Raw genomic sequence first — 930,052 nt, forward strand, 5'->3', positions numbered from 1 at the left:
ATGAGAAATATGCCTCGCCCGCGTGTGATTTGTTATAATCGTGAGACATGTAGATTGCGTCAGTGGGAGCACAACTTAGCATGGTCGCGCACGTATTTTATACTCGCAAGTACGCGCGTGATTCCGAGTCGCATTAAAATAACTATTAACTGGGTCGGAAATACATTGCTCGTCAGTTACGATTCGCGGAATTGTTTCGCGACGAGTCACGCGGCCGAGCTCACGTCAAACGTTTACATACCCTCCGTTTTTCTTACCGCAGGTCCACACCACAGATCTGGGTTAGCTTACCTTGAATTAGCATACTTCCGTGTCACTAGGCTGCAGGTTTTCCCATGAGATTAATATGAAAAAATAAATATTTTATAAATAGTAGACGTGAAAAATATAAAAGGTGTAAAATTATGTACACAGTATTATATTATTTACATTTCGTATTCCTCAGCTGCCTTTCACGGCGTTATTATGATGCGACGCATTATGTTTTTCATTCATGAAAAGTTTCTACGTAAAATGAGTAATGGATAAAATAAAGCGTGCTCTATTATGTCAAGATAATTGGTAAAGGTTGAAAGTGTCCAACAATTGAAGTTTGAGAGGACATAAGAAAACCTGGTCTCATTCTGCGATCGTTGTACCGTAAACGATTAATGATGAGAAACGAGAATCAACTTTCTAAAGGAGAATCGCTGCTCTTTTTGACCCAGGTTACCGACACGATATCGATCGTTCGCTGAACGGTAGAGAGGGACCAATTAAGGACACTATCCGTTTCCACAGCTGCGAGCTGAGATACTCCCGCGTTTACTTCATGAAATACTTCTTTAACTCCCGCACAAGCGCTGTGTCCCGGCGCCAAACACTTGTCGCTTCATGATTCAGGAGCGATCCGGAAGAAGGGAAAGAAGCATAGGAAGAGAAGAGGCGCAACGGTAGAAGGGGGGAGAAGGGGATAGAACGCCGACGACTAAAGGCGAAGAGGGAAAAGCGATAGTTGGCGGCGCGGAGAGAAACACGGGGGATGAAAGGACGAGCGAGGGAGCGAGAGAGGGAAAAAGCGAGTATCCCGAGGAGTGGAGCGAGCGAGACGGAGGGCGACGCGAACGCGGAGGGTGCGAGCCGGGATGAGGAGGGATGGAAGGCGTCGGTGCATGCGCAAGAATTTCACACGTGAGCCCGCGAATCCGCGAGAGAGGTTCGCCTCGAGCGCGAGACTTCCTGCCGCTTCAGTGTCGTGCGCGATTTCGTACGCGACGCTTGGCGAGGCGGCAACTGTGCCAGAGCACGACTCGCGCGCGCCACGCTCTCGCCGCTTCAGATCGGTGACAGGTCGCACGCGGCGTATATCGGCTACATTCGGCTTCACGCGAGATTCCGCCTGTGAGTCCTGGCCATGATCGAGCCTGGCGATCGGACTCGCGACAGGAAAGCGCGATACAACGACGATCGAACGGAAGACCGAATTACAAATCGGCCGCGAGAAGCAGCGAGACGATTGATCGTGGAAAACTCGACGCGCGATTGGCACGCGTAAATAGAAACACGTTGGAAACAGGTCGCACGCGTCGTCTGGTCTAGCCTCCCTCGATAATCGTTCGTACGGAATAATAACCGGACGGTCGCGTCAAAATGACGCGGGTGTAATAGAAACTGTTTGGCAACTGGGAGAGGATTAATCTTCGGGGCAGAATAAAGCCCGGGGTCCCACCGAGGTAGACAGGTGGCTTGTCAGTCATCCCGCCGCGAAATAGGAGCTCGTGCCGCGATAGAGCCACGCGATAGTAAATCACAAGGTGGCGGGATTTCGCGCGGCTGTCAGGCGGAAACGTCGTTCCATTCCGCTCCGCTCCGCTCCGACTGACAACACCCTCTTCAGCACGTCACGCGGCCGACAGGCGAGTTTTACGAAACGTATCGCGCCGAGACGACGACTTGGCGAGGATTCGCCGCTGCCGCTGCCGCCGCCGCCGCCGCCACTGCTGTCGTCATTATCTTTATCGTCGTCATTACCAGAAACCATCAGAGTCAACCACTCTGCTGACTAGTCCGATGCAATTCTCGATTGTCGTAAATAACGCCACGCATTTTGGCGAGTACCCGGCCGTGTGCGGTCCTCGGGTCGCGTGTACGTGTGTGCTGCTGCCACGGTGGAATCCCGCTCGTAATGACTCGTAATTGCGCGGAGGAGGAGCCGACGTCGTGCTGGAACGATTTAAGGGACACCTAGCAGCGCCACCCGCACCCTCCGTTTATAATGATTAGGTGCACGCGACTACGGGGATTACCTGGTTGAGGTGGAGGACCTCGAGGTGCTCCGAGACGCGAGGGTGGTCGGAGACGGAGAGGCTAACGTGAGGCTGAAATCTGAATACGAGGGTGGTGAGGTTGATCGCGACCCCGTCCCGGCGAGCTCGTCCCTGGTACCTCTCGACCAAACGATCCAACGGGCCGATCGTTAGCACGCTCGGACGTGAATCGTCGACGTTTTCACGGCGCGGCGTACTCGATCGTTGGAAAGATTCAATTGGAAGGTGAGGTCAATTTCACGATTATTATCTATTTTCGTCCTCTTTTTTTCTCTCCTACCCAATCGCGATTATCCTCCGCCTCTACTCCACTTTCTTTTTTTCCCTCCTGCGTGTCTATAGTTCGCGGCACCAAATCGATAAGATAATGGCGACACTAGGGTCAATATAACGTTGGAATGTATCTAAATACGGCGCCCTGACAAAACGCTCGTGTAATCATTTATTTATTAATTACTCAATCTTTAAATCTCGGAGACAAAATGAAAATTCATGAAAACTCACTGAAATAATTATGAACAAGTTTTATTTATCATCGAAAGAGGTCGAAATGTCAGATTTACTCTAATCTAATATCGTATTTCTCCTCTTTTATTTTGCTTTATGGTAAGAATATTTTTGCTGAAATATCTATAAATATTTTAAAATAATAATTTTTCACAAAATAACTACGAAAGACATTCAAGCGTGAGAGACAATGCTGTAAAAGATTTTAATAGTTTAGCAACCAGTTTGAGCGTCCTATACAACTGTTTCGAAGACTCAACAAAATTATTTTTTTTATCTATATTATTTAGCTAAATTTTTAGGTGCTTGAGCAAAACTGTTTTTTTTTCTGACGAACTCAAATTGTTACGTATAGAAAGGTGTGACGTTTATGTTTATTTACGAGAATGAAAGCACAACGGTCGCCCTTAAAAATTCAACTCGGTAGAATACTACTCTTGTTCGATCGCCGTTTGGTTCCCGCCATTCTTTCGTCTGTCCCGCGTGTTCGTGCGAGATGCGGTCGCGCATCATTCCTCTTAATGTTCGCCGACGATCCGTAAATCCCGCTGAAAAACGCGGCACTCTCGGTTCCCTCGCGTTTCTTCCTCGCTCCGGTACTCAGCGCGCTCCATCTCCCCATTCCTCCCGCGAGCTTTACCGACGTACGTGTGGCTCGCGCTCACCCTCTTTCATCCCGACGGTCTAACGAGCTCGATTACGCTCATCGGATTTCATTCGCGACGGCGGCGATGCTGTTGGATCGTCGTATTGCACGGTCGATCCCTCCTTGAGAATCGCAGCCACGTCGCGCAAGCGTGGCTAAAATAAGAGGGATAGTGGGAAAAAGAGAACGCCAGCGGTTTTCCGAGAGAGGATAATGAAATTTTTAAGAAACCAGCGGCTCGGCGGGAACGCTGCTGGAAAATGTTAACTCAGAACGTAGACTCACGTACGGTGAAATTAAGTAATGGGATGCAATTTTCACTCCCGCTCTTCGACATTCTTTTTATTCATTATTCTTTGTCGTTTATTTTAATCAGACGTAAGATAAACACGATTTCGCGCATTATTACGTGCGGGAGGTGATATTAAAGTCACGATGATATTAAAATCTAAGTCGTTGCCCGCTGTCAATGAATACCGAGGAGCGGCGTGGAAAAGCTTGGATTAATAAGAATCTCCTCCTCCGAGTACATTCGACACGAAAGCCACGTTTTCAGCGTCCTTCGCGACTGCATTCATCCTTCAGCTGACGGGCTTCATTACCCTCATTGAATTTCGCTGAAAGTCGCTATCTCGCGCGAGTAGTCGAAATCCACTTGGTGAAATAAAGAAAAAAAACCGTATTCTCCTTGTGCAAGCCGCAGTGCATTTTAATCAAAATCGCTGCACTCGGACAAATGAGTTTTGCGTCTTTTATCAAGTAAGCAGGGAACAGTGTCTTCTCAAAGAACGAGCGAGTTATCTGCGAGTCTCATATAAAAATACGTCATTTTTAGACTAGCTAACGTAAGCGTAAACGAATAAGTGTCGAATATTCTAGGGACGTAAAAAGAAATCTATATAAACATGGGTCCAGGAACGCTTACTCTCCGAGATAGGAAGGATTTTATTGTGCAACAACAGTGGAATATCTATATACGAAGCAATTTTTATGTCCAAATGTGTTAGAAGAAAATATAAAAACATCTCGTAAACTACTGATTTTTTTCCAGCTCTCTACTTTAGTACTTATGTATGCAGAATAACTAGATGAATTATGTATGTAAAAAAGTCATAATTCCATTTAACAAAATGAAACTTTTATATCACTTTGAAAAAATCTTTTTTTTTTTTGAAAATTAATTTTATCCTCCTTCAGATTGCACCATTTTTAAAACATTTTTCGTCAATTGTTTCGTTTTCAAGATATTTTAACTGCGTCACAATGAAATATCCTCCTACCTTAAAAACTAAGTATTTCTAGACCTACACATTGACATATGTACAAATGTTTAATATTTGGTCGATGAGAATACGTTGCTAAAATATTTGACATTTAATTATTTGTTTACAGAATTATTTCAAATATATTGTATTACCGGAAACAGAGTTACCGAAGCTATTACGAAGTTTACCTCGATTTCGACGAATCTCGCTTCGAGGCTCGACGACCCTTGTAATGCGTCTGGCTTTCAGGGCGTAATGGACACGTCACCAACGTTAAGCATCGGCGGTTCGAGGGCCAGGGCAGCCCTTTTGACCACCAGCGGCACCGGAACCGGCAGCTCCGACAGACGGGTCGTCTTTTTAGCAAGTCAACCCTCGGTCGGCAGCAGTCACGAGACCAAGACCTGGCCTCACCATTGGTCGCCGCACACGGTATGTAGTTCATCGGCAAAGGCTTACGGCATGGTCAAGTGACTTATCGACAAGAGTTTAAATTGGCGCCTAAATTCTGAAAGATTAAGTGAGGAATATGCGACCGTACTCTTGTTTACTCTTTGAAAAGTCCACTCCTGAATTATTTTTGGAAGTTAGCTGTTATCTCAGCACACACACATATTTTTTTTGTGTTGGGATGTATCTTTCATATGTATTTTCAACTATTTTTCGAAGCTACATTATTCAATATGTGTTTCGCATGTTGTTTACAGTAACATTATATCTTTCGTTTTATTTTTCATAAGTTAAACATTTCGATTTCCATGAAAATTGATTTAATTCGCCTACAAATGGAAGGATGCGTTTTTTAATCACGCGATTCAACTTTGTATCCTTCGATTGTGCCTCGATGTCGAGTCAATGACGCCAACGAGATTCGCCCCTCTTTTGGCATCGATATTTTCCGCGACTGGTTTCTGTTTGTCTCTTTTACGAGGTGCAACGAATAACAAGTAATGCGCTAATGAAGCAATCAGAGGACACGTGGAGATTTAATTATAGCGGAAGTTCACGTTGTGAGCTAGCCAGGACGAAATTACTTCGTCGTGAATAACGGGGAACCGATTCGCCATTCGCGCGTAGCACCGTTCGGACTTTTACGACACGCGGAATTATGCCGCGACGCGCGTTGGTCGATACGACGCAATCGAAATTAAAATGGCCTGGCCTATCGACGCCACGCACTGTGACCGACATAAGCTTCGCATCATGCTGACGCACGGAAATACCTCTACCGGCGCGACGGACATTCGCGCGGCGACAGGTGATGATTCTCGAAATAATTAATGCATGGAGATTGACGAACCCGCGAAATAAATAGTACGAAATCGAGCTGCCGATAATCAACCTGCTGTCCGGTCGAGTCGAAAGCCGACTCGAAATTAGCGAACCAATTAGGTAGAAGAGAAGAGAAGAGAAGAGCTTTCAACTGGCAGGAAAAGTACTTTTCTTCAAGTTTTCACTCCGAGCAATCAACTCGCAGATTCGTATCGTCGATTCATCGATTTTATTTGATTTCCATACAAATATTAATGCAAACTGCGAACGCGACTTGAGATCCGTTCGACATTAATTCCGTTGGCGTTGCAGGGTTATTGCAGAATTCTTGAAGAAAATAAAAATCATCTCGCGACTAACAGAGCCAGTATATCAACCTGTTCTACTCGATGTTTTTTTTTTTTGGGAGAGCAGACCTTTGACCGGAAAAGTATTACGGCGCCAACGGTGTCGAACGAACTGACCAGGCCGGTCGCGGGTCGGCGCGAAAATGAATCGTTCAAATTCGATTCCGATGCATTTAGCGCATTGACTGTTATCGCTCGTGTCGGCCTGACGACGATACGGGTTCGCTTTGGCATTGTGATTTTCCCTTTGGTGAGAGACACGCGACTGTTGCTTCTGTCCTTCCCTCTCCTCTCTCTCTCTCTCTCTCTCTCTCTTCGCGCGGGCGATGCATCGCGCGAAGCGGGCAATCCCTCGCACACTCGCAATTCTGAATTCCGCTCGTCACCCGCACGTATTCGACTGCGTGCGCGTGCAGGCGAGATCCATATATGCGGGATACATGGCGGATTGTATGGGCCGCAGGACGGAGGATAGCGGGAGAAGGTATTGGGCGCGGATGAACAGGGCCCCGGAGGGCGTCAGACGATATTTCGGAGGAGTTCGGTATAACGCAGATAGCACGGTTATTAATTTAACGGCGATGGATACAGGCTTGCGAGACTGCCATTCCGGCTCGACGCCGTACGTCAGTACGGCACATATACTACGCGAGTGCATATTGTACGTGCGCGTGACGATGCATATCGGGAAGGTCCGGTGAATATCATTGAGACGACTTTTGGATAATTCGCGGTGAATTTCTCTCTTTGGATACGCAATGTATTAACGTGGCGCGCGATACCTCGGCTGCCGTGAGACAGACAGGCGTGCTGAAAATTGCATTACGATTATCTTCGTAGCCGCTCGGCATTGAGGTTTAAATATTTCATGACGCGGCGCGGACGACTCGAAACGATTTTCGATACGGGAGCTCCGTTACGACACCGTGATTAATTACGAGACGCGAGCTGCTATTGGCTCCACGACTCCTGAACATTTCATATAGCCACTAGAGTGTAGACATATCTACCGGGTTTGGCCGATCACTCCCGTCATGCCTGGTGAGTCCAATCTTGGTTTTATTATCCGCTACGTTTCAGTTTCGCCGACGCTAATTAGCCAGCAGTAATTTGGATTTTCGCTATGAAACTCGATTCTGCGCGTTCTTTGTTCCTTGGTAATCCGAATAAAAATGAACGGTTGACCGATAAACTAAATAAAGATTCGCAAATACGAGAGACGCACGACAGTCTGACATACGACATGAAAGAACGAATGGAATCGCGGACACTTGAGAAACGCGGCTCGTCTGAATGTCCGCTCCGCAAGTATTAACGAAGGATAAAAGAGCCATGCGAAGCTCCGTCCGAGGTAAATGGCTCTTTGAGGACCGTCGCGAGCTCTCCGGAGAGGAGGAAAAGTTCCGCTGGACGAATCCCGAACGCACGCTACTCGGCAGCTCTAGATGACTATTTGATGTCCGCGGAAAATGCGAGGCGCCGCTGCGGCAAGAATCTCGTTACGCGCTTCACGATCTACGTCATCAGAGGTCAATCTTGACCGTGCGTGTAACTTTATGGAGTCCTTTCCCCTTTCTCCCGTTTTCCCGCAGTTTTAACCCCGGGACCGCAGACGGTTATAGGGCGCTGCGCCGGCGAGAACCCCCTGCTTAACTCCGGCGGGGGTTGAGGCATTTGCATAGTTATTCAGCCGCGCCGGATGAAAGTCGTTACGGGCCAGCCTTCGAGAATTTCACCGTCGAAATTATCGACCACCGGCGGCGATTGTGCCTTTCATTCGCGCCCTCGTGTTTCTGTCGCGACGTAAAACGCGAGTAAGTGGCCCAGGCCATAAATCGACGGCTGATTCTAACCCTTTCAAATCCGCCCGTGTCTGTATTTATTAAGAGAGAAAAAGCTCCGGGGCTTTCATTCGAATACTTTTCACACGACGAAGAAGATTTCATTTAAGTTTCAGGAGAATTTTTAGACTCGAATCCCACTTTCGAGATTCGTACTTCATTATGCACAGGGTGGAATGCAAGAATTCTTTAGTAACTATATATTTGCCCGAGTCAATTTGCTTTTCATGTTTTAAATTATGTTAAATTACGAATCGCTCTTCCATTAATAATATTCGGTTATCGAATAAACGTGGATTAACGCGGGAATGAATGGATTACTCGTTCGAATTCGATCAATAATTCAAGCCAGAGCGAATTAAGAAGCACCTCCGTTTCGCGTATTAAGTCGGGAAACGTAATGGGCCGCACGTTGTCGCGGCGCCGCCGGTTCTTCGCGGCGGTCGATAAATGGGCCAATCATACGTAATGGGGCTTAATTCGAGTGGTAATTCGGTAATTAGCGTCGAAATGTGCTCGGCGAAGAGCGCGGTACCTTTTCGCGCGCGATTGCGGGGGAGAGGACGTAATCGATATGGAGCGCTTCGACGGCGGCAATTGGGTATTATTTACCCCGTTACGCAAACACTTCCAAGGTAATCAAAGACAAATATTGTTTCCACCGCGGTTGGCACCGCGGTGAAGCGTATCACCAAGTGAGATACAAGCCTCCTTTGCTAATTGGTGGTTTAACCGGCTAATTGTGCGCGCAATTTATACCGGAGCTCCGCGTGCCGGAACTCGGCACTACACTTTGAGAGACGACACCTCTTGTTCGCTACTGGATTCGTCGCGTAATCTTCTTCGTCAGCTATCAAAAGCAGGCGAGGTAATTATAGAAATAATAGTGATAATAATGATGATGACAATTCTACTATAATACTATTCAAATATTATAAAGGCAGTTTCTCAATCCGAGAATGGTCATCTAGAGCTGCTTTTAACACTCCAGTATAGAAAAATAAAATTTACGTCACAGCAAATTTTTTTATTGATCCAACCAAAGTTCATATCTATTTTTCATTTAAAGATTCTGAGACCCAATTTATGCAATAGAAACGAATTTATGATTCAGATTTTCTCTAATAATCCATTTAATAATTAACGTAATTATTCTTTACGAATCTTAAAATGTACAATCCTAATAAAAGCCTGCAATATAATTTTTTTTTTCATCTTTAGAAGCACTGTTGTAACAATAAGCTGCTTAGTGTGCTTCTTGTATTTAATATATTTTTGGATTTTTTCAAAGAGAGAAAGAGAAAATAGTAATTAAATCTACAATATACATAATATTCTTAAATATTAAGAAATAAAACAATGCACGTTATACAATATATAGTTAATGAAACAAGGATTTTTGATGGTGGTATAAAAGTTACTATGGGTAATTTCTTACGTAAAAAAAATAAGATGACTCGGGTTAATAACTCTTTGTGATACATGTTAAAATTCCTAAATCTTCTAATATAACTTTTAAGTACATGCTTAAATATTTACGTTATAATACTACTGTTATAGAACCTGCATATCGCAATAAGCGATCCCTCGATCTCTCGCCCATAATCCAGAGAATTAGTCTCGCGTTATGACGGCGCTATTAGATCGACCGTTAAGCACCGTTCAACGACGTACTAACGTAGTTTCTCACGTTCTACACAGATTTACGCCCATCACATCACGCGGAACCCGCGTCCCGACTTAAAGGAAGAATTGATAACAGTACGCGTTTCCGTCGGCGCAGCGCGTTCTCATCGATCTAGCCCAATCTCGACATCTCATTTAATTTCCCTACCGATCGAAAATAATTTCCTCCCGTTTTTTCCGTTCTAACTTTTTCTCGCTTTCCTCTCCCCCTGTGTCTGCGGGAGAAAAGATTGGCCACGGGCGGCCAAAGATTGGATACATCTTTTTTTTATCACGAGCCATCCACGAGACGCGCCGATGAAAGTTCGAACAAAAATTTCGCGGTTTCCGGCCTCGGCTCGAAGTTTGCCACCGCCGATTTTCCTGCCGCCGTAAATCAGCATCGCTCGATGACATTTTACTGTGCGTGTTTTCTCCACTTCTCTCTCTCTCTCTCTCTCTCTCTCTCTCTCTTTGGCCGTCTCTCGGTGCCGCTGGGATCGTCCTCGTATTCGCGAATATTTTTTCCACCCTTACCGTTCCGCCGTGTTCATCTCTCATATCGGCCTGGCTTCGCTTTCTCTCTTTTCCTCTTTCGTCCACAGACCGGAGACTTTTTCTCAAACTCCCCTTCGATGCCATTCCTCCTATATTCAGTCACGTCCATTCGTATTCCCGTGGCCTGCTATATCATGGCGTATCAACTGTTTTGTCAGTTTTTGGTACGAGCGCCGGATGAATGGGACTTCTTCTTGGTGCTTCTTCTTCTACTTTGTGTGCCCGCGCCGTTGAAATTATCGGTTCGACCCTCGCGGTCTCGTCGAAGTGTATAGCACCAGTCCCGATAGGAGGATATAAGAATAATAACGCGGCTGCTTTCGTCGTGCTCTATTTTGAAATTCGCAAAATTGACGTTTATTTTATCGCTTTTTTCCTCTTCTTGAGTCCCCTTTAAGTATCCTCCAATATCTCGGTATCTCAATCGATTAAAAAAAATTTCGTTGATCGTTTATCATTTTACGAATCTTTGGTTCAACCTAACAAGTAGAGAAAGGAAATCACACGCAGTTGTGATAATAATTGCTAATCGAAATTAGCCAAAAAATTAATAGGAAAAAAATTAAATTGTTCCCTAAAAACGACGCCTAGCTAATGATTTCTGATACCTTTGTGGGATATCGTAGATCCTTAGGTACTTCCCCGTCGTTTGACTGCCTGTCTCGGCGCGAGCGCCGAATGCGCCTCTCAGCCATCGACTGTAGACAATGTTAAGGCGACCGGTGCCGTGGAAGTCTCGCGATCACGGAGGGCGTTGATGTATGGACGGCTATTTATTCGACTGCCGGCACGAACGAAATACCTTCCTGTCCTCCGTACAACGTCGCCTAAGTGGCGGGAGTGTACGAAGTTCGAGGCTGACGAGGAGACCGCGGGACAAGGGCGCTGAATTAGTGCCACTCGGCCGAGAGATTGATGATTGCTAGGTCGAGTCTGGTCTACGGGCCGCGAATGAAATCCGGCATTCTGCGGCGACCGAATGTCGCGCGGATTGTCGAGGCTTTCAGAACAGATCGTTCGCGGCTATTCGATCCGTGGCCTCACGTTGAGATACGTTTTTCTTTTGTTTTCTAAATTAGCAATGAACCAAGAAACCGTGCAACAAAATTATGATAATGACAATTCGTTATTTCTACGTTAATAAATATAAAGGAAAATCGTGAAGAAAAACTTTAGTCCGTTTCTTAAAATTTTATCTAATATTACCGTAGAGTTCTCAATTCTCGTCCGAACGTACGGAGCTCAAGATTCGCTCAAAATATTTCCGACACGCCCTTGGGATTTTCCGCATCTCTAGCGGAGTCGTCGCGCGTTTTCCAAATTCATGACGAGGAAGTCCGTGGAAACCTATTTTCGAAGTTCGAAGTCGTTCAAGGGATTCCCACAGATTATTTACGGAATAATTCGGAATACTCCGTTGGAGATGGAATATAATTGAACACGCTAAGCGCCACTTTTTGAGTAAAGAGATTTCGAAGAATCCTTTTGCTTAAACTTAAAGTCCGCGCGTCTCCTCGGGGTTTTACATGCTAATTCTGGCTCGAGCAGCGCCGAGAACGATATAATGTACTTCGATACAGAATTAATTCGGAATAGTAGCTTCGAAATGGTGGCTTTTGCTTCGCGAAATTCGTTGCTCGACTCGACGCCGACAAAAGCGACATTTCCTATCTCGCGCGCGTTCAGGCGCGACAGGTGGAGCGGTTGAGACGAGAGAGGGGCACATTTCATTTACGTATTTATAAGAACGAGACACGCGTGTCGCTTCGTCTCGCCACCATTCTCGAGGATGGGCTTCCTCCACGGTACAGTCGCGACCTGCCGCCGCGCCGGAGCCCGGTATACTTAAGGAAGAACTCTTGAAATGGAATTCTTCGGCAGCTGAGAATACACGGAACCGATGCTCGGACGGCAAGGATCTCTTGCCGCCGCTAGAACGGCTTGGCTTTGACCCTCGCAATGCTCCCGTCTCCATGTTATCGTCCCCTTTACCCCGAAGCAAATTGAAAATGGGAATTGGTCCTTTGAAGTTCGCGCAACGACCCGTCCATAATCTCCTTAATAACCTTCTCTATCTTTCTGTTTCTCTCGCTCTCTCTCTCTCTCTCTTTTTCTCTCGCTTTCGCGTTTTCGAGCGCTTCCCGTTCTTCCTTCCGCACCCTCTCACGTTCAGATTGCCTCCGTAAGCTTTCTTATACGCAAGAAGGATGTGAGCGCTGTCCTTACATATTTGCTTTAGTCGACGCGTTAATCCGTTTTATAATTCTGCTCATAATAGTAATATACATACACTTCACTTAATCCTTTTATGCACGCGGGAAATCTCCCAGAAAATATCGTGCTGTTTACTAATCAGTGGAAACTACTATATGGTAGCTGCGCCTCTCTCTCGAAAACAATTGCACTCGATACGAAACGTCTCAATAATTCAATCTTAAATCTAATTTTAGTTCAGATGCGCGACATCTGCGTTCGCGTCGCATTCGTTGCGCCGCGCCGTGAGAAATGTTGAATTATTATTAAAGTAATATCAGTAACGCGCTCTCCGTTTTCCCGCGTCTTCATCACGAAGATTCTGAGATGCCGGAGTCAAGCGGAATGCCGGAACGTGTCTCCGCGAAAAATAAGAGAGGGAGTGGAATCCTGAATTATATCTATACAGCCTCCGGGGATACAACCATAATAGAAAGCATGTCACTGTGCGTCATGCAGATGTGATGAATCTTGTGATTTAACGTTGCGCACTTTCTCATTGGCGTGCAATTCCGAGAAAGGAACGAGAAATAACGTACATGTATATATAAAATAATAAACGAGAGAATGTAACATAAGTTAACATGCAATTCTAGCCACTAGAGATGTGCGAATCGAGGAATTTTTGTCGTCGAATCCGAAACGAACCGAATCAATAAAATTTTACCCGAATCGAATCGTTGAAATATTAAACTTACTTGTCGTCATCATTATGTTATTAAATTAAATTTTAATATATAAAAAATAAAAAAAGTTTCTATATAAGAAAAGTAATATTGATTATATAAAATTACATTTAAAAAATGTGATTTTATAAAATCAATATGTAAATTTTTGAACCTCTTAAATTTGAATTATTTAATATTATTCAAATTCGAGTCGAATCGAATTCTATCTCTACTGGTCGCTGTAGACCAAATAAAATAATATTTAAAACCATTTTTTGACCACGCTTCTCAGCTGCTTCTAAATATATTTTTGAGGGAAGAGAGAAGTGTTGTAAATATTTCCGGATAAAATATACACATGCAGCCGTGGTCCTTCATAAGAGATTTACTCCGATTCGCAATTTGCCACTAGCGCGAATAAGTAATAAACGACGATGCGCAGTTCTCACGCTCGTCGGATGACGTCGCTCGGGGACTTAACGTGCGACAAACGCTTAAAACGTGATTTATTAATGGTCGTAACACGCGTACCGGCCGGAAGCTAGTTACACCTTTGTGCGCGTACGTGCACCTGGTATACACAGGAAAAAAGATATTTTTTTTTAACGAGCCCCGACGTTTTCCTTTTACTGCTCAACGAACGACGCAGCGGGCTATGGAGGAAAGTTAAAAGCAGCCCTGCTTAACTCGTACGATCCTCCTGAAACGAATATCCATCAACAGACGCAGTGATGTAAAATTCTAAAGAAAATATATATTAACCCTTAAGATACTGTGCGAGTAAAAAAAAAAGGGTATCTTCTTCGATACGATCATGGATAACCCGTTTCCAACCAACTTTTTCATACATTTAAAGTGTTTCAAAAAATCTCAAAAAATTCAGTAACGTATCTTCAATATTTTAGAATAAATGTCTGTTCGTTTTGGAAAAAAAAATGAAATGTGATATAATTTAATTACCTTTGAAACTTTGAGAACCTCTCATGGATAGAAATCAGTCGGATACATGTTATCCATGATTGCAGCTTAAGGATTAATTCTCTCACAGAGTCTAATTTATTATAGAACACTGATATACATCTTCAACAATAAGTATGAACGTCACGCGAATAACGCAATAAATATTTTCAAACAATGAGAATTCTGAAAAAAAAAGTCTGAAAAGAAGCTATTAACAGAACTTTTAGCAAAATCGCATTGACGCATCAAATCTTTCGATAAAATGTTTTAAATACATTAAAACGTTCAAGATTCTCTATTCAAAGTAAATCGTCTACTGTTAGAATCTTCTGAAGATCTCGAGTCGAGTTAATTTCTCGACGCGGCGCGGCGCGGCGCATCGTTTGATCTCGATAGTTTCTCGCGCCGTTTCTCGATCGCGATGCCCATCGCCCATCGCCCATCGCCGGGCCGCAACGGAGAAATATCCTAGCCCGACAGGATCCCGTCTCATTTCTCAGCCGAGAACACGCAACCCGTCTTGGCTATCCTTCTTTCCGTCTCTATCGCGGAAATCTCTTCGACGTGGGCGTACGCGCGCGCGTACACCACTCTGCAGCCTCGAAGTAGCGACAATAATAAAGTATCCGGATAGCCGGCGTAGAGCCAGGCCTGGAAAATAGGCATCGTAAACTGAATTCATCGCTCGCTCGCTCGCTCGCTCGCTCACCCACCGGCCCCGCTCTTGTTACCGTATCGCCGTATTACGACCGGTCTCACCCCCCCGACCGGGGCGAATGCACGTACAGGAGTATACACGCGAGCAAACGGACACGCGGACACAAAGTGCTTCTTCCGTTCTGACGCCTTTTGCTCGCTAAAACTTGCGGCATGTGCAAAGCGCCAGAGGCAATCGCAGGTTAAGCCGCCACGCAGAAAATTTTACAGCCCCGCTGCAATTGGAAAAGATTATACGTGATTGATGAGAATTTTTATTGATGTTGCAACGTGGTTTCAACCTCCTCTGAAACGTATCGCGTTCAAATAGAATATCGTTGATTGAAACTATAGACAAATGGTGTAAATCAATACGAGGTGAATAATTAACGTAAATTGACTACGATTTCGCTACTAGTGTATTTTGCAGTTTTGTTTCAATCATCGCGATAAAATGACATTTGCATTTTCGGCATCGACGTATGCCGTCTGCTATTTTTTTCAATATCGCCGTAACATTAATCGCCGCTATATAAACACGCGCAATGTTTTTCTATAGCTTCTCACGAATAAAAAAAAAATGAAGAAATAATAACACCGCCAAACATGGTGCAGAAATAGTACTATTGTTTCATCAATCCTACTATTCTAAATATTTTTATACATATTCTTTAGTATGTAGTGTAATCTTTAACATGTAACCGCCAATAAGGCACAAATATGATGTAGCATCTGTAAATTATCATATAAATAAGTATTAATTTATTATATTATTTAAATAAATATTTTAATAATTTAATTATTAATAATAAATTACAAATTTTTTCATTATTTTGTTATAGAATTTAACTACTCAATTTGTTCTACCCTTTTTTTTTTTTTTTTTTTAATTAAAACACAAGAAATCATACGAAAGAGCTTCATATTTTTGTACCAATTAATTCTATTTTTTTTTACTGAAAACACGCAGGGCTTCTATTGATTAGCTTTATATAAAATTCTGTTACACTATAACATTTGAAATATTTGACGCAGAAAATATTTAAATTTAATACACAGAGAGAACTATGTTATTATTAAAAATTAACGGGAAGCGGAGTGAGCGATTTGACTAATGATGTGATTAATTGTTTGTACGATAAACTATCGTACAATTGGTAATCACTGAAATTGTGCAACTATTTTGAGTTTGCTATTTAATCAGCCATTGTATCGATTAAGAGTCCTATAATTAATTATATCGTTATTAGCGTTTCATGATTAACATTCTTATTATTGGTATATTATTTGTATATATGTTCGAACAACCTGTATTCATAAGCTCTAATTTTCGATTACCTACCTCTCTTGATTGAGAAACGAACATTGTGCGGAATGTTTCGGTTAGATCAAAGCATGGACTGTTTTTGGAACAACAGCCATCACCAACGACGGACGCATCGGCATCAGGTGCGAGGTGCGAAAGAGAGATTAAGAGAGACAGGACACGTCGTGCCGAGCCATTTCGTGGTTGGATAGACGAGCGAATCGTTAATTCCATTTACCGCACGCCGCAGATTCGGTTAACGTCGAGCTTGACGATCAAAATGATCGTCGACCCTCTTGACCGAGTAAACGCGTTGAATCGGCGTCGAATCGCTGCTTCCGCTTTTCATCTCCTTTCTATTAGCTCTTTGCGTACATCTCTTTCCCAGAAATATTCTTTTTCCATTATCAAAAGACGCCAACAGACGAGTAAATCGTAAATAATATAATGATATAAATAAATGCAATAATATTAATATTTTTTAATTTTATTTTGCATATTTTGGAACAAATCATTTCAAAGTTTTTTAAATGGAAAAAATGTGTACGCCACATTTAAAAGCATACATTACTATATATAAATAAAAAATTAACTACTCAAAATATGATCTATAATAAAACCAATTAACCAAGTAGTATTGAGACGAATTTAAACCATGAAAAATAACATTTTAATTGACAGAGTTTCTTTATTTTTCTAAATTATTTGTTTTATTAGTGTGATTATATTTCACGCAAATTCCAAGTTGTGTAAAATTAAAATTAAATATGAAAGCTTGGCGTGTCTGGGCATTTTAATATACATTTCTAAAAACACATTTATTTGTTATACTTTAATATTAATTCTCAATCTTTGATTTTATATATTACCTGCAAGAATATCAATAATTTTTCTTAATAGAAATATGTATAAGTTTCATAATATTTGAATATATTCATAAATTATGATGTTATTACCGCATTAATAAAAGAAATTAATATTTCTCTCTTATCAATTTATAGCAAATAATATATACAATAATCTTTTTACTTGATTAAATACGATATGGCCGATCGCAAAATACAAACTCGCGTAATTATACCTGCTCGAATTGAATTTAACAAATGAGCTCAACAGCTCGCCGCGATCGCTCGTCAACGTGCACGCGATCTCTTTCCGCATCAACTGCATCCCTCTGTTAACTGGTCTGTTTGCCGACACATTTATTTTTCTCCTTACACGCTCTCGCGAAACGCGACGCTTTCGGCAGGAATTACTATCGTACCGTCGCTGTTTGCAACGGAAAATATATCGCATCACTGTCGGACAAATATTTGTTTTAGTACGGCGGCGCGGGGCGCGCGTTCTCAGTTCCCTTCGCGCGCGGCTGCAGGTGGTCGATACGATGGTCGACGGAAACTGCGATCGGGAAACTCTCTGTGTACGTGTAACTGGGACTCAGAAATCATCCTGACACCCCACTGTTCTTGCTCGTGGCACAGTCAAGATTCTGTTCATAATATCCGCGATCAATCGTGGAAGATAAAGAGGGTAACAAAATTTCATCGATACTTTCATATTTCGCGGAAATTCTTTTTTCATTATATTGTATAAATTATTGTATATTGAGTAATTGAACGTATTGAGTAATACGGTTCATTTTTATTAATTCTAAATTGCAATGATTTTTTAATATAATTATTACGCTTAATATTTCTTACTTAATATTACTTTAGGCAAAACAAAATATGACATATAAAGCGTTTTGCGCGTTGTAAGCTCCATAATTACGGCAAATCAGTTTGCGTGAAATATTCATTCGAAAACCTATCTCTATTTCCGCTAATGCGACGAGGTCCTTGTACTTGACCTCGGAACAAAACTCATTAATTTTTTATGCGCCTCGGCGACGGCCACGCTACCAAATCCTTTTCAAATACCGTAAATCGAGGCGATTAAAGATTCATATGGTAGTGTTTGACATGAAAATTAACGAACGATGAGCCTCTCAATCTATAGACACGCCACGTTTGGAAACAGAAATGATATGTTAATAAGATTATAAATTATAACATCGCATTTAGAAAATCCCACGATAGTCTCTATATCTTTTTATACACTTTAATAAAAGATAGCAATAAAGAATTTATTGCAATGATAAATTTGATACGGGGTCATCATTTATTCAAATTGCATTAAATATGTCAAATGCTGCTATAAAATATTCACCATGCAATATTCCACGATCGAAACAATAGATACGAATGCTTCTGTTCTTTCTCTTTCTTTCTCAATTTCGAGCGTTTTCTCGTCACAGCGAAACCTTCGCAAGTTATTTCTAGAGAGTTCAATTCGCAGCATTGCCGCTTTGGTCATCTTCAGCGTCGTGTTTTAACCGATATCCGCGGGGATAATCCCGACAGCGGGGTGTACACGCGATGTTTCGGGATGTGGAGGCGGCTCCCGCGGAAGATGCGCTCGCGCCGCGCCGCAGAGGAAATATTACGTACGCTCTCGTGACGGTAAACCTCGAGACGACCGGGTTTCTGAAATCGGTTCGATTCCCGTTCCGCTCGGCTCGCGTTTCCAATTTTCCCTCGACCCGCTTTCCCGCCTTGCTCACCGCGTTTGCCGCCTCGCCTTCGTCGGGCAAGCGAAACTTCATTCGGCCGGTGGTTGCAATTCTGCAGCGCGGATCCGGCAAACAGGAATACGGCTGTTCGATCCGCGCCCGCGATGAGGAAAGAAGAGGAGAGAATCAGAGAGAGAGAGAGAGAGAGAGACGGAGAAACACACAGCGTGAGACTCATGAGGAAAGGCGGGCGCGAGGAGGCTGCAGCAAGTAGTTAAGTACGAGCGAAGGGTAGTCAGGTTTAAGCACCACCTGTGCTTGTCAATTAAGTTTACGCGTCTCTCGTTCTAACAGTGTGCAGGCTGCCACTTCGCCTCCCCCATCACTGTTAGTTATTCTCGCACCGACTCTCGCCCCTTCCTTCTATCGAACAACTATACCGTCTCCTTCCCCTGCAGTGACGTTCGTTTCGTTTCCTTTCGTTCTTCTCGCAGCCTCCCTCGCGGCCGAACTATCCTCCCCTTCGGTATCTATGAGTGTCGTCCTCTCCTCCTACGTTCCACGTTTCCTCATTGCACCCTCCGCGTTCACGCTAGCAATCGCGAGGCGTTATACAACTCCCATTATAAATTACCGACCATAAACGTAAAAATGTTTGCATCCGTGCCGTCGGCGCCGCGACGCGCCGGGGTTACCGGCTAAATTGGCCGCGTATTCCGACCCGACGCATTCCTTATATACGCGCCCGTAGGAATACATTTCCGCGGCTTTTACACACGCGTGCGTAATGAATGCGACGTAAATGGGAAGACGTAATAACGCGGGCCGCTTGCCGAGATTAGCGCGACGGGAATAATTCTTATCTTAATGGACGCGCAAACGCGTTGTGCCGAAACGGTGCTTTCAGGGGAGCGGTGCTATTCGCAGGAATTGTTTTCCTTTCGTATTCATTTTTCTTTCTCCTTCTCTTTTTTTTTCTCTGAAAAGAGGCGTCTAACTGGATTGAAAATCTCGATAACGTCGTCAGATTATATCAACGTTTTGCAACACGTGTTTTCTCGAGAAGCGTGATAAAAATGTGTAATACAACTCACGCTCAAACTTGAGGATACATTTCTCGCGTCGCCGAGGGACGTTCCATTTTTATTCTTCGACGTAGATTGAAACGTTCCGGCGTGAAGGTTTCGAGCGTGGGATACGAGAGTTATCGGAAAGGCTGATTTCTACGCCGCGCACGACCGTAGGTGAGTTCCTCCTCGCGCGCCTCGTCTTTTTTGGCACGACTCGGCGTGCGACTGTAAAACGCGCTATTTCGCCCGCGCCACGCCGCCAAATCGCGAAATACGAAATCTTTTACGATGTCAGGAATCTTACACACACCGCGGCCGTAGAATTGCACGCGCGCATGCACGCGCGTAACTCGTCGTCCTCTCTCCGTCCGTCGTCGCGTGCGCCATGTGCTCGCATAAAATGTACGCGAGATGCCGACGGACGGATGCTGCGCGCCTTCGGAAACGAATTTTTATCGTCCTCAAGAGCGTACATGAACGACGCGCAAATTAAATTGCTCGACGCGACGCATCCTCTGTTTCAAAATTGCGAGCCAAGCGAGCATCCTGTGTCGTCGCGGGCGCAGCGAATAAATGTGAGAAATCAATTTGTCGTCGTCACCCGCGCACGCAAAGCGGAAATTGAAAAACGAAATTAGGTCCTTAATATCTTAATTTCTCCCTCGGAACTTCGATAGCTGGCAGTAACTTGTGTGTGTACAACAAAATTTACATCGTTAAAGTTTTATTTCTGCCTTAATGTCTCTGATAAAAAATAGAGCAAAATTGCTGAACGTGTACCACTTGAGCTATTTTTTTTATTATATTTCCCATTTAGTACGCAAATGGACGTTGGAATTGCAGCTTGAAGGTACCTATTATTTACTTTAACGTTTAATCTTCCTTTCTAAAAATATACAAATACAAAAACTCTGGTATAAAATTGCACGATTACAATATCGGTTAAATAAATTCAATCAGATCAAAAATTAACATTGGTAATTTGATTTTTTTAAGTTGTCAGCAAAATAAATATGAAATCTGTTGAGTTTTAATCTATATTACTCATTTTTTTATTTACTTCACATTTTTGTCGCCAAATGTTGTTTATATTCACGAAAAATATAAAATATAAACGTGGTACAATTTAAACGACCAGTAGGGATTCAACTCCCGCTCTCCTCTGTACAAAAAATTAACGTCATTAAAGTTTTATTCCCAATGTGTTAATGTTTCCAGTAAAAGTACTTGTTAATCCGTCAGTCGTTTCTCATAAATAACAATAAGAGAAGCAGTGAAAGAAAACAGGAGAGTAGGCGGGAATTAATGAAGAATAATAATACGGCACTTACGTATAATTGCGGTCGTATTACATCTGAAAGAAATTTCTTTTAGAAACTTCTCAGAAATTTCTCTTTTAATCTATCATTCGGTAGTGCGTCCTTTCTTGCGATATATCGTCGGCATTTCCTCCTTAACCCCCCTTAATCCCGAGATCGGGATCACGAGGACGCGATTCTGCGTTTCTCCAAAGGATTCATTGTCGGGGCGCATTTTCGAAGATCGGGAGAATATATCGTCGCCTTTGTAAAGCCACTCGCGCTGTGACGTGATGCGCATTGTGCGTGCGGCAATAATGCATGGTCGGCGATGCAATGGCGAATTCGGAAGGACGCCGCGCGTCAAATCGGAGCTCCCTCGGTTCGGCCGCCATCCGAATAGTAGTCGCGTGCGGTCCGTCTGGAATATCCGGAAAAATGCACTCACAGATATTACGCCGACACGGAAGCACATCGCTTCGGCCCGAAACCCGTCTCCCGGCTGAGTGCACCGAATTGTTATTGCCGGACAATCGATTTCTGATTTCGCCGCAGCCCAGCCGCCGAAAGTCTCGGAGTTTGCCGACTCTTCTTCCCTCGTCCTCCCTCCTCCCACCACGCCCCCGTCCTTTCCGTCCCGGCAGCCTTTATGCTCCTTGTTAATTTCACGTCGATATTGCGCCCCTTTATTCCGGCAATTTTGTCCGCGTTCGATCGTCGGGGTTATCGATAAAACGAGCAAATCCGCGGCTCACGCTTCGAATAAAATTGATTCGCCGTCATGTTTTCGCCGGTCCGGTTGTGTTCGTGAATAATGCGCAACAATTTTCGCTCGCTCGTCGTTGAAAACGGGTGGACAGATGAGAATCCGCTTAAAATCTAATTCGATAAGAAATACAGATTCGACAGAGGAAGAGTCGCGTATACCGCTCTAATATAGTATACTCGTAATACTTAAATGGCCGCTGCGATAGCTTTGACTTGGAAAACTTGCGAAGTGATTAATAGATTGTGCTCATTGGCGCAGGTAGTTTTCGCACTTTATGAAGTACAAATTGGAGCTACTGACATCGAGATGGCCGGTTCGAGAATAATTAAGCGGAAATAATTAATGAATTAATTAACCGTGCATTAGCGTCTCTAATTACATCCATCATTCATCGTTCTTATTTTGTCACGCTAGAATTCTCTTCTTTAGGCACAATATTAACGGCTTTTGGAAACAATCTCTGGCTTTAAAGACGAGGAATAACATTCGCCATACACGCGAAAAGATTAACGTAAATGTGCGAAAAAAAACGAGATAAAAATTGAAAATATTCCAACGATCTATCATGTTTATCGAAAATATTAAAACTTTTTGGTCAATTTATTGTTTATTAATAGCCATAAATTTTCCGACGAATACACATGCGTACATAGCAATTTATTGTATAGCACACTTCGCAGCGTAACTCGTGAAAGAGTGGTAACATAAAGCTGCGTTCACATAATTATGCGCGATACAGTTTATTGCGTTATTACACGCGCTAGAGTATAGTTATTACATATTTCTGAATCGGAAATAACACTGTGCGCTCCGCCGCGCCGTGCAGCGCATAAACGATCGCGTGCCTGCGAAACATTTTCGCCAACAAATTACTTCATGTTTACTGCATTCCATCCGCGATATAGAGAAGGAGGTAAATAAATTGATCACTTATTTGCCGGTGGTGCTCTAGCACAATATAAGTGATGTTAAACACAGTATCGTATTACTCGCTCCCGCGCGGCGTGATGCATTGAGAGAGTTGTAAGCCGTTTATCTCCAAAAGCGAGGTAAGAGAATAAAATGGAAATACTCCGTGCCGAAAGAACCGAAGACAAAGTGGCGGAGGGCGAAATGTTGGACTAGGCAATTTCATGAACGCTCCGCTGTTGATCAAACTATCCACCGTGCGATCGCGTTGATATTAAACGCATTTCGTATTAGCTTTTTAATGATAACACATAATATTGAAGGAATGGGGAGCCTTTGACGTTTCCTTAATTGTAAGAAACAAATTGTAATCAAATAGTTAGTTTTATCTTCTATTGTTAGAATATTTATTTTTTATATCGCTCATTTACAACAACAACGGCACAATTCGAAACAGGAAGTTTTCCAATTTCAATGTTTTAAGTAATTAAAATATTGTAGTATTATTTTTGAATGCAATTTTGGTATAACGATTTGGTTTACTGATTGCAGAGGAATAAAAGTATCCTCAGCTTTTTATTTAATTCTCATCAGAGTATTGAATTCTCATCAGAGTTCTCTTTTTTTTTACAAACAATTAAAAAATGACGTTTTTTTTAGTTATGTCATTGTTGTAACAAATGAGCGATGTTTTCACAATTTTCTCGATAACATTATAAATTTTAGAAACAAGCAATACGCCAAAGCTATAACGCTAGAATATTATTTAATAAATACATAATGAATTACAGATAAATTTGTATTACATTATTTTTGCCAGGCTTTTTAATGCTAGGATTAATAAAATGCTGTAATAAGGTTCGAGAATAAAATTTGAATATGTTAAGCTGATAGCAGTTAGCGACTGCGTTTGCGTCTCTTTAACTTATTCCATAAACTATTAATGACGACACCGTCGCCGTTGTTTGCGCACGGACTGGTTTGTTTGTTAAACCCTGAGCTTCGTAACGAGCGAACGTCAAAATCGTGGTCTCCTTTTGAAAAAAGCGGACCGACAAATGCCCGCAAACACGAAACCGTCGCATTTGCATTGGATCTCGCGCGATTATAAACGGATTTAATAATCCTCAGGTTAGCAAATGTGCTAAATAAAAGAACTGTGTGTATATATATATATCACAAACCAACGAAAAATACTGACTTCTTCGTACTGTGTGATTTAATTGATTTTCTTTATTTACAACGCTTTTTCGGCGCGCACGCAAGAGCTCTAAGCTTTTTCCATTTTACGATAAATAAAGGTATAGGTATTGCTTTTTGTACATTTTTTAATTTAAAGTTACATGACGTTGGATTTGGGCGCGCCTGGGGTAAATTATTTTTAAAGCACGCGTTAAACCGCATATACCCACGCAATGGATTAATTGAATTTACGAAAAAAAACCTGTTATATTTATTGTTGTGCGCGGTTTTTATTACTTCTCGCGCGTATTAATATATTTGTCCGTACAGTTTTTTTTTTTCGTGTCGACAATACTTGTCATTTGTTTCCTTTCTGCATGTGACTAGCAATTATTAAAAAAAAATTGTTGTTAAAATATTTTTAATTTTGAAAACTCTATCAAAAATTTTATCTGGAGAGAGAGGGGTCCGCTTTATAGATTTGATATAAACGGCATAGCTTTTTCGTCATGTTCAATGCAAGATATTAGTCGAACGCAGAGATAATGTATCATGCGAATCAAGTGGAAAAACTAGTATTTTAATCATGAAAAGCAGTGAGAACTATTATGCGATCGGATCTCTACTTTCGTAGATGAGAGCCAGATACGCTTTTTAGGAAAGTACGCTTTGCTCGCGTTAATGGAAAGCTGTGCTAAATTTTGTGCGCAGAAAGTTATGTGCCACGGCGTTAACAAAATTTGCCTTTGCCTTTTTTGCATGCGACGAAACACAGGTGCTTTTTATACCACTCGATATAGTCATCGCTCGCGAGCTCATGGTCGACGCATTACTACGTGAAACGCAATTCTGCGCGTTGAAATATCGATTGCGTCACTGATGCAACGATGATATTGCAGTTGTAAAAATCTGAAAGGATACGTAATGAGTTGTCAGTGTTTTGATCACTTTTTTATCCATTCGAAACAAACTCTCAAAAGGGACCGTCTCGTTGTCGATGTCATGCTAAAGCTTTTGCACGTGGGAACGTGGAAACGCATCGGGCGCCGTTGACGTCGTTCGCGTCAGATACGATCGGTATCGGGACTCGATTTCGCGCGAGTATAAATCTCAGAGTCTACGACAAGGTGTATCGTGCCTCTCCAACGGGAAGGGTAACACGAACAGGGACGGGGTTACAAGAGGCAGGGTCTCCTCATGCCGGTTACAGGGTAGTGGTTGCGGCGTCGAGACGTCGAGTTACTGGGGGGGGGTGCGAGGAGGGGCTGCTTTGGAGAACGGTGTGCACGAATATAGATGGCAGGTACGTGTTGTCCTGGGCGGCCAACCCTCGAGTTGCACTCTCGACTGATTTACTACCCCTCGTCTTCGGCTGCTGGTATCGGATTCGCTGAAGGTCCGGTCCGAGGGTGCCAATCGAAAGTTGTATTAAAACGACGACGCCTCGCACGACACGCGCCCCCGGGATATTCTTCTTCCGCTGTCACCTGTCAGGACTGTTCGGCTGAATCGATAGGATGATACGAAGGGCGATCGTCCTCTCTGTTTCACGAAGAAATACTATGTTAGCCCCCTGTAATAGGGATTTCCTCCGGATACGAATATGTGTACAACTTGCCTAATGGCAATATCCACATTGATGGATAACAGTCATCAATTTAGATTATTGATTAATTAAAACACTGGCTACTGACTATTACGATAAATACCAATTTTTCTTTATGTTTTATGCACTGTTAAATATTAAAAAATGAAATTTAATCAATTCCTTCAATTCCTAAATAATATTCTGTTATTTTTAACGCCAAAAACATGTAGTTCAAGTACAACCTTTTTCATCTGATCAATCTATTTCTGTGATTGAATTTCTTAGTTTCAAAGTAAGCAGCATACATTAACGTATGCTTAGTAAATAATTTTCTCTAAATTTAAATCAACTTTCACATTTCTTAAATTAAATTATTTAATTAAAAAATTTATTTAACTTTAAATTTTTTGTTAAATTAACAATATATTAAATAGGAACACAATGCCCATTTACATAAAAATGATCAAAATAACTCAAATTGTATATATTTGACACTACGATATTAAAAATCATTTTTAATTTATTTCTCTTTGTATCTCTGTTTATTATGTAGACGCAAACGATTTTTATAATTACATATACATTGAGAAAAAATTGTTAAATAGACTAAATTTTTCAACTCGATTAAATTTCTTCGAGTATTTATGTATTTAAGTCAAATATATAAATGCTTGAACTAGAAACATTTAATTTAACTTAAATATATAAATACTTGAAAAAATTCAAGTTGAAAAATTTATTTAACAATTTTTTTCGATGCAATTTTGATCGGCATGCTACAGAAAGTTCTTTATGATCCTGCGGGATCATAATGACGTTCCATTTAAAGCACGCGGCGTTAATCGCGTAGTGTCTGCGCCTCTCTTCGCCCTCGGTGTTTACAATTTCGCGGTATACTGGTCGCGACTTTGCATATTTTACGTTTCTACGCGCGAGGTGATGCGCGCTCGACTTCCTCCGCAGAATGCGGATTGTACACGCGAAATGCACGTGCGCCGTACCAAGATGCAAGATAAGGACGACAATGCGCTCGAGACCGCGTCGTGCGCCCGTGGCGCGGTTAGTACTCTCACCACGACCATTTTTAAGACCACCGCGAGCTCTCTCTACTCTCAAGTTTTCTTCTTTAACACGGACCTTTCCGTGGCCCCTTGATCTCCGTTCACCCTCCGTGCTCGACACTGGACTTTCTTTTACCACCCACGATGGGAAAACGGCGAGTGGACTCAGTAAAAACTGTTATCGTCCACAACAGTCGAGCAACATCGGAATCTCCCGCGCTGGCGCGGAGACGTCAAAAGGGAAGAGAGAAAAAGTAGAACACAGTGCTTTTCGAGGCGAACTTTCAAACTCGTAAGGGTGCGGCAAGTTTTTTTTTTGTTTTTTTCACTCGCGGTCGTGCAAAGAATTGAATTTGATCCGTTTCCGGGATCTGCAGAGAGAGAGAGAGAGAGAGAGAGAGAGATTTATCTCCACGCCAACACGATCCTCGGCTGTTCGATCTTCGGATCTTTCGTTTCTGATTTTGTGATTTTTTCGTTCGCCGTGTGCCGGTGGCCGCCGCGCCGTTTAAACGAGCGAGCGGCATGAAAAATGCCGCTTGCCCCTACGAAAATTCTGTTACCTGACGCGAGATTTATACGGTCACAAAGGAATTCGCGATGATCGGCTTTAAAGTAGGTAAGCCCGTCTCGCGGTTGTAAGCTAACCCGAAGGTCCCGGGATTTTCCGCGAGCGGAGCGGGGAGGAGGGAGGCCGCCCGAGTTTTCCCGCGCGTGATGAAAAATATGCGCCTCTCGAAATAGCGACGACGATATCGCGCACGAGTGCGCGCCCGTAAATGGAACAAAGTTGTTGAAGTCTAAGAAAACAATGTAAAAGGGCTCGAAACCGGGGAGATTCCGGTAAATCTCCCTGCGAGCGATCCTTTATTTCGCCGATGTACTTTTACGGCAAACAATTTTCCAACGGCTGTTGCAATTACATATTCATAAATGCGAGGCGTTTTTTACGATATGAAATACCACCCGAAAATCGAAGAACTGAAATAATATTTGTATTCATTAACAAGCCCCGCACTTTCGATACTGGCTCTTTTTCATCTTCTTGCTGTCTCTCTCTATTTCTCTCTCTTACTTGAATAATTTAGCCCGTTCAGTAACCTTCAATATTAGTTCAATCCGACACTACTAACGCTTGCTTCTAGCAAACGTTCAACGTTTCTAATGCACACTTTTTTTTCCTTTTAATAAAACCAAGTAGAGGTGTTTCTGTTATTTTTAAAAATAGGGAGAATCTCTCTCAAGTGACATAAAGGGTACGTAAATACGCATGAATTGTTTCGTTTAATTTATTCAGAGAGATTAATCTACCTCGAAAGATGTGTATTCGTAGCTTGAAACTTTTAACAGTGAGCTGTACTACTTTCGAAAAATAACCAAGTCGCACGGGGCTTTTAACTCACGAGCGACGCGACGTTTGAAAGCGTAACTCGCTGCGGTCAGGGATTTCCACGGCAGTCGGAATTAAATCATCGTCAGACCGTTTAAGAAACGAGATTTATACGTAGACGCGGACGCAATAACGTAAGAGTGTGCAAGTGTGCGCTGCAGCGCGAAAGAGGGAAAAAGCTCGCGGTACGCGGCACGTCTTCCTCGTTAAAAATTCGTGTGTTCTCCGTGACAAACGGCACCGATTCTTATCGAGGCTTGTACAGACCGCTGCTTAACAACCGCCTGCAAAAAGCCGCCATCTCCGTGGTCGAAGACAAATCGCTCTCGCGTTTTCCACTCGCGTGATCTTCGCCGTGATCCAACTTACATAGCGTCGTTTGCTCCAAGCAGTGGTTTTTAAAGGTTTGCGCGAGTCTTAAGAAAAAGGGTGAAGCGATGTGAAGATAGGGACTTGAGAAAAAGCGCGAGGATGTTGAAGATAAGGATACTTAATGGCCGTCTTGTACAGCGAAATGGAAAATGCTGAACGCTCGGTAATGCAATAAAATTAGAGATGAACGCTTGTGCAGATTTTTTTCAATTTTTCGACGAGCGAAGAACAATTTATCTGTACAACTCTCGTAAATATGTCGATAGAAAACTCAGATAGAAACCCAAAAATAAATATGACTATTATAAATTTCAATTTTTCGATTCTCCCGCCGTATTATAAATACGTTGTCGCAGTAAGAAATAATTGTTTTTCTTTTACTCAAATAAAAGTATATCGATCTATTTCAAAACTATTTAAAGAATGTCATGACGATTTAATGCTTCAATATTTTCTGGAAATAACTTCTAATGCAAGTACAATCTGCGGCACAAAGTGCCAATATCGAGGCTGCTGATGTCACTGTACTTTCGAGCTTGAGACGTCAGTATATGTAGCAAGTCCTGAATGTTATACATGATCTATAAATAATTTCGAGGCAAAGATGTCCCGACAAGCCGAAATATCGTCTAGGACAGGCTTCCGCGCCGGCATGCGCCGGATTAGAATTCGAGTGCAGTCGCGACCTAGCTCCCACGGGAGCGAGGAACGTAGGACCGTAAAGGTTTGTTGCGAACCGCGCGTTGGGTCGGTCTGTATTATAAAATTCTACGCGGTCCTACGAAGAGGGAGAACTTCCATGCGACACGAACGATTCTTGGGAGGGCTCGTAAATAAATTGCGGTTTATGCTTGCATCGAGACGCGCCTAGTTTCCGCGAAATTTAATTCATCGCGTTTATAATTTCATCGTATAATCTCTAATTGAGACGTGATAATTATTAACTCTCGCAAGCAACTCTTGTAAACTTGCGAATCTCGCTTCTGTCTGCCTCTCTTTCTCAGTTTGCGGAACGTGTCACGAACTTCTTAACGCTTTGTATCTCGTGTTTCTCTTAGTTCTTTTGCTCCGAGTCTTCATCGATCACCCGTGCGTACAATCGTATTGCAGTCGAACACGACTTCGACTTCGGCGAAGACAAATCGCAATTTGTTTATGTATCTTTCGAAGACCTACACAGTCCTCTGTACGAGAAGGTTTCGGTCGTCGCCAAGATTTACCGCTGTGGTCCCGATTCTGCGGATATCAAAAGCAATTTCATGGATTATCCCTCTCTCTCTCTCTTGCACTGCTTCTCTTCAACCCTCACGTCAATTCTGCGTCGTTCTTTCGCCCTGTCTCCCCGCGCGTCGACTCCTCCATTGCGCTTTCGCTCTCGAGGTAATCTCCAAGAACTTCTGGAGATGGATCGTCCCGCGGGAAGGAAACCGAGGACCGACTTTACCCGCGGCATTTACGCAAACAACTGGGGAAACTACGTTTCCGTCGGTCCGCGTCACGCTTCTCTTCGGCTCACAATCAGCGGGAGAAATAATGCTTAGGACAGTCGTGACTTTCTCTCTTTCCTCTCTTTCTCCCTTGTGACGAAAGCGCGCGAGTTCTGTCGCTTGAGTTAGACTCGGGGCAAATGAAATTCTCAGCCATTTAATGGCGAGATAATGGCAAGGGCAGCTACTGAGAACAAAGAGAGCGAAACTTTCGAAAAATAAATATAGCTGAATCTATATATTTTCTTAATTGTCTTTTTGCGTGATTAACATTTTATTTTAAGCTATTTTACGGTGCATTATCTGGCAGAGTCGATCTCAAAACTCTTGAGGGTATCTTTCAGATAGTGAACTTTCGAAATGCACTGTTAGAGAGCAAAACTCTCGATAGGATCGCTATCAGGGAGTAACGTTACTACTAGCAACTTTTAACTCTCGTCCTGAATACCTACGCCATTTTTTTACGAGATTCAGCAACTAGTTTGTAATGTTTGCGAGCTTACTCGGATGGTGCGAATTTTCTTGGACGCCGTTTCGTGAATAGGAACTGGATGAATGCCGCGGAATTCTTTGCCCCGGCAACCCCGGTAGTATTTCATTAATGTACTTTAAGAAGATCGATAATTCGAGGCACTCGCGGATTTTTCAGTCGCTTCTCGGACGCTTCATTTTCGATAAATCGAAAAGACAGATGAGAAGAGAAATACATATTTGCACGCGCGCTGTCAAGTACACTAGTATCAATTATGTAAATTAAGGCAGAGTTGTCGAGTGCGTATTACTCAAGTTATTTTTTATTACATTTGCCATGTGTATATATTGATTTGTACACAAATAAATATTGGAAATTGTAGCTTAATGCTTCAGATATTATTAATACAATATTTAATCTTTCGCTAATAACAACAACAAATTAATTTATTATAAACCTTTTTGCAATATGCTGCGAAAGATACAATTTAAATACCGATCGCTTAAATTATACCTGTAAGTTTGTGGTAAATTGTATCGCCTTTGAAAGTATTGAAGTTATGAATTAAAATAATTAAAGTAGAGAGATAATCGACCGATAATGTGACAACACAAATTAAATAAGAACTACTAATTACTTTTTTGGCCGAATTACTTTTTCGGTCATAGCACAACTCTAAATTGAACATGAATTAGTAGTATCATGTTGTTATTAAATTGAAATTAATTAATTTTAATTAATATTAATGTTAAAATAATTAAACATATAAGAAATCATTAACTAATAGTTATTTGTTAATAATTTATCGAAAAATAATAAAATAATAAAATAAGTTTAATAATAATAATAAAAAGTAATGACGTCGAAATAAAAGTGACCTAAATCTATTACAATTGATACTTTATCAATTATCAGTTACTATTATCAATCTTACATTAATACCATTAATTCTGATAAAATTTGTGGTGATACAAGTTGAGAAATTTGTTAGATTTTATAAAATATCAATTTTTAATCTTTATTATAATTAAAGTTAATACGTATGTACAATAAATGTAAAATATTATATTGTATTATAAATCTTCAAAATATACAAATTTAATATAAAATTACACGATTACGTTATTATCAGCTACATATTGATCAAAAATTAATATTTGTTGTACCTGATTTTTTTAAGTATTGTTAGCTTTTATGAAACAACGTTTAACTTGTTAAACTTTTGTTTACTTATTTCTCACATTTATTTTATATTTTTGTTAAATTAAAATATAAAATATTGATGCGGTATGATTTAGACATCCAGCACGCAGACATTCAGCGATTTCTCCTCTATTTGACAGAATAACGTTAAAAGTACCACCTTAGCCCAATAATTTATTTTATTAATATAAACTTCCACCCAGACATTTCGACAGTTACACAAAATTTAATTCAGTTTTCATCTTTTGAAAACGGAAGTAGCAGCACTGCACTTTCCTTCCAATGCTTATAATTAAAACTACTAGGTCGTTAATTTGATTCTCTTAAATTCTTGTTTCCTAAACCGCAAACTAATTTAATCGCATTCTCTCTGTAGGCTATTTCGCACAAAGATATCTCGAGGTTTCAAAAGACGCCGCGAAAATCGTCACGGAATAAGACGCGGACAAGACAACGAAGTAGAAGGATGGGAGAAGAGAAACCGACCGAGAGAGATCTCGGGGCAGAGGAATAAGGGTTGTCGAGAACGGTGTCAAAGCCAAGCCGAGCGGGCTTCTCCCGTCGGGTAACTCTCGTCGGCTGCGCGAAAAGTCCAGTCACGTCCGCGGGCTCCCGAGGCGAGACACGGGTACACACACCTTAACCTTTGCTTTTTCCCTCCGACCACCGTCCTCAAAGCCCCTTTGCCGAAGGTTTGGGTTGCGGCTTTAGACGAGTCACCTATTCCTTCTCTTCCCCTTTTAGACACGGACGTACGTAGTTACGAATCATCGTATCTGGACGCGAATCCTCGAAGCGCGATTGCGTTCGGCGTTTCTACAGCGTTTCTCAGGGACGACTTTGCGAGGCGTTAAGTTCATTCACCGATGCGATAACTCTTTATTCATCTTACCTTACTCTCGTCTACGGAAGATGTCTTTCCATGGGGTGATAAAGAACACGCGCCTCAAAGAGCTAATTGATTGAATTACCATGGGCACTGGCTGCACCTCCGTTCACCGCTCCGTTGATGTGCAAAGTTATTTTACGACAGAAATCAGAAATCTCGCCGTATCGATCGCATATGACTAATCTGATTGGACACGTGATAACACGTTGACAGAATATACGAAAATTGTACAAATACAATTTCGTGATAATCATCGTAATCATTACCGATGTAATGATTGCGATTGTAAAAGTCTATTTATATTATTCGTAATATTTTGAAATCTTGACGCGCAGACAATAAAATAAAGCGAATTAATTGAAAGCTCTGAATGTATCATTTTCAACATTATTCTTTAACAATCGACTTCCGTTGCAGTTTCGCTACATTTTTAGATCGACTCGAAATAAAATCAATATTTCATTCGGAAGAAATTGCGAAGAATCCACTCGTTGCAGCTAAAAAGACGCACACTCTATCTTTCGCGTTACGAAACTGACGATCGGGAAAAATAAAAATAACAAAAAAAAAAGGAAGACAGAAAGGGATCGGTGACGCGTCGACGTTGAACTCTTTTAGGTGAAACGGGTCAGCGCGCAGCCGCTTGTTCGGTCGGTTATTTAGTGCTGCGATTCGGTCGCGTTACTCGAAACGGACACCCCCCGTTTGTTTAGCATTTTACAACTGCGCGGCACGGCCGCAAACGTGCACGCATACACGCGGTACCACGTACCGAATTTTCGAGCCGCTCTCATTTAGCGCTGGCGGGCTTGTAAAAGCGATCGGCGGCTAACGAGAGCCGATGAGACACTGCCGGTCCGATAATTAAGTATTGCCGCGCCGAGGTTTAATTCGAGAGCTTTCTCACTCGTCTCCTCTCTCTTTCTCTCTTCGGTCGAACCACAAATTCGAAAAAGAAACTGTATCCGTACCGGCCTGTATTCTGATTTTTCTCAATTCTTGCCTGTGCGAAACGACAAAAAATTTCCCGCCACCTTATGGGCGGCCGCAAATCTCCCGATTGAAATTTACCAATTGACATTACGCGTCTCAACACGAATGCGTGATTTTGTAAAGCTGAATCTAGATCAAACGAGCGGGAAAAAAATACAAATGAACAGCTTGCTTTACCGCATCGCGAACACTGGCCATGCTGTTCGCGCTCGTTTACGTGGATCCGGCTTTAGATCTCGTGCGCGCCAATCGGCGCGACGATGAATGAGCCTTTGGGATAAAAGCGACGTGACACGATACGCCGCGCCGTTCGTTCTTGTTTTCATCCATTTACACGGGTACGCACTTTTTATTAGAATGTACAATATTTACATTAATTACATTATGTTCTATATTATCGGTGTGGGATTCATGCCGATATGCGATTGCGTCTCTTAAATTCATTTGCGTATGCATAATAAATATGTATATGAATACGGGGGATATATTTTATTTCTGCTTTTATTTTATTTCCACCTGCTCTTCATCATTTTTTATCCGCGCAACAAAAAAAAAACGTAAAAATAAACCGTATGAAATTATGACAGAGATGACACGACACCATATATCACTAATGGATTTGTCGGAATTATCAGGATGCCTGTATGAGTGCGAGTGATAGAGAAAGAGAGAAATATGCGGTCATTCGTTACCTCGATTAGTCTATTTGTCAGATAAAATAATGGAGTGCCATCTGATTTGTGTTTGATTTCCAGCCGTCTATTTTTGTTACATCGAGCGAGTTCGGAGTTCAGGAAAATGCTTCAAGAATTCCAAAGGAGAGATCGTAGATCTACAAAGAAAATATAGACCGTTCACATCGGCATTGTGTGTTTGCGTCATTGTACCGAATTAAGAATGTCGCAATGACCGACATTCCGCCTGGCGGCACTAAACTTAGAAATGCACTTAAGCGAATCAATAAACACGCTTCGAACTTTACGAATCTTCTCGCTCAACCTTTTCGCCGTTCGTCGGCTTGAATGCGAAGTTTACTCGCATCGAACTTATTGTTGGAGCCGTTAATACTTGAAGATATTTTCATTGTCGCTCTCTCCTTCAGTCACGCAGGTGAGCTAGGTGTGATAAAAGAACTTTACTTATGAAAAAGCAGCGCTCGCAGCGCTTAATTACTTAATGAAAATTAGATTTTACCAAATAATGTCCTTCATTTTCGCACTTGTTTCTTATTTTGTGATATTAAATATGAATGCGCTTTAGCTACATTACGGAATTTTTTACCAAAGTTCTCCTACAGCGCTGAAAGTCGGCTTCGTTAATAAATGACGACGAATTTTTCTAAAAACACGTTTACGAAGTGTAACGCGCGAAGAGATTAATAAAATCGCGTAACTTGACCTCCTTTCTCTCCTTAAAATTCATGAATTTTTCGTAGGAAATTCGGTATGCAAAACAAAAAATTACATCTCTCTCTCTTTGGTATCGGGACGCATTTTGAAATTCGCTGCGTGTTTACCTACTGGTAGCTACCTTCGCGATATATGCGGCGACGTGCACTATTTGCCTGCACGCGCTAAATTTTAAGTGTCCCCGTCGGAAGTAATCAATTCGATGTCGCAGCGCATCGACGGCAATATCAGCGCGCGGACACGCGTGCGTGCTCTGATTTTCAATTGTATTACGTATCTGATATACATATACATATATATATATATATATATGTATATATATATAAAGCGCGCTCGTTTCCCCTTCGTGACTGTAAACGCATCGCATGCCGGACAGTCAGTCCTGGCGTCTGCAAACATTCGAGCGCACCCCGCGAAGGCTGTAAAGGAAATATCGTTGAAAGCATAATTCCACTATGTTATTCCGGAAAAATCCGACCGGCACCTTGCACAACGCAAAAACACGGGAATCTAGTTTCGCACGCTATCATCGCGCACGCGATCTCACCGCCGAAAAAAAGGTGGCAGGGGAAAAAAAAAGAAAATACACGTAGCGCGCGATAAAATGGATCGATCGAATGTAGTTTGCGATGCAAAATACTTCATCGAATCGTTCATCTCGTGCGTACGAAATTATTTTCCCGCCCGCGCGTCCATCGCTCGAGCCGTTCAGCTTTTTGTCATCCTAATGATTCGTTCGACCTTCATCCATTTCTTGGGATTCTCGATTAAATCGAATCGACCTGCGAGAAGATGTTAATCCGATTTATTTATTTATTTTATTTTTTTTAAACGATCGATTCTTTTTAAATATCATTTTCATCTACATGAAAAAGTCGTTAACGGAATGAAGCTTAATTATAGTTACGTTTCTGCTCGGATATGTATCCAAAAACTTTTTATAATTTATCGCAGCTATACGAAGCGTTTAATAACTCGCGCAGCTCACGTTAATCGATCCGGCTTTCAGTTTCGTGCGCAACGCAACAACTTTTCGAGTTTCGATATTTGCCGGCTAAAAAAGGGACACGTGACGATTCCGTCAAAGGGTAAAGGGAGCTTCGCGGCAGAATCGACTCTCTCCAGAGTGAGCGATTACTGCCATCGGGAAAATTCGATCGGAAACACGATCGCCCGTAGTTTCCGCCACGCTAAAGAACGCGGCAAGAGAGAGAAAGGGCATGAAGAGAAAAATAGAGTTGCGAAGAAAGAGGGGAAAGAGATGGAGATACGAATTGAGTCGAGAGGGAGTATCGGAACGAGAAAGGATGGACGTGGTGGGAAACGACGAAAAAAAAAAAAAAAAAAAAGTGAAAATGGAGAGGGAGGGAGAGAGAGACGGAAAGAGAGAGAAAAGACGGAATCACCTCGCGGTGGACGAGGAGATTGGCATTCACGGTTAGTGAAGCTTCGGTGGTCGCGAATGGAGAGCGCAGGATATCCGAATGGTGGACAGGGGGTATAGGCGTGTGGGAAGGGAAGCGCGCGGCTATCAGGCACGGTCGGTCAATTTAAACCGAAAATACAAAAAGTAAATTAGCCGGACAGAACGACCGTTCAGTGGTTTGCTCGCCACACACTCCGCCACGATGCGACGCGACGCGACGCGACGCGGCGTGTCGGGGCCACGTGTGCGTCGGATCGTGCAGAGACCGCTCGCGGTCCGCGCAGAAATTTCACGGATGCCGGTATGTTATTACAGATCCTAGCGTGGCAAAGCCATGCTCTCCGCACGCGTGTGTGGTCCCTTCTGGAATCGTAAGGATTCACGGATCTCGAGGCTTCGTTATGTCGATACATTGCCGATGAATATTCTTTTTCCCCACACTTGCACGTTTCTTATATTTGCATGTAAGATACAGAATAAAATATTCATTTACTTTGAAATAGTATTTTTGCATTTTTTTTCTAAAGAAAGAATTAAGGACTTGCGCATAATGAAAAAAATATTAGGAATATTAAAAATGAAAAGTAAAACTAGGGATTAAGTGTAATGGGCACGTAATGGACACAAATAAAATATAAGACAAAAATGTATCATACAAGGTACACACAATATAAATTTATTATTTATCTATAATCTTCATTGAGGAAACTGAGTCTCAACTCTAAAATTTCTATCAACGAATATTTTTCGATTGTGTGCAGGATACTAACTCTAGATCAATCAAAGAATCCACGAATAAGAAAAGATGTGAGTAAATCTCTGACAAGCTCTTTCTCTCATTTCCTTTTTTGTTCGATATTCTCCTACTCTATTTTAACAATTAATATTCCACGCATTAGAAGAGAATTTGCAGTACATTACTGTACGTGATGAAAGTTGATTAATTTCTTTCGAGCGAGTTGAGACGAGTTTGATGCGAGTAAATCTCGAAGCAGATGCACCTTGTCGACAGCTTCCGGCATCCAACGATAGTATTTAGCAACTATATGGTAGCGATTGCTGTTATTGGCTATCCGGCGGCGCCGATCCGCGATGGATCGATCGAATGTTTTCAATATTAAATTCACCGTAGCGCATCGCACCGCGTGCTAGGGTCGGCGCGCGGCAAATATCTAGGGGCGATACTTTTAAGCAAATGTGCATACAAATGAGCGCCCTGGGCTCGCGCGCGGCAGTATCGGGACGCGAATGCAAACGAACGCTTGCTCGCTCGCTTTCAAATCACCCTGTATTCGGTCAATTATTGAACGCGAGTGCAAAAAACTTCCTGTAAACCGACCCGTTTCGATCGGCCGTGTAACGCGAGATAATGCATCTAGCCGATTGTAACTTCTACTGGAGGTGCTAGCTTTCACGAGACACAATTCGATTCTCCCGTCATAATCGGGATTTTCTCCAGACAGAAGGGTAGTCTCGATCGACGTTTTTTGATATCGTAGAGATACGTGACCAAACAACACGTGTATCTGTAAGACACCTCAAAGTCGATCGAGGGAGAATATATATACTCGTTCTCATTTGTGATTAATTATTCCGAGTATTATTTGACGATGACGAGAAAAAGATGCATCACGAGTTCTCTGTTTCTTATCAACGAGAATCAAGGTCATTCGTAAAGATACGAAGGAAACGGAGGTCCGAAGTCGCGGGGATTCCACGCGACTCTCGCAGCTTCCCTCCATTTAATTAGATTATTTAAGTGGCGCCACGCTTCTGTCCCGACTCGTGTTTCCCGTCCGCGTGCAACAATACAACGAAGAGATCGCCTTCTATACGAAAACTTTGCTTTCGAGTGCAGTACAAAGGCCACCGACTACTGAGGGAATTCATTTAACATCGATTTTCTCGAGGACCTCCTCCCGCGATGAATCCCCCGTTCATTCTCTTCCTCACGCGTTGGTATATTCGTAAGCACGCCTCTTCTAATATTTCCTTTGTAAATCAAGCGTGCTTTGTGCTCATATGAACAAGTAATTCTTTGGCGGCCGATAGATACTGGAGTTTCAAAACAATGCCGTTTTGTAGATCGAAAGAAGTTCGGGGCACAGAAAGTGTGCGCACTTTCATCGATTGAAAGTCAATATCTGATTTTGCTAAGGTTCACTGATTACGAGACTAACTTGTGAATTTGCAAATGATTACACAATGATACAATTTTGTTCAAAAGTAGAGTTTAAGTGAATTTGTAATAGCGGGCTCGCTTCTACCGGTATGCCATATCTTCTTCCACATTTATTTAATCGCGAGTTAATCTCTGGGGCATTTTATCTGTAGCGGTCTCTAATTGTAAGTATCCACCAGTCGAGGCGTTGGGAAAGTGGCCGACTCTTTTCCTTTTATACAGGATGTGTTCTATTAAGTTTAACGAAGTTTAATATTGGATTAGGGAAGTCGAAATAAGAGTACTAATTCTGTAACAATTTGGAAATGATAAGCAAATAGTAGATAAGCAGGGCTATGTTTATTTATATCACTGCTTTGTTTCTCTGAATGCGTTAAAATGAAAATTGGTGAGTGGGGTAACTCTCAAGATCACACCCATTTTTACAAATATGTTAATACTTATATAAATATTTTTATGCAAATATACTATATACATATTATTAAATATAAATTTATATTTATAACATTTTATTTTTATACTTTTACAGTTTATTTACTTTATATATTATTTTTTTTTTACTAATATAATACTCAAATTTAAAAAATAATAAAAAAGATTTTAATTTTTTTTGTATAAGTATTTCAAGATGATTTATGCAAAATTTTAATGCGATTCCGAGCTTAGTTCTATAAATAAATACGTAAATAAATTGTGTTTTGTTTACAAAGCAAACTGCGTCGCAATAAAACTTATATTTTAAAACTTCAGATTTTTGTCATTATGTTTTAATACATTTCTTTTATAGTACATTTCTACTTCTTACTAAATTATTTTTTAATTCAGGCAGAAAATCGTAGCCAATATTTTGTAATACCTTCTAAATGCGATATAAAACAATCCGTAATTTTCTCGTAATTTTTTTCGTCATTTTGAGATGTAATACGTCCTTAATTGCTTATTGTTGAAAACTATCGCGTCCTCAATTTTCGTTCAAGCACGGTTATCCTTACCGCGCGATTCCTAATACCCCTCATTAAATTCTTTCAAACTAAAGTGAGCCACCCGTGTATTTCCTCCGGTAACGATTCATGGCAAGAGATCCGAAACGAGGCGGCGTGCTACACGGAACTTTTTGAAAATTTATTACATCGGTACTCGAGCCGCATCGATGCGACACGATGGCGGGCGCATGCCGTCTCTCGCGGTATATCGCTGATTCATCGATAACGTAAATAGAAGTTTAATTAATTCGCTGCTCGTTTAACTCGGCTGACAGGCCGACGGAAAGGATAGAGAGGAACGGAGAGAGAGATAGAGAGGGAGAGGATAACGGGACGGGGGATAGAGATTACCCCAGAGAAGGTCGTGTAAAGGATGCTTTAAGCTGCGGCGTAATATACCTCGATCTCTTATGTACAAACCGGCTAGAAGATGATTATACGAATCGGCGGGGTCAGCAAATAGAAACTCGACTGGCAAAAGACCTCCTTCTCCCTCTCCTCTTCCCCTAAGTCGTTCACGGATCTCGACAAGTGACACTCGGACTGATCCGAATACTCCAATTTAAATAAATGTCAACTCGCGACGAGATAGATGAAATCGATCGTTCGTTCGGCGCGACGGCTGTTCTTTCTTCCCTTGATAATTGATATTAATTAATTAAATTTACCTGCGTGTTTATAATCGAGAAGGAAAATATATTCGCCTGCGGAGCACGCTTGTCAAAATGACGAGATTTAAAGGGACACATATCACAGGTGACAACAATAGCCGCTTTAACGGGGAAACGAGTGCGAGTATTTTTCCCACTGGGCGCTCTCGTGACATCAGTTTACGAATTATACGCGATGTAATCAGGTGGACGTTGGCGCGGTATTGATTAACTTGCGGATAATCCTGATTACCGGCGAATACACAATTACGTCCCTCTTGCATCAGGTGCTATAAATTAATTGGTGTGGCTGAGTAACGTCAGGTAGGAATTATATCAATGTTTAACTTGTCCTCAATTACTCTGATGCTCTTTACAATGAAAAAAAAATTGACTGTAGGCTTACCGGTGTGATACCGAGAGATGGAATATAGTTCGATCGATTCATTATCGTAAGTGACGTTGTACACGTTACTCTCGATGAGAATACTCCTTAAGAATACATGTTTCATATCATGTGTTACATCTCAAAGCATTACTAAAAATACAAAAATTTCATAGATTGTTCTATTATTGTGTTTAAATATCTGCCTAAAATTTGCATAATTCTCTTATTAATTTAAAAGTTATTTAATTTTTTGTTTATTCTTGAGTCTTATGTAAAACCACGTTTTTTAATACTTATTTGCAAATTTGATGAGAAAGTAACATTATGAATTAAATCAAAGTTTTATAGATATATTAATAAAAATTGATTAAATATTCGTGCAAAAGCACATGTGGATTTATTTTCTCGTTTAAAAGTTATTTATCCCAAACTGCAGCAAAGTATGCTCATTTTCATTGCATAAGTCAAATTTTTCATTGTTGAGTTCTGTGCAGATTACTGATTTCAGGGTTAAAATTCGGATCTTTGAAATTTTTTTGTCATTAATTAGAAAAACCTAAAAAGCTTGCAGTTTTCTAATTTCAATAACTTTTAGTAAAGAACCAAAATATCCTTAATCAGACAGGCAGCAAACCTGTACGAATTATTTAACAAATTTTGGGCGAAGCTCGCAAAACTTTCAACCGTACAAGAGAAGACGATGTTATTCGGCGAATAAAATCTTCATCTTGAAAGCAGGTTGAAGAATTCATCATTACTCATTATTTATACGGCATCCCAAACAAAGTATCGATAGCATGCGAAAATAAAAAAAAAGTGGAGTTTTTTATTTATCATCCAATGCTCTTACCAGTAGTCGTTTTGTTTCTTCCATTCACGATCGGTTCCATCCAATCGAATTAGGAGGTGGACGGCTGATAAACGTTCGTAGATGAGCTCGGATAAAGATGGAATAAAGAGCCGAACTGTTTTCTCGCGTTTCTGTCTTACTCTTGTCGCAGGAAGTTTGCCATATCGATGACGCGACACGCCTTACCCTTTCACTAATGAAACTGGCGAGCTGAAAATCTATATCGATCTACAAAATTGACCTGAAACCTCGTTTTGCAGAAACGTCACGTTCGCGGTGACATACTAGAATTAGAATCGTTACCGAGAGGATGGTTTAAAATAGCGATCTCCGGCGTTCGGATAATCGGACGTGTCGCACGCGCGCGAATCCTCCGGCGAATCAATTACACGCGCGTTCCATACGGGAGATTTCGATCAGGCTCCAGACGAATTTTCAATTTTTCAATAGGTATATCCATAAGTCACGCCAAGATGCACCGCGATCGGGCAATATTCTCGCGCGCGCAAACGCTCGTACATGGACGGACAACCGATTCTTTACTATCCCGGCACGTCCTTTCGAATTTACGGTAATACGTATCGCGGCGGCACGTAAATCTTTGCAGACACGGGTGATTCGTGGGAAATTGGAAAAGCCGTCCGCGGCGATCGGTGATACGTCCGCTCGCCCCGCAGCCGTCGACGCATATTTTAATGACGCACGGAAGGAAAAGAACCGTCAAAAGCGGCTCCCCGTGACGGCATCGATCGCTCTCTCGTTCACGCAAACGTCTTTTTGTTCATCACCGGCGATCTTGACTTTCAGTAAAAGAGCTTACGATTGAATTCCGTTTACTTAAAAGAGGGGGATTTTTTTCCCTTGAAATTCGCACATTAATCATTATAGAATGACATCGCTATTGTACGATATACAGTGTTGGTACTTGTACGTACATAGAAAGAACAATTTTGTTCAGGTGTCTAAAAATTAAACTAGATATAGACTGGATATAAAAATAATTGTTTTGTTAGTCTACGAAAATAATTATGTATAAGATTGCTAAGAATGTCAAAAGTTTTTGAAACGTTTTCTCCCTCGTGCTTGAACGTTCTTCATAATTATTTTGATGATCCAACAAAGTTATTTTCAAATCTAGCTAAATTTTTTAATGTTTCAGCAAAATGTTTCTGCGGTAAATTTTGTATCCGAGAAAATGAGGTACTTTTAATTAATGTAACATAATTTTTATACCTTTCACATTTTCATTGAAAAAATATTTATAATCTAGATATTCTAGATCCTTATCAATAAAAATAATATAGTTATTAACTTTAACATGGCTGCTCAAAGTGCTGCGCACTCAGCGCTCAGAAACGGCACTCATTAGATTATGGTAGATGGAAGGAATAGAATATGTGGAATGGAATTGTACGTAAAATTGACGTACAATACCATTCCAAGTTTAAATGTATTTCGCTTCTTACATTCATGTAACTGGGTAAGAAGTTTTGAACAACGACGAGTGCGGCGAATGTTTTAGAAGTGAATGATTAACGATCTAAGTAACGTCGTCACCGTCCGTTTGCGGCTGAATTTGTTGATTCAAACGTTTACGTTCAAGCCAGTTGATGCTACTGTGAATCACCGATGAAGCACATATCCTACTGCACCATTCCGAATCGGGTTATTGTCGATGCAGTATGCTCCAGTTAATCGATAACTGTGCGCAAACTGTGTGTTCAGAGAGCATTCCTAATGTATCCATTGTCTTTGAACAGATGCATCTACCTATCCAACCACCCTTCTCCTCGCACTCCCTTCTTCTTTGTCTGTCTCCACCTATCTCTTCCTCCCCTAATGTTGTCTACCGCTACAAAAGGCAGCTCGATGAGGTAATTCAGAACGCGCACTTGCTCTCTGCCTAATTTCTCCATGTCAGTTTATTATGCACGCGTGCGTGTACGCGTGCACGACGTGATAGAACTAGACACGGTCGCCGGTTGAGTTCCGAGCCACAGCACCGGCGTCGACGCGCTCGCGGATTAATCCCGTGGTTATCTGGGATGGGAACCGTGAAATCATCAACGCTACGGCACCGTCGAAGTTTCCCCCTCGTCGTATTGGCGGAAAGAGCGATAGAGAGGCGCCCGGCACCAATCGTCACGTTGAGAAACTTTACTCGCCGCCGCAGTCGCGTCGGGTCCCTGATTCCACGATTAAATGACTCGAAATGTGTATCGAACGCACGCGAAACGTTGTTTATATGAAACTTCGAGGCGTGCTTCTTCACCGATTCAAAGAGATCTCAAGACTTCTGTCGCGCACGTGTGGATGTGTGCGAGTGTCACGTATTGCAAATCTACCTTATTACTAAGCGCTTTGCTATGTAGAATAGACCGAGACTCTGAAAGCTTCTCGAAAATCAAATTAAGTAAGATCAACGATTCTCGTCCAAGTAAATGGGAGTATATAAATGAAATAAATTAAGGCAAAGTCTGAATGAGATAAGCGGATACTTCTTTTGCGATTTCTTCGCTTGTTGCAAAGTATGTGTGTCTTAAATAGCAGACCCAAGTGAACTGGATATTTTGCTAATCAATTTTATTATTAAATTTGCATTCGCCATTTCACGCTTAATTTGAATATATGAAAAGGTCACTTTAAATATGAACTGAAAGATTTCTAAAATATCTCTTGTAATATAGAGAAATTTGATTGGCAGGTCGATTAAAAATAAATAATTCTAAAAGCATCAAGCGATGCAACTTTAATCATATAAATAAGCAGCAATCTTACGATTCAATTAATTCGATATTTAATGAAATAAGTATATTGACATTTTTGCTAAGGAAAGGTAGACTTTGTACAGATTAAAGGACATGTCGTTGTTACAATCTCTGCACATTTTTCAGATTGCGTATATTCTCCACCGGGTACCAATTTGTAAGATGCACGAGCAACACGTCATTTCAATGGCCCTTTTTCGAAGACAGCTTTACAGAGTAAATTATTCAAATTAATGGAATCACTCGCAATCGAAAAGTGCCACGGCTTTCGAAGATAGTGACTATAAAGGGGGTACCTTCCGGCGCCAATCGGCGTTCCGGGAGGATGACACTGAATATTAATTATTGGCTGGGAGCTGATCGGACATAAGGCACGGAGGTATTCGATTAATCTCGATCTCGTGGAAGCTTAATCGAGTCTCCAGCGTCGGTGCACAGGGGCAGCGGGGAAGGGAGAAACGAGGGCGCGAGGGAGGAACGTCGGCGGGGAAAGTCCCAAGTTAGGAACTTATGTTCCGCAGCGTGTGGCAAAGTTGTCGCGCGCAATCTCGAGATTGCAGAGGCGGAACGCGGGAGGAGGAAAGAGAAGCGCGAACGATGCGAAAGGTAGAGAAAGAAACAAGAAAACACGAGAGAAGAAGAAGAGAGAGAGAGAGAGAGAGGGGAGGGAGAAAAGTGAAGGAAAGAGCGAGAGAGAGAGAGAGAGAGAGGCCTGCCGAAGCGAGAGAAAAGCGGCGGGTCGAGAAGGGAAGGGGGAGGCGAAAAGGGACGCGAAGAAATGGCGCGATGGAGTCTATCCGTAGGTAAGCGCGACTAAATGAAAGGAATGTAAATCATAAAAAGTTACGAGCTTTTAAATCTCCTACAAGGTGGTGCACGTTCGCTTTAATTACCTTACATCTCTCATTCCTCCCGCCGGGGTCCCCGTCGTCGACGGGGAGGAGGGCGACGGCCTTAACTCCCCTCCGAGAGAAGAGAGAACTTCCTTCCTCCTTCCCGTTCTCGTCCTTACTTCGTCCTCGCGCTCGCTCGTCCTCTCATTTGCATTCCTCGAAAACGGATATCTCCCGGTCCTTTTCGAGTCCCTCTCCTTTCCTTCTCTCTCTCTCTCTCTCTCTTCCGTCTCTCTCTCCTCTTTTCTCGTACGCCAATAGCAGCTCTTTCGCTCGTGGAAACTCCTCGCCGCGAATAGATCACCTTCCGAGCCGTACGCTCTTGGGGATAATTAGCTACGTGGCCGTGGCGCACTCACGTTCTGATATGCGGCGTATACCAAGGAGAAGGACGACGTGAGAAAGAAGGATAGAATGGTAGAGACGACGAGAAGAAGGAAAGAGAACGGAGTGAGAGCTGGAAAAACCATACGTACACGCTGCACGGTCGTTATTAACGTCACCGCCGAGGGATTTGCTCGAAAATGCTGCTCCGTGAAGATATGCAATCTTGCTAGGAAAGACGACTGGGGGTGGGAAGGGGGACGTGGAGGATTGCTTTCTAAGTGATTGTGAGATAAGTGGAGCGCTCCTTTTCGCCCTGCTGCCTTTGCTCGGACCTTAACTCCATAAGGACGATGAACTATCGCGGTTGTATTTATCGACCGCGGTGCTTCGTACGGATTTGGAGTTTCCTTTTACGATGGAATATTTTTTTTCATGCGTTATCATTTATAATGGAAACGTAAACATGCGCGCGCGCACATACATATGCATTTACGTACGTTTGAGGCACTCCGAACTCTGCCGAGTATTAGTATCCTTCGGTACTTATATAGCAATCAGATTAAGAGAAATCTATTATACCGTATATACTATTATTAGAGTCAATTGGTTGAGATCGATAAACGATGCCTAATAATACTGGTTCGGATAACATCAAAATGGCGGGGTTAAGTAATTGTATTTACCGAGCGTATTCAAGCAGTAAATTCATTATGAAATCCCTCCTTCGTTTTCCTACCGTAGAGCCCTGGGGAGAGAAATGCAACCCTTGTTTATGTTACGAGAGATGTTGGGGAGAGTCACATAGCCGTGCACCAATCGAGTATCTTCAAAATTTCACGACGTCACAGTGCTTACTCGAGAACTTGTCGAAAAGTTATTTACACTGTCTATTCTAGACAGGAGCAGCTTGTAAATTGTACCAAATATACAGTCTTCCGTGGCCGTTGATGCTCCGAAAATCTACCAAACTCGGAGAATACGTTATCATAGCGATTTTCACACATTTAAAGTTATTAATTCTATATGAAAACTTTCTACAACCAAATTTCAAATTAAATTTTTGTTCTGTGCGATTTTTTCGAATAAAATTCTAGAGAATTACATCTTTATATTCAACATGCAAAATCTTTAAAGTACTTAATAAATTACAAAAGAATCGCGCTACACTTATAAAGATGCAGACTAGGGAATTAATTAATCAAATGGAGTGCTTAATTATTATACATTTATGTATCCAAGAGTTACGCTAATGTATATGCGTGCGTCAAAGAAAAGATAGAAATGCCACTGGATACTTTCGTCAAGAGAGTATCTAAACCAATCGCGTATCGTGACTACTCGCAAACGCGGAAGATACGCGAATGCGACAGTGTAATATATAAAGGATTGTAATACGTTACGGAAAGAGGGAGAGCGGAGCTCGGTAGATGGATGGGACATGCATCATGGAGTGACAGCCGGAACAAATGGAATCTGAACTAGCAATCCTGCGGTGTAAACTGCTTATGTATTGGAATTTCCCGGACGACACCCAGCGCGACGATCTAATAATATCTTAAGTAATGGAGTCTTCCTGTTTCTCCGAATTATGTTCGTACCAAACAGTCGTCGATATCATGTCGTCGATATCATCGCGCTTTTATCTTTCGGTTTCGTTTTCCCAGTCGCGACTAATTATTTTTAGTTTAAGACAAAAAGATTTTCCAACAGAAAGCCTCTAGACGGAGAGAGAGAGAGAGAGAAAGTAAGTTTGTTAGTTTTCAGAGGAATTCCGCGAAGAAAGAAACGAAGGGCGCCAAGTAACTCCGCTCCGTCAAAGCAGGAAGATACAACAGAGTTAACGAACAAAACTGGAAGAGTACCTACAACGTGGTGAAGAGGATGACGAGAATTCCAAGTAACGAAATCAAAGCCGTGTCCGGAGCGGGAATGACCTCGTTCCCGGATCCGTTTCCGGATCTAGGTTAGAGAGTACGAGACTTCGAAGCTTCAAGCTCGGAACGTCCCGTGTATATTATTCAAGCGTCTCCTACCATCCTCAACATGCTATATACTCAGAGAGCCAGTCGGTTTCGACCTCACGACCCATCGTTTTCCTCATACGAGCGGACATCGAGAAACATTGTACAATACGGGATACAGATCCGCCTTGAAAGAGTGGTATCGGCTCAAAAAATCGATGCACCAACTCTCGAGAAAATCATGAATTTTTCTTCGTCCATCGACGAACGTGCGTCGATGCTCGGTCTTTACTCCTTCAAGATCACGTATAAGATGGCATTTCCAATTCTCCGGAAGGACTATTCCCTTCAAGTTCATTGCAACCTCCCTTACTCAAATAAATGTTGTTTAGACGTTGTTATTCGAGTTACTCGACAAACTCGCACAAACTTCAATTTAACTCTGTCCGACTACTATGACAATTTTGTTCTTTACGCGTGATTAACTAGAACATATTTCGCCGTTAGTTTTTCGCTTCTCTTTGTTTATAACAAAGAGCAAGAGCGTGAGAACTTTTATTTCTATTTTTTTTAATTTGTAAAGAGATTTTCAAAATATTTATATGAGCACACTATTTTCTTCACTTCAATATAAATTCCATTTTAATAGCTTGATTTCTCATCGTGATATTAATTTAGGTTTAATCTAATTCGTTTGAATATAAGTGTGACCTTAACGCGATACAAAAAATTCTCGGAATTCTTCGGAAATTCAATATCCAAAATGAAACATTACGAATGAACCATTAGCGTGCGGCCGCGCATTTGTCCTCCATTTTCGCCATTGTATTAAGAATTTCAGCGAGTCGTTCATTCATTCCCACACCCCATTTGAAAACTTCGCGAACTTTCGCCCGTTCTGGAGTCCGCGAAAGGATTATCCCGAAACGAGCCACCATGATTCGTATCTCGTACATCTAGGTGCGCAAAGGGAAAACGAGACAGGGGATCAAACAATCGTCGCGAATTAGCGACGACGACAGAATCGCGAGAATAGGACGAATGGGGCGGCGCACAAAAAAAGAGAAGGGGGGGGGGGAGACACGAAATGGAAAAAAATATGTAACTTGTTGACATGGATGATCCCGCCGGGTCAGAATACGATTATGTAGTCAAATGAGATTGTGGCATATGCATGAACCCCGGCCTCCAGGGCCTCCCTTCTCGCGTTCCCCTCGATTTTCTCCCTCCTCCATCACGCTTCCGCGTTTCGTTCTCCCTGCACGCTCGTTCCCTTACGACCTCTCGCATTTGCCCAAAATTCTCGTGGCGAAGTTGAGGAACTAATTCTTGCCAGTCTCTTATACCACTTACATCTTACGGCTTGTCTCGCTCACGGAATGCGATAGAAGCATCAACGGTAATTTGAATAAATGATTGATCATGACATTGACACTCTTGCGTAACAGAGAGATGTTAGATTATGACGTATTTATGGAAAAGTGGAAAAGAGGAAGGGAGAGCGTTGAAAAATAAGATCTAGCATTAATTCCTATTCTCATATCAAAGAAAATGAAAGGGAATAAAAGATGCGGGCGTTAAGATGTATCAAGAATAGCAAACAAGGAAGTAATATTTCAACACGCATGGAGCCGAGAGCCGAAAGCGTTGAAATTTATGGTAAGATACCTCGGTGTATGTCGGAAGAGATGTAGCTGTCGATGTACGCTACGATGGCTATGCTCGTGTCATCTCTTAACGACGCACCGAGGTCCCATTACGGTGGCGATGATCTAAGCTCGAGTCACCTCTTCTCGGTTTCGGCAGCATCATCTTTGCTAAGTTCCATCGTAAGTGGTCTGAACTGATAGCTGGTTGTTCGTGGACTTTGTCGCGATATTGGTTAAGGGAAAACTCTCCTCGTGGGATGAGTCTACGGGACATCATGAATCAACCACCGTAATTTCCGCGTACAAGGTGCCTGTGTGAAATCAGCTGCCTTCTCTCGATTAGAAACTTTACGAAAGAGAGGAGGATGATTGAGACAGCCTTTTTTTCCTTCTTCAAATTTCTTACGACTTTCTTTCGCAAAACGGAATATCTTTTTATCCATGCGAGGATCCGCAGATCGTATCGCAGATTCTGTTTAAAGTCTTAATACGAACGGTGATTATTAAGCGCCCGACGTCTCCTCGCGCTTCGAGCGATCGTATCTCCGAGACACTTTTCTGGCACGCGAAAACGCGCTCCCTGATAGATCCTTTAATCCCTATCTCGCCACATCCTATTCCACTGAATTTACTTACTGCCGCGATAAACGACACACGTCGTTGCTTCAGAAGACAATTCGGGGTCTTGTGTTACTCCATTTACTATTCGATCATCGGTAATGTCGAGAATCATGTGGAATCATGTGTGGTTCCGGCGAATGGGATTTCTACCGTGCATCCGAGCAACCTGGGTGAATCCGATTGGTCCGCGTATTCCTCGAGGCACTGCTCGCAGGAACAAAGGTAAACCATGATTTATAAGACGTGGCACGAACGTGAACGCTCGCAATGGCATTCGCGGATGGCGACGAAGAGAGAGAGAGAGAGAGAAAGAGAGAGAGAGAGAGAGAGAGAGAGAGAGATTGAAAGAGCAAAGGGGGTGCGGATGTTGAAGAGGGAGGCCAGACTGGCACCATATACGTACGCGAGGAGGTTGAACGAGTGGCAAAGAGAGAGAGAGAGAGAGAGAAGAGGGGGGTTGCCGCATGGCGGTTTCATTACGGTGATGTATCATTACGTCAGACTTACGCCCCTAACGTCGTACCCGCTCTCGCCGTATATATCTCGCGTTATTTTATATTTATACGCCCGGCGTAATTCATAGGGTTTCGGGAATGCCTGGTTATAATGCGACGCGTCGCGGAATATGCGAATATTGTGAGAGCGCACCGACCTATGCACTTTCGTTGATGGCGAGGCAACGTGAACGAAAAGGCTCGTGTCACGAGGTAAAATTAAACGCGTATCTGACTTTTACGGTATATTTAACGATAAGTAATACGAACAAATTACAAGATAAATTATATGTAGACCTTAAGAGACCTAACTCAGCAATTTTAGTATTTCTTTCTAAAAATCGGGACCGCAACGTTCGCCAATTCCTGCGTTATCTCGTACTCCCACATGCTTTCTACGATCCACGACGTTCCCTATTTCTCTTTTGTGATAGCCTGCACTTAAGGTTAGCTCACGCCAGTGTATTTATGGACGAGTATCGAAATAATTTCGCGAGTTCACGGCGAAAGGCGACGCGATTCCGCGGGCTTTTGTCGAACCTCGTGAAATTTGTAGCGACAGGTCAATTTTGTTAGCGCGTACGCGGGAGGGTGGGAAAAGTTGGAGGAGAGACTCGTAGTCAACGGGTGTAGAAGAATCGATTTCTGGTGCTCTCGACTACGTCATGATCTTATTCGGGAGCGATATATCTGGGAAAGGTTGAAAGGTCGAGGTGAGTTCTCGGGCCATGGCGCAGTACAAGTCCGTGCCATTTGCCAAACGCGCCGGTAAATCATCTCCGCCGGATTGTCTTTAACGCCTTGCAGCTGTGTACACGAGAAGATCTTTTTACGTCTCTTAAGAAAAATATTTTCTTCGTAATAATCGGAGTTTTGTAAAAAGTGACATAAGGGAAAGTTACTGAATACGCACACCAGACTCCTAAATTGTATGTCATTAATATTTTATATTTTTATTTAATATGAGCAACATTTTATGATAAAAATATGAAATAAATGAGAAATAAGTAATGTAAATAAAAATTTAATAGATTTAATTTATTTCGTGCGTGCTAGTAATATTAAAAAAAATTAGGTATACAATTAATGTGTTAATTTTTTATCAATTTATTTAGCCGATAATAACGTAATCATGCAGTTTTATATACTGAATTTTCATTAAAAAAGACTGATTGTAGAATATTTTACATTTACTGTATATACGTATTTGCAATTGTTATTAAGATTAAATCGATATTTTTATCAAATTTATCCAAACAATTCCAAAACTGTACCATTACAACTTTTGTTACAATAAATGACAATAATATAATATTGTGATAAAAGTAAAATTAATATTTGATATAAGTAAAATTGTTGATTGCAAAAATAAATTCAAGTTAATTTTGTTTAGATGTCATTAGTGTATATTATTTGTTATTTATTAATTATTAAATATTTAATCCTTTTTGATAAGTTATTAATAATAATAAAATAAATATCAATTAATAATTCTTTACATTTTGATTCATAAATTCGATAGGTTTTTTAGCGATACGATTTATAAGATCCACAGGTACGATTTAGATAATCGATTGCTTAAATCATACCTTTTGCAATGTGTTGCAAAAACGTTGTAATAATAAATTAATTAATTTGTTGATGAAATTTAATCATTAGTAATGGGTACCTGAAAAATCGAGCAATTTCCAACATTCATTTGTGCATTCGGCAGCTCTGCTAAGTATAAAAGTAAATAAAAAATTAACACGATATTTTTTTACTTACCAATTATTTGTAGATTAATTTCAACTAATACATCATAATACATAGTATAACAATTTGATCTAAAGGGAATACACTAAGTATTTACATAATTCAGCAAACGCGCCTTGTCATAAATACCGGCATTGAATTACAAGAGTGCTTTTTATCGCGGTTTAGTGGACCAATTAATACAATTAATGAAGAGACGCCGCCGTTAATACTCGGTGCGGGCGACGGTCCTTACGCGCTGTAGGATCGGAACTCGGGATTTCCGGCCTTTGTCCGCAGTAATGCCGGTAATTTTGGGAATTTCGCCGGCGCCGGAGTATATACGGAAGGAACAAGAACTTGGCTGGGTAGTCTGGCCGATACGACGGCGGCTGCATTATCTAACGGAGCGAGTCTAAAGTCTTCGAGAGCCGAAGACGATTCAGGCTGCCAATGACTTCTCAGACGATCTCTCCCTCTCCTCCTCTCACTCACTCACTCACTCACTCACTCACTCACTCACTCACTCACTCACTCACTCACTCTACTCTACTGGACGTACCTTTACTATCCATTGGCTAACCAATCGCGATCGCCACGCGATCGATGGAATCGATGTTGCGAGATGAGATCGAATTTCTTGCACAAAGTTTCCAAGCCGTATCCCTCGCCGTCTGCACCGTGGATCACGCCGCATCGTTTGCGAAACTTTGCCACCTTCTCATAAATTTGGAGCAACTGTCTGAAAAGAAACAATTCCGATGGTTATAGTACGATCACTGAGCGATGTAAACTGCGTTTTGTAAAAGTGGTGTGTCAGCAAAGAATTTTTAAGAATCAAGAAAGTCGTGCTTATGGAACTTGAAGAACGTGCGACCACAAAATATAATCAATTAATAAAAAAAAGTAAAACTTTCGTTATAATATCCGAAATTTTATTCCTACCGTTAGATAATTCATACTACTTCCGAAAGTACGTTTGTATTATTTAAAAGAAAAATCCGACACACAATTGCAATAAATTTTCATTTTTACGAGAGAACGAGTTTCTCTCGCGTGTTATTTCAACACCTTGATTTAATTCGATGACCGATCTCGCTCGCGGGGCGGAAATTCTGTTTCCGTGATCGAAATTATTCGGACGTTAAGGCGATTAGGCATGCACTTATGCTCGATTAACGCGGAAGAGAACGCGAGGCTAAGAGAGGGGTGCGCGAAAGAGCGGCCGTGCGCGTTCGAGCCGAACTCAGAAAGGATCAGAGAGAAGAGCAGCCGTTTCCGAAGTGATAGGTACGTGTATGAACGAGGAGACGTGGCCCTCGCGCAGTATTCGCACCCGCGGCCGGCAGTGGCACCCGAAGAGAATACCAATAGCGGTCGGACCCGCGGGTAGTTACCCCCCGCTGACCGGCCGAAATTTACGACCGGCGTCCAAGTGTTATTATGTCGACCGTTCGATTGTACCCCACGCGCCGAATATAGACCGCGACGAAATTTACGGTGGTCCGTGGCCGCGCTAGTATTGTTTCGTTCCGGTATTGCCAATTTTATATTTCGCTTTTTGCCACATTTTCGCGTACATCCTCATCTCGGCCAGCGTAATTGTGACTTTCGAATGGAGCGAGTGTCATTTGAATGGGCGACGGCACGATTTGCCACCTTTTCAAGCAGAGTGATTTTTAAGTCCTAAGACACGAAAAGTTCAGAATCGTTTCTGAACTTTGTTATATTACAATAATAAGTCGAATATTAGAGATTTAATATTAGTTTTATATATGTGCATATAGAAGAGAAGCCGATTCAAACTTTTTCCATCACAATCAGATTTTAAATTTCTGCAAGGAATGAAGTTTAAATGCGGTCCAATAAAACGCGATCCAACAAGGACTGCAAAAGTGACACGCGTCCTAAATATTACCTTCAAAGATTATTTATAAATTTCTAGGTCGTATCGTCAAATACAATTTCATCGGCTGCTTCATTGATCTGTCCATATTCAGGTTTAAATAAATGAAGCTTATAAGAATAAAAATATGAAAAGACATTTTAGCGCTTGCGAGATACTGTCTGCACTCAGCGTTGTAATCTATTACATCCCACATTTACGTACGTTGCCCTCTTTCACGTGTGGCGCTTAGCTATTTTAGCGAAATGTCAAGCGTGGAACTGGGTCGGCCCGCGCGCGTGGGTCGTCGGAAATAATTTAACCACCACCCCCCTCCTCCCACGGGATTATTCGCGTCCACCTTTTTTTTCGCTCGCTTCGCGGGCGCACGCGGCAAAATATTTTTCCCACCGAATTTCTCGCGCAGCGGCGGCGGCGGCGACGACCGTGGGTGGTGCATCTATTATCGGCGACAAAGAAAAAAAAGTAGCGCGAACTGAGCGCACGGGAACGCGCCGCCGGCGACGGAGAAATTTCCGCCTTTAACACGACTGCTGATTTTCGCGCGATCGGGGGACCGGCGGGGTCCGATGCAAAAAGGAAAAGGAAAGAGAGAGAGAGAGAGAGAGAGAGAGACCGCAAGCGCCAACGTAGTCATGGCGATAAATTAGGCGGTTGGTGTAACGTATGAATGTCCGCAAGCGTAATGAAGCGTCATCGTTAACGCGACGACCTGGACATGTGAACCCCATTGGACGATGCCGAAAATCGATTATCGATATTGGTAACCTCCGCCTTCTTCTGCTTCGTTGCCGCCTCTCTCTCTCTCTCTCTCTCTCTCTCTCTCTCTCCTTCATTCATTCTCGTAATGCGATACTCCGTGCGTCATCTCGTCTTTTCTTCGCGCTTTCTGCCGTTCTCGTTCGATAATGGCAATCGACTTCCGGTTAGATTAGATACATGCGGCTGTGTGCGCTCGTGAATGTGCAGAGTCTACTAAAACTCGCGGGCTAATCATGAGTAAAGATTTATATAGCAAAAATGTCAAAATCTATATTAGAGCATATCTCACTGCCTTGTAAATTACGATTGAAAAGCTATGTGAAATGTACCAAGTATTAAGCTTGAATAATTTGATAACATAATTTATTTCTTGCTTCTTTCAAGCGGATTTTATTTAAGCGGAATTTTAATTTAAGATTGAATTACGGAGATAATTAAGTTTGAACTATATAATTAACGCTAAAATAAAGGAATATGATTAGTAGACCAGATTTTTCTCAAATAAGAGAGAAAGAGAGAGAGAGAGAAAAAGGAAGGGTGAAATCTGACTCGTTGAGAAATTTATGAATGGAACGAAATATGAGAAATCTGCGACGTTCTATACAAGAGCGAGCCCTTCGGACATTTCGTGCGAGAAAAGTACGCGAAAGTTTACTGCTGATGGAGCGGCGGCATTCTTCGATTTCAGCTTTACGGTCAAACGACGGGGTAACCACCACTATCGGCATCGGGGGCCGCTGGTCGTTTCCGCGATACCCATCGTTCTTCCCCCGCCGCACATGTCACGCCGAAACCGAATTCTGCCCGACCATACCGACGATGACTCCCCGAATCGCGGTGATTCCGAAAAGATTCTCCCCCGCATCTCTCTCGCGAACCGTTCTCCATCATATTGACTGTTTCATTCTTCAAGCACGCGCAGACGAACCGAACTCTCCGACGAGAGAAATGACTTCGCACAAAGTCCCCCCCCCCGTGACATATTTCTTCCGTACTGGGTGCGATATTTTTGTTTCATCTGATTTCGTATCTACTCTAGGAATGCTTTTCAAGATTGTAACCTCCTCATGATTAAGCGATGATGATGATTTTTTTGTTAATCTTCCCAAGATACACTAACGTGTTATTCTAAAATATGATTTGAATAAGCCAACTGTCCCAATTACTGTTTCTTTAAGCATGATTGCAATTAAAATGCTTTTTTTATAAACTTTTTATAATCAAACAAAAGTGGCAATAATCATATTGGACAGTTATCCTCCGATCAATTAAACGCGTTGCCTGTTACGTATAATATTATAGCAAATCATTTTATATCTCACGGATGAGAATTCGATTTCATTTAATCTTGCATATTATCACATTGAAATAAGCCATTTTTTTTCATTGAACATCGCCTCGTGTTCATATTTACAATTGTACCAGAAGCAGAGAGTTTGATTGTAAAGTAATATGAAATATCGCGCGAAACAGACCGCTCTTGGCGCAACGCACATATTGGTTTAGCGGCACTTTTTGGATATACACGGACCGGGTGTGTAGGAACAGGATATATGAGTACAACACAGCCGAAATCGTTAATTTCATCGATGTAGTCGTGTAATTGACGCCCGTGATATCGTGCGCCAGCTTGGCAATAATTCGGCGATGTAAACGGGGTTACCGTGCCAACAACATCGACGCGTTCCTCCGCCACTTCGATTTTACATAAAGCGTAGTCGTGGTGTTCCTTTGGAAAACGTATATCATCGCTCACGGAATATCAGCGCGAACGTTAGGGTAGAAAGTGAGAGATCTTTAAACCTATATTCGTAATATGGGGAGTCGCTGTAGATATCGTGGCGTGAAAAATATATTACATTTACCTATATTGAAAATTTCTATACGTCACTTTTATATAACTTTCTCCACCAAAAAAAAAAAAATTTGTTCCTCTCGAATTTGTATAGAAACTACCACGCAAATGACTAATTTCGTTTTACCGAAATTTGAAATTTTATGCCTTAATTATATGTAATATTATTGAATAAATTATATCTATAATATCGTTGTATTGTACTTTTAATATAATTTATATGTATGATTCCACGCTGTAACAGCAGTGTTATAAGTTTCAGTTTAATAATACAGAATTAATATGTCCATCCTGTCAGCTGACGGCTCGTTACGCATGATATATTGGAAAAGAACAATCAGTTACACTTCATAATAACTATACGGATTGCGTTGGAATTTCATTTGGAATATAATTATGTGCGATTTATTTCTCTCTTTTTCTCTGCAAGGAGACGATAATTATCGCTCAGCTACATTCAGCGTTGCACATTGTTCATTGTCGAAGCTTTTCAGCCGATGATATATTTGAAAATTGAAACTTATATAATTCATGTGTACATAAACTTGGTTATAAGCATCTATTTACGGATCGCCTCTCTACGAGATGTATACTGAATAAATCACGTAGAGGAGAGTTGTACCGTATATAATGTTTAAATCGTATCTCATCAATATTTTTAATTTTTCTTTAATATATGCAACATTGAGTGATGAAAATAAATGAAAAATAAGTAATGTAGACAAAAACTTAACAGGTTATACCTCTCTAGTTTTATGCGTGTTAACAACTCTTAAAAAAATCAGATACAAATGACCTTAATCTTTGATAAATTTATGTTGCTGATAATAATGTAACCGTGTTATTTTATTAAATTTGTACATTTTCATGAAAAATTTGTTGTAAAATATTTTAATTTTATTGTACATGCATTTATTACTTACTTTTTTATTATTTGTTAATTATTAATTATAGATCTTTTTTTGATAACAATTATTAATAAAATAAATATTAGTTAACAATTCTTTATATTTACTATTATTTTTAATTCACTAAATTCGATACTTTCAAAGGCGATTTAGAAGGCTCGTAGGAAAATCGATTGCAAAAGACTTATAATAAATTAAATTTTATTAAATGTATTCTATTTTGTTATTGGTGAAAAGCTAAACATTGTAGTAATATTTGAAACATTAAGCTACAACGTTTATTTACATACAAATCAATGCCAAATTGAAAGTATAATAAAAAATAAACTTAAGTGGTACACATGCAGCAACTTTCCGTATTTTCTATTGATTACGAATAACGAGGGTGAAACAGAAAGAATAATTACAACAAAGTTCATAATTGCGAGATAGTGATATCGTTACATAGATATAGTCCGATGAATCAACCGATGATCGTTGTTTACGAACTGCGCTTAATGCACCGTAAAAGAGGAGAAAAACATGAGATAAATCGAGGCTGTCGATCGGCGCGGTGGACTTAAAAATTTTAACGCGATTCGTTCTCCACCCCTTGACAAGGCGCGTTTAGAATGGCCGGCTGTAAAAAAGTCCCGGTTGCCGCGGTCCGGCGGTCAGTAATTGTCCGGTCGTCAGAAGCGCGTCGGCCGAGGTCGAGCTGACGCGTCACCTGGAAAAGTCTGGTCCAACCGCGGGGTGATTAACGCGGTTAATTTGTTGCAATTTGACCCGACTACCTGCATCCACCATCCAGAATCGTTCTCCGTGCACCGCGACCCCCGGTACCTACTCTTCTGTCGAGCCCGTTCCCTCCTCCTCGTGCGTGTGTGCCTTCAGCTTGGACCCCGTGTTGGTAAATAATTTATAGCATGTAATTGTAATTCCGCTACGGCGGCGGCGGCCAGTGAACGCTACGTCGTTACACGTCGCGTGTGAAGACACCGCGCTATGAATACATCGAGCAGGTCTCTCGGTCTCGGTTTCGAGCCCAAGAGACTTTCTCAAGGTGTATCGCACTGCGATAACGACACGATCGAAAAACGATCAGGACTCGATAATTCATGCGCAGCTGGAACGAGAAAAGACTCGCTTCATATCCGATTATGCCGAGGATATAGAAAATACAAATGCTCCATTTACATTTGTGGACGTTTGTGCAGCATTTTTCATGGTCAATATAAAATGTTTGCGTTAAAGCTACATGTTTCTTTGCTTCGCAATTTTTCTCGTTACGTGGACGACATAGTTACGCAAATCGATAAAAATTAAAATCCGATATGTACCAATTTATGCACAATTGTCCGTGAATGAATGAGACCTTTTATATTTTTCCTTCTCATGAAGTTTTGTTAAGCTGCCTGTTGATCAGAAGAGAAAGACGCAGCAAAATCATGGCGATACAGAAGAGAAACGCTTTTGAGAATGCGAGGCATAAAGCTATGCATAAACATACATAAACATACGCGTGCGAATACATTTACATGAAGCGCAACAGATTTCGCGAGAAAAACAGCGCGGAAACGTTTGCAATATGCAAATCCGCCATACGGATTGTTCGTGAATTATGCGATGGCGAAGAGGTATCTGCCGCGCGCGGGCTCGATATATATATATATTTTTTTTAAATCAATACCGATAACTCCGAGACACAGCGAGAACGATACTCGACTTTCATGAAGAGACGAATGCGTACAGATCGCGAACGTTTGGGCTTGCTCCAGGCGCAGGAAGGGCGCCAAGAAAAAACTTTCCACCTCCTGAATTTTATACCGCGCTATTTCTTATCCTCTTTTTCCGCTGACGCGCGGCCGTATCTCAGGAAGACGAAGAGCCCGTTTAGAAGTCCGTACAGGAATATGAAGTAAACCAGTTACGTTACCCGCCGCGCTCGACCTCGACATTATCCGTTTGCGAGTTCCTAATTTATCAGACAAAACAGATTTCCCGTTCTTTTCTAACAATATGCGACAGTAAACTGCAAGGTACAATATTGGAAGATCGAAACTACCGGTTTAAGCTGTCTAACTTGCTGACAAAAAAAGCGTTATAGGAAAGTAAAAATTAAACGAGGCTCTCACTCGTTCGTTTTTGTACCGTTCACCGGAATTCCATTTGACGATCGTCCACGATCGTCAATTACACATCGAGACGCGCGCTCGTTAAATCGCCGTGGCTCCAAACGCGCCGTAGCATTCTTCATCGGTGATCTTAGCGACGTGTTGGATCTCTAATTGCGAAACATTAATCCCCGCGTTCCAATTCCTTCCGCTGAAACGACGACGGCATAAAGACAAGGTAGTGTCCCAAGGGAAAACCCCGACTTGTCTCCGTTCCGAGGTCCGAGATAGAACGACGCGAAGATGTGTGCGTGTGTATATATATATGTACGTGTGTGTGTGTGTGTGTGTGTGTATGTGTGTGTATGTATATATTTAGTGGGAGAGAGAGAAAGGAAAAGAGAAAAGGGGAGAAGTAAGGGGAACAGGAAAGAGGATGAACTCATGAAACGGACGACGAGGGTAGAGGGTGGCTCACGTAGGTGAAAAGGGCACGGGACAGAGAGCACGAGGAGAGATGTCCGTAATGAGAACGGGTTCTTGCCCTCCTCCCTCCACCTTCGACACTCTTCCTGTATAAAATTAAGTATCGGGACGTGCCCGGCTCGCGCGTCTCTATCTTCCAACTAAACACCCGGCTGATCATTATTAATAAGGTTGGAACTATAAGACTACATGCGTTTCTACATTAAACCATCGGCCGGAATATCGATTAGGTCAGGTGCACCAGCGAATGACTGGTTAAGAAATATATCGTTATATAATTTTGCTCAATAGACATTTTGAAATATTATTGTAATTTATATAGATCCGATAGAACGTATTACATATTTTTATTTAAGAAATATTATCAATACTTATTTATTTTATTACTACATATTCTTTCTATACATTTGCAGCTTTATGTATCTCATATCTTTATTTATATATCTGTTATACGTATAATGTATTTATAAGTATATTTATGTTCAGATTTATATATATCTTTTCTCTAACATTCAATAAAATTGTTATTATAATTTTACATCATAAGAGAAATAAAATATCCTTTGGTTATTCATTGATCCGCGCGTGTCCGTACTATGTTATGATTCCCCCGGAACCTAGGGGAGAGTAGCAGAGATTGCATACTACTTATGTAAGTTATTTTGTTATAATTCTCATTTGATACCGTATATAAACTTGGGAAATTGTAGCTTGATGTTTCAAATATTTATTACAATAATGTTTAACTTTTCGCCATTAGCAAATTATTTTATTATAAGCTTTCTTGCAACATGTTTTAATAAAAGATGCGATTTAAATAACCGATCACTTAAATTATACCTGTGGGTCTCCTAAATTATATCACCTTTAAAAATATCGAATTTATAAATTAAAATAAGTAAAAACGTGCAAAATCACTGATACTTGTTCTATTAATAATTTATTTAAGATATGATGAAATATTTAATAAGTATATATAAATAACGATAATGAAAAAGCAAAAATCGAAATAAAACAAGCTTGAACTCATTCTTGTAATTGACTTTTTTTATACGTATAAATTATTAGTTTCAACTCATCACTAATTAGTCTATAATATTTTTATTATTAATACTACTTATTATAATAAAATTTCTGGTTGTACGATTTAGAAAATTTGATAGATTTTATAAAAACATCGAATTTAATCTTTATAATAATTGCAAATATGTGTATACAATAAATAATAAAATATTCTATAATAAACATTTTTTTATGAAAATATAGAAATTAAATATAAAAATTTATAATTATATTATTTTCAGCTACATAAGTTTATCAAAAATTAAAGTCAGTCTGTTCTTTTAAGTGTTGTTAACCCGTACAAAATAGAATGCAATCTATTAAATTTTTATCTGTATTATAATACTTCTTATTTATTTCATATTTTTGTCACTAAATATCGCTTGTATTAAGTAAAAATATAAAATATTGAAGAGGTACGATTTAGGAGATCGATACGCATACAATAAATCTTCTCTGTATCTATTTGGACTTGTGAAATATAAAGAGACGGATAAAATTCTCGTAGGCATGCACGGTGCTTCTAGTGTCCGCACAATACTACGGATTATCTCAAAATCGAAAGACCTCGCGGAAGACGGGATATGATCCCTTGGTGTGTAACTTGAAGCCTGGCGCGTGAGCTCGCGCCACGATCAGCACGTAGACAGCCGCTTAATCCGTTTAATCCGGCTTACGAGAATACGGCTGGTTATCGTGACTACCTCCTCGCATTACTTATGCCACTATCGGCTGCTTCAAAATCGGTTACCGGGTGCACGCTTCCGGTGAGGAACAAGGTGCAATGAGTAGGTTGAGTTCGCCTGCCGGTGATGTCGTATACAAGGGACTGAATATATTGAACGGGACCCAAGTAATTTCATTCATGAAACACATGACTAGCGTATTGTTATAAACTGTTAACAGTAATTAGTGTTAAACTATTAATAGTAATTGATAAACATCCTTAACAGTAATTAATGTTATAATTACAGGTTGTGCCAAGATATTTGTTCTCAATTAAATTAAGGACTTTCGACAAATAATATCATTTTTTTCACAAAGAAATTTGGATTTAGCGAATCGTCGAAAGGATGTCATGCGCCTGAGAAACATCCTGTAGATCGGCTTTTAACATTGACTTCACATGTTGGCATATTTTCGAACGCGTTATCCATCACATGAAGTTACACTAAACTTCCGCTCAAAGATCGTCCGCCTTCTTCCTCGAGAAGCGTTTCCGAATTTAGAGTGTAACATATCCCTCTAAAGTAGAGAATTGCGTCTCTCGTCGCGATAACGTTTCCCATCAAATTATAAGATATTTATAGGATACAACGCAGATTTCACTCACTGACCGCCGAAAAGTCCGACGTTCCGGTCGCGTTCGATCGTAGATCCGCAGGCTCGAGTATCGCGAAGCTTAGAGCTCGCAAGCCCGTAAGATAGGCATTAGCATGCATAGGTTGCCTCGACGCATTTAGTCGACCCGCCCTGTCCTCCTCCTCCTCCCCCTCCTCTTTCCTCTTCCGGCAGGAATAGAGCCAAGTGCCCGTGATGGCGGTAGGAGAGAATATCGTGGGTGGGTGACTCGTCGAGAGGTGCGAGCTCGAACGCTGCTGGAGCAACCAGCGTGCGCCACCATTGGCCACGCAGTCGGACACCTTTCTTCGCTTTTTGTGTCCTCGTCCGAGTTATCCTGGCCCAGGGTTGTTCGCGCAATTATGGTGCAAATTTCACGCTCGTGCGAGCACGGAAAGTCGCGTGAATAGACGCGCTGCGAGCGCTACTCTACAAACCTGCTTTGCAAAAGCAAAAATTGTTTGCCTCTAATGTAGCGTACAAACTGTCTGATTAGCTACTTTTATTTCCCCTCTTCGTATCATACATTATATATATATACATACACACACACACACACACACACGCGTGTGTGTGTGTGTGTGTGTTCTTTTCATATTAAGGTAATACTTTATAATACGTTCTCAATATAATTTAATATTTACATATACTTTATTATTCTTACATTAAAATAAAATAATAAAAGTTGTCACAAGTTGTCTGATTACGAAATAATTATTACTTATAAATCGTTATTTTTATTAGTTTTAACTGATTATATATTGTTTGTAACCTGATTTTATTAGATGACTATATTTTAATTTGGTATAGAGTGACCATGCATTTTTCTGATTTATGAATCAAATGTTAAGCTCGAAAAAATTATATCGATTTCAGCCCCTGATAATAATTCTTTCTCGGGAGCTTGTTAAGAACAAAATGTAGTAGAAATTACACGCATGTTTTCATAGTAATTGAAGATCTTAACTTCAGGGTGGTTAATTACAAGTCGGCTTTTAAAGCTATCGGGTGGAGCTTAAATGACCGAGTGCCGAGGCGCCCGGGCGAACTAATGGATGCGTATGAGGGTCCAGCCAACCACTAGAATTATAATGAGCTATGCGAAATAGTTTTCCGCATACTTAGACACGTTTCTATACACTCATAAATTACAACACACTTTTAGCACTTGTATCAGCGACGTTCAAGCATCTACTTAAAAAAAAAACCCAGAGGTGATAAGAGTACTTGTGTTTTCCTAAACTTTATTAAACAAATTATTTGAAAAAAATACAATAAACAAATAAAACAATAACTAAATTAAAAAACACGTTCGTTTTGTTATATTATAACCCATGAGACTTTCTCAAATCTTCTTAATTATACAAGTGACCATGAAAACATTAGCACAAGTGAATTCACGGATTCATCCGTCGTTAAGCAAACAGAAAGGAATAACTTGGACAAGTACGAGGATCTCTTGAAGCGATGAGGATTGTTCGCCAAATTTTCGTGCAATCGTGCGAAAACGACGGAGCCTTCCTTTAACTCTCTTTCCTAACTTTGTTGCGTCTTTGGCAGGCGCTTTTTCTCGCTCGTCGCTACATGGACGGAAACTTCGTAAAGAACATACCCTCTCTCTTTAGTCATTAGTCCGCACGACTAATAGCACCGCTCGTTATTATTTCCGAGAATATCCGGCCCTCTTGGACTCACGGCGGATCGTCTTTTCATGATCCAGATTAAGGGATGCGTTTAAAGTCGACGGGGAAAAGTCAAGAGACACCGCTGAGTCGGAAGAGGGAAAAAGGAATTTTTGCATTTTTAATTACGCCACAGCGACTTTCGCCCGGCTTTCATAATCACGTGGTGAACGATAAAAGCGGGATATTTCACACCACGTGATGTTTATCTCCTTTGTCGTTATGTAAGAGTAATTTCACCGAACTGCGACTTTCAAAGAGATGAAGAAACTAAAGTACTAAACGATACAATTTATCTTAACTGTTGCATCAAATAACTATTCTCGTCGATGAGTAACGCAATATTAGATATAAGATAACAGATCATTTCTCTTCTCGATAATAGGAAAAAGTAAAACGTCTGGCGATAATATCAAGATGTTCCAGGTTTTTCCACATAAATTTTAGTAGTATATTTTAGGAACAAAAATAAAATTTATTAAATTCTTTTAAAAGTTATAGTACATATGAAACAAAAAAAGAATTTCGTCTGAGTTTACATTTTAAAGTGTACAAATACAAGCTTAACAACGATGTACTACTGAATTTATCACCCTAGAAATTAATACGCCACAGCATAACTCTTGCAACGTCTCAGATCCGAAAATGTATTTACGTATTTTACGGAATCGGTGCGTTTAACGGTTAAAAAATTCTTTGTTAACTTTTATTGGATTTGAATAAAATTTGATTTACACATACCACTTAATACTTAAAAAATAAATAAATAAAAAAAAATAATCAAGCTTTTTTTAAGTTTTCAATTTTCCTTAAGCGCGAAATTAAGATTGAAGTACCACAAATTTGTACGGAAAAATAGGAGCGTCCTGTATATTGACATAAATGTTCACGCATCGACATTTGCGACGTGGCTTTAATTCACCCTTCTACTATTATTGAAAATCTATAAAGTTTTCTCTATTTTATTTATATATTATTTATTACATATTTTATTTGTCTTTTCTTATTATATTATTTTCCTGCGCAAGAAAACGTTGAAAATAACGAGTAACTGAGCTGTCCTATGTGTCGGATATTATCGTTAACGTGTTCAATTAATTGGCCATATCGTCGCAGGTAATCGAATCTCATCGCCACTTCCGCGGCGCGTGCATTTCGCGCCGGGCATTCGAGAAATAATTCACGAACATCGATCGCGAGCAGATTCAGATGCTGGAAAGACGCGGCGCGGCGTGGCGTTCGAGGAAACGCGAGGCTGGGTAACATGTGCGAGATAATCCGAAACAGTTCCCGGTGGTGCCGTCTTAACCCAATTTCTCTCCCTGCGTCTATTCTCGTGCCGGACCGATTATGCACCAGTGCGATGCGTCGGTGTTGCATCGCGCGCGCTCGTCAACCCACCGCCCAGACCAGACCAGACCAGACCAGACCAGATCAGACTGTACCGTACCTGAGGCAGACCCAAACCAGAGAGACGCGACGGGCGCGGGTAGCCCGCAGCGTGGATAACGCCGGCGCCAGGTACCAGGTAACCACTGTGGCTCGGCGTTGCGGCTTACACTTAAAGTCCGCTACCGTAACTACCTACCGACGGGACTTCTCTGTCCTGGTTAGCCGCTTAATAACCGACGGCCCGAGAACGGTCGGAGATGAATTGGGATTTTCTCACGATGATGAAGAAAATGCGGAAAGAAACTCTCGACTGACTGCGGTCGTTTCAAATTTAAAGACCGACGATAATGGCACGGTATATATAAACAGATAATATGTTTTTTCATTTCTGAATAGGTCGAAGATGAATATTGACTCAGGAACAAATTGCTTGTTTCGTCGAGTTTCTATATTTTATAATTCTGCTCTCTTTTTTTCGTTCAAGACTTTGGAAAAGAGATATTTTTACTCTCCTTTAATTTAATATTAAAGCGCTATCTCTTCAGTGTTACTCCCGTCTCTCTCTCTCTCTCTCTCTCTCTCTCTCTCTCTCTTACTCTATATTCTGAATTTCCACTTTGTTGCGACATGTCTCTTACTCTATATTCTGAATTTCCACTTTGTTGCGACATGTCCCAAACTCACAAAATTTCACAGACTATCTTTCTCTATTTCTGTAAAGTGAACGAGATTGCGTTGTTAACAATATCATCGCCTGATTGCGTGGCACGAAATACATCGCCGTGCAATTCATTTAATAGATCTGAAACTCGAAAGATTTCAGGGCGCGTGGAATGGGGTAGTTCGTGCCGCGGGCACGAAGTTTCGCAGTTGTTACGGCTAAGCGTGATATAAGGAACGAGGCGTTATTAGGCAGTTATGGCTCCCCATAGATGCATACCGGCATGTTCGCGGAACCCGAGATGTGTGCAATATACTCTCATGGCGTTCCACTGCTGTGTGCGTCGTCGTCCTGTGTGCGTCGTCGTCGTCGTCGTCGTCGCCGTCGTCGTGGCGGTGGCCAAGCTGTATGCTAATATTGGGTCCGAGTGGTCTCGCTACACAAAATCGCACTCGCATCACGAACATCAATGCCCAATAATACCGCCGTTAGCCTTTTTTGTCCGAAACAAACGGCGCGTATTATCGGAGAGCTGTCTGCTCCTTTATTTCAATACTTCCAACGGCTAATTAAAAGCCAATACCGTTCTATTGTTTGACGCGATACGCGCGGGATGACGTGATGTTTTTCAGCCTGGCCACGAATAACATCTGGAAGCTGCATTTGGAAAAATTCTGGCGATTTGCTCGATTCTCACTTAACGATAACTCGTTCGAACGTCCCACTTTTTCACCCTCATTAAGAATGGAGATGGTACCGTAATATTTACCGTGGGGGGTGAGGATCAACCTTACGAATCTCTGTTCGACTAAATAATTCAAGTGCGAACGAAACTTTTCTACACCGGAGCCGGAGATTTCTCTTTTTCCAGAGAGTCGCTGCTCGGACTAGCTGCGTTATCGGACTTGCCCGCGGGTATTCTTGGCCGAAGCTTTTCCGAACCCGAGCGAAACTTCAGGGAATAAATTACCAACACTTTCGATTGTGCCGGCAGCTCGATTATCGATCGCAGTTTAATGCGACACTAAGATTGACGGGATGTTTAACGCGACAAACGACAATTACAGGCTCGCCGTTTCCGTACATTGACGATTTACGCTTTCCTTTAATAGCTACTTCAAAGCTGGCGTAAACGAATGATGTAAACGAGAGGCAAATATATCGAAGAAAAAAAAATAAAGGCGGGTGACAGCTCGCCGATAATGACAGCTTGTAACGCTAGCTGCATTTCGAATACGAAAGTGGATTTATTACGAAGGTTTCCTGTTGATTGTCGTCCACTCTACATATCAAACAGTGCTTTGTTAATCTTACACATCTATGGGCTGACATGGATGACAAATGTTCGACCGGCGAGAATATTCTGCTTCGGAAATTTGACTTCCATTTAGCTAATGCTCTTCATTCAGCAAAACTCAAGTCATTGTCGTATTATGACATTCGCGAAAACGTTGAAATTTCAAAATGGACAGCCGTTATTTTATTTTTCCACCATCCTATATTTTAACTAGATTGCTGTAAATTCGGTTTCGCAAAATGCGCCCGCGTATTGCAAGATGAAATATTGAGTTACGTTACACGTGCTGAACATTTGCGCGAGCTTAATTATTATTCAGGAGCTTTCGACGTTCATCACGCGAGATTTGCTGTTTGCTGTGCTTAGCAAGCGGCAAAATAGCGGCAGTTTTATATTAATAAAACGTTCGTCGAGGATAAACGCCTGTCTCGTAGTCCTTCGATTCGTAATTTCACGTAATTGCATTAAATCGTGACCGACGTCGAGCTTTGCGGAAAAACCGCGCGCAGATTATTTCCCGCTGACCGTCAGAGATAGAGACGTCCGCGAGATTTTTGCGCAGCCTCGACTCCGTATAAACGGGAAGTCGAGCTTTGTCGTAATTAAGGTAATTACCAGACTCTCGTCCGCGGTCGGTGGTGGAGTCGGAACAGCTTAAACTCCCTTCGCATCTGCCTTACGTACAACCTTACGCCGTGCCGTTGCAATTATGTAGACGAACCGCGTGAACCATGACAGTTACAACGTCCATGGCTCGCTCGATACAAATGCGCGAAACTGTGACGGAAATGTAAGAATTAATGGCGATTGTGCACTAACAATTTATACGAAATGCTTCATTATGTTGAATGAAGCAGCGTGTGCACGCTTCAAATTATCAATAAAAAGACATTTTTAGAACATAATTAATTGCAAACACCGTACATTAATTAATATTAATCAAAAATTAATGATATCAAGGGTTAATAATAATAAAACGTTTACGTAATAAAATAATATTAATAATTAATCTAAAAAAAACACAGATGAACTCTTCATTCGTGATAGCGACTTTACACTGAGAAATTAGAGTGCTCTTCGATATATAATTTCGTACAATGCAGTCAATGACAAATTTACATGGAATTTACGATAATGTAGGCCATCCGTAAATAAACATCGGTACCGTAAATAAACACCTTGAACGCACGCTCACAAATGTTCACAAATTGCGAATGAGCATCGCTTTTTGCGTTGGGTTCTCGTAAAAAAAATTATGAGACTTAATCGTATGGTAATTCAAAGTCTACGATTTTCTTTTTAGCCCGTCTTTTTTTTACGAAGCGCTGCGCGATAAAACGGCGAATTAATAACTTTTTTATATATACGGTGAAATAGTTTACGAACCGACTTGATAAACACGTCCAGCTTCGCAAACTTCAGCGGTGATTTCGGCGAAGACATTCGCGTGTAAATATTATAATATTACTCATCGAGCATTCACGATTACGTTAGACCGAAAAAGAAAGAAAGAAAGTATTCACGACGAGAAGCGACACTACGAGCACACTAATGAAAAATTCTCTCCCGCGCGAGATAACCGCGCTTTTAATTAATTCCACTTAACGATCGAACAGATCGAGAGTTACTTATCGACTGTCACGACAATGAAATCGCATCGGAGATATCCGAGGTAAAAGGGAACGTTTTAAGTTTCCCGTTGACTTCTGCCGCACGTACGCGCACACGCATATGCGTAACACTCGCGTAGCGTTTAATTGTTCAACTTTATCTCTCGGCGTGCGTGCGCCAGCCAGCGAAACAAAAATTAATTATGGCACTCGGCTGCTCGTTTCCGCCCCCATTCGCTCGTCACGGTCTTTACGCGCTGCGTAAACGGCGTTTGTGCCGCGCCGCTTGTGCGTACAGATATCTACGCGTGTTCTCTCCGCCGCGCCGCGCGGGATAAATCGTTATTTCTATCGTCGGCGTGTACCAATAATGCCCTGCAACTACTTACCGGGCCGGGTCGGCAGTAGCAGCAACCTCGCCGCCCCCTCACGCTACGGTAATTGCTAAAGTTTATCTCGGCGTAGACAGCAAAAATTAATTACAGCGAGATAACTCGACGTTTACGCCTCGGCATTGCCTTACCTACTTCGCAGTTTCTTCTTGTACACGCATTATAATCTTCGGGGCCTCCGTTTAAACTATCGCCCTCCGCCCTGACGCCACCGCGCTGCGCCGCGCCGTGCCGCGCCGTGCCGCCAAACTCCTCGCATGCGCGCGTTTTAAGGATAATTCTCTTCAACGGTGGTGACGTTAAATCATGCGCCGCGAATAATACGCTCGTCGAGCGAGAGAGAGAGAGAGAGAGAAAAAGAGAGAGCAGCGAATTCCGCTGGAATAATGTTGCAGGCTACTTGAATATGTATACCGCATCGTTATTTATTTCTACTCTTCTTACGGATTGCGCGACGAAGAAGGGTAATCCGTTATTTAGAAGCGACTGTCGTAAGTTTAAGTTAAAGTTAGCCTGAATTTGTAAGCGGGCTTTTTTAATCAATTAAATCTCCTTCAATAAGTATGCCTTGGACTCGATCCACGTTGCATAAATTAATTAGTAGAGACCACATCTCGGAGAGGGCACTAATGTCAAAGGTCGGGGCATCGATCGGAGGAACGCGGCGCTATCACATTTCCGGCTATTATTATCGCAAATCGCGCGCAAGTCGAGATTCAATTCGACGTTCTCATTTCGCAGTAATCTTTCAACTTTAATCCTCATTATCCGCGGGACCGTTCTTCAAACCATAAAAAGGTTAATTACGTTCTGTACTTCGCTCTTAACTTACTCGCGCGTCTGTTATTGATCCCCCGCCCACCGCCGTCACTTTCTGCACATCGTCGCTCACATCTTCGCCGTGTTAAAAAAAAAAAAAAAAAAAAAAAAAAAAAAAGTACGCTCTCTCCCCGACGGGAGAAAAATTTCATTTTCTCCGTGGAGTAACCTGCAGTTATCTCGTAGCGAGTCAATTGAATTAAGTATGGCCGAGCCGTGTTTTTCTTTTCCCTTTTTTTCCTCGCGCGAGCTTATCGTCGTCGTCGTCGTCGTTGTCGTAGTCGTCACACGCGCGACCATGAAACTCCGCCTACGCTGAGGAAAACGGACGCTGGTCTATCACGTTTTCCTCGCTTGTTTTCGCGGGGTGTCGCTCGGCAAAAGTATTCCTCGACAAACGCATCGGGAAACGCGGGAGCGCGGCAAACGCGAGCGGCAAACACGCTCGAGCGACGCGGTCGTCACGCAGCCACTCAAACCCCTGGCTAGCTTAGCCTCACTTTCGCGTCACGTTAAACCGTAATCGCCCGGTCTCGTATCTGCCGTGCGCGTGCGAACAGCGGGAGAATATAGAATTAATTACGTCGGAATAAACCGTGCCGCGCATTCTCCCCCGTCTTCGTCTCTTCCGTTTCCTTCGCCCCCGTACGATCCGCTCTTCCTTCTGCTCCTCGGCGCGCGCCTCTCCCATTGTCTTTCAGTACGGATGGCGTTCCGCTTGTTTTACAATCACTGACACACGTAACGATTGGCGTATGGAAAAAAAAAAAAATCTTTTAACCCTTTTCGTTTCTCTCGTTCGGTCCAATTCGCGAATTTGCTCGCGGGAGTATTACACGCATTTTTATATTTTGTCTCTTTGTTTTGTTTTCCTTTTTTACACCGTGGGGATGGCCTTTGATATCGGTCCTTTCTCTGACGATCCAGCGTACTGCGAGAGCTTTCAGGTTTACGTCACTGCTACCCCGCCAGGACCCTCGTTTTGCCTCTCGTCCTCCATACCCGCCGCTTACGGTCCTTTCGAGGCTGTCATCCTGATCCCTTTTTGCTCTTTTTCGCCCCGTTGCCGTGGCCATTGTCCCCTCTTCCCCGCCTATTGTCACCTCTATCCGTTGTCTCCGGACAAATAAACGCGAAAGCGGTTTTACACGTGCCGGAAGTAAAGGGTGGCGCACGCGTGCCAGGATCACACCTAATTACGTACCTCGAGCTATTCCTACAGCCAGGAAAATGTAATCCTATCCTGCCACATTACGAGCTGTGGTTTCAACGTAATCGACACGCTTTGTGTATCACCGCCGCTGGCGAGTCACGGCGAGCGACAACGTCGACAGAAATAATAACTCGGCGACGGAACTTCTCTGTCGCTACGGCAGCGCATAAGAGAAGTACGGTGCTCGATGTAAAAAGTTGTCTTGTTTGTCTCCCCGTTGAGAGTCGAGTTTATTAGAAAGCCATCGGGAAAGAGAGAAAGAACGGCGAAAGGCGGCTTATTTCAATTATGTAAATTGCTGTTACGGAGGACGAAGATTGCATTTGGATAGCACTCGCTCTCGTTCCTCTCGCATGTTTGTCAGGCACATCGAACCAAATAGCGCCTTGGTAGCTGATTATCAGGATACGTAAGTCCGTGAGATTTCATGATACAATTGTATTCGCTCGTTGTGTCATTTTCTCAGACGAGCGTCTATCGAGAAACGCGTTCAACAGTCATTTGCCTACTGTCGCGAATATTCGTGCGCGTAATGCGAGTAATATTTCCTCTACTTCTCTTCATCCCGCTATTCATGTTCTCCTTGTGGCAACTGACCCCCTTGCACACGCTCATCGCATTCTACTGATAATGCTCAGAGACGTAAATACAATTATTTCCTCTCTATTTTTTAAATTTTAATTACTTCAGAGGGAACTTATAGTTGCTATCAGTTAAATTTATCTGCTAACGCGGATAGTGACTGTAATAGAAACACTTACCGTTTTATCATGCAAATTCCATCCCGCTTGTAATACGTATGAAGGTATACTAATTAAATTTGCGATTCTATCTGCCCTGCGCTAGCATGAATAACTTTAATTTGTATAATCGGCGCTAGAGACATTGATAATTCATTGTTCCAAACTGCATCGGGCTTTCTGTATCTTCAATTTAGTTACCCTCATAGAAGAAGCTAAACTCTTTTTCGGTCAAGCGCTAATCTATATTCTTCTAAAAATACACCTTCAAAGATGACGCTCGATTTTTAAAGACCTACAGTGAACAAACCGTTTAAATTTTTCAGAGAATACTATTATTCCTTATCATTTTATTCTTACATTTTTTGACTATTTTTAAATATTTATCTCAAGGGGACTGAAAGATCAAATTACTGAAAATCTTTGGCAAATTTTTGTGAGAAATTGAATAAACGAACAAAAGTAAAGTTTTCAAAAATATTTTTACAACATATTAAAAGTAGAAAAATACACTTTTTATTAACAAATACTTATATAAATACAGTATATATCAGAAATATTTTCCATTTCTTTTTTCGAAAGTCATCGTTTCAATCTCTAGAAAATAGGTACAAAGAAAAATTAACAAAATATTAATAAAAACTCAATTTTCGATTTTTTTTTTTAATAATTATAACTATCATTTTATAGAGGTTTTGTAAAGAATCTACTTAGAGATTCAACTAATAGCAAATCTTTTTAAGATTTCTAGCTAAAATTCTTCATGTTTGTATTAGCGAAAGCCAAGATGTTCTAAAATGTATGTACACTTCAACCACACATGTTGTATATTTATGCAAGTATTTGTCAACAAAAAATATATTTTTCTATTCTTTACACGTTGTATAAGTATCCCTGAAAATTTCACTTTCGTCCATTTATTCAGTTCATCACACAAAATTGTCAAAGACAAGTACAATTTTCGAACAATCTGACTTGAGAATCCACCTAAGCGATAAACTCGTATCTTATCGCATTCATACTGTAATGGCGCTAGCAAGAAATTCTGGAAAGACCGGAAAGATTCAGATTGTCGGTGCGAACGCAAGTTTATGCATCTCCCGCGACGTATTTAGCTTTTGCGGGAAAGGCGGAATGCCTCTTCTCCCGACTGCCGCGGGTACCGCAAATTTTCTTACGCATTCGACCGACCGTACGTCCGCGCGACGGTAGTTTTCCGCCGGTTTCAGCGAGTTTCGACGTCGCTTTGCGCTTATTAACTATTCGTTAGTAGCGCGGGTACGCTCGTACCCTCATTAAGCGAGCGAGCGCAGCGTACAAGCGTGCGGTAGCGAATTACCCGGTGCTCGCAGCTGTAATGCAAATTGCATGAAAACTGCAACTGCCAGGGCACGCGAGGCTTTGCTAGTCGGCCCACTGTGCACTTTGTCTCACTGGCGAAATAGCAACGGGACGAGCGAGCAGGCGAGCGAGCATGCAACGATCGCGCGAGCGCGTCGCGCGCAAGGGCTGTTAACGACGAGAATTTACGCACAAGATAATCCTCTTTGGCGATATATCTTCTGGACAAGAGCGCGACGGTTAACGTTGGCGCGGCACAGGATCTCCATTCAAGGTACGCGGAGTACGAAATATGAGAGCACGCCGCCGAGGTATTTAGATTCGGAAGAATGATGTGTGGATACAGCATACATGTCACATGTCTGCATCAAAGTACTTCAAAAATTGAAGCCCATGAGAAAAAAAAAATTCGAATTTTTCCACGTGGTGAGACGGTGAGGGTGAAAGAGATTTTTATTTTGTTATTATTGAGACACAAAAAAGTGGAGGAGAGATGTATTTTTTAAATCTCTATTGAATTATCAAATAACATTTCAATCTATTGTGTCTTCGGCTGTTACGAGCGCGGGCAAAATATCGTGTTTGCAAACAAGCGATATCAGCTAGCAGTTAACCGTTTCAGTTTTCCCGCGAGGATTATCGGACGGAGGGAGAAATAAAAGAGACGCGACGTGAATCGCGGGGGCTATTTGAGCAGTCGCACAAACGGAAATACGTATGAAATTAACGTTCACGGGTGGTAACTCAATCGCCGCCATCTACGCCGTTACTTCTTCGCTGTTGCTTTGACACACTGACAGTCCATATAAAATTCAGTCGTTCCACTTTCGCGGCCGCAAATTCGATAACAGCAACCGCTACGTCAATACCGAGCCCGATAAACGTCGCCCGATCTGCAGTCTCTGCCCTACACTAAAAACGCAGATGTTAACCCGATTGTCGATAAAATTGTCGCAAATTCGCTTGGAAACGTAACCGATTTATTTTTTATGAAATTAATACGCCCTTTCTCTTTTCTCTCTTTCTCTTTTCCCTTCAACGGTACTCGATAGACGGACTACGCACCCGCTCGTTACGTTTCCCCCTTCCCCGAGGAATTTCTCCCGATTGCTGATTCGGCAATTTTTGTAAATAAATTATCGCACGTTAACAGAATATATTGTAAATCCCAAGCGATGAATGACGCAATTTGCCACGAAACTATAGGCAATACCTAACAGGCGATTATTATATTACAATGTGCGTTATTCAATTATCGTATTATATTTTTCTCGTATCTTCTTTCATAATAGGATAATGTAATTTTAATATACCGGAATATACGAATACAAAGAGCCTATCCGTGGATAATGATGGAATCAAATTCTGTTATATATATTATTCAATTACCTTGCCAGCAGCTAATTCCCTATCGCGTATTTTTGAAAAATCAGTTGTAATTGCGCAAGTTTCGTTTACGCGGGAAAATTAATACAATTTCGAGCTGCGAGATTACCGCGAAAGAGACCACGCGCGGGGATAAATCCTCTCGGCTTTCCCTCTCGAGTGTCGGCGCGCCTTATTCTTTCGGATATCTGCTAACCCGTTTAACTTTTACCTGAGAAAAGAGAGATGAGGAAGGGCGGTGGCAAGCCGAAGGAGAGAGACTTAAGAGTGGGATTGCACGGCGCCATCCTTCGGTGGGAAAAGAGATCGCGCCCGAGAGACCTCGAGCCCTCGAGCTTATTTAGGTTCTCCGCCCTTCTCGCCGCCTCACCTCACCTCCTCTCCTCTCCTCTCTCTCCATCGCTCCACGTTTCCACGGTGGCTGGGCGCACGATGTCGTTCGCAGATTCGAAGGCCTTTGCGTAAGGTATCGACCGACAGTAAATCGTGACCCGACGTTTTTCAAACCGCGACCTCCGAATGAACTCGCAGTAGCGACATGCCGCAGATATAGGACGTGCCGATGTACTTTACGATTCCACTCCATCTCCGTTTGGATTTTACGTCCCCTCAAATCTATTACGAAGGATGCATGAGCTTCTAAAACGGTTATCGTAAAGGATATTCAAATTTACGTGTGATGCATGCTGATAGGACAGTTATGAGTAGTTATATATGGAGTATGGTCAGGCAAGTCGCGTCAAGATTTCAATATTTTCTATGTCGCGTAACTCATATATTCTGCAACGCCAAATGCCGCAATAATTACTGTCACAATTAATTTAGCAGACTAATGAAACAATATGATAATTTTCCATTAATAAAATTGATAGTTATCTATAGTGAGATCATTAAATTATCACGAGTGTTCATCGAATATGTCTACCCGTCGCGTCGGAATATCATTAAAGAATTATAATTCTTGATTTTATCGCGTTTGAAAAATAATTATACACGCATCATTTTATCGCGAAGATTCAAAGCTTATAGCGTTACCCCGTCCATTCCCTATAACTTTGTTACGCAATATCGACGAGATGGAAGTAATTAATGGATAGCTCATCGGCGCTCTTCCTCTCTCTCTCTCTCTCTCTCTCTCTCTCACTTTCTTTTTCCCTCTTTCGCTCGTTCGCTCATTCGATAAAATGCTTTTAAAGTCGCAACGGTTTGATTTTCCGAAAGCTCGCCGGGTCAAGAAACTCATAATTTTCCGGGAGATATCGTATTCCGCGCCAACTTTGGAAGCCAACGGTACAATAGCCCGACGCGCGAGCCAGGATGCCGGGTTGTATTTAGTCGGAATGGTATTAGACACTATCTAAGGCCTACGTACAGTGGCTAGGAATAGAGGTGGAGAATTGGCGACAGAGTATCCTCTGTATTTACCCAAATGTATGTATCTTATATAGTCCGTGCCATCTTAACAGACCCTTGCTGGCTTGCACTCGCCTGCTCGATTCAGCCTGCCGCTTAAAGTGTCGCCTGTACGCGCCCGTGTATTCCCACGCAAACGCATCTTCGCCATCGCGCATTCATGTTTCTTCGTGTACGTAGACACGAGAGGAGATAGAAAAGGAAGAAGAGAGAGAGAGAGAGAGAGAGAGAGAGAGAGAGAGAGAGAGAGAGAGAGAGAGAGGAGAACGCGCTGCTGGCGAGTGGCTTCGTAAGGAGGGAGTCAAAATTTCCTCGTCGTCGTACATGCCAAGGAGCCGAGAGTGGCACCAAAGTCGCGTTATAGGCAGAAATCGCAGAGACGTGCACGCGCGCGCGTGTGTCGTGTCTATGGACGTTACTTACTCTTACGTGTGTACGTAGGATAGTTATCAGAGTGTGCGCGCGTGTACAGACTGCAGTGGCAGCGGTTAACCTGTCTGGTGGGGCGTGAATGGAGTGTGCCATGGAAGCTACACGATGTCGGACAGCGCCTCTTGCTCGCCGACAAGAAGACGGAAGAGGGACGGATCGGGGGGGTGTCTTGGCGCTGCGCCGGGTGAAGCCGGGCGAATAGAGGGACGGTTCTGTGGGAGAGCTACTTCGACGAGCCACTTCGCGCACACTGTACGTAGAATCCTCGGTCCCGAGTCGTTGCACGACCCGTGCGACTTCCTTTGCGCGCCGGGTCATGACGGAGAAAAGCGCGAGTTTCTTAGAAGAATCGCGTTATCGTGGGACTTTTTCGCCCGGCACGTGCACGCGTCGCGAAACTTATCTAACAATCACTGCAAACAACGGAATGGATTTTCGACAGCGAAAACCATTGGAGTAAACTGTTGAAGAATTTCGAAGCAAGTTCAGATGTCAGTGGAAGAAAGACCGCGAACGGAATTAATAACAACGCGCCATTTTCATATATAGAATAACCGTCTTAATTTCTGCGAATTTTGTCAATTATAGTATATTAGAATAAAAAGTATGAAAGCGTTATGTATCAAAATGTTTCGATATTAAATTATCATATAAAACATTGACCATCAAGACTGACGGTAATAGGTTCGTACCTTGTATTTTTATTTCTTTCATTAGAATTTAAATCATTCAGTTTTCAAGCTTGTTTTTATTTTATGTATATTGCGTATATATTTTATTTTGTGTAAAAATTTATTACTTGAATAATGTTAAAAAAGAATGTTTATTAATATTTAAAAAAACTACAAAATGAGCATATCATCCGTGTGTAATTAAAACGACAGTAATTGGGACAATTACAATTACTTTAACGTAAAACCAATATAAAAAATTCAAATCATAGAAATTATTGCATTGATCAAGGATCTATCCACTATTCTAGCGTGCTGAAAATAGCCTACGACATGGATTATCTTGTTATCTTTTAGATATTAAATTGCCTTATCATTAACGTAATAACGAAAATAATACATTGCGAAATTTGAGCTTACGTCCGGGGAATCTATTACGACATACGGAAGTAATTTAATCCAACGAGCGGGTGGTGTGCATTACAGTAATGCTGCTTGTGTAATGAAGCTTTATATTTCCGAAATGTTTCTTCGAGAAACGACGGCGCCATTTACACGCCGGTGGGCTCGGAGCGATACAATTTGCGTGTTATACCGGTTTCACGGCTTCATGGAAATCTGCTGCTGAAAAATGCCAGCGGAATTTCGTCCGTAACGAAACGCGTTGTATCAAGCGTGGTGCACCGCATTACAACGTATTTCGGTTGAGTGGAATTCAAGGAGATAGAAGACGAAAAGAGTCCGAGTAAAGCAGGCGACCGGCGTTTTTCCACGCAAACCGCATCAGCTTACGGCTTAAGACGCGATTTAATACTTCACACATTCTATTGTGACGTTTCTGTCGATTTTGTACGATAATTTGCAAAATATTTAATAATAGTATGAATTTTTTAAAAAGTGAAGTAATAAAGGTTTCCAATTAGAATATTGGCAAATAACTTAGTAATCTGTTAAAAATGATTGAAAATGAATAATTGGTAATTGTCACTTTTGATTCTCATAGAAATTGATGATAAACTTTGAAATGACAAACATCTCTCGCGATGTGTTTCATTCTTAAAATTCTCGATCGAGGAATGTAGGTCGCCGAGAGCGCAATGCGATGTCAGTCACGTTTTTGTTCCTAATACACTCTCGCTCGATATAAATTATTAATAGAAATCTCTTTCTCTCGGCGGAAGGGAAAAATTATTGGATACCGCTACGTCGTAAAACTCGCACGCACAATGAAAATATTAAAGTCGTACATATAATTTATGTAATCGTGAATAAAAGTCTCCAATTATGAAATTATTATGTTAATCTCTGGGCGTTGTAAGCTGTATAATTTTCAACTCGTTTCCCCGCGATACGTGAATTCATTTTTCCGTATAATGCATTACTACAAATAGTGCTTTATTACCGTTCCGTTATACACTCTTGGTAATTCTGTAGGTAAAAAAGTTTCGCGGAAATAATTTAAGAGAACAATAATTTCAAAATTATTTCTACGCCAGAAAAAAATAGAAATTTTCGACACTCTTCCGCGTTACGAATTCATGCGGAGGCCTATCATGGATGCTGGTGACAACGCGCACGTCCGAGTTAGCAGGAGGCGGTGGTTGACGTAAAAATCCCCACGTGATGCGTAAAACAGGGAAAAATGCCCGGCAAAGGTGCAATTTCTCCGGCGGAAAATCGCGGCCAATCGTAGCGGGTCGAAATCGGAATCGAGAGTGACCTCTGCTTTATATTCCACGTTGCGAGCGCTGATGCAAGCCCCGGGTACCTTCGCACCCCTTTTCGCGCTTCGCCGTCTCGAGCAACTTCCGATTCCTCCTCTCGCATCCCCTGTTCGCTCGCCCGACCTCACTCGTCAGCGCCGAAACGTAAACCCGCCCCGAATGGATTCTCATCACTCTCCCTCTCTCGCCCTCCTCCTTCTCGCCGTTTCCCGGCCGGTTTTATTCGCGCGCTGGAGCGGGCTGCCGGGCATCACGGACGGACAGCTGAATCAGGCGTTGTTATAGCGCACCAGCAACGAGACCGGCCGTAAACGTCTTGTTGCAGCTGCAACGGGAAACGCGCGGTGTCAGTCCGCACAGGGGGTGGAGGAAAAGGAAGAGGGAGGCGCGCAGGAAGGGTACCGGTGCTCTCTTGCAGCCTGTCGACAAAAGCGGATTCGCGAGAGTGTTTCGCGATCGCGCTTCTCCCGTGAGAATTCGCGCCGGCTGCCACCGCCGCCGCCGAGCGGAAGTTTCACCCCCGGGAACGCAAAATTAATCGAGCGAACGAGGCAGTGCGCGAACGAGAAAGGGAAAGAAGCCCTCTATCGATCGCGGGCCGGAGGGCCGGCAAGGGCGCGCGGAATACGGGAGAAGGACGCAAGAATTCGACCCGCGTTAATGCAGCCGCGGCGTTGCATTGCGTTGCATTGTGCAGCAGCGTTCGCGCTTTCCGCGATCGACGCCGATTGGCGGCCGTGCGTAAACTCGTTAGTCCCGGCGCGATGAATTAATTGTCGTACCGAAAACATATACCGAAAATCCATTACACTCGCAATGTGTATATATACGCGCGATCCTGCTTGGGCGAAATAGGAAGTAACGAAAGCGAGGGAAGAAAGTGAAAAAGAAGCGGAGTCACGGGGGGGGAGAGAAAAGAAGGCAAGGAAAGAACTCGGTAGGTGACGTGGAAGGAGGCGGATTCCGCGGGAAACGCGGATAATGCAGCGATGCGAAATGCACGGTTCGCCGCGCATAATTACGAGCGCGCGACAAGAGTGCCGATGAGTGGGGACGGAGAGGAGGAAGAGAAAACTTGGGTACCGCGGAATTATTGCGGGAGCAAAACGTGCGCAACCGCGACCCGTACCTAAACGAGGCTTGTGAAAACGCGAACGGCAGGTCGCCGCGAGTAAAGAGAGAAAAAGAAAAAGAAGAACGTGGAGAGGAAAAGAAAGAGAGGGAAAGAGAAGGGAAACTACCGAGGCCAAGAGGGAAGGAAAACGGGCAAATAATAATATCCGGCCCCGGCTGAATCCCCGAACAATTAGCCGCGCCACTTGAGAGGGCAAACAGTTTAAATCTAATAATAGGCCGCGCTTCTTTATTCCCGCCGTCTGGCGACGTCGTGCTTCGTACACGTCTCGTTAAGTTGTTTTTCCTCTACAGAAAAGCGGCTGATGGGAAAGGTTCTTTTTTTCTGACCACGAGTGCCCGAGCTCGTAGTCCCTTCCGTCTGTGTGCTACCAATTTGAAGTAAAAACGATTTCAGAAGTGTGCAAGCATCGGACCTGTTTCCGTATCACGTTTTCAAACAAGGCTCACTTAACATGTATCAATTAATCGTATCATCAAAGGATTATTAAAAATAATAATTACAAGATCCCCTGTCTATATTTTCGTTAGGCATCATCCCTTTAAAATCAGCCGAGTTGTTGCGAAATTACAATGCAGCATCAAAGAGATGTAGTTGAAAAAAATTCTTTTTCAAATTTTTTCACTCGCAAAATGCACACTTTTTTCAACCGTCATTAATTACGCGCTTTTTCAGAGCATCTGCTCGTTCTTGTACACTTAATATCTTACTTTCGCTTCAGTTCTGTCAGTCTTTCTTCGCCTCGCTTCGGTTACTCCCGCGCGGTACAGCTACAAATCCTCCGTCTTGTCTTTTTCTCGCGCGTCACGAGCAACGGTTGAAAAGAGCCTTCGGCATTCAAGCTCTTCCACCGCGCACTCGAAAACGCCGAATAATTATACCATTACCGCAAGTAATTACTATTAAGCGCGCAATTTACGGCGGCGTGGTGGAAGAGGGGATGGAAATAGCAGTCAAACATATAATCGCAACAGCAGCATTAATAATGCTGCAGTAGCGCGATGCCGTGCTAGGAAATGATAAGAGGCTAATGAAATGAAGACTCGGTAAATGTATCGCTAAAGAGAACAATTTAGAAATAATTTACCGATTAATTAGCACTTAATAAGTATACGACCTGTAACTGAAGATATATTTAAAATAAGATATCAGATCGGAATCTCTTAACTCTTTCAAAAGAATTTTCAACTCTGTTTTCCTAAAAAAAAAGTCACGGATTTTTATTTCAAAGTTTTATTTCAAGAGCTAACGCTCTAAACGCCTTCTCGGTTGCTCGAGCTTTTTTCCTTTGTCGCGTAAAAGTCTTGGAAGGAGAGTGTCTAAGCTCTCCTTCGCACCATTCCTCTATCGTGTCGACGGATAATTATTACATTATTTTGTGTCATTGCCTTTAGAAATAGACGATACAAGTCAGCCGGTAAGGTCTTTCGAACAATATATAATATTTTAATATTGTAATATGAAATATTTCTGTGTAAAATTATTATCATCTTATCATTTCCTCTTTCATGAGAATCACACCAACAAAAATATTTTTCAGAAAACTAGAACATTACGAAAGAGTATCCAAAAGAATTCTTCAATCAATGAAAAACTTTGTTTAAACTTGTACAAATGATAATTACAATAAACTTATTAAATAATTCTAGAATTTTTAAAATTATACAAATTAAATGATAAAAATCACATTTATTGAAAATGAAAATTTTAAACTTCATTATCAACCGCTTAATTCTTTTTCCAACTTGTCAACTTGTCTATTAACGAAAAAGATGTCATAAAAATTCATACGTGCTTTTCATCAAATGTTGATAGTAACTTATATACATTCTACTCTAATTTGTCAGTTTATTTAAGAATTTGGACAGAAAAATGTCTGTTATTAATAAACGCGCGAGATAACACCGTGATAACTGATTGACAAGAAGTATTGCGTTTATTCACTCGAAATCGCGATGTCACTGTCAGATTCGTAGGAGACAAGGGAAAGTAAATAGACTGCCATCGCTCCGAATCCTCCATTGGCGTATGGAAAATGGTAGCAATGACTGCGTCGTGTCCCGAGATAGCGGATTCGATAATCCGCGTCGGTCACTATTCAACTGTAGTCTCGGTGAAAGCCGAAAATAAATACACGCGTTTTTCGTAAAAGCCCGAAACCCCCCCGCCTATTATCGAACACGAATGACGGTGTGATATCGAAAATCCAGTATTAGCCTTTTTATATTCACCGTATTTTTTTGTTTTTTGCACGCGCATCGCCAAAAGTGACACTTTACAGAGCGTTACATTGCTGTTGGTTCGTTTTAACTCACCCAATATTAACGTTCAATCCAACCGATTCATCCTCGATTCTTAATGATGAGGATTACCGCCGCGTCGGGCGGTGTTAACAAATTATTAAAAATTTCCGCTTTAATACTTCTCGATGTAAACCCAACGTTAAGCTAATTAATATTAATTAAGCTGCAAGGTACATCCCTTGCGGGATCAACGCCACCACCTCGCAGCGCGCAGCGCGCGCGCGGTAGTTGGAGCGATTTTCGCGCCTGGTCGCACGCGAGTGAAGCAGGTGGTAGTTTCACGTTCAGCGGCCGGTTCGTTCGTCGGTCAACAGGGTGACCTCGTCGTGTGCTCACCTCGTCGTGGATGGTGAGGGAAATTAGGGAAGGTTTAACGGTGGCCACAGTGCGGCGCTCCGCGCTCTAAGTGATCGTGGATTAGCTGGACGAGAGGACGGCTCCCGGGAACGGCGACGTTACGGCAGTTGGAAAGAGAGAGCTGCTGGAAACCTGTCCCGGCAAAATCGTGGCGCCAGCCAACTAATTACCATGGCACGGGCCGCCTGCGGTGGTTCAAACCAAGCTCCGCCACTCACGCGCGCGCACACATACGTACTGACTCTCTCTCTCTCTCTCTCTACTTCTTCGTGATCGTTACGACCATCCGGTTCGCAAGCAAGAGCCATCGCGAAGTCCTTTAGCAGTCTTCTAACACACTCGCCTGTCGGTGCATTCATTTCCGTTAGATGAATTTCGTATGCATGGCGAATGCACATGACGCTCGCTCGGCTACACTCTCCCGCAGTTTCTAACGTCTTTGAAGTCAACGATGACGAGTCGCGAATTGGTGTCATCGAGTTACGATCGTTTGTGATGATCGAAGGAGCGACACGGATGATCGCTTCATTAAAATTCATTCCAGAGTCCATTCAATCTCTCTGATCTCTTTCAGGCTCGGACTCTCTATGATTGTCCGAATATCTCTTTCATACGACGGATTCCTAACCCGCGAGAATACATCGCGAGTTTGAATTCACTTTCATGGATATGATAACAGCGCGGAAAGCACGCCGCAAACCCTACGGCGCAGCGCCGAGCGTGCCGGGGGGCAGAGGTGAAAGAGATTATCGCCGCTTACTCGGAAAACCCGGAAAATGACTGGAACAGCGCTAATTACCCGACTCTGAGTGCTCTTCGGTCTCTGACACGCAAGCTTCCCCTCAAAAGATGTTTACGCCGCGAGAGGATGCTTTAATCGAGTTGAAGAGACGAGTCGAGTAACCTAATTAAGTCTCTCTTCCGTTACTCCTACGTTACCCCCGCGCACTATGTACTGAAATACCATATCTCCCTCTCCTCCAGCGAACCGAGCCACTCATTTTGCCACCCCTCTCGCCTTCTTCAACTGTCTCTTTCGTCTACAACCTCGCATTCATCGCGAAACATTTGCAGCGCGGCACGTGCATAAATGTCGCTCGTCTTTGCACCGAAAGTGCATTTCCCGCGGGGTAAAAGAATCTTCCCTTTTTTTTTTGACATAAATATCTTTTTTTTCCTAACAATTTCAAAACGATAAATGTAACACAGACGGATAATAATATATAATATGTATTTTATTTATTTATTTATTTCTTATTTTTTTATTTATTTCAGTTTATTTTTTTTTTGTATGATTTATTTTACAATTTAACACTGCATATTTTATAAAGAAATATGCACTACTATATTTTAGGAATTCAATAATTTAATATCAAAATCAACTTGGTAACAAAAATGTTAAAAGCGCGTTACCTGCACATCAAATATATTCAGGTATCTTTCGAATTAATTCTTTAAATCCTTATTCGTGTCCAACTGATTTCTACCTATAAAAGTTTCTCGAAATTTCAAAGGTAGTTAAATTATGCTACAATTTTTTTTTTTATATAAAATAAAGACAATATTTTTAAATTTTTTATACAAATATTTGTATAAAAAATTTAAAAATATTGTCATGGAATTTGTAGAGATTTTTAGAATCACTTTAAATAGATGAAAAAAATCACTTTGAATAAATAATCGGAATCGAGAGACCTGCAATGATATCAAAAAAGCATCTTTTTTCACGTGATTCTTTAAGGATTAATAACCGCAACCTGATATTTCATTCTCAAAGCGAATTTAAATTACATAAAACTTCTCAGTCGGGGAGAACTATTTTATTCTATTTCCTAAACGTACGCAAAACATAGTATTCCGTGGACTGCATTTAACATTCTTGATTTTCTACTCTCTGCTGGATAAAAAAATAGCAATTTAAAGAGGATCTCCGCTCTTCTCCTCTCTTGCGCTCGCTATAACTCACGTGCTAATGAATGCCACCGCACATATGCCGGTCCATATTTACATGCAGTAGTAATAGCTCACTCGCCCCGGCCTTCTTTCCGCGTACATTATTTTTCGTTGTCGTCGCGAACCGCCGAGAGTGCATTAATACAGGATATTTGCATGTGGGCAAAAGCAGGTTACTATTGCGAATCTGCGTGACGCTTAACAATGTAATAAAAACCCACGATACATAATAATGTCGTAAATAATATGTTTGCTGCGCTGAAGAATAATGAAATTATCCACGTTTTTGATGTTTCCGCGTCCATTACAATGCTGAGGTTATTACTAACTTAAATTGAACGGAGTGATACGTAGCGACTGTCTGCATTTTATTAAATGCACACTGGAACAGATTAGGAACTAGATCATCGCTCTATTGGCAGTCTCGGCTCGAAGCTGACTAATACAGGATACTACCGATCGCCTGCCCAGCACGCGGTAGGACTACGATGCGGCATAAGCCCCAATTAACTAGAACATCTCTACTGCGGACGCGAACTTAAGCCGAAGCAAAGTTTCGCATTGTACTGCATTGGACGAAAGAGATCGAATTATCACAGGCGACATAAGGGACTCGCTTAGAATTCAACGCCATTCTGCATTCGCTTTCTTGATATTCTTTTGCATCTTACATCTCGTTCTTATTATTGTAATTTACGTGCCTAACGTTTTAATTCAAATATGATACATAATATTCGTAACACATTATATATTTCATTCTTAAAAGTAGATTGTTATTTACGTTTATCCGTAGAGTGCTACTGTAGGTGAATTTTCACTTACAGGCTCAAGTAGAGGTTCAAGTATTTGCTATTGAATGGTAGCGCTAGTAAGGAGCTTGTAGTCCCATCTATTCTCCTCTTCAGTATGTCTGTAGAGAGTGTCAGATCTACACTACATTCTACGACTTGTGATTTCAAGCCTGCTTAGATAGATTTCATCCTGAATAGTCTTAATGTAAATTTTTTTTATTCATAATATTTTTGCAATATACATTATATTTTATTTGCGAGTATATTCGTTTTCATAAATTAATAAACTATTTAACATCATGGATAGAGAAATATTTACAAAAAAATCTATTTAAAAAATTTTTAATGGTTCTTGTGATAATTTTTCTGAAATAATGAAAATAAGGACAGCCAGAATATAATTTCAACTCGTAAAATAAATCAATATATAATTATCATACACCATTCAAATAATAATTATATCAATTTATTCTATTAAAAGGATACATAAAATTTATTATTTGCATTCTTATTAATAAAAAGACTCATCTCATCAGCAATTGGATTTTTAAAAATTCTTTTTATCTCTGTACGGTCTAATAATTTTGATTAAAACTTAAAACACAAAGATGAAATATATAAATTAAAATAGAAAAACCCACAGAGGTCTCCTGGAACTTGATGGGTCACAATTATATTTAATAAGAGTTAAATATTAAAATTTATTTAATTTACATTATAATAATACAATTTACATTACAATTAGCTTAGTTGTTCTGTCACCTTAAAATTCATAAAATAGACATAGTGCTAACAAATTTTTAATTATGTGAGTAAATTTTAACTTGGAGTAGTATTAATGTCAGAAAAAAATATAAGTAGCACTCGAGGGTTAAATGTAAAAATAGAGGGAAAATTGATCGCACGAACGTGTCTCCAAGTTATTCGAGGCCGATATAATTCTATGATACTGATTCTATGTAGGATTCGTGTGTTATAGTAGTTTAAGTAAAATATAAACAAAAACCGGACTATTATAAGGGACGATTATATGAGAAATAAGGCGATTATATGAGATTTGCGAGCGGCACGGCACGTGGACGCTGAAAATAAATTTCTTTATTATTCAATTATATTAAAACGACTAGCCAAGATAAAACTCTTCATATTGCCACTTCCACGGTACGGTATCATCCCGCGGCTTTAATACTTTTGCATAGCATGAAATTATAACGCGGCACGTCGCGGGATTGAATTACAGCGCCCGCAGTTTCGAAACGCACCAATGATTTGATGTAACACACAATGGTCGCACGAGGTTCGCGTAACGCTATTACGTTCCTAAACCGTATATCCCGATCAATATGTTCGACTTATTAGTTCGTTTATTTCTGTCAGTCAAAGGTTGCTATGTATATCGTTTGAATAATTATTGAAATTACGCTGATATTGTAGAAGATTGATGAAAACACCAAAATTAGAGTTCATTAAAAAAAAAAAACATTTTTTTATAATTTGCAAATAAGTAGATACTGCAATTTAGGATCTGTACGACTGCATTGTTAAATGTATTGTTTAATTTTTAAATTTGAGTGATCTTTAACCATTCCTGTAAATCGTTCTTACTTAATATATAATTTAAAACAAAGTTGAACAATTTCATTCAAGAAATATTAAATTTAAAATATTAAATTAAAAATTAAAAATATTTAGTTATTTATTAGGTGCATGTGCTGCTTACTGTTAGAAGCTAAACAATTCAAACACTGAAATAGGTTAATTAGATGAAGTTGTGCTTTTAATTACATGTTGTAATAATAAACTCACTAAATAAACTAAACACATGCAGAAATAATGAATTTTGACACACAGAGGAAGCTAAAAATAACAAAAACTGTTATTCAATTCCAAGAATTGGTTTAAATTTGGTTCTTTAATGTTTAACGGTGTGAAGCATCAATAAAACTCGGACGAGTGATCGCATGAGAATGTAATCAAATTGTTCCGACATTGACTCGTAGTCGAGTTATACTTATATTGATTGTACAATATTGCGATAGCCCGAAGCCCAATGTCTCGCACGAGGATACGTTTGGGAGCAAATGCGTCGACGATCCGCGGGTGCAGTTAAATGGATAATCAAGTTTTGCTTTCGCGCAACACGGCGAAGAGGACGTGACGCGGATCTCTTCCATTTCTCAATATTATCGCGAAAAGCTTCGCCGAGCCGGGACGGACGTCCGCCGATAAAACGCGTAACGTTAACCACCCCGAGGGATTAGTACGGAAAACGCGAGAACGACGGCGCACACCCTTCGGGCGTTCGCGTGGAAAGAGCGTTTCGCCGCGGGCAAATAAAATGCAAAATTAATCATCGCCCCGGTCACGAACGCGGGTCGATTTAAATCACGCGGCGGGGCGCGCCCCATAATCGGGTTAACCGAGTACGATTTTCCTCACCGACCATAGATACGACATATACCACTCGGCGTACAAGCCATTCTCTCACTCTCTCACTCTCTCTCTCTCTCTCACTTTCTCTCTGCCACCGCGTAATCTTGGCACCGGTCAAAATGGGAAAATAATGTCGCCCCTAAGCGTCGGTTAAAGGGTACCTACTCATAATTACTGTAAAACCGATATGATTATAATATAGACTTTCTCTACAACTGCCGTACAGCAGTCTGGAATTGTCTGATCGCCTTGTTCCTCTCGTCTTCTCTTCCCCATTCTTTGCCCTTGTATTGACGACTTCTCTCTCTCTCTCTCTCTCTCTCTCTCTCTCTCTTTCGCGCATGCATCTAAACATTATGTTTGCACTCTGCACTGATGAAACAATTCAAAGCTATTACGTTAATAATTTAAAACGAGATAGTCAAATTGGTAAAAGTAGAAATAATATTTCATATGGGAGATAACCTACATTACGTGTTTTAATTAAAATAATAAATTTATATTACGTACGTTAACGCGTGTTACAAGAGAGAATGCAAGAATGATTATGTATCATTATATTTGTTGTGTGCCGTTTATGCCGTTGTTATGTAACTTTCACGCAAAAAAAAATTAATTTAGGTTAGCATTTTTCATTACTATATTTAGCCCGCTATAATATAGGCATTGTTTCGTGGGGCAGAAAAAAGGCCTTATTGTGAAAAACATTCTTAATATCTTGAGCCTGAAGAAAGGAGGGCGGAGAATCCCCAGGGTATTTTCCTCTTTGTTCGAGCTACGAGACGCCACTGTTTCTCATATACATTCAAACGTGTAGCTCCTTCGACATATTTTCGCACGACATTCTTTCAAGTACAAACGCACACAAAAGCTTCGCTTTTCTTTCTTACTTCTCACGCTCTTTTCGTTCTTCGTTTTCCACGTGCGAGCATTAATGCTAAGGGTTATGGAGGGTACGGCGATTTGTAGTTGTGTCGGAGTTATAGCCAATAAACTACGCACGCGAAAATAACGGCTCAAGTGTTCGAGGATACGTGGAAGAAGAAGAGAGAAAGGGAGAGACGACGGGAGAAAGGGTAAGATGGACGCGCGACAGGAAAGGGGTTGAAAGAGAACGGAGGAGCGAGCGAAAAACCGACCGACCGACCGGGTCGTGCCACTTGCTGCAAATGAATATTTAATCAATCTTCTCGCGTGGATGTACCTAATTCCGAGGCGTCGCGGAGGCACGCGCACGCCTAAGGGCCCCGCCGTTAAATCCTGGGGAAGTTCGTACCAGCGCGTCAACCCCTCGGCGGGGGCGCCGCGCTGCCGTGACGTTTCTTGCTCGCCACCCCGGCGACGACGCTGTCATCGGCCTGGAGTTACAGCGTGAGCTTTCTTGCGCACTTCCGGTCGTTGGCTTTCTTTTCGCGTCAAGCGGAAGGCAATCACGTAGGGTAGGGAAAGAAGAGCGGTGACGACGACGACGACGGCGTGGTTGCGCGACGTGCGTAGCTAATTCACAAATGTTCCTACTATACTCGCGTAGCCTACGTTACTGACGTAGTCAAATGAGAAAAGTCTAATTTTCTAAATTATAGCTTTCATTAAAGATAATTTATATAATAATACAATTTAAGTACTCTTCTGTTAATTAAAAAATGGTTTAACGTTTTTTTTTTTTTTTTCTTGAACGTATAAATGTTCGTGCGTTTTAAGGTGTTGTTCACGTTATGAAAGGTATTGATATCAATCGCACGGGGACTTTTTAATCACCTCCCATAGTCGCGACATAATGCTGCATCATTAAATGAAGAAATAACAATGCGGAATTCCTGCAGCAAAGCATTACGGCTAAGCTAATTAGTGTTGTTGCGACGAGTTCGGCGGCGAGTTGCTGCTAGACACGACATTTCAGTGGATTACATGGTATGCAAAGCAATAACATTGAACTTTATGAACTCCGGTAATTCTAAATTATAGGTCTTTCTCTCGAATGGTTATGCCAGGACTCCGTTTTCCCAGTCCGGTCTCTCTAAACGGTATCTTTCTAATTCAAATGCCGCATGACCCTTTCTGTAAAGGCGATGCCTTTCTTTTTATCGCTCAATTCTACCTAGCAAAAGTTTGAAATGTGCAATCGCAATTTGCTATTATTAGAATTTCATTGGAAATAATATGGGCTTTGTCGCACGAGAATATCATCATTAGTGATCATATTCGGAATAATTTCAAAAACTTGATTGGCACGTAATTATGTATATATACCATACGTAGGAAAATTCACGTTTAATTCCAACGCAAAGAGTGAACTAATTTAAATCAATCGGCATGAGTTTCCGGTCCAATCTGTTATCACGCGTGAGTACTCGCGCAAAAATAAATTGGCAATCGCGTTAAACGCGCGATAAACAACACGCAACGAGAAACTCTCGTTAAACTGTTTCATTCAATTGTCGCAGTTTCATTCGAAATCGTATATTCCCCTCCCCCCCGCGCTAAAAGAATTCAACAGTTCCACTCTTCTCAGAGATGTTTTCAAGAGGATCAAAGCAGAGCAATTTACCGCACGCATTGCGTCCCACGGTTCCTCCTCCTCCTCCTCCTCTCTCTTTGCCTCTCTTTGTCTCTCTTTCTCTTTCCGGTCGTTGCAACGGGCAATGAGAGAATCGCGGAAAGTAAAACTAAAACGCTATATTAAACGCGGAAGTGCCAGTAACCTGTAAAACGCGGAGTGCGATGATACGGTTACGACGGACGGGAAGAAAAATTGTCACGGCCGCGCGTTTCCTAACAATTAAGTTAGCGTCTTTGTGACGCCGCGCCGCGCCGCGCCGCGCCGCGCCGGTCGAGCGAGCGACGCTGCTCGCCATTCCTCGCCCCTCGGAGGTTATTCTCAATATCCGAGCTTTCAGCTGAATCCCCTTTGTCGCACCTACGTACGTGCGATATTTCCCGCACGTCAAATTCCTCGCCGTCGCGTCGACATTTTAGCGCGCGATGATCCTCGCGGGCGCATCTTCCTGTGGATCATTACGTCACCGTGGGAGCGTGTTAGAGCGAATAACAGCGTCGGGAAGAGCGTCGGGAGATAACGACTCACAAAATTGTACGTTACAATCTGGCAGATCGAATATTAGATCGTTGATCGAAACGATAATATAGATTTTCAATATTTGAATTTCGAGAAGAGTACTTCCGGAAAATAATGGTCTCTGAATAATGGATTATTGTAATCGTAGTAAAGATATACGAATCGTTCTTATCGCGATACTTTAGCAGAAAGTTTTTCTGTTTCATAAAAACGTCAAATACTCCTAATTATTTTAACGATATTAATATTGTGCAGTAGGTAATCTGAAAATAGATGATATCGTTAATTTTGGAATATTGGTTTCGATCGGATATAATCAAATAATATTAACTCAAAATTAGAAATGTTTTAAAATGACATCATACTAATGAAGCTTTCGATATTCTTGAATTTTCTCAAAACGGTAACAAAATTATAAAATTGGTGATCCATTAAGATTCCTGACCTGGCAATCATTTTAGTTGCGTCTTGTTAATCATTCAAAGCCATTTACCCGTAACTAATTAATATAAAACACATACATTCTATGCAACCGCACGTGATATAGTATTAATTAAAATTCGGCAGTATGTTTACTTTTTCAGCATCATGCGTACAAATGCAATTATATTTCGTTGTGCATTTAATTTTCAGTTATTCCATACAGCGAATCCGCTGTTTTCAGACCGGTCTCTTTGTTCTCGCCTGGGATTTTTGTTCACGCCTCTCTTTTATGTAAATAAATTTCCATTTGCCTTGCGGGTTCATTCAAAGTGATGGAGAAAAGCGAATGTTCGTTGCGTAATCTTTTTTCAAGAATAATACATACAATTTGAGCATACGTAACCATTAGGGAATTCGAGCTGTATCTCTGTGTTAATCAATTTACTCGTAATTTAATTCGCAAATTTTGATTACATTTACGAACGACGCGGCATTTAATTCTTTGGTATTTAGATCAGCGTTAAAATGATCTCGAGTTTCTCTCGATGCGAGGAAAAAGTTATTATATCATTAACGAGTTCCCTGCACCGTCGGCTGAGACAGAAGGGCCAGAGTTGATGATGATGAAAAAAGAAAAAGGTAGAGCAAAATAAAATAATGCCTTTCTTAATAGCGCTTAAGTAAAATGCCGGGTGGACGTTCCGTTAGTGCAGAGCCGAGTCGTGAATGTATTGTCGAAACGAATTGTCCCGCACGCCTCCCTTCCCTCTACCCTCGCCCTACATTTCTCTTCTTGTCTGAAGATACTTCAGAGATATTTGCTCTCGAGAGGAGAGTCGTAAATTCCGCTGCTTAGCAAGCATGCAAATATCGATCGCATACCCGATATTCATCACCTAAAAATTTATTTCTGTTCGCGAATTACGACGTGTCGTTTAAAAATCCCTATTCAGTACAAGAACAAATATTCTCTCGTATATTTCCAAAATTCCTTTTTACAGAATGTTGATACCGTAAGTAATTAAATCACAAATTAAACCAATTGCATCTAAAAAAAAAAAAAAAACAATTCAACGTTTCAACTTCTTTCCGTTGAAAATTTGATGTGCACAGATTCAATCCATTTTGATATGCACATATCTGAAGAGCGTTATTTTTATAATTGTACAAATCACACAGTGATAAAAATTTAATAATCATTTAATGTAATAGTAGCGTCATACCATTAAAAACGCATTGCTTTTGTGTTTAAAGAAATATGATTATTCTTCTCTGTAAAGGATTCTTCACAGAGACGTGACTTTTCGGTTTGATCTATAATATATAATGTACGTGTTATATTGAATTTTACACGAATAGCACATTCTTTTAAAACCACAAGCAGAGAGCCGGTGGGTGCCATTAAAATAACATCCTCATATATTCCGCATATTCTCCCAAATTTCCTTGCTGTCCTGCATTCGAAATGCGTCGCGGCGCTAAAAGGGTAAATCTTGGCCTGCCTAACGGGAGAAATCTGAATGCGAGTTTGAGGTAGGTCGTCGAATCGCCTTCTCGAAGCGGAGGCTTGATAATTATTGCGCGGTTCCCGCTAACGAAACTGCAGTCGGTTCCTTTGAAGGCTGAAGTAATCAAAGTCTTGAGTACGGCTTGCCTAATAACGTAGTGAAAAGACACGAGGTCCGCGATGCTTCATTAAAGCGCCTGAACATTTGGAGCTTAATTAGCGTGCCATCTCGCATCGGTAGGCGACACGAGCGTTGGCCAATGGAAAGCAGCGAGATGCGTACCTTTTGAACAAATGAGCCAAGTATTACTCTTAATCCCAGGTTGCAGATATATCGCTCGCGAGATTAACGAAACTGATATTTCGGAATCGTTCAGCACTGGAAATGTTCGCATTTTGTTAATCTGTCTTTTAGGAAGCAGCTGAAAATTTTTTTACGCATCTCCATTGAACTCCAATAGTTACGTGAAGCTTCATCAAATTCACAACTCTCCCGGATCAGCGTGGCTCTCTGAAATAGACTGCGCGATAGAGTATCGCGACCGAGACGGCAATGATTAAACTTTTGGCGTCGATTGTCAAAGCGATTGTCGCAACGGCATTATCTTATCGGACGAGCGAGGAAACGATATGGGACTTGCATGGAATCGGCGGCGGCGGCAGCGCGCGCCGGCATGGCACAGAGAGAAATCTTGAGAAGGAAGATCGGCTGCGTGATAGATAAAGTAGTGGTACGGTAGTGCGGGAGTAAAATTTTATCGACCTAGGCACACAGCAGGGTCGATAGAGAGAAGGGAACAGGGTGGGGAGGGGAGGAGTCACCAACGTGGCCACTCGCGCGGTCTGCGGGCGGAAGGGGCGGCTTACGCGATTGAAAGCTCGCCGTGAAACGACTGGGGAAGTCTTGATATTATGCATTATGTATGGGCCTATGTAACGGCACCTGCAGCCCGACACGCGAGCTCGCCCCGTCGTTCGTCGTGTACGACCCGATCGGCAATTCCACAACACGAACGTGAACTTGCGACCTCGTCGAGCGCCGGTCGCGCGGCTGATCCCCGCGAAAGCTCCTCGTAGTGGCAACTTCGACCTCTATATTTTACACACCGGCCCCTCCCCCCAACGCTCGCCTACGGACGTAGTCGATATTTCCCTGTGGTATGTCGTCGTCTAACTTTTCTTATTGTTATTCGTCACACCGACACGCACGAGACGTGCGTGAGTGCGTGTGCGCATGCGTTGTATCGACATAACGGCTATGTCCGGTGCCTCATTATGCGATAAGAGAAAAGTCAACTTTCTATGCGAATCACGTTGAAGCTCGAATTAAAAAAAAAAAGAAAAAAAAGAAGAAGCAATGTCCTGAATTTAAATGAGCAATGTAGGTCCGCTGTATAAAAAGTGGAATGTGTCGGACGTTCGGAGCGTTCGCAGGATATGATTTCTTCCGCCTCCGAATTGTGGCTCAACGTTTATTCGGAAATTATTCGAAACCACGTCGCTGCTTTTCTCCCACATAATGGGATCTATTTATGAACGCACATCCCGGTGCAATTTGTATTTATCCCTCGGTGAAACGGTAGGTAAAAATACCGAAATACGAATTACAGTTCACGGCGGTTTTGACGTGCGTGATATTGTTAATATTCATCAACGAGCAGCACAGGGGAATGAAAAGTCTAAAAACGGCTGAGAATAATACAAGATAACGAGAGCACACACGTTACGAATCGAGATGTATCGCAGATCCGTGACGTCGTTAGGTAGCGCAGATTATTTACTGGTTGCAAGCGAGGGCTCGGAAAATATAGCCGACAGGCCGGGGGTCGAACGACTAATAGATAATTTATCCGTAAAGTTCTGACGCGCTTAATACGCAAGCGGCGGATGCTATTCGCATATGTGCTACATAGTCGAACCGCTCGTTCGCTAGAAATAAAGTTTCGAATATGAAGTTTCTCGGGAAATATAAATATTCCAATCTGAGAGGGAAAATGAGGCGATCGAGAAACATTGACTTATCGTCCTAAAAAGCGCTGGTCTAAAAATTCTCGAAGAAGTGTCGATCTGGAGACTAGGTCTCTTATTTTAAAATTCAGAAATAGTCCAGCTAAAAATGACCCTTTCTATTGTAAAGCCAGTGGGTAGAAAAGATAAAGATGTCATATATATTCGGCGAACGTATTTACGACAATACAAACCAAAAGACACTTGAAATTATATTGGAAACGTCAAAAACTTCTTTAGAGGCGAGAGAGAAAACATATTCTTAATTTATTTTGAACAGGTAAAATTGAAAGCTTAAAATGAAAGAATCTGTCTATTGAAATTTAATCGTTTGTTGAATCCGATGTAATAAGAGCGTTTTTTTAATTTGGGAAATTTGGAGAAAGCGGAAAAGAGAGGCGCGCGTATTTCTTTTTAAGACTCAACCGTCTTCTAAGACTCAACTCTCGGCGAAGTCATTTATAAAGATAGTTCTCCGCGTGTGTACCTACTCTGACACGGCTTTTCCTTCGGGAGAAAGAGGGCCGAGTGTAAAGTCCGCCATTATGCGGCAAGGCGTCCCCCCCCCTCTATCTTTTTTTTCCTTTGTCGTTTTCAAGCTGCGAATAGTTAATCCGCCTTTACCGCTTGTTTTCATGCAAAATCATCCCTTTATACCTCGCTACGCTTGTTTAGCTGCAATTTCCTGTCCTCCTAACGCTTCCCGCTGCCCTCTGCCCCCTTTTCCACGCCTCTGCTCCTGCTCTGCCCTAGATGTATTTTAATAACGCGGACGTGCTTTCCCTCTCTCGCGCGCAGACCCCGCGAAATCTGTTTGTCAATTTCACGGCAACCACGCGTAAATCAACATCCATTAACGCCCACCTTGCCTGGCCGCCTTCGGCACACTTTTTCTCTCCATCACTTCTGCAAGATTTCAGAACTCGCTCCTCTTCCTCCTCCACCTCGTCGCTCGCACCTCACGTACAGGTATTTGACAGAGACGAGGTGGTGGGAAGGAAGGGAGATGATCTTCATTTCTCTGAGGTAACCCCGGGATGCGGGCAAGCAGGTTAATTACCATCCAGATTGACTCGAGACAACTGTAATTAAGACGAACCTCAGGCTTTGAGGTCTTAGTAGCCCGAGAGAGGGAGAGAGAGGGAGAGAGAGAGAATGATGTATAGATAGACAAATGAGGATGAAGATGATGGAGAAGAGGCGTGTTGCTGATAGAAGGTGACGTACAAGCGGAGAGAGAGAGGGGAGGAGGGTACAGACGAGCAATCGCAAAGAGAGACAGACTAACTATACAGAGAACTTATTTGCATATAATGGCTTGAATTAGACTCGAGATAAACCAGTCATCGTGCCAAGGAATAGAAATTGATTTGACCATTCTCGATTTCTTACGACGCCAAAAGTGGCGACCGCAATTTATAACGGGCTCAAGCAAAACCGAACCGATGAAGCGACTCGGGATCCGATTTAGGATTTCATTATTTTCTAATTGCTCTATTTTAGGTGATCAAGCGCCAGCTAGTAATTTTGCACGGCGATTAATTCTAATGAGAGACGTACGAACAACGAGTTAAAATATCTCGCCTAAAGTAAACGTAAAAAAAACTTGCGATTATCACGATAAAATGTAAAAATGTAAAACATAAAAATATATTATGAAATTTATCTCCTCGTTTAAAAGATCCATAAAATCTGTCGAGTCACTCTTTCATGTTCGTTCTCGCTCATTTTCTCTCCCTTCTTTTTTTTTTTTAATCGAGTGTTAAATGCGTGTGGCTGTTACTGTCAATGAAGTTAAACCTTTACACTTTTTAATACGAGTACGAAGCACTCTCTCGTGCAATCCGATTAACGTTTTTTGTGCGCACATCTTGCCTCTCACTTGCCACTTGCATAAAATAGAAATGGCTATAGAACCAAGATTTTTTTCTCTATTGATTTAATTGTAAAACCTTGTCCCATCTGTTGGAAAAGAACGCGTACCTTTCAACAACTTTCGTTTCTTTGAAGCACGAAATATAATGCCCCTTTGGTTGTTGCTCTTTAATATATCTCAGAGAACGGACCGAGAGAAATCAATAATCACAAGAGTAATATTATTACAAAAAAAAAATACAGGTAATCATACGCGCCATCTCATCAATATTCTATGTCTCTATAATATTTGTGCAGGATGATGTAAATTTGAAATTAATTTGAATAGGCACCGCATTATTGCCACGTGCTGCATAAATTATGTCACGCCATTAACCGCGTAATTTTCACCGAGTACGCTATTGTAAACCGGTTTTATCCCAATCTAATTACCATCGGGGGAAATAAATCGGAATGCGTCCAAATCGATCTCCGTATAAATTATGCCGTTTTCGCGCACTTCCCGCGCCACGAAATCGGGGAAATCGTACTAAGAACGTACGCCGAACGCCGCGCGGCGGACGGCGTATCTCCTTTCCGTTCGTTCCCTTCGTCTCGCCGCGAGCCAAATGCAGTTGCTTCGCACAGGCGTTACCGGCGCGAACGCCTTTAGAAATTCCCCGATAAACCAGAATCGAGCGCATGGGACGCGCGCACGACCTCGCGCCCCGTAATGGATGCACCCCATTCTCTAAGTATTCGAGTATCGTATGTGCACTTGCATACGTATGCACAGACACACACACACACACACACGCGCGCATGCACGCGGCGAACCGATGCAGTTTCCTCGGGGCCGATCGCAGCTGCGGCTTGCGACCATCCGCACGTATGGCTTTGGTTGCTAATCAATGTCCACAGGCAGTAATATTTCGCGTAATATTGAACTTGCCGGTCGAAAGACGCTCCACTTTTATGAATGCTGCGGTTTTTAAACTACGTAAAAATTTCATTTATAAACTACATTTCTCGCGGTATTGCGTCTACATTTAACACGAGAAACTCCTGAATCTGGGAAATACTTGGCAAAATATATCATGATAAATTACACCATTGCACTAATACAATTGTATTGTGTATTGATAGCCACGAACAATAAAGAATAAGTACTTGACTTCATCGTCAAAGATCGAAGATTTACTTAGCAAAACTCTGTATTTAAATCCTTCTCATAGTAGTGCTAAAAAAGATAAAAAAAAAAAAGTTATAAGAGATACGTTGGATACTTATAACTTCTGATTGGAATTTTAAAACAACGTTAATTTTTTACAACAAATTTCAAATATCGTAAAAATTGTTTTTACACATTAAATCTCAATTACTTTGTAAACCTGACTGCTGGCAAAATTTGATATGTGGTATTATTTTTTAACAACCAAAAGTCTATTAAAAAAAAACATCTTTTCTGATTTAAAATAATTTTTGACAGTAAAGTTTTATTCATAATTTAATGTCGTTTTGCGTCAAAATTTATCACCTGAAATATTTGTGCTCGTCTCTCTGCTTATACTCGTATTTTATTATTTTATATTCAATTTGGCATTTGTGGTTCATAATCAGTCATATACTGCCTGTGTGACGTCAATTTTGAAATAATCCGTGGACCGTAATCGTATTATACGCAACGGTACTCAGGTGTACAATGTTTATATTTAAACCGATAATGAGCGGGTACAAAATCGACCAGAGGTGAAAAGTATTCTACAATAATAACGAAGAAATAAAATATCAAAGGAAATAAATACCAGTTTCGTAGCTATCATCGTATAAATCACAGGATTTATCCCGTGGAGAGGGAGAGATCGCGACTAATGAAGATCCGCGAACAGTAATATTTCACAATATCGAGATAGTCGGATGAGAAGCAAGCGGAGTGCACACAATTCGATATACGTAGCTGGGAATTAACATAGCGAGCCGCCAATGACGCTATCGACGATGCGAAACAAGCGGCACTTTTCCACCGAACTCTTTCTGCACGCAAAATCCCCTCGAGGGATCATCGGAGATACAAAAGAGGGAGGGGGAAGCGTGGGATACGCTTCCTAGATGTGCGGTCTAGCGGGATTTTAAACGGGTGGTATGACAAAAATTGCGAGGACAACGAATGCCCGCTCGTATAAACGGGATAATTGAAATTCATCGTTTCACGATCACGCGAAAGAGAACTCGCAAGGTTTACTCTCGACTCAACGAGTGCGTTATACACATATGCGCCGCTCCATCTGGGTTCCCGTATTTTCTCAAATCGATCGGAGCTAGGAGTAGTCGCTTAAAACATGAAAAGCAGCCGTCCTGATTACATTCAATTTAACGGTGTGATAATGACGTCAAATGATGCGATTCTATTGATCACTTGTAATTTAAAATAGGAAATATTTAAACCACGCCTAAGCCGACTCATAATAATTTATATATAATCTCTGTTCTTCGTTTCCATTTATTTCTATCTATTTTTGTCTTAGTTATTATTTTCTCAACATTTCAACCTTCAGTCTGCACAACCGTTTTTATTTATCTAATACATATTTGATATTGATCCTTCAAATCGTTCATTGCATCCTTACTGCTCATAGACTCGTTTTAATTTTATCTTATGACTATTCCAATATGACTGCAATTTTTTTCTATATGATGGGTTTTTTACTCTTACATTCTTAGCCTTTTTAGCCGAGTTTCCTTTCTTTAATTATCAAATTAATCCACTCGGTAATATTAAGCTTTTTCACAATTTTGTACCATAGGCTTTTTTCAGTCTTGTGTTTTATTTATCTGAGATTTACAATCATGATAAAAGATTTAAAATAATAATTATTTTTTATTTCATTTTCATCTAAGAGTGTCATTAAAACAATTTCGCTGATGACAGCTGAAACTACAGTCGAAACGTACAAAAATTATTTTATAATTATAATATTTAAAAATTATTTATGCGTAAGAAAGAGAGAGATCATTCTATATAATTCAAATTTTTGAAGATTATTTATATAATTTAAAAATCTGTATAAATACGAATAATAATCACGAAGATATTTACGTTGAACTTTTAGCCTTAGTTATATCGATAAAAAAAATGATTGTAATTTTATTTCTAGCTAGAACCGAAAGCTTTATATCTTAAGTTGAATGTCCGCTAGAGCCTTCGGACTCTGAATTAATACATCTTGTGCGCACAAAAGGAATTCTATATTAACACGAGCGTTTACTAACACAAGTACATTGTGTACAAGAGTTTACGCGGATCTTGGTGAATTAATCCTTTGGGATCTAGTGGTTACGGTTCGTGATCGTCTTTTTGGATTTCTTGTTTGAACGGCGCGTTACATATCTCTGCGCAATTATTTGGCGACTACACATGGAAATTGATTCTCGTTTCCGATTCCGATGTGAAAAATGGGTTGGTTTTGTGTTGCTGCCTTTCTGGTCTAAAAAAAAACAGTAAAAATTGTCTCGGAAAATATTGATTATTGGTCAGTGAAGTATTAACTTTTAAGATTAACTTTAAACTCTCGGTCCATTTTCGTCTCTCTCTTTCTAAAACTAAAAGAATAAAGAGCGTTAAGTCGGTTAACTTGCGAAGGAAGTTTACGGACTTTGATGAAATCAGTCCTCAGGGATGCAACATCTGCAAAAAGACACGATGATGATGAAGATGTTGTTCCAAGAGTGAAGTCTCGAACGTAAGGACGTTCAAAAAAACTTTTTACACGGACAATTATGGAATAATTTATTTTTTAAAGAAACTTAATTTCGAAAGATTACCGTTTTAATTACATTAATACATAATTAATTGCATAATTATTTATTCTTCGTAGGGCATTGTGTTCCCGTTGCTTCAGGTTTCACATTTTTAAGCCGTCCGATGACGGAATGAGAGAATCATTATTTTGTACACACGAAAATTTCAGGAGGGGGAAAGGGAGGGGCCGCAAGATATTTCTATAGAATTTGATGACGTTATTATCGGATATTGCGGCTGCATTCGGGATCGCTCGATTACGGCGCATCGCGTAAATTTCCTCATCATTAGCATCATGTATATTCATTGAAGCTCGTAATTCATCAACCCCCCAACAAATGCTCATTATCGCTCATAATTCATTCGCGTCTTCGCGTCCCGCGCGCGCACTGTCAAGGCCAGTTTGCTCGCGTGCGCGTGATTGGACATTATCATAAAAATGCAACGGGAAACGGAATCCCGCGGCGCGGCGAGAGGTCACGCGGTTAAGGTCGACGAGTGGCGTGTAACGTTCGATTTTTATCCTGGGACAAACCTGCGTGCCGCTATCAGATTCCCGAATTAATTAATTAAACTCCGCCGTTGAAATTTTACCTGAGACATTTCCGAGACCGTGCCGCGAGGCATAGTCGCTCGCGTATATTAATCGAGATAAATTAATTTGTAACGACGAGCTTGATTAGACAGGAGGAAACCAGAGACGCATGCAGGTGGCTCGGTTACCAAATGCACGACCAAATAGGTACGTGACGGTACGGAATCTGATCATTCTACGATGCACTTCTGTCGCCCGGCTACCCGCGTTCACCCGCGACCGTCCCTTTCATCAGTGACGGAGAGGCAGCCAGACACTCGCATCCAGAATCTAGGTCACACACACACACACACATACACACACACAGATACCTATCAATCGCGCCGCGGTGTAACTAACCGCGTCCTCGTTCCGTTTCGTCTACAACGCACACGTACGCACGCATTTCTATCTTTTCCCTCTCTCTCTCTCTCTCGCCATCTCTCGGTAATTAAAAACTTTTATCCCGCGCCTGGTAGACTTCCCGCAGAAATGGAGATCTCGCTGCGCACACCTCGCTTCGCCGATAAGGGCCGATCGTGTATTTTTCGTCGTACGATAATCGACCGTCGCCACGCCGGATGGCGGGAGAGCGAAAGCCGCTGTCACACTTTGTGTTCCAAAATTAATATCACCCAGGGAGTGACTGACAGCTAATTAATAATCTATGATCGGTGAAATATTTTTAGCGAAATGCATTAGGTGCGATTGCGTAAATATCCGTCTCAAATTTCATTTTGATTAAAAAGATGCAAATTGAAGTTTATCGACAAAGAATTTCGATCTGTTTTTTAAATTTTATTTATTTTTTATTCATTTGTAGCGCCTTCTGGCTTCGTCCAAAAGTTTTTTTTTTTCGGTTCAAAAAATTCTACAATTGGTTATCTCTGAAAATGTTTACCACAGAAATATCGTCACGATATTTCCATGCACATTTGTGTAAAATTAATAATTCCTCAATTAATGGCATCTGATTACAAATTTGCCTATTAAAATACCTTTACATTCCCAAATGCTTTAAATATACTAATAATTTACAGCTTTCATCACAAACGTAACAGCCGTGCATGATGAAAACGGACAAATACTGCATTAATGACTCTCGCGCAATCGTTTTTTTTCTCCTTTTTTTTGTCCCCTTTAAGTCCTATGGATTTTTGTTCCTCCGAATGGCATAAAAGCTAGTCGCTTGGTGGGACGAGATAGGGGACCGGGCGCTTTAACAGAAAATTGTGACTAAATCCGTACGAAAGTCGCGATAAAAAGAATCGGCGTCAGGGTCGGCGTTGGCAACGGGCGTGTTTAACGAGTGCGCTGTGTAAGAGAGAGGCTCCCTTCTCATAGAGGCCCCCAGGCTCTACTACTACGTCACGTAGTCAATAGCCCCTGGGGGACGCCGGTGGCACGTGACAGCGTCAACGTGTCAACCCCTTTATGCTATATTGCCGAGCATTATGCTACTGTATTATCGAGCCTTCCTACAACGACAGCCAGCCGCTGCATTTCGGGGTGCAGCTTACAGTGTACGCCCACGCGTACGTTCGTGTGTGGGTTTGCTTCTCTGTGTACACGCGTGTATATGTGTGTGAGTACATGTGTGTGCGTGTGTGGCGGTACGATTTGGTACACACGTACGCGCAAAAGCAGCCCTGCATGACGGTCCGCAGGCCCAGGATCGAAACGGAAACGCGTCAGGAGCAGATGTAGCGACATGTATCCGCGAGCGTCGGCACGACCTGCATCAAAGGAAGAACCCGCACTACCGCCCTTTTCGAGCGAAACGATTAAAACGTGGGCCGCAGGTGCAGCTGCATTTTACCACGGACCGCGAGCTCGTCAGTGATTAATAGCGTTTAGAGTAGTGCCACGAGGACCTACGTGCACGATTTAGTTTAGTCTTTTCAAATGTTTTAATGTCCGCTGAGTAAAGCAAATTTAAAAAATTTCAATACATTCCAATTTTTCACTCGATGATCATCCGTTACCGAATTTTCCACGTTCGCTCATGAATTAGGAAATATTTCCATCGAATGAATACAACGTGTTGCAAATTAACGATACGCATTGGAGAACGATAAATATCATTTTTCAAAGATTTGAGTTGCTGCATCGTGCATTTTCGACTGGCCAATCGGATTGCGTAACGTTAATAAATTACACGCGTTTACTCTTTCCGTGGTATAAAAGGCACATTGTCAATAAATTTCTGTGGATTGTGAATTAAATCCTTTTTTGGAATATCATCTCTAAATCTATATACATATATAAATATACATATACGTTCTTTTTAACAGTTACAAAACGCGTGAAATGAAATTAATTTAAAAACAAGCTTATATAAGCTTGCTCTCTTTCTCTCCTATCTCTCTCATTACTCCTAATAAATTATCAATACTTCATATTAATACATAATATATGGCTATTAAATATTCTATATGCAATAAATATTATTAAATTATTAAAAATTTATTGTATAGACAAATAAAAATTTTTAATTACTTCCATCATTAAAACGTTTTCCTTAAAATTCTCCATCATATTATCCATTTTAGCTCAAACCATTTAGAAAAATATAATCTAATTATTATTTGATACATTGCAATCAAACATTTTTTGTACTATTAAGGAATTAATTTCTGTTACGAACTATTGGTTTAGCGCATCGCGATAAAATAATTTTCTCAATTTATATCTTAAACAATTTTTACATCTTTCAATGTTCATTTGTATGAAATTATTAATTAATGTCAGTGTTAAATGTCTATAAACAATAACGTCCAAATAGCTGTGTTTAACTCTAAAACGACAAAGATGAAGTACAAGATAGCTTTCGTGCTCTGAAATCACACCAGCAAAATTATGGAGTATCTTAACCGACTTTAGTGGCGTAACTCGACTTAAGTAAATAGGGGACAAGATTAAAAATCTAAGGATATGTAAAAAAGAACCACGAGCGTTTAATCGAGTTAGCCGAGTTGTTGCATTTTTCAGCACGGTAAGATAATAATAACGACAAGGCGCGGCGATCGCGGCAACAAAATTCACAAACTACGCGGCACGCACGCGGCGCATGCGGGAGGAAGATTAGGCCGAGCTTTTTTTCTTTAACTATTAACGGCACGGTCGCATTTTGGCCCGTTTCAGCCGGGCGCGATCCGTACGTGCGAAACGTGCTAAAATATGTACAGATCGCGTAATGAAGGTATGTTTAATAAATGGCCGTCCGGAATCGTTTTCTCTCTCTCTCTCTCTTTCTCTCGTGCGCGCGTGCGCGCGCGTATGCTCGGCCAGAGTGCTCGAACACATTCGAACAGGGTACATATAGAACGTGTATACATGTACACATGCGTGTATACATAGAAATGTGTATGTACCTGTAATGTATCCTGTGCAACCTGCATGCGCGTTCCCGTCGACATATAAATGTCAGTCGGTTGTTCGCGAGCGTATTACTCGTGCATACATACACTTTCTAAATCGAGATTGATAAAATTTTACTCATTTCAGTGCTATACTTATTACTGTGTCAATTAGTGTTACATGCATTATTTTTCAGTGACCATACATCAATTCCGATTTAGAAAGTTCGGTACGCTCGCACACGTGCGTTCTCTGGAAAAAAAAAACGAATGCGCACGATAGCGGAAATGACGAAGGGATGATCGCGAGATTTGCGGTAATATTAAAATCAACGCTGGCTTGAAACTTTGCATTTTGATGCGTCGTTGCGCTGATCTACTCGAGTCAAAGGTTCGCCGACCTACTTATCCATGACGGAACGGACGGAGCGGAGTCGTCTCTTTTTTAATCTACGCGAGAGATTATCTTTTCATGCCGACTCGCATCGAAAATTAATCGTTTGCCTCTTAGCCCGGCGACGAAGCAGAATGACGCGACCGCTGAAATAACGCGCGATCGACTCACTCGTAACGTATGCGCGAAACGTTTCGCGGCACATACGATCGGTATGTTTTATTCTTATCCCCCGAACGCGTCCATTTTTAATGCAGCGACTCCGTGAAAGCTCTAAGCCCTGATACGATTTCAAGCCACACACACGCGGCAGTTAAATATTCCGTGGCGAAAATAACTCTCTTCGCCGGTGTGTACTGTTGCGCGCTTTTTCGGCGACCGTACTATCGTCGGTTCGACGCTCTCGCCATTTCCGTAGCCGATATCAGTTTTTAATGGAATGTACAGAACGCTCGTGCCCGTCCTGTTTGCCCGTGCGAAACGGGCAGTAACCCCTTTGAACTCGGAAATAACGCAAACAAATTACTTCATATTAAATATTCCGGTTTCCACTTACAAACATCACTAAAGTTAGTCAGCGTGATGGGAATCGCTTAATGCAATTAGCAAATTAGGTGTTAAAAAAAATCTCTCTTTTCCAATCAAAACATTGCAGCTGATTCGTCAAAATTCAGAGAATAAAAAAATAAGATATATATATGTATATATATGTAGTTTTTCGCCAACCTTCCCCTTTTAGACAGAAAAATAATTTCGGTTAACTAGAGTTCGAGTCGTGGCTTTTCGCATTGGCGACATCGTAAACAGTAGGCATAACGCCGGCACACAGATGAGCAATAAAAGCCCGCAGCATCGTGTTTCAGTCCGTTATCACACCTACACATCCGTCTCGTAAATAGCCTCCTCCATATGCGACCTACACATAGATCATGCATACGCATATACGTTGATCGCGCGGTGAGTGTGCGGATACAGCCTCTCGCCACATCCGAAAACACTTCCCGCTGAAGGGGATCATCCCCGAAATCCCGTCGCGCAGCCACGAATCGCGGCCCGCGGCGCGGCGTATGGAGTTGTCCGCGACTCGTAAAATTGCCGTAGGTGGTTTCGGTTCTCGGATTCGTAACAGGTGAACGTGCCCTGACTTCCAATCGTTTAACCACCATGAATGGGGAACATCTTTTTCTCTCTGAGAGTAGTAAAAGATTCACGAGACGACGAGATACATATATAATACGTCGCCCCGAGTTATTACAGAATTTCAAAATCATTTTAAATCGAGTAGCCAAATGTTAATAAAATTCTAGCAGTTAAAGATTGAATATAGTTTGAATCTGCTACTTGTTGAAGCTATATACATTTCGATCGGGTAAAAAATATTGGAAATTTTTTAGATCCGATACCTGTGGCTCTTATATTCACTCCATTTCAATAACAGATTTTTTTTACAAATTCGGGAACGATTTTTTCGAGCGTGCTGATCAATTTTTCGCAATGCGAGCCGTTTTCAGCTCGACAGAAAGGTCGGAACCGGAGGTGTCTCTCACGGGAGAGATTGCTGGTGAATCAGGTGGCGGTTAGGACCGCCGGAAATCTCCAACAGCAACGGTGGAGCGCCCCGCGGCTTTTGGCATCGGATATGTATGACATCGTCCCACCGATACGTTTCGGATTCGGGGCGGGTAGGGGCGTCGATGTATCGGATCAAGGGGCGCATCCGTGCGTGATTGAGCCGATCCCTCGGGCTTCTTTTCTCTCCACCCCTGTGCATGTTCACTTTCCTCTATAAACTTCGACTTCGTATTTTGACTTTGGGCTTAGCTGAGAATTGGGCTAAATCACTATTTCCGCAATCCCCTTTTATTTCGCTTGCTATTTTGTTTTGAAGAGCAACGGGAGGGAAAATCGCAAAATCGCAAGTTCTCGGCACTGAAAATTCACAAGTGTCTAACAGATATATGTAAAATTGTGACGCACGCTTGAATAAGAATTTATACCACATCCGGCAGATTTCAGGAAAGAGGAGAAGTTTAAAGTTTGGAAAAGCTATAGGTCATCGATCAATTCTTTTCTTTGCGATACAACACGCAAAAAATTTACTTCAATATATCTTTTCTTACTTTCGCTCGAAAGCCACAGAATCTTATCGGTTATTCTCGATTCAAAGTATCGATGACGATAAACGAAGAGGGGCTGCGAAGCCCCTGTACTGACGCTTATCGAAAAATATATCGCGTCGCGCGACGATGTATGACTATATTTGTGTAGTTTCACGTGCGATTTGTTGGGAATAAAAAACTCTCACTTAGCAGGGAGCGCGTAGTTGTCTTCATATTTTCCAGGCTTCCCGGTGCGTTCGTGACACTCGGCAGCGGCAAACGTGGTGAATCTGCAAAGGGAGGAGGGGAGGGAGGGAGGAGGCGTTAATCTTCGTTTCCGAAGAAAGTTTAGTAAGAAGTATTCCAGTTTTTCACGGCTGACGTATATGTATATGACTCCCAGCGTAAGAACTTATAGTTCAAAAACATAACAGCGAGAAATTATTTTGTCTCAGCGGAACACGGAGCCGTTTCCGTCACGTGACATTTCATACCGCGAGTTTATTTTATGAATTTTTCAGTTTTTGCAATAGATAGACGTCAAATAGAAAAAAAAAAATCCCAGAGTTCGTAGCAATCTGTAAAATATTAAATAATGGATCGACTGAAACATAATCGATCTCTCTCAAATATAAATCTCTTACAATTTATATGTAACTTATCTTGATTATCATCGACGCTTTTATTGTTATGAGTAAAAATCGCAATAAATCATTTCTTATGTCACAGTGTGCATCAGCTTCCTCATTGCCTAACCGATTTGTACGGCACGCGTCTGCTCGTGCAGAATTTTAAACCGCGCTCACATCGGGGTTAAGCGTTTTTACGTTCGCCGGCTATTTTTCACGCGCGAATAACTCGACAAGCGGTTGCTATATTCATAGGATCAGTGTCGAAGCGTTCGTAAGTTCGGCTGTAGATGTATCTTGACTACGGATGGAGGAAAGGGGGAGGGGTAAGAAGGGGTTATGACGGTGGAGTGCGTGCCAGAGAGACATGAACTCTGACGGGAGTGGGTGAATAATGGGACGGCGCTTTGACACCGCGAGCTGCTACACCTGACTCAGGAGGAACGAGGGGGAGAGCGAAGCTTAGAACACAGGAGTGTATGCGCGCAGGTAACGCGGGAGTGTCGGCCAATTCTCCTCGTGGTAGAGAACAGAGGACGGACGACAGGGTTGAGGAACGAGAGAAAGGGGATACACGATCGTGGCGGTCGGTAAGGTCCGTGTAAGGGTGAGAGGCCGTCGAGCGCAGGGAAAGAACGTAGAACGAGCCGGCCGGTGATTTATATTCATAACTTTAATACGAACCAACTTGCAGTCACGTCGCCATAACCCGCCGCCACCATCGCCACCACTGCTGCCCGCGTAATTTATGTATTTCTCCGAGCGCGCCGGCTATCGAAATTCGCGCGAGTGGATGATGCGCCGATTTCGAGCTCGAAATAAAATCGCATGGTTAATCGCGGCTCGGTAGTTTCCTCCGCAAAGTGCGACGACTGTCGCCGGCGGTTCTCGATCACGGGTTTGTTAACCAAATTTATTGAAATGTAATGTTTCAACTGAATATCAATGAAACGCAGATTGACACGTAGATAGCGCAAAAAAAAACTGCGAAGCTTGCTGCAATTAAGAATTCTACGTTTAAAACGAAAAGAAATTATATACAGTTTTCTGAAAATATCTGATTTTCCACTCCTATGTTTAGCAAATTTGAATTAGGATAAAGTGTTCTCTCTAATATAGATTATTTAATATAATATTTCTTCTTAATTTAATATGATATTTCTTCTTAATTAAAATTATATTGCTAAAATATACGGATCAATAAAGCAAAGAAAGGAAGAGAAAACGGCCCAATCCGGATCACTAAAGATTTTTATTATAAAAAGCAACATAAAATATTATTTTTTACAAGAAATTTATTTAATATGTTAAGTAATTATTTTCTGCTAAGAATAAAGGAAGAAACATATAAACAATTTTTTTAATATTATTTTTTGTAGCAAAAATCTTTACTGCTCCGAATATTTTTAGTAATATTTTTATTCGTTTCTTAGTTCATGTACGTTTTCAAAAACATGCCTCTCAATTCCTTCATTAGCAGTTAGATGATTTTTTGTTACGGAAAAATTAACTTTGAAAAATAATTCGCAAATGAAATCTAGACGCGAGAGATCTGGGACTGTATATATTTACTTGGTTAATATTTCCTTTCGTAAGATTCCGAGGCCGCAAGGAATATCGCGGAGGTGACGAGATTCGGCCACCAGCAAATTTGTACGAAGGCAAGATAGAAACAAAGTGAGATGGGACGAGGAGAATGAAGAGTATACACGAGAGCGTGGTCGGACATAAAATCTTTATGCTAGGAAAGGCTCTATGCTCAGCCGAGGCTCCAGCCATCCCGTTTAATTACGGATTCTAAAGCTCTTCGCCTACTACCTAGGCGCGTTCGGTTATTCCAGTGTTATTGCTTGTTTTACGATTCCCCTTTCGGCATCGTCGTCGCGAAGGAATCGGTTTTCCGTAAATAATATCGCTAGTCGATGAACTCGCGGAAATAATAACGTCGAATTAGCCTTAGAATGACGTTTCGCATTTTGTTATCGCTCCCAGCGCAATAATAAAACACGATACAAGATACGGCGAAATAATATTCAGATAGATGAAACGTGAATGTTAGTTTGATAACGCAAAACTAAATACAAGCAAAGATAAATATAAGCGCGCTATATTATAATTGATATAATTATATTCTGCAATTGTAAATATGTGGACAAGCGGAAGCTTCTGGCTGTTCAATCAATGTTGCAAAATAAACATGAAGCGAATCGGAGCGATTTATCCGGAGCGATTTATCAGTCGTCGTCGATGCAATTACAGGGATAATTACGTCGGGTGGTAACTTTCGAGGCGTAACGGGCCAACGAAGCGAGAAAGTCGCGCAAGAGTCAGCAGGAGAAGAAATTGCTCTCATTAATTGGCGGCGAGACGCGCCTAAAGTGCGAAAATGTTTAATTCACCCATCTTACAGACGCAGTATGGACTTCAGTTGCTCGAGCCGTGAATATTCCATCAAACTCCGACACTCATTAAAAAGTCGGCGATTCGTACGATCTTAATGACGAGTTACCGCGTCGCTGTCCAATTTGACTTAATCCGTCCATTTCCTCCCTTCTTCGCTCGCGTGGTTCGCTGTGCCAGTCCGTCTGACTCGATTCGCGTTCGTTTCCCCTTTGTACGATCGCGCGGAGCGACGCGCGGCGCGCGTCAACTCTGGCCCGTCTGACCTAATTCATTCATTTCCCCTTCCTTTGATCGCGCGCGCAGCGGACCTCGCTACTGGCCCGTCTGACTTGGTTCGTCCTTTTCCCCTTTCTCCGACCGCGCGGCGCGATGCGCCTCGCCGGAGTTAAGAGCCGCTATCTCACTTTTAATTAACGCAAGACTACCCGTCGCCTTTCAGCTCAGTAATATTGTACGTCCGCGTATCGTCCACCCGTCTCAAGATCTGAAAAGAATTTTACGACGTTACGACCGACGGCAGGGAGATTTTAAAGGCGTAACGGCCGTTTTACGTCGCACGAAACGAGTCCCGGAAAATTCCGTAGAAATTTATGCCCTTGGCTAGCTCGAAAACCATACGCTCCAACAACGGCGCGATATATCTTCTTAATTTATTGTTTTTCGACCGTAAAACGTTTTGTCATATTGTAAGATGAGATGTATCTGCCCGGATAGAAATTATGTCCAGTAAAAATCAAAGCGGAATTGGCCATGCCAGATTTCACGCTCGGCCCTGATCCAACCATCCGTATTTTAGCATTGATAAGGAATGTAACGCGTCTTTAAAGATTTGGGTCATAACTGTACTGGCTCGAATAAGGTAATCCTTCACATAATTAGTAATAAATTTTGGATAAAGCTACTATATATTTATGTAATTAGATTGCAAATTGTAATAAATGATATCGATTCTCGATAAAAGTTCAAATATAGATCAAATCACATCTTAAATTCTCATAAATCCTCATATTACGACTTCAATTTGAATATTAAAAATTTAATTAAAATCACATACAAAAGTAATATTAAATCCGGAATACGCTTTCTTTGATAAGCGAAATCGTAATCATTCGAGCCTCTTCCATGTGCCGGGCACAAACAAGAAATTGTATAATTTCTTATAAATTATAAAAATGTATATATTTGTATTTATATTTACAATTTTTATTTATAAAACATATGTTTTATTTTTGATAAACTTTTTTTTTTTTTTTTTAGTTTTTGTCGAATACAATATACCATCAAAGTCTATTTAGGCTCGATCCGACGCAAACTAAATCCGACGTACCGGATTAAATTTCTTCTCGGGATCACGCTTTTACGATGATTAACGATAATAAGCGAGAAATCCATGGCACGTTTCATTAACACCGCGTAGAATTGCGGCGAATATATCTCAAATTAGCGAGAAGAGTGCTCCTTCATTTCACGAAAAGGGACACGAGAAAGGCCGGGGCGGATTGCCAGGTGCAGGCACTTAAGATTGCGCTGTGCTACTTAACGGATACTACGGGAGATCGGCGGCCAAACTTCCACTTATTTCCTCGCTATTCTCTTTCTTTCCCGCGGTTCCATCCTCGTTTTCTCCCGTTCGTTTGGCCGGGTTTTCTTAACCTACCATGGCGCCGCGGCGGAACGCAAATAGGAGAGTGAACTTGACTAAAGTTCAATATACGATCTGTGGTAGGAAAGAGGCGAGTCGCGGGGACGAAGACGAACTTTTAAGGTTACAAACTCAGCCGAACTGTCGGTCCGACAGTTTGGATTGATTTTAATATCGACTTTGTTCTCGAACTCGACTACTACCCTGCTACTTTCGCGTCTTCTTTTCTCCGGCTGTGCGCCCGCTACCTCTCACCGCGTCGTTGCAACGAGAAAAACAAGAGAAGAAAAACTGTTCCTTATTCCAACCTGCGCTAGCAGCTGCCGATATGCTTGTTTGCAGCGGATGAAATACGATAAAACGCTACGACGTTCCTGATTATCACAAATCGATTTCACTCGATTAGATGACGATTGCTTAAAATTTCAAATTACTAAATTATGTAAAATATTTTCTACGTGTTAAAATTCAATAATGTGCTCTTCTCGGTGTTCAACGCGCTAATGTATAATGCGCGTTAATTATTTCAATTACTCCCTCATAATTATTCGCTATATTTAGTTTAATTATAAACAAGATATAAAGATAGTAAGAACTGCTGGCGCCTGCGATTATTCGAGACGCAGCTTTCACAATTTGCGCACGTGCGAAGGTAGGAAGTGTATCTCGTGCACTGGCGGCGCAGCCCAATTCAATTCCCACGGCTTAATCGTTTTATCCGCCTCCGATGTGTTTCGACGGTAGCGAGAGAGGTTCGCGAGAATTTGCAAAATACTTGGCTCGCCCGATGCAGCGACAAGGGAATATACCGCGACGGAGTCATTAGCGTCGGCGAGCGGTCCAAAGTGCCTGTACGGATTGAAAAGCCGGTCGCGCGCGACACGCCGCGTAATCGGAGGGAAGTTTTGATTAGTTGCGACAGAAATTGACGTTTCCAGTCTTCGAGAGAGAGAGAGAGAGAGAGAGAGAGAGAGAGAGAGAGAGAGAGAACACGGACAGCTAATTCCGGAAGTTGAAGACACACAAGTCGGCGTCGCGTCGCCATTGGGATTTCGTATACTTTCGTCTTTGCACGCTCGTCTATCCGCCCACCCATCCATCCCTTCATTTCTCTCGTCCCCGGTATATGCGCCGCGTTATATTATATTATACATTCCTTAAAGCAATTACGAGATTGCGGTCGGAACACGTAAAATTACAATGATTGTTATTACGCCGACGATAAAACTGACTATTTCGCGACTATTATCGCAAGCTGTTACCGCGCATCCCTCGTCTTTACCGTTTCTATTCTTTCCTTCTTTGTCTTCCGCTCTCTTCGTCGCACCATCGGCTCCTGTCCACCTTTTTATCTTTCGCAACGGAAGCGCGTGTTCGTTCGCATGTGCGCGACGCTTCGAACCGGATGGCTCACGGTCGAGGTTATTGCCGTTCTCCTGCTTAAAATAATGTAAAAGCACGAACGGTTATTATGCTATCGAGCCGAGTAAAGCACGAGATAACATTGATTACGACGTAGCGTGGATACCGTGGTTAAATTCCACGTTACTGCCCACCTCGCTGCCGCATAAAATTGGTCCATTAAGACCGAGAATTATTAAAACCGAAGATTTCGATAAGCATATTGTGCATAAATAAATACGCGCCAGTGCGCGAATCGTCATTTTTCTTTATCGATCTATTATGTTTATAAAATTCGTGATATTCAGAACTGACACGTACACTTTCCATTTCAGTTGTCCGAGACGCGAGCGTGCATTAAATACCGTGACTCTGCGCGGGTACTTGATGTATCATTCTGAACGATCCCTTAAGACGAGTTTGAGATAATACAGGCCGGAGCAGTGGGAGGTGTTACCTCGTTGGAAACCGGTGTTACCTCGTTGTAAGATAAATTGCTGTTGCAAACTATTTTGGCGTCATTTATGGAGCTATATATGCAAGCTAAAGTATACTCGTGTTGCCTTTGAAAGGTGTAGCGTCAAACAACGGCCCTCGCGCGCTGACCTCTTCAATTTTTAAAACAATCCCCGTGATTGCAGAAACGTTAAAATAATGCGATGCCAAAAAGGGGTCGTAATATGACGAATATCCAGCTTTAATTGCCATGCTACAATTTTCATTCACCATCGAAGGCTTTTTATTTCAAGATAGTTTTTTCGCGGAAATTCAAATAACATTTTTAAGCGAGTTTATTTCACGCAGTTTTACATCCATCGGGCTAAACCAAATTCGAAATTGTATACGCGCATACTAAATGGAGTTCGCCGGAAAATTTCATTATCACGTAAAAAGACGTGTCACAAAGGTGAGGTAAAATTTTTATTAAATTTTTGGCGACCGTTATATTGCCTTTTTGCGCAATTCAAGCGACAAGAGGAAATTTATAACGCAGCACCGAGTTCAAACGGGCCTTGTTTTAATGCCAGTTAAACTGATCCCGCGATGATTAATTATCGCGAAGCAACGGCACTTTTAACAGCTTGCTTCTTTCAACGGCTTAATTCTCCTCCGATATCCGGAACTCGACAAGTTTCGTGGAAGCTGCAGGCACGGCTGAAGTTGAGGATCGACAGATTCACAGTCTCCAGCTTACATGTCTAGCTGCTGATCGATATAGAAACAAACGCGTCGGGACACAGTGTACGTATTGCGTGTGTTTGTGTGTGTGTGTGTGTGTGTGTGTGTGTGTGTGTGTGTGTGTGTGTGTGTGTGTGTGTGTGTGTAACAAATTATTAAGCAGCTCGCAAAGCGCAATTAAGCCGGAACACTTTGCTGCTACTATCGACGAGAATAAAACGCTGGGAGTTTGTCAATACATGTCCAATAAAAGTTTCGAGTAGCGGGGGTTAATCGTAGCGACTACGACGAGAGGGACGAGGGCGAGGACGACAACGACGACGTGAACGGTGGCTAATATCGCTCGAAGGAAGTAACGAGTGGCTCCTTTAAGCGTTTCCGTCGTGGATCCGGCATTCGAGGCACGTGCCGCTAACTGGATGTATTCAAATCACAACCGGCGTGCCGGGAAGGCAAGAGAAATAGTTTCTAGCTCCCTCCACTCCTTCACTCGCCCTTTTCTCTCGGATCGCAGTCCGTGGACTGTTTAGCCAGACAACCCTCCCGGGACCGTCCCGCCTGCCTGCCTGCCTGCCTGCCTGCCTGCCTGGCCACCCTCCTAGCCTTCTTGCGCGAGGGAGGGTGGTGATGGCAGATGCAGCCAACGGAAATCTAATAATCGCGAGATCTCGTTTCGCCGAGCGACAATCTCGACGCCGATCGGGCAAACTCGATTTTTACTCCTAATTAAACTCACTCGCGCCGCTGCTGCTGTCGCCGCCGCGTGGCTTCGCGCAAGCTGTCCGTCTTCCCGCGTCTAGCACGCCAAATTACCACGAAGAAACTTGCGTTCCACCGACCGAGTTGCTCGAGGGGCTGAAGTCTGGCTTGGACAGACTGCGGCTACATCCCTTGAGTTGCATAATGTCGTTTGCGATTACGTTGTCTCCTAAATCCCGAGGTGTTTCCGCGTTTCCTGCGCAGCCTCGACAAGGCGTCTTATTTATGCAAGTTTTAAAAAATCTAATACTCTTAAATGCACGAACTTAAGAAAAGATCAAATTTTCAATAACTATCGTATGTTTAATATCCCGACATGATTTTACCATAATGTTTTACTCGAGAAAATTTCGTTTTCCGAAATGGCAGAGCAGTAGTTTGTTCCCCCCCACCGCAAATCGTATTCGGCCTGCAAAAGGCTTCTGAGTCGGAGCGAAATCGTCTCTAATTCTGGCCTTACTCCCGTTAAGTGCGGGTTCTCGAAATAAATGCTTCTAGCGTGTTCCTTTTTTCCACGATTTCTCTTTAATCTCGACGGGGTAGTAAAGGCGCGCTCGCGTGCAAGATCGATGCGACGGTGAGATGCAAGAACGAATGAGCAGCGCACGATGTGAAATATTACGAGATGATTAACCAAATACTCGAAAAGGTAATTGTATCGGCTTATATATCCAATACTCGGCGAATCGACAAATTCGATCAAGACCGTACGATTATGCAATACGATGGGACAAAACTGACAAACGGGATAATCGCAACCGCAGTTTAACCTGTTCTTCGGCAACGCGAAGAAGTAAGATAAAAAGAGAGGAAATGATTCGCACGAGAGAAAGACGAGAGGAGAATGAGGGGGGGACACGGGATGAACTTTTTCAAGCGCGCACCCCTCTCCCCTTTCCCCGCACCCTTCTTCGTTCTCTCTCACCTACCGTAAGCGGAATCGCATTATTCGTCGTATGTTTCGCTTCCCATTCCTCCTACTTTTTTCTTCGTTTTTCTCTGCTGCTTTCCTGCGCGTGCAGCCTTCTCTTAATTCTCCTTTCGTCTTTCTCTCTCGCATACGCGTACGAGCGCCCGTAATTTACCTCGAGACTACTCTCGCGTCGATAGCGATTCAACTAGGCTATTCCCTAGCGACACTGTTTTTCTTGACATTTCCCTGCGCCCGACCACGACGACGAGAAAATGCGGTGCCTGCTTCTCTTCCTGCCATGTTCTTGCACACGACGATCGAACGCTATCGCCGAGAATTTACGTCGCAAAACACGACAGCTGAGAGTTATCAACGATGAAGTTTGGAAACGGTACAATTCTTTACGATTTATTCACTTTAATATTGCCATCGCGAGTAATATATTTTGTAAATTTTTTGCTAATCATATTTTCGTGAATATAGCTAATTTGGCAGTAAAATGAGCTTTGACTTTAGAGTGCCACTTATATCTTTCTCTGATGTTAATATTTCTCTCGGTGAAAATTCACTCGGATAATTACAAATTTTTTACACTTTTTCATGTTTATTTTATGGATTGCAAGGTGGTAGAATAATCAAAGTAACACTACCTCAATGCTAATCTTCACTATTTAACAATATTAAATGTTATTGTAACCCATTAAAGGTCCAAAGAGAACTACAAGCTTATCTGTTTAAAATTTTTATAACTCAAGTCTTGATAAAAAAAAATTCCATCTCTCTTTTCGATGAAAAGAATGATATTCGTAGATGTAAATCCTTCAATCGTTATTTTACTTCGAGGACTTTATTTAAGCTCGCAAGTGATCAATTCCAACAGGAATTTCTGTACGCGATCTTATTAAACGATACGAAGAAAACGCATCAAGCCCGAAGTATGTAATCCCACATAACGCCACGTTAACATGCAACGGCGCAACCTCGTTGCCCAGCCCGTGCGACCGTGTAAACTAATATTATACAAAACATTCCGCGCCGAGGTAAACCTATCTCAAATAAAGCGACGTAATACACACTGGTGGTCCGATTAGGCAAATTATGCATCCTAATGGGTTAATGGTAATTAGAGCACCGCGAACGGTGCTTCCGCCCGTTTGCCTCGTCATTCCATCGTCCGTCCACCGCTGGTCACCCCAGGTCGCTCTGCCTCATTCAGTCGCGCTTGGTTTGCGTTTCCAGCCGACACTTACGGATCATTAATAAAACGCAGGCGACACCGCATGCGTTTCCACCGTGCCGCGCCGCGCCGGCGAGAGGGAAGCGTGAATGTGAAGAGAGCGCGAAATGCAAATCCGGAGATCGGAGTGTGCGAGCCGAGCCGAGCTGAGCCGAGCTGAGCTGAGCCGTGAAGAGCCGTGGAGAGAGCGCCGGCAGTGTCGCATTTGCATATAGAAATCTTGAGGGAACAAATTTTTCTTAAAGTACTTGCCTCACGTGCCCTCTCACCCCCTACCCCCTCTCTTGCCGCCGCGCCGACACCACCTCGTCCTTCTTCTCCGATTTGCATACAAGATTGCGCATGATGCTCTTCACGGTACGGCACGTTTCTCCTAACTCTTCCCTTTACCCTCTACTCTCGGAGCCCCATGCCGTTTCCCGTCCTTCTAACGCGGCGCACCCGAAAAGAAATGACCGGAGATATCGAGCAACGTGACGAGGATTTTTAAATTGGCGTTGATTAGGCGGCCGCTTCATCTTCCGTTTCCTCATCCAGATACCGGACGATTTAACGCAGTGTTCTCGTATCGATTGTCGGATAAATAGGACAGCGGCAAGATTGAAAATTAGCATTCCGTTAAAATTAACAAAATCAATAAAGAATAATCAATGTTTGATTTTAAATTGGATTTTATTTGTAGATTTAAAGCGTAATCTAATGTAGAATAAAAAAATATATCGTATTAGGATTTTTGACTTGAAATATTCCGAAAAATTCGTTTATAAAAAAAATTACAATAGCTCTGCTAATTCTGGGACACCCTGTATAAACGACTGAACAATAATTAATCCTAAATGTAGAATCATGCTCGACGTCGCGTTGCCGCGCGAGCGCACAAATCGATTCGCTTTAATAGACACGGAATATTTCGTTTAAAAGAAGCGTTTGTAAAACGGAACGTGACAAGCTCGTTGATGGATGATCCTGGAAGGCGCTTCGAGAGAGAAAGAGAAAGCACAACGTCGATATCTTAATTCAGATATCCACGTTTAGCTCCCTTATGGTTCTTCGAGTCGGCCTTAAATAGATATCGCACCGGAGCCCCCGGAGGCTAGGGATCGGGAACTGCATACGAAATCCGATATTTTGAAATCTATGCGCCGCGCCGCCCCCGTATACACCACCCTCGCACCCCCCTTCGCCTTGCGTACGGTATAAGCCGATGTAACATTGGTTACCGGTTAGCCCGCCGAAGCTTCTAGGGATTAGATTTGATTATCGCGCGGCCGGAATTGGTCCTACAGCAACAGACAACCTGCAAACTATAACCACTCGACCGTGTTCGAACAGTCTACCTCTCTGTTCCACCACCCTTTCCCCCACCGTACTCGTGTCTCTTTGTCGACGAAACAATCGGGCAGATTTACGATTTAGAGGAAAGGAAAGTGACAATCCCACTTGCCGCGAAAGGGGACAGCGCTATTCCCATCGATTAATTCACATGAGATTGATAATTGATGTTTCCTTTACGCGTGTCACGGTTTACGAGGCTGCTGCGAGTATATCGGTCCCTTCGGATATTGATCACTCCGATCGGGCTCGGCATGCGCCCAAAATTCACTGTTCGTTCCTATTTTGAACGCCGGCCGTGTCCGATACATCATCGTATAACGTATCATTGGCCGTGCCAATCGTGACGAAGCTGCGCGACGCTATATTATTATCTCGTATGTACAGCATCGATCCGCCTTACGCTTCTAATCTTCGTGAAAACGTTCGTTATTCTCGCGTTCGGATTAATTCGAGTACAAACGCCGGATCAAATGGTCGCGATCAAAGCTTCCTTTCTCTGCACGTTTCGCGCGCGCAGAAAGATCGTCCAGCAAAACGTTTCCACGTCTCTAGTAAACTCCATCTCTCTATTTCCGTGTCTGTGAATTCTCTCGGTGGGAACCGTGCGCGCAAAAGGGAAAGAGAGGAAAAAGAAAGTCGGACTGAAATCCTATCAGCGTCAGACCGCCGTGGATAAAACGTTTACCGAAACACCAGGCAGCCCGCGACATCGAGTCCCCAAACATTAAATCAGACACGTAACATCGCCGAGGGATTCGATACGACGTTCGTCTTTCGCTTGAATTCGCTCGATCGGGGCGGAATCAAGCCGATCTTCCGCGGATACGCCTGCCGTCTCTACGTGTGCGCTTCGCGCTGCCATGCCGTTTCAATCGTGCTGATACTTACTATCCCGTATCAGCACATCGAAAATAAACCTCCAATTAGATGAGCTCATCACACATGACGTCACCAACTAAAGCGCATTACCGTAGGTGATGTTGACTACAGACAATGCGTTCATTTGTCATGCGTTCGATAAATCCAAATGCGGTGCGTTTATGCGAACTAAATTTTACTGCATTGTCATGTACAATTATCGCATCGTCACATCGACATACGTTATCTCATTTGTATGGCGCAATAGTGCGTACCAGTTTGGATATTCGTCAAGCAGAAGCATTTAGAGTTGCCTTAAGCTATCAATACTGTAATCAGATGCAACACTACCTGATATTTCCTGTTGAGTGCAATGAGAAATTACAGTGTTTAAGATAACATTTCACAAAGGAATATTACTCGCTCGGGAGTTTTAATTAAATTTTACAAGAAGAACCCAATATCGCGCAACTCGATAGATGGAAATGTAAGCTATTTCACACATATTTTACATATTTAATTAAATACACTATTACATGTATAGATTTTAGTGCGGAAAATTACCAACACACGGACCCGTAAAAAAAAAAGTAGTTCAAAGCGAAGATTCGGCTTGTTCATGTCGCGTCGATTGCGCGAGCGGCGCGGCGCGTACTTTCGGCGAAGAAAATATTGTATATCGGATGCAGCGGTGGCAGATGCCGCGGGCATAACAGCCCCTTTTCCTTTCCCCGCGCTGCAGCCACAATGGTCTTATTTCGCGCGGAAGAAGTGCACCACCGTCTTTATGAACACAGCGAAGACCTCGCCTTCAGCATTAGCATAGGAAGTGAGAGTTCCCCTTCATCGGCGTTTCTTTACGACGACGCCTCTATATTCGTTCCCGCGCGGGAACGGGATAGACTACAGGAAGCAACAGCGGCTGTTTTTCTGTAACGACCGTGTTTAGCGGAAAAGGAGCAACGAAAAATTTATCGTGTAATTACCCCTGCACTCTGAAAATTTCGCGATAAAATAAATAAAGAGTACGGAAAGAAAAAATATTCTGCGGAAAGATATTCTCTTTTCGATCAACCGATCGAGCGAGAAAAGTCCTAAATTATTATTATATTAAAGCTTATACGTTTATCGGTGATAATTCAAGATGAATTTCATATAATTAAAATAAGAACAGTAATTCTTCCATTAATAATCACAAGATTTTAAAAAGGTAATCGCAAAGATCCATGTTTTATCTAAACGCGAGCAATGGAAGCTATGAAAGAAAATGAGGTTGCTTAATTCGGTAGAAGTTCGTCATTGATCGTTGTCGCATGCATTCGTAATCATATTCATTGGAACGTCGACCAAGTGGTACGGCTCCGTATGCAGCACAATGGCAAGATCCCGTGGCAGAGAGAGACAGCATTAAATTGGAAGTGGGTAACGTAAAGCCGCAGTGCGCGCGCGACCACACCGAGAGCGACATTAATACGATATGTTCAAGGGATCGTAAAACGACCCCTCGGTAATGTTTAATACGCGACGGCGAGGCCAGACAGCATTTCGTGCGGTTGCGGAGCAACGATAAAGTCCGCTGCTCCAAATTCGAATCACCGGCCGCCGCCACCACCTTCCACGCTACGAAAAGCTCGCGCACGTGGCCGAACCCTCCATCCCAACCCTCTGCTGCTCTCGGGTGTCGTTCTGATGTACACGACGTATGCACGCGAAGAAAACGTGCTCGCCGGCGCACTCGGCACGAACGCCAAGAGAAAAATATTCGAATTGAGTATAAAAATCGCGGACCAAAGCACGATTCACACGACTTCTCTCTCTCTCTCTCTCTCTCTCTCTCTCTCATAATGTTAAGCATGAGAACATAAACGGGCGAATGCAGAAACGTGAATCAAAACGAGCGTGAATCCATGCCGTGCGAATGCAAAGCATTGCGAATCAATGACGAGATTATAGAAATGCGTATTATAATGTATTTTATCTAATAACATGGGAAAAGCATTCGGTGGAGTGATTTGAGTGTTCGGCTATAAACTATACCTTCTCTCGACAAATTGTATTGGTAAAGTACGGCCAACCGTTCACGCATCGACCGAAAGTAAATCTCCAATAAATCATGCATTTTCGAGCGCTACCCGTGCGGTACTGGATGGAGTTTGGATATAAATTCAAAATTGTATGATTGGTGGTAAATTAATTTAACGACGGATTTACGTCATTTCATTAAGCTTAGTACATTCTATACACTCGGTTGCGTATAATAATTTCGCGATATAATTGATCCCGTGATTATCAATTTTCTCATTAATTAATTGGTTCCCATTGAAATTCTATCAAGATGATAATAATAAAATAGCGTATCGTTAGCGTTTAAAAAAATACGCAATTATAATATAACGCCTCGTTAGATTCGCGGCTGATTACCGGCCCCCATCGCCAGCGAGCGTGGTCGCTTTTTCTGTCCGCGTAATGCGATTTCATTCACGATGAAATTTTGACATTAATAAAAATCAAATTGTAAACGCAGCGCGGAGCGAAAGAGTGCCGGACCATTTTTTTAACATCCTATAAATTTTATTATACGGGAGACCCCCGCACGCGAAATACCGGCGGTCTTATTAATGCGTTTCATTTATTCCCATCAGAAGTTCCGTACCTACCCAAGTAATCTCGATCCCTCTCGGAATTCTTTCACGGCCCGTAAGAGCTTTCTTCGCTTTAAAGCCGCATTCTCAGGACGAGTGAGATCTCTTTAACATTTATTGCTGCATTTGTTCCCCTGGCATTTATTGCGGGATCCTCCGTGAGAAAGAAGACGTCTCCCGCTACGCAAATTTCGTTCCCCAACTATCGCTTCTATAGCTATCAGAGAGATCTAACTAGATATCTCTGGCATGGCATAAATTAGCATAACAATTGTTATATAGATTATAAAAAAATCCTATAACTCTTTTCCACTTTTATGTTTTAATGCACAATGTAAATTTTGTATTAAAAATAAAAGCCATTAAACGTTTAAGCGCACTTTTAAAGCGCTTATCGTTAAAGTGCTAATATATTTAAGTATCTTTAAGTGTGGAAAATATGCTGGAAAATACGAAGATAATTTTAAAAGAGATAGAGAGAATTTATATTCGCTTTATATTTACGTTTTCTTCTGCGTTTTTATCTCCTCGCGGAAAAGTGTCAACCCGCGCACTTTCACGACGCTCGCGGTGCAAGAATTACGCGCGATGCAGCCGATCTCGTGGAAGAAATTCGCGCGACGCTCGGGAGATACACCGGCCCTTTAAAGGAAGGATCCTCACTAAACACGAAAAGGCCCTCGATAAGCAGGCTCGGGACGTTAATGCGAAACTGATCGAGGAAAACGACATTTTCAGGGTGGTGCTACGAGGAGACGCGGGTCGCCTGGTATTTTCCGGCGAGTTCACCCCATTAAACATTTTTGCTATCTCGCTGGGATCTACTCGAGAGTAGTCGCGGCGGCGAGGAGCGAGAGGAAAAGAACGAAGAGCAAGATGGAAGAGAAAGAGAGAAAGAGAGAAAGAGAGAAAGAGAGAAAGGGAGACGCGCGAGAGTCGAAGATGGAAGAGAGAAAGAGAGAGAAAGATGAAAACGAGAGCGGGAATGTGGTGTGGGGTTTGCAAGAGCTGCTTGCTTGCTAGCTAGCTAGACGTCGGCACCTGTTGCTTTTACAGTCGACCCTACTTTCTGTCTCCGTCCTTTCCCTTCCGCTGATCTCTCTCTTTCTCTCTTTCTCTTTCTTTTCCTTTCTTCTCGCGTGTTCTTCATGCCACGTTTTTCCCCTCATTCTCTTCTTTCTTTCTTTCGTACCTTGATTCCCTGACATGTCAGAAGGATGGAGTTAAGCGCTCTGAAAGAGTAGGATGAGGCGCTCAAGACTATTTACGCAATCCACCTTTGTCGGAACGAATTGTCTCCCCTTGAATTTCGCCACACGATCGACCACGAATGCTACTCTACATGTACGGATGATCGCGTCTTAAATTCTCTTGAGAGATTTCTATTAAATGTCACGTATGTTAGATTTCTTTACGTAAAATGCATATTCTCCTTATCTGCAAAATTATATTTTACATACGTTACGTTCTGAGTTATTTTTCATTATTTTTACAAGTATAAAAAGTTTTTTCAATGATTCTTAAGTATACTATAACATCTCTAAAAAGTATTTGTATGACTGTTTATTTAAAAAATTATGTATAAACGTTTTGACTAATTATTAGGATTTTTAGTTTAAGGAAAAAAATTTACAGAGCGAAATTGTCGAATCATGTTACAGAGTGTTAAAAAAAGAAATATGCGCACTTTCTCTCGACAAGTCTATCTTGAAGAATCTTATAGATGATTGAAAAATTTCCTAATCCCGAATATAACGATTAATTGAATAATGGAATGTCTTCCTTCATCAAGTTTTAAGTACAATTTAATGATCGAGATAGTTAATATCTAATTTAAAATGAAGAGCGTTCCATTCCATCCGCATAAAAATTCAACTCTCAAGCAGTACGGTAATCGCACAGTCATCGATATATGCTTTAGCATTCGCAATAACGTTGAGATCAAATCGATGAGATTTGAATTCATGGATAGGGGTGAGGACGATTACTGCTCTTTGCGTAGCAATAATCAACCGCAGTTCCATGTATAAGTATCCCACATCTGATATGGGCTCGACGCGTTGGTATCTGCTATTCAACGACGCGAGGCGCCAATACGAAGGGTACCCACATATAAGCGGCATTCCATTGTGACGTGGCTTGATTATGTGGTTCGTACCTCTAGTAGCATGCCTCTTACTCCTCGTTGATCCTCCGCCGCCACTCTGACGGGCGCAGGGTGTATTTTGCGTCCTACCCTATGCGCTTGCCAATCCGGTATGAGGATACCTTGCGGACACCTCCGGCATTATGTCCGTCATTATCCTGTAATAACAGTCTCGATCGATAGGTATCGTCCTGTTAGAATTAACTTTGTGTTATTAGAAGTCGAGTTTACGTTACCAAGGGTAAACAATGTTCCGCGAATTCCCCTAGAACTGCTGCTGCACTAAAAGCACTCCCGATAGGATCCGGTTACGCTCATTTCGCCCGGACGTTTTTCGTAAAACGTAAAATCGTTAGTAACAGGCGATTAACCCTTTATGGGAATACCTAGTAAATAATTTTGTACCATTCTAATTGGACTGTAATGCGACAAATGGCAGCTAAATTAAACTTTTGGAAATATAATTGTTTATTTTTTTCATCAATTAAAAATTTGGTATCTATTATCTTTTTCAAGTTATCAACAGCAAAAATCGTCTAAATATGAAGAATAATTTCATATTACATTGATACAAATTGCATGTTTTTGATACATTGCATAAACGTACTTTAATACATCGAGTGCAAATTTGACGCATAGTTATCTCAAGGGGGCTATATACTGCGGCGGTGCATTCGTCGATTATTGCTCTTTAACAACTGAATACAATAATGATCATACACGCATATATTTGAAGGGTTTATTCATAACGAGAACACGTGTTACATGTTTTTAATACTTTTTCACATGTTTTTAATACTTTTTCCATTATCAAAAACTTATTCAATTTTTAGCAAGGAAGAATCACGGTTGATATATTTCACGATATATTGCGCGGATTATCATGTTGGTGTAACTGGCATTACACCAACATTTGTGAAGCAGTTTAAGAGACAAAATGCTAAGATTTAAGTCTCATATTTTGTCGAAAATTAAGCGACCCCTGGCAAAACACGCGTCCACTTCTAAAATTCTCTCATTTGTGAAACGGCATGATGAAAAAAAAAAACAAAAACGTTATTCCTGCAAATAACGCCTCTAGGTTACATTCCCGGTCACCGGATATAATGGATGGCGCAAATCATCGATCATCCTCCCTTAATAGCCCGACTCGCGCGCCGACTAAAAGGGGTCACGTTCCGCTTTATACAAGACATATCCGAGAAAAATCGTTGTCACTTCTAGTTTAACAACCAGGCATCCTTTTGTGCTACAAGATTTTTCCCTGCTTCGCTCGTAAGTTTCGCTGAACATGTAGGTTTCAAAGTTCCGATATATACGCAAAGTAAAGAAGAAAATTGCACAAACAATCGACGATTTGAAACGCATTTTCCGACAGTTCATGTCATAGCTTTGGACAAAATGTGGAATAATTAATATTCAATTTTTATCTTTACTTAGGAATACTTTTTTTCTATGGAAATTATTCTATTCTTTCTTTTTTAGTTTGCTCAATTTACGAAATACTTTTTATTTAATTTTTTGTTAATATTTCCAAATTTGTCCTAAACAAACACAGTCCCTCTCGTATAGTTTGCTTTGCTATTTTTTTCATATCTCCTAATAGAAATTTTATTTTTTTAATTCTTTTATGATTCTCTTGAATTCTCTTTTTAGATTCACCTAGTTGAATATTAAAACGTTAGTTAAAACAAAATCCGGCCAAAGTAAAGAGCGCTAACAAACATAAATAACCAAATTTGCTTCAACGAATATGAACCGCGAATACGAACGTATTCAATTATATTCACGACGTTTTATTTCTTCCGATATATCAAAAGAACACTTATTATTACGCTCAATCGAGTTTGTCGTAAATGTTCATTCATAGTCGTTTATTTTTGATAGCTCGAGCACCTTGAAGTTGCTCATTCGACGCATCTCTTTGTTTGTTGATTAATAAGGTGAGAAGAATCCGTAGTATTTAAAAACCCCCCGCGATTCCGTCCCGCTATCGAAATAATCTAGCAAGACCGCGGGCCGTTTCTCTTACCTTTCTCCGGGAGAGATAGCGAGCCGAAAAGGGGAGAAGCGGCAGGTCGGCGGAGGTGGTCTTGTGGAGATTGAGAAGAGATCGCAGCTATGAGATAACGGCAGCCGCGGAGCAAACGAGCTTCGCCGAGTTTGGACAAGACTTTAACCGTTTAGGTGCGACGGCGTACGGGTCGCTTCGGCACCGGCTGAAAGTGACTGCCGCGGCCGGGTCGTTGCTCGCGAAGCGTTATCTGATGGTGGAGGGCTTAGCCGGGTGTAAAAGTGTTGACCCGCCCCCATTGCGACCAGGCGACCAACCCCTAGCAGACGAGGAAGGGTAAATACGTGAATCGTTAAGAGTCGCCGGTTGCGCGGCACGTTCCGCGATTATCGCAATTATTTCTGCGAGCGTGCAAGATCGTGATCTCGCTTCCGTGTAAAGAATCCGGCATTAACGGAAAAATAAATGCGAATGGTCCATTGTGCAATCGATAAAGAGGAATTTGCGGAATGTCACAAAATCTATCATACGGGAGCCTCAAAGTCATTGATGGCTCTGATCGCGGCTTTAGATACTTCGCATACGCGATTTACAATAAAGGAGGAAGCGGGACAGTCAGATTTCGAGATTCTAGGTCTGGGAGAGCGCCATGAAAATGCACTTGCCGACACGCGAGCGTTTGGGGAAAATCTGCGCGACTGCCAAAATCGATATTCCGATTGCAGGAACACTCGGAAAACGATTTTTCCGGCGCACATAAAAATTCATGCCGTCATCGGGACGGTACGAGCGGCACGTAACGGCGATCGACGGATTCCGATCAGCGTCAAGTTCTCGTGGCGCACGTACGCGCCGTTCGATCGTTTATTTCCGTTTCGCGCGCGACCGGCGGGCGGAACGAGACTCGAGATAATCCCGCTTCGAAACTCCCGCACAATTCCGTCAGCTAAACTCATTTTTCAACGGCACTCTCGCTCGTTCCGGCGCGGCGAGGCGACGATCTCGCGACGGAAGTCGCCGTTCATACCCTACCGGCTTAACGCCTCCTAGCTGAGAGACTTTCTCCGACAGCACGAGCCGACAGATAGCGGGAAGAGAGAGAACGGAGGGAGAGGAGAAGGGAGAGGCGAGAGAGAAAGAGGCACAGTGAGGAGTTGCACGAAAACACGGCGGAGGACCGGCGTGTTGTTGGCGAAGAGGAAGAGGAGTCACGACGCGGCTATAAATACACGCGCCACCTGCAGCTAACGTTCACCGGCTAACGTACAGACCAGAGACTAAGAGAAAGAGAGAGAGAGAGAGAGAGAGAGAGAGAGAGAGAGAGAGAGAAAGGGGGGAGAGTCGCGTTTCGTTGCCAGACTGTAACGCGAAAGCGTGCACGGAAGTGGCTGTCGCGCGCGTATCTCAACGCTGCGACAACCGAGCTGGGTCCGCGTTCGACACGCGGTTCACCCCGATCTCGCTTTTCCGGATACACCTCCGACGACGCGACGCTGCGACGCTCGTCGTAAGCCGTTGAATAATCCTGCCGTAAGTGATCTCGCCGTAAGTGATCTCGGGATTGCATGAAAAACGCGTTAATGCATCTATACTAAAGTACGCTCTTTGAATGAGAGCGCAGTAAAACTTGTTTTATTGTCCTAATATTTTATTAGACATTTAATTTTAGAGTGGAACTCTGACAGAATTACCGTGGCCAACTGTCACTATATGCTGCTTGGAGCAAGAGCTAAGAATATGAGATATCCATTATATTTTAGTCATAATATTATTCTTTCATCCTGCGACGAGGTTTGTACTTTCGACGTTGACTTATTTTTATACGAATACGCGCACGGACGTCAGAGAACGAGAGAGAGAGAGAGGGGGGGGAGGAGGGAGAAAGGAAAAGAAAGAAACATGGACACGTCTGGAAAGGATGTAATCTGGTTGTAAGATAATACAGTCACTCGAGCATAACAAAACGGAAACAGAGGGTCGACTTCGCCAAAGGACGAATAAAGATTCTAATCAAATAAACGGCGACGTCTAAGGGCTTCGCGAAGGTGGAGCAATCAATCAGTGACGGGCGCAGTGCCAATAAGCTCCGGAGTTTTCTATTAACAAGATTACTTCTCTCACAGAATTCGGGAGTTCAAATGACCGTGCGACACGGTTCCGTTCGACGGCAGCACCCACGAAGCGGCAGAGATTGAAACGCCATCGATTCGACGTCGCGACACGATCCGTATTCGAAATATGTGTGCGCCGACGAGAGCTCGCCGGTTGTCAAAATACGACACCGGAAGCCCAGTGTTTCCATCCGACCGGCCGGCCAGCGAAAAGAGAAATGAAAAAAGATGTGACGCGCAACGGGAGATAAAGAGCCGCGTCCGTCGGTGAGACACACCTACCTACCCCGGGCCCAGAAACATCGCCCCTTTTAAACCCGACACCCTTGAGCGCGTGTTTTAAGCAAACTAATACCTATCGGGTGTATCACGAACGAAAGGAGGATGGCCGGTGAGGATGGGGGGAAAAGGCGGGAAGGAGGAGGGCGAAAAAAATGGGATGTAAAGCGCCGCGCGCCGCGTCGGATAGAACCAGGCGGCCTCGCACCGCGCGGCATAAGGGTAGTTTAGTACGAGCGTGTTAATTAAACAAAAAGCCATCCCGTATACCAAGCGCTAATTAGAGAGTGGCTCTTTTGCTCGCGCGCGCGTTCTTCGCTTCAAAAATATTTTCCGGCTGCATGTTTGCTCGTGCTTCGAGCCTTTTTCCACCGCCTTCTTCTTTTCCTCGTCCTTCTTGTGCCACTTGTGCACATAGAAACCTCGCTGTTACCACTATTTTTTTCCACTCTTTTCATTCTGTCTACTTCATTCTCTTCTTCCCTTGCGAGCGGTATTTGAAACTTTACGGATGCCGGTCTCGGTTTTCGTGCACGTCAGTACCGGTACGGTAACTCGCGTGGTAAACAAATCTATAGATTGAAAATGGAGTAAAACGGAGAGAGGGTGATGAAAAGAGAATTTTGAAAAGAAAAAAATACTGATCAACACAGTTTCCAATTGTGGAATAAAAAATACATTACAATGGTAAAATGGAATGAAAAAGAAATAGTTGACGGTATTGCAAGTAAATATAATAAAATTGCACGTTACACAGAGAAATATAAAAGCGCAAAAAGGAATATTTTGCGCATTCATGAGAGACATAAAATGTATTTTGCATTGTCCATGTTTACAGTTTGTTAAACTTTAAGAATCGTTCTTCGCAGATTTTTCCTACCGATACCAATTGCCAGACCTAAAAATGCCGAGGTATTAATCAAGCGATTAACATAACATTTGCCCAAATTCCCGCGAGGTCTCCGTTTTATTAAAACTCGCCGCTTAAGAGACGACAAGATAAATCGCGAAAAGTCGCCTGCGCTATTAATCAACGAGAGATTTCCGTTTACCGTGCCAGTTTCACGACTCGGAACCGCCGAAGCGGACGAGATATATCGGCCTAAGCGGCTCCGGGCGCCTAATTGAAAATTGGTGCTTTAACCTAAATGCGCTGTACAACGGGTACGTTTCACTCGATTTAAGTACTCGGTTTGGCGGTGGTGGCAGATTCAGGGCGCGAACGGAGTAACCGCGATTAGAATCCGCTAACGCGGCCGCAAACAAACACCGCGAATGGGCGCACTAGCGGTCGTCGTTCCTGCGTCGTCGGCGGGCCTGCGCCGCTCGAGATGCGAGAGAGGAGGAACGGAGAGAGCGAGAAATGGTCAGCGAGAGAGAATCGACTGGAGTGAAACATCTGCGATCGGATTAACGGCGAACATCGGCAACACTTCCGGGTGATTAGGCTGATGCCACCATCGATCCTAAGTCCGCGCTTACAGCAGGCATATCAGCTCTGTATGGAGTGCGCAGTCCACCGCTGACAATTCGCGACGGCTGCAGAAGCGACGGAATTCGCTCCGTCCGCTCCGTTCGCTCCTCTCACCTCCGAAAATCTACACCTAGCACGTACAACATTGTACAAATATTTATTCGCGATGGTCTCCCGTCTTGTTCTCCCGTGGGAATTTCTCCTCAGAAACGCGTTAAGACGATGAAGATACGTGCTGTTGATTCTCCGCCGCGAAATTTTCTTCCCTTCCTACGTTTGTACAGTTGATAATAAGGTCAACATATACACACACATATATATATATATATATATATATTTCACGATTTCACGTTTGGAAATATAATATGTATGAAATAATAAAAATAGTATCGTTTATTTAATCCTTTTAAAAAAAAAAAAAAAACACGATCTTCTCTGAAATCATTAAAAATTCTCTGTGAATTTTATTGGCATTTTTGTTTAAATTTTCAAGCTAAATTAGAACATCATTAGGTGAAAATTTTTAATGAATTTGATTATGTAATCTTAGTTCTTCCTTCTTTATGTTTGTAGAGAAAAGAAAATTTAGAGCTACACACTCGTTTCAAATGTTAAATTTGAAAGATACCTAAGAACTCTCATAAAATAATTATTTCAAGTGTTACCTGAATATTGAAGAGATTTTCTTTAAAACAAAATAAAATTTATCTAAAAATTTGAATATTACTAACTAATAATTTTAATATTTTAATATGTGCAAAATAAAAAGTTCTTTAAGAATTTTCTGGATTTTCTAATCTAAAAAATACCTTTGATTTTTTTGGTCTCTCTCTCTTTTCGGGTAGTAAATATCTTCTTTACCATGTAAATGCGGACATTTTATACAAATAGTGAATAATGAACGGACAAAATAAAAGCGGCGCATTTTCCATTATGTACGACATAATAGAAAATGGTCTCTCTTAAGCGTTAAAGCAGAAACGGGAAGCGGTTCGATGTTCTTTGACGCTTGACACACTGCATAATCGCGAATGAATCCGCGGCACTTGACGGAGACAAAGGAGATGGGCCACATAAGAGAGCAGGAGTGTGTAATCCCTCGAAACTCGGAGGAAAAATAGCGACGCGCACGCGACTGCGAGACGAGTTGGTGAGAAAGAACGGAGCGAAAGAACGGTACGGCGTGGAGCGGAACGCTCCGTCCGTTCTGTCGCAGTGCTGTATATTCCGCCGCCGGTGCGGTTGTACACGCGACGCCACTTTAACCCGGAGTCGTCCAATCCCCCTTTACCCCGCACCAAACCTCGCGTCCCACTCTTCCGCTCTCTGTCGCCCGAATAAACTATAGACATGGACCTACGCGGACCGGTGTATTTCGGTACGGAGGCACTAGACCCCAGTGGATGGTGTTTCCCTCCTCACGTTCCATTCTTCGTCCTCCTTACGCCTTCCCGGTTCCCGGCAGAGGTCGGTAGAAGGGAGAGGAGACGAACAGATGGCGAGACAGAAGGAGAAAAAGAGAGAGAGAGAGAGAGAAAGAGGGAAGGAAACAAGGAGAGACCTCGTTCTCGTCTTCTTCTTCATTCTCGTTTTCAGACTTCCCTCTCAGAGGGGGGGAACGGATGATAGTGATTCCCGTGCCAAGAGCTACTCGTTCGGGCCAAGCACAACTTGGCCGAGGCACAATCGAGTGAAAGTCGCGTCGCGTCTTTCGCCAAGGGGTGGCTTCCGGAGCGCGCGTAAGGTAGAGAGAAGGGAGAGAAAGAAGAAAAAAAGAAATACACTTAACTCGAGCGGAGTGAAAGTCGGGAGAAGCGGTAGAAAATAAGGACAAATTGACTGTCTCCGGATGGATGGAACGAAGAATTCACTTCGGTGCGGATTGCGCGGCACGGCGACGGAGAACAGCGGCGGTGAGAGTACGGTGACTGAGTGCTGATCTTAGATTGTGGACGGGATGAGACTTACGAGGAGCAGACGGTCGCTACTCGGGGCTGCATTACAAGATAAATGTTCGCGCGGTAGGTAAGTCGCGAACGAGTGATAAGCCGATAAGCAGCGCGATTAATCGCGGCGTGACGATTGTGAACGGAGAAGCGATTGAATTGGCCGCTTCGGAAGGAACGATAATAACGCTGACATTAAATGATCGCAATTATTCAAGAGCGATAACTCATTTATGGAAAATGAATAAGTTGAATCTCTTTCGATTCGTTAAGAGAAGCTGTTAACGCTACGATCGTGAAGCAAATTCTTAAATGTAACGAAAGAATTTTTTTTATAATGTTAATCGCTACACATCTACATTCAATTGTCCCGTCGATTAATATCTCACACACCGCCATGACATCGTCCCGCAACAGATGTCAAAGCTCACGATTGTGGCGATATAATCGGCGCGATCACATCGTCCGCGGAATCGACGAGCAGTCAAATGCGCTCGACAATCATTTACTTTAACTGATCGATCAATAAACTGATTTCCAACTTCGTTAACCCAACATAATGGATATATTGCGCGTGCCGCAATGTACATATATCGTGTATAATTAGACGTAGTTTTAAATCGACGTTCATCGAGTGATGGCATAACGAGCGGACGGGCAAACTATAGGGAGCGTCCTTTCGTTCTGGCCTGTGTTCAATTTCCGCAGGTTGATTGAAATGAAATAATCATTATTGTTCGTCCCGTGATCATCTACGATACGCGGTTCTATCGCGCGCCACAACGGCCTGGTATTTATAATGACCATTGTTTCCAAACGTACGAATTTCCATAACTGGTAATTCGATTGTCGCGGTGTAACCGCGTTTACAATTTACCCGGCGATACACGTTTCCCGTTCGCGTCGAATTCTGTGACTAACTGACCGACGCCGTCGAAAGGAAAAAGGAGAAAGAGCGAAAAGAGGGAGAGGCTCGATCGACGTCGGAGAAAAGTGCGATTTCCCGAACGCGATCGCATTCTCGCCCTAATAATCGCATCGCACCGATAACGATCGACGATTTGGACGCGCCGCTCCATCTAAAACGTAATTGCATCACCGATAACGCACAGCCACCCCCCCGTGCTTTAATGTTTGCTTTCCGGCGAGCGGGACGATAGCCCGAAGGGGCATCCGTGAACCGCCTGCGCGTAATGAAGGAATTTATGACGCGAATTGCTCGATGAAAATATACTGCTATCGCCTCGCGGCGGTAGCCCTCAGACGGCCCTCCGCTCCACCTCTGTCTCTCGCGTCGATGTGTCCTTTTTCTTCCACCGTCGCTTTTTAATCGACATAAATTCTAATTACGTCGCCGCCCGGTGCGTTTTCGCGAAATCCCTTGGATTCCATTTGTTGTCCGAGTTGTTACACGCTCTCGCAATATGTTACTCGCAAACTAATTCGCACCGCCGCCGACGCCCCGACGCCGGCGTCGTCGTCGTCGTCGTCGTCGTTGTCATAACCGGGCGTTGTTTCGCATGACCGATTTATTAACGGTCGACGCACGTGTGCTCGCGGGAAGGATGTTTCGCTTCCAAGAACGTTATTTAGCGAACGACGACGATACGATCATGACGACGCGGCGGCGACGGCTTGCTTGACGCCCGGATGTCGTCATTCTAACAGAATTAAGCGCCGCGCGTTTACAGCTATGTCGCAAGTACAATGGGATGGCACCCGGACAACCCGAGAATCCAACGACGTCGGCAAGACGAACGACGATCGGCCCCCGCTTGATCGGGGTTAATCTCTCAAGTGTCACCAGCTGTCTGAGCATAAACTTGATCTACGAGGCTGATCGCTTCGGAAGCTATTCACCCCTTCTATTGTTCTAACGACGAACGAGAGAGAAAGAGATTTTATCATTCTTTATTCGCGAAACGTCGGAAAAGTGCAAAAAAATCTGTATATTCTTAATTATTTATGAACCATTTCTCTTTTCATCCTAGCTTTATGATCGCGTAATATATTTTACGCGGAATCTTCTTTCGGTTTGTTTAAACGAATCTTTTCTTTTTTTTTTTCTTTTACGCTGACGCGGCTCTGCACTTCCAGTCCGCAGTTATTATTGTGTAGGAGAATACGGATAAAATTTGCAAGATTCTTTTGCTCCCTCCTAGTTATGGACCGCGAGGATCGGGGTCTTCATTACGCGTCTCATTCTTTGTTGCAGACCGGAAACAGTTACAAATCGCCAGAGGAATCGCCGCACACGGAGCACGGCAGACTGAGGTGAGTGAAAACAAACCGCGTGCCTGCCCCGTTGCGAGAGCGCAACAAAGCCGAAGAAATAAATGCAACTCCGCCAAGATTATTACCGAGGGAAACAGGCACTCGGATAAAAATATGCGAACCGGACTCGGCGAAGGCGATGGTGGACTCGAGCGTCATGATGATCAAAATACCTTCGGAAAAGACGACTTTGCTTTTTAAATTGCAAAATCGTGCAATTTGTCGCGATACATATTTACAAAACGTGCATGGAAATTGATGATTAATCCATAATTATCTCGAGCAATTGGGAGAGAGTTGATGGGTCGGGAATAATTATAACAAATTTCCCGCGTCACTTCTCTAGGTTCAAGTAATTAACCGCGAAATGTATGGCAAGTATAGAACATCGCTAAGCCTGTTTGACGTAATCTCGAGCGCAGGTGAACCGCGCCAAGTGTCCGACAGCGAAAGATAAATTTCACAGTCCGCTCTCCTCGGCGGTACTGTACGTTGAATATGCGATTTGTGACGCGTATCGTCCGTAAGTTGCGCGCGGAGTCAACACTAAAACTGCCGAGCAAATTCTTGCGATATTTGAGACGTTGCCAGGTCGATGTCGTGCAAAATACTCATTGCAAAAACGAAAACGTGTGCCGTGACGCGAAATGAGATGGTGCCCTGACGTGGCACAGATCGACTTCCAATGCAGGCCGCGGATCACCATCGTTAATCCGAACTAGTGATTACAGGATGCGATCGTTCTTCCAAACGACGTTGTTAAACATCAAAACGATCGCGGAACTTACGCGATTAAACGATCCATCATTTATTTAACAACACTCATAGGAAGAAACAACCTACGATGCTCGTGACATGTAATTATAATTTATATGTCGCAGAATATGAATCAGCATTATATGAATCAGCATTATACAGGACTTTTATTATTTTTTAAAAATGATTAATCACATGTCTCAATTATTGTCAATGTCCCAATTACTGTCGCTTTTGTCAATTGTAATATTAGAATAAAAAATACGACAATATTATATTATAAAAATGTTTTAACGTTCAACTAAAGCCTGATCTACAATGTGCTTTTTGCGTTTTATCTTGTCCTTTTTGCTTTTTGTCTTGTGCTTTCTGCTTTTTGTTTCCTTGCTTTTTGTATTTTTGTCACACAAAGCTGAGAGATATCGTCATGCACAAAAGGCAAGGATTTTTTTGCATAAAATTAGCAAACAATTCGCCGAAAACTTCGTTTACTTGTATCTCAGCTTTATTTTCTTTATCAGACATATTTTTTATCAGACTATGTTCGATTCGCCACGATACCGTGGTCGTATTTAACCTAACCAACATGTTTCTTTGTCTTTGTTGTCCGAGATAAAATTTGACGAACTTCAGAAAAGACAAGAAACGCGTGACAAAAAACACGATTGTCGGTAAAACAGTGCGCAAAGAGACAAGAAAGCAAGAAGCAAAAAGCAAGAAATAGGAAGCAAAAAGCATATTGTAGATCAGGCTTAAGACTATCGTATAATCACAAATACTGCGTGGCAGTATTCAGTACATGAGCAATAAATAGAGATGCAATAGGTATGTGCAGCAGTAATCGGAGAAGCAGCACATTGACTGACAATAATAAAATTATATAATATTCATATACTTTATGTAAGCTCATATCTTATATTTTTATTTCTTTCATTATATTTACATAATTAATCAGTTTGCGAGCTTGTTGCTTTTATTTTGTGTATATTGAATCTTTTACTTGAATACTGGTAAAAAAGATTTATTATAGATTTAAAAAACTGCAAAATAAGCATCTCAGCGGCCACTGTGTGATATAATTAAGACAGTTAGCCAATCGTTGTTAAATAATTTAAAAATATAATCACAACATCGCGTAAACCTGATTCAGGTAAAGGTATCAAATAACACGAAAGTATCAATCCCCGATGATGTCAAACGAAATTGAAATTTAAACGGAGGCGCCCCGAAATGCGTTCCATAAAAATGGCGGATAGAAAAACTATCATCGAGCGCTTCCGTGCGCGTTTTGCTACCGTAGGTGGAAGGATTTTGTCGGACTAAGGAAATCTCATCCGCTATACGTTCCATATCGGTACCTCGTGATGGCCGGTATATTCACGTCTCGTAACCGCGATACCCGTTCTTCCTTCGGCTGTTCTAAAAATGCGGTATCCCGATATCGTTTTGCACCACCATCCGCCGCGCCGGCTCGACGTGGCCGCTCGTCTACATTCGAGTCGAAATTCATCAAATTCATCAAATTCCGAAAAGCGTTCTGTCACGTTAAATGTTCTCGCACGAATTTAACGCGTTTCGTTATATCCTCCGATTTTTTCAGTGCGTAAAAAATGCAGCGTATTTTAAATCAATCTTGTATCTATATTCATATAATCAAAGAATTTATTCCGTCGATAAAAATAATTCTTAAATAGCGATAGAATATTCGATACCATTCGAGACGTCATACATTATTGCATCGAGAAATTGTTAAATGATATAAAGGTGCAAATTTTTTTTTTAGAGAATCGTCCCCGGCAAAATTTACCGCGACCGAAGTCAATTTATTTCGTACGAAGGGGAACATCGCAATTGCCGAATATTCATGCGTCTGGCATGCAATTTTTCCCTTTTTTTTTTTTTTATTATGCACCGGTCGAAAAAGTTAGCCAGCCGAATGAACAATCAGTCGGCAAGATCTAAAATCGATTGACAGCCTGTCGCACGTGCGACGCGCTTTTTTTTCCATTCCCGGTCGCCGTATTATGCGATGCTAGGATTGATCCAATCCGAAATCGAGCCAACACATTAAATCTGCCTCGTTCGACCGAAATGCGCATCCATCTTGCGTTACGAGCGACGGCGCTATTTCCCGCTCGATTGCGATACTTTTAATGGGGAATCGGAGCATTTCGTGTCGACGGTAATGTAACTTCGACGGAAGCCAGAGCAGACGGGAACGATTATCTTTCATTACACCTGCGATTCCCAGGTACAATGTGTTCCAATTAATCGACCCGGTTAAGGGGCGTGGAGATAAAGGATGAGCATGCATATCAATGACGGATATATCGCATCTTTTTATGGTTACCGGTTTCCGCCAAATTGATATTACTATGAAATTAGCGTGTACGTATTAATTATTAAGAGAGCGGTAGGGTGAAAAAATTCGGAGCAATGCTTATCGTACAATGGAGAAAAGATAAATATTTCTTATTCGTCATCTTTTCGTTCTTTTTGTCACAGAAGATTCTGCAGTGATTAAAGTTTGAGAGTACCGTAAATAATAGACAGAAAGAGAAAATCGACTCTGTTAATTCACCGAAAGATAAATTATGCGGAAGCATAATTTACCTTATATTGACGGAATCGCGAATGACTAGTGTCTTTATATAGATTAAAGAGAATTTCTCTCGGAATATGTGATTTATAATTTCGAATTGGACCGACATTTGACGCGATGGAGCGACTTTTATGGCTCATAGACGACATCGTTAACGGCGCTCGCAGACGTAAGAGCCAAAGAATCAATATTGTTCAAGCTCGCCGTATCGAGAAGGATAGTAAAACTTTACGTTCAAATTCGAGGGGAAAGAAAGCACTGTTATCAGACACGCAGTAAAATACCGCGGCGGTGGCTCGCGATCGTCTATTACGTCGTCGACCAGGTGATAAATGAATGAATGGAAGAACCTCATAGAGGACTCCGCAATTCTTGTCTCCGCCGGCTTTTTCGCGCGGAAACCTTCTCATCGCTTTTCCCTTTTTCATACGTAAATTCGACACAGCGAAATTAATCGATCGGCCGATCGTGTATTTCTCCCCCGATATTGCGCGAGCTTTAAAATCTCCGATATTTGCGCCAGAATATTTCTCGTCGACGAAATGAGCAGCGAAACGAACGGAGAGGGAAAAGGCGCTTAATAATTTGTTTCGCAAAACGATTTTAGAATCTTCGCAAAATGAGCTGTGTGCGATTCTCACAATGATATCGAATTAATATCGCAATGATATTCAGTTTCTAACTGACTGATTTCTGGCTGCGAGTTATCATAATGTAACAATCGCGGTGTTGCGCTGTTCGTCGGGTAGGGCTGTTTAGGCGTACCCGTCGCGTTATCAAACCTGCCCATTCGCGGGGGCGTGTGAATCGTCCGTAACTTCGCATCGACCGCGTTCACACGCGCGCTTATACATTCTGACGAGAGATAGCGGGGAGAGAGGAGGCAGGGGATTTGAAACGCGCGATGCGTGAAACGCCAACTAGCGCAACAACCACCCGCGAGTCACAAGGTGCGAGCGTGTCAAATTCGCGGGCCATATTGCGGTATTGCGGCCAAAGGCGCCGCACGCCGTCAGCGCTTACGCCTGTTCGTTATACGAATCTCTCGTTTGTATTCAATCCGCTGACGCTTATTTTATGACAGCGCACCCGATGCGATTTCCCGATAATCCGAGTCACTCGTACTATCGCACGCGGCTGACGGATAATCCCTTAAGTGCTGCACAATTTTCTCACACCTTGTAAGCCATGTGTACCGTGAGATTTTTATCTGCCGAACATGACGTGAATCTCTGATCACTTTCTAACGATTTGGATTATGAGAATTCGAAACTTGAGTTTCTCAGTACATGAATTTTATGATAACGTGAGTCATCCGACATTATAATTTATTAAAAAAAAAAAGATATAAAAATTTATACAAAAAATAAAACACTTGCTAAAAAATAAAGGAATCTTTTTTTTCGTAAAATTGTAAAAATCAAATTTGTAGAAATAAAATTGTTTATCGTATCCTTTTTCTTAAAACCGATTACATAAAGAAAACAAAACAAACAACCAAATGATATTACATGACAGTAGCGACCATTAACATATCGCGAGAGAATTAATTTGCAGATGAGAAAATACGCCTGGCGACCACTCGACTCTCTTTCAAAGTTATAGTCGTTCCACGCCAATGTACGTAATTGGCTGCCTACGCCGCGAACTTTTAATTGGTTCTAGCCGTACGTCCGTTTCGGCTTCGGTCCGATGATTTTTCATCCTCGTTCGGCCGGAAATCGGCGTCAAAAATAATAAGTGACGTGCGCCGCAGCGGATCGACTTTAGCGACGAGATCAGGCTAATCAGATTTTCGTGCAAGAAATACGGACAGGGATGTTCCCGAGTTAATTAATGCCGCAGTGCCAATTATACGCGCGCACGTAATTAATAACGAAATATTAATGACAATGGGCCCGCGTAATAACAACTAGAAAATTTACAAATGCCACTCGTCGAGCATTAACGGATCATCACGTTGTTACGACGGCCGACGGACGAGACGATAATCATTACGAGGCTTTTGTTGTAATAACGGGATTATCATCTCGTTATCAAGTGGTGTTTTTCAATTCGCGATCGATGGATGGATGGACGGAAATTAATGAGTTTGCGCGCGCGCGCTCTTATCTGCGCTACTCGTTGATTCAGGTAACCAAGGATCGGTCCTTGAATCCCTCTCCAAAGCCGAGTATCTATCTGTAGAGACCTCAAATCGGTCGATCGGATTGAAAGAAAATACCATGATATTATTTCAAGCATCATTTCGCACCTTCGATAGCTACTCCGTCCTTTCTTTGAGCTACCTTTTTCTTTCTTCTTTATATATAGCCAGCAATAAAAACACTTCTACAAGAGATCGTTATATTTAACGAGCCAAAGAGGAATCCGTCTCTTGTTTAAACAAACAGAGATTTTACATCTCGTGCGTGTTATAAATAAAAAATCATATAAATAAAATATGTGGGACAACCTCCCCCCCCCCCAAATTTTTTATAATTTGCATTTAATTTATTAATTTCATATTTGTAATTCATAGAGTAAAATATCTTTTGGGTTATTTTATATATCTTATATATTAGGAGGAGCAGAAAGTAATTCTTAATAAAGCAGAAAATCGTTTTTAATAAACAACGTAAACAGTATATGATTTTGTTAATATAATTTATTCAATTAATACAATCGCCGCTTTTCCTGCAATAATTCATTAATTTTTTAATTTTTTAATTCCTTTTTTTTTAATAAGCTATCCAATTTTGAAAAATGTGGATAAAATTAACCCAACAAGGCGAATAGAAAAAAAATAAGTAGACGGACATTATAGAAAATAATTTTATGGATGAGTAGAATAAATAATATCAATAAAATTGTTAAAAAAACATGTTTCCATTATTTATAAAAACGACATTACCTCTGCTTCCGCTAATATATTATAATATATAACTCTTTTTTAGATAGAATTTAGTTCTAAAAGTTTTACTGCCTTCGTAGATGTGATTTTACATCACAACTTTATGACTATAATTTTTACAGAAGTCATTTCGCCCCATGAGTATAGACTGTGTAAATCACTACCGTATTATCGGTCATTCGCAAATACATATGATTGCTGTCCTATATTTGTAATACATTTTCCACGCAGTATTTGCCGTATAGTCGGCACAACGTAATTGAAGCATTCAAAAGTTTTTGGACCCTCGCTCGGCGCGTTACATCTGTCGACTGTGTTCGTGAGTTCATATTTATTTTGCAAAGTTACGCACGACGATATTGTTTCATCTATCTGGAATTGGAGCCCTGCTGGAATACGTTTCCGCCGCGAGTGTTTTAATTAAAACGTTTTAATTTTGGAAAACTTTTGGAATAAACGTAAAGCCATAACTCGACATCAGCAACGTCCAATGCCATTTTATATCACAAAATTCTGTAAACCTATCACGACCAATGTTTAACGAAAAATGTACAAAAAACATCGAGATTAACTAACTGTATTAAAACTATTAATACGCGATTTGTAACACTTCAATAATATTCTTTTTACTCGACGAACGCAGACCAGGCGAACGCAGACCAGGCAAATACCTCCGATGCAACTGGACCGCTACACGGTCTGTATTGCCTGTCATAAATTTATGATTTAACAAGAAACTAAAATTAGTAGAGGCACGCGTTTTACCGTTGCCATCGCCATCGACAATACGAATGCTGCGGGACACATTTAGCAGAATTAGCTTTCGGGTACGCCCGTCTTTTGGCTTACCGCCAACGCAAATACGACGACTTTCACTTATGTATTCGAGACTTGTGATTTTCTAGTTAGTTTTCGTTTCGCGAGCCTCGATCTTGAAAACCAATGTTAACATTTTATCGAGATGACATGTGACAGAAAATACTAGTGTAAAATTTTTGCAATGTATCTATCATTTGTGCATCTAGACAAAAAGACTCGAAACAATTTATCAGGATTAACTTGAAATATTCGATTCTGTTCGTACGCACGAGTATTACTTAAAAGTATTATCAAAATAAAATCTTTTTGCAAATTTCACTGAATCATTTGAATGAATTATTGGAAACTTGTTTAAAACATATTCGTATCTCGGCAAAATTGGTAGGAAACAATTTTCAATAATTTCCTCTCGAAAATTTTAAAAAGATGTTGATTTTATCTGATTCGCTGGATTTAAGTTCATTGAATTATATCCATAGAGTGTGCAAGTCTACAAACAATAAACGCGGCAGGTGTTTACCTATCGATACTCCGGTGGCTTGCTTCCAAGTTAAACTCGACGACTTTCCCGTGAATACGATGCTGGTATAATAGTCTCCGCGTCGTAGGAACTACGGATATGAGGATGAACAAAATGCAATCTCGACCATACAACGACCTCGCTTCAAGTCTGATAACAAGCATAAACGACATATGGTAATTGCCTCCATTTTTGCCTTAAATGGAACCCAAGCATTTAAAGTTATATGAAGATATTTAACTAACATTTTCCTTCAAGTAAAATCTTCCTTCAATAAAAATATGCTACAAAAATTTTTAAATCGCCATTATCGTAAAAATTCTGAAATTATCGATTACATTGTTCATCCCTAAATATTTTACTGTCAATCACTTTTATGAAAAAAAAAAAAAAAATACTAACATAAAAAATCCATACTTATCACACAATTATCTCAAACGTTCGTTAGGTAGATTTCTTCGATACAACTCGAGTATCTTATTCTGTTATTATCGGGCTATCACGCAGTTGTTATGTATCGGATGACACAGTGCCGATAGTCGCCCAGCTCGCCTCGTCAGAGCGTATCCAATTTCCCTAGTGGCGCGATTTCACGTCGGGAATAGCATACTTCGCAAACAGCGAATTTTTACATAGCAAGCCAGCCAGCCAGCCAGCCACCGTGCCGGCTTTTCTCTGATCTGGGAAACTCGAGAACTTAGTGGATAAACTCGTCGCACGCGCGACGTCGCGTGAAAGGACGCGGGCCTAGCTCGGCAGTATCATCTCGACATAAAATATGGATTATTCCGGATATTTGCATTCGGCAAACAAGCCGACGACGAGTCGCGACGCAAGTTCGCTGAAGTTTGACGGGAAACTTTTTTCCGTTGCGGTTCCAGTAATTATCGAATTGTTTGGCGTCTCAAGCCGTCGATTCTAGGGCGGAATGGCACTGCTAATCGATCGACAGCGCGTCTTTAAATTTCTTACGTAAATTTTGCAGTCCCTGCCAGTTCCCGGCCAGCTCGTTATCGAATCGTCACTAAAATACCTTTTTTTTTAAACCGGCGGCACCTCGGCAAATTATGTCGAAATAATACTTTATCCGAAATATCAATTTCCGAACTAGACGTCCGTGCGTTGAATGACACAAATTATTCGTCCGCCGCCGCTGGCGGGAACGGAGCCGTGCCATTATTCTCGAAATTTTTCAACGTTTAGCTGTCTATTCATTCGCACGAGCGCGAGCGCGGGTCTCTGGTTGCCTGCTAATAGATCAGGATCGATTTGTCGGCGGCCGTTCTCCGCGCGTCGATATTAATCATTTTAATCGAGCTATTGTTCGAGCGGCGAGAACGTCGGAGTAAAGAGCGATTACGTTAAGCCCTTAATCGATCGTGTTACCGTTATTCGAACGATCAGCATCATCGTCGCGATATTATTATCCGAAGCCCGATGGTGCGTGCGCGCGGGCGCGCGCGCGCGCGCACGAGCGAGCACGTGCACGAACGGACGTGCGGATTGACGTTTCGTTGTTGACCACGGAATCACGCGAAATTTATATTGGCGAACATATTGTTCGGCGGCACGGTGCAGCGCGGCGGGCCGATGGGCGGCGATCGGGCATATCGAGGAGGCACGGAAATAATTGTTATTGCCAGCGACAAGCCACGTGCAACGTCGACGAGATTCCATTACATGCGAGAACAACGCATGATTTCGCGCCGCTTTTACCCGCCCGGATGGAAGGTTCGATCTTTGACCGTTGTAACAATCCGTTCCTCCTATCGCTCTCTATTTTTGTATACGACCCACCCGCTCGGTCGCGACGCGGCGCGTATCGCGCGCTCTCGTGGTTTTAGCGCGGTTTACGCGAGAGTAAAAGCGCGTATCGGATTAAACGGAGAGATTAGAATGCGAGTGCTCCCCGGCTAAAGCCGGAATTTACTAATAGTCCACGGAGAGAATCGTATATATCAGTGTGCCGTTAACTAGTTGCTATTACGAGACGTAATGCTATTTGCAATTTCTACATACATGGCTGGTACCGCGGGCGCCACACCGGGCCACGCCGCGGCGTCCTAAACCAGCATCGTCGATTTTCCAAACTTTACGCGAATTTATAACGCAGTCAGTGGATTCCAATTAATTTCCCTCCTGACGAGAACACTGTCCACGTCATAATATTCGATAATAAACGGACGAAACTTTAAAAGGATGTCAATGTACTGTAGTCTATTCCCTCTAATTAAATGCATAATATAATATAAAAGATAAACTACCCAATTTTGTGTTTTTCAAACTTTTCATTAAAAAATTCTCTTACTACGTAAAGTATAAACAATTTGACTTGATAATTTTAATTTTGTCTAATAATTCTTGAAAACAATTGTTTTCAATATTAATAAATGTGCATAGCAATGGCATAGCAAGATTTGCTCTTTTGCTGAGTTCTCGGAACGTTTTGATTTTATTTGCACTTTTTCTTGGCCATTGAAAACACATTTCCGTCCTTCCTATGTCTTCCTCCCTGACATATGTGGAAAAGACGTCAATATGCTGCAATCATATGTAGGTACTGATTTTATTTGAACGTTTCGGAATTGTCAGTCGAGATGTGTGCTCGAACAACGGAACATGCTTCCGGGCATGGCAAAATGACAAATTATACCCTCGCCTCGCCACGAATTTTCCTTAGCCATAGAATTAAATATTCATCATCCAAGACTCGTATCTTATATTTCAAGATATAGATGAAACCGGAAGAATCACAGCTACGTGCCGGCATACATACGACCCGATTACATTTCGCATGCAAATCACACACAGGGTAATGATGAGCTCGCGAGCTAAAATATCTACCTGTTTCTCCTTGTTCGATCTTCTTCGAATCTATACCTATCCTATATATATATATATATCCCCCATCCCCTGACATCGGGCTCTCCACATTCGTCTCTGTCTATACGCGCGTGATTGTTTCTTTCCTCTTGACGATATCTGTTACCGTCGGAATAAACCGTGAAAGAGAGGTCCGATGGTAGGTCGGAGATTTCTTTCCTTAGCTTGTTCGTGGTCGCGTATCGTGCACAGGCTGTACTCAAGAGACAGAGAAAGAGAAAGAGAAAGAGAGGGAGATAAAGCAGGGAAAAATGCGAAAGATAGGCGGTCGGGGACGAGCACGGGACAGGAGAAGGCGTCTTCGCTCGCAAATGGACTCGGATAGGCGCTTTGTGCGAAAATGAAAAAGTCACGAAGGCGGAAGGTAAGGGCGTACATATATACGCATAGGCATAAATATGTGCGCCACGAGCGGCGGGGCGGAGGAGGAAGAGAGGAGAGGGAGTAGAAATAAATTCGTTGCACCCTGAGGACCGATATGATACGCCAAGAAAATATAGTACCCGCCCTGGAAATCGATACTACTGTCAACCTGTCCGCATCCCTCGTCGCGTTGTGCGGAGGATACGCGTGGAGTCGGTAGCGAGGAGCAAGTTCCATACTATCGTTATTCCGGCGCGAGATGATGACACGGAACTTGCAACTCCGAACGGCTGCTTTCGAGAGCTTCGTTTTGAGACCGTCGCCGCGTCGGTAGCGATAAAATGATGGCGAACCAAAAAGAGAATGATAAAAATAACAAAATTCGTACCAAATTTAATCAATTAAGAGTACAAGTATATACCTATATATACTTGTTTGCAAAAGATGTATGAAATTCATGAAAATTCATTGTAATACAAACATCGTGTGCCATTTCATTTGACGAAATCACGAAAGGGGTACACGTTCGACAGAAACGATACGTGGAAACTTGCAACAATTTTCAAAGTAATCAAAGGAAAACTTTCAAAATATATCACGTGTGTACGTAATGGTTACACATCGGAAATTTCGATAAAACATTTCCATATGTTACCTGCCGTCGTAGCCCGGTGCAATTCAGCTAATAAATCGGAGGGAAATATTCGGTCGTAAAGAAAATGGAGTTGTCGCGAGCTCTGCACGCGGGAGGAAGGACAGGAAGAATTTGTCGCCACTCGAGTGCCATTTCCTTGGCAGTATCGGCACGACGGGCCGTTAGATAACCCGCGTTATGCAATCGCCATTTTAGTATCCGTCCATGTGTCGTGGGGCTTCACACACGGCCGTATGAATATGCAATATTTCTCAACTCGCTAGAGAAGTTACGCGTTGTACATTACAATGTGCACATATATATAAATATATATACATATATAAATATATACATATACATATATGTATACTTCTGAATAAACCAGACCTTTCATCTCCCGTGGCATGACTGCATGTATGCATGTATCTTCCTTCTATGCCGCGCTTACTCACGGCAGAGTGCAAAGCGAGAAGCACGGTGAGTTTTCGCCCGCGGAGGGATGACAATACGATTATTTATCTTGCACCCTTTGAAATCTTGATCCTAAATCACACGCCTGAACCCCCGCCCCACTCCGACCCGACCTGTCCCGAGGCAGCTGCGGACGCTCTGTCCGAGAAAAGCCCTATCTTTATCGCGCATTTAGCGCTGAATGTGGCCGCATAATTCCAGATTTCGTTTCTCTAATGGGAACAGCACCGTCATTGTAAATCTAGGATGAGCATTAGAAAACCACACTCGAATGTAGTTAACATGAGAAACAGTTACCTTCCTGCATAAACGAGGGCTGTGTAATATGTATTTGCCCTATGGAAATCCAATTTTACATCAATCTATTTTTCATATCCACTATAAAATATTTTTAAAAATATTTTACTATCTTTTGTGATATATATATATATATATCATTTTTTTTATTTATATAAGCTTTCCAATAGTGAAATGTGTAACGCTGTGAATGGAAAATCCATGTCAATTAAAAGCTCTTTAAACGAAAGTACCAGAATAATCTGATGAAAATCTATTTATTTCGACACGAGAAATATCGACGATACCTTTGCGTCTTCAAATAAAGAGATCATAGTAGAAGAATCGAGAGTGAGTGCGGTGGAATAAATTTCGTGTTTCACCTAGCAACGGTGGCTCCCAGAGTTTCGACTTGCACACAGAAAACAGGGCGCACCAGGTGTCTGCTTCTACTACAGAAACCTTACGGCATCGCTCTCGAAGACGGCGCGCACTCGTCTTCCGTTTCCGTTCCGATGCACAGTCGCGTTACTTCCCGTGCTCTCCCGCGTTTGATCAACTCCGGACTTTTTACATTTCCAACGATCGGGGATCGTACAAAGAGACATTCTCTATTTGTCCCCGTTCATCCCCACCTCATTTACCCTCTCCTCTTGTGGGAGCTCTCTATTTCTCACTCCTTTCCGCCTATACCTACTCTCGAACGAGCAGCCGGCGCTTCGTTCTGAAAATAAAGGGTCTCGCGAGGCAGGAAAACCTCAATCAGGAAACACACCGGGCGACGTCGTGAATATTGGAAAATTGGAAATCGGTTAACCCCCAACATCCGTCGGTCATGAACTCTCGCTTGATACGAGCCCTCGGTGCTTACCGGGATCGCCTTTCTCAGACAGAGCGATGCACAATGCGCGTCGTGAAATTAATTTGTAATTAATTGTACTTTTATCTCAAATCTTTAGATTGTTTAGACGACGATTATTATTATGAATTAAGCAACATAGATATTTATTTTATTTTATTTTAAAAATATGGTTTTTAAGTATGATTTAAAAATACCGTTTTGTACACTGATTGTAAAAAAAATGATCTGATTATATTAACAAAACTTATGTAATTGAGTATTTCTGGCAAAATCAAACAGAATTTCTGGTTATTGTAACGAAATTCTGGTTGTTATAATTAGAACGTTTGATAGATTTTACTATAATCTGGTAATTTCTAAAAGATTTCTGATTCGTCCGTTTTGGAATAAACGTACTGGTTGAATCTAACAGAATTCCTATTAATGCAACAAAACTTTTCTTTTCAATGCATAGATAAAATTTTTATCATATTTGCTTTATTAAAATTATTCTTGTGTGTAATTATGTTATATTTGAGATTTATTCTAGGCTTCTTATACATTGTATGATAAGCTTTCTCATTTCCCGTGAATAGTTGTACATTGCGGCAATGATACTACAAAGTTACGAGAGGCAAGACAGAGTGGCCATTAGCGAAGTTGTAAATAGATTCCATCTCGGGGTATGCCAATAGCACGAGCGAAATATCCACAAGCCCCGGCGCAAAATTCTTGGGTACTTCGTGGAGTTAAGGCGAAATCGCTCAAGATATTCCGAGATTTTTCTGCCGCCGCGCGCGGCGAAGATTCTGTTTCGTAAAAGCCCCCGGATGTATCCCAGTTCCGTAAGTGTATAAGTTCGCGTCCGATCGATAAAGCGGCTCCTCCACTGTTGACGAAAATATACTGTAGAAAGTGGAAGTAAAATAAATGGGATAGGATAGCGACAGTGCGCACGGAGACGGTGGCAGTCGTATGGGAAAGAGACGAAGGTGGATGCAAGATGCACAGGATCATTGCCGGGAAGAACAGGCTCCGTTAGATTTATTCCTCGTCCCTATCGAGACACGATCGTTTATATTCCCCGGAATAGATATTCGCATCGGGTCCCATCTCGAGTCGTACTTCTCAAATGCGTGTTCGCCGTATGCCACGATTCCCGAATACGACGCGTACGAGAAGGTGGATGGGACGGGAACGTCCTGGGAATTGGATGTTAACACTCGTCCTCGACGTTCCGTGATTTGTCGAGTCGCTCGACTTTCGATTGCCTGCCGCATGGATGACTCATGCGACGCGGACGAGTTTTCGATTTGCTAATACCTCACGTTTGTTGATTTACGTACTTCTCGATCGCTTTTCGGCATTGATTCTTTTTGTAAAATTTAACATTTCATGTTAAATGGATACGATATATTTCATAGTGGCTAGACATCTCTAAACATTGGAAAAATAATCACTTCACATTATATACTCGTATGTATGTTGCGGGATGTAGAAACTTGAATAAATCATTTACTCTTTTTTAATGAATTATAGATGTAAATGTTAGAAGCGCCAAGTTGAGAAGAGTGAGAATCGCAGCATCAATGCTAAATTATAAAGACGAATTAACATTTCAAATAATACTCTGACCGCTCTACCATGTTTCAAGCTTAAATTCAATTTTGGCCTAGACGGCGGATAGCCGCCTCATTATACATTCTTTACTCGTAGCCTTTCATACGCTTTAACTAACGTAAATATACGTATATGGAACACAATTGTGGCTTGAAACAGCATTACCATATCGTCCAAAATCGAAATATCACGCAATTCTTTCTGATTGTATAAAAGATTTAAAATAATGCAATAAATTAATTGAAATTGCGAATCAGATCGAATCAGCTTCCCTTTTAAATCCGCAGTTTGCGCAATTACATATTCAATCAATTGTGAAAATCGAACAACGGCGAGATTGATGTTACGGGTCACAAAAATCGGATGCATTTATAACGTGATAAAGAGACACGTGCGTTCAGTGATACGAAAGGGCGGGAGACGCAAGGCTCCCGCGGGTGCGCATTATCATCTCGAAGCATTACTCCGGGTAAAGGTACCTTGTTCGTGGAGTGCCCTTCCTGTGTGTGCACACATCGCTCACTGTGCGGCACCGTACACGTGTACACGGGCCGCATAACGCGCGATTTCCATGGGAATGCGGCCAGCAGGGTTGGAGTTTGCATCCGAAAGATAACCCTGGACGGAGCGCAGTCTTTGTGTGCGCTTGGTTTACATCGATCTACATACCGGTCATTGTATCGGAGCTCGAGCATCTTCGTGAGAAACTGTCACCGCTGTTAATCTCCGTTGCTCTACTCCTTTGATTCGGTTGCAGGGCCCGATTAGTTGGCGCAGTAGTTAGAGTCGACTATACTCAGACATGTATCAATTGATGCTATTCCTGACTTAACAAGCGCTTTTTTACTCCTTTTTTTATAACCAATTTCGTTTCTCACTTTTATTCGGTTCTCATTACTTTTCATTTTTATTTTAACATCTAATGTACATAAAAGTTCATAATAGCAACGTTCAAACACTGACGTGACAAGATACTTAAATCCAGAGCATTAATAGTTAGAGCAGTAGTTAAAATCGATTATATTCAGACATGTATCAATTGATGTTATTCCTGACTTAACAAGCGCTTTTTTACTTTTTTTTATAATCGATTTCGTTTCTCACTTTTATTTATCCATTTCGGTTCTCATTACTTTTCATTTCTATTTTAACATCTAATGTACATAAAAGTTCATAATAGCGACGTTCAAACATTGGCGTGACAAGATATTTAAATAACCAGAGCATTAATATCCGCTAATACTTGTACTTCGCACAATTTATTTTATCGCGCATTAAAAAACCTCACGGCAACGTATGTACTGCCATTCTTCCCACACGTTATTGCCGAGCGCAGCATTTTTTTTACCGAGCGCGGACGATGGTCAGAGATAAATACTCAGGATAGAAATTGAATCGTGCACACGTCGTTTTGTACGCGAAATAGTTTTGCAAGCGCGAATGGTAATTGGTGTTTATTTGACGTTCGGTTTTCGTGCGCCCAAAGCGACGCGTGATGCGACGGCGCGTGAACTTATGAACGTTTTGGTTCGGTTCGCGGCACCATGTAACGATATTGTGCAGCAGACGAGCTGTCACGGGACCCGAGCTCGTGCAGTCCTGAAATACTGACAATGCGAAACTTTGTTGCCGCCGCGGCTGGGACGCGCTTAAACGCCGATGCTGCTCATTATGTTTACGAAGTGGAATTGACACTCGCGTAAGTAGACGCTATTCCGCGCCATAAGCTTTCTGATATTTCATTCGAATAAAAAGCACGTTGCTGCTTTATGCTGTACATATATACAACCATAAAAATTCACCAAGGAAAAATTTTATTTTCGACCAAGTACTTTAAAATCGATATTCCGTTTATCATTTATTTTTACTTCTCTTATTTTTCGTGAGCTTCAGTTTGCGCATTCTCCTTTTGAAATATTATATGAAGACTAAACATGCTTAATGGACGACTACTAGAATCATACGTATATATTCCTATAAGGAGATGTTTTGAAGAATATAAACAAACATTTGTCGAGGGTCGACTTAAGCCTGAATGCCGTGGAGCTATATGTTCAAATGGACGCCATCAAGCAACGGTGTTGATACCGCAATTACCGAGACGGCCATAAACTCAAGATAAATGGCATTTAGGACTTCATTCTTCGTGAAGAAAGTTAAGCGAGAAATGTGCCCGAGAGAAAATGGTGAAGAAACAAAATAGTAATGAACGAGAGAAGTGTGTGGACGAAAGAAAGGGTGGACGTAATACGTCGGCAGATGATTGAGAGAAAAGGTCTTTCCGCCCGCGTTCTTAATGCCAGTTGAACGTTTCTTGGATTACACGCGTTACACCTCACAAATGTCACGTGCGACATTTGTCATTAAAGTTTTTATGAGTCCATATCTGTAATTTATTAAGAGAGCGAGAATAAAATTCGAGCTTTAGTAATAATTGCACAAAAAATAATAAATTTTTTGTCGATCCCAATTTGTAATGTACGAAAACGTTCCTTTTATTTACAATTGATTATTTACGCCAGCTAAAACTAAATTAAAACATTTATACAAATCTGAAACATTTATTGTTATAATTCTGATTAATAATAAACAATTTTGATCTTCAAATAAAACCTTTAAATAAATTTCGTATGATTCGATTCATACGAATATTAGTATAGCCGAGTCTGTATTATACTCAACACGCACACCACTTCCATTTTCGTGATAGTGAAATTCCAAAATTTGTACCCCTGGATTCCTTCGTTTAATTAACATCCACAAGCGGGATTCCCAAAGTCATAAACCCCGTCGGGGCCACCGCGATACACGTCACCTTTAATATCAAGACGAGGACATATTTGAGGACGTATTCGTCAGGGAGAGTAGCGAGCGACGGGTGTGCAGCGCAAGATGGATACCGGACCGGCATCTCGCAGTGAAACTTTTAGAATCTCCGGAGAACGAGGACGGGTATACGTCGGTACATTTCGCATTCCCTATTCCCGCGGGCTCTCGCTCGCTCTTTCTCTCCTCTTGTTCGCCGTTTCTCGTCCTTCTTTTTCGTCTTCTTCTTCTTCTTCTTCTTTTCGGGCCCCCTCCCTCGTTGTCGTTCGTATCCGGTTAGAAAGGAAGAAGCACGATCTAAGATGCGCTATAGCCAGCGTGCAGCAAGCGATGCTGGTGCTGTTGCTGTCGTTGTTGCTGTTGCTATCGGCTGGCTGGCTGGCTGGCTGATGGTACCGATGCTACTGATGGCGCCTTCGCATGTCGTGAAGCATAGAGAGCTTGAGTCAGAGAGAGAGAGAGAGAGAGAGAGAGAGAGAGAGAGAAGAAAAAGAGTAAAGATAAAGAAAAAAAAGTTCGCGGCAGTATGCTGATACTTCAGCCTCGGCACCGCAGGTGCAATGTATAGGTCATGCGCTCTCTGTCTTCTCTGTCTACTAATTTTTTTTTTCTTTCTCTCTTTTTCTCCACGTCTCGTCACGAAGTGCGAGCTTGCGCTCACCTCGGCGCACCTCGCCAAACTTCCTGCCTAAATAAAGTGCAGCCCGAAATACGAAGCTTGCCATCTGGTGAATGTTTAGATACATCATTCTTTCGGGAACGATTTTTCTGGATTTTGAATGAATTTGACGTGACTTTTTTTTAGCACAAATGTTTTTTGTAACGTACATTCTTCAAATTCAGCATCTCGAAAAATAAACTTTACATTATAAAATCTGCTAGCAACCGTAGGTTCGCGTAAAATTAAATAAAAAAAGTAAAATTTTGTTATTTACATTAATTCTTTTATAATTTAAAATCTATCGTTATATCGATATTGGAATAAATAGCGTTTTGTTTGACTTTTCATCTCTAATATCTATAGTCGAAACGAAAATATTGTATATATGCCAGAAGCATTTCGTACAACAAATTTTTCTATATCGATGTGCAAAATAACGAGTTTTATGTGGTATAGTTAATTGAAATTCGACGCTTTCGCTCTCGCACATCGCATCATCCTTGCAACTACCGAATGGCACTATTTTATTTCTTCGTCAAGCGTAAGCCGGTAATTAGGTGGCGTGTACAAATTTATTAACTCTTCATGAGGTTAATGGCGTATTAGACGCCACCAAAGGACGCTCTTCCGCGTCTTTGTCTCGTCCCGTCGACTCCAAATTATTCAGCTTCGCAGAATCACTGTCGGGCACCAACAGTCGCGAATTAATTCAACTCTCGCGACTCGCACGTAGAAATATCGTCCGTAGAATTCTCATCACGAAGATAAGGCTCAGTCAACCGGGTTGAATAATAAAGTAAGGCGACAATACTCGGAATATGTCGTATTAAACTGAGCGAATAAAGAAAAACAAAAATACATTTCTTTATCTATGGATCCAATTATAATAATTCAGAAAAAAAATAATTATTAAAACGTAAATTATTTAGAGAGAAATGAATACATTTTCATCTGTTTCAAGTTTCAAATTTCCAACATAAATAGAAAAGTTTTGTACTGATTCTGAAATTGATAAGCAAGTATATTTTGTTTATTTCTTACGTGTTAAAAACACGATAAAAGTTCGATAGTTTAACGAAGCTCAACGGAGAGATCTAAAGATCTATGTTATATTACGGGCAGACACACTCGACGCATGTGTTGGAAGGCCTATTTGCAACCCTTAGCATTGTGTGTACGGTTGGCAAGTTGCCACTAGAAATTCCTTGCGGAAGCGGTTCGCCATTTGGTCGCAGAGACGACTGGATGAACCGAATTAAATGAGAGGTCTCTGTATTAGATGGGAGTTTGTTATTACCACGCGCCGCCGATCCGGTAATCTCACCAAGTGCTCGTTAACGATGATTTTAGTATTAGCACTTTGCAAGAACGAAAAATCAATATGCAAACGCCCGCGCCAGTCGGAGATAATGAAATTCTTTGGCAAATCCGCGCAATTTTCTGGGCTTGCGTCCCCCTATCGTGTTTGCATTTTCTCGTTGAAAATTATCAACGAATACGACAGAACTACATTCGAGGTAGCGGATACCGGAGCGGCTTAATAAATTTTAAACAGCATAGCATTGTCCGGTGATAACAAAATTCGCGCAGAATTTGTGATGACACGCTGATCTGCTGAATTATACCAGAAAACGCCGGTGTCGCGATGACAAAATTATTACGTATGGCCCGCGACTTCGTTTTCATTAAATTGGATTACATTTTATTGCGTACAACGAATGCGAAATTACATGTCCGCTCGCACGAATGTGTTAATTACATCGCATCGCGAACAATGGATTCCCGTAATAGACAAACTGATTAAACGGCGCATATTTATAAATGTTATTTAACCAGCGTAATTATTTGTTATATTAATGTGCCAAATAGATTCCGCAACCATAAGTAACCCGTTAGAAGCGGGATATTACGATATATTAAATTAATAACCGAAACGCTTCATGCCTCGACGTCGAAAGAATTCACCTGCGCCGCGCACCGCAATCTACATTACTCTCGTTGCAACGAGGTCGAATTTTTTTTTTACTCGTGAGATATTTTTTTCGCAGCAGGCTAACAATTTCCGGAAATTTTGAAAATTTCGGCGGGTTCCGCGTACAAGAGAAAGATTTCAGGAATGGAAACCTTTGACCGTGGTAACGCCGAAGAAATCTTCTAAAAATCGACAAGCGAACGAGAAACGAGAGAAAGAGAGAGATGCGCACGGGATGGGCCACGATTTAAAGGCAAATACGCCAAGGTTGAGTAGCCAACGGATAAGAGCACAGCCGAGGCACAAGATTCACAAAGCGCGGAGAATTTCTTTGGCGTTTCGTTGCGGCGGTGGCGGCGGCGGCGGCGGCTGTCCAGCAGCTACTAACCATCCTTCTCTACTTGTCCGCGCCATTATACGCCCTTTCTACTTCCAGCTCAACCTTCCTACCCTCCGGCATCGTCCATCCTTCTCGACGCATTTTATTAAATAAATACCTGAGCCTTTTGCGCTGCAGGCACGCGCACGTGCACGTGGACTTCCGCTAATAGAAAAGCGGCTCTTTTACTCTGCACCGGTCGCAAAGGGAAAACATGATGAGCTGTTGCGCTTTGTGCAACTTTTTACGCTCGCCCTTGTGTCCGCCACGAGAGGAGAACAAGGAGAAAGGAACGCGGTTTTCGGTCCTGGGATCCCTAGCGATCGGCGCCCAGAGCCGTTGCATTTTAATCGTTCTTGCGCTTCACCTCACAGTCGCAACCTCGATCTTATCTAAAGACCAAAGGGTTTTTTTTTGTTTTTTTTTTCGAATATACCGGCTTCAGAGCGTTCTGGAAGACAAACAAATTTTCCCGGAACGAGAGGTTTTTGTATAACAAAGGTTCATATTTCTGACTACAAATAGGAGAGAGCTACTGATGCATACCGGTTGGCTAAATCTCTTCAATATTTCTACCTCATGCAACATTTAGTGACTAAAATATAAAATAAATAAGAAATTAATAATATAAATAAAAATTTAGTAAGTTATATATCTTGATTTATGTGCGCTAATACAATACTTAAAAAAATCAAATACAAACTGATGTTAATATCTGATTTTGTGCAGCTAATAATATATAATTATGTAATTTTCATTTCATCAATTTTTATTTTCGTAAAAAATTTATTATAAAATATTTTATATGCATTGCATTCTTGTATACATATTTGCAATTATTACAAAAGTTAAATCGATACTTTTAAAATTAAGTTTTCTAAATCGTACCACGTAAATTTTATTACAATAATTGATATTAATACAAGACTAATAAGTAATAATAATAACTTAAAAATTGATAAGATTAAAAATATTTCAATTGCAAAAAATAAATTCAAGCCAGTTTTATTTCGACGTCCTTATCTTTTCATTATTCAACATTCATTTGCGTACAAATCAGTACGAAATAGATCGAAAGAATAACTTGAATGGCATGCATTTGGCAATTTTAATAATTTAGATACAGGAAATTTCTGCCAATAAATTAAGTGACTATAAAATAATGAAAGAATTTAGATACATGCCGAGAATAAGTGTGAGAGTAAAAGCGATTAAACTGGAAATTTAGAATTCGTAAAGTCAATTTTGGAATCGTGGAAAGCCACACACGGTATACGTCACCACCAATCCCGCAGATTAACTTATCTAAAGTATCATTTTTATCGAGTGAGTTTATTGACATTGTCGATATGAAACGCGTCCTCTCCGCAGTGCGAAATACTGATACGTCTTCCCCACTCGCAAACGGGAATTGCGTTAATTGAATTGTACATCGGCCGTCACGCGTATACGCCGCTAAAAGCGCGCCTGGCGAACATTTACAAACAATGTTGAACTAAACGCTGCATATATCGGGCGTGATACACAACAGCAGGGCAGGTGCCGCGGTTTGTATTTTAGTATCACGAGTGCGCGAATATTAAGCATTTATTGGCCTGTCTACAAATAGCCGACAATACGATAATCGACGATACGTTCATTTATCGTGATATCGTGATGCTTGTTTATGCTTGTAAACGCACCAAAATGACAAACGGGGGTTGGTTGGCCATTTAATTCGGCTAATCCACCGACATAAATCCGACTAACCTCTTGATTTCAATGGAGGTGTTGAATAACTTCAGTCAATTTTTTTTTATTTTCCCTCCGCGTTTGTACATCTTTTGTGTACATTTCTCATCATGTTTACATAATTGAATAGTTCAGAGATAAATTCTCTTTGTACACAAAAAACAAAGGAAAAATATCACACGATGTTACAAATAAACTCAGAATTCACAAAATTAAGGAAATAAAATTTATAAATTTATAATTTACAAAAATATCTAACCTTCAAAAAATCAATTTTATGGCTTTCCAAGTAGTTTAAGATAGATTAAAATGACGTAATCCAGAAAACATTGATCGTGAAATTCTAATTTATCTTATTTCAACTCATCAAAATATTCAAATTATACTAAATTATTCAACAATAATAAGTAAGATTATTCTAAATTATTCACAAGTGAGACCATATCTAAATTATTCACTACCAAGTATTAAAACGATTAAATATAAAAATAGAATGAGACCAGTGGCTTATTAGAAATGCACGACTATAAAATCTAAATTAAGAGCAACAAAAAAATTTATTCTTTCAGAAATCGTAAAAATAGATCAACCTAGAATCCCGATCCAACTTGCGTAAATAAAAAATTTTTTTCCAAACACAAAAGGTTGCTATTTCTGCTGCTTCGTTTTTTAATAAATTTTTAATTTTTCGAAATTTTTTGAAATTTAATTTGTTAAATATAATTATTTTTTCAAAAAAAAATAGAAGACAATAGAATAGAATAAATTATTTGAAAAGAATAGACCGCTCGCGGAAATTTTAGCGCAGTTGCGTTTCTCATTGTCGAATTCACATTTCGCGTGATCCAAATTTTTTAACAAAAAGAAAAAATGTTATCAATGCAGCGGTCACAGCGTAGATTGTAGAAAATATTCGCGCGTACTAAATGCATTTGTGATTAGACCAATTAATGTCCCTCCACCGTCAAAGTAGAAACTCAAATCGAGATGAAGAGCGGTCATGAACGAAGAGCGAAAAAACATCCCAGTAAAGACGGCACAGGGGAATATAGAAACGGTAGAGAAGGGGGAAAACTTAGAACGACACCGCGCAGAAAGGAGGATAGTGATTGAATGCACGACCCCGGGGGTAAGAATCGTTTCTCGAAACTGTCGCACGTAGAGCGAACTGCGGCGGCTTTGTCCGCGCGACGGCAAACGATCCGTTCCCTCCATTTCTCCCTCTTGTCCTCTTCCTCCTCCACCTCTTCTACGCGGGCTGGTAATAGCGAATCGGGTGCTACCATGACCACATCCGGTTCGAGGAAGGGGAACGAATATACCGTTCCGGGGAATTTGTCCGTTTCATTTACCGCGAGATATTTTCGGGTCTGACCGTACAAACAGAAAGGGGACCGGAAGTTATATCACGTTTATATTGCGAGATGAACTTCGACGACGATCTTCGTCCACGGCTGAGGTCCCTCCCCTCCCCCCACGCCAACAAAGCTTCTTCCATGGCTTTTTCAACTGACCGACGAGTTTGGCGACACGGAACCAAGGAAAAGCGTATTCAAGCTAAATTTCCAAGCGGAGAACTCTCTTCGCGCGCATACCCGTTGTCCTCGGAATCCGAGGTTCCTTCTCCGTCATCCCTATCCCGATTCCATTTCTGTACGTCTATTGTCATAGTTCTCATTGTGTGTCGTACGAACGAATTCGTGAGATGAAGGTTTCTAACGAATTGCCAGACCGGAAAGCTACCTTCGGCCTGGTCAGCGCAAACTGATGGTATTTAAATAGATGCCTATCCTAAAGTGTAAAAATCAAGAGCGTCCGCCATATTTTTTACTTCCTCATTGACCACATTTGCTCTACTAAGCTCTATTTTTTCTTGCATTTATTGTATTTTCAACTTAAAAACTTGTAACATATATATATACATATTAAATTATTATGTTACTTCCCTTAATATTCACTGTATATTCATAATCAACGATCAAGTTTGCACACGGTTCGTTTATTATTATACAAATACAGCACGTAGTGAATGTATATCTTTCTAAACATACAACCGCCAAATGGATTGAGTTAATATGATGATAAAGTAAATGGGATCAAGCTCGTTTACGTGCGTATCGAGATTTATCGAAAATAGATCATTGTAACAAAAATAATCCAGTGAGCAATAATTAATCTCTAAATAAAGCAAATATATACGATAAATTTCGAAACAATGTTAATTTCCAAATGATAATTTTTGCAAATGCTTTTTCCGAGTTTATGTAGTATATTTGCTTGTTACCCAGATAATCAGTTTTGCGTTAAGTTGAAAACAGTAAATTAAATAAGTTCGATTTTCTCGATCGTGTTACGCTGTGCACACTTGATACTCGGTTACTGACTATAAGCGAAAGCGTCGTCCTCGTCATCATCGTCGCCGTCCTCGCGCCGCGCCGTCGTCGTCGTCGTCGGCGAACACGGAGCAGCTTTAAAAAGTTTCCAAGGCAGGAATATTAGTTTTTACCCTGAGAACCGTAGGAGTTTGCCGGCGGGATAGTAAGGATTGAAAAAGCTGGACGAGGGCGAAAATTGAAACGTCGTATATCGGCTTTGCCATGGCTCTTCCGTTCGAAGGATCCCTCCTCACTTAAGAGTAGCTACATCGTGTACAAGCTTTCTACTTCGCGTCGCGTCTCGCCTCTCGTTCCAACGAGATAAAGAAGAAAAAAGGAAAGGGGGGGAAAAAGAGGAAGAGAAGAGGGAAGAACGAAAATTTTGTCCTCCGGAGTAATTTTGGCCCTATCTCGCGCCACCACTCTTGCCGTCGTTGTGTATTACCGTCCTTTATGCTCGGGATTGGCTAATTTTCGCCACTATCACCTTTTGTCCTCGTTAAAGATAAGCTCCGTTTGTCCGCAAGCTTTTTCAGAATATTAAAGGATCGTTAATTGAAGATCTCATTACGAGAATTGATAATGAATTGATAATGAATCGATAAATGAATCGTGGTGAATGACAACAAAAATGATTAATTAGCGATTAATGCAAAAATTAGATATTGAAATAATGTGAAATGGCCAGATAGAACTATCAATTTAAATAATTGATTTTATTTTCAATTTAGATTTGTGTTATCGCGTTTTGGAAACGTCACTCAAATATAAAAAATTTATGTAAAATATTTAAATATTTAACAAACTGTTTAAAATAACATAGAAAGTTAACTTGATCGCTTCTATACAAGTATACACATACACACATACATACATGCATGTTTAAAGACTTTTATGGTATGTGTGTCGATGGATACAACGATATAAGCAAATGGCAAAGACACTCCGGGGAACTGCCATGCGCACTTTGCAAAGCAGAATCGAGACGCTCGAGAAAGCTTTCGGTGAAATGTAAGCTTTAATAGGACCTCTCTCGAGCAGCAAAGTTCCGAGATGTTTGCGTGACGCGATTAATTAGCGACAAAACCAATCTGAGTGCCTCCTTCGCGCGGATCGACGATTCTGAGAAAACGAGGACAGCCGAAGCGGCATTACTACACGCAGGACGTTGAAACAAGCAGGATACATCATGCACACGGGAGAACGTCGGACGTTTAAAACAACCCATACCGCTGTCAGGTGAGAGAGACGACTGGGTGAATGAGCTAAAGTGAACGAGCTAAAGTTAAAGTGTGTATATACATATGCGTATGTATGTATACGTGCGCCGTCAGTTATCTCGAAAGTCTTCGTATTCCACGGGGGTGCCTCGGCGGAGAGAGAACCTTGCTTCTCGACAGGATAATGGAATCACCACACCGCGCGTCCTGGCGCGAGACTGTAACGGGCGTTAAGGCTTCGTCGGAATGCCGACAAAGAAGACGAAACCGAGAAAGAGAGAGAGAGAGAGAGAAAGGGATAAGGTAAAGGGTGGTCGGAGTGACGAGATGGAGCAACGAAAGGACAGGGATGGCAGCGTACGCGGTGACAAACAAAGTTTAGGTCGAATCCCGCTCGGAACCAAACTGTACTCACCTAGCCGAGTTAACCCGTCCCGTCGGTTTTATACACGGTCATTCTCGGGCTCGCCAGGCTTGTTTCCTCCTCTCTCTCTCTCTCTCTCTCTCTCTCTCTCTCTCTCTCTCTCTCTCTCTCTCTCTCTCTTTCTCTCTCTTTTATTTCTCCCTCTTTCGAATGAACAACACGATAGCCCGTTTGCGAAAACAACGCCGCGTTGTATCGCTCTGCGACAGTCCTCGTGACGCGCACCGAGAGACGCTTTGTCTTATTACTTAGCTTAACTCGAGAAAGGGAGAGAGAGATAGACAGAGAAAGACACGATACAGACAGCTGTCGACCGACGAATTTCCAGACAGCTTTGGACACGCGATTTCGATACCGGTTAGTGCAAGTTTGCGCCGCTATTTCCAAATTACGTGTATACGTTGTTTCGGCATACAGTTCCGGCACACATAGCGAGAGTTAGAAAATTTCCGACAGCGAATAATAATTTAATACAGAAAATCCTCTCGGGCGGATACGTAGTTTTATCCTTCCTGCTTTGCAACGGGACAAACTGTTGTCCCCCGTTTCATGCTATTTTTATCAAATATCTGTGCTCAAGTCAGACTTGACCCCGGTGCGGTAGTTGTGCTAACGTTGCGCCCGAGAGCGACAAAACCAAGGATACATCGCGCTTTAACGTGCAAAAAAGCTAGGGGAAAAAAATGCGAAATAAACGGGATAAATAAATTGCATAAAAAACAATGATAAAATAAGCTCGGCGCTGCGCGCGCAATAAATAACGTTTTATTAGCATTGTTTACATATTCTTCGTGCCGAACGTGCTTTACATCGAAACTCAGTCGGAGTGCACTGCGTAATCTGCCCATTGCAATGACCGCACCAATACCATCTCGCCGCGCCGCGCCGTTACGTTTTTCTACCGGTAGTACATGCGTTCGTGTCCGGAGACGTACGTTGTACATTTGCAAAAGAAGAGGGCGCAAAAAAAAGCAAGCGAGATAAAACGAGACGGACACGGCGACACTTGTCGCGGTGGTTCTCGACGGTTTCCGTCTGGTTTCCTCACAAGTAGAGCGACTGCATAATTTATCGTTCCGAGGGATTTTACGAGGATCGGGGAAATGTTTGGCCCTCGAATTCCACGTACAAGCTTCACACAAAGCGTATTTATTTATCGAACCCCAGTAATTGCTACCCGATAGTGGTTGCCTAACAGGTATTAACGAGTGACAAAATAATCCGCGTGCCGCTTACGTCGAATTAAAACGCTATGAATTGGATATGCGCTCTCGAATTTACGTTCATTATTTTTGCACATCAAATTTATATCTTACGCATAGTTGCTTTTAATTTGATTTCGAGAGATGGTTTATTCTTCATTATTTTCATTCTGTTATTTCGTCAATAAACAGATCTGGCTTTGAGAACAGTGTTATTTAACTTAATTGTAAAATTTCAATCGGTTAAAGAAATATAAATAATTTTTCAATTAGTAAATTTTCTCATTAACGTTTACCTCTTGAGAGTTGTTTAATTTTTCAAAAGGCGGGTTTTTATACGTAATTACACTCAGTAATATTACTATTTGCGCTGCGTAAAGACAAATAGATAAGCCGATTTCTAGGTACAAGAACAGTGTAAAATTCGGGCCACAGCTTACGAGCGAGTATCATGAAAGTGGCTCAGCGCCGAAACAAGGTCGACGTCACGTAGAGGTAGGTGCCGCCGCCGGTGGCGGCGTGGCGCGACGAGGGAACGACGTCTACAAGGATTCCGGTGCCCCGGATGAGAGAATTGTCCTTACGAACGTTATCTCGAGCACGGATACGTGCTCGCCGGATTACGGAAGTTCCGCGGCAGCTAACCTGGACCTAAAACTCGCGTTGGTAGACGAGCCGAGGCAGGTAGAGATTACCGTACCTGCGGAGGGCGAGCTTTCTGCCGGGTCTCGCTTCGGGATTCCAGACGCGCGCAGTCCACCGTGCCTGTCTTAACAACCCTCCGCAGACGCTTACTCCGGATCGTAATTCGAGGTACGCAGATCATCGCGTCCGGCTTCAAACCTGATCTCCCCGACGAATCTCCCGAAGATTCAATACGCGCGTGCGACGAGCGGAGAGAGCGCACCCGTGGGATCGACAGTTATGGCAGACAGCTGATAACTCCTCGATAAGATTGCTGTTGGGCACGCTCAAGGCCGACACGAGAATAGTCGTCGTTGCTGACGGGGCGAGAGCCCGGCATACCGAGCGGCGCTCTGCAAACGCCTTCATTGGTAAAATCAGATTGCTATGATCGATCGAATGTATCAAAGATGTATCTGAGGTAAGCTGGGAAAATCGTCAACCGTTTGACAAATTTTTTTAGAGACTTATTGAAAAGAGAGAGAAATGTGTGAAAATTGGCAGGTAGAATATTACGATCTTTGCGATGTTAGTAGACCATTCTCAGACTCCCGATGTGTAACTGATAGAATTTCCATTTTTTCCTCGAAGAACTCTAAACTCGTGATATGTCACTGCTGCATGCAACGTTAACATGATAAATTATTCCTCGTTCTATCTGCGCTACGTTGACTACCGAGTGTAATGTAGTGTCACAAGAAGTTTGGAATAAAGTTCTATTGTGTACAAAGATTGTTTGTACAGACGATGGAACTAGGAAAGAAAGGCGAACGGTTCATAAAACGGAGCGGAATATGGGACAATAGATAGCAAAGGAAGTGGAAGAGAGAAGATTCGAAGACCACGGAATCCGACCGCAGTTTATACGTTTGTTTGGCTAGTAAGCCTCACGGGTAACTGGATAATATAAGCTCGGTGACGGCACACAGAAACGGTACGGCGTGGTTTGACTTTGCGGGCGGTACTCTCGCGCAAATGTGTGCCTAAGTGTGTGTATACAGGTAGCAGGGGTTAGATGGGTGGCATAGAAAGGAAGAGGGTGAGTCAGAGGATACACCAATGTTTGAGTTCTGTCTCGGATGTCGCTTTGCCTTCGTCTTTCTGCCTCGCTCTTTCTCTCGCTCACCCTTTCTCGCTCTCTATCTCTTGTACCGTTTCCGACTTACCCTGCTCGTTCACCCGGCCATCCCGACAGATCCGACCTTTGACCTTGCTAGGGAAAGTTTAGTCCTGCGACGAATCAGACAATGATTTCGCAAAAAGATAAATCGTTTCAAGCGAGTGGTCGAAAGATCACACGCTCGATGTAGAGCAAAATAGTTCCATTTTTTCATTCGACTGTGTCAAAAAGTCATATATTGATGACGTTTATTACTTTTAAGCTGTGACCTATCAAACCCATTGCAAACATAATACGTAAAAAATTCCAAAGCTGAATTGTTATTAATTATTTTCATATCCAATTTAGTTGTGTGTGTAAAGCTGGCATATCATTTGGTGGAAACTCACTAAACATTGACAGTTCTGGGTTTATTTTCAATAGTCCTACAGCTCCTGATAGATAAAACAAATAGTTTTGGCTTTTGAAACGAAAAAACGCATAAGACAAAGTGAAACGCCAGGTTCACGCAGCGTCTCAGTTTGTCCTGCGTCATTTTCCAGACACAATTCTTGTAGGATTTTAAAAAATCTATAGTTCTAGATGAGTTCTAGAAAGAGTTCTATCGTTTAACATAGTTTATTTAATTTTTAAAAAAATTATTATAAAATATTTATTTTATAATATTACATAATAGAGTTCCGTGTACAAAAAAATATTTTTCCTCCAGTTCTTATGGTGTATATTCGAGAGTTCTGTGTACCAAAAATATTTTTCCAATAGATCTTAACGTATTAAAGCGCCTTCGGAAGGGTTCCGGTCGAGTCAATTATTTATTAATTAAAAAGAAATTGTTATCTTCCGCGAAAAAAATATATCCGCGTATATGGGTGAGACGCACAGGATCAGCACAGAACTCTTCGAAAAAAACCAGCATCTCACCTATATATGCGGAAAATCGGCTTTTTCGGAAGTTATTAATTTTTTGTTGATTAACTAATATCGGAATCAACCGCAACTCTTCGGACAGCGCTTTAATATGTTGAGAACTGTAGGAAAAATATTTTTTCGTACACAGAACTCTTCGAAGAAGACCAGCATCTCACCGCTATATGCGGAAAATCGGGTTTTTTAGAAGATATTAATTTTTTGTTTATTAACTAATATCGGAATCGACCGCAACTCTTCGAAAAGCATTTAGATACGTTCAGAACTGGAGGAAAAATATTTTTTTGTACACGGAACTCTATTATGTAATATTATAAAATAAATATTTTATAATAATTTTTTTTTTTTAATTATATAAACGCTAGAACTTTTTCTAGAACTCATCTAAAACTATAGATCTTTTAAAATCCTACAAGAATTGGGTCTGGAAAATGACGCAGGACAAACTGAGACGCTGCGTGAACCTGGCGTCTCACTTTGTCTTATGCGTTTTTTTCGCTTCAAAGGCCAGAGCTATTTGTTTTATCTATCAGAAACTGCAGAACTATTGAAAATAAACCCAGAACTGCCAATGTTTAGTGAGTTTCCACCAAATGATATGCCAGTTTCACACAAATTTAGTTGCTTCTACCGCAACTACTATTATCTTTATAAATATAAGAACATTATCGTGCACTTTGCAAGTTTTTATATAAATTACGTACATACATAATTTATAAACTACATAATTTTTTTAAATAATTTCTGTTACCACTTTATTTATAATTTCGTGTTAGCAATGAAATTATCATTTCAATGTAACTAAATAGCGAGGCATTCATTTGAATGTAAACACATTGAAATTGATTTACGACTATCAGTCGTCAGTAATTTAAATCGACTATCCGTTTGTAACAATACCATAGCTTCGAGGAGAGCATATCTTCCTATGAGGATTATTCCGACAGAGTCAGAAATGGGCTACTCAGAGGAGACGTGTCGAGTTGAGAGACGGGATACTGACCCCCCTCTTCCCCAACTCATAGCACGGAATCACATTACCTCGTCAGTCCGCGACGCGTTAGCGCACCGGAATTGTACGCGCATTGTACATCAGACTATGCTACGCCGTACCGGCCGGGCCGGACGACAATCCGTTTAGCCTAACTTTGCCGAATGCGAGCATAAGCTCTTACGAAATTAATCAAGCGTTATCAGAAGTCCACTGACCCGGAAGGCAGCTTCGCTCGAACGAAGCGCGTCTGTCGGAAGTTTCCGTACTTCCGTGTAAATACTCGACTTCGGTACTTAAAACTATCGTTTCGATCTCCCGCTGTGTGTCTGTGTAAAGTGGGTTGACTGTTTGCGTTAGCTTTTACATCGCGCGCAAGAAGTAAAATAAGTATGCTTTCTTTCATATCGGTTTAATTAATGTCGGTCTTGACGCTGAGCCCCTATTAATATTTGCTTCCCTCGTAAATCTGCTTTAAATTCGCTCTACGAAGAAAAGACGGGGAACGTTCATGCAGGAAAGTAAAAAAAAAAAAAATAGCGCGCTCGTATTTCCGCCTACCTCCCTACAATTCTTGGCTCCTTAATTGCTATTTTAGTCATATTATCTCGCTCTAATTCCACCGCTCGTAATGTAAGAAAATTTGCAACGTATAATAATACCTAGTAATGTACTTTTCACTGTTATCTGGCTCGTAGAGAAATGCGTTTAGTGAAAAAAGCTTGTATTCATTAATAAATTTCTACAAAATTATGAAAAAATTTTTTTAATTTCCAAGAAACAGATTCCTAAAATATAAACGCTACGAAATATGTATAATATTCCAAGTATCGTATCATTCGTCAAATATCTACTGCTACCACAGGATCTTTCAACGCATTTTCATCCATGCATAGGTAACGCAAAGGATCGACGCTGCGGTCATGTAGGAAGAGCATTTAATATTTCCTTTACGAGCGGACGCGATTCCATTAGCAAAGTTTCGTACCGCGGCCAAGAGGGACCCGAATTGTTCGTTAACACCCGCTGTTTTATTCATTCGATTAGTTTGGCCGAAGGGCGAGGGCATGACAGGGAAATATGTGAAAGTGTGGGTGGGGGTGCGGGTTATGCGCGTGGCAGGCGCGACCATAGAGGGATTGCCATTTTCAGCTTTACGCAGGAATTAATATCGTATCGACTCGATTTTCCGCGAAGAGCACTGAAAGTTCTAGTGTTAACCATGGTGCAACCACGGCTCGTCGAGATTCTCTCGGAAAATATTTATATGATTGACACTGTGCGTTCATTTCTACTCGGCGTACTTGATGCATATTACGTTTCTACAACATATCTTGCTTTGATGTAATATTGATATGCATTTTGTTCTCTAATTTTCGTATTCCCTCTCTTATTTTATTTATTCACTTGTTATCTATTTCTTTGTTATTTACATCTCTTCCACCATTCTATTTATTTTCATTGACGCTTGAACACGCCAGAAAACACTCGCAAAGAATATAATTGGAAAACGAAAAGAACGAAAATTTCGTAAAAATTGTATTCATTTTCCAGTTTTGGCGTGCTGTACGGCAAAATTGTACGGCAAAATTGTACGCGGTGATAGGCGTGGAAACGCGGCACGGTCCCAGCCGTGGTGCAGAGCGGAGTCGGAACATAAAATATTGCTAACCACCTCGCGGCCGAATTTAATTCCCCGGACTGAATTCGAGCAGAACGTCAAGCAAAGGGATTTTCGCGTGGGGAAGTGGCAGGAAGGGCGTGTGGCGGGATGATCGGGAGGAGGAGCGATGGAGGAGCGTGGCAGAAGGTGGTTGGCACCGCCAACCTCGTCGAGATAAATCTTCCTGTCGATGGCTCACCGCGGCCTCGGATTAGAGTCTACATTTGCACCTATCCTACCCTACTCCCTTCGAGTCCGCGCTTTGCCCTCCTTCCAACTTTCCATCGGCAGTTCCCGACAGTAACTCCTGCTAGTCCCGGCTCTCCCCGCACGTCCCATTCGGGAAAAGACCGTCTCATAAATTCGGCAGCACTCGTTATAAATTCAACCCCCGTCAAAGGGAGGGGGGAGAGAGGACCCACCACAGGGTGCTGACTTTGGAAACAAGACGGCGGTCGGTGGCGCGTTGACGGCTACGTCGGGATTTGCGTCGACTTTGCGGAATGATAACGCACGTGATTCGAAGCGATAGAGGAAGAAATCACGCCGGAATGAAAAACCGGTCGACTACTCGTATGTTAATGATAACATATTTCAGTTATACGTAAAAAAACAACCTGTTTTTATTTTCCCACTTTTATTTGCATATGATGATAACAACTATATCGCATCACGAAGGATGGTAGAATTAAACGAATATTAAAACTTGTGACAGTCTCTAATGAACACGTAATTGCCATTATGAGTACTGTTAAAATTACTGTGAAAAGCACGCGTGCAAAAACTTGTTTACGTTGCGTGTTCGTGAAAAAAAATTCGATGCCGTTAATTAGAGACTTGGAGGCTTGGGTGAGCTACGTAGATAAACAAAGAATTTATCCCGCGGGCCCGACGGGGCATTTTTCACGGTTGCATGAGAAGCGTTATAAAGAAAACAAATGAGTCCGTTTATCCAGGAAAAGTAGTGTACTTCTTAGAGCGGAAATTCTGAAGAGGGCCTGGACAGCTTGACCGATTTTCTCCCTCGTGACCGTTTTATTTGCGGCACACGGACCGAGATGTCCCGATCGATATATCGGGATGTACGTAGTGATCGAAGCAACGTGTCATTTTCATTGATATCAAAACTCTGCGGGACGGCGCAGGTGTATGCGGCGACGCGAGGAGAAAACGGGATGTAGGAGGCCCTAGGTCATAGAAAATCCCACGTGCATCGGCCTGAGGAACGCAGAGGACGTCCTTCTGCCCTCGCCGGACTCCGTCGTTGCCTACCTCTCTGAAGAGCTCCCGCAGGAACTCGAGCAGACCGTTATGTAAAACACGTTTCATCGAGAAAATGAGGAAAATTAGTGCTATCTAGGGTAACTTGTGGTCTATAAACTATAGAACAAAAACCTAAAATATACACAAAATATCCTTAGACGAACTCTCGATACAAATATTTTGAGAAATAATTATAATAATTGCTTATTAACGACGCAAACGTTAACGCGCTTTATCCGAATGTAATCGGATTCCTCCCCCCCCCTGCATCTTTGCAATTTGCGGGAGGCATTCACTTAAGACGCATTATATATTCGCACGCCTTCGGGAAAGAGTTGTAGTATTACGGTTGCTGCAACCGCGAAAGGGCGGTGGGGTGTTATTTTAATACCCAGCAAGATAGAATGCGCGCGATGCGCCATAATAAAATGCACGATGGAAACCGCGGAAGTTTCGAGGTAACGCGTACAAGGCGGACCAATTGAAATGCAGCGTGTGCGGGAAGAAATATGATCCTTCCGAGGAATAATTCAGCGGGATGGCGAGACCGTCCGCAGTGTTACAACGACGAGCTACGATGATCGAGAACTATGATTAAAGGTATAAATTTTAACAGGGGAAAATTAATAAAACGTGCCGGCGTGAAAAAGCGGCGACGTGCGTCACGCCGTATCAAACTCGCGACCTATTATTTGCCATAATGCAGACGTTCGATCATTATAAAAATAATACTCAACGTCTTCGGAGAATTGAGATAGTGTCTATCAAGAATAGTTTCTATTCTTGCAACAATCAATAATTATTTGTTTTCGATATAAGTAAAACGTGCTTTCTTCTTTGTCGCATAACAGAAAAAAAAAGTTGAACTAGTTTATTCTATTTCTTTAATCCTGGAATGTTATTATAAATTTTTACCCAAGTATTAATTCAAGTTTACTGTTCTCGTTATTAAAATTTTAACAGCTTAAAATAACATTTAATGAGATTTTGTTTACGACAGTGTTAGTTCAGTTATTTTAATATCTAACAATCTACAAAGTAAAAAAAATATTATAAAAGTTTTTAAAAGTATTAAAAAAGTGTAAAAAGTGGTTCTTAATTTTGGATGGATGAATTTTCACCCGGCATAATATTAATGTAAAAAAAAAGATGAGTATAGTACAATATACACTCGAGGATTAATAGATAATCTTTTATATTAACGCACAAATTAATACAGATAATCTTTCGTACCTAGAGTTATCTTTTACCAATCGTACAATTCTCTTTTTGAAAACGAACGTTGCGCTACAATTCTTCCCCATGTCCAGATTTAATGTCCAGCACCTAATATCGCGTACAGAAGTTAATTGAAATTTTAAGGATCCATGGAGGATCCTGGGCGACTTATCTACGGCTTTAACTGCCGTATCGTACACTTGCTTGGTTTATAGCCTGACATACGGCTACAGCTCGCGATATGCGGCTGGAACTGATGCTGTTCTACGATTTCGGGATGCATTACGTCGTGGCTACACAAAGCCCGCACTGAAGTTTAATTATTACCACTATGTGTACGCAAATATCCTATCTAACGTTCTTAACTTTATACGTGTGCATATGCGCCGTGACCGCGCGACCGTATACTATCCATTAGACTTGCTCAGATAACGTTTACGATGGATATTCTAAGCGCATACAAATCCAGATATACACCAGGTATTCTTCAAGGATGAGTTAATCATCATTATCATCTCGCACGAGGGCGTATGCCGTAAATAACAAAAACTACTATTAATATCTATTCCGCGGTAACTCATATATTCGCCCCAAGAATCAATATCTCGCTCCTGAAGTAATATTTCGGAAATATATATTGCGAGCTCGGCATGAATACAAATGCCTATTCTGATCGACATGTAGCATGAAAAATATTCTGCTGTTTTTCCATTCCACGTATTTTGGTGTACTGAAGAAAACGTGCGGCACAGGAACGAGGTCGACCTGCGCATTGAGCAAGATTTTTATTTCCGCGTTTCAAATGAATTTAAAATCGACGGTAAAGCGATGGACGCGGTTCGCGAAGTATGTTAGCTGCCAGAGTTCTGTACACAATAAGTGTGAAAATATTTTCATCCTGAAATCGATATATACGTGAGAGATCATGAACTCGTAGAACTTTTTATAGGCTTCAATATTCCGCATAACCCGTCTCAAAATTCGCATCTTCTGCATAAATCAGCGATTCGATGTATTCTACCTTGTTATTCGCCAAAATAATGATTCCTTGCTGCAAAATATATTGGAAAAAAAATTGTGTAACAGCCAAGTGTTGAATAAAATAATACTAATTAAATATTCGATTAATATAATTAAAAATTATTTTATATTTTTTAAACATTTAGTATTACGAAACGGTTACATTGTAATTACATTGTATTTAGTAATACTAATTTAGAAAAGTAAATTTATTTTTTATTAATTATCGAATTTTAATTTGAATTATCTCACTCAACATTTGATAGCTATTACCAAATTCTCCTTTCGATATATCTCTCGGATTTCAGCAATAAAGGTCAATTAATCTGGAAATACTATAAATGCAATTTTGTAAATAGAAGTTAAATATTAATGCGCCGCGATACAGTTTTATTTCAATATGTATGTCTCAACACTCATGGTGCGTTCCGGTACGCGTTGGGTATCAAGTAGCGGCATACACTCGCGCATATAAAGTGAATGTCGAGGCGAGGTCGTTCGTTCAAAGATGCGCCTTTGCGGTCTTGGGGTAGAAATGCCAAGCCGCTAGCCCGATGGGAAATGTCAACGACACCAAAGGCAAAAGTCAGCGAAGATATCTTGCTGTCTCCGCCCGGAGACGTTGCCTTTCGTTTGTCAAATGTTGTAGACAGACGGCCTACGGTGGGATTTCGCGAGTGTCCCCATCGTGAGAAATATAGCGTGAGCCAAAAATTCATTATATCGCCCGCAAACCAGTCCGAAATTCGCCACAGTCGCTGTTCCTCGTGATAAGAAAATAATATGTCCCGAAAAATACGACGTTCTTTCTTATCAGAACTCTTAAAGCTTTCGCGCACGCGACGAAGGTTTTGTGAACAAAAATATAGTGTTATATTTTAAAAATTATTTTTATAAGACGTATCAAAATTACATAATTTCTGTTAGAGATTTTATGGTGTATATAATTTTATCTCTACTTATAACTTTATGTAATATAAATTAAAAAAAACATTTAAAGAATCAAAATACACACGTAAAATGTATCTTAAGACATATATATATATAGTATATATGATATATTAAAATACACGATAAAATTATAATTAAAATTTCCATCTGGGAATTTAACATAAATTATAGATTTAAAATTTATGGACCTAATTAATGTAAATGATACTTAAAAGCTTGTGTTAATATTCATTGCATAAAAAATCGAATCAAATTCAAGAAGATTTGCGGCAAATCCTTTTACGAGGTAAGTCAAGCTGAGGGTCTTCTTGAGCGAGGTTAGGGTTGAAGTCGAAATATCGAGTCTGGCGAGAAGACGGTACACGGGTAAGGGATGGAAAAGGAGATAAAAAGCGAAAAAGGGGAGAAGGAGATCGACTATAATCCGTGAGATCGAGCCGGTAACGCGATCAAAGCGGTTCCCTTCCGGTTTCTAAACCGATTTCCTCGGACTCGTAGAAACGTGCCGCTCTTGGATCAATAGCTTTTGCTCTGTTTTTCTCCGGCGCATGTTTTCTTTACGAATTTTTTTTGAAGTATCTATAAATCTTGTCACGTAAATAATTTCATTTTGCACCCGTGTTTAACTATAAATATCACTGTAACCAGAATCGATGTACAAATAGCCAGATAAAAACTTTCTCTAATTCTTGCTATTTTACATAACGTTTCTACAAATCACGCTTTGATATCTCACGCTTAATGCATGCTCTCGAATGAGCACAAGAATTGATATTAAACGATTGATTAGCAAGAAAAAACAAATATAAATAAGGTAATATTTTTCGCAAAAAATTTTTTACTTTTTCTGGATTGGGAAATCTTAAAAGATGCCATGTTAGTAATATATAAAATTAACTTGTCAATTTTATTCTGTGATATTACTTACTCCAATTCAATCTAATTGTAAGAGAGCTGTGTTTGAAATTAAAAGTAACGGCACACAGTTCGAAAAGAATCGCATGTAAAATGAAATAAATATTATTTCAACTAAAATCCTGCGGTGACCATACATAAGCTTATCTCGTTTTTAATTGTATTTTACACAAAACACGATCCAAGTTCAATTGTTAATTACAAATATAAACATTATATAAATTAATCGCGTATGTATTACCTGAATGTAAATGATAATATTAACGAATATGAATAGAATGATGAATAGATAACTATAGCAGCACCAAAAAGTATTAATGCTTTCGACAGTTATCTTTCGATCTGTCAAAGCTATCGACATAAAGTCATTTTGAGCCACCCAGAACGAGAACGTCCGCCCGCATGTCAGGGATAAACGACGGGGGATAAGAACGAGAACTAATGCTCTTACCACCTTGAATGCACGTACTTAATGCGATAATCCCACGAAATAATTAAGTATGTCGAGACAACCCGGAGAATGTACGTCGATAGAGCCCCGAGTGAAATTTTACGGATGAAAATAATTTCAACTGTAAATAGCGGCCTACATACACATACGACCTATTCATATTGCATGGTGAAATATGTAGCAAATAGCCATCAGTACCCATTATCGACATTCACGAAAACAGCAGAGAAAGTCATGTTTTATTGAGGAAAAATTCTATTGGGATTATTTGATTAAACCAGACATACGAAAATACATGTACATTTTTATACAGGTATCATTAAACATTCCTTCACTCTTCGTAGATGATCTAACTATTCCTGCGGCCGTGAGATTAAACTTTCAACGGCAAATATTTTTCATCTGTGGCGGATGAATTAATCCATCAAATATTTACTCGAAACTGCGGCATTCTGTACAGCTAAACTATTAAAAATAACTTGTATGATAACAAATATTCTGTATTCTGTATTTTGTATTTTAACGTGACAGAGATTGGGTTTATAAATCAAATATTCAAAATATCTTTTTTTAATCACAAAAGTGCTTTCACGTAATCTAAAAATTGACAAGGCAATCGTTTATTTAATATTATATTTAATTTTATACTTAAAAATCTTACGATGTTAACATTTAACGCAAATTAATCAAAGTTGAAAAAAATGTACATGTGTAAAAGTGAATTCCCGTTGCCTAAAATTGGCACTAAAATCTTTATCGGACTTTTGTTTATATCCACTCTATCTCGACCAGAAAAATAGGAGTAGCGGCTTATGGTCGTTGAGACTGTTGAACCGGAGCGGTACGAAAATACCAGGAGTCTCTCGAAGTGATTCTGGTAAGCAGCCAAAGTGAGGGTGTAATGGAGCCAGAAAGTGAGGGAGAAAGAAGAGAAACGACGAGAGAAGAAGCGGGGCGTCCGGAAACTCTTCTACTGGGTGGCTTGGAAACGTTTTGCTGGTAACTAGGCTAATGTGGGATTACTTGGGACAGCGATAGTATCCGTAGACACAATTGAAGATTCTTTTGATTTAATTTCGCACAGAGAAAAAAATCGCGATGGGACGATTTGAGATATTAAACCTTCAAAAGAGATAATTCGCATTAATCATCTACTTAATAATTTATACTTTTCAATTAACCAATAATTCAATAATTTTACTTTACCAATTTCATCAGAATAAAATATCTACCATCCGATGTAATGCAATCATAGAGAAAAAGAAATACGATATCTTCTTTTTGAACAACTTTATGTTATACAAAAAATTAATCCTCCTAACAATCGCACAATAATTCGAAATCGCATGCGAATTATCGTGCTCCTCTCTCAAGAACCAACAAGTAAAAGGGAATAAATGATTAGTATCGCAAGATATAATAAACAATAAAATATAATAAACAATATATAAAATATTTATATTATTTACAAATATAAACAATAGAAAAGCCCTAACGATCACAGCTAAATTTTAGCTGATATTTTTTGTGTTATTTTATAAACATTTTTTCAAGAAACTACATGCCAAGTAAGTTTTTTGGTCATGACAGTTCTAAGTTGTACCAGAAATAGTATTGTAATATCACGTTATTAAATTAAAACTCAATTTAATAATAAATGATGCTCAGTTAACATGACAATGAAGCCAATAAAAACCATTTCCCCTAAAAAATCTTAAAAAATTTTTTACGAAAAATACCTCAGCCAGGGATTGTACCTAAGACCTCCCGACTTTCCAAAACGGATGTCTTAGCTACCTTGACTCGTAAAAGGATCATTTGCACAGCAATGAAATAAAAAATAAGAAAAGTGATATATGACTCACCGACACGATGCGCAACGAGCGGAGTTACTCAACCACGAAGCTACGGTGATACTGTAACACAAACATAAGATTCAAAAATTAAAATTGTACTCAAAATAATCCACATTTTAAAAGTTAATTTTTATATACTCCCAGAAAAAGGTTTCGTAAAGTCAAAAAATATTTGTTTGATTCAAAAAAATTTGTGCATTGCTATACGGATAAAAAAATTCTTTGACTTAAAGAAATTTTATATAATTTATTTTAAGAAAAATTGATAACGTCATTTCTTGAAATCAATTAAATTTTTATTTTCCTCAAATGTATTTCCACTTCAACTTAAAAAAATCAAATTAAAGAAATGATTTCACCAATTTAAATATAATTTTTCTCTATATGTGTATAACATTTTATATTATAAATTTTCTTTAAGTAACTTTTTTTAATTTATTGCGATAAAATCAAATGAAAGAGGGAGAAAGATTATTAAATTTATTTAAATAAGAAATTATATTTACCCCAAGGTTGCTCCGCTGGGGCCCGATGCCTCTCCCAGGCCTCCTCCTCCTCTCAGTGTTCTACAGGTTGTCCTCTTCCACTCGTTGCACACGCGGAACACTCGCGAATAATACACTAAATTTGCGCGCGTGGACTAACTATTCATAAAGTTTTTCGCGCGATACTGCGGCACTTCGGGTTTATAAAACCCATGATACGAGTTCCCATTCAGAGAGATTCCCGTAGATTCAGCACCCCGAGTCGACGAGTAGGACGCACGCGTACCCACCCCCGAAAAAGGGTAAGCCCCACGCGGAAGAAAACGAAATCAATGGCATTGAATCCGAAGCCTCTTGTCTCACAAAAATCACGTCTAAAATTGACTCGTTCATACGCCCAGCCAACGGATCATCGAGATCAGTCCCACTGGATCTTATATCCAAGCGGCGTCGACAAGACACTCCGGCAGGACGAGAAAAGAAGGTACTCATTGCCGACGTCTAGCATTTTAGACGAATCAGGAAATGAGAGCCAGCCTCTCGTCACAAGCTTAACCTACAAGGCCAAGTTCTGACCAAGTCAGATTAAACGTGATTCACCTAGCTCGAACCCCAGATCCAAAGAATCCAAAAACGGTATCAAGGATCTAAGAAAGCCTTAGGATGGTGGACGAGAGCAAGAGAAACGTGCGAATCCAAGGCAACTGATCCGAACTCTTACCACTTAGGACCGAACCGATCGTCAGAGACAGAGCGTGTAACCTCACACAACCAGACAACCGCGCAACATGCACACGGGGCATGTCGTACATGCGGCCCGGCATTACCTCGTGCACGGGCACTCGGCATAGAACGTCGCGGTGCGCCGTCTTTCTTAGCCACCATGCGCAACGCCCCAGAGAGAAAATATCCACTGCCAAGCAGCGGGGGTGCGATTCCCGGCCCTCGAACTAGGAGTCTATCAAATGGGAGTTATAGAAAAAAAGTCTATTTAGTCCAATATTTAAACGGCACTCCCGAGACAAACGCGCGACGCGACGAACCGGCTGCGGTTCGATTATTTTATAAAAAATCGGCGACGATTTAAGTGTTGGCTTCCGTTGCTTTTATCTCAAGGAATATCTGTAAGATACGATTAAAATATCCATTGAATAAACCAGATATATTATACACTCTGTATATGTTATAAATATATTGTTGAGTAATTAAAAAATACATATCTTGAAATAAAATTCAATCCACATGAAAAAGATAAACATAACATAAATGCGTAAATAATCTATGTAGATGTAATCTTAAAATTTACAACACAACTCTGCTACAAATTCATACAAATATATAATAATTTTACAATTACGATATTTTCTACGGTTATTTCGCGTTTTGAAAACTGCAAGCAGTGATTGGTGACTAAAATAGAAAACGATCGCCATCGCCTAATACTACCATGTACTTTTCGACCACACAATCTCGAGATATATAAACTGATAATGAGATAAAGAATGTCTAAAAAATTTTACTTAACAAAAAAAAATTATTTGCTCGATGAGTCCGAATAACTTATTTGCTTGTAATAAAGTTAAACATTTTTTAATTGAAATATTTATGTAAATAAAATGAAGAAATAATTTTTAGTCAAGTATTTTTTCTTGCAATTCTAGAAAATATTTAGATTATTTTTAAATAGTGAGATAATCAGATTTTTTTAATTTAAGAAAATAATTTAATTAAGTTAATAATGTTATTAGCTCGTTGTAAAATCATTTTTTACATATAATACATAATAATATACTTAAGGTAACATATTTATATTTACTTAAAACTAAATATTTGTTATTCAAACAGAACAAATAAATGCTTGCATCAAAACATATGGTTTTAAGAAAATATATTTTTTCATTGAAAAAAAATGTTTTTCTTAGTCTAATCTTCGCGAATTTGCATTCAGCATTATATTAAAAAACGGATAATTAATGAATACTGATCGTTATAGGACTTGCAAGCTAGATAAGAAATATCACGACATACGCGATATTATTTTGAGAGCACAGATTTGCAGTGTGGCGAGATGCGTACAACGCCCGCAAGATGTTACGCGGTATTAATGCCATGTCGTGTCTCATCAACGTCGTGTAACCGGGGGTGAAACGCCAATGACGATGATTGATGTTAACGACATACATACAGCTAACTGTATTCAGCGAGACGCGGTAACGGGCGTTAATAATCGGCGCACCTGCTCTTTTAATTTACTTGGTCGGCCGTCGAGCGATAAATCGATGATTCCCGAATGATTAGCCCATAAATGCCTATCTACGCATTAAGCGCATCGTTCCTGCTTTCGCCGTTTCGCGTCAAATTTATTAACGTGCTGACCGCGTCGTGTCCCCTGCGTGGAGGGTGCGAAGGCAAGCTGGCAAACGAAATAAAGTATTTATTTTCGTTGCAAATTACCGCCGCTAATGGCCGCCGCGAGCGCAAATTACCAACATTACGTACTCCGCGGAATCTCTCACGCGTGCTTCATTACGATGCGCGGCCGCGCACCGTGTCGGCTTTAATTAGCCGTAGGTAACCTGTAATCCGTTACTTCAATTACTTTTCTCGCAATCCGGTCCAATATTCCGAATTTTCGAAACGGAATTTACGGAAATGAAACGCTCGAGTTGCGAATGCGCGAATTTGCGAGATTCACGTAACTACGAGAAAAAAAGACGAGATTTTTCTCTATTTTCTTCATTTCCTCAAAGAGAATTTCGCGAAAACGTGATTTGTCCTTCGACTCGGCGCGAATTTGTGGAAACACGTTTTGGAAATAACGACGGATCAAGAAAGAAGGCAGCCGTTATGATTTCCGAGTTATTCTCTACGTAGGGGACGAGAGGGCTCTCGATGTTTGATCTTTTGATTGAATTGCACGGCCAATAACTGACCTCCCTTAAGGGATTTTGCGCAACCCTCGGGAAATATCGGACCTTTAATGTCCTGATTCGAAAACGTTGCGCTCTCTTTTTCCATCCAACTTTGGCACGGTCTCTCTTTTCGCGTCGAATTGGCGCTTGAAATTTCCAACATCCATCGGTACTGATGTTCCATCAACGTTTGCGAAAATTGTCGAAACTAACCGTCCGTTTTTATTATTCAACGTTATATAATTAAAAGGCAACAATCAAACATTTACATACACAATGTATATACTGTGTAATGAATGTTGCCCTACATAATGGAAAATACAGAGTATATCAGACAATTTGTACCGCCCGTGAGAACGAAAAGCGCGTTAAAGAAAAATGCGAAATTTATATGAGAACATATGCTTAAAGTATCGAAAATTTTATTTACACACATTTTCGCCTACTCGATACTTTACTCATAATCTGACATTTCCTTATTTTTCTTAAAACCGTAAGTGACATAAGAGAAAAAAAATTTTAACAAAAGTAATTTATTTAAAAAAAAACCCTATTCTACAAAGATCTACTAGACCTATGTTCTATTTAAAATTTTAAATTTGACTCGAATTTATTCTACTTCCGATAGTTTCTGCAAAATCAAAATGCCACCATTAATTCAGAAAAGCTTTGATAATGAAAATTTTTCTCTCGACTTCCGACAACTATCCATTGCTATCCAAGAAAAAAAGATGACACGTGTGGTCTGATACTTGCATAAATAATCCTATCAAATTGTAAAAACGGCGACAAGAAAAAAGCGACGCGTTCGCATAATGTAACGCATAATGACGAAGCTTAGAACGAGATGCGCGCCACTTCAGGAAATCACTTTTGCTTGACACGAGGCGAGAAATGACTCATTGTGCCGCGCCACGTCGGCCGATTCAATTTTACTCCAATGAACCGCGTGGCGCGGTAAAATCGAAAAGAGTCGGCAGAAAGGTTAATGGGGAGGGCTTGCAATTTCCGCGACGTACGTCCCAGTCACGTCGTCATATAGTCAAAGGTGCCTGCGATATAGCGCACCTCCGACATTTTTCATGGAAATTGCCGTGCAATAGCGGAAGAAAAGAATGGGAAAAGCAATACGCCAAAGAATAGGAGAGAAGGGAGAAAGGGAGGGCGTGCAGACGTAAAAAAGCGGCATGTTGGGGTGCAGCTAGTTTATTAGTGACCATCCAGGTTGAACTGTGTTTGGTTTGCGGGCTTGGCGTGGCCATCTCGGAGGATTATCAACGATGTAGAAGTCAAACCGTCCTCGGAAAACCGTCCAATTAACCCCCCCACTTGCTAAAAGACCGCAAGGGTGCGGTGGATCGACTAACTATCTGATAAAGCCGCAGCTTCTCGACGCGGATACGCTGCGAGAAAATAATTAACTATGTCTATTTCGGATCTTTCAATCTGTATGCATCTTATGCTCTCGAAAACGACTACGTGCATCTTCATCCTATCTAGAGGGACGATCCGCATAGAGATGTCTTGATTTGACATACATAGCAGAAGCAGTCCTCTGTCATGTCAGGCTGTTCCGTCGTGTCCACATGCCCTATTGTACATGTAACCGCGTACATTAGATCTACGATGTTAGGACTGTTCGAGGACTGAAATACATGTAGACGCATTTTGCGAAGAACGCGTGAAATTTGGAAAACGAGTTACAGAAAAAACGCCATATGCCCTTTCTCACTCCCTAAAACTATGAGCAACTTGTGAATAAATTATTTTTCATTAACAAATCATTTTATATGCTTATACCATATATAAAAATATGAATATAAATTTAAAATAAATAAATGTTGATAAGCTCGTATTATGCGAAGCAATACGTCTTGTATTAATATTGTATGTATATTGTTTTATATTAACGTAATTTAATTATTAAACAATCAAAATAAAAGTAAGATATTAATAAATTTAATCTAATTACAAAAAGCTTCATGTTAAAAAAATAATAATTGCGACAAAAATTTTAATTCTGCCGCCTTCCGTGCATGTATGTCTAAAATCATCGCGTCCGTCATTATCGCAAAGTCAAATCTGCTTGCATTTACTCTTAGTTCGGAGGAGCTTGCAAAAAGATCGATATTTCGAGACGAGTAGGCTATCGAACTTGAGGATTCATCGACGAATACGTCTATCTACTTTACTTTTTCAAAGAAGGATTTAGCTTTCATTCGAACGACTGAACGTTCATGTATTTTTATTATTGTGAATAAAAGAGGAAACAATTTTTCTTTTAATAAATTTATTCTTATTTTTAAACTAGTTAAAATTTTTTAAATAATTGATTAGATCAGAGAAAATTATTTCTTCCATCTTCTTGATTAAGAAGTTAAAAAAAACCAATACTATTATTAGCAGAAATTGAAATAAATGATAATTCTTTTCAATTCAAGTGATTTTTAATACATTATAAGAGCTTTTTCAGAAAAAAAGAATGACAACGAAATTTTATATTAGTAAATTTCAGATTCAACATCTGTTTTTTATCACGCACGTTTAACGTTACTCCCAGCACGCTTCAAAATTTGGGATATGTTAAAATTTTATAAAAATCGCGAGATTATACCGAATTCTGCCTATTAAAACAACATGTTTGGCCTTTCATATTACTGCTTGTTGCGTCCCGCAACCGCGCGCGGTGCAAGAGCTGTCATCGGCGTCCTAGAAACAACTTCGGTAACACGGGAAGCGGGATATTAGTGAACAATGGTGGCCATAATGCTTCCTGCCGGTTATAACGCCGAGTTATACCTGCCTGCAACTTGAGTCAAGCGCAAACCTAGGATTGGATGGCAGACAATTTAAGCTCGGCTTACGATTTAAACAACGGTTGCTGTACAAGCGGGCCTCCCCATCCACCGCCCCCGGGCACCCCGCACCCGTTTAAACACTCTTACAACCACCCAAATGTGGTATGGATTAATTCATTCAACGTCCCTATCTGCATCCGGGAAGGGAGCTTTTAGGCGCTTAAAGCGGGAAATAAATCTATCCCGCGCGGCGAGTCTCACTGAGATCGCAGCAGCAAAGAATCTAAATTGCGGTTGCCGTTGTAATCCATCGTTGTCACCCGCGCGAAATAAATGATATCCGTAATTGTACGTACCGTACATTTTATTAAGCTGGCCATTGTTCGTCGCCGAAAGTAAACTGTCTAGTGGTGCGTATTTCCGCGTCGTATATTTTGCGCTGAATGTGGCTGTCCGGCTTCCACTTCATGTTACACGGAAACACGTCCTTCGAAGTAAAGAAATAAGAGTCAGTCCCGTCAACCGTGTCTCGCGTCTCGCCTTAAAGCAGCAATGCTTCGCACTGATCTCGATCGAACGCCGCGTTTCGTGACGATAATTACGAAATCGTGAAAAACAAAAACCGCGTTAAACAAGCGTGCGAGCGGTGTGAATTCTCGAAAAATTCTTGTACTGCCGCGCGTTACCGTAGCAATAGTAATTCTGTAACTTATAATGCATTTTCTGCTCCGGACTGCGAAATAATAATGGTCGCCGCGCTAACTTAGCGTTACGTCAAAAGTTCCGGCGAACGTTTAACATACGTCCGACGCGCTATTTATGGCCCATGAAATATTTCCGCGTTATAATTGTGCCTTGAAGCCTGAATTCATAATGCTCATTTTCTGCAGGGGCGCTGCAGGGATTCCCCCTTCCCCCACTATCTTTGTGCCCCGCGGGCACTTAAAAAGAAAGATATGCAAGGGGCATTAAATAAATTTACACTTTTGGTGCTCCCTCACTCGTTGCGTAAAAGCGTACGTGACCTGATTATTCTCCTTTCTCTTAAGTCGGATTTACGATATCGTGAAATTCATTTGTATCGCTGTAATTTTTACAGCGGCCCTAATGAGAGACTTTCGTGTCCGACATTAAATCGCTTTTTCTTGTATTTTTTTACTCGCAAATGACCTTTCTCTCGCGGAAAATTATAAGGGTTAATAATACGTTGAAAGAGATTAACATTACATAAGCCACAAACGTGTGACATTATATATTCTTCATTATTAAATTAATGAACAACACACATATGCGCTAATTATAGCAGCAAATGCAAAATCAATAGAAGTAAAAAAAAAGGGAAAGGAGTGTATCTCTTGATAGGAAAGAATTGCTGGAATGCCAGAGCATCGAGCAGATATAAACTCGGTCGAGAATCGCACGATCGTGTCGGGAAATTGGAACAGCCAGCGCGACCGCGTGCCGCTCTTCTCGCGCTGGTTTATCCCCAGTGCTTTTAATTTCGAGCTACCGAGCTCTTTATACCCGCGAGGAGTATAATTATCCACTAGAGGATGGAGGGTCGGTATTGAATATTTTAGCTCTAGCTCCTCGCAGCCTCGCCAATCTCCCTCTTTCTCCCCCTTCTTTCTCCTACTCCTCTCTCAGCTTCGTACCAACACTTCTCGTTCCGTAACAAAAACGTAAATAAAAACGGATAAGCAGAAAAGCAGAAAAGAAGGAGATTCGCGATTTGAAAAGCGAGAGTGGGAGGGATTCTTCTCTCGTCCCGAAGTCTTACGGCTCTAGGATTAGGTAGGAAAGTTACGTCAGGCATTTTGCGGCCAGCTTTGCATAAGTTTCGACTCTATCTCATTCCCTTTCGTTCGCGTTGTTTCGTATTCCGTCTCTACGTTTCGTGATTCTCCTTTCGGACGCTGATGTCCGATAAAAATGCAGAGCCGCATATTAACTTCTATATCGTAATCTCCGACACGCTATTTCGCGCTTCTATACCATTAAAGTATCTTTATACCTGACTGATTTACGATTTAATGACGTCGTAAGCCTGTGTAAAGAATAATCTATGCAAAGCGTAAATTGAAATATTCTTCTAAACGGTCGTGTAATAATACATGTAACAAATCTTGTCTCCAATTTAAAAACTTGAAAATTGTAATATATTATATTTCAAAAGTGTAATCTTTTTTAAGAAATATTTAGTATTTAAAATATAAAATTTCTAACATCGATTTGTTTAAGTTTGCAAATCTATCCTCTTATAATTAATGTGAAAAGATATTAAAATATAAATTTGTACAAGGGAATCTTAAAGTGAGAAATATTCATCATTTTGACAGTCTACGAACCTAGTTTATCGTTATAATTAATACGAGGGACAATCGCGATATGATGTACGTGAGGTGTAACGTTGGTTTCGTCATGTTGTAAAAGTCAGCAGATTTATTTTATCGTTATAGTTAATACGAAGAAGGGACAGCCGACGAAAATGAATTGCATCGATATGCAAATGTTCTCTCCGAGCATAATCAATTTCATATATCCCGATTGCATTCTTTCTTGTAATATTGTTACATACGGGTATCGATCGTATTTTTTTTCTTTGGCTAACTTAATTTGTAATATAAGAGTTCGGAGATTCTCGTAAAAAAAAATCATATTTCGCTGTTCGCGCGAATTAGTAACAAACTAATAAAATTATCACCTCGGCGTCGAGGAAAGAGATCTTCGGCTGGTCCATCTTTACAGGCCGTACACGTCTGATATTAAGTATCTCACGTTGTTAGAACAGAGAAGAAAAAACCGGAAGATCTGTCTTTCGTGACGCGTTTCACCTCCCCGAACACAATTCCGCGCAGCCGGTGTTCAAGAATGAGGTATAAACCGTTGATAAATGATCACGGCAGAAAGAACAGCCTCGTAATTGTAGTCTTATTAATGGCTCGCAACTGCACGGTGTAACGACCTGTAGCTATAACACGCATCTCGTTTGTATCTCGTAACCGTAATCTGCCAATTTACGGCGTGAAATCGCTTGTAGCACGAAAACGTGCATGAAGGTATTCAAATAGGAGGAGTGTGGAAAACAAAGTATTCAGAATAAATTCTCTGTTACTTCGAAAAAACAAAATTTGCTTTGATTAATTCGCGAAGTTACATTCACTTGTCACAATTCCCTCTAAATATGGCTTCTAAATAAATTTTTCTCCTAAAAGTCAGATTAGTGTAAACTGATGATCAATTCTTTTTAAAGAAAAATCAAAAGTGTTAAGAAGAGAAATTTTTCTGCATCAATGTACATTTCGTTAAACCTTATTATGTATTTTTTTAGGATGTCCAGGGGCCAAGGAGGGTGGTCCGACGAGCCCTGCACTTCCGGTAGTGCGAGTCGTCGCGGTGCACGGCAAGCAACGGGATCATCATCGAGAACGGCATCTACCGTCTTAGAGGAGCGCGCTTCCGGTACTACACCGTGTAAAAGTGGCTTCAGAGTAGGGGTCTACGGCTGGAGGAAAAAATGTCTTTATTCTCTCGTGTTGACTCTTATGGTCATCGTCATCCTCAACCTCGCCCTCACCGTCTGGCTTCTTAAGGTCATGGGATTTAGTTCCGTAAGTTTACATATAAATTAATAAATATTTAATTAATTAATATCATTATCGTACGAATCGTTAATCAATGTTATATGAAATCATAATTAATCAACATTGTTCAGATGAAATCATAATTAATCAACATTGTTCAGAATTTCTTTAATAAAAATTTGAAAAAGCAAAAATATGGTAAAAACTACGATAAATTTCGCCTATCCGTCAATTAGAGATTTTCGTCTTGTAATTCTTGAGAGAAATAATATACGCATTACGAAAACTCCGAAACGCACTCCGGTCCAGAATGATTCCTATTGGTTACAGTCTCCTTCAAGTTTGATCTAGATAAGGACGTGTGTAACTTTCGACAGTCATTAAAGTCGACTTCCGTCTTGCGGCTTGGAATTAGTTTCGCACGAGTTCCTGAGCTCGAATAACAGGCTTCGAATAGGGTGACGGATCGTACGAACGATGGTGTGCGATCGAGGTACGTCGCTTTGAGAATGGTGGCGAGAGGCGCAAATGTGGTTAATATAATTCGCTGTAATTGCCGGAACCGTTACAACGGCGCCGTTGCTATATTCGTCGTGGAAAATTGTCGTTTGCACTTCATACTTCTTCTTCCCCCGGACTTAATTCGGACGCGTTACAATTACCCGTCCCCGGAATCGACCGGGTTCATTAGTAAGTAAGTCGGCGGCGCGGCGTTCTCCTTCGCTCTTCGCAATCCCGGAGAAACGCGGCCCGTACCAACTTCTTGATTGCGATAATGGCTGTAATGTAAAGGTCGTTTCGATGTAAATGTCTGTGTCGTGCGCGAGAGCCAGGATACGACTTTCCTAAGTTAGCGGGACACGTTTGGCGATTTTATGTAGATCGAGCGAGAAACCGTTCTACGCATACGTATATACGTATATCATGCTAAATGTGTTAATTTTGATATTATAAATTTTAGCATTTTGACTGAAATTATTTTGCTTATGTATTTGACATTAAACATCTTGGCAATAAATAAATTATATTCTATTCTATCGGTATAATTTATTTGAAGCTGAAGAAAGAATGCATCTCATTGTAAATCTTAAATGAACAGTCTGCACAATGCGCCTCACAATCATCTTGTAACACCCGATTCGAGTTACGCGCGCAGACATTCGCATAAATTCTTCCAATCCACTTTATCGTCCAATCGTACCGGCGCTTTCGCTTCTGCAAATCGTCATTCCTACGTATCCGAGCGAATACAACAATGGCATTGGGATTCGTCGACGCTAAGCTGGCGCCTAGTCCGCTCGATTAAGGCAAAAACGTTCGTGAGACTCCTCCAACCTTCGTCTCCGCCCCGCGACCCCGCCAAACTGCAGCTACCTATTCGCCATTATCGAATTTATTCGAAATCGAAAGGAGCTTCCGCGATCTGGCGCAATGATCCCTCGATGGGGGCTAAACTCGGTGGAAATTGAGTATCAATCCGTAAGTAAGGAGCCCGGGAGCAGCAGGGATACCCCGTGGGAAATGTAAGTCTCTGCCACTTCTTTCCCTAACCCTTCTCACCCAGCTCTCTTCCACCTCTCCCTCTCTCTCTCTCTCCTTCCGCTATCTTTTCCGTTTTATTCCGCTTCCATTCCTTGTACGATCGTCCGCGAACCCCTTGCCGCTCTCTCATCCCCATCTATATCCCATCCTCTCACAGTGATTCTCTCATTTGATCTCCCACCCGGTTTTTCCCTGTAACTCTTCTTCTTTCTGTTTCTCTCTTTTTCTCAAGGCATCCTTCAGCCCTGCTAATACCGTTCGATTTGCCGATTCGCGCCGAAAACTTCTCCGGCCAGTGTGTCGTTCTCTCCCGCCTCGCCTCTCCTTCATCTGTCGTAAGTCGTAATTAGCAGCGGTAATTAAACTCTCGTTTATCGGCCGATAACTCATGTCCGATTAATTGTGCAACTCGGTAAATCAGCGAGACAATCAATTAGGAGTTCGGGCGCGTTAATTATTGCATACGACCATTGCGGGTTGCCGCGGGCGACGATTTACGAGGATTTCGATTCACGGCGAGAAGTCCGGGAATAGATGCAATACTGACATATCTCCAAAAAGTCGTACGTAAATATAGTCGATGAGACCGCGAATCAAGTAGCCGAATATAAATATATGTACGACTTATAAGCACGAAAATTTCATACATTCCGTGCACTTCGTGAGAGCGTAAGAACATAATCTTCTGACGAGATGTACATGAAATTTTACGTGTGAAAGACGGCTGTGGATTTTGCATAAACGGATTGATCAGACAAATCGAAATTACACAAAATATCGCGTATTTAATATCGCGTACTATTTTTGCTCTTTAAACCAAATATTACATTACAGAAGTAATATTTCATAAATGTTAACATCAGAAATATCAACAGCATGACATTTTAACTAATATACATACAATGATGTTAAAAATTTTATTGTCCAAAGTATTTTTGGTGATTGTTTTAAAATGCGGAATCTCTCTCTCTCTCTCTCTCTCTATCTCTCTTGCGGGACACGAGTGACCTATACACTTATTACATTTCATGCTTTTCATAACATGTATAAAAAGAAATGGCAGGAAGAGAGTATCCAAAATTAAGATATTTTTGTATTTTTTAATATAATCAACCGCGATGCGGATGTAAGCGGAGTGGAAACGACATATGGGACAACTGGAGATGACAAAAATTACACGATATTTTACAGCGTTGTACAAAATACCTTGGAACCATTTGATGCGAAACCTTTACGGGACAAATTACAAAAAGTTTTACATTTTAATGACACTACATTAGTAATTAGACTGCTAATCAAAACTGAAAATTTAAATTCGTTTAATTTCGGAGAAATAAATAAATTGTAAATTTTACTTCCATCTGGTTTTCTCGCTTTCCGTGAAAGTCTATGTACATCGTGCGCATCGCAAAAAACGTAAATATGCAATTTTCGGCAATACGTATCCATTATGATATGTAAAAACACCGACATTACGGTGGTTACAAGCGCCGCTGAAACCACTAGTCACGGAGTGTTGCGTAGAGTCGGGAACTGGAACTCCTCGGAACTCGGTTGATACCCATCTAGAAGTTTTCCGTTCCTATGCGGGGTATTCCTAGGCGAGTGAAAGCGCGATGCACTCCCGGACTGGGAAATATTTCATGCTCACCGTACTTCTCCCCCATCTTTATCCATCCATCCTCCTCGACCATTCATATTTGATGAGAGTCTCTCGGTCTGGCTCCCGCTGCCTCTTTTCACTCTCGAGTTACCCCGTCTCGACCAACCCCGACCACTCTCTCTTCTTCTCGCTCGTCCTCCGCCGCAAACGATACCGCGAAGAAATTAAATCATTTTTCTCAATTAAGAAAACCGTCTTGCTCGTCGTGCGCCCTCGTAACTGCAAAACTTTCACCCTGGCGGAATTAATTAAGAGGCCCTCGATCGGTGCGCTTTATTAATGAAGTCTGGCTTCGCCGCGATCAATGTTACCGGTTAATAATTACACGTACGGCTAACGATTTCCCAATATATTCATTCGTGAATCGTACAAAATAATCTCGGAGAGACGCACGCGCTCTGCCTCAAATAGTCTTTCCGGCCAAGTTAAAACCAATTTTCTTTTCTAGTGGAAAATTAAACGTCTGATATCTTTTTGCAACTTTAAGTATCTTGACGGCTAAGCTTCTTATAATTTAAGAAACTTCCTTCATTTATCATTTACGTTTTACACCACCCGAGGATTTACTTCATCAATTTTTAATATTCTTTGCATATCGCCGCGTTTTATTTGCACAATCTTCGACTGCGTATTATTTGGATACACTTTTATCGATTATATCTGTATTTTTGTCCGCGATATGCGAAAGGATTTTCCCTACGTGGCACTTTGTCGTTCACAAGTATCAATATTTCGGGTTCCTTTCGGAATTCCTATCAAGTGGAGAGGTCTTAGGAGAGATCTTCGATTACGGACAATATATAATACGCCCTGAAACGTTATGTCGGACGGAGCGATATACAGACACTATATTGGCACTAACGGCTTACATACATGGCCATAGCGAACAGATGCCCCTTCCACCTAATATCGCTTGCGGGACCTTACCCTCTATAACCCTTGTATCCATAGAGAATTCACCTGTATACATTCCTTCCTACATCCTCTACGAAGATACATATTGCACACGCGCCCTCTGCACCCATACAAGGTGGCTCCTTTCGCAGGATCCCTTCTATACAGAATCAATTGAAATCCATGTCTCGAAATGAATACTTGGTCACTCAAGTCATGTACATTCATGTACGTTTCCATTAATTCGTCACGTGTAAGGATGACGTTCTTTTTTTCATTTTAATCTCGTAATAGCTTTGAAATTAGAAACGTAGATAGGTGGAAAATTTATTTCGATGTTCTGCAAAAATTTTTAAATGACAAAAATAATTGTGCCCCGATATTATCGAAGTCAAATTAGTAATATTTATTAGAGATATCCAAAATTAAATCGATCTTATTTCAATAAGTTGCGTTTAAGATATTTAATATTCTTAAAAAGTTATCGTGAAATTTAATATTAAAATTTAATTCATACTAGCAAATTAATACGTATAATTTATAATGGGATATATTCCTAAAACTCATTAATACATTTACGTGAATGAATAAATATAAAAAATTCTTGCTTAGAATATAAAATTACTAAATCGAGATAAGTTAAATAACCAGAATATCATCATACACAATTTTAAGGCAAATTCTGTGGCATATTTTCGATAGAACGAGGAATAAAGAATAAAATGGATGAACTTCGTGAACTTTATGCAACCACACGATTTTCGACAAAAATTCGATCGCGGATGTTTTGTGTGTGTGTGTGTGTGTGTGTGTGAAAGCGCGAGTGGTCACCCTGTATACATTACATATATATACAATGTGTTAGTATTAAAGGATATCCATTATAGCACCTAGCCACCAAGTGCAAGTGCAATATAGCTGGTATAGCGCCATGAATTTTGAACGTATAGCAGTGCCGTAGTACGTTAGTGGTGGCGGTTATAGGTTGGTTCGCGTGGAAGGCCGAACAGACAAGTTTATTGTTTCCAGGGATTTCGCGCTAAGCCACGAGAGACCATCGTACGAATCTCTTATGAAGGATCCATATTTTATCAATCGATGTTCCCTTAAATACAACAATTGCTTTCATTGATCACTTTCGCGTCTCAAGCTTTTAAATTACGGGCATGTTACTCGTCCCATTTAAATTAGCACTCGCGAATATGTGACTGCTCTACAAAAATCTAATGTTAATATTCTTAACTTGGATGTATGAAATAAGTAGAATAAATCGCGGAGAATATATAATTTACGAAATAGCTGCGTATCTATTTCTACAAAATAGCCTATTCCACCAGATATATCCGTTTAAATCAGTTGCAACAGCTATAAATTTAGATATCGCTCTACTATCGTCGTAACTCCGCTTTCCATATCGCGGCCGAGGTCGCGCGCGTCGCAAGCCAAAAGTCAACAAAACGATATTTGTCCCACAAAAATTGCCGTGGCGAAGATTTAAATTCGGCAGTTGCATTACGCCAGCCGTCGCGGCGTTTTTATCGATTTCCCATTTTGAACCGCCGATCCCGCAGCCCTACGTCACATACCAGATTGGGGTTATAGGTTCCCCCTTCTCCCCCCGTTTCCCTTCGGTATTGCATAATCCGTGGAAATGTGTGTCGTGCGACATGTACTCGACCCGGAGTGCGCGGAAAAGCTACGATGCGATGATTTCTATTTGAATACTACATTTGGTAGAAAAATGTTAACAGGAAGAGGCAAAATACAATAAACTATTATATCAAAATTAAAAAAAAAATGATGGGATTCAAGAGAAGGCGACTCATTCAGGAACGGCTGGAATATTATAAGAGAGGATTCCAGGGAAGAGGCAAGTGCGCACCAGCATTAATGATGCCCTGAGGGTCTCCCATCTCCGCAATCCCCTTTATATAATTGTTACTCACACCAAAAAGAATATATATGTATATGTATATATTTTACTTACAGATCTATAAAACAGTTGTCCCACTGTGCATTAGATCTTTCGCGTGCTCATTACCATAAGAAAAAGGAAACCTGGTTAAGAAACTTTACGATGATGGTTCGTTACGCGACATGATTTTCTATATCTGTACACCATATTATCTTCTCTTCCATAAACATTTATCGCGCGAATAAACGCAGTTAAAAATCAATCGATACTTTAGCATAGTGGTGAGAAAGAAAATGATTTTGTCTTTTATCAGTTGTACAAGAAAAAAATGGTAAATTATCTTAAAGTTTAGTTGACAATTTTTGAAATTAAAAGTTTAGCTGAAAATTTAGCTGAATACAGATCTGAAAATAATTTTTTTTCTTGGATCATCAAAATAATTACAATTAGTATTAAGAGAGGCTCTAAAGAATTGAATCACAATAAGAATAAATGCCGATGGAGCCAACACAAGTTGTTCGTGTGTAAGTTAATGTAATTAGCAAACAAACATTACATAGCGTACAATATAAACGCAGACGTTTCAATCCTAGTTGTGGATCATCTTCACTTTTGAACGTCTGCGTATTATATTGTACGCTATGTAATGTTTGCTCGCTAATTACATTAACTTACACACGAACAGCTTGTGTTGGTCTCCATGGGCACCTATTCTTATTGTGATTCAAAATAATCACGTAGGATACTTAAGCTGGTCGTTAGAATATCAGAATCATGATTATTAAATGTCACGATTTGCAACATGATGTCACTCATCATTCTTGAACGTCCTTCATAATTATTTCGATAATTCAAATTTTCAGATCTATATCCAGCTAAATTTTTAGATACTTCGACAAAATTGTTTCTCCAATGTAAATTATTTATTGTACATTGCAGCGTGCCGGAATAGAAAGCAAATTGTCGAATAGAAAAATCGACAAATACAACGTTGCCGATGCCCGAATTTACGGCATAAAGTCTAACCTCCGTCCGCGGACCGATATACTTGGTCGACCAACAAATAATCCTCCTGTCGATTCGCCGATGATGAGCTAGGCGAAGTCGTTGCTGGGACGTGCGAGTTAATCCCGGCAAGGCGCGTCAGGAGGAGAAACCCGCGATTTAATCCCCGCGCCATTGCGCGGTAAAATAACATGAAATTGCGATGTCGCGGGTGCAAGGAGGATGCGACGGGGCGGAAAGGGAGTGGACCGGATTCGGTTGTGACCGGCGAGGGGGGTTCATCGAGGATCCCCCCGAGGAAGAGGCAGTGACAGGGTTTCAGAGTCGGATTACTCACGGCGCGGTGCAGAAGTTAGGCGAGACTACCTAGCGTCGCGTCCGGCTCGGGATAATTACGTGAGGTGCATTAGCGCGGCCGCACGTAGTGACACACGTGCATATGTGTAATCACAGGCGGTGAGGACCGCGACGTATGTGTGTGTGTGTGTGTGTGTGAGAGAGAAGACGAAACGCGCGTACGGCTGCTTGTCATGGAAAGTATACGTACATGTGGGTTAACCCATCAGCGGTGCGGTCGTGCAAACTCACGCGGATGCTATGCTCGCTCATACGCAGAGAGATCTAACGATTATTATTTTTGATAATGACTTCCGGCAATTGCGTATAATTAAGAGCAGAAGGCGCGATAACGCGGATACTAATTACGTGATTATGAGTCTTCGTCAGCTGTTAGCAACAGTTATAATAAAAAAAGAAAAATAAATAATTTTTGGGAGCTATACAAAGTAGCCAAAAGCCTTTTACTTTCCCCGTCCTACTTCTGACTTTCGCGAAACAAAATGCGCACACGAATCGGTTCGCTAAAATAGTACGCGCGTTCAACGCCGACTTCTATTCATCTGCCGGAATGAAATTCATTGCAGTTGAAATCTGACTTGGAGTGAATTTCATACGGATGTAGATTTATGTTAAAACAATTTAGGAAATTCTTGGATTTTCTCAGTAAAATTTAAATAAGGAATACTGCGAGTACATCAAAAGCTTAAATACTTCATGTGTCTCACTTCAGTTTTTACAAAACAAATACTTTACCGAAAATTCAAGAATATCACGTGCGCGACACTTAGTATTAAAAAATAAAATAATAAATATATTAACCTTATATAAAATAATATTGCAAAGGTATTGATAAAAAGTTTTTTAACGTAATAATATTTATGATTAAATATATTTTTATACGTTTAATCATAAACATTGGTATCGATCCATCTCTCAAAATTGTTTAAAAAAGGAAAAGTTTTAAATAAGCGAAGCGAAAAACAACTGCAGATTCTATAAACGGTTTCCGTCTTTCTTTTATTTTTAAATCCTCAAATAGAACTGTTTCGCTGAGCTTAAGAAAGTTATGATAGAAATCTAGAATATTACGATAAATTATATTATATAATGATATTTGTTCGCGAAAACAAAAATACGTTAAATATAGAAGCAAAAATAAGAAATATATTCAGAGCGTCATAATGAAAAATGTATGAATAATACAAAAATCGTAAAATATCTAGTAGTTTCCTCTCGGATAAAGATTACCTCGATAGTAGCGGAAAAGTGACCGCGATTAGAACAAGCGGAGCGCGAAAATGGAACGCTTTTGTAATCCTTGTAAATATGACGCGCTTTACATTAATTTATGAACGAGGCGACCAGCCGAGTAACGTCGAGCCGAGGCGTCGTTACGATGATATACGCTTACTAGGGGTGTTATTTGGATTTCATTACATGCACCGACAGACGCTACTACCCGCCCCTGGCTCACCCTTGTCACGCGAATCGCGCGTCTCGACATGTTGAGCAATTTGAAGCGAAACATGCGAGATAATAACGCGATGTGGCATTTTTTTTTTTTTTCATGAAAAAACGCAAACATACATTCATCGAATTCGTCAATTGATTTCAATGCACCCGAAAATCTGTTAATCGGTCACACCGCGCAATTTCCGTTGTCGAACGCGAATCCGCAATTTTTCAATACGATAAATACTTGATGCTCGCGACGGCAACCAATCGCGCCGATACGAAGAAAATACGGTCGGCTCGATCCGCCGCGCCGCCAGAAATTCAACCGGCTAATTGCACGGATTTTTCTTTTTGTTTTTTATTTTATTTCATTTTATTATGTTTTTTTCCCCGGAAAAACATTACACGCGATCGCGATGGAGAGGTGGAAAAAAAGGCACGCGCCCGATCGCGCTGCGAGAGAGGGCTAAGGGTCGATATTTTTTATTGTCGCTTAAATCCCCTTATCAACGGCCGACAGACAACGAGATAAAAAGGGTATAAAGCCTCGGACTTAATGATAGCTGTCTGACGGTAGATTACTTTTACTACTGCCGCTCGTTCGCACCACCACGATTGGACGATCTTCTCGACTCCGGTGGTTCCTCCAGACCGTCTGGCGATTCTAAAAAGCAGGTGCAGCCGCAGTTCCTTCTTTCTGTCTTTCTTTTTCTCTTTCTCTCTATCTTTATCTCTCTTTCTTCCTCATTCTTTTCTCATTCCTCCGCTCTTGCTCTCCACACGCTCGCGCTTTTTTCTCTTTATTGTGTACCTCGTCTTTCTTTCTCGCCGTTCCCGTATCTCTCGTTCCAGAGTTTCTCCTCGTTCTCATTCTTCCCGTATGATCGTGTCTCCCTCTGTTTCATCCTCGCACTCTCGCTCGCTCTCCATAGACGCTATTGGGGTTTACGGTTACGGTTAAGTAGAGGGCAAAGAGATCGTATCGTTTTCCGAACGATTTGGCTAATCGAGTGCCGGTGGCTCGAGATCTCCCTTTCCGCCCGCCGATCCCTCGTCACCGATCTCGCAACTACGCACATCCGAAGTGATGCTGGGAAACTCCATGAACGAGTATTTAAACCGCGATCTCGGAACCGATACTTGGCGAAATCTGGCGGCCGGTCATTTTCTTTAGAACGACGACGCTTATGGTGGCGCAATAGCAAATTATGCGATTGAAACAGTTAACAAAGACGCGACAATAATGCTAATAGTAATACTATTGAGACAGCACACGTACGCGAAAGCAATCGAATATATATGCAGGGTTCACTCACTCGTCTATCATCGTAATTATTTGCAGGATAATAATTTTTACCATCAATAATTTTCGTACGCACATTTTCCCATTAGGAAACGATATATTAATATTAGAGCACTATAAGAAAAAGCATTCGACTGTAAAATAATTTTAAGTCAGATTTTTAACATTTCTAATTTATTTAATCATGATAACGTTGTCAACGTGTAGAAATATTTAAAAACTAAATATTTTAACTTGTAATAACTTTCTAAACTGACAACATGTAATTAAAAGATCCCGTATGCTTTTGAAACAAAAATTGATTTTATTTATTTCAAAAATATTGTATTAAGATCGTAAGAATCACGATTATCTGCATAGACATAAAATTTTACTTTGTTCGTGCAAAGTAAATGTGACATTGAATTTCTCCTAAAATACCGTACTTATAAATCAAGATTAAATTTCAATTGGACATATTTGCTATATTTGCAATAATAAATTTTGTCCTCCCGACTATTCGGCTTTTCATATCTCGTTTAAATTATCCTTATCGTTTCGCTGCGGACTAACGTATCAAATTGCTGCGCCGTATTCGGCAAATGTTCGGGTTCGGTCAGTGCGCGATGTCCGGTTAGAAAAAAAAAAACCGCTCGAGTGAAATGGAATCCGCCCGGAAGTTAAACCAGTTCGGACAGAACGTGGACAGCCCTCTTCTTTTTCCCACAATTGTAATAATAAGCGGACAGAGCGTGGCGATTGGTTTCGATCGAGCAGCCAATCATCGGAAACCAATGTGGACGATAGCACGAAGAATGAGCTATTTTACCGCAATAGTATTTTAAGGAAGGCACTGTGGCGACGGAGAGTACGACAACCGGGAGGTTTGCCAAGCGATCTCTATTCGTTTCGAACTGTTTCTAACATTTAGCGTTTCTAACGCTTTGCGGTTAATTCGTGGATTCCCAAGCGATATTAAAATACGCCACGTTCGTGTTAATATGAGGAATGTAATTGACAGCCGCCGCTGAATTATGCTCATATCGTGAGCAAATGGTTAGAGCAATGCAATTCATTTTCGCGCGCAAATTGACGAGTAGAATCTAAATGTAACCCTCTCAATTAGTGTGCTTAAATTCGGAAAACGTGAATATTACTACGGAGAACATGACTTTAATTCTTTTTTGTATTTCTTCTAGTTTTTGTGAACTCTTCTCTACAAAATTACTAAATTTCAATATTTATTCAAATAATATTAATGAAATATTGGCTAAATGTAAATATATATTTATTTAGTATAAAAACCAATTTAAAAATCATTTTTTCTTATAGAGTAAATATTAATTTATGTACCGTAAGTAAATATACCATTAGTACAATTCAAACTTTATTAAAATTTAAAAAGGTTTTTCTCAGTATGCAGATGTATATCCGTATGTATTTTAATTAAATTTGTAAACTCAAGATTATCTTGGAAAGAAATATAGACAACACTTTCGACCAGATGCACACTAGAAAAAGTGCCTTCAGCAAAAGCTATTTGGTTAAAGCATTTTTTAATAATAACCAAATATTTTATGTAAGAAAAAAATTAATTACTTCTGCGAAATAGTTCGGTATATTTTAATCAAACTTTCCATTCATCGAACAAAACATTTTTCTTAGTGTACATGCCTTAGCATCGCCGAGGGTAAAGTTCGATCGCAATTATACGCGGTAAGACTGTTTCATAAACGCCAAATTGCACTTTCTACTCGGGATAAGTCCCAGGTGGGAGACTACCCAAAGTTTACGAGATGAATGCAAACGCGCAATGTGTCTACTTTATAGTGCATTTCTCCTTTCCTCCCGACCCCCGTTGGCCATCCAGCCACCTTCGCTCGATACATGGGTGGTCGATGAGCGAGAGGGAGACAAAGAATGTAAGAGAAAGGAGTGAAAGAGACACCCAACTAAAATAAAATTCTGCCTACGCCACTGTTTCGGATATTACGGCAGATATTTCAAACGAACAGGCACAATGGATCACCGCGCCTAACCCGCACGTAGCTCATCGCCGCATTTATAATTCAGCCGTCTGAAGTGGCAATAATGGCGGGGGATGCCGCCGATACTTAATACCACCACGCTGAAACTCGACGCAGTAATGGAGTATATTATTTTGTTTTACGATACGAGCGCGACGGGGCGTTCACTCGATCTCGAAGGTATCGATATTGCGAAGCTTCCTGACGTGCGGTCCGATTTTAATAAATTCCGGCTTTGCCTGCGACGATACACAGCACGGAAGCATCTTAGACCGTCTCGGTTTAATGTAGACTATGCTATCGCACCTCCTATCTTAATTTCGACGATAATTTCTACGCGTAATTTAATAATCGATTTTTTCTTACCAACGTAGCTTGATAAATTGAAAAATCAGTAGAAAGATCGTTAGAAATTGAGTATCGTATTTTGGCGACTGGTAAAACAGAATTTATAGGAAGCAGAAAGCCTGAATCAGCTGTCAATTTGATAGAAAATAGAATTGGTGTACAAGGGTGCAATAAATCGTGGCGAGTCTATGCTTTATTTTTATCGGATGTTATAGCCGCGGCCTAGAAAGTTTCGACGGTTTGCCCCTCTGTCCTGACAGTCATTTCCTTTTCTCTTTCAGGAAGGTATCGGCTCGCTAAAAGTGGTGCCTGGGGGAATCGAGCTAAGAGGTCAAGCTGCCGTGTTAGACGCCCTCGTGGCCTCCAGTCTGAGATCTCGGAGGGGCAAAAACTTGGTGTTGGAATCATGGAGTAATTTTACGGCCTCGGCGAGATCTCACGATGGTCGGCTTCTCGCGCGATTAACAGTTGGTAAGTTATATTAATGGTAGCGTACAGCAACCAGCATTTTTCACGCAACTCCCGATGTCAAGAAGTAATTTTAATACTCCAGAGAGAAATAAAATTATATAAACGATCTAATTTGGAGCTATACACGTATACGACTGAAATCTAGTTTTATGAGAGGTATTCGAGATTGAATTACAGAGGAGAGATGCACTGAAAACCAGTTGCTCAATATTTTATATTTTTCGTACCTTATTTATTGTATACGTCAATATTTTCTATTTTTACTTGTAAATTAATGTAAGCAAAATTTAATGACAAAATTATTAAGTATATTGTGCAAACTAATAACACTTTGAAATTAGATATTACCGATTAACTAATGTTAATTTTGAATCAGTTTATATAACTGATAATAATGCAATCATGCAATTTTATAGTGAATTTTTATATTGTTATAAAAAAAGATTTATTGTAGAATATTTTACATTTATTGTAGAAACATAAAAAATTACTATAAAGTTTATTATAAAGATTAAATCAATATATTAGTTTCATAAAATCTATCAAGTTTCCTAAATTGTACCACCATAAATTTAATACAATTTTATTGCAATAATTGATATTAATGTAACACTGATAAGTAATAATAATAAAACAAAAATAAATAACATACGAATAAAAATATGTCAATTGCAGAAAATAAATTCAACCCAGTTTTATTTCTACATCATTACTTTTTAATTTATTAATTATTAAATACTTTATCCTTTTATCGATGAATTATTAATAAAATATGTGTTAATGATTTATTATATTAGCAAATTATATTTTAATTCATAAAATACAATTTAAGAGACTCACAGGTATAATTTTGCCGATCGGTCCTAAATTATATCTTTTATAACATGTTACAAAAAGATTTGTAATAAATTAATTTACTGGTGAAAAGTTAAACATTGCAGTAATATATATCTGAAACATTATCAAGCTACAACATTTATTAGCATCAATATCAAAGAAAATATAACAAAAAAAATATCTCAAGTGGTACACATTTGGTGCACAACTCTCCCCTACATAATAATGTTTAATTTGCCGTGTATAATTACTAATATATTTCAAATTTAAAATTATTATAAATGTATTCGATTAAATTCTGCTTCCAGGGGAGGATCGCGTCGACTGTGTGTCTAGGGGTTTCCGAATAACCGATCCAAGTGGAGGAGTACTCTTCTCCGCGGACAGGAAACAGGTTATCGTAGGGGCGGAAATGTTGAGGGTGACCGGCGATGGTGGTGCCGTTTTTCAAGGGAGCGTGCAGACTCCGCTGGTTAGAGGAGAATCAGGACGCGGTCTCAAGTAAATATATTACAGATATTTTTACAACGTAAGCATACGGGATATTGAATTTTGTGCAAGTCTCGAGATAGATTTTCCCTAAAACTATCCAGTTATCTGATTTTGTTATCTACAAATAGATGATTTCTAGATATTGTTGTCAAATATTATACAATTATTTGTAATCACATTAATATATGCGTGTCAACAATTTCATCGAAATTTAATATAAATATCTATGTACATAATTGTATTCCATCAAGTAGTAATTATACGAGTAGAGCCAGACAGCTCATACAACAATGTTACTATTCAAGTCGGACAATTGCGAAAATAATTTGTTAAACTGAAGTATGATCATCGATTATCAGCTATTTTGGCAAACTCCGCGAAATACATAAAGTTTATAGGTCGAGGATAAAACGCATTTATATTTAGTACACCGGCATACAAACTAATAATAAAGACGCCGAGTGAATTGGATCAATCGATCGTCCTCGTTCGATCGTACGAACGAATAATAACGTTGTAGCACCGTTTCGTTTCCTCGCGAAGAAGTCGTTTCGGAAATGGCAACTCCGTTCCATCTAGTCCTTCAATCATCACTTTCGGTCCGAATAAGCTTGTACAATCCCTTAACCCTTCTACCCCCGTCCTCATCCTCATCTCTCACCAAGCACCTCGGTGTATTACGGCGGGGGATCGAAGACTGCAAATGGTGGCGACGGTAGGACGGAAGGGGTTGGAAAGATAGCAAAGAGGGGGACAAAACGAAGTTGTACCGCCGCGCCGCGGTTATTGATAGCGCCGGGCAATTTACAGACGGATTTACGATTACAATAAAACTTTGCTCGGGCGGAAAATTATATTCATAGGATTGGATTTGCGCCAGATATGAAATAGCGCGGATCCCGAAGAGGTAGGATGAACGGAGGCAGAAGTCGGGGGGTGGGAAAGCGACTGTGAGGGGGAAATAAGGTGATGTAGAACGGTAAAAGAGCAGCTTCGCGGAGAACGCGGAAGGAGACGAACTAGCACGTGGACCATCTCCACCGAAGGGAAAATCGATTATTGCTAGAGTTCGACTTCGGGCCGCGGGAGTCAATACAGATATTACTCTGTTGCTGGAATACTTAGATACAATACGATGGTTTACGGGCATACGGAGATTTACAGTGCAATCCGCGCCACTGTTAGAACGATAGTGATGATAGTACTGAAATTGAGGTATACAAGTCTAATGCCGTCGCTCATCGGACAATGATTGTATCTGTATTTTATTTTAAATTTCGCGAAAATAATAAAAAGCATCGCACCAGTCTCTTACTTACTTTGAGAAAAATTAAATAAAAGATTAACTAAATATTATGTTACACATTATTATATTGCTCCAAAACATTATTACTGTTTTTTCATCGCCAGTTATTTTTTATATAATACGTTACAATTATTTTATTCTGTTCTAAAATTTTTGACAGACGTATTTTAAAAATTGTGTGAAAACTTTGCATCAAATACTTGATAAATTTCATATCATTTTCTTTTTAATTGATAAAAAATTAATAATAGATATTAATAGATTGTAAAAACCAAGAAAAAGTGAAACATTGTGAGAATCTCCATTTAACTCTCAACTACACTGGCCAAATATAATCTATACCACACACAACTATATCCGCAGGGTAGTTTTGTACTCCAAATTTTAATAAAAATTTTAACAACAATAATATTTGAAAAATTGTTTTCTTTTTATCTGGTGTAGTAATGGAACATTCCAAAGATACAAGATAATCATTTATTACAAATACACCATAAAATAAAGTTTTTATAGAATTTTGAGTATTAAAAATAAAGATTTTTTCTAATTTGCAACAACATTAACTTTAACATACTTTTTTTTCTAAATAACAGTAATCTTGGACTACAATTCAAGTTATTTCAATCAAAAGTTATTTGCATAATTGTATATGTAATTGTGTACATTTATATCCTGCCAGTGTAGTTAAAAGTTAAAATAAAAGATAATTTGTCGGTAATTTCACTTACCGATACGATGCGCAACAGTGGAGTAATAACTGCATTGTAGCTACGTTGATCTGTAAAATAAAAAATATACCCAAATTATTACACAAGCATTCAAAATAATTAATATCAATAAATAATTAATTTGAACAAAGAGATTATTATTACGAGCATTGGATTGTATTCTTTATTTTTTAATAGATATTTATTGAAATAATTATATAATTAAAAAGTTATTTTTAATTATAAAATAAAACTTTGTGAAATATTTAATTCTTGTATATAATGTAAGACTCAAATCAACTAACAAATACTTGAAAATTTTATAAAAGTAAATGATTTTAAAGATGTTTCATGAAAATAAATAATAACTTTCATACAAGAGAGCAGGAAAGACCAAGACACAAAAGACAAGTTGATATTCTGTTTATACATATTGAAAAGGGCAAAATTATCATAAAATATCTCTTATAAGTACTATAAAAGAGGAAAAATCTAATTCTAGAAAGGTAAATTTCTGTATGTTTCAAAATTTCATATTATTGCTGTTCAGCCTCAGAGAAGATAAATCAAATATTATTAATTAAATAAAAAGTTTCTGTTACTATATAATGTTATTTTGAATAATAATAAGTAATTTGTTAAAATAAAATGATTGAAATCAAATTGTATATGTAACGATGAGGTATGATTCATATTTAAAGCAAGTTTCGTTCACAATCTAGTAAGAAGTAAATTCAATTACAACTTAACTCTAATAAAACGTTTATACATAATATTTCTATAGCAAGCTACATTTAAAATAATTGACATTTTTTCTGTAGCAGCATTTTGCTATTTAATCATCAGTAATTTTAAAAGATACAGATCTTTACAAGAAGTTTATATCTATTTTTTCCATTACGTTTTCTTATTAACTTAATATGTTATAGTGTAAATTGCTTATATGACAAGCTTCATAACTTGTCATATAAGCAACTTACACTCTGACATGTGCGAATTTACTTTGCTATCGAGACAAGTTTGCTAAAATACAGAATGTTCAGATTTATTACAAAGAAACTGCATCATATACAGAATTCAACATTAGTAGAGTTTAATCATAATAATTAATTATTTAGAATGTCAAATGCTGAAGTTGTGATAATTGTGCCAAGCCCTAATCTCCCCTGTCAAATATAAAATAAAAATCACTCACTCTAAGGTTGCTCCACTGTCTTTCGATGCCATCCCAGGCCTCCTCTTCCTCTCAGAACCATTTGACTCTCGTCCACAGATTATTAGGATCTTCCTCAGAGACACACACTGAAATTAATTACGTTCTAATTAATACAATTGCGATATTTTACACGGCACTCTTGAAATTAAAACTAAGACACAGCAGATGTAAATTTTTCACGAAAAAAATCACAAGATTATTTGTATTTCCTAGACCTTAATTAGTCTTCAAACATCGGAGATGTACTGAAAGATGTCGATTAAATAGATTTTTAAACTCCGGTATTTTCTTTCCCCCCCTTCTTCATGCAACGCTCGCACAGCATTGACTCGCGAAAGTAAGGTTAATTACGATCGCGGGACTTTCGCCGTTGGTTGCACACGCGTTTTTATATCGCGACGAAACGCAGCATCGCGACGAAGCTACCTTACAAAATTACTCTCACTGTTATCATCCTCACTTTCGCATTCGCGATCATCCCGCGAATTCGCGCAAAATCAGAGCACCGTGCATCCAGAATAACGCCGATGGCGGGAGCGCCACGGTAAATCCGCGAGCGGCCGACTTCGCGTTGGAAACCGCCGCGGCGACCTGTTGCTCCAAGCTCCAATTCGGAAAATCGCCACGCTTGTAACAGATAAACGGTGCGTGCGTTTCAGAGCGGCTCGTATCACGACGAGAGGGATCCGCGCGATCGCGATGTCGCCCTGCCACGATTTCCCGCCCGGCTGATCTTACTACGCACTACGCACCTTCTCAGAAAGCACCGGTACACACACGAATCGCGAATGCGTACCCCTCTGCGAGAGAGATAACGAGCACTAAGAACGGGGAGCTAGTCGCCAATTACGCATATGTACATTTCTGTTTGCACCTACACTCGTCAAGATCGCGCCGCGTAGAAACTAGAAGGTCGAGGCCGGTCCATGGCGTGCTCTGCGTGCCTGCGTTGTTGCGTTGTGACGTACCTCCGTTAGCCGGCAAAGATGGCGGTGGCAGCGATAACTTCATACCGACGCCACCGCCGAATACGCGGATCACTTCACACAACTAATTAAAACGCAACGAACTTACTGAATGTATCGAAAACCGTTGTGCAGCAAGGGAAACGCACAAGATATTTCGAACTCGTGAATCCCGAATCGAATATACGCATTGTTAATGGACAGTCGATGCGTCACATTTTTTCCACATCGCTTTAATCCACTCGTTTTAATCGGCGATCCGATAAATCTAAATTCACGAGTCACATCGGGCTTTCGATTCGAAACGTACATACAAGCGAAACGTTATAAAGCTCAAACTAATGCTATCGCCCTCGATTTGATCAAATAAAAAGACAATTCTCAGTAAATCGTCACCACGAGACGATAAACTCCGTAAATTTCAAACGCCACCGAGAAGTTTCTCGATGTTTCTCCGAACAAATAACTGATCGAGATATAATCCCGATTTATATACGTACCTACGTGTACCGTAGGCAATGCCTCGACACGTTCTCGCGTCGCAAATCACGAGCATCGGTCAATCCGCGTTCATGGGAGACGTTTAAATCTCCTGGGACAATGCGACGTACGGAGCAACCCGTCCCGCTGCCGCCTCGCTCGAGCGCCGCTGCGTGAATGACGGGGCAGTGACCGGACGTGTGACGCAAACAAGGCGCCGCGCGACCCTTGCGTGTACACACCGCGCGCTATACAAAACATACAATCGCCGAATATTTGCTCGTATCTCAAGTGCTTTCGACGAACGGGCTATAGTTGCACATTTGACGCTTTGCTTCGTGACATCTTCGGCTTTTGTCTTTTTGTTAATAACGATTAATATCGAACGACGAAAAATGTTTTAAAAACTTAATACAGATGCTGATATTTGAATTTTAATTCGAGTGCAGCGCTATTTGTCGTACTTATTTAATCCTTTATCTGCCTGAATATATTCATTTGTTCATGTTTTCATTAATTTAAAATGGTTAAAAGAAATCTTTAAAAATTCACGAATCTACTTTCAGCTTTCCAAAACTGTTTCAACTTTCTAGAAATGTTGAAACTTTACTTTAGAAAACAATAAAATGTATATAATTTAATAATTCATCGAAAATTTACGAGAAACTTGTACAAACAAGAATCGATCGAACACGAAATACTCAGGATAGGAAAAGAGTTAATTTTCATTACTTTTACAAGTATAAAAAAATTCTTCAGAGACTTTTGCACGTACTTAAACACCTCTAGAAAGTATTTATATGTTGTAATTTAAAAAACAAGTTGTATATAAATATAATAACTAATTATAGCTTACAACATCAGAGAAAAATACACATTTCATATAAAAATGTATAACTTGGAAACAAAAATGAAAAACATTTTTATACTGTGAAGTTGATATCACTCGAAACTGATATCATACAAAACAGAATTCAAGTATCGGCCGTTCAAAAAATTGAATTATTTACAACATAAAAATGATGTTTTTTATAAAATTAGAAGCATATTGCATTTACGTGTTAAAATTGTGAAACAATGCATTTTATCATTAAAATGATGTTACAAAAATTTTAAAATAATTACAAGATAAAATTTTAAATATAATAATTTTAAATATTATTTACAACATTCAGTGCAAATATAACGATATTTCTCGCATTTTAGCTCGGAAGTATCACTTTATATTTTGTGAAATCTTTTCAATATAAAAGACAATTAGTCAAAAACAAAAAATAAAAAATAAAAATTTTAAAAAATGAAAAAAGTACTCTCTTTACATACAATAGGAACACGCTAAAAGGTAGTTTTCCGAAATGTTATGATGCAAGTGCATTCTCGAGTTGAGACCGGCAATGTACTCGTATTAGGCCCGTTCCCTAGATGCCAAACTTTTTTTTTTAGAAAAACAGAGATTGTTATTTACCTCGATGCTTGTAGTAATTTTAATAAAAAGAAAGACAGTGGATCGGTCGTGGGTCGAAACATGTAGATAGAGAATTAATTTGTACATATCAAAAGATACATATATTTTTTCTCAAATAAGTAGTATGCATTTAATTCTCAGCATTAAAATATTTAAAACGTATTATATTCCAAATCAATTATTAAAGATACAATTATTTCGATAGAATTATCGGAATAATCTTTTTATCTCCCATATTCTATTGCTATAATTTCCGTGTTGCACACATGATAATTAAATCGCGTAAACTATTCTTCGATTAAATTGTCGCAAATATTTTTCGATAAATAACCATCGGTATGTTCGTCGAATCGTAAATCATGAAAGTCAATTAATCACGCGGACTGATAATCGCTGTTAATTCGTGAGGAATAATTGTGTTTCGAAGGGTAATAGCGACACACGATGCAGTTCACTGCTTTGGAAGTCTAATGATGGTATTGTTACTTGAATCCTAATTCGGCAAATGCGTTATGCAATTTATGAATTGATAATGCTCATTTCATACATCGAGAGCATATATATGTCTCGTTTCTCGCACATTACATGTTTTCTTCGCAACAAATTCTTTAATTAATGTTTGACAAAAACATCAAGGTAAATCGTTATTTATTGCTTAACTTTGCAATTTTTCATCGTATATCTCTATAATCAAATAGCAAATTGAAATTCTATTAAAATAAATTAAATCTGAGAAATTAGTTAAAGAATTGGCTTCTTGAAACGTAAAGGTAGAAAGTGTTTGCAGAAAAGCTTCCTGCTTCAATCGCTTGTAACTTGGAAATTGCTGGCGCCTCGACGTTTTCGCTAAGGAAAAATCGTCTTCACGTTTACGAAAGAATTTGACGTTAAAATATAAAAGCGAGAGAGAAAGAAAGAGAGAGAGAGAGAGAGAGAGAGAGAGAGAAGCGAAACGTTCTATACGTAGCGCATATATTTACATCAAATTGTTTGCTGTGCTTGCAGGCTCGAATCAGCGACGAGGTCCTTAAAAATAAACGCTCCTCAACGAGTGGTGATCGAGTCTTGGGCGAACGAGATTTCAGCCTCCTGCCTGACGGATTTGAAGCTGCAAAGCGTTCATGGAGCCATCCGGCTTGACGCCAAGTCTGTCTACGTAAAAGGCTTGAAAACGGCGGTTCCGGTGCAAGGCCACTCTTCCAGGGAGCAACAGCAGCAGCAGCAACAGCAGCAGCAACAGCACTCCGGTAGATCTTCATCCGCTCATCAGAGCCAGAAGGAGACAGCCATCTATCAGCTGTGTGCCTGTGCGAGCGGCAAGCTATTTCTCGCCAGGCCGGATGGCAGTTGTCAAGCCGATAAATCGATTTGCTAATACGATTACGCGGTTCGACGGTGTACTGCACAGGATGATTCGTTAGGAATCATGGCAAACTATGTGACTCCGTGATCTTAGCGACAGGGAGCGGAAAATGCACTGCGATCGGCCATCGGCGCGATCGGGGACGTGGCCTTCATTGGAACACTGCAAACGATATCAAACGAATCCACCGTGCCGAACGGGCGAAGATGCCCCCCAAGTGCAACGTGTCATTATACTCGCAGCGGAGAAAGAATCAGACAGAGAACTCGTTATAAATACGCATAGTCGAATCTAATTAATTATTCCCAGCACGCGCGCTATTTTTTAATGAACGCGGCGTATGCGCGATACGCCTTCAAGTGCCGGGCGCTCTTCGAGAATCTCTGGTTTATTTAGGGCCTAATCTGTGACGAGCTGACGAGCGACGTCGCACCCCTCCAAAGTGCGTGTATGTCAATTAAATGGAATTGCATCGAGCGCTTTTCCTTTTTTTTTCTCTCTCTCTCTCCTTTTTTCCTGTCCCGTATTTCACAGTTCGACGTCAGTCGCGTTTAATTGAGTTGTCGTATAAGGGCACAATCGGGCGTTGCTGCGGCTTCAATCCCGCGCTTAAGGCACACGTCAATCTTCTCTAGTCACGGCGTTTCACGGCGCAATTTTCGTTCCGTGAAATATCCGACCGATCCGGCGGCGAGACGCGCGAATGAATGTGTCGGGCGTTTCCTTCGCAGCGGGGAACGCACCCGTCGCGCGGGCACAAAGGAAATTCCCGCGAGGTCTTGACCGGAAAAATTCTTTCGAATTCGCGAGTATTTGAGGAATTCTCTCTAAGGAATATTCTTTCCAAGCGATACTCGGACCGAAGGCTCTTCCTTTTAACTTTTGCTCGCGCCAGCGCCATGTCGACTAATGCAACACACGCGAGATAGAGAGGGAGAGCGCGAGATTGTCGTCGAAAGTCGCCAATCTTGCATTGCAAAAGAAGTCTCGCGATGCGACATTTCTTCGCCGTTCCGCGGCGCGCTCACTCGCTCGGCGCCCTGGACACGGCTCGAACTTGCACATTTTTTCTCCGGCGAGGTGACATTTGTCGGGGATCCTCGAGATATCTATCTCGGAAATCCCGGAGAAGAACCAGATCCCCGTGGAATCCACGAATAGAACTATGTGTACGTAGCACTGTCGTCAACGCTACTACGCGACGCGCGATGCTCGAACCGAATTCTCATCTCACGTTCGTGGCTAAACGAAATCGCGAGATTCTTACTAAATTCAGTGCAACCTTTAGGAAAGGAGATATGAAATAAAATGGCTGCGTGCTAGGTGCCAGGTTAATCGTGTGAAACGAGATGTTAAACGTGATGCCGAAGACGACAGATAAAGGCAGAAATTCGGAACACTTTGTATCGAGGAGACGAAACGCGCTTATCGCCGTTAGACGGTGACCGGTAAAATTGAATCGACGAAACCCCTCGAGATCATCCCTCTTTCGTTCCCGTCCCTTCGTAGCACTTCCGTCATCTCCTTGCGCGTTCGATATACTTTATATCCTATGTATTGGGTGTATGCCTCGCGCGGCAAAACCACTTGTAGGCAAATCGTTCGTAGCTCCCCGCGCTCTCGCTGATGACACGGGACATCCTTTCAAGGAGATCACTCCTCGCGAATCGCTTATTTCTAACGCGGTGTCTGTTTACCCGTGCTCCGATACAAAGTAGAAGCGTTGTTGTAAGTAGGGCGACGATTGCATCGGGCTGCGCGTGCCGCCGAAAAAAAGGGAGAAAAAGTTAGAGAGAAAGAGAGTGTACGTGTCCTAAGTATACGTGAGAGTATGCGTGTGAGTACATGAGAATGTGAGAAACTGTAACGGTAGTTTGACGCAACCGGATCGAATCACGGTCCAGCTTGTACGCTGTACATCGGCCATGTCCATTTATTTATGTATGTGGCAATAAAGTCGTTATTGTTATTATTATTATTAATTGTCGCAGCCCATTATTGAACGTTGTTAATATTCCCATTACATTATTTTATTTTTAATTACATTGGACGACGTTATTATCACTGTTTCAATAGAAATCTCAAAAAACAGATTTATCTTCTTTCTTACAAACATATATTTAAGCGCATATTAAACGCATATTCGTCGTCCAATGTTATTGGTCCATTAGTCTTATCATTCTTTCTTCATTCGGCTGGACATACTATCTTCCCTCTAAGGGCATTGCTTTCAACGTTACAGGTAGGTTTGTTATTTCCGTAACATAAAACACTCACAAATGACTGAATGATATATGCACATGTATCCGTATTCAATACGCGTTCTACAGTTTCTACCAATTATAACTCGCATGTAACTAACAAGTGCCGCAAGGGCTTTGTTTCGTTCGACAATAGAGAAAACTTTCGTAGCAAAATTACAATTAAAATTTTAACATTGGCTTCAAAAATACAAACGGCCCGTCCGATCACGTCTGTTTGTTTGTGTGAAAAATACACGAGCGCTGAAATTTTCAAAACCGCGGTTCTAAAATTCATCTATCTCCCCCTTGTTATTAAAACGCAGTCGTTCTCTGGCTCGACGGGTGGCAGCAACGGCGGTGCGAAAGGAAAATAGAAATTTAAATTAGAGAATAATCTCAAGACTAGTTCGAACAGCCCGCTGCATAATATACTATATGTCAAGAGGGCTGACAGGTAACAGAGGCAATCTCATCTAGTACCCCCTTAAACAGCTCTGACGGCAAGGTAATTTTCTTGGAATTCGGGATTAAAATTGCATCCAGCGGCGACGGGGAAGTGGATAAAGTGCATAGCCAAGTGGAGAGAGGTATTCCGGAAAGGGTTCGAGAGGTTGAAACGGTTTAACATAAGGATGCCGATGAGTTGGCGTGAATTAGCAGCGACAGAAAAAATATCTTCGATGTGCCGCATGGATTCTCTTAAGACGTGCGAAGCGCAAGGAAGAAACGAAAAGAGCAAGTGAAGGAAGCAGATTGAACATGATGGAATGATTGAAGAAAACGTAATTGTGTTTAAAAAATTATAATACAATTGGACGTGCTACTACTAAATTACTTCTCGGAATTATAATAGAAATTTCCACAGAGCAAATTGATAAATCAATTTTAATCAATTATGCATAAAAATCAATTTCAAATAAAATGAGAATTTATATGTCTGTTAATTACGCAGCAAATAATTCAATTTAAAAAATCGACAATTTATTACGATTTAGAATAAATACATATCATAGACTAATTCGGGAAAGAGAAATATAATTGTTCAAGAATATCCATCGTACCGTTCAGGCGAGAGTCCTCGTTCATTCATTATATAGAAGGTACCTGGACGAGATACTTATCTAAGTGACTGCTATCGCTGATACTCGTACCCACTTGAACGCGCACGACTCGTGCGATATAGGTGCATGCCAACCGCACGGGAATGACGGTGATAGTAGCGGTGGTCTCGGGTGCAGGATGGTTTCTGTGAACCGTGAAATTGTTGCGCGGGGCACGAGGCGCGTCCGATAAAGCTTTAAATACGAATTAGTAGTACCCGCGGCGTGCAGAACAACCGCTAGCGAACATACCATGTACTATATAAACGCGATCGCATCACTTGTCGGACGCAACAATCAACGGTAATCTGGTGATACCAAATGACAAGGATATTACGCTTATATTTTAATAGCATTCGCATCCTATGATGTTTTATCTCTGGATAATATTGCCTTAAAAGCCCGACTTACGTTTCGGAGTTGTTGCAAACTTGTCAACGTGTCGGCGAATGTTGGCAAGATATGTCCTAGCATCATGCGCAGATGGTTCATGCGCAGATGGTTCAAGATCGTACGCGTATGGAGAGCGATCAATCGTGACCTGTCAATTTCCACTATACCGAGTCTGGGCTTATTATGTATCGCAGCTCAATAGTAGAGATCCGTGTCGGGTCAAACGTAATAAACTCACGAGATAGCGCGATTCCGAGGGAAGTATGGAGGTATGTACGTAACGTCGGGGGCCGTAAATCTAATGATTTACACCGGCAGGAGGAAGACAAACGAATAGATCCACCTCGCGCGCAGATACGGACTTACGGCGTGACTTGAAGTAAACATTCATGAATCTTCGCGGGAATAACTTCGATGGCGTCTGCTTTGACAAGTCCAATCTTTATGGGCGTGCGTTAATCCCTCTGCAAGTCGCTCGATCGAGCCTCGCGCAAATTATACTATATTTCTCCCCGCCAATTAAGTCTGCCTTTCGCCCTTCATCTTTAAATCCGCCTTTATCCCGCGTCTTTATTTTTACGTTGCCTTTGAGCGAGCGGATATTAAAGGGTGCACAATCGTTTGCAAGTAATTCAATTTACGATAAAAGTTTGTTACTAGCAATTTTGTATAAATATAAACGCGTTTTGCAAATTCAGCAAATAATAATAGTTAATTGACGTATCAATTATACTGAAGTAAAAATATAAATAACATACAATCCTATTTATAATATTATAATAATGTAAATTATATAATAACAATAAAAAAAAACTATTTGCAAAGTCACAAAACATTAACAAAATGTGAAATTGCTGCAGTCTGACCCATGGCGGGGTAAATCTGTAATTTTGCAAAGATGACTCGAGAACGATCAAAAATATCGCAATGTTTTTTTTTAAATTAGAAAACATTAAATCTTTGACAGAACTAACTATAATAAACTTTATTTGTTTTTATTATATCGTTCTATCATGCTGTTTCATTATATTTTTATTTATTTACATTTTATAACAATAAAAACACTTTTTTATATTTTGTATTTTTTTGCCGTTTTATTAATTTTTATCGGAATTTTTAAAATTCTAGTTCTAGAACATAATACCATTTGATTCCAGTTAAATAATCATGTCAACTAGAACACTGCAAACTCTGCAAAATTATGATTTATATCGTCCGATAGGTCAGTGCTTGCAGCACTTTTATATGTTAATATTTTGTAACTTTGAAAACAGTTTTATTTTTTATTAGTTTTTTATTGTTAATATATTATATAAAACTCATAAAAGGATTTTGTATTAAATTCGTTCGTATGCTTACATGCAGTCACAAGTGCAAGTTTACTGAGTTTCCATCGTTACAAATCTTTTAATTCATTAAAAACGTTGAACTCTATTGATTTGTAATTTTTCAATGATCACAAGTTCATCCCTGCTACTATTTTTCTTTGCAAAAATACATGTATCGGTCCATGCTCTCGATCTAGTAACAGAATTGAACGGTACGTTTTGCGCAGCGATCTTCAAAGCACGTGTACTACACACGTTTTCACGCCAGGTTTTTTTTTAGGAAAGGATTAGCACACCTGTCAAATCACGTGCAAAAAAATACGTGCGGCGCTCTTCTATGAATGGCGTTTGCGCGCGGAATTTTTAAAACGTTATAACCCGACGAAAAATCGATGTAACAACACGCATCAAAAACAGATCTGTGTTTCGTATTCCGCAGGCGCCTGTGTTGAATGCGCTTTCTCTTATCATATGCATATTTAGATATGCGTACAATGGAATAAAAAATAAAAAAGGTAAAATATAAAATATAACAAATAATTATCAATTGAAATTAAAGAATATCTAAACAATAACGTTAAACTCGTAAAAAATACCAAACATTTTTTTTTATTCTTTTGATACATATCTCTTATTAATATATGTATATTTCTTTCTATTATAATGTTTTTATAGCAAGCCATTTTACTTTTTAATACCAATTGCGTTGAAATAAGATTTTTCAATAAGAGTACAAAAATATAGTGCTCCTTGAGTTTTAAACAGAAATTTACATTAATCTTGTACTTAAACGTCTAGCAACGCCAAGTCTTTGTACTTAAAAAATTTAAGAGCAATTAAATTTTTGCAATGGTCCTTGAATTATTGCAATGCCTCAATGCAGTTATTTCTAAAAGCAACATATTCCCTTTATAATTGGAGCTATTTAAAGGTTTTTTTTTTAATACATCATTTAAGTTAAATTAGATTATACATCTTTAATAGCTTGGAGTAAATGCGTACATAAAAATACAAAAAAACATTATTTTTATTATCTATTATCAAAATTAAAATTGCACAAAAGTGAAAAGTTAACTAAAAAACAGTTTGTCCGCCAACGTTTATATTTTCGTAAAACTCTTTCGTCGAAATGCTCACAAACGGTAATTTAATTAAAATTTATACTTAATTAGAATATTATCCACTATTAGATTGAGAGCGTGGGTTGATACATGTATCTTTCACAAAGAAAAATAGTAGCAAGATGATCTTGCGATTATTGAAAAACCAAATCAATAGAGTTCGACGTTTTCAATGAAGTGAAAGATTTGTAACGATGGAAACTCAGTAAACTTACACTTGCGACTGTAAGCATAGGAATGAATTTAATACAAAATTCTTTTATGAGTTTTGTACAGTGTATATTAACAATAAAAAACTAATAAAAAGTAAAACCGTTTATGATTTAACCTATGCAACATTATGCTCAAAACAATCTCATCATCTCTACCATCCTGGATATCTTGGATCTGTTCATTTTTCTACCTATTTAAAATAGTTAAAAGAAATCTCTAAAATTTTACAAATATATCTTCAGCTTTCTGAAACAAATGTTAAAACTTAAAAAAATAATATAATATATATAATTTTGTAACTCACCGAACTTATAAGAAACTTGTATGAACACGAATTGGTTGTACATATAAGAAATACTCAGGATAGTAAGGAAAGGGTTAGATTAGATAATCTTGTATCTATTTTATCAATTTCATGTGAAACTACTTACGCACGTTGTTTCTCTTGATCTCCGTTGTTGAAGACGCTGTCATCCTGACAATACGCACTTGCACACACGCACATACATGCACGCGGAGGACAGTACAATAATTATTTTTTTAACCCTGCGTTGGTATGGTGCCTTAAACTTACGTGTCTGGTGTGGTGGGATGTGACATACCCCATAGCAAAATATGCTTTGAAAATCCCAACACTTGAGTATATGCACCATAAGTGTACGGTTTTCATGTGAAACAGTGTTGTGCTATTAAAAAAATCGAAAAAGTAGGATTAGCTCAAATTGATTTGCATGCATGGGGTGTATCATACTCCAGCACACCAGCGTAGGGTTAACGACGTTCTGACTAGAAAAGCACGTATCTCGCATCGCGCGCTTTGATCTTCACCCGTAATTATCCCACGGTCGGAGCACGGGGAATACACATCCATCGAACGACTCGAGATTCGACAAGCCATGCATCATGCGTCGTTTGTCATTATAACATGATTGTTCGAAAAACGAGAGAACGGAATATTCAACGGGCGTTGTTACTTACAGTGCGTGCGGCGACGAGTCGACTAGCGCGCGATGTCCCGGCGGTGCGTGTTGTTTACGCGCGGCCGGCGCGGCATAACCTTATTGTCGTTCGGAGAGAGCAGTCGAACGATTAAGGCGCAGACGGTCGGACGGCTAAACAGCAGCGTGACACATTCGCCGTGGATTGTTGCGTTATTCTCTTCGATCTTCGAGACGACTCGTTGCGATCGGAGCCAGGCCTGGACAGACACGTCGCACGATTGAACAGTGAAATTAGCCACGCTCCGAAGTTGGCATGCTCGACTAAATTCAGACTACGGTCAGCCCGCTCGATCATCGCGACCCGTCGTTGTCGAACGCGTCGAGGGTCTCGCACAGCTCGTACACGAATGTGGGTAAAGTTTCAATGAGATTATTTTACTGAGATACGTATTCGTTTCTGCATTAAAGCGCGCATTAAATAACATCGTTCGAGAAGTTTCCATCGAGAGGTGTCAGCACTCGGCGAAGTGACGATCGTGTTCCCAAATACCGCATTCCACATACACACACAATCTTAATTTGCGTATTAATTTATCGACGTATCGTATGGGATAGTAATTGAAACGCGAGCGTGTAATATTTTCGTGTGTATATTCAACAAACTCCGGAAAATGAGTTGAGAATGCCGGCGGGGGGGGGGGGGGAGGTTATAATGCAGGCGCTTGGTAAGGGGCAGGGAGAGGGGAAAAACGCGCGGCCAGGCGAGATACGTGAAGTTGCGGCGCGTCTCTGTCGTTTCGTCATTCGAGACTCGTCCATTGCACAGGTACGCCCGTCGCGTCACGTACATACATACGCCGAGCAATCCGTGGTTTCGTCCGACACGAAAGTAATGAATAGGTACAAATTGTAATAGCGATTATGAGTATTCCACTGAGAGATTTGATTTTCCTCGATTCCGATTCGCTAAAGTGTGCATTGCGCGAGATTTATTCGGGAGGTATATCTATCGCGGGACTACTTGGGGAAGCGACGATCGTATTTGTCTTCAATCTTAGCTCGCGCATTCAATTATCTGCGTCGTCATACGAGGATAGTAATCGCTGAAACGCGAGCGTGTAATCGCTCGCTACGCAAACTCGGGGGAAAAAGCATGAGAATGCCGTCAGGAGCAGGTTATAATGCAGTCGCTTGACGAGAGACAAGGAGAGGGGACAGGGAGGAGGGGGGGGGAAAGCGCGGGCGGCCGCGTAACATGCTGCATGAAGTTGCAGCGCGTCTCTCTGATATCGTCGCGTTCGAGATTCGATTACTTAATACACGGTACGCACGTCGTGTCGTGTACCCCGAACGGTCCGTGGCCTCGTTCAATATAATTTCAATGCCGTTTTCTCGCTGCGCTATAATAAATCGCGCGTATCGCGTGGTGATAAATATCGGGAGCACCAAGCGAAGCTCGATCGTCGTGTCGGTCATTGCGCGGTTCAAACAGTTCGGATAAGTATGTATGTAGGTAAGGTATGAACGAAAGTAATGATTGGTTAGGAATTATAACAATGATTATGTGTTTCACTGAGATATATGATAGTAATCGCTAAAACGCAAGCGTGTAATGCTCGCTATATAAAATTGGAAAAATGCATAAGAATGTCGGCGGGATCAACAGGTTAGATATAGTTGGAGAAGGAGGAGGAGAGGGAGGAAAGGGAGAACGCGCGGGCGGTACGTAAAAATTGGCAGCACGACTTTTCGATTTCGTTATTCGTGCTTAAGATCCTGTTGCGATAATTTATGCATCGCGAACGACGAGAGCGGACTGTGGCTTCGTGCAACGTAGTTTCGGTATCATTTTCTCGCCGCGGTATAATAAAACGCACGTGTGTCGTATACGATTAATGTCAACAGTGCCGCGCTATTGTTGCATTGTGATTAGTATACGCGCGTAATTAACAGTGCCCTCGCGAGTGAATATTATGTGAGTGTCCGTAAGGGAGAAGCAATAGAGAGACGGAAATTCAAGAGGAGGAGGAGGAGGAGGCCTGAGAGGCATCGTGCAACGGCGGGGCAACCACGAGGTAAATAATTATTTATTTGTTACTGAAATTAAATTAGAATTAATAGCTCGTTAATGTCCACAGTAGAATATTACTCTCGACATTTTAATTTAAATTTTATTTATATCTTATTTTGAATATATACTTTTAAAATATTGAATAAAATATTTGCATATTGTTGATATTTTCACATAGAAATATATTATTATATATAAAATACGTTGTAAAAATTTTTTTTACGATTATTTAAATTGTGCAAAAATGCAGATGTTTATTTACTACGTTTTATTAAAATTATGTAATTCTTTCATCAGCTTGAAAAGAGATAAAAAATTAAATGTACATTGTAAATGTTCTTCAAAAAATCAATTTTTCGCATTGTTTTAATATTTGAATATTTATTTTTTACAGATTTACGTACTCCGCTGTTGCCAATCTGTATTGGTGAGTGCTAAATAATTTTTTTTGTAAAAGTTACACGCATGATAAGCAAGAGAAAAGAAAAGAAGAAACAATTTTTTCTAGCAATTGTTAGTATTAAATAATTTAATTTTACAATAATACAGAAATAATAAAAGCATTTTATATTGTATATACTTTTAAAATATTCAATAAAATATTTATATAATGTTGAGATTTGCACATATAAATATGTTACATAAAATGTATTATTAAAATTTCTATTGTGAATTTATATTATTGCAATCTCTCTCTCTCTCTCTCTCTCTCTCTGCTTGATTTGACTTTATTATTTATTCTTATAATCCTAAAAAGAAGATTCAAGTTAATAGCAATATTTTATACAAAGAACATTTTATAAACTGTTTCAAAAGTTAAATAGTTATTAATTATATTAATATATAATTGTGTTACTAATAATTTTTAATTTATTATATTAAAAATATCTCTGGCAAACTAATTAGATTATGGTTAATAATCGCTCATACAAAAAATTTCTATTCTTTATTTCTTTTCTTTACTGCACAAATTTTTTTAAATTATGACCAATTAATCGATTAAAATGCAACACTATTACAGGTTAACAAATGGTTAATTGTTTAGTAAAGTTCTAACCTATTGCTAAAATATATTAGTTTTCCAAACTGTAATGCCAAAAATGTATTATACCTTGACATAATTTTAATTTATTAAATTATTATTTTACAACATAGTTTTATTTTGACATAAATAATGACAGTTCTTCAATATTATTTTTAGAATATTGTTTTACACTATAAAAAACTAAAGTAGTTTGCTATAATAGAGTATATTATAATTTTAACTCGGTATAGAGTAAATCTATACATGTAAATTATATTGTAAATTTTAATTTGACCAATTAAAATTATGTCAAAACATAATAGAAATTCAAAATTATCATTTCGTCGCAGCATAATAAAAGTTCGATAAATTAAAATTATGTCAAAGCATAATAATAATTCATCGAATTAAAATGTCGTTACGGAATAATAATTCCATGAATTAAAATTATATATCGACATAAAAATAATTTTGGATTTTTATAATGTCGCATCCATAAATTTCCACAAAAATCAATATTTTAAAATAATGCGTATTTCGGAGAATTGGTGCACCGTCTTCATATTATTTTCCTTGGAGTTTGTTGTTTTTCTATCTCTCTATTCTATTATATTGCACAAGATCATCATACACATATCGAAGTTCAATTGAAAAGTAAACTGATAAACTATTTCTACGTCATAGACGCTTTTCCAAGACATGATTACTCCTTCTGATAAGTCGTTTTTATTCTCCTCCCCACTCTCTCAGTGCAGGCATAACTAGTTCTTACTTGTATTCTTACTTGGATTAATGACTTATATGCGTATCGAGGCGATAAATGCTTGTTCAAGCAGATGCACATTTCATTATTCATTTGTAGAAATCGAAGTGATACGCGACTGGAACGTCGAGTCTTAATTACATCCACATTTTTACACGCTTCTTTTAAATTTTCTTCAGTTATTAATTTGCGATAGAAATAGTAATGTCTCGCGTACAACGTATTAACATCGGGATTATTGTGCCGCACGATAATTATGTTTTAGCGAGTGTGGGGATTAGGTGAGTGTTACAAGGAAATCTCAAAGGAAAAACAGACGACCTAAAATACATGGGACAATAGCAGACAAAGCAACATTGGAATGAGTACTTTACTATTTATTATTTTATTGCTCTACTTATTACAATATATCGATATGCAGATTTAATACTCAGACTTGACAATGTGAGAATCTTAAATTAGCTTCTAATATGTCACTTTTTCTTTCGTGTGCAAGCTATGGCTACTGCGAAACATCTCCTCCGAGTAATTTACGACGCTATAATGATAACATGACATAATTATATTAATTACTGTTATTATGTATATTGTGTCATGTAGTAAAAGGAAATTATTATTTCCAATTATTCATTACATACACAGAACGGTATTAATATCTTTGCATAATCAATAAGTAAGGAGCAGTTAATAATTTGCGACCGACACGTCGCCGGAACGTCTGACGAGCCGTTCGCACCCGCGTCACCGTGTGTGGAAGAGGTGTGCGGAAAGTGGCAGGAAGGCGTACACACGACGGGAGGGCCAGACGAGGGATGTCGTAATGGCGGCTAAATTCCTGCAACGGCCGGATGCAATTTAATGCCAGTCGTCGTGGCGCTATCATCGCCTAGCTGATGCAATATCTTTCGAGTTTCCGGCGTCTAGTTAGTGCGAAACGAGCTGTTGATAAATCTCTCCCACCTTCAACCTACGCCGCTTCTCCCCCCATTCTACCTACTTGCACCCCTCATCCAACTATCCGTCCTCGCCCCCGCCGCGCGCGGTATGTGGAGGCCATTTCTCTGGGGCGGAATTACATCACCCAAATTGTAATTTTGTCGGGCACCGCTTTCCAGCAGCACTCGCATTATTTCTCCCCACCCTCTTACATTCGTACTCTACCTCCTCTCGTGTGAGAGAGTTCCTCTTTCTCCTTTTAGTTTCAAGTAGAGGCTAACTTGCCGACGACGTCTTGAAAGAGCAAGCGGCGTGTTCCTCTCGTGGCATGTGTCTGCGAGCGAGCTTCGATTGCCGGTTTACGTTTCATCGAAATCCGCGAATTATTGAAATGTAATCTCCGGAAAAATCAGATGCGAATCTTACGCGCCCTTTGATCGCATTAACAGGGCAGGCTGTAAAAAAAATTGCAACGGATATTTTACGCAGTACTGAGATAGTAGCTGATAAAAATAAAAATGGTAAAAGAGCGTGCCGTGTGAATCGAATGTAACGCCGCGATAGCATCGAATTGAGAGTAAGATATCGCGCGAAACGAATTGAAATGCGGGCGGAAATAAAATTCCGAGATATTTTCCGCCCCACAATTTTGCTTAGACCAGGAAAATCGCAGGCACATATCTATCGAAAGAAAAAAAAAATGTTCATGTATAGAGGCGCAACGGTATTTCATTATGGCGCTGCGTGGAAAACTTAAAGGGAGATAAATCGTAGCGATGACAATTATCCTCTATAAATACTACGGGTTTCAAGAAGGAGGATGAAGAGCGAGACGCACGTCGCGGTAGAGACGCGAAACTTTAGAAGGGTCGCAAGATTAAAGTGATCTTTAAGCATCAGCGACGAGCGGAACTTTAACGACGTCGTTATGAAATTAATTATTAAAACCGCTCGATAATCGTCGTCGAGTGTAGAAAGTAGCCTTTATCCCTTTTCAGCCGAACTGCCTTCAGAGGTTGCAGGACAAATTGCATCGAATTATCTTGAGAGTGCCACCCATACCGCGCCGTAGCAGCTCGCTATACGCCATGTAATTAACATTAAACGAGCCGGCGAGGCCGTGGCTTTCACTTCTGAATTGCAGCTCCCTCCTGTTTATGTGCCCTTATTCAAAATAGAGAACTTTGCAAAAAATAAAACAATAGAAATAATTAAAAACGCCGCGTGCGGTGTTTTGTCCAATTTTTTCGGCATTTCGCGGTTTTTAGAGGTGTAGTAAAATGTATAATAAAAGGAAGAAAAAATTGGGTTATATGTGCATTCGATGAATTGAATAGGAGTAATACAGGTAAAAGCTGCCATTTTCACCGGCCTTTTCATTGCCAAAGGCTTTGATTAATATTAGTATTGAAATTTGCAAGAGAAAACAGGAAGTTTTTTTTTTGTTGAAAATCAAAATTTTTTTTATTTCAAATATTAATATTGTTCCTCTAAACAATAGTTTACTCTTAATCAATTTAACATTTGTCAGATATATGCTTCGTTACATATACAGGACACAATATATTAACTATACATAACTCGTCATGATACATTATTTATTGTGTTCAAAATTATTAGTCTGCAATCATCGATCGCGTTGAATTAACAAAACAATGCTTCATGTAACATTGGCACTACATAATGGAATTTATTAGTGTAATCCTGAATTACAGGATCCGTCCTTGCGTTCGTCGAAACTCGCAAAGAAGATATCGCGAACATTCGAAATCCAATGCGAAGAGCACTACCCCCGATTGAAGAACCACCTCCATTAGTAAAATTGTAAGGCGGTGCGCCACTTTCGATATTTCGGGAGATAACGGAAAGACGATAATCTCGTTCTCCGTACGCGAAACAATGCATGCAAGCATTCAGGAAACGAATTTACGACAATTCTCGGACGTCTCTGTATCGAAACTGTATCGAAATTAGATGCGCCTGCACGAGCCGTGCGCGTCTAGCCAAGGTTTTATCGGTGAAGAAGATAGAAGATTGGGGCCGTACGTTCGAGCGTCTTTGCCGGCACGGTTTCAAGCTCGCCGGATAATTAACTAAATTAATTAGGATGGGAGGGAGGGAGGCAAGAGTGCGGATATTTCGCAGGTTGACGGCGAAGACGCGGCCGGACGGGATAGAAGAAGAGGCGAGTCGCGCCTTCGGTGATAAGTTCACTGATAAAGTCTAAACTTCGTGCGAAGCGTGTGCCTTGGCGCTATCAATCATGCCTTCTTGCTCCCTCACGAACACCGCTATCTAACATTCGTATATGACCCGCGGCACGAAAGAACTTGGGGAGCCACCATCGACATGCAGATAAAAAGATTTCATTCGCGATTTCGAAGACAATATTAACTTAATTGCTTATTTCATTTCAATTATATTATTCACATTATTACCAACTTCTTCAACTTCTTGTTTCAAATCTCACATTTCTTATCAATTCCATACACTGAAAAAAAAAAAAATATGTAATGCTGTTGGCAAAAGCTGTTAGTTGAAGCATTTTTTAACAGCAATCAAATATTTTATTTTGTATAACAAAAAATTTAATCAAGGTTAAAAAATGCTTCGACTTTTGCTGAAGGTACTAAATTCTTTCTCTTGGTGCCATTACTCTGCAATTTATTTAGTGCGACTTATTTTATTACGTCTACCAAACACCGACGTTAGGATCGTACCGTCGTCTGCGATCCCGACACATCTGATAGAGGAGCGAAAATTAATTATGCAACATCCGCGTGACGCAACGGCGTTCGAAATCGACTGCGGCGGTGGTCGGTACTTCTGCAGATTGAAAAATTTTTATACGCGAATCGTATGGTCACTGACATCTAGATAATTCCCACATTCGTCGTGTCAGGCCGGGTCGTTAACTTCCCGCCGGAAGATCGACAGACCGTAGGAACGAAGTTTAAAACGAGAGGGAACATTGGCGACAAGTCTGTGAACGTTAATACTGTTATTAGCACTGTCGTTAGGCAGGAAGAGCAAAAAGAGAGAGGGAGAAAATTGGTAGAGAAAATATTAGTTGAGGGGAAAATCGTTGTTGTAGAAGAAAGAGGAGGACAGCGATGGAGGTGCCGCGCGCTGAAATCGAGCTCGATCTGGCACGATCAATCAAACGAAGGCAAATCGTAGGAGGTACAGGAAAAAGAGGGTGGCGTCCAAAAAGAGAGGAATCACCTCGAAAAAGAGAGGGAGGTGGGGTAATAGATCGCGTCAGCCGGGAGAGAGACGTGAAGAAAAAGAAAGACAGAACGAAGCGACATAGCGCGGCGAAGCGGCAGAGACATCACAAATCAAAGACGCGGTGACAGTTAATTCATAACTCGCAATCCCCATGACCGTCCCCGCCATGCCCCGCCGCACGTCGAGCCACCTTCGTCCCCCCGATTCAATCTGTGCCCCCGCGGGTGTTGTGCGTGCAGCGTATGCACCTCACGGGAACGGACACCCTCAGCGCCCGTGTGTGTATTGCGCACTTTTGTTTCTTGCCGTTCGTCGCTTTTCCCGGTCGTTCGTAGTTTTTCTCCGGCATATTACGACGACACGAATAATTCTCAAGCTTCAGTTACAGACCTAAACGCGATCTTTACGCTACATCTCGATCGCTCGTACACCGCGAAAACTATTGTAAATCTTGACAAATTCGTAGAAAAAGACTAATTAATTTCAGAATTGTACAGAATAAAATATTCTGTACTTTTATAAAGTATTGTACTTTAGAGACTAAAATATTATACGATTGTTGTACTACACGTACGCTGCAAATTGAAGGAATAATGCGAGCGAATTAGTGAGTTAATTAGATATTCTTTTTAAATAAAAGAGGGACAGAATTATTTTAATTATACATTTCTACAAAGAATATTTTGTTTTGCTAAACATTAATTTTTCAAGTATAGCTTTAGAAGCAAGAGTTGATTGAAAGAAATTAATTAATTAAATAATATTGCTGAAATTAATTGATAAATAGAAATTTATTTCCATATTTTTTAAACCAGCCATTAATCATTTCTAAATTTATCTCATCTTGCATAACTACGCTTAATTGATGCGTTCTGCAATGCTATCTTCTTTAAGAGCATCTATTAAAAAATGTCAAAATACCATATATTATCTAACAAAACGGAAATAAAAATGCCGTCAATAAAGAACCTATCTTTGCATTTCCATTCTTTAACTGGTCGCGTCGACGACGGATATCGGATTAATTATGATCCCAACGGGATTAGCTTTCATTAATTATATCGTTTCACCGTCATTCGGTGTCAGGCAACGGTTTCACCTTTATCTCCAGCGTCGATCTGTTCAACCGCATTCACCACCCTTGCCCCGATAGCCACCCTTCCAAACCGACTCACCGCCATGTTTCGTGCGACCGACGTACATTGAATGGGCGTTCATAGCTCATTTACATTAATACACGGGAAACACGAACGCCGTTTGCCATTTGCCGCGAAAAAGAAAATTATTCGCCGGCCAAATGTAAGCGGTCCTCGTTGCGCCTGATGAGCGGTCGACGCGTCAGCTTAAAACGAAACGTTTCCCATGAGCAACGTGAATCTTCGTAATTTTTCGCGCGGTTGTTTCGCCATCCTTTTAATTTTCTCCGTTACAAGAAAGTTTCGAACGTTGTCGTACTTTCCTCGAAAATTTCTATCAATGTAAAAATCCACGCGAGACGTTTCATTGATTTCCGCCGACTCGGCTTCCTCTTGAGAAGAGCTGCCCGAAGTAGGGGTTGGAGTCTTCCGTCCCTTCGGAAAAGCAAAGGATCCGCAATGTGCGGAAAAGGGTCGCGGGTAACGGGAATGACTTTCACCAAGCAAATTAGCCCTCTCGATGGGGATATAACTTTCGAAAGCTTGACTAACGTTGCGTTTCCATGAAACGAAAGTTTCCCAGGCCGGAGACCTGGTAAGTAGTCAGGCTCAGCAGGTATCGCTGAAATATTTAAGACTCACTTTACGTCGATATGGCAGACGTCACTTCTGCTTAAACCGCGTCGACGTGTCAGCGAGCAATAAATTTGAGTAATCGAGACCAAAGATCATAGAGTTGAGGTAGTTGTTTGCCGCGTGGGACACAAGTTTGAGACTCGTCGTCAATTTGAAAAGCAAACTAAAGATCTTTAGCTGACGCACTTTAGCGATTAGATTTTGAGAAGTCCCTAGTGGGTGCCTAGCAAAGACGTTTCAGAGATGAGAGATGAGAAAAATCTACTTATATACTCGTACATATACTTTTGAAATATATCAAAGTTCTTAAAGTTATTTTTAATAGATTTATTCTTCTTTATGCTTTTTACATTTTTATGATCTCTTTCATAAACGTCAGATAAGAAATGCAAATGATGAGTATATAATTTCAATTGGAAACGCAGATTGCGAGAGAACTTCTAACGGAATCGCGCGATAATTATTTCTCAATTTGCGCAATCGGGTTAATGAGGGGCAGCCGGTACTCGGCTCAGCCGGCGATGCTCGATTGCCGGTGCTTTAAAGGGCCTAATCGATGCCTGATAGGGCAACATTATTACCTAACGCCAGACCTACGGACCGTGCCATTATCTCGCCTGCTACCATTACGCATAGCTGACCGGCACCTTTCGATTTCGCGGATTATGCCGTCGAATCACGCCAGCTCGTTCGTAATTTGCGAGTCCCCCTGAAGCTAATAAGAGAAATTAAACATACTTTATGTGATAAGAAAGAATAAGAAAGAAAGCAACGCGGTTGATCGAATCGGTCAATTCGGAGTCGACTCGTGTGACTCGGAAACAATTACGGAATGAAAAGTCATAAGGAAGTTAAGTGATTGTCAGATATAAAAATTACAAAACTTTTTATCTCTTATATTATTCTGCATAGATTACATGCATACAAATTTTTATGTAATGTAAAACCATTTAACGTGGATTTTTTTACATTGAAACAAGCCAATTTCAAGATTAAAAACTGCTGACCGCGTCTGACTTACAACGTCTATCACTACTTTGCACATCCTTATTATTAATTTTTGAATGATGTCAACTAGATATTATCAACAATGTTGACTATTCAATTTAATAGCTGTTACGAGTTACACGTAATAAAATTCTTGGTTGATTAAAAATTATTATAAAGTAAAATTTTGATATTATTGCGATTTTCAGAAAGAATGAAGTCTTTTCATTTCTGTTTAATTATGTTTTATATTCTCTAATTTTCTTAATTTTATCCGTCAAATTGATGAAAAATATCGATTAGCTAACGAAAATTGTAAAGATATTAACTTAATATATCCAGTCATTAGCGCAGGATACGACAGTAAAATCAGTTGATTGCGTTTCGTTCGACATTAAATAAAAACTTCCGCGTGCAGAAATTTAATATTGGTTTAATATGACCCGTCTGATGAATTGATTTATCTCATTTAATACGCATGCATTTATAAAGAGTAATCGGTACACGGAAAAGCTGTTGCACGCGCGAATCGTTCTATATTCACCTCGTTCTATATTCACCTCGTTCTATCTCTTTCACACCCTCTCTCCCTCTCTTCTCCCTTTCTCTTTCTCTTTCTCTTTCTCCCCTGTTTAATAATCCACCACCATGTCGTAAATCCGCCGAAATTCGAAGCGAACGCGAGCCGCCTCGAAGATTACACTGCCGGTATTTGGATCGGGAAAATTTCCCTTCTTTTTTTCCTCTTTTTACTCCGATTTCTGTTTAATTAATTCGCGTACGGAGGGTAAAGCCACGGAAACGTATAGGAGATATTGCCGCTGTTCCGACGAGAGCGAGATGACGATGAGAATTTTCCGTTGGACGCCGCCGCGCCGACTCCCATGAGGTGCTCCGCCGTACACTCCGAGATCGAATGCTAATTCCTTTAGGCGCCTCGAGACCGGAAATTTGAACGGGATTGAGTCCGGACGGGCGTGGCCCTTCCCGAAAACGTGCGCCATGAATAACAAAAAAGTGGACCATCGTAGGCGGCCTAACGAGTATTACCTATGCGTCGGGCACTCGAAACGAGATTCAATTAGTACGGCCGACGCCGTCTGACCCGTAATGCTCGCTATTACTTCGCCCATCCGACCGACGTCAATTATTTCTATCTCATTATCGCTTTTCGTACAACGTCAACACAAGATATTGCTAATGATGTTTTGTTTGCACTTTACAAAATCTGATAACTTTCAAATAGCACGTAATGGATTTTAGCTAAATATTAATTTACTTAATTCGAAACAAACACCAAACTCTTGATGATGGCAAATTGAAATAACAAATTTTAGTATACATTTGGTATCACATTTTATGTGATTGCTACTGATTATAACCGTAAAATTAAAATAATGAAATGTTTCTGACAACCGTTAAGATTTTACATATTATTCATGTATATTTTTGCTTTTGCTGCTAAAAATGGACTGTACAATTAGACAGCTAACCTACGACATTTCAATATTTACTTTACACCTGAAACAACATAGTTTTTAATGAATATTTTTGTAACAATCTTTTAAATTATTTTTTCAACAACCGTATTAAATCTGATGTTTTAGTTCATAAGCATACTTTCATCAACCTTTCACTTATATTAATTTACAGTTGGTATTTAAGTTATTTTTGTATAATTAAGCAATCTTAATCTCCACGAGAATGTTTTAGAACGCTACAAATTTAATCTAATATTTTTTTATGATATAATTAATAATTTCGCGGAAAATCACCTCTCTTTTCTAAATTACGGTACAGAAATTTCTCGCGCACATTGGCGCTTTTATAATGCATAGAATAAGCCATACGCACAACGGAGGTATTAAAGCGAGAGCACGAACCGGCTGCGCATACCTCGCAGCGCGTTGCAAATTACCTGAGAGCATGGCGTCAAATCCTTCGATCTGGAGGGAGAGGGGCCGAACGGGCGCGAGTATCAATATCGAAATTACCTGCGAAAGAGCAAGGCGAGAGACACCAAAGAGAAAAGAAGAGAGAGAGAGAGAGAGAGAGAGAGTCGGGTAAACGAATCGCGCGGACGCGAGGTAAAAGGACGCTGACGCGCTCGCCCTGACGAGAACGACGTCGCGTCGTGTCTCGCGAAGATGGGGGATGAGTCTTGGAAACGCACGTGCCGCGGATTGCGGCGACGGACTTAGCAGGCTCGCGAAACCTCCAGCGCGCGGCAGTCGGGGGTGCAAAAAGCATCCAACGCGGGGAACACGTGCTTCACCCTTTTCAGTTAAGGCGTCGACACGGCGGCGATGGGGGAACGGGCGTTGTGGATAAAAGGAGAGAAGACGATCCCAGGTTGGAGAAGGATGGCAACGGGCTTTGCCTAATGGCCTCGGTCGCCTACCGCAGATCGGTTGATACTCAGTCAGAGTAGGTGGGTAGGTGGGAACTGCGCCTTCCTCGAGAGCTGAGTCTTACCCTCTCGTCTATCCCCGCGTACCTCCGCGTCGCCACTGTTCACGCGAGCGACACCGGAGGATCCTTCAATACCGCGAAGCTCCTGACGTTTCACGGAAGAGACGATTTGAATAATCGTTATATGCGCGGCGGTAGCTCGCAAACGAATTCGTTATCGGTAGCCTGGATGCTCTTTCCCCGAGACGGGCTGCTGCTTGGGAAAATTGAGAGTGCCACGGTAGCTAAGCGATTCCACCGGTGGCGCAGTCCCGGATCCCGTCTCGAATGCGAAAGCCCCGGATGGTCAGCGCGGAATAATACGCGTGCATTACGGGCTTTTTAAAAGCCTTAGCGATGGAGGAGGAGCGATGCGATGGAGCCTGGCTGATGTGGGTGAACGTGTAAAACGTGCTCGTCAGGAAATAGAGCTCTTAGCAACAGTAGTATTTCTGCTACGAGCAGAAATTATCGCGTGAATCTCGTTAAGTATCTTAAATTAAGCTCACGGCGTAATACATTTTTTTTTTCCTACGAAACTCTAATCGCGTCTGCCTCTTGCGCGAATATTTTCGCGGTAAATACATCTCTCGTAAAAATTAATTAGCATATGCCGCGAGAAGAGAAAAGCTGGGCTTTTCTCCCGGCGAATCAATTTGTCGGCTTTATCGGCGAGTGCCTTATCAAAAGTGCGACGAAAAGCGCCACCCGCGCGCGTTCTGCCAATTTAATTTGGCTGTCAAGCTCGAAGGAAAAGCGGGGAAAACGACAGCCGTGGCGCGCCGCTGACACTTCGAGCGGCGACCGAGGGGCAACGTGCGCGTTAATTTCTCGGCGAATTTATTAAACGTCATTGCCGCACCTGTACCTCAAAGCGAATCGACGCCGAATTTGGCGCGCTTTTACGGCGGAAATCCGATACGCCGACAAAGCTGATTTCCCGCGGCTCCGCTTGCATATACCACTGCATTCTGTAAGCGATCGCGAACAAACAACCTTTAGCCTATTCTCTTTTTTTTTTTTTTTTTTTTAATTTGCGCCACCGCCCTTTTTTCCTGCGCAAACACCGACGAGCGATTTATGCGCGTAAACGCCACGAGGAGAAACGGTTAATGCGGCTAATGAATATGTGAGAGAGAACATGTTACACACCGATGGACGACTTTATCATCCCGGTGTTATGTTCGTCACGCTTTTAACATCATCGCCATGCATACGGCGAACGCGAGAATGTTGATTTTTCACTCGCGCGGAAAGTGCTGATTGTTTGGCGCGTCTATGAGAAAGAGACGAAGATGCAAGGTCGGAAGAGAGAAAAAGAGAGAGATACCAGATTTGCGTGTTCTTCAGTAAATCTTCTAAATTGATTCAAACAACTACATCCCATTATGAAGACATTTGCCTGCTCTTACATATTCGTGACATGTTTCTCAATTAATAGATAAAAATTAAGACGGAGGCAACATGGAACAATTTAACTTATATCACCTAATTTAATAATCGACTAATGTCCAAAGGACAGATTAAGAGTAGAGTCGCATCTGTTAAATCTATCTAGTTTTAATTTCCGGATCTTGTAGAAGATCTTAAATGATATATCGAGGAAGTACTTCGTAATTGCCGGGTTTTATCTCCTACGTTCAATTTTAATCGCCGCGAGCTGTCATTGGAGGATGATCTGTAGTATGCCAAGATAAAACGTTTATTTCGAGGGATAATCTGAGTCGGAAATGAGAAGATACCTCGAGAACTTTACTATCCGAGGATTGCGCGGTGGAGAGAACAATATCTTGCGGACTTTTTCCCCTTGTCCCTATTATTAATACAAAAGCAAGGGAAGCAAGACCGACGCTTTACGTTTCTGGACAAACCTTTCGCTCTCTTTTCCTCGGCGCCAACATTGTGTCATCAAGATAAGCTTCTTAAACTCTTCTAAACCTCTGATGTGTTTTTCTTTAAAACGGTAACCACTTCTCGTACAAGCGGCTTGCTTTTAATTAGTACAAATTGTATTTTACATTTTATATTTTCTTTCGAAGAAATTCTCTCTGATCTTTATGGCCTCCGCATGATTTTCATGGCAAAAACAAATTTTCGTTGATTTATATTTTCCAATGAAAATATTTTTCTTTCATTTTCAATAATTTTTTCATATTTTGCTTTGTTATGAATACGAAATCTGGTATGTACTGGTTACTGCGCCAACAGTAACGCGAAGAAAAATCTCATGGAATGCATATATATTTCACTAATACAAAGGGTTAAAAAAAAAAGGATAGTTTGAATATGATTCTGCTATGAAATGATTATACCGTTTCGATGACGCCGAGATATGATGCGCAAATTGTTTTGATAGTCAAAGTTAATAGCTTGGCCAGTGTACGAAATAACAATCAGGGAAAAGCGCGGGGGGGGGGGGAATACGATGTTTCCTCCCCTGAAATAAAAGCTTCGTCGATCGAACGGCGATTTTCGATTATCGTCGCGGCGTAGGTAGATACAGGATCGCGGAGGATCTACTGCGGTCGAGATTATTCGCGGTCGCAGGCAACTGACTCATTCCTCGTTTCGCAGCTAAATTGCCGTTCCGCGATTGGCAGCTCGTCATCGATTCGACCTGCCGGACGCGTCTGCTGTGCGCTATTATTGCACGTGTATATGCATACACGACGGTGGGATTGTGGTTGCCGTCTCGTACAACAGCGACTATTCCCTGACTGACGTATGTATTTTTGTCGTCGACGTTCATGATTTCCATCTGAAATGAGGTTTCACGGTAGGAGAAGGATGTAGCGTAGATGCAAACGCACTTGCAAATCGAGAGTGAAAGATAAAAGCAGATAGAGAAAGAGACAAAGATGCACTATTAACTAGCTTTCGTAAATTGAAGAAATATTGTTCATAAAAATCATGAGCAAACTTTTTCAGTAATTTTTATATATTTTTTTTATATTTTATTTCTGACATAATACTGACATAATGAATATTTAATAAAACTTTCGTGAAATATGAACAGTAATAATACAATACACATTGTATTTCGCAGTAAAATAATTTCTACATAATTTCGAAATATGTAGATATAAATAATTATATACTCATTTATAATAATAATAATTATTATTATATGTATATATGTATATATATATATATAAAATAATTGTAAAATTCATGTATGTTAGTTAAATAATCATGACTTTTAACAAAATCATTATTTATTAAAGGGTTAAACCTAATGTAGCTTTGTTTTTATGAAAAACCGTCTCTCCATCAAACCTGAATATACAAGAGGACAAACTAGAGATATTGTGATCGCACAGAAGTCGGCCTGAATTAAAGATAAACAAAGACCGGGGAAGTAGAAAAATTTGCCAACTCCATAAGTAACCCGAAGAAAGAAAGGAAGGAAGGCAAAGAACTTCGCCTTCTTCACTTCGCGATCGGAGCCATATCATGCGTTTTTCCTCTTTTTACGCGAGACTTGAGAGCTGGGAGAGGGGAAAAAGGGCGCGATGAAAAATATTCATAAAAATTCTTGTGCATCTCGTTCCCGGTCGCACCCTCCGCGCCAGTCCCCGCGACTCGCGACTGAAACTTGCTTTCTTTCTGCGCGGTATCGTCGCGATGATAAGTCAACCTCCATGCGCGAGATCGACGAAAGGTACGACGAGCAAAGAAAAAGGGGTGGTAGGGGAGGATTGGAGGTGCTCCCAGAATTTAATAACCATAGGTTCTACTCAACGGGGAGGCGCGCGGCTCGGATGTAAGGCATGGATGTAATCTTGGCGGGTAACTCATACGTTAAGAACCGAGAGGGGGAGGGACACATTCCGGCGCCGCTAACAAACGCTATCAACCCCCGGCTGTCGGCGCGCTCGCCCCGTACGGAGTTCCCTGGCCATGAAAAGGGGCAAGGACGTCCCGGGTAAGGGGTAAAGAGACGTGGCGCGAGCCGCCGCGACATAATTCTAATTTTATTGCCGGGCCCGAGCGCGGGGATGCGCGCCCGCGAAGGAGACGTCGAATTTATGGGCAATTTTTCTTATTAATTTTCATAACTTCGACATGTGAGCGAGGCAGCGCGACAAAGCGCGCACCCCGCTCTTCGCTCCCTCCCCACTCGTGCATTCTCTCAACCCACGACTCTCCTTCCCTCTCGACTCAGGGATCGAGGGTTGCGATCGTCGTTCCACTGCACGAGGAACGGCATACTTTCTTCGCCTTCCCGCGATCCTTATCATGTCGAACTACATGAGTTATATCTGATGGAAGATTGTGGGGATTTTCGAGGGAGCTCACGGATTTCTTTGAATCTAGAAAAAAATAGCAATTGGGATAACGCTAATGACGATGAGACATGAGAGATCGTATCAAACTTAAAACGACTTTTAAGTTTGATATGATCTTTTTATTATTAATTATTTCAATAGAACTTTAAAATGTAGAGGAGAGACTTTGGTTGAAAAGATATTGCAAGTTCTTTTATTTGAGCAGCAAGGAATTTTTATTTACTCTATCTTATAGTAATTATTATATATCGATCGTAACACAATATTTACAATTCAATTCGCAACGTGAATCGCGAACCATCGGCAGGACACTCGGAGGATTCCCGAACGTGTCGCAACAATTTAAGATCGTCACCGAATTTCATGAACCCGGCGCCTGTGTCGGAACTGGCGAGACTGCGGATGAAATTTTTCGAGCACCGAAGTGGAAAGAAGCATCTTCGACGTTTCGAAGTGGTAAATAATGGAGGGTGACGGACGGAAGTGTTGCTGCAGGCTGTTGCGACGAGGGTGGATGGGCGAAAGATGGGGGCAGCAGCGGATGGTGAGACGTCGGTGGAGAAAAGGATCGAAAATTGCACGGTAAACTCGTGCCACGATTTCCACCTCTCGGCGCGGTAAATTGAGAATAAACAGGCGTAGACGAGGCCGATGGAGTATTTCGCGTCTGCGAGATTCACGAAGGAATCCGGCGAAAACCGGTGTTTGATTTCACTCTCTTGCGAATGATCGATGCGAGAGGAGGAAGGTATCCTTCTCGCGCCGGGACTGAAATTTCTTCCATACTCCGATGTGGATTAAATCACAATTGATTAACAAATATAACTGGGGATTAATACAAAATTTTATTTATTACATCAAACATAATGTAAATGCGTAAATACCATTTATACATATTTAATTGTATTAAATGTACAAGATATGTTTAATAAGTTTTGTGAATAAATACATACATAAATAACGCAAGGAAGAAAGATTATTTGTACGATTTTGTGCGTCATCTTTCATAATATAACCGGGGAAATTTATTATTCTGACAAGTTTTTCGTTTTAGCGGCAGTAAGAGTAAACGTTATTTTGATGCTTTTAAAAAATGGAAAATCGCGCTATTATCAAATATCTTGTAAAAAAAAGGATGCAGTCGGTTATTAAAAGACTGCAACACGTTTTTCGATAAATTTCGAAATGCAGTCTGCTGGTCTAACAATTTGGTTCATTAAAACGATTCTCACTATGTTTACTCTCTCACTGCCGTCGAAACAAAACAACTTGTCAGAGTGAAATCAAATTTCAGTTGCATTGACGCAACAAAATCGCGTAAATGATTTTTCTCCTCGGCGTTATTCACGTACTCATTCGCAGTAAAGTTTTCACAAGCATCCATCACATTATACATAATATTGTTAAAACTAGTTTTGTCTATGCTTCTACAAAACACAGAATTGCTAGAATGTCTCTGCTACACCAAACGTTCCCCACCTTCGAGGTGAAGCAATCGCAATAGGACCTTTTCTTTTCCGAGATAGGCCCCAAAGAAATCTTATCTTTGCACGTATTTACAAACTGCTTTCTTTCTAGCCTTTACGTATTACCTGCCGCTATCTCATTCCATCGGTTGTGGCAATATCGCGCGGTGGAAACGTATACGGAAACGTATAACGTTTCGAATTGCACGTGTTGCGTCCATGTCTTCTCTCCCTCCAATACGGTATTGCGCTGTCGGCAAAGTCTGCGTCCTCTCATCCATCACCGCGCTAAGGTCGCCAGTAGTCAAGAAAAGACGAGAAAGGCCTGCAGGCCGACAGGAGCTTCCTCCGATATCTCGACACGACGTTACGATTTGTCCGTGAACCGTGTTCCGTCATCACGAACAAAACCCCATCGTGGGGATTGGTCGAGCAGCCCAAGAAAAGTCGTTGCTACTCGCCAGCCAAATAAATTCGATATTTCTTCGTAGCACATCAATCGCCCAATGATCTCTCCATACGTCATCGCGAATACTTGGTTACATTATTCAATGAAACGTGAATTGTTGAATTTTTTTGCCGAATATTTATTGCATTATTATCATTAAATCTGAAAAAAAAATCACTTAGCGATGTGAATATTTTTTTAACAAACGTTAAAATTACGTTTAAGTATACATATTAAGTCAGCTGATCACAATGAATGAAGCAAGTTGAAACAAACATCTTTTACGGAGTTTGTGCTCTCATTGCGATACGATTGCGCCGAAAAGGCGGGGAAGCTCGCTTTATCGCTCGGGCGAGAACTGCGAAGGGCGGTTATTATTAATTGCTTCCAGAGGGTTTTACAACCGGGCGGTTAAAGCCACGGTCTTTTTTACGAGCATCGAATGGGCCGGTTTGGCCTCCCTTTTCCACTGCACCGGCGCTCTCTATCCACTCTTTTCCCGCTCCGGACACTCGACCGGAAACTTCATTTACATCGTCAGCATCTATAAAATGGATTAATTGCAGCTGGCCGTGCGACGAGTGCTGGCATGCACAGCCGACGAACGTTCGACAGATGGAATTTATCCGCGAGTGAATCCTCCGCCAAACTACTTTTTATATTCTTTCTTTCTAAAATATATATCTTCGGATCTTTTCTCGAAATACTCCATATTTATTTAATATTATTAAATCTAATATTATCAAATTTTGTACTTTTAAAACCTCTTGAAAAATTGATAAGAATGTAATTAAAGTTATTAGAAGGACTCGCAAAATTTAATACTTAAAAGAGGGGAAAGTACGATGAAAATGTATCTATCAGCTAAGAAAAGACGTAGTTTCTAAAAATTTCAAGTTTAAAATATTCACTTTTAAATATGTATGATATGACCTGGAAATGTTGAGTCTCAAATATTAATAACTTATTAAAAATAATAATTTATTACGAAATTACGATTTCAAAAAATAGACTATAATTAATTATTTGTAGAATTTGCTTACATCTCTTCTCAACTTTTACAAATAATTAATAAGCCGTTTCCAATTGCATAGCTTTACTTCTTGCATTTTTTATACAAATAATTTATAGAATGTTAAAATTAATATTAAAGTTCTGTAGTATAAAAGAACAAATTTAAATATTTTTGACTTTAATGCTAATGTATGGATTAAGAATATATTATGGAATAAGATAAAATTGTTCGACTAATATGAAAAAGAAGAAACACCATTACCGAATACAAGTCAACGAATTTTAAATAGAAGTACGCAGGAAAATGGAAATACACAAAAGTTGTGGATCATTTAACGAATTAACAATTATAATCTACGATTAGAATTCCTGTTATTAGCATAAGCCCGCGTCAGTGGGGCCGAAAAGTTTCCGGCGTTTGTTCGCCAGTGCCAAAATAACCAGGAGAGAAGGAGTAATTTTATGCGATCGCGCTGGGAGATTATGAGGGAAAAGTAGCCGACGAAGTAGTTGAAGAATGTTAAGTCAGAGAACCTTATTATCTTACCAAGATAAATCACGAAGGAATTGAGATTCTTGTTTAATTGTAGTAATTACAGTGGCAAGCTAAAATTAAAATTAGATATAGCAAACTTTGCTATATCTAATTTTAATTTTAGTAAATCTTTTTGTTATGATTTAGTATATTTTCCAAGAAATGTATTTATAATGCATAAATTTCTGATGAACTAAAATATATAAATAAAAATGATATTGATAATACAAATTATATTATCTGTAAACTTTAAAATTATTTGTTGTAAAGAATATGTGTTAGTAATAATATCATATATGTATAATTATATAATATAAAATAATTATAAAGAAGAATTAGATTTCAAAGGAATAAAGGAAAAAAACGAAAAAAGAAAAATCATAAAACAACACATATTATCTTTGCAAACTGCAATTATCTGAGCTATGCAATTAGTAATTATCTCATATTAATAATTGAGTATAATAAAAAATGTGATAAACTTTGTTTTTATTTTCTTTCGAACTAATTAATAAATTAAAATCAATTGATACTAGGTTTGATTAATTTCCAATAAAAAAATTAAAATATGTAGCAAGATGTTTTTTAATTAATTTGTAGCTTTAAAATGAGAAGAGACATTTTTTTTGTTTTGTGTAGTGAATTTTTTATCTGTTTCCTCATGCGTGTGCAAAGCGAATATATTTATATTTATATCGAACACTGCATAAAATATCAGTCAAAATACATTTAAGAAGTCTTTTCTGCTAGTTTCCATTTCTTCTCAGAGAACGTGCGCTATAGATGTTAAATTTTAGTACTATTCTTCTAAAATCAATATCAGGAAAATTATTTAAGAGTACCAAGCGTCGATCATTTTCATATCTTCTCCTGTAACGGTATAATCCTAGGTATATTATACAGAAATTGATTTTTTCTGATGGTAATATAACGGTAACCACAATATAATGGTATACTGCCGACTATAAGTACGTTGATAGTCTGCAGCTACTGTAGGAAATATCGATTGTAGGAAACCTTGAAGGTAACGTATCTACTGTTCAGTACGGGTTATTGATCAAATTAATGGAGTTTGTGTTCCTTGTTCATTGATACAGATGCCTTTACTTGTATCTATTCTAAAGAAAGAAATTTTTATTATAATATATTTCTAGATATAAAAAGATAAATTAATTTCTGGATATAAAAAGAAAATTGAAACTTACTTTCACAGTCATTTGAGCTTAGCGAATCCATGCATCTGAGCGTAATATAAAGCGCTATTTACATTTACATTTACATACATTCATATATAGACGATTTTAACGATATTATAAGAATAAAAATAGAAATAATGATAATTAATAATAAGAACAAAACTTGTACATGTGCCTGATACAAGTGAAGCAGGATAATGAAAGCTAAAGATAGGAAATAATACAGGTAAACCTTTTAGCAATATTCTTTTTATTTGATATCTAATATTGAATTGCCATACATGTAAATAACAAAATGTGAATTACAGAATTTATTTTGTAATTGTACAAAATAAATTACAAAATATAAATTGTACAAAATATGAACAGTCTAGAAATATTGATGCTACAATTTCATTTAGGATTTTCTCTGAAAAAAGTTGACAATTTCATTTTTAAATAGTTGATTTTTATTATAACAACTATTAGATTTAATTTTGTTTTTGTCAGCTTCTTCACAAAAATTTTTCTTATTCATTCTTAACATTTTTCCGTTTGTAAAGATATCCCATTCATCGAATACATTTTGCAAATTTGCGTAAACTTTATTTTCGTAACGCATATTCGAATGAATATAATTTTGCATGGCGATTTTGTTCCTGAGATTTCTCAGTCGGGGTTGCATTTTGTGATACGCTTCTTCAACACTCAAACGACGATCTCTTTCCTTCAATAGAAAATTGCTGCTGTTCTCTAAGTCTCTTATTAAATTCCGATTGCGCTCGATCATGTGAGATAGCTGACTTTTTAATTCATCTGCGTTAGTCCAAGTGATATAACTTTTATTTACTGCACTGTGTGATCTACATTTCCTACTTTTTCTTCTCGTCTTTCGTTCATGTGTGGTTTGCTGTGAAGTGCAATCTTTTTGCGTTTTTGTTTGAATATACTGAAACAGAGAATATCATATAAAGCGAATGTATAAATTACATTTTTCAATAGAAGTCTAACTAGATGATTTTGAACAACTTACAGCTTGAGTTTTGAAAAGTTTGTCCTCTTTCGGTACATGCCAAGACAATTTGTTTTTTGAAATTATATCTCTTACAAAGATATGCTTGTGACTCAGTAATCTTTTCTTCATCGGTATTCTTTCACCTTTAATTTTCCTTTTCTTTAAAATTTTGTGAATAATTTCCAATATATTGGCCGACACTTCATTGTCCCTCAGATCAAGTTGCGTAAGCACGCTATTTATTTGTAAAAGCTCCAACACAATTTCTCCTCCGTGTTGAGTAATTCCGCAACATCGTAAGCACAGTGTCTTCAGCCAAAAGTCATTTTTCAGCATACGTGTCAATTGCCTCAAACCAGCGTCGTTAAATCGATAATTTTTATTAAGTATCAATACTTGTAATCCTTCCTGTAACACAAATGCAAACATATAAAATAATTTGTCCGTGTAAACGTGATGTCTTTATTAGAGTAATATTTTACTCTCAATACATACCACTGTTGTGCGAGCGTCTTGAGGTAATGCCGACTCTTTCCAAACACTTTGCAGCAAATCCGCTTTTCTCTTTTTTAAGAACAATGACAAGCATGTTGCGCTTCTGTTAGTAAGGCAGCACGATGATAGATTCAGAATATGAAGATTTGAATTACATTGCAAGTTTTCCAATAACATGTAACATCCTGTAAAAAGATAAAAACAAATATGTTGTGATTATCCTTATTAGTAAAAATGTTTTACAGTAAAAATTTGTAAAGACGCGAGAGAAAGTTGTATTTGGAAAACATGGATACGTATGTTTGGTTTTTGTTAGCTGTTTGTAAATTTTGACTATTTCACAAGTTTTAACCAACCTGTATCGCCTATTCGACATCTGGCCAACGACAAGCTTCGTAGATTACGATTATTTGCCAAACCATCACCAAGGATCCTTAGATACTTAGGTTTCAGGGGGATGCCATCGAGCGTGAGGCTAGTGATCATCAGCGAATTCTTCAGACAGACCGCGACGGAATGAACGAAGGATCGTAGTAGATAATTCGTGTACAAAATTGGCTGCTGTCGACCCTTTCGCGTGCATCTCCTGAACGTGGGAGCAGAATGCCAATCCATTTGCCATTTTGTGGTTAGCAAATTTATATATCATCGTTTTTTGTCATTGTCATGTTTTTTTAACTCTCCCTTCGATTGTCCCTTTGTCGCGACGGAGCACCTGCAAGCTTAAACTTACGGGGAGTAGTATCCGAAAGAAAATATAATCATGGTATTTAATTTTACTTTTTTAACATTTAAAAAATTGTCACAAAAAATTTTTTTTTAATTAAAACTTAGAATTAGACGTAATTTTATTCTTTGTATTAATTTTATACTACAAAAGATACAGTCTAATATGCTCATAAGTATATAAAATTACTTAGCAAAAACGTTATTTTTTTAAACGTTATTTATGGCAAAAATCATATGATTTAAGGTATCTACTACATAATCAAGAATTAAAAAATTTCAAAATATAATTGTTATTTAAGTATCAAAACGGTTTTCATGTTAAAAACAAAATATCCCGATCAAAAATGTCTTTTAAATATTTTTTAAATATTTATTCTTTATTCTGACATTTTTTGAAACATTTAAAAGATGATTAAAAATATTCTTTGCTGATCGAGATCTGTCAAATTAAACAAATTTTCAATATATTTGTAATTATTACCGTAGTGTCATGAGTTTGTCTTCTGTATCTATTTTCTCTCTAATCTTTTTACGGCAACATCGGCTATACACATAAATTTTGGACAGACTTCGATCTTGCATTATACTGTTCAATAGTGGCGACCAATCTTTCACATTTGCATAATCAACACAAAATCTCAAACAGTTCTTTTGCAGATACATTTGTATCATCGGAAAAGGCTTTACATTTGCCTCATGACATAGCACCTTCATTAAAGATAGGTACATCTTATTTTAAAAAATTAATGAGAGATATAGGTTATTAAACAAAAACTTATCAGTAATCTTTGTTCTGCACATTTAATAAATTTAGAAAAAACAAATTCTTATAAAATATCGTAATAATTATTTTAATTTTTATAAATAATGAGAGAAATTCTGTAAAGTCATTCAAATATAGCTAAATCGTAAATTATTGATTTTATATTCAAACAAATTTGAGAATAACCTGGTATATATACTCGAATAATTCATTAGAATTTTTCTCTTCACAGTTTTGCATAATGTCACGTGCAATTTTACGTAATCACAAATTTTATTCTCTAACAACCTATAATTTTCAATACCGAATACAGTTTTCACAAAAATTCGGAAAATGACAAATTACGCGTTCTGAATACACGATGAAAAATATCGATAAAAATATCGAACATTTGAACGTGTACTATCGATAGAAACATTTCTCAAATTTTACAAAATATTAATTTTATTAAAATCTTATAATAGAAATATACATATAACAGGAACAATTTAGAAAAAAACATAATTATTTGTAAAAATTATCTTGATTAATAACATATATGCAAAAATATTCAGAATGAGCTAAGTAATGTTTCAAAATATTAATCAATAAAGATCATCAATCATTTTATAGTATCATAAATTTTCAAAGAGTCGTATATTAGATTGAATATTAAGAACCATAGAATAAAGAAGAGATCCAAGAGAAGCATATAGAAAAATGTTAAATATTAGCGTATACGTAAAGATAAAAATTTTTTTCTTAAAATGTATGAAAATATATTCACAAAATAAAAGAATATTAGACATAAAAGTGATGAATGAAATTTGCATTATAAAATTATTATTACACAAAGCAATCTTAACCATTCTTACGAATGTATAGTATTGTACTTGTGCATCTCAAGTCGCGCGCAACTGAAGACTCGCATTAAAGTACAAGAAGTATCGTGTTAAAAAGCAACGGATAAGTAATGAAACAAATATACAAAAGTGCAACGATAAGCAAAGATAACTTACGTCACGGAAATTCTAAAACGACCCTAAATAGTCGTTTTGTAAAAAACGGTGCTGTGTTAAGCGATTAAATTTACAGTGATAATTCCGCGACATGTCGTATTTGCTACTCGCAAATTCTACCTACTCGTCCCTCTATTGTCTGTGAGTATTATCGGCTTAAAATCTCCGCTTATCGTTCAAACACGCGTGGATCTTTCGTATACTGATCTTTGTTGTATGTTTAAATACTACTCAAATATCTATTGCATCCTTTTAAGTGAAAACACGAGATAAATAGATGATTGGGGATGTGTAAGAAGACTTTGTACGAACAAGATACGCAGATTCCGAAGACGTCTTCGAGAAATCGCACAATTTAGCCAGTGAGTCTGAGGCCACTGTGCTGCCTACACCCGATTCTATCTTCATTAAAATCTCGCGCACACCTCGAAGCGCCGTGCCGCCTGACAAAGCGTACGAACGCCCGCGATTTGTATTGTACGCCATCGTGAAATCATCGTCGTCGCAATCCTTACGTGACATCGCGTGAGTCTTTGACGAAAAGTTTTCACCTCTGTCCCATTACCTTCGCGTCAGCCGCCGAAATACGCCGCTTGAATATGTTGACGCGTCGCGAGTTCGCGCGGAACCGTGTCTGATTGAGTGTTCAACGCTGGACGAGCATTTCGGAAAAAAAAAATCTCTCGCGTACTGCATCGCGCTGTTTAATGAGGCTACATAGTTGATTTTCTCAGACGTAAGGATCGCCTTTCCCAGTGCGAAGACCTATTTGGATGACCTACGATTGTTCGAAACGTTGTATTAAAAAACATGCGATAGGCACGCTCAGTAAACGTACGTACATGCTTGTATAAACGTACTGGCTTGTTATCATTGTTTATTTCCGAGAGCAATTAACGGCTTAATTTTTCTTTATCGAGTAATTCAAGTGTACTTTTATTCACCAAATCGATTATTGTGTACATTTTATTTATCTTGACGTGCCGAATCTTGACATATTCGGTCACATTTTAAATTCAAGAGTAATCATGTTTTTTTAATAATAATAAGTCCTTTAAATGTGATTGTATATAAATATTAATATGCTGCTAGATAAACAGAACTTCATAATCAATATAAAATATTACTTTACACAGATATTTAACAATTAATTAATAATTTCTTGACTTGTCGTTTTGTAAAAAATATATATATATCTTATAAATGAGATTTAAAATAAAAAAAGTTGTTTAGATTATCGTCAGTTTCTATTTCATTATTAACTTTAAACTTTAAATGCCCGTATCTGTCGGTATAGGAACTGCAGACTTGCATCACTATGAAAACAGTGCCTCTGGGAATTATGCACACAACACTATTTGCCCGCTTCATGCCCACATACAACGCGTAATCGGACGAATTACGTGAACGGCTATCTCGCGCAGAACATCTCTAATTGCGCACGCCGAGGCTCGTGGCTGCCAAGTGATATAGCTATTTGAGATGCGTCGCGGAACTTTTGAATTACATGTGTAGACACTTTCGGCAGGAGATAAGATAAAGCGGACTGAGAAAATTGCACTGACGTATGACCCCGTGCACGCGAAATCTTCGCTTCGGTCTTGACGCGCGTTCAATGCCGTATTAATCGACAACGGGTTTTCACGATATGCATTTCCATTCGTTTCGGCGGGCGAGCGTTCTATCTGACTTTTCAACGAGCAATTAGCAACTTTCGCGTTTCGTGAACGTAACGAACCGTTCGTTTGATCCGTTTATAAGTGAAAAAAATTCCAAGTGATTGAAAAAATATCCCGGTCGACCGAGCTCAAATTTCACCGGCACATTTCGTTCGTTTAATCGAGTGACTCGCAGCGATTTAGCACATCGTTCCAAAGTGGTTTAGTCTCGGCTTTGTTAGCACAATCCTTTATGTACGTTAATTAATGTAAAATACTATTCGCACAATCAATGTTTGGGTTATGCAAAATCAGTGCGCAGATGATTGTTTCCTTCGGTTCCGAGATAAGCAAATTGATATGGTGCAAGCATGAGCGTACATTTTTACACACACGCGTGCACGGTAAGCACACGTTTTACTTTAATAATGCCGAATTCTCAGCAATCATACTTTTTTTTTTAATGAAAAAGAGGAGATTTCACTTCTACCAATCGCCTTCGATGAGAGGTAACCTAACGATACTTGTCGCGGCTGTCATTGACGATTCGGAATCTAGCCGGATGTTTTACGACATTTTCGACGATGTGAGAAATAACACGGGGATCCACCGCGAACTGAGAGCTCGTCTTAAGAATGGGATGCAAGATTAGCGTACTGGAGTGCATGAGATGCAAAGAGCAGGAGAAGAGTATATCGTCGGGAACTAGCAGTTCTCTCGTTACAAGCGGTATGTTACTCCTTTCCTTCCTATTTTCCCTCCAACATATTTTTGTTTCAACCGTTTTACATTTTACGAGGAAATAAATTGTTACGTGTTTATGGAGATTAAATTTATGTAGACAGTGGGAAAGATATTCATTTAACAATGCAAAGCTATGTATAATTTTTAGAGCTTTAGTGTGAAGATAAACACAAATTAATGATTTATTTTTAACTTCATGTAGTCGTAAAATTAAAATTATTAAAATAATTAGTAATTAATAAAATTTAATATTTCTTGCGATATTGACGATTTAAAAAGTTGTAGCGATAACTGAAAGATTTTATTATGAAATGCAATTTAATATATTTGAACATGTAAACGATGCAAAAGTATAATATAAGTAATGTATCGGTTGCATTAATTATTTCTCAATGAATGACAATGTGAAAACCTAGAAATTACGTAAATCAGTTTCTAACTAAACTTTTGAAGCAAAGCTTAAATGTTTCTCACTGATTGCAAAATGTAATCAAGTCTGCACGTATTCAGTTCTTGGATACATGTAATATACGACTGGAGAACGTCAAACCTCGTAGTATAGTAATCTTCTGTCGAAGGTCGAATTCTGGGTGGTTACATTCTTGCTCCGCGTTTACTTGGTATGACCCGTTTACGGCTACGAGAAGCAACACTGTACTCTTCGAGAATTTATTTTTCAGATAAATATTTCTTTTCGCATTATATTAACATAAAGTGTATCTCGAATATATTTTGATACTTTAATCGGTAGCAATAACCGGTATTTTTGAAATTTTCAATGCAAATGCACATTTTAAAACATGCTTAAAGCATACGTTATTGTTAACATTTTCATAATTATATCATTATATAAATTATTTTAAATATTATCCTGTGATATATGACAAAAAAATGTCAAACTCACTCACATAGGTGAGTGTAATATAAATTATTTACAAATTTATTAGTGTCATATATTATTACTTTCAGCAAATAATATATAACATAAACTTCTGAATATTATAAAAAATAGTTATCCCTTGTGTCTATTTTATTTTTTATCCATTGCTTTTTACGGTACCACTTATGTTTTAATATATGTCTTAAAGATAAAGCATTCGTTATTAACTTTTTTTTCTTAAAATATGTATATATTCTTTAATATTTATTAATATCAATTCTCAATTATTATTTTAATTTTTACGAATTACTGATCAGACATTATAATAACAAGTTCCTTTTCATTATAACAGAAGAAAATTGTTATCTAAACATTTTTGCGGTCAAACCAGATATTTTGCTGTTTAAATAAATTTTTATTTTTTACTCTGACTTTCTAACCGTACTGTCATTTATTAACAAAATCAAATTGAAATCGCATTACCGCGCGTCCGTCTGATGGATGCCTTTCATGAAAGAGGTGGGAAGAAAGAGCGGGGGAAGTTGGACCTCAAGTAACAGTCATTCTCCTTGACCTAGTCTACAACTGACCACGGCGTATGCCGACTGGAGTCATCGTTCGAGACATGAATTAATCAAACATACAAATCCAGGGAGCAACGCTTTTCTAGTTCTTCGATTTAGGAGTCTGCACGACACAATGTCGAGCCGCGATCGTATAATATTTCACTCTCAAGGATCGAGTCTAGGACAGCAAGCAAATAGTTCCCCAACATTTTCAATAGGATTTTTTCACTTAATTTTACTTCTACCAATTTTACACTTATTTATAATTCTTTAAGCTGGAATTGATTATCTTTCAATAATCCTTTTAATAATCTTTTAATGATAATTGGCCAAAATGTTATAATTCTTTAAAAAATTTCTTTCTTCAGTCTTGCCTTTTTAAAATTCCCCTTTGTAAATATACAATTACAATTTTATTTATAACTTTTATTCTCCTAATATTTTGTGATTATAAGAACTATCTTCTATATGCTATACTTTTTCGTATCACTTTTATCATTAGGTATTTAATATGTCGTACGTATTTCTAGTAACGACTATAATTTTTTTTCATAAGAAAGAATTGAGGTTTATTATTAGGCATTATTTAAATCGCTATAGCCAATGTCGTGAGCGTACACGTTCTGCGGAGATTACGTAAAAACGAGATGTATCCGTTTCTTTCTTTACATACACTATTGTTGTAATGCAGTAGTTTGCTAATAAATATTTCATAGTCGCATGTGCACGAGTTCAGATACATTCAATTGGAGTATCAACATTTTAAGTCGAATACACATGCGTGTAATATTTTTGTCATCTATATATGTAAATACACGTCAGGTACTTTATCGATCTCATCGATTTGAGAGCTTATTAAGTGTTTTAAGACATTAGTTGATTTAACCTACTGACAAGTATTTACACGTAGATATTATTTACAGATGCAACAGAGATCGACAAGGACCAAGACAGTCTGTATCTCGCGTTCCACAAGTACCATTTTATCACCGAAGAGGACAATCTCAAAGTAGCGCAACGTTAGTTAATTACATTAATCGTTATATAAAGTTACTTATATATAACTTTAGAAAGCATCAAATCAGTACTTATATTTTATATAATCTAAAATCATATAAACGTGATTTTTACAACTTGATTTTGTTGTCAGCATTGACACGCGTGTGCTTCCTCTCTCAATTAATTCAATTACATTAATTTCATTAACGTTTATACGAAAACGGCTTTTGTATAAGTTGCTTAACTAATGTCAATGATATCTATATTTTTGGACTTCTGTACACACGTAAGCAAGCTACAGGTAGCTTGAATTTTTATCTTATCAGATCTAAGATTGTTAAAACAATGAATATATTTAAATGCCCATGGCAACGTACGCGTTCTGGCCGAAACAATGGTTACATAAATTGTTACATAAAATGTTACATAAATTGCTGTTTAAACATTTAATAGAATTATGAACAAATAGTTTTACATCTATTTTTTTATCCAATTAGATTGAATGTTATTTTTTTAAATTTAATTACACATGATTATGGCAATCTCTATATACGCATTATTAAAATAATTCTTGGGGTTTTTAATATCAAAGAACATCCTTTAATTTTTACGGGTTTTTTTATGTGCTTTAGTTTGCTATGCACTGTTATTAATATTTTTTTAAATAACGACTTAATTCTTATCTACTTCGGAGAATCGCGTCCTCCTTTTTTTTTAAACTCAGTTTAACGCGATATATATTTCTGTTACATTAAATGGACCTGCAGTATCTCCAGTCTCCCCGACGACGCTATCGCGTTGCTCTTGGGGCTCTCTGGGGCCAGTCAGTCTCGAGCAGAATTTTAACTTGGTCGATCCGGTACTCTCGGTCAGTCGCTGTCTTTGGGCCGCAAACGATACATCGTCCGGCACCGGCGCACACGTATATCGATTTTTATCGTCGTTTTAATCCACTCGTGATTTTAACGCCCGTGATTTTAACAATGTCGGAACAAATCGTATTTCAGTGACGTTAATTGTGAAATCTCGTGAAACTAACTATTTCGAGTGCATGTGTTATTTGTATATGAACAATTTTCGATTTTCAAACATTCTCAAACATATTTAAATAATGAAGTGCAACGAGAAAAATCAAACATTAGGAGAATGTATGCTAAATTTTTTGACTTAATATAAATGCATGTGATTAAAGATTTTTAAAAATGTGAAGATTTTTTTGATAATATTTTTTGACATTTTTTTTGCCGTGAAAAATTAGCAAAATTTTGAAGAGATTGAACTAATAAAAGTAATTTCAATTTTTATCTTTGATTTTATCTATCTATTGCAAAAATAAATACATGTTAGATTTTTATATTTTAATATTATTTTTTTAAAAATTCCAAAATAATTTGCTATTAAAATTGTACAATTATTTTCGGACAATTTTAATACTACTGACCGACTTATTTAAATCTAGATAACTAACCCAGTATTTTTGAAATTAATGATTGATAAGACTTTGACGATTATTTCGATTATTTTATCAATTAAAATCACTTTATTATGTGTAATAATTTAATCTATAAAAAATAATTGTTAGACTTTTATCATTTTTAATTTATGGCATTTAATAACAAATGATAAAAAATATTTTTAATTAAAAAAATATATATATCTCTTGAGTTTTTAATAATTAAAATTAATTACAGTTTTAAAGAATGTAAAAACTTGTCTCGTTAGTGCGGATTTGAGTGATATTTTAAAAGAAAAATTCTTTGACGAATGTTTAATGTGAACAATGACGTGTAATAACATAACGCTATCAGTGTAATGAAAGCAGACGCAAAGAAATACAGTTTCAAACAGTGCGAGATCACGTAGCTCCGCTTAACTCAATGATTGCAAGGCCGAAAACATAATTCATATGGCATCGCCGCCGAATGAGTATTTCTTCCCAAGCGAGGACGAAGACAGCTTGGAGGATGAATTATTTCCAGATCATTTATTCGGTGCGTAAATGATCGTATCCAGTCTCTAAAGTCCCATTTTGATTCCATCAAATATACGTACGCGCATTACTCAATTATTTTATAATAAGTATGTCATCCTGAAAAATAAAACAGTCTTTCAAAAAATTGGGGCAACGATCAATCCACTTTGCCTATTAAATCCAATTGACATTTAATTGCAATAAATGCCACTGTGACCCATAAACCCCATAAGATACACATAAAGAATAGGTATACCTCTAACGAGCTTCATTATCATAATTACTGATGCATTGACAACTAAATCACGTAATTCATAGATTGAGCAAGACTAGGAAAATGTCCGATATATGTATAAACTAAGACACGTGAGTAGAGTACAGTCAGCTTTATTACATGGAACCGCGCATAGCTGTAGAATCGACAGACCTTCAATTACGATGCTATGGTCACGCTTAGCAACTACCTGTTGCTAAGAATTTTCGATTAATTGAAAGAACATCCGTTTCCGAGTTTCGAGATTGATTTTAATTGAATATTTAATTGTTTCAGATAAGACGGATGCGCTTGACATTGTGGCTGAAAAGAATGAAAAAACGCCCTTCGAGAACACCACACATGATGAGAACGGAGATTACTTAATTGTGAGTTACTTCTCTTCATTATTTTCTAATAATATAAATATATTTTAAATGTCATTTTTCTATTTTACATAAATTGCTTGATAAATGAAACATCAAGCAAAACGGAATAATTTACTTATATTATGCTCAATACGTTCTTCTGAAAAATTCGATACGTACAACACGCAAAATCCTCGTTACATTTCCATTAAAACAAATCTTTATAAAATCGTAAAATTATTAAATTAATTTTTAATTGTGTTAATGTGACAAACTCCAAATATATTTTCTATTGTTGATGGCGCAATATATCAATAGATACGATGATAATTTATTGGATTTTATGAGAAAGTGATAGTACAAGTTCTATATGTGTAGACTACTACCGCATAACGACGATGCACTTGACGATAGATGACGCGGCTTGTGACGTAGGCGTGCGTTATCACATTTCTATTAATCAGGTCTGCTATCTAGACTCTTTCATATTCGTAGTCAGAGATAAGGATCGCCTAAGCATTGTTCGACTTTGTATTTTTGAATATGGATAAAAGGTAGACTGATTTTCAATATCGCATCACCGATTGTTTCTAATTTTTCATGAATATTCAGTAAAATTTTTAATATCGTTAAAATTTTCATGTTGAAAATATTAAAAAATATTAAATACCTATGCAGTTCAATAATGATAATGTAAAAAAAATACGTAATATATTTTTAGCATTGTATTTGAATAAAAACTCCGAATTATCCCAAATTAAACTTTATTAAATGGAGCGATATTATCTATTTGATAAGTATTTAATCAATATTCTTCAAAGTTATGCGATAAATATTTATCTAAATATTCGATCTAAATGTCGATTTTGACTTGTTATATTTTTAATTTAAAGTTTTGTTATCTTACTTTTACTTTCTTTATCTCTACTCTGTTATACTTTACTCCCTTTATCTTTTATGTGAAAGAATATCTATTTAAAAATTATCAATAATATTACGTTGTTTGTTTATAAAGTATCAATAGAATTGTTCAAGTTTTACAAAGGATTTTTAATGTAGACAGAAAATTGAAATTATCTAACAAAGAGGAGTTGACGAAAAAAAGTCATGCGGAAACGTGCGCATAAATAGCTCGAAAAGGGAGAGACGGCGCAAGTCCAGCTCGCGGAGAATATTTAATCGTTAAGGGAAGGCAGCGAAAAGAAAAAAAAAGAGATGAAAAAAAAGCGGAGAAATAATCTAGCGAAGAGTGACCGTCAGCCCTCTCCGTTCTCACAGGACCCCCGTCGGAAAACCCGCAATCAATGTTCCCTTCGCCCCGCGATAAAAGCTCCGCGAGCGGTGATTCTAAATATACGTGCGTTTTTCTGCGTATCGCTGACGCGGCTTTCCGCCGAGACCAACCCTTTCAATAATTCGCGCGACGTTTACCACAAAGTTTCGCGCGGGGGTGACGACAGGGTAATGCTCGATCGGCTTGATAGTCATCTGTTCCCCAATCCGATTAAATATGAAAATTGCTCGGACGCGCTTCAACGTCGCGAGTATAAACGCAGGTTGAATAATTGATTCGCTGCGCGCAATCGCGGTGAGTACGAACTCACTCATTTGGTCGCTCCTCCTCGACGAGTCAAGATCTCGCCGCTCGAGAACGACTATAGATAGGTCTATAGACTGTCTATAGACAGTCTCTAGACGAGCACGAGCGAGCAGATGAGAAACGGCAGTGGAGAGTCGAGACCGACGAGTTGCTCGCTTGTAAAGTATGCGGATGTGCAGCACGCGTTTGTCGTGCACGTTTCGGGTTGTCCGAAATACGTCAGGTAAGAGGGAGATGTTGATTAGTTACGCACCGCACGCGAGTACGTGAAAAGCGAAGTCGAAGCGGGGAAATCGATCGCCTGGCGCGCCGGCTCTGAGCCCCTGAAGAGCGTAAAGTTGCCCCGCGATAAACTTTCTATTATTTTCCGACGGGCGATATCAGAGTTCCCGAGCTTCGGCGTCGGATGCGAGCGGGATTTATAGTTGATTTGTGCGACCAGAAGAAGTGTCTAGTTAAGTAGATGTTTGGAACGTGTTCGAACGCGACGATGTCACTCTTTTGTCTTCTTCACCTTCTTCGCCGTCGTCCCCCTTTTAATCGTTGTCTCTCGAACGTGCTCGTGCACTCTCTATAGCTCGAGCGATAGCCGAACGAAACGCAATCGTTCAAGTTGTCACGCACGGCAATTATTCTGATTGAATTATCGACGGGAACGGTGTTTCGTGAAAAGTTAGACAAAGTTTGATACTATAAGCTAAAAGCGAACACGTTACACGAGTAAGTTAAATGCTAAATGAGCAATTTGCATTTGACAACCTGTTGATACAAATTTTTCGCGCGTTTTCGCGCGAAATGTTTGGCTCACTGTAATCGTTTGGCTCCGATAATTATTTTCCTCTATTGTTTCTTCTAATTTTACAGAAGCACAATTGTAAGATAATTGCAATTGTCACTCGCGTTCACTCGCCGTTACATTTACGTCTATAAGAGAAACGTTGATTAATACCGCGAAATGACTGGCGACGAATCAATATAACCGTAGAATAACCGCTGTTCTGTCGCAATAAGCTTTTTTCTCGGTCGCAGAACTTTCTCTACCTGAAGCAGACGAGCTTTTTTACTCCTTCACGGTTTACCCTCGTCGAACAATTAAAAAAATGAATATAGTCCCGTGTATTCCACGGCCTAACGTACAGTGTTCTCTCTTTTTTAATTAACAATCCCCTGTGAACGCAAAAAAAAAGAGACCGAGGACGTGATATTCCGAACTGACCATACAATGTCTCTCTGTAATTCCGTATTTGATCACGATATCATCCACGAGCGAGCACAAATTGTAAAGACACAAATAGTATTTGCAACCTGCTACCATTTGTTAACTTGGCTACTACAATTTGTTGAAATTCAGTTACTGCAAATGTACGATATCTATGATTAATTTGAATTTTATTAAATGTAAAAAATGCAAGTGTTACAAAGCAAGTTTTATTAAGGATGGATTATAAAATTAATATTATTAAGAATGTAAAACTAATTTTTGAAAAATAATGACGCTAGTAACTTTCTCTTAAAACGAAAACGTATGTAATGTCGTATTAAGAATATAGTCACTGTACGTGTTATTTTAAGTGCACGATAAAACTTGCGATATCGCTTATTTATAAATGCTTTTTCCATGGGATAAAATTTTATCCGGTTTCTTCATAAAAAGTACTATCTTTATAGGAATTCTGTTATGCGCGCAGGCGCCTTATCGCAAAAAGACGACTGTTTTTGCTTCTTCTTCTGATACATCGAGCGAGTACATCGATCTCGCTATCTATTGATCGATAATCAATGTTATGATGATCCTCTCTTTAAACATCTCGTCTTCTGCAAGTCTTGTAATAGTTTGATAAAGTTAATCATTGATAATAAAGTATGAAGTACTTATTACAAGACGGCCCGGAACAATTATATCTGAAAGACAATCTTTAAATTTAATTTAATTTCAAGAAATATAAAAAAAACACAAATGGCACGGAGTAATATATCCATCTGACAATATGCAATACGGTGCATTCTTTTAATATGGCGCATCCGTGCTATGCAGTTGCTATTTTGCTTTTACAACTCACGCTAACAAGACATTGAAAAATGAATAGACGAATTGACTACTGCTTTGTGTCGGTGTCGAGACTGATGGCAGTAACGTTCACGAGGAAGAATCGTGAACATGGTGCAGTAGTATCTTTAGTGTCGTGTGCGAGCATATGCGGAAGAGGTGGCGCAATAAAAATAAGATGCAAGTGGCTAAATTAATTCCGCAACTGACGGTACGCATTAAGTACGAATTTATTATAGACGTTCCTAGTGCGATTTATATTCATAATTTTATTTTATTTTATTTTATTTTTTTAATTGTATTGGGAATAATTAATTAATTGCTTTCTCGTAAGTCGCACAAATATTCTCTGACGCATCTGTAATGCGCAGTAAATATATGTTTTCTAAAACAGCCAAGAGTTTGCAATAACTTGCAATGGTTGTCATTTTAAAATAGCGTTTTTACATAAAATCGCTGACTTCATTATTATCGTCATATCTTTGACATATAAAGGTTAGAATAGTACGATCCAACTAACAATTCACAAATGAAGGATCAATTTACTTTAAGAAATGAAGGATCAAGTTATTGTAAAACCGTAAAAAATGTGGAAATGTCTCCGCGTGCACGTCGTCGAGCGAAAATTTACAAACTACTTGAATCAATGTATCTAGATAAAGAGGAACCAGTATGTATCCGGTACTGATATCGACGCATTAATATTAAGTCTCTGATTAGATTTCGTTAAATAAAGGTGTTACTCATGGCAAACACACGCACACAAATTATAAAAAAAGGAGACTGATAAATCCCTTTAACCATTTTATCATAAATTTATTTTATTCAGCCTCGCGAATTTTGTTTTTCTTTTCTCGTTTACAGAAGGGACCTCAAGATCTTAGTAACTATTTATTGACAACCAACGTTCCTAGTATTGTAAAAGTAAGTATCCATGTCCAATTTTTAATAAAATTACAATAAAGTATCTGACTTTGGTGCCATTAAGACACATTAGTTTTAAGGATATTAATTTTGCTTTCCATACTTTTGTAAAACTTCTCCATTGCGTAGATATTATTAGTCTTTAGCAAAGATGATCAACAAATGGACATACTTGCTAATAGCGCGAGAAGATTGGGATGGAGTGTATCGGTGGCAAAAGACGCGGAGAAAGCAATAGAACTTTTTCAAAATCGTGCTCACGAATTAGTGATTATCGATCATAGGGGACACCATGCGGCCGAAGGCGATGCTATTTGTAGGTATGGTGAATCATTGAAATAAAATCTAACAAATGTAATATCTATAAAAATGATTTCTATTCAAAAAGCAAATTTATTAAAAAAAATTATTAACCTTTGTAACGTGTGATCAGTAATTTACTCACATGTATATTTTTTTTACACAACTCTACTTCAAAAAATGAAAATACTAAATTTCAGAGCGATCAGATCAAGTCCGGTTTATCACAGTTCTGTCATAATAGCGCTCGTAAAAAAATCGTAAGTCAGCTAATATTTTTTTCTATATGATTTAATTTACCTTTGTTTTTAATATAAACGTTTGGATTTCATGTTTTCTAGATACTTCATGCTTGATGAGAAAGACCACATTGTGGCATTGAATTTGTTAGAAACGGGTTTTAGCAGAGTGAGTGTTTACTCGAATACAAAAATGCTTTAGGAATACATAAAAAAAATTTATAGATAGATTTTTTATTCGGTTCTCTATTTAGTTTCGCTTATATTTCAGGCACTGATAGAATGTTCGCACGAAGGTATATTAATAAACGAATTAGTAGGGATATATACTAGCTCATTGTTGCCGAAAACTCAACTAGCAGCAGCGCATGCATTATATTTGGCACTTGACAGGTGTCGCGATATGGTGCATGTGACCAATGATAAGAACATTGTACAGGTACAGTAGAACCCGGATTACCCGATCAAGTTACAGATAACATATTATCCAATCCTCACATTTCGTATAGTCATTTTCAATATTTTCAATTAAAATGAGAATTTTATATTTTATTGTATTTTATTACGAATATTCATCATGTAATGTGTAGATCGTAATTTCACATTGTTTTTAGTTTCTAAATAAAGTCAGCGAAAAATTGTTAGGATATAAGACAGAAGAGATGATTGGAAGAAATCTCTCGGAAATAGTATACTATGAAAATTTCGCTCTCATGGAACAGCAATTGAGTAAGGGTCGGGAATTCGAAGGGAATATGAATTGCAAGAGGAAAAACAATCAAATGATCACGATCAATTGCAGGATAATTCCGTTCTGTATCACATTAAAGTACGTGTCCTTGATGTAAGCGTCTAAAATATTGAAACCTTTTTTTCTTCCTGTATAATTTTGTTCTTTCACATTGATTTCAATGAACTTTCATCTCTTTCGATACAGAGTATTATCATTATTAAAATATGCTCTGTTTATTGTTTTATAATAGATATTCTATTATTACTTTATTCCATTGATTATTATCGTCTATCTTTAGAAAACCAAGTCATTACATATACGTATACGACACCACGTATCTGTCGGAAAATTCAGCGCCAATAAGCCCAATTTGCAGCCCTTTACATCCTCCTCTTAAAACGAGTACATTGTCGAACGCGAGGAAATCCTCGGATGTCAGATCTGGTGTAAGCGAAGGTAATGTATTTCTATAAATATCAAATTAATAATATCGTTAATATCAGTGGAGTCAACAGCAATTTAAAGTGACATCAACAATAAATTATTAATACGGATAATTTTATCCTCTCAGTTTATCGATATGCCCTTCAATATAAAAATGAACGCGTCGAAAGGCGCGAATTAGGTCACCAGCAATTTTATGGCACACTCTGCGGCACGTATTTTTACGTTAAAGAGTTATCACGCCGATATCAACCCTACATATCGTTGCTGTAAACATGTCAAGAACTTTAATAGCACAAAACTGGGACACACCTGTTACAGCTCGAATAATGCGAAAGCTTTATGTATCATTTTAATTGATCTGTTTCGATATATTATCAAAAAGATTGAAATTATGTGCAGTGTCCTGCTTTTATGGAATTTTCATATTTCTTTAATTACATTACAGTCATTTTTACTAGATCTAAATCTATCACGTAACAATGTAATCTTGTTACGTATCGATCCTTTAATGTGAGAAAGATTATGTTTCTATAACAGGTCGTAGGCGGTCTAGTTTGCAGAAACTGCATACCTTGCAACTGGAAGCTCCTATCACCAAAGTCATTACATTGCTTTCAAACGCAGTTACGGATACGACTAACCCGGAAACAGCAGCGCAGATCGATAAAGTACGTAATTAATCGAGTATCGTCGTATAGTCATGTCAGTTCAATTGAATATATATTGCCTGGTACATCTTCTGCGTCTTCCACAGGCAATCGATATCCTAAAGACGACGGAACTCTACGTGCCGCATCTTAAAGAAGATAAGGCAATGTACAGCGATCCAGTTGCTACGGATCTTGTCGGGGCGTTACTCGCTGTAAGAATTTTGTTGCTCTTCGTTTTGTATGAAGAAAATAATAAATATTGGACGTAAATCACGCTTTTATGCGCTCATGAAATTTGTTCTCTCCGGCGATAACTTTTTTTTATCGTTGTTTGATTGACAGTCTCCGCGCACTGCATGGGAATCTAGAAGATCGTCGTCGGATTCCGCGAGATTATCCACTATCAAAGCTATCACGGGCCCGGCCAGCACGCGTGTGCAAGTGAAAAATTTTCGAGGGCCGCAAGAAATCTCGGAGATATTGGACAAGAGTCTCGACTGGGATTTCGAGATATTCAAGCTTGAAGTATTGACGGAGAAAAGGTGGGTCACGTATGAACTAAATATACATTTTGCACAACATGTTGTAACAGTTTTATAATTATTAAACTAAAACAGATGATTTTTTTGCGTTTCTTCCATATAAAGGCATTCGTGCGTTAGCACTTAAATTGTTCGTTTCGATTTGTTACATTGCAGACCGCTCGTTTTTTTGGGATTGACGATCATGAATTTATACCAAGTGCCTACTACGTTACATTGCGACGAGAGAACGTTGCAGAACTGGTTAGCCATTGTCGAGCACAATTACAACGCGGAGAACAGCTATCACAACTCAACACACGCGGCCGACGTCATGCAAGCCACTGCGAGGTTTATGCAATCGAAGAGGCTCAAAGAGATTTTAGAGCCTTTAGATGAGGTTGCTGCTTTAATAGCCGCCGCTGCGCACGATATTGATCATCCTGGGCGGTCCAGGTGAGACCGTGGTTTATTTCAACCGAGAAATAAAGACAAGATATATAACCGTGTAGCAATTCCTTTTCAATGGTATGCTTAAATATTTATATGTACGAAGAACGTTTTAATTTTAACAAAACATTCGAAGGAAACGAAGAAAACTTGATAGAATTTTCATTTGACTAATTATATTTAATATTTGTTCACAGGTTTAAAGTAAATATATTTAATAACAATTTAATTGGTACTTTTTTTATTAAAAAAAATTAAAACTAAAAAATCTAAACTTGTAGAATTAATAATCTGATGTAGACTTTAAATACTTTTTTAGTCAATTTCTTTGCAACGCCAACAGTCGGTTGGCAATACTCTACAATGATCTGTCAGTTCTCGAATCGCATCATGCAGCCTTAACTTTCAAACTATCGCTGTCCGACGACAGTGTAAATATATTTAAAGTAAGTCTCTTCTCGTGCATTCTCTCTGTGTCGCTAATTTGAAGGCGAACGTTTAGAATAATCCAAAGCTATAATACGGATTGAATGCCTGCTTAGAATCTGGAGCGAGATGCGTACAAACTGTTACGACAAAATGTCATTGACATGATTCTGGCGACCGAAATGACGAAGCACTTCGAACACCTGGCCAAGTTCATGAATGTTTGCAGCGCGAGAATTGGAGATGGACAAGAGGTACCGTATATTAGTATTTTTATATTAAAATTCTTAGTAATCCTATTTTCACATTTTCCAATTATTACACTTTTTAATGTTGTATGCTCTCTTTAAAAATATATAATTCTTTAGATGTTTATCACATAACAAATGCGTTGAGAATAATGCATTAAAAATAAATTTAATTTTTCACTATTTCAATATCTTAGAAATGTTTCAAATTTAATTTAAATATAGATATTCAACGTAGGTGTTTAATTCATCATGTATCTTAACTCTAAATGCGTACAAAATAATACACGAAATTTTAAATTTAGAAACATTTTTCGCAGACTTATTCAGATTCTCTGGATATGTCTGTGCTGCTACAGCCAGATAATATAATACTGGTTAAAAGGATGATGATCAAATGCGCGGACGTATCTAATCCAACGCGTCCTCTAAGATCTTGCATCGAATGGGCGAGACGAATCGCTGAGGAATACTTTAACCAGGTGAACACTTTTTACTAATTATTAATTATTACTAAGATCGTTGATTGCAGAAGAAATAATTCGCTACTTTTGCATTGAAATATTTATTAATCATTTTCAGACCGACGAGGAGAAAAAGTTGAAAATGCCAGTCGTAATGCCGATGTTCGATAGAATGACATGTTCGATACCGAAATCGCAAATTGGTTTCGTAGATTATATCATTAATGACATGATCGAGGCTTGGGATGGTTTGTTCTCTTCATTATTTTAAAATTCTCATTAAGCGTTGACATTCAAGTTTTTGTTAGTTTTGCCATTTGTTTCGCAGTGTTTATCGACATGCCGGAAATAGTGGGCTATATGCGACACAACTACGAGAAATGGAAGGAGTATAATGTAAGTCATTTTAATTTAATTCGCAATTTAATTACTTCAAGATAATCAACGCAAAGTCACTGTTATGCAATAATTCATTAATTTCATAATAAGAAATTAATTCTATAATATCAAACAAAATTTGAAAACAGAAAAAGCATCGGATGTTTAAATATCATAATCTCGATGTATAATTTAAAATTTTTCACTGATGTATTTCATTGCAAATTGTGTCTTACAGGAGCAGGGCATATCCACTTTACAAGATGTCGAGAAGCTACAACAACATCCCGAAATACAAATACCGCGATTATCTTGAAAAGCGCATCTCGTTCTGCGCATCGTTTATGTAATACTTACGCTGCGATTATCGCAAAGACGTGTATAGTATTTATGTATTTAAGGATAGAGCAACGACATCGTGCCTTCTCGAGTCGTTTTCTAAGGAACTACATGTAATTTGCCGTTTTGCGCGCCACCAGCATTTTCATTATTTATATATAACTCCATTCCCCTCAATGAGACTCGCCGTATTACTATTTTAAACATGTGACACATATTAATATGGTATTTATAGTATAAAGAAATACCTTTGTGTATGCAGCTCTGATGACTGTTACTTCGAAGTCTTCGCCGAGTTTCTCGCATGCTGACTCATAAAATTGTGCATCTGAGATCAATAAATAAGAACATTGCATTCTAATTATTTCTTATTCCTTACAGCAATCGTCCTTTCAGCCAGAACGTGATCCCTTGCCTAATTTTGTCAGTTTCGACGATAATTATTATTTAGAAGGGCTTGGTAAAATACAAATTGAAAGAAAATACTCGTACTTTGTGGTGTCGGATTTCTTTATTGTTTCTGTCAGCCTAGAAATGGCGTAGGGCCTATTTCTATGCGCTGCATAAATACAGGATTAAATGAAACCAGATATAAAGTGTAAGCCGTATCGTGATGGAATTTTGCACAATTTTTATCAACAGAGCGAATTGTTATCAGATGGTCTCAATTATGCGAATTACAAATTTTTCGTTTCTCTTTTTTTTTGTTAATACAGAAAATACGCACTCGCTTTCTCAATTTTTGTAAATCTGTCCTGATATAATATTGTTGCATTTAAAGACGATAATTACATATTATATATGCGTGCTACAAATCAAAAAGAGAATAAGTATAATAACATCAATAGCCCATCGAGTTACAAGTATCAATCTAACGGATGGTTACTAAGTCACATTCATCGTAAATTGTTACGTATGTTGACATATGCTTACAATATCATATGCGTTACATCATAATATTCTCTATAGTCGCACGGATGGTCATGGCCGTTTTATCCAGTATCAACGAGACATTAAGCTTTTTTTTATCCCTAGAAGGTAACCAGAATATCAAGTCGTTTTTAGAGTTAATAATCGAATCATCGAAATGTGACACGTGAAATACTACTAGTATTTTGTGGAGTATTTTGCACGATTTATATTTTATATAATTTCTATTTTTATTTCAAAGAAGTATATCATCAGAAGTATTTATTAAGAGAAATAGACAAGTAAAAACAAGAATCTTATTAGGAAGAGATTCTTGGAAGATGCTTGGAATTATCGATTAATTATTACTGTTAACATGATTTTGGTGCGACGAGTGCCAACGCGTGGTTAGCGGACATAAAATAACTTAATTACCTTACATAGCTTATCGTTACTATAATGCCACATAGTATGATTCTTCCGAAAATCTAAAAATTACCCTTAATGCTAAATTACTCGCGTCTCCGATGTACCCGCCACAAGTGCATTGCCGGATGTAAGAATCTATTTAGTCTTTCTTTTCTTGGGTAATGTCCCCGATAACAAACTGCGCGCAGAGTGGCAGCCATTTATTGCCAGTCTGCCTTCAAATTTTGATAGCATGCTCTGCGCGAAATCTATTTCTACAGACTTGACTATCTGGGATGTCTTTTAATTGAATAAATAATTTTGTTTCTCGGGTGAAAATCAAAATTTGCCATCGATAACCGTTTATTTCAAAGTACTAAAACTATTTTTTGCTTTTTGGTCGATGAGATATTTCAATAATGGTTATCGTCCAGCTTGAACATCACAGATAGATCCACTCTTTTTTTATTACATGATTGAAATTTGTTCATTTTGCAGAGATGCGACTGTTTCTCAGGTGTTGCTCATTATTATGACAAGTAGCATATTTTTAGGCGAAACGTGAATCGGGAGCTATTTTGAGATGGTTTTATTAGCACTTGCCGCTAGTAGACGAAATTCGCGGAGTAACAAAATAATCTAATAATAATTCCTGTCTTAGACTATTCTTAGCATTACATATAATAATACACATATGCCTAACTTTTATTTATTTTTTTTTTTGGTGACGTGCACGTCATTTTTTGTTATTGTTTTATAGTTGACCATACCTTTTCATACCTATTGTCATACCTATTTCCATACCTTTTCATACCTATTTTCATACTTATTTCCATACCTATTTTTCCCCGATAAGGGAGATATAAATCAGTCACTTATAAAGTCATCTTAACGATTGTGGTGCGTTGCTGCTAAAATTATCCTCGCGCGAAATGATGCACGCAAAAGCTGATCAGACTATGATCTATTTCTCGTGCAAATAAAATCATGCTCGAGCGATTATCGTGGCTAAAATAAGTAAATTCAAAAATTCTGAATTCGAGAAAGTGACGGTTCGACAAAATTGTACGTCGTTAATTGTCGCGCAAAGCAACACCAGCGTTAATCATAACTTTCCTTATGTAGACTGAATAAAAAAGCAGCAAATCAAAGAAAATGATGTATTCTAAGAAAAACACGTATAATCCAATATCCTAAGTGTAAGTGTAAAGTAGGCCTGAATAGGAATGCGCTCTTAGCACTCCCCGTGCATTTTGACAACTTCTATCGATCTAATATTCCTCCGTAAGGTCAAAGTTTCATCTACGACTTGTGAGAATCCGATCTAATTCGCGGCATTTAAAGTGTGTCTGAATAAGTCGACGTTTAAATTGATCGTCGCGACTGATCGAAGACGCGCCGTTTCTATTTCGGTCGATTTTTCTATTTCTGGTGGATTACTCAGCAAAGTACAACCGGAGTAAGAGAAACTTCAGAGAAACGTTTAGTTGAAGCCCCGTTTGATGTAAAGCAACGACTGGACGGTCAGTTCGTTAGAGTGGAGAAAATGTAACGCCGAGTCGTGCGGCGACAAAATTATGCGACCCTTTTTTTTTAGAATTTTCGTTTAAACACAAACTGTCTAGAGTAACATGCTGATTCAAGTAAAGTGCATTTAGATTTAGATGGCCTACTATTATGCCATTCCACAATTTTGACAGAGGTAGCATTCAAACGTCGTGCAAAGCAAGACTCGATAACACATCGATGGTGTTTGTACAACAGCCAGACACGGCGTCGTTTTCACCATTCGCGAATTCGTTACCTTTGAGTCTGCCTTTTGCATTTCGTTATCAGGCACCCTAAATTCGGTTCGTAAGGTTCTCCGCCTCGCGCTAATCGCGAGATGGCAAACTGTCAAAAAGTCTGTTCTGACCGTAAAAATCGCAGCTTCACGAAATAGCGAGAATGTTCGAGAATGCCATCGTGAGAAAGAACGATGCAGTCGACCTCCAAAATCTCGTCTGTATTCGAAGTCGATGTATTCTTGGATAAGACAGTCAGTGAAACGTCACGTGACATTGTATAGGAGAGAACCACCTCCGCATCGCGGCTATTTAAGATAGACCCGCGACTCGCGCCAGAATCAGAAGTTGACGCGAGCGATACCCGGAATCTGGTTTGGTGATCTTCGAGAGTGATCGGATCTTCACGTTCCACGGTACGGTAGTAATTAATATATACGGTACGATATTCTAAAATATTGTGTTTCTTCGCGTCGCACTCGCGGGATTTCCCTGTTATTTTCGCGCCCTCATTAGCTCACTAATATAGCTTAATACGAATTAGATTTAGACGATGTAAGGATTGTAATATAGCATATTAATGGAGCTTGTAATATATATCGATAAGTTTAGAATTACTTAAAAGTAACCTTACGCTATCTGTCGATTTTCCTCCGCTTTTAGATCAAGATGTAAGCTTATCAGTACGTTTTGTGCGAGATAATCTTAATTTAAATCGGTCCTTATGTCCTCGCACCCACCCACCCAACTACTATCGAGTCGTTGAAAACGCGTGTCCTTAACTATGGAAGAAGGGAAGAGCGAAGAATTTTATCGCGAGTCACCTGCGATTCATGAATTTTTAACCGTCGATATTGCGTTTAGTTAATCGCGCGTATCAGAACGCGTATGAGGTACAATGCTTAGCAGTTGCGGAGGGCGTGTGACTCTAAACTAGTCCCTGCGCTATCTGATTGATCGTTATCGTTGTTCCATCGCTTAAGTTGGTCGATACTCAATTTCCGACAATCCGTCGGCCCGAGATTGAGCTTTCGCTTAAACTCCCTGCGTGATCTTACGCGAACGGACTAGCTTCTCGCGGTTCCGCGCAGCCGCTTATGACTTACGACTAGCCTAAACTTTATTAAATATTAGGATTCTCTTTTCGTACGATTATTGAGTCGCGTAACCGATTTATGATCTATTAATCTACTCTTATCTTTTTCGCAGCCGTATTTCACGTTGTACGCGTATTTTGCGGAAATTATACAAATTAGACGACATTATTTACCGAGATGTTATCTTTGAATTTGCTTACGCGCCAAGTCGCGCGAGGAAAGTTCGTAAATTAAACCGTATGCGGTATAAAAAAAAATCCCATTTACGTCGCGTCGTGACATAGTTGACTATTGTGTTTTTGGTTTCTTTTGCAATAATAATCAGATTTTGCCTAGTCCGTGATCCTGACGGGGATAATTCAAGTGAGAGTAAAATCTTGCATATATTAGATTTTTAGAACAAAGGAGGGTATTTAATTCTTATAGTGCGTGTGAATTAACGGACTCGGTGAGGTGCCTTATTTTACGTTACCCTGAAAACTATCGATTAACCTGTAGCCTATATTCTTAATTAGTGTCGACGTGTGACGAGTCGAGAAGATGGGATACGCTTATTGGGGCCTTATGTTATATAAATGCATTTTGTGTTTAATTCGTCAGCGTTCCTAAAAACTTATCCATTCCGGAATGGATGATTCGGATTTCAGTAAGTCTTTTGTAATTGCGATGCGTCTCGGTTGTTGTAGAGTCGCGCGGTAAGTTTTTATACGCTAGAATCGCGTGCGTAATGCCTGTATGGGTGCACGTAACAGTAACTCATAACCCGAACAACGGTAGTTCGGGCGTAGTTCCGAGAGATTAATTATACGCTTAATGATAATCCTTAAATACCGTCCGATCGATAATATTAATGAGAGAACTAACGTTATCGCTTGTGTACTGCTTAAATCTTACAAGTTATAACATATATAAAAAAAAAACATAATATATATGTCGCAAAGCATCATTATTATTTTGTTTTTTTTTCTTCTTTTCTGTTCTTTATCTGCTTTCATTCTCTCTTCGATTTTCACTCGATTCTCGCACGGATCTATATTTTATCTCTCTTTTCACGTTTCTCTTGAAGATTCTTTTTTTGTGTTTTTTCTTTGGTTTTTTTTTAACGATCAAGCGAAAAGCGCCGATCGATCGTTACCGATTATCGTATTGATGTTCGCAGATGTCGATTGTGCCGCTCGTTTTCCGCAATTGGTGGGACGACTTCGATCGTTCGTCCACGACTATGTCGCGGCTCTTGGACCAGCACTTCGGTACTGGCCTCAATCGGGACGATCTACTTTCAAATCTCTCCGGTTTCAACATCGATCGGCCATCCCTACGCTCGATCTACGGGAGGTACTACCGACCGTGGGGGAACGTGACGCGTCAAAATTCGAGCGGGACCAGCACGATTCAGTTGGACAATGATAATTTTCAGGTTAGTATTTAAAAATCAATTTTGTACAGCATTAAATAGCAAAGAAACGGAATGCCGCGCGATGCGATTTAGATCGAAAGTGAATTTGTGAATTTTCTTTTTGCTATGCGCGCGGATCTCTAATTTTGATTAATTGGATTCAACAAAATTGCTCTTTGCGAACAGGAGTTCGCAAGTTTCCGATCTGTAACTATATCTTGCTTGCAATGGAGCAATTAAAAATGTTGAAACAGCTTGTACTTTTATTTGAATTATGATTTATTCTTGAACATTTCAATCGATTTTTTTCAAGTTATTTTACTAAAAAATGGTTTTACTTGACTGAGGAGACGTTGTTAGTAATTCATATTTAAATACCTTTTCAAGAAAACAAAATCAAATAATCTCGTATTTTGTATTTTTTTCAATTTTAATATGCAATTTTATTGTATGCTCAAAAAAAAAAATTGCCAAACTATTTTTGTATTCTTTGATGTTTGAATCAACGTTTCAGAGTGTCTCTATGCTTATTATTTGTTCCCGTATAGATAGCACTAGAAATTTATTCGATTTATTGCATCGACAAGTCTAGAGGTAAAATTTACGCTGGAAAAAGTCTTGTTGCATTATTTTGAAATCTGGTAGATTCGAGCAATCTGTTCAAAAACGGACGAATCAAAAATTTTGTATTACCAGATTATAGTAAAATCTATCAAACGTTCCGATTATAAAATCTCGAGTCCTATTACAATAACCAGAAATTCTGTTTGGTTTCACTAAAACCTACCCCCTCAATCATATATGTCTTGTTGATATAATAGAATCATTTTTCTCAGTATATACTATCGTTTAGTGCAGGAATCGTTTCAGTTCAGATGGCCAGAAAATACGCCTGTATCCCTTTTTATTCGTTCTTGTTACGTGACGTTACACTACGAAGCAAGTGTTTCCTCGAGTATTCTCTCTTTTCACGAGCGACGAAAGATGATCTAGTACTTCACTTGCTCATATTTGTCTCTGATCAATGTTTGTATTGTTTAGACAACCATTTAAGGAAGGATTGTTTCTATTCACGTAGCGTTGTGAAATGGTTGCGAAAACGTCTTAAGATATATTTTGTTATATACAGATATTGTGATTATCTTTATATATATATTCCTAGTACGCGCGTTCGATCGGTTTAGCCTAACTGCGCGCAAGTCTTGCGATCAGACGGACTTATTAAATTAGTATCGTATCTTTTTTGAAATCCATTTTACTTTGCAAACTCACGTATCCTAACTCGTACTTTCAGTTCACGAAACGTCGATTAATTTTGATCAAATCTTTCATCGTAAAGTCATTAATAGTGATATTCGTCGGGAAAGTGTTAAAAGCTTATACTTAAGATACATTATAGGGCGGAAGTACTGCTATATAACGGTCCAATTCCATCTTTCGCAGGATCCTGAATAAAGCTAGCAGGATCCTGCGAAAGATAGGAATTGGCCGAAAATTATTTAGAATTAATACAAGTTCAAGTAAGATTTATAATGTCTCTCTCGTGCGTAATAATCGATTCAATAATAATAATAATCGATAACGCAAATGGACGATAAGACTGTTATCACTTCTCGATTGATCCGCAATTCAAATCCCACCGTCTCAGGAGAATATCGTTATACTAAATTGCTTGTAAATTTTGGCAAGCCGCTTTTACACGTGTGTGCTCTTATAGTTTTTGGAAGAAGCTCTCTTCTATCTCGTAATCTCAAAATGACGTAAAATGGAGAAAAATTATTCGTAATATTTCTCTATGAAATGTGCGTTTGTCCGGTTTGCGTAGTGCGGCAAGAAAGCGTAAACAACATGAAGCAACGCGCGTTAAAATTATCACGGAGTCCCGAACGCGAGTTGTGAGGTAACGTGTTATTTTTAGAGGATTTTTCGCGTATTTTTAGTCGTAACGTCGCGGAACTGCCTACAGCTGGGCTGCTACGTCCTCCTTTTCTCGAATTACGGCAAATTTATAAGAGCCGTCGTAATTCGGATACGGAGCGATAAAAGAAATATGGCTTTGCCAAAGAAGTCCACGCGAGACTCGCGATTCGGGATGATATGCACGCGATTGATGTTTATAATTAACACGCGCTGCGGAATATATCGATTATCTTACGCTGCAGTTATCCTAAAACATACAGTACAGACAAGTCGACAGTCGAGAATCAATCGAATACTCTGTTGTCGCGACCGAGAGTGTGAATTTAGATCGATTATTAGAATCAATTTGCATAAAGTACTCCTCTCTTTCTCACTCCAAAAGGAGTTCAAGCACGCGGATAAAAGACGCTGCTGTCCCTCTGATTACAAGATGTCGTTGAATCCTTGATCTTTCGTTTCTTTATTTTCTCACTGGATAAAACGTCCGCGAGGTCGCTACTTTCCGATCCTTAAGATCTTTCAGCTATCGCGCCTCGGATTTAGCATAACTTAGTAACTCGACAGTAATATCGATTAATTTACATCGGTTGCTATCAGCCTAATAATTTGAATTTCATATAAGCAAGCTGCAAATTTATTTATTTCTATTTGCCATGAGAGCGTCTCGCCGAAAAATTTATGAATTTGCAAAAGCGCAGTCGGTTGTGCTGTAATCGTTATTTATCTTATCTCTCTGGAAGTTTTTGGTGATACAACAGCGAGTGGAATATAACCGGTTCGCTGTCTGTGAAAACAACTTAGTCACAGTCTGACGCGATGGCCTTTTTCTCGCTTTTTCTTTTAACAGTGGTTGTGTCAAATACAAATATGCAACTTGCCTAAAAGCTCCTAAACTCACGAATACGTACGTCTGCGGTTCGTCAAATTACATTCGCATTTTGTCGTGGATGTAATCCGCGATTTCACCAGACAGTTCTACGTTCATGAATTTGAGATCGCTCGGCTTCAATACGCTACAATTTTACATTGATTTCCTCGGGGAAAATTTGATGATCGCAACATTGAACGGAATGTGTTCGACTACACATTCGATGTAGTACAACTTAGGCTAAGACACGACTTAAACTCTTTAGCGGTTTTTCCTACTCCTTATTTTGGTATTTTTAGCTCGAGCGCGATTTGTATCGGACGCAAAATGAGTTTTGTGTCGAATACAAAGAGTCTCGAATGATAGCCTACGAAAATAAAGTACAATATTTAATAAGTGTATTATAGGGAAAGATACTTTCTTTTACGTTATCTTCTAGCGAAAAAACGAGTAGCGAATATCGTAACTAGATTTCGAAATATAGAAAAGTCGCGGGAGATAAATGGTTGAAGATGACGGAAGTGATGCGAGAGGAAAGGACGAAAGGGCGCATTCGTAAAAAGGAAAATAAAAAAGGAGGGAGGAGGGGAGGGAATGGGGTGAAATGGGGGAAGGGGTGACGGGGGAGAGGGAGGGGAGAAAAAAGGCGTTAACGGAAAAGATCGAGATGGAAAACTATCAACTTGAACGGATTTGAACGTTACTTACGAAGGGGGACGAATCACAGCCGCGCGGCCGTTAAAAAGAAAAGAAAAAGGAACCCCGACGGGGGATAGAATCGAATGGGACGGGGAGAAACTCAACGTAAGGGTGGCTTACGAAAAGCAACGAACAAAAAAAGATCCGGAACACCAGAAGGCCCGAAAAACTGATGGCTGCATTTGTGCCGCTGCAGCTGCCGCTGTCTCTATCGCCATACACGCATATTATTATGCATTTACGCGTTTTAATTATGCTCTCATAATCGCGCGATCGCGCACGCGACGCGAAGTCGACCGGGAGGCGGCAGCTCGATTTTCGACAGATTGAAATGATGAAACGAGTGTCCGATTGGGACTATTTTCGGGGGGAGGGAGAGGGGTAAGGGGAGATTTTTTGCACCTCCCTCTGGACGAGGGAGGGCGAGTAATAAATCGGATCGGAGGGACGACTTTTCCTTCTTTTTTTCTCTTTTCTTTAACAAATAAGATATTTTTGTCCTTTCTTCCTCTTTTGGTTTTTTCTTTCCCCTACATGGGTTCGATTACTCTGATATTCGTCAAGAAAGCATCAACGGCGTTATCTGTCCCCTACAATGATTTTCGTTTGTGTCGAAAAAAATCTAGTTTTTCCTACAACGTTTATCTAATCGCCTTATTTGAATGTAATCCGGTTGTGTAGTGACAGTAGATTTCGCGGTGTAATTAAATTTCAGTCTAAAGGGACCAGTTATCTTTTTCGATTTGCCGGAAATGCTCTACGAAAGATACGCGTATCAAAAGAGGACGACCGCGCTGCACGATCTCCGGTTAGTTAGTCACGCCGGTTTTCGGAATCTCTATGAAATCACAGTTTTACCACAGTTCTCGTTTTACCTCCCCCTTCTTTAATCTTATTAAGTATATATGTACGTGTGTGTATGTGCGTATTATGTGTGTCTTCTCTTTCTTTGTTATTTTCACTCTTCTTTCTCTTTCCGCGATATTTTTTCCTCGCGCAATCGCGCGCACGGTTTGCCTGCCGCAGGTCCGAGGTGACTCTACCTACTTCCGTACGTGACGCGTCTTACGATTTTTATTCGTTCAGAGTCGCACGCGAGAGGATCGCGCGCACAGCAGCCACGGAATAAAATATGCAACCGAAAGAGTGGATGTATCGCGTCGCGCTTAGTCAGTCTTGTTCGAATGGAAGAATCGAGACTCTCGTGCCGTCCCGACGAGCATAGACGCACCCCTCATTTCAAAGGGTGCGCCGCTCGCGCGTACGGGACCCGCGGGTCCCGATCCCTCCCGTTTATAATCTCTATACAAAAATAAATGCTTTTTGAATACCCACAACAATAGAATCGTACAAAATGACTTTTGTGCTTTTTTTCCCTTCTTATACGGAATTCGTTTCTTTTTTTTTATAGCTTTATTTGTACAAAATATGTGTCGCTCTGCGCGCAGCACTCGAGTCGACCGTTCGCGGAGCGGTTTTCTCCACGAATTTCTCTGTCCTCCTCTCTTTTCTACTCTCTCTCTCTCTCTCTCTCTCTCTCTTTCTTTTTTTTTGCTATTATTTTCGAAATACACAGCCAATTATCCTCCGCTAATCTCTTCGCGCTCGCATCCACCGAGCTCCAGGATCACGCGGGATCACCCGGAGAGACTCGGGTACGCCTGCCTCACTACCGTCGGTTGTTAGAGCTTCCTCGTTCTATGTCAGAGTATTATTCATCTTCCCTTTTTCTCCCTTTCTATTGTTTTTTTTGTTCTTTTTTATTTTGTTTTTGTTTTATGAGCCTTTTTTTCTCGCCGAAGCGAGCCGCCGCGCACCGGCCGCAAAGGGACCAGCCACCGCGATCGCGACCGATCGCTCCCTGCACGACCGCGCACGCGTTAGAAATAAAGAAGAATCACCTACTTGTATGTATGCTCGTTTTTTTTGATCGTCAAAAAAAAAATGAACAATCTCACACAAGTAGGTGCGCTCGGTAACTACATCTTCCCGGTTTGATTTTGTACGCGGAATAATCCAAAGGAACCGCGGAGAATTACATATGAGAGAATTGAGTCGCGAAAAAAATAGTACTTTTACGATGCGCTTTATCTGATGATCAGGATAGAATCTAAAATATTGGCCGAATTATCATTTTTTTCTCGTCGTGAAAATTCCAATAATTGGACCTGATCAGCGGCTCCCTGAACGCGGAAACGATGAAAGGGCGAATGTGAAACCGAACGAAGCGTTGCTCCAGATAGTAAGCCGAAATTATTGTGCGTGCGATATCCTCGCCTAACGCGTACGATGTTTTAAAGTAAGATTTAGAATTTGCGCTGGAATATGCACGGCGGTGGCGTTCGAGAGATTCTCTTCCGGATGAAAATTCAGTTAGCCAGAACAAGAACAAAATTCCAAAACAAAAGAAGTCGCTAATTCGCGCGATACAAGAAAAGGGTGGCGGGTCTTATTAGTCAAAAGTCGACCATTATTTTCGAAATAAGCTCGTACAGGTGTGATCGATACTTAACTTTCGCTCTACAGATGCATGGCGGTTGTTTACGATCGCTCACGAAAGAATGCGAGACTTCTGTCCTCGGTGGCGGACGAGAGAGGATCCTGAGCAAGCTAACCGCGCTCTCTGATCCGCAGGTGATACTGGATGTGCAACAATTCTCACCGGACGAGATCACGGTGAAGACGGTCGACAATCACGTCGTTGTCGAGGCCAAGCACGAAGAGAAGCAGGACGAACACGGCTACATCAGCAGACACTTCGTACGCAGATACGTCCTGCCCCCGTCTCACGACCTCGTCAACATCACCTCGACTCTCTCCTCGGATGGTGTACTAACTATCACGGCGCCCAAAAAGGTACGCTCGATCGAGCCGAGACAACCCGCGTTAACATCAGTCCCGCTCCTTCATTCGCGGAATCAACCGCGAACGAACGGAGCCTCTCTCTCTCTCTCTCTCTCCCACTATCCCCTCTCTCGCCTTTGATATAGCTGGTGCGGCTTACGTTACATATTTGACTTTTGTTTTTCAATTCCGACGTTCCCAATGCTGCGCCTCAGTGTGCAGTACTAGAGGAGGCAGATGGTGTCGACGGTTTTGGATCAAACACTACGAGTCTGCTCTAAACTACAAAACAGAATATGCTTCGTTAACATACGGAATTCAGAGCGCAGACTTTGCGCGCGGATCAGGCACATTCGCGGTGGTATAAATTAGAGTGTGTCGATTTTAAAGGAAGTTCCTGAAACTCTTCGATACTATGCAAAAGCGAACGACAAGCTATCGTGAAGAAATGATGATAACACGTTGAATAGTTCTCTCATTTCGATACGTAGTCTCTTAATGTTCTCAGATTTAAGAGCAATTGCATTTTCAATGAGTTTCAAAAATCGAATTCTGTTAAAATCGATGACACTTATTGTTAGCCAACAGTCGAGTGTTTCTTTTTAGACGTATCATACTTTTAACTTATTATGTAATTGATCGATTTAATAATATCGATCGATATCGATCGATTTATCACTATCGATAATTTTTTTTTTTGTTTATTTCAATCGTCTTTTTTACGTTGCAGGTGCCACATACTGTCAAAGTGAATGATACAAAACATGTTTGAACACAGAATTATTTTGTGAACTGTAGCAAAATTTTTTGACTGCAACCTCATGACTTTTTTCGATCGTTCTAACAGTTAATTTTATCGTAGCAAAAATTTTTTTCACTGTCGACGTAAGAATAGTTCAAAAACGCATTTTTTATTCGCATTATATGCCTCGAACGTCGACCTTGACTGTATTTTTAACCTTTATATTTTTAACTTTTTTCATTCGTTGTCTATAGATATATCCTATTAACTTAATAATAATATTATCTAGACACCTTAGTGCGCTTACCTATATCTCGATGTTCTCTCCTCATATTTGTTCAAAGCGTGAAGGAATTTCAATTCTAATCACGGCTGTTATCGTCGCGTACGGATTGTTCAAGCACCGACCCCGTAGGGTGCACTGAAAAACACAAACACATAGCTCTCAATAATTCGTTTATCAGGTAACGTATCCGGTACTTATTTCTGTTCACATTTTTCAGAACGTGACGCCGCCTGGCACGGAAAGAGTCATCAACGTTGTTCAAACGGGAGTACCAGCTGCCAAGCCGGTTCCCATTGAAACAACTGCTACTGATGCTACTACTACAACTACGACCACTACTACTAACTAAAGAATTCATTGTCCGAAACTTTCATTCCGACATTCACTTTATTCTTTTACTTTCTCGATTCCAAATGTATAGCAAAACAATTTTGTAGAATGACAGAATGCCGCATCTAATAATTTTCTAATGTTTATTTCAGGAAGATATAATTTTTTTTAGTGCATGATATATATATGTATAAATATATTTTGTTACATCTTATAAATTATGATATCTTAGAATGTAAAGTTCTTTTGGTTTTGATTTTCGAGTTATTTCAAAATCACTTGAGATAACTTCATTAATAAGTAAACTTTAGTTTCAGTTTAACTGATTTTCCCTCTCCTTGTCTCTTTCCAGTCCCAATTCAGACAGAGATAATAGAGAGATAAATAGTTAAACCTCAACTAAAAACATCTTAATAAGATAATCCAATAACAAACGATATAATTGCGTAAAAAATGTGTGCTGATTAAAAAGAAGAAATACCAAAGCATCGCAGTACAACTTGTACGCTCAGCTTGCTCGGTATTGCTGCTTTCCAACTGCACTGTATAAACACTATAAACAGCAAATGAGCTATTTTCCTCCTGTAAAAATCCTTATCTCGAAAGATTGAGTTTCAACCGTGACCTCAATCATCCTTATGATAAAAACCACGATAAAACGTAATACAACAAACAATCTAATTAGATGAATGGATCAAATTCAGAGTTTCGCGGAATGAGAGAAAGAAAAAACCCGAAATCGGGAAATACCTACGGTAAACTGTCGCGCTCCGCACCTGGTGCCCGCTCGCCTACATTTTCCTGTGCCGGCGGTCTCGACGAAGTAAGAAGCCGAAGTGTGTTACACTGATGGTGAAGGGTGAAGGGGGTCTTCGGGTGTTCGCAGCGTCCGAACTGAACCAGGGTTTGTTTACGAATGCGCCGCGGCTGGCCGGCCGGCTGCCTTATATAGGTGCGCGCCGCCGCGTCGCCGCAACGCGGAGGAAGCTTCGAGATCTCCGACCGCGTCCTCACTCCGCCTCGTCACATAATGCGCAATTCCCTGCGATCGATAGTTTCGGGCCTTGCCGGTGTTCGGTTCAGGCTGAGACTATGATAACCGACATCGCCGAGACGAGATCTATCAATCGGTATATCGTCCGATGTATTTTTCTCACGCTATCATCGAAAAATCAGCAGATGCCGAAGTATTGATCGATCCCCGGCCGGCAGGGACGACGGGATTTCTGACACGTTCGCTCAGCCTGGCCGGGGGCCCCACCATGTCATCCAACCTACACAGAGAAGAGAACGCCGACGTTCCCCCTATCGCCCCCGCTACCATTAGCACGGTCAACCGGTGTGTGATATAATACCGCTTGTATAATATAGTGCAGCCTCCTCGTCTCTCGTCGATTTCATGCGGTTGTACATACGAGCGCGTCGTCTCGTATCTCGTAAAATAAGAACCTGCGGGAGGTTCGGATAAACAAAAACAATCATACTAGAAGCAATTGAGCAATTGAAGTTGTCTTCGCGTGGGAGACCTACTTCGCAGGTGCCATTAGTGAAACAACCTTGGCACGTCCCGCGTTTGTCCGAATTATTACTTCCGAAGGAATTACGTTCACGAGACGATTGATTCATGTTGATCGAGAGAGAGATAGAGAGAGAGAGAGACATTTTGGATAAATTTCGCAGTCTATAAAGTGCGATGATGTAAATCGCCAGTTATCGCCGGAGGCAGAGACTTTTACCGCTGGTGGAAAGATTAAAAGGTTGTTTTCGAGAATATTTTGTAAACGAACGCTAACGCGTAGAGAAGATGGGAGGGACGCTACGCGTCCGTGATTCAATATTGCGAAACTGGTGTGCGTGTGCCACGCCGAAACGTTGAAACGCAGTTTCTACGGTCGGAAGGCGTCCGTGGTGGGATTTCCGTACTGCGCAGGCAGCTCGGTGTGACCTTGTGGTCGTTCCGACGCAGTTTTTTTTTTTATCAGCTCTTGAGGCGACCGACAGCTATTTTTACGAGATTTGGAGGCGCGGTCGGAACCCGGCATCGCGGCATTGCGGTGTTTGCAAACACGCTTTGGCCGGGTTGACTCACGCGTACATACGTACCGGCGATAGCGTGAGAATGAGCAATTTCGATGCAAACACAAGATCCCCGGCGACTATCGGAGACGCAAACATTACGCAACGTAGCGGCGGCAGTCCGCCAGCACGCCGCATTCGGAGCATTCGGCGGATGTGGGTCGCAGGGACGAACTTAAAGACGAACGCGTAATCGCGGAAAGGAAAAAAAAAGTAGAGAAGATAAATGAATCTGCGCTCGCGCATTAGAGATTGCAACGGCTCCAATGATGCGCGGCCGTCAGTCGGGCAACGGCGTATATAACAACGGCGTTAAAACCGGGTTGCATAATATTACGTTCGTTCCTCTTTCGGTGTATCATGTACCGCTCTATCGATTTCCTTTTCATATCGCGCTCGTTAGCCCGGCCCGAACGTATCTACTACAAAGACCGTTCCTTTTTAAGGCGCAATTAATGCAATTTTATTCAGAAAGATATATGAGGGTCGTGCCGCGCGCCAGATACTTATCTCTCCCTGCGAGATCGTCTTTTTGTCGGCCGTTAACAACGGCCGGCGGATTAGGCTCGACGGAAGGGTGAACGGAACTACTTGTATACTTCATAGAAATATGCACAATGTGCCGTGCGATACCTCGTTACATTCAGGTGTCATTCAGAGCGGCGTAATGAAATGCGAAGGCAGACGGTTGCCAACTATGTTGCATTAAATGGGAAGCGGCGTGATGATCTGTGGGAACTTTCTCAACGACGCGGCGACGTCTCTCTTTTTACCGATCTCGTTGGAACGAAGATGGTACAGTTAGCGAACGTCACTAATGAATGCAAACTTTCAATTAGTGCACCTTTTTCTCCCGATCTCCTATGACGGGTCACTGGAACAAATCAACTTTACAGTTAGGAAATCAAGAGCACGATCTTTTCAGTCTTGAGAAAACGATTAGACGCACTTATAATTAGAAAAATGTCGTGTGTAAATTGACGATGTATTGTATATTCTTCAACTATATTTCGAATTTGTTGTTCAGAGCATCGTAATATAGTATATTTATAGAACAAGCGATATGTGGTTTTTATGCGGTAATCATTTTCCGATTGCGAGTGGTCTCTGAGTAATTATATATAGCTCTGCAAATTTACCAAATAATAAATTCCATCTCAAGAACATAATACGCTCTATATATGCATAGACATTTTAAAAAAAATATTTGAATAACTTACATTTCAATAATTAGTAATAAAATAATAATTATTTTTCTTGAAACATAGAAACGGATTTTATTAGATGTTTACGAATCTGAGCAAACTTAATAGATCGACATTATAAGCGTAGATATGGCAGTTTAAATACTTCTATCGTGTTCCAGAACATTCGAGGTTCAGCTGCAGCAGCAGCTAATCGATAGATGCACGAAGCGGGTTATAGATATAACATATAGAAAGTGCGCAAATGTTCGCTGTCTCCAACCCAGCAAAATAAACACATCGATTATACATTTCATCCATTATTTCCCTCTCCACAATTGTGTCGAACGATAATAAAAATAGGAATTACGTAGTAAAAATGAATAAATCGTTGCTCTTCGTTTATATAAAAAAAATAATTCTACGTTATTCTGGCGATTCTGACGATATTAATATCTTTGTATAAATTATAGCTTATGTCGTAATGATAGAAAAGTTTTTTTTCAGCAGAATGTGCAACCTACAATGTGGCAGGATAAAAAATATCCAAGTTAGACAGTTTCCCTTGCATCGTCGTCTATATTAGACCCAGCAAGTTGTTTATACTTTATCGCACAGTCATTATAACAACTTCGTGCAAAGGGTGAACGTCTATTACGCAACATAGAACGAAAACTGCCCCACCCTAATCGTGCGCCGCGCAGAACTTCGATCTGCCGAGAAAGAGAGAGGAATGAAAGGAGAGAGTGTTGCGACGCAATATTCTCTCCCTCGAGAGAAGCCTCGATGTAGGTTTCCTCTCGTCATTCGCGATACCGCGATTCACCCTCATCATCCTCGTTACATAAATAACGAACTCTCTGTCCGTGGCGTCGTGCTTCCCCGAGCACATGGATAACCTGCCCGCTGAACTAATTTTAGTTGCCTCGCCGGTACCGCGCGACCTTGAACTCCACAGTCACGTCGAGAATGATGATGCAGCCGGGTCGGGAATACACCGGCGCGACGGGATCGGATCTCTCAAATGTCGGGATTCCGGTCGCGCGGCGTCCTGCCAACCGGTCGAGCGGGGCCAACTGGTTTGCAACGATCTGCCCCGCGACACTTGTGGCTCGACAATGCGAGTATGGTATACTTTTTCCACGGGAGCGACATGGGCGTTTTTCGAGTCCCGGGGTGCACGCAGGTGTGTGCGTGCTGCCTGGGCGCGAGTTTCTCGAAACGTCGACGAAACGCCCCGCTATCGATCGCATCCGTGACCAAGTCGTCCCAGCCGGCGAGAGTGTGTCGCTAGGTGAAGGTTGATGAACCTTTGCCGGTTACACGTACGATGTTTGCGCCCGGCTGGTACCAATCCGACGTATCTACTGAATAAATTACAGCGGAATTATGCAATCCTACGAACCGCCGTGTGGAATTGCGCCATTGGGATCGTCGTGCGAACTGTCGGAGATTTTTATTCGCAAAATATTATCATGCTAAAACTACGTTAACTTCGGGTTAAAATCGGAAACAATTATAATAGTTCAATTCTAACAGTTTAAACTATATATATATTAAGACTTTACGGTATATTGAATTTGTTTTCGTTACATTGCATGCATTCGTATTCATTTGAGCAGAAACAAATAACAGATAAATTCGAGAGCGATCTGAATTCTTCATTACCAGTTTGTTCTTTATTCCATCATTGTCTTACATGAATTTATGAAAATAAGGGCAAAAATATATTAACACAACTTACTGAAATCTTATTTATCTTTAAATAGAATGTCCAATATCACAGAAAATCGATAATCCTTTATATACATACATACATATATATATATATATATATATATATATATATATATATATAAACTTTAAGCTCCAATCTTTTTAAAGAGAAAAATACCAAGATCTAAAAGTAAAGAGATAAAAATAATGCGCAACTCAGTGTGGGATCTTTTAATATTCGAAAAGTATCCAAGATGCACCTCGACCATATTAGATTTCATTCACTTGGATTATGTTCTATTTTTAAATGAAATAAACTGTCTTCAAACATGATGGTTATACAGAACATTGAAGAAACTAGAAAAATGAGCTGAAAGTTTATACGTACATTTATCTATTTGTTATCTCATAAATGTGATAGAAATTTATTTGTAATAAACACTGCGCAACTTACATGGCGCAGATCTTCTTTGTCTACAGCCGATTCACGTACTACGTCGACATTATTGCAAGTTTATTTATATAATCTTTTTGTTAAAAAAAAAAGAGAATTTATATCATCATTATTTATTTTATTCGATTAATACAAATAGATTTTACTAATATTAAAAGTATTAAAAGAAGCTACCAATAATTATATTAATTAGATTAAATCGTTCAATGATTTTAATTTTTCTAATGGATCTAATAATAAATGTTAAATAAATGAAAAATGTACATCATTGTACTAAGATTATCGAGTTATACCTGCCATCTAGTAAAACTCGAGGTTACTTTAAAGGAAACATGACCAATAGATGATAATTTAAGAAAAACGAGCATAATTTATAATAAATAATTATAATTATATATGTAATTGTTTATTATGTAAAATATTATTGAAAATTTAAATATACTACACTGAGAAAAATGAGTTTATTACATCAACAAGACACATGATTGAGTACGTTTTGGTGAAATCAAACAGAACTTTTAGTTATTATAATAAAACTCGAAATTTTATAATCAGAACGTTTGGTAGACTTTACTATAATTTGATCATTTTTATAAGATTTCTAATTCGTCCATTTTTGAACAGACGTGTTGATTGAATCTACTAGATTTCTAAATGAAGCAACAAGATTCCTTTTCCAGTATATAGCTTCACTTATAAGTTGCATAACAAGTGCATAAAATATTATTATTAAATCTATATGTTACTTATGTTACATGATTACTCAACTGAGATAACATATTAAACGTCTTTTCATTAGTCAAGCAGATGGATTCTTTTCTGTTTAATTGTTTTTCTTCAAATAGCACTTTATAGACATACGTTCCAAATAAAGCTCCCAGAATAGGACCAAGCCAATAAATCTAATTAAACAAACAAAAAATTAAACGGTTTAATAAAAATTTCAAAAAAAAAATTAAATTAAGAATGGATATTTTTACAATTTATATTAAATACATTTATATTAAATATATTTAATATATTAAATTTATATTAAAACTATTATTATATTTTTATAATTTTTTATTAAATGTGTTAAAATATGTCTCCCTTACATGACGTATTGTATTATGTAAGATTTAAGTTAGAATGTTATTATCACTGAATTAAAAAAAAATCGATACGCGCGATGTTTAATTAAGTTGATATATCTTTTAAGATAATTCTATGCTACAGTAACTTTCGAGTTGCTTATGCGTTCGTTATCGTATTAAGTATATGTAGTTGTGGTTTATGTAGTTATATAAAAAATTCTTATAATTGATTACAAGCAGAGTAATCGGGTTTCTATCGTTCTAATATTCTAAGTTGATTATAAAATATAAAGAATTAAAAAATGCTATTGTAATTACTTTTTAAATATAGTTAATATAATCAATATCCTATGTCTAATTTTTCTATAGGAATAAATTTTTGTTCTCTCTCTCTTTCTCTTGTTTTCATTTATATGTATAATTAACAAAATTTTTATTTTCAGCTTACCCAATGATCCTTCCAAGCATTATTCCAAAGTGCAGGCGCGAATGTTCGTGCTGGATTCATACTGCATCCAGTGTAAGGACCCTGACAGAAAAGAATAAATTACTAATTTTTTCAACTATACTTTTTTATACTTATACTATATTTTTTCTCTATAAAAAAATAAGTTTTGTTATTTTTCTTTCTTCACATTTATGTATATGATAAATTTTGTTGAAGAATGCTTACATTGGGTATATGTTTAAACAGTAATAAAAATATAAAATAGAAAAATAATTGATGTATTAATATAATGAATAATAATAATAGTAATAACAAAAAAAGTGCAGGTATTATGCCATTAAAGTAGTTTTACCGCAGCGAAAGAAAGGGTGGCGACTGATAAACCAAATTTGAGGGCGACCGAATCCGAAATGTGAGCGCATCGAGGATCCCATGTTGCGCAAGCTGCGCAAAGTAAGCAAAACGTGCAAAACACCTCGATTAATAAACCTTGCACGCAATTAATCCCTGGGTGAACTGTTGTAACGCAAAGACCGACAGTCGAATTTGGGTTCCCGTCGTTGAACAATTCCGCTGGCGTTATCATCTGCGAGAATACAAATCATTGTTCACGATGAATATATTCGATATACTACAACAATAATGAAACAAAACAGCACTTTTAAAGTTCCATATCCCACGGTGGCGCCGATAAGCTGTCCCAGAATGTAAACCGCTCCGGTCGGAATTGATTTCAGGCCCATAATGACAGCACCAATGGTGATAGCCGGATTAAGATGAGCACCACTTACGTGACCTATCATCTAAGAAATATCGATGTGCGATTGAAATTTTATATACGGAAATACGAGAAATCAGATCTTGTATATGCTTTGTAAAAATATATTTTGTAAAATTTAATGAAAAAAATTTAATTTCAGCAATATTACACGTAATATTGATGATAACACCTACCATAATTACGAGATTCACTGTCAGACCGAAGGTGAGTGCCGTTTGTAGCGGTGGAGGTGGTGCAGGTCCCATGGTGCCGACGCCTCCCATACACCCTATGAGTAAGAGAATACCTGTGCCGACGATCTCCGCCGCGAACGTGGTTAACATGTTCTTCTGCATCTTCCACATTCCGTCTGTAAAAATCGCACAAGTGGATTTCGATGTTTACCTGAATCTTGATGACGAACACTCACTACCTCGATCGTTCTGCATGATGAGATTACTGACGCGACCGTCGCTTTTACTTTAATCACTATGACTATTACTTTAATCTGCGCCGCGGATTGCATTGCATTCTTCGTAAAGGTATAAAAAAAAAGCGACGTCTTATCAATAGATACTAGTGGTCGACTACTCGAATCACTGCACTGAAAAGATATCTACGGTATCACTTTATTTCTTTAAACTTTGGTAAGATATAGCGAATATTTCACATTCGAATATTTATCATCGAAAAATACGTAAAAAATATTTGATTCGCGTACTCACATTCCGAATAGAGCCATCCTCGGAAAAGAACTCTACTCGTTCAGCTAACGTGGAAGAATAAAGCTCCGACTCAGAAAATCCAAAGCAATATCATAGCGCATGCGTTGCCACTGAAATTGCATGCGTTTTCCTCGCCATTAAAACTTTCAACAATTTTCGCAGATTACCCACGGAAAATCGCCGCAAATAGATGCGAATTACGCACGCAAGCGCCTGCGTGTCATGACTGTCTCAGAACACGCTCGTGTCCGTCAGTCGTCGAGAGTATTCTCAGCGTCTATATTCTATATAATAACAAATTGTGAACTAGGAAATCCAAAAGCGATGTTGACGGAAAATCTCACGAGATTTCAAAATCACAATTATAAGGCCGACACCGAATACGTGGTGAAAGTGGCAAAGACTCTGCTGACGCCTGTTGGCATCTGGCCGCTTTATCGAGGCAATTCGATGTCCGATAAGATTAAAAATTTCCTTCAAACTGGGGTGATATTCATTCTGATGTGCTTTTTGCTCATCCCGCATGTTATATACACCTACTTCAATGCAGAGGATCTGACCAGAGAGATGAAGGTCATAGCTGCCCAGGTGTTTAGCCTGCTTGCCATTATTAAGTTCTGGACGATGATCATTAATAGGAAGGGAATCAGATACTGCTTGCAGCAAATGGAAATTCAATACAGGGACGTGGAATGCGAGGAGGATCGATTGGTGATGACGAGGAGCGCCAAGATCGGCAGATTCTTCACAGTGACGTACTTGGGACTGTCGTACGGTGGTGCGTTGCCTTATCACATAATTATGCCACTGCTGGCGGACAGGATCGTCAAGGAAGACAATACTACGCAAATACCATTGCCATACCTCAGCAATTACGTATTTTTCGTGGTAGAGGACTCGCCGCTGTATGAAATTATTTTCGTCACACAGATCCTGATCAGCAGCATCATCCTCTCCACGAACTGCGGTGTTTACAGCTTAATTGCCTCCTGCGTGATGCACAGTTGCTGCTTATTCGAGGTGGTGCGTAGACAGATGGAAACGATCCTCAATGATGAGACCAGCAATCTCCACAGGCGATTCGGGAAAGTAATCGAACATCACATGGAAGCCATCAAGTGAGGAAAACATAATTTGCGCCTTATATTTGTGTCTCTGTAAATTTCCACATTGTATGTTCAATTAAATCGCATGCAATGCACAGTTATACCGCAAGCAACTAGGAAAAAAAAAGAAATCGCGTTTCCACAATTCAGTTTTATTTACGTTCATTGGATAATGAAATACATTACAGATTCGCAGAGATGATTGAGAAATCATTAAACATAGTTTTTTTATGCGAAATGGTTGGATGCACTATTATTATATGCTTTCTGGAATTTGGAGTTCTTAAGGTATATTTCTATTAATAAATATTATTAGAACAAAATGCAAGATAAAATTCTATGGTTTATTTACAATTATATACAATTTTCTCCAGGAATGGGAAGACGGAAATATCTTGCCACTGGGTACATATTTTGTTTTAATGACATCAATATTTGTAAACGTTTATATTATATCAGATATCGGTGATCGCCTTAAAGAAGAGGTATAATTTACAATTTTTATATTAGATACAATTTATAAATTTATTTATCGCAATTACAAACAAAAATATGATATATATTTTGTTTGTAAAATATGATTTATATTATATTATTCCATATAAAAATTTCGTATAAAAGTTAGTCGAGCAAAAATTCTAAAAATAATAATAACAATGTGATTAAAAAAATATAATCAATTAACCGATCGATATTCATGTGTTTCTTTACAAAGAGCGAAAAAGTTGGAGAATCGTCGTACTCTATCCAGTGGTATAATTTGCCAACAAAAATTATAAAGAATTTAATTCTAATAACACTCAGATCAAACCGCCCATCAACCTTGACAGCCGCGAAAATATTCGATCTCTCCCTTCAAGGATTCTGTCAGGTAATCGCTTGCTACATTATGCTGAAAAATAATGAAAGTAATTTTTATTGTACGCTATATTTTCAGGTTTGCAAAACGTCAGCTGCGTATTTCAATTTTATACGAGCGGTGTTCGAATGAACACTCAAGCATTGAATATCTCGCATGAAGCATTGTGTGTCTATATATAAGAAATACCGTCACTTTTTATACATCTCACGTACTCTTTTTATTTAACATCAGTGAAATAACCACCTCTCTGTCGAGCAATAAATCATATATACTAACATTTGAACAGCACACGTCATATAATTTCCATATGTCTTTACCCACGAGAGAGATTCCGTTTTTTTTCTTCGAAAAGAATTTATTTGAATTACGGATCTGAGTTATACGTCTAACTTCACAATTCGCAATGGCATAATGCATATTCTTCAATTTGAACTTTTCTTATCTCGTATCATATTATTTTTCCCCATTCTTCTTCCTTCCCTCGAGTTTTATGAAACCTAAATCATAAATGATATGAGACTGCGTGTTCTACCATCATCCTAAATTACACAGTTTGCTTGCAAAAGAAGTTTCAATAAAATTACTTACCGAGATACAAATGCACTGTTGAAAATATTGAAGTGCAGGAAAATCGCAGTGGAATTTACCATAAAAGTTATACAGATATATTTATTACAGATAATTATTAAAATATGTACAAAGGACACATTTTTATCGGCATTAAGGAATGCACAATATTTGCTCACAGAAATGATACTATTTGAATAGATATAGTTCTGAGATTTTTTTATCGAAATCTTGTAATATAAAAAACTAAAAACATCTCGATTTAAATTCTCAATGCGTTAAAGAATTTTCAATCTACAACCGATAAAAACATGTACACAGCAAACATTTAGAATTTTACTTCATTTACTTGCTGAAGCACAGAAATATATTCACCGTTCTAAACACTGTACGCTTTTGCCTATAGCTCAACAAAGCAACCCTCTGTCATCGTAATCTCTTGACAGCGCCTGCGTAGTCATTGAAATCACATATATTTTTTTTCCCAATGGAAGTTGTGGCGATTCCCAGAAGAGTAACTCTTACTGAGAGAGAGAGAGAGAGAGAGAGAGAGAGAGAGAGAGAGAGAGAAAATTGTTTCGGAGAGACGAACTTCCCGTGACACGCAAGCGCCCACGGTTAACTTGCGTGCCACCCGATCAACGCTCCCGGCTACTACTTCCTTGTCAGTCGGGAATCAAACGTGCGAAGCGAATAATTGCAGGACAATGATCGCGAGCATGTCGCCGGCCGACAATCGCGCGCTATTCCAAAACTTCAATTACAGGTCCGACGCGGAGTACGTAGTAAGGATCGCCAAAATCATGTTGACGCCCATTGGCATATGGCCACTTTATGGGGACTCTATGTTGGATAAAATCAAATACCATTTACAGACGAGTATCGTGTTCTGCTTAATGTGTTTTCTGCTCGTTCCGCACATAATATATACATTTTTCGACGCGGAGGATCTGACCAGATACATGAAGGTCATAGCTGCCCAAGTATTTAGCCTATTGGGTATCATCAAGTTCTGGACAATGATCATTAACAAGAACGATATCAAGTGTTGTCTGCAAGAGATGGAGATTCAGTACAGGGATGTGGAGTCCGAGGAGGATCGTCTGGTGATGGTGAAGAGCGCCAAACTCGGCAGGCAATTTACGATGATATATATTGGATTACTGTACTGTGGCGCGTTGCCTTATCATATAATTATGCCGCTGGTGGCGGAGAAGGTCGTCAGGAAAGACAACACGACTCACTTGCCTCTGCCTTATCTCAGCAACTACGTTTTCTTCGAGGTGGAAGAAATGGATTCACCGTTCTACGAGATCCTCTTTGTCGTTCAGATTCTGTTCAGTACCATGATCCTATCCACGAATTGCGGCGTTTACAGCTTAATCTCCAGCTTTGTAATGCACGCCTGCTGTATGTTTGAGGTCGCCCGCAAACGCATAGAAATATTGCTGATCAATAGAACTGATAATCTTCACGAACGATTCCGCTGGATAATTATGCAACATTTGCGAGCTCTCAGGTCGAAAAGAAAATTATTAATTATTAATTATTATATTATTATGGCAACAAATATGTTGCCAATAATATCGATATATGTTTATTGGTGTGGAGCAAAAAACAAATCTAAATTTTATTTTTATTATTTTATTGTGTTCTTTAAATATTGTTTTAAATGTTATAAATAATACATTTTTACTCGCATTGCCACTCGCATATTTATTCGCAATTACTCCAATTTACAATAATTATATTATAATAATACTTCTTACTTCTGACGATGATATCTATTACAGGTATGTTGAAATGATCGAAAATTCATTAAATCTCGTCTTTCTATCAGAAATGGTTGGATGTACTATTATCATATGTTTCCTCGAATATGGAGTTCTCAAGGTATATCCTTCGATATATCCTTGCACGAACGAGAACACGAATAATTCTTAAAATCAGTTTTACACAAATTCTTTCAGGAATGGGAAGACAATCAATTATTTGGAGTAATTATATATTTTATATTAGCCACTTCGATTTTTGTAAACGTTTTTACACTATCGACTATTGGCGAACATCTTAAGGAAGAGGTAAATTTAATAAGTTTAAAGAGAATAATTATTTAAATTGAACTTAATTGAAGTTAAGCTATTAAATAAAATTAATTGATTAGTTTAATCATTAAATACTGAGTTCGATATTTATATATAATTTTTTTCTTAGAGTATAAAGATTGGCGAGGCGTCGTATTCCATCGATTGGTACATGATACCAACGAAAAATGTAAACAGTTTAATGATGGTGATGATCAAATCGAACCGTCCATCAACTTTGACAGCTGCTAAAATGTTTGATATCTCTCTTGAAACTTTCTGCAATGTTAGTGTAACTTCTTCTATTACATTAATCTGAAAATTAAACATACTATTTTATTAATGCTCGCGAATGTTCACAGGTATGCAAGACATCAATGGCGTATTTGAACTTTATTCGAATGATTACGATGTAAAACGTGTGATTATTTCAAATGCCACCTACTGAAATTAACTTTTTTTTCTCTTGCTCAAAATATATTAATTTCTTACAATTTTAAATCACAAATACAAAATATTATTATAAGTATATTCATCATTTCTCTTTAGTCCTATTTATTATTTAGCTACGTTCATTAAGGCCACATTTACGGATCAAACCATAAATCAGTTGGATTACTAATTCACTAATTCAGTTAATTAAAATAACATTAAGATCAGTCATTAGAAACATTAATGCTTATTTGCGTACATCATGTATATATGTGTGTGTATGTATATGTACATACAATGTACCTTTACAATTATATTGATATCATATTTATTTATACGTATCACACGCGATACGAAGTGTTTAATACTATTATTACTAGTCAATATCACGAGACAAACATTCAACCACTCTCGACGCAAACTCTCGGTTTTCCCTTTTCGCAGAAAGCAATGCTATTAAACTACGAACTTCGATTTAACGTCAAAGTTGGCGTTGCATTTTACAATCGCGTTCCCTCCGTTTTTTTAAGTTTTGAACTTTCTCGAAGCATTATTATCCCCTCGCTCTGTTCTCAGTTGCGCTTTTTCTACCCCACTAGAAAGTTTTATAAAATGCGAAACGCAAATCTTCGCAAACTATCTTAGTCCTCGCGATTGGAAAACGGACAGATGTATTATTCCGCGCGGAGACCAACGACCCCTTCTGTGCATTAGCATAAAGAAAATATAATTGCAAGCAGAAAGTTATGATTTTAATTTTTTTTAATTCTGTACATAGATTAATTTGGTTTACGAGGTGGCGCATATTGAAGTTTCGCATGTGTTACACTTTGTATATTTATGGCATTCGTAGTTTAACCGCTAATTCATTATACACTAGCGTACAGTCAGTGCGATATACTTTAGAGGCGCGTAACCTGATTTTTCCAATTGTCGAATTATCTGGTCAAATTCACTACAAAAAAAAAGTTAAAAATAATTATGGGTATGTAATAAATACATTAGTTTCATGTTTTTCTAATGTTATAAACTGTTTCAGATTTTGATAACATAAACGGCATATTTTAACTTGCTTTGTGAAGTTTTTTCACCGGAAATCATATTAATATGCAGTGGTAGCAAAACGTTTTCTTGGAGAAATAAAAAAGAAAAAGAATTAAAACATCACGAATTAATATAAAGAACGTGACTTGCTGAATGTAATACAAATTTAATATATAAGATCGAATCATACGAAAGTTAAGCGAAGCATAAAGTCATGTAAGTCAAAATAAACTTTCGTAGAATTTTTTTTTTTTTTTTTGAGAAAAATATCAGAATTATTTACGTATTGTAACTTTAACAGTAACTTTGCGATTATCCTTGGACAAAAGTTTCCACCACGTCATCGTGGTAACCTTGCTGCCCAGGCTCAACCCTTCTCGATTTGTTTTCAACAGCACCTGTTGTTTTTCCCCCATAAAACTTAACTTATACATCAGAAAATGCAAATTACCAGTCATCAAAGTCGCAGCATTTATGTAGCAAAGATGGGAGGAAAGTTCATCGAACAAGCTGCGCATGTCTCGTAGTAACAAATTCTAATATCATGATCGGAACAGTGAAGATAGAGCTAACGGCGGCGTTACATCGTTGGAGATGATCAATCGGAAGCAGAGCACTCTCGCTGTCGACGTAACAAAGCAAAACGAAGCGTACATCTCGGACTTTCGTTACGCTGTCCAGATAAGCGTTTGGCTACTGAAGCCGATCGGTGTCTGGCCGCTGTTCAATGAGACGTCGAGACTCAAGATCGCTCTACACAAGGCGTTGATGGTGATCGGCACTTTCATCGTGCTCTTCATGGTCGTGCCGTGGACCGTATATATCGTGAAAAAGAAATTGGACGTCTTCCTGATAATCCGTACGATATGCCCGCTGCTCTTCTCTACAACAACCTCCGTGAGATATATTCTGCTGCTTTGGAATCAGGACCGACTCAAGTTCTGCATGGAACACATGGCCGATGATTGGCGATGCGCAACAATCGCCAAGGATCGCGACGTCATGCTGGCGAACGCGCGAGACGGTCGCACCTTTGGCATCATTTCCATGGTTTTCATGTTCAGCTGCGGCGGACTGTATTATACGTTACCTATAGTCATGCCGAATCCGATCAACGAGAACAATGTTACCGTAAGATTGCATCCATCGCCCAGCGAACTTCTCGTGTTTGATACCCAGGTAAAACTTTCAACTCCGATTTGCAAGGTGAATCGGTATTGATATTCGGTTAAGCGGCCCGAGCTGCACTTTTCCGTTTATACACAGAAAAAAAAAATTTGTATCAAATCAATAATTTATTGTTTCATATATAAACAAGAATATTAAATCTTCTTGCAGAGTATATAATCTTAAGAAGAATTTATAATCTTAAACAAATTTTGTTTCTTCGTGTAAGCAAATTATGTCTCTATTCAAGGATATCAAATTCTTCCAAGAAAATTTTATAACCTTGCTTATATATGAAACAATAAACCTTTAATTTAATATTAATTTTTTCTGTATAGACTTTTTATTATCCCAAACACTAGTATTGTTATGTAACGTATACATAGATAATTGCATAATAATAATAATAATAAACCGAGGCGGCGGTCCTCATTATTGAGGATCCGCCTGTGGCACGCTCACTGCAGTCCATTGTGTCTCCCTTTAGTCGTTCGCCACCTATGGGAGTTCTCTCCAGAAAAGACTCAGATCCTTCATCGGTAGCTCGCTTATCTGCCAACTGATGTATAACATATACACACAAATTTAATAAAAAAGTTTTTTTAAACGTTAATGTTATATAAATTATATTCGTTATATAAGTTATATTCATGGTTTACTATTTACCATTTTTAGGAACCGTCTTTTTTTGTTTATGATATTGCATTTAAGCTTCGATTATGTATCCACACATTAGATCAACAAATACAGATTAACTTATCATTGCATAGGCTAGTCCGGTGTATGAGATCGTATACTTCTTACAAATTCTCTCCGGTTACACTATCTACAGCGCGTTCAGCGGCACTTGCAGCTTGATAGCCAATTTTGTCACGCATGTAAGCGGCCAGTGCGATCTGTTAACGACGATTTTCGAGGAGACTGTGGACGGTGGTGAGCATAATAGCGGCTCCATCGAGAATAGAATCGCTACCGCGATAACTCGACATATGCGTTTACTAAGGTAATCCAAGTTTCAATAACATAACTTTATACTATATAATAATCGTACTTGAATTGCAATTTATATTGCGACAACGTTTCGAAATTTTATTGAACATGATTTTCCAGATTAGTTTCTGACGTAAGCAACTTATTTACTGAGATTTGTCTCGTGGAATTCATAAATGCTTCGTGTAACATATGTCTAATCATATACTACATCGTAACTGTACGTTGAATAAACCCTTTAGAGATTTCGATTTTAAACAAACTTCGACATCTCGATCATGGTCGCAACGATAGTTAATCCCTTTTTGACTTACAGGATATACGTAATAATGAGCCGTTTATGCCGACTTTTATGTTTGGCTTCGGGCTCATGTCGATCATTTTCAACCTGTACATGGTCTGCTATATCGGGGATTTGCTCAAAGAGCGCTGCCAGCAGGTGGGAAACGCTTGCTACGCAATCGAGTGGTATCGGATGCCATACAAGAATGCGATGAGACTGCTCATGCCGATCGCGATGTCCCAATACCCTACGACGCTCACCGCCGGAAAGATGGTAACGATGACAGTTACCACATTCTCCGACGTGAGTAACATTGCTTCGCGCTCTAAACGCGAGGTATAATTAAGACTGTTCAACGTAATTGTCGTAACACAATCGTGTTTTAGACATATTGTACCTGTTACTTAGAGACTGAAATTAATCGGTGTTAAATATTGTGACTGTATGCCAGCGGATTCCAAGAAATCCGAATAAAATATATATCTGGAAAATGTTCGAGATCTCTAATCTCTGTACTGACAACAGAATATTGTACCGTAGATCCTAAAGACGTCAATGGCATATTTCAATTTGCTTCGCGAATTTACTTCACAAGACATTACGAAAACGTAAGCGTACGGCGTGATGAGACGACTATCCGAAAAGGGCATGCTTAGGATATTTATATAGCGGAGAATTACGTTAACAGTTTGATAAATAATGCACGTGTTAGTATAGCACTTACAATGGAATAAATTATTTCTCTTCAAAATGTGGCAATATTTTATTGTAAAAATAAGATTTACAAAATATAAATAAGACAATATCTTGTTCCAATCGGATTATTTGTTTAATGGAATGATTCTTCCTTAAGAAAAAAAGTGTTGCGATAAATTCGTTGTATTAGTAACTAATGATACTGCATTAATAACTGAAATATCATATAATAATCAGTTTATTGAACACTTTTTCTTAAAGATTGCCGAGAAAGATTGAAAAATTTTTATTTACCATGTTGCTCAAGAGACCAAGTCTTTTATTCCCTGAAAAAAAGAACACTCTCGTGGTTCAAGTTACTAAGACGAAGTTTTCATGGCATATATATATATATATATATATATATATCGTACAACCTCGCGTACGCGTCGAGAAGCCACACATCGTGTGCAAAATCAGTTGTAAAACTTCTTTTCGATCCTTGCGTCCTTACATGTAACTCTTTAATTTTTAAAGTACGCAAGCAATTACGGACAACCTATATAATTATTTATTATTTTTTAATTATTGCTTTAAAAATTTTTTAAATAATTTTAAATAATTAAATCGTCTTTAATTTATTTGAACATATTTTGATAGTTTACCAAATAAATGGCAAATAAAATTGGGAATGCAATAAATTTCCTTTATAGAGAAAAATATATGTATATTTTAACATGTTGAAAGATTCATTATTAATGTTAATAGAAATAAATAATTAAATACTTAAGACATAAATATAATATTATTTTAACTATAACAGGTATTAACTTCAATTTTTCAATATTTGCTATCATATGTGAGGAAGGTATATACACTAAAATAAAATAAAAATGTTATTTGATACATGGAATATAAAAAAAAATGTTAATATACGTTACAAACATCTATCTTTTTACATTTCTACAATATCTCTTCTACGTTTCTTACGGAAAATTGTAAAGTCGCGTCGCTACCATGAATAAACTTTCTTCTCGGAACGTTAACCCTTCCGTACTTTCCGGGTAATCTTTCTTCCATGTAATGTTGCAAAATAAAAAGTTGCGCGCAACATTTCAAAGTTTCTATACACGCAATATCAACGATTTCTTCGACATGGCTTCGAAAGATTGTTTCAACACGCAAGCGCACACGAGGTTCCCTCCGAATCGAACAGCGGATCAACCGCGATCAGTAGCAAACGAACGCGTGTCGTTTCACCATCTGTGTCAGATCGCGGGTCCACATGGAGACAATGTTTGCTAATAAAAATTATAAACGCGATATAAACTACGTCTTTGAGCTTAGCCGTTTTGTCTTTCGTCTGCTGGGCATCTGGCCGTACGCGCGTACCAAAACCTGGTTTCCGGAAACTATAGAGAGACTCGTGGTGATCCTCGTTTCCTACATCCTCCTCACCTGCGAACTGGTCCCGGCGATTCTCTACATGGCCATCGTGCAGAAAGAGACCCGCGCCAGACTCAAAGTCGTCGCCACCGTGATATTCACGATGGTGGCGATGGCCAAGTACGGCCAATTAGTGTTCAGCAGAGACCGAGTGAGAAGCTGCCTAGCGCAGGTCGAGGACGATTGGCGAAATGTCGCCGACTCGCGCAACCGTGACGTGATGACCGAAAAAGCCAAAACTGGCAGACGCTTGCTCGTAATATGCGCTATATTCATGTACTCCACCGGGGTGTCCTTTCGGACAATCATACCGTTGTCCCGTGGGAAGATCGTCACCGAACAGAACATCACGATCAGGCACCTACCGTGCCCAAATTATTTTGTTCTATTCGACGTGCAGCTCAGCCCCGCTTACGAGATCGTATTCCTCATGCAGTTCTTCTCGGGAGTAGTCAAATGCACAGTCACGACTGCAGTGTGCGGCCTTGCGGGCCTCTGCGTGATGCACGTTTGCGCGCAGCTGGAGATACTGATGGTCCTGATGAACAATCTGGTAAACGAACGAGAACTTAAAAATGTTAACGAGAGATTGGCCATTATTGTAAAGCATCAGATCAAAGCGCGAAAGTAAGACGATCTTTATATTTTTAATGTTAGTAATTATAAATTAATTTTTAATTGAAATGCATATATAAAATAATTGAATTACTATAGTTATTACTTTGTTCAATAAATAAGGTTTCTTACATATTATACAATATATTTGATTATCGTCTATGTTTTTATGTAAAAATATGTGTAAGGGATCTTGTTTCTCGTACGAACATCACATTTCCTCATTTTTATTTTGAAAAACAAAATTTATATTTTTTCTGCGATGCATTTTAGTTTCTTGCAACTGGTGCAGAACACCATACAATATACAAGTCTACTGGAAGTTATAGGATGCACCATAATCGTATGCCTCTTAGGGTATTTTGTTATTATGGTGCGCAAAGAAAAAAGATTATGTTAATCTAAATAATGATTTAAATTTCTGAATAAGTATCCTTTTAAAATGCAAAACTTATAACATACTTATAGCACAAAAATAAATTTAATTGACGAGTTTACAGGAATGGGAGGACAACAATTCAATAGCACTATGTTCGTATCTCATTGGTCTCACATCGATTAGCTTCAACATTTTCATCTTTTGCTTCATTGGCGAACAACTTTCGACAAAGGTACGCTATTACATTATCGAAATAATAATTAACTTTTATCAATTACCAAGATAAGCTTTATTATTTTAATTGGCAATCTAATATATAATTTATTAATTAAATTAGGGAGAGAAAGTGGCATTAACAGCGTGCACATTGGAGTGGTACCGTCTTCCTGACGCGAAAGCACGATCGCTGATATTAATTATGATCATGTCGAATTTACCGACGAAGATTAGAGGAGGAAAGTTCATGGATCTTTCCTTGAGGACGTTCGGCAATGTAAGTAATAATGTTTAAGCAATTTAGGAAATTAAAAATACATTTTTACAAAGATTCGTTATATTTTAGGTCGTTAGAACGGCCGTAGCATACTTAAATCTCCTTCGCTCTGTTGTTGGCTAAATTTGAATAGTAGTTATACGTAAATGCGTAAATGTAGTCTTCAAAGAAATATGTAATGTTGAAATAAAACTGGCAAAAGTACGTAATTTCGAAATAATATAATTTCTTTATCAGAATATCTATTGTAAAAAGAAATATGAAAATTAACATACGTATTGACATTTATATTCAAACGTAAAAACTTGTACTTACTTATCGACATCACAACTTCAAGTTGTACGTATAGCAGAAACAAAAACAAATGCGATTATTTTCCGGAAAATCGGAAAACTTGATGAACATGCATATAGAATCGCCTTCTATGGAAACCATTTGCGGTTTTCATTTTCTGCTTTTCTCATAACTAAAAATTATACAAGTTCACTTTTTTGCGACAAGCAGTTACACTAGAATATCGTAAAACGGCGCAGAAATATAAATGTAACTTTATTTTTTCCACTGTTCTTGCCAGAACAGCCAAGTCGAAACTGCAAACTCACCACGTCAGAAACAATACGATTATTGTTACATGTTATTGACCTCTAAGCAAATCGAAGTATTCTGCGTAATCGAAACTATTGCTGGCGGTCAACGTCCAACCCGTGCAATCGTGAGTTTTAACATAAGAAGAAAAGTTAAAGTGCAGAGTCTATTCTTAGTTTGAAAAAAAAACACGTTGACGAATAGAAGCACTATTCGTGGAAAAGCCCGCCGACCCTCGGTGAGCAAGTTGACTTGAGAACTCTTTAGCTTTCGCGAACCCTCTCCTTCACGCAACATTTTAATCTTTAAAACGCGCAAGCGCAAGAAGACGTCGAATTTATGTTATCGACAGTTCTTATTTGCAGCGATCAGTCGCCATTCAGTTTGCATAGAGATTTTACATAAGATCGACAAACAATGCTGCCCAACGAGCATTACAAAGAAGACATGATTTACATCACACGATTGACACGACACGTTCTAAGTCTACTTGGCGTCTGGCCGTCTTACAGCAGAAGAAGATCTATCAGAGACAAAGCCTGGAAGTACTTCTTGATCTCGATGTCGTACATTCTTCTTTACTCCGTCCTGATTCCCGGTGGTTTCTTCTGGTTGATTGAAAAGAGAACAAAGGTCAGAGTTCAAACGATCCCTCTACTTTTCTACGGTTTCATGGCCAGCGGTAAATACAGTAACCTGGTATTCCGCGAGAAGAACATCAGACGCTGCTTGAAACATATCGAAGAAGATTATAGAGTCATAACTAGCACAGAGGCACGAGACACGATGATCGAATCCGCGAAGATCGGAAGACGCCTGGTCACACTTTGCGCGATCTTCATGTACGGCAGCGGACTCTCCTTTCGTTCAATCCTGCCATTTGCCAAGGGAAAAATCGTGACTGCGCAAAACATCACAATCAAACCTCTACCTTGCCCGGCTTACTTCTTTTCCTTCGATATACAAATCAGCCCTGCTTACGAATTGATTTTCGCAATGCAATTTTTATCCGGGATAGTCACTTACTCGATTACAATAGCTTTATGTGGTCTCGCAGCCGTCTTCGTGATGCACGCCTGCGGCCAGCTAAAGATTCTGGTGGATATGATGAAAAATCTCGTCGAGCAGCAATGGGAAGAGAAACAGGAAGTGGACAGGAAACTGGCGAGAATGGTGGAACATCAAATAAGAATTCGAAGGTAAGAGTTTAAGTTCCAATTTTTATTAAATCCCATACATCGAGTGATTCAACGTTGTTAATAATTGATTATTTGCTAATCGATATTTAACATCATATACGTGCATTGTAGTTAATTCTGTTTTCTCATTTTCTGAATGTGTTGATTCGGTGCCACCGACATTTCAGTTTTTTGCAATTGGTAGAAAATACTCTTCAACAAGCGTGTCTAATAGAATTGATGGGTTGTACGGCAATAGTATGTCTTCTAGGATATTTTATAATAATGGTTCGTAAATGTATACGTTATAAAATACAGATAATAAAACAGTAAAAAAATTGCATTTTTTGCAATATAACATTTATAGGAATGGGAGAATAGCAATTCGATAGCTATGTGTTCCTACTTCATAACAGTTACATCCCTGATGATAAACATGTTCATGTTTTGTTATACTGGTGAACAGCTTACCGTTCAGGTATACTTTGCTACACTATCTTAGCAAAGATTATTTTATACAATAACGATATGATAATTATACGTGTAGCATATAAAAATATATAATAATGCTTTAATTATTCCTTTCTGTAAGACATTATTTAAAAAATATTAAAAAAAAATATTTATGTTTTTAAATAATGCTTAAATATGCAAAAATTTTACTGTATGTTTGATAATATTAATAGGCGGAGAGAGTAGCTAGTACTTCTTGCGAGCTCGAGTGGTACCGTCTTCCGGATAAAAAAGCGCGTGCAATCGTGCTGGTGATAATTATGTCAAACATGCCTACCAAGATTACCGCTGGAAAGATTATGGATCTATCATTCAAGACATACGGCGATGTAAGAGCATATATAAAATTAAAAAGTATTCACTTATTTCTACAGAAATAAACAGCAAGTGTAACATTATAATTAAATACGTTATCATATGTTTACTACTATCGTCATTTTATCATAAATACAAGTTAGTCGAATATAACTTTTCTTAATGAATCTATCACATCAATAAAACGGAAGGTACAAATAATAAGAAAATAACAAATAATGTATTGTGCTTGTTTTTCAGGTTGTGAAGACAGCCGTGACATATTTTAACATGCTTGTAAATATAGCCGATTGATGTTTCTTCTCTATATTGCATTCTTTTCGTCGGAATTTCAACTACCAACGCATCATAATGGTAATATCGTATCATATTGTATGTATGCTCGTGATATACATGTGTCAAATGCAGAAGTGTGATGTACATATATCTATATATTGTCGATTTAGATATACTTTTTCTATAAATATAAATATACGTAAGTACTTTTTATTTTTCAATACGGCAAAAGTACAATACTTACATCAAATTTTTATAGAAAACAGTTCGATAATTAAATTATATAATTACTAATTTATCTTTTTATATAAATTATATCTTCAGTTAGTGATGAGATAAATAAGAAAGTAACTCAATGACTTCTGTGTGTTAGTGTAACTCGCAAGCAAATCAAAGTTTCGTATGATACAACTAGAACTTGCACTATCAATCAACGTTTGTCCTTCAAAACTACATCAAAGACAATCGAAATTAAACTACTAAACATCGTATCGATAATATCGCATTACGCACAACATAAGCATGCAAAAAGTATAAAAATTAGACACGAGACATTATATACATATAAAGTGATTTGGAATTAAATATATTCTTATATAATTGATTGCAATATATATATATATATATATATATATATATATATACATATATATATATATATATATAAATTTTAATTAAATAATTATAAATTATTCTTCATAAAGTGTCACGTAGCATTTCAATGTTATACGATTGAAATGAACTATATATTTTATTTTGCATCGAAGCTATTACCGCACTTGGAAATCCACCTTGAAGGTCATTAAAATCTCCGCAATATTAGCACACACACGATCAAATATTATATAAAGCATTGTATTGTTTACTATCTAAATGCACTATATTTTAATCAAAAAAATGATCATACAATATATATAAAAAAATACTATTATTAAATATTACGTAATGATTACATCTTACTTACATTTTCACAGATATTCTACGAACTAAAAAATCGTATTTTGCTTTGGTAACCTTATTTATTATAAGCTTTCTTTATTAAAAGTTCTTTATCAAAATCCTTTCATTGTTTCCAATAGGACAACTTTCTGTCTTTTATGATAGGGAAAAATTGCAAATATATTCGCATGCACCCCGTCGAAAGTTTCCATACGTACATTATCTAACCACTTGATACGACGATTCAATTGTAAATTGTAGAAGACATCAGCTGGATTAATGAAAATTTTTCACAGAATCGGAAAACTTGATCAATATGAGAATATTGAATCAGGGAAACTTTCATGGAAACCACATGCGGCTTTCATTTTCTACTTTTCTCGTAACTACAAATTATACAAGTTCACTTTTTTGCGACAAGCAGAAACAATAGAATATCGTAAAACACCGCAGAAACACAAATGTAACTTTATTTTTTCCACTGTTGTTGTCAGAATAGCCAAGTCGAAACTGCAAACTCACCACGTCGGAAACAATAAGATTATTGTTACATGTTATTGACCTCTAAGCAAATCGAAGTATTCTGCGTAATCGAAACTATTGCTGGCGGTCAACGTCCAATCCGTGCAATCGTGAGTTTTAACATAAGAAGAAATGTTAAAGTGCAGGGTCTATTCTTAGTTTGAAAAAAAAACACGTTGACGAATAGAAACACTATTCGTGGAAAATAAGTCCGCCGACCCTCAGTGAGCAAGTTGACTTGAAAACTCTTTAGCTTTCGCGAACCCTTTCCTTTACGCAACATTTTAATCTTTAAAACGCGCAAGCGCAAGAAGACAGCGAATTTACGTTATTGACAGTTCTCATTTGCAGCGATCAGTCGCCATTCAGTTTGCATAGAGATTTCACATAAGATCGACAAAGGATGCTGCCGAACGAGCAGTACAAAGAAGACATGATTTACGTTACAAAATTGACACGACACGTTCTAAGTCTACTTGGCGTCTGGCCGTCTTACAACAGAAGATCTGTCGGCGAAAAAGCCTGGAAGTACTTCTTGATCTCGATCTCGTACATGCTTATTTACTTCGTCCTAATTCCCGGTATTTCCTTCTCGTTGATTGAAAAGACAAAAGTCACGGTTCGAACGATCCCTTTACTTTTCTACGGTTTCATGGCCAGCGGTAAATACAGTAACCTGGTATTCCGCGAGAAGAACATCAGACGCTGCTTGAAACATATCGAAGAAGATTATAGAATCATAACTAGCACAGAGGCACGAGACACGATGATCGAATCTGCAAAGATCGGAAGACGGCTGGTCACACTTTGTGCGATCTTTATGTACGGCACCGGACTCTTCGCTCGTTCAATCCTGCCATTTGCCAAAGGAAAAATCGTGACTGCGCAAAACATCACAATCAAACCTCTACCTTGCCCGGCTTACTTTATTGTTTTCGATGCACAAGTCAGCCCCGTTTACGAACTGACTTTTACATTACAAGTAGTATCCGGGATAATCACTTATTCGATAACAACAGGTTTATGTGGTCTCGCAGCCGTCTTCGTGATGCACGCCTGCGGCCAGCTGAAGATTCTGGTGGATATGATGAAAAATCTCGTTGAAGAGCAATGGGAAGAGAAACAGGAAGTAGACAGGAAACTGGCGAGAATGGTCGAACATCAAATAAGAATTCGAAGGTAAGAGTTTAAAAGTTCCAATTTTTATTAAATCCCATACATGGAGCGATTCAACGTTGTTAATAATTGATTATTCGCTAATCGATATTTAACATCATATACGTGCATTGTAGTTAATTCTGTTTTCTCATTTTCTGAATGTGTTGATTCGGTGCCACCGACATTTCAGTTTTTTGCACTTGGTAGAAAATACTCTTCAACAAGCGTGTCTAATAGAATTGATGGGTTGTACGGCAATACTATGTCTTATAGGATATTTTATAATAATGGTTCGTAATTGTATACGTTATAAAGTACAGATAATAAAACAGTAAAAAAATTGGATTTTCTGCAATATAACATTTGTAGGAATGGGAGAGTAATACCAATTCGATAGCTGTATGTACCTACTTCATAACAATGACATCCCTGATGATAAACATGTTCCTGTTTTGTTATACTGGTGAACAGCTTACCGTTCAGGTATACTTCGCTACACTATCTTAGCAAAGATTATTTTATACAATAACTATATGATAATTATACGTGTAGTAAATAAAAATATATAATAATGCTTTAATTATTCCTTTCTGTAAGATATTATTTAAAAGATATTTTTAAAAAACATATTTATGTTTATAAATAATGCTTAAATATGCAAAAATTTTACTGTATGTTTGATAATATTAATAGGCGGAGAGAGTAGCTAGAACATCTTGCGAGCTTGAGTGGTATCGTCTTCCGGATAAGAAAGCACGTGCAATCGTGCTGGTGATAATTATATCAAACATGCCTATCAAGATTACCGCTGGAAAGATTATGGATCTATCATTCAAGACATACGGTGATGTAAGAGCATATATAAAAATCAAAAATATTCACTTATTTCTACAGAAATAAACAGCAAGTGTAACATTATAATTAAATACGTTATCATATGTTTACTACTATCGTCATTTTATCATAAATATAAGTTAGTCGAATACAACTTTTCTTAATCAACCTATCACATCAATGGAAAGGAAGAATCAAGTAATAAAAAAATAACAAATAATATATTGTGCTTGTTTTTCAGGTTATGAAGACAGCCGTGACATATTTTAACATGCTTGTAAATATAGCCGATTGATGTTTCTTCTCTATATCTCTTTCTTTTCGTCGAAATATCAACTATCAACGCGTCATAATAGTAATATCGTATCATATAGTATGTATGCTCGTGATATACATGTGTCAAATGCAGAAGTATGATGTACATATATCTATATATTAGATATACGTTTTCTATAAATATAAATATACGTAAGGACTTTTTATTTTTCAATACGGCAAAAATACAATACTTACATCAAATTTTTATAGAAAACAGTTCGGTAATTAAATTATATAATTACTAATTTATCTTTTTATGTAAATTATATCTTCAGTTAGTGATGAGATAAATAAGAAAGTAACTCAATGACTTCTGTGTGTGATTGTAACTCGCGGATTGTAACTCGCGAGCAAATCAAAGTTTCGTATGATACAACTAGAACTCGCACTATTAATCAACGTTTGTCCTTCAAAACTACATCGAAGACAATCGAAATTAAACTACTAAACATCGTATCAATAATATCGCATTACGCACAACATAAGCATGCAAAAAGTATAAAAATTAGACACGAGACATTATATACATATAAAGTGATTTGGAATTAAATATATTCCTATATAATTTATTGCAATATATATATATATATATATATATATATATAAATTTTAATTAAATAATTATAAATTATTCTTCATAAAGTGTACACGTAGCATTTCAATGTTATACGATTAAAATAAACTATATATTTTATTTTGCATCAAAACTATTACTGCAGCTGGAAATCCATCTTAAGCGGCATTAAAATCTCCGAAACATTAGCAAACACACACGATCAAATATTATATAAAGTATTATATTGTTTACTATCTAAATGCACTATACATTTTAATCAAAGAAATAATCATATAATATATACAAAAAAATGATTGTTAAATATTACGTGACGATTATATCCTACTTACATTTTCACAGATATTCTACAAAGTAAAAAATTATATGTTGTTTAGGTAACGTTATGTATTATAAGCTTTCGTTATCAAAAGTTAATCCTTTCATTGTTTCTAATAAGAAAACTTTTTGTTTTTTATAATAGAGGAAAGTCGTGAATATATTCGCATGCACCCCTTCGAAAGTTTCCATACGTACATACATTATCTAAGCACTTGATATGACATTTCAATTGTAAGTTGTAGAAGGCATCAGCAGGATCAAACATAGTTATTTTTCACAGAATCGGAAAACTTGATCAATATGAGAATATTGAACCATAAAAACTTCCATGAAAACGATTTACTATTTTCATCTTCCGCTTTACGTGTAATAAAAAGTTTAACAGTTTTACTTTCTTGCCACAATTATCATAGAATACAAAAAAAACGCCGTACAAACCTAAATGTACATTTATCTTTATTTAATCTACTGACATTATTAGAACAAGTCAAAGTCAAAAACATAAAGAAGTCATAAAACATCACGATTGTTGTGAAAAATATTTTTATAAGCAAATCAAAGTATTACTGTGATATATAATCAAGACTATTACTAACGGTCAACATGCAACACGAAAAATAGAGGGGGGGGGGGTGCAGGCGAAAGAAACACAAGATTTAAGATAGGAAGAAAAGTTGAAGCCAATTTGCCATTCTCAGTTGCTTGCAAAAAAAATGTACACGTTGACGAATGAAAGCACTATTCGTGGAAAGCGCAATCCTGACCCTCGGTGAGCAAGTTGACTTGGTGGAAACCCTCTTGCTTTCAAACCCTCTCACGCAACATTTTAATCTTTAATACGCGCAAGCGCAACGAATTTACTTTACTGGCAGCTCTTATTTCCAGCGGTCAGTTGCCATTCAGATTGCATAAGGATTTGACATAAGATCGACAAGAGAATGCTGAGCAAAGAGCATTATAAAGATGACATGGTTTACATCACACAATTGACGAGACACATTTTGAGCTTACTCGGAATCTGGCCGATTTACAACAGGAGCAAATCTACCGGCGACAAATTTTGGAAAAACTTCTTGATCTCACTGTGTAACATTCTCCTCTATTGCGTCCTGATTCCCGGTCTTCTCTTTTGGTTGATTGAGAAAAGAACACGCGTCAGGGTTCAAACGATGCCTTTGCTTATCTTTGTCATCATGGCCTGTAGTAAATACAGTACTCTGATATACCGTGAAACAAACATCAGACGTTGCTTGATGCACATCGAGGAAGATTATAAGACCGCGATCAATGAGAAAACGCGAGCCACAATGCTCGAATCCGCGAAGATCGGACGACGCTTAGTTACACTTTGCGCGATTTTCATGTATACCAGCGGGCTCTCTTTCCGATTGGTCTTGCCGTTTGCTAGAGGAAAAATCGTGACTGCGCAAAACATCACGATCAAACCCTTGCCATGTCCGGCTTACTTTATTGTTTTCGATGTACAAGTCAGCCCCGTTTACGAACTGATTTTTGCATTACAAGTATTATCCGGGTTAATCACTTATTCGATAACAACAGGTTTATGTGGTCTCGCAGCCGTTTTCGTGATGCATGCCTGCGGTCAACTGAAGATTCTGGTGACTTTGATGAAAAATCTCGTCGAGGAGCAATGGCAAGAGAAACAGGAAGTGAACAGAAAGCTGGCTACAATGGTACAACATCAAATAAGAATTCGAAGGTAAGAATTTCGTCATACTAATTTTTGTTAAAACTATGCACGTCAAATGTGTAACGTACGTAGCCGTATTGAATAGTTGATTATTTGCTAATCGATAGTTAACATCATATATACGTACAGAATGTAGTTAATTTCTTCAGTTTTCTGTTTCTTTATTTTGTGAATATATTGATTAGTCAGTGTCGCTGACATTTTAGTTTTTTACAATTGGTGGAAAATACTCTGCAACAAGCGTGTCTATTAGAATTGTTTGGATGCACGACGATAGTCTGCCTTCTCGGATATTTTATAATAATGGTTCGTAATTCTGTAATATCCGGAAGTTACAATATACATAACAAAAAACGAAAAGAAAAAGTGTTCCGTGCAATAATGTAACATTTATAGGAATGGGAGAATAGCAACTTGATAGCTATGTGCTCCTACTTTTCATCACTTATATCCATGATGATAAACATGTTCATGTTTTGTTATACTGGTGAACAGCTTACTGTTCAGGTACATTTGTCTATTTATTTTTATGGTAAACATTATATCTGTGCCACAATTATTCCTGTAATATATAATAATATATCACAATTTGTTAATTTATAAGACAAAACTGTTTGCAAGAATGCACTAGAGAAGAAGTTGTTAAAATTTCTCATAATATTTTATAAGCGATGTTTACATATAACATCGAAATGATTCAACAGAAAATTTTTGACAATATTACACATACTTGATCATATCAATAACAGGCAGAGAAAGTAGCTAGAACATCTTGCATGCTTGAGTGGTACCGTCTTCCGAACAAGGAGGCGCGTGGGATTGTATTGGTGGTTATAATGTCGAACCTGCCTCTCAAGATCACAGCTGGAAAAATCATGGATCTATCACTCAAAACTTATGGTGATGTAAGCATATTCAAAAATATGTACTTTTTTTTTAGAAATAATCAAAAATAATTATAGCACCACAAGTAAATCAGTTATCTAATATTTGTTATTATCATCATAACGTAATGGGCGTTAACCAAATATGTTTTTTTTAGTCAGTAAATTGTATTAATTAAAAACTAGTTGAAATCATCACGAAATAATAAGTGAATAACTGCGAGATATTGTGCTTGTTTTTCAGGTTGTAAAAACAGCTGTAACGTATTTTAATATGCTTCTAAAAGTAACTGATTGAATATTTCTATTCACATCTTTTTCTTGTTGGAATCACGACTATGAACGCATGGTAATGATAACGTCATATGCTGATGATACAGATGTATCAAGTACAAAAGCTTGGTATAATGTACATATATATACCTATATATATATATATATATATATATATATATATATATATATATATATATATATACATATATATATATATACATATATATATACATATATATACATATATATACATATATATACATATATATATATATATATATATATATATATATATACATATTCTTGTTTTAGACACATTTCTTCTGTATAAAAGAGTATGTAAAAAATTTTTGGTTTTAATTTATTTCTCACGACAAAACTGTATCTTAAAATTTCATATTCACAGTTTAATTAATCATCTAATTACTACTTTATCTTTTTATAAATTTATATAAAATATATTTGTATTTTAATGCAAAATGAATAAGATCACACATTAGAAATTAAAAAAGTAACAGAAATATAATTCCTTCTTTATCAATCATATATACATATATATAAGATCAATAATACTTTATAATCTTTAACATCTGTATAGCATGTAGCATGTGAGCAAATCAAAGTATCATACGATGAAACTGTTACTGAGGGCTGTGTGTGTTACAATTGTTAGTTAACGTTTATTCTTCAAAACAACAAGCTGAATATCGTATCAGTAACATTGCGTACATGACATGTGAAAAATATAAAAATTAAACACAATAAAGAAATATATATCACGTAATATTAATTTAAATATAATTTACACAACTTAATATTAATCCTTAAATAATTAATTATATAATTTTTCTCCTCGTAAAATATCAAGTGCCATTTCAATGTCGTACCACATCTTCGTAGCATAGCACACAAATAGTAATATATATTAAACAACGTGACGCTTGATATTTAAATTCATTATATCTTTAAAGAATTGATCACGATGACATAAACAAAACAAATTGTTTATTGTTGGAGATATTATATTACATGATAATGTAGTACATGTGCATAATTACGTAATGATTGCAATTACTTTTCCACAGATACTGTGCCAAAAGTCGTATTTGCTTATATATTAATATCCAGTGGGCTTTTTGAAGTTAATCCTTTTATTGCTTCCGACAAGAATACTTACTGTCCTTGTGCAATGGGGGAGAAATATTACAAACATATTTGCATGCAATCCCTTCGAAAGTTTCTATACATATATTATCTATTCGCTCGATGTGACATTTCAGTTGCAATAGAGAGAGTCAATCGTCAGTAGAATAAAACTTGATTATTTTTCAGAGAATCAGAGAACTTAGTCAATGTGAGCACATTGAAGCACCTTCTGTGGAAACGAAGGAAGTTTGCCGCTTTCATTTTCCTTTTTTCGCGCAGTGACAAATTTAACAAGTTTATTTTACTGCAACAAGCAGCTGTCATAGAATATAATAAGACACTGCACTAATATACACATATTTTTATCTTTATTTAATCCACTGATGTTATCGAAATTGTCAGAAGTATCATGACTGTTGTTATATACATTGATATCTAGGAGAATCAAAGTGTTAATATACTACGCGATCGAAACTATTGCTGACGGTCAACGTCCAACGGATGTACACGTAAGTTTTAATACAGAAGAAAAAGTTAAGGTAGACAACTCTCCGTTTCTTAAAAATAATGTGCACGTCAACAAATGGAAATATTATTCGTTGAAAATTGCAATCCTGACCCTCGGTGAGCAAGTTGACTTGGAAACTCTCCTGCTTTCAAACTCTCTCACGCAACATTTTAATCTTTAATACGCGCAAGCGCATGCGATCAACGAACTTACTTTGCTTGCAGCTCTTATTTGCAGCAGTCAGTCGCCATTCAGTTTGCGTAAAGTTTTCATGTAAGCTCGACAAGAAAATGCTGTGCAACGAGCATTATAAAGATGACATGATTTACGTCACACAATTAACGAGAAATATTTCGAGCTTACTCGGAATCTGGCCTGTTTACAAAAGAAGAGCTACGAGCGAAAAAGTTTGGAAGTACTTTTTGATCTGTATCTCTTATGCTCTTCTCCTGTGGGTCCTGATTCCCGGTGCTCTCTTCTGGTTGATTGAAAAAAGGGCACGCGTCAGGGTTCGAACGATACCTCTGCTTTTCTATGGTATCATGGCCTGTAGTAAATACGGCACACTGATATACCATGAAACGAACATCAGACGTTGCTTGATGCACATTGAGGAAGATTATAAGACCGCGATCAATGAGAAAACGCGAGCCACAATGCTCGAATCCGCGAAGATCGGACGACGCTTAGTTACACTTTGCGCGATCTTCATGTACGGTAGCGGCCTCTTTTTCCGATCAATCCTGCCGTTTGCCAAAGGAAAAATCGTCACTGCGCAAAACATCACGATCAAACCTCTGCCTTGTCCGGCTAACTTTATTGTTTTTGATGCACAAGTCAACTCCGTTTACAAACTGATTTTTGCATTACAAATATTATCCGGGTTAATCACTTTTTCGATAACAACAGGTTTATGTGGTCTCGCAGCCGTTTTTGTGATGCATTCCTGCGGTCAACTGAAGATTCTGGTGACTTTGATGAAAAATCTCGTCGAGGAGCAATGGCAAAAGGAACAGGAAGTGAACAGAAAGTTGGCTACATTGGTACAACATCAAATAAGAATTCGAAAGTAAGAACTTTGTCATACTAATTTTTGTTAGAACTATGCGCGTCAAATGTGTAACGTACGTAGCGTATTGAATAGTTGATTATTTGCTAATGGAGTTAACATCATATATACGTACTGAATGTAATTAATTTCTTCATTTTTCTATTTCTTTATTTTGTGAATATATTGATTAGTCAGTGTCGCTGACATTTTAGTTTTTTACAATTGGTGGAAAATACTCTGCAGCAAGCGTGTCTATTAGAATTGTTTGGATGTACAATGATACTCTGCCTTCTCGGATATTTTATAATAATGGTTCGTAATTCTGTATATCCGGAAGTTAGAATATACATAACAAAAAGCAAAAAGAAAGAGTGTACTGTGCAATAATGTAACATTTATAGGAATGGGAGGATAGCAATTTGATAGCTATGTGCTCCTACTTTTCAACACTTACATCTATGTTGATAAACATGTTTATATTTTGTTACACTGGTGAACAACTTACTGTTCAGGTACATTTGTCTATTTATTTTTATCGTAAAAAATTATATTTGTGATACAATTATACCTATAATATAATAATATATCACAATTTGTTAGTTTGTAAGACTGTTTGCAAGATAATATTAAAAAAGAAGTTGTTAAAATTTCTCATGGTGTTTTATAAGCGATGTTTAAATATAACATCGAAATGTTTCAACAAAAAATTTTTGACAATACTACACATACTTGATAATATTAATAACAGGCAGAGAAAGTAGCTAGAACGTCTTGCATGCTCGAGTGGTATCATCTTCCGAACAAGGAGGCGCGTGGGATTGTATTGGTGGTTATAATGTCAAACCTGCCTCTCAAGATCACAGCTGGAAAATTTATGGATCTATCACTCAAAACTTATGGTGACGTAAGCATGTTCAAAAGTATTTACTTATTTTTTCAGAAATTAATCGACAGTAATTGTGGCACCACAAGTAAATCAATTATCTAGTAGTTGTCATTATCATCATAATGTAATGGACGTTAACTAAATATATTTTTTTTAGTCAGCAAATCGTAGTAGTGAAATCTAATTAAAATCATCACAAAGTAATAAGTGAATAACTGCGAGATATTGTGCTTGTTTTTCAGGTTGTAAAAACAGCTGTAATGTATTTTAATATGCTTGTGAAAGTAACCGATTGAATATTTCTACCCATATCTTTTTCTCATTGGAATTACGATTATGAACGCATCGTAATGATAACGTCATATGCTGATGATATAGATGTATCGAGTACAAAAGCTTGGTATGATGTACATATAATATACCTATATATATATATATATACATATTCTTGTTTTAGACACATTTCTTCTGTATAGAAAAATATGTAAAAAATTTTTGTTTTTAATTAATTTCTCACTACAAAACTGTATCTTAAAACTTCATAGACACAGTTTAATAATTAATTATCTAATTACTATTTGATCTTTTTATAAATTTATATAAAATGTATTTTTGTTTTAATGCAAAATAAGAACACATATTAGAAGATAAAAGTAACAGAAATATAATTTCTGCTTTATCATATATACATATATATAAAACCAATAATACTTTATAAGTTTTAACTTCTGTGTAACATGTAGCATGTGAGCAAATCGAAGTATCATATGATGAAACTGTTACTGAGGGCTCTGTATGTTACAATAGTTAGTTAACGTTTATTCTTTGAAACTACAGTCCAAGCAATAGTTTCGATTGCATAGTACAGTAATACTTTGATTCTCTTAGATATCAATGTATAGAACAACACTCGTGATATTTCTGACGATTCTAATAACATCAGTGGATTAAATAAAGATAAAAGTACGTTTACATTAGTACAATGTTTTATTGTCAGTGTACATATATATCGTATCAGTAGCATTGCATACATAACATAAGAAAAATATAAAAATTAGACACGATAGAAAAAATATATATGACATAATTGATTTAAATATAATATACGCAAATATTAATCTTTAAATAATTGATTACATAATTTTTATCTTCATAAAATATCAAGTATCATTTTAATGTCATATCACATCTTCGTAGCATGGCACACGATCAAATAGTAATATATATATAAAACAACGTGACGCTTGATATTTAAATTCATTATATCTTTAAAGAATTGATCACAATGATATAAAGCAAAAAAAATTGTTTGTTGTTGGAGATACTATATTACATGATGATGTACATACACATGATTACGTAATGATTACAGGTTCTTTTCCACAGATACTATGCCAAAGAAAAAGTCGTATTTTGCTATGTATTAATATCCAGTGTTTTTTTACATTACTTCTTTCATTGCTTCCAATAAGAGAACTCACTCTCCTTTTGCAATGGGGGAGAAAAATTACAAACATATTTACATTCAATCCTTTCAAAAGTTTCTGTACATACATTATCCATTCGCTCGATGTGACATTTCAATTGTAACAGAGAGAATCAATCGTCAATAGAAACTTGATTATTTTTCAGAGAATCAAAGAACTTAGTCAATGTGAGCACATTGAAGCACCTTCTGTGGAAACAATTTGCCGCTTTCATTTTCCTTTTCTCGCGCAGTGACAAATTTAACAAGTTTATTTTCCTGCAACAAGCAGCTATCATAGAATACAATAAGACACTGCACTAATATACACGTACTTTTACCTTTATTTAATCCACTGATGTTATCGAAATCGTCAGAAGTATCACGACTGTTGATATACATTGATATCTAAGAAAATCAAAGTATTACTGTACTATGCAATCGAAACTATTGCTGACGGTCAACGTCCAGCGAAAGTAAACATGAGTTTTAATACAGGAAGAAAAGTTGAGGTAGACAATTCTTAGTTTCTTAAAAATAATGTACACGTTGACGTATGGAAATATTATTCGTGGAAAGCGCAATCCTGACCCTCGGTGAGCAAGTTGACTTGGAAACTCTCTTGCTTTCTAACGCTCTCACGCAACATTTTAATTTTTAATACGCGCAAGCGCAAGCGATGGACGAATTTACTTTACTGGCAACTCTTATTCGCAGCGGTCAGTCGCCATTCAGTTTGCGTAAAGTTTTCACGTAAGCTCGACAAGAAAATGTTGCGCAACGAGCATTATAAAGATGACATAGTTTACATTACACAATTGACGCGTACTGTTTTGTATCTACTCGGAGTTTGGCCTGCTTACAAAAGAAGATCTACGAGCGAAAAAGTTTGGAAGTACTTTTTGATCGTGATCTCTTATGCTCTTCTTTTCTGCGTTCTGATTCCCGGTGCTCTCTTCTGGTTAATTGAGAAGAGAACACGCGTCAGGCTTCAAACAATCCCTTTACTTCTCTTTGGTTTCACGGCCAGTGGTAAATATGGCAATTTGATAATCCACGAGAACAGTATCAGACGCTGCTTAAAGCACATCGAGGAAGATTATAAGAGCATTCGCAGCGAAAAGGCACGAAACACAATGATCGAATCCGCAAAGATCGGAAGACGGCTGGTCATACTTTGCGCGATCTTCATGTACGGTAGCGGACTCTCTTTTCGATCAATTTTACCATTTGCCAAGGGAAAAATCGTCACTGCGCAAAACGTCACGATCAGACCTCTGCCTTGTCCGGGTTACTTTCTTTCCTTTGATGTACAAATTAGTCCCGCTTACGAGCTGGTCTTCGCAATACAAGTATTATCTGGTTTAGTTACTTATTCGATAACAACAGGTTTATGTGGCCTCGCGGCAGTTTTTGTGATGCATGCCTGCGGTCAGCTAAAGATTCTGATGAATCTGATGAGAAATCTCGTCGAGGAACAATGGCAAGAAAAACGTGAAGTAAATAAGAAGTTGGCTGTAATGATCGAACATCAAATAAGAATTCGAAGGTAAAGGTTAAGTAATTTTTATTAAAATTATATGCATCAAATGACTTAATTGTATACTTATAATTGACCATTCGCTTATTGGAATTTAACATCATATATAAGCAGAATGTAATTATTTCTATTTTCTTATTTTCTGAATGTGTCGATTCGATGTAGTCAACATTTCAGTTTTTTGCAATCGGTAGAAACTACTCTACAACAAGCGTGTCTAATGGAATTGACAGGGTGTACGGCGGTAGCCTGTCTTCTAGGATATTTTATAATAATGGTTCGTAATTTTATGTGTTCAAGAGTTTCAATAACGAAACAAAAGGAAAGAAATATTTCTTGCAATGTAACATTTATAGGAATGGGAAAATAGCAATTCGATAGCTATGTGTTCCTACTTTACAGCACTTGTGTCGATGATGATAAATATGTTCATGTTTTGTTACACTGGTGAGCAACTTACTGTTCAGGTATAATTATTGATTTATTTTTCTAATAAAATTTTTATTATGCGATGATGATAAATTCCCCAATTATGACATATGTATAAAATTAAGACATTTAAAAAGATATTTAAAAAGAAATTGTTGGAAATGTTTCTATAATACTTTTTAAACACTTTTTAAATCCACGAATTTTTTTTATCGTTGCATTGCACTTGATAATATTAATGACAGGCAGAGAAAGTAGCTAGAACATCTTGCGTGCTGGAGTGGTATCGTCTTCCAAAAAAGGAGGCGCGCGGAATCGTGCTAATAATAATCATGTCAAACATGCCTATGAAGATCACTGCTGGGAGGATTATGGATCTGTCATTCAAGACATACGGCGATGTAAGCATATATGTTCAAAACCATTCATTAATTTTATTTTTTAAATTAGCAAAATTAAATTCGCACTACAATTAAATTCTAGTGTAACGCACCTGTAACGCACCTAGTGTAACGTACATCAATCACATGCAACTTTTCTCACTCAACATGTCGTGCTAATTTAACAAACCATGACAAAGTAATAAATGATTTATTGCAAGATATATATATATATATATATATATATATATATATATATCTATATATATTACGATTGCTTTTTACAGGTTGTCAAAACAGCTGTGACGTATTTTAACATGCTCCTAAAAGTAACTGAATGAATATTTCTAATTTGTATCTCTTTCTTCTCGACGAAATCATGATTATGAATGGTAAAGTCATATCTTATGTGATAATATGTCATGATATAGATGTGTCAAATACAAAAGTTTAATATACATATATATTTTTGATTTAGATATGTTTCTTCTGTATATATAAGTGTGTAAGAAATTTTTATTTGTCTGTACGGTAAAATTTTACATTAAATTACAGTAAACAGTTTGACAATTAATTATCTCTCTATAATTACTATTTTATCTTTTTATAAAGTTATAAAAGGATATAAAAAACATATACATATACGTATATATATGAAATTATTGTCGTTGTATTATATATTCTTTAATTTTTGCATACGATTGGATCACGCAAGCAAAACAAAGTACTATATGATATAACTGGAGTTGTTATACATCAATTGTCAGTCAACATTCATTCTTTGAAACTACAGTCTAGGCTACACATCATATTGATAACATAGTGCATCACATAAGCATATGAAAGATATAAAAATTAAACATGGTGTGCATAATATGATGTAATATTGATATATTCTTATATAATTGATTGCATAATCTTGTTTCTCACAAAATATCAACGTTGTATAACATTTCAATGTTGTATAACAATAGTAATCCAGGCAGCCTGTTTAGAATCTCAACATAAGATATCTTAAAAACGTCTTGAAGATATTTTATAATATAATGTATAAAAGACGACTAAATAATGTCTTATGTTCCGATTTTGGTGCTGTCTAAGTCTAAGAAACTGTACAATAAGCAATACTCATCTATTTTGATTCAACACCATTACAATGTATTTAGAAATCCATCTTACGCAGCATTTAAATCTCCAGAGCACTAGCATGATCCGCATTCAAAATGTCATCCTATATGAAATATAGTAATGTTCGCTATCTAAATACATTTTAACTGAGGAAATACAATGATATAATCAATAAAAAATACTATTTGAGATATAGTCAGATAAGTACAATTACTTTTCTACGGATATTCTGCCAAGTCAAAAGCTACGTTTTGCTTACTGCTATTATCCGTGAATTATCTTTACAAAACGTTAACCCTTTCATAGCTTCCAGAAAACTTTCTGTTCCTTACTGTGAGGGAAAAATCAAAAAAATCTGCACGCAATCTCTTTGAAAGTTTTCATACATTAGTTATCCGTTTGACGTGGCTCTTCGGTCCCCTCGATACGCAGGCGCGCATGAATTATAAATTACTTTTCTCCCAACAAAGGTTGCTCGCTGCGCACAGGCGTGTCTTTTCTCTGTATCGCGCGTTACAGGCATATTTCCATGCTACGCGGTATCATACCATGAAGTGGAAGGACTCCTTGTAAGAAATTGTAGAATCAATTTCTGTTTTTCAAGATGTTTGCCAACAAGTATTACGAACGCGACATAGGGAACGCTTTCGCGATGCATCGCTTCTTCTTTCGCATGATAGGCTTATGGCCATTCGCGCACGCAAATTCTCTTCTTCTGGAACAGTTAGAGACAATCGTGGTGGTTTTCGTGTGTTTCGCGTGTCTCATTGTCGAAGCAGTTCCGACCTTGCTCTATGTATTCATGGTGCTGACGGACATTCGTGTGCAACTGAAAGTCATGGGCAGCGCGATGTTCACCACAGTTGAAATCATGAAGTATGTTTACATGCTGTTTTACAAAAGTCAAATGCGAAACTGTCTAATATTGGTCGACGAAGACTGGCAAAACGTCGTCAGTCCGAGCGATCGCACCTCGATGATAGAAAAAGTTAAGATTTGTAAACGTCTGGTTGTGTTGTGTGCCGTAATCCTATATAGCCTCAACATAATTGTTCGAATAGTCATACCGTTGTCAGTAGGAAAGATCGTTACTCCACAAAATATCACAATCAGACCAATGCCGCATGTGGCCTATCTGGTCATACTTGATGTGCAGCAGAGTCCAGTTTATGAAATCACATATATCATGCAATTACTAGGAGGCTTTTTCAAGTATACGATTGTAGTGACAACCTTTAGTTTCGTGACTCTTTGCGCGATGCACTTTTGCTCACAATCGAACATACTTATAACATTAATAAATGATTTCGTGAACGAGAGTCGACCGGAAAACTTGAACAAGAAGCTGTCCATTGTCGTGGAGCATCAAATCAGAATAAAGAAGTAAGTTTTTCCTTGCGCACATTAATATGATCAATTCACTGATTTCTTTTAAAATAATTCATTAGAGATTATCAGAGCTTAGTACACAGTAGTACATTCTAATGCAAAATGGGTAATGTGTCATCGATTATCAAAGATATATGGAATTAATAACCAGTGACTTTTGTTAAAAACAATTTTTCATAGTTTTCTCGCCATACTTTTTAGTTTCTTGCAATTGGTGCAGAGCGTCACCCAGTATCCAAGTTTAGTAGAAGTCCTGGGATCTACTGTGATGCTATGCTTCGTAGGATATTGCATTATCACGGTGCGCGAAAAATATTTACGCGACAATGAATTTTGAGGGAAATATTAGTTTAGATAAACGTGATGCAAAATACTTATGTGATGTCATGTTCTATAAAAAATTAATGAGATTTTTCAATTTACAGGAATGGGAAGATCAGAATATTCTTCGTCTGTGTGTATATTCCCTCATACTAGTAATGTTCGTTTTCAACGTATTTATTTACTGTTATATGGGCGAACAAATCATCGAGCACGTATGTATCAAATCGTTGTTCACTATCAGAAACAGTATAGTCGTAAGATATTTAGGAAATAACGGAATAGAGCGTTTACGCGTTATTTTTTTCATTTACGCATCACAGTAATTAATTGATAAAAACTAGGCAGGACAAGTAGCATTAACAGCATGCACTTTGGAATGGTACCGTCTTCCGGATACACAAGCACGGGCGTTGATTTTACTTATAATCGTTTCTGAAACTCCATTTAAGCTTAAAGCAGGAAGTTTCATTGATCTTTCTCTCAGAACGTTTGGCAATGTAAGTGTGACACAACTATTTTTTAAAGTTTTAATCTAATAATAAAGTTAATATCGTATGAAAATTTTTGCAGAAAGAGCAATTAATAAAGATGACATATATACATTTTAGATTACCAAGATGGCCTTAACATACTTTAATATTCTTCGCTCGCTTTTATGAATTTCAAGAATTAATAGTAAATATGTAGATAGTAGAGTAAAAATCTTGATAGCAATAAAAATCTGTAACTATAAAATAGAAGTATTAATATAAATTTTTAAAAATATTTTTATTTCAAATACATTTACTAATTTAATATTCATTTATTAATAATCACTCAAATCTCGTTGCATAATTCATGAGTTAGATTTATCTTCCAACTGATGAATGTGCACATAAAGTGATAAAAATGTTCAAATAAAAATATATTACGGAATTATTTAAAAAACATATGCAAGTATAAGGTAACTCAAAGGATTGCGCTCTTGTGTCTTTCGTATACATAGTTTACCTTAACGAATAATCGTGTGATTTTTTAACTTAATTAAAAATACATCACGATTAATCATAGCGTTTTAACTGATATTTGTTAACAATATAAAATACGTTTGTTTCTTAAAATGCCTAGAGTATATTTTTACGTGCTTTGAACTGTAATAATCGATTAAATGTCGAGATTACTCTATAAAAAAAAATTTACATATTGTATTAATTTGCACTATTATCATTGAGAAACGTGAGTGAAAAAAAGATGCTATTTCATTACTTACTGAACAATATTCTACACTGACTTTTACATAGTAGATAAAATTTCCTGAGAAATCCGATCGGTATGTGAGGTTTACCTTAAACCTCAACTCTACCGTATAACTTTTCATCTTTCTTAGAAAATCAACCCTTGCCTCCAAGTTCAAGTTCCAAACAGGAAGGTTGCAGCACACAGCGATCATTTCAAAGTTTCTTCTTACCATTGCCATGCCATCATAATATGAAATATTAATGATCCAAAAGGCACACGTGCGCATAGTAGTTTTCGCATGCGCGCGACAGTCGATTTCATCTTTACATAACGATCAGTAGCGATCGAGTTTGCGGCTTACAAGCACAAAGGCCGCGAAATCAATATCTTTTTATTCTTTTGTCGCGGGAGAAAAACGTGTTATTAAACGTACTTTTATAATTCCACAATGAATCTTCTTTTGGAGAAGCATTCAAATAAAAATTACAAGCAAGATATAGAATACGTTACCAAACAAACAAACTTTCTTCTACGAATACTCGGCATTTGGCCTCTACTTGACAGAGACCTGTCTGTCGTCGAAATAGCCTGTAAGATTCTTCTGATAATCATTTGCTGTATTCTCGTTTGCTTCGAAAGCATTCCCAGTATGTTATATTGCATATTCGTGACCGTGGAAGAACCGCGTATGAAATTGATGATGATCGCTCCTACGATCTATTCGTTTACCTCTCTTACTAAGTACGGCGCTCTAATTGTCTACGAAAACGAGATCAGAAAATGCTTCAGGCACATAAAAGACGATTGGAAGTTCATCGCGATGTCGGGCGCGAGGGATATCATGATGGAGAAGGTGAAGACTGCCAGAAGCATGTTCACTATCTGCTGTACCTGCCTGTACACCGCCGCTCTCTCTTATCACACGATCGTGCCATTAACGCGGGGAAAAGTTATTACCAGTAATAACGTAACGATCAGACCGTTGGCCTACGCGGGATATTTCGTCCTCTTCGACGAACAGCGTAGTCCAGCTTACGAGATCGTGTTTACGCTACAGTTCTTCGGCGGATTCGTCATGTATTCCGTCACGATCGTGACGTACGGACTCGCTGCTCTTCTCGTCATGCACGCGTGTGCGCAGATGAAAATTTTGATGATGTTAATGGAAGAGCTTGTCGACGAGCGAGCGTGCAAAGAGAAAAATACGGACGAAAAGTTAGTGGCGGTGGTCGAACGTCAGATAAGGATACGAAAGTAAGACTTTTTTTCCATTTTTATTAACTTTACGATCTAATTCTGTCCTGCAATAGTAATACTATTGCTTCTAGTTTCCTGTGTCTGGTGGAAGACACGCTGCAAATAAGTAACTTGTTTGAAATATTAGCAAATACAACAATGATGTGTTTCATGGGATACTGTATCTTGACGGTAGGCAGAACGTTCAAATCGTGTCACGGTGAATAGAATTTTCTAGTCATATATATTACCCCGCAATATCCACATTAATTTCACATCGATAATTTGTCGCAAAAATCTAACTATTGAGTGCATGTTGAACAGGAGTGGCAAGACGGAAATACCGCGAATGCGTATACATTTGTCGTTGCTCTAGCTTCCGACATAGTTAATATCTTTCTTCTTTGCTACATCGGCGAATATATTATTGATACAGTAAGTTCATTGTGTGTGTTCATTAAATTCTATCACGTTAACTTCAGTTTGTATTAATACTTTGTCGCGATTATCGCATTTTTAAACGTGTAGAAGTGAAATCTTACATAAGTGAAAGCAATTCCATACACATTTATTACAATAGGCGGACAAAGTAGCTTGGAAAACAAATATGTTAGAATGGTATCGTCTTCCAACCGAGAGAACACGCGATATGGTGCTAGTAATACTTGTATCGCATATGCCGTCGAAGCTTACGGTGGGAAAATTCATCGTCCTTTCTTTAAAGACATTCGGCGACGTAAGCGAAATATATATTTCTATTTGAAACATTGCAAAATCTGTCTGAAATGATTGATTACCCATGTTACATATTGCTCTTTGATATTAAGAGAATTTGTTTCCTAAATGAGAAACGTTTGTTAATTATTTTAGGTGATGAAATCAGCCGTCGTGTACTTCAATATACTTCGCACGGTTACGGAATAAACAACGATGATGATCATGGAAACAAAAATACAGTTTGTTAATAATGCAAGTATTAGGAAATGCAGTAAGTATAACTATGTACGAGTATGTAAGTCGTATAGAAGAACGTGTGCTATAAAAAATGATAAAGTTCTCACAAATATTATAATATATTTATTTATGAAATATTTAATTGTGTGCCTTTTGAAACAAAATAACATACTTTGCAAGAAAAAAGTAATTCGATAATTATTTAACTAACACACACCTCTCTGTTTTGTGCAAAAACAATTTTGCAGTATCAATTGACTGTGTATATCTACAACAGTTAGGCTAAATAGAGGATCCCTCGTAGAACATAATCAAAACTGTTAGCTTCGTAGTCAACGTTATGATTGTAAGTTAGAATTGAAAAAGAAAGAAAGTTAAATGTAATGATTTTCCCAGTCGCTGGGCTGGGAAAATCATTACATTTAACTTTCGGTCAATGCACATAAGCGGATAAGAATACATTTCATAGAAAAGCAATCTCGCCCCTCTGGCGGACAACTTTATTTACAAAGTTTTCTGCTTTTGTTCTCTCCTCTCACGCGACGTTTAAATCTTTAAAATGCGCGAGCATATGCGCGAGCGCCGAGTTGACTTCGCGGTCAGCGAAGTGCCCTTCGATGACAAACGGTGATTCAGTTCGCGTTCAGGTTTTGCATGAAATGCACGTCAAGTGAGCCGAATAAAGAGCACCGTAAAATATTTGTCGAGATCCGTAGAAAAAAAAAAATGCCGCAAAACGGGCAGCATCAGAACGATATCTTGTACATCACGCAACCAACTCGCAAAATTTTGCGCGCACTCGGCGCTTGGCCCTCCATCAGTAAAGGGAGATCCATATATCCGAAGGCTCACAATCTCTTGCTAATCTGTATAGCCTACGCTCTCCTTTCTTCCGACATTATACCCGGTAGCCTTTTCTGGGTAATGGAGAAAACAACGCGCATTAAACTACAGATCATCCCTGCTCTTATCTACGACTTCATGTCCGCCATTCAATACGGCATCTTCATAGTTCGCTATGATCAGGTCAGGCGATGCTTGAAGCACGTTGAGGAAGATTGGAAGAACATTCTCAGTGCGGACGTACGAAACATTATGTTGCGATCCGGGAGGACGGGAAAGCGTCTGGTTACGATCTGTGGAGCCTTTATGTACAGCGGCGCCTTAACTTTCCGAACAATCTTACCGTTATCAATGGGAAAGACCGTTACTGATCAGAACGTCACGCTGAGACACTTGACGCTGAGACACTTGGCCTGTCCGGGTTACTTCTTTTCCCTTGACGTTCAAGTTAGCCCTGTTTACGAAACGGTCTTTATAATCCAGCTTCTAACATCAATCGTTACAGTTTCGATCGTGACAGCTGCATGTGGCCTCACCGCGATTTTCGTCATGCATGCCTGCGGCCAACTGAAAATCCTGATCAACTTGATGAAAAGCCTCGTGCAGAAACAGTGGCTAGAGGAGCGTGAAGTGGATAAGAAGTTATCTGAGATAGTCGAGCATCAAATAAGAGTGCGCAAGTAAGTCCATTTCAATTGTAAATGTTATTTCGTGCTCATCGCACATTTATGCTAATTAAAGTGTATATTAATAATGATACTTTCTAACAATGTACTCGATGGAAAATATTAATTTTTTTCTCTTTCATATTATTGCCACTTATTTTTTTTGTTCACTAGTCCAAGTAGCGTTAATTGTATCAACGGTGATTTCAGATTTTTACGATTGGTACAACATACTTTGCAGGAAATATATCTGATGGAAATTCTAGTGAACTCGATAACTATTTGCATTTTAGTATATTTTATGTCAATGGTTCGTACGTTGATCAATTAATTTTAGTAAGAAAATAATTTCAATATATTTAAATATATTAAAATGAAAGAAAGGAAAAGAACAAAGATTCAATAATTATTTATTAAAATTTAAAATTTTATTTGAATTCTCAAATCCTCATGCTGATACATATTTTGTTGACATTTTTGACAAATAGTCTTTTCAGATTTTGACTGATCAGTAATAATTTAATAATAATATAATTACGTAAAACATTTATATTTATAGGACTGGCAAAATAGGAATGTAACATCTGTATGCAGTTATATGATAAGCATTGCAAATGTAACAATCCATATGTTTCTATTTTGCTATACCGGTGAACAGCTTACAAGTCAGGTATGTGTCTCGCAAATATTGAACGTATTCGATCTTTAGTGCAAGTAACAATAATGAAAGCAGCAATAGAAGACAACGTCCTGTAATTAGAATAATTTATCTTAAAATTATTTGCAATTAAAGTTGCATTCAATTCTGTAACAGTCTTAGCACGCAAATTCGTGTTTTATAAATACCTTTATATCATGTTAATATATCATGAAAGAAATATATGAAACGTGTTACGCTATTCTTAAAATATAGCAAATGAAAATTTGATGAAAAGAAATTTTATGTTACAACGTGATGATAAATCCAATAATAGGCGGAAAAGGTAGCCATTGCATCTTGCGAACTTGAATGGTATCGTCTTCCGGACAGAAGAGCGCGTACTGTCATATTGTTGATGATTATGTCTAACGCGCCAACTAAAATTTCCGCTGGAAAGTTTGTTGATCTCTCGCTCAAAACATTTGGTGATGTAAGTAAATTAACATTGAATTAATTTACTTGTTTCTACAAAATTATATTAAAAAAAAAAAAAAAAAAAAAATTAACATAAAAAAAAAATATATATATATATAACGTCTGATATTTTTTTATTATTCAACAATAAGATAAACAGCTATATTATAAATGTTTAATAAAAAAAAAAAAAAAATATATATATATATATAAGCATTTTATAGTATAGCTGTTTATCTTACCGTTGAATAATAAAAAAATATCAACGTTCCACATCTGTAATATTTTAAATCGCAATCAAATAATTTTTAGTTAGATACTTTTTTATAAACATCATGTCATTTACATATATAGAAATTTTGTTAAACGTATGCCTGCTATTTGCAATCACTATAATTTACTAAGAACAAATCAAAATAAAAAACACAAACAAATAAACATATTTTTTAGGTCGTGAAAACAGCTGGAGCATATTTTAACATGCTCCGAAATGTAATCGAATAAATATTTAATTTTTAATATAGTTAAAAATATAACGTAAGTTGTAATCATTATATCATGTTATATAAATCAGTTATATGAGTCGAATACAAGATCTTAATGCAATGTACATGTGATGCATAAAAATTATTTGAATATATATAATATTTTATTATATTTTATTGAACAATTTATGCCATTACATGTGTACTTTTATTTCTAATAAAAATAAAAGGCATACCTGTTATTTTTTCACAAGATTAAAAAAATATTAATTGATATTGACTGATGCAAATCAAAATATACAACATACGACAATCAAAAGTGTTGTTTCGTGATCAGTATTATACTATAACTGCAAGTTTACAATGTAGGAAGGTACGTAAACAAACATGATTATTTTTCTACTCGTACTTGCCACAAAGACTGACGAACGGATAAGAATACCTTCCTGAGAAAACATTCATCCCTCTCGACGAACAACTTTCTTCGCAAACTCTATCGCTGTAGTCTCTGTTCTTCACGCAACGTTTGAATTCTTAATGCGTGCAAACGCACAGGTGAGCTCAGATTGAATTTACTTCACGATCAACTTTATCTTTTATCTTCGATTTTCAGTCGTGATTCATGAGGTGAATTAAAACCTTAAGAAACTTTCAACATGTGTTTATAAAAATATTAGCGCGCTTTCTTATTGTCGTATTCTTGTTTCACATCTAATAAACGAAAAAGATAAAAATCTAAACAAAAATAAAGATTAAATGATGAAAAAAACACTGACATCTTTATATGTACGTTCTAAACACAAATCTAATTAAGAATTTTAGAGAAAATTTGAGAATTATGCAAAAAAATTGCGTACATTTCAATATATATCAAAGCATAATCCAGTATTTTTAATTAAATTTTAACATTAGATATATTTACATATTATTATATACATGTACATATTTTAAGAACCAATGATACGTTTCAAGTATTAGATAATGTGATGTAAGTACGTACATCACATTATGTACACTTTATCATTTTATTATCCTGCGTATCGTAGAAGTTATTTTTATATTGTAACAAAGACAATACCACATCTATAAAGCAGGAAAAAACAAAGTTATAACTTTGCTAGTTGCTCTACGGGTAGAGAAAGTTGGTAGATAAAAATACATATCAAGAGAAGCAATCTCTCTGAGATCATTGGGTGATTTTACTTTGAAACTTCATCGAGCCTATTCAAGAATTCCGAACGCACGTTATTATCTATTCATTTGACATGACAGTCAATTGTTCGTAGCGCAAGCGCATTTACGTACCGAGTTATCCTCTGGACTGGTAGGCAGCTCGCTGCCATCAGTGATGAAGAAATACGCGTCCAGTTGTTACGCACGTTTTGCATCACGTAGGACAAAACCGATACGTCTCGAAGTCGTACTTTATAAAAATGCACGATAGACTCAGGCTAGAAATGTACCCAAATAAAAATTACGAGAACGACATAAAATACACTACACAATTAAATCGCGTCATTTGCAACCTATTAGGTATCTGGCCGGATATAGAAACCTCGTTTCTTAAAAATTTCAAGAACGTCTCGCTGATATTGAGCTGCATTTTCCTTCTCATTACCGAGTTAATTCCAACAATCCTGTATGTAGTGTACATAGAGAAACGATTCCGCATCAGAATGATACTCATACCATCCATAATGTTCACGACTTCAGCGGTTATCAAGTACTTCAGCCTGATGCTTAACAAGAACCAAGTGGGAAACTGTCTGACGCAAGTGAAGGACGATTGGCGAAATGTCGTAAGTGCGAGCGCACGTCGTTCTATGATTAACAAAGCCAGGACTGCAAGGCATTTGATCGTTCTCTGCTGCATATTCATGTATTCTGCCGGCTTTTATTTTCGTACGATAGTGCCGCTATACAAGGGAAAATCCGTCACCGATCAGAATATCACTATCAGGCATTTACCATGCGCAAGTTATTTTATTCTGTTCAATGGGCAGATCAGTCCCGCGTACGAAATCATATTCTTTATGCAGTTCGCCTCTGGATTTATCAAATACACCATCACGGTGGCGATCTGTAGCCTCGCCGCTCTTTTCGTTATGCATGTATGCGGACAGCTGGAAATATTGATGGCACTAATAGAAAATCTGGTAAATGAAACGGACGAAAAGAATTTGGACAGGATGCTGGGTATGGCCGTGGAACATCAAATCAAGATGCGGAAGTAAGTTTTTTTCCATCTATTTCAGTTATATTTAGCTATATTTAATTCATTTATTCAACTATATGTATGTCCATATGTGTTATGTCCAATGGTGATGGTTTAAGATCAACACTGTAGTTTTGCATTATTTATATTGTTTATTTTTCACTTTGACTTGTTATTACAAGTTTGTAAATATGTAATTGTTGTTATGTATAAGACTTTCGTTTAAACGGCAGTACTACTCGGTAGCGATCGACGTTGTAGCGATCGACGTTGCCTAGAGGTGTAAGTCCCTCTAGGGAACCCTAAGTCACGACGTATGATATGACAATTGTGAAAGGCTCGGATACTATCGTGACTTTTAACGGAATGAGAGCGGGAAGGTTTCCGACCACCTCATTTATAGTTTTCGACTTCCTGAGCTTGTGTCCCGATTGGTCTCGATTTCTAAAATTCTTGTCTCTATTGAATAATGTGGATCTTTAGATTTCAAACGTGGCAAATGAATGCCAGGCGGCTATGACAGACAGCTGCCACGAGCTCAGGTTTGGAAACGCCGATATTCTTTTAATGATAGTCGTTTACAACTTGGTGTTTTAACAATTTTGACTTCGGTGTCGCGGTGTCCGAATGATGTGCTTAAGAGGATACCACATGTGTCAACAAGAAATAAGTATCCGAAGCCTTTCTAATGTCTGATATTTTCCTTTTCTTTGTGTTTGAGCTTAATCGTACAGTCTGGTCCGATTGTATTCTATTCTTTTATGTGAATGCATGTATGTGTCCGCATATGTGTATGTATGCGTCGTGCACGACTTACCGCATCTGCGGATCGTATATGTAACAGCATGTATTTATTCTTATTAGTTATATCAAGATGAACGTCTACAAAACGAATTGACTTTCGTAATTAATACACCATATCAATATGCGGTCTTTATTTACTTTATTATTAAGTTCCTTTTTCTTTTAATATGGTAGATAAAGATTTTCTAACGTAAATTTATGCGCGTTTCTTTATAGTTTCTTACGATTGGTGCAGAGCACTTTGGAACATACCAGCTTGTTAGAAATAACGGGATGTACGATATTTATATGTCTTCTAGGACACAGTATTATCACGGTGCGCATAAATAATTATGCAGTCGTAACAGCTCACGCAGTTTTTGTGTTTAAAAATAGATTTTCGTACTTGAAATATACGTTATTCTGCACATATACGCGAGATTGATAAATAGAATTATCATATATACTAATAATTATAATATGTATAATTATAATATACATATAATCATAATTATTTTATAGGAATGGGAAAATCAAAATGTTGTATCTATGTGCTCCTACGTTATTCTGCTCACGTCAATGAGCTTCAACATTTATATCTTTTGTTTTATCGGTGAACAACTTTCCATAGAGGTATCGTATTACATTTTTATCTTAGATAAAATTGTTATAATGAGATTAATAATAATCAGTAAATTAGAATATTTATCAGACATTTTTCTTTCTTATTTTTATTTTATGCCTACTTGTTAATAAAATTTAGGGAGAGAAATTAGCAGTTACAGTGTGTACGTTGGCCTGGTACCGTTTTCCAAATGCGAAAGCACGAGAACTGATATTGGTCATAGCCATGTCGATTGTCCCAACAAAACTTAAAGCTGGGAAGTTCTTCGAACTCTCCATTAGAACTTTCGGTGATGTAAGTAACGGGTATTTTCGTAAGTAAAATATGAATAACAAACATGTATATTACATTTTGACAGGTCGTTAAGATGGCTGTGACATATCTTAATTTTATTCGGAAATCGATGGAGTAATAATGTAACGTTTTGCAAAAATATCTGTATCTCTTTGGTAGAGATAGAGATCTAGTAGAAACATTAATTATTAGCACACATATTAATATAAGAATAAAAGTATTGAACTAAAGAAATGTGACAAAAATTTATCCTAATTTAAGCACACTTGAGAAAAATGACATAATTTGCGAACGTCAAACATCTTTTCAATTTTGATTAGATTTTTATCTCATCGTTGAATGATAAAAAAATATAATGTTTTACATCTATAATCTTATAAATAGTAATCAGATAATTTTTAGTTAGAATATTTTTTCATAAACATCATGTCATTTATATATGAGGCATTCCACGTGAAAGGGATCCACCTAAAAATGAACTGTTTGGCATGCTTTTAAGTGATAATGAAAACATGTTAGTGGACATATTGTATAAGGTTGATGAGAGAAAAATAAGTATTATATGCTTCGCATCAAAGATATTGAAGTTTATCGTTTAAATTAAAAAAAAAAATTTTCTTTTTTTAACTTTTGTAGCCAAAATTAAAACAATTTTAGAGACATGATTTTTTTTAGGATTTTGTCCATGCTTTCAGATAAAAATGCCAATATTAGTGAGAAAAATTTAATAGTATTGGAAACATTAATTTATTAGTTTCAAATAAAGAAATGAACAATTACATCAATTTTTAAAAATCTGAAAAAATTCTCAAAAATACTTCAGTACATGTAAATTACCGTACCATAAAGCAAATTTTGGGATTGCAATAAAATCCTCTCAAAAACAAATATTTTTTCCAGTACAAAATTATAATTTTACTCAAAAGCTAAATAATATCAATTTTTATTGGTCAATTATTTAATATACGTAAATAATATATTTTTAACAAATAATTTTAAAATAAAAAATCGTTGTGAAGTCTTTGCGTTTTATTGCGAAATAAATAAAGCTAAAGAATATAAAACGGGAAGACTTCACAACTATTTTTTATTTTAAAGTTATTTGTTAAAAATATATTATTTACGTATATTAAATAATTAACCAATAAAAATAAATATTATCTAGATTTTGGATGAAATTATATTAGAAAAAATATTAGTTTTTGAGAAGTCCCACTGCCATCCCAAAATTTGCTTTAAGGTACAATATTCTACATGTATTAAAGTATTTTTAAGAATTTTTTCAAATTTTGAAAAATAGATATAATTAACTGGACCCCTTTCACGTGGATTACTTCATATATAAATTTTGTTAAAAATATGCCTGCTATTTGCAAACACAGTAATTATGATTTACTGAGAACAAGTCGGAATAAAAAACACAAACAATTGAACATATTTTTTAGGTCGTGAAAACAGCTGGAGCATATTTTAACATGCTCCAAAATGTAGTTGAATTAATATTTAACTTTTAATACAGATAAAAATATAACGTAAGTTGTACTCATTATATCATGTTATATAAATCAGTTATATGAGTCGAATACAAGATCTTAACGCAATGTAAATATAATGCACTAAAGTTATTTGAATATATATATTTTATTATATTTTATTGAACAATTTATGCCATTAACGTGTTCTTTTATTTCTAATAACAATAAAAGGCATACCTGTTATTTTTTCACGAGATTAAAAAATATTAACTGATATTAACTGATGCATATCAGATTATACAACAAACGACATTCAAAACTGTTGTTTCGTGATCAGTATATATTGTAACCGCAAGTTTACAATGTAGGAAGACACAAAGATAAACATGATCGCTTTCCTAGTTGTCACAAAGACTGACGAATGGATAAGAATACCTTCCTTGGAAAACAATTGTTCCTCTCGACGAACAACTTTCCTCGCAAACTTTATCGCTGTTGTCTTTGTTCTTCACGCAACGTTTGAATTCATAACGCGTGCAAACGCACAGGTGAGCTCGGGTTGAGTTTACTTCGCGATCAACTTTTTCTTTTAACTTCGATTTTCAGTCGTGATTTATGACGTGAATTAAAACCTTAAGGTTTACAATCAAAATGTGCTTATAAAAATATTAGAGCGTTTTCTTATCATCTTATTTTTCTTTCACATCTAATAAAAGGTAAAGATAAAATAATAAAGAAGTACGTTGAAAAAAATAATAAAGAAGTACATTTTATACGCACGTTCTAAATACAAATCTAATTCAAAATTGTATAGATTATGAAAAGAACTGCTTACATTTTAATGTACGTCAAAGTATAATCCAGTATTTTAATTAAAATTTTAACATTAGATATATTATTATATACACGTACATATTTTAAGAAACAATGATACATACGTTTCAAGTATAAGTTAATCTGATGTAAATACGTACATCACATCGTGAACACTTTATAATTTTAGCCTGCGTACCAAAGAAGTTATTTTTATATTGTAACTGAGAACAATATTACGTCTATCAAGCAGGAAGAAACAAAGTTATAACTTTGCTAGTTGCTCTACGGTTAGAGAAGGTTGGTAGATAAAAATACATTTCAAGGAAAGCAATCCCTTCGCGATCATCAGATGATTTTACTTTTAAACTTCATCCATTTCGAGCCTACTCAAGAATTCCGAACGCACGTTATTATCTATTCATTTGACATGACAGTCAATTGTTCGTAGCGCAAGCGCATTTACGTACCGAGTTATCCTCTAGACTGGTAGGCAGCTCGCTGCCATCAGTGATGAAGAAATACGCGTCCAGTCGTTACGCACGTTTTGCATCACGTAGGACGAAATCGTTACATCACAAAGTCGTACTTCATAAAAATACGATAGACTCACGCTAGAAATGTATCCGAATAAAAATTACGAGAACGACATAAAATACACTACACAATTAAATCGCGTCATTTGCCGCCTATTAGGTATCTGGCCGGATACAGAACCCTCGTTTTTTAAAAATCTCAAGAGCGTCTCACTGATATTGAGCTGCTCCTTCCTCCTCGCTAGCGAGCTAATCCCAACAATCCTGTACGTAGTGTTCATAGAGAAACGATTCCGCGTCAGATTGAAGCTCATATCATCCATACTGTTCACGACAACGGCAGTTCTCAAGTACTTTACCCTGGTGCTTAGTAAGAACCAAGTGAGAAACTGTCTGACGCGAGTGAAGGACGATTGGCGAAATGTCGTAAGCGCGAGCGCTCGTCATTCTATGATTAACAAAGCCAGGACTGCAAAACGTTTGCTCATTCTCTGCGGCATATTCATGTATACTTCCGGTTTGTATTTTCGTACGATAGTGCCGCTGAGCAAGGGAAAATCAGTCACCGATCAGAACATCACGATCAAGCATTTACCATGCCCAAGTTATTTTGTTCTGTTCAATGGGCAGATCAGTCCCGCGTACGAAATCATATTCTTTATACAGTTCTTCTCTGGATTTATTAAATACACCATCACTGTGGCGATCTGTAGCCTTGCCGCTCTTTTCGTTATGCATGTATGCGGACAACTGGAAATATTGATGGCACTAATAGACAATCTGGTAAATAAAACGGAAGAAAGGGATTTAGACAGGATGCTGGCTATGACCGTAGAACATCAAATCAATATGCGGAAGTAAGTTTTACCCGTCTATCTCAATTATTATATATTTAGCTACATCTAATTCATTTATTTAACTGTATGTATTTATTTTTATTATTTGTATCAAGATGAGCGTCTATAAAATCAATTGACTTTCGTAATTAATACATCATGCTAATATGCGGTCCTTTTTGCTTTATTACTAAGTTCTTTTTCTTTTAATATGACAGGTAAAGATTTTCTAACGAGAATTTATGCGCGTCCCTTTATAGTTTCTTACGATTGGTGCAGAGCACTTTGGAACATACCAGCATGTTAGAAGTAACGGGATGTACGATAATTATATGTCTTCTAGGACACGATATTATCACGGTGCGCCTAAATAATTATGCAATCGTAACAGCTCACGCAGTTTTGTGTTTAAAATTAGACTTTTGTACTTGAAGTATACGTTATTCTGCATATACACGCGAGATTGATAAATAGAATTATCATATATATTATAATTATATTACATAAAATTATAATATATAATCATAATTATTTTATAGGAATGGGAAGATCAAAATGTTGTATCTATGTGCTCCTACATTATTCTGCTCACGTCAATTGGCTTTAATATTTATATATTTTGTTTTATCGGTGAACAACTTTCCGTAGAGGTATCGTATTACATATTTATTTTATTGTTAGATAAAATTCTCATAATGCGTTTTATAATAAGTAGTGGGAAAGAATATATATCAGATATTTTTCTTTCTGATTTTTATTTTATGCCTACTTGTTAATATAATTTAGGGAGAGAAATTAGCAATAACAGTATGTACGTTGGCTTGGTACCGTCTTCCGAATGAGAAAGCACGAGCACTGATATTAGTCATAGCTATGTCAATTGTCCCAACAAAACTTAAAGCTGGGAAGTTCTTTGATCTCTCCATTAGAACTTTCGGTGATGTAAGTAACGGGTACTTTTTAGTCAAATATTATAAACAAAAATGTGTACTACATTCTTTCAGGTCGTTAAGATGGCTGTGACATATCTTAATTTTATTCGGAAAATGATGGAATAATAATACGACGTTTTACAAAAATATCTGTATTTTTTGGTAGAGATAGAGATCTAATAGAAACATTAATTATTACCACACATATTAATATAAGAATAAAAGTATTGAACTAAAGAAATGTGACAAAAATTTATCCTAATTTAAGCACACTTGAGAAAAATGACATAATTTGCGAACGTCAAACATCTTTTCAATTTTGATTAGATTTTTATAACTTATGCTAATAAAACTAAGAGGAATTGGCATTAATATAAATTGCCATTAATATTTTTACATTGTGACTCCCCTGATCGTTTATATTCGTTATTTGATCATCATATACTTCATCTTCCACTATAAAATATTTCATTAAACGCAAACAATTGATTAACGTACCGTTAAAAGATCAATATGACATCTGCGATTTTCCTTCGTCATATTCACTATTTTTTTCGCAATGTTCTCGTACTTTCTAAAGCCGCTAGACTTCCCGTCGCGGTGCTCTCGTCCTCAACAACTTTTGCAATTTTCCTGCGATTTACGAGAGGGAAAGAAGATTGTGAATAAGAATCATTGCATCTACCATTAATCCTTCGCCTTTTCCGCTATTGTCAAAGACACAAGCGTACTGTCATTCAGATAAAATCGTACAGATTTTCGTACACTATACTCTTTCCACGTGGTGTCGTTTTAATAATCGCGATATTTAACATTAAAATTGCTGCGGGAAAATTTATGCGTTTACCTTTCAGTGGTTTCGGGGCTGTAAGTGCTTCACATTTCCACAGTGTTCACTTCAAATGTTAGAAAAAGCAAAATACAGAAAAAGCTATGATCTTTTAATCACTCGAAATAATAAATGTGTAATCTTTATATCTTATATTTTTTAATTTATATATTATTATCATATCGCATCCATTAAACAAATTATCACATATCAGCATAACAGATTTTTTTAACTGTGAGAGAAATGTTTGTGTATAAATTGCATAAATATTTTACTCACATTACGTTCTGCTCATGTAGTAATACGCAGTATAAGGTACACATAACTTATTCTTTCTGGTTCGTGAACTTTACAAAATCGTATAGTGCCACGCATCGCATGGCAATCCTTCTCTTCGCTCGTCAATATTGCATTTGTGCAACAATTTGACAGGTACAATTCCAACCCCTTTCGCGTAATATAGTATTATGCGCAGACGTTTTATGCACGCAAGCGCGCTACACACTCTGCTCTTACCGCAAGAGACTATTCATCAACACATACATCTGTCCAGTTCTGCTTGAACTTTTAGTCCCGCCTAACCATCTGTCAGCTAGTAACTCGAAATATACAAAAATTATTAACAAAATTAACGGAAATTTGTAATGTTCGAGAAAGGACAGTACAAACGCTAAATTTACCTTTCCAAAATTCAATAACGTGTTACATTTAAATTAAAGAAAAGAAACAAGTTAAATACAGCTAGTCATGAAACGTTCGTCAAAAACGAACAAAAACGAAAATGATTTCAATTACGCCGTACAAGTGACTCGCGTTATTTTAAGAGCGATCGGCGCGTGGCCGATTCCCAATTTTGCTTCCAACATGGAAAGAATCACAACCCGCTTACAAAACCTCATTTGCTACTTTTTATTCGCATTCATCATCATACCAGGTCTCCTACGGGTGTTCCTAAAAGAACACGAGTTCAAACGAAGAATTAGATTGCTTGCCCCTCTTCTGAATTGTGGGATGGGTTGGTTGAAATATAACTTGCTCGTGAATCACGCGAGGGAGATTAAGTCTTGCCTAAAACAGGCGCGACAGGATTGGAGCAACACAATCGATGAGGACAATCGTAAAATGATGCTTTCTACAGCGAAGATAGGCCGGAGATTCGCGATCTTTTCTGCCGCCTTCATGTACATCGGCGGACTGTCTTATCGCACTCTCGTGCCGCTGTCAAAGGGTCGTATGCTCACGCCGATGAATATCACGGTGAGAGCGCTAGCATGCCCGAGCTACTTCATCAAGTTCGACGGTGAAGTTTCGCCGGCGTACGAGATCGTCTTCACCCTGCAATTCTTCGCAGGACTGATCACCTACTCGGTAAGAGTAGGCGCGGCCGGATTGGCCGCATTTTTCATCATGCACGTTTGTGGACAACTGCGGATTATAATAGGAAAATTGCAGTATCTCAACAACATGCCAAATCTGAATGATCGAGCTGTCGGAATATTGTTGGCTGATATCGTAGAACATCAGATAAAAGTGAAAAGGTGAGTCTACAAAGAAAAAAGTTTTACCTAAATGTGAAACGTTTACATTTACGCTAATTATATTAAGTGCAAATAATTAAAAAATAAATTTTATATGATATAATAGAAATAGCATGTTATTATCGCAGCTATGATAATTTCTCTTTCTCTCTCTCTCTCTCATTATATCTACTTAAAAAATAGAAAAGAATATTTAAATTAATATTATAAATCAACTAAAATGATAACTTATTACAATTATTATATATAAGGCAAAAATGCTACATTATTATTTATTTATTTTGTCATTTTATTAAGTATTTCAATACAACATAATACTGAATAAATACTTATTACATCAAATAAAAAAATTATTCGTTTATAGTTTTCTAAAACAAGTAGAGGAAACCATGCGTTATGTATGGTTAGTGGAATTAATGGGCTCTGCTGTACTCTTGTGTCTTTCAGGATACTACATTATTATGGTAATAACAACAAATTTTTTTGCTAGGTTCTTATCCATGCACAATAATTTAATAATTGAACTAATTTTCGCATAGAAGTTAAAATTTGTAACATTTAAATTAAAAAAAGGCAAAATCAGTTATTGTTTCATAAGCTTTTTGCATTGCAATTGTGTTAATCTTATAGGAATGGGAGAATAATAATTCAACAGCCATGTTAACAATGTCTGTGATGCTTACATCCTTTACTTTTTCCATTTTTACCAATTGCTATGTCGGTCAACAATTAACAAATCAGGTAGCAAGTTGATGTTTACATTATACTTGCTGTGAAAATAAGAAACATTTTCATAAACATCATTAAAAAAATATATACTTAATTAATTATGATAGAGCCTCAAGCTTGGATTAATGACGACCACGATAAATTGGTATCATCTCCAGTACAAAAGAGCCCGTTCTTTAATCCTGATAATGGCAGTTTCTAATATTCCGGAGAAAATCTCGGCAGGCAGAATGATAGAAATGTCTCTACCTACATTTAGTAACGTAAGTATGGAAGTTCGTCTTATTTTTATTTATCAGTAATAAATGACCTGTTTGTTTCGTTATTCCATAGATCGTTAAAACATCGATGGCATACTTTAATATGCTTTTAAAATTCACATAATTTGGATGAAATAGTTATCATAATAATACAATACTCAAACATTAATCTGTTTAATTGACGCTAGCTTTGAAACAAAGGGACGAGATGGACAGCAATCAATACCTTTCTATTTATATCTTTTTATCTTAATTTTACCTTTTCATTAAGGTTAAGACTTTATAAAAAATCGCAGATCAAAGTAGCAAGTTTTGGCATATTTTATATTTACTTGAAACTAATTCTTAAGATTAGATACTATAAGTTATTAACTTAATCAACAATTAGTTCCAACGTAGTTCTGTTAGTTCAATATAACTCACGATCTATGACCTATGACCCGACAGAAGGCAGATCGCTTGTACTTTTTCTGTCCCGTGTGAATCGATCCTATCTTATAATTATCCTATCAGCAAAAAATTGCGCGCATGCAACCCTTCGTACCGAACTTTTAACTGCGCCGCGACAGAGCAATCGCGGTAGCAGAGATGATTCACGCAGACGCGAGAGCATGCATAATGTAAACTGACGGGTTTCGTTGTACTTTCATCGGTCAGTTGCAATCGTACTGCCGCACAAACAAGTGAGAGAGAGAAAGAATCGATTTTCTCTCCGGTTCATCTATATGTATGCCATGATTGAAAATGCGGGTCCACAAAATTCCAACTTCGAGGACGATATTAGATACACCGTGCAGGTGCATAGACTGATTCTGGGACTGATCGGTGTGTGGCCGTATTTGGAGAAACCTCGAAAATGGGCGAGATTTCTGAGGGGACTCCTCAGGACCATGTGCTGCTTCCTTCTCTCCTTCAACCTGATACCGTGGCTGTTGTACATGATCCTTATCATGGACACTTTCAAGGGTCGACTCAAGATGCTTGGCGCACTCTTCTTCTACATCATGGTACCTGCCATGTATTGCGCGCTGATGTTACGGGAAGATCGTATCAAGGAATGCATAAGACACGTGCAGGAGGATTGGCGAAATGTACGGAATGCAAACGATCGCAGAATCATGTTGGACAAGGCCAGAGCTGGACGTTTCATTCTCATCTCCACTACGCTGTTCCTATTAACCAGTGGCTTCACTTATCGTTTGATTAAGCCAATAATGAGCAGCAAGATCACAATCGGAAATGTGACCATTAGACCACTAGTGCAGGGCAACTACTATATTTTCTTCGATCCGCAGAAGAGCCCCGCTTACGAGATTGTATTTTCGATGCATTTGGTGACCGGTATCGTCGTTTATATCGTGACAACTAGTGTCTGCGGAATCACTGCGCTGTTCACCATGCACGCTTGCGGACAACTTAAGTTGTTGGCCGCTTGGCTGGAAAATTTGCCGAAAGAAGCTCAATGGTCGAAAGAATGCGCCGTTGCTCGAAGATTGGCGACGATTGTCATGCATCACGTGAGGATACGTAAGTAAGTAACTGAAATTTTTACACATTTCCCGTAAATTTTAAAAGTTCCTTTTTAGGTTTGCAATTTGATCATTTTTATTAAAGTACTAACAATTTTATTCGTGGTGTTATCTAGGACGTTCGATTATACATATATATATATATATATATATATATATATATATATATATATATATATATATATACATATATATATATATATATATGTATATATTAGTGTGTGTGTGGTGTGTGTGTGTGTATATATTAGTGTGTGTGTGTGTGTGTGTGTGTGTGTGTGTGTGTGTGTGTGTGTGTGTGTGTGTGTGTGTTATATATATATATATATCAAAATATTTTCTATTTATTAAATATTAAGTTCAGAAAAGTTTTGGATAATTTATCTCTTGGATTATTATACGATTAAAAATTTTAGCAAATATTGTGTTAATTTTAAAAAAGTCTTTAACATATAATGGTGGAGATTACAACAACAAATAATCACGAATTTTAGATTTTTACATCAAATACAAGGTGTCGTAGGAGAAATGTGTTTTATAGAATTTATTGGAAGCACTTTGATACTGTGTCTCTTAGGATATTACGTGGTGACGGTACGCAATAACATTTGTATTTATTGATACCATATATCTATTTTCAATACGACACGCAAATTTTTCGTAATTGATTTTAGTTTTTCAAATAAAACAATAACACGTTCTAGGGATGGGAACGAAACGATGCACTATCCTCTATGACGTATGCCATAATGCTCGTATCCTTTACCTTCAATATTTTTATATTATGTTATATTGGGGAAGTTTTAAATACTCAGGTAGGGTACGTAGATAACAGAAATGTGTAGGCATAGAAAAAAAATATTAACTGAAAAAGATTACTTGCAAATGGAATATAAAATAAAAAATAATAAGTGTATTCCAAAGAAATTGTTCAATTTTCATAATAAAATACTAATACCCATGCGTTTGTTGCACTTTGTATAACAGGGGAGTGAAGTAAACACAACTTGTTGTACGATCGATTGGTATTGCTTACCTAGTAAAGAAGCTCGTTATCTTATCCTAGTAATCGCCATGGCCAGATATCCTACGAAGCTCACGGCGGGTAAAGTGATCAATCTTAAAGTGATCAATCTTTCATACAGCAGTTTCAGCGCCGTAAGCAATTTTATCCAAACTTTTTCCTGCACTACAGCAATAAAAAAAAGTTTTCGCAATAAATATTATATGTGTATACACCTTTAACTTATAACATTTATCAAAATGATATTATGATACAAAATAATTATATACATTAATTTTATACGCAACTAACTCTCATTTAACTTTTAGGTTGTCAGGACAGCGATGGCGTATTTGAACCTGCTGCGGACGGTCACTGTGTAATTACGTCAAATATAAGAAAAGTTGTAATTCGAAATTTTCAATAGTATCCTTGCAAATTCAATTTCGTTTTTAGAAATTTTTTCCCGAAAAGTTTAATCTTTCCACTTATAAAAAATATAACTTCAATTATTATCTAAAGAAACTATAAATAAAATACATATGTATGGTTACAGAATAATATACATTAAACATCAAATTTTACAATCCGTGTCGCGCGTCGAACAATTCAAAACACAGTTCACTCTTTTTCTACGAGAGATATATTTCTCTTTACACCAGACTCGTCGCAAAGATCAAACTGCGCGTTCGTCAGACTACAAAGTTTTCTTTCTTCACACTTTTCTGCGAAAACGGGATCTAGTACGTCGTTTCCCTTGTAGCATCTACCAACGTGATAGCTATTATAAGATACACCTTTCAGGAAGCAAAAGGGTTCTCGTACCACGTACCCTTTTCTGATAATTGTACAAAGTTTCTTGCTACTTGCTGTATAAAATCTTTTTTTCTTCCACGGAGAAACTACAATGTGGCGCAAGCGCAAATCACGTCGAAGACAGGCTTGACGTCTTGCGACTGTCAGTACATATCAGTCGCCCGTACTGCAATAATGGATAGTCCACCCGATTATCCTGATACCTGTAATGGATCTGAACCGTACAACCAGAATTACAAAAATGATTTGCAAAACAGCATGCAACTGAATATCTGGGTCATGAAGGTGATCGGCACGTGGCCACTGAGGCATTCTTGGACCGAAACATTGGGAAAAAAAGTCTTAAATGTAATCTGCTACATGTTATTGGCCTTCCTCCTGATCCCCAGCAGCATGTACATCGTCCTGGAGATCAAGGACTTCTACAACCAGCTGAAGCTCGGCAGTGCTCTCACCTTCTTCTTTATGGCCGTTATGAAATACTGCGCTCTGCTTTTGCGTGAGAATGATATACGCAGGTGCGTCGATTATATCGAGGGTGACTGGAGGAACGTGAGATACACAGAGGAAAGAAGAATCATGCTGGAGAACGCAAGCTTTGGTCGTCGGCTAGTATTTATTTGCAGTGTCTTCATGTATGGCGGTGTCCTGTTCTATTTCGTGGCGGTGCCGCTAACTCGCGCAAAGATCATCGAGGAGGATGGCAATCTCACTTATCGCAGGCTGGCGTTTCCAGTGCCTAGCGTGATCGTCGATGCTCGCCGTAGTCCCATCAACGAGATCCTTTATTTCATCCAACTATTTGGCGGCTTTGTCGCCCACAACATCACGGTGGCCGCATGTAGCTTAGCAGCCCTTCTCGCGATGCACGCTTGTGGGCAGCTGCAAGTGCTCATATCCTGGATAAACCATTTAGTTGATGGTCGAGAGGGCGTCAATGAAACAACGGACGAAAGATTGGCAAAGATTATACAACTGCACGTGCGCATTTTGAAGTAAGTATAAAAGTAAGTATTACTACAGGCATGTGGGAACATCGAACGCACATCGTTCATCAAAAATTGTGCGATACCAGAAATTAAATTATACCGTTAATGCTATGTATTAAGAGAGTATGGTCAGTAGTAATATTGAAATAATTAATGTTTTTTTTTTAAAAAAAGATATTGCGCCATAAAACATGAATCTTATCAAAAATAAATGCAATTACTTGTTTCACGCACTTTTAGCTTTATATCATTAACTGAGGAGTTATTACATGAGATATCTCTGGTGGAAATTGTGGGATGTACGTTGAATATATGTTTTCTCGGATATTATTGCATGATGGTACATATTTATTCCATACAAGCTCATGAAATCTATATTCTTACAAATATTATACCAAAAAATCATTATTTCTTTTTCATTCATTTGGCAATCATAAATGTTGTATATTATAGGAATGGGATTTTAAGCAACCCGTAAGCGGCTTAACATATTTGATACTCCTCATTTCACTCACATTCAACATATTCATATTTTGTTACATAGGCGAACTTTTAACGGAACAGGTACATTAATTATTTTCATGTATAAAACAATTATTATATGCAATGTGCAGGTTCTTCAATAACAATATGCAATAGCATGAGGTAATGTAAAACACTTTTCACAAACGTCTATAGAAAAAAATTTTATGACAGACCATAAAAGTACGCGAGAGTTCGTACATGATCGACTGGTATCGACTTCCAGAGAAAAAAAGCCTTGCCATCATCTTGATAATTTGTATGTCCAATGCAACCACCAGACTCACTGCCGGAAATATAATCGAATTGTCCATCAGCAGCTTCGGTGATGTAAGTATTGTATATCCACAATAATAAAAAAAAAAAATTAAAATATTGTACACTTTATATTAATTTTCTTTGAGACTAAAGAATTTAATATTTCATAAAAAAAGAACATGTAATAAAATAAAAAGGTCTATTGCGTTTAAGATAAAAATAAATATCTTCGAGTTAATTGCAAATATTATAACAAGACAATTCTTTTAAAAACAATAGGTTATCAAATCATCTTTAGCTTACTTGAACATACTACGAACGTTTACCACTTGAGAAAGTAAGATTTGAAATGTAGTAGTACTCAACGACTGACACTAAATATTACACGAAACAGCAATAAATTTTGAGTACTTTTATTCAATGAACCTTGATGATTTCGCTGCGTGTAAAATAATCAAATGAAGAACGTAATATTACACCTTTTTATTTAATATCTATCTTTTATTACTTGGAGACTTGACTTCTTTTCAGATATTATTCTTAGATACGTACATTTTTGTTACTTTAAACATTAATAAACACAACTTATTCTTCAAAACAAAGCAACGAGATAAAATACTTTCCAATATTTCCTAATATAGGGAAAAAAATTTTTTTAAACTTAATAAATTTTCTCGTATCCAAACAAACCAATATTTGAATCAATAAACACAACTAATATCAGTGTTATTTTCGTCGAATAATAAATGTTACTTAAATAAAGCAACATTTTCATTCAACAGATAACGTTTTATATAAGCATATATTGTTATAATGAAACAACTTTCAGTCAAATAAATAGAAACACTAATTTCAATGATATCTTTTTCTCAAACATTAAATGGATTATGTGTATGCATACGATAAATCACATTTAGTCATCATGTATTACCTCACGCAACAAAAGAATGCCTGCGATTCGTCGATAAGTCGCAGAAAAAATCTCGGCAGAGAATGTAAATTTTCCCGTTTAAAATTCATGAAGAGACACGTGCAGTATCATATGAGGAAACCTTTATCCCTCTCGCAGAAATCGAGAACTGCGTCTAAATAAAGTTTACCCTTCATGTTCTATGATCACGATCATCGCTTTCCAAGAACGAAAGTCGCGCGGAACAGCGCAGACGCAACGTTTGACTTGCCTCGCTCAAACTTTGTCGCGCGAGCCCCTCAGTCTCCGTCTAACTCTTGTCCTCTAAATAATGGTAGGAACTATGATGGAAAGAACAAATCCTGTCGCGACGGTCTACAATCATGACAAAGATATACAGCTGAGCATCCAGCTAAATCGTTGGTTATTAAAGCCGATCGGCGTCTGGCCGAACTTAACCGACATCTCACGTATGGAAAGATACGCGTACGGATTAATAAACGTAATTTGCACCAGTCTGATCGGTTTTCTCTTTATACCATCTGCCATCTACATGGCGCTTGAAATGGATAACATGTATTATATTTTGAAACTTTCCGGGCCGCTGAGTTTTTGCCTAATGGCCGTTGTCAAGTACTCCTCGCTGATTATTCGCGAGAACGACATCCGCCATGGAATCAAACATATCGAGAGCGACTGGATAAGCACCCAGCATTACGGCGATCGGATCATCATGATCAGGAACGCGAAGTTCGGCCGACGTCTCGTGTCGATCTGCGCGTTCTTCATGTACGGCGGTGCCGTATTTTATTATCTCGCCCTGCCTTTCAGTAAAGGCAAGATCACCGACCATGATGGAAACCTGACATACCGGCCACTAGTGTATCCAGTCGCCAGGGTGATCGTCGACGCACGATATAGTCCAATTAGTGAGATCTTTTTCTGGCTTCAGTGTCTGTCAGGTTTCATAGCACACTCCATCACGACCGGTGCTTGCAGCTTAGCCGCCGTGTTCGCGATGCACGCTTACGGCCGTCTGGAGGTTTTAATACAGTGGATCGAACATCTAGTAGATGGTCGGGAAGATTTTTGCGATAACGTAGATGAGAGGTTGACGATGATCGTACAACAGCACGTTCGAATCTTACGGTAAGTCCCTGACGAGGATCGTCGGTGTGTTAAAATCTTCATTAAAAAGTGTCACCTTGTATACATCTATATAATGTTCTCGTTATGTTCCAGTTTTATATCGCTAACGGACAAAGTATTACGTGAAATATCTATGGTGGAAATTGTAGGATGTACGTTAAACATGTGTTTCCTTGGATATTACACTCTCACGGTATGCATATCGTACAAAAAGTACGTACCATACAAAGTGCATCTCTACCTCGAAGCAATGCCAAAAATCGACGTGTACGATTTACAACGGGCAATGTGTCCTCGAATATAGGGATCTTTACGTTCCAGGAATGGGAGAATAGAGAGCCTGCAAGTTATATAACATATATTGTTCTGCTTATATCTCTTACGTTCAATATTTTTATATTTTGTTACATCGGCGAACTTGTTGCCGAAAAGGTAAAGTTTTTCATAATTGTAACGTTCGTCTGCACCTGCACACAGAAAAAAATTCTACTGCTAAGAGTAGCGATTACTCAATTTTCTATTCTTCTTTTAAGTAAGTTATTTTTATTAAAAAATATTTTCTTGATAATAGTCTTAAAATACACTCATCACACATTTTAAAAAGACATTATTATCTACTAAAAAAATTTTTTCTTATTCTTTTGAAAAATGTTATAAAATTTTATCAAAGGAAAGAATAATAAGCAATTAAATTTCTGTTTTAAGTTAACCTTTGATGAACTAAGTGGAGTGTGACATATACCTCAACAAGATATGAACTGTAACTTTTTTGTTTTTTGTCTTCTTGTTTTAAAAGATTAAAGAGTTTATTCCTTTTTCTATTTTTATGTCTTAAAAAACAAGAATCGATGTTATGGCAGTAAAATTACTATCGGATTAAATATATATTTATGGTGAAGTACAGCATGAATAAGATGAAGTATGAGATACTCTACATGGTTTGCCATGTTGATTTTTTCCACTTTGTTCGCAAAAGGTTAATATTTTTGACGCAAGTGTTAAAGTTGCTAGAATTCAGAATATATTTTAAATAAAATTGATACTTATGTATAATAAACTCATGATAAATTTGCGGATACATAAACTTGTAAGAAAAATACTGAAAACAATTCAGCATAACATATACTTAAATACAGTAAGCATTTTTCTGTGTATGTAAAATTTAGTAGCAAATTTGATGAAGAACATCTTCATGGTATATTTTTATAATTGCAAAAGTTTTTTGTAATTCTAATGTAATAACGATATTTATAAAAGATTCAGAATTTATTTTAGATAGTATAATTATGTGTTATATAAAAGAAATGAGAAAAATATCTGTGAATAGTGCAAGAAGATCGGCCAGATATCATACATGATCGATTGGCATCGTCTATCAGGAAGAAAGGGCCTCGCCCTCGTTTTAATGATTGCTATGTCCAACTCGTCGGTCAAACTGACTGCCGGAAATTTCTTCGAATTATCCCTCAGTACTTTCGGTGACGTAAGTAATGCAAAGTAATGTCTATTACAACCGTTGAATAATATATAATTTACATCATTCGTTCAAATTGATAGGTGGTTAGGATGTCTGTTGCCTATTTGAACATGCTACGTACATTAACTACATAACAATTAAAAATTATTAGTATAATCACATACTGATTGCAAATAAATGCTAAAATTATATAATACATATCAAGAGAAAAAAGAAAAATGAATGTGATTAATAAAACATTGATTAAAATTTACTAAAATATTTGCTGAAAGAAAAAAGGTATAATATATTTTTCTCGTAGTTTCCTCTAAAATATCTCTTGCGAAATACTATCAGTAATATTTTGTGTTTATATTATTATTATATTATTTCACACTCCTAGTTTGAGATAAACTTTCTATGTAAATCAAGTTCTTTAATTAACTTATGTGTACAAATTATAATATTTTATTTATATGGAAAGCTTACTAAAAATATATACAAATTATCTGACTTCACTTTTTCTGACTTACATTTTTAAATTTACTTTAAAAAATCATATGTTAATCCTTTTCTTTGTATAATAGATATTTGTCATTTTTAATTCGCGTTTATCCTTTGCGTCTCTTTTTTGCTGATATTTCTGAAGATTGCTTCAAATGTACAATAGATTGCTTCTGAAGTATTTCAAAGTTTCACGAAGATTCAGTTTTGTCTGAAATAAGTATGACAGGATTGAAATCGATCGGAGTATTTGCAAGTCGTTCAAAGCAAGTAGATGGAAGTTGGCTATCTTTGCCGTTTTCACATTGTCGTGTCTGCCTTAGCATTTTATCGTGCCGCTCTCAAAGATTGATACATATATGTTTGTAGGCACGTATACTCACACCAATGAACATTATGATGAAACCGCTGGTATGCACACGTTATTTCATTAAATCGATGTTAAATCTTATCAGCGTACGAAATCATCTTCAGTCTGCAATTCGTTATCTACTTGTTAAAATGCGGCGTGGCTAAAGTACTCGTGACATTAAATCTTTGACATATTTTAATTGTAAATTTTGAGCATGTTAAATCATCAAAACTTGACATTTTTTAAATGAAACAGTTAAAATATCATTCATTTGTTACCAAAAAATTGAATGTGTCTATTCTTCTTTACTACTTTATACATTATTAAACAATTGATATTTCATTATAAAACAGCAAAAAGAAAATATCTCTTAACATATCATTATAACAACACATTTTATAAATTTTATTTAAATGATATTCAAAAATACAGTCCAATTTTATTATAAAATAATTTCTCTAACTTATGAAATATCATAAGAAAAAGTATATTCTGCAATTAAAAATCTATTGCAATAATATTTGTATTTCCTTATAGCTGAATAAGCATTATGTAATGTAAAGATTCATACGTAAGCGAAATCGTACTTGTACATACATGAGTACTTTATCCATGAAAGAAATGCTTGCGATCAGTACAGAAGCGGCTTGCAAATCACGGAAAATAACTCTTCGAACAACGTAAATCTTTCTGTTCATAATTCATGAAGAGACAGGTGCAGTACCATGAGGAAACCTCGATCCCCTCGCGGAAATTGAGAATTGCGTTTATAAAGTTTATCCTTTGTAGTCTCTCAGTTTCCCCTTTCTTTGAAGGGAAGTCGCGCGGAACAGCGCAGTCGCGTTTGACTTTACACGTTCAAGTTCTTGCACAATCCTATCAGTGACTATCGAGCTTTCATCGCTTCAACCATGAACAAAACGGAAAAGACAATTCCGGTCGCAATCATTTACGATCACAAAAAGGATGTGCAGCTGAGCATCCAGTTGAATCGTTGGATACTAAAGCCACTCGGGGCATGGCCAAAGTCAATCAAAATTTCACGCGCAGAGAGATGCGCATATGCGCTGGTGAATATTATATGCATTTGTCTAATCGCCTTCCTATTCATACCTTGCGCAATCTTCGTGGCACTTGAAATGGACGATATATACAATATCTTGAAACTCACCGGGCCGCTGAATTTCTGCCTCATGGCCACTGTTAAATACTCCGCAATGATCTTCCGCGAGAACGACATCCGCAGCGGTATTGAGCATATCACGAACGACTGGATGAACACTCGGCATTATGGTGACCATAAGATCATGACCAGGAGCGCAAAATTCGGCCAGCGTTTAGTGAAGATTTGCGCGTTCTTCATGTACGGTGGTGCAACTTTCTATTACCTCGCACTGCCGTTTAGTTTAGGCAAGATTACAGAGAATGACGGAAACTTAACGTATCGGCCGCTGATGTATCCAGTTGCCAGTGTGATCGTTGACGCGCGACGCAATCCCATCAACGAGATTTTTTTCTGGATGCAGTTCTTCTCAGGTTTCATAGTACACTCCATCACTACCGGTGCTTGCAGCATAGCCGCCGTGTTCGCGATGCACGCTTACGGCCGTCTGGAAGTTCTAATGCAATGGATCGAACACTTCGTGGATGGCCGAGAGGATTTATATGACAACGTGGATGAAAGATTGGCGATGATCGTGCAACAGCACGTCCGAATTTTAAAGTAAGTTTAGTTTTCCGACGAGCGCATCGTCGTTGTCTTATGCATTCCTATATAGCTTCAATTTATTTTTAATTATTTAGGAACTTAACAAAATCGTACCTTTCTTATAAAATATTTTCCACACCATAACGTGTCCGTAATCTTCCAGTTTTATATCGCTGACAGATAAAATATTGCGTGAAATATCATTAGTGGAAGTTGTAGGATGTACAATGAGCATGTGTCTTCTTGGATATTATATTGTCACGGTATGCATATCGTACATAAAGTACGTATCATACAAAGAAAATTGCTATTTCAAAGTACTATCAACATTCGCGATTAACAAGTATAACGTCAATAATCTTAAATACAGAAATTTTAACGTTCTAGGAATGGGAGAGTAAAGACATGACAAGTTATGTAACATACATTGTTTTATACACATCTCTTACGTTCAATATTTTTATATTTTGTTACATCGGCGATCTTGTTGATAAAAAGGTAAAATTCTAAAATCCTAATTTAAATCATTCCTTTGCATCTGTGATAAATTTAATGTCAAATATCACAAGTACATTTTCATGGAATACTTTTACACTAGTAAGAACGAATTTCTGATAATAATTTCCAAAATTCACAATTTAAAGTCAATTTTAGCAGAGTAAACGTAGTTATGTCTTAATATATGTACAAAAAAAAATTGAAGAGGTAATTCCGTAAACAGTGTAAGGAAATTGGCGAAATATCGTACATGACCGATTGGCATCGTCTATCGGGAAGAAAAAGCCTTAGTCTCATCTTGATGATAGCTGTGTCCAACACGTCAGTCAAACTTACTGCCGGAAACATGTTTGTGTTGTCTCTCAATACTTTCGGTGACGTAAGTAATGCAATGTCAATATATACCGTCTTACACTTAAGAGAAGCGTAACTTACCTATTTTTTTATCCAATCGATAGGTAGTTAAGGCATCTTTCGGCTACTTGAACATGCTGCGTACAGTAACTTCATAAAATTTGTCGGAAATAGAAAAATTATTAATACGCCCACACTGTAAATAAATGCCAATTAGTCATATACGATAAAAAAAAGGAAAGAAATGTAATGAATATAATTTTAATAAATATAAAAACGTATTTACTAAAATATATTTCTTGAAAAAAAAAAAATCTTTCGTATATTTTTCTCTAAAATATAGCTTTAAAATTTTGCACACATTATTACGCGATATAAAATCACGCAAAGTAAAATCAAAAATATTAGAATTTTGTAACGTCATGTCGCGCTTATAGTATTGTTAAGTAAAATATACATAAATTGTAACATTTTACTTTTACATATATACCTGTATAAGTCTACTTATATAGCAATATGCAGCATACATATTATCTCAATTTACACTTTCAAACTTATAATTTTTGATTTTACAAAGTTGTACGTATACCATGCGTCGTACGACAATTCTTTTGTTCGCAATATTGCATTTATCGGATAAATTGATACGTAAAATTCGCCAACCCCTTTCATATAACCCCGTCATTATGCGCAGACGTTTTATACACGCAAGCGCGATACACTGTCTGCCTTTACTGCAGAGAGAGACCATTCATTATCAAATACATCCGTTCAGTAATGCTTGAGCTTCTGGCCCCGACTGACCATATGTTATGCGTATACCCGAAATACGCAAACGCTATTAGCGAAAGTAACAGAAATTCTCAGCGCTGAGAAAAATACGAAACGAATGCCAAAATCGTAATCGACAATTCAACTGCGTTTTAATAAAGTTAACTAATAAATTAAAATAGAGTAAAATAGAGTAAAAACGTTAAATGCAGCCAATCACGGAAGGCACATCAAAAACAAAGAAAAACGAAGATGATTTCAATTACGCAGTGCAAGTGATTCGCGTTATCATGCGAATGATCGGAGCGTGGCCGATTTCCAGTTATGCTTCCAACGTGGAAAGATTCGCGATCCGTTTACAAAACATCATTTGCCAATTTTTATTCGCGTTTGTCATCGTGCCGACTCTCCTGCTGATATTTTTAAAAGAACGCGATTTCAAACGTAGAGTGAGACTACTCGGGCCGCTTTTAAATTGTTTGATGGGTTGGATAAAGTACAACCTGCTCATATACCACATGAGAGAGATTCAATCTTGCTTGAAGCAGGCGCGACAGGATTGGAGGGATACAGTCGATTGGGGAGATCGTAAAGCGATGCTATCTAAGGCGAAAATAGGCCGCAGGTTCGCGATTTTTTCTGCCGCCTTTATGTACATCGGCGGATTGTCTTATCGCACTCTCGTGCCTCTTTCGAAAGGACGAATGCTCACGCCGATGAACACTACGGTGAGAGCGTTGGCATGCCCGAGCTACTTCGTCAAGTTCGATGAACAGGCCACACCGGCATACGAAATTGTCTTTACCCTGCAATTCTTCTCAGGGCTGCTCACTTATTCGGTAACGGTCGGCGCTGCCGGATTGGCAGCATTTTTTGTCTTGCACGTTTGCGGACAGCTACAACTTTTAATCGGCAAGTTTCAACGTCTCAATGACATGTCAGAACCAAACGATCGATCTGTCGCTATACTGTTCGCTGATATCGTGGAGCATCAGATAAAAGTGAAAAAGTGAGTCTACGAAGATGCATAAGAAAGAAAAAATATAAATAAAATGTCATATTAAACTTGTTAAGTATAAATAATAACAAAATAAAATTGAAATAAATCTACAATAGCAAAATACATTAATTTGATTATATAATTACATTATAATTAATGTAATTATATTATCAAATTAGCGCATTTGCTATTGTAAATTTATTTTATTAAAACATATGTTAGTATAATAAAATGCAAGCACAAAACTGCATAAATATTTCAATCACTAAGCAGCTAAATCGTTTGATTGCAGTTTCCTAAAAGAAGTAGAGAAAACTATGCGATACGTATTATTAGTGGAAATAATGGGCAGTACTATACTTTTATGTCTTGTGGGATACTACGTTATTTTGGTAATCACAATAAATGATTTTCGTGAAACTTTTATCCGTACATAATAATTTGACAGTTTAACTAATTCTTTTATGAAAATTAATACTAACATACAATTATTTGTCAAATTATAATATTGTCATTACTTTTTCGAAAATTGCATATATTTCAGTAATGTTAACTTTATAGGAATGGGAAACTAGCGATTCTACAGCTACGTTAACTATGTTTGTAATCTTTACATCTTTCGTCATTTCCATTTTTATTAATTGCTACGTTGGTCAATTGCTGACAGATCAGGTAGTCAGCGTTAATACTCGTTTTATTATTTTCTGTGAAGATTAGACACCAACATTTCCTAAATATTCATAAAATGTATATTTATATGTATTGCAATTATGATAGAGCATCAAGTTTGGTTCAGTGACGTCCACGACAAATTGGCATCGTCTTCCTTATAAAAGAGCCCGTACTTTGATCTTAATAATGGCGGTTTCCAATATTCCGGCAAAAATTTCGGCAGGAAAGATAATGGAAATGTCTCTACCTACGTTTGGTACTGTAAGTATGAAAGCTTATATTATTACAATTTGCTGTATGAAATTACATACACTATTATTTCGTTATTTCATAGATCGTTAAAACGTCGATGGCATATTTTAATCTGCTCCGAAAATTTATATGATTTTAATGCTATAACTATTATAACAATGCTAATATTTGAATACGCATGTATGATTGATCCTACTTTTGATACGAATGGATGAGATAAACCTTCAATACTTCTTATTTTAATGTTAATCTTTCCTTTCTCTTAAGAGAGATTTTATGAAAAATCAAGAAAGGCTAAACAACAATTTTCCAATATATTTTATATTTATTTAAGATATTTTATTTTTAAATTAACTATTACAAAACGTTAATTGTTGACTTAATTTACAATTCTCGTAGTTTTGTTAATTAAACTTTCTCATAATATATAACTTGTAACTCAATACGATGCAGATCGCTCGCTTTTACTAAAAGCAATTCCGTTTAAATCGATTTTATCCAGTAATTATTTCCTATAGACAAAAACAGCGTACATAATCTTTGTACTAAACTTTTAATTGCGCTGCGACAGAATCATCGCTCTGACAAATATCGTGCAAACATAATGCAAACTAATTTCATTACATCTTCTATCAATTACAATCGTGCGACCGTGAGCAAGTGTCCAGCAAGAATCGGTTTTCCCCTCTTTTTAATGGTATATATGCCATTATCAAACGGATAAATCTACGGAACTTCAATCACGAGGATAACATGAGGTGTACTTGTAAGATCCTATATTGGATTTAATCAAAGTATGGTCGAATCTGAAAAAACACCTGAGGAAATGGACGAGACTTCCAAGAAAAACTTCTGAGACTATTTGCTGTACTTCGACCTAATACTGTAAGTACTATACATATTTTCGATTATGAATGAATCTAAAAATGTTTCATGATGAAAAACGGATTTTATTTGTGATATATTTGATTAAGTGTTTATTTAGTGTAAACATTTAATTTACAGAAAAGCTAATAATTTATTCCTCAAATATAGAATATATATTTCCTATTGAATATTATTGTAGGATATATATTTACACGTATTTAAAATAAGTATATATTCTAATGACTGTTATAGTTTATATTGATGAATACAATATACATCAGAGAAATAATTTCTTTTTGTTGTTTACTTGTTAGTCAAATACTGTATATTTTTCAATGGGATTTTGAATAACGCGCAAAAGCTTAATTTATTATATCTTCTATCAAAAAATAATATTTAATACCATGAAACAATTTGCAACATTTTTTATAATAATCTTGTGATAATGAATAAAAATCGTACATGACACGCATGGAGAAGAAAAAAAATGTAATAAATATAAGTCTAATTAATAAAAAAATATATTTACTAAAATACATATCTAAAAAAAAAAACAATTTTTCGTATATTTGTATCTAAAATATAGTTTTGAAACTATGCACACATTATTACGCGATATAAAATTCAGTCGAAACTATTGAAAAATTGGATCCATAACTTTATGTCGCGTTTACAGTATTGGTACATAAAATATGAACATATATTGTAATATTTTACTTATGTATATAATAATGTACTTACATGAGGCACGTATTACTTGAATTTACCCAACCAAACTTATAATTTTTAATTTTACAAAGTCGCATGCGTCCTACGATAATCCTTCTGTTCGCAATATTGTATTTAGCAGATAATTTAGCACATGAAATCCGCCAACCCCTTTCATATAACCCCATCATTATGCGCAGATGTTTTGTACACGCAAGCGCGATACACCGTCTACTTTTACTGTAGAGACTATCCATAATCAAATACATCCGTCCAGTCATGCTAGAGCTTCTGGTCTCGACTGACCATATGATATGTGTATACCCGAAATATGCGTAAACGCTATTAACGGAATTAACAGAAATTCTCAACGATCGGAAAAATACGATACGAATGCAAAGCGCGCTCGAGAATTTAATCGTGTTTTAATAAATTTACCTAACAAATGAAAAAAAAAGAAAAAATGCAGCCAATCACGAAAAACTTATCGAGAAAGAACAGAAACGAAGATGATTTTAATTACGCAGTGCAAGTGACTCGTATCGTTATGCGAATGATGGGAGTGTGGCCGATTCCCAGTTACGCTTCCAACGTGGAAAAAATTCTCACCCGTTTACAAAATGTCATTTGCTATTTTTTATTCGCGGTTGTCGTCGTGCCGGGTCTCCTGCAGTTGTTCCTAAAAGAACACGACTTTAAACGTAGAGTGAGACTGCTCGGGCCGATTCTAAATTGTTTTATAGGTTGTACGAAGTACAGCTTGCTTTTACATCACGCAAGAGAGATTCAGTATTGCTTGAAACAGGCGCGACAGGACTGGAGGGATACAGTCGATTCAAAGGATCGAAATGCGATGCTATCTAAGGCGAAAGTAGGCCGCAGATTCGCGATCTTTACTGCCGCTTTTATGTATGTCGGCGGATTGTCTTACCGTACCATCTTTCCGCTTGTAAAAGGACGAGTACTCACGCCGATGAACACCACGGTGAGAGTGCTCGCATGCCCGAGCTACTTCATCAAGTTCGATGAACAGGCCACACCAGCATACGAGATCATCTACACCCTGCAATTCTTCTCAGGACTACTCGCCTATTCGGTAACGGTCGGCGGTGTCGGATTGGCTGCATTTTTTATCCTGCACGTTTGTGGACAGCTAAGAGTTTTAATTGGCAAGATTCAACGTATCAATGACATGTCGGAACCCGATGATCGAGTTGTCGAGATATTGTTCGCTAATATCGTGGAACATCAGATAAAAGTAAAGAAGTGAGTATACAAAAATGCACAAAAAAGTAAAGATTTTAATAAAATGTTGTATTAATTTTGTTAAGTATAAATAATAACAAAATAGTAGTGAATTGATATAATTATGTAATCAAAATAACGCATATTATTATTGTAGATTTATTTTATTAAATATAAGCTAGTATATAGTAATTTGATGCTATAAACACAAAACTGCATAAACGTTACAATCCCTAAGTAGATAATACGTTTGTTTACAGTTTCCTGAAAGAAGTAGAGGAAACTATGCGATACGTATTATTAGTGGAAGTAGTGGGCTGTACTATAATTCTATGTCTTGCAGGATACTACGTTCTTTGGGTATTCACAATAAGTTATTATGTACAGATAGAAGTTGCACGGAAACCTCTATCTGTACATAATAATTTGACCATTCAATTAATTCTCATATAGAAATTAATACCAACATACAGTATTTTATATATATATATATATATATAAATAATTTTATATATATATATACATATTTGTCAATTTATAATATTGTCATTATTTCCTCGATAATCTCACATATTACATAATTGTTGATTTGATAGGAATATGAAGCTAGCGGTGTCACAGCCATGTTAGTTCTCTTTATGGTATTTATATCATTCGTCATTTCCATTTTTATTAATTGCTACGTTGGTCAAATGCTGATGGATGAGGTATTCAGAATTGATACGCATATTATTTTTTGTAAAAATTAAACACCAACATTTTTATAAATGTCCATAAAATATATATTTAATCAATTATGACAGAGCATGAAGTTTGGCTCAATGACGTCCACAACAAATTGGCATCGCCTTTTTCACAAAAGAGCCCGTTCTTTGATTTTAATAATGGCGGTTTCCAATATTCCGGAGAAAATCTCGGCGGGAAAGTTGATAGAAATGTCTCTACCTACGTTCAATAATGTAAATATAGATGTTTCTCTCATTATAATTTGCTGATATGAAATTATACACACTACTATTTCGTTATTTTATAGATCATTAGAACGTCGATGGCGTACTTTAATCTGCTCCGAAAATTCATTTGATTTTAATGCTATAACTATTATAACAATGTATAATATTTGAATATGAATGTATAATTAATGTTATCTTTGAAACGAATGGTCAAGATGAGTAGTCAATACTTCTTATTTTAATGGCTTTCCTTTCCCTTAAGAGACATTTTATGAAAAATCAAGGAAGACTGAACAGCAATTTTCTAGTATATTTTACATTTATTTGAGATATTTAATTTTTAGATTAACTATTACAAGACGATAATTGTTGACTTGATTAACAATTCTCGTAGTTTTGTTAAGTAAACTCTTTCTCATAATCTATAACTTATAACTTATAACTCAGTACAATGCAAATCGTTCGCTTTTACTAAAAGCATTACCGTCTAAATCGATTTTATCTAGTAATTATTAATTATTTCCTACAGATAAAAAACAGCGTATATAATCTTTCATACTAAACTTTTAATTGCACTGCGACAGAATCATCGCCCTCACAAATATCATGCATGATGCAAACTGATTTTAGTATATCTTCTATCAATTACGATCGCGTGCGACCGCGAGCAAGTGTTCAGCAAGAATCGGTTTTCCCCTCTCTTTACTAGTACATATGCCATTATCAAATAGATGAATCTACGGAGTTCCAATTACGAGGCTAAAATGAAGAATACTTGCAAGTTTATATACTGGATTTAATCAATGTATGGTCAAATCTGAAAAAACACCTGAGGAAATGGACAAAACTTCTAAGAAAACTTCTGAGACTATTTGTTGTACTTTGACCTAATACTGTAAGTACTATACATATTTTCGATTGTAAATGTCTAAAAATGTTTCATAATGAAAAAGGGATTTTATTTATGATATATTTTGATTAAGTGTTTATTTAGTGAACATTAAATTCACAGAAAAGCTAATGATTTATTTTTTAAACATTGAATATATATTTCCTATTGAATATTATTGTAGGATATATATTTGCACGTATTTAAAATAAGTATATATTCTACTGACTTATATAATCTATATTGCGGAATACTATATACATCAGAGAAATAATTTCTTTTTCTTGTTATTTACTTGTCAGTCAAATATAGTAAGGTTTTCAATGAGATTTTGAACAACCCGCAAACAGCTTAAGACATTATATATTTTTTTTAAAATAATATTTAATACTATAAAACAATTTACAATATTATTTGTCATAATCTTGTGATGCTAAGTAATAATAGTCATACATGATACGCACTGAGAAAAAAAATGTAATGAATATAAGTTTAATAAATAACAAAAATGTATTTACTAAAATATATTTCTTGAATGAACAAAATTTTTAGTATATTTTTCTCTAAAATATGGTTTTGAAACTATGCACACATTATTGCGCGATATAAAATCACGTAAAATTCAATCAAAACGATTGAAATTATAAATCCATAACTTTATGTCGCACTCATAGTACTTAGATAAAATATGTTAGATAAAATATGTACATATATTGTAATATTTCACTTATGTATATGATAATCTACTTACATAGCAATATGAGACACATATTACCTAAATTTACTCTTTCAAACTTATAATTTTTGATTTTACAAAGTTGCATGCGTCGTACAACAATCCTTCTGTTCGCAATATTGTATTTATCGGATAATTTGTCGCGTGAAATCCGTCAACCCCTTTCATATATCCCCATCATTATGCGCAGATGTTTTGTACACGCAAGCGCGATACACCGTCTACTTTTACTGTAGAGAGACTATCCATAATCAAATACATTCGTCCAGTCATGCTTGAGCTTTTGGTCTCGACTGACCATATGTTATGTGTATACCCGAAATGCGTAAACGCTATTAACGGAATTGACAGAAATTCTCAACGATCGGAAAAATACGATACGAATGCAAAAATCGCGCTCAAGAATTTAATCGTGTTTTAATAAATTTAACTAACAAATGAAAAAAAAAGAAAAAATGCAGCCAATCAAGAAAAACTCATGGAAGAAGAATAGAAGCGAAGATGATTTTAATTACGCAGTGCAAGTGACTCGTATTGTCATGCGAATGATGGGAGTGTGGCCGATTCCCAGTTACGCTTCCAACGTGGAAAAAATTGTCACCCGTTTACAAAATGTCATTTGCTATTTTTTATTCGCGGTTGTCATCGTGCCGGGTCTCCTGCGAGTGTTCCTAAAAGAACACGAGTTCAAACGTAGAATGAGACTGTTTGGGCCGATTCTAAATTGTTTTATAGGTTGTACGAAGTACAGCTTGCTTTTACATCACGCGAGAGAGATTCAGTATTGCTTGAAACAGGCGCGACAGGATTGGAGGGATACAGTCGATTGGAAGGATCGGAATGCGATGCTAGCTAAGGCAAAAATAGGTCGCAGGTTCGCGATTTTTACTGCCGCATTCATGTATATCGGCGGATTGTCTTACCGCACCATCGTACCGCTTATAAAAGGACGAGTACTCACGTCGATGAACACCACGGTGAGAGTGCTGGCATGCCCGAGCTACTTCATCAAGTTCGATGAACAGACGACACCGGCATACGAGATTATCTACACCCTGCAGTTCTTCTCAGGACTGCTCACCTATTCGGTAACTGTCGGAGGTGCCGGATTGGCTGCGTTTTTTATCCTGCACGTTTGTGGACAGCTAAGAGTTTTAATTGGCAAGATTCAACGTATCAATGACATGTCGGAACCCGATGATCGAGTTGTCGGGATATTGTTCACTAATATCGTGGAGCATCAGATAAAAGTGAAGACGTGAGTATACAAAAATGCACAAAAAAGTAAAGATTTAAATAAAATGTTGTCTTATTAATTTCGTTAAGTATAAATAATAACAAAATAAAAATAAATTCATATAATTATGTAATCAAATTAACGTATATCACTATTGTACATTTATTTTATTAAATATGTGCTATTATAATATAATACGATAAACACAAAATTGCATAAACGTTCCTAAATAGATAACACTTATTTACAGTTTTTTAAAAGAAGTAGAGGAAACTATGCGATATGTATTATTAGTGGAAATAGTGGGCTGTACTATACTTATATGCCTTGTGGGATACTACGTTCTTTGGGTATTCTTAATAAATTATTATGTACAGATAGAAATTTCCGTGAAATAATGACAATATTATAATTTAACAAATACTACATGGTTGTATGAATATCTATATGAGAATTAATCGAATTGTCCAATTATTATGTACCTATAGAAATTTCACGGAAATTTCTATCCGTACATAATAATTTAACAATTCGATTAATTCTCATACAGATATTCATACAACCATGTAGTATTTGTCAAATTATAATATTGTCATTATTTTTTCGAAAATTTCACATATTGCAAAATTATTAATTTTATAGGAATGGGAAACTAGCGGTGCCACTGCCATGTTAGTTATGTTTGTGGTATTTATATCTTTCATCATTTCCATTTTCATTAATTGCTACGTTGGTCAATTGCTGATGGACGAGGTATTCAGAATTGATACCTATACTATTTTTTGTAAAAATTAAACACCAACATTTTCATAAATATTCATAAAATATATATTTAATCAATTATGACAGAGCATGAAGTTTGGCTCAATGACGTCCACAACAAATTGGCATCGCCTTTTTCACAAAAGAGCCCGTTCTTTGATTTTAATAATGGCGGTTTCCAATATTCCGGAGAAAATCTCGGCGGGAAAGTTGATAGAAATGTCTCTACCTACGTTCAATAATGTAAATATAGATGTTTCTCTCATTATAATTTGCTGATATGAAAGTATACACACTACTATTTCGTTATTTCATAGATCATGAGAACGTCAATGGCGTACTTTAATCTGCTCCGAAAATTCATTTGATTTTAATGCTATAACTATTGTAACGTTATATAATATTTAAATATTAATGTATAATTAATGTTAACTTTGAAACGAATGGTCAAGATGAGTAATCAATATTTCTTATTTTAATGTTAATCTTTCCTTTTCCTTATAAGACATTTAATGAGAAATCAAGGAAAGCTAAACAGCAACTTTCCTGTATATTTTACATATATTTAAGATTTTTAATTTTTAGATTAACTATTACAAAACGTTAATTATTGTCTTAATTAACAATTCTCGTAGTTCTGTTAGTTCAACTCAAGCTCTATGGCTTATAAACCGACAATGCAGTTCGCTCGCTATTGCTAAAAAAGCCCTTCTAAATCGATTTTACCTTGTAATTATTTCCTATAGACAGAAAATAGGGCGTACAAGATTTTTCGTATTAAACTTTTAATTGCGCAGCTACAGAAGCAACGCGTTGACAAAGATCGCATAATGCAAAGTGATTTTATTACATCTTCTAATAATTACAACCACGAACAATTAACACAGCAGGATTCGATTTTTTCCTTTTTTACCCTCTTTTTGCTTGTATATATATACCATTATCAAACGGATGAATCTATTCAATTCTATGAAATTTCAATTACGAGAACAACATGAAGTATATCTACTTTATATATTGAAATTAATCAGTATATGATCAAATCTGGAGAAACACCTGAAGAAAATAGACGAGACTTCTGAGAAAACTTCTGAAACTATTTGCTCTATTTCAACCTAATACTGTAAGTGCTATACATGTTTTTGATTATTTACATCTAAAAATGTTTCACGATGAAAAACGGATTTTATTTATGATAAATATTAATTAAGTGTTTATTTAGTAAATAATCAGTTCACAGAACAGCTAACATAAGCAACTTTATTCCTTAGATTTTTTCCTTACAATCTATTTTATATCTATGTTTTATTATTGAATATTATTGTATGATGGGATATTTACACGTACTCAATATATTTTATATTTTATATTATTAAATACAATATATATCAAAGTAATAATTCTTTTTTGCTGTTATTTACTTGTTAGTCAAATACTTTATTTTAGATTTTGAACAGCGCGTAAACAACTTAATATATAATACGTCTCATTTCATTCACATTTTACCATAATCATATTTTAGTACATTTTATTACGAATTTTTAATGGTAAACCATTATTCTTTACTTTTTTAAATAACAATATTTAATAGCTAAAAACATTTTTTTGTGATATTTCATAACAGACCATAAGAGTACTTGAAAACTCACACATAATCGACTGGTATCGACTTCCAAAAAAAGAACCTCGCCATCATTTTGATAATTTATATCTCGAAGACAACTATACTAGGCTCGCTGCTGGAAATATAATTAAATTGTCAAAAGATTCGATGACGTAAGTACTATATCCAATAATAATATAATAACAAAAAAGAAATTAAAACTTTATATTGTATATTATTCTTTAAAACTTGAAAGTTACGATCAAATAAATATTTTTGAATTAATCAACATTTTATAAAGTTGAGTTAAAAAGGCAATCCTTTTGAATACAATAACTTATCAAATTCTGTCGTTTACTTGAACGTGCTACAAAACATTTATTATTTCAAAAAGTACAATTTAAATCGTACTTTTGTGCGCATGTATGCATGATAAATCGTATTTATTCACGTGTAATATATTATCTTATGCAAAAAAAAACACTAGTGATTTATGCGGATAAGTTGAAAAAAAAGGTGCAGTACGATAGCGAGGAAATCTTGACCTACCTCACGAAAATTGAGAATTGTGTCTATAAAGTTTACCTTTCGATCGCGTGATCGGCCTTTTTCCAGAAAGGAAGTGTAATATTAAGCATATTGAAAATGATTGGATGAGTATTCAGCGTTACGATGATCAGAAACGCCAAGCTGCGATGTTTCGATCTAGGCGTTCTCCATGAACGGCGGTGTCGAATTCTATTATTTCGTTTTACCAAGATAAAGACAAGATCACAGAATATGATGAAAATTTGATATATCAGTCGCTAATATATTCAATGACCAGAGTGTTTATCGATGCGCGACATAAGACAGGTTTTTTTATTTTCTTCTTTTAAATGGTTTCTTTCATAATATTAATCAAAATCTACAAATTTGTTCTTATATCTATGAAATGATGTCCGGAGAAAAATTATCATATTCACACAATTTAAAAATAAATTTTTATTTCCTGAAAAATTAAGTTTTTAGAGATTTAATTTTTGTATAAAATTCTTCAATTTATTAAAAAAAAAAATTTTTTTAATAAATATAGCAATGTTTCGTATAAATAAAAAAAAATTAGAAAAATAATCTTGTAAACAATGGAAGAAGACAAACGAAATTACGGCCGATTGATATCGTTTATCAGGAAAAAAAAATCTCAATCTAATGTGAATGTATATGTACATACATGAAATATAGTCATGCAAACAAAAAAAAATCTATCAATAACATACGTAATATCTTTAAGAAATATTAATTTTTAAATTGCTTGTCTCAGTAATTTTTTACTAAATTGATTGCTATTAACTTCAGATCTATTTTTGAGCAGTACATTTTATATTTAATAATGCATATATTTTTAAAAATTTATATACTTAGCATATATATTTGTTCTTTTTTAAAAAGACTTTTCAAGTTTTTTATATATATGTTACAGTCTGCTTATACAATAGTAGGCAGTACAAAATATCAGAATTTACCGTTCTTCATTTCAAACTTTATCGAGTCGCATGTATGTCAAAAGTCGCACAGCAACCTTTCTCTCTGCATTACTGCTTTTATCGAACAATGTAGCACGTGAAATTCGCCAGCCCCTTTCATATAACCGTATCATTATGCGCAGACGTTTTGTACACGCAAGCGCCATACTCAGTCTGCTCTTACCACAAAAAGAGAGACCACCCATTATTACATATATCCATTCAGTCATGCTCGAACTTCTGGTCCCGCCTGACCATCTGTCACCCGTAAACTCGAAATGCGCCAACGCTATTAACGGAACTAACGGAAATTCTCAAAACTCGTGAAAGAACAAAAACACAAAGATCGCGGTCAAACATTCAACCGTGCGTTAAGTTTAAACCAAAAAAAAAAAGAAAAAGAAACGTTAAATAAAGCTAATCATGGAAGTCTCATCAAAGATGAGCAGACGCAAAAATGATTTCACTTACGCAGTGCAAGTGACTCGCGTTATCCTGCGAGCGATCGGCGCGTGGCCAATTTCCAGTTACGTTTCCAATGTGGAAAAAATCGCGACCCGCTTACAAAATATCTGTTGCTACTTTCTATTCGCGTTTACCATTGTGCCGGGTTTGTTGCTAATGTTTCTGAAGGAACGCGATGTAAAACGTAGAGTGAAATTGCTCGCGCCGATTTTAAATTCTTGGACGAGTTGTGTGAAGTACAGCCTGCTCGTGTACCACGCGAGGGAAATTCATTCTTGCTTGAAGCAGACGCGACAGGATTGGATGAATGTAGTCAATTCGAGGGATCGGAAAACAATGCTATCCAAGGCGAAAATAGGCCGAAAGTTCGCGATCGTTTCTGCCCTCTTCATGTACATCAGCGGATTGTCTTTCCGCGTTATCGTACCGCTGTCGAGAGGACGAATGCTCACGCCGATGAACACTACGGTGAGAGCGTTGGCATGCCCGAGCTACTTCGTCAAGTTCGATGAACAAGCTTCACCGGCATATGAGATCGTTTTCACACTGCAAGTCTTCGCAGGGCTGCTCACCTATTCGGTAACAGTCGGCATTGCTGGGCTGGTTGCATTTTTCGTCATGCACATTTGCGGACAACTGAGCATTTTAATTGCCAAGCTCCAACGTCTTGATAATATACTGGAGCCCGAAGATCGAGTTATTAAGATGTTGCTAGCTGATATCGTACAGCACCACATAAAAGTGAAAGGGTGATTCTACAAATATAAGAGATATAAGAAAATTTTTTTTTTTAGAAATGAAACGTCTTATTTACTTTATAATCCGCGAATTTAATTAAATATGTTCTAATGCAATATAATGCTGCATAAATATTACAATCACTAAGAAGACAAAACGTTTGGTTACAGTTTCCTAAAGCAAGTAGAGGAAACTATGCAATATGTGTGGTTAGTGGAAATAGTGAGCTCTACAATATTTTTGTGTCTTACGGGATACAACGTTATTATGGTAATCACGATAAACGATTTCCGTGAAATTTTTATCCGTACATAATAATTTGACAGTTCAAGTAATTCTCAAATAGAGATATTAAGATATAGCATTTGTAAAATATAACTATTTCGAAAGATTCATGTATTGCAACAGTGTCAATTTTATAGGAATGGGAAAATAGTAATTCTACAGCAATGTTAACTTACACAGTGATGCTGACATCTTTGACCTTTTCTATTTTTACTAATTGTTACGTTGCTCAACTGTTGACGAATCAGGTAGTCGGTGTTGATACTCTTATTATTTGCTGTGAAAATTAGACACCAACATTTTCAGAAGCACTCACAAAATATACGCTTAATTAATTAATGGCAGAGCATCAAGTTTGGCTTAATGACATCCACGATGAATTGGTATCGTCTTCCACATAAAAGAGCCCGTACTTTGATCTTGATAATGGCGGTTTCTAATATTCCGGTGAAAATCTCGGCGGGAAAGATGATAGAAATGTCTCTACCTACGTTCAGTAATGTGAGTGTGAATATTTATCTCGATTTATTTTGCTAATAACAAATTACACATCTATTTCGTTATTTCGTAGATCGTTAGAACGTCGATGGCGTATTTTAACCTGCTCCGAAAATTTGCCACGTAATTTTGATGCAATAATTATATACAGATACAGTATTCAAATATTAATGTGTAATTGATTCTTTGTTTGAAACAAATGAACAAGATAAACACTCAATACTTTTTATTTTAATCTTAATCTTCCCCTTTCACTAAATTGTTTTATAATAAATCAAGGAAAGCTAAATCACACACAACAACTTTCCGGCATATTTTAAATTTACTTAAGTAAAATTTTCATGATTAGATATTGCAAGGCTCTTCAATCACGCACATTAACTTAATTAGCCATTCGCGTAGTTCAGTTAGTTCAATGTAACTCACGATCAATGGCCTATGACCTGACACAAGGCAAACCGTTTGTACTTTTTGCTAAAGACCGTCTCGTCCGATTCGATCCAACCCTGTAATTATCTCCTATCGGCAAAAAATTGCGTGCACGCAATCTTTCGTACCAAACTTTCAATTGCAAGAGAACTGTGGTAGCACAGAAGCAAGGTACAACGAATAAGCGTGCATAATGCAAACTGATTCGCCGTACCTTCTATCAGTTACGATTTCGCGAACAAGTAATCCAGGAAGAATCAATTTTTCCCTCTTTTCGTTTTTATGTAATTATCGAACAGACAAATCTATGGAAATCCAATTATAAAAACAACGTAAGGAATAGAGTGCATATAGCCATATACTGATCAACCTCATATAAATGCACCAATCTGAAAAAACCTGGAAGTGGAAAAACTTTTAAGATTCAAACGCTTTTTTGTTATTGTTCAATCTGATATTATAAGTGCTGTCCATATTTCTGATTATAAATGTTTAAAAAAAATTATTGCGATGACTGACGGGTTTTGCTTATGATTTATTTTAGGCTTGATTAAATGTCTGTTTATTAAATATTAAATTCGGAGAAACTAAGTAAATTTAATTATTAAATATTTGCAAAATATATATTAAATATATTTTCTCAAATATTACTATGATGACATATTTATGTGCATTTAATATAATATTACAAATTCTATATTGCAAAACATAATACATCAAAAAAATATAATTTTTTATTAATATTAGTAGCTTATTAATTACAAAAATTTTATGTTTTAATAGAATTTTAAATATAAATAAGCCGCTCAATCAGTGTAAACCTAATCAGTTTAATACTTTTACCTTTGAATTATGTTCAACAATTTAATCATACAATATTTTATTAATGGTAAATTTTTAATAGAGATGACACTCGTTATTTTTTTTTTCAACATCATGACATATAATATGTATAATATGAACAACTTTCAAACAAAATAAAAAAATGTTTATAAAATGTTTTTTGCTATTTTTTATTCATATTTAATCTAGTTCCGAGTTTCTTGCTATATAAAAATCAGAAAAAATAATGTTCGGGTTATCTCAGAATTAAATTTATTATACGACTTCATTTGATATTTTCGAGATTGCACTTGTCTCTTCAAATAGTACTCTGCTGATATCAATAGATCCGTGCATTTTTATCACTTTTCATATTAAGAGAGAACTGAAATTTTAGTGCAAAGTAGCGGGCTAAAATACTTTTTAATGTGTATAAAAAAATAAATTTAAACAATTTTGTTCTAATAATATTAGAATTACAAAAATTTTATGTTTTAATAGAATTTTAAATATAAATAAGCCTAATAATAAATATAAATTAAAATATATTATAAATATATTTTAAAATGAAGAAAATACATTTTTATCTTCGTATACCTTATATATAAATATTATGAAATGCGTATGCAAAATTCTATTCAATAGAAAAAATCGTATATCTTATGCAAGAAAAATGCTTTATGACGAAGTCACCTCGATAAATCGTCGTGGACATTTCCATGAAGAACATAATCTGTTCCGTTTTCATAATTCATGGATACACAACGTACAATGCTACATAAGGAAACCCTGAACCCTTTTACGGAAGTCGACAATCGCAACTACAAAGTTTTCCCTTCGTATCCTGATTGTTTGTTCGACTCATTCTGAGAAAGGAAGTGACGGGAAATGGCACAGTAGTCGCACTTGACTTTCCGCGCTTCAGCTCTTACGCAATTTTATCAGTTATCATCGAGCTCTCATCTCTTCAATGATGGATAGAACCATTAAAAAAAGAACAAATTTTATCTATGATGTTATATAGCTAGGCGAGCTATATAACATTTGTTGTTTTGCTTATACCTTTTACTTCAATATCTTTATTTCTGTTACATTGGCAAGCTTGTTATGGAGAAGGTAAAGCACTATTTTGACCAATTTAATGGCAAGCCCAACGAATGCACGATATATTCGCAATATGCTTTTATAATAGCACTATTTTAATAATAACAAAATTTATAAAATTCAGCATTTATTATAGAAAGTAGCTCCTAGCAACGTATATAAGCCTAAACATGTTTCAAATAAGAGAAATGGAAAAAGCAATCCTGTAAACAGTGCAAGAAGGTCGGCGAGGTATCGTACATGATCGATTGGTATCGCCTGCCAGAAAAAAGGAGCCTTGCCCTCATATTGATGATCGCTATGTCCAATACATCAATCAAACTTACTGCCGGAATCTTCGAATTATCCCTCAGTACTTTTGGTGACGTAAGTAACGCAGTGTCAATCTCTGGTACATCTGTCTGCAAGTAACGTGAATTACATGTAATCTTCTCCAACTGATAGGTAGTTAAGACATCTCTCGCTTACTTAAACATGTTGCGCACATTAACTACATAAAACTTGCCCGATGTGTAAAAATTGTTAATGCAACTATTGTTGCAAGTAAATGTCAATTAGATATTTGATATGTATAGAAAAAAAAATGAATAATATTTTAAAAAAGAAAAAAATGTGGTGTATTTATTAAAATATTTCATGAAAAATGTAAAGTAATGATCTACTGCTTACGTAACAATATGCGGCACAAACTGGTAATATCGCTTCTTACTCGTAAGTGTAAACTTTAAAAAATGTTTCTGGTATGGTTGCGTACGTTATACGGCGGTTTCTTGCACATCAATGTTGTGTTTATTGAATAATTTGATAACCGCAACCGCTTTCATGTAATCTTATTACGCGTAATATTTTGTGCACGCAAACGCCTCTCACGCTTATTTTTACAAAAAGGGAGACTCCCGTCACATATTATTTTACACATTTGTCCAGTTATGCTTAAACCTCTAGTGTTTGACCCCCTAGTCATTTATAAGCTCAAAATAAAATACAAAAACGTTAGTAAAAAATAATAAATTCTCAGTTCGAGTGAGACTGAAACAAGCGTAAGATTCGCGATCAAAAAGTGCATGTCAAATTGCAACTCGAAAAACAAAGCAAAAATGAAATTCATCGAGAACAAGCAAATGAGAACGGTTTGAATTATCTAGTGCACGTAACTTGCATTATCTTGCAAATAATCTATCAACGCATAATATTTTCCTCATTACGCTTAAAATAAAAAATCATAAATTATTTATAAAATGTCTCTTGCTATTTTGTAATACTTTCCAATAAGCCAATATGTAAAAAAAATTAATTTACAAAATTTTGTTCTAGTGATATGAGAACGCAATTCTATTTTATTATAAAAAAAATTTTTTTCTTCAATTTGGAAATGTATTGTAAGATACCAAAGCATTTTTTTCTCATTTAAAATACTCTATAATAATTTTATCTCAATATAGAATCAATACACTTGTGTATGACGGAATACATATTCACGTGAAGTCTTACTCATCCACGTAGAATTGTATAATACCATACGCAAGAGAGAAACGCTTAGCGGATAAATCTATCCCGGTAAATCACAACGGATGTAATCCACTACGTTTATAATTCATGGAAAGACAACGTGCAGTATCACATGAGAAAACCTTGAACCCCTTCACGGAAGTTAGACTAGTTGAAGTCGTGAATACAAAGTTTTTTCCCCCTTCGTATCCTGACGATCGCTTGTTCGATTCTTAGAAAGGAAGTCGCGCGGAATAGCGCAGTCGCATTTAACCATCCGCGATCAAGCTCTCGCGCAGTCTTGTCAGTAACCATAGAGCTCTCGTCAGTTCAATGATAAGTAGAACTACCATGGAAAGAGCGAACCCTATCGCGAGTGTCTATGATCCCAAGAAAGGCACGCAGTTAAGTATCGAGTTGAATCGCTGGATATTGAAGCCAATCGGTGTCTGGCCCAAATCAGTTCATCTCTCATGGATGGGAAAATTCGTGTACCTTCTGATAAACGTAATTTGTATCACTTTCGTCTGCTTCCTCTTACTACCTGCTGCCATCAACGTAGAACTTGACAAAGAAGAATTTACGTATCGTATGCTAAGACTCTCTTCGATTCGGGGTTTCTCCATAATGACCATTATAAAGTATTTATCGTTGATATTCCGTGAGAACGATATCCGCAATGGTATTCAACATATCGAGATCGACTGGATGAATACTCAGCGTTATGAAGATCGAATCATCATGATCAAGAATGCGAAATTCGGCCGGCGCATCGTGACAATCGTCGCGTTCGTGACGTACGGCAGCGCCTTTTTCTATTATATAGCTTTACCGTTAAATTCCATCATGATGACGAAAAACGATGAAAACTTGACGTTTCAGCTACAAATGAATCCGGCTGCCACGGAAACCATCGACAAAAAATACAATTTTAATGATATTTTTTTCTTCTGGATGCAGCTTGTGTCGGGTTTCATCGCACACTCCGTCTATGCCGGTACACTCAGCTTAGCTGCCGTATTTGCAGTGCACGCATACAGTCGCCTAGAAGTTTTAATGCAGTGGATCCAACATCTCGTGGATGGACGGGAAGATTTATGTGATAACGTGGATGAGAGATTGATGACGATCGTGCAACAGCACGTTCGAATCATACGGTGAGTCACTTTCCACTTTAGTATCATCAATTTTTTGCATTCAACATATTATACGTTTGTTTATACAGCGCAGAATATTATTTTTAATTGTTCAGAAATATTTCACAAAATCATACTTTTCTCGTAAAATATTTTTCACGTGTCCGTTACCTTTTAGTTTTATATCACTAACAGACAAGGTACTGCGCGAAATATCTTTCTTGGATATAACATGCTCAACATTAATTATGATTCTTCTTGGATATTTTTGTATCAAGGTATGAATAAAATATCTTGCAAAATTTAATGTAATTTTGAAGCAGTTAGAAATCGAGATGTGCGATTTACAACGACACGTATAACGTTCTCAAAAATAGCAACTTTTACGTTGCAGGAATGGGAGACTAGAGAAATTACAAATTACCTAACATTTATTGTTCTGCTTATGTGTATGACGTTCAATATTTTTGTACTCTGTTACATTGGCGACATTGTTACAGACAGGGTAAAATATTTATCTACAATTTTTGATAAATTTAATGGCAAGCCTATCATATACACAGGATGTTCACATTTAATTCAAAGTATTTTTTTACAGTAGCAGAAATATATAATAATAATCACATTTATAAAATTCAGTATTTATTGTAGAAAGTAGCTCCTAGCAGCGTATATAAGTCTAGATATGTTTTAAATAAAAGAAATGAGAAAAGCAATCCTCTAAACAGTGCAAGAAAATCGGAGAGGTGTCGTATATGACTGATTGGTATCGTCTGCCAGAAAGAAAAAATCTTGCCCTCGTGTTGATGATCGCTATGTCCAATGCATCAATCAAACTTACTGCCGGAATCTTCGAATTGTCTCTTAGTACTTTTGGCGAGGTAAGTAACGTAACATCAGTCTATTATACCTATCCGCAAGTAATGTGAATTACACGCAGTTTATCCAATCGATAGGTGATTAAAGTATCCCTTGCCTACTTGAACGTGTTGCGTACAGTAATGACATAAAACTTGTTCGATGTAGAAATTATTAATGCATCTATTGGTTGCAAATAAGTGTCAATTAAATAATCAATATGTATAGAAATATAGTAATGAATATTATAAGGAATAGAAAATTGTATTTATTAAAATATTTGATTGAAAAAAGCATAGTCCTCTCCTTTCCTTTTTTTGCTGTGTAATATTTTTTTAGCACTGCATATATGATGTGATAAAATCACAGTGCAACTGAAGATAATTAAAAATTGTTTGTATTTATGTTATGTTAATGCATCTCTTCAAAATAGTATCTGGCTAACACAATATCATTAGATATGTGTATTTTTATATTGTATACATTAATAGTGAAAGAGAGAGAGAAAGAGAGAGACAGAATTAATATTTCAATAGCAACAGACTAAAACATTTTCCAACGTGTATCCAAACAAATAAAAAAAAATTTTGTGTAATTGTTATAATAATATCAAAGAAATATAAAAAAACACAATTTTATTTTATTATAAAATAATTTTTTTAATTTGAAAAATATATCATAAAATGAGATAGCATTTTCCCAAAAATGATGAAGAGAAATTGTTTTGCATAGTAAGAAAACGTATTTTAAAATATTTACTGAAAAGAAGAATCCAATGCATTTCACATATAATATTTTTCTAGAAAATATCTTTCTCATGCATTATTACGCGATATATAAAATTAAATAATATTGCACTCCAAAATAATGCATATTTATTTTCAAAGTAGTTATTTATAATCATTTCTTAGTGAAAAAAAATACTATTATTCGTGTAATATGTGCACATACATGTATAAGCAAGACATTTTTATCACCAAGAAATAATTCTACAAATATTTTTCGACGATTAAAAAATAAAATATTAACTGTGCATAATACTTCATTCCACACGGATTGTTTTCTCATCGTGCAAGTAACAGCGTCGGGTATACATTACAATGACAAAGATTAATCAACACACACAACTCGCACTCGTATCGATCGCACTACCCCTTCACCGTCCGGAAAATCTTCAACTCCACCTCTTAGGCTAACTATACTCCTTCAAAAAAAAAAGAGAGTTAGAAAAGCGCGCAAGCGCTGCATGAGAACGACCTGATGTTTCCTCCGTCGCGGTATTATCGCTCAATAGTTCGCGGACGTTTGAATCACAATCATGTCACATTCCTTCCGCGTATCCTCTACGCGCAACATCGCGTACCAGCGAGATAGCGAGTACAGTATTCAACTGAATCGCTGGTTCCTGAAACCGATCGGTGCTTGGCCCGAGACCAACACCGGTGTCACGGACAAGGTGCTATCGCGCAGTATCCAGTTCCTCTGTCACTCTTTGATCGCTTTCACAGTAGTGCCGTGCGTATTATACATCATGTTCGAGCCAAACGTGTACTTGAAACTGAAAGCTTTCGGCCCAATGATACATTGGCTGATGGGCGGCGCGAACTATTGCTCATTGCTAGTGCGTAGCTACGAGATACGCAAGTGCGTGGATCATATGTGCGTCGATTGGCGGTACGTGGGGAAGACGCGTGATCGGGAAGTGATGCTACAGAATGCTAAATTCGGCCGATTCGTGTCCGCCTTTTGTGCGGTTTTCATGCAGGGCGGTGTCTGCTCCTACAGCATCATTACCACCCTGACACCGGCGATCATTCGGATCGGAAACGTTACGATAACGACACACCAGCTTCCATGTCCGTTCTACAACGAGCTAGTGGACACGAGATACAGCCCGGCGAACGAGATTGTGATCGTCTTACAGCTGTTGTCGACTGTCATAGTGAATACCGTCACGGTGGGCGCGTGCAGTCTCGCTGCTGTTTTCGCTATGCACGCTTGCGGCCAGCTAAATATTTTAATGATGGAATTGAATGAACTTGTCGATGAGAGCGAGTACAATGTCACGCGACGAAAATTAGCTATTATTGTGGAGCATCATCTCCGTATACTGAAGTAATACTTTTCTATTATATAGATATAATATTGATATGTATTGCTTATCATATATTGATCTTCTAAAAGCATGTATTCGGTCTTTGATCTATATTTCTTAAAATTCAAACGAATAGAATGAGATAAGATGAGCTTTTTAATATAAATTAATATGATGATGACGATTAAACAATCGCATTATGCGAAAATGCAACTTTGCTCTGTAAAGCTGCATTTGCATATAATGCAATTAATTAATCAATGAAATAAAAATTCACTTATAATGTAATATTTAAATAGTTAATTTGTTTAAAATTATATATTTTTATTGTTTGCAATTTTTTTCAAAAAAATCTTTTTTTTTTGCGCTTTTTCTCTACTGATTATTTAGTAATATAACTATTATATCATATAATAATTACATTATAATATAATCATTATATTTATAGTAGTATTATATTACTAAAATAAATAATTTTAATTTCAGTTTTGTATCGCAGATAGAAATGATTATGCATCAGATATGTCTCGTTGAGTTATTGGGCTGTACTATTGATATATGCATGCTCGGATATTACACGATCACGGTATGCTGAAATTTTGTGCTAATGCCATAACAATTGCAAAATGAAAATTTTATACGTTCTACATTACATAATAATTTACATTATATTTTTTAACAAATCAAGCAATATCAAACTCATTCTACGCAGACATTATCCTCATATGTTTTACCTGTATTGTTTTACTTATATTCGTATGCATTGTTATTTATAGGAATGGAAATTGCAAGATACCAAGAACTTACTCACGTACTTTACTATATTCATAGCTATGTCATGCAACATTTTTATATTTTGTTACATTGCTGAAATTCTCACAAATCAGGTAGCTGTATTGCATATATTTACATATACCTTTCTTTTTGATTATAAAATAATCTGAAATAAAATTATGATGTAAAAATTTGATCGAATCAGAATTTGTGTAGTGTCGAAAAATAGGCGAAATAGCTTATATGACGGAGTGGTATCGATTACACCATAAAATTGCGATCGACTTAATTCTAATAATTTCGAGATCGAATGCCGTTATTAAGATAACTGCCGGAAAAATGATTCAACTATCCATTGCGACTTTTGCAAATGTAAGTTTACCGTATAACTTTAATATTAATATTTTTCTATAAATAACAAAATTAGAATACAGATTTAAATCTGCAGATTTTCATAAAATCTGTTTTAAAATATTATTATTTTAATCATGTAATAATTGTTGTAATTATCTACATGATATTATCTACACACACAATTTTTTTATCACTCTGATACATATTTAGAGAAAAAAAAAATTACAGTAAAAAATATACAAAAATATTAATAAATACATTAAGATGTTAACTAGAATTATTTCAGGTGATGAAAACAGCGTTTGCATATGTAAATATACTTAGAACGGTAACGACGTAATAATATACGGCATGAAAATTCCGGATAACAAGTAAAATGTAAATTTATTCAAGTTGTTAATAATTACCAATGTAGTGATATAGCTGATTCTTGCCGTATTAATGAACATATTTTTTACTTCTCAGCAACGATTTTATGCAATACATTCCATCTCATGTTTCATTTTATTAAGAATATCGCACTTTCGTCTACAATTAACATTACGAATACTATTCGTTAAACAAACGGGGAGTAATAACTGAATTTGGTTACACTTGTCGACCAAGTTAGTCTACAAGTTGTGTTTAGATGTTCTCGTACAGTACATCGCGATTTCAAGCAACAAGTAGCTATAAGTATCGATTACATTCCGTCTTAGTCGGAGGGTGTAATAATTTTTTTCTCTCTCATAGCGCATCCGCGCAGGCGCTGGCATAACCACTACTCCGTTGAGAAACGTAGCTAGTAGTAGTGATCAGTATCTGGTGCGTCTTGTATGAATCGACCATGAAGCGTACTTCTAGCGAAACCACTGTAGACATTTGCAGGCGAGACAATGATTATAGTTTGCAGTTCAATCGTTGGATTCTGAAATCGATAGGCGCTTGGCCGGAATTCAGGAAAAATTCGATGATCAAGAATATTCTAATAAATATCTTGCGATTAGCGTGTCATTCTTTAATGGTATATACCATAGTATCTTCTACATTATATGTATTGTTCGAAGAGAAAGATTTACGCTTAAGACTGAAAGCTATAGGACCTACGAGCCACATTATTATGGGCGGAATCAATTACTGCTCGCTCCTGCACAATAATGATCGAATACGCGCGTTTATAGAGCATATGGAGACCGACTGGCGAATGGCGAAAAGAGAACAGGATCGAGAAGTGATGCTGCGAAACGCGAGAATAGGACGCGTTATAGCGGCCGTTTGTACGCTTATCATGCAGGTTGGTGTTATTTCTTACAATATAGCTCGAGGGATGTCACGGATAACAGTGGTAATCGGCAACAAGACCATCGAGACAGGTGGCCTACCATGTGCATCTTACAATAAGATCGTGGACACTAGACTCAGCCCGGTATACGAAGTCGTGCTCGCGGTGCAGTGTCTCTCGACCATCGTGGTGAACAACGTCACGGTCGGTGCGTGCAGTCTCGCTGCCGTTTTCGCGATGCACGCTTCCGGCCAACTCAACGTAGTAATGCTACGTCTCGAAGAACTCGTCGCTGAAAAACAAGATCTTCAATTGAAACTGGCAAATATCGTGGAGCATCATCTGCGAGCTTTGAGGTAATACGAATTTTAAAAGATTGTGCACAAATCGATTTTAATTATCTATAAAAAGTAATACGGTAGCGTTTTATGAAATTTTGTTGATCATTAAATGACCTTATTTGAAACTAATTTTGCGTGAAACGTAATTTTTGTTATATAAAGTAAACTATAACACATGAGAAAAATATTTTATAACGTTTCTTTTTTTAAATATGACATATTTGCAGAATAGAAACTATCGCAGTAAGATATTTGAATAAAAATATTGAGTGTCTTTAATGGCGCGGTTAATGCTGTCGATTACAGATTTCTTTCACATTTGGAAGTTATGATGCGTCAAATATGTTTTGTGGAATTAGTCGGATGTACATTCAATTTATGTATGCTGGGATATTACACAATTTCGGTATGTTAAAAATTTAATACAGGTGAATATGTAACAGATTGTGCACCGCTAATTCTTATTCTGATTTCAAATGCTATCAGTTTACATGTCCTTCCAGGAATGGCATCAAGAAAGCATAAACACTATAATAACATATGTTATGGTGTTGACATCGATGCTGTTTAATATCTTCATATTTTGTTTCATTGGTGAACTCGTAACGGATCAGGTAAAATTTTTAGTCAAAAATCTTTTATTTCAAAAACTTTCATGCAATCAATATTTCTATAATTAAAATATTTACGTTTGAATCGACGGATTCAATTTCACGATAGTGTAAAAAAGTTGGCGAAGCAGCTTATATGACAAATTGGTATTTATTGCCGCATAAAACTGTACTTAGTTTAATTTTAATAATCTTACGATCAAGAATTGTTATCAAAATTACGGCTGGAAAAATATTTCACATGTCTATCCAGACTTTCGGTGCTGTGAGTATTATGAAAATGATATATAAATACTGTTTCTAGAAACAAAATAAATTTTGAAATATTTGAAATTGTTAAAGTTACGCAAGTGCAACCCTAAGTAGTATAAATGCACTTTGAATGTATAATATGAATAACACATTATTAACATGCAATTATTAAATGTTTTAGGTAATTAAAACATCTGTCGCATACTTGAATATGCTTCGAACTTTAACTATGTAAATATTGTATAATAAAAGACGAATATATTTGTAATATTCTCTATTAAGATAATATAAAATATGTAAAATTTCTCATATATAAATAATTTTATGTAAAACACTAAAAACATTATTTTTTTAAACAATCAAAATATTTAATATACACATTGTGATTGACGATATAAAATCTTTTAATTGTGTCACAACTATATTTATTATAGAAACAGCAAAAATCACAAATACATTTAAATTATTGTAAATTTTTTGCTTAATAAATTACAAAAAAAAATTATTTTTTTCTATTTGACCGACGAAAACAAAATCATTACTTAATATTTTTCAAAATCGCTAGACGACATCGAAAACTGAAAGCTATAAGATAAATTTGGATACTTTACATTTAATTAAATACAAATTTTACTCAGAAGAGTAATCGAGCTGCTGACTCATATATATAATTAGCTTCTGTATTATATTATATACAGTGTTCATTAATGGTTGTACCCACTTGTTGAAGAATTTATCATGTTTTCTCTTATAAACGTGACTTATAACTGACAGTACTTGTTCAATCATTTTCTACTTTCTGCTCGTACACCGCGTATTTCGCTAAACTTCTATGCAACAAGTTGCGATACCGTAAATATCGATTATGCAGTCAGCCGACACAGCACGTATCTTCTCTCAGGAATAAGCCATAGGTCTGCGCAGGCGCTCCCATAACTACTGCTTGTCATCGAGACGCAGTCAGTAGTAAAGACTAGTATTTGATGCGCTTATCGCGGATCAAGCAATGCGTTTCTATCACGAATCCAAGATAGACGTTTACAAACGAAATAACAATTATAGTCTTCAATGGACTCGTTGGATTTTAAAGCCGATAGGTGTTTGGCCAGAATTACCCACGAGCTCAGCAATCGAGAAGATTTTATCAAAAATTTTGAGATTAACGTGTCACACTTTAATAGCTCTCACTGTGATACCCTCTATATTATATATTATTTTTGAAGAGAAGGATATCGAATTAAAACTGAAGGCCGTAGGGCCCGCAAGTCATTGGCTCATGGGTGGTGTGAATTACTGCTCGCTGTTGTATCAAAAGGGTCAGATACGTAAATCTATCAAACACATGGAAACCGATTGGCGAATGGCGAAGAGACAGTGCGATCAAGAAATGATGCTGAAGAACGCGAGAGTGGGACGCATTATAGCGGGCGTTTGCGCACTCATTATGCAGGGTGGTCTTTTTACTTACAATGTGGCAAGGGGAACATCACCTATACTCGTAGCGATAGGCAACGAAACAGTCACGATGAATCGCCTACCGTGTCCGTCTTTCAACAAAATCGTGGATACCAGGTTTACCCCGGTTTTCGAGATAGTGTTCACGCTTCAGTTGCTTTCGACCCTCGTGGTGAACAATACCATAGTAGGTGCGTGCGGTCTGGCCGCAGTATTCGCGATGCACGCATGCGGACAGCTCAGTGTAGTGATGTCGCGATTCGAAGAACTCGTTGAGGAAAAACGACACAACGTTATTCAGAGAAAGCTAGCGAATCTCGTCGAGCATCATCTACGAACATTAAGGCAAGATTGTTACACATTTGATTATTATGCAAACTTGCACAATTTTTAAAAACCATTGGATCTATAAATAATCGTTATAATATTATATCAAAATAATTTTAAATGTATTATTAGAAACGTAATATATTGTGTCAAAACACTATAGTAATAATTATTACTATAAGGTATTTGGATAGAAATATTAAATTTGATGAAGATTGCAGTTACTGTTAAATATATCAATTTCAGGTTTCTTTCGCGCATGGAGATAATTATGCGTCAAGTGTGTTTCGTGGAATTAACTGGATGTACATTCAACTTATGTATGCTAGGATATTACGCCATTACGGTACGCTTAAAATCTTGAAAAGGTGAATATGTAATAGATAGATCTTGATTCGTTATCGATTTCATTTTAAATATCAATTTTGCCTGTTTTGCTTTTCAGCAATGGCACGAAGAAAGTACAAACACTATAATAGCGTACTTTGTTATATTTACATCAATGACGTTTAACATTTTCATATTTTGCTACATTGGTGATCTCGTTACGGAACAGGTAAAATAATCGAATCTGGTCTATCGTCACAATTTTGTGAACTTTCACTTCTCATTTAATCTGTAATAATGAACGACATTTGATTCAAGAAATTTAATTTTACGACAGTGTAAAAAAGTTGGAGAAGCAGTTTATATGACAAATTGGTATAAGTTGCCGCAAAAAACTGTGCTTAGCCTAATTTTAATAATTTTGCGATCAAGTATAGTCATCAAAATGACTGCGGGAAATTTAGTTCATATGTCAATCTCAACTTTCGGTGATGTAAGTGAAAAAACGAAATGCTTACATATTACAAGTTATGCCCGTATTTTAATGTTTTTTAATTAATCTAGGTAATGAAAACTTCTATAGCATACTTGAATATGCTTAGAACTTTAACTATGTAAATATTGTACCATAGAATGAGTTTTAAATAACATCTGTAGCGTAATAAATAAATATTTTGCACAAAATAATTATACATAAAATTTCTACGTAATCCATTTTCGTAGTAGATTTTTATAGTTAATCTTTTCATTTCTTTTCCATCAGTCTTTAGTTGATATTAAAAAAAAAAGCGATTTCTTTTTCTTTGCAATAAAATAAATTAATCGTATATATTATAAATATTGCAAGTTAAGTTCATAATTATATGGGATGTCACGGATAACAGTGGTAATCGGCAACAAGACCATCGAGACAGGTGGCCTACCATGTGCATCTTTCAATAAGATCGTGAACACTAAACTCAACCCGGTATAGTAGTGCTCACGTTGCAGTGTCTCTCGACCATCGTGGTGAACAACATCACGGTCGGTGCGTGCAGTCTCAATGCCGCTTTCGCGATGCACGCTTCCGGCCAACCCAACGTAGTAATGCTACGTCTCAAAGAACTCGTCGCTGAGAAACAAGATTTTTAGTTGAAACTGGCGAATATCGTGGAGAATCATCTGCGAGCTTTGAGGTAATACAAATTTTAAAACATTGCGTACGAATCAATTTTAATTATCTATAAAAAGTTATACGGTAATGTTTTATAAAATTTTATTGATTATTAAATGATCTTATTTGAAACTAATTTTGCGTGAAACGCAATTTTTGTTATATGAAGTGCCAGTAAACTATAACACATGAGAAAAAATATTTTATAACGTTTCTTTTTTTAAATATGACATATTTGCAGAATAGAAACTATCGCAGTAAGATATTTGAATAAAAATATTGAGTGTCTTTAATGGCGCGGTTAATGCTGTCGATTACAGATTTCTTTCACATTTGGAAGTTATGATGCGTCAAATATGTTTTGTGGAATTAGTCGGATGTACATTCAATTTATGTATGCTGGGATATTACACAATTTCGGTATGCTAAAAATTTAATACAGGTGAATATGTAACAGGTTGTGCATCGCTAATTCTTATTCTGATTTTAAATGCTATCAGTTTACATGTTCTTCCAGGAATGGCATCAAGAGAGCATAAACACTATAATAACATATGGTGCTGACATCGATGCTGTTTAATATCTTCATATTTTGTTTCATTAGTGAACTCGTAACAGATCAGGTAAAATTTTTAATTAAAAATCTTTTATTTCAAAAATTTTCATGTAATCAATTTTTCTATAATTAAAATATTTACCTTTGATTCAATTTCACGATAGTGTAAAAAAGTTGGCAAAGCAGCTTATATGACAAATTGGTATTTATTGCCATATAAAACTTAGTTTAATTTTAATAATCTTACAATCAAGAATTGTTATCAAAATTATGGTTGGAAAAATATTTTACATGTCTATCCAGACTTTCGGTGCTGTGAGTATTACGAAAATGATATATAAATACTGTTCCTAGGAACAAAATAAATTTTGAAATATTTAGAATTGTTAAAATTACGCAAGTGCAACCCTTTGTAGTATAAATGCACTTTAAATGTATAAAATAAACAGATTATTAACGTACAATTATTAAACGTTTTAGGTAATTAAAACATACTTGAATATGCTTCAAACTTTGACTGTGTAAATATTGTATGATAAAAAACGAGTATATTTGTAATATTCTCTATTAAGATAATATGAAATATGTAAAATTTCTCATATATAAATAATTTTATGTATAACACTGAAAACATTATTTTTTTAAATAATCTAAATATTTAATATACATATTGTGATTGACGATATAAAATCTGTATCACAACTATATTTATTATAAAAACAGCAAAAATCACAAATTCATTAAAATCATTGGAAATTTTTTGCTTAAAAATTGACAAAGAAAAAATTAACTTTTTCTATTTGACCGACGAAACAAGATTATTATATAATATTTTTCAAAATCGCTAGACGACATCAAAAACTTAAAGCTATAAGCTAAATTTGGATACTTTAAATTTAATTAAATATAAATTTCATTCAGAGGAGTGATCGAGCTGATGACTCATATATATAATTAGCTTCTGTATTATATTATATATATAATATTTTATATACGCAATATTTTATAATACTTCAAGAAAAAAAATTTTTCAAAAAAAGAATGAAAAAGATCACAATCTTTAATGGATTACTCTTATGGAAGATATTTGTATGGGAGAATGTAAGTCTTACATTTCTTATCCATATAATTCATGAAACAGTGACCAATATATCATAGAGGTAAATCTCCTTTTCACGACATTCAATAAGACTATAAAATGCACCCTTCAAACGGTAACGGCTAAACAGTAATCCATTCAACAAAAGATCACTTACTTTCATATATTGTTTTTTATTAACTTAAACCTTAGATACTCTCTTATGATAACTTGAATTAAATTTCACTTGTATTTTGTCTCAAGAGCATTTTAGATATGGAATTCCTAGTAAAGAAAATCAAGTTAAGCATACGCTCTGCCCGCGTATATAGAATAAAAGACATATCTTCTAACGTAAAGAACTATATTTCACGAATGAAGAATTTATTATGTTTTCTCGTATAAACGTGACTTATAACTGACAGTACTTGTTCTATCATTTTCTACTTTCTGCTCGTATACCGCACATTACGCTAAACTTCTATGCAACAAGTTGCGATACCGTGAATATCGATTATGCAGTCAGCCGACACAGCACATATCTTTTCCCAGGAATAAGCCATAGGTCTGCGCAGGCGCTCCCATAACTACTGCTTGTCATCGAGACGCAGTCAGTAGTAAAGACTAGTATTTGATGCGCTCACCGCGGATCAAGCAATGCGTTCCTACCACGAATCCAAGATAGACGTTTACAAACAAAATAACAATTATAGTCTTCAATGGACTCGTTGGATTTTAAAGCCGATAGGTGTTTGGCCAGAATTATCAACGAGCTCGGCAATCGAGAAAATTTTATCAAAAATTTTGAGATTAACGTGTCACACTTTAATAGCTCTCACTCTGATACCATCTATATTATATATTATTTTTGAAGAGAAGGACAGCCAATTAAAACTGAAGGCCTTAGGGCCTACAAGCCATTGGCTCATGGGTGGTATAAATTATTGCTCACTGTTGTATCAAAAAGATCAAATACGTAAATCTATCAAACACATAGAGACCGATTGGCGAATGGCGAAAAGACAGTGCGATCAAGAAATGATGCTGAAGAACGCGAGAGCGGGACGCATTATAGCGGGCGTTTGCGTGCTGTTTATGCAGGGTGGTGTTTTTACTTTCAATGTGGCAAGGGGAACATCATCTATACTCGTAGCGATGGGCAACGAAACAGTCGCGATGGGTCGCCTACCGTGTCCGTCTTTCAACAAAATCGTGGATACCAGGTTTACCCCGGTTTTCGAGATAGTGTTCACGCTTCAGTTGCTTTCCGCCCTCGTGGTGAACAATACCACAGTGGGTGCGTGCGGTCTGGCCGCAGTATTCGCGATGCACGCATGCGGTCAGCTCAGTGTAGTGATATCGCGATTCGAAGAACTCGTTGAGGAAAAACAACACGACGTTATTGAGAAAAAGCTGGCAAATCTCGTTGAGCATCATCTACGAACATTAAGGCAAGGATTGTTACACATTTGATTATTGTGCAAACTTGCACAATTTTTAAAAACAATTGCATCTATAAATAATTGTTATATTATATTAAAATAATTTTAAATGTATTATTGGAAACGTAATATATTGTGTCAAAACACTACAGTAATAATTATTACTATAAGGTATTTGGATAGAAATATTAAATTTGATGAAGCTTGCAGTTACTGTTAAATATGTCAATTTCAGGTTCCTTTCGCGCATGGAGATAATTATGCGTCAAGTGTGTTTCGTAGAATTAACTGGATGTACATTCAACTTATGTATGCTAGGATATTACGCCATTACGGTACGCTTAAAATCTTGAAAAGGTGAATATGTAATAGATAGATCTTGATTCGTTATCGATTTCATTTTAAATATTAATTTTGCCTGTTTTACTTTTCAGCAATGGCACGAAGAAACTACAAACACTATAATAGCGTACTTTGTTTTATTTATATCAATGACGTTTAACATTTTCATATTTTGCTACATTGGTGATCTCGTTACGGAACAGGTAAAATAATCCAATTATATCTATCGTCACATTTTTGTGAACTTCCACTTTCTCATTTAATATGTAATAATGAACGACATTTGATTCAAAAAATTTAATGTTACAACAGTGTAGAAAAGTTGGAGAAGCAGTTTATATGACAAATTGGTATCAGTTGCCGCAACAAACTATGCTTAGCCTGATTTTAATAATTTTACGATCAAGTATAGTCATCAAAATGACTGCGGGAAAAATAGTTCACATGTCAATCTCAACTTTCGGTGATGTAAGTGAAAAAACAAAATGCTTACATATTACATTACAAGTTATATCCAAATTTTAAAGTTTTTTAATTAATCTAGGTAATGAAAACTTCTGTAACGTACTTAAATATGCTTAGAACTTTAACTATGTAAATATTGTACCATAGAAAGAGTTTTAAATAACATTTGTAGCGTAATAAATAAATATTTTGCACACAATAGTTATACATAAAATTTCTACATAATCCATTTTCGTAGTAGATTTTTATGGTTAATCTTTTCATTTCTTTTCCATCAGTCTTTAGTTGATATTTAAAAAAAAGTGATATTTTTTTCTTTGCAACAGAATAAATTAATTCTATATATTACAAATATTGCAAGTTAAGTTCATAATTTTATATTCGCATCACAATCACTTGCGAGGCAAACACAGCATGTTATTTACATGTCTTTATTTTCAACTGGTGGTGCAACAAATAGCGTTTATCGATTAGCACAATGTCCCGCTTCTTGCATGCAGACCGCACTCTGAATGAAGACTTGCGCAATCACTTTGATACATCTCCGCTTCAACTAAAAAAAGTCTAACGAAAGTGTTCAGTATCACTTAAAAAATAAGATTATGATAACCGTATCCGAGCCTAATAAATCGATGTTGGCTCCGTAACAAATATCACAATTATAATCTTCAGCTAAATTGCTGATTCGTGAAATTAATCAGTGCCTGTTTAGAGTCACGCGCTACCACAATTACAGAGACTGTTCCATCCAAATAACATGCTACATCTTCATAGATTTTACAGTTATGCTTTGCATACTCTATTTCTTTTGAGGAGCAGAATCTTAAGATTAAGATAAATGCGGTTGGTCTCGTGAACCACTGAATTATAAGCGGAATAAATGGCTGCTATTGCGCGACTAAGACACACATTGCTGCATTGAGATGGAGAAACAATTTGGTACGTAAAATTTTTGTAAATATAATTGTACATCTTTAGACTTGTTTTCCATTATGATTCTTTCAATGGAACAAAAATTGACAGAAAGAGTATAAATAGCGTACATTATCATGTACATATCTATAAGCTTTAATATTTTCATATTTTGCTACATAAATGAAATTTTAACACAATAGGTAGAGAAGCTGCCAATGTCAATTAGCGTAAGATTAACAAAAGTTAATATTATTAGCATTTGCATATTTAACAGTGCAATGTTTATTAGTGTAAAAAGAAGTTGACAAAACGGCATATATAACCGATTGGTATCTCTTACCTCGTAAGGCAGCTCTTGATTTGATCCTGATTATATCAAGATCGAGTGCCGTAATCAAAATAGTTGCTAGAAAATTAGATTCAACTATCGTGACCTTTAGTAACGTATTAACAGATTTCTTTTTAGAATTTGTAGGAGATCACTGTCACGTGATCGTACGATTTAATCGTTCGTATTTTCGAAGTATAATTTTTCATATTTTATTTCTCGATACAGTATTTTCATGCCGCCAAAACATTAATCGTAGCGTATTTTCCGCGCAAGGAATCAACGCGACTTTTCTGCGAGCAATTATCGATCAGACTTGCACGCGTCTCTCTCACAAAGTGCATCACCCTATCTGTTCATCATCGCTCTAAAGAGACGCGCAGGCGCTCGTTCGAACGTAGTTCTAAGCGGTGTACAGTTTGCCGCAGGCAGTGCATCGTGTGCCCCCGCGAAGCGATCATGACGCATTCCGACCATGTGACAAGGAGCATCGAGCTCCCTCACGGAAGCGATTATAGTCTTCAATTGACACGTTGGTTTCTAATACCGATCGGCGCTTGGCCGCGAATGAGTACGACGACGAGAGTGAAGAGGATCTCTTCGCACATGCACATTTTTGTATGCACATCTTTAATAGCAATCATCATGGTGCCGTGTCTGTTATACGTGTCACTGGAGGAGAAAGACACCGAGATCAAATTGAGCGTGATAGGTCCGCTGAGCCACTGGATCATGGGTATGATCAATTACTGTCTGCTTCTCACGCGCAGTAACGATATCCGTGAATGCGTACTGCACATGGAGATGGACTGGCGGCTCGTTCGAAAGATCGAGGATCGTCAGATAATGATGCGACAGGCCAAGATCGGCCGCTTCGTCGCCGGTTTCTGCGCGATGTTCATGCAGAGCGGCACGTTTCTCTTCGCTGTACGTAAATCGCTGTCAACAACTATCGTCATCGTCGGCAACGAAACCGTCTCGATGCATCCGATGACCTGCCCGTTTTACAACAAGTTGATCGACACGAGGTTCAGTCCTGCGAATGAGATCATGGTGGTCGTAGAATGGCTGTCATGTTTTATAGTGAATTCTGTTACGGTGGGCGCTTGCAGTCTTGACGCCGTCTTTGCGATGCACGCCTATGGTCAGCTGAACATGCTGTTTTCGTGGTTAAACAAACTCGTTATAGACGAAGATAAGGAAAACAAATGCGTCGAGCAAAGACTGGCTATTATTGTGGAACATCATTTAAGGGTGCTGAGGTATTTTGTTTTAATATCAAGAATTGTATTTTCGCCGTATTAAAACAATATTCCTATGAATAATGTAAGGTAAATGTTCCAATGAAATGTCCAGACATGTAATGAGCTAAGATTGTTGAATTTTGTAAGGTCACAGCATAAAGTGATTTAATACAGCTAATTGAAATATATGAAATATAAAACGTTATTATTAACACAAAATGCAAATCCATCGAAACAAAGTGCTTATATTGTTTATAAAATGTATTGTTTATGGAACAAATACCAAAAATATTCTCTTTACAAAAACACGTTTCCTAAAACAATTTAAGAACATTGTCAAAATATAAACCTAGTTATGTAACAAATTTATTTTTTTTACATTAATTTTTATATTATTTTAAAAAATTTATCTTGTAAATGTCTGTAATTATTTAAAGATCAAAATTAAATTTTAAAGTTATAAAAACATCTAAGATTAATAATAATAAATTTCCATGTAAATGTCCAGACATAAAGATACTTTTGGATACAAGAATATTTATCTTATTTATCAGTTTTACGTAAGCTTATTTTTTTGCTAAATACGAAAAGAAATGTTTTATACACGTTAGAGTCGCATATATACATTACAGTTTTATATCACGTATGGAAACCGTTATGCGACATATCTGTCTAGTGGAATTGCTGGGATGTACGATGAATATGTGTTTTCTTGCATATTATTTTATTACGGTACGCTAAAAATATGAAAGGTGAATATGTAATATAATTGTATTCTATAATTTTATTACTTATAAAATATCAGATTTAATTATCTTCTAGTATAGAATATCAAAAAAAATCATTTTTTAATTATTGTCTAATCAAAAATCTTATATTTTTATTTTACAGAATATGGACTCATTTGATGGGGCAAAGACAACGTCGTATGTCATTATATACTTATCTATGGCTTTCAATATTTTTATATTTTGTTACATCGGTGAGATTCTCACAGAACAGGTAATAACTGAAGAAGCTAAGTTAAAATACTTGATATAATCATTCAACAAAATTGAAATTTGTATTTAATTTTCGCATCTTGTAATATTTCTTTAAATTATTTTCACGATTTTGGACACTAACAGAAAAAAATAAAGCTTAAATTTATTAGTGCAAGAACGTCGGCGAAAGAGCGTATATGATTAATTGGTATGAACTACCGCACAAAACTGCCCTTGGACTTATTTTGGTGATAGCACGATCGAATAACATTATCAAGATGACTGCTGGAAAATTATTTCATTTATCTATCGCGACTTTCGGAGATGTAAGTAATATACATGTTATATAATAAAGAAAATTATATTAATAAAAATTTAATATATATTCTACTTACTATATAATTATTCGTTAAAATTCATTATTAACATTCCTATGCCGCGATTTCATTTTTTCGTTCAAGCTCATATCATCTTGATCTTATTTTGATTAATCTTGAAATTTTCCGGACTTCCAATTAATATCATAAATAGGAAGGAAGACGTTGCTGTTTCAGGTAATTAAAACTTCCGTGGTATATTTGAATATGTTACGAACAATGAGAACGTCCGTGTGAATCAAATTAAATTAGAAAAAGTGAGAAATATATTTTGTATAGTACTTGTGATAGTAGAAATATTTAATAAAGAAAAATTACGCCGAGCACAATACAATTTTTATATTTACGTTATTAAGAGTACAATAAAGTTGCATGTCATCCAAGATAGCTTTCTCAAAATTAAAGTTTAATATAAATAAAAATCAAATACATCAGCTCATGATTATGATATATTAAATACCTGATCAAATAAAATCCAATGCTTTTCTCCAATATATCTTATGTATCGTATGAAATCACAACTCATATTTACACATAATAGCAAAAAAAAAGTGACAGAATATTGCACCATCCTTTCCGTGCATACGATTTTCGTGAACTGCCACCGTCCAAACGTTACATTTCCATAAGCAGCAATTATCGATCAGATGCGTATGCGTCTCTGCCAAGAAGCACACATCACCTGTTCGCCAAACCGCTCTAAAGATTTGCGCACGCGCCCGTTCAAACGTAGCTCTAGCTGGTGCAGTCAGCCGTTCGATGCAGTCAGTGCATTGTGCGCCACCGCCATTGTGCGCCACCGCAAAGCGATCATGACGCACTCGGAGCGTTTACTAACGAACATCAAATTCACGTACAAAAGCAACAACGATTACAGTCTTCAGCTTACCCGTTGGTTTCTGCTGCCAATCGCAGCATGGCCACGACCGACTACATCGACGACAGTGGAAAGAATCTCACTCCAAGCGCACGTTTTCGCTTGCGTATTTCTGATACTGATTATCTTGATACCATGCATATTGTACGTATGGCTGGAAGAAAAAGATATACAGATAAAGTTGAGTGTAATGGGTCCGCTAAGTCATTGGATCATGGGCACGATTAATTACTGGCTGCTCCTTGCGCACAGCGATGATATCCGTGAATGCGTGCAACACATGGAGACTGACTGGAGGATGGTTCGCGGGACCGACGATCGGGACGTGATGCTGCGATACGCGAAAATCGGCCGCCTCGTCGCCGGATTCTGCGCAGTGTTCATGCAAAGCGGGACGCTCCTCTTTATGGTGGCCAAAGCGGTGACATCTATGACTGTCATCATTGGCAATGATACTGTAACGATGCACCCGATGACCTGTCCGATATACAGCAAGTTCATTGACGCGAGATTCAGCCCCGCGAACGAGATCATGATACTTACACAGATATTGTCGTGTTTTATAGTGAACTCAATTACAGTGGGAGCTTGTAGTCTCGCGGCGGTATTCGCCATGCACGCTTACGGTCAGCTAAGCATGTTGTTCTCGTGGTTGAACAATCTCGTTGAGGACGAGGACAAGGAAAACGAATTTGCTGAACAGAAGCTGGCGACGATTGTGGAACATCATTTAAGAGTGCTGAGGTATTTCATTTAAATATCAAGATTCGACGTTTGCGCGTTCTCACCATAGAACACACAATTCAATCAAAAATTAGACATTTTTATTATCGGCAATAAGATATTGTTATGTGTTATATTTTCTATAATTTTGATACATTATGTACAAGCATTTAATAAAAATTCGAAATGTTTTATTTATATCGAATGGTAAAGAACAACGCATTTGGATCTTCGTGTATGTTTTTTCAGTTTTATATCGCGCATAGAAAATATCATGCAAACCATCTGTCTTGTGGAATTGGTGGGATGCACATTGAATATGTGTTTACTTGCATATTATTCTATTACGGTATGCTAAAGACCTAAAAAGGTGAATATATGTTAGGGAAGAATGAGTTAAATCGGACTTTTTTAATTTAGATGACATCGAAAATGTGACAGCAGTTTGACAATTCTCTGTCATAACATTCATAGAATAAACGCAAACATATATTTTTAGCCATCGTGCAAAAGTTAAAAAAAAAAAGAAAATCCTTGTAAATCATTATTTAAAAGATGTTAACATTTTGAAAGATAATTGATTTAAGATAATTAAAGAGTGTAAAATTCAAAAATATCAAGCGTTTTACGATCACTTATTATAAAATTTGTTCCAAAGTTCGAAAGATTTCATGTCCAAATCGAACTTTTAAATTGGAATTGCAACTTGATTGTAGTTGAACTAGTGATTCCAAATCGGACTGGAAAAAGCATTTTTACATTTTCCATTAGTTCAACACACGTGAGAAATACGGCAAAATAATTTGAAGCAAAAATAAAGATAATTAAATTATCTTTCCAACGGCATTTTATCTTCCCTTCGGTTTTATGATTGGACTTTACTTGTACTTTATAAAAAGCAAAAATTGCAAATAGGTCCGACCTATCCCATTTTTTCCTATCATCAGCACATTAACTTCTTCATTTATAAAATACTAAATCTAATTTTTGATTTTCTAGAACTGGAGTGATTTTGATGCAGCAAAAATAACATCATATGTCATCGTATACCTATCAATGGCTTTCAATATTTTTATATTTTGTTTCATCGGCGAGATTCTAACGGAACAGGTAATTCTTCAGAATTATAATAAATATTTTAAAATATTACAATTTAATTATTCCATGTTTAATAAATCATTGATTATATATCGATTGCGCTTTATATCATGTAATGTTTCTTAATTTGTTTCTATGTTTTATAAAATATACAAAATACTTATATACAAAGAATATTTACATTAATGTTTTTATTAGTGTAAAAATGTTGGTGAAAAAGCATATATGACCAATTGGTATGAATTGCCGCACAAAACTGCTCTTGGTCTCATTTTGATAATAGCGCGATCGAGTAACGTTATCAAGATTACAGCTGGAAAATTATTTCACTTATCTATTGCAACTTTTGGTGATGTAAGTAAAACATATATCATATTTATAATGACACTGTAATAAAAATTTTTAATACATTTTTTTACAAATTATTGTGAAATTTTTCTCTCGGTGCATCTTTTCCTTCATTTATAATTTTATGAGTGATATTTACACATTAAAATATCTTTTATGCTTCAATTTTCGAAATATTAATTATGTCATAAATAGGAAGGAAGACACCTTGTTGTTTCAGGTAATTAAGACTTCTATGGTATATTTGAATATATTAAGAACGATGACTCCCGCCACGTGAATTAATTAAGCTAACAAACATTTATCATAAATATATTTTGTATAGAACAAAAATATAATATAATAGAAAAATAGAAGAGAAATATATTTAATAAATAAAATATTCAAGAATATAAGTAAATATTAATACTATTTAAAGATACACAGTAATTTCCATAAAAAATTATTTTTAACATTAAAAAGATGTTTTAGAAAAAAAAGCAAGCGGTTATGAAAATAATAGCTTCATTAAAACTATTATTTTTCTACAGGAAAATATTTTTTATCTTGACTAATATTAAAAAAAAAAAATATATATATATAACAATAATAATTAAAGTTTATACGTCTATCCAAATTGTATATAGAAAGATCAGAATCTTTGATCTTAAATAACAATAAATTAATACTTTCGCAAGTGCATGTTTATGGTAGTCAATTTTTTTAGAGAAGTACTTCCTCAACAGCGTGCTCCGCGAGTATCGATCGACTGACGCACAAATATTCTGTTATTACCTGTTACGTTACCATAACTCACTGGCGCAGGCGCCACTTTTCAACTGCAACTGTATGTAACAGTTGCAGTCGGTTCAGTAGCATCTGCGCGTTCCGCGAGCAATCATGAGTAGCGGTAAATCTGTCAAGCCGTATCAAGATCCGAGCGATTACAGTATTCAGTTAAATCGTTGGTTCCTGACACCAGTGGGCGCTTGGCCAAGATCAGCTTCGACGACATTCAGAGAGAAGGTGATTTCGACGATATTGATAATCATCTGTTACTCTCTAATATCCTTCACGGTCCTACCCTGCATCTTGAACATTCTATTCGAAGAGACCGATATGCATAAAAAATTAAAAGCAATAGGTCCGTTAAGCCATTGGAGCATGGGTGGTATGAATTTTTTCTCTCTGTTGTTTCGCAACCGCCAAATAGGTCGTTGCATTCAGCATATGAAGATCGATTGGCAAACGGTGAAAAATAGTGAGGATCGACAAGTGATGCTGAAATATGCCAAAATCGGCCGTTTTGTCGCTGGGATATGCGCAGTTTTTATGCACGGCGGCGTATTCATGCACAGCCTGTTGCAGGGCATTACACCAACGTTCGAATATATCGGCAACGTGAGTGTGTCGGTGATCGTGTTACCTTGTCCCACGTACAGCAAGTTCATAGACATCGGGCAGAGTCCGGAGAACAAGATCGCGTTAACGATACAACTTATGTCAAGTATCGTCGTCAATTCTGTCACAGTTGGCGCCTGCAGTCTCGCAGCGGTGTTTGCCATGCACGCGTGCGGCCAGTTGAATGTGTTAATGAGATGGCTGTACCAATTGGACGATCAAAAACAGCAAAATACGGTACAACGTCGTTTGGCGAACATTGTGGAGCACCATCTAAGAGTATTAAGGTAATACCCTCATAAATTTAAGACATTGATAACCCTATTCGATGTATGTATTAAAAATATAATTCTTGACATTTTAACGTCTCCGATTTTACGCTAACTCCTTCTGTCTCTCTCTTTCTCTTTCTCTGTCACACACATACACATTTTTCTTCTCACAATAATATAACTCATAAAAAAAGTGTATAAGTAGCAATAAGATTGTAATTTACATTGTTTGCAGTTTTGTTGCACAGATGGAAGAACTTTTGAATCAAATATGTTTTGTGGAATTGCTAGGATGTACATTTAACTTATGTATGCTCGGATATTATGTCATTACGGTACGCTAAACAGTTAAAAAGGTGAATATATAATTAAGACGCACGGGTAACTTTTCATTTTGAAACAAATTGCTGTACATGCAAAACATAATTAATCGCAGAAAAAAGCATTCAACTATGTCATTATTGAAAATTATATTTTTAATAATAACAATCACCATAAATTGTACGGTTATTATCCGAAATTTTTCAGGGATGGAATGTAATAGAGAAAACAACGTGTTTGTCCCTGATGCTCATATATATATCTATGTGTTTCAACATTTTTATATTCTGCTACATTGGTGAGGTAGTCACAGAACAGGTAAATAAATCATGAAGCTAAAATTTTATGGAATTATTTCCAAGTATCTCATCAATTAAAAAAAAAAAAAAATAAGTATATACAATTGTTACAACCTTTTCATATTATTAAACAAATAAATTAATAGTGTAAACAAGTAGGCGAAACAGCCTATATGACAAACTGGTACAATTTGCATCATAAAACGGCTCGTGGTCTGATTTTAATTATTTCCCGATCGAGTACCGTGATCAAGTTAACTGCAGGAAAACTAGTTCATCTTTCTATTGCAACTTTTGGTGCTGTGAGTACACGAAAATGTATATCATGTTTTGTACAGTCTATTACATTTACGAAACGTTTCAGGTGATAAAAACCTCCATGGTGTATTTAAACATGCTCCGAACTATGACGGTTTCTTAAGTTGAATTACACCAGTTTGTACAAAGCGTTAGCAAATTCTCTAGTTAACACCGTAATTTAAAATTATATTTGAATAAATATATAAATTATAAATAAAATATAACATTTATTATTAAAAAAATATCATTTTCTAAACCCTAAATACATGACAAAATAAAAATTACTTTTTAAAAGTAAAAATATATTGACATGACCAAAGAAACAAACAAAATTGGTATAATTTTGATACAGCAAAAATAACATTGCATATAGTATCGAATAATTTTTTAATATTTTTTGAATCACTTAATCCATTAGAAAAATAATGTTGAACATTAATGACCCCCCTTTACAGTTGATGGGTGCCAAAAATCACGGTGACGGCTAACATCAAAAATGTTAATTATAGAAAATAAGAAATTGTAAAAATAATTGCTTTTTTAAAAATACAATTATATTTTTAAAAAATGTTCTTTTTTAATTAATATTTTTAAAAAACAACGAATTAATAATAACTAAAGTTTATACCTATCTGAATACAATATATAAAAAGATCACAATCTTTTATCTTAATAATAATTTAATACTTTCGCAAATGATTCTTTATGGTGATCAATTTCTCTGAAAGAGACTCCCTCAATAGCGCAGCGTACTCGGCGAGTATCGATCGACTGACGAGACGCACAAATATCCTGTTCTGCTTATTACGTTACTAAGATACTCGTTGGCGCAGGCGCTACTTTTTGTCAACTGCATGCATGTCTAACAGTCGATTCAGTAGCATCCGCGCGCTTCGCGAGCAATCATGGATGTCGATGAATCTAACAATCCGCAGCAGGACGTAACCGATTACAGTACTCAGTTTAATCGTTGGCTCTTGAAACCGATGGGCGCTTGGCCAAGTGAAGACTCCACGCCAATAAAGGATAAGGTGATTTCAATAATACTGGCAATAACCTGCTACTCCCTCATAGTCTACGCGCTCGTGCCTTGTATCCTGAACATACTATTCGAAGAGACTGATATGCATAAAAAAATAACAACTTTGGGTCCATTAAGTCATTGGAGCATAGGCGGTGTGAATTATTTCTTCCTGCTTATTCGCAGTCGCGATATAAATCGTTGCGTGCAACATATGAGGAACGATTGGCGAACAGTGACGGATAGTGAAGACAGAGGAGCTATGATGAGATACGCCAAAGTCGGCCGTTTTGTCGCCGGACTCTGCGCAATTGTTATGCCTAGCGGCGTAATCGCCCATACTCTGCTAACTGGCACCACGCCGGTAATTGTACATATCGGCAACAAGAGCGTATCAACGTATTTGTTACCGTGTCCCTCATACACGAAGTTCGTGGATACCACGAAGAGCCCGGCGTTTGAAATTACATTAATATTGCAACTTATGTCGAGTATCATTGTCACTTTCATCAGGGTCGGCACCTGTAGTCTCGCGGCGGTGTTTGCAACGCATGCATGCGGCCAGTTAACTATGCTAATGAGATGGCTAGATCAGCTGGAGAATCGAAAGAAACAAAACACGGTGCAACATCGATTGGGGAACATTGTGGAGCACCATTTAAAAGTACTGAGGTAATACTAGCACAAATTTAAGAAGTTAATATTCTTGATATCCAGATTTAAAATGTTTCATATTTTGATAGCTCTAATTTTAATGTCAGTCCAATAATTCTCTCTCTCTCTTTCTTTCTTCTTTTTCTCTGTTACATAATTAAATTAAAAAATTAACGTATACAGGATGAATCTTAGAAAAACTCGCTACATTTTTCTCGAAAATGATTAGAATGAGGCATCTGTAATATTGTAATTGTGGGATAAATAGAAGAATATTTCAAGATGGATATGTAATTTTTCTAAAGAAATGTTCCTGAGATTTCAAAGCAAAATTTGTTTCTTTTTAATGGAATTATATGACATTTTACGTAATATAATTCTTCTATTTATTCCAAAAATAAAGATATTAAAATAAAGTTACCGAAAAATCAATAATTTACGAAATATTTTCTACTTTATTCAGACATATTTTGATGCAAAACATAAAATATTTTGTAAAATATTTTTTCGTAATTATACTTTAATACTTTTGTATGCAGAATAATTAGAAGAATTATATTATATGAAAAATATTATAACTCCATTAAAAAAAGAAAGACGGTTCTAAATTCCAGGAATACTTTCATCTAGAAAAAATATAAATATGTCTCATAAAGATATTTCTACTTACTCTACAATTTGGATAGATGAATCTTCTCTTACTTCTAACAGCTTTCGAGAAAAACGTAATTTAATTAGATATATTCTGTATATATATATTTAAAAATACAATTGTAATTTAATTGTTATTTGTAGCTTCGTGGCACAGATGGAAGCACTTATGAATCAGTTATGTTTTGTGGAAGTGCTAGGATGTACGTTTGACTTGTGTTTACTTGGATATTACATCATTACGGTACGCTAAAAAGTTAAAAAGGTGAATATGTAATTAGAATACATCGACACACACACAAACACACACATTGTGCGACTGTTTATTTTAAAATAAATTGAAACACGAAAGTCGCACAAAATAACTAACCGCAAAGAAAACAGTGCAATAAAACAATTTATTCATATCATTATTTAAAATTATAATTTTAATAATAATAATGTACAATAGCACGTATAAATTATCATAGAACTTTGCCCGACAATTTTCAGGGATGGAATGTAATGGGGAGAAAATTGTCAATATCTTATGTAATCATATATGTAGGCATGGCTTTTAATATTTTTATATTGTGTTACATTGGTGAGATAGTCACAGAACAGGTAAAATAAAAATTGTGAGGCTAAAACTTTACGGAATAGTATTATTCACAATGTCTATAAATTAAAAAAATAAAGTAGTAGCCAAGATTATATAACCTTTTTGTACTATAAAATAAATAAATAATTTAAATTTAGTGTAAACAAGTAGGCGAAACAGCCTACATGACTAATTGGTATGATTTGGCTCATACAACGGCTCGTGATCTGATTTTAATTATTTCCCGATCAAGCACTGTGACCAAATTAACTGCAGGAAAACTTGTTCATCTTTCTATCTCAACTTTTGGTGATGTGAGTACACAAAAATGTATATCATATTTTGTACAGTCTAATACATTTACGAAATGTTTCAGGTGATGAAAACCTCCATGGCGTATCTAAACATGCTCCGAACTATGACGGCTTCTTAAGCTGAATTTACACCAGTTTGTACAAAGCGTTAGCAAATTCACTGTAGCTTCGAATTATATCTGAATAATTACATAAAGTACCAAAAAAAACCAACATCTGTTATTTAAAATATCATCGTTTCCCAGAGCTTTTACTTTATTATGCCATTATACCTTATTGTCTTAATCCAAATAATTAAATTTTTCATCAATTCTAGTAAATTTTAATTTTATATTGAAGTAATAAAGAAATATAATTTTATATTGAAGTGAAATATAATTTTATATTAAAGTAAAGTATAATTTTATACAATTTTACTTTGTGCAAAAATGATGATACAGTATACATGACTGATTGGTACAATTTACATCATAAAACTGCAATTGATTCTATCTCAATTATTATACGAACAAATAACGTGAGGAAGATCACAGCTGAAATTATTTCAATCATCGCAACTTTCGGTGATGTAAGGTAATATCTATAGTATCTCCAGAAAAAGAAATAAAAATAATTTATATATGTATTGTCTTAAAACAAAAATAATCATATTTAATTAAAAGAAAAAAGAAATATGTTATAGTAGAAATTTTTTCAGGTACTTAAAATTCCGTGATATATTTAATCTTATATAAACATTAACTATGTGAAATGTAACAACTTCATAAATGTGTATTATATATTTGTGTATAAAACAAAATATATATGAATAAACATATCTTCTAAAAATTTATTAAAGAAAATTAATTATTTTATTAGAACAACACAAAATTACTGGTCATTAAATTATTTAAAAAAATGTATGCAATATTGGTCTTTGTTGTAGAAATAATACTCGTGTGTGTGAAGCTGGCGTATCATTTCGTGGAAACTCACGAAATGTTGAGAGTTCTAGCTTTATTTACAATAGTTCTATAGTTCCTGATAGATAAAACAAATAGTTGGCCTTTAAAAGTGAGACGCCAGGTTCACGCAGCGTCTCAGTTTGTCCTGCGTCATTTTCCAGACCCAATTCTTGTAGGATTTTAAAAGATCTATAGTTCTAGATGAGTTCTAGAAAGAGTTCTAGCGTTTAACATAGTTTATTTAATAAAAAAAAAAATTATAAAATATTTATTTTATAATATTACATAATAGAGTTCCGTGTACAAAAAAATATTTTTCCTCCAGTTCTGAATGTATATAAACGCCTTCCGAAGAGTTCCGGTCGATTGCATAATTTATTAGTTAATAATAAATTGTTAACTCCCGCCAAACTCGTATTTTGTCATATGGGTGAGACGCTGGTCTTTATTCGAGAGTTCTGTGTACCAAAAAATATTTTTCCAATAGTTCTTAACGTAACAAAGCGCCTTCCGAAGAGTTCCGGTCGATTCCGTTATTTAATATTTAATAAAAAATTATTAACTCCCGCCAAACACGTATTTTTCCATACATAATTTACCATACATAATTTATTAGTTGACGCTGCAGCGTCTCACCCATATATGACAAAATACGTGTTTGGCGGGAGTTAATAATTTTTTATTAAATATTAAATAACGGAATCGACCGGAACTCTTCGGAAGGCGCTTTGTTACGTTAAGAACTATTGGAAAAATATTTTTTGGTACACAGAACTCTCGAATAAAGACCAGCGTCTCACCCATATATGACAAAATACGTGTTTGGCGGGAGTTAACAATTTATTATTAACTAATAAATTATGCAATCGACCGGAACTCTTCGGAAGGCGTTTATATACATTCAGAACTGGAGGAAAAATATTTTTTTGTACACGGAACTCTATTATGTAATATTATAAAATAAATATTTTATAATAATTTCTTTTTTTATTAAATAAACTATGTTAAACGCTAGAACTCTTTCTAGAACTCATCTAGAACTATAGATCTTTTAAAATCCTACAAGAATTGGGTCTGGAAAATGACGCAGGACAAACTGAGACGCTGCGTGAACCTGGCGTCTCACTTTTAAAGGCCAGAACTATTTGTTTTATCTATCAGGAACTATAGAACTATGGTAAATAAAGCCAGAACTCTCAACATTTCGTGAGTTTCCACGAAATGATACGCCAGCTTCACACACACATAATACTCTTATGACAGTTTGTCAACACTGATAGATACGGCGTTACGATAAATTATCTGCCAGTGTTGATACACTATAACGAAAGCAACACACTATTAGTCTGTTCAAAAATGGGTTTGGTTATTACTAGTAAAAATAATGCAGTTGGCAAAAATGACAATTACTGACGTTGCGTTTCGTTTCTTCCATTAGTAAAACCAGTAGACGATCCCAAATAGTTCAAAACGTCATAAAAATTTTCAGGTTTAAAATTGCGGACATTTCAACGTTACCGCAAGCTTGTAATAACATTGTATAAACCTTACATTAAAATATTGTAATATTGTATGGAAGTTACAAAAGATTTCTGCAATGTTACTACAAGCTCGCAGTAACGTTGAAATGTCCGCAATTTTAAATCTGAAAATCTTTATGACGTTTCAAATTGAAATCGTTTATTGGTTTTACTGGTGAAAGAAACGAAACGCAACGCCAGTAATTTACACTTCTGTCAACTGCATTATTTTTACTTGTAATAACCAAACTTAAACAAAAAACAAGAAGAAGACATTTGCACTAATCCAATATTTTTTTTCATTTTTATCATATCTATTCACAACTTCTATGAGATTTTGTCATTTTAAAACAAATTTATCCCATGAGCATAGCCGGTTAATATAACGTCGAACAAGGAAAATCTATTAAGTAAAAGCACTTTGTCACGTTCACGAATCTATGCTTATACTCCTCACGACACACAATGTGTTCTCTCAGACATCTGACAACGAAAACTCTCGACGGACTATTATATCGATTGAATATACGTCCCTCTCAAAGTAATTTTAATGTTAGACCGTTCATCAAACTCTTCCGAAGGTCGGCGCAAGCGCTTTATCATTTTCTGGCACAATGAATTGCCTATCCGTGGCAGTACACTGTGCGCTTTCATGCAGTGATCATGTCAAATTATAACCGCGCACCAGAAAGCAACCAAAAGAAATATCACGGTTACAGTTTACAATTAAATCGATGGTTTCTCATACTAATCGGTGCGTGGCCACAAATAAATGCATCGAGCAAAATCTTTATACTAATACAAGTTTTGTTTTGTTGGAGCGTGGTAGCATCAATGACGGTACCGTGTCTAATATATGTGTTATTTGAGAAAATCAGCATCAAGACAAAATTGAAAGCTTTGGGGCCACTGATTCACAGGGCCATGGGCATAGTAAATTACTGCGTGTTGCTCAAGCGCAGCGGTGACATTAGTAAATTGATACGACATATGGAAGCAGATTGGAGTCTCATACAAAAAACCGATAATTGCGAGGTGATGTTGCAACACGCCAAGCTCGGTCGTTTCATTACCATAATCTGTGGAGTAATTATGCAGGGCGGTGTATTCCTGTTCAGTTTAGCGAGGGCGATGAAAACTGTACCTATTACCGTTGACAACCAGACTTTTATGACGCATCCAATGACGTGTCCAATTTATAGTAAAATCATCGACACAAGATTTAGCCCTGTGAATGAAGTCGCATTGGCATTGCAATTTGTGTCAATGTTCATAATGAATTGCTCTAGCGTTGGTGTTTGCAGTTTGGCTGCCGTCTTCGCGATACATGCTTGTGGTCAACTGAACGTGCTGTACGCATGGTTACATAAACTTGTTGAAGAGCAGGAAAAAAGCAAACAGACAACTAAACGAAAATTGGCAGCTATCGTGGAGCATCATCTGAGAGTATTGAGGTATTTCATAAGCAAGCACGCACAGGCACGCGCACAGGCACGTTAAAAAATACAACATTCTAGAAATCTTTGCAGGAATTCTCTAAATTTGAAACTATTAAAATTAATTATTAATTATTCAAAGATAGATTTTCGTTAAAATTAAAAATTTATTTTCTTTTTCTAAATTATCAAAAGAGAATCTGTCATCATGAAAAGGAATTCAATTTGTTATCGTAAAATTCATGTGTAGGTAACTCGCTTGTAAAAAGAATTCTACTTTATTTTATTTATATGTTTCAGTTTTGTATCACTCATTGAAGATATTATGAATACAGTTTCTCTTGCACAATTAATGGGATGCACAACAGTTATGTGCTTAATCGGATATTACATGATTATGGTACGCTAGAGATGTATAAAAATTTATTTAATTTTTAATTTTTATTTATTTATAATAAGCCAAATATAATGGCTATTCTATTATAAAACACGTACTGGAAACAATAAATTAGATAATAAAGATAAATCCATATTTTTAGGCTTGGGAAACGCTCGATGCAGCAAACATAATATCTTGCGTTTTTACATATTTGTCATACGGTTTTAATATTTTTATATTTTGCTACATCGGAGAAATTGTTACAGAAAAGGTAATATTTCAAGAATTAAAATATACTGAGACTAAGAAATACCCGACTGTATCATTTCTTGATAAATTAATTTATATTTTTAGAAAAAAAGTGAATTATGATATTTTTATATTAATATCAAAAAATCATAAAATATAATAGTCTCACTTTTAATAAATATTTTAATTTTTTCTAATGTCTTGTTTAAATTTTATGTCAATTTACTAGTGTAAATATGTCGGGGAAATGGCATATATGACTAACTGGCATGATTTACATCACAAAACTGCACGTGGTTTGGTTTTAATTATTCTCCAATCAAGTAACGTGGTTAAGATCACTGCAGGAAAGTTAATCAATTTATCTTTCATAACTTTTGGGGATGTAAGTAATGTAGATATACTATTTCTTTATTTCATTAATTAAAAAATTATATTTTCCTTGTATTATATTAATTGCAAATGATTATCTTATAAGCGTTGAAATGTTCAATTAAATTATCTATTATTTTTAAAACATCTATACATTTAATTATATGCGGATGTGATAAAATTTCCAATTTTAATATATCCATAACTCTCGTAGAGTATTGCTTTTGCATTGTGCAATAAAAATACGCATGTTGTTGTTTCAGGTAATTAAATCTTCCATGGTGTATTTAAATATTTTACGAGCAATGACCACGTAAAATATTACTTATATTAAACATAAATTAAGTGATATAAAAAATATATATTTTATATAGAGTAGCTTAAAATATCGTAAAAATAATATTTAGTAAATAAAATCAGTGATATCAGAGATTACCAAATATTTCAATAAATTATTTTCAAACATGTATGTTACATAATTTTTTATGATTTTCTAGTTCACTAGTTATTATAATTTCAATATTCCGTAAAATACTAATTTGCTTTCTCAAATCCTTTAATAACAAAAAATATAAATTATGACTAATAATTAAAGCACGCTCAATATCATTTCTATGAATTTATTCGATAGTCTTCAGATGACACGCGACAATCTCTTTCACCACAGGTACTAGAAACTCGCGACAATTAGTGGCCAGACACGCAACCCTTTCAAAGCAATTGCAGGCTGCTCATCAAAGTTTTTTAAAACATAAGCGCTACTTCACATTCAACTTTGGCAGGATAAACTGTGCCCATTCGTAATAGCCCATTGTAAGCCGTCATAAAGTAATCGTGCTAAATTATAAGCGTATTGGAAGAAGTATTAAATTAAAAAGACATGATTGCAATTTACATTTCATTTGAATGATTTCTCCTTTTCATTTAAATATGTTATATATATATATTTATTTAATTAATCTATTTTTCTCTAAATTATTGAAACTGAGTATAATGGTTTTCATGCAGAAAACGGAAACATGATGGTAAAAAATTAAACAATTCTTGACGTAATCTAAAAGCATTATAAGATTATGTTTCAGTATTACAATGTACATAAAAAGTATTATGCATAAAACTCGTTTTACTAAATACATGTTTAATTGGTTATTACTTATAATATATTAACTTACACAGTAGGGTACGTTTATATCCCGCCAGTGTAGTTAAGAGTTAAAAATATCAAGAATAATGTATAAGTATGTATTTTATTAATAGTAAATCATAATATTTTGCAATTATAGAGAAAAATTGTGTTTTCAATATTACAGAATTAAAATTGAAAAAAATATTAATTTTAATTTCCTTCTCAAGAAAGCTATCAATAAATCCACATTTTCTAGAATTAAAGTACAATTTAATAAAACGGTGTTAATAATTTTACAACTGTATACATACCAAAAATACTTAACTTGATATCCATTGCTAAATACAAATTTGTAAGCGATCATATCTTTTTCAAGTACATTGCCCTTTCATTTGTGTATCGATTAGAAAAAAGTTTCACCCTTGTCCTCTGGAATAAATCGCATGTAAGCGCTGCTCAACTCCCCTTACTCTGAACGGATAACTCAGACGAACAGGATGGAACTAATAGAGAACAAAAAACAGAGCTTCCACAAACTGATAATTCTTACATCCGTTTAAAAAAAATACAGAAACAGATGAGCCACAGCAAAGTTACTTTACTATAGTACCAAAAAAGTGAGCGAATTGCGTGACGACGCGACTTAGCAATCTGCTATTTCGCCATCTGCTATTTCGCCATCTATTCTGCAATGAAATTACCACCACTTTAATTTGCTATCACTGTAAATATCGATTATTCGAGGAACGTGTGTATTAAACGAAAGTGTAGTCGGTACACCGCGCACGCGTTACTTTGTGATTCGTGCGAGTTTCGAGTAATCATCCGCGCAGCCATTCAGTCGTGTCTGTGCTTCTGAGAAGCGAACATGAAGAAGCCCTCGAATCGACAGAACTCACCGGTCGCATTTAATTATATAGAGAACAAGGAGTACAGCATACAGCCGATTCGTTGGTTGCTGAAGCCGATAAGTGTCTGGCCGGTAACGGATTCGTCGATTGTGGAAAGGATTTTATCAGTGGTGCTACTGATAGTATGCATTTTTTTGATCGCCAGCACTTTGGTGCCTTGCGCGTTGGCTATATTCCTGGACGAGACCAAGGACTTGGAGATGAAGATGCGCGATTTCGGACCGCTCAGCAACTGGATACTGGCGAGTCTCAAGTATGTCTCGTTACTGACGCACGTTGGCGACATACATCGATGTATCAAGCATATAGAGACGGATTGGCGGGCCGTGACAAAACTCGAGGAGCAAGAGATGATGCTAAGAAATGCTAGGATAGGTCGTTTCATCGCGATATTCTCCGCGACAATTATGCACAGTGGCGTATTCTCGTACGGAATTTTCCGAGGAATGACGTTGAGTGCCCAGTCTACCGAGAGCAATAACGTGACGGTGCGTCCGCTACCTTTCCCATTTTATGAGAAGATTGTGGACACTACAACAAGTCCAATGTACGAGATAGTGTTCGTAACACAGTGTCTATCCACGTTCGTCGTGAATTCTGTAGGAGTAGGCACTTGCAGCCTCACCGCTGTTTTTGTAATGCATGCCTGCGGTCAGTTAAACATCTTGATGTCCTTGTTGGATAATTTGATCGATAAAGAAAACGAAAAGAGAAACTCTTCACAGAAATTCGCTGTCATCATCGAGCATCATTTAAAAGTACTCAGGTAAAAATCGAAGGGATTATTTAATGGTAAACTTTTTGTAAATAATCGATGACAAACTTTATATTTTATTTCTTGTTTTTATTTTAATTGTATGTTAGATATTGTGTAACACATTGTTCTATTATTGAATGAATATAATGTTTATATTTATAAACCCAAAATTATGTGGTAACATTTATATATGCACAACCCAGACGGCATAAAATTTATAAAATATTCGTAAGAAAGATTGAAATATTTTAAATTTGTATAACACACACATAAATATTTTTGTATAATACATATTCTCATGTCCAGAAAATATAAGTAACAAAAAATTAAAAAAATATATATATGTGTGTGCATAATAAATATAATATATAAATATAATAAATAATAAATAAATAAATATATATATATATATATATATATATATGTATATATATATAAATGTACATATATGTATATCTTTTTGATACTAACATGTTTTAATTCATTTAAGATATTTTAGAAACGTATTGAAAAAGTGTATATATAAGAAATACTTTCTCTTATATTTCTAAAATAATTTTATACAATGCTTTATGTAATGATATTTATATTATTCCGAAATCTTTATAAAACATCTTTATAAAATCTTTGCTTACATATGTTTTTGAAAATAAATTATCGTAAATATTTATGAATATTTATAATAAATGTTTTGTGTTGACTGGGAAAACAAATAACGATTATTTTCATTTGTTATGCATATAGTATGTCCTACATATATTTCTAGCTTCGTATCTCATATAGACAAAATTACGAATGTAGTTTGCCTCGTGGAAGTAGTAGGGTGCACGCTACACATGTGTCTCTTGGGTTATTATTGCATACTGGTATGCATACTATGAAACATGCTTGTCATTCATTACCTATTGCTCAAACGAATTAGAGAATCTTTTCTAGGATTGGAACCAAGGCGAAATGGAAGGTATGGTATCGTACGCTATAATACTGATCTCGGTTATCTTCAACATCTTTATGTTTTGTTACATCGGAGAGATCCTTTCGGAACAGGTAACGGTAGCGCCTGTTAGAAATATATAATTAATTTTATATCCAATTAATAAGAAACCGTACAATCTATTAATAGTTAATTGTGCGTGTGAGTTTTATTAAAATGCGATATTGTCGCAAGCGTATTGTTCGATTTAATCATACTATAACAGTGTGGCCAAATTGGTGAGACAGCTTACATGACAAACTGGTATCTGTTACCTGGAAATACTGCTCTTAGTCTCGTTTTGATCATTTTAAAATCCAGTATTGCAGTCAAAATCACTGCTGGAAAGATGATTGATCTTTCTCTTTCTACCTTTGGTACCGTAAGTACAAAAATGCTTTTTTGCAATATTCAAACGTGTAGCTTTTAGAAACTTAGTACTTTAGATATACAAATTATAAATATATAAAATGTGTAAAATTATCTAGGATTCTGTAAGATTAATTAAGATGATTTAATGAACAGCTAAATAAAATATTATATATTAACAACATGATTCTTAACTATTTCAGGTAGTTAAATCCGCGTTAGCGTATTTAAACATACTTCGTACCCTAATAAATGTTACATAAATGTTAATAATTTTTATATATTCGATGGTAAAAAGCGAATAGTGTACAATTGAATAATTAAATAATAACTATACTGTTGAAAATGTTGCACGTTATATTTTCAAGTAAAATTTAGTCATTTTATCCATTTAAATTTTGCTATACATATTGTGATAGCAATATGATTAATCTTGTTAATAAAATAAATTTGATTCTGTTCACTGAGACAAATTGCAGACGTAATCTACGATATAACTGCGCGTTCTACTATAACATCCAGTAGATGAAACTTCAGACTCAAATATCGATTTATGCGCTACTTCTACCTGTTGCTGCGACAGCTGCACATCATCGCATTAATGTGTGACAATACATTGTAAGAATCATGTGTATCGTATCATGCGCCGTCCAATGTACGCGCACGCGCCGACCGTTACTACTGCGTGTAGTGGCACAACGCAGCGAAGAGACAACTTCAGTAAGTTAGTCACCTTCGTCAGAAAATCATGGAGAATGAACTCACGAATAATCCTAGCGTCTCCGTGCCCAAGCATTTGATCGAATACAAATACAATGAATATAGCATCCAGATAATACGTTGGATTCTCAAAGCAATTAATGCATGGCCACGTCCCGCCGACATCTCAATCGTCGAGAAGATCCATTCCGATTTCGCAAGATTTATGTGCTACTTCCTGATAATCGCCGTCATGGTACCGAACGGTTTAAGTATGTTTTTGGATAAGCAGCTGCCTTATGCGGACAAACTGCAGAACTTCGGCCCATTCACCTTCTGGGCTATAGCGATAGTAAATTATTCCTGCCTCCTGATACACATTGACGACATACGTGATTGTGTGGAGCACGTAAAGGTAGACTGGCGGATCATCAAAGGTTTGGAGGATCGGAAAGTGATGCTGAAAACTGCCCGGCTAGGCCGTTTTTTCGCCGGTTTCTGTGCCGTGTTCATGCACTGCGGCGTGTTCTCATACAATATCGTCCAAGGAACTCTAAAGACTGCTTTACAAATGGAGAATGGCAGTGTAACAGTTCGTACTTTACCCTATCCGTTCTACCACAAGATCCTGAACGCATACTACAGTCCAGCGTACGAGTGCGTATTCTTTATGCAATTCCTCTCGTCCTTCATCGTGAACAGCGTTACAGTTGCCACATGTAGCTTGGCAGCAGTTTTCGTGATGCACGCATGCGGCCAAATAAAAATCATGATATCTTGGCTAGAAAATTTTATTGACAATAGAAATGAAGAAGGAACTTCTATGAGGCAAAAATACGCAATCATTGTAAATCATCATTTGAGAATCATAAGGTGAGCTATCATTTTATGTTCTTTACTGCATTGTTAAAAATCGGCAGCAGAATTTAATGTAATATAACGAAAGCAAATTTCAAGCAAGTATATTAAAAGCATTTAATGTAAATTTATTGCTGTAGATTACATTAAATTTAATGTAATTTAAAAATACACCGAATTTCATGAATGAATATTTTTAATATTATGTGCACTTGATATTTTTTAATTTGTACCACCATCAGATGATAAGATCTAATCCAATTCAATTCAATAATAGCATAATTAACAACCAATGTCAAACTTTTTACATGCTTAATTCATAATATTTCATTTTCAAATGCAAATATCACATAATAAATGTTACATGGTTAATCAAAATTATTGCAAAATAATTAATCGTGAGTACATGCTATATTTACAGTTTTGTATCTCGAATAGAAAAAATTATGAATATAATTTGTCTTGTGGAATTATTGGGATGTACAATGCATATATGTTGCTTAGGATACTACTGTATGATGGTATGAAAATTCTTTCGAAATATACACATATCTACTTTTCGTTTTACGATTTGCATTTTTATCATTTACGACTATATACGTCAGTCTTAATATCGTTTTTAGGATTATTTTTCAGGCGACAAACGAAGTATCTTATCGCATGGGATGGTATTATGTTCAATCACTTTTAATATTTTTATATTTTGTTACATCGGGGAAATACTTTCTGAACAGGTAAAATTAAAAATAATAAATTATACGTTCCATTGAAAAATGGTATACGCGATTACAGAGTTTATACTTGTGAAAATGAGATTTATTATTGACATTCCTTAAAATGCAATATCGCTGGTACCTTCAATCAAATTATAACAGGTATACGAAACGGCCTTTAGGGCGAACAGATTGGTAAATCTGCCTATATGACAAACTGGCATCTCTTGCCTGGGAAATCCGCTCAGGGGATTATTTTGATAATCTTAAGATCCAATACTGTCCTCAAGATAACTGCGGGAAAGATTGTCCAGCTTTCATTTGCCACTTTCGGTGACGTGAGTACAAAAAAATGTATTAGTCACAGTTTACGCATATAAAACAACACGTTATTTTATATAAAAAACGTTTGCATTGAAATTTTATCATATTTATAACATTCGTGTAACACAATTATGCATTTTAAGACATAATTTTTTTCACGAGTAATAGAGAGGTAACTTAGAACAAAGATAAGTAATTTCTAACTGCTTCAGGTAATAAAATCTGCGTTAGCGTATTTAAATATGCTTCGGACTATACTGGTTTTATAAATAATTATACAACTTTGGCATGAAAAAGATAACGTGTAAAATAAGCAGTTTTATAATAGATACTTAATAAAAACTTTATGTAATATTTGTTTACGTAAAATGAATACCCACTATTCGGGCCAGAAATGATAAATTTAAAATATAATATTTTTAATTATTATATTTTATACACATTTTATACACATTTAATTAAATATACTAATATAGATTTTAATTATAGAATTTTATAAGATCAAAAATATAACGTTTACATATGTATACATAAATACACAAATCTTACAAATTCTGAAAGTATTGATAATATACGTAAATATGATCCAAACAATTACATTATATATTTATATTCGTTTTGTACATGTAGAAGTATTACATTTGTTGAAATAAATCAGGTTATTCTATACTAAAGCTATATTTTTTCACTATATCAGCTATATGTTATAATGATAGTCAATAACACGATTTCAAAAAATATATTGATCAATCTTTCAGAGAAAAATTAAATTACACATTTATCTTGCACTCTCACCGTTTTTAAAGATCACTGATTTATCATCAAGATACTACTATATACGAAGTGAAATATACGTAAGGAATGATCAACTGTCAACGTCGAGAAAATGAAGTAGGAAACATGTTTGCAGTATATTACGTATTCCCCCTTGATCGTGAACAATAGAATTAGAAACTTTCTTGCTCGTACAATTTACATCCTTGTCTGTATCCCCTCAAAAGGACTTGCACGCAGCACGCAATAAAGTTTCAGAAACTACAATCGATCATCTCACTAATAATGAAACAGCCAGTAGATAGAAAGGGTAGGAAGGAATCAATTGCGTTCACGCACCAAGGTTTATAGGCTCACGGAAGACGCACATGCGCAAACTGGCGGAAATCAATTCACTGACAGTCAGCCAGTTGCGCGCATAGTCGCGCTTCAGTCATTACCATGCTCGATCATTCGAAGTTGAAGTCGAGCTCTCTCGAGCCTGTGACGGGCGATTGGAACTACAGCATTCAGCTGAATCGCTGGTTCCTGAAGCCAATTGGCGCGTGGCCGTTAACACTCTGTGAGACTACAATGGAGAAGATCATTTGCATAGTTCTAACAATAGGCAGTGCTTTCTTGATATGTTTCCTGCTTATCCCGTGCACTCTTTGTAGTATCCTAGTGGACACCGATCTCGACACTAAGATCAAGACGATCGGTCCAAACAGTTTTATTTTAATGGCCGCGGTGAAACAGTACATCCTCATTACCCGCAGCGAGAACATCAGCAAGTGCATTCGAGATATCCGCGCGGACTGGGACCACGTCGCGTTGGGCCACCGAGAAATAATGATGACCACTGCCAAGTTTGGCAGGTGGCTCTCCTGTGTCAGCGCGATTTTTATGTACTCCGCCGGCATATTTTTTACCACGATTATGCCGATCTGCGCGAGAAGGACACAGGTCATCAATAACGAGACGGTGAGGTCGCTCTCCTTCCCGATCTACCGCGGCCTCTTTGATCCGCGCGCTACGCCGTTCTTCGAAATCGCGCAGTTCACGCAAGCTCTTGCTGGTTATGTCATTTACACGATTACCATTGGCGTGTGTAGTCTGGCAGCGGTATTGGTCATGCACGCCTGCGGCCAATTCCAAATAGTTATGTCAAAGATGGAGGATCTTGCAAGTGAAAAAGAAAAAAAGAGCGCGAGTAGGCATGAAGGAAGACTCGGTGACATTGTGGAACATCACATCAGAATATTGAGGTAACATGTTGATTTTTTAACATTAATCATGGATGGCTTTTAATCGCTTTACGTATAAAGACGATTGTGCTTATGAGAGAATAAATTTGCAATTTAAAAATGTTAAAAAACATCAGAAACCTAACATAACTTTCATTTTACAATAAATTATTCAAAATTTTTAAATCAAAAGCAGATTTTACATTAGTCAATATTGTAAATACTGTAAACTATATTATCAAAAAAATATCAAAAGAGAGAGAGAGAGATTAATATATTATTATATAAATCTATAATACAGAAAAAATCTTAGCTTTTGTTTTAATTATAATCACGTAACTTGTAGTTTTATCGCTCGTACCGAGAAGCTTTTAAACGAGATTTGTCTCGTGGACGTAATCGGATGTACACTCAACATATGTTTTGTAGGATTCAATATGATGACGGTACGAAATATATCAGCGAATATTTTAAATGCATTGACAATAATACAAATTACATTTCATGACATTTTGATGTTAGCCTTTTAGGAATGGGAAAATCGTGAAACACTAGGAACAATGACGTACCTTTCGTTCGTCATATCTTTCACATTCAATATATTTATCCTTTGCTATATTGGCGAACTTCTTGCCGAACAGGTACTCAAATTCTAATTTCAGCTTTTGCATATGTATTGCAAATATCATTAAATATTTACAAACTTTTCAGCAAAATGACAGATTAGAAAGAAAAATTAATGTAAATTTAGTTTTTGCAATTTTTACGATTTGCAATTTTTTCAAGCTAAAGAATTTGTTACTTTTGTGTTTTAAACCTTTACAACTTGATTTTTTACAAAAATCCTTTATAGTATAAATGACTGATTTGTTAAATGCTTTATAAGAATTGTTTTCTGTAAAGACCATTGTTAACATTTTTCTGACAGTGTATAGAAATCGGCATAAAGTCCTATATGATAAACTGGTATCGTATTCCAAATAAAGGTGCACTCGGTTTGATATTGATCATGACAATGTCCAATGCTACGATCAAACTCACAGCTGGAAAATTTATGAGTTTATCTTTGGCCAGCTTTTGCAGTGTGAGTAAAAATATCGTTAGAATTATTATTCTTGTTCATCCATATACAAAAATTATTTTCCATTATTCAAGTAATAGATGCAATGAAAAAAGTTTCAGGTCATGAAAGCATCTCTGGCTTATCTAAATTTACTTCGTACTTTTTATGTTTAATACAATAATAGCATCATTACGGAGATGTATTATAGTAACGTTAGTGCTAAAATATATATTTAATAAAAATTAGTTATACGTCAATGATTCTAGTTATATAAATTATTATTGAAGTAAATGTAAACTTACAATTAAATTAAATTTACTACATATATGATAAGATTAAAATTCCAGATTAATTAATTATATTCTCAACGTATAAATTTATGTTATCATGCGTGTGTTGTGCACAGCCTATATCCTACGCATCTATCTACTGACTGTAATACTTCCAACCTTGCGTTACGCAGTATAGAAATGGAATGTGTATATCCGCGTAAGTACAGTTCGCGACAAAAAAATAGCACACCTAATATTTTTATTAATTGTTATTTTATAAATTACAAAAATATAATTTCACGTATACATAAGTATTATACACATGTTGTAGAAATTAACATACATAGGTATGTCAATTTCCACAACATATGTACGAAAATCATAATACAGTATTCATTTTATTTGTAAAAACCAAAGAATTCTTAAAAATCGGCGCAACAAATTAATAGCACAGTATTTTAAGTAAAAAAAATCTGTTGATATTTATCAAGAAAAATCGATATTTAATATTTCATAGAACTTTCAAACTTTTACAAAATTAAAATTATTCGCTTAGGAAGTGAATTGTAAAGTTTTTACATTTTTTTTTTAATCCTTTATGCTATTAAATTATCTTCATTTGGCACAAATAGCTCTATCAAAAACAGCCCACAAGTTTTCTATTATATCCAGAGAACGTGTTGCCCATTCCAAAGATGGTTCAACATTGACACTACATTTTTTCTATAAATTTCCTCTATATTATATGTTGAATTTAATAATAGCCAATAAACATTAATCAATAACAGAATTTCAGAAAGTATTTTAATTAAATTTTACAGAGAATTTATATTTCACATTTACTCATACGCCACCTTTTTAAAGACGTACCTATTATCTGTCAAAAGAGCTATATCCATGGTGAACTATCCGTAGATGACCATCTACTGTGTCAGAAAATATGAAGCAGGAAACGTGCATTACCCCGTGTATTACGTTTTCCGCCTTGATCGTGAATAGAGTCTTTTTCCCCATAAAATTCACTTCCTTATCTGCTTCCCTTTCCACACAGCACGCAATAAAGTTTCAGGAACTATAATCCACCATCTCACGAATAATGAAGCGACCAGCAGATAGAAAGGGTAGGACGGAATCAATTGCGCTCACGCACCAAAGTTTTATGGGCGTGGGAAGACGGACATGCGCGAACTGGCTGAAAACAGTTCACTGAGAGTCAGTCAGTTGTGTGCATCGTCGCGATTTAGTCATTACCATGCTGGGTCGTTCAAAGCCGAAGTCGAGCTCTCTCGAGCCTGTGGCCGACTTCAACTATAGCATTAAAGTGAATCGCTTGTTCATGAAGTCGATCGGCGCATGGCCGTTTTCACTCTGCGAAACTACAAAAGAAAAAATCGGTCAGATAGTTCTGGCAATGACCAGTTGTTTCTTGTTATTGTTCATGTTTATCCCATGCACTCTTTGTATTATCCTAGCAAAAATCGATCTCAAAGCTAAGATCACTATGGTCGGTCCAGACAGTTTTATTTTGATGGGCGTGTGCAAGCAGTTCGTTCTACTTACCAAGAGCAAGAGCATCAGCGAATGCATTCGGGATATCCGCGCAGACTGGGACCATATCGCGATGGATAGCGAAAAAAACCGAGAAATAATGTCGACCACTGCCAAGTTCGGCAGATGGCTCTCCACAATCAGCGCGATTTTCATGTTCAGCGCTGGCCTTTTCTTCACCACGATTATGCCAATCTTCGCGGGAAGGACGGAGATCATCGACAATGAGACGGTGAGATCGCTCGCCGTCCCGGTTTACCGCAAAATCTTAGATCCGCGTTCTACGCCGTACTTCGAAATTGTGCTGTTGATGGAAGCCGTTGGTTGTAACGCGATTTATTCATTCACTGTCAGCGTATATAGTATGGCAGCGATATTTGTCATGCACACTTGCGGTCAGTTCCAAATACTCATGCTGAAGATGGACGATCTTGCAGATGGAAAAGAAAGCAAGCTCGCGAATAATACGTATCAAGGAAGACTCGGTGAAATTGTGAAACTTCATGTCAAAATACTGAGGTAACGTGTTGATTTTTTTCCATATTAATCATAAATGGTTTTTAATCGCGACTTACGTACAAAGACGATTGTGCTCATAAGAGAATGAAATCATTTGCAATTAAAAAGTGTTAAGAAATATCAGAAACCTAACATAATTTTCACCTAATGATATAAAATTTTATGCTTGAAATTTTTTAATTAAAAATAGATTTTGCACTAATAAATATTGTAAATATTGTAAATTACATTATAAAAAAATGTCGAGAAAGAGAAAAAAGAGAGAGAGACAGACAGAGAGAGACAGAGAGAGATATTATTACAGAAATTTATGATTTGTACAAAAATCTTGGCTTTTGTTTTAATTATTATCACTTAACTTGTAGTTTTATTGCTCGTACCGAGGAGCTTTTAAACGGGATTTGCCTCGTGGATGTAATCGGATGTACACTCAACGTATGTTTTTTAGGATTCTATTTGATTACGGTACGAAACATATCGACGAATACTTTAAATGCATTGACAATAATACAATTACGTTTCATGATGTTTTGATGTTAACTTTTTAGGAATGGGAAAATAGTGAAGCAATAGGAACAATAATGTATGGTTTGTTGATGACATCCTTCACGTTCAATATATTTATCCTTTGTTATATTGGCGATCTCCTTGCCGATCAGGTACTCGAATTCTAATTTCAGCTTTTACACATAAATATCATTTAATAAATAATTAAAAAATTTCAACAAAATGACAGATTAGAAAGAACAATTAAACTAAATTTTACAGTTAATTTTTTCAAGTTAAAGTATTTTGTTATTTTTATGTTAAACTCGTACTTCATTTTATATAAAAATGTTCAGCAAGATTACAAAGTGCAAAATTTAATGTAAATTTTAATTTCTTAATTTCACAGTTAATATTTTCCAATTGAGAAACTTTGTTATTTTTCTGTTAAACTTGATTTTTTACAAAAATCCTTTGATAAAAACTTTATAATATAAATGACATTTGTTAAATGCGTTATAAGAATTGTTTTCTGTAAAGACCATTGTTAACATTTTTCTAATAGTGCGTAGAAATCGGCACAAAGGCTTACATGATAGAGTGGTACCGTATTCACCCAAATAAGGGTGCGCTCGGTTTGATATTGATGATGACAAAATCCAATTCTACGCTCAAACTCACAGCTGGAAAATTTTTTAATCTATCTTTGGACACCTTTGGCGCTGTGAGTAGAAATATCGTTAAAATTATTATTTTTGTTTATTCTTAAACAAAAATTATTTTCCATTATTCAAGAAGCAATAACAATATAAAAAAAATTTCAGGTCATGAAAACATCAATGGGTTATCTGAATTTACTTCGAACTTTCGTTTAAACTTTAATACAGTAATAGCATCATTATGGGATCTATTATAGTAACATTAGCGCTAAAACATATATTTACGAAAAATTAAATATAGGCTAATGATTCTTGTTATATAAATTATCATTCACGTAAATGTAAACTTGAAATAAAAGTAAATTTATTACATATACATATATGACAAGATTAAAACTTCAGATTAATTAATTATATTTTCAACAGATCAAGTTGTGTTACATACCACGCGTATTGCGTGTGTTTGCAAAAACTTATAGCTATATCCTACGCATTTATCTACTAACTGCAATTTTTTACCTTACGTGACGTACTATAGAAATAGGAGGATATCCACGCAAGTATATTAGAATTCACAGCGTTATGCACTTTTACTCGTCATCAACATGACTCAGATTCGATGACTGAGAAAGAGAGTCAGCTCCCTGTACAGACACGCTGTTATGGCTGTGTTTCGAAACATCACCCGAGTTATCAGCCCCCATGTGTCATTTTATCCTTCTTTAACATTCGATGAACAACAAGTGTAAAACAATACGTGGCGACATTGCGAAACAACACATCAAAATACTGAGGTAACATGAATTAATTTTTATATTAAACGTGCAACCGCGGTTATATACTGTAACGTGAATAAGGCTCAGGTGGCTAAGAACGAGTACATGGATGATCCGTGTGAACTGAATGTATTTCCGATATACTTAAAGACGATCTCATTCACAAAAATTCAATAGGCGCAGCCTCACAAACGAGACCAACGACAAGCGACACTTATCGTATGCACGCGTAGCGATAAGAGAGAGAGAGAGAGAGAGAGAGAGAGAGAGAGAGAGAGAGAGAGAGAGAGAGAGTACAACCTTAAGCGTGATGTTCGATGTCGTAGCGCCTTAAAAAGAGGGAGACGGCGATTCCCCACGTACGTCAGCCCAAGTGATCCAGTGCTTGCGATACCGTGTCGTGACTGGATTCGGAGCCGCAGGACTCCACGCGTTCACCCGCTTTGCTCTGTGCTCCGCACGTGCGTCATACTCCGTCGAAGCTTCTAACTCCGGAGCAACGCGTACTTTCCAAGGTTCTGTGCGTCGTTTCGACGTATCCTCGATCACGCTTTCATCAAGCACACAGTAAAGCCGAAACTCCTCCCCGTTTTTGATCTTGTGCCCTAACTGGTCCAAAAGCTTCTAACTCCCAGTTCTCCGGTTCCCGACTCCTTTCCCTCGCCACGCTCCCGTCCTGCCGTTACTTCTATTTTTCTATTTCCTTCTCTCTCATTCCTTCGTTCGCCTCGCTCGTCCCGCGCTTTTCCCTTTCCGCTGAGCGTGTTTCCTACTTCTGCCTATACCTATCTCTCTCTTCCGTCTTCCTTCTCTCTCTCTCCACTACGCCTCACAATTCACACGCCTAAATGCTCTGATTCGATACAGTTTTTGTTAATTGTTATTTTATAAATTACAAAAATATAATTTCACGTATACATAGATATTATACATATGTGTAGAAATTGACATACATAGGTAAAATCATAATACAGTATTCATTTTATTTGTAAAAACCAAAGAATTCTTAAAAATCGGTGCAACAAATTAATAGCACAGTATTTAAAGTAATCAAAATCTGTTAATATTTACCAAAAAAAATCGATATTTAATATTTCGTAGACCCTTCAAACTTTTGTATAAATGAAATTATTCGCTTAGAAAATGAATTGTAAAATTTTTACATTTTTTTTAATTCCTTTATGCTAATGAACTATCTTCATTTGGCATAAACACCTCTATCAAAATCTGCCCACAAGTTTTCTATTATATCCAGAGAACGTGTTGGCCATTCCAAAGGTGGTTACTTAACATTGAAACTGCATGTTTTCTATAAACTTCCTCTATATTATACGATGAATTTAATAATAGCCAATAAACAATAGTCAATAACAGAATTTCAGAAGGTATTTTAATTAAATTTTACAGAGAATTTATATTTCACATTTACTCGTACGCCACCTTTTCCAAGACGTACCTATTTTCGGTCAAAAGAGCTATATCCACGGTGAATTATCCGTGGAAGACCATTTACTGTGTCAGAAAGTATGAAGCAGGAAACGTGCATTACCCCATGTATTACGTTTTCCTTCTCGATCGTAAATAGAGTCTTCTTCTCCATAAAATTCACTTCCTTATCTGCTTCCCCTTGCACACAGCACGCAATAAAGTTTCAGGAACTATAATCCACCATCTCACTAATAATGAAGCGATCAGCAAGTAGAAAGGGTAGGAAAGAATCAATTGCGTTCACGCAACAGTTTTATGGGCGTACAGGAGAGAAGACGGACATGCGCAAACTGGCTGAAAACAGTTCACTGAGAGTCAGTCAGTTATGTGCATCGTCGCGATTTAGTCATTACCATGCTGGGTCGTTCAAAGCCAAAATCGAGCTCTCTCGAGCCTGTGGCCGATTTCAACTATAGCATTCAAGTGAATCGCTTGTTCATGAAGTCGATCGGCGCGTGGCCGTTTTCACTCTGCGAAACTACAATGGAAAAGATCGGTCAGATAGTTCTGGCAATGACCAGTTGTTTCTTGTTATTGTTCATGTTTATCCCATGCACTCTTTGTATTATCCTAGCAAAAATCGATCTCAAAGCCAAGATCGCTATGGTCGGTCCAGACAGTTTTATCTTGATGGGCGTGTGCAAGCAGTTCGCCCTACTTACCAAGAGCAAGAGCATCAGCGAATGCATTCGGGATATTCGCGCAGACTGGGACTATATCGCGATGGATAGCAAAAAAAACCGAGAAATAATGTCGACCACTGCCAAGTTCGGCAGGTGGCTCTCTACAGTCAGCGCGATTTTCATGTTCAGCGCTGGCCTTTTCTTCACCACGATTACGCCAATCTTCGCGGGAAAAACCGAGATCATCGACAATGAGACGGTGAGATCGCTCGCCGTCCCGGTCTACCGCGAAATCTTAGATCCACGTTCTACGCCGTATTTCGAAATTGTGCTGTTGACGGAAGCCGTTGGTTGTAACGCGATTTATTCGTTTACTGTCAGCGTATATAGTATGGCAGCGATATTTGTCATGCACACTTGCGGTCAATTCCAAATACTCATGCTGAAGATGGACGATCTTGCAGATGGAAAAGAAAGCAAGCTCGCGAATAATACGTATCAAGGAAGACTCGGTGAAATTGTGAAACTTCATGTCAGAATACTGAGGTAATGTGTTGATTTCTTTCCATATTAATCATGGATGGCTTTTAATCGCGACTTACGTACAAAGACGATTGTGCTCATAGAAGAATGAAATCATTTGCAATTAAAAAATTTTAAGAAATATCAGAAACCTAACAATTTTCACTTTATGATAAACAATACAAAATTTTATGCTTGAAATTTTTTAATTAAGAATAGATTTTGCACTAATGAATATTGTAAATACTGTAAATTACATTATAAAAAAATGTCAAAAGAGAGAGAGAGAGAGAGAGAGAGAGATTAACATATTATTACAGAAAATTATGATATGTAAAAAAATCTTAGCTTTTGTTGTAATGATAATCACGTAACTTGTAGTTTTATTGCTCGTATCGAGGAACTTTTAAACGGGATTTGCCTCGTGGATGTAATCGGATGTACACTCAACGTATGTTTTTTAGGATTCTATTTGATTACGGTACGAAACATATCGACGAATACTTTAAATGCATTGACAATAATACAATTACATTTACGTCATAATGTTTTGATGTTAACATTTTAGGAATGGGAAAATAGTGAAGCAATAGGAACGATAATGTATGGTTTGTTGATGACATCCTTCACGTTCAATATATTTATCCTTTGTTATATTGGCGATCTCCTTGCCGATCAGGTACTCAAATTCTAATTTCAGTTTGTACACATAAATGTCATTTAATAAATAATTTAAAAATTTCAGCAAAATGACAAATTAGAAAAAAAAATTAAAGTAAATTTTACAGTTAATTTTTTCAAGCTAAAGAATTTTGTTATTTTTTTATGTTAAACTCGTACTTCATTTTATATAAAAATGTACAGCAAGATTACAAAGTGCAAAATTTAATGTAAATTTTAATTTGCCAATTTCACAGTTAATTTTTTCCAATTAAGAATCTTTGTTATTTTTCTGTTAAACTTGATTTTTTACAAAAATCCTTTGATAAAAACTTTATAATATAAATGACTGATTTGTTAAATGCGTTATAAGAATTGTTTTCCGTAAAGACTATTGTTAACATTTTTCTAATAGTGCGTAGAAATCGGCACGAAGGCTTACATGATAGAGTGGTATCGCATTCACCCAAATAAGGGTGCGCTCGGTTTGATGTTGATGATGACAAAATCCAATTCTACGCTCAAACTCACAGCTGGAAAATTTTTTAGTCTATCATTGGACACCTTTGGCGCTGTGAGTAAAAATATCGTTAAAATTATTATTTTTCTTTATTCTTAAACAAAAATTATTTTCCATTATTCAAGAAGCAGGTACAATATGAAAAAAATTTCAGGTCATGAGAACATCAATGGCTTATCTGAATTTACTTCGTACTTTCTTTTGAACTTTAATACAGTAATATCATCATTATGGGATCTATTATAGTAACATTATCGCTATAACATATATTTACGAAGAATTAAATATAGGCTAATGATTCTTGTTATATAAATTATTATTCACGTAAATGTAAACTTGAAATAAAAGCAAATTTATTATATATTTATGACAAGATTGAAACTTCAGATTAATTAATTATATTTTCAACAGATCAAGTTATGTTACATACCACACGTATTGCGTGTGTTTGCAAAGCCTATAGCTATATCCTACGCATTTATCTACTAACTGTAATTTTCCACCTTACGTGACGTACTATAGAAATAGGAGGATATCCACGCAAGTATGTTAGAATAAGCGAATTCATAACGTCACGCACTTTTACTCGTCATCAACATGACCCTCAAATATTCAATGACTGAGAAAGAGAGTCTGCTCCCCGTACACACACGTTATTATGGTTGTGTTCGAAACCATCATCCGAGTTATCAGCCCCCATGTGTTATTGTATGGTTCTTTAACATTCGATGAACAACAAATGTAAAACGATACGTAGCAACATTGTGAAACAACACATCGTGAAACAACACATCAAAATGCTGAGGTAACATATGAATTATTTTTTATATTAAGCGTGTAACCGCGGTTTATATATAAAGACAATTGTACCAAAAAAATTAAATTATTTGCAATTTGCGAAAAAAATTTAGAATCCTAGCATCACTTTATAATGGACAATATAAAATCTTACGCATAAAAATTTTTATGTACAAAAAAATGTATCGGAGATTTTACGCCAGTAATCATTACAATTACTTTATCATAAATGTTCCTAAATATTAATATATTACCGTACAAATCTATTGTATACAAAATGATTTAACTTCTGTTTTCATTTTATTTAATCGCGTTACTTGTAGTTTTATTATTCGCATCGAGAAATTTTTAAACAAAATTTGCCTCGTGAGAATTGTCATGGATATGCTCGACATGTTTTCTGAGATTTAATATGATGGCAGTATAAAACATATTTGCGAATAACATTTTAAATACGTTATAACATAATACAGTTACGTTTCAGCTTCATAATGTTTTAATGTAAGCTTTTTAGGACTATTCCTTTCAGAACATAGTGAAACTATATGAACGATGACGTTTGGTTCATCGCTCATATCTTTCATATACAATATATTTATTCTTTGCTATATTGATGAACTGTTTTGCTGAACAGATACTTAAATTGTAACTGTAACTATAAATATTTCAAGTGTTCTTAGCGTAACAAGAAAAAAGATTAATGTAAATTTTATTCTTCAATTTTACAATTAATTTTTTTAAGCTAAAGAATTTCCTATTTTTCTTAAATTCATTCTACTAGATTTTATTAAAATAAAATCCAAATTTTTTACACATGAAAAGAACAATTTTGCTGAATTACAGATATGAAAACAATTATGTTGAACCATTTAAAAAATTGTATCAAATGTATAATTTGATTGCTAGAATGTCAAAACTGTTTACTGCAATATTGTCGTGCTTCGACATCCTACATAATTATTTTGATAGCCCCCTACATAAAATTACTTTCTGATTTGTATCTAACTAAATTTTTAGCACTAAATGTGTAGCAATTTTGCTGCAATAAAATTGTTCTTTACGCGTAAGATATTTCAAATGTAAATAATTGACAATGAGTTATATGAAATAAAAATTATTTCTGTAAAAATCATCAAAATCTTTTCAACAGTGTATGCAAATCGGCACGAAATCGTATATGAAAGATTGCTATCATATACCAAATAAGTGTGCGCTTGGTCTGATATTAATAATGATGAACAACCTCAAAGCTGGAAATTTTATGGATTTATCTTTAGCCAATTTTTGCAACGTAAGTATAAATTTCAACGGAATTATTTTCATGTAGTCATATAGAATTATTTTCAATTATTTATAAGAATAGATAAGAAAAAATTTCAGATCGTGTAAGCGTCCGTGGCTTACTTGAATTTACTTTGTACTTTTTATATTTAATATAATGGTATCATCGATACGGGATGTATTATAGTAACATTAGCGCTAAAATATTTAATAAAAATTAAATATACTCTAGCATATTTGCTAGTGAGTCTTGTTATATAAATGATTCACGTAAATGTAAGCTTGGTATATAAATAAATAGAGTTAAAATTTATGATATTGACGAGATTGAAACTGCAAATTAACTAGAATAATTATGACATAAAGCTGTGTTACATACTGTGTTACGCAAAGTACATGTAGCTATATCCTGCGTACTTGTCTGCTGATTGTAATACTTCCAATGTGACGTTACGCACTATAGAAATAGCGATTACACGTATATCCACGCAACTATGTTGAAACTCGTAAACTTTATATCGTTACGCATTGCACTCGACAGTGCCACTCGTTACGTATTGTCATCGACATGATCCTCGAACATGCGATGACTGAGAAAGGGGGACAGTCCCTCGCGTACGCATGTCTTCCCCTTACTTGCACATGACATGTACGGTACGCACCTGCACGCGATCACGGAATCATTTCCCCGCGCTTGCGTCGCCACACGGACGTCGAGACCCTGCCGTATGCGTATTTCAGTCGGTGTTGCTCCATGCGAACGACAGCATGCACGATCGATTCCAACCAGACAAGATACACAATGTACGTTACGAACAAGACGTACACTACGCTATGCAGCTGTGCCGGTGGATCCTGAAACCAATCGGTATCTGGCATCTGATTCATGAACGCTCGTCGCAAAGCGAGAAGTTTCTTTCATTTATACTGATCCTCGCGTGCTTGTCCGGTCTATGTTTCGTGCTTGTACCCGCCGGTCCGTACATTCTATTCCGCGAGAAAGATATCAATATCAAGGTCAAGCTCTTCGGACCGGTCGGCTTCTGTCTAACTTCCGCGATCAAGTACTGCTTCCTCGGAGCGCGCGTCTCGGCGATCGGAAGATGTATCAAACACGTTGAAAGCGACTGGCGGGTAGTACGGTATCAGGATCATCGCAAAATGATGCTGAAAAACTCTCTAGTGGGTCGCAGACTAACGACGCTGTGCGTAATCTTCCTTTACACCGGCGGTATGTCATATCACACCATCATGCCATTATCATCTGGGACGAAGACGAACGGTAGTTTCACAAGTAGGCCCTTGGTTTATCCGGGATACGATCTTTATGTTGATCCTCAGGCAAGTCCCGCTTACGAGACCATCTTTTTCATGCACTGTCTGTCCGCTATGATACAGTATAGCTGTACGACGGCGGCGTGCAGTTTGGCCGCGAGTTTTGCGACACACGCGTGCGGACAGGTGCAGATATTGATGACACTTTTGGACGATCTAGTCGATGGAAAGAGGATTAAAGGCACCGTCGCGAAACGTCTAAGCTTGATAGCGAAGCATCACGTGCGTGTGCTGAGGTGAGAAGAAAACGGGGAAAAAGTGCCGAGATAGTTAACACGTCGCACTTCTAAACTTATTTGGGACAGATACATGGCACGTTTCTAGATTTACGGCCGACGTGGAGGAAATTTTACGTGAAATATGCTTAATGGAACTTGTGGCCGCCACCTTGATTATATGCTTGCTCGAGTATTATTGCATGATGGTAAGACAATTGCGATAGTGTACGTCATGATAACGTAATAACTTTCTGCAAATAAATTTTGTCGTGCTACTTTAACAATTATAATAATTGTAACGGTAAAGATCTTTCCCTTTCATTGATAACTTGTGAATATTGTACGCTTGTTTTCTCAGGAATGGGCGAATAGCGACGCCGTGGCCATCCTCACGTATTTTATTTTATTGATATCTTTAACGTTCAACATTCTAATATTCTGTTACATCGGCGAACTCCTCATGGAAGAGGTATTTTTTTTTCAGTATTGCTGATAATAAAAATTTTTTTTACAGATGAATCTGCAATGACTAAAGATCAATAATGTATCAATCTATTTTAAATAATAACAAACATGATGCGATTATATTGTTACGTCCTACAGTCCCCGCCTCCTGCCGATCGTTTGAGTATTGCGTTCAATTGTGACGAAGATACGATTGATACGATGCGATCGGCAGAAAGCAGGAACCGAAGAACGTAATACTTATAGTCAATTATTTTTATTAGTATGGTAAAATCGGTTCAGCGGCGTATGAAATTAATTGGTACGATTTACCTGGCCATAAAGCTGCTGATCTTATTCTGATTATCACAATGTCTCACTATCCGCCTAAACTTACGGCTGGCAAGTTCTGCGATTTATCCCTGAATACTTTCAGCACTGTAAGTCTCATAAATAACCATTATTATATTCCGTTATTCCGTAAGCAATTTTTCTACATTGTAATCCCCCTCTATTCATTTTTTGTAATTTTGTTATTATTAATTTAATGTTTCTAAAACTTACATTTGTTTTTAGGTACTTAAATCATCCGTAGTGTATTTAAATTTACTTCGGACAGTTACACAATAAAGCTTATGCTTCTTTCAACTGTTCCTGGCAGCGAGTTTGTTATAGGTATATTTTTTCTCAAGAAATATTATATAGAAATCGATAATAAATTAACATATATCACATTTGTTACATGTCATTTAGTCTGCCTTAAAATATATAAAATTTTACTAAACAAAATTAACTTATTATAACAATTTCATTAACCGTGACATAAAAAAGACATTGTGTTTAAAAATTAAAATTTACCATACCAGGAAAAGATTAGAAAGCTGCAAGTATATTGTAAAACAATACATAAAATACATCTTTATATCATATGTAATGCACAGGTAATATATAAAAAATTGCTAGAGATGCATCACTTGAAAGAGGTATCAAAGCTACGCACTCTCCCTTTGTGTGAGTGAAACTATACTAGAACTTGTCATGAACTTCCGAGCCCTTCGCATTTGCACATCACTGAACAAACCCGCGAACAAGCATTAACCGAGGGGAAAAAGTCAATCGTACGCAAGGCTAAGCACCTAGTCGTACATGAAGCGAACATGCACGCGATATTGGAATCACTATTTCCCCGCGTTTGCGTTGCGAGAAATGGAATGTCGCGCAGCGTCCGCGTGTTTCAGTCGTCGTTACACTTTGCCAGCGACAGCATGAGTGATCAATCCCTTACAGGAAAGATGTTCAAGGTATATAATGTACACCATAAGCACGACATACGGTGCACCATGCAAGTGTGTCGCTTGATCCTGAAACCCATCGGTATGTGGTACGTAATCTACGGTTGCAGAAGGAGAAGCTCATCTTAGTAACATTAATCTTCTTATGCTTATCTGCTTTATTCTTTGTCCTGATACCTTCTGGGCTTTCCGCGAAAAGGACATCTACAACAATATCAAGCTCATCGGTTCAGTTGGCTTCTGTCTAACTAATACGATTAAGTATTGTTACCTCGGTATGCGAGCCGCCACATTCGAAAAATGCATTCGACACGTCGAAGACGATTAGCGGATCGTGCGACAGCAAAATCATCGTGAGATAATGCTGAAGAACATGCTGATGGATCAAAATTTCGGTCAAAATAATCTTGATTAATATTTTTTTCATGAATGTTTATATACATTTTACAGTTCTGTAAAACACGCGCCAACGATTTTATCGGTTGCAAAACGTAGTAGAATCCTACAGTTAAAATTGTTGATTTATAAAACTGTAAAATGTATATTGGGTATGTAAATATATAACTCACGCAGAAAAATATTAAGCTACCAGAACCATTTTGACCAAAAAAAATTTATTTTTGCATATTTGTATGTGTTAACCACATGTTGATTTAATTATATTTCTTATTATTTATAATATTTTATATTTTTATCAGTATAGCAAAATTGGTTCTGCAGTCTATGAAATCAATTGGTACGATTTATCCGGGAATAAAGCTCTCGATCTCGTGTTACTCGTGGTGATGTCTCATCATCCACCTAAACTTACAGCTGGCAAAATTATCAATTTATGCATTAATATATTTGGTGTCGTGAGTTTTTCATATAATTATTGTCATTATTTTGGTAATTGCTGAACTTGTTTATTAATCTATCTGTACATTTTTCTTTCTTTCTTATTTTTGTAATTGTAACTCTTTGTAATTTTAACTCACTTTCAGGTATTCAAAACACCAGTAGTGTATTTAAATTTACTTCGCATGGTTACATAATAGAATTTACATTCCATGCATCATAATCTTCATTACTTAAAATTTGTCAGATAGATATATTTTTACTATAATAGATATTGTGTGTATATAGAAAAAGTATTAATAAAATAACACATGTTATTGATTAAAATATCTTTCATACCGTATGTACACAAAATGTGTTCTTCTGTTACGTACGTAAGCATATTCGATCAAAAAATATGTTTACATATTTTACAGAAAAAGAAAAGATATTTCTAGATATTTATTTTATTTTTTACTTACTAAATCATATTTGATCTAGCATAAATCATTCAAAAAAATATTTCTTAATTCAAAACAATGTAAGAAAACTATGAACCACACGAAAAAAATTAGTATCAAATCACTAATTCATTGTTTCATATGTATAAGCAAGAATACCTGATCATCTTGAAAGAATTTATAATCTTAAACAGACATACTTTGCTAACATAAAGAAATTTTGTTTTTTTCATATAAGCAAATTATGTTTGTTTAAGTTTATCAAATTCTTTCAAAAAAATTTTATATTCTTCCTTATTTATGAAATAATAAATAATTTGATACTATCTTTTTCTGTGCATTTTTACGTAATAATTTTTGCAAATGACAACATACAATCGAAGCTGTACATCTTTATCACAAAATCAATTTTTCCAGCCTGTGCTATCTTCCTATCCATTTTATCCTCATACATATAAAAAATTAATGATTTTAAAATTAACAAAAAATAAAACTTATTAAACAAGATGTTTTACTTACATGTTACAAAATAAGAACAAGATAATATTTATATTTATGTACACATTTTGTAACAAAACAATATCTCAAATCTATCTATTATTAAAACGTTGATAACCAACTTTTCTGCTTTCATAAATCACTTCATTTTAAATCATATCACATTATTCAATTTAAAAAGACGATTTAATCAATCAGTAGAAACATATGCGGAAACAGTATATGCAGCTTTATATGCTGCAGAAAAACCCTCCACGCAGGCAGTAATACAACTGTGACCAAACAATGTTTCCCTCGACAAAATCGATTTTTCAAGTCCGTACTACCCTCTCCTCCCTTTCTACCCTACTCCATCCTTTGTCCTCTAATATGCTGCTATTATCGCTGAAAGTACTTATTGCGGTCATGCGCAAATTTTTTACCATTCTACAATCACTATGGTGCCAGCCAGTCGCCCGCGCACCTTCAACGCGACAATATGGGCAAAATCCCAACGTGGTCTAATGCGAATCACGAGAAGGACGTAATCGACATTCTGATATGGAACCGATGGTTACTGCGGGTTCTTGGAATCTGGCCACTAATATATCCGAATACCACAACGATCGAAAAGATTCTGGCAACGTTCTCGTTCGCCTCATGCTGGACTGTGCTTGGTTTATTTCTGGTACTCACGAGCATATACACCTTCACGGACCGAAGTATCATGGGTGAGAAATTGAAAATGCTGGGCCCGTTAGGCTACGTGTTCTTTTCTATGCTGAAATACTTTTTTCTGGTGATACGTCACAAGAGTATTCGACGATGTATTCGAAATCTCAGTACAGATTGGCACAAGGTTCAAGAAGAATATCACCGGGAGATCATGATGAGGGACGCGGAGAAGGGCCACTTGCTGTCCAAGTTCTGTATAGTGTTCATGTACTGTGGCGGTTTGTCTTACAACACGGTGATGCCTTTTCTGTCGCAGACACACGATGCAAACGAGCAAAACATTACCATTCGACCGATGGCTTATCTCGGCTTCGATATTGTTTTCAATTTGCAGCTAATGCCAATTTATGTGTTTGCTTTTTCCCTTCAATGTTTCACCGGTATCGTTATGTTCAACATCACTACGTCGGTATGCTGCTTAGCGGCTATGTTCGTCGCCCACGCGTGTGGACAAATCGACATCGTGATAGCGCGCGTGGAGAGCCTTTTCAAGGAAGAACGCAATCATATAAAGTTTGAGAAATGCATGGCGATTATCGTGCAGCATCATGTACGAGCGTTAAAGTGAGTGTCTTATTTTGCTACTTGCACTTCTCAATATAATCTCTGCACGAAAATATATCCTCTGAATTTCTTTATTAGGTACACAAAACGATATTTAATATTATCAGCCAATGAAAAAAATTAAGTCTTTTCTTTTTATTTTGTTAAAAATATATGGGTAAATGCCAGCTCATATCTTTATAGATTTTCAGCTAGCATCGAAGATACTTTGCGCGAGTTATGTCTAATCGAATTAGTGGGAACGACATTGATAATGTGCTTGGTAGAATATTCATTAATAACGGTAATTAAATATATCATTCAAAATAATTAAGCAAAAATTTGTAACACTGTGTAGAGTTAATATTTCTTTCTTCATATTTGATATATAAAACAATATATTCCATCCGCAGGAGTGGAACAATAGTGACAGTATAGCGATCTTTACATACTTTTTTCTATTAGTTTCATTTGTCTTCAACATCTTTATATTTTGTTACATCGGGGAATTATTAACGGAGCAGGTGCTTATATTTAAATTTTGCATATCAGATTGAATTACTTACAATTTCGCAGAAATTAATTTGGGCTGATCAATTATATTATATATGTACAATTCTCAAATATATAAAGTTGGATATATAGTGCAGCAAAGTCGGATATACTTCGTATAAAGTTGAATGGTATAATTTGCCGGGAAAAATCGCTCTTGATCTACTGTTCATGATTAACACATCTCGATATCCAGTACAAATTACCGCTGGAAGATTAATAAGTCTCTCTCTCGCTAGTTTTGGAAATGTAAGTATAATATGTTCAACACAGAAATATATTAATTCAAGACAGTAAAAGTCATTAAGTTGAAATAAATTATGGTCTGTAGAAAGTATAATTTATATATTACAATAATAGTTCGTGCACTTTATAGGTTTTGAAAACATCGGTCGCATATTTAAATTTGCTTCGAACTGCCACTGCGTCATGAAATAACATGTAATCATTCTGATACTGTCGACTTCTGACACTCTGATAAAAAAGCATTAATTAATATTTTTTAAGATAAAAATGTATACATGTTAAATAAATGATTTAACGCATAAATTCATGAGAAGTTAATGCTGCTTTTAAAATTAATAAAAAGTAAGACTTATTAAGCAAGATGGTTTATTGTACTTGCATGTTTAAAAAAAATATGAACAGGTAACATTCATATTTATGCACACATTTTTTAACAAAACAATATCTCAAGTTTATCTATTATTAAAGCATTGATATTCAACTTTTTTGCTCTCGTAAATCACTTCATTTTAAATCATCACATTATTCAATGTAAAAAGAAAATTTAATCAATCAGTGGAAAAATACGCGGAAATAGCAAAAGCAGTTTTACATACTGCAAAAAAACCCTCCATACAACCCTCCATAATCCGCTCGACAAAATTGATTTTTCAAGCGCACGCAAGTGCTATCCTTTCCCTTTCCTTTCCACACTTTGTCGAAAACACCTGCGATTATCACATATGCGCAATTTTTTACCATCACGCTATTGACAAAGTGTACTTTGTTCTCGCTAGGCTAAGTTTAACATGTCCTGATTGAATGTGAACAGTGAGAGGGATATAATCTACTTTAGTACAGAGCCGGTGTACATACTCTACGAGTTCTCGGAATCTGATCGCTAGTATATTCAGATACTTCGATCAAGAAGATCCTGACGATATCGTCCGCATTACGCTGATTCAAGCTCAATTATCTTTTGATCCCTATGGTCATCTTTAAGCTCTCGGAATATAAGATCATAAACAAAAAATAATGATGCTCGTATGAAGGTGAAAACTTCCTGTTTATTTTTATGCTAAAATTTTTTTTCTTGATCCATAGGAACATCCAGTGATGTATTCACGTGCCGATTGGTGTGTAGTCCAGCAAGACGATATAAAAAAAAAACATAGCGAAAGACCTGTAAGTTTTGTATGTTCATGTATAGCAGAGGCTTGTATTATCATACCGCGATGCCATTTCTATCGCACAATATAGTCAATGAGCAAAATATCAACCCAATGCTTTATTCTGTGGTTTCGAAATCTTTTTCGATTTGCATTTTATGCCAGTCTATGTATTCATCTTTTGCGCAGTGGCTTTCCGGTATCGTTACCACAGCGATGTGCTATCAAGTCAAGATTGTGATGATTCGTCTAGAAAGCCTTGTGCAAAACGTGAATTTCAAGCAATGTATACCAGTTATCGTGAAACACCACGTGCAATCATTGAGGTGAGTGTTTGTTGCATATCGCGAAAAGAATTGCATGTCTGTATCAACTATTGCAGATCGGATTATTTAAATTTGAAATTTATATGAGTAACAGATGAATACACTTAAACAAAAAAATAAAAAATTTTTTAATTTTTATATATGTAATATTACGAACTTTATAAATAAAAAATAATACTAATTTAGCTTGTATTCGCAGAATGCTACCTTACAAAAATAGAAAAATATTTATAGATGTAGCAATAATATAGAAACGTAACAGAAAAAGGGATACAATCTTTTAATAATAACATCCTGTACACTTGTTTTTTGTCTTTGAAAGAATTAAAAGTACCACGAAGAGAAGTTTATCTCGAAATCGATTCCCCGCAAGAGATGGTGCGTTTTTACGTCGTTGCTAGCGTCCCTAACAAAAACACTTCACACAATGTTAATCGCGCACAGACTATACAGAGACTATACATTAGCCTTTATATCGCGCAGACAAAAGGATATCCTACAATTCGAGCGCAAGCGCATGTCTAACGACTTGCAATCAATGCCGCGCGTCTACCTCGTCCAGTCTTTAACAGTCGCTGTGATCGCGAACATGCCAAGTACGCGCGATGAAAAGGATCCCACTTATCAGCGAGACATTCGATATGTCTTTAAGCTGAACAAATGGATTCTGGGCTCGATCGGCATCTGGCCAGTCTCGATTCGAGGCATCGGACGGTACGCGTCCAAGATCGCGATCGCGCTCGGTAATCTCGCGTTAAGTTTCGCGATAGTGCCGTGCGCCTTGCACATTGTCTACGACGAGAAGGATATCATCATGAGACTGAAGCTAAGCGGCCTGCTGGCTTTCTGTCTCGTCTCGATGATCAAATATTGCATTCTCGCGATACGTCGCCCTAAGATACTGCGCTGTATCGAATACGTAAAGAATGATTGGTGGCAGGTCGGTGTTGACAAAAATTGACATAACGCATCTCACTAATTTGCAAAATTCAATACAGAATGGTTCGAATGAAAATAAATGAGTGAATTGGTGTGATTTTTGTTGTAAAATATTCGTTTTTTCGAAACTACGATTCTCAATTTAAAAATATTTAAAAAATTAAAAATTATTTTGCAAAAATGACGTAATGATATTTGAAATAAGCACAGACAAATGCACGGTTTAATTTAATTTTTCTTTCTATCTACATTAGCCACAATTTCAATTTGAAGACAACAGAATAAATAATTAAATAATTAATAAGTAAATAATTAAATTTATAAATAATAATATCTTATTTATCAAAAGATAAAAATTACTGTCAATACTGTAACAGGCGACGTTCGGATCCGACCGGGAATTGATGCTAAAGTACGCTACCCTCGGTCGTAATTTAACGATAATTAGCGCATCCTTCATGTACACTGGCGGCATTATTTATTACATGATTCTGATTCCGTTCTTTTCCGAGAACAAGATCAACAATCGAACGGTCAGACCACTCGTATATCCGACATTTAGTAAATTTCGCCAATCCCAGATAAGCCCGATATACGAAATTGTATATGTGGTTCACTGCATGTGCGGATATACCACATATTCGATAACAGCCGGTGCATGCGGATTGGCCGCTGTGTTCGTTACTCATGCGTGCGGTCAGATCCAAGTGATTGTATCGCGATTGGAAGCTCTCTTAAATGGCGAAAATCCGAACATTCATCAACGAATCGCTGTCATCGTGAAGGATCACGTCCGCATAATGAGGTAATCCTTTAGAACAACAGCTCAATGATTAAAAATTTATGACAACTCAATGATATAAAGAAATTAGAAATATAATTAAAATTGCTTGACAGTTTGCAGCCTAAATTGCAGCAGACAACAAAGTTTTGAAAATATTCAATGATAAGATATTAAGATCTTATTATCTTATGTAATACTATTTATAACTTAGCATAATTAATTTGTATTAAAAAATAATGTTGCGTATTCATTTCATCAAACCTAATTTAATTTGATATCGAAATAATTAATATATTTTGCATAATTTTGTTCATACAAATTGTTTAATTACTTTGACTTCGTTGTATAAAGAAAGTAATAGAGAATGCAACAGGTGGTTTCAACAAACGTTCACGTTTCATTTCAGTGAATGGTGCTATTATATATAAAGCAACAAGCTATAAACTTGCGTTGTGTAACATTAATTTGCATTTATACATAATGCACATGGCAGCTAAATAAGCAGTTATGTTACAATAAGAATTTACAATTCAAATTTCCTCATACAAGTTAAGCTGATTTATTCTAGGTTTTCAGTCGTGGTGGAGGAAATTTTACAAGAAGTATGTTTAGTGGAGTTCTCTAGCTCTGTATGCACGATATGTCTACTCGAATACTACTGTATAGTGGTGCGCAAATATATCAATATATCTATAAAAAAAAAAAAAGAGATTATCAGTAGCGCGAGGAACTTGAAAATTATATTTGCTGCTTATATTTTAATAGGATTGGCAAGACGACAATAAGCTTAGCTTAGCAAATTACTTTTTACTCTTTGTTTCATTCTGCTTTAATATATACATGTTATGCTATATTGGGGAGCTTCTCATAGAAAAGGTACAGTTATATTTTTTCAGATTTTAAAGTTCCTTGTAATTATGATGAAATATTAGTCTACGATTGATGTTGCAGAGCAGTCAAATTGGATCGATGTGCTATATGATCAATTGGTATCAATTATCGCCAAGATCAGTTCGCAGTCTTATATTAATAATCGCTATGTCCAGCCATCCCATAAAACTTAGTGCTGGTAGAATGGTAGATTTGTCATTAACAACTTTTGGAACTGTAAGCCATTACGTGTATTTGTTAATTTTAACTAATACGAGTATGTGTTCAGTCTTCAATTTTAAAGCAACACTTACAATAATTTTATGGAAAAAATTAATATCTCCAGAATTATATATTATTTTAATAATATTCTTGTATAAGAAATTTCATTTTATTTTAAAAATTATAAAAAACTGAATCACTGTTAAAGGAACACTATGTTTTAATATGATTTTTAGGTACTGAAAACTAGTGTGGCATATCTGAGCTTCCTACGGACATTAGTTATGTAAATATGACTGCAATTTTGTGGCATAATTAAAAAAAACTATTTTAAATTTAATATAGCTAATATATTTAGTGTAGAATCTTAGTATATACAATAATCTTAGTATATATAACAATATTATCTCAATATCAAATAGCTACATAATCACATTTTTTTCTTAATTATGTCGTTGAGCCAAACGTGCACAAACTTTTAATCTCTTAATTTTTTTCAATGCTTATTAACAATTTAATTTAATTCTGAGTTAAATAAAGCAAAAAATTTTAAATATGGACAGTTTACTCAATTCTACCTATTCAATTTTGTAAATAACAAATTAAAATTGAAAAAATCCCAGCAAAATGGTAAAAGCAGTTTTTTAATTTATTGAATGATTAATCGTATTATGCGCAAACATAGCTTTCTCAAACCAAAGTTGCATTTGCGCATAATGCGATTGATCGATGAACTAAAAAAATTCACCCTACTTTTTCGAATTGGAACCGCCGAAATATAAAATGCGCTCTACACAATCGCTTTCCGATTAATAGCGCGCACACGATTTGCCAGACTCTCATTGATTACTGGCTGACCATTGTAAAAGGATACCCGCAAGCGCACGTTCTCGGAACCTTGCAATCAATGCCGCGCGTCCGCCTCTTCTTCTTGCAGTCTTCGGCATAATCTGTCACCGCGAACATGTCCAATATACGCGATAAGTCTACGACGTTGCATAACTCCAGTTACGAGCAAGACATTCGATATGCCTTCAAGGTGAACAATTGGATTCTGGGCTCGATCGGTCTTTGGCCAGTCGTGATACGAGGTATTGGACAGCACGTGCCCAAGATTGCGATCGCATTTTGGAATTTCGCGTTAAGCTTCGCGATAATGCCCTGCGTTCTGCATATCGTTTATGATCAAAAAGATACCATCACAAGGTTGAAGATAGGCGGCCTGTTGACCTTCTGCCTTACCGTGAAGGCGAAGTATTGCATCCTCGTGATACGTTGCCCTAGGATACATCGTTGCATCGAACACGTAAAGAATGATTGGTGGCAGGTCGGTGTTACTAGTATCTGACATAACGTATTAATGTGTGGAATTCATTGCGAGGTATCGAGAAAATTAATTGAATAAACAGAAACACGTGATTAAAATAATTTTAAATTAATTCAATCTTGCAATCTCTTATCCCAGTTTAAAAAGTGCATCTACTTTATGCAATTACAGAATGATAATCCATTAACAATTTTACTTAATATAATAATACAAATACTTATACAAGTAATACTTCAATTTAAAAAAAAAAAATTATAAATATAAAATTGATAAATGTTGATCTTTCTTTTCATCTATCGATAAATAAAAGTTACTAGTAATACTGTGACAGGTAACATTCAGGTCCGATCGCGAGTTGATGCTAAAGTACGCTAACACCGGTCGCAATCTGACTATAATCGGCGTGTCTCTCATGTACGGTGCTGGCATTATTTATAATATTATTCTGCCATTCTGTTCCGAGCACAAAATCGGCAATCAAACTATCAGACCGCTCATCTATCCAATCTACAGTAAATTTAGCCAGTTACAAATTAGCCCAGTATACGAAATCGTGTATATGGCTCATTGCATGTGTGGATACACACTATGTACAGTGACAGCCGGTGCTTGCGGTTTGGCCGCTTTGTTTGTTACTCATGCGTGTGGCCAAATCCAAATACTTATTTCACGACTAGAAGATCTATTAACTGGCAAAAGGTTCAAACAAAACCCGAACGTTCATCGTCGAATCGCGGTTATCGTACAAAATCACGTACAAATAATAAGGTAATGTATAACGATTTACGTTTTCATAAATTTCGCAATAATTTACCGATACGGAAAAGAAAAAATTGTGAATTAAAAAAAATTTAATGTTTTTCCATTTAAGTTAGTAAATAAAAAATTTTTTAATATCAAATTTATTAGCAAAAAGGAATAACTTTTTTCATATTTAATTTGATATTTTAAAAGAATTATTTTTACTATATAATTTTATTCATATAATTTAATAACTGCTTTATTGTATTAATACAGAGTGTTTCTTATAACGCAATCATTTAGAATTTTAGAATAACTTTATTGTTTTAATAAAAAAAACAAAAATACCAAAGGCAGAGATTTCGAGATTTTTATGAACTACATTATCACATTAATGAGAATATGCCATCTCATTTAAAAAAAATTATTGATTTTTAAATAATCGAGTTACAGGAAACATAGTATATAAATATGATAAAAGAATGCAACAGGTTATCTCAATCAACCTTCATATCCATTTTCATCAATATAAATTAATTTTGATCTTGGTTTAATTTATTCTTTATAAATCTTATAACTGCAAAAAAATAAAGAGCAAGTTAAACCAAGATCAAAATTAATCTACGCTGGTAAAAACGGACCTCAATCCATTTCTGCAAACGTTATCATTGCGTGTTAAAAAAAACGCGCAAGTATATTATATCAGCCTACAATTATGTGTTACTGTATACTAACCTACCTACTGTATACTAACTTCAAACGCTTAATTGTATTATACAATAGTTAAACAAAATAACATTCAAATTTTCTTATACAAGTTGGAGTGACTCATTCCAGGTTTGCGGCCACGGTGGAGGAAGTTTTGCAAGAAGCGTGTTTAATAGAGTTCACTAGTTCCATATGCACAATATGTATACTCGAATTCCTCTGTATAGTGGTGCGCTAACATGTATTAAAAGAAAAGAAAAATTCAACAACTCTTAACAAGATATCTTGTAAAATTACAACTGTGATTAAAAATTTCATAGGATTGGAAGGCGAACGATACAGTTAGTCTAGCGACTTATCTTACGCTATTTGTGTCATTTTGCTTCAATGTTTACATCCTATGCTATATCGGCGAACTTCTCATGGATAAGGTACATCTTCATTTTTCTGATGCGTTTAATTTCAATATTATCTAATCATAATTGAGTGATAGTTAGCGACTGATTTTACAGAGCAGTCAAATTGGATCGATATGCTATATGATCAATTGGTATCAACTATCGCCAAAATCAGCTCGCAGTCTTGTACTGATACTCGCGATGTCTAGCCATCCTATAAAAATCAGTGCTGGTAGAATGGTAGACTTGTCATTAATGACTTTCGGAAATGTGAGGCATTATGCACTTGTATTAATTTTACTTTCAATTTTAAAGTAAAAATTCGGGAAAAAATCAATATCACTATAAATCATTTAATAATATTTTTGTAATAAATCTAATAAGATTTTTCTTAAAAATCGTCAAAAGTTAATTTATGACTAGAGAGATATCACATATATCTTGTAATATAAATTTTTTTAGGTACTAAAAACTAGCGTAGCGTATATGAGCTTCCTACGAACGTTAGTTATGTAAATGTACAATTATGTGACATCTATTAAGAAATATTTTAAATTTGATCTAGTTTATGTTTCCAACATAAAAGAAACGTTAGAAACAATTTTCATATATATGTTATATGATATTAGTTATAGAATAAAATATTTATGTCTGTATATCAAATGTGCACATATTCACTTTCCTTTTATCCTATTAGCTTTTACCGTTGAACTACCTGTATGTTATAAAACAACTTCAGCCTTTTTCTTACTTTTTCAAATAACGTGTGCTAAAAAATAATGTAATTATGACGATTAAAAACAACAGTTGAGTTCCAGTTTTCTTAATTTCATTTTTATCTTAACTTTACCGACTTCTCAAATAACCGATCAAAGATGAATAATTTAAATGAGAAAGAGAGAAGTATCTTTGCGATCTAGAAGCAACGGGGCATGAGGTACGCACTGCACTATTCATCACGCGCACAATGATCAGACTATTCACAGGTGGAAGGATGCCTGGAACACGAGCGCAAGCGCAGGTTCTGCGACCTTGCAATCAATGCCGCGCGTCCACCTCGTGCAGTCTTCAGTGGAACCTGTCATTGCGAACATGGAAAACTCACAGAACGAACGTGTGATGTCATCGAACGCGAGTTACCAGCAAAATATACGATACATCTTCAAGCCCGGTAACTGGATCCTCGGCTCAATCGGCATCTGGCCTATCTATGGAATCGGACGACATGCGTCAAAAATCGCGATCGTGCTGTGTAATTTTGCGTTAGCCTTTGCAATAATACCTTGCGTTCTGCATATGATCTACGACCAGAAGGACCTCAACATCAAACTGAAGCTCTTCGGATTGCTCGGCTTCTGTACTACTGCAATGATGAAGTATTGCATTCTCGTATACGTCGACCCAAGATACGTCGACCCAAGATAATGCATTGCATCGAGCACGTGAAGAATGACTGGTGGCAGGTCGGTGTTGTCGATGCATAAAGTGTGTTACGGAATTGACAGGCAAAATTTATCAGCGCAATAAATACGACTCGATTTTTCCTTTTACGCGAAAATGATGTGATTTTAACTTTAATCTAACATTTTTAAGCAGCTTCAAATTTTTCAACTGTATATCTTTCAACTTCAAATAAATATTCAAAATTTCATATTCTTGAATACAATTTTTACTATGTTGTTTATTCAAATCGAGCATTTAAACCTAGTGAAGATCTAGCGTTGTAATAAAAAAATGCCAGTGTAATAATATTACATTAAAACAAAAATTTGTTAAAAAGTTAAAATGTTTAGTGCAATGCACGCGACTAAATATTGATTTGTTTTAATTAATTAAAAAATTTGAATGGTTGGCATAAATAAGCTATACTTATTTTTATGCAACTAAATAATTATTGAAACAATTTAATTGATCGTATCGGACTAAATATTTTAGTTTTTTTGCTCAGTATAGAAATCAGATTTTTTTCGTGAATAATTCCTTTAATTAAAACTTTTATTGAAACGGAATTTTAAATTACATTTTATTCATCGACAAAGTTACATTATCTAATTTCAATATCTGCGAGTGTACATTTTTCCATGTTCGCAAAAATAAATTAAGACAAATCTCGTTTTCAAATGATTTTATAACTTTTGTGATAAATAATGATTATTCTGTCACTCATCTTTCCTCAGCAAGTAACCGTATTTATGAAAAAAGACATAAGTAACAAAATAATTATTATTAACTCTTATAACAGGCGAAATTCAGCTCCGATCGCGAATTGATGCTGAAATACGCCACTACCGGCTGTAGACTATCCATGATCAGCGCGACTTCCATGTACATCGCCGGCTTCATTTTTCATCTGGTTCTACCATTTTGCATTGAGCACAAGGTTGACAATCAAACCATTCGACCACTCGTGTATCCGACTTACAGTAAGTTTTTCAAGGCGCAGGCGAGCCCGATATACGAAATAGTATATCTAGCCCATTGCGTATGCGGATACACTATGTATTCTATTACGACTGGATCGTGCGGATTGGCCGCTGTGTTCGTCACTCATGCGTGCGGTCAGATCCAAGTGATTGTATCGCGATTGGAAGCTCTCTTAAATGGCGAAAATCCGAACATTCATCAACGAATCGCTGTCATCGTGAAGGATCACGTCCGCATAATGAGGTAATCCTTTAGAACAACAGCTCAATCATTAAAAATTTATGACAACTCAATGATATAAAGAAATTAGAAATATAATTAAAATTGCTTGACAGTTTACAGCCTAAATTGTAGCAGATAAAAAAGTTTTGAAAATATTCAATGATAAGATATTAAGATCTTATTATCTTATGTAATACTATTTATAACTTAGCATAATTAATTTGTATTAAAAAATAATGTTGCGTATTCATTTCATCAAACCTAATTTAATTTGATATCGAAATAATTAATATATTTTGCATAATTTTGTTCATACAAATTGTTTAATTACTTTGACTTCGTTGTATAAAGAAAGTAATAGAGAATGCAACAGGTGGTTTCAACAAACGTTCACGTTTCATTTCAGTGAATGGTGCTATTATATATAAAGCAACAAGCTATAAACTTGCGTTGTGTAACATTAATTTGCATTTATACATAATGCACATGGCAGCTAAATAAGCAGTTATGTTACAATAAGAAGTACAATTCAAATTTCCTCATACAAGTTAAGCTGATTTATTCTAGGTTTGCAGGCGTGGTGGAGGAAATTTTACAAGAAGTATGTTTAGTGGAGTTCTCTAGCTCTGTATGCACGATATGTCTACTCGAATACTACTGTATAGTGGTGCGCAAATATATCAATATATCTAAAAAAAAAAAAGAAAAAGATAATCAGTAGCACGAGAAACTTGAAAATTATATTTGCTACTTACAATTTAATAGGATTGGCAAGACGACAATAGGCTTAGCTTAGCAAATTACTTTTTACTCTTTGTTTCATTCTGCTTTAATATATACATGTTATGCTATATTGGCGAGCTTCTCATAGAAAAGGTACAGTTATATTTTTTCAGATTTTAAAGTTCCTTGTAATTATGATGAAATATTAGTTTACAATCAATGTTGCAGAGCAGTCAAATTGGATCGATGTGCTATATGATCAATTGGTATCAATTATCGCCAAGATCAGTTCGTAGTCTTATATTGATAATCGCTATGTCCAGCCATCCCATAAAACTTAGTGCTGGCAGAATGGTAGATTTGTCATTAACAACTTTTGGAACTGTAAGCCATTACGTGTATTTGTCAATCTTAACTGAAACGTGTTCTATCTTCAATTTTAAAGCAACACTAGCAAAAATTTTATGGAAAAAATTAATATTAGATAAACTCCAGAATTATATATTATTTTAATAATATTATTGTATAAGAAATTCTTTTTAAAAATTATAAAAAGCTAAATCACTGTTAAAGAAACATTATATTTTAATATAATCTTTTTAGGTACTGAAAACTAGCGTGGCATATCTGAGCTTCCTACGGACATTAGTTATGTAAATATGACTGCAATTTTGTGGCATAATAAAAAAAAAACTATTTTAAATTTAATCTAACTAATATATTCAGTGTAGAATCTTAGTATATATAATAATCTTAGTATATATAACAATATTATCTCAATATCAGATAGCTACATAATCACATTTTTTTCTTAATTATGTCGTTGAGCCAAACGTGCAAAAAACTTTTAATTTCTTCATTTTTTTCAATGCTTATTAACAATTTAATTTAATTCTGAAAGTTTAATAAAGCAAACAAATTTTAAATATGAACAGTTTACTCGTTTTTACCTATTCAATTTTTTAAATAACAAATTAAAATTGAAAAAATCCCAGCAAAATGGTAAAAGCAGTTTTTAATTTATTGAATTAATCGTATTATGCGCAAACATAGCTTTTTCAGAACAAAGTTGCATTTGCGCATAATGCGATTGACCGATGAACTACAAAAACTCACCCTACTTTTTCGATTTGGAACCGCCGAAATATAAAATGCGCTCTATACAATCGCTTTCCGATTAATAGCGCGCACACGATTTGCCAGACTCTCATTGATTACTGGCTGACCATTGTAAAAGGATATACGCAATGCCAGCGCAAGCGCACGTTCTCGGAACCTTGCAATCAATGCCGCGCGTCCGCCTCTTCTTCTTGCAGTCTTCGGCATAATCTGTCACCGCGAACATGTCCAATATACGCGATAAGTCTACGACGTTGCATAACTCCAGTTACGAGCAAGACATTCGATATGCCTTCAAGGTGAACAATTGGATTCTGGGCTCGATCGGTCTTTGGCCAGTCGTGAAACGAGGTATTGGACAGCACGTGCCCAAGATTGCGATCGCATTTTGGAATTTCGCGTTAAGCTTCGCGATAGTGCCCTGCGCTCTGCATATCGTTTATGATCAAAAAGATGTCATCAAAAGGTTGAAGTTAGGCGGCCTGTTGACCTTTTGCCTCACTGTGATGGCGAAGTATTGCATCCTCGTGATACGTTGCCCTAGGATACATCGTTGCATCGAACACGTAAAGAATGATTGGTGGCAGGTCGGTGTTACTAGTATCTGACATAACGTATTAATGTGTGGAATTCATTGCGAGGTATCGAGAAAATTAATTGAATAAACAGAAACACGTGATTAAAATAATTTTAAATTAATTCAATCTTGCAATCTCTTATCACAGTTTAAAAAGTGCATCTACTTTATGTAATTACAGAATGATAATCCATACACAATTTTACTTAATATAATAACACAAATACTTGTACAAGTAATACTTCAATTAAAAAAAAAAAAATTATAAATGTAAAATTGATAAATGTTGATCTTTCTTTTCATCTATCGATAAATAAAAGTTACTAGCAATACTGTGACAGGTAACATTCAGGTCCGATCGCGAGTTGATGCTAAAGTACGCTAACACCGGTCGCAATCTGACTATAATTGGCGTGTCTCTCATGTACGGTGCTGGCATTATTTATCATTTTGTTCTGCCATTCTGTTCCGAGCACAAAATCGCCAATCAAACTATCAGACCGCTCGTCTATCCAATCTACAGTAAATTTAGCCAGTCACAAATTAGCCCAGTATACGAAATCGTGTATATGGCTCATTGCATGTGTGGATACACATTATATTCAGTGACAGCCGGTACCTGCGGTTTGGCCGCTTTGTTTGCCACTCATGCGTGTGGCCAAATCCAAATACTTATTTCACGACTAGAAGATCTATTAACTGGCAAAAGATTCAAACAAAACCCGAACGTTCATCGTCGAATCGCGGTTATCGTACAAAATCACGTACAAATAATAAGGTAATGTATAACGATTTACGTTTTCATAAAATTTCGCAATAATTTACCGATACGGAAAAAAAATTGTGAATTAAAAAAATTTAATGTTTTACAATTCAAGTTAGTAATTAAAACATTTTTTAATATCAAATTTATTAGCAAAAAGGAATAACATTTTCTTATTTAATTTGATATATTAAAAGAATTATTATTACTATATAATTTTATTCATGTAATTTAATAATTACTTTATTGTATTAATACAGAGTGCTTCTTATAACGCAATCATTTAGAATTTTAGAACAATTTTGTTGTTTTAATAATAAAAACAAAAATACTAAAGGCAGAAATTTCGAGATTTTTATGAACTACATTATCACATTAATGAGAATATGCCATCTTATTTAAAAAAAATGTTGATTTTTAAGTAATCGAGTTACAGGAAACATAGTATATAAATATGATAAAAGAATGCAACAGGTTATCTCAATCAACCTTCATATCCATTTTCATTAACTAATAAATTAATTTTGATCTTGGTTTAATTTATTCTTTATAAATCTTATAAATGGAAAAAAAATTAAAGAGCAAGTTAAACCAAGATCAAAATTAATCTACGCTGGTAAAAACGGACCTCAATCCATTTCTGCAAACGTTATTATTGCGTGTTAAAAAAAACGAGCAAGTGCTATTATATCAGCCTACAATTATATATGTTACTTACTGTATACTAACTTCAAACGCTTAATTGTATTATACAATAGTTAAACTAAATAACATTCAAATTTTCTTATACAAGTTGGAGTGACTCATTCCAGGTTTGCGGCCACGGTGGAGGAAGTTTTGCAAGAAGCGTGTTTAATAGAGTTCACTAGTTCCATATGCACAATATGTATACTCGAATTCCTCTGTATAGTGGTGCGCTAACATGTATTAAAAGAAAAGAAAAATTCAACAACTCTTAACAAGATATCTTGTAAAATTACAACTATGTTATTTAAAATTTCATAGGATTGGAAGGCGAACGATACAGTTAGTCTAGCGACTTATCTTTTGCTATTTGTGTCATTTTGCTTCAATGTTTACATCCTATGCTATATCGGCGAACTTCTCATGGACAAGGTACATCTTCATTTTTCTGATGCGTTTAATTTCAATATTATCTAATCATAATTGAGTGATAGTTAGCCATTGATTTTACAGAGCAGTCAAATTGGATCGATATGCTACATGATCAATTGGTATCAATTATCGTCAAAATCAGCTCGCAGTCTTGTACTGATACTCGCGATGTCTAGCCATCCCATAAAAATCAGTGCTGGTAGAATGGTAGACTTATCATTAATGACTTTCGGAAATGTGAGGCATTATGCACTTGTATTAATTTTACTTTCAATTTTAAAGTAAAAATTCGGGAAAAAATCAATATCATTATAAATCATTTAATAATATTTTTGTAATAAATTTAATAAGATTTTTCTTAAAAATCGTCAAAAATTAATTTATGACTAGAGAGATATCACATATATCTTGTAATATAAATTTTTTTAGGTACTAAAAACTAGCGTAGCGTATATGAGCTTCCTACGAACGTTAGTTATGTAAATGTACAATTATGTGACATATATTAAGAAATATTTTAAATTTGATCTAGTTTATGATTCCAACATAAAAGAAACGTAAGAAACAATTTTCGTATATATGTTATATGATATTACTTATAGAATAAAATATTTATGTCTGTATATCAAATGTGCACATATTCACTTTCCTTTTATCCTATTAGCTTTTACCGTTGAACCACCTGTATGTTATAAAACAATTTCAACCTTTTTCTTACTTTTTTATATAACGTGTGCTAAAAAATAATGTAATTATGACGATTAAAAACAACAGTTGAGTTCCAGTTTTCTTAATTTCATTTTTATCTTAACTTTACCGACTTCTCAAATAACCGATCAAAGATGAATAATTTAAATGAGAAAGAGAGAAGTATCTTTGCGATCTAGAAGCAACGGGGCATGAGGTACGCACTGCACTATTCATCACGCGCACAATGATCAGACTATTCACAGGTGGAAGGATGCCTGGAACACGAGCGCAAGCGCAGGTTCTGCGACCTTGCAATCAATGCCGCGCGTCCACCTCGTGCAGTCTTCAGTGGAACCTGTCATTGCGAACATGGAAAACTCACAGAACGAGCGTGTGGTGTCATCGAACGCGAGTTACCAGCAAAATATACGATACATCTTCAAGCCCGGTAACTGGATCCTCGGCTCAATCGGCATCTGGCCTATCTATGGAATCGGACGACATGCGTCAAAAATCGCGATCGTGCTGTGTAATTTTGCGTTAGCCTTTGCAATAATACCTTGCGTTCTGCATATGATCTACGACCAGAAGGACCTCAATATAAAACTGAAGCTCTTCGGATTGCTGGGCTTTTGTACCACTGCAATGATGAAGTATTGCGTTCTCGTGATACGTCGACCCAAGATAATGCGTTGCATCGAGCACGTGAAGAATGACTGGTGGCAGGTTGGTGTTGTCGATGTACAGTGTGTTACGGAATTGATAGGCAAAATTTATCAGCGCAATAAATACGACTCGATTTTTCCTTTTACGAAAAAATCTGATGTGATTTTAACTTTAATCTAACATTTTTAAGCAGCTTCAAATTTTTCAACTCTTTATTTTTCAACTTCAAATAAATATTCAAAATTTCATATTCTTGAATATAATTTTTACTATGTTGTTTATTCAAATTGAACATTTAAACCTAGTGAACATCTAGCGTTACAATAAAAAAATATCAGTGTTATAATATTACACTAAAAAAAAAAAAAATTTGTTGAAAAGTTAAAATGTTTAGTGCAATGCACGCGACTCAATATTGAGTTGCTTTAATTAATTAAAAAATTTGAATAGTTGGCATAAATAAACTATACTTATTTTTATGCTACTAAATAATTATTGAATCAATTTAATTGATCGTATCGGACTAAATATTTTAGTTTTTTTTCTCAGTATAGAAATCAAATTTTCTTCGCGAATAATTTCTTTAATTAAAGCTTTTATTGAACCGGAATTTTAAATTACATTTTATGCATCGACAAAGTTACATTATCTAATTTCAATATCTGCGAGTGTACATTTTTCGTGTTCGTAAAAATAAATTAAGACAAATCTCGTTTTCAAATGATTTTATAGCTTTTGTGATAAATAATGATTATTCTGTCACTCATCTTTCCTCAGTAACCGTATTTATCCAAAAAGACATAAGTGACAAAATAATTATTATTAACTCTTATAACAGGCGAAATTCAGCTCCGATCGCGAATTGATGCTGAAATACGCCACTACCGGCCGTAGACTATCTATGATCAGCGCGACTTCCATGTATTTCGCCGGCTTCATTTTTCATCTGGTTCTACCATTTTGCATTGAGCACAAGGTTGACAATCAAACCATTCGACCACTCGTGTATCCAACTTACAGTAAGTTTTTCAAGGCGCAGGCAAGCCCGATATACGAAATAGTATATCTAGCCCATTGCGTGTGCGGATACACTATGTATTCTGTTACGACTGGATCGTGCGGATTGGCAGCGATATTCGCCACTCATGTATGTGGCCAGATCGAGGTGATCATATCTCGACTCGAAGATCTTTCGCATGGCAAAAACTTTGAACAACTGCCGAATGTCAATCAACGAATCGCTCTCATCGTGAAAAGTCACGTTCGAATATTGAGGTAATCTAGTTATTACATACATCTCTGAGATTAATACTGTATTTTCAGAATCTCAATAGAGCTTCGATTCTTAAAAGTTTTTTGAAATTTTTATATTTTAAAAAATATCCTAGTAAAAGTAAATGTAAAAAAATAAAAGCGTGACGATCAGGATGACTCAATTTTATATTTTTCTTATAAACTGTTAAATATTATTCTATTTTAATTAGAATCAATTTAAATTATAATAGTTTTCGGTTTTCGAGATTCTGTAAATTCTAAGTTCTAAAAAATACTAAATTCGCGAAAAAAAATCATGAAATATTGGAAAATTCTAATTTTTTTCTACCTTTGCATTCATAGCTATATCACATGCATTTTCACGTTCTTTCCATTCCTATTTAGATATGATTGATAGAATTTTTTTTTATTGACAAAACTCTTCTAAAAAAAATCCAAAATTTTTTTCTACAGCAAAAATACATTTCAAGAAAAAATTCTGATTATTAGTGTTCAAAATAATTCTTTCGGATAAAAATTTTCCATTTTTATAATATATTTTGTGTCATGACTTGCGCAACATATGAAAGGCGGGTGAATGCAACAGGTACGTTTAACGGATCTCCAATGAATACCCCAGTGGGCGGTGCATAGTTGCATTCCTGCACACAATACGCAGACTATGAGCATGCGCTGCTATATCCTCAGAGAGTGCCTACATATACTTTACGCTGTATAAAGTCAAGTCCGAACTACGCAAGTAAGCACGAACAAACACGAACTTCTTGCTTCAAGACAAACTGGCACAATGCATATCATTCACATTTGTTAAAGTTGTTCATTCGTGTTTATTCGCGTTTATTGATCTTGATCTAAATTCAATACATCTTTGTATAAATAAAAAATAAATTTTCTTGTCTAGTATTGTTATGCAGATATTCTTAGTATAAATACTATTATGAAATATTCCTTCATCCCAATTGTTGCAAAATAATAAACTTCTTTTTTTAAAAATCGTGCACTTATATACAATCGTTTGACAATATTGAGAATGAAAAAATCATAAAAATCGAAAACTTCTCACGTACAAAGGACATAACATTAGTCGGTCTATTTCAGATTTTCTGCTGCTGTTGAAGAAATTCTACAAGAAGTGTGTTTATTGGAATTCGCCAGTTCTATATTCACAATGTGTTTGCCCGAATATTACTGCATAGTGGTACGCTCTAATATAATAAAAAAAAAAAGAAAGTCGATTTCTCTTCTAAATCTTAAATCGAATTGCTACTTATAATTCTCAATGTAGGACTGGCAAGAAAGCGACACAGTAGGATTAACGACTTATTTTCTGCTCTTTGTTTCATTCTGCTTCAATATGTATATATTATGTTACATTGGAGAACAACTCGTAGCAAAGGTGCATTTAGATTTAATATAATTAATACATTTAATTATTTGATTTTTGTGTGAGCATAAAGCTGTAATAAAAAATAAAAAGTCAAGATATTGAGCATTTTTCGTTATATTGAGTTACATTGAAGTCTGTGATTTCAGAGCAGTCAGATCGGTACGAGATGTTTCATGATTCGTTGGTACCAGCTGCCGGCAAAGTCAATGCGTAGTCTAATTTTAGTGATCGCAATGTCCAGTCATCCTATAAAGATCAGCGCCGGCAGAATGATAGATTTATCACTGGCGACATTCGGAAATGTAAGAAATTGCACGGAAAATATACGCAAAATTAATCTGACAAAAGTTTAAAAAAAAAAAACAAATAATCAATGTATCCCAAAATTATTTGTTTGGAAGCGCTTTTACTTTTTTTTTGTTTTTGTATTATTTTAATATAATTTTTTTATTTAGGTACTCAAAACAAGTTTGGCATACCTGAGTCTTCTTCGAACGTTAGTAGTGTGAATGTAACAAGAATATTACGGTAAATGCATAAAGGGATAATATAAAAAATGTGACGTCTCCTTCATCATAGAATTCTCATAAATCAAACGTGAGCATTTTTTATTAAAATAATCAATTTGTGAAAAAATTAATTCTTTCATAAATTTGCTCTTTCCGAAAAAGGAATAAATTTAATCGCGCCACACAAAATTACTTTAATTCATTGATTAAACAATGTTCAATATATGATGTCGCGTATTGATTTTATATACAACTGATTTTATATACAATTGATTTTATATACCAATATATTTAATTATATTTAAAAAATTTGAATAGAATATTAAATTTCTTAGAAAACACAAGATTATTTATAACGATTATCGCAATAAATTAACAATATCCTACTGTTGCTAATACTGTTATGTTCTCTACATATGTTCAATAGGAATCATGTATAGCGATGGGACACAGATGTCAGCTGATTGCCGATGATTTTTACCGATTGCTGGTGATCTTTAAATTGCTGCTCAGAAAGACACAGGTTGACAGTGCTTTCCACAAACAAGAAAATGTGACCAAAACGTGATTAATGTCTCAAATAAAAATATAATTCGTGTAAATAAATAGTATTATTGTGACAATTTGTATGGAAGTGTGTATGCAATGTATCGGTGATTACATTCCAATTTTCGCAGCTACTTTTATTTTACCTAACCTCTCTATCTCTACTCAAGATTTATTTCGTTTAATAAAGATATACATAATTTTATAATATTCGAGCTTATAAAAAATCTGCGTGCCTAAAGCAAAACAAATTTGCACGTGTATACTGATAATATAATGAAAATTAATCAGATGTGATTTACATAATACACATTCTAAGAACAAAGTGTTTTTCAATAGAAATTGCGTATATTGTAGAAAAATAAAAAATACTCTAACTTCCACTACCAGTATGATATTCATCGTGCAAGATTCCTAATTGCATTAAAATATTAGTGCGTCGTTGAATTAATGTGAAAATTACACTGTTCACTACTGCAAAATGTCTGAGAAAAAGGCGGTTGGTGGTATTCCCGTGGAATGTCTAACTGGAGAATCAGCTGCAATATGGTCTGGTTGGCGTATACTGGGAGACAGAGAGCTTGTAAGAGAGGCTTCTGCCAAGGGGACTCATGTAAAGTTAGCTTACAAATGCCTCGCGTGCAGAAGAAATTGTTCTGTAGAGCAGGCATGTATATATTTTAATAAAGAAGTAGATACTTGGGTCAATGAGTTGTTAAACAAGAAGCAGGTTTACAGAGCCTCACACATTTTAAAAAATATGGTACGTTACATTATATTAAATTATATTATATTATATTAAAATATTTTTTCCAGGATAGATTGATGCAATTTCTAAGTGATGATTATAAAAATAATATATTTATACAGATGAGATAACTATTGTTTCTAGGGAAAGGATCCCAATGAATATATTTTTGCTGCCTCCATAAAAAGCAAAGATCCGCTCTTAAGGAACTATTTGTGTGAATATATGATAAATGCCACTGGATTCAAGACTGAACATATTGCAGCATGGAACATTATTAAGTCTATCGAACAGTATGAAGAAAAATGCAAGTAAGTTTATGAAAATAAAAAGTATATATTAAATAGTAAGAAACAAATATGTTAATAAATGAATATCTTCCTATTTTTTAGTATTCCAAATGGATTAAGTTCTTGCATATGTATAGATGATGTAACAAAATTACCACAGAATATTGAACAAGCTTTACGCACTGAATTGTATTTTTTTCTGAATGACCCAGAGATTTTGGGAAACGTGTCAAATAATATTTTATGGGATTACCTATTATCTAATAATAAAATTAATGCGCTAAAGATGTGGATTGAAGAAAAATATAATCCAGACGTTCTACAAACCTCAGATAAAATCGATCCTCATTTGAAATTATTATTTACGAATTTAAATATTACACCCGACATGGTTGACTGTATAGATTCGTCAAGTGCTAGTGACCTTGTAAAGAATTTAACTAAAAACTATTTATGTAGGTATGTATAACAGCTATCTGACGTGTACCTATATTTTCTTTTCTGGTGATAAATCGTAGAGAGAAAATGTACAAATTTCGTTTCAGATACGGTATTTATACCAAAGAAGAAAAAAGCGATTTAAAATCGATATTAAATCGTTCCTTTGGCTGCGGTATCACGCTGGAAGAACTCAGTACAATATTATCCTTACCTTCCTGCAATATTGATAAAACGGAGTTTTTCCAAAACATCGATCAACAACTGTGCCTTACACATTGCTCGCAAAGCTCTCATACTCAGGAAGATGATTTAAAACTTAAGAAATTATTTTACGTTTTAACCGATATGTGTAACGCTCGAAATAATTACGAAGATGCGTTGTTACACGGAATTGTAGAATCAATTGATTATATCTCCGATGATTTTAATGACTATCTGAAAACGAATTACTTAGTAACCTTGGCATTAATATTTTTACAATTGTGGCAGACGCAAAGCGCGTTGTGCAATGAAGCAAACTCTTCAGAGAAGAATACACTGATGAGAGATATATTTACGAACAAGACTGTGTTAAAAATCGGCACGCGTGTCATCTCCCAAGAAGTTCTTCAGGCTGCGCTTACGCACATACCGAGGCTACAATGTATCATCGAGAATCGAAATGAAACAGATGATATTACAGTATACGACTTGTTGGACGGCTATAGAAATTTGAATTCTAAGCTCTTATTTAAATGGCGCTTCAAGAATGAACCTATGCCTACTTTCTCGAGTGAAAATCTCATTAAGAAATACGGGTATCAAGAAACGCTAACATACGGTTATTATCTGAAAGAGGGAAGGCCGAATTTGGCTGTGCATAGTTTGACACGCACGACGAAGTTACTTGGAAATGTATCCTCCCATAGGTTCGTATGCTCACGACATTAATATTCACATTTTATTTTAACAACTGAAATAATTTTTAGGAAATTCAAAGCGGCTTTATACGCGCATGTTCTCGCTTTGAGAAATCTAGACAAGTCTGATATTGTATGCAGCTGCATTGCGTTCATCGAGATGCTGAGAATTGACTCGAGCAATTTACGATTACACGTTACTGTGGCAAAATATGTGCAAGAGCAACTAAACATATCCATAGGTAATTGAGTTTAAATTAACGTAATGTAATTGACGTGGGGGCACATTTTAAACGATGTTTTTTTATTACACAGGAAACTTATTGGAGAATGTAGTGTATAAAAACCAAACTGATTTGAAATCTGTGATATTGTATTTAGAACAGAGCTTCCAAAAATATTTAGCAGATGAAGCTTTTACGTGCGATAGTGCACAATTCGTCGAAGCGTTGAAAATGTGGGACATCATCATACGCTTTGCACGAGTTCACAATTGTGGGTTGCCCGACACGTTGCCGAAATATTTAGCAGATCGTGACTTGTGGTTCGAATTCATTGTAGTCTGTCATATATTCGCCTATCCCGTAATCCAGGTATGTTCCGAAACAATAGCGATGAAAAAATGAAACTTACTTTTGCATTTTTTATGCAACTCGGTTCAATCGTTTTAGGTCCTGGAAAACGCTAAATTGTTCAATAACGCGAACGTACGGGAACATCTGTTAACGTGTTTAAGTAACGATAAGCTAGGCAAATTTCTACCATATGACGAGCAAAAGACAGAATCTCATAATACAAAGCAATCGTCGTCAAAGCAACGTAAAATTGGAGCGAAAGGAAATGTAAGATTGTTACTATTTGTTAATAATTTTAGTTCCCATACATAAATAATATCAATCTCTAGGAATCTTCAGAGTCTACTTCAACCATATCGGGAATTGAAATAGATACAACTGATGTAGCTGATGCCAAAGATATCTCTAACAGTTCTATCTCGACTTCTTCAAATGATAACTTATGGTTAACTATACTAAACTGTCATCAAAGTCAAGACCCACCCAAAGCATTAATTAATGCATCTCGCTCAAATTTGAGGCCTATATTAACTGTCTTAGCTACGTGTTACGAGGTAATATTTTATTTCGATTGATTATTTATCTCAGATTTTATCGATCTTTCATTATGCGACTTATAAAAATCTCATGTTTATAGCCGTCCTCTGTAGCAGCATATTGCTACTGTTGGATGGTAATATCAACAGGAAGAGAGGACATACTTCTTGATTACGCGGAATGTCTAGAGCAACAAATATGGCCTTCCGATAAAGTATCGAAATTACTAAACAAAATGATCCAGTGTGGCTACATTAATACAATTAATCGAGCTTACAAAATTTTCATGCCTGTAAGTTCAATTAACGCAACGGCGATTAAAGATTCTTCATTGTAATTGACATTAATCAATCTTGCAGGATAGTATTATGAATCCGTTCTTTGAATTTCTGACGCAAGCAATTAGTTACGGCGAATTTAAGGAGAATCAAAGGCATTTAATAGAGTTTAAATCGCAATGTTCCTCGCTTAAATGCAATGTACGTATAAAATAACAATAAAATAATCTCAATGTATTGTAGCTAACTCGTATAGCTTCAATAATTTTGTCATTTTAGAAAATTATGGATTGGGACAGCGTTCATTTTACATATTTGAAAAACTTGTATTGGGTTGCGGTGGTTGCAATTCAATGCATTGTTACGACACTGGCCTACGGCTTTCGAAGTACGCCATTACGAATAAAGTTTCTCGAAGTGCTAATAAAGTGTAATTTTTCTGCAGATTTACCAGGTAAAATGTATGCACGAGTATACATGATGCGTCCGGGAAGTAATGTCAGTGATCTTTTTTTACGCGACTGTACGTCGAAGCGCGCTCGTTTTAATCCGTCTTACAGTTGCCGTAGCTTATAAAAATTGTTATTGTACATTGCAGCTGCAATACCGGATTTTCAGCGTCTGTTAGATGTAACGAGAATTCTGCAGAAAACCGATGTGACATTAAATTTCAAGGCCATTACTTTAAATGACAATGCATATAATTTTGATGTGGAGATTCAAAGATGCATTAACGATTTAACAGCAACCGAGAATTACAGTGCTGCATTGGAGTTAGCATGCTGCGCAAAATTAAATTCATCCGAGATCATATTAGCACAAGTATCTTAATTGAGAAATTAAATATCCTCTCTTTATATTATTACACTTTTTCTATGAATATGCTGTTTTTAGTTTCGAAGTACTTTCAAACAATCTATGAACAAAGATGGTCAAGTAAATTCTGCCTTTTGGATGCAATGCGCTCAGGATTTTAACAAGTTCCATGTTTCACCTCAAGTAGCAGTTGAATTTTTTGTCGAACATGCGGAAAAAGTTGAATCGCACAAAGAAAGGTAAATATAACGTAATACTAATTCTTCACAAATAATCACAAATACTTTTGTCTAGATACGAAGTTTTAAAATTGGCCTATGAGACTTTGAAAAATACCGAAATCGAGCAACAAACCATCGATACTCTAGAGATGGCGATGTGGAAATCGTGCATTTTGGCTGGACCCGATAATATAGAGTTTGAAAAAAATGATCACATTTTTAATAAATTAAAAACGGAGTTACTATCTGGTTTAGATAAACTGCAAGTTACTTGCTCCTTGATAGACGAAAGTGAAAAAGATGCTGCGGAAATTTTAATAAATAAATTAATTGATCTGGGCAAATTGGATATTGCGTTACGAATAAGCGTAATTTTTAATTATAATCATAAAGTAAATAGTATTTTCTTATTTTGAAATTTGGAAGTAAACTACTAAATCTAAAAGTATTATTTTTTTTTATAGGATCTGCAAATATTGATGCTATGTTTAAGTTTAGCAGAAGGTGAAATTTCACCAGCGGATTTAACTTCGCAGCAAAAAAGTCTTTTGGAAGAAGGGAATCAGAGCAGGCAACAAAAATATAGTACTCTGCGTAATCGCGGTCTGCAAAGATTTTCGTCGTCGTCGTCCTGTATGCTTCACTATCTTTTTAATATTGATAATATTTCTACACTTTATCTATTTAAAAATATTTTTTCATCTTTTTATAATTTCAATATGTTTTATTTTTACAGTGAGCACAATTTCGTCGATCGTAGAACCTAGCAAAACAAATGTTACTACGAACAATCGTCACCTCCAGATCGAGTGTACTTCAATCTTAGAAAAATCATCGAAAATTCTCGTACACGGAAATGAGATATGTTTTCGAATTATTTCGTGTTACAAACTCGCCATGCGTCTAGGAAAAACATATCAATCACTATTAATACTGAAAGATCCGATAAAGTTCTTACAGGAGATTACAGAAAGCAATATTGAAAACAAATTGGAGACTGCTAGCGATATAATAACATCCTACAAGATTAAGACAGAAAACGTGGCAACATTCCTAACTGAAAATATTACAACGCACATAAATTGTGCCATAGAAGGTAAATTATGAAAAAAAATTTTTTGCTTCAAATAATAATAATAATAATATCCCAACAGAGGGCCAGGAAGATTTGATTTTTATGTGGGGCTATTCCTTGAATTCGCACTTTCATTTAATAATGGAGCTTTGCAGTGACATTTCGTTATTAGGCTTAAAATTGTTGAAGACAGCACAATCGTTGTTGGGAAGATACATTAGTACTCACGATGAAAAAAGAAATGGTAATTCATTTTCTTCATTATATTATTTTTCAAATGCAAAAATATAGTTTATTTCATCATAGTTTCAGGACTAAAAACAATAGTGGAATTGTTAATAAGATCTCATGATTGTTTCACGGCTTCTTGTAACATGGAAGGAATAGCTTCAGTATTACGTAAATGTCAGAACCTCGCGAATACGTTACAAATCTTAAAACACTGGACACTATTGGTATATTAACTGATTTAATTAATTACTGTTACTTTTAAAATTGCATAGTTTATTCAAATTTTCTTTTATACTGTTAGGTACGCCTTGTAACTGGTGTTGGTCGATTTACCGAAATGAATTACATATTTCAAATCTTGAAAGAAAACGATCAATTCGAGTCTTTATTAGGACAAGGTTTGGATAAGGTACTTTTACTTATACAATATTAAATAGACGTATTTTTTTAATCAAAAAATACCCACGTTTCAATAATAATAAGAGAATAATATCCGTTTGTTTCAAACGAGCAGGTTCCAGGTCTAAAAATGGCATTGCTGGAATTCTTGAAGCGCCAATGTCCAGAAGATAAGGAACTGTTTACTTTAGTGGCACTTCATTTCCGCTTATATTATGAAATCGCACTTATGTGGGAAAATGAGGCAAAGGAAATAATCACGAAATTAATATCTGACATATTAAAAGAGTGTGGGAGAGGCGTAACCGGTATTCCGGTAGAAATAAAGTTTACTAAAGACGATTATGTTCAAAAACAATTGCAACTGGCTGTAACTAACTTTACTCATGCTACTCAATATTATTTACAGGTAAAAAGTATTGAGATTCGAGCATGTGCATTTCACGCATATAGTCATAAAAAAACAATCTATTTTACTTTCAGGATAAGAAACTAAATTTCGCCAGCCGGTGCTCGCATCAAGCCCAACTCGTCGCGCTTCAAATTTCATTACTGAATGCAGTATCGCAAAATCAGCAAGCGGTATGTCTGCTGAATTTGAAAAGAGACGAGTTAGAAAGAATATTGTGTCACATCTTAAATTTTCCTCAAGCTCTTATTGTTATCCGCGCTTATAATTATCACGCGGATTGGGTTAATCTCATTTATCATCACTGCATTCTCAAGGGGGAGACAAAATATCTCAAAGAATACATGACAGTTAACAATCTTACATCTACGATTGTACAAGATTGCGCGCGTAGGTGAGTTTAATGTACGATTTATATGTGCATATATCTTATTTAAAATTTATATTTAACTGCTTGTTTTAACGTTATGATTGTACATATTTAGGTACAGATTGGAAAAAAGCATCAATCATTCCATGACAGACAACATGAAGACTCTAGTATCCGAACTATCAGATGTCGAATGTAAATACATGCTAGCTAGTCAGCTTGGCTTTAAGGACATTGTAGAGGAAATGCTCAATAATTCTTTAGTAGGTTCCTACTTAAAGGACACGATTTGGAAAAAAGGATATACTGCACTGTGATACAATTCGTCGTTTGGAAAAATTCGATATTATCGTCCGATAAAGAATGAACAAATTTAAATGTAGCAATAAATTGTCGTAAACTCATTTCATAAGTCATGTCATAAACAATAAATTTATACTTCGTCATACTTTGTCATTTTATTATTTATATCGCAATAACTTTCAATAAACAGTATTTTATATATATCATATCGTGAAGTTATTTATATAATGAAACCTTCAACTTCGTTATCGTTAGATTAATAGAAAGTAACTTAATGAAAAAAAATCGATATCATTTTATTTGTTTAAATCAAGGTATACGTTGTGCAAGATTACGTCTACATTATTTTACATATTGTTGAATTATTCACGTATTGTTTACATTATGTTTACTAGAATCTTTTGCATTAACGACACAAGCAATGTAAATTATAATAAATTGGCTAATACAATACAGAAAAAAGTAATTGTAAGATTGTTAATATATATAAAATTTTAGTATTGATAAAATAAAAATCTATTATATTATAAATTAAAAAACAATTGTAATTTTTACTATTTATGAATTTTCGATAATCAATAGAATATTATTTACACAAATAACAAGTAAAACATAGCTTATATAGTTAACACGTAAGATGAATTATTTATATTTTACACATAAAGGTCCAACTCTGGCTTAAAATTGTATATTGCATATACGAAGTCGTACCATACGTTGATATCATACCTTTACTACTGCATATACCCCGGACAGATAAATAGTCATTTTATCGATGTAGGGGTTGCTCAAACCAGGGGTAGGTATAAGACTCGAAAAAGGTATGCGTCGGTAACACGATTCTATTCCTATCTTTTAACAGTAAAAGGTATAATAACGATGAGTTTCATCCATCATCTATATCTTTTAAAGGTAATTTATCTGTAATCGCTATTATATTTCTGATTATGGTTAGTGCCAAACGTAGTAATTGCATGTTCAGCAAAAGATGCGAAAGAAAGATAACTTATTATCTGCCCATATTCTATCTAAATATGATACTAATCGCTCGTAGCTAGATATAATACACGATACACATAATCATATCTTAAATTGATAATGTATTGTTGCAAGTATTGATATTTGATGATAGACTGAATATTTTTCTATAAGATATCGGTTATTACGTTAACAGTTGTTGAAAAATATTATTCTAATTCAATTATTAAACTAATTTAGAAACATGAAATATAAGCACTTTTTAAAAGTTTAAATATAATTGAGAAAAATAAAAGTTAATTGACTGATCTTTTTTTTTGATAAAAAAGAGGTTGTCATATTAAATAAATATTTATCGTTATATTAAATAAATATTTATCATTTCGGATAACAAAATAAAGCGTGGAAAAGGTCGTGAAAAAATAATTTTGCACAATTATTTTAATCAACGTGGGAAACGATTCAATTTATCATTTTAAGATCTGCAATATTTTGCGTTGGTGACTCTAAATGCTAGCATATTTTAAACATGGTTACAAGGTTTATTACTGACATTTAGCATTTTAATGAGTCGGCTGTTTTACAAGCAAAAACCACACGTTTATAAACAGAAAGAATAGAGAACGTATAAAATAGAAATGCAAAGAATCCTTTGCACTTTTATAGAGCGTGCGTGTAAAATTTTTTACATTCCTTTCCTATTTAACATACATGCGCATTTTTCCGTCATACTCTTTTATTTTGTTGCACACTGTATTTTCAGGAATCAAACAGAAAGTACGGTGGCTGAAGAATTCTCGATTCCTTTTTGAAAATAGAAGACACGTATTCAAAGAAATTTCTCTTCCTACGCAACTCTCTGCAATTGCTGCCGTGCTGTTTGCGCACGAGGAAGCCTCATAAGCAAACAAAGGCAGGAAAATACCTCTGTCTGACGATTTTGCATACTTAATACGTTTATCAAAGTAACGAGGTTTTCTCAATATCGCGCAAGCATTTTAATTAACATATAATTTAATAAAAAAACCATATCTGTGTACATAATATTAAACACGGCTCGCATGTATGTCACACAAAGTGGAATAAATGTAACGAGCGTCATCTTAGGATCTTTCTCACCTCCCCTCCAAAAAAAAAAAAAAAGGAACAGAGTCTGTAATCTTGTTAAAGCAGAACTTCATTCTCATATCAAGGCTAAATCCTCCGTAAATATTGCGCTTGTATCTTATTAGAGATTCAACGCACGAACGCGATCTATGACGCGCATAAAAGGGGCGTGGATATTCTACGCAGGAAAATTTACGTGTAACATCGGCATTTTGCTTTGTACACCTCTTCGCTCTCCCGCAGTAAAAGCCGCTCATCGCGCGTATAATTTCGGTATATTTATGGGATTAATGCTTCCTGCGCGCGCTTCTCCGTGTGCGCGATACCCGTGGAGATGGGTTTTCGATAGATCGATTAGACCAGCTGGCGTAGGCACGCGTTGCTAAGCCGCTTACGTCGGCCCCAAAAACTTTTGCGCTTTTTTGGAAATTCGCGCGCGTCCTATAATCCGACAGGCGCTGGCATTAACGGTAATTTCGAGGGAATGGACTGATAATTGATTTCGAAGGGGACCGACTAGAAAACGTACGCCTGCAAAATGCACGCAACTATGCCGCGTGTTATACGAAATTTCTGATGCGAGATTACGCCTCTCATGAATCCTTTTGTATTGTTCTTGATGCTGTAATACCGAAAAGTAGGATAATATCGGATCCAATATAATACCGAATCAAACCAGAGCTATCCTTATTTTCGTATTGATTTTTAACGCATTATGATAAATTATTACATTAGAAGAGGCACGCATAGTAACTTGTTTTTGAGCGTAATCAAGTATTAGCTATCGGATTTTACTCTCGCTTTGTTTCTTCTCTCATAAAAATAGATTTAATCTGTGTACACATCGGCTTTTCCTCTATACGTCGTAAAAAAATATTAAAAAAATTCTATTAAAGTACGTAATCCAAAAATAAATGCTAATCACTTAAGACTACTATGATTAGAGAATAAGATAGAAAATAGAACTTACACATAAAATTTTATTTTGCGCTAGATACGATGCGAGTGTGAAATACTTGTGCTTTAATATGACACAAGATCCATCCATTTACGACGCGTTAATTGAATAATAAAACCTAATATAAAGTTAATAGCATGCAATTACGACAGTACCTCCAGTTACGGTATAATTAACGAAGTTCTTTTGTAATAACAATTACACCGGCGCCCGCTTTGTTCCGACGAAACAGTCTGGATAGCTTCAGCAACAGGCTATTCTTCCGTAGCTGCTATTGAACGCGAAGAAAAAGCAGACGCCGCATCTTAGATACCGAGGTTTAATTTAGCGTACTACGAACGCGAGAGTAACCGATATATCGATCTCACGATGCAACCATTGAATACCGACGTCCAGGCTTGCGATATAAAGTGCGATAGGCGCGCACGAGTTTGCAAAGGACGGGCTTGATAATGTGCTTCGCTATAATTAATTCGTGCGTTCCCGCATTAAAAGTAGTAATGGTATTATACCCGTTCGAAATGAGCAAACTCATTACGAGTATCGATGATGTACATATCATCTCGCATAATTGTCAGGCTAGGTAATTACGAGATACAATCGAAAGCGCGGCGAGCTACGTCGATCAGAATGTCGCGCATTATTCACGGCAGTAATTTTTTATATCCGTTCCGATTATTGCACCGTCAAGCCCGCGCCGTCCTCCTCACTGCGCGGAAAAGATATCAAACGTTAAAACGACCCAATTCTCGACGTTTACGGACGGACGTTCGGACGGAAGGGGCGTAATTCTGAGTTATGCCGAGCATTTTGCTGAAGATTACAAGTTATAAATGAGAGCCATATATCGAGGGATTACATCCCGCTTGATGCGGTATTGAAAGAAGACCGGGCTCGGCCTGAGCAAACAAGTTCTCGGCGATTCGTCGACCTTCAATTCGCAGTTTGGCAGAGAGATCCCTAATAAAAGAACGTCGATAATGCGCGAGCCCGCCGAGACGACATATGCTTATGGTAATAATCGCGTAATTCATTGATCTGCCGAAAATTACGCGCAACGACGCGCTTCGTAGCCTTCCCTTGCAACTCCCCTTGCTTCCTCAGACCCTTTCCGACTTCACTCGTGTGTCGAATGAGAGAAAAAAACGTCCTGTGAAAATACGTGCTCTATCTACGTCGCTGCTGCTACAAAAAAGAAAAAGAATAATAATAATACACAACGACATCGACATCTTTCTTTACTCTTTCATTTTCAGTAAGCGCAGCTTCGGTTCAGCAGTAATGGAAACGTGATCAATAAAATCTAATTATTGAGAAAACTGGGAAATCTGCTAAGCTTTCGAAGTTAATCCGATCAAAGGGACGGTTAATATAATATGATAAGTTGAATAAACTTGTCGCTCTTTCCCAAATCCATAATATTAATACGATTATACATATTCTGTAATGCAAAGATTAATAAATATCGATAAAAAAAAAGTTGATTCTCTGGATATTTAGCTTTTTATGATCGCGTGCGTATCGAGAAATCTATCAATTTATATTCACCGGCGTAAAAACTCGCAGCCTCGTGAACAGCGATGAATATTTTTCTCCCGAGTTTGCATCGCGAAATTATATACAGGATACACCAGGAACGCTCTTTCATCGTAACATAATTTATCGCGAAGTAAGCATTGCGTAACTAACGCGCCATAACTAAAGATGAGCCCCACTCGACACTCGTCTCCACTCGAGCACAATATCGAGACACCGCGTCCGGAATAGCGTCTCTCGGCCGTCCGAGGTTTACGTTGGTAAAAGGGGCTCGAATATTGTCAACGTTACGAGCGATTCGACATGCGTTAACGGCGTCACCAGGGGAACACGTTAAGTACTTTGTACGGATCTATTGCCCGCCCGTTGTACCATTCAAATCACGTAAATAAATGCCACTGTCGATGGATTCGCGCTCAAAATGTTTCGTTTCGATTTTATGCAATCTCACCCTCCAGTTCCTGTCACAGACTAAGCGGTAAGTGATACAGTAAAGCCACAGTGGATTTAAACTTTGAAAATTAGACACTTTATCACCCAATTTCTCAACAATTTGCATATTATGGTATATCTAGTTGTCTGAGTCTCGTATTTAAAATTTGAAAGTAATTAAAAATGACTGTCTATATTTACGCCACAAATAATCCAGTGCACAAGGCCCTATCCTGATGTTATATTATATTTCTTACATTGTCTTACATCGTTGAAGAAAATAAGCAAGTTGTCTGTATAGACACTATAATAGAACGTATTACGTGTCTGATTGCAATGACGACGACGCGCAGCGTCGTGTCCCCGATGTGCGATACAACGCGTCAGCAATGTCGCTTGCTGATAACATAACTCGTTGAGTCGACATATGCGACGGACAGTAGATTCCAGACGAGCTCGTTTACTGGCTGCAAGCAAGATACTTGTCTGTTCATATAATTGTATAAGATCGCGGATTTGAAAAATTGCGGATCTAATCACCACCAAGACACTCACTCTCACGTCTCATGCTAACTTTTGACGTGATTAATCTTGATAGCGAAAAGACCAATCTGAACCAAGTCGTAAATGGGAAAGCAATCACGTATATTGACTTGAATTTTTGCACTTCGATATCAGCACGCGCGGTCTATAATTCTTATAAGCTCTTATTACTTCAAAGTTCTTCATTTTTGCTCGAAGTCTTATCCTTAACCCATTTCTTCTTCATTTATGTCGTGTCGTTTTAAGGTAATTTCGAGAAAATTAAGATTTATGAATAATAAGTTGATGTAAAACGAGATGCAATAAAAAAACTAACGACTAAACTTGTCTGAAAGAAAGTAGAGACGTGTTGCTAATTACATAATTGACCAATGTCAGAAATGAAAAGTGAATACATTATCGTCGATCGTACGGTCTCTCGAAACTTTTAATTAACAGCTCGAAAGTTATACAAAAATTATAATATATTTTACACGGAGAAACTTGATAGCCGCAACCGTTAAATTAAATTGTTTATCAAATGTAAATTTTAATTTTAATAAAAAGTTAACACAAAATGTTTTGTATTCTCATTTCCTTATATTTATACGAATAGATAGAAATTAATAATTCTTGGCATAATTTCTCATTTAGGAAAACGTCAAAGAAATTAATATATATTTTTTTTTTAGTTAGCAATTTACTTTATTAATTCCTTCTCAATTTCCATATCTTTGATTAAGCGATCGTCAATTACATTAAAACTAAAAATTTCAAAACTGTTCCTTTCTCGTTGCACAGAAGATGTATCGCACGCGTGAAAAAATAATGCAGGTTACACGGCAAATCCCGCAAATCCGTTTTACACGAAAAAGAACTTTGAAGATAAAGCGCAAACAGAGACACGGTTATCTACTTTGCGAACCAAGAAAGAGGATTACATTGCGTGCCACAATTTCTTATGTATTTTTTAAACCAACTGCCACTAGCGCAAACGAAGGATCATGTATGGTGTAAAAGTTTCTTTCATGCGCGCGCAGAAGAGAATTTGGTTCGTTGGTTCGTTTCTAAGCAAGATATTCGACAAGATATCCAAGGATATTCTACAACATCGCTCTTGTTTCACGTTGGAAACCCAGTTCACCGCGAGAAATTTCGTGTATCTCATGCACGTTCATAATTATTGCAGCAAAATTTGGCCAATGTTTGCGAAACAATGTTCTCATTATCTTTTAAGTTGAGCAAAGGATAGGTGCTAAAAGATGTAAGGATTACAAGACCTTTCCGTACCATCATATTTTAATAATCTGTCTAGTAATCTGTCATATTTTATTTTCTGTATTCGCAATATAAGAAGATAAAAAAAAAGAATAATTTAGAAATTTCCTAAAAATAGAAGAAAAAATATCTACGTAAAAGTTTCTCTATTTTCGTATTTTCGTCTTGTAAGTACATGTTATTTAAAATACATATAGATTTTTGGCAGATTCGGTAAATACTTATAATTAGATATATAAGCAGCATGTCGGAAATGATAATTAAAGTGACTTTTATATTATATAAATCACAGAAGAAGCGAAGAGACATACTGTCGTATTGGTTTTTTTGATTTTAACGATACACTCTAATCCCCTAAAAGCTTACCATTCCTCGTTTCCCTTCTAAGTGGCTTCGCGAAAAATGAACTGCGAATGACGAAGCAACGTCAGAGATATCCCTTTCCGCTCCGAATTTCACCGGTATCCCCTTTTCCGACGGATGTTTTATAGATTCATCACGGTTCATGAGAAGGGACTAATAAAAAAAAAAAACCGTCGTTATTCTCGTTGGTTGCGTCGTCACCAATTATTCTCACATTCTAAACATCAATTTATTGTAATGAAGATTAATCGAAGGAAAGGGAAGGAATAGCGGAAAAACCTACTTGACACATGTTATGAAAAATTAATTAATTTACGAGTTACAATATTGTTAATTCAAGTGTAATTTCGTTGAGTAGCTTAGATAAAATAAGATCAAATGAAACAAAGAGAGAGAATGTTTTCTAATTATTTAAAAAAGTATGTAAACATAGTGATATTATGTTTAAAAAACTATTCTAATTTAATTTTCCAAAGTAAAGCAAAGAATATACGTTGCAAAAACACGACAGTGTTTTGTACTTATTCGAGAGGGTGAATTCAGAAGCCTCATTAAAGTTAGCTTCTCTCTAGGACGATTGGTAGAAAACTTCGTTAAACTATCTCATTCTTGCCGACGATCAAACCTCGTTTTACCATCCACGTCGGACAATGGATGAAAATTGCGATTTAACTTCATTGCGAGCAGCGCCCATAACGCTATTGCGCTTCCGACCACGTGCCGGCGCATAATGCACGCGTGCCGGGATAATACTTGGCCAAAGACGCCTTCTGATTAAGGATATGCCGACGCGTTGCGCTAACGGGCGTATTGTCGCTTCGTCGTAATCACGTTATCGTCAGGGTTAAAAGAACTAGTGCTTTGAAAAGAACAAAATTCTCGGCACATTCTGTAGTGATTCGATTATGTTGTATAAATAAAAACCATTAACTCTGAACTCGACGCATTCGACGAAGTAGCACCAGAACGTATGAAAAGTGTAAAATAAATGCGATAAATTTTAGATACGTGTGACGAGGATAAAAAAAATGTTATTCTTTCTTTTAATACTATTTAATACCATTTAGTTTTTTTTGTCTGCGACATAAAGTAATGAGATACATCACTTTATTATATTGCACTAGAAACTTTTTGCAAAATTTTAAGCATTATTTTAATTAACTTTCTCTCTTTCGTTGTAATTTCGTGTACGTGCTATTAGTTTTAATTACAACTTCAACTTTTTAACCTTACCTTTATATGCTTGATTTCTATGCCTGTTAATTATATGTATGTAAAAAGTATATATATTAAAAACTCGTAGTGCAGAGAAACATATTAAATCTGTTACTATTCATGCACGTGAGAAAATATGCTTTGAAAAACTTAATATATAATACAACCGAAATGTGTGATAGAATGCAGACTGCTATACACTGTATGCTAAATTGAACAGCACCATTGTTTTTGTCAGCATTATATTTACTTTTCAGCAGCGACTAAATCAGACTAGTGAAGAATGTTTGCGTAATAATTTTTCACGCGACAACTGCAGCTTTCGTTTACCGATCGTGACAATACAAAAATTATTCAAACTGTTGAAAATAACGGGGAATATTGAAAAGAAAAATTTAAATATCGCTACCTTTCACACGCATTATGATATTAGAAAGAGGCACGTCGATATCGGTAATCGATATTTTCGCTAATTGCACCTTTTTAAAATTCCATATAATTTATTCCACGAAACATTTGTGCAAAATATAGAATTGGATTTGTTAAATTTATGGAATGTTTTAATGATGAAAAAAATCAGTTATTTCAGAATATTATTTCGAATTAATGATAGAATTTCTTGACGAATGCGAAATGTGTACCTCTCAAATCTTCATTCTCTACGTAAATACTAAAATTCTCAACCCATTATTACTGGAATCTTCTTTACGCTCCTGAAATTCGTCGGGACGCGAAGAATGTTTCGAATGCTCGACTCGCGCGAAATCATTATCATTCCAACCAGGTGCAGGCTCATTCGCGCATTCAAGAGGCTCGAAGTATCCCCGTGGCAGGGGGCGACACGAGTCTATAAAATCCCATAAACATCCCCGAAGAGCGCTATAGGGGCGGTCGCCACTGAAAGGAATAAAATATCGCTTTCTGCGGCAATTTTACGGCAATTTTCCGACTCGCTGGAAACCGCGTCGAACGCATCGAGAACCAGGTGTTCGTCGACTCTGACACTCGCGCCCGGAGGACTCGCGCTACTGGTCGGATCCTTCCGAATCATCGAGGACCGACGATTAATAGCAGTTTCGATGATATTCTGGTGGCTTCCAACAAAAACGGATACGACGCGATGTAGACAACGCGTGCGCCACGTAAACGACCAATGGTCCGTGTGATTATATTCTGTTCCAGGACCTCTTGTCACTCTTTTTCCCTGTCCCTTTTTTCTTTCTCTCTTTAGTATCCTATTCGTCGGACCGGGATGCATCTTCGTTTCTCGCAAGGCTCGTGATTCATTGCAGAATTATGCTAATGGAGGATACTTAGTAAACTCGTTAACATAAACCGGGTGTGCATCGCGTTTAACGTAACCGCTGCCGAGTCTCTATTATTATATGAAAATGATTGTAATAATGTTAGTTGCGTAATGTAATTAGCAGGACGTTATTATTTTATCATCGTACTAGTTGTTACACAATAATATTTGGTAGTGCGTCAATTATCCGTGAATTTATTATCGCGCGTTTTCTGCGCCCCCGGGGAATTCAATATCGGGTTATCAACGCTCGGCTTTAAGTTGCCGAGGGAAACACGGTGTTATTTTGAGCTGTGGTGTAAAATAGCAGCGTACCTGAATTCGTTAGTTGGGCATTCGACGCGTTGTCATAGAGTTACCTACATATTTTGCGCAATATTGCAGATCCTGCCCCATATAGCTTGCAAAGTGAATATCGTGAATCGTTAATCTCAGTTTTAGCAAAATAGCTGGTAATCCTAAACGCGTTATTAAAGTTATTTTCCACTATATTTCCAGTATATTTTACAGATTTTTAAAGCATGTGCATTTCCAAAATGTCGGCAATTATTACAAAATTTACATTTTTCTTTTACGTGGAAGATTCCAAATTAAAATATAAATTTTGTACTCTATAGATAAAATATAATAAAGTAAAACACGAGATCCGTTCCCGTTTCATCAAGAGGATTTTTTTTTTTTTTATTCCTTTCGCAGTTATTCACGCTGAATAATTTCCTGGCGATATAATCGTATGCATCACAAATGTGTATACATACCCTAATGCAACATTTTCTGTTTTTGGTATTTTAACAAAATATTCGAAAGACAAAAACACATTTTAAATAGGCCTATATTATTTATATAATATATAATACTTCCATTAGCGGAATTTCTGCTAACTCTCTGAAGCGAGTAAAAATCAGAATCGCTGATTCGATTACTTTGGCGGTCCGCATTATCCTAATCGGTGAATGCTCTCGCGCGAAATGGTATTAGCATATAAATTCGTTCGTTCCGTTATTCTTGAAAAAGAGATGCGCTTAGCTGCTCTTTCATCCGCGTCGACGTATCTTTCAAACCTCTTAGCGTTTGACGAACCAGTCATTACATCTCATGATACTCTCACCGTGGATCTTGCTACGGGCCGATCGTTGCCGATTCACATTGCTCGACAAACCGTGCAGTAACTATAAATTTTCAAAGGAATATCGAGAAGAGAGCAAAACTGACTACTGCTTTCACATGGAATCCTCGGCGCGTGTCAAAACATAAAATGCCCAAATTCTAAAGAGTAGAGAAGGAGAAAACTAAAATTACGAATATAAAATGGAAAAAAGGATAGAGGATTTTTTATTTCACAAGAAAATGTTAAAATAAATTGAGAAAAAAAAGGTAAAAAGTAGGTATAATAAATAATCGTGTACAGTTTAAAACGTAAATAAAATAAAATAAAAAAGTGATAAAAATATATTACAAAAATGCAAGATATATGACTAAAAAAAGTAAGATACATGAATAAAAGAAAAAAGAAACAGAGAATAAGAGGGAGACTCTTAAGATTGAGAAAATAGAGAAGAATGGAAGAAAGAAAATATGAATGAATCAGCAAAATAGGTCAGAAGGGAGGAAGGGAAAGAAGGCGTCCCTCCTGCACGTGGAATAAAACACGCGTAACACGGGTGAAATTACCGAATGATCCATGCTAGGATGATCCTATCACCGCGGGACCGATCATTGTTGTCGACAATACAGCGCGAAACAATATTGTAACGTCGCCAACAAAAGGCCACTGATGCTCTTTCGTTTTTAAACCAAATAAATCTTTATAATGCATCTCGCGTTCGATGTGAACGATTAATTGCAGGCATACATGGAGATCGGAAAGCATTGGTTCATGATCAGATTCATCAGGTTTTGTCGGCATTTAAATGAATTAAACAGATCGAATGGAATTTTGTTTTCTTTTTCCGTTATTTCTAGAAATGCAACTACCAGAGAAATTTTGTAATTAAATAATATTATCACAATGATCCGTATTCTGAAATCGCTTTATCGATAAAAGCGTCTTTACGGTTACTACATGTAATAAGTACTACTTGTAAACTGTATGCTTAAAAGCGCTTTTATCGATAAAAGTGAGTTGAGAATGGGCCATTATCTTTAAAGATTGAATGGTTGCTCTGCAGAAAATGAAAGTAATGCAATTCTCTTGTCTAAAATCATTTCAAGGTTTCGACTGGAACGAAGATATTAGGACCAAGTTTCCTCATTAGAGAAACTACAAGTTTCTGATCGCTAACATTTAATTAATAGTCCCAAAAATCTTAAGTCCCGAAATTGTTACCAATTTTTACTCAACATACTAGATTAAGAATTTTGATAGATTTTTATATCGCACAAAAATTTACAAGATCAAAAAGAAATATTGGAGAAAAAAATTTATTTCTCTCTGTGAATTTCTTCAAATAAAAGTTCTCAGAGGAAAAAAAGAAAAGAAAAAGAGGAAATTAGTAGGAAAAAGTAAATACTAACAAAGGGCGACTCAGATCCTTCAGAAAATGACATCGAATTTCTGGAACAGTTAATTTCTTCCGTAACGCATGAAAGTTATCGAGCTAAGAAGAAACTTTCGACCTCTGTAGAAACTTCGAAATTGCTATATATCCTTTTGGAATCCGTGGTGTATTCAACGAATCCGATACGAATAGTTATTCTGAAGGAAACTTCTTACGTGACTTTCATCACTAAGGAATTAAAAAAAGAGAGAGAAAAAAATGAATTTATCGTTCTTCAAAAATATTTCGTTATATTAAAAGAACCGATGGCAGTATATAATTTTAACGAAATTTTAATAAAACTGATCTTCGCAAAGGCATAAAAAGGTTTCTATACTTTGTATATGTATAATGGATTAAATAATTACATCAAAAGACAAGACCGCTATACTAACTCGACTGAAAATATCCCTTCGCTCGTCAATCTAATCTCTTCGAAAAACAAACGTCCTGAAAATTCTACTTTTCCGAAAAGGGTTAAGTGTCCCTTTGCTACGGTGCATCGACGCAAAAAGCAAATTGTCGCAGCTGATCAGTGCGCAGTGTCTTTTGTGAGGCGGATCGGCAATGTGGCGGGGGTGGATACGGTGGCTTAGCGCTATATAGGATTTTTGCGAGTCTTCGCCCTTTCGACTATAGACGAATTATTTGCCCGACGTGGCAGCAATAGGAAATATCCGAAATCGTATTTGCCATTCCCATGATCATATCCATCGGCGCCGCTTTTTTTCTCTCTTTTCCCTTTCACAGATGACCAACGACGTAGGTTGTTCGACTCGAATGGGATGCTCCTTTGTGAGCTCGTATTCCGAGCGAAGAATGCACGTTTTTTTCCGCCGGGTGAAATGAGCCGAAGTCTAATTTCCGAAGCTCTACCTCAGAGATCGAGGGTGGCGGTGGAGGGCAGGGGGTTGATACTATCGACGTATCGGTGAAAGGAGTAAAGACTCCGAAGGAGCAGCGAGTTTGTCGAGGACATCAATCTGTCGAGTGTCCCCGTGTGTACATATCGGAAAAGAAAACCTGATTCCATCTTCCATGATCTTCGATCAAGATCGATGTTTTGGAGGGAGATGTCGAAAGGCCTGGATTAAAATAGATCACGTACATGGTAGCGTAAGGGTTATTGTCGACTATTTTCATGTTATACGCTTTATCGCGTTTATCTCGTAGAATCCTCCGTTTTTTATGGCACTCGATCTTCCTTTTCTGCCAACAGACGTTGGCATAAAGAGTAGGTTAACAACTATCAGTGCATAAAATCTTTCGCGGCAATCTGATGTAAAGTTTGAACACAAATTGTGATGTTATACTAGAGTCAGTGAAGCGAACACATTATTCTGTCAAACAAATTCAAAGTTAAGATAGATGACTGTAAATTATTCTATAAATCTTAAAAATAATAAAAAAAATTTTTTATCACATTACACTTGAGTTGTTTATTAAGAAACATTAGCATTAAATGTGAATGATTTATCATTCCCTTATCATTAGTAAAAGTACATTAATCAAATGTTACAGCGTCAAGATTAAAAAAAAAAAAAAAAAACTAAATAAATCTTCTCAAGTTATAAAAATGCAAATTTCGTGTCGTTACTATAGTTATAGGAAAAATTCGATTTGTCAAGCCGAGAGATTTGCGGATGACTTTTATTCGATTAGACGCGAATATGAAAAGTTCGCGGCGGATTCTCTCACTATGTACGACAGTTCGCCGGCAGAACTTTCACAGCTCCAATCCGCAGCGACCGATTGAAAAACGGCGACGTAAATATCCGAGTTGTTGGCTAAGAGTGACGTGAGTTTTGTCAGGTTCGTATACGTACGGAATAATGTATGTACCACAAGAAAGACAAAATGAAATTTACTTCAGACTGTAATGGAAGTAACCCATATCTTTCGCCTGAGTCATAGTATTTTATTATGTGTTCGAGGGTAGAATATTTCTTTAGGGTAAAACTTTCTTCGGAAATCGCATAAGAATTTCTAAACGCGAAACGTGTGTGGAAATTACACAGTCTGATATATAATCCAATATATTCGTTCTATTACACATGCGGAAAAAGATGAAAGATATTTTATGGAAATGGTTATAGTTTTAAGTGTTAAATGGCGATATACGATCCCGTCGAAATAAAAGTACTTTTCCGAGAAAGAGTGCGCGATCAAGTATCCACGCCGTAAAAGAGACAAGTCAGATGCTGATATGAGAAAACGAGAGGAAGTTGAAAATATAAGGGAAGGCGAGAAGTGTTGAAATGCGATTTGCAGAAGTTGAGGATGGAAGTTCTCCCTTCCGGCTCGTTAAGCCGTCAGTTCCAGACATCTACAGCCAAAGTTTACGTTTGGTTTTTGAGAAAAATATGACGCCCGTGTAATCTGTTTGCCGACATTTATGTAAGTCTCGGAGTGCGTCAAAAGGTTAATGCCCAAGCACTTATCGTCGAGGCGCATCGCGAGAAAGTCTTTTCGACTCTTAGCTTTATTTCGCGATTTTCTGGATGGAGTACCGAGGTATGTTTTCAAATATTTAGCTTGCAGTCTCGAGCATTTCGCTGATATTTCGCAAGACTTGCCAGCGGCGATATTGCTTCGCAGCAGGATACTTTGAAAGTTTCACAACGAGAAATAAGTCCGCCCGGCTAAGCCAAATCGTATATGTATACCGCAGCGATTATCCCGGTATTCCAGAGAGATTTTCAATTCGTCTTCAGATTCCATATCTTGAACCGATTTCCGCGTCAATCGAGCATAAAGTAACATAACGTATTAGACGGATGTTATTAAAAATTGACACGTTTACGATTGCGATGTTATCTGCGCATGTTGCGTTCTTACCACAAATGAAACAGTAAGCAGATTCTATAGTGACCACGATAAACGATTATTACCCGAGTTTCCCGATACAGTTCGCTTTGATTCAATTAGCTCTAAACATCGATCGATACTGGATTTGGCGTCGAGACCATCTCGTGCTAAAATCTAATGGAAAATCACCTTTCCATATTCGTAATGTAGAGTTTCCATAATACAAAAAAAACTTAATAGAAATGATTTTCTTTTCAAGATCACACACATAAGGAAATATCAATTTTACTACTAAGAAAAACAATTACTTAAATTTTTCTTTCAATAAGTAACAATTATCTTTAATAGAGAATACTTTTTTAATAATGATCTTAAAACATATTCATTAAAAATTTGAGAAAAACTCATCATATGCTAAAGAAAATATTTATAAAATTGTATTGAAGAAAAATTAAAACATAATAAAGGAAATTAAATTTTTGTTTAAACTTAAAATTCTTAATTCAAGTAAAATGACTAAGATTCAGAATATTTATTTATATTTTAAATAAATTTGATGCTTATGATAAATTGACAATAGATTTAAGAATACATGAACTTGTGAAATATTTAAAGTATTATTAATTAAAAATTTATTTAATTCAAGTAATTTGTAGCATATATTTTTCTGTAAACATACAAAAGTTTATTTTAAGTAAATATTGTTTGTTACAAGTAAATAATAAGTGTATTTTAAAACTGTTCTCAAAAAAACATTTTTCATAAACATAAAAAGTTAAAATCACTTTTCTTAGCACAAAAATATATTTTTGCGTGCATGGTGTCTTTAGTCTGAAAGCACATCTTCCAAAAAAAAAACGCGTATTCACATATAGTGTCTTTGTCTCTTATTATACGCAAGTATTAAGTGAAATGTTAAAGATAAATTCCTTACAGAAACCTTAGAAAAATCCCTTATTTTCACAATCTTCAGAAGAATATTAAGAGACATTTTTACATAACAATAGTACAGATTTCAATTTTAAAACCGAGTGTACCACTAAAATTTCACACAATTATCATAACTCACTCTGAATAATAAACGATAAATATTTTATAAGAACTATATACATACAATATCGTTTATAAAATAATTAAAATCTCAAACTATACTATTATCACTCTGTGCTGCTGTGCTTCGCTATGGCTGTTACTGATTAAAAATTGCGACGCTTCAATGCCCTCGACACAAGTTTGAAGGTCTGCTCTCGAAACGGAAATTCTGGATGCTCATGGCCACAAAGATTGGACAACTATCGAGACTGTAAGAGGGTAGTCACGCCCCGGATAAAAGGGAGCGACCAATAGGACGACTCCAGGTAGAGGGTCGTGCACGAAATTAAAATATCCTTCCTACGTAATGACGCTACAGATACGCCGCTAAGGACGCACGTGAGTCCGCAGGACTAGTCCGAATCGTTCCCTTTACGAAGGGAAGGGTGGTCTAGACCCCTAGTCGAAGGGTTCCGCGGGTATCCCCTTGAAATCGCAGATCCGGCGGACATATGCTGAAGCTAGGGGGAGAGAAGCGTTATTGTATTATTCACGACTCTCGGCCCTGTAAGATAACGTTACCGTGATTTTTAATAGGCGGACGCAAAGATGTAAAAGTGCGGGGGGGAGTACCCCCTCGTGTATGCTTAGATAATGGGATTAGTCGTGTTGTTAGGAGGGTTTAAAATTGTGGCTATGTTTTCTCAACTTCACTGGCGCGCGCTAAATAATACGGTATATTATACGCCAATACCAAGACATTCAATCCTTAGAGATTATCACCTCTGTCGAGTTAGCAGGACCAAATGAGCAAAATCAAAAGGAACCTACAGAACTATTTAGTGATCATTTTGCGTTAATGTTGTACCATAAGAAATAATTTTGCATCCCATGACATTTAAAAGAAACTCATGGTGCTGCTAAACTAATATGAAGCTAACAAGAGTTCATCATCGATTAATACAGATTTCGTTATTTATTAATTTTTTTACAGTTCAAGTTAAATAACTCTGAAACTATCAATATTTAAATATTGCAGCAATTATTACTTATTTCTCTTCTAAAATATTTTATGAAAACGTATTATCATTGTACCATATTGCTCCAATTTTGTCCCAATCACGAAGCGATCATCGGGTCACGTTTCCCTGACATAACGAATACGTCGTCGCGCGCAATTAATTTTCGGATGCATCGACAGGTGCAGTCGGCATCGAGTCGTTCGTACAAGAATACACTCGCGCAATGACGAGGCCGAAACGCCGATCGTGAAAGTGGATATTCGAAACGGCGTTTCATGTTAAACACTAATTTTCCGCTTTGTGAGCGCATCACGGTTTCGTCTATTGCGCTACTCGCTCGATAAATTACAGGAACGGCTAATCAAGAAATTAGTCGCATATATGGAAGTCAAACGGTATTACCGAAACATTATTGCCTCCCTTTCCGTTGATACGCTTCGCTGTACCGCGCGATGGCGGATTTTCGGAGGGAATCTCAATAAATACAAATACGTTACGCACGGATGCAATATATTTCTATTTGAAATTCAGAAGTCTATGAATAATAATTTGATTTTCATTTGCGTGAATAAAAATCCAATAAATAACTGATAGAATCTATAGATAACTATTATAAGAATGTGCAGATACGAATTTTTTTGTTATGCACATTGTTTGCATTTGCAATTTATCATTTAACCATTTAAATTTCTTTCATAATTGTATTAAAATATATTAGAATTAATATTATAATAATAAAATTACCTGCAATTTTACTCTAGATTCATATTGAAATATTATTTTAGGAAGATAATTTAAAGATTGAATAAAATATACTACCGAGTTCTCTAAATACCTAAGACAAAACGTTTTCCAATGATTCTCGGCATTTGTTAGTCAGCAATTTGAAACCATTAAAGCTACTCGATAGATTTCGTATTCCGTAATGCTCTCGCCATCTTTCTCTCATTATTCCCGCAACACTTTTATTTCAGTTACAGGATTTCATCAACGTGATATACGTGGATGCAAATTTTCGTGAAGAGGAAGAAGAACGGAGTAGATAAAAAATAAGGCAGAGTCTCGGTTTCTAAGACAGATCCGAGATTTGGTTTGAGCTTCCCTGCTGAATATCGACTCGCGCGACGGGAAACGAATTTACGTTTCGCCCCTTCGGAGAGACTGCACCGACGGAAAGCGGCCTCGTTTGTGCACCGACGTCCGTCACACCAGCGTAATCTCACTCCTATGAAACTGATCTATCTACGTAATAGACGATGATAATGTCAAAATTTGTGACTCGTAAATCAAATGTTCAAAAAGAGAATCGAGGTTGATCACACACATTTTTTTTACCCGTACACCCTAGTTTAAACACGCTTTCTCATAATGTCCGAATACAAAGTGTCGCTACTTAATCGTTTGCTTACATAAATTACACAATTTTCATCTCTTTAAGAATCGTTTATCGGAATAAATTTTAGATACAAGGGGATTATTCAAAAACTCAAAATCTATTCTCTTATTCTTCTTCTAAAATATTTCTTATGCGCGTTAGCAGGTGAATGTTAGATTAGATATATGAATTCTATTACGTCATAACATCCAATTTTAATTTATTTCACAAAATTCACTCTGACGTCATTTCCCTAATTTCGCATGGCTGGAGACTACTAATGATGCTTCCCACAATCCGAAGTAGGTACCAACGTGCCTTCAGCCAACTCCTCCTACCAACTTATCTTGATTACCCGCGCACATTCTTCAGCACGTTCCAAAGAAGCCCAGTTGATATACGTTGACGAGTAGAAAAGGTGGAAAGGCGCACGGAACTATTTCACCCCTGTCCATCAGAAAGTGAAAAATCGCAGGATAAAAGGCTCTCTCTTTCTCAACTGTTTCCGTCGAAATTGGACTGTACGAATTCAGGTCATCGTTTAGATCTCCATTGAAACACGCGCTATAATGAGATCATTAATGATAATTATAGTAATCTCAAATAGTACTTTGCACGATAAAATGCCTTTCATGAAACATTTAATTATCATAAATCCGTACATGATTATCTCCATTTTCTTTATGATGATTCGAGATATTTAAAGCTGACCTCACAGAATTAAGAATATCCTTAAAGCTTTTTATTGACTTATTAGAGAAAGGAAGAGAAGATCTAATATCTGCATTAGCTCGTTTCCATCGATTTAAATCATACTTTGAGTTCATCGGTTGTACTCCGAAGCGGCAGACATAAAGTATGGCGGGGTCGGAGCGTCGATAATAATAGAAAGATGGGTAAAGAGGCCGTATAAAATTTCCGGCAATATTAGCCACCCGTCGAATTAGTGCTGCGAGAAAATGCCCTACTCACTGTCGTTCCCTAGGGAAGGCAGTTAGGGTGAACCCCGAACGGGGCACCCTCGTAAAAGGGCGGGGCCCCGTATGAAGTGGCCCCGGATCAAAAACCAACCCCTGGGTGGAGTTTGCACACCGTATATATAACAAGTCGGGGGTCCTCGAAATACAGAATTCGATGCACCTTCGTGCAGCTAAGATCCACGAGTCTACATTTCACTCGCGACTTCGTCTTGCAATTAAAAACATTGAAAGGTGCGAATCGATATATCGCGAGATAATTCGAAAAAGCAGAGGGAGATATCATTCTTCAAAGAAAATCCAAGATTTGAGGACGCAGTGGTTTCAAAGAATCGTTCTTCGAGAGAAAGATTTTGTATCGTTAAACTCTCAAAAACAGGAATTAAACGGAAAGTTAAGTGCGACGAGAAGTTCTCAATGATCGGGATGGATTATTTTGTGTCGCGTGTGATCTCCACGGCTTAAAGTTGAACGCAACTTGAACAGTTGTGTTAATCTTCCGAAGGCATCTACAACGAAACGAAAATGTCTCGAAGCTTCCTAGTGGACTCTTTGATCGGCAACAACTCGCCGCCCTCATATCCGCTACCATATTATGGGAATCTACCTAATTACATGTTCAATTTCTTTAATGTTGGTTTGGGCTACCAACCGATCAGGCCAGTGCCCAGACCACCCACCATGCCCGTGCCAATCAGCCCACCGGCACTGGGTGTTTTGCCGATTCCTAGACAGAGTCCTCCGTCACCTTTAAATATCTCGACGAGCAGACTACCAGGTAAATATGTGACTAATAATTAACTAATAAATTCATGACAATCATTTATTAATGATTCGCAAACGTATAATAATTGTTTTCATTATAAACACGCGATATGCTCGTTAGCAATTAACATAGTGACCCTAAAATCGTATTTAGTATCTCATATTTCACAAAATATATTATATATTTTTCTTTAAATAATATAATGTATAATTGTAATAAACTATATAATATATAATAAATATATATTATAATTTTAAATTATATATTAATTATATAGGACATAAAAGAGAGAGAAAAAGAGTTCAATTATATAATTAAAATTAGTACAGATATTTTTAAATATTAATTCATTTTTATAAGATTTCTGAAAAATGATTTTAACGTAAAATATGAATTTTTATGATATCTTTTCAATCTCACTAGAAACATATCACGTAGAAGCGAGCATTGATCTATCGAATTTCTCGTATCGCAATAACTATCTTTCACAGCAACGCCATTAACCCTTGACCTTTTTCCTCAGACGTTTCAACGCCCAGCGAGTCTCCGTCCCGTAACAGCACCCCGACGCCTCCGCCAAAATCCCCGAGCTCCATTAGCAACAGTTCAAAGCGCATCCGGACCGCGTTCACCAGTACTCAGCTGTTAGAATTGGAGCGCGAGTTTGCCTCGAACATGTACCTATCGCGACTACGCCGAATCGAGATCGCGACCAATCTGCGGCTATCGGAGAAACAGGTGAAGATCTGGTTTCAGAACCGCCGAGTAAAATATAAGAAAGAGGATCTGCCGTCTGGCCAGAGCCAGAAATGCTGCTGCCTACGGACCTGCGGTAAACGAAAGGATAGCTGCGGAGAGGAATCGCCCAGCCGAAAGTGTGATCAAGACGAGGACGAGAAAAGATCCGTCAAGAGCGAGAGTGACGATGGCAAATCTGGTCGCGGACTCGCCGTAACTGAGCGCTTCGAGCGATCGATCGCGAACGAAGACGTCGGCCCCGAGGAGAAGTTTGACTTCTCGAGAATAAACTCCGTGCAGGAGGATCAGGCAGTCGGATACGAAGCGCGAGATCTCTCTCGAGGTTGCAAGAGGAGTCTGACGGAGACAAGCGAAGAGAACGACAAGAGGAGGAAGGTGGAGACAGTGGTAGATTATCAAACTCCGAATCCGGAGGCGATTACTACAACTCCAGTATTCAGAAGTATAGCATGTACGAAACATACCGTCGAGAGAATCGTTAACTTGTAGAAATTCCAAAGTCTGTACATAAATTCTCGGAGCTTCTAATGTAATGCAAAGTTGAAACTCTCACGATACCTTGGCAAACACATAAATTGAATATATAAATGAATAGATAAGCACTTTGAGAAAAGAACCGAGACAACGAAACTATATCAGAATGTGCTCAATAATTGTGAATATTGTAAATATATTTCGTAAGATTGTATTATAGATATATTTTTGTATGATTTATGTAGAAAACTGAAATTGTATATTTTTAATATAAATTTAATTCAAATAAATAATTAGAGATTATTAAATCCCCTCAATCAAATCTTAATTCCTTAAAGCAAATGTAATATGTTCATATATTTTATCCATCAGATACATTATTCTCGGAAAATATGAATTTTTAAATAATTACACAACAAAATTTTGACTTTATGTAAAAATTTTATAAAATACTTCCTTATTTTGTTTTGTTTAATGCAAAAACAATAAAAAAAATTATACTTTAAATAATAAAAAGCTAAATAATTTTTTATTGCTATCAAATAATTTAAATTATATTATAATTAAAATAATTTTATATAAATTGTAAAATCATTTTCAATTAGATATAAGTATATTTATTATCAAGGTAATAGTAATTATGTTAATTACTATAACATAATATAAATATTTTATTAAAATATAATTTTAAAAATATTTATAAAAAAGACATTTGTTATATGATAATTTAAAAAATAGCAAACGTGATAGAAACACAAAATATTCTTCTCAATATATCTCAATATAAATATATGTCATATATCTTAAACATATATAAATTACATTGTTAAATACATATATGCATGCAATTAATAAAAAAAAACTCAATAAATTTTATTGTCTTGTTATGCCATTACGTAAGAATTTATTTTATTTCACATATGTACGTATAATATAACACATGTCGTATATATGTGCTCAAAATCGATTCAAACGACAAATAAAAAGTTACGAATCAGAAAGTTTACACTGATTACCAAAACACAGTTTCTGTCATACAAAGCTTCCGAATAATGTATCAAATGTTCATCATAAAGAAGTGTCTCTGACACATGTCACCACTTTCAATAGCGTAACGCGCGCCGGTACGTAATTTTCCAGTCAAACGATTGGTTAGAAAGAGTACAACTCAACAAGAGTGCAACGCGGTCACTCAAAGGGCCCGTTTGCTATTGTCGGTGGAAAACCGGTCGTGTTGCTCTAAATCTCGAAAATTTGTCAGGAGGGCCTTCCCACTTTAGGTTAAATTTAAGGTAAAACGTAGTTAATGGTGCTAAGGAGCTGTGCGACAATGCGCCGAGATCTCTCGCACTCTTCAAGTCTCGAGCCCGGGGCCGACAATGGCACACTTGTGTTGCCATTCGCGAGGCCCGACGAAACGTGAAAACCAGCCGGCTGCCCTTTTTTTTCAGTGCCCGAACGCGACAACGCCGTGCCCCATTCACGGTAGCCGAGAAGTCCCCGTGGTCGCGTAGATTCAGTTCATTCATCCGTTTGGAGGATCAATAACGCGGAGGAGGAAGGAGGAACCGATCGCGCAGACTGAATGACGACGAAAAGTCAGAATCGAAAAATCGCGCTTGCACGATCCGCCTTTCTGCCTTTCGTCCCGCACAATGGCGGCCGGTGCTTTTCAATTGGACGATCGTTCGGAATGAGTCTAAAGAACGTTTAAGGAATGTGGACTCGTCGACAATTTCTCGCCTCTTAAAAGCGGTAGCGGGCGCATTCGGTTATGGCAGTTTAAAGTCCGAAGCGTGAATGCGAATACAAGTGATGTATGGAGAGTGCCTCTTAAATCCCGACGACTTTTCTAATCTTTTCTACCTGAGACGGCGCGGCGGTTGCTTCTGAGTTACGATGCTTTTAATCAATTGACAGATTATATATAGACAGAATATGATGGTAAATAAAAAAGAAAAAAAGATTCGGAAAAAAAAACGATTTTTACACCCACGCGTTTAATGAATAGTCATATAGATAAATCCGGTGGCGCTGTTTGCCACGTTTCATCCTTCAATTGAATTTAACGTTTTGTTCATTTGCGGCGGCATCGAGCTAAATGAACGTGTGACGTTCAATCGCAATTCAATTTCTCTCGCGTGTTCACATCTCGAATTCAATCGGATCATCGGCAATGATAATGATATATACATAGATGAAGCCGCCCCTTTGTACGCCAATTCGGCATTCGCGTGTGTTAGATCCCGTATACCAGATCGCGATGTGCCATGTCGTGCAATCCTACGCCGACTGCGTCAATGAGAAACCGCTCGAATAATTAAGCACGTTTCGTCCTTGCGTCGAGGAACTTAATGGAATCGTGAACGACATCCGGAGAAAGTAATGACAACGTATTAAGCGTTGTTCGGTTCACTTACGAAGTCTACGAGACAACCTCTGTATCGCTATACCGCCGATGCACAATGCCACCAGGATACTATTAAATTATGTAACGTTACGTATAACTCGCATTACGTAATTTGTTCGATCATTCTCCCGTAACAGCAATTTAAGGCAACTGAGAGAAATATGACGCATTTCTAATATTGAAAGAGATAGCAATAACGCACCTTATTAATTTATCTTTCATTTCTTTTATATGATAAAAAAAATTTAATAAATCTGAACTGTACAATTTGCTTCAATAAACAAATTATTTTTCTCTCATTATTGTTTATTATATGTCGAGTTTTACTTACGTAATTTCTTTGATGAATAAAATTTTAAATTATTGTGCAACGGCAAATGTAGTAAAAAAAATTCATATTTTCTTAAAGCTATATAAAAAAAAAATATTATAACAATTACATCTGTATTACATTAACGTATTGTGTATATAGAGTGAGCAAAAAATATCGGATCGATAAAATATTTCAAAGATATTGAAATCATATAATTTTTCTAATTATTTTGCATGTATAAACATTAAAGTACAATTATGTGAATATGCTTTTCTACTTTGTTATCAAGCGTGCTTATATGATTAACGTTTTGGTCGATTTGAACTTTATCCGAATAATCTAACAAAACCATAAGGATTCCATACAAAACCAAGAATTTTTGGCTCTCGGTAAAATTGGCTAAAATTATAGTTCTCACTGATCAAAAGTCTCCTTAAGCGCAAAGCTAAAAAAATGATTAGCTTTTTTTAATTACAGACATTTAGAATGTTATATCTCATAATTATTTTAGTAATGATCCAAATAAACTTTATAGTAAATAAAGAAATTTTAGGTACATACATACACACGAGAAGATTTTATGTATTCTCGCCTTTGCATATGTGTGTTTGTGTATTGGAAAAAGGGGGAGTGGTATGCTATAATTTAGCTCTAAAAGCACATATTTCAAAATGTCGATTAAAAAGGAAACATACTTATTTTCATTCATTTAAACCTCGATCGAAGGTTGCTGGCATGTTGACAGACATCGATTTCACGCCACCCCCGCAGTATAGAGAGCGTGAGCTCTTCAGCATAGCTAACTCACTGGATTGAGACATGAGCTTGGGATCGCACGATCACCAAGACCCCATCCCCTAAGCGTGACGACATCGCGGAAACCAAACACGATTCCTGGAGACTCAGCTGAGATACGTCAAACATCGCTATCTCGAGAACTCCGTTTTGCGGCCCGAGGAATATCTATACGTCCGAGGACGAACAGTAATCCCAGCGAATTGCGGTCCAGGCCTCTCACTCGTGTCAAGAAACATGGCAGAAGCACCCTCCATTCAGGATGAATCAACTGAATGGAACATGCCCCAACAGTCGGGGAGGCCCGAACGCGGTATCGCGTGCAGAACCTCCCAGTCCGAGAAAGCTGTCCAAGCCCACCCACGGACTATTGACACTTTTCTTATAATAATATTTTGAAGCATTACTTATAGTCGCTAGTGATAAACATAATAAATTCTTTTCTTTAATACAGTACATGAATTTTTTGTAAAAAAAGTTTATAACGGTCATGTTTCCTGACTTAACGATACAAGATGTAATATTATTTAATATGCGGTATTATTATGTGCTTTTAGAGTTACAATAAATAGTAGCATATTACTCTCCCCCCTCACCCCCGTACACAACACACATGCAAAATTATATACAATATGGATATATAAAACAGGCAAAAATACATACATACATACATACATACATACATACATACATATATATATATATATATATATAAGAATATTATATATATATATTATATATATATATATATATATATATATATATATATATATATATATATATATATAATATTCTTATATATATATGTATGAAGCACATACTATCATCTAAAGTCTCTTCATTTATTACAAAGGTTGATTTGGATTATTACTAAAATAATCATGAGATACAATGTTTTAGACGTTTTTTTCTTTTTTTATTATTTTTTTAGTTTTGTGCCTAAAGAGACTTTTGATCAGTGAGTCAAGAACTGTATTAAAGTTTTAGCCAATTTAACTGAGGGCCAGAAACCCTTAGTTTTGTGCGGAGTTCTTTCTTACCCCCAGCGGCAACTCGCGACTGCGACCGTTTCTATTCAACGACCCCGTTAGATCAATTCGGATTGTCAGAGGATTTGCTCAAGCGATTGTAATAAGCTCGAACAAACTTGCGACGCGCTTTCTAGAGGAACTGGTGGGATACGTCCGCACAACGGTCCGTCGAAAATCGCGGGAAAGAGACGACGATAAAGAGCGCGGCAAGAAAAGATGGGGAGAGGGTGACAGAGTTGTCGGCGGCGGCCGATTTCTGGTTCCGGTGCGCTAATTCATTTCATCTTATGCGCACTGAAGAGGCGCTCCATCAAAGCTGGAAAAAGCCACCGCGACAGCACTTCAGCGCGGAAGAGCGGCGGAGGGCGAGATGACAAGGCGGTGCGGGCACTCGAAAGTTGAAACCGTTTTTGCCTCTTTACACCCAACCGGAGGACAATGGCGACAGCGACGTCGACCATTGTGGATAGCTTTCATGGCGCGTAGCTTTGGGCAACACCGCGTTTGAATCAATCGATTGATACCAGCAGATGCAGCCATGAGAATTTTAATAAATAATGCGAGAGCATTTTTTTTTTTTTTTTTTAAGTTATTCACATTGAAAGAAAATTCTTCTGAAGTTTATCAAAAATGCAGATAATGGAATTCCGGAGGAAAGAAGAGAACAGGAGGATACGGCAAGTTTCCTGGCAGTAGAGAAGGAGAAATTAATTTTTTATGATCTAGCAACAGTTTCCTCAAAATAACGGAAAATAATTTTACGAAAACGTAGAGAGCGCAAAACTATATCTTTCTGAAACAACCTTCACTTCAATATTGAGATAACATTTCGAAGATAGGAAACTTGAATTGCCACAATAAATATGTATCATAATAAATATTTTAACAGCGTTTCCAAACTCTCCTCGACATCGTTAGCTTCACACAAAACGCGAAATTCTAGAAAAGCACAAACGTTGCGGACGACAAACTGTTCCTCATTGTGTCGTGGGTGCATTGTGTAACTGTATCGCACGCAGCTGTGATACTGACGGCCGTCGCGCGTCGTCATATGTGTACGGCCAATGACGCGAGAATAATTTCGCAAGACGCCAGAGAACATGGTGATTCGGTGTGTCACCCGGTTTCTCATTGTCGCAAATCCCTATTCGTGCCAGTGAGAAGCACATGAAGATCGATTTACTGTAGCGTCCGGAGGTCGTTTAATGATTGAGGAAGGTTGGAACGGCGTCCCGGGAAATGAATTTCTTACACCGTTGGACAGAGTCCAACGCGCGGAGTCGCAGAGGAATAAAATAAAATAGTAAAAATAGGAAGTGATAGCAGGTTTTCCATCATATATGCATCGTAATCGACGCTGTCTAAACATAAATTTTACACAAATACATTATTCATGCTCTGATATTACTTTCCGCGTGATTGTAATTTTTTTAATATATTACTTTGGGAAAAAAATTTGTAAAAAAACTAAAATATTAAGTCTGATACGTTCAAGTAAAAACAGTTGGTTGATCCAACAATTATTTAATTACACACAAAAAAAAGGTAGAGTTTATTTGTGCCAACCATTAACATTTTTTAAACAAAAATTAATTAAATCACCTCAATATTTAGTTAAACGTGTCCGACTAAATATTTTATTATTTTTCGACAAATTTTTTTCCCAGTGTACAATAATTGAACAAACATGTGTTAACTCTCGAAAAAGTTATCGTGACAAAGAAATGGCAATCAAACGACTGGCAATCGTCCCATCTTTCTTTCAAGTAAATTCTTATTATTAGAAAAGTAGAAGAAAAAAAGTCTCGTCTAAAAATTGGTAACAGCCGCTAAGGCTATCTCAACAGTCGCGGTAATTTAAGGGAGAAACAATAAAGATAGGGTTTCACCAAGTCATTACATCATCATTACGCGTGGCAGGTGGCGTATCACCCGCACGGACGCCGTCCGTCCCGTGCACCTCTTCCTGTGTGATCTTTGCATTAAACCGTGAAATACACACGTTAAACGCACCTGTGTCCCAAGCGTGTTCGTCTAATGCGAGCCGGCAACTTTCAGGAAATTACCTTTGGGACCAGTTTAACTTAACCGAAAACCTGCCCGAGCGTGCCGCAATGGTCGATCGATCGTTGTAAACCTGTTTCTATACGCGATGAACGGAAAAATTTCTGCGCGTCAGAGAAGTGTATCATAACAAGCCGTGCCTATTCTTATAACAGGCTTAATAACTCGATTTTGCCAAAAAATTTTGCATTTTGCAAATATCCATTAAATATCCTGTTAATATGATAGTAATGTATATGTTTGCATATCTCGTGCAATATCCATTTCATAGAAATCATAAAATTTAGCATTTCACGATAAATTATAAAGTACAGTAATAATTTAAAGAGGCTCTTCATCAACCTCTTCATATAATATAAAAACTAGATCAAATTTTGAGAATAAACTTCTAATTATTATTATAGATTTATGAACTTTTTCAAATTTTATGATCGTATAGATTTTTTTTACATGAATTTCTAAAATAGCATTAAATCTTAGAATATCTGAGGAGTTTTGAATAATTTAAACAATAATATTTAAATATAAACATCTTGAAAAATTCATAAGAAATTTAAAAACTCTTTTGGAGTAAAAAGAAATTATATCGTATTATTTTCGTGTCAAAGCATGGAGTATTCGTGAATCACATAATTCTCTTTAAAAGCTAAAATATGACATACTAATGAAAATGTAACAACAACGTTTGTTACTACATTTAAATAACTATTATAAACAATTCGTTATAAATTATTTTCCGTATAAATATTTATCAATATCATAAAGAAAATATTTTAAGATAACAAATTAACATTTCCATTAAATTTTGTTCATTATTTATTATTTAAAAAATAGCAGTATCAAAATCTATTTTGTTAAAAAATATACATATAAATAAAAAGTCACGTGACTCCTTTCCACTTTGTTTTAAGCTGGAGAATCTCCTTAAAAACTAGATTGGCTTATATGTGAGTTTTATATATCGTGACAAGCGGAACTTTAAAATCTCATTTTTCGGACTTTTACGATAGATTAATCTTTTCAAGATATATCTTTGCTGATATTAAATCATGAGCTTTAACTTAAACGAATTCTAACACGATTCTGTAAGCGATAAACAAAAAAATAGAAACTGTTACATTTATAGTGTACAAAAATAAATAAAAGCATATATATTTTAACGTGGTATTCGTTACGCGCTATCGCGGCGCATACAAAGCACATATTATTTGTATGAAGGTTTATGCTAGATTTTCTTTCAAGTCAACTTTCACGTCACGTACAGTCGATTCGGTTAAATGATACGTAGGAAATAGATATCAAGATTCAGTCAGAAATATAACGTTCTGCACTATAATGCAAATTTCATAAAAATAAAACATAATAGTCAATCATAAGAATAAGATAAAATGTCAGATAAATATTGCTGAATAAAAAAATATAAAAATAATACAAAAATCTCAACTTAGCCCAATCTTTTTCTTTCCAATTATACATTTAAAAAACAGAATAAAAAAAATTGGGCTCAGCCGGGATTTGAACCCGGGACCTCTCGCACCCAAAGCGAGAATCATACCCCTAGACCACTGAGCCATTCGTGAAACGAGAGGCTTATTTCACGACATCGGGAAGCGTGTTAACTTTATGTGTGCACGTAAATTTTTTTTTATTTAATCATAAATGCTTAATTAAAATTAATACAAATCTAATTAACATTGTGTTAATTAATATTAATACAATAACATTTACGCAAATTAAAAAGAAGAACACAAATTTAATTACAAATATCATAGAGTTAATTTTGTAATGTTAGCATGACGTTCTTTCGTCGTTTTATCTTCATTATTATAAAAGATTACAGCTGTTAATTAATAAAAACAGGAGATCAATATATTTATTACGCCAAAAACAAATTAATGAATTGTCACGTCAGACTGTTGAAAAGAGTGTTCCCTTTTCAACGACAAATTATATCGCGGATGCAAACCTACCGCCATTTGGCTGCGGCATTTATCACAATTAGTGCCATAAAATAGCCACTTAATTTCGGAACGGGCACGTCCCTCCCTCCCTCTCTCCTCTCTTTTTCTCTCCACGTAAAAAAGAAAGCAGCACCTTCGTTTAACGGCGACAAAAAGAGTCGACCCTTATACCTTTGTTTCGCCGCAGTTAACTCGCTCGTAACGTGTCGTCACCCTTTTGGCAAAAACATGCGGTGGTAACGCGCCGCGACGACCCTCGTGTACGTCGAAGGGTCGGAAAAGATTTGTGGTCGCGTTGGGTGGACCGCAAAGGAAGGACTCAAAAGAACAGAATCCCAATCTCTCCCTATTGACGTGTGGTCAGACAGTCGATTTTAAATGGACTTCTACGTCTTCTACAAAGCGAAGCTCGAGAAGGCGCATTCGATTGTTCGTTCGAACGATGCCGACGATACAGAGAGAGCCAATCTTGGACAATCTTAAAAGCTGTTGACTGACAACTTTGAAAACACGTGTATCACGCGGTATAATAACTTTGGCAGGTGCTAGAGTCGCGGTTATAATATGGCTTTAAGGAAACACTTAATAGAAAATGTGATTCGCTCTAATTAACCTCGATCCTATATTAATGCAATCTAATGAAAACGTTCCTCTTTTATTCCGAACAACCTTCTATTTCACTCAAACGCTTGTTTCATTTTCTTTGTCATGTCTGTGAAGTTGACACCCGCACGATAAAAAAATCGGTACCTATGCTAAAATTAAGGGCTTTTCATATGTTAATTATGCACCGTATTTTCAATTTTTGTGCTCGAGTGGTTTAGTAGAAAATCACGATTGAAAGTGGGAGTGCTGGCTTTTGACGTTAAGCCAGCACCCACTCACTGTAATTATTTACAAAATCCAAAAATTAATACACTAGAATTAAAAGGGCTTTTTATGTGCAAAAAAACCAATTTGACAGTGCGACAATCGAGATTTATACTATTTACCGAATAAAATGAAATGTATTTATAGCACCTGTTTTAATTACCGTTTAATTAATATTGCTAGGTTTCACTCGACATTTTCAATACTATAAAATTATTAATTATTAATAGAGTTATTAACATTATATCTTATTAATGTATCATTAATATTATTAATGTAACATTAATAAAATTAATATTATTAGCAAATAATGAAGATTTAGATTAATCTTTCGATCTCGAGTTAAAAATTATAGATCACGAAGTGTAATAATTGATTGCACGGCAATCAATTTCAGATAATTAATTTCTTTTATCAACGCTTTTCTCATCTGTTATTATAGTACTTCGGCCCACTACTATTGAATTATTTATCCTCCGCTGTGTAAAAGTTCTTTGTAAAATAAACTGAATCACATTAAATGTTATCCATAAGGCTTAATAAATAATAAAACCAAAAAATAATTTTATTTCCATTAATATCATTGTTGCTATTATATGATATATGATGCCACAACAATCAAAACATATAATTTGTTCTATCTTTCGAATAAAATTACACGTATTTATCCTGATTGCTATTCGATTGGCAGTGCTATGTATTGTAAATTTAACATGTCAGATATTTAGTACAAAAATATACAGTTATTAATTACTATTATCATACTGAAGTTCTTTCGTTAAAGAATAATTTCTGAATACTCTGAGTAACCGTACAATTGCCTCGTATTTTTCTTTTTTTTTACGGACGCACGCAATCTTCAGATAAAGCTCACGCTCGCAGAACAAAGCTCTCGCGTTCCCTAATTTCCAGCGAGATAATCCGCCGACGAATCCTCGATCATCCTCGTTCCGCGCCTTTTAACGTCACTTTAACGCGTCGCGATACCGATCTACTCCGGTCGTCATACGAGACGCGTATCCCCGATACTCGCGGTTTTCCCGGCAAGGAGTTTTCGTAAAACCGACCCTCCGTTCTCGCCGAGTCACCGCGCTAATCCTTATTTAACCCGGAGTTTATCGGCCGCATCGAAGGCGCGCGGGATTAACTTGGACGCGCGCCAGCACAATAGGACGCACGAGGGGACACCACTTAACGCATCGGGCCCACATCTTCGGGCCCCTTCCATCCCGATGCTGCGGACGATAGAGTTAGTGAACGAAAGTTGTCAGTGCTTTGTGTACCTGCGTACGTGCGCCCGCTCGGCGGAGCTTTCTCGCTTTTCCCTTCTTTTTTTTTGTAATGGAAATCGAGTGAGGAATTCGGGCTTGGCTCACGGGACCCGGGATTTACCTTTCTGATCGACGACCGAGACGCGATTCAATCCGCGGAAATGGCATCGAAGTTAAATTAAAACGTCGATCGCCGCGACGTTTCTCAGCCTCGTCTGTCGCGGAGATGTATCCCGCCGGATGTTTCTGTATCCACGTGCATTCACTAATCCGTCAGTATAAGGCGTTCCTTACAATTGCTAACGTCAACGAAGATATTACTGCATTGAACATATTATCCATGTTTCCTATATAAAGAAACTTTATACGTCGCGATTATCCTTTCTAAAGAATTAAACTGTAACATATTTCTGGATATTAAATCATCTTTTTTTAACTGTGCCGAGATAACTTCGAAGAACGATTGGTATTTTTACGTTGCTAAAGAGAAACGTTAATCGTTACGTCGTTTTCTATTCTTATTTTGAATATGACGTTCTGACACAATAATAACATGTCTGTGGTAAATAATTTTATACATTAATAAATATTTTATACATCTTATACATTTGATAAATAAGCGCGACTATCCATTATGATAACTAGTTAATTGCTATAATAATGCAATTAACACTCATTTATCATCATCAACGAGAATTTTATTATTGCATTTCAACAGTGTAAAAAAAAAACAATGAATTCACTTTTCTCGCTCGCATTGTAAAAATAACTTTTCCTGAAATTATCTCAGTTCTTTTAATTACTTAATCTTGGATTAACTCGATGAAGATTTACATTAAATCTTCGTAATTAAAAGATTTATTTTAAATCTTCGTATATCCGGAAATGTAATTCCACATAAAACTTTTTTATGACGCATAAAATTTCTTTCGGAAAATGTAATGGTTGATTTTAATTGTACGGAAATTTTTTATTACAAGATTTCATGAGAGATAATATTACATTATATATTACAGATTTAATAATAATGTTCGCTTTAGTCGCTCTATAATTCGGAATAATGTCAGAACTTAAGATAGATTTTTATTTATAATTTTAGATGTCACTTATAAAACTCGTTTTAAAAATAATATGCAACTCACGTCAGATTTCAGGATAGAATTCTATTTGTAATTTTATATTCCGTAAATTTTTATATATGCGTGAAATTATAAATAAAATTTTGTACTCAATTCTGACACGAATCACAGATTTTCTAAAGTAAACCCGACTTTGTTAAATCTATCAGGTTCGTACAATGAAGTTGCTGTCTTCCTTTTTTTATTCTATTTCAATTTTTTAACAAACAATAAATTAACAATTTATAGTCTCAGGTCTCTGTTATAAATATTTAAAAAAAATTAATTTTGAAAAATTGCAAATATTTTCCATTTAATTTTTTTAATTGAAAATATTTGTCATTCTTCAAAATTAATTTCTTTAATAATTAAAACTGAAACGACAGTAAGTCCACTGAGGTACAAATCCGTAATGAATCGTGATCTCCATTTCCCGATTTGCGTTGACCGGAAAGACATTTGCGATTAGAGGCTAATTGCAAATCATTTCGACTCTAACTGTCATCAATTCGACTTTAATTAAACGTCACGTTTACCGGTACGTATTTCCGAAAGCAACAATGTGAATCAATCAACGGCGGCCATCGCGTGCATGTGACTTACTGTTTCGAACGTTGGACGTTTAATGAGAAATTTGCATGACATTATACCCGAACCCTTTCGCGGCGGATTAATGGGCGCAACTTTTGTCGCATAATAGCGCGACAATGAGCGCCAGGGGCCCGATTTTCTAACCGGTCGTAAAAAATCGCGGCCACTTATGTCTATGCTAATTTTATTTCCCAGTGAGACCAATCGCGCCACTAAATCAAAAAACGGTGGCGCGGCAGAAGTGTGCTAGCTGGAGAATAATTGCAAAGCGAGTGAATCGAGAGAACCGAGCCGTAGCTCTGACAGATCTTCATCCATTATCATAATGGCGAGGAAAATCTTATCAATTTTAAGCATGCAAATTGATGCCGTTCTCTATCATTTAGCATATTGGATACGAATATCGGAGAACATTTTTTTTTCCTTTTTTTTTGCCAGACCATGTTGGAAATGATCTCTTCATTTCCAGATGGGATAAAGTCGCCATTCGCGATCTCGGCGAAAATCTAATCTAACTGATATATCTCTTCCTATGTGTGAATAGGATAAAAACGCGGCTTTTTACGCGGCTATAATGCAGCCATAGCTAGATAAATGTGGTCTTAATCAGAGCGCGATGTTCGACAAGATTAATTTTAAGGACACGTAAAACTTAAATCGTCTCACGTATTGACGATTAATTTAAATTACATGTATTACCCGCAAAACAATGACACTTGCAGAAAAATCAAATATTTTAACGTCTCTTGTTTATTGTCGATCGATTACGTAATATCTACGAATTTCAATCACACTCAGCGGAAGAACACGATTTATGCACATGTACTTTATTAATCGAAAACATATAGATTTTTATTGCATGTACTGAGAGAAGAAAAAAATTTTTAATAAAAAAAATACATTTTCTTAAAAGCATATATTTTGATATAAACATTTGTTCTGTTTAAGTAAAAATACTTACTTTTAAGTAAATGGACATGTTTAAAGTCAAGTCACACATTTTATTACATTGGAGACAAACATTGTGTAGCATAAAACTCCGCCAGAACTGGCGCGAACTATCGTTGGAACTGCGATAAATGAACAGCACGACCCTTTCTGTCCAAGTGTCATGCTGGTTTGTATATTAAAAAAATATTTTAAAAAATGCAATCACCAGAGCTATTTTTAAAAATGATTGTGTAGCATAGAACTAACGAGAACTGTCGCTGGAATTAAGATAAAATAAACAGCACGACACTTTTTGTCTAAGTGTCGTGCTGGTTCGTATATTAATCAATTATTTTTGAAAATGCAACTGCCAGAACTATTTTCAAAAATGTTATAACGTAGAACTCTGCCCGAACTAGCGAGAACTGTCACTAGAACTGCAATAAATAGGTAACACCCTTTTTATTCAAATGTAGTACATTTAATATTTTAATATAAAAAAAATGTTAATCGTGTGAATTCTTTTTTTAAGCAATCAGCAATAGAAATCTAACAGTGTTAACTAGAACTCTTCTTATCAAATATACTAATATTTATTGTTTTCTTGTACTTTAAAGGAGAAGGTGTCATGCTAGACTCGCAAAGTTAGCACGTTTTCTTTTTGAGGTAAAAAATGCAAAATTCTTTGTTATTTTTATATGGAAGTTTGAAACTACGAAAAGTGTCATTAGAACTTTATGTATTTAACTGAATGTTGTGCAACTTCACAGATTCCTGCGAATTCATCTTTCGGCACCGTTCGGCATTGCTTTCCTGCCTCCTTGAGGAGACAGCACTCGTGATCGTGACGCAGTCGATCGACGATCTCGCGTTCACGTCGAGGAGGAGCTATAAACGCGGAGGATCTTTCATCCGCAGGACCATCAATAACGCGCAACGGGTCCTGAAAGCTATAGGTGCTATGTACTGGCTCCACCCAGTTTCCACGCTTCGCCGCTCCCGTCTAACAAGGCAGGTTCAAGTGCCTATTGTCGAGTTATGAATACGGGAAACATGTTCGATCCCCACTCCGTGCGCACTCGAGGAGAGCAGTTACAAAATTATGATACATCACGCGTCACGCTGACGGCTGCGACAACGTGCGCATATGAAAGCGCGAAACAAACCCGCGGCCGGACCCGAAAATTTCGCAGCCGTAAGTGGAGTCTGTTCCCTTTCTCTTTTTTTTTCATATTTATACATCGAGCCCTGATTTCGGTAAATTGAACGACAGTGAGCGATGAGGAAAACCCGCTCGCTACGCATCGACGCCATGTAACTCATGCGAAAATAAAAGATTGCCATTGCCAGTTTGCTCGTAAATTTCGTATTCTATTTCTTTTTTTTTCTTTTTTTTTTATTTGACTTTATGTAAAACAAATTTTTACGACGGATCTTATAACAATTAAGTGTGTACGATAATATTATATAATTTGGGAATAACGAGAAATATAAAATTTGTAATTTTAAATTGTTGTATATGCAAATAAAACATAAACGTTCTCTTTAAATTTATTTCACGGGAGATATTTTGTAATTTAAAATATTAGTTTCGCTTTTTCAAATTGTGCGTGAATATTTAGCGTTTAATTTAAATTCAAATTTATTCTCGTTACAGATCAAATCAAATTGGGATATTTTTATCCGTTATGAGCAGACCGGTGTAAAGTTAACGCCCAACTTTATAAAAAACAAAAATGCTTAATACATATCAATTGTACTTCAAAAAGGTACAAACAATTCTTTTTCGAATGCCATTGGTCGTTTTTCGATATCTTAAAAAATGGTTAAGTTCTCGATAGAAGGAGAGGGAAAGTAAAATTGAAAAACGCTGTATCTCCGCACCCCTTGAAGCACAAATAAAAACAAAAGAGGTACAAATGGCTACAAATGATGCTCTTTCAAATGGCATAAACAAAATTTAAAAATCTGTTAGTTGGGCACTAACTTCACACCGGTTATGAGCAGATATACAAAAGGTAATTTATAGCTAATTTATCGTTATGTTTCATGAGAAAAATATATAAATATTCTACTTTGACTTTTTTTTCAATTTTAACGGTCACGTACAAAGATATTTATATAAGATACACAAAAAATATACGAGTCAAAATTATTTAAAATTGTTGCATATGCAAAGTAAAAAATAGAAACGTTTTCTTTAAATTTTTAAAACGTTCCTTGCAATTGTATGCAATCGTCTCATATTGCTGGCAGTTGCGGAGCTTGACAATCAATCTGTGTCGGTCTCACAGACCACAATGATCGTTGTTGGAAACACCGAGTCTAGATAAATTTTAGCAACTCGCAACATGAAAGAAAATCGTTACTATGTGAATTTCGCCGCGTAATGTCCAAAGTGGCATATCACGCGTTTATCGAGGCTATAAAGGTTCAACCGGAAAACGAATGTGACCGCCGACTGTGACTCGAGGGTGTACGTTGCATTTGGGCATAATGATGGTAAAGTTATTAGCTCCCGAGGCGCAATGAATATGCAACGACCCACGATGAATCGGCAGATTTTCCCTAATAACTCGACGATGATTTTATATTAATTTCAGATCCCTTGTGAGAGCGCAAATGACGTACTTGGCGATAGATCACTAAATTTCGATAAAGCTAAAGATATACGCACATCAAGAGAAGCGATTATTCAATTTACTTCTTTTTCTTCTAGTAACAGTTTATATTTAAGCAAAAATATTTCCTTGATAATTGCCTTAAAGTAAACTCATGACAAATTTTACAAAATCTTATTATATCCTAACAAAAACTTATAAAATTATATCGAAGAAAAGTTTAAATAACAAGGAAATCGAATTTGTTTTAACCCAATATTCTTGATTGAAGTATTAAGTTACTAAGATTCAGAATATATGAATAAACATGATGCTTATGATGAACTTATGATAGATTTATGACGGATATTTAAACTTAAAGATATTTGTTTCAAATATTAGATATATAAAATACTTAAAACAAAAAAGTAATATTTACTTGCAATTCAAATAAATTTTTATGCATATTTCTGTGTGCACACAGAAGTTTATTTTAAGCAAATATTAATTCTAAATAAATGATAAATGCATTTTAAGGTAATGACGAAAAAAATATTTTGTGTAAAATTATTGCTTAAAAAAAGAAGACTTGATATTTTGTAAACGTACGAGAATATTTTTCTGTATGCAGCCAGGTTTTAGCATGCATTAAGCTTCAAAGCAGAAAATAACGTTAAATTACAAAACCTACACGAGTAGTTGCATGAATTAATCAGTTTTATCGATTGGATGTAATTTTATTCGACAGACGTGTCTCTCTGATAGTCCATGTAATGCATTTTAATCGCGGTAGTACCGTCATGATAATTATTAGCACCCTACGCGAAATGCATTTGTACCGTAACTTCTCTCCTTCTCTGGACAATCGTCGTCGGACGGGATCACCCTCGTCGCGCATTCCGTGCTTTGTCCCTCTCCCCCTCCATCTCGTGATGTTTGCGCAAGTCGCATACACAACCCTCTGTCCCCTTGCTACCTAATTTAATAAACGTCCCCGCACAAGAAAAGGAGGGGTTGCGGTTCGTCGTTGGAAGAATGGCGATTCGCTTCTCTCGGACGCGCAGCTCTCATCACTGCGTCTCTTTTTTCAATCGCCATGCTCTTCGTCTCCGGAATGTTCAATTTGTACATACTTTGAACTTAATGTCGCCTGCTAACGCTCCCCATGCCAGTGCCTGAACGGTATCGAATGACGCAGCGATGCGGAATTTAATGACGCGTTTAGTTGAATTCACTCTCGTTTACGTCCTTGTTCAGAGAGCGCGCACTTCGCGATTAATCGTGCCATAAATTATATCATCCATTAATTATTCGACATTTGTATTATATATCTCGATACGACAGATAATTGTGAAATATCAAAGGGCTTCAAACAAAGGTTGCGAGGTGTGACATTTATGTAACACAGTATTAGTATTTGTTGATAGCAAAAAAATTATTACATTAAGCCAAAAATTATGAATAAGGAAAAGTTATATTTTTAATATATAAAACATTCGATACGTATTATAAAAAATATAATCCATTTTCATTGTAATTATATATGCGATAAAAATTATTTAGCTATTTCAATTATTATTTTATTACCAAAAACATATTATATTCGCGTAATCCCGCTTTTATACAACAATCGTTAATGCTGTTCCATATGAATTACAAATCACGTTGCGCCAGTCACTTCACGTGCAATCGACGAACATACATGAAATTTGAAGCAATAATCGATTGAAAATCCACATTTCATCTCCGACTGCTAGCCAATATCTCATCGTTACGAAGTTCGCGGCCAACGGAGGATTTCGTATTTCAATTTCTCGACCGAGAGAAAAGAGAGAACGATTCGCGATAAAGCTTTCGATAGAAGAAAACGGCACGCGCTATCAAAGGGTGCATAAAACCCATGGTACAGTTCGCCTCGGCTTGGCCATTTTTCTAAAGTTTTATTCACGACAATCAATCACCACGAGCATCCGCTTTTTAATACTTTTATAAATAAAGCATCCTCCCAATTAGCGTATAACAAAGTTTTTAATAATCCGCATATACGTTTTATACACTGAATCTAAAATAACTAAACTTTAGTTGTGTTTTTAAATCATTTTTCCCTCCTTTATTTGTCATAATAACAAAGTCTTTTGATCTACCTTTTTTTTAAAGTAAATTCTTTTAAATAATTACGCTTCTCGAATCTCAAGAGCTACTGCAAATAATTTGAATTAAGTGTAATTTTGAATTTTATGAGCTATTTAATTTATTAAAGAAACCACGACCCAGATGGTATGAGTTAAAAGTCGCGGCTCTGCTGGCACTTTATCAAAGACGTCAGGCAATAGAGCACTTTCGTAGTGGTGCCAGCAAAAAGAATCACGAAGAAGCCGCACTCTCGGTCGCCTGTGGAGCTTAAGAAACTCTGACAAATAAAGATTTATGACTGCGAAAGCTGCTTGATCTTGGAGCGAAGCAGAAAAGAAAAATAAATTTCGACATTAAGAGGTATCAAAGCACCGTATTTATATTTTTTGTTACTTTTAAATTTACTAATTGACGTATAAAAAAAAGTATGTAGACTATATAATTCAAATGACGCAACATATAGGCACCCGGGCATTACAGTATCATTTTAACTCAATGTAAATGATGTAATAGAATCATTAAAAAATATATTAATGATATTAATTGAAATAAAATACTAAAAGAATTTAAAACGTTTCAAATAAAAAATTTAATAAGAATCCTCGAAAAATAATATGTGTATACATGAAGTCACGAATTATTGAGGTATAGAATAACAAGAGACATTTAATGAAACACATATGCTTTAACATATTTAAACTTTACGGTAATTCTTATACTAAAAAAAAATATCTTAAAACAAAAAAATTTTATTTAATGCAAAAAATTATTTACTCAATGGATCCTAACGATTTATTTACTTGCAATCAAGTTAAAAATTTTTTACTATTAACCATAAATACGAATTTGTGCAATTTTTGTTTCGGAAAAAACACGTGCGAATCAAATAATTTCATTACCTCACTGCCGAATGACGTGACAGAAACTTCAATAAAATCTTTTTCCTAGGTTACCAGCAAGTATTAAGGAACGAGGAAGTCAAAGAAATTCCTTTTTAATTTCCTTCGGAGTCATCTAGCAACGCGCGTTCTTAGGGGTTTTTCACTTTGGTGGTTGCAATACTCGCATCTTTCAGACGATCGCACGTTCTATCACGTAATTTCTCATGAGAGACAGCCCTCCTGAGAGACAGCGCATTATTTTCAAACGAATTTTCTGCGCCTTTACGCGACGTTTAGAAATTCCATTACGATAAGAGGAAGAGAAAGAAGTCAAATAGATGTGAAAACAGCATGTCAAGTATTTCGATATGTACAACACGTTTTGTAACGTTTCATCTTTACATTTATTACGCTACGAATTTCTCTGCATTTTATAAAATGCAATGTTTATTTTATGCTTCGCGCTGTATGCATCCCAAGTTCATATTTTAGGATCAAACTGTGACAGAAAGTAGAATTTTTATTTCCCTTTTTATCGATTCTTTGTTCGCAAAATCTCTTTCAATTTTATTTAAAAGTACATTGACACTGTATATCGTTCAATTAAAGCACCCGTGTTGTGAGTAAAATTATTATATGTGATAAAGACTCTTCTATGAGCACTAAAACCTTTTTTGGCATGGCCCAAGGGGCGCGTGGTTTCATAACGATCATCCCTTGTCCCTTTCTGCAATAGGGGTCAGTTAATCAGAAGCATTCGTAAGATTTTAGGTTTCATCGATGCTATAAATTAAAAATACAATTATCTACTTGTATTTTTAACAAATGTAATACTATGTTTATTATTCGCCTTACAAGTTCTAATATACAAAAAGATAAAGCAATTAAAAAATTATTTTAATTTATGCGGACACTTATGTGACACATAAAACGTTTTTTTATATCTTTACTAAAAAATTCGTTTTTCTTATCAGAATTAATACATAAAAACACATGTTAATGAAACATCTTTTATCAGTATTTAATTAAGTAAACGGGTTGCTGAATTTTTCATTTCTTTCCGAGTAGAACGAAGACGGTGATCGATCGCGAGCGTCGAGTCAAAACGCAGAAGTTATTGTGTCACCGTTGTTAATCCGTTTAACAATGCTCCCAAATCGTAGGCAGGACAGCCCTTACTCTGCAACGCAAATACCCGACTGCAAGGACCACAAACCAATGTCAAATACCCACGGGGCGTGAACCTGAGACCATATACCTGAATATACGAACAGAGTTTGGACAGAAATACGTATCCTTTGCGCAAGGAATTTGGATCAACGAGACGGTTATTGTGGTAACGACATTCTGTCGTCACCAAATATCAACGGTAAAGATGCTATTCACTTTCGCGGATTAGCCATTTTATTGTACAAATATCACAAAAATTTTCAGAGCATCTTTCACGAATTAGGTCTATTTCTTCTACAACAGTGCTACGATCCTGTATATTGAAATATCCTCGGAAAGACAAGATTGAAGTAAATAGCATTTCATCTAATCAAATCTCTCGTTTTACTTTACTCCTTGGAGCATGTAAAACTATTGACATCGAAAGGACAATCAAAAGAATTTATTTGTAGTTTTTGAGAAACACGTTACTTCAAAACTGACTGAACTACAAAACTTATTTATAAAGCTAATATTAATAAAAGATACGCTGGATAGATTTCTGTAATTACTTTGCGGAATTTTGTTTCTTCCCGACAAAATTTCGCCGAAAGTTCAGACATGTCCCGCGGTGCCATGATTTACCGCTTACATTACACGAAGGCGATTCAAGAAGTTTAATGCACCGACGTACCCTGCTTTAATGAGGTCCCTTTAAAGTTTCTCGCAAAATGGAAGACGATGAGAAAGCGCGGAAGGTGATAGAGAATGATTAAATGCGTTTTCATTTTATCACGAACAATATATACAGCAACACTTCGTGTTTAAATCAACATTTTATATATTCACGAAAGTTGATCGCGTGCGCTCTAAATTTTTAGAAGTAAAATGTGTCATCACTCTTTGCTAGAGTAAATAAATCACTTCGTTCAAAGTGTTTTTTCACTCTTACATAGTGAATAATATGTTCACTCCTTACAATGGTTTTGATAGAGTCGTTTTATGGCAGTGTTACAAAAAGCGCGGCTTATTGTTTTCAGGGAGCACGTTGTGCGGAAGTGCGTATGTAAAGAAATATGTTTTACACGATATCGCAACGATGAGAGAGCAAAAACGTAAAACGTACAATAAAATTCCGTAAAAACATGACATGGTTAGCATGTACCATCGGTTAAAAAAAAACTATCCTTGAATGTTCATGTATCATTCCCGGTGGGATAATGTCTTGTATTGAACCACCCTCACGTATCATGCACATTGCTGGTCTCACACGCACACGCGCACGCACACACATACACACATTAATTCGGCATTATACATAATCAGTTGAATATCTACCAAATGCGTCTGCGTGCACACGCGTGGCATTGTGCGTGATCACACACATGTACTCGACGATCGAACGCACGCGGGGCACGCAGGGCACGCGTCTTCAGCTTTGATGCACAATCAAGTGTCCCTCATTATTGTCGGCGGTTATTTGTCTGGTGGAGTAGTCAATGAGAAGTGATTTAGTAAACAAGTAGCATATTGCCGATGGCAGCCCGCTGAGCCATGTGATTTAATGTTTCGTGGAATACGCGTACAGCGTAGATAGTTTAGGAAATCGATTCTCCCGTCCCGAGAATCCTTCTCCCCTTTCTTTGGTGGGAAAACCGGCTTGCCAACAGCACTTTGCTGATTTAAGTGTCCATCGTGTCGAAACGGTCGATGGTTCATTAAACGTCATGCATAATGTAGATAGGTGCTTTAATCGGATTGTTTGAACGACCTATACGTGAAATAACTTCCGTAAGATTAATACAATTTGTATAAAGAAAATTATTTCGAAATACGTTATAGAGCATTTCATAAATGTGATTTCACAAGAAAGACCATTAGGTTAATGTGTGACAATTATTAAATATAAGATTATCTTCACTTTTACTTAATTGAGTTTCAAAGTTACAACAGTTAAACAAGACCATTTTTTAAAAAATCTTCTAAGAAAGAAAAGTTAAGACGCAAAATTCTTGTCTATCAATAACGTCACGTCGTAAACAATTTTGTTCTGACAAAAACCAAACACAAAACAAAAAATATAAATACTAATTATAAAATTTCGAACAAAAAATTTAATGAGTTTTAGAATTTTATTTATTTTTAATAGATTCCTCAAAAGATTAATTATAAAACTTATTAATCTTTGTTCATTATACTTATTATATAGTCCGGAGAAAAATTATTTGTACACAGATAAATGCAAAAGAATGTTTTTGTTAAAAGCAACCTGTAAAATTTCGTAAGAAGTAAAGAGTTACTTTAAATAATATTACCTTTTCCATCTTTTATCATTATTAATATTAAAAATAATCCAGACATTATTTATCTTTTTCCTTTAAATAGTTCCTCAAAATATTAACTTCAATTATATTTATATTTACATTGTTTACTTACATTTAAAATAAATTTTATAATTGATAAAAAAAAGAAAATATTTATTTCGCACGAACAAAATTAGATGACAAAAAAACTGGTTTAATTGGGAGTTAATTGAAACGTATAGTGATTAAAATATTGTCCATAAAACTCTTCATAAAAGAAGAGATAATTATTAACTGGAACAATCTTTAATTAAATCACTTGATCATGACTCACTCTCGTTACGTGGTTTAATTAAACGTATACTTATGATCTGGCACCGATTATGTCTTGCGGTTCATAACCAGCGCATTGTTCTCGTTTAATTAAACACGGCTTAGCGAGCGTATTTTCATAAATTCTCTCGTATACGCGATTTAACATACTCAAAAACTGACGGCTGATATAATTCACGTGCGAACGTTCAAAATTATATTATGAAAAGAATGATTCGTCGTGATTACCTCGAGCTTGGTATTCGACGACACCGATAAATTACTACTCGGTCGTAACTTTCACGAAGTAAAACTCATTGTTGAAGTGTGCGGACGCGGATCGATAACTCATCCAAGTGCAATCTGTCTCTTCGCGATTATTAAGGGTCCATTCTCGTTTGTTGGGTCAAAAAAATCGAAATTTTTTTTTTTGCATTTTTCGATAGCTATAAGTGTCTAGAATATCATACTAAAAGGGCAAATCGAAATACGTAATGGTTTAAAAGTTATGAGCCTCCGAGCCAACCGACTCAAAGCAGGTAGAGAGCGTCGAACGGGTCGAGCGGCGCAGGTACATAGCCGACTGATCTTTCTATCGGTATATGATTTTCCTCGAAGTCCAAAAAAAGGAGTGCATCAATCATGTGCAGAAAAGAATGGGCTCAAGATTACGGAACGTGAAAAAAAAGAACAAAAAAATCGGTGGACATGGTCCTGGAAAGCTCACAGACAAGTTAATTAACGAATTAACTATTTATTATGGCCTTGCAATTAGAAGGAATCCGCATGATGTCGAGAAAATGAGGAACGACGTGTGGGCAACATTTTATCACAAAATGTCGACGAACGAAACGCCTCAGCACGAGCGTTGCCCAAGCGGACCAAATTCATGGTGTAAGTGGCGGCAAGCGGAAGCGGCTGGAACTTTGCAGTCCTACAATCATCCTCCTCCTCTCGATTCGAAAGTGCAGGAATTAATTCAACCGATTTACGAAGATTTGTCATCGCAAGATTTGTTGAACCGTTGTTGCGGGGGATTCACTCAGAACAACAACGAGTGCTTCAACAAAACTATTTGGCAGTTCGCCCCAAAACACGTTTTTTGCGCCTCCAACATCATAACGATTGCAGCATATCTTGCCACCTGCATTTTTAATGAAGGTTTTCAACCTATTTTAAAAATTATGAGCATCATGGGAATCACCATCGGCCCAAATGCCCACAATTTTGCTTGCACTCGCGACCAACAGCGTATTACAGATGCGGAGCGGCGATCGACATATCAGTCAGTGGAAGAAAGAACTGCCCGAAAAAACGAAAGATTGCAAGATCAAATCAATTTTGAGGAAGCCGAGGGTCTGCTATATGGTCCTGGAATAGCTGATTAGCTGTAAGTATCCAGATGTAAACATTAATATCGAAAAAACTGTACTTAAAACTTTAAACGCGTTTTCTGGAAAACTACATTTTTCGAGCTGGCGACTGTCATATCTCAGTCAATTTTTAACGAATCTTAATGTTTTTTTTTAAAATACGCGTAATTAAATTGTCCATGGAATGGACCATAATTACACCGATAGGTTACATATTGGATTTTTTATCGACAAAAAAGTGACGAAAATATTCAGTAAAAACGACACAAAATTTTTCAAACGCCGCCATTTTGTTATTTTTTATTCAATTTCAATAAAAGTGGTCCATTCCATAACCACACTCCTACTAAACAGGAAACTTTTTGGATTTTTTGTTTCAGACGATTTTTACGGCCTGTGGAAGAGTCGCCAGCGTGGTTCGTGTTTTGTGCACTGGCTCACGTTGTGTCGCGTTCTGCTCCAGGATATGCATTATATAATCTGTAGATTTTTTATAAACTTCTTCAAAGTACCATAATTATAACTGAAAAAGTTTCGAGAACCTATGTTTATTACTTTTGCCAAAAAAAATTCCTGAAAATTGCCTATTTTTTGACCCAACAAACGAGAATGGACCCTTAAATGGTCTTCGCGATTATTAAATATTTTATTATTTTCTCTGATTTTTTCTCCTTTTCATATTCGTCTATAAAAGCATTAAATGTAATATCGCATGTGTTGTATTATAACATATTTTACAAGCGTTTCTACAAGCAGATTCGCGTTATGGAGCTTCGTGCGTTCGACCGCCGACTAACTTCCGCACCTTTTGGCAAAACTGAAGGCGAAGAGCAATAAGGGTAACAACCTACGTTACTTAACTACCAGCGTGATTCTAAACTATTTCAGCCTTACCATTTCCAACCACTCTGCATTATCGTCTGCGCATGAACACGTGAATGCACGTGAACGTGCAGTCTGGCGAAGCATCGCGTACCGAACAAAAACCTAGCAACCGAGATCGCGTGTCTGAAAACTTAATGGATCGTCGTAAAGCCAACTTCTTCAAAGTGCCAAAGGAAGAGAGAAAGAGACAGAGAGAGTATGTAAAAGGAATGGAAAGAGATCATTCGTTAGCTGTTATAAAATGAATAGGAAAAACGGATGTATGTGTGCGTGTATCTCAGTGAGTTTCCAGTAATATAGCCAGCTCGGCAATTTTCCAGGACGTTAACTTCGTACCACGTATATCTTCGTAAAAGTCGCAGGAAGTTGGATCAGTTTAACGCTTGTGCCATATCGACAGGGCGGCTCGAGACGCCCTCACGTTCATTGAACATTGAGGATATATTTGGAAAGGAAAATAGCGCCGTTACACCTTCTCGTTGTAGCACACTTCGAAGACATATGTTTGTCCCTTTGTGCTTGATCGCCCTCACGAGTCTCTCCACATATTCTCTCGCGATGCTTTTTTTTCATCTATTCTATGGGCCGGCTCTCTATCTCTCGCTACCGACGCCCCTTACGAAGGGGAGTTCTGGCGCGTGGTCAATTTTATTAATGGTCCACACCCGTGTCGTGGTCGACTTGGGCTCGAAAAATCGCGCTGCATCTTCGTTGGTGAATAAAAGAATGTAAACGTTATGCGATTGGAGGAGATACTTAAACGTTAGGGATACAAGAGCAACTTGGAGCATCTTTGTTACGCACACACACATCAAATTTATGATATTATACATTTTTTACAACTGCTTTTGCTATAGAATTGCTAAGACCAAAATTCAGCGCTAGAAAATATAAAGTTAAAACAAAGCACAATATTTGAAAAAAATAAAAATAAATAAAATAAATGCGAAAAATAAATAACAAAATGCATCGCTAAGAAAAACAGTAGTTGGAAAAAGTAAAAAAAATGACGCAATTGAAATACACGATAAATTATTTTTTCTTCTCTTTTTCAAACGACACATGCGGGAACATTATCGAGCGTGTCCGACGGTGTTTGTGGCAATTTTCAAATCCACTACAACAACGAACGTTGCACTCGGCCATGCAAGTCGAGTAAGCGATAAAAAATGCAGTGATAAAACCGTTCTATAAATTCACACGGTTGACAAATTTGCCAATAAACCATGCTTAAGCCAGCGTATACGGGAGAAAAAAAAATGTTGCTAATTAGATTCATAAAAGAGCATATCCCATAATTTATTTTGCCGTCTCCACAAAATGAGAAAAAATAAAAAATGTAGGATAAATGAGAAAGATAAAGATAAAGAGATCGACTAAAATAAACTTCTCACTTTCTTTTTTTAATTGTGTTTTTTTTTTCATATTTTCGTCTGTGTCATGGTTCTGCCTTTGTAACTCGCACTTTTCCCCCCTATTGACCCGATCATTATTCGCAATTTCCTGTCTTGCCAATCCCAACGCGCGCGAATAAACAACAATTCGTCTCGACACTGCCGCGTTCATCTTTCACTGACACGTGTACATACACGGTGGCAAACGAGTGCGCGAATGTCCACGTTTGCATATGTATGCACCAACGAAGAGCAGAAATGCAAGCGCGGGCGGTGATGACTTTTCGCCCCGAGAATTCGAGCCGCGTGACCTCGCGTGGGCGCCAATTGAGTGTTCTTCCTTTTTTCGTTTATTCTGCTTTGTGGCTTTCACTCACACACTCGATCGTTGTGTCTTCATGTCGATAACAAATGACACGTGTTGGTTTTCATTGCGGTAAGCATAGTTCATTCCAAAATCTTTTTCTAAGCAGGTATTATATATTTTTTTATAAAATACCATGCATTTTTTAAATAAAAAGTTTATAAGAAGATTATATACACAAACACACATTTCTATATCCATAAAATTGAAATAAAAACATTAGATTTCTATTTCATTCTTTTAATTCTCAAGTTTAGAAATTTAAAATTTATCTTGAACTACTTCCCTCGGCAGATATTTTACATATCCCTAAGTCTCTCTTTGATCCGTGCTACTAATAGCAGTACAGATAGTAGATAATTGACCAGTTTGCTTTACTAAACCTCTACGAGAGATCTTGATGAGGAAGTGGTCGAAGAGACAGCTGACATCATCGGTTCGATATCGTGTCTCTGCATATATTGATCTGGCCACTCCACGTTCGATATATGGGTCGAGATTACTCCTGAACAATGTATTTGGACTTGAGAGTATAATTCCAATTTATCTCGATGATATCTCGCACAAGTACGATCTCGAATAGAAATATTTATTTCAAGAGTAATTTTGATTCCAAGAAACATTCTATACAAACGGTTTCTTAGTATAAAATAATTTGTCCATCTTTTAAATTTATTTGTTATAAATATATATACTATTTTTTAAATAAATTTATAAAAAGGTGTATAAAGTAGAGAGCAGATTAATCTCGCTTGAATTTGGCTCGGACTGCTGCACTGCATATTATTCATAGCGATTCTATTTATTTGCATATGAAAATCAGTAAAGTAAAATAAATGCTCGATCAGCTCGTCAATAATTTCGCAAAATATTTCGGCTTGTCTGAAGCAGCGCATTGTTCTCGTTTAATTAAATCACTTTATTAAATTGCTTTATTAATGCAGTAACACGAAAGAGCAATATAATTTTTGGGGAGAAATTACATTGCGAAACTACGCTATCGGTCGAATGGAAATTTCAATTATCTATGCAATGGTAAATTCAACGAGATTAAAATAAACATAAACGAGCTGTTGTCAATGATTCCGCAAGACAAAAAATTTGCAATTTGACACGTATGAATTTTATTTATGTGATTCGTTCACAATTTTACACAGTAAAAAATAAAATGCTAATTTAACACTTTTGCATGTCTCAAAAAGTCCACTCTAAATTTTAAATTAAAATATTATTTTAACTTAATAACTTAAAATAAGAGTTATTTTAACTTAACTTTTGAGTTATTTTAACTTAAAATTGAGAGTGAAACATTTCTGGAACATTTTATTTTTTTTACTGTGTATTAAAGATACGTTTAGTGTCGAGAAACGGACAAAAGAATTGATAGAGAATGAGAGGAACAAACAGATATCAATAACGTCGCGGAATTCTACAAATTTCCAATCAAACGTACATACGAATGCACATTTTATATACGTATATGTAAGCACATACAAATGCCTCCACACTTTCCGCTGTGCGGCACACATCGAATTCACAAGCGAGAGAGTTTCGCGAATACGGTTTTCGGTTTCAAAGATATTCTCGTTGATTGTGGAAGACCTATGGTGCCGAATATCGGATCCATGGGGTTTCATCCGGAGGATAAGGTTCATTGGATAAGTAATCTTGTCGAGTCTATCGTGGCGTCCTTCTTGAAAACGTTCTCGAAAGATTTAGCTCTCGACATATCCGTCAAGATATATCCCATGTATCCTCGTGACTAAGCGGAAAGAAAATAGATAGTGTCCCTTGCGAAATTCAAACTCGAGATTAGTTTAGAGAAAAAATTGAAGATCGTTTTTCGCAATAGAATTTTTTCACAGCTCGATGCACACTTTTGTTATCCAATCCCGATATGATATATCGTTCAGTTTTTAATTTTTATCACTTCTACAAATACGTAAATATGATTAAAAATCTTTTACATATATTTAAACATCTGTAGAAAATATTTGTATGATGTTAATTAAAAAGAGAATTTTACATAAGTGATAACTAATTATTAGTCGATAAAATATTTCAAAGAAAAGAAATGCGCGATACACAATAATTCTAAGGTATGCACCAAGTGTTAATAATGTTGCAGTCTCTGCTGATACGTAAATAGTGGTACGTAAACAGGTACACTCTAGTGTTAGGATTAGTAATGGCTATTTCGGATCATCCGGATCATCGCGACAAATCCACACAATGGAGCTTTTATTCTGCGAGCCCGCGTGAATTTCCCCCCGTGGGTGACGATCGTCTCTCGTTTGACCGATTTCAAGCGATATTTACGAATGCGAATGAACGTTAAATTTTGCGCTAATCGCGTTATTAGATCGCGGTCGATGTCATTCGCAGCGGCGCGGCGGAAACTGTTTTCCGTGTGACAGACGGATATTCGATGTAGAAAAGTCGAGAGGCCGTCACTCTGGCACGCGCTGTAATTAGGTTAAACTGCAGCGGACATTTACACGCGCACGTGCACGCGATCGTGGCGACGGCGGCGGTCGAGGAAAAATCAAATGAGGATCAACCGTGACAAGCACCGTCGTATTGTTACCGGTGCGATATTTGTCAGTTCCTATATGGCCGCGAATTTGCACGCTATTTGTGCAACATGCTGCCCGATACCACAAAGTAATCGATGATTGATAGAATTATAGCGGAGCTATTTGCAAAGGATACGCAACAATATTGCGATGCGTGCGTTTGTTAATGGCAAATAACAAGATTATCGGAAGCCTCGGAATTACCTGTATAGTTTCGAGAGCAGACACGCATATAGTTCAGTCCCAAAGGACATGAATCCCTTTATGAACGAATATGTATCCGCAAATTCTATTAAAATGCATTCATAAATGCATGCATTCTAAAATAAGTACCACGCGTTTCTCTCATTAGGTAGCACGCGACATCTCTTAATTACAAAATAGTTGAGCTTTCATAATTTTTGCATAAAGTCGACCAAAATGCTTTGATAAAAAAAATTACATTTTACATTTTTTCTGTCTTACATTTCTTTGTCACTTTAACAGAATTGCGAATCGATGAATATGTATTATGTTTATGTAGTTATGTGTACTTAACAAGTTCAATTAAATTTGATCGTATTCCAAATGTATGAGATCTATTTCATTTCAATTTCATGTATAATCCCATTTTTAATAAATTTTTAAAATTATAATATACACTATTTTTAATTTATTTCACTCCTTTCAAAAGAGTGAAATTATTTGCTCAGCATTAGATTGAGAAATGACTCTCGCTTGGAGTGATTCCTCACTTCTAAAAGTAAAAAATTCACTGTAATTATAAAGTGAATGCTTTACTCTTTTCTTAAAGTAAAAATTCACTTTTATCGGACTAGCGCAATTTTCACGATCGCTAGAAGTGACATTCACTCTTTTAGAGTAAAATTTCACTCTTAAAAATTTAGAGTGGACAAAGTCATAATTTGTTAATGCCCATAAATTATTTAAGTCTTAAATATTTTAGAACTATACTAAATTAGTATATTATGTAAAAACAAAATATTAAATTTCGTATCTAAAGATAAACGTGGGAAATTAGAAATATTCAATCTTCTACATAAAAAAAGATTTTGATAATAACTAAACTTGATAAAATAAATCCAATTAAATGTTTGCTTAACATAACCAAATTTTTAATATTTAGTTCTTATATTAATAGTAAACAAACATAATAACAGTAACCAATTAGCTATCAAACAGTCACTAAACATTACCAAATATTTAATTAAAACTTTTACTAAAGCTTAACTATCAGTATTTTACGTAGTTAAACGACATTAACGACAAGCACTTTTGAAAAAGTCCTTTTGTGGATAATGCTAAGCTTAGCGATCTTATTGGAGGTCGCAGGAAGTCGAATCAATGTATAACCAGGTGCACTTGATCTACTCGACCGGCAGAGACGAGTGGAGAAGTACTCGACTCGTGGCATTAACGGTTCACTTGCCAGGCCGAATCGTCGATTCGAGTTGCAAACAGAAGCTGAAAGCTTTAGAAGAGACGTACGACGTGACAAACAATGCGACCCAGAAGGGGCTCATTAATTAAGTACGCCTCTTTTGTTCAAGTACGATATCGACAAGCGACCGAAACACGCAACGCACTTCTTCACAAAGGAAATCGCTCATGTTAGAGCAAACAGAATAACTTAGAAGCTGAGAGCATCTCTCCCCTGTTTCGCTACTTTACAAGTATGAATGTTTAATGTAATATTACATGGAGTTATAAAAGATTCCTTTCATACCTGCTTTTTTTTCAGAGTACATAATTAGTTCAATACGTGTCGCATGATTTCTTCGAATCAGCAGAATAAAAAAAATTATATAATTGTATTGAATATATTGGTCTCATTGATTTTGTTCTTTATATTAAAAGTATACATTAAAAGTTACAATAATTCATATGTAATACCGGTAAGGGTGACGCAGTACGTCACGAGAACCTTATTAAATTAAAATAAATGATTAATATCGTAAGATATAATAAAAACTGCAAGCAATGTGTGATCGACGATTAAAGTAGAAAATGTTAACATTAAATCTGTATTTAAAGGTATTAAAACTTTAAGATATATTAATACAACAAATGAATGTTTTACTGCAGATACTAATATTGAGTGAAGATAACGCTTGAAATTTCTGAAGCATATACTTAGCAGGTTTCGAATAGCATAGAGATAAACAAATAAAACTACATAAACGGCGAGTAAAGTGTATGCATTTAATTAGCAGATTTCGAACAGCATAGAGATGAACAAATAAAACTACATAAACGGCGAGTAGAGTGTTTAGAGAACCTTTGTGGCGCATAGAATATGGACTTTCAGCACCGCAATCTACACATCATTGTATTATGTTATTAATAAAGCATAAAAAGAAGATCCACGTTTTTATAAATTTAATGCAACAGTTAACGCAGATTCAGAATTATTACTTTATAAGCAAATTTGATATAAATTAGTGACTTCGTGTTCCACTGTTACGGATTTAATGCTTGAGGAGTCGTGTTACAACGAGCCATTTAAAAATATACATTTAATGATTACTAAAATTCATGAAATTTTTTATAATTAAATTCTATGGGGAATTTATGGAAAAGAACGCAAAAGTGTTTCTTTTTCCGAAAAATTCTTGCGCGTATTCCGAAATGTTTAGTGTCCATGGACATCAACAACGTGTCCACAATCGTCTCGCCTTTCACGACAGTGTCGTTACTTACTTTATAATTTGTTTCTCGTTAACTGCGCGGTCCATTCAAAGAAGGTTGTTTACTTGATCGGTATCATCTAATTTTCTAAGAACGCTCTTCAAGAATCGTTCTCCGGGGAAATCAATAGGATCATTCTTAAACTTTTTTTCATAGACTTCCTTTGAGCGCAGAATCGACTTCTGAAATGACACCCACAGTGATGTCCTGCGGTTTCTCGCACTCCATAGCGGCTATTACTCCGTATGATATCTACGAGAGCAGGATGTTATTCGTTCGATTCCATTCACGCTGTCGGTGAATGAAATCGAAAGAGGCACTTGGCCTTTGCATCTCGGAAACGTCCTCCATCGCCGAGTTGAATCCCCATCCCCTTTGCCACCCCCGAGAATGCCCGAACCATACTCCCTCTGGTACCCTCTTCCCCATCCTCTTCTCTTCACTTTTCTATTCTCTCTTCGTCGAGCTGCATTTTATCATTGTGTACATTCGGGAGCTCAATGAGAATTCCAGGCGGTGCGAAAAATTTAAATTTTACGTGAGCTCGTTTTGCCTATACGTCGGGACTCTTCTAGGTTGCAGGTACTCCAGGTTACAATGGCAACGTCTCGAGCACTTTGTGAATGAACTGCTTACTACGGTCCAGCCTACGAGCCAAGAAGAAGAAGAGCCTAACCATCTGGTCAGCGCGACTTACTACGAGAATAATACGGACTCTCGGGGGATCATTGAGACCAACGTGATCCCGACGGGGCCGTAGAGTCTTTATGCTCAATTTAGGACGCTCCAAGAGAGACGGAGAAACCGCGCAGAAGAATGACCTAGACATGGACACATGTTTTATTGAAAAGTCACATTCATTCGGCAAAAGTTTGGCCGTCATCCTCTCGCCGGAACGAAGGCGGGGTCGATTATTGATTTCGTATTAGCGCCCGTAGACCGCGAGCGAGAGAATTTCTCGTAAATTCGCACCGGACCAGAGCGGCGCGTTTTTCCCTGCCCGCATTTTCTTTCTTTTTCCTCGCATTTATAGCCGCGACGGTATATATACTACCTTGTACTACCGCCCGCGCCCTTTACGGTTCACACGTAAAAAGTGGATCTTCTTTTTATGCTTTATTAATAACATAATAGAATGATGGCCGTGTAGATTGCGGTGCTGAAAGTCCATATTTTATGCGCCATAAAGTTCGAATGCGGAATGGCCGTGAGAGCACGGACATTTTTATGTGAATAGGACAAATTTTTCATGTAACAAATATATCGAATATATTCAACATTTTTTTTATCAATGAACAAATTATAAGTAAGAAAGTCTTTATCACTTTCATATTTAAAAAATCATGAATGTTACCCCTCTCTCTCTCTCTCTCTCTCTCTGTTTCTGACGTCCTTTTACCCATAAACTAGAGATAAAGGCTTCGCATAATTCTCTGACATTCCTCTCGAGCACACAAATTGATATCACGAAGTAAACTCCGAGATCTCAACTCCCGTTTGAAATTAAGTTGGTTATAGTTACTCGAGGAATCGGTACAAGTAATCAAGTCCGTTTAGCCAATCAAAAGATATATCATGGACTAAATGGATGAAGTTAGATTCTCATGCACTAGTATTTGCTACATCGTACCGAGCAATCTTGTTACTAACTCCAAACTATTCAGCAAATCTATATCCCGTTGTTTGTCAATTTTATTGCCGAACACCTGTATATTATAATTCACTTTTTACAGAAATATTAGTGATTTATATTTTTCTAAAATCGCACACGCATACTTATCAGCTAATAAAATTATTTGAAAGTTACGAAGTTCAAAGTTCACGATTTTAAAAAAAACTACAAAAAAAATACTTGATTAAAAATTGTTTTATTTCATTTACATAAATATTTCAATAAAAAGAAATTTTAATTTGCAATTAAATAATTTATTAGGACCCATCGAGTAAATAATTTTTTGTGCCAAGTAAAACTTTTTGTTTTAAGATATTCCTTCTCTCAGTGTACATCTCGAGGTTATGTAATAGAAAAGTACATGACAGTACTCGCGAGTACAGTAATAGCGACCACTTAAAATTTTGTCAAAGTGCGTCCAGACAAAATTAATTATGGGACAGCATTTTATTTATCTCTCGCGTGAGCATGTGAGAAATGTCAAGAGCGAAAATATCGAAGGCACCCCGCAATTTCCGAGCTACATCAAAGGGCTTGACTACTCTTCCTACGAGCGAAGGTTCTATAACGCGTCGATCGAATTTTACCAGAAGAAAGGCACTATGTCTAACGATAACACTGCCTACTTTATACTCCCACATGCTTCATCATTCCTGATAATAAAATCAAATACGTGGGTAAACAATAATTTACGTATGTCGCACTACACGTGTATGCCCTTTTTACGCCCACGATGAAAAACGAACGATGTATCTTTCGATTTTGTGTGTTTCTTCAACGCAAACAGTAAAGTAAATGCAGTGAGAAAAAAATTTTTTTAACGAAAAAACGACGATGCGGAAAACAACAACAACATGGACACCTTGGAAAAGAATGCAGATAGCCTAAAAATAATCCTAGAGAAGGTAAAATAAGCAAACTTAATAAAAAAATAGAAAAGTCAATCAAACTATTCCAAAAATTATAGAAAAACGCCCATAGAATGGAAAACTAGCATAACTATATACCTATTTGTAAAAAAAGATGTAAAAAAGACCCAGCAAACTATAGAAAAAGGACCTCATAACCTTATTAAGCTCTATATTAAAACTGCTAACAAAAATTTTGTTACAAAAAATTAACAATCATATTATCATGTGCGAAAAACAGCAACTGATTGAAAAATCAATAAAAATCGATAAGCCCAACCATTAGAGAAGAATGTAAAATACAAGATGTGATAACATAGGGTACAATCAAGACGTCGTAAATGAAGAGATCATGTAGACTGTATGGAACCTAAAAGGTTAGTCAAATGGACTAAATTAAAAAAGCTAAATCCTAAACGACCATCAGGAAGACCATCGAAAAGATGGAAAGAATATTGGACATTGACATCTCAAAAAGTCGGATAGCGGAAAATAACAAGGACACGGTCCTAACATAAGAAGAAGAAAAAGATGAAATGTTTTATTACTTCGTATATTTTGCGCGTCGATAGTTTGAGGTAGTCTCTAGCAAATAGGTAGAGCGATATTTGTCAATTATATACGTGACATTTATTGCAACTATAAAAATAACGGTTCCATTTGTCTTCATGGTAATAGAATGAAAATAGACGTGTACATTTTTTTGCACGGTTAAAACTAGACAATCGATTATACGATTAGCAATGCTAACCCTTCCAATTTTTTTCCCTTTTATAAATTCCGTTTAATCAAAATCATATCTCGTAATAAAAATGAACAAGTACTATTTCCGGAAGTTTCTGTGCAAATCATAATTTGCGTACTATTCTATCTCTGGGTAAATTTCCGTGGCCCACTTTTTAGTGGAATTTGGAATTTATCTAGCAAAAAATAACAAAAATTCGCGATTTATTTAACGGATATTTGCGTGAATCGTAAATTCGATAGCTGCACAACAATTCTCATGAAACCAGCGAAGTGCCGTTTAATGGCTCGTTAAAACGGCTGAGCCCGACCAGCCCGACTAGTTCCATAACCAAACAGACATCAGCAGTTATGGCATTCACCGGGCCCGTGGGCTACACAGTTATAATTTTTCGTAGGTACATAAAGAGAAAAGATGATCGCCTCGAGGGTACAACGATATGTTCCGAAAAACGTCTACTGTATTATGCAAGCCGGTAGCTATTGAATGGCATATTGGGTAAGGTAGGTCGATATAAGTTTGCAGATTTGAATTTCTCACGAATTCAATGAGACGATGAATATCCGTTCAATGTTCATACATCGTATTCAATTTTGAATTACAAACGATTACAGACACTAGAATCACTTCTGAATAATTTTATAACAGATTGGTTCGAACAATTAAATTGGATTTTATTAAACAATTTAAATTTATAAATAAAGAAAAAATGTAATCGTGCATCTTGGAATTCAATGATAATCACGCATCGCTTGATCATTCTCAATTCGATATGCCTCATAATCGATATTTCTTTTTAATAATTTTAGTATTTATAATTTTGATATCCGTATAAATAGCGTGGCCAGTTCACAATAGGGCTCGAGCAAACGATCGTGCCGTATTCGGCGCAAGAATATCCGAAAGTGTATCGTCGAAAGCGATCATGGCGTTTGTATCGCCGAGTAGAATTTTCTGTGTGCGTCCAGGGCGAGGAGTTGCGTGTGTTTGATCGAATCCACCTATTGTGCGCGCGACCCATAATGCGCGGCGTCCGTAGAATTCACAGGGCCCCCGTGGGTGCCCTCATTGTTGGCCCCGGCGCGATGCGTACCCTTCGCTGTGTGCAGAAGTGCTTAATGCAATAATGCAATATAAAGATACCATCGGGAACTCGATGGCCCGTGTTCTTTGCTCAGTACACACGACCCCGTCCTCGCCCGACCAGATTTTCTTTCCGGCGGCGGGAACGTAAATTAATAAGCGAACCGTACGCTCACGTCTCGATCTCGTAAATTTTGTAATTGGCCTCATCAATCGATCGCTATGCACCGGTGTGCGTGACGGCGGCGGTACGCTCCTCGATTCCATTCGGCGGTGAATTACGACGGCTAGAGAAGAGTTGAATCAGAGAGGATTACCGCTGTAGCGAGTTCGAAAGGGCAAATGTACCGTGACTTTAACTTTAACGAGATTTCGCGGGATCGAAATTATTTTAGTCACATCGCCGTCTAAAGACCTGTAATTTAATGTGCTATGTTCATTTCTACGTTCAATTTAAATTTTAAGGCTTCCCGCACTACTAACTTTATGCATTAAATATTTTGCATAACATCACATTGAAAACGACGAGCGAAATTTACTCTCTGTGTTTTGCTTTTTTTACAGTGTCGTACTTTATCTTTCGCTCGCCAACGCTTTTATTTTTGAATAATTGTATCTTCAGATTTTATTCTCTTTAGCGAAGGGAAAAGAAATATATTACCGCGGGTTAATGTTATTAATTAAACGACCTTTATAATTCGAGTCATAATTTTGCGAGACATGCGCATAATATTTAACAACGGTTTAAACGGAATGTATGTCATAATTGTAGAGAATTTCGTTCGATTTCTCTTCATGATAAAATGGCGAGCTCATCAATTCTCTATCGCCGCGGTTTCGCTCGCATGCAAATAATTAATGGGGTCAAAGACGGCGCTGAATCGGCAATACGGTCGGCAGTAAAAGCCGACAAACTCGGCCGAGCATATAATTCTCGGTTTATGGTCTCTTGCACAGGTGCAGAAATGGGCAGTCGGATTAGGATCCAGACTGGCAAGGATTTATCGACTGTCGTGGCGCCAGTAACGACAGTGGCGACAAATTTTTATACCCGAGTCGAGGATGTGAGTCATCAGTACCTTTTTCTTATCCAAAAATTAAGCCAAACAAATGTCTCCGATGACAAAGTATCACTTTATCTTCTTGCATTTCCAGAGAGAAAATGCTCTTTAAAAACTAGTCTGTTTATTTAGCTAGATATAGAATAGGAAAGATCATTCACACATACGCAGTAAAAATTTCGATAAATTTTTTGACAAATTTAAAGTTGGCAATGTTTTAAATTTCTACATTAATTTAATTAGAGTATTAATATGATTTATGAAATAAATTCTTAAAGTGGATTTCGTAAACTGTAAACTCAACTTTTTTTTATTCAGCTATTAGCTATTAAGGGTATTACAAAAGCAATTAAGAAAAACACTTAACATAAATAATGATAGACGACAAGTAGGATATTCGCCTTTAATCACAATTACATTTATCATGTCGAGGTCTCTCAGGTCTTCAATCAGTTTCCCAGTCTTTGATTCGATTTTCTTGCCTCAGAACTCGACAATTTGAGTCAGAGAGCGTCCCATTGCCCACGTTAATGAAGAGGAGGGCCGGGTCAAGAGGGGTTACCACTCGTGACCAGTCACCAGATAAATTACGTCACGCCTCACACGATATTCAGGTAGCCACCAGGTGTCTGCGTACCCTACCGGCGGTATGATCGACCTATTCGAAAATTTTCGCTGCTCCTCCAGATTTCTTCAGTCCAATATTCTTTCTCAGTCAGAACGTGCCTTTCAATCTCGCGTGGTATGTTTCGCCACAATGTGAGACTCTCTATCCCTAACATGTCGGCTTTGTCAGCGCCGCGCTGTCTCGTTTGACTCTCTGACAAATTGGCTGAATCGAGGGTGAACCTGGTGCTCCAAAATGAAAACAAGTTTGCCCACGTAGGAATATCGATGCGTTCGGTTTTCGAAATTTGTCAATTTTCAACATCGATAAAAGTTTCGAAGATAAAGGAGCAAGCGACTTCGCGATTGTTGTAAGAAACCGTAACGTGTACGGTTACCATAAATAAAGGATAGGTACTCCTCGGAAATTTTATTTCGACGGCAAATATATGGGCAATAAAAGTTTCGCCTATTCTTAAACAAGTAAAACGAATTGCGCAATGTACATACTATATACTTTCTCAAGTACCATCGTCAAGTCGAGTAAGAGCATTTTTCAGGCAAAAAAATAGTTTTTGAAGTTCTTTAACACGTAAATTTAGTGGCAATAAAAAGAATTTCTTAGATATTATCCAAATCTTAATAAATATTCATTATAATACAAATTACGATGTTGAAAGATACATTTTTTTAAATAATTAAGAATGATTTGAGCATAGTGACGTCTTATATTTTTAAAAGTACACTCCAGACTTTTGTACGTGAAAATCTGACAAGCGTAGTAACTTCATGGTATAAACCGCGACCATTCGAAAACCGTTCGCTCGAGCCGCGCGAATCCGCAAAAGTCGCCGAAGGTCTTTGGCAGCTGCCTCGTTCCACGCCTATTTCCCGCGTTAGAACCGAACGATTTGTCGGACGCGCTGTGGAGCCCTCCGTCGGGATTCGACATGGTGGATCTCTCGAGAATCTTCGAAAAGCACGAAGGATTTCACGCCTCTCCACGAGGAGAGCGCTTCTCATGAACGGTAAATGTTTTCTCGAGTGCATCGACGCGCCGTCAATGCAACCAACCGTGCACAAGGGAGAATCTAAAGAAAGGTGAAAACTTACACAAGCATGTGTGGATAGGTACACGATAGTTGCAGTCCGTTTACGCGGTCGTTTAAAGAGAACGTATTCTGGTCTATACAGCCCCGCGAAACCAAACGAAATTCGCAAGCTAACCGCAAATGCGCTCCCCACAATTACCTACTTGAGAGTGCTTTTTTATGGCTTCCATTACATTTCGTCGAAATACGATCGAACTTCTTAGTATAGCCTTGCTCGATAATTTGTTATTATTTCCGTCCATTCACTACTTTTAGTACTTATAAGACTTTCATTATTTATTTTTAATTGCGGATGCTATTACGTGGAATTTTTATGTGGAATAAACAAGTATAATTTCAAATATTTTTATTTAAACTTGTTTTTAAAAAATAGTTTTTACACTTTGTGCAAAATTAGATAAGTATAACGTATGACCTTTGACAAAAGTATTACATTTTTTCAAATATTTTTAACTAATAAAATTTAAACAGAAAAATTACAATGTAAATTATTCTTTGTTTCAAGAACTCTTTAACGTATTTGATACTAATAACCAACAGAAACAATATGGATAAACGAATTTTAGATAAATGAAGAAATATAGATACCTAATTTTGCTAAGGTTATAAATCATCTGTAACGGCGTTAAATATTTTAATATAATTTTTATTCAATCCTATCCAGTTTGTGCTTGTTCTACAAAAGTGCGTGCTTTAATCAATGCTATTGTTCACTGTACGACTAACAGCGCAGTAAACGCAATAGCCACTTGAATGTACAACGCGGTAATAGAATCATGGAACGTGGATTCGTAATTAGGGCAGAATGTAAGTAATTGCGGAGCAGAATTACAATTGCGCGCGAAAATGCGCAAGAGCCATTGTGTTCGTATCGATAAGCTATTAGTAGCCACGAAGCCAGTAATTGACGTACGTGGTGAGAAATGCTTGCAACTCATTATCGTAAATCACGTCGTAAGACTTAGTAATGTGCTAATGCACAATGCACTTTTTCATCACATGTGCTCATGCAAACGCGAAAATTATTTTTCACGAATCGCAATGTCTTTTGTATTTATCACGAAAAACTGAAATAAAAATAAAAATTATACATGAAAATAAAAAAAATTAAGCATTAAAAAAATCATTTCATAGCACTGCAAACATCTTCTCGTGGCACCTACAAGAAACATTGCTTATTACGCGATTAACGAAATAACGATTTAGCAATTCCGGCGCGATGGATACGGGATCGATAGTGAGCCCGTTGCGAATGAGTTCTGCCTATTGTGTTACGTTTAACGCACGTCTAACGTCGACTAAGCTTTTTTAACCACGATTCATACGACACTTGTATTTGTTACAAGCCATAGTCGTAGGCAGCAAGTCACTTAAAGGAGACGCACTTTCTGGGGTGCTTTTGTCAACCCGCGACATGCTCACAAATCATGGTTAATCCAGCTGATCGGCCGGTTAGACGCTAAGTCCAATGAGACATGGTCTCACTGAACCGATAACGTGACGAGAAGTTAGAGTGCACATTGCATCGATCTCCGATACCGAATCGTACCCCATAATTTCTGATGTGTTCAATCAAACGCAAAAATTATTTTCTGAACGAATCACAATGTCTAGTGCATTTATCACAAAAAACTTAAAATAGAAATAGAAATTACACATGTAGTTAAAAAAATTTCTGCATTGAAAAAATCATTCTGTAGCGCTGCAAGTATCTTCTCGGGGCACCTGCAAAAGACATTGCTAATTACGCGATTAACGAAATAACGAATTAGCAATTCAGACGCGAAGGGTACGGGATCGATAGTGAGCTCGTTGCGAATGGGTTCTGCTTTTTGTATCGCGTTTAACGCACGTCTAACGTCGACTAAGCTTTTTTAACCACGATTCATACGACACTTGTATCTTACAAGCCATAGTCGCAGGCAGCAAGTCACTTAAAGGAGACGCACTTTCTGGGGTGCTTTTGTCAACCCGCGACATGCTCACAAATCGTGATTGATCCAGCTGATCGGCCAGTTAGACGCTAAGTCCAATGAGACATGGTCTCATTGAATCGATAACGTGACGAGAAGACAGAGTGCACATTGCAACGATCTCCGATACCGAATCGAACCCCTTAATAATACATGTGCCCAATCGAACGCAAAAATTAATTTTTGGACGAATCACAATGTCTAATGCACTTACCACGCTGGAAAAAATTCCTAAATTTTACTAAATATTTATTAAAATTTAATAATTTTTCCCTCAGTACACAAAAAACTAAAAAAATTATAACCAAAAATCAAAGAATTTCTACTTTTAACAAATTATTTCATATTTCTGCAAGCATCTACTTCGTGGCACGTGCAAGAGACATTGCTTGTACGCGATTCGCGAAAGAATGATTTAATAATTCGAACGCGTTGGATACGGAATCGATAGTGAGTTCGTTGCGAATAAGTTCTCCCTTTTGTGTCACGTTTAACGCACGTCTAACGTCGACTAAGCTTTTTCAACCACGATTCATACGACACTTGTATTTATTACAAGCCATAGTCGCAGGTAGCAAGTCACTTAAAGGAGACGCACTTTCTGGGGTGCTTTTGTCAACCCGCGACATGCTCACAAATCGTGGTTGATCCAGCTGATCGGCCGGTTAGACGCTAAGTCCAATGAGACATGATCTCATTGAACCGATAACGTGACGAGAAGTCAGAGTGCACATTGCAACGGTCTCTGATATCGAATCGTATCCCGTAATTGCACATGTGCTTATGCAAACAAGCAAATTATTTTTCACGAATAACAATGTCTTTTACACTTGTCACGAAAAGCAGAAATTCTCTCTTCTCTATTCTCTCTCTATCTGAAAAAGTGCATTGCACTGATACTCAAAATCTCGAAATTTATTGTTGTCGCTTTTCCAATGTGCTGATTAATTCTCATTCAGCGCTTACTTCGTAAATGACAGCCGTTCGCAAAGATTGCGTATTTTGACTATTTGTATTGATGAGTTAATAATGTAATATTCAATTTGTATGAAATTATGTAATATAGGTCTTGTAGCGCGCGCCTGTTTTGTCTACTATTATATAACATCTATCTCAATAAATTTATAATAAATTTTTTTTCTTGTTTGAATGATATTTTTATAGTTTAATTTATTATATTTTAATACTTTTTAATATCCTTTTCGCTTCAAAAATTCATGATAACATTCAAATTTCTTAACAAAAATTGCGATTGAAAATTTCATCGCTCAAGCAGCGCAAAATTTATTATTTGAGGCACGTAACAAAAAAAGAGACATAAACTAACGCCCGGTTTGCGAATAAGAGGATAAGTTGGATAAGTGAAAAAGTGGATAGGGTATTTTTAAAGTGAACCATTTCTTTCGTAGATGCTGTAGCATTTTACCGCAAGAGATTATGTCGCTTACAAGCTGAGCAGCAGCTAAACCCGATGAAAATCCAGAATTAACAGAAACATAGAAAAAGTTTCTTTATCTCAGAATTGTACTATCGTAAGTTATACTTATCTAGTTTTGCACAAAGTGTAAAAACTATCTTTTAAAAACAAGTTTAAGTAAAAATATTTAAAATTCTATTTTCAAAGATTAAAAAACTGAGCTTTGTTTATCACCAGTCTGATTTGTTACCCACTTAACTGAAAAATGCAAAAATAAATAAATAATTCAAAAATAATATTTCTCTTTAATCGAGAAGATTAATACGTTTAATGAAACGTTTGCGGAATGTATATCAGTCTATTTTATATGCAAACTTATTTTGTAATGATAAATTAATTTGTCGTACTAATGACTGGTATAACATGTTCTTGCAATAACATTTTATCAATATATTTATAGATAAAAAAAATAAGTGCAATTTATGTTATAACTCGCTCTTTATCTACGTTCACACTCATGCTTCTGGCGATTAATCGAGGTGAGATGCATGCAGCACATTCCATTTCACGTATAAAGCCGGCAATTAAGCATGAAAGGTGAACTACTAACTCGTAAAAGGGCGTCGCGACGCGACATAGCGCGTCGGCGTCAACGTCAACGTCGCGTCTTTTAGATTGGCTTTACGCTTCCGCACGTGATGCAATTTCCAACGGTAAAGGAAGACGGGGATGGGGGTAAGAGAGAAGAGGGGTCAGTTTTAACGACAGTCCAACCGATCGTGGTTTCACGTGGGGCGAGTCACTCCGTCACAAAGGGCGGAAATTGATGAAGCTTCTCTACCCCGATAACGACGGTCCTCCGATACATTTTCGATTCACGTCCACCCGACGCTCGTGGTGCTCGAAAGAAATTCTTACCGCGCGACAAAAAAAAAATTCTGCGTCCTTTCTACCGCTGAATAAATCGATTCGCGAAACCCCTGCAGGGACACCTCCCGTGAAATTCCTCACGCGAGGGAAAGGAAACGATGCACTCCTGATAAAATCGCTGCTGCACTTTGCCAAAAGCATTTTCTGTCTCACCGGTGCGATACATGTGGGCGAGATGTTGAATGGTATACAACATACCGGCAAAACGAAAAGCGCAAATATTTTTCAAACGAGAGCTCATTATGAATCTTCACCCTTTATTCAGGGAAAATCGATGGCGATTGAAAAATAGGTAAATGACGCAATATTGCCCTTCTTTCTAGATATAAAACGCGTTTTTCCCTTTGCGTAAAAGCAATCTGTATTTTTCTTCATAGGGACGTGACAGATCGGAAATTGAAGGATTAAACGTCGCGAAATGCTTTCTGTTCGTAAAATTGCAATAAAGGATGTGCAACGTCTCGCAAGAACGAATCTAATAAATTGTATTTTCAATCTGTTTCAATCTATTTTCATAGAGAAATGGAAAGACACTGAATACATATAGATATTGTTTTATCTACTTACATCGCAAGAAAATATTTCTCGGTAGTAGGTAAACTCAACATCGTCGGAGATTCAACTATTCAGCGACTATCTCGACTATCTATTCGTTTTAATTAGCGTCCCGTAGAACCCGTTTGCACCGTTATAAATTGTTCCATGTGCGACTAACGACAAATTAAATGAGGAAATCGATCTTTCATGCGGCAACATCTGACACCATATCCTTCCGCGATCACGGACCTCGAAAGAGTCGAAGTCGCAAAGAGAATATCGAGGACACGGCTCTAATATAAAATCGATATTCATAAATATGTAACGAATTGAGTAAATAATATAGATTTTCGTCATCTTATCTTACTGTCGTTTTACCGCGGTACATGTTAGAAAATATATATATAATATATATGCTGTACATAATACGAAATATATAACCTTATTTAAAAATAAAAAATTCGAGAGTATCTTTCAATATGTCGATTTACCTTAAAGATATATTTGCAAAATTAAGTTTAAAAAAAATTGTTTAATAATTGAAAACAAATATATCAATTGCATTATGTATAAAATATTTAAAAATCAAATTAATCAATGCACTTGTTAACAAAAACGCATAATTATTTCTTATTATATAAATTATACAAACCTTAGTAATCTTAAGTTAGAATAAAATTACTAATTGGTCTTACTAACCAGATTATAATAGATTGAGGCCAAAAATACCTCAATAGTAAATTTTTTATCACTGTTATAAAGTTCTAATGTTTAAATTCTCTATATTGAAGTATCAGATACTTGTTACATAAATAATATACGGCATTTACATAAAATCTATGAAGATGGCACATTCTGTTAATATGGAAAAAAATACATAGAGTTCCAGTGACATATTTTATAATTCCAAAGTTTCTTATAAAAATAACAGAGTTCTGCAGTTTTTATTCCCCAAAAAAACCAAAAATAAAAATGTCCTAATTTTGTGAATCTAGCACATTTGTTCTAAAGTAAAAAAAAAGCAATAAATATTAGTATATTTGACAAAAATTCTAGTTAATACTATCAAAGTATTATCGCTGATTCCAATTTCAAAACAAAATGCACACAATTAATATCTTTTCACATTAAAATATTAAACATACCACTTGGAAAAAATGTGTCGTTTCCTACTTATCGCAGTTCCAGCAACAATTCCTGCCAGTTCTGAGAGCAAAGATCTATGCTACACAATTACTTTTAAAAATAGTTCTAACAATTGCATATTTTAAAATAATTTTTTAATATGAACCAGCATATTATCTCAAATTAAGCAGAATGACACTTGAACAAAAAGTATCATGCTGCCTAATATAAAAACATTTAACATTATAATTCAATGATAAAATATTAAACAGCACATTTCGTTGAAGTCCAGTGAAATCCGGCGTAGTCCAATGACAATCCATGAAATCTATGAAGTCCACGAAGTCCGATAAAATCCGGTAAAATTCGATAAAATCTGATAAAATTCGATGAAGTTTATGACAGTCGGTATAATCTAGTGGAGTCAGATGACACTCCGGGCCACAAAGTTCGATAAAGTCCAGCATGGTCCATAAAATCCGATAAAATCCAATAAAATCTGATAAAGTCCGGTGAAATTCGATAAAGACCAGCGTAGTCCATGAAGCCTGTTGAAGTCTGATAAAGTCTGTAATAGTCCGTATGATCTATAATAGTAAACTCCAGTGATAGTCCGCAAAGTCTGATAAAGCTCGGTGAAATCCGATAAAATCCAGCGTGGTCCATAAAGTCCGTAAAGTCCAGTAAAATCCAATAAAGTCCGACAAAATCCATGATAGTCCATGGAGTGCAATAAAGTCTTGAAGTCAGAATTCCGGTCTACACCTATTTTTTGAATGGTTATCCCATCGAATTAAATGTTGATATGTATTTTAAAAACAAAATGCTGGAAAGTAAAAACGCTGAAAAGTAAAAATGCTGAAAAGTAAAAATGCTGAAAAAAAATGCTGAAAAGTACAAATGCTGGAAAGTTCAGCATGGGTAACCACACAGTACAATACGTTTTATTTTAACAAATTAATATTTAAAGTTCGAGTACTAGTAAAAGATTTGATTTTATGTTAAAAAGTACTTATAAGTATATTTCGAATCTTGCAATTGTTTGTAAGATTCAAAACTAACTAGTCAAAATCGATTACCTTGCAAATACACTGTATGAAATATTATTTCTTATAAGTCCAATGAAATCCAGCGTAGTCCATGAAATCCGACGAAGATTGATGAAGTCCATGACAGTCCAACAAAGTCCGATAAAATCCGACGTAGTCCGAAGAAATCCGACGTAGTCCGAAGAAATCCAACGTAGTCCGATGAAATCCATGCCAGTCCGTGTAATCTGGTAAAGTCCGGTAAAGTTTTGAAGTCAGAAATCTTGAAGTCTTGTAGTCTGGTGTATACCTATTTTCCCAGTGGTCCATAAAATGCATAAAGTCCAATAAAATCTATGGCAGTCCGTGTAGTCTAATGAAGTCCAGTAAAGTCTTGAAGTCTTGTAGTTCGGTGTACTCATTTTCCCGGTAGTCTATGAAGTGCGTAAAGTACGGTAAAATCCATTAAAGTCCGATAAAGTCCATAATAGTCCAACGAAGTCCATGACAGTCTGTGTAGTCTGGTAAAATCTTGAAGCCAGAAATCCTGAAACCAAAAGTCCTGAAACTGGAAGTTCTGAAACCGGAAGTCCTGAAACCAAGTGTCCTGAAACCAAGTGTCCTAAAACCGGAAGTTTTAAAATGGGAAGTCTTGAAGCCTAAAATCCTGAAGCCGGAAGTCTTGAAGTCAGAAGTCTTGAAGTCAGAAGTCCCAAAGTCGAAAGTCTTGAAGTCCAGTGTATACCTATTTTCCTAATGATCCATAAAGTGCGTAAAATCCGGTGAAATCCAATAAAGTCCAACGTAGTCCGATGAAGTCTATGACAGTCCGTGTAGTTTGATAAAGTCCAGTAAAGTCTTGAAATCTTGTAGTTCGGTGTACACTCATTTTCCCGGTGGTCTATGAAGTGCGTAAAGTACGGTGAAATCCAATAAAGTCCGATAAAATCCATGTTAGTTCGATGAAGTCCATGACAGTCTGTGTAGTCTGGTAAAATCTTAAAGCCAGAAATCCTGAAACCGGATGTCCTGAAACCGAAAATCCTAAAACCGGAAGTCCTAAAGCCGGAAGTCCTAAAGCCGGGAGTCCTAAAGCCGGGAGTCCTAAAGCCGGAAGTCCTAAAACCGGAAGTCTTAAAACCAAAAGTCCTAAAACCGAAAATCTTGAAGCCGGAAGTCTTGAAGCTAGAAATCTTAAAGTCAGAAGTCTTAAAGTCAAAAGTCCTGAAACCGAAAGCCTTGAAGTCCAGTGTATACCTATTTTCCTAGTGATCCATAAAGTGTGTAAAGTCCGGTAAAATAAAATAAAATCCAACGTAGTCCGATAAAGTCTACGATCGTCCGTGTAGTGTCCGGTGAAGTTTAGTAAAGTCTTGAAGTCTTGTAGTTCGGTGTACACTCATTTTCCCGGTGGTCTATGAAATGCGCAAAATAAGGTAAAATCCAAAGTCCGGTAAAATCCATAATAGTCCGACAAAGTCCATGACAGTCTGTGTAGTCTGGTAAAATCTTGAAGCCAAAATTCCTGAAACCGGAAGTTCTGAAACCAAAAGTTCTGAAGCCGGAAGTCCTAAAGCCAAAAGTCCTAAAACCGGAAGTCCTAAAGCCAGAAGTCTTAAAAGCGGAAGTTTTAAAATCGGAAGTCTTGAAGCCTAAAATCTTAAAGCCGGAAGTCTTGAAGTCAGAAGTCTTGAAGTTAGAAGTCCCAAAGCCAAAAGTCTTGAAGTCCAGTGTATACCTATTTTCCTAATGATCCATAAAGTGCGTAAAATCCGGTGAAATCCAATAAAGTCCAACGTAGTCCGATGAAGTCTATGACATTCCGTGTAGTCCGATGAAGTTTAGTAAAGTCTTGTAGTTCGGTGTACACTTATTTTTTCGGTGGTCTATGAAGTGCGTAAAATACGGTGAAATCCAATAAAGTCTGATAAAGTTCATAATAGTCCGACAAAGTTCATGACAGTCTGTGTAGTCTGGTAAAATCTTGAAGCCAAAAATCCTGAAACCAGAAGTCCTGAAAGCAAAAGTTCTGAAGTCGAAAGTCCTAAAGCCGAAAGTCCTAAAACCGGAAGTCCTAAAGCTGGAAGTCTTAAAATCAGAAGTCCTGAAGCCTAAAATCCTAAAGCCGGAAGTCTTGAAGTCAGAAGTCCTAAAGCCGGAAGTCTTGAAGTCCAGTGTATACCTATTTTCCTAATGATCCATAAAGTGCGTGAAATCCGGTAAAATCCAATAAAGTCCAACGTAGTCCAATGAAGTCTATGACAGTCCGTGTAGTCCGGCGAAATCCAGTAAAGTCTTGAAGTCTTGTAATTTGGTGTACACTTATTTTCGAGGTGGTCTATGAAGTGCGTAAAGTACGGTGAAATCCAATAAAATCCATGATAGTTCGACGAAGTCCATGACAGTCTGTGCAGTCTGATACAATCTTGAAGCCAGAAGTCCTACAACTGGAAGTTCTAAAGCCGAAAGTCCTAAAGCCAAAAGTCCTAAAACCGAAAGTTTTAAAGCCGGAAATCTTGAAGCCGGAAATTCTGAAGCCGGAAGTCTTGAAGACAGAAATCTTGAACCCAGAAGTCTTGAAGTCAAAAGTCTTGTAGTCTAGTGTATACCTATTTTCCCAGTGATACACTTTGACAAAAAGTGCCGTGCTGCCTATTTATTACAGTGTCTAAATGTGGTGGTACATATATTTAAAAAGTATTTTTAAAAATGCAATCACCAGAAGTATTTTTAAAAATGATTGTGTAGCATAGAATTCTGCCAGAATTAGCGCGCATTGTAGCTGAAACTGCGATAAATAAGCAGTATGATCTTTTTACCCAAGTGTCATAATATGTTTAATATTTACAAAAAAATATTAATCAGATAAATTATTTTTAAAATTGCACTCATCGGCAGAACTTCGATAGTACTAACTAGAACTCTTGTCAAATAGTATACTAATATTTGTTTTCTTGTACTTTAAAAAATGAGATCGTGCTAAATTCGCAAAATTAGCACATTTTTTTATTTATGATTTTTTTCTTTTTGATAAAAATTGCAGAACTTTTTCGTTATTTTTATAAGAAACTTCAAAATTATAAAAAATGTCACTAAAGCTCTATAAACTTTTTTTATTTTTTTCATATAAACAAAACGTCGTGCCAACTTCACATATCCATTTACATATTTGTATAAAAGAAAGCAATAAATGCAAGTAAATATGACATAAATATTTGTTACACAAATTATTATTTTTAAATTATATAACAGTTACAAATTGTGTCCACTAGGATCAAATATATTTAATTGAATATATATACTTTTTTGTATATACATATTTATATAAAGACATATATATTATATATATAAGTAATTATATATGTATGTCCTTATCCATATAAACATATATGTACAAAAAAATATACATATTCAGTTAAATAATTATCCCAGTGGACACAATTTGTAACTGCCATATAATTTAAAAATAATACTTTATGTAACAAATATTTATGTCATATTTACTTGCATCTATTGCTTTCTTTTATATAAATGCTGTATATTTATGTAACAAGTATCTGATACTTCAATATAGAGAATTTAAACATTAAAACTTTATAACAGTGATAAAAAATTTATTATTGAGGTATTTTCGACCTCAATCTATTATTACAATCTGGTAAGACCAATTAGCAATTTTATTCCAACTTAAGCTCACTAAGATTTGTATAATTTAAGAATAATTATGCATTTTTGTTAACAAGAACATTGATTAATTTTATTTTTATATTTTATAATTTCTAAATTATATAGCAGCTGCAAATTGTGTCGACTGGGATATGCAATATCACTTGAAACATTCTGTACTCTTATTTTTATATCATATTAAATTATAACAATATGACTACTTCACTATTTAAGTTTCAAATTGTTGTGATTTAATATGATATAAAAATAAGAGTACAGATTTTTGAGTGAGCTATTGCATATTATAGTCGACACAATTTACAACTGCTATATAATTTGGAAATAACATCTTACACAACAAATCGTTTGTGATATTTATATCGTAATATAAAAAACTTATAAAAATAACTATATACATTCACTCACTCACCACTCATGTAGCTTGACGAGCTTTTTCCTGCACCACAGCTCTCAGATACTCCATCGTCCTAATTAACACAAATTACAATAAGATTTTGTTCTGATATCTAACATATAGATAAAAAATAAACTTTACAATAAAACTAATTTAGATCATATTTGTATAATTAATTATACATATTCATTCACTCACCACTGCTGCAGATTATTGTGCTTCTTCCTTGACTGCACCACCACTCCCAGGCACTTCATCGTCCTAATCAACACAAATTATAATAATAAAATTCTATCCTGATATCTAACATATAGATCTAAAATAAACTACAATAATATTACAATAAAACTCACATCAGATAATCTGCAAGATACAGACAGATTCGAGATCTGGGAAATGTCTATGAATTCGGCAGTTCGACATCCGGCTGCAGTCTCATTGAACCCGGGATTCCGCCGATTATCGCACTCGCGACGAGCAACCACCGAGCTACAATCGTCCGTTGTCTATCGGTTGTTTATCTGGCAATCGCAGCCCCCCGTCTCGCAGCCGCCCGTCTCGCAGCCCCCCTCCCCTTCCCTCCCGCGACGAACACTTCGCGGACACCGCGGACGCGTAGTACCACATTCGTGAAGCACAATCGCGACAAGTAGTAATCGACGCGATGTAGCTCGTCCGTAACACTCGACGTTTCCCGACACTTATTGCACTCGAAATACGCAAGAGATGACAACGCAAAATGCAATGGCCACCCACTGTGTCGAACGACGTTTCCGAATGACGCTTTAGCAAATCCGGCCGGCTAGCGCCAACTTCGCGACGTACGATGTGGCGTTCCCGAATGTCTACATCGCGAGGGTTCGCCCGGCGTCTCACTGGCAACCTCGATCGTTTCGAAAGATCAATTTACCGTTCGATCTCGGGACTCGCGACGACTCGTACTCCAGAATATAGAAGACCATTGCAAATGACACTGACGGGGACGAAGGAAGACGAAGGACATGACGTAATCAGGAAGACGACGCTAATTGGCCGTGAACGCTAGTGATATGACGTCACGCGACTACGAGTGTCGAAATGCGTAGTTAGTCGCGCGTACGAAATAACAATGACGCCGTCATTTAACGTGATCGTCACATCGAAATACACGGGCGAGTGAGCCAGCGATTATTTTCAATACGTCGTGTCGCTCGGGACGGTTGAAGATAATCTTAATGTATATTTGAATCACGCAATTGGGTTCGCTGTGCCGAGCCTCGATCCCACCCCCCGCAGTTTTTGTTTCCACTCAAGTGGCCCCCGGTTTCTTGTTTTCACACAGGTGACCCCCGTATCGCGAGTCCGTAATTGCGACGTCTCCCCTGCTCCGTCTCGCCACGGTTTCGTCGCACGTCGCGTTGTTTCGACAATTATCCAGGCTTGTAGCGAAAGAGTGTTCCGAAACGTGCAACGAGTGAGTGACAGAGTGATGCTGCTGTACGCTAGTGATCGAGCAGGCGCTGATCGATGCGACGTGTAACGAGTATCACCACAAGTGGAGCAGGATTGAGAGAGAGAGAGAGAGAGAGAGAGAGAGCGAGTCGGAGCTTCAGTGGCAGCGAGCAGGGATATCAGCTGGTGAGTTTAATCGTTAATCAAGTATTCAGGTGAAGGGTTTTCTACAAAAACGAATCTATTTTGTTAACAAATCCGGTGCGAAATTATTCTCAATAGCGTATCATGAATAATTTTGTCTCGGCGAAGATCAAACGAGAAATGTAGGACGAGTTTTTTAATTCATCGATTGATCAATCGCATTATGCGCAAATGCAGCTTTTACAGTAAAGTTGCATCTGTGCATAATGCGATTGATCAAACAATGAATTAAAAAACTCGCCCGTACTGCAGATTGGGTAGTACGAATAGGTACTGCCCAGTTGATAACAACAATCTATATTGATAAATGGCTCAATAGATAATGGCAGCATGTACATCGTCATAACCTACCGATCGAACTTATGAATCGCGCGCATTTTTACCATAAGTATAATAATTGATAAAATGTGGTATACGTATATGCCGTCAATACCCATTGAGTCACGCCTGCAAAGTCTGCCTCGCAACTCGTCGTACTACTCGCTATATAATTTCTCGACATGCTGCAAATAAATAAGTAGTAAATATAAAATTTCCAGATAGACTCAAACAAATTCAGTTTTTACTTTTTTAAATAGAATCTTTAAAACATTAATCCTAAAACCTAAATTATTAAATTTATTAAAAAAAAAAATATATATATATATATAAGGATGTTTTTATTATGAGAGCACTCGTAAAAGTTTGCAAATAAATTATAGTATTATTTATAGTCGCTAGTGATAAAAATAATAAATAATTTCAATTTTAGCCGACCAACTAGCAAATTGTTTGTTAGTTAAACTTGTTCACAACGAAACGTTAGATCAAAACGTTGTGAACAAGTTTAAGCAATAATCAATTTGCCAGTTTGTCAACTAAATTCAGAATTATTTATTATTTGCAAATAAAATGTGAAAAAATTATTGCTTTATACTTTAAATAATATTTATTTTTTTCTTTTATCATTATTAATGTTGTAAAATATTATGAGATAACAAATATAAAACTCTCATAAGAATCAAACAAGTTTGCATTTTTTTTCGATATATCTTCAAAATATTAAAGTTTACAACTTTATTTTATTACATGTTTGAAAAAATTATTATTATTTTTATATAGTAAATGGTTTGAAACTGAGAAATTCTTTTGTATTCTGAAAAAATTTAACTTTTTTAATACTTTTAATTTTGATTGTCGCACTTGGATAATTAAGATCAATTTTATTTTTGTGATTATTGAAAATACGAAAATACTAAATATTAAATATAGAAAAATGCTAAACATTAACTTCAGCCAAAGCGAATATAAAAGATTCATTGTAGACGTAATTAATTGAAGAGTTTCTTATAAAAACTAAACAAAGTTTTTGGATAAAATTAATATTTAATATTTTCTAAATTTAATACTTAATATTTTTGTATTAAAGTTAAATTAAAACAAAACTATTTTTTTACAAAAAGCTATTTTTGAATATGTAATAAAATAACCTTTAATTAATATTTTGAGGATCCGTTGAAAAAAAATTTTTAGCTTTTTTAATTCTTACGAGAGTTTTATATTTGTCATCTCATAATATTTTACAACATTAATAATAATAAAAGGAAAAAAAATATAATTTAAAGTATAAAACAATAATTTTATTTGCAAATAACAAATAATTCCAAATTTAGATAAACAATTCTTAAATTTGTCTGATCATTGCATTGTCTTAAATAATTAATATCAATTTAATTTTGTGATTATTGAAAATACTAAGGATTAAATTTAGAAAATAGTAAATATTATCTTCAGCCAAAGAGAAAATAAACGATTTATTGTAGACATAATTTATTGAAGAGTTTTTTTATGAAAACTAAACTAAGTTTTTGGATAAAGCTAATATTTAGTGTTTTCTAAATTTAATATTTAGTATTTTTGTATTAAAGTTAAATTTTGTTAAAAAATTATTTTTTTTCAAAAAACAAAATTTTTGAACATGTAATAAAATAAACATTAATTAATATTTTGAGGATCCGTTGAAAAAAAATGTTTAACTTTTTTGATTCTTACGAGAGTTTTATATTTATTATTTCATAATATTTTACAACATTAATAATAGTAAAAGGAAGAAGGAAATGTTATTTAAAGTATAAGACAATAGTTTTTTCCCATTTTATTTGCAAATAACAACTCCGAATCTAGACAAACTGGCAAATTGCTTAAACTTATTTGATTATTGCACTGTCTTAGATAATTAATATCAATTTTATTTTTGTGGTTATTGAAAATACGAAAATATTAAGGATTAAATTTAGAAAATAATAAATATTAACTTTAGCCAAAAAGAAAATGAACGATTCATCATAGACGCAATTAATTGAAAAATTTCTTACGAAAACTAAACTTTGTGACAAAAGAGATTTATACTATTTACCGAATAAAATGAAATGTATTTATAGCACTTGTCTTTAAAGTGTCGTTCGCAACGTTTTCGCATTTATCGGCGCAATCTGCAACGAGATGCATCCTGACACGCGCAAACGGGCAAAGTCGACCTATGCAATCAGCGGAGAAATTGCATGGGGTTAATTCTTAATTAAATTGTACACGCAAAGTTTGTTTCGTCACGGGGCACTCCCGCCTTGTATTTTCCGCGCGCACCTGCACACCATCCCCGACGCCACGTGGAAACCGTAGAACGTCAGGGCATCCACGACGAAACAGAATAAATACGCGTCACCCGAGCACGTTCTCGTAGCGTAAGCAATATATGTCCGCGACCCTAACGTGCCACCTCTGAAAAAGACACGACATGCTATTCGCGGCACGTTGAGGCCGCATCACTGGCGTAGAATCGCGAATTACCATTGTACCAGCTTCGACCGCTCGTGAATGAACTGCGTATCTCTGGAGACAAACGAAGAGAGATTGCGTATTTTTTGTTTTACAATGTGGCAGACGTTTTGTTGCGAACGTTAATTTAGTTGTCGGTATAATAGAAAGACTTTATCTTAATCTTGGAAATACTCTCGAAGAATAGACAAACAGTTCTCCCTTGAGAAAATGGTTAAACGGCGACGAGAGAAAAAGAAAATGCAGCAAACATATGTAATAAATAATATATAAAACGCGTAAAATGCAGTTCAAATTTATTTAAACATTCTTTCTGAAGGACAACGAGACAAATCTGCCAGGGAATTCTATCATTCCAATTTCGCGCATTACGTTAACTTTATATACATACATAGTTAAATCGATTTTTGTCAATTTCGGATGTAAAGTAGGTAGGTGTAGGTGCGTGTAATCGGTGGTATGCGGGAAGTCTCAGCTCGAATTTCGTAATATTGGAATCGCGCGAAACAGTTACGGCAGTTTCAAGGTAGTTTGGGGAACAGCATGCACGTATGTTGCAATTGAGATTGGTACAAAGTAACTGGGAGACTCGTAACGCGAGTCGACTCGTAAGCTTCGGCTGGAAGTCGACTTAACACGCCGACACCACTGGAATCGAAGTACGTGGGGTGCGAGCCGCTTACACTTTCTCTCTCTCTCTCTCTCTCTCTCTCATTCTCCTTTTCCCTCGCTCGCCCTTTATACAAACTGCACGTGTGCTCTCATCATGGTCCCGGTCGGTCTTCGACGCAACGGCGCGCGTTAATACGCCTTATATATCGATATCGTGTGCGTCGGTACTAGATACCGCGTAATAAGCATCAGCTAGTTGCCGGATGGCTAGAGAGAAGGGGTCAATCCTAGTTCTGTACGCTTTAATGTGTGTAACATTAGCACGCGATGAACCATGCACGCTTGTTTGCATGATTGAATACATAGTCGCGCATAATGCAACGCCAGCATTGCAATAGTTATCATTCATCCGTTTGCTCCAAAATTACGTCCAAATCGATAAAATAATTATGCTTTGTGTTTGCTTTAATCACTTCTAATATATCGGATTTTAGATCTTGTTTATTCAGATACAATTTTGATATGAAAGATACAAGTTTTGTACAAATAGTACAAGCTAGGAAAAAAGTTACGAGGTCCCCTAATCGTTACATGTGTCATTATTCAATAGCTCCTCACAACGACATTTTATGTAGGGCTACTGTTAGGATACAGTAAAAAGAGACGTTTGACGGCGCGAGAAGCGTGGCAGCACGCGTCGAGTCGGAGAGAAAAAAAAGATAATGATTTCTCGTTATTCTTCTCGAAGCTGCCGCTGCTGCTGTCACGCATCTCGATGAATGCAAAGGTGAACGCTCGAACGGAAATGAAATCGTCATCGATCTCATTGGAAAGTTGGCGGTACGACAAATTCGTATTAATGACCAAGCACGTTTTCATTTCTACGTTTCTGCATACTCATCACCCGGCACAATGTTGACGTAACAGTTGCGAACGATCCCAGATAGTTTTCGGCGTGGCGGAGTTTCTCTTATTGTCGACTCCAAATTGGTCGGACATCATATGTCGCCGGACCCAGCGACATTTGGACCTCTGTCATGCAGATTCGTCGACGATCGATGGCATACGGCTGCAATCCACGACACGTCCAATCATACGCGCCATTCAGTCATCTATAATCAAATTATAAAAGAATGTTCCCAATCTGAATAAAAGAAATATTTTAGGGGGAATTATTTTATTTTGCATGTCGAAAAATATATACTCGTGAAGAGAACGTTAACCGTCGCATAAGAGTCTTTTAGAAAATTTCGTGGTCGGAACATTTTCTTTTGTTATCTCTAACGCTGATGCTACTGCGTTTTCTCATTAAAGTTAAAGTTGAACTTTCAGCTGCGCGTTATGCTTAATGACGTTAGAATGTAACAATGGTACAATGAGGTATTCAGGATATTTCAATGCTATTAAGTAATTAACATTACCTTTTAGAACGCGGTATTGCCGGAAAACGCGACATTACTAGCGTGAATTAAATCGGATTAGGAAACGTAGAAACGAACAAACAAAGACAGAAACGATTTTGGTTGCAAATGCCGCTTCACGAAAACTTTTGTGGCGCATTCACCTCCGCATTTTCCGACGTTCATACATTATATGTTTTACAATTTTCTGTCACTCTCCGACGAAAAATTTTATTCTCATCGATCTCTTGTTCCAAAAGTTATTTATCCTCATAGTCGATCTAAATTTCAACTTTACGTTGTCAAAGTTCAGGCTAAGTTAAGACTTACTGTTTCGAGAGTATCAAACGCGCGTGACTGCAATCTCGCCACGAAAGTTTCGCCCACATCGTAACAAATTGTCGTTGCGCATGAATCGTGCGAAATAAACTTTTTCCACGACGCGCGTCAAAGTCCGCCTGTACATTTTTGCCTTTCCATTTGCCGCTCTCCATTCCGCGTGTCCATCATTTTATCCCGCATGTGCTTCTGACCGAAACAAAGGACCGCGGAATACTCTTGCGTCGGAATTGAAAAACTACCGCGCACAAAAAAAGAACGGTAACCGTAATGCATTCTGCAACTTGGCGATGTCTATCCGCGAAAAATCGGCATGAAGTTTTCCGCATGCAACTAAGAAACTACTTTTACGTGGAAACAAGTCCCATTTTTGGTTTAGCATTAAAATTTAAATATCGGAGTTTCACTCTGTTAGAATACTTAAGATTGCTTTCTGAGTTACAAATTGTACATTATTTCTACAACGTTCCAAAAATTTCTTCCATTATTTGAATAACATAATAATGCAAAAGTAAATATTGTTATTTTACTTTAGTGTGTTATAGCATATTTTATTCTTACCGATTTTTAGATAAATGATATATACATTATACACTCAGAAAAAAATTTTTGTGATTCAAATAAATATATTATTGGTACTATTTAAATAAATTATTTACATCACACAAGTAAATATTAGCAATAATATATTTACTTGAACCGCGAAAATTTTTTTCACAATGTATATAAAAAATTCTTTGGCTTTTAATCAAGATCAAAAATTATATCTTTTTTTATAATTATTCAACATAGACAACGATTATCTCATTTTTTTTTCAAGTTCTAGGCATGCGTTTTATAAAATTTATTTATGGAGTATCGCGTTGAAATTGATCAATTATCTTTATTTTTCAATTTTCTGAACATCTCGAAATTCTCTATTAAATAATTTTATAATCTGCCTTGTGTCATAAAATTCTTGCTGAGAAAATTGATCGTAAATTCCTTCAAATATTGAACGAAGTGCCTGATATCTTTTACGTACATAGAATCACGTCCGGGTCGTAAGAATCTTCGCAATCTGAATTTATATTTCAAATAAACGACTGTAAAGAAAGATTTTTACGCATCTAGATCTATAATCAAGAAAAATGTCATCCGGGTTGCTTCGTCTAGCGAAGATACGCACCTAACACACACACACACACACACACACACACACCGATGTCCAACATCCCATTGAAGGGTAGATCTACGAGAACTCCAACGGGTTGAAAACGGCTCCCACGCGTGAGAAATTGCGGTTCACTTCCATCGAGATGAGATATCAGAAGTCTCCCCGGCCTGGCAATCATCTCCGTCCTCCACACGCCTCCTTTACGTTCATCTCCCTCTTTCTCCTCATCATGACCCAAGAAAGAGAACTAATGCTCAATGATAGCCGCCCCGGGGGGCGAGAACGGAATCAATAAAGCCAGGGCAAGTTTCACAGTGGCCGTTTCATCCTCTTGTTCTCACCCTCGCTTTTTACAGCTTGTTTTTGTTTATTCGATAACGATCTTCATGAGAAACGTCAATTTGAAAATTTTATCATAAATTTAATTCTTAATATTTAGCTCTGTATTTAGTTATAATTTTGCATGTATATATTTATTAAATTAAAACTTTGCGGTGATAATTTTTTTAATGATTATATAAGTAATGTATTATACAATTATGTATGACGAGTTATTTCTTCTAACAAACCTAGTAATTTAGAGACCGTCTATAGATGTCTGCGGACGTTTGTAGACCCTTTTGCTGCTGAAAGAATTAATTAAAGCCGATCACTTCCAAAATCATAATCTGAAACCTGAATCATTTGAGATCGAATAAAATACGAATGTAGCGTGCAACATGAGGTTGTCGTCGCCACAAACGGGATGCTGCGGACTGACGACCGGAAGCTAAAAACGGCATCGCGGATCGATGCTACTGTCTGATTCGCGTAAATCCAGGTAGCTCGCTGATCTCAGCACACGGGTTTTTTCCGTCTACCATCTCCGCCATCCGTATTTTTCGATAGCCCACGGACTCTGAATTAATTATCGTTTAGCCGATTTTATCGTCTCTAAGGTAATTAAACGCGGAAACGAAATCTCTTCCTTGATTGTTCTTTAATTGATTTTTCCTGTTATACATCTGAGATACTTTTTTGCATAAAATATCGATGAAACAGGTATCGTGAATAGGAAATTCTAGAAAATCAAATATAGCAATGTGCAGTGTCATGCTCCCCGTTATCTCAGGTTACCAAATTTCTAGTTTAACATATTTGCATTTATACTCTTCTACGTCAGAAACGTAGAGAGCCAACATGGCGATTTTAATATACTAATGTTATTCAACGGCGAGTTGGCTACTGTGTCATGGTTGGACGATGGCGAACAAGATCACAATTCCGTCACGCTTTAAACACGACAATGGAGGGGAAATGTTGCGGTCTTAAGCCAAACCCTATGCGGAGGCTCGTTTCGACAGGGATCCGGTTTTCCGGGTCGACCCGGCCACCGTATGCACAGGCTGCTCTCTCTCCCGGTAGGCGTGGTGCCGAGAGCAAATCGTCTTTCGATGTATGCTTGAATGATTTCGAATGGGAGAAACCAAACGAAGGAGAGACTCGTCGCAAAAACAAGGGGTTGCGGCGTGTAAAAAGCGCTCGAGTTATGATCTCGGTTCGAAATACTTGTTCCGTTTTCAATATGGTCCCTGGGTCGTGGAACACTAATTTATTATTCGTCAGACACAATCGAAATGAAAAAAAAAAGCTTTAAACGGAACGTATTCTTTAGTATCAAATAAATAAATATTTGATATTGATGATTAATTAATTTGAAAAAATTAGTACTGTTTCCAATTAATTAAACTTTTATACTTGATTGTTTTTCGCGATGCATTATGCACGCGTGCGCAAAAAGAAAAAAAAGCAGATGAAATGTTCAATCTCCCATCTTAATATATACGCATTTAGCACTAAAAGTTCATATTTCAAACGTGCACATTTTTCACGAGCAACAATATAGATCTTCAAAATAGTGAAGACTTCATTTTTCATTAAGCGAAGAACTTTCCTGCGACGTCCGGATGCATTCTCTTTCTTCCTTGTTTTCTCTTTCATTTTCTGATGCTGTTTTAACTCATTTCACTTTTTCCAAGTCATTTTATGCAACGCCTATCCGAAACGGTATAATTAATGCAGGTGCTGTCTCCTTCTCAAATAGAAACACTCTGTTGCCATGTAATTTCGCATCGTTGCATAGAAGCTGCAGAAGCAAAGCAGAGAAACATGAAAAGCAAATAGTTTCTTCGGAGATTTAGCTTTACGCATCCCGAATAGTCTAACACAGCTAGCGCAGTAGTGACCTCAATAATGATTAAGAATCTCATTTCTTATTGAGGAAAATTTTCCGCGAGCTTTCTCTTTCGGCGAGAGCTCCTCGAGGAAACTTAAACCGACGTCTTATCTCTACCCGGCTTACTTTTAATCTAGCCCGATCGTCTCACGTTTAATCCAACACTGCCTCTTCCCTCCCCCCTTTTTCTCTCTTTCTATCTTTCTCTGTCCTGCTCCCCCTTGCCCTTTGTTTCCTCTTATGGAGGCAAGAGTTACTCGAGGAAGGAACGTCGTCGTCGTTTGACAACCGCGAACAATGGTCGGTTCGTGAACAGTTCTTTGGCACAATCGGCATCGAGAATCAAGGTATTGTCGGTGCTCCAAGATTTACCCATCGCCTATAGTGTATCCTTTCACAAACGATCGATCGGATTCTTCGGAGATATGTACACGAGCATGTGCGAGAGCGAGAGCGATCGCGAGGGATCCATCTGCGCGATCTTCTACCCGAACGCTCCAAATGGAAGTGTCGGTCTACGTGAGGGACGGATCTCTTCTCTCGATGACTTAATTCGTTTTGACATCGCAGTTTAACCCACCCGATTCGTTCCCCCGCCGGACGATAAACGGTCTTTTCTTTCTCACTGTTATTTAGTAGCTGAATTAGAGCGCTGTGCACTTCGGACAGATGCCAGATCGCGCGATAACGTCGAACCGATGCAACTGGCTTCGGAATATAAATATGAATATCGACTGTGTGCTTGGTTATAATACTGGAAATTATATATTTATACATACACACACACACACACACACACACACACACATATATATGAAATAAAGAAATTTTTTTAACAAATTGTATATCTACCTGTTAATTTGCAAGTATTTTACAAGTAAAAAATACATTGATCAAAATTTGACGATTTAATAACGTTCCCCCTATGTAAGTTTATCCGTTTCGGTATACAATATGGTTGTAACTCGATCGCGCGCTATTGCTCTCTAATCAGGAAATCTGATGTATGTAATCTTTAACGACATAAATTGCAGAGTGGATTACTTACTCACGATGAAATCTAAAGTATTCACGTTTGCCGATAACGAGATAAAAATCACATATTAGGTATTAAGATGGCTATAATTTATCTAACATATGTGTGCGACACTTAATTTGATTTTTATATTATTAATAGTACTTTAAAATACTTTTTGTTATTATTTGCATAATGAGATGATTAAAATGAAACAAATTTTAGGATTTAGTTTTCTCAAGTTTTTTATAAATTTCTCAACATGCCGATTTTATTATATTAAGTTAATGCTCGAACGATGTTTAAGTAATATTTAAATAATCAAAATTGATTTTTAAACACTTTTGAAGATACCGACTGAAAATTCAGAAAAGTTTTCTTGATTGCATTTTTCATCGTGATGCCCCCAAACTTTAGTCGATAATTGAAATGCTCGTCTTAGTTCCTTGCTCAATTAAAATCTTTATCATTTATCTCCTTGAAATTCATTAAGTGAAAGCTAGACAACATTCATGAAGTTATCGGTTTGATGTCCAGAAGCCCATTAATCCCAAGTGCCTGACCTAAATTTATATACCGAGTTATAAATAATTACTTTCACAACGTTATACGAAATATACCACATATTTGCACTTAAGTTATTAAATTATTCTGTTATTGTATTCGGACAAATTCAATGTGAAGCCAAGCAATCTGCGCAGTTCCCACAGCTTCGATTGCCGTGTCACAATAAGGCTGCACGAGCGATTAACGTTCTGTCACAACAAGAACGCGCGCGTTTCTGTTCTTGGACAATTAATGCCATCTCTTTTGAGGTTTCTCCATCGGCTTTGTCAAGCCCTTTTTCTAGGTCGTACTTTAGTCACGTGACGAGAGTAGAATTGCCCTGGGGACGAAAGAGAATCGCCTCGCGTCGTCAAATGTCAACCCGTAAACGCAGCCACTCGAGTTACTCAAAAGAGAAATACGAATCTGGAGAAGCAGCCGCGAAAAAGGTTCGCATAATTTTATCACCGGTTCCCAGCAATGAAATTTATGTCAGCTCTCCGATAGCAACGACGTGAAATCCCATAGCGAACAAATTTACACTGTGCAGCTGACGATGATTAAAGCAGGAGCAACCTTTCGTCGGCCCTATTCTTTGCAGATTTTTTTCTCCAAGTGCAAAGTTTTTAACGTTTGCTTTAACGTATAACAACGTTCGTTGGATAAAAGTATACGAAACAGTCGTGTTTTATTTCTGCACATTAAAAAAAAAATTCCATTACGACTGAAATTATTATTGTTGCGATAAATCGAGACGTAGTCCATCGTAGCACGTAGCAATTCAAATGCATGTGGTGATTGTGGAAAATTGCAACAAGCCTCTGCTTGGTCACCATTGGCAATTTCGATGCAATGCGCTACAGTTCTGAAATTGCCAGCTTTACCGAGATGGAAAATGTTGGGTCTCGAGTGGGAAAAACTGCGAGGATACTTCGTATTGCGTCTCGACGAATAAAAATACAAATCGGATGTGAAAATAAAATATGATGGAATGCATCGAAGCGCGGAAAGGAACTTTAAAATCAATAGAAACCGATACTAGGGTCTGTCGAATTTGCACCGGAAAAGCGCAGAAAGTGTACAAACTGCATCTACGTAGGGTGTTCACAATTCATCATCGATCGGCTTTTACACACGGCTCGTCCCAAAAGTCACATGTATATTTTCCGACCCAGAAATTGCAGAAGGCAAAATTAAAAAAAAAAAAACGATAGATTTTTCTTTACCGATGCATCAAAATATTTTCTTTCTTTTTTAGTTTAGATTTATTTACCACGTTTTTTTTTTATAAATATTAAAAGTTAAAATGCTGAGAAAATAATATTGCTAAATTCTGCAGTCTGCATTAGATATTCATTTATGATGCATCCTGAATACGGTCCTTTTTTAATATTTATCTCGTCGATTTTCAACTTTTGCTGATGGTAGATAATTGAAATCGTAATTTTGCGGTATCATGTATTATGCGTGGGGGTGCATTGTGGATTCAATTAGTCACGTTTGACACATTTTCAACAATCAGCTGTAACTACGCCCGCGCATTTATCGATATCACACGCGGATTGGAATAAATATTTTTCTTTGCATTGCGTTTTTTGTTTTTTAATCTTCGCTGCGGCGCGAGACGCGTATTGACAATTGCAACCGTACTGTTGGATTTTCGTGAGAAAACTTTTGGCACACTTTTCAGATTCGGCAAAAGAATTTTTCTTTCGAGAGTTTGCCCGTCGTGCGCGATTCGCGAATACACTTCGCAATGCACATTTACATTTAGATGAAATTCCATATTTTCACGTACAACCATCGTCGCCGTCGCTAGAACCAACTGAACGGACATCCCGGCGCGGATTTCTCATTTAACACGAGAATAAAAAGAATTTATTACCTATCCGTACGACTATAATACGTACTTCATCAATAAACCTAAAAATCTGTATCTAATTACGAGAAGAGTATGCAGGTGATGTTCTGTTTATCCACAGAAAGAACGATTTTGCTCTTAAGTATCTACAAATTTAGCCGAATTTACAGATTTAAAAATAATTTTATTAGATCAACAAAATAATTATGTTACAGGACGCTCAAACCGGTTGCTAGAAAGATAAAACTTTTCGCAACATTATCCACTATATTTAAACATTCTTCGTAATTATTTTGATGATTTAACACAATTATTTTCAAATCTGCATCTAGCTAAATTTTTACTTCAGCAAAATCGTTCTTTCTATACAAGTTACAAAAATGTTAAATCGTATTTTTGCAAGGATTTATTAATGATTAATTATATCTTTTTCATATAATTCCTTGTCATACATACGATATTAATTGTTTCAGTTAAGAATACCATTTATTTATCAACAATTGTGAATAGTTGTACTGCGTTTGCTAGTCCGAAAGCTACATTATTTGTTAATGTATTAGCGACATATCGTTGCCTGATCACTTTGTCTCTTGACTATGTAACGATGGCATTGTTAGCAACTGCATGGATACCTAATAGCGATTCGGACGCGTGCAACTATGATAGAAGCATCCGTTCACTAGTGAGCATCTAAATTAACGTGCATGTTGCCGTAGCATTCGTATATAACAGTCGACGAAATATTCGTCCGGAATACAATATGCGGTTTCATTACAAAAGCTCCTTGCTTCGAATTTTGTGTCGAATTTTATATATTGATAAAAATCCCTGCCGTGATTAACGAATTCGCTACGCGAGGATTTAAAAACCACCGATAATTTTTATATTTTCGAAAAACGCGATGGAATTATTCTCTATTTAAAATGACACTGATGAAATTGAAAACTAAAACAGAATATTTGCAAACGGATACGTAAATCACAGGGTAGAGTATTTCATAATAAAAATAGATGAAAGGTCAACGAACATTCGTTGCAAAATTATAAATTAATTAATGTGGTGAAATTATATATTCGTCGACAATTCGTTTTCACTTCGGCTTTAAGTGAATATTCACGAACTCGCGTAATAATATATATTCCAGCGAATGACTATGCGAATGTATAATTCTATGGGTACTGTCCCCGTCGAATAAATTAATCACAGCGTTAATTGAAGCGATGGCTTCATTTAGATAGAATATCACTCGACATTATGAATCCCAACGGCATCCTTTCATAATTATTTTATAGACGAACGATACGGACAGAGTGCAATACCAAAATTATTATTGTATGCAAAAGTTGATATCTGAAGAAAAAAATGTTTATTTACGTTACATATGCTGCGTTATATACTTGTTTCAGCTAACGCAGCAAAGTACTCTCCGGTATGCTTTTTCTTAATTAAAAAAGAAAATCTATGTACTAAAAGGGTAGGAGTATGGGCACTTTGTGAAAGGGAAGGACGTAGTAAACGTGATACTGTAAAGATAGACGGCGGGAGAGTCTGTTTGCAGGAGAAAAAAAAGACTGAGGCGCAGGTGTCACTGTATACCATGTAGACATTTTATATTTTCAGCACTCGGCGGTCACGTTATAAATAGGTCACAAGTTACGAGTCCATCATACCGCTCTTACACAGTCACTTCGTTTACAGTATACATTCTATATAAATGTACTCGTACGGTTATCGTCTGTTTTACAACCTCGATATTTCTACGGGGGAATACATAGTAAGTGTATGCGTGTCATATACGTTACATTATGTTACGCCTCTCTATATCGTATGTATATCATACAAATGTGTGGTACATGCACTGGCACTGCTCGATTGTTTAGTCGCATCCTTCGTCGGTTGCACGCAGGTATGTCTTCAAAACACGTTCCGGTTGCTTGTACACGCATCTAATTACGTTTAAATTACGGCATTGTTAATTTTAACGCTCGCGCGTTTATCTTCAACTCCTCCATGTTTTGTCAAATTATGTTCGCAAGAGGTTGATATAATAATTATCGTATTTATGTCAATGCGACGAAACGATAATGAAAATACATCGTATAACAACAATACTTCTTTAATGCCAGCAAAAGTTTTCTTTGCACAAATAAAAATGTTATATACAATAATATTATCAACTCGGAATGTATAATATTCACGAAAGATATTTCGCGTCGATAAAATTGCGGACTGAACATATTATCTTGGAGAATGAGTTTCAGTGGAATCACGAGAATATCCGTACTGCATAACCGAGATACCAAATAATTAGAGCGACGATGAAATTACACGGCGGGTGCGCTTACATCTTCGTATACCATCTTCGTGTACCAAAGCAGAAACCATTCCATCAGTGTGCAGAATGTGTACAATGGATTTTCACGTACGCGCGCCTGCAATATATCACGCGGAAAGTTATATCGGGCGAATCGCGATATCACGTCTGTTCGTCGCGGGCATCGGAAATCATCGCGACGAGAAAGATGGAAGCCGCAGACGTAAACGTATGCGTCTCGTTAGAGATCGCCGTGGCGGTTTCGACAAAAAACCGGAACGTGCTCCAGGGGAACGTTTTTTTCGCACCTGCTACGACGATGAGCTTAGGACTCGTTACAGGCAGTTGACGATCTGCGCGTTCCCGTAAATGGCCGTTCCGAAACGCGCGAAACAGCAGCGCGCTAAAGAGGAGGAGTACCTCTGGCGTAATCTCGTTCGTCCCCAATTTAGTTTCCGGAAGCCCATTATGCAATCGCGCAAATCGCGAGTGCTACCTGTATTCCGTTCTATAAAGATACCTTGGTCCGTATCTTCATCGATCATTTAGTGCTAAATGTGTTTTGTTGCGTTTCTGTTTCTTGTTTGCTTTTTTTTTAAGATTGATAAAAGAGCTCACATATGGACAGCAATTAGCGCTAAATGTGCGGTGAGAATGCGAGCATTCGTAACACGTACCGCGTTGTATCGACATCGTGGCTATTTTTAAAGCGATAATGTTCGCGATTGGGTGAGATTTAGATTGCGTATTACCGTGCTGACGTTGCGACGATCGGAAGACGTCTGTATTCGCGTCTCTTAAATTTCATAGATCGTTAAATCAGCACAGTTATACAATAATTTTACTTTAATGTACGAGCAAATAAGACTTAGCGACTGTTTAGAGATTCTAATTTATTTCATTATTCATACTAATTTTATAATTGGTTTATCTAATTATTTATTCAATAAATTTAAGAGTAAAAAATAATAATAATATAAGACGTTCCGCAAGAATAAGATTTAATGATGAAAACACAGAGAAATAAAATTTATCTTTTAAATTAATCTTTTTTTTTTTTATTGAAAGAGAGAATATTTTTTTACTGGCAATTTAAACGCATCTAATTAAAATTGCCGCTAAGTTTATCGTTTATGAATATGTATGTACAAATGCGGAATATCATAAAGGATATAATTAGGCATTAGAGTTCGTTAAAGCTGCATATAAGACTTACTTGATTACAAGAGGGTGAGGAGTATCGTATATGTATTAGCGTGACTTATGCTGATTGTGATTCAAAGCCATGATTGGACCCTTGAAGTCTTCGTATAGCGGTTAATATGTGAGCGCGATCGAGTCGCCGATCGGAAAATTTATTTTACATACGGCAACAGCAATCCGTGATTGTGGAAAGGGCTGGAAATCGCAAACGAAGGGCTTTTCGCGTTTAAGAAAATTGCATCGAAATCGCATCGACGTGTGCGGTTGGATCGACGAGCGCTAACGGCTTGCCGTGCAACGTTATCCGATTTTCTATTTTCATCGGACAGCCCGCCGTGCTTCCCGTTTCAAGCGACTACATCACGACGGAATAATGAAAGGCCCGACAACAAAATCAATAGTAACGGCGGTTTATGACGATCGATACGTATCCGTTACTGTTACGGGATAACGATTGTTACGGTGCAGAGCGATTCCGTCATAAATCATCGAAGCTTATTTTATCGATAACTCTCGCATTAATAATTCCATCATCCAAGTATATTTGATTACGGTGTCACAATTATGACAACAATTGTCATTGGGATAATACTTGTGCAACGCAATGTAAATCGTGGGAAAGTAAAGTTACTATTTATTAATGACTTAATACTCGTTTCAATCAACGCATTTCGCTAGTAATTTATATGCGTGATAATTATTTTCTCTTTGAATCTCTGATGAAACTTTCTCAGAATTGTTATATTTAATTAAAATTGAGAAAATTTCTAAAAAACAAAATTATACACAAGTTTTAAAAAATTCTGAAATTTACATAAAAATTCGGATAAATTGCAAAAAAAGTTTTGAGAAAAATTTTTACTGTATTATTAACAGGTTAACGATCCTCAGCATAATTTCCATTTTTCATATAATTTTTTTAGAATTGTTTATGTAAATTTTAAAATTTTTCAGAATTTCTGAAATATAATGTTATAACTTTTTTAGAAGGTTTTGTCAAATTTTTTAATACAAATTTAGAATATTTCAGAATTTATATGTATAAAGAATTCTAAGAAAAAATATAGAATTTTTCAGTATTTCTGAAAATGTTCCAATTCGTAGAAAAAGTCTAAAAATAATTTTCATCGGGGATTTGCATTCTTGCATCTGAACAATGGCTTGTTAAAGCAAGAGATTCGAATTTTTTCCTTCATCGCTTTTAAACTTTATTTCTACGAGCTCGATGATAATTTGGAATTGGCGGAAATAATGAATACATATCGTCTTCGCGCATTTTAATACGACGGGGAATTATAAGTTTCAACGTCACTTGTCGCCCCGTACGATCGATGCGATTTCTTTTTGAGAAATTTATTCGCGGCATGTATGGTACGCGTGATGAGCATGAACGAGTGCATCGATTTCCGCTGAAACAGCCGCTGAAACAAGCACCGATTTTGCACAGTGGCGTAACGGGATTAACACAAATATACGTACGCGTATATACGTGTCAATTGCAGCTAAACTCACGCGAGAAGCGAAGCTTTACCGGCAATTTTTCGTCCTAACATTCGTATACGGTCATCGCGCAATTATACGCGCTTCATTACACCGATGCATCGTTCTTTAGAATTCTTCCAACAGACTAATTAACCTCTACGAGGAATTAAAATTTGCAACGGTATTAACACTTATAAATTTAACGAATAAATTTAACGAGCGTTCGACAACGTATTATATTTAATAGCTCTCTTGGGGAATTATTGAGAATAATACGCTTTCTCTAAACGTGAGTTGTAAATTTTAACTGACGTTACTATCGCTAAGTTTTATTAATACCGGTCTTTTAATATATAATTCGACATCGTGTAACACATTAAGTTCATAGAAATTTCCTAAGTTCCCGAACTCATTGCACAATTTATGCTCTTGACTTTACGCCACTGTCGCGCACGCGAGGCTCGCAAGAGGCTGAGAGAGGAGTAAGGACTCTAGATGTAACTACGAAATTGGACCGAAGCGACCAACCATAAGTTATTTAGTAAGGGCGAAAATGATGTAGAAAAGTACGATCGATGTTCGCACACGAGACGTTCCGTCTCGCTGTCGCGGCGGAAACGGGAACGGTCTGCGTGGCGCTGCATGTAAATTCTACGTTAAAGCCTGGACCACAATTCGCGACTTGGCGCGTGCAAATAATCCTAATAGCTAAAAACACGTACGTATCGCTAAAACACATAACGCAGTGTCCGGCAAAAATCCACCCTTGACAAGTCCGACGTACGCCCCCGAGCGCGTCGAGGGAACAAATGTCTTCGAATCGAACGCCGCCGCCGCCGCCGCCGATATATACCACCAGCGGTATTCGGCCGTTCGGTGGATTATACATTTTGTAGTGGATAAAGTACCATTAATCGCGTATCGCGTTTCGACCGTTCGCATTGTTAACGCTAATACCGTTTATCGTTTCCGCACGTTTATCATTTATTCGTTTCGCGCCTCGAGTATTAAACAGTTGACACGGCACGCGCGCGCGCGTTTTTAACGATAATCAGCATCGAAACGGATCTGCAATTATCTGCGGAAAATCAACACGGGAGAAAACTGATGAACCGCGCGCGCATACATTTCGAATTAACCGAAAAATGTCGCGCTTATTGGTAATGGGTATTCCACGTGCCCAATCAGGTACAACGGACCCTGCTGTACCTGGGGGAGGGTGTCCAGTATAAAAATAAATAAACTCTACTCTCTATCCTAGGTAATTCAACGACAGCTCAACAGTAACGTCTAATAACATAACCGCTAATCTCGATGATATTACTTATACCTAAGTGGGGACAGAAGTCAGAGAGAGGACTGTGATTTCATATAATCGAGATTTCAGCCTTATCTTGATGGTGTTCCAAACTCACTCGATTATCACAAAGTCCTGTTGCCGACTTTTCCTCAAGTATAAAGTTACGCCGCACTCGCGCAATTATCACGACAAAATATTATCTATCGTTTGATATATCGTTATATATTATATAGATATATCCTACGCGACTCGTACATTTTATAATTGTCAGCTTAGGCATCGTAATAGGTTTGTTCCTACGCCAAGACAAAATATACGTAACGCTGTATACGAACGTAGTACCCAATGGAACGAACGAAAAACCTGGTCACTGTCTCTCGCTAAACGATTACTCGATTAATACGCTAATTATTCTAATCGGGAATAAACGTTCGCGATTTTTCGTTATATTTTCGGCGAATTGTTAACTCTAGAATGGTATCCAAATTTTTTTCTAATAGCGTTCTTAGGAACGATATAAACCGTTCTATGCAAATATCTCAGAAGAAAGCTTGATAATGCATGAAATAATTGTTACACTTTTTTAAGAGTAGAATATATCTCCGATAAGACGTAATCAAGCGATCGCTCCAAAACAAAATCAGAAATGCCTTTCATTCTAGCGTTGTCATTATCGATTCACGCACGCACATGCACCAGTGATACCGGACGTGAGCGCCGTTGATGATAACCCAGATAGTTAATCAACAACATAGTGGTTCACATACGACACATGCTGTGTACAGGACGCACTGTACTGATCGATTATCCTTATAGACAGCCCTAAATCGCAATTAATCACGATTAAGCAATCAAGAATAGATCGCGGACGGGTCAGTAGTATTCTCACGACACACACGGACACACACACACACAAATACATACTTTTCTCTTTCTCTCTCTCTCATTATAATTTTTCTTAATTTGCGAACTTCCACATTCGTTGACGTTTGTACGTTTGTTAGTTAGAACGCTTATATTGTTGCACTACATTCACGCGTGACGAATAATAACGTGATTTATCAAGAAAGATATATTTTATTTCAATTTTTGCGATTATTACCGTATCATACATTATTTAATGCACTATTTATTATTTTACATGAAATACAAAAGAAACGTTAGATTACTGATTACTTTAATCGCATGGTTCACATTTTTTAATATATCCTGCGCGATAAAAAGCGATAATTAGTTATTTAAATTAAAGATTGATATAATTAGACTTGATATCTTCATTTTACTAATAAATTTATCTTCCTTACTTTACAATTGGTTCTCTCGGGATATCAGGATGACATGAAATGCAGCGGTTTGGTGTTATGTAGCGTTCAGCACCGCGATTCACATCTTTCTTCTCTCTTTTCCTCGTTTTCTCCACTACGATTTCGACTACTTCAGCAGGTTCGGCATAGAACCGCTAAGCCGGAAACAACTGCCGAATTTTCACGAATGAAAATCGCTGCGCAATTTACTATCGGCCACTACGCGCAGGCTAGCATCTCGTATTTCAGCGAACTAAGACGAATCTCTCTAAAATCTCCCCCGCCGCACATTTTGCATTCAATGTGGTTTCTCCATCTAAAGCCTTTGTTTACGCCAAATGTAGCACCGCGATGTATCTCAGCATAATGTAATATCGCGAGCAGTACGGGCACGTTTGCCATTAAACGCGCGGTGAGAATACAATTTGCGCAGTAATATAGATATCTCAAAAATCTAAGGAAGAAAAAGAAAGAGGATATGTATATTATAATATTTATAATATATTATATATATATATTATAATATATTATATATTATACATATAAAATATTATATATAATAAATGTTAATATTATTTCGGATAATCGAAATCATATAATATGTGTTATAACAATTGTCAGTCGTTGTAGGAAAACTTAGTGAGTTAAACTCAATATGATCATATTCGGAAAATTGGGTCACTTTAACATTCAAATATTCACACGTTCAAACTTGTCCAGAATTTCCTCAGTCACACGTGAGTTTCATATGTATGGGCACGTGTCTCTGGCCATCATATGATTTATATCCGTAGCTGTCACGTTTGACTGTGACGTATGGTCGTTGTTTTTGTGAAACCAGCTGTGATAACATCGCATTCTGTATACAATACAGATAAAACCTCAATTTAACTATTACCTGTCACAATTCCATTGAAACTTTTGCGTTGTCCGATGTGATGAGATAATACATTATTTTATTGTGTAATTTTATCAAAATGAAATGTTTACGTTTCATAGAGAAAACCAGCAGCAACATTATGTTCAAACGCATACGATATTTCAAAGCGAACCATGCTCTCGACATTAATCGACACAATCTTAATTAGTTTTCGTTCAAAAATGACGGTGTAACCGAGTAGATATTTTACGTTTTCAATTTCCACATTATCATTTTTATTTTAAATTATTTTATTCCGTAATTCTGTACGTGTGACAAATAAGTAAATAGTGAAAGCGTATTCTTGTTTTCTAGCGTTCGTTCGATTGAAAATTGAATGGGAATTTCACTCGTTGAAATAATAGTAAACGAATAAACGACGAGTATGAAAATATCATGGAAGGCGCGTTCCCAGCGGGGATTTATTTTACGTTCACGTGCACGCTGACGAGCTGAGCTACAGCCCTAATTACGACACAATATTTATTTATTAGTAATTTATTTATTTATTTAGTAATAAATAAAATATGGACCCGTTTTCGAACCAGTCGCAGGTTGCAAACACAAGAATGTACCTAAAGCAACAATTAATGGCCCGTTAAAACACCTTTCATTCTCGTAAATCGCCTATCGCTGCGTTTGGTCAAATTTGTTTTTTTTTTGTTTTTTTTGTTTTTGTATCGGAGAAATTACTCTTATTCTCGTACGAGTATATCTATATTTACACGCACAATGTGTGTCATACGAATAAGTGCTATTCCTTTTTCGTCTGTTTATAAAGCATTTACTCGTCTGACCCGGCACAGTGACTATAGGTACATAAAGAACGAATATTGATGTATGGAATTATGATTAACGTTCATGGACGTTATGGAACGGGTTTGCTCTACTTCTATGTAAAAAAACTATACAAATTATCCTTCCAAAAGGTCAAATCGCGATAGAACTGAGAACATTCAGCTAAACGAACGTACGAATACCCATGTAATATCCACGTGCAAAAATATGTACGTCTTCTGTCGCTATAGATTTGAGCACATTCGCGCATTCCCGATGAAATTTTCGTTGACGTTAAAAGTGTTTTTAATGTCTGATCTTTATATGTCTACAATCACTGCTCTCGGTATCTATGTAATAATGCAAAATCCGCCCTCGCGAAAGACGCTTTTGCACTCAACGCTTAGAGCGAAGCTTGCTGACGTGCTGATTTAATTGACGCATTGTTCCTTTCCTCTCCTTCTTCTCTCTCAATCTATTTTTTTCTTCGACATTGTTTTGCACTGAGGCGCGATCGGCCGCGTCGTAATCGCAAAAGGACGCCTGGATCGAAGTCCTTTACGCAGGATGCTCGAGATGCGTGCATAACGCGCATCACACGGTGCGTCGACGGGATGAAATGTACCGTCGGCCTAATTATAAAGCCTTCAAATTTAGAGATGTGCATTTTCATCGTAAGCTAAAGCGAGTTTACGCGCGAAATATATTGCGATAAGTTTTGTAATTTGGAAAATGGTTTGAATCTCAAAATTGACACATTCTACGTTTTAACCCTAAAGTGCTACTCATATTTTTCTAATGTTAACACTATGGATGAAAATTCACTTACGTAATTAAATTTTTCTTGCACTTTTTTATGTTTAGTTTATGGGTTGCAAGATGAACTAGAACTGAACTAGCGCTATAAATGAAATTTGAAATTTAATATTAATATTATCAAATGTTGTAACCCATTAAGTCTTAGGAGATCTTTATAGATTTTTTTATTTTAAATCTTGGTAACTCGAATTCTAATCAATATTATACCGCCATTGGCATCTAGGAAAAGGAATTGGAAGTGGAAAAGCAACTTCCTGTTTGCTAACATTCAACTAATAAATGATTTTGTTTGTCTTTTTGAATGAAATAAGTTAATTATTTGAATGTCGAGAACAATAATTATATATCGATTTATTTTCTATTCAAAATTATATTCTGACATCTTTATTTTCACTGTTACAATTATAGAAATTATCACACGATTTATTTAAAATTTATTGAATTGTTTATATTTCTGTATCCATTTTAAATAGTTTATTAGTTCATAAAAACAAACGCGCAGACAAAATACAATGTATAATGCAAAAAAATTATGAATAGAAAAAAGTACATTACATTAACAGTATTGTGGGTCAATATTCACACAGGCAAGTTTAAATTACAGGTCATAAAGAACGTAGTGTGGATCTGATACTGTCTGCAACTAGAGACATTAAAGAAGAAATATAGATGGAACCACAAAAGCTCCTAACTAGCACTGCTATTTAATAGCAAATACTTGAATTAGCCCCTGGATGAAAAGTCACTTACGGTAGCACTCCAGGATTAAATTTTTTTTAGTGGGATTACGGTATGTTTATAAGCATTTATACATTTGATATTTTGACATGCGTACCGTTTTGTTCAGTAATTAATAACTTTTATAACGTCAGAATATTTTCCACGCATATATCCACCTGCGAACGAAAGGGATTGCAGGATGAATCGCATTTTTACTGAGAAACCCGCTCACTGACCTACTTTCGCTCAATTTAATCTGCATTCTGATCGCAACCCATCAATTTTTACATCTTATTTGAAGCAGAGGCTTTCAACTTTGACTCGACCACTCTGTTATTTTGTTCGTCTATCATTCCTGAAATCAGCATGATCAATACAATCTCTTTCGCTGAATTCTCGTTCTTGTGCTTTCGCCACTTTCTCTTTTTTTTCGTGAGGAAATAATCGGAAAACAATATTTTTACAAAAAAAAAAAAACAGTTAATTGTCGAGTCTCTGAAGAGAAGCGTATTTGAGCATTGAACCAAGGTAAAGTTTTAGCGAGAACGTTGGACGCGTATCATTAATTGGTTCGTTAATTTCTATCCCGTTAATTGCGCTATTTCTCAAATAATAACGCGAGAATTATACTATTTACATTGTTATCTCGTGGAATTCGAAGAGCCGAGGCGAGAACGGCAACGATCTGTGGATGTTATGCTCGGCGGTACAAATGTTTGTAAAAAAGTAGTACGCATGTGCGAGCATATCCGTTTATCTGTGCAGCAAGTGTGCGGGAACCTATTCGTAACAACAAAATTTCATGATCGAAAAATTTTACTCACGAGTATATTAATTAGTTGATCGCATTAAGATTGGAGTACTAGTCGATAATACGTAGCTACGTAGCAGCTAGTTCCGAGGTGCGCTTGGTTCCTTTTGAAAGGCGACGAAACGCTCCTTTTTTTATTCTGACATATCACAAACATTTGACAGACTATTTTAAACGAAGGCTCCAAGAAGTGATTTGAACGCGGTAGCGAATAAAAGAAGTGAGAATATTGCGTTATAAATGTTTCGTATAAAATGCAAAGATTGAAAATGCCTCTGCCATTTAATTTAAAGTATCTATATTCTTTCCTTAAAAAAAGATGAGCTTGAAAAATTGCGGGTTTTTTTTAATAGTTTGATTTAGAGAGGGACAAGAAACGAAGAAAAAAAGATGTCTCCAATTTATATGCTTCATTTCATGTTAAAACATCCTCAATCATTCCATTTAAACATCTCCTACTTACCTTCGGCCGACGCTCGATATTATCGGAAGGAAAACGATCAAGAACTTCAACACGGTTTACGGTTAAATTGCGGCTGTGTATTCTCGCGGACGAGCATTAAATTTCGTATCTCTCGCACGCGAAATTCCGCACGGGTATTGTCCTCACGACGCCGAAGAACATCGAATGACCGGGACAAATAATCTCGATATCACTTCCGTCACTAAACGAAGAAAGGAACTCAGTTGCCGCGGTCAGTTGCCGTATAACTATTTTCGCCAGACTTGATTCAATGAAGCGGATTTGCGCGTCGAGTCGGCCGGCAGAGACACATCGTCGTCGTCGTCGTCGTCGTCGTCGTCGTCGTCGTTGTCGTCGTCGTCGGCGTCGTCGGCGTCGGCGTCGGCGTCGTCATCGTGGTCGTCGTGGTCGTCACCGCTCGATAAGTCGATACCTGGTTTCGTTCTCCTCCGTGTGTCGGGTTTTTCACTATTTCTTCGCTCCTTCAGGCGTTCGAAATAATAGCACGAAATAACACGAAATCGTAAGTTGTTCACGTTTGAGCGAGCCACAACTTTACGCGAGGCATTACGCCGTTGTAAAACTGCAGTCGTAGGATTTCCGCGAATTCTCCAACTTCGTGCAGTCTTCAAGCGTTCGTCGAGTTTGTTACGCGTTCTCCGCGGGGGCGTATCTACGTAGGAATTAACAGAACTTGAGCTAGAAATCTCAATTGTCAAGAAGTCTTGCTGAATCAATTTATTTGGAAATATTCATTTTGGTCAAAGTTTTCATAATTAATTATGATGGAATAAGGAGAATACATTTCTCTCAGCTTATTTGCATTCTCTCGCTGGAAGTTACGCAATAAAAATCAATAAGCTGTTACGTTGTCGGATGAATTAAAATAATCGGAAGATCGATGATTGCTGACCTGGCAATTATTCACACGTAATCGATATTGAAACGACGTTGAGTTTCTTGGCAAATATTTCCAGTGGAAAAGAAAATATATTGCTTGGTCGTTTTAATTCAATCAAGTTATGTACGTGCTTCGAAATTCAATTTCTGCATTTAATTGGCGCGTAAAAAAAAAGAAAGACGAAAGCGATTAATTGGAGATCCTTGTTTTGATACGACCGGAGATCTCCGTATTCGATTTCCTCCTCCGCACCGCAGTCGGAACACGATTCAGATCGATGTGGCGCTTCGGGGACGAAATCCTTTGGAAAATATTCTGCAAGGATGCGCTTCAATCCAGTATCATTCTTACGAGCATTCCTCGGGTAATCTTCTTTCGCCGATGAAAGTTTCATTCTGTTTCCCTTTGCCGCTGCAGATTTCCTTTATCGCGCATCTGTTTGAATCCAATGAAATTTATGTAAACTCCCTGCTATGCGCATTTATATGAAATTGAAAACAGCACAATAAGAACTTGACGCCAATATTTTAATCAACATCTTAAAAAGGATCGTGTCACTGAAAATCAATACGTTTTCGTCGTGCGTTTAACAATGCTTCAATGTTATCGCGGGATTTACTTCTCTCTCATATTTTACGAATTAATTGGGATAAATCGAGTCACGGTTACCGGCTTTCATTCCATTGTACTCGTCTTCATCCGCCGGGAGATAATTCCTTCGCGATCGATCCGGATCTACGCTGATATGTTTCCGTCACTTGGATTTCCCGTCTCTGCATAGACTTCGTCCCGGGATCTCGCACGTGTCGAGAGAGTCGAGACTCGATTATTCACGAAAGTGATACACCCTCTGTCGACCTTCGGCGGCGCGGGCGCTTTCCTTTCACGTTATCTCGTTATCCGTTTCCGTTCACTATCCCCTTTCATCTCGCAAATCCTGCCCCCGCGGCCAGTGTTCTCGTTAGCCCGGAGAAGTTTTCGAGATCACGAGTCGCTCTTCCTGCCGGCGTTTCGTCTTCGGAATCCTTCCGCCACGGCATCGTTTATTCATCACAGCTGGATGATATCCGGTGCGCGAAACTGCACTTTACTACAATACTTGACCTCTTGCACGATCTTGTTGCTGCAACTGTCCTCATCCAGCTCGACATCGCTCCGCGTACCATTGTCCTCGTCATCTTCTTCCTCCTCCAGATCCTCCAGAACCTTGCGTCTATCTAAACTCCAACTGCCTACTCCGGCCGCAAACTTCTTTTTCTTCTTTTCACGGATTTTCTGACGAACGGATCGCCGTGGTTATTTGTATCTGAAAGTCAGGAAAAACGGGCGTGCTTTGGAGCGTGAGCATGCTTTTATCGATCGCGGGTTCGTTGCGTTCTTACGTACAAGGTTTATTTTCATCTTACTTTACTTTTTAGTGTGTGCGATGATTTCAGATAGATCGAATGACAAAGATGCTGTCGAGACCGCACCGGTTCAGGAAACGTAATTTTTTGTTAGCGATTATTTGACATCACGCGGCTTCAACGAGCCAAATACTTGCAATTTTTGTGTAAAATACAAAACGACCAAATTGCGACGCGGACATTTTTGCAAAGAGTCAAGCATTTTATATATCTCTTGTAATCCGTGTGAATACTCTAATCACGCCGTTATTATATACTGGGCACGCAACGCGAGCTATATTCACATTTCGCCGATGATGAGAACATGATCGGTGTGCGTTTATATGATCCTCACGTTACACGACACTTGCTACTCAGCTCTCCAAATGTATCGAATGTTGTAACATACGCAGATTGAAATGCGGTGCCGCCGGGACAAAATATTTTTCATAGTCGCCGTGTCGTAAGGTAGTTTCCATCGTCAATTCTACGAGAATTAGGTCAACACTGCGCGGTTATTTCATTATATGAGCAATATTCGTATATTCCAAGGAAAATTCGTACAGCATCTGAGTTACTTTCGCATCATTTTATTTTTTACAAAGATTAGAAAGATTAAAAATTATTTTTAGAAAGTTTTCACTGAAATACATTGTCGCTTATTATATATATGTTTATTACGCTACATGGACAGAAATTTGAGAATTATTTTACATTACCCATACATATGAATAAGGTGTTGAAGTTTTTATAAAATAATTACTCCAAACCTTTTTAAGTTTTATACACGTTTCATACGTTATTCAAATTTAGTTTAACTAATTATTCCAAGTTGCAAAAATCGACTTACCTTTCTGGTAAAGGGCATTCCAGAATTCTGCAGAAAGCCAGACCGACCGCCACTATTAATATTACAAATAAAACCGTGTATATTACGCACAGGTGAACCAAAGAAAAAATATAAAGCGTCTTGTGACACCACTTATTGGGCGCGTACAACGAGAGTTCGTATTCTGGCCACATTATATGCAGTATCCAGTAATGTCCTAAAACAAAAAGGGAAAAAATAACATGATTATAGGAATCAATTGTCAATTTAACTTAAAGTCTAAGCGATGAAAAAACCGTCACGTAGAATGTTATCAAATTATTTTGTGTACGTTATCACGTTATTCAGTTTGCCGCGTGAAAACACTTTTTTCCGAAACATGTATAAAAAAAAGTTTCTTGTATTCGCTATATTCACTCGATTTGTTTCGGTTTGACCAAACCTTTTGTTCTCGGCCGAAAAATTTTCAAAATACTAACGATCTATGTGACATACATGTTAAGTGATTAAATAGCCTGCAACTTTACCCTGCGCGCTCCGACCAACGAACTGTCGCGTTTAGCCATACGAATTGGCACGCAGCACGAAATGTAAATATTACGCGACTGTGCCTGGTCACGAACGGTTAAATCGTCATAAACCATGAATTTTTTGTTATCTTGAAATTTTTCTCGTATCCGCTCGCGCAAATTGAAACGCGGATTTACGTGCGCATACTTTCAATGTTGAACGCTCTTTGCCATTTCACGTGAGTCTGTGTATTATTCTTAATAAATCTCGATTGTAAAAGAAAGCTAGACAAACTATAAGCAATCCACGAATCTAATATGATATATATGTAGCGTAATATTTTAATATATATCGATATTTTATAAGAAAGAAAAATAATTCCCTGTATATGATGATTAGTAGCGACTAGCTACTAAAGCGCACTTTTTTGATACGTTAATATATTGATCCATTTATCGCTAAAGATAGGACACGCCATTAAAACCGTCCATTGCAACGTGCAAATATAAGCACAGCCCAGCCACTTGACCGATATTTTCGTTAACGTAAAAATTCGCTCATAAGAATAACATGGGATGGAAAATACAGCGCAATTAAAACCAACATGTATGCAAGAAAGTTGAATATAACACACGTTGCAATTTGTAGAACAACGCAATAACATCGTGATGGAATTGTTTCTCGAGCTTTGTACTCCGCTTTGTTTGTTTAAAGTGCTAGAAAATCCTTATATCCAGATCAGATTTGCAAAAACGATTTTTCTTCGCGTATTTTTAAAAGATTTCTATTTTAATTCATAAATTTTATCTCGGAGAATTCAAAAAAATACAGAGTATAGTGTAAGAAAATTAAATTATTGTTAAATTATAACAAATGTAACTTAAATAATTAAATAAAATTAAAATTCATTAATAAAACATTAAGAGATAAGTGGAAAATAGAATCTATTTACATTTAAAAAAAATTTAATTTTTTAAATACATATTTCTTTTCATTTCTAATGTTTGAATTATTACTTTATTTAAAATATATCTCATTTTATTATTATAAATAAAAATGAAAGCGTTAAAAAAAAAATCATGCGAGCACTAAAGATTAATTTTATCATTATTTATTGCTCAATTTTGTACGTAACGATGGATCTCTTAATATTTAATCACGCTAGCATAAAGTCATTATGGAATTATAAAGCCGAGTATTATGAAACATGTGTTTTCCTAATCTAACTCGCGCTTTGCACTCGTTGAGTAAATCCTCTGTGGCTTTAACGCTCTGAAAGTTTGTGGGCCACAAGCGCGGAATATAATACGTCGAGTACAATTTCGAACGAAATTTCTTGCTTACCCAACACGAACCACGCGACCAGGAAGCACGATAAAGCTATGGAGAGTAATTTCATAGGTGAGACGTGGGGTCTGACGCCGGGAACGGACAAGACTTCTGGTCTCCGGGAGCGTATCTGCGAATACAGCGCCCAGAACATACGCACGACGCCCAAAACTCCCCCGATCAGCATGTACACGGGAATATATGGCTCTTTAGGGCAATCCTTAATGAACTGCACACCTGCAAAGACAAATTCAAACATTGATTTCCGACACATTCGTCGTTCGTTGCCTGAATACAAAGCCGGATTTAGACCGGGGAAACAAATGCGAAGTATTTATAAATGTGCTATTCTATTCTTTCGTGTTTGGTCTGGATCCGGCTTCGAAAAGAAAAAGAAACAAAAAGAAATCGTGCACGTCGAAAATTAATACGCAACGTATTTTTTGTATTTCTTTTAAATATAAAATAAAAGTTGTCGCGAGTTAAACATATAAAGCATACATGGAAATTTTTATGTCACGTTGCATCGTATAGTAAGTGCGACATGTGCCAGCAAACTTGATTAAACGAGTGTGCGTCGTTTTCTCGCCGGAACTTGCTTCATTAGTAAACGTTTTATAGCAACGTCTTCCCTTTACGCCCTTTTACTTTTTATATTCGTGACCTAAATACTTTACAGTTCGAGTAATAAGCAGAAATAATACGTGGTATAGTAATTCGTTTAGTGCTAGCGAGCTCGCCGTTCCGCTCTCGTAAAAAAAGAAGAAAAAAAGAGGGAGACGCTCTTTAACCGATATTCTCGTCCATCAATTAAGATCTAACGTACATCTGACGCGCATCATTATTATGGGCTTTTTGCGACGCCAGCGAGGAATAATTTAGCATTAATAGCCTGTTGCCTGACGTCTATTCTGTGTATTACGCCCTGATTCAACGTTCGGTTTAGGATAACGTGTATACCTCGAGAGGTTCTCCGCTGCGACTTGAGTAATGTGTACCTCGTTACTATGCGCATCTTTTGTGTATGTATAAACTATTAATTTTCTGCTACGGCATAATCTCCAACAATTTTTCGAAGAATTTTATTTCGTGACATTCGCCGCGATGAAAAATCGATAACGCCGCCCTTAATACTTTGATAGTTGTACAGACATTGTGACATTTTTTAAGAAGTTAAAAAAATTGAGGAAATATTTTGTATTATTTATTTCAACTCCGTATCTAAAGTACCTTTACGTTATAGTACTGTAACGTGCAAATCTCACGAGCGTAATTAAGTGTATTGAAAAGTAACCGAAAATCGTGATATGTCGATTGCTTTCTTCCTTATACAAATGTACAAGACGAAGAAATTTTTTTAACGGCGTTCTAATATAATCGGGAAGTCAATGCGTCCATTTCTCAAATTTGCACTTGGTTCTAAGTGCCTCATTAAATTTTCGCAGCGCAAGTCGCAATTCATGATTTTTATTCCTCCTTCGTGTCATGATTTACGACAGAGTCAAGTTGTATTCGGGATCGGCGATCCGCGACCACTTTCCGCGGTTTACCTACGCCATTACTATCGATTGCATGTTCTTACCAGATGGACTTTGCCGGAAGGTGAATGCACTGAGCTTACAATAAATCAGGTTGAGCGTCCATGTTCCCTACTGCGCGAGTAACCAGCTATGCCCGAGAAATTAAGTATGCTTGCATGCTGCAAGCTCAACACGCTAGCGATTCGCGTGTCGTAATCCTGATAGCATTAATTAACTCGGGAATGATGTCGTATATTTCGTGGAATTTCATATGAATTGGGCGGAAGGGCGAAATGCGTACAGCGCTACAATTCGCCTGATAGAAACTTGAGAGATTTATAGCGGTAAAATTTTGTTATATCGAAACTATACGTAAATGTTGCAAAATTACGCGAGGCTAACACGCCATTGAGAACAGACTGGAAAATTCCATTTTGTAAAATGTTGAAAGATTTGTTGTTAGAAGTAAGATTTTATTTATTTTGCACTACCGCAAATATCTTCCCACACATCGCTGGGAACGTTTATCAAATATTTGCATTTCATTGGTTGAAACTTTACGTCATGATAAAGGGGAGAGAACACAATGCACCATTTGCGTCTTGAATCTACTTTCGATTTACAATTCGCGTTAGATTTCAAGATAGAATTCTATTTATAATTTTATAAATGCCGCATATTTTAATATATGAATATGTATGTTTTAATATTTTTTTTATACCTATGTATTTAATCAAATTCTTTGAATTTTTTTTTTTTATTAAATGGCATGTAAAATCATAAATAAAAAGAGAAAAATTCTCTAAGTTCTAAACTGTATACTTTATAAATAACTTAAATTAGGCTTTATTATAAATTTTACATCACGAAAAAAATTATAAGAAAAGGGATTTATCATTTATTTAAGTGATAAATTATTTTTGAGTTTATCTAATTACACGAAATCTAATTAAACTAAATTTTTAAAAAATTGCATTTTATTTTTTAAAAATATAATTATATTGATTTAAATATAATTATATGTTAAATATTTAAAAAAATTATATGTCAAGGGTAATATCTAATGGTTTATATCTGCGCAATTATATATAATAGATGACATTGTATAATGTCATGTATTGTGAACAATATGATTAATTGATAGATACGAACTTTAGAAATTGCCGGCTAATAAATCTTCCTACTTTGGACAGAAATTTCAACGGTGATTTATTTATCGCAAAAAATTTGAAGTGCAGATTTATATTATTGACGATAGCGCGGAATATTCTGCCGAGACACTGATAAAAGAACCTCTTGCTGCACCGATTGACGTGTCTTTTTCACGTGAAATACTTCGGGGAACCATCTTCTGTTATCACACTCCGTATTTTAACTCAAGTTGAACTTGGAGATTGAAAGAAAAAAAAAGAGACTAAACATTGCACATACTGATGTGTATTATGTTAAAAATTTTCTTTGATATCTGCAAAATCGCATTATCCGCGTCATGCTTTGCGTAAAGCGATTCCCTTAAGAGAGGTTAAAAAGGCAATAAAAGAACTCCGGAGTCTCTCGAAAGATATGTAACGGAGAAAAATTTACATCAGAAAAAGCTTCAAGGTTTTACGAAGTTTATTGAAACACAAAAAAAGTTAAAGAGAGCATCTTGTTTAATCGTTCATTTTTTTTTTTCAGTACCAACCTTTTTAATGACATAAAATTTTCATATAATAATCGTTAAAAGTAACATTGAGAAACTATGTACCTTGAAAATGAAAGTACGTTAAAAAAGATAGAGGAGAAGGTGAAATTACAGTCCTTGTAAATATAATGACTACTTTATATCTACGTTAGGTGATGAATTCTAGTGATTACTTATCTCTTCGGCAGGCCGTCATTATGCAATAGCGCTAATATATAAAAATTGACATTTGCTATAAGACATTTTTACTTTTAAGTATTTCAAAATTTTTTCCAAGGTACATTTTATCATTTAATTAATTAGATTTCCTCAGTTTCTGCAGAATTAAACAATACTGACAGTGCATACAATAATGACATTTTGTTAATGCCGTCTTTTAAATGTACTAACACCTCAACAAGCTTAATGGTTTTTTTCCAAGTTGTTATACCGAAGTCATTATTTGATAAGTTGATTGTATTCCTACTGCTACTTTATAATTTACGTTATATGTAATATAGATTTTCAGTACTGCGGTCTGCTTGCGGAAATTGTGTATATACGTATATACATTTGCATATATTCTGCGATATTTTCTCTTTATTTTGAACAAATACGTAATTTTATAACAAAACACCGTGTTTTTTAAACAAAATCAATTTTTTCAATCTATTCTTGTGGGAAGAGAGGCCATTGTACAGTGTCGTCACATTTTTATAAATAGCATCTCAAGTAATAAATATTTTATAAGTTTCAGTCTAGAATCGATTGAACAACACATTGACGACGTAATTATCACGTTTAAATTTAAAATATTGATCATTAATAAAAATATTGTGCAAAATATAAAACAATTGAGAAACCATAATATCATCTCCTCTATTAAATGACGAAAAGATTCTTTAAAATATAACGTCAGCAATACTTAAATTTTAAAAAGCGCCATGGATTACAAAGTATAGACAAGCTGTATAGTCTTTCTTGAAGTCTCACGAGACCATGTTGTTATAGTTCATAAATATAGATATACCACCAGTGGTTATCGATCGTCTTTTTGTGTCGAAGTGTAAAACGGATCGAACTAACTTCACTTCGTTTTCGACCCACTTATTCAGTCGCTAGGTATTATATAATATTCATATTATGCTATCTGAACACACTTTCTCGTGATTAAATTATCTAGACGTGGCCGATTATCGGTCAAAGACCTCCCTCTCTCTCGATTCACGCAGCCGATGTTAATCAAAACCGCTCGTTATCCGTCTAACCACATCTCTCGTGATCTGTTCACTCACCGAAGATGAACATCAATATAGGCACAGTGGACAAACAGGTCAGACATATGGTGAACGTCATCGTCTTGCTGATGACTCTCAAAGCGCGAAAGACGAAGTCACAGATGCCGTTTGCCTCAAGGTGGGCGTCTTTCAGCTGAAACACAACTGAACCGTAGGTCGCCACACCGAGATTCGCAGCTTCCGCAACGCCCTTTTCAGGTGCTTTCGCGCCGCTAGCGCAAAGCCGACGCGACTCATCGCCTGAAAGCTGAAAGCACACGCGACAGCTCAAATCAGATTTTCTCCCGTAATGTAATACAATTTCGTGCCGGCAAGTTCATTCGCTCTGATTAATGGCATACACGTGACATTAGACTTTATCACGAAAAAGATTTCACAAAGCTATAAAAGGACACATTCCAACTTTTAACTTATTTTAACTTCTCTCTTTCTTCCCCCCCCCCCCTTCCTCTCTCACTCTTTCTTCGTATATGTATTTTTCTATTTATTGTAATTTTATTTTAGTAACATTAGTAACATTAATTTTGTTTCATTTCGTCTTCATTACCTTGCGTTAGAGTGCGTCGCCGTGTACCGCTTCATCTGTATTTCGCTGATTACAGAGTAATCCAATTAGCGACGGAACAAGTGCAGTTTTTCCATCTTTGGTTCCGTGGGAACCCGTGTTAACCAACACGTTCGTAATTCATAAATAAGAATTAATGGCGATTCGAATTTTTAAAAATGATTTATTCAAAGATTTTTCTTTTAATGAATAAAAATTCAGCGGTGCGAAAGATTTTTTACACAAAGATTTAATCATCGGCAAATAAAGGTCAATACTTTTTATATTTTACGAAAAATTCGACCTTACGGTACGCTTTAATTATCGGTTTTGGCACTTTTTATCTACCCTTTCCTCCTCGAAACGCTGTGCAGATTTGGCATCAGAGATCAATTTATATTCCGTTCACTTTCCACACAACGTAGATCCAATAAACGGTCCTGAAAGGCACGGGCACAGCTTCGTCGAACGGTTGTCGACACGTCTCTTCTTTCTCGTCGACCTACGTCGATTCTCGTTCTGCGGAATAAGATCCTTCGAAAGATTCTCGGGTAACGCGTACACGTCCCGGGTACTTTTTCCGCGCAGATATAAGCGCGCAAATAAGCCGCAGATACGATCCGTGTAAGAAAAATTCAAGCTGTCACGAGCAAAATGTGCCCTTTTCCGATTCCTACTTCTTCACATTATAATTCTCGCGGCAAATAACAGCATGATTAAAATAATTGCTTTAATAGTTTGACGTATGAAGTTTCGTCATATGAATCTTTTTTATCATCAAACTGTAAAGTCAAGATGCATTATTTTGTTTATTTCTCTAAATGAAATTTCAAAACACAGATAAATTTTCTTAACAAAAGTTTTTTAAGAAAAGTATGAAGAAAAACTTGAAAAATTGATCAAAGCTTGAAATACATTACTTTATTTTTCATATTAATAACTTTTTTACTTTATTTACCTTGTTTTTTTCAAACATTTTTTTTTTTCTTTGTGGAAAGTTCTTTTGTACTCATTAGAGTTTTCCATCAAAGGGCAATGGACAAGTCACCAGGGATACGGAGGGCGTGATAAGATCTCCGCGATGAAGCTAACGCTTGTATCGTCATTCACTCGACCTCACCTCGCGTGCACTGCAGCAACGTATCGTGCCATGCTGTGTCTGCACCAGGAAACCAGTCCAAAGTGCAATTTTAGATCGTTTAAGCTTCTTTTTTAAAGGATAACTCTTCCTCTCGATAGGCGCGATATACGAAGAAAGTATTTTCTATGGTTCGTGTAATATAACAAAAAGATAAATGACCGATCCTAGAAAATAAGCGGCATTATCGTCGCAATTTCGTTATACGTGTGATTAATGTAACACTTCTTCCGGTTAAGTAAGATGGACTGTTTTCGGGGCAGACGCCTGCCTTTTATCACACTCACTCCACGAGTTCTCGGCTCATTTCCCGCTTTTATAGCCAAAGTTAAGTAAATTTTGTCATTAAAAATAAAATTATATAAAAAGTCTCTTGCGAAGTCGACGTGACATCCTTAGAGCAATAACGAGGAAAATTACTTTGAAGATTCTACAAGGGTGAACGACGAGAAAGAAAACGGGAGATAACGCTTTTACAAGACTGCACTCGATCGGTTTTTAACTCGACAAAAATTCGTTTGGCAAAGAGCAACGTTTTTAGAACAAAAATCCCGCAAATATACGAGTCTTAATACATTTGAATCTATTTTCTGTTTAAAATTTAGGTTTTTATGTTAATCTACACAGAAAAAAAATTAATATCAAATCAACAAATTCATTGTTTCATATATAAGCAAGAATATAAATTTTCTTGGAAAAATTTATAATCTTAAACAGACATAATTTACTTACATGAAGAGAAAAATTTTCTTGTAAGCAAATTAAATCTGTTTAAGATTATAAATTTTTCCAAGAAGATTTTATATATTTGCTTATATATGAAACAATAAATTGTTAATTTAATATTAAATTTTTTTCTGTGTGCGATCTGTGCATGAGATAATTTTAAATAAATCTACTAATAATCTCTTTATTGTACTTACACATACACATTATTTTTTTATGTAAATATTCAAATTTTATTAAAATATACAATTTTGAATTTTTATTATATGTTGTAAAATTTTATAAAATCTAAAAGATATCTCTTGGTTGCTTAGCTCCAAGTAAAAAATCAACCAAGTACATTAAACTCGTATGAATTGAAATATTATGCTCGATAATTAAAACGAACGGTGTATTTTAATCGAAGTAAAAGTAATTAAAACAAAACAAAAGTATTATTTACTTGTCAAAGCAGTCAACGAAAAGAAAAAGTTTCTTTTTACAACTCTTTTTACAACATGGCACACCGTGGTTTACGGAAGTTGCCTTGTTAGCCGTACTTCCGGCAAATAAAAAGAGTGTCTCTATGCTCTCTGCCTGCAACTGTCCCGCTTCGTCGTAATTACCGCAAAGGATGATAAATGACAAATTGCAACCTCAAGTTGGCCGCGTATATATCCGTTGAGTCATAAAGATGGAGAGCGTCCCAGTCGCCCGTTTCCCTCGCTCGGGCGAGAAATTTCGGTACACTCGTAACGCAACTGGGGCGTGCACTGTAACGACGTGGCCGAGAAAGAAATTCCTTGAACGTTGCAAGCCGAGATCGCAACGGGTACGATGAGAGAGATGAAGAGAGAGAGAGAGAGAGAAAGAGAGAGAAGAGAGAGAGCACGGTTACCTGCGACACAGAGCTGCTGGCTCGCCTAGAATCGGCCCAGGCGTTCGTTCCATATCCCAGATTGACCTGTGCGCCACCGCTTCCGCCCGATCTAACGCTTCCCGAGCTCACTTCTCTTTGGCGATAGGGTGAGGAACTTCGGTTTCTCGTGCTCCCTGGACACAAGCGCAAATATTTGAATTTATCCGACTGTCTTTCGAAATTCTTACGCAAGAGAAAAATATCTCACAAAATTCTTGGCCAATATGCCGTGAATATTTATGAAGATACGATGGAACTCGAGCGGAAAAATCACAAAATAGAGTCTCGTGTTCTTTAAACTTACATATTCACTGTATATTTGATAAAAGATACTTCTTTCATCAATATGCAATTTCCTTTCTGTAACCGAGATGAATTTTTAAATTCTATGACTTTATGTACACCAGATTGGCAAAATTCTGTATACGTAACGTTCCGAAATTTGCGATATAAAATATTATAACAAGAGAGAAAATTATCAAAAAATTAATTAAAATAGTTATTTGTAGATTTTCATTTTAAACCGTAATTTTTTTATATAAAAACTTAAAGCTTTTCTCAATCGGAGATTACATTTAGACTGTTGTCTGTCATGCGATCATTACCGTTTGCCCGACTCACAGACGTGCAGTTCTCTAAACATAGTTTGTGATTGGCCAGCTCTCATAACTCAAAAATCACTATTTGAAATAAAAATAATTATTTATAAGTATTTTATTTAATTTTTTGATAACTTTTCTCGCTATAAACACTTTGCATGTATTATACATGTATATATACACACGCAAATTTTATATAAGTTTAATGTATTTAGCAAAAATAGATCGGACCAGATTGTACCATCCAATTTATTTTCGCGTTTGAAAGTTTTTTGTGATTTTATTATTCTGACTGGTACTTTCCGATTCTCTTTGTTTTAGCACGTTTGCAATTAATGAACACTAGATAACTAGTGTTACGAACAATGGCAAACGGCGCGCCAATTTACAACGTTAGTGCACAATTTAATTTGTAGTCTCCATTTCCACGAATTTCATTGTAAAGAGACATCATGCACTGCAAACTCGAACGAGATATCTCTGTCAACAAGCTTTCGCGTAATGCGCGCTGCTTCGCGCGATAAATCCGTGCTTTCAATTTATAGAATACGAATTCTATCTGTTGGAGAGATTTTGATTATTGTGACGTCTCTCGTCGCGAAATTTATCGACTTTTCTCACTCGCCGTTAGCTGGGTAAACAGGTCAATCTTGTATCGATCTTAAGAGGGATAATCATATGGAAGGCGAACAAATTTGTGCGATAAAACCTCCAAGAGGGCAGTTTAATACGTTTCTTTTACATTATATTATTGTAATATTTATGAAATCAGAACAATTGCAAAATTATAATGAATTATTCATTAAATATTTGCATTTTTACTGTTTTAGAATACTCAAGGAGAAACTCGCGCTTTCGCCCGATTGTTCTGACCGCCTAAGAGTACGCACGCAATCCCTCTCGCATCGCAGTCGCGCCAAGTGGGTAAGTGAGAATATGTATCAGACGCATATTTCAATCTCGTGACTGCCGGTGGTTCAGCGTAGCTGCTAACGTTAATAAGTGTCGTGTGCACATGCGACAAAATCAGGCCAATTTGCGAGACCAAAACATAACCCTTTCCCGCGTGACGTTAATTATCGCTCGAGTTGAAACTCGAATGCTTTTCTTGTTTGCCTCCGCGTTTGATTTCTTGTTTCACGACCCTAAGAATATCGCGTCGGAAAAAAAAACGTCTTTAGCGTGCAAAATTATTAAGTTTATGTTTCTCGTGACTTTTATCTTATTCTGAAATATTAGTGGCGAATTATCACCGCGAGACATATACATATATTATCTGCATGCACATATATCTAAGATTGTGGTGAACCAATTTGCATAGGTCGACTTAGGAGGTTTAATACCGCCGTATCTATGTGCTGCGGGTTTTCCAACCGCCAATAGCAATTTGGCTCACGATACGTTCAAGTCTAATAACTCGCATACACTTGCCAAAAATATGATTCGTGATTTATGGCAGTTGATTATAATTGCCACGATCGATTGCAAAGAGGAAATTAATAATTTATAAATTTAAAACAAATGTAAAATGTGTACGATCACGCCGATGGAAAGTTATTTCCATTATTTCTAAAACTCCTGCTGTGTTATACTTGTGTAAAAGCACCGTCGAAAGATTGATATCAAATTCGAAGATACTTCGCGTTCATCTAACTTGATTAAATCGCAATAAATTTAACTGCGCTAAATTATTGGAAATCAGGGGAGATAGGGGATCGACGTTATTTCTTAATGAAAACCTCGCGAATCGTTGTCGACTTGTCGATATTGTTTTACATCGCTTGGCAGATCCGCTTCTTCCGTTCGTGTGTCACCTGCTTACGTAACGGCAAACGTCTATCGTATCTGCCGTAGGATTCGCAATGAGAAGTATCGGGTGTGCGCAATCGACACGCCGGAGGATGTATCGCCCGGCGACCAATTCCCATCACTCGAAATATATTATGCGCGTCTATCGCACTCGATGCCCCGAACACGAGAGAAACGAACGAAAACTAATCGGCCTCTCCGGAGACCCGATGTCGAGTTGTACGGTAATGAGCGTCAAATTGCCATTACATTCCCCGGGGAGAGAAGATACTTGCTGCTACGAGGTAAATTCTCTCAACTTGGAAATGCGGGGATGTAAGGAAATGCTTGCGTGGAATTCGTGAATACTTTATGGCCCGTCCTTATGCCGCATATAAAAGAGCTCATATAATTACTCGACAGGCAGAAAACGGATAAAAGCGTTGATTACTTTCGATATTTATTTCAATGCGCGATACGTGAGACAAAGTTTTTATACTCGGTGCCAGATTAAGATTATTTTTATCAAATATACCCACTACCAGCGACATTTCGTTAATCGTAGTTGTAATGTCTTGATGAATAAATGGACTATTGTATTTAATTCTGTCACGTATGATTGACATGTCGCTCATGCAGAGGCATATTATTGGCACAATCTGACCGCATTTGTGGCAAGCGCAAACATTTCCTTTGCACATCGCGTTGCGTTTCACCGCGACGGGGATATAATTTCGCGATCGGATTATATCTGTATTTCGGTATTCAGATGCAGAGCATTGCGGTTTGAATACATTCAAGAACCACATTTTCACAGTAGTTTCCGTATCGAAGTAAGGCAACGTCGCATCGGTTGCAATTCGCGGAAGTCTCCAATGATTTCAGTATCGTAACTCTCTCGATTATTTGCATTTTAGTACAAAGGAATAGTTTCTACCTCAAAGTCCAACTCAAGTGATAATTGTTTTTATTTATAATAGCAATTCTGACAGTAATGATCAGTAAATGTTAAAATAAAAACAATATTATTTTTAATATTTTAATGGGCAAAAGCATATTTTAGCGGATAAAGTTTGAAGGAACCGAATTGACGCTATTAAATTAAAGATACTCAAAATATCATAAATTCTCACCCTGATCCGCGGAAGCTCTTCTAGGATCTTGCAAGCCCAGGTTGCCTCTCGGCGCCCGTCTGTCTTGATGTCCTCCGAGACTACCCCTAGGACTTCTATTGATCCCCTCAGGCCCGACGCTGCCTCTGGGACTCCTGTTTTCGTCGTCGTTGATGGCTCCGAGAGAACCTCTCGAATGTCTGTCGGCGTCGTTCATGCCTATACTTCCGCGCGGCGATCGGTTCGTCTGATCGTGCGGTACGATCGATCCTCTCGGGCTTCTGTTGCTGCCCTCCGGGCATATCGATCCCCGCGGGGATCGATTCGGGTCCGGCACTATCGATCCTCTGGGCGATCTGGTGGGATCGGGCACGATGGAACCGCGGGGACTCTGGTTCAGACACTCCGAGGCTATCGAACCACGCGGAGTTCTGTCCACGACTTCCATGGGCGTGATACTGCCCCTGGGCGTTCTGTGCAGTTCCGGGCAGATCGAGCCGCGCGGACTTCGATCGAAGTCCAGATTAGCCATGCTGCCTCGTGGACTTCTCGTCGAGTCCGGCACCAACGAATGTCTGGGGCTGCGATTAGCGGCGATCGCATTACCATTCTCGGGTAAGAGGGATATTCTAGAGCCACCAACTGCCACCATACTGTTCCTTGGACTCCGGTTGTAGGCCACGTCCGGCACCAGGGAATTTCTCGGACTGAGTGCCAAGTCCGGCACCAGAGAGTGACGCGGACTAAGAGAAATTTCCGGCGTCAGGCTGTTCCGCGGTGATCGCACCATGTCTGGTACTAGACTATTGCGTGGGCTCCTGCTCGGGTCCGGTATTAGGGAGCCCCGCGGACTTCTGCAGTAATCGTCAGGTATTAGAGAGTTTCGCGGACTGCGGCTCGCCTCGGGTGCCAGGGAGTTGCGACCGGTGCCGTATTGTTCAGGATCCGGTAGGATCCTGCGACAGATTCCTCCCTGAAATAGATCACCATAGATTCCAGAGTATTACCTCGTGCCATGTACTTTATTTACTGTTTCTAACAGAAAGCTGTTTAAGCAGAAATTAATTTTCAACTATATATGAAATTTTTGTAAAAGATATCGCACTTTTTCTCTCCCTTCGTAAAATATTCAGTAAATAATTATTAGCTCGTCAAGTTTTTCTTTGCAAACTGTTTAATTTCTAATTTTTGTTAATTGAATTTCCTTTTATCTAAAATGTTGGAGATACGTGTGTTAATCTTGCACGCACCCACATCTCTGCACTGTATTTACTTTAATTAACATAGTATATAGAAATTAACATAGGAATAAATTTACACATTCGCATATGAAAACAAAACTCCACGCTCTCGCAAAATACGTCGAAGCCCTCGATTGAAGTGAACGTATTTTAATCATTTTAACGATCGCTGTACAAAGCCGACCGATAACTTTTGAAACGCGTGCCTACGCCGCATCAATCACCCGCTAATGAATAACATGTGATAGCAATCCATCTGAAAATTTCACGACCTCAAAATTTTGTGGATAAACTCATGTACAACATGTGTGACAAAAAAGTATTCAGTTTCGTCGATGGATATAGCGCGGTGCTCATATCGATCGAATGCAATGTCAAACACCTGTACAGTCGAGTATCCCTTGAGTAATTGAATATTCCGTGTAACATTGCGTAGCCTGAAGGGAATAAAAAAAAAAACAAGAAAAAAGAACGAAATCTGTTGCATATTTCAAGCTTTCGGAAACTTGGTTGACTGAGAGTTTCAATTGATTCAAATTATTTTCTATGCTCTCTACATGATTGCTAGTATTGTAAAACTGTCAAATCACTTAAATCAAATCACTTAATTGTTATTCGTGACGGTTCTAAAAATAATAAATCAGGTCTTTACACACCTCTCTACGAAAGAATGAATCTTTGACATTTGCGTTTGACCTCACATATATCAAAACGGAATAATTGGCGCGGTGCAAGGGATTAATATTTCATGTTACACTATACATTAAAATAACGATTCAAATACACATATATAAAGAAATTACATTTGGAGTTCTAGAAGAGATATAAAAAGGTGAACATACTACCTCATCGGGGGAGTCGCTCTCGGTATCTAGAGCGATATTCGGCACCATGCTACCCCTCGGCGACCGTTGTCTTTCCATCGGTCCAGGGCTAGTTGGTGGCAAGATGAGGGGTTTGTCAGTCGCTACACTCGCTCGTCGACCTCGCATCGTCGAAGGTGCCGACTGGCTCGAGTTTGCCACGTTTGGCGACGCTCGTCGGCGCCGCGACGAAGCGCTTCGATGTAACATCACGGCGACATCCTTTTATCTCTGCGAACAATGAAATTCTCTTATCGTCATTCTCGCCGGAAACATTCGCAAACATTATTAGCGTCAATATTAACTTCTGTACGGTATTAATATTAAATAATACGTGTTTTAGAACAAATCTGAGAGAAGTATAATATAATACATCGAAGTAACTAGTGGTATAATACAATGGAGTAACTAGAAAGTTAATTATGCTACCCGTTGAAGAACATGTTTAAGTAACTTGTGAATTTCCTATCTGAGTTGCTGAGTCTCTCTCGGAGAAATTTCGTGCGATTTTTAGTTATAAGAATTAAAAGCGCATTGCGACAAAAAAATGTTTTGCTTCAAAAAGCAACATATCATTAACATGCAATTACAAAAATATTCTTCCATCCTTTAGGACGTCCTAACGTTGTGTATTAGAAATTTGAGGAAACAACAAAACTCTTAAAATTTCTCTCTCGAATTTCTCGCGTGGCACATTAAAAGGACAAAGGCAATACTACAGAACTCCAAACTTAATGGCTTGAAATTACATTTCTCTCCCGAGAGTACACAAAAAGTTATGGTAAGTCAAAGGTTTACCTCGAGGGAGGATACACACTATATTCATATATACGTATGAATTTAATAATTATTATATATAATGATTTATATATATATTGTTAGAAAACTATTAAATATAATAGTAAGTTTTAATACACAAAGATATTGAGAGTTAATTATTATTTCAAACAGAAGAATATGTGACTTAAATTACTATTATATTATATAATAGTATAATACACCATGAGCACTGTGTTCAACGCACGTGTATATGTTCCTGGATAGACAATTAAATGTCCAACTGATTTCCAAGAACATTCATTATATGTCTACACTACATGAATAGTTTCTATGAACGGAAGATGACCCAGATAAGTGAACAGCTTGGGGTTCAGTGCATTATATTGGCCCGCCTAATTCCCCAACCCGTAACTGTGACGTGCATTTTGATGCGCCGATGGGAGCATGTCTCTCATCGCACGTAACACCTCTTCCATATAGGCCGTGCATATATTATCGATTCGCATAGGTCTAAAACAGCTCCGGGAGCGGATTAATTTACGGCCGGATATTGTGTGTCGCGAAAGTAAGCAATGCAGAAAACCTTTCATGCGAACTCGGCACAACACGTGGGAAAAAAATATTTTCCAATCCATTTCGAATGAGGGAAGATCCGGGACAAAAATAGAAATTATATATTCCGATTGAAGTGCGTGATACCGGTTTATATGATTATTTATTGGAAAACTACGTAAAACTGAATAATAACTAGGAAATTGAACATCTGTTTATATCTCATATTACGTAATTAAACATGAAATACGAAGGCACGGGCATGAACAGGATACAGCGAGTTTTCAGAAAATATGACCATCGGCAACATGGATGAATTATCGTGATATCGTTAATTGTTTTGTTGGGCGCGATCAACGTAGTGAATAAAATTCGTTCGTATTTTATACGATGCCCGGTGGATATTCGGTTTGACGGAGTCGATAAAGGCTTTATTGGGCAACTTTTATTGACAGAGAATAATTTTTTTTGCTGCAAATGTGAAATAAACGATAAATGATGCACTTTTCGAGGCTAAATGCTGAAATGGTGCAATTAAAAATAATTGATTTAAGAATATCACTTGTGTATTTCTCATGAAAAGTGAATGAAGATACACGAATTGTTTTTTTCTTTATTACGCTGCGCCATTTTCTCATTTCGTCTTTCATGATTTATCTTCGCTTGCAAATAAATCCCCATGGAAATACAAGTACATATTCACGTCGACGTAATTTGTAAGACAAATTTCGAAATAAATCCGCAGTTTCTAAATTATTAAATATTATTACAGCTGCAGCTCTTTAGATATATTACAGTGTTTACATAGATGTGATAAAAGAAATCGAAAAATAATATGCGTGATTGAATAAGCTAGCTATTATCCCCTTTGCTAATTCTTCAGCAAAGTGTGAAAAATATTTAACGCAAAAAACTTTAGCTTTTTAGCTCTAAAACTTAAAATACACACATAACATTTATAATTATATTATATTGAGATATTTTATTTAAGTTAAATATTTCTTTTATAACTCATAAAGCGCAACTTTGTAAATTTTTTTTTTTTTTTTTAGGAAAAATTAGAGGTGCCACTTGAAACGGGTAGAAATTTGTAAAGCGTGAAATTCTGTGAGAAATTTCAAGTCAGAATCCATAGAACCTGCGGCTCGTTAATTAAAGCACGAGTGGTGTGAAATATAGTCATTACGGAAAAACTTTTCTATGTAGGCGCAAGGCATTAATTTCGTTGATACTTTTTTATTTCTCGCCGTTAATCCAAACAGAAACGCGAGCTCTGGAAGAAAGTTTCGCGGAAACTTCGCAACGAAATCTTCCCTCATTGAAAACTTTGGGATCGCACATACGGTGTCTCGACACATTACGTCTGCCGACACGTTTTCCTCATCTACTGAGCAAGCAACTTAGATACTGTGCATACACATATGCTTGATTTAAGTATTACATTTTCACGTGCGAAACTTTCGTATTCGCTCGTACGGGGTCACTTTTCTCGCAAGATACACACAGATGTATAAATCTATCGCGTTCGAAATTTTAACAAAGAACACTTTCAGTATCGAATAACATCGGCAATCTACCGCAAATATAATCATAAAGCACACGCGACACAATAGAATTTCAAAGCGAGGCTTTCATAATTCAGTGGGTTCAGAACAAACTGCCGACACCATTACGATCTTGCAAGCTCGACACGTTTACTAAACTTATGGCGCCGCTCGATGAGGCGCGTTGAAAATATTTCGCTGACATTTAACAGTCATGACGTGCGCTCGTTATTTTATCGCCCACGCGAAAGTCTTTCTATGTTAAGTCAACTTCGCAACTTATATATCGTCGCGAGATTATCTACGTTATCGGCATCGGCATTTTCTTTAGCAGACTATCGCGATTGTGTCGACGATTGAGCCACGCGCAAGTTTCAGGGGTATGTAACTAATTAAGGCACTATTGATATTGATTGAGTAACGCGAGGCGCAATTAATAACATTCGATGGTGCGCAATATGCCGTTACAAGTACAGCGACATTTTGCGATTACACGTGTCACACCCAAATTAATTACCAGCTTAAATACGGCATTGCTTTAATGGACTACAAAATGAACAGACCAACTGAGGTCAACTATCCACTAACGGAATTAGAAGCTTAATTATTCCTGCTTTACAATCTCAAATATTGCATAGTGTTTTCTGATTTAACGCGACGATACAATGGTATTCAAATCTGGTAAAAGGATTAACATGAAAACAGATATACAATTTTTACGATATACATTGTGTATTAAATACAATAAATATCTCTGGAATAACAATCGTTTATAATAAATTTAAAATAACACCCACGATATAATCCCATCACTATGGTACGGCAATTTTATAATTATACCTAACAATGTACACATTAATTAAATATTTAAACACAGTAATGCGTTAATGGACTATAAAATAAACTGATAAAACGAGCATCTATAAATATTCCCCATTACTAAATATTACAAGCAATTAACCAAATTGTAACGGAAAAACGAATCGTGAATATTACATCTAAAAATTACTAAATTTTCATTTTGATGAAATAATAGAAAGAGACAGAAATAGAAGATGCAGAGTGTGAGAAATCCGCAAAATAACTGGAACGCAAATAATCGTATTGCGTATTTTTAAGATTTTTAAAAGAAAAATGAATCAATATAAAAAAATGTAATTCAATAAGCTGAAATTATATTTAAGTCTTGTCGATGTATAACGAGGCCTAAATAACGTCGTTAAGAAAAAAATTTCGTTGTATGGAAATTGCATCGAATTAAAAATAATGAGAAGAACGAATGAAAAAAGAAATTGAAATATGCAAGAGTATCGAGGACGTTGGACGTCCAGAGGATATCCATTAAATGTTCTCTGTATCGGGATGGCAAGAACAAAGTGCTGAAAGTTAATTAATCGGAGCAAGCAGAGCGCAGTCAATTACTCGTTGCGATACTTGGACGGATCGACTCTCCGCCGTAGGCCGTGCCGTATATCACTCGACCGACAAGTCGTTTATGGCCACCTAGCACGAACGTATTGTAAACGATTACGTGGCACTCGCCGTCTATATTACGCGGCAAAGATTAATTCTTCGCCTCCACGAGTCGCGGCAGATGATTTACCTAGATGCTGCGCGCATCCATTAGGGCCTAATCTCTCAGAACGTAATTACCACGTCGTACCGTCTTGTCTGAAAAGACATATGAATTATTGGACGGACAAGGAACGGCGTTAACGAAGATGGAACGCGACATGAGTTTGCAATAGTGAACGTTCTCTGATCTCTCTTAGCATTTCTCCTGCGAGACTGAACTTACGCTCGGTACGAATTCCTAAGGTATTCTTGAATACATAATGTCGAGTGCGACAATTAGACTTCAAGGTGAAATGCCTTCGATGCATATAGAAAAGCTTGTATATCACATAGGATGTCCGCCGTTAGAAGCGAAAGGGATCGAAAATTCAAATTGTGATATCTGTCACACAATCTCAATTCTTATTCATTCTTCTGCATTTTCTTATTATTTCTCTCATTAAAGTCTCGAATTATTTGTGATCCAGTAGATTGCTACTATGATTTTGACTCCGGGACCACAAAATATTTCTATTTCGCCTTTATCGATCACTCACACCGATAATTAATTTTCGCTGGGCAGGCTGAGAGTTTATCGACCAAACAACGGCATGCAAATAAGATCGATAAGGGGTAAGGTAAAGTCAGAAACATTTTCAGATAATAAAAACAGACAATAAAGTACACTATTAGACTATTACGACACACTTGAGATATTTCGTCATGGAAGAGCAACTAATTACAAAACGTTATTATTCTTATAAATCCTTCGACTTAACCAAGCAGTCATTTATCAATCACCTTTGGCTCCCGGTATCAGTGCTTAAATGAAGGCGATATAATTAATCATGTGCGCCACTCTATTAAATCTTCATGATATCTAAATATAACGCGAAGACGTTTATCACGCTCGATTGACGCCACGGATAGTCGCCAAGAAGAATTAACTAACTGAACGCTAATTGACATATCATTAAGACAAACGATTGCGCCAGTCTCGTGACAGTCGAGGCGAGTTAAGTCCTTGGAAAAATGAAGGGTAAAATCACGTTAATCTATGTACGGATCAACAAACGTTCCAACACGCAGCGTTCCTTCCCGCGGCATCACCCCCACGCGCGCTCGCACCTTTTCTCTTATCATTTTTCCCGCGGGCATCGCAAGGAAACCATTTGTCTTCTGCTGGGGCAAGTCGGCAAATGAAACGTGCGAGCTTAACGGCACGGAATTCACGCCAATTCCACGGAGTGCGGTGCCGTGTATACGCGTACGACCGCGATTCGTTTCAATTTTTATCGTCTACAAAATTATTCCGTGAGCACGTACGTATCCCGAAGGGTGGAACGCGAATAAGTAAGTTTCTGACAGGTCGAGGATAAACGAGAAACACGTAGAATAATACCGGGAGCTCCACGAGTTGGAAAAGCCAGGGAGAACTGTATCGTAACTCGCGAGTGGCGATAGTTCTCTACGCCAATGCTTATTTGCAGTTCTTGAGCAAACAAATCGTCAACGCTGATTATTTCAACAGAACCTAGAACTGCTTATTACTAAGCCCTACATACATACTCGCGTATTAAGATATTTAGCCTCTATATTAGGATTTTGAAGATAAATATGATTAGATCAAATAAACCATTTCATATAAAGATAAGAAAGTAAGGATACATACACAAAAGATAAGAACATTCTTGTTTGGAAAATACCTCAATTTTCCAAATGTTGAAATGAAATCATATTTCATCAACATTTTGATGAAATATTACAAAACAAACATAATTTGCTTGCATGAAGAAATTTTGTAATTTTCTCATTATTCAATAATAATTTTTATGAATTGAAAGGAAACATCAGATAAAAAAATAATAGTATTTTCAAATCAAAAATTCGAAATTTTTAATTTTATTATTATCAAAATCATATTGTGCACTTTAAAAATGGCTAATATTAAAAGTATAAAAGTATAAAATATTTTGCTGAAATTCAAGATTATCAAATTCTTTAAAGAAGATTAAATTATATATTAACAAGATCATCCTTGTTTCATGTATAAAAATATAATTTCTTGTTTATATGAAGCAATGATTTTTAAATAAAACATAATATATTAGTTTTAATTTGATGCGCTAATGTTTTGATATTATTTTTTCTCTGTATTTAATAAAATATCCGTCAAAAAAAGAACGACGCAGCCTATAATTCTATTCAATTTTTTCGCATGCAACTTTTTCAATGGAAAGAAGAGATGCAAAATGAACGAAATAAAAATGCAGCGAAAACACAAGAGAATAAAAGCAGGTGGGAGGATAAATGCTCGACGATTTTCACTTTGGCGGAGAGAGGAGGGGACACTTTTTGCGTATGTCACAAGTGGCAGTCTGAATACAAAAGCCATTTTTAGACAAAATTTTAACGCAAGCACCCACGCTTAGTTATTTTATTCGAGTTTCGACGAAATTTAATAAAAAGTTTAAGAAATTAAAATTAACTAGAAAGTTGATCCAAGCGGAGCTACGCGCGCGAGTCTTTTATTATCATAACAATTTTGGTTCAAAAAGTCTTCGTACAACAAGAATAACACGAGTATATAAGAAAGCATCTTTTCTTTGATTCCTGTTGACATTTAAAACATTTTTCTATCTTCAAATGACAAAAGCACTTCACTTGAATTGAAATTGAGGATTTTCTGTAAAAATAATGTCAGTTTTTATATTTTATCCATTTCTTAATGATATAATTTTTATGTCAAGCCGTTTCTTTACTCTTTACCAGGAAGTCAATCCAGAAATGAAAAGCTACACATTTACTTGCATAAATAGTCGTAATTCATTTCATATCGGCACGACGTAAGAAATTGCTGCTATTGCTTCGTAGAAATAGATCTCGTTAAATACTCATTGTCAGTATTTTCTGAAATGCCTCATGGAATGTTGTTGGACGGAAGCCGTGTGTCGTTGCAGACAGATTCCAGCTGGAAAAGGTCGAGGCTTCTCGATAAAACTCATTTCTCAGAACTTTAATGTATTGCAATAAGTGCTCCGCCGTAATAATGCAGCTGAGTGATCCGTGTTTTATTAAAGCGTATAATAGGAACAAAAGAATCGCGGTGCACAGCATTTTTTTTTACGCGTGCGCGCCGTGCGGAATCCCGCAATATTTATATCCTGGAACGGCCGCTGTATATCTCGCTTTGTCACACAGATTTATCGTGTTCACCGACAGCGTTGTAATGAGTGCGCGAAAAGGAACGTAATTTTTATTCTAGAATTACACCAGCTCGCGTCTAACGCGGCAACGCTGAGCCAGACAAAGTGGCTCCTTATTATTCGAATTTCTCTTGTTATCTCGGAAACGAAATGGGGAAACAACATGCGTTGCCGACAAAAATCATCAGAAGTTTCGTGCTAGAAGCACATAATCTGAAGGATCGATATTACGGTATAACTACCGCCGTCACAACAAAAATCTTCATAGCTGTTTGTTCAGAGCTAATGCGTAACTGCCTGTCAACATTGAAAATTCAACTGCAAAAATCGACGTCGCAGCGTCAGCAGCGCAACTTTTTCGCTCTTACAGGCGCCTGTAGCAACGGTATGTCCGAAACAAAAATGAAACTCCCAATGCCGCAGGAAAGGAAACAAAACGCATGAAAATGCATTTCGCGGAAAATCCAGCAGCCCCGAGAAATTCTGAAACCTCGTACGAGGAAAAGTTTAACTCATAATTACGCTAATGACTTGTGCATAGTGCTAATGGCTTAGACAAGATTTTTAATAATGCTAGATACATACGCTCGCCGCTAACGCGAACTGCATCTAATATACATACTATTTTCTCGTAATAAACTGATGCTTATCGTGGAAATTAAAACGAGTAAGAAAATTTAATGAGGAAGAGGGGCGGACTTAATTTCTTAATTTCTAAACATTTATTAAGATTTATGTGCATCGCATCAAGGATTTAAATATTGTAAAAGATATCTATGACGAGTTAAGCCTGTATTATAAAAAAAAGTTTTTAGTTGAAAAGTTGCAATCGACCATTCTCGAACTTAGCTTCGATTCGAGAAAAAAACTTTATTAATACGACAGAAAAAAGTTTCCATTCCCGCAAGCTAGATTAAATTCTGAACGATTGGGTTAGTAAACTTAAAGTAAGACCATCGAGTTGGGAGGAGAAGTCCTCCGAGAGCGGAATATCAAGCACTTCAACAAAGTAACCACTTATACATATAGCCAAGGAAACACCGCACTGTTTCCTACGATTGATCCTACAAGGAAAGAGCGTTTTCTTGGTGCTTGCGGCAAAAAGATTGTGGTCGCTGTCAGAAGGTACGAGCAAGTCGACCAAGAGCTCGTTCCTTTTATCTGTCCAAGTGCCGTCCGTTTCGTCTCTTTGTTTTGTTCGCCGCAGTCATCTACCGAACCATGTCAATTACTTTTTATCGATCTAAGAGGCAAGATCTAGTAAGAATGACAACATAGCAATCCATCAGAGTTACCGTCACTCCGCTAATGATTGCGGTGTCTTTTAAGGATGGCGCGACCCTTGCTCTGCTAAATGTCACTGCGTCTTCCCTTATGACCGTGTCGTTATCCTGGTGAAGGAGATATAATTAAATAGACGAGATACAAGGCTGGCAAGCCAAGGCAAGATGTTGGTAAACACGATTATGTTGATGGTATTCAGATTAAACGGGTAATGTAATGGCATTAACGCCGACCTGTCCCAACAAGTTGTTTCGTATCACGCCGAGTTTGTATAACGTGAGTGGATCTCGGGGGGGTCCTACCGTTTGGGGATTTACGTACGGAATTTACGCGCGTACGAATTATTCGCAGTCACATACCGAATCAAGCGATAATTCTAAAGCACACAATAAAGTAACGCGCAATACGTGCGTGAACACTGTTAAACTGAAGAAACAAATTTTAACCAATTTCTTGAATTAAATAACATTTTGTTATTTTTAACTTTCACGTGTGTCAAAATTACTTATTTTAACACAAAACGTGTAATTAAAAGAACAATTTCTCATCTAATAAAATCATTTCGAAATGGTAACCCTTTTGAAATGGTTTCAAAGTAAGCAATGTTCATGTTAATGTACGTAATACCTAATAAACAATAAATTGAATAATAAACTAATTTTATGTAAGTTAAATTTAATATTTTTATGTTAAATTATTCAACTCCATTGTTTTAAATTAACGACATGTCGAGTAGAAGCAATGGCAACCTCTAGAAATGATTAAAAATAAATAGGTCACAAATTGAATATCATTCAACATTACGGATTAAACAGTGAATGATAGCTGCGATACAAAGGTCCGTTTGACAATTAAACATAGATCAAAAGTCAAGGATCGACGTTACGATAGGCCCAGAATCGTGTAAGTGCGTATCGAGAGAGTATTAAATGCATAGGTACACATGAATACCAATAACTGAACTTCCTACTTCAATAAATATAGACGGATACGCGAAGCGTTGCGATACAATTGTTAACCTACCGAATCAGAATAAAAAACAAAATTGCGAGGGAAGTTTTATGACGTGATAAAAATCGTACGTCTCTCCAAGCGTAACACGTTTTATTTAGTTTTACCGCGTGCTCTGACATAAAAATCGACGACAGTAAAATCCAAAATGTAAATTTGTAAAGACAGCCACCCACGCGACAATCGGCCATCGACAAGAGAAATGGCGATAGATAAATTAAACGGAACGAAATCTTTGCCTCTTCTGATATTGCAGTCTCGTTATCATATTGATGTGCCGACCGTAATTCGCCGCCATTAATCTGTCCCCCGAGCACGCCGTTACATCCCATAAAGTCGATTTACTCCCGCGGCAATTTGAAGAAACATTTTAAATTAAACGCATTGCGCAATCTGTTGGCCCCCGAATGCCCTGCGTGATGGAAATTCTCGAAGGGAAATTCTTGAACGGAAGCTTTTCTCTCAAGAGTACGATGCTCGCGATATAGTAGTAGTAAAATCCTTAACAACTATGAGAGCTCGAGTCCGCGAATAATAAATCAGTATAAAAGTTGCACTATCCTCTTACTTATTATTGCTCATAAAGCAGACATTATCAAAACAGTATTACGTGATTTTCATGGATTATAATTATTAAAATTAAGATCAGCAGTTTTCTTGTATATAATATAATATAAGAAATACTTATAGCTGTTTACTCTCGCTGAAATTTGAAGAAGCATTTAAAAAATTATACACATCGCACAGTCTCCCTGTTGGCCCACGAAACCTGCGTGACAAAAATTCTCGGAGGAAAATTCTTGAACGCAGAAAATTTTCTTTCAAGTTTACGATGTTCGTCATACTGTAATAGTAAAATCCTTAACAGATACGACAGCTCGAGTCCGCGAGTAAAAGACATAAAAAGTTACACTATGTTTTTACTTATTGCTGCTCACAAACCAGGCGAAATAAAAATGATATTACGAAATTTTTATTTGTGAATTATAATTATCAAAATTAAAATCAGGGAAATTCTTAGCATATCTAGTACTATATAAGAAATACCTAATATAAAATGATTGAAGATGATATTTGCTCGCGCCCGTGTCTTGAAGTAAAATTCAACAAAGAGTAAATTTTTATTTGTCACGTTTGCAAAATATCCGTACTTGTAGAAACTTAAATTAATGAGTCAGTAAGGTGTGAGGAATTTTAATGGAAAATGTGAAACGAACCTCGACACTCCGGCTCGACTTTGTATCGCACGTTTCGTAGTCAAAGTAACGATGTAACTTTCGATTGGATCCTCAATTAATGACAAGTACCGTCGTCGCCGGCGCGTGTCCGCAAGCATTGTTACCAGTTAGCAATTAATTACTCGGCGCCAGCAAAGGGGGATTCTGCCATAGCGAGTACTCTGCTAACGACAATAATTAATCTGACCATCGATTCGCACGATTGTTAATTGTCGAACTTAACATTTTCGCCTGCACTTTCGTATACTGTCACGCGCGTTTCCCATTGATTTATCCATATTTAATGTGCGACGGAATCTCCGTAGAGACACGCACAACGCTCGATGAAAATCGCGATGAGTAAAACGTTTGAATGTAAATACCCTCGATTGTTCGACGTCCGTCGGATTTCTGTTGGAGTTCTCCTCGACACTCTGCGAAACGTGTCGTTATTCCGTATGATTCTATTTATCGAGCTTCTCTTTCTTGCAACTACGTAATGTATTCTGAAAAATTCCGAGATAAAATTGCAGCCGATTTTTTCTTGAACAAGAAATCGATGACTAACATTAATGAAACATTTTAAGATGCTAAAAAATTTAACTTTAAGAGCGGAAATACATGGATTTTGCTTCAGCAGTTAATTAAAAAGTATCATCCTTGCAGACGGTTATTTATTTAAAAAAAACTTCATCAATTATACAGAAATTTTGACATATACTGAGTTGTTAATTAGGGCGTTACGCGTAGATGATTAAAAAAAGATATAACGAAGATCTCGCGTCCCCAGAGTGCACTTATTAATATTAACGCAGCTGTGTCGGTTTAATTATCAAGCTCGACCACTGTGACGGAGTTGACTCGGCGGACGCGATGTCACATCGGCAATTTTTAAATTTGATTCCTACGTCAGGCAACCGTGGCACATTTAGAGCCAAGTTCATTTTAAAGCGAAACAGCTTGGCTGTGCATCGCAAAAAGGGGAAAAAGGGAGAAAGCACGGACTCTACGGTTATATAATACTTACCAGTTTTTACGACTTTCGCGCAATTTATTTCGCGGGAGAATCGCCAAGTCGTTACGAAAAGTGTGTTCACTCCCGTAGATAATATCGTAAAATGAAGAGAAGAAATAACTATCACTGCATTTACACAACAATCGCAACGATAATCGAGTCAACGATTTGTCAAGTTTCTTTTTTTTTATATTCTTGCGCGTCCTAAATACGCAAATATGAATATTCATATTAATTATAAACGAGGAACATCCTCTTTATTTATAATTGGTACGTTAGGTATTCAGATTTGACAGGATTGAATTTACGTCGACGAAAGATTTGTATTCAGCTGTATTTCGACGTACGTACGATAAAGGTACATGCGATTTATCTGCATGCGTCTTGCGCTCCGCATAAAATACGACTCGGGCGACTGATTTACACGTATCTGCACTTTTTATCCTACTGGGTATTAACGTCGCTCCTCTCTCTTTTCCTCTTTCCCTTTTTCTTCTTTTTTTTTCTCGCTGATACGCGACAAATGGCCTCGCTTAATTTCGCCGGTTGCAAAAGAGATCCGGCACGGCCAATGCGATGTTACGACTTCAAACGGCGTAAGCGGAGATCGATATGGCGCAACGAAAATAGAACTTAGCGCAAGGAGAGACATACGGGTGCGATGCGGGATGCACCCGTGAATATAATAAAGTCCGGTTGAAAAGTATCGCTCTTCTCCCGCGCGATTACCATCCTCTGGGACCGTAAAAGCGTTTTACAGGCTACACGAGAAATGTAAACTCGTGTATTATGAAAACGTCGCGTGTGTTATGCGGACGAGTCTCGGGGATCGAAACCTACGACGAGCGTCTTTGAGCATGTACGTAATGAAATCTTTCGGAACGCCGAGCACGGCACTGAGGAGCGAAAAAAAAAAATAGAGAGAGACAATGGGAGAACGCAACGTCGTTCGTCATTTCAATGGCGCGTTCGACGGCACCCACGATCGATCGCGACAAAAATAGAGCGCGAAATTGATCGGCTCATTTTTAACATCGCTTTCATCACATTAACAAAAAAAATTCCAATTGCACGAATATTACGGTGTCGCGTATTTAAATCTGTCTACGATGCTATGGATATACGATTGAGTTTTATTCGGTCAACTCGCTTTTAAAAACTTCAAAAAAAAATGAATTTTTAAAATTTTTTCCAACATTCGTGTACTTTCTTAATTCCGCCGCAGAAAAATACGCTCCCTGTTTTTTTCTCTCTTTCTCTTTTTCTCTATGGTATCCTGCGTTATTGTTGTTAATCCAAACTCCAGTCAGCGTGTGCGCAAACAACTCAGATTGCTCTACCACCCGCTCGACTTCATGGTAAATCTTGGAACGTCGAATAATGCATAAAGGCCGCAATGTTGTACGGCATACGAGTGCCTCGTGAGCGAGTGCCGTTCGTAAATATTAAAATAGATACATACTATCTATCGTCGAGAATTTATGGTTCGGAACTTCGACAGAGGGAATATTTGCGAGCGAAGATATGTTTTGTTTTTTTGCAAGGGGGTGTGCCATGCGCGAGACGTAGGAAGGGCATGGAGATAGGAGACCCAGTAGTAAGTATCTCAAGAGAGTCTCTAGGCGAATACGCAAACAGCGACTACCGTCCAAAGAAAAAGCAATAAGAACATCAGCGACGTAGAAAAATGTCATGGGTAGTTTTTAGCGTAATTCATCATGGCGTATGGCGCACGTTTGCGGTATTATGAACATGTCAGAAGAGCTGAATGCTAATGCGTGGGATCTCGGTTTACGTCTGCTTTTCTCCGCGTCAACAAGCCGGAAAAGACGACGAGGATGATGGCTAAACGTAAGACCAGCCTCGAATTTCTTTCCTCCCGACGCAATGAATAACTTGGATATATCAGAGTGCCGTCGCTGCGCGACATAATCGTTGCTAAATGTATCCTCTATCGAACACGCTTCAGAAAATGGCATGTTTGCGCACGATAGATCTTTTTTTTTTCAACTCGCAACGTCCATCCATTAGCCTTCGCTGCGTTAGCCTTCGCTGCGTAATTTCAAAGAGCGCGTATTAATTTTTTAGGTATTCGTCCTAATCATAAATTTTTAAATGACCTCAGCGGCGAAACTAACGATTGCCACTCACGTTTTCGTTTTCGACTCTTATCATCATATCACAACGTGCACCCGAATACAAAATCGAGCCAACATTCTACAGAATGTTCAACTTGTTGACCCACTTGAGAGATTTGCTCGTGCCATCGTAGTTGCGTGCTGCAATTCACATTCGACACTCGCTCCGATCTCCTATTCGATCATGCATCTCCATTTTAACATTCAGAATCGACAGAATTGTCTATTGGCGCTACGCGAATCTCTCCCTCCGTTTATCACGGAGCTCGATGGAAAACCGACCTTTGTTCCAAACGAAACGTAACTACTTCGCGAAACAGGGTCAACGGCCAATCGCCGGTGTACTATACACAAACTTTCTTGAAAAAAGATGCACGAGAATGCAGACGCTGAGCTCTCTTGAATGAACTTCTTCTTGAAAATTTCTCGCAGTATTTCCCGTTTAAAACTTAGTAAACCTCGAAAAATAGTTCTATTGACACTCGCCTTGAGAGAAATCAACGGTGACCACTTTATTTCCTATGCAAGACTACTTTGTGGAGAAAAAGAAGATTAGTTGAATTAGTTACAGTAGCAAAAATCTGTGTGTGGTAGGTAAATTTTAGCTATACGTATACAACTAAAATTTAGCTACCACATACAGATTCTTGCTACCGCAATTGATCTTTTTTTCGTATTACATTGGCATAATTTCATATGATGTGCTGTAATTGGATGTATTAGGACTTTGAAAATCATAAAATAAGTCGTTGAAAAATTTGAAATGTAGAGAATCAAACGGTGCTATAACACATTTGTACATACTTGATTCAAAGTCTTAAAGTTAGAGCCTCGAAACTCGCAAATCGTTGATTCGCATCGATACTTTTATCGAGAAAATATAATCTAAAGTTGATCAAAGAGCGTTTACAAGTGAAAGAAGACGTGGAATGCAAAAAAACAACGGACGTATCGAGACGCGACTCGACTTTTAGCCATGATTGCAAAACCCAACAAGAGCAAAGCTTTTCCGCCCCAAGGGGTCTTCCGCGGTTACGTTATATAAGAAATTGCGCAGTCATAGTCACGCCGCGAGCTAGATCGAATGGGAGGATATACGAGAACTCACCTCAGCATGATGAAGCTGCCCGCCCGCCCGCGTTCACATGCGTCGCGCGACTCTACCACCGATGCCGTTTTCTTCTGTCGTCGTCGTCGTCATCAAGTTCGAGGGCGAGTCCCTCGCGAAAGAAAGAGCAACTTAAAAGGCGCAAGCCAGACCGGAGAGAAGCTCGCGATAGGCGATCGAGCGATCACGATGCATTCGATCGCGCCGCGCGTTCTCGATCCTCGCGAACCTGTTTTTACGCGAGCGCGCCGCGCCGCGCCGGTTGAATCGGCGCGCGACGATGCGCCGATCGTCGGGGGTTGTACTTCTCGTTATCGGCGGACGAGAGTGAGTGATGCACGCGGGGCGGCGTTGGGTGCCTCGCTCTGCGAAGGGCCAGCGAGCCGGCGCGCGCGCAACTTACCCCACTCGCGGCTCGAAGCTGACTGAACGCACCCCCGAGCGAGAGGGTGCGGGTGTGGAGAAGCCGACGTGGGGCGCAGATCGGCGGCGACACGCGAGACCGCGACCTGTCGCGGATGCGAGGTGCTCTTATCGGCGTTGGTGCTCTCTTATCCTGATGACGTCGGTAGGATGGAAGACATTTATCTAAATCTTTTACGTTTGGACCCGCGATGAAACGAGTTGTATAGAAAGCAAAGCTCGCGTTTTCCACTCTCGTGGATTTGCGATAAAATTGAAATCTCTTGCACGCGCGCTTTCAAATGGATCGCGCGTCTGGATTTCTTTATTTTAACATTCAACTGGAAAATGTTAGACACACTTTATCTTATCTGTGACGTAGAAGAAGGAAGGAAGATATCAGAAACGGACACATTCCTATCGATGAAACTTTAAATAATACTGTGAGCTCTGCTTTTACATGCATGTATGGTCTACTATTTATCTGGGTACAAAATATACAAGTTTATTTTACGTTAAAAATTTACCAAATTTTATTTTATAGTAATTTTTAGGCAAAACTCAATTGCAAATGAAAATGCAATCTTGCCAATGATGCACTTGGCGAATAAAATACTTTTTGTATATTTTTCGATAAAAAATTATGTTTGACTTGGAAAATGATACGGTGTTTCCTGTATTCATTAATGATGGAAAATTCCCAGTTCTTTGCTTAATATAATAGAAAATGTGTACAACGTTAAAGTCGATATCATGAGAATATCACTTACTAAATGCATTGCGTTATCGTTGATATGCAAATTTCCTTGCATGAATAAACCAAGAGCAATGTGAGGTGCCGCTTTTGTAATTATCGTACATGGAGAAATGTCTCGACATATAGGAACCTATTACAATTAGTTGCAAACGATTAACAGGATACTGTTACATGTGTGGCTTAACAGTCACTTTGGCGCTGAACATGTTACACGACATTTTCAAGAATCTAATATATCGCGTTTTTCCATGGAGCGCAATGCAGGCAGGCAGGCAGTTTTGCTGGCTCCGCGTAAAATTTGGCAGCGATTCAAAGGGATAAATTAAACGCTTTCCGGAAAAACGCACCGACGCACCCGAGCAATTTTCTGATTTTGCCAAAAAGAATTATTCACTTTCAGCATGTCCGGAGTTCGCGGAATTGCAAATTTTATTCCGTTGGCACGAGAAATCTCGCGCTTCGCGTGTGTTTACTTGCCAAAAGTTCGATCGAAGTTAAGGGCGAGCAGACCGAGAGAAATGTTCAACTTTTACTTGAACGTAGAAAATTCCGTACGAGCTTGCAAAGCGGACACGATGTGACTTGAAGAAGAGCCTCTGACGAATCAGGTCCGCAGAATTGCGTACTCGAATCCATTTTTAAGCTGGATTTGTATTCCATATTCGAAATGCCATGATTTATAGCGCGACACAATCCCCGCGGTGAATAGCGACGTGAGTTATTAAACATTTTTCGTCTCGCGCTTCGAAGAAAATATATGGAGCCTCGGGAGCTGCTCAGCGCGAAAATAATATCGCGGGCAAAATCCTCTTACGTCGCCTAAGCTCGAATTCTCTCTCGAGTTTCTGTGCCGTAAAACAACTGAATACGTTACGCGAAAGCGCACCATCCAAACTTTCTCGCGCTCGCACTCGGGGTTCAATCTCATTATGTGATGAAGAGCCCCTGTGCCGAAGAGCACGATGAAATAGCAGTATTACGCATTTCTACCTGCACTTAACGTGAAACAGTAGCAGCAGCATCGTGGCCTCGTCTTGTCGAATCTCAGTATCCACTGTGCGCTTTATACATTTATATTTCTCCTGGCTGCGACTACAACTTGTCTCGGCTAAAAGAATTTGTTCGTTTCTGATAATCGCATATTCCCTAGCTGGCTCGTGTAGCTCTGTAAACGAGTTCTTCGAAACGTTCTTCGCAGCAGCATTTTTAACAGCAGCATTTTCAATCGTTGCGCATACTTTAAGTAAATCGATCAAACGGATCCCATTACGTGCAGTTCGTACTTTGGATATATTTCACAATATATCGGCAACGTAAATAAGTATATCGTATATTCAGAGATCGCGGTATCTCAATCTCTGTCAGCGCGCTGTTACTATTGTCAAAAAAAAATTCTATTCAGCTCTTTATTGAAACGGAAGTAAGTGTTGCTTTGTCTATAATGTAACGATGCGTTCTATGTATATTGGTAACACGCTTCCGGAAATTTCGCTCCAATTTTATCGTCGATACAGCCGGCGCAATTTATAGACGGACGTAACGAGCACGGAAAACAATGCAGACAGATTGACTCTGTGTGAATGCCGTTCTTTGAAAATGCGAGAGATACGCAGAGCCTTTCACGCGAGTACGTTTTTATTGACTCCCTTGGCACGATAATATTAACTCGACGCCGGGGGACGCTCGGTATTTTGCGTATCTTGTCGCGCGGCAGAATCGAGAGGGTGGATTTATGATGCACGTGAAAGCGTTTAATATCGCGGAATCCTGAAATCCTCCCGTAATACGAACTCCTTCGGAAGAGACAAAACCAGGTCGGAGTAGTCGATTTGTCTGGTACTCGGGTGAGATTAATAGCGACGTGACGGGGAGAAGGGCCGCTCTAAGCTTTGAAACAGTCGGAGAAAGAATGTTCCGTTCTCACGGGGCGACCTATAACATTCTGCTTACGCGCCAACGAACGTGTTCCCATAATAGAAAATTTAAAAAATCGAGAAGTTTCTGGAAATGAAAAAGGTATCTATCCCAAGAATCTCTTCGGCGCTTCGAGGACAATATAGATATGGGCGATTTAAAAAAAGAGCAAGCGGAAGTCAACAGAGCAAAGGGTAGAGTGGATAACTTTACCGGATATATATTTTCTTCGTCGTTTTATAATTAGTTGGCTCACATTAAACTTACCTTCCTCGCCCTTAATTAATAGCGCGAGGATACTAATTTTAATGGAGCTTATAGCGATAATCTCGTTTCCTCTCCCTTTTATCAGGTCGTAGCTTATCACGTTTTCACGATGCGATTTCACAGCGAACGGAAGGCATGTGCCTCGAGCGTCGCCGAAGACTTCCTTCCCACCGCCTCAGTCGTGGTGACCATGTTTATCGCCAAGATTAACCTTCAGACAGGACGTGCGGTTGCACTAACGTGACGACGCTCCAAGGAGACAATCTCCTCGATCTAAAAACTACCTCGTCTTATGCGCGATATAGGTGATATAGGTTAAAGTGCATCATTTCCCAGGCGACGTAAAAACTTTAAACGACATCTTGCCAAGCAGTCGATTCCCCCTTCTTCGTTGATGCATCATTGATACGAGGACACCGAGGAAATCTTTCAGAACTTTACAAGTCTTGATACGTTTAACAATGCTTTTTACACAGAGCGAAATTTTTTTATCTCTTTGTGAAAATTGAAAGATTTAAAATCCTCAGGAACTTTATTACTTTAGAACATGAGATCTCGTGAATTGCGATCTTTTCTTCATTTTTCTATCGTATTTCTTCAGTTTGTAATGTGCCAGACATAAAAGTAATTAAAACACGTGGATAATTTCTAAAGTTGGCTCATAAATTCATTTTAATTATAACAATTAATTAAATTCAAGTTTGACTTTAAACGCGTAAAGAGTCAAAAATCATAAAAAAATAAAACTAAAATAAAAAATAAGACTTTGCCCAGAGTAGTAGAAATTATCTTCAATATCGATCAAAAAAATTATCGAGATTGAATCAGTCCTTTGTCTCTTCCAAAAATGATATGTCTTCTTTGAATAGTTCCTCGGACTCGACCAAGTGCTTATTCGTTTCTCTCGTACCGCTCTTTAACTTTCTCATTCATCTCTACTTCTTTAGTACCCTTCTATATTATATATACCGTTACAAGTTTTTCGTGTGTCGAAAGAAAGACACAACGAAGTAGTAACTTTTTACATTGAATACTGTCAGGATCTTTTCTTCTTTGAAACGAAGACAATATAATTGTTCTCTTCATGTCCCTTAAGAATATATTTCAGAACCCTTCAATCCGAAATTTACCCGTCTCGACAATTAGATCACTTTAGTATGTATGGTTCAATTACGCGGTGGCTGACCAGGCGACACAATCGGGAGTTTGTTCAGAATTAGGGTCGCCCACAGGGAGATCTATATTTAACGAAGACGCGGAAGACGTGACCGTGATGGGGTTTGCAACTCTCCTACGTGATGCTAATCAACAATGGCTTCATAAAAGTCGATTAGCTGTTAACAAACGACGTCGTTGGATACTTGAACATGAAAACACTGCCTATATATTCTATCGCGATGCGTGGACATGCAAAATCAGTTCTTGGCGCAAAGTGCATTCGCGAATGAACGTAATTGCGATTTTTTTCCTCTGGTCATATTTTTATCCTCGTATTAAATACGATATATTATTAGCTTTATACATACTTTTTTATTGAACGAGCTTATCGTACATACATATCGCTACATCAGAATGTTGATTTTCAAATTTGATTATTCACAATCCACTCACATGCCGTATGAATATTTTATTTTGCATTTTGCACACATGTCACAGCGTGCACGATACGTACGTTCGTGCACATTGACGGATCCAACGAGCATGGCGCTTATTCAGGCCATGCAAACAGTTCGACTTACTATCTACGCACGAGCGACCTGATCTCGCGAGCTTAATGCCACCCAATGATTACCCGACTTCGCGCTAATTGAAGGCGCCTACAGCCTCGCGAACTTTAACCGAAGCGCTTGGGTTAACAAGTTTACCTTTGATTATTCGATGAAATCGACGAGCGATCGCACCGTTTGTATTCGCAAATAAATTCCCAGCCAAATCGATTAGCGCGAGAGCTTCGGCTATTAGCTCTAATTGAAGCTTTCCACAAAAAGGACTGTGACATTTTAAGAATATCAATATAATTACATGCGAAAGGAGAATTTTCAGTTCGCTGTATTGGTATCATTTGCGTACCTACTAATGGTCCTCCCATCGTCTCGTTAAAACGTGTAAAAAGACCACGTGGAAAAACATGGATAAGATCGTTTCGTTTATATAAACGTTTATGAACAACCCATAATTGATCGTGTGACGTTAATGGCAGAAAAAAATACTCGATCTCTAATGCGCGCTCGAAACTGCTTTTCGAAACTCATTCGATCGTGGCCCACATCATCGCCCAACGGTCAATCACGACTTCTTGATTAAATTTGCAAGACTTTCCGATGAGTTCCGATTATCCACCAGTTTGCAAAGTAAAGCGTGGCTGACATTTGATCGTGAAATAATGCTCTTAGAATGACTGCTCAGAAAAAGAACGTGTGCTAAAAAAAAGGGACGACTATCAAGAACATGTTTGACATTTATAAATTGCACGATATTAATATAGTTAATTAAATAATGTTAAATATAAAGCTATCGCAAAGTAAAAGTTAAACTACGTCAAATGTTCGAAGCCATAATGTGCTACTATATTTATCGTTTACTGCAGCCTGCGTTTTAACTACCTGTTCTGATGTTATATCGCAAGAAGCTTTAAAGAAATATTATTGGAATTGCGAATAAAATGCAGTTGATGACATTTGAGGCAAGTCAATTTAATTTAATTGATCCTAAGGATACTCGTTTTTAATTTTGCCTTAGCTTTGCATTTTATTTATAGGACATAAAACACAGAGTAAAAATACAGAGTCGTCGAATATGATTGGATACAGGAAATACATCGTATCTTTGAAACGCACAAATATATCGCTGGACCGTTCTTTCAATTGTAATCAGCATTACATTTGAGTCGAGTTGCTACGTTCGAGTCGGACTCAATGCTCCTTTAAGCTCGCGCGTGTGTTCTCCTTTCTTTATCAATTTCTGTTGAAGCAATTTTGAAAGCTCTTACTCGACAATAGGATGCTTCGGCGGGAATAAGTTGTCGTCTGCAAGAAGTGTAGGTGGCAATTCTCGTCAAGAGGCAATCCTATATCAAGATTTGTCCTCTCAAGACCTTCTAAATATAGTTAGCGCTCAACTTAGAAGCTCGATCTTCTATTTTTAAGCACGCGCGTCTGTAGCAGCCAACCAAGTACATTTCCGTGTTCTTCATTATTTCAACGATTACCCGGGAAAGTCGACGAATTTTGTTGGAAACCTTGAGAAGTTGCTTCCTCCCTTATTCAAAGGCACAAGCTGCGAAGTGAACGACTTTTCCCGCCTCGAATCGATCAAGCCGTGCTCTCTTTTTATACTTTCCAATGTCGCCACTTTAATTCAGAACGATATCCTTCAATCGGTAGACTACGTCGCGAGCGCCTTTTAAGTCCGAATTAGCATAGATATTGCTAACGTTTAATACAGCCTATCTGGTCTGAGGAAAGGTGGATTTATCATGGCAAATACAAGAAAATGGGAACAATTTTAATCAAGCATGGACACGGATTCCGATTAAACTGATTTTCCTTTCCGGCCGCATTTTTCGTTTGATTAAAACGACGATTTACTACTTCGCGTGAAAAGGTTTCCGAACGAAAGTAATTTTCTCTGTCCATACAAACGCTGAAGAGAATAGTAAAAACGAGATTTCTGAACATTTTTAGCAAATGTAGAAATAAAATATAAAAATAATAAGACGAAACTGTTTTACTACATTTACCGAAACTTAATTCGCGAGAAAGTTTATTAATTTCTTTTTCTCCTCCTCCGCGCTCTACTGATGAGACACCGACGCAACTGTCTAATTACTGAAAGTTTAAATTTAATGGCACAGCAAGCGCGAAATTAAATTTTATATAAAGCACGCGACAGAGGAAGACGGAAAGCGGCAAAAGGGAAGAGAGAGAGAGAGAGAGAGAGAGAGAAAGAGAGAGAGAGGGCGGTATGAAACATCAGCAGCGGTGTTACGCGGCATTCTCTAAATTCCGCGTCACTGAGATTGCTTTTCCTGGAGGGATGATCGTTCAACGTCTGTTTCCGAAGGAAACGACCCAGTTCATTCTACGCGCGATGACGCGGAGCCCGCGCTGCCGGAAGCACGCACGCGAGCCTCTCGCGTGCCGCGTGGAAAATTGATGGCGTGTAAAAAGAAGATTTCACGTGTCCTTTGTGGAAGCCGCGCTTGGTATTGTATCGCATGCGATAACACGATTAAAGGATATCGAGTACCGGGAAAGAACCCACGGAAAACGATATAGGGCCTCTTCTATCCTTCATCGATTCTGACGTGAAAATCGCGGAGCAATAAAAAGCGCTCGTACGCCGAAATCGATTCTATTTTTCTCCCAAAGCAACGTTTTCAGTTTCCCGGAAAAATCCTTCTGAAATTTTTAAAGAGATAGCGCCAGCGATGTGACTTTTGAAACGAAAATCTCAGCGCGAAACGGGGATCGTAATCATATTACTAGACTGTTTCGAGGCAGACGTATTAATGACATCATTAATACGTCTGACAGTATCGAGGATAGTCTACGTACCATTTTCCCTATTTTCGCATCAAAAGCTGGGAAACGTCAGACAATCTTATCGCGACACGAATAGAAAATAATTCATTAATTGTACGTTTTGCCTTTGCTTCTGTGTTCGATCGTTCAATTTTTAATTATCAAATGTCAAAGGTGCAATCCTATGGTAATCTTAGAATGCACTTTAACACCTTTTCAAGTAGGAGACGTAATTTGCATATTGTAATTCTAAAAGTGTCGCGTGTCATGTGTCTTACAAATCTTAGAAAGGATGAAAACTGAGTAATGCATCCCGGTATTATAAAAAGTTGAGTTATGCAAAGTGCATTGCGGCGAGCGTCTCTCGACGGAGAGAGAAAGAGAGTGGGTCCCGCGGTATGGAGAATGAAATTAAGCCAATAAACTTGGTGCTTGGATGTGCAGCTTGTCGCAACGCTTTGTCCAATGTTGGGTGTCTTCCCTCGGAGAATCTTCAACGACGCAAACGCGACTCTCTCTCTCTCTCTCTCTCTCTCTCTCTCTCTCTCTCTCTCCCGAACGTGAGCTACGCCGCAATCCCCGCAGGGCGAGCAGACAATCATCTTCTAGTTACTAGCGATTGTACGCCGCATCGATTTCGTGTAACAATCGGGTTCTCCGCCATTATTTCGATGCACCGCTAGGACCACTTGTGGGATCGCGTGTTGCACATTGTCAATGTTGCACTCAGAATTTTCTCGATAACGTCGCGTCGCATGGATGACCATTGTAACACAACGTTCCGATTACACGTCACGGTTCAAGTAATCTCGCCAAGGACTAACTCGTATTGTCGCGGGATAAAACGGGTCTTCCACTCGATCATGCGAAAACTAGCGCGCGCGCGGATAGCGCGAGAGAGATCTTTAGAAACGCGAGCCGCAATTGAATAAATCATGGTAGAGATATCCTTCAATTTATACTTGTCAGTTAGGAACAAATATCTACTGGAATCGACGTCACGTTACGACGGCAGGCTATCAATGGGTGACACGCTAAGGCCAGATCACACGTAACATATAACGTAATAAGAGATATCATAACTCGACAAGAATCCTCGTCACGCCCGAACTAGACGTGTCCGAAGAAAAGCGTGTCTCGCTTTTCTTATAACGAGCAGCTTACGCTCACTGATCCCGCGATCTGCCTGATGTTTCGCACTCCCAAGAAAATATATATTCCCTCGCCGTATATTCCACACGTAGATTTTATCCGATACTTTCTTTTCACACGCGGCTGAACCGAATCGACCGTGCGATACTTGTTTCGCCTTCCATTGCTAATTCCGCTTAAGCGATTTGTTCCGGAACTTTCGCTTCGCGTATAAAGGGCTCCCGTTTTATATTGGACGATTACCCTGCAACTCGTGGCACGTTACACAGCGATGCTGCGGTGAACTTTGAAAATTCACCGAAACGTTGTATCGGCGCTTTGTGCGCCGTCGAATAATCGCGAGGTGGCCATCGACACACAATGAAGTTTAATTTTCGCATCTTTCTCTGTCCGCTTTTAAAATAAAATTGAATCAAACTAATTGACTGGGGTAACTGTCCCAATTACTGCCGCTTCAAGCACATAGTAACAATTGATATGTTTATTTTGTAGGTTTTTTTAATATTATAATAAATTCTTTTTCATCATTATTCGAGTAAAAATGTTAATGTACACAAAATGAAGGCAACAAGAGCTCGAGAAAATTGATCGATTATTTAAATGGGGATTAAACAAGTTAATATTTTTTTAGCGAAATTAAATTAATGGCTTATAAAATTAATTTTGTTAAAAATTGCTTGAACTTAAAACTAACTCAAGTTAAAGTTAAACGTTGCGTTAAGGTTAAATTAAGTTAAATTAAATTAAAAATTAATTTTGGAAAGCATTATTTACATTAAATTAAAATGACGTTCTTTTTTATAACTAAATTATTTTAAATAAAACAATTACAATACTGGTCATCAAATAAATAAAATATTTTATTTGTAAATTAAGTTTCTATGAAATAATAAAGAAGTATCGTCTTTTTTATGAAAATGTATTTTTTTTTCTTACACAATTGAATTTTTAACTTAAGAAAAAAGTTAATAAATTATAGTTCGTGTGTTTTAGAAATAGTTAGATGAAGTTAAAAATTAACTCATTTAATTAACCAAGTTAAATAAAAAAGTTACTAACTTTATTATTTAACTTTTAACTTTTTAATTAGTTACTACCCAACCCTGATTTAAATATAATAAAAGAAATAAAAATATAAAATGTGAACCTATTATTGCCGCAGTAAATATTCTGAATATTATCCTCTCGATTACCGTCGCATGTGCCTAATATTGCCTCTCTATTTATTGCTCGTATACTCAATATTGTCACGCATTTTATTTATGTTTATTCGAAAATCTTTGTTTAATATTAAAAATTTTTTAACGCATAACGCTTTCATATGCTTTTGGTTCTAATGTCATCTATAATTTACAAAAGCGGCAGTAATTAGGACAGTTATCCTAGACGTAGAGAATTTATCGCGTGTTACTTCAAGGCGAGAATAATATTGCCTTTATCGACAAATAATCGCCATCTAGTCCAAAAGCACGATCCAATCGCGCAGCTGTTTTTGACTTCGCGTTATAGCTTTTCCCCGGCACGTGTGACAGCCGTATGCCGGCTTACTTTTTAAAGGTTAAAGGCATTTGTCCGTCTATCGTTTCACACGAGATTTCTCTCGATCTCGCGTGTGTCCCAAGCATATTTTCCAATTTTTCTCCAGACTCTGAAGGATTCGCTCTGACCGCGAGATCGACGAAAAGAATTTCACGTTCAGACGAACGACACTGAGGACTCCCCCTCGAGCCTTTGTCGGGAATAATTCCGCTGAGTTTTCTTGATTCTCGACGGTCCGCCAATTGAATTCGAAATACAGCATCTGAGGCTTTCATATCACGCGCAACGCTCGACGACGGCGGCGACGGGCATCTCGATCGGCGTCGCGCCTGAATATCAAAAAGCGAAGAATAAAAATTGCACCAGCACAAATATCAAGGTTGGCCGCGCTCCGGCACCTCAAGGACTCGTTATACGTGAGTTTATTTCTTTGACGATATTCTTTCTTTTTTTCCCCCCTCTTCTCGTTTTCTTTCTCGTTGCATTTCCCTTGCAAGCGCTCACTTAATTCTCATACGGAATACGCGCGCTTTTATTTTCGCAAATGAGAGAACCGCGACATTTATTTTGTTCGTTGATTTGTAACGATGGTATATTTAAATTTCAAAAGAGACTCTTGATGTTTAACGAATAAGTGGAATCTCCTCAACAATTATGCAGTACGAGGTGAGAGACAAAGACTAGCAAAAGAAAAGACGATGGTACTGCCGAGTGAATTGAAATATAGCGCTAAGAGAGAGAGAGAGAGAGAGAGAGAAGAGATGGAAACATTTCATACATTTTCATGATATGTGAGCATCAGAGAACGAGGGAAAGGATTTACTTTGCTCGCGAACATAAATTTCGCCAAGAGTCGATCGCTTTTTATCGCGAGAAATATCCGCGAAAGCAGTTGAATTTCTTTTGCAATTGAAACGATCGACATAGATTGGAACGATTGATGTGGCAGACGAACTTGATGAAAAATCGGGTTTCTCCGAAGATTTGCTTATGTGCCACGAATATAATGTATTTCCTGTTGGATAGACATTGATGTTTCACAGATTATTACCAACTGCGGCGATTTTTATTTCAGACGGCATCGCGGTCACGTATAAATATATCTGACAATAAGTGTGTAATAAATAAACATTAAATCAAATATAGTCGGGTAAGGTGTGTCGATATAAATGAATTTTATGTAAATTATGTTACACCGATGTAACACTGGATTTCCATTGAATATTTCGCCAAGCTAACAGCCGTTCTACGTGCACACCAATATTCATATATTCATGTGATGCAGGAGTTCAACTCAAGCTTGATCGATAAAAATGAAATAGCCGACAACGCTCCTCACGAAAAATGTCCGCTGCGCTTGCAAAACATGTCTCTTTTATTGCATCTATGATGTTTAACTGCCGATAAAATACCACCGAGATGGATATGGATTCTTTTGATTATATACACACAAAAAAAACGGTTTTGCTAAAGTATTTAAAAATTTTACTGGAAATCTGAAAATAATTGTATGACACTACCGAAATAATTATGTTAAAATGTCAAAACTTTGCTCAGTATTCTTGAACAGCCTTCTTAATTATTTTGGTCCAACAAGATTATTTTTAGGTGAAAAAAGAGCGACAATATGTAGATGGTCAATACAAAAATATATAATTAACTAAAAGTTATTCATTCCAACATGTACGTTCCGGGTTCACTTGCCCCTTTTCAACATGTAATAGTTTGCAATATGATTAGAAAATCCATGAAAGAGTTAGCGCAATTAAAATATGAAAAAATTACAATCGGACTACGAAAGGTCAGCTTGGAATGAATAACTTTTAGTTAATTATATATCTTTATATTGATCATCTACATATTGTCGCTCTTTTTTTGACCTATTTATTACTTTGACACTGCGGATGCACATATAGAGCTCGTATTATATTTTATATTATTTTCAGATTTGTACCCAGTTAAATTTTTTAATATTTTATTAAAACCGTTCTTTCCCTGTATATACAAGATTATTTTTGAATTCCCCTTTTTTGTGGCATAATCTACAGCACCACCGAATTATACGGATATGTTTCGTTTCCGACGAAAATCCAACCTATTTTAGTTAGCGGTGAGCAGTCAATTCGAGAAATTAGCCATTTTACTCCAGCCAGCAGTTGACGCAAATTTAATTACGCTAATCCAAGATGTCGAGAATAGAATCCAAGTTTAGCATCGAGGAACATCAGCGAATGCACCGTCGCTCATTTCGTGTATTATTAATGCAATTAATTTTTAAAGAAAGATATAACCTGATCTTTGTTATTCTATTATCATTCCTACATACTTCTCGCTCTTCGATCGTTTGAATCATCCACCGAATCATCTTATTGCCTGACTCTGACGTGCTGTATGCTCACGTGCGCTCCTATGCGATCTGAATATTTGCTTGAAACTGATTACACGACGATCAACATAGGCAAGCATATTTAAACTCAAATCCTCCGAACTCAATTTATTTCACTCTACATAGAGGAAGGGAAGTGATTCGCCACCCACATGCTGCGGGCAAAATGAAGAAAAATATTTCTCGAACAGGCGCGTCGCGCGCCGCGCCGCCGAGGAAAAACATGCGCGAGCATAGAACCGCGAAATGAGATATTTTATTAAAAAATATGCATTCAGTAAGATGAAAACATTGCGGCAACTACTTTGCATCGTATCGCGTTAAGATAAAGCATTTCCGCTTTTGCCACGCAATGTTATTATGTCGTAACTATGACATCGAGTTAACTGCTGCAATCGTAAAAACGCGTCGTGATAAGATTTTTCACTGTGTCGGTCATTCGCGGAATACCCAAATCCTTAAAGCATCTGTCTCGTGCTTGCGCTTTCACACGGCAATGTGTATTTTAAGTTTAAAGTTTCTGAAATCAAAATAGAAGATTAGTCATTGTCAAAAATAAAAGCTTACACTCTCGCAAATCTTTTCCAAGCCGCCGATGGCTAATTTCTCAAGCCCAAGTAGAATGGCGGGAAAGTCGTTGAAAAATATGTTAAGATAGGGGATTAGCCTGGATTTGTCGCCGCTGGTGTATAAAACAAAGTTGCACGAAGTGGCGTAACGTCCGAAAAGCCTTAATCGACAACGCCTGAGATGTTTTCCCATCGGTTGAAATTTTCCAAACGAAGGTTCCGCTTGCAGATTTTTCTTGGCTTCCGAGAAAGAGCGCAGGATCTCTTTGAAAAATCAACCAATTCGCAAGTTTTATATTTCTCCAAAATATATCATCGTAATTAAGTGTCTTTAAAACAAATAAAAAGAAAAGGGTTTTTTGCGTGCGAGTGCAAAAATTCAAATGAGAAAAGTTAAAGAGCGCGATGGAAAGGACGATTGTAAAGAGAAAAAAGGGAACGACGTTGTCTCAAGTTTTTAAGATAAACGCAGAGAGATTCTAGATAAGACAAGAACGATAACAACTCAAACTGTTAAAATTACTTACATTGGTAATCTTGTTTAAAATATTCTCAAGTTTACTTGGTACTTTCTATGAAAAATCTTTCCCTAAATTTTGTGTAGCACAAAAACAATTCGGTTAATTCTTCAGCGCACTGACGTTATAGAAAAAGTTCAAAAAGATTTAGATTTTAATTAAACTACGTATATGTATATGCGTAGCACACATATATACGTGTTTGGATTTTTCAATTTTACTTTTAATGATAATATTTGAGATTAATTTTATCCCGAACGTCACGCATGACTGATGGCTGTTGCAACTTTCTATTAATACGATTTAAGGCCAAAGGAATAGACGTGTATGTGACCTGTAATCCAATATCTGTAAATCCCTTTAACCAACGGATCCGTGACGATGAGGATCTCAGAATTGCAGATCTGTCCGCACTATTCTCGCAGAAAATGTCAGCGGCGACGCGCAAATATTTGCCAGCGCTTCCGTCTTGTTTTGCATATGATACGCACGCATGAATATGCATGTCGTTTAAGAAATTGATAACGATCCTCCTCTCTGCATCCCGACCAAGGACGCTTCTCATCTAGAACGAAAAATGACGTGAGGAGGAGGAGGAGGAGGATGGTCGCGCAGCAGCCAGTGCATAGAAAACTGCAGTTAGCAAAAGTTGTATTCTCGGAAAAGCAAAATTGGCACTCTCTAGAACGCGCGAGATCAGATTTTCACTCGAATACAGCTGCGAGTAAACAAGAGTCTCGCGTAATAATATCATCTTTGTGTTAATACATTTTTCCATATGTATCTGCCCATTCCATACCACTTTTTGCATAAATTTTCTTTCAATACATTTCTTCACTTTTTTTTAAGTTTTTGTTGTGATTTAACATACCAATATACTTTAGCAGTATAACAGATAAATAAAAATCCTCAGCTCTCGAGTCTCTCCACTCTTTCTCTCTTTCTCGAGTCACATCAAACGTGATTCTGCACATATTTCTGTTGCTTTAGAGCGGCTGCTGAACCATGTTCAACTGCGATGTTACAAGGCTCACGTAAGCATTGTCACGACGATTCACACAATGCGAATCCATTTCAATTCAGTCGGAATTCCGTCGCGACGAGCGGGCGAGAAGCTCTTGAAGGCTCCACTTCCTCCGTCGCATATTCGTTTTCGTTGCCGAGGGACAATGCGAGATCGCGTTCGGTTAGCTCTTAGCCTTCACCAAACGATAAAGCGATAAGGATATCGTCGAATTGGGTCATGCTGAAAGCCTAGCAATTTCGACGAGGGTGGAATGAAACGAGAGGGGAAAAAAAGGACGTCGCGAAACGCGTCCACTCCCTCGAGTGTTTGCGGTAATCTTAAACCTTATCCGATGAAAACGCAACGGCGATCACTCTCGGAACCCTTGGATCAACTTTCCCTTATTTCCTGAACATCGATAGGATATCACTCCGCTGCAAGATTTTCCTTAAATCGAGGCCGTGAGCCAGTGCCTTAGAAAGCATCTTTATGTAGATGAACAACTGCAGTATATGGTAAACTATGATATAAAAATTTAGTAGTCAGAATTTGCGTTGGTGTGAAAGAAAAGTTATATTACAATCAAGAATGGGGAAAAACAATTTCTGCTAAATGCAGATATGACGAATTGAACATCGTACAATATCCTATGATTAACATCATGATGATCAATTGAAATGACTGCGTTAATTATAATTATATTAAGTGTAGAGAAAGCCTTGAATTTTATACATAATATTAATTTTACTCGATGTGGTGACGACAATATACTTTTTGTACATTAAAACTTTTTGAGCAATGATTGTATTAAACAACGCGTAATTATGTATTTTCTTGCGGTAACACTGATGCTTTTATCGTTTCGAATAAAACATATGATAAATACGCGATAAGAAGTTTGAGCATTTTACAAGGATGTTTTATCCTTTAACAAAATGGAGATAACCAGACCACGAATGCTTCGTAAGACTCGTATCAAGGATCGTAAAACTAAAGTTTCAACGCCCGGATTTTAGAACGCTTTACGCATGTGGCAATAAAGTTTACGAGGCGAAGACACGTGCCACCAGTTATTACCAGCCTCTACGCAGTCGTAATTTTTACGTTATCCGTGTGTAAACGTCGTTAATATCATCTGCAATATATCGCTTTATGATTTTGCTGACTTGCTTTATCCTCGATCTTTTATCGATCGTCCTGAATGCGATGCATTAAAAGTTACCGTGGAATATCAATCTATCAACATATGCTAGAAATAGGTGAAAGTTACCGAATGCGAGTGATAAAAATAAAAAGTAAATAAGAAATAAGTAATGTAGACAAAAATTTAACAAATTTCATCTTCTTCTGTTCATGCTAACTTATAACAAATTAATTTTTTATTACAAAAAGATTTAACACGTAATAATCGATGCTTGAAACATCAAGCTACAATTTCGAACTTTGATTTGCATACAAAACAGCACCAAATACGAAGTATAATAAAAAAATAGCTTAATTGATTTGCATTTAACAACTTCCCTAATATGCTACAATTTTATTATTAAAATAAAAATGCAGAAACCACTATTATTAGAAACTATCTATTTATTATTAGAAACTAAGAATTTAGTAATATACCCTCATTTATGCCATTTTCATCATTTACTAATTAGTTTTATTATAAATAATTAAAATATCGATTATTTTTCTTAATATCTTAGTGTTTTATAGCCGAGTCACTTAAACTCGACAATTTAATAGTAACCCAGCAATTACTCTGTAACGACGATGCGATAACAATTTGTAACCCTCAACGTAATGAGTTTTCGACAAGTGGCATATATAAACGACGGGCAACGACGGTAATTAATCTTGTTGAAGTGATTCAAACGAAAACGCTTGAGCCCCAAGTACCAACAATCGCAATAACATTTAGGATGACGTCCATCGCAAATTTTGCTATCTCGAAAAGCAAGCCGACTCGTAATTTCAAGTAATTCATTAGCAATCTTATTAAAGCGGTTTTATTTAACCGCGGTCTCGCTTATACTCGCAATTTCGCATTAACGAAAATTAAATTTGAAAAAAACGAAAATTCTATAATACCATTTAGCCAAAGGCATTTCTTTAAGTTGAATCGTGTAACCTTTTATCGCAAATTAAAAAAAGGTACAATTATTTTTCTTAAGAACAGTTTCATTTTTCGGATGTTTGACTTTCTCTCGATTTCATTTTTACAATGTGTACTAGACGTATGTATACAAAAAAAATTCATGATTACCTTCAAACGTAAAACGTTTGACTTTTCATTTTTAAGGAAATGTATTCTGTGAGAATATTCTCGAGATTCGAGAATTTTTTAAAAATTCTGTGAATCTAAAAGTTGTAAAATTCAAAATTTATTTTACCAACGTGTTAAACTAATGTTGCACAAATGTATAAATAAACTTTTATTTATAGTTGTCGAAGGCAGTGCAAAACAAAAGAGGGAAGTAGGGGGGTTACAGTAAATTCTGAAACAATCCAGGGCAGTCTAAACACATGCGGCGCAAATAATAATGCATTGGCTTTGACGTACCTGTGGCTATGCATAATTCCGGTACTAAGTTGTAGAACTAATTAAACTTCAGTCTACCGAGAGGCAAAGTTAGGCAGTTCTCCTGTTTCAATGATTGGTTTCATAAAATTCTGTATAATCACTGCAGGAACCCAAGATCGTTGAAAGTTGAAAATATAGTTAAAAAGCTCGATGTCCTTCTTTAGAATGATCTTGCTTATTTTTCGTGCCGTTGGAAAAAAAAAGAGAGAATACCATGGCAGTAAAACGAGAAATATACGCATGATTGTGTATTTTGTACTTCAATTTTTATGATTTTTGTTATTTTTACAATTTACACTGATCGAGCAGAACAGACAATTAATTACATCAGAACTAACAATCCTTGAGCAATAACTGCTCTGGCAGAAAGGCGTATCTTATTTCGCAACGTCGTAAGCGTCGAATTAACTTAATTAAAGTGTCCAGAGAAGACGAGGGGGAAAAAAAGGAAAATGGACTGAAACAACAAACGTTGAAGTGGGTGGGCCAATTCAGCGGGGTCGGCAAATGGTTGAAAGAGGGAGCGGACGCGCGAGCAGGAGCGAGAAAATAAATCCACACCACGCTTGCTGGTGGATCGAAACGGCAAATATTTGGAGCTCCCGGTATGCCCGACGCAGTACACACTGGAACTCGCACCCTCTTTCCTTAATATCTCCATTTGCCGACCTGGATCCTCTTGTATATCAGACTGAAGATTTCCCTCTAGATATACCGAGTACGTACACTTCAATGAAGATTGCGAGCTTACGCCGTAGTAACGAATACGATAACGAACGGAGATTTCGGCGCACGGTATCCTTGTGAGCCAAAATCCGCTTATTTTCTGTGGAAAACGAAATCTTTAATTATTTCTGTAAGATTTATGGACGATCCTGTGTAATTAAGATCCAAAGAGTTCAAACAGATATTTGAGTTTAATATAAGATATAAATAACGGTTAATTATCCTTTCTTTTTTGTATTTGAATAATCATGAAATAACACACACAGAATTCATTATTATTCTAAATAGCGCTTTTAACGCTGAATCAACGGCATTCGAGAATTTTGACTTTACGCGAAATATTCCGGTGTATAATTAATTAAATGTTAATGTATATGCGGACAATTGATTTTGAATCTAAGGATTTCTTGCGCGTTGCAAATTATTATCGATGAGCGGCGGTACTGAAAATTACTCGTGGGAAATTCCAAGTACTCGCTCTTCCGTACACTGTGTGCAGTTGATGGCGTTATTACATATGTATGGAATGGAATCCTTGCTTGCCACGTGTGGCACCAGATTTACCGAGCTTCATATGTTATTTGGGATTAAAGCAATGGAATACACCTGTCGTAAAACTTTACCTAAAAATAAAGAACTCTGCATGGCCAGAGTTGGATGGACCAGATAGTGCAAGTACAGTATTCGCAGAATATGTAGAAGTAAAACTTGAATCGTGCAAAAGAAATCTCGTAATCGAAGGAACGCGAATGAAGAAATGATTATAAGAAAAACTATCGTTACTTAAAATAAAATAAAAAAAAAGAAGCCTCTATATACACATAAATTTATTTAAAAAATTCGAATTTTTATCCTACCTTTACGGAGGCTCAACAATTTTGCATTTTAAATTAAAATTAAATTCGCCGCCAAATGAAAAGGAAAAGCGAGTGAGAGGAATGATAGCGGACTGCCAAGTCTTATGTATGGTATCTTAGAAATGATAGGTATGTCAACGTGAGTATATGAGGAATCGTATATAACGTCGTGCATCTGACAGGAAGTTATCAGACTTTATAGACACGCTGGAACTAGGCTGCCTTTTACGATAAAGTTCGACCGGGATCTTTAGAGCTAGAAACCAGCGAAAAGGGAAAGAGGAAGGGGGAATGACGCAATAGATAAGAGAAGTCACGAGAGGTCACGAAAAAAATCGAGAAGTGATAGATAAATGTATCTATGAGCAAAATGATTCTGCGACATGATTTCCTGGACGATACGCTATTAATTAAAGTAGGATAAAGTGATTAAACCCACGAATGGGAGCGGACGAGTGCTGAACTGGAAATGTGATTACAATTAAACTATAATTACGTGCGAGCACTGACGCGCGCCGAAACCGGTTAATCCGTTTTCTACAAAGACCGTATTCATGTAACATTCATAATGAAATTACCACGTGGCTGGTATGCTTCCCCACGTGGAACTGTTGCACAGACGCAAACTGCTCTTACACATTAACGCCTCGTTTGCACATAATCGTCATTAGTATATTAGTAGAAACTCATTAAATGTAACTGGACGAATTTACTACAAAAGCATCATTTATTATCATTTATTCATTTATCATTATAGGTTTCAACATAATATTAAAATATTCATCGAGATTTTGTTTGTACTTCTCTGTACTATCTATAATTGGATCTAATTATATTTATGACTGCTTCGGAGAACGAGGGAAATGCTTTTTTTAAGTACGAGTACGTTGTACCACTGATAAGTCCCTTTCGAGAAAAGGACGAGAGAATCAATAAACGGACGAAAGGCACCGCTTGGAAAGGTCAGAAAATTAGAGCGAAATGTGCGAAGGAAATCGGATTGTCACCGACAACCTGTATGCAGAGTGCCATTGCAGGCTACGCGAATGTGTCACTCACCTCGAGAATGAGCATTAATAATTTACACCGCTTGTGAGATCGATATGCGCACTGCTCCCCGCACGACAGACAACGATCTAATTATATTTGCATAACAACGTGCAGGCATGTTCAAACCTAGGAATGTCGACCATCTGACTAAGCGAATATTGACTATTTTACATTTACGTTTCAAAATTCGCTCATGTTAGTCATTACTCTCATAAGTCTTTAATCTTGAAAAACACGACTAGAAAGAAAATTTCTTTGTTTGATCTAGGTAAAAGAAATAGTCTAGTGTGTAATCTCGTTGTTTTATTTAGCACTGTATTATAAAACTTCTTTTTTACTTGATCGTTGAATAAAATTTTTTTATTCTGAATTTTTCATACATTGTTTTTTTTATCGCCACAGTGCTGTGATATATACGCATATGATAATACACATAGTCATTACTATTATTATCGTCTTATTACTATTATTATTACTATTAATAAGGAAAAATGAAATAAAATCATTTCGAGATAAAGAAAATTAGAAAAAAAATTCAACGATATATCTAATAAATTGTGCGGAGGAATTGCAATTAACTTCACAGTATTTGGTCATTCAGTACTTGCATTTTCGTTAATGATATATTCACTATTCAATAATATATCAACAATAATGTTTCAATTGACAAAAAAAATTGTTCAAAAGTAACAATTTTGTTTTTCTTTGATATAGAAATAATTATTTTTTTATTCGTGCTGTACTGATTTCACTAAATCAAATATTATTTGATTATTAGCGATTTGCATCACATCAAAATACTGTTTTGCAAATTAAAAAAAATAATAATAATTTCAAACATCTTGTAAATTTATGTTAAAAGAACTTCGTAAAGTGATCTTTATAAAATTTATATATGTTTTTTACTTGTAATCTTTTCACTTTCTTCACTGTGATATACCATGTTACAAATGTAAGAACAGCTGATTTATTCGCTATCACTACCGCCGCTTCCTGACACTGATTTTCTAGATACCGGGGACGCAGAACTGTGAAAAAAAATTAACATGTACATTTATAACTGTGTATTTTGCATAAAAAAAAAAATAAATAAATAAAATAAAACTTACCGTGCCGATCCACTTGGACTCCGGCTTCGGGAACCGCTCTTCGACCTGGAGCGTGATCGCGATCTGCTGCCGCTTCTCGATCTCGACTTAGATCTCGAGACGGACTTCGATTTAGATCGCGATCGACTCTTGCTTCTCGATCGACGTTCCTCCGAGCCTGAACGCGAGCCGCTTTTGGATCGAGACCTTGATGGTGATACACCTTTCCTTGAACCGCTCGGCGACTTCGACCTAGAACCGCTCTTTCTCGAACTCGACCTTGATCTTGGCTTTGATCCACTTCTTCGCGAGCCGCTGTTAGACCTTGATCGTGAGCCGCTCTTACGTGAACCCGACCTCGATCTTGACCTGCTTTTGGCTGACCCGGATGCTGAGCGACTTCTTGATCTCGAAACACTTCTGGACCTAGATCTAGAGACAGATCGAGATCGAGACCGAGACCGAGATGGCGACCGCGAACGGGAAGCAGAGCGCGAACGTGAACGCGAACTGCTTCTCGAACGGCTTCTAGATTTCGATTTTGAACGTGATCGCGAACGTGAAGCGCGGGAGCCTTCGGAATCTGATGCAATTCGTTTGCTGCTGCGTGGTTGATTCTCATTGCCGCTTTCACCGCTGTAAGAATAAAAATTATCAAAGTTTAATAGGATTAATTTCGATTTTGTTGAGTTTGTGAGATAAATTTTAAAAAATAATATATTTAACAAGACATTTTAATATTAGTGTTATTAGTTAGGTTATAGTCTAGAAAACGTAAATATAATATCGTCTAATAAGAGAAATCAACTTTACAATTTCTTCGATTTTATAAAATTATAAATAATCGTTTATCATTAAGATAACATATCATGCTTACCCGCTGGCGATTTTAAGGCCACCCGTATCGCTGTCTGACTCACTCGTCGAAATAGTTTCCTTCGATTTAACCAATTTACCTTTAAGAGTCTCAACCGCACCTTTACGCGCAGATTTTTCTTTTTTAGTCCCCGCGTTCTTTTTGACTCGCTTGCGTTTCGGCTGATCACTATCCGATCCTGCAAAATGTGCATTTTTGAAATTACTTTTTTATTAATTTTGTGAAAGTGTTGAGCTCGATAATTAAAACGAATGATTGTGTAGCATTTTATACAGAAAGATAAAGTAAAAATTAATTCTCTCTTACCGCTGTTGCCACTTCCGGCATCCTTTCTACGTCTTCCTTTACCTTTGCTCCTCTTCTCCTTAGTTTCACCGCTAGGTTTTCTTTTACGCTTTCTTTCCTTCGGCACTTCCTCTCTGCCTTCGTCTCTGTCAGAACCTCCACTATCACTGACATACTGATCAGTTCGGGTTCTTTTACCCTTTTTACCCGGTTTCTCCGATGGCATTTCGTCGAATACCAGTGCGTTCTTAGTTTTCTCCACGTATTCTTGTCGCTTCTGCAACATCTCCTCCTCTTTCTGACGACGCATCTCTTCCAATTTGCGTTGCTCTTCCGTCTGACGCATTTTGAAGGCTTGTCTATAAATTTAGGTGATTTAGCGATAAGCACAAAAGAATATCAACGACAAGAGTGACGTACCTTTCCTCTTCTTGCTTCCGCCTTAACATCTTCTCTTCCTCGTCTAATCTTCTAGCTCTAGCAACATGATATTGCGCTTGCGATAATAAATCTTGACATCTCCTGGCTTCACCTTCAGCTAATTGTTCCATCCTGTCGCCATGCGCCGATAAATATTGAAAATATTTGTGTGAAAGGCCCAATTCATGAACCGCTTGAAGTACAGTAGTCAAAGTCGATTTTTCATCTTTAAGAATTTGTGTAGCCAATCGTTGGAGTACGAGAGCAATGTTATACAACAAAACGGTATCCTGTGGAGCTACTCGGCGTGCCTAAAAACATATACATGAAATTAAATATTAAACATTAAAATAAAATAATCTAAAAAATATTCAAGTGTGACTACTTACTTTTAACAACGTCAGTTTTGATTCCTTTAGCTTGCCGGCTTTAAAATAAGCTCTTCCAAGATATTGCAGAACTTCAACGTGATGGTATTTATAGAACTTGCGCAAACAATTTTCGTACTGCAATATAAAAAAAATATGATAATTCAGTTGCAATTATTTTTAATCGTGTTAACTATATATTATCTATTATTTACCATTTGAATAGCACTGACGAATTGTTTCTGCTCCACATAGATATGTGCAATATTCAGCCAAACGTCACAAAATTCTGCCGTTGCTTCGCGCACTTGAGCGAATATGTCTCTAGCTTCGTTTACACAACCCTTGTGCGCGAGCACTGCGCCAATGCCATTGGAAGCCCAGATGTTCTTAGGATCGTTTCTCAGAACCTAGTAAATCATATTTATAATCACGAATGTTTCGATCAGTTGGATAACACTGCATTACCTGTTTGTACATAGCTAATGCTCGATCCTGATGTCGTTTTTCCCTTTCCTTATCTTTACCACTTTGATGCAATGTCTGTAGCCAAATATTTCCCAACGCTATCAAAGAATAAGCATCGGTACTTGTTGTCGGATTTTTTAAAATTCTTTCGAACTTCTTCTGGCCAGGCCCCCATTCCATTTTGGCCAAATGTAAATTACCTAGCAGTGACCAGGCGTCCGGATGTTCGTTATTGATTCTCAAGGCGTCTTTAAACCAATCGGACGCCTCGTATATTTGTCCTTTGTCTCTGGCCATACAACCAAGCCTCAGATAACAATCTACGTAATTCGGATGCTCCTTCAAAATGTCTTTGTACAATTTCTCCGCTCGATCGAATATGCACAGTGCCTCATTAAGTCGCGCTAAGTTATATGTCGTAGTTACTGCTATCGAATTGTAATACACGGAATCGTGCAGGGCGTCCGCTTTTGACCGGGCTAGGGATTCCTCTAGATTTTGCCGAGCTTCTTCTAAATTACCGAGCCTGAGAAGAAATAAATCAATGATACACGAAATAAATATAATATAAAAATCTACATGTACCTGTAATGCAATGCTCCCACATTATTCAAAATCTCTGGCGGTATATCCGCTTGAACTTTCTCTTTTAAAATCCTGGTTGCAGTCCCATACGCATTTAAAGCTGCATTGAGATCACTTTGTTCTAAGATTTGGGCTAACTCAATCCATGCTTCGACATCATCGGGAAACTGCTCCGTTACTTTACGCAAATGATTTTTTGCAATATCTCGTTTCGATTGAGAACTCGAGTTAGCATAAAGTGAGCCAAGTATCTTCATCGTCTCGTAATTACCTGGCTGTGCTTTCAGGACTTTTTCAAAACATTGGGCTGCCTTTTGTTGAAAATGAATTGTTATTTTACACGTTTAGATATAAACAATTAATTTTAATGTTTATCACATGTTCATACATTTTCTGCATCACCACGATAGACGTACATTTGGCCTAAGCCAAAATGCGGTAGTACAAATACAGGCGGAGCAAATTGTGTCGCCTGATAATAATATTGGAATGCCTGATCGTAATCACCCTGAAATAATTTTACTTAGTCAAGAGCGATAACAATGGCATATTGACGTAAATAATATTAATTGGTATTTTATAGTTTACTTGGACGTGAAAGGCTCTAGCTAGCTGATAACAGCTTTCTGCTCGCATAGCTTCATTCTCCGTGTTATGAAACGCGTGCAATGCTAAATGTTGGACCTTATTGTAATCTTTTTTGAAGAAAAAATGATTCGCTAAATGATTCAGCACCATGGGATTTGTCGAGTCAATCGTGTACGCCTTCGATAACATTTGCACACCGGTTCTTATGCTTTCAGGCTGTTGCTGATTTAATTTTAAGACAGAAAGGCCAACTAGTGCACCGACGCATTGTCCATCCAACTGTAAAGCTCTCTCGAATGCGAGTCGAGCTTTCTCCTGATTATTTAATTTCATAAAACAATGTCCCATTCCCAACCTAACGGCGGCTGGACAGTTCGGATTAGTTCTGAGGGCTTTTTTATAGAATGCGAGAGCACCTCTGTAGTCTTTTTTGTTAAAAGCTATACAAGCTTTGCCAAGCAAAGATGGTATATTATTCGGCGATTGATTTAATACGAAATTGAACTGTGCGTCAGCCTGGTCCATTTTGTCGCCTTCGAGCAAACAGAAATAAGCTCGGCCAAGCAAATGATTCTACAATAAAAAAAACGACGAATATAAAAATTAGGAAAATTGTGGATATTACTAGTGTTCTTAATTTTCGACATGAATAAAATCAAGGGAAAATTTTTTTCTAAAAATATAAAAAAACCGAATGTAATAATGAGGTACTAATATTTTTAATTTTCCGGGAAAGATAAAATTGAGAATTCAAAAACCTGATTTTTTTAGTTCTTCCAAAAAATATAGAAAAATACAACTATGATAATGACAATGGTCTTTATTGATAAATTATTTACTGGAGCTCTCAAATATAAAAGAAATCTTAAAATCATTAATAAATAAAGGTGATTTATTTTATGTTACAAAATTTCATATATATTTTATTTAATCACATTATTTTTCAAAAAATCCAAGAAAAAAATGAAAAAAAAAAACTATTTTTTCTCCAAAATTTTAAGCTATTTATTGAGCTAAAAATACTAAATATTGCTATTTAAACACATAATGATACATACCTGATCATACATAATGATTTTGTCAGCTGTTGTATACAATAATGTGGCTTTTGTAAAAAGATCTCTTTTTTTGTCTTTATTCTTTTCTTTGTTGGCTTCCTGAACATAATAGGCAGCCAACATATCGAGAGCTCGCATCTGATCTTTTTCATAATCACGGTAATCAATATTTGCATCAATACGAGAAGATTCCAATATCTTAATGAAGTCATCGATCTTTTGCTGTTTATAATACTCGAGCTGAAATAAAAATAAATTTAGATGGATATTGCAATAAATTATATTTTCAATTAAAATTGCCCATTCTACATACTGCCAAATTAACCCAGATGTTAAGTTGGGCATGTTCTTGCCGTAGAATTCCCAGAACTTCATCTCCCTCTGGTAATTGATCTAAATAAAGTTCTATGACCTATAAGATTAAAAAAGAACAATAAAAATCTTAGAGGAGTTACATATGTAAAAATAGCTTGCACTTCTATAACTTTCTGATATCAATGTTCATGTTAATATAAAAATTAATATTATATTTGATCTATATGTTATCATGCAATTGCAATATACATAATATCAAAATATGGGATGAGCAAATAATTTTTTGGATATATTTATAATATATTATAAAAATGAGGATAAATAGAGAAGTGATCTTAAACTATATTTTGTATACAAAATCATAGGGATTATATAACTATGTACTCGTGTGTGTGTGTATATATATATGATACAATTACCACAGAAAAATATTATTTAAAAACATGAATAGATAAGATTAGATTATATCTTAAATATAAATTTTCACATTTATATACTATATAATTGTCATAAGTAAAAAGGATTTGAAAATAAATATAAGTGGTTTTAGATTACATTTTAATTAAGAAATCATGAGTTTTGATTTATACTTGGAAGACTAGTATATTGTCATAGGCAGGAAAAGATAAAAAGTATTTGAAAACATATGGAATTAAATTAAATACAAAAGGGTTTACAATCATACTAATATATAAAACACAATTACTACAGAGAAAAATATTAACAATAGATAGACAAGATAATGGTACATAAAGATATATACAAGACGAATAAGAGAATTTAGAGACAGTAAAATGAAAGTAGAAAATTTTTAGAAAAAACCTTTTTCTAAAAATTTTCTATTAAAAATAATTAATTAAAATGGAGTTGTTGAAGCAACATATGGGCTATTCCACGTAAAGCGGATCAGTCATCTTTTCAAAATTTTTTAAATTTTGCACATTTATAGTACTCAGGAAGATATAATTTTGTGCCAAAGGATTTTTTTTAATTGCAAAATTAATCAAGATATAAACAATTAAAAATTTTGTTCAAAAATTCATAACTCTGTTGCTTATATAGAAATGTATATTCTTAACAAATAGTGATACAATGAGCTTAATTTCGTTAAAATTGGAAGTGGTGGTGATATTCTTAATTTTTACCATGTCTAATCCGCGAAATAGCCCATATGCAATCTGAGCACGTGACATCTCATGTAATATGGTATTTATTTAACTAAGAGAAACGTAGCTTTCCATCAAGGTTAAGCTTGTACTAACATCGCAAAGTATTGTAAAAAATTAGCGCAATATACACAGTTCCATTACAGTCAGGATCTCGTAAGTTAGGACACGTGAATCTACAATACAATGAGTAAAAACAGGCATATTTACCTCATCTGTATCACGCAGTGGTATCTCGATAGAACCCGCCATTGTAACTTTCACATTAGAGCAGTCAGATAACTATACAATTTTCGACACTATTAAACATTTGAACTAAATTGGTGAAAAGACCGTCTTCTTCAATATTACCATGAACCTTCCAAAATGTTTCAGAATCTTCCTTCTTGCACGAAACGGTTAAGCCTATCGTACATGAAATGCATAGTACATAGACATAACGTAGCATACGAATTTAAGCTAAAAAGACTCCATGCGGTGAACTGCGACAAAATGGTGCGGTGGATGACCAATGAGGAATCAGGCGCAAATTGAAACCAATTGGAGCCAGCCATAAACGTAGGAGGATTAGAGCGATTGCCGGGTTTTTGAGGCTATAACCTAAGTGTCTACTCCGTTTCTCCGCATCTTGTTCACGATTTGATTCATTTGATTGCTGTCCAGTCGTGGATGATGTCTATTCTTGCCTGCGTGAAATAAACCAAAAGTAAACGTCGCATACATTTCGCACAAGGAGTTAGTTCGCGCAAGAAATTAATTTGTCGCCACTGATATTTCTCTGACAGAAATTGCGAGCGCTACAAAAGACAATCTAATTGATCAAGGATGTTCAATCAGAGTAACTCACTGAGGACGGCAACGTCAAACACATCGAATCCGATGCAGGACTTCGAGGTTGTCTCGCCGCCGGACGACTCTGTCTCCAGCCTGGCATTCAGTCCGGCATCCATACCACAGAATTTCTTGGTTGCCGGCTCCTGGGACTGCAACGTGCGATGCTGGGAGGTAGAGCAATCAGGCAAAACGGTCCCGAAATCGATGCAGAGTATGGCAGCTCCAGTCTTGGATGTGTGCTGGAGCGACGTAAGCCTCTTAATAGTTATACAATTCCATATAACAAACACGTACATGTAATTAGCTAAAGCCTGTTTTGCACATCAGTGTAGCTTAACTTTAAACTTGATTTAACTTTCTAATTTTTTAATTCTTAAAACTGGAAAAAGATAGAAGATAGGTTAAACCAAGTTTAAGTTACATTGGTACAAATGAACCTATATATTAATGTGAAAGATTACACTTATACTAAAGGCTTAATAATTGTTAGGATGGAACTAAAGTATTTATGGTGGGTTGCGACAAGACAGCAAAGTGTTGGGACCTGGCTACAAATCAGAGTGTACAAGTGGCAGCTCATGACGCACCTATTAAAACATGTCATTGGATAAAGGCGTCTACATATTCTTGTTTAATGACTGGTTCCTGGGATAAGACACTAAGGGTTAGTCATAGACTAACCCATAGACTTAGGAAACTATAGACCGAGCATAAACTGCTACCTTAGACAAGGGAGAGTGTAATAATCGATGTAAGGGGAAAAATGGCCATAGCCTTACAGGCCATAGAATTAATTTGGTTAGACTTAGAAATATTTGGCTTGTTTATATATATGTAAAGCCGAGTTTGTCTTATGCTTCACCTTACCACGTTTATCACTATCCTCGCAAGCTTATGCTGGGGGTATAGAGTTAGTATTATTTGCAATGTTATTTAAAAGATTTATGTTATATTTCACAATTCAGTAAATTCTTTACTAACTAGTTTATTAGTTTTTTTAAATGTTGGCAATTATTATCATTACAATATTTTTCTAATACTGCTTAATTTTTTTATCACAATGTAAAATTTATAGTTTTGGGATCTGCGCAATCCTAAACCTGCAATGACTATTAATTTGCCTGAAAGATGCTACTGTGCAGATGTTGTAAGTATGCACAAATATATCCATATAATGAAATATGTTACATTAACACTTGCAGTATCCTTAAGGTCTATTCTTTTTAATTAAACTTGATTTATCTTTTCTCTTTTTCTCTTTAATTGGAGAAAGAAAGAAGGAAAGATGAGCTATGCAAGAAATACAACTGAAAATGACAGGCCCCTTGACTTTAATAATATTACAGGATTATCCTATGGCAGTTGTGGGAACAGCTGGACGCGGTTTAATAGTGTATCAACTGGAGGGCAGTCCGCGCGAATACAAACCTGTTGAATTAAGCCTGAAATATCAGTATCGTTGCGTGGCGATCTTTAGGGACAAGAAAAAAGTACCAACTGGTTTTGCGATAGGAAGCACGGAAGGACGCGTAGCGATTCATCATCTGAATCTGAGTACAAAGGAAAACTTCACGTTTAAGTGCCACAGAATTAACGGCACACCTAACGGATACCAAGACATCTACGCGGTTTGTAGACTTTTCATTAAATTGAAACTAATCCTAGAGTGATATATATTTAATATTACTCTGGGTGAAAATTCACTTGCATAATAAAAAAATTTTTTTACACTTAAGATTTATATTAATTTTTTTTACTTTATAAGTTGCAAGATGTTAAAATAATTAACATTTTAATATTAAAAAACTTTGTTAAATATTGTTTTAAACTATTAAAATTTATATTAAACTTTCAATAAAAAAAAACTAAACTTGTGATTAACATTAAGTAGCGCTCTAGAATTAAAATTATGTTGTGTTTTCTGTCTTCTTAAATAAACTTGATAATTTATTGATTTGTGCATAGGTGAACGACATAGCATTTCATCCTGTACATGGAACAGTAGCGACCGTAGGCGGCGATGGTTCGTTCGGATTTTGGGACAAAGACGCACGTACCAAGCTGAAATCCTCTGAATTGATGGAACAACCTATTACTCGCTGCTGTTTCAATCATAATGGGCAGATATTCGCTTATGCTGTTTCTTACGATTGGTCCAAGGTATCAATGTCATTTCGAAACACGACAATTGTTAAATTGTCCATGTACATAATATTATTGATTTACAAACGTTTCAGGGCCATGAATATTATAGTCCTGCGAAAAAAAATCAGATCTTCCTGAGACCATGCTACGACGAACTGAAGCCAAAGGCTACGCCCTAAACTAGTGACGCTGAAGTAAAAACGAATCCATGAATGAATCCATACATAATTACGAGAATTCACATAATTTTGTTCGATACAGTCATACTATCGTGAATTCGTACTATCAACACCTTTTCTTTTTTACTTAAAACTGTTGATGCGTGTAATATAAGATACAATTAATACATAGCTTTGTCAGTTTTTTGTATATATAGGATTGGTACTATGAAACATATTTTTTTGTAATGTCACCTGTGTGATTAATATCTATCTTTCCACAATACTGAATTCCGAGAGATTGATGGATACAATGGCAAATAGCCACGATTACTTGCAAAGTAAGCATAATATTCAAATAAAAGAATTCTTTCTTATATCATTTAACAAAATTATACGTGCACGTTTTCTCTTTTACGTTAAACGTTTTGATATTATTTCTTTTATATGGATGAATATTGCATTATATCTAAAAAAGACATCAAGAAACATTAAAAATCATATAGGGCGCATTCAGTACAACAATACTCACTGAGCGACTAAGTAGAAATTCAATGTGATTGGTTCTTATCTTTAGCTCCAACCAATCACATTAAATTGCTGCTTAGCTATGAGCGAACGTAGTACTGAATGCACACAGATAAAGCGAATATAAGCTTGTAATGAAATGAACGTTACGAAGGCATACGAAGGTAAACAATATGGCCGACATATGAGACATGTCGGTGTGCGAAAGCGACACTGCTTAATAAATCAATATTTAAGCTATGCACATTGTAATGCTGTATCTGTATAGATATATCATTTAAATGCGCGGATCGATTAATTTCTCTGTCAGAGACAAATTCTCTGCGTTACGATGTCGTCGGAGAAGGTAGGTTATGTAGCGTCGATAGCTGTACTCTATAAGAAATTGTTTAATAAAAATGTCGACATTAACGATACAAAGAGACAAAAATATATTCTGCTTTGGTCGTTAAGTCTGCTTTCCATTTTTCTCGTTTCATCTACCGTTGCGCAAATTTTATATTTTGATTTTCGTCTACTTTTACATAGAGAAATGTTTGTTTAATTGTTTGTATTTACAATAGGTCCTTTATCGATTAGACCAACCCCATGGCAGCGGTAACATTTACATTTCTTGGCGTCCCGGTAATAGCACGCATTTGGCCACAACAGGTTGCGATTCCACTGTTGCCATTTTTGATAGGCAAGGAGATATTCAGGAGCGGATACAAATTCCTGGATTATGTATGGGCTTTGGCTGGGACTCGGATGGGGATTTATTGGCAATAATATCACAAAATTCATCAACTATAATTTTATGGGACGCCACCACTGGAAAAAAGTCCCAGATAGACGCAGGTGTGAGAGATGGGCTTACTTGTATGATGTGGGCGAAAAAGAGCTGTCTGCTGGCAATAGGAACGCAGAAGGGAAATCTGGTGCTTTATGATCATATAAATGCCAAGTATGATATTGACTACAACTAGATAAATGTAATTAACATGCAAATTATTTTGATAAATTATTCCGTTCAATTGTTCTGGGGTATCACACAGGCGAATACCTATTTTGGGAAAGCATAGAAAACGCATTATATGTGGTGCGTGGTCGGTAGACGGTCTTCTTGCCTTAGCAAGCGAAGACAGAGTTTTGACTATCAGCACGAGCGAGGGTGATACCCGTCGAGAGATAACTCTTCAAGGCGATCCGTCTCATATAAAATTTAGCGAGATGAAAATGGATCACAGAATAGGCGGTGAAAACACGGTATGATTTTATTAATATCCACTGTTAAAAACATTTATTGAATGTTTATGTAAAGCCATTGATATATACAAAAATGTATTTAGGTATCCCTTATTGTTAGCAAAACAACACTGTTTTTGTACAACATTTTGGACCCAGAAAATCCCATTGAATTGGCCTTTCAGAAACGTTACGGATTAATTGTAACTTATGAATGGTAATTATTTATTAGTAATAAATATAATTATTAAAAATAAAATAGTTTTTATATATTGAGTCTATCACGATGCACGTGTATTTTTATTTTACAGGTATGGCGATGGTTACATTTTGGTAGGATTCGAGGCTGGTTTCTTTATAGCGATATCAACGCATATAAAGGAAGTCGGCCAAGAACTGTTTCAAATCAAGAACCACAAAGATTCTCTGACGGATGTCGCGTTGAACCAAGCGGTCGCAAAAGTAGCCACTTGCGGTGACAATACACTGAAAGTACACAGTTTGCAGAATCTCGAGGAAACTGAGACGTTGATCACAGTGACCAATGAGAATGGCATTAGTAATATCGAATGGTCAACAGATGGAACGATGCTAGCAGTTGTGACTTACATGGGCAATATTTTAATTTATTTGATAGAGATTCCAAAATTGATGAGTGTTTGTGGCAACAGAATAGCGTTATTAACGAGCCTGACAGAAGTGGCTGTACATCTTTATACATTAGACAAGGTATCTTTGTCGTCGTAAGATAACAGTTTTTTTTTTTTACTAGTTCATATTTTTAGGACAAACCAATCCCACAAATAATCAACACAATAATAGAACCGGCAATATTAGCAGTGGGTCCAATACATTTAGCAGTAGGATTAAATAACAGAGCGCTCTTTTGGGATTTGTCTACGAGTCATTACGACAAAATACATTTCGAGCGAGATTATTTGGCTACGATAGATAGTATGTGTTTAAACGAGATATATATATCGGTGTTGTTCGATGGAAAACTGCAGCTGCATTCGGTAATTACGAAGTTCGAATTAATAGTGACAATCCCACACAAAATAGGTTTGATAATTTTTATTTTATGTGTAGATTAAGACTGATCAGGCTCTAATAAATGATGGGAAGGATACACTGATGTTCCCAGATTCAAATTCTTCCGACAGTAGAATAACGTGTCACGCTCTTTGCTCGGATTTCCTGGTTTATGGTAATGACGTAAGTCAGCATTATCCTGTGAGATCATTTTAAACACTGTAAATCAGAAGACATAATACATGTCCATTTTAAACTTTCAGATGGGTCATGTTATATATTTTTGCTTGGAAACGTTTCATCAATGTACCGAATTTATACATAACAATGGAATAAAGGAGCTATACTTGGATGCGAATGGAGTCCAATTGTGCTTCGTTGACAACAAGTCAGATGCTTATGTGTTTGATCCGATAAACGAAGCGGCCATTGCTGTGCCTGATTGTCCTGATAACATTGATGGTATTCTCTGGGATCAGAACATATTTGAACGTGTTATATTTGCGGTGTACAATAAAAGCGTTATTGTAACATACATTTTTGTAAAATACTTTGTTGAAGGTAAGTAGATCTTCTGAATGAGCGTTATGCATTATCACCCTCACGAAATCTCATATATTCGATTACACAGGTACCAAAGTGATAAAGATAAGTACAACCAAGTTGCCATCGGACTCAGTGCCTTTACTAATGTACTCTGGCGAGGTAACGTTGAGTACAATGGGTAGTAAATTAATACAATTAACATTAATATCCCACGAAGATGTAGGGAATATTGTGGAACAGAAAAAAATTAATGAAATTTTAGATAATCAGATTTTGTGCAGACGGTAAGGTTTACATAAGTCGTTTTGCAATTAGGAAAACATGTATAAAATATTTAAAAGAATGTTTTTGGGTTATTTTTCAGATTTCAGCAAGCTTGGAATAGTTGCGAAAAATTGAATGAGAAGGATGCATGGTTAAGACTAGGACAGAGCGCCATTGCAAATTTAAATGTCGAATTTGGTAAGCGTAATGTTACATATTAATATGTTATAACATTAAAATATTGTATTTTTACGATATTAAAATATGTGCTATATTAAATTTATCATATGTAGCTATTCGCGTGTATCGGCAAATGGAAGACGCAGCAATGGTATGGACGTTACAAAATATGGAGAACATAGATGAATTGGCTTTGTTATGCGGCCACGCGTGTATATTACTAGGGAATTATAATGAAGCCGAAAAGTATTTTCTGCAATCTTCCGAGCCTGTGCAAGCCTTGTATCTCAGGAGAGATTTAATGCAGTGGGAACAGGCGTTAAGTTTAGCGCAAAAATTAAAACCCGATGAGATTCCTTTTATCGCCAGAGAGTACGCCCAACAATTGGAGTTTACGTAAGAATTTTTTATATACTATTAATTACTTTATCCAAAATAAAACCAGATTGCACATAATAATAAAAGTAATATGTATAAATTATTATTATCCAGTTACTTTAATAAAATATTTTATAGAAATATGTGCAACAACCTTCTTTTGTCATATATTGCAAATAATTATTAAATAAATGAACTTCTTTACATAGGGGAAACTACCCAAAAGCTCTGACAAATTATGAACGTGGTTTAGCTGACAACACATCTGCTTTGGTTGCGCAAAATCCTCACCATCGAACTCAATGTTTAGCAGGAATAGCGAGAATGTCTATAAGATGTGGTGATAGCAGAAAAGGCGTTGGGATAGCTATGGATAATGATAGCTCGAGGCTCCTACGGAAAGAATGCGCGGAGATTTTAGAATCAATGAAGGTATATTTATCTCTATTAAATTTCGAAGATTTAATTATATTTTGATATTGCATAAATATTTATCTTTGCATCTTTAGCAATTTAACGAAGCTGCACAGCTATATGAAAAAGCCGAATACTTTGACAAGGCTGCCTCTGCATATATAAAATTGAAAAATTGGCACAAGGTAGGACAACTCTTACCACAAATATCATCAGCGAAAATTAACATACAATATGCTAAAGCCAAAGAATCCGAGGGTAAATATGAAGAAGCTGCCAAAGCGTATGAAACCGCTAAAGATTATGATAGCATAATCAGAATTAATCTGGAACATTTAAATAATCCTGGTAAATATATTCTATATTACGTTTTATAATTCTACAAAATAGAATATATTTAAATATCATGCTCATCTATATATCTTATTCCATAGCTCGCAGTGTTGAAGTTGTCCAACAAACTAAAAGCATAGAAGGTGCAAAGATGGTTGCAAAGTATTTCCAAAGGATGAACGACTACAATTCAGCTATCAAATTTTTAATTCTGTCAAATTGTCACGATGAAGCTTTTCAATTAGCCAATCAGCATGGCAAAATGGAATTGTATGGAGAAATATTGGTGAATACGATCGAGGATACTAATGTTCGGAGAGAAGATTTTAGAAGCCTTGCGATGCATTTCGAGTCTCAGAAAAATAATCTTTTAGCTGGGAAGTACTATTTTCACTGTAAAGAATATCAGAAGGTAAATTTTGCAATCTTAATTTTATTTACATATATAATATTGATGTGTTTTGATGAGCTTTTTTTTCAGGCTCTGAAACATTTGTTGAAAGCTGCGCAATTGGTTCCAGACGACGATAGAGCGATTACCTATGCTATAGATGTTATTGCATCTTCCAAAGATGATAAATTAGCTAATCAATTGATAGATTTCTTATTAGGTGGCGATGGATTACCGAAGGTTAATATTATTTATACAAAGATATTACTTAAATAAAAGAAAGCTTCTAATGTGTTTATATGTCTCTTATTAGGATCCGAAATATCTGTTTCGATTGTACATGGCTAGGAAACAATATAAAGAAGCGGCTAAGACGGCGATTATAATTGCAAACGAGGAACAAGTTAATGGTACGTATTTATGTTCATACTAAATATACGTAACGCTACAGTACAATGGATTTGTTATTTCAGGAAACTATAGAAATGCTCACGATGTATTGTTCGGCATGTACCAAGAATTGAAAAGAAATAAGATTACCATACCCTTGGAGATGCAAACTAACTTAAGACTCTTGCATTCTTATATTCTGGTGAGATTACACGTGAAAAGAAGTGATCATTTGCGAGGTGCCCGGATGCTTATAAGGGTTGCCAACAACATATCGAAATTTCCCTCACGTTAGTAACAAAGACTATTTTCCGCGGCAATTAACGCGAATAGATTAATACTCGGTTCAAGGTAAAATGAATACATTTTACATTTCAGATATCGTGCCGATATTAACTTCAACCGTGATAGAATGCCACAGAGCAGGCTTGAAGAACGCGGCTTTCAATTTTGCTGCTATGCTGATGCGTCCCGAGTATCGGGGACAAATCGATGCGAAATATAGCAAGAAGATCGAGGCGATTGTGAGAAAACCGCCGAGAACGAAGGATATTGAGAACGAGGATGAGCCTCTCACTCCGTGCCCATACTGCAAGAGCAGACTTCCCGAGACTGAAGTGACCTGTGATAAGTGTAAAAACACCATACCTTTTTGCATCGCGACGGTAAGACCATTTAAGTGTTGCTTACTAGTGAGAAGAGGAGCCAGCTTTTCTTATTTCTATGATTACCACGTGTTTACAGGGACGACATATCGTGGAAGATGACTTTACGGTATGCCCCCAGTGTGATTTCCCAGCTATCAGAAGTGAATTTTTAAGGTAAATATCACAAAAAGGATAAATACTATTTGAGATCATCTGTTACAATATAATTTGTGTTACGCTAGAATCGTGGAGTCCGAAGAGACTTGTCCGATGTGCTCGGAAAGAGTAAATTCCGAGACTGTGTCGTCTATCACCGATATTCGTCCATATCTTGAATATCAGGAAGGAAAGACTATCATCATAAAAGCTTAAAAGATTACAAAAATGTAAAAACAATATTTACATATTTAAGCAGACACATTACATTCGTTAAGTGGCAGCCTACAGTTTGACTCACACGAACTAGGAATAGAAAGATAGGTATCTGTATCTATGTTGCACAAATTAGAGGTGCCTTGTTATTACCTCGGGCAAACACGACGTAGGAGGTAAACGTTGGTGCCTTTATCTATAGTAGCAGTAGTAGATAGGCTATTCCAAGATTGGCTTGGAAGCGACAAAGCATCAGTATTCTTGATACAACAGTGCCGTCCACTATAAGTACAATTTATCCAAGTAAGTAGATTATATATGTATACAAATATATATGTATAAAGTTTGCTGCGCGAGCTGCGTTTTAATTTAGACGATTGCCATAATAATGCAAAATAAAATGACTGATTTGTGGACACATCCAACAAAATCTGTAAAACAATATATTTGGTCTTGTTCTTGTAGTTTCATTATTTTTCTTGAAACAAAACATTATCGCAATGTTTTTAAAAATCATGTTTTAAACACATAATTGTTATATTATGTGTTTAAAACATACTATGTGTTAAAAACATGTTTAAAACATGACTTTTACTAATCTTATATTATTGGAAGTTTAGGGAAAAAAAAGAAAGGATGAAAAGAATGACAAGTTAATCAAATCAAGGTCTGTTTTTACAACATAATTGAACTGTTTTATAGCTGAACGATTTTTATAACATATATATTCTTTATATTTTATCCTAGAGTGCTAATGAATTGTCACCTAAATGTTAATTCAAGATTAAGTACAGTTTTTATTATTAAAATATTGAGAGTTTAAATATTTTTTACACAAAATTATGCAGCAACAATAAGAAAAGACTTTTTGAATCAAACAAAATTGGAAACTATATTAAACTTGCCTTCTTGCTTTTGCCAAATTTTACACATACTTTGCTAGTTTAACTACAAAAAAAAAACAGACTTTATTGCAATGCAACATATATCAATGATCGCGTATACAGAATCGCGATCAAAAGAAAATCTAGACATGAAGTCTCGGAACAGACACAGTTGTGTCTCGCGAATTATTTCGCATTACGTAAAGTGAGGAAAAAGAAAGGGTAAAAGTAACGAGGATTCTATCGCAAAATCATAATAGCGTGCAATTTGGTCTCGTGACCGCCATAATTGCAGCGGGTCTAATCTAATCGCGATGGTACGCACGTATCGTACGTATATACGTATTGTACATGCATGTATGTACATACATACATACGGTACCTATCCGTAACATGTGACTTCGAGTAGCATGACTTTGAAGAATTGACGCGCATAATTATATTTTTTTTTTACAAATCATCTGGTGATTCGAGCATATACGCGACCGGGACCCTGCAACAACGGGGCGAGAAATCTCGCTATTCCATTACGAAATTCATATGAGCGTAAAATTTTTTTCACGGAAAGAACGATTATCTCACGGCCGAAGCTCAGTAATCGATTTTTTTCCCTTTCGCTATATAACTGTTTCTCGCTCGCGGACGGGGAGAAAGGAAAACGGTACATTTCTAGCTCTTCGTAGAAAAGCAGATGGGTACAAAGTGGCACGGCCACGGAAGTAGAAGATATACTTTGCACGTTGGAGTAATGATATCCGCTCCGAATCCTTTTCGCGCCTCGAACGGATCGACGCGACGAAATATCGAGACAGATAAGACGACAAGCGCGGCGGCAAAAATCGACGACGCCCGAAAGATCGGATTTACCGGTTTAATTCGTCATTAAATTTCATATACCATGCCACGAGGGCCACGACCTGTGTGTGCGTTGACACCGGTTACGTCATGCGAGGATGCAAAGTCTCTAATTTTTTTATTTTCTTAGATATATATTATCGTTACCAACTTGTTATTAATGCACGCACGCGGCGCACATCGAGAATGAAAATTGCAGTCTCACGGGAAACAAGGATAGATGTACACTAATGTACAGAGACAGAGAGAAAGAATTAAAACTTTTTTAGAAATATTAGAATTGATAAGCTAATGAAATACAATAAAATATTAACTAATTAATAAATCAATAAACCTAATTGATTTATAGATTTAAGAGCCAATTGAAAAAGTAACTTTTACGAAATTATCGCGGAGAGAGAAATTATTTCAACTGTTTAATAAAATACAGTGGTAAAATACAGTTAACTCTGCTGATAAATCCAAATGATCAATTAGTTTATAACCCGATAGGTCTGTAAATTCGATTTAAAAATTAATTAGAGGATCAACTTTCACGAAATTATAGCACGGATGTTACGCAGCGTTTTTCGTGCGTAAAAATGACTTCCCTCCTCGCCCTCGCCCCTGTTCTCGGTGCGTCTGCTTACATTCGCGTATACGGCCCTGCGACGCACCACCGCGATACGGCCACGTAGAACATGGCTCGAGTCTCTTTCTCTTTCTCTCTCTTTCGTTTCGCATATGTACTACAATTGGGCGGTGGAAAAAGAGAAGAGGAAGGGAGGACTACATAACGCGCACCGGTACGCATCGCATCGGCGGCATCGCTGGCAATCGTTGGTGTTGCGCGATTATTGTCGCGCGCATCGGATCGTCACTCGTCGGCGAGCGGCGCCTAGTTCAGCCTAGTTCAGCGTTCAGCCTAGTTGACCAATATCAGTTCGCGGTTCTCGACGATCGTTCTCTCTCATTCCCCGTTGCCCCGCGCGCGCGCTTTCCGGCGAGTGTGAGGAGCCAGTAGGAGGCCAAGCTGTCAAGCTCCGCTCAGTTCTACTCTTCGTCGCTCTTCGTCGACCGCTCCGGGTTGTACGCGTCGGCAGGCACGCGCCACACGCATACGCGTCATTCTGCGCGCGCGCGCGTGTTCGCCGCACGTACGCATATTCGCGACAAGTTCCGAATTCAGGTGCCGCGCAGCGCACATCGTTGCGGTCCCTCTCTCCGAGGTGCGTCTCGTAACCTCTCGTCTTCCTCGACGATACACTCCTAGTCCGTTAGCTAGATAGCTCGGTCGGTTTGCTTTTGGTCAAGATGGCCGAGAAGAGCGGCTTGCCGGCCGCCGCGGCCCAGGAACAGCAGCAGCAGCAGCAGCAACAACAGTCGCAATTCTTGTCGAACTTCATCACCGAGATCGTCAAGAGCCCGGTGAACCTCGCCCTCGTGGGCGTGATCGCTATCTTGGTCTACAAGATCGTCAAGAGCCGCACGCGGACCGAGGAGCCTGTGCCGGAGGTGAAGAAGCTGCCGAAGCTGCGTCGCGATTTCGCGATCGAGGATCTGACCAAGTACGACGGCAAGGGCCCGGACGGCCGGATACTCGTCGCCGTCAACGGTAGCGTCTACGACGTCACTAGAGGCGCCAGGTTCTACGGCCCTGGTGAGTCGCCTCCTTGGCCTCCACATCACAGCGATCAATTCTCCCTCACCGCCGATCTCTATCGCGCTCTTGACTCCGATCGAACGATGTTTTTTTTTCCGGGTCGCGTTTAGTTCTTCGTCTCTTCCTCTCACCTCTCCAGCCCCTTTCTCTTCCTCTCTCCCACTCGTCGTCTCTTCGCTCCAGCGTTTTTTTCTGTCTCTCTCGTCTTCATCGGGCGCCGCTTTATTAGTCGCTTTTTATTAGCTTGCGGCCCGCAAGGAGTGTCTCGCGATGATATCATACGCCGCAAAAATAAAATCGCGAAAGCCTCTCTCGCTGCTCTCGTGACGACCAATTGTGCCTCTACAATTGCGTCGCTGACGATAACGGTTTATCACGTTCCGCGTGACGTATATTCTGCCGGCGAGGAAGTCTCCTCTGCATCTAGAACGGGCAGATGCACGGCAAGACTAAAAAAATTTCGAGTGTTTTTTTTTTGGAAATTGATAAGTTCGTCGAGCGAAGCGATAAAGTTGAGAGTAGATGGCGATTGTAATCGAGAGATTGCTCGATTTAGCAGGAATGTTTTACAACACGTATTTTCCTTGCATTGCATCACCGGTGATTTCTAGAAATGAGAGCGATCCTGCAATAACGTAGCGTAGTCAGATGACTGTAAAGCGCAGTGGCATGTTCATTTTTCTGTCAGTGTTAATTAGCTTTAATAACTATAATCTCAGTTTAATTTCCTCTTTATCTTTTTCTACTTATAAAAGTTATAAGAAAAACCGAGATTAAAGTTGATTTACGTTGCCAGAGCTGAACTTATGACTGCACCTTACAATACTTCACAACTATTCATAATTATGTTTATGTCGTTATAGAATGGCCTTGAGATAAAGGGACGATCAGTTGTAAGAAGATTGCACACAGTGTGTGCTAAGATCTCTTAAGAAACTCATGTTATATCCTTTGTCTAGGTGGACCCTATGAAGCGTTTGGTGGTCGGGATGCCAGTAGGGCACTTGCAAGGTTTGCAGTGGATGCCGCGACGGACAAATACGACGATTTGAGCGACCTGAACACCACAGAAATGAATTCTATCAAGGAGTGGGAAGAACAATTCAAAGGTGAGCAAATTAACGCGCCTTGAACGAACGACAATGGTTCTCTCAGTAGCGAGAAGAGCAAGTTAGATAAAGCGAGATGTTATTTTGCAACACTACACTAATGTATCGACGTAATTTCCATGTGCAAGAAATAGGGTTACGGAAGTAACGATCTTATCTTAATACCCATTAGTAGAACAATTTTCTTCGGTAATGTTTATCTATGTAGGACATCCTAATAAAAAGATGTAACATGTCTTGTTGATAAAACAAGATAGATTTTTTAGACTTTGCATTAACACTATTCTTTTTGACACGATATTTTTCACCCGCGTGAGATAGTAAATGCTATTTCTAACTCAATACACACAGGAGCTTTGAATCTCATGAATAATAAATGAGAGCAATGTTCAAGGCTTTTTTTATTGTTCGTCTTAGCCTATGAATGCGATACGAAAATTTATGATAAATACTGAGGCATTGAACAAAATTATCTAAAAGAGCGACAGTTGTATAAAAAAATACGTTTGTTTTTTTTTTTTTATTACAGAGAGATACGACTACATCGGAAAATTATTAAAACCTGGCGAAGCACCGACAAATTACTCCGACGAGGAGGACGAGGGTAGCCAGCAAGAGTCTGAAACGAAGTCGGATGAAGCGGAGAAAAAGACGGATCAAAAGGAGACGGACGAAAAGCCAAAGAGCGATTGACCGCATGATCATACACCAGAGGCAGAACTGTTTCAGGAGCACACTACGCACACTACGCTGTTGTTACAGAAATCTTTGAAATTGTCGCTCATGAATATATTTCTGGACGTTCGGCCGAATATTTTATTACTTCGTAACGATAATCGGATAAAGAGGCGGAACGCCGGCTTTTAATCTCGCGTTGGAAGTACATAAAATAGCATTTCCGAAAAAAGCTGAATGGCCATACACGTGAAGACTTTATTTGAGCGGCCCGACTCGCCGATCGGCTGGTGCGGGACTCTCGTGTCTTTTAATGTTTTTATATATGTACAAAAGATTTTCTACCGAAACACGCAAAACCGAATCAGTGGCAAGTAACAACGTACATATTCCATTGTAGAGTCTCGTTGAATTACTTGTATTCCGCTGTATAGCACACGGCAGGGGATGACGATACATGCGCTTGTGTCCGTATACCCCGCACGAGTACAGCGATGCGATAAAGCTGACATTGCATTTGGAATTTAGTTTTAAGTCTGCTCTATGGAATTAAGTCCATTCATGCGTTCATAGAATTTCCATGATTAAAAGGAGCTGCTACGATATCGAATTGCAGGGGAAGAGGATCACACAAAAACATACACTTTGAAATAACACGCTTGCGAATAATCCGATTTAGGCTCGTCAATTCCGACAAAGCGCTAAATAGTTATATTTACGTTATATTTTTAATACGCCATCAGTCATATCAAATGTGTGATTATTATTAAATGATGGAAGATTGTGGTACACCGATATTTCAGATATTTTTCTCTAACTTGCATCGAGATTAGCATTTGTCACGTAAAAGTTTTAATTTCTGGAACAGTATCAGAAAACTGAGTATAATGCGTACGTCCCTAAAACGGTTTATTTTATACACAAAAATAATAAACATGAAATTTCTATTATGCATTTTAGCATTATGAAATTTCGTTGCAATAGCACAATAGGTTATTACATTCGCAGGTATCTGCATACTTCCGAGTAGCGTTGTCACATTAACGCTATGATGCATTGATCTATTAATGCTGTTTAATGGCTTTATTCACGAATAAAATATGGTTTTGGTAAATAGTTATATATTTGAAAATAAGTAACACGAAAGATTAATATTAGAGTTATAAAAAAATATATATAAATATACACATATATATATATATATTTCTACATACACGTAAAGAGTTTGCATGCACTACCTAAATAATTTAAAATTACGTCAATATAAGTCGAATTGTATTATGTGTTGTTGGCATTTAAAGTGGCAAAAAAATTTATTTATTATATACCACGCGTCGTATTAGTTACTTGAAAATGGTGTACATAACTTCTCATGGTTAGATAGATACTGATTGTGGTAAATAAAGTTTTATTATTGTTTATATTAATACAACGGCGAGAGAGAATGCACATTCAGTTATGATCGTCGTGATGTACACGAATAATACATGGATACTTTTATTCTCTAATCAATTATTTTGGATAGAATTTCTCCTCTTCATTCTCGAGACGCATCGATTCTTTATATTATACGAGTACACTAGAATAAATTAGGTGACTTTAGAAGCGACATTGAAAACGTAAACAATCGAAATAAAAGTCGCGGCAAACTCACGCGTACTTCGATCATTTGAAGTAAATATTAACTTTGAAATAAGTTTGTTTTTTTAACTAAATTTTTTGTTTTTCGTGCACTCGTTTCATTTCTAATGCGGAAAGTATAACGTAATATAGCTATATAGAACGAAACTAATAATTTCAACTATTTTTTTTGCTTCTAATTATTTTTTATACTTATCATTTCTTTATTTTTCTCCCGCACCTAATCATGTGATTGTTTCATTTGGATTGCAGAAAGTCTAACGTAGTGCAACTTTAATATAAACACAAATTTAATAATTGATAAATGAAATTCCAATGTAAACTATCACGCTTCAGTACGATGCATTTCTGCTAGATGGTAGCAGAGCAACGTAATTTGTTCGTTGGCTATTTTATCGACATAACAGCAAGATCCTCTTCGAGCTAAGAGATCCAAAAGGGATCAAGCGCCATTATTAGAGGAAAGAAGAAGAGCTGAGAGATTTTACGTTGGCATACGCGATAGAAATCCTTCCGACTACTTACGAGGAAACTCTCGACTTCGTTCCTTTACGACTAATATTGATGCTTCGTTCGCTATATTTGCATTTGAATTATTCAAAGCTGCCCAGATCGCTCACCACCCTCTACCTCCTATCTTAATCGATTCGGGCAGTAAATACGGCTACTCCTAATAGCTCAGAAATTGTAGGTTTCGGTAAGTTTTGAGGGATGTAAAGGACGTTTCAAGGATCGCTGACAAGCTCGTTCTCAAAAACCGAATTATATAATTGACTGGAGAACACTCATCCAGACAGTATAAAGTTAAAAATTAAATCATGAGACGTTTGCAAAACATTATTTAGACGTTTTTAAGACTATTTTTGGAAATGTATCTTTTGTAAGATGTATCTTGTAACCTGATTGGAGACTGTTGTCTGAATCATCTTGCAATAATTCCTTAAGAAAAAGTGTTCCAAAAAATTGATTAATTTTTTAGGATACTGTTTCTGAAGGAATCATCTTTCTAAGACCGAATTCGAAGCGAGACTTTGACCTTACCTCCCCTTACCTTCACCATGTACATACACGCGATGATTACTCGAAAACAGTTATACATGGAATTAATATGTTTGTCATGGGGATCCAAATGGAAATCATGTTACTATATAGTCAACTCAATAATTAGAATGTAGAAATTTAGTTGACATCTTTAATCAATTTACATCATAATTTTCTCATTTTTTCATTGATAAAATTCACGTAAATTTTATGTATTCTATCTTAGCTAATGCTAAATATTCTTGAAATATTTTGTGCTGTCCAAGAATTTATGTATTAAAATCTATACGAAATTATCTACGTAGAGTTCGTGTTAAAAGTTGGAAAAAAATTATATTGATAAATTTCTGATTACGTACACAGTAAAAAATAAAATGTCCCAGAAAGTCCACTCTAAATTTAAAGTTAAAATAACTCTTATTTTAAGTTATTAAGTTAAAATAACAGTTATTTTAACTTAAAATTTAGAGTAGAGTTTCTGGGACATACAAAAGTGTTAAATTAGCATTTTATTTTTTACAATACATATAGTCGAAAAATATGGCGATGGAACATGGCAACCACGTGTCTGTTTTTATCAGGTACGCATCGCCTTGTGTGCCACGGTCAAGTAGGCGTTCCTGTGAACTCTCGGCGACGCAAAGGATCGAATCTCGATCGACAAACGAAGGCCGGGACGTTTCTAATTAAAGCGCCGGCTAGAACAGGAACGCGAACGAAAACGCAACGCCGGAAAATTTCATCTTGAGAACTTTTCCTTGGAAAGCACACACCAAAGGAGGTATCATGCGATTTCAAATCGCGAATCTCTTCGAGAACGAAAAATCCGTTTTATATATTTTATTTTATAGATTCGCGAGAAGAGAGGTGCGCATTCGATCCCTTCATTCCCAATAAACATCGACCGAAGATTAGCAAAAGACGAAAAGAGTATAATATACATTTCATCAAATTGATTGTTACCTTTTCGGTAATACAATATAATTTGACTTTTAACTTTTGCTTATAATATATACAAATTACGATTTACGCTTATTCAGAACTACGTATCTTCATAATAAACATTGAGAATTAATCTGTATAATATCTGCCAGTTGTAATGTAGATCACAATCATAGTGTGATTGGACAATCTTCGATCTTTAATCGATAATTCAATCTTCAATGCATAGTCTGATTTTAAATATCTATACATAATTTAACAATACTAAAGACTTTTAGTGTTGTTAAATTATAAGTATTTAAAATAAATATAAAAAGTTAATGCAATATAAATTTATAAATACCAATTCCATAAGAAAATATTATAGATCTTTATATTTTCATCCCTTGAAAAGTTTCTTGAATCTTTTATCTTCCTAAAAATTTCCTTGTGATAACAAAACTCAAATTTGGGAGAAGCTAGATTTTCCAATTTGCTAAGACAGCGTCCACAATGCAGTCGCTACGATGGACCAATCGAAGAGGAGAATACATGATTTTTTTTCTTCTCTGATTGATCCATCGTAACATTGTAACATTGCAACGCACTGCATTGTAGACGCTCCTTAACACTGCGAGCTTTAAACATCTGAAAGAACTCTTCCATTCGAAGAAAAACTTCCTCAAAATCTCTTCGGGAGTCACCGAAAGGAGAAGAGCGTCTCGATCATCGCCGACCAAGTCGGCACGCTCACGCATTCGAGATGCGTTTCGTCGATTAGACGGAAGAAACGTGACTCATTCTAGGAAATCGGAAAGCCATGCCGCCGCGCGATGCCCCGCTTTTGTCTGTTTGTTCCGTATTTCAATGACGAATCGAGAAGGAACGCTTGGTTGGCGAGAGATTACGAAAATTATAGCTTTCTTATCAAGCGAGATAAGCTTGCATCCAGCCAGCTGTAGCGAAAGATTGTAATAAGTACAAGCCTCTCCACCATAAACAATATTTTAGGTAAATTCAATATACGTGAAATGGCGTAAAGAATTTTATTTATTAAACTTATATTTGTAAATTCACTTATTAAATTTTATCTGTACCAACGTGAGTGTGTGTTATCTATTAGAAAGTCTCGATTTGTTTTGTAGAGGTTCATCTGATAGCGGCAAACTTTCTGAAGAAATGGTATATACTTCAACTACAAATAGGCGTATATTTATATAAAGTATTTGTTTAATAACAAATTTTTTTTTACTCTTTATATGTTGTACAAATATTTCTCAAAATTTCACTTTCGTACATTTATTCAGTTCCTCATAAAAAATTATTGTCAGAGGCAAATATGACTTTCGAGCAACCTGATTGAAGAAAATGGTTCAATAGACCAATTGCTATACCAGCTACTAATGCTAATCAGTTAAACTTTTTCTTAAGGGATTCCTTTAATTCGAAATTAGTCATCTAGTTTTTCATTACGTCGTTTTAACAAAAACAATTGCCTGAGATGGGTTTTACACCCCAATTAAAAGTTACTATTATTACCTACGTATTATATATTATTGATTATAGTTATATATAGTTGTATGGATTTACTCAATATTTTCAAAAAATGTAAAGTAAACAAAAGACATTTTTGATTAGTAAAGAGAACTATTGTGACTAATAATGAGCTTTAGTTTCTCGCTGCTGAAGTGTGAAAAATTACCTCAGATAACTATTCCTGAGATTAAGGAAATAATTTCGTGCTTCTTTATTTACTTAGCCAAAAGAGCGTTATCTCTCTATGGGGCGAACGAACAGAGGGGTAAAACGTAGTTGAATGGGCAATCAGATAGCATCCTCTGTCCATCAACAGGAAATTATTCTGCAAACCGAACAAATAGAACTCCTGCAATAATTACGTACTCTGTTCGGCAAAACAATTTTGCTCGACGAGTTATTCTCAGAGAGGGTAAATTATTCTCGCGAACAAAGGAATTTTCAGATTTCGCGAATACTCGGGATGTATTTGCGGCGCATCGATCTTTTTGCATCTCATATGAGATCAGATTTTCTTTCAAGAGACGCGTACGAATTGCTTTCGATGTCATATATCTGTAGAGATTTAGGAAGCGAGAAACATCGTTCGATATCGAGTCTCGTAGAATCCGAATCTGAACTTTAACTTCTCGGATCCCAGCTAGTTGCGAAGTAAAGTGATGAATGTAGCGGACAATAAACGAGAGAGGATAAAAAGAGGAAGTAACATCCGAGGATGACAATAGTCTCTTTTAATCCGCAGTTCCTTGATTAGCTCCGGATAACGGAATTTCAATGAAGTTTCTCGAAGGAAGCATCAAAATTTGCTTATCTATTTATTCTAGTTATTCTATTATTCTACTATCTATTCTATTATTTTGTTACTATTTATTTTATTTGCAAATCTATTTAGTCTGATATATATTTATCATATACTAATTTATTTTAGTATAATAACTCGCGCACATTTTTTGAAATTGATACGATTGCTTTGATTGATATGAGAGTTGACATTTTTTGTGATCTTCTACAGTAACTAGTCTCCTTTTTTCAAAACGATGGATATATTCTAAAAGCTATTGATTTCCTTTTTTTCTAGATGTTGGCAGGTCCTTAACTAAACTGAGAAGTGTTTCGAATCTACATGTTATATGTCATAATTAGTAATAACCTGTAAATAATTCAACTATTCCCTGATGAAACTTTTTCTCAGAATTTATACAATTGGAACACTTTTTAGAAATATTGAGAAAATCTACATCTTTTCTTATAATTTTTTATATACATAAATTTTGAAATATTCGAAGTTAAAAAATCTAAGAAATTTTATAAAAAATTATAAAATTAGATAGAAATTTTAAAAAATACTAAAATTTTTGTAAAAAATCTGGAAAAATTACTTGAGAAATTTTGAAAAAATTTTTATAATTGTGGTGAAAATTTCCCATATAATTTTTCAGAATTTGTGTTTAATTTTATAACTTTTTAAAAAATTTCTCTGATATTTTATACGAATTTTAAAATAATTCAGAATTTACATATATAAAAAATTTTGAGAAAAGATGCAGATTTTCTCAATATTTCTGGAAAGTGTTCTAATTTGTATGAAAGTTCTAAGAAACGTTTTCATCAGGGAATAGTTGTGTTAGGTTAATACTGATAATAACATATGACATGGGTCCGAAACACTTCTCGATTTAGTTAAGGGACTGTTAACATCTAGAAAAAAAAATAAAACTAATATCGTTCGGAAAATACTCTGCCCAGAGTCTTAAAATTGCAGTCTACTAGCTATTACTAGTCGCTCACTTCAAAGATCTCGAGAATACGTAGAATTTATTACTTCTCACTCAAGACCACTTAAGATCTATTTTGCGTAAAATTCAGAATAGAACTTATAATTTTGTGCGCTATAGGCGTATAGATATAAAAAAAGAAATAAAAATTTTGTTTTATGAACAGTCTAAAGTGAGGTTTACTAAACGAAGAAAGAAAAATAGCAATGACTTTGATGCAGATGACGTAGATTTAACGTAGACGAATGAGTTTCGCGATGTCCGCGTGGACGACCCGGCTGACCGCAAGGAATTATGTGTGTCCTCGTCTTTTCTTCCGGCTTTCCTGTAAATTTCTACAACTCCATCATGACTCGATAATCTCGTCCCCCCCGTGTTTGTCGACGCCTGGCATTCTAGGGGGAGGAAGAGAAGGAGGACGACAACCAGGCGGTCCTTTACGGCGCGTAGGTATCGCGACGCGAGGCGAAAGAGCGAGAAGATGGGTCGATGCACCGCGCGCCTCCGCGGTCGTGGGCACGCGAGACCAGACATAAATCGTGGGGCCGCGATGCGACCGGAGCGAACGCACGGCGCGGCGCGGCGCGGCGCGGCGCGACGCGACGCGAGCGAGCGGCCGCGCGCGCTCGCGCGGCAACGATCGATTACGCTTTTCCGGAATTCCGTGCGGCGTGAAGAGGCGAGAGCGCGAGAACGCTTCGGTGGCGGCGGTGGCGGCGACGGTGGCGGCTCACCTCCGCCCGAAGTGTTTTCGAGTAAAGACGAGAGTTACATAACCGTCATCGAATAATGATCCGCGCGATCACCTCGCGCGGTCTTCCCCGTTGCGATGTATATGCGATTACATCGCGCGGATCGTCAGCCCTCCGCGTCATCAAATGCTGCCGTATCGATCCGTCCTGTCGAGATTATTCTCTCGATCGTCGCTTGACGGAGAGATTACGCGGAGCAGACCCAAACGTCTTCGCCGCGTCTTCTCTCGTCGCGATGTGAGATCGGCATCGCCGAGAGCTCCGCGTCCTCGCATGATCCTTCTCCCTCTCCCCTGCCTCCCTTCGGTAGACGAGAGAGAACATGGGAAAGAGAGCGAGAGAGCGGTCGTCTCGGAAACCGCGAACGTGCGAGCGACGCGCGGGCGACGGCGATCCTCTGCGAAGTATTGGTATACAAAGAGCCGCTGTCACCGAGGCGGGTGGCTAGGCGGCTGCTGCCACGCCGTCATCCGATTCCCGTCCCATTTCGAAAGGCCCCACCGCCCTCCGCCGCCCGTCGGAGCGTTCACCCGTTTCTTTTCCGCTCTCCTCGTCGCGGCCGCCGCCGCGCCGCCGCCGCCGCCGCCGCGACGGAGACGGCCGACGTCGCGCGAGAGGGAGACGCCGACAGGTTCACGCGCGATGCGTGCGTCGGGTCGCGTGCCGTTCGCACCTCCGTCCCGCGCGCGGCCAGCCGCGGACACCACGGAACGGGAACGAGCGTTCCGCGCAACGTGCCCTCTCCCCCTGTGCGCGGTCGGCCGTTCCTCTCGACTCGATCGAGGGAGAGAGAGAGAGAGAGAAAGAGAAAGAGAGGAATAGAGAAATAGATAGATCACCTTTGGCCATCTTGCGACCGTCAATGTTTCTGATTTTCATGAAATTTCAAAACACTAGGATCCTTAATGATGCAGGAAGAAAGAGAGAGAGAGAGAGAGAGAGGAGTGGGGAGAGCACGCGGATGAGATACGTCTCTTTAGGAACACTAGACGATGCGACACGCATCGCAGCGGCGGCGAAAGTGATTCGGGATAAGGAAAAAGAAATGACATGGCGCGTGTCGCTCGCGTTTACTTTAGCGACGACACTGGCCGTAAAACCGCGAACGCGCGAGACAATAGTCACGGATAATCGACGAAACATTTTTAAGAAGTTTTCCTTGCGCATCTATCCTCCTATTAATTCGCATTTCTTTAACGTCTTCGTTTAATCTACTGTGCTCCGAATCGCACACATTTTGTATAGCGTTTTAATCTTTACCACATCAATTTTTAATGAATGACGAATGAGCCAATGTCTTCGAGAGTCTCCGAACCGCGAAACGGAAGTCTTTTCGTTATCGAAATATTAATTGTGTTAAAAGTATCAGAGATCGCTGATCGAACGTTTCCTACGCGAAAACCACCTTGCAACAAACTCCCGGCGGCTTGCGGCGATAGATAACGAGGTCTACTTCGGTAACTCGAATACGCGTGTATATTTGCATCGGCAGAGATTTTCTTTTGCGTTAGTCTAGCACGGTTATCTTGCCGTCTTACGTAACCGCGTTATAATGTAATAAAGATGAGTATGATAATTTTGATAAACGTTTCGCTAATGAAAAATCACACGCGAAATCTCTATCGCGATTTTCAGGACAGATTTGTAAGACGATTAATAAAAGCCGACGCTCGTATACAAAACAACGCGTTGTACCGTTACACATTACTATTTTTTTTTTCTAAACTAGCAGGAAAGGATGTTCCTTAATAGTAGTAAGAATAAATGATTTAAGATTTCTCGATTCGCTGTATCAATCGTCGTGCAAAGAGAACTTGGACCTAAACGCACACAGACTTTTACGTGTAGAAAATAATTTTTCGTAAAAGTACAAAATGAATGTAATTACATGTTCGTAACGTTCGCAAAGTCCCTCCCTCGAGAGGGACAAAAGAGAAGCCGGAAAGATGAGAGAAGAATGAGAAGAAACAGAGAGAAAGAGGCTGCTCGATTTCGTTCCCTCACCAAGATACGAGATACGAGTCTCGCGTGAAGGCGAGAGATCGGCGTTTTCGCCGGGGCAGAGGAGAAGAGGATGCTCGTCACGCTCAAAGACGCGATCGGACGCGATCCGTCCCAGTCGGGAGAGAAGAGCGATCTCTTGGCGATCCCGCGGAGAGCGGCCGTCGCTATCCTGTGCGCGCCTCGCTCGGCTCTCGGGTCGGGTCGGTAAACGCGGCCATGATTGCGCAGACGAAACGGGCGCCACGGAAACGACAAGCGGTCCGCGACGGAGGCTCTCGCGGCAACGAGCGCGGCGTGAACGCAGCCACGGCGTTCCTGTCCTCCGAGAGCGGAACGTCCAATCGCGCAAGCCCGAGGCGTCACGTGACCGGCTGGACCAATCAGCGGCGCGGTCTAGAGTCCCGGCCATTGTCGCCGAGTCAGAAGACGGGCAAATTCTGACAAGCGTAGAAAAACTCGTCAACAGCGGCCGCCATTTTACGTTAGCTAACGTTAGCCGATGCTCGTGCGGTAACGGAGGATCTCGCGATCGGTTTTCCCGTGCGAATTTCTGTGGCGAGCGCGGCGGCCGCGACCGTGCCGAGACCCGCGATCGCGTTCGCTTGCTCGCGTCCCGATATCGCGCGCGAGTGCACGGGGATAAACGCTCATTTCCCGCGATCGTTCGCGCGCCCCGTGTGTCGCAGTGTGCCGTGGCGAAAGAGAAGAGGAGAGGAAGATGGTACCAGAGGGCCTCGGGAGCGACATCGTCGCCGTGAGCTAGCGCCGTGCGCGCAGCCAGTCGTTTAGCGAGTCGTCGTGCAGCGAGCACGTACGACCGCGACGATATACAGTACGATTGTTGTATTTTACGAGGATAGACAAGTGATTCGACGAGGGTGAGCGAGAGCGCGAGAGAGCGCGAGAGAGACAGCGCGCGGCGAGCCGAGAGCGAGAGTGAGAGCGAGAGCGCGGAGAGATATTCGGTGGTGCGTCGTCGGAGTCGCCAAGCGGAGTCGAGGTGAATCGAGTCGTGACGAGGGGGAGAGACGGAGAGGGTCCCTCAGGTCGTCCGAGAGAGACTCCGAGTCGTCGTCGCCGCCGCCGCCGCGCACTCGTCCATCCGTCCGACTCTCTTGGCGCACGGTGAAGCGGCAGCCGCGGCGGAGTCGCGACGACTCGCCGTCGTCGTCGTCGTCATCGTCATCGTCATCGTCATCGTCTATCGTCCCGCCGAGCGCCGTCACCGTCGCCTACGTCCTCGTTCCTCTTGTTTCCAACGCGCGTTGATCTGTCGTTTCGTCCCGCCGGCGACGCGGCGCGGCGGCAGTCCTCCCGTCGTCGTTCGCCGGAGAGAAGAAGCGCGTGAGAGAGTGACGGAGATTGGCAGCAGCAGTAGCATCAGACATTATTCGTCGTCGTCGCCGTCGTTGTCGTCGTCGTCGTCGCCGTCGTCGTCGTCGTCGTCGTCGTCGTCGCGACAGTGCTGGTGGTGCTATTGCCGTTGCTGCTACTATTACTGGTGGTGGTGCTGGTGGTGGTGTTTGTTGGTGGTGTCGTCACGTTACACCGCGCGTGTGTTTCGTACCTGTTTGCCTGCCCGTGCGCTTGCCGCGGGCTCTGACGCCGGGGGTTTCAAGTACCCCGAACCCCACGATGCCCAATGGTTGACCGTGCACCGCAGGATGCTACACGGGGACGCTCCACGCGCCGCGGCTCTCATTGTTATTGTTACGCGAGCGAGTACGACTGCGGTACGGTGAAATTGTTACGCGGTTCGGCCGACGGCAGGGGGGAAGTGGTAGTTGTATCATTATCATCGGCATCATTGTCATCGGCGGTACAATTGATAACGACAACGGCAACGAGGAGTGCAGCAACGGCGCCAGCCAGGCCGACCAGGACCACGGTGGCGACGGTGGTCTTCTAGTTCTAGTAGAGGAGACAGGCCGAGACCCGGAGCAGCTACCCACGGTGGTGCCGTTTGTCGTCGTCGTCGTCGTCGTCGTCGTCTACGCGCGTGCACGGCCGGACGCGGTCGTGGTGCTACCTGTGTGTGTGTGTGTGCGTGCGCGCGCGTGCTCGCTCGCTCGCTCGCTCGCGCGCGCGCTGGTGGTCGAGAGGGATCAGCGAGAGACGGGCGCCAGTGGGAAGGAAGAGCGAGAGCGAGAGGTTAGGTTATTACGGAAGAAAGATAACAGCCGCGCGGAGGAGCCATGGCCGACCACCTGGTGGACGGCCCTCCGCCGAAGCGGCAGAAACTCGACCCGTTCCAGGGGACGTCGGATTCGACGGGTAAGTCTCTCATCCATAGTAATCAGCCAATTTTCAATCGCTCTGCGGTTCCTCACGTCTCTCTTCCCCCCGTCCTCTCGCGTGCATTTTCCCCCTCTCCCAAGACCTTCCGATTTCTTTGTACCTGACGACCGTGCCTCGTTTTTTCCTTCTTTCCTTTCGGAAGAAAGGGAGCATTTTCTGTCTGTCTGCCTGTCTGCCGGACTTCCTTCTTTCCGGGAACCGCGCGCAGTTCCGCGACTAACCTTACGCGTAGGAATTCGCGATGCACGCGTATATACGCTGACGCGCAATGCACGTACACACACGCATACACGGCGGAGAAAGAAAGATGAGATACCCGGCGCGCGGTTTCTTCGCGATTCTCGGCGCCGCGGATTTCCCGTCGAGTGTCGTCCCTCGGGCGCAGCTGACCGCCATCGCTGGCCAGCCCGCCGCCGTCTGTTTGCGACGCGACGCGACGCGTCGCGTCGCGTAGCGTCGCATCGCATCGCATCGCATCGCATCGCATCGCATCGTATCCTCACGACGGATCCTCGACGAGCGAAATCGCGCGACACACGGCACGCGCGCGCGATCGAACGCATTTCGCTGCCGCGGAATTATCGCGTACGCGCGCGAACCCCCTCGTTCTCCTCCTCTTCCTCTTCGTCTACCTTCTCCTCACCCTTCTTCTATATCGCGACGCGTCGCGATCGGAAGGACGGCGGTGTGTCGTTTCGCGGCACCCTCGTGACGCGACGCGGCGAGAACGCGACTCCCTCACGTCGACGCAAGATGGATGGCACGAGGAGGGCTTCTCGCTCGCGGATCAACTCGCACGCGGATCACTCGCTCGCGTGAATCTGTGAATGTCGAGATTGATTTTAATTTTCTACGTTTTACTCCACTCTCGTCTTTTTTACCGCACTCACACCACCTCCTCCTGTTTTTGAAACGAATGTGGCATACTGACGTGCAGTTCTTGTACATTCTTTTCTATAGACGTTACTCTAGATTTAAAACATAGCTGCGATCTTGTAGTGCATGAGGGTGCATGACACTTTAATGTTAAAGATTACATCTCGCTGAGCATGAGCGATGCGCTAATATATATATACATATATATATTTTTTTTCTTTGTTCTTTCTTTTTTTAAATAAAATTTTTTTATTGTTTACCCCTTTGAACACATCTTAATCATCCCTTAACAGTTTTCAAACTCTCGAGGTTGACGCACATAACGCTATATTATCTCGACTGTAATTACCTTTTACTCGGTTGTAATAACGCGGAATCTCTCGGAATCGCTTCTTTTGCGAGGGTACTAAGTCGCAAAGCGGACAAAGTCGCAGAAACAGTTTGCTCGAGTTTTCGCGGTCGTCAGGAGTCACCAGGAGTGAGGTGTCTCCGAGAGGTGTCGTCGCGGACGAGCGAGACGAGACGATGATCGAAAACTGTCGACTCTCAAACTGTTTCTACTACTTTAGAGTACTATAATTCGGACAACGAAGCTTTTGAACAGTATATTCTCCTTCATTCTAAATTAAACGAAAAACTGTGATATAGTAGTGGGTATGCCGCCTTTATTGATGCACCATGCTTATACGAACTACGGGGGAGGTGGCAGTGGTAACATGCAACAAATTCAGGCTCCACCACAACAGCTTCATCTGCAACAGCATCAACTGCAGCACTGGAACAACAATACTACCGTCCAGAAAAGAAGTAAATATCACTATCAGATCAAAAAGCGATCAAAATCTCGGAAAAGGCATTAAGTCCAGCACCGCGGATCAAAACAGTGAAATCTATTATATTTGTCCGTTCAATCATCTCACAGTACCATACGTTCTCTCTCGTAAAGTTTACTCGCTTCAGTCTCTGGTTTTCAGTGACACCTTCCAGTCGCAGTCACTTTCTGATGGGTGGTAGTTTTGGCATATTGTCACTATGGTTCAGTAACTTTATAGTTTATTGTCGACACAGTTAGAGAAGGAAGTAAAAGAGATGGATGTTGTAATAATTTATCTTTGAAAAAATGTATATATATATGTATGGCAGAGCGTACAGAGCGGCAATATAAGGATATGTTAAGTCTTACTTTGATCATGGACTGATTGACTTTACATAGCAATGGAGAAAAATTGGATCGGTGTTGCGCTAGAGGTACATAAGATTCAGGAGCCAAGTTTCCCCTCTTTCTGTAACGAACACCGTGAGACATTCTCAATGTTGAATCAAACGTAACATATAGACATGCGACACACACGCGCGGAGCTCGTGGACTTGCAGGCGGAATTGCAAAGATGAAATTAAATATGCATATTACACTATGCTTTGTAACATAAAAAAAAAGATTCACGATACAACGCAGATAATAAGTAGCGTAGATGGGGATCGACTCTCCAGGTCTCTATGTCAATTAAATCTTTTACGAGTATATTTATAACCGAACGTAAATATAGAATGAAAACTTGTGCGTGCGCAGACGGATTTTCTTTAAAATTCTTGAGAAATTTCGCATTTGATTTTTATCAAGGGTGAAGTGACGGAGAGGAAGGGAGAGAGAGAGAAAGAGAGAGAGACAGAGAGAGAGAGAGAGAGAGAGAGAGAGAGAGAGACAGAGAGAGGTGACGAAAAACTCTCTTATAAAAGTACCGCGTCGCGAGAGTATTATTTGCTTGAACAGATATTTTCTAGAGTGACTGATTTCTTCGCATGACTCTCTTCTATATAAAAGTTTGCTCATCGGTAGCTTCGCTGGATATGCTTGTTTAGTTTAGCACTAATTTATTGTGCCGAGAATTTTCATTCTGCTGTAGAATAAGGCTCCTTTACGTTTATGCTCATGCAGTGTATGTCTCATGTCTTATTTTTCATGTTTGTTTACAACCACCGTACAAATTTTCTGTAATAATTTTTTTTTTTTTTTTTTTTTTTCTTAATATATAGGATGGATATCTCCTTTTGCATTTGTACTTTTCCTACATATACGTATACGTATATATTTATATGTACACCCTTTTTTTCTCCGTCAGTGTATGATCAGTCGGTAGACGAGTAAGTTTCAACAATTTTATTTGCTGAGGAATGTTTACGTGAACGATTTTTTAAATGATGTTAATAGCATCCGAAGTTTCTTGTAATATAGATGAAAAATGCTTCTTTGCCTGTACATGTCTCTGTGTACACGCATGTACATATGTATATTTACATGCAGTTCTATGTGTATACATGTATATAAAGGGTATAATACATTATGCACATAATGATATAACACGTACATTTATGATACCGAAGTTATTGATACTCTGCTAAAATTTTGATGCTAAAAGCTATGGTGACGGCGCTAAAATCTTACCCTTGTAAAATTACTAATGATTTCTTGGTATCTACTGTACTTATCATTCCACAATATTATAATCTTTTAAATCTGCGTACTGGTTATCTCGGGAAATAGTACATGTACTAACGCGTATTCGTGATAAGTTTGAAATAGATAAAATTATTTTCATACGAGTGTAAAGTGAAACGACAAAAGTGAAAATAATGAGTAGAGCAACAGATGTACTTTTCTGATAGCCAGTGTCTGTTATCACGTTAGATGTGGATGTTTACAGAAATGTGATTCTTAATTCTTTTCTCTTCTTCATTCTCAGATTACATTTCTAACACAGAAATGTTTGACCTTGAAAATGATCTTCCCGATGACTTGCTGTCATCTGGATCTTGGGGTTCCACGACCGAGAGCACTAAGCCACCGGCAACCGGTCCTGGCCCAGGGCAGCAAAATGGTGCTCTCGATACAGAACTCAGACAACATGTACAGCAGCAGCAGCAGCAACTTTCCCATCATCTCATTCAACAGCAGGTATGCGTTATATCACATTAAAGACCTTACAACTTTGTTAATCGATGCACATTATAACCTTACGAACATTCGTTAAACAGGGCAACAAAAACTTGGTGGCAAATTCTTTAGTAATGGCTGCTGGAACGTTAGGCAACAAAAGTCCGAATATGCAATCGCCACCGAACGTTTCCGTTTCCAAGGGAGGGATAGTCGATCCGCAGATGGTAGTGAGTCTTGGTAATCTACCAAGTAGTATAGCCAGTTCGTTGGCTAATAATCAAATGTCAATCGCGAATTCGATGGGCGGCTTGCAATCGTCCATGAGTATGGCCGGAAACAACCCCGCGATGTCGATGCCGGGTGGCATGAATTCCGGTTTAGTGATGACTAGTACCGCTAGCGGGAACAACATGGGAGGAATGGCCGGCGGAAGCTTGATAGTAACCAATAGTTTGAACAAACAACCTTTAAATACAGTACGTTGATTTACGTTATGTTACAGTGGCGATCATTAAACATGGCTTTTTTTGAGTGTAATTAATGTAGGAACTAGTCAATTGGACTAGTTCCTACATTAATTGGATCAAACGCATAAGGCCGATGGTAACGCCTGATTACCTGAAGTTACTATAATTTTTACACTAGCTACACTCAAAGAAACTCGATTAATGAACTGTGCAACATTTTCTCTGGTGAAAAAATAGACAGATATTAGAGCAAGAATCTTTTGAAGGTAACCATGATGGGCCCTAATACTCAAACGATACATCATCCCGGTGCTCCTCACGGGGTTACACCGATGCAAAATGGTCCTGGGATGATGAACACGAGAGCTGTGGCGATGCAGCAACAACAACAGGCCCATATGGTCGGTCCAGCGAGAGGGCAGAGTCCTCATCAACAGGTGCATCAAGTTGGTATTGTTGGTCCCGGTCAGGGAGGTCCCCGAATGCAGGCTCCTCCTAACATGCCAAACATGACAACTATGGGGCAACTAAGCGCGTCGAATCCGTACAGTTATGGTATTAAAATACTTTCATTTTTATTTTACACATGTACGTGAAGAAACTGGTAGATACTAGAGATACTGATAGACAAATAGAGACATGTAGAACAAAAGTAAAAATTTTTTTATATAATATAGGTACTCCAAATACTATTGGATAAGGAGTAACTATATGCGTCAATAATTCCGCAGGGGTCGTCAAACCACAACAAAAGGGCGTAGGAACGAACATGAGTCCTATGCAAGCAGCAGCCACCGCCGGAAGATTTACTGGTACCGCTAGCCCAATCGGCACTGCAAACGTTGTGGGTGGTCAAGAAGGTGGAACGGCAGCACAACAGGCGCAACCACCAGCACCAAGTCCAGCTCAACCACAATCGGGTGCGCCGACCGGAGGGCAGCCAGGTCCGCAACAAGCTACGCAAGGACAAATGGCTGGTGCTGGTGCTCCAACGGGTAAGTTTATATTTCTTTGTCTTATATTATTGTATTATACTTCTTCATCTTGTATTATTGTAAGTTGCATCGTATAAAATTACGATGCATATATTATTGTATAGTAATTTTATATGTAATTTTATTAATATTATAATTTGCAATACATTAACGATTAGTGAAAACTTTCATTTTTCGCTTAGGCGCAAAATCAACGCCTGATCCAGAAAAATGTAGACTCATACAGCAACAATTGGTACTACTTTTGCACGCGCATAAATGCCAACGACGGGAGAGTCAAGCGAATGGTGAAATGAGACAGTGCACCTTGCCAGACTGCAGAACTATGAAAAACGTTCTGAATCACATGACGAATTGTCAATCTGGCAAGAGTTGCACCGTACCGCATTGCAGTATGTCTAGGCAGATCATCAGTCACTGGAAACACTGTAATCGAAGTGATTGTCCAGTCTGTTTGCCGATAAAACAAGCTAATAAAAACAGGACTAATTCAGCGCAGGGTAATTTAAAAACTCTTATATATTTCGGCGAGTTTCCGTAAATTTATATTGTGTACATGTGTTCTTTTCTTATTATATTATAGCACCTGCAATTCAACCAAATAATCAGCCAAATCCAAGTCCATCCGAAATGAGAAGGGCTTATGATGCTTTAGGAATTCAATGTCCGACAACAACACCAGGACTTTTGCCCGGGGTTGGCAGAGGCGGTAGAATGCCAGCACCCAACATGGCGGGACCTCCTGGAGCACTGGGCAATGTTAGATTAGCGCAACCTCAAACACAGAGTGAGTTGCACATTTTATTAGAAAAATCTATTGCTTGCATTTTTCTTTCAAATTTGAAACACCTTATAAAATTTACATATGTGAAAAAATATATTTTAAAATATTTTTTAATATCCTGTTAAAAATATAAAATATAATTTTTGTAAAAGTTTATGCGAAAAGCAATAAGCGATGGATGCCCGTGTGTATTTCAGGTGCACCGGGACAATCCGTAGTCGGTGCTGGACAACAAGTAGTCGCTCCGAATGTATCTCTTCCTTTAAATTCCGATCCTACTACGGTTGGGGTAGCCGGCAATCAGTCGGTACCGACGACCGGACCCACATCTGCCGCGGCAGCGGCCGCTGCCAATATACAACAATCCGTTAATATTCAAGCGATGTTTGGACTGAATGAATCCGGACAACCTGGTGTGATAGGTGGGGAAAATAGATTAGGGAATCTGCAGCTTCCAGGCGGTCTTCAACCCGGTCAAGTCACAGCGACGCCGGTACAAGGGACAAAGGAGTGGCACATGTCCGTCACTCCAGATCTCAGGAACCATCTCGTTCATAAATTGTTAGTGAGAGTTTTATTATACATGTATTTGTTTGAAACCTGTATCTCCTTCCCATACATTATAACGTACCTGTTTTATTTTTATTAGGGTTCAAGCAATATTCCCAACTCCCGATCCACAAGCCATGCTCGATAAAAGAATGCACAATTTGGTCGCATACGCAAGAAAGGTGGAGGGTGACATGTACGAAATGGCTAACTCTCGGTCGGAATATTATCATCTACTGGCTGAAAAAATCTACAAGATTCAAAAGGAACTTGGTAATGTACTTTTAGTAATATTAAAATATTTATTAAGGTCAGTTTTATCATAGTTTGTTTATATTTAAGACTGTTTTAAGTATAATCTTAAGATATTATAAACCAATCACAGAATCATACGAGCTTCTTAAGATTTTATTTAATACAGTTCTAAAATATTAACGGATTATGAATATCGGCCTAAATCTTCTTTCCAAATTTTTCTCGTCATTAATATCACGATGTGTTTTGTTGCCGTTTTACGCGATCTTGCTGCGGAAACTTGGCGAGAGATGCTACTGCGTCTCTTTTATTACAGTCTTATGAATATTTGGTTATGTATAAAAGATGATTCATATTTTTAATTCATATTATAATCTGTTAAAAATAATTTTTTTTTTAAGTTACAAGAATAAATTCCCATACAATACTAAGAGCAATTTATCGAATAACATAGACGAAAAACGACAAAAACGAAAGGAACAACAGCAGCAACAACAACAGCAGCAGCAGCAGCAATTGCAAGCGCAACAACAGCAGCAACAGCAACCACCACAGCCGTCGGGTACATCTGGTCCCGGGCTAAGGCCATGCGTGCCTCCGGTAGGTATACCAGGAACGTCGAAACCTGTCGGGACGGTACCACCTACCTTACGAAGTCATTCACCGAGTATGAGTCAATTGGGAACAATACCCGCAATGGCCATTCAACAGCACAATAGGATGCAGTTCCCACAACAGCAACAGCAGGTGCAACAACAACAGGTCCAACAGCAACAGCAGCAACAGGTGCAAGCCCAACAGCAAATACAGCAACAACAACAGGGGATCTTGGTCGGTCCTCCCGGTCCAAGCCCAAACGGACAATCCACATCCAACACCAATATGGTGCCTAATTCTGGCCTTAGCCCGTTCGGACAACCTCAAATGTCTCAAGCTAACCTCACAACCACCACTGCGTCTAATAACGCGACGACTAGTCAATTTCCGACGTCCAATGGCACGGCTGCTGGTTTACCTAACAGTTCTCCTATTCAAAATCAGCATCAGTTTCCTGACATTATGAAAGTCAGACTGGCGCAGGCTCAGGCTCAGGCTCAAGCGGCACAACAACAGCAACAGCAGCAACAACAGCAGCAGCAACAACAAAATCAGCAACAGCCACAACCTACGAGTACTCCGAGTCAGGTCGGTACTCCGGCAACATCGATTCCGCAAACACCATCACCGTTTAGCGGCATGCAACCAAACGCACAGCAGCCACAGCAACAGCCGCAGCAACAACAGAATCAACAATTCCCAACTCGACCATTGTCAGCTTCCACGCCTAGTGACAATGGCATTGTGACATCGACGCCGCAGACGATACCACCGCCCGCGTCTAGCGGACCGAGCCCAACAGGTGGTATATCTGCGACGAGTACGGGTACGACGAACGGACCTCAATCGACCACTTCTACGCCTAACACGCCGCTTGTACCGTCGTTAATGACACCAAATCAAACGGTTTCTTCCGCATCAAACCAGACGCCGCCCCATTCGGGTCCCACACCGTCCCCAGCTGGTCTTGCGAGTCTTGGCAAAGGCATGACTTCGCAAGAACGGGCGGCGTTGAACACTCCACGCAGCACATCCATGTCCTCGCAAATGGCTGCTATCACGGCTGCACTAGATCGTGACAATTCACCCAGCCCACCGATGAATAACAACAAGGGCAAGCTGGATTCCATTAAGGAAGAAATTAAGATGGAGATAAAACAGGAGCCGGAAGAGCCGCAGAATCACAGGATGGACGGTAAGAGCGTGAACAATGAGATTATCAAGACCGAGCCGAAGACCGAACCAATGGAGGAGGGCTCGAACGAGGCGACCGTGAAGGAAGAGCCCGGCATTAAAGAGGAGAGCATGACTCCCGTGTCCAGTCAGGACACGACTGCTTCCGATATTAAGCCCTTGGTGCCGGAACCAATTCAACCGAGTGGTACGTCTACCGATAAGAAGAAGTGCTTGTTTAAGCCCGATGAGCTGCGCCAGGCACTGATGCCGACATTAGAGAAACTGTATCGACAAGATCCAGAGTCCATACCGTTCCGACAACCAGTGGATCCCCAGGCGTTGGGTATACCGGATTATCCCACTATCGTGAAGAAGCCTATGGATCTGTCGACGATCAAGAAGAAACTTGACACAGAGAAGTATAGCGATCCGTGGGAGTACGTTGACGATGTGTGGATGATGTTTGACAATGCTTGGCTGTACAATCGCAAGACTTCTCGAGTCTATAGATATTGCACCAAGGTAATGTTTATCTGATGACATTATATTGTAAACGTACTTTACATGTTTATGTAATAATTTACTCTTTTATTTTTTTTCCGACGCAGCTCTCGGAAGTGTTCGAGCAGGAGATAGACCCCGTCATGCAGGCACTAGGCTATTGTTGCGGCAGAAAATATACATTCAACCCGCAGGTCCTCTGTTGCTACGGCAAGCAGCTTTGCACGATACCTAGAGATGCAAAGTATTACTCGTATCAGAATAGGTCAGTATACACAGGACCGATACATATTGAATTATAATGCATAGAATTTGATTGACGTAAAAGATAATATGTTATTTGAAAATATTAATGCTTAAAATGTTAATTCTACGTAAATTATGAGACATTAGTACTGAATATATGAAATTATTACACTGTTAGATATTGAAATATGCTAATTTGAAATTGAAGTTTGATTAATTTATTATATATTACTTTTGTTAATCCAATTGTATTAAATACGTGAGAAATGGCATTTTAAGTATTACGTAGTATTTCATTTGAGCTATTCTGTAATTAGAGCGTGCATAATGGGGACACGTTTGTAGTATTTTGTAACATCTAGTAGTGACAACTTCTATTTAAGTGTTCTATACGGCTGTCAAGCTTATAGAGTATTTGAAGAACAGTGTGATCCCCGTGCGTATTCATCTTATATAGACCTTTTTAATACAAAAGTGTCGTTTCGTTGAATACGCTAAATTAAATTGACAAGTTAATTAACTTGCTTTTGACAATAAGTGCAAATGCAAGTCAGTCCCTTGATCTACACTTTTTTGATGCTACATGTACGAAATTTCTTTTGTATTAAACTCACGCACTTAAAGTTTGTACATTAATTGCGCATATACTTAAGGGATATGTGTTTTATTAAGGGTACAAGATGTAGTCTTAAAGCAAATTGTGAAGGAAGTTATATAGCACACACAGTTTATAAGGATAGCTTATTGATCGCTGGATATAAATGGCTTTACATAGCCTTTCGGTATATGCGATTAGAATTTAGAAAATAACGTATAAATATTTGACATTTTTTTAACATTGGCACTGTTCTCTTCTTTGTATGTTATCTTCGCCCATGGGTTGCGCACGCATACACAAATCCTTGTTTGCCGCTTACTTCTTGTGTTGCCTGCGACCTTGCTTCTTTTCGACTCTACTACTGCGAAAAATGATACTTGATACTTGGAAAACTCTAATCGAAAAAAAAAAATGATGTCTTTCCACCGATCTTTTGAAACCAAACTCGGATCCAAAACAATTGGCCATTGCATGCATGCGTAATTGCGAAAAAATTGAATGTACATATAAAAAAAAAACACTTGCCGAAATTGACGGAACTCGATACGCCGAGACTTGGACACGCATTTGGAATAAATTGGTCGTCGTACATCGAATTAATAATAAAAACGCACGCACGACGCCGATATAATAGTGGTCTTCTAAAGGGAATTGGTATTCTTTCCGACAGATACACCTTCTGTCAGAAATGTTTCAACGACATACCTGGTGACACAGTGACGTTGGGAGACGATCCAACGCAACCTCAAACGTAAGTGATTAAAAGATCAATCGTGTGTAACCTAGTTAATGTTATTCCGATTCTATATGATTTATACTTTATTTTCATTCTTTATAGTGCCATCAAGAAAGAACAGTTCCAGGAAATGAAGAATGATCATTTAGAATTGGAGCCTTTTGTAACCTGCACAGACTGTGGTAGAAGAGTTCATCAAATTTGTGTTCTCCATATGGAAGCAATCTGGCCATTAGGGTAAATAATTTTATTTCATTCTATTTAGAAATACTGTGAAGAGATTTGGAAAATTTTCTCGCAATTAAAATAAAAGGCGTTTATTTATCGTTTTTTGCATTCAAAACTTTTTAGAAAGCTATGAAGTATATCTTGCGTACTTAGAAGTTACTTTTCCTTCAGATTTACCTGTGAGAATTGCTTAAAGAAGAAGGGACAGAAACGCAAAGAAAATAAGTTCAACGCCAAACGATTGCCTGTAACGAAACTCGGCACATATATCGAGACGCGTGTGAATAATTTCCTAAAGAAGAAGGAGGCGGGCGCCGGTGAGGTCGCGATCAGAGTGGTCGCCTCCAGCGACAAGGTGGTCGAAGTTAAACCCGGTATGCGAAGTAGATTCGTTGAGAACGGCGACATGCCCGGTGAATTCCCGTATCGCGCGAAGGCGTTGTTTGCGTTCGAGGAGGTCGACGGCACCGACGTCTGTTTTTTCGGTATGCACGTGCAGGAGTACGGCAGCGAGTGTACGCCACCGAACACTAGACGGGTTTACATCGCGTATTTGGACTCTGTACACTTTTTCCGGCCTAGACAATTTCGAACGGCTGTGTACCATGAGATTCTTCTTGGATATCTCGATTACGCGAAACAGCTTGGGTAAGTTTATTTAAGCAGAAAAAATTATATTGGATGTAATATACAGTGTAACACATAATAAGGTACCTGATATTGTGTCCAAGATTAAACTTTATATTTAAAAAAATATATGAAATAAAGAAAAATATAAAATTTTACAGATATACTATGGCTCACATTTGGGCTTGTCCACCTTCCGAAGGGGACGATTATATCTTCCACTGCCATCCCGCAGAACAAAAAATACCAAAGCCTAAGAGGTTGCAGGAATGGTACAAGAAAATGTTGGATAAGGGAATGGTTGAAAGAATTGTACTTGACTATAAGGTGAGTGGAGATACATTTCGCGAATTTTAATTTAGTCTCTAGTGTTTCCGTTACGTGTCGCGGTATCGTATCGGCGTCAAACGAGACTTAAATAAACGTCTACGGTAAAGCTAGTGTTCTTGTTACATTTATAGCAATGAACATAGGATTAGCAGACGACATTTCTTTGTCAAGTACTTTTGATTATTTACGCAGACGTAGAAATATGTCCAATCATTCTCTGTTTTGAGACAAAAGTATATAAATGAAACTTTTGAATGTAGGACATTTTAAAACAAGCCATGGAAGACAGGCTTTCGTCCGCAGCGGACTTACCGTATTTCGAGGGCGACTTTTGGCCAAACGTGTTGGAAGAAAGTATTAAAGAATTAGATCAGGAAGAGGAAGAGAAGCGTAAACAAGCTGAAGCGGCGGAAGCAGCCGCCGCTGCGGCAAATGCGGTAAGTTGTGAAAAATGTTCTTGCACACAATAATATCTTTCTTCACACGTATATTTATGTTCTCGACCTTGTATCTCTTCAGATATTTTCGCTGTCTGAAGACGCGGAAACTCCAGATGGTAAGAAGAAGGGCCAGAAGAAGGCGAAGAAATCCAACAAATCTAAAGCGAATCAAAGGAAAAATAGCAAAAAATCGAATACTCCACAGACCGGCAATGATCTTTCTGCAAAAATCTTTGCCACCATGGAAAAGCACAAGGAAGTGTTTTTCGTCATCAGGTTGCACAGCGCTCAGAGTGCAGCTAGTTTGGCGGTAAATTTTTTTGCTAAACTGTAGATTTCTCTCTCCCTCTGAAACTTGGTGCATACGATTATTAATTCTTACTTAAATCTTTAGCCTATTCAAGATCCCGATCCTGTTATTAATTGTGATTTAATGGACGGCCGTGACGCCTTTCTCACGATGGCAAGGGAAAGGCATTACGAATTTTCATCTCTTAGAAGAGCAAAGTTTAGTTCCATGTCCATGCTATACGAATTACATAATCAAGGCCAAGATAAGTTCGTTTATACTTGTAATAATTGCAAGAGTCACGTGGAGACCAGATACCATTGTACAGTTTGTGACGTACGTATTAAATTACTTTGGAAAAAAATACTCTCGCTTCTTTTCATAACTTTTAACGCTTACAAGACCGATTTTATTATAGGATTTTGATTTATGTGTGAGTTGTAAAGAAAAAGATGGTCATCCGCATCAAATGGAGAAACTTGGCTTTGATTTGGATGATGGCTCTTCGCCGGCCGACGCCAAACAAACGAATCCACAGGTAACATATTGATTTATTCTAAAATATTTGAGTTTTGTAATTGTAATAAATTTCTTTAATGTGTTCATATTTTTTACTTTTCTGCAATGTAGGAGGCCAGAAAGTTATCGATACAAAGATGCATTCAATCATTGGTGCATGCGTGCCAGTGCAGAGATGCCAACTGTCGCCTACCGAGTTGTCAGAAGATGAAACGAGTAGTAATGCATACGAAGAATTGCAAGAGAAAGACGAATGGTGGTTGTCCTATATGCAAACAACTAATTGCGTTGTGTTGTTATCACGCGAAACACTGCCAGGAGACCAAGTGTCTCGTTCCGTTCTGCTCCAATATTAAGCACAAGATAAAGCAGCAACAATTGCAGCAACGATTACAGCAAGCGCAACTGCTCAGGTAAGTAGAATCTTCGACTTTTTATGCATATATTATTGCGCTAATGAAAAAATATAATTTTATTACCTTTTTTCAAACTGTTAATTTTTACTAGAAAGCTAATTGTAAATTGCCTAAACTAAAATGAGTTTTTTTTTTAATTTATTCATAAAACATACTTTAATTAAAAATATTACTTCATCTTTAAATATCATAATTTTATTTTTAAATTTTTTTAAAATTAAATAAGCCTACTTGTCTCTGCTGATCTGTATCTATCAAACTTTTACGTGTTGAAAATGTTTATCAATATTCACGTTTGTTCATGCAGGAGACGAATGGCTGTGATGAATACGAGGCCAACCGGACCTGTAGCCGCAATGCAGGTTGGGCAACAAACCTCGAACGTTGCCATGACGACTGGAGTCGCTATGAAACCTGGTGTTAGCACGTCGAATTTGCCGACACCACATCAGCCAGGTATCGGATTGAAGCCTGGAACACAGCCGCCTCCTGCCAATGTGTTACAGGTAGTAAAACAAGTACAGGAGGAAGCAGCGAGGCAACATGTCAGTTTTGGTAAGGTGACACCAGGCGGTGGTGTTGGCGTGGGTGTTGGTGTAGGTGGTCAAACCGGCGGGGTGATGCCTCCGCCACAGATGCAGCGGCCGTTGCCAGTTCAGATGCCGAATCCCAGCGGCACACACCTCATCCCAATGGATCAATGGAGGTGTCTATTAAAATCATGTTTTCTCTTTTAAATTTTCCTAACTCTTTCACTATTTACTTTCTAATAAATTGGTAACCGAAGATTTATTCTTCTGAGTATTGCACATTTTTTTTCTTTTCTTAGCAGGTATCAGTCGAATGCGGTAATGCAACAAAATCCTAACTTGGCGCGACAGCAGACACCGCAACAGCTAATGCAGCAGCAACAGCAGCAGCAGCAGCATCAAGCTCAACCGGGAATGGGGATGAGTGCGCAAATGCCACGACAACCAGGCGTTCTCGGCGGACCAGTTGGGCAGGTTAGTCCGCAGGCGAGCAATATGCAGAAGCATGCTCTTCAACAGCTGATGCAGACTCTCAGAAGCCCACACACGCCCGACCAGCAAAACCAAATACTCCAAATACTCAAGAGCAACCCTCCGTTAATGGCCGCCTTTATCAAGCAACGAGTGAGTTAATTAACATTAAAAAAAAAAATATATATATATATAATGTATCCATTGGTACGCGAAGATTTCACTACTCTGATCTTCTTAATAAAAAGGCGCTTGTCCATCAGCAACAACCTGGTCAGCATGGCGGGGGAGTCGGTGGCCCTTTGGGTCCTAATCAACCCCAACAACAACAAGCTGGTTTGCAGCATATGATGTCCCAACAGCAGCAGCCGCAGCAGCAGCAGCCACAGCAGCAGTCTCAGCAGCAGCAGCAGCAACAGGGCAGACTGCAGATACAGATGCTAACACAGCAGGCGCAACAACAACAACAGGTGCAACCGCAGTCGCAATGGTACAAACAACAGATGCTGGTGATGCAGAGGCAACAACAGGTGGCTCAGCAGCAGCAGCAGCAGCAGCAGCAGCAACAGCAGCAGCAGCAGCAGCAGCAACAGCAGCAGCCATTTACCCAGCCGCCGGCGCCACCATACGGTCAACAACGACCTATGCGACCATCTCTTCTTGGTAATTACACGAACAATCGTAATTACTTAATAGGAGAAAAGAAAGCGCTAGACAGTCGGGCTATAGTACGTAGAGTGTTTCCTAGACACCAACGCTTGCCCAACTCCCTAGGTTACGGCGGTTTCAACGAACAGGGCTATGGTCAGCCAGGTCTGAAACCTACTCCGCCGCCCGTGCCTTCGCCGCAAGGCGTCATGGGTCCGCCGGGAATCTCCGTACAACAACAGTTGATGCAGTCAGTCCGTTCGCCACCGCCCATCCGATCTCCACAGCCCAACCCCTCGCCACGACCTGTCCCTTCCCCTCGTAATCAGCCGGTACCGTCGCCGCGGTCGGGTCCGGTGCCATCGCCGCATCACCATCCGCCTCACGGCACGCCGACGCATTCGCCGGCCCACGAGCTTGGCGGCGGTCCCAGCGAGATGATGCTCTCGCAACTGGGTGGCGGTCCAGGTGCACCCACCGGCCATCCTGCCGCTATGCCTCATCATCCCTCGCCGGCGCCAGCGCCTACGAATGGTGGCGCAGACGCTAACGAGGTAACGCCAATGACACCGCAGGACCAACTCTCCAAGTTCGTCGAGGGGTTGTAGTGACTGTTACGGACGATCACATCGGTCGATGGTTATGTAAGTGTTTCCCGTAACGGAGACGACGACGGCGGCGCTCGGATGGCTGCGACCGTCCGCGTCGCGTGAATTTATAAATTATACGAAATGTTCGCGAATTTTTGAGAGCATTAGATAATTAAACTTGAAACTCGCGCGCGCGCGCAGATAGAGACTGAAAGAGAGAGCCTGACGCGCGATCCATCGAAGTCGAGCGATCGAGCCTGGCATGCCTCAGGGTTTGGACTCCTTTAGGAACGCAGGATAATTTTACTATTTCTCGATTCTTCTTGAAACGTATACATTATTCGCCTCGACGAGACGCTCAGTGCGCACTCGGTTCGCGCGTATCTTTTCTTTCGATTTTCTACATTATGCGATACGTCGAAAGATAAGAGGGAAAAGTAACGCGACGTTGGTGCTTTACAATTCTCGGCCTGGCTCAAATAGACTCCAAATTGTTTTCGTCCTTGGTCGAGAAAAAGAGAGAAATGAAGATCGGTAGGACGAGGAAGAACAAAAGCGAAACTATTCGAAAGACTATTATTACGTATTCTCTCCTCGTATCCTCCAGAGCCCCCTCGACTCTGCCACTCTTCCTCGCTGCTACTCGTGCAGGGTGAGTGAAATCGTACAAATATATATATACATATATATATATATATATATATATATACATATATACATATATGTTGTGTATACTTAACGTTAATTAATAATTAATAGTTCAAATACTATTAGTTCGTAATTAGTATCGTAAATGTATGCAATTATATACCAATATATATTAATATTACCGTAACGAAACTACAAAGTATATGATAAAGAACACTTGTACGAAAGCTAAATGATTATATAGATAGGGAAAATCCACTATATTTAGAGTGTTGTATGTACGGGGAAAGAAGGATAATTTAGATCGTACGTACGCGTTAAGTAATATATTCGTTTAAGAAGAAAATTTGTTATTAAAAGGATATCCCTAAGCGCCACACCGAAGGTTGTACTTTAACGATGAAATTTTATGAATTTATCGCGAGTGACTCTGCATTTTTGCAATGCAACGAGTCCATCTGTGGAACTTGAAAGGATACTCTCGGCAGGATACCTGCTCAATCGTGTCCTGTCGAGAGGCTCACCTATGTGACGAGTTAATGTTGTGGTAACCAAAAAATAGAAATTTACAACAGGCTGCTAGCGCGCACGGGAGGGTTTATATAAAAACGTTAATTTTGATGAAGAAAGAGAGAGAGAATGAGCGAGAGAGAGAAAAAGAGAGAGAGAATGACGTAGTTTTCTCCGGTTGAGGGTCCACTGCGTATGTACAGTTCAATCAAAATGTAACTAATGAAAATGCGTATTCGATATCGGGCCCTCGCGTGAAAACTTTGTAAATACTAGATTATTATTACGACGATTATTAATTTACGTGCCCATTATTGATTAATTATTATTAATATTATTATATATATTATAATATATTATTATTATTATTATCAACATTAATCTATTACTATGATCAATTCATACATAGATTTATTGTAATATTTGCAACAAACGAGAGAAAGAAAGAAAGAGAGAGTTCACGCGCGTTATTACTACACACGGGTTAGAGATTGGCCCGCGTACAAAACATACACCGAACCACATTACATGACTATTGCCAGTGTTGTATCATAGTAAAGCTCTAAGTGTAAGTTCCTCCTCTTCCTCCTCCTCCTCCTCCTCCTCCTCCACCACCTCCTCCTCCTCCTCCTCCTCCTCCACCACCACCACCACCTTTGCTCGGCCATCCCAAACCATCCTCCGCCAATCCCTGCACCTTTTTCTTCACCACCTATTTAAAAATGACTTAGTAATAACGTGGGAATGCGTGAGCATATTGTGGTTCAGAAGATCCGTGGCGTCGGATATTTTTCAAGTGCATACTTTGTATAATATAGCTATATCGTGTACAATTAAGTCAACTGACGATTGCGATAGAAACGTAAATTGAAGAGAAGGGAAGATTAAAACTGATACACGTACATACACATACACACACGACATACGCATACACGCGGTAGCGAAGCTGAACGTAAAAAGGAAAGAGAAAATAGAGCGATCGCGAGAACGATCTTTGGAACTCCTAAGCTCGTGAGCTAATTATCATGTGACATACCATCGATACTCTTTAACTAGCTACACACCGAGAGATATATATGCATACATACGTACGCCGGCATATGTACACGTCTTCGCTCAAGACGCATGTTCATTTGAACACTCATGCGCTACGAATTCTCGTTTGAACTCTCGGCGGCACGTGCTTTGATCGTGTTCCTCATTAAGTCACTCTCGCGGGATTAGCGAAGGGAAAAAGAAAAAGTTGTAGAGTGAGAGAGAGAAAGAGAAAGAACCAACTTGGCAGAACTCGATCAAGGTCAGCGGTCGGCCTTGATCGGGTGCACTGATTCTTTTCGGGTGAATTGTTACGAGTGCAATCGGGGTCCTTAGAAGTCCCCAATATAGTTTCCGGTACCATCGATATCCCTCCCCGCCCCTTGAACAACGCGAGAAATCTCAAGTGATAAAATGAAAAAAAAGGAATATGGTACCGAGACACATTCCTTTTCCTAGATTACGTTTTACATTGGTGTAACGTGCGTCGCATCATTTGGGATAACGGCTTCGCTTCTCCGCCTTTTCCAAAAAGAGAAAATCGAGTTTTTCTCCCTTTTCTTCCCTTCGCGAATCGGATTAGCTTTTCATTACTGGTTGCTAAAGGCTTCAGAAGTTCGAACGGGATCATGGACAGGATCACCCCCGTGTACGCGGTTTTCTCTTCCATTCCCTTTTGTTTCCTTCCTATCTTCCTTTTCTTTTTCTTGTTTCTTTTGTATTTTTTTTAAATCGAGCAATCGGTGAGAAACGAGCGAAAATTGCTAGGGAAAGACGCACAGAGATCGAGTGTAGATGTTTATTTGAACGATTTTACTAGCAGAAAAAAGGAGTAATCGTGTAAACGACAGAACCCAAAAAGTATTTGGCTTAGTATGGCTGTGTTTTTAGGACAGTGTTGTAAATCTGAAAGTGGTGTACATCTTCGCGGTAGTGACACTCTCGATAAAATATGAACGTTCGAACGCCGCGCGTACCAACTCTCTATTCCGATTAATTATGAAATAAATAGAAGAATCTTACATCAAACGTCCAGCGATCGAAAGAGGAAAAAAGAAAAGAGAAAGCAAAAAAATCGGGCAGAACTCTTTTTTTCGTAGACGACGTTTGTAATCATCGTTGATCCCCCCGCTCTTGTCATTTCAGAAGCAAGGGCGAGCTGCGAAAATTGAGCCCTTTAGGGAGACGCGGTTGATCGACAAAACCAACCAACGATGCTTGCATCCAGCCGGCACTGTTCTCTCTTTCTCTTCTCGGATGTTTGCATTAATATTGGTAATACACGAAGAGGAAGAGAACGATGCTGCGAGAAAGGGAGTTCGTTGGTGCATGAGGCATTCGTAACGTGATTCACTATTGTAAGCGAGAAAGAGAGAGTGCGAGAGAGCAAGCGAACGAACGAGAAAAAGAGATGAATGTTACATGCAACGCTATATATATATATACATATATAAATATTACATGCGATATTTTATTTCTTTTTTATATTTATCAGTCCTATTTGAGAGAAAGAAAAGATATATAGACCGCGATTTGTATACATAAACGCGCGCACGCGACGAATTGTGAATTATCCGATTTATAGACTAATTGCAGATAAAGCATATTGTAATAATTTATATATATATATATATATATATATATATATATGTTATTATTACAATATTATGATTGAAATATCGAATACATAGAATACTACTTTTTATTATGACTTTTCGTAAATAGTGAATTAATTATCTAATTAAAGATTAATGAGACGCATAATGTAACGTTTCTGCTCCCGTCCTTCCCGACCATCAAGAGGATACATGTACATCTCCCGAGCGCGAAAGAGAGAGGATCTCTTCTCGACTCCTCTCCCTCTTTTTTTTTTTCCTCGTATCGTTACGCTGCACTCTCGTCCTTGCGCCGATAGCGCATTCGCCGTTCGTTATAAGAGTGCACAATGAAGTGATGACATGCGTGATGTGTTCCTTCCTTTTGCCCGATTGGGATTTCGACCGTTCTCGCGGAACCTACCGACTCCTAAACACGTGTTCTGAGATCGATTGAGAAGAAAACCGCAGAGTGACTTAGGAAAAAAAAACTTTAGTTACGTTACACTTATTCCCCGCCGTCGTCCTCTTTTTTTACCTATCGTTTTTAGCGTTTATAATACAAGACAGAGAGAAAGAAGAAAAAAAAAGAGGGGCCGAACGTCGTGACGTTCACTGCCCCGCCAGGTTCCGAGACTTTTGCTACCGTCGTTTTTATAATTTTAGAAAACGCAGAACGGATATCTTTTTTATGTAACATTTGCAACGTATAGATAAGATTAATGTATGTTGATCGTGAATATAACGAGTATTGTTATATGATTATTAAAAGAAAGAGTTTCGAAAATACATTCCATTTTTATTTTACCGCCGGCTTTCGCTAGACTGGTATGCGCAAAGAGGGAAGAGGGCTCTCTCCCTCTTCCCTCCTTTCTTTCTTACAGCATCATCCTGCATCTTCTTTAGAACTTTAAAACCGGAAAGGCTCACGTTGCGGACTTGCCATTTGGCTCTCCTCCACTGGCGGTCGACACACGCGAGGAGACTAAACAATTACACATACTCTGTGTAACGAACGAACGCGAACAGATCTGTTATAATTTCCGATTGATTACAGTTTTCTTATTTAATTACAACGATGCGTTCGTCGCACATCTGTAGCGAACTCAGTGGAAGTTCATCGATCTTCGCGAAAATTGAGTATAAATGCACTGTTTCCATTCGTCGCAGAATCGTCGAGAAAGATAATACTACCGTCAGATTGTGACTTCAATTAGCAAAGCAAAAATTACAGCCGTCTGTAAGGAGGATCGCAAACTTCCACTCGATTTCCGTATATGGCAGCTCCATTTACTCGCTCGCGTTTTGGTTCCGCTCGCGCTTCGCTCCCTCCTAATGCGCTTCGATTTGTTCTCGAAATATTTTCACGAGAATCCCTTCGCGAGTTGGGACCAAAGACTTCGCGACGAATGATCGTTCCGTTCGTTCTTCACCATGTATATACCTGGCTTCTTTTATTTCCTAGTTTCGTTTTCTTATTTTTTACTTTTTTTTTTTTCATGCAGAACCGGCAATCTAACGCGGATATTGCAGAGGGTAACAACGTGAGAGATAGAAAAGACACCGCGATGCGTTTTACACAAACATATACATACACATATACACACGTTGTATATATTTATACATAAATATATCGTTAACGCAAAACGCGAAAGAATCTGACGAAATAAAATCTTATGTATATCGTCTTTCGGAGGCACCGCATGTGTTTGTACCTGTGCGTTTTCAGACACGCCTTTTTCACGTGATCGCGACGATCATTTTTATCAAAGAGAATGAGAGAATGTGAGAGAGAAAGAAAGAGAGTGAGAGAGAGAGAGAAAGAAGTATATACTTTGTAAAGCGTGGATCTCCAATTAATCGCCGCCAGCGCGTAGAGATATAAATAATAAATACCGAATAAAGGATGACTCTAATTGACACACTTCGCCAAGGACTGATATTCTCCGATTATCTTATCTCGCGCGTGTAATCGCGAAGAACGCGTCCTGCCGCTCGCTAAAAACGATCGCTTTTTCGATCGCTCTCGTAGGGACCTGCAAATCTAGCATTACGACGCTCTCGCGCTATACGTAACGATATCTCGGTAATGTGTGATACCGGAAAGGAATACGCATTCTCCGCGAATAGGACCAAAGTCCGAGACGCGATCTGGCGATTTCCGCGGATTTCCCGCCGTTTTTCACCGTTTTACTCCCGTTCGACACCCTCGCATCCTCTCGCGCGCCGCGTGATAACGACGCCGAAGACGGGAGGAAGTTCAGAGTCCCTCGGGGGACGTGCACGCGTTTCACGCGTGTAAACGACACGTGTAACGATGCCGTTGCACGCGGACACCTATCGCGGAGAGCCGGCGAACGTCGACGCCTCCGACGATGCGCTCAATGTATAAAATATGTACGATAGGCTAAAATTTAGTACGAGTTTGCATGGCAACAGTGAGAAAGAGAGAGAGTAAGAGGAGGGAAGAGTGAGGCTCTTTGTAGAAATTTAATGAGGAAAGGAGAGGAGTTATTCCTATCGTGCGTTATTCCTGAAATTCACGTGTTCAACCCGAAACACGGACGAGCGAGTTGACGAATCGGGACAATTTTTATCGAGTCGTTTTGAGCCTACGCGATAGTTAATTTTTAACAATTTTCCCTCCGCGAAAAAGCGGAGTGGCGGTTTCCACGCGAGGGAATCGAGACGTCGTCGATGAGGGAGAGGCGAATATTTGTGAAACGGACGATTACTTGTGTCCCGGTGTCTCCGTTGTCGCATCGTTCGTTTCATTCCCGAAAGAAAGAGGCGAAATCGCCAACCGGGAATCTGACCCTCGCGTATTGGAGCGACGTTGATTAATGGCTAAGATACTTATCACCTCCGATGCGACTGATTTTGCTTCGCTGTATACTTTTGTCGTTGGATCTCTACGTTTCCCCTTTCCCTCTTTACCGTTTCTTTAACGTTTCTTTTCATGTATTTTTTTATGTATCCTCTTTTCTGTATATAAACCGTGTAAAATAAAGAAAAATGCTGAATATATCGATTAATCTCCTTTCGCATCTCCTTCGTATCCTGCAGCTCGCATCGCGGCTGAGACATTAATATATCCTTGTTTACGCAAAAAAGATATCTGTATTTTAATGGAAAAAAGTAACAAGGAAAACGGAATTTATTTCGTATTTGTCATGTACATACGGAAAGGATGATTTTTCTGAAATATCTAAAAATTTAGCTGGATACAGATCTGATCTAATTTTGTTGGACTATTAAAATACAAAGGAAGTTCAAATGCATGATGAACAATACGCAATTTATTTTGATGGTTCAATAAAGTTATTTTCTGTAAAAACACAAATTGATAAGTCTAAAAATGGCTACAGCTAAAACTTGTACAAAAAAAATTAGTATTAAATCTACAATCATATTCTCATATATGTGTATAAAAGCAGGAGTATAAAATCTTGAAAGAATTTGATAATGTTAAACAGACATAACTTGTTTACATGAAGAAACACAATTTTTCATGTAAGCAAGTTATGTCTGTTTAAGATTAGCAAATTCTTTCAAGAAAATTTTATACTTATATACTTATGAAAATATCATTATTGATTTGATAATTCTTTTCTGTTTAATGTTGAAATAACTTCTTTTTTATGTGATTTTACGTATAATACAATTTCTAATTCTCTCAAACTGTGTTACTTTCGGTTTTTAACACAGCTTTTAAATTGAATGAAAACTGTAATATCACAAAATTAAATTGGAGATCAATTTAATATTACCAATGTCAACAGACATCTCTGCGATCCCTCCCTATCCCCCAAAAAATTATTTTCATACCTATGTATCCAGTTAAATTTTTTAGATATTTTTTTAGATACTTCAAAATTATTCTTTCCATGTGATGCGAGAAAATTTCCCGACAGGAACAGCGTTCGATTTTTATAGCGTCAACCTTTCTAATTTTTTACGAGCGTTTCTCAGGCGGTAGAGAGGACGATCATAAACGCGAGCAGTTGATCGATTGTAAACTTATTACCCGCGCCGGTTCTCCTGCACGTCGTCCTCGCTCGTCGGCGCTAGATTTGCGGGATTACTGCGCGATAGACGAGAACCGGATTTGAATATCGATCGGTGCGGTCTACGCGTTCGCCCATTGAATTGCAAATTAAATGCTATTCCTCGCATTATGCGCGGCATTGCCCTTCCGCGCGAGCGTCGCGAATCCGCGCCGCGACACGCTTCGGCGGCATCCGCTCGAGAAACAATGCGAATAAAATGGAACGCGGCAGATCCGGAGCACTCTGCCTAAATACCGTAGAATTCAGAAATCTCATTAATTTCTTCCTTTCTTTTTGCTAAAAAAAAAAAACCGAGAAGACTCGTATAATCACAGGGCACAGCTTCAGAGCGACCAAATTCCGCCTAATCGATGATTAACTTATCAAGTGTTTCATTAATGTGAATAGTATTATTCACATTTTGTTGTTTAACGTATAAAAAAAAGTATTGGGGACGGTGAGTTATAACATCATAAAGTTTGCTTCAGGCTATTCTGCCAATAGAATTGATCACTGATTAATAATTTAATCAGTCGTCGAAATTATTCTTACGCAAACTTCTTAAGGGCCGTTACAGATTTATATATCATGAATACAATTGCCACTTCTTCATATAAAGGCTCTGCCGAAAGTCTATTTTTTAAAGAAAAAACAACGAAAATATTCTGTATACTATTAGAAAATTTCTATTAAATGTAATTAAATATATCGCAAATCTTAAATGATCCACTAAAATTTTTATATTAATTTAATACAAAATGCATATGTTAAAAAGTAATGCAGGTTTATTATGTACAAAATTAACACAAAAAATATAACACTTTAATACAATTAGGAAACAAATTGTAGAAATATATTTTTTCAGTAAAATTAATATTTATAATATACTGACGCGTGTAATTTATTTATCTTTGAATGAATGTATTAAAATTACATTATTTTTATGTTATTTATTTATTCATAAATTATGTTATTATAATCTTTAAGAAATATAATTTAATGCAAAATATTAAAATAATACAATTGCATTACGTTGAATTAACATTCGGATATGTTAATTGACAATGACAAGTTTTAATATAAATACAAAATATTTTCTACTGCGTAAAGATATGTGAATCAAGATTTTTTAATATTTAACCAAATCATTGATGCATAACAACAATTAACAACATTATTATTGAGTTGAATATTAATATATAGATAATAACAAAAAACTTCTATATTATATGAAAAATAATGTTGATTATATGATAAAATTATTTTAAATAGATTCGAAATTTTCAAAAAGTTTGTATTCGAATAATTTTCTAGTATTCAAAATAATTTATTACATTCATTAATATAATTTATATATCATTATTAAAATTATTACTTTCTTTTTTGTTTTCTCTAAAAAAAAAGAGAATGAATCTGTTGCTGAATATTTCTTTTTAAAATTGGAGAAATTCTAGTTGTGCAATGGTTGGCTTTTATGCCGTCATCATCTTTATGCTACTATTTTCTTGACATCCTTTCTTCTTCGTAAAAAAAGTCATCAACATTCTAAGTAATTAACCAGAGATCTTTTTCTGTCTGTCGGAGATTCGTCTGAAAGGCTGAAGTCCCTGATCAAAAACAGAAGTGGCAGCCATAATCGGTCAAATATCACGATCGATGCCAATCTACGAGGCGGTCGGGAAAACGTTGCAAAAGAACGCATGGGTGAATGCACCTTCAGCAACGTTCTGCATCTCCTCCCAGTGACGAAAGATCGGACGCGCGTCATTGGAAATCTCTCGAATACCAAAGAGAACAGGGCGCTACTCGCGAGAAAGCGAGGCCATGACGGCGAGGGGGAACGGAGATTCATTTCCGAACGCCGTGAACGTGGCCGCGCGTGATATCGTGCGTGCGAGCGATCGCAATGGCGAGCAACGTGAAGTTGTCGACAATCGACATGGCGCGAGGCGGAGGGGAAAGGCGAAAGGATAACGAGAATCGTCTGTTCGACAAATTGCGAACGAATCGCGGCGTTTTTCCGCGTCGTTAACGTCTCGGATAATGCGAACTTGATTTCCTCCATCTCGCGCGAGGATTCCTCTCTTCCCAATGCGATCGGCGCCGATTCTTCGTCCTCGATTGAACACACGATATCTCCTTTTCTTTTTCTTTCTGATTGACAAAGAGAGAGAGAGAGAGACTATCAAGTGATATCAGAGGCAACGCCTAATCGGAGGATTCCGCGGGGGCTCGTACGTCACTGCGCTGTCATCGTGAACGGGCCTCGAGAGTAGGCACCGTGCGTCACTTTATATATGTTCTGTGGTGCGTCATGTCATGTCACTCACACACGAGCCTTGGCACGCGTGGCTGCGACAGCGGGTAGTGGTAACCGTTGTTGGACGAGACGAGGCGAGACGAAGAACGCGGCGCCGTCGCTGTTTGCGCGCACGTCTTTGTATGCCGCGTCGAGGACCCGCAGTGTCCCGTTGCGGGCTGCTCCGAGTCGGTCTCCGTTTCTCCATTCCTCTGCGTGTTCAGTAACGTCGCGCGTGCGCGCACAAGAGCGACGGAGCAACTCCACCGAGCAAGCAAGGAGCGTGGGGCGGGGGGTACAGTCGACCGTGTGCGTACGTGAGGGACTGTTCTCGGTTTCTCCGTGTTGCACCGTCGGGGGCCAAAAATAGACAAATGGACGACGAGCGCGTCGTCGTCGTCTCCGTCGTCGGTGGTTCCTCGCGCGCGTTTTTCAGGATGCTCTCGCGCCACTGAGATCGTAGATCACCTAACGAGCGAGCGAACGAGTGAACAAGCGATCGCGCCGTCGTGATCATCGTGATCATCGTGATCATCGTGATCATCGTGATCACCGTCTCCCGGGTGCAGCGAGATGGACGTGCTCAAGACGTCCCAGGAGATCGTCCACGAAGGATGGCTCATCAAATCACCGCCCACCAAGCTGTGGAGAGCGGTTGGTATTAAAGTATCAAGAGAATCCGTACGTCGCGTACACGTCTCTTGTTTACGAAGCTGCCAGACGGAAGCCTGGTGTCATTGTTTACGTCCGCCCTGGTTCACCAAATCTCCCTTTCTCCTTAACTCGCGGAAAGGAATCAACAGCGAACTCAGGAACGTCATCCAACTTCTCGTGAATAGCTTGAACGCTAGCTCGGTGATGACATTCTTGGTTCGCTGCTCGCGCGAGAAATGCCTCACCTAACCTAATTCCAGCAGAATTCATGCGTGAGATTTTTCTTTTTTCGGTACTTTTTGATCATTTTTGGGACTCGCGTTTCCGAGAAGACGTATAGCCCTCGCGATAAGCGACGCAGTCCGATGTATTATCGGACATTTATTGGAATTTTATTGATAGGCTAATATTAAGTTTGAGGTGAAGGTAAATAATCTTATCTTTATTATCTGTTTTCTAATAGCGGTGGAGAAAGCGATGGTTTGCCCTTCGTCACAGTGGAGAGCTGCCTGGTCAATACTTTCTGGAGTATTACACTGACAGACGCTGCCGTAAACTCAAGGGTCGTATTGATCTAGATCAGTGTGAACAGGTATCTGTCACACGTTATCTTTATTGGAGTTTATTTTATCTATGAACTATAGATATTTATCGATACTCTGTCATAGGTGGACGCGGGTCTCCGATTCGAAAATCGTAAACAAAAATATCAGTATATGTTTAATGTGAAGACACCCAAGCGAATCTATTATTTGGTTGCTGAGAATGAAGTGGACATGAACAAATGGGTGGATGCAGTGTGTCAAGTTTGCAATCTTAAGGCATACACTCAGGATGACGACCAGCAAAGTAATAAAATTTAAACTTTAAAATTAAAATGTAAAATTTAACTTATGTTACTTTGTTGCTTATGCATTCTTGCATTAAATATAATATAAATGCTTTAAATCAAGGATAGAGTCTTGATTTCTGATGTGAATTTATAGATCATCTAAAACTTAACAGCATCAATTTTTCTTTTAGTATTACATATATAATTAAATGAAATAATTTTAATGAAGTATTTTACATATATGCAAATAATTATGCATAAAGTATCATGCCAATACTCTCATTTATCAATTTTAAGTTTTAATTAGAATTCTAATATCGAGAGTTCTTCTATTAATTTCTTTTTCTTTTTCTTTTTTAGTCTTCCAATACGAGTCTCAAGAATCTCCGCCAACTTCACCCACCAGCACAATCTCCGGTCCCTACATTCCTATTAGCGAGTGCATTTCCGGTCGTCGGTTCAATGATACAAGTTCTCTCAATTTGGCCCTTGGACAGGGACCGGAGCATTATGACGCCCCGAGAAGATTGGCACCCTCGCCGCCACGGTCGCCTACAACGACGGATGCCGAAAGCGTCTTCACCGACGACGAATGGACGACGTCTGTAACGAGCGCAAATTGGGACACGCTTCCTTCCACGGGTGAGTGTTTGGCAGTGCGCATGACTTAATTCGTTTCTCTTATCTAATGAAATAAAATCACGATAGGCGAGTCACGACAACCCTCTGGCCCGGGCGATCATGAGATCGGCTCCTGGAGCGTAAGAAAACGTTTCGGTAAGCTCAGGATCGTCGATTCCGCGGTGCCACCGGCCTTGGAGAAGTTACCGGCACCGCCCAGACCACCGAAACCGCCTCATATGTTACCCGAAAATCCCGGTCATAACTACCTGAATCTAGACGGTGCCACTGAAAGCTCGAAGCCGAGTACTCCAGCGACGCCAGCACCGACAACGCCTGCTGCCGCCACCGCGACGACGACAACGGGTGCCGTGACTGACGAATCATACGATTTTCCGAGATCTCATCAACCGCAAGCGGCACAAACGACCATCGAGAGTAACACAGCAGCGATCGATCAGTCGTCAAAACACTTCTACTCGAACGCCGCGCCGAGTACCATCGACGAAACGCAGAACGTGTTTCGCTACGATTTCCACGAGGATGAACCATCAAGTCCGCGCTCTGAAACTTCGACTACAGTGACGTACTCGAATCTACCAAGCCCTCTCGTGCGAGACGGTTGTCCGAGCGGCGTACCAACCACCATGGCGCCGCCTCCACCAATGGTGTACAGAGAACTAAAGCCGGGTAGAAAAACCAGTGACTCGATGTCTGTCATAAGTAACGAACCGTCACCGGGTCCGACAATAGCGCTATATGACGTGAGTTCCGCCGAACACTCTCCAGCTGAACCGCCGAGCATCAACAGGAAATTAAAGCCATCTTTGAATAAATCACCGGTGGAAGGTAGGCTTCTTTCTTTCTTTCTTTCTTTTTTTTTTTTAGTATCTACAACATTTAACATATTAAGAGAAATATATATAACGCATAAAATTTTTCTTGCAGCACCTCATCTGCAATTAGCGTCTCCGCCTGGAAGAGGAAGAATGCGGGCAGCGCCTAGTCCGACGCCTCCGTCGCATATGCACTCGACACGTCTCCAATCAACGTCGGACGAAGACAATAACGCGTTCGAAGATAAAGAGGAGGTTCGTAGAATCGCAATTCTAAGAACTGTGTGTAATCTTAGCCGTTGCATATGACGTGGCACGATACGTGATTTCATACGTTATGTGTAATTCGATTTCCAGATATACTATTATCAAGATCACAACACGTTCATTCCGGCGTCCAATCGCTTGGTGGTACTACAGTATCTAGATCTCGACTTGGAAGCGACAGAGAGCTTTAGTTCCTCGACGTTACCGCCCCCGCAATCTCTTCCGAATACGACAGTGTACAAAACCGTGGATTTCGTGAAAACGGAGGCTTTCAATCGCACTCGGCAGCGAGTAGAGGAGGAGAGAAAACTGTGCACGGACGAGTTAACGTAGGGAGCGAATTTGTGTATTATACGAACCATAGATAGATTACACGAATGTTAAATACATCAAATAATGTGTGTGGACTTTTTGGTATGTTATATAGATAAAAGAGAATTTTTTTTCTTATTTTAAGCACTAGAATAGCACGTTAGAGTTGTACTGCATGAGAAATGCGAGTGAATTTGATGAAAAATCGCGGTATCAACGCGATACATACTTTTAGAAAGACAGTGTCCACTGCTTTCACGATGTATGTTATTTTCTTCTTTTACATAGCAACGTTTAGTTTCATAAATTGGCTATGCAGTTGAAAGAGGCAATCGGATATCAAAGTATTGTACAACAATATTTAATGGACCAAAAATGTTATATAGAAAGAGAAATGAATGGCAGGAGTGAAAAACAGAAGTATCGATAGTCTCATCAAGAAATATCCTCAATGGGGAAATTTCTGATTGAATAAGCAAAGTATTATGTAAATCATGAAGATTTTCTTATTTTTGGGTATAATTATGGTTTTATGTATTAGATTTATATAGGGTCAACGTGCGCGTGGGGCATTTTTATCATCAACTATGTGCAACGAATAACTAAAGCTATATATTGTTTGTTCTAAGATATATCTTACTTTTAGCGTTAGATATAAAATGATATATAATATTTTTTTATCATGTCACAACGAAATTTGCATCACCAAGGTATTTAGGTTACACTTACAATACATATCACAGAAATATATCAGTTATACTGCATTAATCCAGAAAATAATATCGGATAATATTTTAATACACATTACGTAAAACACAGGGCCTAATCTAATATATTTATACGTAGATTATCACATGCCTTGGTTCAGCTCTTGTAAAAATTATTGGAGAAAAAAATGATATTAAAATTGTATTGTTATTTTACAATTTATGTTTTAATTATTCTTTCATGATGCGTTCATGAATGAATTCCAATTACCATTTTAGAACTTTACAGCATATTCATGGAAATTTGTTTTTTGTTATAGAAATATAATCGTCGTTGAGAGATTGGAATCTGAAGATTTATAGTTAATCCTTAATCATTTGTAATTGTAAATGTACAAGTCATAAATATACTTATACAGGATATCTTCTATAAAGTCTATTTCTACTACTCCCTATATATATATATATATATATATATATATATATATATATATATATATATATTTCAAAAATGGCTCAAAATTATAAAAAATCGCGAAATACGTGTCTTTATAACTAAAGTATATTTAAGTCTCACTCAAAGGTAAATTAACGTTGGTGCTAATCCTCTTAAAAGAGTAAACCCCTCCCCTTGCCTTTTTGCGTCGTAGTTTTTGACAATTTTAAACCGTTTCTGAACTATAGGAGGGGGTAGAAACTTAACTGCGCAGACACTGTCTGTATTATATATTGCAATTATGTTGTTTTATTTCAAATGACGTTTGAAATTGTAAGACGATTGATGAAACGCACTACATGAGTGTGTCATACGCGATTACTACTGCGCAAATAAACAAGTAAATACCACGATCATAATACAAGTAAATAATACGAGCAAATGATAGATTACTCACCCCACGGTCGTACAGCTGTCGCCCGAGGTCCCTCAGGTCGGCTCTTCCTCTCAGAATTCTTCACGGCTGCTTCTCCTGTCTCGATCCATCCATCATGGTACTTACACACGCGAGAACACCCAATCAGAATCCTTTGATTGTTTCTTTACTGTACTCACACTCGCGTACGCGCACGCTAATTACCGAAATACGACGAATACAAGACTGATTGCACAGGTCCTTCCAATACTTTCCGATTAAACGTGTTGCTATTCGAGACCGCGGAATTCAGTTTTCCGTTAGCAATCGAAAGTTTCGACGCAATAACTTCAAGTGTCGACAACTTCACTTCGATTTATCGCGCGGCACGACGCGAGTCAAGCTGAGGTTAGGACGCCGAGACAATTAATTTTATCTAGCGTGAGTTACAACTAGCGTTAAACATTACGTTCCAAGCAAATGTTTGTTTCTTTTCAAACGTGCGCATTTAGTCATAACCAGACTAGAGATCGAGATCTTTTTTAAACAGCGTGGCAATAACACATGCATGGATATCGTGGACAACTATGACGCAACGCGCGACGGTTCATTCGAAAATACAGAGAGCCGGATGAGAATGGTAAACAGTACTCAATATTCAGCACAATAATAACTTTCGACGCAAATTTCACGAAACGCACGTTTTTATTAGTAGAAAGTTAATCGCGAGATTCGTTGATTTGCGTACTAATCCGTGTTCTCGATATGAAAGCGACGATGAAATTATTTCCGATTTAACGAAGATAAAATAAATTGCCAAATGAAACATTAACCTTCCGATTATATCTTCGTTTTGATCAGTATTTTTCGGAAAGAACGGAAAACGGTTTTTTCATCAATTTTATTTCTTCAGATAATATTAAGAACATCGATCAGTACCACAGTCGAGAGAAAACGTAATTCTTTTCTCGATTTTTCTAGAAAATTAAGAACAGTTAGCTGTAAGAACGTTTATCAATGATCGATAATTTCGGCACGCACATAGACAACAGGCTAACGAGCGGTACACAAGGGTTCGGGACGAAGCGCGACATACACGATCCACGCGACCTTCGCACACATCAACAAGAACATACAGAAACGCTACCGGCGGCCGCTGCCGGTCGAACGCGCCGAGCTAAATGATCGTCGGCCGCGCTCGGTTATGTCCGTCACCGCTCGTGCGTCGCCGTCGACAGTGTCGCCGCGAGCGGCCGCCGCCGTAGTAGTGCGTAGTAGTTCACCCTCTCGGCTGCTCTCGGCGCCCTCGGCGCTCTCGGCCGTGCTCGATCGTCTCCGTCGCCGTTCGTATGGTAACCGCCGGGCGCTGAGCGCCGTGTATCCGTACCCGTCCGCCCGTCCGTCCCGCAGTAACGCTTGTCCCACTCCATGTTTCATCTGCGCGTCGGTTACAAGTGTTCGTTCTTCTTGCGTCGCGCCGTCGCGTTGCGCGATTTCGTACGTCTTGTCTCACGAATACGAAACGCCTGCAACAGTCGCGCGTCGCGGCGCGACAAGTTCAGACAAGTTCGTGCGTGTCTCTGTCCGTTTCGTAGTCTGGTGCCGGGTATTACGAGTTGCGTGTGAAACATTCTGTGCCTGAGTTCAATAGGATCGCCCGAGGGAGTCCTTTTTTTCGGAGTTACGCCGCCAGCGACCCGTGCGAGAGACAGAGACGGGAGATCCTTTGTCGGACCAGAAGCATCGTCTCAGCTGCGCCGAGATTCCTCGGATTTTTTTAGGTAAGTGCGTGTGCCTGTGTGTTTTGCTCGAGCGCGCCGTGCTTTCGGAATCCCTTTCGGCCGCGTTTCCTCGCTCTCGAAGCGGAGCCGCTACCACCTGTTGGCCATGGAAAAGTGCAACGACTCGTGACGACCGATGCCTCAAATCGGGATGTGCCCGGTTTATTTTATCGCGTTTGGAATACAATTGTTTGTTTCGGTATTGACTGAGACGGTTTCGATATTTGCCACGGTTGGACTTGTAACGTAGCATTCGTTGCCAGGAATCCGGATTTTCCTCGGCGAGAGGACGTCATCCGCCATAATCTTTCGTATTTCGCTATTAGATATCTCTGAAGTTAGTCGCATGATTACAGGCCCGTTTGAAATGAGCATTTGAAACCAAGTGAATAAAGACTCGTTATTCATTTGAGAATTTATTCGTGAGCTTGTGATAATCCGTTAATAATTTAAAAGGTCACAAAATTTGTTTATTATTTAAAACAATCTTGTCTTTAATTTAAAAAATCTTTAATTTAGATTAATTCAATAGAAACATTTTACAAAAGACGATCGATTAATACCATTTCTTCTTTCTCTTTATTTGTGATTTTTACGTTTACGAAACTAATAATTTAAAAGCCAGAATCTCGTTATATTATTTGAGAAAAGATTATTGAGATTTCATCTTCGATTTAAAAAAAAATTCTGAATTCAGATTAATTCAATAAAAAAAAATCTTATAAAAGATAATTACGTGATTAGTGATCACTTAGTGACTTTAATTTCTCTCTATTTGTGATTTTTAAGTTTACGAAGACAATAATTTAAGTCAGTATTTTGTTGTTAGTTAAGAAAATTTTATCTCATTTATTAAAAAATCCTTAATTTAGATTAATTCAAGAAAAAAAAATTTTATAAGAAATAATTACATAGTGTCTTTAACTTTCTTCCTCTTTATTTTTTATTTTACACTTTACAAAGCTAATAATTTAAAAGCCAGAATTGTATTGTGTTTTTTACGAAAATTCAAACTTTGATTTAAAAAATAATTTTAATTCTAATTAATTCAACAGAAAAATCTTATAAAAGATAATCACTTAGTGCTTTTAATTTCCCTCTATTTGATTTTTTTAATTTACAATTTAATGTCAGAATCTTGCTTAGTTATTTAAGAAAATTTTCTCTCTGATTTATTTAAAAAAATTCTTAATTCAGATTAATTTAACAGAAAAAGATAACCAACTAGTGCTTATAACTTATCTCTTTGTTTGTGATTTTTAAATTAATTACAAATTATTCTTTCACATAATTGTTCTGTCTGCCCATCTTATTATCGATAATATCCTTCTTATAGGCGCCTACGAAAAATCTCGCCAAGAAGTAAGAATGCAGATTTGCTATAAGAACTCCTGGTTCTTATCGGAAGCTCGCGATCTGACTTCCTTGCGAGATATTTCCTAGTTGCAGGCGTGTATAAATCGTTGATTACCATTTTAAATCTCTGTTCTCTCTTTCCAATCCTTAGCTCTTATCAGAGCGTGGTGACCCCGTCGGTTTATTTCTGTGGTGTACGCTTTTTTTTACAGATATACAGAATGTATAGTTTGAACTCCAGTTTCTTCTCAGTTCGAACAGCTTAATTTAGAGAGATGTTTTCATGACAAGATGCTTTTGATGATTTGTCACTATCTTCCGAGAAGTAACGACTGAATAAAATCATAAATGTTTCAGTCGGATTTAACCTCAAGTTTTTAGCACACAGAGCAAATGCACAATTTTTTTTGCCACAATCATTGATTGTGATTTTTAAGTTTACCAAAATAATACTTTGAAAGCTAAAATCGCGCTGTGTTATTTAACGAAATTTCATCTCAGATTTATTTAAACAATTCTTAATTCAATAGAAATATTTTACAAAAAAAAAACAACTAGTTAGTGTCTTTTACTTTGCTCTTTATTTTTTATTTTGAAGTTTACAAAACCAATAATTTTAAAAGCCAGAATCTCATTATGTTAAAAAACTTTCATTTCTGAGTTAAAAACAAAATTCTGAATTCAGATTAATTCAATCAAAAAAATCTTTCCTCTTTATTTTTTATTTTGAAGTTTACAAAGCCAATAATTTGAAAGCCAGAATAACTGTGTGCTATTTAAACAAATTTCATCTTCAATTTAACAAAAAGCGATTCTTAATTCGAATTATTTCCGGATTAATTCAGTAGACAGACGACAATCACTTAGTGACTTTAACTTCCCCATTTAATCGTGACTTTTAAGTTTGTGAAACAGATCACTTAAACGTACACGCCTTTCGGACGGAAAAGAGCTCGCTAGAAATCATAATTTTAATTGAATTTAATTGCACTTAAACGAAGTGTGAATACCGCTGAAAGTCGACAATGCGAGACGCGAGAAATATCTCGCGTGGCGAGTGTTACATTAAACTCGACGTTTATTTAATTTCTCGGCAGGCAAGAGTCTGTCGGAAATTACGTGAGCCGACAAGATACGATCGAAGGAGAATTCTACGAGTTCCTCCGCGATTGATTCGCATTTTGTTTATTCCGTATCATTGTTAATAGAATAATGGGATTTCCGAAGGTACGACAGGCAGCTAGGAAATGAATTTTAGACGATCTCACGGGAATAAATACGTCAATTATGATCCGTGATTTCTCTAGCAGCATTTCTCTCTCTCTCTCTCTCTCTCTCTCTCTCTCTCTCTCTCTCTCTCACTCAAATTGCGAATTTTACGTTGTTTTCGCGCATATCCGTTCGGCGGAGCGAGGCTGACGCGTTTCTCTGAAGCGCGCACCGTCGCTCGGTGTTTGTTTTCATCTCGTCGTTTATTCGCGGAATTTTTAAAACGAACCTTCCCCGCCAATATTCTCTCTCATCCGCGTATTCTTGGCCGCGACGTATAAAATCCCACTCGGCGTGTGCGATCCAACTTCATAAATTCAATTCGTCTCGCGAGGTATATTCCGTTTGACTTTGCGAGATACACTCGTCCGATTTAAATTAAATGTGTAGCCAGCTCTTCTACTCTTTCATATTTTTTTTTGTTTTTTTTTTGCGATTTTATCTCTACGCCGCGCCGGAGTTATTTTTTTGCTTCGACGCTGCTCTGAGCGATCAGTGTGTTCCTTCGAAACGTTCATCAAAGCGATGCTACGAGACGCGGTTCAGCGAGTCCACCGCGAATTTGGGCCAATCGACGCGTGGCCTCGATATGTTTATAAAACACGCGTTGCAGAAATACGCCTACGTCGAACGCGAAGTGCTTTAACGTTTACGCGCGTGACTGACGTGGATCGCACCGGGCACGTGGCGGCGAGGCCGTTAAAATCGCGCGAACGAGCAGTTTAATTCGTCGCAGGCGGAGCACGCGATTCGCTCTGCGAAAATATTTGCGTTTATCGTGCTCGCCTCGAGTGATGAAGCGTCTCGAAGCGCGGCTGGAATATTTCCGGACTTCGTGTAACATCGCGCTGACGCTGATCGCGAGACTATAAATATTACATATATGCAAAGAAATGATCTTGCATCGTCGCGAATGAATATTAAAATGTTACTGTTTGCTGGTAAGTTTTTATTTATCAAAGTATTGTTTTACGCCAGTCGAACCATTACCATTTCTTTTGGTAAACATATCGACATAAAAATCAGATTTTCAAAAGCGCAACTGAAAATATCGGAAGATGTTGATGAATTAATTTTAATATAAATTTAGTATCATGTATAATTTTTGAGTTTACTGTTCGTACGTGAGGGTTGAATAGGACGTATTTTATTCTGAAATTTTTGAAATGGCTGATGCCTTTTCATCTGGTACATTTGACTTGAAAAAATATCTGACTCTATTTCCCAAATTAAAATCTGATTCGGGAATTGAAAACCATATCTAAATATAATAGTAAAGTAAGAATAATATTTTTGGAGACACATTTTTGTAGAATATATTTTTGGTATTTTTCTGGCATATAAATTTTTATTCAACTTTTGTCGTCTTTTGATGTTCCATATATCGTGAAGAAGTTGAACGAATGATAAGGAATAAGTAGTAATAAACGCGTATCTTTGTGTTGATATCGTAATAAAAAAATTGCAAAGTAGAAATAAATATTTATAAACACGCACATAGCTTTAACAGCGGTGACGACAACAATGTCAAATTACGAAAATAAATTTTATAAACGCGAATCCTCCAGGCGCATAAAAGGCATTCGAAAATTACAAAGCGTAATCGCAGTGGGTACGGTTACAAGGTTACGTGATCGCTCCTCCAACCGATAATAATGGATTGTTACGAAATCAACGATTTGCAGGATTGGTACTAATGCGTGCGGACATTTGTTGATCCTGTGGCTCGGGTGCGCCGGTTTTTATTGTAATGTAAATTCCAGAGCACCATTTCGAACACTATACGAAAGAGAAAGAGAGATACTCTATCGCATGAAAATACAACATCGCCAAATTTATATTTATGATTGAAATTATATAATTGTAGAATATCTCCAAAAATTAGGGCTGAATAAGTTAATATATTTTTTAAATTAAATTATGTTAAAACTTACACGAACAAAAAAACTGATTCAAAGTTACATTAGATTCATATTAAATCAGAACAGAAATTCGTCAGTTTTTAAAGATTTTATATTACTCAAAACAATTATAAATATATCATCAAAGAAATTTAATATTTTGTTTGTAAATTAAGTTTATGAAATAATAAAAATAGTATTTTTTATCTGGGACTATATTTTTAATAATTGCTTTCTCTTACGTACATAAATTTTCGATTTAATAAAAAAATTAATTAAAGTTTATTTGTTAAAAAAATAACTGGTCAAAATGAAAAATTAACTAACTTAAGCTAAAAGCTGTTAATTTGTTAACTTTATTATTTAACTTTGAATTTTTTAACTAGTTGCTACGCAAAAACACGTTTCAGTTCTCTTCACAATTTACAAATATATTGTGCATTTCAACGAAGTAAAATTAAGAAGAGGCCATGATATTACGAATGAAATACATATATATTGACATTACGAGAGATTAGATATGGAACATAATTAATAATTCATCGTGCGTTCGAAGCGCACTTTATTTTGTTCATTGTCGAAGGTAAATGAAAATTGAAAATAGCGAAAAGATTCGGTGTTTTACAGTGAATTTTTTTTTTTAAGGGATTACCTCGGAGGCGGGATTTAAATTTAAATTTTACATTTTTCTATTCCTTTCGCGAGAGCATTCGAAGTGGATGAAGTCCGTGCGATGATGAAACGTGAAAGCGGTACATCCTTTTCTATCGACTCTTTTGGGGCTTCAGCGCGGATGGCGCGGGTGTTCGTTGTGTTGCATCCGAACAATGAATTACGCAACGCGCGGCGCGTTGGTATACACGGTCGTCTTCCTCTCTCTTTCTCCGTCTGTCTTTCTCTCTCTCTCTCTCTCTCTCTCTCTCTCTCTCTCTCTCTCGCTCTTTTTACAGGCGGACGGGCAGGCATGCAGGCGCGTTTAAACCGATATTACACGGTATTATTACGAGGTACGCGCGCGCGCACGTTGCATTAGACAGGAAACAACGAAGAGGAGTCAGTTGTTGTGTATCCCGTCGCGACCCGGTTTAGGCGTGCCTCAACCACTAGAACGCTAGGTACGGTGAGGAAAGCAGAACGCCTCTGAAATGTCAGGCACCAGGCGATGCTGGTGAACGGATAACACATCTCTCGCGCCACGCTGATATTCCAATATAATATTCCACGTGCGGCCGCGCAACATTTTATCGGAGAGCCTTCAATATTCGAATATCGATAAAATCGAACGCATTCCCTATACATAAAGCTTTGGTATTGCAACACGTTACTGTCGTCGTAGTTCGGTATGTATCGCGAGATCGTCGAGATCCTGGAACATGTCAGATCCTCGGTACCTAGGTGCCTCTCTCTATGATCCCTTGATACTGTAGATTTCTATTTGTATCGTCCCCTCTTTGATCTCACGGATCTTTGGTAGCGTGGATTTTTGCGTCTATCGGCTTTCAATTTCACAGGTTTTTACGTACATGCTTTGAATTTTATAAACCTCAAATACCACAGATTCTTATTTTTATTATATATTTGAAATTTTTTAAGGTCCTTTGATGTCGTGAATTTTTGTGTCTATCGACATTTATTATAATCTTTTTTTTTTAACATACGTACTCATTTTTTATAGAACTCTTTAATCTCGTAAATTTTTAGTATTACAAATTTTTGTATTTATCGTTTTTGCATTTTTATTTCTATGTAGTCGGAATGTCATTGTTACAAATTTTTACCTCTCGATTGTTTCAACAGTTATTTCTATAAATATCTCTAATCTCGAATCTTTAATATCCCATGCGTTTTTGGATTTTTATGCGGAATTTTATTTTTGTGTGTATTTGAATTTTACAATATAGATTTATGTTGCTAGTAATTTTTATCTTTATCAAATATTTGTTTTAACAATAACCTATTTTCATAGATATCTTCAATCTCCTCAGTCTTTGATATCAAATTGAGGAAAGATTCCTATGTTTATCATTTAATTCCAGAGATTTTCATTTCTGAACGTTCTAAATCGATTTTATATGTCTTTGTTTCAGCAGTTTATTTATCTTTATAAGTTTTTGAATTAAAAAAAAATTGGTAGCTTGAATTTTTATCTTCATTTTTCTGATTCTTTATTTACACACGATTTCGTGAATCGTACTGTTGTTTTTTTCATGAATTTTCAGAATTCCGAGATTCAGAGAACAAAATTTTCGACAAATGAAAAATTGTTTTGCGAGTTTTATCATCTCTAGCGACCGTACAGTATTCTCTTTGCCTCGTAGATCTCTCTCATCGTTCGTGCAAATTTTCTTCGTGTATGCATTTTACATTCACAATGGCTTAGAGCTTTATGTAAACACACACGAATACGTTTAAACATTGCTCTACAGTATTATCATTCGTTCGAATTGTGGAGCTGAGCCCTATGGCGGTAAACACGTGGGAATATCGTTAACAACGATCGTTTTTCGTTCACTGTCGTGCTCGTAAAAAAATTGCAGATCCTTGTCATTCTTTTTACGAGTGACAAATAGAAGAACGAGCGCAAGTCTTTCGCCGAGTCTATCGTCCACCAGTCGTGTGTAATTAATCAAAGTCGCATTTTTGTCGCAATTTCGAAAATCGTAAACCATCTCTGTTCACTCTCGGTAATGATCTAGCTTGACTTTAATCGCACATCGCTTATATTCGATAAGGATCGCGAGGCGCAATTAAGGAGATAAACGTCTTCATCGCGCGGCTTTTTACCGCGATTCAATAGTTACATCTGTGTAACCCGTTATTACGTCGCAATTATAATACAACTTACAGCTTAGGAGAAAGCACGTCGCAACTGAAAAAGGATAATATATATTCAGCGAATAAAGTCATTAATTAAACCAATAAAATTACTGTTGTGATGGACAATATTTTATTCTACGATTATAAAGCGCATATTTTATTCGCCAGCAGAAAATTACCAAAGCAATTTTCTGCTTATTTTATAAAATGTTAATTACTTTTATTAATGTTGGATAGGAAATTTCATTTTTTTCGTAGACGAAACTGTGTTTAGTGACTTAATTCGAAAGCGCTGATTCTCTTAGAAAGCCTTCTTGTCGGGACGCGTTGTGTCTCGTCCCTTAACGAGCGCAAGGTTAACTCGTCTAATTGTAAGCGGCATTTACTTAACGAGCATGCACGCGCACGCTCTCGTTGGGAAGCCCTGCGCTAGGTAACCAGGTTCATCGTCGCGCCGCGCCGTCGTTAGTGAAGTTGAGGTAAAATAGAGCACGTAGCTCAAGGGAGTTATCGCGGATCGCGATCGAACCGATTCCGAGGATCTACCGCGTGCAGACACGCACACGCGCAACTCGTGCCCTCGTCTCGGTATATACAGCTTTTCTCCGATCGAAACTGGTTCGCGGATAAGGTCTTTAACCTTAAGCTAGCCGCCAGCTAGCTCGCTGCTAGAGGTGGTTCTAGCAGAAAGAGAGGGAGAGCAATAGCGACGGCTGATGACGATGACGACGTGTTGGCCACGGCGGTGGCGATGGTAATGATCGCGCACTGTTGGTTGGCGAACATGCACGTGTTCTCTTGCCACGTTCGTTGTCGTCGTCGTCGTCGTCGTCGTCGTCGTCGTTATCGTTGTCGTCGACAGGTTTACGGTCGACTGTAAAATAATTTAAACATAGCTGCATCGACAGTGCTGCATAATTCTCATTCGCGCGGTAAGACGCGTGGAAATAGGGATTCGTACAGAGAAAATAGATTACGAAAATCACGATGTTGAGAATACCCGCGATATAAAATTGCATCGAATTACATCGAACGTAATTTCGTTATTGCGTAATACTAAATAATCGAGGAACGAGATCAGGATCTGGGGCAAACGAATTGTGAAAATGAGAATTTATGCTCGTGACGTCTGGATGACACTTGATCCACTTTGATGTAACAAAGGACGAGAATTAGATTGCGCTAAGGATCCGCAGAACGATAGATAGAAACGAAGATCCATTAAAGATTTACCAAAACTCGTTATCAAATATCAAAGAGCATAAAATATCAAATGTCGAAGATCGTAAAATTTTACATTATCGAAGGATCAGTTATATATAAATTTAACACACGCAAGTTAATCGGTAAAAATATTTCATTTGTCTATCCTTAAAACTTTTAATTATGACTTTTATTTATTTCGCGAGATTTATTATCTTCAGCTTATGAAATTTTCATTAATTTTCTTTGCGACGTCAGAGTGCTTTATATCCGGACTGGTACATTTAGAGATGTTTCTCGGTGCATCAGTTAACAGCGGGTCAAGAAAACTTTCTCGTCGCTGCTGCTCTTGTCGGAAGGTTGTGATAATATCAGGGAAACGACTTTGCGTAAGCTTCATGTGTCTCGTTGAATGTAGACGCAGGATGTTTTTCTTCCTTATTCATCTCACGGATTTGATTGTTTTCTCATTCTATTCGCCGCAATTTTTAATTGCACGCACTATGCGTTCTCGTGCAATTAGCTCGATACACGACGTAACACGAAATAATCTCTTCTGTAGATGCATACGCGATTATTCCCATTAAAAAGAATAATATCTTCCGCTGTACTAATTTATTTATCTCGTTAATATAACATTTTTTAAATTAATAATAATTCTTACACTGTAAGAAAAACATTTTGTACTTGTGTTAAAACCGGTCCTTGTTAAAATTTTTGTGTAGAATTTTTAATATTTGAGTGTTAATTGAACATAATGTGATTATATTATTTGAACGTTTAGCGTAAAATTGATATTTTATATTTTTTAGCGTTAAAACAACAATTTATTATTGAATAAACCTATAACATAGAAATAATGTAGTTTTACAACATAAAGTTTAAAATTAAATATACGTGCCAACATTATGAATGTTAATTTTGCCAAAGAAATATGTTTCCACATTATGTCGGGATGTTACATTTTTTTAGGTAATTTTTTACATAATATTTATGTTACTTTCTGTAACATATTCATAACATATTCATCTTTTGTTAAATTAACACAAAAATTTGAGTGATTTGTTCGGAACATTCGATATACAATATTAAATTTATCACAAATTTTTCAATTGTGTGGGACACTTTGTTATTTGTTTTTTTATGTTATCAAAGAGTTTCAAAGAAAACTAATTAAGAAAAAGAAGAAGAAACAATAAAATTTGCAAAAGTAAATAATAATTATCATCTTTTCGTACTTCGAAAATTGAAATAAAATTTTCTTGCAAGCTTTTACCGCAACATTTCGTCTCTGATGGTGTCGGAAATAGGTCAGACGTTCTGGGAGTAGCATCCGCGAACGTTTTCACGTGACGCAAAAGTCGAAATTAAAATAAACGCACGCAATCGGCGGCATGATGTGTCTCGATCGAAACCAGAGCGGCCACGGCGTGCACACACGGCCTTAGCTCTTAGCTATCTCCATACGCACGCGAGCGAATCGAACGCGATGTGGGAGAAAGTTCCCTGATGACGTCTAAACGCCGGAAACGCCAGTGACTTCGGTGCGAGCCGGATTTCGAGAGATCGGTCTTCGTTTTCACTGACGGAAGACCTCGCGGACGCGCGTTATCCTCTCGTTCGTTGTCACGTGGATTCGTGGCCACGTAAATTGCGGTGAAATCGTATTCGCGTACGTGTGTAGGCGCCTCGAGATCACGTGCATTAAATCTTGCGAAACGCGCCTCGCGGAACATAAAATCCGACGCTTAAATCGAAAGTCCGAGACTCGATTGAATTTCCATTCAAATAAGTATGATTTCGAATTAATTATGAACAGATGGCAGGAGTTACCTATAATCGCGCAACTCTCATACATGAATAAAGATTTATGGAATTGTCCATATTTTTCTTTCGACTTTAATTTACAAGTTTTAATTTAAAAGTATCTTAAATTCAATTCAAAGTTTTAATTAGAGAATTTTTAATTCGTCTATAAGATAAAAAATAGATGCAGATATCATTCTGTTTTTAATATGCAAGCACAAGAATTCAAAACAGATTTTACGATTAAATTTATTAAGTTTAAATTTATTTTATTTTACATATGTTTTATTGCATAAAATGGACTACAATGAAAATAGCTTGTATAAAATTCTTATAGAAGCGAATGATTACAAGAGATTTCTCGTTCAGAAATTGATTATACTTATTGAAGATGTTCCTTAAGCAATCCGTGAATCATGGCAAGCGAATCGATCACTTCGAAATAATGCACACGATGCCTATCTTTTTCCACGACGCTCGTGATACGGTAATGCATCATTGTAACGCAGCAACGGGATGTAGGCAAATGTGCGCGGATTAAGATCGTTGGTGCACTAGACGTGATTTATTGCGTTATGCCCACTCCGATTTATCAGTTATGACGTTGTAATGGGTACTAATGGAATTAGAGTAAAAATTGGATAACACTTATTTGTTACTATTACGTGGCGCGCGGCGTCTCTGATAAACTGGCATCTACCAATAAAATATTCGATACGTGTCGTAACTGTGTGCCTCTCATTACACCGTAGTTTTATTACATTTCGTCAGAGCGCACAATGGAATTCAATTTATCCTTTCGATCGTTATCATTTAATCATCGTTTTGCACCATTTGGCAAAATAATAAATGAACTCCCCTTATCGGTGTTTCGATCAGCCAAGTTTACATGAATATACGTTTTTTCTTTTTTTATAAATTTATGGTTGATTAAAATTTCTTTGCAAATTAATTATTAATACATCGCTCCAGCTTGTAATTTGTTTGGAGAGTATGCGCGTGGTAGAGATCACGTTCGAAAGGCTCGATTGAATATTGAATACCACGTGGAAGCTGAATGTAGAATGCGGCAGAGTTCAATATATCTAACGTAACATGCAATGTATTAGCGGCCGTGTCTACATATTTAATGCGAGCAAGTGGAGATTCAAATCGGTGAATCGGGACCGAGTGTATTTCATTAGCAGATTTCATTAAGCTAATTAGAAGCCCTTGTTACGCACGTCCGTGCGTAATTACGGTCGCGGAAACGCTCCGCGGAATCCGTGGAAGCTGGAAAAATTGCGCATTCTGCGACCTGGATGCTCTAGTTTTCGGGCTCTGATATGCTTTGGTGGAAAAAAAATTGCTCCGGCGAGCAATGCAACGCGCTGCAACAGAAAAAATTTTTTCGCTCCATTGTCCGCGCCGGGATTTTCAAAAAATGTCACGCGTCGGAAAAACGTACCATTATATTATAAAATCGCGACGATGGTATTTTATTAAATTAAATTATATTGTAAAGCAAATACTGGAGGCGCATTTATCGATATTCAGAAAAATGTTACAATTGAAAAATTCAATTTCTGAAGAAAATTGAATTGATGGGTTCTCAAAGATTTTACGAGAGACTCTGTAAGAAATCTTAAAGAAAAATCGGCTGCGAATTATTAAACGATTGACGTGTAAACGGTCTGAAAATTCGGCCGTCGTTGCTTGTTATCACTTCGCGCGAATAACGCGCGTCGTTCTATCGTCAATTTACACCGATGTATTCACGATGCAGATGCGGAGGCGCGACATCCCGGCAGGTGCGAGATAGGCAAGTGGTCTAACCCAAATTCTCGGGCAATTACAGGTTTTCACCGTGACTCGCGGTTTCCCTCTCGCAAGGCAAATAGACTGAAGAAATGATAGAGATAAAGAAGGATTGCGATCGGCGCATCCTCTCACACAGGTACCCCATATGTGTGCTCGCAATTAGCCGCGCAATTAACGCGGCCGTATCTCATCGCGATCCGCGAACGCGACGCGAACGGAATCGATGGCTTCTCGGAGATTTTCCTCAGGCTTTACTTTTTTCATTGGGATCAAGATTGCTTAAGCCTTTAATCGGGATAACGCGCTCGTCCGTGTTTAGAAAGCGATTCGTCCACCTGTATCCCTGCCCATTTTCTCCATAACAGTAACAGTACTTTCGTGTGCTCTCGATGTCTCCGCATCGCGCAAACGAGAGGCGCGTCTTCCAATCTAAAATAAATCCACGTATCTCAAAAACTTGAAAAAATACATTCTACAAAACAATACGCTATTTCTTTCTCCATCAACTTTTTTTTTCTTTTTTAAATTAAATCTACATCTGTAAATTTATTGAAATTTTCAAATCTGTCGAACACTTCAAGTATACATTATTCAGTACACGTTATTCGTTCGCAATCGAACCAAAATTCGTTGACCAACGATTATCACCGATTTTGCAATTGCGAAATCTGCGGATCTTTCGCGTGCGATAATAACGCCGTAATTTTCGCGGAGATCGCCTAATGTTCTATAAATAGCTTCGGCCAAACCGGTATTGAGGTCAGGCGGCGACGGCGGCGTCGGCGGCAGCCCACGAAAACGCCTATCGCAGTGTTATCCCGAAAAAGCGATGATCCCAGTCGGAATCGCGAACCCGTCCGCGGATTCCGCGACTCGCTCGTCGCGACCGCATTTCGTTCGCCGGCGCACGAAGCACGGATACACGCACGCGAGGGACGGAGATCGCAGCGAGATCGCGGACGCGAATACGATGTGCACTGGCCCGCTCCGCCACGCTCTGCTTGCCTCTGCAAACGCGACTCATTATGACGCGTCCTCTTCTCCTCCGTCCTCATCCCGTCCGCTTCTTTCCGTTTTCCTCCTGGACGCCTTTAAATGCCGCTTTTGTCGATATCTTTCGCGGTATCCGGAGCACAGTGGTCGGCGCTTACGGTATTTTTCTTGATTCACTTACTGTCTTATGCATTACAAACATTGAATCTTAATTTGACTTGAACAATTTTTCAAGCTAAGAATGATGCATAATTAATCGTCCAAGGTCGCATGGGGGATTTGAGACTCCAGCGAATTTTCAATTTTAAATTATTCTGCTTCGAATTCGGTCACGTACAAAAAAAAGTGAAAAACGTTTCGAATGAAATAGTTATAAAATCGTATTTTGGAATGTTGGAAGAGTGTACCAGAATTTTTTTCAATTTTTTATAACCTAAAAACCCTTTCAAAAACACTTGTGTCCAGGAAAGTAGTGAAAAACAATAGCGTCCTCAGACTCTGGTTAATTTCGTAATTAAAGAATAATTTTTTAACCTGTGTAATCTTGGAAAATTTTTATCCAGTAATTAAGGAATTACTGAAACTTTTTCGTTCTTGTTTCTGTTAAAGCAAATTGTGTCGTCCGATCGATAAATTTTATTACGCGGCTTTTTCTCTTACATTCTCCACTTCTTTTTATTATTTATAAAGTTACTGTCGCTTAGCCAATCATCCGCTTGCAAGAGTAACCAACATGATCGTCTTTATCGCAATCCGACTTTCTCTACGTCTTTATTGACTTGATTTTACGATGTGAATAGTTTTCGATCTTCGACATTTACTTTCTTTCGCATTCGAATAAGAGACTGGTGCATTTTTTTAAATAATTGATGTTCTCTTCGATCTTATCATTGTGACGAATATATTATCTGGATCGCGAGATAAATTTCCATTTTCCAGGGACGTTCCTTACCTTATTCCCTTTACTACATCTCGCGGGAGGCATTTTCTGCTGGCGTGTAAATTCGCTATACGACTGCAGCACATTTTTTCCATCGAACATCGATATCCTCTTGCGGTGAAATAAAGGATCGGTCCTCGAGAAACAAGGCTAGTCGGCCTCGAACACACGCCCCTTTTTTCCGGATAATGTTTTTCTTTCTTCTTCTCCCCCCTCCTTGCTCCTCTATCTTTCTCTCTCCGTACTGTCGCCCGGATTACATGAATTCTGACGCATCCGTCCGTCGGATCGTTAAATTGTAAGAAGAAACGGGTTTTGTGTCGAGATCGTAGGAGAGGAAGCCTGGTTGTTCGGGCTTCCATTACCGTTGTAAGACTATGGCTCAGGGCCGTATTACGCAAGAGAGCCGGTCCGACGAACCTGATCGTTACGATCCCTACGTAGATCTCCCCGCCGTTCTCCACCGAGCATTGCCCGACCGGATTCTCTCTTTCTCTCCTTCGATCGTGAGGTCGAGACTCGTTCGAGGGTTCGCCTCGATCCGTCGAAAAATATCTGAATAAAATACTTGCCGCACGTGTGCGGTCGACGTAATCAAATTTCCAAAGTCAGACGTAAAGAAAGCAATCTGAATTATATCTGGCACCGAGAAGAAAACATTTGTTAAAAAACTGAAATATTTAGTCCGATACGATCAACTAAACATTGGGTTGATTCAACAGTTATTTAGTTGCACGAAAAAAAAGATGTAGCTCATTCACGTCGACCATTAAAATTTTTGAATCAAGATTTAATTAAATCAATTCAATATTTAGTTGCACGTGTCGAACTAAATATTTTAGTTTCTCAACAAATTTTTCTCGGTGTTCAGCCTTTGAACAAAGAACACGATTCTACTTGGATCAAGATGGAAGAATTCTTACTTTCGTAAAAATCTATACAAATATCTCCGATATGTTTTATTATTTTTATAAAATAATGCAAAGTCAGAATTGAAGCGATTTTCATGCCTCACGTCTTTTTCCCGAGTAAGATCGAAATATAATATTTTTCGCATAAGCTCCTTTGTTTTTCTTTGTCGTTCGAGCGATCGCCTGAAACGGTTGCTAAGTAGACTTGACTCACAAGCTGATTCGTGCGTGAAAGTGGGGCGAATTATCGCGTCGAAGGGAAACGAGATAACCCAAGGGGAAAAAAAGCACGAGGGTGGTAAAGTTTCGAATGCTCATATCAGCCGGTTGGCTTCGGCTTCCCGGACACTGTCGGTGCACGTTGCAGCGCAACACTGCACGCCCACATTCCGACGGGTCTGAGGCGAATCTTTTCGTCTTCCTTTCGCGTCTCTCTGTAACGTGTACGATATTCACCGGCATAGTACCCCGCGTGTTCCTTCGCGGAACATGCTCGCCCGCCCCGAGTGCCTCTTTTTGCGAGCATCGAGGTGAGCAACATGTGAAACGCATTAAAAATGCAGGCTGATTAATCTACGGCTGCGTCCGGACGCGTAGAAAGCCTGTTGAGCGTGGCACTTGAGCTGCAAATTGACGTTTGGACTGACAGTTAATTTAGCAGTGGATTATTGGAGCTCTACGAGACGATTCGCAAAATCGACGGGCGTAAGTTTCCGTTTACATTTTTGTTTAATTTTTACTTTAATTTCCTCCCGTTCTACGGTGAGTTTTTTTTTTTTTTTTATTCTAATAATGTTGCATATAATTTCAATTTTATTTCTATATGTGTCTCCCTTTTTGTCCTAATTTTGATTTCGAAGTTTATATGATAATGATCGAAAATGTAGGTCGTCTCAAGCGTAAAAATAAGGAAAGTAATGAAGCACTGATTGGTTAATTATCCGACTTGACGTCCAAGGACCGTAATTCCGATCATGACTCGTTAATCTCGAGGTAATCTCGAAGGCTGGCTTTACCAAGCGTAATGTCCAAGTGTCATGCGTCTCGAGAAGCAGGCGTGTCGTACCTTGGAAAGGAGGTCGATGTATTATCGATCGGCTGTGTGACGATCGTTATCAAACTTTGATACGACCGGCTTTACAAATATAACGCCGGTAACTTCGCGGCCGAACTAAGCAGTCAGTTTAGCGGCTTATACGACGCTTACGATGGACAAGCGTTGTAAATTAATTGGTAGAGGCGGTTTTACCGCCGCCGTGAAGAGCCGGTCGTGCACTATCGATTGCCGTGCAACTACAAAGGACGTCGACCTCGAAACTCTACTGACGAAGACTAGAGTCCGGAGAAACGATCGATAGTTGTTCCGACCGTCTACCTTTCGAGCGTTGGCGTTCATTTCTATGTCCGACGCGATAATCGTCGTCTGCGGCTCCGCGGATTTCAACTCGTCGAGATTCTCCGTTCCGCACAAGAACGTCGACACTGAACCCTATCTTTCTCGCGTTGAAAGGAATCTGTAATTAGATCTTACTCAAACTCGGCGTCTCGAGTTAATAAATAAAATTTATTGAATTGAAGCTACTCGATCGATTTAACAGAAATAATGGTGGAAACGATGAATTTGTAATAAAAAGTAGTTTATTTTATTTTATAACAGATTAGAGAAAAATAAATGAATAATAAATGCCGTAATAATTTTTTTAAATAAAATAAATAAAACGTAACGTACATCTGTATACATTGATAGAACTATTTTTTTAAATGAAAATAATACATTTTTTAAAAATTATATATTTTGATAGAAGTATTTGTTTATTCTGTTTAAATAAAAATATTTACTTTTAAGTAAATAGATATATATGTATTTTAAGTATATAATTTTGTATTATTACAATTTTTACATTAAAAACAAACTAATAACATTATTAAACTTAATTAAATTGTTTTCTTAGATTGAAAAATCTGATTATTTTAAATATAAAAAGAATTTAACGGTAAATATTTTCTAGAACTGCAAGAATAAAGTATTTTATTAAAAATTATTTCTTTATTTTATTTACATAAATATTTCAATTAAAAAATTTTTAACTTGACTGCAAGCAAATAAGCTACTAGGACTCTCTAAGTAAATAATTTTTTTTTTGTTTTAAGATATTTTTTCTCATTGTATACATGTATATTTTTTTATTCACTTTTATCCACTGTTGTATTATTAATATCTTATTAGTGCGCGATGCGTGATCGTCGTCGTTGATTAATATGAGCTTATCTCTCCATCCCGAAACGAAACTACACGGAATGTCGCCCCTCGAAATACGTCTTGGTACAACTCGTCCGGATGCCGTGGCGCATTTGTACGTGCAGCCGCGGATGCGGCTTAGCTCGGTAATGTCCTTTTGCACGGGCCGAAGATAGCCACCGCGAGTACCAGTACGATTAATGACTTCCTTATGTTTACGTTCGTGCATATTCGCGTGCGCGCCGGCACCCCGACGACACGACTTAAACGACGACGTACGACACATTCCCGGCGCGTTGAAATACCCGAGTATCTTTAATAGAATTTATTCTAATTCATTCTAATAGCAGTAATTCCTGCAGTGGTAAGATGAAACCACACGTGGAATTCACATCAATATTAATTAGCGTCTGAATTAGCGTCATCGGTTTCAATCCGTGATCACTCGGATTTTGTTAAATCTCCCGTTGGAATGTTTCGTCCTTGAATTAATGAATTCAACTTGTCGGAAGAAGAACAGCACCTAGCACAATGACTTTGTTACGACCAACTATTACTTATTATTGAATAATGATTTTTTTTCAAGTCGTTGTGAAGTCTTCAATTGTTGTATTAAGTCTTTTAGCGAATCGCCAGCGTCGTTGTTCTTAAGCGAATTTTATTCATCCTTCACGAGCATAAGTGATAAATTACGATCATATGGTCTAGATGTAATTTACCGTATCTCGCACGATGATATTATTCAATAAGCACCTCCCGCCACACACGCTTCTAAACCACCGTGCCCATCCTAGTGTACCAATTACTCTCTACTTGGAATACAAACGGTAGAAAGGTGTTCTCACCGGAGTCATAGGTTACCGTTTTACATGGCGATCCATAATGATCACGACTCTCTCAAATACATCGAGAGGAGGAGGAGGAGGAGGAGGAGGACGAGGACGAAACTCGCGCGCATTATCCAATCGTCGGGAGTGCTCTCGCGGACGACGTTTACAGCGGCAGCGACTCCAAGTCGTGACCGATCCTCCGGTGGGAATCCGCCCTGAGATCAACTCTCATACGCCTTGAGAGAAGCTGTTCCGTGTCCGTCTCTCTCTCTCTCTCTCCCACCCGCGCATCAGGCTTTTTCCTATTCCTTTCTGCTTCGCGCCGCACCTTCTCTCTTCCCGCGTTGCGCCGCGTTTCCCTCACCTTACCCTTGCCGATCCTCAGACAGTCTACTAATGGTACATATCGGCCCGACGCACACAACCAAAGCGCGAAAGAGACGATCCCCTGCAATCGGATCGCCCGTCCGCTCACTCTTGCATCGCTCTTGCATACTCGCGTGCGGCACGGAACCGCCTCGATTGCGATCCTGAACACTCGATCTCGCCGCTTGGCTTTCGACGTTAAGAACACTAATTCGAGGCGAGAGAAATACGAGAAAGAGATGGGCAATTAGCGGAGATATCGTCTTTTCATTATGCAATCTATTATTTCACCTTTAATGATATAATCGAAGTAAAGCTCGGTCTTCCGCGAGGTTAATTTAATTACTTCCCTGTCGAGATTCCGTGAAATATTGCTTTTGTATTTTTTATTCTTATCTCATTTTTAATTAAAATAAAATTGCAAACTTGTAATATATTCTCTCTTTTTTCCGCATGATAAGTTACCTACGGCTATTGTGAGCCCGATTTTTACGTAATCGAGAGAATACACTAAAATAAATGAGTAAGATCCTTTTTGTGTTGGCCCGGCACGAATGTCAGTCCCTCGAGGAATTCCAAAACGGGGAGTAACGAATTCCTTTCTCCTGTTCCGATCCATCTCTGCTATTTCTTCCCGAGTGCTCGGATCGCATTCGAACGGTTCTTTCGGCACTTGATGTCTTAAAAATAAGAGAGAGCGTAAGGGTGTAAGGTAGAGACAATATCGAATTCTCAATTGCGCGTTTGAAAGGTCGACGATTAAATAATTCGATGAGAATTGAATGATTTAATTGCATATATTGACGTAAATAGAAATGGAAGTTAGAAGTATATCACTTGATAGGCTAAATATTTCTGTCAAACAAAATATAGAGTTTTATTTGATCTGTTTGGTACAACACGTTTTAAAACTTTATTTTATACAACAAGAAGAATTTGCAGTCTTAATTTATTAAGAAAACAAACGATGCCGTTAATTTTATAAGCATTCTACTTTAAGTTTGCTTATTAAACTTGGGCACAGTACATGATTATAAGAATAATAATATCAGAAAATTTTCGTGTGCTCGAGGTTACTTACGAAAAAGCGAAGAACTAATTACTGAATATATTGGACTGGTCACATGCGACAAAAGTTCTGACATGCGATCTCTCGTGCTGCCGGAACATTTCCGCAGGCATCGAATGTCAATTATACGAATCGCCCTGTGCCAAATGATTTCCCGTCCGTAACGCAACTATGCTCGCACAAAATTGGGTGTCCTGACGTAAAATGATAACATTATTTTGTCTGCTTAAATTTTATTAATCATTTTTGAATCAGATAAAGGATTGATCTTTATAAATTATAAAAAGATATATAGTGCGTTTTTTATTTAAATTTTGTTTTTTATTTATTTGTCATAAGAAATATATGCATATAATAAATCGATAAAATAGATTAAACATAAATTTTTGAACAATTGTAAGTGTAATATTGTAAATAAATACGTGCAAGTTTTTTTTTCATATTTAAAATGAAAGGTTAATAATGGAAAGCGAGTTTTCTAACTTAATCATTTAAATCTTATCGCTTCGCACCCTTCAAAGTTCTCGGTAAACGAATTCGAAAGTCTTATTAATTGCCACCCTATATTAGAGGGTACATGGGGAGGTTTTCGATGCCGCGAGCAATCCTAGGCGTTCAACCAGTGGAATTGGTAGCTCGTCGAAAGCAATTAACGTGCCAATTAGCCGGCCAGTACGTGGTCGTTTGTAGCGATTAATTCAAAATTCGAGAGCCCCGTCGTCGACGACGGAAGTTACGTCGAGTCCCGCCGTCGTTCTCCTATATTTCCTCTTTGACGAATCTCGGAATCTATGCACCGTGATCACGAGAGAAATGCAATTGCAGTAACCGTATCTTTACGTTGCGATAATCTGTAAAATTAAAATAGTAATTGAAAATTATTTTAAATAAATAAATGGATATAATAACTAGCATTAGAATAGAATAAATAATTAGATATAATAAGATGCTATTTATTTATTTTTTTTTTACATTGTGGCACTGTTAAAAATCTGCAGCAGAATTTAATGTATTATAATGGAAGCAAATTTCAAGCAGATACATTAAAAACATTTAATGTACATTTAATGTAAATTTAATGTTGCCAAAAGTGCACTATTTCATGCATATGCTTTTCAGTTATAGAAGCATTAAATTTAATGTGCAATTTAAAAATACGTTGAATTTCGTGACATTTTTAACAGTGTACTGTGAGTAAAAATTCACTTACAAACTTAAGAATTTTTTTTACACTTTTTTCTTGCTTCATAAATTGCAAGTTATTAGAATAACTAAACTAATACTATTTTAATATAAGAAAATTTTATTAAACAGTAGTTAGTATATGATTTTAATAACAGAAGTTTCAGTAACTAAACTTGAATTAGTACTCGATTGAAAATTCATCCAAAATAGCATTCCAGAATTAATAAATAAATAATAATCAAAGCAATTATATTTCTTTTCGATAATCAATTGCATCGTTAAAATTAAATTTGATGACTAGTCGAGAGAGGGTGTCCCTGACGAATAAAGTGCATCTAGTCTTCGCTATCTCGGCGATTGCATCCGCGAGATGCATCGGAGGCGTAATGAGCGCGCGAGCGCGGCGGGATCGATTCAATTTCGCATCCGACGTCCTGGCGGGATCTCCGTGATAATGAAAGAGGAAGCGCGGCTGATGAAGACGCGATATTAATTTCTATATTGCTTCCGCGAGAGGAGAAAGAAATCCGACGTGAGGGGGCGGGGGGGGGGCGGAGGGATCGAAACGGATAGTCGCGCCGATTCTCCTACGTCGCTCTTGCAGAGATTACGCGAGTTTTATTTCGAGACAGGACCGCATCGTTTCGAAACAAGACAATCCCTTATACGACCAGCGGACGCGCCGCCGTTCATCGATTAACCGTCCTACCGGTTTTCCGGATGGCCATACCCACGTAACGTAACGGTTCAACCGGCGGTGACCACCGAGGGGCTTGGTCATACAGGCAGAGGACCGGTTACTCGATTCTCAGTAATTCAACATCAAGCTTTTGTAGAACAGGACAAACCGAGGCAGGTGCGGTCGTGTTTATTTTCGCTCTCTTGAATCTGCGTTTGTTATTAACTTGTTTTTATTTTATCCTTAAACTGTTACTGTTATTACGATTTTTATCAATTGCAAACTTACGCTACAAAGTATTAAATTTATTTTATTGTTTTTTTTTCTTTTTTTTTTCGTTTTATTGAGTGAAATAATATTAGTTTAGCGCGATAAGATATTGTTCAGTGAGTTCTCTTTGTGAGGGCAAAGTTTCGCTTTCGAAGATATCGCGCGATTAATTTTGTTATAGTTTGATGAATCATGTTCCTACGATCGCATTCCGAGACTACAGTCTCTTCTTTTTTTTTTTCACCGTCGCGTACCAAGAATGATGACCCTGAAATAAACGAGCTCGCTCGCTAGCCCGTGACGCAAATCTAATTCTCGTTGATTGACGCAAAACGAGTGGGCCGTGATAAATCGCGATGTGTCCGTCCGATTAAAGTGTAGGGGCCCACACGCTCAACCATCTGTGACAAATCAGTTTTCGTACAGCAGTGGAAAGACAGGTCGAATCATCGTCGGGCAATTTGACGGAAAGCCGATTTTTTTGCGGCGGCTACGCCGATATAGGCGCAGGAGTGTCACTTTACCGGCTCGAAAATGACTTGTATTTCCGATGCCGAGTCGAAGGACGAGTTGCGAATATAAACGAACGGCTGTTCCAGTTACGACGTAGCGAGGTATCGACGTGAAAGACCGCATTTGTCCCTAAGAGAGACAGCACACCGCACGTTCGCGTAGAAACAAACGCTTTATACAACCGCCAGCGCAATACGCGAGATCGCCGAATGAGTCATTGACGTGCGCGAGTCGTCGTGGATGACCAGAAATTCCGCGGATGCGCTGCTGGGTTTCGGCGAAAAGAGCTGGGAGCCGCACAGCCGCGTCGCGTGTTCCGCGCGTATGCGTGCGCGTACACGCACGTGCGCGCCAATTCCCGTTTCATTGGAACGTGAAGCCCCGGCACGCGTGCCGAAGTGCGAGCTGCTAATTCGAATGGAGAAAGGCCCGTTGAGGGCGACGGGGAATGGACGAGGATGGACAACAGACGTGAGTCATGCAGCGTGCTTCTCTCACCTCCGTTCAGTGTCGTTCACCAGGGACGTAGACTGTTTTTTCTTCGCGTGTAACCCGATAGCCAGTTTAATAAACATTCTGATAAATGATTGATGTCTCAACGAGATAGTGTTGGCTTACGAGAAATTAGAAATAAAAGTTTAAAAGAATTTTAATTATTTTTTTTACTTTAATTATTTTTTAGACATTACACAGATAATATGATGTCCTATGGATTTCTTATTTTTCTTAATTTTTTGCGTATTAAAAGAAGAGAAATAAAAATAATTATTCTTCATGACGTATTACATATTTTTACTACATATTTGCCAGTGTATTTTTTGTATTATTTATTTTTAATAATAGAATACGTGTGATTTTACCTGCTGCGACACGTTTGCCACGTTCTTAAAATTTTTGTTCTTAAATTTTGTTTGACGATTTTACTCGATAAACAATGTTACAGCCCTGATTAACCTGATAACTCAATAAGCCAATAATTCGCTATTTACCTAGATTCTTACTTGTGACCTATTCGCTTTCTCTTGTTCTAAGACCTTTTCTAAAATTCCAATTCTATTGACATTTGATTATTCATAATCAAGCAGTTCCTTGCAATATGCTTCGATCGTCAAATTCTTCTCTCTCTCTCTGAGAAATCAACCAATCGATACTTTCTGTTCGAGAACACTTTACGTTATTGGATAATGTTTTACTAATTCTTCTATATAAAGATCCCTCTCGATCGGGAACAGTAAATCTGTCTTGTCTTTAAAATTTGCGATCGCGCCTTCACTCCAAATAAAGTCTCTGGAAAGTCGTAAATTCATTACTTATTAAATTTGCAGGTGCACGGAACACAATTTTTATTTGTTTTACTAGAAAACAGATATTGGTCAATTGCAAAAAAGTAGCAAAAGTCCTAAAGATTTTCTGTATTGCAGTGAAGAATTCATAATTACATTTAGCAGACATAATTTTTTTTTATGGAAAAGACTGTGTTAGGTAGTGAATTTTTAAAAATTGCATTCAATTATTTCCAAAAAATAAAAGGAACTACGTTCCCAGCGATTGTATATCATTCTGTATTTAAGTGTCTCTTAAGACGAGGTATTTATATCTTTAATTTGCGGCGATAACGATAAGCTTATGAGTTGTTCAAAATAGCTATTATGCACTCTTGGAGTCTTGACTTGACATTGTTACTAAAATCCTGATTAATTATAAACTACGTGCGACAGCAGATTCAATAAAACCCACCGATTCGCCTAAACTGTTTACGCTCATTTTTAGGTCATTACACCGCGACTTATCTCACCACCCATGTGATATCTGTCTTGAGTAGGCGTTCGCTTCTTGTTACATGTACATCATTCAATAACAAGAAGTGAATGACAAAGGAAACGACGTGCACGAATGACAGATTGTTAAAAATAAATTACAAGCCACGATATATTTTAAAGTTTTTTTTTCCCTCCGATTTTTACATTCCGTCAAGAAGAAAATCTGTTTCTATAGAAATAATTGGGAGGGTTTGCGAAAGCTCAATAGCCGGATTTCTTTTTGTGTTCCGTGCGTGAACGTCAGATCTATGTGCCTACTATTCACGAAAATTATGGTGATCTTCATCATGACCATAAAGAGAGCGGAGGAGAGAAACGCGGACGGACAATGCAAAGAATTCTCGGGAAATCGATTGCTCGGCCTCGGCTGCTCTCTGATCAAAAGAATCTTTGAGGCGCTCGAAGAAGAAGGGGGAGGAGTTAGTCGGGTTACTATTTTTCGCTACTCTTTCATCCCCTACGGGACGAAAATACACACGGCGCGCGGCGGTGCACAGTCCCACAGAGCGGATGCCGCTGAAAATAAGACGCGGAAAAGTTTCTGAAAAAAAAAAGCAAAAGAAACACGGAGATGAGGGATGCGCGCCGAAATGAGAGACATACTAGTTTAGTGCACTACTTCCGGGCTCGTTCTTCGTAACAAATCCTCGTCGTCTTTTTTCTCATTCTCTCTCCGTCTAGTGCTCCGGTTTTGAAAGGAAATTTCCACGCGAGGCGTAGCAACTGCTAACAAAGCACCGAGAGAATAATTTCGTGTCCCGTAAAGTTAATCAGTCCGCCAGCAATTTTTATTCTCTTCAACGTCACACGTGTAGCAATACAAAGATAGTGTCGGCGGAATTAGAAAAAAATCTACATATTAGAAAAGAACTTTTGTGCATGCATGGAACAATGGACTTTCTCCAAATTTGAATTTTTAATAATAAAATTACGAGGATCAATAAAATTGATAACGTTATAAACTATCAAGTTAAATCACTAAAATTTATAAGTCATTAAATTACGAAGAATGGTGATATTGCAGTTAATTAAAGCTACGAACTTTTTAATTTTTAGATTTAATGATCTGTGCTTCTTGTAAAGAGAAGATGAAACAGATAAAAATTGAAAACATTAGCACAGCTCATACAAATTCTAGCTCGTAATAATAAAATATATTACTTTAAGAGCTAGAAATGAGCAAAAAGGAAATTGTTATGTAAATAATAAATGTATTTAGCAATTTATTCCATAAGATGTACAACAAAAGAAGCTCCAAGTGAAATTTTTATCAAAATATTACGTATTTATTTGATTAATTAATTAAATTTTATTTGCGATTCATCGAAGCGTAGATTTTGCCTTTCTAAAAGTAATTGTTTCATGCCTTTGTCTGTTCTCGAGAATTTCGGAGGCGTATCGCTTCAAAATAAAGTGGACCGTCAGCGGTACTCTGTACCGCATTAATACAGTGCGGAATACCTCGAGATCCGCGTGCGTATCGCCGTGAGTGCGTGCATGCGTGCGCGCACGCAAGTGTGCATGCATTCTGACCCGATGCGTCGTGTCGGGGCTGCCATCGCGTTCGTTCACTCTTTATAAATAGAAGCTTTAAATTCTGTCGCGAGTCGCGCGGGCGTGGCAGACCGCAAGAGGAGAGATCTACGATGATCCTAGTCACGAAACACACACATACATCATTCAACGCGATTCGCTCGTTCTTTCTTCCCGCCTCGTGTCTCGGCGCGCCGTCGTTAATTTTCTTTCATCTTGTTATTTCACATAACATTCGCCTTTCTTGCCGAAATACCTCATTAGTGCGTGAGTGGCACAACAGCGTCTCACGCGCGATCATCAGCTGGCAATTAATTCGATGGAACACCTTCCATTTCTTTTTTTTTCCCTTTCTATTTAGGGCGCGTATTATGGTTCAGAATGGATTCCGATTACAATTAGGTCCAGTTTTTTTTAGAGAACAAAAAATAATCTAAGAAATAATTGAGTAATTCCGATCAGAATCTATTCTGAACAGTCCCATAATACGCGCACAAAAATTTAAAGCTGAAAATATATGTTTTTAATTATTTTCCTGAATGAGAGTCTCTTTTACTACTTTTATTATTATCATTCTCGTGGCTTCACCGCGATAATGAACGCGATAATTAAGAAACAAAACATAAATGTTGAAAATATTTTATCCGCGCTTACTTAACTTCAGAATTTGATATTTGGCATTTTATTCGTAAATATTCGCGAACGAGCATGGCAGTAGAACGTCTCGTTGGCCGATGCGACGGTTCGATTCGAATTCTCCGCTCGACTTAGCGGCTTCGAATTGAACACGTTTGAAATTTAAGCCGAGCATAAATTCCAAGGAAAGCTCTCTGTTGCGGGTATCGGCTGTTGCATAAATCAGGCGCGGGGATTCGCAGAACGAGTAGGTAGTAAAGTTTGCGCGAAGCACGATCGGTACACAAGTCGGACATTATTCATTGACCCGCCATGACCCCGACACTGTCATCGTCTCTGCCTAGTTATCCCTTTATTATTTCTCACTCCCGCCGTACTTTCGATTCTAATAGACGTCTGTCTCTCTCTTTTACAGATATTCGGCGCGTGTACGAACCACGACTTGACATGCCACGCCTTCTGTGAGGTAAGATACGGATCATTTTTCATTATAATTAGCTGACGCAATTCTCCTAATCGTAACAGGATTAAGGGAGGCAGGAAAATTGATTAGAAAGTGACTTCTTTAATTATTAATAATTGTTTCATTTTTACTACTAAATTTTTTTTAATACTTTTAATTTTGTTACAGTATTTTTTTCTGTGAAAATGTTTTAGTATTATTTCAATATCAATAGTTTTATACAATGTAAAAGTTATTTTACGCGGTTGCGCAATTTCCGATTTCTCGTTTGAATTCACTGGTTTGTAGCTTGGAACTTGCTTAGTTCTGTTATGAGTAAACGATAGATATCTTCATAGAATCGTACGTTAAATTGCCTTATAACGCGTCTTCCTGAACGTAATCATTTGACGATTTATCGGGTGATCATCGAGCGAGATTTATGGTCTAGCATTTATCAAGGGCTTGGCAACATTTTTCCGATTATGGGAATAAAGGTACGCGGCGGCTTTTGCAGAAGAGTTTCGCATTGTTCTACTCCGAGACGCATTGTGGCATGAGAGCGATGTTATTTCGCATTCCATTGCTCCTAAATGCCATCGCGATGAGAGAGAGAAAGAGAAAGAGAGGGAGGGGGGTGGATCGATGGTTCGTCGTCGCGGATGGTCGCCCGACACTGTAATTGTTCCGGGAAACCGGAAACGCGTAATTACGTTACGTATCGAATGGAAAATTGTGCGTCGTCGTTCGACGGCTTCTGCATGCATTCCGGGATGCGTGTGCCGCCCAGCTTTTGCAGCAATTCCAGCCGTATCCAAGTTGCACAGACAATTGAAAGTACGCAAACGTTTTTCACATTTACGAAGCGATAAAAACTGTTGGTTATTCGTGTTTAGCATTCGTAACCACAATGTTTAGTACGAGGGAGTGAAATTTTACAATGTAGAGAAAAAAATGAAGTCAAACAGTTCCTTACATCTACGTAAAAGTTAAACATTCCCTTTATATCTCTCTCTCTCAAAATAAATAAAATATATTTATAAATTTCTGGTAAAATTATCTTGTAAATATAGAACTCCAAAAATGTTATAATTGTAGAAATTGCCGTTTACTGACAATATTTTTACGATATTATTAATTTAATTTAACCTGACATTTGTCTTGATTTACGTAATAATTTTGATAATAAAAATCATCGTATATGTCACTGATCGACACAAATGTCGGCAAGTCCGATTAAACGAGTTAACATTAAGAAAAAAGTTTAAAGAGAGTAATATGAAAGGTGATATGACACGTTAACATGTGTGGGTTTATGTGTTTACTTGTTGCAAAGCCGACGATCTTTGAATTGAGGCGCGCAGAAAATCCATTCCGACTCGCATAACGTATGAACTTTTCCCACGAGAGCTTTCGATGGTTCCTCTATAGCGAAATTGCACAGTTGCTCTAACTGCATTCCCGAGCACGACATTTGCGAATGGCGGTACCATAAACGCGCAAAGATATTAATTCCGGGTAAGCGCACGTCATTCCGGAAGCCGTGTCAAGGCTGTGACTACTACTGTCGATACAACTATTTCATGAGTAACGGCGCGATCAATTCTCGCGTAAAGATCGTAGTTTCTCGAAATTTTGGCAATTCAAAATCCAATAGTTTTCACATAAGTAGCGTCAAGTCGATCAAGTGCGATTCAATTCTCAGTAGGAATTTTTAACTTTTTTTCTTACTATCAGGCAAAGAAAAAAGCAATTAAATCAATAATTGTTAAATAACAAAAACTGTGATTTATGCTTATAATTCTTGAACAATTAATAATTATGATTAATAACGGAAATAAACGGAGCAAAAATAATTATCAGTCATGATTTATTTCATCGTTCCAGCTAGCAATCAAAAAATAATTGTGCTTCTGATTATGATTGATGCAACAAATTAGCGGTATGCTAAAAAGAAATACTAATGCCCTTTTATGCGATCTGTACGTTAATCTAACTGCAAATGTGTAAAGCTCAATTAATACGAAAAATAATTATCAATTAATTATACCACAGGAGGAAATATCTAATTACTGCTCAACAAACCTATCAATCTCCGCGCCGCCGAGAAATCCGTGTTAAGATTTTTAAACGCTTTCGGCTTCCAACGTAAAATTAGCCGAAATTTAAATTGATAAAGAGATCGCGGAATAAATTGCTCAGCAACCATGTTCGCTCGCGTATTTTTGATGGCATCGCACTTTAACATACCGCCGTCGCGTAACTAACGGCGACGGCAGCTTAACAAGAACCGGCAGCGCGCTAATTCTCGACGGACTTCCCCACGTTTTTCCGACGTGGCGATGCGAAGCCCCAGCTAACTCGCTCTCCACCGTCATCCTCGTCAGCTGTGCGAAGGTCAGGGTCGTGCGCACGCCAGCCGAGAGGGTGCAATCGATGCACCGTCCGCCGTCGCTCCGCGCATCCCCTCGCCGGATGCAGTTGCCATGGAGACCATCTCTCCTGACCCCCATTGCCCATTGCCTGGAGGAGCGGGAGAGCGGTAGCAGCCCGTCGACGCGCGACGCACGAAGAGGGACCTGGGGATCGGGTATCAATCCTGTTGTACGCTCGCGGAGTGGCGCGAGAGAGTGGCGAAGGCGGCGAAGGCGGCGGCGGCGGCGGCGCGTTTAATGCATTCCGCGTTCTTCTCTCGCTCTTCTTCCCTTCTTTGCGATTCGTTAAAGGCGACATTCCGCGCGGCGAGGAATTCTTTCCGCGTGCCTGTTCCGCGTCCGGGACCGCGATTCTGGGAGAGAGAAGCCCGGGAAACTTATCTCTTTTGCGCAGTGAGAAATAACTCGCGTGCAATTGTGTTTTCTCTCGGTGAGAATCTCTGTGTGTTTGTTGATTATTTGGTGCCGTGTCTCGTGCGATAATAGATGTTATCGGTGGGTGGATGTAGCGCAGATATCAAATAAAATTACACGAGAAAGCATAATTGAAATGTTCGTTGTATCTCGAGCCACTATATACGCATCGACGCAACGTTACTTTTAAAGAAAAGAAATTTGATAATAATAAAATTGATGATAATAAAATTGATGATAAAATACATTAAAGATTATCTGAGTTAATTGGATGTTGATTGTACCGTTGTTTAATCAGTCCGATCAAATGATAAATAATTGATTCCCGCGCATAAAATGAGCAAGAACAATAACCATTTGACTACTTTACGATTCGAAATATTCTCCAAAAATGGTCTAATAAAAGGATTTCCCAACTTTCTCGCTAACATTACTAGACTCGTTCGATTATCTCCCTTTCATCGGATCGTCGTAAGACATAAATTATGATCCTCTAATCGAGGCGTATCATTCGTGCCAAATTAAATTGCGCAAGGTCGCCCGGACAGTGACGAAAGTAAGGTCAACTGATAGAAATCGATATTCCCCGAATCGTTCGCGTAACATAGCCACACCAAGACCACACCTTCGCTTTTAATTCCGGCCGCGCTTATTAAACACGGCGGGCGTAGAGGAGCAAAGTATTTTCTCGCCGCGTTAGACACGTTCGCGAATTTGAGGCGGGAGAGAGATGGACGGCTGGAAGAGCTGGAAAGGGTCGGAGGGCTCGTTTCTCTCGGCATGGTATCAGCGCGTGAGAGAGTCCTACGTCGCAGTTTGGTTCTTCGGGGTGTTTCAGAGCAGCAGGACGATGTCGACGAGTACCGCTCTCGGAGGCGGTGGTGGAGGCGTTGGCGGTGCCCTCAGCCTGATGGGTTGCGTGAGAGAGGCCTCGCCGCCCCCTCAGAATCATCATCAGCACCATCATCATCATCAGCATCGTGCTTTCGGCCTCGGCGAGTGCCCGGCGACCCAGCACAGCGTCGACCCTCTGCCCAAAGGTCAGCGAAGCTTGAGTAATTCTTAGTATACTTTGACAGTTCGTATTCTTGAGAGATGCACATGGAGGTAATTTTATTTAGTTGTCAGCTCGATTATAGAATGTGTAATGATTATATCGTAATTTTGCAATTTTTTTTGCAACTTTAATAACTTTAATAACTTTATATTAATAGAATACTCATCCTTAAATATCACGTTTTTTTAAACTATGGATGCACTTCCGTGATTGTGGAGCTAATATATCTATATTTTATTAATTGCCTAGAATTACAAGAATATTTATTACTTCAATCATTTCTTATAACGCATCGTTATTGATACCAGTGTTGTTCACTGAGATATTAATTATTAGCATAATAGAGTGGATTAATATAATGATTCGATGATTACTGAACGAGAGTCATATTTTCCAACCATATTCGTTGTATTATTTAAATCGAATGGATTTCCTTGGAAACTGTTTTCTGTCTCACTTCAAAAGATAGTCTAAAAATACGATGCTGGCGGCGACAGTCTAGACGTGCTGTCGGAAAAACTGCATTTCCTTCTCTGAAAATCAGATTCTCGGTCTCGTGCTCATTCGAAACGTGCGAATTTTCGAAGCGCGTATTACAGTAACCTGCGGGGTAACGAAGCGTATGATGAAAAATTGTAGAATTTTGTCGAATGTCACGTTTGTGCGAAATCGTCGATTTTTTTATAAAAATACACGATACATCGCAATAATTTAATCACAAAATTGTTTCTCTATTCAGTAATTATTTTTATTTTTTTTATAGTTCTGTCATATAAAAATAATAAAAATTGTTTTTTATTTAAAAAAATGGAGACAGAATTGATATTTTAATCTGTTTTTTTTATTGCTTAAAGTTTAGAAACTATTTGTTTTGAGAGGAAATAAATTATTAATCTTTACTCAACGGTTCTCCAAGTTCACGCCCAAGTTAGCGTTACGGTATCGTCTGCAATCCGCAAGGCTGTACGAATGCACAGACGTCCTCCGCAACTCGGGCAAGGATGGTGAATCGAGGTCGTCGTAGCTGTAGAAGCGCGTACATTTAATTAACAGCTGACAGATTAAAATGACAATTGTGGTAGGCGGCGATAGCTGCGATTTCTTTTCTCTCTTCTTATTTTACGTTACGGTACGCTGACTATTGTTCGGAAGAACGTAGCCGCTCTACGTGTCATTACGGATGAGTTTCCGGGTCGGAACAATGACCTCCACCATTGGATTAAGTCTCGGTAAATTGCAAAGCTCGGCATCCGCGGGGTAAATTAACTTACGAGTTAATTTTTTAATCGAGGATATATAATTAGCGGAGGAAACTTTGTGAATTCTCGATCAGCTGACGTTTGTTGGTGTCCCAACCAAAAATTCTTTCGTAATTAATGTATTAACTTTCAAGAGTACTTAAAAATTTCAACTTTTCTCATTAAAAAATTTAATTTGCTCGCCTTGTATATAAAATGTTAATTTAAACTGTTAAGAAAAGTTGACGAATATTAATAAGAAATAAAGCTCGAATAACTAAGATATACATATTTCGTAGAATTGCTATTCCTCGCAACTGAAATAAGATTTTATCTGAAATTGTCTAATGTTACAATTTTTCACTGCTCGTTTATACAGTTTAATTATTTTTCATCATTTTTACTGTACTCACGCATTTCTACACAGTAAGAAATATTTTGCGTTAAAATTTTTATATTGAATTTTTATAGTTGCGGTTTGAATGTTTTGTGTTAAATTGATATTTAATATTTCTTGGTGTTAAAGAATATTTATTAATTAATTAATAAACAATTAACATAAAAATATTAATATAATTTTAAAACGCAAATTCTAAAATAAATGAATATCATATGTACGTGTCGACATTATAAATTAATTTTACTGAAAAAATACGCTTTCACAATTTGTTTCCAAATTATGTCAAAATATTATACTTTTATGTGTTAATTTTTTATACAATGATTGCGTTACTTTCTAGTAACGCATTTTTATCTTGTGTTAAATTAACACAAAATTTTTTACTGTAATAATGCGATTAACTTTCGATGCAGTTCACACCTCAGATAATATAATCTTTCATCCGGGGGGGATCCCGCTCCCGTCGGGTATTTTTTATTTCGACGATTCCCGCGGCTACGGTGACGGTGCATTCCTCGATATCGTACAAACAGATGTTCTCGTTACGTGCGATAGACAGCCGCTAGCGAACGACTCGGGCGTAGCATTATTTTTCGCGCTTCAACGACGCCGGAGCCGTCACTGAAGCGTGTAAAGTGCGCTCGAACAGAGAGTGTCAAGTACACAGTAAAGATCACTTCCTATCAAGCGTACATTCCTCCCCTCCCCTTGTCTCGTTAAGGCCGTGTGGGCCGGTATTCGATCACTGGACGTATGTAGACGACATCGTGGTAGGTCGACTTTAAACGCAGCATCACGCGGCATCGATGGGATTGTGATAGATCGACTTTAAACGCAACGTCATCACGCTGCGTCGAAATTGGGTATGCAACGACGAATCAGGATGCAGAATACGTTGGCTTTAAGTATTGTTTAATATCTGTATTGTTGTGCTACGAGATGTATGAAATTAAATACGTAGCCACCAGAATTTGAAGGCTATTATCACATGCATTCGTGTTACGAAAAGATTGGGTTCTTAGATATCAAAAACACAGGCTGGTATAGACTTTATTTAGGTCATCCGTGTTGCTGTCATAATTTTATATAAATCTTTTTATTTATTTTTTTTATTTTTTTTCAATGCAATTTATTAATTTTTTCCAAATTTATATCGATAATTTTAAATTGTTAAAAATGTTTTTTTTATTTCAAGCTATTAAAAATTTTTTTTATTTTTTTTTGTTTATTATTATTTTTAATATCTATTATATTTATATTTAATTTTATTAGATTTATTTTTTATTTTTTTTTTGCTTTTGTTATGAATATTTGTTATTTTTGTTCACACGCCGTAAATTATAAATATGTACGACAAATACTTTTGGTTTTCGTTCTCCGATCTGCCATCTCTTGTCGAGATTGTCCATGTACCTGCTAAAAGTTTCAACAATCTCGTTTTTGTGCATTAACGAATACCTTTGGTTTTCATTTTCCGATATGCCATCTCGTCAAGATTGTTCATCTACCTGTTAAGAGTTTCAAAAATCTCGTCTTTGTGCATTAACGTCGACAGCATTGCGAGCTTTACTCGAGAAGCATCGACAGATACGTCACGTCAAGCGATAACTGTTGAAGCTGCTGAGTGACAAGGACAGAGACAAGTTAGTGGAGACAGGAAGATGGTAATGGCCATTAGAGAAAGAGAGAAATCGAATACCGGCACGACATTAGGCACGTACCTTACAAGGAGAGGCTTTCCAGGCCCATGATATGTCGGGCAGATACTGAGTTATCGAGAGGCCGAGCTTCTAATCTTATCATGTCACGACCGCACCGTGTATTTTGCGTGTTATCCGTGAAGTCAGTCAGGTGTACACAGCGCAAATGGAATATGCGAATTCTAATTTTATAAGCTTCACGAAGGATGCCATCTCTTGATTCGATCGTAGATTTTCTCGGTAAATATTATCCGGTCAGCGGATTCTCAAGGATTTCGAAATTGTCATTTTCAGTGACGATAACACAAGTATATAAAATAAAATTTAATTGGTCAAAATAGAAATTATTTTTATTATAATTGTGAGTCTTTACTTGGTTCCTTTGTAATGGATTTCTATTATACTTTTTAATTATTGCAGTATTGTATCAGTCCCTTGAGGGATAAATTTTTAATAGTAACAAATGATTTTAGTTTTATTCAATTACGTTTCATTTAATTTAAATGTATAGCAATCAAGAAGGAAAGACTGAAGAAAATTGAAAATATTGTGAATATTTTGTGCTTTTCTTTGTCAGCATTATTAGAATTGTGCCAGTGTTGCTACGAAGAGAATTTATATTGCATGATTTACATTACTTTCATCAAACTCATTTCGTACGTCTTCCGTTTGCAGAACCAAAGAAGCGCCGTTTTCATCCCTTACGCGGTCTCCGGAAGATCTTCCGGCGAAAGAGCCGCGGCGCCGCTGATGCGCGTTCCGTTTCCAATTCCGCTGATCGGGATGCCGAATTGGCACGTCTCCCACGGGAGGAGATCACTATGAGGCATCCCGCGGGACGTCCCGAGGAAGCCCGCAGCAGGAGCGCCAGTGAGCTCCTCACCGACTCCTGCGATCGGGAAAGGTAAAGTTTAAATCTACCTCTGTCGAGTTTCAAAAGTAGTTTCTCTTAAAAGAAGTGGATTAAAATGAATGAATGTAAAGATCAACAATTTGGAAGATTGGTTTTATACAAAAGTATTTTTTCTGTATTACATTCATGTGTATTATTATTATTTCTTAAAATAATTTTGTCGAAAATAAATAAGGCTCGAAATAGTTTGATTAATAATAATCTCAGAAATTATTGTTTAAATATTTTGATGGTAGATACAGTGACAGCTTGGGTGTGTATATCATATATGTTTAATTTTTTTTTTAATTGCTTCCTACTACGATAAAGATAGCTTCAGGTTCTCAGCAGATTAAATGCGATATCAGAGTATCGTATCCATCATCGATTGTCAATGTTTTGCAGTAAAACCATGTTAAATCTTTTCAGTGGGCGACACATTAGATTGTCAAGAAAATGCAATTTTATCGCGACTTTTGAGACACGTAGATCGTTTAAGCAGTATATATATCACAAAGTTCATTTTGGCGCCAGTAGATCAGTTATATGGCCAGTAAGTGATTTATATGGCAGTTTAAACTTGGGCGAACCTCAATTGTCGTCTCCGAAAATAATTTCGTGACGGCAAACGTAGGTAATTGCGCCAGTCATGTCACTGCTCAATATCAGCTACTGATAATGGCTAATTACTTTTCATAATATTTAACTGCGAAGGAATTTAAAATAGAAGAACTGTAGGACAGCATTGACCTTGTTGCCATTTGAAAATCTAACGATATCTCAAAATAATCTTATGACCGAAGTTTAAACTTATTAAGATGCAAATGACATGATAATTGTCTCGCAGATAATAATAATTACTATTGTTATTTTTGACAAAAGTTTGCCCTTTAAACTTTATTTATAATTCGTTTTAAGCGTTTTATCTTATCTTTTGATCATTTTCTTCAAAAGTCACACTAGTAATAAAAAAAGATCTCTTTTTTCTTTTCTTTTCTTTTTTTTTTTTTGAATGAATGTAAAATACTTTTGTGCTTTTTGGAGCGTAAATCGAACCGCATTCGATTCGTTATCAATTTACAATCCTTGGCCTCGTTTTCTCACTCAGGTTTTATTTTTGTCCTCGTAGTACCTCGTAGTGGCTTACTTCGTAGTAGCACGAAACTTGAGGGCGTTTTGCGTGCTCTGTATGATTTACGTGGGTCGATATGTAACGTCGTATCGTATAACGACGACGCGGTTTGCTTTCGTTCAAGCGATACTGCCTAGCAAGCGATAGCACATCACAGAAAGGCCGCATAATTATCTGTCGTTGTTGATGCGTGTCATTCTTGGCAGATAACTCATTGCCTTAATTACGAGTATTACTGGCATTGAATAAATGTTATGTTAAACGTTATTCGCGTTGAACAAGTGTGTTTTTCTTGCGATAAATTTAAAATAATTTCACAGAAAGAGGGAACAACATTTTTTGTATTACATTTATTATCATATAACATTTTTGTACATTATAAGTTATTAATTTATTTTAATTATTTATATTATATATTTTTTTATACATAATTTGTACATACATTTTTTGGACTCGCGTACTTACACAAGTTTGCTTCTATCCAATTTTAATAATGTAAAACGAAATTTCTATTCTTATATGAGGTACCATCAAGAAAGTCAAAAATAACTCTTGATACATATTTTATTGACCGTCTCTTTCCCCTTTCAGCGTATTTCTGCGACGAGGCGGGGTGGAGGATAGTTTCGTCAAGTTACGAGGAGGTGCCGGTAAATTGTCAGTGTCCCATGATAGCGTTTTCCCGGGAGAAGTTCCTCACACACGGCCTCTCTCCTCGCTGGCCAGCCTGGCGACGCTCGAGGTCAGTATTTATTCTCGTATTCAGATGTCACAGATGTTCTGTAAAACGTTCTAGCTGCTTTTAGCGTATTTCTCAGGGGACCGGTCACGAGGGACCGGTACGTTATTTAAGACCAAGCTTAAGACACGTGGAAATATTTTAAAGAAATATCGAGGATAAGATTTCCTAAATTCGCACAAAATTTAAAAAAAGAGAAACGTTTATTTTTTTAATTTTCAAACAAATTTGCTCTATTATTAGCGGTACAATAGTTTGCTTATGGATTTTACAATTATTATAAAAGATTAAATCGGTATTATGGATTAATATTTAGCGGTGAGTTATCTTCTTGCGTGCGTTTAAAGGATTGATGCAACATTTACGCAATCACTCGCAAGACGGACAACGCTCGAGACTCGAAGTAAAGTTTTTCTTTTCCATCGGCTGGTGAAACTCCCGGCGACACTCGAATTATCTGTAAGAGCTCGTTAATCGTGACGCAAGCACGGGCGCACATGTATTTGCTCGTGTCGTTTACATATCCGCGAATTATATACATGAGCGCGCGCGGGGACTTCGCGAGTCGTACGTGCTCGCGACTGCGTGAAGCGTGAACGTCTGCAAAAAAGAAAAGAAAAAAAAAGAAAAAACAGTCGATCCTTCTCGGTCCCATCTCGCGGTCATCGAGGAGATCCCGTGGTATTCTAAGCACGCGCGAATCGAGCCACGCGATTACACGTGTCCACGATCAGCTCGTGACTTGTCTTCCAATTTTCGCGGCGAGGCGAAGAATCACGCACTCGCACGCAGATGTTACTCGGGGTAAACCGATCACTATTAACCGGTGGATTGCATAAAAATGACGATGCACCGCGATCGGGCGTAATTAACGAACAAGGCTGCTGCTAATTAACCGGCGCTGGGCGGGCGGCTGACGGTCTGCATTTCCTCGAACGAACTTGCGCGACTTACTTTTTCTTTCTCCCATCGCACACCGTTACTTTCCTTCGTTATTCTTCCTTTCGCGCGACCGCAGATCGTTATCTCTGGTTTTTTTCGTCGCTTCCGTCCATTTTACGTTGCGGCACGTACCGTTTACAACGAAAGTAGTAACAGTTATCTTAACTTCTACAGAAATAAACTTTTAAGTTAGATAAAAGTGATTTAATTCTTTTTTCTTTCGTTATATTTCATTCAATTTAAGTCCATGGAAAACAAAAGAAAAATACAATCTAAAATCGAATAATATTCGTTTTTTCTTTCAGAGGAATTAGAATTTATTCCTCTGGAGAGATTGAAGGATTATCATAACATTGCTTTCATTAGCACTTGAGAGAATCGCATAATAACATTAGCGTAGTACATCATTACGATAGAGATTATTCAATTTATTTACGGTACGTGATAAATACTAATTCGATTAAAATTTAAAAGCAACACACATAATTTGCAAAGCGCGCTCTATTTCGAAATATATATGCCACTAAATTATATTTTATGTCTCGATTAGAATGAGAGGATTTATCTATACAGTTTTATAAATAGTAGGCGACGTACATATTAATTCGATTCTGTGGAAGCGTAATATTTGCGAGATAGAATTCACTTTCCGTTTTCGTGAATTTATATTCCGGCAAATTATATCGCGCACCTAATTGGAACGGCGATAATCATAGATCGAACGCGTCTCTCGACATCTGCAATTATTGCGGTTAATAATTGTTTGATAATTCGCATCAGAAATATCACGCGAAAATGTGGAACGATCCCTTTCCATCCTTTCTATTTTCGAGAGAAAAATGAGAAGCGCGTTCCGTCCTGATACTTGAGGAAAGTCGCGAATAGTTTTCATGTTCCGTGGAAAACCCGAAACTCGCGAGGACTCGAGAGAAGTTTCACTTCGTCCGTACACTACGTTTTCTTCTTCTCTTTTTTTCCAGCGGAGGCAGGCCAGGAAGAGTAACGAGATCATCGAGCACAAAGAGTACAATCATCATCATCATCCACAAAGGCATCCACAAAGGATATCCCTTCGGGTAATTCGCGGAAGCTTTTAACATACATTTAAAGTTCGTAAATCGACGCGTTACGAGTCGTGGCCGGTGCTCTTAGCGATAAGCATTTAACGCGAAACGCATAATAATTTTTATCGCCGTATTGTTTTTTTTATGTCGGAAATATGTTTATACTTTTCGCACCGTTAAACTGTCGCATTCCATACGCATGACGTACACAGTGACAAAATTCACGTTCTGCAATACGGCGAAGATATTTTGCCTTCAATTAATTGTGAAAAAAAAGGTGAAAAAATTTAAAGGTCATCCCTCTCGAAAAATTAGATTTCCGCGTCAGATAAAGTTTCTGCAAATGACGCGACCGCATCGCGCTCGCAATAAATGACCGTTGCTTATCTTTCGTTCGTAGGTACTCGAGCAAATAAAAACGGTCATAGAGAACCGGAACCAGTTGGCCTCGGCGACCTCGCCGGACACGTCGAGTATAACGCATGTAAGTATTTGGCCAGAGAATTAATTTATCCAATCCAAATACCGAAAGGACAAACGACAACTTTCGGTTTTCCGATTTCCTGATACGCGCGCGACTGTTGTCTGATTATTCGTATCTTTCATTTGAAATATTTTTTTCCATGTGCATTTGATAGACTTTGCAGGCGGTTGTTAAAATATTAATTATTTGTTAAATTGTAAAATTGGTCGACTTAATTATTATACTGAGGAAAAAAGTCTGCTTGGATTAAATTTTTTTAGTTTAAGTATTTATGTATTTGTGTGACTTAAATACATAAAATCTTTGAACTTTAATTTAAGCAATTAACTACACATATATTTAACTTAAATGAATAAATACTTGAACCGAAGAAAATCAATCGGATTTGAAAAATTTAGTCGAGTTAATAACTGTTTTTTTCTCGGTGTACGATGATCATCGCGCAACGTAATTCGCGTTACTGCTGAATTTCAGTCGCACACGTCCTATTCGTTACAATTAAATTTCGCCGGCGCGGAATTTAGCGAGTAAAGTTAACTTTTCCATTTCTGCGGCCAGCAGCGGCGCGAAGTTTTCGAGGACGCTTGAGAATCCGCGCGCGTGCACGTCCGAAGGAAAGCTGGGCCGCTCTTCTTAATAAAGACAGAAAGCAAGGCAGCGATAGGCTCCTCTCCGCCGCGGCTAATTACCGCGCGTTTCACCCATTTTTTCCTAATAATGTTACATGCACGCGGCGCGCATACATAAGTGACGTCACGTTTCGCTTTTGCGTTTCAGGCTGCCGGCGAGCGGTATCAGCAGGAAACCACCGAGGTGAGATAAAGTGCGCGACGAGCGTTTCTTTTTACTCTCGGCGTATCGGCGTCAGCGCGTTGTTGGGACTGTCGGGTGTCGGGCCGCAGTTTCAATCCACACCGCGACCGTCCGGTATCGCTCGCGCGTCGCCGATAGCGACCGATATACGAGACCGATCGCGGCAGCCTCGACCGTCGATTTTTTTTTCATGTCGCGTGTCCGCGTTGCGCGTCTTTTATCTCCGCCATGTGGTCCTTCGATTTCTTTTTTGTTTTTTCTTTATGAGATGACGTAACGGCGTCGATTTGCCAAAATCATCGCGAGTGCGATAGTGCACACGCGTGTGTTAAGTGCGCGATGTCTTCGAAGATGAGTAACGACGCGGGTCGCCCGAAATCCATGCGAAAGATGCTCAATAGAGTCCTGCTCGTGTCCTCAATCGTATCAACCTTGAGGACTAGGATCGGGGTAAGAGCAGGAGCAGCAGGAGGAGGAGGAGGAGGAGACGAAGGAGGAATCTCCTCGTCTCTTCTCGTTACTTCGCGTTAATGTGAACTTTCTCCGTCGATTGCTCGAGAAAAAAAAGTCGCGATCTCGCCGCCGCACCGAGCTGACAGCTTGTCATCGACTTTCCTTCCTTACGTCATACTCGTGCTCGGCCTGTCACTCGGCTAAATATACATATTTAAGCTCTTAACCCGCGCGATCAAGATTTATCATTATCTCGCCGGAAGATTCGCTCGCGAAGTCGAGACTAGAGATGGGATCAAGTTCAATGTGTATTTAAAATTCCACACTGAGAAGAAGAGCCGAAATATTAGTATGCAAATTTTTACTTCTGACGTTTTCTTCATTATTTATTGGTTATAAAAAAAAATTGACTAATGATAAGATATACATTTCCGAAATATATCTGATTTTTCTTATCAACTGATTTATCTGATAGGAATAAAAAATTTTAGTTCGCCATGTTGAAATAAAGATTTATTATGTAATAAGTTTTATCTTTTAGGATTCGAATAATATTCCTAAGAAATAATATTTCGTATATTGTACTTGCGAAGTAATCGATACTAATTATTTTAGAATGAAGGCTTTGCAAAGATTCGAAATTTACTTATAAATAATTTCTCTCGTGAAAAATCGAATCTTTTAAAAGTTGTACTCAAACCGTAAAAATAAAATTGTCACTCTATTTTTTTTTATTAGAAAAATAAAATTTCAAGTAAAGCACTCATAAAGAATTCGAATATATTTGAATCAGATTTGAATGTACTTAGAAATAACACTCGTTTTTTCGCCATTCGCCAGGGATTTATAAAACGTTCGAACAGAAATTTAGTTCAGATTCAAGTCTATCTGAAAGTAATGCTTTTTTCTTTCTCAAAGTAATAACAGAGACTTCTAAACTACGCAAACAAATTCGAACTTATAATAAGTCACTTAATCCCATTATTAGTCGAGACTTCTCGGTTGAAAACGAATAAACCACGTTGCGCCGTAGCGTCGTAACGAATTAATTGGGTCGTTTTTCATTTTTAGAACCGCTTCGCCGTGTTCGAGAGACATGGAGAGAGGAGCGGCACGGAAGAGAGCCAACAGTCGAAGGTGAGTGCACGATCTTATATGAGAAATATATCATTCATACGCGGTATACGTCCTATCGATTTCGCCACGCGTCCCGCCATCGCAGCCGCGTGCTGCAGAAGAAAAGAGAAAAGCGTATCCTCTTGGATACTGCATCAATCAAACTGTCGTGAATCAACCGACGAATTTCTGCAACAGGTGGCGAATGGCGAATCCGATAGAGCGAGAGAGATAGAACAACCGTTAATCTCATCTCTCTCGCTATTAGGTAACTCTTTGTATGCGCGCTGCCAACGAATCTCGTATAACGTGGGAACAACCGCGTTTGTTGATTATCGAGATACGACTCGGCCGAGTCGCATTATCGTCATCACCTCGCGTGCGGGTGACACCGGTGCACCGGGCTCATGCACCGGTGCAACGGGAACCTCCCGAGGTCGTCGCACGACCGAAAAAGCTGTAATGCCTCGGCACTTTTGTTCCGTCCACCTGAAATATCCGGGTTAGTCGTCAAAAAGTAACGCGATGAACGGTGCATCGTGTATAATTTATTGTAATTCTTGGAACGCCTAAAGTATGGCTTCCACGGCGTAATCACGAGGGACAAAGATGTGGACGCATCAGCGAGAAATTGCTAACAGGAAGCTCTTTGTGACCTGCACGCTGCCGCGGATGCGCTGATATTTCGTTCATTGTTCAGTACCCTGAACGATAAAGTCGGTATTTATTACATTGAACTTTTTAATATCCTACAAACTGTTACCTGCATACGCGTCATTTCGTGATCTTTATTATTTTTTTCGGGACCACATCGATTCGTGGCAATCCTTCGTGTCATTCTTCAAACAATCGGTGCATTCGTTTAATTACAGTCAATTTTCATAAATGTTAAAAAATGATTTTAGGCAATATTAATAATATTCAAATTGCAACAAAATAATTAAGGCCGACACATTTAATAAAATTAATTTGGACCGCTTTTACATTAAAATTAATACATCCGCATATATGAATATATATTTATTATTATTAATGTTTAATATCAATAATAATTATTTATGTCAATATATTTCTATAATTTAATGCTAAGTACTACGGTTTACTATTATTTCCACGTTACAATTCTTTCCGAGGCGATATCTGTCTTTTAATTCGGGGAGATACATTAGGTATTAGTCTTTTGACGAGCGAAAAAAGTGACAATGCGTGCGCGATGAATGGGAGAGGAGGGATAGTGGAGAAGAATTATTTCGAGGGGATCTCCGAGTTTGTCACCGCGCCTAAAGAGAGATATTTTTGGATTGTGACACGGATCTTTCGACGCGAAAGCGAACGTCCCGCGAAATGTAAGACAATGAAGATGAAGGAGGGAGAACGCGGTGCCGAACGCGAGGAATGCGTTCCGCGTCGCATTTACATCGTTCTCTCCGTTGTTTCAACTTCTCTCTCGCGCGTTGCTCGCGCTACCATTATTTCCGTCTGCACGGCGATGAATCTCCGTCCGCGGCTATTATTGCGGTCTTCGTGACGGACGACGCAGTTTAAAACAATACCATCGACCCGATACGCTCCGCAAAATCACGTTCTTTGTTGCTGCCACTGTCTCGGTTTTCAGAACTATTAAAACACGCGCGTTCGCGCTGTATTGCAGCCTCGTTACTACAATGGCATTGTCATTGATGAAAAGTCGATGATGGGCTGTACGTTGAAAGGGAAACTGATTCCGGTGATCAATTAATTTGTTATCAAAGCGTCACTATTTTTATGGCAGTTAATAGAATCCATTAAGCAACAATTTCAACACATGTGATGTTATTTTTTTAAAAGAATAACGTTTGTTTTAATGAATATCACAATCAATCGCCCAAGGTTTTCGGATAAGACGGAAAACGCGAAATGAGAACGCGGCAGCGTCCTTTTCTCGATGTCGGCACTTGTAAAAGCTGAAATTTGAAATAAAATTTTAATTAGAGCCCGAATCGAAACGCGGACAGATTTGACGACTTTGAGGCTGGACAACGGTTTTTTTTTTGGCACATATAGTATTTCTTCCGCGTTAGTGATGGATTGTCCAATGACACGAACGTTAAAGATACGTTAAAGGCATTAGTCACAGGATGCGGGAGAGAGGAAGGGGGAGGAGGGGAAATGACGTTTCGATAGCGAGTGTAGGAACAAGCAGAAGCGAGAGACGGCACGTAATAACGGGGGGCACGATACGAAGTTTACTGTTACTTGGCCCGTGGCCTGGCAGCGGCGCATGGATCAACACGCCGAGCGTTTCAATGCCCCTCGGTCGCTGGCTTGCTTTCATCGTCGTCGTGACGGACCGACAGGCAGATTGGGGCGATACAATAAATTGTATCCTAGAAAAAAATACCGCTGCGCGAATGCAGGACAGCGAATGTATCAATGGCATTGATCTCGGATTTATCGGGCAATCGTTTATCAATTCGAAGTCGATTCTTTCTCGACGGATCATACACGAGTTATCATCTCTATCATATCGTTTAATCTTCACGAATATTATTATTTAGCAAACATCTGCAGATGTTACTTGTAGGAGTAAATTTTAAATAGATGCTTAATTTTCTTTGTTATCTCTATTTTTTATTTAGTTGTGCAAACTTGGTACTTACTAATAAAATACGATTTTGAAAGATCATTGCGTCTTATCTGTTTACATTGGAGCGTGTGAAACGTGTTGCCTTTATCATGCAATTACAATTTTTTTTTTTTTCATACTTTTACAATTTATTTGCCACTACCGGCAATAGATATTAAATAGACAACGTCAGTAAAGAAGTGCAACATTTAAAACTTGCGCCGGTAAAACATCTCGGAACGGCGATCATTGTTGTTGCAAACAGTCGGAGGTGGCAGCACTCGTACGATCAAGCTGCTGCAAGATGCAACAGATGCAGTATCGTGCATGAAAGAGGCCGCTAGCTCACCTTTCATCGCGGTTTGCGGCCAATCGCCATTTTGACGCAATGAAACTTTCTTCGGGAAGCCGCGAAATTATAAACTTTTTTACAAAATTATCTTGAATAATTTTGGCAAAATAATCTCTCCGCATTGTTAAGAAAAAAATTTTGCAATTATTAAAATGAAATAATAAATACCTATTAAAATAATGTTTAAAAATACAGAAAAAAATATATGATGACTTCCGTAGATAGATCACGATGTTTATAAAAAGGCAAGACAATTTTAGAAACAATCTCGCGTTTGCTATTATTATTCTTACAATTGAGGAAGTAGATTTTTATTATTATCAATCACGTTCATTCGCGTTAATGATGATACACAATAGCTGCAAGTTACCGAATCATCGGATCTTCGATTATAATTAATTTTCGTGATACGCACTTTTCTTTCTTTCCCTCTCCCTTCTTCAGCACATTTTTTAGAAATAAACATAGCCGGTTTGAACGGTTTCGAGGGATTATATAAAGCATCGTAATGTTCGCAACGATGTCCCGAGCGCACTCGAGCGAAGAAATTCTTGTGCAAGTAGAAAACGGGCCAATTATTTTTTCTTTATTTTTTATATCTTTTTATCGATCGATGATTACTCAACGCTGCTCTTTATGATTTTTTTTTTTTCACCGTGTTGCAGACTTTTTGTCATAAGGCCTGTTTTTTTTTTTATAGCTGAATTAATGTACACTTTCTGTACTTAAAGTGAAATAGCTATATGTTTGAAATTGGTGAAAGCGAGAAGAAAAATTTTAGTGCAATCTCTAGTGCAGCCCGGTGCAGTTGTAGAAAACAAACCTTTACGTCTATCATGCACTCTAGGAGGATCCTCGATTCGAGAATGTTTTTTTACTTTGACATTTTAATAACTTCTGCGCGAATAGAGCGGAGAATTTTCAGATACTTTGCCAAAGTATCTGAAAATATAACTAAATACAGATCTGAAAATAATTTTTTGTTGGACCATCACAATAATTCTGTAGAACCCTTAAGAGCGTCACGAACAATGCTACACAAAATTTTGATTTGTTTTTGTTCTAGCAACCAACGGTTCTTGAGCTTTTTTTCATAATTATTTGGATAATCTAGCAAAATTATTTTGAGGTTTGTGTCCTGCTAAATTTTTAAATACTTTAGCAAAATTTCTCTCGTTCTTTCCATGTGGAATTTGCTATTCATCACGCTATTAAAACATTCGTCGAAAGAACGATTTTACTGCAGTACGTAAAAATTTAACTAGATGCAGAAAATAATTTTATGTTGGGTCATTAAAATAATTACGTAAGTCGTCCAAGTATGATAATGTTGCTGCAAATAGTTTGACATTCTACCAATCAGGTTGAACGTCCGATACAATTTTTTAAATGGCTCAACGTAACTATTTTCAGATCTGTATTTCAGCAAAATTGTTTTTTTCGCGTTGCACCGCAATTCCCGAGATCTGTATATTTTATAATATTTTACTTTTACAACGCCGGTTGACTCGTAACACTGCAATCTTTCGCGAGCGCACGCCATAAAGCGTGCCTCTATCGCGTATAAAAAGTTACCGAGCTGCTTCCAACGTGCATTTCGTTATCATTCGAATATCATTCATGCAAATTTCTTTTTTCTCGAGACGCGCCGCGGATTCCGGGAGACGTCGAGTGCGACGTTGAGTGCCGAAGTTCGTTGACTCGATGCGTGCGAGTTACCGATCCTCTTCTTCGAAGGAAGTCTCGAAGATAGCGTGTAAACAGACGACGAGACACTCGTTTAGAAATTTTTGTTCTCCCTTACACGTAACGTGTGAGCTGTACAGACGTAAATTTTGCAGACATAAATTCTCTTTGCAGACATAAATTCTCCTTTGAAATAAACAAATAAACATATAATGTTTCAGAGAAGATTATATCGTTGTAATAACATATGTATATTAATATGTACTGTATTGCTTTTCACATTTCCTTTTCGATGATTTATAGCTTCGGATTATTTATTAGTGATAATAAGAGTAAATATCTAAAATCTTTTTCTCTCTCTTTGCCAGCGAGTAGGATGTATTTAAGCTAACGAAGTCTTAACTAGACATGAACGCGCTGTCGCGCGACTCTAAATCCTCGCGGCAACGCTCGATTAGTGAAGGGTCGTTAATTGAATGCGATGAATCACTTCATCCAAGAGATTTGCAACTACGTGTCGCTTTACCTCGTTTCGCGAATGGAAACGTCGCGTCGCACGTGCGCGCAATATACGGGTCGTCATTTTTTTTCCCTACATCCGCCGTTCCATTCATATTACGGAAACAGTTTTCGGATAATCGACGGGAGATTTATAGAGGTCACTCGGCCTTTAATCGCGGCTTTTACGGCTTGACATTTCGCGACGCGAATCCAGCAGACTGTCTCGGTGTAAGCCAGTTTGATATTTACCTGGCATTTATTGCGCGATTTGCGATTTGCTTTCGTCGCGGTATGCCGGCAAGGCCGAGGAATCCTTACAAATCCTGACGGAGGACTTAAGCCGTATATAGAAGCAGTCAGTCGTCTCGCTTCTTTAAAATATTACTTTAACGCGACTGTACAAAGGTTGAAAAAAAAAAAAGATAATCGGACGAAATTGCTAACTACGCCAGAATAATTTGTAATTTAGTAAATCAGGTACCGCGTAATTTATTGATATTATCAGCTTTGGAAAAACAATAATTGAATGGAGAAAACGGGTTACGAACGAAAGACTTTGAATTATTAACGTTTTACTGCAAAGTAGCGGTGTAAGCATACACTCGGAGTAATTTATTCGTCGCGTATATTGTGGCAACTTTCCGCGTATATTAAGCACGCCTCATTACCATGCTTTGACATTACGAAATTTATTGCTATTTTGCGCGCGACAAAAAAAAAGATACGTTTATTTTCCGAGCTGATTCGTCTCACCTCCGACAGGCGCTCCGTTATCAGAGATCGAACTCGTTCCAGTAAACCCGATTTTAATAAATCTTTCGTCCCCTCCGGTCACGTTCGTTTCGCGACGAGGTAAAATGAAACATTGTTACCGTACGAAAGTACGGTGCTCGATGATCCGTGTTCACGCGACTGTAAATCGTACTGCGCCGCGACAATTGCGAAGCTATGAAAGGCTCTCGCGTTTTAATGTCGAGAAAGGGGCAGGAGCGGTCGTTGGTGAATGGTCGGTGGCGAAAAGAAAATGGACCGTTTCGCAGGATAGATATCGACTTGCAACATTAATTGCAACAAGAGTCGCGCGTCGTGTAAAACGATCGGCGATCCGTTTCGGTTACTCGATTGCTAATATTAGCACGCCGGAGGGCTTTAAATTTCGTTCGTGCGTAACAAACGGCGATACAAGCTTTTCTGATACGCGCGACACGAAAGTCGAACCGGTTCGAGCCGTTTGAAACGAAGAAAGAATCTGTTAACAAATCGCGAACCGTTCAGAAGCCGCCAACATCTAATGACCTAATCGATAACCATCAGATCTAATCGAATTACGTGCTATTGCGGTGCATATCTCGTGAAATTAAAATCGAAACAAAGCACATGAATCGTCGTGAGGTAACTCGAGCGCTTCCGAAGTTCCGCATTGTGTTGGTAGCAATTTTTCAGAGTGAGTTTGTTTTACTCTCTCCTCCGCCTGCCCTGTCGGACGGCGTTAGGCGAGAGATGACGAATGAAGAAGAGGAGCTCGGACAGAGAGCTTTCGTACTCCTGGCTACGGCCAACAGCTGGCAAGCAGGGAGATGGGTAGCACCGTTAGCGCGCGGCTCGTCCGATTCCTCGTAGATCAGCCTTCTCGATCGTACCTCGCCTCTCTTTATTTCTTGTCAGGGACCATTAAGTGCTCAGGGACGTACGGGATTCGACACTGTCCGTCGGAGAAATCACGTTGGCACATAAACCACTTGCTACCCGACCATTAATGACAGATTCTCGATTGAATATAGAGCTGATTTTTCCTTACGGAAGTTTTTACGTCGAAAATCAGACGTTTCGCAATTTTTTATACAAGTTAAAATTTTAAGATGCCGTAATAGAAATAATTCCTTGAAACGTTTGGATTTAAATTCTAAAAGTGAATGAGAACAATAAAACAATGCTAGTTATACTGTTAGGAAATTAATCTTCTTATAAATAAATCATTCTTATGTTTTATATAAATTTTAGAAATTTAGAAACGATTTTTATCAAATGTATAATATTATATACACGAAATTAAACGAAACTCGTCCGGATACAGAATATGAAGGTTTATTTCGTGCTACAAAATCATCAAATATTATAATTTTTTAAAGAAAACGCGATTGGATGAAAAAATTTTTACCAACGATGCATTTCCACAAGAAGTATACTTTTGATTTGTATAAAATAAACTCCCAATGTTTTATGTCCGGACAATTAATTCCGTTAATTGGATGTAACATTTATTTAATATTATTCCTCCATAATTTTACCATTTTTTATACACATTTTCAGATTTCAGAGTAAAACTGGATGATAGAAATGAAGTAAAATCCGTTGCAATTATATTTAAATACATCTTTCAATTTAATTTTGCAAATAACAGATCAGTGAATTTGTTCAGTTTACTTTCGATGGAAATGTATCACTGACAAGTGTTTTCATTTCCAATCAAGTTTTTCTTAAAAAGTTATAATATTCGATGAGTTTGTAGCATAAGATAAACTCTCAATATCCTATGTCCTGACAATTAATTTCGTAACTGTATAATTAGACTTCTTCTTCACTCAAAAATAGGAAATAGATTTTTTTAGATTGCAGAATGAAAACGCAGTTCCCATTTCTTTTAATCGTACATAATATTAAGATGTTAACTTGACAAATCTACTAAGAAATAAAATTTGTAGAACCTTTTTTACGATAAAACATTCTCAAGCTGCATTCTTAAAACAGGCACGAATCGAGCATGCGTCTCGTGCTTCAATTACCCTCGGAAAATTAAACCGTAAGAGAATTACAGCTTTATCGATCTTTCCCGGAGCGAAATTCGAAGCCGTTCGAGTCGAAAGCGTTGTGGCACGTAGCGTATACGTTCCTGAGGCTTCCACCACTTGGTCTAACCGGCACTTGCCACTTCTACTGCCGTCGAACTCCACTCGGGACGAGAAGCCGGGATCCGCGCGACTCAACTCGGCTCGGCACGGTTCAGTCAGTATCTCACCGCGACGCGTTTTCCGCGCGCGTGACACGAGCACGCCGGACTCGGAAAAGCACGTTTTACGTTATCCGTCACCTTCTGCCGAGTGAAGGGCTTCTCGTTACGCAAATCCCGATCGACCGAAGGTCGGCGGTGTCAGTCGTTCAGCTGGAACCGACGAGCGAAACCGTGCGCTCCGCTCTCTCGGTCGTGTCGTTTCTAATCGATAATCCTAGTTAATCGCATGTCGAGAGTGTTAGAAGAGAAAGAGCAGAGATGTTACCTGCCAGAAGGGCAGATGTGTTCGCTTTCGTCAAATCGCTGACACCGTGAGAAGCGAAAGGTGTCACCGGAAAGGGATTTTTTTACGCATTGGTATTTTACGCACGTAAAGCTAACTTGCAATCGTACGCGCGTTCAAACGCCCGCAGATAGTATCAGTTTTCTCCTATCGCCGAATTTTGCCACACTTTCCGCTAATTGAATCATCGAGTACGCTCGGTATCTTCCTTTTTATAAATCGATCCAGATAAGATAAATGCGAAAAACAATGCTTGTCCACTGTACGTCGAATTTTGAAATATGTTTATGTTGAAATTTCGTGTTTAAACATTTAATTGGAATTAACTTTACTTAAATGTTTGCTCGTGTTTGATCGATATTAATTTTCTATTAAAATACGTCGACATTTTCATTGTCAATTAGATGGCGCAATTATTATTCCATTTGTTATAATGCTGCAATTTATTAATTACCCCCGTTAGATTTGATACACAAATTGCAACTGGGATAGGCACTACGAACCATCCGGCGATCGTCTTAATAACGATCGCGCCGAACGAACACAAACGAACTCTCGTTGTCGTTACTAGCGAACGATGGAAATTAGCATGTACTCTCGTACTTCCTCTTTTCTCGCATCGCTTAGCGAACGCACTCATCGGAACAGACTCGCGTTCTCTTTTCTTTTTCTCGTTGGGATGACTTTTCGCGTGCTACGTCGAGATCGATATTCCAATCGCAGGGGCCAATTATTCCCCCGTTTCCTGCACCACCGTTTAACCGATCGTACGTACGTACACTAGGAAGGATATCTGGGATCTTATCGCGCCGTCTCTCGCACGGTCGATCGCGCGCAGCTACTCTCCTTATGCTCGCCTTGTGTCAAATTCAATAGTCGTAAGTCGGTCGGCGCATTCGATTCGCATCGCTCGCTGCATCGTGGAAACTGCGTCGTTGCACCTCGGTAACACGTTCAACGCGCGTTAAAAATATTTAATTACGAATGATTGGATTTAAGTATCGTTTAAACTGTCTTCCTGATTTGCAGTTGTATTTTCAACTGGAATGCACGCGGTACTTATCGAGATACCTAATTTTTAATCGGCGTATTCTGGATTTATATATTTAATATATCGTATATTAAATAATATATTACACTGAAAAAAAAAGTTTTTTTTATATTCAAGTAAATATTTTATCTTTATTTTCTTGATTTAAATAAATATTAGCTAGTATAAAATAATTTATTTTTAAATCTAGAAAATATATTTTTTTAATCATGAAAATGATGTTAAAATAAATATATTTACTATTTGAACAGAAATAATGTTTTTTTTAATGCATAGTTGAATAATTAATAAATATTTTACGTGTTCGCTTTACATATTTAATATTGAAAATCCATTATGACTATCGTATAATTTTTGCAAAGATTAGCGAAATATCTTCATACTGTTTTAACTCTTGCCATTCACGTGCGACCTACTTAATTTTATTAATTTATATTATAACAGTTTTATATGCCTTCCTTTTATAATTTCTTTATTTTGCAACGATATCGTCATTAGCTCCGTTTCGGTCGAGCAATTCCGCAATTTCTTATATTTCTGGGTCGAACCGCAGTATCATAAGTCTTCTCCATATTCGATAATACTCGTCTCTCTCTTTCTTTCGATGTGTTGCTGACTCAAATTGCAATACACGCACGTATGCAAATGCAAGATGCAACGTGTTTTCATCATCTTTCACTCGTCGACTCTATTCTGTACACTCGCATTTACAAACGCAACATTTCCAAAGTTTCACACTCGGTATCTCTTTTTAACGAGGATAATTGGATTAAAAGGAACAGATTTGCGCTGAATGTCTCATAATGTCTCTGTTGAATCATGTCAAATGTATTATTTTTTCTAAAATACGTCTTTAATAACAAATACGTGTATTTTGTATTTTTAGCGAATATATTGTTATTTTGCAAGCATTCACGGCGATATAATATATTTAAAAAGAATTTAACATCCAATCACATTACATGTTATTTAATATTAAATTGATTTTTTTTTTTATTAAATAGCAAAAATAAATTATGAGCTTTATTCGATGTTAAATCAAGCAAACCTGTAAGGGTTATAGTCTTCTTTTATTGATACTTGAGTAAGTCTTGTTATTTGACGAATTTTGTTACCATAATTAATTTAATTAATGATTGCACTTTTCAATTCGCGAATAATACGAATCGTTTAAGTATCCGATTAGATTAGACGGAATCCGCAAAACTTGACTCGGAATTAAGTCGCGCCTTATTAAGAAAGAAGGTATGAGTGTACCATTGATATCTTATCGCGTCACGCAGCCGCTCGCGAGTTTGCAATTAAAGGCGAAGGTGCTGACGGAATTATTGAATCGAGCCTGGAGATTTGGTCGGACATGTGCCGGTGAAACCTCTTCGAATTCACAACATTTACGATCGCGCCGTGCAACAACCTGCCGGCTTTATGCAGCGCTGTAAATGCAGCGCTGTTTAATTGCTGCATTGTTCATTCGTTGTATTAATCGCCAGCAGCCCGAGTTAAACGCCTCGTCCGTAATTTATATAACGAGCGGCGATCGCCGGTATCTCGCTCCGGCGATCTACCATTTACTTTCTTTATACATACATGCATACGCGTATCTCGCTTCAAGGGCAGACGCAGGTGCAAATGCAACAATGCAACTCTTCCCCCGAAATCGCTGTCCCGTAGAGTTTATCCATATCGAGGGCGAATCTTCCCACTTTCTCTAAATCGATAATGCGTCAGTGTTGTTTTTCAATATACTGATTATAGCATAGGGAAAAAAAAATCCGACGTTTTTGTAACACAGTTCTTTAAAAACAATTGATGAATTTATTTATATCTTCCGATACTTTTAGAAATCCAAGTGTAATGTGCCAATCGCGATAAAATGAATCTACAGCACTCTGATCTTCTTCGTGAATAGAACGTACAGAAATGTTAAAATGCATAATGAGCATATCGAGGTTCGCATAAATTAAAATCCGAGATTGCGACTTTTTTCCAAGCTATCGCGCGGTATCACAATATCTCGGATAATTTTCCCACGACCTCTCACAGTCCTTCGTGATGTCTCAGTTTCTTCTCTTCTTCGCGTTTAATTTCTCCAAATCATAGATGCGCGTTCCATCGTCGAGATTTCTTGCCGATGATGAAAAGTATCGGAAAGCTGAATCTCTCGAGTTCACTTTCCACTGTTCTCTCTCTTTTTTTCTGTCTCTTTCTCTCTGTCTCTCCACATTTCTCGATCTCAAATTATAATCGACTCGCAGAGTGCCGTCAAACAAATTGAAGTTTTTTTCTGCTTCCTGTTGTTATCTTGATCTCCGGTACGTGGCGAACGCACGCCGAGTCCGTCGCAAAAGTGCGGGAAATTCTGGCAAAATGTAAATTCTGCGGTGATGTTTCGTGTTGTTATCACGACGGTGCGATCTGCGAGAGTCAGTCACTTTCTTCCTGCGGATGCGTCTCGCGTGAAATGGCCTGTTGTTTATGCGCCGGAAAGGCTAACAAACCGACCGGACCGCGTGTAAATTAGGAACCCGTCGGGGGCCGGTCACGTTAATTCTAAAACGCGAGATTTTACCTCGTTCAACAATCTCATTCGCGATCTGATCTGCGAGAAACTTGAAATTTAATGCAATTTGAAATAATGCAGCCTATATACATAAAATGGAATTGCGTATAGCATATATTTTCATATAATCTTTCCTTTTTCGTTTAATAAAATATCATGCAGCATTGTACAAATTTAGTTGTACGATATATTTCTACAAGATTTCTCAAAAAGTTAAGAAAGGAAATTCATGTCTCCAAATGTAAGATATATATTTGTTTATTTCCAATCAACTCAGTAATGATATTGATAATATATCTGGCAATTTATTGATTTCTCCTGATTAGTACTCTAGATTGCACTGAAATTTTCAAGATTATATTGTTTACAAAGAGAAGTATTTTTCCCTTCAGAATAAGCTTCAATTAAGCTAAATATAGTAAGCATAATATGCGAATTACATTTCTCAAATATCTGAATGTATAATCGTGCAAATGACGTTTGGGTTTGATATGATTCAGTGAACGTGTTTTAGTCTGCATTTGCACGGCACATCAAAGGTATGCCATGATACGTTATCAGGGAGAGACTGATTTTGCAAATAGATATGTATACGTGACTTTGTTTCAATTAATTAAACCCATTTACTTGTGGCTTTAATTATTTTTAATATTTAATTATCGAAGAAGCCACTGGATTTTAACTAAATTAATTTTTTATACGGTGTAAAATTTTGAAGAAAGAAAGAAATTAATAGACATCATAAAGAGAAAAGATTTCGAGAAATATAGTTTTATTTTTTTTTTAATAATATCCAATTACCGTAATCTTGATAGTAATTAATTAATGAAAATTTTATCATTTTTATCGAAATGAAATCATTTATTCAATTAAAATAGTTTTATCGAAACAATCGTTCCGATACATTCTAAAAATAATTAATTAAGTTCCTAAGAAATTTCTCTCGATTTGAAAAAAGTGTTTCCTCTGATACGTTCTCGACCGTTCGATCGACAGATCGAAGCAAAAGGAGCGGAAGAATACGTTTCATGTTATAAAAAGCAGGTGGACTGTTAGATTTATTAATGTCGCATTAATCCTGGTCGTGATACGGCGATGGCGAAATGCATCGTGAGAACTAGGTGGACCTCAAACCGTATTCCGCGTGTCACTTATGAGCAAGTTCTCTTTCCTTCAAGAAACGAGTTCTCGGGACACGCTAGAAGCGTGACCGCGGTTGCAGCGTGGAAAGAGGAAAAGAAAATGCTCGTGTGTGGCGCGCAAGGATGTAATCGTCGTTTTATTGTACACATAGGAGTTGTAATCATTTTACTTCCGGACGCCTTTGCATTAACAAAAGTCACGAGGTCACCCACAACCTCCGGCAAAGCGGTGCAAACTTTGTTCCTCTCGCTGCATTTCAATTAACTTTTTATTTAATAGTGTATAATTTACAGAGATTTATATCCGACTCCCACATTCGTTTTGCATAACTTGCGTTCGAATACTGATTTATCATTCGCGACTGATGCTGAACTATAATAACTGTGATAATCGTACCTGCAGCAATTGCAAGCGAGATAATGGAGGAGAAATTACGATAGCAATTGTTGCAACTTTCATTCGCGTTTTTTTAAGCGTAACACTTCATACATACAGCTGAGATTCCTCTCAGTGGAGGTTTCAATCTAAAATCCAGGTTTCTGTCCACCTCTAACGCGCGTTCGTTTCGCGACCTTTCAAGCGCAATTGACCCGCATAGCTGTATTCCCGCCTCTATTTTATTCTCGTTCTCCCCCCCTCCCCCCTCTGTCTCTTCGATTCAGTCGGCTTTTACAATGCCGCGGAAACGCGAGCGCGGCTTTCGCGCGTGGCGTGCCAGATTTCCAACATCCTCCTCTCTTGTAACGCAAAATCGTGCGCGCGCACGCAGCTCGACGGATATGCACTTGGTGCATTGCTGTTCCGCGTGAATTACCGCCTATACAGAAATATAAGAGAAAAAAGAGGAGCGGAGAAGGAAACTATACGAAAAATCGAGCTAAAGAAATCTCCCGCGATGCTTATCTTCCGCGCGATTCCGTTGATCGGTTTGCGTGGAAACGCAACGATAAATAACGAAGGCGGCTTGGTAGCGCTGGGTGGTTCCTTGTTCCGCCCGTTTTATTTCATCCGTCCAAATAAATAATATCCGAATGATATATATATATATCTCGTTCCAGCGGCGCGACTTTCACGCGGTTGTTGTTGAAAGAGGAATTCAGTATCGCACAATCGTGATGATGAGATCTCTCGCGATTCCCCCGGCGGACTCGTGTGTGGCGCGCAATTATTTCTAACGATGCAAACGACGAGAGTGCATTTCTCTCGGGTGTGAATATATTTTTATCACGTTTCTGCAACTAATACATTTTTTACGGAACGAGATTAATAATGCATTTTATTCCGAGGCGCGGCTTCGCATCCGTCAGGTGCGCTCGCAATTGCCAGGCGCTCTGCTGCATCCGCAAATTACAAACGCGATTGCACGCGGGAGAAACCGAGTCGTACGGAGAGTCCGACGTGGAAGTAGAGGTCTCGATCAAGTCGGTGAACGAGAGAAAAAGTTACGGAGTCACCGGAGCGTAAAGCAGCCTCCTCGTCTTCCATCCTTTAATTGCCGAACCGCCTCTCTTTGAACGTAAAAATTAACTTCTTTGTGGATCTTTAACGCTCACTCGCGATCACTCGAGAAAGTTCTTAAGGATTTTGTATTTCTTCGAAAAAAACAAATTTATTTATTTATTTATTTATTTATTTTTGTAATCGACGTTGGCACAGTGAAATTATTTTCGTAATACTTCTCGGTATTTAAATACGAAGGAACGACGTATATTTTAACGAAGCGAAGTTATTCGAGCGTTTTGAGATATTTCTACGTGAAACGCGAGAATTACACGGATTAAGCTTATAACAACTCGTGACAAAAGCCAGATAATCCTAAAGATCGAGACGCAGCCTCTTTTAACGCTTCCAGCGATAAAACGGCGAAACTATTTCTATCCGGTCGGCGAGGAGGTAACGCAAATTCGAAAACGACGCTCCCCCGTGTCGGAAACGTATTCGCTTGAAGAATTAACAAATGCTGGAATTACGCAATTGCCGTAATTATCGATTGCGACACGTAAAAGGTTCTGCCTTGTTTAGCCCGTTTCCTTGGAGTTATCGACTCTACTTTCTCTCGACTGCGTAAAAAATTATTGTATTCCGCAATATCCGTTAGTTATGACACGTGCAGGCGCGTTGCTTACGTGCATTTACGCTTGGAGCGTAAAACGTTTATTGATGGATAGGTACGATCAAGTTTACGGAATATCATAGCGCGGATAATGGAGAATCGCGTACGATCTCTGTTGCTCCGTTCGCGTGTACGTGCGCGCGCGCGTATGTACGTCCGTGTGCGCCATTCATCACGTATCTTATAATTACGATCCGAGACGTCAGATTGCTTCATTAAGTTAGCGTCTGCGTCGATCCGTGAAAAGTTACTGGATTAAATCGGATTCCTCCGCACATGAAAATTTCGCAGAGGCGCGCGCGCAGCACGTTGGTTACGTGCCGTATAAGTTTTTCCAATTTAAAGAATCTCTCATTCCTTATTATTAACGCAAGAGGATCGTCTTGCTCGTTTGTACAGTAAAATGGAGCGATTGTGTCGGGCTTTGAAGAATCACTTAATTCGTAGGAGATAACGAGCCGTAGAAGCGGATTTTAATTAAGCGCGAGAGTACACGGCTTCAAGAGCTGGGCTCCGTCCCCGGAGTGAAATCCGACGAGTTACGCCGAGGTCGAGGTGGTATTTTGATTCCCCATTGTGTCACGTAGCGCGATGTTATAACAAATGTGAACGCACGGCGCGTTTAGCGATTGCGAGAGAGGAATCACGGTGGTGTTGTGCAAATAACGTGGGCGATTTACGTAGGTCGATCCCTCGATCCGAAACGGCGCGCTGTCTATCTCCTGGTACGAGCCTCTCGACCGGCGCGGCGAGGAATGAAGAAATCGAAATTCGAGTTTTTCCCACGGCGCTCGCTTTCTCGTTGCAAAATCGAAAACGCCACGCGCGCGCGATTTGTCTCTAAGAGAAGGAGGAGGTGAAGAAGAAGAAGAGAGAATCGCGACGTATTTAAAAGAAACGGTCGATCGACTTCTTAATCGATTACGCGAATTGGAAAGCGCGTCTTGAAGTTAATTAGCGGCACTGTAACGTTTCACGGAGTCGACAGTTAACGCGGGGTGAAAAAAAAAGGAGAGAAAGACGAGTTATTTATAGAATTTTTGAGGTCAGCGCGACAAAATGCGCGATCTCGAGATCGGCTTGCTATTTGATTTACGATCGCAAAGATAGGAAGTCGGAGGAGACGGTGCGCGCGCGCGCGCGCGCGCTCGCGAGAGAGAGATGATCGCGTGGGAAGCGATCAGAATCGCGGTGGATCCTTATAGGTCGGGGAAACGAGGACGACGTTGTGCTGGCCTGTGTGTGGTTGCTGCTGTGGCTTCGCCCGTGTGAAGTTCTGTGAAAGGGTGCGCGCTAATTGCGAAAACCAGGTAGCCCGGCCGGCGCTCGCCAGTTGGTGGTACATTCGTTAGCGCGAGGCCGTAATTATTCGCTCTCGGTTGGATGCCCGAATCAACCTGCGTCTTGGCGCGCACGGTAGAAAATCTCATTGACGCTCAAATGGAAAACCTAATGGAGATAGCGAATAAATCTCTGTTGCATAGGCTCATTCCGGCAATCGGGGAGCCGGCGCGGCGGCGTGACGTTTGTGCATTCCTCCGAAGACACGCGTGGAAAATTGAATTCTTACGCGTCCGTGCGGAAAGTTAATCGAGATGACGAATGAAGTCGCAGGAGCCGCGAATTCGGTATGAATCCGTGGGAATTAGGAAGCATGAGCGGTGACCTCGTTGAATTCTTCCTTCAAGATGAAGCGTGGAAAGTCCTACTGAATCTATGCTTGAATGTAGAATTAATCGAATTAGGCACGTAGGAGACCCCGTCGATCTTAATCGAAAAACGTGAACTCGCGTATAAATTTAAAGCGCATCTATTCTTGCGATAGTTGAAAACATCATTTGCCTTTGGCACGCGTAAAGATTCTTTACTAAAGAATTTAATCATCGCGCGATAGAATGATTAATTGATGAATTATGAATTATAATGAAACATGAAGTTGCACAATCGATATAAATTTACAATAATTAGAAGAATATAATGTCGTGGAAAATTTAATCAATATCTGAATAGAAAACCGGTTGGATCAATTGCGATTTAATCTTATGGAGAATTATGATTGCGTTCGATCGAAAAATTAGTTATTACGTTGAGCAAAATGTTATTGATTTGACTAAATTTTTTAACTTGATTGAATTTTTTTAGTTCAACTATTTATATATTTAACTTAACTATATATACATATTTAATTTAAATACGTAAATTCTGAACTGAAGAAATTCAATCAAGTTGAAAAATTTATTCGAGTTAACAACTTTTTTTCTCAGTGTATGAATTGAAAAGTTGGAAGTACGAGTTTGACGTAAATTCAGGCAGTTGTAAAACCGTGGCGACACGAGAGAAATTTTTAATTGACACTCTAATAGTCGACGTAGATTTACGGCGATTAGGAGAAACCTTGGTACTCCTCTGTTTTGACGAAACGCGCATGCTTCCGCAGCCGGTAGCTGCGTATGAATCGCAGGACGGGCCTACCAGGTGCGCCTACGTGAGCAGAACCGCGATCATCCGGTTACGCGTCTCGCCGTCATGATGGTGGTGTCACATCGCGAGTCCAACATTTCATCGAATATACGGGCGATAATCGAGCAGCTGAACCTGAACCCGGTGGAAAGGCGACGGCTGATCGACAAGACCAGACAAAGCAGCAACGCGCGATGCAAGAGCTTCCCAGAAGGGATAGTAGAATCGCAAGCGCCGAAGATCAGCATCGGTGTTTACGGTTGTAAGGACCGGGACGCCGACTACGAGATACCGAGCCCGATCAGCAAGACCGCGATCGCGGCGCGGAAGATCGAGATCGAACGGTCGAGATCGAAGGCGGAGACGCGACAGAGATTTTCCACGCAGAAGAAGGAAGTGCACATCGCGTGCCAGGAGAGGAAAGAAGCGCCTGCTGTGCCGGTGAAGAGAGAATCGCGGACGGAACACGCGAACGAGGTAAACCGACGATATCGATCGCGATCGTGCGGTGAGGATTTGCTTACTGGGTGCTCGTTGCCTCGGCCGAGAAATCATTATCATTTACTGCTAATCGTAATTTAATCTCAATTTAATATTCGAAAGAGAGAGAGGAGCAATAATCTATTTGTTTATTTAGCTACGACAGGATACTTCAATAATAGATCAATAATAGCTTGATATGTAGAAATCAATAATAGATTGATACTTATGTACGATAAACCTACATCTATTTATATATCTATATTTATATCTATATCTACATCTCCGCATCTGAAATATGTACATTAATCAGAAGCATTTTGTACTTGAAGTATCACATTAGTCATCTTAGACATAGTTTGTCTCTGTCAATATTGTATATCGTATCGTACGGAGAAACAAGCAAGTTGACGCTATAACGTAGACACGTCGTTTCGATTTTCGATTGCAAAATATTTTAAACCCAACGGAGTCCCATTAATCGAATCCTCACGCGCGAACGGAGCGAGAACAAATTGATCGATCGCACGAAAACGCGGGTAGAACAGTACTTAATCCGAGCTGTGTGGAAACCCAAGGGCAAGTTTGAGTGCCAGCCGATAGTGTCGATCGGATGCTTCGCCAAGGATACGTTCTTTAACAAGGATGAGAGCCGAGCGAGATCGACGGCGGCGGTGCCTGTACCGACGAAGATTCCACCAAAAGGTCAATCACGGATGGCGATGAAGGGGGAGCACGTTGCTCGAATCGACGTCGGCACGATCGAGGTAATCGGTCGTATGATAAATAGGCGGGATCTCTAGTTTCGCGATTGCGTTTTAACGCCCCGGCGTAACTTATTACGCGGCTAATAAACGGATAATCATGTAATCGGTCTGTGTCCGGCTCTGTAAGGACAAGGTCGCGGACGCATCGGCGGTGTCGATCAGGCCATTGTACAAGATCGAGGATCGTCTCAGACCGAGGCAGTCAGATACGGCGACGAGTGTCAGGATCCATTTACCTGCGCGGGAACCAACGACGATCGCGAGGGAACAGTCTCGCGCCGAGGATGCGGTCGAGGTAATCGATCGATCGTTAGCGACTACCTTTTTAAATGGTGAATGTTAGATTCGTAAAAAAAAAAAATTGAACGTTAAACGTTTATTTGTCGATTTAATTTGATGCTGATTTATATTGTATTTTTTATAGAAAGATAAGTGTAAGTTTCCTCGAAATGCTATTTAATAGAGAAAAGTAGAATTCTTATTAATTTAATAGTTAGTATTAAGAGCGACAGATATCTTACGCACATTTTATACATAATAATATATAAAATTGTTGTTAATGTACTTTACATGGTGATTTTAATATAAATTGGTTAATTTATATGAAAATTATTCGAGATAATACAGATGATTTGCATGCTCTCTCTGATAAAGGATTGTGTCGTATTTCGGGATGTTACATCGAGTTTCGTGTTCGGCATACAAATGACTTTAACGGTCGAGGATTGGCCACGTTCGCTGCCTCATTCGTGCCTTATTATCGTCATCTCTCGTGCAACCTACACCCACGTGACGATCGAAGGATCGCGTGAACCGCGCGATCATCGGCGCAATTATGCATCGGTTAGAGAGACGAACGATCCGAGCTCATCCGTATCGTCCTTTCTCCTTGCCCTCGCTCCTCGTCCTTCTCTTTGCAGCGCGTGTGTACGACAGCTCTCCTTCTCTTTCGGAAAATGACTTCGGCACCGAAAGCAGGCGGCGACGCACCTGCGACCGGTTTCCAAAGCCGATCGCGGTTAAGTGGCCGCACCGAACACTCGGCGACTCGCCTCGCACGGTGGTCAATACCGTTAGAGACCGACCAGGCGACGTGCTCGCTCTACCTGGTTTGCCTGTCGAGGAATTATCGGCGCCGGTAACGGCGCCGAGAATCACGTTATGTCGCACAAAGCCTCTCCTCACGTTCAGGCAAATCAATTAACAAATCGATAATGATCGGGATAAAGACTTTCTAGATTTCAATCTATCAGAGATGTATATGTATGTTTAAACTTGCCAGGGGACATTTTTGGCACACGCGATTCTTCGAGTGCCTCTCAAATTAATTTGATTGATAACGAACAAAGAAATACTCGTTATAATTTGTAAAACATGTTTTCTTAGAGCGAAGACTCCAAGAATAGCAGATCTACAAAAATTTAAATTTTTTTACGAACTTTCGACAATCACACAAAACGAGAAATCGCGAAATAAGATTTGTTGGCAGTTTGTGGCATAAGATTAATTAGAATTTAATTAAATATTAAAAGTAACTTTGATTTTTTTTTATACAGATTACGAGATCGACGAAAGACTCTATTGATCGAATCGTTCCGGTGGCCAAGGAAGATTTACGTAAGTCTCACAGAATGTTACAATTTTATTGCTTCTTAACACAGATTATTCAGATTATCACGATTTATTACGCTATCCACTCAGCTATCTAGTTACAATCCAAGAGAACGTTAGACTGAAAAGACTAAAGTTTGAAATTAGCTAAAAAATATTTTATACGAATGCTGTCGTTGAACTCAAATTAATAACACGTGTAATTGTCCAATTACACGAGTTATTAATTTGAGTGTTATTTTAAAAAATACGAGTAATTTATAATCATTTATCTTTTATTATGCACTGAGAAACAATTGTTAACTAAATTTTTTAGCTCAAGTATATTTATATATTTAACTTAAATTAACTTAGCATTAAATTTTTGTGTGCATTTCAAACAAGTAAAAAGGTTTTCTGTAGTTATTTCGAATTTATAATATCGATATTCCACCACTTTAAGTATTTAAGTATTTTTACTTCAAGTATTTAAGTATTTGAATTAAATATGTGAATTTCTGAACTGAATAAATTTAATCAAATTGAAAAATTTACTCAGGTTAACAACTTTTTTTTTCAGTGTATAATCTTCAATTTGTATGCCTTAAAAATACATTTAGTGTTAATAATTATTAACGTTACTGATGTAAGTTATATAAATTATATATTTTAATTATACATTTTGTATTATACTCATTACTTACATTATCATAGTTTGCGTAATGATAATCTCAGTAAATGCAATTTTTTTTCCCACTTAACAGCGCAGCTAGAAAGCGCGAGTTTGAACCACACAGCGGCGCATCACCGGATCTCCGTGCGTCCGAAGAACCGACGACCACCGCGTCGAACGACACCGACCACGACATCATCCAATGGTGCCTCGCCCAGTTCCCCATCGATACCACCGACTATCGCTGAGGACACTCTGGATAGTCTGGAACTGCAGGAGCAACAGCCTCAATCGACCAGCAGCGCACCGTCACCGACGGAACCGCCTAAAGCCATTACCGTAACCAGGAAATCATCGAGCCGGCTGTCCCGCAACTCCGACATCTTCGAAGAGTTAGAGTCGAGGCTGCCGCGTAAGCCGAGCGCGACGTCGTTGTCGCCAGATAGTCTGGATGCTACAACAGCGTCGCGAAGCAGCGCCGAGATGACCATTGCTACTGAGGAACAACAAGCGGAAGTCAGATGGATACCAGTCGTTAGGAAACCATCTAACCGGATATCCAAGGGTTCCGATGTGTTTGAGGAGCTGGAAGCGAAACTGCCGCGCAGGAGATCTTCGTCGAATAGGTTGTCCAAATCGCCTGACAGCCTGGATTCATCCCCCGGCTGGTTTTCTAAATCCACCGAGGAGGGCTTTGATAAACTGGTAGAATACGAGGAGACCGTGAAACCGGTGGCTTCGGTCAGGAGACAATTGCTGAATCCGATCTCGAAGTCTACTGATCGCGTTTCCAAGTCGTCGGATAGTTTGGAAGCGATCGAGCCGCTGGCCAGTGACGATTCGATGGACCGGCGACGAAGTAGCTTTGACTTCCGAGCGCACAGAAGTTCAAAGGCGATGTCCAAGTCATCGGAAAGCTTCGATCTGCTGGAGCAGAGCGGCTGCGTTAGCGAAGAGAGCGGTCAAGAGTTGCAAAAGAGAAGCAGCATATCCGATATCAATTTATCGCGCGGAAGAAGACTGTCGAAGAGCATTTCCAAGTCGTCTGAAAGTTTCGAGAGAATCGATATGAATGACATGAAGGATGATGTCGAGGCAGATATGATACTGGATGATGACACATCGAAGATGAGTGGTAGACGGTCAAACAAGAGAATGTCCTCGGAAAGTTCGGATAATTTAGACGTAGAGGACAGGTTGGAGAACAGGAGGGTTAGAAGAACGCCTAAAAGAATACCAAGTACCAGTATAGTAGACGTAGCAGTTTCTGGAGATGATCAAGAGGGAGAGAAACGACCGACTCCTACCAGGAAGCCATCGAGACTCCAGAAATCCTCTGAAAGTTCCGAATTAGGTAGTACGGACACTCTCGATTCGGAGAGGAGAAATAAGTCGTCAGAGAGTACCGAGACACTGGATAGTCTGGAGAAAGATTTGGAGCAGGACAGGAAAGAAGAAGAAATCACGGACAGCGTGATAGATAGACGTGAAAAAAATGTAAGAGAACAGACAAAAAAATGAAGACTATATAAATTGAGATCTTTTTATATTTTTTTCTTATTTAAAGACAAATTCAGTTAAATGAAATTATTTTGGTTTAATTAAATTTGCTCAGAATTAACTTATTTTTTTATTAGGCTTCAAGCTAATAATAAAAATTTGCTACAAGTGTTAGAAAGAACTATGTGTAAGTTAAGTAGCTTTTTTAGTTGCATTTTCTAAATATTTTTTAATTATAGGTGTTTTCTCAATGATAAATAAATTAATCTCTAATAATCTTTCAGGATTCTTGGTCCAGTAGAAACGTACCGGCGACTGATTCCGAAACGTCGATAGGAGACGATACTGAAGACTCCAAGTCGCTCATTTCCGCCGACAATAAATATTATTGGCGCCAGTCTTCTGAGCCGGCATCTAAGGAAAACTTGGGTATCCAACAGTTGTTGGCTATCACAATAATGACCAGGGTGGCCGACAACGGAAATAATCAACGCGGCTCCGTTATTTATCCGAAGAAGAAGCCAATGAGCACGTCGCAGCCGTCATCGCCGGTGGCCAAGCAGGAAGACACGAAAATGCTCTTCGACAATCTGCTAGTGAGCAATAAGAACGACGAGGACCTGCAAAACATGCTCAACGGAAACATATCGGAAGTGTCCACTGACACCAAAAGCTTTAAGGAGAAATTGATCATGTTTGAGAAACTTGGAAAATGAACGCGCGGAATCGTTCCTTCATGATTCTTTTTTTTTCGGTTAGCGGATTCGTTTCGTTAGCGACCGATGTTTAATGCAGGAAGAAAAAGCACGAGAAACGTGAAAAAGATAAACGATCTCGTTTAGCGTTTGGTAAATTCCGCATGTCGTAGACTAGTATTCTTGCTATTGAAGCTATTGGAATCGCGAACAAAGTAAAAACAAAGGAAATCAAAAATTATATTTTATTTTTCATAAAGAACTTCGTTTGATTATCTACAGAGCTCGAATCGAAATAATAAAAAATCGACTTTCAACGAGTTATTATATAAATATAAACAAAAGTAAATCAGAAAATATTATTTTAAATAAGGATTTGTATCTAGAAAAGGTAAAAATTTTTGAAATATTGAAATGTATTTAGATTATTTCTAAATAACTTACTCGCATATTTATATATTAATTAATCAAAATATAATCACTACGGCGCGATATCTTTAACTTTAAAAATTGAAAGAAACTTTCAGTTCACGTTGATAATAGCCGGCTGTGTTTCGTCGTCGATGCATTTATTGGGAAAAACGGGCTTATCCGACAGTATTTTTCAATTCTCGCGTTCGTGTTTTTTTTCTTACACGACTTACTGAAAACTCCGACACTTGAGATTATACCTGATCACATATGATGTTCATCATCGCAGAAACGCATTTGCGAATGCCCGTACATTCTCTCGTAGAGAGCTTTATTTCACTCGCAGAGATAGTTGTACAGTAGTTTAGCAGAGATGTGATCCTTTCGGCGTGAAGCATTTATAAATACCGTGTATTATCCCGTGTAAATACGAAAATAGAAAAGTTAGGCGTTATCACTTTAATGATTTTGAAGAAAAAAAATATATATTATATATGTAAATGTGTTTGTCACACACACCATAGTATTAACATTGATAAATGTAGAAGAGACACGAGAGATAAGCTATATGACGGTCTAAGAAATGTTACGTGTGCAATTGTATATTTTCGATGCCCTCAAAGAAAAACTCTGTTTATTCTATGTAAGAAATCTCCCACACGAATTATTCATAGGCCTACATGTAGAATGTGTAATTCGAATTACACTAAAACGGGCCTACAATTCCTTAACGAAATGTATCACTAAGTGATATTAATATTTTGTCTCGATTTAATTAAATACCTATAGGAGATATTAAAAGGAGTATAAAGAGGAAAATTGTGAAATTGTCGATAGTCAGCGATAGCATGCGATCACTCCGTTTTTCTTGCTGACCCAGGAGGCGTAAGAAAAGGCTGTTTAGAGCATATCGTCTTATACTCGTCGAATTTCGCCAGGGAAAAATGATTTTTTGTAGCCTTTCAAGTGCCTTACCGAATTAATCAAGAAACTGAATCTATATACGTCGATTATAGGAGACGCGGAAATGTTATATCAATTTTCTCCCCATTTTTAGTTATTCAGATGATGAACGTACGTTTCGGATCCCGAAAGATGCAAAGATCGTCTCTTAGAGTAAAATAGAGAAAACTGGATTTAACCATCACGTCACTGTGTGTAATATTATGTAATAATATACAGAATATAACAAGAGAAATTTGACACACAGACATACATACTCGCGCGCATTTACACTGAACAGATTTTCTTTCCATTGATGTAAATAAAGCTGCCATCACAAATTACGATTCGACAACAAAATTCCTTTCTCTCTTTATTATATGCACATCCCACATATCACGCCGTCGCCGCGCGCGTGGCGCGTCCTTAAAAAAATACAAAATCACCAACTTGAGTGTATAATGCAGAATATTAGGACTTAGTCTGGCTAATCGAATCCCGGAAAAGTATTTTCTTTTCCCTTATATGTACTACAGTGATACATAGTACGCTTCATTCAGATTTTTTACGTCAACCACGACGAGATCACATAGAAACGCTTCGTGTACAAAAAGAGGAATGTAACAGCGATTTTTTTAACAGGTTGGCAATGAATTAACGCGTAACAATGGTCTCTTTGCAGTTTCACAAAATGGGACAAGATTCAGGATAATTACTCTTCGGACTTTATCACTAGTGAACTTCATTCAATACTACGTAAAGACTTCTCAGATGCAAGGACGAATTATCGATCGCGATCGTAATCGTTGTAATTTGCGTAGTGGCACATTTTAGCGGGAATCTTAATACATTTATATCATACATCTTTATCATGCATTTATCATTCTTGTTTCAAATTACTAAACTTATTGAACTTTATATATCCAGTTTAAATGGAACGTATCCACGTATCGCATTATTATTAGATTAATCAAGAAACTCTATTCGCTCTCTTTTTTCTCTTATTAATATATATCGCAGACCGATGATATGCGAATTAGTCTGTAGAAATTAGTAAAGTATGTAGCATATCAATGAGATACAACGATTTCGAACCACGATTTGTTAACGTGAGAGCAATCGTTTTTTCGGCGGAACTGACACATGACTAGGCTCTGTTGATAACATATTTTATCCATAATAACGATCTTATTTTGTCTTTGAGAGTACAAAGTTGATACATAAAGATACGGCGAGCGATAGCGTCTAGCCCGTCTAGGAACCTCTGCGAGTCTCCATCGCCTAAGTGCTTACGGTAATAACGGCTAGCTACTCCAAAAACAGAAAAAAAAGAACAAAACGATATCCCAGCTTAAGGACAGAAATAAAGATTGCTAGCTACGTTACTAATCGCGATTACGTTGGAAATACTTGCGAAAAATGTTTTTTTTTTTTACTTTAATGTTATTTTTCATATCGATCCTTGCAACTCGATGCTCGGCCTTCGCAGCCGAAAGAGCGTAAGTGCTTGACATTCACATTGCGTGTGCGACCAATCGCGCTTTTATTTTACTAATGGATCAAGTGAGTTTACAGTTCATCATGCCTGTCGGTCTCTGTCACACTGGGGTTACAGAGCGCCGGCGTGGAGAACTCCATGGCGTACTCGCAGCGACTAGGTTCCGTCACCGATAAAAGCTTGTTCTCTATTCCACATGATAGGGTAACAATTGTGGAACGCGCTGGGCCGTTCCAGCAAGTGAGGCCGCGATCGTACTTCATCTTAGTGTATTTGGCACCGGGCGGTCCGACCCATTCGCTCCAGTGGCCTAGATTGACGCTGCTACCACCGGATTTGGACCTCTGGGTCGCCATAGCATATAGACACAGTTTGTAAATGTACTCCAAGTCCGTGTACTCGAAGCATTCGCCATCGAGCGAAACGAACACTTCTTCAGGTCCGTAATCACGGTCCATCTTCTCCTCCAGCTGTCTGATCTCTGACTGTAATTCGCTGATAGCCTTCTCCGCCTCTTGGAAACGCTCTCGAGCATTAGTAGCCTCATCAACAAGCGCTTGTGTCTCCTCGTCATATTGAATTTCTGGTTCCGATGGTTCCTTTTCGTGTTCCTCTTCAGGAACCTCCTCTTCCTCTCCATCAATTACTTCTCCTTCTTTCTCATGGTCCAAGTCTTCAGCAGGCTCCTGCTCGTCGACCTCTTCCTTATCCGTTGCTGCTTTGAACATACCTGCAATTACATCATAAAATTGATAGTTTACAGAATATAGAAAAAAAAAGATAAGTTTTCAGTTATCTACCTTGTTCCAACATCAAGAAAGGCTTGATGTTTGCCCACGCGATATCTACGAACTCTTGCCAAGAGATCTCCTTTTTATCACCAAGGAAATATAGTGCCTCTTCCTCTGACACAACACCGTCTCTATTCTTGTCAAACGTTACCCTGGTTTGTAGCTCTGCTATCGTTATCGTATCGCTGGAATCTGAATCTAATAACTTGAAATAATCTTCTGCTTCGTTAACTCTAGAGTCCTCTTCATCCTCTCCAACAGTCTCCTCAGTTGTCGATTGCTCTGTTTCGATAGGCTTGTACTTCTCCAATGCCAGACTCTCCAGCTCTTCTGCCTGTTTCTTTATAATCTCCTTTTCCTTTTTGATCAACTCTGCCTCTGTATAGTCTGTTCTCAGCTTGGCCAGACGCGATTGATGCTCCGTCTTGATGGTCTTACCTCTGGCCACCAACTCCAGACGCAGCTTGTTACCTTCCCGCGCCAATTGCTCCGCCTTCTGCTGTTCCAAACGAGCCTCCCGTCCCAGCTCGTTACAATTATTGATGCATTCTACCCTGGTCGCGTACTCGTCGCTCGTGTCGCAACAGTCGCACACGCCATCGTTTACCCAGGACGACGGTATGTAGGCAGGTTTATGCCCGGTGTTCTCGCAGTAAAAGAAACCGTTAGCGCACGCAGCCGTCCCGGGCTCGTCGCTACCATCTCCGCAGTCGCAGTAATCGTCATTCACCCCGGTAAACGGTATCAATCGGCTGCCGTCCAGGCACTCGAAGTCGCGATCTGGCCGGTACAACGGGTTCTTCGCCACCGGTATACCACGTATCTGCAGCACTCCCGAGCCGGCTACGTGGCCCGGCGTGTACGTGGCCAGGAGCAGGCTCACCGACGCCGTAAACGCTAGGAGCCGCGACGCCCGATGACCGTCCATCCTCTGGCTCGCGGATTGCAAGTCTCTTGTCGGAATATCGGTATTTGAATCGGCTTGCTTGTTGGAACTACGGCTGTCTTTTGAGGTTCGAGTACGGACGCGACACGACACACCACACACGGCGCCACGCTTCTTCCCCGTAAGTTCGGCTGATAACACGGTTGGCGCTACCGTCCGGTCGACGTCTTTCACTGGACGGTTCGTCCGGTTCGTTTGCACCTTCTGCGTTTGAAGCGCGACACGTGTACGTATGTACATACATTCACGTCGGAGGGAAAAGGAAAGGGAACGCGAGGTGTAGAAAAAGGAGAAAACGTACGTCGTACGGTCGGCCGTAACGAGATCTCGCTCGTTTCGCTGGCCGCAGCCTCGAAAAATCCGAGAAAAGTTATCAGGGGAGTACGCCGCGCGAGGAAGTGCTCGCGAGTCGGATCTCGATTCGAATTCCGCGCCCTTCTTTATACCGTGGATTCTTCTAGGGCTGTGTTCAGATTCTCCACCCGGGTGCACCCAGATGTCGTTTTATCTTTGTTATTTGCCAAATGTTAAACAGAGATAGAATGATGGCTGGTTGCACCCAGGTGAGAAATCTGAATACAGCCTAGAAAGATCGGTCGGTCAGTCGGTCGGGGAGACTGTTGTCTTTTTCTAAGAAAATCAGAGTTTATAAAAGAGCACGGAGAGCCCGCCGAAGTCGCGCCTGGTCGCGCCTGGTCGCGCCTGGTCGCGCCTGGTCGCGCTTTGTAAGATTCGCTGGTTGGTCGCGTTCTTAGAACGTATAATGCATTCTTGCGTAGCAAATCCACGCTCCGACGCGTCCGGAAGTCAACATTTTTGGGATCTCTGCACTTTCCTTTTTCCGAGCGTTTGCTCATTAAATTATTAGCAAAAATTAAAGCCGTTCATTCGAGAGAAATGTTTGTCAAGTAATCGGCAATAATTTTATCATTATTTTATCAGCAAATTAACATAATTCCTCTGTCTAATAATGTATGTCTCTCTCTTATATATTAATATATTTCTTATATTAATGAAGATTTATATTTCTCTTGATTTATTAACACATTACATGTAATATCTGTACCTACTAATTAATAAAATAGTTAATGCAAATCTTCAAGTATTTATCAAACGCAAATTCAAAATAAAAGATAATCCGGCCGCTTCTTGTTGCGCAATACAAGAATTTGAGGAAGCGGAACGTCGGGATGATGCCAGGAGCGCATGTCTCGAAAAGAAGTAAAGCGAACTGAAGTGAGTCGCCAATTCGCCAATTTCGAGAGCGCACAATTTCACTCTATGCGCTGCGCGCGGTTTCCGGGATAAGTGGAGCATGAAAAAATTAAGATTTCGAATTTCAGGAGTAGTTCCTCAGTTTTAAACCTTCAGAGATCCTAAAATCAAGAATGCCTTTAAAATTCTGATCTTTTTAAACAATATTTTAATTACGATCAGGTAACATTTGATATACCGTTAACTTTATCGTTAACAATTTCATTTTTAAAATTGTTATTTGTGATTTATATTTTACAGAATTTACATTATTTTCTGATTCGCACGTATATGATGGTATCTTTTTATCGTCAAGTATTAATTAGTTGGAATATTTATTTAACTCGATGTTTCTTTGTTTTCTTTTGTGCATCGTGACGCGATCGTACTGTCCGTTGCGATAACGTCGGCGTCGGGTGAGCTCGAAAGTGCTTTCTCATGGAGCATGACGCACTCTCGCGCGTTATGACGTGATTTAGGGACACCAGGTGAGATGAGCCCGTCGATGTGCGGCATCGAGGCACCTCCGCTTAACGTGGAGATTCAACATGGCACTTGCTCTTTTCTATCAGATAGCGTTCAGTCGTTCGAGAGACGGAAGCAGCGTCGCAACGGAAGGATTGGGAAAAGATGAGAGAGGGGGAGAGAGACTGTTGAGGAGTCTCTCTATTTGCGCGCAGAGCCGAGATAAAATCGAGAGAATCGTCGAAAACGGGCGAGAAGCGTTCGAAATCGACGAACTTCCGTTCTTGGCTCTGCCATTGTGCGCGGACGAGTGACCTGCCGTGCTTCGCGCTGTTCGCGCATCATGGCGACGCTCAGCTGGTAGTGACTCGGCTGCTGCTGCTGTTGCTGGCGAGGGGCAGTGAGGGGTATGTGACGGCTGCGTTTGGACGGCTACTGCGACGGCATCGTTGTACGTTGTACCTCGATCGCGTTGGCCGTGAAAGCGTCGCCCGTCGACGGTGTGGATGTTGTCGCGCCGCGGAGAACGGCGGTCCAGGTGAAATGGCAAGGAGCACGGCCGTCGAGCGTGCGTCGAACGTCGTCGCTGTCGCGCTGTCGTCGTCGTCGCGTCCGCACGGGAGTCTGTAATCGCTCGCGCGAAACGGGGAAGCGAGGTCCGGGGAAGCGAGGTCGCAATCGGAGTAGACGCGCGAATGCGACGCGCGAGCGACTTGCAAAGCTGACAGCTCGCCGCCAGTGAAAGAGAGAGCAAGAGAGAGAGAGAAAGAAAGAGAGAGAGAGAGAGAGAGAACCATGGGCAACTGCCTGAAGCGCTCCGCTGGCAACCAACAGGACAATACCACCCTCCTGAGTAACAATCCCGAGCCCGTCTCCACGAGCGGATCCTCGCAGGAGGGTCTCGGACCGCCGATCCCCTACAATGTAATTCACGTAAATCACCATCGTTCGCCGTCTTTTTGGCCGAAACATTTTCAGACATTTTATTAACCTGTCCGCGATCTCCTTTCTTTGTCTGTCATTTCTTGTACACTTGGATACACGTAGATCTGAGATTTTTAATGTAGACTTGATGTAGCTTGAGAAAGATCAGATTTCTTATACTGTACTTGACATTGTTCCGATTAACGATATTGATTTTATTCTGATGTGACGTTTGACAAAATGAGGAAGATTTTGGAGTTGACATACATAATTTTTATACTTTTGCGAGTTTAAGGATCCACAATTGATGTGGGAAGCGAGGCAATTGAGTGCTAACTAAGTTTTTCTAAATGTTCCACAGCAAACGGCTTATTATCCGTCGATCGCCACGAGGGAACGTCATTTGCAGTCCACCAATTTGAACATTGGCCGTGGAATCGGAGTCAATCTAATCCAGAGCAGCGGCTCCGCTGGTTTGAGCGAGGAGGAGCAGCAAGTGAGGATCGCGAAGCGTATAGGACTGATACAGCACTTGCCAATGCGAGAGTACGATGGTGCGAAGAAGGGCGAATGTGTGATATGCATGATGGAACTGCTGGTAGGCGAGGAAGTACGCTATCTGCCCTGTATGCACACCTACCATGCAATCTGCATCGACGACTGGTTGCTGCGCTCATTGACCTGTCCGTCGTGTATGGAGCCGGTGGACGCGGCGCTAATTAGTTCATATCATCCAACTACTTAATAACGGATTGACGGGAATATCATTGGTTTAGCCGAACGGCGAATCGGAATTAAATTACCAGGCTAAACGTAAAGCGCAATTGAAAAGAGAGCGAGAGAAAAAGAGAGTCGCTACTTTTGCTATAGAGCGTATAAAAGCTTCTGGATAGTAGAGAGATCGCATGTTAAATGGTCTGATTGTATTTCGCCGTTATATATGATATATATACGTGCGCGCGCGTACTGTTTAATATAATAATCTAATCACATACGAAAAACACCCTCCCCGTTAAATCCACAAGTATTTTTTTTTTAGATTGTTTTCTTTGAGAAGGAAAACCAGGAGACTTGATTTTAATTAAATCCTATACACATCACGGCCCCAAAATCCTTTACGTAGTGAGTTTTAATTGCTTGTACATTGATTTCTCTTTAGAGAAGGAAAATGAGAAGACGGCTCGATGTAAGAGTGCAATAAAGCGTTGGATAAGCCTCATGTGCACCGATAGGTATATATAATCGAAACAATAAGTATATATATGCGTAGTAACGAGATATTAAGTGCGACACGTGCAGAAATTATGTCCTTTGTATTTCTTGTGCGGCTTTGTGTAATCCATCTTCGCATACGTTCTTTACGCGCGAATGTTTGACGAATCGATGCAAATTGCGTTTCCTTCTTTGCTCTTGCATAATCGTTTTAATCACCTTGAGTCCGAACATAACGTATCTATTTTCGAGTACAGTAAATTAATCGATAATTTTAAGCTTAAAAAGTAGGATTTGTGTTTCTCGGATGCAGATTACACGCGTACGTGAATACTGCGGACCAGCGGTTTTCCCTTTGTCCAAGATCGTCGGAATTGCGCGGATAACAGTCCGCTATATTTTCGTGGCGAAAGAAAGACTGTCTATGAAGTCGTACAGTTTTAATTTTTCTTGATCACTCGCGCATGTGTCGTTACGTAAACCGCTTGTACCGCTTCTGGCGCGGCGCGATATTGAACATTTTTCATTTAGATAATGTGTACAGAGAGAGAATGCTTCATTGTATGCTATACGGACGATAGCGGTTTATTATGCCGATAGTGCGGGAATGTGTATAGCAACGAATGAAAAGAGCAAACAGAACGGTAAACACAAAGATGAGGAGAGAGATAGAGAGAGAGATAAAATGCGATGATCCACACTGTTGAACACTACACGCTAATTAATGGGCTACGTAACTTAGATTCTGTTGTTAATTTAGTGAAGCTTGTTGAACTAACTCTTGCTGCGATTACAGTAAAGCAATGGACATTTACCGTTCCGCTTTAAGTAAACCTTTACAGAGGGATATGTACAATCTCGCGTAGTTTCGTACATCGGTGTATAATATGCGATAGTTTTACCGACTTGGAACAAAACAACATTTCGAATCGAAGACAGAAAGAAAGAGAGAAGAAAAGAATACAGTTTAATAAATTAAACGTTTAATTTATATAAAAAGAGGGGGAAAACTTAACAATACGGTACCGCTAAGTTCTTGTTTTAAATGGGAAAATGATGCTGTGAAATAGTGATTTATTGACGAAGTACAGAGGTATATAAATAATGATTTAATACGCAAATATAAATATTTAGTAAGAAAATTTTTGTGTTTCTGGAAATCGTCCATCTCGACACAAAATTCCTCGATCACGCTCCGATCGAACATTTAAATAATTAGAGCTATATTTGCAAATTCTAAATAGAGAGTAGCGTAATTTTATAAAAAAAAAGATAAGCCAAGGAAGGCTAACGTTACGAACCTTAATTCTATATTGATCTTTCTAAGGTAAAAGGAGGAGAGAAAAAGAAGATATCCGGACGGTTTGTCCCGGTGAGCTAAGCGCGTTACGTCGCTCTAATCAATGTATCGAACGCTATTTGCGCGATTAATCGCGGGGCATCACTGACAATCTGCCGGGCTACATTTTAATCGTAAGTCTCGATAATGGCAATTGTATTTGACTTGCGTTTGGGATAGATGATAATAAATATTTGATTGAAAAAAAAAAAGAAAAAAACATTTTCCAGCTACAGTCAAATCTGATTTACCCGTAAGAGTATGGAATTTTTACGTCGCGAGACCGACGATTTTAGTAAGCTCAATCACAGGGGGAAATTGAATTAAACGACACCACAATTAGAAAAGTAAAAACGTGAAGAATTTTAGTGTATTACATTACTTACAAAAGGAAATTCTTACGTTGAATACGCAGCGCGCGTGTATAGCGCTGTAAATGTCATTATTTACAGTTACGGTTTCATCGGAAAAAAACTCGAAACAACTGCAGATAACCGGTGTTTTTTTTTTCAGTCACTTAGAATTTTAAAGTCGCAAAGAGATTAAATTTTTCGTCCGTAAAAGAGTACGAATAATACGAAAAAATATTATAAAGAAGTATTCATATTAGTAAAAAATTATATTTTGCACATTGTATTTCTCGGCTTGACTCCCCTAAATCAGAAATAATCTGATGCTACAAAAAAATATCTTTTTTACGTAAGTTGTACAAGACCTGACGACAATATAACTTTCTACATGTTACATCTTCCCTATTTACTGCTTGCATTATAATTTATGCGAGACTAATCCAAAAGATTTTTCTCTTTTAATTTCTTCCAGAATTATTGGAAGAGTATGTAACTTCGTCCGGCAAAATTCTCAATATTATTAAGTCGGCTCTGATGCTTATGAGTTATGTACAGATTTCTCAGGTATTTTTTTTTTATCAAAATACAATAAAGTTATACATTTGCAGGGTACGTATTCTGTACACGCTTTTTGTTCTTTTACGATAGTTGTTGATATCATTGCGTAATTTTTTTGTAAAATATCTGCACAACACCGACAACTATCGTTAAGAACAAAAAGCGTGTATAGAATAAATACCCAGGTGTGACTGGAAATTGTACAAATAGCTCTCGAAGTATACATATAAATATTACACTAGTGGTATACATCAATATGTATGCTTTCAATGGTGCTTTGGCGGAAACGTAATTCGTTAGCACCACACGAATGCAGTTTAGTTTTGAGACAATCAATGCGAATTTCGCTTTTTTTTTGTACTACTCAGACTCAATCGCAGTTGTATAACTCTCAAAACCTCGCCGACTCGTGAACGGAGATTCTTCCGTCTCGCAATTCCAGCTATATTGAAAAATTTCGCTAAAGACTAATAAATAAGAAACGCGCTCGTCTTCCTGAGTTTCTCAAGCTTTAAAGACGAGATCGCGACGAGTCAGTCCGGCCGTTTTGCGTTTATAAGACGGTATACGGCGATCTGTACACTACACACGATATTTTACAGATGGCAAAATCCTAGCTAAGTTCGGAGAGTACAATTCCGTTCATACAATTTATACACACGCTCGATCGATTTGGCGACTATTCGAATCTCTCCGAACATCCCCTTTATCTTACACGTGGGTGCTACAGCTGTCCACGTTACCCTCGTACAAGGACTCGCATTTTTCGAGTAGACGATGAACCGGAGCAATGTTGTACGGGAATAAGTTCTTAGACACCAGTCGATCGATGGTCAGCCGTAATGTTATCAGTACCCGCATCGTGTCGTCCAGTTCGCCGCCGCAGCACCTCATGAACTCGAACCAATTACGCCTAATGTACTTGAGAAATCGTAAGAGATACAGCAGGAAGCAGGTCTCGTTGCTGATCAACAGATCCAGTAGAAGTTCCGTGTCGTACGACACACCGCGAATGAATTGCACAAAGGTCAACGTAGGGCTAAGCATTTGGCCCAGATCGTTCTGTGGCGGACCGCGATAGAACAAGCCCACAGCGACGTCCAAGCAGCAGACCATACCCTCGATCAGAAAGTCATCTTGATCGTGAAACATTTGCACAACCCACTGCGACAGCGGCATCTCCGGATGGAAGGGCATCAGCGTTTTTACGCATTGATCCAGTTGACGCAGTACTTCGCGGATACTCCTCTCGATCACCGCCATGTCCGCATCGAGATCCTCGGCCTCGGAGCCGAGGGACGAGTCGCTAGAATCGCTGCGCGTTTGCCGCACCGTCACGGCGACGCTCTTCAGCACTAGTAGTACCATTTTCTGCAGCAAAGGACGATCGCCTTCGCCGTCACCGCCGCCAAACCTGCCGGAACCGTGGCGGTACGGCAACGCGTCAAGCAGACGCCAGTCCTTGATAGCGCGTACGATGAGGGTTGCCAGGGAGCATGGTTCCTCCGGTAAGTTATCCTGTAGCGCCAGTGTACTGCCGTAACACAGCACCTCGTTGAGGAGGCCGAGCAAATGTCGCCAGATAACGCCTGGCACGTTGGCGTTCAGTAATAGCACGAGATCGTTCAGTTCCGAGTAGAAAGGCTTGGTTTCAACGACGGAAAGATTGGCTTTGACCGAGATGATGGTCTCCCATAAGTGCAGGAACGTTATGACGACAGACGTATGCTGCGGCGTGTACTGCGTGAGAATGTCATTGAACTTGGACACGAGAATGGTCCACTTGGACTCGAGCGCCTTTACACACAGCTCCTTGACTGGCGTGCTGTCAAAGTCGTCGATGAAGAACGTGTTGCAACCGGACGGCGGCGCTGTCGCGTCCCCGTCCTCCGGGTGTATACTGCAGTCTTTATGCTCGATCACTCTCTTGACTACATCCAGGGTGAACAGCATCCGACTGGGCGAGCTCGTGTTAACTAGGGACTGTGTGAGCCTCTCCAACCAGGCGGCATCCATGTTCTGCCGCGCGACGATGAAGAACGACGCGAGCACGCGACTCGCCGCATACGACACGAACTTGTCGTTCGTGTAGGACAGGTCGATGATCTGATCGACGATGCCGTGCTCGTTCCGCGCCACCGCCTCGCAGACCTCCATCACCCGCTTGCATAAGACATTCTTCAAGTACTGCTTGATGGCCAGGTCGAACAGCAGCTGCAGAGCGGTTAAACACTCCAGGATCTGATCTGTATCCCATTCGGACAGTACGGCATACCGAATAGTACCGTCGGCCTCCCTCACCGTGAGGTTGGTAAATGGCTTGCGTAGACTGCTCTCCGGCATATGGCACAGACACCGCGCGAGCAGGCTCTTCTGCAGCTCCTCGAGGTCGGCGAGCCCATTCTTGGCGCCTGAGCTTTTCTCGATACGCTGCTTCTTCTTAACCGGCTCCTCCATTACGTTGACAGGAGGACAATAGCGACAGGGCGCAGATGCACCATTAATTCTCGTCAAGTTAGCTCTCTCATGTGGGTAACGCCGCAGAGAAAGGAGCATCCGAGTATCGATGAGTCAATCGCATTCTGCATCAGCCCATCGTAATCAGCGGCTAGACAGGCCCATTGGGAACACCTGTTGCGAAAGAAACCACACAAACACATGAGATTGATATTCTGAATGAGAGGAAGATGACAGAGACTTGAGACTCGTCATCCTTACCTATACTGAAAAAAAGTTTGGTGAAACAATCAAATGTTTGATTAATATAACCAAATATTCAGTATTTAGTAAAAACATTAATAGCATTCAAACTAAATATTTGGTTATGTTTACTAAACATTTGATTGAATTATTTCATTTAATTGAAATTATTTCACCAAGCTTGGTAACTAACGTCAAGAAATAATTATTATTACCGAATTCCTCTTTCACAGTTTACGATATACCGAGCGACCGTATACACGCTTTCGCACTTAAATTCCTCGGAATTAACCTTTTTGTACTTTTCCCAATGCAATTATCCCATTTTATCATTGCTGCGCGAGCTCAGAAATCGTGCGTACGCTTTTGTACGAACGCCAAGGCCCCTTGGATACCGGAGTAACACGGCAGAAGCGCGGTAGACGATGACTCGTGTGTAACACCAGAAGCCAGTAGGCAACAGGCAAACTTACACCATTAAATTCCCAGCGCGCTATCCTCGCCCTCGAGGGACGAAGGGACCGTCTCCTGGTTGCGGGGCGACGTCGCGAGTGCAGCTGGGTGTCCCTCGGCGACGCGCTCGACGACGTAATCCGGAGTTTCCGAGCTCGAGAGGGTCGGCGTGACGCTCGTTCCAGGACAGAGGGGGCCCTGCAATGGCAGCTCGCGCGCGCTGCGAGACGAAATGCCAGGCACCGGGTCAGCGACGCCGACGTCCCGCCGTCGGGGGCGAAATGTCGTACCTCCTGGCACCCCGGACGAGAAGATTTCGATGGTCGATCGGGAAATCCGCGGCGTCGCGTCGCTTCGCGTCTTCCCCGACCCAGTCTCGCGTTTCGTCGTTCCTGTCGCGTCGCGCTGTAGACACGAGAGAGAGACGCGGTTCTCCGTTGGTCACGGCCGTCACGAATGTCGCGCGGATAACGCGATCAAACGTTCCTTTTGTCAGCGGATCGCCGACGGGATCCCTCACGACTAGGAAGTGACACCCACGGGAAGCACACACAGCGCTCGCACACGGCAGCAGCAGCCACACTCGGGCTCTGTTGCCACGTATACGAGGTGCTACCGACGGCGACGGCGGCGACGAAAAATGACACGGGGACTCGCACGATCGGCGTACGGCGACGGTCGGTGGGCGCACGGCGGTCGACGGCAAGGGCGCGTACCGTGTCCGGTGTCGAGCAGCGAGACGTCGTCGTGCCCGCGGCCGCGTCGCACGCACGTATTCCGGTCCGTTGGCGTGCCTCTACGGCCGGGCATCGTGCGGAGCCGCGTAACACGGTAGCTGTCCGTCGCGCATTCCATAACGTACTGAGGGGGCGGTACGCGGTGCTCCCGCGCGGCCAATCGCGCGCGGTCGCACACGCCGTCGTGAATGATGATCCGCGCCCACGAAATACGCCGTTTATCGCTGATAAAAGTCGTCCGGAACGAAATGTCGTGCGATAAATAACCGCGCGATCATCGGCAACTCAGCATCGATCGGAGCGCCCCCGCCGACCGCACGTCGCCAGCGCCGTGGCGGGCGATTCGAATCCGCTAAATTTGCCTTCGCGTACGGTCGTATTCGTCTTTTCGGAGAAACCTAAAAAACATGAAAAGTTTCACATAATTGCGTGAAAGTCTAATGACACGCTCTAATGGGCGCTCAATGATTCGTCGATGAGTTTACGCAAAATCAAAAATTAAAGAATAAAAGATCTTTTTGAAATTACTCGATTAGATTTCCGTTGAATATTCGCATTTTATTATCATATCTGTATTTTATATTTATATCGATTTATTTTAGTCATAATTAGATAAATTAATATTTTTTCAATTAAATTAAGTTAAAATTAATGGTTTATAAAATTAATTAATTACATTAAAAGTTGCATCAAGATAAAATTTAGTTGAATTGAAACCTAATTTTGAAAAGCATTATTTATATAAAATTATAATGTCATACTTCAATATCAATGTTAATGTAAATAATTCAGACTATAATAAATAAAAAATTACGCGAAAGTAGACGTAATTAATCATTTGTGCACATTCTCGACCCCTGTTCTGGATGCAACATATGCGATACGCGTCAGATTTTATTTGCAGCAAAATGGATGTTAGCACGGACAACAACCTACATCCATTTCTCGAGAGATAGATGTGGGTTGTTGTCCGTGCTAACATCCACACTGTTTTTAACGGCGGGTTGCAAAATGGATGTGACACGTAGTTCCCATTCTGACCAGAATAGATGTGCGTCACTAGTGTACGGGAGTTTCGAAGCGTTATAGGAAAAAGGCCGCCGTGGCCGCTCTCAGGTTCCTCTCTGTCCCCGCATACCGATGCGCGCACATCCCGGAAGCGACAACGGCGACGTGCGTTCCTCTGCGACCTCTGCTTCTGCTTCCATCTGCCTTCATCACTAATCATCCCTACCTTTCTCTCTCGCCGGCCGCTATATACGTTGCGAGAGCGAGCGTTCACGACGTGACCGTTGAAGTAGTCGGAAAATGGCGTCGTCGAAAAGCCAACGGTGGATGGTAGACTCGGGCATTCTGCGTAAAAAGAATAGCGACGAGGAACCGCAGGAGCTGTTGGTGTTCGGATATAGCTGCAAATTATTTAGCGATGATGACAAGGCGAAAATGATTGATCAGGGAAAGCATTTGATACCATGGATGGGCGATAGCACGTTGAGGATAGACAGGTCCGTTTCTCTAACCTAGACAAATTTCTCATCATAGGATATTTGTTCTCATGCATAAGACCACGCACCGTTACGTTTCCGCGACGATGAAACGTAGCGAAAAAAAGCATATGACTGACCTCGACCGCAAAAACAAACCGCAAAAGACCACCAAATTCGAAAACCGAAAACCAAAAAAAAATATCGAAAACAAGTACTGCATTTAGAAGCGAAAAAAAGCGAGGTTCCCCTTCTCATCGTTAATCTCTGGATAAGCAAACTGGAGACTGTTTAAGGCTTCCGCAGGTGTTCTGTTCAGCAGTGTGGCAGCGCGATTTACGCGCTCTGCACGGGCGCAGAATCAGGTGCTCTGGTGACGCTTATGGCTGGCCGTCTGTGCAGCAGCAAGGTGAGACACGGCGTTGAGAGACAAACGGGCAAGCTGACGGTTGTAGGTATTATACGACCGCTCAGCACGGTATGTATTGGCATTTAGACTCTGCTTTGCTTCGGGAGAAGCGCGCAGGGATGTTAGCACTCGCAAGCTTACAATTAGGGATTTGAGGCTCTCTATATGTGTATATGTTCAAATTAATCTGTCAACAATATACTAGACCATGTCTACGTTTTATTACATTTATGTGATTGTACATTGCCTATAATGTACAATCACAAAACTGATTGTCTTCACACAAAATATTGGAAGTTAATTTTATTCTACATATTCATCAAATATTACAATTTTTTAGGAGAAACTTGAATGGAAGTGAAAACCTTTGCCTTTGATGTATTCCATTAAAAGCATTACTCATGTTCATACTGAAAAGATTCATCGGCCTGTTGTTAACAAAATCAGATTGAATAAAAATATATTTAGATAAAATTGTAACAAAGCATTGATTCTATTTTATCTTTATTTTTGCTTAAGAATTTTTACTTGAGATCTTAAAATGTGTGTATAACATGCTAAAATTAAGACAGAATAATCAAAATAATCTTATATGCAGCCAACGAAACTAATTGTCTGGTTGCAGGAATGGTGAATTTTTTATGCTATAAATTAAAAGCGTACTTTGGATGTATCACTAGTAAAGGTTTCACTTTCAATCCAGTTTACCCTTAAACAAATTATAATATTTCTAACAACAAAATTTTTCAAATTTTGAGTTTGAACAATTAGTTTTATGATTGTTTAAATGTAACAAGATGAAATAGATTTGTGTATTTATATTTGGGTATTTGTATAATAAATTTAAAAATAAACATTAAATGTAAATTAGAAACAACAGGAAATAATTGTATCATTTGAAATAGTTGTATATGTAAAGTATCTATTCACGTGATCGCGGTACCTTGATATTTCGATAGAGCAAAACAGCAGAGGTAGAAACATTACTTGAGGCATCCTTTATAGCTCCATTCTATTTCAGAGAGATCGCTTTGGTGGGACTTACTCCTTGACTTAACATTTCCAGATGCCGTGATCAACACTACATCAAAAATATCTAAAATAATATCATTTTCCTACTCTAATCGACGTATTGTATGTGTATAGATACGATGGACGAGGGATGCTGGCTGACTTACGGATTCATGAGCCACCATCGGGTGGTTTCGATCAACGGACGATACTTACCGAGGAGGAACTGAGAGTAGAGCAGCTCTGTGACGAGGAGCGGTATCGGTCTCTCTACAACAGTGACGCGGATGAGTCCATGTATCATGGTAATGTATCTTTTTTTGAGAATATTTTTTTATTATATGTATATATTTTTTTTGCTACTATAGTTTAATCGCAAATTTGCATTACAGAAGAGGAAATAAAGAGGTTGCATCAAGCATTGGATTCAGAATCTTCCTACAACCAAGTGGGGTTTAATTACAATGAAGATGAAAATGGTCATAAGGCTTCCGGTGAAGATTCCCAGAGCCCGAAACAATCGGAGGGCTCGCAAGAAGAGGATCAGGCATTTGTGCCACCGCCTGAACTGGAAATTCCCGAGGGAATGATCGTGGTAAGATATCGTTTCACATTTGTTTTATTTATGAATTTTAGATTAGAATGTGATTAAGTAATACGATTTTTCGAATGTTTAGCCGGAAACGCAGAAACTGAATGCCATTATAGTGAAAACGGCGCTGTTTATAAGTCAACACGGAAGCCAATTGGAAATCCTGATAAAGGCGAAACAGGCAAACAATCCGCAGTTTGCGTTCCTATCGATAGACGAGCCGCTTCATCAGTATTACAAATATGTCCTCGATGCTATCAAGAGTGGAAAATATAATCCTGAAAAGCAACCTGAGAAGGAAGAATCCGGTATGCATATCACTTTCTATAACAAGCGATGTCTTATAGTAATTATATTGAAGTTGAGTTGAAGTAATTGAAGCAACATAAAGCAGGATTTGATTACCCACACCTACTTTGATTCTACTTAGTTTTTCTTGACGTAAGTATTGCCATAAATTTTTGTTAATACTCTAATTGGTAACCTGCGTAATGCATCTTGATGATCTTGAAATGTGCGTGAGTCTTATTGTCATTCCTTTTTTTTCAATGGTAGAACCTGAGGAAGAATCTGATGAAGATGACGAACCGTACCTGCATCCAAGTCTCGCATCGTCACTTACCAAAATTGAAGCGGTACGTTTTGCACGGTACACATATCATTTTTGCACGCTGTACATTAATCTGTTCTTAAAAATGCATAAGTGGTCTCCCTGTGCTCTCGTGCGGAAGAATTTTGCGTTCATGGTATTTCGAAATGTGAAGATCCCTAGCTGGGCTACACTGAATTATTTTTAAGAATGGCGATCTCTCGAAAATCACACGGATCACAATAGGAAATGTTAATAATACTCTGCAACACTAATTTATATGACAAATATTTCTGCTTCCAGGGCTGATTCTGGTATGCATTGGATTTATTCTCATATATTTTTATTTATTCATTTATTGCACCATTAAATCATTAAAACATTAGTCTTTTCCATGCGTTTAACGTATTTTGGATGATATTCCAAAAATCCAATAAACATTTGTCATTTTTATTATTTTGTTATTAATAGAAAAATAATGAAATAAATATAATTAAAATTTGAAAATATATATAATACAATTATTATAATTACATTTGTAAATTGCTTATAATTTTGTATATTTAAAAAATATGCATTTTGAAACAATTTTCTCACATCTTTTTAAATTACTCTTCTAAAATTTACATTTGTAGATATTAACATAGATATAATAGTATCCCGAATGTACTATATACCCATTTTTTACTTTAATGGGTACCCTAGAAGATATATATAAATTTAGAATAAATAAAAATACAGAACTACTATAAGAGAATTCTTTCCGTTTATAGGCACCTAGCATACCGAGTATACAGTATAAACCGTCAGCGGATTGCGCGTACTCCATGCTCGTGAACAAGATCACAGGGAAACCACCACCATCCAAGGCACCACAAGTGTTGGATCCAACGATGCAGTCAATGTCCTCTACTGGATACTATCACCCAGTACCACCGCAGGTACAATTTCTCGACATTATGTTGAAAGTAGAGTACATCGAAGTTTGATTTATCATTAATGTTTTAATATTATTTTTATTATTCTTTATTGCAATTTTTTTTTCAGAATTATCCTTATCCTACGCCCATGCAGTACTCACATGGTCCAGTTATATATGGGTCAAATGGACAAATGCAATCGCCCTCACAACTCGTCATGCCAGCCATGCCGAATGACGCGACGACGACGCAAACTGCATCGTCCAAGGAAACACCCACGCCGTTGGTCCCATATGGGATACCTGCGCAAAAACCACTGAACAGGCCGTCTTTTATCGTGCCACCATTGGAAGTTCAGGTTGTCATTGACAAGATGGCGAATTATGTGGCAAAGAATGGGCGCGATTTTGAGACGATTGTCAAGAACAAGGGAGATCATAGATTCAATTTTTTGGAGCTATCGCATCAGTATCACGGTTATTACGCGCACAAACTGACGGTGTATGAGGGCGGGATAAATCCGAAGGTGTTGACAGAGGAACAGCTGTTGCAGAAACAGGAACTGCAAGAGGAGAAACAAAAAAAGTTAGAAGAATTGCAGAAGAAGCAACAACGGATGGAAGAGGTACAGAAACGAGTGAAAATGATACAGGCGAAAAAGAAGAACGGCGGCGACGCGAAAATGAAACAAAGCACGGGATCTACGAAACAGATTACCACTGTGTCATTCTCCATAAAAAAACCAAAAGACGGGGAGAGCACGGTAATTGAGAAGAGGAATGCGTTACCATTGGAAGAAAGTGACGAAGAGATGGAGAGCGACAAAAAGGATACTAATTCCGGTTCGCCTGAAGACAACATAGCTGATTCGAATTTTTCGATTGCCATTGGAGACAAAGACCCACCAAAATCGGAGAAGAAACCAAAGAGCGATGATAAAGAGTTGGTGGATTTAACGGACGATATCCTCGAGGATTGTCAGAAAGAGATCAGGCATAAACAGGCGCAAGAAGACAGGATCAAGGATAAGCTAGCAGCGGCTGCGCGGGATAAATTACTTTCTAGGGAACGCCAGTTGCAACTCGAGAGAAAAAAAAGAGCTGCTATATTTCTCAGTCATATCCAGACGCCGGCACTTAAAACCGGTTCTGCCATAGTGAATCCGAATTCACGAAAGGACGATTCAGATGAGGTGCATTCCGTGCCATCACCATCCCTCGAAGATAATAAAGACAGATCCTCGCAGGATACAAAGATGTGTGGTAATTCTCTGATGGATCGATTAAAGAGCGCTGATCTGAGTGGCAAAAGGTCACGACAACGCTCCAGAAGTCGGAGTGGAAGTCGCACGGACAGGCATAAACTGCACAAGAAGCATAAGAAAAAGAAGAGTTCTCATCGAAGGTAATTGAAGTTATTTCATTGTAACATTAAATGCAAATAAATAACAGCATAAAACTTGAAATTTTTATATTTATTTAAAGAGAGATATACTCATTGTAATTATATTACTATTTGTTAAATTTTATGTTTAAATTTTATTAAAATTATCGCTGAGCTTGTAATTTCGCTTTTAAAATGATTTTTAAGCTTTTCTATTATTATTTAATTCCCGAATCTTAATCTAAAATCTTCATCAAAGGTGTTTTATTTATTTATTTTTTTAATTACGTAATATACGTGTTTCAGCAATTACGACAGTTCAAGTTCCTCCCGCTCGCACAGATCCAAGAAAAGCAAGAAGTCATCGTCGCGACATAGATCCCGTTCGCGCAGTCCCTCGCACAGACATCGACACAATTCACGGCGGGAAAGCAACACGAGCTATTCGGACTCCAGCTCGCCTTGACGTCTCTTTGCTTGATTTAAATAATGCCAAGAAAAATGTATATATACACATATACTATTATAGGTAACACTTATTGTAATCCCGTATTGTTACAGCAACAAATTTGATACAACTTTTGTCATCAAAAAATACGAAGAATTTACTCTTTAATTTTTCAAGGTATTTGTGTTTTTACAGCATACCTCTTATGCCTCTTGTATCCCGATGTTTTTCATTACGTGTTCGCGCGATGATATCATTTTTTGACGTTGCTTATTTACCAATGACTCAGCTTAACTATTTATTTACTGCCTATGTCCGATTTTTTTTTTCAAATTATATAAAAGAAAATATGCTGTATAAAATTTTTTTTATTTATTTGCTGAAATCAATTTTTAGCACTATATAGAATAGTTAATATATCATACCTAAAGAATAGTTGTGCTGAAGTATTTAAAAGTTTAGTTAGATACAAAAATGAAAGTAATTTTGTTGAATCATCAAAATAATTTTATGCAAGACTCTCTCAAACATAATAGATGCTAAAAGTTTTTAGCATGCTAGCAACCAGTTCGAGCGTTCTGTATAATTATTTTGAGGATCCAATAAAATTGTTTTCAAATCTGTATTTAACTAATTTTTTAGATACTTCGGTGAAATCATTCCACGGTAAAAATTATAGGAAAGCTAAATCAGTTTTCTTAAACATACAAAAATATTATATGCCTAATGACGTTTTAAATGACACGATATTTAAAAAAAAACAGTTGAGTTTACAATGAATTGCAGAATTTTCGATAATACACATACGAATGTAGATAGAGTGAAAAATTTTGCTGATCGTCATGTGACACTGATGATATTATGTAATATTAAAGGTTATCGAAATGGAGAATTCCTTTTCATGCACTGCGCACGTTGTTGTAAATATTACATTTCTCATCTACGAAATGTTAACGTTATCATTTCTTTATCGTCCTGTCATTTCACATGGCGAAATTCTTCATGAAGATCCGAATGCACCACGCGGTCAGTAAACGCGCGGCAGTTGAATCCACTTGTCGCGAAATGGCAACAATTATATTATATATTTGACATTAATTCGCACATCGGTTGCACCGAGTGTCAACCGATCATCATGGCAAATCGATACCGGTTTAACGCGGTTAAACGAATTGTAATGTGTGTCACTATTGTCAATTACAAATCGCTGATTTATGATTAGATGATTTAGAAGTTTATTTTTAGATGTACTATTATCGGCATCTGTTTCATGATTTTATTTGTTTTACGATCTAAAAAAAAAGAAAGCTAGTTGTTTAATTTTCCTTTAAAAAGTGTCAAAAATGATCAGATATTTTGAAACGCTTTCTCATTCATCGAATATTTATTTTGCTTGTTTCTTAATTCGGAATGTTATTATAATATCTATATTATCTTAATTATAATATCTGTATACGTCTATTATAGTAAATGTATAATATTTAAATTATTAGATTATTTTGTTTTCATAAAATTCGCGGTTTTTTGCGATTGACAGATGTGAATCTGTTGGACGGACGCGAACATGAACAAGACATTCATTGAAAACAAATCGCTAAAATAAAGAAATTCCGGTCGTAAATTTTTTTTAAAGCACTCGTAAAGCCGCATAATTTCTTTCGTTACATAAAGACGTCATTCATGGCTGGCGATAAGTGATATCCTTCTACATCGATTTCGATCCAATTTCTACATTATCGCGATAATTACCATATTTTGTTTTTAACGCGGTGGCATTTACTTATCTAAGAAATTAATTCTGACTTGAAGCGATCACGAGCTGCACTGGAAATTTTGTAAGAACCTGAAAGCGTTCTTAGATACTTTAATAAATTGATTGCATCACGTACCTATAAAGTAATAAACACAAGTCACAATTCATAATTTTCCAGAAAAATAAAATTGAGGAAAAAAACAGGTTTTTCCGGTTTTTTTTTTAATATAAAAAAATACTGTGATAATGAGGTACTGGTGTTTTTTAATTATCCGGAAAAATAGAATTGAGGAAATAATCTGGTCTTTTCCATTTTTTAGAAAAAAAAATATGACTACGATAATGACAGTGAATTTTATTGATGAATTAGCGATCTTACATGTAAAAAAAAAAAATCTTAAAAGCATTGACGTAGGAAACAATGAAGATGGTATTATCTTAAAAAAACAAAATCGGAAGAATATGGCAAGAATAAGCGGAAAAAATTCATTTTTTCACAAAATTTCAGAGAATTTGTTCTGGCTAAGAACACTATGTTAGATTGATTTGTACACAATAAGTTAAAAATATTGCGAAGACTTGATATCAGATAAAAATTTACAATAACTCGTTCCGTTTATATTTGTGTTCATAATAATCCGTAATTGTGGAATGGAGAGAGGGGAGGGTGCGATAGTTAGCGACGACGTAATTTGACATCTGTGCTTGTGACTACCACCACCTCTTTCGCTGGACATCAGGCGATATGGGGATCAAGGGTGAATTGTCTTCGACTTTATAAATTCTACGCAGGGTAAGACAACCGGCAGTTGCATTTCCGCCAGTCAAGTCACTAAACAGCTATAGAATGCCCGTCACGACAACCGTAAGTACATCTCGATTTCTGATTAAATTTCGAAACTCAAGATTTACAAGTATATACATTATAATAATCTAACATCGCAATAGAGTAGAACTACTTTTTGAGAAACTTTATTAGTTTCATAAATTGTCCTTCGATTTGTGAATTCGACATGTGACATTTATTTATAAAATTAACTAAATTATTCTCATTTTTAATATTTTTAATAATTTTACTGTGTCACGCTGAATTAACTTTTTTGTAAATTAGTAAAAATTATAATTGAATACGTATATAAAAATCTTTTTTTTGTAACGTAGACACGTTGTAAAATCTTTTTTTTTTGTTTTGTACTACGGATGTTGTGACATTCGCGAAACACCTCTAGCGCAAACACAAATTTGTCAAATTTTTTCCGCAGAAAAGCTTCATCAAAACATTTATATTTAAAAAAAGACTGATAACGCATCATTGCACAATACATATCAGTGTTAAACGCAACTTATTTACTAAATCTCTTTTATATCATGTCTCTATGCATGTAAAATTTCCATAAATGTGATCTGGTTTTGGTGTATGTGTATTAGATAAGCGCTGACGTACAGTGAAATCTATGAGAAATTTTTCCACGATCTTTCACGATACGTCCAAATGTCAAAGAAGATTATGAATAATTTGAGTGTTCCACGACATGCAGAATGTGTTCTTGAAATAAATTACTAAATATTATGAGAGCATTTTACAAGAATTTTAAAAAAAGTCATGTAAACATAAAAAGTCTTGTTTTTTTCAAATTATTTATTTTTACATATGATGAATTTATGATATAATTAAAAAAAACAAAAAATAATTAAAATTTGTAATTTTTATCACTCACATATACACAAGCGAGAGCTATTAAATGATCATTGTACGACAATAAATATATTTGGAGTTTTGATAATTTGATTGATCTGAAACTTTTGATAAGACTTTTGAGATATGTGAGTATAAATTTAATATCTTTTTTTTTTTAAATAGGGATGCTTGATCTTACACAGATATATGTATCGTATCCCTGCCGCAAGTTTTTATAGGTATCCCATATGGGACCATTATGATCTCGTGTAGGAATGTGAAGATACCATATAAGGCAAAAATGGTGATATGTGGCATAATTGCGTATCGCAAACATTTCTTCACGTTGCAATTTTAATTTAAAAAAAAAAAAAAAAAAAAAAAGAAGAAGAAATATGTGATAATCGTAATTATTCCTCAGGTAAAAACGTATTAATAGAAAGTACGTGTAGACAAGATTGCGTTTTATCCATAGAGTGTTAAGAAATTGATTTTCTTATAGCTACAAAGCCATGATCGTGTCATGCTGCTGGACCCATCAGAACAGCTTCGACCTGAGCCAGTATATGCTGGGAAGTTGCAAAGTGAGTTCCGCAATTTCGATGAAGATTCCGATGATCCCATCAAGAAACGTGTCCGTAAAACCTACGAAGAGATGCACACCAATCAAACCGTCGAGTTCGTAAAATGTTAGTCAAAATGAGAAAAATTATATAATTATATATTTTCTTGTGTTTTATTTACTTTTATTTTTAATAACGATCAAAGGATAGAAGTAGATTAGTAAATAAAAGTTTATTCCAAGTAATTTGAGCAATTGATCTTGTATCTTATTTGTTTGTATTGTTAAGGAAATAGTCAAAAATATGAGGCTACAGTAGGAGTGACAGAATCGTTATTTTCCTTGCAGCTCGTATGAAAGAATGGCTTCGGTTTAATAAATTCAAAATGACGATAAAAGAAGCTCTCCTCAAATTGAACGATCTCGTGGACGAAAGTGATCCGGACACGAATCTGCCTAACATCGTCCACGCGTTTCAAACTGCGGAGTCCATCAGGGAGAAGCATCCAGACTTGGGCTGGTTCCATCTCACCGGCTTAATTCACGATCTTGGCAAAGTAAAACGAAATATCAAGCTCTATGAGAAATTTTCTTTTTATTGTTATGGAAACAATCTCTATTGTTTTTTTAAAGTCTATGATTCCTCTTAATTTTTAAGACCCTTTTTTCGTCTTATTTATCTTCCTCTCTTAATCTTCCAATTTCTTGAGAATAGCATTCCATTTACAATTAATTAATTTTTTAGCATTCAATGAGTAACAAAGACATAATGACATTTGTGTCAATCTGTGTTATTAAATATAAAAAACACGCAATATATATGCTACGGATAATTGTATGTTTTTTTTCAACATATTAAATAAGTCTGTTATACATACTACGAAATTCAGATAAAGATTTCTTTCTAATGAATCTTAGTCTGAATTTCGTAGCACATACAACAGACTCAGCAAACAAGATGTAATTTCAAATAATATCTTCTCTAATAAGAGAAGGAGAGATTTATTAAATTAATACTTGACTACTGTTCTACACTCATCTCAAAATTTTCCTTTTCATTTCTTCTCACGCTTCTGAAAAGCTATTCGTCTTGTTAGATTCAGATGTATCAATAAATATATTACTTTTAAGTAACAAATATATTGTATATTGCAGGTGATGGCGTTTTATGGAGAGCCTCAGTGGGCGGTGGTAGGTGACACGTTCCCCGTCGGATGTGCCTGGAGTGACTCTATTGTCTACAGAACAACAAGCTTTAACAACAATCCCGATGGCAAAGACTCTCGTTACAAGTACGTCTCAATTAATTAGTTTTCCGTTTGATAATGAAAATTTCTATTATTAATAAAAGATATTTATATAATACAAAGCAGGGCTGGATAAGTTTATGCATTTTTTTAAATTAAATAAAAGTTAATGACTTATAAAATTAATTTAGTTATATTAAAAATAATACGAACACAAAACTCAATTAAAAGTTACTTTTGAAAAACATTATACATATTAAATTAGAAATTTATAAATTTTTTAAAATTATATAACTCGAAATAATTACAATCATCAAATCATAAATTTAATATTTCATTTGTAAATAAATTTATTTTAAATAAATTGCTTTTTTATGTGAACATTTTTTCTTTTATAACTTTTTCCTTTTATATAGATTTTTAATTTAGGAAAAAACCATTGAAAATTAAAATTTATAAATAAATAGCTAAAAATTAAATCTTTTAAAATTACTTAAGTTATTAACTTTTTATTTTATTATTTAATTTTGTAATTAATTATACTGCTCAACTCTATAGAATACGAAAAAATACTTGTTCGAATAACTCATGCTTAGTAACAAATTTATAAGAAAAATACATGAATGATGCGCAGTGTTCTCTCCCAAGAAAAATTCTAATGCCAAGCTGGTTGCAAAATTTCTCGGCTTTTATATAAAGTAACGATGTTTAGGGACAAACTAAATATATTAGAACTAGACAATTGCGCGAGCTACACTGAGGATATTTTTGTTATACAGCACAAAATATGGCATGTACAAACCGAAGTGTGGAATATCCAATTTGATGATGTCATGGGGCCATGACGAGTACTTGTACCGCTTACTCGTTCATAACAAGAGCAAATTACCGAAGGAGGCTTTAGCTGTAATTCGTTATCACTCCTTTTATCCCTGGCACGCTGGCGGTGACTATATGCACTTCTGTACCTCAGAAGATATCGAGATGCTGAAATGGGTGACAGAATTTAAGTAAGTTAACCATCAAATAATTTAAATGCAAGATATAATACAAAAGACAAAAAACTAGTTAAATCCAATTATTATTAAATTATAAATTATGATTTGGTAAATTAACAATAGTTGTAAGACTTATCTAATATATAATTAAACAATTTTAATAATAAAATTAGAAGATAACATTAAATTATGAGAGTTATATGTCAATTATTAATTGGATGCAAAATATTTTCCAGCAAATTTGATCTTTACACTAAGAGTGGCAGCAAGCCAGACATCGAGAAATTATGGCCTTATTATGAAAAATTGATTGACGAATACATCCCTGGCGTGATTGAATGGTGATTTTCCTCTATACTTATTATTATGTTCCTATTGTGCGTAATTCATATGGTATTTTAAATGACGATTGTTATATGAAAATAATATAAAAGCTATATTTATGATTAATCAGATATATACATAAGAATTTTATAATTTTAATAAGAGTATATAAGACTTTAAGAGTTTATAAGTATACAAGTACATATTGACAATAAGGAATATTATTATTACTGTATCTTATCAGTAATGTTTATACCGATACATATAATAAGTGATACCGATATCGGTATCATATATATATATAATATACAGTATTCCTGGATTTACAAACTGTAATAGTATGTTCTACATTCTGTGAATTCAAACGTTTCAAACAGGAACCATGACTAGAAGAAACAGACAAGATAAACATCATCGAATGACATGTCACTTGATCTTTATCTTGTGCCATTTATATCGTTTCAAAAATAGCAAGTTTATCGGGCATAAGTCATGTCAAGAAATGAGACAAAATTCACGATGCAACAATGGTCATATTTTCGCTTAGAATTTTTAAGCATTTAAGGATCTAAATTCATATAACATTCTTTTCTTATTTTTGCTCACAGAACAAATTGTTAAAGTTTGTACGGAAAATTCGGGAATATCCTATATAGATTATAATAACATGTAGACATATATTAGACATACTCTTATAATATATTATACGTGCTATGCGAAAAAAAAGTTAAAATCTAAGTCATATTAATCAAAACTAATTAGATCAAATAAAAAATAAAATGCCTTAAAAGAGTCAACGCAGTTGTTGCGTAAATTTATATCTGTTTATTAAGACAAATAAATTTACTTTATTAGTAAAATAAAGTAAATTAAATAATAGTACGTACGTTTTAATCTTTTGGATCCTGTTCGGTGCAGATGTTGGTTGCTCAGTGTAAAAATTTGCAAACTTTGTTCGATGTGCATCCTTATTCAAGACAATAAAATGAGATGCACAATCAGTTAAAACTGATGTTGAATTAGGTCATAATGTCGATTTTTTAATAGTTAACTGTAATAAAAATAAAGTATTAAGATCGTGCATGTCGTAAAGTTTGAAAGATATAATTAAAGATGTTTAGCTCGAATTTAAAACAAAAATAAAATATAGGTATAAAATGAAATATAATAATTAAATCATTTAAAATAAATATAATAAATTAGAGACTTATATGAATAAAAAAAGAAAAGTGCGAGAGAAAGAGGACACATGTTGACTACATATTAACAACGAAGAGTAAAAGTTTGTTAGGGGAAGACACAAATATAAACACTTCTTTCCTTCAGTATGATAAAGATACATCACCGCCAAAGAGGCAAGCTATAAACTTTTCTTGTAATACTAAGAAACTATTGAGAAAAGAAAACTATTTATCTTGGTTGATTTGTTATTACAGAGCCTAAATGAATTAATGTTATTTTAATGTTAAGCTCACTTTACATGTTCTAAAAAATTTGTGACAGAATTAAAAAAAGAAACATTCGAAAAAAAGCAATAAAATAGTCTATACATAAATTTAAATCAAATTATGGTTCGTATAATATAATAATTTTTCTGATCTATAATTATATTCATAATTTGATATATAAAACTATAAATAAAAGTTTATCTTGGAATCTGTCCTAATTATAGATTAAATGGGTTTTAGATATAAGTAACTATAAACAAAATCAAATTCAATGATTGTGTTTATCTGGGACTAGTCATATCCCAAAATATAATTCGCGAAACTTCGAAAAGCAATCTGACAACTTCACCATGAGCTATTACACTGCTCGTTCGTAATAGCCGGCCAACGCATTCTTCCGCGATTCCCGCACACGATTCGCCGAGCGCCCGGTGCTTACGTACGTTCCGAAAATTGGCGCGCGCGTAAAGTTTCCAAGCGTATAAAATTGATTAGGCTTATACGCGCTACCCGGCGCGATGATAAAGATCGCGGTTGTCCCGATTAGATGACTAATCCGTCCGTTAAACGGTGCGCGCGAAGGGGAGCTTGACTCACGCGGGCCGGCCGATACTTCGAATGAAGAATTCGTTTTCTAGGAACCGTTCATTTGTATCAATGTACTCGTAAGGTCATGCACTGAGAATCACAATCCTCTGTAACAAGATAATCCCAAGAATAATTAATTTCCTTATAATTTATATATGTTTAAAATATATATAAAAATATAATTATTAGTATGATCATTTATTATCAACATTGATCATAGGTGAGCCGGACATGAACAAGCACATTTGGCGAACAGGGAAACCCTGCTGAGTAATCAAGATGTATTTTATAAGTTTTATTATTACGTTATGTGTATATGTATATATATGTAAAATTTTCTTGTTACATTTGGAGGTGTAATCCAAAACAAAATTAATGTAGATAGCAAAGTCGTGAAGGTGATATAGTTAACGACGGGGTTTCCCGCGCGTTGTCATGCTCTTATCATATATTACTAGGGTTGGGTAGGTTAATATTTTTTTTAAATTAAAGTTAATGGCTTATAAATTTAATTTAGTTATGTTAAAATTGCAAAAATAAAAAACCAACTTACAATCAGTTAAAAGTTGCGTTAAGATTAAGTTAATTTTAATAAGCATTTATATTAAATTAGAATGTAATTTTTTTTTAATTACTCTAAACACCAAAACAAATACAATATAAATCAAATTAGTATCATACTATCAATTCATTGTTTCATATATAACAACAGACATAATTTGCTTACATGAAAAAAGTTTTTATCTTTGTGCAAGCAAATTATGTTTGTTTATGATTACAAAATCTTCCAAAAAGATTTTATATTCTTGCTTATATATAAAACAATGAATTGCTGATTTGATACTAATTTTTTTCTGTGTAAAAATTGACTAAGTTACATTAAGAGTTAACTTTTTGTACTAGTTGTATTATTTACCTTTTAACTCTTTAATTAATCACTACACACTACATATTACTAATAATAGCTGAACTTTTGACACAGGGATCCGTTGAACGTGTAGAGGCTCCTAGGAAGTTTTCAATAAACCGGACAATCTACTGTGCTCCATGGCCTTGATAAACTGACAACGTTTCGCGTCGCCATAATGAAGCGCAGCCTCTTTATCGGCGACAGTATTATCTCGTCCTGTAGTTGCATTTTCGCATTGTGTCCGGAAGTTTTCAGATTGCACCCGCACGAAATGTCCTTGCAAGTGTAGAACACGGTGAGAACGGAGAAACCGGGACGATGATGTAGAAAAACAGAGCTTGCTCAGGCAATGTTTCGGAGATAATTGAAGCTGAATTCATTGCACACATGACCTAAAAAAAACTGCAAGTTAAGACTTTACTATGAAGACTTTGACATATATATATTTTTTTACGAAAGCGATAAATAAATAATTTCTTTTCAATTTGATCATCTTTTGAGGAAGGAATTTGAATATATCGCATCGAGCTGAGAACTTCGATTGAAACGCCGCAATTCACCCGCTATCTTCAGATCGTTAAAAAGCGCGGATTGCACGGAGAGGTGGCGAGCCGCAGGTTCAAGTAACGGTGAGTTGCGATCGATTTTTGGTTAATAAATCGTGCGTTTCGCGGAATTCACGCGATCGAAACCAATTATTGTCCTGAATATTGAATTCCATGTCATTCCCTTCCAGCTGTCTGTACTTTCGGACGAAACGGTCGCACGTCGCCTAGCAGTTACCCGCGTTTTCTGTACATGCATTGTCGCACGTTTAAAGCGTATAGAAAGATCTCAATCTCCAGGCTAATTACGCCTAAACGCGCAAATTTGATAGAGGCACGTATTTGATTGAAGTAATCCATATAGAGACGCGTGTTTGGAAAAACGGGAAAGAGGTTAACCGCTTCGATTCGGCATCTTAACCTTAGCGTCATGTCGCGCGATATAAATCAAAGTGAAGTTGCCGGCGTGAAGTTGTCGCCGGTCGAAACGTTTGGTCGCCAACGGCAACGGAGACACGACGGTGAGTGTCGGTCCCGAATCGTGACACGTTTAATCGGGAAATACTTACGCCCGTGCAATTAGTTGCATTTCGGTAATTAGCGCGTGTCAGATCGTGTGTTCTCGCGTATGTGAGTGCCATGGAGATTGATGAAGCAGCAACGAAGAGAGGAGGAGCAGGCGTGGGAGGTGTGGGGCGACAGGTCGAAGTGACCGTTGGGTGAGTAACCTATTATTTACTTGTTATTTATGATGTTTATTTGTTATTCACTTGTTATTTACTCTAGCACTACTGATGTGCCTGTGACACACTCGTTGCACTCGTGTCGCGTGGCTCATCGATCGTTTCACAATATCGACTTGAATCTGTGTTTTTTAGGTTAAGAGTTTATTTAATGTTAATGCTTCGGAAGTGTTCGAAGCAGAATTCACACATAATGCAACTAGAGCTTATATTGCGAGGTTTTTTTTTACACTGAGAAAAAGATACTTAAAAATTTACTCACTACATTTTTTAGTGATATAAATGAATTTAATTGAAATCTTTATTTAGATACGACGAAATAAAATCATCTCATTTCCATTAAATAGAGTTGAGTAGAAATAACTAATAAAAAAATTATAAGTAAAATAATTAAGTTAATTTTAAATAATTTAATTTTTAACTTTAAGCAGCTATTTTTTGAAACTCATAAACTTTAATTTATTAATTGTTTTCTTAAGTTAAAAATTTATCTATGTAAAAGGAAAAAGTCTCATATAAAAAACAATATTTTTTATATCACACAAACTTAAATAAATTATTTAAATTTATTTGATGATCCATATTATAATTGTTTTGACTAATATAATTTAAAAACTTACAAATTTGCAGTTTAATGTAAATGTTTTTTAAAAATAACTTTAATTTAATTTAATCTTTACGTAACTTTTTAACTAGTTAGTTTTTTATTTATATGTATCGTAAAGTTGATTTTATAAATCATTGATTTTAACTTAAGGTAATTAAAAAATAATTACTCAATTCTGTAAATAAACCAATTAATAAAAGAAATTAAATATATATTTTGTTATCACAATTAAAATTTTGAAAACTAATAAATAACGAAGAAAATGTCACAAGTAATATTCGCTTCTGAATATTTCGATTTTTTCTCAGTGTAAGAGAGTGTGATAAAAAAAAAGTAATTTTACTTCAATATAATAGTCGATTTCAATCTGTTTTTTTGAATTGTTGAAATTTATGGAACTTATTATTACTTGATGGAAGAGGAAAGGCTTTATTAAGGGCGCCACTGCGATCACTGGGCAATTCTTATGAAAGTCTTTAAATCATTTCTGATCGTTACGTCCTTTTGAATTTATACGAGATGACCTTTATGGATGAATATTCATGTTGAAAAAAATAGTTAATGTTCGATAACCTTTCGGTAAAAGTTACAAGGAATTAATCCGGCGGCTCTCTCTTCCTCTCTTTCTCTCTCATACCTGCACGAGATAGGCTTGTTAACGAGCGGATTGATCGATCGTTTTGTGCAGGATAATTATCGGTTGCGTTTAACAAGCGAATGCGCACACAATACGCATGTAACGTAGTACCTTCGAAAGAAACGTACCTTCTAATCTCATTGTTTCGCAACCGCCAACCAAACCCGGTTGCCGATCTCGCGACGCGTTCGGTGCACGCACACAACGCCTCGAATCTCCATTTATCTCAACGTCCGCACGCCTCTCGGATCCCGAATTAGTCCCTAATTAATCCACGCCAAAGGAAATTGATCGCGACAAATCTCCGTCGGGTGGGCGACAGATAAATATTCATGAGTCGGCCGGACGCGTGATCTACGGCTCGCTCCGCTCGAAGAAGACTCCGTCCTAAATTAAAGATGAGCTTATTTCTCTTTCTCAACCATCTATCACGTAACGGGACCGAGGGAGGAAGAAACGACTTTGCCGCAAAAGAAACTTTGCCTCTCACGTTGTTCCTCTCGACGCGCAATAACGTCGAGTGCAAACCATCGTGCAACGTTCGCGGTAACGTTCTTGCGATCTCGCGCGTAAACGAGTTCGGTCGCCGCCGCCGCTGCCGCCGCCACCGCGCGCCGTACGTGATCGCGAATCTGAAAGGCCGTCGTTATTGTTTAATTAACGACTGCGCGCCTCGTTAACGAGGTGGAATTATTGTATCAGCCGCTTGCGCGGCACACCGAGCCGCGGCTTATTAACGAATCGACCGATCGCGCGGCCCGCCTCGAAGTTAATTGTCGGCTTTCTGCATCGCGACGTGCGCGCCTTCCCCGCGGTGATCGCGAAGGGAGAAGGGCGATTGGCGTCCCTTCACCGATCTGGGACGCGCGCGATGTAATAAAAGGCCGACAGGTCGGCGTGGCCATATAGTTACTCAACCTGAAATGGGGTTACATCGATCTTCCAATGCGTAGAGGCGTGTAACCGTGAAGTCGCGGCCACATTCGATCATATGTGTGTACGTTTACATATAAGAGAAAAGCACGTTACGTATATATATAAGAGGAAAGTACGTACGTTACGTATATATAAGAGGAAAGTACGTTTTCGCATAAATTGAAGAGGCGCGACGCATGCATTTTACTAACTTCCGTGTTAACTTATTACATGTGGACATGTAATGAAACGGTTTAATGGAATCATTAATGCGCTGGCGAGAAGATAATCTTTCTGTTTTGTGGTAATTAATAAAAGGCCACTATTTACATTAATTCTTATTTTTATGGACATTTTGGAGATACTAATAAATTATTAAACAGAATCGTTAAAGAAAGTAAATTGAGTTCTGGAAAGAGAGGATTTTCAATTTATAAAGCTTGCAAGTAGAAGATAAATTAGACCAAATAAATTAAACATGCAGGGAGAAATATCAATTTTATTGCTAAGAATAGCGATTACTCAGTTCACTTTTTTTCCTTATAGCAAGTAACGGTTATCTTTAATAAAGAATATTTTTTTATATTTGTCTTAAAATATACTCATCATTAATTTTTTAAATATTTACTATTATACACTTAAAAAAATGTGTACTCTTGCGAAGAATATTATAAAATTTTATTCAAAAAAAATGTTAAAATAATAAGTCAATCAAATTTTTGTTTTGACTTAACATTAATTGAAATGTTAAATTAGGATTCAGAATAAATTTTGAAGAAATTTGATACTTATAATAAACTTGTGAAATATTTGTGTGGAATAAATAATATTTACTTAATTCAAGTAATTTACAGTATTTGTTTATATACGTAGAAGTTTATTTTCAATAAATATTACATGTTTCAAATAAATAATGAGTGTATTTTAAGACTATTATCAGAAAAATATTCTTTGCAGAGTTAACCGTTGTTTAAAATAAAAAAAAAACGAAAATTAAGTAATCGTTTTTCTTAGCAAGAATATTTTTCTGTGGTAACAACAATTGGGAGATCTGCTTTCACGCATTTGATTTTCTTTAATATCGTCCAAGTTCTTAGCAACTCTCACATAGAGTTGATTTTTCCGGTTATAAAGAAATACACATTCCGATAATTCTTCATGGCTTCTCATGGCATGAGCCTTGAGAAGACTTTGAAGCCGACCAGAGTTATGTTCGTTATCTTGGAAACGGGCGTCTTTATTATAGCAATTCACTGGCATTCACCGTGCTCTTCGTCATCATGAAATCCCGATACTCACTTTTCATTCATTAGTAGCCCTGCTGACTTTCGGTTGCGCCACGTGGCTTCGCCACGACGTTGCTCCTCCTTCCGTCAAGACCATCGCGATTTTTCATCTTCGTGGAGATTTCTTGCTGCTGTTTGAAACTGAGGGATTTGTATCACTTAACAAGAACGCATTCTCAAAATAATTTTCTTATAGCAAAACGGTGATATTTCAAATGCCGACATTGTTTGTTGATATAAATATGGCACAATAATCACCATTATTAAGATGAAAAACTTTAACTTAACGTGTATGAAACGTTTACAGATACTGTCGGATTTATATTCGCGAAAAAAGATATTAATATATTAATATAATAATTAAATTAGTATTATTATTGATAACTGTAAATATGAGTTGCGTCGTACTTAACATTCATAACGTTATTATAAAACTGTGATGCCTTAGACTTCGAAGCCTCTTTCGCTAGAGCCCACCTCCGCGTTCGGGGTTGATCGAGCGAGCAGAGAGATAGGAATCATGACAAAGCGTAGGTGGGAGCCAATGGATCGTTCCCGGGGCACTCCTATGGACGCAGGTGACTTACCTGGAAGTTCAATTAGAGGCGATTCCGTGATGGGGAATGAACGAGCGAGTGAGCGAGCGGCTGCGAATGCGCATAAACCCGGGCGCGCGCGCGATCGTGATCGCGAGAATGAGAGAGAGAGGAGCCCACCCCGCTGGGCAAACGCCGGAGCTGCGTGTCGGCGAAATTGGCTTAGTCAGCGGCCACATTATGGGGCATTACGGAACATTAACGGGACGTTATTGTGGCAGCATCAGCTCGCGTCGCCATCCGCGATGTATATATCGTGGTCCCCGCGTCCGTGTGCCTAGAATACTTGCGTCCGCGCGCAGACACACGCGGACGCATGTACCCCGTACCGGCATCAAGGAAAAGAAAGAGCGGGGGAGCGTAGCTGTAGGTCACGTAGCTCGTGAATCATGCAACCTTACCTTTACCTCGTAAGCGATCGCGACTTCTGAGAAACCGTGCGGAACGCGCGCGGGTATATGTGCACACGGACGCCCACGCGACCCCACGTAACCGAGACCCACACACGGCGCCTGATTCTCCGATACCTCCTCTTCTGCGCTCTCTCTCTCTCTGTCTCTCTTTCCCGTTCTTGATGTCCCTCTCTCGTTATCTCTCTCTCTCTCTCTCTCTCTCTCTCTCTCTCTTTCTCCCTCTTTCTCCCTTGCCGTGTCCGCGACCTCCGATTAGCCAACCCTCGCCGAAGGTCGCCAAGGCCTCAAGCGCAACGAGGTGCAGCGTGACGGATGCTGCTCCGGAGATATAGGGAGAACGCTACTCTCGTAGGAACTGCAGTTCGCGGTAATCGGTAGAACGTACTTCCCGGAACGGAGATTCGCAGGACCTTAACTCGCCGCGGAGAAAGTCGTGGGTTTTAAGAACAGATTTTCACGGAACTATAAAAGCGAGAGACGGGAGTTGTATCTTGAGTTAAATAATGCAATTTAGATTAAATTATGTAATTGAGGAATAAAGTTATCTATGAGCTATCAGATTAATATCAGGAAAAAGAATCGTAACAGAGTTACATAAAATTCATTCAATTTCCGAGATTAACGCTAAATGATTAAAAAAATTGCAATTAATGAAATTATATGTTTTTAAATCTGAGCAAAAAAGTTTTATATATACGAAATCAATGTATACATTTACTTAAATAATATAACACGAAAGATACAATGCGGCTTTGTCATAAGTAGACACACAGCGTCTTCGCTGAAACATTGACGTGATCAGAAAGAAAACAATGCAAAGCGTTAGGAAATGTAAATTTCTAAAGGTGTTGTAAATCTAATTATCCGCGATACTAATCTGCGGATAATTTACAGCAATTTGCCTCTACTTTCCACTTAACGGTACTGCAACTTAATAATTCGAGAACGTTTTACAGGTACAACATCTTTCCGACTTGTCTTTGTTCCAAAGAATTCGAGATAATCGTCCCTGGCCCCTTTCGCACGCCGTTAACGTGAAATATAATGCGACGATGAGGAGATAACGCGACAGGTGGAGTTTTGTGTCCCGCAATGTGGAAAAAGTGGTGAAGATCGAAACTGATATCGACGACCATTTGTACTCGAAGATACGGAGTGAATGTTAACGATTTTTAGTATACTCGCCACCTAATATTTGTAATTGAAATTAATTCTTAAAAATCTGTAAAAAAATAGGCAGCCTTCGCAGAAAACATTCTTTAGAAAGTATCAGTAAATTTACAGGGTGTTGAGTTTCCTGCAACTTGATCATTTAGAGATCGTCAACATTTTTTTTTTTAAATAAGTTGGCATACTTTCATTAACGTAGTAATGTAGTAAAAAAACAAAACAAATTCAGTCATATACAGGATATGCTGACCTTAAGATGACATTAAACATAAAAAAATCATATTTAAACATTTATGTTTAAGGTCATCTTAAGGTCAACATATCCTATACGGTTGAATGTATTTTTTATGAACTATTTACATTACTACGTTAATGAAAATATATCAGCCTATTAAAAAAAAATGTTAATGATCTTGTAATCTTGTAAAATAATAAGTATGAAAAGAATGCTGCCAATATTTGTTTCTTCGAAATGAACAACTTTTCCTTTTAGTATTTTTTCGTATTATCAAAAACAACAGAAATATACTAAATGGACGAGAAAATATCCCCTGTTATGACAACAATGTAATACAATGACAACAATGCAATACAATGAGATATGACATAATACGTACAGCAACGTATATTATAGTGTTGTAAGCTGTTATTAATATTGTTTCTACGCGTATTGTTTCTACGCGTTAGTTTCCATGGCGTTCCCGGCGAAATTCGTGTGGGAGGATAACGCGTTTCGTCCGGGGATAATGTGTTTTAATTTAGGAAAGAGTTGGAAGGACACGCGGGATATCCTAGGATGCGGAAATATACGCGGGGGTAGTGAAGTATAACAGTAGGAGTCCCGCAACATCGGAGCGGCCGTTCTTTGTCCACCTACCTGAGTGCGATTACTCTTCATGCTCATTATCCGCCCGTTCCGCGAATCCGCAGGTTTCCCCGTAAAATGCGTCATAGGATCGGCGCGAATTACCGTCGGCAGAAAATGTAACGACCCGTATTCCCTTTTTTTTTTCCCCTCCTCTGCTTTTTATTAATTTGACGATTCCGGTAAAGCAGCTCCCGTGAATATTTTCCCACGAGCTGGTTTTATCTCCGTTGCAAAACACGCGGCGATAAGTTTCCTGTTTTCCCGTTCTCCGTTTTCCCCCTTACCCCCTCCCTCTTCGCGAGTTAATATTTTGCGTTATCGAATGGAAAAGTGAAACGTCATTCTTTACGTAAGCTTCAAGAATAGACGTTGGGATGACAAAGTTACATTATTGATCAACAAAAATAGACTTGAATTTTCAAAGATGAAAAGGTGCAACTATCGTACTAGTAACGACTTCTATATTTCCTACTTTTGTTAAAGATAAATTTAAATATATTACATTTCGCTTCGTTTATTTACACTTTAATTAATTATTTTATTACATTGCACTTTTTATCGACACTTGATCTAAATAACGTCACCGTTACCTCAGACGAATAATCGCAGGCATTATATCATTGTCGCAGTAAGATTCGGGTTCCATCGGCTAATACGCTTCCTCGGAAAAGCATCAGCGCCTTTCAGGTATCACAGGGTCTCCATTCATTACTCTAACGTTCGCGTTACCGCAGCGGGGTTCATGATAACACCGGCGTCATGTCAGACGTGTCAATCCGCCGCTACGCCTACTTCCGAGAAGCTGCGGTAGCTTCCCTACCTGCGACGACGATTGCATACCGGTGCATCGGGTGTAAGTACGCCCCGGCGAGGCCGGCGTGAGTTATGACATATTTGCGGTCGAGGATCTCCTACCTACCTACCTAACTACCCTTCGTCGCGTAGGAGAGACCTTTCTCGCCGCAGCCCGACGAGACACACTCTCGAACGAAGACCGTACGTACACAGACACGCGGACGCGCGTACATAGTCGTGATCGTGCATTCCTGATGTCTTCCTTACGAGCGGAACACTGGCAGGACCCGTCTCGTCGTTAGACCGCTCTCACACCTGCGATCCGCTTGTAAACGTCACGAATGGTTTAAGGAGCGTGGAACAGCATCAATTCGGCGTATTTGTTCGCGTATATAGATGTTCGTACACTGCGAGAAGAAATCCGTCCGGTAGTACCTGTGAACGTTTCGTACATATCAAAGATTAAATTATGTGAAATAAATGATATACGCACATGTAAAAGACATTTTAAATAAAAAGACCGACATTTTTTTAGAAGATATCTTTTGAACTGACTGTTCAGAGCTTCAAATTCTCTTACGCGATTAAAGTACGTATACATAAATGAAGAGGGCAAAAGGTTTCATGCTAATAACGAGTAAAACTTTTTGAACACATTAATATATATTTCAGAGTTCGAAACATTTTTTTTTTTTCTTTATCAGCATGGTCTTACCTTTTACCCTCTTAAGTTTTATGCGTTTAACTTTAATTGTGTAGAAGAATTGTATGGAATTTGTTAAAAAGTTTTATCTTTTGATTAAAAAAATGTTAGTAATTTTTAAGATCAAAATATAGTTTTAAATTGTTTAAATCGTAATTCAACACAAATATCGTATCGAAGTTTCTTCTCTTTTGGTTGACAAATAAGAATTCTTTTGATAAGAAAAATGAATGACGAGTGGAAGCCGATTAAATCTTGATAATAACATAATATACAAATAAGTATAAACATTTGTTCTTAAGGAAGGAATATGTTCCCAGTTGATTTAAAAAAAATAATGTTCTTAAATGTCCACTCAGATCTTGAAAGTTTTTGTAAGCGCGAATAATTGATGTAAAGGACAGACGTTCCACTGAAGTACGATCGATCGCCGCGTGAAACTGTGTGAAATCAGCTTTACGTTCCGTATCTGGAGAAAGACACACGTGCATCTCAGCCCGATATCCATAACGGATAGTCTCTCGGAGAATTGTTATAAATATTAAATTACGACGGTGAACGGCGGACAATTAAGGTAAAACGGCCGAGTTCGGCGAAATCAGCGGCGACGGTGATTAACTTATTAGACGTTCGTTAGAGATTTTATTGTCGGCCTCTCGGGGATTTCCTCGCGGCACTCCTCGCGACACATTATCCCGGCTATTATCCGGAATCCCGCTAATGTAGAGATTAACGGATTATCACGCGAAAACTGCTCCGCTTCCGCGAAAAAGGGCGAGGGATTCGCACGTGTCGCGCTCGCGCGACCGTAGCCCCAGTATCGATCGGCGATTTCCGGGAGGTGACTTCATTCGGGGATTCCGTCGCGGTCACGCTTTCGATTGGTATACCTGCGTGTACCTGGCGGAGAAACCGAGAAAGAGAGACGAGGATGGAGAAAAGCCACCCCGTCAGGTATCACTACCCACCGTCCTTGCACACGTGAGTACTTCGACCCTCGTTAGTAGGAGGACGCGCGTAAAGCCCGGATCGTCACGTCCTTCCACCGCCGATCGATTCTGTCTGTTCTTTTTTATGATTGATTTTCCCGCTGACTTTCTCGCTGATTAACCTGGACTCCACGATGCGTCTGCCAGGCACCGCGTACAAGCAGTCGGGGCTGCGAAATGTTGATGTAAAAATGTAAAAAAAAAAGTTCCAGGAGTATTTGTTTAGTCACTCGATTCGTCCGAGTGTGAAGATTAAAACAAGACGCATCTTTACGGAAATTAATAGTTTTTTTTTTATTTATTTTTCTTTATCATATACGGATTATACTTACGAATTTGTATAAAGGTGCAACCTTCTCGGTGAGATCATTATGGATCTTTCCAGGAGCGAAAGTTCGCGTTAACTCCTTTCGAGCAGAGAATCTCGTTCTTTACACCTTGTCACGTTCCGCGGAGAAATCGCGAATTCTAGGAAATCACGTCCGCAGATCTTCCGTTGGATCTTGCAATTAGTCGAAACGCGGGAATTGAGATTGTCGCGAGACGGCAAAGTCTCCAGATGTCTCCCGTCAATCGAGCTCGCGCTTTGTGCGGGCGTTAATAGAAAAACGACGTTGTCGCAGAAGATAAGTAGTGGAACCAGACGAAAGCCGGGGCTGCGATCTGTCACGCGTTATCACCGGAAGAAAGGCTAAGTGGAACGTTAACGAGAAAATCGAAGCGCGCGTGCGTGGGGTTACGCGATTGGAATAATCGTGGGTCGGAGGTCAATGCGGATGTATTCCGCACCTCCCTGGACGCGGCAGCGGGTCATCAGATTAGTTTCCTGCTTTGATTTCCTTTCGGAACTCTTTGCTTCTTCTCTCCATCGCGCCTCGTAATTAGATTTCAAATCATGAACACGTATTGCATTTAACGCGACGTGAGCAAGTGCGAGACGACAAGGGTTCGATCGTCTTATTATACTTCGTCTCGTGTAATTGATACTTAGACGCCGATGCACTTACGGGCGTCGCGACGCGCGAGAAGGTGCGTCGCTTTTAACAACCCCGGCAGTTCCGTGATGGGTTACGAAATTTGATCGACGCGACGGTCTAGATCTTGGCGCAGAAGTCTTCGTAGATCATTTTTTGTCACGAGATAGTCAGCATCTCGTCGGAGATGAAGTAATGAAAAGAATTGGAGTGGACGACGATAGTCCGTCGAAAAAAAAGTAATCAAAGACGGGGGGGATGGACGGGAAACGAGACGCGATGACGGGAGGAGGAAGATTCGGCAAGGAAGAAGAAAGGAAGAAACGAGAGGAAAGGAGAGGATTGCTCGAGTCGTTTTCTCTGGATCTCGCTCGCCGGCTACCACGTTCGGCCGCCGGTCGGTGCACGAAATTCCGAGAAACGCCGGCCCTTTACCCGGCCCGCTGCAACGAGACGAGTTCTGCGATCGCGAAAGAACGAAAAAACTGGAGGGACACTCGAGACGCGGATGGAGACAGACTCGTCACCGGATATCTCAAGATGGGATTTGACGATTGGAATCGAATCGTCAAATGTTATGTACACATACTTTCAACATTCGTTTTGTACGAGATATAAAACTGATACTAGAGTACTTTTCATCTCAGGATCAATTTAAGAAACATGCACCGTCTGACAAGCTCTAATTTTATGCGCTGAGATTTTGATAATGAAGGTGTATTCTTTTTTTGCTTCTTTGGAAGAAAATGTACGTAAATAAGTTTACAAGAAAAAATATCAATACAATTTTACTTAAAATATTACACATGTAAAATTATGTATAATTAATAATTAACAGTTAATAATTAATGTACGTATGATTTTAATTGACTTCCACTCGACTCAAAAAGTACTTTTGTTTTTGCAATTTGTTGCACATTTGCGTATGTCGAATAATCAATACTTGAATATTAATAATAAATTACATACGTATACATATAAATTTGCAGAGATTACGAACTTTTATATTTGCGATATATTAATGCCTCTTTTCCTTATATATCTACATGTAAATTTTTTTGACATTGGAGCAAATCGAAACTAAAAGTTAAACATTAATTTTAACGATAGGGTAATCGTTATCTTTCTAAAAGAAAATATATAAAAGTATATAAATTTATATTTATAGTATTCGTACAGAGAGAGAGAGAGACGTTTTATCAAATACATTTATCTCTTTACAGCCGTTGCCTTCGTGACGCGAAATCCGGATGCCCTTTGAGTGCCTCCCAGGAATCGGGATTGCGGATGGTTGAAGATCAGGATGTCCTACGCGCGTCGCGTGTTACTTTTACGTGGAAAACGCACTCCTATTCACCCCATTCGGCGACACCTTCGACGCTTGTCAGCTCGGCTCGGCTCGGCTCCGTCTCAGTTCAGCTCGCTCGCACCCATGCGGCCCTCTCGCTCGCTCTTCTCGCGCGCGCAATGCGCGGCGCGCCGCGGGCGGGAGCGGACTCGCTGGATATATACATGCACACGCGATATCATAGCGGCGAGCAGTCGACACGCGGCACTCGTACGAAGCGGGTCTCCTCGTGCTCTCCTTCCCTCCTCTTGCGGCCGAGGGAGAGAAAGGAAGAAGAGAGACGCAACATAGCTTGAGAGAGAAAAAGAGAGAAACTCGAAGAGAGAAGTGTTTTAACTCATCTTCGATCTTCCGCACAACGCAAAATCTTCAGCGGCGAAAATCGTCGGGAGGAGCCGCGATCTACGATATTATACCACGGATCAATCGTGACGGTGTCTTGCGCGATGACGTCGCCGTTTGTCAACGGGAAGAGGAAGCACGACGTGAAGTTTCCCCGTTGGACATCCGGCTCCGGTCTTGGTCTCGCGGCGTGCTCTTAAAATGCCGCGCGTCGGCTTCTGAGAGATCGATCGCGTCAGCGAAACAACCCGGCTCTCCCTTTTTCTTCCATTCTTACGGACGTGTCGCTCCGTGAGGACGACGCTCGAGGAAAGATCGCCGTGAACGCGGAAGTAACCGGTATCAGCCAGAACCAACTGGATTCGGGAATACTAATTTGTTTCTTGGAAAAATTTGTCCGTGACGGATACCACAGGTGGGTCGTCGCTCGTCGAAGGACCGACCAGTCATCCGGTAAAAGGAAGATTTGCTAGTACCGGAGTACCTTCAGCGGAGCCTTCAAAGCGGCACCTCGCGCTCCGATCTCCGAATCGCCGGCGTGAGACCGAGCCACGAGATCGTATCCCTGGCTATGGGCAAGTTCCCAATAACCCTCCGAAGTGATACTATTCGCGACAACGTAAGTACTGACGGCCAGCAGGAGCGGCAGAAGAAAACAACAACAACGACGACGGCGACGGCGACGGCGGTGGCGGTGGCGGTGGCGGTGGTAGTCGGTGGTGCGGAGGCGCGATCCAGCGCGACGAACGGCGCGATCGCCGATAACGCTACCGCCGATCCCGATCGTCGATTCCTATCGCGTCGACATGCAGGCGCGTGTCGAGAGGAGAGGAGTACGCGCGGAGGCGCTCCGGGATCGCTGATTCGTCGCAATCGATCAGCGGCACTCGTAGCGCTCTCGTCGCCCGCCGGAGGCGCCGGGACGCCGCGATCGACGGCGCGATCACGCGGCTACGCAGAAATACGTGGCACGCGGAAAGTAAAGATGAGGCCGTGCGGATGACGGATCGCGATCCGAGCGCGTCGTTGAGAACCGACGTTATCGGCAATTGCGCTGAACGAAGCTGCGCTCTCGAGGCGCAGACGGACTCGACAGGATTTTGGAACGTCAGTATCGCCGACGACGACCGCCGCACTTGTTGCGTCCCGATCGACGCGGCCACGTTGCTCACGCGGCGCAGACGAGTCCGCGAGCGGGCGGTCCGCGCCGATCTCGTCGAGCGGCAGAATCGACGAGCTGGTAGCGTCTTGCTGGCTCGCAGCAGGTCCGTCATCGGCACTGAGGAGATATTCCGTAGCGCGGTGGATAGTATTACGATAGGACGGGAAGCCCGAACTCGGTTCTTCGAGATTCCACTCATCGCTACCGTAGACTTTACCAAGTGTAACAAGCGTACCTTGTGTAACAACGCCACGAGTAACGACGATCAAGACAACGTGAACGATGGATCGTCGACAACCGTCCGCGAGATCGGAGGATCGATCGACAGCAGTATCAACGCGGAAAACTCTTCATTTCCGGAGAATCCCGCCAGACTGATTAGTATCATCGATTCTTCGTGCGAAGAGCAGCCACGCGTTCTTGCCGAGGAAACGGTGCACCGAAGAGGTACGTCGTCTATGTCGCGATTTCCCGCGAAAATCGATCCCGGTGGAAACGCGTGGCGAACCAAGACGGACACACGCTGGAGATTGCCGAGGATTGGTTTCGTCCAGCGAGCTCTTCTACTGGGACTGCTCGCCACGAGTTTGCTCTGCGACGCGGTGCTAGCGGCGCCGCAGTCATCGTCGATCCTCACGAACGGCGTCGAAGAGGAGGACTTTGCGATGCCGAGGAACAGCCTCGGCGATGACGAACTGGAGATCATCAGGAGGAGCATCGTGCAGGGCCTCGGGCTTCAGAGGATACCTGATCCTTCGAAGGTAAGCCTTACCATGTCGACAGCATCCGGTGAACATGCAAAGTATCGTAACTGCAGTTTTCAGTATTTTCGTTCGCGATCGTATAGAATGCTATTTTACTAGCAATAATATAACTTGAGAATTTTTGAATAATGTAATATATTAATATTTTTTAATTCATCTAGTTTTGTATTTACGTAATTATTTTAAGATACTCAATTTCAGATATACGAAAAGAACAATTTTACTGTAGTATCTAAAAATTTAGTTAGATCAGAAAGTAACGTTACGATGGCCTATCAAGATAATTATGTAAGGTATTCAAGCTTGACGATATTGTTGTAAAAAGTTTTAAACGTCCAATGTAAATTTTTAATGGTTTAACATAATTATTATTAGATTTGTTATGTTTCATCAAAATTGTCTTTTTCGTGTAGAAATAAAATATTAATAAAAAGTATAAATATCGTAATCGATGAACAAAACATCTTTTGGAGAGAAGAACGGAAAGATTATAATGGAAGAACTTCTCTTGAAAATTTGCAATTACAATACTTTCCGTTAGTTCCGTCAGTATGAATGATACGAGGAGAGAGAACGAATTGTGAATATATGGTGTATTGCGAAGGTAAGGCGCCGCGTTTAGGTATCATAAATCGATGCAAAAATATCATCGATGTATAAGGCGTTCCAAATTCCTCGCACTTTTATGAGTCGCGGGTTATTTCAATAGCTTGAATTTTTTCATGAATAAGGATCGCCGAGCAATAAATTTTTTTTTTTTAATTATAAACCTAACGAAGCGAGTGACGCTTTTGCGAAATAGCCTTTAGCGCTGAGCGCAGGTAACGAATGTTACACGAACGTCGACTTTATCTCGATGGAATTTTAATTATTTCACGAGACGTAGTTTTAATTTCGATAACAGACGTTTAACGATTGAGAAAAGGAATTTGGCGGGATTTGTGGATGAAAAAGAACCTACGAATTTGTTTAAGGGAAATGATCTGGATAGAGGCAGCGTCTGTTCGAAGGCGGATGGTTGAACGGCGCTATTGCCAGGCAACATAAAATCGATGTCGCAAAAAAAAAGTAGGAGCCTCGCCTTGTGCGTATCGACAATCCGCGCCTCGGTACAGTGGAAAAAAGTCGATAAATCCTAAATTATTACAGAGGCGATAAGAGACGAACGCGAACGCGCTCGGTGACGATGTTGCGCTCATTCGCGCCTTCGAGTTCGTTGATCGAGGACGACGCGCTGTCGAGATTACTCGAATAAAACGCTCGGTTCTCTGGTCCTCCACGCGCCAGGGGACAGTTGAACTTTACCGACAGCCTTATCTCGAGTTTCGCGTTTTTCTATGCCGGTTTCGTAATGGCGGAAATCCATACGAATAACCCGAATCTACCGGGAACTTTTTTTACACACAAGTTCTGACAAATGAAGGGAGGTCCGCCTACACGGCCCCCTATTTATAGAACGACAATTTCTTCCGAATACCAAATTACATCCAAAGTACATGTTACAACATATCTGCTTGCGCGCGAGCTATATTTGAATAGTCTGGATCGAATGGACCAGATTTAGAACTATCGCCTCCTATAGATTAAAATTACATCCGCGTGGGAGAGAAAGGGACACGGATAAAAACTTTCTTGATCGAAGTCATTCCCAAGCGAGCGTCATAACCGTACGAAAATAGACTTCGCGAATTATTAACGCGGCGTATTCCCGCTCCGAAACTCTTCAAGGGTAGACAGGTGGTGTAAATCCAGGCGTCCTCGTAGTATCCCCCATTGATTTGCGTATGCCGGTTGTATACCGGTATTTATAGATCGCCCGTAAATCAGACCCGGGAAACGTACCTTAACGTCCGCACGCGAAAGTACGAGAGGGAGTGAGAGAGAAAGAGAGAGAGAGAGAGAAAGAACGGACCTTCGTCGTTGAGAAAGAGAAAGGAAGGGCCAGGTTCGTTGACCATTCGGCCGAGCTGAAAAAGGTATTAGCCTTTGCACGTATGCACCCGCGTCCGAGCGTCGCGTCGCCGTCGCCGTCGCCGTCGCCGTCGCGTTGGGCTGAAACGCGAGCTGTCATCCGGAGCGCGATGAAAAAGCACGACAATGCCGTTCCAGAGGGAGACGCGTGACACGTCGCGTGGTCGTCCAGATCATTAGTCTCGTAAAACGCTCCGCACGAAACGAAACGCGCGCGCGCGCGCCCCGAAGGGCTCTTAATCCCTCGATCTCTCGCTCGGCCTATTCCTTTTTTCTTCTCCCATATCGCGTCGCACACATCTCTCACGCGCGCATTTTAATTTATTTCGTTCCTCTATTCCTCCTTACATTATTCGCGCATTAATTCTCCACGCATACATTACGTTGTATTATTGTACACGTGACGGAGACGCGAAAAGGAATTTTCGTCGCGAGCACATCTCGAGTTCCAAAAGCCGCGGCAGCCTTGAGAAAAGAAAAGTTTCTCGGTGTCCGCTCTTTCCGATTCCGCTTTTCGCGTTTGCCTCGCCGTTAATCGTCTTCGCGCCTAATTTCGCCATCGTAGGAGGAGATCCTTCCGCTTTCGAAAACCTCTCTGCGTCGTATCCGTCGCGTATACGCGCGATCTGGCACATATATCCGCACTGTTTGCGTAGACGCGGCTAATAATCGCCGTGTCCCTTTGTCGAGTGCCGACCTGGGTAAACAGTCTTACGACCGAATGCAGTTCCTGTCGTAGATAACGCCGCGCGCCGCCGCGCCGTGCCGGCTTACCGCGGCGGATTATACGCGCGCGATCTTTATCTTCGCCTCATCTCGTCTCTATTACGTCGCACGGCGAATTACCTCGATGTTACCTCGCGGTCCCATGATTTACGTCCCATTTGGAACCGCATCCGTTTAAGGACGAGGGGGGGCCCCCGAAAAAAATAAAAGGAAAGAGCCGAGCGAGTTAATCGTGCGCCTCGGGAGAAAGTTTAGTTTCGAGAAGAAGCATTCGCGCTGGCGTGTAACAACGTTCCGTCGCAGATTGCGGATGAGTCGGACCCGCGGGGAGACACCTCTCGAGGCGTTTAGATGTGTCCCGGATGACACTTTCCGACGTGACCTCGTTCTTCCGAGGTTCCGTGATCGAACCTTAAGCTGCGGGATGACGTATCCGAAGATTGGTTATTGTCGCACTCTCGCGTGAATTTAGAATTAAATAGGTATCTAGAGATAATGTCATCCTTTGAGAAGATACATTTTCGGGGCCTTGCTTCATTCTCTCGCGGAACGACGGATCTAATTGAGAGAACGTTGTCATTCTTCCTTTGAAATTGATCTATTCGGGACGATGGCGATGGCGAATCGAGATGATATATTTCCCGACACTGTTTCGTTCTTTGAGTCTCGAGGACGCGCCGCGTGTCATTTTGTATCTGCGAAATCACGGCCTGAGCGTTCTCCAGCTCGGCGAAAAGACACGTACGCTAAAAGGAGGATAATGAACTACATGAGAAGAAAAGGAGAGAAGAGCAGGAGATAGCAGAAAGGACGGACAGGAGCTCGACCTCCGTCGAGACTTCCTTGGCCTCTCTCTCGTCTCGTCTCGTCTCGTCTCGTCTCGTCTCGTCTCGTCTCGTCTCGTCTCGTCGCGTCCGTCGCGTCGCTTTCACGTCGTTTCGCTTGAACGCCGCGCCGTTTCGAAGGGCTCGCTGCCGACGCATAGGCGGCTTTTGTTCTGCAAATGCACCCCGGCGCAACGTGTCGCACACGTCGACCGCCGGCGATCGTTAAAAAAAAAGCCGGAGACACGAGAAGTCACTCGTTACGCTCGGGCCGGGAGGCAGAGACAAAGGCCGGGGATCCACACGTCCGTCGCGGCGCGACGCGGCACGGCGTTAGAGCCCCATCGCGTAATTAAGTGTGTCAAGGAATACGCCTAGGCGCCTCCAGCTCGCGGGCCAGCGTGGACCGCATTCCGGGGAAGACGCCCAGGAGGGGAAAACCGGCAGGTTAGCTGGCGAGAGAGACGTCGGCGGTGCAGTTAACTAACGCCGGCTTTTCGTGTGGCTCGCGCGATGCGCGCGATAACTATAAATCAAGCACGCACTCCGGGAGAGTATTTTCTTCAAGCTGGATGTCAGCGTGTCGCCGCGTTTTCCCTCCCTTCCTCCCTCCCTTCTTCCCGCGTGAGAGCGGCGGCGAGTTGATTGAGCATCGTCGAAATAAGTCGAGGTTGCGGCACCGTAATCAGCCTCGTTTACTTCAATGCGTCTGATTGGTTCTAATGCAGGCTAGAAATTTGCAGGATCGAGCGGGCACGCCGCGTTCGTCGTGACGGCGGAGATTCAGGGATCCGATAAATATACCTTCAATAATTCAACATTTCTAATATCCGATGTCATCGGGATCAATGTTGTTAATACAATCATTTTACAAATTACGGGTTCGGTTCGCTCTCTTAAGCCTCTCAATTAATATTCAACGACACCGCCAACGATTACCCTAATTACAACCATTGAGTGTGCAACTTTCTCGAAGCGAGAAGGGTGGGGGGGGAGCTCGAGAGGGTGAAGCCTCTTTCTTCTCCTCTTTTTTTGTTCGATTATTAACAGTGTTATTACGTGGCGGGAAAGTCGCAGTGGCGACCTGGTACGTCATCGTGCTTAATGACGTTCCTCGGGCCCGGCCACGGTGGCGGTAGCATGTGCCGACAGACCGGGAGTATAGTCCTCGCCTCCTGCGAAATTACACCGCGATGCGGCTTGTCATTATCCAATCCTGGACGTTTTATTCCACGCAGTCTTTCGTGCGCGATGCCAAACGCGCGCATTAAAGGCAAAAGCGGGCTCATTCCGCCCGCTCCGAATTCTCTTCTCTTGCGCGCTTCCGTTCCGAGATAACGCGTGTCTTTTCTACATTAGACGATTAATGGACCGTTTGTGATCGATGTAGGTTCTCCCTCAGAAAATCCGTAACGCAAGCCTGACTTATTAATTCTTTAATAAACTCAAGTTTTCAATTATCGCTATTTTTAGCTGCAAGCTCTTTTGAAAATTTAATGAAATTTTTTTTTAATGTTTACATTCCTTGGCTGTTTATTATTTATAATTTATCTTTGATTAGCCTTTTGCATTTTTGCAAGAAAAGAAATATTTTATTATCTTAAGTGTGGTCGTTTATAGCATTGATTGCGCAACTGTTTTAACATCGCAGATATAAATTTCTCAGACGGATTTCGTAAAATAGAAATAATAAAAAGATAGAGAGGAATCCTCGTTTATAGTTGCGAAAATTTGTATGCATTGATGAAGATACCACGCATCGACGCGACGTTCACTGATCTTCCGCATGCAACAGGTGTCACGCATCCACGTGGTTACACCGGCTTTAGATAGAATTATCTCGATATTGTCAAACGTCACGACGTGGCCGTTATATTCGGGCAGAATTCGCATAATTCAAGTTGACTCTGTCGAGCAGAATTATATAATCGGTGATATTTATAGTCGGATAGGTTTCTTATATCGAGAATAGCGTAGGCTCTATATCTATCTATATACATATATATATATATATATATATATATATATATATAGATGTAGAAAGCAAGAATATGCTATAAAACGATTCAGACGCATGTCATTTTTAAAGAAGAAAAGAAAGTAGAAAAAGAAAGTTGGGGATTTTTTTAGATTAATAATATTTCTTTCTTCAAGTACTAAAATAAAACATATAAATATAAAATAATCTTTTTATAATTATATGTATCATTGTAAAAAAACACGAAATATAATAGACAATTTTCAAAAATGTATTTGTTGTGAGCATATTCTGAGACATCTGGCCATCGAGCTTCGAGTCGAAGAATTATCGCGACTCTTTAAGAAGCGCGACACTAAGTACTCTAACGGTTACGTTAACTCGAGAGTAGTCACTTGGAATGTTTTTCACGTCCCAGCAGCGATGAAATAAAGCTCAATACAGTAGTTTTCATTACTGACTGAAAGTTACATCTATTTTTTTCATTTCTCCTTATTTAAAAAAAATATTGAATATAAATTTATTAAATTATAATAACCTCAAATACTTAAAACATAAAACAATCCTTTACGCAAAAAAATAATACTTTGATTATTCTCGAGTTATTAAAGCTTAACGTTACAAATGCCGGCATACAAAGAGTGGTACGTACACAACATTCGCGGGAATTAATCCAGAGCGGCATTCGCTCCAAGAAAGTAAACTCGCGAGGTAAAACGCTCGCGAGACAAGAATACAATGAAGATCTGTAAACAATCCGGCGCAGCGGCGGTGGCAGCGACGGTCTGTCATCAGGACTATCGGCGCGTATTCGCATCGGACCGGCGCTAGGACACACGCGTGGGTGGTCCGCCTTCTTGCCCCACTTTCGCTTACGCATGCACGAGCACGTGCGTGCCGCTGCCGGGCCACGGCGCTCCACGGTGCACTCGCGATAATAAAGCGATGAGCTCGGAGCGTCCACGTGCGCGCGGCCGTCGCGGCTGGTACACGCATTCTCGCGTGCATACCTACCGCGTGCGTGCGTGCGTGCGTGAGTGCGTGCAACGGCATCGGTGATATTTAATACACGGCCAACCAGTTCTGCGCGACAGCGGCGGCGGCGGCGACGTCGCTCTCATCTTTCTATTATGAAACGTGAAAGCCGGCGAGCTGCACAGCCAGTTCCCATCTGCCGCGTCGCGTCGCGTAGAATTGCAAGGTGAGATGGACGCGAACCTTACCGTTTTCCTCCGGCGAGAGACACGCGTACTATCGGCTTGATAACGAGCACACACGCAATTCTGCCTGGGAAAATATATCGCAATGCATATAAATTAATGTACAAATACTTGAATATTAATTTAATTTTTCTTTATTAAACTGTCCGTTGCGAAAGTTGTACGAATGTACCGCGGGATGTATATTAATGGAGGTGAGAGGGAACGTTGCGGGATATATTTATCCACGCAGAAAAAGGTTCAGCCAAGTCAAATGACAAAGTAAAAAAGATTTAACGCAACGCCGCGCGTTAGACGTCGCGAAACGCTGTGCGAGGAAGTTCTCCGCGGGCATAAATGTCACGCATGACATTATCAAGAATTACATGATACGCCGCAATTGCCTATCAAGGATTACAACAATTCAGCATCCTGCAGACGCGTATCAGGCGGTTATATCGTGACACGATTCCGCGAAAGGATTAACCTTTGAGTATTGCCCGGCGATTACCCAACGACACGGGCGTCTCGTTCGTTTTCTCACGCCGTCGATGTGCGTGTACGCGTGTACGCGCGTACGCGACGCGTGCGTGGAACAAGCGCGTCCATTTCACCTCGTCAAATACGGGCCGAAATGAATCTAACAATGGTTTCGAGGTGTGAAGGACATTAACGACGATCGGTGTGTCAACCAGCGGGCTGTCGCTGTCGTAACGTCTTCCCCGGCGAATTCTCATGGGTGACGCAATCCCGTTACCCTAAGATGTAGATCGTTCACGTAATTCCGCGACATGTTTCTAAAAGCGAAAAGAAGCCGTTCAACGGTATCCGGCGCGGAATGTTGCAATAAATATGCGAGCGGCGACGCGCGAACGATCGAAAGTCGGATGATTTCGCTCGTAAAAAAAAAATCAAAATGATGGAAGCGACGTGAATGGCGATGATCAAATCACCGTCGATTACTTAGTTTCGGACAAATTTTGGCAAATGAGTCTTTAAATGCGCCGCTCGAGGCGTTTATCTTCCGACCTCAAATTTGATCTTTCGGCGAGAGAACGATTTGCATATCTACGGTTTCGACGCTCGCGCGGCGCGAGTGATTAATTTTCTTCACCGATCGATTATTGATTGTACCGCCTCTGTACTGTCGAGAGTTTCATACCCGTGTTACTTGTCGTGAGATCGATGAATGGCGAGATTTATGATCGCTTCGCGGCATGACGCCGCGCGAAGCACGTGTATCGGAGCTAATCTAAATTTAGTCCTACTATACTTAATCAGGCGGTTCTAAATTTTTTTTTTTTTTTTTTTATCTTCACGTCCCGCCCTGATTTTTCGATGCGCCCGATTAATATGGAAACATTTCGTGGCTCTTATGTAAAGCTGAGTATGCAAATTGAAGTCTTTTTGGGAAATCAAAGTCCTTTATTTATTTATTTATTTATTTTTATTCGCTGCTAATTTTTTCGAAAGCAAGTTTGCGAAAGTGACGCTACTCTTGGAAACCTTTCAATGTAGTTCACGCTCAAGAAGCTCTCCGATCACGTCCGACTCGTTCCAATTATCATCATTTCTAAATTACATTTCTCGCCAATCATTCACTCTTCGGAATTTTCATAATTATACGTTACGCGCTACGTTGCTACGCAAATTTTTCTCGCTCATCGAGTGGGCGACCATAAATAACGACCGTGAATTAATGTACGCTGCGTTAAATAACGGTCGTTCGTCGAATTTATTAAATCGCCGCCGTCCAACGCTTTCTCCGAAAATTCATATCGCCTATTATAAAATTCCGGTTTACGCTGATGCGATTTGTCACAATGTAAGAAAAATATCGCGCGTATTTCGGCCGATTCGAAAGTTATCCCGGGTGATGAGTAAGATTTCGCCGCCGCCAATGGACCGTGGAGTGACTTAGCCGCCGGTGAGAGATTCGAATGTTGTCGCTGGGAAATTCCAAAGTGATTCGTCTCGTGATATCCGTGCGAGGCGCGACGTATAGGGTTTCGAATATATCCGCGTAAATGCCCAGGTATTTCAGCTCATAGAGAGAGAGAGAGAGAGAAACTGTCCGAAATGAGTCTCCCATCCTAGAGATCATCGCATTTTCCGTGTTCAAGATTACGGACGACGACACACGCTCATCAAAAGAATGTTTTGCTGATGTAAATAAATTTTCAAGTGTCACGACAAACATTTTTCGATATTTTTTTGTGTCTGCTAGAATATTGTCTGTGACATATACGAGTACATTTTATAGCAACAACACTTTAGCAGTCCTTTTAAAAAATGTTATCTTATTGCCGATTATACAGTCTAATTTTATAACAAGTGATTGACCTTATAAATAGGCGCCACAGAAAAGTGTTTTTTGTTTTATTTCACAAACAGTTCAGATATAAATTCTGTTATTTAAATTGGTTAAGTACCAAGCGTATGCGATATCACATAATATTGGCTAATCATTTATCTTAGTTAATTTTTTGCAGCTAAAAAAATTGTGGCTGTGCAGGTCTATTTTCTTAGTCACTAATGCATTAGACCTGTTCTTTTTTAGCTGAATTTACTGTACAGTTGATATTTTCTCTGCTTCTCTCCAATGAAAAAAACGAAAGATGAACTGTACAAGAAGTTGAGCTAAAAGCTGACCAGATTATTATCTTCAATTTTACGTAATGACACGCATACAGTATATGTGTCATTATTGTGCTAATTGTAATCGAAACGTAAAAAGAGGAAGAGGAATACGAGATTGATGACGAATGACGAATACACCGGCTCGGTTGCAAAGCGTTGAGGCAGGATAAGTCACGCGCGCGAGGAGAGACTATGACGGATTACTCCGGTCAAGTGAGGATCAAACGGCGAGATAACACGGATAATAGAGACGTATGCTGGGAGTAGAAACTTCAGTTTAAAGCCGCGGCTAACGAGGTGCGCTTGGCGGCGCGCGTCCTAAGAAAATATTTGCCTCGTTATTTTATTGTTATCCGTCGATAGAGTGGCGAGCGCCTCGTTAATTTCATATAGCTCGGAGCGACGAACGCCACCATTTAAATCCGTCGATGCCCGGATTAAAAGAGCGGACTTTACGATGTTTACCATTAAGCCCGAAGAGAGCCTCGGTGTCGCCGGCCGCCGAGGAGCGCGGTGTAAAATCCGGTCGGGAACCTTGACGCGGTTCCGTGATTGAGGCGAAGTACTCGAGAGTACAGAGAGAGCCGCGGCAAATCAGTTAAGACTGAGGGGAGATTGAATCGTGAGAACCGCAATAATTCTATCTGGTACAGATTTTGTCCCGCGCGGTTTCGCCTCGCCTCTTCGCGGCGCGGCAGGCCGGACAAGTAAACCGGTCAATCGCGTTAGGCTGTTAATTGTTTCCAGTTATAAACTCCATCGGCACGACGTGCGTCGTATCGTAATTTATCACGAGCCTCTCCGCTCACATTGCTTGCGTCTCGCGTTGTGTAACGTACCTCATTAGACAGACGTCCCTCGTGATCTTGATGCGTACTTTGTTGGAATTTATAAACGTTAGGCGCGCAATGTTGTTGAAGGAAAATGCGTTTAATTTTAGCACCTCGGTGCGTTCGGACGGACGTCAAATACGTCCGGGTAATATCATACGCAAGATGATTACACATTCGATAAGTAAGAGCTGCATATTAAAGTAATAAATTTTAACGTTAATGAAGAGGCGCGGGAAATGCGTATTCGATAACGATCGAGGGAGAAACGCCTACGATAAATGTAAATTAATTTAATAATGGTTAAAAAACGGTGTGTACCGTCACGCAACTTTACGCGGACCGATGTTTGTCCGATGAGTTTTGCTTCTCGAAAAAAGAAGAAAAAGAAAATCAATATACGTAATGTTGTGTTGTAACGCAATGTTATGTTATTACATTGCCGCGCTGATACGACGCGCGTCGACGTGTGATCGTTCGAATTTCACGGCTCACGTTCGACGTCGTGGGACGCATAAATTTCCGAAAGATAATAAAGCCTGGCATGTTTGTGAGCGGGTCCGGATATTTATGGGATTTCTGCGGCGATAATTTGGTGACTGCTCCGTCGGATTTATCGGGCGGCACTTGGGCAATTGTCGCGTCTTATAGATCTGTAAATTAACCATGGATTGTACGCTTTTCTCGACCCCGTCGACATCGTCGTCGTGCTCGGTAAAGCACGAGGCTCGAAAATCGCGAGGCGACAACGCGAGACGTCGAGAAAGTTGCGAAATCCGTCACGCGCTGCAGAACCGGACCGATTATTATTGCCGGCAGGACGACGCTAAATATTTACGTAATTGCATGCGAGATTCTTGCGCGAGATATGAAATTCACGCACGGGAGAGGAGTGCCGATTAATCTGACTTTTATCGCGCGAGAGATTGCGGGCGAGGATTAATACGATCTCTCTCTCTCTCTCTCTCTTCTCTCTCAAGAATCCGTGGAACCAGAAATCTGTGAACGAATCGAAAGATTCGTTCGCGTTCGATCCGACCCGATAAACAGAGTCCCGATGAATAAATTTCCATGGACCTTCCATGGATAAACCGAGAAGAGGCGTTTGGAGAGGAACTTAACGGTCCTAAACCGTTATTTACAGCTCGGCTTAGTGCATCGCGAGAAAACCTTGTGCCACGATCTTTATTATGTGACGTCTTTCTTTCTCTCTTCCTCCAGTCTCTTTCGATAACCCCGCGATGAACGAATCTATTAATCGGACCGAGCCGCTGTCGTGTTGACAGACATTTCTTTAAACAAATTTTAATTAAGGCGATACGTATTTTATTATAATTTGATTTCTACGTATTATTCTAAATATACATCAGAATTTTATTTATAGCTGAGAGAATTATATATATGTTAGTATATGCTAATTACTTGATTAAAATTCTGTTTATATAGCAGAGAGGAATGCTAGCAATTCGATCGACATTATATTCGAAAGAAAATATAAAGATATCGAGAAAGATATCGAATTTATTAGGAAGGTGAAACGCTGTATTATTTTACATAATTAAATATTTATAATCTGAGAGACAGACGTAGTGTCGCCGCGCGATTGCCGCGCGATTGTCGTAAGACATCTCACGGGAAGCCCACTTTTCAGTTTAATAACTCCCTAACGAAACATACGATATTTCGATACGATACAATAAACCGCGTGAGCGCCTGTCAGCTCGGCGTTCTCCTTCGTGAGGGCTGGCCCGAAAACTCGAGGAAATGATTCAAAGGCAGGCCGATACGCCGTCGTTGCGACAACAAACGCTACGGTCGCACGGTTCGATGCTAACGAGATTTATGATTGGCTTAAATTTTAAGAGAAGGCTTTCGACGACGACAACGAATGGTCGCGCATAAAAGCCCCGGGAACAACGCGTTTAATCCGTTCACAGCCGATCGCGCGCGGCGCTGCATTTCATTCTACCTCCGTGTTTATTCTCAAAACGTCATACCACGTACATTCTCCGACACGCGGGCGTACGAGACAGAGAGGGGAGGAAGGGAGAAAAAAAAAGAAATCGACGCGCGGTATTACGCCACGCCAACTGCGTTCTCGTAAAGTGTAAAAAAAAAAACGCGCGTGAGGTCGCGTGAAAATTTCTCACACGTTTTTTCAGCGTGACGACGGAAGACACCGACGCCGACGTGGAAGGACTCGCGAAGAAACGAGTGATTAAATAACGATACCGAGATGAGATAAGGATAAAAGCGCGGGCTGTGAAGGGGGACCCTTGATTATCGCTGTTATTACGATTGTTACTATGTGATTGTCGTTAATCGCAATAATTATATCTTGCTGGAACTGAATCTAGAGACGCGCCCTCGAAGTTCTTCTGACCTAAATTCTGCTTCTCGTAAGAAACGAATGTTACCTATTTACAAGATAGAAATAACTTTTTTATACAGTAAGAAAATTGTTATCTTTTATTGCTCTTTTACGAAGCTGCAGATACTTAAATTGTGATCAGATGAATTAGGCTCGATTACCCCAAGCTCCTCGAAACACCATGGCGTTCCTTTTCACCGGTAGAAGTGCGGGGTTCCGGTCGCGCTTTACGATCATCCTCATTAACAGTATAAATAGCCTAATAGTTTTCTGCTAACGCGAGGTACACGCATGCATCGCCGGCGGCCGTCTCATTACGATTATCCGTTGCATCCGAGGCGTTCGGCGCGCCACTGAAACGTCCATTATCCGGGCATCCGGATATCTGTCATTGGCCGTGTGCGCCAATCGGAAGGCCCCAGCAATTGAAGACATCCGGGACATAGTTGTTGCACAAAATTGAGACCTGCGCTCCTGGCTCCTGTTCAGACCGAACAGGACGGCGCGGCGCGCGGCGGACGCCCGGAGACGCCTCGCGCGAGCATTCGCTTCGCGAATGCCCGTGCAAAATAAATAGATAAATCCGAATGTCAAAACGTGTCTCTCCAAACATGTGGGTGGGAAGATTCTTCGCGACGTTGCACAATACGCACGTTCCGCCTAGCGAATCGCATACCTTTGAAGATCTGCATAATTCCTAGATTAACACACATACGTACATTTTTAAAACAGCGTTTTACAATCTGCAATTTGCACATTAAATAATGAGCTAAGTTTGTCCAGACGCACCATTAGTTTCTCTCTCTATTATTACTGCCAACGCGACTTATTTCTATTTTCAGAAATAAAAAAAAACAAAGTTCTAAAATTATTATTTTTTTCATCTTATATAGTTTTGAAAGTGCTGATTTTATATGCAATAATATCGTTTCAATTAAAGGGAGAATAAACATAATATAATTTATGTTTAACTTTCACAATATTTAAAATGTGTTTACTTCGTGCTTTATTCGCAATTTTACTTATTTTAAAAATCTTTTTGTTTCTGTTTATCTTTTCTAAAAATCTGTGCTGCACACCAGTTGAAAAACTCTATAATCTATAAAGAATCAAGTGACTGTCCTAAATACAACAAGTGGATGTTCTATCGGCTATTCAAGAGAGATCGGAAAGATCTCTCGAGGTGAATGCAAAAGTCTTTCCTCGGGGATGCGCATCTCTAAAGAGATCTCTTATTCTCCCCCCCTCTCTCTCTCTCTTTCTCTCTTTGCGAATATATATACGTTTACATAAACGTGAGAAACGACATTGGTAACGTTGCACAACGTTGGAGGACCGGCGAGGACTATTAACATTATCGCGTACCCATTAATGTTAACACGCGGACATTTGCAATGTAAGACTGCAAATTGCAACCCGTACAGCGGATAAATGCAATTTCTGCAAGTTCGCGTAATGTATAGCCGATCCTCTTGATTGAAATAATTTTGAAGCACTAACGGCGCTAATGGTCACGATTGAAAGGGGAAAGTTCTTGAGCGAGCCTTATTAGATATTCAAATACTTAATATCGAATGTTTAAGAAAAAAAAATACAAAACTGCGATAGACTAGATAGATTATTCCACAAGGATTTATCGCGAGTGGGATGTATAAAACTTCGGTTAGAGCAGATATTTCTCGTCTAAAATATTGCCAGGCGGTCGCAAGAATGCGCTTTCTACACTCATAACACCGCGAATGTCTTATTTATTATCATTATTTATAACAAGAGAGACCGCGCAACTCCCACGTTCTCACGACTTCGTCCCCCGACTTCGAGTCGTGTGATTTCGAACTTTACTGCGGTTAAGGAACGATACATCACTCGTTACAGTAATCTCTCTGATCGTCGCAGAATCATTGTGACAGGTTCTCGCGTAGGCGTTAATATTAACATAAAGTTTGCCGCAGAGTATCGACAACGTGTTTGCAACAGATTTATGTGAGTTATGTTTGTAGCTGAAGAGTAACGGTAGATTTAAGAGGAACTCTCGATTTAATGCGACGAACGACATGTCAATCACTGCTATAATGTATCATTATATATTTCTTTCTCTCTCTCTCTTTTTCTCTTAATAGACAACGTGATTAATATTTCAACACGCGTTCTCCTGTGGCCGCGACATTAACATACAATAGCAGGATCGATGATGATTAGAAATAAACTCCGCTTCCGCGCCTGCAGCTACGAGGGTGAGATTTACGCGATTGGCGGAAGTCGATTTGGCGATTTGTTGCAATTGAAAAAATTGGGGTCGTTGAGGAGACCACGCCGTTTCCCGGAGGCTCTCGTGACTCACTCGCTCGCTCGCTCCGCGACGCAATTCTCGGCCCGCGTGCGGGACCGCGCGGCCACGCGCGGCAGTCCACAAATTTGTTTTCGCGCGCCAATCCTGCGACCGGAACCGGGCCAAGCGCGATTAAGCGATTCTCAAGCGGTTAAGTGACTGTAAAAAGGGACTGCGGAGGCGTCAGGTCGCGACGACACGTCTCTTCGCGGATCGCGCGATGATTCATCGCGTGTGCCCGTCGTCCCCTGGTCGCTCGCTTCGACGGCGCCACTTCCGGTTGCTGCCGCGCGCCGACGACGACGCAGTTCTGCGCTCGGTGCAGCGACCGACATGCGTCTCGTCCCGAAGATTCCGCGATAACGTAACGATTAGATCACGTGCGCGAGAAGCGTCTTAATGCACGAGGAAAAGATTCTGTAAATCTAACATTAATATTTATAATGCGTCTCTTATGTTGGAATCTGAATTTTATGTAACATACATAAAAAAGTAACAGAGTTCGGCGTGATCCTTTTTAGAACACATTGTTTATTTCGAACTAAATCGCTTTTACTGATTCAGTCTAATTATTTCTGGCTCTGCACAGATGATCTCTAAATTGTTATTAAATTATCATGTTGTTTTGACCCAAATCTCTTCTTCTATACATAGAAGAGGAATTGGTATCAACAATCATTGTCTCATATAAAGCAAAAATATAAAATCTATAAAGAATTTATCATAATTTTAAACTTCAACAAAGTACATTTTTATTTTAATATTATGACAATTATTTAAACAGTAAGTGTTTTTGTAATAATGATGTTTAAAAAGTTCGATTCTTGGTTTGAAGATATTGCTAATTCCTATTCGGTTTTTTTCCTCTTAACTTATAAAAATTGTTAAGTGAAGAGGATTATATTTTTCTTTATGAAATTAAACAAAATTTCTTCATATCAAGAGACGTGATGGAGTCTCGCGTCAAATAATTATGTCTATTTACAATTAAATTCTTTAAAGATTTTTATATTTTTGCTTATGCATAAAACAAGAATTATTGACTTGATATAAATATATTTTTTTCTGTGAATAAAAGTCTCAAAGTCTTCATCGCTAAATTAAATTTGTAATTGTATCTTAATTAACATACGTTTGTAAGAATAATATTTTAGTCGCGTCGAAAAACGAAAAAGAATCTTTGATGCAAAACTATAATAATAACGTGCACGTATTGCAGAAAGATAAATTAACTCTCGAGTTAACACTTGAGTATCGCACTTCGTAAGGTAGTTTCCTACTGTAGAACCGGGGCTCTGAACCCGACGGACGAGAGTTCTCACACCCTCTAGTGGTCCATTATTCTCCGTCTACTGAACCGCGCCAGTGGTCGCGGCCTCAACGAGCTAATTTTGCGAGCGCCGGCTCGACGTTGTCTGGTCTTTCTCACCGCGGTAGCGGGGAGAGAACAGGGCGCTCGCCGGTTGTTCCATCGCCGTGAAACAGTAGTCGGGAGTAGGCTCGGGGAAACGGGAGAAGCGCGGCGGCAATGGAGAATGAATCGAGGAAGGCGAGACGCCGCGAAGAGAAACGCGAGAGGTGGGACGGCGAGAAAAGAAAGAGAGAGAGAGAGAGAGAGAGAGAGAGAGAGAGAGAGAGAGAGAATGATCTCGAATGATATCTTAAGGAGAACGGGAATGCGGGGAGGTGAGAAAAGGGTCGTTACTTAACTGGACCGAGGGAGGAGCGCGGCGGCGTGGCGTCGTGACCCCAGAAAATTAGATAATTTCGATGTCACGTCCGCGAAGCAATTATCGCTCTTGAGTTCGACCTCGCCGGACGTAGCTGGGGAATCAATTAAACGGACCGAAAGTTCAGCCGGCGAATTAAAGCGACCTCGCGTAAAGTGTGTTTCTGGGATGTCAAGATTTTTATTATTTATCTCGCTTTGAAATCCGCGAGACAACTGAAACTCTTTTTTTTTTACAAATAAAAGTTGTCGAGAGAAATTGGAAATTATATTTTTGAAAGATCAATTTTTTACACGAATATATTTTATTTCGTATCATTTCGAAAATTATAACAGATTATCTTTGAAAATTTTAACAAACTGATGGATGCGTGCGTAACAAAGATGTAGGTTTTCTGATGCCAAATGTATTTGTTGAATCTTTAATTAACAATATTATTATTAAATGCTATAGATAAAAGATTTCTACATTGTAAGAAAAATGATATTAATTATGTAATACAAAATCATTTTAAATTTGATTTTAGAATCATCAATATGTGATTCTTATTCGAATACCTTAGATTCGAAATTTTCGAATAGTTTCGTAGAGATTCAAATTCGAATCGATAGTTCGCATATCTCTAGTGTACAGTTTATTGAAATTTTGTTATATATATTATATTATATATTAATATTAAAAGAAATTATTGTCGGTATTTAATAAAGAGAATTTGTAATGGAAAGACGCCAAGACGATGCACAGACGCATCTATAAAGTTCTATCTGTAAAAGGGTTCCAAGAAGCGAGAACGCGCTTCCGGTAGTTACTCTTTATTCGCGCCGTATATGCGTTGTAATTGTCCTGCCGCTATTATACACGCAACGTTACGTAAGCGGCCATTTCTGAGCCGATGATGAGGCTTTAAGGAAGCCATTATGGCGTTTTGTTTCCAGGCGAACGTGAGCCAGGCCGAGTACGAGAGAGCGCACAGAGAGTACCTGAAACAAGTGCAGCTGTCGCACGACGGGCAGAAATTTCGAACGCGACGGGATCTCCATGTATTTCAAGCTGCTGGTAAGAACACTTTAACTCCTAACGTTAAACTGGAAGTCGGATTCGCGGCCACTTTCGTGGAAGCTAGATTATTTATGCACCACATAATATACATTCCTGTTTCCCGCGAATTTACGTTTATGGAATAGCTGATGATTTTATCGTCGTTTATTTACCAAGTAATTACCGCGAATGTAACACTTAACAAATTAAACAAATAAAATGTAAAAATGCACGGTGGATACGGATTTGATCACGCCAGAATTTTGTTTCTGCGCGGAAAAAAAAATATTATCGAATCATCAATTTGATGTTTCAACCGATTACACAGGAAAAAATTAATAAATCAAACGTTCATTGTATAAGCATCCTAATATAAGCAACAATATAAAATCTTGAAAGAGGTTCTAGGTAGCAAGCTGACGTTATTCGTCGTCATTTTGACGTCAAAATTACGTCTTTGACGACATTTTGACGTCATTAGACAGTTGTGACGTCAAAATAACAAATTACGTCAGCTCACTACTTGGGATTTGATTACTTAAACAGACATAATTTGCTTACGTGAAAAAACACCATTTCTTCATGTTAGCAAATTATGTCTGTTCAAGATTATAAATTTTTTCAAGATTTTCTTGCCTATGCATGAAATAAATGAATTGTTGATTTGATTAATTTTTTTCCGTGTGATTTTACAGTTTCCGTTGGATGTAGACTTATAAGGAAAAACAGAGAAACCGTATAGATGAGTAATCGCAGATCGATCGCGATTAATCTTAGATTAATCTCACAATCAGAGCGTCGCGTTCTTCCGCTACTTCCGCGAACTAGGTCTGTGCGAGCAAGCGGAGATCAGCCGGTTGCATACATTGCACGAGCGAAAAACCTCGGCGCGGCGCACACATTCGCGGTACGGCGCTGCGGATCCAATAAAAACAAATGCGGAAAACAGGGTTGTGGGTGGCGGGAAGAGTGGGACAGGAGGAAGGTGCAACGATGCAGTTTTCCGCCGCGGCCTGTCGATACGTCAGCGCGGCTCGCGCGGCGGAGCGCATTCACGAGTCCGCGGGACGCGGCGGCGTTTCGGTTTCACGACGACGCTCTCTCTTTCTCTCTCTCGAGTGACTGTCTCGACGCTGGCGATCGATCGTTCAAGGATGGGGCGATAAAAGTCGCGCCTCGAGGAAGGGAAACGGGACCAAGCAGAAACGGGACGCGCCTCCTTGCCGCGGCGCGAGAGAAACGAACGACACCGACTGTGCGCATCGATGTATTTACTTTTCCCGTGTCGACGAACTCGCTGAGAGAAATTTTTCCGCGAGTTTGCGTATTGCGTCCCGTTTCGCATTCGCTGTCGTTCGCCAAGAAGCGTTCGATTTCGCGAAACAGGGGACAGGGAGGATTCGCTGTCGATCGGTCGCGACGGGAGATCCCTCGCGGCAGGAGGAAAAAGAAGCTGGCTTGCCGGAAGCGAGATCTAAAAGCGTGTTTCTTCAAGGATACTGTGAAAATATACGCGCGCTATTATTGGCCGTCCACCTAATTTCTCTCGCGGCGCGCGGCCGAGAGAGGAAAAATACTTTGCCAACTCTTGTAAAGTCCGCGAAGAGCGAGTAGGTATAGTTTAATAACGCGCTGAAAGGCTCCGTCGTCGCGTCCGGCGACGTCTTACAATCGAGGTGGCCGATACGGGTAAGGATGTGTAACATTCGGGATTCCCTGAGATTATCGACCTCGAAGCCAAACTTGCCAAATTGATAGCCGCACACCAAGAGAAGAGTTTTCTCTCAAAGTTTCCCGAATCGAAGTATTTGTTTGAATAAAGAAAACGTGTGCATTGCTATACGATTAAAAAGTTTCTTTAAGCTGAAGAAATTTTTTAATCGTTTTTTTTATTAGAATTTAAAAAAAATAACTTGTGCAACGCAAATATCTTTTTTTAAATTAAAGAAATATATTTTTACATTTCTGTCAGTACTTTCTTTGAATAAAATAATTATTTGTTTAAATTAAACAAATAATTGATTTATTTAAAAAATGGCTAATGACGTCATTTCTGGAAAACAAATAAATTTTTATTTTCCTCAAAAGAAAATTTTCCTTAATATCTTTACTACAACTTAAAGAAACTAAATTAAGGAAATAATTTTATCAGTTTTAACATTTTCTCTAGGCGTACGATATTTTTAAGTTTCTTCAAGAGATTGTAGTACAGGGTCTTGAGAACTATTAAAAAAAGTATTAAAGAATTGAATATTAAAAATATTAACGAAACGAGGAAATCTTGTTTTCTTCAAGCTGTTAACGCAAATGTGAATAATATTCATTTGTTTGAACATGCGATTCCACGTTGTATTACTTACATTATCCAAGATTAATTATGATAAGATTAATAATAAAATTGTAGAGGCAAATTAAAATGATGACGCGATACAACGCATGGTAATGACACGAATACATGGTAATAATTTACAATAAATAAATCTTCAACTATTAAAATTTATACGCGCATTCGAGTCTCGCAATCAGTCAAATAGTTCTTGCGTCAAACTGTTCAATTATTTATGATTAAAAAAAAAAGAAAACAGTCGCCTGGCCGCTCTGATCATTTTGGGCGGCTCGTCCGTGCCAGATTCTCGAAATCCGAGCGACGCGGGACCGACAGATTAAGACGTGGACGCCGCTAATGAATCCCACAAGTAGCGGCTCGTCGGCGCACGACTCCGCTCAATTACGGCCTGAAAATAGTGGGTCAAAGAGATAAAAGTCGGCACACGCATCTGGACTGGACGAGACGAGACGGGACGGGACGAGACGGAACGGGACGGGACGGGACGGGACGTGATGGGACGGCCGGCGACCACCGCGGTGTGCGCGCGGATTTACGCCGGGTGGTACGGCCCGTACAACACGTACCGCGAGTGGGCTCGAGTCCGTCCCGTCGCATCGAAACCAGTCTGAAGTGGGTACTTGTCTATACACCGGCAACGGGCTAGAGGTGCGCAAAGCAGACGAAGAAGAAGAGCAAAAGTAGGAGGAGGAGGAGGAGAAGGACGAACTCTCTTGATAGCTGGCCTCTCCTCGGAGCGCGCGTTCGTGTATACGCACGGCTGTTATTATGAAATAGAAATTCCGACCGCGGCGGAATGCCGAACGACGAGTTTCCGAATGCAATAAGAACGAATCGCCGGGGCAGAAACACACCGCGCGGGAGCAAGAAGTAGTCTGCCTTGCTTTATCCGCGAGACATCGTTGCGAGGATGCGCCGATACGCGAGGGATCGTGAAGAGCCAGGCCCACCCCCTTTACCCTCGCGCTCCGACCTCTTGAACCATCTCGTTGCTCGGGATTTATGTTTCAATTATACCAGGGTACTTTAGCTGAGTACTCGTTAATCGCGACTGTTAGGCCAAACAATGCGGAAAAAGCTAATGAATATGAAGAGGAGGACTAAGAGGACAGATTGCCCGAATTCGTCTAAGGGTATTTTAAAGTTATGAGTTGGCAAGAGAGGGTCTCCGGCTTATCTTCCAATAACGATAATGTACCAGAAGCACGCAGCCTCCGAAATGTCAACGATTCCGACGATTTTGCGAAGAGTGCAGGCGCCGGGGCTAAATAAAGTGGGGCACCGCGGGATGCAGATGCCGCCAGTTATTCCTCCAAGAATTACAGCGTGACAATTCGATTGGCCTTTAATTCCGGATTTTCTAGTCTTAAAATACGCGCCGTATCATCGTCCAAATAGTTTATTTTTTTTTAGCATCGCACTCTCGGCCATTAACGCGGCAGTGATTAAGGCGGTCACCTCTTTGACTTAATCTAATTTGTGTCGGTCCAATCAGAATCCAAAGTTATCTCCATAATTCCAATCTATAAAGGTTGACGTCTCTACGACTTATCTTCGAATCTGAAGATAACCTGAAGAGAGTTTGTAGATCTCATAGACGCGGCAAGCGAGATGAAAGATCCTAATAGCGACGAGGAGACGCACCGTCTTCGATTCCAGCACTCGAGTCCTAGTTCTCGGTCGGGACCTCGAACCCGAATCGTTTCCCGATTACGTGTCTCGCGTTTGGCAGGCGTGTCCCAAGTTAACGACGCTGTTGATCCGATTCCAGTTCCGGAGCGCGATTTCGGAGAAGTTCCGCGTCTACGGAGGGTCACCTGCGCATAAATCGCGGCACGCGGCGTCTATTTTCGGAGCGTGCCGCCGTGATAGAGCCTATAATAAGCACGGCACGCCGACCGGCCGCGATTGACGGCCGCACGCGTGGATGTTATTTGGGGTAATATCGCCCGGCGACTCGCCCCGTCGCTCCCCCGTCGTCATCTCCGTCGAATTCTCGGCGGGTGACGAGGGTGCCATATACGCGCGCGCAACACGCGGGGCAACACGCGGCCGCCCTCGCGTCCGGCCCGGCCGGCGCGCGGATCGTTACGGCAGAAATCGTCCGGATGCCGTGGATTCCTGGGCGCTTTATCGGCCGGTTATTTTGCGCCGATACCTGGTCAACCGCCAAACGGGACCCGCCGCGCCGCTCTGCCACGCGGCACCGCGCGCTCATCGCTCGTCTTCGGCTGTCGGTATCTCTGTATCTCTGTATCTTTCTCTCTCTCTCTCTCTCTCTCTCTCTCTCGCGATTCATCCGCCGAGGCCGAGGTTGATTGAATGAAACTACCGGCGCGCGTTTTCTCCGGCGCCGCATTGCGTTCCGCAGGTGTTCCCAAAATTGATTCTCGGGAAAACGCGCGTGTAATCCTCCGGATATAGAAATCCATTTCCTCAGGAATCTTTTCGTGGAACAGAAGCCTGCTTGTACTCGTGTACCTTTCGTTTTGTGTTTGCGCTCCTGAAATTCCTGATCGCGGAGGAGTTAATAGAAGCAATGGAGTAACGATGACGCTCGTCTTAGATAATCACATGAGGAATTGCCGTAATTTATTTTAGAATATGACGAATGGAAACGAGAATGGCGATAATCGAACGTCACGATGAAGGACTGCGAGAAACATTTGTCAGCGGTAAATAATTAATAACAATCAATTTTTGATATACAAATCTTTAAATGATAACGCCATTAGGGTCACTGCACCAGTCAGTGAACAAAGAAAAACAATTTAACGTAATTACATTTTTAAGCAAATCCGTCTGAAAATTATTGTAGATAAAAAAAATTATTAAATAATTTACAATTTGTTATTTTGAAGTCTTATTATTTTAATATTTTTCTTAAACAGTCATTTACTGTGATTATTCGGCGACTGGTACTGTGATCCCACGTAAAAATTATAAATAAACGTAATATCGCGTTAACGAGCGAATGAGCGAGAGAGATACGAGTGGATCTCGTTCGAACGACGGAATCTGTATCGCACGTAGGTGTTTATGTGTAATTAGTGGACGAGCAGTTGGCACGATCTCGTTCTTACGATCGAGGAGATCGAGCCGCCTCGCCATTCGCGCGACATGCATCAAACGCAACTCTAAAAGTATCTACCGTCCCTCTCTAAAAGTAGATCTTTCGTTGCGCCGTGGCTCGGAAAAAAAAACAAACGGGCGATTTCACCGAAACACGCGGGATGCACGTCGTGTTATTCGACGAACGTGATCGCTGGGAAACGTCTCTGGGAAGAGCCGAGGCGATCGATCGATCCGGGAAGCTCAGTTCGCCGATCGACACGCACTGCGGAGTCATCTAAATTAATTTTACATTAACCAGAGAGATCCGCATCTCTGATTTTAACTTATGTGCTTATGTAATTAATTTAATTATTATTTATATTACAACAGATTTTTTGTATCATTTTATATTTTATGCAGATTGCTAAAAAAAATCAGATGATCTCGTAATAACGCAGCCCTCGGCTGATCTAGAATTGTTGATTGATCGAAGAGATTTTCGTAGAAACCAAGTTTAGAATAATAGATGATGAGACTATAATTATTATTTAACTTCATGCAAACTTTGTTTTGAAGTTATACAGTTATAGAATTTATTAGACTTGATTGCAAAGATATGTAAAATTGGGTAAACGATGCTCTTTCTCTGACTTTTTCACAAAGGGAACGCCGACTGCAAGTTGGCAGAAGAATCTGTAGCGAGAGAACATCCGGCGCGGCGGTTTTCTGCAGATACTCCGCGTGTATGTATCAAACGTTTACGTTAAAGATCTTATTTTTCGTCCAATCACGCGAGGAAAGCTGCGTGAAATAGATCGTAGATCTATTTGCAGAAATACACTAGGTGTATGAGGGATTAAGTATTGCCCTCGCTCTAAAAGCAGAGGATCCCGCGGTGCCGCGAGAAACAAACAGAAAAAGAGAAAGAGAGGGAGAAAAGATAAGGAGAAATCTCTCTCTCTCTCTCTCTTTCTTTTTCTTAAAAACGTACGATTCTATCGAATGTGAAACGCGGTGCGTTGGGCTGTCGTCAGGTGAGTTATACGAGGAACGTGATAATTGAAAAATATGTCGAGGCTCTTAAAAGTCGCCAGGTATCACGAATTTTCTTGAGAGGGAGTCGAATGCAGTGCCCCACGTGTACGTGTGTGCGACGTCCCATAAATAAGAGCGCTAATCAGTAACGCATTCTGAGCACGCGGCGAAGCATGGAAGGGCTCGGACTTTCGGACTCACCGCCCAATTTCTCGATACTTTTACGCGCATAATTATCGTCGTTAAATAACGCGGCAAATAACTGCACCGTCGTACGTGTTTCGTAACGATTGAGTGACGAAAGGGGCGGGGGGGGAGAGAACCACTCCGGATCCGAAGTGTCGTCGATCGATCGTTTGAAATTTTATGCGGAATACGAATCCCGGTGGAAATAAACATTGTTTTCCACAATTCTCTTCTTTCTCTTTCACAGCGTGTCGTCGATCGTCCATTCTCGCGGCTTTATTTAAAGAGTGAGAGAACGTGAGAGAGAAATTATTACACGTGTAACGCTAGCCGCGTTACACGTGTGCCTCGAGATAAAGCAAACGGAGTCCCTCACTCGGATCCTTTGTTTCTGCCTTTTCTTTTTTTTTTTCGTACCTCTCCGCTATCGAGATAACTCCTAATCGCTACAGCTGTAAATCCAAGTGACGAGCAGATAAACCAGCTAATAAACCAGATAATGCGTTCGTAGAATTATTTCGGACGAAAAGATGGTGCAATCGTTGCAACCGCCCCCCTGTTCTGGGAAAGTATAATACGTCGCGCTCTCTTTCTCTCGTCACACCCGAGACCCTTCCCCTTCCCCGTCCCCTCTTCCTGCCTAAATCCTCGTAATTATCATCGCGGCATTCATAATACCGGCGCCAACCACTCGAACGTGCCGCGACAGGCTCGGAAAAACTGTGTGTGGCCGTCGGTGCCTAGTGGATAATTAATAGCTACGTGAGAGTTTTCCTGAGGAGCCTCGCGGGCCCCATAAATAAGACTTAATCAGCGCCGAGAGTGAAAAGGAAGGACGAAGAAAGGAGCGAGAGAATGCCGGTTCTCCAGCTATCGGAGCCGGATTTTCTCTCTTCGTTCTCACCGAGGAATTTATCTCCCTCCCATGGATTCGATTCTCGCACCCTCCTTCCGCGCTCTCCTTCCCCGTGCGTGACTTTTACAGCCGCCGAAACGAGCGATTTACAAATTCTAAATCCTCCCTTTGAGCGGTCTCGTTAGCATGTTCGTTCGGGGATATTTACGATATTGGCTTGCGACCAATTCCTCCGGCAATATCTCGAGAAGAAATAATATATTGCGGATAGAAAATGACGTTTTCTTTTTTCTTTTTTTTTTCACTTGGACCAAAGCAGATCGTCATCGTTAAATCGAAATTCAAAACACGACGAATTCCTCGCAGAATAAATGTCACGTGCGGGGAAGGGTGGCAGCAGAGGGGATATCGTGAAACCAACAAACAAATGAATTATACATTTAATAATTATCATTAATTATTCATATATTTAACGAGGAACTCATTAAGAAACTATTTAATTACGTTGTTGATTGTTTTTGTTAGATCAAACGTCGCGTCGCGCGAACGTCGAAGAGGCCCGGATTACATTTAAGGACGATCGCGCCGAAAATCATCTCCGAAGCATCTTCAGGTCGTTTCATGGACCACGAGATCGGCGATAGGGACGTTTTACACGCCGCGGTCGATTTTGTCGGAAGGCCGAATACCATTCCGTGACTCAGATCGCGGGCCGTGTTTGTTTATGCGCGACGAGTATCCATCCGGCGGAGTTTGCGATTCGCAAGAAAGATCCTCCTGCCAACATATTCGCGTGGGCGAATAGCGCAGAACTTCCATCGGGGCAGGAATGCTCGGCCGCGGAACGCGCAACGCGCGTGCATCTGCATCCGTAAATATGCGTGAGACAATTGTGACAGCGCGCGTCGCGTCGCGTCGCGTTGCATCGCGTCGGCCGGTCGATGGTGTCGCTCGGGAATTTAGCAGTTCCTGTCATTTATGCAATGCTACTTTTAAAGCAACCCCGACAAAAAGTAGCTTCCGTCTGCTACTCGCGATCGTCGGCCGCCTCGCAGTTCCGTCGGAATTTAGTTCGAACGCGACAGAAACTACGATCGCACGAATTGTCAATCCCGTCTTATTTTGCTTCGTGTTTCAATTTTACTAAAATATAAATTATTATATTCCAATTCTATTACACACAAGATTGTCGCTTATTTCTCGTTGTAATTTGTTTTAATTAAAAATTCAGATTATTGTCGGGAAAACAATTTTTCTGGAAAATATGTAAGAAAATTTTAAAAGCTTCTTCTCAGATAAAGTTTCTTCTTGTTTGTGTGTGCGCGCGGAAGAGAAAACTCGAGCGATAAAGCTAGCGATAAAATCCCGTACGTCACATCGAGGCATTGACTTGCATTTAAATCGGTTCACGGTTCTTTTTCGGTAGTCTCTGGTTTTGTGTAAGGGTCACGGAAAGGTTCGTTCCCGTGGTACAAACAGTAGACAATGGGCGAGCTGTTGCCCGTCATGGCTCTAAATTTACCGTGAATATAATCTGTAAATCTCAAGGTACGTGTACGTGTGCGAGGAAGCACAAACGCCACGTTGACAATGATGACAAAGCGTAACTGAGTCACGATTACGGGTAAAATTCTTGCGCAGTCTTCCATGTCATTGTTGTAAGAATTCAATTGCAGCCTAAACGGATCTAGAGTTTTTTCCATCGCGCCAATTAATACGCAAGGACTACAATCTGTTATCCTCCATTCGTTTCAGGTATCGCGCTTCAATGGTGGCGTTGCGTAACGCGCAACATTCTCTACTAATAATTAATTACATTTTGTCGAGGCGATATTGCCATTACATGGTACTATATTATAGGATGCATTACATCCTACTAATAACGTTAACGTCTTCTCTCTGGATAAGTGTCAAAGACAATTTATCGTTTTAATAATTTGCATCTATATAATAGCATTTACTACGTACTTAGTACGTAATATCGCAATTAAAATTCGCTAATGGCCGCACGGTAAATTCGTCACGCAGATTAATAAGTAATCGTGATGACGCGAATTTTCCGACTTCCATTCACGGTTCCTCTCGCTTACATAACGACATGTACTCATCGGCAGATCTGTATTTCTCGTTACAGAGCATCCGGGGAACAAGTCAACGAGCCACGGCTTTAGCCGGAGGGGAGGGTACCATCGTCACTCCCTGTACTTTCCCGTCGCGATTTCCGGCGACGCGGAGGACGTCACGGTCGATCACGCGTCCCTGAGATTCCTCCTCCAAGGCGATCACAGACGTCCGCGCGATCTCGAGGCGCTGGTCTATCTCCGCACGCCGGTCTCCCGGCGTCTCCTGCTGCGGCGCGGCATCCCGCAGGGCGAGCCGACGAGTACCCGATGGCTGGAGTTGGACTCTACCGAGGCAGCCGCGAGCTGGCTCGAGCACGGCCTGGAGAACCACGGCCTCGAGCTAGAGTTCCTCCACGACGGCCGGCCGACGCGACGCGAGATCTCCCACGCGACGTTGAACGTGTTCGCCGCGTCGTCGGAGCCCGGTGGCAGGAGGAAGAGGTCCACTCCCGAGGAGCTGATGCCGCTGCACAAGGGCCGGCGTAGCAAGTGCAAGGGCGACAACAACAAAAAGTGTTGCCGGCACGAGCTGACGGTCATGTTTAAGGACTTGAAGGGCTTCGAGTTCATCGTGTACCCGAAGGGCTTCGACGCTGGCTACTGCAAGGGCCGTTGCCCGCCCCGTTACAATCCGGCGCACCATCACGCTCTGCTGCAGAGTCTGCTGTGGAAGGAGGACCGGAAAAGGGTGCCCAAGCCGTGCTGCGCGCCCAGCAAGCTCGACCAGCTGATGATCGTCTACTTCGATGAGAACGATACGACGCAGCTGAAAGTGTCCTACTGGAAGAATATCCAAGTGCTGGAGTGTGCCTGCTCGTGAAAGAGAGGACGTAGAGGAAAAGAAAAAGCGAAACAGTCTACCATGGCCGAGGACTCACCAAAGAATCGTCCGAATTGCGGTTCGGTGATGCCACGCATTCGCGTTAAGATACTAATAATAACAAATATACTGATAATGGTGAAAGTAAAGAAATATACTGTCGATCGAGCGACTTTAGAACTTTTTCGTGCACCTTTGCGATCCCTTTAGACTTCCATTTTTTCTTTTTTTTTTTTCGTACGATTCGGACGATCCGAGAGGCATCACCGAACACTCAGACCCTGTAGACTCGCTCAGGGTCTCGCATCGACTGTGATACTAACGATATTTACTTGTCATTATATTCCTTATTACATAGCGATTGTATTTTGTATTATTAAAACATTTTCGCTATATTCGAGCCTGGTTAAAAGAAAGCGAATCGCTGCGAATCGTCGACAATCGCAAGCAACGATGCCTATGTCGATCCGCCTTTCTTTTTAATTAGGTGAGCATTTCCCCGTACGAAACGCCATAACGTCATCGTGTATCCATAACCCATACCATCTATTTGTTAATTTATTATCACCACGTAGGCTTCTGCGAAACGAGCGGGTCGATGTCTATTAATGTAATTTGTGACACAAGCTAAAGTCTTCGCTCTACCGAACTGTTGTTTTGTATCGAGGTTTTTTTTAGTTCCTATAGAGTATTACGACTAGAATCTCCGAGTACTCCGCAAATCTCGCTCGACTCCCCCGAATGCAGTCAAACGATCGTGAATACGTGTTAATACATTTTTACGTTCTTGTAAAAATTATGAAATACGTTTTCTACACGAGATCCACGCCAATCGGTGGCCGCCGCACGCTAATCTGTATGCGTAATTATTTCAAGCTCTATCTGTGAAATAATAATCTTCGCATTGTATCTACGAAGTAACATGTATCGTATATTTATCGGACGCGCAACAAGATCGATAAGAAACATTGTTTCATTCTAAGGCACCGATATATCAAATTGTATAAAAATTTATGATCGCGCACTATTGTAAATTATAATCTAATTAATCACACCCAGCGGCCCTCTTACCATCATTATTCCTGTCCCTCTTATTGTCAACTTATCTGATGATGGAGATCCATTTATAGTGAAGTCTTAAATATATGATCTATCAGTTTTCAATAAAAAGATGCGCCTATTTCTCTCTTTCATCTCCTACTACATGTTAGTATCTAAATAAATTATAATTTAAAATACAATTATAGAGTTAATCTCTTATACCGAGAAAAACCGTCGCTTTTTACAATTTCTTAATTTTAAATCGATACCTTAATAAAACTTGTATTATAAAGGATCCATTTCAAAAATTCGAAGATTTAATATTCCATTTATTTTTATTGCAACGTCAGACAAAATAATTTTCTTTTCAATTATTTATTTTTCTTAAAGAAACTTCTTAAAATTTCTTAAAGTTCCAAAAATTTATTTAATCAAGTGATCAAACTTCCCTTAAAGTCTTGAATGGAAATCAATTAATTCACAGTTTCCTGTGCGTACTACCATGTTTGACTACTATGTCAGAAGAGAATTTGAATTTGCGTCTTTCGTTACACTCAACAAATCGTCAAAATCATTAGGGAAGCATGTTGCGATAAGAGGTTATACGAACTTATACAATTCAAATATCCCGCTCTTCAGAAGATGCAAATTCAAGTATTTAAATTCAGTAGCTAAATTCGAGATATTAGGAGAACACGACTTGGAAGAAGTAACGCGAGCTTATCTCAGAACTAGCGCGAATTTCAAAACATATTTTTACAAAATATACGAACGGAATTTTTTTCCTTACGTTTTCGTATTAATTTCTATACAACTTTAAGATTAACGCTTCGCAGTCAAGCGTTGTGATTTTATGAATAGAATGTAATGTGGAATCTACCATCGACACGAAGGGTTATCTCACCACGACAGCAATAAAGTTTCATTGAGCGTGACGCTGTTGCTTACCCCGTTCGAGTTCGAAGGTTACCTTGTGTGCATTATGCAACCACGCGCATTCATGTCACAGAGAACCATCACAAAAATACTATTCCAAAGCGGAGATATTTATTTAGCAGCTGATAACGGTAAAGAAAAAATCTTTGCTTTTTCTTTTAATAAACACACGAGGAATGCGTTTCATTCACAAACTATAACGTATTATTGATCGTAAATCAAATATAAATCGGTCAGCGACAGTATCTAAGCTGGTGAATGAAACTTTCCGTGACGGTATCTTGAATACCATTCTAAATTGAAAATTACATTTACAAAGATGATTTCTTTTTGCATTTTTTTGTGTATTTAGATATACGATATAACTGAAAAAGATTAACATGTAAGATATAAATGAAAGTTTTATCTTCTGGTCGTTTTACCGATTCCTCTTTTTCCGGAGAATAAATGTTTTGGCATTTTGTTGCCAATAAAACGATCACCTTCGCCCTTGAGACCCTTCTTGGCTATCTTCTTCTTCTGTGTCTTATACGCTATGTTCTTCAACTTCGTCTTCATCTGCAATAAATACGTGAAGAGATAATTTTGCATTTTCATTCATTGCACAAGTAAATGAAATATTCTTTTGCACAATAAAAAAAAATAAGGGATTCGGTATAATAATAATCATTTCATTTCATTTTTTTAAAGAAACTGAGTGAATTGAATTTGATTTTTTCAATTTAAGATTAATTCTTTAGAAATTCTCGAAAAATTCTCTAAAAAAACTAGAGATGTGGATTAAATCACTGAACCCTTCAAATATATTTGTTTCTAACTTACCACTACGTCTTTAACACCCATCTCATCTCGCGGCGGTCGCGAGACACTGCGGGCACGCGACTGTGATGCCGATTCCACACGCATGCGTTTTCTAGCGGGTTCCGACCGCGACCTGGACCGTGCTCTCGTTCGTTTAAAGTGTGCCTAGTTATAATACAGAATATAAAATAATATACAACACTTCAATATTAATAAATTTCAATAAAACAATGATAGAATTAATAATATACAAGAATTGTCCTCAACTATTTTCTTGAAGGTATTCAAATTATATACTTAGCACTCACATTTTCAGTATCTTCCATATCAACACCTAGATCTTCCATCTGCTCCTTTAGCTTCGTGACTGATCTGTCACGGATCTTAGCCGCGGCTGTACGCGGCATAATTGGCTTCGTGGAAGCCTTCGTTATTCGCGCCTCATCCTTCATGATGAGCTTTTTGTCGCGAATCTGCTTCGCCAGCTGTTCGATCTCGCGCATTGTTTCCGATAACTCCGGCACCTTGTAATCGTAAAAGCCAGCCTCTTCTCTCAATTGTTCTTCCCTTTCCAATTGATTCAATTTCTGAAAACAGAAGAATGATATAAAAACACATTTTATAAAGAATCTCACGCAATTCAATAAAATAAAATTTGCACTGACTTCGAATATATCCGGGTCTATATAATCTGCTATATTATGACCCTCCCACATCTCCGGAATAATATCGTATTTCTGATCTCCTTCGATATCGTAATTCTTCTTCAGATCAAGCACATAATCATCTCCCATCTCCTCCTCTATCTCTCTCTCCAATTTGCGCTTTCTCTCGGCTTTCTCCGCGGCGGCCTGCCTCTTCTTCAAAACGCTCTCCGGAATACATGGGACACGATTAGGATCTACTCTCTTCGGTTGAGCAATATGCAATCGGTTAAGAAGCCCTTCCACCTTTAATTGTTACAAATTATTGCACATCAAATTTTCACACAAAGTCAATATTAAAAGATTTTTGGATCAATTACCTTCTTAGTCTTAATCTTTTGATCAACTCTGAAAGCCAAAAGTCGCTCGCAAGCCTCCAATTTTACATCCATCACGCCGAAATCGGTGACGGTGCTCATTTCTAGTGTAGGCACATTTGTATCTTCCTCGAATGGCTTCAGAACAGCCCTCTTTTCCGGAGATAACTCTTCCAAACGTACGATATCCACTTTATTCATGACTACTATCAGAGGCTTGTTCGTGAATAATGGTCTTATGGATTCAAAAAGTTTTACCTGTAAACAAAAAGTGCACAAAACAGAGTTTACATCGTTACGTTAAAACTCACATTTTACATTGTATCCTATAGTTCACCTGTTCCTCCAAGGTATGACCACACTGCTCTGACAAGTCACAGAAGTAAAGTACAGCAGCTCGCAAGTGCGCGAGAGCAGTTACTGCCTGCATTTCTATAACATTCCTCTCTTCCAGCGGGTGATCCAATATTCCGGGTGTATCTATCACTTGCCATCTTAAGTATTTATAATCAGTATGCCCTACATACAAAGACTTAGTTGTGAAGGCATATGGTTGAACTTCTACATCGGCTCGAGTGATCTACAAAATAAATGCATTAACTACTTGTACATAAGACATAAAATGGTCATTATATTACTTACTTTGTTAATAAAACTACTTTTGCCAACATTTGGGAACCCACATATAATTATCGTGCGCGTATAAGGATCTATACTTGGCAATCGAGCCAAGTGTTGACGAACTTGTTCAAGATATGTTAAATTAGCTGCTTGTCTCTTCATAATGGTAGCCATTCGACCCAGGGCAGCCTTCTTCAGTTGCTTGCACCGATATAATGAATCTCCATACTTTAAAAGCCGAACATAATCCTTTGCAACACTGTAATTGTAAAACACACCTCATGCAAATGATTTTAACACATTACACCATCGTATCCTTACTTGTCAATTAGGTGCCTGGCTGTATTTATCTGTCCAAGAGCCAGCTTATAGTGATCCTTATCATATAGAACATTCATCAAGTCGGCATAGAATGGATGAACATCATCCAGCTTGGGAAACTCCTGTATTATTTGGGATAATCTATCGTGAAAACTTTGTTGAGTAAATTTCACCTTCCGTGTGTAAAAAGCACGTATTCTCGTGATCTTATATTGCTTGTGAATAACTGTCGGCGTCTTCCGTTGTGTCTTTGACAAGATTATATCGATGAAGTCCTACACGAAGAAGGCAAAAGTTATTACTCAGTTTTGTAAAAAAAAATATACAATATAATATAAAAACATTATAATAAATATAAACGTATGAAATGATAGATCGTAAAGATGTACGACTAACCTTCGCAGTTGGGACAACCGCAATTTTCTTGAAATTATATAAAACCATTTTTCTTTAATTTATTACACTCTCGTGTTAGAAAATAACGTATCTTTCTTTGCTTTTAATAAATATCTGTCTCTATAAAGAGACGCGAGATGTTTCGCTGTCTCTCCTTCACACCTTTGCTTGGAGAAACACGTGTATCAATTCTCAATCAAAACCACTACCGCACCAGTTGGCACCAGTTTGAGGTTATAAATACTTGGAACGGAAATACGAAATATATTTTGCTACTTCCGCGAGAAGCCACCGAGGGATTTAAAAAAAACTTTGTTTTTTCTCGAAGAAATCGTAAAAATTATGAAAGAAATAAAATAAATCTCTTTTGAAATAAGACCAAATATTTATAAATATATTCATAAAAAAATTGAAATATTTTAAATATGTATGCACATAAATAATTTGTACATATAACACATTCTTATGTCCAAAAAATGTAAAAGCATCAAAAAAGTAAAAAGATTGAAAGATTTCATATTTATTATATATATTTTTTAACATATTTCTGAAATATATTTTATATATTATAGTGATGATTTTTGTATCATTCCAAAATCTTTATAAAAAATGTCTAAAAGAATTTACTACACATTTTTTGAAAATAAATTTTGAAAAGTATACATATTTATAATAAATATTTTGTGATGTATGAGATCGACGTAGACGCAATTATCTAATAATTTATCAAATTTTGTAAAGTTTTGTAGCATAAAATCATTATATTTTGTTGCATTGTATTAATCGATGGACTATTTGCAGCAATCTCGTGTCGCGCAAGCGCACGCGTGAAGCTGACTACTGAGGAACGGCTGGCTTGCCGTCTCTTTCGAAGCGTGGACATTCGGTGTTAAGGTTAGTAAGATCTTGAATCTCGAAATATTGCCACAATCCGTTTACGATCAAAAGAATCTGAGTGACGTACTTGTTTTGGCATCCAAATTAGATTTATAATTTGCTATATCGAAATGCAAGTTGCGCGCATTTATATTAAATCAACATTATCTGTGAGATAACCTAAAAAGTATCCTTGTCTGTGTCCACAGAATGGCTCCGAGATATGAATTGGCCGTCGGCCTCAATAAGGGCCACAAAACAACAAAAATCCGCGTAGCTAAAAGCAAAGCCGAAAAGGAGAAGACTGTCTGCCTGCGACCATCTAGGCTAAAAGGGGTAAGTGGAAGTATTCTGTAATTTCTCGTGTTGTTTTTATGCGTACGACATATCGATCAGTGAGGTGATGTGATGTGCTGTAATTTATTACACGGAGTTTATTTATCTTATCTCTCACATGTCTCATTACAAATCATTTCCAATTTCACATTCTAGAAGCAAACCAAGCATAGCAAGTTTGTGAGGGACCTGATCCGAGAAGTGACTGGACATGCTCCTTACGAGAAGCGTGCTATGGAGTTGCTGAAAGTGTCAAAGGACAAACGCGCCCTGAAATTCTTGAAGAGAAGGGTAAATGCTTTTTTTAGCAAGTTTTAGATAATTAGTGAGTTTTATACAAATACAATAATGTCACAGAATTGTATTATGCTTTGTGTTTTGCTATAGAGATTAACGGAATGCTAGTTGAATAAAAAAAAAATATGTAATGAGAGGATCTTGAAATTTTCAAAAAGTTTTTTGCTATGGGAGAAATTCATAGATTAGAAAACAATATAGATTTCTGAATATTTTTTTTTTGAGTGAGATGATTTTAAAAATGAGATGTTTTTGTTTATTTTTTAGTTGGGTACACACATTCGAGCCAAGAGGAAGCGAGAAGAGCTTGGAAATATTCTGGTACAGATGAGGAAAGCAGCTCATCATTAATTATATCCATTAAAATTATAAAATTGCTATACTTGATTAAATCAATATTTCGATATCGATACATAGAGTACATTATTTAAAAATTCAAAATATTCCATTCCTTACCCATTTTTATATGAAACAAATCATGCAACCACTCGAATTATTTTTATTTGTTTTATGTATGTATATGTATTATATTAATATGACCTTTGTCTTTATCTATTGTAAGAAGGTGCAATATTCAAACTATTGTTATAAAAGTCTTGAACTCTAAAAATATTCTTTAACAATTTAGAATATAATAAAACTGATTTGGCCATAATTAATCGCCATAATTAATAATTAACAAGAAATGGAAAAACTATTATCTACTATTTAAAAGCAACAACTATTTTAACTACGTATTTAATGTTAGAAATAAATTTTAACTATAGAGAAAAAAAGATTAAAAGACAATTAGTAGTATAACAAATTTTATTTTAGCATAATTTGAATATACTACATTTTTAAATGTGTAATTTGTTAAAATTGCACATTCTCGTACTTAATAGAACGAAAGTAAAGATCCCTTTCCAAGTAGTTTCCGTGGTGTAGTGGTTATCACATCCGCCTAACACGCGGAAGGTCCCCGGTTCGATCCCGGGCGGAAACATTTTTTTTTCTCTATATTCTTTCATTAATGCAACATTTAATTACAATTGTTTCATTAAAAGATTTTATAAATTTTATATTAAATTACTTTTATTTTTATTCTTTTGATACTTTACATTTTTATAATTGTAACTAATTTATTCGCATTTTGATAAAGCGCAAATATATTTTAATTTTAATTAATTTTTTTATCAAGTGTAATATTTTTAATTTCAATATAGTTTAATTATTAGAATTCAAAGAAATGATAGATATTCCTTGAACATATAGCAATATATTGAGTAATTAATTTTAATTAATTAATTTAAGTTTCTGTTCATTAAAAATCAATAAACAATTATAAAATACAATAAAGAGTGCTATGTAAAATATTTAATGAAATAAACTATTAAATTCAATAAATTATTAGATAAAAAAAGAATGTAGATTAAACAATAAATTTTCTTCCATTTAGAAATCAACATTTGGTTGAAATCATGTCCATTTATCAAATTAGCATGTCGTTCCAACATTGAGATTTACTTGATTCCACTTTGGCTTCACGCTACCTTATAATAATAAAAAGCAAATTAGACTAAATGTATTTCAAAATATTCCAAATGTACATACATTTTAAATCGTTTGAAAAATCAAAGAGAGACGTACGCATTTTTTTTAATTGTAACAAAAATAAAATGCTTACTGAGCTTAATTCGGACGACGCGACGCAAGAGCTCGTTGAAATGGATTCAATCTAACTTATTTTGTGCATTATTGTCATTAACACATGACAGCATGATAGATAAGGCTGTTAAAATAATAAACATCCTTATGCTTCACAATCCAAAAAGATATATAAAAACATTAATTAAAAGAGATATGTATCGATACATTTCTTCAATTTATTTATATACATTTAAATAAATTTTATTATTTTACCATTATTTGCTGTCAAGAGAATTACATAAAAATTATTACATAACTTGAAAACAGAATTAAATAATAATTATTTAATGTTTATAAATACATAAATTACGTTATATACTTATTTTATTGCGTATGACACTTTAAAATACTTGTATAAAGACAACTAGGTTAAGAAACTAGACAAGAATTAAAACACGTATCTCATTTCAATACTGCTCGATACCTTCGAAAAATCGTAAAAGTTATTAGGAAAACATGTTGGGATAGGAGGTTAGAGGAGGTAGCTGAAGCACTTTGTAGGTAATTGATCGCTGTCGGTAATAGGTGATCGATAAATCTACTTTCTACTTTATCAAACGTCGGTAATATCGAAAACCTTATTATCTACACAGCGTAGTGCCACTTCTTGCAACCTCCTTGCGAAAGATGTTATCCTGTTAACTTTTACGCTTTCTCAGAGGATCAAAAGACGCATATTCCAATTCTGATTCAATCTTTTGTCTCGCCGTTTAGGACGAGAGGGAGTGACAGAGATAATTTATAAAAACTAATTAATTTATACAACAACTTATTTTTAGTCGTATTTAGATTGTTTAAAAGAAAAATGCTATAATATAAAAGGCCAGCCTGCTTTTATATTTTTCTGCTTTTTCTATCTTGACGTATGAATCTATAATCTAAAGATCTCTCACGTGTGATTATTACATAAAGAAACGATTTTTGTGACTTTACTTTTGTGTGTCTTATTCAAATAGCAAATCTATATTACAGTAGATATGGATAATATATGGCTGCGTTCAGCAGACTCAACATGTTGAGATATTCTAGATCATTCAATCAGATTTTCAGATTTAGAAGAATATACCAATAATAGCCAAGTTGGTCAAGTTCCGATAGATGTAACTCGCAGCTGTGTCAACCTGCGAATTTTACTCCGGGATGGCGATTCGCCGATGCCGGTCTCTGCGTTGATCATTTCACAACTGGAGTTCTACAAGGCAGCGTTTGAGCGGATCCCAGCATCTGGTGCCACCTTACCGGTCTAACACTCGCAGATCCAGACTTCTTAGCGGTGGATCCCCTGGACATCGTCCTAGGAGCCGGCGTTTACGGCACCATCCTCCGATCTGGCCTGAGGAAGGGCGGTCATGACCAACCGATAGCACAAGAGACAGCGTTAGGGTGGATAGTCTCCGGGCCGACCGGGCCAGTCGAGACGGCTGATCCTCCCGCATGCACGTTGAGCTTTCATTGCACTCTTGCAGAGTTGTAGATTGTAGATGGTTGTAAAAGATCTCACCATCAGCCTTGTGAAAGGTTTCTGGCAGCACAGAAGCTACCCGCCAGTCCCGCTCCTCTCACGCCCAGCGAGTAGGAGTCTGAAGATTTCTTCAGGCTCTCACACAGAAGACAAGTTGATGGCCGCTACACGGCTACCAGTGGTTGCTCCTCTGCCCAACCTTGCATTTTATGTACACATCAAAAAATAATAGATATTTATATGTGAACATAGAAATGTAAAAAATATTTCGACATATATTTCATAATAATAAACATTATATTTTTCAAAATTGCAAAATATACATTATTAATGATACCTTTGTACGTACATATATATAAATCTTTATTAATCTATTAATCTATTTATTCTTTTCTTTATTAAAAAAATAATATAAAATTTTCAATAATATAATTTTGACATTTTAAATTAAAGACTGATAATTACACATAACACAGATATTGATAATTTCTCTGAGAAATCTTACAGATAACTAAGATTTTATGTTCTGTGAATTAATTCTTATTCTAGTAAATTTTAACAAATATGAATTAATGTAAATGGATATTCTAATTTTATGTATAATATGATAGTCTAATCTTTCATACAGTTCGCAAATTGAAAAACTTTACGTTAGCCTATTATCCAATTTAATAACAATGATAATAAATAACAATCATCTTTCAACTAAAGTTAAATAGATATCTTTATGTATCTGACTAGAGAATAAAAAAGTTATTTGCAAAAAATGCAATACATGTGTACATAAATATAATTGTGATGATGTAGGCAATGTTAAACATAGACAACTATATCTCTAATATTTTTGTTTCAATATATGCCTTTTTTATATGAATCATAATTTGTGTAATTGTTTTACATCATTAGGCACATTTGGTTTTTTTTATAATTAATACAAGATATAAAAGCAATTTAAAATCAAGTTGCAATATTATATAATACTCTTGAAAAATTATACGTTTTCAGATTTTTTTTTGCATTATCGAAAAGTTCTACATGTACTGTCTTTTTACATAGACGAGCATGATTCATCATCACTATACAAAGATTTGATTAAAGGTTTTAAGTAATTAAAATGTTTATACGTAAAGTCTTCCATTCTCTGGTATTTATCAATTAAAAACTTTACACTGTATCTTACATGTTACTTTTTAACCCAAATAATATTCTTATATACAATGGGTTACTAATAAAATGTTTATATGAATTAATATATATCTTATCTGGATTTAGTAAGATATTATATAGGTAGTACATGTAAAATTATATGTATACACATAAATACATACGTATATCTTACCATTCCTATAATTTTATACTTCCCTAAACAATGTTTTCTTTTAATACATACAGAGCATCCCAAAAGAAACAGCTAAGCGGTCGTATATAGGTAGATTGGACTAAACCGAGTTGAAAAATTCAGCTTATAAATTAATAACTCGTTAACTATTGTGAAAATCACAAAATGGTACAGAACTTTTCGATTCAGTTTAGTCCGCTCTATCTACTTTTATTTGACCATTTCTTATGAGACACCCTCTGTATTGTATACGTTGCATGTATGAAATCCAATTTGTACAAGTTCGTATGCTGCGTTTATATTACAATATTTTCACATTGTAATATTTCATTAAAAATTATTCGGTTCTAATATTTATAATAAGCGTCGACATATTTCTTCAGTTGTATTCACAAAGATGTCCACAACCAGTAGGACATTGTCGATTTTTATTAAACCATTCCCTCATATGATTTATATGGCCTCCGTGCGCACATCCTTGACACCATACGTAGATACCACGTACCACCTTCACAAAAAGCAATATAAAATTAATTGTAATAAAAATGATTGTATAAATGCAATTTTATTATCATTTTTGATGCTGAAATTATTTTATTATAATCAATTGCAATTATTTTTTATGTTAATTTTTTATTCATAATTATCGCACTATTGTAAAAAATTGAATAGATTTTTAAACAAGACAATTTCTTTTCGTTATTTACATAATTTAATCAAATTTTTGAGGAAAAAGATTCATGTACATGAATGATTGTAAAGAGTATAATATATTATGTAAAAACAAAACGATAAAATATTTCGTTTTGATAAAAATAATCTTGTACATTGTAACTTCCCATGTATGTTTCTTTGAGTTTATCACATTTGGAATAAATATTAATTATTTTACGAGTGTAAATAAGGAATATAAATTTTTCTTACCTGATTACAAAGAGAACACAAAGCATGCTCGGGCGTATGACAATGATCACACAACCAGGCAGACCGTTGCAAAGATTTTGTACATGCTACGCAACACGCATGAATCGTAGTCGACTGTTGATTTAATTGCGCTATAGAAGGAATCCACGCTAATTGTATTATCTACATAAATAAAATTTTTTTATTAAATTTATCTACATATTTATTATTTATGAATATAAAACTATTAAAAAGAAATATATATCTCATTGCGTAATAATTAAAAATACATAATTTTTATAAAATATCATGAGAAATATCGTTAAAACAAGATAATAAAATGCATTTTTCAATTATGAACAAACCTGTGTAGCTACATGCCAAAGTTTAAATTTGCCCAGCATATCCAAGTATTCTAATATCCAATGTTCCTGTAAAGCTATAGGAATATTCAACTTTTTCCTTATTTCTCCTAGGACGATAAGCATCGATACTGTCGTTTGTACATCTCTTATTGCCGTGTGAAAGCGTAGCCCATCCAAAACCAAAGATGTAAAATTAAAAGGTAAAACTTTAGGTAGAACCGGAACTACTAATTGAGGCTGATCTTCAACTATAACAGATGCTGAATTCTCGCTGAGATCTGGAGGATGATTGGGAAATTGTTCCGGTGGTGGAGATCGATCCTTAATTTCGTGTCGTAAAGGAAAAGCCTCCTTCTGCAATTCCTTAGTCCAATCATCATCCTCCATACGCATTACAGTTTGCCTGCTTTCGCCGGGATGTTCCAGAGACACGGGTTCATATTCAGTCTCGCCAAAGATAAAGTCGCCTCGAGACGTTGAAGGTATATCACTAAGCAACGGTCTCCTGTAATTCAAACAAAGTTAGATAAGTTAATAATTTTTTACACTAATTAAAGTTAATAACTTATATAAATAATTTAATTACGTTAAAAGTTGTATGATTAAAAAACTTACTCAGTAAAAAGTTAAATTAAGATTAAATTAGAAGTTAATTTTGAAAAGCATTATTTAAGTTAAAATGTCGTAAAATATTTTAAAAATTAGATTACTTTAAATAAACAAAACAATTATAATATAAATCATCAAATAAATTTAATAAATTTTATTTATAAAGTTTACAAGTTTACATTAAATAATAAAAAAATATGAGATAATTATTTTTATATGAAAATGCGAATATACATATTTCTTTTACATAAATACATTTTTAAAGAAAAAAGTTAACAAGTTAAATTTTGTGTTTTAAAGAGTTGATATTAAAAATTAACTCATTTAAAATTAACTAAGTTAAAAGCTATTAATTTTTTAATTTTATTATTTAGTTGCTAACGCGCAATACAACTCTGGAATTTATGTAATATTGAAAATATAATGTAGTACCTTGGCAGAACACTTTCAGTATTAGTCGACGGCCCCATAATATTATGATTTTCCGGTACTTCAGTTTCCGTTTCAGTCTCATCATCACCACCACTAGCAGCGCCAGGATTTTCCCCTTGGAGAGATTTTGCATCTTGTTCATGACCTGAGAAAATTTACACAATTAAATGTGATACACGATAGTAAAATTTTGACATGTTTATAATATCTCTGCTTATACTTACTTGATTGTTTACTCGCGTTTGACTGTTCCATACCAGAGCTTTTTGTTACACCAGGTACTATATTTGATGTATTGGCTATGTCTTCTTTAGGCACCGTCGGTGCACTTTTTTGGAGTATCTCGAACGGATCTGTATACATAATCTTTAAGACTTGCCATGATTTACTGACCTGTACAATATTATTATTAAATACATTGAAATTATTATAAATAAAATGATTAGACATTGTATAAAAATATAGATGTTTCCTTACAACATAATTCCCAAAGTCGTGTGCAACGCGTGCATTATGATCGCAGGCTTCACTTAAACTTCCAGAAAGTAAATAATTTTCTGCTGCTATTTTAAACCAATTCGGTTCGCGTACACATCCGCGGAATCTATACATTACACTTGAAGCCATGCAAAAGGCATCATCATTTGTTACAGGAGTTCTCCTGCAAAAGAATCAAAATATATAACAAACCTAAACGAAATTAAATAAAACAACTATTGACTCCTTCGTAAAAAATCTTTTTTAGTTAAAAGTTAGCTACCAATATTAATGGCTCGTATTGACACTTAGATTTATAATAATTTCACATTTATTCTATTTTAATGTAACATAAATTTTATAATCGTGAATTTTATATATTATAATATTTTTATATGATATAACATAATAGCATTTACCTCATTAAATTACTAAGTTGTCTTGTGATGCTTGTTGGTTCATATTTCACCTTAGAGGCGCATGCAATATCATGTTTTAGATTTATTGCAACACTTTGTGGATTTGCCTTACTGGCCGGCCTTACTGCATCGTCGAAAACATGATGATATAAAGTGCAATCCTATAATATAGAATAAAAGCGTAAGGCTAATATTTTATTGCATATTGTAATAAAATAGCGAAACAATAGTATTGTTGAATTGATAATATTACTCTGCTTGTTGATAAAAACGATTGAGAGTTGCCTCTCCATGCCACACCCGTAGGAACGTCCTTATGTTCATTAAAACTAGCGAATGGGATAAACGGTCTACGAATATCCCATACATTTATACTGCAATCGACGACTAAAGCACAACTGGCTATATGATACTTTTTCTGAGGTCTCCATTTTATACGTCCCACCGATGCTATAGTGTGTATAATGTAATCGCAACTTGGTTTACCTGATAAATCCCAAACCTGTGAAGTTATAGCAATATGAATATATAATTGTAATTATATCAATCTTCAGAAAATATGAAGTACTTTGATAGTTTTATCTCTAGATGCTGTAGCAAGCCAAGTAGTTTCCGGATGCCAGTCGCAAGCAAATATCGGGCCACTATGTGCGGTAAAATGTTGAAAATAACGCTCCGGTTTTCTCATATCCCATTGCTGTACGTGGCCATTTTCGGACACAGCAGCAAAAGTGTGAGGTTGTTGTGGACAAAACTGTACGTCTCTCACAGATTCAGTATTACTAAAAATATGAATATATAATCATTATTAAATAACAATTATAATTATTGTTACATATAATAACTATGTATCAAATTAAATAAGTATTTAAGTCAAATAAATTTTAAGATTCTAAAAAAGATTTTGTAGTTATATATAGGATAGACCTATGCTATGACATAAATCCACATAGCTCATTTTACCTATAAAAAGTCTTAATAGCCTCTTTTATTCGTAAATCGAAACATTTCATGGTACCATCTTGTGAGCCAGATATCAACCACATAGGTTCTGTCATGTGAAAGCTTACTTTATTCACTGTTCTTTTGTGATCTACAAATACATGATCTTGTTTCGATCGAGACTGCCTATTCAGATTCCACAAAACAACTGCGCCATTCGTTGCTGCAGTCGCAAGTATGTGATCTATAAATTAATAAAACATAAGATAATCTGTAAATTACGTTAATATATTTTATTAATATATAAATAAATAATGTACAGAAAACTAAAATAGTACACTTATAAAGTTTTGATGTATAAGTTAGAAAAAATTTAGATATTTACCTTTTATAATACTATTAATTGTTTCATGATAAAAGTCAATATAAACATGAATATACTAAAAATATACTAAAAATATATATTATTATAATAAAAAAAATTAGATTACCATCATTGAGATTCCAAGCAACATCATTGCAGGAAAAATTCAGGTTCAGATTTTTTCCAACACGAAGATTGCAGGCTTCTTCAAATCTATCCTCTAGCAATGTGAATATTTTAAAAACTGTAATCAAATATTGTTGCGTTATAATTCTCACATATGACATAGCAAATACAAGATATTCATTTAACATTCCTTTTCAAAATAGAAATTTTGATAATATAAAATTAATCAATTACAATGGTTAAACTTTTAATCTCTATTACAATCACAAATTAATAATCTGTATTTTATATTCTAATTTTTTACAATATTCTACTTATTTTAATATAAAAACATACCATTGCGACCAGCTATCACAACCTGGCTGTTATCTTTATTAAGAGCTAAGGCATTTGCAGGTCCTTCTTGAGCGACGCTTATAGTTCTTGATGTCATGCTGTATTATAAGAAATTAATTTAAAATTATTATCATAATACCAAATTATTATTAGTAATTATATTCATACTTTGTAATTTTGTCACTTATAATTCCTGTTCTAACAGAGCCCAGTCAAATACACACAATCACGTTGTAGTGTTAAACGTTGTAGTGTAGTTCATTTGATTTATGTAATATAAATATTAATTTTATTTATGTATTGTTCCTGTATTTGTTCCGTTTAACCTTTGACGACTTTGGTAAAAAGTAGTTAGCTGTACAGGTTCTTCTTTTCTTCTCTTTTCTCATAAATGGATAAGGGTGATCTCATAATTTGGAATTTCGCCTTTGATTTGAAACTGCCTGAAATGTAATTCAGCTGTATATAACATAATATTGTAGTGAAATAACAAGGTGTAATGTTTAATGCATCTTTTTCCCTCACTTGTGTATAAATAAAATTAGTATTAAATTACAGTATATATATTTAATACAAATTTGAAGAAAAGAATTTGAATGGTATGAAATTAAAGATAACTTCGATAACTAAACTTTGATTAACTTCACTGGCAATTGAATTGTCAATACCTTTACTATTTTTTGTTTACATGGTCTTCTGACAATGTTTATACATTAATTTTTAATGCTCAATAGAAAAAAAAAAGATTAGATTACAACAAATTGTTAGAAATTTGTTGAACAGTTAGAAATCTTGCTACAAGTAATTCTGCCGGTTTAATTAATTATCGACACAATCGTCATCGAAGTCGCCTTAAAGAAAACGAATAAACAATACACAGAGATCATATGCAATTCGATGAACCACATAATTAACTGTGCAGATGCAGATCGTGATGTTTACAATATAATTTACTATTGCAACATCGTGACGAGCGTGAAATAAAATATTATGATGTTCAATGTGGTAGTGTAGTCAGGTGCCGGGACTGCCGGGCAGCGCCAAACGGACACGAGGTTGTCATGAAAGAGTTTGAACCAGTTTGAACAGCAGGCCCGAGACACGCGCTGAAACGTTCATGAACGGAACGAATGGTAAACAAAAAAACGGACTTGTGGTGACGGCCACTTTGATTCGTAGATGCCACATGAAAACTCGTCGCGAGCGGTCGTGCGCCGTCGTCTGTGAACCGGTCGTGAGGATCTGGCCCGTTCATTCCATATGCCCGTCTGTCACTGCCCGCACTGCCGTCTGCTTGCTCTGCTTGCTCCGGCGCAACCAAGCGCGCAACATGGTGGTGATGGTGGCGGCCGTAGTGCCCGGGGAGTGTTGATGTGAGGAAAGGCTCCTTCGAGGCCGACGGTATCGCAACGACGACGACGACGACGACAGGTAGACAAGGATCCACGCGAGAAGTATGTCCGCTAATTCTAAACGCGGCAAGAGCGCGAGCCGAGGCAGCCGAGAATAAAAGGGAACGGTAACGTCACGCACGCCCGTAACAATCGACGAGGTGATAGTTCGCACAGTGCCACAACGCGAGGAGACCCCCGTAGAGTCGTAGTAGATCGTCGCGTCGCAGATGATGTTGCCAATTGATCTTTCAATGACGGACGAGCGGCAGACCCACGGCAACGCTGCGCGAGTCGCCGGCGTCAGTCGTTTAGTGAGACACACGTTCTTGCTGCTGAGTATCTTTGCGGTTCTCCAGTTGACTCCGTTGGCGCTCGCCGGCGATACCCTGGGTGATCCGTACAAGATACTCGGTGTGTCGAAGCGTGCGACGGTCCAAGACATCCGGAAAGCATACAAGCACCTTGTCAAAGAATGGTGAGTGGCACATTTCTGTGTCTGCTTTAAAACATAGAAACGTACAATATTCTTTCTTAGTGTGAAACATTTCTGTATAAATAAATGTGTAATTTTCTCTTAGGCATCCAGACAAAACTGATCATCCGATGGCTGAGGATAAATTTGTAGAGATAACAAAAGCTTATGAGGTAAGTTATGTCTTATCTAAAACAGTACATAAGATGAGAAGCAGTGTAATGAAGAAACGTTATTAACTATCATATCGAATTGTTCAGCTTTTAACAGATCCAGAGAGAAGAAGAAAATTTGATAATCATGGAATTACGGAGGAGGGTATCCCCAGGCAAAGGAGGGACAGTAGTCACTTTAATGTCCTTGATCCATTGGAAGAGTTGTTCACTGGTAGCTTTAAATTCCATTATCAAAACAGAGATATCACATTGTTCCATAAAATGAGCATCACGTATCGGTATGTATCTTGCACATAATAGATCTATTTTTTTTAGCTGAATTTTTCTTTCACAGTTCATCTTTTATCTTTTTTTCTCTGGGAGAAGAAAAGAAGGAAAGATGAAATCTGTGAAAGAAGTTCAGTTAAAAAAAAGACCTAATACCTTACTCATCATTACAGATATATTAAATAGCTTCATATTTACAGATCATTCGAGAATGTGATAGTACCGAAGACTTACCATATACCATATTTAATCTTATTCTATTCCGACTGGTGCTACATGTGTCTGCAAGCGGAGCCTACTTGGAGACGATTGATTGATGAGTTGGAACCTTTAGGACTTGGCTTGGCTACGGTGCATGCCAAGAAGGAATCCACCTTGGCGAGAAGACTCGGCATCAATTCCCTTCCATGTCTCGTTGTCATCGTGGATGGGCGCACTAGCACCTACAAGGAATCTCTATTTAGTATTCAGAAAGTTGTTGGTACGTTGCAACTTTTAAAATGTTATATATTTTTCTTGTTTGCCACTTCATGCCAAAGTTGCAGATAGCGAACTAATAAATTGTTTGCTTGCAGAATTTGTACGAAGTAGACTGCCGTATAAATTAATAAGTACTATTAGCGATAACAACGTAGAAAATTTCTTATCGGGCTGGACGGATAATCGAATACGTGCTTTGATATTTGAGAAAAGAGATTTTATTCGCTTGCGATATTTGCTTATGTCATTTTACTACAGAGATCGAGTAGCTTTCGGCTTTGTCCAGGTAAATATTTTATAATTATTTTATTTTATATATATATATATATATATATATATATAATCAATGCTAAGTTTGAAATTATTCTTTAATTATAATTTTTTTATATTTTTATAGATTGGCTTACCAGAGACTGAGAACATAACATCAAAATACAAAATCTCAGGAGAATTAGATACTTTACTACTCTTCAACGAGAATTCGGAGAAGCCTATGGCATCTATTAGTATGAAAGACATTTCCAGCGAAACTATGCATAATGTTATTGCTAACAATAAGTTCCTCGTATTACCGAGACTTTCGAATCAAGCTATGCTGGATTCCATATGTCCGCCTGAATGGTTAAGGCCGCAGAAACGATTATGCGCCATTTTAATATCGCAGCAAAATAGCCCTCTGCATGACATAGCTAGGCACAAATTTAGACAGGCAGCATTAGAGTCTTCTTATAGGTAATATTTATCTAATAAACAAATTCTTATTTTAACACTATATATAATCTTTTTTATTTTAACATTATATAATTGTAAAATATAAAGTTACATTTATCTCGCTAATACATTTTTTAATAGAAATATATGATATTATTTTCTATGTTTTAAATTTAATGTTTTAAATTTAATAATATTTGCAGTACGGAACGTGTCAGATATGCATACGTGTTCAAAGATACACAACCTGAATTTGTATCAGCACTATCAGGTGGTGAAGGCAGCCCAATGGAACCTCTCTTACATATTGTCATCATATGGAGACGAGATGCCAATCATTTGAAGTACGAGTGGCTTCCTCATGGATGGGTCGAGGCTGTTCAAGACGATCGTATATGGAACGAGACGCGAAGGCATTTAGAGAAAACTATACAAAGATTGTTACGCGCCACTGAAGCTCTACCATACGCTGCTGTCGTAGGAGAATTGACGGATGAACACGCACAGGTATGCGTTCATAGTAATCAATATTCTTCGTCATCTGTAAATTATTAGTTTTTACCATATTATTAATATTTTATGTTTATATATTTTATTGTACTCTTTTTCAGGGTACTGTAGACAGATTGATAGGAAGAGCATTATTAGCAGTAGATTATATATCTGATAATCTTACGAAAGAGCAAATTTTGCCTTTGATATCGGTATTAGTGACTCTCATGCTAATAGGAGTTGCAGGGTATGGAATGTCGTATCTAATGTGAGTAGAATTAAAAAATACAAAGTAACGTATATTTCTCCAATTTTTTTTATTTTTACATCACTAATTAATATTTTGCAATGTGAAAATTATTATTTTAAGACCATAAATACCAATATTAAATAGACCATTAATACTTCTGTTTAAATAATTCTGCTTAATAATAAATGATTACTAGTTCCTTAAAGCATGTACATTAATTATACACATTAATATTGATATCCTGTAAAGAAATAACTTCTTGCATATTATATCAATTTGTAGAATATAACAGATTAATGTTTATATACGAATGAATGTGTTCTATGTTTTATATCTAGTAAGTTAGAAGAAGCAAGTGTCCATGCTGAACGTGTCCAGTGCAAGGATGGAAATGCCAAACCGCTCCAGTCGCAACCGCAACTACGATTGCATGAATTACGCGCGGAAAAATACAACGGATTAGTTCGGCTTTTAAAACCAGGATGTCGAACCATCATTTTGCTGGTTGATGCCCAAAGCCGATTAAAGTTATTACCAGCTTTTCATAAAGCTGTGTGGCCTTATAGGTACGCTTTGTTCGCTAGCATTTTCTATTTTAATTAGTACTCAATGCTGCATATAATAATAATTTATATAAAATTTTATATATCAAAATTTATGATGTATATAATAATATAGAAAGAGGATGTTATTGTAAATCATTTTTTTCATTTTCAGAAAGAATAAAACGCTTATGTTCGCACATATGTCATTAGAAAACGGTCTTGATTGGTACAAGAAACTATTGTCTCTTACTTTAGTCGAGCAGAAGGAATTAAATATAAATGCCAAAAACTGTGTTGGTACAGTTCTGTCCTTAAACGGACATCGAAAGTACTTCTGCATGTACCATACCAAACATCCGGAATGTAGTAAGAATAAAGGGTCTAAGGTGCATATCAAAATATCTGAATACTAAAGTTAAAACTACGTTATTTGATGCTCATATAATTGTATTACATTATAGCGTATTGAAAAGATGACCAAGCAACTTGCCCAAAGACCGGAAGATCCGGAAGCAGGCGCTTTTATCGGTTTTGATAGTTCCAACGAATCCGATCAGTCTCAAGATGAGGTATACGACATGATATATGATTAAAAATTTCCTGATTTTTATCAACTACTTGTCACATTGACAACGATTATGTTTCTTGCAGGGTGGAAACAACATTTTATATCAGGACAATCTTTTAGATGGGTTACCAATGTGGCTCGATAGATTGTTCGAAGGATCAACGCATCGTTATTATGTAAATTATTGGCCCGAGTTTACTGCCAAGTAAAAAGAGGAGGAATATGTTTTTTCTAAACGTATAGAGGAAACTGTGGCACTTAGGGACATATATCTTGGAACATGATGTTTATTTTCCTAACACAAGCGAAAGTCTTGAGTTTCTGCTTGATGATATTGTTTCAGTCGCTACTTGTTTACAATCTGATTAGGTACACGTCCACTCGTTTAAGTTTCATCTCGTTAGCGAGGCTATTTTGTAAGTTTTGTTTTTATTAATTGTATTCTAATTTTTAAGCATATTTTTTTCTAATTTCTGAAAAGAATTATAAAAAAGTTTAGATGCACTGATTTTTTTTCATTTCTTTATAGATTATTATAATGCAGTTCGAAAATATAAACGCAAACGAGATAAATATACATGGACTACATAAATATGAAATAGCAATTTCGGAAATGTTTAAATTTAAACATAATGTGGAAGTTGCTGCATCAACTTACGGACTTAATACAGATTATTTATCGATGTTTTATTATACAATCGTTTCGGGCAAGGTAGTTAAAAGCGTAAATAAAAATCTCACATTTCTTGATGAGTTGGCATTTCTACTATATCTAAAAATACATAATCAAGCACTGTGTTTGCTTGACGTGCTTTAAAGAATATTTACCACGTCTACTTTATAAATTCATCACACGTAACAATATAACTTAACCACAACTTTGGGATACAGATCGGAGGGTGGATAAACTTACAATAAATCAATTTCTACAGACAAATAATGACGAAAGAGTGATGGCAAATTTAGTTCATTTTTTTGAACCTCGAATTTCACACTTTTTCATGCCAAATAGTATTATTAGATAAAACATTAATTTCAGTAAAATTTTAAGATGAGCACAGGCACGATTCCGGAGATATAAGGGAATGAAAGTGGTAATTTCCAGTCAGGATATATTGCATAAGGAAAAATGCGTGGTTAAAGTTTATGTAATATTGAAGATATATTCTATCATATGTATTCATTGCTTAGAAAATGAACGATCTACTATTCACCGCTATTTTATTTATGGAGGAGAGGGGGCGTGCTTTACAAAGCACTCTGAAAAATAGAGTCTCGTTACATGATGTATTCACAAGTTCTGTGAATGGTAACTCGCATTAAAAAAGCATCTCAATCTATGAGAGGTAAGAGACTCATATTACAAAAAGCACTCCAATCTGTGAGAGGTAAAGGGACTCACATTAAAAAAGCACCTCAATCTGTGAGAGGCAAGGGGACTCACATTAAAAAAGCACCCCAATCTATGAGAGGCAAGAGGACTCTCAGTAAAAAAGCATCTCGATCCGTGAAAGACGGTGTCACATGTCACTTCATCTATCTTGGGGAATTTTCATACTAGAAAAACTAAGGTCATATTTCAATCTGGCATAAAATCCATAAGAAACGATGTTTCACTTTGTTATATATATTTTATTCCTTGGTATGGATACTTAAAGTGTTTCGTATACTTTCATGGATTATAAAAAAAACCATCACTTTCAAACCTCTATATTTCCGGAACCGCGTTTATGCTTATCTTAAAATTTTTATGGGATTAATGTTCCATTATATACTATTTGGCATAAAAAAAGTTTAAAATTCAAGGTTCAAAAATTGGCTAAAGAACAGGTCTTTTTGCCATCACTCTTTTAACATTATTTCCAAGCAAGGATTACTTAATATTATCCTTGAAAAATCTGCTTCAAACATCATTGGATCTTGATGAAAATATTCACGAATGACCGTCGAGTATATTTACAGCCAACAAATTTTAGTCACTGGTAATTTTTATTTGATTTTTTTATTCAATTCTATTTATGTAGTATTTGAAAGTAAGAAAAGAAAAAATTGAAAAAAGATCAAAAAAGTATATCAAAAAGAAATACTAGGTATTACGGTCTCCTCTACACTTCAGTGAAAAAGAACAGTGTTAAAGTGATAAGCAAAAGTGATAAATATAAGACTTAAGACTCGTGAAATTGTCAAAATAACGGAAAATAAAGTGGAGAATACGAGTCGGGCGCGGTAAATGGTGCGCAATGAATAGTAATCTCAAATGAATTGTTTAAAATCACATAAGTAATTTATTGACGAACGTTTCGACTCTCGCTTCGAGCCATCTTCAGCATAACATTATCTTCAATACGACATAGAGTAGTAACAATAGCTACTATTGTGATTTTAAACAATTCATTTTGAAATTTACTACTCATTGCGTACCATTTACCGCTCTCGACTCGTATTCACCACCTTATTTTCTGTTATATTGAAAAATGATAAAGAACAAGGTTCGCCTAGTCAACGGAATATTATTGCCATCGGGATATACTGTGATTCGAATGGATATTGACGCAACTCTGTATAAAGACAAAACATATTCATTACTTATGCTAAGTACCGTTTATAAACATATTTACAGTTTCCTGCATTTTAACATTTTTAGATTGGTCTTTAAGTATTGTTAAAAAGAAAAAAGTTATGCAGCAGGTAGAGGGGATAGCAAGATTATCACTGAACGATGTGGGAAATTCTCTATAGATCAAGTTTTCTATATACTACTAATATTTCATCCGTTCCTATGTAACTCGGGAATACTCTTCCTAGTCTTCGAAATTGCTTGTACCTAGTCAACACAGTTACCAAAAATTTAGCAGTATTGCACAATACAAGCAAATAGATCATTTATATTTCCTCAGATATGACTGCGAAATCGCGATTCGATAGCGATTCTCATTGCATTGCGAATATGTTAACTCCTTATAGTGTTGTAACGACCTATACGAGCTATTTTTCGTAAAAAAAATGTAAATCCATATTGATATGTTCATGTAAATACGTATTTGTCACTTGTTTGCTCTACGTTTATCAGTATTGCCGTTATATTTCTTCAATCCAAATGTCAGTAGCACATCTATTTACAGAATTTATACTTTATCGATACAGTTACCGTAAAATTGATATTAGCGAACCCATATGTATGATAAAGGTGTTATATTGATAAAAGAGATAATTGTACCTTTCAAGATTTATATACGTCCATTATTTTATTTTTAATTGTTCCATGTTTGAATTTATCTCTTATGAATTGTACATTCTTTAAATAATATATTCGTACATTATTTAAATAAATGTACACACACACACACATATATATATATATATATTATATGTGTGTGTATATTTGAACATTACATTTATCCGACCAAAGTATTTAGTATATATCGGCATATTTCTAAAGAAATATTTACTTTCTTCTGATATGTGTAATCCTTTTAAAAAATCAACAGAAATACTAGATATCCGTATTATTTACATATTTCCTTACTACAAAAAGCTATTAGAATGTACTGAACATGTATTATAGAGACATGCGATATACATCATAATGCTGTTGAAACTGCAAATTATATGCGCTCAATTGTTTATACTTTATATCCTTATATAAAGATTAAATTAGTGAAACAAATATAAACATGGAGTTTTAATGTTTTTACCCTAATAACATTTTTGGTAGTCGAAGTTTCATTCAATTGCGATCACTTGAATATTATTACATTCAAGTAAATTTTAATTTCGTTCCTGATTATAATAATATAATGTATATAATTGCAAGTATCGCTTTTGTAGTAACTATAGTGTTTTAAGTTGCTACTCGTTTCTCATAAGCGTTATGTGATACAGCAGACTCTCGAATTAGTTTTGCGAGATGTGCATTATGATATATACATTTGTTATGTCTCTCGCAAAAACATTTCGATTGTAAGGAAATGATATATTTAGAAAAGTTTGTTAATAATGCGTGTAGTTTATTGTACGTTACTCATATTAAAATATGTGCGTACGTATCTTTCTCAATGTTGGCCATATACTTGTAATCGCTATTTACTTTTGGATTTAATTTAACTGCGTTTTAGAACAACGTAGAATAAGATGCACTAAAAGGAGAGTAAAACGAGATTGCGTATTGTATATCATATTGATACTTTATTTCGTTAAGGAACATTGTTTATGTTGCAGTTCTGGAAATACTTCGTACATTAATACTTCAAATATATCCTGTAAAAAAAGGAATCAGTAAAAAAAGGTATAAAAATTTGTTTCCATACACACTCCGAAATAAAATCAACTTACATAAAATAACTGTTTATTTAGATTTACGTTCTGCAGAGAATCGAAAACTTTAATCGCACCACGTTGAGCACTTTGCGCTCCCACTAGATTCGTCAATACTTCAGGTACATTGTTGAGAAATTGCCTACGCGCCTCGCCTCGCGTTTTTAATTTCTCCTCGTCGGTACGAGAAACAGTCTCGGACACTAATTGTCCGTTCGGCCACCACGATTTCGTAAATAATTGTATGTAGTAATGAACCATCGGCTCGGAAAACACCCATGCAACAGTATCTCTGATTTGTCTGCAAAATGAATGATGTTAATGTATCTTGAAAGTCTTTTTATACCGCTTAATAATTAAACTTCAAAATATTAAAAAATTAACTTTATATAAAATAAAATATCCTAAAAAAGAAAAAGTATTTAAGTCTTGTAAAGCAAATAAAATTTTGTGTGTGACATTTCACCTATTTATAGTCCGCCCGTAGGTAATCTGTACAAAAGTAATGAGAGACCGTCTGAGCCAGCGAAATACTCCTCTTAAATCAAAAACTTCTCCAAGAAGCGTGTACAACGGCTCCGCGATAGCATCTTTGCTGGCATTCAGATAATTATCTGTGCCGGTGCGGCCCGTCTCGCTATCATCCAATAACAACGAATAATCTTCCTCGTCTTCTTTATCGCGCTGCTCGTTGCTACCGACAGATCTGTCATGGAGATTTAGAGTCAGCAAATAGATCAATGATCGTACGATAAAATTAGTGATGCATACGTTTTGAATAACGTGGACAGAGAAAAGCGAGATTTCTTAGGAGATGGTGCCACTACAGCTTTAAGATGCTCTGAACTTGGACTGAGAAAAGTATACAATGCTTCGCTTTGATTAAGCCTCTCATCTTCCAAGACAAACTGTAAAAGTTAATGAATGAATAAAATGAATAGCGCTAATAAAATAGATCACATTTAAGAAAAACATACATTTAAATATTTTTGTATCTGCATTTTGGCTTTGTCGAGAGTACTCTTGTCAGATTTTCCAAAAAACTTTAACGGCTGCGAAGGTAAATCCAGGCTTTTAACATTAGAACATAACTGGCGTAATTTCCTATGGAGATCTTGAAAATCTTGCAGCTTTCTCAACACAACCCATCCGCTAGATATGCTCTCGTCATTGTCTTCATCTTCTGCCATGTGGACGACTAGTACAAATTGCGGAGGATCCCCGTTATCAGGCATCTATTGAACAAGAAACTCATAAGAAAATCTTTTCGTATAGAGATAAACAAAAAAAAATTCATACTAAATTACTTCTGCACTCTGCACATCAGCTCTCCAACGACCCAGATGTTCGGCCCACATTTCCGTATGGTTTAAATGCGCCTCCAATTGTCGCTTTTCACCTTGTAACCATTCTACCTCTTTCGCCAATATGCTGAGTACTTTGCTTTCGGGCTTGAGGGAGGATTTTAGCGCTTGCAGAGCTTGCATTTTATTGTTTAATTTTTCGTGCAGCTGATCTAGTTTGCTACGAGCGTAATTTGATCGTTCACCAACAAGCAAGGTTGAGGATTCTGATAATGTACCATCAACGATCTCACGGTCTTCAACCAAACCTGATACATGATGAAAGTTTATATTATTTATAATATATAATATCTCATATTTGTGAATTTTCTTATCTAGTATTTAAAATACATTTTTATTAAATAAAATCTAATTTATTATATATTGACCTTCCGCTCTTTCATTCAATAATGCTTCCTGCATGCTTTTATATTGCTCGCTAACGAGAAACGACGGATAATATTTTTCTTGGAGTGTATTAACGACGCAGTCTTGAACCTCGTAAAACACGCTGGGCCCTGTATCGCCCAACAAAAAAGCTTCCATTCGTTTTCGTACATTTTTATCCACCTTAATTTCGGCAGTGGGTGATCTGATGTAAGTGTAAAAGATTTCAGCCCCCAATTGATGCCAGTTGGATCGTTCTGCGGCGCGTAATTCTTGCACCGCCGCCCAATAACCGATCAACCCTTGACTAGCGACCTGTTCGAGAAATTGAGACAGATATCGTCGACCAGTCACGTTATCCAGAATCGCTTGCAACGGAAGTATCCTGCCTTCCGTAATCTCCGCGGCATCGCAAACCTCCGTATCCTGAAAGACATCACTATAAAGTATTGTCACGTTATCGTAATTCGCGTAAAGAATAGCTTTCTATGCAACCTGGCGTGGATATCCATCCCATCCTAAGGTCTGCATGTGACACTCGCATGTATTCTTAGCGTATGTCAGTTGGCTGATGTATCTCTTTAGTTTTCTCGCGCGAATAGCATCGGAGTTTCCGAGCGCATTATTTTCAGAGTCCAAACCTTGAGCTCGTTTCACGTTTTGCACCGTGGTAGCCTGCATAATTTCGGTAACGATATTGTATCTGATATGTCTGAGAACCTCTAGATCCCTAGTGCTTTTGACCATGCGAATAAAATCCTCGAACGATTCCGCGTATTCATACGTTTTCCTATGCATCGCTTCGGCAAGTTGCTGTTGATCAATATATGTCAGAATCTTCTGATTGATATAATCGGGATCTGTGATTAAATCTATTGCAGGTTTTAAGACTGAAAGAAATATAAATGAGTGCATAAGAAATAAATAAGCCATATAATTGATATTTTCCATAAAGAAAAAAATGCTTATGCTTACTTTTACATATGAGAACTTCTCTTAGAAGAAACTTTACAGGAGAAAGGGAGTAACTACGTGGCAACAAAAACAGGATATACAATTCACTAATCTTCCTTAAATATTCCAGCTCAGCGACAGGTGACATCAAATGCGCCGACAAAATAAATACAGGGTCTTCTCCCTCAGACCTAAATATGACAAACAAATCAAGTTGTTTCTCATTTCTTGAACCCCAATGAAAAGAGATGCTTACGAAGCAGCTTGAGCTATCCTGATCTTCTCGAAGTGAAAGGTGAGCTTATTCACTATGTTGCACACCACTAATTTAGTGTGATCGACACGCGACAGGCGATCATGTAAGCTTTGTATCGCGCCCCATACATCCTGCTTCATGTTATCTATCAGCTGTTCTGAACCAAAGGCCAGATCGTTTAGCCAAAAGCCAATAAAATCCTGAAAAATCAAATCTAGGAGATTCTGCAGGGCGCCGTCCACCAGACGAGTGAAGACAACAGGATAACGCGCGTGCCTTCTCGTGCTGACTGATTTAGGTTCATATCCTTTCTGGAAAGAAAATCAGGAGTTAACAATGATCACATCAATTATTGATGCATTTGTGCCCCACAGTGTACCATTAACATATTACGGAAGGCATCCATCTCAGCGACAGTTCTAACGGTACCAGAGCCAGTCTGATGCTTGGGCGACAGCGCTATATTGATAAGTATCATGATTAATGGGCCGACGAGCAGACAGGAGCAAGTTAATACAACGTAGAGGCAACAACACTGGACGAAAGTCCAGTCCATAACAATTCCTAGGCTCATTACGGCAAACGATATGACACAAACGACGACGGGCGTAACCATAGGTTTTTAAAATTAAAGCTGCGATGCGGCGAGACAACGGTGCTTATATTAGCAGATGTATACACCCAGCAACACTTTTTAATCTCGCCGCGCTGATAATACAAAACAATATCGAGGGCCTCGCCATTTTTAAATGTTCAGCGTCTCGCACTTTGCGGTCGCTCTTGCGCAGAGTCTACGATCATCTCTGATCATCTCGCGACAAGAAAGCAACCAATCAGCGCTATTCCGAAAAGAGAAGATTGGTTGCTGAAACCGATTAGTTTCGTTCGAGATCAATTAAGAGATTTCGTTTTCAAGAATCGAAAGAAAAGATATCAGGAAATAATGATAGCTTTAAACCAAGAATTACAATTTTTTAATATTTCTATTATCATATGAAACAATATGCTTTTCAGGTAACGTAGTAACAAACTGCGCGGCTAGAGAGCGCCACGTGTAACGTCGCGTGCAGCGCGCTCGGCGAAGATTCATCGTGTGCATATGTCATCCGCGTCATCTCATGAGCAACCATTTAATTAAATAATAATATTAGTATTAATTTAATATTAACGTGGAGACTTAAAATTTTTTATGTATCTTATAAAAGCTTAGACTATAGGAATAATGAAATATAATAATTAAAAATTTTACTTTTTAAGCAATTCCGTCGGTTTTAATTTAATCGCTGATTAAATTGGTTGCATTTAATATGGCTCTTACAAAGCCATTATCTATGAACATTTTTGCAAATCCCAGCTTAAAACACTGAAATGTTAAAAAGGAATGGAACGTATACTTAAGAAAACGCGGAGATTAAATCTTTAAATGTTATTTCCAGTTTTATATTAGACAACAATTAAGCCTTTTATGAACAATGTTGTAAATATTATACATTAACAAGGATCGGTGCAAGTTGGAGATTACGTCGCGAATTTTAGATGACTCGAGCCGAAATTCGCACGAGCGTGGGCACGAGAACGATATAAATAAAGCGGCTGAAAGTTAAATCGTCGCGCGCGATAAAGAGTCACAGGTGGTGAAAAAACCTCTTTCCACCCAATTTCTTCCGCAAGGTTAGAGTTGAGGGGACTGACGAAATCGACCTTGTGTCGCGTCACAATGGCCTAGTTGTGACAGTCGCTTTTTCGCAATGCCACATGCCAAAGATAAGGAGATCGCCGACTACCGAGAGTGTCTACCGTCGAAACGGCGACACGTGCATTGAAATAATAAAGGAATCATGATTGAAATACTTTCCCCCTTCTGATCGATCGTACCAAATATGAATATTTATTAATTACATAATTATAATTAATAATCTTTCTTTTTGTAAGCTTCTTTCCTTTTGACATGAGTAAATAAAATTCTACTTCAAATTTTCCGCTATTTTACCTCCTGCATATCGTGCGCTCCTAATATCGCGAACTTAGCTCTTGAAATCTGAATTCGCGACTCATTTCAGTTTATATTAACCCCCTCTCGAGAAGCGGGAGTTTTGAATCGGGTGACCGCCTCATAACCTCCCCGCAATTCCTGCTCTCCTGATAACTTCGACGATTTTTCGAAGGTATCGAGAGCACGTGTTCCAGCTCTCGCCTAACCTCTTGTGCAATTGTTATAGAATAAGAAGATGAATTCATGTAAATACAAAGATATTTCAGCATGTTGAACGAAATAAAATAATTTATATAAAGTAATGTATATTGTATATGTTATAAAATGTTACTTATTATTCTAAATTAACGAAACAAACGTTTTATATATGTATATTACATTTCTATTATTCCTACGTTTTTATATCATTGCATTTTTTCTGATTTATAATTTGTCAACGTTTAAATTAATATTTTACAGGATTTTGTATATGTAATAGCTTCTTACTTTTCCTGCAAGTTCGATAAAGGATAAAAATAGAAGGATTTAAAAATGTCGCCAGGATGAGAGTCTGCAAATCTCTTCTAATGAGATTTTTTTATTATACGTATACGGAATTAAAAGCTCCGTCTTATCAAATGTGAGACTCGGTATTTAAATATTTAATCTTCACGTTTTTTAGTCTATACAATATTTGTGTTTATATATATATATATATATATATATATATATATAAAATGTTTTATTTTCACACAGTTTAGCTTTTTGCATTTATTTTTTAACATTTTAGTTCCCCTCCAATCTTGGAATCTGCGGCAACTTTCTCTACAAGGAGCCCCACTGTCATCGTCTTCTCGATATAAAAGTCTCTCGTCCTTGAAGGTACTCATCATTCGCGTGATCAGCGAAACTCAGGAAAATCGCATTCACCCACTAATTTGCCGTGCAATCGCAGTTACTTTCCATACTTCAGGTGAGGGCCAGGTCCCTCGCGAGGGTCGCGAATGCGAGGATGGGAGCGAGCAAGTAAACGTTACGGCGTTATCGCGTGGCGTGGATCTCCAGCACGTTGCACCGTGATACGTATAAAATGTCGACGTGAGCGAGATTTTTGGCTCTTTGTTAGACATACGCCGCCGTGCGATGTTGTCGACGATGGACCGCCGGATCTTTAGTAAAGCGACGATCGTCCTGGGCTGTTGCCTCTCGCTGGCGAACGCGTTCGTCAAGCCCGACGACAATCCCGACATTGGGCTCACGACGGTGAGTGTCGCACCTTCACGACTTTATAATATAAGATGGTTGTGACATAACAAATTGCTTGAACAAAGTGCGTTGCAACAACGGAGTCTTGAATGCCTGTTAAAGTATACACTTTGCGTAATTACTTATCTGTTTACATCGCAGCGTTTATCTTGAATATATTCTTGGTGGAAAAAAAAAAGAATAAAAGCATGAATAATGCAGAAGAGATTGATGCGTTTTTTAGACCGGTATTTATAATCAATTCTTGTATTTAAAATTGTTTTAAATACTATTTGAAAATATTTCCAAATAAATATTGTAAATGTGTGTTGTATATTATATTAACAGAACTCTAACTTTAAGCCTAACATAATTAACTGTTTCTCCAATATCATTAGAAATCTATTAGGAAACGAATAAGTTTTGCATTATGATATAATGGCAAGGTGTACTTTATTTCTTTTATATTTTTGTTGTTATATTATGGCTGGCAAATCGTATTGACAGAAATTTAAATTTAAAGAGGATACAATGGATAGGAATCTGTTTTACAATCACGTTTAATTTTGCAGGCATACTGTTATCTGGGTCATAAACCAACCACAGAACCGTATTAGCATAGCATCTTAAGACGTATTGCTTAAGACCGTCTTGAAATAAGAATCGACTGTAAATACTGACCACAGAACCGTATTAACATCTTAAGATATTACCTCAGAGGGTCTTGAAATAAAAACCGACTATGAATACTGGCCTCTTTTGTTTATTTCTAAAATCTTACACTTGATAAAATTCATCTTATCTAATTCATCTAATTTATAGTTTATTAATACTCTTATGCTCTTTGATAATTCAAGAAATAAACATGTATTCTCGCATATGTTGGAGCAGCCGGAATTAGTAATGAAATACGGATATCCTTTGGAGATCCACGATATTATAACGAAGGACGGCTACGCTCTTCAATTGCATCGAATACCGCGCGGTCGGGACGATGAGGAGGAAGCAAAATTCAAGATAAAAACACCGATACTCTTGGTGCATGGTCTGGGAGGTAGCTCCGCCGATTGGATCCTTATGGGTCCTGGAAAGTCTTTAGGTACATTTTTATTCAGAGCATCCTTACTTTTAAAACTATAAAAAATATTGCCGGTACTTATCAGTGCAAAAATAATCTTGACATTCGCTTGGATAAAGTAATGTAATGAGAGATTTCTTCTAGGGTATATATTAGCTGATGCGGGTTATGATGTATGGCTTGGAAATAACAGAGGCAACATTTACTCGAGAAATCACACTTCATTGTCACCGACAGATCGAGCTTTTTGGAATTTTAGGTAGGCTGAAAATTACAGAGAAAATTAGTGGCAATTTTTGACAAATAAAAGAAAAATGTTAATCATACAAAACTCTTGCTATGTACTAAGAATGATATTCGTTTATCATTTATATTAAAATTTCAAGTAAAAAATTCGATATCTATCTGATTAAATTAAAACATGTTAGATAACAAAGGTATTGTTTGTACACCGTACTTAAAATTTTAAATATGTATTTTTTAAAGAAATATATTTATTTCAATACAAATTTAAAATTTAAAAGAAAAAAAATCATCGAAATTTGTATGCGTTTCAGTTATCATGAACTTGGTATCTACGATCTACCTGCAATGATCGATTATGTTTTACGCGTGACGGGACACGAGAAGATCTATTACGGCGGTCATTCGGAAGGTACGACACAGTTCTGGGTGATGGCGTCGGAAAAGCCCGAGTACAATTCGAAGATCATTCTGATGATCGGCCTGGCGCCCGCAGCTTTTTGCAGCAACATTCGCGGACCGGTTAAGAAACTCGCTAAGTTGACGTACTTTGGCGTGGTAAGAGAGTCGTCCTCAAAGCGACTTGATTAACTTTCGAGGTCGATTGTAATTCGCGATGACGATTCCATTTATTTCTTTTACAGTGGGTCGGCGAAACTTTCGGCTATCCGGAATTCCGCTCGCGGTCCGATTGGGCAAAATTCGTATCGAATCTGTTCTGCCAAAGAGCGGCGTCAACGCAATTTATTTGCAGCAATATCCTGTTTCTTGTCGCGGGATTCAGTCGTGCGGAATTAAATACAGTAAGAAAATCAACGATACGCGTTCGTTTCGATTGCGATTTCCTATTCCGCTTCTTTCTTTTTACTCGTATTATTGATCAAGCTTTCTTCATTGCGATAGGAGAATTTGACGGTCATCATAGCTCATGTGCCTGCTGGTGCTTCCTGGAAACAACTTGTACATTACGGTCAAGGATATATTAATGCAGGTAACATTATACAAAAAGAAAAAAACCTTGCAAATGAGATGTCAAATGACTTTTCAATGACGTCTTAATAACTAACTTGTTTGCTGGGAAAATTTGAGGGAACTTCAAACATGTTTCAGGACGCTTTAGACAATACGATTATGGCAACGTGGACAAAAATCTTCGGATGTACAATTCAACGACACCGCCGGATTACAAATTGGAAAAAATCACGGCACCGATCGCTCTTTTCAGTAGCGATAACGATTGGCTAGCGACTACGAAGGTATATCATACTTTAAACATGTTCTTTTTATAAAAATTCGATTTAGTCAAATTTTGTAGAAACTCATTTTTAAATATATTAAATAGTAATTTTTTTCTAAAATTTATATGATAAAAATTTATTAAAATGATCGTTAAATCTCTGTAATTTGATTCTCGTTCAAGGACGTGGAACTCTTATCTACGAAGCTCAACAGCATTGTGTTTCATTACAAGACTCCTATTAACGCCACTTTTAATCATTACGATTTTATATGGGGAAAATCCTCTCTGCAAATGGTGTCACGGCCTATTTTACAATTGCTAGCTCAATATCAGTAGCGATACTTTTTCTGGATAAAAGAAAGGACATCTTTTCGGTAGAAAGTTTACACGTGCGTATAATGAATCGTTCTAATTTATTGTTGTTATATTATTAGTATTATCATCATATAATACGTTGCGTTTACATATATAGTCTGTACTTGTTTATTTCATTTCCATTGCGTCAGATTACGTGGCGTTGCATCAAATTCACTGCATTGCTAATGTAAAGTAACTTATATCTTCTCTTGATTATAATGTCGCTCTATGTACATTTATACAAATTCCATCGTAATCAATCTGCGATCACTTGCGTAAGAAACTACATTCGCGATTACAATTCGTCGCAATCGCATCCAGTCGCCGTATAATTACAAACTTATACTCCTCTGCTAATCGCACTTGAGCATCGTCCGGGAAGATACCTGATCCACTTCAAAAATTGTCCCGCCGGAGCGTAAATGTGTCTATCCTGGAAGAAATAGACCGAAAAGTCTCGCTTTTCGCGGCTGATGCTTTAAGCGATCGATCCTGATTTATTTCAATGTACATGTAATCAGAGTTATATGTTACCTATGCTAACTTACACTTTAAATCGTTTAGCATTACTTCTTAATTATCCATGCGGGAATATGAACGAGCCAGTTCGCAAATTACAGGACCAAACGATAACTTTGTGTGGCTAAGAATCGTCCCGCGATACTTCAGACAAATTTAAAACCTTAAAATAAATTAATTCGAATAAAAAATGTATCTCTTTATATGTCTTTTCTTATTTTAATTTCATGTATTTGGATCGGAATGAAAAGGAATCAATCACACTTGAGAGAGTCGCTCGCGGAACTGGCTCTGCGTAATGTAGATATAATAATGTACATAGTTGTATGTTGCATGATATGTATTAGTTTATGTTAGAATAGATCGGATGGATAGATCGGGAAGCTTCCCGCGTATGATTCGTATGAAAATTTATGAATCGCATCCAATCGCGGCGAAGTCCCATTTATCACGACTGCGAATAAACACGACTTCATTGCCGTCGATGCACGCGCATTGTTACGCCTGCATGATAGTATGCCGATGAAAAATTGCGCATAAACCATAATTGATACTTGAGCTCATGTGTTGGCCACTCGAGGTTTACCTAAAACGCATCTATCCGCATGTCTCAATAAAAACACACTTAATTACAATTTAATTTCTATAAAATTCGACGACACATAAATATAATTTTGCTGAGGCACGTATCACCTCATAAATATTATAACAATTATAATTTGACATTTTCATTTTAACGAGACAATCTCACGAAGAATTTGCAAACATCAAGGCTACATATCAATAGAATTAAAACTAATGTGCACCTCTTCCACCACCACGCAAAACTTGACTAATACATTTTGATAAAAAAAAAAATATGTAAATTACATTCGTAAAAAAGCAGAAAGAAAAAAATTTTAGAATTTTTGGATTCAATACTGTTTTTAGAGCATTTTCTATGTTACAATTTCTTTAAATCGTTATTAAAATGCAAGTTTAAAATGAACATAGAAATATGAAATAGAACTAAAAATATGTAAAAGGTAAAAACTAAAAGATGTTAAAAAAGCGAAGAATGGATGAAGATTCCTTGATACAAAATTACACTTCTTTGCACACGTACGAGAAGCGAGCAAAGCAAAGCCGCGTTCGTGGTGGAGCGAGAGGTAACTGATTAATTCCTTTACACGTAGGGATTGTTTTATTCATAACACTTCAAAAGGAACAGAATCACATATCTTCCATGGAGCCATGAACATATTAATCGCAGCTACAGGGATGGTAGCCCGTCATGCGTTCGCATGATGCATGGGATGCACTTTGAGAAGCAATATAATTCCCATCCGGAAAACGCAAGTCAAGCCTTATAAAAATACTATCAACGGCAATATATATGTATAATAACGTATACAACTTTTAAATATACTCGGCAATTATTAATAATTATGAGGCCATCGTTAATACGTCGATAACATATGCGCGGCCACTTTGTCGTCGTGGACGAAGAAAGGCACGCGTATAATCGATTCTCGTTAAGTCTGCGAAACGAGATACGATTATTCCGCCTATTCTCCTAGATCTTTCTCCTGGCTTGACTGTGAGGGCATAGAATGTACCTCGTTAATATTTTTCATTTAACTTGTGTAACAAATCCTAAAGTATAAGCGTCCCTTCTGCTTTTTGATATCTTGTACTCTATAACAATTAAATGCAACCACTCTTCAATTTTATCTATAAATATTATATATTTTTATAATTTTAATTATAATAATCTTACTGTATCTTTTCAACATTGAAATAAAAACAGTCTTAATATCGCCAAATTACAAGCAGAAATAATACGTTATAACATACTATGTTAGAATTTCAATTTCTCAGTAAATACATATATAGATAACGCATACGGTAAAATATTTTCTTTAATAAAACGTCCACAAAATACGATCAAGCAATATTGTACTTGCAATATAAACAAATAACACGTGTATTGCAATTAAATGTAAATTAATTTGGAGTAAAAAGTATGTAAGGCAAAGTAAGAAAAATGAATACGGAAGATTTATTAGAAAGAAGGTGGGGGTCGTATAGATTACGCTCCGTAAATTCACATAATCACACGACAAACTGAGCATTAGAAGTGATGTGTATTCGAAATTATTGTACTATAATGTCACTATCGGTTTTCATAGTTAATTAATATATTACAAATACCTACAGCTCCGATATATATATTTTTTCTCACAAACTTTTCTGTTATATTATCCAGTACGCATATCTGTATTTTTTTGACACTATGTACATGCATAAATATATTATATACACATTAAGAGTACACATAGCAGGATGTTTTAAGAAAAAAATAATCAAGAAAGAAACAAGAAAAAAATTTTGTTATACTGTGTAATGTGACATTATAAAAATGAATTGGACAAAAATATAAAAATCATATTATGACGTCAAAAAGAAAAATTATACCTATAGTCATTATCTTAGAATGCCGATGTGTATATTCAAATCCAGCATTTAGATTGACAAACATAAAAAAAAAAGAAAAAAAAGAAAAAAAAGAAAAACATGAATCTCAATTCCTAGAAATATTTTTAAAAATTACCTGATAGTATATCGTCCAATAAACTTGACATTATTAATTGATAATAAACTCTTAGTCGTAAAACGTTCGCCTCATTTTTTTTCTCTTCCTTCTTTCATGATCTATAAAAAGATCGTATATACCAGGAAGTATGAAGAGATTGATTCTTATACTACTCCCCTAAGTTTATATTTCATACAATATTTGCTCGCGCGTGAATTTTTTCCTGTGCTTTTAAAATGTATTTGGGATATCCAAGACTCGGATGTGCAAGAAAAAATTTTTCTCTCGACATATGGATCAAATTAAATTAAGTAACTCTAATTTAAATATATAAATTTAATCTACACGATAACTCCGGTGCCGCATTTATCAAAAACTTATTTTATTAAATATTATTTATTATGTTTAAGCTAAATTAATTAAACAAATAAAAACTTTATATTTACTTTAAAAAAATTTTTTTATAAAATATTTAGTTTTTATATTAAAAAAAAACTTTTAGAAATTCTTGCAAATTTATCATATATACAAAAGAGGTGGGTCACTTATGAATGGAATAATCAAGCTAAACAAAGAATATAAGAGTTAAGCACTTTTGGTATACTCCATTCTTTACTCTCTACACTTATGTATCAAAATCGAAATAACCACTAAGTTTTTACACTCTCAGAGAGAGTAATTATTTTACATAATACATCGCTGCTGCGTTCTCGTAACATTGAAAAATTGATTCACGATGGTTTTATTAATATTAACAGTAAGAAATTATAATCACAACACAATACTAAAAGGCATATAACAGAGTGATTGTGAGCAAATTATTTTCACTTCTATTATTTCCGATTTTAGCGGCGTAAATTTTCGCGCGGTGTAAATACCGGAGTTACCCTATAATACGTATATATTTCTTCATGAAATACGTATCTCTTCGTTTAAGTATCCGAGATCCTCGGGTATCCGAGTATAAATAGTAGTATAACATCTAATAAATTTCTACAACAAAAGCATAGAAATACGCGAAAAGTTTCAGAATCAATGATAAAGTCTAAACAATGCAAATCCCAGTACTCTTTTCAGACCTCGGTCTGTATAGTTCGTTAAAAAGAATATAAAATATGATACAAAGTATGAAATATATTCGCGATTCTGCGTCACTGTGTCGCATATTAAATTTGTAAACGGAGCTCGGTATGACGTGCAATCAATTGACACACAGGTGATATAACCTGTTTTTCTACATCTTTTCCTTGTCTCAAACAGTAAGTATTGATTATTACGCAAAAAACCGTGCTCCATTCGTGGAAAGACAATATTCGCGCCAGAAGATTTACAGATTTTAATAATACTTAAGCGTCTCTTAAATAATTAACTGTAGTATATGGTGCCGAAAATCAACAGTATGTACATATATGTATATATTATTGCCATATATTGTAACATACTGTTCAATACCGTCAGCGTTAAGGATATCCTTATTTAGAATACTTTTATGATTATTTTTCCTGCATTCATCATTGTCTCTATAAAAAAATAGCGGATCGCTATTTTTATTTTTTAGTAGTTTATATAAAATAATAGCAGCCTTTGCAACAATTAAGTTTACAGCGAATAACATGTATTCAATTCATTCACTATGTTACAATAGGAATTCATGTATGAAGTTCTCTAGGTATACCACACATTCCTACAGAAAAAGACTAACAAATACAAAGATAAAATAGTGTGGTTTATTTGTAGAAAAAAGAAAAAATCACGTAAGTTCTGCAACGTGTAATATTCGTACCGTTATTATTAAGATGTTAAGTGTTGGCACCATATTCTCTCTAACGCAAGTTACACGATATTCTTGTCTTTATGTAACATCGTCGCATTTTCGTCGAGTAGAGTATCGCGTAACATTAATTGTTATTAAGACAATTTCGGAATTAGTCCTAAGTTATCTGCGTTTTATCGTACTCGCATACGCTCAAGAGAATTTGAAAAGAACTACGAGATTTAAGTACATCTCCCTTTTTTACGTGATGTAAATTTGGTATATATTTTTCATCTTATTAACATTTCTTCGCGTGACACCTTTACATTAAATACTTTTCACATTTACGATAACTCCACATCGATCTTTGCAGCCGTCATTCTATGAAATTTTTCCTTTTAACATCTTTAACAGCAGTCGTCATTATAATCACCGGAACAAAAACCATGTGCAGTAACTGTAATACTCTTATCTGTGTATAATTCAATTCAGCAAATGTCTTGTCGTAACGTTTTATCGTCCAATTCTCTTATTCGTTAACTCTTTATGGGTATATATTAATCTAACGAAATGTCCCACGCGACTCTCAGCAATTCTACGGTTAATACTTGTGACCTAATATGCTTCAAAAGTTTGCGATTAGTATAATTTAGAATAAACTTAGAGCGGACACATTGTCCGTCTTATTTATAAGAATGTATAAATATCCAGAGAATACTGTGCAAGATGATCTCTATGTAACTTTAACGATAAGAAGACAAACTAGTCCTTAGTACTCCAATTGCCTGGTTGTACATCTGTTCGAACTATTACTTTGAAAAACTATAAAAATTGCCCTAATCGCGCTATAGGTATACTCTCTCACAATTGGACGAGAAGTATACACTATCAATGTAGATAAACGTGTAAATACAACTAGTTTGTTGTGGAGTAAAAAATATTTCCAGAATACATTTCTACAAGTAAAAAACCACGTTTCCATAGAAAATTATTGTTACTGCATATCCTTCTATCCTAACAGCAAGTACAATTTCTCAATTAAAAAAGAAATGCTTATGGAATTCATAACTGTTGCTACAGTACGCGATGGTCCTTTGATCCATAAAGTGACCAGTGTAACGATTATCGATTTTTAATCGAGATAATAGGAATATCCTTATAAAAGCAACGCATCTCGATACAAGTACTATCCGCATTATCTTTTATTCGCGAGTTTCAGTGAAAATGTACACGTAAGTTATTTAATGAAAAAAAGAGGTGTGAGTACGATTAAGTACTATGTTTGGTATAACTCTTCAATGTAACTAATATAATAACTCGTAATATTTTTCGGAATGACTCAGAATATGTCTGACCTTTTTATAAGTCATGTATAGAATGATCATTAGTAATACTTTGGGAATGTCGAATCCGCTGCGCAAAAGAAATGGTACTGTAAAAGTACTTAAAAGATCGATCAAAGCAGTCAGGTACGTTTTCACTTTTAGCTTCCCAAAAAGGCTGCGGAAAGCAACGTTACCCATCAACATGTCTATTCGCAGCACCATGTGAAAGAGAACAATTAACTTAAGTATATATATATATATATATATATATATATATATATATATATATATATATTCTATTTATAGATGAAATTAAATATTTTTCATATTTTTTAATACTATGTAACTATACGAGACGTTTACGTCCAACGATACTGTAGGTCTCGAGCTGTTTATATAAAAATGTGTGTCGAGTAATCGAATCGGAGGCAACCTTATCCCTTTAAAAAAGAAGCTCGGATTGAGCTTTAATTTAATGGAAGGCAAAATATCTGTTTTAGGAGACCTTTTCGCGGATTCTCATCCTCCATATCGTCATAGTCGTTCTCATCGTAATTGCTAACGATCGCGTTATTATTGCCTGGACTGTAAGTTACGTCTGTGATACTTAGAGAACGAGAGCACGCCGGGCTTTCGTATCGGAAGGGGAAGGGCGGCGATAGCCGATGATGCTCGTTATAATTATTGTCGTTCTCATTCTCCTCCGAGTACGTCATTAGAAAAACATTATTGTGATAACCTTGATTGCTTGAGCCGACAACAGGGTACAGGGGATCGATACGAAGTTTCGCGAGTCTATCTTGCAACTCATACATGTAGCACTGTTGCAGTTGCTGATATTGTTGATACTGCTGATACTGGTCTTGATTGTGACGCTGCACAATGAAAAGTGGCTCTTGTCACACGCAGTCCTCCAGTGACATTAATAGAGGATTCACATATTCAAAACCATCGAATTCACTCTGATCGATCTTCTCAATTTGCTTCCTACAAAATTTTTTGCATGTATATTGCGTTTAAAATTTACTTGACAACGCAATAAGGCAGAGTTACTGCATGTCAATTTTTATAAAAAACTTTTATCAATTAAATTTTTAATTTCTTAATTGTATAAATTTAGACAATTCTGTGATGACTTACGGATCATCCGGAGTCAAGCGGACTTCCTCATCTGTAAATTCGGGCGGGAAGTTTGCGAGATCGCGATCGGATTCCAAACGTGGCTTGTAAGGTGGTGTAACTTGTTTTTGCTCCAGCTGCGAAGATGAAAAAGGTATTATTAACAAGTATTTTTAAATAGATAAGCTTTTATATCTACGCCAAGACTTACCATTTCCCAATCGATTGCTTTAAAGAAAGCATGATCGAGAATGTCGCGAAAACCAGCAGGCCTTTTCCTGCAACCCAGTCTCTCTGCAGGATCTTTGCAAAGAAATCCTTTAAGGACAGACGCAGCCTTAACAGATAAGGATCGCGGTATACGTATAGTTTTCTCCAGAATAACTTGAAATAGGAAATCTTCAGTGTTCTTGTCCGGATCTTCGGCTGCGCCGGTAAGATCAAAGGGGCTACGACCTGCCAACATCTCATATAGCAAAACCCCTAAAGCCCACCAGTCCACTGAAAAGCTGTATTCCTCGCCACGTAGAATTTCAGGAGCAATGTAATTGGGAGTACCACAGAAGGTGCCGGTATTGTCGCCCTCCCGGATACCCTCCTTGCACATTCCATAATCCGTAAGCTTAACGTGTCCTTCGTGATCAAGCAGTACATTATCCAGCTTTAAATCCCTATATATGATACCTGAAAGAGAACAATTATCGAATTCAATTGTACATTTTATCTCCTAACGACTTGTTCAGAAAAAATAAAGAGAATTTTTTTTACCCTTCTCATGTAGAAAATTTAATGCCAGGCTGATCTCAGCTACGTAAAACCGCGCGTGATCCTCAGGAAGCCGACGCTGTCTTTGCATGTGGAACATGAGATCGCCACCACGTACGAATTCGATCACGAAGAACAAACGTGAAGGCGTTTGGAAGCAGGAATGCAGACCCACCAAAAAGGGATGATTTGAAGCCGTCTCAAAAACATGTTTTTCCGTTTGCACCCAATCGATGTCCTCGTCGTCTGTCACCAGGGACTTCTTGATTACCTTCATGGCGTAGATCCTCTTGGTACGTTTCAGCTCTACCATCAAAACTTTTGCGTAGGAACCACGACCGATCACCCTGATCAGCTCGAAATCGTTCAATGAGTACTGCCGTTGCATGTCGTTCGAAGAATCGCCCTCATTCAACGTGTCCAATGGCAGTTCCTCCCCTTCCTCACGTCCGATTCCTATAAAATATTACAAATATAAGTATATTATATATTAATATATTATAGAAAATGCATAAAATATATTATCTAACACATAAAGTATAAATTCATTATGTTCTTTATCTTTACAAAAAAATTATAATTTAAATTATAATTTATCATTTTTTGGCTATGAAAAATTTTGAATAACGCATAAATTAATATGTTCACTAAAATTAACTTACGATCACGCGAATGCTCCTCAATGATTGGTGATTCTGTGAGCTCATCCTCGAGATGAGTCGCTGGACCGCGATACGGATCAAGTTCTTGGTCGCCATTTCTGTCGATCGTCTGCGACTCCGAACTCTGCTGCTGCTGCTGCAGACTCAGGCACGGCTTGCGCACTACCTTGTGACATTTTTTGTGAACGAGCAGTTTGCATTGGATGCACTTGAATCCCTGTCGGCCGAGACCCCAAATCCGATCTTGGCAAAACGCGCAGAAGGCTCTCTGAAAAAAATCACAAAAAATCACAAACCGACGAAGGATCTTATATTACTTCCCGGGCTTCTCGTGTTAGAAGTATATCGCGACACTTTACGAGGCGTGTAAGTCGTGTTTAAGCTTCTCGAAGAAACGCTGCGATAACGCACGCGTTCTCCGACTTTAAGACATCCTGAGACCAAAATCTGAGTCGTGACAAATGATAATTAAGTTTAAATATCCTGTCTTAGACGAATGCTCTTCCATAAGCTCGGGCAAAGTAAAGTACATTGGAGAAAGGAAAGGGATCAACAAAACGGGATGATTACACGCGAAGCAAGATCAAGAGAGTTCGTACGTGAGCCTAGTTTTATAAGGCAACTTTACATTTCCAGTAACACAATAAGAAAAAGAGAGATAGAGAGACCAAGAGAGAAGATGAAGGAAGCAATGCTTCTATCTGTTCCTTTCGTCGACGACAAACTCACTAGCCAGCAAGTTTTAGTGTTGGAAGTACTCTACGAGAGACTCTGCATAGAGAACGTCGGTTTCGCCGGCCGCGTCGCACCTGAGACAGATCTACCTTCGCAAAAGATTGTGTATGAAAAAGGAGAGCGAGGGACGGGAAAGAATAAAGGAGATGATGAATAAAATAAAGGTTGTGCAATGATAATTAAATGGAATGATGCTTACCCGGTTGAATCGTTTCGCCTGAAAAATATGGCCATTCACTCGGTACAGCTTCCTCCATCTACGAGCACCACGTCTGTAGATGCTTCCTTCGGAAAATGAAATAACATAAATGTCACAAATGATGAAAAGCAACTGATTGATCAATTTGCCGCGATTGACTTCCGCGATCCACCCATGCCGAACGATAAAACCTCATTATAATGCAAATATAATTAGCTTCATTTATTCAACTATTAATTAAATTACTAATATTAAACTCTATAGTATAGTAATTATTTTGTAACTGATCTATTGACAAAAAAAAATTGTTTTCTCTAAATATAGCTTCAAGTATCTTTCCCACGTTTTATAAAGACATTCACATATAATATCTCGTATGAGTAATAGTGAACTTGTGTTATTCTTACATAAAGTCTTCAATTCCATTTTATGTGCTCAGCGATTTAATTTTCATAATAAAGTTTCGTCGTCGGATATTGTCAAATAACTTCGGTAATTGATTTCATGCCACTATTCTCTTTTTTCGCCTAGTCACAAACGATCGCGCGATCAAACATCATGCTGCTTCACCGGCAACGAACGGAGCGAATCGATGCGAACGGGAAACAACAACATTTCGTGCGAAATGTGTTTCATGCAAAACGTTGGCGGTGAAAACGCGCGCCGGAATGATGGTAAGTTTGTTCTTACAACTCTAAAGGATTCGGAGAACAGTTACGATTGATCGGATTTGATTCATGCTTTATCCACGTGTGATCGCCGAATATCAGCTCCGACGTCTGGGACTTGAGGAAACCTCGGCGGGAACTACTTGCACACTTGAAGCCGCGCAATTCAAAACATAAACGTCATTCTGACGCAGTGGTTTCCAGATTTCCAGGTTTCTTCAGGTCGTCGTGACATCGATAGAATCTCTGGTAGCTATTCGGCGATTATCGAGCGAGGGTTCACTATAAGGAACAAGTATGTTTTAAGGCTCCTCGATGCAGCCAATGATATTCACAAATGCGATTTTTTTTTTTATTTTTCATTGAAAACAAAAACAAAGTTAATTCAAAATTTAAAATTAATTTAATTGTTATGATATAATTTAATTCAATCCTTATATCGTATTGTAATATATTATAATCTCGTAAGTCTATCGAACACGAGTCGTGAATAAAAAGATTAATTATTTAATTTACAAGTTAAATCCTTTGTAGCTGCATCGAAGGATTAGGAGTCTTAGAGTTGCTTCGATGTGTAACGTAGGCGTTGATATCATGAAGATTGTGATTGAAAAACGTATCGGAGGAAGAGCTTTGATGGAAAACGGGGTGTTGAGAGCGAGAGATGAATGTTTCTTCTACGGCTCTTCTACGGCCTCCGCACGTAACGGAGTTACGCGTCGTGTGTGTCTGTCTATTATCGCGTGCTAATCGTTTCTTTCCACCGAACGGTTAATTAGAACTCGCTGGCTAGTACGCATTGGCTAATATATATCGAGCGCAAGCGAGGAGCGCTGCGCGACTCGTCGGCCGCTGAGACGTTCCCAATGAACAGTAAACACACTCACTGTCTTCTCCCTGGCACGGCATCCCGGGGGCGGGCGGCACGTTAGGAAAAACTGCAACAAAACAGAAAGAATTCACGTTCGCTTTGCTGAAAATATGTCACGTTTCCTCTCTTCAGTTTTCGTCCAATAAAATTTCGAAAGTACCATAGAAACTTATCTGGATGGAAACTTTTCTATCATCCGCTTAAATAATAATCTCCATTTCCTGTGTATCGTCCCATCATGTACATTTGATAGAAAGAAAGTTAAATATAAAAGAAAGCCTAGCAAGATTAGTAGATTATGACATAACGATATCTGAGATATGAGAAAATGACCCGAGTAGAGCTACGTTAATAATTAATAGCAAAGCCACTGAGTCAGAAATATCCAGAATAAGACGCTGCAAAATTATACTTCCTAATATCAAAGGGAATCAATGATTTAAAACTGCGTATTTAATTCGTCGACGAGACGTCGAGTCGTCAATCGACGCCACTGCCGCTTTTATCCTGTGTCAAGGAGGATTACGTCAGAAATCAGCAAAGTGTCAAATGTGAACTTACACGGAAAGCAATTCGAGTACCGGAACCCGATCGAGATTCGCTGCTCGTTGTCCAACATGTTGTGTATGTACTACTTGCCGTGTCCTACTCGGTATCGCTTCGGTTACGGTCAGATAACGAGTAACACTGAATCCTATCCGTGCAATCGAGCGTCGTGTTATCACTTATCGCGAGAGAGACGACGGTGCGTTCGCGATTAAATTTCCTCGCAACTTCGAGCGCCGATAAAGCCGCAAAGTCGACGCAATCCGCACGCGTGAAAATTTTCGCCAAAAGGTCCTGGAGTTCCCGTGGACGTTTTTTTAATCTCGTTACTCGCGACGCCGCCGTGGATTAATCCTCCCACCCAGGAGCGGTTACACACAAACGCCGTATAAATTCTAATTAGCGAAGGACGAGCGTGGACACGAGCCCTTTATCAGAACAATCCCCCGCGCACGGTACGTACAATAGAATGATGATTAAATATACAATTAAGCATATTGCGTCGCGTGTCGCGGGGCAGATAATGCTTTATGAAACTCTGAATTCAGTAAAGAAATGAAAGTTGGCGCACAGCTAATGAGTGGAATAAAATTAAGTAGAAAGCTGCGAATTGTTCCGGATTATTCGCTTTAATGTTTTAAAGCGGCCACTCGGACTTGGACGCCTAAGTCAACTGGTGCATTGCTCCAAATTGGTCCGCGACGAGATCTGAGAGAAAGATTGAATGAGACAGGGGAGGCCGAAAAATTGATTACCGAAGGTCACAAACGAGAGAGCGGACGAAAGGTTTTTGTCTTGAAGCACGTGCTTCGATCAGGTAAAATCGCCAATCTTTTTTTACAGAACTTAGAAATAGATTCTCGGCTCGAGTGATACTCGACAGATGTAGGTTGATGAACAATAGACCTATAGAACATCAATAACACGAGCATTTCGTTTATATATAATATTGATTTGCCAAAAAAAAGATTTATATAAATTGGAATTGGTTTCGTCTATTTGAGGTACACGGGTCAAATAAGTTTATAAATGAATAATGCAAATGATACGAACGTATTAATTGGTTCATTAAAGACAGAAATTTAAATCAATTTATAATTGCTATAATAGTCTATTAGTTCATGAAAATTTGAAATAATCTAGATTATAAAATGTCGAGATCCATTAAATATAAAATTTGGCAGGGAATCCATTGGTTGGGAAAGATTAATAGCCCATCTTGCTAAGCGACCCTCTGTAGGGTCTCTATCACATGAATATGAGACGAGGCGCAGTCGCGAGGATTGCGTGGATACGACGCGTGTCATACGATCGCGAGTTCGCTAACGAGGCCATCAGTGCTCTCCCGTTGGTACAATATACGTAATCGAATCGTTTGTTACCAGAGAGAGAGAAAGAGAAAGCGCGAGAAGAAGAGAAGAGAAGAGAAGAGAAGAGAAAGAGAAAGGGGAAGAGAGAAAGAGAGAGAACCGCGGTTCACCGCAAACGCGTATAGACGATGTCGGGAGGTGTACAACGGCGCGAGAGGTGAGCGCAATTTCTTGAAATATTCATGGACTAATTATCGCGGAGGGGGATCGATGACACAGGCGATAAAGACGATGCGATGTACACTCACTCTTAACATAAGGGATACGTGCAACGAACTGTATACGGAATGCACGTACTACTACGACGACGACGACGACGCGTGATATACTACTCTAGAAGCATGGATCTATAATGTTGAGTGCATAAGTGCATCGGCGCATATATGCGCGTGAAAAGGCAACAGCGAAGATCGTACTTAAAACTTCAAACCCTTCGTAACTGGTTCACTGAGTAACCGGCGTCGATAGTGGCCGAGTTCTAATTCATGCTTTAAATTAAACATACTGGACAACGATGCATTGTTGCCCTCGATCGTGTGCGAGCTAGAAAAGAAAGAGATAAAGTTTATCGTCAAAGCAATGCCGGCGATGATAATCACCTTTGTCGCTTAACACACACCGCAAAAAAAATGAACTATCATAAAACGACAATGACCGCTGCAAACGAGATATGCATAATAAGCACTTGTAAATAAAAAAATGTGGACGTATTTAAAGAATCAGTAGATCTCGCTACCTGTATCTATCGTGATTATTCGATAAAATTAATGCGAGAAAGGTGAAAAACGTGAATTATGTCATCAATTAAAATACAATCGGATAAAGCGCGGTATGTTAAGCGGAATAAATTTGATATAGCGTAGAAAAAAGTTTCTCCATCCATCATAAAGCCGACGCGAAAAAAAAAAGATGCACTAAACCGAGCGACAACTCGACAGCGACTACTACTACAGCGCAACCCTTACTTTTAGCGAGGACAAAGTCGCGATAATTAATTCATGTGACCGACTTAGAGTTTTATATTACTGCAATGCGCTAAACGAGCGTCGTGGCCAGGACGATTTCCGTCAACAAAGCCGGCCAAAGCCGGCCGGAAGGAGGGCGCAGGGACTCGCATCCGCGAGTCGTCACTCGGCGGCCGGAAGACACGCGTTTTTCTGAGCGTCACGTCCGGCGCATCGAACGAAATGCACCGGACGTGATCGCACACTCACAAGAACGTAGCAAGTATTATCTTGGCGAGCTAGACAGGCGGGCAGACTTTGACCCAGATCAGAGGCTGCATCAAAGAAACACGAAGAGGAGAGGCAGGAGGAGAAGGGGGTGGTGGTAGTGGGCGAAGCTGGTCACGCGCCAAAGACGGGCTCTTCCTCAATGCATCCTCCCTCGGCTGCACCTACCCCAAGTAATCTCGTTGAACTGGAACTGCGGCCCGCAGGGGCCGCGTGTCGAAGGGCCCGCGGGCTCAATGTCGAGCAGCGACGTCATCGAGAGCGCGGATTCCAGCGGTGGCGGTAACTGCTGCTGACTGCACGGCCCGTGCACCCGGCACGTCGCGGTAGGTCCGATGCCGTAAATAAGTTCGGCGTTTGCCGCCACTTCCTCCAGCTCGGCCTCGGACAGCTCGTCCATCCCCTCGACGGTGTCTGGCGGGCATGGGTGGTGCTTCGTCACCCTGGACGAGGTGCCGGGTTGCGCGAAAATGTCGTCGTGATGGTGGAGATGATGATAATGATGGAGATGCGGTGGACTACCGAGGCAAGGGGGCGGTGGTGAGATGTCGGCGGTGCGCAGATGACCGACGAACGGTTGCTCGTACTCGGCCGAGTCGCCGCTACCTGGCGACGGTGGATGCGTGCTGGTGCCGGGTTTCACGTGGCGCTCCCGCGGTAACACCTGAATGCCGGTAGAGGTGAGGGAGGACGGACCACCACCATTTACCGCCGCCGCCACCGCCGCCGCCGCCACCACCGCTACCTTCGACGACGGTGGAGATACGGCGGCTCACCGCGGCGGCCGCTGCGGCCGCTGTCGCCGCCGAGTATGAGTAGAAGGAACCACCCTGGATCATCATGCTGCAGGGTGGTTCCTCCGTCGCGACCCCCACGCCGGCGGGGGTGGCCACGCCGAGCTCTCGCGCCTCCTGTATGCTAGCGTAAGTGCTCTGCGCGGACAGCTCCGTCTGGTGCATTTGTTGCTGCTGTTGCTGCGATGGTGGCTGATGCTGATACAAGCTCTGATGCTGTTTGTCCTTTTCGCGGCGAGGTGACCGACCCCGGTCGCTGACGGAAGTCGCGCTCCAGTAGCCCCACGCCATTCTGTAGCGAGTCTAGCCGTGCTTGCCTCGCCTTGCTCGGTCGCCGCGGTATGTATATCCCTTTTGTTCGCTCCAACCGCGCGCGATCGCCTCACCTCTCTGTTTTCGCGGCTCTCTATCCCTCTTTCTCTATGTATGTATATATACCGATTGCCTTACCCACCTCCGCCCCTTGCTTCGTTCGTACCTTCTTTCTCCCGTTTCGTCTCTTTCTCCTTCACCGCGGTCGACCTCTTACAGGAGCCGCCGGGATGAGCATGCGACGAATCACCAGTCTCGATCAATGCTAGTTTACCGCCTCTTTTGCGACCTCTCTCCACTCGCGGTGTAGCGAGCCAAGCGCGCCGACAACCACCGTCGAATATCGCTCGCCGTAGTCGAGGCGCACGATGACGCAACCCCTTCTTCGTGGCTAGGAAGCTGTCGAAGGGCCAGCTCTCTTCGCAATCCCGTAGCAACGGCTCCCGGCTCACCAGCCTCTTTCCGCGCGACACTTTCCTCCCGCCTATAACGGCGACCGCGACCCGATCTTGGGATCTCACAGCCAGATTCACGTCGACGGTAGCGCGACGGCGTGACGTGTTTGTGCGCCCTTGCTGATCGGTCCGTGCAAGGATATCGACTACCGCCGCGACGAGATGCGTTAACCGCCACCACGCCGCCGCCGCCGCCGCCGCCACCACCGTCGTCGTCGCCGCCACCGCCGCCGCCGCCGCCGCCCGGCGCATGCTACCAACCGAATCGCGCAAACGCGGATCACGCCAAGGTGGAGGTGATACATGTATCCCCCGACGTCTCCTCGCTGCCGGTCCTACACCCGCCTATATCCACCCACAAGTTGTGCCTCTCCCAAGCTCTACCTCTTTCTCTCCCTCTTCTCTCTTACTCTTCCTCTTCCCTTAAACCTTTGCTGTTTGCTCACTGATTATCCAGCGATTTCTTCTTGTCACCGTTTTCAAGTAAACTTTGCGCTTCTCTCATCGTTTCATATTATTTTATACATATATGTATATATGTACACGTTTCTCGTTCTTTTCGTTAACTCTGTTTCTTCCCGTCAACGATCTCTTTACCCTTTGTATCTTTCCGCTTTTATCAAGGGTTCAAGAAGGACCGTTCCGTTCCACAACATGCAATACATTCTATGCTACTTTATCTTTTACTCTATTTTTCTGGCTTTCTTCCATTTTTCACTTTGATCGTTGGCTGTTCGTTTCTTCTTGAGTTACTATCTTGCATTTCCTGTTCCTTAGGTCGCTGCCCCGTCGATTCTTCCTCGTTCTTTCGTGACGGCGTCCAGTCCTCACTACTGCTGCGACCGATACCGCAAAAAACATGCACATTTTTACCAAGACTGACGCGCGTTACACGCATCGAGAAATTGAGAGTCTGTCGATATTGACGATATATCCGATTTTACATACACCGAATAAAAAAAGTTCGTATACCGATTTTCATCAGCAAACGAGACTTTTACAAATTATTGATTTTTCGCGGTGCTTCAGAAAAGAGATGCAATCTTCTTAAACTACGCTTAATAGGAGAATTATTTATGGGAACAATAAATTTAACCCGGCACTATAGTCCTTCGAGATTTTAATTACTTGTACTTCATTATGTTAGCACTCTCTTGGGAAAGTTCGCGATCGATGTCTTCGACAATCTATTACATCGCAAGTTTTATTTGGTTCAAAAACAAGGATGTATATTTGGTGTTGAGCTATTTTTTTTTACTCTTCGAGACATTAATCTTCGGAGCTCGAAAGGTTTGTCTCGTACTTGTCAAAGGAGTTCCAGCGTCATTAAAGCACGGAGAGGATCGAGAGAAGACGCGGGGATCCCCCAGACCGGAAATGTATGCGTGATCACGATACGCTCCCTATTCCAAGAAGTATCCGGCTATCGCACAAATAAGATCCGTATCGAATTGTCTCGTGAGGTCGGGTATCGTAGAGCTGACGAATTTCTAAGCATATCACCGCTCCGACTACATAGAATCTTCGTGGACACGAGCACGCGCGCGTGATCCGAGAATGTTGTCATCCTTGAGGAATCGCACACCGATAATCGATCAATGTATACCGAATAAACACCGGCGCTACGGTCAGACGCCGATGAAGCTATTTCGCCATTAATCGTCGACTCGTATCGGCGATAAACCGCCGATAAGGCGAATGATCGTCGAGGCGTACGTACATACCGTTATCCGAGGCGCGTATCGATACTCCGAGCGAAGGAGCGCTTGCACACAGTGCATTTAATACGTTGCCGCTAATATGCACGACAATCCAACATATATACGGGTTGCGCGTAATTTATGGGCGGCTTCTTATCTACACGGCGACCGTTAGCGTAGGATATTAAAGACATCGGTGGACATTACCGATGAACCTATTTTGTCACATACATATGCGCATTCCAGGTTCTATGTGCATGATTCACAAGCACGGTGCTCCATTCCTAATTATATAAGACCCTAGCATGCAAGGCGCATTATCGTCCAACGCGATGCGCAGTTTTTTCGAACGATTAATGCGCCGCTAAAATCAAAGCAACATGCGAGACGATCGCAAGATTCCAGTGATCAACGTAAATAGCCATGACTGACCATGTATGGTTATTTCCGTATCCTTCTCGAGCTCGTACAGCCTCAGTGCCTCATCCAATTCCTGCTGCGAGACGATCCTGCACGGATCGCCCTCGTCGTCCACCCATTTCATCGTGAATTGCTCCGTGCCAAAGCCACATATCGTTCGCATCTCCTCGCGCAGTGCGTCCACTGAAATCCCGGGAGTGATGTACGTGATTTGTATCTGCCTAATACAGGAAAATGACACGTTACACATCTGTCTTAAAATTCCTACACTGAGAAAAAAAAGTTATTAACTTGACTAAATTTTTCAATTAAATTAAATTTTTAGTTCAACTATTTATGTATTTGACCTAAATGCATAAGATACTTGAACTTCAGTAAGCACTTATATATTTAACTTAAATACATAAACACTTAAACTAAAAAAATTAAATTAAGTTGAAAAATTTAGTCAAGAATTTTTTTTCCTCAGTGTACGTTTCTACGATTTGTACAATTTTTATCTATATCTTTAATATTGGTACTTTTTTTTTTAATTAACTCTCTGGAGATGTCAAAATATATTGCTGACGTTCAATTAATTAAATGAAACTCATTTAATTAATATTGACTAAGACCAGTTGTATCAATATAGCTTAACTTTAAACTCAATTTAGCTTACTTTCTATCTCTTTCTAGTTCTAAAAATTAAAAAAAAGATAGTGAGGTAAATTGAATTTAAAGTTAAGCTACAAACAAGTCTAAAAAGTACTAATTAATTTTAAGAAAGTAAAATATAACTCTTATAAAAAAGAATGAATATCGGGTTTATTTTAATAATAATTTCAGGTTCATAATTGACAATAGGTTCAATAGATTCACAATTAACTCCAAAGTTTTAATCATAAAAATATTTATTGTTACATTTATTATTAATTCTAAAATGCTATTTATATTTTTCTGACATTTATACTACTCCAGGTGAGTGGATGGATGAATGGATAATAGAGTTGTAAATCAAGTCCCCTTCTCGTTATTTGTAAGCTCGAAGTGAATAAAGATTATATATATACTACTCCAGATGAAAATTCATTCACATAATTAAGAATTTTGTTTACACTGTCAAAAATTTTTTTAAGATGTTTTTCTACTTTATAAATACACATCGGATTCTTATGCAAATTGCATATTATTTTTAGAAAGCAGGTTAAAAAATCAAAATAGAAATTTGTCCTATTGACAAATTATTTAAACAATGTATATTTGCACATTTGCACATTTTATGTATATTTGCTATAAATATTTGCAAAAAAAATCCAATATTTATTTATAAATTACACAGTGTTAAAATAACTAAATTAATATTGCTTTAATGTTAAGAAAATCTTATTAAATATTATTTTAAAATTTTAAATATTATTTCAATTAAGCACTTGAAAAATTCACTCACAGTAGCACTTTAGGATTAATAATCAATAACCAATTTTCTTACAAATAGTGTAAAATTTTATATTAGAATAAAAATAATAGACAATAAAAAATTTGAGACTGATTATTATTTTTAAAATAAAAAACAAATCAAAACATTTAAAACCAACTAAAACATTTTTATAACATGCATTACCCATTATATATAATTTTCACTCGAATGTCATCGTTCTCTGCCGTCTGTGTAGGCATTTTTGAAACAATGGTCTTCTATTCTGAAAGTATAATAATCCAACCAAACAATTTTAGTACACAAAACTCAAGTGGTGATCGCGTCGGATTTTATCGTAACACAATTATCGAAATCAATGACGTAAAGAAAACACAAGTAAAAATGCCTGAATAATCCGGATATGACATAACGACATCCAACTTTCCTACGGACGCGGTTGACGTGCGGTACCGATCCGCGACCACTTGGTCGTGCCGCTCGCGGTCGTACGTTGAAAAAAAGAAGACCAGGACATTGGGTAACAGAGTCATTACCCGATGGGAGTGTGGCAGGACGGATTCGCGGAAACGAGAGAGCGGAGCGCGAGAGATCGGCACCGGTCATCGGTTGACACGGTCAGCTCTCTTTTCACGCACACGACCCGGTTAACCCGCGGACCCGCGACAACTTTCCCACCTTTAATTAGCGGACAATTCGTGGCAGTACGCGCGTATAAATGCCGTGCCTTGCACGAGTCCTTCGTGACTCACCACGATGAACCGCCGTCGCTGCCGCCGTCGCGATGCACTAGTTGCACGCACTTGTGTCGCACGGCACAGGAGAGGATCTCCCGGGGAGAGGAGGGTCGGGATTGCACTTAGTGAACGTAGAAAAACGTAGAAAACAGCTCGCTGGCGCGGAACGCGAAGTGATGCGCGCGGCGACGCGGTAACGTCAACTTAAAAACCGTAAGGCACTCGATACGCGGCGTGGAGCGTTGTTACTTGGCAGACGCCATGTTTGTTGGTCACCGATTCTCGCGGCGCGACCAGTGGCGCTGTTGCTGGTGCGCGAGCTTCGTGCCAGATGGCGACACTCATCCCATTTTCCTCCGCCCTCGCAAGGCAAAAAGAATAATAATCGCCAAATAATTTTTTTTAATTTACACAATATTTTTTTCAATTACTAAATTAAAGTTAATGATTTATAAAATTAATTCGGTTATATCAAAGGTTGCATAAACCAGAAGTCAATTTTTAATTTAATTTAATTTAATCCTAACGTAACTTTTAATTGAGTTGGATTTTTGATCATTTAATTAAAAAATATTAATTTACCTATTAATTAAAAAATATTAATTTATCTAGTTTCAATTTTTCCATATTAAACAACAAAAACTTAATACTTTTCGGTTTTAAAAATATAATACCCGGTTAAAAATATAATATTCGGTTTTAAAAATATTTCTTGATAAATTAATCAACAATTTAATATAGAATTATTTACAGTGCAATTTTTAATAACCAAACTGCTAAACTTAAAATTAATTGTATTATTTTGTTTTCTTTGTCCATTTTCTGCAAATTGTAACTTATTAATATAAAACATAATATATTTAAAATATTTATAATTTTTTAATTAAAATAATAAAGAAAAGATTAAAAATGCTCAGTTTTAAGTTTTGCAATTGGGTATTGGAAATTGCACTGTGAGCGATTCCATTTGGTTAAATATCATTAAATTTTTAATTGATCGATTTAATTTAAGTTAACCGGACGATGAACTTTTGTATAATTCGTTGTTTCCGGTTTTTCGTTTCACACATATTAAACAATAGTAAATTAATAATTCTAGTCATGTTAACGAGGCCGCTATTGTTAGGTTAATCGCCATTGCAATTGTTCTCGGAGTTTAGAATCAAAATTTACCTATAAATGTTTCCGAATTAACACAATCCCCTACTAATGCTCCGAATAATACATGTTCTCCTGATAATTCCGCCGATGTTTAGAGAGGCTACAGTATCGATCTTCTTGGTCTTTCTAAACTAGATTCCTCGAATCAACTCTCGCGCGTACGTCGCCGTCCACTGGATCTCCCGTCGCAGTGGACGGTCGGTTCACCAATTCCATCGGAATCCTATCGAGACGGGTCCAACTGATGTGGCGCCTGGCGGTGGCTGATCATCGGTGTCCAAGATGATGATACGAACATAATTGATGGATGCATCATCGAGATGCGTCAGCGGTTCACAATTGCGACGCTTATCTCCGCATTCTTCGTCAGTTTGCAGCGTTTGTAGCTACACGTTCAGACTTCAGATCAGACACGGTTCGCGTCGATTCGTTCTCGACCGTTCCCTCTCCTCGTCCCCCTTGCCGTCGTTCGCACGTGAAGGTTCTGTCGTGGGAGACGGAGAGTGTTATGCGCTTGTAACGCTGGAATCTCAAATGTACTCGTACCAACTCGTACCGTAGACCGTAGGCAGTGTTCGCGAGGGTGGTGTCGCGGGATGTAAACATCCGCGCCGCAGCTTCCGCGCGCTCGAGGAAGACGGCGTCAAAAGGTGAAGTGAGGAAGTAGAGGCTCTCCCGACGCGGGATTTCGCTTATTCGCGGCGATCATGAGTTGACACGTCGCCCCTCGACGTCGCGCCAGCGTTAAATGCACCGCCCGCGCCAAACGCAGGATGGACGTCGCGGAGGACGCCGAGGCCGCGCTGGACCCGCGTATCCAGGTGAGGTGCGCGGAAGAGGCTCCGCGTCTCGTGGACGATCCGCTTGGTTCCTGGTTTTGCTTCCGCGCGGTCCACGCCCGTCGCATTTTAGGTTATGTCCCTTCGCGGTTGCAGTCACAGTGCCTAACACCGCCTGGTACATTGTCCCACTTTGCTTTCACTTTCCTTCCTTTGCGCGGATAGACGTACCCCGGGAAACGCAAAATGCGCGCGATTACGAGTAACTTGATTGCGTTTGTCTTCTGCCAATTAATGGAGACATTTTGCAAGCAAGGGAAATTTAATAGTCAAAAGGATTCTGCCTTGAGACGCATCCCCTTTTGATTTCATTTTTCCTACATATCTAAAGGGACGAATAAATAATGCCAATATAAATGAGTAAAACCGTTCTTTTTCCACACTTCAGGGGAAGGACTGATCTTCTTGCACAGTTTATCTTACATCTTTTTTCTCTTCAATGTGAAAAGAAAACGAGGTAAGATAAACCATGCCAAAAGTTCAGTCCTGAGGTGTGGAAAAAGAACAAATAGAAGCATTCTCTTTATAATCTCTCTCTGTACTTGGGCCTTACTGAAGATCTTAGACTCCACTTAGTGTGTTCTCTGTAATAAAACAATTTAAACATAGTATGGAAGTACCTTTCTTTTTGCATACTATAATGCTATGATTAAAATGAATCACAGTAATTAAACAGCAATCTCTAGCCTAAAGTTTATAACACACAATGTAATTTATATTTGAAATAAACATGGGAATGATAATGGGAAGTTTTATTTTGAGACATAGTCCTTCTTTGTTTCATTTTTTCTGTGTAATATATCTAAAATAAAAAGTAATTGATATGTAAATCAATAAAAATATTCTTTATAATGAAATTTAAATACATAGCATAAAGTATTTTAATATTTTTTTTATATTGTACATAATGTTACAATTTAAATAACAATAATTGAGTAGCAATCTTTATCTTTAAAGCTTATAGCGAAAAATAATGTAAATTTTAAGTAGATTCTAATTTTAAGATTCAAAAGATTTTGAGAAAACATTGAAGAAATTGGAAAAAATCTGATATGATCTTTTTCTGTCACAAATTATGGAAATTATATAATGTATAATATTTTATAGGATAAATTTCTGTTTTCTAGATTGAGTTGGAGAATTTGAACAATGCAGCAGATAATATTAATAAGTTGGAGACTGAATTGGATGTAAGAAATAATTTTTTTGTTTATAATTTAGAAATGAACATTTTATGTATTTGCAAAATTCATTTGATTTAATTGATTTTTAGGAGGCTCACACTGCTTTTGGGCAGCTCCTATCGGACACAACAAGGAGGCTGAAAGAAATTACGGATAAACTGGGCACTAGCTGCATTGAAAAGGCAAGATGTTATTATGAGGCATTGGAGCTAGCTCATCAAGCTCAGGTAGAGATCTATTAGTCTAATTTTATTATATGCCAAAATAAAATATATATATTGAGTTGTATAGAATTTAGAGAATTGTATATAAGAATTTTCAATAAATTTAGATAATATTTGATAAATATAATAAATATTTTCAATGACTTCAACAAATGTTTTACAATGCTCTCTAACAGAATTGTTATTGAACGCGTAGCGCGATTACCGCACGCTGCGCGTTCTACTCTGATGCTTGGTTTAATAGTGACATGAATGAGCATATCCTGCTAAGCTCGGTTGAAATTCCACTCATGCTGATTTGGCATAGTTTGTGCTTGCAATTAGAATAAAATTCTATAAATTCAGTATACACCAAAAGTTATAACTACTTATTTATATGAGACTTATTTATATGAGATTCATTTATAAATTATCACTTACTGTACAACTTATTAATCAATTTTTATACATTTATATATAAGGCAGGAAATTTATAATTCTTTTGTCTGAATGTAGAAATTCATATAAGGTAAGTTGTTATATCACAGATTAGTTATTTGCATTAAATGTCTTAAATGCCAATACTAGTTAAACTGTTACATAAGTAAAGCAATGAGATATTTCCTCTTTTAATTTACAGGTGCAGTGTCAACAACAGGCGCAGCTGTTTCAAAGAGCCAGCGAAATTCACGCAGCGGCGAAGGAAACGGTTGCTCTAGCTGAAGCGCGATTCATGTCTCATCAGCATGAGTGGAATTTTGACCAAGCATGGCAGGATATGCTCAATCATGCTACTATTAAAGTGAGTATAAGAGAACACAGCACACAATGACAATAATTTCTTTTGAAAGTATTGTGAAACATTTGGAACCAAATGGAAAATATCTTGACATTATATTTTATCTCTTTGTTATATTTTATCTGTTTGACATTAATTTATTAATAATTGTTTTCTGTAAATATAATAACAAACAAAATGCTTTTCGTTAAGGTCATGGACGCGGATAATCAAAAAGCGGAGTGCGGTCGAGAGCATCATAGAAGGGCGATGTTGTTTCACGACGCCGAGAAGAAGCTAATGCAATTGGAAGAAAAACATCGAAACGCAATAATAAAAGCGAGGCCGTACTTTGAAGTAAAGACTCAGTGCGATCAGATGTTGGCGACTCAGAAGGAGAGAGTGGAGTACCTGCAGCAAGCTGTTAAGGAAGCTAAACGTAATTATGCAACGAGTCTCCGGACGTTGGAAGAAATTAGTAATCAAATACATCAACAGCGAAGAGATTACGGTAGTATGAAAAATATATATGTTGGAGATATAAAAGATAATTTTTTTTTTTTTTTAATGAACGTAACATTTATATTTTAGATATCGTGGCTAATGGACCGCGAGAACCTGGCGTCGGTGCCGAACTTATTGGTTCAGAGACGCATCAGAAGTACAAAATCGAGTTCAACAATCCCGATAATCGTAAAATGTCTCCTATTAGGTATAATGAAAACGGAAATAATGAAAAACTGCACGATATTGAGGTCAGTAAAATATGCAACAATTAATCTTGCACAACGCTTTGGAATTGTTAATAAATTGCTATCGTGTTTTTAAAATTTACAGAAGCCTTGCTTGATAAAGAGTGATGCGGAACACCTTGACAAGAGGTCCGTCGACGGCAGCGAGAGCAAGTTTACGCAATGGGAGCTCGAGTTGCAAGCCAGCATGGAAAAATTAAATCGCTTATCGAATGAGAATTCGTTGCACATTAAAGAGCGCGACGCACAAAATTCTTCCGACTTGCGGGACACGGTTGAAGCCAGTATCACAAACGGCACGTGTCACGATCTTTTATCTGCCGAATTATCTAATGTGCATAGTTCAAATCAATTTTCAAGATTGACTGAAAATCCGAGAACTATCGAAACAGATAGATCGCACTTGCTAAAATCAGGTTCGATGATTGATTCAACGACATTACGCGACGCGTCGATGCTTGCTTTGAAGAATAATACTTCAAAGTCGCTGAATAGCAGTCCAGTGAATAGAGGTACGTCTAATTTCGAAAATAGGATTTCCAATAGAACAGCAGATATATCGAAATACGTGCCAAACAGAATTTCTCAATTCATCATTAAGGATAGAAAAACGCAAAGTAGCTGGGACATTAACGCTCCTAACAATGTCGATATGGATGTTACGAGGGAGGAACCCGAAAGAGATAGCTGTAGTAATACAAACGATACTTTAGCTAATAAGAGCCACGTACAACTTACGAATTTATCGCGTATCGCGCAAGTTTCTAATATCGAGTTCCTGCCTGCGCAATCTAATTTATCGAGACGTCACGTCACGGCGGCTTCCGGCGTCAGCCAACACCCAAAGAGCTCGCAAAGCGATATTGCATTATCGCAATTACGATCTACCTTTAACATTCTGAAAAAGGGTGCATCATGTAGTGCCAATTCCAGTCCGATAAAAAATCTATTACTATCGTCCGCCAAATCCTTGGATACCGGGAGCGCGGATCAACTCGATAAACGTTCTATTTCTAAGAGATTCGCGAGCAAAACCGCCAGTATTAAAGAATTACCGTTACTGTCGTTCTTCGGACAAACGTCTGCAATATCAGCACTTAGAGGCAAGAGTAGCAGCATGATTAATTTGGCTGGTAAACAAAATTTGAAAACATTGCTAGACAATTCTCATTTGAGCAATATACAGGCGATTAGCGCAGAAAGATTAGCAAACGTGAGACACAAGTTGGTTAACGATTGTCCGGAAACTAAGACAGACGATGTTAAGAAATAAGTACAAGAGTTGCGATCAAAGTAGATCGCTTATGATAAGTACGTGATTTCTGCGTTTAACACGTGTGTAAGTAGAGAATTAATTGTTAATGTCGTTCACAAAAAGCCCGAGAAATAAAAATGTAACTTTAACAACATTCTGAAACAATTCTCGCGTTTTCGAGAAGTCACGAAAGATATTTCTGCAGATTATACAGCAGTTGGTTATTAAATATACGCTGTAACGTTAATTAATGATATACTGTATTATATAAATCATCGCGGATTAGTTAAGTATTAATACTTTACCTGTATTAAAACAAACGTAAACATAGTATTGCGATCGAAAAATGTGATCATTGAGGTATCAGCATGGATTAATTAAGTAATAAATCTACGCGCTCAGTCCCAATTAGGCATATACTTGCTTAAAAAACCGACCAGGCGATGTACGCATCGTATCGTTTACTATTTTCTAATCTTTTAATATGTGCTTTTTTAATAAAACACGTGTTTCTTAACAAGTAACCACATGTGTATTTTATTCATGCGATCGATAATTACTGTCACTGTATTTAGTATTAAAAAAAACGTTATATTTGTTTTTTTTAAGGACGCAATGTAAAAGCTTTGGTTATCAGCCTGCTTTTAATTCATAAATTTACAAGGCAATATAAGGTATAGCTGTATCATAGATAAAAGATATCGACATATTCCGCACAAACAGATAGATATAGAGGCAAACGCATCGATTACATGTACATACATGGACCACGAAAGCTAAAGATCAATGGCTTTATATCTTGTATGCCAACGTAGAAAACAGACTTCTATATAAGTTAAGGTTGAACGATTTTTAAGACCTGCAGGAAGAAAAGCACAATGAATCAGGCATCGAATTTTTTTGCGGCGATATTGCGCTGATATCATTGCGACCTGTTTCTTCTTTGTTCCGAGAAACGTCAAGATGGCCTTATACATCTGATCTAAATACCGTGGCGTATCGAGCATTTTCTGGCTCTGACGAGTGTAAATTCTCTTAGACTAAATTACAGCGAATTGAGAACGTTTGTCAATTGAAATTTAATTGGTTGTCGAATAATTCATTGTGTCACAAATCTCTTCGAAAATTCAAACAAAAAAAAAAGATCATCTCGCTTCTATAATATAAGTATCTTCTTTAAATTCTACAGAAATAATTGTCAAGAAGAAAACATTAGCTGTTTGGATTTAGGTAAGTTCGTCGAGAGTAATACTTAATGCAATAATGGTGATTACAATGCCAAACTGCTTGGCTAATTTTGAATCAATCAACCAAGTCAATTAAACGTTATCTAAAATAAATAGATAAATGAGTAATATTTTTCAGTTAGTCGCAATTTGAACTCTAATAAAGAACTTAATTTTGAAGATACGTAATGTTGAAAATAACAGTCGTGAAGAGAGATATGATATCTTTGCACTATTAAATATAAAATGATTAATAATTTTATAAAAGAGAAAGAAATTCATTTATAAAGATGTTTTGCATGATAGACACAAGTCAAGTTTCAGACGCCGGAAATTGTAGTCTAGTATATTACGACAGACGCTCGTAACGAAGATCGACTGATCGCGGAGATACGCGTCATCGACGAAAGGTTATCGGTGCGGTGATAAGAACTACCGAAGATGCTTCGCGAAGAAGCAGACGAGAGGGTCGATTATAGAGCCGCCAAAGCCGACAGCCGCGCGATGAATAATCATCGCAAGGCATGTGATATCTATACGCACGAGACTGCGAACAAAGACGCAAATCGCAATCAGTTATCACAAAATTTATTCGATAAGATTCTCAATTTTAACATAACTTTTGCAAATGCAATTCGACATATATTTTTCAATCAATCAATCACGAACTTAATTCTCTCAAATAAATCCTGTAAAGTATAAAAAAATTATCTATATTTTGCAAGAGTTAATTATAAATATTTGTCAATATTAATTGCATATAAAGTGAATAATTATTTTGATAAATTTATTTACAATTATTTTGAATTTAAATCAAAATTAATGATTTTATTTATTCGAATATCCTGACAATTAATACTAGATTCGTCATTTGACTGAAGGGAAATATTATAGGAGATATCGCAGTAATTAATTTGTCTCTATCCATCCGTATTGTAGGGAGGATTAAATTATCTTCATCTCGTTCGCAAGTATTCCGATACTGAAAACAGAGTGCAGAAAAGAAAAGAAATCTCTGGTGAGGTTTCGGAGGAAGAGGCAGAAGATGAAGAACAAGGAGTCGACGAAGATCAGAGCGAAGAAGAAGATACAAAAGTTCAAAAAGTAGGTACAAATCAAGAAAAAGAAACGAACGAAAACGAACAGGAAGCTGCGCACATTGGGCAGTGCGCAATTTGTCACATTATCATCAATGACGCAAATCTCGGTGGAAGCGTCGCTGACTCCGAGCAGGATCCACGATGTTCCGAGGGCTATTTGTTATGTCAACGTTGCGTAAGAAACTTTTCAATCCGACCAGGTCAATAAAATTTTTAACTTAATTATCATTAGATGTAGGGACCTAAAAAAAGAAAGTTGTAAGATTTTCGGAAAATTTCCTATGTAACATACTTGGCATACGCACAATAATCTTTTTAAAATTATACTTTTAATAAAATAGCTCTGTTGGGCTAATATTTATTTCTTTTTTTCTTATGTTGCGAAAAGAATAAAAAAATCTTAAAACATTTATAAATTTCAAAATAATGAATCAAGTAATACAGTGATGATAATTATTGCAAAAGTCGATTGTCAAATATGCATGAATTAATTATCGTTAGATTTTTCACAAACAAAAATTAAGTATCGCTTGAAAAGAAGACACATTCCTTAGGTGTGGAGCATCCTCAGCCTCGAAGAACACCTTCATACGCGAGTTTCTTCCCGACCAGAGACAACGATCGCGGCGATCGTATACGTTTGAGAACATATGACCCGCGTCGTGATCAGTGGGCAAATAACTTCAACAGAACAATGTCCAGCGAGGCGAATAACGAAACGTTAGATTATGAGTCAGACGCTGTCTCGTACGTCGCCGATCGCTATCGAGATGATCCTCGGCGAGAGGAGCAAATGGAAAATTGCGGAAGGCAGTGTCAACAACAACACGACTATCGTAATCTGATGACAACAACGACGACGAGGAGAAATAGCACAGCGGATCGATACATCTCTGAGATTAAGGTCAAAAGTCCCTCTCTGGTATCTTCCATCGACTGCTCCCGCAGACCCATACATTGTCCACGCCTAGACTGCTCGGTGAACGTCGCCTTCTCGGCGCTCACACATCACTTTCTCTTCGATCACCCTGAGGTCCCCATTCTTAGCGTCGAGCCCGGTGCCGAGAGCACGCTTATTATCAGCTATGGAGCTCTTTCCTACAACTCTAGTCGATGCCTAGCTCTCTTATTGGTGTCTGGAAAGCTCTCGTTAGTATATTACATCGTATATAAACATTACACAAAGATAATGTATTCGATAAACATATTTCCTGAAACAAATAATTTTTTTTTTAATAAAAAATGTCGAATAAAAATTTGGTTTGCGATTGATTAAATATTGTGAAAGAGATTTCTTAGGTAAACAATATTCACAATTAATATTGATAGTAAACCTAATGCCTAATAAAACCACTAATCGCAGAAATTTCTATAACAATAAGAGATTCCTCAGCGAGATTGTTCGGTGGTATTCAAATAAACCCCAAGTATCGAAATCGGTTGCCTCTGCCAGTGTTGGCAGCGCGTCTGCACAGCAGTCGCAATTACGCGTGTTGCGAAAAGGTGTACGCCGGTGGAGAGGGTCAGTGCGAGAAAGACATGATCATTGCCTGGGTGGCGGGATTAGACGTCGGCGACACAGCTGACAGACTTCGGTGTAGTATTCAGGTATTCACCAGATCGATTCACGTACATAAGACGAAGACCTATCAATGTTTAAAGAGGGATAATGACATTTAAACGATTTAACCGGCAGGCTGTCGACAGCATCGAGAACGGGGGATCGCTCCGTTCGCTCACGTACACGGGTCCTGTAATGTCTCTGAGAGCCGCTCAACGTCCACATGACGTCTTCTTGGCTGGCGACTGTATAGTTCTTCACGAGGGATTGATCAGCCACATCACTTCCGGCTGTACCAGTCTCAATGTAAATGTTATTGTACACTAAACTTGTTCCGTTAACACATGTATATCCTCTTATCTCTTATGTAATTGTCTTAAAAATGTAAGCCATCAAATATAAATCATAAATCTACAGGAAAATTGAGCAAAGCCAATGAAAAGTCTAGGAAGAAGCATCACGTATCGCGCAAAATATCTCGTTTATTTCTTAAAAATATCAATTTTTTAGCCTAATCCACTAAATTTACTTTCCTTTTTGCACTTTCCCTGTCCCTTATTTGGGACAGCAATCTCATAGGATCATAAATCTTTAAATAAAATATCTCGCTGTTTACGTTACATATACGATATATAAAAGGACGATACAAAGGACGGTATTGCGAACTTACTCAAAGTAGTAATGGCGAGTTTTTTCTTCCCTAAATTCGAATCATAAGCTAGTCATGGCAGGGGGTCGCGCGTACGCTTTAGGAATAAAACCGTACTTGCGGGTCTTGGGCGCATAGGCCCAGAGCCAACCATCCACCGTTTGATTTCCAAGATCCGCGTATATCCAGTCGGCTCGTTTCACCGATAAATCATCCGGCGCTTGCGCTTTGTAATCGTAAAGCACCACTAATTCCGTGCCGGTAGTCTCGTCCCGGAAATCTCGTACTCCTTTTTGCTGTAGCGAATCTACTCCCGTTATATTGCCTCCTGTACCTTTGCCTGTAAAATGCATTTTATTAGTGCAATCGATAATTATGGGAGATTAACAATTGTAGTCTTATTAGAAGCTACAGAATTCTATTGAAGTTTATCATTAATACATGCATATATTGTTAATTTGCTACGGCAATGCAAAAAAAAACAAAATTTTGCACTTTAAATGTTTAAATTTATTAAAATTTTGCAATATGATTTATAAATATGACTTTGGTGTAATGATTTGGTTTACTGATTGTAGAAGAATAAATGTATCATTAACTCTTCACTCATTGTAATATTCACTTTTCATCAAAATTCTTTTTTGCAGACAACTCAAAAATGACAATTTTTGAGTTATGCCTATTGTCTTAGTATATGAGCAATATATTCTAGAATTTTTTTTCAAGATTCATAGATGAGGTCCATAAAAAGCCAACCTGGACTATGAGCCTCTGCGGACGCTGTATTTGTAGTGGCAGTGGCGGCCGTCGCGGTGGCCGTTGCGTAAGAATGCAAAACGTGACCGGGATAGACGAAACCGGACGGTACAAAACCCTCGTTGCCGTCGCAATGTCGGAGTACCCAGAACCAATCCGGATCGTCTCGATTCAAAACGGTCACGAATTCGCCTCTCTCGACGCTGACATCGTTCTCGTCTCGCGCCACGAATGTATAAAGAACGATGTATCTTCCGGCTGATGGATCCTGCGGGGGACGCACAGTAGAATTTCTCGCCGAGTCTTCGTCAAACAGGATTAATGAATGCCATAATGAGTACTTAATTCACTTTACTTAACAAAAGAAATTAAAAATTTTTAATATTAAAAAGATATTAATTAAAAAATAAACTGAAGATTCGGATTTATATCTTTAACGCTTGAAAATATATTAAATTGGAAATCAGGTGTTTTTATGGCACTCGGTTAGTTAATCGGTACCTTGAAAAAGGGATGTACGTCCGGTTGGGACGATATGGTCTGTATAGAATTCTGAGACTGCGTGATGTTGGAACGATTGATGTTAATGTCCGCGGTGGTGATGTTATTTCGCGCGTAGCTCTCGCAATCCGAGGCCGATCCGGTATCGGTCTGCTGCGTCTCCTGTAGGCGACCACCTGTGCTAAGAAGCTCGCAGTCGTTCTCGCTGGACCGCGGCAGCTTTTTCTTCACGTTGTTCAGATTGGCAAGCGTCAATTCCGCCAGTTGCGACGTGTACGGTGCGCAGTACGAGTGCGGCACGAAGCCTTCCATACGCGTATCCGCCGCTATCACGTATACCCAGTCATTTTCTCTGTAAAGCACGTTCACTACCTAAAACGAAAATTTCGATGTTAGTGCAATCATTTTTTTCTAATTATTTTCTGCTGTTTGCTATTGTATAATTTTTCACGCAAGCAAAAGATTAAATGTATGCAAAGAGCCATTGAAGAACAATTTTGTGAATCATAGTCGCTAACCTGGCCCTTTTTGACTTGAAGTTCATCATCCACGCAGGGGGTAAAGTCATGCACAATGACCATTTTACTATCTGGAGAAAGTCCATTCTCCTTTTCAATGCCTACTCTTACAAGTGTCTCGATGCTCGCGCTTCCAGTTATTCGACCAGGGGGCAATGGCATCCTAGTACCCAAACCAAGTCCTGTGCCCGTCGTCCCACAGTCTTTCTCCAAATTAAAGTTGTGTGCGCCAGCTATTTAGAATTAGTAATTTGATATACATGCTAATGCATTTACATACAACTTTTAAAAGAATAAAATCAATTATTTTGAGAATTTTATAATTTCATGCAATACATGAATATACATATACATTTTTTTAAATAATAAAGTTATTTCTGATAAAAAGAACTTCTCAACATTATGTGAATTAATCTGTGATGTATGTTTCCAAGATGAGACAACAAAAATTATTTCAAGCATAAATTTCTTCTACAAGACACTTCGAAAAAGCGACAGTAATACAATCAGTTTTAAAATATAATTCATTTTTATGAAGTGGTGATCTCGCATTTTCCAGAGAGGAAAATCGAAAGTCGCGCGTAATTGGCACACGAACTCGGCCCGGCTCCTCCGCCTTGCGGAGGCTACAGAGTGGAAGCTGCATAACCGGTCCAGAGCAACAGGTGATCAGGCCGAATGTGACAACTGGCCCTTGCGACCGAACTGCCATGCCCTCGATTTTCCTGTCTTTCTCTCCGTCTCGCTTCCTCTCTCTTCCTCTCTCTCTCTCTCTCTCTCTATGGCTTGTGTCGTTTACTTACGTTTCTTCTTCTTCCCGCGACGTATGCGCACGGGGCACAAGAAGGCCATTCTGCGATTTGTTCGCCCCGGAAGATTCCGGTCACATCTCCAGCGCAGCGACCACTCGCCTCCTGTGGAATGCGCGCGTCTCTTGTCGCAGCTTTATATATGTATATATATTACTCCGAGGATACGGGGGATCCACGCGGAAAGACGCGGTGCCGAGGAGAGAGATCGTCTCTATTGAAACCGAAATCTGGCTGCTGCGCGACCGCAATGCAACCGAGGCACACCTTCCGCAACGGCGAGCGGACGCGTTCTCCGCGTTCTCCGTGTTTCTCTTCCGTCCGCCGTCAGGTTCTCACGGGTCCTCGGAGGCTCAGGACGCACGAATTAATCCTGGACACGGCAGGTAGAGAGCGCTACGGGATGACGATACGAGATCGTGGTCAATTCCCGTTAAATTTTCATGATTCCAATGAGATCAGCGCTACGCTTCTCGAGAAAATTCGCATCACATGAATGAGTCGAAGGTGTTGCAGGCACTAAAAATATACATCATTATTAGTATATAGAAGCAAATGCATGCGACAATAATAATAATTAATATGTAATCAATGGAAATATATATAAAACGATAATAATAAAAAAATCATTTATTTTATAGAAAGAATCTTAATTATTTTCATACCATTCAAGAATGACTGCCACAAGCTTTCCTTTTATTTTACTTTTACTTTCTCTTTACTTTCCTTTTGTCTTCTATCTAATGTTTGTAGACACCTGTAGCAGGAAATTCCTCGTAGGAAGTTCAAGCACTTAGGTCCAGAGTACAGGCCAGTACATAACAGTTAAAAGGTAGAAAGCATTTACTTTTTTTTTATTACATGGCCTCAAGTTCTCTACTAGAACTCCGAATTGGCAAGAATCTTGTCTATATTATTGTTTGTTTTATAAGGTATATAAAGACTATAATATAGTAGTGGCAATTCAAGACTAGGTTGATTACATCAGCAACTCAAAAATTTCTCAGGCAAAACATGTTTAAACACGCTCACAGCTTTAATAAGACTTCAGAGAGAAAGCAGAAAATAGCATCCATTTGAACTTATTACCTTAACGAATCAATTAGAAACAAATATAATGTGACAGGTTAAATTTGCATGCTAATTGATTTCTTTTGTTAATCCATTAATCCATGCTGCTTGATTTTTGCTGCCAATCTGGATTGGCAGGTGCCTGCACAATTTCATGTTTTTCTGATGAAATTCCGTCACAACAATTCCAAATTCTGCATTAAATCCATACCTGTTCTGAAAAAATTTATGGCCTATATTACAAATCTATTTCCAATAAACTTGACTGTTTTGATTTTTATTCAGAGAGATTTACAAGAAGCGATGTTTATAAATATACAAAAAGATAGATAAATGTCAGAATTAACATTTTTAATTGCACTTTCAAATACCTACATTTATACAAGTTTATCTCATATTTCTTTCTCTGTCGCTCTTTCTCTCACTAAGACAAAGAGGTTAGACGAGGGAGGATGAAACATGTGTCCCATGTGTCCAACGTGTCTTTCAAGCTTCGAAAAATCACCGGAGTTATCAGGGAATCATGTTCTACAAGGAGGTTATGAGAGGTGGCACAAAATCCAAATTCAAATTTCGCGCCCCGTTTAAAGTTACCACGCCTCTAGCGTCACGTTCTCCAACCACAAATTTCAAAATTTGAATTATCTTTCTAGAGGGCGGGAGATTCGAATCGGAACTGGTTCTGTGCCACCTCTCCTAACCTCCTAGGCGTTTCTACTCTCCTGATAACTTTGACGATTTTTGGACGGCATCGAGAGCCACGTGTTTCAGCTCTCGCTTAACCTCTTCCTTAATTGGCAGAACAACAAATCTTCGTAGATACAGATATTTTGAGGATATATTACACTTTTTTTTAAAATAAACAAAATTTTAGATTGTTCTACATTTTATTTGAAGTAATACCAAAAATTTGGCAATGATTTTCCACCTGAATCAAAGTTATTTTATTAGTGTGTATAATGGAAATGTATGAAGACGTGACAAAAATTTGAATTCTAATATGAGCATTTTAAATATTCAAGATAATTTATGTAAAGTTTCCGCATTATGCAATGCGGAGATTAATTCTGTAAATAAACCAAATTTATGTCTTTATTTATAGAACAATTAAGCTGAAAATCGTAAAAAAATAGATTTTTATATAGACATTTTAAATAAAGTAATTTATACAGAAAAATATGGATTTTTATCATTTTTAAAATTATTTTAGTATTATAATATATATAACGAATAAATTATAAAAATGTATTTTAGCAAAATAAATATTATAAATTAATTTCATACGTATATAATTTATTTAAAGTATAAGTATTAACATAATTATAAAAATGTGTGTAATATATTCTTAAAACATAATTGGAAATAAAATAATTGTATTAATGAAAAAAAGGATTTTATAAAATAAATAATTCTTTGGTGTAAAAATATCTTTCAACAGTCAGATTTAAAAAGAATTTCTTTAAATGTAATAACTAGAATAAATAATTTACAATTAAAATATATAAAATATATAATAGAAAATAATAATTACCTAATAATCTTGTTTCAATTAAGAGTTGTTTAAAAAAGGAATTAACTAATTTATCAAATAATACACTGGAATACCGTTTTCGTTAAATTAAAACAAAATTTTGAAGAGTTGCAGTCCATGACACAGGGTAAAACACACGCAGATCTTGCTCGAAACTTGCTTTTATTGTATTCAATTAATATAAACGACGGTGGTATATTCGTTCTTGCCTATATAACAGAGCTCTTCTGACTTATGCTTAACAATTGCGGGTATTACTTGGTTTTTCTTCATCTCTTTCTGGAAAATATTCGTATATATATGTACAGTTATGTCGTAATTGTGCCGAATATATATTTAGTCATTAGATTTGCGGATCGACTACTTAGGTACCATTAACGTTAACTTCGGTTAATATGAGACCGTAGAAATGCTTCTATATATATACTACTCGTAATGCTTCAGGCGTACAGAAATCGCGAGATTCTAACGAAGGATCGTTTGTATGTCGTGTGTGTATATATGTATGTATGTATATGTGTGTATCATGTGTAATATGTATGGCTGTGAAATAGGTACAAAATCGATTCGGTACAAAATCGTCCCTATTTTTTTTTTTTTAAATAATACAGCGCAACTACATATCCACGGTGAAGACGAAACTTCGAGAACGAGCGGGCCGAGCTCTTGTAAAATGGAGTTCCACTGTATTATATTGGGATAAATTTATCGCAGTGCAGATACGATCACGGTGGATAAGATCTCGTATGAGCCGCGAAAGAGAGCCAGGCGCTCATCGTCGCTAATTTATTATGCTCTCGCAGATTCTTATAGCCGCGAGAGCGTAGAACACTTAAAGAGGAGCGATCGATCGATTTCTCTTCGTTTCTTCTTCTTCTTCTCTCTCCCCCTCATGGAAGGGGATTTACAAAATTTGAGAGAACAGGAGGTCAGACTTTGTACTTTCGTATTGCACTTTGTTATGTGTAGTTCAATGACACGTTGGAATTCTTAAGAATTATAAATCCTAGCGCAGTCGCAAGATATTCTTTTACTCTAATGCTCGACACAGTTCTTCGCGGATCGAAATAAATAAGAGCATACATATATATGCACATACAAGTTTGAAAAAATAAATTATACTGTGTACAAAAAGATTTCCATTAGCGCTTTCCTTCTTTCTTCTTGGAGCTCGCGCGACGCGTTCTCGACGCGTTATTAAATAATTTCCGCGACTTCTACCGTTAAATAAGTTCCCGATAACAATGTCAGACAATAGCGTCTCGTACCCAAACGACACAAAAATTATCTAGACGATCGTAAAAAATGACTAAACAACTTCAAAAATTTAGAATGTCTACAAAGTGTCTAAACAACGCCTCCAAAATTTAGGACGTTTCTAAAGAATGTCTAAAAAGGTATCTAAAAAACGCTGAACAATTTTAAAACGTCTTGAAACAGACGGCTAAACGATATCTAAAAAATTTAGAAACCTAAAGGATGTCTAAATGCTTTCAAAAAATTTGAAAGACGTCCAAGAGATGCTTGAACGATGTCTCACAAATCCACAGAACATTCGCGGGACATCTAAACAACATTTGAAGAAAAATCTCATACGCTTGAGAGAAACATTCTCGTAGCACTCTCTCGGACACTTGTGAAGTCTGGGTAGCTGTAACCAGCGCACAGATATGAGATTGCTTTTCGTTCGTAACGCAGAATGAAGAGACTTCGCGGGTCGTCGCGTTACAGATTATATCGCCGATTATAGGTCACTATTTGTCGCTATTGGAATTTCCGCTAAGTTGCAGTTTAGATTACGGCGGCGCGTCGCGGAGCAAAGTCCTCTCTCGCCTTCACGCTACACGATATCCGCATCAGCCCGATTTTTTTTTATTTTATTTTATTATCGCACAAACGCTCATATACGCCTTATCGTCTATTCAAATAGCTTATTTTCCTCAGGCGTGCGCGTACGCGTGTGCGTGCACACGTCTGTATCGAACGGCGGACCGGGGCAATCTCGTCTTTACGATTCTCTTGTTTTCGCAATAAGTCAAAAATAGAACGACACGTTATACATGTATACATATACGCGTCGGGCGCGCGGTGCACATGTACGCGCCGCATATTCAACCGATAATGATATCGTCGATAACACGCGCGTCATCGGCGCCGAGATTGGACGAAAATCCGCGCGATTTCGGTCGACAAATGTACTTGGGATATTTTTTTTTTTTTTTTTATCGAAAAAACTCGAGCGAATTAGATACGAAGAGGTACGCACACGCACGCACACGTATAGGTCGTATCAGCTAGTACTTACAATTCGTGTTTCGAAAGTTCAGACTAAACATATAATAACAACAGAGATAATATTAGCGAAGCACACGATAAAAATCACTTCCGACGTCTGCTCCCGGGAGCTCGCTGGTCGAACGGGCGTCAGCAGTGTCGACACACACAGCGTGCATTTGTGTGTCATATAATTATATTATACAAGCACGGCACATCTTGTCGCACGCATGACGCGATCCAATTAATTTATAATATCCTCTTTCTTTCCTGCTCTGCGTGGAATCGGGCATCGTACACACTCCAATTTCTTCTTTCAATAATCCGTCAATATATTTCCATCACGAAAATTATAATACATCCGCCGTCCCTGTACGAAAGTGAAATACATTTTTTAGTTATGGCAGTTTACACGATTCGTCGAAATTAAAATTCGTCTTTTCTTTTTCTTTTCATAATTTAAAACGTATTCGAAAAACCGACAGCTGTATTATATAATTATTTAGGTATTACGAATTTTATCCTTTACGTCCTAGGTAATTCTACGATAAACTGAGTGTGTATGTATGTACGTGTATGAAAAACATAGACTATTACATTCTTTTATACCTTAGGTGGGATGCTTACCTTACTGTAACATTACACACAATGTAACTTATGTATATTGACCGAATGTTACATAGGGCATATATTTATATATGTATATTATAATGAATGTATTCTATTCTACATCGTCAATTACCTCATATACATCGTCAGTTTTATATTAACAGAAAATCTAACATTTACTCCATCCAAATACACCAGAATCGAGTACCCCGCGGTTGAGTTCGTTTTCATTTCTCTCTCTCTTTCTCTCTCTTATGAGCATGGAAATTTCTCGCTGCCTTTTCCCTTTTTCGACGATCTGATGCAAGAGTTACTGGCACTGTAGCTATATTTAAAAAAAAACAAGAGAAAAGAGATAAAGAGAAAAGACAAATGTATGTACGATAAGAGATCTTCGAAGCAGTCTCGACATATGTATATACGCGTGTATATTTTCGATACACAATCATGTATTTAATAATCATCATGTTTTGCTACACAATGGAAATATAATGCAAGTGTATACGGTTTACGTTGTCGTAACTAACATATCGCTGACCGGCGAGGATGTGTACGCACGGACCACGCGATATTCATCATACATACAATCCCCGTGTCAGTTTCTCGTATCTTGCACTCAGACACAAGTATAACGCAACGCAAGTATATCTCGAAAAAAAAAGTTTCAGTCAATACAAAATCAAGATTACATGCTTAAGGTGGATGTAGGTCGAGCGAACGGACAGCGAAAATGTAAGAATAAATTTCTTCGGAAATCTTCTTTGATGTACCGTCTTACTTTAATCAGTCTAAACGCGAAACCACAACGTTAACAAACATTTCGTTTACATTCTCTATGGTGAACATCTTCGAAACTTTGACGAAGCGAAGGTTTATCTTTGCCGATCGTTCGCTTATGTACACCCACTTTTACAAATACATTTGAATGAGATAGTCTAATTTAAATCAGAGATTGTTATATCATGTCACTGGGAACTCCGTCATGTATATCTCGGCGAAAAATATTTAGACGATGAAATGAGAGTATAACGCAGTACAAAAGAAAAAAAAATTAATAAAAGATAAACGTTTCTATCGCGCATTTCTCAATTGTATGTGTGTAATAAATGACAACAGAATTCATAATAAAGCTTACCCTCTTGCGTATATATATGTTTCTCGTATATATGTATTTCTTTTCAATATCTACATCCTCTTTTACACGTGCATATATCTTGCTTGTTCGTTCATGCTTCAATATATATATATTTATATTTCATACGAATATATTAAAAAAATCTATTTCTCCCTTTATATTGTGGCGTATAATATAATTTGATACACGGACATTCTCTTATATATGGAGTATTTTCATGCAGGAAAAATAATCTGTGCTTTCTTTTTTTCTCTGTATCCCAACAATCAACTCGAATCTGTACAGAAATAAAAATCCATAATATAGACAAATTATGTCCAACATAATTTAACACTCGGTCTCTGCTAAAACCTCGAAAGATACACAGAAATCGCGGCCAGAGCTGATAGCGTCTTCCTCTCTCCGTCTTAAGATATTCTCTCTTTAGGTAATTTTTCGATGTTGACAAAACTGAAAACGCTATCTCAGCCTGGCCAACATTTTCTTCATATCTGCCGTTCTCTCTCTCACAGTAGGACCATTTCATATATATATATTAAATACAACTAAAATGATATGTATCAACAATAATATATGTACAAAATAAATATAAATATATTTATATATTAAAGTGGGTTCCTCAGCTGCAAATCTTCGTAAAAATATTATATTAATAACAAAACATTGTACTCAACAGAAATTATATACAGTACGTGTCCACACGTACGATACGATCAATAATATTCCCATTATACTTTTAGCCACGATTCCAAAAAAAAAAATACATTTTTAAGAAAATATTTAGAATATTTTTGAAAAAAAAAAAAAACAACATGACTATGCGATCGTCGACGATCCCTTATTACAAATGACCTATGTATAGATCACTTCTCTTATGCCATCAATAAATTAAACGATAATCATGTAAATGATTGAAAATTTAAGAACAATCGAATACATTATTATCAACAATTCGAGTTATGGTCCTACTGTATTTACCAAATAATAATAATTTCCAAAATTAAAAAATTTTTCTCCCTCCCCTCTCTCGTCTTTATTGACGTGATTAGGCTTGGACCGAGCTTTTTTGTCAAGTAAAAAAGCAGATCCCATTTATACGCGTTAATCACAAAATTTTAGCGATTCGGTTTTCCTTTTTTTGGAAAATGTATATAATGTTCTGGGCATTACAACGTAGTACGAGCTGCTGGAACACACCCAGGTTTATGCTTACAGCATACCTAGAATAACAATATAGCACCTAGGTTTTTTGTACTTTAGCATTATTTCGTCATGATACTGTAATTAATTATAAACGTACACCTATGATGCCACAATGTATTTACATTATGCGATCATGACTACCAAAATGTGAATGGGAAGCAAGTTCTAAGTTCATTCTCACTAGAAATTTCGTTCTCTCTCACATACATATGTATTCTATTTTTCTCTCTCATTCTTAGTACTCATTAATATTCACGTATTCAAGAATCAAAATTATTCATGTATTCAAGAATCAAAATTATATCGTAAAAATCTTGCTTTATATACATTTTGTATATATTTAATATATACGAAATGTCTCATCAATTTAATACCCATTAAATGTTATCGTTTTATTGGCGCGGTACAATCTATTAAATCTACTCCCCTGTTTCAATATAATACAATATCTACATTCGATTTTAATCAAAAAATCGACCGATACATACAAGTATACTTGACGTGACTGTCCAACTCGTGGTATCGGTTTGCCACATCTCCCACCGGGAGTATCACTCTTTCGAAATCCGCTAACATCACCCATGGCTGGGGGACGAAATGTTAACGGAACAACACGTTTGTCTTTGCGGCGCCATAGACTCGAGCCAAAATTCATTTCGCAAAAAGGACGTGTGTATCATTTTTTCGTTATCCGCGGAGCACTAAAATGCAAACAGGAAGTGGACGTATCGCACGTAGCTATCGACAAACATGGAAGGCAAGCTATCTTCGCTGACAGTGGTCGGTCAGTCGGTTGGTTCAAATTTCGCGAGACACGAGTATGAAGCGCAAAGACTCCACCAGACCGATGTTTTGAATTGGACAGCACGTGTTTTACTTACCTAATAAAAACTCCGAATTATCTGCGATAACGTTTAAAGGCTTGTCGCATATCACATAAACCTAGACAGTTTATCGTTTAGTTTAGAATCGTAAATATATATGTATATATATATATATGTACCTAATATACTAAACTCAGTGCACGCTTATTCGGCCAACGGATGAGCGTCGTCGCGGTAATCGCTGAGCAGTTGTGGGTGTACGTGTGTTAAATAACTTCCGTGTTATCCTAATCACTGATCCGACTCGTTATTAGTCGCCAGCACGCTGGCGGGTTCAGACTCTTTATTGTTCGATAGTAAACTCGCAGCGTCGCTCTCCTCGTTGCCGCCCTCGGTGCTGTCAGCTGCGCTGGAACGCGGTGCTGTCGCCGTCGTCGCCGTCGCATCCTCCTTCTTATCTTGACTCTCATCGTCGGCGACGACAATAGATTGCTGCTGCTGTTGTAACTTTTGTATGTGCAGCTGACTGCGTAGCTTCGAGATTTCGTGAGCGTCCGATCGCCGATGACGTCGTAGTTGCGCATTCTCCAATGCTACGCGACGTGCCAGTTCTATCACATCCTGCGGCACATCCAGTGCCCTCAAACGTTCCTCAAGATCTGCTGCCGCGGCACCGTCCGTATCGGAATCGCTTTCTGACGGTGATGAGGTGCCGATCTCGGAGGACGCCGCCAGTGGTAAAGGCTCCACGTTCACGGTAGACGACGTCACCGCCGCGCTGCTCTCCTCCTCTTCACCCTCCTTTTCCTTTTTATCCTTTGGCAACGCCGCGTCCTTCTGATTTTCGTCAGACACATAATACAGAGGATAAGAACCGATGGCCGGCGCTTGACTCGGCGACGTTTTTTCAACTTTAATGTTGGCGGATGACAACTCCTGTTTCTCACACGTGGGACTCGAGGGGCGATGATTGTGACGGCGATGCTCGTGATGATGCCGCCGTTGCTGATGAACGGACGAGGGCGGCGGTATCTGACCTATTTGTGCGGGTGCCGGTATAGGCGCCAACGCCACATTAGGTTGGAAGTGTGGCTCGAAACGTTCGCACTCCGAAAGCGGAATAACTCGCTCGGGATGCTGTAGTACGGGTGGACCTCGACTGAGATATGCAGGCACCAATGAAGAACTGTCAACAAAAGCTCATCTCAGTTATCATGCTTTACACAAAACATATGCAAAACCTTAAATATGATAATCTTACGATACTTACTTGTCCCTGTGCTTGCAATTGCCTGTAGCACTCCAAGGCTGGAAGGCTGCACCCCTGGCAGCAAGCTCAAAAACCGCCCATTGCATCAAATATGAATCAGGGGTAATTTGGGATACAGGATGGTACATTGGCATCCCATTGCCATTGTAGATTCCAGCGCAATCATCTTTCTTTGTGCGTTTGATCAACCTTTCGTGCTCGTGTCGTAGCTAAAACAGATATTTTCCAGGTATATTTGGCGATGTTAAATTTAATTTTGTATATTAATACTTTAAGTGTGTACATATTTGTGAAAAGAAACATCTTGTGTTTAAAGAGAAACACATTAAGTGGTTACCTCTAGCTTTCGCTTGGAGTTTAACACAAGATGCCTGTCCTTCAACTCTCGAAAAAGGATAAGCGATTTGTTGTAGTGTTGTTGATCACGAGAGAGCAAAAGATACGACCGCCAGTTGGCGGAATCAAAACCCCAGTGGCAGGTGCGGTTCTCCAGAGATCTGTGAGCGTGTCTCACAAAGCGTTGGGGAGAAAATTGATAGCCGCACTCCAGACACTCGATGCATACCGAATCGTCCGTCTCAAACAGTTTCGCGTCGAAGATACCTTTGCACTTGCCGAAACATTCGTGGTACACTTTGAACTTGACAATCGACTCCTCTTCCTCCTCGTTCTTACACATTTTCTTATCAAGACAGTCCTGTGCCAGGCTGATTTGAGAGGGATCGCAGGACTCTGTTCGTAACAGTAAAGCACTGACGAGCCTCTCGGCGTCAGTCTGGGTGATGAGGCCGCAAGACGGCGCGTTGCGCGGCAGAATGCCAGAGTGCTTGAGCTCCTCGAGCTGATCCCGGGTACAGCGCGAACAGTAGATCTGCAGCTCGTCGCACACCTGATTGATCTGCTGCAGAGAGAAGTCCTGCAGCACCGTGTTCAGTATCTGCGGCAAGCACAATCTTCTCTCGCCTCCCACCACGAAGCACGAGATCCTCTCGCCCTCGAGGACCGTCTCGCATCTCTCGGAGCAGCTCTGATCGGGCGCTGTGAGTATCGGTATCTGAAACTCGAGCTCGCGCTTCTCGCACACGACCTTCGGGCGATCCACCAGCGTCGTCGCCGTTGCCGCAGGACGATCCTCGTCCGAGTCCTCCAGGGATCGGGGCGCCTTCGGAGGGACGGGCGTCAACGTGCGCGCCGACGTCTCGCGAACGTCCTTCTCGAGCACATCCTTCGTTGGCGGTTGCGATTCCACGGACGAGCCGTTACTGACTTCCAGGCCGCAATTGGCCGCCGCTGGACGACTGATAGCGGGCGGCGAGAAGCACGAGGTCGCCGACTGTTGCTCGTGTAGCAGGGCCTTGCAGTCCATGCCCAGCAAAGCTGAGCTTGGACCCTGCAGGCTCTTGACGGCTGACAGCTGATAGGTCTTGAGGACGGTCTTCAACTGCGGGCTGTACGACTGACCGGCGACGGTATTCCCAGGCAATAGGGTCTCCATTGTGCACGCGTATCCGAGAGATTGTGCGCGTTCCCCTTTCCCCGGGAGGAAGAGGATGACGAGCGTGAGCAACGATCACCGCCACTCTTAACGTATGCACTCGCCACGCAGACCTCGGCACATTCGATATCACTTTATATGTATATATTTATATATTTAGCCGATGTATACAATATATTCGGTATTACACTTGGACCATCTACGAGTTTATTTATGTCGCGGATGACGGAGCAGCGGGACCGGGCACTAGCACGACAACTGGCTCGACAGCTCGGCTTCCTCGCGATTCCACTTCCATGTTACTCGGGCCCAACGCGTCGTCGTCGTCGTCGTTGTTGTTGTTGTCGTTCCGCTTCCACCGCATTCCTCGCGCTCGCTCGCGAATCGACGATCGTGCCGCGAGACAGACGCGGGTCCATCCTCTCCGCACACCGAACGGGGTTTTCTAACCCGCGCGCGCGCTACGGAGGGCTCCGCTTCTCGCTCGCTCTCTTTCTACCCTTCTCTATCACTCTCTCTCTCTCTCTCTTTCTCTCACACGCACTCTCTCACTCCGCTCCCGTCGTCCGGCACGAGAGGCCGAGTTACACGCGTATAACCCGTTCGCGCGCGTCCTTCCTTCCTCCCTATGCTCGTCCCTCCCGCCGCTGCATTACGCGTCGCCGACGAAGACAACGATGCGACTACCGCCGCGACCCGCGATCGCGCGATGCCACCACTTCCACGTACATGATAAAGCCGCTCTCGCCGATCGTCTCCCTCGTCCTCTTTGTCTGTGCTTTTCTCTCTCTCTCTCTCTCTCTATCTTCCTCGCGCACGCTTTCGCGGGCAGAAAAGTGCGTTACGCGAAGATCGTACGCAGCGAACGCTGTCCTCCGAACGAGAGCCTCCTCCTCGTGAGTTCTCTCCGATTCTCTGTCGCGAACTCCCTTCTTGTTCTCCGCTACTGCCCTCTTCCTCCTCTGTACCTCCTCGTCTTCTTCTTCTTCCTTCTTGTTCTGTACTGCCGCCACCACCACCACTACTAGTACTACCACCACCAACCTCCTCCTCCTCCTCCTCCTCCTCCTCCTCCTCCTGCTGCTCTTCCTCCTACTACAGCGGCGACGGCGGTTTTCAACGCGACGTTCTCGCAGCCGCGAATTCGATGCGCGACGAAAGCAGCACGGTCATGGATACGGCGGGCCGACGATCCATAGCTGGGTCTTACAATCTTATCGAACGCAATCTACGGACAACGAAATGGCACATGCTTTAACATACATGTATACATAATATATATGTTTAGTGTCTATTTATCTTTCGAATTTATCGTCGCACGTTGCTCACTAGCTGTACGGACTACGGACACGCGCGCGTTTCTATTTATTATTTCTCCTTCTCTCTCTCTCTTTCTCCGTTCGTCACTTCACCACGGCGCACTGCTGTCGTGGACGGTGCATGTTATCAGTAGTGTCCACCGTCCCGTCGACGACGTCGTTCCCCACCGCGCGCCAACGCACGAGCCACCTCTTTCTCCTCCTCTTCCTCCGCCGCCTCCTCCTTGTCCTCCTCCACCTCCTCGTCGTCGCTGTCGCTACTGGCGTCGCCGACGATCGCTATCGGTACGCCGCGCCGCCGTACGCGCCAACAACAACGAGGATGTCGGCGATGATACGTCCGACGTTCGGCGAAATATTATCGCATCACTGGAGCGCAACCACCAGCACGGCTGGCATCGTCAGACGACGAGCGATTTACTCGTCGGCACGTCACGACGCAATGGCGTATCGATCGCGACGACGGCGGCGGTGGCGGTGGCGGTGGTGGCGGCGGCGGCGGCGACGGCGGCGGCGGAGTACGCACCGTATGACCGTGGAGAAGGCGACGATGACGACGACGACGATGGGTTACAGCGGACACTCGCAGCGGGAGCACGCATTATTTCTTACCGCGCCGCGAGAGGTGTCAATGATGACGATCCGATCCCGATCTCGGGGCGACGTGGTAACCGATGGACCATCCGCCGATGCGAGCGCACGCACGCACGAGCTCTGCGACGCGAATATTTTTCTGTCTTTCCCTCTCTCTCTTTCTCCTTCTCTTCCTGTCTGCCTCCTCTCGCCCGTCGGTCTCTCTCTCCCTCTCCCGCCCTATGCACAGACGCTAACGAGACAACGGCAGACCTCCGCGATATATACGTACGCTTTTCACGCACGCTCCTCCTCGCCCACCGCGCTTTCGTGGACGACGACCGTGTGGATGGCCGTCTCTCGTTTTTTTCTTTCCCTCCCTCTCGCTCGCTTGCCCGCGCTCCGCGAAGTCTTTTTGCTCTCGCGCGCGAGCGGAGGGGCCCTTCTCCTTCTCTCTTTCTCTCCCGGCGATGTCCGTGGCTATACACATGCGCGCGACCGCGTAAACACGACGAGACGAGAATCGGAGACGACGGAGCCCTTGAGAGCGAGACTGTCTCCTCTCATGCAGAACACATGTACACGTGCACGCACACACTCTCCCTTTCCGTCTGCCTGTCTGCGTACGCGTGTGTACGTGCACGTTCCTCGCGCTTCCTCGGTGCGAGTCCTCAACCGGCTCCGTATACCGCGTGACGAAAAAGTTACCTCGTGCGGACCTTGTCTACGACGCGACGTCTTTTTAAATATTTTTTTTTTTTATTTCTCTTTCTCTCTTCAATGTTAAATATTTTGGCAATTAAGTGCCAATTTTTAAAATAGTTTCAAGGTTATCGTCGTTTTCTTAAAGATCATGTTCTCTTTGCTGCAAGAACGAATGTTCTTCGACATCGCGGTCTCGCCATGATCCTACATCCAACTTCTCGGCACCCGGTACGTGCACGCGCGCGTTTCTGCACGCACGCCTCGGTGTGCGTGCCGCGAGCTCCGCTCGGCCGCGCGCACGCGTCCGCTTGGTGGTAAAGAATCACCGTAAACTCCGCATGCCTGTCTCGTTCCCCTCTACGAGCATCGCGGCCGCCGCCGCCGCCGCCGACGGCGGCGGCAACGACGACGACGACGACGACGACGACGACGACGTCGGCCACTCCTCCCTTTTCTTCCCCTCTCTCGCGACAACCGGCCACCTACTGCGCACCATCGCGCCTGTCGCGAACAGTGCCGGAGCAAGAAAATAGATTCATGCTGCTACATTATCATGCAGGATCCACGTAAAACGCTCGTATTAATCTATCCTATTACAGTAAATTACTGGAGCTCCTTGTGACCTTAAGGGCATCCTAGTTCCTGTAAATGTTTATTCCTAACGCTGTATGCTTTGTTCCTACAGCTACAACACGTGGCTCTCTAGATATATTTAAGCAGAAGGAAAAAGCGGAGCATTGGAGCACTCGGAAATATCTCTATATATCTCGCTCCGTTTGCGAACTATTGTCTTTGGATTTCATTCAGGACAAGGACGTAATGTCGGGAAGCAGGTAAGAATAATCTGAAAGAAGAATGGATTTTTAGAGCACACCAGAACTAAGGAAATTTGTCAAAGCTACAAAATGATCGAAGGCAACTATATAAGAAAATGATTTTACTTTTATCAGCGAAACCCGTTATGAACTTCTCTCCGCTTCGGTCCTGGCCACATCCCTGCGGTCCCCTCACCGCGTCTCCTAAAGAGAGCAGGTGTGTGCGCGTCATACGCATGTGTGTCAATCCGTACACACACACATACGCACGTAGGCCGCAACGCGCATAGCTCGGTTACGACGCGCGGTCGGCGGCACGCGTCTGTGTGAATCGGACGCCGACAGCCGTCTAGTCATGTGACCTTCCCGTCAAAATAGCCTGCGTACCTCCCCGCGCATCACGCACACACTCGTACACGGCGGCGGTATGCCACACACGCATCCGCGGACGACGACGTAGAGGTGCGGCCGCGGCGTGCGCGCTCTTGGGTATCGTTGCCATCTTGTGTTCATTGTCAGGGACGGCACGAGTCTCCGGTGTTGACGACGATGATGATGATGACGACGCGCTCCCCGTTTTTTCCGGGGAGTAGCCGCCTCCGGACGCCATCCTTAACGCATTGTGAAAATGATGGAAAAGATCGTTAGCTAAATTCCGAGGAACTTATTTAGGAACGCATAAACGCCTCATGTCTTCTGAAAATATTAAAATATCACGAATGTAATTAAATGATAAAAATAGTACTACATATTTAAAAAAAAGAACAGGTAAAATTCTAATATAGTTTTTTTATCGAATAGTCTACAAAATAAAATATTGTATCTCCATTTATTATTCCTGCTCATTTGGAACTCTAAATTTGTAAAATGTCAGTCATAGAATATAATTTATACAGAATACTTATCATACTTATCATACTTATCTAACTTATAAATAAAGAATGTATTTTTACAATAATTAATTCCTATCTGTTTTATTTGTCCTTTTTCGATGTCTTGCCTCTCTCCTTCTTCCTGCTTTGTGTCTTCTTAGATTTCTCTTCTTTCTTGTCCTTTGGCTTAGACGATTTCTTTTCTTTTCGTTTATGCTGTACTCTTTTCTTTTTCTTTGCCGGAACCTTATCTTCCTCCTCCGATGACGACGACAACGACGACGACGACGACGACGAAGAAGAAGAATCGGTTGACGTCGAACCAGACGAGCTGGAGCTGGATGACGAACTAGACTCATCAGAACTTGAGAGCTCCTCCTGCTTGGTAGTTAAGACTGGCACAACAACTGGTTTTGGATGCGACTTTAAATGTTCCCTCAAATCGTCCGTCAAACCACCCAAGCCGATCGACGTGAAGAAGTTGATTGCGAAACGTGTGTTCTTCGGGTCGTCTCTAGGAAATAGTCCTTCAAACACTTCTTGCAACGTTATGTCTTTAACCCGTTCATTGAGCTTCGCTAAACCCATGTACTCAGACAGCTCTTGAAACAAGATCTTGATAAATATTCTGTTGGAACTCGTGGTGTCCTCTTCGTTCAGTTTTATGCACGAAAGAACGCTCCACGATATCGAATCTGTGAACAATAAATGCGCGAAAAACTTTGACACATTGCGCAATTTGTTGGTGTCGAGGCGGTGTATCGTTTGATAAGAATCCCTAAAGATTTGCTCGAATGGAGTCACATACATTTTATTAATCGCGCAAAACCGACCGGCCAAAAGGCCAAAGAACTTCTCATATGTCCGCATCTCCGCGCAACAGTCCAAAAACATATGACATAGCTCGATCTCTTGCCCAGGTTTAAGTTGCATTTTCATCAACTTATGTGCACACTCTTCAAAATCGAGCGACGAGTGTATTGTCAGATATATAGTTCGTCGTAACGCAGTCAGATTTGTTTCCGTATTATCGACTATAATTCCTTCCTTTCCCTCAGTTTGTTCTGTGCCACTTTCTTCGTCTGAGCTCTCTCCCTCTCCATCTTCATCGTCGCCTTCAGAGTCACTGACATCCGAGCCAAGAATTTCTTTACATAGTTGTTTATATTTTTCTTCAGTGGCAAGATAGTCTGGGTCAAACTTGAACACGTTTAATATATCTTGCGCATTTATTTCGTCATCTAATTTTATCAAATGTGTTATTTGATTTTCTTCCTCCACAAGATCCAGTTCTTCTGGCACAGCCTCATGATCCTTAAATCCATCTTTCCTGACCTGGAATATAACTTCTATCATATATTGGACTCGCTTGTCTAATTGTCCCTCGTGCAATATATTCCTCAGCATTTCAAAGATGGCTTCAATACCTCTTCGCGAAACCTCTCTCAGTTTCATTCCGCTTTCCTTCAAGAACGCTATGGCCACTTCGACGGAATCGTCCGTCGGCGTTTCCAGCAGCAGAGTCAAGATTTCCAACGCAATAATCTCATAAGCTACACGCTGATTAACTAAATGTGCTATAAAAGTTCCTGAGGATATACATAAAGGTTTATCATTCCTCTTAAATCCACGCTTGAACTGTAATACAAGTCGCGAAAGCACTAGTTCACCTATGTTAGGAAACTTGGAATTTATTATAGCTGTCAGCGCTGCATAAACTGGCGTGAACGTTGGTGACGCGGCTTGCGCTTGAATGATAGATCGTGCTAACAAACCTCTACCACGAATAATGTTCTCGCGCAGCAGCTCCCGCGTTATGATCCCGATATTGCTGGTGTTAACTTTGTTGATGTATCCGTGGATGGACTTCTTTAGAGCTTCCCATGCGATGCGCTGGTAAGCAGCTCCCGACTTGTCGGTAATTTCTGCTTGAAGCATACGCAACTTGGCAGGCGGGATATACGCGCCTCCCGTCTTCGACGTCAAAAGATCCGCCGCTCGCTTTTGTTTGACCTCTGCTGGGTTCTCTCGCGTCTTGTCCGGTTCCCCGTAGTACCTGCTGCCGATCTCCTCCCGCAGCGAATCACGCTTGCCGCCCGCTTCGCCGTCGCTGTCCCTGGCATCTTCACGTTCGTCGTTGTACCTACGATCTCTGTGATCGTCACGCCGAGATCCCCGATGATCGTCTTCACGCCTGGAGCCGCGGTGATCGTCCCGCCTGGAACTCCTGTGTTCGTCGTTACGTCTGGAACTTCTGTGATCATCGTGATGCTTGGAGCTCTTGTGATCGCCATTATGCCTGGACTCCTTGTGATCGTCGTCACGCTTGTGATCCTTGCGCTTGCGATAGTGTTCTTCGCTCTCCTCCTCGTCTCTTCGCGAATGCGATCTTTTCATTTTGTCTTTATATAACCTCAAACAATGCCTGTTGCGAATCTTCCAGTTATACTATTCTGTAAATGTAAAAATTATTCGGTTACATACTACATATTACGCAATATTACGATACTTTTAATTGAATCGTGATACGTAATTACAGAGATGCGATAAAGAAATCCACATTCGCGTTTACCTTTGATTCGCTCGAATCTTGAGCACACTTGAGCACCAGCACTTTCAAGACGCTCGAAAAACATAACCAATAATTATAAACCAAAAGATGTCGCCGTAGTCGCTGAATCAATTCGCAATTAAATTCGCAGCATACTTTTCTAAATTATATTTGAACTGATTTGAACTTGCGAATTTATTTACCTCTTGAGAGCGAAAACCTATGCAAAATTCTTGTAAAAAAAACGGTTCAACAAGTCTGTGCTAAAATCATATGGTAGGGGTACTCCCATTACATGATTTTAACATAGAAAAAAAGGGAAAAGGCCGGCATGGCTGGGCATAGCTGGGAGCTGGGCATGGCGCATGGCGCATGGCCCAAAGAGGTTGTATGCATGGCCGCTCCTCAGAGGTTCTTCTTTGGTTCAGTGCTTGTGAGATAAATCTTTTTTTTAAAAACGAGAAAAAGATTGTGCGTGTTTATGAACATCTAAATGAAAATAATATAAAATTAAAGCGATGGTTGTGATTTCAAGAATTTTTTCTCGTGGTTACGGCGGATTAAGAGCAGCGAAAGTATTACGTAGGTTATGTTATATTATTATTTTATCCAGTTGTTTATATACAACAAAATTGGAGCAAGATTTGTTTTCTATTATATATATGAAATTTTTAATTATTGAGACTATATAAATTTATTTTTTTACAGGTCATGTAGTCAGAGCAAATTCCTCCACGATCGCCCAAGACTCTGTGCAAGAATCGCAAAATAACAATAAAATAGAACAAAATGAACAGAAGGGAATGATCACAAATAGATATAGATTCATGTATCCAGAATTTCTACCGGATCCAGATCCCAAATATCGCAACGCACTCCGAGAAAAGCTGGAGCGCATGGATATGTTGGCAAGGCGCTCGCACATAGCAATACCTGAATTTTATGTCGGTTCCATATTAGCCGTAACTTATTCCGAGCCACATGCTCCTGGAAAAGTCAACAAATTTGTTGGCCTGTGTATCCAGAGGGAAGGATGTGGTTTAAGGTCTACCTTTCTCTTGAGAAACGTGGTCGATAATCAAGGAGTTGAAGTGCTTTATGAATTATATGATCCTGCAATACAAAAGATAGAATGTCTTAGGTATATTTACTTTATATAAATTACTATGAAATGTCCCTTTTATATCAATGATACTACGCATGACAAATGTTTAGGCTTGAGAAAAGATTGGATCCACATCTACGATATTTGCGAGATGCACCAGCAGAACATAGTACCTTTCCTTTTGACATGGAGTCAGAATATTTGCCAGAAGGTGCACCAATACCTGTAAATGAGATCAAAGTTCAGCTCAATCCTCAACCATGGTTGGAGAAATGGGAACGTCAAGGGTTGAAAGGTGTGACAAATTTAGAGCTTAGAGAGAAGCAAATTAGAAAAGCCAAGGCTGCGGAAAAGCCTTGGGAAAAATATGATCTTATGAAGAAATATCGGTAAGAAAGAAAAAACTGCTAACATATTTTTGTAATATTTAGCATTTTTAAGATGAATTCGTTATAAATTTAAATCTTGTTTAGGGAAACCATCCCCGAGGAGGATCAAAATGAGATATTTAATGAAGTGTATGCAAAGTTATACGAAATAGAAGTGACTAAACAAAGGCAAAAACATAAGAAACCTTTCATACGACCAAAGAAAACTGGGTGAACTTCTGATTATGTACAGTATTTTTTAATTCATATATAAGAAAATAGAAATAAATATATAAGAAAATGAAATAAATATATTCGTTTTTTGTTACACTTCTGTATATCTTTGTAATGAGCCGTTGCATTAATACCGTACAATTGTAATCATTATAGGAAAAATTAGAATTTTACAACTATCGAATTTAAACAAATATACATACAATTAAACATAAGAACAACAAATTATAATTTGATTCTATTATTACATCTCAAGGAAAGTTTAAATCTATGTATTATATTTTATAATTTCACAGAATTTTCAATGATCAATAAGTTTTTATTGGGAAGTGAAAAATATACAATAGAAACTGGAAAACTTGTTTAATCCTAAATTTCTGTATCGCATTACCTTATTTTTATAATTATTTTTCTGCATCATTTTAACACTTTGCATATTTCGAATGCATACATTTCAATATAGGCAAAAGTCATAACACACGTCCTATCGTACAGACGTGCACAATAATATGTTAAAAGCTAAATTAATTTCTATTAAAAATACAAATTATATAAATATTATTAATACATTGTTAAGAAACCATTGTTAAGAAACCGAAAATATTTCACATTTAATATTAAATATACAATTATATTTAATTACTGTATATGCAATAATTTAATACACAATAATTAAATATATCATAATTAACATAAAACAATGTTGGAATACATTGTATAGACCGGAATTAAACTGAAATTTCCGGATGGCAGTCAAAGTGTTAAAACAGATAAGTCTTCCTTTTGCTTTTCTTTAGTTATTGGCTTAACAATACAAGAGATCACTGTAATAAAGAAAATTAACTTGTTAGTAAAGCTACATTAATTTCTTTAACCATTTTAATGCGATATAACATTTTGACGAGTTGTTCCTTCGCGAGTGGCGATGTTGAATACCATACTGGACTGTCTGGTACGCAACTGCGTTCTGGTAATAGATAGAAGACGTCATTTCGCGTCTTAACGCTTTCAGGGCTGAAATATTTCAAGTTTGAAATAATAAGGATATACGCATACCGAGAATTAAAACTGACATAATAAAGTAAATTTAATGTTGCATTGTTATCGTTTAATTATAATACACATACGTACCATTTCGACAGATAGAATTCGTATAATTTAACAGGACATCTTAATGGATTCTCCTCATTTTCTTGTTGTTCATATACCTTCTTTTTCCTTGAATTAGCTTCTTTAAAAAAAAACAATAATTAGTAGATTAATTTATATTGATAAATCACAATTGAAAATTTTATGATGTGCAACAAATGAATAGATCATAACCAACCAAGAGCTGATTGGGGCGGATAAAATCTTAGAAGGACGTTTCTTGAGCCAGGAACTTTTCCTGTCACTGCCGTGGGTTGAGCTGCTGGATTGCGTTTCCAATGTTTCATGATGTGAGAAAAAGAAAGTTGCATGTGTTCCTCCACTGTCTAAAAAAGATATTGATAAGTAGTAGAAAGATATTTATTAGTATGGCAATAAAATATTACAATAATGATTACGATTTTTTTTTATTAGTCAATTTCAAGTAGACTTACCACGAGATTAAAATGTTTCGTATTAAAAAACATAAGTGTGCTTAATAGAACATGTGGAGAATGAGCACCCAATTGTTTGCATTCCCATAAATGTTCCTCCTCCACCCTGGTTACAATGTATTCTACAAAACATGGTGTTTAAAAAGACAAAATAATAAAAATAAAAATAAAATTACAATGAATTACAAATTACACTTACGTGCCTCGTTGTACAGTACAGAGAACTTTTTCGCTACTTCGTTTAGGCAATCTGTAAATTTCTCATAATACGAATCTGTGAATATGTTGTCGATCCTATTATTCTCAAACAAGTATTGTTGTATTCCTAAAATAAATTGAATAAATAAAAAAAAGTTTGAGGCTAAAACAAAGATTCATGAAAGAGATCTATTTAATTGTAACTGTTGATTCTTGTAAAGATTGATTTACCTAGGCAAAGATAATATATTGTATCAGGAGCATATTCTGCACCATTTGGTTTTCTTACTTCCTTCACAAAAAGACATAAAGAATAATTTAATTCGTCCGCAGTAAGTTGTAAGAGATCTGTTTTGAACAACTTTATCTTCCTCATTGGCGTAATTTGTTTTTCTAATTCAGCATTCTTTCCTACTACCTGTATATTTATTATTTAGAGTAAATGTTTTGTCATAGTAAATGTTTATATATATATATATATATATATATATATATATATATATATATATATATAAACAAAAGTAGTTACGAACCCATTGTCTCCACGCATTTACGCCAAATGTATATTTTAATGCCATATTAGCATCAGGTTTTTCCATTGGTTCCATAATACGCGGTTGTGGAGGTGGCTGTGGCTCTGGTGGAGGCATTAATGGCATGTCATTTGTACCAGAGACGCGTCTCATTCGTTTGGTCGGTGTTGATCGCGGCTTGTACGGTAATACGCGTTTCCTTCCTCTAGACGAAACCATTAGTCGTTCTGATTGCACTGAAAAACATAAATTATGGGGAATGATTACAGTATTTTAGTGAATGATAATAAACGTAGTTATTAAATCTTACAGGGTGTTTAAAAAGTAGAGGTCAATCGTTCAGGAGATAATTAGAAACCCAAAACAAAAAAAAAACAAAAAATTGATGTAAACATATATAAGTCTGGAAATGTTTTAGAGTTATTAACATTTTTATATACATAAAATTTATTTTAAACTGTTTTGCTTCCGAATTTTTTGTGAGAATTGAAAGAAGAGATTGATTTTTATGGAGTTTTATAACATAATTAAATAAAATAGTGATCGTAGCATGAGTTACGCGTCTGTTCTTTGCAGAAGATTCAAATTTAAATTCAACAAAATAATATCAATTTTTTAATTGCTATTTAATTGATCACTACCTTTCGGAAGACAAACCACCAACAGTATCTTTACCAACACAATTACCATGGAAAATGCATTAAATGGAGATTACACTTTTCAGATGTGAAAAATCAACTTGAGATAGAAAATGAAATAAGTTGCAAGCTGCTTTAGCATTACTCAAGATGCATCATGTAAAGGTACAACCCGCTTAGCATTTCTTAGCAGAAATATTTTAAATCCCAGTCTATAATAGGTATAGTAAACCATAAGAAATTGACATACCATCGTTGTCCAAAGTGTTCTCTGGCTGCGGCGGTGCCTGTGTAGCTGTAATCGTGTTTGGTGTTAAAGCAGCTTCCAAATCGACTGCTGGCTCATCTAATTCTTCCGTAGCCATTTTTAACGCCATTTGTAACATGTCATCTCCAAACGTGTTACTGGAATCAACCGCTTCCGGACTGAAACCATCACTATGTAAATTGTCTTGATCAGCTGTGTCATCTTCCCTAAACAAAAATATATACTTTTGGTGCGTGAGATAAACAGAAATAAAATTGTTAAGTAAAATAAATGATCTGTATAACCTAAGAATAAATAAATTTTGTATTAGTTCTATTAATAAATTTTGAACAAATTGTTACTTTAATATTAATTTGCAAAATATTGATACATTTGTTAATATTTTAAATTTATTCTGTGCAAAAATAAGACATTATATCGATATTAAATTTCAGATACTTCTGCGTTTAAACAGTTTATAAACAATATTAATTCACTTACCTATCGTCCACTGAATCTGAATCGCTATCGGCCTTCTTTTCTGTAGCTACCATCTCAGCCATCATAAGAAGTTCAGCTTCGTATGGATCAGCTGGTATCTTTTCTTGTATTTTCTTGATGTCTTTCATAATGCCTTTAGCACTATTTCTCGTAGTAGGTATGAACAGTGGAACAGGAATGGGCAATGGAAAAGGCATCGGAACTGGGAAAGGCATACTATACATGTGCATTGGAAATGGAACGTAAATTGGCACTGGTATGGGTACGACCACTTGTTGAACTTTTTCCTCAGTTTGTGTCGACTTTGTGCAAGGATGAGGCCGTACAGAAACTCCCTTTGTATGTACTATAGGCTTACACTGAGTCGTTTTATTATGTACCTTCACTGGACTAGGCGGTCTAATAATAACCTGTTGTTTGTAGACCATTTGTGCAGTTTGATTCGCATTTGCAGCCATTACTATATTGTTTTGCTGCGTCGTCGGACTCGCTTGTCCATTCCCTATCGTAGCTAGGCTCGTTACTGAAGAGATAATCGGTAGAGTTTTCTTACTTTGTATCTCATTGGGAATAATCTGGTTCGTACTTCTTTGTGGTAACGTAGTCTTCTTGGGTAAGCCTGTAGGCACAGGGTCGTCACTCGACGGTATAGTTATAGGAGACTTTGTGTACTGTGCTTGGAAGTTCATAACGCAATTGTACGAGCAAAAATTCCGTATTGTCGCATCTGACATTGTCAGATGATAATGAGCTAAGGAATACTCCTTACATAAATCACAGTTGATTCGTTTAGCAGATACAGCATTAATAGAAACCTACAAAAGAAATAAAAAATAGGTACCTTTTCTAAATGCTGTTGCATTATTTTAAGAAATAATATCATACCTGATATAATGTCAAGCAATTTAAACTGCACATCATCAGGACCTGCCCTGTTTTTAATTCCTTCTTAATCATATCAAAGTTGTACTTCTTTACTTTGCACCAGTTACATGGAACTATTTTCCTATTTGTTATAATAAATATATTCAAGCACGTCTTATTACAAAACGTATGGGGCTCATTCTCGTAAAAGACAATAAAATGCTGTTTATTCGGCAATTCAAAAAATTTTTTGCAGGTAGAGCATTGCTCTGGTTTAACTTGTTTCACAAATTTAAATGCAGCAAAACAGGGTTCACTGCATATTGCTACTGGACTGCTATTATATATTTGAACTTCGCAATGTACAACTTTTTCCTATAAAAAAGAAAATTACAACATTATATTTATAAAAATTATTTATAATGCATTTAGAGAAGGAGTATCAGAAAAATCTCTGTTTTACCTCTTTACAAACACTGCATGGCTTTTTCTCTGTAGTTGGTGGTTCTAAAGAATTTAATTTCGAATACTTTTCCATACAGTCTTGAGTACAAAAATCTTTAAACTGTCCCTTTTCCCCGACCGGCGCGAGGAAACCGTCCGTACTGAAACTTATGTCTTTTTGACAGTAACTGCATACCTTTAAACCCTTTTTGAACTCCTCTAAACACGTCGAACAACAAAATTGTCTTACGTCACATCCGAATCTCACGCAGTATTTCCCTAAACTAACAGCTTGAACCACACCGTTACAATTCTTGCAGAAACTTCCATATTTCCTTTGGAATTTGCCCAAACATTCCTCGTTACAAAATTCCATCGTTTCCCATGAGAGATTTCGCTCGTCATTCGCTTCTATAATTAATAAACAAGCTGCGCAACGTTTCTCTTGATTAGAGTTGGTTCCTTCGCTTGGTATTTCAATCGTTTTATTATTAGCTGCTTTATACAGTGCCTTACATGTTTTCGAGCATACAAAATAAGTTTCTGTATTAATTTTCACCCGAATTTTGCATGCTCTTTCCTCACCGCATTGCTTACATACTTCTTTATTGCTAATTTCTTCAACTTCTAGATTTTTTTCATCATCAATATTAATAATATCCGTTGCTACTATTACATCCTGCTTTAATGGTGTTTCATCTTGAATGGTCGCGTTCTGCTTTGTGACACTTTCCGTTTTATCTTTATTTTCTATAGTTTCTTTACATTCATTTTGTAAAGTATCCTTCTCAAGCTCCAAATTACTAGATTTGCTAGAGTTCTGCGTTGCTTCCTCAGATTTAGAATCTTTGGTAGGTGTAGATTTGTTTTGATCATCATCTATTGTTTTACCTGATTTATTTGGTATTATTACTTTCATACTGTCTGGGATGATGCACAATTCATCATCTTGTCCCGGTAACACATCGGTCTGTTCATCCGTTTCCATCGGTGTAATTTTTTCGGCATCCTTTTTAGTCTGCTCCTCTTGTTCGTCAGATGTCTTCGTGGATATATCTCCTGTTCCCGTTTTTGATGTACTAGAAGCTGGAAGATCAGTGTCCATTGCGGTATTATCGGGAGAATCTATGATAGGTCGTACATCGTTTGACGTTTCAGTAATATTATTTACAATTTTATTAACGTCGGAATTTGCGTCATTTAATGAAGAATCAACGTTAAGTTCATCACTACAGTCATTATTTCTAGCATTTACAGCATCCTGTAAATTATCACCTTGTTCTCTGAGTTCGCTCTCAGTAAGACTATCGGTTTCCATCGGTTCCACGTTTTCGGACGTAAGAGTGTCTCCGCCAAAAGGATCCTCCGCGTCCATAGGCTGGCCTTCAATCTGAGAATCGTCTTGTTTGTCATTAGAGAATTGTACAAACTCCGTGTTTTCGGGCTCGACGTTCTTCTCGGACAGATCTTTTTCGAAATTATCTAAATTACTGTCCGAAGATTCTGTATCCATTTTTTTTGATGCAGCTTCTTTCTGTGATACTTGCGCATCGTCCGCATTACTACTCGATTCATCTGGGATGTCGCAATCTTTTGTTTTTTCTTTGGATAACGTTTCGGATTCATCTGCAACATCATCATTGACAGACTTCTCCCTGTCATTTAAATTATCGTCTGGAACTTTGCACAAGTCTTCGAGAGTCGACGCAAGCTTCGTATCGCACTTTTCAGTTAAAATGGATGTATCCAACTCTGTTGTTTCCGCATCTACATGAACCGATGCGTTTTCCTCAAAGGAACTTTCAACTACGTTACTTTCTTTGGCAGTTATAGTCGCATTCTCAGATGCTGCTTCAAGCTCTGCATTATTGTGTCCCTCGTCGGTTTCTGAAGAAGCAGTCGCCTCTATGTTTGATATAGTCAAATCCTTCTCAGAGGTTATTGTGGTTTCTTTTTTATCAATTTCATTGTGCACCTCTGCAATATCTTTATCAATCTGTGATTGATCAGATTCCTTATTTTCTTCTGAAACTTCTTCAATACAGCTTTTAGTAGTATCTTTATTTTCAGAGTTGCTTACAGTTTCTGGTTGAGATACAACATCAGTGTCATCTAAAAATTCAGGATCTTTGGAATTATTTTCAGAATTGCTCACAGCTTCTGGTTGAGATATAACACCAATGTCACCTGAAGATACAGGTTCATCTTGGGATTTATTTTCAGAGTTGTTCAAAGCTTCCGATTGAAATATACTAGTATTGTCTAAAGATATAGAATCATCCTGGGCATTACTTTCAAAGTTGCTAAAAGCTTCCAATTGAGATACAACACCAGCATTATCTAAAGATACAGGATCATCTAGAGAATTATTTTCAAAGTTGTTTAAAGCTTCTGATTGAGATACAGTAGCATTTTCTGAACAGATAGGATCCTCCTGAGAATCATTTTCAGAGTTGTTCAAAGGATCTAATTGAGATATAACACCAGCATTTTCTAAAGAAACAGGATTGTCCTGGGAATTATTTCCAGAGTTGCTCAAAGCTTCCAATTGAGATATAACACCAGCATCATCTGAAGATACAGGATCACCCTGGGAATTATTTTCAAAGCTGCTTAAAGCTTCTGACTGAGATACAACAGTGTCTGAAGGTACAGGCTCATCCTGAGAATTATTTTCAACGTTATTCACAGCTTCTGTTTGAGATACAACATCAGCATTGTCTGGAGATACAGGCTCATTCTGAGAATTATTTTCGGAGTTATTCACAGCTTCTGTTTGAGATACAACATCAGCATTGTCTGAAGATATAGGCTCATTCTGAGAATTATTTTCGGAGTTATTCACAGCTTCTGTTTGAGATACAACATCAGCATTGTCTGAAGATACAGGCTCATTCTGAGAATTATTTTCGGAGTTATTTACAGCTTCTGATTGAGATATAATATCAGCATCATCCGAAGGTACAGCATCATCCTTGGAATCCATTATTACTTCTGATTCGTCCTTTGGATATCTAGAAATACAAGCTAAATTTTAATAACGTACTCAGTTTTACGTTCTAACAAAAATTTGTTTACATAGAAATTTGTTCAAAACAGAAATCTGACAATGGCTATGTTCCGAGTTTCCTCCATGAGTTTCATTCATAATGTGCATGGCATATCATTTTATCCTTGTAATTCCCTCAATATTAAACAAGGACGAAATGATACATCATGCGTTAAACGGAATGTAGCCAACACAATTACAAGTCAAACATTGGCTTTTTAATACTTACAATATCTTTTATTAAAAAGAACACGAATATGATATAACGTACGGATTCTTGGAGAATCTGTTGTTTAGGACATTAGGAAACACGAGCGTTACGCAGGTAAGCAAGAAAGTAAGCAAAAGAGTATCACAGATACTCGAACAAGCCGATGTGCCGATATCAACAGCGGGTGATGTTTAGGTTATGCGAAAGTTCCGGTCGCGTCGCCATGTTCCCCTACCTGCTGTTAGTCGATCGTCGGTTCGACGCCGTTGAGTTAAGTTCAGGCTTCAACGGGACGAAGCACTACGGTCACGTCACGTACCGGACGATATCGTCCGTATTTTCATTCGACGAACGTATGCTGCTTCACCAGGAAACACGACAAAGTAATCAAGAGTAAAGCGACGCCGTTGTTGACTCCGCGATGAGATCGCGTGAGCGCGCGATTAGTTCGAAACGAGATGACGCGATTATCTAGAGAGTCCGGGGTGTGTCGATAATCGGCTATGGGACGATGCTCACCCGAGGGAACCGGTGTCACAAGTGAGACAACGACCGTGGCGGACGATCGCAAGTAACTTTATTCCCCCGACGGACTCAATGCGCGAAAAAAAATAAAAGGAAGCGACATTTGTCCGATCCAGACTCTCCTCGCGCGTAAGAGTGCACGAAGGAACGAGCCAATCACGCGCGTGAACGCAGGAACGTAGCGGACCTTGTTTCCACGTCCGTGATTGGTGAATTCGTAGCGACTGACTGCAATGCGGACAAGCTTAATCTTTTCAATTCACCGAATTAATTCTATTTTTTTAATTCTATTTTATTAATTCTATTTTTCTTTATTTATCGTCAATTCGTAATAGTGTAGAAATGGCACCTAATTTTTTCATAATTTTCCTATTAACGGTTTTGAAGAAATCAAAATGTTGTTGTTGTGCTGTTGTTGTTCAAATATCAATTATAGCGTTTTTCATTGGGAAAATTAGTGCGCACTGAGTGTGCACTCGCCGCTGGCAATTGGACGTTTCGGTTCGCGCGATGACGGTGCCAACGGAAACGCCCAATTACCTGCAGCAAGTGCACATTCAGTGCGCACTAGTTTTCTCAATGAAAAACGCTATTAGTTTGACATCGATTGAACGCAACTTCGCACTATGCATCGTAGCCGATACGATGGATGTTGGCACAAACGCCCGACACCACTTCGCTTTCGATACTCCACGGCATTCTCGAAATACTCGTTCGCGTCAAAAAACTCGTATAGGACAACGAGGATATGGGTTGAACTGCGCTACGACTGCGCCGCGACCTTCTGCCGTTCTGCCTAACCGACCGACTGCTGCTACTGCGTAGCGGCGGTAGTGGCGCGCAGGCGCGGCCACGTGCTAGTCACGCCGCTACGCAGTAGCCAGCACTGCAGTAGCAGCAGTCGATCGGCTAGGCAGGACGGCGGAAGGTCTCGGCGCGTCGTAGCGCATTTCAACTCTCATCCTCGTCGTTCCGTATGAGTTTTTGACGCGAGCATTTCGAGAGTGCCGTAGAGTGTCGAAAGTCGAAAACGAAATGATGTCGGACGTTCGTGCCAACTGGATCTTTGACTGTTTATTATAGTTAAAGGTCTGCATGAATCTGAAAATATATTGTAGCCTAACTTCAAATCTATTTGTTCAAATCTTTTATATTTCTGTATTTATAACGACATAATGCGATTGATCAATTAATAAATTAAAAAAACTCGTCTAAAAGAACTTATATAGCGATCTCGATTTATTTATTGTTTCGAAAGGACAATTCAAGCAAGCGAATCACCGCGAAAGGCGCCCATCGTGGGCAAGAAATTGCTGCGATTGGTCGATCGGATCCCGCGATGTGCGCCTACTTCATGACGTTTCTGAAATCGTTGCGTTTCTCTCCTGTGAAACACCGATTTCCTTTTGCAATCGTCAAGCGAAATAACAAGCGGACAGCGGCGACATGAACGCGCGAATGCGAGTTTGATCGCGGATCATTTACCGTATTTACTGCCGTGGAAGTACGCGGAGCTAGAGCGCGAGCGTGCGGAGTACGGACGAGCAAACAGGGCGGCTCGGTCGAGTTCAATGACCGCGCGTGAGTACCAAGGTGTTCGCACGCGAATACCGCGGGTGTCGTGCGCGTCCCGTGTCTTCGTTGTTTCGGAACTTCGACATTCGTACGGGAGTACGATGAGGAGCTCTCGCGTTTGAAAGGAAGCGCGAGGTCGCGTGTCAGTCAGGTGGGTACCGCGAGCGCTCGGCAATCCGGTTGGGAATGATAATGCGCTCAACACTGTGTCGCTCGTATGCAAACGGAGTCAACAAATAAATAACTGTTGTGGAAGTGTTGGTGCCCGTGACTTTTGTCCATCGGCGACAAAAGTAACAACGAGGATTGCATTATCATCGGCAGAAGGGGAATGGTCGAGACGTAAGAGGAGATTTTCACGCCGCGAGGTAGACGGAAGGTCGCAGAGCTGTGTGAGGAAGCGGTGACACGACAAAACCGGTCGTCCACGGCGGCTACGTCGCAACGAGGACAGAAGAAAGGGGAGCGACGTTCGAATCAAAGCGCAAGGTGGTGCGTGACGCTTACACCACGCGGTGACACGCGTGTTACGAGAGCGAAGCGAGTTGGAGAAGGCGGACGAGCGAGAAGGAAGGAAGGACAGACGGACGCGCGCGCGCGCTCGCGTATTCGTATTCACGGACATATACATCGCATCCTCGTAGTGTGTTTATTGCGCGGCGCGAATCGAGCGTGCCTCTCGTCGCACTAGGAGGTGTGCGTTGTGGTTGTTCTCCGGTCGTGCTCTTGTCGAAGCGGCATTCGCGCTCGCAGGAACCGGAGCCCGCGGAGCCCGATCAGTGTACCCGAAAGCACGTATTTCTCCTTCTCTCTCTTGCCCTCTTCCTCGTTCCCCTCTCTTTCTCTCTCCTTCTCTGTCTATCCTTCTTCACAGTGAACGCGCGCTCAACTCATCATCCAAGGAACGACGCGTCGTCGATCATCGTTACGGCGGAAGAGAAGCGAGAAAATGGCCGACAATTGGTCTCAGAGTGTTGTTTGCCGGTAAGAAACCACGACGAGCGTTTCGCAGCAAGATTCCCCGTGGAGGATATCTTCGTGCCCGAGGTCGAGATTTACGTAGACCGAGATGGAGAGGTTAGAACCGTGAACGCACGTTACGGGATAGCAACGTTAGATCAAGACACTCGAATACAATAATATAAATATTGACAATAGTGGATATCTCTCCGTGTCGTTACGGATTTCTCGACGCGATTTCAAACACGACGGGCGTTTCTTGCAAGCACACTCTTATTAATGGATTCTTGTCACGTTTTTATCATGGTGAATAAGTATGTAATTTCTCTTTCAGATACTTCAAGAATGGCGCTTGTCGTGAAGGAAATAACTGCCGATATCGGCATGTACAAGGGAGCAGAAATGATGCAAGTGTCAACGAGGCAGCGTCGACCTATAGCTCTGCTCATAATACTCATGTTACTTGTCGCTTCTTCAAACATGGCATGTGTAAGTTCGGTAATCAGTGCCGATTTCGTCACAGTTCAAGTACCGCGGATAGCAACAATGCCGCGCTAACAAACACAATGGAAAATTCTGCCTCAGGTCAGCATAACAGTACAGCAAATTCTTCGAGAAACAAGTAAGTTTAAATGTCAAATTGCAATTTTATTGATTTGTTAATTCTATTCATTCAGATTATGCTTATAACAGCATATTTGAATTTATTATAGGAAAGCTGATAAACGCAATGCTGAAGAATGGGTTAAAGCACCAGAGTTTATACCTACAACCGGGTCTCCGATCGCTGGATCATCTATTGATGGATCATCCACTTCAGGAACATCTCCAAGCACGTCAATGCCAGTCTCGTATGCTCAGGCTGTTAATCCATCTGGTCAAGCCTCAAATCCTGCCTTAGAACCTCTATGTCCCTATGCCGAAGCAACTGGAATCTGTAAAAATTCAAATTGCACATATCTACATGGTGACATTTGTGAATTATGTGGCCGTGCAGCTCTTCATCCACACAATGAAGAATTGAGGAAGAAACATACGAATGTAAGGCCTTATGTTATTATCTTGATTATATTAACTATTCTATATTTTATACATCTAAATGTTTGCATGAGATTAGAGGCAAATTAAATAATCATCAGATTATTAAATTTCTATTTATATATTGATATTTTTGTGAAATGATTTATGTGAAGTGGTTTATACGAATGTATACAGGGTGGGATATTTAAAGTGTTACAAACTATTATTCTTGTAACTATGTATCATAGCCAAAAATCTAGACAAAAATTTGATGTATATATCAATTTTCGAAAAAATTAATTTTCTAAGGTCATAGGAAGGTTATTTTTTTTAAATGGATTTTTTTTTACATAATATAATTCTTTTGTTTTGCACATAAAAATATTAAGATAGATATTGAAAAATCAATAGTTTATGAGATATTTTTATTTTGTTCTTGTATATTTCAACATAAAAATTATAAAATATCTCATATATTATTAATTTTTTGATATCTTGACACTTATGTACAGAATAATGAAATAAATCAATTGGTGTAAAGAAAATATAATTGCTTAAAATGTAATTTTAGGGATGATAGTTTGTAACATTTTAAATGCCCTATCTTATATATTGAATATTTTGTAAATTCCAAAGATGACACTTAAATTTTTAGGCATGCGTAAAGCAACACGAAGCAGATATGGAATTATCCTTTGCCATTCAACGCAGCAAAGAGAAATCTTGCGGCGTTTGTTTCGAGACAATAATGGAAAAATCCTCGCGAGAACAGAGATTTGGTATATTACCAAATTGCAATCACTGCTTCTGTCTAACTTGCATCAGAAAATGGCGCCAAGCCAAACAGTTTGACAACAAAATTATAAGAGCATGTCCTGAGTGCCGTATTCCTTCAGACTTTGTCTGCCCCAGTATGTATTGGGTGGACACAAAGGAGGAAAAGGAGAAGCTAATAAGAGATTATAAAGGCGCCTTGAGGTATGCAATGATAATCTATCTTCATTTCAGCGTGTTTGGTTTAACGGTTTATTTCTCCTACAGTACCAAGGATTGCAAGTACTTCAACAAGGGTCGCGGCAAGTGTCCGTTTGGTAATAAATGTTTCTATCTTCACGCGCTTCCGGATGGGACTAAAAAAGACGTGGGTCCACCAGTTCGACAGAGGCGTAGCACCGCTGACTCTGACATCGACATCCTGCATGTAAGTGTTGTTTACAATTTTCAAAAGTATATTTGGTTTGATTACGGATAACACATTTCACTTAAAATATTCGGCATGGGTGACATAAAATTCTTCAATCATAGTGGAGCTTATCAGCATTTATATACTTTATATATAGCAATAATATATATATTTTACACATTTTATATATATATATATAATGTGTAAAATATATATATATATATATATATATATATATATATATAATATATATATATATATATATAGGTACATACTTTATATACTTTGCACTTTGGTGTATATACGCAAAACGTGAAAGAGCGGTTTTACACTATTTACAGCAACTAATCTTGTGGGATTTCTTCGATGAAAGGGACGATCGTTGGATGTATCTCGATTTAGAAGATATCCCTTTCTTCTCAGATTCCGACGATTCCGATTGGTCCGATTATGAGCTGTCGTTCGATTAGACGAGCAAAACTAGTCGACCGACACAAAACTGCCTTGATACTATTGTTATCATTGCTATTTTGTTGCTATGTCGATATCTACTTCCTTTATCATTCGTGCGCGGCTTTAGCGACTAAGAAAATTACTAGATAATAGAAATTAATTTGAATTATTATAATTCGAAGACGTTCTAGCTACGTAGAAGAAAAAAACGAAAAAAAGAAAAATGTGTGCCCTTTCGTAAAATAATTTATATATAAAAAAATGTTTAGTTGGCGTGAAAATAATTAAAACATTTTTTTTTCTGCTCGTAGATAATATTTAAAAGATTATTTTTATATAAGATGTGATAATAATTATTAAAATGTTTATTACATCCACAACAATAGGAAAATTATTGTATTCATATTTTAATAGAGTAAATAAAATAACATTTTAATAATTATTTCAGAGTCAAAGAAATAATCTTTTAAATATTATCTCTAAAAGGAATATGTTCTTAATTATTTTAATGACGACTTGTGTATAAACAATTACGTGATCAACAATTTTAATAATTATTGCGATCACAGTTGAGCACAAAAAATAAAAAGCGGGAAAATAGCATGGACAGTAATAAAAATTTCTTTAGAAATGCATCGTAACTTCGGAGTCACTTTTGTGTAACTTGACCAATGCTCTATTAATCGGTTCTTAGCAACTGTTAATTCAGTGGTCCAAATTTCATCATTGAATAGTCTATGTATCGATATTTTCCCAATGTTCATTTCCCTGTAGAGTAACATTGTTGTTGGTTTTTTTCTTATACCCGCTACCATAATTATTATTATTGAACTATTCCATAATGCATGATCTTGGAATATGTCTATACATTCAGTAGAATAAGCAAGTCAATGACTAACCGGAATTTAGTTGATTATTGTCAGTGAAAGATAGAAAAAAATTTTTTTTTCTCTTTTGCTTTTTTTCATTAGCTGAAATGATATATGATAATGAAAATAGTCGAATAATAGTTTAATTGCAATTTTTTTGAAGGCTTTTTTATTTAAGATTAATAGATTAGAGTTACTCTATTTTATAATTGCAATAACATTTATCATTCAATGATGTTACATTTATATGTACTTAATCAACATGTAAAAACCACAGAATGTGCTAAGATGGGATTTAAACAATGCAAATTACCGTTTCAATCAATTTTACTAGGCTTTATTTGTATTTGTAATAAATATCTATATATATATATATATATACGGTGGCCATGTTTTGTGATTGCAATATAAATATCGTGCTTGATGTAAAGGATAAACTGAAATCAGTTTCATGTGTCGTGTTCACATATATAATTCTGAAACAGCAGTGCTATCAAATGCACGTTACATAATTTTTTTTTAACAAATTCATTAACTATTGCAATTACAAAGCATAATTTAATTATAACTTGTCGAAGGTTCATAACATTACTATTCACATGTAAAAATAGGAAAACTGGACAACGATTTATTACTTGTGTGATCAGTGTGCATTGTTAGTTCAATTTATCACTAGTTCATATCGAAGGTACGATCTACAACTGTCGTCCTACCTCTTGCTATGACTCCGCGAATCTTTATACATACATATGATACATTTCTTTAAATTATTATACAGTTGTATAGCGTTACTCGTGAATAATGGGTATTCCTTTGAATGTGCAAAGTGAATGTGATATATGTGTAAAGATAGTATGCAAGCGTATTGGTGTGCGGCATTCGTGTGTGTGTGTGTGTGTGTGTGCGCGAGCGTGTGTGTGTGTGTGTGTGTGTGTGCATTCGTGTGTGTGTGTGTGTGTGTGTGTGCACGAGCGCATGTGTGTGTGTGTGTGTGCGTGTGTGTAGGTATGTGTATAAATGTGTGATTGAAAGTAAGTACGAGTATTAAAAAAACAAAATATTTGTGCGAAAGAGACAAACTATGAATAGCATATATGCGGGATGAATAACAACAAACATGTAATAAAAAGAGACCGCTTTGTGTGAAGTGCGCATTTGTAGAGATCTAAAGGAAAAAAAGAAAAAAAAACCATTAGAAGTATGCACGACGGAGTTGGACCCACGACATAGAGCCATGCTGGGAATCATCGTCGATCGTTTTTACATTTTATCGATTTACTAATAATAGCAACATGTTCCGACAACCGTTCTCTCGATATAGAACCATGATAATTACGCTTTGAAGGGCATAGAATTCTTTTGTGTAAAACTGACGAAATGAGTACGTAAAAATATACACACCAAAGAGATGTGATGTTCGTCCTCCTAACACTGAATATTTCGTGTGTCATTTTTTTAACCTTTCGCTAAATGATCTTTCCGTAATATATTTATGACAGATAATCACATTATTCTACATATAGTTCCTGCTCGCACGCGTACAACCGATTCGTACTCATGGTAGGAAGTGACCAGCTTTTACAGCAGAGAACCGTCGGTACTGCCTTTCAAAAGCTATGTGATTATAGAGTAATATATCGTTCATTGCGCTATAAAGTCAGTTTTTTAATCCGTTACGACAAAGCGTTTTATCGGCTCGAACTTTCGCTACGCTATAAGAATATCGTTTATATTTCCCATAGAATTTCTATACTGTTAATTTTATTAACGATTGTTAGAATAAAACGCTTTATATTGTTACCGGTAATGTATAATAGAAACTTTCTATGGTATGCTGTGCGTTTCGAGCGGCTATTTTTGGAGCTACTTTCTTTAACAATCAACAAATTTCCCGACGTGGGAAATAAAAAGTAAAAAACGCTTAAACGATATTGAATTGTAAGATAGCGGAATGTATTGATGAGTCGATCGAGAATTTTTAAGTCTGTAATAATTTTGTGAATGATGAAGAGTTTACGACGAAAACTTCTTTAAGTACTAGTATATATGTATATCGTTATAGGAGAAAAGTTAACTGCGTTGATCGCGTTGTACATATTTGCCGCCGTCACTACCAATTTTATACAAACTATGCGCGATGTTATTTACTGCATTATTATGCTCTAAATTATTATGCTCTAAATACATGAGACGCGAAAGAAGAGATACAAAATTAGCAGTTGACGTTTGTCAAAGCGTTCACCGGCGTTCAACGCAGTTTGTTTTGACTTTTCATGGATACATTTTGGAGTTAACTTTGGAGTTTGCTCGCGTATACAATACACAGTCTAAAGTCAAGATTTTTTTTGTGCGATTTTTGTTAATAACGCAAAGAGTAAGGGGAGAGACCGATTTACTTGATTCATTTGGATTATTATTCGGGCGAGATAGCGAACGTTAGAACGATGCTCTTGATAATTTCAATTCCCATTCTCAGGATGGTTTCATTAAATTAATTTAAAAATTACATCGAATTTACGGGACAACCACGTGCGTTACGTCTCTGCGTGCAGAATTCAATCGCCAAGATTCTACTGCAAGTGTGCATTAATTAATGCGAATTAATTGTACTAAACGTACCTGCATTGAATACTGTATTGCGTAGTGACGAGTATTCCTTTTCTCTCTCTCCCTCTCTTAACAACCCAAATACGCTTTACACAGAGATCGTTACGTAATTCATTTACATAAGCTGAGATTGAGTGTCTCTGATAATCTTTCTTTTTTTTTTTTTTTTTTTTCTTTCGGCTCTTACGGCATGTCGTTTCTTTAGGATAACGTTGTGCTGATTGTACTATTTTAGTTTTCAGTGTATTATTTATTTTTATTCTGCGTGTGTTAAACGTGTATTTTATCGTGTGCCCGAAAACGCTCAAAGAGTCTTCGCGAGTTAGGAAAAAAAGTTACACTTTTTTTTAGGGGAGGTAATTTGTTGGTACCATGCTAAATTTCTATACGTAATTAAACCTTATATTTTTGTAACTTGTCGCGTCAAACTACGTTATATATAATAAAGGCTCTATAAAGCGAATATACATAATAAGATATACGATTAAAAGTCTTATATTTGTTAGGTAGCGCACCACTACGAGAAGATACAATCGACGTTGAAAACAATTGTTGTGCCACAGCTTGTTTCTTACGTCTTTAATAGATCTTAGATTATTGTGAATGTTTTTTTAGCCAATAAATAATACGTAGATCAATCAAATTGTATTTTCACTGCATAATGCGAAGCAAATTGCGAACATTCGCATTATTCGATTATCCTTTTAATATTAAAAAAAAGTAAGGAAATTGTATCGATAAGAAACAGTGAGTTATTTCTCCATCTAATTTTCTTTCTATTTTTGTATTTCATTAATAGTGCGATTAATTAATGAATTGTGAAGCTGTCGTCGTGCTTTATCACGTTTGCTTCGCATTGTATCGCGGACAAAATGTAATCGCAAAATTATCCAAATGTGTTCAACGATTTTACGATGACGATTAAAGTGCACTGAGAAAACTAATCGAAATATTCAGAAACAAATATTGCAGTTTCTTCGATATTTATTCACATTTATTGGTTATAAAAAAATTTAATTATAATGACGAAATATGCATTTTTGTAAAATATATCTTTTTTTTTATTAATTGGTAAAAATTTTATTTCGTCGTATTTAAATATTTACTTCAGTGAAATGAATTTATAATTTATTCTCATTAAAAAAATTTTAAGTATTTTTTTTTCTCAGTGTACGATCGCGTATATGTAAAAAACTTCTTTCGAGAACGAACAAAGCCGTAACATGTTTCATATACGAGCGCTCGCGAAACTAGCGACAATGACCTGCCACGGGCGATCGCAAAAACACTTGCTCCTGGCAGACGCAAAAGTAATTGCTTCCCGGAGAACGAGGAGCAGACGGAGAGTAATTCGTAAGTCGATTACTTGTAAAAGAAAGTTCTGAAAGTGTACAGGGAGCCTTTGTCATTGCAAAACGCGAAGAACGAACTTGCGCGCATGTATTTAAAAAATTGCCCCCCCTTTCTTCCGCTGTCGGGGGTCCGGCGTCGATTTTTACGTATCCGCGTTCACTTCTGATAAAGTAGAATTAGCTTTAAAAGGTTTATACACACCCTACACACACCAACATATACGTATGATATATTATGCCACGTTGTTAGAAATTAGCTGTCGGAAAAGCATCATCGGCCCATCATGTAACTCGCGGCTAAACACGAGATCGTCCGCGGCCTGTAACACCGTTAAATCGTGTAATCGACGTGCTTTCCTTGTACTCCTACGGAGAATAATGATAACACCCCTATGTTTCGAATGTCGATAGGAGGAAAAAAAAAGAAAAGCGATTTCAGTCGCCAGGGGATATTGTATGTTCGTATTAGAACCCGGCGAGGCGGAAATTGGCGATTTCGTCAACAATTTTGTTTCTCACGATGATATATTTTTGTTATTGGATGTAGATTAATAAAATCGACAGTGTAAATCTCCACGAGACCGGGGGGGTCTGGGTGTTTTCAATGCATTTCGCATCCTCCCTCGGCCGTCCCTCTCCATACGCAGCACAGAACATTTCAATATTGCAGAAACATTGAAAATATTGCCGCAATATTAGAATTATTCTATGCTGTATGGGTCCGTTTCTCCGTCACGGCATCGTCGAACGATTCTCGAGAAATCGCACATTTATCCACCTCTGTTTAAATAAATATTTGCATTTTGTTTCTGTAAAATTACGTACACAAGATTCGTCAAATTTCTCGCGAGCGATCGAAGACGCAAAGAGCGACTCGTTCTCCAATGAATCGATAAATCGTGAATTTTTTTCTCTTGTAAATCTGATTTTGTATTATTCGTCTCTTCGAATGAGATTGCTGTCGGAAATTCAAACGTACCGTCATACAGCGTAAAATTTATCTCGCGTTTTATCGCACATTTTTATCATCGACGTCGCTGTTATTATCGACGCTCAACATTTTTCTCTGCGATATCGACGGAACTTTGGAGCTTCACCGAAAGTGCGGTAGATGGTGACAGCGGTATCGCATCATGGCGAACTCGGCCGACAGCCGCGGGCGTGATTAGTTTCTAGGGACGATTGGTCACGCAAAATGACGAATGTGTTTGCGAGTGTAAAATGTATCGAGTCAACTGACGAAATCGCATTTTTGCGAGTTTGCGAAAATGGTAGCGTTCATCGATGATCGAAATTCCGACGATCGTACGTACACTTTTAATACTTTGTTGTCTAAAACTGTTTCTCGAAAGGAGAGGCGAATTTGTTTTCATTCGTTGATCACTCGCATGCAGGTTATGCGCAAATGCAAGTTTCATAAAGCAAAGTTACATTTCCGCGATAATACGATCGATCAATCAATGAATTAAAAAACTCACTTATCGATCTCGTCTTTTTTAATTACACTGAGAAAAAAAATCAAAACATTAGGAAGCAAATGTTACTTGTGATGTATTTTGTTTTTGGGTTTTATTAGATATAAAAGAATTTGAATGTGATAAAAAAATGTACATTTTTGTGAAATATATTTTTTTATTAATTGGTTTATTTGCTGGGAATAAAATTTTATTTCGCCATATTTAAATAAAGATTTATTTCGGTGAAATAAATTTATATCCCATGAATAAAATTTTAAGTTTTTTTCTCAGTGTAATATATTGGTTTAATATGAAAAAAATTTCATTATTTATGGAGATAACAAAAATATAGTTTTGCTGATTATATTTTAATATTCGCAAAATTATACGACAGACTATCGCAACGCATTATGTCAATCAACATAACAGGATCACGTAGGATTATTATAAAGAACAGGCCTTTGATGTGTTTAAGAAATTTATAGAGAAAAAAAATTAATAAGAAATTAACAATAATTATCTCATATGTAATCAAGAATATAAAATTTTCTTTAAGAGTTTGATAAATTTTAGCAAAATATTTTACACACGTTTTTATTTCAAAATTAAAATAGTGTACACCCAAGCAGAACAAGTCAAAATGACATCAAAGTGATTCACAATTGTGTCAAAATGACATCATAATGAATCGTAATTGATTGAAAAGTGACTTTTAATGATCATTTTGCAGTCACTTTGACATTTTGACGTCGTGATGACTCCCTGTTCTGTTTGGGCAGAGCACAATATAATTGTATTGATAATAAAATATTTAATAGCAATAAAAAATTCGAACTCTTGGATTGAATATTTTTTTCTCTCAACTCATGAAAATTATTATTGAATATGTTTTTCTTCATAAAACTCTAAATTTTCTTCATCTGTGCAAATTATATCTGTTTAAGATAATCAAATTTTTTAAAGATTTTATATTCTTGCTTACGTATATGAGATAATGATTGTTGATCCTACTAAGTTTTTTTCGTATATACGAAAAGAAGGATTTTGCTAAAATATCTACTGTAAAAATTTAGTTAAATACAGATCTGAAAATAACGTTGCTATCAAAATAATTATGTAAAACATTCAAGTAATATGATGATAATGCTGCAAAAAATTTTGATATTCTAGCAACCGGCTTGAGTACATAATTATGTTGATGGTCTAACAAAATTATTTTCAGATCTCTATCCAGTTGTATTCTCTATCCAGTTGTATTATTGGATACCTCAACAAAATCATTCTTTCCACGTACATAATTCTCTCTCTCGAAATAAATGATTTTTTTTATGCGTAAATGATATTGCGAGGCTTATGTATACATATATGTACGGGCGTAATGCGAACATAATGTAGACGCGATCGGAGAGAAGGTTTTTCTTTTGCCAAGGGGCGATAGAATGGAAAGCCGGGATGAACACCTCCTCTTAACTTACGGCAACGCTTTGAATTACACGTTTTCTCCGCTAAAATGTTTAGCGCGTCCACAAAAACTTGTCGGAAATAAGTTTCTTATCGGAATCGTTAACATCGTTTGACGAGCAAACACGTCGAAGCAATAAAGTTTCTTTTCTGTCTGTCGCTTTTTTATCACGTAACGTAGATCGTTCTACGTTCCGTCGTGTAAAACATGATGATTTTACTAACGCTGGAAAGAGTTAACGAGAGATTAACATCAACCGTTCAGATAATTGTCGCAGAATTATGATTAATCGTTTCGCCGAGCGAAAGAGTCACACTCGCTGTCTATTTATGACTCTTTTTAACGCGAGAATAATCATCTGGCGTTTTTGCGCAAAACGCTCAGAGTCGCTCGCTATCTATTTACAACTCTTTTTAACCCGAGAATAGTTACCTAGTTTTTTGCGTAAACGATCACGTAGGGTGTTTTTACACTCCAATTAAAAGTCACTATTATTAACTGCATATTTATCGATTGTGGTATAATTTTTTTTACAGTTATCCAATATGTTTTTCAAACGTAAGGAAAAATGAAAAAATAACATATGGATTCGAACAGTAAGATAAACTATTTTGATTGAGTCTAATTTCCTCGCTGCTGGGGTGTAAAAATCAACCTCAGGTGACCGCTCTCGGTTTAAAGGCGCTACTTTACGAGTTATTTGAACTTGATTGAACTGATTTAATGTTGTTATCGATTCTATCCAAATTTATCCGAGCCATAAGTCACGTTTGTAGCATTGATTTCTTTAACGCTTGTTTACTATCCTCCGTGAAAAAAAAAGAGGTAGAAAAAGAGAAAAAATTCCGAAGCATTCGAGCCGGCTCTCCTAATTGCGAACGGTATGCGAATCCCTGCTCTCTAAATCGAGAATTTGGGGTGAAAGGGACGAATGCCAGCGAAAGGGACATCCGGGATCGGATTTGTCCAATTGACGGAGCGGAATTTCGTGCGACGAGCACCACGGCGACGTACGTCGTGTTTACGTCACTCGTTTGCGAGGCGCGACTTTGTCGCGCGCGGTAGCGCGCAGAGCGCGCGAGGGAGGAAAGGGCTCTCTCGGTCGAGCTCTCGGATTCGCGATGGTTAACTAGAACAGCAAGTTAATCCCGACGAGCACGGGCGAATTAGCATATAAATTCGCCGAAATTGTCCCTACATGTGTATCCGGTGGCGACGCGCGGTCACGCCGCGCCGCGAATATCGCGGGATCGCTTTGAGTCGCAAGACGCGGCGGGGCTTTCACCCCCTTTATGATTCGTCGGAGGCCGCCTTTGTGCGTCTCTCCGGCACGAATGGTATTCGGGGCGACGGGGCGACACGTATTACGCGCGACACATATTTCTGCGAAAAGGGAACGGCGGCGGTCGCTCTGCCCCCGAGCTCTTTGCCCAAATCGTTGCCGCGAATCGAGAGGGGCGGCGACCGCGAATGTTTCACGCCACGTTCGGATCGCACGCCATTACGCGTAATCAGGAAATGTGGTTCCGCAACGCGTTTACAAAATGAAATATCGCATCTGTTCGACGCGATATATAGAACTCGGTCGGCCAGTTTAAACGAAAACCCCTCCGCGCTTTGACATTGTAAAGCAATCGCTGAATTACGTTCCATATATACTGTATCCCTTTCAGATGTTTTTACGGGGTTTCGATTAAACTAGAGTATAAATTTCGCACAATATCGGATATGCGATAAAAAAAAAAAATATTACCACTCAGTCGACCCAGTCGACATCGCGCAATTAAATTCCGATCGGTCCGATCGGTCCGATCGGTTTAAATTACCGGAGTCTAATATGTTTATTGAAATCTGACAAATCCATTGCGCACGAAATCTACAACGGATGGTGGAAAATTGGATGGAATTTGAAACAAATCGAATAGCCAGGCTCTCGGATCTCATTGTCGCATTTGTCTTTCGCGTCATTCATTCCCGCACGCGAATCTTATCACGGTTACAATTTCTGGTGTTCCCAGTTTGACGTTTAAAATCTCATTGCAGCGCCTGCTGTGGCTCTTGATGTTCTGGATAATCGGCATTCTGGCAGTCTCACGGTACATATGGACTCGCGTGACCAGATTGTTTGTCCAGGAAAGAGAGGATACCTACGATGACGTCTACGATGACGGTCTACGAATCTAATTACGAGCGAAGGTGAGTCTGGGCTCCGAGGTGAGGCGACCAGAGGTCCAATTAAATGGTCGCTCATGTGCTTACGAATCGCGAGAGCGAAAAACGACGACGGCCGGAAAGAAAGAAAAAAAGAAAGAAAAAAGGAAATCACGGGTGCGACCGTTGTTATTATGCAGGACGTTCGCACGGATTTCGCGTTTCGAGGTATATAAGCCGGCGTGAGATTAAACGCGTGGCAAAATGATGCTGGTTAAATTTTCCGTAAAAAAAATATAAGGGGTGTCGCGATGTAAGCGCCTAGGAAAGCTCGAACCACGCCGCTCCTTTCGCCGGTAGTTATATTCTTGAAAGGGGAAAAACGTAGCAAGCCAATCCGTCATTGTAGGATTACGCTTTTACGCGGCGTACTCGCGCCGTCCGCCGCGTTTTCGTTCATACACGCGCGCGTACGGAATTATTGAGATTATAATCTGGCGTCCGCATGCGACTTTAATCGCGTCTCGCGCAATTAACTTGGATCTGATTTAGATGAATGCTAACTCTCTACGAGAGACGGTCCACGAGATATTTAAGAAACGCTTGTCTCTCCCTCGCGAAAGATACGTGAGCTCGAATTTCGTTAAAAATGCGAGAAGTAAATTCGGACAGTAGTGGGTTAATGGGAGGAATCTCAGAGGTCCGGACGCGAAGAAAACGTAAAGAAAAGGGCGGAGAGAGAGAGAGAGGGGGCGAGAGGGATTAGAGGTTGGACTGAGCCAGTCCTGAGAAGTAAAAGGGAAAGAGAAAAGGAAAACGGGCGGGCGGACGGGAGAATATAGAATCGGTCTCTCTGTCGAGTCTATCCCAGCCGCGCGGAGGATCTCTAAATTGCCTCTGTTTGTTTCGCAAGCAAAGAAGCGCCGTCGTGCATCAAAATGGTCGATCGCCGCGCCGGTAGCCGATGTCTAATACATCGAGGAATCCTCTCTCCCGTCCCGATCGTGACCCATCGACTCGGTGTTGATTCACCGCGTTTCCGAGCTGAAAGCTCTTTTGGCCGATCGACGGGAAAGATAAAAGAAAAGAAAGTGTTGGCGATAAAGTCGAACGGGATACAGCGCGAGAGGACGGTGCTGACGAATGTTATCGTCCGAGATTAAATCTGTGCGTCGACTAACTTACACCTCAAGTCAATGTACTTTGATACCTCCATTGTTTCATTATGTACATACTAACGATATTTGATATATAAATCATGAATATATAATTTTCACGATATATTAATTTTAAATGTAGAATTTTAGGTTCAGAAATGCAATATAATTAAGGTAAATGTCCTAGTTACATTTTCGAACAGATTCTTATATCTCGACACTTTTATATGGAAATTTATTATTAAAAATAAACGTGTTTTTTTGTAACATTAAAATTTAATTGCAATTTTTACAGACAAAAAGATATAAGATTTATAAGAGGTTATTTTAAATATTATAAAACCATTAAATTTGTTACGCACAATTAGAGATTATATTTTGATGATCTTAAAATTTTTTAAGAAATTATTTATTTACCAAGATAACTTTTTGTATTTATTTTATCAACAATGCAAGGACAAGCATTTTGGATTATCCAGATATTGGATAATCATTTAAATGTTCAGTTAAATTTACAAGTTTTTATTATTTTTGGAATAATTGAAAATTTTTCATATTATTGTATGTTAATATTTTATATTTCATATTTTGGTTAAGTGTGCAATTACATTTTTTTATGTCGTCCTTGTAAAAATTCTTATAAAAATTCAACAATGTTGGCTTTGAATCGTTACATGTCCGATTACTGAGACATTTACCTTATATGTAAATATCCTTACAAAATATTTATTTTATATTTAAATATTTTGTAAGGAGAATGGAACATTTACTTTATATTTATACATAAAGTAAATGTTTTAGTATATTACATAATTTACATAAAAAAAAATTATCTCATAAAATGACGACAGAAACACAATTGCAGAAAAATTGATTTTGAAATATTTTTTAAAAAAATTTAACTTGATCGACTGGCTTTGTCATTGAAAATATCAAAATGATCTCATTATTTAAATATAGGCAAGTTTTTTAATTCATCGATTTAATGCACAGTGTGCACATGTAAAAACTGCATATGATCAATTATTTAATTGCTCAATTATGACGAATTAAAAAACTCGCCTTACATTTATACTCACATTACATTAATATCACATATAAATATAACAATATATAAAATCTGTTCTCATTTTTTATATTTCAAAAACAGTTTAAAATTGTGAAAAATCGAAATAAGTATTCGATCATTTCGAGAGGCCACTCTTAAAGGGGTTGGAGGCTCAATAGAGTACTCAAGTATACTCATAGTGATGATAATCTATCATAAAAGCTATAAATGGCATATTTCTTAAAGTTTCAGATCAACAACAAACGCAAGGTAGGCAACGCGAGCGCTCGAACGTCGATTGGCGACGTCACGGCGTCGCGGCGGCGTCGGCGTCGACGTGAGGCTGTCGTCGCTAACCCGCGCAGTGTTCCTCAACTGAACAAAAGTCGCTCATTCTCGTTCGTAGATTTTACTGCTCGTGAGTAATGACGAATCCCGAGTACGCCGGGACGAAATGACGCACGATCAATTAACGCGACTGCGTAACGAGTTGCGAACGAGAATAATGCAAATACACAAATGTTTGCTGTGACGTACGAATCGCAATCGAACGATGCGTGCGCGACAGCCGCCATTAACGCGCCGCGGCGGCCAATTATAATGCCAAAACGCGTTGGGATTGCGTGTCGCGTATTTTTCATTATTTTCATCATGACTCGTGGCATGTCGAATTATGTACCATTAATACCCAAGCAGAACAAAAAGTCGTCGTGACACCAAAATGATATCAAAATGACGTCAAAATGATTTCAGCATTAAAAAAATCACTTTTTGATCAATTACGATTTATTTTCATGTCATTTTGACGTGAAAATAAATCGTAATTTTTTTATTGCGACTTGTTCTACTTGGGTACTCGTAGCCGTATTCGGAGCAGCGCGATGCAGAATACGCAATCGCCAACCAGACGTTAATTAAAAACGTATCGTCCCTCACGGTGATGACTATCGATATCTGAATATGGTCAGTTTGCAGAGATAATTATATATAATACAGGAATAATTTTATGATTCATTATTTAGATGTTTCACAGATATATTTATACGTACGCAGGTTGCAAGAATATCGTACATTTATTTGAAACTTGTATTTCATAGCTCTCATCCATGGCCGATCATCCATGCGAGTGAAAACTATGAAAACGAATGCAATTTCGCGGAGATATATGTAATATTTTTGCGCTTGTACAGTACGCTTATCTGTGAAACATTTGGATAATCATAAATCACCGTGATTGTCGCATGATCATTAATACTGCATTGTAGGTTAATCATTTAGATATTTATGTCAGATGTTTCAAACAGTCTGCAATGTCCGTGATCTACTGCATTCAAGCTCCCAAGCGTGCGATGGCCGCATTAATTAATTTGCAATTAATTAAGAAAATGTATGCAGATCGTTAATAACAGTTCCGTCGGTGATGCGATCTAAGCCGTGACGTCCATCTCTCGCGTCGCATCGTATTGATATAAGATATCATTAGCAATAAATGTAATAATGTATGAGATAGGTTAACGTTCGCTTGAATTTTGACGCTTGAAAAGCGAATTTTGTCCCGCTCTTCTCTTCGGATTTCTATTTGATTCAAAGTATATTTTATTTTCTCACTTATTTTTATTTTAAAATTTTTATATTTTTCTTTGATACTAATGTAAGATTTTTTTTCTAGGAAAATTTTTTTAATTTTTATAACTTTTTTTACTATATTGACTTAAGCGGTACGATCGTACAGTAAATTCGAACAGAACGGCAGGGTTAAATAAAATGGGTTCTCGAACACGAACGCGCGTGAATCGCAATCGAACGATCACTTCACGTGATAGCTGCCATTTCGCATCGCGAGTCTTCAGTCGCCAAATCGTTTCAAGGTCGCTCTGCAATTTTATTCGTGAGAAAATGCATTGCGGATAAACGGGGATGTCGAAGGATGCAGATTGTAACGCGATATCTCCAAATCGTAGGTAGTTGCATGTTTTTAATGTTCTCAAAGATATTTAATGTGTCCTCATAACTCGATACACGATTTGATCCTGGTGAAAATTTTTCTCAAAATTTTTTATGTAATTTTTTAGAATTATTTAAAAAAAATATATATATATAATTTTACTAACAATAAGTAGTATATATATATATATATATATATATATATATACATATATATATATATATAATTTTATATCTTTCTTAGATATTGGAATCTTTTTTAGAAATACTTGGAAAAAATTCAAAAAGTCTATATCCTTTTTTAGAATTTTTTATACATGTTAATTAAGAAATATTCTAAGATTTCTAGGATTTTTTGTTCTGTAATTTCTGATGAAATATTATAAAATTTAAAAAAATTGAAAATATTTTTTAGAAATTATGAGATAAGAAATCTTAGAATATTCGAGAATTCACACTTATGAAAAATTCTGAGAAAAGATGTAGATTTTCTGAGTATTTCTGAATATTTCTGAAAAAGTTTCTAATTTGTACAAAAATTATGAGAAAAATTTTCACCAGGGACACTACGATTTCGACTTTATCGCGTCGCATTTATTCAGTTGCCAATATTATTAGTGTAATTATTATTGGGTGCAGTATTATTAGTGCAATAGCGATATTAAGTAACGAGTTGCAACAAATTCATCTTATTTCAAACGCGTGTAAGAAAGCGCGCTTCAAACGGTAAAGTTTTTCGCGCGCGTGTACCGAGCGAAGTTGGCAACGCGTCGCACGCGTACCTTACTTCACAACAAGTCGCCCTTTCGCATCGGCGGATCTCCAGTGGGAAGACGCACCGAAGTCGCTCCGTGCATTTTCGCAATTTTAATCGCAGTAAGTACCTCGCGGATGAAAACGAACGTCGAGAGTGTCAGCGATGCCGATCGCAATTGCAACGCGATACGTCGGATAATCGTAAGTAGCCGCATCTTCTCGACATTTGCAACGATATTCTCGACCAACGCGATGCAACGCAGTTCCAGCTGTACAATGCAATACAGTCTGGGCTGCGATGCATGTATTTCGCGCCGCGTCGCATCAATGTCGAGTCGCAGCGTGATATGAGATGCAAGAAGTTGCGGGAGAATATCTTATTCGATCCGTGGATCTCGTATCTAGAAAGCACGCGTTAAACGGTGAAAATGTCCGAGCGCGGGTGCACCGTGCGCGCGTGTACCGTGCGAAGTTGGCGTCGCGTCGCGTCGCGTCGCGCGCGAACCTTACTTCACACTACAGCCACCTGCCATTTTGCGTCGACGGATCTCCAACGTGTAGCCGCACCGAAATCGCTCCGCGTGTTCTCGCGATTTTAACCGTGGTAAGTGCTTTGCAGATAAAAACGAACGTCGAGAGTGTCGACGATGCCGATTGCAATTGCAACGCGATACGTCGGATAATCGTAAGTAACCGCATCGCGGCGTTGGAATGATATTCTCGAGCAGCGCGATGCAATACGGTCTGAGCTGCGATGCAAGCATTCCGCGCCGCGTCGCATTAATGTCGAGTCGCAGTGTGACGTGAGATGCAAGAAGTTGCAAGAGAATATCTTATTTCGATCGTATCTTGAAAGCGCGCGCTAAACGACGAAAATGTTCGTGCGCGGATGCACCGGGTGAAGTTGACGACGCGACGCGAACTTTACGCCGATACTTTACGCGACGACCGCCATTTGGCGCCAACGAATGTCTAGCGTGCTGTCGCTAGCGTCGAAGTCGGTCCGCGCGTTTCTGTGATTCTAACCATAAAAAAGTGACTCGCAGGTAAAAACGAACGTCGAGAGTATCGAGAATGTCGACTGCCGTTACAACGCGGTACGGGCGAATAATCGTGATCAGCCTCTTTTGTGATTATAACGATATTCGAATATCCGTCCAACTACGCGAATATAAAATATCTACGGTCTCAGTTGTGATATCTACTTTGCATCGCGTTGCACTGATATGAATAATAAAATGACAGTGTTACAGAATTAAATATAACGTTAAATAATATGTGAAATATAACGATATATTGCTCGTTTTCTGCAACAATGATACAACTAAATCGTTTGAGCGAAAGGCTAATGGATATTTTTATTCCTCTGTAACCACAAATCGTTGTACCAAAATCGTATTTAAAATGCTATTACAAAATTGTAACGATTCAAAACGTTCAAAGTGGCAAATTTTGCTTTTAGAATTATGTCATTGCTGTAGCAAATAAGCGATATATCTTGTTTCGAATTTGTATTCGTTTAAAAAGCGAAGTTTATTTTAGCGTAAAACTGTACTGAAATCGTTTTATACGTTTTTCGCAATTTCACTCGTAAAAGGTGATTTTGAAAGTGAAAACTAATGTCGATAGTTGGAAATGTCGATTGTAATTGCAACGCGGTTTACCGGATAATCCGGTCACAAGAAGCCGAATATTTGTAAATAATTAATAACGACATCCGAAATCCGGAAAAGCGGATGTACAGTATTATCTAAGTTATTTATTTTCCGTCGCGTTGCATTGATATGAAATGTAGTATAAATATAATAATATAGATAAGTACAATTATGTTATAATGTAATCTGTATTCTATTTCTTGTTTTTGTCTAAAAACGAAATCTACACGACAAAGATTTCCTATTTCAAGATAAATTGACGTGTCTCATATTTATTATTACACTGAAAATGAGAGAAAAAATTTTTAAATTTTATTAAATATTTATTTAAATAGTATTAATGAAAGATTTACTTACGATACATCAATATTTACTCTATAAGAAAAATGATACTTAAATTAAATTAGTGGTTCTCTCTACTAAATAAATATATGTTTCCATTTAATAAATATTTTATTAGTAGTATTTGAATAAATATTTATTAAAATTTAGTAAATATTTATTAAAATTATTCCCTCGGTGAATGATTTATGCGATAGCTATTATTTCGCGCATCAATATCAAGACATACCGTGTTTTCATTAATTTTATTAAAAAAATGTGAGGCAAAATCGATTTTGAAAGTATCGAGACATCCGTCAATATCACGTCAATTAATCACATGTGTTTAACCCTTCATAGACCAGCTAAAATTATTTGAGGTTCAGACAATTTTCCCATTTTGCCGATTCTACCTCAAATTGGGACATGTACAAAATAGGTAACAAAAAAACGAGTTAGATATTTAATTTGGGTCACGGAATTGTACAATCGTTAAGAGTATCGTTAATTAAATAGTTAAACATTAAAAGAATACCTGACTCAGTCTGATTAAACAGTGAAAAACAAGTTGGTCTGCGGAGGATTAATATTCAATAATATTTGAATTTCTTTCGACGATTCGCTTTTATTCGTAGAACGCAAACCCCACACGCAGATGAATCTTGGAGCATTGTGAAAAATTTATTCACACGTTTATTAACAACTTGACACAGTAACACTGTGAGAATTATCTTGATCAATATTTTATTATTTAATAAAAATTTACATATATATTAATCATACTCGCTTTACAATCGCTCTTAATCTTTGAAACTACTTGTAGTTAAAAGTTTAATGTATTCTAATGTAGTATTACGTACCTGTCATCTAGTTAATCAGTTATCTGATCAATCAGTAATCTGATCAAACTCGTGCTGTTTATGCTCTCTCTCCTTGTAGAGTGGTAACGCGAAATCACTTTTACGTAGTTACACAGTTATCCGCGCTAAGCGAGAGATACATCTGCACGATCATCGTGACACTTGATACGAGAGACAAAACGAGACTGATGTGCCTCGTGCGACTTTATGGCGCGTACGTCGGGAAACGATCAACGGATAATCCGAAAATACTTATTTAAATGACACGAAGCAAGCCACGTGATAAACACTATCGAAATTATTACTCGCGAATGATCTATTTGAGATACTACTTAAGATACACGTGCAAAAGCGTCGTCGTGCGCAGCACGATTATCAAATTATCACACGCGGAGCGAATGAGTGAAAATGTATTCAACATCGTACATAAATCGGAACGCAGATTAAAAATGTCTAGAAGTAAAAAGCTTTTAGTTGTCGATTTGTAATCGATCAGTCACCGTTCGATAATTTTGTTCTGCGAAATTCTTTTCCTTGAAAAATTAAGAGCACTGCAATTAGTTACAACATTTATATACAATATTCTTCCTAATAAACAACCATACAAATATTTTTTAGAGATATTACAGTATATGTAAGAGTCATTGAAAAATTTTTTATATTTGTAAAAGCATGAAAGTTGACTCAGAAATGTGTAGCAAGATGCTGAAAAACAACGTGTGTATAGAGCGTTAATTACACATAATTAATTGTATTTCTTGTCTTAAAGTGTGACACTTTTTCAGCGTTGGTTTTCCATAAAAGTTAATGAATTTAGAAGCATTGAAATATTTCGCGAGCGTATAATATCGTCACGCTTCATAACTGTAATTATGTATTTTTCGATACCATGGTGTTTATTTAAAAAAAAATGATAATCACAGATTTTGAAGTAAACGTTAAAAGATAAGAAATATCGGGATTGTCTCACGCGCAGGGCTTTGTACTAAAAGCTAATCGCATATTTTCAAGACATTTTTTGTAATATTTTAGTCTTCAATTAAATTAAAAATATCAAGGAAAAGAATTTCGGAAGTGCGATATCACGCGTCGTGGTTTGCCGTCTATTTCCGACGTGTAGCAGTAACAGTGAAATAAATGTAAAGAGGGAAACCAATTTCGGTGTATAATATCGCGTGCTGTAACGAGATGCGTATTATCAATGTTGAAAATTACGCCGGATTCGCGCTGGACAGCCGGTGCGCCTAACGCTCGGTTGAAGGTCGTTGCGCACTTACATATTCGCGCCTTACATATTCGCGCGCCCCATAACACCGACAAACAATAGTAGGTCGATCGTGGTGTCAGTCTCACGTATGCTCTCATACCAAGCGGTAGCGAACACTACGCACAATGATCACGGTACGAATTGGTATGCGCGACTGTAATCAAGCGTGTCTCTCTCTCTTTCTCTTTCTCTCTCTCTCTCTCTCTCTCTCCCCTGATACTCGTAACCCCGTCGCTTATTGCGTCCTGACGCGCGACGTCGGAATTTCCTTTCGTCCATCTCACGTTATTCGATCTACATATGTAATGAAATTGTACGATGATTGATCATCATCAACTGTGTTAATTAGGATCCTGCGATCGGCGAATATGGCGAGCCGGAAGTGATCGAGACTGTCGAAGTATGAATTGCGCGAACGAATATCGAGTGCCGCAAAACGGGAGTGTCGAAAGTCGAGAAATGTTGAGAATCGGGGAGTGTGCCGAAGTTATGAATCGCGAGCGAATGTCGGAAGTGTCGAAAGTCAGAAATATCGGGCGTTCGTCATTAATAATTTCGCGCGTGTTCGTAATTAATGTTTCTCTCTGATCGACGCAGGTCTTTGGAGATCGATGCTGGTCTTCACGCTGAATGTCAACTTGGGGTGGTGCTGGCGAGATTGGACGACACGACTGGTGAGTACCAATACTAAATGTCATTTTTTTAATAATTATTAGAGTTTTGTGTAATTGGTACACATCGTAATTAATGCACATTAATATCGTAATTGGTACATTTAAGATATGAACGACTTTGTAATTAGTTTCTTTTACATTTGTCTTGAAAATAAATAATTTAAAAAAAAGTTATTTGAAAAAAATTCTCTGATTTTTATATTCAAGCGGAATAATAAGTTTAATTAATTTTTGAAAATAAAATTGTAATCTGGCACATCCTGCAAAATATATTCATTAAACTGTAGCCAATAATTGTTTTGCACAAAAATTGTTTTTGTATGCAGTGTGCGGTACGTGATGCCCATTAACTTTGTAAATAAAATATCATATAATAAATACCATTCTATATTTCGACCTAGTGAATGAATTTATCTACTACATGTATAATAATGATTGAGGTTGTATATTTTTTCTCAAAAATTTGAATGCATACGCAAGTGATAAATGTGGAAAGACTAAATTTAAAGAAAATTAATAAATAATCTCGGGATATATTTGTTTAATTACATAATTGAGAACATGAGATACTTGTAGCATTATTATAGTAGGCTATTTCAAAAAAGCATAAATGAAAAATTGAATCATGAGAAATTGATTACTTTAAAACTTTAAATCACGAAAAGTATTAATTCATAAGAAATTTATTAATACTCTAAAATTTTGGCGAATAACAGTAAAATCCATATTAATTCGACTGGAAATAAAATGTCCTTGTATAATTTTTTTATATAAGTAATAACCTTTTTACATAGATAATATTTCTTTGTAGTTATAATTTATAATATAAAATTTAATTTATTTTTAAATACATTTTTACTAAAAAAAAAATAAATGTATTAATGACATTATAATTAAAATATAAGACGTTATACTGCTTTTTACGTATTTTTTATATATTTCTTTATACATTAAATTTTTCTGTATACTTTACATAAGTTCTGTTTATTTTGCATAAATTTGGACATTTATTCACCGTATTTGCAATTTTGTTAATGCATATGATTTACATATCCTACGCTTTGTTCTAATTACAGAGTCGCATTCATTAAACAATAAACCAATTTCCCCTCTTTTTGAAAACATTTACATGTTGCATTTATTATAAAGTCGAATATATAAATTTTCTTAGATTATGTATTTAGTCAAAAGTTTTATTCATTTGGAATTATTACAAATATAATGTTAAATCAAATTTGTTAAACTTGAAATAATTAACTCGATCAAACGACAATCAATGACATTAGAAAATTTTAAAGTTTGTAATTTAATTTGAAGATTTATTTTAAATTTCATGTAGATTTAAGAACACTGTTGTATTACTGTTGTGTTAGATACAACAGCTCATTGTGCAAATTTCTTATTAAGAACAATTTAATTCATTCTAATAAACCTCATTGTGCTGAATGAAAAATTTGCTATTAATACAAAATATTTTACATTATTTCAAGCTACTTGAAACATATTTTAAATATTATCCTTATAGATAATGTGTTAAATATCTTGCAATAAGCCAAGATATTTTAAAATTTTAACACATTTAAAATAAATGAATAAAATGAAACATAAAATCTAAAATACGCACACTCACGCAGTATTTTAACAAATTAAAAATTTTTGATTATTCAGATTATTATATACAAGGATTAAATTTTTATCGACATCATTGCGCAATACAATGTAAAATATTTCAAATTTTATTTTGTGAAATACTCTTCTAAAAAATGTTATAAAATATTTTTACAGCCAGATATAACAAAATATATATCGAGATTGTATAGTCGAAAAGTACATGATAGTATTTGGAAGTGAAGATAAGCTTTCTACTTTAGCGATCGAGATTACTGCTTATAGTTTTCGAAACGCGAAGTAGCCATAGGCAATGTCGTAATTACAAAATTATATTTGCATAAATTCGTTTGTAACAGGATTGTGCTTTAAATTTCAAGATTACGTCTACATGAATTACAATATTTACTTATTAAGTTATATTTACATGTATCTTTTTCATGTAGATTCAATTTTATTTAGAGATATATATTTTTTAAATATTTAATAAAATATTTATAACATAAGTAGTCTATTCAATAGATATCATAATCGTATATTATGTGAGTGTCTGTGCAACGGGAAGAAAAGGCTTGCCAACCTAGACTTCTTAAGAGGAGGAAAAAGAAAACAGGGAGGTCTAGGAGGAAGAGGAACATGGAAGCCTTAAGGTAAATAATATAATTATTTAAAGATATCAACCGCATGCTTCAGTGGTCAAGATGGTTAAGACATCTAGACAGTTGTAAATTTCCAGGTTTGATCTCTGGTTGAGGTATTATTTTTTGTAACAAATCCTTCACAATTTTTTAGGGTAAAGGATTCTTATTGACTTCATTATCATATTAGATGCTTGTTAATATATCGTTTATTAAATTGACTTTTAATTTAATAACGTGATATTATTATTTCTGGTTTAACTTAGAACCGTGTTTTATGACTAAAAATGAAACTCGAAAAACGGGAACCTATTCTATAATAGACGATTTTACCTTATATTTGTATTTAATTTTGTAATATTCTATTTTTTTACATTTAAATAATGATTTTATTAATAAGCTAATAATATTATTAAACTTAATTAAATTGTTTTCTTAAAAACCTAATTATCAGGAATATAAAAATAATGTAACAATAAATAGTTTCTAGAAATACAAAGAAAAAATACTTGATTAAAAATCATTTCTTCATTTTATTTACGTGAATATTTTAATTAAAACATTTATTACTTAACAGTAAGTAAATAAACTATTGGAACTCATCAAGTGAAAAAGTTTTTTGTGTTAAGTAAAATTTCTTTGTTTTAAGATATTCTTTCTCTCAGTGTAGATTTTAAGTTTTTAATTACACTAATTTAATCATTCATCAACCATGTAGGGATTTGAAAACAATTTTTTAACTTTGAATTACTTGATCGATTCTGCTTCAAATTCGAACATTTATATAAAAAAAAAACAGTAAAAAAACGTTTCATATAATTGCACAATCATATTTTTAAATATGGAAACAGTATATGTTGAAACAGTATGTGTTATCAGAATTTTGTCAGATTTTTAGAGCCCAAAAATTCTTTGAAAAACATGTCTCTCGGTGATCGGTAATTTAATTGTAAGTTGAAATTCAGAATAGTCTGCAAAAAATAAATTAGAATTAGATTTGTTTTATTAAATTTTAAATGTTTACATTTATAAAAATATTTTCTTTAAAGAAGTTACACAATCATTTTGTAGATATATTTTCAGCATATAGAAACCGTCTATTTATAAGTTGTGTTCCTCCAAGAG

General features: G+C 38.0%; 77 protein-coding genes, 8 long non-coding RNA genes and 3 other non-coding genes across 165 annotated transcripts; 65 read left to right on the forward strand and 23 right to left on the reverse strand.

The window, feature by feature from the left end:
• The first annotated feature begins 1,195 nt into the window (after positions 1–1,195).
• On the forward strand, positions 1,196–208,414 carry LOC105195166 (zeta-sarcoglycan). Of its 3 annotated transcripts, XM_011160445.3 has the most exons (7): positions 1,196–2,531; positions 4,974–5,156; positions 134,296–134,354; positions 184,408–184,687; positions 197,412–197,601; positions 198,747–198,939; positions 206,075–208,414. In XM_011160445.3, the coding sequence occupies exons 2-7, from the start codon at positions 4,980–4,982 to the stop codon at positions 206,442–206,444; spliced, it is 1,269 nt and encodes a 422-aa protein (XP_011158747.1). In that variant the 5' UTR covers positions 1,196–2,531; positions 4,974–4,979; the 3' UTR covers positions 206,445–208,414. The 3 variants fall into 3 exon arrangements, with proteins under 3 accessions (XP_011158747.1, XP_039304856.1, XP_039304855.1); XM_039448922.1 differs by lacking the exons at positions 1,196–2,531; positions 4,974–5,156 and adding an exon at positions 131,732–132,155; XM_039448921.1 differs by lacking the exons at positions 1,196–2,531; positions 4,974–5,156 and adding an exon at positions 131,733–132,159.
• On the reverse strand, positions 24,198–131,608 carry LOC120357700. The gene is made up of 3 exons (XR_005574703.1): positions 130,944–131,608; positions 52,422–52,601; positions 24,198–25,611 (listed from the first exon to the last, which is right to left on the reverse strand). It is a non-coding gene; the product is annotated as an uncharacterized LOC120357700 (long non-coding RNA).
• Positions 202,135–203,027, reverse strand: LOC120357701. The gene is made up of 2 exons (XR_005574704.1): positions 202,912–203,027; positions 202,135–202,245 (listed from the first exon to the last, which is right to left on the reverse strand). It is a non-coding gene; the product is annotated as an uncharacterized LOC120357701 (long non-coding RNA).
• A 6,619-nt stretch (positions 208,415–215,033) lies between the features above and the next one.
• LOC105195169 (high affinity cAMP-specific and IBMX-insensitive 3',5'-cyclic phosphodiesterase 8) lies at positions 215,034–262,278 on the forward strand. 12 transcript variants are annotated; one of them, XM_039448915.1, is made up of 23 exons: positions 215,034–215,846; positions 216,237–216,269; positions 244,705–244,800; positions 245,548–245,928; positions 246,472–246,771; positions 247,303–247,394; positions 251,885–251,944; positions 252,074–252,264; positions 252,445–252,504; positions 252,586–252,652; positions 252,755–252,922; positions 253,098–253,327; positions 253,515–253,672; positions 254,201–254,331; positions 254,418–254,525; positions 254,656–254,855; positions 255,012–255,290; positions 255,604–255,730; positions 255,827–255,964; positions 256,264–256,440; positions 256,541–256,670; positions 256,751–256,818; positions 257,039–262,278. In XM_039448915.1, the coding sequence occupies exons 5-23, from the start codon at positions 246,687–246,689 to the stop codon at positions 257,114–257,116; spliced, it is 2,547 nt and encodes an 848-aa protein (XP_039304849.1). In that variant the 5' UTR covers positions 215,034–215,846; positions 216,237–216,269; positions 244,705–244,800; positions 245,548–245,928; positions 246,472–246,686; the 3' UTR covers positions 257,117–262,278. The 12 variants fall into 12 exon arrangements, with proteins under 12 accessions (XP_039304849.1, XP_039304853.1, XP_011158755.1 ...); XM_039448916.1 differs by lacking the exons at positions 215,034–215,846; positions 216,237–216,269 and having other exon boundaries at positions 243,532–244,800; XM_039448919.1 differs by lacking the exons at positions 244,705–244,800; positions 245,548–245,928; positions 246,472–246,771 and having other exon boundaries at positions 215,037–215,846.
• Positions 236,208–239,426, reverse strand: LOC105195170 (protein Cep78 homolog). Its single transcript, XM_039448920.1, has 4 exons — positions 237,800–239,426; positions 237,444–237,628; positions 236,967–237,356; positions 236,208–236,882 (listed from the first exon to the last, which is right to left on the reverse strand). The coding sequence occupies exons 1-4, from the start codon at positions 238,056–238,058 to the stop codon at positions 236,352–236,354; spliced, it is 1,365 nt and encodes a 454-aa protein (XP_039304854.1). The 5' UTR covers positions 238,059–239,426; the 3' UTR covers positions 236,208–236,351.
• Positions 246,433–247,319, reverse strand: LOC120357699. Its single transcript, XR_005574702.1, has 2 exons — positions 247,180–247,319; positions 246,433–246,869 (listed from the first exon to the last, which is right to left on the reverse strand). It is a non-coding gene; the product is annotated as an uncharacterized LOC120357699 (long non-coding RNA).
• On the forward strand, positions 260,598–270,464 carry LOC105195168 (protein lethal(2)essential for life). Its single transcript, XM_026133566.2, has 4 exons — positions 260,598–260,656; positions 262,497–262,754; positions 268,855–269,076; positions 270,310–270,464. The coding sequence occupies exons 2-4, from the start codon at positions 262,497–262,499 to the stop codon at positions 270,439–270,441; spliced, it is 612 nt and encodes a 203-aa protein (XP_025989351.2). The 5' UTR covers positions 260,598–260,656; the 3' UTR covers positions 270,442–270,464.
• On the reverse strand, positions 269,189–271,367 carry LOC113003572. Its single transcript, XR_003268566.2, has 3 exons — positions 271,177–271,367; positions 270,114–270,227; positions 269,189–269,346 (listed from the first exon to the last, which is right to left on the reverse strand). It is a non-coding gene; the product is annotated as an uncharacterized LOC113003572 (long non-coding RNA).
• Positions 271,368–276,236: 4,869 nt separating this feature from the next.
• On the reverse strand, positions 276,237–278,926 carry LOC105207509 (aquaporin AQPAe.a). 3 transcript variants are annotated; one of them, XM_039448923.1, is made up of 6 exons: positions 278,859–278,926; positions 278,328–278,503; positions 278,033–278,176; positions 277,726–277,959; positions 277,374–277,454; positions 276,237–276,754 (listed from the first exon to the last, which is right to left on the reverse strand). In XM_039448923.1, the coding sequence occupies exons 2-6, from the start codon at positions 278,496–278,498 to the stop codon at positions 276,599–276,601; spliced, it is 786 nt and encodes a 261-aa protein (XP_039304857.1). In that variant the 5' UTR covers positions 278,499–278,503; positions 278,859–278,926; the 3' UTR covers positions 276,237–276,598. The 3 variants fall into 3 exon arrangements, with proteins under 3 accessions (XP_039304857.1, XP_011175320.2, XP_011175319.2); XM_011177018.3 differs by lacking the exon at positions 278,859–278,926 and adding an exon at positions 278,567–278,716; XM_011177017.3 differs by lacking the exon at positions 278,859–278,926 and adding an exon at positions 278,564–278,716.
• Positions 278,838–281,111, forward strand: LOC105207510 (odorant receptor 13a). Its single transcript, XM_011177020.3, has 5 exons — positions 278,838–279,976; positions 280,153–280,252; positions 280,339–280,449; positions 280,680–280,835; positions 280,902–281,111. Exons 1-5 carry the CDS (start codon positions 279,081–279,083, stop codon positions 280,953–280,955), a joined length of 1,317 nt encoding a protein of 438 aa, XP_011175322.2. The 5' UTR covers positions 278,838–279,080; the 3' UTR covers positions 280,956–281,111.
• A 905-nt stretch (positions 281,112–282,016) lies between these two features.
• Positions 282,017–284,006, forward strand: LOC105195314 (odorant receptor 30a). The gene is made up of 5 exons (XM_011160689.3): positions 282,017–282,912; positions 283,187–283,286; positions 283,364–283,474; positions 283,608–283,763; positions 283,840–284,006. The coding sequence occupies exons 1-5, from the start codon at positions 282,101–282,103 to the stop codon at positions 283,891–283,893; spliced, it is 1,233 nt and encodes a 410-aa protein (XP_011158991.3). The 5' UTR covers positions 282,017–282,100; the 3' UTR covers positions 283,894–284,006.
• Positions 284,007–284,149: 143 nt separating this feature from the next.
• LOC105195315 lies at positions 284,150–294,809 on the forward strand. The gene is made up of 15 exons (XM_039449258.1): positions 284,150–286,132; positions 286,891–287,123; positions 287,231–287,330; positions 287,427–287,696; positions 287,934–288,001; positions 289,416–290,141; positions 290,403–290,472; positions 290,630–290,740; positions 290,846–291,001; positions 291,576–291,713; positions 291,992–292,785; positions 292,953–293,052; positions 293,132–293,242; positions 293,451–293,606; positions 293,833–294,809. The coding sequence occupies exons 1-15, from the start codon at positions 285,548–285,550 to the stop codon at positions 293,884–293,886; spliced, it is 3,672 nt and encodes a 1,223-aa protein (XP_039305192.1). The 5' UTR covers positions 284,150–285,547; the 3' UTR covers positions 293,887–294,809.
• Positions 288,491–291,214, forward strand: LOC105195171 (odorant receptor 56a). The gene is made up of 5 exons (XM_011160457.3): positions 288,491–290,141; positions 290,403–290,502; positions 290,630–290,740; positions 290,846–291,001; positions 291,071–291,214. The coding sequence occupies exons 1-5, from the start codon at positions 289,354–289,356 to the stop codon at positions 291,122–291,124; spliced, it is 1,209 nt and encodes a 402-aa protein (XP_011158759.1). The 5' UTR covers positions 288,491–289,353; the 3' UTR covers positions 291,125–291,214.
• Positions 294,810–294,951: 142 nt separating the features above from the next.
• Positions 294,952–297,968, forward strand: LOC105195317 (odorant receptor 13a-like). Its single transcript, XM_011160692.3, has 6 exons — positions 294,952–295,439; positions 295,681–296,508; positions 296,678–296,777; positions 296,857–296,970; positions 297,181–297,336; positions 297,563–297,968. The coding sequence occupies exons 2-6, from the start codon at positions 295,733–295,735 to the stop codon at positions 297,614–297,616; spliced, it is 1,200 nt and encodes a 399-aa protein (XP_011158994.1). The 5' UTR covers positions 294,952–295,439; positions 295,681–295,732; the 3' UTR covers positions 297,617–297,968.
• A 1,504-nt stretch (positions 297,969–299,472) lies between these two features.
• LOC105198023 (odorant receptor 13a-like) lies at positions 299,473–302,189 on the forward strand. Its single transcript, XM_026131288.2, has 5 exons — positions 299,473–300,254; positions 300,452–300,551; positions 300,642–300,752; positions 300,995–301,150; positions 301,374–302,189. The coding sequence occupies exons 1-5, from the start codon at positions 299,473–299,475 to the stop codon at positions 301,425–301,427; spliced, it is 1,203 nt and encodes a 400-aa protein (XP_025987073.2). The 3' UTR covers positions 301,428–302,189.
• Positions 300,685–315,394, reverse strand: LOC120357706. 2 transcript variants are annotated; one of them, XR_005574713.1, is made up of 3 exons: positions 315,277–315,394; positions 300,976–301,109; positions 300,685–300,807 (listed from the first exon to the last, which is right to left on the reverse strand). It is a non-coding gene; the product is annotated as an uncharacterized LOC120357706 (long non-coding RNA). The 2 variants fall into 2 exon arrangements; XR_005574712.1 differs by lacking the exon at positions 315,277–315,394 and adding an exon at positions 302,583–302,721.
• LOC105195319 (odorant receptor 22c) lies at positions 303,226–305,661 on the forward strand. 2 transcript variants are annotated; one of them, XM_026131911.2, is made up of 5 exons: positions 303,226–304,128; positions 304,323–304,422; positions 304,512–304,622; positions 304,859–305,014; positions 305,239–305,661. In XM_026131911.2, the coding sequence occupies exons 1-5, from the start codon at positions 303,254–303,256 to the stop codon at positions 305,290–305,292; spliced, it is 1,296 nt and encodes a 431-aa protein (XP_025987696.2). In that variant the 5' UTR covers positions 303,226–303,253; the 3' UTR covers positions 305,293–305,661. The 2 variants fall into 2 exon arrangements, with proteins under 2 accessions (XP_025987696.2, XP_039304863.1); XM_039448929.1 differs by having other exon boundaries at positions 304,859–305,661.
• Positions 306,876–309,384, forward strand: LOC105195320 (odorant receptor 33a-like). Of its 2 annotated transcripts, XM_039448943.1 has the most exons (5): positions 307,232–308,010; positions 308,179–308,278; positions 308,358–308,468; positions 308,676–308,831; positions 309,098–309,384. In XM_039448943.1, exons 1-5 carry the CDS (start codon positions 307,232–307,234, stop codon positions 309,149–309,151), a joined length of 1,200 nt encoding a protein of 399 aa, XP_039304877.1. In that variant the 3' UTR covers positions 309,152–309,384. The 2 variants fall into 2 exon arrangements, with proteins under 2 accessions (XP_039304876.1, XP_039304877.1); XM_039448942.1 differs by lacking the exon at positions 309,098–309,384 and having other exon boundaries at positions 306,876–308,010; positions 308,676–308,927.
• On the forward strand, positions 309,532–312,390 carry LOC105195321 (odorant receptor 4). The gene is made up of 5 exons (XM_026130921.2): positions 309,532–311,321; positions 311,529–311,628; positions 311,753–311,863; positions 311,993–312,148; positions 312,260–312,390. Exons 1-5 carry the CDS (start codon positions 310,543–310,545, stop codon positions 312,308–312,310), a joined length of 1,197 nt encoding a protein of 398 aa, XP_025986706.2. The 5' UTR covers positions 309,532–310,542; the 3' UTR covers positions 312,311–312,390.
• On the forward strand, positions 313,287–315,245 carry LOC105195322 (odorant receptor 13a-like). The gene is made up of 5 exons (XM_011160697.2): positions 313,287–314,123; positions 314,198–314,297; positions 314,430–314,540; positions 314,686–314,841; positions 314,976–315,245. Exons 1-5 carry the CDS (start codon positions 313,318–313,320, stop codon positions 315,027–315,029), a joined length of 1,227 nt encoding a protein of 408 aa, XP_011158999.2. The 5' UTR covers positions 313,287–313,317; the 3' UTR covers positions 315,030–315,245.
• A 187-nt stretch (positions 315,395–315,581) lies between the features above and the next one.
• Positions 315,582–318,338, forward strand: LOC105195323 (odorant receptor 13a). Its single transcript, XM_026131038.2, has 5 exons — positions 315,582–316,582; positions 316,778–316,877; positions 317,127–317,237; positions 317,542–317,697; positions 318,132–318,338. The coding sequence occupies exons 1-5, from the start codon at positions 315,714–315,716 to the stop codon at positions 318,183–318,185; spliced, it is 1,290 nt and encodes a 429-aa protein (XP_025986823.2). The 5' UTR covers positions 315,582–315,713; the 3' UTR covers positions 318,186–318,338.
• A 289-nt stretch (positions 318,339–318,627) lies between these two features.
• On the forward strand, positions 318,628–327,053 carry LOC105195325. The gene is made up of 8 exons (XM_039449259.1): positions 318,628–320,396; positions 321,402–321,501; positions 321,687–321,797; positions 321,928–322,106; positions 324,970–325,764; positions 326,004–326,103; positions 326,283–326,393; positions 326,530–327,053. Exons 1-8 carry the CDS (start codon positions 319,600–319,602, stop codon positions 326,764–326,766), a joined length of 2,430 nt encoding a protein of 809 aa, XP_039305193.1. The 5' UTR covers positions 318,628–319,599; the 3' UTR covers positions 326,767–327,053.
• Positions 327,054–328,239: 1,186 nt separating this feature from the next.
• LOC105195326 lies at positions 328,240–333,121 on the forward strand (the record flags this gene model as incomplete). Its single annotated transcript, XM_011160701.3, has 9 exons — positions 328,240–329,042; positions 329,407–329,506; positions 329,673–329,783; positions 329,879–330,054; positions 330,786–331,562; positions 332,055–332,154; positions 332,265–332,375; positions 332,548–332,718; positions 332,893–333,121. Coding segments are annotated over 9 exons (2,403 nt in total), but the record flags the coding sequence as incomplete, so codon positions are not given.
• A 142-nt stretch (positions 333,122–333,263) lies between these two features.
• Positions 333,264–335,549, forward strand: LOC120356829. Its single transcript, XM_039448935.1, has 5 exons — positions 333,264–334,374; positions 334,609–334,708; positions 334,822–334,932; positions 335,065–335,220; positions 335,428–335,549. The coding sequence occupies exons 1-5, from the start codon at positions 333,554–333,556 to the stop codon at positions 335,479–335,481; spliced, it is 1,242 nt and encodes a 413-aa protein (XP_039304869.1). The 5' UTR covers positions 333,264–333,553; the 3' UTR covers positions 335,482–335,549.
• A 339-nt stretch (positions 335,550–335,888) lies between these two features.
• On the forward strand, positions 335,889–339,179 carry LOC105195172. Of its 2 annotated transcripts, XM_039448936.1 has the most exons (5): positions 335,889–337,207; positions 337,301–337,400; positions 337,529–337,639; positions 338,535–338,690; positions 338,765–339,179. In XM_039448936.1, exons 1-5 carry the CDS (start codon positions 336,390–336,392, stop codon positions 338,816–338,818), a joined length of 1,239 nt encoding a protein of 412 aa, XP_039304870.1. In that variant the 5' UTR covers positions 335,889–336,389; the 3' UTR covers positions 338,819–339,179. The 2 variants fall into 2 exon arrangements, with proteins under 2 accessions (XP_039304870.1, XP_039304871.1); XM_039448937.1 differs by lacking the exon at positions 338,765–339,179 and having other exon boundaries at positions 338,483–338,676.
• LOC120357705 lies at positions 339,079–340,035 on the reverse strand. The gene is made up of 2 exons (XR_005574711.1): positions 339,551–340,035; positions 339,079–339,378 (listed from the first exon to the last, which is right to left on the reverse strand). It is a non-coding gene; the product is annotated as an uncharacterized LOC120357705 (long non-coding RNA).
• Positions 340,036–340,398: 363 nt separating this feature from the next.
• LOC105195173 (odorant receptor 82a) lies at positions 340,399–342,370 on the forward strand. Of its 2 annotated transcripts, none has more exons than XM_039448930.1 (5): positions 340,399–341,242; positions 341,391–341,544; positions 341,615–341,725; positions 341,949–342,104; positions 342,184–342,370. In XM_039448930.1, exons 1-5 carry the CDS (start codon positions 340,431–340,433, stop codon positions 342,235–342,237), a joined length of 1,287 nt encoding a protein of 428 aa, XP_039304864.1. In that variant the 5' UTR covers positions 340,399–340,430; the 3' UTR covers positions 342,238–342,370. The 2 variants fall into 2 exon arrangements, with proteins under 2 accessions (XP_039304864.1, XP_011158761.2); XM_011160459.3 differs by having other exon boundaries at positions 341,391–341,490.
• Positions 342,371–342,544: 174 nt separating this feature from the next.
• LOC105195328 (odorant receptor 13a-like) lies at positions 342,545–346,387 on the forward strand. 2 transcript variants are annotated; one of them, XM_026130908.2, is made up of 5 exons: positions 342,545–343,859; positions 344,143–344,242; positions 344,412–344,522; positions 344,628–344,783; positions 344,857–346,387. In XM_026130908.2, exons 1-5 carry the CDS (start codon positions 343,057–343,059, stop codon positions 344,905–344,907), a joined length of 1,221 nt encoding a protein of 406 aa, XP_025986693.1. In that variant the 5' UTR covers positions 342,545–343,056; the 3' UTR covers positions 344,908–346,387. The 2 variants fall into 2 exon arrangements, with proteins under 2 accessions (XP_025986693.1, XP_039304867.1); XM_039448933.1 differs by having other exon boundaries at positions 344,628–346,387.
• A 376-nt stretch (positions 346,388–346,763) lies between these two features.
• Positions 346,764–348,776, forward strand: LOC105195329 (odorant receptor 4-like). Its single transcript, XM_026130909.2, has 5 exons — positions 346,764–347,615; positions 347,855–347,954; positions 348,191–348,301; positions 348,398–348,553; positions 348,628–348,776. Exons 1-5 carry the CDS (start codon positions 346,795–346,797, stop codon positions 348,676–348,678), a joined length of 1,239 nt encoding a protein of 412 aa, XP_025986694.2. The 5' UTR covers positions 346,764–346,794; the 3' UTR covers positions 348,679–348,776.
• A 1,351-nt stretch (positions 348,777–350,127) lies between these two features.
• LOC105193416 lies at positions 350,128–360,892 on the forward strand. The gene is made up of 11 exons (XM_026130988.2): positions 350,128–351,430; positions 351,660–351,759; positions 352,052–352,162; positions 352,259–352,414; positions 352,489–352,524; positions 355,691–356,493; positions 356,653–356,752; positions 356,905–357,015; positions 357,113–357,299; positions 357,417–357,421; positions 359,834–360,892. Exons 1-11 carry the CDS (start codon positions 350,610–350,612, stop codon positions 360,029–360,031), a joined length of 2,628 nt encoding a protein of 875 aa, XP_025986773.2. The 5' UTR covers positions 350,128–350,609; the 3' UTR covers positions 360,032–360,892.
• A 54-nt stretch (positions 360,893–360,946) lies between these two features.
• LOC105195332 lies at positions 360,947–363,379 on the forward strand. Of its 2 annotated transcripts, none has more exons than XR_005574706.1 (5): positions 360,947–362,265; positions 362,423–362,522; positions 362,639–362,749; positions 362,896–363,125; positions 363,201–363,379. XR_005574706.1 is itself a non-coding variant. In XM_011160708.3 (5 exons), exons 1-5 carry the CDS (start codon positions 361,442–361,444, stop codon positions 363,252–363,254), a joined length of 1,242 nt encoding a protein of 413 aa, XP_011159010.2. In that variant the 5' UTR covers positions 360,947–361,441; the 3' UTR covers positions 363,255–363,357. The 2 variants fall into 2 exon arrangements, 1 of the variants encoding a protein (XP_011159010.2); XM_011160708.3 differs by having other exon boundaries at positions 362,973–363,125; positions 363,201–363,357.
• Positions 363,380–363,840: 461 nt separating this feature from the next.
• LOC105195333 lies at positions 363,841–366,752 on the forward strand. 2 transcript variants are annotated; one of them, XM_011160709.3, is made up of 5 exons: positions 363,841–365,217; positions 365,684–365,783; positions 365,974–366,084; positions 366,188–366,343; positions 366,612–366,752. In XM_011160709.3, exons 1-5 carry the CDS (start codon positions 364,421–364,423, stop codon positions 366,663–366,665), a joined length of 1,218 nt encoding a protein of 405 aa, XP_011159011.2. In that variant the 5' UTR covers positions 363,841–364,420; the 3' UTR covers positions 366,666–366,752. The 2 variants fall into 2 exon arrangements, with proteins under 2 accessions (XP_011159011.2, XP_039304883.1); XM_039448949.1 differs by lacking the exon at positions 366,612–366,752 and having other exon boundaries at positions 366,177–366,336.
• Positions 366,753–366,895: 143 nt separating this feature from the next.
• LOC105195334 (odorant receptor 82a-like) lies at positions 366,896–369,145 on the forward strand. Its single transcript, XM_026130907.2, has 5 exons — positions 366,896–367,942; positions 368,234–368,333; positions 368,431–368,541; positions 368,648–368,803; positions 368,972–369,145. Exons 1-5 carry the CDS (start codon positions 367,152–367,154, stop codon positions 369,023–369,025), a joined length of 1,212 nt encoding a protein of 403 aa, XP_025986692.1. The 5' UTR covers positions 366,896–367,151; the 3' UTR covers positions 369,026–369,145.
• Positions 369,146–369,238: 93 nt separating this feature from the next.
• On the forward strand, positions 369,239–374,110 carry LOC105201505 (odorant receptor 82a-like). Its single transcript, XM_026130910.2, has 5 exons — positions 369,239–370,590; positions 370,819–370,918; positions 371,018–371,128; positions 371,237–371,392; positions 371,464–374,110. Exons 1-5 carry the CDS (start codon positions 369,797–369,799, stop codon positions 371,515–371,517), a joined length of 1,215 nt encoding a protein of 404 aa, XP_025986695.2. The 5' UTR covers positions 369,239–369,796; the 3' UTR covers positions 371,518–374,110.
• Positions 371,480–376,136, forward strand: LOC105195336 (odorant receptor 4-like). 5 transcript variants are annotated; one of them, XM_039448946.1, is made up of 6 exons: positions 371,504–372,074; positions 372,373–372,494; positions 372,570–375,137; positions 375,364–375,463; positions 375,563–375,673; positions 375,783–376,134. In XM_039448946.1, exons 3-6 carry the CDS (start codon positions 374,344–374,346, stop codon positions 375,993–375,995), a joined length of 1,218 nt encoding a protein of 405 aa, XP_039304880.1. In that variant the 5' UTR covers positions 371,504–372,074; positions 372,373–372,494; positions 372,570–374,343; the 3' UTR covers positions 375,996–376,134. The 5 variants fall into 5 exon arrangements, with proteins under 5 accessions (XP_025986775.1, XP_039304880.1, XP_039304881.1 ...); XM_039448947.1 differs by having other exon boundaries at positions 372,373–372,472; XM_026130990.2 differs by having other exon boundaries at positions 371,480–375,137; positions 375,783–375,938; positions 376,015–376,136.
• A 113-nt stretch (positions 376,137–376,249) lies between these two features.
• On the forward strand, positions 376,250–380,396 carry LOC105195337. Of its 3 annotated transcripts, none has more exons than XR_005574707.1 (5): positions 376,250–378,440; positions 379,055–379,154; positions 379,314–379,424; positions 379,550–379,731; positions 379,960–380,396. XR_005574707.1 is itself a non-coding variant. In XM_011160712.3 (5 exons), exons 1-5 carry the CDS (start codon positions 377,638–377,640, stop codon positions 380,017–380,019), a joined length of 1,230 nt encoding a protein of 409 aa, XP_011159014.1. In that variant the 5' UTR covers positions 376,250–377,637; the 3' UTR covers positions 380,020–380,396. The 3 variants fall into 3 exon arrangements, 2 of the variants coding, with proteins under 2 accessions (XP_011159014.1, XP_039304873.1); XM_011160712.3 differs by having other exon boundaries at positions 379,576–379,731; XM_039448939.1 differs by lacking the exon at positions 379,960–380,396 and having other exon boundaries at positions 379,550–379,737.
• A 179-nt stretch (positions 380,397–380,575) lies between these two features.
• LOC105195338 (odorant receptor 82a) lies at positions 380,576–383,228 on the forward strand. The gene is made up of 5 exons (XM_011160713.3): positions 380,576–381,403; positions 381,632–381,731; positions 382,382–382,492; positions 382,679–382,834; positions 383,049–383,228. The coding sequence occupies exons 1-5, from the start codon at positions 380,595–380,597 to the stop codon at positions 383,106–383,108; spliced, it is 1,236 nt and encodes a 411-aa protein (XP_011159015.1). The 5' UTR covers positions 380,576–380,594; the 3' UTR covers positions 383,109–383,228.
• A 78-nt stretch (positions 383,229–383,306) lies between these two features.
• LOC105195339 (odorant receptor 4) lies at positions 383,307–385,642 on the forward strand. Of its 2 annotated transcripts, XM_026130904.2 has the most exons (5): positions 383,307–384,495; positions 384,716–384,815; positions 385,009–385,119; positions 385,247–385,402; positions 385,465–385,619. In XM_026130904.2, exons 1-5 carry the CDS (start codon positions 383,708–383,710, stop codon positions 385,519–385,521), a joined length of 1,212 nt encoding a protein of 403 aa, XP_025986689.1. In that variant the 5' UTR covers positions 383,307–383,707; the 3' UTR covers positions 385,522–385,619. The 2 variants fall into 2 exon arrangements, with proteins under 2 accessions (XP_025986689.1, XP_025986688.1); XM_026130903.2 differs by having other exon boundaries at positions 385,247–385,642.
• A 140-nt stretch (positions 385,643–385,782) lies between these two features.
• LOC113003066 (odorant receptor 4) lies at positions 385,783–388,849 on the forward strand. 3 transcript variants are annotated; one of them, XM_026130898.2, is made up of 5 exons: positions 386,306–387,093; positions 387,871–387,970; positions 388,219–388,329; positions 388,465–388,620; positions 388,683–388,849. In XM_026130898.2, exons 1-5 carry the CDS (start codon positions 386,306–386,308, stop codon positions 388,737–388,739), a joined length of 1,212 nt encoding a protein of 403 aa, XP_025986683.1. In that variant the 3' UTR covers positions 388,740–388,849. The 3 variants fall into 3 exon arrangements, with proteins under 3 accessions (XP_025986682.1, XP_025986684.1, XP_025986683.1); XM_026130897.2 differs by having other exon boundaries at positions 385,783–387,093; positions 388,465–388,833; XM_026130899.2 differs by lacking the exon at positions 388,219–388,329 and having other exon boundaries at positions 385,783–387,093; positions 388,465–388,833.
• A 2,411-nt stretch (positions 388,850–391,260) lies between these two features.
• Positions 391,261–394,414, forward strand: LOC105195340 (odorant receptor 82a). The gene is made up of 5 exons (XM_026130905.2): positions 391,261–392,538; positions 392,821–392,920; positions 393,060–393,170; positions 393,378–393,533; positions 393,784–394,414. Exons 1-5 carry the CDS (start codon positions 391,748–391,750, stop codon positions 393,835–393,837), a joined length of 1,212 nt encoding a protein of 403 aa, XP_025986690.1. The 5' UTR covers positions 391,261–391,747; the 3' UTR covers positions 393,838–394,414.
• Positions 394,415–395,310: 896 nt separating this feature from the next.
• On the forward strand, positions 395,311–398,002 carry LOC105195341 (odorant receptor 82a-like). 2 transcript variants are annotated; one of them, XM_011160717.3, is made up of 5 exons: positions 395,311–396,323; positions 397,081–397,180; positions 397,251–397,361; positions 397,514–397,669; positions 397,860–398,002. In XM_011160717.3, the coding sequence occupies exons 1-5, from the start codon at positions 395,515–395,517 to the stop codon at positions 397,917–397,919; spliced, it is 1,236 nt and encodes a 411-aa protein (XP_011159019.1). In that variant the 5' UTR covers positions 395,311–395,514; the 3' UTR covers positions 397,920–398,002. The 2 variants fall into 2 exon arrangements, with proteins under 2 accessions (XP_011159019.1, XP_039304872.1); XM_039448938.1 differs by lacking the exon at positions 397,860–398,002 and having other exon boundaries at positions 397,438–397,663.
• Positions 398,003–398,148: 146 nt separating this feature from the next.
• On the forward strand, positions 398,149–400,919 carry LOC105195342 (odorant receptor 82a-like). Of its 2 annotated transcripts, none has more exons than XR_005574705.1 (5): positions 398,149–399,228; positions 399,635–399,734; positions 399,837–399,947; positions 400,089–400,264; positions 400,463–400,919. XR_005574705.1 is itself a non-coding variant. In XM_039448934.1 (5 exons), exons 1-5 carry the CDS (start codon positions 398,405–398,407, stop codon positions 400,517–400,519), a joined length of 1,248 nt encoding a protein of 415 aa, XP_039304868.1. In that variant the 5' UTR covers positions 398,149–398,404; the 3' UTR covers positions 400,520–400,606. The 2 variants fall into 2 exon arrangements, 1 of the variants encoding a protein (XP_039304868.1); XM_039448934.1 differs by having other exon boundaries at positions 400,109–400,264; positions 400,463–400,606.
• LOC105195343 lies at positions 400,319–407,177 on the forward strand. The gene is made up of 9 exons (XM_039449260.1): positions 400,319–402,271; positions 402,597–402,696; positions 402,781–402,891; positions 403,179–403,436; positions 404,799–405,652; positions 406,018–406,117; positions 406,201–406,311; positions 406,704–406,862; positions 406,963–407,177. Exons 1-9 carry the CDS (start codon positions 401,466–401,468, stop codon positions 407,011–407,013), a joined length of 2,550 nt encoding a protein of 849 aa, XP_039305194.1. The 5' UTR covers positions 400,319–401,465; the 3' UTR covers positions 407,014–407,177.
• Positions 407,178–408,712: 1,535 nt separating this feature from the next.
• LOC105195345 (odorant receptor 22c-like) lies at positions 408,713–411,761 on the forward strand. The gene is made up of 5 exons (XM_011160721.3): positions 408,713–410,230; positions 410,588–410,687; positions 410,775–410,885; positions 411,282–411,440; positions 411,541–411,761. The coding sequence occupies exons 1-5, from the start codon at positions 409,416–409,418 to the stop codon at positions 411,589–411,591; spliced, it is 1,236 nt and encodes a 411-aa protein (XP_011159023.1). The 5' UTR covers positions 408,713–409,415; the 3' UTR covers positions 411,592–411,761.
• A 1,501-nt stretch (positions 411,762–413,262) lies between these two features.
• On the forward strand, positions 413,263–417,918 carry LOC105195347 (putative odorant receptor 19b). The gene is made up of 5 exons (XM_011160722.3): positions 413,263–415,036; positions 415,125–415,224; positions 415,377–415,487; positions 415,747–415,902; positions 416,039–417,918. Exons 1-5 carry the CDS (start codon positions 414,087–414,089, stop codon positions 416,090–416,092), a joined length of 1,371 nt encoding a protein of 456 aa, XP_011159024.2. The 5' UTR covers positions 413,263–414,086; the 3' UTR covers positions 416,093–417,918.
• A 382-nt stretch (positions 417,919–418,300) lies between these two features.
• On the forward strand, positions 418,301–420,887 carry LOC120357702 (odorant receptor 85b-like). Its single transcript, XM_039448940.1, has 5 exons — positions 418,301–419,807; positions 419,991–420,090; positions 420,200–420,310; positions 420,432–420,587; positions 420,715–420,887. Exons 1-5 carry the CDS (start codon positions 419,008–419,010, stop codon positions 420,769–420,771), a joined length of 1,224 nt encoding a protein of 407 aa, XP_039304874.1. The 5' UTR covers positions 418,301–419,007; the 3' UTR covers positions 420,772–420,887.
• A 143-nt stretch (positions 420,888–421,030) lies between these two features.
• On the forward strand, positions 421,031–425,429 carry LOC105195349 (odorant receptor 4). 2 transcript variants are annotated; one of them, XM_039448928.1, is made up of 6 exons: positions 421,031–422,998; positions 423,375–423,802; positions 424,350–424,449; positions 424,547–424,657; positions 424,733–424,888; positions 425,110–425,429. In XM_039448928.1, the coding sequence occupies exons 1-6, from the start codon at positions 422,486–422,488 to the stop codon at positions 425,161–425,163; spliced, it is 1,362 nt and encodes a 453-aa protein (XP_039304862.1). In that variant the 5' UTR covers positions 421,031–422,485; the 3' UTR covers positions 425,164–425,429. The 2 variants fall into 2 exon arrangements, with proteins under 2 accessions (XP_039304862.1, XP_039304861.1); XM_039448927.1 differs by having other exon boundaries at positions 421,031–421,748; positions 421,922–422,998; positions 424,733–425,429.
• A 158-nt stretch (positions 425,430–425,587) lies between these two features.
• On the forward strand, positions 425,588–428,703 carry LOC113003067 (odorant receptor 43a-like). 3 transcript variants are annotated; one of them, XR_005574708.1, is made up of 6 exons: positions 425,588–426,200; positions 426,532–426,968; positions 427,779–427,878; positions 427,970–428,080; positions 428,167–428,317; positions 428,510–428,703. XR_005574708.1 is itself a non-coding variant. In XM_026130901.2 (6 exons), exons 1-6 carry the CDS (start codon positions 425,838–425,840, stop codon positions 428,561–428,563), a joined length of 1,221 nt encoding a protein of 406 aa, XP_025986686.1. In that variant the 5' UTR covers positions 425,588–425,837; the 3' UTR covers positions 428,564–428,703. The 3 variants fall into 3 exon arrangements, 2 of the variants coding, with proteins under 2 accessions (XP_025986686.1, XP_025986687.1); XM_026130901.2 differs by having other exon boundaries at positions 428,162–428,317; XM_026130902.2 differs by having other exon boundaries at positions 428,167–428,703.
• A 147-nt stretch (positions 428,704–428,850) lies between these two features.
• Positions 428,851–432,099, forward strand: LOC105195350 (odorant receptor 4). The gene is given in 7 exon segments (XM_026130913.2): positions 428,851–429,439; positions 429,442–429,510; positions 430,290–430,714; positions 431,261–431,360; positions 431,459–431,569; positions 431,645–431,800; positions 432,020–432,099. Coding segments are annotated over 7 exon segments (1,266 nt in total). The 5' UTR covers positions 428,851–429,088; the 3' UTR covers positions 432,074–432,099.
• A 130-nt stretch (positions 432,100–432,229) lies between these two features.
• Positions 432,230–435,614, forward strand: LOC105195351 (odorant receptor 43a). The gene is made up of 6 exons (XM_026130896.2): positions 432,230–433,122; positions 433,454–433,890; positions 434,688–434,787; positions 434,881–434,991; positions 435,073–435,228; positions 435,421–435,614. Exons 1-6 carry the CDS (start codon positions 432,760–432,762, stop codon positions 435,472–435,474), a joined length of 1,221 nt encoding a protein of 406 aa, XP_025986681.1. The 5' UTR covers positions 432,230–432,759; the 3' UTR covers positions 435,475–435,614.
• Positions 435,615–435,765: 151 nt separating this feature from the next.
• LOC105195352 (odorant receptor 13a) lies at positions 435,766–440,186 on the forward strand. 2 transcript variants are annotated; one of them, XM_039448931.1, is made up of 7 exons: positions 435,766–436,407; positions 437,186–437,622; positions 438,721–438,820; positions 438,908–439,018; positions 439,156–439,311; positions 439,465–439,606; positions 439,946–440,186. In XM_039448931.1, exons 1-6 carry the CDS (start codon positions 436,000–436,002, stop codon positions 439,516–439,518), a joined length of 1,266 nt encoding a protein of 421 aa, XP_039304865.1. In that variant the 5' UTR covers positions 435,766–435,999; the 3' UTR covers positions 439,519–439,606; positions 439,946–440,186. The 2 variants fall into 2 exon arrangements, with proteins under 2 accessions (XP_039304865.1, XP_039304866.1); XM_039448932.1 differs by lacking the exon at positions 439,946–440,186 and having other exon boundaries at positions 437,381–437,622.
• On the forward strand, positions 440,023–447,862 carry LOC105195176 (spatacsin). Of its 2 annotated transcripts, none has more exons than XM_039448925.1 (22): positions 440,023–440,827; positions 440,957–441,123; positions 441,205–441,561; positions 441,648–442,451; positions 442,512–442,684; positions 442,758–443,035; positions 443,114–443,284; positions 443,347–443,571; positions 443,655–443,846; positions 443,914–444,033; positions 444,112–444,286; positions 444,431–444,654; positions 444,727–444,887; positions 444,943–445,261; positions 445,334–445,502; positions 445,606–445,965; positions 446,024–446,188; positions 446,257–446,399; positions 446,477–446,584; positions 446,690–446,983; positions 447,058–447,377; positions 447,469–447,862. In XM_039448925.1, the coding sequence occupies exons 1-22, from the start codon at positions 440,546–440,548 to the stop codon at positions 447,668–447,670; spliced, it is 5,409 nt and encodes a 1,802-aa protein (XP_039304859.1). In that variant the 5' UTR covers positions 440,023–440,545; the 3' UTR covers positions 447,671–447,862. The 2 variants fall into 2 exon arrangements, with proteins under 2 accessions (XP_039304859.1, XP_011158763.1); XM_011160461.3 differs by having other exon boundaries at positions 440,024–440,827; positions 446,251–446,399.
• Positions 447,863–454,546: 6,684 nt separating this feature from the next.
• On the reverse strand, positions 454,547–521,625 carry LOC120357704. The gene is made up of 4 exons (XR_005574710.1): positions 519,745–521,625; positions 519,590–519,652; positions 519,407–519,464; positions 454,547–454,983 (listed from the first exon to the last, which is right to left on the reverse strand). It is a non-coding gene; the product is annotated as an uncharacterized LOC120357704 (long non-coding RNA).
• Positions 467,282–469,357, forward strand: LOC105195353 (GS homeobox 1). The gene is made up of 2 exons (XM_011160729.2): positions 467,282–467,880; positions 468,392–469,357. The coding sequence occupies exons 1-2, from the start codon at positions 467,628–467,630 to the stop codon at positions 469,114–469,116; spliced, it is 978 nt and encodes a 325-aa protein (XP_011159031.1). The 5' UTR covers positions 467,282–467,627; the 3' UTR covers positions 469,117–469,357.
• Positions 477,215–477,286, reverse strand: Trnap-ugg. Its single transcript has one exon. It is a non-coding gene; the product is annotated as a tRNA-Pro (tRNA).
• On the forward strand, positions 492,220–493,823 carry LOC120357703. The gene is made up of 2 exons (XM_039448951.1): positions 492,220–493,223; positions 493,587–493,823. The coding sequence occupies exon 1, from the start codon at positions 492,436–492,438 to the stop codon at positions 493,219–493,221; it is 786 nt and encodes a 261-aa protein (XP_039304885.1). The 5' UTR covers positions 492,220–492,435; the 3' UTR covers positions 493,222–493,223; positions 493,587–493,823.
• A 3,310-nt stretch (positions 521,626–524,935) lies between the features above and the next one.
• LOC105195179 (nascent polypeptide-associated complex subunit alpha, muscle-specific form) lies at positions 524,936–579,320 on the reverse strand. Of its 3 annotated transcripts, none has more exons than XR_003268255.2 (9): positions 578,850–579,320; positions 563,423–563,671; positions 561,358–562,309; positions 557,817–557,971; positions 554,529–554,778; positions 550,066–550,287; positions 548,233–548,428; positions 545,097–547,303; positions 524,936–525,564 (listed from the first exon to the last, which is right to left on the reverse strand). XR_003268255.2 is itself a non-coding variant. In XM_011160465.3 (8 exons), the coding sequence occupies exons 2-8, from the start codon at positions 563,648–563,650 to the stop codon at positions 547,294–547,296; spliced, it is 2,013 nt and encodes a 670-aa protein (XP_011158767.1). In that variant the 5' UTR covers positions 563,651–563,671; positions 578,850–579,320; the 3' UTR covers positions 534,570–547,293. The 3 variants fall into 3 exon arrangements, 1 of the variants encoding a protein (XP_011158767.1); XR_003268256.2 differs by lacking the exon at positions 524,936–525,564 and having other exon boundaries at positions 534,570–546,432; positions 546,667–547,303; XM_011160465.3 differs by lacking the exon at positions 524,936–525,564 and having other exon boundaries at positions 534,570–547,303.
• Positions 579,321–599,384: 20,064 nt separating this feature from the next.
• Positions 599,385–606,728, reverse strand: LOC105195177 (RNA polymerase-associated protein CTR9 homolog). The gene is made up of 14 exons (XM_011160462.3): positions 606,525–606,728; positions 605,147–605,245; positions 604,834–605,073; positions 603,776–604,348; positions 603,576–603,695; positions 603,188–603,498; positions 602,603–603,128; positions 602,350–602,544; positions 602,156–602,272; positions 601,767–602,077; positions 601,368–601,705; positions 601,062–601,239; positions 600,206–600,820; positions 599,385–600,124 (listed from the first exon to the last, which is right to left on the reverse strand). Exons 1-14 carry the CDS (start codon positions 606,564–606,566, stop codon positions 600,064–600,066), a joined length of 3,726 nt encoding a protein of 1,241 aa, XP_011158764.2. The 5' UTR covers positions 606,567–606,728; the 3' UTR covers positions 599,385–600,063.
• Positions 606,729–606,765: 37 nt separating this feature from the next.
• Positions 606,766–609,705, forward strand: LOC105195178 (protein Rae1). The gene is made up of 7 exons (XM_039448950.1): positions 606,766–607,020; positions 607,100–607,397; positions 607,639–607,812; positions 608,224–608,295; positions 608,495–608,776; positions 609,114–609,308; positions 609,386–609,705. The coding sequence occupies exons 2-7, from the start codon at positions 607,140–607,142 to the stop codon at positions 609,470–609,472; spliced, it is 1,068 nt and encodes a 355-aa protein (XP_039304884.1). The 5' UTR covers positions 606,766–607,020; positions 607,100–607,139; the 3' UTR covers positions 609,473–609,705.
• Positions 609,665–620,617, forward strand: LOC105195180 (WD repeat-containing protein 19). 2 transcript variants are annotated; one of them, XM_039448926.1, is made up of 21 exons: positions 609,665–609,792; positions 610,543–610,922; positions 611,014–611,224; positions 611,308–611,420; positions 611,515–611,932; positions 611,989–612,219; positions 612,293–612,418; positions 612,499–612,796; positions 612,867–613,065; positions 613,146–613,243; positions 613,339–613,621; positions 613,813–614,035; positions 614,113–614,365; positions 614,452–614,762; positions 614,832–614,981; positions 615,055–615,151; positions 615,215–615,421; positions 615,510–615,796; positions 615,876–615,952; positions 616,021–616,453; positions 620,491–620,617. In XM_039448926.1, exons 2-20 carry the CDS (start codon positions 610,705–610,707, stop codon positions 616,148–616,150), a joined length of 3,930 nt encoding a protein of 1,309 aa, XP_039304860.1. In that variant the 5' UTR covers positions 609,665–609,792; positions 610,543–610,704; the 3' UTR covers positions 616,151–616,453; positions 620,491–620,617. The 2 variants fall into 2 exon arrangements, with proteins under 2 accessions (XP_039304860.1, XP_011158768.1); XM_011160466.3 differs by lacking the exon at positions 609,665–609,792 and adding an exon at positions 609,984–610,325.
• Positions 619,183–621,333, forward strand: LOC105195181 (membrane-associated progesterone receptor component 1). The gene is made up of 3 exons (XM_011160467.3): positions 619,183–619,528; positions 620,491–620,640; positions 621,170–621,333. Exons 1-3 carry the CDS (start codon positions 619,183–619,185, stop codon positions 621,331–621,333), a joined length of 660 nt encoding a protein of 219 aa, XP_011158769.1.
• Positions 621,334–631,437: 10,104 nt separating this feature from the next.
• On the forward strand, positions 631,438–653,663 carry LOC105195182 (histone lysine acetyltransferase CREBBP). Of its 8 annotated transcripts, none has more exons than XM_011160469.3 (25): positions 631,439–633,259; positions 634,808–634,966; positions 636,901–637,112; positions 637,193–637,570; positions 637,828–638,116; positions 638,293–638,556; positions 638,739–639,056; positions 639,140–639,343; positions 639,538–639,901; positions 639,990–640,162; positions 640,599–642,439; positions 642,526–642,683; positions 643,897–644,013; positions 644,101–644,235; positions 644,398–644,874; positions 645,015–645,180; positions 645,444–645,620; positions 645,703–645,933; positions 646,018–646,248; positions 646,331–646,450; positions 646,543–646,844; positions 647,155–647,553; positions 647,677–648,001; positions 648,097–648,511; positions 648,623–653,663. In XM_011160469.3, the coding sequence occupies exons 1-25, from the start codon at positions 633,181–633,183 to the stop codon at positions 649,102–649,104; spliced, it is 8,016 nt and encodes a 2,671-aa protein (XP_011158771.1). In that variant the 5' UTR covers positions 631,439–633,180; the 3' UTR covers positions 649,105–653,663. The 8 variants fall into 8 exon arrangements, with proteins under 8 accessions (XP_011158770.1, XP_025986729.1, XP_025986731.1 ...); XM_011160471.3 differs by having other exon boundaries at positions 648,112–648,511; XM_011160470.3 differs by having other exon boundaries at positions 647,680–648,001.
• LOC120357697 lies at positions 650,018–656,200 on the reverse strand. The gene is made up of 2 exons (XR_005574700.1): positions 650,890–656,200; positions 650,018–650,859 (listed from the first exon to the last, which is right to left on the reverse strand). It is a non-coding gene; the product is annotated as an uncharacterized LOC120357697 (long non-coding RNA).
• Positions 656,201–659,795: 3,595 nt separating this feature from the next.
• On the forward strand, positions 659,796–663,874 carry LOC105195916 (GRB2-associated-binding protein 1). Its single transcript, XM_011161550.3, has 7 exons — positions 659,796–659,876; positions 660,340–660,468; positions 660,545–660,725; positions 661,069–661,350; positions 661,417–662,178; positions 662,278–662,420; positions 662,523–663,874. The coding sequence occupies exons 1-7, from the start codon at positions 659,796–659,798 to the stop codon at positions 662,763–662,765; spliced, it is 1,821 nt and encodes a 606-aa protein (XP_011159852.1). The 3' UTR covers positions 662,766–663,874.
• A 1,890-nt stretch (positions 663,875–665,764) lies between these two features.
• On the forward strand, positions 665,765–732,706 carry LOC105195185 (flocculation protein FLO11). Of its 6 annotated transcripts, none has more exons than XM_011160474.3 (12): positions 665,765–666,083; positions 692,635–692,685; positions 696,349–696,550; positions 700,581–700,809; positions 702,521–702,671; positions 704,591–704,686; positions 705,075–705,158; positions 705,936–705,971; positions 707,496–707,561; positions 728,108–728,168; positions 728,906–730,311; positions 730,599–732,706. In XM_011160474.3, the coding sequence occupies exons 3-12, from the start codon at positions 696,361–696,363 to the stop codon at positions 731,028–731,030; spliced, it is 2,751 nt and encodes a 916-aa protein (XP_011158776.2). In that variant the 5' UTR covers positions 665,765–666,083; positions 692,635–692,685; positions 696,349–696,360; the 3' UTR covers positions 731,031–732,706. The 6 variants fall into 6 exon arrangements, with proteins under 6 accessions (XP_011158776.2, XP_025986834.2, XP_025986835.2 ...); XM_026131049.2 differs by lacking the exon at positions 665,765–666,083 and adding an exon at positions 688,633–688,701; XM_026131050.2 differs by lacking the exons at positions 665,765–666,083; positions 705,936–705,971 and adding an exon at positions 688,633–688,701.
• On the reverse strand, positions 732,704–735,852 carry LOC105195184 (glucosidase 2 subunit beta). Its single transcript, XM_011160473.3, has 2 exons — positions 734,661–735,852; positions 732,704–734,590 (listed from the first exon to the last, which is right to left on the reverse strand). The coding sequence occupies exons 1-2, from the start codon at positions 735,835–735,837 to the stop codon at positions 733,932–733,934; spliced, it is 1,836 nt and encodes a 611-aa protein (XP_011158775.2). The 5' UTR covers positions 735,838–735,852; the 3' UTR covers positions 732,704–733,931.
• A 1,585-nt stretch (positions 735,853–737,437) lies between these two features.
• LOC105195187 (RING finger protein 11) lies at positions 737,438–740,594 on the forward strand. Its single transcript, XM_011160479.3, has 2 exons — positions 737,438–738,240; positions 738,602–740,594. The coding sequence occupies exons 1-2, from the start codon at positions 738,112–738,114 to the stop codon at positions 738,983–738,985; spliced, it is 513 nt and encodes a 170-aa protein (XP_011158781.1). The 5' UTR covers positions 737,438–738,111; the 3' UTR covers positions 738,986–740,594.
• Positions 740,595–740,658: 64 nt separating this feature from the next.
• On the reverse strand, positions 740,659–745,878 carry LOC105195186 (protein lines). Its single transcript, XM_011160478.3, has 2 exons — positions 744,873–745,878; positions 740,659–744,330 (listed from the first exon to the last, which is right to left on the reverse strand). The coding sequence occupies exon 2, from the start codon at positions 744,253–744,255 to the stop codon at positions 742,411–742,413; it is 1,845 nt and encodes a 614-aa protein (XP_011158780.1). The 5' UTR covers positions 744,256–744,330; positions 744,873–745,878; the 3' UTR covers positions 740,659–742,410.
• A 948-nt stretch (positions 745,879–746,826) lies between these two features.
• On the forward strand, positions 746,827–752,601 carry LOC105195188 (splicing factor, suppressor of white-apricot homolog). 2 transcript variants are annotated; one of them, XM_011160480.3, is made up of 8 exons: positions 746,827–747,094; positions 748,629–748,798; positions 748,886–749,088; positions 749,171–749,393; positions 749,641–749,720; positions 750,448–750,615; positions 750,722–751,998; positions 752,284–752,601. In XM_011160480.3, the coding sequence occupies exons 1-8, from the start codon at positions 746,898–746,900 to the stop codon at positions 752,441–752,443; spliced, it is 2,478 nt and encodes an 825-aa protein (XP_011158782.2). In that variant the 5' UTR covers positions 746,827–746,897; the 3' UTR covers positions 752,444–752,601. The 2 variants fall into 2 exon arrangements, with proteins under 2 accessions (XP_011158782.2, XP_011158783.2); XM_011160481.3 differs by having other exon boundaries at positions 746,872–747,482.
• Positions 752,602–754,887: 2,286 nt separating this feature from the next.
• Positions 754,888–759,784, forward strand: LOC105195194 (inositol oxygenase). Its single transcript, XM_011160485.3, has 6 exons — positions 754,888–755,043; positions 756,359–756,545; positions 756,767–756,975; positions 757,574–757,710; positions 758,445–758,675; positions 758,900–759,784. Exons 1-6 carry the CDS (start codon positions 755,026–755,028, stop codon positions 759,006–759,008), a joined length of 891 nt encoding a protein of 296 aa, XP_011158787.1. The 5' UTR covers positions 754,888–755,025; the 3' UTR covers positions 759,009–759,784.
• Positions 759,785–761,804: 2,020 nt separating this feature from the next.
• LOC105195192 lies at positions 761,805–806,017 on the forward strand. The gene is given in 6 exon segments (XM_011160484.3): positions 761,805–762,562; positions 762,670–763,197; positions 774,398–775,653; positions 775,656–776,787; positions 794,324–794,444; positions 804,039–806,017. Coding segments are annotated over 4 exon segments (2,280 nt in total). The 5' UTR covers positions 761,805–762,562; positions 762,670–763,197; positions 774,398–775,435; the 3' UTR covers positions 804,848–806,017.
• Positions 806,018–806,204: 187 nt separating this feature from the next.
• LOC105195191 (nucleolar GTP-binding protein 1) lies at positions 806,205–810,269 on the reverse strand. Its single transcript, XM_011160483.3, has 9 exons — positions 809,985–810,269; positions 809,589–809,863; positions 809,289–809,526; positions 808,984–809,226; positions 808,650–808,904; positions 808,291–808,575; positions 807,934–808,212; positions 807,647–807,790; positions 806,205–807,382 (listed from the first exon to the last, which is right to left on the reverse strand). Exons 1-9 carry the CDS (start codon positions 810,030–810,032, stop codon positions 807,227–807,229), a joined length of 1,923 nt encoding a protein of 640 aa, XP_011158785.1. The 5' UTR covers positions 810,033–810,269; the 3' UTR covers positions 806,205–807,226.
• Positions 810,270–810,759: 490 nt separating this feature from the next.
• LOC105195189 (60S ribosomal protein L36) lies at positions 810,760–811,905 on the forward strand. Its single transcript, XM_011160482.3, has 4 exons — positions 810,760–810,878; positions 811,070–811,196; positions 811,353–811,487; positions 811,761–811,905. The coding sequence occupies exons 2-4, from the start codon at positions 811,071–811,073 to the stop codon at positions 811,842–811,844; spliced, it is 345 nt and encodes a 114-aa protein (XP_011158784.1). The 5' UTR covers positions 810,760–810,878; position 811,070; the 3' UTR covers positions 811,845–811,905.
• A 500-nt stretch (positions 811,906–812,405) lies between these two features.
• Trnav-aac lies at positions 812,406–812,478 on the forward strand. The gene has a single exon. It is a non-coding gene; the product is annotated as a tRNA-Val (tRNA).
• A 3,285-nt stretch (positions 812,479–815,763) lies between these two features.
• LOC105195196 (GATOR complex protein WDR24) lies at positions 815,764–822,238 on the reverse strand. Of its 4 annotated transcripts, none has more exons than XM_011160489.3 (14): positions 822,108–822,238; positions 821,125–821,399; positions 820,957–821,054; positions 820,622–820,738; positions 820,152–820,374; positions 819,757–819,970; positions 819,442–819,690; positions 819,189–819,349; positions 818,770–818,953; positions 818,517–818,685; positions 818,293–818,437; positions 817,252–817,756; positions 816,908–817,069; positions 815,764–816,491 (listed from the first exon to the last, which is right to left on the reverse strand). In XM_011160489.3, exons 3-14 carry the CDS (start codon positions 821,051–821,053, stop codon positions 816,363–816,365), a joined length of 2,355 nt encoding a protein of 784 aa, XP_011158791.1. In that variant the 5' UTR covers position 821,054; positions 821,125–821,399; positions 822,108–822,238; the 3' UTR covers positions 815,764–816,362. The 4 variants fall into 4 exon arrangements, with proteins under 4 accessions (XP_011158791.1, XP_025986701.1, XP_011158790.1 ...); XM_026130916.2 differs by having other exon boundaries at positions 822,034–822,203; XM_011160488.3 differs by having other exon boundaries at positions 821,911–822,203.
• LOC105195195 (dnaJ homolog subfamily C member 16) lies at positions 822,236–829,984 on the forward strand. 2 transcript variants are annotated; one of them, XR_005574863.1, is made up of 13 exons: positions 822,236–822,825; positions 822,929–822,995; positions 823,083–823,276; positions 823,466–823,746; positions 823,841–824,031; positions 824,143–824,477; positions 824,660–824,963; positions 825,068–825,216; positions 825,537–825,764; positions 825,916–826,129; positions 826,205–826,312; positions 826,395–826,727; positions 826,841–829,984. XR_005574863.1 is itself a non-coding variant. In XM_039449647.1 (12 exons), exons 1-12 carry the CDS (start codon positions 822,578–822,580, stop codon positions 826,518–826,520), a joined length of 2,445 nt encoding a protein of 814 aa, XP_039305581.1. In that variant the 5' UTR covers positions 822,236–822,577; the 3' UTR covers positions 826,521–829,984. The 2 variants fall into 2 exon arrangements, 1 of the variants encoding a protein (XP_039305581.1); XM_039449647.1 differs by having other exon boundaries at positions 826,395–829,984.
• Positions 829,985–830,474: 490 nt separating this feature from the next.
• LOC105195197 (sorting nexin-25) lies at positions 830,475–834,356 on the reverse strand. The gene is made up of 11 exons (XM_011160490.3): positions 833,945–834,356; positions 833,566–833,876; positions 833,331–833,500; positions 832,851–833,245; positions 832,358–832,781; positions 831,933–832,237; positions 831,603–831,860; positions 831,397–831,533; positions 831,092–831,331; positions 830,644–830,926; positions 830,475–830,568 (listed from the first exon to the last, which is right to left on the reverse strand). Exons 1-11 carry the CDS (start codon positions 834,179–834,181, stop codon positions 830,497–830,499), a joined length of 2,832 nt encoding a protein of 943 aa, XP_011158792.1. The 5' UTR covers positions 834,182–834,356; the 3' UTR covers positions 830,475–830,496.
• Positions 834,357–835,470: 1,114 nt separating this feature from the next.
• Positions 835,471–842,941, forward strand: LOC105195198 (lipase 3). Of its 4 annotated transcripts, XM_011160492.3 has the most exons (11): positions 835,471–835,856; positions 836,018–836,177; positions 836,328–836,419; positions 836,493–836,800; positions 837,674–837,881; positions 838,005–838,119; positions 838,418–838,661; positions 838,748–838,906; positions 839,007–839,094; positions 839,214–839,359; positions 839,524–842,941. In XM_011160492.3, exons 4-11 carry the CDS (start codon positions 836,681–836,683, stop codon positions 839,677–839,679), a joined length of 1,236 nt encoding a protein of 411 aa, XP_011158794.1. In that variant the 5' UTR covers positions 835,471–835,856; positions 836,018–836,177; positions 836,328–836,419; positions 836,493–836,680; the 3' UTR covers positions 839,680–842,941. The 4 variants fall into 4 exon arrangements, with proteins under 4 accessions (XP_011158794.1, XP_025986736.1, XP_011158793.1 ...); XM_026130951.2 differs by having other exon boundaries at positions 836,018–836,187; positions 836,328–836,800; XM_011160491.3 differs by having other exon boundaries at positions 836,328–836,800.
• A 3,641-nt stretch (positions 842,942–846,582) lies between these two features.
• On the reverse strand, positions 846,583–861,181 carry LOC105195201 (atypical protein kinase C). 3 transcript variants are annotated; one of them, XM_039449650.1, is made up of 10 exons: positions 861,045–861,181; positions 859,321–859,399; positions 857,733–857,941; positions 850,908–850,958; positions 849,353–849,438; positions 848,419–848,686; positions 847,760–848,212; positions 847,203–847,675; positions 847,013–847,128; positions 846,583–846,859 (listed from the first exon to the last, which is right to left on the reverse strand). In XM_039449650.1, exons 2-10 carry the CDS (start codon positions 859,374–859,376, stop codon positions 846,772–846,774), a joined length of 1,800 nt encoding a protein of 599 aa, XP_039305584.1. In that variant the 5' UTR covers positions 859,377–859,399; positions 861,045–861,181; the 3' UTR covers positions 846,583–846,771. The 3 variants fall into 3 exon arrangements, with proteins under 3 accessions (XP_039305584.1, XP_039305583.1, XP_039305585.1); XM_039449649.1 differs by lacking the exon at positions 861,045–861,181 and adding an exon at positions 859,887–860,166; XM_039449651.1 differs by lacking the exons at positions 857,733–857,941; positions 859,321–859,399; positions 861,045–861,181 and adding exons at positions 854,208–854,743; positions 854,781–855,718.
• A 298-nt stretch (positions 861,182–861,479) lies between these two features.
• On the forward strand, positions 861,480–866,567 carry LOC105195200 (SH3 domain-binding protein 5 homolog). Its single transcript, XM_011160493.3, has 7 exons — positions 861,480–861,853; positions 862,999–863,061; positions 863,145–863,282; positions 863,899–864,060; positions 864,250–864,547; positions 864,628–864,791; positions 864,874–866,567. The coding sequence occupies exons 1-7, from the start codon at positions 861,806–861,808 to the stop codon at positions 866,059–866,061; spliced, it is 2,061 nt and encodes a 686-aa protein (XP_011158795.1). The 5' UTR covers positions 861,480–861,805; the 3' UTR covers positions 866,062–866,567.
• Positions 866,568–867,710: 1,143 nt separating this feature from the next.
• On the forward strand, positions 867,711–870,352 carry LOC105195355. Its single transcript, XR_005574771.1, has 5 exons — positions 867,711–867,791; positions 868,209–868,569; positions 868,924–869,518; positions 869,752–869,977; positions 870,066–870,352. It is a non-coding gene; the product is annotated as an uncharacterized LOC105195355 (transcript).
• Positions 870,353–870,392: 40 nt separating this feature from the next.
• LOC105195202 (SH3 domain-containing protein Dlish) lies at positions 870,393–875,879 on the reverse strand. Of its 3 annotated transcripts, none has more exons than XM_039449654.1 (7): positions 875,766–875,879; positions 873,829–874,450; positions 873,158–873,682; positions 872,355–872,587; positions 871,837–872,208; positions 871,336–871,603; positions 870,393–870,919 (listed from the first exon to the last, which is right to left on the reverse strand). In XM_039449654.1, exons 3-7 carry the CDS (start codon positions 873,204–873,206, stop codon positions 870,642–870,644), a joined length of 1,200 nt encoding a protein of 399 aa, XP_039305588.1. In that variant the 5' UTR covers positions 873,207–873,682; positions 873,829–874,450; positions 875,766–875,879; the 3' UTR covers positions 870,393–870,641. The 3 variants fall into 3 exon arrangements, with proteins under 3 accessions (XP_039305588.1, XP_039305589.1, XP_039305590.1); XM_039449655.1 differs by lacking the exon at positions 875,766–875,879 and adding an exon at positions 874,610–874,817; XM_039449656.1 differs by lacking the exon at positions 875,766–875,879 and adding an exon at positions 874,610–874,625 and having other exon boundaries at positions 873,829–874,445.
• A 459-nt stretch (positions 875,880–876,338) lies between these two features.
• Positions 876,339–885,619, reverse strand: LOC120357865 (ski oncogene). Of its 7 annotated transcripts, XR_005574868.1 has the most exons (5): positions 883,418–885,619; positions 883,081–883,289; positions 881,990–882,996; positions 881,868–881,928; positions 877,646–880,060 (listed from the first exon to the last, which is right to left on the reverse strand). XR_005574868.1 is itself a non-coding variant. In XM_039449648.1 (3 exons), exons 1-3 carry the CDS (start codon positions 884,573–884,575, stop codon positions 882,102–882,104), a joined length of 2,262 nt encoding a protein of 753 aa, XP_039305582.1. In that variant the 5' UTR covers positions 884,576–885,619; the 3' UTR covers positions 877,793–882,101. The 7 variants fall into 7 exon arrangements, 1 of the variants encoding a protein (XP_039305582.1); XR_005574866.1 differs by having other exon boundaries at positions 876,339–878,973; positions 879,784–882,996; XR_005574869.1 differs by lacking the exon at positions 881,868–881,928 and having other exon boundaries at positions 876,930–880,060.
• Positions 885,620–885,654: 35 nt separating this feature from the next.
• LOC120357866 lies at positions 885,655–888,945 on the forward strand. Its single transcript, XM_039449652.1, has 2 exons — positions 885,655–888,005; positions 888,123–888,945. The coding sequence occupies exon 1, from the start codon at positions 885,856–885,858 to the stop codon at positions 887,161–887,163; it is 1,308 nt and encodes a 435-aa protein (XP_039305586.1). The 5' UTR covers positions 885,655–885,855; the 3' UTR covers positions 887,164–888,005; positions 888,123–888,945.
• Positions 888,798–891,588, reverse strand: LOC105195203 (pre-mRNA-splicing factor CWC22 homolog). The gene is made up of 2 exons (XM_011160499.3): positions 891,432–891,588; positions 888,798–891,312 (listed from the first exon to the last, which is right to left on the reverse strand). The coding sequence occupies exon 2, from the start codon at positions 891,254–891,256 to the stop codon at positions 888,962–888,964; it is 2,295 nt and encodes a 764-aa protein (XP_011158801.2). The 5' UTR covers positions 891,257–891,312; positions 891,432–891,588; the 3' UTR covers positions 888,798–888,961.
• A 142-nt stretch (positions 891,589–891,730) lies between these two features.
• Positions 891,731–893,348, forward strand: LOC105195205 (39S ribosomal protein L19, mitochondrial). The gene is made up of 4 exons (XM_011160505.3): positions 891,731–891,992; positions 892,119–892,551; positions 892,626–892,904; positions 892,989–893,348. The coding sequence occupies exons 1-4, from the start codon at positions 891,929–891,931 to the stop codon at positions 893,116–893,118; spliced, it is 906 nt and encodes a 301-aa protein (XP_011158807.1). The 5' UTR covers positions 891,731–891,928; the 3' UTR covers positions 893,119–893,348.
• Positions 893,349–893,415: 67 nt separating this feature from the next.
• On the reverse strand, positions 893,416–902,013 carry LOC105195356 (zinc finger MYM-type protein 3). Of its 4 annotated transcripts, none has more exons than XM_026130956.2 (12): positions 901,621–902,012; positions 898,145–901,139; positions 897,703–898,056; positions 896,818–897,632; positions 896,320–896,543; positions 895,432–895,667; positions 895,130–895,316; positions 894,900–895,025; positions 894,701–894,822; positions 894,445–894,592; positions 894,249–894,345; positions 893,416–894,131 (listed from the first exon to the last, which is right to left on the reverse strand). In XM_026130956.2, exons 2-12 carry the CDS (start codon positions 901,109–901,111, stop codon positions 893,957–893,959), a joined length of 5,451 nt encoding a protein of 1,816 aa, XP_025986741.2. In that variant the 5' UTR covers positions 901,112–901,139; positions 901,621–902,012; the 3' UTR covers positions 893,416–893,956. The 4 variants fall into 4 exon arrangements, with proteins under 4 accessions (XP_025986741.2, XP_025986739.2, XP_025986742.2 ...); XM_026130954.2 differs by having other exon boundaries at positions 894,249–894,348; positions 901,621–902,011; XM_026130957.2 differs by having other exon boundaries at positions 893,957–894,131; positions 894,249–894,348; positions 896,320–896,495; positions 901,621–902,013.
• Positions 902,014–903,447: 1,434 nt separating this feature from the next.
• Positions 903,448–919,573, forward strand: LOC105195207 (probable E3 ubiquitin-protein ligase makorin-1). Of its 3 annotated transcripts, none has more exons than XM_011160506.3 (7): positions 903,448–904,469; positions 904,780–905,067; positions 905,159–905,486; positions 906,121–906,443; positions 906,507–906,666; positions 916,892–917,044; positions 919,451–919,573. In XM_011160506.3, exons 1-6 carry the CDS (start codon positions 904,435–904,437, stop codon positions 917,030–917,032), a joined length of 1,275 nt encoding a protein of 424 aa, XP_011158808.1. In that variant the 5' UTR covers positions 903,448–904,434; the 3' UTR covers positions 917,033–917,044; positions 919,451–919,573. The 3 variants fall into 3 exon arrangements, with proteins under 3 accessions (XP_011158808.1, XP_025986810.1, XP_011158809.1); XM_011160507.3 differs by having other exon boundaries at positions 904,420–904,562; XM_026131025.2 differs by lacking the exons at positions 916,892–917,044; positions 919,451–919,573 and adding an exon at positions 906,990–907,319 and having other exon boundaries at positions 903,467–904,469.
• The last annotated feature ends 10,479 nt before the right edge of the window (positions 919,574–930,052 follow it).

The sequence above is a fragment of the Solenopsis invicta genome, chromosome 5 (genome assembly GCF_016802725.1).
Source record: "Solenopsis invicta isolate M01_SB chromosome 5, UNIL_Sinv_3.0, whole genome shotgun sequence".
NCBI lineage: Eukaryota > Metazoa > Arthropoda > Insecta > Hymenoptera > Formicidae > Solenopsis > Solenopsis invicta.

Bases quoted from the DNA above. Each gene is read 5' to 3' on its own strand.
- LOC105195170 (XM_039448920.1), bottom strand. From the start codon at position 238,058: ATGGATTGGCATTCTGCTCCCACGTTCAGGAGATGCACGCGAAAGGGT. The intron at 237,629-237,799 runs GTTGGTTAAAAC...ATCTTTTTACAG, and splicing joins ATGTCGAATAGGCGATACAG to GATGTTACATGTTATTGGAA. The intron at 236,883-236,966 runs GTAAGTTGTTCA...TCTCTGTTTCAG, and splicing joins AACTTTTCAAAACTCAAGCT to TATATTCAAACAAAAACGCA.
- LOC113003066 (XM_026130897.2), top strand. From the start codon at position 386,306: ATGGATGTCGATGAATCTAACAATCCGCAGCAGGACGTAACCGATTAC. The intron at 387,971-388,218 runs GTACGCTAAAAA...GACAATTTTCAG, and splicing joins TTGGATATTACATCATTACG to GGATGGAATGTAATGGGGAG. The intron at 388,330-388,464 runs GTAAAATAAAAA...ATTTAAATTTAG, and splicing joins GTGAGATAGTCACAGAACAG to TGTAAACAAGTAGGCGAAAC.
- LOC105195317 (XM_011160692.3), top strand. From the start codon at position 295,733: ATGCTGCCGAACGAGCAGTACAAAGAAGACATGATTTACGTTACAAAA. The intron at 296,509-296,677 runs GTAAGAGTTTAA...CCGACATTTCAG, and splicing joins CATCAAATAAGAATTCGAAG to TTTTTTGCACTTGGTAGAAA. The intron at 297,337-297,562 runs GTAAGAGCATAT...CTTGTTTTTCAG, and splicing joins CATTCAAGACATACGGTGAT to GTTATGAAGACAGCCGTGAC.
- LOC105207509 (XM_011177017.3), bottom strand. The intron at 277,455-277,725 runs GTAAAACTACTT...CTTTTCTGTCAG, and splicing joins CCACCCTTTCTTTCGCTGCG to GGTCCTTACACTGGATGCAG. The intron at 276,755-277,373 runs GTAAGCTGAAAA...TTGTTTAATTAG, and splicing joins ATGCTTGGAAGGATCATTGG to ATTTATTGGCTTGGTCCTAT.
- LOC105195179 (XM_011160465.3), bottom strand. From the start codon at position 563,650: ATGTTACATCGAAGCGCTTCGTCGCGGCGCCGACGAGCGTCGCCAAAC. The intron at 557,972-561,357 runs GTGAGAATTTAT...GCTTGTGTCCAG, and splicing joins AAGAGCTTCCGCGGATCAGG to GGAGCACGAGAAACCGAAGT. The intron at 550,288-554,528 runs GTGAGTGAACAG...TTGTCTTTGCAG, and splicing joins TATATTGATGTTCATCTTCG to GTGTGCAGTTCATTAAGGAT.
- LOC105195319 (XM_039448929.1), top strand. From the start codon at position 303,254: ATGCGATCAACGAACTTACTTTGCTTGCAGCTCTTATTTGCAGCAGTC. The intron at 304,129-304,322 runs GTAAGAACTTTG...CTGACATTTTAG, and splicing joins CATCAAATAAGAATTCGAAA to TTTTTTACAATTGGTGGAAA. The intron at 304,623-304,858 runs GTACATTTGTCT...TATTAATAACAG, and splicing joins GTGAACAACTTACTGTTCAG to GCAGAGAAAGTAGCTAGAAC.
- LOC105195196 (XM_011160489.3), bottom strand. From the start codon at position 821,053: ATGACATCAAGAACTATAAGCGTCGCTCAAGAAGGACCTGCAAATGCC. The intron at 820,739-820,956 runs GTATGTTTTTAT...ATTTGATTACAG, and splicing joins TGTGATAGCTGGTCGCAATG to TTTTTAAAATATTCACATTG. The intron at 818,438-818,516 runs GTAAGTATAAGC...AAATTTTCTCAG, and splicing joins AAACGCGAGTAAACAATCAA to GTCATGAACAAGATGCAAAA.
- LOC105195340 (XM_026130905.2), top strand. From the start codon at position 391,748: ATGTCAAATTATAACCGCGCACCAGAAAGCAACCAAAAGAAATATCAC. The intron at 392,921-393,059 runs GTACGCTAGAGA...CCATATTTTTAG, and splicing joins TCGGATATTACATGATTATG to GCTTGGGAAACGCTCGATGC. The intron at 393,171-393,377 runs GTAATATTTCAA...TCAATTTACTAG, and splicing joins GAGAAATTGTTACAGAAAAG to TGTAAATATGTCGGGGAAAT.
- LOC120357702 (XM_039448940.1), top strand. From the start codon at position 419,008: ATGGGCAAAATCCCAACGTGGTCTAATGCGAATCACGAGAAGGACGTA. The intron at 419,808-419,990 runs GTGAGTGTCTTA...ATATCTTTATAG, and splicing joins CATCATGTACGAGCGTTAAA to ATTTTCAGCTAGCATCGAAG. The intron at 420,311-420,431 runs GTGCTTATATTT...TTGGATATATAG, and splicing joins GGGAATTATTAACGGAGCAG to TGCAGCAAAGTCGGATATAC.
- LOC105195207 (XM_011160506.3), top strand. From the start codon at position 904,435: ATGGCCGACAATTGGTCTCAGAGTGTTGTTTGCCG. The intron at 904,470-904,779 runs GTAAGAAACCAC...TTTCTCTTTCAG, and splicing joins TCTCAGAGTGTTGTTTGCCG to ATACTTCAAGAATGGCGCTT. The intron at 905,068-905,158 runs GTAAGTTTAAAT...AATTTATTATAG, and splicing joins GCAAATTCTTCGAGAAACAA to GAAAGCTGATAAACGCAATG.
- LOC105195916 (XM_011161550.3), top strand. From the start codon at position 659,796: ATGGACGTGCTCAAGACGTCCCAGGAGATCGTCCACGAAGGATGGCTC. The intron at 660,726-661,068 runs GTAATAAAATTT...TTTCTTTTTTAG, and splicing joins TCAGGATGACGACCAGCAAA to TCTTCCAATACGAGTCTCAA. The intron at 662,421-662,522 runs GTTCGTAGAATC...TTCGATTTCCAG, and splicing joins CGTTCGAAGATAAAGAGGAG to ATATACTATTATCAAGATCA.
- LOC105195182 (XM_011160468.3), top strand. From the start codon at position 633,181: ATGGCCGACCACCTGGTGGACGGCCCTCCGCCGAAGCGGCAGAAACTC. The intron at 639,057-639,139 runs GTAATTTAAAAA...ATTATATTATAG, and splicing joins CAGGACTAATTCAGCGCAGG to CACCTGCAATTCAACCAAAT. The intron at 646,249-646,330 runs GTACGTATTAAA...ATTTTATTATAG, and splicing joins ACCATTGTACAGTTTGTGAC to GATTTTGATTTATGTGTGAG.
- LOC105195177 (XM_011160462.3), bottom strand. From the start codon at position 606,566: ATGGCGGGTTCTATCGAGATACCACTGCGTGATACAGATGAG. The intron at 603,696-603,775 runs GTAAACTATAAA...AAATTATTTCAG, and splicing joins CTAGAGCCTTTCACGTCCAA to GGTGATTACGATCAGGCATT. The intron at 601,706-601,766 runs GTACGTCACTCT...CTAAATTTATAG, and splicing joins CGGAAGCAAGAAGAGGAAAG to ACAAGCCTTCAAAATGCGTC.
- LOC120356829 (XM_039448935.1), top strand. From the start codon at position 333,554: ATGGATAGTCCACCCGATTATCCTGATACCTGTAATGGATCTGAACCG. The intron at 334,933-335,064 runs GTACATTAATTA...ATTTTATGACAG, and splicing joins GCGAACTTTTAACGGAACAG to ACCATAAAAGTACGCGAGAG. The intron at 335,221-335,427 runs GTAAGTATTGTA...TAAAAACAATAG, and splicing joins CCATCAGCAGCTTCGGTGAT to GTTATCAAATCATCTTTAGC.
- LOC105195339 (XM_026130903.2), top strand. From the start codon at position 383,708: ATGAGTAGCGGTAAATCTGTCAAGCCGTATCAAGATCCGAGCGATTAC. The intron at 384,496-384,715 runs GTAATACCCTCA...CATTGTTTGCAG, and splicing joins CACCATCTAAGAGTATTAAG to TTTTGTTGCACAGATGGAAG. The intron at 385,120-385,246 runs GTAAATAAATCA...ATAAATTAATAG, and splicing joins GTGAGGTAGTCACAGAACAG to TGTAAACAAGTAGGCGAAAC.
- LOC105195351 (XM_026130896.2), top strand. From the start codon at position 432,760: ATGTCCAATATACGCGATAAGTCTACGACGTTGCATAACTCCAGTTAC. The intron at 433,123-433,453 runs GTCGGTGTTACT...ATACTGTGACAG, and splicing joins TAAAGAATGATTGGTGGCAG to GTAACATTCAGGTCCGATCG. The intron at 433,891-434,687 runs GTAATGTATAAC...GACTCATTCCAG, and splicing joins AATCACGTACAAATAATAAG to GTTTGCGGCCACGGTGGAGG.
- LOC105195345 (XM_011160721.3), top strand. From the start codon at position 409,416: ATGCTGGGTCGTTCAAAGCCAAAATCGAGCTCTCTCGAGCCTGTGGCC. The intron at 410,231-410,587 runs GTAATGTGTTGA...CGTAACTTGTAG, and splicing joins CTTCATGTCAGAATACTGAG to TTTTATTGCTCGTATCGAGG. The intron at 410,688-410,774 runs GTACGAAACATA...TTAACATTTTAG, and splicing joins TAGGATTCTATTTGATTACG to GAATGGGAAAATAGTGAAGC.
- LOC105195202 (XM_039449654.1), bottom strand. From the start codon at position 873,206: ATGGCCTTCTTGTGCCCCGTGCGCATACGTCGCGGGAAGAAGAAGAAA. The intron at 872,588-873,157 runs GTAAGTAAACGA...AATTCTAAATAG, and splicing joins TCGCGGGAAGAAGAAGAAAC to CTGGCGCACACAACTTTAAT. The intron at 871,604-871,836 runs GTACCGATTAAC...CGTCCCCCGCAG, and splicing joins ACGTACATCCCTTTTTCAAG to GATCCATCAGCCGGAAGATA.
- LOC105195333 (XM_011160709.3), top strand. From the start codon at position 364,421: ATGTCACATTCCTTCCGCGTATCCTCTACGCGCAACATCGCGTACCAG. The intron at 365,218-365,683 runs GTAATACTTTTC...TTTTAATTTCAG, and splicing joins CATCATCTCCGTATACTGAA to TTTTGTATCGCAGATAGAAA. The intron at 365,784-365,973 runs GTATGCTGAAAT...TGTTATTTATAG, and splicing joins TCGGATATTACACGATCACG to GAATGGAAATTGCAAGATAC.
- LOC105195166 (XM_011160445.3), top strand. From the start codon at position 4,980: ATGGACACGTCACCAACGTTAAGCATCGGCGGTTCGAGGGCCAGGGCA. The intron at 5,157-134,295 runs GTATGTAGTTCA...TCTTTGTTGCAG, and splicing joins ACCATTGGTCGCCGCACACG to ACCGGAAACAGTTACAAATC. The intron at 197,602-198,746 runs GTAAGTTATATT...TTCTGCTTCCAG, and splicing joins TCTCGCGCGATTAACAGTTG to GGGAGGATCGCGTCGACTGT.
- LOC105195337 (XM_011160712.3), top strand. From the start codon at position 377,638: ATGACGCATTCCGACCATGTGACAAGGAGCATCGAGCTCCCTCACGGA. The intron at 378,441-379,054 runs GTATTTTGTTTT...TATACATTACAG, and splicing joins CATCATTTAAGGGTGCTGAG to TTTTATATCACGTATGGAAA. The intron at 379,155-379,313 runs GTACGCTAAAAA...TTTATTTTACAG, and splicing joins TTGCATATTATTTTATTACG to AATATGGACTCATTTGATGG.
- LOC105195173 (XM_039448930.1), top strand. From the start codon at position 340,431: ATGAACAAAACGGAAAAGACAATTCCGGTCGCAATCATTTACGATCAC. The intron at 341,243-341,390 runs GTAAGTTTAGTT...GTAATCTTCCAG, and splicing joins CAGCACGTCCGAATTTTAAA to TTTTATATCGCTGACAGATA. The intron at 342,105-342,183 runs GTAAGTAATGCA...TCCAATCGATAG, and splicing joins CTCTCAATACTTTCGGTGAC to GTAGTTAAGGCATCTTTCGG.
- LOC105201505 (XM_026130910.2), top strand. From the start codon at position 369,797: ATGCGTTTCTATCACGAATCCAAGATAGACGTTTACAAACGAAATAAC. The intron at 370,591-370,818 runs GCAAGATTGTTA...TATCAATTTCAG, and splicing joins CATCATCTACGAACATTAAG to GTTTCTTTCGCGCATGGAGA. The intron at 370,919-371,017 runs GTACGCTTAAAA...TTTGCTTTTCAG, and splicing joins TAGGATATTACGCCATTACG to CAATGGCACGAAGAAAGTAC.
- LOC105195200 (XM_011160493.3), top strand. From the start codon at position 861,806: ATGGACGTCGCGGAGGACGCCGAGGCCGCGCTGGACCCGCGTATCCAG. The intron at 863,062-863,144 runs GTAAGAAATAAT...ATTGATTTTTAG, and splicing joins AGTTGGAGACTGAATTGGAT to GAGGCTCACACTGCTTTTGG. The intron at 863,283-863,898 runs GTAGAGATCTAT...TTTAATTTACAG, and splicing joins AGCTAGCTCATCAAGCTCAG to GTGCAGTGTCAACAACAGGC.
- LOC105195336 (XM_039448944.1), top strand. From the start codon at position 374,344: ATGCGTTCCTACCACGAATCCAAGATAGACGTTTACAAACAAAATAAC. The intron at 375,138-375,363 runs GCAAGGATTGTT...TGTCAATTTCAG, and splicing joins CATCATCTACGAACATTAAG to GTTCCTTTCGCGCATGGAGA. The intron at 375,674-375,782 runs GTAAAATAATCC...ATGTTACAACAG, and splicing joins GTGATCTCGTTACGGAACAG to TGTAGAAAAGTTGGAGAAGC.
- LOC105193416 (XM_026130988.2), top strand. From the start codon at position 350,610: ATGAAAAAAAAAGAAAAAATGCAGCCAATCAAGAAAAACTCATGGAAG. The intron at 352,525-355,690 runs CGAAAATTCATT...AAGAAACGTTAA, and splicing joins TGGCGTACTTTAATCTGCTC to ATAAAGCTAATCATGGAAGT. The intron at 357,016-357,112 runs GTAGTCGGTGTT...AATTAATGGCAG, and splicing joins CTCAACTGTTGACGAATCAG to AGCATCAAGTTTGGCTTAAT.
- LOC105195197 (XM_011160490.3), bottom strand. From the start codon at position 834,181: ATGGTTACGCCCGTCGTCGTTTGTGTCATATCGTTTGCCGTAATGAGC. The intron at 832,782-832,850 runs GTTGCATAGAAA...GATGTCTTTCAG, and splicing joins GGGATGGATATCCACGCCAG to GATACGGAGGTTTGCGATGC. The intron at 831,332-831,396 runs GTATGCATCACT...TCTCCATGACAG, and splicing joins CTGTCCACGTTATTCAAAAC to ATCTGTCGGTAGCAACGAGC.
- LOC105195185 (XM_026131051.2), top strand. From the start codon at position 696,241: ATGGACGGCTGGAAGAGCTGGAAAGGGTCGGAGGGCTCGTTTCTCTCG. The intron at 700,810-702,520 runs GTAAAGTTTAAA...TTCCCCTTTCAG, and splicing joins GACTCCTGCGATCGGGAAAG to CGTATTTCTGCGACGAGGCG. The intron at 730,312-730,598 runs GTAAGAGAACAG...ATAATCTTTCAG, and splicing joins TAGATAGACGTGAAAAAAAT to GATTCTTGGTCCAGTAGAAA.
- LOC105195322 (XM_011160697.2), top strand. From the start codon at position 313,318: ATGAATCTTCTTTTGGAGAAGCATTCAAATAAAAATTACAAGCAAGAT. The intron at 314,541-314,685 runs GTAAGTTCATTG...TTATTACAATAG, and splicing joins GCGAATATATTATTGATACA to GCGGACAAAGTAGCTTGGAA. The intron at 314,842-314,975 runs GTAAGCGAAATA...TAATTATTTTAG, and splicing joins CTTTAAAGACATTCGGCGAC to GTGATGAAATCAGCCGTCGT.
- LOC105195328 (XM_039448933.1), top strand. From the start codon at position 343,057: ATGCAGCCAATCACGGAAGGCACATCAAAAACAAAGAAAAACGAAGAT. The intron at 344,243-344,411 runs GTAATCACAATA...TTAACTTTATAG, and splicing joins TGGGATACTACGTTATTTTG to GAATGGGAAACTAGCGATTC. The intron at 344,523-344,627 runs GTAGTCAGCGTT...CAATTATGATAG, and splicing joins GTCAATTGCTGACAGATCAG to AGCATCAAGTTTGGTTCAGT.
- LOC113003067 (XM_026130901.2), top strand. From the start codon at position 425,838: ATGTCCAATATACGCGATAAGTCTACGACGTTGCATAACTCCAGTTAC. The intron at 427,879-427,969 runs GTGCGCTAACAT...AAAATTTCATAG, and splicing joins TCGAATTCCTCTGTATAGTG to GATTGGAAGGCGAACGATAC. The intron at 428,081-428,161 runs GTACATCTTCAT...CTGATTTTACAG, and splicing joins GCGAACTTCTCATGGATAAG to AGCAGTCAAATTGGATCGAT.
- LOC105195349 (XM_039448927.1), top strand. From the start codon at position 422,486: ATGTTAATCGCGCACAGACTATACAGAGACTATACATTAGCCTTTATA. The intron at 423,803-424,349 runs GTAATCCTTTAG...GATTTATTCTAG, and splicing joins GATCACGTCCGCATAATGAG to GTTTTCAGTCGTGGTGGAGG. The intron at 424,658-424,732 runs GTACAGTTATAT...TTGATGTTGCAG, and splicing joins GGGAGCTTCTCATAGAAAAG to AGCAGTCAAATTGGATCGAT.
- LOC105195191 (XM_011160483.3), bottom strand. From the start codon at position 810,032: ATGGTTTTATATAATTTCAAGAAAATTGCGGTTGTCCCAACTGCGAAG. The intron at 809,864-809,984 runs GTTAGTCGTACA...TTCTTCGTGTAG, and splicing joins CGGTTGTCCCAACTGCGAAG to GACTTCATCGATATAATCTT. The intron at 809,227-809,288 runs GTAAGTAATATA...TTTATTTTGTAG, and splicing joins AAAGTAGTTTTATTAACAAA to ATCACTCGAGCCGATGTAGA.
- LOC105195352 (XM_039448931.1), top strand. From the start codon at position 436,000: ATGCCGCGCGTCCACCTCGTGCAGTCTTCAGTGGAACCTGTCATTGCG. The intron at 437,623-438,720 runs GTAATCTAGTTA...GGTCTATTTCAG, and splicing joins AGTCACGTTCGAATATTGAG to ATTTTCTGCTGCTGTTGAAG. The intron at 439,019-439,155 runs GTGCATTTAGAT...CTGTGATTTCAG, and splicing joins GAGAACAACTCGTAGCAAAG to AGCAGTCAGATCGGTACGAG.
- LOC105195356 (XM_026130954.2), bottom strand. From the start codon at position 901,111: ATGGATTCCAAGGATGATGCTGTACCTTCGGATGATGCTGATATTATA. The intron at 898,057-898,144 runs GTAAAACAGAGA...TCTTTTTTATAG, and splicing joins CATGCAGTGTTTGTAAAGAG to GAAAAAGTTGTACATTGCGA. The intron at 896,544-896,817 runs GTAAGTGAATTA...ATTTTTGTTTAG, and splicing joins TCAGATTCAGTGGACGATAG to GGAAGATGACACAGCTGATC.
- LOC105195342 (XM_039448934.1), top strand. From the start codon at position 398,405: ATGGAGAATGAACTCACGAATAATCCTAGCGTCTCCGTGCCCAAGCAT. The intron at 399,735-399,836 runs GTATGAAAATTC...TATCGTTTTTAG, and splicing joins TAGGATACTACTGTATGATG to GATTATTTTTCAGGCGACAA. The intron at 399,948-400,108 runs GTAAAATTAAAA...AACGGCCTTTAG, and splicing joins GGGAAATACTTTCTGAACAG to GGCGAACAGATTGGTAAATC.
- LOC120357703 (XM_039448951.1), top strand. From the start codon at position 492,436: ATGATTTTCCTCGAAGTCCAAAAAAAGGAGTGCATCAATCATGTGCAG.
- LOC105195198 (XM_026130951.2), top strand. From the start codon at position 836,681: ATGTTGTCGACGATGGACCGCCGGATCTTTAGTAAAGCGACGATCGTC. The intron at 837,882-838,004 runs GTACATTTTTAT...GATTTCTTCTAG, and splicing joins GGGTCCTGGAAAGTCTTTAG to GGTATATATTAGCTGATGCG. The intron at 838,120-838,417 runs GTAGGCTGAAAA...TATGCGTTTCAG, and splicing joins CGAGCTTTTTGGAATTTTAG to TTATCATGAACTTGGTATCT.
- LOC105195314 (XM_011160689.3), top strand. From the start codon at position 282,101: ATGATCGCGAGCATGTCGCCGGCCGACAATCGCGCGCTATTCCAAAAC. The intron at 283,475-283,607 runs GTAAATTTAATA...TTTTTTTCTTAG, and splicing joins GCGAACATCTTAAGGAAGAG to AGTATAAAGATTGGCGAGGC. The intron at 283,764-283,839 runs GTTAGTGTAACT...GAATGTTCACAG, and splicing joins CTCTTGAAACTTTCTGCAAT to GTATGCAAGACATCAATGGC.
- LOC105195186 (XM_011160478.3), bottom strand. From the start codon at position 744,255: ATGCTCCTTTCTCTGCGGCGTTACCCACATGAGAGAGCTAACTTGACG.
- LOC105195315 (XM_039449258.1), top strand. From the start codon at position 285,548: ATGATCAATCGGAAGCAGAGCACTCTCGCTGTCGACGTAACAAAGCAA. The intron at 287,697-287,933 runs GTGAGTAACATT...ATTGTACCGTAG, and splicing joins CAGTTACCACATTCTCCGAC to ATCCTAAAGACGTCAATGGC. The intron at 290,142-290,402 runs GTAAGACGATCT...GATGCATTTTAG, and splicing joins CATCAGATCAAAGCGCGAAA to TTTCTTGCAACTGGTGCAGA.
- LOC105198023 (XM_026131288.2), top strand. From the start codon at position 299,473: ATGCTGAGCAAAGAGCATTATAAAGATGACATGGTTTACATCACACAA. The intron at 300,753-300,994 runs GTACATTTGTCT...TATCAATAACAG, and splicing joins GTGAACAGCTTACTGTTCAG to GCAGAGAAAGTAGCTAGAAC. The intron at 301,151-301,373 runs GTAAGCATATTC...CTTGTTTTTCAG, and splicing joins CACTCAAAACTTATGGTGAT to GTTGTAAAAACAGCTGTAAC.
- LOC105195172 (XM_039448936.1), top strand. From the start codon at position 336,390: ATGGTAGGAACTATGATGGAAAGAACAAATCCTGTCGCGACGGTCTAC. The intron at 337,401-337,528 runs GTATGCATATCG...TTTACGTTCCAG, and splicing joins TTGGATATTACACTCTCACG to GAATGGGAGAATAGAGAGCC. The intron at 337,640-338,534 runs GTAAAGTTTTTC...ATCTGTGAATAG, and splicing joins GCGAACTTGTTGCCGAAAAG to TGCAAGAAGATCGGCCAGAT.
- LOC105195180 (XM_011160466.3), top strand. The intron at 613,066-613,145 runs GTAAGGTTTACA...GTTATTTTTCAG, and splicing joins AATCAGATTTTGTGCAGACG to ATTTCAGCAAGCTTGGAATA. The intron at 613,622-613,812 runs GTAAGAATTTTT...TTCTTTACATAG, and splicing joins GCCCAACAATTGGAGTTTAC to GGGAAACTACCCAAAAGCTC.
- LOC105195321 (XM_026130921.2), top strand. From the start codon at position 310,543: ATGTTTGCCAACAAGTATTACGAACGCGACATAGGGAACGCTTTCGCG. The intron at 311,322-311,528 runs GTAAGTTTTTCC...CATACTTTTTAG, and splicing joins CATCAAATCAGAATAAAGAA to TTTCTTGCAATTGGTGCAGA. The intron at 311,629-311,752 runs GTGCGCGAAAAA...TTCAATTTACAG, and splicing joins TAGGATATTGCATTATCACG to GAATGGGAAGATCAGAATAT.
- LOC105195176 (XM_011160461.3), top strand. From the start codon at position 440,546: ATGTCTGAGAAAAAGGCGGTTGGTGGTATTCCCGTGGAATGTCTAACT. The intron at 441,124-441,204 runs GTAAGTTTATGA...CCTATTTTTTAG, and splicing joins CAGTATGAAGAAAAATGCAA to TATTCCAAATGGATTAAGTT. The intron at 446,400-446,476 runs GTATATTAACTG...TTATACTGTTAG, and splicing joins TAAAACACTGGACACTATTG to GTACGCCTTGTAACTGGTGT.
- LOC105195332 (XM_011160708.3), top strand. From the start codon at position 361,442: ATGATAAGTAGAACTACCATGGAAAGAGCGAACCCTATCGCGAGTGTC. The intron at 362,266-362,422 runs GTGAGTCACTTT...GTTACCTTTTAG, and splicing joins CAGCACGTTCGAATCATACG to TTTTATATCACTAACAGACA. The intron at 362,523-362,638 runs GTATGAATAAAA...TTTACGTTGCAG, and splicing joins TTGGATATTTTTGTATCAAG to GAATGGGAGACTAGAGAAAT.
- LOC105195181 (XM_011160467.3), top strand. From the start codon at position 619,183: ATGGCCGAGAAGAGCGGCTTGCCGGCCGCCGCGGCCCAGGAACAGCAG. The intron at 619,529-620,490 runs GTGAGTCGCCTC...TCCTTTGTCTAG, and splicing joins CGCCAGGTTCTACGGCCCTG to GTGGACCCTATGAAGCGTTT. The intron at 620,641-621,169 runs GTGAGCAAATTA...TTTTTATTACAG, and splicing joins GTGGGAAGAACAATTCAAAG to AGAGATACGACTACATCGGA.
- LOC105195188 (XM_011160480.3), top strand. From the start codon at position 746,898: ATGGCGTCGTCGAAAAGCCAACGGTGGATGGTAGACTCGGGCATTCTG. The intron at 749,089-749,170 runs GTAAGATATCGT...TCGAATGTTTAG, and splicing joins TTCCCGAGGGAATGATCGTG to CCGGAAACGCAGAAACTGAA. The intron at 749,394-749,640 runs GTATGCATATCA...TTTCAATGGTAG, and splicing joins ACCTGAGAAGGAAGAATCCG to AACCTGAGGAAGAATCTGAT.
- LOC105195205 (XM_011160505.3), top strand. From the start codon at position 891,929: ATGGTTGTGATTTCAAGAATTTTTTCTCGTGGTTACGGCGGATTAAGA. The intron at 892,552-892,625 runs GTATATTTACTT...ACAAATGTTTAG, and splicing joins CAAAAGATAGAATGTCTTAG to GCTTGAGAAAAGATTGGATC. The intron at 892,905-892,988 runs GTAAGAAAGAAA...AATCTTGTTTAG, and splicing joins GATCTTATGAAGAAATATCG to GGAAACCATCCCCGAGGAGG.
- LOC120357865 (XM_039449648.1), bottom strand. From the start codon at position 884,575: ATGGAGACCCTATTGCCTGGGAATACCGTCGCCGGTCAGTCGTACAGC. The intron at 883,290-883,417 runs GTAACCACTTAA...TATCTGTTTTAG, and splicing joins ACTCCAAGCGAAAGCTAGAG to CTACGACACGAGCACGAAAG. The intron at 882,997-883,080 runs GTAAGTATCGTA...TTTTGTTGACAG, and splicing joins AATTGCAAGCACAGGGACAA to TTCTTCATTGGTGCCTGCAT.
- LOC105195320 (XM_039448942.1), top strand. From the start codon at position 307,232: ATGTTGCGCAACGAGCATTATAAAGATGACATAGTTTACATTACACAA. The intron at 308,279-308,357 runs GTTCGTAATTTT...TAACATTTATAG, and splicing joins TAGGATATTTTATAATAATG to GAATGGGAAAATAGCAATTC. The intron at 308,469-308,675 runs GTATAATTATTG...TATTAATGACAG, and splicing joins GTGAGCAACTTACTGTTCAG to GCAGAGAAAGTAGCTAGAAC.
- LOC105195329 (XM_026130909.2), top strand. From the start codon at position 346,795: ATGAAAAAAAAAGAAAAAATGCAGCCAATCACGAAAAACTTATCGAGA. The intron at 347,616-347,854 runs GTGAGTATACAA...GTTTGTTTACAG, and splicing joins CATCAGATAAAAGTAAAGAA to TTTCCTGAAAGAAGTAGAGG. The intron at 348,554-348,627 runs GTAAATATAGAT...GTTATTTTATAG, and splicing joins CTCTACCTACGTTCAATAAT to ATCATTAGAACGTCGATGGC.
- LOC105207510 (XM_011177020.3), top strand. From the start codon at position 279,081: ATGACTGTCTCAGAACACGCTCGTGTCCGTCAGTCGTCGAGAGTATTC. The intron at 280,253-280,338 runs GTATATTTCTAT...AATTTTCTCCAG, and splicing joins TGGAATTTGGAGTTCTTAAG to GAATGGGAAGACGGAAATAT. The intron at 280,836-280,901 runs GTAATCGCTTGC...CTATATTTTCAG, and splicing joins CCCTTCAAGGATTCTGTCAG to GTTTGCAAAACGTCAGCTGC.
- LOC105195347 (XM_011160722.3), top strand. From the start codon at position 414,087: ATGTCTTCCCCTTACTTGCACATGACATGTACGGTACGCACCTGCACG. The intron at 415,488-415,746 runs GTATTTTTTTTT...TATTTTTATTAG, and splicing joins GCGAACTCCTCATGGAAGAG to TATGGTAAAATCGGTTCAGC. The intron at 415,903-416,038 runs GTAAGTCTCATA...ATTTGTTTTTAG, and splicing joins CCCTGAATACTTTCAGCACT to GTACTTAAATCATCCGTAGT.
- LOC105195184 (XM_011160473.3), bottom strand. From the start codon at position 735,837: ATGTACATACGTACACGTGTCGCGCTTCAAACGCAGAAGGTGCAAACG. The intron at 734,591-734,660 runs GTAGATAACTGA...ATGTAATTGCAG, and splicing joins TTTCTTGATGTTGGAACAAG to GTATGTTCAAAGCAGCAACG.
- LOC105195178 (XM_039448950.1), top strand. From the start codon at position 607,140: ATGTTCAATCAGAGTAACTCACTGAGGACGGCAACGTCAAACACATCG. The intron at 607,398-607,638 runs GTAAGCCTCTTA...AATAATTGTTAG, and splicing joins TGGATGTGTGCTGGAGCGAC to GATGGAACTAAAGTATTTAT. The intron at 607,813-608,223 runs GTTAGTCATAGA...TAAAATTTATAG, and splicing joins CCTGGGATAAGACACTAAGG to TTTTGGGATCTGCGCAATCC.
- LOC105195187 (XM_011160479.3), top strand. From the start codon at position 738,112: ATGGGCAACTGCCTGAAGCGCTCCGCTGGCAACCAACAGGACAATACC. The intron at 738,241-738,601 runs GTAATTCACGTA...AATGTTCCACAG, and splicing joins GACCGCCGATCCCCTACAAT to CAAACGGCTTATTATCCGTC.
- LOC105195203 (XM_011160499.3), bottom strand. From the start codon at position 891,256: ATGAAAAGATCGCATTCGCGAAGAGACGAGGAGGAGAGCGAAGAACAC.
- LOC105195195 (XM_039449647.1), top strand. From the start codon at position 822,578: ATGATGTTGCCAATTGATCTTTCAATGACGGACGAGCGGCAGACCCAC. The intron at 822,996-823,082 runs GTAAGTTATGTC...CGAATTGTTCAG, and splicing joins AGATAACAAAAGCTTATGAG to CTTTTAACAGATCCAGAGAG. The intron at 826,130-826,204 runs GTGCATATCAAA...ATTACATTATAG, and splicing joins GTAAGAATAAAGGGTCTAAG to CGTATTGAAAAGATGACCAA.
- LOC105195201 (XM_039449651.1), bottom strand. From the start codon at position 855,124: ATGGCGTGGGGCTACTGGAGCGCGACTTCCGTCAGCGACCGGGGTCGG. The intron at 849,439-850,907 runs GTGAGTGTGTTT...CATTTTCCGAAG, and splicing joins GCCGTGCCAGGGAGAAGACA to GAAGCATCTACAGACGTGGT. The intron at 846,860-847,012 runs GTAAGTCATCAC...AAAATTTTGTAG, and splicing joins CGCTTGACTCCGGATGATCC to GAAGCAAATTGAGAAGATCG.
- LOC105195325 (XM_039449259.1), top strand. From the start codon at position 319,600: ATGCACGATAGACTCAGGCTAGAAATGTACCCAAATAAAAATTACGAG. The intron at 322,107-324,969 runs GTAAAATATGAA...TACTTCATAAAA, and splicing joins AGTAACGGGTATTTTCGTAA to ATACGATAGACTCACGCTAG. The intron at 325,765-326,003 runs GTAAGTTTTACC...GTCCCTTTATAG, and splicing joins CATCAAATCAATATGCGGAA to TTTCTTACGATTGGTGCAGA.
- LOC105195171 (XM_011160457.3), top strand. From the start codon at position 289,354: ATGGAGACAATGTTTGCTAATAAAAATTATAAACGCGATATAAACTAC. The intron at 290,741-290,845 runs GTACGCTATTAC...TAATTAAATTAG, and splicing joins GCGAACAACTTTCGACAAAG to GGAGAGAAAGTGGCATTAAC. The intron at 291,002-291,070 runs GTAAGTAATAAT...GTTATATTTTAG, and splicing joins CCTTGAGGACGTTCGGCAAT to GTCGTTAGAACGGCCGTAGC.
- LOC105195169 (XM_026133560.2), top strand. From the start codon at position 242,227: ATGGGATGCAAGATTAGCGTACTGGAGTGCATGAGATGCAAAGAGCAG. The intron at 252,505-252,585 runs GTAAGTCAGCTA...CATGTTTTCTAG, and splicing joins ATAGCGCTCGTAAAAAAATC to ATACTTCATGCTTGATGAGA. The intron at 255,965-256,263 runs GTACCGTATATT...TTTTAAATTTAG, and splicing joins GAATTGGAGATGGACAAGAG to AAACATTTTTCGCAGACTTA.
- LOC105195334 (XM_026130907.2), top strand. From the start codon at position 367,152: ATGAAGCGTACTTCTAGCGAAACCACTGTAGACATTTGCAGGCGAGAC. The intron at 368,334-368,430 runs GTATGTTAAAAA...ATGTCCTTCCAG, and splicing joins TGGGATATTACACAATTTCG to GAATGGCATCAAGAAAGCAT. The intron at 368,804-368,971 runs GTGAGTATTATG...TAAATGTTTTAG, and splicing joins CTATCCAGACTTTCGGTGCT to GTAATTAAAACATCTGTCGC.
- LOC105195338 (XM_011160713.3), top strand. From the start codon at position 380,595: ATGACGCACTCGGAGCGTTTACTAACGAACATCAAATTCACGTACAAA. The intron at 382,493-382,678 runs GTAATTCTTCAG...TGTTTTTATTAG, and splicing joins GCGAGATTCTAACGGAACAG to TGTAAAAATGTTGGTGAAAA. The intron at 382,835-383,048 runs GTAAGTAAAACA...TTGTTGTTTCAG, and splicing joins CTATTGCAACTTTTGGTGAT to GTAATTAAGACTTCTATGGT.
- LOC105195353 (XM_011160729.2), top strand. From the start codon at position 467,628: ATGTCTCGAAGCTTCCTAGTGGACTCTTTGATCGGCAACAACTCGCCG. The intron at 467,881-468,391 runs GTAAATATGTGA...CTTTTTCCTCAG, and splicing joins CTCGACGAGCAGACTACCAG to ACGTTTCAACGCCCAGCGAG.
- LOC105195323 (XM_026131038.2), top strand. From the start codon at position 315,714: ATGAAATGCACGTCAAGTGAGCCGAATAAAGAGCACCGTAAAATATTT. The intron at 316,583-316,777 runs GTAAGTCCATTT...CGGTGATTTCAG, and splicing joins CATCAAATAAGAGTGCGCAA to ATTTTTACGATTGGTACAAC. The intron at 316,878-317,126 runs GTTCGTACGTTG...TTATATTTATAG, and splicing joins TAGTATATTTTATGTCAATG to GACTGGCAAAATAGGAATGT.
- LOC105195168 (XM_026133566.2), top strand. From the start codon at position 262,497: ATGTCGATTGTGCCGCTCGTTTTCCGCAATTGGTGGGACGACTTCGAT. The intron at 262,755-268,854 runs GTTAGTATTTAA...TCTGATCCGCAG, and splicing joins TGGACAATGATAATTTTCAG to GTGATACTGGATGTGCAACA. The intron at 269,077-270,309 runs GTACGCTCGATC...CACATTTTTCAG, and splicing joins CTATCACGGCGCCCAAAAAG to AACGTGACGCCGCCTGGCAC.
- LOC105195343 (XM_039449260.1), top strand. From the start codon at position 401,466: ATGCTCGATCATTCGAAGTTGAAGTCGAGCTCTCTCGAGCCTGTGACG. The intron at 402,272-402,596 runs GTAACATGTTGA...CGTAACTTGTAG, and splicing joins CATCACATCAGAATATTGAG to TTTTATCGCTCGTACCGAGA. The intron at 402,697-402,780 runs GTACGAAATATA...TTAGCCTTTTAG, and splicing joins TAGGATTCAATATGATGACG to GAATGGGAAAATCGTGAAAC.
- LOC120357866 (XM_039449652.1), top strand. From the start codon at position 885,856: ATGTTTAGTGTCTATTTATCTTTCGAATTTATCGTCGCACGTTGCTCA.
- LOC105195189 (XM_011160482.3), top strand. From the start codon at position 811,071: ATGGCTCCGAGATATGAATTGGCCGTCGGCCTCAATAAGGGCCACAAA. The intron at 811,197-811,352 runs GTAAGTGGAAGT...TTCACATTCTAG, and splicing joins GACCATCTAGGCTAAAAGGG to AAGCAAACCAAGCATAGCAA. The intron at 811,488-811,760 runs GTAAATGCTTTT...TTTATTTTTTAG, and splicing joins TGAAATTCTTGAAGAGAAGG to TTGGGTACACACATTCGAGC.
- LOC105195341 (XM_011160717.3), top strand. From the start codon at position 395,515: ATGAAGAAGCCCTCGAATCGACAGAACTCACCGGTCGCATTTAATTAT. The intron at 396,324-397,080 runs GTAAAAATCGAA...ATATATTTCTAG, and splicing joins CATCATTTAAAAGTACTCAG to CTTCGTATCTCATATAGACA. The intron at 397,362-397,513 runs GTAACGGTAGCG...ATACTATAACAG, and splicing joins GAGAGATCCTTTCGGAACAG to TGTGGCCAAATTGGTGAGAC.
- LOC105195194 (XM_011160485.3), top strand. The intron at 756,546-756,766 runs GTTAGTCAAAAT...TTTTCCTTGCAG, and splicing joins AACCGTCGAGTTCGTAAAAT to CTCGTATGAAAGAATGGCTT. The intron at 757,711-758,444 runs GTACGTCTCAAT...TTTGTTATACAG, and splicing joins GGCAAAGACTCTCGTTACAA to CACAAAATATGGCATGTACA.